The sequence below is a fragment of the Heterodontus francisci genome, chromosome 42, assembly GCF_036365525.1.
Source record: "Heterodontus francisci isolate sHetFra1 chromosome 42, sHetFra1.hap1, whole genome shotgun sequence".
In the NCBI taxonomy this organism is placed as follows: Eukaryota; Metazoa; Chordata; class Chondrichthyes; order Heterodontiformes; family Heterodontidae; genus Heterodontus; species Heterodontus francisci.
The window spans coordinates 2,361,774-3,508,738 of NC_090412.1; the positions used below are offsets into that span (position 1 = coordinate 2,361,774).

The 1,146,965-nt window shown below is 42.8% G+C and overlaps 5 protein-coding genes, 1 long non-coding RNA gene and 1 other non-coding gene across 20 annotated transcripts; 4 read left to right on the forward strand and 3 right to left on the reverse strand.

The window, feature by feature from the left end:
- Positions 1–34,527: 34,527 nt before the first annotated feature.
- Positions 34,528–671,048, reverse strand: LOC137355388 (serine-rich coiled-coil domain-containing protein 2-like). 8 transcript variants are annotated; one of them, XM_068020390.1, is made up of 12 exons: positions 670,822–671,048; positions 624,236–624,363; positions 580,753–582,244; positions 574,179–574,387; positions 499,651–499,741; positions 407,733–407,862; positions 256,480–256,687; positions 213,715–213,801; positions 175,871–175,957; positions 140,569–140,667; positions 105,563–105,647; positions 53,333–53,511 (listed from the first exon to the last, which is right to left on the reverse strand). In XM_068020390.1, exons 3-12 carry the CDS (start codon positions 582,203–582,205, stop codon positions 53,417–53,419), a joined length of 2,544 nt encoding a protein of 847 aa, XP_067876491.1. In that variant the 5' UTR covers positions 582,206–582,244; positions 624,236–624,363; positions 670,822–671,048; the 3' UTR covers positions 53,333–53,416. The 8 variants fall into 8 exon arrangements, with proteins under 8 accessions (XP_067876484.1, XP_067876485.1, XP_067876486.1 ...); XM_068020383.1 differs by lacking the exon at positions 105,563–105,647 and having other exon boundaries at positions 34,528–53,511; XM_068020384.1 differs by lacking the exons at positions 105,563–105,647; positions 670,822–671,048 and adding an exon at positions 642,969–643,099 and having other exon boundaries at positions 34,528–53,511.
- LOC137355390 (uncharacterized) lies at positions 325,318–399,353 on the forward strand. The gene is made up of 5 exons (XR_010970917.1): positions 325,318–325,629; positions 356,602–356,770; positions 377,743–377,833; positions 392,111–392,249; positions 398,677–399,353. It is a non-coding gene; the product is annotated as an uncharacterized lncRNA (long non-coding RNA).
- Positions 671,049–751,524: 80,476 nt separating the features above from the next.
- LOC137355391 (protein transport protein Sec24C-like) lies at positions 751,525–834,690 on the reverse strand. The gene is given in 25 exon segments (XM_068020392.1): positions 751,525–752,841; positions 754,235–754,324; positions 755,691–755,882; positions 756,993–757,172; positions 766,176–766,294; positions 768,600–768,738; positions 770,091–770,236; positions 771,112–771,208; positions 775,443–775,613; positions 777,840–777,956; positions 778,784–778,877; positions 779,668–779,859; positions 780,954–781,078; positions 785,434–785,549; positions 786,113–786,251; positions 793,268–793,395; positions 795,468–795,579; positions 797,368–797,436; positions 799,588–799,712; positions 800,899–801,342; positions 805,513–805,673; positions 807,497–807,629; positions 815,977–816,087; positions 816,090–816,178; positions 834,588–834,690. Coding segments are annotated over 24 exon segments (3,393 nt in total). The 5' UTR covers positions 816,142–816,178; positions 834,588–834,690; the 3' UTR covers positions 751,525–752,700.
- Positions 834,691–844,333: 9,643 nt separating this feature from the next.
- On the forward strand, positions 844,334–891,587 carry LOC137355310 (synaptopodin 2-like protein). Its single transcript, XM_068020297.1, has 5 exons — positions 844,334–844,438; positions 874,398–874,549; positions 875,211–875,804; positions 876,165–876,442; positions 888,856–891,587. Exons 1-5 carry the CDS (start codon positions 844,334–844,336, stop codon positions 891,327–891,329), a joined length of 3,603 nt encoding a protein of 1,200 aa, XP_067876398.1. The 3' UTR covers positions 891,330–891,587.
- A 14,578-nt stretch (positions 891,588–906,165) lies between these two features.
- Positions 906,166–932,394, forward strand: LOC137355311 (myozenin-1-like). The gene is made up of 5 exons (XM_068020298.1): positions 906,166–906,241; positions 907,003–907,172; positions 920,306–920,567; positions 923,815–923,998; positions 932,163–932,394. The coding sequence occupies exons 1-5, from the start codon at positions 906,166–906,168 to the stop codon at positions 932,392–932,394; spliced, it is 924 nt and encodes a 307-aa protein (XP_067876399.1).
- Positions 932,395–955,147: 22,753 nt separating this feature from the next.
- Positions 955,148–955,229, reverse strand: trnal-aag (transfer RNA leucine (anticodon AAG)). The gene has a single exon. It is a non-coding gene; the product is annotated as a tRNA-Leu (tRNA).
- A 4,426-nt stretch (positions 955,230–959,655) lies between these two features.
- usp54a (ubiquitin specific peptidase 54a) lies at positions 959,656–1,137,052 on the forward strand. 7 transcript variants are annotated; one of them, XM_068020393.1, is made up of 22 exons: positions 959,656–959,834; positions 1,017,001–1,017,991; positions 1,024,074–1,024,166; positions 1,070,292–1,070,426; positions 1,075,795–1,075,908; positions 1,078,420–1,078,502; positions 1,082,058–1,082,163; positions 1,087,936–1,088,082; positions 1,094,916–1,095,065; positions 1,095,892–1,096,057; positions 1,097,539–1,097,709; positions 1,099,740–1,099,883; positions 1,100,024–1,100,714; positions 1,101,433–1,101,566; positions 1,113,049–1,113,222; positions 1,118,894–1,119,013; positions 1,119,887–1,120,052; positions 1,120,745–1,122,255; positions 1,130,933–1,131,081; positions 1,132,115–1,132,255; positions 1,132,462–1,132,657; positions 1,134,306–1,137,052. In XM_068020393.1, the coding sequence occupies exons 2-22, from the start codon at positions 1,017,848–1,017,850 to the stop codon at positions 1,135,055–1,135,057; spliced, it is 5,487 nt and encodes a 1,828-aa protein (XP_067876494.1). In that variant the 5' UTR covers positions 959,656–959,834; positions 1,017,001–1,017,847; the 3' UTR covers positions 1,135,058–1,137,052. The 7 variants fall into 7 exon arrangements, with proteins under 7 accessions (XP_067876494.1, XP_067876495.1, XP_067876496.1 ...); XM_068020394.1 differs by having other exon boundaries at positions 1,134,309–1,137,052; XM_068020395.1 differs by having other exon boundaries at positions 1,130,933–1,131,054.
- Positions 1,137,053–1,146,965: the final 9,913 nt, after the last annotated feature.

A 1,146,965-nucleotide genomic window follows, 5' to 3' on the forward strand; every position in this document is an offset into this window, starting at 1 on the left:
GAGAATAGTCCCAACTCTTGATAAATAACAGTCCAAGACTTGGTATTAATTTGGACATAGACCTCAGTCCCTTCTCCAAAGCCTCAATAGCCTCTGCACTGGACACAACTGAAATATTGAGGTTAATGAAACTCCAGGTATTGTCCCACACAACATACCAATCGCCTGCTGAAGGGAACATCTTGAACCCAGTCTCTGAAAACCACCTTTTTTGCCACCATTATTTCAGCATTTCTGTTCCTCGTAAAATTTCTCCTTGTGAGATTTAAATGCCAATTTGTATGAAATTTTCAATAGTGGAATTCTATTGCATGAAAAATGGGTGTCACTGCATTTCAAGGTAATTCATTATACACAAAGCACTTTGGCTCATTCCTGACAGATGATAAAGAATTATACAAGTACAAGTCTTACTTTCAATAACTTACTGACAGGTACATTCTGCTTATACTACAAGTATGACAGGCAATTCTATTAATAAGTTTGATTTAAGTTATACCGATTTATTGCATGAAGTCACTTTAAATGCCCACAGGAAATTTTGTTTATCTTAAAAATCACATTTGTGGAGTTTAAGTGAATAATGACTAGCTTTAATAGACATTCCCCGAACAGCTGCACTTTTTAAATAACTAGAAGCTGGTTTAAATTTCCAGCTTTATATCTTGAAAATGCTAAATATTAGCAAGATAATAAATATTCATCTGTGAAGGCACAAAGGCATTGTCACTAATGAGTAACCGACAAGCGTTCCCTGCTGCAGTTATTTTCTATTCTGTCAGTTTTCAAATTGATTTATATTTACTGTGTCAGTTAGTCACAGAGTTTCAATCGACTGTCAGTCTGAGCATGTTTAAAATGGAGCAGTAACTGAAGGAATTCTGGGGATTAGGAATTTGCCCCACATCAGCAACATGAATAAATGGAAGAACGAGGAGCCTGTGAAAGGTAGAAATATGTTCACAGTTCTGGACCCACAGCAGTCCTGGGGAATTGTGGCTCTCCAATACATTCCCAATTATTCCTCACCATTGACAAAGATGAAATATTTTAATAGAAAATGACAGTGAAAATTCAATAAAATTCAGACAATAAATCACACGATTCTCTTTGATGCTACCACTTCCAAAGCCCTTCTGTATAAATAGTCAGTGACTGCTCCCTGCTCTTCCACACATTTCATCAGTCAGATGGGTTGTGATTGGCTGGAAGGCGTCACTCTTCCTTGAGCAGGAATGGGTCAAAATCATCCCGCCCAGCTCCCCCGCCGTCCCGCCCAGCGCCCCCGCCGTCCCGCCCAGCGCCCCCTCACACCCAGTGTACCGTCATCACGCCCAGCTCCCCCGCCATCCTGCTCCAGTGAAGAATTAGTACATTTTGAAAGCTATAAAAGAACATTTACGTTATCTTGTGCCCTGGAATACAGATTAATTACTTTGTACTCATTTTTGAAAATGTTAATCTACTAATTCTTCATCGAAATGAATCAATTGCACAGCTCGAGGCAATCGAAGGGAAATGTCATGCTTGAATTTTAAGCCATTGCAGCAAAGCCTTTAGCCACATAACTGTACTTCCACAAGTCAAGTTCTTGGGTCGCAGCATAATATTGGTTTATTTTAAGTCTATTAACCTTGACATATGTATAAACTTACTGATGTTTAGCTAAATCCCGAAGTGCAATGCATCATCTCCACCCGGGGTCTGGCCTTCAGTCTGGGAGTATTAGCCGGGACTGGACAATGCAGTAACATAAAAGCAAAATACTGCGGATGCTGGAAATCTGAAATAAAAACAAGAAATGCTGGAATCACTCAGCAGGTCTGGCAGCATCTGTGGAAAGAGAAGTAGAGTTAATGTTTCGGGTCAGTGACCCTTCATCGGAACCCTTCACTGGACAATGCAGAGTAGTGAACACAAACTCCTGAGTGATACATCGTTCAACAGGAAGAGATGGGAATGAATAAGCTTCAAAAACAAGTTGACAGCTGCCCGGGAACCTTCTCCTAGAGGATGACGTAGAATCAGGCAACACCAGTTGCCACTTTCTCCACAGTTTTTAGTCCAGCAATAGCTATAGGCAAAGATCTAAACTACCGTCTCCTTCGAAGTGACAAATTGGATTCATTACAGGCTCCCAAGGCAATGGCATCAGACAATGAGAACACGAAGCACTGCTAACCTTCTATGTGACACATGACTCCCAGACAGGCCTTCAGGACAAAACTAAGTTGAGTATCATTCTGCGGATGGAACTAAAATTAAGCCTGAAACTAAATTTTCAATAAAAGCCTTCCCATTTTTTACACAGCACTGATGACCCCAAACTCTGATCTCCAGGCACTTTTCATTTTGTTGCATTCAGAAGTGGAAGTGCCGAGAAGGCGAGTTTCCCTCTCTTTCCTGCCAAAATCCAATTCATACAGCAATCTCCAGTCAGAAGAACAGACTTGCATTTATATAGCGCTTTTCATGACCACCGGATGTCCCAAAGTGCTTCACAGCTGATGAAGTACTTTTGAAGTGTGGTCACTGTCGTAATGCAAAAAAACGGGGCAGCCAGTTAGTGCACAGCAAGATCCCACATGGAACAATGTGATAATGACCAGATCATCTGTTTCTGTGATGTTGGTCAAAGGATAAATATTGGCCATGACACTGGGAAGAATTCCCCTGTCCCTTTTGGAGTTAGCGTCATGGAATCTTTCACATCCTCCAGAGAGGGCCTTGATTTAACCTCTCATCCAAAAGACAGCGCACCTCTGACAGTGCAGCGCTCCCTCAGTACTGACCCTCCGACAGTGCAGCACTCCCTCAGGACTGACCCTCCGACAGTGCAGCACTCCCTCAGGACTGACCCTCCGACAGTGCAGCACTCCCTCAATACTGACCCTCCGACAGTGCAGCACACTCTCAGTACTGACCCTCCGACAGTGCAGCACACCCTCAGTACTGACCCTCCGACTGTGCAGCACTCCCTCAGTACTGACCCTCCGACTGTGCAGCACTCCCTCAGGACTGACCCTCCGACAGTGCAGCACTCCCTCAGGACTGACCCTCCGACTGTGCAGCACTCCCTCAGTACTGACCCTCCGACAGTGCAGCACTCCCTCAGGACTGACCCTCCGACAGTGCAGCACTCCCTCAATACTGACCCTCCGACAGTGCAGCACACCCTCAGTACTGACCCTCCGACGGTGCAGCACTCCCTCAGTACTGACCCTCCGACTGTGCAGCACTCCCTCAGTACTGACCCTCCGACTGTGCAGCACTCCCTCAGTACTGCATTAAACTATCAATCTGGAAGTTTTGTACTCAAGTCTCTGAAGTGGGACTGGAACCCACACCCTCCTGACTCAGAGGCCAGAGTGCTACCCATTGAGCCACAGCTGACAGAAAGGCCATCACTGTGTTTGCAAAGCTCGTTCTCCACTTGCATTTGGCACAACTGTTGTTTGCACAAACCTTCAGGCCACCATTTTGATTGTTGTGTACATTCCTTGTGAATTGTGACTTTGATGTTTGGCAGATTCCCAACGTGTGAATCTGCACTTCTTTCAGTTGATGTTGAACTGAGTCCATTCTGTTCCTAAATAAGAGTAAAACTAACCCAGTTGAAGGTATGTTGGATGGCAGATTGTATGGTATTGAGAAAATTATACTGAACATTTTAATGGTAATAAACAGTAATAAATTGATAAATTACTTTTACGGCTCCAATTTGGATTTTTCGCATTCAACCTTGAAATAAAACATAATTATCGTCTGGCATTAATCCAAAATATATGATTTAAAATATTTCTGAATAAATATCAGAAAAAGGACAAGAGAACAGAATGTGGCTCGGAGGCTGCGTAGCTGGGAAATGTCTTCTTTCTATATTAGAAATAAAAATTAACAGAAGCTTGATCCCAATTTCCAACCAAGATTTCCAACGCTTGAAGGAAACAGAATTGTCGAAGGGAAGAAATGGATTCGACCAGGAAGCTGGACAAAGCTTCGGGTTTTTGAATATGGAGAGGGGGAAGGAAAAAGCTGCCAACAATTCAGTTGAGGTGATCGAAAATGCAATTGACTGATATCTGTGAAATGATCTCAATAACCTGAACAGATCTTCAAATTCTTATCTGCACCCAGAGCAGAGATCACTGATTGTAATTATATAGAATCATACAGAAGTGGAGGCCATTCGGCCCACGTGCTTGTGCCAGCTCTTTAAAAGTTATCCAATTAGCCCACATTCCCCTCGGCTCTTTTCCCATGGTGCTGCAAATATTTCCCCTTTTTCAGTATTTATCCAATTCTGCTTTGAAAGTTATTATTGAATCTTTTCAGACCATGCATTCAGATCACAAGAACTTGAAGGAAATTCCACATCTCCCTGCTGATATTTTTGCCAATTGTAGAGTTTCTCATCATTGTATAAATTCTTAAATATTTTTAACAAGAATAATTCTGAACTGTGGTGATTGTGATGTGGGGCAGCCGTTCGGCCCCATAAACAACCACTTCAGGGATCTGTGATGCTGCTCGTTGAGCAAGAAATGTTGGTCAAGACAGCAGGAAGCTCAGGTTGTCTTCGAACTGCAACACATGACATTCAACATCCACTACCGAAACAAATAAATGGGAACATAGTCTGAAAGACACCACCTCTGACATTGCAGCAGTCCCTCTGTACTGACCCTGTGACAGTGCATCACCCCTTCAGTACTGACTCTGATCAACAATACTCCCTCAGTACTGACCCTCCGGCAGTGCAGCACTCTCTCAGTACTGACCCTCCGGCAGTGCAGCACTCCCTCAGTACTGACCCTCCGGCAGTGCAGCACTCCCTCAGTACTGACCCTCTGACAGTGCAGCAGTCCCTCAGTACTGACCCTCTGACAGTGCATCACCCCCTCAGTACTGACCCTCCGACAGTGCAGCACTCCCTCAGTACTGACCCTGTGACAGTGCATCACCCCCTCAGTACTGACTCTGATCAACAATACTCCCTCAGTACTGACCCTCCGACAGTGCAGCGCTCCCTCAGTACTGCCCCTCCGACAGTGCAGCGCTCCCTCAGTACTGCCCCTCCGACAGTGCAGCGCTCCCTCAGTACTGCCCCTCCGACAGTGCAGCACTCCCTCAGTACTGCCCCTCCGACAGTGCAGCACTCCCTCAGTACTGCCCCTCCGACAGTGCAGCGCTCCCTCAGTACTGCCCCTCCGACAGTGCAGCGCTCCCTCAGTACTGCCCCTCCGACAGTGCAGCGCTCCCTCAGTACTGCCCCTCAGACAGTGCAGCGCTCCCTCAGTACTGCCCCTCAGACAGTGCAGCGCTCCCTCAGTACTGCCCCTCAGACAGTGCAGTGCTCCCTCAGTACTGCCCCTCAGACAGTGCAGCCCTCCCTCAGTACTGCCCCTCAGACAGTGCAGTGCTCCCTCAGTACCGCTTTGGGAGTGTCAGCCTACATTCCCTGCTCAATTCTCTGGAGTGGGTCTTGAGCTCCTGGCCTCCTGGGTCATCCACGAGGGTGGTATGAGGGCGGTTTGAGGGCGGTTTGAGGGCGGTATGAGAGCGGTTTGAGGGCGGTATGAGAGCGGTTTGAGGGCGGTATGAGAGCGGTTTGAGAGCGGTATGAGAGCGGTTTGAGAGCGGTATGAGAGTGGTTTGAGAGTAGTATGAGAGTGGTTTGAGTCTGTGACACTGACATTTCCATTGCCACATCAGAATCTTTGAAGCGAACACCACAGGTTTGATGAAGTGAGCAAAGGTGCAGTGATATTTCAATGTGTCGGGGAACTGAGGCAGTGCTGCTGGACTTGAAACAGGAGGCTGTGTGAGGAGTCAATTGGCTCCTTATGTTATTCACTCTGGTAAATGGAGCAGCTGTCACAGTAAGTGTGAGACTACCAAATGTCAATGAGATTTGCTTCTAGCGATGATGTTAGCACCTGAATTCCTGTCCATAAAGAAATATTCCTTTAACACCTTGTTCGCAATCGCCACACCTTATAGAAATATCAGCCTATGGTCCATTGAATAACGAGCAGTTACTGGTATCTCTAATCCCCTGTGACAGGCAGGGCTGAGCTTTGCAGTCAGGGAGCGTCACCCTAGGGCCAACACAAAGAAAACTAAAACCTAAAGAAAGAAAAGGAACATTCACAGGAATTTAAACTGGATCATCACTGAGAAAAGAATTCTGCTGGCAATTAAGCATCATGAATAAACTGCTAATGTGCAAAATATCTTGACTTGAATTAAATTATTTTTAGGTTGGAATTGAGATTATCGCTAACTGAGAACTTCAGCTGTTGCAAAACCTCAAAGATCTTCACATTGAATGGAATCCTTTATTCTGTCATCATTCAGCCTCCATTTAACTCCAGCAGGAGCCAAGGGAGGTGCTGGAGACAATATTAAATTTATAAGGAAAGACAAACAGAGAGACTGATATTTATACAGTTGTGCCACAAAGGAGCAGATTATCTCGGCTGTCACTTCCAGCGCGTACTGACGGAGTGCAGCACTGTTGTAGGTGCTCTGTCGTCATTGTCTGCTGTCCCTCGATTTGAGAATGACATCTACGCAAGGTCCCGCGTTTCTGCCATGGGTCTTCAGGTAACTGAACAGGCCGATCCTCGACCCGCAGATCTTTGGGCACATGGGGCAGGATGTCCCATGAGGTCGTGGGATCGGAGATCAGGATTTGCTTCCTTTTCTTTCTGCTCTGCCTCACCATCAAGGTGTTTGGACTCAAAGCCTAAGGCAGCTTGATGGACAAGTTGTCACCATTTTGAACAATTTATAGCAAATTCCTCCCAGTCATCAATGTCAATCCTGCCGTGCTTCAAAGAGAGCTTCAGAGTGTCTTTGAAGCGTTTTTTTGTCCTCGCTTGGAACGCTGGCCATTTGAGTGTTGAGAAAACAGGACGTGGTGGGGGAGACAGTTTTCAGCCATCCAGACACAGTGTCCAGTCCATCAAAGTTGGTTTGGCAGGAGCTTTGCCTGAATGCTTGTGGAGCTGGCTTCAAGAAGGACACTAGCATTTGTTTGACCATCCTCCCATTGAATCCGGAGGATGAGAGGGAGGCATTGCTGACAGAATTTCTCGAGCGCTCTTATGTGTCGCTGATACACAGTCCAGGTCTCACTGCAGTATAGGAGTGCGGTGACAACAAGTGCTCTGTACACTCGGACTTTTGTTGACTTGCAAAGGTCTTTGTTGTCAAACACTCGCTGCTGTAGTTTGTAGAAGGATGAGCTGATGCAGCTGATCCGGTGTTGGATCTCCTCGTCAATGGTGGCCTTTTGAGAGAGGCGGCTGACAAGGCATGGGAAGTGCTCAACATATTCCAAAGTCTCTCCTCCAACATATATGGGAGGGGGAATATTTGGCTGACCAGGTGTGGGTTGATGTATGAGTTTTGTTTTGGTAACATTCAAGTACAGGCCAAATCTCTTGTATGCAGAATTGAAGAGATTGAGAGCGGCTTGCAAATCTGATGCAGAGTGGGCACTGACACTGCAGTCATCCGCAAACTATAAATCATATACGTCTATGGTGGTCAGTTTAGTTTTGGTATGGAGGCAACTGAGGTTAAAGAGTTTTCCATCTCAGTGGTATTTAATACTCACACCAGAGGGTAGTTGATCTTTAATGAGGTGAATAGCCACTGTCAGATAGATTGTAAATAGTATGGGGGCTATCACACAGCCTTGTTTGACCCTGGTCCGGATATTGATAGCGTCTGTTTCAGACCTCCCACTCAAGACAACTGCAGTCATATCATCATGGAGCAATTGCAGGATTGTGATGAAGTTTCTTGGACATCCAAATCTTTGGAGCACAATCCACAGCGCCTCACTATTTACTGAGTCAAATGCTTTGGTCAGGTCGATGAAAGCAATGAAGAGATCCTGGTGTTGTTCTCGACATTATTGCCTGACCAATCCAGGAAAAAAGACCATGTCAGAGGTTCCTCGAGAAGGTCTAAAGCCACATTGTGTCTCTGGGAGGATTTCCTCAGCCACAGGAAGTAGACGATTCAGGAGAATGTGGGTCAGGATTTCCCTGCTATGGACAAGAGGGAAATACTTCGATAGTTTCCACAGCAAGATTTATCTCCCTTCTTGAAGATAGTTACAGTTGTCGCATTCCTGAAGTCAGTGAGTGGGGGAGTTCTTTTTCCTCCCAAATCCATTGGATGAGTGCATGGAGTCTTGATGTGAGCAAAAGCTTTCAGACCTCAGCTGGAATCCCATCGGGGTTGCAGGCTTTGATGTTTTTTCATCTATTTGATTGTTGCAGCTCTCCCATCGATGATGGTTCATCCATGGATTCTACCACAGGATACTGGGGGATAGCCTGGAGAGTATCAGCTGCCACTGTGGATTCACAGTTGAGTTGTTGAAAATGTTCTTTCCAGTGTTGACAGATGGCATTGTCATCCTTAAGAGAGACACCATCCTGTGAGCGAAGGGGATTTTGTCCATTTGATCTTGGTCTAGAGATGGCCCTGGTGGCTTCAAAAAAGCTTCACATGTCATGATGGTTGAATACTGTTGGATCTCTTGGGCTTTCTCTTTGTGCCACTTGTCCTTTATCTTCAGGATTTGCCTTTGGCTGTCAGCCTTGAGCTGTTGGAATGTTGCATTCATGACATGCAACCTTGGGTTGTTCTGTCAGGCAATGAAGGCTGAAATAAAAACGAGAAATGCTGGAAATACTCAGCAGGTCTGGCAGCATCTGTGGGGAGAGAAGCAGAGTTAACGTTTCAGGTCAGTGACCCTTCATCAGAACTGACAAATATTAGGAATGTAATAGCTTTCAAGCAAATAAAGCAGGGGTGGGGAAAGAGATAACAATAGGACAAGGTCACAGAGAATAACTGACCAGAAGGTCATGGAGCAAAGGCAAACAGTTTGTTAATGGTGTGCTGAAAGACAAAGCATTAGTACAGAGAGGGTAAATTGACAGTAAAATGAACAGCCCTGGCCCAAAGCACAAACATGAAAAAAAAGTGGGTAGGCACATGGTAAAAAAATGAAACGAAACAAACTATAATAAAATAAATAATAAAAAAGAAAAACATAACTAAAAATAAAAATAAAAATGAAGGCTGCTTGTTTTTGTTCCAGGAGGTCACATATTTCAGCATCGTTTTCATCGAACCAGTCCTGGTGATGACGATGTTCAAACCCAATGTTCTGGACACAAAGTCCAGCTGACTTTATTTGTTCCCACTGTTCTGAATAGAGTTGGATGCGTGAATATTTGCCAGATTGGTTGTGAGCTGCACTTGGAATTCCTCTCTTCAGTCGGGCTGCTTTAGGGCTAAGACATTGATCTTCTTCCTCTTGGACCTTTGGGTCTTGCGATGTCTTGGTGCGAGGTGGATGTTCATCACTGATCGAACAAGTCGATGATCTGCCCAGCAGGCATCAGTTCCCTGCATGGATCAAGTGATAATGACATCACTTAGACTGTTGACTCAAACAATGATATAATCCAGGGGGTGCGAGTGCTTTGATCTAGGATGCCTCCTTGTGCTTTTGCCTTTGTCCTTCTGGTGCGAGAAAGTATTTGTTATAATGAGGCCATGCTGAGCACACCTCATCAGCAAAGGAGGTACTCAGTGCTGCCCCTCCGACAGTGCGGCACTCCCTCAGTACTGACCCTCCGACAGGGCAGCGTTCCTTCAGTACTGACCCTCCGACAGGGCATCGCTCCCTCAGTACTGACCCTCCGACAGGGCAGCATTCCCTCAGTACTGACCCTCCGACACTGCAGCGCTCCCTCAGTACTGCCCCTCTGATAGAGCAGCGCTCCCTCAGTACTGACCCTCCGACAGGGCAGCGCTCCCTCAGTACTGCCCCTCTGATAGAGCAGCGCTCCCTCAGTACTGACCCTCCGACAGGGCAGCGCTCCCTCAGTACTGACCCTCCGACAGGGCATCGCTCCCTCAGTACTGACCCTCCGACAGGGCAGCGCTCCCTCAGTACTGACCCTCCGACAGGGCATCGCTCCCTCAGTACTGACCCTCCGACACTGCAGCATTCCTTCAGTACTGACCCTCCGACAGGGCAGCGCTCCCTCAGTACTGACCCTCCGACAGGGCAGCATTCCCTCAGTACTGACCCTCCGACACTGCAGCGCTCCCTCAGTACTGACCCTCCAACACTGCAGCGCTCCCTCATTTCCGCACTGGGAGAGTCAGCTTGGATTAATGCTCAAGTTTCTGGAGTGTAATGTTGTGGGGTTTATTCAGGAGAATGATAACTACCCACTGATGGACATAAGCAGCTGTCTTATCTTCATGTTAAGTTGTTGGAAACCTTTCGCAATCCAGACGGAGAGTTGTCCAGCATTTCTATCACTGTGATGCCTCTGATTGCCTGATGTTGCATCTTAGCAACAAGGTCAATTTGTTGTGGGTTTGAAATGAATTGAAAAACATTTTGCTCAATAGTCACTCCATGACAACAATTAATTTTTTGTTTAAAAATCAAAACAACAAACAGAAGAGCACCGTAACTATGAAACAACAATTCCTTATTTGAAACCTGAAAGCCTGACTGTAAATGTATAGGTGCCAATCATTTTATTGCTACTGTATGTCTATCGTTACACACGGCCTGTGGTATATGGGGTGGGGGGTGGGGGGTGCAAGTGGCAAATTTATCTCATGATCAGAAGCAATTAGTTATTGATCAGATTGTCTGTAGGTGGCCATTTCGATGCTCACCTTATGAAGTAAATAAATGATGGACGAGATGTTATAGAGTTGTACAGCATAGAAACAGGCCCTTCGGCCCATCGCGTCCATGCCGACCATAATGCCTATCTATACTAATCCCACCTGCCTGCATTAATTCCATATCCCTCTATGCCTTGCTCATTCAAGTACCTGTCCAGATGCCTCTTAAATGTTGCTACAGTTCCTGCCTCCACCACCTCCTCAGGCAGCTCATTCCAGATACCCACTAATCTTTGTGTGAAAAATTTACCCCTTTGATCCCCTTTAAACCTCCTCCCTCTCACCTTAAATCTATGCCCTCTAGTTTCAGTCACCCCTATCATGAGAAACACACTCTGGCTATCTACCCTATCTATGCCTCTCATAATTTTATATACCTCGATCATGTCCCCTCTCAGCCTCCTTCGCTCCAGGGAAAACAGACCCAGCCTATCCGATCTCTCATTATAACTCAAGCCCTCCAAACCAGGTAACATGCTTGTCCTGCCTATTGTCTATGAACTGATGTGAAATCTTGTCCTATATGGCTGCTACCTGCCTGACTGTTAATATTATCACTGCCTTGAGAGAGAGAAGCTGAACAGGAATCTCACGTACTTGCGCAATGACCTATATACTCTATAAATCAGGTTTGACAGTCCTGTGATATACAAATTCTACTAAGGATGATGAAATTGAATATTTGAAGATCTGGCTGTGTAAAGTATCACCCAGGAGCTGGCTCAACCATTGCGGTTTAGTGAATACATTCCTTTAGAAATATAATATATTGAAGTGTCACATGATGTAACTTTACAGGGTCTGCATATCATCTCTCATTCTCTGTCAAATATCAGCTTGTCCACACAAATCCAAATATCTGTTAATATGATGTGTATCACTTGTCATATAGATGCCTGTTGACACCCAGTTAGCTGAATGGTGGTTTTGAAAGCAGTCTGTGCAATGTTTAGCTGGTACATAGTGCTATTCCTGACTGACACAACTGCACCAGTTGCTCAGAGCAAATCAGACTGACATTTATACTATATCTCATCAGGTCTGACAAACATCTGAAAGCTTCAATTACCGTGACTGTCCTATGTAAGGAAGCAAGGCGGCCACACAAGACGTAGCAAGATCCCAATTTATTAAGCACACCTGACTCTGCATTTCTAGGACTTTCTAATTTTAGATTACCAGCATTCACAGTTTTTCATTTCATATCTGCTAAATTTCTGAGACTGAATTTAATAAGCTGTAATGAATTCTGGCCAAAATTGTAAACCCCAAAGGAAAGCAAACAATGTCAAAGTATTTGTAAGATTTGGATAAAATTAAATGTTTAATATTCCTCAAGCTTTGATGGCAAAGCTGAGATTTTAGGATGGGTCAGAGGTTGAACACTAGAATAGAATTAGAATTAGAATTAGAATAGAATTAGAATATTACAGCGCAGTACAGGCCCTTCGGCCCTCGATGTTGCGCCGACCTGTGAAACCATCTGACCTACACTATTCCATTTTCATCCATGTGTCTATCCAATGTCCACTTAAATGCCCTTAAAGTTGGCGAATCTACTACTGCTGCAGGCAGGGCGTTCCACGCCCTTACTACTCTCTGAGTAAAGAAACTACCTCTCACATCTGTCCTATATCTATCACCCCTCAACTTGAAGCTATGTCCCCTCGTGTTTGCGGGAATAGTGGAAATTTCTTCACGGTTCTGTGCCATTATACTGTGGGAATTTCTTCACGGTTCTGTGCCATTATACTGCCCCAGTCTCTCTCCGGCCTGTGTGTCAATGGACACCATCTGGTCTTTGGGCACAGGCTGACTCCATGGTCCCTCCTCCCTCACTGAAGTGGTGTCACATTCAGTCACCATGACTCCGTACTTTACAACTTATTTCTTAAACCCCTTCACCTTGCAAAAAATCAAACATCCCTCACCTCCCCCATCAAAAAAACATATCTTACATTGTGGAATTTGCACTTTGCAGAATGACTTTTGCAGATTACATTTTAGGTGAATTTAAAGAAGTTGGAAGTATAGGTTTTGATGTTTGGTGACTTAGTTGACCTGATTTTCTTTGGTGATGGGATGGTCATAGTCTTGAAGCCTCCTGCAGATTTGGTCCCATGAGACCTGCGACCGAGTTGAGACTGGACAATCCTATGAGAGGGAAGACTGTACCCTTCACCCTCCATCATCTTTCAACTTGTCAAGTAATTGAGAGCATTTATTCAGTTCCCCTCTGGTTCTTGACAAACTCCAATTAATTCAGGCCAATTTATTAATCATGTTCTTTAAGATATTCTATTGTTTATAGACATCCAACTGATAATCTTCATATTGGGGCTCATATTCAGTTGTTAATTAGCTGGTCCTATAGCACTGCAAAGTCAGACATCTTAATATTTTGTGACTCCAACCATCACTAATATACATTTGTGACCAGCAAATTAACTATGAAGAAGTTTTGTACTGGAGCTCGTGACTGTGTTCAGTTGGTCTCCAGACCTAATTATAAATTAATTCCCCCACATAAACCATCACATATAAAAACAGAAAGAGCTGGAAATACTCAGCAGTTCAGGCAGCATCTGTGGAAAGAGAAGCAGAGTTAATGACTTTTGTCAGAACTGGGAAAAGTTAGAATTGTAACAGGTTTTACGCAAATGAAGGGGGGGGGGGGGAAGGTTGGGAAGAAGAACAAAAGGGATGGTCTGTGATTGGGTGAAAGACAGGAGAAATGAAATTACAAAAGAGTTGGTGGTGCAAGGCCAAAGGCCAAAGATGTGTCTCGAGGAAGTGGGAATGGCAGAATGATGAATTGCTGCTGCCTGAAAGCAAAAAAAAGCAAAAGGAGAAAAAGAGAGAAAAGCCAAACCAGTGGAGAAAAAGAAAATAAAAATGAGGCAAAGGTTATGATCTCAAATTGTTGAATTCAATGTTGAGTCCAACAGGCTGTAAAGTGCCCAGTTGAAAGATGAGGTGCCAATCCTCGAGCTTGCATTAAGATTCATTGGAAAACAGCAGGAGGCCGAGGACAGAAAGATCAGAGTGGGAGCAATGCGGAGAATTAAAATGACAGGCGACAGGAAACTCAGGGTCATGCTTGCGGACTGAACGGAGGGGTTTCGCAAAGCCGTCTCCCAATCTACTCTTGGTCTCCCCAGTGTAGAGCAGACTGCATTGGAAGCGGTTTTATCTGGAAGGGGCCTTTGACAGTGAGAAGGGAGGAGGTAAAAGTGCAGGTGTTGCATCTCCTGTGCTCATATAAGAAAGGTGCCGTAGGAAAGGGAGGGATTGTTGGGGGCGATTGAGAAATGGACCAGGGTATCACGGAGAGAATGGTCTCTTTGGAATGTTGAAGGGGAGAGGAAAATGTGTTGCATCACGCTGGAGGTGGCAGAAATGTTTAGCACAATCCATTGAACACGGATAAACCATCACATGACTGGTTGGATCAATAGGTTTCTGGCATTGCCTGCTAACATTGAAAATGAAATGATAACTGTACAGTCACAGTAAACCTGGTACCAGCAACACATCAGTCTGCTCCTGCAGTCATGCACATTACATAAATAGCATTTTAACTTATTGAACCTTTAGTGTCTTGAGAATTTTTTTTCAGCTTTTCACAAGAGCAGAACATTATTGCCATGGAATCCAATCAGCTGCTAAAACATTAGGTGAAGCTGCCAGGATGAAAGAATACCCACCAAGCTCGGAATTCATCAAACACAAACATTTGATTTATATTTTACTGTATTTGAAGGAGTGAAATATGATTTCACCACTAAATCAAATTAGAACCATTCACAGTATTATCAGAATGATGGTTACAAAATCCAAGCTTAACTTCCTTTCTGCACAGAACAAATAATCCTGGCTGACACCAATACAGTACTGAGGGAGTGCCGCACTGTCGGAGGGTCAGTACTAAGGGAGTGCCGCACTGCCTGAGGATCAGTACTGAGGGAGCGCCGCACTGCCGGAGGGTCAGTACTGAGGGAGCGCCGCACTGTCGGAGGGTCAGTACTGAGGGAGCGCCGCACTGTCGGAGGGTCAGTACTGAGGGAGCGCCGCACTGTCGGAGGGTCAGTACTGAGGGAGCGCCGCACTGCCAGAGGGTCAGTACTGAGGGAGCGCCGCACTGCCGGAGGGTCAGTACTGAGGGAAAGCCGCACTGTAGGAAAAGCCCACCTGGTTCACTGATGTCCTTTAGGGAAGGAAATCTGCTGTCCTTACCCGGTCTGACCTGTACGCGACTCCAGACCCACAGCAACATGGATGACTCTTAACTGCTCTGAAATGGCCCAGCAAGCCACTCAGTTCTATTCAAGAAGGCAGCTCACTACCACCTTCTCAAGGGCAATAAGGGATGGGCAATAAATGCCAGTCTAGCCTGCAACGTCCACATCCTATGAAAGAGTAAAAAAAAAGTTGTCAACAGTAATGGGAAGCTGTAGAATTCCCCTGCTATCCCAGAATGATAATTATATCCAGAATTACTGATATGTTTTGCCCAAAATCAAATGAAAATTTCAGGCATTCTAGAAAACTCAGTTTGGTGACAATAGAATCTTGTGACAAACTCAAACATACTAAAAGGATATTTCCTTTATATAACATCTTAACTTACAGTAAAACTTCAATAACAATGCGCATTGATTTAAAAAGTGGATATTTTAAACCTGAGTTTTATTTGTGTGATTTCACAGCTGAAGCAGGTTTTACTGCAGTGAAGTGGGTATAACATTAATAAAAGCTGCAATTAATTGTTCAGTACATCAAAAAAAGAGAACATTCTTTCTGGGTTAAAACTACTTACGATAAAGGTGGCAGGACGTGTCTAATAGCCTGTGCACTGGAGCTGCAAAGTTACTGTTACCCATACAAGTTTATAGCACAGGGCACCGTGACTACACCAACTCTTTTCATTGCTTGTCATTATGATGCAACTTAAAAGATGTTTATATAAAACTTCAAATGAAACTGTGAGTCACCATCAGCTCTGTAACCCACTCCTGCTCTCTGCTGTCTTCACATAAAAGGCCTGTTTTAGAGAGGCCACTTTAGTACAAAGCTAAGTACATTTTCATTCACATCCAACAGTGATTCAGCTTTCAATAATCGGGGATAGAGAGTGTGCTTCTGTCACGAACAAAATCAGTCCTTGATGAGGCCTCAGTTCAGGACTGATTTCCATTTACTGCTATATTTCCTATGGAGTTACATCATTAAATCAGTATTAAAGCACATGCATCATCAGCTGGGTACAACACAATCCTGCATCTTTTGCCAAATGTTAGGTTTGAATCAACAGTCAAAAAAAATGCAGAGAAAACAAATTAATTGGAAAATCTTTGCTTTGAAATCAATTGACTCAAAAATATTCAATTAATTCATGTTTTGCACAAAAATGAGCTGTTGTTTGGAAATGAAATTTGACAGCATGTTCTGAACAAAAAGGGGATGAGCAATAAAATCAGAGAAAGACTTGCTTCATTGGGTATGGTTTATATTGAGTCTAACAGCACAGAAAACAGGCCACTTGACCCAACCTTTCATGCTCCACACGAGTCTCCTCCCAACATTACTTCATCTCACCCTATCAGCATATCGTCTGTTCCTTTCTCACTCATATGTTATCTAGTTTCCCTTTAAATGCACTTATGTTATACACCTTGATACCCTTCGTGGCACCAAATTCCACATTCTTACTTTTTGGGTAAAAAATTTTCTCCTGAATTCCCGATTGAATTTATTAATGACTAGCTTATAGTTATGACTCTCTCACAAGTAGTAACATTTTCTTCTTCAAACCTTTTAATTATCTTAAAGATCTCTATCAAGTTACTCCTCAGTCTTTTTTTTTTAAGAAAAAAAAGAGCCCTCAGTCTGTTCATACTTTGCTGATAAGTATATCCTCAGTATTACCCTGGTGATTTTTTTGCCCCTCTCCAGTGCCTCTATAACTGCTTTATCATAGACACCAGAACTGGTCACAGTTCTTCAAGTGTGATCTAACCAGAGTTCCATACAAGTTTACATAATTTCTCAGCTTTTCAATTCTATTCCTCTGGAAATGAATCCCTATGCTTTGCTTGCTTTTTATTTTAAATGGCCTGAATTACCGGTGACATGTTAAATAGCTGTAGACAGAACTAATGGATCAGATCAATACTTTGTATTCCAATCATATCCAGTTCTCAATGGTGGCAGACAAATAAACAAACAGGAGGAGAAGGCTCCACGAACATCTCCATCCTTAATGATGGGGAGTCCAGCAAGTCAGTGCAACACTGGTTAAAGGTTCACAACCACCTTCAGCCAGAAGTGTCGAATGAATTACCCATCTCTGCCTCGTCCTAAGGTCCCCACCATCACAGTTGCCAGTTTTCAGCCAATGCAATTCACTCCACATATCAAGCTGTGATACGTGCAGCTGAATATGTTGAATGTCGCCCTGACAACATCCCAGCTCTAGTGTTGAAAACTTGTCCAGAACTAGCTGCACCTCTAGCCAAGCTGCAACGCTGGCATCCACCCAAAAATATGGAAAATTGTCCAGGTATGTCCTGTCCTCAAAAAGCAGGACAAATCCAATCCTGCCAATTACTGCCCCATCAGTCTACTCTCGATCATCAGCAAAGTGACGAAGGTGTCATTGACAGAGCTATCAAGTGGCTCTTACTCACCAATAACCTGTTCATCGATTCTTAATTTGAGTTCTGCCAGGACCACTCGGTTCCAGACCTCATTAAGGCTTTGGTCCAAACATGGACAAAAGAATAGAATTCCAGAGCTGAGGTGACAGTGACTGCCCTTAACATCAAGGCAGCATTTGTCCAAGTGTGGCATCGAGGAGCTCTTGTGAAATTGAAGTTAATGGGAATTGGGGGGAAATTCTGCACTCGTTGGAGTCATACCTTGCACACGGAAAATAATTGTAGTTTTTAGAGGCCATTCATCTCAACTCAAGGATATCACTGCAGGAGTTCCTCAGGGTAGTGTCCTAGGCCCAACCATCTTCAACTGCTTCATAATAACCTTCTCTCCATCATAAGGTCAGAAGTGGGGATGTTCGCTAATGATTGCAGTGTTCAGTACCATTTGTGACTCCTCAGATACTGAAGTAATCCCTGCCCGCATGCAGCAGGCCCTGGATAACATACAGGTTTGGACTGATAATTGGCAAATAACATTCATGCCACACAGGTGCCAGGCAATGGGCATCTTGAATGACACAGTCGAACCACTTACCCTTGACATTCAAAGGCATTACCATCACTGAATCCCCCACCATCCATATCCTGGGGGTTGCCATTGATCAGATATTGAACTGGACCAGCCTCATAAATACAGTGGCTACAAGAGCAGGTCAGAGGCTGGGAATTCTGTTGCAAGTAGCTCACCTTCTGACTCCCCAAATCTTATCCACCATCTACAAGGCACAAGTTAGCAAGGTGATGACATACGCTCCATTTGCCTGGATGGGTGCAGTTGCAAGCAGATTTGAAATGTTCAGCACCGTCTAGGACAAGGCAGTCTGTTTAATTGGAATACCATTCCACCTTAAGTCTCCACTCCCTCCACCACTTGATGGTTGCAGTCTGTACTATCCACAGAATACACTGCAGCAACTTGCCAGGCCCTCTTCAATAGAACCTCCAAAAGCCACAAGCTCTCCTGCTTAGATGGACGAGGGCAGCAGGTGTTTGGGCCTCTAAGCCACACACCTTCCTGACTTGGAACTATATCATCGTTCCTTCACTGTCGCTGGGTCAAAATCCTGGAACTCCCTTCCGAACAGCACTGTGGGCGTACCTACCCCACATGGACTGCAGCGGTTCAAGAAGGCAGCTCACCACCACCTTCTCAAGGGTAATTAGAAATAGGTGATAACTTCTGAGGGGTCGGTTGGCTCAGTTGGTTGGATGGCTAGACTGCAGAATAATGCCAACATCATGGGTTTATCCCCGTACCAGCTTCGGTAGTTCTGGCGCCTGCCTTCCTGCCTTGTCCCATACTGATATCATGGCATAAGCCATTAGCAATCCTCAGACAACGAGGATGCTACAGAGAGAAAGAATAAATGCTGGCCTTTCTAGCAACGCCCACATGCTGTGGATTAATTTAAAATATTTTCATGAGCTCACTCTTGGTCACCTCAAGGTCCCTCCAGTCATTCTTCATAAGTCAGTTGCTCTGACACTGGGAGTCATCCTGTAGCTCTTTGTATGTCCTCATACCAGGAATCTGCTCTGTACTCTCTCTATAGCCTCAACATCCTTCCTGTAGTGTGGATCCCAAACTACACACAGCTGCTAACTGTGGTCTTCCTAAGGTTTTATAGATCCACAACTACATCTGAATATTTTTATATTTTCTTCATCCAATTAGTTGTTTATATTTTATACCTTTTTCTATAAAACACAATTTCTTTAGTTTTTTTCCTTAAAATCGCCTTATCCACTTTAGGAGTTGCTTTTATTGTCCGATGAATTTGTTCCCTGGACTACCTCTAACTCTTCCACATCACCTGAACGTTCTTAGGCTTAAAATGTTAATTTTTACCAACATGTATATTCTCACATTTACTGGCATTGAATGCCATCTGCTAACTTTTTTTGCCGATTCCTCAGAATTTGGGTCGGCACAGTAATGCAGTGGTTAGCACCGCAGCCTCACAGCTCCAGCAACCTAGGTTCGGTTCTGGGTACCGCCTGTGTGGAGTTTGCAAGTTCTCCCTGTGACCGCGTGGGTTTTCGCCGGGTGCTCCGGTTTCCTCCCACAGCCAAAGACTTGCAGGTTGATCGGTAAATTGGCCATTGTAAATTTCCCCTAGTGTAGGTGGGTGGTAGGAGAATGGTGGGGATGTGGTAGGGAACATGGGATTAATGTCGGATTAGTATAAATGGGTGGTTGATGGTCGGCACAGACTCAGTGGGCCGAAAGGCCTGTTTCAGTGCTGTATCTCTGTATGACTCTGATTGATCATGCATATTTTAGTGTCACTTTCAAATTTGGACAGCACTCACTCTAGCCCTATATCCAGATTATTGATTTACTCAGTGAACAGAAGGGGTCCCGAAGCAGAACCCTGGGAGACAATGCTCCTAATCACTGAGAAACTGCCCTTAATAAAATCTGTTTCCTTCCTTGTAACCAGTTCTGTATCCAGTTTTCTACTTTCTCCCTAATTCCATATCTCAATCTTTTGCAACAGTGTGGTACCTTGTCAAAGGCCTTCTGAAAGTCCACGTACACCACATCTATGGTATTTCTCCATCTGGTATATCTGTCAGCTGCTTAAAGAAGTTTTAATTGGATTTGTCAAGCACTTGTATTTTCCATCAGTGATCACTACATAAATGGTCAGTACTGGTAAGCCAGGGTGCTTTTCCTCCTCCTCCTCAATCCAATTGGAGTGCTCCAGATCAACCAATTCAGCAAAGACCAGCAATTGAATGCAGTGTTGTAAGTGACTGAAATTTCAGCCCTTTTAATGAGCTTGCTTTTTCTCAGAGTTCCCTCTATGTGACTGGAAAGATTTATTGCTGCTGTAAAATCTACAGTTATGGCCATTTACAAAATCCTCTTTGTTCCTCTGACCAACTTTTTTCTCCCGAGACCTGCTTGCATTTCTCTCCCTTATTTCATTTAATTTCAGATTATTTTGCTGATCCACTCAAGATGCGGTTTGTATAGCCAAGGAATCCGGGGGATGTGCTTATCCTGCGTGTTTATCAGTATGCTTTTCCAAATATCCCATCTGTCCTCCAGTGATTTGTTCTCAAATAATCTTCTCCAATCAATGAGCTTAAGCCCTTGCTGAATTCCCTTAAAGTTGCATTTAAGAAAAAAAGTGTACCTGACCCTCAGTCGTGTTGAATCTCAGATCATATTGAACTTCTTCATGTTATAGTTGCTATCACCAGGGGTTTCATCACTACTTGTTCCTGGATTGTATCTGGGTCATTTAGCATTAGTAAGTTGTGAGCTACTTCCCTGAAGCAGGTCATGAAGTATTCGTGTATTACTAACTCCAACATCTAAACTAAACATACTAAATATAAACTGGGAATGCCAAGACCCCACTAATAGAACCTTCCAGTTTTCATATATTCCTGTCTCTGCAGACAGTAAATGAGTATCTGTCGATAAGGATGTATTCCTATATGTAAATCTCCTCAGGTAGAGTGAGGTTAGCCAGAATCATGCTTTAACAGTTTGCTTCCAGCTCTCCCCCAAAGACAGCAGTGACCCTTCTGTACACTTGTCTAAATGCCCATCCACCAGTACCAGGGGATGAGTGAACAGCCGCAGATTTATTCCAGTGCAGCAGGATTTGATTCACACTGAACCAAATAACATGTTTAAATAACATCTGCAGGAGCTCAATTGACAGAGGTCGGTTGTGATAATAGACAGTGGTCGGTTGTGGTAATAGACAGTGGTCGGATGTGGTAATAGACAGTGGTCGGATGTGGTAATAGACAGTGATCGGTTGTGGTAATAGACAGTGGTCGAATGTGGTAATAGACAGTGGTCGGATGTGGTAATAGACAGTGGTCGGTTGTGATAATAGACAGTGGTCGGTTGTGGTAATAGACAGTGGTCGGATGTGGTAATAGACAGTGATCGGTTGTGGTAATAGACAGTGGTCGGTTGTGATAATAGACAGTGGTCGGTTGTGATAATAGACAGTGGTCGGATGTGGTAATAGACAGTGGTCGGATGTGGTAATAGACAGTGATCGGATGTGGTAATAGACAGTGATCGGTTGTGGTAATAGACAGTGATCGGTTGTGGTAATAGACAGTGATCGGATGTGGTAATAGACAGTGGTCGGATGTGGTAATAGACAGTGGTCGGTTGTGGGAATAGACAGTGGTCGGATGTGGTAATAGACAGTGGTCGGATGTGGTAATAGACAGTGATCGGTTGTGGTAATAGACAGTGGTCGGTTGTGGGAATAGACAGTGGTCGGATGTGGGAATAGACAGTGGTCGAATGTGGTAATAGACAGTGGTCGGTTGTGGTAATAGACAGTGGTCGGATGTGGTAATAGACAGTGGTCGGTTGTGGTAATAGACAGTGGTCGGTTGTGGCAATAGACAGTGGTCGGATGTGGCAATAGACAGTGGTCGGTTGTGGCAATAGACAGTGGTCGGTTGTGGTAATAGACAGTGGTCGGTTGTGGTAATAGACAGTGGTCGGTTGTGGTAATAGACAGTGGTCGGATGTGGTAATAGACAGTGGTCGGTTGTGGTAATAGACAGTGGTCGGTTGTGGTAATAGACAGTGGTCGGTTGTGGTAATAGACAGTGGTCGGTTGTGGTAATAGACAGTGGTCGAATGTGGTAATAGACAGTGGTCGGTTGTGGTAATAGACAGTGGTCGGATGTGGTAATAGACAGTGGTCGGTTGTGGTAATAGACAGTGGTCGGTTGTGGTAATAGACAGTGGTCGGTTGTGGTAATAGACAGTGGTCGGTTGTGGTAATAGACAGTGGTCGGTTGTGGTAATAGACAGTGGTCGGTTGTGGTAATAGACAGTGGTCGGTTGTGGTAATAGACAGTGGTCGGATGTGGTAATAGACAGTGGTCGGTTGTGGTAATAGACAGTGGTCGGTTGTGGTAATAGACAGTGGTCGGTTGTGGTAATAGACAGTGGTCGGTTGTGGTAATAGACAGTGATCGGATGTGGTAATAGACAGTGGTCGGTTGTGGTAATAGACAGTGGTCGGTTGTGGTAATAGACAGTGGTCGGTTGTGGTAATAGACAGTGGTCGGTTGTGGTAATAGACAGTGATCGGATGTGGTAATAGACAGTGGTCGGTTGTGGTAATAGACAGTGGTCGGTTGTGGTAATAGACAGTGGTCGCATGTGGTAATAGACAGTGGTCGGTTGTGGTAATAGACAGTGGTCGGTTGTGGTAATAGACAGTGATCGGTTGTGGTAATAGACAGTGGTCGGATGTGGTAATAGACAGTGATCGGTTGTGGTAATAGACAGTGGTCGGATGTGGTAATAGACAGTGATCGGTTGTGGTAATAGACAGTGGTCGGTTGTGGGAATAGACAGTGGTCGGATGTGGGAATAGACAGTGGTCGAATGTGGTAATAGACAGTGGTCGGTTGTGGTAATAGACAGTGGTCGGATGTGGTAATAGACAGTGGTCGGTTGTGGTAATAGACAGTGGTCGGTTGTGGCAATAGACAGTGGTCGGATGTGGCAATAGACAGTGGTCGGTTGTGGCAATAGACAGTGGTCGGTTGTGGTAATAGACAGTGGTCGGTTGTGGTAATAGACAGTGGTCGGTTGTGGTAATAGACAGTGGTCGGATGTGGTAATAGACAGTGGTCGGTTGTGGTAATAGACAGTGGTCGGTTGTGGTAATAGACAGTGGTCGGTTGTGGTAATAGACAGTGGTCGAATGTGGTAATAGACAGTGGTCGAATGTGGTAATAGACAGTGGTCGGTTGTGGTAATAGACAGTGGTCGGATGTGGTAATAGACAGTGATCGGTTGTGGTAATAGACAGTGGTCGAATGTGGTAATAGACAGTGGTCGAATGTGGTAATAGACAGTGGTCGAATGTGGTAATAGACAGTGGTCGGTTGTGGTAATAGACAGTGGTCGGATGTGGTAATAGACAGTGGTCGGTTGTGGTAATAGACAGTGGTCGGTTGTGGCAATAGACAGTGGTCGGATGTGGCAATAGACAGTGGTCGGTTGTGGCAATAGACAGTGGTCGGTTGTGGCAATAGACAGTGGTCGGTTGTGGTAATAGACAGTGGTCGGATGTGGTAATAGACAGTGGTCGGTTGTGGTAATAGACAGTGGTCGGTTGTGGTAATAGACAGTGGTCGGTTGTGGTAATAGACAGTGGTCGAATGTGGTAATAGACAGTGGTCGAATGTGGTAATAGACAGTGGTCGGTTGTGGTAATAGACAGTGGTCGGATGTGGTAATAGACAGTGATCGGTTGTGGTAATAGACAGTGGTCGAATGTGGTAATAGACAGTGGTCGAATGTGGTAATAGACAGTGGTCGGTTGTGGTAATAGACAGTGGTCGGATGTGGTAATAGACAGTGATCGGTTGTGGTAATAGACAGTGGTCGGTTGTGGTAATAGACAGTGGTCGGTTGTGGTAATAGACAGTGGTCGGTTGTGGTAATAGACAGTGGTCGGATGTGGTAATAGACAGTGGTCGGTTGTGGTAATAGACAGTGGTCGGTTGTGGTAATAGACAGTGGTCGGTTGTGGTAATAGACAGTGGTCGAATGTGGTAATAGACAGTGGTCGAATGTGGTAATAGACAGTGGTCGGTTGTGGTAATAGACAGTGGTCGGATGTGGTAATAGACAGTGATCGGTTGTGGTAATAGACAGTGGTCGAATGTGGTAATAGACAGTGGTCGAATGTGGTAATAGACAGTGGTCGGTTGTGGTAATAGACAGTGGTCGGATGTGGTAATAGACAGTGATCGGTTGTGGTAATAGACAGTGGTCGGTTGTGGTAATAGACAGTGGTCGGTTGTGGTAATAGACAGTGGTCGGTTGTGGTAATAGACAGTGGTCGGATGTGGCAATAGACAGTGGTCGGTTGTGGCAATAGACAGTGGTCGGTTGTGGTAATAGACAGTGGTCGGTTGTGGTAATAGACAGTGGTCGGTTGTGGTAATAGACAGTGGTCGGATGTGGTAATAGACAGTGGTCGGTTGTGGTAATAGACAGTGGTCGGTTGTGGTAATAGACAGTGGTCGGTTGTGGTAATAGACAGTGGTCGAATGTGGTAATAGACAGTGGTCGAATGTGGTAATAGACAGTGGTCGGTTGTGGTAATAGACAGTGGTCGGATGTGGTAATAGACAGTGATCGGTTGTGGTAATAGACAGTGGTCGAATGTGGTAATAGACAGTGGTCGAATGTGGTAATAGACAGTGGTCGGTTGTGGTAATAGACAGTGGTCGGATGTGGTAATAGACAGTGATCGGTTGTGGTAATAGACAGTGGTCGGTTGTGGTAATAGACAGTGGTCGGTTGTGGTAATAGACAGTGGTCGGTTGTGGTAATAGACAGTGGTCGGTTGTGGTAATAGACAGTGGTCGGTTGTGGTAATAGACAGTGGTCGAATGTGGTAATAGACAGTGGTCGAATGTGGTAATAGACAGTGGTCGGTTGTGGTAATAGACAGTGGTCGGATGTGGTAATAGACAGTGATCGGTTGTGGTAATAGACAGTGGTCGAATGTGGTAATAGACAGTGGTCGAATGTGGTAATAGACAGTGGTCGGTTGTGGTAATAGACAGTGGTCGGATGTGGTAATAGACAGTGATCGGTTGTGGTAATAGACAGTGGTCGGTTGTGGTAATAGACAGTGGTCGGTTGTGGTAATAGACAGTGGTCGGATGTGGTAATAGACAGTGGTCGGATGTGGTAATAGACAGTGGTCGAATGTGGTAATAGACAGTGGTCGGTTGTGGTAATAGACAGTGGTCGGATGTGGTAATAGACAGTGATCGGTTGTGGTAATAGACAGTGGTCGGTTGTGGTAATAGACAGTGGTCGGTTGTGGTAATAGACAGTGGTCGGATGTGGTAATAGACAGTGGTCGGATGTGGTAATAGACAGTGGTCGGATGTGGTAATAGACAGTGGTCGGATGTGGTAATAGACAGTGGTCGGATGTGGTAATAGACAGTGATCGGTTGTGGTAATAGACAGTGGTCGGTTGTGGTAATAGACAGTGATCGGTTGTGGTAATAGACAGTGGTCGGATGTGGTAATAGACAGTGGTCGGATGTGGTAATAGACAGTGGTCGGTTGTGGTAATAGACAGTGGTCGGTTGTGGTAATAGACAGTGGTCGGTTGTGGTAATAGACAGTGGTCGAATGTGGTAATCGACAGTGATCGGTTGTGGTAATAGACAGTGGTCGGTTGTGGTAATAGACAGTGGTCGGATGTGGTAATAGACAGTGATCGGTTGTGGTAATAGACAGTGGTCGGTTGTGGTAATAGACAGTGGTCGGTTGTGGTAATAGACAGTGGTCGGTTGTGGTAATAGACAGTGGTCGGTTGTGGTAATAGACAGTGGTCGGATGTGGTAATAGACAGTGGTCGGATGTGGTAATAGACAGTGATCGGTTGTGGTAATAGACAGTGGTCGGTTGTGGTAATAGACAGTGGTCGGTTGTGGTAATAGACAGTGATCGGTTGTGGTAATAGACAGTGGTCGGATGTGGTAATAGACAGTGGTCGGTTGTGGTAATAGACAGTGGTCGGTTGTGGTAATAGACAGTGGTCGGATGTGGTAATAGACAGTGGTCGGTTGTGGTAATAGACAGTGATCGGTTGTGATAATAGACAGTGATCGGTTGTGGTAATAGACAGTGATCGGTTGTGATAATAGACAGTGATCGGTTGTGGTAATAGACAGTGATCGGTTGTGGTAATAGACAGTGATCGGTTGTGGTAATAGACAGTGGTCGGTTGTGGTAATAGACAGTGGTCGGATGTGGTAATAGACAGTGGTCGGTTGTGGTAATAGACAGTGGTCGGATGTGGTAATAGACAGTGGTCGGATGTGGTAATAGACAGTGGTCGGTTGTGGTAATAGACAGTGGTCGGATGTGGTAATAGACAGTGGTCGGATGTGGTAATAGACAGTGATCGGTTGTGGTAATAGACAGTGGTCGGATGTGGTAATAGACAGTGGTCGGTTGTGGTAATAGACAGTGGTCGGATGTGGTAATAGACAGTGGTCGGATGTGGTAATAGACAGTGGTCGGTTGTGGTAATAGACAGTGGTCGGTTGTGGTAATAGACAGTGGTCGGATGTGGTAATAGACAGTGGTCGGTTGTGGTAATAGACAGTGGTCGGTTGTGGTAATAGACAGTGGTCGGATGTGGTAATCGACAGTGATCGGTTGTGGTAATAGACAGTGGTCGGTTGTGGTAATAGACAGTGGTCGGATGTGGTAATAGACAGTGGTCGGTTGTGGTAATAGACAGTGGTCGGTTGTGGTAATAGACAGTGGTCGGATGTGGTAATAGACAGTGGTCGGTTGTGGTAATAGACAGTGGTCGGTTGTGGTAATAGACAGTGATCGGTTGTGATAATAGACAGTGATCGGTTGTGGTAATAGACAGTGGTCGGTTGTGGTAATAGACAGTGATCGGTTGTGGTAATAGACAGTGATCGGTTGTGGTAATAGACAGTGATCGGTTGTGGTAATAGACAGTGGTCGGTTGTGGTAATAGACAGTGGTCGGTTGTGGTAATCGACAGTGATCGGTTGTGGTAATAGACAGTGATCGGTTGTGGTAATAGACAGTGATCGGTTGTGGTAATAGACAGTGGTCGGTTGTGGTAATAGACAGTGGTCGGTTGTGATAATAGACAGTGGTCGGATGTGGTAATAGACAGTGATCGGTTGTGATAATAGACAGTGGTCGGTTGTGGTAATAGACAGTGGTCGGTTGTGATAATAGACAGTGGTCGGATGTGGTAATAGACAGTGATCGGTTGTGGTAATAGACAGTGATCGGTTGTGGTAATAGACAGTGATCGGTTGTGGTAATAGACAGTGGTCGGATGTGGTAATAGACAGTGATCGGTTGTGATAATAGACAGTGATCGGTTGTGGTAATAGACAGTGATCGGTTGTGGTAATAGACAGTGATCGGTTGTGGTAATAGACAGTGGTCGGTTGTGGTAATAGACAGTGGTCGGTTGTGGTAATCGACAGTGATCGGTTGTGGTAATAGACAGTGGTCGGATGTGGTAATAGACAGTGGTCGGATGTGGTAATAGACAGTGGTCGGATGTGGTAATAGACAGTGGTCGGATGTGGTAATAGACAGTGGTCGGTTGTGGTAATAGACAGTGATCGGTTGTGGTAATAGACAGTGATCGGTTGTGGTAATAGACAGTGATCGGTTGTGGTAATAGACAGTGGTCGGTTGTGGTAATAGACAGTGGTCGGATGTGGTAATAGACAGTGGTCGGATGTGGTAATAGACAGTGGTCGGATGTGGTAATCGACAGTGATCGGTTGTGGTAATAGACAGTGATCGGTTGTGGTAATCGACAGTGATCGGTTGTGGTAATAGACAGTGATCGGTTGTGGTAATAGACAGTGATCGGTTGTGGTAATAGACAGTGGTCGGTTGTGGTAATCGACAGTGATCGGTTGTGGTAATAGACAGTGGTCGGATGTGGTAATAGACAGTGGTCGGTTGTGGTAATAGACAGTGGTCGGATGTGGTAATAGACAGTGGTCGGATGTGGTAATAGACAGTGGTCGGATGTGGTAATAGACAGTGGTCGAATGTGGTAATCGACAGTGATCGGTTGTGGTAATAGACAGTGATCGGTTGTGGTAATCGACAGTGATCGGTTGTGGTAATAGACAGTGATCGGTTGTGGTAATAGACAGTGATCGGTTGTGGTAATAGACAGTGATCGGTTGTGGTAATAGACAGTGATCGGTTGTGGTAATAGACAGTGGTCGAATGTGGTAATCGACAGTGATCGGTTGTGGTAATAGACAGTGGTCGGTTGTGGTAATAGACAGTGGTCGGTTGTGGTAATAGACAGTGGTCGAATGTGGTAATAGACAGTGATCGGTTGTGGTAATAGACAGTGATCGGTTGTGGTAATAGACAGTGGTCGAATGTGGTAATCGACAGTGATCGGTTGTGGTAATAGACAGTGATCGGTTGTGGTAATAGACAGTGGTCGAATGTGGTAATCGACAGTGATCGGTTGTGGTAATAGACAGTGGTCGGTTGTGGTAATAGACAGTGGTCGGTTGTGGTAATAGACAGTGGTCGGATGTGGTAATAGACAGTGGTCGGATGTGGTAATAGACAGTGGTCGGTTGTGGTAATAGACAGTGGTCGAATGTGGTAATCGACAGTGATCGGTTGTGGTAATAGACAGTGGTCGGTTGTGGTAATAGACAGTGGTCGGTTGTGGTAATAGACAGTGGTCGGATGTGGTAATAGACAGTGGTCGGATGTGGTAATAGACAGTGGTCGGTTGTGGTAATAGACAGTGGTCGGTTGTGGTAATCGACAGTGATCGGTTGTGGTAATAGACAGTGATCGGTTGTGGTAATAGACAGTGATCGGTTGTGGTAATAGACAGTGATCGGTTGTGGTAATAGACAGTGATCGGTTGTGGTAATAGACAGTGGTCGGATGTGGTAATAGACAGTGGTCGGTTGTGGTAATAGACAGTGGTCGAATGTGGTAATCGACAGTGATCGGTTGTGGTAATAGACAGTGATCGGTTGTGGTAATCGACAGTGATCGGTTGTGGTAATAGACAGTGATCGGTTGTGGTAATAGACAGTGATCGGTTGTGGTAATAGACAGTGGTCGGTTGTGGTAATAGACAGTGGTCGGATGTGGTAATAGACAGTGGTCGGTTGTGGTAATAGACAGTGGTCGAATGTGGTAATCGACAGTGATCGGTTGTGGTAATAGACAGTGATCGGTTGTGGTAATCGACAGTGATCGGTTGTGGTAATAGACAGTGATCGGTTGTGGTAATAGACAGTGATCGGTTGTGGTAATAGACAGTGGTCGAATGTGGTAATCGACAGTGATCGGTTGTGGTAATAGACAGTGATCGGTTGTGGTAATAGACAGTGATCGGTTGTGGTAATAGACAGTGATCGGTTGTGGTAATAGACAGTGATCGGTTGTGGTAATAGACAGTGGTCGGTTGTGGTAATAGACAGTGGTCGGATGTGGTAATAGACAGTGGTCGGATGTGGTAATAGACAGTGGTCGGATGTGGTAATAGACAGTGGTCGGTTGTGGTAATAGACAGTGGTCGAATGTGGTAATAGACAGTGGTCGAATGTGGTAATCGACAGTGATCGGTTGTGATAATAGACAGTGGTCGGTTGTGGTAATAGACAGTGGTCGGTTGTGGTAATAGACAGTGGTCGGTTGTGGTAATAGACAGTGGTCGGATGTGGCAACAGTGGTCGGTTGTGGTAAGACAGTGGTCGGTTGTGGTAACAGACAGTGGTCGGTTGTGGTAACAGACAGTGGTCGGTTGTGGTAACAGACAGTGGTCGGTTGTGGTAATAGACAGTGGTCGGTTGTGGTAACACAGTGGTCGGTTGTGGTAATAGACAGTGATCGGTTGTGATAATAGACAGTGATCGGTTGTGAGAATAGACAGTGATCGGTTGTCCTAATAGACTGTAATCGGTTGTGGTTATAGACAGTGATTGGTAGTGATAATAGACAGTGATTGGTAGTGATAATAGACAGTGATCGGATGTGATAATAGACAGTGATCTGTTGTGATAATAGACTGTGATCGGTTGTCCTAATAGACAGTGATCGGTTGTGATAATAGACAGTGATCGGATGTGATAATAGACAGTGATGGGTTGTGATAATAGACTGTGATCGGTTGCGGTAACACTAGGTATTTCCTCTCTTCCCCAGACATACTGCAGTCTGCCAGATCAAACAGAGACCAGGAACTGGGCACAGATCTTCTGATCCGTACGACTCCAGTCCTGCATCTTGCACCTTTACTGATGCTACCATCAAGAAGCCCAGTTAAAATGTTTCAGTGGTTCCATGACAGTTTAGAAACGCAGTCACTGCTTTGAATGATATACTAACAAGGGACTCACACAGAATCAAGTTCAAAGTCAAAGTGATCTCAGCCTGCCAGTTTGAGTTAATGTGGTTACATTTAAATTTTCCTTGTTCAGCTGAAGCATTGCACACTTGGAATGTTTTGGCACTTCATAGGTATTTGCGATGGCATTACTGGAAAGGACATGAGAGAAAATATCAGCAATCACAACAGAGATTGGCCCAGATTTTGCGGTCAGTGGCAAAGGAACTGCGTCACCGTTCACCTCACCGACACCGGCCAAAGTTTCCTCAGGCTTTTGAGCGCAGACTTGCTCTAATTTGGTGTTTGATCCAGTGTGGTGCTTTCGACAGGGGATCTGTGGTGAGAGAGAAAGAGAGAGCAGGTCAATAAACAGTGAGGCTCTTTAACCAGATTGAAGAATCCTCACGGAGACATGCCGAGTCCAAAGTATAAAGCAGGAAATATAAATGAGATTTAAATGATGTTTAGAAAGCAAAATAAAGATTGGGAAATACAAATGGCATTCAGGGAAAGCGATAAAAGGGACAGACAGGAAAAAGGATTAAAATAAAACTCCAACACTAATTTTCTCTCAATGAGACTCCACACTTGTAAAATCACATTTTCAGGATAAAATAGATTGTTCAGTTATTAAAGGCCATTTAAAAATTCACTTACTCCTGAATGCACCAGCCTTGAGTTTTTTAAAGCATTTTTAGTGGTTAACCAGTGGGCAAGTACCCCATGATATTGATGTTGGTACTGAGTCTATTGGCGAAGACTGTTGCAGTGCAGCCTGTGGAGGAACTGGGTATGTCTGACACAACCTTCCGGACTTGCACGCTTTCCAAGAAAATCTTAATTTAGGCAGCCAGAACTCCAGCTACGCACGTGCTCACGCTAGAAACTAGTGTCCGATTACCCCATTATAATGGTGTGCTCACTGTTATTCTTAGCACAAAATCCAGCCCATTTCCTTGTGCACAAAACTAAACTTCATCACAATCACAAAAAATTGTAATGTCTGGGGAATCATCTCCAATGGAGAATCCATCACATGTTCAGTGAAAGTTAGGAATAATTTTACAATCTTGGAATTTATCAGTGGAAATCAGCAAAAAGGGGGGAAGAAACGGAAGACTTTTAAACATACAGGAAATTTCCATAAAATTGCACCTGCCCATTAGCATCAAATTGGACGGGCAGTAAAACAAGCACCTGATCTGATCCCCTCAATTTACTGCTCAATGGGTTGCGTTAAAATCCCCCTCTGATTAAGAACTATATGAGATGTTTTTTGCTTTAAGAAGATATTCAAATGATCTAAACAGGGAGATGGGGAAGACTAGAAAAATGTATTGTGGTTTTTATCTGGTGGGATGCAGTCACACACTAAAGCCATTCATCAAGACAGACTAACTGTCTCTTGCACTCCCTTGAATTCCCGAAAGGGTACAAAGACCAATGCCTTGTTAACCCTTGGTTTATACTTCACGCTCTCACTAATTGTACCAACTTTTCTTCAAACACAGGCTATGAGCACCTTATGATTTATATCCTATTTGTCTGCTGCCTTCATTTACTTGTGGTACATCGTACATCACCCTGACTGAACTGGAAGTGAAACAGCAGAATCCCTGAGCTGAGTGTAAAATTCATCACTTACTCCACGTGCACCCATGCATTTTCACTCAATAAAACAATATGCTCGACTCAAGTGTTAAGAGTTTCCCAGTCTAAGAATAAGAGTAAAGAGAACGAACAACTTGTCTCGTGCAATAATGTAATTCGCAGAAACCGAAGTTACCAATCTCCTGAAAATGCCTCCAGACAAATTTACAGTATGATTAGAGAAAACATTTGTGCAAATTCAGTGATCAAGCCATTTTTCTTGCAACATTTTAGTTCTGGTTTTGCCTCAATTGTTTTTCCTTTAGAATTTCTCCACTGTCCAGGATGCTATTAGGAAACTGGTCAATTGCAGCTCTTTGTTTTTGCCTACTTGAGGTAGCAGCAAACACAATAGTTTGTAAAACGATGATGATACAAGCAGTTTCTTGGCACGATATCCCCATGCAGCAGAAGCAGTGCTGCTAGAGATAGCAGGGGAGTTGAATAAACCAGACGCAGAAACTTGTAGGCAGCTCATTCCACGTCTTTAAGGCAAGGTTGAACTTTGAACCTAAAAACAATTTGAATGATTAAGGTGAAAAGGCAAGGCATTAAATGATTGCGGGGGAAATTATATTTTTACATTTTTATTAGTCAAGTCACAACAATCAAGAACAAGGCAACAGATTCCAACCTGTACAAGCCCTGGAAGGCTGCATTATCACAAAGTGCCAGGTGCCATAATCGTCCAGCAGCTCCAGATCTCGAAGGGGAGGGAGAAATTTCAATAGGCAGGAGGTCATGAGGAAATTTTACCTGCGTGAACAGAATTCCAGGTTCCTCTTCTGACCAACAATGCACAAAATGATCCTGAAGCAATGGCTCATAGGAACAGAAGGAGTCCATTCAGCCCCTCGAGCCTTTTCTGCTATTCAATTACATCATGGCTGATCTGTATCTTAATTCCATCTACTGGTTTTGTAACCATGAATTCTCTTGCCTAACAAAACTCTATCAATGTCAGTTTTCAATTTTCAACTGGCCCCCAGTCTCAACAGCTTTTTGGAGGAAGGGAGTTCTAGATTTCTACTACCCTTTGCGTGAAGAAGTGCTTCCTGACATGCCCTAAATGATTTAGCTTAAATTTTAAAGTTACACCCCCTTGTTCTGAACTCTCCCACCAGAGGAAATAGTTTCTCTCTATCTACACTATAAAAATATTTTAATTACCTTAAACTCGTCAATTGGATTATCTCAATCTTCTATATTCAAGGGAATGCAAGCTTAGCCTATTCAAAATGTCCTCATACTTTAACCCCTCGGTATCATTCTGGTTGTTAGAGGAACTTCCAAGCCTGTTTGTGAAGAAGACACTGAGACTAGGATGCTTTCGTGGAGACTGTTTATTGCTTGCCATAGAGCTTACTTCTCGACTCGTAATAACACCCAGCCAGTGCTGGCTGGCTATTATTTAATTAATTGTACTCAGAAAAATATAATCAACACCTGTTCACCCTATTACCTTCAACTACTAGGTATTTAATATCCATTAACAGAACTTATTAGACACGAACACTGGTAAATCTGCACTGCATGCCCTCCAAGGCCAACATATCCTTCCTGAGATGCGGTGCCCAGAACTGATCAGTTACTCCTAGTGGGGTCTAAACGGAGCTTTATACAACTGTAACATAACTTCCACCCCTTTGTATTCCAGCCTCTCGAGATAAAGATCAACATTCCATTAGACTTTTAAGTTATTTTTGTATCTGATCACTGGCTTTTCATGTTTTCTGTACATGGACACCTAAATCTATCTACTCCTCCGCAGAGCCCAGCTTCTTACTATTTAGAAAATAGTCTGATTGAGCTTTCTTAGGTGCAAAGTTGATGACTTCACATTTTCACACAGGGAACTCAATCTGCCAGTTTTGCCCACTTGTTTCATCTATTGATGTCCCTTTCCAACTTTCTGCTCCTATCTACACTATTTACTGTGCCACCTAACTTAACGTCATCATTAAACTCAGATATAAGGCTTGCTATTCCTTCATACAAGCCAGTTCTATATATAGTGAAAAGCTGTGGTCCCTGGTGATCACCACGAGTCATATCTTGCCAATTAAGAGTACCAATCCATTATCTCCGCTCTCTATCTCCTACCTTCTAACCTATTCCCTATCCAAGCCAATAGATTCCCTTCAGGTTCAATTCAAGTTGATCTTGGTCACCACATTCGAGGGTTTGAAGATTAACGGGCACAATGGCAGGATTTTGTGAATAATTCTGCAGAACTGAGACATATTTCAAAAGTGCGTTAGAGACACCTGTTGGTGTAAGAAGACAACACCAGTTTACGTGGAGCTTTTGCCTCAGAGGTCATCATGTTGCTCACTTACAATTAATTGAGCCTGTACATGTTACATGCTTTTCAGTCCTGGCTGCTTAATTATGTAAAAGATCAGCCGAAGCCCTTTTTATACATTAGGGAGTGAGAAAGAACAGAGACAAACAAGAGAAGTGACCTGAGCTACTTTATTAATTTGAAGAAATCATAAAGAATAAGACAATTAACATTACGTATTCAATTGTTTATGAAGACAATGAGTGACAGTATATTGTTGATATTGCTCTTAAGCGCCTTGGGACATTTTACCACGTTAAATGTGCTATATCATGGAAATTGTTGTAGATCTATGTTAAATTGGGATGACAATTCTTTCAATGCATTTGATAGCGAAACCAGTTCTTTTACAGTTATAATTTGCATTATGACATACAGCAATGCAATACAGTGGTATGTGCTGCTTCACCTTGCATTGGGACAGTGGCTCATCACCCTCTGCCTACTTTAACTGACGACCTTTGGGTTGACTCAAGTTCTGAACAACAGAACAAAGTGAAAGCTTGATCCTAAACAATAACAGTTTCCAAGGATGCTAATCAGAGTCATGAATGATTATAGTCTCCAACCAGGTCCATCACATCCCAGGTACCTGTGACTCTCTCCAACAAATACTGTCCTGATCTGGAGCAGCGCTGGAGCTAGAGGAGGAGATAGCACCTGAACAGAAATTCAGCCGCAATCCCACACAATGTCCAGCATGGTCAAAATAGAGTTTACAATAATGCTGGCTATCATTTACTGAGATTGATGTTAAAATGTTGATGTATGTCACCAGCCTTCATCCCGAAAGACACAGCATTGCTGAGCCACTGGTGTAGTGCATTTCAGGGACTTTTGATCCCTTGTGATGGTCACCATGGTAATAAGGGATTGGGTTAGAACAAGTTGCCAATGAGTCGACAAAATAGCCAGCAGTGATATGAGGACAACAGCCAACAGGACAGTGTTTAAATGTTGAGTGAAATTGCACTGTGTAATATCAATTTCCCCTATCCAGTCTTTGAACAAAGATATTACTGCCTTTAGAGTTAACAGTGTAGAAACTCACAATGTGATTCCACTTTAATTGTTTTAATTTCAAAATCAGAATATATATTCATAGAAAAAAACACTGAAATTCAATTAATCTAGTGTCTGCTGTGCTAAGTCTGAACGCTTTCAATTTTGACTCAAAATCAACACTACATCTTTAAAATTAGATGTAAACTTTTTTTTTGGAATCACACCCAAGTAGTGAGAGTGTTGACAGGAATAATCAGCAACAGCAATTTTGCTTCTGAAACAAGAATAAAGACCATCGCACCATGAGAACAGAATGCCGCTTTCAAACAATCCAGAAAAACTAATTTGATGCTACAGCAAGATTTCCAGTTTGTGTGACTGGAGGTTTGCAGTCTGCAGTTTATCTCCTTTACTAAATATTCAACATGACCAAAGTGTTGACTTGTTTTTGTGAAGGACCAGTCAGATGGCTTGCATCCCAGGTTGCTAAAGAAAATGGGAGTGAAGATAGCGGAAGGACTTGCCAATCTTCCCCAGATATGGAGGAGTTGTCAGAGGATTGGAGAGTGCCAAATATGCAAGAAAGGGTGCAAGGACATTCCTAGCAACTACAGGCCAGTCAGTTTAACATCAGCGGTGGATAAGTTTTAAAAACAATAATCATCGAAAAAATCAACAGGAACAGTTTGAGTTAATTAAGGATAGCCAGCATGGATTTGTAAAAGGCAGATCATCCTTGACTAAACTAAATGAATTTTTTGATGAATTAACAGAGAAGGTGATGAAGGAAATGTGGTGGATGTTGTCAATATGGATTTTAAGGAAGCACTTAATAAAATATCACATAAAAGGCTGGTTAAAAAATTGAGGCTCATGGAATAGGAGGATCAGTATCCAATCGGATAAAAAATTGGCTTAAGGACAGAAAACAGTGAGTCATGGTAAATAGTTACTTTTCAGTCTTCTGGAGGATGGTAGACAGTAATAAGGTCATAAGAACTAGGAGCAGGAGTAGGCAATTCAGCCCCTCGAGCCTGCTCCGCCAATTCAATACTATCATAGCTGATCTCATCTCGGCCTCAACTCTGTTCCCCAAAGGTCAGTGCTAGGACCATATATATATATATTTATATTTGACAATGATACTAAACTTGGAGGTGTGCCAAAAAGTGAGGATGATACAAAGTGACTGCAACAGAACAGATAGGCGAGCAGAATGGGAAGACAAGTGGTAGATGGAATTTAATAGAGAAGTGTGAGGTGATGCATTTTAGCAGAAGGGACAGGAAGAAGAAATATAGACTTAATGGTACGATTCTAAAGAGTGTGCAGGGACAAAGGGACTTGGGGGTTCATGTGCATATTGAAGGTGGCAGGACATATTGAGACCGTGGTAAGCAAAGCATATGGGATCTTGGGCTTCATAAATAGAGGCATTGAGTACAAAAGCAGGGAGGTTATGCTGATCCTTTACAAAGCTCTGGTTTGGCTACAACTAGAGTATTGTGTCTAGTTCTGGTCACCACACTTTAGGAAGAATATGAGGATCCTTGAGAGGGTGCAGAGGAGATTTACCAGAATGGTTCCAGGGATGGGGGATTTTAGTTACAAGGTTAGGTTGGAGAAGCTGGGTTTGTTCTCCTTGAAGCAAAGGAGATTGAGGGGAGATTTAATAGAGATGTACGAGATTACGGACAGGTTAGGACATGTTTAGATAAAGTAGACAAACAAAAGCTGTTCCCATTATCTGAGTTACAAGTATGAGAGAACAGAGATTTAAGGTTTTGGGTAAGAGACGCAGGGGGATGTGAAGAACAACTTCTTTACGCAGCCCGTGGTAATGACCTGGAACTCGCTGTCTACGAGAGTGATGGAAGTGCAGATAAGGGATGATTTCAAAAGGAAATTGGATGGGCACTTGAGGGAAATAAACTTGTAGGGCTATGGGGATAGAGCGGGGGATGGGACTGACTGGATTGCTCTAGAGAGCCAGCACGGACTGGATGGGCTGAATGGCCTCCATCTATGTCATAATGACTCCTTCAGACTATGTGGGAGCAAGGAACCATCCCACTGGAATACAAAGATGCCTCGATTGTTTACCTGTACAAGCTGAAAGGAACTTGGCAAACTTGCAACAATCACAGAGAACTCTCACTCCTATCTATGGCTGGCAAAATCTTTGCCAGAATCCTTCTAAAACACGTAGTACAACATCTCAACCAGGATCTGCTGCCAGAGAGTCAGTGCGGTTTCAGAACAGGGCCAGGAAGCACGGATATGGCATTGGCAGTCACTCAGCTCAGCAGAAATGCCAAGAACAGATCATGGACCTCTACACCACAATAAAAGCAAAATACTGGGGATGCTGGAAATCTGAAATAAAAACAGGATCTGCTGGAAATAGCAGGTGTGGCAGCATCTGTGGAGAGATATGTTAACTCTGTTTTCTCTCTCCACAGTTGCTGCCAGACCTGCTGAGTATTTCCAACACTTCCTGTTTTTATTTCACACCTCTACACCATGTTTGTTGACCTGACCAAGGCCTTTGGCACAAGTTGTGAGGGCCTTTGGACTGTTATGGAAAAATTCAACTTCCCCGAGAAATTTATCACAATGGTTTGACAGTTCAATGTCAGCATGTTTGCGTGTGTCCTGGATGATGGTGAGTCTTCTGATCCATTCCCAGTCACTAATGGAGTTAAGCAGGGCTGTGTGCGAGCACCAACCCTCTTCAGCACGTTTTTCTCCGCCATGCTCTCCGATGTCTTCCATGATGGCATCAAAATCAGATATTGCATGGACAGGAAGCTGGTCAATCTGAGATGGCAAAATCCAAAGTCTTCAAGGATATACTTCACGATTTCCTGTTTGCCGATGACTCTGCACTAGTTGCTGGTTCAGAGATGGACATGCAATGTAGCATGGACTTGTTCTTAATCCATGTGACAATTTCGGCCTTACAATCTGCATGAAGATGACTGAAGTAATCTACCTGCCTGCTCCAGGAAAGCCCTATATCTCAAGCCCAACATTTCAGTCCACGACCAGAACCTGTCAGCAGCGGAAAGGTTCACTCATCTCAGCAGCACACACTCTCTTGAACTGTCTATATCGATGACGAGACATGCAAGAATTGCCAAGGCAAGCATAGCCTTCGGTAGACTGTGAACATTAGTCTGGGAATGAAGAGGAGGAAGTCTGCCAAGCAAACTGAAAGTCCATAGAGCAATAGTCCTGTCCACTCTGCTCTACACATGAGAGACTTGGACTGGGTACCAGCGTCATGTCAAGAAGCTCAACCACTTTCACTTGAGCTGCCTTCAGAAACTTCTGAAGATCAGGTGGCTGGACAAAAATATCAGACACTGAGGTGCTCACCCTAGCTGGCATGCCAAGCATTCACGCCATATTGAGACAGTCACAACTGAGTCAGGTAGCCAGAATGCCTGACACTCACATACCAAAGCAAATCTTCAATGCAGAGCTTGAGTCTGGGGTGCGTTCTCATGGCGGTCAAAGGAGGTACTAAAAGGACACTCTGAAGGCTTTGTTTAGTAGTTTTGATACCGATCTCGAATCCTGGGAGAAGCTCGCCCAAGATCGCTGCACATGGAGCAACAAAATAAAAAAGGCTGCAGCCTCCTTTGAAAGCAAGCACATATCAGAGATAGAGAGAAAACACAAGGAGAAATCCCAAGCCAGCAGCTCAGCCAAAACTCAATCATCTGTGCTATCCTGCCCCATTTGCAGCACAATCTTTCAGGCACAGATCGGCCTTAGCAGTCACCTACTTACCCACTGAAACCTTAACAAACACCCGAGATGATGGACATGGTCATCTTCACTTCGAAGGACGGACAACAACAATGACTCTATGGCTGTAATCGCCACTGTGCATCCCTTGGCATATGACTGCCCATCACCCGCTAATTATGCAGGCAGGCAGAAAAACCTCACGTTGCGAACCGCAATAGCTGGTGCAATTTGGTAGCAGCAGGGGACTCAGTGGGACCACTGAATGATAGGACTCTGGTCTACGGCTGTGACTTTGAAAATGTTAAACTCCTGCAAGGAGGAGACAGTGTGGGAAAAGTGAGCTTTTCCCCATAGGAAAGGGGAACAAAGAGAAAAGGTCAAGACACATAACAGAATTCCTTTGCCATAAATCTGACCAGAGATTTCTCAACTCTCCATTTGGGTGAAAAAGTTGTTAAAGCAGAAAAAATAACTTACAAAATTTAATTATTCTTATTCACATTTTAGAACATGACGAGGACAAGAAGTTGTGGTGGGGGGGGGGGGGGGGGTGGTGCGGTGGAAATATTTCAAGGAAAAGAACAAAGTTTAACTGGAATTAAATTAGCCAGATTGCAGCTGGGGAAATTGAGACTGACATTCCTTGATATATATTAAACACCTGGACTCGGGTGTACAGGGCACAATTTAAAAATATGCATATGACACAAAACTTGGAAATAATGAGAACTGTGAAGAGGATAGTGATAAACTTCAAGAGGACATACAGAGGTTGGAGAAACGGGCAGACAAGTGGCAGATGAAATTTAATGCAGAAAATTCTGAAGTGATTCATTGTGGTCGGAAGAACAAAGAAAGGCAATACAAAGGGTACAATTCTAAATGGGGTGCAGGAGCAGAGGGACCTGGGGGTATATGTGCATAAATCATTGAAGGTTGCAGGGCAGGTTGAGAAAGCGGTTAATAAGGCATATGGGATCCTGGGCTTTACAAATAGGGGCATAGAGGACAAGAACAAGGAAGTTATGACAAACTTGTATAAAACACTGATTCGGTCTCAACTGGAGAATTGTGACCAGTTCTGGGCATGACACATTAGTAAGGATATGAAGGCATTAGCGAGGGTGCAGAAAAGATTCACAAGACTGGTTCCTTGGATGAGGAACTTCAGTTACGTGGATGGGTTGGAGAAGCTAGGACTGTTCTCCTTGGAGAAGAGAAGATTAGGAGGAGATTTAATAGAGGTGTTCAAAATCATGAGGGGTCTGGATCGAGGAGCTCGGGCGAAACTTTTCCTATTGGTGGGAAGGATCCAGAATCAAAGGACACGGATTTAAGGTGACTGGAAAAAGCAGCAATGGCGACAAGGAAAAACCTTTTTACGCAGCGAGTGGTTAGGATCTAGAATGCACTGCCTGAGAGTGTGGTGGAGGCAGGTTCAGTGAGTGTTTAGGATCTGGAACGCACTGTCTGAGAGTGTGCTGGAGGCAGCTTCAGTGAGTGTTTAGGATCTGGAATGCACTGTCTGAGAGTGTGGTGGAGGCAGCTTCAGTGAGTGTTTAGGATCTGGAATGCACTGCCTGAGAGTGTGGTGGAGGCAGCTTCAGCGAGTGTTTAGGATCTGGAATGCACTGAGAGTGTGGTGGAGGCAGCTTCAGTGAGTGTTTAGGATCTGGAATACACTGTCTGAGAGTGTGGTGGAGGCAGCTTCAGCAAGTGTTTAGGATCTGGAATGCACTGAGAGTGTGGTGGAGGCAGCTTCAGTGAGTGTTTAGGATCTGGAATGCACTGTCTGAGAGTGTGGTGGAGGCAGCTTCAGCGAGTGTTTAGGATCTGGAATGCACTGAGAGTGTGGTGGAGGCAGCTTCAGTGAGTGTTTAGGATCTGGAATGCACTGTCTGAGAGTGTGGTGGAGGCAGCTTCAGCGAGTGTTTAGGATCTGGAATGCACTGAGAGTGTGGTGGAGGCAGGTTCAGTGAGTGTTTAGGATCTGGAATGCACTGTCTGAGAGTGTGGTGGAAGCAGGCTTCAATCGAGGCATTCAAAAGAGAATTGGATAATTATCTGAAGAGAAAAAAATTGCAAGGCTATGGTGAAAAGGCAGGAGAGTGTGACTAGGTGAGTTGCTCTTGCAGAGAGCCAGCACAGATACGACGGGCCGAATGGCCTTCTTGCATGCTGTAACCATTCTATGGTTTTTCAAAGCCCTAAAGGTGGTCAAATTCTCACAATTCATACGTGAGACTTTTTAACAGTTTGATGATTTAAATCAGAGCATTGCTGGAACACAACAGTTTAAGTACTTTGTCCTAGTAAGACATAGAATGAGTGAAACCTCAGCATGGCCTCGATCAGAACTGATGGTGCTTTCATTTCATTCAGCTGATTGTGTCTGTGAAATATTTGCTGCAGTCCTGGCCTGACTTATGTAAAGGTAACTACAGAAAGGGAAGAAACTTGCATTTTTATAACGTCTTTCACTGCCTTAGAATGTCCCAAAGCGTTGCAGTCAATTGAGGACTTTGAGAGTTGTCACTGATGTAATGAAGCAAATAATATGCAAATAAACGGCAACCTTAACATCACATTGTTTCTTCTCACACAATGGGGAGTGGGGGGGGGGGTGGAATTTCCTCTATGCTTAACAAATATGGAAGTGCATTTTTAATAAATTAGCCTTGGAATTTCAGCTCCCAATGATAACAGAAATCTCTGAAATCCTTAAGTCTGAAAATGTAAAAACTGAATTTATCCTAATGTTCTTGTACTTCCATTTTCTTCCCAAGATGGGTACCTGGTACAGCATCCCAATATTAACAGCTGCTCCCTGCTACACAAGTTCAATTCTGCATAATGATCTGATATGAGTGCAACTTTATATCCATTCGTTCCCTAAACCACACAGGAACTAAACCTGACAAAATGATGTGATGCAGAGAGGGGCACGGTTATCTGTCACTCCAGGGTGTACAAACTCCTCACCACCCTCAGGCGGTGAGTTTGTTTACTTGTACAGTTTATCAAATGCTTGGATTTCATGAATAAATGAAGGCGGCGGCAAGCTGCCTGGCTGTCCAACCAGCATGAATTCGGAAATCCTTTGCACTCCTAATGTGATTCATATAGATTCATAAAGCCTGTTTTTACAAACAGACAGTTAGTTTATTTGCAAGTTCAGACTGGACTCTGCCTTGTCCCAGACAGCTTGGGCTATTTTGCCTAATGGTACATTTCCAATACAGACCCATTCATATTGATGATACTTAACAACCATAACTAAATATGTTTGTATATTTTGTCATTGTGCATGCCATAAACTTAAGGGGAAATTAGATAAGTACATGAGGGAGAAAGGAATAAAAGTATATACTGATAGGATGAGATGAAGTACAGTGGGAGGAGCCTCATACGGAGCATTAACACCGACATGGACTAGTTAAACCGAATGGCCTGTTTCAGTGTAATTAACAAAGTGTATACATTCTTGACAAGAGATACTGACTAATATAGAAGAATTCATCAGCAGCTCTTTGTGCCTGACAATGGGATTATCACTTGATTGAAATAATGGAAGTGCTGATAATGGAAGGAATGTGGTTTAATAATTTCCTTTTCAATGTGCCACTTGATTCCCCCCTTTACATTCTCCTTAACAATCAAATTCTGTCTCCCGATTTGCTGTTGTAAATTGAGAATTATGCATAGGAATGCCATCACAAGATCGGTTTATGTAAAGAATATTGCAGAGTTCCAGGAGACAAATGCTATTGTCTTTCTATCACAGTTTTTAACATCTAGCTGAACAGATACGTGTGGTCTTGTTCTTCTTTTCATCTGCGGTGTAGCACCTCCAACAATGCAGTGCTCTCACTGCACTGACATGTCAGACTAGATTAAGTGGGGCTTGAATCCATAACCTTCTGGGTCAGAGGCATTAGTGCTACCAGACAAACCAAACCAACGCTGTCAAAACCAAATCAATATGAATGAAGGACAACACGTGACACACGGAGCAGCGAATTGCACAGGTCTCCCTCATGAGTTAAAAAAAAGTGATATTTAGTGCTCTATTCATAGAACGTGCAGCTGGTCTGTGTGTTACAGTTGAATAGGGACTCGTGTAATGAGTGAAGTTCCAGTTGAATGCAGTGACCTTTCTCTACTGCGCATTGTGAAATAGCATGCAGTAGCTCTCGAAAATGCCGAGGGGCAGCTGTCACTACAGTGTTCATTTCATCAATAATTGCTCTTAACTCATTGGAGAGCATGCAGTGATGGACTATGCATTTGCTGGTCCCTCGAACTTGATGGGGAGAATTGTTTGGTTAGGTGCTGTAGGTTGTGCCTGTTTTGTTTTTGTGCATCTGAGAGGGTCTGTTCTTTGGTATCTATCCAGGATGTTCAGGAGTTGTCAGTCATGCTGCGGGAGTTGGTACCTGGTACTTGTTAGTCTCGGGAGTGAACAAACAGCCTTCAGATGAAGGAGGCTCTTCCATCCATTTGATCTCCCCATTACAGTACCCAGCTGTTTTTTTACATGAGTCCCATGCCCTGACCTTCCCAACCCAACCTGGCAGGCAACTCTAACTGATCATGCTTAGTGTGAAAAAATAGCTCCCAATTTCAATCCCAAACTTGCCCTTCACACCCAGAACCTGGCTTCTCCTGCCCTGAAGTCTTTGAAAGGACTGTTCAGCTTTTATTATTTGTATCCTGTTAAGTGTTATTTTTAAATTTGTTCTTCAAGTGTGAGTAATTCTGGTAAATTCATCTTTATTACCCATCTCCAGGAGGCCTCTATATGTCTTTCACAAGCTCCCTCCATCAGGCTCTTTTTGAGATTGAAAGGATCTCGTTATCAAGTTGTTCCTCCATCTGCCACAGGTGGTTTGTGAGGAAACAGTTTATAGATGGACTAAGTTTGGTTTTCCAGCTATGAGTGAGCAAGGTTATGTCACAAGGTATTCTGGGTCATAGCTTCTTAACGGGGGCCGGGGGGGAGGGGTCCATGGTCCACTTGGGATTTGCCAAAAATAACCAGAGAATGTGTACAATGTGTGCCTTGCATAATCCTCTCTACCTAATGAATTTTTAAGCCCATGCTTGAACACCACAACCACTCGATTCAGCCAACAGCCAGCAACTGAGCTTCACTACACACAGCTGCAACACTGTGTAAAGTTTTGGTCCCCGTATTTAAGGAAGGATATACTGGCATTGGAGGCAGTTCAAAAGAGATTCACTAGGCTGATTCCTGGGATGAAAGGGTTGACTTATCAAGAACGGCTAAACAGGTTAGACCTTTATTCATTAGAGTTTAGAAGAATGAGGGGTGATCTTATTGAAACGAACAAGATTCTCAGAGGGCTTGACAGGGTAGATGTTTCCACTAGTGGGGGAATCTCAAACAGAATAAGGGGACACACATTTAAAACTGAGATGCAAAGGAATTTCTTTTCTCAGAGGGTGATAAATGTCTAGAATTCTCCACCCCAGAGAGTTGTGGAGGCTAGATCACTGAAAGTATTTAAAGTGGAGGTAGACAGATTTTTGAAATATTGGGGAGTTGAGGTCTCTGAGGAGCTGGCACGAAAGAGGAATTGAGGTCCGGGGCAGATCAGCCATGATCTTATGAATGGCGAGGCAGGCTTGAAGGGCCGAAGGGCCTACTCCTGCTCCTATTTCTTATGTTATGTTCTTATGACTACACTCCTCACCAGAACCTCCATCTGGTGCACAACACCAGCAGCAAGTTTCACATTAAGTATATAAAACAAAAATAACATTTAATTGTATAACTATTTTTTATACAGAGAAAAATATTTTTGTTACAGGAGTTCCGAGGAATTTTTAGAATACAGGAGGGGTGGGGTCTCAGAACCAAAAAGTTTGAGAAACATAGAAAATAGGAGCAGGAGTAGGCCATTTGGCCCTTCGAGCCTGCTCCGTCATTCATTATGATCATGGCTGATCATCCAACTCAGTAGCCTGTTCCGGCTTTCGCCCCATACCCCATGATCCCTTTAGACCCAAGAGCTATATCTAACTCCTTTTTGAAAACATTCAATGTTTTGGCCTCAACTGCTTTCTGTGGTAGCGAATTCCACAGGTTCACCACTCTCTGGGTGAAGAAATTTCTCCTCATCTCAGTCCTGAAAGCCCTGTTGTGGGCTGCTTCTGCTGCCTGACAGTAATGGGAGCCACTTTCACACTCCAACTCAAGGTCAATGTGAGTACTGCATGCAGTGATTTGCTACAAATTGTATTATTGCTTTCTTGCACTCCCAGTAGTCAATGGGAATTCTATTATGAGATTACATATCACCGCCAATGAAATAACCGAAACTGACCACAGCTTTCCAAATTCACCATTCCCAACTTCAGCTCACAACCAATAATTGCAACCGTCTCCCCATCTGACACCCTTTCTGAAAACCACTATTCTTCATGGCTTTAGTTTCAGGATGATCTAGACTGGTTCTGGCCAGCACTTATTCTCACCATTGTTTCTCAGTGCAGCTTAATCGAGTGGGGTCACAATTTGGGATCTGCTTCAGTAGTCACTACCTGGTCCTCTTCAAAGAGTCAAGCCTTTAATTCTATTTTATTTTATGGAGGAGGAATAGAAATAAGCATGTTACTCCCAGTGTGCCTGCTGGAATATTTACATCTCATTCTGTGACCTTTGTCCTTAATTTCTCTCACATTACAACCTAACCTTACACATTTCCAGAATTTGTTTCCCACATTACAACAGTAACTACACATCAAAATTCCTCCACTGGCTGTAAAGCACTTTAGGATGTCCTGACGTTGTGAAAGGCACCATATAAATGTAAGTCTTTCTTTCTATGTTTTCACAACTATGCAGAACACTGGAAGACATGGCAGCTCCTGTGTAAAGACATCAGTGAATAATCCATCCATCGGCCAAACAATACTCTCAGTACAAGCTCAGTTGTATTAAATATATTTGTAGTACATTAGAGGGCTAACAGGTTGCTTGGAGTGAGATTTGCAGTCAGAATGTGTTAACATTAACCAGATGTGGAGTACAGGAGAGAAATGTCTCACTTTGTGACTGTGAACATCACTGAATCAAAAGCCATGTCTTCACAAATAGGTGGGAGTTTAGATCCACACCAACTTAAAACCTGGAATTTAAATGGTTGCAGCAACTCAGCATCAAACACACACCTATTTTGTCGATTCAAAACTAGATCCCACTAAAATTCAAATCAGATTGAATTGCCTTTCACTTCCTGGCTTGTAAGATGTTGGTTCAAACTTTATACTTTACATGTTGGTTTTACTTTACAAGCTTTGTTCAGCATTGGTATATAGCTGAGACTCGAATCACGGAAGGAACTGAATGGAGGTGGTGTAAGTGGGTCAGAGGACCTAAGTCTTTGGGTGGTTAAGTAATGTGGTCACACCATATACCTTGCAAAGATATACAGCTTTTAACAATAATCAGCTTTGGAGCTCATGTTGTGGACTCTCAGCCAGATCACCTGCCATGTTCCACTGCCTTCATATAGATTTAGAATAATGGTTTTAGCCTGAAACCCATTTTACACAAGATGGAACTGAAGAGTAGTGTCTGGCTGTTTGGTTCTGTAAGGTCAGAGTCATAGAATTATACAGCACAGAAACAGGCCCTTCGGCCCATCATGTCCATGCCGGCCATCAAGCACCTAACTATTCTAATGTTGGCATAGTGAGAAAAGGCCTTCCGGACACTGCTTTCCCTCACCACAGAAGAATCCCAGTTGAAGATTTTGGGTTGGTTTACAAACAACACCTGAAATGTTCATTCTCCACATACCTCACCTTCTCTGAAGGACAGGGGACTCTGACTGTGGTGTGCTGCTATCAGGATTGTGCATTCATCGCAATTGAGAACATTGGAAGAACAAAGACTCTCCCACTATTAGCAGTGGGGACAAGGGAGAATGAGGGAGGTCAGACGGAGTTGCGGGAGGGGGGGGGGGGTGGGGGAGAGGGGGGGTCAGGCTGAGAGTGACAGGTGCCAGGCAGTGCAGGGTCAGCAGTAATGACTCTCCTGCTGCTTTCTGTACAGGTTCCTGTAATTAGACGCTTAAATACTGAGTTGACAAACTGTTTACTCTATTTTCAGCCCAGAACTAATTAATCTTTCATTTCCTGGTTTGAGCAAATTAACTTTTGTCAATATTCATTAATTGCTAAAGAGTTTCTTACCTTCCTTCCGACTGCTCATTCTCTTCTCTCAGTCCAGGCAAGAAATCTAGCTAGCTGAGAAAAATCCAAACATTGCAAGACACAACACAAAATATCTAGGATTTCCACCCTGTCAAAATGTCACTGTGTACACACACACACTGCAGCAAAGGCAGCGACAACCTGAGAACTGGGCTGTTCACTGATGACTGCTGAACAGTTGAGTGCGCCAGTCTGAACTGGGTCATTTCCATCAGGGATCTAGGTCACATCTACCCATTGGGACATATTGGAAGGGGAGTGCGGGGAGGTACCTGCTCCTTTAGCACGACCACAAATAGTCAAGAAAGTTTTTTTTTTTAAAAAGTAGCATTTTTGAAATGCATTTCATTGCTTCTGCTTGGTTAAGAGGGACAGAGAACAGTTTGGTACAGTATTACCTCTATTTCTCTGTGGGGAGAGGAGGGAAGGGGGAGTGGGAGGGAAAATGTAAATCTGAGATTACATTTCTGTAAATGGATCTGATGGGTAACATCAGTGACCCTGGTAACTGCCCAGCCCAGCCCTTTCACACCATATCAAAGACAGGTAGGAAAAAAATGATGGGGTAATAGAAATGCAATTTTTTTCCAAGAAAATCCTGATTCATGCTTCAAGCTGACAGATAGTTCAGGTAAACAGTTAGGATCAAAGCTGAATGCTACCGTTACCATTTCTGCCAGACAGTTTTATAATAAATTAAATTTGAACACTATCAGAAGTCTAAATCATTTCTTTCTCATCTATGTAGTCTATTTTATCAAATCAAATAATCTTGACATTAGAACAAGTGTTACTTATATTAAGGATGCTGTGTTACAGTTCTCATTTAGATGTAACGGTGAAGAAAAGCTTGCATTTATATGACACATTATGATGTCTCTTAGAAAAGACTCCAGAGTGCTTCACATTACAATGCATTACTTTGAACCCATCCTGCACACAGCAAGATCCCACAAATAACAATGAAATGAACCAACTTTTTTGGTGGTGTTGGTAAAGGAATTTGGCTGGGACACCAAAACAGCAGAACTTTGGAACAACACCTCAAAGTCTGCCACCACAGTACATTTGGGAAGCAGGTAGTTTGCGATTTTTCTCACACTGGGCTGAATTTTGGCAGCGAAATCTGGGGAAAGATTCTCTGTTATTTGCAGCAATATCATAAATGTCTTTATAAAAAACATTTTTGCAGTAAAAACATTTTGGCAGTAAGAATACACAAGAGAAATCTCTCCTGGACCCAGACACGTCGTTGCATCAATTAAAGGCTAGAGATACAGGAAGGATGTGAGGAAGAGGGTGGTGGAAGATCAATGATTTCAAAAAGAAATTGGATGGGCATTGAGGGAGATAAACTTGCTGGGCTAAAGGGATGGAGCAGGGGAATGGGACTGACGGGATTGCACACAAGAGACTCAATGGGCTAACTCTATGATGTTTTGCTTGTTTTAAATAATGACACTGAAATGGAAATAACTCATGGGTGATGTGGGTTTAGTTTATGTTTCATATTCACATGAATTAAAACAGCTACCAGCACGAGTACAATCTTTTTATTCCACCCGTCCCTCTCCAGGTTTCCATGTTTAGACCCGGATTTCAGTTTCCATTCTGGAGAACAGCGATCAACACAAAATGTGCAACACAGTGGAAGAGCTGAATGTTGTCAGTCTCTTGACTAAAACAGGAGCCACGTGATGGGAGTAATCAATAGTACAGTGAGTCCCCACATTATTGCGCAATGAAAACAGCACTTACCACTCAAAGTAACAAGCATTTCAGAAAACGAAAGCAGAAAACTTATAAATCCCACGTCGGGGTTGGTACCACTTGTTCAGCATAGGCACAACTGTATGACACATAGAATCATTTAAAGTGCAACTCCTTATTCATTTTATCTAGTATGCAGCTTCAAAGATTTAGTTGATAATTAATTTTGCATATACATATGAGTACTCTCTATACCTCATTTTCTTATTAACAACAGTATATATTGCACTTGGACAAAGCAGTACACGTTTGACACAGAATTGATTATACCTAGCAACTTATAAATCCGCAACGACCTGGGCAATATGTAACTCAACTCTTCATGAACACCTGTATTGAGATATATTATACATATACACGCTATGTATGTAATTACATCTATGAATATATTAAAAATCTGAGTGTGCTGTGGTGCCATTTAGCAGGAGTGATTACAGTGTGACAAGTTTATATTGACACTTCCCATTATAAATGTGGATTATGGAATTTATAATGGAATATAAAAATAAGAATAGAGTGCATGACTTCCAAAAGGGGACTGAGCTTGTGTCTGCACGCCCTGGTCCAATTATCCCCCCGTTCTAACCCAGTCTGAGCTGAAGGCTACACTTGGTCTCAACTCCCCATGTCCAATGTTACAGGACATTAACTGGTATATACAGAAACTCAGAAAGGCAACAATTTAGAATTGACATAATATACACTTACCACTGCTGTTTACGTATACCAGTAACTTCATGCAGTTCCAATTGTCAAGTGATGACATTTTAAGCCTGGATGGACCTTTACAGTATCTCAACTTTTGTCATATATATCAGTTTTACTTTACATTTGGGCCATATTTTTAAGCAAGAACTATACTTATAGGAGAAGTCCATGGCATCTATGATAAATAGTAAAAGATGTAGAAAAAGAGCAGGGTGGGTGAGAGCAGGGTGGATAAGCTGTAATGTGGAGCTAGCACTAGCACAGACTGAAGGACTGACTGGTCCTCTTCTATGCTGAAATTTCTCTGACTTTACAATCAGATTATATCACTCTGAGTCTGCAGCTTGCATCCAGTGTATTAAACAAAACTGAACTTAAATAATATATTATACCATTCCCACTACAAAAAAAAGAGTTTGCTAAATGTGACCTGCATCAGCAAAATATTTACAAATGCAAAAATAGGGTGTGGGGGTGAACTTTCTCAGTGGTTGTAATGAGATTGGTTCAGGAGCAGATGTGTTGGTGTGGTTGGGGTAGGTTAGTAGATTTCCTCTGCCTGAAACGTGTTGGCAACAATATAAACATAGCAAGAGACAGTGACCGTTTACTCCCACCGCTAGCTCTCATTAATGGTTGAAAGCTACTTCCATTTGTTACATATACCAAAATCTGAAAGGAATTTCACTAAAAACTAAAGAAGAGGAAAGCTCACCATCACCCCACACCATGTGTCCAAAGTATGTGTGAGATTCAAGACATGTATGTTAACATGGACTGCTGCTTTGAAACAGCACAACATATTTCCATAATACGTGTGAAATCTTCCATGAAACCCAAGAACAATTTGCCAAGTCCGGTGTAATGGGAATTGTAGATTTTGCCTTTCTTTCCCTGCAATCCCGAAGTAAAAGTTACCATTTTAAGAAATTGGTTTGCTGTTTGAAGCTGAGGTCACAAGTTTCATGTGATTTCTGTGAGCAGGGCCAGGGCTACATTTCTGCTTTATATCAGATTTACTAATTGAATGTAGACAATCTGAAACCACTGGCTCAATACTACAGGGAATGACCTTGTTGAGAAGTGATGATCAGATACTGCCAAATACCACCCCAGGAGGTAGTCATGTCAACAAATTAATCACAGAATTTTTGGTGTTTAGACTCAACAATTGCAAACCATCTTGGTCCTTCCTAAAATTATTACGGTTTCATTTCACAATGTGAATGAGACAACACTTCTCTCTGCCATCACAACCAGTGTGCAGCATACATAAATGTTGTGCCCAAGATGAAGCATGCCAAAATCATGGCATAGCAACATGGTTCCAAAGTCAGATACAGTTTGTCCAGCACATCAGTGATCTTGGAAAATCAGTAAGGGATTGTTAAATTCCCACACCATCTGTTTGTATAACCTTTCTGAGAGAGGCTGTCAAATTAGTGCAGAGTTCTGTTCTGTGGACTTGTGTCTACTGGGAACTGGATTGCAAGACTGTCCAAAAGATTCAGTGAAGATCATTAAAAACCAGAGAGGCAGCTGAAGAAAAACCTTCATCGAGTGAGTCTGGCCTGAATTTATACGCAGATCTATTGGGGTGAAAGGTCAGTGCTGTGACCCATGGCACCATTTATATGGTAATGAAAATACATAATTAGTAACTAACCATCGAGGCAATATATTTGTTGGCAAGTGGCTGCTGCACAGCAAACCATTACATTGAAGAACCCTCATGCACAATTATTACATGGATGAAGAACACAACTAATCCTTTTCCATTAAATAATCTTAATATTGTCTCTCTCCCAACCCAGAGATGGACGGGTGCTCCATGTCAGTTCAATTTGAAAGGACTATACTGTTCCTTTCCGTTATCTTCAGAGATTCTGGCAAGCCTACCTGAAGCACAATTGTCTACTCACTCTTTTTATATTGATGCATTAGACAGAATGTCCATTCTTTCTCTCAACAGCACTAGGTTTTTGGTGATGATCCAGCAAGTATGATTCCTGTACCAGGCATTGTAATGCACAGTTGTATTTTATTACTTATTCTAGAAACCTAACCCTCCAGAATATTACCTTAAATATATTCTTAAGTTGATGGTAACAAACAAAAAAGCTGAACTTAGACTGGCCATTTTAGTATAGGATGACCAGTGTCTCTGTAAAGCTCCTTCTGTTATTGTCTTCCTGTTTAAAACATGTTCATGCAGACCAACTGAAATATAGGACAATGGTATCATTCAACAACTAATACAATATTTGTTTTAAAGAAATGTGCCCATCACACCACTATCAACCTTTACACCTAAGTGATTAATGTCCAGGTCATTACAGATTCATAAACTGCTGTACAGTTAATTATCTCCTGCCATTGCCCCATCCCACCCTGGCCACATCATCCCCGTTTCTGACCAAAATTTCCCCCACCTGTGGTTTTGTATTCTTCCAAAGAAAAAGGCCACAAATTACAAATATAAACTGTCTCGAGAGTCTTCAAATACCCAAGTCTTTAACATTGTATCAGTCAAGTCTGCAGGAGCTGTCTTTTTAGAGTCAGGTCAATAGCGAGCGAAATAAATTAGGCCAAAATCAACAGTTGCCAGTTCTAGATTGATGAAACCTTATCCTGCAATGTATCTTGCAATGGAAATATTTAATACCAGGTTTCAGTCAACCCTGGGAGTTGCAGTTTGAGGGACTGGATACATGCATCTTTGGTTGAGGAAGGCGAGAATGCCGGACAGAGGTTGCAGATTTCTCTGGTTGGGAGTCATAACCCTGAACCTTTCGCAAACGATCTTCTCGGTGTGACTGCTTTTTCTGCAGCTTGTTGGACGGTAAGATCTCAAAACAGGATTCATCCTGGTGCTCGCTGGGTTCGATGTGCTGAGTCTCCTTGGCAAGTGACGCAGGATTAGTTGAAAAGACTGTAGTCTTAATGTTTAGAAGTGGTGAAGACAGGGATGGCGGGAGTTTAGACTTTCTCTTTTGCTGATCGTCTTTTTGTGATGAAAGGTTTACGGGTACTGGTAGCCGGAGTTGATGTTCTAATTCCTTTTGATCACTTATAGGAGGTTGAACTGGACTTTCTACAGGTAAAAATTCTTTGTGAGAGACGGCAGCAGCACTTTTTCTAGGCTTGGAGAGTAGAGACGACTTCACTATTGAAGTCTGGATCTTTGATTTGACACTCAGATCCTTGGAAGGTACACACTGTCTAAAAGCAAACCTGGGCCGGTAGTCTTTACTTGTAGATTCTTCTTTAAATATTGAAGAGCTAGGTAAACTGGCCTGCTGCACTGAAACCTGAATATGCCCATGTTCCTTTGGTGGAACATTTAGATTCGGTCTGGTCTTATTGTACACTGGCTGTTCTTGGATAGGTCTGTCATTAGAGTCTCCACTCCTCTGTGGGGTGGGGTGAAGGAAGCTGAGTTTATCTGAATCTGTCACTGAAGAAACAGCAGCTTTTGCATTTTGGTTGGTTTGACAGTAACTTTCACATGACACACTCTCTATACACCTACTGTGGTCCTCGATACGGACTGCTTTTGCTACTTTTTCCATGCTGCGTTCTTTGGAGCTGCATATGTGGCTGGAAGGCTGTAGTATTGGAGGCTGTTGGAAAAAAAAGCATTTTAGAACATATTAATTGCATTTCATTTTTGCAGAGAACAAAAACCCTTCGTACGGGTCATGCTGGTTTGCTTTGCATTTCCGGACACCATGCAGGAGTAGAATTAAGGGTCTGAGAGAAGCATATGATACAAACATTGGATGAAACTGGAACAAACATCCAGTAGAATTATAATGAAATTTTGAAGCAGATTGCAGGGGGAAGGTTTGTAGCCATTGGATTTGGTAACTGTTGAATGATAAGGAAGCACACAGAATGGATGTTAGAATTTGTTTTAAACATCTGGTAACATACAAGCCTTGCTGACTGTCTACAATATCCATTACAAGTTTAAATGGTTCAAAAGATCCAAGAGAAATGAAAATTGAAATTCTTAATCATTATATTGTATTACTGGACCAATAATCCAGAGAATATGAATTCAATTCTCACCACAGCAACTACAGAATCTGAATTTGGTTTTATAAAGTCTAGAAATGAAAACCTGGTAAAAGTGACCATGAAGCTGCTATAAACCTGCTGTCCTCACTGCTCTGGCCTGTATGTGACTCCAGTCTCACAATATAGGTGCCTCTTAACTGTATTCTGAAGTAGCCAAGCAAGCCACTCAGGTGCATCAAACAACTACCAAGGCGGCAGCTCAGCATCTACTCAGGGCAACAAGGGATAGGCAATAAATGCCAGCCTTTCCAATAATGCCCACATCCCAAGAATGCAAACATATTGATAATCCTAGTGAATCTCTCGTGGCATTGCTCCTGGCAAGTCAAAAATATTTTTTCATATATACACTACCAGGATTGCCAAACCATGTACTGCATAACATGTTAATATGATGTGTTTAATTAGTTTGCCATTTTAAGGCCACAAAATCTAATTGGCACAAATGAGCATTCCGAGGTCAATTAGAGGCTAATTGGTTTTCATCAGGGGAATTTTCAAATTAGCAGGTGCTTGTAAATTCAAAACTCCAGGTCAGGAGAAACTAGGATCAAATAATGTCTGTCTGTCTCTTTTTGTACCTTGACACCTTAAATTAAAACCTTAGTCTAAAATTCTTCTGTTACATGTAAATTCATTTGAATTTCTAGGCTTGTTAATATCTGATTAATTTGGCACTTGCACAGAAACACTTCAGAATAATTACACACAGGCAGAGATGAGGACAGACCAGGGTTCAAAGTGCCTCAGAAACATATTGGACCCTTGTAACTCTATTATATAAGCAAATTCCCAAATAATCTTGACAAAACTGGGCATATAGATCTATGATTCCTGACTGAGGAGAGGTTAATCAAGAGTACAGGAGGCTCCAGTAGTTCTGACAATCTTTCAGCCCATTCTCATCAGGCATAACTAGTCTTTTTTTGCTGTTACATTCCACTAAGAAGTTAGTTACATTACATTTTTAGCCAAATAAGCAATTTACACAGGGTTCAACTCCAACTTTTCTCATGGATTTCGATATTGAAGTATTGAGTATCTGTATGTATTAAATACTTCATCATGCAGATCACAACAGATGACTTGGAATCATTCATTAAAAGCTCCAGTAGGACGTTATCTGCGTTGCAGCATTTGTCACACTACAGAGTGCTCTTCTGACTTAATGTTGGAATTACACAACAGGTCTGATGGCATCTGTCAAGAGATAGGTTAACGTTTCTGGTCCAAGGCTTCTTCAGATCTCACTAAAGGCTAAAGCCAAACATTAACTTATCTTTTCTCTTTAGCCAGCTGGCAGGCTTGCTGTATATTTCCAGCATTTTCCTGCTTTGTTTCAGATTTCCAGCACTTATAGCTTTTACTTACCAGTTTCTGGTCTTTTGTTGCATAATTGGTTTTTCAGTTGTTAAGGTGAATATGACAAGGTAGTACAGATCAGTGAACATTTACTTATTTATCAGTGAATCCCATGTTCGTGCCCATTAAGTTGAAACAGACCATAAAGTGGCTGGGCCAAGGTCACGGTGTCACAGTGGGAGGACTGAATAGCATGGATTATTGCCTTGTCTATCAAAGTACTTGAAGCATGCATTACAGATACACTTTAGGCATCACCAGTGGCACAATCACATTACTAAATTGAGACAACAGGAAGCAAGCATGACAGAGGGAGTCTTGAATTTTAAGTATCAGGGTTTTATCATAGCACAACACCTGGGAAATGTGAAATGAAGGTATCATAAAGGAACATTATGCTGTTCAACAAATTATGGCCTATTTATATTGACAAAAAATTTACAATTTGCCACTGTAAAGTTCTTAAATTAGCTATTTCCAGCTTGGCTCTGGGTTAAGCATACCCAGCAGAATCATTGGCTTTGACAACTCAGACAGGAAGAATCTAGCGAGCAGAAACTGACAGACTCCGCCCGATGACATGGCTGCTGGACAGGCAGATGGTTCCCCTCCTCTGAGACCCTTACTCTCCAGGGCACTGCATTCCCCCACTCTGTGCATCATCTTCAAGTGTGTCAAATTCAGAATAAAATCTCCTGCACAAGTTGTGATCATGCACAATTTAATGTTTCTTTGATAAGGTTGCCCGAAGACAATAAGTGAGGCAATTTCATAGCCTAACAGGGAATACTGAAAATTCTATCACTGCCCTGCCGAGGTTAAATCTTGTGCCACTGCATCTGAGTGTTCTGCATATCCCAGTGCCTAAAAGACTCTCATTTACTGCTCAATCCCCACTTCAGCAATGGTAGAGCTTTTCACCGTTTTATCCGTCCTCTGGACTGCTCTCCCTAAACCACCCCACATTGCAGCCTTGAACACCCCTCACCAGCACCTGCCCCAACCGCCCACCCCGAACTTCCTACATACTTTCAATGTCTTCCTCTCCTCCATGCAAACTGCTGTGAAGTGATCTCCTTTGCCAAGAGTTTTTATAAAGGAATATTACTACTGTTTAAATGCGGATCCCCGATTAATGCTGTAGACTTCAGCCGAAGCATGAAGTATGCTTTAGTCTGAAATCGCGCGAAAAACTTTCATTTGCGCAATCTGAAACGATCATTAAATTGAGAAGGATCTGACTTGCAATGTATAAGGACAAAATGTTTCAGGCAGCAGAAAGGCTGGTAACCAGAGATCATCAGATTTAATGTAATTTTCAAAATATCGGTGGCAACATGAGAAAAATAAATTTACGCAGTGAGTTGTTGTGATCTGGGATGTGCTGCCTGAAAGGGTGGAAGTAACTTTCAAAATGGAATTGGATAAATACTTGAAAAGCAAAAATTTGCAGAGAAGGAGAAAGGATGTGGGTCTAGTTGGATAGCTCTTTCAAACAGCCAGCATAGGCACGATAGCTGAATGGCCTCCTGTGCTGTATCGTTCGCTGACTGTGTGTGCAAATCGCACAATCAGATCAGATTAACTCATTCATTAATCATCACTGTCCAGCACTTTCTACGGATCACAATCACTCTCTACAACTATTATGAAAATAATTGGCTGACACCTTCCCTGCATTAGAGCCTGAAGGAACCAGCCACATTTCCATTGATGAACAGGCCCATTACCATGTTTTGAAGTAATTAAATGTGTTGCCTTCGATGAATAGTCATTGCCTCTTATCCAATGAGGATGAGGAAGATGCTGCTTCAGACGTGTAGGGCTACGCACTCTGGCACCAAGTACACATCGCAGGTCAAATCACACCATTAATGCAGTAAATGTCCAAGATGCTTGGTGGGAGAAGACTTGTATATATAGCTAGGAGTTTGCAAAGGGAGAGAGGAAGACAAGTCTGTTAAGGGATTGGGAAGTGAGGATGAGGATGCTGAAGACAATGGAGGTCAGTGGGAATAGGGCATTCAGACAATAATATTGTGCAATCATATCCTCAGCATCACACAAGAAAATGGTGTAGGCATCTCTGTCTTTATAAAAGGATGGATAAGAATTGGTTTTGTCAAATAGTAGACCGTTATATTGTACCTGAAGTCACATTTATCTGGGAATCCTTTTGCAGTAAAACTCAGTTTTACCGAATTTATCCTGAGAGTTGACATGTGTTTCTGCGAGACAACATGCCTGTATCCCTCCCTTAAGTTAAGTGGCTTCAACTGTATAAGAGATCCCAATTACTCCGCCCAAAAGAGAAGAAATTGTGACTTGACTTCAAGATAATAATTGTCCCTTTAACTCCTTCCATGGCCAAGTTTCACTGTATCTCACTGCTCCCCTCCAGCTGTACAAGATAATAATTGTCCCTTTAACTCCTTCCATGGCCAAGTTTCACTGTATCTCACTGCTCCCCTCCAGCTGTACAAGATAATAATTGTCCCTTTAACTCCTTCCATGGCCAAGTTTCACTGTATCTCACTGCTCCCCTCCAGCTGTACATGCTTGCACGTACGCTTCAGTGCTCAGACACTTGGTTACTTCTTGTCCCCACTCTCTCTATAGTTGCTTCTTCAGTCAGAGTGTCTGGAACTGCCTCTCCAGATCCCACACCACCTCCCTCTTTGCTTTCAAAAGCCTCTTCAACCCTGTCTTTGCTGCCCTTAACTTTGTCACCCTCCCTTTTTGCTCAGTACCTACCATCACTCCTCCATTTTGTAAAACTCCTGTAGGTACCTCTCATACAAGGAACACAGTAAAAATTAAAGTTGTTATTGTTGTTGAAAATAAATACTCCCTGACTGCCACATTTGTGAATCAAACAAAACAATCAGAATGAATGCTCTGAAGCTTTACTGTTTATAGGGACTTCTTAGCTGCTTAATTTCTTGTGATCAACAGTGGGAACATAAGCCTTTGCTGCTTATAAACAGATGGTTTTGTAACAGCAGTTATAGCAGATGCCAGATTAAGCCTTCTGAGAGTTTTTAAACTGAGAACAATTTAAAGAATAACTGTTTATGACATTCTCACGACAGAACTGAGTTCTGACAGTGGTCATTCTTATAGTGCTGACATACGAACTAGGAGCAGGAGTAGACAATTCAGCCCCTCGAGTCTGCTCAGCCATTCAATACGATCATGGCTGATCTCATCTCGGCCTCAACTCCACTTTTCTGCCCGTTCTCCATAACCCTTCAACCCATTACTAATTAAAAATCTGTCTATCTCCTCCTTAAATTTACTCAATGTCCCGGCACCCACCGCACTCTGGGATAGTGAATTCCACAGACTCATGACCCTTTGAGTCAAGTAATTTCTCCTCATCTCTGTTTTAAATCTGCTATCCCTTATCCTAAAACTATGACCTCTTGTTCTAGATTGCCCTACCAGAGGAAACATCCTTTCTACGTCTACTTTGTCAATCCCCTTAATCATCTTATATACCTCAATTAGATCTCCTCTCATTCTTCTAAACTCTAGAGAGTAAAGGCCTAAACTGCTCAATCTCTCTTCATAAGACAAACTCCTCATCTCTGGAATCAATCGAGTGAACCTCCTCTGAACTGCCTCCAATGCAACTACATCCCTCCTCAAGCAAGGGGACCAAAACTGTATGCAATACTCCTAACTGTTTCATAAATATTTTTGTGATGCTCATATTTGAGACTCAATATAGAAGCACAGCTGAAAGCTTAATCTTAAATGTTGACAGAGTTGCTGTGTGTATCTAACACATTGTTTTATTTCCAATTTCACTCAGTTTATCTTTTAATCCATAAAGATTCAACTGATTGAATTATATTGAAACAAAAGGGGTTTTTACCTGCTATCAAAGTTCAATGAAAAAAAGAACTTTTGCTCCACCCAAGAGCCACTTCTATCACAGACTGACTCACCCTAGAGTCCTCATCCCATCTTCTGTCCTCACTTCACTGTCTAGTTTCCAGCTGTTGTGACCAGACAGTGTTTAGATGCAGGAATGCCAGCTGCTTCTTAAAGGTGATGAAACTTCCCTTTTAATTACACTGTTCCCAGTAGTGTCTGGGTGGAATAAATTTGATGAGAACACACACTTGAAGAATTTCAACTGAAGTGTCGGAGGATAAATTTTATAATCATCACTAGTTTGTTATAACTATGTCACCTTTCCCTGGACGGAATCGCCCCATGAATGATGGTAACTACTTTGCGCAGTGTTGTAAAAATCTCACAATGAACTGTTCAATTCCAATCACTCAAAATCTATTAGAAAATTAGCAATTAAGGCAATAAAATTAGACTGTTTAATTAGCTTAAATTCTGTTATTGTAGATTTGCTTTTTGCGTAAAGTTCACTGCTGTCAGTCTTGGAACTGCCAGAGAACTATTTTAACAAGGTCTGCACAGGGGTGGGATCACAGAGGAGACAATGTAAACTACAATTTACATACTGAAATTAAACCAACAGACAGCTGCACTCCATCCATCCTGAACCTGTTCCAGTAAATTAACAGCCTGTTGAGCCCCCACTGCTTGATGGCAAGAAGCTCCCTGCATTGAGAAAATGAATCTACTCAGCAAACAGATGTCTGCCTTTTATCAACTAAATTGGGAAGGCTGAAGATAATGTCATATTAAAAATTATCTAACATTAGAGGAGTGTGCTTTAATAGGCAAATTACATTTCTGAAACAGTTTTGGCATTATTATGCTGGTGTGCTAACAATACCACCAATCAAAACATGCAACAATGATAAAAAGCATATTTATCAATTCTCTGAAATCAGCAATTTGAAGCTCAAATATTTTGATAATTTGAAGTAGTTTCTTTAAATGTGGTCTATCTGAAGGGATGCAACTTAATTCCCATTTACACTCAGGAAAAGACTTTTTGTTATAGTCCCAATAATGAATGAGGTTGGATGATTTTTAAAATCTCTGCATGTCGCAGTTACTGGTGCATTATGCCTCCAGGTTAAAGTGCACACACCCTCCCAGTTAGCTGGCATTTCTGACATAAAAGCAGAAAACGTTGGAAATACACATGGGTTCATTAGTAACCACTAGAGAAAAAGCTAGATTTGTGTTTTTGAGTTCCGACCTTTTATAAGGTGGTTTCTGAAGGCTTTACTACCAGTTTTGCTTCAAATTCAGATTTTTGTACTTGCAAGGTTTGCTTTTTGATCCATACAGATAGATTTATCACTAATATGCAGCTGTTGAAAGTGAACCCTCATTTATTGGGCCAGAGCTTTCCAGGATTTCATAAATAGCCAGTTCCCGATTTCAATCTCTGGAGGGCAACAGCAGTTTCGCATTACCATTGCCATTCTCAGCTGCTTCTTTAAATCTCTTCATGGCTGAATTCGATGAGCAGCAAGTTTCCCGTCGACTCCCTTGGGAAAAGGAAGGAAGGAAAACACCTCACTGTTCTCCCCATAGGTAGTGGGCATGCTACAAGGGTCTCCTTGTTAAGTAGTATTTCGGAATCTGATTCGGGATTTTGGCTCTGGTCACCAATCCTCCAAATGAGAATAAACCATCTATAGAGAGTGTACTTCGTGCAACCAAACATCCTAAGGAATTATGAGGAGTTGATGGAGGAAGAAGTAGGAAAAAAATTAAGGCAGGGAGGGAGTTGAAAGCATGGTTAAAGTGGCAAAAGTTTTAAAGGAGGCGAGTTAAGTAGTAACACAGAAAGGATGAGGAAGCAGATTGGGGAGTGCAGGATGGCACTCTGACAGTGCAACAGCAGCAGTGGGAAAAGGACACAGACCAAAATGTTTCTGAATGGCCAGCAGATGTTGGAAATCAATAACACACTTGTTTAACATGCTGTTAGTAAGTAAGTTATTTAACAGCAGTGTGGCTAAGTTGTGTCGTCCTTTGGGGAAGGCTCCAAGGTTTTCTCATATGCTGTTCATATTTATAATTACTTTTATACTGAACTTTGATTAGACACAAACTGTAACAAAGAGAAAAAGAGAGCAGTGTGGCTGTGCTGAGCGACTGCGGTTGAACGACAGCATTTTTACCATGGGGACACAGACGTAGTCTTCATCAAGCATAACTTAAAGAATAATTTGGCATTAAGCTGTATTAGCTTCCATGTCATTGACTCACTGCCTCCAATGAGAAGCACAAAACCATCAAACCTCATTCATTACACAACCAAGAGAGTTACAAAAAAACTTCATTCTTGAGCAGATGGAGGCAAGATCTAGACTGAAATGATATTAAACTTGATGAATTTGTCATAAACAATTTCTGACCTTACAGTAGCTCTGCAGTTCCCTGGAGAAAAACATTCCAGGACCACATTCTGACTTCTTGAATAGGTTAATTTTCATCTTCTCCGTTTGAGAGGTAAACTGGAGCTGAACTGGCAACCTGTAATGGAAAGTTCCTATCGATTTCCATTTCCACTAAAATCCACAGAAATGGAAATTTATGTCGGGTGGATGATCTGTGCCACCATCTTATCAGTGAAGACAAAAAAGGCCCCTAACATCTTTTAGATTCACCTCCATTATGTCCCATTCTAGATTCTTAATATTGTCTTGAACTTATCCTCTGTGCACCTTCCCGTGATATGGAACTGCTTGCTAACCAAGGGATGAAGACTTCAAATGAATTAGAAAATCAGAGATAGGAACTTGGACTAATACATGATCTCACTATCTGCACATATTACGTGAGAATAAATGGACATATGTAAGTGAATGACAAGATAACTCAGTCAAGGAAATCAGATGCCACCATAAACAGCACAAAACATGAGTGGTTACACTCTTCAACTGAGCAGACATTAACTTACCACCTTAATGCACTGCAAAATAGCAGGTATGATGCACATTAACATTTTATTTTCAGTCAATTGCTTCTCTTTAAAGTGCTCTGATGCTATTTTTCTCCAGCAGTTACAGGCCTGATTATATAATGTAGAACCTGCTGTACCAGGTCATAGAGTCATTTACAGCACAGGAGGCCACCATTCGGCCCATCAAGTCCATGCGGTTATTGCTCAGTGAATTTCAGCTTGTATATATTACACAAGTGCACACAAATAGAATCTAGCCATTTCATCAAACAGCTACCAAATAGCAAACAGGTTTGTGCATGCAAGGTTGTGCCACACATGCAGCATGCAGTCAGCAGTGATTATATTGCATTGTACCATACCACGCTTTATCATAGAAGTAATGGACAACATCCTCAACTCCTTGCATCAGCCAATGAGAAGGGAGAGACAGAGAAAGACAAGGACATGGGCAGTGACATCACAAATGATGAACTGTATTATTCAGAGCATTGGATAACATTGTAGTTACAAAAAAACCCTGACCTCTTAACCTAGAGAATTTCCATTTTGCAAGCAAACTTTTCACGCAGGATTTGTATTTATGGCCTGACATATCATTGTGTAGTTTGGAGCTCCCTAAGTGATGTCCTGCACAGTATATAGAGCTTGCTGTGTGATGTACTGCTCGGTATATAGAGCTCTCTGTATAGCGTTCTGCTCAGTATATACAGCTCACTGTATGATGTATTGTATATTAAGCTCCCCTGTTCCTTGAACAGAGCTCATCTGTCTTATGCACTATTAACTGTTTATTATATGCCACTTACTGTGTAAGTTATTGCTCAGTATATAGGATCCATGTGTAATACACTCCTGAATGCAAAGGTATTGTGTAACACAGTTAGTATAAACATCCTGAGCAATGTACTGCATAATGCACAGGCCTCATTTAATTGTACTCTGTTCAGGAAATATTTCTGCTTCAGAATGCAATAACAGTTCCACATTGTCCAGAATTTGATGAACTGTGATCATGGGAGCATTATTGTTACTTATAACTCACGATAAGCAGGGTTAAAATTAGTAAAAAGCAAAGCACAAATTATTAGTCCTCCACCTCCAAGCCTTCCGTGTGGATAGACCCAGTATTTTACCGTCTCACTGACCTCTGCCTCATGGGAAGTGGAGTTAATTTCAGATGAGTTTTCTTTAACAAAAAGTAAGTTTTCACCCTTTTTCAGCAAGGAGTGAAGAACTGAGCCTTTTTTGAGCGTTGTCTGAGTATTACTATGGAGATCAGCAAGGTCCACACAGTATTGGTATAATGCTTTATAACTTCACATTTATTGTCCAATGGATAACTTACATTACAAAACTTTACAACTAGTGGCATCTAAGGGGCACAAAACTAGTATTGTGCACTCCTCTTAACCAAGCTAATTCCTCAAAACATTTTAATATCCAGTTGACTCCATTTAAATGAATACCTCATATTTATAAAATTGACTATTTTCACCCTTTTTCCAAGTTATTCTCTAACCACAGCAAAGAAGCTGGCTAGGGGCCGGCAGCACGACCTCTATGTTGTGCTGAACTAGCTTTCGAAAGACATGTGGCCTCCTCAGGGCAGATTTTCTCCTTAGTCTCCATGCCTCCCGTGGCACCATTATCTAGTAAATAAACCCCCAACCATTCCCAATTGGTGCTGTTCTATTAATTCCTGTTGAGCGTATATACATATCTTCTTTGGCCTCCTTATCTCGAGAGACAATGGGTAAGCGCCTGGAGGTGGTCAGTGGTGTGTGGAGCAGCGCCTGGAGTGGCTATAAAGGCCAATTCTAGAGTGACAGGCTCTTCCACAGGTGCTGCAGAAAAAATTGGTTGTCGGGGCTGTTACACAGCTGGCTCTCCCCTTGCGCTTCTGTCTTTTTTCCTGCCAACTGCTAAGTCTCTTCGACTCGCCACACTTTAGCCCCGCCTTTATGGCTGCCCGCCAGCTCTGGCGAACACTGGCAACTGACTCCCACGACTTGTGATCAATGTCACAGGACTTCATGTCGCGTTTGTAGACGTCTTTAAAGCGGAGACATGGTCGACTGGTGGGTCTGATACCAGTGGCGAGCTCGCTGTACAATGTGTCTTTGGGGATCCTGCCATCTTCCATGCGGCTCACATGGCCAAGCCATCTCAAGCGCCGCTAACTCAGTAGTGTGTATAAGCTGGGGGTGTTGGCCGCCTTGAGGACTTCTGTGTTGGAGATACGGTCCTGCCACCTGATGCCAAGTATTCTCTGGAGGCAGCAAAGATGGAATGAATTGAGACGTCGCTCTTGGCTGACATACGTTGTCCAGGCCTCGCTGCCATAGAGCAAGGTACTGAGGACACAGCGTATACATATCCAACCAGATTTCAAGTCGCTGTGATGCCTTCACATCCCTCCTAAAGTTGAGTGCCCAGAACTGGACACAATATTCCAGTCGAGGGAAAATCTGTGGTTTTCTAAAGGTTCATCATAACTTGCTTGCTTTTGTACTCTATTTATAAAGCCCAGGATCCCCTTTACATTTTTAACCACTTTCTCAACCTGCCCTGCCACCTTCAATGATTTATGCACATATACCCGAAGGTCCCTCTGCTCCTGCACCAACTTTAGAATTAGAATTGACTGATTATTTCTGCAATGATGAAAGATAGAAAAGTAAGAGTGATGGCAATGTGAAATCATCTGCAATTTGGGAAACATTTCATTAGAAAGACAGACTTTCACTTAAATAGAACCTTATCATGTCTCTCAGAAGTGCCTCCAAGCACTTCACATTTCATGAATCACTTTGAAGTGCAGTGTAGCCAAATATGGTGGCCACTTTGTTCACAGCAAAGCTCAGAATTCAGAGGTATCAGGCAGCAGAAAGTGCTGTTAATATTTTATGGCAAGTTTCAGATTAGTGATATTCTCAATCAGTATAATTTTGAGACACGCAAGATAATGTCTGCATGAGAGTTATACCTGTTGGAAGTACAGATTTAAGAGCAGCTATAATCCAGTGCCTTCCACCCTCCAAAGGAATCTTACTGACAGGCACTTCAGTGGAGTTCTTTTTGAAGTCAATGCTACTTCTAAGTAGGTAGGTCCAGTCAACTGACTGGAACAGAGAGAGAAAAACTGATCCCAAAGGTGCCCAGCACCAGGCAAAACAGGAGCCGTCATTTTGCAGCTGCTGGTCATTCAGAAAATGACTTACAAAGGAGGAAGCAAAAGGCCACCAAGATGGTGTACTGTACACAGTTTCGGTCTCCATATTATAAACAGGAGTTAGAGGCACGAGAGAAGTTGCAAAAAGGACTCACAAGGATGATACCAAAACTGAGAGGATATACTTATCAGGAAAGGCTGAACTGGTTGGGACTCTTTTCCCTAGCAAAGAGAATGCTGAGGGTGACCCGATAGAGGTCTTTAGATTATGAATGGGTTTGATAAGGTAGTCATAGAGATGATGTTTCCACTTGTGGGGGAGTCCAGAATTAGGGGCAATAAATATATTTTCCAGTTCTGACAAAAAGTAATTGACCTGAAATTTATCACGTTCGGCAGAGGCCCTTTTACATGTTGATGGCAGGAACAAATCTCATTGAAGGTGCCCTGTAAGGCTGATAACCCACAGAGCCATACCAGCACCTGTGTGTTCATGGGCCCCTGCTCTTCTTCGAAATAGTGCCGCGAGATCTTTTAGATCCACCTGAGGGGGCAGATGGGACCTCGATTTACCATCCGACAGTGCAGCACTCCTTCAATACTGCAATGCAGCATCAACCTAACTTTATGTGCTCAAGTTCTGGAGTAGAATTTGAATCCACAACTTTCTGACTCAGAGGTGAGAGTGCTACCAACTGAGCCACGGCTGACACACAAAGCAATATAACTTTTCATTTTAACTTTTCTAAATGAGTGTTAACTTTTCTGTTGTAGGATGGTATAATGAGTTAAAAATAATATTTTCTCTATCTATGTCTTTTTTGGTTGAAGTGCTGTATCATCTATACAGAGTAGTGTAAATTGGCTCAGAATTTAAAGTCAAAGTAGAATGTGGTCTCACCAGATTATTCTCACCTGTGAAGAAATGTCCTGTAATGCTGTCCTAATGTACCTTTATACCTAACATACAAGTTGTCCTAGGAAGGCAGCATTCGGAAAATCTGTGCACTTCTGCTCTCTGTATTTAATGTTTCTCATTAAAAGGTAAGAGGAGACTGACAGAGCCATACCACCACCAGGGGAGTTATCCCCAGTAATAAAAACAAGAAATGCTGGAACCACTCAGCAGGTCTGGCAGCATCTGTGAAAAGAGAAGCAGAGTTAACGTTTCGGTTCCGAAGAAGGGTCACTGACCCGAAACGTTAACTCTGCTTCCCTTTTCACAGATGCTGCCAGACCTGCTGAGTGGTTCCAGCATTTCTCGTTTTTATTTCAGATTTCCAGCATCCGCAGTATTTTGCTTTTATTTTAGAGTTATCCCCAGTGTCCTGGCCAATATTTATCCTTCAATCAACACCACTAAAACAGATTATCTGGTCATTATCAAATTGTGGTTTCTGGGAGTTTGCTGTAAAATTAGCTGCTGCATTTCCTACATTACAAATGACTACACTTCAAAAGTTTTGGGACATCCCGGTGGTCATGAAAGACTCTATTTAAATGCAACTCTTTCTTTTTACACATCATATGTTTCAGTCATACAGGTAAGAGCTTGAAAAAACATGTTAAGGACATATATGTCTGGTTTCAGATGGGGAAATAGCTGTATTTTCTACAAATCAACTGTTAATCTTCAAGTAATTAAACTGTGGTTGTCAATTTTTTAGTGTAGAAATGATAAGAAAATTTGCACATTGTCCTGGCCACTGATCTTCACTATTGATACTCAATGAACCAAAATCAAACTGTCGCTACATACAATGCATGCTTGATAGCTGTGTAAAATCTGGACAAATTATTAAAAAACATTGTGTATGCACACTTCCTGGATCTAGCTTCCTCTTGTCTTTGTTTTGGCCATGAGTTTATCTCAATATTGAACATTGGGGCGGCACAGTGGCGCAGTGGTTAGCACCGCATCCTCACAGCTCCAGGGACCCGGGTTCGATTCTGGGTACTGCCTGTGCGGAGTTTGCAAGTTCTCCCTGTGTCTGCGTGGGTTTCCTCCGGGTGCTCCGGTTTCCTCCCATATGCCAAAGACTTGCAGGTTGATAGGTTAATTGGCCATTATAAATTGCCCCTAGTATAGGTAGGTGGTAGGGAAATATATAGGGACAGGTGGGGATGTGATAGGGATATGGGATTAGTGTAGGATTAGTATAAATGGGTGGTTGATGGTCGGTACAGACTCGGTGGGCCGAAGGGCCTGTTTCAGTGCTGTATCTCTAAACTAAACATTGAAACTATGTAGACTTTAGAATGGAAATCCATAGCGTAAACAGTTAACTGTAACAATGCAGCGCGTAGGTTCCGGTGCTATGGAACTCAATTGCATATTGTGGGCAATTTACTAGATATTACAAAATCTAGCTAGCTGAGAGCAATTAATAGCCGTTATCTCATTGGTTGATTGGGGGGGGCAGAGAGAAGATGGCATCACAAAAGGTCAAGGGTAAGAAATTTATATTCAACCCACCCAGCTTGTCTCTCTTCTACTCTAATTACATCAATGCAGCATCAAGTGGATTATGAACGTCTTTGGCTCTGCCCCCGTGCCTGGCAAATTATTCCGAACATCATCACCTGTTGAGTAAAGCCATTTCTCTTTAATATCTATTTTAAATGTACTTTTCACCAATGAAAAATTGATGTTCTCTGTGGTCCAAATGGCCTGACTTACTTTAAAGTAATGTACAGGGTTTATCTTATCTATCCTATTTAATATTTCATATACTTCAATAAGTTATCTTATTAATTCCTTCTTTAGATTACAGAACTCAAGCTTCTCTGATCTTTCCTTGTAGCTCATCCTTTTTATGTTTGTAATTAGCCTTGTTCTTTTGTGCAGCCTTCCCCATGCATTTATGTTGTTTTTATAGCCTGGTGACCAGAACTGAGTACATTATTCCAAGTGTAGTCTGACCAATGCATTGCAACACTGTAAAGCCTTACTTAGCAAAACCTTTGCGGACTTTGATCCTATTGTTCTGGCTATACAGATCAACATTGTGTATTTTTTAAAATTGCTTTGTCATACTGGCTAGATACAAAGTGACAGATCTTCCACTACTCTCTGATCAGCCGTGGCTCAGTGATAGTACTCTTGCTTCTCAGTCAAAAGATTGTGAGTTCAATCCCTGCACCAGACACAAGCACATAATCTAGGCTGGCACTTCAGTGCAGTACTGAAGGAGTGCTGCACTGTTGGAGTTGCCATCATTTGGTTGAGATGTCAAACTGAGGCCTCATCTGCTCTCTCTGGTGTGCGTAAAAGATTCTGTGACACTATTTGAACAAGAGTAGGGGAGTTAATCACCCACTGATCCCACCCACCTAATGCCCTGGACAACATTTATCATCAAACATCATTACAAAACAGATTACCGAGTCATTTATCTCATTGCTGTTTGTGGGACCTTGCTTTTTGCAAACTGGCTGCTGTGTTCCCTGCAATAGTGGCTACATTTCAAAAGTGTTTCATTGGGTGTAAGGCGCTTTGTGACATCCTAAGTTTGTGAAAGGCACACCACAAATCCAAGTCCTTCCTTAGTCTCTCAGTCCGAATTCTATTTCATTCTCTATACATTTACAGCACACATTTTTTTCTTTCAGTGTGAAATCTATTACATTTGCAAGTATTAAGTGTCATTTTCCGTTTGTCTGCTCATGTGCATGACTGGCCTAAGCCCCTTTGCAAATCCTTTATAGCATCTCCTGTTTCTATTGTTCTCCGTAGAAATGACAGAATACTGATAACTACAGGATTCTGGCATTAAAGCTAGAGTACCTTTCATTTCCCTCATTAAACCAACTTCTTACAGAAAAAAAACATAGAAAATAGGAGCATGAGTGTGGCCACTTTGGGCCTACTCTGCCATTCAAAAAAGATCATGGCTGATCGTCTAATTCAGTATCCTGTTCCCGCTTCCTTCCCATATTCCTTGATCCCTTTGGCATTAAGAAATATATCTATCTCCTTCTTGAATATATTTAATGACTTGGCCTCCACTGCCTTCTGCAATAGAGAATTCCACAGGTTCACCACCCTCTCAGTGATGAAATTTCTCCTCATCTCGGTTCTAAATGGCATACCCAGTATCCTGAGATTTTGACTCCCTGGTTCTGGACTCCCCAGCCATCGGGAACATCCTCCCTGCAACTAGCTTGTCTAGTCCTGTTAGGTTTCTGAGAGATCCCCTCTCATTCTTCTAAACTCTAGTGAATATAGGCCTAGTCACCCAATCTCTCCACATATGTCAATCCTGCCACCCCAGGAATCAGCCTAGTAAATCTTCTTTGCACTCCCTCCATGGCAAGAACATCCTTCCTCAGATAAGGAGACCAAAACTGCACATAATATTCCAGATGTGGTCTCACCAAGGCCCTGTATAACTGCAGTAAGACATCCCTGCTCCTGTATTCAAATCCTCTTGCAATGAAGGCCAACATACCAACCGCCTTCCTAATTGCTTGCTGCACTTGAATGCTTGCTTTCAGCAATTGGTGTACAAGGACACCCAGGTCTCATTGCACCTCCCCCTTTCCCAATCTATCACCATTCAGATAATCTGCCTGTTTTTACAACCAAAGTTGATAACCTCACATTTACCAAGTTACACTGCATCTGCCATGCATTTGTCCATTCACCCAACTTGTCCAAATCACATTGGAGCCTCTTTGCATCCTCCTCATAGCTCACTTTCCCCCCCAGCTTTGTGTCGTCTGCAAACTTGGAAATGTTACATGCAGTTATTTATTTATTTACATTTATGCAGTCTCATTTTCTACCTTGGATTCCTATGTCTTATAGTTCCATGTGAAATTCTGTCAAAATTGCTCAAAAGTCCAAATAAATGTATCACAGGGGGTTTATCTATCTGTAATATCCATAAAACACCTGAAGATCTGTGTCAGGAAGGGTGTCCCTTTCTAAATATATGCTCCTGTTACTATAAATGAAACTAAAACCCTAGGATGCCATTACTGCCCCTGACTGAATATGATATATATGACCATACTTCCCACTAATTTGAAATTACAAACACAGTGATTATGTCACACTCAGGGGGGTATTGCCCTGCATTAAACTGCAATGAGTTTCCAGTCGGCCTCCTCACATTACTAACGTCAAACCTGCCAAAAATTAGACAAAATCAAAATAAAATAGCTGTCCCATATGGCCATGAACTTGGCCATGCTATTAAAAGCATGAGAATTTCAAGGCTGTAAATTTGAAGTTTTGTTCAGTTATAAATCACAGGATATAGTCTGACAGTCTTTGATATATTTTCACTATCTTATAATCAGTCCCAGGCATCCATTATTGCCAATATAAACCTTCTGAGCCCTGCCATTATCTCATTATACTTTGATCACTTCCATGTAACTATTACCTTTACAAGCCATCGGAATCTCTTGATTGTACTCCTGCATAGTAATGGTTCCCAGTTTGCTATCATTCTCTTTGTAATTGATTGGAAGGCACCCAGTATCTTTGCTCTACATGTTAGAAAATGCTACAAGTTTCTTTGAATATATCATTTAAAAAGGAATTGGTTAGGTATTCTGAAAAGGAAGAATATAAAATGAGGTGGCGAAGGGGAGAGGAATGAAATTAGATAGCTCCAGTTGAAGAGCTAGCAGCTGCACAAACATGATGGGCTGAGTGGCCTCTTTTTGTCCTGTAATTTTGATCATTTTACTGTACTATTGAGTTCAGCTGGACATTTCTACATCTCCTTTAACTTGTTGCATCATGCATCTCAATCAATGAACAGTTAAGGTGGTTTACATGCTTTTTGTTCCCTATTCAAAAGTAATGATAATCGCTTTTCTACAAAGATTTCCATTCTGAAAACCTACATAAATGTGTTGAAAAAATGCTTCCTCTGTTGTTTGGATTCCGGTTTTTAAAACACCGCTTTGCCTTTCAATAGTTTCACAGCAATTCCCATGAGTCCTTTATGATTCAAAAGATGCAAATTTAATGTGATCAGGCCTTACAGAAGTTAGCTGACCAGGGTTAACAATTGAAGTTGTAAAATAAAACTAGGTTTTCAGTCATCATGGTAGAAACAGGTATTTTAATCAGTTGAAATATCTCAATTCATTACTTGTTTGAAAGAAGAAACTGAAGATTAGCATAAATAAGTATATATTTGCACCTTAATACAGTGGAGTCTCAGCATTTGTATCAGTCAGTCTCCTTAAACTTTGATAAATCAAGACTTCACTCAGATGTCAGTCAGTTCTACAGAGCTCTGATTATGTTATGAATTTTCTTTTAAGGAAAGATTTTACCAATTCAGTTTTGTTCTTGAGAAATTTCTTTAAGGTGTTCTTAAACCCATTTAACTCACAGTAAGTGTGGGTAAATGCCAGTTAGTCACAGAGTCATAGAGTTATACAGCACAGAAACAGGCCCTTCAGCCCATCGTGTCCATGCCGGCCATCAAGCACCTATCTATTCTAATCCCACTTTCCAGCACTTGGCCCGTAGCCTTGTATGCTATGGCGTTTCAAGTGCTCACCTAATTACTTCTTAAATGTTGTGAGGGTTCCTGCCTCTACCACCCCTTCAGGCAGTGTTCCAGATTCCAACCACCCTTTGGGTGAAAAATGTTTTCCTCAAATCCCCTCTAAACCTCCTGCCCCTTACCTTAAATCTATGGCCCCAGGTTATTGACACCTCCACTAAGGGAAAAAGTTCCTTCCTATCTACGCCCCTCATAATTTTGTATACCTCAATCAGCTCCCCCCTCAGCCTTCTGCTCGAAGGAAAACAACCCCAGCCTATCCAATCTCTCTTCATAGCTGAAATGCTCCAGCCCAGGCAACATCCTGGCGACTCTCCTCTGCACCCTCTCCAGTGCAATCGCATCCTTCCTATAGTGTGGTGACCAGAACTGTACACAGTACTCCAGCTGTGGCCTAACTACCATTTTATATAGTTCCATCATAACCTCCCTGCTCTTATATTCTATATCTCGGCTAATAAAGGCAAGTATCCCATATGCCTTCCTAACCACCTTATCTGCCTTCAGTGATCCATGGACACCAAGGTCCCTCTGACCTTCTGTACTTCCTAGGGTCCTACCATCCATTGTAAATTCCCTTGCCTTGTTAGTCCTCCCAAAATGCATCACCTCACACTTCTCAGGATTAAATTCCATTTGCCACTGCTCCGCCCATCTTACCAGCCCATCTATATCGTCCTGTGATCTAAGGATTTCCTCCTCACTATTTAGGACACCACCAATTTTCGTGTCATCTGCGAACTTACTGATCATACCTCCTATATTCACATCTAAATCATTAATGTACAATACAAACAGCAAGGGTCCCAGCACCAATCCCTGTGGTACACCATTGGTCACAGGCTTCCAATTATAAAAACAACCCTCGACCATCATCCTCTGCCTCCTGCCACTAAGCCAATTTTGGATCCAATTTGCCAAATTGCCCTGGATCCCATGGGCACTTACCTTCTTGACCAATCTCCCATGTGGAACCTTATCAAAAGCCTTACAAAAGTCCATGTAGACCACATCAAGTGCTCTACCCTCATCTACACACCTAGTCACCTCCTCGAAAAATTCAATCAAATTTGTACGACATGATCTCCCCCTGACAAAGCCATGCTGACTATCCTTGCCTCTCCAAGTGGAGATAAATCCTGTCCCTCAGAATGTTTTCCAATAGTTTCCCTAACACTGATGTTAGACTCACCGGCCTGTAATTACCTGGTTTATCCTTACTACCTTTCTTGAATAATGGTGCCACATTCGCGGTCCTCCAGTCCTCTGGCACCTCTCCTGTGGCCAGAGAGGATTTGAAAATGTGTGTCAGAGCCCCTGCTATCTCTTCCCTTGCCTCACATAACAGCCTGGGATACATCTCATCTGGGCTGGGGGTTTATCCACTTTTAAGCACGCTAAAACAGCTAATACTTCCTCCCTTTCAATGCTAATATGTTCAAGTATATCACAATCCCCCTCCCTGATCTATACACCTACATCGTCCTTCTCCATAGTGAACACAGATGAAAAGTAATCATTTAAAACCTCACCTATGTCCTCCGGTTCCACACACACATTGCCACTTTGGTCCCTAATGGGCCCTACACTTTCCCTGGCTATCCTCTTGCCCTTAATATACTTAGAAAATGCCTTGGGATTTTCCTTGATCTTGCCAGTTAGTGTTTATCATGTCCCCTCTTCGCTCTCCTAATTACTTTTTTAAAATACCCCCCCCTACACTTTCTATACTCCTCTAGGGCCTCCGCTGTTTTCAGCCCTCTGAATCTGCCATGAGCCTCCTTTTTCTCCTTATCCAATCCTCTATAATCCTTGACATTCAGGGTCCCCTGGACTTGTTGATCCTACCCTTCACCTTTACGGGAACATGTTGGCCTTGAACTCTCACTATTTCCTCTTTGAATGACTCCCACTGGTCCGATGGAGACTTTACTACAAGTAGCTGCTCCCAGTCCACTTTGGCCAGATCCTGCTTCATCATATTGAAATCAGCCTTCCCCCAATTCAGTACCTTTATTTCCAGTCCATCTTCGTCCTTTTCCATAACTACCTTAAATCTTACAGAATTATGGTCATTATCCCCGAAATGCTCACCCACTGACACTTCTACCACTTGGCTGGCTTCATTCCCTAAGATTAGGTCCAGTAGGGCCCCTTCTCTTGTAGGACTTTCTACGTGCTGGCTCAAAAAGCTCTCCTGGATGCACTTTAAGAATTCCGCCCCCTTTAAGCCTTTTGCACTAAGACTATTCCAGTTAATATTGGGGAAGTTGAAATCCCCTTCTATTTTTACCTTATAATTGTTACACCTGTCTGAGATTTGACGACTGCTCCTCTATCTGTCCCTGACTGTTTGGAGGCCTGTAGTACACTCCCACCAAAGTGACTGCCCCCTTTTTGTTTTTAAGTTCTACCCATATGGCCTCATTTGAGGAACCATCTAAGATATCATCCCTCCTTACTGCAGTAATTGACTCCTTGATCAACAGTGCAATGCCACCTCCTCTTTTACACCTCCTTTGTCACGCTTGAAGATTATATACCCTGGAATATTGAGCTGCCAGTCCTGCCCTTCCCTCAACCATGTCTCTGTGATAGCAACAATATCATATATCCATGTGTTAATCAACTCCCTCAATTCATCTGCCTTACTTGCAAGACTCCTTGCATTAAAATAGATGCAATCCAACCTTGCATTATTCACTTGGGCTAACAGGTCTATATTTGCTCTGCCTTCCAGACTGACTTAGTTTCTCTTCTATATTTGGCTGTACATCACCCTCTACTGTACCTCCACTCTGTATCCCATCCCCCTGCCAAATTAGTTTAAACCACTACCCCACAACAGCACCAGCAAACCTCCCTGCAAGGATGTTGGTCCCGTTCCAGCTCAGGTGCAATCCGTCCGACTTGTACAGGTCCCACCTTCGCCAGAAACAGACCCAGTGATCCAGGAAACTAAAGCCCTCTCTCCTGCACCATTTCTTCAGTCACACATTCATCTGCTCTATCCTCCTATTCCTATACTCACTAGCACGTGGCACCGGGAGTAATCTGGAGATTACAACCTTTGAGGTCCTGCTTTTTAATCTGCTACCTAGCTCCCTAAATGCTTATTGCAGGATCTCATCCCTCTTTCTACCTATGTTGTTGGTACCAATATGAACCACGACCTCTGACTGTTCACCCTCCCCTTCAGAATGCCCTGCAGCCGCTCCGTGACATCCTTGACCCTAGCACCAGGGAGGCAACATACCATCTTGGAGTCACGTCTGCAGCTACAGAAACACCTACCTGTACCCCTTACGATAGACTCCCCTATCACTATAGCTCTCACACTCTTTCTCCTCCCCTCCTGTGCAGCTGAGCCACCAGTTCACACACACCTGATCCAGTATGAATCACCATATGCTTGTTTATGCCAGAAGTGCAAACACATTTAAAGGCTTGTGCATCTATCAGAGACAAATCCAGGATTTGGAGTCGGGGGAAGAGAGGAGCATAACCAATGCCAGGAAAAGATGGCAGCGTCCCCCAGCGACTGCCCTACGCTATATTCCTGTATACATAAAATGCAAACCTCTGTAAACACTAATACATCATTCATGTCCCTACACTTCACATGTCTCAAACATATATTATACATAAAAACTGTAGGTTACATGCTTCCAGATAAATGAGCGACCATTTATTTAGTTAGCAGTCCAAGAGAGCAGGCTATTTGAAGTGACCTGCAGTTACTATCCAAGCAGCTTACCGCTGTCATGTGTATGTGACATGCACAACTATACATGTCTATTAAAATTGCTTTGAATTGTATTTGCTATGTATTTGGAGTTTAAAGCATCTTCTACTGCCTGTTTAGACAAAGTGAAAAACAATTGCAAGCAGAGTTTAGAAAAGTCCATGGTGTAACTGAATTCATATGCTCATTTCGCAACACCTAATATTAAGCACACAAACACAGTAGAAGATAGCAGAGAATTCTTGTATTCAGCTTATTCTATACTGAAGGAATAGTACTGAAATATTCACAATACATTAGCAATTACGAATAAGCTGTAAGGTTTTATTATCTAGCATGTAGGCAAGACAACTTGATCAGCTGTTTAGTAGGAACGGGCCAAGAGAAGAGGGGCTGGGTCTCACAGACAGGATGAGCTCAGGGAAATAGGAGGGAAATGAGAAGCTAATGTGGGTTTAGGGCTAGGGTGGGGGGAACCTGGGAAAGATTTGGATTGGTGGGCTAGGGGAAGGGAAGGATGTGACAGAGGCAGCTGAGCAGATGGTCTCAATCTTAGTTACACTGAAGTTCATTAACTTCTCACATTTGTTGTTGGAGGTGAGGGTGGACGGCAGGGCAGAGGCATTTAAGACGATGGTTGGTTGAGGAGAAAAAGAGCCGGGGGTGGGGGCTGCTCATCAGGATGATCTCACACTAGCAAGTGATTTTGGCAGAAAACAGTAAGGCTTGATGGTGCTTTATGCGGTCCAGCCAGATCTGGCAACGGATGGTAAACCAGTAATGCATCAGATATGCTAGAGTCTGTGCCCCGGGACTTCAGGAAAGGAAGATGGTAGCCATACCGGGGGAGTGTCCAGGTTACAAGTGAGTCAAGGTTTTATTCAGAAAAAAAGAACATATCAAAGCTGGAGGGAAGGAAGTGATTGAGCAGAAGTTTCAGGGTGAATGTAATGCAAAAGGCTTGAAAATTGAGTTTTTGCAAGAGCAGTCATCAGTGACTTGCAGCAGAGTTTCTTCCAGAGACAGATGCATAAAGGAAGTGGGTTTGAAAGAGGGTAGGGGAATATGGACAGTGAAGGACAGAAGGAAGTATTTGGAGATGGCCTTATCTATGCACCAAGACAACAGGAATAGAGGGGCCACGTGAGATGGTAAGGTCAAAGAGTTGGCCATGTACATGGGCAGGAGACTTTATATGGAATCAGGGGTTAAGGGGCAATGGAAGTGCAATGAAACAAAGGACAGAGGATAAGCTGAGTTGAGATGGAGATTGAACTCTCACTGCCTGTCGATCAGAGTGTAGATCCCTTTATAAAATACACTGTCAAATAGGATGTCAAGCTTATTACAAACAGAAAACCCATCACTCTCAGAATGCTAATCCTATTGCAAACACATCGTCCATCAATCACAGAATACCAATTCTGTTACAAACATCATTTCCAATACAGCTGCAATGTTTGCCAATTTATCATTACCACTGGGTTGGTCACTCAATTCATTCTTGCAGATGCCAAATGATTCTAGAACCTACAAGACATTCGGTATTCACTGTGTTAGGTCTTTGATTGTATTTTATGTTTTTGTTTAGTCAGTTGATACAGTATTTCCAAATCTTCTAGTGCTTCGTTACTACAAATTCTAGCAAGCAACTGTTTGGCAAGCAATTATTTGGACAGCCTATGCCCTTCTGGACATTATTTTTGCAACTTAACAGGCATCAAAAGCAAGTGTATTAGTGCCTACATTTACAGTATAAAACATATATAAGCCAAGATATTTCTTGGGCCTGGAAGCTTTTAAACTGCATACTGGTTTTAGAATGGTACAGAAGGAGGGGAAAATTGAAGGACGATAGACAGATAACCATTTTAGATTCAGCTGTAACTGTTCCCTGAAATGAAAAATTATATTTTAAGAGTAAATAAAATGTCCCCCAGCTCATACACAATTCTATGTCAAGTCATTGTAATACCTATGAACTGCTGATGGCAGTTTCCCTTGCAGGAAGCCTGCAGTAATATAATTGGAGGCACAGTGTCCCAGAAACTAAAATATATCATTAAAATCCATTCAAAGTCCTCATATGTTGGTAGACCAGTGTCAGTATGTAGGTTTCAGTGGCACAGGTGGGTTAAACAGAGTACAATTTCCTCCAGGATTTGGAATGCAACTGCACACACCTACAGGTACGTAGAAGCAAAACAGTACAATCAAGACTTCAGAGGGCGGCACAGTGGCGCAGTGGTTAGCACCGCAGCCTCACAGCTCCAGCGACCCGGGTTCGGTTCTGGGTACTGCCTGTGCGGAGTTTGCAAGTTCTCCCTGTGACCACGTGGGTTTCCGCCAGGTGCTCCGGTTTCCTCCTACAGCCAACGACTTGCAGGTTAATAGGTAAATTGGCCATTGTAAATTGCCCCTAGTGTAGGTAGGTGGTAGGAGAATGGTGGGGATGTGGTAGGGAATATGGGATTAATGTAGGATTACTTACTATAAATGGGTGGTTGTTGGTCGGCACAGACTCGGTGGGCCGAAGGGCCTGTTTCAGTGCTGTATCTCTAAGCTAAGCTAAGATTATTTAGTGTAGACCCAATTAAATTCAACATACTTTAAATTAGAACCCTAATATATTAATGTATCTGAAGCTCAACTGTAGAACAGCATTCTATGAAGCTTCGTCCACAAATTTTGTGAAGGAGGTGCTTGAACTTACAATCTTCTGACTCAGAACTGAGAGAGTTCTGATGAAAAGTCACGGACTTGAAACGTTAACTCCGATTCTCTCCCACAGATGCTGCCAGACCTGCTGAGTATTTCCAGCATTTTTTGTTTTTATTTCAGATTTCCAGCATTTGCAGTATTTTGCTTTTATTATATATGAGTGTGTATCAGTTGTGCTGAGCTGACACAGGACCATTACATGCAGCAGAGAAAAGGGATTTTCATCTCTTTAGTTTGTTAGATTTGAAATGAAAGTGGGAGTAAAGAACTGAGAGATGTGGTAATTTTTAAAAAAGCTTCCTTTAAGTTTTTTTTAAAAAAAAGAGCACCTCCTTCACAAAACTTGTGGAATCAGCTTCAACCACACATGCCAAAAAAAGCCTGGATTTTTAAAATCGGATTGTAGAACATTTCAAAGCACTTCATGCTGTGAATTACTTTTAAATGCTGCCTTAGCAAAATGTGTAACTGTTTTCCAACAATATCTCAAGGAGATGAACGGCCAATTAAGGTGTTTTTTGGTGGTACAAACCGAACAACAGTCATCACTGGCAGCTGTCTTTAATTGGGCAAATAACACTAACCATGTGCCATCACCATAGAAGATTGATTAGAGAGGAATGTTGCTCAGGACAGTGGGAGACCTTCTTAGTCTTTTTTGAACAGAGCCATGGATGTTTCAAAGCAAATTGAACCAGTGAAATAGGTACACGGAACCTTCAATGGAATGATAGCAGCTTTTTGGGAGCATCATCCTTGATACTTCATCAGATCATGAGAGATCAGTGTGCTACCAAGCTGACATTAAAAGCACAATCAATCATTCAGGAGGGAGCTGGATGTGATTCTGGAGTGAAGAGTATGGATTTCGTTTGAGATAATGATAGATGTGACTCTAAGGAAGATAAATCCAGAGTGTAAATTTGCAATCAGAATGAGCTAAATGCCACTTCAACTTTGGCAGCATAAAGTAAAACCACTCAAAATTTAAGAGTGCAGAATTAAAATATTTGAATTACTACACATCAGGCAGCTCGGAGTTGAACACACTCAATACTTCGATTTTGCCAGCAATCCAGAACATACTTGGAAATCAGCATCTTTTCAGGACATGCATAATTACTTGGGCCATTCAGGTAAACCCTTACTAATGGGCTAAGTTTCACTTTCAAAGGTTGCGTACATCACTGTCCAGATTGGAGCAATGGAACACCCCCTTATAAAATGCAGGATAAGCTAACCAAGTGCTGGGCTGCCATTCCAGAGGCCAAGGGGTGAAATTGAATTTAATAAATGTGATTTCTGGGCTAGCACAAAATTCTCACGAAATTGTTCTTTCGGGTTTGCACTATGTGGCTGACTCTTAATTCCCTCAGGGTGACTAGGGGTGGACTGCCTCAGCAATATCATTCACATTCCCAGAACAAAGAGGAAGAACTATTATCCTTGTTTAAGTTGCTTGCTTGTTCGTGAGGGCAGGAAATTAATGGCACAGCATCCTCTATGGTGGTAGGCATATTTAAAGCTTTGCTCTCCAGATCCATGCCACCATTTCGAAAGATATTCAAGGTCAAAATTATCCAGAAAGCTCAAGTCATGAACTAACTCGCAACACAGACCTGAAACATTAACTCTGTTTCTCTCTCCACAGATGCTGCCAGATCTGTTAAGTATTTCCAGCACTTTCCATTTTTATTATTGCAACAATATCATTTTACTCATGTGTATTTAGTTGATTTCACAACCCAAATCTGTACTTTAAGGTCTTCAGTCAACTGCATGCAGGGTTTCTACTGGGAATTCAGAGTTTGACCCTCCATGAGCTACATGACAAGAGTCCGAATTGTTTGCTGCCTTCATGGTGCTGTAGTTGTTCCAAAAGCTCTTTGTCTGAACCCTCAGTGGGGAGTTAGAGACTTGAACTAAAAAGGAATAGCAACAAGAACCTTGTCAACTTGCCAGAAATGTTTGAACTAAATCAGAAGTTGTACTTACTAAGGTTCATTAAACTATAGCAGCTATTCACAATGTTAACATACTTGTATTACATTGTTATATTTGCCATTTTTTGTGTTTTGTTACATTATTTCCCTGTAACTAAAGCTTTTCATAGTTCTAATCAGAAAACCTTTGGTCTGTATTGTAATATCTGCCAAAAAACAAAACTGGTAGCGCAGTGCAGGGATGTGTTAGATCTAGTAAGTAAGTGGGGTAATTACATGTCTGGCAGCATCTGTGGAGAGAGAAGCAGAGTTAATGTTTCAGTTCAGTGACCCTTCGTCAGAACGGTTCTGATGAAAGGTCACTGACCTGAAACGTTAACTCTGCTTCTCTCTCCATAGATGCTGCCAGATCTGCTGAGTATTTCCAGCATTTCTCGTTTTTATTTCAAACTTCCAGCATCTGCAGTAGTTTGCTTTTATTTTATATTAATTACATGTCTGTCGGGCATGCATCTCTCTAAGAACAGGGTATAGAAAAGGTATAGTTTCTGGATTGTATGTGACAATGATCTAGTTATAGGAATCACTGTCAAACTTTTGAAAAGACAATACAAGAAATGGAAGAACTGTCAAGCCTTTATAGAAAATGTTGGTAGCGGCCATTTCATTTCAGGCTTGTATTTAATGGCTCTCGGAACCATTTCATAACCTTTTAGATTCTTGCTGCACATGCACTGTAAAAGTTTGACCCAAACAGCTTGGTCAATATTGGCAGCTGTATAGGTTCTCCTGCAAGTGAAAAAATGTCCTGACTTGAAATAAAATAACATCTAAACACTTCTTCATCTGTAGCTTTGCTGCACTCCTTTGCAGGCTGTAAAACTTTCAGGCCACTCAATCAATACCAATATTGGTCTCCCAAAGGGATTGTACTCCCTCACCATCCTTCTAACTTCTAAATAGCGCTGAACTCACTTGAATATGCTGACTTAAAAACCATAAAGACATATATCCAATTATTTTTTTTACATGGACTACATTATCTCCAAGCCAACAATTTATTTTTTAAATGACCTGACTATATTCTGGATTGGATTACTAAGTAGTCACTCGAAAGCAGCCCTTAATTTCTATAAAATGAACAATTTTAAATAAAAAATGTCTTGTATTTATATAGTGCCTTTCACGACCACCAGACATCTCAAAGTGCTTTACAGCCAATGAAGTACTCGTTTAAGTTGTAATGCAGGAAATATGTAAATTTTAATTATGTTTTTGAACAGTGATTTGTCAGTGACAGAGGAAAGCATGGAATTATGTCTTTCATGCATGAAAACATTGACAGAGTGTTTAAGTTTCTATATACTATTGACTGCCAGAACTTAGCAGAGTCAATACATATTATCTAGAGAATACAGATGGCTGAAGATGTTGCAAAACCCTAAAATATTTGAGTCCTGGGATAATTAGCCAGAAGAATGAAGTTCAAGTTGGGTTTTATATGAAATCCAGAAGGGTCAGAGTGAGTCAGTGTCATTAGGGCACAGAAGGAGGCCATTCAGCCCATCAAGTTCATGCTGGCTCTCTGTAGCGCAATCCAGTCAGTCCCATTCTCCTGCTCTATCTCTGTAGCCTTGCAAGTTTACTTCCCTCAAGTGCCCATCCAATTTCCTTTTGAAATCACTGATTGTCTCTGCTTCCACCACCCTTGTAGGCAATGAGTTCCAGGTCGTTACCACCCACTGCGTAAAAATGTTCTTCGACACATCCCCCTGCATCTCTTGCCCAAAATCTTCAATCAGTGTCCCCCAGTCCCTGTATCATCAGTTAATGGAAATAGCTTTTCTTAGTCTATCTTAAGTGCATTGTAGTCACACTCGGTGACTATATTCACCTTTTTTTTTGGAGTGAGTGAGAAGTAAACGTATTTAGTTCCTTTCTCAATTCTCCACGACAGTGAACTTTGCCCCAGGGAAAGTCTTCAGCCTTACCATCAGGTCTCCAGCAGTGCTCCTCTATTGCTGGCTGCCTGACAGTTGAATGACCTGGTATTTCTGACACCAGTGTAAATAAAGAACAAAGAACAGTACAGCACAGGAACAGGCCATTCGGCCCTCCAAGCCTGCGCCGATCTTGATGCCTGCCTAAACTAAAACCTTCTGCACATCCGGGGACTGTATCCCTCTATTCCCATCCTATTCATGTATTTGTCAAGATGCATCCTAAACATCGCTATTGTACCTGCTTCCACCACCTCCCCCGGCAGCAAGTTCCAGGCACTCACCACCCTCTGTGTAAAGAACTTGCCTCGCACATCCCCTCTAAACTTTGCCCCTCTCACCTTAAACCTATGTCCCCTAGTAACTGACTCTTCTACCCTGGGAAAAAGTTTCGGACTATCCACTCTGTCCATGCCGCTCATAACTTTGTAAACCTCTATCATGTTGCCCCTCCACCTCCGTCGTACCAGTGAAAACAATCCGAGTTTATCTAACCTCTCCTCATAGCTAATGCCCTCCAGACCAGGCAATATCCTGGTAAACCTCCTCTGTACCCTCTCCAAAGCCTCCACGTCCTTCTGGTAGTGTGGCGACCAGAATTGCACGCAATATTCTAAGTGTGGCCTAACTAAAGTTCTGTACAGCTGCAGCATGACTTGCCAATTTTTATACTCTATGCCCCAACCGATGAAGGCAAGTATGCCGTATGCCTTCTTGACTACCTTATATTGGAGAGTTGGGCAGAGAAATAGCAGATGGAGTTCAATCAGGGTAAATGTGAGGTGATGCATTTTGGAAGATCCAATTCAAGAGTGAACTATACAGTAAATGGAAAAGTCCTGGGGAAAATTGATGTACAGAGAGATTTGGGTGTACAGAGAGATTTGGGTGTTCAGGTCCATTGTTCCCTGAAGGTGGCAACGCAGGTCAATAGAGTGGTCAAGGCGGCATACGGCATGCTTTCCTTCATCGGACGGGGTATTGAGTACAAGAGTTGGCAGGTCATGTTACAGTTGTATAGGACTTTGGTTCGGCCACATTTGGAATACTGCGTGCAGTTCTGGTCGCCACATTACCAAAAGGATGTGGATGCTTTGGAGAGGGTGCAGAGGAGGTTCACCAGGATGTTGCCTGGTATGGAGGGCGCTAGCTATGAAGAGAGGTTGAGTAGATTAGGATTATTTTCATTAGAAAGGCGGAGGTTGAGGGGGGACCTGGTTGAGGTGTACAAAATCATGAGAGGTATAGACAGGGTGGATAGCAAGAAGCTTTTTCCCCAGAGTGGGGGATTCAATTACCAGGGGACACGAGTTCAAAGTGAAAGGGGAAAAGTTTAGGGGGGATATGCGTGGAAAGTTCTTTACGCAGAGGGTGGTGGGTGCCTGGAACGCATTGCCAGCGGAGGTGGTAGATGTGAACACGATAGCGTCTTTTAAGATGTATCTAGACAGATACATGAATGGGCAGGAAGCAAAGAGATACAGACCCTTAGAAAATAGGCGACATGTTTAGGTAGAGGATCTGGATCGGCGCAGGCTTGGAGGGCCGAAGGACCTGTTCCTGTGCAGTAATTTTCTTTGTTCTTTATCCACCTGCGTTGCCACTTTCAGTGACCTGTGGACCTGTACACCCAGATCTCTCCGCCTGTCAATACTCCTAAGGGTTCTGACATTTACTGTATACTTCCCACCTGCATTAGACCTTCCAAAATGCATTACCTCACATTTGTCCGGATTAAACTCCATCTGCCATTTCTCCGCCCAAGTCTCCAACTGATCTATATCCTGCTGTATCCTCTGACAATCCTCATCACTATCCGCAACTCCATCAACCTTTGCAAACTTACTAATCAGACCAGCTACATTTTCCTCCAAATCATTTATATATACTACAAACAGCAAAGGTCCCAGCACCGATCCCTGCGGAACACCACTAGTCACAGCCCTCCATTCAGATAAGCACCCTTCCACTGCTACCCTCTGTCTTCTGTGACTGAGCCAGTTCTGTATCCATCTTGCCAGCTCACCTCTGATCCCATGTGACTTCACCTTTTGTATCAGTCTGCCATGAGGGACCTTGTCAAAGGCTTTACTGAAGTCCATATAGACAACATCCACTGCCCTTCCTTCATCAATCATCTTTGTCACTTCCTCAAAAAACTCAATTAAATTAGTGAGACACGACCTCCCCTCAGGAACTCAGGATGTGAATGCAGCACTTTGCAGCTGAGAGCCTTATTCCACATTAACCCTGATTTAATCTTTGAGATTTTCATTTATTATTTTTCCCGGCATCATTGATTAAGTTCTTTGAAAAGAACTGAATTCTTTTGTTATCAAGCTCGCTTGGCAACTTTGCATCGTGATAGGAAGGGTAGACAGCTTAAGGTTGCAAAAAAAAAAGAAAATTAAATGTAGACAGGAAATCAGATAGTTGACTGAAAAGTAACATTTTAATTGTGATAAAATATTCCTCCAAATGTTTCTCACTTTATTAAATTAATATATATTGCAGAAAAGGATCTCACTACATGAACTACCAGATGAAATTACATTTACAATGATCTTTGATATTTTAACAGCTGCTCCATGTAATGAAACAGTTGCAGCCACTCCAAAATTTTCTGCACTTCTTAAATGACAATTTGCCCCAAAACCAAGACAAGCAGGGGCACTGTTGGAGCTACTGGTAAGTGACAACCAAGAAATGTGAAGCAGGTCAGAGATATTCTTAACAGTAACCCCAATATTTAAGATGGTTTTTGACAAATGAAAATGAATACAATAAAAATATTCAACTTCAGAAAGGCAGATTCTGACGGGTTAGCTCAAGAAATCAGACTGCACAGGGGGGAAAAAAAGGAAGAAATGTGGATTACATTGAGGAGCTTATACACAAAGAGAACAGAACAGATACATCTCATTAGGAGAGGAAGGTAATGGCCAAAATGACTAACAGCAGAATTAATGCTTGGAATTGGGGCACAGAAAAAACTGTTTCTAAAGTATAACATGATTGGCAGCATGGTGGACCAAGACAAGTACAAAAGCAAGATAAAGAGCTTAAGAAACTGGTCAGCAGGGTGAAACAGAAAATTAGGATAAGATAGCAGGTACTATTAAAAGAAATATTACCTTAAATCTTCTTTCTTCTTCGGCCTCCTCGTCTCGGGAGACAATGGGTAAGCGCCTGGAGGTGGTCAGTGGTTTGTGAAGCAGCGCCTGGAGTGGCTATAAAGGCCAATTCTAGAGTGACAGACTCTTCCACAGGAGCTGCAGATAAAATTGGTTGTCGGGGCTGTTACACAACACAGTTGGCTCTCGTCTTGTGCTTCTGTCTTTTTTCCTGCCAACTGCTAAGTCTCTTCGACTCGCCACATTTAGCCCCTCCTTTATGGCTGTCCGTCAGCTCTGGCGATCGCTGGCAACTGACTCCCACGACTTGTGATCAATGTCACAGGATTTCATGTCGCGTTTGCAGACGTCTTTAAAGCGGAGACATGGACAGCCGGTGGGTCTGACACCAGTGACGAGCTCGCTGTACAAGGTGTTCTTGGGGATCCTGCCATCTTCCATGCGGCTCACATGGCCAAGCCATTTCAAGCGCCGCTGGCTCAGTAGTGTGTATATGCTGGGGATGTTGGCCACCTCAAGGACTTCTGTGTTGGAGATGCGGTCCTGCCACCTGATGCCAAGGATTCTCCGGAAGCAGCGAAGATGGAATGAATTGAGATGTCGCTCTTGGCTGACGTACATTGTCCAGGCCTTGCTGCCGTAGAGCAAGGTACTGAGGACACAGGCTTGATACACTGGGACTTTTGTGTTCTGTGTCAGTGCGCCATTTTCCCACACTCTCTTGGCCAGTCTGGAGATAGCAGAGGAAGCCTTTCCCATGCGCTTGTTGATTTCTGCATCGAGAGACAGGTTACTGGTAATAGTTGAGCCTAGGTAGGTGAACTCTTGAACCACTTCCAGAGCGTGGTCGCCGATATTGATGGATGGAGCATTTCTGATGTCCTGCCCCATGCTATTCATTTTCTTGAGGCTGATTAGGCCAAATTCGTTGCAGGCAGCCGCAATGCTGTCGATGAGTCTCTGCAGACACTCTTCTGTGTGAGATGTTAATGCAGCATCGTCAGCAAAGAGGAGTTCCCTGATGAGGACTTTCCATACGTTGGTCTTCGGTCTAAAACGGGCAAGATTGAACAACCTGCCCCCTGATCTTGTGTGGAGGAAAATTCCTTCTTCTGAAGACTTGAACGCATGTGACAGCAGCAGGGAGAAGAAGATCCCAAACAGTGTAGGTGCAAGAACACAGCCCTGTTTCACACCACTCAGGATAGGAAAGGGGCCTGATGAGGCGCTGCTATGCTGAATTGTGCCTTTCATATTGTCATGGAATGAGGTGATGATACTTAGTAGCTTTGGTGGATATCCTATCTTTGCTAGTAGTCTGAAGAGACCACGTGCTGACGAGGTCAAGGGCTTTGGTGAGATCAATGAAAGCAACGTAGAGGGGCATCTGTTGTTCTCGGCATTTCTCCATAGCTGGCGAAGGGAGAACAGCATGTCAATGGTGGATCTCTCTGCTCGAAAGCCACACTGTGCCTCAGGGTAGACACGCTCGGCCAGCTTCTGGAGCCTGTTTAAAGCAACTCGAGCGAAGACTTTCCCCACTATGCTGAGTAGGGAGATTCCACGGTAGTTGTTGCAGTCACCCTTGTTCTTATAGAGGGTGATGATATTGGCATCGCGCATGTCCTGTTGTACTGCTCCCTCGTTCCAGCACAGGCAAAGCAGTTCGTAGAGTGCTGAAAGTATAGCAGGCTTGGGACTCTTCATTAATTATCTATAGTATAATTATTATATATAATATATATAATTTATCTTCCTTGTTACCTCTTCAAAATATTCGATCAAGTTCGTCAAACAAGATCTTCCCTTAACAAAAATTCGCTGATTGGGTTATTGTTGATGGGTGTTTTAATCACTGGAGGGCTGTTTCCAGTGACGTTCCACAGGGTTCAGTACTGGGTCCCCTGCTTTTTATGGTGTATATTAACAATTTGGACGTAAATTGGGGCATGATCAAGAAGAATGGCCATGTGGTAGATAGCGAGGAGAAAATTGATGGTCCGGTCAGATGGGCAGAAAAGTGGCAAATGGATTTCAACTTGGAGAAGTGTGAGATGATGTATTTGGGGAGGTCAAACAAGGCAAAGAATACATGATTAATGGGAAAATACTGAGAAGTATAGAGGAAGTGAGGGACCTTGGAGTGAATGTCCACAGATCCCTGAAGGTAGCAGGACAGGTCGATAAGGTGGTTAACAAGGCATATGGAATCTTTTCCTTTATTAGCCGAGGTATAGAATACAAGAGCAGGGAGGTTATGCTGGAACTGTAAAAGGCAATTGTTATATTTCGTACCCCAAACATCAAGAAACTAGCCTCTCAATTTCTTTGTGTGAACAGGCTTTATTCAAGATGTCTGCCAGGATCTGCCTTGGTTTCACTTTTGGAACCATGCCTCCTTCGGGTTGACTGTCAGCATAGTGAGCAATATTACCAACACAGCACTGAGCAATCAAACACAACAAAATACCTGAATTGGTTGGAGGTGGAAAGTGGGAGACATCCTGAATTTATGGAAGGGAGGGCTTTTCCAAGCACGGTGTTCCTACAGAAAATGTCGGGGCTTGTTGACAATGGAAATTTTGTGAATTAGATTTACTTCAATTTTTACAAGACTTCAGATAGCATGCCAGGCAAGCAATTGGTCCATAAGGCAGGAGGAAAGCTCCTGATCCGCTGCTGTTAACTGTTGGAAGTGCAGCAGAAACCTTCAAGTTATGACGGTGAAACAGGAGCAGCTCCGGGGAAATTTCTAGCCAGGGTCTTCGTCCTCCGCTGGTGTCTCTCAGACACTGAGGGTGACTGCCTCCATCCCTCTCTATCTCCCTGTCCCACCACTTTCTGATACACTGCATTGATATTTTAGATCATTTTGTATTTAAAAACCATTTCAAATGAGAGTAATTTTGTTTTTTTTTGTAATCAGAGAATGTTAAAATGATTTCAGACCTGTCAAATTAATTGTAAGATATTCAAATTGCTGCAGAATCTTTTCTCTATTTTTAAAGTGATTGGGTAGCAAAACCTTAATAATTAAGGCTTTTAATTCGAACACCACACAGATTTTGATGTAAATTATTGGTTGTGCATTAGGTTATTAAAATGATCATCTTGGCACCATTTATCTTCCCTTTCAATTAAACTGCGAGTTGTACTTTCATTACATCATTTCATCATTCCATCTAACAGTCTTCTCAACTTACTGGTGAATATCTGATCAGAATTGGACCTGTGTCTGCAATGCTACACATGGACTGGCCTCCAGCATCTGATCTAAAATTCAATATTATTCCCTAGAATTTTTTCATTATATAAGTTTTGTGCAAATTTCAGCTGGACTAGAAACTTCATCAGGATTCTACACAAAATTGTTTGCTCACAAATTATTTAAAATGCGACAGCAAAAACACAATTCCATCAAAATTGTAACTCCTGTCTTGACACATGTCTGCACTGAAAATATATATACACAAGCAAGGGCTTCTGGTTGAGAGGTTATAAACCCACACCCATCCCACCTCTACAGAATGGTGGGCCAGAAGAATAAAATTTAAGATTAGAGTTGAATCTAGTGAACACCATTACGAGGAGTTGGATCAGTATCTATTGAGAAGGGAGAGTTGAATGTTATAGAGACATGAACAGCACTGCTTGATATTTTTTTCAAGGAAGGAACTTACTGTTCCTTGATGTCAGGAATCAACAAGTGGTGGTGCTTGGAGAACAATTGTTGATCTCTAGACAGAGTTGGCTTGATGAGCTAAATGGGATTTTTTGTTGTGCGAATTTCAGCTGGGCAAGAAACCTATCAGGATTCTAAACAAAAATTGTTTGCTCAGAAAGCATTTGAACAAACTCATCAAGAGGTGAGTAATGAAAAAGTTGATAGCTATACAATAAATATCAAAATTTATTTGCCATAAGGGTAGCATGAACAAATCAGAACAAATGGGTTAAAAATGACATTTACAGGTATAACAACTCACCCAACGCTAACCACCCCCCTGCCCCCCCCTTTTTCATCGTGCACCTTTTTCCAGTAAACTACAGCACATAATAGCTACTGTTACAACAAAAGTGGGAGGAATGCACTGCTTCTTAGAATTAGAAATAGAACATTACAGCGCAGTACAGGCCCTTCGGCCCTCGATGTTGCGCCGACCTGTGAAACCACCTGACCTACACTATTCCATTTTCATCCATATGTCTATCTAATGACCACTTAAATGCCCTTAAAGTTGGCAAGTCTACTACTGTTGCAGGCAGGGCGTTCCACGCCCCTACTACTCTCTGAGTAAAGAAACTACCTCTGACATCTGTCCTATATCTATCACCCCTCAACTCAAAGCTATGTCCCCTCGTGTTTGCCATCACCATCCGAGGAAAAAGACTCTCACTATCCACCCTATCTAACCCTCTGATTATCTTATATGTCTCTATTAAGTCACCTCTCCTCCTCCTTCTCTCCAACGAAAACAACCTCAAGTCCCTCAGCCTTTCCTCGTAAGACCTTCCCTCCATACCAGGCAACATCCTAGTAAATCTCCTCTGCACCCTTTCCAAAGCTTCCACATCCTTCCTATAATGCGGTGACCAGAACTGCACGCAATACTCCAGGTGCGGTCTCACCAGAGTTTTGTACAGCTGCAGCATGGCCTCGTGGCTCCGAAACTCGATCCCCCTACTAATAAAAGCTAACACACCATATGCCTTCTTAACAGCCCTATTAACCTGGGTAGCAACCTTCAGGGATTTATGTACCTGGACACCAAGATCTCTCTGCTCATCTACACTACCAAGAATCTTCCCATTAGCCCAGTACTCTGCATTCCTGTTACTCCTTCCAAAGTGAATCACCTCACACTTTTCTGCATTAAACTCCATTTGCCATCTCTCAGCCAGCTCTGCAGCCTATCTATGTCCCTCTGTACCCTACAACATCCTTCGGCACTATCCACAACTCCACCGACCTTCGTGTCATCCGAAAATTTACTAACCCACCCTTCTGCACCCTCTTCCAGGTCATTTATAAAAATGACAAACAGCAGTGGCCCCAAAACAGATCCTTGCGGTACACCACTAGTAACTAAACTCCAGGATGAACATTTGCCATCAACCACCACCCTCTGTCTTCTTTCAGCTAGCCAAAAAGCTCTAAATCACCTTCAACCCCAGTTCCATTTTTCCACAACATATATTTAAATGTGTACCCAGTTACCGATATGGCAAATCATAGATTTTATTCTGGGATAAAAATTGAGTCTGTCAATCAGGTTTCTTTAATAAACAACAAATTTACAAAGTCCAGCATCAATGGAATACTTTTCAGTTTTAAAACGCAAGTCCTCAAACAAAAATGACAAAAAATGGAAGCACTTTCATAACACTAGCAAGCTAATTTATGTGTTCCTGATTGAAAACCTAAACAGTTTGTGACTAGCATAGCAGAAGTGAAGTAGAATAAGACTCAGATGTATGGAAACACGGCATAAAAACTGACTGTAAAAGTCTCTATAGATATGTGAGGAGAAAAAGATTGGTGAAGACAAATGTAGGTACCTTACAGTCAGAAACAGGGGAATTTATTATGGGGAACAAAGAAATGGCTGACCAACTACATGCACACTTTGGTTCTGTCTTCACAAAGGAGGACACAAATATCATACCAGAAATGTTGGGGAACACAGGGCTTAGTGAGAGAGATGAACTGAAAGAAATCAGTATTAATAGAGAAATGGTGTTGGGGAAATTGATGGGATTGAAGGTCAATAAATCCCCAGGGCCTGATGGTCTGCATCCCAGAGTACTTAAGGAAGTGGCCCTAGAAATAGTGGATGCATTGGTGGTCATCTTCCAAGATTCTATAGACTCTGGAACAGTTCCTGCAGATAGGAGGGTAGCTACTGTAACCCCACTATTTAAAAAGGGAGGTAGAGAGAAAGCAGGGAATTATGGACCAGTCAGCCGGACGTCGGTAGTGGTAAAAATTCTGGAGTCCATTATCAAAGATTTTATAGCGGAACACTGAGCCACAGAAGGAGATCTCAGGACAGGCGACCAACAGCTTGGTCAAAGGCAACAAAAACAAGAAATGCTGGATTCACTCAGCAGGTCTGGCAGCATCTGTGGAAAGAGAAGCAGAGTTAACGTTTCGGGTCAGTGACCCTTCTTCGGAACACTGACCCGTAACGTTAACTCTGCTTCTCTTTCCACAGATGCTGCCAGACCTGCTGAGTGAATCCAGCATTTCTTGTTTTTGTTTCAGATTTCCAGCATCCGCAGTATTTTGCTTTTATTTTAGCTTGGTCAAAGGGGTAGGTTTTAATGAGAGTCTCAAAAGAAGGAAAGAGAGGTAGAGAGGCTTAGGGAGGGAATTCCAGAGCTTAGTGCCCAGGCAGCTGAAAGCATGACCACGAATGGTGTTGCAATTAGGGATGCAACAGATGCCAGAACACGACTAGATATCAATCAGAAGCACAAACTATGTTTGATCTTTGCCTTCAGAGTCTGGTGTCACCATGGCTGATTGCATTGCCCTACCACTGCCTCAATTGGAAATCAGCCAACTCAGTCCTGGCCAGGGTGTGAACATGGGTTCCTCATGGTCTGGGTGCCTCACTATGATACCCTGGCCAGGGTGTGAACATGGGTTCCTCATGGTCTGGGTGCCTCACTATGATACCCTGGCCAGGGTGTGAACATGGGTTCCTCATGGTCTGGGTGCCTCACTATGATACCCTGGCCAGGGTGTGAACATGGGTTCCTCATGGTCTGGGTGCCTCACTATGATACCCTGGCCAGGGTGTGAACATGGGTTCCTCATGGTCTGGGTGCCTCACTATGATACCATGTAGTTTGTGTACCTAGATTTTTTTTATATATTGATGGAAATCAGACAACGTCCTGGTAAAAATGCAGCCATGCTTAACCACGTCCTTACTACACATGATGGATCGAAAGAATTTCCCTTCATAACAAAAATAAAATGTGCATGGCTAAGCAGGATTTAGGGAATATCACAATTGTAATCACTGTAATGAAAATGTGAAGGAATTCTTGGATATCATAGAAAATAAAAATATTATTGCCAAGGATGCTGCTGTAATAACTAGAATTGTTCCAGTGAATTAGTGGCACAGGAAGCTTTCTTGCCCATCAGTTTTTCAGGCTGAGCAGTTTGGAAGGGAGGGAAATTGGAGAGTGAAGCTGAATGTGTTGTTTACAGTTGTTCACTATGGTACCACAGCTGGGGAGAGGGAGGGTGCATTGCTTTACACAGCTACACAGGAAAACTCATGCAATGCATGGCAACATCAAAACTTCAGCTTTTCTAATTTTGGAGTCAGGATTTCTAATTTGGGGAACAGGGATGTTCCTTATTGGACACATGGGTCAAGATGTGAGATAGTGTCATGTCGATAACCGCAGATCCACTTCCTCTTGGAATGTGGGAAATTGCAAGTACAAGTATGAGGTGTAGGTATTATTAGAATGTCGCAGTCAGTCCATAAGAAGTGTTTATGTGAATGGTTTTAAACTCCATTTGTACTTGAAATTGACTCTTCCTGAGTTTATAATCTTTAAAAATGATGCTAGTAGGTGGTGAATGAGAAACAGCTGTGTGATAATTCAGAGGTGTAAGTATTATTTTTATTTTTAACATCTCAATTATCAACAATGCCTGTGGTGAAATTATGACAAACCATAAAATCATAGATAATTCTCACTTATGCAAATTAAACAGTCCCTGTCCCAGATGCACAGCCACTCAAAGGCAATCTTACAATGGGCTAAATTGCTGTCTTGTCAAGTCTCAGCAGGAACTATCACAAAAGCAATAGCATTGTTTTCTTCTGAAACTTGTGCTGCTTGTTTAGGCAAGTGTAAAAATTCCCATTGTACTATTCAAGGAAAAGCAGAGGTGTTGACTTATCTAGCATTTACGAAGATCTCTCAAAGCAACACCACTGAAATGGAAAGCTGCATATTTATTTCATTGCTGTTTGTGGGACCTTGCTGTGCGCAAATTGGTTGCATTATCACAGGGCTGTCCAACCTTTATAGGCGCAGGGCTGCATTACGATTTTTGCTTGGCCTGGGGGGCCGGTCAGCAAATTTCAAAAATAAAGGCATTAAAAATTTAACTTACTAACATGAGGAAAACCACACCTGCCAAGAATGAGGCATATTAATTTCATTATATGGAACATTAATTTTAAACTGGACTGAAAACAGGGCTGCACCTGCATTCTAACAGGACAGTGGCTGGAAACATTTGCATTCTAAGAGACAGTTGCCTGCAGAAGACAATGGAACTGCTCCCTCATTCAATTAACCAAATGGATTTTGATCACAAGACACTGACTGTGTGAAAGCCAGCATTCCAGCCCCCTACTGAGGATGTCTACAAAGATTGAAAGAATCCACAAAACCTCACCGGGCAGGTGGGTCCCAAAAAGTAGCTAATCACATGACTGGCCTGCTAGCCCAGGTTTGGTTTGAATCATGACACAGGAAAAAAATCAGACTGCAACTAACATTGAAGAGAGAGCATCGCTCTCTCTCTGTCACCAAGAGAAGAGACTGCAACTGGATTTCCAGAAGACAGAAAGCCATCAAAACAAGTTTGAAAGTGTGCACTGGGCCCCAATGAGATGGCAAGATTGAACTGCAATCAAAGACTTTACATCAAACTCAAAAGACAATAAATGAACTTGAGCTATTGCTTCAAACCTATCCCCTTGACTCTTTTCCCTTTTCTGTCTCTATCTTCATGTGTATTTAGCACGTAGGCATGCTCACATGGTCGTGTATTTTTAGTAGTTTTAACCGAATTAGAGTTTTAAGGTTAATAAACGTACAGCTCTCTTGTTTAAATCTAAGAAAACCTGTCTGGTTGATTTCTTTGCCATTACAATTGGTGAGCAGTGAACAAGGATTCACTGATGGGAAGCTAAAAACACGGTGTTTTAAAAATTAAACCCTGTTACAGTCAAACCATAAAAAGGCTGAGAGGGAAGCCCTAGATCCCTTTCTCACCTGGTCGTAACACTAATAAAACAACAAATGTGCATTTTTGTAAAAATGCTTTAAATGAAAAGATTAATTTATTGACTTAGTTTCTCGTCACAATATTGAAAACTGATTTAGTGACATACCTGGTATTGTTTTAGCAAGCATAAGTGGTCAGTCTCTGCCTACACACTTGATGTAGCGATGCAGAGTATTCTGGATTAATGTCCATCTGTCAGGAGTGATCTTCATCTCTGTCTCTGTCTGTCTCCCTCCCGGTGTTCCCCCTCTCTCTGCTCCTCCACGCTCTCGCTCTCTCTCTGTTCTCCCTCCTCCCCCCCTCTCTCTGTTCCCTCCTCTCTCAGTTGCACTGAGCGGGAGCACTCAGCACAGCAGTTTTGCACGGAGTTTCACGGCTCAGCTGCTGAAGTCGGAATGCGCTTCCCACATCGGACAGCATCGGGGTTTTCTGGTGGGCTTTTTAACAAAATGTCGGAGAATCCTGAATCTGTCCAATTTGGGAAGCTCGTTCCTGCTTCAGTTGAGCTGTGAAACTGACAGCGTGATGCTTTTAAGACTTTCCTCATCTAAATCCATCATTATAACCCTCCATTCCCTTCTCCCTCATATGCTTGTCTAACTTCCCCTTAAATACATTCCATACTATTTACTTCAACCACTCTCTGTGTTAGCGAGTTCCACATTCTCACCACTCTCTGGGGAAAGAAGTTTCTTCTGAATTCCCTATTGGTTTCTTGATGACTACCTTATATTGATGCCCTCCAGTTATGCTCTTACCCACAAGTGGAAACATTCTCTGTGTCCACTCTATCAAAACTTTTCATAATTTTAATGGCCTCTATTCAATCTTAACTACTCTTTACTCCCACTCTCTGCTTTCTGTCTTGAAGCCAGCTAGCAATCCATTCTGCCACTTGTCCCCTCACTTTGCATTCTCTGACCCTATTCATTACTCTATTATGGGGCACCTTATCGAAGGCCTTGAAAATCCAGATAAATTACATGTACGGCATTACCATTGTCTACTCTCTGTTCCCTCCTCCAAAAATTCAAAGTGCCTAACAGGTTGATTGACAGTAATTAACACTGATTACATCATTAAAAGGATGCTTAAACTTGAAATGACACAACTTCACTGTCTGTATTTAGTTTAGTTTGCATCTACCGCACAAATACAGCGGCAAGTCATTCAATGCATTTCAATGGTAAGACTGACGGTGCGATGCTGTTTCACAAACTGAAGCAATTTGGATAGCAATTTTTGGATTTCTGTGCATCTGCCCTTCACTGGAAGTTGCTATACCATTGATGCATAAATAATGACAAGCTCAATTAGCCTCATTGTTAATTTGACAGCAAAACCTGACCCATTGTACTGCTAAGGAATTGTCTTTATATGAAGTGCAGAGACTTGATAAGATGCAATACAAAGGCAAATTTTTTCTTTTTCATTTTAGAACATGCTTGTCCAACATACAGCTCGTGGGCAAGAGTCCGGACCTCTGAAGGTTTCCACTTGGCCCGCGGATGTAAACTGCCGGAATGTGAGGCAACTATTGGTTTGTTTCGAGCAGTCCAGGCACCTAAATCTCATTTTAAACAGATCGATGGTCTGCTCAATGGTGACTCTGGTCGTCGCGTGGCCTCTGCCGCAGTCCGTGGGACTCACCGCTGTAATCAGCCATCTCTTCGGTGGGTAACCCCTGTCGTCAAGTATCCTAAGCTAATAGAATGTTATCATTTATCGTGAGGGGAATTGAATACAAAAAGTAGGGAGGTTATGCTTCAGTTATACAGGGCATTGGTGAGACCACATGTGAAGCATTGTGTACAGTAACGGTCTCCTTATTTAAGGAAGGATGTAAATGCGTTGGAGACAGTACAGAGAAGGTTTATTAGACTAATACCTGGAATGGGTGGGCTGTCTTACGAGGCAAGATTGGATAGGATAGGCTTGGAATTTAAGAGGCGATTTGATTGAAACATATAAGATCCTGAAGGGTCTTAACAGGGTGGATGTGGAAAGGTTGTTTCCCCTTGTGGGAGAATTTAGAACTAGGGGTCACTGTTTAAAAATAAAGGGTCGCTCGTTTAAGACAGATATGAGGAGAAATGTTTTCTCTCAGGGTCGTGAGTCTTTGGAATTCTCTTCCTCAAAAGGCAGTGGAAGCAGAGTCTTTGAATATTTTTAAGGCAGAGGTCGATAGATTCTTGATAAGCAAGGGGGTGAAAGGTTAACGGGAATCAGTTCAGCCGTGAACTTATTGAATGGCGGAGGAAGCTCGAAGGACTGAGTGGCCTACTCCTGCTCCTAATTCATATGTGTGTTCGTATGTTCGGACCTCACACCCACACAACATGGCTGTACCCAGCAGAGAGGCGATGATCACAGCCTGTCTCTATTATCCACATTTACTGTGAGTGCAGATGGGGAGTGGGCAGCGGGGAGCGAGGAGCAGGCAGTAGCGAACAGAGAGGGGGAGCGGGAAGCGAGACAGACACACAAAGAGAGAGAGCTGGGAGGGGGAAGAGAGAGTGGGGGGGGGAAGAGAGAGTGGGGGAGGGGGGGGAAGAGAGAGTGGGGAGGAAGAGGGAGCAAGACAGGGAGAGGAAGGGGAGGGAGGGGGGGACAGACAGAGGGAGGGAGGGAGGGAGGGAGACAGACAGACAGACAGGGAGGGAGACAGACAGACAGACAGGGAGGGAGACAGACAGAGAGGGAGGGAGGGAGACAGACAGAGAGGGAGGGAGGGAGACAGACAGAGAGGGAGGGAGGGAGACAGACAGAGAGGGAGGGAGGGAGACAGACAGACAGGGAGGGAGGGAGGGAGGGAGGGAGACAGACAGGGAGGGAGGGAGGGAGGGAGGGAGAGAGACAGACAGTGAGGCAGGCAGAGAGGAAGGGAGGGAGACAGACAGACAGGGAGGGAGGGAGACAGAGGGAGGGAGACAGACAGGGAGGGAGGAAGGGAGGGAGACAGACAGACAGACGAGAGAGGGAGGGAGGGAGACAGACAGGGAGAGAGGGAGGGAGGGAGACAGACAGACAGGGAGAGAGACAGGGAGAGAGGGAGGGAGGGAGACAGACAGACAGGGAGGGAGGGAGGGTGGGAGGGAAACAGAGAGGGAGGGAGACAGACAGACAGAGAGGGAGGGAGGGAGAGAGACAGAGAGGGAGGGAGAGAGACAGAGAGGGAGGGAGAGAGACAGAGAGGGAGGGAGAGAGACAGAGAGGGAGGGAGAGAGACAGAGGGAGGGAGAGAGACAGAGAGGGGGGAGGGAGGGAGACAGAGAGGGAGGGAGGGAGGGAGACAGAGAGGGGGGAGGGAGGGAGACAGAGAGGGAGGGAGGGAGGGAGACAGAGAGAGGGGGAGAGGGAGACAGAGAGAGGGGGAGGGAGGGAGACAGAGAGAGGGGGAGGGAGGGAGACAGAGAGAGGGGGAGGGAGGGAGACAGAGAGAGGGGGAGGGAGGGAGACAGAGAGAGGGGGAGGGAGGGAGACAGAGAGAGGGGGAGGGAGGGAGACAGAGAGAGAGAGAGAGAGAGAGAGAGAGAGAGAGAGACAGACAGACAGGGAGGGAGGGAGGGAGGGAGGGAGGGAGACAGAGAGAGAGGGAGGGAGGGAGACAGAGAGAGAGGTAGGGAGACAGACAGCGAGAGAGGGAGGGAGACAGACAGCGAGAGAGGGAGGGAGACAGACAGAGAGAGAGAGAGAGAGTTGGAGAGAGAGAGAGAGAGAGAGAGAGAGAGAGAGAGAGAGAGAGAGAGAGAGAGAGAGAGACAGACAGAGAGAGAGAGAGAGGGAGACAGAGAGAGAGGGAGGGAGGGAGACAGACAGAGAGAGGGAGGGGAGGGAGACAGAGGGAGGGGAGGGAGACAGAGGGAGGGGAGGGAGACAGAGGGAGGGGAGGGAGACAGAGGGAGGGGAGGGAGACAGAGGGAGGGGAGGGAGACAGAGGGAGGGGAGGGAGACAGAGGGAGGGGAGGGAGACAGACAGACAGACAAACGGAGGGAGACAGACAGACAGACAAACGGAGGGAGACAGACAGACAGGGAGGGAGGGAGACAGACAGCGAGGGAGGGAGACAGACAGAGAGAGAGGGAGGCAGACAGACAGAGAGAGAGGGAGGGAGGGAGACAGAGAGACAGAGAGAGAGAGAGAGAGAGGGAGACAGAGAGGGAGGGAGACATAGAGAGAGAGGGAGGGAGACAGAGAGAGAGAGGGAGAGAGACAGAGAGAGGGAGGGGGAGGAGGGAGAGAGGGGCAAGAAAGAGAGAGTGATGGGGGGAGGGAGAGACAGAGAGGGGGAGGGTAGAGAGAGAGAGAGAGAGACGGAGAGAAGGGGGTGAGAGAGACCAAGGTCACGGCTGACAGATGGAAATCTATCCAGAATACTCTGCATTGCTACATCAAGTGTGTGGGCACAGTTTGAGTACTTATGCGAGCAAAAACAATGCCAGATATGTCACGAAATCAATGTTCAACATAGTGATGAGAAAGTAAGTCAATAAATTAGTCTTTTCATTTAAATGCGCGTTTATTGTTTTGATAGTAAAATAAATTTTTAATGCCTTTATCTTTCTGAAATTGTCGCACCAGCCCCCTATGTAAGGCAAAAATTGTAATGTGAAACGGTTGGGCACCCTCTTTTACAGCATTTGAACCATTTGAAATTCTATGTTCATCCCTTTGTATAACTGGACAGTGTCTATGCAAGTTGCCTGACACATCTGTTAGTCTCTATTGGCTCACTCCCGTACCCCGCCTCACCCAAAGCTACACCTACCACAAAGTCAACATACAGTCTCCTCCTTCAGTCACTAGTTTCCTAAATTACAACAGTGATGACACTTTGAAAGTACTTCATTGGCTGTGAAGCAATTTACGACATCGTGAGCTTGTGAAAGGCACAATATAAATGCAAGTTCTCTCTTTTTCTAGTTTGGGGTTCTTTCACGTAAAAGTTAATCATCAGATTGTTCCTTACTGCATGCAAAAATATACTTTACTTGCCAGTCATATTGAGGCATCATGAGGATGAAGATACTGTTTGATCAATGGATCTTTGCACTTATCATAAATCCTTACACAGAGGAAAAAAATGGTCCAGCAGCATAATACACATAAGACTTATGATTAAAGAGCACTTGTTCATCCGGCAATGTGCTCTCTTTCTTCCATTACTAATGCCATTTTGATTCTAATGGCGTAATTGCTTTGATGGAATCTTTGTGAACATGTACAATTGCTGATCAGTTTGCAGTTATTTTATCCACACAGTTTTTCTGTATCTACCCCTGTCCCACGTCCTGTTTCTCACTAATTTTTCCCGAAAACACACCAATAGATAGCACCAAACATTTAAAGTTGTTGCTTTTATTATTAATTTGTTCTTAATTCTGTCTTAGTAGTTCAAAGGTTCAAGTTAGTGGTTCAACTGCCCTGGTATAGTCGAGGTGCATCAACAACAAAAATAAATCATGTCTTACTATCGTACCAAGATGAGAACCCCCTTATTGTCCATTCCAATATCCCACCTGTTTATAGCCTCCAATTCCTGTCGACAGATCTCTAGGTCCTTGCCAAATATAACAATTCCCAAGGTAAGGAAGGGAAGGAAGGAGACTTGTATTTATATAAGCACCTTGTCATGTGTCTCAGAGATTTCTTTATTAGCTTCACATACAAAGAATTACCTTGAGGTGCAATGCCTATTGTTACAAAGGTAAACACAGGAGACATTTTGTGAAGATTTAACAATGAGATGAATGACCAGCTAATGTGTTTGGGCCATTATTTTCTGATCATATTCCATATACTACACAAGTTAAATAGTAAGCCCAATTCCTGATGTGCTTTGTTCAGAACTGGAGGTCATTCTGTGCAGTCAATTCTGAAAATGAAGCTATATTCTTTCACGCGAGCCTAAATTAAATCAAAAGTGTACACTGCAGAGGGAATAACTATGAATCAGGTGTTTAATATTTTGGCAAGAAGAGGAGTCAAACAGGTAGATGGCTCTCTCAGATCCTCACTAATGCACTCAGGAGCGACCGGAGTATTTTCTCCCTATGGCAAAGTGGTTATCCAGATTGCTCAGCATCTGCTGACTGCAGAAAGACCAGGGACATCGGAAATAGGAGGAGTAGGCCATTTGGCCCCTTGAGCCTGCTCTGCCATTCAACTAGATCATGGCTGATCTTCTACCTCAATGCCATTTTCCCACACTATCACCTTGATATCTTTAATATTTAAAAATTTATTGATCTCTGTCTTTAATATACTCAATGACTATCTCTACAGCCATCTGGGATAGAAAATTCCAAAGATTCACCACCCTCTGAGTGAAGAAATTCCTCATCTCAGTTCTCAATGGCTTACCTCTAAATGGGCGGCACAGTGGTTAGCACCGCAGCCTCACAGCTCCAGCAACCCGGGTTCACTTCTGGGTACTGCCTGTGCGGAGTTTGAAAATTCTCCCTGTGACTGCATGGGTTTCCTCCGGGTACTCCAGTTTCCTCCCACATGTCAAAGAATAGCGGGTTGATAGGTAAATTGGCTATTGTAAAAAAAATAAAATTGCCCCTAGTGTAGGTAGGTGGTAGGAGAGTTGAGGGAAAAGTGGGGATGTGAGAGGGAAAATGGGATTAATGCAGGATTAGTATAAATGGGTGACTGATGGTCGGCGCAGACCCGGTGGGCCGAAGGGCCTGTGTCAGTGCTGTATCTCTCTATGACTCTTATTCTGGGACTGTGTCCCCTGACTCTAGACCCCTCAGCCAGGGGAAATATCCTTCCTGCATCTACCCTGTACAGCCCTCTAAGAATTCTGTATGCTTCAATGAGATCATCTCTCATTCTTCTAAACTCTAGAGAATACAGGCTCAGTATCCTCAATCTCTCCTCACAGGACAATCCTGCCATGCCAGGAATCGGTCTGGTGAACTTCATTGCATTCCCTCTATGACAAGTATATCTTTCCTTAGGCAAGGGAACCAAAACTGTATACAATATTCTAGGTACAGTCTCACCAAGGCTCTATACAATTGCAACCACTCTTCTTTACTCCTGTACGCAAATCCTCGCAATAAAGGCCAACATACCATTTACCTTCCTAATTACTTGCTGTACCTGCAAGTTAGCTTTCAGTGACTTATGAACAACGACATCCAGGTCCCTTCGGACATCAACACTTCCCAATCTCTCATTATTTAAGAAATACTCTGCATTTCTGTTTTTCCTACCAAAGTGGATCACTTTACATTTTTCCACATTATATTCCATCTGCCATGTTCTTGCCCACTCACTTGGCCTGTCTAAATCCCCTCGAAGCCTCTTTGTATCCTCCTCACAACTCACATTCCCACCTAGTTTTGTGTCCTCAGCAAACATGAAAATATTACATTTGGTCCCCACATCCAAATCATTGATATAGATTGTGAATAGCTGGGACCCAAGCATTGATCCTTATGGTACCCCACTATTCACAGTCTGCCAACCTGGGAATGACCCATTTACTCCTACTCTGTTTTCTGTCCGTTAACTAATTCTCAATCCATGCCAGTATATTACCCCCAATCCCATGTGCTCAAATTTTGCTTACTCACCTCCTGTGTGGGACCTTATCAAAAGCCTTCTGAAAATCCAAATACACCACATCTACTGGTTCCCCTTTATCTATTCTGCTAGTTACATCCTCAAAAAGTGATTTCCCTTTCATAGATCCATGCTGACTCTGCCCAATCCTACTATTATTTTCCAAGTGTCCAGTTATCACATCCTTTATAATAGATTCTAGCATTTTCCCTACTACTGATGTCAGTCTAACAGGTCTATAGTTCCCCGTTTTCTCTCTCCCTCCTTTCTAAATAGTGGGGTTACATTTGCTACCTTACAATCTGCAGGAACCATTCCAGAATCTATAGAAGTTTGGAAGATGGTCACCAACGCATCCACTCCCCATACAGCCACCTCTTTCAACATTCTGCGATGCAGAAAATCAGGTCCAGGGGATTGATCAACTTTTTTACTAATACTAATTTATTTCAGTTCCTCATTCTTGACTGAACTTAGAAATGCAGAAGGAAGGAAGAGAAAAGAAATTGACAACTTAAAAACTTCAGGAATAAAAACAGAAAGTGCTGGAAAATATTTTTCACAGACCTGAAACGTTAACTCTGCTTCTCTCTCCACAGATGCTGCCAGACCTGCTGAGTATTTCCAGCACTTTCTGTTTTTATTTTAGATTTCCAGCATCCACAGTATTTTGCTTTTATTTAAATATTTCAGGAACTCTGTCAAAATAACTAAGAATAAAGTTGACGAAGATCTGGGAACTTTACACTCAATATGCTTATTCACTGTGGACCAGTAATCAACAAAGCAATAAAATGGTGAATTATATAACAAAGAGCAGAGTGCAAGTCAGAGGAAGTCATGCCCGAAGCAATTAGTGTTCTGGTCAACCCACACCTTGACCATTGTGTCCAGCTCTGGTCAACAAGACAGAGGAAAAGGTATTCGAGAGAGGAGCCATGAGACTGATCCGCGACATTGAAAGAGCGAGTCATGAAAAATTACTGGAAAGATTTGAGCTCTTCATCCTGAATGCGGGGGTGGGGGTGGGGGTAAACTAAGAGATGATTTTATTGAATTATTTATGATAATAAATGGCTCAGAAATGTAAATACAAATTATGTTAAACTAAGCTGTTACAGTAGGACACGGAGCACAGATTCAACTGGAAAAAGGAACATTTTGGATTGATGTCAGAAATTTCTTCATTCAAGGTAGTGGAGGTGAAAATTCTGGATTAATTTAAGAAACAGTTCCATGCCATGATGGGAAGGAGAGTAAAGAGGCTGTGTAGTCTTTTGGAATTGAGCAGTTGTGATGAGCCAAATAGATTTCCTCATCTCTACCCATCTTATGCCTTTGTGATGGGGAGAAAGAGAAGCAAGGTGTGTCACAGATGCCAGATGCACAAATGCCATTTAGGGCTCACACAGAAGGGAAGAAACACAAAACCTCAACTAACAGAGAGGGTGAGGAGATTTTAATAAAGCTCTTAAAGAAGTGTAGATTCCACAGAAAGGACAGAAACATTCAGAAGCAGTGACTATGCTATCAAAGGTTACTGAAGATGTGCACCACTCTCCAATTTGGAGCTCTGAAAAAGAAATTCAATAATGATGTGGATTTCTTGGATTGCAGATTCTGAAGCATGATAATTAGTTTCTGCTCCTAGTGAAGACACTGGCAGACCAGAGGGGGAAAAATCCGGATCACTGTAACAGTCATTTGACTGAAATCTTCAACAAGATTATTGCTTTTACCTTGATGCTAATTTATAGACACATGTTCAGCAGTTGGCTCAGACTGACTAATTTAAGCTGTACACATGATAAACCGTGCAATCCTAGGCCGAAAAGAGTCGTAACATGAGTAAACTGCTTGAGCTATTGAGCTAATACGGACAAACCAATTTTGGATTGTCAAATTCTACTTAAAGGGCTGTAGGTGCTGCGTCAGAACACTTTTTGCCAAGCTCAGGCCTTTGAATAGCCACAACAACCTTTGCCTTGTTTTTATTTCGAGACAACAGAAACATTGGTGGGAAGTTTCACATTCAGTATGTTTAATAGACACGACAGAACCAACTTTGCAATGCGATCCTTTAAATTACTTGAAGAAAATAATCAATTTTTTTGCTCACCTGATTAATGTTTTGAAAGATTCATTCACTTTATGCAAACACAAAATCACAACAGTGTAGCTCCTTCAATAGAGATCGTCACTAGCAGGTATTCACTTAAGTGGAGTTGACAGGGTTTTAATACTATACACATGAAGCTTAGTGTACAATATACTGTGCGGTACAATGCAGTAACACATTGAGGAATTGTCAGGATATTGTAAACAATAAGATTTTACATTGAGTAGTTCAAAGTCATTAGAACCTCTGGAAAGCATTATACATTTCCGATTGCCTTATTCTTTATTACATACAAACTTGATAGCTACTTACCATTGTTTACCATTTTCAATTTTTTTTTGCCAGCAATGATGGCAAGCCAGTTCTGGTGATCTAATGTGATTTGACGAGCAGTGACATTGAGGCTTATCTAACTGAATCATGCAGGGCAGCATCCTAAGTTTGTGTACATCATAAACTGACAGCCCATTTCTCAATTCACCATCAAGGCACTTGTGCTGCAAAAAGGTGCCAGGGCCTCAAACATGGGCTCTGTTCCTCAAGTGTTGATATGAACTTTTGAATCCCAGTTTAATGACTCAGCTCATTGCACAATTTTTTGAGCTAGTTTTTTTATTTGCTCATGGGATGCGAGCCTGCTGCAAGGTCAGCATTTGTTGCCCATCCCTAATTGCCCTTGAAAAAGTTCTGAAGATGCTACTGCTGGTAAACACTGAAAATTAAACAGGATGCACCAAAGCTTTCTTCATTGTGGAGGATTTTGATTCAGCAATAATTAAAATATTGTAAGTACCCAACATTGCTATTTTGCAATTGAATTGTAACTGGGGAACCCCATGCACTTATGATCAGATAATCATCCTTCCCTTCTGATACAAGTAATCTATGAGGAATCACAAGCCATGTACATAGCTAATACAGTCCTTCCCTATTAACGTTCACAATCACCTTTAATCAAAGAGACATGGGTAAGATCAGCTAAGATTGGCTGTATAACAAAGGCAGCTGATTGCATCAACCTGTCTTACAAGCTGAAAATTAGGTATCTCGTGCACATGGAGGGAATGTTTCTCCCTGCTTCAAAGGGACTGCACTGGTCCATTAGAGCAAGTTGAAATGTACAGCATAGTCTCTGTTCCTCACTCATGGCAGAATCTTGTGCCAAACAAAGGCACTTTGCAACAGCTAATTATAATCACCAATCAATTTGAGAAGCGTACATATTGTGTGAAAGCTAGACAAATTCTGAAAGAAACCAACATCAGTGTGTCATATCTCTAATTTTACTAGCTTTGTCAAACTAAGAGATTTCATGCTGATTGTTAAGTGGCAGTGCTGAGAGTGTCTGACTGTAGAGTGTTACACTCACTCTGTCGACGATGCTGCTGGACAGGACCTGGGTGGCCATGGAACGTGCCCTGCATGGGAGAGGAGGATGGAGCAGAGGGCCCAGTCTGTGCAGGAGAAAAGGGGGAAAAGGGAAGAAGGTAAAACAAAAAAAGAAACAAACACACATTACGTCAGGAACAGCTGAAGTTACTGGACAGAATCAGACACACAGTGAAAGCGGAACTGGGACTCCAAGAATTAGCCAAACTGCTTGCAAACTTTGATTTTCTAGATGGTCGGTTTTGATCATTTACAAACATAAATGCTGTGGCAAACTTTGGTTGCAACATTGTTCTTTTAAAATTATCCGATATCGACCTACTCAAAGGCACATATAAAGGAGAAGTGCCAACAATCTCCCCTTCCTGACACAAAAACAGCTGCATAGTATTGAACAGTTGCCTGAGAATTCTGCTTGTGAGCACAATATTCAAAAAGGTACTTGGAGCTTTTTGAAATAATACAGTAGGGACACATAATTATAGATTATGGGTAATGATCACAAAATAGGTTTTGTTCAAGAAAGCCATGCAGACCATTTAACCCCATCCTTCCAGAATATCAACCCGAATGCTTCCTCTTTTCAGCATCCACATCTTCCGGAAATGAGCCAGAGTCTTGACCTCAAATCACTTTTCTAACAATCCAGTCGAGCTACTGTTCACTCTCTGCGCAAATAAATACTTCCTGACTTTTGTCCTGAATTTCCTGCAGAAGATGAATCCGAGCTTCAGTCTCAATGGCAGTTTTTGTAATGAGGAGCTGCCACCATGTAATGAGATCTTTTTATGTTGCCTGATGCAACATCAAAGAGCTGTGTGGAGTCCTCCTGGTTGAAGATCTCAAACAGGTTTATTTCAGCTAATCTATTATACAGTACAGAGCTAGCTAACTATTTACAGAATCTGCCTCTGGGTGTTAGAGTTAAAGTGACTCTGGCTTGTGGTCATGTGGCTGCATCCTGGTACTTAGCTCATTCGCATATCAAGATCTTAAAGGGACAGCACTCAAAGGAAATCAGACAACAGTTTTAACCATATCCCATCAAATGTCTGCATGGGCAGCTGCCTTTATTTTGAGATGGATTGCTTCCAGTGCTTGGCATGTCCAAATCACCTTCCAAAACACATTTGATTCCATTAAACGGCATCTGAAATTATGATTTTTTTTATTACATTCCTGATCCTGACGATTAAAAATGTGGCCACAGACATCCACAGACCCAAGAATATTATTTATTTTCCCTTTGTACTAATCGATTTGTATACCTGAGTGTTTTTAAAGCCTTCCTTCTTCTGGTCCCACTTCAAGACATTTTCTTGCCTGACAGTCTATGCAGGTAACACAATAGTTTCTGGTCTGGGTTAGTGCTACTCCATAAACATTCACTATGACACAACAGTTTATTAGAAGAAATCATTTTTTGAATTTTCCATCCTTCCCTCATACTTACTCAGCGCTTCACCCAAAATTGGGAATTTTGCAAGGATTTGCAGCATAAATTTAAGTGGGACAACTTTGTGAGGCAATGCCTTGGTCAGCTACGATTTGGTACCACCTTTTTCTCATATTTGGTTACTTTTTTCCATGTTAGATTCCACACGCTATAATCTATTCCATGGCCAAGATGAAGAACAGTCAATCTGCTCTTAGAACTTTGACAATACCTTTCTGCAGTCAGCCACTAATAGCAGTTCAGACTAACTTGCTTTGTGACAATCCAACTGAAGTAAGAATCTCTGTGTTTGTGGCACAGTCTCAATGTGCTGTTTCAATGTGTCAACAACACAAGGTACTCGCTCATAAAAGGTGATCAGGGATGGGAAATGAACATCCAGGGATATTCAGTATTTAGGAAGGACAGAAAAAAGCAAAAGGCGGTGGAGTTTCATTGCTAGTTAAAGAGGAAATTAATGAAATAGTGAGGATAGATATTAGCTCTGATGATGTGGAATCTGTATGGGTAGAGTTGAGAAACACTAAGGGGCAAAAAAACGTTAGTGGGGGTTGTATATAGACCCCCAAACTGATGTTGGGAATGGCATTAAACAGGAAATTAGAGATGCATGCGATAAAGGAACATCTGTAATTATGGGTGAATTTAATCTGCATATAGATTGGGCAAATCAAATTAGTCACAATACAGTAGAGGAGGAATTCTTGGAGTGTATATGGGATGGTTTTCTGGACCAATACATTGAGGAACCAACTAGAGTACAGGCCATCCTAGACTGGGTATTGTGTAATGAGAGAGGAATAATTGACAATCTAGTGGTGCAGGACCCCTTGGGGATGAGCGACCAGAATATGATAGAATTCTTCATCAAGATGGAGAGTGACGTAGTTGATTCTGAGACAAGGGTCTTGAATCTTAGTAAAGGAAGCTACGAAGGTATGAGGCACGAGTTGGCCATGACGGATTGGGAAACGTTACTTAAAGGGATGACGGTGGATAGGCAATGGCAAACATTTAAAGAGTACATGGATGAACTGCAACAATTGTTTGTCCCTGTCTGGCACAAGAGTAAAACGGGAAAGGTCGCCAAACCATGGCTTACAAGGGAAATTAGAGATAGCATTAGATCCAAAGAAGAGGCATATAAATTTGCCAGGAAAAACAACAGACCTGAGGATTGGGAACAGTTTAGAATTCAGCAAAGGAGGACCAAGGGATTGATTAAGAAGGGGAAAAAAAAAAAGAGTACGAGAGCAAATTTGTGGAGAACATAAAAACTGACAGTAAAAGTTTCTATAGGTATGTGAAGAGAAAAAGATTGGTGAAGACAAATGTAGGTACCTTACAGTCAGAAACGGAAATTTATTATGGGGAATAAAGAAATGGCTGACCAACTAAATGCATACTTTGGTTCTGTCTTCACAAAGGAGGACACAAATACCATACCAGAAATGTTGGGGAACACAGGGCATAGTGAGAGAGAGGAACTGAAAGAAATCAGTATTAGTAGAGAAATAGTGTTGGGGAAATTGATGGGATTGAAGGCCAATAAATCCCCAGGGCCTGATGGTATGCATCCCAGAGTACTTAAGGATGTGGCCCTAGAAATAGTGGATGCATTGGTGGTCATCTTCCAAGATTCTATAGACTCTGGAACAGTTCCTACAGATTGGAGGGTAGCTAATGTAACCCCACTATTTAAAAAGGGAGGTAGAGAAAAAACAGGGAATTATAGACCAGTCAGCCGGACGTCGGTAGTGGGGAAAATTCTAGAGTCCATTATCAAAGATTTTATAGCAGAGCACTTGGAGAACAGTGGTAGAATCGGACAGAATCAGCATGGTTTTACGAAAGGGAAATCATGCTTGACAAATCTACTAGAATTCTTCGAGGATGTAACTAGTAGAGTTGATGAGGGGGAGCCAGTGGATGTGTTTTATTTGGACTTTCAGAAGGCTTTTGACAAAGTCCCACATAATACATTAGCGTGTAAAATTAAAGCACATGGGATTGGGGGTAGTGTATTGCGATGGACAGAAAATTGGTTGGTGGCCAGGAAACAAAGAGTAGGGATAAGTGGGTCTTTTTCTGAATGGCAGGCAGTGACGAGTGGGGTACCGCACGGATCGGTGCTAGGACCCCAACTATTCACAATATACATTAATGATTTAGATGAGGGAACTAAATGTAAAATCTCCAAATTTGCAGATGACACAAAACCTGGAGGGAGGGTGAGTTGTGAGGAGGATGCAGAGAGGCTTTAGGGTGATTTGGACAAGTTGAGTGAGTGGGCTAAATGCACGGCAGATGCAGTATAATGTGGATAAATGTGAGGTTATCCACTTTGGTAGCAAAAACAGGAAGGCAGATTATCTGAATGGCTATAAACTGAGAGAGGGGAATATGCAGTGAGACCTGGGTGTTCTCGTACACCAGTCGCTGAAGGTAAGCATGCAGGTGCAACAGGCAGTAAAAAAAGGCAAATGGTATGTTGGCCTTCATAACGAGAGGATTCGAGTACAGGAGCAGGGATATCTTGCTGCAATTATTCAGGGCCTTGGTGTAGCCACACCTGGAATATTGTGTGCAGTTTTGGTCTCCTTATCTGAGGAAGGATGTTCATGCTATAGAGGGAGTGCAGCGAAGGTTTACCAGACTGATTCCTGGGATGGCGGGACTGACATATGAGGAGAGATTGAGTCGGTTAGGATTATATTCACTGGAGTTCAGAAGAGTGAGGGGGGATCTCATAGAAACCTATAAAATTCTAACAGACTTGACAGGGTAGATGCAGGAAGGATGTTCCCGATGGTGGGGGAGTCCAGAACCAGGGGTTATAGTCTAAGGATACGGGGTAAACCTTTTAGGACTGAGATGAGGAGAAATTTCTTCACCCAGAGAATGGTGAGCCTGTGGAATTTGCTACCACAGAAAGCAGTTGAGGCCAAAACATTGAATGTTTTCAAAAAGGTGTTAGATATAGCTCTTGGGTCTAAAAGGATCGAAGGGTATGGGGCGAAAGCCGGAACAGGATACTGAGTTGGATGATCAGCCATGATCATCATGAATGGCGGAGCAGGCTCGAAGGGCCAAATGGCCTACTCCTGCTCCTATTTTCTATGTTTGCACGTTGGATCAGGTACACAAGAAACGCGGTCAATCAGTAATTTACTAGCAAATTCCTAACAAAACAAACCCAGCACAGTGGATGCTCATTATTATAAACTCCAGGGGACTGGCAAAATTAATTCCTCTCATCAGAGGTACATCTTATTGAAGTCTGCATTCCACTCCTGACTGCACTGACTATAACAGAGCTTCAGGCATGAAAACATTTCTCATAATGAAGGCTTTACACCAAGAGTCAGCAATTGAGACAGAATTAAACTGAGTAACACAATTTACAGCAGTCGTGATAGCATGTATGGTCCTCTGAACCTCTTAATTGCATTCATGTCAAGTTATTCTTTCTATTTCTCTTTCAACTCAGATAAGTAGCAATGAGGGAGCTCATTCAGCCCCTCTAATTAATCTGCCACAGCAACGTACTGTCTTCCAGCAACATTAAACTAGCCCAGAATTCCAAGAATTAATCATTCTTTGCTTGAAGAAATATTTGTGACATCAATCCTGAATTGGCCTTTCAATAATTAATAACTGTGCTTTTATTTCCAGCAGTCATTTAAGTTAAAATTGCGCTCCAAATTCTCACAGGACCATTTCCCCTTCTAGCTTTGCACCATTCCTAACTCAAGGGAGGGGGTGGAAAATTATCTTTTCTCATGTTCTGGTTATTCTGGAGCAGCCTTAGGAAGGGCACTGAAGCAGTGAAGGGTGACACCCTGCCCAATATTTCACCACTTCTGCCAAGGTGGTGTTCCATACCTGGCTTGGTGTCTCACCAAATAACCTGGGACATATTAGTAGCTCAACCTCAGAGTTTGACAGCAGAACACAGCATCAGTATGGTCGGCGCTATCATGATGCAGTGCAGCATCTGCATTCCCTTCTTGATAACATTCTTTGATCATACATCACATTCCTTTGATCCCGGGGTCTATAGCTAGCTCAGGATGTCTAAAACTTTGCTCAAACCTGCTGTGCAGATATAGGGGGCAGACATTCACACCTACGCTGGCTGAAGAAAGTTGCTGCAGTCTCATCCGTCATTGGAGGACTAGCTTTGCTGCAGCAGCTTGCTGTATTACATCAGTAATAAGGTAAGTAAATGAGTGAAGTCTGAAAATACTACAGAGGCCAGCAGACGTTTGAAGTTGGTTCCAGCCTGTGTGAAACTGAATTCTATTTAAAATAATACTTTCATTTTCTATGAAGTTTTCCCTGTGGAAAATACTGCTTATATACCTCTGGCTGCTTTTCAGAAAGTTTGAAACTACTTCTAAATTTGACTTTAGGACATTTCATTTTTCAAAATTTCCCTTTTGATTGGTTCAAAACTAAAAGATTTCCATTTATGTATAATCTGGTCACATCTCAAACATGTCAAAGCACTTCAAATACAAAATAATTATGTTGAAGTTCAGTGATTGCTGTTAGGTAGGAAAACGCAGTGGCCATTTATCTCACAAGAGTTCAGAAACAGCAGGGCGACGAGTAAGCAGTTAATATCATCTTGTTGGCTTGGAGAGGTATGTTAATTCGGACAATGGGAGAATTCCCTGCTCTTATTTATTTATTTTATTTATTTAGAGATACAGTACTGAAATAGGCCCTTCAGCCCACCGAGTCTGTGCCGACCAACAACCACCCATTTATACTAACCCTACAGTAATCCCATATTCCCTACCACCTACCTACACTACGGGCAATTTACAATGGCCAATTTACCTATCACCTGCAAGTCTTTGGTGGTGGGAGGAAACCGGAGCAACCGGCGAAAACCTCACGCGATCACAGGGAGAACTTGCAAACTCCACACAGGCAGTACCCAGAATCGAACCCGGGTCCCTGGAGCTGTGAGGTTGCGGTGCTAGCCACTGCGCCACTATGCCGCCCATTTGAATAGTGCCCTAGGATCCTTAACAACAACTGGAATAGGCAGCAGGATCTCTCTAACATCTCATCCATTCGACAGTGACTCTAATAATGCAGCACTCCCTCAGTTCTGCTCAGGAGTATCAGCCTACACTATGTATTCCAGGCTTGGGCGAGTGTTTGAACCTACAAGCTTGAGGCATATACATTGCCGAGTCAAATGGAAAATAGGGAGGAGAACTTTGATGCACTGATGAACAGCAGATACAAATACAAATCAGGCTGGATGCACAGAGTTGGTTAAGCTGCTAGATCTTAACATTAAGAACTCCAAGTTGGATCCTATTTCAGTTTATCTGATTGTCACATTCTCCCCTGTCTCTTGCCCACTAAACGGAGCTCCCCCCCACCTTCAAAAGTTTCCACACATGCCTAGCACTAACCTGGATTATTCTTTATTTCTCTCTTACCTCCCCTCATGCCCTCTCTGAACTCAGCTTGTTTATAAGACACACCACCTGCTCCTGGGCCCCACTCCCACTAAACTGCTGACCATCAAACATCCCTTTCCTGGCCCTCTTACCAGCTGATTTTAATCACCACCATTTGCAATGGTGCTTTCAGCTGCTTGGACCCTAAGCACTGGAATTCCCTCCCTAAACCTCTCCACCTCTCTCTCCTCCTTTAAGACGCTACTAAAACCTACCTCTTAGATCAAGCTTTTGGTCACCTGTCCTAATATCTCTATGTGGCTAGGTGTCAGATTTTGTTTGATAATGCCCCTGTGAAGCACCTTGGGATGTTTTGCTATGCTAAAGGTGCTATATAAATGCAACTTGTTGTAGCTTTGGGTACAACTCCTCTGTGAGTCATAAGGGTTGTATGATTTGTTGTGTTCAATTCCACCACAAGATAAATTGAACACAGGTATGCAAATTACCCACGAGTTGCTTTCCATAAATAAAACCTGTGCTTACTGTTCAATTCAACACAGCACATATTGCATTTCAATACCCAGTGGGCAGATGATTTAAAAATTTATATAAAGTCATGCTGCACTGGTTCTGTAATTCACTCCTGATGCAAGTCATAGTCACAGCTAAGACAGGCCATTTCTCATAGCTGCCAGAAATCTAAGTGAACTGGTTGAGGGAAGGGGATGGGGCAGAAATTTGAGTTGTGGGAAATGAGCAAAAAGGCCTTCTCATCATTGGACAGGAGGTATCTTTCGACAGGTTGGGGATGGTGTAAATTATTAGGTTTAATTGTACTTTAAAACAAATATAGAAATAAATGCTCATCTACATCAAGAAGCAAATCTCATTATGTAGGGAAGGTCACCGATTCGCAGTTTTCACAGATAAATAGGCAGAATCAGATAATACAAGCTCTGAAGCGAATACATCTTAAAATCTGTGTGGGAGATGCTGACACTCTCCTGGGAGATCCCCTGTAAAAACTGGCATGCTCACAGGAACCCCTGTAATTACTGAGAGCCTCCCGGGGACTGCGCGCCGTCACTGAGAGCCTCCCGGGGACTGCGCGCCGTCACTGAGAGCCTCCCGGGGACTGCGCGCCGTCACTGAGAGCCTCCCGGGGACTGCGCGCCGTCACTGAGAGCCTCCCGGGGACTGCGCGCCGTCACTGAGAGCCTCCCGGGGACTGCGCGCCGTCACTGAGAGCCTCCCGGGGACTGCGCGCCGTCACTGAGAGCCTCCCGGGGACTGCGCGCCGTCACTGAGAGCCTCCCGGGGACTGCGCGCCGTCACTGAGAGCCTCCCGGGGACTGCGCGCCGTCACTGAGAGCCTCCCGGGGACTGCGCGCCGTCACTGAGAGCCTCCCGGGGACTGCGCGCCGTCACTGAGAGCTTCCCGGGGACTGCGCGCCGTCACTGAGAGCCTCCCGGGGACTGCGCGCCGTCACTGAGAGCCTCCCGGGGACTGCGCGCCGTCACTGAGAGCCTCCCGGGGACTGCGCGCCGTCACTGAGAGCCTCCCGGGGACTGTGCATGGCTACTGAGAGCCTCCGGGGGACTGCGCGCCGTTACACAGAGCCATCCAGGGACTGCGCCTTGTTACTGAGACACTCCCGGGGACTGCGTGCCGTCACTGAGAGCCGCCCGGGGACTGCGCGCCGTTACTGAGAGCCTCTCGGGGACTGCGCTCCGTTACTCAGAGCCTCTCGGGGACTGCGCTCCGTCACTCAGAGCCTCCCGGGGACTGCGCTCCCTTATCCAGAGCCTCCCGGGGACTGCGCTCCCTTATCCAGAGCCTCCCGGGGACTGCGCTCCCTTATCCAGAGCCTCCCGGGGACTGCGCTCCCTTATTCAGAGCCTCCCGGGGACTGCGCTCCCTTATTCAGAGCCTCCCGGGGACTGCGCTCCCTTATTCAGAGCCTCCCGGGGACTGCGCTCCCTTATTCAGAGCCTCTCGGGGACTGCGCTCCCTTATTCAGAGCCTCTCGGGGACTGTGCGCCGTTCCTCAGAGCCTCCTGGGGACTGTGCGCCGTTACTCAGAGCCTCCCGGGGATTGCGCGCCGTTACTCAGAGCCTCCCGGGTACAGCTCGCCGTTACGCAGAGCCACGCAGGGACTGTGCACCCTTACTCATGCCTCCCGGGGTCTGCTCGCCGTTACTCAGAACCTCCCGGGGACTGTGCGCCGTTACTCAGAGCCTCCCGGGGAATGCGCGCTGTTCCTCAGAGGCTCCCGGGGACTGCGCGCTGTTACTCAGTGCCTCCCGGGGACTGCGCTCCGTTACTCAGAGCCTCTCGGGGACTGCGCTCCGTTACTCAGAGCCTCTCGGGGACTGCGCTCCGTTACTCAGAGCCTCCCGGGGACTGCGCGCTGTTACTCAGAGCCTCCCGGGGACTGCGCGCCGTTACTGAGAGACTCCCGGGGACTGCGCGCCGTTACTCAGAGCCTCCCGGGGACTGCGCGCTGTTACTCAGAGCCTCCCGGGGAATCACGCTGTTACTTGGAGCCTCCCGGGGACTGCGCGCCGTTACTGAGAGACTCCCAGGGACTGCGCGCCGTTACTCAGAGCCTCCCGGGGAATGCGCGCTGTTCCTCAGAGGCTCCCGGGGACTGCGCGCTGTTACTCAGTGCCTCCCGGGGACTGCGCTCCGTTACTCAGAGCCTCTCGGGGACTGCGCTCCGTTACTCAGAGCCTCTCGGGGACTGCGCTCCGTTACTCAGAGCCTCCCGGGGACTGCGCGCTGTTACTCAGAGCCTAACGGGGACTGCGCTCCGTTACTCAGAGCCTCTCGGGGACTGCGCTCCGTTACTCAGAGCCTCTCGGGGACTGCGCTCCGTTACTCAGAGCCTCCCGGGGACTGCGCGCTGTTACTCAGAGCCTAACGGGGACTGCGCGCTGTTACTCAGAGCCTCCCGGGGACTGCGCGCCGTTACTGAGAGCCTCCCGGGGACTGCGCGCCGTTACTCAGAGCCTCCCGGGGACTGCGCGCTGTTACTCAGAGCCTCCCGGGGAATCACGCTGTTACTCAGAGCCTCCCGGGGAATCACGCTGTTACTTGGAGCCTCCCGGGGACTGCGCGCCGTTACTGAGAGACTCCCAGGGACTGCGCGCCGTTACTCAGAGCCTCCCGGGGACTGCGCGCCGTTACTGAGAGACTCCCAGGGACTGCGCGCCGTTACTGAGAGACTCCCAGGGACTGCGCGCCGTTACTCAGTGCCTCCCGGGGAATCACGCTGTTACTCAGAGCCTCCCGGGGAATCACGCTGTTACTCAGAGCCTCCCGGGGACTGCGCGCCGTTACTGAGAGACTCCCAGGGACTGCGCGCCGTTACTCAGTGCCTCCCGGGGACTGCGCGCCGTTACTGAGAGACTCCCAGGGACTGCGCGCCGTTACTGAGAGCCTCCCGGGGACTGCGCGCTGTTACTCAGAGCCTCCCGGGGAATCACGCTGTTACTCAGAGCCTCCCGGGGACTGCGCGCCGTTACTGAGAGACTCCCAGGGACTGCGCGCCGTTACTGAGAGCCTCCCGGGGACTGCGCGCTGTTACTCAGAGCCTCCCGGGGAATCACGCTGTTACTCAGAGCCTCCCGGGGACTGCGCGCCGTTACTCAGTGCCTCCCGGGGACTGCGCGCCGTTACTGAGAGACTCCCAGGGACTGCGCGCCGTTACTCAGAGCCTCCCGGGGACTGCGCGCTGTTACTCAGAGCCTCCCGGGGAATCACGCTGTTACTCAGAGCCTCCCGGGGACTGCGCGCTGTTACTCAGTGCCTCCCGGGGAATCACGCTGTTACTCAGAGCCTCCCGGGGACTGCGCGCCGTTACTCAGTGCCTCCCGGGGACTGCGCGCCGTTACTCAGTGCCTCCCGGGGACTGCGCGCCGTTACTGAGAGACTCCCAGGGACTGCGCGCTGTTACTCAGAGCCTCCCGGGGAATCACGCTGTTACTCAGAGCCTCCCGGGGACTGCGCGCTGTTACTCAGTGCCTCCCGGGGACTGCGCGCCGTTACTCAGTGCCTCCCGGGGACTGCGCGCCGTTACTGAGAGACTCCCAGGGACTGCGCGCTGTTACTCAGAGCCTCCCGGGGAATCACGCTGTTACTCAGAGCCTCCCGGGGACTGCGCGCTGTTACTCAGAGCCTCCCGGGGAATCACGCTGTTACTCAGAGCCTCCCGGGGACTGCGCGCCGTTACTCAGTGCCTCCTGGGGACTGCGCGCCGTTACTGATAGACTCCTAGGGACTGAACGCCGTTTCGCAGGGACTGCGTGCCATTACTGAGAGGAACCAAGGGACTTCCTGCCTACATTTCTGATAGATAGCACCAGCCGCACAAACAGTGCTCTCATTGCAGACAATTATTAGTCTCAAGAACCAGAAAGAACTTAAGTCAAATACAAAAATCTGCCAGGAATATAGAAACTAATACTTTGTGGACCACCAACTTGAAATGCACAATCAAAACACCAGTAAAAGTCCTGGAAACCAAAATACTGACAACAAAATTTGACTTATACTGTCATCATAAACCATTTGTCACAAATAGGGTTAGAATGTGAACTTAATTTTAAGAGGATGATGCAACATCTGTATTTCATGGGCAGGTATGGTGCATTCGGCATGCCAGAATATAAAGGCAATCAGTGAAATGTTTCCTAGAAACTTTGCAGTCAAAGAAATATAGAAGCAAGGAGAAAAGAATTGCAGGCAGACATTTTCGATCTGGCTATGTATTCATAGAATTACATAGAATACACAGCACAAAAATGAATCATTCAATTTAACTAGTCTGTGCTGGTGTTTATAATCCATTTGAGTCTCCTCCCTTTGCATTTGCCACATCTCAGCCTTTCAATGCATCTTTCTATTCCCTCTCCTCTCCTGTAGTTTCGTTTTGAAAGCATGTCAGAGATTTGCCTCAACCTCCTGCTGTGGTTGCAAGTTCCACATTCTGACCAATAACTGAGTAAAGAAATGTCTCATTTCCCTACTGAATTTATTAGTACCTATCTTGTGTTTATGGCCCCTAGGTTTGGATTCTCCCACAAGTGAAAACATTCTCTCCACATCTACCCTGTCTAAACCATTGATTATTTTGAAGACCTCTATCAGGTCACCTCTAAGTCTTATCTCTTCTAGAGAAAAAAGCCTCAACCTGTTCAATATTTCCAAATAGCTAGAATCTCTCAGTTCTAGTAACATTCTTATAAACCTTTTTGCATTTTCTCCAGTGCTTCTATGTCCTCTCCATGGCATGGAGGCCAGAACTGTGCACAGTGCTGAAGTGCAGCCTGACCAGGGACCAGTACAAGTTTAACATTGCTTCACTACTTTTGAATTCTATACCGTGTTATGAACCCCAGTGCTTTGTAAGCATTTTTAAGTGCTTTGCTGAAGTACAATATTGTTTTTATTGATTTGTTCAACTGTATCCCGAGATCCCTTTGCTCTTCTACCCCATTCAGTTTCTTATTTGCCGAGCTGTCTGTGATGTTACAATTTTTCCTACCAAAGTGCATCACCTTATTATTTATGCTAAAATTCATTTGCCCCTTAACAGCCCAGTTTAAGTTTTCTGTCTTCTTGTATTATGTTGCATTCTTCCTCAGTGTTTGCTGTATGCACCCCACCCCTCCCCTCCCCACCAATTTGGTACCTTCCGCAGATTTTGACTGAGTTACTTTTTCTCAAGTCCAGATCATTGATGTGAACTATAAACAGTGGTCCTGGTACTGATCCTTGTGGAACACTGCTTTCTACGTTCCTCCAATCTGAAAAACTACACTTACACCTGCGCTCTGGTTTCTTTTTTCAAGTTAATTTGCTATCTATTCAGCTATTTGTCCCAACTCCACATGCCTTAACCTTTATCATGAGCCTCTCATGTGGTACCTTACCAAAGGGCTTTTGAAAATCCAAGTATATAACATCTACCGGATTACGCTTGTCTACTCCTTTCGTCAGCTCTTCAAAGAATTCTCAGTTTAGTTAAGCATGACTTAGCCTTTCGGAATCCATCTGATTATTTATTATATCTTCTCTCCTGGATGCTCTTCTGTCACTTATTTTAGCATGGATTCCAGTATTTTTCCTAACAGTGGCAGTAAGCTGACTGGCCTATAAATCCCAGTTGTAGTCCTATCGCCCCTTTTGTACATAGGAACAACATTAGCTGTCTGCCAGTCCTCTGGCACTACCTCCTCTTACATAGAACTTTTGTACATATATAAACTAGTGCCTCTGCTATCTCCTCCCTAGTTTCCATGAGTATACGTGAGTGCATATCATCCAGACGTGGAGTTTTATCCTCTTTTAATCTTGCTACTTTGTCAGTTATTTTTTCTGTTTCTAACCTAGCTGTATTAATATTCTTTTTACACTCCTCTTCAAGTGAAGTATCTGTTTTCTTAACTTATTTAGTAAAAACGGAGACAAAGTAGTTATTCAATACGTCTGCCATTCCTGTCATTACCCATGAGGTTATCTTGCTCATTCTACTTGAATTTTCCTTTTGTAATTTATATGTCTTCACAACATTTTGTTATAGTTCTTGATAATTTGATTTCTCTCCGCCTTCCTGATGTTTTTTTTTTCTAAACTTCTCTCCCATACTTTCTAAATTCCAATTTGTCCTCGCCTTTAGTATCTAAGTACTTCATATTTGTCTTTTTATCTTCATTCAATTTTTCCTTCAGTTCTTTATTCATCCAGGGTGAACCATATTTAGCTTGCTTGTTTTTGGCTTTTAGTGCAATACATTTCTCTTGAACTCTATTGATTATCCTTTTCAATATTTCCCACTGTTTTTCTGTTTATATTTACAGGATGCTCTCCCAGTTTATCATCTCCAGTGCCACCTCATTTCTTACTAATTTAGTCTTTTCCAATCTATTGTCTTAATCTTTGTTCTATTTATGTTACTCTCGATCCCAATCTTAAACTTTACTTTGTTATGATCACTACTACCAAGATGCTCTCCCACTCTTACTTCCCCACTCTCTGTTCTGGCTCATTCCCCATTACAAGGTCATCTTCTTGTTGGACTTCTTAGATGGAGTCATGAAGGCACAGAAGACCATTCAGCCCAGGCCGGCTCTTCACAGAGCAATTCCATCAGTCTTATTCCCTGGCTCTATTCCTGTAGCCCTGTACGTTTATTTCCCTCAAGTGCCCATCCAACTTGCTTTTGAAATCATTCATCGTCCCAGCTTCTATCACCCTCATTAGCAGCAAGTTCTAGGTCATTACCACTCACTGCAAAGAACGGTAAATCCTCACATCCCCTCTACATCTCTTGCCCAAAATTTAAATCCGTGTCCCTTAGTCCTTGTACCATCAGCTAATGGGAACAACTTTTCTTTGTTTACCCTACCCAAACCGATCATCATCTCTTACACCTCTTTCAAATCTCCCCTCAATCTCCTTTGCTTCAAGGAGAACAACCCCAGTTTCTCCAGCCTAACCTTGTAGCTAAAATCCCTCATTCCTGGAAGCATTTTGGTAAATCTCCTCTGCAAACTCTCAAGGACCCTCATATCTTTCCTATAGTGTGGTGACCAGAACTGGATGCAATCCTTTTGCCTAACCAGAGCTTTATAAAGGTTCAGCTTAACATCCTGGCTTTTGTACCAATACCTCTATTTATGAAGCCCAAGATCCCATATGCTTTGCTAATTACTCTCTCAATACATCCTGCCACCTTCAAAGATCTGTGCACATGGACCCCCAGGTCCCTCTGTCCCTGTAAACTCTTTAGAATCCTATCATTTAATCGAAATTGCCTCTCCCAATACCTTTTGCCAAAATGCATCACCTCACATTTCTCTGTATTAAATTCCATCTGCCACTTGTCTGCCCATTCTGCTAGCCTATCACTGTCCTGTGGCAGGCAATTTACATCATCCTCACTGTCTGCCACACCTCCAAGTTTCCTATCATTGACAAATTTTGAGATTCTACTCTGTATTCCAATATTCAAGCTATTTATATATATCAACAAAAGCAGTAGATACAGTACTGACCCTTGGGGAATACCACTGTCTACTATCCTCCAGTTTGAATAACAACCATTTGACACGACTTACTGTCTTCTGACCTTAAGCCAAATTTTTTAATCTAAGCTGACATGCTGAGAAAAGTTCCCAAGTACACAATAAAGCTCGATTCCCTTTTCTCCTTCTGCTACTTCTTCCTGCCAGATTATTCGTCAGTAGTTGAAATTGCCCAAGACTATTGTTGTGTGTGTGCAACCTACTACATAGATTTTCCTCCAATTCACTTGCACTATTTGGGGATCTACAGTATAATCCTATTAGGGCGATGGATCCCTTCTTATTTTTCAGCTCAGTCCATATGGATTTTGTAAATACCTTTCTGTGAGTGACATCCTTTTAATCTAGAGGCACTGGGCTGAATTTTATTATGCCGGTAGGGATCCCAGTGATGGGCCAGAGGGCCATGGAGGGGTGCTACCTGCCTTTGCCAATCAGACCCCTGGCTGAATTCAACAGGGGGCTGACAGTTAACTGCCTGCTGTCGGGGACAGTGTTCCTTTGAGAGACAAAATCCTGCCCCAAGAGCTGCCAGCCAGAGAGCCAGCGCCACTGGGAGCAGTGGCCACTGCTGATACTCCAGGAGGCTTGAAGTAGCGAAGGAGGTGGCAGCCCTGGGACCAAATTAAATGGGGTCAGGGTTGCTGGGGCCAGTCAGGCAGGCCCCGGCAATGGGGTTGGGGTGCTCCGGTTGGTGAGGAGCTGGTGGGGGGTGGGGGGCGCACGTGGAGCCCTGCCGCAAGGGCAACCATTGCCACCAGGGGCCGTGCTCAGAGGGAGGTTCCGCTCCACCAAAGCCCACGAGGTCTCCAGTTCTCACTCGACAGTCTCTCCACATGGAGGCAGGCCCCTCTGACTTTGGCTAAATTCCAGTGGAGGTGGGAGGCAGCCCTTAATGAACCACTTAAATGGCTTAGTTTTCCTCCCAGCAGACATCCCATCTACCACGGTGCCCGATGATAAAATGGCATGGGGGCAGGTCAACGTCAGGCCCATGTCATTTTGTGTGGCCCCTGCCTGCCTCCCAGCCCGACTCCAAGGGGCGGATAAAATCCAGCCAACTATGTTATCTCTAACTAGTACAACTGCTCCATCTCCTTTTTCCTTCCTTCCCTTTTCCAGTGAAAGCTGCACTAAGAACCAGTCACATGCCTGCCTGGTGAGCTGGAATCGTAAATGCTAAATTCACAAGTGTGTAAAAAGAAATCCTACTCATCAAAACAAAATTAAACTGTATAAAACCAAATTGACGTGCACTGTGATGATGATGGCAGATTCTTGGCAGCTGAAGATCTTGGGAACACTGTAGTTTTTGGCATGATTGCTGGTAACTGAAGAGGTCAATTCTTGATCTACAGGCTCTTGAGCAGTTGGGGCACAAGAACCCCTGGTTTACAGGGGCTCTGGTATAAGCAGACTCCTTCCGTTGTCTGCGCCTTTCTTCAGCAGCCTTGCATCAGCATATTTCAAACTCCCTGATCGTTGTGTGCCAGCTATCTCTGTCGACAGCCTCCTGCACCCACACCCATTGGTCAATGTCAGCCAGAGACTGCTGCCTTTTCAGTTGGTCTTTGAAGCATTTGTCAGATGCACCTCAATCTCGCTTACCAGAGCATAGTCAACCACAAAGTACTGCTTTTGGCATTCTGGAATCCTCCATGTATGACACATGTCCTGCCCAGTGTAATTGGCATTGTAAAAGAATGCAGTCAATGCTGGGCAGATTGGCTCTGTTGAGGACATCATTGTTTGTTATGTCACCCTGCCATCTGATGTTCGTGGTGAATCGAAGGCAGTGTTGATGGAAGTGCTCCAGCAGTCCCATTTGTTTTCTGCACAGAACTCATAATTCTGACCCAAACAAGAGGGTGATGCGTATACTTGAATTTATGCTGTGTATACTTGAATTTTGGTGGAGTTGCGTAGTGAATGGTTTTACCTGACGCGCTTCAGGAGGCAGCCAAAGGAGCTGTTGGCCTTGGACAGTCGATTGTCTATGTCCTTGCTGACAGTGGCATTGTTTGAGATAATGCTACATCGATAGGTGAACTATTCTACTGCATTGAGGTTGCTGCTGTCAATACTGATTTGCAGCGGACTGTAATTTCATGGCGTCTGTGGTTGGTACGGTACTTCTGTTTTCTTTAGGCTAACACAACCACCAAAGGCATTTGCTGCCTCAGAGAAACAGTTTACAACGAGCTGTATTGCCTCCTGTGTGTGTGCCAGGAGGGCGCAATCGTCAGTAAACAGAAGCTCCTCAATAAGCTCTTCTGTGGTTTTATGTGCCAGTAGTCGTCGCAGGTTGAAGAGACTGCCGTCTGTTCGGAAGCGGATGTATATGCCCACTGTCAAACCTGCCTCTGCCTCTTGAAGCATCGTACTGAAGAAATTAGAAGGGTCGGTGCCAGAACACACCCTTACTTAACACCACTGCCGCAGATAGGAAAGCTGTCTGACAGGGCTCCATTCTGCTTGGCCTGACCTTTCTGGCCTTTCAACAGTTGATAGAAAGTGATGAGGAACAATCGAGATTCGTACTTTTGAAAGTTTGCCCCAGCTGAATGTATTGAATGCCTTGGTGAAATCTACAAATGTAGCGTACAAGCCCATGTTTTGTTCTCTACACTTCTTCTAGATCTGTCAAAGCACAAAAGTCGTGTCTGCAGTTCCCCTTCTGGGTCTGAATCATACTGATGGTCAAAATGTTCTGACCATCGGTGCAAGATGGATTCTTTATCTCTGAGCAGGGTTGTGCCATCCGAAGATTTCAATGGCGCCTGCACCTGGTGAGGAGGGCTATATTGTTATGAGTGTTTCCATTTTTTTGTAAAATTTTGAGAAATGTGTGTGTTAAAACTGAAAAGGATTCCATAGATGCTTGAACTTTGGTGCTTTTTTTGTTTACAAAGGAATTCACCAGAAGGTTTGGACTGAGTTTGAACTGTAAACAGTTACTGGAAGGACCTGTTTTCAAGTAACCCAGCAGGTATAATGAGCTTATCCTTGGACATGACCTTCATTACAAGGTGGGGCAGATCACAGTAGAATTCTTCTTCGGTTATTATATCAGCTTATATGGTCGGACCACATCTGCTGATAATGATGGTGAATTGGTTATCCTGGATTGGTCATAGGGACATATGTCGACCAGAAAAACCAATGGGGAAGTTATGAAACCTGCTGGCAATGGAGTCCTTAATCATAAATCCAACACCTGCGAGGCGTCGCTCATCCTTCCCGCCTGTGCCAAGTCTGTTTAAAGTGGAAATCAGCTCCTGCAGACTAATTCCACTTTTCAGGCTAAGTGTTTTTTTCACAATGGCTCAACAGGCTGAGATGGCTACAGCAACCGCAAAGCTGTAGGGGTTATGTCACAGTGTCCTTCTCCTAGCCTGTGGCTCAAGAGCCTGTCTTCAAGGCAGAGAGGTTTGTCCATTGCAGGGTTTCCAGCCATCAATTCCCTTATGCTTCAGTTGATGCACTTGAGACGTGGAAAATTGCCTTGCTATATTGCCTTTATGGTAATTGAACCCATCAGGTGTCCTCAGCTCGGTCCACCGAAACAGTCTGATTGCTGACCTCTAGCTGATTGTCGATGGCGTAAAGCACAGACCCCTCTGGGTTTTTGAGGGGGGAAGGTCGCTCCGTGACACTGGCTGCTCACAGCAAGAGCCGCAGACTTTCCTTCTCCTCGGCCATCATCTTGCAGCACTTGTTCATGTCCTAAAACCCTCAAACTTCAGCACTAACCCCCCCCCCCCCCAAAAAAACCCTCAATAAACCTGCCTCAGCACTAACCTCCCCCCTCAATAAAACCCCCTCCTCAGCACTAAACCCCCAATAATACCCCCTCAATAAACCTGCCTCAGCACTAACCCCCCCCAATAAAACTCCCTCCTCAGCACTAAACCCCCTCAATAAAACCCTGGCCTCAACACTAAACCCCTCCCCAATAAAACCCCCTCCTCAGCACTAAACCCCCTCAATAAAACCCTGGCGTCAACACTAAACCACCAAATAAAACCCCCTCAATAAAAGCCCCGTCTCAGCACTAAACCCCCTCAATAAAAGCCCCTCCTCAGCGCTAAACCCGCTCAATAAAAGCCCCGCCTCAGCGCTAAACCCCCTCAATAAAAGCCCCTCCTCAGCGCTAAACCCCCTCAATAAAAGCCCCGCCTCAGCGCTAAACCCCCTCAATAAAAGCCCCTCCTCAGCGCTAAACCCTCAATAAAAGCCCCGCCTCAGCGCTAAACCCCCTCAATAAAAGCCCCGCCTCAGCGCTAAACCCCCTCAATAAAAGCCCCGCCTCAGCGCTAAACCCTCTCAATAAAAGCCCCGCCTCAGCACTGTACCCCCTCAATAAAAGCCCCCCTCAGCACTAAACCCCCTCAATAAAAGCCCCTTCTCAGCGCTAAACCCCCTCAATAAAAGCCCTGCCTCAGCGCTAATCTCCTTCAATAAAAGCCCCGCCTCAGCACTAAACCCCCTCAATAAAAGCCCCGCCTCAGCGCTAAACCCCCTCAATAAAAGCCCCGCCTCAGCAGTAAACCCCGCCTCAGCACAGTACCCCCTCAATAAAAGCCCCCCTCAGCACTTAACCCCCTCAATAAAAGTACCGTCTCAGCACTAAACCCCCTCAATAAAAGCCCCGCCTCAACACTAAACCCCCTCAATAAAAGCCCCGCCTCAACACTAAACCCCCTCAATAAAAGCCCCGCCTCAGCGCTAAACCCCCTCAATAAAAGCCCCGCCTCAGCGCTAAACCCCCTCAATAAAAGCCCCGCCTCAGCACTGTACCCCCTCAATAAAAGCCCCCCTCAGCACTAAACCCCCTCAATAAAAGCCTCTTCTCAGCGCTAAACCCCCTCAATAAAAGCCCTGCCTCAGCGCTAATCTCCTTCAATAAAAGCCCCGCCTCAGCACTAAACCCCCTCAATAAAAGCCCCGCCTCAGCGCTAAACCCCCTCAATAAAAGCCCCGCCTCAGCAGTAAACCCCGCCTCAGCACAGTACCCCCTCAATAAAAGCCCCCCTCAGCACTTAACCCCCTCAATAAAAGTACCGTCTCAGCACTAAACCCCCTCAATAAAAGCCCCGCCTCAACACTAAACCCCCTCAATAAAAGCCCCGCCTCAACACTAAACCCCCTCAATAAAAGCCCCACCTCAGCACTAAACCCCCTCAGCAGTAAACCCCGCCTCAGCACTGTACCCCCTCAATAAAAGCCCCCCTCAGCACTAAACCCCCTCAATAAAAGTCCCATCTCAGCACTAAACCCCCTCAATAAAAGCCCCGCCAGCACTAAACCCCCTCAATAAAAGCCCCGCCTCAGCACTAAACCCCCTCAATAAAAGCCCCCCCTCAGCACTAAACCCCCTCAATAAAACCCTGGTGTCAACACTAAACCCCCTCCCTCAGCACAAAACCACCCCCCCAATAAAGCCCCCTCAATAAAAGCCCCGCCTCAGCATTAAACCCCCTCAATAAAAGCCCCCCTCAGCACTAAACCCCCTCAAAAAAAGCCCCCTCAAAAAAAGTCCCGCCTCAGGAATAAATCCCCTCAATAAAAGCCCCGCCTCAGCATTAAACCCCCTCAATAAAAGCCCCCCTCAGCACTAAACCCCCTCAAAAAAAGCCCCCTCAATAAAAGTTCTGCCTCAGAAATAAATCCCCTCAATAAACCCCTGCGTCAGCAATACACCCCCTCAATAAAAGTCCCACCTCAGGAATAAATCCCCTCAATAAACCCCTGCCTCAGCAATCAACCCCCTCACTAAGATCCTCTCCTCAATAACCAACCCCTCCAATAAAACCTCATCCCCACAGTAAAGATGTGGGATAAGCCAAATTATCCTGGAACTGAGCCAGGGACAGGTTCTGGGCTGTATAAAGCCTCTGTCAGACCAGGTTTCCGTGCATTAATCTAGATCGTTTCCTGCATATGCCTCTGTGGATAATCCTGGAAGACTGAGGTGATTACAGTTGTCTGAGGCAAAACCATCCTACAATTTTACAAGCCTTAATGAAACCTTCAGTTACTGAAGACACTTAAATCCACGGCCTGCAGTTTAAAACTACCTTAAGTGGGGAAAATATCCACAAACTCTATCATCTAGATGGCCAGGTGTAACACACTAGCACAGTGCTTGCTGAATGTGGGTTCAATACTCATAATATTATGCTCTAAATCCAACAAAGCTCAAGATTACAGCAAAAGAACTAGACATTGAGAACGGTAAATGAAAACCATTGGTCTGCACTAACTTAATGCAAAAAAAGCACTGCTCTGACAAAGCAGAAAAAAGCTTTTACATAATGGCATCTGGCAGAGGCTGTGTTTCAAAAGCATAAGTATGCTGTGTATCTCTGAGCAATGGAATGAACACATATCATTAATGCGTGCATTGGGCCTTGGGACCTATCACACAGCTTTCTCAAGTCAATCTGGTTTACAAGCATTCGTAGAATTTTATGACACAAGAGGGGGCCATTCAGTCAATCGTACCAACACCAGCGCTCAAAGAGCTATCTACTGAACTTGATTTCCCTGCCCTTCCCCATGACAGAATTCTTCATTAAGATGGAGAGTGAGTGTGTTGATTCTGAGACTAGGGTCCTGAATCTAAATAAAGAAAACTATGAAGGTATGAGGCACAAGTTGGCTATGATAGATTGGGGAACGTTACTTAAAGGGTTGACAGTGGATAGGCAATGGCTAGCACTTAAAGAGCGCATGGATGAATTACAACAATTGTTCATTCCTGTCTGGTGCAAAAATAAAACAGGAAGGGTGGCTCAACCGTGGCTTACAAAAGAAATTAGGGATAGTATTAGATCCAAGGGGGAGAAATATAAAACAAAAACAAGAAATGCTGTATTCACTCAGCAGGTCTGGCAGCATCTGTGGAAAGAGAAGCAGAGTTAACGTTTCGGGTCAGTGACCCTTCTTCGGGGAGAAATATAAAATGGCCAGAAGAAGCAGCAAACCTGAGGATTGGGAGCAGTTTAGAATTCAGCAAAGGAGGGCAAAGGGATTAAGAAAGGGAACGGGATTGAAGGCCGATAAATCCCCAGGGCCTGATAATCTACATCCCAGAGTGCTTAAAGAAGTGGCCGTAGAAATAATAGATGCATTGCTGGTCATTTTTCAAAATTCTATAGACTCTGGAACAGTTCTAACGGATTGGAAAGTAGCTAATGTAACCCCACTATTTAAAAAAGGAGGTAGAGAGAAAATAGGGAATTATAGACCGGTTAGCCTGATATCAGTAGTGGGGAAAATGCTAGAGTCCATTATAAAAGATGTAATAGCAGAGCACTTGGAAAACATTGACAGGATCGGACAACGTCAACATGGATTTACAAAAGGGAAATCATGCTTGACAAATCTACTGGAATTTTTTGAGGATGTAACAAGAAGAATAGATAGGGGAGAACCACTGGATGTGGTGAATTTGGACTTTCAGAAGGCTTTCGATAAGGTCCCACATAAGAGATTAGCGTGCAAAATTAAAGCACATGGGATTGGGGGTAAGGTACTGACACGAACAGAGAACTGGTTGGCAGACAGGAAACAAAGAGTAGGAATAAATGGGTCTTTTTCCGAGTGGCAGGTAGTGACTAGTGGAGTACTGCAGGGATCAGTGCTAGGACCCCAGCTATTCACAATATATATTAATGATATAGATGAGGAAATTAAATGTAATATATCCATGTTTGCAGACGACACAAAGCTGGGTGGGAGTGTGAGCTGTGAGGAGGATGCAGAGAAGCTCAAGTGTGATTTGGACAGGTTGAGTGAGTGGGCAAATACATGGCAGATGCAGTATAATGTGGATAAATGTGAGGTTATTCACTTTGGATGCACAAAACAGGAAGGAAGATTATCTGAACGACAATAGATTGGGAAAGGGGGGCGGGCGGGGGGGGCGGTGCAGCGAGATCTGGGTGTCCTTGTGCCCCAGTCGCTGAAAGCATGCATGCAGGTGCAACAGGCGGTCAAAAAGGCAAATGGTATATTGGCCTTCATAGCGAGAGGATTCGAGTACAGGAGCAGGGATCTCTTGCTGCAATTAAAGAAGGCCTTGGTGAGAGCACACCTTGAGTATTGTGTGCAGTTTTGGTCTCCTTATCTGAGGAAGGATGTTCTTGTTATGGAGGGAGTGCAGCGAAGGTTCATCAGACTGATTCCTGGGATGGCAGGACTGACATAGGAATAGAGATTGGGTCGATTAGGCCCGTATTCGCGAGAGTTTAGAAGAATGAGAGGGGATCTCATAGAAACATACAAAATTCTAACAGGACTGGACAGACTAGATGCAGGAAGGATGTTCCCGATGGTGGGGGAGTCCAGGATCAGGGGTCACAGTCTAAGGATAAGGGGTAAGCCATTTCCATGAATCATACAGCACAGAAAAAGGCCATTCAGCCCATCATGTTTATGTCAGCTCTTTGAAAGAGCTATTCATTAGATCCACTCCCCCTGCTCTTTCCCACAACTAGCAGATGTTTCCTTTTTATTTATCCAATTTCCTTTAGAAAGTTACTGTAGATACTGCTTCCGCCACCCTTTCAGGCAGTGCATTCCAGATCACAACAACTCATTTTAAATATCCTTTCAAATATTCTTTTTGAAATATTTATCATGCAGTACGGGTGTTACAATTGCGTCAGTATCACCAGAGATAGGAAGAGGGAAAATCAGCCTTCGCTCCCCTTCCTGGAAACGGGCTAATATGGGTTGACAGGATTAGCTTCAGCTGTGACACTGAATTTGGTTCAATAGTCTGCCAATACTCAACATCAAAGTTCACAGAATAATGGCCACATAGACTCAGCATCACAGGGTGCATCCCACCCACAGTAACACATCACCAACAATGGAGGGTGGGTGGAGAAGGAGATAAGTGGCTGAAAAAGGATAAAGTCCACAAAACCTAATTGGAGTGAGATATGATGAATCGAAGATGCACTATCAGGGGTTCTTTTCAGGAAATGAATACTCCCAGACTATGAACATCTAAGTTAGTGACAGATTGTGCATCTACAACAATAATTTTGGCAGCTGCATGTCTGAAAAAACTAATAATAAAAATTTAAATTAAAGCTTCTGGTCTATTGCTATTGAGACTAAAACTGAATCCTTTTACAGAAAGACAGATAATGCAGCCGTTTGTTTAGGCCAGAGTTCCTGTTCTCTCAATAAGAAGCTCTGTTACATTTCCAAGTTTTTACAGAACCATTTTCTCCACCAACAGATTCACAATAACTTCCATAAGCTCTACAACTAATCGATGCCATGCCTCTGGGTCCCTAGGACTAACAGTTACCCCAGTTGCAGTAATCCACTTATTGAATTTATCACGTCTGTGCTACAATAGCATCTTATTCAGAATTGGTGAAATATAAACCTAGATCAGAGATATTATCTCTGAAGCAGCTAAAATATTTATTAACACTACATGGAAAAGTGAAAAACAAACAAAATTCATGAAAGGAAGCAGGACAACAATCCAATATAAACAGCAATGTCCATTATGAGGTAGTTCACCATTTCCATCATCTTGCCAGGCCTGTGAAAGCCGTCTGCCCCATTTGTTAAAGAAAATTCATGATAAATAAAGGCTCTGTCCTCTCTCCAGCGTAATCTTTCAATCTCTGAATGCTTCCCCAAAAGACCAATCTATGGCTTTCAGAGCCTCTGTGTCTTTCAATATCCTGGCTTTTATATTGTGAAATTTAATGGCTAAAGTGACCAGGGAATAAATGATATGTGCAAAGAGGTGCATTAAATATATTCTTATGATCCAAATCAGCAGGAACAGATTAGCATGCTAGTATCCACTTTCTGACACAAATACAGCTATACAACATGTCCCCAGACCTCTCCCAATGCCAGTAAGAAGGTATTGGAACAAGATGTGCAAGACCTATATGGGTGGCTTGCCACAAGATTCTCCTTTCCGATGCATTCCACCATTAGAGACAGGATACTTTCAATCCACTCTGGCTAAGCTAAATATGAATCCAGGATCCAGATAAAACAACTTGCATTTATATAACACCCTTAAAGTAGTAAAATGTCCCAAAGCACCTCACAGGAATATTTTAAAGCAAAACTTGATTGGTTGTCTTATGAGGAAAGGTTGAGCAGGTTGGGCCTATTCTCATTGGAGTTTAGAAGATTGAGGGGTGATCGTATTGAAACGTATAAGACTCTGAGGGGGCTTGACAGGGTAGATGCTGAAAGGCTGCTTCCCCTCATGGGGGAATCCAGAACTAAGGGGCATAGTTTCAAATTTAAGACAGAGATGAGGAGGAATTTCTTCTCCGAGGGTTATTAATCTTTGGAATTCTCTTCCCCAGCGACCAGTGGAGGCTGGGTCATTGAATATATTCAAGGCTGAGCTGGAGAGATTTTTGGACTCGAGGGTTATGGGAGGTCGGCAGGAAAATAGAGTTAAGGCCACAATCAGATCAGCCACCATCTTAATGAATGGTGGAGCAGGTTCGAGGGGCCGAGAGGCCAAATGGCCTACTCCTGCTCCTATTTCTTATGTTCTAAAATTTGACTCAGCCACAGAAGGAGATATTAGATAGATGACCAAAAGCTTGGTCAAAGAGGTAGTCTTACAGAATAGAAAGGTGGAGAGACAGACAGGTTTACGGAGGGAATTCCACAGCTTAGGGCCTTGGCAACTGAAGGTATGGCCACCAATGGTGGAACACTTAAAATTGGGGATGCGCAGGAAGCCAGAATTGCAGATCTCGAACAGTTACAGGGCCAGAGGAGGTTAGAGAGATAGGGAGGCGCAAAGCCACGAAGGGATTTGAGAACAAGGATGAGAATTTTAAAGCTGAGGCATTGTTGGACTAGGAGCCAATGTAGGTCATTCAGCACAGGGACAGGAGAGCTGTCAGTAGGCAGTTTTGGTGACGGAGCAGAAATGGGGTCGTGAGCTTGTGCTGGACTCGATAGTATTCCAGTGCATTGGGTAGTTGAGTCATCAAAAGGGAAAAGAAAAAGCGGCATAATTTGTTCTTCTTTTAGTTCCTGAAGGTGAACGGGCAGGTTATCTGAAATGCATAGAGTCATAGAGAGATACAGCACTGAAACAGGCCCTTCGGCCCACCAAGTCTGTGCCGACCAACAACCACCCATTTATACTAATCCTACATTAGTCCCATATTCTCTACCACATCCCCTCCTACGTTAATCCCATATTCCCTACGACTCTCCTACCACCTACCTACACTAGGGGCAATTTGCACTGGCCAATTTACCTATCAAATGTATTCTTGAGATGTGAACGTTGCTGGCAAGGCCAGCATTTATTGGCCATCCCTAATTGCCCTTGAGATACTGCCCTGTCAACAGTCATCTATAATGTGAAATCCTCTCAATAACTTCAAACAAACCTTTTATCTGTTTGGGTGAGGGAAATCACATGAACATATTGCCACACATAAAAGCATGATGACATTGGGTTTTCCCCACAAGGGGATTTGCAAGCGATTTTAGCCAGAGCAGTTTTTTGTGTTGTCAAGGAGTGCACGCATGTGAGAAGTTGATGATGCAGCATTCTATTGATTGTGGGTAGTTACTTTCCTGTGGCTCTTTCACAATAAGGTAAATTTCACCTGCTCCACAATCCTATTTCACAAAGATTTATTTGAATATCCAACAAATTCACCAGGGTAATCCTTTCTTGGCTTTGCTCCTCCCTATCTCTCTAACCTCCTCTGGCCCCTATAACTCTTCGAGATCTGCAACCCTAGCAGTGGCATAGTGGTAATGTTACTGGACTAGTTCTCCAGAGGTCTAGGCTAATACTCTGGGGACGTGGGTTTGAATCCCACCACAGTAGATGGTGAAATTTGAATTCAGTTAATAAATCTGGAATTAAAATCTAGTCTAATGGTGACTATGAAACCATTGTCGATTGTTGTAAAAACCCATCTGGTTCACTAATGTCCCTTAGGGAAAGAAATCTATTGTCCTTACCTGGTCTGACCTACATGCAACTCCAGACTCTTAACTGCCCTCTGAAATGGTCTAGCAAGCCACTCAGTTGTCCAGGACAATTAGGGATTGGCAACAAATGCTGGCCTTTCCAGCGACGCCCACATCCCAAGAAAGAATTTTTTAAAAATGAAAAAGCAACAGATATCTCATTTATCCAGTTTGGCGAGCAACTTTAATCTATCTCCCTTCCCCAGTGAGTATTCCTATAGTGAACTGCACTGTGGTTGAACTTTCTCCAAGCGGCTTCAAACTGGACATAATGCTGCAATGACTCCAAAGACTGAAGAAAATGACAAATGTATGAGATTCAATATTGACTGTCATACTTAGTGCTATCAAAACCCATTAAGGGAACATATTAGCCAAAATAAAACAAAAGTCTCATTTCTGTAGAGAAGGCAATGTAATGTGGGTAACCTTACACAGCAATATCATTGGTATGATACTGTCCAGAGTAACAAACTTACTAAAGATGATTAAAAAATCAAATCTGCTTTTTAAAAAAAATCCATTCTCCGTAGATTCGTCTGAGCTTCTGCCAGGCACCAGCACACATTTATGTGCAAATAAAGCACTCTTCAAAAAATTTTCACCTACCCACCAACACTTTACCCCCACACTCTACTCCCATCCTGACAGCCTGAGATCAGAACCTCATCGCGAAAGAGATCATGGGCAGAAACTGATGACCTAATGATGTGAAACTGTGTTCCCAATGGCATTATATATTAGCAGAGCAACAAGTAGCCTCACAGGATTACCCATTAAAATTCATACATCAAAGGCTGAAGGTTTTACAAGCACACGTGTGGTCAAAAAAATACTTATTGAAAAGATCAGTATGGAACTGGTGTCATTTTCTGCTACCAGTCAGACATTAAACAATGATTGCAGGACTGGTAAACGGCCTGATTGTCAAGGAACACTTTACAGAAAGAGTGACAAACAGTTAGTCTTCTGAATAGGAAAGTGGAGGAAAAAATTCTGGAGTCATTCAAGGAGCATTCAAATGCTGCGATGAAGGGTATTATTGGCTCCAGGGAAGGATAAACTGGATGGGTTGAATGGCCTCCCTTATCTGTATTTTGTCACTATTTAACTGGGCATAATCTGAGAATCAGCAAAAAATGGCGCAGTCGGATGGAGATTATATGAGGAGTGTCTGGTCTGCAGCACAGGAACTCTAGCTAATATAATCCTTTAAAGCTTGTGGAAAGGCAAATTAAATTGGTACTATTCTGCAATATATTCACTGGCGCATCACAATTGAGCTTAAAATATAAAGACTATCTTGTACAAGAGATCTATGATTTGGCAGATTAGCACATTAAGCTATACTCTCCAGAAGGACCCAAGTTTCAGCCTATTCTATGCTGAGTGTATCGATCTCAGGTGGTTACAGTTGTCCTCAGTACCTCGGGATTAGGGAGGGGAAGATTCAAGCACAGCTCCAACCTGTGATTACTACCCAGCAATTCCCACTGAAAAATGGTCACTGCGTGCAATATTGGACTTGATGCTCTAATCGACATGGATTGCTGGCACTCAGTGTCTGAGCTAAAACAAGAATAATGGACACATGAGCAATGGATGGAAGGACTCCTGGGGACTATGAAATCATACTCTAGCCTGAGGTATTGCCTTGGTGTGTGGAGAAAAATATATCATTTAGTTTGGAGAATAAAAGAGAAGTAAAAAAAAAGCTTTTACCCTTAAACAGCTCTGTCTGCACTGTTATTCAATAACAACTACTTCAATTGTTCCACCATTCGTGGTTTTGCCTTCAGTCAATGCCCTAAGTTCTGGAATTCTCACTTGAAATCTCTACACCTTCTTTAAGATGCTCCTTAAAAGCTACCTCTTTGACTAAGCTTTTGGTCATCAGCACTAATATCTCATGTGGCTTGGTGTTGAATTTTGTTTGACAATGTTTCTGTGTAGCACCTTGGGGTGTTTTACTAGGTTCAATATATAAATACAAGTTGTTGTTCACTACCCTAACATTTTAAATAACATGCAGTTTACAAAGACTGGCACATGCCCACTCAGAAAATAATCCAAATCAATGCTTCCATTATCCAGAATTCTCCTGCTGTTAGCTATAGCACACTTCACCACATCATTATTAGGCAAAGACACATCTTTCAATAGTAAGTTCCTCAAACCTTTAGCAATGCTGATCTAACAGAACATGATCAGGGTTGGCTAAGATCACCATTCCTCATCATTCAATCACATTCTCCTCCTCCAGTATTCACACAGCATCTGAGATCTTAAAATGAATTGCATGGCAGAAAAAGGTAAGGAATAATCCCAGCATTTCTCATCAGCTGGAAAATGAAGTGAATAATCTCTGCAATCGCTAACAAAAACAAGTATTGCAGGGAGAATGCAAACAGGTGTTTTTATTATCCAGTCTATATTTGTATTATTAGGCTGGATTTGGAAAGAATTCTGTGTTTTGTTTGTTCTTTCCACATGGCTTATCTTCACGGAATGAGGTGGACATATCAATTTCTTTCATTCAGGCAGAAATTCAATTAGTTTAAAATCGTATTCACATTGGAACTGCGATAACAACTATGAACATGGGTGCAGAGAAACTCATTGTCTCATAAATTACCCCTGAGGATCTGAGTGAAGGAAGAGGGATAGAGCATGGCCAAATCAACAATAATTTGTTGTGAAATTGATGGCAACAGCAAATGCCTGAGCTAACAAGAGATAACAAGACTTCAGCATCATTTTTAATAATACCTTCCCAATCAAGTGAGTGCAGCACAGTGCTAACAGCAATATAAATAACATTAGGTGAATCAAACCAGTTGACCCCAGGATATTAGCACCATTGTAAATAATATTCTCCCATCAAACGGGTGACACAGCAGGTTAACATCTGAAACATGGGTTCAGATCCAATCCAGACTAATGGGATGCTCTTACTTCCTCCCCTGTCTGTCAGGGACCAACATGAAATAAGTATGAGCAATCTTAAACTAATTCCTGGTAGACATGACATAGCCTAACATGCTTCGACTTCAGCACAAATTGGAAATTAAGAAGCCATAAGAACAGCTGCTATGGGAAATGGAAAAAATTAATCACACTGAAGGATTAGACTACTGGGTTGGGTTTAAAAAAGTATAAAGTTGTAGCACTAAGTACATTGAGCTTTGCTCCGCATACACATTATGACTTAGCCCACTGTGGGCCACGCACCATCGACCTCACCGTGGACCAGAAGTCACTTATCCTAACATGAACTATATACAACTTAGCCTCATCATGGACTTTGCCCAACAGATTTCATCTCGAAGGAGAAAGTTAATCACATATAAACATTTGACATGGTAAAGTTTCATATATTTTGCCTGAAATCATGGATTATCAAACAACCCTTCATAATCTGACCAGTTGCTTTCCAGGGTTTGTAAAAGCATTTGAATCTTCTTGTTTTATCTACCATGTGTGTCTATCTTTAAAATCTTCCTTATCTAGCTCTTCTAAAAAGGAGCATTAACCAGAGGTCTACTCCATAAATCCATGAAATAGGGATGGTGTGGGTGGGGGAAGGGGATGGGATTTCTACTAATTTTTGAATTTAGCAGAAAGATAAGTTCAGTTCTTTGACTCTTGCTTCATAATTTCAGAACATCCTGGGCATTACCATTGATCAGACACTGAAATGGACAAGCCATATAAATACTGTGGCTACTAGAGCAGGTCAGAGATTGGGAACTCTGCGCTGAGTAACTCACCTCCTGACTCCCCAAAGCCTGTCCACCATATACAAGGCACAAGTCAGGAGTGTGATGGAATACTCTCCACTTGCCTGGATGAGAGCAGTTCCAACAACACTCAAGAAGCTCAACAGCATCCAAGACAAACCAGGGCACTTGATCGGCACCCCATCCAACACCTTCAACATTCACTCCCTCCACCACTGATGCGCAATGGCAGCAGTGTGTCCCATCTACAAGACACACTGCAGCAACTCACCACGTCTCCTTTGACAGCACCTTCCAAACCTGCAAGCTGTTACACCTAGAAGGACAAGGGCAGCAGATGTGTGGGAACACCACCATCTGCAAGTTCCCCTCCAAGCCATACACCATCCTGACTTGGAAATATATCGCCGTTCCTTCACTGTCACTGGGTCAAAATCCTGGAACTCCCTCCCTAACAGCACTGTGGGTGTACCTATACCATATGGACTGCAGTAGTTGAAGAAGATGGCTCACCACCACCTTCTCAAGGGCAATTAGAAATGGGCAATAAATGCTGGCCTTGCCAGTGACACTCATGTGCTATGAACGAAAAAAAAAATTCCAGTCTGAGTCCAGGAGCTATCCTAGTCGCTCCTCTCTGAATTTTTTTCCCAACGTTGACTTGTCCAGTTCCAGAATGAGAATGCTGCAACATATTGGGGTGGGGGTGGGGGAGGAAGGACAGGGGTGGGTTAAATGCATTTGCCTGGTGATGTGATATAGTAACCATGGTCTCCTGAAGCTTGCTTGACTGCTTTGAGTTTGGGAAGACATTTCTGTAGATTTTCCTGAGACTGGCCAGTTCTTCTTTGCCTCTCGCAGGAGCTAGCTTGAATAGCACAAGTTATTCCACACCCCACAAGGAAACTATAGACTGGTGAGTTTCAATTCCCCTGTGGGTAAATTTTGGATCGCCTTTTTAAAGATAAGATCATGGAGCATCTCGATAGAAATGAAATCATAAGTTATCCCCTAGATGGGTTCATCAAGGGGAGATCTTGCCCAGCTAATTTACTGGATTTTTTGACAGGTGTTTAATAGGGTAAGGCAATGGATGAATGCACTTGGATTTCAGTAAGGCCTCTGATACAGGAAGGTGGTAGACTGCAACGCTCAACAGGAGAACCTCCAGGAGGAGTTGAATGTTCTTGAGAATTGGGCAGAGTGATGGCAGATGAAATTCAGTGTACAGAAATCTACAACAGATCCAGTTGCCACATACCATGTATCAAATTACTCACACTGTATCCTAAAATGTTATTTTCTGAAAGAAATCTATCGAATTTCAGTTTAAATGAATCAATACTGTTTCCAATGTCTCCCTAGGCAGCTGGCTCCATTGACTGACCACTCACTCTCTGAAATATTTGACTTTACCCCCCTTCAAGTGCAGGCCACATCCTCTGGTTCTACTGTTTCGGACAAAGTGAAACAGCTTGTCATGGTCGACATCATCTATGTCCTTTAGAATCCTAAGAATAGAAATCATATCACCTCTCAACGTTAGCTTCTCCAGTGAGAATGTGGATTATTTACATAATTGCCCCTCATAACAATATCCCTCCATCCCCTCAAACCTTCCCGTTAATCTCTTCTGTATCCTGTCATTAGCTTCAATATCCTTTCTGTACTGTGATGAGCAGAACTGTACACAATATTCTAAATGCAATCACACATATATGAAGTTACAAGATTACCTCACTATTTCTAATCCCAACAAGTATTGATCCAGTTAATCCAAAAAGATATCAACTGACCCTGAATTAAATACATTTTCTGTTAGTTTTCTCCACACATCCTGTATTTTCTGAAAACAAATCTTTTAATCTTGCTTGATGCTTGTGAATTTTGTGTCTTCAACTTCCATGCTTCTTTACCTCATTGATAGTTTTAATTAATCTAAAACTTGTGCTGGTCCCACCCAGGTTTTTTTGCAGTCAAATTAAGTTCAGTTGTCTGCGTTTGTCTGAGTCTTTTTTCATAACATAGCCGTCTTCATAAAAAAAGGTGACCATAATGTTTGTTCTGTGAATAATAGTATGTTGCAGCAAAGTACCAAGTCTGGAAAAATTATGACCTGACTTTAAAATTAAACAATGCTTAGATAGCAAAAATTCTTAATGGAATCAATCATTAGTCAGACGAATGTGGTTTTTACCCACATCACTCCTAATAAAGGATGACTGGGCTACAGGACCAAATTAATTCTTCAAACACAACATTAATAGGATGCACATTAGCTGGAATCCACTGCTTGAAAAATTTGTTTCACTTTAAATTGGGTATGTATAGACATGGCGATAGGTTATGGGTGTCACAGCTTCATAGAAAGCTGCAGGGGGGGAAAAAGAGAAAATTACTTTGGGAAAACCCTTCAGTAGAAATTTAATCAATCCAGAATCCTTCCCATGCATACTTTATACATTTAAAATAAAATAAGCATTACCTTCTTACTGCTGATTGTACAACATTTGACAGTAGAACATTTTAAATGCCTATGTGCCAGACCATGTATCCAGATGCATAACATTACAACATGGTACAATATGAGTGATAATATTATAGCCTGATACAATACGTATCATTTCAAATTTAATGAAAAACTCTTTTTAATTAAGATAAAAGAGATTTTAATTTTTTTCAGCATGATATATGGTGGTTTTTGAACATTTCAGGTTTTTGTTGGCTGCCAGTCCAGACCAATCGTAACTGTGCAGAAACTAAGTGACAATGACGCGAAGAGTATCACAAAAAAAATTAAAACATTGATGAAGTATGATAAAAAGGCAACAGAATTAAAATGAAAATTACTATAAGTAGGAAAGAAAATGAGAGAATGCAGATTTGAACTCTGCTAGCTCTAAGGATCTTACAAGATATGAGTTTGTACAGCCTTAGGCCAGTTTCTAATGTGTTTTAGCACACAGCACAATGGTGTGTTTATGGGCAATCTCACTTGGACCATTGACCTAGTTAGAGCTTATCTGCTGAAGAGGAGGCAATAAGCCCATAGTTGGCAGAAAATATTGCCATCGAGACCTGAGAAAGCAGGGTTGTGGCTGGAAGCAGATGCAGAGGGCTAAGCCAAGAGGCTGGAAGAGAAATGGTGGCAAGAACAGGCAAGGAAAATGACAGCTGGATGGAGGACAGAATGGCCAAATGGTTGTATCTGGGACTGGGGGTGTGCAGTAAGGCCAAAGGTGGCAGTAAAAAGCATAGCACCATATATTATCAGGAGGACTGAAAGCTACGTCTGATCCAGTAAATGTATCTTACAGCTTAAAAAGAACTCCATGATTTAATCGTTCTGTAAACACAGACAATGTGCACCATACTGTTAATATATTACTCATCATATTACTCCCATGGAGTTGCTCTCAGTGGGTGGAAAATGTCACAGGAAGTGTGAGGGGAACCTGTTCTAGAAAGTGTGAAATTTACAGAAAATGCATATGATAGATATTGAGAGATTTATTTTAGCATTCACAAGTTAAACAAGGTATTCCAAAATATTAAGAACCAGACAGGAAGTGCCATAGTGTACTCCCCTGCCCCATAAGCTGGATGGCTGAACCCGAGTTGTATTTAACATAGAACCTTTGTGTACATTTTATGATTTCACTTCCAACACATAACTTGCTTCATGGTATAATCAACATTAATGCAAGACAATACTGTTTTTTGTCACTGCAACTTTTAATAATATTAAGCATGAACCCTTCTTCTCATGACGCCCGTTTGAAAATTTGCCAGAATTGTAAACTGGATCACTAGTAATAATTCTCCAAGCTTTAACGCACTATTCATCAAACTTGGCTGAAAAATGATTATTTAGCATCACAATACTTCCCGGTATGTGACACACCCAAGATATAATCTAAGTGCTCAGTCAGCAGGCGCTACAGGGGAAGTAGTTAGGCTTACAGTGAGAAGCTGGATTTCTCTCAAACGAAACAAAGCCTAGCGTAAGCAGCAAGGCAGAACAAAAAAAACTATCAAATCTACTTGTGTTAAAAGGAGACATTTTTAAAACATTCCTCAATATACATGCCAGTACGAGTGCCTTAAATGTTGGAAACTTTTTCCTTGTGTTATTTAAACCCCAACATGAAGAATACAAGACAGAGTGGAGATATGGAGAATGAATGATGAACAAAAAGATAAAACTGAGGTGAGCAGTTGGAATGCAGAAAGGTCTGGAAAAATTGGACTTACAAAAGTTCCTTTATTGACTGTTTGGGTGGTCTTATCAGCATTTGAAAATGCTGGTCCTTTTGCGTCAGAATTTCCTTTCTGGCAATTACATCTGGTGCTCTGAATAGAAAAAAGATGTAATTAGTCAAATAAGGTCCAGCAGACTTGGCAATCACAAGAAATTATTTCAACATATTTTGGTACCATGCTTTCTATCCAACATGGTATCAGCCCTGTGCTCACTGACCTTCATTGACGCCTGGTCCCCAAATGCGTCAATTATAAAATTTTCATCCTCATGTTCAAAGGCATGAACCACAGAAAATCCAAACTTTCCACCTCATTTTATGATATTTACAGTTTGTTTTATTTATTAATAAACCAGTAACAAAAATATGTAATTTGGCAAATAGTGAGTAAATATTAGTGTAAACTTATTTAATTATATACTCATTAATGAAGCACTTATTGGAGAGAGATTCATATTCTGGAGATGTCACACCATGTTGTACATCCTGAGGCAAAGCAATTTCTTGCAGTAATGAGTTTCTGTCCTTATCACACTGTCCTTATTCTAATCAGGAACAGATGGAGTGTACACTAGTCAAAGAACACAGACAAATGTGTTCTTTCAGCAGCTGCTGGATGGCTCCATTTAGTGTCCTGGTCAGTGACAGATCCTCCAGTTTCCAGCTAGCTGAGGGAATTTGGTTGTAATTAAAGTGAAGGACTACACTATTCATAATTAATCTGCCACAAGAATGATTCTGATATTTTACGTGATACAGCATTCCCCCAACTAATCATCAATTGAAATTACTTAAATGTAAAATGGCATAAAAAAGAACAAAAACTATTGAAACACTAGGCAAAGAAATAAAACATATGGTTGCAAACAAGATTACAGACAAATTATTTCAAATGGAACAGCGAGAAATGAACTCCCATCCAAATTAATAACCTTCTGTGGTCTGCTAAAATGCTCAGCTTAAGAAACATAGGAAGTGGGTAAGGAGAAGCCAAAGAAGAGGGATGTAGAATGATATAAATAACAACACAGAAGGCAGCCATTTGGCTCACCATACCTGTGTTAGAGATAGAAAGACGACTTGGAAAAATTAGTGCTTTAAGTGAAACTATCTTTAACTGCATTTCCTGCCCTTTCCCTGTATCTTTAAATGTATGCTTCCTTTTCAAACATATCAAATACTCTTTTAAGCAACGTTATAGTTTCTTGTGTTAATAATTTGCAGCAAGGCATTTTATCGAACAGGCTTCTGAAAAAACTGTTCGAAATTTCCCTTTGTTTTTATTGATAATCCTGAGAATATTCTCCCTTGTTAGCAATTTGCCAAGTTGTGGAAATAATAATTCACTATTGACCCTCAAAATCTGTCCTAATCTAGAAATCCTCCATTTGTTTTCACCTAACTTATTCTGTCCCACTGAAATAAATCACAAATTTTCCAAGTCTTCCTTCATAACTTTAAACTCCTATTCCTGGCCTATTTCTAGTCAGCCTTTTCTAAAGTCATTCCATGGCTCTAACAACCTTCTGAGAATGGGGTGCCCAGAACTGCACACCCCACTCTAGTTGTGGCCGAACTACTATGTTGCACAAATTCCACATGAACTTCCTCACCTCTATCTAACTACAAGCATAGACATGAATACCTTTAATACAGAACAGCTGGGCAAATGGACCAACTGCACAAGACAGGAGGAATATGCACCCACAAAGAAATCCAGTAACTGTGGGGGAAAAAATTATAACAGTGGTGAGTACTGACAACACCACTGTCTTCTAGTATGGCCACATCGATCACAAAAGATTCTCCAGAGATCACTGTGTTGATCACTGAGTTCTCATGCAATAAGTTTAAATAGCCCTTTAAATAGTTGGTGTAAATTGTCATGCCCAGTAAAGACATATCATATTCCTACTTTTAAGATACAGTCATGCTGGGCCCTGACCTGCCAAGAACGAGGTCCATTAATTTTGTCATGAACATTGATTTTAAACTGTTATGGGAGTGAAGAAAGGACTTGTTAAACAGATCAGCCGTGGCTGGAAAAGACATTTGCATATTAACAGACAGTGTTTGGAAGGACAAAGTAGCCATTCCCTGACACATTCAACCCACAAGGGACTTTTGATCACCAGATGTTGAAGATGGAGGAGCTCGCATTCCAGGTTGACTGCTAAGATGGCCGAATACACAAACTGACATGGTCAAACCAGCTAGTCAAATGACTAACCTGCTGGGCAATTTGAGTTTTTTGAATTTGTACAAACAGTTTGGGGAGAAAGTTTGTTTGCTCCTGGACTGAGAAGATCTCTCTCCTATTTGCTCCCATCTCTTTCGCACAAGCCTCTGAATCCACTGAGAGAAAAGTGTCCTACAGCAAACAAGGTTCAAGAAGAACACTGGGCCCCAACGAAAAGCAAGATCTACCTACAATCAAAGACTCTACAGTGAACTTGAAGAATCGTAACAATTCTTCGGATATTGCCTCAAACCTTTCCACTTTATTTTTCTTCTGCTCTTTTCTGTCTCTATTTGCAAGTGTTTGTCATGCTAGCGTGGGGCGTGGTGTGTATCCGTAGGCATTAACCGAATTAATGATTAATAAATTTCAATTTTTCTCCTTAAACCTAAGAAAGCCTGTTTGTGCTGGTTTCTTTGTCTTATAATTGGAAAGCGGTGAACAAGGATTCACCAAGGGGGAGCTAAAAACACTGTGTTTAAAATTAAACCCCGTTATGGTAAGACCAGGTGAAGGCTGAAAGGGAACCCCAGACCTCTTTCTCACCTGGTCATAACATACGAAATATATTCAATGTGGGCTCTTTGAAATGGACATTTCCTTGAAAAAAAGTGGAGACTGTACTGCAAAGATGGCCACTGGTCAGATAACCTGGTCTGTGTGTTCAAACACGGTCTCAATATATCAAAAGGACAAAAGGATACATTCCAGACCAAGAGGTGTCGACTAACACCAATCTTGAAACCGTCAACAGACATTCCTGAATTGAATTGTTTTCTTCTGAGACAAAGAAGGTGTGAGGTAGCCACATCTTAACAGAGAGAGGGGGAGGGAGAGAGGGGGAGGGAGAGAGGGGGAGGGAGAGAGGGGGAGGGAGAGAGGGGGAGGGAGAGAGGGGGAGGGAGAGAGGGGGAGGGAGAGAGGGGGAGGGAGAGAGGGGGAGGGAGAGAGGGGGAGGGAGAGAGGGGGAGGGAGAGAGGGGGAGGGAGAGAGGGGGAGGGAGAGAGGGGGAGGGAGAGAGGGGGAGGGAGAGAGGGGGAGGGAGAGAGGGGGAGGGAGAGAGGGGGAGGGAGAGAGGGGGAGGGAGAGAGGGGGAGGGAGAGAGGGGGAGGGAGAGAGGGGGAGGGAGAGAGGGGGAGGGAGAGAGGGGGAGGGAGAGAGGGGGAGGGAGAGAGGGGGAGGGAGAGAGGGGAAGGAGAGAGGGGAAGGGCGGGCAGAAGGGCGAGAGGGGGAGGGAGTGGGAGGACAGCAACATCACAGAAAACAGTCCAGCCAGAGGCTATGGAAAGATACAGCCTAAACAAGCAGTCCTGCTACTGATGTTACACTTCAACCTGGTGCAGCAGCGAACTGAAACTGACTGCTATCTCCAGTCTGAAATCTTAACCATCAAAAATCTACAACATTTCAACAACTTCAAAAACTTCAAAACTATAAACACCCAGGCCTGCACTTTACAAGAGACTGTCCTACTTAAAAGATTCAACAGGTTTACTGTAAACCACGAACACCTATCACACCTTGAACTCTACAATCTATTTTCTCTTGAGAGTGCACGTGAGAGTGAATGAGTGAGTGGTGTTACAAACATTTCGGGGAATGAATATTCTTCAATAGTTAATCTTCTGTTTTTAACCTGTTTATTTGACCCTAAAACACACACACACAGGGACTAACTCATTATTTTGAACAAAATACAAGTCAGTTGGGAGGTGAACAGAGGAAACCACCCATAACGCTTACCACCTGCCCATAATGAAATAGAAAGGCATTACTTGTTTGTTTGTGTTCTGTTCAGCTAAGCACACCCAATGAATTATTTTGAAGTATTTTGTAGCCAAACATGGCAGTTGATTTGCATACAGCAAGGTCCCGCAACAAAAAGAGATAAATGAACAATTAATCTGTTTTTGGTGATTTTTGTTGAAGGTAAAATGTTGGCCAAGAGATTGACAGAACTTGCCTCATTTATTCAAATAATGCCACAGGATCTTTTAGGTCTGCATATTAACATTCGACCTGAAAGACGACATCTCTGTCAATGCAGCACTCCTTCAGTACAGCACTGAAGAGTCAGTCTGGATTAAATCCTACAATGGAGTACAGAAACATGATTGTCTGACTCAGAGGGAAGAACTCAGAGGGCGGCACAGTGGCGCAGTGGTTAGCACCGCAGCCTCACAGCTCCAGGGACCCGGGCTCGATTCTGGGTACTGCCTGTGCGGAGTTTGCAAGTTCTCCCTGTGACCGCGTGGGTTTTCGCTGGGTGCTCCGGTTTCCTCCCACAGTCAAAGACTTGCAGGTGATAGGTAAATTGGCCATTGTAAATTGCCCCTAGTGTAGGTAGGTGGTAGGGAATATGGGATTACTGTAGGGTTAGTATAATTGGGTGGTTGTTGGTCGGCACAGAGTCGGTGAGCCGAAGGGCCTGTTTCAGTGCTGTATCGCTAAATAAAATAAATAAAATAAAACTAGAGGAAGATGAACACAACAGAAAGCCAGTTACAGCCATTGTTCAAGGCCGAGAAAGAGATTCTGGCACCTGATGTCACTTTACATCATCTGACCTGCAATTAAGTTGCAGGGCTCAACATCATCAAATTCTCTTAATATCCGGTGACAGCTGCAAAACAACAGAAAACTGGAGTTCGCGGCTGGGACAGAATCTGCAAAGAGTGCGTGATTTCAAATCCCAAATTCTATCAGTATTTCTGCAAAGGCAAGCCATGTCATCCCCCACCCCCCCAATGGTACTTTCCCTAAGTCTATCAGCATGGCTATTGGAGGGGATCAGCTGGGGGCAAAGATGGTGTAGTGAAGAGTCAATGCCTTAGGTACAAGATAAACATTTGCTTTTGGGCCTTGAATCAGTATGACTGGATAACTAGCTATCCTGCTGATGGGAAATATTTATTCTTTTGCCGTCTCAAACTATTTCAAGGGATATTTGAGTGTCATTGTACAAACTATTTGGGATCATAAATAACAAAAGCAGGCAATAGGTGTGACTACTGAGCATTTTAACATTGTATTTTAATATCCATGATCGACTGATGTCCATTTGGGGCAACCTATTTGGAAACAGACACTGCTGCAGTTTGGAGTAACTGGTTTATTCTTCATGGGAGATTCAGAATTTTGCCAAAAGAAAGACAGATATATACCAAATGTGGGTATGCATGAATTATGTGCTAATGCAATTTATGGCTGGAGGAGTCAATTGCACAGCTGTGGCTTGGTTTGGGATTTAATTACTATGTAGGATTGCTATTTTCATTTACATACTGGATATTGGAATATTCAATTCACCATTATTTCTATATCAGATGCCATTTTCCAGCAGGAGAACCGACAGTTTAAAGCAAAGACCTAAAAGCATAAATGACAATGCAATATGTAAACAAAATAGGTTGATGAACATGGATCACTGCTGAACTTTAGATGACAGTGAAGCAGAAATCCATTGCCCCATCATGACAAAATGACTGACCAATTTACCCAAGTTCAACAAGGGCAAAGATGGCTTGCAGCAAGGGCAGTGGGAATCAACATCATTTTCACAACACTTGAGAAAGAAATAATAATACAGCAAGTACATTTCACCTTCAACATTTGGACAGCATTAACTTTCAGAACTAAGCACTTTCTTTGTACAATTTCCTAATTATAATTTTAGATGGCTGCTATTATTCAGCAGACAACATACTGACGTTCAGCTGATACACATTTACTGAAGGAAATACTTGCACATAAATGGTCACATCAGAAAGATTTAAAAGGTGATTTGCATAATGGAGTGAAGTGACTGTTGTGCTGGCCAACTCAAAAACCATTCTGCACTCATAACAAAAAGAGTAGCTAGTCCATACGTTCAATATTTGGTCATTAATGAATGCAATTCCAAATCACAACTTCCATTTTGAATTAAGTGTGAGCTGCAGAGGTAGAAGAATCCACATACAACCGCATTACAGACTCACATTAAGCAGTACGCCCTGTACACAATGACATCAATTTACAACAAGCACCAATTAGCTCACTATTTCCTTTGTATGCTTGTATATTATTTCTCAATTTCAGATAAGTTCTAAACAAGGTTTGCCATCCATTGAATACAAGACACCACATTTTGCTGTAGCAGGGCATAGTTACACTCATCCTTACAGATTTAGGTTTTTACATTTTTTGCGTCCAAATTACTGATGGTGTGAGCTGGTAATGATGCAGCGAGGGAAACCAGGCACCAGGGATCGGAGTCAACAGGGCAAGCAACTGTGCGTCGGTTTAACAGATTAGATTAAAGGATTGTGAAATAAACAGCACAAGAACGGAGAAGGAAATGTAAATTAGAGTGGGTGAATTCAATATCAAATCAGGTACAGAAAGAGAAATAAAGAGAGGGAAAGAAAGATTGGATTGAGAGAGAGAAAAAAAGGTGATAGAAAGGTAAAGTGAAAAAAAGTTATAATTTTGCATTTTAGAAATCTCCTAACAATTAAAACCAGAAGGAATGAGACTCCACACACTTAACAGTTAATTTTCAATGCCAGAGAGGTTGATTGGAAGTAATTAACACTTATCACCTTGTTAAGGGGGGGGGGGGGGCAGAAACAGGACTTCACTTTCTGAGTTTAATTTACCTCTACCGCTCAAATGCAGCAATGTCAGGTCAGTTCAATGGTGAGACCGATGGTGGAAGTGCTGTTTTTGTGAAGCTGAGGGTTGAGCACCACAATTCGGACAGCAACTTTGGGGCTTCTGCATTTAACCACACATCTGCCCCTCACCTGAAGTTGCTGTACCAATTGTGCATAAATAACAATAAGCGCCATTAGCCTCATCATTACTTTGACAGCAAAATGTGGAACATCCACTGTATTGCATTATTGCTAGACATGTTCTATCTATAGATTGGTGGACAGGTCGATAAACTGATTGATAGAAAAGTTCTGCTAGTACTTGGGTTGGAAAATGACAATCGAAATAATGATTATATCAGCATTCATATCAGAATAATGTAGTGGAATCTCAAAATTTTGATAAATTTTCTTCTGGGGAGGTGTTTGTGGGGGGAGAAATGTATGTTTTCTTTTAAGCTGAACAGATTGCTGCCAGCAGGGCAATATAAGAAATACCTCTTCTTGTAAGTTTGAGTGGGTAAATCATAAGTGACAGTCATACTGTGCAATCCTTTGTAAAAGAGCAGACATCATGCAGTACAAAACTAATTTATCTAGAGACACACTGTTTTATATTTATAATAATGTGCTCCTGTAACAGATGAATGATTGCTAAACATGGGCATTAATACGAATGGCAGCAAGGACTGCAAAACACAATAAATAGAGACTAACCTTCGTAACAATACAAAGTAATTATGTTTTTGTCCATTTACCTAGCATAAAGGAAGCAAATTAACCAACATCTCACTTGCTCTCACTGACCGGGATAATTTGCAAATTGTAGTGTCTCTATGCAAGCACAGGCAGCCATGTTCTGTAAATGCTTTTCAGCTGTGCAGCTGCTATGATGTTTCCATTTAGGACAAAATTCGAGTGTCCAGGATGTGCAGCATACCTTCCCATGTCATATGCATGTGTACATAATGCCACGATGTGCCTTGTACGCTGGAGAACTTGTCTGTCTCTGTTGCTGTACGTGTGATGTCACAGCACTATTCCGGTGCAACCAACGAATCAAACTTATTTAGCTAAAGTACGGCACTTGGGTCAAAAATGAGAACCAAAATGCAACAAAATACTGGCTTAAATATGTGAAACATTTGCATAAAAATTGCTACATATTTAAAAATTAATTTTCAGGATGGATTACCCAATCCACTTGCCTTTGAGAAAGTGGTGGTGAGTTGTCTTCTTGAGCCGCTGCAGTCCATGTGGTGAAGGTGCTCCCAAAATGCTATTGGGAAAGGTGTTCCAGGATTTTCACCCAGCCTCAATGAAGGAATAGCAATATGTGTCCAGTTCATACATGACCAAAGAAACTCACCAATTACACAGGAACCTATTACTGGGGATGAGAGAGAGAGAGACAGAGAGAGAGAGACAGAGAGAGACAGAGAGAGAGACAGAGAGAGACAGAGAGAGACAGAGAGAGAGAGAGAGAGAGAGAGAGAGAGAGAGAGAGAGAGAGAGAGAGAGAGAGAGAGAGAGAGAGAGAGAGAGAGAGTCGTACCTCATTCGAAGGGGCTAGGACAGAAAGCAGACAACAGGGATATCTAGGAGGGTCAGAAGAAGTTAGAGAGAACATGTTTAGAGTCAGAGTGAGATAAAAGAGGGAAAATGACTTGAGGTGTGCAGGGTGGAGAAAAGCAAACACTTTGTTGAGTGGGCGTGATGGGCAAGGGACATCCATACCTCTGTTGAAAGTGAAGGGACCGATGCTGCCAGAATTTATTTGCCGTGTTGTTAAACAGGGTTTCTGCCAAATCAGCTTCAGCAACCCGACAGGATATGTACCTGGATATTTGTAATATGTATTCTCAAAACTCTACAATAAACACTCTTAATTGCCCATGATGCTATCTATCATAAACCTGACAGAAACAAAAAAAAACACATCTGCAATTGCCTACGGTACGGACAGGTAGGAAATGATCGGGGTGGTTTCCCTTTTTCACCTCTAGACTGACAGAAGACAAGTGTTTTTAAATTCCTGAGTGTTGTAATGGTCAACAGACAAATGACAGGTTTTCTTGTAGGTATAAAAAAAGATAAATGCTTAGTAAACAATACCCAAAAATATTCACAACCTCACCCGTGCACATGCACACACAAGAAAAGATAGAGATTAAAAGATAGAATGCATTTAGATCTGGTGGCTTTTAAAGAGTTCATTATGAAACCTTGTACGTTTTCCCGGGAGGAAGAGTTAAAAGCAGTGCAAGCCTATTTTTCCTCTCTCCTGGTTCACCGACATCAAACTTTGGAAAGTTTCAGGTGAATGGGTGGCGCAGTGGTTAGCACCGCAGCCTCACAGCTCCAGCAACCCGGGTTCGGTTCTGGGTACTGCCTGTGTGAAGTTTGCAAGTTCTCCCTGTGACCGCATGGGTTTCCTCCGGGTGCTCCGGTTTTCTCCCACATGCCAAAGACTTGCGGGTTGATAGGTAAATTGGCCATTGTAAAAATTGCCCCTAGTGTAGGTAGGTGGTAGGAGAATTGAGGGAAGGTGGGAATGTGAGAGGGAAAAATGGGGTTAATGTAGGATTAGTATAAATGGGTGGTTGATGGCTGGCGCGGACTCATTGGGCCGAAGGGCCTGTTTCGGTGCTGTATCTCTCCATGAATGGATGTTTGGTTGCAGACTTCTTTGGTCAAATCTCAGTCACAGTTCAACGGCAAAGATCCTGTTACAATTTCTCAGGTAGGGAGCTTCAAAGGTCACCTTTTGTCTCTGCCTTGAGGTAGTTTAAAGATGGTATCCTAGCAGGGTACTTCTTCCTGCTTTCTGCCTCTTGAATCAAAAAATGTCTCTTATTAAAAACTCATCAGAGACTTGGATACTATCAGGTGACCCAAATTTCTCTCCCATTATGTCTTCATGAATCGTGTTTGATGGTGTGACCATTGTTAGACAATGAGTTTGGATGTTGCTCATCTCTATGCCATCTTGATAAAGTGGTGTTTCTTTCACACCCATTACCCTAAGTTTGAGTCTGGAGTCTCTATGTCTGCAGTGTCATTGTCAGCCCAAGTGGCTGAAGAGGGGCAGCCATTAACACTGAATGGTCTGTTTACATTTCTAATGCTTTCTTCAACACGTGACCAGACATGATGATTTGGTTCAGGGTTCCAGCAGTTACCATGTGTATCTGCAGTGCAGGAGAAGTCACCTGACCTCTTACTCCATCTTGTTTCGCAGTAAAAGGTATCTGTTTTGCGTTCATCAGTTCACTTTATAGTTCATAATTTCTTCTTGCGTGATCGTGACACCAAAAGCATCTTTTTTGATGAACCTCAACTGGGAAATGAATCTGTTTTCCAGCTCATTCCAAATCCCTCTAAATTGGCCTTGATGGGGATATGGTAGTGTAGTGATCACATTACTGGACTAGTAATTCCGAGGCCTGCATAAACAATCCAGAGAATGTGAGAACTGCCTCATCCAAACAGTTTGAAAATCTGAATTCAGTTTGGAAATTTAAAAAAAGTCAGGACCATTGAAACTGATGAAGCAACGGTCGGCTTGACGTAAAAATGCAACTGGATTATATGGTCACAAGAAATTTAGTCACTTTATTATATAAACAGTGACCAAACAATATGTCCCAGACCATCAAGATCCAGACCAGTGACCTTCCCATTCCTTCAGCTTCTCATCCTTTGCAAAACATCCCTGTTCAGCAGACCGGAAATCTTTTTAACTCATTGTGTGCTGATCCCACAAACACCAAGGTACACTGAGTTACATGGGTAGTGAGAACTCATATTCCCACACTCAAAATATTCAATAAGTAGCAAGCTCATCTACTGACTAGTTAAAATGACCCGTGACAAACTAAGTCCTTGGTTCCTATCTTTGAGTCATGCTGAACTCATGTGGAGTGCCAAGAGGAGCCACAATCAACCTCAGTGCCACTAGGTTAGAGTGGGGAAAATCTACCAGGGTCGCTGCCCCAGTCACTATTCAGCAAACTCTGCTGGAAATACAAGTCCTGACATTTGTGATAAGGGTCAGATCAAGCTAGGCTGTGATGCGCTCATTGAGTGGTTAGTACCGCAGCCTCACAGCTCCAGCAACCCGGGTTCAATTCTGGGTACTGCCTGTGTGGAGTTTGCAAGTTCTCCGTCGGTTTCCTCCGGGTGCTCCGGTTTCCTCCCACATGCCAAAGACGTGCAGGTTGATAGGTAAATTGGCCATTATAAATTGCCCCTAGTATAGGTAGGTGGTAGGGAAATATAGGGACAGGTGGGGATGTGGTAGGAATATGGAACCAGTGTAGGATTAGTATAAATGGGTGGTTGATAGTCAGCATAGACTCGGTGGGCCGAAGGGCCTGTTTCAGTGCAGTATCTCTAAATAAAATAAATATATTCCAAAGAAAATGAGTCATTGCCTTGAAGGAAGGAAGGGAAATAATCAAGATGTCAGTTTGGCTCACCTGAGTCAGAAGGTCCTGGGTTCAAGTCCTTTCCAGAGATTCAGGCTGACACTTCAAGTGCAATGCCGAGGTAACTCTGCACTGTCAGAGGTACCGTCTTTGAGTTGAGACGTTGAACCTCTCAGTTGGACTTAAAAGATCCCTTGGCACGATTCAAAGAAGAATGGGGGAGTTCTCCAGGTGTACTGGCCAATGCATATCTCTCAATCAACACCACAAAAACAGATTATCTGGTCATTTAAAAAAATTCAGTTCCAAACATATGAATTAGGAGGAGGATTAGGCCACTCGGCCCTTCGAGCCTGCTCCGCCATTCAATAAGTTCATGGCTGAGCTGCTTACTTCACATTTCCACCTATCCCCGATAACCTTCCACCCCCTTGCTCATCAAGAATCTATCTACCTCTGCCTTAAAAATATTGAAAGACTCTGCTTCCACCACCTTTTGAGGAAGAGAATTTCAAAGACTCACGACCCTCTGAGAGAAATAATTTCTCATCTCTGTCTTAAATGGGCAACCCCTTATTTCTAAACAATGATCCCTAGTTCAAGATTCTCCCACAAGAGGAAACATCCTTTTCACATCCACCCTGTCAAAACCTCTCAGGATCTTATATGTTTCAATCAAGTCGCCTCTTACTCTTCTAAATTCCAGTGGATACAAACCTAGCCTGTCCAATCTTTCCTCGTAAGACAGCCCACCCATTCCAGGTATTAGTCTAGTAAACCTTCTCTGTGCTGCCTCCAACGCATTTACATCCTTCATTAAATAAGGAGACCAGTACTGTACACAGTGCTCCAGATGTGGTCTCACCAATGCAGTGTATAGCTGAAGCATAACCTCCCTACTTTTGTATTCAATTCCCCTCGCGAAAAACAATAACATTTTATTAGCTTTCCGAATTACGTGCTGTACCTGCATACTAACCTTTTGTAATTCATGCACTAGGACACCCAGATCCCTCTGCATCTCAGAGCTCTGCAATTTCTCACCATTTAGATAATATGCTTCTTTTTTATTCATCGTGCCATGGTGGACAATTTCCTACTTTCCCACATTATACTCCATTTGCCAGGTCTTTGCCCACTCGCTTAACCTACCTATATCCCTTTGTAGCCCCCTTATGTCTTCTTCGCAACTTACTTTCCTATCTATCTTTGTGTCATCAGCAGATTTAGCAACCATATCTTCGGTCCCTTCATCTAAGGCATTTATATAAACTGTAAAAAGTTGAGGCCCTAGCACAGATCCCTGTGGCACACCATTCGTTACATCTTGCCAACCAGAAAATGACCCATTTATGCCTACTTTCTGTTTCCTGTTAGCTAGCAAATCTTCTATCCATGCCAATATGTTACCCCTAATACCATGAGTTTTTATTTTCTGCAATAACTTTTGATGTGGCACCTTATCAAATGCCTTCTGGAAATCTAAGTACAATACATCCACCGGTTTCCCTTTATCCACAGCACATGTAACTCCCTCAAAGAACTCCAATAAATTGGTTAAACCGGATTTCCCTTTCACAAAACCATGTTGACTCTGCCTGATTACCTTGAATTTTTTTAAATGCCCTGCTATACAGTCTTTAATATTAGCTGCTAACATTTTCTCTAAGACAGATGTTAAGCTAACTGGCCTGTAGTTTCCTGCTTTCTGTCTCCCTTCCTTTTCGAATAAAGGAGTTACATTCACTATTTTCCAATCTAACGGAACCTTCCCTGAATCTAGGGAATTTTGGAAAATAAAACTAACGCATCAACAATCTCACTAGCCACTTCCTTTAACACCCTAAGATGAAATCCATCAGGACCCAGGAACTTGACAGCCCGCAGCTCCAACAATTTGTTCAGTACCACTTCCCTGGTATTGTAATTTTCTCGAGTTCCTTCCTCCATTCCATTTCCTGACTTACAGCTACTGCGATGTTACTTGTATCCTCAATAGTGAAGACCAATGCAAAATATCTGTTCAATTCATTTGCCATCTCCTTATTATCCATTATTAATTCCCCAGACTCACTTTCTATCGGACCAACTCTCACTTTGTTAACTCTTTTTAATATCTATAGAAACTCTATCTGCATTTATCTTTCTAGCTCCCTTTCTCTCGTACTCTAATTTTACCTTCCTTATCAATCTTTTAGTCATCCTTTGCTCTTTTTTATAGTCTGTCCAAACTTCTGACCTGCCTCCCATCTTTGCACAATTATAGGCTTTTTCTTCAAGTTTGATACTATCTTTAATTGTTTTAGTTAACCGCGGCTGGTGGATCCCACCCTTGGAATTTTTCTTTCGCATTGAAATACATATGAACATACGAATTAGGAGGAGTAGGCCATTCGACCCCTCGAGCCTGCTCCGCCATTCAATATGTTCATGGCTGAACTGATTACTCCACATTTCCACCTACCCCCGATAACCTTCCACCCCCTTGCTTATCAAGAATCTACCTACCTCGACCTTAAAAATATTCAAAGACTCTGCTTCCACTGCCTTTTGAGGAAGAGAATTCCAAAGACTCATGACCCTCTGAAAGAAACTTTCTCCTCATCTCGGTCTTAAATGGGCGACCCCTTATTTTTAAACAGTGACCCCTAGTTCAAGATTCTCCCACTAGAGGAAACATCCTTTCCACATCCACCCTGTCAAGACCTCTCAGGATCTTATATGTTTCAATCAAGTTGCCTCTTCCTCTTTTAAAATCTGTATCTATTCTGTCTCGGGATATAATCATCACTGGGAAGGCCAGCATTTACTGTGCATCTCTAATTGTCCTTGTGAAGGTAGTGGTGAACTGCCTGCTTGAACCATTACAGAACCATTATCTCATTGCTGTTAGTGGGATCTTGCTGAGCTCCCGTTTTGGCTCTTGCCTTTCCTACATTACAACAGTGCAAATTTCAAAAATAATTAATTGGTTGTAAAGTGCTTTAGGACATCCTGAGGTCATGAAAGGTGCTGCATAAAGGCAAGTCTTTCTAACTGGCAAAGGAATTGGCAATGGAAATAAACAGACCCTCGCTAGTGGGCAATGGTTGCTGTGCATTCAGCTGATACAGTCAGTCAATGACTGACAACTTAGCTTTGGCACCCACCTAGCTCTGGGAATGAGAAGCAAGTCAATCCCCAGTCACTGCGGCATTCACTCATTAACCATCAGTCCACAGTATGCTCGGGTGCCCTTCCAACCAGCAATATCGGGTCCTCCTAGGGCACATACAGGTTGATAAATTACATTCATTCTATTGAAGGAGTGGAAGAACTTTAACATTAATTCTATGGAAAAGGAGCAGTCTTGAACCTTTGCTGCTCGAACCAGTTAACAGCTGAATTTCTAGAATGTCCTTGGAAAATGTTATCCCAGCATAGAAGATTGGTTTGAAAGGCTGACTGAGCTCATTAGCCTTTCTTCCAACAGTCTTCAGCAATTGCCAAATTTGAAAAATTATTTGGCACAGAGTGGCAACACATCCAATGGTAGCCGGAATTAGAAAGGATTAAAGCCATCCTCCAGTAATTACAAATGTGATCTGGCACTCAGTGCCAGCATTAACTGTTGGGGGTTGGCTTTGAACTTGCAATCTGGTTTAATAAAGTTGTTTTGAAAAAGGCGGCTGCCAAGAATGCATTTAAGATGTACTGGAGATGCTGTCAGTCTAATAGGACACCAAAGGAAATCTAGAGTCTCATTTCAATTAGAAGCAGAGTTCATCAAAGGAAAAGCAAGCATCCTTGCCATCGGAAGCACGTGGGGCTCCACTTCAGGGAATATATCCATAAAAGAGAACTGAAGTTGATCGCCACACCATCAGATTTATCCTGTTAACTGCATGTCAGCTGTAAATTCATGAGGAGGGATTCTTTTTGCTCAGTTTAAATGTATCACTACATTTGCAGGCCATATCACACACAATCAGCTCCAGTATAAATTATCTAGTCCATTTATTGTATAGTTGTCAAAGTGCAAATTACAACATTAAAAATAGCTCATGTAAAATGCCAAAAAATTACCAATATTTTACTCAGAGCTCTTGTTAAGAAATTAAGCAACGCACCAAGGCTCCTTAGACAGCACCTTCCAAACCCACCACCTCTACCACCTCGAAGGACAAGAGCAGCAGATGCAAGGGAACATCACCACCTGCAAGTTCCCGTCCAAGTCACACACCATCCTGACTTGGAACTATATCGCCGTTCCTTCACTGTCGCTGGGTCAAAATCCTGGAACTCCCTTCCTAACTGCACTGTGGGTGTACCTACCCCACATGTACTGCAGCAGTTCAAGAAGGCAGCTCACCACCACCTTCTCAAGGGCAATTAGGAATGGGCAATAAATGCTGGTATAGCCAGTGACGTCCACATCCCATGAATGAATAAAAAAAAATTAAACTTGGGTGCCAAACTGCTTATGAGGAGGAAGGCGAGACACTACATCACCTTTTGTTGCAAAGTTTAAACTGACAATCAAAGTAAACTTTGAATCCAAAGATGAAGGGACTGGACTGGTTCAGATTAACTGACTTTTTCAGTACTCATCATTCTGTGTAAATTGTGTGTTCTGTAAGGTAGCTGGGGTGGGGGGTGCAGGAGAAGAGGAGAATGGGAACAGCTCTGAGGAAATTCCCCTGACACTGTGCTAGTGATTTCACGCTGCCCTGCTGTTTCCCTCCCAAAGCCTTGTTTCTCTGATACTCCTCTTCCTCTCCCATTATTATACAGAACAAGGGACTCCCCATTGGGAAGACTCCTACTCCTACTGAATGCATGGTGGAGGGAAGGCAAAGGTGTCTGAAAATTTCATGTTCACTGAAACAGCAAGCACTGCAGTCAAGTATAATGCAAGTTTCAGTGAGACACATTCAAAAGAAAAAAATCACAAAGATGATAGCTACCAAACTACAGAAATCGAAGGCGATATCAAGACTTACTGCGACTAAATATTTGGACATAGATCTACCCAGCGCATTATTTGCATAAATCCAAAACACTTGTTATGTGCAAGTGTTTTCCATGGGGCAAATGAGTGGTAAAGGGTTTTGGAGCACACATTCGTGAGGTGGCTCAGAGGATTCAACATTTCAGTGTAAAACCAGTGTAAATCAATTGGAGCCCAAATTTCCTGGGGGGAAAAAACTGAACAATGTCACTCTTACACTGTGGAATGTGCCAAAACATTCCAGGAAATTCTGGGTTCTGGTATTTTGCATCTGATCTCTGGTGAATTATCTGGGGCAGCCTTGTACATCTGTCTGAGCCCTGGTGCTTCTGAGGGTGGCTAATCTGACGATAGACAAACTTTTCATCTCTAGTATTGCAACAAGGACCAGGTTTCTAATATACTGAAATTGGGAAGACTGTGTTGTACTTGCCACGAATAAAATGTCAGAGTCTGTGAAGCCAAATTTATTTATTTAACGCTCAATCCCAGTCTACACTATACAAATAAATCCAAGGATATTTTCGCACTTAATACACTAAAAGAAATTCTTTCCACTCACTGGCACCTCAAATGCGCTCAGTGTGATGAAGAACAATTTCCGTACAATGCTGCTGACTTAAACCTTGTTTGTTCAAATTAACAACAATGGTGTGTTTGATCATTAATATATTTTAATGCTTATTTTGCTGATATTGAATGAAATGCTATCCATATGGTTTCAGAGAGAGAGGGGGCCATTCAGCTTTGAAACCAAAGCTTAATTTTGGGCTGTGTTTGAGTTAAGGTTGAGTTCATTTACTGGAGATGTCGACTGATGAAGCAAATTGTGAAGACTTTTCCACCTCCATGTATTGAAGTGCTGTGTATGTGCTGGGGATTCGTTTCATCTGGTGAAATTACAAGAGGAGAGCTCTTCAGGCTGGGCAAAAGCAATTAACCACAGCTGAATTAGAAGTAATAATTGGTACTTCAGTGTTGCTCCTCAGCTGGGAATTCAAATGCCAGGTTCAAGGACACGAGCTGATGTCCCCTTCTTGTAGCATCGGAACTGAAACCACAATATAGTAGTACTAAAAACTTTTATTCCTTTTGCTTACCAACTTTATTAATGATCCAGTAATAAATGGTCCATGGATTCTTGTGGCAGATCAGTAATAGCCTAACCAGAATGCAAAACATTTAAATCCATCCTTTGCTTAACATTCAAGTATTTTCCCCCTCAGTGAAGTTTCTTTGGCCAGTTTTTGTTGACAGTGAGCAAGACCAGTAACAGAGGTCAGGGAGGGAGTATTAGAGAGTATTTTTGATACAGATGCAGAGTGACAAAAAGGGAAAAAAACAAACTTGCATTTATACAGGGCTTTAATTATGTCCTCAGGATGTCCTGAAGTGTTTCAGACCCAATAATTATTGTTGTGCAGGTAAATACAGCAGCAAATCTGTACACATTAGGTTTCCACAAACAGCAATGATATGAACTTGCTTTTGGTGGTGTTGAAAGGATTTTTGTATACCAAGGGAATTAAGGGATATGGGGAAAGTGCGAGAAGATGGAACTGAGGTAGGTCAGCCATGGTCAGATGGTAGAGTGGGCTCAAAGTGCTGAATGGCTTACTCTTGCTCTTAATTCTTCTATGGAATGTTGACCAGGGCATTGGTGAATTCCTTGCTGCTCTTCTACAATAGTAGCATGGGACCTTTTGCATTCATCCTAACAGGCAAAAAGCACCTTGGTTTAATGTTCCATCTGAAAGACTTGGTAGGCATTCTCCACTGATGTGAACAGGGTAGTGCTAAGGTCACTGGTGAGTAAGAGTTGACAGGGCTTGTGACTGCTGACAAGTGTAAGGTCCAGGGTAGAGTTGCAACACACTTAAAACCCTTCCTATATATCAGATTTAGACCAACTTGAACACTGCTAAGTAGTTAATTTTTGCAAACATAATTTAGCATGAAAGCTAGGCTCTGAGCAGTGCAAGAAATGCTGGGCATCACTTCCTATTGTTCTCACTTAGTTATTTGCTTCATTTTTCGAGAATTAAGCGTTAGACATAGAAGAATACCTACACGACTTTACCGAAAGATTGTTCGATAAAGCTTGTAATGTGGAATTGAAATGTGCGTGTGCTGTGTCACCAAGATTACTAATACATGTCCACACATGTAAACATGGTAGCTGACACACTTGGATACAGTTACCTTAGAAAAAACATTTATGGCTTTGACCGTGAAAAATTATGGATATGGTAATTGCACAGAAATTACAACTCGGTAACAGACCAGTCGAAAAGTCTGTGTTGGACTTTATCCTGAACATGAGCATCCTAATTCCATGTGCTTGACCTATTCCCACATCCTCCTTTCTTTCAGCTACCTATCTAACGAATTTTTTAACACTGGTGTTGTCTCTGCTTCAGTCATTAACTCCAGTGGTCATTCTTTTGCCTCGGTTTCTCGGGCTCTCTGTCCTAAATCTCTTACACTTAATTGTATACCTATTGCCCTTCATTGTTAAAAAAAGACAAACTTACATTTACATCGCATCTTTCATAGGTTCAGGATGTCACACTTTTGAATGAAATACAATGCAGAACTTTTGAATTGGCCCAGAAACAGCAATTAAATAAATGACCAGGTCATCTGATTTTAGGTGTTGGGTTGAGGGGCACGTGCTGTCCCAGACTTGCTTTCAGGATAACAAGAGAACTCCCCCTGCTTTATTCTTAAATAGTGCTATGGGATCTTTTATATCCACCTGAGAGGGTAGATGGGGCCTACAATTTACTGCTTCATCAGACAGCTCCCTCAGTACTGCACAGAAATGCCAGCTTAGATTATCTACTTAAGTCTCTGGAGTGGGATTTAAACCTTCTAACTCAAGAGTGCTACAACTGAGGAAAGGCTGACCTCTCAATCACTGGAAACAGTCTTTTCCTAGATATCCTTTCCAAAATCTTCAAGATGATCGTGGTTAATCTGACAATGGCCTTAACTCCTGTCAGCCCTCCATAACCCTTGACTCACGTAAATCAAAAATTTCAGCCCTGAATATATTCAATGACCCAGCCTCCACTGCTTTCTGAGGAAGAGAATCCCAAACATTAATACTCTCAGAAAAGAAATTACTCCTCATCTCAGTGTTAAAAGGGAGATAATTTATTTTGAAACGGTGCCAGAGTTCTACATACCCCCACCAGGGGAAACATCCTCTCAGCATCTACCCTGTGAAGCCCCCTCAGTATCTTATATGTTTCATTAGAATCACCTTTCATTCTTCTAAACTCCAATGAGTATCGGCTCAATCTTTCCTCACAAGACAAACCCCTTCTATTCAAACAGCAACATAACTCAGATGATAATTAGATGATAATGAGAGGCTGCTTTTTTTTAAAAATGAGTAAAGATACTCTGTCTCTTGAGTTAATGCACTCTCTTAGGTTTATAGAAGACAAAACAAGATCTAAAACAGGTGCAATCAGTACGATAGCTTTCTCTTCCTCTAACGGTTTAAAATAATCCCTCTTAGCTATCAAGATCAAATTATTCATGAATATTGGAGTTGAATGACATTTTTCTCCATTGCTTTATTAATTCAGGGCTTACAATGGTTCTATACAATCCTCTTCAACCTATCTAGGTTAATTTACCATGGTTTGACTTTTTTTTGTGTCTCATATTACTAATGTTAAATACTTGCCGCAGAATCATGTCTCAAAAAGATTACATCTTCCCTAAAGGCAATTCTATTCTAATGACAGCAGCTGGAAAGTTCTAAATATCGACAGATTTTCATAATTTATATCTTTGAAAGTTGCTGTAATATATGCTATCTCAGTAGCTAAATGAGAAAATTCATACATTACTCTGTCATATTCCTACCATAACTGGTTCAAATGATAAAAGTGTAAATGTCCTTAATGGCTTCAGGTGCAGAATTCTGCACATACTCAAGGGTTGGTTTAAAGTGCAGCTGAATTTATAAAATGTGATTGAGTGCTAAATAGGGTAAAAATCTCAACACAACACCTTCAATCCCAATTGTAATATTCTCAGTTCCAGTCCAAACAGCTGTTTATTACTCAAACACATTTGCTGGAAATCAGAGTCCTGCGTTGTCTTATCTATCAACTATTCCACCTCAATTACACAGGTCTGGAATGAGCTTCACTTAGACTTGGGCATGAGACTGAGGTCTGGAACTATGCCTTAATATAATTCGGATCGCGTCGCTCTTCCGGGTCCGGCTTTCGGGCTCGGGTCTGACACACTCAGTGCTCCACAGACTGAGTCTGTGCAGTGAGTGAGTGAATGTCTCTATGACGTAGGGTGATCTTTGGCAAGTTTGCCAGATAATTGTGTTACGTAATATGGAGCAATTCCATCTCTCTAAGAAACCAGGATTTGCAGCATCTTTTGATCGTCTCCAAATGACTAGGAGGTAAGCAATAGGTAAGTATTAATTCAGAGTATTTGTCAACAATGCTAATCAAGTACAAGGGTTCATCTGGAAGTAAAGGCTGGCTCGGGTCTGAAAAAAAAACCCGACCCGAACCACCTCGGAGCCGAGCCCAGCCCGGCCCGAGTCCTTCCATTTTTTCCTGTGCCTGACCTGACCCGACCATAGTGCACTCATTATACTTACCACTTTTGGATGGATGGAATTGAAAGAAGCTGCAGCGCGAGTGCGATGACATCATTGAAATGTTCACTTGCTCACTGCGCAGACTCAGAGTCTGTGGAGTACCGTGTGTGTCCGACCCAGACCCGAGCCCGAAAGCTATACCCGGAAGAGCAACCCGACCCGAACCTGACACATGTAGTCGGGTCCGGTGGGGTTCGAGTAGCAAGCCTTTATCTGAAAGGCATCTGATTTCAAGTCAGGTGAATTTAACCCATAAAATGAAATTTGAAGTACTATATCCCAAAAAGGAACTGATGGAAACTGGTAGACGCTGGAGGGGTAGCACAATCTGACAAGTGTCATGCTAGGCCGCGACCTGCCAAGAATGAGGTCCATTAATTTTGTCATGAACATTGATTTTAAACTGTTACCAGAGTTAAGAAAGGATTTGTTAAACAGATGAGCTGTGGCTGGAAAAGATATTTGCATATTAACAGACACAGTGTTTGGAAGGACAAAGCAGCCATTCCCTGACATTCAACCCACAATGGACTTTTGATCACCAGACATTGAAGGTGGGGGAGCTCGCTCGCATTCCAGGTTGACTGCTAAGATAGCCGAATACACAAACGGACATGGTCAAACCAGCTAGTCACATGACTAACCTGCTGGGCAACCTGAATTTTTTGAATTTGTACAAACAGTTTGGGCAGAAAGTCTGTTTGCTCCTGGACTGAGAAGATCTCTCCTGTCTGCTCCTATCTCTTTCTCACAAGCCTCTGAATCCACTGAAGACACATGAACCCCAAGAGAGAAAAGTCTCCTACAGCGAACAAGGTTTAAGGAGAATACTGGGTCCTAACGAAAAGCAGGATCTACCTACAATTAAGGACTCTACAGTGAGCTTGAAGAACTGTAACAACAACTCTTCAGATATTGCCTCAAACTTTTCCACTTTATTTCTTCTGTTTTTTTCCCGTCTCTGTCTATGTGTGTATCGCGTCTGCATGCTAGCATTGCTAGTGCTGTGTATCCGTAGGCGTTAACCGAACTAGAGTCTAAGTTTAAATAATTTTCAACTTTTCTTCTTTAAACCTAAGAATGCCTGTTTGTGCTGGTTTCTTTGCCTTATAATTGGAAAGTGGTGAACAAGGATTCACCAAGGGGAGCTAAAACACACTGTTTAAAAATAAAACACTTTTATGGTACATTAGAACATTACAGCGCAGTACAGGCCCTTCGGCCCTCGATGTTGCGCCGACCTGTGAAACCATCTGACCTACACTATTCCATTTTCATCCATATGTCTATCCAATGACCACTTAAATGCCCTTAAAGTTGGCGAATCTACTACTGCTGCAGGCAGGGCGTTCCACGCCCTTACTACTCTCTGAGTAAAGAAACTACCTCTCACATCTGTCCTATATCTATCACCCCTCAACTTGAAGCTATGTCCCCTCGTGTTTGCCATCACCATCCGAGGAAAAAGACGCTCACTATCCACCCTATCTAACCCTCTGACCAGGTGAAGGCTGAACGGGACCCCTAGACTCCTTTCTCACCTGGTCATAGCAAAGTCCAATTCCAAGAGAGCATATTGATTAAAACAAAGGCCAAAAATGGCCTCTTTTAGATCCGAATTCCAACCAATCTGTGACCATAAATGCCCATTCTGGGGGTTTAAGTATCCAACAGTTAGGAACAGTCATCAGAATGCACATTCCTATGATCATGGGCTGGGAATAAAAAAGATTCTCTAATAGTTGTTTCACTCCTTCTTCAAGCCACACTCTCAATAGAAGCACCTGCAATTCACACTAACTTCCACTAGATTTCCAACTTGCTCAGAGAGCGATACATTAATACATTAAGGAGTGCATTTCAATAGGGAAAGGGAACTCTATCTACATAACTCTACTCATCGCACTTCCACAGTAACTGATTAAACATCAAAAGATTTTGCATGCACAATTAAAAAAAGACAAGCCTTTCATGACAACTGGACATCACAAAGTGCCTCAAAGCCAATGATCTACTTTTTGCACTCCCTCAGTTCTGCATTAGAGTGTCAGCCTTGATTTTTGTGCTCATGCCCTGGAGTGGGACTTGAACCCAGAACCTTGTGACTCAGAGGCAAGTGCACTACCAACTGAGCCATAGCTGTAACATGGCAAAGCATGTGTTATCTAACCTGATGTGAAAGTGTTCGATTTTGACTCTAGGTGTCAGAAAACAGAAAATGTCCATGTGCCTGGACATCATCAATTAGTGTAAAAATAAATATTAAATTGTTTTATTGAACAAGATGGATGTTGCAGAATTGTCAAAATCTAGTAGAAGGGAAAGGAACTTCGCCAGGAATTGCCCTTCATTTACAGTAAAGGGACGGAAAGCCATGTGGGTAATGCACTGCTCTCAAAAATATCTCAAAGGGATCATACCCTCATGCTTCCCCCCACCGGTGTTCTGGGTTGCTCTGAGTGGTACAGAAAAGATGCAAAAATAAAACTGACATTTCTCAATTTATTCATCACTTTGTTCCTTATTTCAGCAAAGGAGTAATACAACTGGACTCGTTAAGGGTCACAGAAAACTCTGCATCGCATTTTACTCAACCATTCTCTGATAATTTACTGAACTCTCACTCCTCATCCCCTGGATGGGGGCAACACAACATACAGTACCCGATTTCCCCTGCAGCAAAAAGCCTCTTCAGACACAAAGTCTCGAATTATCACCTTGTGTACATCTATGGATCCAAATTGCATTTTTTTTTAGATTAGAGATACAGCACTGAAACAGGCCCTTCGGCCCACCGAGTCTGTGCCGAACATCAACCACCCATTTATACTAATTCTACACTAATCCCATATTCCTACCAAACATCTCCACCTGTCCCTATATTTCCCTACCACCTACCTATACTAGTGACAATTTATAATGGCCAATTTACCCATCAACCTGCAAGTCTTTTGGCTTGTGGGAGGAAACCGCAGCACCCGGAGAAAACCCACGCAGATACAGGGAGAACTTGCAAACTCCACACAGGCAGTACCCGGAATCGAACCCAGGTCCCTGGAGCTGTGAGGCTGCGGTGCTAACCACTGCGCCACTGTGCTGCCCATTTATGTGACTTCAGTGCAGCCACGGCAAATGCACAGTTCTGCTGCAGGCTCCACTTCAAAATATAAAGTAGCTGATCTTAGCTGTTTTGGCTTTAGTAGAGCAGTTTTCTTAATTGGCCTTGTGAACTGCCAATGGATTCATCAGCTCTGCTTCTGCCTATGAAATGTGCAGTCAGTACAGTGCATCTGACATCAATGGCACTAGTAATGTGAAAGCTGCACAATGATAACACCTGAATTGAAAAACAGATCCAAAATGGTTTAAGAACTTGTAATGGACAGTCCATTGGAAGCAGCTTGTGTGGTAAAGTGATAGGGAGTGTGATACTGGAAAGGTGCTATTGCACGTTTCTCAAACTCGATTTTATTATAGTCAGAAGGTAAAAGCGCCTCGAGCTTACACATGTTCCATGTGGTTTGGAGTACCGTGGTCTGGCATTTCACAATTATTATTGTCAACAGAACAAAGGAATTGGTTTACAATGTGAGAAACGGTCAGTTCAGTCCAGTCACGGTTCCAGGATAATCATCTGTTTACTTGAGATTTTTGTCATTTATTTGCTGATCGACACATGGATAGAGGAAAAAGGCCGCAGTACCCAAGTAAAGAGCAAATCTTATTCATAGTTAAGGACAGGATATCAGGTCATCTGAAAGCAATACATACAAAGAACAGGTGCTTAAGTTGACAGGTTACCCCGAGAGATGCTCACCTTTTAGTAAAATTGTTTTTCATGATGTTGATATTGACAACCGTTTGCACTTATATTGTATTCGAAACGTGTTGAAAATGTGTATTTCAGCTTACAATGGACTGCACTGCGACAGAGACAGTAACTTGAAAACAAAATTGATTTACCAACTTGCTTTCCCCATACTCGATCAATGTAATCTGTGCAGCAGTTTGAAACAGCTCCAGACTCGGGAGCTGAAAATGTTGGCAATACTCAGCAGGTCAATTAGCACCTGTGGAGAGAGATGAGTTAACGCTTCTGGTGTGGATCCTTCAGGGAGATGGTGGAGTCATGGTAATGTCACTGGACTGGAAATCCAGTGGCCTGGGCTAATGCCCTGCGGATACTGGTTCAAATTCCACCTCGGCAGCTGGTGGAATTTAAATTCAATTAATTTTTTTAAAATCTGGAATTCAAAGCTAGTCTCAGTAATGGTGTCATGAAACTATCATCAATTGTCATTAAAAACCCATCTAGTTCACTAATGTCCTTTAGGGAAGGAAATCTGCCATCCTTACCTGGTCTGGCCTACATGTGACTCCATACCCACAGCAATGTAGCTGACTCTTAACTGCCCTCTAAAATGACCTAGAAAGCAACTCAGTTCAAGGACAATGAGGGATGGGCAACAAATGCTGGCCTGCCAGCAACGCCCATCCCAAGAAAGAATAGAAAAACAATAATGAACCACTAATTCTTCTCTTTTCACAATGCTAACTAACCTGCCAGCTGTCTTTAGTATTTTCCAGTTTTGTTTCAGATTTTTTGCTTCTGCTGTTCTTTTGCTTTTTGTTTCATATTAAAGCCATTATTGCCTGAGTAGCAGTGAGTGGGACGGGATGTGCTCATGTGATGTGTGCAATAGTGAGAGAGGGGCTGCTCTGAAGTGTGAGGCATTTATTAGTGAGAATAGTTTTTAACCCCTAGCCAAGCTGTTCCAGTACAGCTTTACAGTGACATCCACCAGACAATGTGGAAAGTTGCCCAGGCATGAATTGTCCAAAGCAAGCAGGACAAAACCAATCCTGCCAATTACCGCCCCATTAGTCTACTCTCGATCATCAGCAAAGCGATGGAAGGGGTTGTTGACAACGCTATTAAACACTTAAACAGCAACAACTTGCCCACTGATGCTCAGTTTGGGTTCTGCCAGGGCCACTCGGCTCCAGGCCTCATTACAGCCTTGATGCAAACATGGACATAAGAGCTGAATTCAAGAGATGAGGTCAGAGTGACTGCCCTTGACATCAAGGCAGCAGTTGATTGGGGCTCCTTGATGCCATGCTCAGCCAAACTGAAGTCAATGGGAATCAGGGTGAAAATTCTCCACTGGTTGGTGTCATAGCTACACAAAGGAAGATGGTTGTGGTTGTTGGAGGCCAATCATCCCTGCCCCAGGAGATTGCTGCAAGAGTTCCTCAGAGTAGTGTCCATCTTCAGCTGCTTCATCAATGACCTCCCCTCCATCATAAGGTCCAGAAGTGGGGATGCTCGCTGATGATTGTAGAATGTTCAGTACCATTCGCAACTCCTCAGATACTGAAGCATGCCGTGTCCATGTGCAGCAAGACCTGGACAACATTCAGGCTTGGGCTGATAAGTGGCAAGTAACATTTGCGTCATACAAGTGTTGGGCAATGACCATCTCCAATGAGAGAGAATCTAGCCATCTCCCCTTGATGTTCAATGGCATTACCATTGCAGAAACCCCCACTATCAACATCCTGGGGATCAACATTGACGAGAAACTGAACTGGAGCAGCCACATAAATACTGTGGCTACAAGAGCAAGTCAGAGGCTGGGTATTCTGCAGTGAGTAACTCACCTCCTGACTCCCCAAAGCCTGTCCACCATCTACAAGGCACAAGTCAGGAGTGTGATGGAATACTCTCCACTTGCCTGGATGGGTGCAGCTCCAACACCACTCAGGAAACTTGACACCATCCAGGACAAAGCAGCCCGCTTGATTGGCACCACATCTACCGCCTTAAATATTCACTCTCTCACCACCAACGCACAGTGGCAGCAGTGTATACCATTTACAAGACTCACTGCAACAGCTCACCTCTTCCCCTTCGACAGCATCTTCCAAACCTGCGATCTCTTCCATCTAGAAAGACAAAGGCAGCAGACATGTGGGAACACAACCATCTGCAAGTTCCCATGCAAGTAACACACCATCCTGACTTGGAATTACATACTGTGGCTGGATCAATATTCTGGAACTCCCTACCTAACAGCACAATGGTTTCATGGCCATTATTTGACTAGATTTTAATTCCAGATTTATTCATTGAATTCAATTTCTTCTTTCTGCTGTGGTGGGATTCGAACCCATGTCCCCAGAGCAATACCCTGGGTCTCTGGGTTACTAGTCCAGTGAATACCACTACGCTACCGCCTCCCACTAGCGGCCAGTTTGCGGCTTTGGGGGCGGTTGGAGTGGGGGGGTGGTCCCTGACACCAGGTTCCTGAAGCAACTGCTTGACTCCCGATTTCGTCGTGGCACGAGACTTCCAGGAGGACAGAGGAAACACTTTAGGGACGTGTTCAAAGGGTTCCTGAGAGATCCATATACCCATCGACTCATAGGAACCCCTAGCCTTGTACCACCCAAAATGGAGAAGCAGTATTCGGGAAGGCACTTGGCCGAGACTTTGATGAGAGCAGGCAGAAGCCAAGTCCGGGCAGTGGTAGGAGCTCACCCACCCCCACGCCAGTCATCTACTCAACCCTTCAACCACCTGCCCCACATGTGGTAGAGTCTGTGTATCGCACATCGGAGTCATTAATCATCTTAGAACTCACTGAACTAGAGTGGAAGTAAGTCATCCTCAATCCCGAGGGACTGCCTAACCCAAAGAAGACTGCCCAAGTGTTCACAGTCCAACTGATAACGTTCACGGTGCTGCTCTGTCTGACAGGTTCAGAGTGAGGAATGTGGTGAGGAGGTGGAAATGATCCACCAGAAAGGAAATGGTTTATTCTACCTAGTAGACAATTATTTATCAAGTTAAATGCACTGTCTACTCACAATTTTTAAAACCAATTTCAATGGTTACACATCCACTCTTACTAAAATAACTAACAGGAGGGGGGACTGGCCAAATTACTCTTTGTGCAGCCATTATTTTTCTGATAAAATCAGTTAATTGAATGCGCAGCAGTGAAATAAACACTGGTTGAATCAGCCAACACTGTTGCTGGCAGCAAGGGCAACTGCATTATTTATCCCAATCTGACTTTATAAAGCCTGCCGATGGAGGAAAATTGGTCTCTATCCTATTCTTCTATGAGCATCCTAACTGTATCACAGCTAGCCAAGCAAATGTGGAACAAAAAAGAAAAGATACAAAATATCCTGAGCATATGCTACCCTCAAATTAATTTTAAATTGTTTCTGCACATTTCTGGATGAGCTTCCTGTCTGACTTTGAAATAGAAATGCCTCCTACTGGTACACAAAAACTTGCTTATAATTTGTACGTAGGGAAAAATACAACTTGGTTTTTCTATGTAAGTCTCAAATGAATATAAATGCTTGTCGATAGGCAGCTGAGGGATGGAAACCAGCAAACATCTGCTCGCGGGTCAACTGCTGGGCAAGAACACAATAAGCTTTTAAACTTTAAATTTAGAAAAGATTTCTAAACAGAAAAATACAATGCATCATCAACGAAGCAAAAATACAGCCCTTAGTTAAATATGCTCTGTACTGCAGAATGGTGCTCAGCCAAGTCGACGGCTTAAAATAGGTTTTCACCAAATCGACGGATCTCTGTCATTCTTCAATCCATTTTCCGATCAGCAGGAGACGACTATAATCTTCACAACTGTCGCACTTCATAACTACTAGCTCAAGATTACGCCCGAGCTTGATGCTTTTTAAACATCCAAGAGACAAAGTGTTCTTCCTTTAAATCAATAATGGTTTCACCCTGACAGTGTATTCTAAGTGGATTGGACTAATGTCATACTGATCAATAAAAACCTGGACAAAAAGATGGATTGATAGCATCTATGATTTTCATTGAAGTGCCAATTAATACTAAATACAACAGTAACTTTGTTCTATGTAGCTCTTCTCATTAGGAACAAGCCTGAGATATCTATAACTCCTTTGATTTTTCATCTGACACCCAACGGCAAAAGGAGACTGCCAATCAGTCTCTGTTCTGTGTGTCAATCCAGGCCAGTGGAATTAACAATCCTGTGACACAGCACCAGCCAGTCCTCTATCAGAGGGAGAATGGCTTTATTCCTTGTCTGATAGGCTGCATTGCAATCCAAGTCCCAGTACTACCTCTCAATCCTTCAACAGAATTTATGCTGACTGAGCTGCATTCCAACCCAGAGCCTTCACTTCTGCTACTGCAGAACCATTCAGCTTCCATCTTCAATTATCTGAGCTGCATTACTGCTCACACAGCAGATAAAGAACAGATAATATTTGAACACACAGTACTGCACTACAGATTTAAAAAATCTTCATTTTCTCTATCAGTCACAAATGATTAGGTTAAAAATAATCAGGACCCTTCTGCCCCTATTAAAATTAAACAGACTCATCTTTCAGCTTTTCCTGGAGGTGGGAGAGAGATAAAGCAACTTACCTGCCTTGAAGAGGCAGTGAGAGTCACACTCTTATCCTATATTGTTGCTATGTCTTCTCAGAATTAGGTACTTCAATAGTTAAGGTGACCTTGAGTATACTAGTAGCTCAAATGTTGATATATTTGACTCCCTAGTAGCAATTTGAATCCTTGGTCTAATTTGTCAATCACAGGCTGATACTCTCCAAGCTGTGACATGACAGTGTACAACTCCACATTCATGGGGTGGTAGAGTGGGGTGACGAGGGAATGGATCGTGGTCAACAACCCTTAGCTTTAACGTCGTTGTGGCACAACTTGGTGTTGCAGCAAAAATGCAACCTCAAGTATCTGCTCTCAGATTATCACAAGCCAGCAGTTCTCAAGTGTAAAATGTAGCAGCAATGACTAAATACACTGATAACTAAACAGATCTCCCAGTTAAAAATAACTAAGGGTTTGAGGCAATTCCTAGATTATACTTACTCTAAAAGATTCATCATTATTGCAATTAAATTAATGTTTTACACTCAGACTTACATTAAATCCTGATTACAAAATCATGCCCCTTTAAATAGTTATTAAAAAACTGGAATTTAAAGGCATTTATCTTTTTCTGATTGAACTAAACGTTTAGGAATTATAAAGGCACGATTTTAGGAACTTTGGGGAAGTCACAGATTCATTATGGCACAGATAGAGGTCATTTGGCCCATCGGGTCCATACTGGCTCTCTGTTGAGCAATCCAATCAGTCCCGTTCCCCTGCTCTATCCCTGTAGCCCCACAAGTTCATTTTCCTCAGTTGCCCATCCAATTTCCTTTTGAAATCATTCATCGTCGCCACTTTCACCGCTATCAGACAGCGAGTTCCAGATCATTACCACTTGCTATGTAAAAATGTTCTTCCTCACATCCCCCTGCATCATTTGCTCAAAACCTTCAATCAGTGTCCCCTACTCTTTGTACTATCAACTAATGGGAACAGCTTTTCTTTGATAACCTTAACCTGTCATGTACACCTCTATCAAATCTCCCCTCAAATTCCTTTGCTTCAAGGAGAACAACCCAAAGCCTCTTCAACCTAACCTTGCAGCTAAAATCCCACATCCCTGGAACCCTTCTGGTAAATTTTCTCCACACCCTCTCAAGGACCCTCACATCCTTCCTAAAGTGTGGTGACCAGAACTGGATGCAACATTCTGGTTGTGGACTAACCTGAGCTTTATAAAGGTTCAGCATAACTTCCTGTTGTACTCAATGCCTCTGTTTATGAAGCTGAAAATCCCACATGCTTTGCTAACTACACTCCCAGTATATCCTGTCACCTTCAAGGATATGTGCACACATGGTCCCTCTGTCCCTGCACACTCTTTAGAACTATATCATTAAGTCTGTATTGCCTCTCCCTTTCCCATCTGCCAAAATGCATCAACTCACACTTGTCTATATTAAATTCCATCTGCCACTTGTCTGCCCATTCTGCTAGCCTATTTGTGTCCTGTTGCAATCACTTTGTAACATCCTCACTGTCTGGCACATCTCCAAGTTTGGTATCATCGGCAGATTTTGAAATGTTATTCTGTATTTCAATATCCAAGTCATTTATTATATTAATGAAAAAAAGCAGTGGTCCTAGCACTGACTCTTGGGGAACACCACTGTCTACCTCCTCCACTCTGAAAAACAACCATTTACCACGACTCACTGTTTTCTGACCTTAAGCCAATTTGTTATTCAGTTGGACACTGGTCCTCGCTTTCTTAAAATCTATATAGACAACATCGACTGCATTCCCTTCATGAACCTTCTCTGTTACTTCATCAAAAAATTCAATTGGATTAATCAAGCATATTCTGCCTTTTACAAATCCGTGCTGGCTCTCCTGAGTTAACTTAAACCTCTTGAAGGTCCTGTTGATTTTTTTCCCTGATTGTTGTTCCTAAAACCTTACCCACCACTGACATTAAAGTGACCAGCCTGTCATCGTCTTCTTTGGCCTCCTCATCTCGAGAGACAATGGGTAAGCGACTGGAGATGGTCAGTGGTTTGTGAAGCATTGCCTGGAGTGGCTATAAAGGCCAATTCTAGAGTGACAGGCTCTTCCACAGGCGCTGCAGATAAAATTGATTGTCGGGGCTGTTACACAGTTGGCTCTCCCCTTGCGCTTCTGCCTTTTTTCCTGCCAACTGTTAAGTCTCTTCGACTCGCCACACTTTAGATCCGCCTTTATGGCGGCCCACCAGCTCCAGCGATCACTGGCAACTGACTCCCACGACTTGTGATCAATGTCACAGGACTTCATGTCGCGTTTGCAGACGTCTTTAAAGCGGAGACATGGACAGCCGGTGGGTCTGATACCAGTGACGAGCTCGGTGTACAAAGTGTCCTTGGGGATCCTGCCATCTTCCATGCAGTTCACATGGCCAAGCCATCTCACACGCCACTGGCTCAGTACGGTGTATAAGCTGGGGATGTTGGCTGCCTCGAGGACTTCTGTGTTGGAGATATGGTCCTGCTACCTGATGCCAAGGATTCTCCGGAGGCAGCGAAGATGGAATGAATTGAGACTTCGCTCTTGGTTGACATACGTTGTCCAGGCCTCGCTGCCGTAGAGCAAGGTACTGAGGACACAGGCTTGATACACTGGAACTTTTGTGTTCCGTGTCAGTGCGCCATTTTCCCACACTCTCTTGGCCAGTCTGGACATAGCAGTGGAAGCCTTTCCCATGCGCTTGTTGATTTCTGCATCGAGAGACAGGTTACTGGTGATAGTTGAGCCTAGGTAGGTGAACTCTTGAACCACTTCCAGAGCGTGGTCGCTGATATTGATGGATGGAGCATTTCTGACATCCTGTCCCATGATGTTCGTTTTCTTGAGGCTGATGGTTCGACCAAATTCGTTGCAGGCAGCCGCAATCCTGTCGATGAGTCTCTGCAGACACTCTTCTGTGTGAGATGGTAATGCAGCATCGTCAGCAAAGAGGAGTTCCCTGATGAGGACTTTCTCTACTTTGGTCTTCGCTCTTAGACGGGCAAGGTTGAACAACCTGCCCCCTCATCTTGTGTGGAGGAAAATTCCTTCTTCTGAAGATTTGAACGCATGTGAGAGCAGCAGGGAGAAGAAGATCCCAAACACTGTAGGTGCGAGAACAAAGCCCCGTTTCACGCCACTCAGGATAGGAAAGGGGTCTGATGAGGTCCCGCTATGCTGAATTGTGCCTTTCATATTGTCATGGAATGAGGTGATGATACTTAGTAGCTTTGGTGGACATCCGATCTTTTCTAGTAGTCTGAAGAGACCACGTCTGCTGACGAGGTCAATGGCTTTGGTGAGATCTATGAAAGCAACGTAGAGGGGCATCCGTTGTTCATGGTGTTTCTCCTTTAGCTGGTGAAGGGAGAACAGCAATGGTGGATCTCTCTGTTCGAAAGCCACACTGTGCCTCAGGGTAGGCACGCTCAGCCAGCTTCTGGAGCCTGTTTAACGCGACTGGAGTGAAGACTTTCCCCACTATACTGAGCAGGGAGATTCCACTGTAGTTGTTGCAGTCACCACGGTCACCCTTGTTCTTATAGAGGGTGATGATATTGGCATCGCGCATGTCCTGCGGTACTGCTCCCTCATCCCAGCACAGGCAAAGCAGTTCGTAGAGTGCTGAAAGTATAGCAGGCTTGGCACTCGATTATTTCAGGGGTAATGCCGTCCTTCTCAGGGGCTTTTCTGCTGGCTAGAGAATCAATGGCATCACTGAGTTCCGATTTTGTTGGCTGTATGTCCAGCTCATCCATGACTGGCAGATACTGGGCTGCATTGAGGGCAGTCTCAGTGACAACATTCTCCCTGGAGTACAGTTCTAGGTAGTGCTCAACCCAGCGGTCCATTTGTTTGCATTGGTCAGTGATTGTGTCCCCTGATTTAGACTTGAGGGGGGCGATCTTCTTGATGGTTGGCCCAAAAGCTCTCTTAATGCCATCATACATTCCTCTGATGTTTCCGGTGTCAGAGGCCAGCTGAATATGACTGCATAGGTGTTGCCAGTCGTCATCTGCACAGCGCCTGGCTGTTCCTTGTGCAGCACTTCTGGCTGCTTTAAGTGCTATGGATGTTAACTTGCTGGGAGCCTTCTTGTAGTTCAACAGTGCAATGCACTTAGAGGCTATGACAGGTTCCAGCTCTTCAAAGTGAGATTGAAACTAGTCTGTATTCTGCTTCACATGATTGCCATAGGTGGTCACAGCTCAGTCATAGATGGCGTCTCTGATGTGGGCCCACTTGGTCTCTGCATCCCCTGTAGGAGTGTTTTGAAGGGCTTTTTCAAGTGAATTTAGAAACTTATGTAACAGCTGTGGATAAGAAATTCTGCTAGTGTTGATGTGTGGGTGGCCCTTCTGCTTGGAGTGATGCAGCTTCTTTGGTTTGAGTCTAACCTTGCTGCACACCAGGGAGTGGTCAGTGTCGCAGTCCGCACTGTGGAAGCTGCGCGTGATTTGAACACTGTTTAAAGAGGCTCGCCTAGTGACGATGAGGTCCAGCTGGTGCCAACGACGTGATCTTGGGTGCCTCCAAGAAACCTGGTGACAGGGTTTAGTATGAAAGAACGAGTTGGTGATAGAGGTTGTGATAGGTACACAACTCAAGCAGTCTCTGTCCATCCTCATTCATCCTTCCAATGCCATAGCGCCCGAGGCAGGAGGGCCATGAGTCATAGTCGGCCCCAACCCTGGCATTAAAGTCCCACCAGGAATGTCCTTACACGTATTCTTGAATAATAAGCCACTCTCTAATCCTGGGGTACCTTCTCGTATCTAGGGAAGATTATGGCAAGCCCTTCTGCTATCTCTACGTCCACTTCCTTTAGCAACCTGGGATACAAGCCTTGTGGAACAGGTGACGTATAGACTCGCAGCATTGCTAGCCTTTCCAATACATCCTTCCAATCAATTTTCACCCCGTTGATTGCCTCCACCATCTCGGCTTCTACCAATACTTTATCAACATCCTCTTCCTTGGTGAACACTGTTACAAAGTACACATTAAGCATCCCTGCCCTGTGCTTCTAAGCATATATCATGCTTTGTCCATTTCACCTCTTACTACTTACATGTAGTAAACTTTTAGTAAACTTGTATTCACCCATTGATATCCACAGATGCCCAGGAGATGTACTTTTTGTTCAAAGTAAATCCCCAACCCCATTTTAGAGAGAGAAAATAGAACATTTACAAGAATTCTGTTGAATTTTTCAAAAAGAAGCATCCATTTTCAAGCTAACAGCAGTTTCCTGCAATCAGGTTATGAAGTCCCTCTGATGTGACAGCTTCACACTATTTTTTCCAATGGTAACATTCTCAGATCTCCCCGTTTGATAACATCGTAGAGCAACCTAACTGGGAGCTAAGTTTGACCTCAGGCTGTGGCTTGGAGAACGATATTGTCCAATAGTTTGGACTATTCTATAAAATGACAGAGTAGTCTTTCCGGTTTATTTCACGTGCTCTGGTCAGTCATTATTGCTCAGCCTCCATCTCTACTGTTAACACATCAAACTGCATTTTAGACTGGTACCCAAAGTGATGAGCATGGGGCAAACAAATTTGAAGGGAAATTTATCTAACACATGGCACTATTATACTTGGTGAGGATGGTCACAGGAAAAAAAGACTTCAGTTTCCAATTGTGCCAAAGTCATATCTCAATCAACCAGTCACGAGGATCACTTAAAGAAGCACCATGCGCCCCCCAACCCCACAAATGCACATCACATGATATTGTACCAACAGGATGAGAGTAGGAATGGGTTCCCTTCTTCAGCAATGTGGACAAGGGAACACAACTTTCCTTCCTTCACCAGAAATTGAGTTGATACTGTCTCGAACAGCAACAAATGGTTTGCAGCCTTCAGTTGGAGACCAGACTCACCAGTTGTTGTTGCAGTTGTTCAATCATCCGATCCTTTCTCTTCATTTCCTCTTGCAGCCCTTGGATCTCCCCGAGTAGCTCATCAGTCTGGCCATGAAGGAAAACAACAACAGGTCATTAGGGTATGCATGGTGAACAGTAGTGCAGATTTATCCAAATAAGTTCGGGATAATAGCAAATATATCTAAATAAAAAAGGTTAATTACAAAGTTCTATTTTCCAGTTGAGTGCTGGGGAGTTGAGTTCCATCATGGAATGTGGAGGCACAGTTGCTACATCAGCAGAAATGCTACGAACCAGCTCTCAATATTTTTAGTGAACTTGGCTCACTTAATCTAATAGCCCAATCAGACTGAGGCTTGAGTAGTCCTGTTGCCTCCCAGCTTTGCAGGATAGAGACCTGTGCTCATCAGACAGTCTCCTATAATATACCCGACAGGCTGGGCTCCCCTCTCCAGGAAAAAGACTGAAGAGGTGATCTGATGGAGGTTTTTAAAATTATGAAGGAGTTTGATAGGGGACTCAGAGATGATATACCCACTTTTGGGTAATCTAAAAGTAGGAGTCATAAATATAAGATAGTCACTAATAAATCCAATAGGGAATTCAAGAGAAACTTCTTTACTCAAAGAGAGGCTAATTATAACAATATTAGGCAGGAACTGAAGAATTTAGATTGGGGGCAGCTGTTTGAGGGTAAATCAACATCTGACATGTGGGAGTCTTTCAAATGTCAGCTGATTAGAATCCAGGACCAGCATGTTCCTGTGAGGAAGAAAGACAAGTTTGGCAAGTTTCGGGAAGCTTGGATAACGCGAGATATTGTGAGCCGAGTCAAAAAGAAAAAGGAAGCATTTGGAAGGGCTGGAAGGCTAGGAACAGACGAAGCACTTGAGGAACATAAAGACAGTGGGAAGGAACTTAAGCAAGGAGTTAGGAGGGCTAAAAGGGGTCATGAAAAGTCATTGGCAAACAGGATTAAGGAAAATCCCAAGGCTTTTTATACATATATAAAGAGCAAGAGGGTAACCAGGGAAAGGATTGGCCCACTCAAGGACAGAGATGGGAATCTATGTGTGGAACCAGAGGAAATGGGTGAGGTGCTAAATGAGTACTTGGCATCAGTACTCACCAAGGAGAAGGACTTGGTGGATGATGAGCCGAGGGAAGGGAGTGCAGATAGTCTCAGTCATCTCATTATCAAAAAGGAGGAGGTGTTGGGTGTTTTGCAAAGCATTAAGGTAGATAAGTCCCCAGGTCCTGATGGGATCTACCCTAGAATACTGAGGGAGGCAAGGGAAGAAATTGCTGGGGCCTTGACAGAAATCTTTGCATCCTCATTGGCTACAGGTGAGGTCCCAGAGGACTGGAGAATAGCCAATGTTGTTCCTTTGTTTAAGAAGGGTAGTAAGGATAATCCAGGAAATTATAGGCCGGTGAGCCTTACATCAGTGGTAGGGAAACTATTAGAGAGGACTCTTCGGGACAGGATTTACTCCCATTTGGAAACAAACGAACTTATTAGCGAGAGACAGCATGGTTTTGTGAAGGGGAGGTCGTGTCTTACTAATTTGATTGAGTTTTTTGAGGAAGTGACAAAGATGATTGATGAGGGAAGGGTGGTGGATGTTGTCTATATGGACTTTAGTAAAGCCTTTGACAAGGTCCCGCATGGCAGACTGGTGCAAAAGGTGAAGTCACACGGGATCAGAGGTGAGCTGGCAAGATGGATACAGAACTGGCTCAGTCACAGAAGACAGAGGGTAACAGTGGATGGGTGTTTTTCTGAATGGAGGGATGTGACGAGTGGTGTTCCGCTATATATAAATGATTTGGAGGAAAATGTAGCTGGCCTGATTAGTAAGTTTGCGGACGACACAAAGGTTGTTGGAGTTGCGGATAATGATGAGGATTGTCAGAGGATACAGCAGGATATAGATCGGTTGGAGACTTGGGCGGAGAAATGGCAGATGGAGTTTAATCTGGACAAATGAGAGGTAATGCATTTTGGAAGGTGTAATGCAGGTGGGAGGAATACAGTAAATGGCAGAACCCTTAGGAGTATTGACAGGCAGAGAGATCTGGGCGTACAGGTCCACAAGTCACTGAAAGTGGCAACGCAGGTGGATAAGGTAGTCAAGAAGGCATACGGCATCCTTGCCTTCATCAGTCGGGGCACAGAGGATAAAAATTGGCACGTCATGTTGCAGCTGTACAGAACCTTAGTTCAGCCACACTTAGAATATTGCGTGCAATTCTGGTCGCCACACTACCAGAAGGACGTGGAGGCTTTGGAGAGGGTACAGAGGAGGTTTACCAGGATGTTGCCTGGTCTGGAGGGCATTAGCTATGAGGAGAGGTTGGAAAAACTCAGATTGTTTTCACTGGAACGAAGGAGGTGGAGGGGCGACATGAAAGAGGTTTACAAAGTTATGAGCAGCATGGACAGAGTGGATAGTCAGAAGCTTTTTCCCAGGGTGGAAGAGTCAGTTACTCGGGGACAGAGGTTTAAAGTGCGAGGGGCAAAGTTTAGAGGGGATGTGCGAGGCAAGTTCTTTACACAGAGGGTGGTGAGTGCCTGGAACTTGCTGCCGGGGGAGGTGGTGGAAGCAGATACGATAGCGACGTTTAAGAGACATCTTGACAAATATATGAATAGGAAGGGAATAGAGGGATATGAGCCCCAGAAGTGCAGAAGGTGTTAGTTTCGGCAGGCATCAAGATCGGCGCAGGCTTGGAAGGCCAAATGGCCTGTTCTTGTGCTGTACTGTTCTTTGTTCTTTGAATACGGAACTCGCTACTACAGGGTGTGGTTGATGTGAATAGCATAGATGCATTTAAAGGGAAGCTAGATAGGTAGAAAGGAATAGAAGATTATGCTAATTGGGTTACATGAAGCAGGGTTGGAGGAGGCTCATGTGGCACAGACAGCAGAGACCATTGGGAGGAGTGGTCTGTTTCTGTGCTGTAAATGCTCTGTAATAGGTGATCCAAAAGATGTTAACCTTAAATAAACATCCATCATAACAATGAACCACTTGCCTATCACAAACATGCCACAGAAAAGCTGGATCTTAATCTAGTCTGCTAGATAGAACACAAACCCCATGGAACTGAATAAGTGCGAACTGCTGTGAAAAAAGCACAATGGAAGAACAGAGAGAGAGAGAGAGAGAAAAATCTAAATTAAATGTAATCGGATGGTAAAATAAAGCAACCAAATTAAGCAAAGAAGCCAGTATAAAAGAAACAACTGAAATAAAATATCTATTGCATTACAATGTGTTGCTGACCTTAGTAAATTAATGTTCGTCACTAATTGCACAAAGCATGGTTTATATTTCAGCTATCTACTTACGCCTCACCCACATATACTCACGTTAGCTGTTATCTTCCCTCACCAGGGTCTAATCCCTGACCGGGAAATTTACATTTTCAACACCTATGTCATCTTTAGCACTGTAATTTATTTTTAACAAAGTCTATTTTTGACTGTGGAATGGATTGATTCTTTATTCTCTTTGTATTAGCTACTTCTCGAGTGAACAGACTGACACTGTTGGATGAGGCTTACTCTCTGTGGTTGAAAAAAATTGTATGCAGGGCTTCCCATTTCCATGCATTTATATTACTGTGGTGCAGCACTTCAGTGCAGAATGCATGTCTCAGAGATTTAGTTATATACTGCCTGTGAAACATGACTGCCATTGACTGAACTTCCACGCCATGTGGAGAATATTCCAAATATAAATGACTGCCATCAGATCAGACAAGGGAAGAATAGTAAAAGCAAAAGTAAAACGGGAAAGGTAGCCAAACTATGGCTCATCAGGGAAATTAGAGATAGCATTAGATCCAAGGAAAAGGAATATAAATTCGCCAGGAAAAACAACAGACCTGAGGATTGGGAGCAGTTTAGAATTCAGCAAAGGAGGACCAAGGGACTGATTAAGAAGGGGAAAATAGAGTACGAAAGCAAGCTTGCCGGGAACATAAAAACTGACTGTAAACGTTTCTATAGGTGATTAGTGAAGACAAATGTAGGTCCCATAGAGTCAGAAACAGGGGAATTTATTGTGGGGAATAAAGATATGGCTGACCAACTAAATGCATACTTTGGTTCTGTCTTCACAAAGGAGGACACAAATATCATACCAGAAATGTTGGGGAACACAGGGCTTAGAGAGAGAGGAACTGAAAGAAATCAGTATTAGCAGAGAAATGACGTTGGGGAAATTGATGGCATTGAAGGCCGATAAATCCCCAGGGCCTGATGGTCTGCATCCCAGAGTACTTAAGGAAGTGGTCCTAGAAATAGTGGATGCATTGGTGGTCATCTTCCAAGATTCTATAGACTCTGGAATAGTTCCTACAGATCGGAGGGTAGCTAATGTACCCCCACTATTTAAAAAGGGAGGTAGAGAGAAAGCAGGGAATTATAGACCAGTCAGCCTGACGTCGGTAGTGGGGAAAATTCTAGAGTCCATGATCAAAGATTTTATAGCAGAGCACTTGGAGAAAAGTGGTAGAATCGGGCAGAATCAGCATGGATTTATGAAAGGGAAATCATGCTTGACAAGTCTACTAGAATTCTTTGAGGTTGTAACTAGTGGAGTTGAAGAGGGGGAACCAGTGGATGTGGTTTATTTGGACTTTCAGAAGGCTTTCAACAAAGTCCCACATAAGAGCTTAGCATGTAAAATTAAAGCGCATGGGATTGGGGGTAGTGTATTGCGATGGACAGAAAACTGGTTGGTGGACAGGAAACAAAGAGTAGGGATAAATGGGTCTTTTTCCGAATGGCAGGCAGTGACTAGTGGGGTACCGCAGGGATCGTTGCTAGGACCCCAGCTATTCACAATATACATTAATGATTTAGATGAGGGAACTAAATGTAATATCTACAAATTTGCAGATGACACAAAACTGGGTGGGAGGGTAAGTTGTGAGGAGGATGTAGAGAGGTTTAGGGTGATTTGGACAAGTTGAGTGAGTGGGCTAATGCATGGCAGATGCAGTATAATGTGGATAAATGTGAGGTTATCCACTTTGGTAGCAAAAACAGGAAGGCAGATTATCTGAATGGCTATAAACTGAGAGAGGGGAATATGCAGCGAGACCTGGGTGTTCTCGTACACCAGTCGCTGAAGGTAAGCATGCAGGTGCAACAGGCGGTCAAAAAGGCAAATGGTATGTTGGCCTTCATAGCGAGAGGATTCGAGTACAGGAGCAGGGATGTCTTGCTGCAATTATATAGGGCCTTGGTGAGGCCACACCTGGAATACTGTGTGCAGTTTTGTTCTCGTTATCTGAGGAAGGATGTTTTTGCTATAGAGGGAGTGCAGCGAAGGTTTACCAGACTGATTCCTGAGATGGTGGGACTGACATATGAGGAGAGATTGAGTCGGTTAGGATTATATTCACTGGAGTTTAGAAGAGTGAGGGAGGGATCTCATAGAAACCAATAAAATTCTAACAGGACTTGACAGGGTAGATGCAGGAAGGATGTTCCCGATAGTGGGGGAGTCCAGAACCAGGGGTCATAGTCTAAGGATACAGGGTAAACCTTTCAGGACTGAGATGAGGAGAAATTTCTTCACCCAGAGAATGGTGAGCCTGTGGAATTCGCTACCACAGAAAGCAGTTGAAGCCAAAACATCGTATGTTTTCAAGAAAGAATTAGATATAGCTCTTGGGTCTAAAGGGATCAAAGGGTATGCAGTGAAAGTGGGAACAGGTTACTGAGTAGGATGATCAGCCATGATCACAATAAATGGTGGAGCAGGCTTGAAGGGCTGAATGGCCTATTCCTGCTCATATTTTCTATGTTTCTAAGAATTGCCTGATCCGATATCGATGTGAGGCCAGTTGTTAATACGTTGTTCTGATGTTAACGAATTTGGAAGCATTCAAGTGTAAGCAGCGAAGTCCTCAATTAATGCACATAGGTGTGCTTGCAGTTTCATACACATACAGATCCATGATCAACAGAGAGCCGTATCTACTTCTTCACTTGTAAGAATATATGTATATATTACTAGCACTGTTGGCAAATCACAGAGAGATGTAAACATAATAGGGTAATAATAGTAGGGGATTTCAACTTCCACAATATTAACTGGAATAGTCTTAGTGCAAAAGGCTTAAAGGGGGCGGAATTCTTAAAGTGCGTACAGGAGAGCTTTTTGAGCCATCACGTAGAAAGTCCTATGAGAAAGGGCGATACTGGACCTAATCCTAGGGAATGAAGCTGAACAAGTGTAAAAGTGTCAGTGGGGGAGCATTTCAGGGATGGTGACCATAACTGTAAGATTTAAGGTAGTTATGGAAAAGGACAAAGATGGACCGGAAATAAAGGTACTGAATTAGGGGAAGGCTGATTTCAATATAATAAAATAGGGTCTGTCCAAAGTGGACTGGGAGAAGTGACTGGTAGTAAAGTCGACACCAGACCAGTGGGAGTCATTCAAAAAGGAAATAGTGAGAGTTCAGGGCCAACATGTTCCAGTAAAGGTGAAGGGTAGGACCAACAAGTTCAGGGAGCCCTGGATGTCAAGGGATATAGAGGATTGGATCAGGGGAAAAAAGGAGGCTTATGGCAGATTCAGAGTGCTGAAAACAGCGGAGGCCCTAGAGGAGTATAGAAGGTGTTGGTGGGGGGGTTCTTACAAAAGTTATTAGGAGAGCGAAGAGGGAGCATGAAAAAACACTGGCGGGCAAGATAAAGGAAAATCCAAAGGCATTTTATATTAAGGGCAAGGGGTTAACCAGGGAAAGAGCAGGGCCCGTTAGCGACCTCAGTGGCAATGTGTGTGTGGAGACGGAGGATGTAAATGATTACTTTTCATCTGTGTTCACAATGGAGAAGGACGATGCAGGTGTCCAGATCAGGGAGGGGAATTGTGATATACTTGAACACATTAGCATTGAAAGGGAGGAGGTATTAGCAGTTTTAGCGGGCTTAAAAGTGGATAAATCCCCGGCCCAGATGAGATGTATCCCAGGCTGTTCTGTGAGGCAAGGGAGTAGATTGCAGGGGCTCTGACACAAATTTTAAAATCCTCTCTGGCCACAGGAGAGCTACCAGAGGACTGGAGGACAGAGAATGTGGTACCATTATTCAAGAAGGGTAGCAGGATAAACCAGGTAATTACAGACCAGTTAGTCTAACATCAGTGGTAGGGAAACTATTGGAAAAAATTCTGAGGGACAGAATTAATCTCCACTTGGAGAGGCAGAGATTAATCAAGGATAGTCAGCATGGCTTTGTCAGGGGAAGATCATGTCCAACAAATTAGATTGAATTTTTCGAGGGGTGACCAGGTGTGTAGATGAAGGTAAAGCAATAGATGTAGTCTACATGGGTTTCAGTAAGGCTTTTGATAAGGTCCCGCATGGGAGATTGGTCAAGAAGGTAAGAGCCCATGGGATCCAGGGCAATTTGGCAAATTGGATAAAAAATTGTCTTAGTGGCAGGAGGCAAAGGGTGATGGTCAATGGTTGTTTTTGTGATTGGAAGCCTGTGACCAGTGGTGTACCGTAGGGATCGGTGCTGGGACCCCTGATGTTTGTAGTGTACATTAATGATTTAGCTGTGAATATAGGAGGCATGATCAGTAAGTTTGCAGAAGGCACAAAAATTGATGGTGTCATAAATAGCGAGGAGGAAAGCCTTAAATTGCAGGATGATACAGATGGGCCGATAAGATGGGCAGAGCAGTGGCAAATGGAATTTAATCCTGAGAAGTGTGAGGTGATGCATTTTGGGAGGACTAACAAGGCAAGGGAATATACAATGGATGGTAGGACCCTAGGAAGTAAAGAGGGTGAGAGGGACCTTGATGCACTTGTCCATAGATCACTGAAGGCAGCAGCACAGGTAGATAAGGTGGTTAGGAAGGCATATGGGATAAAGAACAAAGAACAAAGAAAATTACAGCACAGGAACAGGCCCTTCGACCCTCCAAGCCTGCGCTGATCCAGATCCTCTATCTAAACATGTCGCCTATTTTCTAAGGGTCTGTATCTCTTTGCTTCCTGCCCATTCATGTATCTGTCTAGATACATCTTAAAAGACGCTATCGTGCCCGCGTCTACCACCTCTGCTGGCAACGCGTTCCAGGCACCCACCACCCTCTGCGTAAAGAACTTTCCACGCATATCCCCCCTAAACTTTTCCCCTCTCACTTTGAACTCGTGACCCCTAGTAATTGAATCCCCCACTCTTGGAAAAAGCTTCTTGCTATCCACCCTGTCTATACCTCTCATGATTTTGTACACCTCAATCAGGTCCCCCCTCAACCTCCGTCTTTCTAATGAAAATAATCCTAATCTGCTCAACCTCTCTTCATAGCTAGCGCCCTCCATACCAGGCAACATCCTGGTGAACCTCCTCTGCACCCTCTCCAAAGCATCTACATCCTTTTGGTAATGTGACGACCAGAACTGGAGGCAGTATTCCAAATGTGGCCGAACCAAAGTCTTATACAACTGTAACATGACCTGCCAACCCTTGTACTCAATACCCCGTCCGATGAAGGAAAGCATGCCGTATGCCTTCTTGACCACTCTATTGACCTGCGTTGCCACCTTCAGGGAACAATGGACCTGAACACCCAAATCTCTCTGTACATCAACTTTCCCCAGGACTTTTCCATTTACTGCATAGTTCACTCTTGAATTGCATCTTCCAAAATGCATCACCTCGCATTTGCCCTGATTGAACTCGATCTGCCATTTCTCTGCCCAACTCTCCAATCTATCTATATTCTGCTGTATTCTCTGACAGTCCCCTTCACTATCTGCTACTCCACCAATCTTAGTGTCGTCTGCAAACTTGCTAATCAGACCACCTATACTTTCCTCCAAATCATTTATGTATATCACAAACAACAGTGGTCCCAGCACGGATCCCTGTAGAACACCACTGGTCACACGTCTCCATTTTGAGAAACTCCCTTCCACTGCTACTCTCTGTCTCCTGTTGCCCAGCCAGTTCTTTATCCATCTAGCTAGTACACCCTGGACCCCATGCGACTTCACTTTCTCCATCAGCCTACCATGGGGAACCTTATCAAACGCCTTACTGAAGTCCATGTATATGACATCTACAGCCCTTCCCTCATCAATCAACTTTGTCACTTCCTCAAAGAATTCTATTAAGTTGGTAAGACATGACCTTCCCTGCACAAAACCATGTTGCCTATCACTGATAAGCCCATTTTCTTCCAAATGGGAATAGATCCTATCCCTCAGTATCTTCTCCAGCAGCTTCCCTACCACTGACGTCAGGCTCACAGGTCTATAATTACCTGGATTTTCCCTGTTACCCTTCTTAAACAAGGGGACAACATTAGCAATTCTCCAGTCCTCCGGGAGCTCACCCGTGTTTAAGGATGCTGCAAAGATATCTGTTAAGGCCCCAGCTATTTCCTCTCTCGCTTCCCTCAGTAACCTGTGATAGATCCCATCCGGACCTGGGGACTTGTCCACCTTAAGGCCCTTTAGAATACCCAACACTTCCTCCCTCCTTATGCCGACTTGACCTAGAGTAATCAAACATTTGTCCCTAACCTCAACATCCGTCATGTCCCTCTCCTCGGTGAATACCGATGCAAAGTACTCGTTTAGAATCTCACCCATTTTCTCTGACTCCACGCATAACTTTCCTCCTTTGTCCTTGAGTGGGCCAATCCTTTCTCTAGTTACCCTCTTGCTCCTTATATATGAATAAAAGGCTTTGGGATTTTCCTTAACCCTGTTTGCTAAAGATATTTCATGACCCCTTTTAGCCCTCTTAATTCCTCGTTTCAGATTGCGCCTACATTCCCGATATTCTTTCAAAGCTTCGTCTTTCTTCAGCCTCGTAGACCTTATGTATGCTTCCTTTTTCCTCTTAGCTAGTCTCACAATTTCACCTGTCATCCATGGTTCCCTAATCTTGCCATTTCTATCCCTCATTTTCACAGGAACATGTCTCTCCTGCACGCTAATCAACCTCTCTTTAAAAGCCTCCCACATATCAAATGTGGATTTACCTTCAAACAGCTGCTCCCAATCTACATTCCCCAGCTCCTGCTGAATTTTGGTATAGTTGGCATTCCCCCAATTTAGCACTCTTCCTTTGGGACCACTCTCGTCTTTGTCCATGAGTATTCTAAAACTTACGGAATTGTGATCACTATTCCCAAAGTAGTCCCCTACTGAAACTTCAACCACCTGGCCGGGCTCATTCCCCAACACCAGGTCCAGTATGGCCCCTTCCCGAGTTGGACTATTTACATACTGCTCTAGAAAACCCTCCTGGATGCTCCTTACAAATTCTGCTCCATCTAGACCTCTAACACTAAGTGAATCCCAGTCAATGTTGGGAAAATTAAAATCTCCTATCACCACCACCCTGTTGCTCCTACATCTTTCCATAATCTGTTTACATATTTGTACCTCTATCTCACGCTCGCTGTTGGGAGGCCTGGAGTACAGCCCCAACATTGTTACCGCACCCTTCCTATTTCTGATTTCTGCCCATATTGCCTCACTGCTCGAGTCCTCCATTGTGCCCTCCTTCAGCACAGCAGTGATATCCTCTTTGACCAGTACTGCAACTCCTCCACCCCTTTTACCTCCCTCTCTATCCCGCCGGAAGCATCGATATCCTGGGATATTTAGTTGCCAATGATGCCCTTCCCTCAACCAAGTCTCAGTAATAGCAATAACATCATACTCCCAGGTATTAATCCAGGCCCTAAGTTCATCTGCCTTACCTACTACACTTCTTGCATTACAACAAATGCACCTCAGACCACCAGTCCCTTTGCATTCATCATCTGCTCCCTGTCTACTCTTTCCCTTAGTCACGCTGACTTCATTATCTAGTTCCTTACAGGCTTTAGTTACTACCTCCTTACTGTCCACTGACCTCATTTGGTTCCCATCCCCCTGCCACATTAGTTTAAACCCTCCCCAACAGCGTTAGCAAAAGCACCCCAAGGTCATTGGTTCCAGTCCGGCCCAGGTGTAGACTGTCCAATTTGAAATAGTCCCACCTCCCCCAGAACCGGTCCCAATGTCCCAAAAATCTGAACTCCTCCCTCCTGCACCATCTCTCAAGCCACGCATTCATCCTGACTATTCTTTCATTTCTACTCTGACTATCACATGGCACTGGTAGCAATCCTGAGATTACTACCACTCAGGTCCTACTTTTTAACTTGGCTCCTAACTCCCTAAATTCTGCTTGTCGGACCTCATCCCGTTTTTTTACCTATATCATTGGTGCCTATGTGCACAATGATAACTGGCTGTTCACCCTCCCCTTTCAGAATGTTCTGCAGCCGATCTGAGACATCCCTGACCCGTGCACCTGGGAGGCAACATACCATTCGGGAGTCTCGTTTTCGACCACAGAACCGCCTATCTACTCCCCTTACAATCGAATCCCCGATGACTATAGCCCTTCCACTCTTTTTCCCACCCTTCCGAACAGCAGAGCCAGCCACGGTGCCATGAACCTGGCTACTGCTGCCTTCCCCTGGTGAGCCATCTCCCTCAACAGTATCCAAAACGGTATACCTGTTTTGGAGGGAGATGACCGCAGGGGACACCTGCGCTGCCTTCCTGCTCTTTCTCTGCCTTTTGGTCACCCATTCCCTTTCACCCTCAGCAATCCTAATCTGCGGTGTGACCAATTCGCTAAATGTGCTATCCACGACCTCCTCATCATCGCGGATGCTCCAAAGTGAGTCCATCCGCAGCTCCAGATACTTGTCTTTATTAGCCAAGGCATAGAATATAAGAGCAGGGAGGTTATGATGGTGCTGTCTAAAATGCTAGTTAGGCCACAGCTGGAGTACTGTGTACAGTTCTGCTTGCCACACTATAGGACGGATGTGATTGCACCGGAGAGGGTGCAGAGGAGATTCAACAGGATGTTGCCTGGGCTGGAGCATTTCAGCCATGAAGAGAGACTGGATAGGCTAGGGTTGTTTTCCTTAGAGCAGAGTAGGCTGAGGGTGGATCTGATTGAGGTTAACAAAATTATGAGGGGTATAGATAGGGTAGATAGGAAGGAACTTTTTCCCTTAATGGAGATGTCAATAACCAGCGGGCATAGATTTAAGGTAAGGGGCAGGAGGTTTGGAGGGGATTTGAGGAAAAAAAGTTTCACCCAGAGGGCGGTTGGAAACTGGAATGCACTGCCTGAGGGGGTGGTAGAGGCAGGATCCCTCACAACATTTTAGTAGTATTTAGATGAGCACTTGAAAAGCCATAGCATACAAGGTTACAGGCCAAGTGATGGAAAATGAGATTAGAATAGATCGGTGCTTGATGGCTGGCGTGGACACGGTGAGCCGAAGGGCCTGTTTCTGTGCTGTATAACTATGACTCTACTTTGCCTGTGCTGTAGGCCCACATTATTGCAAGCCAGAGCCACAGGTACAGATGGACCCCTCCCTCTCCTCGCCATTAAACCTCAGGCCAAACTCTTGTTAGATCCAATAGCGTGTGTATAATTGATGGTTGAGTTCCACAACTGCTCAGGATGCCTCAGGATTGCGGACATATCTGTTTAATGACCAGACCTGCAGTCGAGTTACATACAGAATCTTAACTGAATAATTAAATGCAATTTACAGGATGTTACTGCCCGAAATGTTATTAACCAATGGAATAATTAATTATGGTGTCAAAATGATCACAAACATACTGCAAAGTGTAACCCGACCAGAGCTTAAGGCTGTAAATTAGAACCAATGCAGCTAAACTTCTGAACTCTGTAGTCTCAAGCTGATCTCCTAACTCCTCAACATCAGTGAAAGTCTAACAAGCGCATCAAGGGACCCTTGTGATTGACAGTACAGATAAACGAGTCAATGCAGGATTGCAACATTAAATTAAGGCCATCTACACACAAACAAATAATTTAAGAAAAACAGAACAGTTTGGAGCTTCTATCTGCTTGGTAGCAGAAATAGTACTGTTTGCTAGCCAGCTAGGGACCCTGCCTGTCACCCTTAAGAAATAATTTCCCATTCATATTTTAATGTCTTCCTGGAGGCTGGATGCCACTTGTATTCTTTTAATAAAATACTGCTCCATTCCATTTACTACTCAGTCTACTTTTTTTTTGAAGAAAGCAATGGAACTGCATTGTGATGATAAAACAGCAAGCTGCCCCAGGCACTGCATAATGTGACCATGTTCAGCAAACTCTCAGGAGTCGAAAGAAAGGCTGGAAAGAAACTTTTTAAATTGAACAATACTTGACCAGTTTCAACTTTTGAATGCTTTTAGATAGCTGGAAAAGAATCACACCAACTGTGGCAGGTCCAAGTAGCAAAGCAACAATGGAATGTCCTCAAACCTGTAACCATGATCATTGGGTCAACACTGATAGCAAAATATAAGCTCTGAGGTTAATTTGATGAAAATAATTATTACCCATTAGAAACTGGATTCAGAGTGTGTTTCTGTCAGAGAGACGAAAATGCTACTGTAACATTTTACACTGAATTAAAATCCTGATACCAGACTGGGTCTGCGGCAGGTGGTGGGGGAACCAACACGAGGGAAAAACATACTTGACCTCGTCCTCACCTGCCGCAGATGCTTCTGTCCATGATAGTACTGGTAGGAGTGACCACTGTACAGTCCTTAAGGAGATGAAGTCCCGCCTTCACATTGAGGATACCGTCCATCGTGTTGTGTGGCACTATCACCATATTAAATAGGATAGATTTGTAACAGATCTAGCAACGCAAAACTGGGCATCCATGAGGCGCTGTCGGCTATCAGCAGCAGCAGAATTGTACTCAACCACAATCTGTAACCTCATGGCCCGGCATATCCCCCACTCTACCATTACCATCAAGCCAGGAGACCAACCGTGGTTCAATGAAGAGTGCAGGAAGGCATGCCAGGAGCAGCACCAGGCATACCTCAAAATGAGGTGTCAACCTGGTGAAGCTACAACACAGGACTATCTGCGTGCCAAACTGGGTAAGCAGCATGCGATAGACTGAGCTAAGCGATCCCATAGCCAACGGATCAGATCGAAGCTCTGCAGTCCTGCCACATCCAGCCGTGAATGGTGGTGGACAATTAAACAACTAACTGGAGGAGCTGGCTCCACAAATATCCCCATCCTCAATGATGGGGGAGCCCAGCACATCAGTGTGAAAGATAAGGCTGAAGCATTTGCAACAATCTTCAGCCAGAAGTGCCGAGTTAATGATCCATCGCAGCCTCCTCCTGAAGTCCCCAGCATCACAGATGCCAGAATTCAGCCAATTCGATTCACTCCGCGTGATATCAAGAAACGACTGAAGGCACTGGATACTGCAAAAGCTATGGGCCCTGACAATATTCCGGCAATAGTACTGAAGACCTGTGCTCCAGAACTTGCCGCGCCCCTAGCCAAGCTGTTCCAGTACAGCTACAACACTGGCATCTACCCGGCAATATGGATAATTGCCCAGGTATGTCCTGTACACAAAAAGCAGGACAAATCCAACCCGGCCAATTACCGCCCCATCAGCCTACTCTCAATCATCAGTAAAGTGACGGAAGGTGTCATCAACAGTGCCATCAAGCGGCACTTGCTTAGCAATAACCTGCTCAGTGACGCTCAGTTTGGGTTCCGCCAGGGCCACTCAGCTCCTGACCTCATTACAGCCGTGGTTCAAACATGGACAAAAGAGCTGAACTCAAGAGGTGAGTTGAGAGTGACTGCCCTTGACATCAAGGCAGCATTTGACAGAGTATGACATCAAGGAGCCCTAGCAAAACTGAGGTCAATGGGAATCAGGGGGAAAACCCTCCGCTGGCTGGAATCATATCTCGCTCAAAGGAAGATGGTTGTGGTTGTTGGAGGTCAATCATCTCAGCTCCAGGACAACACTGCAGGAGTTCCTCAGGGTAGTGCCCTAGGCCCAACCATCTTCAGCTGCTTCATCAATGACCTGCTTTCAATCAGGTGGTCAGAAGTGGGGATGTTCGCTGATGATTGCACAATGTTCAGCACCATTCGTGACTCCTCAGATACTGAAGCAGTCCGTGTAGTAATGCAGCAAGACCTGGACAATATCCAGGCTTGGGCTTATAAGTGGCAAGTAACATTCGCGCCACACAAGTGCCAGGCAATGACCATCTCCAACAAGAGAGAATCTAACCATCTCCCCTTGACATTCAACAGCATTACCACCGCTGAATCCCCCACTATCAACATCCTAGGGGATACCATTGACCAGAAAATACCGTGGCTACTAGAGCAGGTCAGAGGCTAGGAATCCTGAGGCGAATCACCTCCTGACTCCCCAAAGCCTGTCCCACCATTTACAAGGCACAAGTCAGGAGTGTGATGGAATACTCTCCACTTGCCTGGATGGGTGCAGCTCCAACAACACTCAAGAAGCTCGACATCATCCAGGACAAAGCAGCCCGCTTGATTGGCACCCCATCTACAAACATTCACTCCCTCCACCACAGATGCACAGTGGCAGCAGTGTGTACCATCTACAAGATGCACTGCAGCAATGCACCAAGGCTCCTTAGACAGCACCTTCCAAACCCACAACCTCTACCAACTAGAAGGACAAGGGCAGCAAATACATGGGAACACCATCACCTGCAAGTTCCCCTCCAAATCGCACACCATCCTGACTTGGAACTATATCGCTGTTCCTTCACTGTCGCTGGGTCAAAATCCTGGAACTCTCTTCCTAACAGCACTGTGGGTATACCTACCCCAAATGGACTAAAGCGGTTCAAGAAGGCAGCTCACCACCACCTTCTCAAGGGCAATGAGGGATGGGCAATAAATGCTGGCCTGGCCAGTGACGCCCACATCCCATGAATGAATTTAAAAAAAAGGTGGAATGGAAGCATCATCCCCTGCACTGTCCGTTCCCCTGACACCGATTCAGCATGTTCATTAACAGCGGAAACATACATTTAATTGAACGCTTGGCCACCAAAAAAAACAAACACTCTTCATTCACATTTCAAAATTTTTTTTTTTTTTTAAGTATGACTTTATTCTTCACTCCCAATCCTGCCTCTCATTCCTGACTCCCTGGTTTTACACTCAGCAATCATTTAGATTATTGGTTACACTGTGCTGTCTTTCATCAACTATTTTATTCTAAGTTGAAATGCAATTTAAGAAAAAAAACTTAACCTGATGATCATGTTCATTTATTTTTTTTTATTTCAAGTGTAACTCCTGAGCTGAAATCAGATGGTAGCATACATTTTCATAACCCTTTCAAGTTCATTCTTCCTGAAAAGCTCAATAACTTCTTATGTAATCATCATTGCAACAGTAATGAATTAAGGCAAAGAATGGTTATATGATGTAAGAAATTGACAATCAAAATAAATTATAGTACTAAGCTTTAAAATGTTCTATATTCACATGTGCAATTATATTTGGAGTAGACTAATCAGCAATGTTTAATAGCTTCTTATACTAAGTTATCGGAAACATAATCAACTATTGCAGCACCAATGTGCACAGCTCAGCTCAAATAAAATGCTAAATTTCCAGCAAGCATCACATGTGAACATAAAAAATTGCGAGAGTGACTGGTTTACCCCTCAAATTCCAGTACTTTACACTGCCTTTGGGACCAATTTTGCAAGAATTGTGGTTTTGGGCAGGCGTGAGCAACAAATTGCTCAGCCCATGCTAAATGTGCCTCACAATTCAAACTGTTCCAACATGATTAATATTCACAGCAAAAAGCATCACCCATGACCTGAAACTTGATTGTTGCAGTGAATGGGAGTGGTGCACTACAATAACCACCTGGTCACTGTCATGTACTATGTTCTTTTGTTCATTTTGATAAGTGGAAAACATGACTGCACTCCCTAATTAGCCAAAAGGTAATTAAAAAAAGATATAATTACACAGAAGCAAAACAAACTCTGGCAAGTTATCAGCAGTATAAAACTTGTCTTCCGCAATACTTAAACTGTTGAAAAAATTCAAACTCTTAGGGTTTAATCCAAGAGTTGAACTGTATTATGCGTTTAATACTTCTGAGATATGAGCAGTCTGTCTTGCAGTTATATCAGCTGCATACAATTTAGAAATTAGACAGAATTTCACTGTTTTTAAAAAATATTAGGTCATGCTTATCAAGATAAGGAGTATCATTGCTGGTGGATGGAGCATTTACTACTTTTGGATCCCAGTAACCAATTCAAGCACTCCTGACAATGTGTAGTGTGAAGTGATTGACCTTTATTTTGCCTCAACAATATGCCTTACTATAAAACCTCAGACAAGCTGTGACATTTACATTTCCTGCACCCATCCTCACTGCATGAGATTGTCAATTGAGTGCCAATATGTGCTGATTTGTATAAAGCTTTGTGCTGTGAACTGGAATGGATTGAGACTGCTGAGAATTGTTTCACCTAGAGATATCCGAAAAGGCCAACATTCACCTGGAGTTTGTGGGATGAACCGAACAGAGAGATGAAAGAGCTTTTAGCATGCATGCCTTGTCCACTTTCTAATATCCCTGGAGTCAGAATGACATTAGAAATCAATCCCAATTTGAACAGCAACATTGGAATGGATATTTAAAAAAAACATTTCTAATAAAATTGATTAGCCACGAGTATTGAATCATATCCGGCCTCAGCCACAGCACATTGACACACTAAGGAACTGTGCCATCAAGCAGTAGGATACTGGTTCTCTCAGGGAGGCTCCCTAACATGAAGACTTTTTGATCTCACGTGGATGGTCCAGACAGTGGCACTTAAGTAGAGGTCAGATACTTTGTCCAAATAGACTGTGGCGAGGAGATTGGGAGGGCCAAACCACGCTTAGTGCCATGAACCACCAACTGTTGGTTCAAGAGAAGCACTGGTGGATGTTTGCAAATATATTGTACAACAGTGTGTGCAGACTATGATACGATGCAGAGGAATGGGGGGGGGGGGGGGGGGGAATTATACACAGAATGGTGATTGTGGAAGACATAATTTGCTTTCTCTGTTCATTTCTGCCACATTGAATTATGCCTAAAAGGCAGCATACATCTATGCTATGGTGCTAGCCGAAACTGGTATCAGAAGCAACTTGTTCCATTCCTACACTGCTCAATTGTATCACAATTCTGTGCCCTTCCCAATGCCATCGTGGGGAACAGCAGTTGAAATCATATATATACTGTAGCGGTTCAAGAAGGCAGTTCACCACCACCTCGGCAAGGGCAATTAGGAATGGGCAATAAATGCTGGCCTGGCAGTAACACCCACATTCCATGAACGAATCATAAAAAAATACAAACAGATTTTCTTGATGATTTTACATAAACAAGTTGAATACTGAGATAAAGTTTTTTAAATCACTATCCCCCTTCAGAGCAGAATGTAACAAGTAATGTGTGAAATCACCATTCATATTTCTCTTGTGAGGATCCTTGTGGCACTCAATCGTAACTCTACAATTACGAGATTAACCTGACTAATGAAACATAACTATGCCCCAGTTAATAACTCGATATTCTCTAACACTGTAGATATGTTACAACACTGGTTTTTAACTATGATTTACTTGCTAAACTTGTTCCCACAAAGTCGACGATGAGACAGCAAGGTGTCAATGGATTATACCACTAACTCTTTGTATTAGCAGTAAGTCATATTACTTCCTCAGAACCAACATTGGCCCTATTATCTTTAATATAGTCTGAAACACCTGAATAAGATATGAACAATAGATTTCTAGATATTCCTAAATCACAGCTGGTTCAGTTAACGTCAGCACAATTGCCATTTAACAGATTTTTGAAGGGCTATTCCACATTACTCTGCTGAACACTTAAGACCTCAAAGGACAAAGTTCAAGATTGGTCTTTTTCTTTTGCTTTCATCTTTTCATGGCCATTTTCCTGGCATTATTACATCTGCATTACGCAGAACAAGTCTTTGCAAATGCATCAACCTTCATTGTGGTCACATCATGTCAGCTATGATACAGGAAGCTTTAGGATCAGATTAGATATCTGGATCTGCACTTTTTCTACATTAGATATTATTTTTGCCTGCCGAATATTAGTAAATTCCGAAGAGCATAAGCTGAATGATTTATTTTAGGTCAAAGGATGTCTCACACTTTATTCTGATTCCTGTTTTCCCATTACTGCAGAGAGCACTGCAGCATAAGCAGCAGTTACCCTGCTTTCCATAAATATAAAATCCTACATTAATCATTACACTGCAGAATAACTAGCAATCCATATGGTAACAGACAAAATGGTTCAACTGTTTTAAACTGTAATCTTTGTATACTGAATGAAACTGACCACCTGAAGCATGTAAATGTGGAACCGTAACATCAGAATAGTCCCTAGCCCCAGAGATTTTATATGGTGATTCTTTTCCACCCTCCAAAACTGTCCTGCTGTATTCTAACACATACCAAAGCCCATTCACTCAAAACCCCTACCCCTGTGCTCGCTGACCTATATTGGCTCCTGATCAGGCAACGTCTCAATTTTAAAATTCACATCCTTGATTTCAAATCCCTACAGACCTCACCCCTCCTCATTTCTGTAACCTCTTCAATCCCTAAGACCCTCAGATATCTATGCTCCTTGAATTCTGACCTCTTGCATATCTCCAACTTTATTTGCTCACCTTTGGCATCTGTGCCCTCAGCTGGGTAATTGAGACTGGGTAGGGGCTGGAGAGGTGGGTCATGGAGATTGGGTAGGAGCTGGAGAGGCAGGTCATGGAGACTGGGTAGGGGCTGGGTTGAGATTTTATTACTTGATGCTCTTTTTGGTTTGCGTTCTATGGAGTATGATCAGCCTTTCATTGCACACATCTCCTGAATTTCATTACCATTGGCTTCAAATATTAGGAGAGACAAATAACAGGTGGCCAATTCAATATTACCCAATTTACACTAGCGCCCCACATGTGTGTGTGTGTGTGTATGGGGTGAGGGGTAAGAGAATACTGCAATAAAGGTACAGCAACCTCAGCTCCCACCTGCTATGTCTTTTACACATGCAATTTTCATTTTACCACAGAAGGCCATAGCTACCTAGCTCCTGGTGGACCAAGTGATGAGAATTTGCAACACAAACAGACAGAGGATATCGAGCACATGACTGTTTGAAGTCAGATCACTTCAGAGAGTGAGAAAGCTAGTTGTTCACTACCCTCTGTACAAAATAGATTCCTTTTCAGTCTCACCAGATTGTGCACTCTCTAATAAACATTATATATTTTTATTCTGGATCCTATAAATTCTAGTGAGACTAAGCAAGTTTTAATGTGCATGTCTTAATAAGCTTAATAATAAAAGATCCGTCTTACTACCCTTCTCATGTCCACAGCTTTCCCCAAGGTCTTTTTGTGAGGGGCATTAAAAATTTAAAGCTGCAGTTTCTATTTAAGTTATATTTTCTGTCTGCAGTATCAATAGCATGTGAAATATTTATCAGTGCTCCACTGTAGAGATTCCTGTGTGCGTTCTGCTGACTGCCTACATGGAATTAACAGCAGCTTGTTATCTGCTTTGTGAACAGCTGCTGATTATGTCAGTACAGCACAGCTCTTGGTGAAGATGTATATATATTTTCTCTGCTTCCCACATGCATTCACACTACAGTGCTCCTACAATGCATAGTTTGCTGGTAACCAGGAGAGATCATCATTGTTATTCCTGGCATGCACACGTATACCACCTATCATAGCTCCTCTGCTCTTTCTCTGATGCCACCCTGGTGAAGAAGTTAGCGAGAACTCTATGGCCTTATACATTCAAGTTGTATCTTTAGAATTCTGCACAAAAGTATTGGTGTTTAATTTCTAGACACATGCAGATGGAGAGAGGTAGGAAAACAACAGACTTTGTAGGTTAAAACAAATCATAAAATATTACTTTTGTAAGATTTATCAATAGAAAAGTGTGTTTCAAATAAAGGCATTAATCATTTTTCATCCTGATGCTGAATTACACTGTTCAGGAATCCAGTGAATTAAACCAGCTATACACAGGTGACAGATAATGGAATATCCCACAAGGTCATCTTCAAAACTGAAATTTGGCAGTGTCCGGAATACTTGTCTAAGGATGCAGTTATACTGCAGTTGTGATGCGAGAACAGATCCCACACTAGTTTGCAAGTTCTTTTGAGATTCTGAAGCTCTCTTTGGGGCCCAGGATATGTGCAAACTGGTGGTGTGTTGGGCAGTTGTCCTGTCTCTCATCATATCCTGATACAGTATGTTCAACAGATGCCTTCCTATACGATGGAACTGCTGAATCTGGAGTTTGCAATCTGAACTTCAGGTTTGCTTCTCTTACACAGATGTGCCATGGAGTTTGATCACCAACCTGACACGGAAGTAATATTGCCAATAGGATTGAGGAACAAAGTGAAAAATAATCAAAGGGAAAGTGTGGATTTAATGAAGAAGAAGCAAAGCAACTGATGGCTCAGCACAGATGATACAGGAAACTCTCTTATTAAAAAAAGAATTCACTTGCCCTATTCAAGAAGTGGAACAGAAAATAATTTTCCATAAAAAGAAATCTAGAAATGACTATTTTCACTTGCCTTGGTATGAACTGCTTGCCATAGTAATAGCCTTCTGCTAAACCCATTGTACACTGGAAGTGTGATTTATAATGAATCAATACCTTCTTGATGGAAATGTCATGGAAAGTTTATGACATTTCATAGGAACTGAGTTACATTCAGGCAGTACAGCTTTTGGTGATGGAGAGAGAAAGAAGTAGACCTATAAAGAAGGAATGCTGGTAGTATTTATGACTTTGCAAGTTTGGTATTTAATCTATATCGGTAGCTCCTATATTGGCAGATGCAGGCATAAATTTGAAAGTATTTCAGATAGCCACTTGGAGATTTATATATTACCTCCCAATGACTGAATAAGCTTCACTATTGAAAGAACTGTCAGCTCATAGTGTGGACCTGTTTCTGTAGGTCCCTGTCCTGTCCTACTATAACTAGGGAAATGCACAAGGCTGCATCAGCTCGATTATGAGGCCTGCCATTAAGCAGTGACGTTGTTGAATCTATGCAGTCTATAGCCACCACAATATTTACATTCAGTTTTAGTTAGGCTGTAACGACCTGTACTTTTTATACTCTTTTCCAAGCTTGGGGGCTCTATAGTCACAGGCTCCACAGTTCATACTGTTATGACTGAGGCGGGAGGACTGCACTGTTTATTCTAGTGCCACTCTCCATGGGTTACAACATATATTTAAATTTTTTTCCCACTTACTGATAGTCAATCATAGACTCTATTTTTATCCCAGAATAAAACACACCAACCAGGTTTCTTTAACAAAATTATCAGATTATAAAACAAGTCTTAACCAGTAATGAAGCAAAGCATAAACACACAGATCAAAATATAAAAGTTCCCTTTTTACCTTAGCCCCTCACACTGTCACACATACACATTTACACCAGTTAACCAAAAAATAAAGGGATTTTTGTTTTAGACCTCTATTACAGACAAAAAAAAACACTTGCGTGGAATACTTGCTCATTCTTGAAGAAAGAGCAGATGGGATATGTTGTGTTCCAAAACTGGCATACAGACTGGTCTCCGAGTACACGTTGACGGGCCACTGGGATCTTTTAGAACAGTTCTTTTCAGGCGGCGTTGAGAATTAATTTAGCAGGCTTTTCTTCAAAGACAGGAGATGAGATGAGTTAGAACCATAGAAGTGGTTAGCACCGCAGCCTCACAACTCCACCGATCTGGGTTCAATTCTGGGTACTGCCTGTGCGGAGTTTGCAAGTTCTCCCTGTGACCTCGTGGGTTTTCGCCAGGTACTCCGGTTTCCTCCCACAGCCCAAGACATGCAGGTTTATAGGTAAATTGGCCATTGTAAATCGCCCCCAGTGTAGGTAGGTGGTAGGAGAATGGTGGAGATGTGGTAGGGAATATGGGATTAATGTAGGATTAGTATAAATGGGTGGTTGATGGTCGGCACAGACTCGGTGGGCCGAAGGGCCTTTTTTAGTGCTGTATCTCTCTATGACTCTAATTTCCCACTGCTAAAATTTAGGACTGTTTCACATTGGCTTATGCCTCTGAAAATGCTCTTATTTTATCCCTCATAATGTTTCTAAATACTTTCTTGACTTAAAGGTTTAAAGGTCTACAAATTGATGGCTCAGCCTTTGTCCCTTTTTTAAAGATGGAAATCACATTTGTTGTTATCCAATCCTCTGGGATTTACCCCGAGACCAGTGAACTTTGAAAATTGTCCACATGAAGACTTGCAATTGTTTGAGGCAATTTCTTCAGAAATCTTCTGTTGTCAATGCTAAACTAGCACACATTTTCACCACTTCACATCTGCATTAATAATTCAGCAACAAAATTACTTGAAACACCTTTTACATTTATTCTCCATTTAAAAGCAAATATGTTTCTCCTCCTCTTCAGATAAATCTGCTCCAATATTGTTCCTTCATTAGAAGTGTGGTTTGGTGACTCTCTCCTCAGGCCCCTTCCTGTGGTCAGCTTTCACATCTTGCTGTGAAACTTCCCGATCAAGGACTCAGCATGCCAAAGTTTCAACAGAGACAATGGGATAATTTTCAACTTTACTGACTGGAAATTAAGTTTCTCTCAGGTGGAGCTCAGTAAAGATAATCAGGCAAGCAGCATTGCAGGTTAGTTGCAAAGCACACCTAATTTTTCTTCCATTAATTTAATTGGTTGGTCAAGACATTAGAAAGCTCCCTGCTCTTCAAATAGTACAGACAGGTACAAATAATACAACTGTAGGACTTTGAAGAACAAAATGTGCCTAAATGCATTATCATCACTGTCAGTTTTCAGCTCGGGGAAGGTCTACCTCCCTGAACAAAAAAGTGTTACATTGAGTTAAAAAAGTTAAATTTCCCAAGAAAATAAACACTTAGAAAGTGACCCAATGGGCTACAGCAGTGGCACAATAATGGTGATGGAATGCAGGTTCAATCCCCGACTGGTTAGCACCAGAAAAGTCATGGAAATTGTGCAAGGTTGTTACAACCCCAACTGACGTACCCCTACCTGATCTGGTCTGCATGTGACTCCAGTCCTGCATGATTTGGTTGGCCCCTATTACCCTGGATAACTACGAATGGGCAATAAATTAATGTTTCCCATATGCCAAGAAAAATAATTAAATAAATTTAATGGCCAAATTACCATTTTCACCTGGATTAATGCTGGAAGCTATCCTCCTTGCTATCTACCACATGGTCAATCTTTGTGTCGTCTGCAAACTTCTTGATCATGCCCTCTATATTTACATCCAAATCTTTTATACCACAAAAAGCAGGGGACCCAGTACTGAGCCCTGCGGAACTCCACTGGAAACAGCTCTTGTGTCACTAAAACACCCGTCAACAATTACCCTTTGTTTCCTGCCACTGAGCCAATTTTGTATCCACCTTGCTGCATTTCCCTGGATCCCATGGGATTTTATTTTTTTTAACCAGTCTGCCATGTGGGACCTTGTCAAAAGTCTTGCTAAAATCCATGTAGACCACATCAACTGCACTACCCTTATCTATCTTCCTTGTTACTTCTTCAAAAAATTTGATCGAGTTGGTCAAACAAGATCTTCCTTTAACAAACCCATGCTGACCATCCTTGATTAACCTGTGTCTTTCTAAGTGACAGTTTATCCTGTCTCTCAGAATAGATTCCAATGATTTGCCGAATACTGAGGTTAGACTGATTGGCCTGTAATTATTTGGTCTATCCTTTGCTCCCTTTTTAAACAGAGGTACAACATTAGCAGTTCTCCAATCCTTCGGCACCACACCTGCATCCAGTGAGGACTGGAAAATGATGGCCAGATCTTCCGTTATTTCCTCTCTTGCTTCTTTTAACAGCCTTGGATGCATTTCATCTGGCCCTGGTGATTTATCAACTTTCAAGGATGCTAATCCCATTAATACTTCCCCTCTCCCTATGTTTATCACATACAATACTTCACATTCCCCTTCAACTAGAATAACTGCATCGTCCCCTTCTTTTGTGAAGACCGATGCAAAGTATTCATTAAGAACCATACCAACATCTTCTGCCCCTACACATAGGTTACCTTTTTGGCCTTTTACGGGCCCTACTCTCTCTCCTTAGTTATCCTCTTACTCTTAATGTATTGATAAAACATCTTGGAGTTCACCTTGATTTTGCTTGCCAATATTCTTGCATGCCCTCTCTTTGCTTTCATAATTTTCTTTTTGATTTCACCCCTCCACTTGCTATACTCCTCTCAGCTTTCTGTAATATTGAGTTCTCGGTGTCGGGCATAAAATTTATGACATTGCATTGATCAGTTATGGACAGTAATCAAACCTATTGATTTCATCTTTCTACACCACCAGAAGACACAGATGGAAACTTGGTTTACTGTCTCATCTGAACAGAAATATACATCCTTTACATTTGTGAGTTACTCCATTTCCCTTCAAAAAACTAGACATGGCAATTCGCTTTTTAAGTGTAATTTCGATCCAGTAGATATCATATACTAAGAGTGACATTATGCTACATCCCCTACTGATGTCAAATTATGCAGAAAACATCTGCTTACTCTATATATAGTATACTAACGAAAAAATTTATTTAGTTCATTATTTCAGTGACATTGCTGATAAATATGTCTATACATGCCCTTGTGGGGTTTAGATGATGTCTGCTTGCCACTGACCATAGAATATTTAATACTTAATTTATTTTGACATTTTATTATTTCTAAATTGCTCAATTTACTCCAATTAGAGAGAAACCCATAGCGATTCCTAATCCAACATTCTGTCCCAGAGGCCAGAAGTAACTGAACTGTGTCAAAAATACAGCATCAATAGTCTCAGCCAGAAAGTCAGTAATAAAACAAGATTGCCATTGCTATGATTAATTTCTCTTTTAACACTTAAGCCCTGTAGATAGCTTGGAGCGCAAGGGTTTTATTAAGTTTTGAAATGGGAAACAGGAGAGACAGCACACGAAATGGAGATTTTTTTCCCTTAAACTCAAGCTTCAGATTGTTTGAAAGTAACTACTAAATAAATGACAGGCTCTCAGGTCTCAGCATTTGGTCCAGCAGTTTGCAATGACATCACCAGGCTCACAGAACACTGCATTTGCTCTCCTTTCTATTGGTCTCCCACTTTCCCTCACAGAGTTTCCTGTCTCTTCTCCCTTTCCACTGTTTTCATCCAACAAATATTCAAGCACAAACAGCTGCATTTTCTTTCTTTTACAGCCTTCTTCACTCTTCTAAAAGTATAACTAAGAACTCCATAACTCTTAAAACATCCCCTAAATTGGCTTAACATCCATCAAACTCATTCTTATGTCACAGAAGGGGCCTCTCCCTGACTTCAATCATTTGACCCTTTTTATTTAAAAAAAATTCAAACACTTAACAAGAAACACAATAGCACAGAAATAAATAAACCCTTATCTGCACATGATCAGAAATCATAGGTATGAGCAGTCTTTGACCATGCAGTGTATTTCCATTCAAAGAAAGCAGATGTCCCTATAAAGTAGATAACACTATTTCCTTTATTACAGCATCTACTACCTACCACAGGGGTCTGGTCATTTGGCACATAACAGAACAAAACTGTGAAAACAGTGTATAATAAGGTTTCTTGAATTGGCAGCCCTCTAGATGCTATCCACATAAAGTGAAGATTAGCCCAAGATGCAGCAGTAGATCCACTGAAATAACTTCACCTGAGCTGAAGATTTTCTACCTGAAACGTTTCATCACATGTAGAAGACATGCAGCATTTACCTTCCCAACCATTGTCTGGAAACATCACATTCAAGAATATGTGAATCATCAGTTTCAAAAACAGATTTCTGAATCAAGTTAATTCGTTCATGTAACCCAGTAAAACAGAGTCATTGATCTAGCTCAGATTGATTAGCAAATGGCTAGAATGAGGAAACTGGTTCATTTTGTATACCTGATGTCACTTTTGAGAGAAATTTCTCCACTTTTTCTCATGCACCATGCATTTACACACATGCACTCCAAACCTGTCATAGCCTACTTAGCATTGCTCCTCTGTCTGATACCTCCCATTTCTGGACTACTCTTTATTCTAATACTGTTTCTCTCTCCCAGCTCTCAAAGCAGCAATGCTTCACCTAAAAGGTGGCACGTGTGACAATACAGCACTCCCTCAGTACTGCACACAAATGCCAGCGTAGATTATACACTTAAGTCTTCGGAGTGGGGCTTGAAAATATTGGAGAGAGTGCTACCATTGACCTGCTCCCATTTCATATGATCCAATTTCCATGAAATCTGGAGGCCCATAATCAGACCAACTCCCAGCATGCTGTCCTATGCCTCCACAATCATTATTCTATAATTGATGTTCCCATTAACTGCCAAAAAAGTAAGTAACACATCAGCTCTCCAACAGATGCTGCTTTGTAACCAAATGACAGAAAATGCCTCAGGTTGACTGGTCTCAAATTTCCTTTCTCCTTCAAAGGAAGCAGTCCACCTCCAGTCAGCACCACCACAGCAAATTTGCAGGCACAGCCCCATATTGTAACATTCTATTGTGCAATGCATGATCATGTCACTTCTGTTGTGCAGCATACAGTCACACAAATTAAATTATTTTGCTGCAAATCACAACAGAGCAGTAAGAAAGTAACATGCAGCAAAGAAATAGTCCTTTGAAAGCCAGTTGGCACAAGGACATCACTGTACAGGATAATCCAGTCAGGGGAAAAAGAATAGCGCTGACAGTAGCAATGTATCATGCAAAAGGAAAATAATTCAGAGCAGGTCTGTGCTTTCCTTCTGAAACAGCTGGTACAAAAAAAAATTCTCCCACTTTACAGAGTGCCTTCCATATGAGTTAAAGAGATCCAATCAGAATATGCAAAGAGGGTCAAATTGACATATGTTTATATATATGTTTATATGTTTTTCCTAGCAGCATAATTATCCATTTCAGTTTAATAAGATAATGTGTGATTCTTAAAGTAAATGGTAAAGTGAATTTTCCAATAAACTCAATTGGAACAAGTTAGATCTAATTGGCATAACTCATTAATACGCACTACTTCATAGTGCAACAATTACACTCTCCAATTTTCAAAGATAGGACTTGCAGTTCTTGCACTATACAGCAAAAATCTCATTTCAAATGAACTTGATTTTAATAAGTAAATTAGACCTAATTCACATCATTAGCCACATTTACCCTAATATAGCAGAATAATTATACCACTAGCTTTGGAACAACAGAGATTGTGTATTTTGAGTTCAAAATAAAATTTCTGAATTAACTTAATTTGCATGGGAAAATTAGGCCCAGGAATCACAATTCTGTAACAATCCAGAAAAATCACTTTTGCTTATCATTTTAAATCACTGCCATTTTGAAATCAAGAGGCCCCTGATCAGACTGTAAGCCCCAGCAAGCCTACCCATGCCTTTATTATCACCATTGTTCAAGCAACGTAAAAGTCCTCCTCATGGTTCATAGCATTTTACAGCATTGGCTCATTGCACCTGCACCAGCTCCCCCTAAGAACCACCAAACCAGTCCCACTCCCCTGCGACCCTCCTCCTACCCATACAGCCCTGCAAATTGTTCCCCTCCAAGCAACTATCCAGTTCCCTTCTGAAATCTCCACTGAATCTGCCTCCTCCATCCCCGCAGGCAGTGCACTCCAAACCACAACAACTCACTGTGCAAACACATTTCTCCTCATCTCTCCATGTAATGAATGCATGGCTAGAGTTTTAACTATTCCTGCTCATTATAAACATCATTGCAGCTGTTTAGATTTGTGTACAGAAAACACAATCATTCAGAGTGGGGAAAATGAAACCAGCTAATGAGCGAATAATCTTGTGAATGGATTTTGCAGGGCACTTGTGCACAAAATACCTTTCACATTCTATTCTGAAATTTGATGTTTCCTCATTCAGTTTTAAAAAGATTTGGGTGGTTTATATCTCGTTTTCATTTCCAAAATGGAAATAAATTTTAATTGGTACTTACTAGTGTACAGAACAGAAGATTGCAGGTCAACATTATACAACGTAATCAAGCTGCACAGAGAATTTTGTTCTGGAATATATTGCGTGAGGCATTGTGCTGAACTGAAAAAATTCTTAGATTTTATCCACGGCTTTATTTTCTCTTCTGGAAGGAGGATTTGTATTAATTTATCATTTGGATGAAGGATTAGAGGGGTGTTTGTGTGTTCAGATTATAAGTAGATAAATTAGGGAGAATGGGAGTGCGAGAAACAGCAAATAAACTAGTTAATTATAGAATTAGGTTCAATCACAGGGGGCTTTTCTGTCCACATAGGCTCACTGACATTCGGAATAAGTTGCTGGCTCATACAGTAAATGTGGACTCGCTGCAAATGTCCTAAAGGAAACGGGACAAGTTTCTGGAGGAGGTCGGTATCACTATGTACAAATGGTGGCTGATAGTAGTTGATTTGTGCTGTATTTTTGGGAGGGGTTGGATTTATGTAATTAATTTTTTTATTCATGATAAAATTGTGATTGGCAATCTCCATGTTGAACGCCAACTGGAAGAAGTACTAAGGGTAGCAAGGACACACAATGTACTCTGGGTGGGAGACTTCAATGCCCATCACCAAGAGTGGCTCGGCAGCACCACTACTGACCAAGCTGGCTGAGTCCTAAAGGACATAGCTGCTAGACAGGGTCTATGGCAGGTGGTGAGAGAACCAACAAGAGGGAAAAACCTACTTGACCTTATCCTCACCAATCTACCTGTCACGGATGCATCTATCCATGACTGTATTGGTAGGAGGGATCACTGCACAGTCCTTGAGCAGACGCAGTCCCATCTTCACATTGAGGGTACCCACCATTGTGTTGTGTGGCACTACCACCGTGCTAAATGGGATAGATTTCGAACAGATCTAGCAACTCAAAATGGGGCATTCATGAGGTGCTGTAGGCCATCAGCAGCAGCAAAATTCAATTCAATCACAATCTGTAACCTCATGGCCCAGCGTATCCCCCACTCTACCATTACCATCAAGCTGGGAGACCAACCCTGGTTCAATGAAAAGTACAGGAGAGCATGCCAAGAGCAGCATCAGGCAAACCTAAAAATGAGTTGTCAGGTTGGTGAAGCTACAACACAGGACGATTTGCATGCCAAACAGTGGAAGCAGCATGTGATAGACAGGGCTAAGTGGTCCCACAACCAACAGATCATATCTAAGCTCTGCAGACTTGCCACATCCAGTCGCAAATGGTGGTGGGCAATTAAACAACTAACTGGAGGATGAGGCTCCACATACATCTTCATACTCTACGATGGAGGAGCCCATCACGGCCTTCTCAATCCCCAGCATCACAGATGCCAGTCTTCAGCCAATCCAAATCACTCCACGTGATATCAAGAAAAGGCTGAAGGCACTGGATATTGCAAAGGCTATGGGCCCTGACAATATTCCGACAATAGCTTTGGAGACTTGTGCTCCAGAACTAGCCGCATCCCTAGCCAAGCTGTTCCAGTACAGCTACAACACTGGCATCTACCCGGCAATGTGGAAAATTGCCCAAGTATGTCCGGTACAAAAAGCAGGACAAATCCAACCCAGCCAATTGCCGCCTCATCAGTCTACTCTCCATCATCAGCAAAGTGATGGCAGGGGTCATGGACAATGCTATCAAGCGGCACTTGCTCAGCAAAAACCTGCTCGCTGATGCTCAGTTTGGGTTCCGCCAGGGCCACTCAGCTGCTGACCTCATTACATCCTTTGTCCAAAGATGGACAAAAGAGCTGAACTTGAGATGTGAGAGTGACTCCCCTTGATATCAAGGCAGCATTTGACAGTATTGCATCAAGGAGTACGAGCAAAACTGGAGTCAACGGGAATCAAGGGGAAAACTCTCCGCTGGTTGGAGTCATACCTAGCACAAAGGAAGATGGTTGTGGATGTTGCAGGTCAATCATCTCAGTCCCAGGACATCACTGCAGGTGGTCTTTAGGGTCGTGACCTCGGCACAAACATCTTCAGCTGCTTCATCAATGACCTTCCCTCCATCATTAGGTCAGAAGTGGGGATGTTCGCTGATGATTGCACAATGTTCAGCACCATTTGCGACTCTTCAGATAATGAAGCAGCCCGTGTCCAGATGCAACAAGACAACATCTAGGTTTGGGCTGATAAGTGGCAAGTAACATTCGTGCCACACAAATGCTAGGCAAAGACCATCTCAAACAAGACAGAATCTAACCAGCTCCCCTTGACATTCAATGGCATTACCATCACTGAATCCCCCACTATCAACATCCTGGGGGTTACCATTGACCAGAAACTGAAATGGACCAGCCACAAAAATACTATGGCTACAAGAGCAGGTCAGAGGTTTGGAATTCTGTGGCGCGTAACTCACCTCCTGATTGCCCAATGCTGTCCACCATCTACAAGGCACAAGTTAGGAGCGTGATGGAATACTCTCCACTTGCCTGGATGTGCTGCACTGGATGACACCATCCAGGACAAAGCAGCCTGCTTGATTGGCACCCCATCCATGACCTTCAACATTCACTACCTTCACCACCGACGCACAGTGGCAGCAGTGTGTACCATCTACAAGATGCACTGCAGCAATGTACCAAGGCTCCTTTGACAGCACCTTCCAAACCAGTGACCTCTACCACCTAGAAGGACAAGGGCAACAAATGCATAGGAACACCACCACCTACAAGTTCCCCTCCAAGCCACACACCATCCCGACTTGGAACGATATCGGCGCTCCTTCACTGTCGTTGGGTCAAAATCCTGGAACTCCCTTCCTAACAGCACTGTGGGCGTACCTACACCCCAAAGACTGCAGCGGCTCAAAAAGGCAGCTCACCACTACCTTATCAAGGGCAATAAATGCTGGCCTGACCAGTGACACCCACATCCCATGAGTGAATTTTTAAAAAAGCAATAGCAAAAGGTTTACAGAAAAATATGCAACATTGGTACACATGTTACATGGTGCAAATTTGCAAACCTCTGGCCATTGTCATCTCCTGAAACTCATTTTCTGAGATGGCCTCCAGAGGTCAGAAAGGAATTTTCCTCCAAAATTGGCCTAGGGTTTTTAAAATTTGTTTCTTTGCTATTTCCAAGAGATCATTTGCTGCTGAGTGGGGGAAACACTGGGGAGTTGTGTTAAATTAGTTGCAACACTGCTGACTGGGATAGACTCTATAGACCAGCTGATCTTTGTCTTTTTTGGACGTTTGTGTGTATGTCTCCTGTTTGTGCTATGGGATTGTGTTGGCCGTTGATGGATTGACTGGCCATTGATGTGACTGTGGTCAGGCAAATACAAAGTCGTTTAATGAAGCCTGGAACCAGTTCTAATGGAAAGGGCAAAGGCCATAATGGAGCAACTCATGATAGTGGATTCACTTTGAAATTCTTCGTTTGTCAAGTTCTCACCATCATTAACCACTTTTAAATTACCAGAGTTCAACTGTTATTCAACCACACAAAATAGATGGTCAAATTTTTTGAGTATATGATTTGAGATAATATTTTTAGCCAATATGAACACTTTTCAAGATTTTTCAAGATTTTCAGAAGGAAGTTTGCAAATTTACACCATGTAACTTTTGTGCCAATGCTGCATATTTTTCTAAAAACTTTTTGCCTTTGCTTACGATTGCCAATCACAGTTTCATCATGCATAAAAAAAATTATACAAATCCAACCCTGCCCAAAATACAGCACAAATCAGAACAGGGTGGCCTGCTGCAAGCTTAAAGACCTTGAGAAGAACACAAAGCAGGCGTGTTGGGATATTTACAGATACATTCTATCCCCAGCTGACAAGACACTGAGCGTTGAAATGAGTTGATTGACATTAAGAGTCCTTTTGCATTGTTAGAACATAGAAAAAATACAGCACAGGAGGAGGCCATTCAGCCCATCGTGTCTGCATCAGCCGAATAAGCTATCCACCCAAACTAATCCCACCTTCCAGCACCTGGTCCATAGCCTTGCCAGTTACAGCACTTCCTCAAAAAAACTCAATCACGTTAGTAAGACATGACATTTCCTTAACAAATTCATGTTGACTATCACTGATTAATCCGTGCCTTTCTAAGTGACAGTTTATCCTGTCCCTCAGAATAGATTCTAACAATTTACCTACCACAGAAGTCAGACGGACTGGCCGATAATTACCTCGCCTATCCCCCACACCATTTTTTAAAGAATGGTACAACATTCGCAGACCTCCAATCATCTGGTACCTCTCCTGTATCCAGTGAGGATTTGTCATCTTAAGCTAATAACTTCATTTGAACTCAGAATTTGTGGGACCGTCTTCGTTAGCTAGATCCCAGTGGCTTAAACCTCTAAAGATCGTTCCCTTATCCCAAATTCATAGATCGAGTTTTTCAAGAGTCTATAAATCCACCACTGGGAAATGGAAGCTAGATTTAGAAGTGTAAACACTAGCAGCCTGCCTGAAGGTATCCAAATGGAAACAAGCTTAATCCAACACAAACAATTTGCATTTATTTAGAGATACAGCACTGAAACAGGCCCTTCGGCCCACCAAGTCTGTGCTGACCATCAACCACCCATTTCTACTAATCCTACATTAAAGCCCTTACCCTCTCACATCCCCACCTTCCCTCAATTCCCCTACCACCTACCTATACAAGGGGCAATTTATAATGGCCAATTTACCTATCAACCTGCAAGTCTTTGGCTGTGGGAGGAAACAGGAGCACCTGGCGAAAACCCACGCGGTCACAGGGAGAACTTGCAAACTCCGCACAGGCAGTACCCAGAATCGAACCCGGGTCACTGGAGCTGTGAGGGTGCGGTACTAACCACTGCGCCACGGTGCCGCCACAATTTGTATAACATCTTTAACATAACAAAACATCCCAAAATGTTTCTTAAAGCAGCTTCAGTGTTCTCACTTCATGCTCGCAAAAACATTTAAAAACTCATCTATATTGAGGAACGGCAGAAGTGAATACCAGACCGCAATGAAATCAAAGGCAATGAACTGAGAAACAGCTGACTTTGTACTTACAAAACAAGTACATTAAAGCAAGTTCTATTTAAGAAGCCAGTAATGTATTCACATCATACAGGATGCCCTGCAGCAACTTGCCAAGGCTCCTTCAACAGCACCATGCAAACCCGCAGCCTCAACAACCTAGAAGGACAAGGGTAACAGACACATGGAAACACCAACCCCTGCAAGTTCCCTCCAAGTCACACACCATCCTGACTTGGAACTATAGTCACCGTTCCTTCACTGTCGCTGGGTCAAAATCCTGGAACTCCCTTCCTAACAGCACTGTGGGTATACCTACACCACATGGACTGCAGTGGTTCAAGAAGGCAGCTCATCACCACCTTTTCAAGGGCAATTAGGGTTGGCTATCCACATCACATGGACTGCAGTGGTTCAAGAGAGCAATTAAGGACGGGCAACAAATGCTGGCTTTGCCAGCAACACTCATCCCAGAAACGAACAAAAAAAAAATCTTGGTGGCTGAGTTGACTGGTCCTGTTACGTTGTTTGCATAAGACTCTCCCCACTGCACCGCCCTCACCAAAAAGAAAAAAAAAAATTGGTGAATTTACCAAGTCCACCACCTTCAAGTGTAAGAACGTGCATGGGTTGCATTACTTAGGCCACAGCACGCATAGTTCATTGTGACGCTCAAGATCAGTTGCGTACTGTCAGTGAGATACTGCCCTGATTCATATCCAAGCAGCCATTTTCTGCTGTTGCCATGGTAATGCAACGACAAAGCTCACTCGTTTTCTCAACTGAGGTTGGAACCAGCTGTGATGGAGCCACCAAACAGGTCTCTGGATTACTGAACTGAAAAATTGAGCTGTCATCAGAAGTAGTACACCAGATTACCCAGAACAGATAACTGGATAGCTGTGACTAGTTCATTAAGAGTAAAGAAGTTAAAAATAAATATGGAGCTCAAAGTGAAGAAAAGTTCAACATAAAACAGAGTTAAGAATGGCTTTCCAACAAAACAACAAATACCTATGCCTTAAATAACATCTCCCTTCTCTAATTTAGTGCTAGTTTAGAAGCTTGATTCAATCCCAAATGTTTATTGGGGAGGGAAAGAGTGAAAAGAACAACAATTTGTACTGGTCTCTTAAGTTTTCTTAAAGAATAATCTGAAGAAACTTTATCATCTAACAGTTCCCTGTATTGTATTTAATTTGATTACTTGTTGGCAACTCGCTGCACTTTGGTGATGCTCTCCGTATACTACATGTGATTTTCAGCTTGGTAGTTTCAAACTTGAATTATTCATGAAAAAGGAAAAGTTTCTTTTTTTTAATTACAAAGATTTTTGTTGTGGAATCAAACAAGAGTGCGAAGCTCAGTCATGATGTAAAACATGCAACGCTGTGCTCAATAGTTACTACTTTGCATTTCTAATGACATGGAAAAACATCCCAAAGGACTTCTCAAAAGCGGTATTGCCAAAGCTGAAGTATTACAACAGTTAAAGGCCAAGCATGGTCAAAGACCATAGTCCAACTCAGAAGTGACATACACCCCAGGCACAGTCCGCCATCTTCTGAGACCGACAGATACCTACTACTACTATGGTCAAAGAGGCAGAATTTGAGAGGGCTTTCGAAGGTAGGAAGATGGACAGGTTCAGCACGTAGGTTCCAGAATGCTGTGACAGCTGAGGGTTCTGCCAGCAATAGTGCAGCAGAGGAAGGGATGACACACCATCAGCCAGAGTTGGAAAAATAGTTTGTGCCAGCTGGGAGACAATACTGACTGGAGGAGATTGCAGAGACCAGGTGCAGCGAGGACATGGAGATTACTTGTAAATTAAAACTTTGAGGTCAACCTTTTGGGGGAGGGAGGCAGCAAGGACAGGGGACGTTAGGTGGACTGTGTGGATATCACCTATTGTTAGCTTTACCTCCATAGTTGAGAAAAGTGGCTGAGCACTTTAGAAAAAGAAACACAAAAGATGTGGACAGGGTAACTGCTGACAGTACAACACCTGGTGAGGACAGAGACCGAAATGGCAGAAAGGGAAGAGCAAGGAGAAAGAAATGTGGATGAACTGGCTTTAGAAGGGTAGGCACGAGAGATAAAAGAAACATCTATTAAGGAGAGAAGGGAGAGATGAAGCAATGCCATTTGGGAAATGACAAATGTATCTTTGTACTGTAGTAAGAAGCTGCTGTGGTACAAGGGATCTCAGCGATCCCAAAGCAGAAATAAATCTTCAGAAATTAATTGTTCACAGACAGCTTGTGTGATTCAAAAAGCACAAGCTGTTTAGAAACTGGCATATAACATTTGAGAATAAAGACTAATACCTTTAAACCACATTACAGAACAGTGAAACAATACTAAGAATATAGTGGGATGAAGCTCGGAACTGTTTTACAGCTGTGTGGAATTGCAATGCTATATTAATACACAGAACAGTGCCCACTTGCAGGAAAATGTTGCTGCTAACTCAACATACAACGTATGTCAGCCAAGAGCGACGTCTCAATTCATTCCATCTTCGCTGCCTCCGGAGAATACTTGACATCAGGTAGCAGGACCGTATCTCTAACACAGAAGTCCTCGAGGCGGCCAACATCCCCAGCTTATACACACTACTGAGTCAGCGGCGCTTGAGATGGTTTGGCCATGTGAGCCGCATGGAAGATGGCAGGATCCCCAAGGACACATTGTACAGCGAGCTAGTCACTGGTACCAGACCCACCGGCCGTCCATGTCTCCGCTTTAAAGACGTCTGCAAACGCGACATGAAATCCTGTGACATTGATCACAAGTCGTGGGAGTCAGTTGCCAGTGATCGCCAGAGCTGGCTGACAGCCATAAAGGCGGGGCTAAAGAGTGGTGAGTCGAAGGTTACTTACTGTGTTGCATTGAGCGATATAATGCCCTTTACTTTGTAAGTGAAAGGGACACAAACATCCTGGGGCCAATGAGGGCAGGAAGTCAGATTTCCACCAAGGAAAGGGGCCATAAATTTGGGTGGAAGAATTATGCTGGGATTCCACTGTTTGTTATGGATTTTTAAATTCTCAATGGGTGGCTGGTGGGGGTGGGGGGGGGGGGGGGGGGTGATGGAAATGTGCGCATCTTCTGCCAGTGCCACCTAACAAGGGGATGTGTGTGGACAGGTTCATGGACTACCCTGCTAGTCCTGTTATTTTCTCCACAGGCCTCAATTGTGCTCATGCCAAGGTATTGTTCATGATGATTAATTTAATCATTGCCTTATTCTACATTATATAAAAGTAATGCAATAGTGGCTATAAATTTAAACTGAACTGTGTTGCATTGTGTTCTGCCCTTGGAAAACCCATTGGTTCTGGTTATGGAGTATGAAGGACAACTTGAGCGTGAACCAAATTAGCACAATAAAAATTTGGATACAAATGTAATTCCTAATCTATTATTCCTACTTATTTGTACAGAGCTGTGCTCAGTTTATGATGATTTTAATTATACAACTCCTTGAAAGAGCACCAACTTTATGCAGAAAAATTTTGTAAACACTTTCCTGTTTGGGAGGCAGAGAAGTCGGATGATTTATGTAACCACAATGGTCGTGTGTGTACCACAATGCATTGTGTTATATAACATGGATTATATTAAACTTCAATACCAAACAGAATATTTCACATTTATTTTCATGTGGTTTCAGTCATATATCTATAGAAACTGTGCTTCAATATATTTCTATATCCGATACCCTGCATATGAAGCAAAGAGAACAATTTACCTTATCTGCAGAGTTTATGGCCTCAGCTTGTTCTGGTGTTGGTGATACTACAGAAATCGGGTCATTTACTGGGGAACCATTGTCATTCTGAAAAACAAGCAGAGATACAGGAATCTGAGACAAGTTATATACAAAGGACAAGATAAGAGAAAGCTCAATGAGTGACTCTGCAAGTTTGTCCTGTTCGGTTTAGCTATGCATTGAGCAACGAAATCCTGATTTCGATTGTTAGACCATGTTCACTCTGCCAGGGTAAAAACAGGCAGAGGAGGCACATTTGGCCTCAGCACCCATGCATTAGAGTCAGGAAAATCAGTCCAGGGTGCAGAGTCCTGATTAAAGTGTGCATGCACAAACACAGTGTGCGGGAAGAACTTGTCTTGGCTGTGCTGTCCACCCCGTATTTGCACAGAAATAGTGTCCACTTTCACTGAGTTAATGGAATCACACGGCAGCAGGTAATAAAACGTTCACAAGAGAAGGGGAGTGAATCTCCCCAGAGGTCGTCTTCAGCAAAAGATTTTGGAAAAAAACCCAAAACACTCACAGTTCTTTTTGAACGACAAGATATTTAAAAGTGCTTGTGAGAGTGGCATTTATCTTGCATCTATTTTAATTGTAATAATCAATAAATTCCTTTAATGATCATTGCTGTTGCCTAAAATACCTGATCCAATAAATGGCAACTACATCAAATACATGACAAGCTCACAGGCCAAGGTGATAAATTAACATGTACAGCAGTTTGTTGCTGATTACATTTCTAGCAAATGACTGAGTTTACTCTCTTAAAATGTAAACCCCTCTAATATTTAAGATTAATTTTCTTTTTCTTCCTGCTTTTCCTTCCTAATATTTGGCCTAACCATCAGCCTCAAGAAAACAAACATCATGGGGCAGGATGTCAGAAATGCTCCATCCATCAATATTGGCGACCACGCTCTGGAAGTGGTTCAAGAGTTCACCTACCTAGGCTCAACTATCACCAGTAACCTGTCTCTAGATGCAGAAATCAACAAGCGCATGGGTAAGGCTTCCACTGCTATGTCCAGACTGGCCAAGAGAGTGTGGGAAAATGGCGCACTGACACGGAACACAAAAGTCCGAGTGTATCAGGCCTGTGTCCTCAGTACCTTGCTCTACGGCAGCGAGGCCTGGACAACGTATGCCAGCCAAGAGCGACGTCTCAATTCATTCCATCTTCGCTGCCTTCGGAGAATACTTGGCATCAGGTGGCAGGACTATATCTCCAACACAGAAGTCCTTGAAGCGGCCAACACCCCCAGCTTATACACACTACTGAGTCAGCGGCGCTTGAGATGGCTTGGCCATGTGAGCCGCATGGAAGATGGCAGGATCCCCAAAGACACATTGTACAGCGAGCTCGCCACTGGTATCAGACCCACCGGCCGTCCATGTCTCCGTTATAAAGACGTCTGCAAACGCGACATGAAATCGTGTGACATTGATCACAAGTCGTGGGAGTCAGTTGCCAGCATTCGCCAGAGCTGGCGGGCAGCCATAAAGACAGGGCTAAATTGTGGCGAGTCGAAGAGACTTAGTAGTTGGCAGGAAAAAAGACAGAGGCGCAAGGGGAGAGCCAACTGTGCAACAGCCCCAACAAACAAATTTCTCTGCAGCACCTGTGGAAGAGCCTGTCACTCCAGAATTGGCCTTTATAGCCACTCCAGGCGCTGCTTCACAAACCACTGACCACCTCCAGGCGCGTATCCATTGTCTCTCGAGATAAGGAGGCCCAAAAGAAAGAAAGAAAGAAAGAATTTTCTTTTTCTTCCTGCTTTTCCTTCCGCTGCATTCCCCTCTCTCAAAGATTCCTGGTCAGGGGAGAAGTTGCATCGGTGCTGGCCAGTCTTTGAATGCGTGCCCAAATAGCAACTACCAGCAACCAACTTCTGATTGTGGGATGCGTAAGTGCAGAGCCCATGTTGTCCTCACTTAACATCTGCACTTGCACACTTCTGGGACTGGGAGTCAATGCCGAATTTCCCCTCCCTAATCCAGGGTTGCCAGTCCGTTGCTGTATTCTGATCACTGCCCTCTCTCATTGTTGAGATCTGCTAATACAGTACAGGCTGCAGTTTGTAAACCTAGGAACTTTCTAGTCTGCAAAGCACAGCTATCTCACTGTTTTAATCAGCTCAGCCAAGGAATAGTCAAGAAATTAATTTTAAATACAGCATGTCAGTTGCGATAGCAATGTGGTTGAACCCTTTAGATTGGGAAACAACATTTCACAAAAATAAATTTGTCCATGTATATCAGTAAGTTTACATTGTCAATATGATCCTAATATCAGACCATGATTATGTAATGTTGCACAAGAATAATTAAGTTTTCTGTATCAGTTCCAGTACATCTTCAGGTAAATCAGAACGATTATGTACCTGAACAGCAAGTTTATATGAAATAAAAGCAAAATACTGCAGATGCTGGAAATCTGAAATAAAAACAAAAAGTGCTGGAAAAGGCAGCATCTGTGGAGAGAGAAACAGAGTTAACGTTTCAGGTCTGTGACCTTTCATCAAAACTGGTTCATATGAAAGATTTGTTTTTAGCAAGAATTACTGACCTTTCCACTTTCCCCACCTCATTTCATTTTTATATACTCTCAACCTGCCCTTTCATTCTTTTTATAGGCAGTTCACCTGCTTCCACCTCCAGGACTGGTAAACAGCAAAATTCCTTCTCCCCTTCAAACACTGGTTTTAGCAGTTATAACAAGTTGGAACATACCATTTTGATGCAATGTGAAGATGACCTTAACTTTGCATCTCTAAAGTTGCAAAGTCAGCATGTCCTTGCATGTTTTTGTACATCTGGGGACTACTTTAAAAATAGTATTCAGTTCAGAAGCTAAAGTCTAAATATCTTAGAGCAATAGTAAGCTGTAATCATTGATGCTAAACCACAAATACCCCAGTCACTCTTACTCTAATTGCACTCAAAGTGCAGCATTATTCCATTTGCTGCAAAACTGTCCTATAAAAGGAGGTTTTAGCTTAATACTTCAATTTCATGTCCTCTTGTAATTATTGGTGACTGTAATTCTGCTTCACATAAAAGAACCCAATAAAAATAGGACATAGAAGCTAATGAGCTTTTTAAAATCCTATCACCAACAGCTCACCATGAGAATGCGACTCTATTGCTAGTGGGAAAATGAACATAAAATACTGAGAGTCTCATTGTACATTTCAGAAGAGCCTGAAATTACATTTGAAGACTGACCTTGATGCAGCTTTTTCAACATTGCACATAAGTTTGAGTTTGAACTAAATTATTAACGGCTTTCTGGAATTTTGACAGGTAAATACATTGCTGATTGAAGGAACAATATCCAACTGACAGGGACAGAACTGGACGATCACCATGGAGCAGAGAAGCAGATTCAATACCCCAGTTCAGTGCTTCGGGAAGCAACCGTTTGAGATTAGCCATCTCCATTCATGGAAAATCGGAGTGGGCATCAACCGAATTCACTGTCATGCACTGCTGATGGGCACTGGCAAAAAGCAGGCAGCATACCAGGTACCGATATATGTTACCTTGTCCTGGGGGAAGAGAGGTGCATGATAAGAAAAACAACAGAGCATCATAACATTCCATGTTTTACATAGAAACATAGAAAATAGGAGTAGGCCATTCTGCCCTTCGAGCCTGCTCCGCCATTCATTATGATCATGGCTGATCATCCAACTCAGTAACCTGTTCCCACTTTCGTCCATATCCTTTGATCCCTTTAAACCCAAGAGCTATATCTAACTTCTTCTTGAAAACATACAATGTTTTGGCCTCAACTGCTTTCTGTGTAGCAAATTCCACAGGCTCACCACTCGCTGGGTGAAGAAATTTCTCCTCATCTCAGTCCTGAATGGTTTACCCGTATCCTTAGACTAGACCCCTGGTTCTGGACTCCCCCACCATAGGGAACATCCTTCCTGCATCTACCCTGTCAAGTCCTGTTAGAATTTAATAGATTTCTATGAGATCCCCCCCTCACTTTTCTGAACTCCAGCAAATATAATCCTAACCGACTCAATCTCTCTCCATACGTTCGTCCCACCATCCCAGGAATCAGTCTGGTAAACCTTCGCTTCACTCCCTCTATAGCAAGAACATCCTTCCTCAGATAAGGAGATCAAAACTGCACACAATATTCCAGGTGTGACCTCACCAATTCCCTGTATAATTGCAGCAAGACATCCCTGCTCTTGTACCCGAATCCTCTAGCTATGAAGGCCAACATACCATTTGCCTTTTTTACCACCTGTTGCACCTGCATGTTTACCTTCAGCGACTGGTGTACGAGAACACCCAGGTCTCGTTGCATATTCCCCTCTCTCAGTTTACAGCCGTTCAGGTAATAACCTGCCTTCCTGTTTTTGCTACCGAAGTGGATAACCTCACATTTATCCACATTATACTGCATCTACCATGCATTTGCCCACTCACTCAACTTGTCCGAATCACCCTGAAGCCTCACTGCATCCTCCTCACAACTCACCTTCCCACCCAGTTTTGTCTCATCTGCAAATTTGGAGATATTACATTTTGTTCCCTCATCTAAATCATTAATATATATTGTGAATAGCTGGGGTCCTAGCACCAGTCCCTGCGGTACCCCACTAGTCACTGCCTGCCATTTGGAAAAAGACCCATTTATCCCTACTCTGTTTCCTGTCTGCCAACCAACATTCTCTCCATCGCAATATACTATCCCCACTACCATGCACTTTGATTTTACACACTAATCTATTATGTGGGACTTTGTCGAAAGCCTTCGGAAAGTCCAAATAAACCACATCCACTGGCTCCCTCTCATCAACTCCACTAGTTACATCCTCGAAGAATTCTAGTAGATTTGTCAAGCATGATTTCCCTTTCGTAAATCCATGCCGACTCTGTCCGATTCTACCACTGTTCTCCAAGTGCTCCGCTATAAAATCTTTGATCATGGACTGTAGAATTTTCCCCACTAACGACGTCAGGCTGACTGGTCTTTAATTCCCTGCTTTCTCTCTTTTGTTTGGAAGTTAAGTCTTGAACCTTATCTCAAACATCATTCTCCAGCTAATGCATACAGCTTCCACCCACTTTATAAGTTGGTTTTACTGTGGTGTGTACCTGCTTTTAGAGAGCCACTACAAGTACAGAAGGTTCTCCAGAATTTCTCCAGGTGTAACTCATTCATTAGTGCTGAACAGATAAAAGTTCCTCGTGAGCAAATTTCTGTAGTTTTTGTCTAAGATTCTAGGGTGATTCTAGGGCATTTCCGTAGTTCCAGCAGCCTTATGTTCAGTGGGAAAAAAGTGCTTTTCTTTTTTTTTTTAAAGAGGGGTATGAGTCGTGCATGTGATATCACACCTTTATTTAAAAACACTACGTCAGATCAATTGGAGCACTGGAGAATTCACACTATTACTAAAGGGCTGAGACTGAAGTCTAAATGTTTTACAGCAACAATAAGCTATAATTATTGGTGATAAATAACAAATCGCCACACTTACATCGTGATGGGAATGCCATCACAAAGAATGCAGCGTTTCAACAAGGCAGGTTCAAGGCAACTGGGGAGAGGCAGCAAAATGCAGCCTTTCCACATCGCAACCCCATCATTCTTGTTCAATTACACTAAGTGGAAGTCACATTCAGTTAACTCCAGACTGTCCTGAAAGAAGATTTTAGTCTCATATTTCATAGGGGAGGTCTGTAATCTGCTCGGTTGAGCATTTTCAAAAGTTTGACCTAGACCCAAAATAGCCGAGAATATAACCAGACATTTTTATTTTGAAATACTAAGCATCTCACTGTACGGTTCACAAGAGGCTATGAAACAGAAACAGAAAGTGCTGGAAACACGTCATTGGACGTCCAATCGCTCTACACCTCCATCCCCCACCAGGATGGTTTGAGGGCTCTCCGCTTCTTCCTGGAACAGAGGCCCAACCAGTCCCCATCCACCAACACCCTCCTCCGCCTGGCTGAACTTGTTCTCACATTGAACAACTTCTCCTTCAACTCCATGCATTTCTTTCAAGTAAAAGGTGTCGCTATGGGTACCCGCATGGGTCCTAGTTATGCCTGTCTTTTTGTGGGATATGTCGAGCATTCTTTGTTCCAGTCCTACTCAGGCCCCCTCCCCCAACTCTTTTTCCGGTACATTGATGACTGTATCGGTACCATTTCCTGCTCCTGCCCCGAACTAGAAAACTTTATCAACTTTGCTTCCAATTTCCACCCTTCTCTCACCTTTACATGGTCCATCTCTGACACTTCCCTTCCCTTCCTCGACTTCTCTGTCTCCATCTCTGGGGAAAGGTTGTCTACTAATATCCATTATAAGCCCACTGACTCCCACAGCTAGCTCGACTACACTTCTTCACACCCTACCTCCTGTAAGGACTCCATTCCATTCTCCCAGTTTCTCCATCTCCGACGCATCTGCTCTGATGATACTACCTTCCATGACGGTGCTTCTGATATGACCTCCTTTTTCCTCAACCGAGGAATTCCCCCCACTGTGGTTGACAGGGCCCTCAACCGTGCCCGACCCATTCCCCGCACCTCTACCCTCACCCCTTCCCCTCCCTCCCAGAACCGTGACAGGGATCCCCTTGTCCTCACTTTTCATCCCACCAGCCTCCATATCCAAAGGATCATCCTCCGCCATTTTCGCCACCTCCAGCGTGATGCCACTACCAGTCGCATCTTCGCCTCCCTTCCCCTGTCAGCATTCCGAAGGGATCGTTCCCTCCGCGACACCCTGGTCCACTCCTCCATTACCCCCACCACCTCGTCCCCGTCCCAGGGCACCTTCCCTTGCAATCACAGGAGGTGTAATACCTGCCCATTTACCTCCTCTCTCCTCACTATCCCAGGCCCCAAACACTCCTTTCAGGTGAAGCAGCGATTTACTTGTACTTCTTTCAATGTAGTGTACTGTATTCGCTGCTCACAGTGTGGTCTCCTCTACATTGGGGAGACCAAGCGCAGACTGGGTGACCGCTTTGCGGAACATCTCCGCTCAGTCCGCAAGCAGGACCCTGAGCTTCCGGTTGCTTGCCATTTCAACACTCCCCCCTGCTCTCATGCTCACATCTCTGTCCTGGGATTGCTGCAGTGTTCCAGTGAACATCAATGCAAGCTCGAGGAACAGCATCTCATCTACCAATTAGGCACACTACAGCCTGCCGGACTGAACATTGAGTTCAATAATTTCAGAGCATGACAGCCCCCCACTTTACTTTCATTTTTAGTCATTTTTAGTTATTTTTTCTTCCTTTTTTTTTTACATTCCTTTTTACATTTTTTACAATCTTTTTTTGGCATTTATTTCATTTCATCTTAGTTTGTTCAGTTTGCTTACCCACTGTTTTTTTCAGGTTGTTTTTCTTCAGGTTTGCACTTGCTGCTGTTCAATATTCAGTATATTCAGACCTAATCTGTACTAATGCTTTGTCTTTCAACACACCATTAACATATTGTTTGCCTTTGCTCCGTGACCTTTTGGTCAGCTATGTGGCCTGGTCCAATCTGCACCTTCTCCTTTGTTATCTCTTGCCCAACCCCCACCTCACTTGTTTATAATCTGTGACTTTTCTAATATTTGTCAGTTCCGAAGAAGGGTCACTGACCCGAAACGTTAACTCTGCTTCTCTTTCCACAGATGCTGCCAGACCTGCTGAGTGATTCCAGCATTTCTTGTTTTTGTTTCAGATTTCCAGCATCCGCAGTATTTTGCTTTTATTTTAGGGGTTAAGAACAAAATGGAAGGCGGAGTGCTGGAAACATTAAATGACAAAAGGTTTTGCGGCACAAAGCCAAGAAAAGGAACAAAAGATATGTCTGAAAGAGGTGTCCGATGGCAGTATAGCAGCTGTTAACTCTGCCTTTGTCTCCCCAAATGCCAAGTATTTCCAGAATATTCTGTTTGTGTTTCAGATTTCCAGCATTTGCAGTATTTTGCTTTTGTATAAGAGACCATGTTGCAGGTCCAGTTCAACAATTTGGATGGTGGACTTGTAGACCCAGTAAAAACACATATAGCAAAAACACTTTAGAACTTAATTAAAACAAAGAGGCACAGCACACAGATAGCCGAGGAATGGTAGATATGATTAAAGAAAAGGTATTGAGGAGGATCCCAGAAACTGTCCTTGGACTTAGCAGATATAGGGAGTCGTCATGGACACCAGATATGATCAAACTCATAATAGACAATGGGAAACTGTGAAGTTTTGAACAGGTTCTCACTGAGCCAAATAAGGAATTATCATTATGTTATTATACCAGACCCCTATGTGTAAGTAAGAGGGGCGGGTCTTAGAAACAAGATTTAACCCCTGACTGAAACTAGGGAAGGCACGAGAACCCCGGGGAAGAACACTTGAGAAGATACCCTGAGCCAGGGGCTCAGAGAACAGAAGAGCAGCCGCAAGTCCGAGACTGATCACCTCGTGTCTTGACGGGTAGTTTACTGTGCAAGTATTGAGAGCTTGTACTTGATGATTTAGTGTGTGAATAAAATATTGAGATACCTTTCACCAATCTGACTCCGTGGATTCTTTAAGAGTAGCGTGCGTGCGTGTTAGGCACAACAGACTCCCAATCAGATCAAAGGCTTCAATTTCAGTAAGAATAAATAAAAACAAGAAATGCTGGAACCACTCAGCAGGTCTGGCAGCATCTGTGGAAAGAGAAGCAGAGTTAACGTTTCGGGTCAGTGACCCTTCTTCTTCCAGACCTGCCAGACCTGCTGAGTGGTTCCAGCATTTCTTGTTTTTATTTCAGATTTCCAGCATTCGCAGTATTTTGCTTTTATTTTAATTTCAGTAAGGAAACTGGTTAGACTTTGCACTGAATTGACTGTTTGATTATATCAATTTTCTCCATGCCTCTCAGTATTGTGAGGAGTGAATCATATCCCCTCTCAATCTTCCTCTCTCCAAGAAAAGTAATTTCAATTAGTTTAACTCCTAACCCAAGGTAGAATTGCCAAAGTAAAATTAAAATCTTTTCCATCTGTTTATTGCTTATACATATTTCATGGTTTGTGCATCTAAGTCTGGTTCCCCACCACCCCTAATACAAACTTATTGTCCTCATGTTTCAATCCCTTCATGGCCTTGGCCCTGCCATGTAATCTGGAATCTTCTTAAATCTTACCAGCCCCAAAAACTCTCTCCTCTGCTGGCTTGGAGTTTTTGTGTATTCCCCTTCCTTCACCCCATACAGCTGTGCCTTTAGTTGTTTACATTCTGTTCTCTGGAATTCCCTCCCTAAACCCCTCCGTCTCTCTCCTGCATTTTAAAATCCTACTTTACATCAACTTCTCCTCCTCCAATATCTTGTTCTTTGGCTCAATATACATTTTTTGTCTGATTATGCCCGGTAAGCACCTTTTTCAACATTAAAGATGGTACATTGCTGAAATCTAATGACAAATAATGTGGCTATAAATGCTAATAGAACTATGAAGTGAATTCAGCTTCTTTGTATACAGTTTGACATGAATAATGAATTTAAAAGTGGCAATAGGCTCAAAAGATCTCAATTGGATTATCAAACTCAAGTAACTATTGATATGTACTTTTGCATTGACAGAAATATTCACAGCATTTAGGTTTGGTGAATCATGTATTTTTTCCCCACTTATCTGAATTTATTGTGTCAAGCCTCCCACTATCCAATTTATTAACTTTCAAGTGCTCAATATTTTTTCATTCCTGGAATAAGATTATGACTCATTAATTCATAAGTAGTCGGTTATGATTTCATTAAGTGCAGCTGAAGTTCTGAAGTGAACCTTCTTAATGATGCTGACAGCATGTCTAAACATAATTTCTGTGCTGCATTCGTTCAATCTGTTTCCTTTTCTTCTTTCCATATTAAAGGTGAGGGGCTGTCAGTCTGAACTGAAGCCTCAGTTTTCTGTCACTCAACAGTCTTGATTTCATATCAATAGAGGTAACTTGTTCCTACAGCAGCTTCTGAGTTTATTCAGTTACATCGCTTATTGACTGGGATGCCAAGTAGAAACAAACTATGATACACTGTGTTATACAAGTTGAGACAGTCATGTACTAAAAACTAAATTGAATGACAGATCGGTGACTGTAGTGATGGTTTATTTTCTAAAAATTGACTCTTGCTGTGTATTTGAATAATTGTCCAATTAAATATTCAGAAGACTGAAGCCATTGTTTTCGCCCCGTTCCAAACTCCGCTCCCTGGCTGGCGACGCCATCCCTCCCCCTGGCAACAGTCTGTTCACAACCTTGGTGCCACATTTGACCCTGAGATGAGCTTCCGACCTAATACTCATGCCATCACTAAGAACACCTATTTCCACCTCTGTATTATCACCCGACTTGACCCCGTCTCAGCTCATCTGCTGCTGAAACTTTCATTCATGCCTTTGTTACCTCTAGACTTGACTATTCCAACGCACTCCTGGCTGGTTTCCCACATTCTACTCTCTGTAAACTTGAGGTCATTCAAAAACTCTGCTGTCCCTGTCTTAACTCGCACCAAGTCCCATTCATCAATCACTGCTGTACTCACTGACCTACAGTGGCTTCTGGTCAAGCAACATCTTGATTTCAAAATTTTCATCCTTGATTTCAAATCCCTACATGGCTTCACTCCTCCCTATCTCTGCAATCGCCTCCAGCACCACAACCCTCAGAAATCTGCGCTCCTCTAATTCTGGCCTCTTGAACATTCCCAATTTTAATCATTCCACCATTGGGTGGCCATACCTTTAGCTGTCTGGGCCTTCATCTCTGGAATACCTGTCCTACACCTCTTTTCCTCTCTACCTCATTTTCCTCCCTTAAGACACTCCTTAAAATCTATGTTTTTGACCAAGCTTTTCGTTATCTTACCTAATAGTTCCTCGTGTAGTTTGGTGTCATATTTTGTTTTATAACGCTGTGAAGCATCTTGGGATGTTTTATCCTGTTAAATGCGCTATATAAATAAAAGTTATTTTTCTTTACAAAGCACATTGATCTTGAAATTTCTTTCAATACTGAGATGACATGATAACTTAGTCATAGAGAGATACAGCACTGAAACATGCCCTTCGGCCCAAGTCTGTGCCGACCAACAACCACCCACTTATATTAATCCTACATTATTCCCATATTCCCTACCACATCCCCACCATTCTCCTACCACCTACCTACACTAGGGGCAATTTACAATGGCCAATTTACCTATCAACCTGCAAGTCTTGGGCTGTGGGAGAAAACCAGAGCACACGGCGAAAACCCACATGGTCACAGGGAGAACTTGCAAACTCCGCACAGGCAGTACCCAGAACCGAACCCGGGTCGCTGGAGCTGTGAGGCTGCGGTGCTAACCATTGCGCCGCACGTAGGCAATTTATCATAGAACATAAAAATATATGTACAATAAAATAAACCTCATTCAATAGTCTGACAAAGTGCCTTTACAAAGATTGTTAATCCATTTTTCCTCCATTAGATGCTGACTGACCTGCTGTTTATTCCCAGCCTTTTACTGTTTATTCCCTGACTATTCTCTCATGTCATTGCTCATGGACAAAAAATGTTTCCCTCGTCCTATAATAAGCTTTCTGCTCATCTGTCACTAATTCTGTCTCTTAGTCTTTATTTATTTTCACTCCCAATCTCACTATTTCTCTACTCTCTCAATTTCTCCTATCACCCTTGTATTTGTCACTTCTTTTTCTCATTCTCTCATGGATCTCCTTTTGTGTCTCAATCTCTCTCACACATTTGGGGCTGAATTTTTCCAGCTCACGCCGATCTCGGCAGTAAGCTTCCAAAACGGCGCGGTGCATGCACGAGATTAGCGCCACGGAGCCACCGCCATATTTAGCACAACGACTCATTTACAAGGCCTGGGCAGTCCGACCGCCCCTGATGATGTAGAGGGGGCAGGCACTCCGCCCCCAGCAATGGCGCCTAGCTCCATTTTCAAAGGGCTTCCAGCTCTTCAGTTCAATTTACATTTTTAAAGTTGCAAAACATAAAAAATTAAATTGACAACTTTATTAACTGTTTTAATTTCCTCCCCCCCACCCCCCCCCCCCCAACCCAATGTGTAAGAACATTATTGGTTGTCCTCTTCCCCACAAAAAAACTGACATTCCAATCATGACCTTTCCCCCCGAACTTTACTCACTTTCACCTTCAATCCCTTCCCACAATCCCCTCCACCAATTGCAAGAGTCAGTCATAAATTACCTCATTAATCTCATGAAAATATTTATTATACCTCATGATTAACCATTACTATATCCTCTATAGAAGTTACTGGTGATTCATCAGATCAGCTTTATTTGCAGAACTCTTAGCCCATTACATGAATGCATATGCTGTGTATCCTCTATATAATCTCAAAAAGGAAGACAAAAAATAAAAGTGACGGCGAGAAAAAAAATGACAGAATTGACTTTTTAAAAAAAACTTCAATTCTGCACATCTCTCAATTATTAGAGTGGAAAGATTCCAAAACTTTAGGGATTGTTCATGTCAGATGTGAATCAAATTTGAATAAGGAAAAATGCAAATACTAAAAACTGAAAGAAAACAGAAAAAATTTGAATGACACAATTGGTGCCCGAATCAGGAGAGAGAATGGCTAGGTGAATATTTTGGATGCAGATCCTTCATTAGATTTACAAATGAAGGTTAATGTTCCAAACGTAAATCTTTTGTCATGTTCTTTTGAAAGATCGAGATCTGAAACATTAAAAAGAAGCTGAGGGACCTGTTGCGCACTTCCATCATTGTTTGGGTAAATGAAACTCACTGACAGGCAGTGTGAACAGCCTGATGATGGCCTGCACTTGGAACAGATGCACACGAGAAAATATCCAAGGAATAAAAATGGGGAAAACAAACCGGTGGGATTCGTTCATAGAATTCGATCAGATTATTTTTCACAGCACAGATCCTAGTATCAAACTCATCTAATTTGAATGTAAATATTTGGTTATTGCATTGAACAAGTTGAAAATAAGTGACAGCCACCTCCAGCAGAATTTTCATTTTGTTTCATTTAATGTGACAGTTAAGTGTTGTCGAAAATGCAATCGAACTGGTCTTGTAGGGGCTGAATGTTCATGATATGTGACTGACCATGAGGGAAGATGAGAATGTAGAGCAATAGTCTGTGTGCTGTCACCACTCTCAAGTGAGGGGATTAGGTGTGACAGCATGATTGCCTCAAGGCTTTCTGTTTGGTGCCCAGTTTATTACATTTTGTTGATTTCTAATACTCTAGAGCTAGCTTTTACCCACCTCGCTGCACCTAATCTTCCAATGCTTTGAAACATGATTTGCATCATCACCATTAGTTTTTGCAGCACGGCACAGCGACTCGATCTGCAGTCATTGCCGGAAAGCGTGTAAAAGACAGTTTATAGATATTTAAAGTGTAGCTTGATTTTGAAGCTCTTCAACAGGCTGAAGTGATTTAAGGATAGCTTTCAGAACTCAGATGGGTGACTTGCTGCAGGGAATAATTTGTCATTATCCAGGTACCTGCCTTTTGAAGGGGCTAAGTGTACTAAATGGAATATAGATATATTAAAAAGAATGAAAACTTACATTCTTCCAGCATTTTTCTTGTTCTCAGAATATCCCAAAGTGATTTACAATAAATGAAGCATTTTTGAAGTATAGCCACTGTTGTTTGTAGGTAAACGTGGCAGCCAATGCATAGGCAACAAAATCCCACAAACAGTATCGAGATAAATGACGCGTGAACGTGACTTGGTAGCATTGGTTGAGGGATCGATACTGGTCAGGATATTGGGAGAACACTCCATTCTTGCACTCCTTAAAAAAAAATGTAGGCATCCCCTCATCACTATTATGAATTGTCAGACAAGACTGTGTGCTTCAAGTGCTGGAGTGGGCTTGAACTCATTATCTTTCTTAATTAGCCATGACTTGAGCCAAGCTCCGACTGCTATTTCTGTCTTTAATAGGATGGCTGGATCAAAGTGCACATGGTGGTAATTTTAAAAGACAAACATTGCTGGCACTTGCTTCAGCTGTAAAGAGTCACTATCTTTTTAACAATGCAAATAGAACATATTTCACTTGAATACAAACAACCTACAGCATTTATTGTGACCCTTTCAGTGAATTTGGCACTCATTAGAAGAAGGGATGTTCCAGGGGAATTGATACTGAGCCAAAGGAGATGTTAGGATGGGTGACTAAAGGCAGCAGAGTTTTGCAAGAGCTGAAATTTACTGAGGTTGGAAAATGGGAGGCTGAGCACAAGAGCTTTGCAACAGTTGAGTTTTTTTTTAATTCACTCGTGGGATGTGGGTGTCGCTGGCTAGGCCAGTGTTTATTGCCCATCCCTAATTGCCCTTGAGAAGGTGGTGGTGAGCTGCCTTCTTGAACCGCTGCAGTCCTTGGGGTATAAGTACACCATCACGTGTTGCTAAGAAGGAAGTTGCAGGATTTTAACCCAGTGACAGTGAAGGAACGGCAATATCGTTCCAAGTCAGGATGGTGTGTGGCTTGGAGGAGAAGCTGCAGGTTCTCATGTATCTGCTACCCTTGCTCTTCTAGGTGGCAGAGGTCATGGGTTTGGAAGGTGCTGTCTAAGGAGCCTTGGTGCTTTGCTGCAGTGCATCTTGTAGATGGTACACACTGAACACACTGCTGCCCCTGTGCGTCGGTGGTGGAGGGAATGAATGTTGAAAGTGATGGATGGAGTGCCAATCAAGCAGGCTGCTTTGTCCTGGATGGTGTCGAGCTTCTTGTGTTGTTGGAGTTGCACCCATCCAAACAAGTGGAGAGTATTCCATTACACTCCTGACTTGTGCCTTGTAGATGGTGTACAGGCATTGGGGAGACAGGTGTTGAGTTACTTGCTGCAGAATTCTCAGCCTCTGACCTGCTCTTGTAGCCACAGCATTTATGTGGCTACTCCAGTTCAATTTCTGGTCAATGGTGACACCCAGGATGTTGATAGTGGGGGCTTCAGCGATGGTAATGCCATTAAATGTCAAGGGGAGATGGTTAGATTCTCTCTTGTTGGAGAGATGGTCATTGCATGGCACTTAAGTGGCAAGTAACATTTGTGCCACACATCAGCCCAAGTTTGGATGTTATCCAGGTCTTGCTGCATCTGGACACGGGCTGCTTCTGTACCTGAGGAGTTGCAAATGGTGAAAATTGTGCAATCAGCAAACATCCCCACTTCTGATCTTATGATGGAGGGAAAGTCATTGATGAAGCAGCTGAAGATGGTTGGGCCTAGGACACTACCCTGAGGAACTCCTGCAATGATGCCCTGAAGCTCAGATGATTGACCTCCAACAACCACAACCATCTTCCTTTGTGCTAAGTATGACTCCAACCAGCGGAGAGTTTTCCCCGATTCCCATTGACTCCAGTTTTGCTAGGACTCCTTGATGCAATGCTCTGTCAAATGCTGCCTTGATGTCAAGGGCAGTCACTCTCACCTCATCTCAAGTTCAGCTCTTTTGTCCATGTTTGGACCAAGGCTGTAATGAGGTCAGGAGCTGAGTGGCCCTGGTGGAACCCAAACTGAGCGTCACTGAGCAGATTATTGCTGAGTAAGTGTCGCTCGATAGTACTGTTGACGACCACTTCCATCACTTTACTGATGATTGGGAGTAGACTAATAGGGCGGCTATTGGCCGGATTGGATTTGCCCTGTTTTTTGTGCACAGGACATACATGGGCAATTTTCGTCATTGTCGGGTAGATGCCAGTGTTGTAGCTGTTATGGAACAGCGTGGTGGGGGGCTACTTTTGGAGCACGTCTTCAGTACTATTGCCAGAATGTTGTCAGGGCCCATAGTCTTTGCAGTATCCATTGCCTTCAGCCGTTTCTTGATATCACGTGGAGTGAATCGGATTGACTGAAGACTGGCATCTGTGATGCTGGCCCATCTGATAGATGCAAACACTTCAGCCTTGTCTTTTGCACTGATGTGCTGGACTCCCCCATCATTGAGGATGGGGATATTTGTTTAACCGCCACCATTCACGACTGGGTCTGTGTGGCAGGACTGCAGAGCTTAGATCTGATCCGTTGGTTTTGGGTTCGTTTAGGCCTGTCTTTCGGATGCTGCTTACGGTGTTTGGCATGCAAGTAGTCCTGGGTTGTAACTTCACCAGACTGACGCCTCATTTTTAGGTATGTCTGGTGCTGCGCGTGGCATGCCTGCCTGCACTCTTCATTGAACCAGGGTTGGTCTCCTGGCTTGATGGTAATGGTAGAGTGGGGGATATGCCGGGTCATGAGGTTACAGATTGTGGTTCAATATAATTCTGCTGCTGCTGATGGCCCACAGCATCTCATGAATGCCCAGTTTTGAGTTGCTGGATCTGTTTATAATCTATCACATTTAGCATGGCGGTAGTGCCACACAACAGACGGTGGGTACTCTCAGTGTGACGATGGGACGGCATCTCCACAAGGACTGTGCGGTGGTCACTCCTACCAATACTGTCATGGACAGATACATCTGCGACAGATAGATTAGTGAGGACGAGGTCAAGTAGGTTTTTCCCTTTTGTTGGTTCCCTCACCACCTGCTGCAGACCCAGTACAGCAGCTATGTCCTTTAGGATTCAGCCAGCTCGTTCAGTAGTGATGCTACCGAGCCATTTAGCACAGTGGTGGTGCCGCACAACACAATGGTGGGTATCCTCAATGTGAAGGAGGGACTTCGTCTCCACAAGGACTGTGCGGTGGTCACTCCTATCAATACTGTCATGGATAGATGCACCTGTGGCAGACGCATTGGTGAGGACAAGGTCAATTATATTCTTTCCCTCTTGCTGGCTCCCTCACCACCTGCCGCAGACCCAGTCGAGCAGCTATATCCTTTAGGACTCAGCCAGCTCAGTCAGTAATGGTGCTACTGAGCCACTCTTGGTGATGAACACTGAAGTCCCCCACCCAGAGTACATTCTGTGCCCTTGCCACCCTCAGTGCTCCTTCCAAGTGGTGTTCAACATGGTGGAGTACCGATTCATCAGCTGAGGGAGGGCGGTAGGTGGTAATCAGCAAGAGATTTCCTTGCCCATGTTTGATCTCATGCCATGAGACTTCATAGGGTTTGGAGTCAATGTTGAGGACTCCCAGGGCAATTCCCTCCCTACTGTATAACCACTGTGCCGCCACCTCTGCTGGGTCTGTCCTGCCGGTGGGACAGGCCATACCCGGGGATGGTGATGGCAGTACCTGGACATTGTAAGGTATGATTCCGTGGGTATAACTATGTCAGGCTGTTGCTTGACTAGTCTGTGGGACAGCTCTCCCAACTTTGGCACAAGCCCCCAGATGTTATCAAGGAGGACTTTGCAGGGTCGACAGGGCTGGGTTTGCCGTTGTCATTTCCGGTGCCAAGGTCGATGCTGGGTAGTCCGTCCAGTTTCACTCTGTTTTATTGACTTAATGGAATACTCTCCACTTGCCTGGATGGGTGCAGCTCCAACAATACTCAACAAGCTCCAGGAAAAAGCAGCCCGCTTGATAAGCACCCCATCCACCACCTTCAACATTCACTCTCTCCACCATCGACACACAGTGGCAGCAGTGTGTTCCATCTACAAGATGCACTACAGCAACGCACCAAGGCTTCTTAGACAGCACCTTCCAAACCCGCAACCTCTACCAGCTAGAAGGACAAGGGCAGCAGATGCATGGGAACACCACCACCTGTAAATTCCCCTCCAAGTCACACACCATCCTGACTTGGAACTATATCGCCGTTCGTTCAACGTCACTGGGTCAAAATCCTGGAACTCTCTTCCTCACAGTACTAAGGGTGTTCCTACCCAACATGGACCGCAGTAGCTCAAGAAGACAGCTCACCACCTTCTCAAGGGCAATTAGTGGTTTTAGCTTTTTTTAGTTTTAGAGATACAGCACTGAAACAGGCCCTTCGGCCCAATGAGTCGGTGCCGACCATCGACCACCCATTTATACTAATCCTACACTAATCCCATATCCCCACCTGTCCCTATATTTCCCTACCACCTACCTATAATAGGGGCATTTTATAATGGCCAATTAACCTATCAACCTGCAAGTCTTTGGCATGTGGGAGGAAACCGGAGCACCCGGAGGAAACCCACGCAGACACAGGGAGAACTTGCAAACTCCACACAGGCAGTACCCAGAATCGAACCCAGGTCACTGGAGCCGTGAGGCTGCGGTGCTAACCACTGCACCACTGTGGTGGGCAATAAATGCTGGCCGAGCCAGCGACGCCCACATCCCATGAATGAATTTTTTAAAATCCTGATCGGAAGCAGAAATAATCTGTGAAATCTGCTTATTGACTGGATGGGTATAAGCATTTTTTAAAAAAAAATCAGATTATTGATTTCTCTGCTGAGTGCATTTGGAGGCCATTTAAGCCATCTGACCTCACCTTGCGGAATACCAACCCTCCTGCTGCAACTTAACTGAGTTTTTTGCCCTGACCTCCCAAAACATCAGCATGTCTACATAATGGATCCAGAACAAAAGGGACAGTTTAGATAAGTACCTGTGTCCTTCAATCCTGCAACCATGAGTGACATAGCATGTGACATGTACAGAATATAACATTTGAAGTGAACACGTTGGCATCAAACCTAGCTGGTAATGGGTTTGTGACCGGTTGTAACCCTTGCACACACATGAAATTGTTTTTAAATCTAAGATTGTTGTTTAATCCTACCTTGCTTCTTTTTCACAGCTGTCAAGACTGGAAAATGTTCGGTGTGAATGCTATCAAGAAGGAACCAGATTGTAGGCGTATGGACCGTGTTATCATTTAAGAGTGGCAGCACATCAAATTGGAATTTAAATCAAAATCATTGACTGTCATCTTAATGAGGAAGGCTTTTTTCCACTCTTTTTGGAAGTCAGTGTCCATTACTTCCTCTGCAACTCATTTCTTTCTTGTTTTCTGCTTCTTTTAACTCACTCACTCCACATTTTACTTTCTTTTCCTCCAAATTCCAATGTCAGACTCTACGATAAGCAACAATTCTCAAAGATATGGTACACTCTCTCTGAAAATCACACTGACCATTATCATAGTTCCCAGAAGAACTGGAAATCCCACTGGTTGTGCATTCTCAACAATTCCTTGCTATTGTTTAAACTCCCACCAGGAACTGCCGTACACATGGAAGCACAATGAAACCAACTTTCATTGACCTGCTACCTCCTCAAACCACACGCAGTATAATCAGTAAAGGAAAGACGAAACTGCATTCCCTGGAAACCTGAAATCAAGGAAAAAATGTTGGAAATACACAGCCGATCCAACAGCAACCACAAAGATTTGTGGTGGTGGAGTCTATATCTAAAATATTAACTTATCTTTTCTTTTTACAGGTGTTGTGTTTTGCCAACATTTCCGTACTTACCACTGTACAAACAAGCAGAAGAGGAAATTGTGTAGAACAATGTGTGCCACAACATGCAAATGCTCCCACAATCTCTCCTTTCCCCTCCCTGTACGAGCACCAAATGAAGAAAAAGTGGAAGAATAATAAAGGATGTAGAAATGGAGACATTTTTTTAAAAATCAGCAGTCTAAGTCTAAGACGAAACAGTCAAGTAAACAACTGGGTTTGGACAAATGCATATAGTGACCAGCCTGATGTTGCCTGTGGCGAATGAATAATGGGGTACCATACACATACAGTTAGCTGAACGAACTGATTAGTCAGTCATTTGCACAGGTGAGAAATGACTCAAGTAATCCCCCTTAGAGTATGCCTTGCATGAGTAGATTGATACAGCATGCTACTTTCATAGAACCATAAAAAAATTACAGCACAGAAGGCCATTCAGCCCATCGTGTCCGTGCCAGCCAAAAAAACTAGCCGCCCAATCTAATTCCATCTTCCAAGACCTGATCCATAGCCTTGCAGGTTGCAGGTGCATGTCCAGGTACCTTTTAAAAGAATTGAGGGTTTCTGCCTCCACCACCATTCCTGGCAGTGAATTCAAGATACCCACCACTCCCTGGGTGAAAAAGATTCTCATGTCCCCTCTAATTCTTCTACAAACCACCTTTAATCTGTGCCCCCTTGTAATTGATCTCTCTGCTAGGGGAAACAGGTCCTTCCTGTTGACTCTACCTAGGTCCCTCATAATTTGGTACACCTCAATTAAGTCACCCCTCAGCATCCTCTGTTCTAAGGAAAACAACCCCAGCCTAGCCTATCCAATCTTTCCTCATAGCTGCAATGACTACTGTGATTTCACTGACTCAATTTTCTGTCATGTATATATCATATTCACAGATCAACATTCCTCATTTACCAGCATAAAGGCATTTATTGCCCATCCCTAATTGCCCTGAGTGGTTTTCTAGACCATTTCAGAGGGCATTTTAAGAGTCAACCACATTGCTGTGGGTCTGGAGTCACATGTAGACCAGACCAGGTAAGGATGGCAGATTTCTTTCATTAAAGGACATTAATGAACCAGATGGTTTTATTTTTTTTACAACAATTGGTCACCATTAGACGAGCTTTTTAATTCCAGATTTTTTTTTTTTAATTAGTTGAAGTCAAATTTCACCATCTGCCATGGTGCGATTCCAACCCATGTCCCCAAGGCTTTAGCCTGGGCCTCTGGATTACTAGTCCAGTGACATTACCACTACACAACCGCCTCCCCCCTACAAGGTGAAAGCGTGGTTTGTGTGTGTGTGTAAGGGCAATTCCTGTATTCGCAAATATTATAGAAAGCTTCAGAAATAACTTGAGTTACATGAATAATTGAGATGATTAAAGACACAAAGCTCATATTCTGTGGATGGTCCCATTTCATTGCAAGGATACAATAGCTTATTTCGGAGTGCCTGTTCTACTCCAGAAAACTCGTTGGTGAAGTATCGTTCTGGAGCCAATCTTTGCTCAGTCTTACATTTATTTAGAGTGAAACATTCCAAACTAGTTCTACCAACTAGAAAGACTAGGGCAGCAAATGCATGGGAACACCACCACCTGCAAGTCCCCCCCCAAGCCACACACCATCCTGCCTTGGAACTATATCGCTGTTCCTTCACTGTCGCTGGGTCAAAATCCTGGAACTCCTTTCCCAACAGCACTGTGGGTGTCCCTACCTGACATGGACTGCAGCGGTTCAAGAAGGCAGCTCACCACCACCTTCTCAAGGGAAATTAGGGATGGGTAATAAATGCTGGCCTAGCCAGCGACGCCCACATCCCATGAATGAATTAAAAAAAAAACAGACCTCCTAACTCAACCACACCACAGTTTCAATAAGTGTTTCTTCATAGGTGCTCAAATTAAGCCCCAATTAATGCCCTCCACCTGCGCATAATTGAACACAATTGATAGACAATTAACAGTGCCTCTATCAAACGATGATCCTTCAACCAACAGATATCCACGTCCCCATCAAAATCCTAACCTATTCATCTTAAAATTATGCTCAACTTTCTTACTTGTGGCTGAACTGAAAAAGTTCTGCTCGACCATGAAGCCACATATAAATTTGAAATCAAATATGAGAACCATCAATTGTGTCTTTAAATCTAAACCAAACATTCTAACACGTCAATTTTAGAAAATTATTTTAAGGGTGTGACTTCAAGCTTTCCTGTCTAAGGGATCCCTGTTAATTTTAATACACTATAAGGAACCCCACCCTAATAATGGATGACAACAGCATGCTAAGCACAATGAAACATTGCAGAAAACATTACTCTCAATTCGTATACTGCAACAGAATAAAGTAATTCCAAAAAGTGGTGAGGCAGCCAGGAATCTGCTAACTTCATGGACCCCCAGAGACCAAATTTCAAAACACATCGATAGTAAATTAAGAATCTTACATTTCGGTGCACTTCCTGTCTACATCCTTTACTTCTTGTGATACTTTATGTAGTTGCCCATTGTCAATTCCTATTTCTAAATTGATTATGGAAACTGTCTACATAAACTTGTCAGGCTGTGAATCGAACCTCCTGTCGCTCCTCAGTGTCTCAATCCGACAGGTTCAACAGCATGGAAATTCCTATACTTCAACCAACTCTGTTTCCTTTCCAAATTGCTGTAAAGTTTGCTTGTTAACTGTAATAGCATCAGATCAAAATTCAGAAAAAAGACAGCATGCATGACTTTAAAAATGGGGACTGAATTACACCTAGGTGCCCTGGCCCAATTATTCCCCACCCCCAGACCTACTCCATCTGAAACCTATATCTGAATCTGGCTCCCCATGTGACAACACCACAGCAGATTGAAGTGTTATATATTTATTTACAGTGCCAGCTTAACATGGGCAAAGCAACCTTGTGCCTGGATCAGAAAGTTGAGATTTCAAACCCCACAACAGCATTTGAGCTTGTAATCTGGCCTGACACTCCAGTTCAGTGCTGACAGAATGCTACACTTTTGGAGGAGCTGTCTCCTGGAGGAGAAACCAAGTCAAAGCTCATCTGCCGGTTCTGGTTGATGCTCAAGATCCCATGGCATTAATTTTGAACAGCAGGGAGTTGACCAAGTGTCTTGGCCAACATTCCAACTTTAATCATTTTAACAAAAATTAGATGAGCAGAAAAGTAATTTCAGTTGCTGTTTGTGGAATCTTGCTATCTGGAAGTCGTGTCCCTATAGATTCTGTCTGGAACCAAATGTTGTCCGTTTAATTAGGAAAAGTAGCGAAATATTCTCAGAGCAGCGTATCTAATTTTAAGTAAAAATTTGGTGGTGATTTGATGCTTTTGGAATTCTGTTGCTTATTTCCAATCTATGGATATCTATGATACATGTGCTACGGTCAAAAATAAACACAGTGGCTTGGTGCTTCCACTAGGTTGAGTTGATTTTTCAGTGTGATTCGCCTAAAATTGACCAAATCACGCAAAAGTTTGAGAAGTGTCAAGTGCAATTACATCCAGTGCAAATCGAGTTTCTGCAATCTTTTATGCTAGTTTGAAAATTATCATGCAAGAAGCTGGCTCCACCCATAAAAATTGCCAGGCCTCCAGCTAGAATTAATCAGCCTGGTGAGATTCTGTTCATTGTGCTAGTGTGCAAGCCTTCAAGGAGGATCTTCAAATTAAGCTTTTTGTGGCACAAGAATAATGGACACATTAAAAATTAGTAATAGTTTTCAATTTAATAAGAAACTGATTACTGTATACCAATATGACAAGTTAACTTTTGTGTATGATTCTTTAGTCATTTTCAGTTATTTGCCAGAGGACTGGAGAACAGCTAATGTGGTCCCACTATTTAAGAAAGGTTGTAGAGATAAGCCAGGGAACTATAGACCAGTGAGTCTCACGTCAGTGGTAGGGAAACTATTGGAGAAAATTCTGAAGGAAAGAATCTATCTCCACTTGGAGAGGCAAAATTTGATTAGGTATAGTCAGCATGGCTTTGTCAGAGGGAGGTCATGCCTAACTAATTTGATTGAATTTTTTGAACATGTGACCCGGTGTGTAGATGAGGGTAGTGCAGTTGATGTAGTTTACATGGATTTCAGCAAAGCCTTTGACAAGATCCCACTTGGGAGACTTATCACGAAAGCAAATGCACATGGGATACAGGGTAACTTGATAAGGTGGATTCAAAATTGGCTTAGCTGTAGGAGACAGAGAGTGATGACTGGAAGCCCGTGTCCAGTGGCGTACCACAGGGATCTGTGCTGGGTCCCCTATTGTTTGTCATTTATATAAACGACGTAGATGACTACGTGGGGGGTAGGATCAGTAAATTCGCAGATGACACAAAGATTGGCCAAGTGGTTAACAGTGAGTTGGAGTGTCTTGGGTTACAGGAAGATATAGACGGGATGGTCAAATGGGCAGAAAAGTGGCAGATGGAATTTAACCCTGAAAAGTGTGAGGTGATACACTTTGGAAGGAGTAATGGGACATGGAAGTATTCAATGAATGGCCTGACACTGGGAAGTTACGAGGAACAAAGGGACCTTGGCGTGTTTGTCCATAGATCTCTGAAGGCAGATGGGCAGGTTAATAGGGTGGTGAAAAAGGCATATGGGACACTTGCCTTTATCAATCAAGGCATAGATTACAAAAGCAGGGAGGTCATGTTGGAGTTGTATAGAACTTTGGTAAGGCCACAGCTGGAGTACTGTGTGCAGTTCTGATCGCCACATTATAGTAAGCATGTGATTGCACTGGAGGGGGTGCAGAGGCGATTCACCGGGATGTTGCCTGGGATGGAACATTTAAGCTATGAAGAGAGGTTGTATAGGCTTGGGTTTTTTTCGCTGGAGCAGAGAAGACTGAGGGGTGACCTGATCGAGGTGTACAAGATTATGATGGGCATAGACAGGGTGGATAGGGAGCAGCTGTTCCCCTTAGTTGAAGGGTCAGTTACGAGGGGACACAAGTTTAAGGTGAGGGGTAGGAGGTTTAAGGGGGATTTGAGGAAGAACTTTTTTACCCAGAGGGCGGTGACAGTCTGGAATGCCCTGCCTGGGAGGGTGGTAGAGGCGGGTTGCCTCACATCCTTTAAAAAGTACCTGGATGAGCACTTGGCACGTCATAACATTCAAGGCTATGGGCCAAGTGCTGGCAAATGGGATTAGGTAGACAGGTCAGGTGTCTTTAATGCATCGGTGCAGACTCGATGGGCCGAAGGGCCTCTTCTGCACTGTATTATTCTGTGATTTAAAATCAGATTACTCAAGTGGTGAATTGGACACTCAATCCATATGTTTTGTGATAAACCTGGTTTCAACCATATTATAAAACTGCCCCAGGTTACCACTCTTAAATATATCAAGAAATATTTACAACAATAATATTTTTTTTTAATTGCATTCTAAAATGGTCCCTGAATGCCTTGGCTCTCGCCAGATCCTACATTCACTGATATTCAAGTGAGTTTGAGCATAAACTTGAGCACAAAAAAAAACTTGAGAGTTCGTGCAGTTTGCATCCGGATTACTGATGGAGGCCAAAGAAGAAACTCTTGGCCAACGAGATGCCTTACATAGTATTTTCAGAACAGCAGCAAGCCATTTGGCCCAACAGGTCTCCGCATGAGCCTCCTCTCACCCATTTCTATCCAACCCCATCAACATATCCTATTCTTTTCTGTTTCACGTGTTTATCTGGCTTCCCCTTAACTATATCTGTGCTATTCGCCTCAACTACTACCACCCATCTTTGCGTAATTCTATGTTTTTTCTTTAAGTTTGATACTAGCTTTTACTGTTTCAGTTAACCATGGATGGTGGGTCCTCCCCTTGGAATTTTTCTTTCTCGTTGGAATGTATCTATTCTGTGTATTCTGAAATATCCCTTTAACGTTTGCCACTGCATCTCTATTGACCTATCCCTTAACCTAATTTGCCAGTTCACTTTAGCTAGCTCTGCTTTCATGCCCTGATAATTGCCCTTATTCAAGTTTAAAATAGTAGCCTTGGACCCACTCTTTTTTCCTCAAACTAAATGCAAAGTTCAATCATATTATGGTTGCTGCTATCTAGGGGCACCTTCACTATGAGGTCATTAATTAATCCCATCTCATTGCACAATACTAGGTCTAGTATAGCCTGCTCTCTGGTTGGCTCCAGAATGTGCTGTGCCAAGAAACTATCCCGAAAACATTCTATGAGTTCATCTAGGTTACCTATGCCATCCGAGTTTTCCGGTCTATATGTCGATTAAAATCCCCCATGATTATCACTGTACCTTTCTGACAAGCTCCCATTATTTCTGCCATTATACCCTGCCCTGTTAGTGTCCAAGTTCTGTTAACGGATGTTAAATAGTAGTTAAAAGTAATAGCGTGCACAGATGTTGGGTAGTGATTAGTAAATTGCACTCAAATGCGTTTAAAATGACTCGAGCGAAGGCTTTCCCCACTATGCTGAGCAGGGAGATTCCATGGTAATTGTTGCAGTCACTGCGGTCACCCTTGTTCTTACAGAGGGTGATGATATTGGCATCGCGCATGTCCTGTGGTATTGCTCCCTCATCCAGCTGAGTCTCTTCGACTCGCCTCTCTTCAGCCCCGCCTTTATAGCTGTCGACCAGCTCTGGCAATCGCTGGCAACTGGCTCCCATGACGTGGTCAATGTCATAAGACTTCATGTCGTGTTTGCAAACGTCTTTAAAGCAGAGACATGGATGGCCGGTGGGTCTAAAACCAGTTGGCAGGAAGAGAGACTGCAGTGCAAGGGGAGAGCCAACTGTGTAATAGCCCCGACAACCAACTTTACCTGCAGCGCCTGTGGAAGAGTCTGTCACTCTAGAATTGGCCTTTATAGCCACTCCAGGTGCTTCTCCACAAACCGCTGACCACCTCTAGGTGCTTACCCATTGTCTCTCAAGACAAGGAGGCCAAAAGGACTGAAATGTGTATATGTAAAGAGCCAGCACTGGTTGGGTGTTATGAGTGGAGAAATAAGCACTGTGGCAAGCAATAAACAGTCTCCAACAAAGCATCCTAGTCTCAGTGTCTTCTTCACAAACAGGCTTGGAAGCTTCTCTAACATGTTCCACCATGTGGTTACTGTTGGGGAGTGGGGGGGGTGGGGGCCTGTACACCTCTCCCACAATTGACTTCTGGCTTTATTATTTCTCACCTCTGCATCCTGGTTTCCTGAACTTTGGTCACCCCTCTCTATTCGGCCAATACCATTGTTAATTAATAGAGCCACCCCTCCAGCTTTCCCTAGCTTCTTGTTCTTCCTAAATGTCACGTACCCTTCAATATTCAGGTCCCAAACTATGTCATCCTGTAGCCATGTTTCTGTAATGGCTATCAGATCATACTGATTTATTTCTACTTACGCTATCAGATCATCTGTTTTGTTTTGAATGCCATGTGCATTCAGATACAGAGCCTTTAGCTTTGTCCTTTTATTATTTTTGTAACCTCTAGCCTCACATGTTGATTTGTTCTTAGATTTGTACACTCTAACCCTTCCGGATAGGGTCTGTTTATCATTACCCATATTAATACCTTTCTCTCTTGCCTCGTCTCTGCTCTTTGATTTACCATATCTTCCCAAATTTGATTCCTTGCCCCCACTATCTATTTTGAAACCCTCTCTACTTCCCTAGTTAGGTGACCCACTAGAACACCAGCCCTAGCACGGTTCAAGTGTACACCATCCCAACGGTACAACCCTCACTTTCCCCAGTACTGCTGCCAGTGCCCCATGAACCAGAACTCACTTCTGCCACACCAGTCTTTGAGCCACGCATTCATTTCACCAATCTTATTTGCCCTTTGCCATTTTGCGTGCGGCTCAGGTAATAATCCAGAGATTACCACCTTTGTTGTTCTGCTTCCTAATTTGTTGCCTAGGTCCTCATACTGACTATGCAGAACCTCTTTCCTTGTCCTGCCTATGTCGTTGGTACCTACATAAATTTTGTGGATCTTTCTATCTGAATACTACCAGTGGTTAATGTTCCTCACTTGGACTAGCAAATTTTCTGTCTTGCAGATTGTGCCCAAAGTTGAATCTACCCCTACTGAACTTTAGGCGAAAAAAAGCATAAAATTAGATTTATAAATGGACCATGATAATTGGTTTGAGATGGAGAGCAATGGCAATAAACATCTTTTGGGCCTCCTTATCTCGAGAGACAATGGATACGCGCCTGGAGGTGGTCAGTGGTTTGTGAAGCAGCGCCTGGAGTGGCTATAAAGGCCAATTCTGGAGTAACAGGCTCTTCCACAGGTGCTGCAGAGAAATTTGTTTGTTGGGGCTGTTGCACAGTTGGCTCTCCCCTTGCGCCTCTGTCTTTTTTCCTGCCAACTACTAAGTCTCTTCGACTCGCCACAATTTAGCCCTGTCTTTATGGCTGCCCGCCAGCTCTGGCGAATGCTGGCAACTGACTCCCACGACTTGTGATCAATGTCACACGATTTCATGTCGCGTTTGCAGACGTCTTTATAACGGAGACATGGACGGCCGGTGGGTCTGATACCAGTGGCGAGCTCGCTGTACAATGTGTCTTTGGGGATCCTGCCATCTTCCATGCGGCTCACATGGCCAAGCCATCTCAAGCGCCGCTGACTCAGTAGTGTGTATAAGCTGGGGATGTTGGCCGCTTCAAGGACTTCTGTGTTGGAGATATAGTCCTGCCACCTGATGCCAAGTATTCTCCGAAGGCAGCGAAGATGGAATGAATTGAGACGTCGCTCTTGGCTGGCATACGTTGTCCAGGCCTCGCTGCCGTAGAGCAAGGTACTGAGGACACAGGCCTGATACACTCGGACTTTTGCGTTCCGTGTCAGTGCGCCATTTTCCCACACTCTCTTGGCCAGTCTGAACATAGCAGTGGAAGCCTTACCCATGCGCTTGTTGATTTCTGCATCTAGAGACAGGTTACTGGTGATAGTTGAGCCTAGGTAGGTGAACTCTTGAACCACTTCCAGAGCGTGGTCGCCAATATTGATGGATGGAGCATTTCTGACATCCTGCCCCATGATGTTCGTTTTCTTGAGGCTGATGGTTAGGCCAAATTCATTGCAGGCAGACGCAAACCTGTCGATGAGACTCTGCAGGCATTCTTCAGTGTGAGATGTTAAAGCAGCATCGTCAGCAAAGAGGAGTTCTCTGATGAGGACTTTCCGTACTTTGGACTTCGCTCTTAGACGGGCAAGGTTGAACAACCTGCCCCCTGATCTTGTGTGGAGGAAAATTCCTTCTTCAGAGGATTTGAACGCATGTGAAAGCAGCAGGGAGAAGAAAATCCCAAAAAGTGTGGGTGCGAGAACACAGCCCTGTTTCACACCACTCAGGATAGGAAAGGGCTCTGATGAGGAGCCACACTTAACATGGGCAATAAACATGGGCCCAGTTTAAATCATTTCATTTACTTATAACAGAACACCAATTCTAGTTTTTGTTCTCTTCTTCCCAAACTGCAAATCACAACCAGCGGGTGGGTGTCAGTGGAAAATTGATTTATATTAAAGGCAATCCACACTTCTCGGCTGCGATTTGAGTGTACACCAGGCGCAGCAAACTGAGTATCGGCTTCATAGCTCACTGGTTGCCATGGTACATAACGGTAAACTACACATCTTGGATAAATCAAAACTACATGTGTTCTAAATAAATAAGGGAAATATAGCTTTATGTAGAAGGAAACTACATCTAAGAGTCAGACCACATTATAGGTCTGACATTACCCTGCAGTTTATTAGATATTTTTGGATGTTTCAAAGCTCAATAGTCAAACCTTCAACTTGAACAGTTCTCCGAAAACAGGTCCAATTTATTCTTTTATCTTTGAACATCCACTACATTATGGTGTATATTTTCATTTTGTTGATGGTTATTTTAAGTCAAACAAGCTAGATCATTATTTCTAATAGTTTTTTTGCATTGATAGCCCAATGCTTCAAATTAAAAAGTGGTATTTATCTTAGAAACCATTAAGTACGATTGTTTATTTTCCTACAAAAAGTGCTGTGTGGGTAGTAAAGATATAAATGTACAGAAAAATCTACCTTAATATGGGAGGAAATATACACCATGGCAACCAGAACTTAGCTGAAACAGTTGAAAATCAGAGTGCTAAACACTCAAATTTGTTAAATACCATCAGCTGCAGCCAAGAAATGGGGGTTTGTCTTATTATAGAGAAAGTTTTACGGACAACTGACGAAAGGTCACAGACCTGAAACATTAACTCTTGCTTCTCTCACCACAGATGCTGTCTGACCTGCTGAGTATTTCTAGCATTTTGTTTACATTTCAGATTTTCAGCATCTGCAGTATTTTGCTTTCACTCTACTAACACCTTCCCAGGTTCATGGTGATTTGGGGTGTGGGAGAGGGTGAGAAGAGAGCCAAAATAAGTTGAAATATTACACCAAGTGGCAAAAATAAAAAAAAATTTGATTGCATCTCAAGGAACATATTTTATATGCATTCAAATGTATTAAAATTAGAATATAACATGCATAAACATACTGAATAGAAAGATGCTTTGATAATGATAATATATTATGAATCTATAGGGAGTCCTGTATTTTTGGGGCAGATATTTTCTTTCAAAAATCCGCACCAAACCCAAACAGTGACCTCAAGAATGTCTCACTTAACTGGCTATTCACTACACCGTGAAAGAGCCTAAATGGATCTGTAAATTCCACAAAGACTAAACAAACAAATCGAGTCCCCATATAGCCCCACAACGCCCTCTTCTACCACATTCCCTGGTCACAGAAACCAGTGCAACGATATAAGAACAATAAGTCATTGTAAATCTCTTCAGGAGTAGAATATAGAGTTCGGATTTGTCATTGTTAAATTAAATTATGGAACAAATGGCCTAAAAATTCAAAACCAGTGCAATAGTTAAGAGGAACTCAAATTACTTGATTTATTGCTGCTTCCCATGTCAATGCGTAAGATAGAAAACGAAAGATCCTACAGGGCACATTTTCTAATGAAACCTGGCATTGTTTTAGAAAAGGTGCCAGAGTAATAGAAACCATCTGATGGGGTTTACAAACACGCCTCCTGTGCTGTATTAAGGCAAGTTTAAACAGCATTTCTCCCATCAGAACCCACTCATTGTGGCTACTGTGGCAGTCACTTTTTATTCTCAACCGTGTCACTAACAGCTGTGTCTCAGCCCCTTCATTACAACAGAAGGGACCTTGCAAATTAGCCCAGACAAGTTATTCTATCCCTGGTAACATCAGCTTATTTCCTACACAATACTGGCTGCCTAGCAGATAGATTATTAAAGCAGATGTACCACTTCTCCTCAATAACTCTGTCCAAGACCTACATTTCAATCTGTCACAGTCAGCTTTGATCAGTGGGATGCAAATCTCTCATTTAATTCGGATCAAAACACGATGTGAAATCTGGATTTCTGATGTTCCAATTAGACTACAGTTGGATTGTCAATAGACAATTTCAATTACTTTACTTTCAGCTGTTGTACCTACTTTCCCACACAAAGCTGACAAAGAGAAGCACACGAGGGAAGCCAATCAGTTCATCTGACCCATTCATAGGAATCTGCAAATTTGCTCCCCATCATAGCATCCAAATGCTTTATTAATACAACTCCTGCATTTTTGCTTCCACTATGCCACTAGAGCCCCTTTCAAGTATCAATTATTCTTTTTGCGACAACATACATTCTGAAATCAGATCTGAATTTGTCTTTTGCAAGTTGGTATACACAACCCCTTCCCTTGAAACAATGCTCAGGATGAACCCATTCGTTCCATTTTGTACCCTGTAAACCTCTAAGATCCACTTCCACTTTCCTTCTTTTCAGACAGAGTCCAAATATTCCAACCTTTTCTTAGAACTCAGTCTTCTGATGCTGGGGATAGCCTCATCGACATACTCTTGTTTGGATGTTCCCTTGTCAATCAGAAGTGAACAAAGCATTCAAAGTTCAGCACAACTTCAGTGCAACAGCCTCAGCTTGTAGTCTCCTCATCTGCGAATGCATTCAGTCTTGTCTATCAATTGCTGGACATGTTTTGCGTTGAGTCAACTATCGCTCCCTGGTCTCTTTTGGCTTCTCTGTCAGCTAGTTCAGCCACATTCATGTCTCCTGATCCAATTCCGGAATGCAGTGTTGTTAGATACTTACTTAAAGGTCTGTTGTTGCGCAGTACTTGCGGTCCAGATCATGCGGAGTCTAACTGCTGTGTGGAGTCAAACCTGGTTTAAAAAGTGCTCGGTGGGGTGGAACACCTGGTGACTTTGTAAACTGACAGAGTCGAGTTATTTTAAATGCTTGAAGTGTGTCACCACTCCAGCTGCACTCAAATTATTTGTATTGAACCAGCCAGGAGTGCAGCCTCAACATGGATGTGGCAAAGAGAAAATGCAGGAGAAAAACAGCAAGTTGATGTTTCCAGTGTGGGCCTTTCGTTAAAACACATCTGCGTGAGGCTTCAATTTAAATCTAGGCAATTTAATCAAGGTATTGCCAGCTGGAAACTGATTCTGTAATGACCAGTCTCAGTATTTGGTTGCCTTCACCTTGTGCTAAAAGCCCCGATTAAACCCACAGCACTGCTACCAAAATCCTTTCCTCTTCAGAATAACTAATATCTATTGTGCAGGTCTCCAGAGCTGCTGTGATCACTGAAAGCCCTTTACATCAGCCTTATTTTCTTGTTTTTATAACTAATTACGCAGCAATTTCAATATCACATAAACAGATTGTAAACCACAAAATTGTTACTGGTTATTAAAATGAGACATTTGAAGAGTTTCTTTCCTTGTAGCATCCAGTGATGGACTGAACAGTGTTCAAATATGTTCTCCCTAAATTACCTTATTAATTTAATAAAAGGCAATATTCCCAAATCGGCATTAAGAGGCCTCAAGTACAGTATGAGTTAGATGGAACAGAGACTTGCTGTAAAGAATAGCAAACATATCACCAATGTTGCCTGAGCCATTCACATGTCCTTGGTGTCTTTAATGCTTCTTTCCATTATTTGACTGAGATAATCTACCACATCAACGAATCATTCTACGAATACTTCCTCGCAGTTTATGTTTCTCCCTTCCCTTAGTTTTCAGTTCTTTACAGCAGAAGAGATGGACATGGAGCAAGAAGTAGAGATTGAGAGGAGTGACTGATGACAAGGTTAGGGAGAAAATTTAAAAATTTTCATTTCCAACAGCCAACCCTGAGGCCTCTCTGAACAAGACTGCATAATGCTAGTTTATATTAAAAATTGACAAGAGGTGTTAATCTGTACTGGAACCTGGTATTAGACTTCCTAACTCATGTGGTTTAAATCCTGTTCAGACATCAAAAGATCAGTACAGCATATGCTTGAACCCAGAATTCAGAAGTGAAAGTATAGACCTGAAACCACTGCAATACAAAGAGACTGGTAAACATATTCTCTGTATTTTTAACTTGCAAGTTAATCTTTTAAAAGTGCTCTTAGTAACCACTGACCTTTTTGAAACCTGATATTTATCCTTCTTTGGGACAAAGAGAGTACCTCTTTATCCATATTTTCCTATCTGGATGCCATATATAAATACTAATAAGGATTCTCAGACTTTTTAACCACAGGTGGCACCATAATAATAGAACTGGAGCCATTAATTAGTTGGCTACTCTATCAGGATTTATAAATTGGCCAAGTGGCTGTCATCTCATTTATGGAATCCAACCAGCCACAACTGAAATTATCACATGCTAGTATACGACTCTTCCTTCAAGTCTATTAGTTTGAACTAATATCAAGGGTTCATGCAACAGAGTCCTGGAAGATTCCTCCACTTGCCCAAATGACACTTTTGTTTTTGTCCATAATCACATTTAGAGACGCACCTTCGGCTGCTCGTCATCGTGATTTAAGTTCATTAAATAAGTACAGTGATGCATTAAAGCACAAAATTTGGGAGAGCAAATTCAATTAAATAAAACAAAACACAGAAGGAAAAAATAGACATTTCTGTTCAAAAGATTTCAAATTTCAAGCACAAGTGTGTTCAAATTCCCTCTCAGCATTTTTGAAATATTGATTGAATTATTCTGTTATATAAAACAATTAATTGTTTAATAAACTATTTAAGGTATATTCTATTCAAAAACATAATTTTCTTCATGTTTTTGTTCATTCTAATGGGGAAAATTGAAATAGGGCAGATCAAACACATGCTTGGGTTAAAATTATGGAAGATTCCAGCTCATGTTGTAATAACAATGTTAGGAGCAAGCAAAGCTTCAATACTTCAAAGCTGGTGGTATTTTTCAATTCAGATTAAACAGTCATCAAGGAGGGAAGGAATGGTGAGGAGGGGCTAAGCTGCGGAGAGAATGGGAGACAAGTTGATGGTCACTTTCGTACACCTCCATCAATTACAGGGCGTTTGACAGTGAGGTCTGATTTCAGGTAGTCTGTTCTTTGCTCCCTTCTCTGGTCCATTCCCTGGTGGAAAAGATTATTTGATAGGAGAATAAAAAGCTAAGCAGCCTGGCATTGCCCTTTTTAGACAGTATGAGTTCCAACCACAGTAGCATTCCTGTTAGTTTACCTGAAGAACTCGAACTGTATTTTTGTACACCAACAACACCCAATTTTCCCTCTCGCAGCCGCCACCACCCCCCAATCACAGTCAACGCAGTCGAGCAGCAAATATGAATCAACTACTTTGTATGTTAATATATTGTTGCCCAGTAGGGGAGATGGACCATGCTTCATTGGATAGTTCTATTATGAACTTGAACTGCAAAAATCATATTTCCAATTCTATATTCTTTGCTTATTTTGCTCCCAAAAGACTATTTTGCTGGACTCTGCAGAAAGAGTATAATTGCTTCTCTTTACATAAAGCTAGTTTCTTTTCCTAATGCTTGTGTATTCAGGTGATTTACAAATAAGAGAGAGAGAGAGATATGTTGGAAATTGTTCGTTTATAGCAAACCTTTATTATCTGTCAATATTCCTCAACCTTTCACATAATTGGGTTTTACTAAACATTGGTATCAATCGCTGATATAATTATTTGCAGTTTCCGCACTTGAGGAAACAACATTTTTGTATTTGCTGAGTGCCAAAAATTCCCTCCATCCAACTTACTTATTTGTTAGTTTCGGCAGGCATCAAGATCGGCGCAGGCTTGGAGGGCCGAATGGCCTGTTCCTGTGCTGTTCTTTGTACTTCTCAAGTTCTGCAGGCTGGAGGAGGGATGGGGTTGGTCACCGGTAGTCAAGCCAATGGGAACAGGGCTGGGTTTGGGACTGCAACAAATTAAGACTGTGCCTTTGTGGCCTCTCGGCATGGTTTTCCAAAGTGTTTGATGGAACGGTGAGGCCAAACAAGTCCCAAATTGTGGGTTTTTGCCCAACTCTTCCCATCATTCTAACACTCTCTTCACACATCTACATCCAATTTCTCCCTTTTGTTTTTACCTGATGCCCAGGGCCCCTGAAACAGAACTCTCTCACGTGACACACCTCTGACTATGTTTCTACTCTCAGTGAGAATCAGGCGTTATTGAGAGGCAAGATTCTCCAAATCTCCCTGCGATCTTAATTAGCCTATTCCACGTTGAAATTTCAGAACTGAAATAGATCATTGAGACAGCATACCTGTACCAGGTTCTCTGTAAAACAGAGCTGTCCAACATACAGCCCGCAGGCCAGGTTCCGGTCCGCCAAAGGTATCCATCTGACCCGCGATGTATTTCAGTGACGAGAAATTTTCCATTATTATCTTCTTTCAGACTGGCTTTTTTTAAAAATCACATTGCGTTTCACAGCTGACAGGTGCTCAGAGCAGGAACAGCAATTTCTGAACTTTGAACAGCATCGGGGTTTTCTGGCAGGTTCCGACTTTTTTTTTGAAAAAACCCCAAAGCTGTCTGACGTTCAAAAGCTGCTGTTCCCGCTCTGAGCAGTGAAGAATGAGAAGTGATCTCATTGAAACCTACAAAATACTTAAAGGGATAGACAGGGTAGATGCAGGTAAGATGTTTCCCCTGGTTGGGGAGTCTAGAACCAGGGGACACAATTTCAAAATAAGGGGGAAGCCACTTAACTGAGATGAGGAGAAATTTCTTTACTCAGAGGGTTGTGAATCTTTGGAATTCTCTACCCCAGAGGGCTGTGGAAGCTCAGTCATTGAGTATGTTTAAAACGGAGATTGATAGATTTCGAAATAGCAATGACATAAAGGGACATGGGGATAGTGTGGGAAAAAGGCATTGAAATGGATGATCAGCCATGATCATATAGAATGGCAGAGCAGGGTCGATGGGCTGAATGGCCTTCTCCTGATCGTATGTTCACATGAGCACCTGTCAGCTGTGAAAATCAGCGCCATGTTTTTAAAAACTGACCAACCAAAAGCTGAGTGCACCCACTCCCTGAAACTGTCAGAGAGGGGGCGAGAGAGGGGGGGGGGGGCGAGAGAGGGGGGGGGGGCGAGAGAGGGGGGGGGCGAGAGAGAGGGGGGGCGAGAGAGAGGGGGGGCGAGAGAGAGGGGGGGGCGAGAGAGGGGGGGCGAGAGAGGGGGGGCGAGAGAGGGGGGGCGAGAGAGGGGGGGCGAGAGAGGGGGGGCGAGAGAGGGGGGGCGAGAGAGGGGGGGGCGAGAGAGGGGGGGGCGAGAGAGGGGGGGCGAGAGAGGGGGGGCGAGAGAGGGGGGGCGAGAGAGGGGGGGCGAGAGAGGGGGGGCGAGAGAGGGGGGGCGAGAGAGGGGGGGCGAGAGAGGGGGGGCGAGAGAGGGGGGGCGAGAGAGGGGGGGCGAGAGAGGGGGGGCGAGAGAGGGGGGGCGAGAGAGGGGGGGCGAGAGAGGGGGGGCGAGAGAGGGGGGGCGAGAGAGGGGGGGCGAGAGAGGGGGGGCGAGAGAGGGGGGGCGAGAGAGGGGGGGCGAGAGAGGGGGGGCGAGAGAGGGGGGGCGAGAGAGGGGGGGCGAGAGAGGGGGGGCGAGAGAGGGGGGGCGAGAGAGGGGGGGCGAGAGAGGGGGGGCGAGAGAGGGGGGGCGAGAGAGGGGGGGCGAGAGAGGGGGGGCGAGAGAGGGGGGGCGAGAGAGGGGGGGCGAGAGAGGGGGGGCGAGAGAGGGGGGGGCGAGAGAGGGGGGGCGAGAGAGGGGGGGCGAGAGAGGGGGGGCGAGAGAGGGGGGGCGAGAGAGGGGGGGCGAGAGAGGGGGGGCGAGAGAGGGGGGGCGAGAGAGGGGGGGCGAGAGAGGGGGGGCGAGAGAGGGGGGGCGAGAGAGGGGGGGCGAGAGAGGGGGGCGAGAGAGGGGGGCGAGAGAGGGGGGCGAGAGAGGGGGGCGAGAGAGGGGGGCGAGAGAGGGGGGCGAGAGAGGGGGCGAGAGAGGGGGCGAGAGAGGGGGCGAGAGAGGGGGCGAGAGAGCGAAGGGAAGAGAGGGGGCGAGAGAGCGAAGGGAAGAGAGGGGGCGAGAGAGCGAAGGGAAGAGAGGGGGCGAGAGAGCGAAGGGAAGAGAGGGGGCGAGAGAGCGAAGGGAAGAGAGGGGGCGAGAGAGCGAAGGGAAGAGAGGGGGCGAGAGAGCGAAGGGAAGAGAGGGGGCGAGAGAGCGAAGGGAAGAGAGGGGGCGAGAGAGCGAAGGGAAGAGAGGGGGCGAGAGAGCGAAGGGAAGAGAGGGGGCGAGAGAGCGAAGTGAAGAGAGGGGGCGAGAGAGCGAAGTGAAGAGAGGGGGCGAGAGAGCGAAGGGAAGAGAGGGGGCGAGAGAGCGAAGGGAAGAGAGGGGGCGATAGAGAGAGAGAGAGAGAGAGGGACAGAGAGAGTGAGAGAGGGGGGGCAGAGAGTGAGAGAGAGAGGGGGGGCAGAGAGTGAGAGAGAGATAGAGGGGGGACAGAGAGAGAGAGAGAGACAGAGACAGAGAGTGAGAGACAGAGAGTGTGAGAGAAAGGGACAGAGAGAGAGCGAGAGAGAGGGGGACAGAGAGAGAGGGGGACAGAGAGAGAGAGAGAGAAAGAGAGAGGGGGACAGAGGGGGGTGAGAGAGAGAGAGGGAGAGAGAGGGGGACAGAGAGACAGAGAGAGAGGGAGAGGGGAGAGGGAGAGAGAGAGGGAGAAATATTAACTTGATTTCATATAGCATCCTTAAGGCAGAAAAAGATTTTATAGAGACATTAATCAGAAAAAAAAATGAATAAGCCAGGAAGAGATCAGCAAAAGCTTGGTTAAAGTGGGTTTTAAGGACAAATAACATTCGTACCACATGAGTGCTAAGCATTGACCATCTTCAACAAGAGAGAATCTAACCATCTCCCATTGACATTCAACAGCATTACCATAGTTGAATCCCCTACCTAATCCTGTGGCTACAAGAGCAGGTCAAAGGTTGGTAACTCACCTCCTGCCTCCCCAACGCTGTCCACCATCTACAAAGCACAAGTCAGGATTCTGATGTAATACTCTCCACTTGCCTGGATGAGTACAGCTCCAACACTCAAGCTTGACACCATCCAGGACAAAGCAGCCTGCTTGACTGGCACCCCATCCACGACCTTAAACTATTATCCCCTCCAATACTGGCACACAGTGGCAACAATGTGTACCTTCTACAAGATGCACTGCAGCAACACACCAAGGCTCCTTTGACAGCACCTTCCAAACCCGTGACCTCTACCACCTAGATGGACAAGGGCAGCAGACACGTGGGAACACCATCACCTGCTAGTTCCCCTCCAAGCCACACACCATCCTGCTTTGATGCTACATCGCCATTCCTGCACTGTCGCTGGACTGGTGGAGGTAACAGAAATATGGAGGCAAGGATGAGAAGCCAGCACAGGGAAGATGAATAAGCAGGACTCAGGGTGGGATAGGATATGAGCAGCAAAATTTTGAATGGACTGACTTTAGTAGAGGGTGGTGGTGCAATGCCAGCCAAAAGAATAATGGATAGCTGAGTCTGGAACTAACAGGAATGGATGAGAGTTGCAGCAGCAAAAGGGGCTGAGTCAGGGGTGGAGATGGGTGATGTTACACAGCTGGAAGCTAGTAGCCTTCATGATGCGGAGCATATGAGGTTGAAATGTCAGGTCAGGGTCAAATTGGACACCAAGGTCCTATCTGCCTGGTCCAGCCTGGGACAATAGCTGGTGAACAAATGGGTTACAATATGCAGCAGCTGAAGATGAAGGCATTAGTTTTTCAAATGTTCAGGTGGAGGAAATTGCAATTCATCCCAAACTGGATTTTCAAGCAGGCAGTCTGACAACACAGAAGCACTGGCAGGGTCAAAAGAGTTGGTGGAGAGGTCGATGGAGAGGTCGACCCCATGTCTTCAGAAGAGGTCACCAGGGAGCAGCATGTGGATAAGAAAAATTGGTGGGGTGGGGGGTGAGGGCAAGAATAGGGAACCACTGGAGATTCTCTAGCTATGATTAGAAAGATAAGAGTGGAACGAAATGATGGCAGTTCCGCTCAGCTGGACAATGACAGCAAGGCATTGGAGGAAAATGATGCAGTTGACCACATCAAAGGCTGTAGCGATGAGGGGTATTGCACCATGAGCACTGTCACAGATCATGCAACTTTCATTCAGGCCATTCTGGCGCTGCTGGAGAAACCATGCGCACCAACAGATCCATATACGAGCAGAGGAACAAATAGCAGTGAGACTGAAACCCAAAGACTAAAAGCAGTGAGGTCCAGGGTGCCTGTGGAGGGTTAACAGTAAATCCCTGCCATCAGTGCAGATTCTGGAGCTGGCCTAATAAACATCTGTAGGGAGGTGAGGAGCTCAGAGATTGGGAGTGATAGCAGCAATAGTTTTTCCATTGTCGGGTAGTTGGGGATTGTCTTGCTTGATCAGTGTCATTCCATAACTCAGAGTATAAGACCAAGATAGAGAAATATTTTTTATATATATTAGCTTCATTTGGTCAAGGAGATGCCCAAGTAGATAGATCAGACTGTTCCAGCTCAGCCACTTTCATTGTGTGAAATTTAACTGCTGCTGATGAGTGAAACCTGGTTACTCACTGTTGGTAGTTTTGGGTGAGAGAGCTGTGTTCCACAAACATGACCTGCATGTTTCACATGCTCATTGTGTGCTGGGGTGAAATTAATCAATTCTTTTCCCTTGTTCAAACCCAGTTTCACCAAGTCAAAAATAATTTGGCAAGAACTGTTTAACGGGACAGTGCCATATGCACTGTAAAGGACAGTGAAGGTGTTAATCTTACCAATGTGACAGTGACAAGTTCCTTATGTTTAATTGAATCTCATATTGCACAGAAAGGGTGCACTGCCAGTTCATTCTGACCTTTATCTATTAATAAACAATGTAATTTCCATACCCACACCAGTCTAAATGAGCTAGGCTGTCAAATACATATCAGTCAGGTAAATGGGCAATTATACATTGCCATTTCAGTTATTATTTAATGGAAATACTGCATCTCTGTTGCATATTTTTAAAATATTCATGCAAAATTATTCCTTTTTTGTATAAAAGGCCTTCAGAATAACTTAAGGCAGTTTACCAATTCGAACACACTCAGTGGAAGTTTTGCGCCTCAACTGTAATCTCTCTCCCAGCCAAGGGTCACAATCGAACACACTCAGTGGAAGTCCTAATTTCCGCAATTATACAGAAGCACAGAAAAGATCTTATTTGTAATACAGGAAACTGGTTTGTGTGTATATACACATGGATTCCACTGGCTGGGGCACCCATTCACAGAAAGCTGTTGGCATGTCCTAATGCTGTAGCCTCCTTTCCTCACATTTCTGAATCTCAATGCTCTACCTCCTTCCTTTATATGCTTAAGAACCGTGCTACTGCTCCCTTTCTTACTTCCGAGTGATGGTGTGCTCAAGCTCATATAAAAGATTTGGTTGTGCAACGTTAAGTAAATTACGGGTATGCGATACAAAACCAAGCATCAGAAGCAGCCACCCCCGAGGGCAGCAAAACAGGCAGAGTTTCCCAATCACTTTCAGGTTCAAATGGTCCCCAAGAGAAGAGAAAAGGTAGGAAGAGTGTTAAACCATTTTATTGCCATTTTTACGATATATTAAAGGAGGAATATTAGCTTTATTTTCACTCGTGCATTTTCAGTACTTTCTTATACTGTAAACTTATCACAGAACTCCACGCAGTGGTACTCAAGCAGTGGCCACATCAGCAAACTTAGATTAAATACAGACTGACCATCCACTGTGACCTATCTGATAGATACACTTTGCAAATACTACCTGCAATGACTTTGGCATGAGGTAATCCAATGCTGATTACTCTAAACCTATCTGGGAATTTGAAGGTTTGAAAGCTACTGAGCAGATGTATGGAAAGGGAACGTGTGTCCTACAATTTGAGTTAGATCAAGAAGTTTAACCACAAATCACAATAAATATCAGTATATCTTTTCTTAAACTTGAATAAAATCTAATGCAAATGTTACATCCCAATCTAACAGAGTAGACCAATAACATAGGAGCAGGAGTAGGCCATTCAGCCCATCAAGCCTGCACTGCCATTCAAACGCGCATACTATCTTATCACATTATGATGTATCTACAGGACAGATAATCCATCAGACAAAACATAAAACTGAGTCTGGACCATGTTGGTAATAAAAAGAAAATCCACACTATGGGGCAAGACTGTATTCAAAGCAACAATGAACCTGGTAATAGGGGTAGACAATTCCCTGTATCCAAGTAGTGCCAGTTGTCATTCTTGTAGAATGATAGGCTCATTCTGAATGTCTAACCTAATATAATGAAAAACATATAAATGAACTCAGCCTATAAATGTCCAGCTCATCAGCAGCTTTAAGCAAATAATATATTTTCTTGGCAGATCAATGCTACAAATAGGAAGTGGGAAAGACTATTTCCTCTGGTCAGGGCGTTAGGTCATGGGGTTAGCAATTTAAAATAATCACCGAGAGTGAGACGAGAAGGAGCTTCTTTCCAAAGTGAGTTGCTGAAACACAGAATACTTTGTCATAGTGAATGTTGGGGCAGAGACCACCACATTGTAGTGGAAAATTGATGAATCAGCAGAAGATACTGGACTATAGGAGAAAGCAAGGATGAAGATTAGCTTTAAGTTGCTCTAGTAAAGAGTTGGCACAGAGATGATGGGCTGAATGGCTTCTATCTTTGCTTAATTGGTCATGATAACTGTTGAAACTTGGCTTTTATTCTTCTGGCCTCCATACTCGCTTGCATTCCCAACTACTGAAGTTCCAATATTAATTGAACTTATTTCAACCACATATAATTGACATTTTAAACTCAAAAGTCTGAAAGGATACATATATAATGAATTAGGAAAGTAGGTGTTCTTGAAACTCTTGAAGATAGATATTTTGGGACTTGTCTTTTGTACCTCTGATTAAAGAACATCTTACCCAGAATATAAGCCCCCATTCACCTCCATTCCTGTCTTCATGCTGTTACTACTCACCTAGGCCACCTCTCCCGCCACTGCACCATGTTACACAGTTTCGTTTTGAGACCTCTATCTCACTGAGCACTGCCATGGCAACCCAACATAAATTAAATCACTGGAAATCATTCAGCAACTTCTCCTTTGCTGCTGTTTGAATCAGTTACACGAGCAGCTATTATTCCAACCCCATCAAAATATTTCATTGGAAGGATGGCTACTCACTGAACAAAATACCTCTGCCGCACATCAGCCTCTCTTTCTCTCCCTCCCTTCCCCGTTAGTGTGGTCCTGAAGCAATAGTCAAAACAAAGTGAAACGAGTGCGACAGATGCCATTGGTTTTCTTTAATTTGCACCACCTTGGTCAGGTTTGTGATTGAGCTGACCTGAAAATTTTTCTGTGCATAGCAACAATGTCAAAAAGAGATAAAACTGGGCTTGCGGAAGGAGTGATGACAGGGAAGATTATTTTTCAACTTAGCTTAGTGATGCTGTTCCCAATGAAATTATGTTCCACTTAGTTGTAAAATGGTCATTCAGATCCTGTAGTAGGAGGGAACGGTTGTAGCAGTGGAAATAAATATGATTCTGTGCATAAAACATTAGTACATTTTAATTCTACACACAAGTGTGGCATAGGTTTGCACATTAAGCTCTAACATACCTGGGAAATTATTTTTCTAAGATTTAGCCTTGTAACATATAACCTTGATTAAGCATATAACCTATTAACAGTAGCTTGAGGTTTTTTTTGTTCATGGGATGTAAGCATTGCTGGCAAGGCCACATTTGTTGCCATCCCTAATTGCCCTTGAGAATTTTACACACAATATGGGCAATAAGCTGTATTATATAAGATTGTAAATTGTGTACCTGTTGCAGTAATCTCTTCAGTTTAAGTATCTGGGTTTTCACAGCTGTGCAGTCATGCACCATGTGCCGCAGTGTCAGCACATCCAGCATCACAGTGTTCTCCGTCATGGGCCGAGAGGATCTCATGTGACCGCTGGGAGACCGGCAGTAATTTGAAGCTGCATGCCAATCAAAATGGCCCACTGGAGGTTCCTGGGAAACAGGACTCCTGGAAAAAAAAAAGCCCATCATCGTTTCTAGCATTTTACCAGAAAAATAAAACAATTTTTTCTTTTGATTATTGCCTTTCCAAAAATAGGGGTGCATTTATGCTGTAGGGTAATTGTGAAGTTACAGCTCTGATATTTTTGGATTCCCAGCTGAAAGATATGAAGTTAAGTCTCAGTTTTGCTCCACCCTCGCCAGTAACCACCTGAATTGTAATAGAATGGCTCATGCCCGGATTGAAGAACAGGATGTTTTTGTTGGGTGCCAGTACCTTGTGCATCACATCTCTCTTCACCAAGCTGCGTGTAATGTGTTCCAACTTGGAGATAAATATCTAAGCAGGTTATTGGGACACTAGAGGATTGACGAGGAACTAAACTCTTAAATGGCATGAAATTATGAGCACTAATCTGCTGATTTGCAAGAAATCTAGCTTGGAACATCCAAATAAGGGATTTTTTTGATTCACAGTGGTGTTATAAATCTATACAATTTTTAGTTATGTCGACAATGTTTCCACAGGTTGTCATAAAAAAAAAAGCCCTTATTACAATATCCAAGATTGTAGATATCCTGACTTGTTCTATAGGAGAATGATGGGGTATAGATTAAATTGTCCTTGACAGAGGACAAAGGATCGGCACAACATTGTGGGCCGAAGGGCCTGTTCTGTGCTGTATGTTCTATGTTCTATGTTCTATGTCCTTTACTTATTTTACAATACAATCTATCTCATTCAGAGCCAAAATTAAACTTCTTTGGTGAGATTTCTTTTGTGCATTAAATGTTATACTCAGTTCATCTCATGACATATAATAGGGCGGCGCAGTGGTTAGCACCGCAGCCTCACAGCTCCAGAGACCCGGGTTCGATTCCGGGTACTGCCTGTATGGAGTTTGCAAGTTCTCCCTGTGTCTGCGTGGGTTTTCTCCAGGTGCTCCGGTTTCCTCCCACAAGCCAAAAGACTTGCAGGTTGGTAGGTAAATTGGCCATTATAAATTGTCACTGGTATAGGTAGGTGGTAGGGAAATATAGGGACAGGTGGGGATGTTTGGTAGGAATATGGGATTAGTGTAGGATTAGTATAAATGGGTGGTTGATGGTCGGCACAGACTCGGTGGGCCGAAGGGCCTGTTTCAGTGCTGTATCTCTAATCAAACATCTCTGCGTACTTGACATTTTCAGATTTAGTTTCCGATCCTATATGCTCGCCATCACAAAGATCACCCACTTCCACCCCTGTAACATCACCTACTTCAATTCTACGGCTGAAATTGTCATCCAAACGTCACCTGTAGACTTGATTACTTGAATGATCTCCTGGCCAGCCTCCCATCCACCAACATCCTAAACTTAAGCTCATCCATAATTCAGCTGCTTATTATCAATCTCACAAGTCCCATTACCTGTCACTCACTGCCTTAGAATGACTCTGGGTCCTCCAATACTTCTACAACTGTAGCCATCTCCTTACATCTGCTTAAAACTCTTCAGCCCTCTGACTCCAGATTCTTGTGCATGTCCAAATCATTTACACATTAGCAGCCGAGACTACAGGCACCAAACTCCCATGCTATGGAAGTCACTCCTTTAAGACCTCCCTTAAAATGTGCAAAATGCTTTTGGAATGCTTCCTAATAACTCCTTTTTTGACTTGATTTTTCTTTTCTTGTGTTTGTGAAGTACCTTTTTCTGTTAAGGCCACTACGGAAAGGAAACTTTTGCTATTGGGTGGCCTGCTCTTTTTCCGTTAATGTAGTTAAATGGTACGACGATAGCTTCTTCCTAATTGCTTCACTGGGACATCAATAAAAAGTTTCCAGGTGGGCAAATTTAGCCAAATTATCAGATGAATAACAAAGTCTATCTCAATATCTTGCACAAGAAGACACATTTGAGAGCAATGATCTGTACCTCATCTTTCTCACTTCGAACATTTCAGTGGTACGAGTCTAACAACGAGGGCAAAACCAGAACATTAGACTGTTGGAGAAAAGCATCAGATCAGGAAGGTTCAAAAAGGTAAGAAAAAAGACAAATAGTTTACAATTTGATTGCAGAAGGCCAAAGTGAATGGAACATCCTATAAAGCTGAAAAAGACGTCCCAACAAAAGCTTACTTTTTTTTGATATGTACAAGCAGAAAATTGAAATTTTGATGAAACTGAAGGTTAATTTTTTTGTATGAAGATGCATTCAGCGTCTAAATTGTATGAATGGCTTTGAGGGAAACTGGATTATAAGGACTCAGTGTCTGTATTACCCAGAATGCACTGACAAGAGAGAAACAATTTTGTCTCTGAGGATAATGCTTCAGGCTGGATTTCTCCCAACACAACAGCACTGAATAAAATCATGCCTAAAGGCCATTTACTAAATCTAACTGACTTCCCATTTCACACAGGTCTTATATAAAATGGTTGCCATACGACGTTATTCAATGATAAGGTATTAGCCTGCTGGGTGATGGAGGGATGACGATAAGAAAGTGCTTTTGGCCGAACAATTTCACCATGATACTGGGTCTGTCACGACACTTAATGTTAATATATTTACTGCAAATATTCCTCTATCTTTTCCCATAATGTGACTTAGTATAATGGGATATTGGGAAGATTCTTGAACAGCTGACAGATTACTTATGATTGCCTACCACAAGAGACTTTAAACCTTTGGATATATTTTTTCTGCAGTATGAGCTGCAAAAATAATTTGAAGACAACAATCACAGTAAAAGACTAAATGTAAAATAAGTCAGAAAATACTGTTTCTTAAAAAACTAGAAAAAGGCATGAAATATATAAAAAAGGTACCACACAGCCATTTTAAAAACTGGGCTACAGAGCTCTAAAACATAATCAAGCTCTGCTTCAATAGAAGCAAGAAAATGTAGAGAATGCCGATTACTTTGAGAGGGAGTAAAAGCTTCTTGAAAAGTAAATTGCAATATTTTCCTAGAATCTGGTCCTGCCAATAGAAGTAACCACAGCAAACATGGAATTTTCCACGGCTTTTCTATCAATATCTGTGGTATTGATTTGGAAAGGGCAGATCTTAACTTATCCCTGACTGAACTGAGAGGATTTAACTGGACTAGATTATCTGAACCTATTATCCAAGGAGGTTGTGCAAACAAATTAAACATTAGCTTGACCTTTTAAATTCTTCTTTCTTTCTGGATGCTATCTTGTGGGCAGTATTCCCCATTCCAACCTTCTGCAACCTCAACAGATCCCACGTTCACTCGCAATCTCCTGCATCTTATCCTAGTTTGTTCAGCTGACTGATGCATGCCTGGTCTCTACAGTGATGTGCAATGTCCAATGGGTAGCAAAATAAATAACTCAACATCAACTAACATAATTCATGAATTCTCTGTGGTACTATATCGAGCAATACAAGTACCCAAAATAACATCACTGCTCTATGGTCACATGACTTTACATAGTACACTATCCCACCTATGAAAAACCCAAACAAACTTTAATCACAAAGGAGAAAGTGATGATTTCATAGCTTACAAAAACATCTGTTAATATTTATGACTGCGGGGAGTAAACATCAGGAACCAGGATCATGAAATGAGCAATAATACAACAACTTATTCTAACTTTTAATGTTATGCAGTTAATGAGAGCATTAGCAAACATCTGGCCAATACAAAATGAAGAGAACTTGAAGCTACTGTACACATAATTTACATTTAACAAAGCGTGATCAAACTTCCCTTTTGCTCAGAAAGGGAGCAGGGTTGTTCATCACTTCGGCGCATAATGAATTTTGAAGCATTGGACACCTATTTTCAAACAAAAACATAGGTTTGTCAAATGCTTTTCATGAAATGGTGACCTGGCATGGCTCCTCACTTCAATCTGTACATATTTTTTCTCCACGCTATAAACACATTTCTAAGATGTTGCCTCCAAAAGTTAATACTAACAATGGTTTGGTCACCATATCATATCAGAAACATTTCTAAATATTTTCCTCTTTCCAGTATGACTGAAGGACTTACTGATTTTATATAACCTCCTGTTACAATCCAGTGAGGAAGGTGTCTAGGGCTCCTTCTCAGCCTTCACCTGGTCTTACCATAACAGGGTTTAATTTTAAACACACTGTCTTTTTAGCTCCACCTTGGTGAATCCTTGCTCACCACTTTCCAATTATAAGGCAAAGAAACCAGCACAAACAGGTTTTCTTAGGTTTAAAGAAGAAAAGTTGAAATTTATTAAACTTGAACTTAAACTCTAATTTGGTTGACGTCTACGGGTACACGACGTGCCTACGCTAGCATGTGCACGCGATACACACATGCAAATAGAGACAGAAAAGAGCAAAAAAAAAATAAAGTGGAAACGTCTGAGGCAATATCTGAAGAGTTTTTGTGACAATTCTTCGAGCTCACCGTAGAGTCCTTGATTGTACGTAGATCTTGCTTTTCGTTGGGGCCCAGTATTCTTAAACCTTGTTCACTGTAGGTGACTTTTCTCTTTTGGGGTTCATGTGTCTTCAGTGGATTCAGAGGCTTGTGAGGATGAGATGGGAGTAGCAAGAAGAGAGATCTTCTCAGTCCAGGAGCAAACAGCTTTTCTGAGTTCAAACTGTTGTACAATTCAGAAAACCCTAGGTTGCCAAGCAGAGTGGCGCAGTGGTTAGCACCGCAGCCTCACAGCTCCAGTGACCCGGGTTCAATTCTGGGTACTGCCTGTGTGGAGTTTGCAAGTTCTCCCTGTGTCTGCGTGGGTTTCCTCCGGGTGCTCCGGTTTCCTTCCACAGCCAAAAGACTTGCAGGTTGATAGGTAAATTGGCCATTATAAATTGCCCCCAGTATAGGTAGGTGGTAGGGGAATATAGAGACAGGTGAGGATGTGGTAGGAATTTGGGATTAATGTAGGATTAGTATAAATGGGTGGTTAATGGTCGGCACAGACACGGTGGGCCGAAGGGCCTGTTTCAGTGCTGTATCTCTAAATCAAATCAAATTAGCCATGTGACTATTATAATAATAATAATAAATAAAAACAAGAAATGCTGGAACCACTCAGCAGGTCTGGCAGCATCTGTGGAAAGAGAAGCAGAGTTAACGTTTCGGGTCAGTGACCCTTCATCGGAACTGACAAAAATTAGAAAAGTCACAGGTTATAAGCAAGTGAGGTGGGGGTGGGGCAAGAGATAACAAAGGAGGTCTAGATTGGACCAGGCCACATAGCTGACCAAAAGGTCACGGAGCAAAGGCAAACAATATGTTAATGATGTGTTGAAAGACATAGTTTGTTCAGTTTGCTTACCCACTGTTTTTTTTCAGGTTTGCACTTGCTGCTGTTCAATATTCAGTGTATTAACAGCTAATCTGTACTAATGCTTTGTCTTTCAACACATCATTAACATATTGTTTGCCTTTTCTCCGTGACCTTTTGGTCAGCTATGTGGCCTGGTCCAATCTAGACCTCCTTTGTTATCTCTTGCCCCACCCCCACCTCACTTGCTTATAACCTGTGACTATTTGTCAGTTCTGAAGAAGGGTCACTGACCCGAAACATTAACTCTGCTTCTCTTTCCACAGATGCTGCCAGACTTGCTGAGTGGTTCCAGCATTTCTTGTTTTTATTTCAGATTTCCAGCATCCGCAGCATTTTGTTTTTATTATAGTCATGTGACTAACTGGTCTGACCACGTCTTGGACTGGATCACCTGAGCAGTCTCTGGAATGCTCCTCTTACACACAATACCTGATCAAGGTCTATTGTGGGTCGAATGTGTCAGGGAATGGTCCTTTGTCCTTCCAATCACCATCTGTTAATATGCAAATGTATTTTCCAGCCACGGCTGATCTAGTTAACAAGTGTTTTCTTAACTCCAGTAACAGTTTAAAATCAATGTTCATGACAAAATTCATGTGCCTCATTCTTGCAGGTGGGGGCCTAGCATGAAACTCCCAAAGGCAGAAATCATCAGCGGCCTATATTGAAGGATCCTTGACAATTACGTGATGTCAAAGCCAATTAATTGTTTCGCCAAACTAAAGATAACTTAAGGTATCTAAAAGCACAACCGGTTTTTAACATCAGAATGAGATTCTGAAAACGAATTGGATGAAACGGACATACAGGGAACACTATATTAAATATCAATTGGCATAAGCCTGGAATTTTCCTTTAACCATTTTCTAGTCAGCATCAAGAAAGTTCAAACAACCACCAAGCACAATAGAGTAAGGGCACTTTAAATGGTAAGTTTTCATACTGATTGAAAAGAATCTCCAACATAAATCAGCAGTTATTTCATGATGAAGATACCTATCCACTTCAACTATTAGTTAAGAGCCTTTTCTCATATTTGCTTCAAAACTATTTTCTCAGGAACTAAGAAACGTGACCCTGCAGATAGTAAACATACTTTGCTAGTGTCCAAAGCAATTCAAACCCATTATTATGGAGTGTGAAGAAACGATCATACTGTGATAAGCTTCATTCTTGGCCAGGACTCTCATTTCTAATACCCAGTTGGGAACTTTTTTTTTTAAAACTCTTTCCTGGGATGTGGGCGTCACTGGCTAGGCCAGCATTTATTGCCTATCCCTAATTGCCCTCGAGAAGGTGATGGTGAGCCGCCTTCTTGAACCGCTGCAGTCCATCTGGTATAGGTACACCCACAGTGCCCTTAGGGAGGGAGTTCCAGGATTTTGACCCAACAACAGTGAAGGAACGAAGGTATAGTGCCAAGTCAGGATGGTGTGTGACTTGGGGGAAAACTCTTAAAATTTCCACTGTAATTTTGATCAATCTTCATTTTCTGCAAGACCTTCTTTGCCTTCGGGCAGGAACATATTGTTCTGACAATCACATTGCTCTCTTTTCTTTCAAATAAATATAAAGGGTGATTTCATGCTACTTGCTGTCCATTCATTCCACTGGCAATTCCCTATTTGGAATTAATAGTCAAAAACATCTAAACTGTCCTGTTCTGTAACATACTGTATAGATTTTGCATAAACATCCCAAGGTTTTTTTCAACTTATACTGGCGAGTCGAAGAGACTTAGTAGTTGGCAGGAAAAAAGACAGAGGCGCAAGGGGAGAGCCAACTGTGTAACAGCCCCGACAAACAAATTTCTCTGCAGCACCTGTGGAAGAGCCTGTCACTCCAGAATTGACCTTTATAGCCATTCCAGGCACTGCTTCACAAACCACTGACCACCTCCAGGCGCGTATTCCATTGTCTCTCGAGATAAGGAGGCCCAAAAGAATACTTCCATAGCACCTTTAACATAATAGGATGTCCCAAGATGCTTTTTTTTCATTCTTTCATGGGATGTGAGCGTCGCTGGCAACACCAGCATTTTCTCCCCATTGCTAATTGTCCTTGAGAAGGATCATTATAAAACAAAATATGACATTGTGCCACATAAGGAGATATTAGGTCAGATGACCAAAAGCTTGATCAAAGAGGAAGGTTTTAAGGAGCATCTTAAAAGGAGGAAAGCGAGGTAGGGGCAGAGAGGTGTAGAGAGTATTTTCCAGAACTTAGGGCCCAGGCAACTGAAAACAAGGCCACCAATGGTGGAGTGATTCAAATCGGGGATGCTCAAGAGGCTACAATTCGATGAGCGCAGAATTACCTTGTTCACCTTCATTGCTTTCTATTTCCAGCCTGGTGTTTGATAAAGTGTCCACCTTGTCCTATCACCGTCTTCTCTTTTGTTATCTCTTTGTCCCACCCCCACTTCACTTGCTTAAAACCTATTACATTTCTAGCCTCTGCCAGTTCTGAAGGGTCACTGACCTGAAACGTTAACTCTGCTTCTCTCTCCACAGATGCTGCCAAAGCTGCTGAGTATTTCCAGCATTTCTTGTTTTTATTTCAGATTTCCAGCATCTGCAGTATTTTGCTTTTATCTTGGAGGATTGTTGGGCTGGATGAGATTACAGAAATAGGGAGGGGCGAAGCCATGGAGGGATTTGAAAACAGCACCTCTTTGGCAGAAATCATTAAAAGTTAGTGGACAGTACTAAAATGAATTGAAAAGGTTGATGGAATGTTGGTCTTTATGTCAAGAGGGCTGGAATACAAAGGGGAGGAAGTTATGTTAGTGCTGTATAAAGTTCTGCTTAGACCACATCTGCAGTAACGGCTTTCAGTTTTGGACACCGCACCTCAGGAAGGATATACTGGTGGAGTACTGCAGATTCACCAAGGTAATAGGGTTAAGTTACAATGACAGGTTGCATAGACTAGGTCTCTATTCCCTCGAGTATAGAAGTTTTAGAGTTGATCTATGAGATGTTGAAGATGATTCAAGGATTTAATAGTGCAACTAGAAAGAAATTATTTCCTCTGGTGGGGAGAGCCCAGAACAGAGGGGCATAATCTTAAAATTAGAGCTAAGCCATTCAGGGTGATGCCAGGAAGCATTTCAACACATAAAATGTGTAATAAATCTGGAACACTCTCGTCGAAAAAGCTGTTGAGACCGGGCCAATTGAAATTAAAAAACTGAGATTGACAGATTTTTGTTAGGCACGGGTATTAAGCGATATAGAACGAAGGTGGGTAAAAGGAGTTGAGGTACAGATGAGCTATGATCTAACAGAATGGTGGAACAGGCTCAAAGGCTGAATGGCCTACTCTGTTCCTATGTCCCTGTTGCAACCCTCCCTTCAGAAGGTGAGCAGCAGCAATGTGGTCAGAATACCCACTCATAGATCCCCTCCATCCAGACTTGGACCTGCATCACAGTTCCTCCCTGACAACTGGGTCAGAATCCTGAAACTCCCTGTCCAACCTCATTGTGGGAGCCCCATAAGCACAAGGGCTGCCGCACTTCAAGGACAAGGCCTTCCGCCTTCTCAGGGTCACTGAAGATGGGCAATGAATACACCCTTCCTAATATCACTCACCTTATGAGAACGAATAACAGTAAGAAAATTGGTCCAAGATACTGGATAAAATTGTAAACAAAATTAATATTGATGTTTTAAACTTCTATTTAGATATTACAATGTTTGTAAAATTAATGCAAGGTCTTCACTGACAGTACTTTTTAAATATTTATAACAAAAAGCCAAAACCAGTTTCTGAAATGAGAAATCTGTAAACAGCAGGAACAGGTTACTGAGTTGGATGATCAGCCATGATCATAATGAATGGCACGGAACAGACTCGAAGGGCCAAATGGCCTACTCCTGCTCCTATTTTCTATGTTTCTATGTAAACAGCATGTCGTCTGCCACTGAAGGTGAGAGTTAGTCCTGTCCATCACTCAACCTAACTTGCCTCTTAGGAAACAGTCTCAGGCATTCTGAAAATGTTTCATTTCATGGTCGGTCTCTCTCTCAATTTATTTAGTAATCTGTAATTTAGAATGCCCCATTAGCAGTAAGGGTGCTACCTACTCCTCCACATCAGAATGTACACAGATAATTGTTAAACATCGCAGGACATGAACCATATTTTAGAATGTTTTCCGCAGCATTGCTTCATAAACCATATATTAGAATATCCTAATGAAGTGAAGGGCCCCTATTGTTTTATTCCATTTGAGTGTGAACTAATGATTGTTTTAGCTTGCAACTTCAGCACATGACCTGATTTCACATTTTGAATTGCACATTTCAATAACCATAACGATCCAATGACTTGCACATTACTATGTCTGCAGCAACTGTGCACACTTCGACAGCAGCACTGAGTTGCATTAGAAATAACCAAGACTAAATCTACTGCCACTAAATGCTGGCATTGCTGGTGACACCCACATCCCATGAATGAATTAAAGAAAAACATTTTTGCCATCCATGCAGATTTTCTCTTCCTCTACACTCTAATGGCTGTAGAACAGAATCATCCTCATTGAAATATTTAATATGAAACTAAGAAAAGGAGGGCTGTTTTCAATGCCAACACTTCCCTCTTGTATGCAATACCGGTAGGTGCAAAATTTCTTATCCGGTGGGTGATATCACTACTTCAATTATGCATCATAGAGTGCCATGAGTTTGGGTCTTTCCTCGCACAGGGATGCCTCTAAAATGAGGGGAGTGAAAGGCAGATCAGAAAGTGATTCTGGAAACAATCTGATACGTTGCCATAAAGGCCTGCTACCTGACCCGAACCAGACGGGACCCAACGACGTGTCGGGTTCGGGTTGGGTCACACTTCCAGGCTCGCGTCGGGCTGGGTCAGACACGCTCCATCACAGGTAAGTGGCTCCACTATTAATTTAATTTTTGGACTAGATTGTTTTGTGACAGTTATTTTAAGCTTGTGCAGATCAGCAACAAAGTGAAAAACGGAAGGTAAGTTAACTGATGCTCGGGTTGGGTCGGGTGTGGGAAAAAATGGAAGGACTCAGGCCAGGTCGGGCTCGGGTCGGGTTTTATTTTTGTAGACCCAAGCAGGCCTTTACATTGCCATCCTGGCTCAGCTGAAATGCCAACTGGAACTTGGCCATATCAATAAAAACAAGTTGTATCTGGGCAACAGCCAATCAGCATCAGTACCCAGGGTAAACATCAAAATTCCAGAAGTGACTGGCTTACTTCTAACTATTGCAAGAACCAATGTGAAACTAGACCAAGCCCAAGGTCTGAGAAACTAAACTCAGGTAGGACACTAATTCCACCATGCTAACAGTCTCCTTTAAAGAATATGAACTAGAATGCTTGTATGTTTGTAAACTCCCAATTTTAGTAGCACAATAGTACAGTGCAGTTGAGCATAAATAATGTGATATGAAATGGATGGGGATGGGGTTGTAAACCAAAATCTTCACACCATCGACTTTCCAACCTCAGTGCTGTCACACTGGTGTCTAGGGCGGCACCTCTACCCATTGAAGGGCTGAAAGGTACTTCTTGGCCATTATCACATTTCCAACTTTTTTTTTTCGTTTCCAGCATTTGCAGTGTATCCTTTTTGTTTGAAGAAAATATGGAAATGTCTACAGCTTTTGCAGATATTTATGTTGAGCAGTCTAACAGAGTCTTTGTCCAACAAATAATTAATCAATTCGACATTTCTGTTTTATGTTTGCAGGATGAGAACAGCAGCATTGAACTACAGGCTGCTCAGTGAGCACTAACTGGGAAATACAGAGCTTTGCTGCCCTCTCAGTATTCCAGGATTATCAATGTAAGGACAAGATATGGACAATGTGATAATGTTTCTTAGCCAACACGGTTTTCATTTGAATATTTATTTGTTCCTATGAGTTGCATTGTATTAAAATGCATTGCTTCATCTATTGAGCTGCATACAAATATACTTAACACGAAGTAAATACTTGCTATTATGTAAAAAAAAATTTAGGAATAAGAGCTACTAGTTTGATCTCAGTTCATTAAAAAGTTGCATTGTTGAATTGCATGAGGTAGTGCTAGATTTGAAGAGAGCTGGGAGCGGTGTTTAAATGCAGCAAATACTCTCATCACTTAAATATCTTTAATTCAGTCTACAGGGCAGTGGTGCAATTATATTTGAGACAGTTTAATGCTTACTTCTTGCATTTTATCAAAAGCAGTAAACTTACTCTAGATGATGCATTTATGGTTTAAGTGTTGACATGACTATGCAAACCATTACATTTGGACAGAGTGGCACAGTAATTAACTAGAAGGAAGTTCTTGCAGAATTATTTTGATTGATCTAAGCCTGTGTGATGCCATGACCAAAAATTCCATATTGGACATTCGCAACAACAGAATAATTTGAAAATAAAGATATTCCAAAGTACTTTACAGCCAATGAGGTACTTCTGAAGTGTAGTCACTGCTGTAATACAGGAAACATGGCAGCCAATTTGCACACAGCAAAATCCCATCATGATGACGACCAAATAATCTGTTTTAGTGATGTCAGGAGAGGGATAAATAATGGCCAGGACACAGGGGAGAACACCCATGCTCTTCTTCAAACAATGCTGTGGGATCTTTTACATCCACCCAAGAGGGCAGACAGAGCCTCAGTCTATCAGCTAATCTGAAAGATGGCCCCTCTGACAGCACAGCCCTTCCTCAGGATTATCCCTCTGCCAACACCATTCTCCCTCAGTACTAATGTTAATGAAAAATATCACTTTTCATTTTTGCCACATAACTGCAGTGGGCTGGTCAGAAACCTTAACTCACAAATACCGAAACTTAAAATCTGCTCTAGAACAAAATGCATTATTCAACAGAGCTCCCATACATTCAACAGAGGGAGGTTTTTTTCATATTTGTCCTGAAATTATTGCAGTTGGATCAGTGCCTGAGAAATATGGACGAGCATTTAAAAAGCTTGTATTTAGATAATGCCTTATCTCAAGCACTGAGGCATTTCAAACGCAATGCACTGCACTGAAGTACAGTGAAAGCTACAATGCTGACAAATGCAGTAGCCATTCTGCTTACAGCGAGGCCCCTCAAACAATAATGAGATGAATGACCAGTTTAGCATGTATTATAGTGGTACTGGGGACAAGGAAGGAATATTGGCCATGGCACTGGGAGAACTTTTTGTTCTGTAAATAATGCCATGGAATCTTTGATGCGCAGCTGGACAGACAGACCAGTGCCTTGGTTTAACATTTTAACTGAAGAATTGAGCCTCTGGCAATGCAGCACTCCCAAAGTAATGCACTGGTGTTAATCTAAATTATGTGCCCAAGTCTTACATTGGGCTGTTAACATCAGCCATGTGGATCTTGGAACAGTTGCCCACAAAAATAATTAGGGATGCTTATGTGGCAGTTGCTTCATTTATTGTAATCATGAAATATACTTAGCTGCTTCGGATTTTGAGCTGAAATGTAACCATCATGTTACACATCGCAGGATGGAAGATGCTAAATTAGGACAAACAATCTGGTACGGTCACATTAGTACTTGAATAGATTTTAATTTCAGAGTCTGGAATAAGGTGGTTCTTATTGAAGTATATTGTATTTTGAGGTTTGCACTTTGTAACTTTCTTTAGTAAACCAAGAGATTCAAAAGAACATTTTTCCATGTTTAATAATAGTCTGATCGTGTCACCACAATGAAGCATGGATAGTTTATAAAACATGCGGTGTTAAATGACCCCATAGATTTTAAATCCAAGATAATTTTCATAATTTGGACAGACGGTCTTGGATTATCTGACAACAAATCTAATCCTCTGTGTAGAGAATAAAATATAATTCCATCTTTTCTTTACAATACCACTAAATCTCATGCTTTTGCTCAGGGAGAAAAATCTGTCACTTATTTCCTGGAACTATATCTTATTCTTTCACTCTCTCGAAGTCTACCATTATAAAAACATTTTGCAGATCTTTGGATTTGTCATAAAACCTCATCTATACGACAAATGGTTCCCAACTCCACTGTCACCAAAAATACTCTTTTTTCCAGCAACTTATTCATAGAACGCTAGCGTGTCCAAATGTACTGTAACAAGCACATATTTGTATTTACCTAATGAATTAATTAATTAAAAAGAGAAATGTTCCAAAGCATTATAGAAAGATATTGATCTCCCTCAGAGGTGAAGAGGTCCATGTTCTAAAATACATCAAGAACTACAGCTGGTTTTTACATTTAAATAACTGTCCTCTTGCTCCAACGACTGATAATTAACAACTGCTTGGGACAAGATAAAAGCAGTATGCCAAGAGTCCATAGATGATCTAATGCCCAAATGTGGACACTGCTGAAATGGAGTGAAGAACAATGGACCAATTAGGATCGACGGTCCTTCATTAGTGCGCATGGACTAACACTTTGATATAATCTACTAATCTCACTTGCCAGAAAAGGTAAGTACTTGTTTTTAGGGTTATAGCTGCTGCTGCAGAGTCACAGATTTAAGGAAGGCAGTGGATGGATAGCATCTGCTGTGATTTAGCAATAGCATGTTCAACAAAATCAACATGATATCTGTCTTAACTTATTGCAAAGATCGCACTACTGCATACTCTCAAAATTAAATTTATTGAAAAACTGTGCTAATATCAACTTGTCATTTGATTCTGTTGCTAAGCAGTGAGAACGTTATATACAGAGTTATATTTTTTACTACAAAATGCTCATTTCAACCAAGAAACTTGGTGACATGAGACCCATTTGCTAACCTGTTTAATTTATTCAGATCCCTATGAATTCCATCAATTTCCCTTAAACTTAGTACATTTACACTTCAGCTTTAGCATCACCTTGAAGTTGTCTCCTCTTTGCATCAATGTAAAAATTGTCAAGTAAATGCTCCCTTTTCTACTTTGCTACACAGTTGCATGTCAAACAGATTTTATAATATTGCTGAACGCTTTCCATATCATAAAGATCCTGTAATCAGGGGACCCAAAATAGATTCCTGCATGTCCCCACTGGTCTAGAATATAAAAGGTGAGGAGGTTTTGCTGCAGCTTTATAAAAGCTGCTTTTTTATATATATTCTTTCACACGATTTGGATGCCCATTCCTAATTGCCCTTGACAACTGAGTGGCTTGCTAGGCCATTTCAGAGGGCAGTTAAGAGTCAACCATATTGCTGTGGGTCTGGAGTCACATGTAGGCCAGACCACGTAAGGATGGCAGATTTCCCTCCCTAAAGGGCATTAGTGAACCAGATGGGTTTTTACGACACTCAATGATCAGTTCATGGCACCATTCCTGATGGCAATGCTAGTACTGAGACTAGCTTTTTAATTGAATTTAAATTCCACTACCTGCCATGGTGAAATCTGAACCCATGTCCCAGTGCATTAGCCTAGGTCTCTGGATTACTAGTCCAGTGACATTACGACTACACCACTGTCTCCCCTTGAGCACATGGACCATATCTGGAGTACGGTGTACAGTTCTGGGCACCACGCCTGAAGAAGGATATATTGGCCTTGGAAGGAGGGCAGCACAGATTCACCAGAATGTACTAGAGCTCCAATGGTTAGATTATGTGGAAAGATTACGTACTTCAGACTTGTATTGCCTAGAATATAGAAGGCTGCAGGGTGATTTGATTGAGGAATTTGAGCTAAGTTGCCGCTAGTTCTGCAAGTCTGCCTTAGCTTCACTAAGAAAAGTATATCCACTGGATAGCTTGCAGAGTGACTGTGTGGGGTCCGATGGTGGGGTGGGGCAGGGGGGGGGTTGATATTATACATACTTGAATAAATATTACATCGATATATTTTGGCAGTGAGGATAAAATTGGAAAAGTTTTCTTGTGTCTCTAATTTCGAAATGGTTTCAGAAAGACCGACCCCAAGCTATCAGAGAACATCACAAGTTCCTGGTTTATTACCACAATTAAGTAACAATGAACTTAACCGCAGTAGACACAATCAACGACATGTTTTGTATTTGTGAATGCCACTGTATTCAACAATATACTCACTAAATTGTATTGTTTTGCTTTTAAGTTTGGTGTGAAATCTACTGACACTCAGTTTCACCAGGCAGATTTTTTTTTGCAACATAAAGGTCTATGTTGGCCTATTCCAATATTTCTAGGTTCCTGGACCATTTTTTGCCTGCAGACTTTCACAAATGCTGTTAAAAGTGCTGAGCTGTACATACCTGAATAATTTTGCCTGTAGCAGATTTGCACCATTCTGACTTTTACCACAGATGGTCCTCCATTTCGTAATGTTATGAAGCCTTAGTATTTAACCCCTTGAGCAATGATCGCAATTTGTCTCTGTAGCAGTTCCTGCTGTGCCCCAAGACCAAGGGGTAGGTACAAGACTGATATCTGAAGCCAACAGAGCGGAAAAAGAGAAGCTCATGCCAGGCACCTTTCGCTGCGACTGATTCGTAACATGAAGTCATTGTGCCCCTTGCCACAGATCACTGCAACCCATGATTGGTATTATGACAGGCGAAGTGCACAACATCAATCCTGATAGTACATCTGTAGACACATAATATATCATATAGTGGAGATGCACAGCTTAAACTCCCATTCTCCTTCAGCAGAGCTAAGTGAATTGTAAGCAGAGGGCAATGATAAATCTCTGCTGTGTGCTTCCCAACTGAAAGGTAACTTTATAAAGGAGGGTCATGCATTAGAATGATTTATGGAGCCATCAAGGTGAAAAGCATGATGAAAATGTTCCTTGCAAAAAAAGGTCAACTCAAAACATTTTGAACATTTCCACAAAGGCTTTAACCTTAAAGACATGAACAAAATGTTTTAAAACTGAAAAGCTCAAGCATTTTTACCCATTTCATCAGATGGAAAGTTGATTTATGTCCCCTCAACATCTGCTTCATAGAATTAGAGACAGAAAAATGTGAAAACTGAGAAACTGCTGGAACTCGATAATAGGTCAATGTCTGAAAATAGATCTGATATCAGCCATTTGAGGTTTCTTTCATCAGAATTATTTCTTTTCACAAAGTCTCCAATCAGAACCTGCCCTTTCTTTCTTAAAATGTCTACAAGTTCTGTTGTCTAGTTTCAATATTTTCTGTTATTGTTTGACAATTTGTGATGCTCAATCAACCCAGACTATCAAAGGTAACCTTGAAATGCATAAAACTTCAAAGCCAAATATCTTAATATGCTTTCTTGCACACACTCAAGAATAACAATCCTCACCAATATCACTACAGGAACAATTCAAATGTTGAACTGTTCCGAGGAAAGGTCACACAGACCTGTAACTTTAATTCTGCTTTTCTCTCCACAGACATTGCCTGACCTCAGCATTTGCAGTATTTTCTGTTTTTGTTTCAGATTTCCAGCATCCGCAGCATTTCGCTTTTGTGTTGAACTGTTGTTAATGTTCCTGAGCTGCTACACTTGGATTTTCCCTGCCTTCAAAGGAACAAACTCCAAATGCAGTTGAAAAACAAAAATCAGAACTGTTTTTAGCCTATGTTCCAATATTTTTCACATTTTATATTAGTTTCTTTTTTAAACATTCTGCATCTTCTTGATCCGTTAAGGACAGCTTGAGTCTATTTTATAACTAGTGAAATAGATAATTTTTCCAAAACACAAAAACTTCAAATGCTGAGTTGCCCATTCTTTATGGAACCAAAGATCACGCGATCAGACATCTCTGATCCTTGGCACCCCTTGGACAACAACTTGATATCTTTGAATTCTCAGCAGTCATAGGTGAAACATCATCATTTTCATTATTTGCATGCAATAGTCAGATCACATAATAAAAGTACCCAATAGTAGTCTTGTGTCTAACACATTTCAGATGTTGCACTTCAAAGAGCCCAAAGTATACACAGAGAGACAGGTTTTTCTAACCTCAATAACTTGGCCTTGTTCCAAAGACAAGAGACAGGAATTTACAAACAGTGACTATTCTACAGAAACCTCCTGTAACAATTACACTGAATGTAGGATTTGCTGAGGTGGTCACATACCAAGTGAGAGCACTTTAGCAGCAATCTTAAAGGGACAAATCAGCTCTCTATTAGCATCACAACTGTGCTGCAGATTACCCATAAACACCATGCATTAACCTATATTATTAAGATGGTACATCGAACAAGTTTCAGTTTACATCCTGTATCACATTTTGGGATCATAATCTCTAAAAAAAAAAAAACCCACATTTTTTATTCAAATTCTTCCATCCAAATTTCTTGCAGTTGATAGCCTAATATGCAAATTTATCCATACAAATGCAAATTTGTTCCAATTTATTCACTATAATTCAGTCATATGCTATTTTAGGACAAGTGAACCCAATCAAATCACTGGAAACACTATTTTTTAAAAAATGTCCATTATTTTTCCCTTTGGCTTCCCGCCTACAGGCTCAAAACAAAAAACTCATTCACTTATTTTGTAGTGATATGATTATTGCGAGTAGCTTCATTAAGGCTTTTCACTGCAGGCCCAGCCTTGCTCAAAAGCCTGAGCTTGAAATTGAGATCGTGTCCCTCAACTGTCGCTGTGTCATCTAAAGGGAGATGAGTCAGAGTCATAGAGAGATACAGCACTAAAACAGGCCCTTCGAACACTGTGCTGACCGACAATCACCCATTTATATTAATCCTACATTAATCCCATATTCCCTACCACAACCCCACCCACCTACCTACACTAGGGGCAATTTACAATGGCCAATTTGCCTATCAACCTGGACGTCTTTGGCTGTGGGAGGAAGCCGGAGCACCCGGTGGAAACCTACGTGGTCACAGGGAGAACAGGCAAACTCCACACCGGCAGTACCCAGAACCGAACCCAGGTCGCTGGAGCTGTGAGGCTGCGGTGCTAACTACTGCGCTGCCATGCTGTGTATATAATCTCCCAACATGCATCAATAAGATTGTCTCCCTGCAAACACAAACCTGTGGCATTCTCCCAGGATATCTGAGCTGTTTTGGTTTTCCAAATGATTTCCAAACAAGCTACAGAATGCACGGTGATGTGAAATTGAATATCCAGAATGCTCCACTAGCCTCAGTGCACGAGTTGCCAGGTGAAGCAGGCAATTCACTGAAGGAACAGTAGGTGCAGGGCTCCAATTATTACCCCCTGGTTTGTAAGTCTGAGTTAGTAATAAAGACATTTCAACTAATCACAATACCGTCAAGCTGTGAATTCCCATAGAGAAAATTTAGAAGTTTCTCATGAAATTAAGTAGGACAGATAGATATCTACTCCATCTGATGACTTGAAAATACCAGATTGCCAAATGATCCAAACTCAAAGGCAAAGCAGCCACTCACCAATTTTAAATAAATTCTTCTTTTGTTCATAATGGATTACCACAACATACACAATTCACCACTAGAGTGATCTATCTGTTCATTCTTGTGGGGTTTATTTTCTTGTGTAAAGTAGTGCGCACATAATGCTTGTGCATCTAAGTTACTCCAACAGCTGGAAAATTCGTTGCTGTAAAACACAAATTTCTGGGGAGCAAACCCCATGACGCTCATCACTGCTACTTCTCAGTGCTGCCAAAACCGCAGGACTGCCAAACCCCAAAGCCCTCAAATCTCAGTACTGCTTAAGCAGCACCCGTTTTACCTTGAGCAACACCATCTGCCTGTATGTATAAGAACAAGTTGTGTCAAGCATATTACCAGTGATTGAAAGGGTAACCCATGAGGTTAAATAATCTAAAAGCAAAATACTGCGGATGCTGGAAATCTGAAACAAAAACAAGAAATGCTGGAATCACTCAGCAGGTCTGGCAGCATCTGTGGAAAGAGAAGCAGAGTTAACGTTTCGGGTCAGTGACCCTTCTTCGGAACTGACAAATATTAGAAAAGTCACAGATTATAAACAAGTGAGATGGGGGTTGGGCAAGAGATAACAAAGGAGAAGGTGCAGATTGGACCAGGCCACATAGCTAACAAACTAAGATGAAATGAAATAAATGCAAAAAATGTAAAAAGGAATGCAAAAAAAAGGAAGAAAAAATAACTAAAAATGACTAAAAATGAAAGTAAAGTGGGGGGCTGTCATGCTCTGAAATTATTGAACTCAATGTTCAGTCCGGCAGGCTGTAGTGTGCCTAATCGGTAGATGAGATGCTGTTCCTCGAGCTTGCGTTGATGTTCACTGGAACACTGCAGCAATCCCAGGACAGAGATGTGAGCATGAGAGCAGGGGGGAGTGTTGAAATGGCAAGCAACCGGAAGCTCAGGGTCCTGCTTGCGGACTGAGCATTCCTTTTTACATTTTTTGCATTTATTTCATTTCATCTTAGTTTGTTCAGTTTGCTTACCCACTGTTTTTTTCAGGTTTTTCTTCAGGTTTGCACTTGCTGATGTTCTATATTCAGTATATTCACACCTAATCTGTACTAATGCTTTGTCTTTCAAAACACCATTAACATATTGTTTGCCTTTGCTCCGTGACCTTTTGGTCAGCTATGTGGCCTGGTCCAATCTGCACCTTCTCCTTTGTTATCTCTTGCCCAACCCCCACCTCACTTGTTTATAATCTGTGACTTTTCTAATATTTGTCAGTTCCGAAGAAGGGTCACTGACCCGAAACGTTAACTCTGCTTCTCTTTCCACAGATGCAGGTTAAATAATCTATTGTTGATGGCCTGAGGATTTTCTCATGCCCTTCGGTTTGATAATACAAGTACCTTCGCTCAGTAACTGCAGTCTCTAACTGACATCAAAATGTGTCCATTGGTTCTAATCAGACTTTGTGCCTTTAAAGGGATAAACACAACCCCACCTTAATAATAGTGCTACATAGCATTCTTGTTTCTTTATAAAATACAGTCTCCAATTTACATTTGGAGCTCTCATTGTGTGTAAATTATAAGACCACCCAGTTAGCTCAATCCCTTTCAGGGAATCAGGTGCAGAAGCTCAAATCACTTCCTTTTCCTTTTGATGAATTATACCTGCTTAAACAGATTTAAAATCCAATCAGTGATCAATTTTGCTGAAATGATCGGCCTGCAAAATATGAACCAATTTTGTCTCTACAAACCGAGTGGAAATTGTTTTGAGCATTTTGTGCTTTTATTTCCGATGTCAGTTCTCATTTACATTGCTTTTCTTTCTCCCAAGTTACTTCACCGAGAGCACCATGATCTGAAAAGATCACATATCACAAGATGGTGCAACTGGAATCAAAACCAAAGGATGATTGCAACAGGAAGAGAAATGGATTCACAGAGTTTTAAGACTCAGTATTTTTTGGCCTCCTTATCTCGAGAGACAATGGGTAAGCACCTGGAGGTGGTCAGTGGTTTGTGAAGCAGCACCTGGAGTGGCTATAAAGGCCAATTCTAGAGTGACAGACTCTTCCACAGGTGCTGCAGAAAAATTTGTTTGTCGGGGCTGTTACACAGTTGGCTCTCCCCTTGCGCTTCTGTCTTTTTTCCTGCCAACTGCTAAGTCTCTTCGACTCGCCACATTTTAGCCCCGCCTTTATGGCTGCCCGCCAGCTCTGGCGAACGCTGGCAACTGACTCCCACGACTTGTGATCAACGTCACAGGATTTCATGTCGCGTTTGCAGACGTCTTTAAAGCGGAGACATAGACGGCCGGTGGGTCTGATACCAGTGACGAGCTCGCTGTACAATGTGTCTTTGGGGATCCTGCCATCTTCCATACGGCTCACATGGCCAAACCATCTCAAGCGCCGCTGGCTCAGTACGGTGTATAAGCTGGGGGTGTTGGCCGCCTCGAGGACTTCTGTGTTGGAGATACGGTCCTGCCACCTGATGCCAAGGATTCTCCGGAGGCAGTGAAGATGGAATGAATTGAGACGTCGCTCTTGGCTGACATACGTTGTCCAGGCCTCGCTGCCGTAGAGCAAGGTACTGAGGACACAGGCTTGATACACTCGGACATTTGTGTTCCGTATCAGTGCGCCATTTTCCCACACTCTCTTGGCCAGTCTGAACATAGCAGTGGAAGCCTTTCCCATGCGCTTACTGGTGATAGTTGAGCCTAGGTAGGTGAACTCTTGAACCACTTCCAGAGCGTGGTCGCCAATATTGATGGATGGAGCATTTCTGACATCCTGTCCCATGATGTTCGTTTTCTTGAGGTTGATGGTTAGGCCAAATTCGTTGCAGGCAGCCGCGAACCTGTTTATGAGATTCTGCAGACACTCTTCAGTGTGAGATGTTAAAGCAGCATCGTCAGCAAAGAGGAGTTCCCTGATGAGGACTTTCCGTACTTTGGGCTTCGCTCTTAGACGGGCAAGGTTGAACAACCTACCCCCTGATCTTGTGTGGAGGAAAATTCCTTCTTCTGAAGACTTGAACGCATGTGAGAGCAGCAGGGAGAAAAAAATCCCAAAAGGTGCGGGTGCGAGAACACAGCCCTGTTTCACGCCACTCAGGATAGGAAAGGGGTCTGATGAGGTGCCGCTATGTTGAATTGAGCCTTTCATATTGTCATGAAATGAGGTGATGATACTTAGTAGCTTTGGTGGACATCCAATCTTTTCTGGTAGTCTGAAGAGACCACGTCTGCTGACGAGATCAAAGGCTTTGGTGAGATCAATGAAAGCAATGTAGAGGGGCATCTGTTGTTCACGGCATTTCTCCTGTATCTGACGAAGGGAGAACAGCATGTCAATGGTCGATCTCTCTGCACGAAAGCCACACTGTGCCTCAGGGTAGATGCGCTCGGCCAGCTTCTGGAGCCTGTTTAAAGCGATTCGAGCAAAGACCTTCACCATTATGCTGAGCAGAGAGATTCCACGATAGTTGTTGCAGTCACCACGGTCACCTTTGTTTTTATAGAGGGTGATGATATTGGCATCGCGCATGTCCTGAGGAACTGCTCCCTCATCCCAGCACAGGCAAAGCAGTTCATGTAGTGCTGAGAGTAAAGCAGGCTTGGCACTCTTGATTATTTCAGGGGTAATGCTGTCCTTACCAGGGGCTTTTCCGCTGGCTAGAGAATCAATGAGTTCTGATTTTGTTGGCTGTACGTCCAGCTCATCCATGACTGGTAGAGGCTGGGCTGCATTGAGGGCGGTCTCAGTGACAACATTCTCCCTGGAGTACAGTTCTTGGTAGTGCTCAACCCAGCGGTCCATTTGCTTACGTTGGTCAGTGATTATGTCCCCTGATTTAGATTTGAGGGGGGCGATCTTCTTGATGGTTGGCCCAAAAGCTCTCTTAATGCCATCATACATTCCTCTGATGTTTCCGGTGTCTGAGGCCAGCTGAATATGACTGCATAGGTGTTGCCAGTAGTCATTTGCGCAGCTTTTGGCTGTTCTTTGTGCAGTGCTTCTGGCTGCTTTAAGTGCTACGGATGTTAACTCGCTGGGGGCTTTCTTGTAGTTCAACAGTGCAATGCGCTTCATGGCTATGACAGGTTCCAGCTCTTCAATATGAGATTGAAACCAGTCTGCATTCCTCTTCGCACGTTTGCCGTAGGTGGTCAAAGCTGACTCATAGATGGCGTCTCTGATGTGGGCCCACTTGGTCTCAGCATCCCCTGTGGGAGTGTTTTGAAGGGCTGTTACAAGTGAATTTAGAAATTTTTGTAACAGCTGTGGATGAGAAATTCTGCTCGTGTTGATGCGCGGGTGGCCCTTCTGCTTGGAATGATGCAACTTCTTTGGTCTGAGTCTAACCTTGCTGCACACCAGGGAGTGGTCGGTGTTGCAGTCCGCACTGTGGAAGCTGCGTGTGATTTGAACACTGTTTAAGGAGGCTCGCCTCCAGTAGACCCATCATTTATTATGTAGGTATATAAATCAAATCTATGAAATTAAATTATGTAATCTTACCAAGGTTTAACTAACACCTTCTTAGCAACCATCACACCACCAGATATTTACAGAATAACAGAAGCCACGAGAATCCCTAGCTCCACTGATACTGAGTTTGCTGATGAGTGTTGATGATGGCCATTAGCACCTGCCTGGTTGACGGACAGGTGCAGATTAGTAACTGGTCTCTAAGCATAAAATAATCAGCAGAACTGCCACAGTCATCAGTCTTTTGGAGCAATCCCAAGAGAACACTGTCTGCACAAAGACAGGTCCTGTTAAAAAGGAAGAGCAATCTTTTCATGCATTAACTGTCCTCATTATGTTCTTAACATTTTAAATTATAAATCATTACTCTTTATCCCTCTCCCCACACCATCTACTTTCCCATAATGATCACCACCCATAGGGATTGTCTGATTAAATAATACTTATCAGGTTGTGAGACATAACATTAGCATCAACAAGGTCGTTTATTTGAACAAAGTTGGTTCAATTTACAACGGGCAGGTTCATAAGGATGGATGTACTGCATCTTGCTAATTAGTTTAAATGACTAGCTGATTTGCTGGAGCATAACAAAAGTGTTTAACTTATCATGTACTCTTTACGACAACTGCCGAGATGCTCGCTGTGAGAAAGAGGCTGATAAAAGATCTCAAGGTCACTTAGAGACTAATCGCTGAAGGAAGACTTTGCAGAGTAGCAGTTGTTGCAAATCTACGACTCCTGCCCTTCGGAGAAAGGCCAAATTATCAAGGTCAGAAAAAAGCAACAAAAAATAACTGACTGTCTTTTAATACTTTGGACACTTTCAAATGTGGAGCATGGAGCTCTTCTTTGGCCTCCTTGTCTCGAGAGACAATGGGTAAGCGCCTGGAGGTGGTCAGTGGTTTGTGGAGCAGCGCCTGGAGTGACTATAAAAGCCAATTCTAGAGTGACAGACTCTTCCACAGGTGCTGCAGATAAAATTGTTTGTCGGGGCTGTTCGACAGTTGGCTCTCCCCTTGCGCTTTTGTCTTTTTTCCTGCCAACTGCTAAGTCTCTTCGACTCGCCACACTTTAGCCCCGCCTTTATGGCCGCCTGCCAGCTCTGGCGAACGCTGGCAACTGACTCCCACGACTTGTGATCAAGTCGTGGGAGCATGGAGCACGACAGATATAAATTAGTGTACTGTGACCTATTGATGTTTATTCAAATTTGCTGCAATTGGATTGTTTGAGCTAGTAACAAAGTAACTTAAACACGAAATAGAAAATGCTGGAAATATGCAGGTCAGTCAATATTTGTAAAGAGAGATGGCAAAGGGCGACACATTTCAGCTGTGTATCTTTTATCAGAACACACACCCGAAATCACTTAATTGTCTTCTCTTTACAGTCATAGAGCCATTACAGCACAGGAGGCCATTCGATGCGAATTTATCTGCTGTCTACTTACAGCATTTTTCTTTGTAAATTTCAGATTTACAGCACTGACAGTTTTGCCATTTTTATTTTAGGCACCAAAGATAGCTGGTTACAAAAATGTAGATGATTACCACCAATAATACTGACAATTCATATTTTTCAGCTCCTTTGATGTAACAAAGTGCCCAAAGGGACTTTGCAGAGGGAACAGTGGGCTCAGTAGGAAGACTGGCAAAAGTTAGGGAAGGTGGTAGAAAGCATAGCCATAAGGCACGCCAGGGGAGGCTTCTGAAGATGGGCAGAGAGGTGGCAGCATGAAAGGGTTTTAGGAAAGGGGATAACTGAAAGCTTAGTCACCGATAGTGAATTGGGGTGGAATTTCACATGAAAATGAGCCTCAGAAGGGAAAACACTGGCACAACAAGAAGGGAGATGATTGCATTGGTAGTGAGGAACCAGATTACCAAAGGGGGATTTTAAAGCTGATGTGCAGCGATGGGAAGCTGATGGAATGGGGTAAAAGATGTCTGTGTATCTTAGTACAGGATAGGACAAGTGCAACAAGGTTCTGGATGAGTTGGAGCTTATCCAAAATAGAGTTCAGGATGCGACTAAAGATAGTGACAAAAAATAAAGCTGCAAGTATTGCTGACATTGGACTAAATTTATTGCTGTAATATTAATCAATCTGTGCCAGTTGAAAACACACACAATTCTCTATTCCAGGAGGAGTCATTTCCCTGTCAATTGTCTTCAAGGAATCGTTTAGTATATGGTTCTCTACACTTAGCTCTATATTGTTTTCATTGAACTAACTGATTATTAACCATAAACACAAAAGGAAAATGAACTGGGTGCTGTAGTGGCTGAGAATTTAGCTTTACACCTTTCATAGAATGATGCACCACAGGAGGAGACCAGTCGGCCCATTATGCATGTGCCAGTTTTTTGAAAGAGCTACCAAATTAGTCCCGCTCCCTTATCCTTTCCCTAGAGCCCTGCAAATTTGCCCCCTTCATGTATTTAGCCTGGCTTCCAATCAAACTTAAAGTGATGCAGTTAATGTCTTGCCTATCTGCTGACTGTAGGACATATTTACGGAGGAAGTTTGGGCTAGTCTTCTTCCAGTTGCCAATGGTCCAGTTGCTGATGTTCCTTGGCCCACTGCATGAAAGTATCTGTAATTCAGAACTGCAGGGATATGGAGCTATTGTGTTATTGGAGAGACTCAAACCTATTTCTGAAGAATAGAAACTGCAGTTGTGCTATCCATGACCCAGGTGGAAAGTGCTCTATTCCTTAGAACTAATAAATTCCACCTTGATGAACACTAAAGAAAAATAATGTTTTAAAAAATTCCCTTATAACTTCTAAACTTACAGTTTACTGACCATCACCACTTTCTAGGTGATTTTGAAGGAGAGTCTTGAAGAGGAGAGGGAGGTAGCAATGTAAGGGGATTGAGATATGGATTCTAGAGTGAAGGCCTTGATGGCTGAAGGCAAGGAGAACCAATGGTAGAGCACTGTAACAGGGAATGCTTAAAAGGCCAGAATCAGAGGAACAGAGAGTTTAGGGTCATCAAGGCAGCATGCAGCTAAGGAAAATGATGTGAAGGACAACAGTCAAGGTGCAGGGTTTGGAGAGCTGCCATTGCTGGAGAGGCTTTGACTACAATCGGGTAGCTATCCATGGAACCAAGTGAGAGCACAACGAAGCAGTATTGGAGGACAGTGTGCTTTATCATGTCAAAGACTGCAGTGATGTCATGACAATGAGGAGGGATAACATTCCATGGTCAGTTATAAGGGATATGATTTCTGACTTTGATTAGGGCCCTTTTGATGGTGAACCATGATCAGTGAGATTTTAACAGAATTGTAGAAAAGAGGGCAATGATGTGGAAGGCAACAATGTGTTCAAATATATTGGAAGAGGAATGGAAGATCGGAGATGGGTGATAGTTTGCAAGCATGGAAGGGTTGAGTGTGTTTTTTTATTGGGGTGGGGGGTGTTGATGGCAGTGGTTTTAAAAGGGAAGAGACAATACCTGAAGAGAGGGAACAATTTACAACGTCAGCTGGCATGGGGCAGGATGTGAAATTCAGTGGTGAGCAGGTTTGTAGGAATGGGATCAAGTGAAGAGGTGGGTCGTATGGATGAGATGCATTTGGAGGGGAGGTGGAGAAAAATTAGGTTTAGACATAAAAGGTGACAGTGAGGAAGTGGTTGAGCAAATAGACAGGTGCAGAATTTATCATGGCAAATTGGAAGCTAAAGGCTAGATAGTTGGGAGTTCAAAAGTGCCCCAAATGACTCATGTAAAATTAATTTCTACTTTCAAACCAACCCAAGGAGTGGTCTGATTTTTCTGATCTTAAAACCATAAGTTTATCCATAGCAATTACCTGCTGTGCCAAACTAAGATATTGAATTAAAACAAGGCATGAACAATTAATTCTCTATAAATTCTCAATCTACATTGTGGTCAAAAACTGTTAAAGTGTAGTCTGTCATTTGTAAAATATTAATTGGGTATTTTGGATTGTTGTGTCTATTGGAGTTTCTAGTGATTCAGGAAATAATCCTCCATTATTTATTTATTTATTTAGAGATACAGCACTGAAACAGGCCCTTCGGCCCACCGAGTCTGTGCCGACCAACACCACCCATTTTATACTAATCCTACATTAACCCCACATTCCCTACCACCTACCTATACTAGGGGCAATTTACAATAGCCAATTTACCCATCAACCTGCAAGTCTTTGGCTGTGGGAGGAAACCGGAGCACCCGGCGGAAACCCACGTGGTCACAGGGAGAACTTGCAAACTCCACACAGGCAGTACCCAGAACTGAACCCGGGTCGCTGGAGCTGTGAGGCTGCGGTGCTAACCACTGCGCTGCCCCCCGTGATGTGGTTCATCATGATTTGCAATAACCTCCACTAAAAGTATCACTTTCAGCTTCCAGATACCACCATGAGCCTTTAATAAAGTCTGGGGTCTTGTTAGATAGCATTGCAATACTATATTTATGATAAATGGATTTCAGACCCTTGTCTTGATGTACAAAATTATCAAATGTACATTTTATTGTTCTCCAAAGCTCAATATTGCAACTGGAAACTCAACAAATAGTGTAGAACCAACACAAATAAATGAAAAACTGATCAGCAGCATCAACAAATGAATAGATAAAATGGTGAATCTGCTGCAAATTACTCAAATCTGTTTTTCTGACTGCCTTGAGTGTGACATGCATCAAAACAGATTCATAGAATGTGTTAATTTTATTAAAGCATAACAATTCTTTGAAATGTTGGCCTTCAGAAACTGCTACACGGAATTAATCAGTACATTAAATCACTGCACAAACTCTACCTTCTCACAATCAACAGTACTTACTGCTAAACTCTCTAAACATTGTTTAGTAATCTTTCATACGGCACAACATTTTGCAGTGCAACATCACACAGTTATCATGTGAATAATGAATATATCTCATCGGGCAAAAAGAGAAAGATCATTAGAGAGTTGTGTTATATTGTCTGCTTAATAGAAATTTCACAATAAGTCTACATCATGATGCACTTAGGTGCACTGCTACGAGCCACTATTTTAATGGCATTTTAATATTGTATTGCAGTCACAACCTATTAATCTGAGCTTGATTAACCTTACTTCTTTAAGTTATGACAAATATGATATTACACAATGCACTGTATCTTACTCATTTTCTGCACAAATGTATTAGTAATCACTACAGTCCTTAATTAAGCAGCACAATATACTAATGATGAGATGTCAGGTTTCCTGCCTCATGACTCCTCTGGATGACTGGCTGTCCTCAAGGGGCACTATGTGGACAAAATCCACAGCCTCCATTAAATGGATTTGCAAGTGACTTAATTAGGATCGCAACTAATTAGATGACTTTTATCCTATTGCATCATATGTCTATTATTACTACAAATATGGTTCACAAGTTATAACCCTCAGATAGTGTTACGAGTCGTCAAAACAAAAGACCCAGATGAGATGCATATTGTGTACTGAAGGAATTCATCTGTTCAGTTACTGTCCACCTTCAGACTTGCATAGCAAGTGCTCCTCTGCCTCATCAACATAACGGTGTATGCAAAACATTAAGACATTTCAAAGTGCAAAAACTGTTGAAGTCAAAGTTTTAGCTATTCTGCACAATTCACTGACGAGAATAATGCTTGAAATTTAGGAACGTTAATCCATTTAGATGTATTGATGGATTCAACCCTAATTGTGCAGTTCTTTCTTTTGGGCCTCCTTATCTCGAGAGACAATGGATACGCGCCTGGAGGTGGTCAGTGGTTTGTGAAGCAGCGCCTGCTTTGTGCAGTGTCAGTCAGTAAAATGTGGCTCAAGAAAATACACAAGTGATGGAGAACAAGCACCTTTGGCAACTGCCTTTAATCCAACCCAAGCTCACTGAATAAATGTCTCCTCTTTGATGGCAGCCTTGGCTCAGTTTGTGGAACGCAAAACACAGTGCGAATTGACTGAAGACAGCCAGTTTCATTTGAAGAGGCAACTAGTTGTGGGAAACGTTTTTCATAGCCTAGTACATTGTGCACCTCACCAGTGCAGAGGTTTTTTTTTTATTTTTTTTACACACACCAACGTTAAGGGAACAACAGAGAATGACAAATGCAGTTTCAACATATTGTCACTGTCTTCAGTCCCCACTACAAATACTATTCCCCGCCCACCTACTCCATCCCTCTTCCTGGCAACTGTCTGAGGCTGAATTAGATAGTACGCAACCTTGGTGTCATATCTGACCCTGAGATGAACTTCTGACCAGATATCCATCACTAGGACCACCTATTTCTATCTTGGTAACATGGCCCAACTCCGTCCCTGCCTCTGCTCATCTGCTGTTGAAATCCTCATCCCATGCCATTGTTAACTTTAGACTTGTCTATTCCAACGCACTCCTGGCTCATCTCCCATGTTCTACACCCCGTCAACTTGAGGTCATCCAAAAATGCTGCTGCTCGTGTCCTGACTCGGCCCAAATCCCGTTCATTCATCACTCCTGCCCTGATCTACAATGGCACCTGGTTAAGTGACACCTCAATTTTAAAACTCTCATAATAAAAACAAGAAATGCTGCAACCACTCAGCAGGTCTGGCAGCATCTGTGGAAAGAGAAGCAGAGTTAACGTTTCGGGTCAGTGACCCTTCTTCGGAACAGTTCCGAAGAAGGGTCACTGACCCGAAACGTTAACTCTGCTTCTCTTTCCACAGATGCTGCCAGACCTGCTGAGTGGTTCCAGCATTTCTTGTTTTTATTTCAGATTTCCAGCATCCGCAGTATTTTGCTTTCATTTAAAACTCTCATCCTTGTTTTAAGAATACTCTATGGCCTCATCCCTCCCCATCTCTGTGACCTCCTCCAGTTCTACAACCCTGAGATATCTGCACTTCCCTAATTCTGGCATCTTGAGCATCCCTGATTTTAATCGCTCCACCATTGGCGGCCCTGCCTTCAGCTGCCTAGGCCCTAAACTCTGGAATTTCCTCATTAAACCTCTCCAACTCTCTTTCCTCCTTTAAGACACCTCTTCAAACCTGCCTGTTTGACCAAACGTTTGGCCATCTACTCTAATATCTCATGTGGCTCAGTGTGATGTAGTTTTATAATGCTCCTGTGAAATGCCTTGGGACATTTTATGTTAAAGGAGCTATGTAAATACAAGTTGTTACACCATTTGTGGTCATGATCATACGGTTGCTTATTGGATCTTGCTGTGCACAAATTGGCCGCAACATTTCCTAAGTTACAACAAATGGCTGTACTTCAAAAGTACTTCATTTTGGCTGCAAAGTGTTTTGGGACATCCTGAGGTTGTGAAATGTGTTGTATAAATGCAAGCCTTTCTTTCAATTGGAGTGATCTGGCCCAATGGGTACCTTGCTGTGACATTAATAGATCCAAACGTTCCTTAAGGAACTGTAATCCCTTAAGGAAACCTAAACTAAAAGAACAAGCATTGAAATATAACCTAAAGCGACAATTGAATTTACATCCCATTTGTATGCTGCATGTAAAACTTAGTGTTCAGAGCCCATTTATCCTGCCCAATAACTGGAGCATTTCAGCATGCATGCAGTTTAATATCTTGTGGTTCAAGAGACACTCAGACACTTAAAGAAAGATTCTACCAACCTCTTCTGTAGACTTTTATAGGTGAAATTCACTTAGTCTAATTTATAGCTGAAATTATTTACCACCATTCAGATATTAACAAGTCCTTAGTGCTTCCCGCCAGAGATGACTAGTCTTCAAGGACATAACAGCTTTTCAAGCACAAAGCAGTGCACAGTTCCAGTGTTGTGATTGTAATTAAAATACATTTGTTCCAATGTTCAAGGCTTTTTTTTTTTATTTTCTCAATTTACTTTGTCATTCTTCAGTTAAGATTTTTTTTCGCTATTTGTCTGGTTCATGGAAAAGCACAGAAAGGTTATAAGGGAATAAGATGGGCTCGCTTCTACAAAAGTTCTGGACGTTCATATCATAACATGCTTTTGTTATGGCCATGTGGTGTGATGTGGGTGGCTCCCGTCTGACTGCAGCAAGTGTATTCGTATTAAGAGTTCAGCCCCTTTGTGTTTTATTTTTCAAACAGACAGCAACAGGTTTTCTTGTTCGTATGTAAAAAGTGTCAGTTTATTGATCACTGTGCCTTATCCCGAAATTGTCTCTCTCTCTTTCTGGCTGTCTTTTTTAAAAAAAAGGTAAAACTGTCACTTCTCACCTCCTGTTAAGAGACATTTTGTTTTTTTTTGCCGATGGTGATTGCAAAATGGCCCAAGACGTAACTACTTCACACCTCCTTTGTTTTAGAATAAGACATTCAATTCTGGAATAAAAGCAAAATACTGCAGATGCTGGAAATCTGAAATCAAAAACAAGAAATGCTAGAAATACTCAGCAGGTCTGGCAGCACCTGTGGAGAGAGAGAAGCAGAGTTAATGTTTCAGGACTTGAAACATTACCTCTGCTTCTCTCTCCACAGATGCTGTCAGACCTGCTAAGTATTTCCAGCATTTGTTTTTAATTCAATTCTGTTATGTTTCTATGATAGATGTGAGATGCATTTCATAATCACCTTTTGGCTTTGAAGATTTGTCCTTGGTCTTTGTCAGAACATGTGAATACACAAAAGGTTAATCTCCTTTACTTCAGTGGCCATTTTGGACCATTGTTCATTTAAAAAAAAAATAAAGGTTCATTTCTAAAAAAAAGACAGTCAGTTTTTTTCATAACTCTTCAGAGTTGCTCCGTGTATCATCGTATTTCTGGTGTGCGTGACATTTGAGAGACAGTGCTGTGAGAGATTAACTTGATAATTTTATAGCAAATGGATAAGTGATTAAATGCTCCACAGTAAATATTTCATATCTTACATTTCAGGCTGCTACTCAGAAGAAGGAGCAGCAGCTGCAATGCTTTCAAGAACTGTATGACAGCAGTATGCTTCAGAAATGGTACAAACACACCAAGGTATCCTTGGAGAAGGACATTACAATAAAACCAACGCCTTCAGTTGGGTATTTATTTTTATGCTGACTACCAAGGATAAAGAGCTCCACTGACACAAGCCTATGGTCAACGTTCCTCCATTGGCAGCATCCTGCCTTTCGGTGAGAAGGTTACTGTTTTAAGCCTGAATCCTGGACTTGAACATATGTCATCAGTTGACACTTCAATGGAGAACTGAAAGAACGCTCCACTGATGTAGGTGCTGCCCTTTGATAGTTTGTATTGGCAGTGATTTATTGCCTGTCTGATTAGGGTGGGCATAAAAGATTTCATGGCCAAATTGAAAGAGGAGGGAGATTTCCTGCTGTCCATATCAACCCCCCACTCCCAACCAAAACCTAGAAACAGATAAACTGGGAACTCAGTTCATTGCTGGTTGTGGGATCTTGCTGTATGCAAAATGGCGGCCACATTCACCTATATAACGGTTTTAAAGTAATTTGCTGTGCTGCTACATTATTCTACCTTAAACACCATTATTCTATATTTGAATATATTACATCTATTTCTACAATATACTAATATTTTGTTAACTTGTCTCCTGCAGTACAAAAATTCATTTTCCTGTAGCCCGCCAAAAATGTTCAGTCCAATTAAATACAACACTGACGTAGTTTAGTTCAACAACAGAGTAATTAAGGTCAATTGTACAGGGCTCAAGTTTAGAAGACAATTATATACTGAGACCACAGTCTAGTTGCTGATAAATTGCAAGCCATTGTAAATATTATGGACAATAACCCCACCATTATGAAGACATGGCAGAATAAAATGTTGGTACCGAAGTGGGCAGTACTTAATTTCTGAGAACGTCAAAATAAGTGGTAATGTTTAAAATCTATAGGAGCTGGCACCAGAGACCTGAAGGAACCAGCAACAGTGGTTGTTGCAATGTCACACCAGCAGCAGTGAACAAGCTAATATTGTTTACAATGGAGAATTGTTTCTTGAGCAGATTTCCAATATCACTGCCACATACACTGGTGTAGGAACCAGTTATACTGTGTAATTGTTTCTACATCAGCCTACTATATTTGAAAATGACGACAGTGTGGCTGAGGATATGGAATGCCCTGCCTGGGAGGGTGGTAGAGGCAGGTTGCCTCACATCCTTTAAAAAGTACCTGGATGAGCACTTGGCACGTCATAACATTCAAGGCTATGGGCCAAGTGCTGGCAAATGGGATTAGGTAGACAGGTCAGGTGTCTTTAATGCATCGGTGCAGACTCGATGGGCCTCTTCTGCACTGTATTGTTCTGTGATTCTGTGATAGTGGTTTCCCTAACGGCTGGGCAAGGTTCAGAGAGCACAGCAACAGCTAGAGCAGTTTGCTCGCCTGTGAAAAGGTGATCTGGAGACCTTCAGCCTCTCAGAGAACCGACGGCCAAATCTGATCAGCTGCTTTTTATTTGTGCTGCCGTCAGAAGTGTGGCTTGAAACCATCTACTTTTTTTGGTGCACAACGCTTTCAGCAGCAGAAGCACCAATCTGTGGTCCAACTGTGTTCAAGAAAATTGGTTGCTTGGGAATGTAGCAGAAATACTAAAAAAGGGATACAATTTATGTTGAAGAAAAATGTTAATACAGAATTATAGATAAGAATACAGACAAGAAAACATGTAAGCTAAGACTCAATAGTTTGGAAGAAGTCCATCTTGTTTGACTGTAAATGAAGAGCAGAAGCAAGCACGATAAACTGGCATGTCAAGCTTATTAACCTTTTTTGTTCAACTGGATGTCAGAATTATTTCTTTCGAGCTTTACAATAATTTATGGTAAATGCTACACTGTGTAAAAGTCAATCACCACATACAAATACTGAAAAAGTGTAATGCAATTTGCCAAGTACTTAGAGCTATTTAAAAAAAAAACTGCTGTGCTGACTTTAAAAGAATCTCATGTATTCATCAATAACACAGTTGATTAGTTTTTAGAAAATTATATTTCTGAATGTTTAACAATCTGATAATGCTGCCTCAGAAGAAGCACGTAATGATAATGCGCACATATTCGGGATTAATGACATGCTGGGAATTCTCAGGCTTAACATACGTATTAGGAGTAGGTCACTCGGCCCCTCGCGAATGTTCTGCCATTCAGTAAGTTCATGGCTGATCTGATTGGAACTTCAACTCCACATTCCCGCCTACCCCCAATAACCTTGCACTCCCTTGTTTATCAAGAATCTATCTACCTCTGCCTTAAAAATAGTCAAAGACTCTGCTTCCACTGCCTTTTGAGGAGAGTTCCAAAGACACTCAACCCTCAGAGAAAAAAATTTCTCCTCACCTGTCTCAAATGGGCGACCCCTTATTTTTAAAAAGTGGCCCCTAGTTCTAGATTCTCCCACAAGGGGAAATATCCTTTCCACATACACCCTGTCAAGACCCCTCAGGATCTTATATGTTTCAATCAAGTCACCTCTTACTCTTACAAACTCCAGTGGATTCAAGCCTAGCCTGTCCAACCTTTCCTCATATTACAACACACCCATTCCAAGTATTAGTCGAGTAAACCTTCTCTGAACTGTTTCCAACGTATTTACATCCTTCCATAAATGAGACGACCAGTACTGTACACAGTAGTCCAGATGTGGTCTCACTAATGCCTTGTATAACTGAAGCATAACTTCCCTACCCTATCTTCAATTCTTCTTGCAATAAATGATAACATTCGATTAGTTTTAACCTTTTGTGATTCATGCACTAGGACACCAAGATTCCTCTGCATCTTAGAGCTCTGCTATCTCTCACTATTTAGATAATATGCTTTTTTATTCTTCCTGCCAAAATGGACAATTTCACATTTTTCCACATTATACTCCATTTGCCAGATCTTTGCCCACTCACTTAACCTATCTATATCACTTAGTAGCCTCATGTCCTCTTCACAGGATCTTCGTGATGCCATTATCATCACATTGTACGAAAACAAAGGAGAAAAATCAGACTGCTCCAACTACTGTGTAATCACCCTCCTTTCTATTGCTGGGTCGATCCTGGCTAGAATACCTCTGAACAGTCTTGTGCCTACCATTGCGGAAGAAAACCTCCCAGACAGCTAGTATGGTTTCAGAGCAAACAGAGGCACCACAGAGATGGTATTTGCACTCGGACAATTAGAAGAAAAGTGTCGTAAGCAAAACAAAGGCTAGGACATCACTTTCGTAGACCTCAACAAGGCATCTGACACTGAGCAGAGGTGGACTTTGGAAAATCCTTGAAAAACTTGGATGCCCACCCAGGTTCCTAACCATGGTGAAGCAGTTTCATCAAAATCAGCACGGACAAGTCAAGGAAAACAATAGCGTGAAGCAGGGATGTGTGCTGGCCCCGACCATATTCACCATCTTTTTCACTATGACACTACAGCAGGCAATGGAAGACCTTAAGGAGGATGTTTATGTACGCTTCTGGACGTATGGAGGCCTTTTCGACCTCTGGCATCTTCAGGCTCACAAAGACACAAGAAAAACCCATCCGTGAACTTCTTTTTGGCGACAACTGTGCTCTCCTGGCCCACAGTCAGTCAGACCTGCAATGGAAAAAGCACATTTTTCCAAGGTGGCACAACTCTTCGGACTAAAAATCAGTTTCAAGAAAACTGAAGTCCTGCATCAGCCTGCACCACAAGAATAATATAAACCACCAAGCATGGTCATCAAGGGAACTAAGCAGAATGCCATAAAGCAATTTACTTATTTGGGGAGCGTCATCTCGTCTGATGCCACGACAGACAAGGTAGTGGACAATAGGCTCTCAAAAGCAAACAGTACATTTGGCAGACTCTACAAACGAGTGTGCAGCAACCAATGCATCAACTATCTCACTAGCAACTTCTTTGAAGACCCGAGGATGAAGTCCATCAGGACCCGTAACTCATCAGCCTGCAGCTCCAACAATTTGCTCAGTACTACTTCCTTGGTGATTGTAATTTTCTTGAGTTCCTCCCTCCCATTTCCTGATTTACAACCATCTCCAGGATGTTACTTGTATCCTCTATGGTGAAAACGATGCAAATTTCCTGTTTAATTCATCTGCCTTCTCTTTATTTTCCCATATTAATTCCCCCCCCCCAGACTCACTTTCGATAAGGCGAATGCTCACTTCGTTTACTCTTTTTTTTTTAAAAAACAGCTCTAAAAACTGACTTTTATATCTCTAGCCAGCTTTCTCTTGTACTTTAATTTTACCTTTCTTGTCAATCTTTGCTGCTTTTTGTATTCTGTCCAATCTTCTGACCTACCACCCATCTTTGCGCAATTATGTTTTTTCTTTAAGTTTGATACTATCTTTAACTTTTTTTTTTAAGTTAAGATGGTGGGTCCTCCCCTTGGAATTTTCTTTTTCATTGGAATAACCAAAATATTGTAAGGGATATATCCCTGGGCCTGCAGCCAGGCACAGCAAGCACAGCAATTGGGTGGGAGCCCAATTTTCCAGTATTCATGGCACCAAGCCAATCTGTTGTGCCCAGGTGCAGCCCCAGGAAAATCTTCCCTTGGCTGTGTTGCACATGTTGGAAGAAACTTAGCAGGACACGGATCACATCATATAGAGATTTTATTTTGATACAGTTCCGCCCACACATTATTTAGGGAAGTTAAGTCATAGAGTCGTACAGCATAGAAACAGGCCCTTCGGCCCACCGCATCCATGCCGACCATAATGCCTATCTATACTAATCCCTCCTGCCTGCATTAACTTCATATCCCTCTATGCCTTGCTCATTCAAGTATCTTCCAGATGCCTCTTAAATGTTGCTACTGTTCCTGCCTCCACCACCTCCTCAGGCAGCTCATTCCAGATACCCAGTGTTCTTTGTGTGAAAAATTTGCCCCTTTGATCCCCTTTAAACCTCCTCCCTCTCACCTTAAATCTATACCCTCTAGTTTTAGTTACCCCTACCATGGGAAACGGGCTCTGGCTATCTACCCTATCTATGCCTCTCATAATTTTATATACCTCTATCATGTCCCCTCTCAGCCTCCTTCGCTCCAGGGAAAACAGACCCAGCCTATCCAATCTCTCTTTATAACTCAGGCCCTCCAAACCAGGCAACATGCTTGTGAATTTTTTCTGCACCCTCTCTAGCTTAATCACATCTTTCCTGTAGTGCGGTGACCAGAACTGCACACAGTACTCCAAATGCGGCCTAATCAACGTTATGTACAACTGTAACATGACATCCCAACTCTTGTACTCAATGCCTCGGCCAATGAAGGCAAGCATGCCATATGCCTTCTTCACCACCCTGTCTACCTGTGTTGCCACTTTCAGGGAACTATGTACATGCACCCCAAGGTCTCTCTGCTCAACAACACTCCCCAGGACCCTGCCATTCACTGTACATGTCTTGCCCTGGTTTAACTTCCCAAAATGCATCACTTCACACTTGTCTGCGTTAAATTCCATTTGCCACTCCCTTGCCCACTTTCCCAGTTGATCTATATCCTGTTGTAACCTTAGACAACCTTCTTCACTGTCCACTATACCACCAATTTTGGTGTCATCTGCAAACTTACGAATCATGCCCCCTACATTCACATCCAAGCCATTAATATATAATGACAAACAACAGAGGGCCCAGCACCAATCCCTGCGGCACACCACTGGTCACCGGCCTCCAATCTGAAAAACAACCCTCCACTACCACCCTCTGCCTCCTATCACCAAGCCAATTTTGTATCCAATTTGCTAGCTCACCCTGGATCCCATGTGTTCGAATCTTCTGGACCAGCCTACCATGCGGGACCTTGTCAAAGGCCTTGCTAAAGTCTATGTAGACAACGTCCATCGCCCTGCCCTCGTCAATCCTCTTGGTCACCTCCTCGAAAAACTCAATCAAATTCGAGAGACATGATTTCCCACGCACAAAGCCATGCTGACTATCCCTAATCAGACCACGCCTTTCCAGATGCATATAAATCCTGTCTCTCAGAATCCCTTCTAATAACTTTCCCACCACTGATGTAAGGCTCATTGGCCTGTAGTTCCCTGGTTTATCCCTGCTGCCCTTCTTAAATAAAGGTACAACATTAACTATCCTCCAGTCTTCCGGTACCTCACCCGTGGCTAACGATGATACAAAAATTTCTGCCAGGCCCCTGGCATTTTCCTCCCTTGCTTCCCATAGCATCCTAGGATACACCTGGTCAGGCCCTGGGGATTTATCCACCTTAATGCACTTCAAAACCCCAACACCTCCTCCTTTGTAATGTTGATATGCTCCAGGATATCGGTGTTCCCTCCCTCGAGCTCACTAGCTTCCATGACCTTCTCCACGGTAAATACGGATGAGAAATATTCATTTAAGACCTCGCCCATTTCCCGTGGCTCCACACATAGATTGCCACACTGATCCTTAAGGGGACCTACTCTCTCCCTTGCTACCCTTTCACTCTTAATATACTTATAGAATCTTTTAGGATTCTCTTTTATCTTAGCTGCCAGGGAAATCTCATGGCCCCTTTTCGCCCTCCTAATTTCCTTGTGTAGTCCTACATTCCCTATACTCCTCGAGGGACTCGCTCAATCCCAGCTGCCTATACCTGACATATGCCTCCTTCTTTGTCCTGACCAGACCCTCAATATCCCTCGTCAACCAAGGTTCCCTAAACTCGCCAGCCTTGCCCTTCCATCTAACAGGAACATGCCAGCCCTGAACTCTTCCTATCTCACTTTTAAAAGCCTCCCACTTGCCTGACGTCACTTTACCTGTAAACAGCCTCTCCCATTCAACTTTTGAGAGTTCCTGTCTGATGCCATCGAAATTAGCCTTCCCCCAATTTAGGACTTCAACCTGAGGACCAGTCCTATCCTTTTCCATAACTATCTTGAAGCTAATAGAGTTATGGTCACTGGTCCCAAAGTGCTCCCCCACTGACACATCAACCACCTGCCCATCCTCATTTCCTAAGAGGAGGTCGAGTGAAGCCCCTTCTCTAGTAGGGCCATCCACATACTGCTTCAGAAAACTATCCTGGACACACTCAACAAATTCTTCCCCATCTGATTCCTTAGCATAAGGCAGTCCAGTCAATATTAGGCAAGTTAAAATCACCTACTATTACAACCCTATGATTCCTACACCTATCTGTGGTTTCCCTATATATATATGCTTCTCCACTTCCCTCTGACTATTGGGGGGCCTATAGTATAATCCCATCAAAGTGATCACCCCTTTCTAATTTCTAAATTCTAACCATATGGCCTCGCTGGACATTCCCCCCCGGGATATACTCTCTAAGTACTGCAGTGATGTCCTCCCTAATCAATAGTGCAACTCCCCCTCCTCTCTTACCTCCACCTCTGTCACACCGGAAAGATCGGTACCCCAGAACATTGAGCTGCCAGTCCTGCCCATCCCTCAACCACGTTTCTGTAATAGCTATAATATCACAATCCCATGTACCGATCCATGCTCTGAGTTCAGCTGCCTTACCTGTAAGGCTTCTTACATTAAAGTAAATGCAGTTTAGCCTACCAGACCTTCCACGCTCCCTGTCCTGCCCCTGCCTGGCCTGCCTACTGGACTTGCTTGCTTTAACCTCTACATTTGCCTCAACTATCTCATCTGAGAGACGACTACTTTGGGTCTAGTAGTGCTAGCAAACCTCCCCGCAAGGATATTGGTCCCCCTCCAGTTTAGATGCAACCCGTCCTTCTTGTACAGGTCTTACCTATCACTGGAGTTACTGAAAATTAAAATCCAATCCAATGATGGATTATTATAACCCTGTTTGAAAGACTAAAAAGGTCCATGGACTTGGTGTAATTTAAATTCACGTAACACAATGGACGTCAAGGGATTGGCCTATTCCCTGCAAGAGCAAAAACTTTCTAACATATCTATTCTATGCTACGGTGTTCTTCACCTTATGTTATGCGATTATCTCTGGTATTTCAATATCTATTTTGTGACCACTTCAGAAACTGCAGAGATTTCAGCTAGTCACCAAGTGCTGACCTTCACTGGCTTGCTATCTCCTGAAACATCAATGCAAAATCTTCATCCTCATTTTGAAATCCCTCTGACCAAAGCCAGATCCTACCTCGTCCACAGATTTTGGCCTCCTCTCACCCTTCCTTCCACTTCAACAAAATAGTCTTCAGCCCGATTCATTGGAACTCTCTCCAGAAACCCCTCCATCCTACTGCCTCTCTGTCATTAAAAATTGTACCTTTTTGACCTGATTCCTACCACTGCTGGAGTACAGTTTCTCCCTTATGAGACATCTTTGGGATACTTTCTTCATTCGAGAGAGTTTTAGAAATGCAAGTAATAGTTTTCTTAAGTGTTCAATCTGGAATTACACACATGATCAGAAATCCATTACTCTCCTGCACATTAATAGGTTCCTTCAAAATTACAAGCTAACCAATTCAATTAGCTGATTACTCCATTCGTAAATCTGATTACACTGAGCCATGCCAATGTCCTCAACATCAATGATTTTATATAAATGATTAAAGCCAATAAGGAATGGCAGTTAGCCTAAGACAACCCAAATAAAAATGGATTTAGTTTCACAAGTATTGACTGAATTCCAATTAGTGCAGTAATTACACAACCAATACATTGCCTTTTATTGCCCCAAATGAACATTACAGCCACAATTCCTGCATGTTGGAAACTGGGGCTTTTTTGAGAGAATGAAAATCATAGCACACAATTATCTGGCTTCCACCCCACATACATTAATTAGTCACAAATAACATCCTGTTTGACTGTGGCGTTTGGTTTTCTAGGCACTTCTGCCATCATTGACAGCACTAATCTTTCAAACCCCCTGAAATTTCTCTCCTCTGAAGTCCACCTTTGTGGCATTACTTTTGCCTGGTTTTGCTTACACCTGTTGCAAAGCAGGCACTATATTTTCTCCAACCGATTTTCCTCTACTTGCAGTCACCCTGCAGAGTAACATTGAATGTGTCTGTGGTGGTCAATGCTTGGTCCCCTCCTCTGAATTATTTATAGGCAACCCATCATGAAGGTGCTTCCATTATTAATATTTTTGAAGACTTGTGTTTAAAAGTTTGTGAAAATTGGTTCATTTGAAAGACTGAGGAGATGCCTGGATTTTTTTTTATATAAAGGTTACTGGAAGGACACTATGGATTTTTTAAAGAACACTTACTGAAAGAGATAATGAAGTGCTAAATAAACATAAGGAGCCTTGCTGGCTATTGGAGTTGTTTACAGAGAAGCCACATGTCTAAATTTATGGTTTTCACGAGTTTTTGGCTTTGATTTGGGCATGGACTGTCTGACTGCTCAGTTGGTGTAGAGCCTAACAAGAGAGAAGCCACCCAACTCATCCTTTGCCACCTGTTTTGAAAAAAATCTTCTTAGAATCCAGTCTGATAGCTGAAACCCCAGATGCAGTAATTCTCCCAAAAAGCTTGCAAGACTACTCCTCAATGTCTCCAGAACAGAACTGCTCCAGAAAGATTCCAGTGACAGCTGTCTATGTGTACTTAGATGACAGACCAAAGGTCAGCTGGAACATTCCATATATTACCCTTTTTTCTTCAAAAATTGACAACTTTGGCCAAAGTATTTTTTTTTAAGTTGATCTCTGCAGAGCCAGTTTTTGATTATTTATTTTTTTCTTTAACCAGTGTGTGTGTTAGAATAAATATCTGCCCTTCTAAAATAACCTTTCATATTTCAAACTGTTCATAAGCTTTGCATCTTTATTGAATAAGTCTTGTTTTATAATAAACAATTTTGTTGTTTATTAAAGAAAGCTGGTTGGTGGATTTTTATTCTGAAACTATGTATATAATTGGCCGTACCAGTAACCGGGTAAAACATTTAAATACATGTTGTGACCAGTGGAGTAGTGGAACTAGAGAAAGACAGTGCATTCCTCCAACCTCAGTTCTAACAAACCTTATAGCAACATTATCCAGAAGCAAGAATCTGCTTCCACGTATAATCTGACAACACTCATTTCCAACTGTGTCTCTTCTGTCAATACAAAGGCTATTGCTATAAGCTCCAATTACCTATCTAATGACAAGATCTGGATGAGCCAAAGTTTCTGCCAAATCAACGTTAACAAACTTATAGTCCTAATAATCCTAAAACTGCACTTCACTATTAGATATCGGTCATTCAGCCACTTTGTTCCTGCCCAGAACCTTCATGGCTTGCCACCTTCCACCCTGCTTTCAAAAACCTCTTCCGTCCTCCTTTGGCTTTCCCCTCCAATCTCTCCTTTTTTCACTATTCTCCTCTTGCTGAACATCTACTGTTTTTCCCTCCTAATGTTAACTGCTTTGAAACTTTTTTTTGTACGTGAAGAGTGTTGTAGCAATGCAACATTCTGTTGTAAGCTTTGACTGAAGACGAAATTTCATTTGTAGTTATCTGAAGACCAGAAGAGTTTTGCTATTCAACTGTAAATGCAAGATGAATGTTCGCTTGAGTTACAATTTTTTTTCCAAGAGTAAATTGATTTAATGAAAATAAAGATCACATAATGACGCAATGTAATTTTCTGCAAGTTCCAGGAGTTTAATGCCTCCTCACTTTAACACTGCCTGCTATAACATTTCTTCAGTCTAACTCCGTGAACCCCACAGAGTCATATATGACATAGAAGGAGGCCATTCAGCCCAGTAAGTCCATGCTCGCTCTCCGCGAAGCAATCTAGTCAGTCCCACTCGCCCGCTTGATCCTCATGGCTCTTCAAATTGATTTCCTGAGTGCCCATCCAATTTCCTTTTGAAGTCATTGATTATCTCCACCTCCACCACCCTTATGGGCAGAGTGTTCCAGGTCATTACCAATTGCCGTGTAAAAAAAGTTCTTCCTCACATTGCCCCTGCATCCCTTGTCCAAAGCCTTCAATCTGTGTCCCCTAGGCCTTGTACCATCAGTTAATGGGATCAGTTTTTCCTTCTCTAACTTATCTAAGCCTGTCATTATTTTGTAAAGCTTTATCAAATCTCCCCTCAATCTCCTTTGCTCCAGGGAGAACAACCCCAGCTTTTCCAACCTAACCTTGTAACTAAAATTCCCCTTCTCTGGAACCATTCTAATAAATCTCCTCTGCACCCTCTCAAGGACCCTCACATCCTTCCAAAAGTATGGTGACCAGAGCTGGACACAATACTCTAGTTGGGGCCTAACCAGAGCTTTATAAATGTTCAGCATAACTTCCCTGCTTTTGTACTCAATGCCTCTATTTATCAAGCCCAAGATCCCATATGCTTTTCTAACCACTCTCTCAATATGCCACCTTAAAAGATCAATGCATATGAACCCTCAGGTCCCTCTCTTCCTGCACACTCTTTAGAACAGTGCCTTTAAATCTATATCCTGAGAAAAAAAACTTAGAAAATTTAGTGATATGAATGCAAGAGGAACCAATCCTCAATTATGTGGTTAAACCGACAATAAGAAAAACTGTATCTGCATATGGCAGCCAATTTTTAATCATAAGGACTCAGCATAATAGGAGTTATTGGCAAAACTATATACTTTCAACTACGTAGTTGCACATTTTATACTACTGCCAAAGGATGTCATAAAATTAACAGGAAACAAAGCAGAAACACCAGAGAAAATATAAGCTTGACCAACATTCCTTTCAATTGAAGTATAATTCCTGTTGACTAACTGTCACAGTGAGCATAGTTTGTGTTTAGTTTATATTTCCATTCAGGCTTGTGCCAAAATCAAATGTCTCACTGGAACATTCCTTGATGCCTCCTACAATACTTTATGGCTATACATCACTAAAATAATCACATATAAAACAAAACATCTAACAGGCCATTCACCAGAACACCATTTTGCACAAGAATCCAAAAGCACTGTTACAGTGACCGAACAGAACACCAACCAAATTGCACAGGAAGAGTTCAAAAAGAGGGTTCCATTGTTTTACTTATTTGATACCTAAAAGCTTCCTGGCAGACTCATTAATTTGCATAGCATTGATGGATTTTCTCAGCCATAATCACATTTGAAAATCCTATCCTCTTAACAGCATCCTCAGTAATGCCATTCTCACTGGTTCTTATAGCTTGCTTAAAAGACCACTCATAAAAACCAAATCAAATGGATCATTGTGCCTTGCTACCTTCATGACGAGACAGTTTATACATCAGAAAGCCTCTGTTGATTGAACAAAGTGCAGTCATGGAGTATATGGAAAAAGGCCCCTTTGGCAAACGAGCATTGCTTGAAATTCAAATACTTCCTACTAAAATTGCATAACCATGTGATCGTGCATTATTTAACCATTTCACCTTCTAAAGAGTCTGCGCTTTTAAGAAAAACTGTGTGGGTCAGTGATCTCACTCTCTCTTCTGAAGCTGCCTAAGCCAAATTCTCCTCGATAACCTTTTGACAGTCTACAAAAGAGAAAAGAGTTGATGGACAGGAAATCTAAATCAGCTGTCACCTCCACCAAGAGTGATAAAATCTCAACAGATAAAATTCTGCATCACATGGATGCCTAGCTGGATTGAGAAGGAAACATTTTCTACCTCAAAGGAAATGGATTTACTGCAGACCAGCTGCTTGGGATCAACAGAGTCTTTTAAAAGGCAAATATTTCCCTTTTCTTACTTCACATCTTCAAGGCAGATGGGATGAAAATCAAGAAACTAAGGATGAAATCCACTGGCACAATAGCACCATAATCAGAGAAAAGCCAGCAGCTTTCAGCATGGCCAACAGTGCAAGACGCATGATCACAATGATAGAAAATTGAACTAAACGGCACATTTGGTCGAAAAGTGTAGATATTTGCCATGGACTGGCATGTTTACTGATGAAAGGTATCTCTGGTTCTCTGTTTATGCAAGGATTTGCTAATTAGAATTCGAACATGTGGCAGTTGTCAGTATAGTGTTTGCCAATTTCAAATTCATAACTGAAGCCAATTAAAAGTTAACTGAATTGACAAACTTGCGCCGACTGTGGTGCACAACTTAGCCAAACATCTAGGTGTTGTAGCCATGCACTTGGTACAGCTGTAAGCTGAAACATTACCTGCTTCAGAACACCGAGGCTACACATGCATTACAGATGGTGGATGACAGTAGCTTGCAGAAAGTTAAAGCCTGATTCCCCAGGCATCAATTCAACAGTGACTGCCATTTCATCTATTATTCTTTCAGAGACTGCTCTTCTGAGGCATCCTTGCCTCACATCTATTATCCATCTGACCTACAGGAAGATGGATGATGTCTTGGTGTGACCCATACTCAAGCCCTCTAGGCTTGATGGTACCAAGGTTGGTCATGCTTCTAACAGTATAGCCAGTGAGATGGCTACACGGGGCTACTAGCTTAATGAATTTAAATTTTTGGTTTATTAAAGACCAATCAACTAACACCAACTCTTAGCACATTTTTGAAGGTGACCTTATTTTTTGTTTGTTTTTATCCAATATTCTTATCAAATTGCTAAATGAATAAAACACGGTGACAGCTAACTTGCAAAACAGATATACAAAACCAGAAATTACTGAACATCTGAAAAGTGCGTAACACTCAGTGGCAATCAACCTGCATATTAACAGAATTCCACTGCACAAATTTTGATTAAAAGCGAAGAAAAGGCCTCTTATAACTGGAGTTCTTCACATGTAAACAAGATAATTTCTCTCTCACATTTTGGATGCATGGTACAAAATAATTTATTTGCAGTCTCTTAACAAAGTTGCATGTTGATTAAGAGCTTTTTTTTTTTTAAATGCTTTATTTTTTTTTATTTCCAAAATATATTTTATTCATAAAAATCTGTAAAAATTACATTCTCAAACAGTTTAAAACAGCATCAAGTCAAAAAATAAAACAGTGCAAAGATGATCAGTTTCCTTCTATACAATCATGAGGTGCCTCACAACCCTTCCATTTCATTGTCATGCCATATACATTTTTACATTTACAGCACACAAAATTTCTCCGATACAGTTCGAGGGTTTCCCATGGATCCAGCCCCTCAGTTCAGCTTGGTGGGGGGGGACATTACACTGTGGTCTTTCCCCATTGAGCCTTTGCTGCGGCTGCCCCAAGCTTCAGTGCATCCCTCAGCACGTAGTCCTGGACCTTGGAATGTGCCAGTCTGCAACATTCAGTCGTGGACAACTCTTTGCGCTGGAAGACCAGCACGTTTCGGGCAGACCAAAGGGCGTCTTTCACCGAATTGATAGTCCTCCAGCAGCAGTTGATGTTTGTCTCGGTGTGCGTCCCTGGGAACAGCCCGTAGAGCACAGACTCCTGTGTTACAGAGCTGCTTGGGATGAACCTCGACAAAAACCACTGCATCTCTTTCCACACCTGCTTTGCAAAGGCACATTCCAGGAGGAGGTGGGCGACCGTCTCTTCCCCACCACAGCCATTGTGGGGAGGGGGGGCGAGACTTTGGGCGTGCAGGAAGGATCTGACGGGGAGGGCCCTTCACACCACCAGCCAAGCTACATCTTGGTGCTTGTTTGAAAGTTCTGGTGATGAGGCATTCCGCCAAATGACTTTGGCGGTCTGCTCGGGGAACCATCCGACAGGATCCCCCGTCTGCTTTTCCCGTAGGGCCTTGAGGTCATTCCGTGCAGACCACTGCCTGATGGATCGGTGGTCAAAGGTGTTTTCCCGCAGAAACTGCTCCACGAAGGATAGGTGGTACGGCATGGTCCGACTGCATGGAGCGTTCTGCAGCAATGTGACCAGGCCCGTTTGGGCGGCACAGTGGCTAGCACTGCAGCCTCACAGCTCCAGGGACCCGGGTTCGATTCTGGGTACTGCCTGTGTGGAGTTTGCAAGTTCTCCCTGTGACCGCGTGGGTTTTCGCCAGGTGCTCCGGTTTCCTCCCACAGCCAAAGACTTGCAGGTGATAGGTAAATTGGCCATTGTATAATTGCCCCTAGTGCAGGTAGGGAATATGGGATTATTGTAGGGTTAGTATAAATGGGTGGTTGTTGGTCGGCACAGACTTGGTGGGCCAAAGGGCCTGTTTCAGTGCTGTATCTCTCAATAAATAACACCGGGGACAGATAGAACCTCAGCACGTAGTGATACTTGGAGTTTGCGTACTGGAGGTCTACACACAGATTGATGCAGCCGCACACGAAGGTGGTCATCAGGATGAGGGCCACGTTGGGTACATTTTTCCCGCCCTTGTCCAGAGATTTGAACATCGTGTCCCTTCGGACCCAGTCCATTTTAGATCCCCAGATGAAGCGGAAAATGGCTCGGGTGACCGCCACAGCGCAGGAGTGGGGTATGGGCCAGACCTGCGCCACGTACAGCAACAACGTGAGCACCTCGCACCTGATGACCAGGTTCTTACCCACAATGGAGGAGAGATCGCTGACCCCACATGCTCAACTTTTGTTGTACCTTGGCTACTTGCTCCTCCCAGGTTTTGGTGCACGCCCCGGCCCTTCCACACCATATCCCCAGCACCTTCAGGTAGTCTGACCTGACGGTGAAGGGGACAAAGGATCGGTCAGCCCAGTTCCCAAAGAACATGGCCTCGCTCTTGCCGTGGTTAACTTTAGCTCCCGAGGCCAGTTCTAACTGGTCGCAGATGCTCATCAGTCTGCGCACAGACAGCGGATCTGAACAGAAGACGGAGACGTCATCTATGTACAGGGAGGTTTTAACCCAAGTGCCTCCGTGCCTGGGATTGTCACTCCTCTTATGCTCGCATCCTTCCTAATAGACTCAGCAAAGGGTTCAATACAGCAAACAAACAAGACCGGGGAGAGAGGACAGCCCTGTCTGACTCCAGATTGGATCGGGAAACTTTCCAATTCCCACCCATTGATTGAGACTGCGCTACTTATGTTTGTGTAGAGAAGTTGGATCCAATTGCAGATTCCCTCCCCAAACCCCATTTTGGAAAGCACGTCCATCATGTAGGTGTGCGATATCCTGTCAAAAGCCTTCTCCTGGTCCAGGCTGATGAGGCAGGTGTCCACCCTCCTGTCCCGTACGTAGGCGATCGTATCCCTGAGTAGCGCGAGACTATCAGAGATCTTCCTGCCGGGTACAGTACAGGTCTGGTCGGGGTGGATCACCAACTCCAGAGCAGACTTGACTCGACTGGCTATGACTTTGGACAGAATCCTGTAGTCAACATTAAGCAGGGAGATGGGCCGCCAATTTCTGATTTCTGCCCTCTCCCCCTTCCGCTTGTAAATGAGGGTGATGATGCCTTTCCTCATGGATTCTGACATGCTGCCAGCCAGGAGCATACTCTCGTATACTTCCAGCAGGTCCGGGCCGACCCAGTCCCACAGGGCCGAGTACAATTTGACCGTTTTTTTAAATTTCCAAAATATACTTTATTCCTAAAAATCTGTAAAAAATACATTTCCAAACAGCACCAAAAAATTCAAACATTACAAGGGAGATCAGTTTCCTTCATTACATTCATGAGTTGCCTCACAACCCTTCCATTTCACATTTGACATGCCATATTCATTTTTACATTTTACAGCACACAGAATTTTCACGATACAGTTCGAGGGGTTCCCCATGGATCCAGCCCCTCAGTTCAGCTTGGTGGGGCGACCTTACACTGTGGTCTTTCCCCATCGTGCCTTTGCTATGGCTGCCCCAAGCTTTAGTGCGTCCCTCAGCACGTAGTCCTGAACCTTGGAATGTGCCAGTCTGCAACATTCGGTCGTGGACAACTCTTTGCGCTGGAAGACCAGCACGTTTCGGGCAGACCAAAGGGTGTCTTTCACCGAATTGATAGTCCTCCAGCAGCAGTTGATGTTTGTCTTGGTGTGCGTCCCTGGGAACAGCCCGTAGAGCACAGACTCCTGTGTTACAGAGCTGATTGGGATGAACCTCGACAAAAACCACTGCATCTCTTTCCACACCTGCTTTGCAAAGGCACATTCCAGGAGGAGGTGGGCGACCGTCTCTTCCCCACCACAGCCACCGCGGGGGCATTGCGCAGAGGGGGCGAGACTTCGGGCGTGCAAGAAGGATCTGACGGGGAGGGCCCTTCTCACTACCAGCCAAGCTACATCTTGGTGCTTGTTTGAAAGTTCTGGTGATGAGGCATTCCGCCAAATGACTTTGGCGGTTTGCTCGGGGAACCATCCGACAGGATCCCCCGACTCCTTTTCCCGTAGGGCCTTGAGGACGTTCCGTGCAGACCACTGCCTGATGGATCGGTGGTCAAAGGTGTTTTCCTGCAGAAACATCTCCACGAAGGATAGGTGGTACGGCACGGTCCAACTGCATGGAGCGTTCCGCGGCAATGTGACCAGGCCCATCCTTCGCAACACCGGGGACAGATAGAACTTCAGCACGTAGTGACACTTGGAGTTTGCGTACTGGGGATCTACACACAGCTTGATGCAGCCGCACACGAAGGTGGTCATCAGGATGAGGGCCACGTTGGGTACATTTTTCCCGCCCTTGTCCAGAGATTTGAACATCGTGTCCCTCCGGACCCAGTCCATTTTACATCCCCAGACGAAGCGGAAAATGGCTCGGGTGACTGCCACGGCGCAGGAGTGGGGTATGGGCCAGACCTGCGCCACGTAGAGCAACAACGTGAGCGCCTCGCACCTGATGACCAGGTTCTTACCCACAATGGAGAGAGATCGCTGCCCCCACATGCCCAACTTTTGTCGTACCTTGGCTACTCGCTCCTCCCATGTTTTGGTGCACGCCCCGGCTCTTCCACACCATATCCCCAGCACCTTCAGGTAATCTGACCTGGCGGTGAAGGGGACAAAGGATCGGTCAGCCCAGTTCCCAAAGAACATGGCCTCGCTCTTGCCGTGGTTAACTTTGGCTCCCGAGGCCAGTTCGAACTGGTCGCAGATGCTCATCAGTCTGCGCACGGACAGCGGATCCGAGCAGAAAACGGCGACGTCATCCATGTACAGGGAGGTTTTGACCTGAGTGCCTCCGCTGCCTGGGATTGTCACCCCTCTTATGCTCGTATCCTTCCTAATAGACTCAGCAGAGGGTTCAATACAGCAAACAAACAAGACCGGGGACAGAGGACAGCCCTGTCTGACTCCAGATTTGATCGGGAAGCTTTCCGATTCCCACCCGTTGATTGAGACTGCGCTACTGATGTTTGTGTAGAGCAGTTGGATCCAATTGCAGATTCCCTCCCCAAACCCCATTTTGGAAAGCACGTCCATCATGTAGGTGTGCGATATCCTGTCAAAAGCCTTCTCCTGGTCCAGGCTGATGAGGCAGGTGTCCATCCTCCTGTCCCGTACGTAGGCGATCGTATCCCTGAGTAGCGCGAGACTATCAGAGATCTTCCTGCCGGGTACAGTACAGGTCTGGTCGGGGTGGATCACCAACTCCAGAGCAGACTTGACTCGACTGGCTAAGACTTTGGACACAACTCGACCGGTAAGTCAGACAGCACAGGTTAAACATTGTTCGAAACACTGTTTCCTGAGACACTTCAGCAGTGATTAGTTCATACACTGACACTTTACAGTGAGAATAGTCCCAGTTATTCATCTACATTCCCATGTGCTAGGTCTTAAGGCATTAATCTAATCTGTTCAGTTGGACCAAAAGTTTTTCCATACTATGTAATTCATGCACTGTGTTGACAAGAAATGTCAATACATTCAACAGTCTTTTCACACTAAGCCTATTGTTACAAATATGTTGATTGCGATCATTTTGATTTTAACTAAGTTGGAACAATGACTCCTGATCAAGAAGCTGAAGAGGGTTTTTTGATCCTAGATCAAGAGTGGCTTGCTATTTTAAATTAATAATGAATTGAGTAAGTTAATAGTGCAACAACTGTGAGTGAAGTAAACCTGTCAATGTGGTCCCACAGGCTATGTCATATGAATCTGGTTGAGTTCCACTTATCTGCATAGTTTCCTAATACTGATTGTGGCTTTGTATTTATGAATTTAATATTAATTTGCCTGGAATCAGGTCTTCAAAATTGCCTAAAAAAACATGGCATTGAAGTATTATTGCAGTATTGTCAACTTAGGTCATTTGAACAGACAGAAGGCTTACTTTTAATTTCCCCTTTGACAGGCAGGGTGGGGGGGGGGTGGTGGCGGGGGGGTGGAATTCAACGTGTGTGCTATAGAAATTGAAAATGATACTACAAATTAGCTTTGCCAATATCTGGTTCTCAAAACTCAAAAGCCTGCTTTTAGTTCTTCAGAAGCAGTGCCTATGAAGGGTAATTCACTCAATGCAGATTTTTCTTATTTCATTTATATCACAGGTATTCATCTGTGCTTTACATCTGTAGTTAGCTGTAAATGAATACAATGCAGCCTGTTATGTGCATAGGTCATTTGCCAGTGTAACTAATTCAGGCTCTTATGATAGTCAATTCTGACATTGTTCCTGATTCAGAATTGCAATCAACTGTGATACCAATCTTCCACCATTAGTCCCTGAAGCTCTGAAATTCCTTCCCTAAACCTCTCCGCCCCTCTCTTTCCCTTTAAAATGCTCCTTAGAAACTCCCTCTTTGACCAAGCTTTTGGTTACACCCTGACATCTCCTTGTGTGGCTTGGTGTCAAATTTTGTGGCAGTTACTACTTTGAAGTGCCCTGGGTCCTGTTACTATGTTGAAGGTGCGATATAAATAAAAGTTGTCATTGTTGTAGATGACCTAGGGTGACACTGCACAGTAGAACTTATAAAACACCAATTCTCAGGCTGTGAAGAGGAGGCTGAGCATCTAGATTAGACAGCTGAAAGGAGTGTGCAGGATGGGATGAATGTGATGTCCACATATAAGCTGGCACAGTTGTATGAATGCACGTCAGTGGAACGTCACAGTTGGTTTAAAATGGCATCAGCAGCAGAAATAATGCAGAAAAGGAGTGAAAATAATCAGCTGTTCACTCAGCTGTGTTATTGAAAACTGCTTTTAGATATTGTTCAGATTACAGTTTCCAGGTAGGGTTTAATGGCTCAGCTCAGCTGCAGATGGCAACATATTAATTCAGTTAAACAGACTATCCAATTCACTTAAATGATCTGGAAAACATGGGGAGTCATTAGAAAATAATTTGTGCAGAGATTCTATTCACTTATGTGGACAATTCACTTAGCACTGCAGTCGCATTATTTGTACCGAGAGAGGATAAAATGGGTCCATTTTTGTTCTGTAAAAATTCCTTATGATCCATTATACCATGCACTCTCAAAACACCCAGAGTATTGCTCTTCATCCACTGAGTTTTTGCCTCATCAAATACAGATCGAGTCAAATACCATCTATGTCCATCCAAATCATCAAGCGTAAGATCTCCTGGATTTCGTAGTTTCCAAGATTGAGATCATCCACAGAACTGTCAGCCGGCACCTCTATCACTCTGCCGCTTCTCTCCCATTTCCATCTGCCATCTCTAAGCTTACCTTTCCAGGGATACCCTTCCTTGTCTCCTCTTTCCCACTGCCATCCAATGACTCATGTAGAGCATAAACACCAGCACAGACTAGCTGTGGCGAATGGGCTGTTTCTGTGCTCTATATTCTATGTAATGTTTCCAGACATTTTAAATGAATCAACTTTCTGGACATTGTTCTTTCTCTTTGTCAAAACTACTGTCCTTAGAAAATTCAGCCTTGATGCATCCCTCCTCTCCATTTACCACCCACTCTCTCTCCAACAGCTTCTACATGTATACTGGCAATACCTAGCTCTAACTCTCCACTATTTCTGATATCTCCTGTGTGGCTGTCTAATGGGAAGATCACAACCATTATATTTGGCCCCTGTCAGTCTGGCAACATTTGGGATTTTTTTCTCCCTGCTGCTCTCACATGCGTTCAAGTCTTCAGAAGAAGGAATTTTCCTCCACACAAGATCAGGTAGCAGGTTGTTCAACCTTGCCCGTTTAAAAGCGAAGACCAAAGTACGGAAAGTCCTCATCAGGGAACTCCTCTTAGCGGACGATGCTGCATTAACATCTCACACTGAAGAGTGTCTGCAGAGACTCATGGACAGGTTCGTGGCTGCCTGCAATGAATTTGGCCTAACCATCAGCCTCAAGAAAACGATCATGGGACAGGACGTCAGAAATGCTCCAACCATCAATATCGGCGACCACACTCTGGAAGTGGTTCAAGAGTTCACCTACCTAGGCTCAACTATCACCAGTAACCTGTCTCTCGATGCAGAATTAAACAAGCGCATGGGAAAGGCTTCCTCTGCTATGTCCAGACAGGCCAAGAGTGTGGGAAAATGGCGCACTGACAGAACACAGAAGTCCAAGTGTATCAAGCCTGTGTCCTCAGTACCTTGCTCTACGGCAGCAAGGCCTGGACAACGTATGTCAGCCAAGAGCGACGTCTCAATTCATTCCATCTTCACTGCCTCCGGAGAATCCTTGGTATCAGGTGGCAGGACCGTATCTCCAACACAGAAGTCCTCGAGGCGGCCAACATCCCCAGCATATACACACTACTGAGCCAGCGGCGCTTGAAATGGCTTGGCCATGTGAGCCGCATGGAAGATGGCAGGATCCCCAAGGACACATTGTACAGCGAGCTAGTCACTGGTACCAGACCCACCGGCCGTCCATGTCTCCGCTTTAAAGACGTCTGCAAACGCGACATGAAGTCCTGTGACATTGATCACAAATCGTGGGAGTCAGTTGCCAGCGATCGCCAGAGCTGGCGGGCAACCATAAAGGCGGGGCTAAAGCACGGCGAGTCGAAGAGACTTAGTAGTTGGCAGGAAAAAAGACAGAAGCGCAAGGAGAGAGCCAACTTTTTAACAGCCCCGACAACCAATTTTATCTGCAGCACCTGTGGAAGAGTCTGTCACTCTAGAATTGGCCTTTATAGCCACTCCAGGCACTGCTTCACAAGCCACTGACCACCTCCAGGCGCTTACCCATTGTCTCTCGAGATAAGGAGGCCAAAGAGGTTCAGTTTAGTTTTTGGTCAATGGTAATCCCCAGGATGCTGATGGTGGGGGATTCGGCAATGGTAATACATTTGAATGTCAAGTGGAGGTGCTTAATGCTCTCGTTGGAGATGGTCTTTGCCTGGCACTTGTATGGCGCAAATGTTACTTGCCACTTATCAGCCCAAGCCTGAATGTTTTCCAGATCTTTTTGCATACAGGTATGGACTGCTTCATTATCCGAGGAGTTGTGAATGGAACTGAACACTGTGCAATCACCAAACATCCCCATTTCTGAGTGTCTCGATACTTACGGCAGAACCCTTCACACAAATTTTGTAAACAACTGGCTTTGATGTTTTCAAATTTAATTTTCACCCCACGGATGGTATTTACATTACCAATGGCTGCATGGGAGCCAAATTCTCTTGTGTGATTTAGAACTACTGTTTAGAACATAATGTTCATTTGCCCAGTGATATTGAGCAGAGATGAATAACAAATATAGCCAAGAGGAATTAGAATCACAAACCACTTGTCAAGCATATACAAGGTACTTCAAAACAACCACCTCTGGAATTTGCTTCAATTACATTTTTCAGCTGACTCATCTGAACTGCTGCAATCCTGTTTCTATCTCCGTGTTTAGCCCAAACAACACTTTCATGTTGTTTTTCTCAGATGTTTTCCATTTTTACTTAATACACTTTCTGTACATAATTGGTCTCTTTCAACATTGAGAAAATGATTTATAATTCAAACTTGATCTGCCATGGATGAAAGATTCACCATCTCTCAATCTTCCACTTCTGTTGTACGATCAACATAGCTTGGTCACCTGTACAAAATCCAGACTCACCACTACCCACGCTGATGTGTATGGATTTACATGTCAGGCCTTAGTCCAATCATCCAATTAAGCATGTGAAACATTTCTACACTTTCCTTGTAAATGCATTAACATAAATCTCATCACTGTACAATATTTGGTGCAATACACAGCAGCAGCCTCATGCAAAGAGAAACAGGATCCATTTACCATTCATCATAAGATGCTTTCTCTTTGCATAAAAGTCTTTCTTTTTGTTCAAAGGCCAGAGCAGATGTGTTCACAGAAATTGTGTTGCAGTGCAGTTTAGGTTAATTGCTTTGAATGAAGTCAGATTAGTTGGCAAGTTTGAATTAAAAATGATATTTATTTCAGACTAATCCTGTTTTTTTAAGTATAATTTGCACTGCTCTTGCTATTTTTTTAGCCAACATGTTTCCAGCTTATTATGCTTAAACTAAATTCCCAAGCTAGCACCATGCATTTATAATCAGTATAGCTAATGGGACCTGACTAAAATGGTGCATCATAAAGTTAAGCATCTGCATATATATATATAATTAAAAGGGATAGTGTAATCATTTGGGGAATTTTCACCAGGATAAATTCCTAAAAGCAAGAAATCTTGGTTCTAACAGCTCTGTTTGGGAACTTCCAATTTAGTTGTTGGGAAAATTTGCGCCGCTGTTGGGGTAATTATGCATCAACACTTGGGAGAACATTGTAGATGACACTGGAACTGTTCAAACATGATGGAAAAATGTTAGTCAAGGTTTTCAGTGATAATACTCTGAACCAATATTACGAATATATTTGTTGATTTTAATTGGTCCACTGAATGAATTGAATAGATAATAAGCACAGATAAAAGTAACAATGAGTGCTATAAAACAGCTCACCTACTGAATCTATGCAGATGTCTCTATCTCCATCATACATCCCTAGCCAACAAATCCAGCCTGTCCACACACCCAATTCATGCCTGGGCCACAGCCTGTCCTACTAACCATGTCCTCCTTGCAGCTTGACACAGGTCAGCTTACTGCCTGTCATTGTCTGAGATATTAAGTACTAATAAAATAAGCTTTTCCTTGCTTCAAGGTTTGTAATTCTTAAAAAAAATGAAATTGATTATTTCTCAAGACAAAGATTGTCAGTAAAATGCCAAAACCCCTTGAAGGAGAAGAATGCATGTTAATAAAAGTTGTACTGTAGAAAGCAACTGCCTTGTTAGCCTTTTACATTTGTGCTGGATTGATAAATCATTTTAAAAGAAAACATTCTGGCATTTAGTGCAGAGATTAATTTGATTCAAGCATCTCATCTTTTAATTGAACCTGTGCAACTGGAGGCAAACAAATGAGAAAAATTACACAAAATAATTTATTGGGAACAAATGATTCACACATATACACCGCTAGGAATAATCTAATTGAAGTAATGAACTCAAATGTCTTTGCTGTGTTTTAACTCATGATAAATGTCTACCATCACCTCAGTTACGCAATCCCTAAAATGCATGATAATGAAAAAAAGGGGATGGGTTTAATCACCGAATTACAAGGAGGGTGGAACTATGATTTACAACCCACAGGAAATCTAAGCAATGTTTTTTCAAACAAGAGTTCCCAAAAAACACGCACAATCTCCTTTTGTGTAATAGAACTGCCAGACTGAAACTGATGTACACTGATTATATCAGTCAGTGCAAAATGTACAAGTTTCTAGCTTGGTCGGTTGCACTTGTCTTCAAATCATGACCTGCAATGGTGCAGTTCACTACACTATATAAATGTCAAATGGGTTCATCTCAGCTATATCTGAACAATGGTGTGCAACATCCATTAAACAAAGTAAAGCCACAAAAACTAGACAGGGATTTTACCTGAACGGTCACATTTATTATTGCGCTGTTCTTTCAGGATAATGATCAAGTCCAACTTGCCAATTTTCAGCAATATATCAATAGTCAACTGTTTCTACATTTACAGTTTCAAATATGTAAAGCAAAACAAAAATTCAAAATACCGTTAAAAGGCCAGATCAGTCCATATATCGAAAAGAAAGTTAGATGGTTTAATGACATTTTTAGAACAAGTCATAGATACATGTTAATCTAGGAAAGAGGCAGAAAAACTGACAACAGGGTAAATTGACAACTCAAAAATAGCTCTGAATAAATGTCCATGACATGCAAAGACAAACAGTTATACTGAAAGTACAGTGCAGGATAAGGAAATATGAATGTACAAGTTTGGAGAAGACCACAGTCGTCAATCTGGTCAACCCAAGTACAAAAGCTGTTCACATCATATTACATCCATCTCTACACACAATTGCCAAAAAAAACTATCCATCTCACTTGAGTTTGCAAGCACCACCACCTTCAAGTTCTCCTTCAAATCACACACCATCCTGATTTGGAAATATATCTTCATTCCTTCACTGTTGCAGAGTTAAAATTCTGAAACTTCCTCCCAACAGCACTGTTAATGTGCCTACATCTGAAGGACTGCAGAGGTTCAAGGTGGTGGCTCACCACCATCTTTTCAAGAGCAATTAGAGATGAGCAATAAATGCTGGCCTTGCCAGTGACGCTCACATCCCAAGAATGAATAAAAATCTGGCTTCAGTGGCTTCATAAGCATGCCTGAACTTAACCAATGGTAAAAAAGAAGTGCCACTGAAGTGCAGTTTGCAGCAGTGGTAAATTCAGCAATTACTAAGGAGGAGTTGCGAGCACTGAGTTTATTTGCCCCTCTCACAACCAAAGGGAGGGAGAGAGAGAGAAGAGAGAATCACGGAATGGTTACAGCACAGAAGGAGGCCATTCAACACTGTTTTTGTGCTGGTTCTCTGAAGGAGCAATTCACCCAATGCCACTTCCCCGCCTTCTCTCCATAACTGTAAACATTTATTTTTTTCAGATAACAATCCAATTCCCTCGATTGAACCTGCCTCCACCTCTGGCAGTGCATTCCAGATCCAAACCACCTGTGCATAAAATAAGTTATTCCTCAGCTCACCATTGTTTCTTTTGCCAATTACCTTAAATCTGTGCCCTCTAGTTCTCGATCCTTCCACCAATGGTAACAGTTTCTCCCTAATTATTCTAGCATAATTTTGAACACCTCTATTAAATCTTCTCTCAACCTTCGCCAATCTATATAGGTAACAGAAGTTCCTTATTCCTGGAACCATTCTCATGAATCTTTTCTGCACCCTCTCTAATGCTTTCACATCCTTCCTAAGGGCTGGTGCCCAGAACTTTTTATTTTATTATTCATTCATGGGATGTGGGCGTCACTGACCATCCCTAACTGCCCTTGAGAAGGTGGTGGTGAGCTGCCTTCTTGAACCGCTGCAGTCCATGTGGGGTAGGTATACCCTCAGTGCTGTTAGGAAGGGAGTTCCAGGATTTTGACTCAGCGACAGTGAAGGAACGGTGATATAGTTCCAAGTCAGAATGGTGTGTGCCTTGGATGGGAACTTGGTGGTAATGTTCCCATGCATCTGCTGCTCTTGTCCTTCTAGTTGGTAGAGGTCGCTGGTTTGGAAGGTGCTGTCTAAGCAGCCTTGGTGCATTGCTGCAGTGCATCTTGTAGATGGTACACACTGCTGCCACTGTGCGTTGGTGGTGGAGGAAGTGAATGTTTGTGGATGGGGTGCCAATCAAGCGGGCTGCTTTGTCCTGGATGGTGTCGAGCTTCTTGAATGTTGTTGGAGCTGCACCCATCCAGGCAAGTGGAGAGTATTCCATCACACTCCTGACTTGTGCCTTGTAGATGGTGGACAGGCTTTGGGGAGTCAGGAGGTGAGTTACTCACCTCAGGATTCCTAGCCTCTGACCTGCTCTTGTAGCCACGGTATTTATATGGCTCCTCCAGTTCAGTTTCTGGTCAATGGTAGCCCCTAGGATTTTGATAGTGGGGGATTCAGCAAAGGTAATGCCATTGAATGTCATGGGGAGATGGTTAGATTCTCTCTTGTTGGCGATGGTCATTACCTGGCATTTGTGTGGCGCAAATGTTACTTGCCACTTATCAGCCCAAGCCTGGATATTGTCCATGTCTTGCTGCATTTCTACATGGACTGCTTCAGTATTTGAGAGTTGCGAATGGTGCTGAACACTGTGCAATCATCAGCCAACATCCCCACTTCTGACCTTATGATTGAAGGCAGGTCATTGATGAAGCAGCTGAAGATGGTTGGGCCTAGGACACTACCCTGAGCAACTCCTGCAGTGATGTCCTGAAGCTCAGATGATTGACCTCCAACAACCACGGCCATCTTCCTTTGCGCTAGGTATGACTCTAACCAGCAGAGAGTTTTCCCCGATTCCCATTGACTCCAGTTTTGCTAGGGCTCCTTGATGCCATACTCGGTCAAATGCTGCCTTGATGTCAAGGGCAGTCACTCTCACCTCACCTCGAGTTCTTGAGACACAATACTCCAGCTGACTACCTCCCTGACTGTGTTAGGATGCAGTCCTGTGCCAATGAACACAGGAGCCATTTAAAGCAGCACTGCACATGCACTGAACCTGATCGACGGTGAGTGACAGGGCTGTTCTGTAAAGCATAGGAGCCAAAAGGTTTCAGCGGGGGCATAACTGTGCTGATAAATTGCAAATATAAAGTTCAAACCTACATAGAAAGTAGTGGGAGACACTTGCTTGGCAGTAAAAACTTTGAGGCAAAATCAATCCACTTTATTCTCACTTTTATTACAGAGCAAATCTACATGCAGAGATCTGAACTAAGGAGCCAGGGTCAGGGTAGGAACCTGCCTGCCTCGCTTGGGGAAAAAAATGAATAAAGGAATGAGAACTGAGGAGTAAAAAACAACTAAGGATCAAGGAGTAAAGGAATAAATAAATCATTTTGTGAACTGGTAATTGGAATTAAAATATACATTTGTTTTAAAGAAGGCTGAAAGTTGCGCAGTGCAACTCTACATTCTTTAGCCTGTAAAAACCTCCAGTCAAATCTCTATCTCCATCCCAGTGATACCCCTCAGACATACACACGCACACTTATTAAGTATAACTAAAAGCTGAAACTATAAATCCATTTTGGCAGAACAGAAATATAAGTCTAAAGCCTCACTAACAACACACAGTACTCAGGTCAAAATATGGTAAACCGGAACAAATAGCTGCACTCTGCAGGCAAGATTAATAGTACACTGCTCCGATTAAAACAAACATAGCATTACTAAGTAAATATGCGAATGTCCCAGTTAAATGTAGGACCCATCAAACAAAATTAAGCAGAAAAATCTGCTCTGCAATGAGCTGTCAAAATATATTAAGGACAGTGAAAGGTATGAACAATACAATTTTCTGTTTTTAATGCATATGTCTGTACAAACATTCCTGACAAGTGCATTAGTTTTTCAGGGATCCCAGAGTACTTAAGGAAGTGGCCCTAGAAATAGTGGATGCATTGGTAGTTATCTTCTAAGATTCTATAGACTCTGGAACAGTTCCTACAGATTGGAGGGTAGCTAATGTAACCCCACTATTTAAAAAGGGAGGTAGAGAGAAAGCAGGGAATTATAGACCAGTCAGCCTGACGTCGGTAGTGGGGAAAATTTGAGAGTCCATTATCAAAGATTTTATAGCAGAGCACTTGGAGAACAATGGTAGAATCGGACAGAGTCAGCATGGGTTTACGAGAGGGAAATCTTGTTCAACAAATCTAATAGAATTCTTTGAGGATGTAACTAGTACAGTTGATGAGGGGGAGCCAGTGGATGTGGGTTTATTTGGACTTTCAGAAGGCTTCGACAGAGTCCCACATAAGAGATTAGCATGTAAAATTAAAGTGCATGGGATTGGGGATAGTGTGCGATGGATAGAAAACTGGTTGGCGGACAGGAAACAAAGAGTAGGGATAAATGGGTCTTTTTCCGAATGGCAGGCAGTGACTGGTGGGGTACCGCAGGGTTCAGTGCTAGGACCCCAGCTATTCACAATATACATTAATGATTTAGATGAGGGAACTAAATGTAATATCTCCAAATTTACAGATGACACAAAACTTAGTGACTTGTGAGGAGGATGCAGAGAGGCTTCAGGGTGATTTGGACAAGTTGAGTGAGCGGGCAAATGCATGGCAGATCAATATAATGTGGATAAATGTGAGGTTATCCACTTTGGTAGCAAAAACAGGAAGGCAGATTATCTGAATGGCTATAAAAAGAGAGGGGAATATGCAGCGAGACCTGGGTAGGCGGTGGCGTAGTGGTATTATCACTGGTCTAGTAACCCAGAGACCCAGGGTATTTCTCTGGGGACATGGGTTCAAATCCCATCAAAGCAGAAGGTGGAATTTGAATTTAATTAATAAATCTGGAATTAAAAGCTAGTCTAATGATGGCCATGAAACCATTGTTGATTGTTGCAAAAACCCATCTGGTTCACTAATGTCCTTTAGGGAAGGAAATCTGCTGTCCTTACCTGGTCTGGCCTACATGTGACTCCAGACCCACATCAATGTGGTTAACTCTAACATGCCCTCTGAAATGGCCTAGCAAGCCACTCAGTTGTACCTAACGGCTACGAAGTTAATAAAAAGGAATGAAACCGGACAGACCACCCGGCATCGACCGAGGCACCAGAAACGACAATGGCAAACCCAGCCCTGTCGACCCTCAAAGTCCTCCTTACTAACATCTGGGGGCTTGTGCCAAAGTTGGGAAAGCTGTCCCACAGACTAGTCAAGCAACAGCCTGACATAGTCATACTCACGGAATACGACCTTACAGACAATGTCCGAGACACTGCAATCACTATCCCTGGGTATGTCCTGTCCCACCGGCAGGACAGACCCAGCAGAGGTGGTGGCACAGTGGTATACAGTAGGGAGGGAGTTGCCCTGGGAGTCCTCAATATCGACTCCGGACCCCATGAAGTCTCATGGCATCAGGTCAAACATGGGCAAGGTGATTACCACCTACCGCCCTCCCTCAGCTGATGACTCAGTACTCCACCATGTTGAATACCACTTGGAGGAAGCACTGACGGTGGCAAGGGCACAAAATGTACTCTGGGTGGGGGACTTCAATGTCCATCACCAAGAGTGGCTCGGTAGCACCACTACTGACCGAGCTGGCCGAGTCCTAAAGAACATAGCTGCTAGACTGGGTCTGCGGCAGATGGTGGGGGAACCAACACGAGGGAAAAACATACTTGACCTCATCCTCACCAATCTGCCTGCCGCAGATGCTTCTGTCCATGAGTGTATTGGTTGGAGTGACAACCGCACAGTCCTTGTGGAAACGAAGTCCCGCCTTCACATTGAGGATACTGTCCATCGTGTTGCGTGGCACTATCACCGTGCTGAATGGGATAGATTTCGAACAGATCTAGCAATGCAAAACTGGGCATCCATGAGGCGCTGTGGGTCATCAGCAGCAGCAGAATTGTACTCAACCACAATCTGCAACCTCATGGCCCGGCATATCCCCCACTCTACCATTACCATCAGGAGACCAACCCTGGTTCAATGAAGAGTGCAGGAAGGCATGCCAGGAGCAGCACCAGGCATACCTCAAAATGAGCTGTCAACCTGGTGAAGCTACAACACAGGACTATCTGCATGCCAAACTGCGTAAGCAGCATGCGATAGACAGAGCTAAGCGATCCCACAACCAACGGATCAGATCTAAGCTCTGCAGTCCTGCCACATCCAGCGTGAATGGTGGTGGACAATTAAACAACTAACTGGAGGAGGTGGCTCCGCAAATATCCCCATCCTCAATGATGGGGGAGACCAGCACATCAGTGCGAAAGATAAGACTGAAGCATTTGCAACAATCTTCAGCCAGAAGTGCCGAGTTGATGATCCATCTTGGCCTCCTCCTGAAGTCCCCAGCATCACAGATGCCAGACTTCAGCCAATTCGATTCACTCCACGTGATATCAAGGAACGACTGAAGGCACTGGACACTGCAAAAGCTATGGGCCCTGACAATATTCCGGCAATAGTACTGAAGACCTGTGCTCCAGAACTTGCCGCGCCCCTAGCCAAGCTGTTCCAGTACAGCTACAACACTGGCATATACCCTGCAATGTGGAAAATTGCCCAGGTATGTCCTATAAACAAAAAGCAGGACAAGTCCAACCTGGCCAATTACCGCCCCATCAGCCTACTCTCTATCATCAGTAAAGTGAAGGAAAGTGTCATCAACAGTGCCATCAAGCGGCACTTGCTTAGCAATAACCTGCTCAGTGACGCTCAGTTTGGGTTCCGCCAGGGCCACACAGCTCCTGACCTCATTACAGCCTTGGTCCAAACATGGACAAAAGAGCTGAACTCCAGAGGTGAGGTGAGAGTGACTGCCCTTGACATCAAGGCAGCATTTGACCGAGTGTGGCATCAAGGAGCCCTAGCAAAACTGAGGTCAATGGGAATCAGGGGGAAAACCCTCCGCTGGCTGGAGTCATACCTAGCACAAAGGAAGATGGTTGTGGTTATTGGAGGTCAATCATCTGAGCTCCAGGACATCACTGCAGGAGTTCCTCAGGGTAGTGTCCTTGGCCCAATCATCTTCAGCTACTTCATCAATGACCTTGCTTCAATCATAAGGTCAGAAGTGGGGATGTTCGCGGATGATTGCACAATGTTCAGCACCATTCGTGACTCCTCAGATACTGAAGCAGTCAGTGTAGAAATGCAGCAAGACCTAGACAATATCCAGGCTTGGCCTGATAAATGGCAAGTAACATTCGCGCCACACAAGTGCCAGGCAATGACTATCTCCAACAAGAGAGAATCTAACCATCTCCCCTTGACATTCAATAGCATTACCATCGCTGAATCCCCCACTATCAACATCTTAAGGGCTACCATTGACCAGGAACTGAACTGGAGTAGACATATAAATACCGTGGCTACAAGAGCAGGTCAGAGGCTAGGAATCCTGAGGCGAGTAACTCAGCTCCTGACTCCCCAAAGCCTGTCCACCACCCACAAAGCACAAGACAGGAGTGTGATGGAATACTCTCCACTTGCCTGGATGGGTGCAGCTCCAACAACACGCAAGAAGCTCGACAAAGCAGCCCGCTTGATTGGCACCCCATCTACAAACATGCACTCCCTTCACCACCGACGCACAGTGGCAGCAGTGTGTACCATCTACAAGATGCACTGCAGCAATGCACCAAGGCTCCTTGGACAGCACCTTCCAAACCCGCGACCTCTACCAACTAGAAGGACAAGGGCAGCAAATACGTGGGAACACCACCACCTGCAAGTTCCCCTCCAAGTCACACACCATCCTGACTTGGAACTATATCGCCGTTCCTTCACTGTCGCTGGGTCAAAATCCTGGAACTCCCTTCCTAACGGCACTACCTACCCCAAATGGACTGCAGCGGTTCAAGAAGGCAGCTCACCACCACCTTCTGAAGGGCAGTTTAGGGATGGTCAGTGATGCCCACATCCCATGAATGAATAAATAAAAAAACCTGGGTGTTCTCATACACCAGTTGCTGAAAGTAAGCATGCAGGTGCAACAGGCGGTAAAAAAGGCAAATGGTATTTTGGCCTTCATAGCGAGAGGGTTCGAGTACAGGAGCAGGGATGTCTTGCTGCAATTATACAGGGCCTTGGTGAGGCCACACCTGGAATATTGTGTGCCGTTTTGGTCTCTTTATCTGAGGAAGGATGTCCTGGCTATAGAGGGAGTGCAGCAAAGGTTTACCAGACTGATTCCTGGGACGTATGAGGAGAGATTGAATCAGTTAGGATTATATTCGCTGGAGTTCAGAAGAGTGAGGGGGGATCTCATAGAAACCTATAAAATTCTAACAGGACTTGACAGGGTAGATGCAGGAAGGATGTTCCTGATGGTGGGGGAGTCCAGAACCACACGTCATAGTCTCAGGATACGGGGTAAACCTTTCAGGACTGAGATGAGGAGAAATTTCTTCACCCAGAGAGTGGTGAGCCTGTGGAATTCACTACAACAGAAAGCAGTTGAGGCCAAAACATTGACTGTTTTCAAAAAGGAGTTAGATATAGCTCTTGGGTCTAAAGAGATCAAAGGGTATGGGGCGAAAGCGGGAACAGGTTACTGAGTTGGATGATCAGCCATGATCATAATGAATGGCGGAGCAGGCTCAAAAGGGCCAAATGGCCTACTCCTGCTCCTATTTTCTATGTTTCTATGTTTACACTTGGCAGGGATGGGTATTAGGTTATGAGGAATGTTGGCCAAGACAGCAGCAGAACTCAGTATTATTATACAATTTTTTCACAAAATTGAATTCTATCCACAAAGTTAATCTGGCTAAACAGCAAATAACACACCATTTTCGTCAGTTTACAGTTGATATGGATGTCAATTTGGAAAATCCAATGCTCGGTCAACCGAGACATCCAAAAGATATTTGTTTAATCTTTGCACTCAAAGTGAGGGATATCAGTGCTGAGAAAATAAACTCTCTGCTACTTTTGGCAACAGATCAAGGAGCAGATACTTCTTTGTCAGGTATAGCAAGGCTTAAATGTACTTAATTTCATTGGTTGTATTTTAAAGAGACTTGTGATCCTGAAGAATTTATGACTTTCGTTCCATTGTAACAAAAATTTGCTTGCGTCAAGTCTGTCAGTATGACTCAATTTCAAAACTGAAAGACGTATGTGTTTTTCGAGAGCGAGGCAGGTGTCTGCTACATGCTTTTTATTTACAAAAGCAAAATGCTACTGATGCTGGAAATCTGAAATGGCAACAGAAACACAAAATGATGTGTTATTTGCTGTCTAACCAGATTAACACAGAAACAGAAACAATGAAACACAGCAGATCTGGCAGCATCTGTGGAGAGAGAAACAGAGTTAATGTTAACATGCTGCCAGACCAGATGGTTTTTATTTTATTGGACTATTAGAGGCACACTTGTGAAAAGTTAGTGGTACATCTACAGCATTGATTTATCCCACCACTAGAGGACAGTGAGGCTGTTATACAGCTGACTCGCAGCCTCCAGGGTCAGAAACCAGCACTGCAATGGGGTGGCACCAGATTGCACTTTTCAGTCCAAGCCAGAACTTGAACATTTTGCAGCTGCTGGATCCAGAATAGCATGATCTCAAACATTGGATGAAGCTTTCTATTAGCCTATCAGTAGATGAAAGAATGCATACTGTAACTCATATACTATCAAAGGTTACATCCACATTACAGCAAGCACCCTCCGTAAAACTGTGGGATACTTTTGGGCTAAAGAATTATGGAAATAATCCTCTTCAAGATGTTTTGAACATCAGGGACGACTTGACAAGTCCCGAGAGCCACTATTCAATGCCATTTAAAAGATGGACTCCTCCAGGAACATCTTCACTCCTCTTTCCCAGAAGAGTGAATCAAACAAATTTGTCTAAGCTTATCTTCAAGGGCCATTTCGGTACATACCATGGAGCCCTGAAGGTCACAGATGAAGGTTGAACCACTGTTCAGACATATCTACAGATGCCGATATGAAAATATTTTGGTGTCCCGATTCAGGATTTAGCTTTCAGTGAGGCAAGATCCAAATGTTCCATGTCTCAATGCTCAAACAATACAAACCAGCGAATAAGAAATATAAATCAAACTGAATTGTCTGGGCTTCATGGGACTGGATTGCTGGGTTGAGGGATTGGAAAGGATCCAGGGTCATAGTTTGGAAACTCTACTATTTATAATACAACACCTAACGTAGTGAAACAATTTAAGAACAATCATAGAGTTATACGGCAAGAAACAGGCGCTTTGGCCCATCGTGTCTGTGCCAGCCATCAAGCACCTAACTATTCTAATCCCATTTTCCAGCACTTGGCCTGTAGCCTTCAAATGGTCATCTAAATACTTCTTAAATGTTGAGGGTTCCTGCCTCTACCACCTCTTCAGGCAATGCGTTCCAGATGCTAACCACCCTCTGGGTGAAACATTTTTTCCTCAAATCCCCTCTAAACCTCCTGCCCCTTACCTTAAATCAATGCCCCCTGGTTATTGAACCCTCTGCTAAGGGAAAAAGTTTCTTCCTATCTAACCTATCAATGCCCCTCATAATTTTGTATACCTCAATCAGGTCCCCCATCAGCCTTCTCTGCTCTAAGGAGAACAACCCTAGCCTTTTCAATCTTTCTTTATAGCTGAAATGCTCCAGCCCAGGCAACATCCTTGTGAATCTCCTCTGCACCCTCTCCAGTGCAATCACATCCTTCCTATAGTGTGGTGCCCAGAACTGCACACAGTACTCCAGCTGTGGCCTACCTAGCGTTTTATACAGCTCCATCGTAACCCCACTGCTCTTGTATTCTATGCCTCGGATAATAAAGGCAAATATCCCATATGCCTTCCTAACCACCTTATCTACCTGTGCTGCTGCCTTTAGTGATCTCAAGTACACCAAGGTCCCTCTGACCCTCTGTACTTCCTAGGGTCCTACCATCCATTGTATATTCAACAGTATTAATGCTTAGGCTAAAAACAGGTCGGGGTGATTCCATTCCAAACTCTTCGGCCCAGCTTTGTTTTAAATAAACAAATACACGCAAACTTACCCAATACTGGTTCTGAGAGATTTAAGATACATTTGGGAATGAGGCAGAAGGGAATCCAATTGTCTACCTTAACTACTGTTATATGCAAGTAGGATAATCAAAACACAAATGTTTCTTGTAGATTTTCATTAACAGTAAATGGGTTGCCCTGACTAATTTGGGTTTAAAATCTATTTTTTTCTGAAGAATGAAATTTTACTTAAATAACTTTGTCCTTCAACTATTTATTCATTTGCAATTCATCTGCTACAAAAACATTAATGCACAAATATACATTAGTAGCTGTAGACTTTTAGAAAAGCCACTGCTGATGGACTGCAGGGTCCAGATTGTAGACAGTAGCACGTGATAAACAACAGAATAATCTATACACCTATAAACATGATGCCAAATCAATGTAGCCAATATCCAGGTGCGTGGGAATGTACTGCTGACACTTCCAAATTATCAATTTCTTTTTGTAAATTCTACATTTTTGATATTGAAGGAACAATTCTTTCAACATGTTGCTGAAACCTCTAGTGTAAGTTAGTTTCTTTCAAACTATTTATATTGAAGTTCAGAGGACATCATTAACATTCCAGACGTCACACTACAAGGTTCAAAAGTGTAAAAAACACAAAGATATGCTGCTCCTTCCCAATTTGGTGATGAAAATGTATACTCACCAATCAGTAAACTGAAAGCAATTTATGTCTGACTGACCTCAGGGCCTATTTAAACAATTCCCTGCAGCAAGTCTCTGATATATTGCCTTAAAAAAACAGGAAAGTAGCTGATCACAGCTGTGCTCCAGATCCCATCTCCTGAGCAATGCCATGGGAGATCAGCCAGCATACGTAATTATTTTGTCCCTTAGCAAATGCACGTGTTTTTAACTACTTCTTGCTACTCTGAGGTTGGAGGCAGTAGACCTGTCCTCAAGCAGGCCATTTTGCTTTTGAGTTACCTGCTGGATGTAGGCGAGCAGCCTGTGCTAGTGTAAACTCAGAGCTGACAGCTTCCCTCACAGGTTAATTCTTAGCTTCCTGCTGGCACCGTCACCAATGGCCAAAAACAATTCAAATCTGCATCCTATCAATTAGTGACAAAGGATGTTGAAACTTTATTCTATCACCAATTACAATGTTATATGGCACCTTGGGACATTGTTATACATTAAACGGTGCTATATAAATGCAAGCTGTCATCAGTGCTTTTACCTTTCAATGTATTACTACTACAGAAGCAATTTTATATGCTAAAGCCTTCTTGGTATCACATAACCCATCTCTAAATGACAGTGCTAAGGTCTTGGGAACATCAGATTGCCTTAGATGAACATAACATAATACTGTTAGGGGTCTTTTGCAGGACGATAATACAGGTTTCACAGGTGAATCTCCTGAACTAAAGTCAGAGATAATGGATTTTTACATGCAGAACCGAGGGGTGCATCATCTAACTGGCGTGGATGCAGAAAAAGCCTAATTAAAACGTGGCATTATTTATGCATTCTGCACAACAAACCAACTGTCAAATAACATCCAGAAAGTTTTACAGATTAGTAAGTAGTTTTTATCCTTATTCGTTGTTTGGCATATAGCAAAATCTATTTTTTTTTTAATTCTATAGAAAGAAAAATTGTTTTAGAGAATGTCATTTGCTGGAGTTACTCCATGTTTAAAATAAATGAAAATGTGCCTCAGCTGCTTCCTGTCTATTTGGAAAAAAATGTTCTATAAATGCAGAGAGCCCACTGACGTGAAACCAAATGCAAGAAACCTGACAGACTCAACACAGGCATGAAACCTAGAGAAGGAAAAAGCGTTGGAGCAAAATTCAACTGTCATCGTGCTTTATAAATGTATGGAGTGTTTGGAAAGTCAGTTCCATAGGCATCACCACAAAGTTTGTCATTTAGAGATTTTATTAAGGGACTTCAAACAACTGATCAGTAAGTCTGCCTCCATTGAACTGATCAGGAAGTCTGCCGACACGGTCAGCATACTATTCCACATTTGTGCTGCAATTTAGAAGGATTATCGTGAATGTTCTGTGGATTTTAAGCCCAGACTCCAGATTACTCGTAACATAGCCACTACACCATTGTAACCCTCTATTTAACAGTGGCACAGTGGTTAGCACCGCAGCCTCACAGCTCCAGCGACCCGGGTTCAATTCTGGGTACTGCCTGTGTGGAGTTTGCAAGTTCTCCCTGTGACTGCGTGGGTTTCCTCCAGGTGCTCCGGTTTCCTCCCACAGCCAAAGACTTGCAGGTGATAGGTAAATTGGCCATTGTAAATTGCCCCTAGTGTAGGTAGGTGGTAGGGGAATTGAGGGAAGGTGGGGATGTGGTAGGAATATGGGATTAATGTAGGATTAGTATAAATGGGTGGTTTATGGTCGGCACAGACTCGGTGGGCTGAAGGGCCTGTTTCAGTGCTGTACCTCTAAATAAATTTCCCTCTACCCAGTTAATAAAACTTCCTAAGTGTATTTTTCCACGTAACTGGACACAGCGACTGATTGCTGTGGGAAGCTTGTAGCAACATTCTGTTGCCCTTGCGTTAAACACTGCTGGTTACAATCACTCAATTCAAATCTCTCAAATCTTTGAAGTGCTCTTTGGGTTAAGCTCACTGAGGTCAACCGAAGTTGAAAGCTGGAGTGTGACTCTCAAGGGGAGTAATGCTTTATAGCAAAAAATAACTATAAGCATTTGTTAGATCCAAGCTCCATAAAAGGATAAGGGTTACCTCAACTAATTATTTACAGTCTAATAGAGACAGCCAGCAACTCAGTTAAGAACTACAAGTATGGCATCACTAAAACAAGAAAGCTTTCTCCCTGACTTATCAAAGTGAGGAAAGTGATTCTAAAAATGGTGAAAAAACAGAATGCAAGAAATAGGTGAGAGAGAAAGCAAAGAGTTCAAGGTTGAACTTTCATCTGAATGTTCTTTAAGGGTCACGTTTGCCAGTTCAGATGAAAAGTCCTATGACACTATCTAAAACAGCAAGAGGCTCCCCCCACTGTCCTGGCCAACATTCTTCCCTCAATCACTACCTAAAACAGATGAATGGGTATTTATTGTTCTGTGCAAATTAGATTATATGGCTACAGTATCTGCACCTCAAAGTAGTTCATCGATGTGAAACACTTTGTGAAATCCTGACGACCTAAAAGAAAGTATAAAAATTCAAGTTATTCTCTTTCTTTAGGCAGAGCTGTCTTATTGGGCTGAATGGCCTTTTCTGCTCACATGTGATAAACCTGCTGTGCATTTCCTGTTTACATTTCAGATTTCTATTCATAGAGTCATAGAGATACAGCACTGAAACAGGCCTATCAGCCCACCAAGTCTATGCTGACCATCAACCACCCATTTATACTAAATCCTACATTAATCCCATATTCCTTACCACATCCCCACCTACCAACACTAGGGGCAATTTACAATGGCCAATTTACCTATCAACCTGCAAGTCTTTGGCTGTGGGAGGAAACCAGAGCACCCGGCGGAAACCCACGCAGACACAGGGAGAACTTGCAAACTCCACGCAGGCAGTACCCAGAATCGAACCAGGGTCGCTGGAGATGTGAGGCTGCGGTGCTAACCACTGTGCCGCCCACATATTGTTTGTCTTTGGTTCACAGATGCTCACTGTCTCACAAAGGCAAGTGACTGACAGTCTGCTTTATCGCAACCTGCATTCATGGTGATGTAGATGCATTATCTGCAGAGCAGCACAAAACTGGTGGCTGTTTACACTCTGAAGCCATAAAAGGTAATGGAATGAACAGAATTAGATGCTGTGGTGATGTGCCTGGATAGCCCTGCACCAATAGATAGCCCACACTCCAGAAATCCATTTCCTTTCCCCACAGCTTGGCTGGAGACAAATTGACTTGATCTCACAAATCATCAGCTCTTTCCTTTTTCCTCACAGAAAAGTACTTTACTGAAGAGCTTTCTGCCAAATTTCTCTGCCGCAAATGCATTTTATTCACTGGCTGTAGTCTATCACAATTCTCAGCTCTTCTCAGACCATTATTTTGTTTCATTTCTTATTGAACTATTACAATGTTTCATTCTTCCTGCCGTGCTGCTTGCTCTTAATTACATCCTCAATCACAAACTGCAGTCACAAATCTATGCGTATTTTCTGCAATAAAAACCTAGAAATACAATTTCTAGAAATAAACAATCATCATCATCAAAGATCCTGTGACAGTTCCCTACACTTCTTCATCCCTAACCCTAACCCTGGTGTTCGTGGTTGCCCTTTCATTGACTTGTTACATTCCAGTCATTGCATCATTTGCAGGTTGTGGATTCTGTTGCCCAATTCAACAACGGGCTTATCTGTCTTTTGATGATATTTTCACTATTACAGGCTGCATTGACCCCACCACGCCCACCCACTCCCACCCCGGGCCAGGTACTCATGTGCCCAAAGTTATTGGCAGTTTCTGCAGGTGGCCCTGCTATCCAACCATGCCCAGCACTTGGCTATGACCAACTACAAGCAGTGCCCTCTACTGTCATTATGTTAGATGATGTCAATACCTGACCTGACACAATACCCACAGTTCAATTTTTCTCTGGGACAGGTTATGAAAAAAAAAAAATCACAACTACTTGACCAACAGTGTATAAGTTCCCAATTTCAACTATCAAAGCTATAAGCACTGAATACCCTCCTCATCCTGCCACCCTTCACCCCACCCCAACCCATGACCCACTTAGGGTAACAACAGAGCCGGAGGTCACCATATTATAGCCAGTCACATGGCACTACTGGTAGGGGCCAATGAGAATAATAGACTTGTGATAATTCATGACATTACAACTAGCTATTACTGGTGTCAACATCAGCCTCAGGTGAGATCCACCAGTCTCCAAGTCATCAGACGTCCTAGTTGGCAACCTGAATTTACTATGCCAAATAACTTGCTTTGAATCTGTTTTATCATATGCGATGTGTACTTTTATCATGAGTAAGCTCAAGGAGATGCCTCTTGGGAGAGCAGCCAGCATGTGCCACTCTCTTGCAGTTAAATACTGAAATGGAGCTGGGCTCCTGAATTGGAAATATTCTAGTACCCCACATACTCAGCCATGGTGTGCCATCCTAACGAATGGAGCAAATGGCTGAGACACAAACATTTTATCACAGAAATTCCGGTTGAAGCCAACTCAGTGCATTTATTGTGCTATCCAGAGTACTCCATTAAATTTTCAGAGAGCAATAAGTTGATCGACTGAGCAGGATTCACACCTTTGGAGTTGAAGGAACGAATGCAACGTTAAAGAGCCTGACACATCAATGAATTATTTTAAAAGAAAACAGGATGGCCTTATTCAAAGAACACTATAAACTTTCTTTGGCCTCCTTGTCTCGAGAGACAATGGGTAAGCGCCTGGAGGTGGTCAGTGGTTTGTGAAGCAGCGCCTGGAGTGGCTATAAAGGCCAATTCTAGAGTGACAGACTCTTCCACAGGCGCTGCAGATAAAAGTTTGTCGGGGCTGTTACACAGTTGGCTCTTTCCTTGCGCTTCTGTCTTTTTTCCTGCTAAGTCTCTTCAACTCGCCACTCTTTAGCCCCGCCTGTACGGCTGTCTGCCAGCTCTGGCGATCACTGGCAACTGACTCTCATGACTTGTGGTTAATGTCAGAGGACATCATGTTGCGTTTGCAGACGTCTTTAAAGCGGAGACATGGACAGCCGGTGTGTCTGATACCAGTGATGAGCTCGCTGTACAATGCGTCCTTGGGGATCCTGCCATCTTCCATGCGGCTCACATGGCCATGACATCTCAAACGCCACTGGCTCAGTAGGGTGTATCTGCTGGGGATGTTGGCCGCCTCGAGGACTTCTGCGTTGGCGATACAGTCCTGCCACCTGATGCCAAGGATTCTCCGGAGGCAGCGAAGATGGTATGAGTTGAGACACTGCTCTTGGCTGACATACGTTGTCCAGGCCTCACTGCCATACTGTGCAAAAGTGTCATCTCAGGATTAAACAATAGCTGTGTTCCAGTAAATGATGTCTTCAACTTTATAAACAGTGCATTCTACTATTGTCAAAACTCACTGGATACAATGTGTGCAAACATAAAAACAGAGGAACATAGGAGCAGGAGTAGGCCATTCAGCCCATTGAGCCTGCCCCGCCATTCAAAATGATCATCCACTTCAATGCCTCTATCCCCACATGATCCTCATATCCCCTTATGTCATTGGTATTTAGAAATCTGTCAACCTCTGCTTTAAACATACTCAATGACTCAGCATCCACAGCCCTCTGGGGTAGAGAATTCCAAAGATTCACAACCCTCTGAGTAAAGAAATTTCTCCTCATCTCAGTCCTAAGTGGCTTCCCCCTTATTTTGAAATTGTGTCCCCTGGTTCTAGACTCCCCAACCAGGGGAAACATCTTGCCTGCATCTCCCCTGTCTATCCCTTTAAGTATTTTGTAGGTTTCAATGAGATCACCTCTCATTCTTCGAAACTCTAGAGAATACAGGCCCAGTTTCCCCAATCTCTTTTCAGAGGACAGTCTCACCATCCAGGGAACATGTCTGGTGAACCTTCGTTGCACTCCCTCTATAGCAATAATATCCTTCCGAAAGTAAGGGGACCAAAACTGCGCACAGTATTCCAAGTGCGGTCTAACCAAGGTTCTATACAATTGAAGGAAGATTTCACTACTCTTGTACTCAAATCCTCATAACTGTAGATTTTTCTACCCATCTGTAATGATATTTTCAGCGTAGAATGAACTGTTGGAGCTGCTTTTAAAATACATCCAAGGACGATCAGCAGATCAGGCCAGGATATCTGTATTAGCTCTGCTGGATTAAACCCAGCTAACACCAGAATGTCCAACATGTCAGATTGAAGTCTGATGATTTTTCTAATCTATATTACAAAACAGAGCTTAATTAAATTTGTGAATTCTTGCGTATCCATCCCGAATTTTGGAACGGTGTTTGGCGACTAACACAAGTTGGGCTTTATAACGTATCTGAACAATATTTACAAGAAAGGAGAGATGGCTATTGTATGAAATTATTGTGTTAGGGCATCACTTACTGAGCACTTGAGGTGTACGTACTCAACATAACACAATTCCTGATGTTCATTGTTAGGTTTCTCACAAAAACTCAAACAATATTGCTTGATTTTCTTTGCAGTGTTTTTTACTTTATAAACAGCAAACTTCTAAAGCTTCATTGGTCTAATGCTGAGCGACCTGCTAGCTTTTTACTATCAAGCAAAAGGATTTATGTGACATTCAAAGATTGCACATATTTTGTTTGAAGGTTGTAAAAAAAAAATCAATTCAAAAAGGGCATTTAAACCTTTTTCAAAAAATAGAAACATGATTAATAATAGCAACACATTGAGAACTACATGGTGCTGGACCCTGTCAAGTGCTTTGAAAAGTCCAACGCATTGTAAAATGATTTCCAGAAGCACGCAACAGCAATTACCAGTGGAACAGCTATGCTGAATACCACACCGTTAATCACGCAGATCAGCAGTGCAGTTCTACTAAACTGCTTCTGGAACGCTGGTATGTGGCTGGTTGAGATTCTGTGGCAAGAGGAGTTATGCCATTTTCTAAGATGTACCTGTGTTGATTCATTTGAAGGGGTGGGGGGGGGGAAATGAGGCGCTGATGTCCACGCACCGTACATCATCCTAGAAATGTTACATCTACTCAGATATTTGCAGGGAGCTTTACAGTTGATGAAATTCAAACAGCATAGAGCTATATATTTAAAAAAATCTAATTAGGCAAGCACCTCAGAAATCATTTTACCAATTACAAGAATCACAACGAAGAGGAAATGGAGCCTATGATGGATGTGTTTGTGAAAAATGGGTGAGTTGGACAGAACGGTGCAAAGTCTTCAATTATACCTGGCCACAACAAATGGAACATTAATTAGCACTGAGGGATTTCTGCAGCTCAAAGGCCATCTTTCAGTTTGGGCAGCTGTTGCTACTGTCTGTCCATTCACAGAGACTCTTGAAGGAATCCTATTCCAATGCTTTGGTTGAACATTGACTGCCCTTTTCCACTTTGAATTTTCAAGAAAATAAATGAGCAAGTATGTATCAATACACACCTAAACAAGCAATTAGCATGCTCACAACAAAAGAGGAGGAAAACTATCCCAGTTGGACAAATTTTTTTATTTGTTCGTTCCATGGCCAAACCACTGATTTCAGATCAGAAGCCAGGAACAACCATTTAATTTGCATCAACCTTACAAATAAGATCTGCAAGCATTCAAGCAGACTGAGTGATAGGTACACCAAGTTGAAACTGGAGGAATGGCAGCATGGAGTGAGTAAATTTCAATTGTAGAGGCCTGTCTGGTAAATATTGGTACTTTTCAAACTCCAGATTGGCTCCCATGGTTACACAGGCTTTAATATTGCAATGGTTGTAAGTAGCATAAAGAAAAAAAGCTTTAAGATTGTGCCACATGACATTAAAATGGTCACTCAAGCATTCCACTTGCATTTTTATATAAAACACACAAACATTTAGATGAGTATCAAGTAAGCTGATGTCATGTGTGAACAGAAACAACGGAAATATTTTGCTTCCAAACTGATCATCCTTTCAGTTAAAATATTTTGAGTTGTAAATTCCTGCCAAGTAAACAGTTGTTATAGCATAGCTATTCAATACTACAGAAGTCCACTTAATGTTGTATTGTCACTTGTTCAGGATGGATAGTGGCCATTTCGATGGCTGCATTAAAAGCAAGAACATGGGAAGCTACAGAACTTAAAATAAACAAGCAGGTTTAAGACAGTGCATTGAGTGTTAAAACTCTCCAATTTTCTGAAGCACAGGAGAAAAGAGGGGCAGGGAAAAGACAGACTGGAGGAGCTCAGGCTCTTCAGCCCTGAGGTGGGGAAACATTTTAAAACAATGCGATATTAACTGGAATAAAAACAAGAAATGCTGGAAATACTCAGCAGGTCTGGCAGCATCTGTGCAGAGAGAAGCAGAGTTAACATTTCAGGTCAGTGACCCTTCTTCAGAACTGGCAAATATTAGAAATGTGAAAGGTTTTAAGCAAGTAACGCGGGGGTGGGGCAAGAGATAACAAAAGGAGAAGGTGTAGATAGGACAAGGTCACAGAGAATAACCCACCAGAAGGTCGTGGAGCAAAGGCAAACAATATGTTAATGGTGTGTTGAAAGACAAAGCATTAGTACAAATAGGGTGTTAATGGACTGAAAACTGAACAGCCACAAGTATAAACATGAAAAAAACAGTGGGTAGGCAAACTGAACAAACCAAGATAAAATAAAAAATAAACAAAAAAAAGAAAAAATAATTAAAAATAAAAGTAAAATGGGGGGCCCCGTCATGCTCTGAAATTACTGAACTCAACGTTCAGTCTGGCAGGCTGTAATGTGCCTAATCGGTAAATGAGATGCTGTTCCTCGAGCTTGCGTTGATGTTCACTGGAACACTGCAGCAATCCCAGGACAGAGATGTGAGCATGAGAGCGGGGGGAGTGTTGAAATGGCAAGCAACCAGAAGCTCGGGGCCATGCTTCCGGACTGAGCAGAGGTGTTCCACAAAGCGGTCACCCAGTCTGCGTTTGGTCTCCCCAATGTAGAGGAGACCACATTGTGAGCAGCGAATACAGTATACTACATTGAAAGAAGTACAAGTAAATTGCTGCTTCACGTGAACGGAGTGTTTGGGGCCCGAGATAGTGAGGAGAGTGGAGGTAAATGGGCAGGTATTACACCTCCTGCAATTGCAGGGGAAAGTGCCGCGGGAAAGGGAAGAGGTGGTGGGGAGTAATGGAGGACTGGACCAGGGTGTCGCGGAGGGAACAATCCCTGGAATATAAACTGGAATAGGTAGATAAATTCCAAATATTACTTCACTGTCACTCAGGACAGTAGTTTTAGGTTAATTTAGGACTGACATCCAGAAAAACCTTTGTACAAAGCATGATTAACATACACAATGATCTTGAAATAAAACAGTGAAAGCAAAAACCTTAGATTCATCTAACAAACTGGAGGAACTAAGCTTTTTTCCCTTGGGTGAGCAGAAAGGGCCTGAATTGCACTTGTCTTGTGATTGTTATTTTTCATTTGAGTCTAGTCTTAGATTTTTTTGTGTAGAATTATAATACTGTAACTTCACTGAATAAGACAGCACGTGCAACATAAAAATATTTACTTTTGACAGGTGAATATTAAAAATAATCTGCAAGCAACATCAGCTCATGAATTGAGCACCATTTGGATTTCCTGCCTGACACATTAAGTCAAGCTGTAGATCTTTCAACAGTCTACACTGATCCAGACTTCTATTTAGCGTATAACTTGTTGTACTTGGGAGAATACTCCCAGCTTCAGGCAACACAAAATAAGTTCCTCCTCTCCCTAGATTTTGGAAATTGTGCAAAGTTCTAGCTCATTACCACCATCCCCCCCACCCCCCTATTTCTCCAGGCCCACTCCCCCTACACATACTCCTGACAGCAATTGCATAGGAACTATTGTATTCTATGGAATATCCAGCCATGATATTTATTACCTGCTGGCTTACAGTGACTGCAAAAAGCCAATTCCATGCATCTTATAATCACATTTTCAGCTTTACTCAGAGTAGGAGTAGGCCATTTAGCCCATCGAGCCTGCGCCGCCATTAAATACAATCATGGCTGATCATCCACCTCAATGCCTTTTTCCCACACTATTCCCATATCCTTTTATGCAATTTATATTTAGAAATCTGTCAATCTCTGCTTTAAACAAATTCAATGACTGAGCTTCCACAGACCTTTGGGGTCGAGAATTCCAAAGATTCACAACCCTCTGAGTAAAGAAATTTCTCATCTCAGTCCGAAGTGGCTTCCCCCTTATTTTGAAATTTTATTCCCTGGTTCTAGACTCCCCAACCAGGGTAAACATCTTACCTGCATCTACCCTGTCTATTCATCTGTATGTAAACATTTGGAACATTTATCTGAATACAAATTTGATGTAAAAGTAATTGTTTTAATTCTGGGACCTATACATTCCACTGGTAAAGCAGCTGAGGAGCTTAATAATACCTCCAATTTTGAACAGGTCATCGTGGTACCACATGAATTAATGTTGGATCAATCCATGAGTTACGCGTTATTTGCTTGACTCAATTCTTGTCCTTGAGAATGAGGAACAATGAGGGCCTGCGGCTTAGAGATTTATTCGAGTACTTTCCTCCAACAATTAGCAACTTTATATGTGAAGAAAGCCTTTCGCAACTGAAATGTATGTGGTGAAGGAACTTGGATGCCTCCATGATGAGAAATGAAGTTGGCAGCAGCCTTGTGCATGCCAAGAAGGTCCAAAATAGAGGGCAGGCAAATAGAAATTACGCTTTGGAGAAGTAAGTCACCACCCAAGTGTAATGTGACAGCCATACAAAGGGCTGCTACGGCAGTACCCAATGCTGTGTCATCAACATTGTCATCATTTCACAGGCTACATTTACAAGATTGTTAAATGTTTTGCCATAGCTTACCAGTGGAGCACAAACTGAGAGCGATACAGATATGCGCAGTGCAGCCTACTTTAGCTTAAATCCATTCCTGCACAGAGTTTTAATAATGTTACATATATCATGAAGTGGTAGCGACAGGTGAATGATGAAGTGAAAGATGTGGCAATATTGCAAACCATTACTGTAAATGCTTAAATAGGAAATCACAGACTCTAGACTTAGATTCTTACCAAAAGACAAAACAGTCCTATTTAAGTTTCACATGAAGGCTGGAAAAGGTGCTCTAAATATTGCTAGAGCTCTAGCAGATGGGCCAGCTAGCTGGTGCTTGTAGGCCACACTTAGTACAGCTGGTGTATAATAGGCAATCACAACATTGTCCTGATAGGCAGGACACAAAAAGGTCAGAAATAATGATCAATACCAGTCTGACTTTAAAGGGGAAGTCAGTCACCTTTGATGGTGGCGGTTGAGGGAGAAACATTGGCCAGAACATTAGGATAAATCCCTGTTCTTCTTTGAATAGCATCAGTTGTCTTGTTCAAATGGCAGCAACCCTGCCAATGCAGCATTACCCTCCCAGAAGTGTCGATTTAGATCATGTACACTAGTCCTGGAATGGGATTTAAATGCACAAACTTCTGTCTCAGAAGCCAGTGTGCTACAAGTGAACCAAGTTGATGCAAGAATACACTCAAAAAAACTAAACTTTAACAAATTCAAACAACCATAATTTATCCTTTAATTTAGTGCCATTTCATGTAAATTATAAGCATGCCGTAACATCTTCAAGACCAGGAACTGCAACAAGAGTCGGTGTTTTTTTTAAGTATGAAAGAGTTAAAACAAACTCAATCCATCAGTTGCAAGAAATGCCGGTGCATTTAAGTGGATTATACTGCAATCTTAATAACATAAACCTCTGGATAATAGAATTCATTTCAGCCTGTCCTGGGAGGTTCTAGTTAATAAGGTTTTATCTATATCAGAACAAGTTTGTATTTTATTCATAAAAATGGATTCCATATCATTAATACTTAAGAATCTGAAAAGTGCTGGGATTAGACTGCAGGGGCCTCAGGGGCCCACTATCATCATTCTGAAGCACCCTGGAGTATGCCATGATGCTCAGTGTCTTTGCAGAGGGACTGTAGAATGTCATGGCAGACTGACTGAGCTGCCTACAAGTCTTTATAACTAAACTCTTTTGCTGCTTTTCTCTGTAGAATGCCTTGTAGCAAGACTAGTTAATGCTGTACCTGCAAACCCAGGAAAAATTTTAATGTATAACATGTGAATTACACAGTAAGCTCGGGTCTCTTGTGGACTTTACCAATACACTGCCTTGCTTAAATGTTAGAACGGTACTATAGATTATTGTAATGTTTTCTTCAGGTTATTGTCGAATAATAAGTAATCAAATTTTATAAATTTAAATCTTCAATAAAAAAGCAACATAGTACGTAATATTCAGCAATTTTGACAAATTACAAATTTAGAACAGAACTAATGGTTAAAGACATCTTGGAAACCAAATAATCTGGTTCTATTTATCAGAGGTTTCAGCCAGTGTTATGCAGTAAACTACATGCACCACTCAGGATCTGAACAGTAAATTACTATGTAGCTTTTGTGTTTTCTGACTGTCCTATCCCAACCAATTACACTTTCTCAATCAGATCTTTGAAAGCATTTCTCTTGCACTAAATCATGATGCAATGGGGATACAAGCTGATTATCTGATGAAAGAAGCTGACACAGCTACTAGAATACAGGACACATTGATTTGGTTTCTGTATTGATCTCTGCACTTGTTACAAGATTGCTTCTATTTCTTTTGTAAAATATGTTAAGGACTTATATTTGAATTATGGACACTGACTCATCTGGAACCTTGAAGAGGCTGAACTTTGTACTTTTTTAAAAAGTCACCAGAAGGTTCCTGGATTTGGCTCGCAAACAAGTTTTACTGGAAGGCACATGTCTGTGGATAATCGCCCAGCAGAGGTGGTTTTTGAATGGAGGAGATGTTTATAATACAAGCTAAGATTTATAGATGTCAGGAGACTTGACGTCTGGAAGGTTTTAGCTTCAGTTTGAACTGTTACAACAGTCAGTAGCTTCTTGCCTGCCAGAAGAACAGCTTAGCTCTCTCGCTTGAAAACAAATCCTGCATTCAGTGTGTCAGATTCCTATTTCTTCCTGTATTTGAAGAAACCTTTGCATATTGAATGTGTGGGAACTGAAACCTTGTTGCTGCATTGCTGTTGTAAGCCCTATTTGGAGCCTCTGTAGCTGCATCTCTTGGAAAGCTTACCCAAACAGATCTTCAACATCACCTGGAACGAACCGTTCTAGGAAGATCCTAGTGATGACCGCCTATATGCATTTGGGTTGCCAAACCAAATCAAATTACATCTTTCCATACCTTCTTTTCAGTCTAAGTGGTTTCTTTCCACTCTGTTTTCTTTGTAACAGCTATAAATAAAAATCTTTTTTTTCCCTGGTTAACTGGTGTGTATGAGGGGCTAGGATAAATAAGCAACTGCAATATTTCAATTTGTGTGCATGTTTTATTTCAGTATTTGTTAAGATTTGGTTTATAATGAACTAATAATATTGTTTATTAAAGAAACCTGGTTGGTGTGCTTTATTCTGGGGAAAAGAGAGTATACGATTGACTGTATCGAGTGAGAAAATTTAAATATATGTTATGACATGTGGAGAAGTGGGACCAGAACAAACAGTGTACTCCTCCCGCCTCGGTCATAGCTAGAATTGAAGCAGCTTCCTCTCAAAAAGTAAAATATATGAAACATCAGCCACTGCTACCTGTCAGAACCTAACATTGCCCCAAGATGTGTCAGCAGGTTAAAAATTCATCTAAGACTTATCCTTAGATAATTCAGTTACATGAACAGCAAATTTTTGAACCATTTTAAGAACTGCAAGTATACAAAAGAAAGTATAGGGTTGTCATTTTTCAAAACAAAGTTTAAAAAAATGAAATTTTGAAGAATCAAACCTGCAAGAAGGTTATTATCTGGTGTCAAAAACAGTTTAAGTATGGCTTGTTTCTGGATTCCATGTGGGTGAAAGGACAGCAGTGACAGGGTTTTCAGTTTGCTACTTTTCAGACAGGCGAGCAGGAGACAGCTGAGTTAACTAACTGGCTGGCGCTGACAACGGGGCTTCTTGGCACTCTCCAAAGTGATTTACATAACAGTCTGTAGATGAACGGTTCTGCCACTTGTGGTGCATCCCAAACCCAGACATGTTCTGAGCCACATCACTACAGGTTGCATCAAGCTTGAGGGAATTTGAAGTCCATATATCATTCCACAGAGATGCAGCAGAGAGAAAGGCACTACTCAATGCTGCTCTTGAAGAGTAAAGAGCTGTGGCCCTGACTCTCGATCTGATTAAGAGTATACATTCAGTTTGCCCACCGAGACAAGGAGAATCATAGTGGCAGAATGTGGGACATTCCAGGTACGGTGGGAAGGGATTCCTGAGTCTTGCTATAATTTACCCAGATATAGGCAGGTAGAAGTGGTTCCATGATTTGTCTGTTCCCAACCAATCCTGCCAATATCAGTCCTCAAGAAGATTTGTTTCTTACAGTTCTCATCAACTCCCACCTCACTGCCACTTAGCATAGCTTATAGGATCTTTCAAAATGGTGGACCCCTAACATTAGAGCCTCCAATGGTGCTCCATCAATTGCTGAATGGCATTCTACCCTCCGCAAACCTGAGGTCATCCAAAACTCTGCTGCCTGTGTCCTTATTTGCACCAAATCCCATTTAGCCACCACCCCTGTGCTCACTGACCTACACTATCTGTGCTCCTTTAATTCTGTCCTCTTGCGCATTCCCGATTTTAATCACTTCACTGTTCCTTCAGCTGCCTGGGCTCTATGCTCTGGAATTTGCTCCTTACACTTCACTTTTCTCCTTTAAGACACTCTATAAAACCTACCTCTTTGACCAAGCTTTTGGTTATTGGCCCTAGTATCACCTTACATGGCTCGGTGTCGAAGTTTGCTTTGTAACGCTCCTTGGAATGTTTAAATTATGTTAAAGGTACTATATAAATACAAGTTGTTGTTATGCACCACATTAAGGCGAGTTCCAGCAATATCCCTGGTGTGTTCAAGTATTTATCCTTAACTGAAATATGAAAGGAAACTATTTGTAAGTTTAGAAAGGAGAGCTGCCAGGAGAAGTGCCAGAGGACTGGAGGACAGTGAATGTGGTACCATTATTCAAGAAGGGTAGCAGGGATAAACCAGCTAATTACAGGCCGGTGAGTCTAACATCAGTGGTTGGGAAACTACTGGAAAAAATTCTGAGGGACAGGACTAATCTCCACTTGGAGAGGCAGGGATTAATCAGGGATAGTCAGCATGGCTTTGTCAGGGGGAGATCGTGTCGAAATAACTTGATTGAATTTTTCAAGGCGGTGACTGGATGTGTAGATGAGGTAAAGCAGTTGATGTAGTCTACATGGACTTCAGTAAGGCTTTTGATAAGGTCCTGCATGGGAGATTGGTCAAGAAGGTAAGAGCCCATGGGATCCAGGGCAATTTGGCAAAGTGGATCCAAAATTGGCTTAGTGGCAGGAGGAAGAGGGTAATGGTCAAGGGTTGTTTTTGCAATTGAAAGCCTGTGACCAGTGGTGTACTGCAGGGATAGGTGCTGGGATCCTTGCTGTTTGTACTGTGCATTAATGATTTAGACGTGAATATAGGAGGTATGATCAGCAAGTTTGCAGATGATACGAAAATTGGTGGGGTCGTAAATAGTGAGGAGGAAATCCTTAGATTACAGGACGTTATAGATGGGCTGGTAAGTTGGGCAGAGCAGTGGCAAATGGAATTTAATCCTGACAAGGCAAGGGAATATACAATGGATGGTAGGACCCTAGCAAGTACAAAAGGTCAGAGAGACCTTGGTGTACTTGTCCAAAGATCACTGAAGGCAGCAGCACAGGTAGATAAGGTGGTTAGGAAGGAATATGGGATACTTGCCTTTATTAGCTGAGGAATAGAATATAAGTGCAGGGAGGTTATGATGGAGCTGTATAAAATGCTAGTTAGGCCACAGCTGGAGTACTGTGTACAGTTCTGGTCGCCATACTATAGGACGGATGTGATTGTACTGGAGAGGGCGCAGAGAAGATTCAACAGGATGTTGCCTGGGCTGGAGCATTTCAGCTATGAAGAGAGACTGGATAAGCTAGGGTTGTTTTCCTTAGAGCAGAGGAGGCTGAGGGGGGATCTGATTGAGGTATACAAAATTATGAGGGGCATAGATAGGGTAGATAGGAAGAAACTTTTTCCCTTAGCGGAGGTGTCAATAACCAGGCACCATAGATTTAAGGTAAGGGGCAGGGGGTTTAGAGGGGATTTGAGGAAAAGATTTTTCACCCAGAGGGTGGCTGAAATCTGGAACACACTGCTGAAGGGGTGGTAAAGGCAGGAACCCTCACAACATTTAAGAAGTATTTACATGAGTACTTGAAACGCCATAGCATACAAGGCTACGGGCCAAGTGCTGGAAAATGGGATTAGAATTGATAGGTGCTTGATGGCCGGCATGGACACGATGGGCTGAAGGGTGTGTTTCTGTGCTATATAACTCCATGACTCTATGAACTGTATTTTAAAGATGCATTTTGTTCATGAACTATTTGACCAATAATTGAAGGATGGTGAAACATGTGGAGGCAACAAGAAACAATTACTTAGGCTTGGAGACAGTTTCTGAAGGACCGTTAAACATTTGAAGTGTCAATTTAGTAATCACGATAGGCCAAAGGGCCTGTTTCTGTGCTGTATAACTCGATGACTATGAGAAAAATCACAATCCAACTTAATTACTGTAGCAAAGAATGATTAAAATACATGGGTACTGTAGCTTACAGTTCTAGCAAGCAGAGGTTGAGTTCAAATCCCACCATGCCAAGTTGTGAAACTGAAATTACCATTGACGCCAAACCCACACTACGGGCTGGACTTTGTGCTGGAGGCAGAGCTCCCAGCGCTGGGTCACCAAGACAGGGAGACCCCCAGTCTCTGCCTCCCCACCAACCCCTGGAGCGATTGTCTGGTCTTTTTGTGTCAAAGTTTCATGAGGCGGGATCCCCATCCCTTCAAAGACTTTAAAGGGACAGGGATCCCGCCAAGAGCTGCTGGCCAATCAGAGAGCTGGCAGCTCAGCAGTATTGGCAGTGCCACCAGGAGCGGAGGCCAATGCTGGTACTGCAGAGGCTCGGACCCAGGCCTAGGCCCAGCAGTGGAAACCTGGACAAGGTGGTGAGGTGGGGTCGGCGGCACCAGTCTAGAAGGTTGCAGCGAGTGGGGGTCCTCGTTCAATCCAGGAGGAGGGGGCCCCGAGCGGTAAATTTGTTCCCGGTGGGGGTCCTCCATGGGCGACTGATTGCCCACAAAAGAGGAACAAACCCCCCACAAAAAGGAGGGCACCTCAATTTACAAGGCCCCCACTCCACACCCCTCCCCCCTGCCGGTTAGAGCCCAGCAATGGCGGGAAGAGGCTCTTAATAGGTCACTTAAGGGCCTCAATTGGTCTCTGGGCGGGAAGGCCGTTGTCAGCCGATCCTGCCCCTAGAAAGAAAGATCGCTGGACAACAGGCCCTCCACCCCACTGCTCCCCAACAACACCCCCACCCCAGCCCTGCGATTCTCCACCCCCCCCCCACCACCCCCCCCACAACCTCAGGGGGGCCCATATAATCCCAGCCTATATGTGTAACATTTCATGCTCTTTGGGGAGTAAATGTTGCCATGCCAGTGTTGGCCTTATCTTGAGAACAAATAAAAGCACACAGCAGAATTGAAACGAAAAAAAGGCATTTCAACATTCTGGTTGTGATAGAGTCCATAGCTGAAATATTAGTTTTTTTTTTAAAACAGATGTTAGCAGAGCTTTGGTTCAACGGTAACACTCACCTTGCTAAATCAGAACAACGTGTGTTCAAGTCCCACTCCAGCGACTTAAACACATAATCTAGACTTCCACTTCTGTGGAGTGCTACACTTTCAGAGGTGCCAGCTTATGGATGTGATGTTAAACCAAGGCCCTGCCTGTCTTCTTAGGTCAACATAAAAGATCCCAAGGCACTATTCAAAGAACAGGGGAGCTCTCGGTGTCCTATGCACTATTTGCCTGTCGAATAACACCTCATAAGTATTATTGTGGGCTAATTGGCTGCCACGTGTCTTATATTACAACAGCGACTGCACTTCAAAAGTACTTAATTGGTTGTGAAGGGCTTTAGTACGTGCTGAGATTGTGAAAGGCGCTATATAAATGCAACTCTTCCTCACTTTGTATTTTCAGCATTTTCTATTAGAGCAGCTGTATTAGCAGAGGCTTGGGTGGGAAATGACATATCGAGCAATGGGTAGGTTAACTTGAAAAGGGAGAATAAAATTGAATGAGGTTCAAGGAAAAAATATGCATTAATGGCAGGAAACTTCTACACAGTCACCAATTCCAATGCACAACCACATCATGACTTATCCTCCAAATGCACATTTATAAAGCCACATGTTACTGAATGGGTTAAACTGGAGTAAGTTAATAACCTTCTCAGACACAGTTTTTGCCTTGTTACTAATGAATGGCTTTGCTCTTTCAATTTAAGATAACCTATTCCCTGTGTTTTGCAATACCTTTGTCATGCAATATGCCAAGGAAATCAGTCCCTCTCTCAACCAATCAAGATTGACTACTGTTCGTCGAAGAGGGGAAACTGTGCACAGTTAATGGAATGCAACATAAACTGAATAGAGACCATGGGATAAAGTCCACTATCACTTCTGTTGGCATTTACACCATTGCTGGTGCCCACATGGATTTTATTAGAAATAAAAAGGGATGTTTTATACCACATTGTACTCATAAAAAACAAAGCGTGTTGCAGCTAACTACATGATAAAACATCATGTATTTCATCTGTTACAACAGACACCTCGGCACACTGTTGTGTGTTGTGGGAGGACATGTTCCCTGAAACAATCAATCTTAATAGTTCACCAAGGGAGGAAAAAAGCTGGAGAACAAATAACCCCTCCCCCATTGATTTCACCTACCTCCTGGGAGAAAATTCTGACTGACATCAGTAGATGCCAAGCAATTAATCATTTTCCCACCTGTCCTGCAAAGCGTTCTCTACATCATGTATCAAATTAAATAGAAAACAAGAAACAGTTGGGCATGAAGAACTTTTTAAAAACTTTGCCATTTTGCAAAACCATTTCAAAAGCACATTGCTTTCAATGGGTTACGTTTTACTAAATTGCAATTTGTAAACGATGAACAATATTTTTTAAAAACCCATGAAGAAAAGCAGAGAGTTTGAGTGTTCCCAGCCACATCAAAGTTAGAGTTGGGCTAAACCTGATTGTCTTCAAAAATATCAGGTCTTCAGAAGCATCAATCCCGCAAACATAGAAAGCAATTCCTAAAATGAGGTTTACAAGAACACAAGAAATAGGAGCAGAATTAGACCATATGGCCCATCGAGCCTGCTCCGCCATTCAAAACTATCATGACTGATCTTGGGCTTCAATTCCACTTTCCTGCCCGCTCACCAGATCTCTCGATTCCCTACAAGAACAAAAATCTATCTAGCCCAGCCTTAAATGTATTCAATGATGGAGCATCCACAACCCTTTGAGTGAAGTAATTTCTTCTCATCTCAGTCCTGCATGATTGGCCCCTTATCCTGAGATTGTGTCCCCATGTTCTAGATTCCCTGACCAGTGGGAACAATCTCTCAGCTTCTAAAATATCAAGCCCTTTCAGAATCTTGTATGTCTCAATTAGATCGCCTCTCATTCTTCTGAACTCCAGAGAATATTAGGCCCAATTTACTCAGCCTCTCATCACAGGACAACCCCCTCATCCCAGGGACCAGTTTAGTAAATCTTCGCTGCACTGCCTCCAGCGCAAGTATATCCTTTCTTAAATGTGGATACCAAAACTGCACACAGTATTCCAGGTGCGATCTCACCAAAGCCCTGTACAATTTTAGTAAGACTTCTTTATTCCTGTACTCCAATCCCCTTGCAATAAAGGCCAGCATGCCATTTGCCATCCGAATAGCCTGCTGCACCTGCATGTTAATTTTGTGTGTTCCTTGTACCAGTACCCCCAAGTCTTTCTGAACATCAACACAGTGTCACATCTTAAAAAAAAAAATTCAGCTTTTCTATTTTTATGACCAAAGTGAACAACTGCACACTTCCCTACATTATACTCCATTTGCCATCTTGTTGCCCACTCACTTAATCTGTCTAAATCTCTTTGCCGCCTCTCTCCATCCTCCCCGCAGCTTACCTTTCCAGAGCTTTGTATCATCAGCAATCATAGATATAGATATATTACTCTCTGTCTCTTCATCCAAGTCATTAATATATAGAGTGTAAATAGCTGAGGCCCCAGCTCTGATCCTTGCTGCACCTCACTATTCACTGTCTTGAAAATGCCCCATTTATGCGCACACTCTGCTTCCTGTCTGTTAACCAATCCTCTATCCATGCTAACATATTATACCTAACACCATGAGCCCTTATCTTGCCTATTAATCTTTTATGTGGCACCTTATTGAATGCCTTTTGAAAATCCAGGTATACTACATCTACTGGTTCCCCTTTATCTACCCGATTAGTTACATCCTCAAAAAACTCTAATAAATTTGTCAAACAGGATCTCCCTTTCGTAAATCCATGCTGACTTGTTCTAATCATACTATGCTTTTCCAAGTGTAATGTTTAGACATCTTTAATAATAGTTTCCAGCATCTTCTCAACGACTGATAGGGTAACTGGCTGTAGTTCCGTCTTCTCTCTACCTCCTTTCTTGAAAAGCAGCATAACATTTGCCAACTTCTAATCTGACGGGACCATTCCTGAATCTAAGGAATGCTGGAAAATCATAGCCAGCGCATCCACTACCTCTGCAGCTATTTCTTTTAGAACATTAATAGAGTTAATACCAGAATTTTAGTTTTATAATTCTCAAAAACTGTTTCAAATTGTAACTGGTTTGTAATCCAGGGGAGACAGTGGCATTGTGGTAATGTCACTGGACAAGTAATCCAGAGACCCAAGCTAATTTCCTGGAAAGACAGATTCAATTCTCACCAAGGTTGCTGGTGGGATTTAATTTCAATTAATTAATACATTCAATTAATTAAAGTATGGAATTGAAAGCTAGTCTCTGTAATAGGGCCATGAAACTATCGATTGTTGTACAAACCCATCTGGTTCACTAATGTCCTTTAGTGAAGGCAATCTGCCATCCTTACCTGATCTGGCCTACATGTGACTGCAGATCCACGCCAATGTGGTTGATTCTTAATTGCCCTCTGAAATGGCCTCACAAACCACTCAGTTGTCAAGGACCATTTGGGATGGCCAATGAACGATGGCTGGACAATTGTAAATAAATTATTTAATTTATTCCAAACTGCAAAGTGTGGTGGAATGAGCCTCTAAATTTGCTCAGTCAAGCAATTAGAAAATAAAGGGACAAAATTACATGGAGTTGATCATTAAGCAAATTAAGTTAGAAAGTAAATCCTAATTAGATGAGACCAATGTTAGATATTATAGGCTCAACTGTTCCAACTAATATCCAACAAAAAAATGCAAGTGTTCAAATAACAGTGCATCATTCATGCTCTGCCACTAAATGCCAACAATATTTGCACATGCAGTGATGGTTACAAATCATGCAACATACATCTTGCTACAGAAGTGCATTAATGACTGCATCAACTGTCTTCATTCTGCATCAAACATTCAACTTGTGAAAACTGGACCTGAAAGCTTAAATGGACTTTTTGTTGAAGTCTACTATCTAATTGCAGATCAGATAAATCCTATTATATTCACTGTCTCACGCGACCACTTTCCCCCTCCCATTCAGGCACTATCTTACCCAAAAGCACCAAGACTGCCACATGAAAAAAATAAATCAGCAGCTTGAAACATATGGCTTCTCTGGCATTTACGTCAGAAATGTTTAATTTTCCTTCTAAAATATATGAAACCTGAATACGTGTTGCAAAAAATTAACTCTCCCCATTGAGATATCTTCCTCGTGTGCACACACACACCAAGGATAGTGGAATCTTGTGTAACAAAAGCTTATAAAGATGTATATATTGCACCATCTCAACCACTATTTGGTTATCTGTGCTTTTTTTTAAAAATAGGAACTTATACAAAGTGCCAGATATTCCAGAAGGAAATGTCATATAACTCACTACAAACCAGCAAAGCAACAAATGAGATCCTTTTAAAAACTGCAAACCAATGTTTGATCCTGGTCTGAATCAGACTGTAGCATCTCCCTAATCAAACATTTCACCAATGTCTTACATTCGAAATGTCACATTTACGATATAACTTCTCCATTGGGGCTAAAAGGAGGATAATTGTCTAATAAACAGCTCATATTCTGCCTGTGGAGCAACTTTGCCAAAGACAGCAAACCCACCAAACCATATCAGCATGTCCCCATCAATTATTGTTCTGCTTCACTCTTTCAAAGCTGTGATATTTAAATGTCAACTTTCCATCCCAAATTTAGTCCTGGCTGCAAATTCACATTTAAAATCAGGCCAATCCCAACAAGGTAGAAGAGATTTACTGCAGCAGAAACCATGAGTTAAAAGATGAGGATGCATTGCCATTTAAATATCACAGTGCTGGAGCAGCAGAGCAACAACAGATAGGAATGCACTGTTTGAAGAGAGAAAGTGTGCTTCTGAATACTAGCCAACCGGAAGATGGAAGGAGGTTTTGCAACATTGATCTTTAACAAAATTATTACAAAATTGTCCACTCCGAGTTGCTCTGAGGACATAAAGAGTCAACATTGTGTGAAACTGCAGTCACATGAAGGCCAGACCAGGCAGGGATGAGAAGATCTTTCCCTCAAGGACTTTAGTGAACCAATGGCTTTTTACAGCAATCCAATAGCTTTCCTGGTACTTTTTCTGCCCTTTGCCCCGAAATAACCAGATTTACAAAGTATCAAGTATTTATAGCACAGAAATAGACCACTCAGTCCAATCAATCTATGCCAACATTTATGCTCCACACAAACCTCTCCCCCACCCTTCTTCATCTAACCCCATCAATATATCCTTCTATTCCTTTCTCCCTTATGTACTTATCCAGCTTCTTCTTAAATGCATCTATGCTATTTGCTTCAACCACATTCTACATTCTAACGTTCCACATTCTAACCATTCTCTGGGTGAATAAGTTTCTTCTCAAATCCTTATTGGATTTATTAGTGACTCTTGTATTTATGGCCCCTAATTTTGGTCTCCCCCACAAGTGCAAACATCTCTATGTCTACCCAATCAAACCCATTTCATAATCTTAAAGACCTCTATCAGGTTACCTCTCAGTCTTCTCTATTCTACAGCCTGCTCAATCTTTCATAATAGATTCTTCTCATAATTTTGAATTTAATTTCACTACTAGCCATGGCGAGATTTCAACTTAGGACTTCTGTTGCTAGTTCAGTACAATAACCACAAGCTTTAATACACACTACAATGTCTTCCAATCTGAAATACACTCTTTGACCAAGTGGTTTTCAGCTCCTCACATTTTAAAAGAGTACAATATTACTTTGTTTTAAAGCACATTTAAACATAATTGGTTTCCAAATCCCTTCTGTGAAGAATGAAGTCAAAAACCCAAATGTGACTTGCCTAAGACAGACTTTTCCTGAGAGAGACACAGAGAGAGAGAGAGAGAGAGAGAGAGAGAGAAAAAAGGCTCTGACTCCTCCCTCAGTTGTGTCAAGCATTGGCTCGTCAAGCTACCAATCAAACTCACCATCTTACATGAGATAGCCTCTTTCCTTTGTTGTGGGAACTATGACAACCACATTGTTTATGTAAATCACCTGCTAGGTGCCTCTATTTGAAAACCATTCCCTATATTAAGGTACGAACATCACCAGAAAGAGTTGGATGACCTCGAAATTCAAACTGATATAGTAATGTGAGAATAGGGAATTATTAATATTTCCTAAGCCATCCAGATAGCTTATGTCTCTGGAAGTCAACCCTTTATGAATTGAAACCAATTTAATAGCAATATTATAACAAGTCAAACCAAAATACCTTCCTCAACAAATAGGTAAAAATCTCAAAAGGTCACTCGAGCGCACCATGACCATGGAAATCCATACAGAATATGGGTGTGAAATCAACCTGCAGTCAAACAAAGCAATCAATAAGGGTCCAACCTTAATGTTGGCCTGGCAAGCTGACACACAAGTTCTGCTATAGAAAGAGGACAGACATGGAAACATTTATATTGGGGGAGAGGGGAAGGGGAGGGGAGGGAGGAGGCAAAAGCAGAGAGGGGGAAAAGGGGAGAAACAAAGTGGGAAAGAGAAGGGGAAAGTGAGAGGGGGTGAGGGGAGTATAAATATAGCCAAATGGCTGTTGATCAATTTTGTGAAGCAGATTAGCAAAGCTGGGTTTCCAGTTACATAAAAAGGATAAATCCTCCATAATATACAGAAATGAGGCACTCTCATGGCTTATGTGCACCCATGTAGAATCATCAGCCTGAGCGCTTCACTAATATTATATTCAATCAAACCTCTTAACACTCACACAATAGTGAATGATTTGCAAACTAAGCTCTTTCAGTTTGCTACAACCTCGTTTCACTCGTCTCACATGTATCTGCAGAGTCTGACAGGTCTCATTAGGAATACTCCCTGCAAGTCTCGTCAATGTGACTGTACCAGGCAAACCATTCAAAGTCCATTCATAGTGAAACTTCACTTCATTGCCACCATTTTTTTTTAACACTGGGCTGGAGAATTTCTGTTACGGTCAGTGACGAGGGGGCATAGATTTAAAGTGATTGGTAGAAAATCTAGAAGGGAGATGAGAAGTTTTTTTCACCCAGAGGGTGATGGGGGTCTGGAACTCACTGCCTGAAAGGGTCATTGAGGCAGAGACCATCAACTCATTCAAAAGGAGTCTGGATATGCACCTCAAGTGCCATAATCTGCAGGGCTACAGACCAAATGCTGGAAGGTGGGATTAGGATGGATGGATCGTTTTTCGCCCAACACGGACATGATGGGCCAAGTGCCCTCTTTCTGTGCCGTAAACTTTCTATGATTCTATTCTATGATTACTCATCTGTTCTGGGAGTTTACTCGATAAAGGCCAGGTGTGTGGTTCATCAATTTTGTTATTTTCAGTGTGAAGAAACATTTCATTTACAAAATTGTATGTTATTATTGAAAGGAAAAGATATATATTAACTTGATTGACTCTTCTCATTCCTAAAATCTGAGATACCAGCAGCTGAGGGTTTGTTTATGCCCAACACATTATGGTTCAGCTCTTAGATTCTCTAGCCAAATTCCAAATTTTGGCCAAGTCAAAGAAAAATGCTGGTACAACTACGAAAGATGAAACAATCCAATGCCACTCTAGTGCACCTGGTGGCTGATAGCAGTAGAATCTTGAGATTCATCCACTCTGCCTCCTGTCTTAGACAATGATTCACTAGGGCTTGGCTAAGGTGGGACAGTGGTTTAAAAATTATTTCAGACATGAATAGAGCCCACTTCCATCTGACCTCAAATGCCTGCCCTATATTAGGCACAGAGAAGTGCAAACCAAGTCAAAACCTTGGATTTTCTCCAACTGGCTGCAGTTGGAGAAAACAATTAAAACGATTTATGTAGCCAAGAAACACATGCATGCATCTGCACAGTGTCAAGCTTTGGAAAGCCTTTGAGACATATTTTCAGGAAGCAACAGCTGCACAAAATTTCACACAAGCAGCTGCAAATTTATAAACTTCACCAATAAAACTTAACATTTTAACCGAACAAACAAGAGATGTGTCACAATGCGCATCATAACCAAGCTACTTCCAAAGTAGTGTTCATCCAGAGAATGAGGCAGGTAAAAAGGGAGTGAAACTGGTTTGACATAAAAACAGCAAGTGCTGGAAATACTCAGCAGGTCTGGAAGCATCTGTGGAGAGAGAATAAGAGTTAACATTTCAGGTCCGTGACCTTTCATTTGACATCATCAGTTTATCTTGTTATTATTTGCAAACCCTTTAATAATGTCCTGTATTTAGTTCTTAACCATTGATTAGCTCACATCCAAGAGTTCCAGATTTAATTGCAACAATGACTACTCATGCTCACCTTGGCTTGATTAGGAGGACCATTAGCAAAATAAAATCTTAGATTATTCAACCGCATAAAGCAGACACACAAATGAAGTAATTCAGAATTTAGGTCCAAGAATAGACATTTGTTTTGCAACATCATGGAGGGTGGGGGAAAGAGGGAGAGTCCATTAGCTTTTTTTTCCAAATTATATTCTTCCCTTCTCCTTTGTTGTCCCTGAACATGTACCAGCTAGGACAGAGAGGTCTGATTCCATCACTGAATCATTACACTCACAAGAGTGAGTGAATGAAAGTAGCCTGGTGACTCTCCAACGTGTGCAAGAGAGTTTTAGTTCTCAATTAGTGTTTACATATTAACAAGAGTAGACCATTCAGCTCCTCAAATTTATTCCACCATTCAATTAAATCATGGCTGATCTGTGGGAACTTCATTTCACCACCTTTGATCCATATCCTGTGATACCCTTACCCAATAAAAATGTATTGAACTCCATCTTGAAAGTTTCACTTGATCCGGTATCCACAGCCTTTGGGTGAAGAGGGTTCCAGGCTTCCATTACCCTTTGTGTGGTTTCCTGATTTCAATCCTAACTCTAACTTTAAGATCATAGTCTCTTGTTCTGGATTGCCCCATAAGAAGTAATAGTTTCTCCTTATCTACCCTATCAAATCCCTTTATCATTTTAACACCTCAATTTGCTCATCTTTTAGCTTTTTAAATTCAAGAGTACAAGCCTAGTTTATGCAGCCTGTGCATGTAATTTAATCATTCAACTCTCAATATCATTCTGTACTCCAGATAAGATCTAACTAAGACTATTTGTAATCAAACTCTACCCCCGCCCCCCCACCGAGATATAAACCGACATTCCAAAAGCCATTTTAATTACTAGCTTTTAGTGATTATGTACATCAACATCTAATTCCCTTTGCTCCTTCACAGTTCCTAGTCTCTCGCCATTAAGAAAACATTCCAATCTTTCATTCTCAAATCTCAAGAGGATAACCTCACACTTCCCCACATTAAACTCCACATGTCACAGATTTGGTCATTCATTTAATTTGGTCCATGCCCCTTAGTAGTTTCCTGCTCCAGCTACAGAACCTACAGTGCTTCCAAACTTTGGATAGACAACTCTCTATTCATTCATCCAAGTCATTAGTATCTATGGTGAAATGCTGAAGCCCCGTAAGATCCCTGGGGAATACTACTTGTCACATCTTGCCAATCAGAGTGCATTTCCTTTATCACTACTTTGTTGCATATCTCCCAACCAATTGCCAACCCATGTCACAAGGTTACACATTCATTTCCTCCCAATAGTCTCTTATGTGGATGCTTATCAAATGCCTTCATGAAGCCCATACAGACAACATCCATAGATACACCGTTATTGACCACGTTTCCAATCTCAAAATATTCCACTGGATTAGGCAGTCATGACAACCCTTCAAAAATTCATGCCAACGCTCTTTGATCAGCTTAGATTTGTCCAGGTCATCTCAACTCTGATGATGGATTCTAATTATTTCTCTGCAACTGAAATTTAAAATGATAGGTCTGTAGTTAACCATTTTCTCCCTCCCTCCCTTCTCAATTACAATTTTCCAAACCCAAGGCACAATTCTCAAAGCTAGACAGCTTTGGAAAATTATGACTCGTGTATCTGCAATTTCCTCACCTATTCCTTTTAATAGCCTGGGGTGAAAACCATCATCAGGTCCAAGTGATAAGTCCCATTACTTTCTCCACTGCCATTTATATTAAATCCTCTTGACTTATTTTTAGGTTTCTTTTTACAACTGGTAGCAGCTCACACTAACAGCACACGTGGTTGAAGCAACAAGATGCATCCATCATACACGCAGAAGTTTACTGTCCCATTATCTTTTGCTGATGCAGCTGGTCCAAGTCTCTAACTGACTTCAGTCATGGTTAGATCACAACCTTGCTGCATGTACAGGAAGAGTCAATGGAAGGTCCGTGAACACCGTTTCATGCATGTATTTGACTAGCATGTGCTGAGTTCTGCCTCCCTCTGCTTCACAATAATGCAAGCAAGCAGTAAAAATACTGCAACCACAGTTTTCATTAATCTGAAAATAGACCTGAATACTGCATCCTTCAATTCCATGTAAAATTAACATGAAATATATTTTTTTCTCCTTCCCCTTTTCATTCATTTTCCTCTGATTATGGCTGTGGCTAGTTGTTTTCCTTCAGCAGCTTCTCATGTTTTAATCTACATTAGTTACATTACACAGTTTACAACAAATACACATTCCTCTAAGACACAAAAACCCAACAGGAAAGGTGAATCAACTGTGGCGAACAAAAGAAGTTAAGGATTACATTAGGTCAAAGGAAGTGGCTTATAAGGTCACCAGAAAAAGTGGTAAGCCCGAGGATTGGGAGCAATTTAGAGTCCAAAGGAGGACCAAGAAACTGATAAAGAAAAAGAGAGATAATAAATGTGAGCTAACTAAAAACATAAAGGCGGACTGTAAAAGGTTCTTTAGGTATGTGAAAAGGAAACGATTAGCAAAGACGAATGTGGGTCCATTGCAGGCGGAGACAGGAAAGTTTGTGGTGGAGAATGAGGAAATGGCAGAGAGACTAAACAATTACTTTGTATCTGTCTTCACAGAGGAAGACACAGAAAATCTCCCAGAAATACTAGGGAACCAAGGGACTTGAAAAAATGAGGAACTGAAAGTAGTTAGTATCAATAAAGAGGTAGTACTCAAAACATTAATTGGATTGCAAGTTGATAAATCACCTGGACCAGATGAGCCACATCCCAGAGTATTGAAGGAGGTGGCTATAGAGATAGTAGATGCATTGGTGGTTATCTTTCAAAATTCTATAGATTCTGGAAGGGTAACTGCAGACTGGAAAGGAGCAAATGTCACCCCACTATTTAAGAAGGGAGCGAGAGAGAAAGCGGAGAACTACAGACCTGTTAGTTTGACGTCAGTAGTAGGGAAAATGTTAGAATCTATTATAAAGGATAAAATAACTGGACACTTGGAAAATAATGATATGACTGGGCAGAATCAACATGGATTTGTGAAAGGAAAATCATGTTTAACAAACCTGTTGCAGTTTTATGAGGATGTTACTTGTAGCATAGATTGAGAACAAGTGGATGTGGTGTTTTTGTAATTTCAGAAGGCTTTTGATAAAGGTCAAACACAGGAGGTTAGTAAACAAAATTAGAACACATGGGATTGGGGGCAATGTACTGTAATGGACTGAGAATTGGTTAACAGGCAGAAAGCAGAGAGTAGGAATAAATGGGTCATTCTCAGGACGGCAGGCTGTTACTAGTAAGAATCCACAAGGACCAGTGCTTGGGTCACAGCTGTTTAGAATCTATATAAATGATTTGGATATGGGGACCAATTGTAATATTTCCAAGTTGGCTGATGACACTAAACTAGGAGGGAATGTAAGTTGTGAGGAGGATGCAAGGAGGCTTCAAGGGGATTTGGACAGGCTAAGTGAATGGTTAAGAACATGGCAGATTAAATATAATGTGAATATGTGTGAAGTGATCCACTTTGTAAGAAAAAACAGAAAGGCAGAGCATTTCTTAAATGGTGAGAAGTTGGAAAGTGTTGACATCCAAAGAGACCTGGGTGTCCTTGTTCATGAATTACTAAAAGCTAGTATGCAGATGCAGCAAGCAAGAAAGAAGGAAAATGGTATGTTGGCCTTCAATGCCAAGGGGATTTGAGTACAGGAGTAAAGATGTCTTGCTGCAATTGTATAAAGCCTTGGCGAAAACGCACCTGGAGTATTGTGTACAGTTTTGGTCTCCTTATCTAAGGAAGGATATACTTGCCATGGAGGGAGTGCAAGGAGGTTCACCAGACTAATCCCTGGGATGACGGGATTGTCTTATGAGGAGAGATTGCAGAAACTGGGCATGTATTTTCTGGAGTTTTGAAGAATGAGTTGTGATCTCATTGCAAAATTCTTACAGGGCGTGACAGGGTAGATGTACAGAGGATGTTTCCTCTGGCTGGTGAGTCTAGAACAAGGGGACACAGTCTCAAAATAAGGGTAGGCAATTTTAAAACTGAGATGGGGAGGAATTTCTTTACTCAGAAGGTGGTGAATCTGTGGAATTCTCTACCCCAGAGGGCTGTGGAAGCTCAATCATTGAGCATGTTCAAGACAGAAATCGATAGATTTCTGAATTCTAACGACATCAAGTTATATGGGGATAGCTGGGAAAAATGGCGTAGAGGTAGATGATCAGCCATGATCTGTTTGAATGGTGGAGCAGGCTCGACAGGCCAAATGGCCTACTCCTGCTCCTATCTCCTATGATCCTATAAATTTAGAAACCCAATGGAAACTGGTCAAGTTTTGAGATGACACTAAATTTGGGAGCAATGGAGAGACACAGAGCAGTCCAGATTCTACCAAAGGAGTTGGATAAAACCTGCAATTTTCCAAGCAGCTTGTCAGTAGGTCCAGAGGCACCTGATCATATCCATGTTGTCCATAAAGTATCTTGGTCATTGGTTTTGTTTTTCCCATCAAGGAACCACAGAAAAATATTTTCAGTTTAAAACTCCCCCCCAAAAAAACACTGTCTTTGGTTCAACACCATCCCAAGGTTAATGCTAGAAACTGAGTGGCATACAGGACCACAAGAATAAACTCACATCTCATCACCACGGCTTGCAAATAGCTTTACCAATTCAATCTATGTAGCTTCACAACCACACATCTATTAATGCTATAAAGAATTACATAACATGCCAAATTATGAGCAGTGAATGTGACCTTCACTGCTATCAGAACTTTCTCGTGTCAAAAAATGAGTTTTTTCAAAGTTTTATCATAATATGACAAACTGCTCAATCTAATTACAGAGTCACCCAAAGCAACAACTTAATTTATCACATTACAGTGGTAACTGTGCCACAAGATAACACAGACTGTTCCTCCAGTCACTGTACAGATGATATTTCACGTTATCTTTTCTCTCTCTTCTGTCAGATAGTTTGTCACCAACCTTTTTGAAGCAGCAGGTTATAAGGAATATATATGCAATGAAAATAAAAGCCCTAAAATTCTACAGGAAGAAACACTAGCATCCATTTCTTATGAAATAATGTACATTACACAAAAATCTGTGTGTGTTCTTCAACTCTAACCCCCAACACAACAGAATTCAGATTGTGTTGTGCTTTCGGAAAGATTACCCAACTTTTTAGTCGAATATATCCTTCTAGAATTGTGCACTTGACCAGAGTGTTTCACACCAGGTTTACATGATAGTCACTTTTATTGGAAGAGGTACCATAATGGGTGCCAGTTACATTGAAGCAACAGTGGAACACTTGTATAGTCACAACTACTGAACCGTTATACCTACAATGGCAAAAGTTTAATACTGGCTTACATGGATAAGCTGAGAACTCAGCCAAACAGCAGCCGGAACCAGAATAGCCGACACGTGCCCCAGTGGTTTACCATTGCCTCTACCTCACCTGGGATCAAATCTGGAATCTTCCTGCTCAATATAGCTGAGCCACTCATTGTGTTTAAACAGAAGAGCCATTGGAGGACCACTTCCATGAATAATCTGGTCCCACCAGAATGTTTGGCTGAGCATGTTATTATGCTTCATTAAAATTAAATAATGCTAATTTATTCCCTGTGGAACTGTTAATTAGTAACATTCAGGTCACAGTTCTTTCAGTTTTGTTATGTTTCTTTTCTTGACAGGGTCAAAGCTACATTTATTGCCCATTCCTCGTTACCTTGAGATGGTGCTGGTGATGGTGGGCCTTCTCTTTGAACCACTGCAGTCCTTGTAGCAACGAGGCTCCCACATGGTGTAAGTTCAGAAATTCCAGGATAATGAACCAAAGATGAACAGTGATGTATGTCCAAGGTAGGATGGTGTGCAACTTTGAGGCAATGGTCTTCTAATGATTGTATTAATCAGCAGCCATATTCATTTACTATTTTAAGGCTATAATTGCTATTTTAAGGCAATAATTTGTTTTTAATTCGACGAGTTTTTTTTGAGGCCATATTAAGTTTTGGGGAGATAACCTACAAAACAAAGGAAAAGTAATAAGCAAACCAGAAAGACAAGAAAGCATAGAGAAAATATATGAGAATAAAGAGTCATGCAGCAAGTGACTGATAGACTAATAAAGTTACTAAGTCAACAAAATAGTCAGAACAAGGGAAACAGAAAGAGATAAAGCAAAGAAAAAATTTGAAGCCTTTCATGACCTTAAGACATTACAAAGCACTTCACAGCCAATTAACTACTTTTGAAGTGTAGTCACTGTTGCAGTGTAGGGAAGCATGGTAGTCAATCTGTGAACAGCAAGCTCCCACAAATAGGAATGAGATTAATGACCAATGAAACAGATTTTTGTGGATTTGGTTGACAGATCTATATTGCCCAACTCAGTGTACATTTGTATTGAAATCACATCTACAGGGGCTGAAATAGGAAATTTCATTAATGCTGAAAAAGCACAAAAATATAGTTTACTGAGTTCATTATGCAGTTATGTAAAATACATGCAAATTGAGGCTTTGTGATTTATGTAGGAATTTGATAAGGAACATACAGTTTCCTGCAGAGTACAAGAAAGCTTCTTTGAGACCCACTTAAGATGCATATTGTTTTTTTTACCTGAACAGGGAAAGGAATTTCTAAGATGAAGCTCAGATCTCTTAAATGCAGAATCAATCTACAGACATATGCCTTGAATTAAACAATCATGAAGCCATAAGTAGCTTTCCAGTTCCTCAGAATCAATGGGAAAGAACAAAGTAACTGTAAACATTGCAGAATTTTAACAGACGGATGTGCATTGATTGCAGAATTAACTATTGAGGAAATAATGCTCCAGTCTCCCCACTGAAAATCCAAACTTCACTCTGTTTTTCTTTTCGCCAAGATTAAAAACCTATCAATTGCAAAATATAAAAGTGCTGTATCACCATCACTTTGAATGCAAAAATTCCAAGTTTTCTGGAGAATGCATAACTCCTGAAATGCACCACCAATTTGCACTTTCAACATTTGGATTGTCCCTTGAGGCTTTTGCATACTTCCCCCCCCCCCACCCTCCCTCCCAAAAATCAAGTGCAGAAACCTTGGCTATACCTACAGTTTAAGATACAAAGCCCAAGTTACAACTGTTGCTCATCTATCTTTGGTTTACAAATCAGTGCCATTCTTGAACTGTCAGCTTTTCTGAAGATGTTTCAGTTGTTCTTTAAACTACTAGTCCATTTTAGCTAGGTTTCTATGTTAGCAAGTCTGGACCTGTCAAAAGCATTGAATAGATTGCAATCTCAGTTGTCAAGCAGTATTGAAATCTAATGTTGTGAAATCAATAGCACCCAAATCAGTTTTATAAAAAGCACCATCAATTACTTTCAGATGCTCTCACCAAAAAGAAACACACTGTTTTACACTTCATGGCTGCTTTACAATTGCATTGTTCTTCTGAATAACATCTTGCGACCATTATGAATCAATTTGTAACCTGCTTTTCAGTACCTTTGTTGACTATAATGGTTTCCATGCATCTACTGAATATTCTGTCATTTGAGTTAACCAAATGTGCATCAAGTAAACATTTGATCCCAGCACTGCCCTCATTGATAAACAGCTCTTTTGGAGTCTCCACGTGCGGGGTTGGTTGCAAAGTGGCCTCAGGACAGGTCTGCTTGTGAAAATCTGCCTCCCGGACCCATTAACCCGGGTAACATTATTACCCTGTCATAAATCATTAGGATATATCACTCCAACAATGTAAATCCTCATGTGTGGCATCCTGTAGTATTGAGCAACATTATTGTCACAGTCAGAAACTAATCCAAGTTCTCCAAGCCGTTTTCTTACTTTGCATGCAAAAAATGGGAAAGTCCAACACCCAACAAACCTGAGTTTCAGAAACGGCAAGTGAACAGCTATACTGAGCAAGATCTTGATAGTTCCATGAGCAAACCAAAGTTCATTAACGTTCAGGTGGTGATATTGGCCACGTAAAGATACTGTACAAAATAGCGATTCTTTGTACGACAGTGTGTACTAAGAGCTCCTCATGGGATCAAGGGAAGAGATCTTTCATGTGCTCACACACTGAACACAAGGTATTTTGCACACCTAACGGAAACACCCCTTTTGTCTTCACTAGTATTTTCTATCCTATCCTGAGTGGTGTGAAACAGGGCTGTGTTCTCGCACCCACACTTTTTGGGATTTTCTTCTCCCTGCTGCTTTCACATGCGTTCAAATCCTCTGAAGAAGGAATTTTCCTCCACACAAGATCAGGGGGCAGATTGTTCAACCTTGCCCGTCTAAGAGCGAAGTCCAAAGTACGGAAAGTCCTCATCAGAGAACTCCTCTTTGCTGACGATGCTGCTTTAACATCTCACACTGAAGAGTGCCTGCAGAGTCTCATCGACAGGTTTGCGTCTGCCTACAATGAATTTGGCCTAACCATCAGCCTCAAGAAAACGAACATCATGGGGCAGGACGTCAGAAATGCTCCATCCATCAATATTGGCGACCACGCTCTGGAAGTGGTTCAAGAGTTCACCTACCTAGGCTCAACTATCACCAGTAACCTGTCTCTAGATGCAGAAATCAACAAGCACATGGGTAAGGCTTCCACTGCTATGTCCAGACTGGCCAAGAGAGTGTGGGAAAATGGCGCACTGACACGGAACACAAAAGTCCGAGTGTATCAGGCCTGTGTCCTCAGTACCTTGCTCTACGGCAGCGAGGCCTGGACAACGTATGCCAGCCAAGAGCGACGTCTCAATTCATTCCATCTTCGCTGCCTTCGGAGAATACTTGGCATCAGGTGGCAGGACTATATCTCCAACACAGAAGTCCTTGAAGCGGCCAACACCCCCAGCTTATACACCCTACTGAGTCAGCGGCGCTTGAGATGGCTTGGCCATGTGAGCCGCATGGAAGATGGCAGGATCCCCAAAGACACATTGTACAGCGAGCTCGCCACTGGTATCAGACCCACCGGCCGTCCATGTCTCCGCTATAAAGACGTCTGCAAACGCAACATGAAATCCTGTGACATTGATCACAAGTCGTGGGAGTCAGTTGCCAGCATTCGCCAGAGCTGGCGGGCAGCCATAAAGACAGGGCTAAATTGTGGCGAGTCGAAGAGACTGAGTAGTTGGCAGGAAAAAAGACAGAGGCGCAAGGGGAGAGCCAACTGTGCAACAGCCCCGACAAACAAATTTCTCTGCAGCACCTGTGGAAGAGCCTGTCACTCCAGAATTGGCCTTTATAGCCACTCCAGGCGCTGCTTCACAAACCACTGACCACCTCCAGGCGCGTATCCATTGTCTCTCGAGATAAGGAGGCCCAAAAGAAAAAAAAAAGAAAGAGTACACTGTGGTTATTCCTTTGATTAAAAGCTGAATTGTTCAGCTTTATTCTTGTTCACATTTGCTTTCAGGTGACCTGGAAAATCCAGATCCCAAACAATAGTTATGACTATCATTAAAGCGAGATTCACAAACAGAAAAAACATCACTTATATATTCTTTAAACCTTTCCATCGTGTCAGGCTACAGCTACAGCCCAAATAACACCATCAGAATTTTAGCTTTCACAACTGCAGCATCTTGCGTCATGCATTTCCAAACATCCTCAAAGATCAGTTTTACTTCCTATACTTAACGACTGCCTGGGATAGTGATGGAGCAAACATTTGGTTTTCATGCTTGAAGAATTCACTCATCACCTTCACGTTACTGGCATACAATACAAAATCTGAAGAGTCATTCTTCAGTGATACAAACTTTTTAATGCAATGTAACTTAAGAGGAAAAGTTTATTTCTGGAATTGTTTGTGATCTGTCATAACATTCTTGACTAATCTTTGCGATACGTTGGACAGTGTGAACCAGTTTCATCTGAACCTTCTTATTTTGAGTGCCAGGTCACTTCTTTCCTCAATAAAGCATTGTCATGCCGCACAATCACAGACACAAGGTAGAACACTTGCTTGGCAAAGGAATAATGGAACAATTTACCTCTTTATAATGATGCTCATCAATCACCTCATCAATTCCTTTCTACAATAGTTCCACATTCACTTATCAGCTTTGACAGTCCTGGATCAGCATCCATTGCCTTACAGACGCTATGTATTCAGAGGAAGCACCAGATCCTTCATAGGGACATTAATTTTTTAAAGAACTTAGTTGATTGGCATTGCAGAAAATTTGCGCCTGGTCCTACGGACAAAGCAGCTTGCCAAGAATTATGGGATAGTATCTTGATGCTCATTTTCTACATTCTCCATTCAAGCCAAAATGCTGTTTTCAACAACAAATGCAAAATCCATTCGTGCAAGTTGGATTAACATTTCAGTGTACAAAATATGACGTAATCTCTAACCACACAAATCAAAGACTTGTGGTGGTTGCATTTACGTTTTAAGTACTGGGTTGCCAACTCTCGTTGGATGTATTCCTGGAGGTTTCATCAACGTGATCTCCTGTCTCTAACAGCCCTGCGTAAGTCAAACAGCCTCCCTCCTTCCTCCCCTCCCCCCCAATTTCCAATACTTCCATAACTGAAGTTTTCAAAGAATATGGGGGGAAAATGTAATTGCCTTCTCTTTTTCCTGGGTTTGCTTGCAGACACGTTCAGGAGATTAATCTTCAATTACTGGAAACTGCAGGGCAATCCTGAAGGGTTGGCAACCCAACTTAAGCATGAAACAGGGGGATATGCAGGGCCACAGCTGTAAACTAATGCATATGGCTACACCTTCTAACACATGAAATCAAAATGAACAACTACAAGTGCAGTGAAGTCTGCACGTTGCAACACTTTAATTCAACTGTTACACTCCTGCCGAAGTTCTGATCATTTTCAGAGTTACCATTCCTCCTAGCCTGATTATAAAATTGTGCTTTCCACACTAACCTAGTCAGCTGCATTATATTTGCTTTGCTCAAGTATTCACTGGCTTCTCAAATGTTGCAGCCTGAACTTGATTTGGATTGAGGCAACCCTAACAATATCTCTGCTGTAGTGAATCGGACCTGCTAAATGTGTATTCTCACAGAACAAAGCTGTGAGAGGATTTGAAGTAACTGAAGATTGGTTTGACTTCAGGTTTGCATGATATGCAATGACTTTCACAAACACAAGATGAGGAGTCAATTACTGGCATAGGTGGTGCTTTTCAGCCATAAAAGGGTGATATTAGCTATGCTTCCATGGCTAAATATGTCATTTCCAGACTTAAGTATTCCTTTGAGCACAAATCATCCACTAGCTCTAGCTGATCCTTTTGAATCACCTGTTTGAATGACAACCTCATACCTGAAAATGTTCAGTAACTGGTTATTTTTCATGATTTGTTTCTACAAAATGCACAATTGAGGATTATTATGGGATAAAGGAAGGAAAGAATTTGCATTTATACAGCTTCTTTATGACCTCATAACGTCTTAAAGCACCTCAACCAGGGAAGGACGTTTGAAGTGTAGCCAATGTTGTTGTGTAGGGAAATGGATCAGCCAATTTGCACACAGCAAGCTTCTACAAAGAGCAATGAGATAAATGACCAGAAAATCTGATTTTAGTGATGTTGGTTGAGGGATAAACATTGGCCAGGACAACAGGCAGAACATCCTGCATTTCCTAGTGCCATGATACCTTTTATGCCCATTTGAAGAGAAAGACGGAGCATTGGTTTAACAGTCGTTAATATTTCAGGTCAATGGCCCTTCATCAGAACCTTCTCTCCACAGATGCTGCCAGACTTGCAGAGTGTTTCCAACATTTTCTGTTTTTATTTCAGATTTCCAGTATCCACAGTATTTTGCTTTTGGCGGGCAAGCAACAAGTGAAGCGAGCCGATTCACACTGCTATAATGCAGCAGCAACACGAATGGTATTTTCCTCTAACAGGATAAAAACGTCAAGCCAAAAAGGCATTCTGCCTACCACACAAATGAGTAATGTGGCATATGAATTTCAGTGCTGGTGCGATGCCAGGTACGTAGGCCGTGCATCCCAATGACTAGCGGATCGTATCAAACACATCCCTTTGGCTGTTCGCAATAGGCAGAGTATTGACCGTAATCAACCAGCCCGTGCTTGCAAAACTCAGAACATAATGTTCAACGATAAATGTGATTCTGCGATTGGGCAGCACTTGCTGAACAATGCCGAGTGTACTAAGAATTACACTAACAACCACTTTAAGGTTATCAGCTGGGATCGTAATGTGGCTCACTTACACTTGCTAGAAACTATATATATTCATGCGCAGGGACCTACCTAGCCTCTGCAGGCAAAAGGAACATGTCCAGGCTTTGCACCTTCTTTGAAGTAAACGAAATAGTGAAGGACAATAGTTCCCTGGAGCATTCTCCATGGCAACGTCTCGACCAGAGTCATCTTGCCAACCAATCACTACCCTTTTCTCATGCAGCATAAATTGTTGGCATTCTTGCGGCTGTCCTGATAAGTGCAAGACAAAAAACTTCAACAGCATGTCTTTTTTCAGCAATACTAAAGTCAGTACTTTTCAACATCTGCATGTCTCAACCTCATTTGTGCACAGCTGCTTCACTATTTATACTGATGCTTAGATATCCACCCTGCAACGTAAACAGAGCAGATTCAGAGAATAAGGCTGAACGCATTCGCTGGACAATCTTGCTCATTTAAAAAAATATTTTAGCTAGTCTTTTATTCTTAACATGCAAATTAAAGAAAATTAGCACTTCCAGGATAGCGTACTCTAAATTGTGCCATCTGACCAATTCATTTAAGCAGTATGTTGATCAACATACTGCAGGTATGCAGGTGGGAAGATACCAAAACACATGTACAGTTTGGGAGGAGGGTGAAAGAGTAGGAAAAACATGAAAAGCATCCAAATTTCACCAAAACTAGCCATAGTAAACTACAACAGGCCATCCTTATATGAAATATACTGAATGCAGATTGAGCATTGTCTCAACGGGATTCTTCTTCTGTGGCCTCCTTGTCTCGAGAGACAATGGGTAAGCGCCTAGAGGTGGTCAGTGGTTTGTGAAGCAGTGCCTGGAGTGGCTATAAAGGCCAATTCTAAAGAGAGACACTCTTCCACAGGCGCTGCAGATAAAATTGGTTGTTGGGGCTGTTACACAGTTGGCTCTCGCCTTGCGCTTCCGTCTTTTTTCCTGCCAACTGCTAAGTCTCTTCGACTCACCACACTTTAGCCCCGCCTTTATGGCTGTCCGCCAGCTCTGACGATCAACGGGATTAGCGGCCAACTTTTGACAAGTGCTTTACTAGATTAAAAATGTTGATCATGTTATTCATAAGGTCAATATCATAAATTTACCATGTAAGCCAAAGAATGAATATGAAAAATAGGACATTACAGTACCATGCAGTGATATTCCAGTGTCCTGAATAAAAGCTAAATAGTTCCATAAAAGGAATGCATTATGAAATAATTTCGGAAAAGTATATTTTGTAAATACTGTACTACAGTGAATAGGTGAAGGAGCAGGGCTTGTTTTTACTTACACACATCAAACCTAGGATTGATACCTCTGCACACAAAAGTAACCAGGAATTCTAAATTTCAAAAGAGCCCAAAGATTTTCTCTGAAAATCATTGTATTATGCAACTCTTCATTTATGATTCAAGCACAGGTGAGCATTTTCAATTAAGATAATACATATTTTTAAATGATATACTACAGCTTTCAATAGCCCTCTCTCCCCTAAGGTATTCAATCTCAAAAGCATTTTAATACATTGCCTCAAATTGCTCTTTCATGTTAATGACCTTTCAATATCACTCATGCGTATTTGAAAACAAATATGCAATTTTTCCCAGCACTCAATCTGAGCACTCTTCTGTTAGGGCGTGACGGATGGGATGAATGCAGTTTTGATTTCTTTTTTTTAAAAAATCAATAGGTTAGCTATGAAGCAAGCTGGGTTTTTGGCTTTGTTCCGTAAGGGGTCCCACTTTCCCTATAGCAAGCCCTGTTCCCTCTCATTAAGCAATGCTCTCGGAAGGCTAGGGCATTAAAATTCATTGGTCTCTCTGGAAGATGATGTAGAGAGGCAAGAAGCTACGTATGAAGTAAAGATAAAAAATATACTCGATCAATTAATCTCAACCTGATCAGACTGATGGTAGTTCCTCACAGCCAATCATGTCATAAACATTAAATAATAAACATTATTTTTGGCATTTGTGCATAGTCGTTGTGGAGTGTAATTTTCAACATGGTGGCTTGGACTTTCTTCACTTCAACAAAATAATCGGAATTCCACAAAGGCATGTCTCCCTGTTCTACATTAAGCGGGCCATTTGAAGGTGGTCCTTCTATTTCCCACACCAGTAGCAGAAACCTTTTGAAGACAATTCACAAATGAACTACAGTACAGTGAAAATCATTGACACCATATCTGTACATTTCTGGCATTTCACCTTTCCCCCAGCAACATTTGGAAGACACTTCATTACACGTGAATGGTGTGGTGCACAATTATATCAACACCTTTACAAATGTTTAAGCAGTTTCAAAAATGTGAAATATATGCACGACAAACTCACCTGCAAGTCTCAATGACAGAAATCAAACAGTTTTCCAGGAGGGTGGGTTCTGAAACTCAGCATGCCCTAAAAATCTTTGATAGAGCCACCTCTTTAATTTTCCACACTCAAAACACATGCGAATTTGACAAAACTGTGTGTGGAGCTAATATGAATTATATTAGCATACAACCCAATCCATTCTATATATCCCATGACATATTGCCAATACCTATCAGTAAAGATAGTTACTGAAAACCCTTTTTGCCGTATTTCTCAACTTAGTCCAATAAAGCCCTTCCGTTTTAGTGGAATGCTTATTTTTTTGTCTATTGTTGTCTCTCTCATTACATATGACCTTCAAAGAAACTTGAAGCACCAGCTTCATTACTTTTTGGCTGATTAAAAAAAACCTGTAAGCACAGCATTGGAATAGAAATGGACTCACATTTGAACAGTAATCACCATCATCTGGCTGATAATTGCTGAAAATGACAAGATATCATTTAAAGATTATGGAATGCCCGAACATTCTTTGACAAATCAATTTTAATTGTTCCATGCCTGTTTTCAGTAATTTGTACAGTCAATTGTGACTCAATGATTCCAAATAGGAAATTGGCAGCAAAAGGGCCCAGTTTTCTGATGTAAGCTCTTCATTGATGATTTCAAATTGCCTACGTGGTGTTGAATTGAGTTACAGTCTCAAACTGAGGGTCCAGCAAGTGCAGCAGTTCTGGGTCATCTTAAACTTATAATCTACATTGCTGCAAAACAAAGAACGTTTTCTTCAATTTAATTGAACTCAGTTCCACAGCAAATTGTCACACCATTTTAATTAAATCAATGCGCTCCAAAATTGCTTGCATGCATGCCATTTGCAACACATTGATGCCCAAGTTAAATGGAGATATGTGGAGTAAAACAGTCAGAGGACACAAAAATCATAGGGTTGACCCCATGTCACATCATACACCCAACTAGCTAATCTGAAGTAGCAAGTACATTGTCTCTTTACTTCAACACAACAAAATGGAGCAATATGTAAAAGAGCAGAATGCAGCTCCCCCTGTTGTTACCTTCTTCCAACATCTTTCTTCCTTTAATATGAGCGCTGACTGCACAATTCCGATTAATGTTTGTTCAGCAACGACTACAGATCCTTGCTCCAATCTGTCACCTTCTAAAAATAGCAGATAAATGTCATACCCTGGGCTGCATGGCACTCTCTATCCTTTTTATTGCCAGTTTAATTTTACTAATCAAATCTTCATTGTTAATGGAAATGTTCAGCTAACTGAGGTACCGTATGTGGAGAAGGGGAAGAACAATTTTACAATCTTTAATGATATACAAGTAAACACGTGTGATTATAAAGAAAAAAATAATATCCTTTCAATTCCTATGGTAGAAGCTAATTCTTCTGTTGGTGTTAATAAAATTAGTAACAATTATTCAGTTAAGTTCAGCTGTGAAATAAGTTCCGCTATAAAATATAGTTCTTCACATTCAGTACATTTAGTACAGACCCCGTCAGTTCACTATCTATCTAAATTCTGTATGAAAAAAGATTTCCAAAAATTTTTGGTCTTTGAGTTATTAATAAAACCCTCTGTATAATTATCAGCTACGTCCTGCAGTTATACAAGCATGCCATCAGTGGCAGCTAGTTTGCAGGCACCTCACTCTTCAGTAAAAAAAAACTGCTTGGCATCCAAGTTGCTGCAACAAATTTCTTTGAGCCACTAGATAAAACTTCAATCTGCCATTCTTCCTTGGCATTACCAAGGCAAAGGAAGGCAATTCTACCTCAGGAATGATTTATTAAGGATGTCAAGCTGAAACTTCCCGCAGTTTATTTCCACAGTGCAATCTTTAAATGTACATCAAAGATGTGATGAGTCTGAGAGAAAAACAGACTAGCATCATGAAGAGGTATTGGTTACCGAACCTAGTGTCATTGATGAGGAAAGATTTACAAGTTACCTCTTTCACAAAATATATCCATCAAATTTGGAAATTCAGGAATAAAAATTGTTCAGGTTCACAACAGCGGAATGGGGCAAAGCATATGTCAACAGTGACAGAAATCAGGGCTTACGCTCACAAAGTACTTTCACTGACATGGCAGCGGAGTTTAATTAGAAAATTCAGCCAGCAGCTTGTACGATTTCACCCAGAATGGGATTTGCCTCTGGTTTCTTATTGATTTTTAAGATGCTGCTATGTTTTGAGTTGCAAGAAAAAGGAAGCAAGATTTAAATGAGATACAAGAGTTAAAAAACAAAAAAAAGTAAAGCCAATCAAAACAGAGAATGCTGGAAACATTCAGCAGGTGATGCAGAATTTGTGGAGAGTTAGCGTTTCATCAGAACCTGAAATGTTAACTCTGTTTCTCTCTCCACAGATGCAGCCTGACCTGAGTATTTCCAGCACTTCTTGTTTTTATTTCAAATTTTCAACATCCACAGTATTTCACTTTTGCAAAACAGAAAACATTTTGAATGGATTACACCTTTAGGATCATATGGTTTGCAATTCCCACATGATTGCATTCTAGAAGAGTGGTCCATACCAATACTTAAGACCACAGGAACTGCAGTAGACCCCTCAAACCTGTTCCACCATTCAAGAAGATCATGGCTAAAGCCTGGCTACCTGACCCGAACCCGACTTGACCCAACTATATGTGTCAGGTTCGGGTCGGGTCAGGTCGAAATTCTGAGTCCAGCATTCAGGCTCGGGTCGGGCTGGACACTGCTTCCGGGAAGTCACAGGATCTGGCTTACCCATGATTCCCCACAACTCCAGCTGCGGGAATAGCCTGCTGCCGGAACAGATGAAGGAGATTCGTGTCGGATTCGGGTTGGCTGTGGTCGGGTCGGGTTTTAATTTTATACCCGAGCCAGGCTTTAATCATGGCTGATCTGCGACCCAACTCCATATCCCCACCTTTGCCCCATAACCCTTAATACTTTTCGTTAACAAAAATAAATAAATCTCAGATGTAAAATTTACAATTGATCTCACATCAATTGCCATTTGCAGAAGAGAGTTCCAAGCTTCCTACCAGCCTTAGCGTCTAGCAGTATTTCCTAATTTCACTCCTGAAAGGCCTGGCTCTAATTTTTTCACTATGTCCCCCAATCCTAGACTCCCTAACAAACAGAAATAGTTTCTCCCAATCTAGTCTATCTGTTCCCCTTAATATCTTGAAAATTTAAATCAAATCACCCCTTAGTCTTATGAATTCTAGGGAATACTAGTGTAATTTGTGTAACCCTTGAAATCCTGTTACCATTCTAGTAAACCTACATTGCACTCCCTCTAAGGCCAATATATCCTTCCCAAGGTGTGGTGTCGAGAACTGCTCACAGTGCTCCAGGTGTGGCCTAACCAGGGCTTTGTATAGATGAGCATGACTTCTACCCCCTTGTATTCTGGTCCTTGAGATATAAAGGCCAGTATTCCATTAACCTTTTTGACTATTTTCTGTACTTGTTCATGACATTTTAATGATCGATGTACCTGGACCTCTATGTCTCCCTGGGACTCCACTGTTTCTAGCTTTTCATCTTTTAGAAAGTACCCTGTTCCATTCTTTTTTAGGTCCAAAGTGGATGGCCTCACATTTGCCTAAATTGAAATCCATTTGCCAGAGCTTTGCTAACGATATCGCTTTGCTATTTTATGCTTCCATCTACACTGCTTACAGCAGAAAGTTTTTAAAAATCCTTCTTGACATAAGTTCGGAAGTCAAACTTCAGACTGGTCTAATTTAGATTTTTCTAAATGTATCTGGTAGATGTCAATTTGTACTCAGGCGTTCCTGAAATTGCCTACAAAACAGACCAGTTGGATAAAACATTCCACGTACAAATTGTTCTCTCTTCCCCAATAAAAAAAATTAAATAAAATTTGGAATTAAGGTTTAAACTAGTTACTACTTTCACTTCCTTCCCTGCTTACAATTTGAGATTAGCAATAAGCGTTATTGCTTTTAGCCCTGTGTGTAGTAAATAATGAGTAACATACACAACCCTACACAACTGTTTCTGCAAAGTGGTACCGCAGTCACTCAAGAGCCATCACAAAAAAGCTGTTCCAGCTGAAGTAGGAAGGAAAAGGATGAAATGCCTGTCATTTAATCTAAGTACATGAATTAAACTGCTTTTCACGTCTCTGTTCAAAAACTCAAGATTGCAGGATAAGTAGAAAAAAAGGCCATTTGACCCATCTTAGCTCATCCAAGCAGAAAGATGCTACATTTTCCATCCTCTCTCCAACACAACTGTATGAGGATTTTTACCTTAATGCTCTACTGTGAGGCCTTAGCATCACTTTGGGAGAAGAGGTTCCTGCCATCAGCTCTAAATATACTGGTTTAAATCCATGCCTACATTTTGCAGCAGATCTCGGATCTGCTTTTTCAACATACACCACCTCCCAGCAAATTCTTCCATTGATGCCATGAGCACTCACTGCTTAAAAAAATTACAACTATCAAAAACCCACTGTGCAACACAACAGTTCCATTTCTCCAGAGTTAAGCTGATCTCATACCAGTTGTTATTATTATATTGAGGGTATTTTACACTTCTCTATCAATATCTGATCACAAATAATGCCTGCTATACTACACCTGTAGGCTAACCACCTCCTTAAACACACTTTTCCCCCACTCTATCCTCACCTTCAACACAGAAAGCAATGCATGGATTTATTCATAGCTAAGATCAAGGCCATCTTGGCAGCCAGCACTCTCCTCATGCACTCAGCTCCTAAATTCTCTCCGATCTCCTAGCCATTCTTTTTATATTTTCTCGACCCTGCCTTCTCCAAACTCATCTTGTCCACAAGACCGACCTCTGGAAACATTCTATAAATCAAGCTTTTGGCCACCTTTCCCCAATCTCTCACTCCTCCAACTCATATACTTTGCCTTATTTGCATCTGTGAAGCAGTGGGAACTTTTATTATGCTTTGAGTACTATCCAAATTCATGTTATTGTAGAGATCTTGGTATTATAGTGAGGAATATGTTAAATGTTTTGCATCAGGAATTGTACAATAGAATATTGAGTGTTTCTCTTGGGAACAGTGGGGTAATGTGCCAACTCGCACCACTGCATTTCAAGCTAAGACCCCATGTGCAAAATATTCTTGCAGAGAATACACAATATGAATTGACAAACAATATCCCATTCAACCTTGCCAATAACCCACTGATATTGACCATATGTCATAGCACACAGACGCTTACAGTATGGCCATCCTTTTTTTGACATCATTTATTCAGTGTCCTGTGATATCCTTTCCCCAGCCATTTGTTTCCACGTAAAAGTACATACAAGTGTAGATTTCTGTCCATTTTCCTACTTTGAGTACAGATTTAAAATCAATGTGCCAATAATTAATGGCCATCCACTGTAAATTTCATTTGATGGTACACTTGCATATCGACATGCTAAATCTATGTCCTTCATAAAAATGAAATTTCTCATTCGTACAGGTAAAAATACTGATTTTTGAACTTATAATTCCTAAAAATTCCTTTAATGGACATGAAAATCATAAGATGACCCATCTCTATGTACTTCCTGGAATTACACACTTGCTGCCTGTAACATTTTTCTAACAATGTCCATCTGCAAGGATTAAAGTTATCTATACATCTGGTCATTGAACTTACCTACCATTGAAACCTACCATGTCCAAGGCAGGTCATGCTGTGGTACTATTCTCCACAGCACCTCATTTCTCAGGCCTAATCTCTCAGTCATCACCTACCTCTGCTTCCTCTTCCTCATCATTCCTGTTGTCTGATCATCAGTCTTTCCCCACTCCCTGCTGTGGCCCAACGCCAACTGCCAGTCCCCTTAGTGAAATAAACATTGGCATAGATCTCATCAGCCAAATAGCCAGCTTCTATGTCAGAACACTATGATTATACATGGCTGTCGTATGAAACTCCCCTAAGCAATGCCGCAGAAGTTACAGTCAATATCAATAATACATTTAAAAGTCTTGCATAAAGCATACACTTTCTCCAACCCTTTTATTTCCTGTAACACTTGCTTCCTGATTTTTCTGCCACACCTATGTGATGCTTAGAATTACTATCTCTTACCTTTGGCCTGCTCAATCATCTCACTTAACTGACTCTAGCTACATGTCCTCCCAACTGCTGATTTTCACCTGAGCTGTTCTACACACATTTCCATTAAACCCGTGACAATTCAGCCTCTTGCCCACAGCCATCTCCCCCTGCCCCAAGTACTGGTGGCCTCTCTATGTCATTGTTCTATTCACCATAAATACCCACTCCCTCTTATTTTCTTTCCCTGTCCAAAGTGCCAGCAGCTTCTACCCTGTCCTCTCTACTTGCCCCAAGCAGTGCTAACTTCCCGTTTACCACTGAAGTGGGAGCCATGTCTTAAGACACTTAGTGCTTTGTCCGATTATGCTTTAACTGCCGACAAGTACACTAACAATAACCTGTATATATATATAGCACCTTTAATGTAATAAAATATCCCAAGGCATTTACTAAACACAATAAACATGTACTTAGTGTTTTAAAGAACTAAGACATGGTTCACAGCTTGGTAACAGGAATATGACAGTGTAAAATCTAAGAGGAATTGATGAAGGCTCAAAGCCTTTATTCTGGTCCATTCCCTCTCTGCAAAATTGCTACCAGAATCCCACTACCTCTAACAGAACTGCATTCCTGACTTCTCCCTGCTGCTAGCAGTTCTAAACTCTGGCCTACCCATGCTCCTGAACCCTTCCACACCCTTGCAACATCCTTCCCAGTACTCTTGTATCCCACAACACCTGCCATTCCTAGATCCAGTAACGCCTTACCAATAGCCTCAAGCGCCCCTTCCAGCAGTTCCACACCAACGAAACCCCTTCCTCAATGATCCCAAAGGCCAGCATTGCTTCCAAATGTTACCATTCATCCTACAATATTCCCAGAACCTGCCACACTGCAAACCCCACCCACCCCCGCAAATCCTACTGTTCCACTCACCAGAATGCCCCTCTCTGTGGTTCCAAACCCAGCAGCCCCACCAGCTCCCATCCCAGGCCTCAATACCCTCCAGTGCTCATCACCCCATGACTCTCAGACCCCTGAAGGCATTACAGCCTTGCTTTGCCTCAAGCTTCAATGGCCTTTCCCTTTCCACAAATGCTGCACCAACAGTACCTACTTGAAACATCTTCCAGACCACCTCCCTGTGAATCCTCTACTTTAAAACTGAGTGCGTAGCTAAAAAGAAACTAGATCACTGATTCACAATGTCTATAAAATACAGACATCATAAATTAAAATAAAAAATCCCCAGCATTTACTTAATACTTTGTAATAAAATTACAATTTTAATTATACCAGCTCCAAAAATCAGCAGTCCTGATACTGCCTTATATGCCACATAGCAAAAAAAACAGCATGTCCTTCAACTCACTGTGTGCAAGACTACACAACATCTACCAGCATAAGTTAAAAGTCAACTTATAGCAAATTGAGTCTGTGGACAACAGTCTTTCTATATTCAGCCTGGCTCTCACTTTAATTGTGAACCTGGTATCTGTCATATACACCCTATTTCTGCTTCATTTTACTCTCTACGTCTTTCACTATCCAGGAAGCTCTGGCTTTGTTTGTCCTATCTTGCCCCCTTGTGGGAATGTAACTCGACTGTACCTGAACCATCTCCTCTTTAAAGGCAGCCCGTTGTTCCATTATAGATTTGCTTGCCAATCTTTCATTCCACGTTAGCTGAGCCAGATCCGTTCTCAACTCACTGAAACTGACGCTCCCCCAATTCATTATTTTTACTCTGGATTGCTGCTCATCCTTCCCCATAGCTAATTTATGGTGTATTCCCCTTGACTGTGAGGTGTTTAAAATGATACAAGGATGTGATACGGTAGATACCATGGAATTATTTTTTCTGGTGAAGGAAAATTAAAGCAGACAATGATGTGGAGATAATATTAAAATTAGAGTTCAGCCAAATAAGAGTGAAATCAGGAAGCATTTTTTCATAAAGGATAGTGGAAATCTGGAATTCTCTCCCCAGAACCCTGTGGAACACTGGGGGTCAATTGAAATTTTTCACCATCAGAGTATGGAGAAAAGGCAAGGAAATGGAAGTGAGGTATGCATTAATCATAATTTAATACAATGGCAGAACAGGTTTGAGGGCCTGAATGGCCTGCGCCTGTAACACAGATGAGATTGGGAGCGGAGGGGCGGAGTAGAGAAAGAGGAGAAAAGAGAAGGAAAAATTAGATACGGTTTTCTCTGTCCTCCAATTATCTTGCCATTTCTGGAGGTGCTGCTTGTTAGATACATTCCACAAACAATCAAATAATTTTCCTTCATCGGAGAACCCAAACAGAAGTGTGTCACTGCCGAGCCTGTTTCTGTTCCCTCAATGTCCACAGCTTCCAGCAAAGATCATAGGGCAGTGATCAGAAGGGGGAACCCTGGCTAATCTTGCTCGTCTATGACCCAGGAAGTCAACTGCAGAATCCCAAATGGTCCAAAGGCCAAGACTAGCAAATGTAGCATGGATGCAGGCAAGAACCGTACAGATTCAGTGTTTCATCCAGGTGATGCTTTGGCCTACATAACAAAATATGGTGAAAATTGGTAAAGGACATCATGAGACTGACTAACATCCCCATGATGGAATAATCTGCTAACACTCACTGTGCATGGTGAGCTATACTGCAGAAAGCACCATGCCTGCTAATATTGCTGTTAAATGGAGAACATGATATTGAGTATGTAAGGAGCGCAGTTCCCTGGCCTCTGACTGCCAGAAGATCTCTGTGCATTTCTGCACTTTTACCTCCTTGCTGGGTAGAACTCTGTGAACATCCATCATCCTTTGGTATCCACAGTGTGTGGCTCTCCACAGTGCATCAGCAAGCTATGTGATTGTAGCAGCATCACACATGCTCACTTTCAGTAATGTTTGTGGTCAGAAGTGGCAGCCTTTGTCCCAGAAGCACTGAGGCCAATTGCAGCCTCTGCCACAGCTGAGATCAGCAAATTCAGCACAGCCTACGCAAAAAACCTGATCTGCTTGGTTCAACTACTCATTGAATAAACTCAATGAGCCATTGAAGTACCCCTGCAATGAGATAATGATAGAAAATTACAGAATTGGCACTCGGTGCTTTTCCATTAGAACTGAATGCACACAATTTTCTCAAATGAGATCTAAAAACTGGACAGTTCATTGGCACAGACACACAGTGTTGTCAGTGCAGGACCGTCAGTCTGTAGCCCAAATGACCCACAATTGCATCGTGTTCATTTTGCCGAGTTATGTTGCATGTCTTGAGTAAATATGGTGTAAAAAAACTATGATCCACTGACATAAAGCTTGAATAACTGGAGAACTGGCTTTCTCTGTATTCATACTGATCATTCCCATTTGTCCCATCAGATTCAGTTATTGGGCAATGTTTATCCAAAGCTGCTTTACAACTATGTATCCATGCATATCAACATTGTGACTACTTATTAATTTGTGAAGTTTCAATAAAAAAAAGTTAGAAAACAAACAGACCCTATAATAAGAACTCCAGTGTCACCATGGGACTCCAATAGATTTGATGTTTGGTGGCAATGACAAACTATTCAAAGAGGTTTTTAAATGAACTGTCAAAGTAAATCAGAGGAAGCAAATTGCAGATAAATATGTGATGGTCCTATATTTACTCTGTGTGGAGATCAATATGTTTAGTGCTTAGCTGGTAAATATATTACTGCACGAGTAACAGTTTTCCCATGCCAATCATGTTTTTGAGTAGCGGTCTATTCTGAACTTAATCAGTAAACGGTGAAATGCCTGCCTGTGTATTTTGCACCTGTGGGTTTTGAGAGAGTGACTTACTGATTGTTAACATAAATACTCAAAATGAAGCACACACATTGGGAAAAGCTCACTCCCTGCAGACAGCTTTGACAAGAGGTTCTTTGGCGTCACTGATTTTAAATGATGTCACATCACAAAACTGTGTTACTGTTTTCCCTCAAATCTGCCGTTCATATAAAATAAATGCCAAAATCCAATAACTGTTTCAGTCTTCTGCATGATAACTAAACCCTGAACCAGGTTATGGAAGGAAGCAAACCAAATAATTTTAAGTTTCCTCTAAAAGCTGGAAAATAAAAGTGCAGTCACTTGATAGACCAATGAAGCAGCCTTGCATTTCAAAGTATGAGAGAGACAGCAGGAGGTGGATATAAAGAGCAGACTGTCGATCTCAGGGAAAGTTACACTGCAGAGAACACTGGAAATACACCAGTCAGCATCTGCAAAAAGACAGTTTATGCTGACCCAAAATGTCATAATCTACAGTCTCTCTAAAGATGCTAATTAACCTGCTGTATTTCCAGCATTATCTCTTATTTGTTTCCCAGCACTTGCAGTTTTTTTACTTTTCATGACATTAGAGGTTGAGAAACTTGTAACGTCTGAAATTGGGTCTCAACTGCAACAGGTTTTTTTTTTAGAAAAAGATCAGTGTTTTTGCTTCCTCACCTCCTGAAGTTGCCAGCTCTTGCCAGGGTATGGTTACTCTGTGGTTCTTCAGTTTGCATTATGAGATGTATGGCAGAAATTCAAGGGCAATGTAAAAACATCTGATGCTGTTCAATTCTTTAAAAATTATGAATCATAATCCCAGAACCTTCCATAATGTCAGTGCATGCAGGAAACCACATCGGTTCCTGTGCTTTGGGGTCTAAGGCCAGAATGACAGCAGCACTCGTCATAGTTTCTGCTGCTGTGTATTCACTTACAGAGGGGCCTAGGGAAATAACCTCTTTACAGCAATGGTGTAATGTGAAAGGAGCCTCAGGATCATGAGTCAAATTCAAGCCCAAAGCCATAAAACAACTTCATTCGCATACTAATCCTTACTCTTATTTGGGAGGAAATGGGAGGGTGGAGTTGCTTTATTTAAATAGCACACAAAAATTTCAATCAACTGTGAGTACTTGGCCAACTTTTTGTTCCTCCTAGATACATCTATACACATCAATGAAGAATGGCACTATAGACATGGGAAGAAAGAAAAGACCAATGGAGAGAAAGAAGCAAGAGAAGGGAAGAAAGTGAATGAAAGAATGGGATAAAAGGGAAAAGAGGGTGATGAGATTGCAAGAGAAACAAAGATAAGGGAAAGATTATATAGGAGGAAAGAGAAAGAAAACTATTGATGTAATTTTAAAAAGTGAGATGACGTAACATAAAACAAAAATACATCTCTCTAATGTAAAACAGTAGCTACAATAGCCAATTGTTCGCAGTGATATCTTCACAATGGATTATTTTCTGTCCTATTTTCTTGCATAAAAGGAAAAGCTAAAATGGTATAAAATGGTCAGATAATAAGCTACCACATGAACCATTTTTCTTAAAAAAAAAGTTCAGAGTGTTTTCTTGTTCTGCCCTTAGTACTATCCTTTAACCTTGCGGTATTGGTTATCAGCATGATGGGTACACACTACCAATTGCAAGTGATTAGCTGGCTAGTTCCATCGCTTGTTGCTATCTGCCAGGTAGAAGGAGATAAATCTATTATTCTCAGCATTAGTTGTTTCATCATTCTGACAGCCTCATGCGAGCCCACATTCATCAGCTGCTTCAAAACAGCCAGCCCCAAAACACAAGACAGCCAAATCTCCCCAACTAACCCACAGGTTAATTGATCTTTAATCTATATTTAATTACACATTCATAACAAAGCCTATTATTAAGTATTTAATTTGTGTGTTGATATTTACTATGAGAACTGATTGATGTAAAAAGCCTGGTAATCATTCGTGGGATTCATACAATGTACATAATAAAAGGCATTCCAGAAGGCTGCTTCAGCATTCTGCTAATTCTTTGGATGGCCAGCAATTAATTTCTGACAATGAAACTGGCTCCAACTAAAGTATGGCTCCACAGAAGGGACAAGCATCAAGCCAAAGTCAAACCAGCTAGATCTGAATTCAACGTACATACTTTAAATCATCACAAAGCAGCACTGCATTTCAGAGTTTACTGGTAACAAATGCAAATATATAAATACTCAAACAAGTGGAGTGACACCAAGCCACCGCACACTGGAGCAGCAAGTCATCTTTATTTTTACATTCTACTGTGATGTTGTGAGAAAGCAATATATACAGCCAGGCATCTCCCCAATAATGAAGGGAAAAGACTGGATGGGGAAACTGCATTAACACAGTCTCTCATGTGTCCCACAGAAATTAACCAAAGTAAGATTTTAACGTGACCTGGCAATCGGCTGACCATTCTCACACTGGGAAGAGAACCAGCTAAAGACGAATATCGCAGGTAAGAGAGGAGTGATGCAAAGAAAAACAACCTAACACTCGGCACCTCACTCACTGTTCCAATATCAATAGGTGACTACAGAAGATGAAAGCCATTCAACCAATCCAGTGGAATATGCAGTTTACCATCCAGCTGTTACTTAATTCCAGGGTTTGCCAATAATAAACTACCCACCACTTCATTCCACGTGCTGATCACTGTTGTCTCAAACCAAATTTATGTCCTTAATTTGCCATTTGCTCGTTTGAACCTTTGCCCCTTTCCCCACTGTCACAATCCATTTTGAAGTAGCTCCAGTTACTACGAGATCCTCTCTCAGTTGCCTTACATCAAAACTGAAACACTAAAGTTTTCCATTCTTCCTTCACAACTCAGGGGAAATCAATCTGAGTGCTTTTCAGCACCTCCTCAGAGGCATCTGAAATGGTGAACTGAACTACAGCTTTCTAATGTTTTAAATAGCAAACACCAATGATTGACTGTTATCGGTTAAACACTAACCATCATTATGAGGATCTAATCGCCAGAATTCCACCCACATTAAAAAGGAGCAACATTCAAAGTACAAAATTCAGTTTTATTAGTTTCCATTCCCCCAAAAGGTCATTTCTAAGTAAAAACCAATACTGCTCATTTTAGGAAGTGGATCTCAAGAATGACATTATTGTTTGATTCTGTTTTTCACAATGATATGAACATTTAAGCCTTTCACCTGCATTAGGTCAATGGACTCCATGAACCTGAACACAAAGTCTAGGCTGACAACCCAGTGCAGTAGTGAGGGAGTGTGGCACTGTAGGAGGTGTCATCTTTTGGCTGAGACATTAAACTGAGGCCCCTTCTGCCTTCTCAGCTGGATGTATAAGATTCCATGGCACTATTTCAAAGAGCAAGTTGGTTATCCACCATGTCCTGGCCAGTATTTATTCCAACATCTAAAAAGACAGATGATCTGATCATTATCATATTGTTTCTTTGTGGGACCTTGTGTTCAAATTGGCTGCCACGTCTCACTACATTACAACACTGACTATACTACAATGGCTCTAAAACATTTTCAAACTTTGAGGTTGTGAAAGGTGATATATAAATATAAGTTCTTTCTTCCTTCTAGGCTCTGTGTTGAAATTTTTAAATTAGCTTTGGGAAATAAATTAAGTAAACCTTGAAACGGGATCATTATCAATGCAAAAGACCTAAATGTTTCACTTTATTTATTTTGGAATTACTTACTTTTCAATTTGCAAGTGGAATGTAACTGAAATTGTACATATTTTGCAAAAATACTATAGGCAGGATTTTACTGTGGGCTTCGTGACCCCAACGTTAGGACCAAATTGGGGTCCCGAGTCACACTTGCTGGGAGCCAGACTGGGGCAGCTATTTTCCCCAGAAGGGGCTCCGAATTGGTCGCCTCCGTGCTCACCATCCATTTAATAATGGTGGATGGGCTCCCAATGCTGCTGGCACAGTTGCAGGGCCAACAGCTCGAGAGCCTCGGCAGCCCCACCGGGAGAGATGGGCACTGCAGAAGCAGGAAGAAGAATACGAGAATGCCTCAAAATGGAGGTGCCCTCAGAGGGATAAAATAATGTACTTTTTTTTTTTTAAAAAGAGGGCCAAGCAGGCAGGCACCTCCAATTGGAGGGGAAACTCCTTCAATGTCAGCATTGGTGCTGCAGCGGGGGGCCTTTGCTAGCGGGGGCCCTGTTTTTGGGGGACAGAGCCTCTGGCTCAAATGGCCCACTCAGTCTGCTGCAGGGAGGCCAGCAAATGCTCAAGATGGCCCCTAATTGGGGTCTTAAATATGTAGATTAATGCTAGGCGATGTGCAGCAGATTGCTTTCCTGCTGCCTCTAGGAATTCTCCCAGTGGCGGGAATGCGTCAAGGAGCATAGGAAATAGTAGGCCATTCGGCCCATCAAGCCTGCTCTTCCATTCAAACAGATCATGACAGATCATGTATCTCTACGCCATTTTCCCCCCATCCCCATATCCCTTGATGTCATTAGTATCCAGACATCTATCGACTTCTGTCTTGAACATGCTCAATAACTCACCACCCTGTGAGTAATGAAATTCCTCCTATTCTCAGTCTTAAATGGCCTACCCTTATTTTGAGACTGTGTCCCCTTGTTAAAGAACAAAGAACAAAGAAAATTACAGCACAGGAACAGGCCCTTCGGCCCTCCAAGCCTACGCCGATCCAGATCCTCTATCTAAACCTGTCGCCTATTTTCTAAGGGTCTGTATCTCTTTACTTCCTGCCCATTCATGTATCTGTCTAGATACATCTTAAAAGACGCTATCGTGCCCGCGTCTACCACCTCCGCTGGTAATGCGTTCCCTGCACCCACCGCCCTCTGCGTAAAGAACTTTCCACGCATATCCCCCCTAAACTTTTCCCCTTTCACTTTGAACTCGTGTCCCCTAGTAATTGAATCCCCCACTCTGGGAAAAAGCTTCTTGCTATCCAACCTGTCTATACCTCTCATGATTCTGTACACCTCAACCAGGTCCCCCCTCAACCTCCATCTTTCTAATGAAAATAATCCTAATCTACTCAACCTCTCTTCATAGCTAGCGCCCTCCATACCAGGCAACATCCTGGTGAACCTCCTCTGCACTCTCTCCAAAGCATCCACATCCTTTTGGTAATGTGGCGACCAGAACTGCACGCAGTATTCCAAATGTGGCCGAACCAAAGTCCTATACAACTGTAACATGACCTGCCAATTCTTGTACTCAATACCCCGTCTGATGAAGGAAAGCATGCCGTATGCCTTCTTGACCAGTCTATTGACCTGCGTTGCCACCTTCAGGGAACAATGGACGTGAACACCCAAATCTCTCTGTACATCAATTTTCCCCAGGACTTTTCCATTTACTGTATAGTTCACTCTTGAATTGGATCTTCCAAAATGCATCACCTCGCATTTGCCCTGATTGAACTCCATCTGCCATTTCTCTGCCCAACTCTCCAATCTATCTATATTCTGCTGTATTCTCTGACAGTCCCCTTCACTATCTGCTACTCCACCAATCTTAGTGTCGTCTGCAAACTTGCTAATCAGACCACCTATACTTTCCTCCAAATCATTTATGTATATCACAAACAACAGTGGTCCCAGCACAGATCCCTGTGGAACACCACTGGTCACACGTCTCCATTTTGAGAAACTCCCTTCCACTGCTACTCTCTGTCTCCTGTTGCCCAGCCAGTTCTTTATCCATCTAGCTAGTACACCTTGGACCCCATGCGCCTTCACTTTCTCCATCAGCCTACCATGGGGAACCTTATCAAACGCCTTACTGAAGTCCATGTACATGACATCTACAGCCCTTCCCTCATCAATCAACTTTGTCACTTCCTCAAAGAATACTATTAAGTTGGTAAGACATGACCTTCCCTGCACAAAACCATGTTGCCCATCACTGATAAGCCCATTTTCTTCCAAATGGGAATAGATCCTATCCCTCACTATCTTCTCCAGCAGCTTCCCTACCACTGACGTCAGGCTCACCGGTCTATAATTACCTGGATTATCCCTGCTACCCTTCTTGAACAAGGGGACAACATTAGCAATTCTCCAGTCCTCCGGGACCTCACCCGTGTTTAAGGATGCTGCAAAGATATCTGTTAAGGCCCCAGCTATTTCCTCTCTCGCTTCCCTCAGTAACCTGGGATAGATCCCATCCGGACCTGGGGACTTGTCCACCTTAATGCCTTTTAGAATACCCAACACTTCCTCCCTCCTTATGCCGACTTGACCTAGAGTAATCAAACATCTCTCCCTAACCTCAACATCCGTCATGTCCCTCTCCTCGGTGTATACCGATGCAAAGTACTCGTTTAGAATCTCACCCATTTTCTCTGACTCCACGCATAACTTTCCTCCTTTGTCCTTCAGTGGGCCAATCCTTTCTCTAGTTACCCTCTTGCTCCTTATATGTGAATAAAAGGCTTTGGGATTTTCCTTAACCCTGTTTGCTAAACATATTTCATGACCCCTTTTAGCCCTCTTAATTCCTCGTTTCAGATTGCGCCTACAATCCCGATATTCTTTCAAAGCTTCGTCTTGTTTCAGCCGCCTAGACCTTATGTATGCTTCCTTTTTCCTCTTAGCTAGTCTCACAATTTCACCTGTCATCCATGGTTCCTTAATCTTGCCATATTTATCCTTCATTTTCACAGGAACATGTCTCTCCTGCACGCTAATCAACCTCTCTTTAAAAGCCTCCCACATATCACATGTGGATTTACCTTCAAACAGCTGCTCCCAATCTACATTTCCCAGCTCCTGCCGAATTTTGGTATAGTTGGCCTTCCCCCAATTTAGCACTCTTCCTTTAGGACCACTCTCGTCTTTGTCCATGAGTATTCTAAAACTTACAGAATTGTGATCACTATTCCCAAAGTAGTCCCCGACTGAAACTTCAACCACCTGGCCGGGCTCATTCCCCAACACCAGGTCCAGTATGGCCCCTTCCCGAGTTGGACTATTTACATACTGCTCTAGAAAACCCTCCTGGATGCTCCTTACAAATTCTGCTCCATCTAGACCTCTAACACTAAGTGAATCCCAGTCAATGTTGGGAAAATTAAAATCTCCTATCACCACCACCCTGTTGCTCCTACATCTTTCCATAATCTGTTTACATATTTGTACCTCTATCTCACGCTCACATATTTGTACCTCTAGACTCACCAGCCAGAGGAAACATCCTGTGCACATCTACCCTGTCACACTCTCTAAGAATTTTATGTTTCAATGAGATCACAACTCATTCTTCAAAACTCCAGAAAATACATGCCCAGTTTCTGCAATCTCTCCTCATAAGACAATCCCGCCATCCCAGGGATTAGTCTGGTGAACCTCCATTGCACTCCTTCCATGGCAAGTATATCCTTCCTTAGATAAGGAGACCAAAACTGTACACAATACTCCAGGTGTGGTCTCACCAAGGCTTTATACAATTGAATCAATACATCTTTACTCCTGTACTCAAATCCCCATCTAATGAAGGCCAACATACCATTTTCCTTCTTACTTGCTTGCTGCATCTGCATACTAGCTTTTAGTGACTCATGAATAAGGACACCCAGGTCTCTTTGGATGTCAACACTTCCCAACTTCTCACCATTTAAGAAATACTCTGCCTTTATGTTTTTTTCTACCAAAGTGCATCACTTCACACTTATTCACATTATATTCCATCTGCCATGTTCTTGCCCATTCGCTGAGCCTGTCCAAATCCCCTTGAAGCCTCTTTGCATCCTCCTCACAACTTACATTCCCTCCTAGTTTTGTGTCATCTGCCAATTTAGAAATATTACAATTGGTCCCTATATCCAAATCATTTATATAGATTCTAAACAGCTACGGTCCAAGCAGTGACCCTTGCGGTACCCCACTTCTAACAGTCTGCCATCCTGAAAATGACCCATTTATTCCTGCTCTCTGCTGTTAGCCAATTCTCAATCCATTGCAGTACATTACCCCCAATCTCATGTGCACTAGTTTTGTTTACTAACCTCCTTAGCAAAGCCTTCTGAAAATCCAAATACACCATATCCACTGGTTTATCTAAGCTACAAGCAACATCCTCAAAAAACTGCAACAGGTTTGTCAAACATGATTTCCCTTTCACAAATTCATGTTGACTCTACCCAATCACATCATTATTTTCCAAGCGTCCAGTTATCTCATCCTTTATAATAGATTCTAACATTTTCCTTGACGTCAAACTAACAGGTCTGTAGTTCTCCGCTTTCTTTCTCGCTCCCTTCTTAAATAGTGGGGTTACACATTTGCTCTCTTCCAGTCTGCAGGAACCCTTCCAGAATCTATAGAATTTTGTAAGATAACCACCAATGCATCTACTATCTCTATAGCCACCTCCTTCAATATTCTGGGATGTGGCTCATCTGGTCCAGGCGAGTTATCAACTTTCAATCCAATTAATGTTTCGAGTACTACCTCTTTATTGAAACTAACTACTTTCAGTTCCTCATTTTTACAAGTTCCTTGGGTCCCTAGTATTTCTGGGAGATTTTCTGTGTCTTCCTCTGTGAAGTCAGACACAAAGTCATTGTTTAGTCTATCCACCATTTCCTCATTCTCCACCACAAACTCTCCAGTCTCCGCCTGCAATGGACCCACATTCGTCTTTGCTCATCGTTTCCTTTTCACATACCTAAAGAACCTTTTACAGTCCGCCTTTATGTTTCTAGTTAGCTCACATTTATTATCTCTCTTTTTCTTTATCAGTTTCTTGGTCCTCCTTTGTTGGACTCTAAATTGCTCCCAATCCTCGGCTTACCACTTTTTCTGGTGACCTTATAAGCCACTTCCTTTGACCTAATGTAATCCTTAACTTCTTTTGTTAGCCAGTTGATTCACCTTTCCTGTTTTTGTGTCTTAGAGGAATGTAGATTTGTTGTAAACTGTGTAATACCTCTTTAAATACTAGCTATTGCCTGTCTACCATCAAATATTTTAATGTATTTTCCTAATCCACCCTAGCCAACATGCCCCTCAAAGCCTCATAGTTTCCTTTATTCAGATTTAAGACCCAGTTTCAGAATGAACTATATCTCTTTCAATAAATAAATAAAAGCAAAATACTACAGATGCTGGAAATCTGAAATAAAAACAGAAAATGCTGGAAATACTCAGCAGGTCTGGCAACAACTGTGGAGAGAGAGAGAAGCAGAGTTAACGTTTCAGGTCAGTGACCCTTCATCAGAACTGACAAATGTGGCCAATATATTATTTCTCTTTCAAACTTATTGTAGAATTGTATCATATTGTGGTCACTATGTCCTAATGGCTCCTTTACAGCAACATACTGCTCCAGAAACCCACCTCGTACACATTCCAGGAATTCATCCTCCACAGCATTAGTGCAAATTAGGTTTACCCAATCTATATGTAAATTTAAGTCACCCAAAATTAATGTATTGCCCATGCTACATGCAGCTCTAATGTCCTGATTTATACCATGCCCAACATTACCACTACAGTTTGATGGCCTATAAACAACTCCCACCAATGTTTGCTGCCCCTTGTTGTTTCTTAGCTCCATCCAAACTGATTCTACACTAATGTACTGATCTCGTCCCTTATTAACAGCGCTACCCCACCTCCTTTTCCCCTGTGCCTATCCCTCCTAATTGATGAATATTCCTGAATATTCAGTTCCCAGTCTCAGTCACCCTGTAACCATGTCTCTGTAAAGGCAATTAAATCATACCCATTTACCTCTATTTGTGTTTTCAAATAATCTACCTTGTTGTGAAAGCTGCGCGCAGATAGAGTGCCCTTAACTTTGTCTTTAACATTATTCCTCATTCTGATCCTACTTAATGTTTGCCTTCGTCTCATCTGCCTTTCAATTTCACTTACCACTTCTCTACTTCCTGTTACCAGTTTGGTTTCCCTCCAATCCGAACTCCCTCTTAGGTTCCCAACCCCTGGACAATTTAGTTTAACTCCTCCCCAACAGCACAAGCAAACCTCCCTGCGAGGAGCAATCCAGACCTGCCTCCCTGTTATTTTCCTGGGGCCCCCCCTCCACTCCCACATTCCTGGGGCTGGAAATATTCTGCCCTATTTCCCTTTGTCTCAGTACAGCATGCATATCTATTTGTGTGTCATTGCCATAAATGTTTTGTCAAAGCAAAAATATTTTGCATTTATAAAGTGCCTTTAATGTAGAAAAGTTTTCCAAAGCTCTTGACAGAGGCACAGACAAAAATGGACAATGGACCAAAGTAATTTAGGTAAAGAATTCCAAAGCATGGTGACTCAATAGCTGAAGGCACAGTTGTGAATGGTAAGCTGATGGGAAGGAGATTGCACAAGAAGACAGATTTGGAGGAATGAGGCAGGGTTGAAGGAATGAACAGAGCTAGGATGAGGTGCAGCCTAAAAGGGATTGACACAAGGATAAGAATTATAAATTAGAGGCACTGGGGAATGGAAGCCAATACAAGTCAGCAAGGACAAGAGTGAAGAGTGAGTGGGTCATGGTGTAGGTATAAAGGTACAGGCAGCAGAGTTTTAGATGAGCTGAAGTTTAGAGCATGCAGTGCAGCCACTGTTGTTTTGTAGAAAGGTGGAGCAGCCAATTTGTGTACAGCAGGGCTGTACCAAATATTGATGGGTTGAATGACACATTAAAAGCATATGTAAGAAACTGCCCTCCCAATGGTTGGCTTTTAATCACGAGGTGAGCAGCATAAAAGAAGGGTCACTGACCTGAAACACTAACTCTGCTTCTCTCTCCACAGATGCTGCCAGACCTGCTGATATTTCCAGCATTTCTTGTTTTTATTTCAGATTTCCAGCATCTGCAGTATTTTGCTTTTATATTGGTATAAAAAGACTCAGACACAGAAGTAATATCAACTTCCAAAAATAAAGACATTAATGATGCAATTACTTCAGTTCAGCATTGGTAAAAAGTGGTTTCCACTTCACATCAACACTAAATTTGTGCAATATGAAATGGGAGTTATGGCCAGATCTAACTCTAGAGCAAAGCAGATATCTCTCCTTCAGGCAGCGTCTGTCTATTTCGCTCACACTCCATCAGCATTTAGACTAAAACTGTCATATGTGCACAGCTGAACTACTTCACATCAACTTCACAACTGCAGGGTAAATCCACTCTCAGGGGAGCAAATTACAGATTCTCAATTCTGATATTTATTTATTCCCAGATTTCAACCTGTGAATTTTGTTGCTGCACGAGGTATACTTGCTATCACCTAAAGTTGTCAAATAACTTTATTTCCTGTTTAGGGAAATTGTGCATTTAAATTTCCAAGCTAAAAATTTAACCAGTGTCAATGATACATAGGAAATATAACTTTTTTGTTCAGGATTTAGAAGGAATCAGCATATATCTATACAGGAAAACATAGCCACAGCTGATGCTCAGACTGAACCTTGACTGATCTTTATTCTAATACTTGCAAGAGCCAAATGTCAGTTTCAGTGTACTACACCTGTGCTCAGTCTTCTGTGTAGCCGTCTGATTCGCTGGCTGCTTTGGCCAGAAACTGCTACTGTATTGTCACAATTTGTGATCCAAGCACAGAACAAAAGTCCAATTCATTCGCCAAAACAGCACAGATTTTCACCTATTCTTCACCTCAATTGACGCCTGGGTGTTCTGTAGGTTTCGTACTCAAACTCAGATATAGACTGAAAGCCAGAATTTTTTGCATGAATGGTGGTGATGTCACTTCTAATTCATAATGCAACTTATATAGTAAGTCCTAGCAAACAAAACTAAGATTTACTTCTTGAAATGGTTGCTGAAAAAGCAAAAAGAATCACGACATATGATTATGTGGTGAACTGTATATTATCCAAAGTGGCATTCCCCTTAATCCTCTGTTTATCTTGATCTGCTACAGTACGTGAAGAAGCACACAAATGAGGGTACGACAGTCAGCCAATTAGATTACAGCAGTCTTGCACAACTAGGCTTAGCGCCTTCCTCCAAAACTTGAAGCAGGACCGACATGGGCATTTACATTCTGTATCTTGGCAGTGTACCTATCTGACCATACAGACTCGCACAGTTTTGAGAGAAGCCCAAATCCCTCATGTGTGCAACTAGTATACTCTTCCTGTGAGCACATTACATCTACTTCCAACCTGAAGGATTGGTCTCTTGGCAGAGATAGCTATAGTGCAATTCCAATAAATTCCAAGGATGCAAATGATTATGTAGTCCCATGTTGACTTCAGTTGTTTGATGTGAGCTGACAAAATGTTAATCCATCATCAGAGCCACACCCTTGGGGATGGAGAGGAGGGTTGGAGATGGAGCTGATACAATTAGAACCATTTTTGATTCACCAGTTCTACATTAACCATATTATGTTGCATTTACTTTGGCGCGATATGAAGTGTGTGGAAATCCCAACACAATGAAATTATATAGCATAGCACCAATGAAGTTGGGCGTGAAAATGCAAATCCTGCCATACAAAAGAAAGTAGAAGATCTTTGTTTTGGGACATAAAACAGAGAGCTCACCTTAAATTGTTCTACATATTTTAATCACATTTCAGTTTTTTTTTTGTCCCATAGGGCGCAACACAGAATCCATTACCAAGATGGCAGGCAACTGCTGCAAACAAGCTCTCTTGGAGCTGCACAACAAGCAGCCTGGAGCAATCTGTTTTGAATTTTCTCCCACAAACAAGTAGCTGCCTCCATTCAGCATCTCCCCATTAATGAGATCGAGAACTTGTGATGTCAGGGATAATGCCCACAGACCCACATCTCACCATCTCATGGCAACGCACAGCATCACAGGATTCCTAGAAACAGGGCTCCCCCACATCAGCACTTCTCAAACTGAGGTCTGCAAAGCCCTGGGGTACATAAAGACTTTCCGTGAGGCCCATAAAATAATCAAACAGTATCCAGGTGAGCGGCAGCCAGCAGAGGGCTTGGTGTGAGCTGGGAGGTGGGAGCTGAGTGTGGTCACCACATGTGCGGCACAGAGTGGGCTGGCTGTCTCACCTCGGAGGCGAGTGCCCATGGAGCAGTGCTCAGAGCAGCCCAAAGATCATCAGGGAGACCAACAGTTACCAAGGCTGGTGCTGGGCACCAGGTCATTTTAGCCTTGTTCAAGAGGGGAGTTCTTAAAATATTTAAGTACTACTTAAAGAAAGAGTGCCGAAATAAAAGTTGGCCCAGGTATTATGAATATTATATAGTATTACTCCAGGGAAAATGTTGGCACTGAGACCACCCTCAATACAGCCCAGTCTCTGCCAGTCACGGATGAGCTGGACGAACAGCCAACAAAATTGGAACTCTGTGATGCCATCGATTCTCTAGCCAGTGGAAAAGCCCCTGGGAAGGACGGCATTACCCGAAATAATCAAGAGTGCCAAGCCTGCTATACTCTCAGCACTCCATGAACTGCTTTGCCTGTGCTGGGCTGAGGGAGCAGTACCACAGGACATACACGATGCCAATGTCATCACCCTCTATAAGAACAAGGGTGACCACGGTGATTGCAACAACTACCGTGGAATCTCCCTGCTCAGCATAGTGGGGAAAGTCTTCGCTCGAGTCACTTTAAACAGGCTCCAGAAGCTGGCTGAGCATGACTACCCTGAGGCACAGTGTGGCTTTCGAGCACAGAGATCCACCATTGACATGCTGTTCTCCCTTCGACAGCTACGGGAGAAATGCCACGAATAACAGATGCCCCTCTACATTGCTTTCATTGATCTCACCAAAGCCTTTGACCTCGTCAGCAGACGTGGTCTCTTCAGACTACTAGCAAAGATCGGATGTCCACCAAAGCTATTAAGCATCATCACCTCATTCCATGACAATATGAAAGGCACAATTCAGCATAGCGGCGCCTCATCAGACCCCTTTCCTATCCTGAGTGGCGTGAAACAGGGCTGTGTTCTCGCACCTACATTGTTTGGGATCTTCTTCTCACTGCTGCTCTCACATGCATTCAAGTCTTAAGAAGAAATTTTCCTCCACACAAGATCAGATGGCAGGTTGTTCAACCTTCCTGTCTTAGAGAGGATCAGCTTTAAGAATCCATTTTTTTAATCCCATTTTTGTTGTGGGGCGGGAGGGAAGAGTAATGAAAAAAAGACTGGTGCCGGTCTACAATGCAAAAAAAGGCAAAGAAAAGGCGGAAAAAATGTAACAACAAAAAGGCCATTTTCCATGGTGAATTTTTTTCTTTTCACACATCTTAACACCTAACTGGTGAATTATTCTCAGTCTGTTCTCATTCATACTTGTGTATATTTTTATTTGATGAGCTGGGTGTACAAGCCGCATAGAAACCCATCACAATATTTAACAGTCTCCAAACTAAACTACCAAGAAATTCACAAAGGTTAGAGTTTCTATCAATTTGGAGCGCACATTCTCCCCATAGGGACGCACCTCACTCCCCAATCCAGCAAGCCTCAGTGCACACTGCCAACAGAGAAAGCTTAGCGGACTCCAAATGCAAGCAGGAGTGCTGCTGTAGTTAACCAACTAAAACTGCACAGCCTACCAGCGCTGTCCAACACCTGAATAGGTTAATGCCTCCACCAAAATAATGAACTAAAGAATATCAGGTGGATGTTCATTGTTAGCAAACTACTCTGTTCTCAATGCCATTTCAAGGCTCATGAAGAGATTTGACTTGTTACTGCAACTGTTGCAACATTATGATTAAAACTTACTGAGATGATACATATGTCACTCTGATAAGATCATGAACACGCTGACACATTTGTCCATTTATCATTGTGATGAAACATATTTTTAGGCTGTAAAATATGAAGCATCTCTATCCATGTAAATATAAGCCACAGATTTATCTCCCAAGGCATTTTATAGAGTTTTGACTAAAAGGGAAACTTACAGATAATGGGTGACTTTATGTAGACCGGTGTAGCAGATAATTGCGTAAAAGATTTGGTATTACACAGCTGCCAAATAAAATAATATAGCACTTAGCAATTACAGTAGTGGCACACACTTTGTGACCTATGAAGGACAAATTATAAATTAGTTCTAATGAAGACTATATTACAGACTTGGACTCAAACAGCACAGAAGGTCGTCATCCAATGCATCGTGTGTGTACTGGTTCTTTGAAAGAGCTATCTAATTAGTCCAACTCTCCTATTCTCTTCCTATAGCCCTACAAATTTTTCCTTTTCAAGTATTTATCCAATTCCCTTTTGAAAGTCATTACTGAATCTGCTCAACCAGGCAGCGCATTCCAGATCAGAACAACTCACTGCTTAAGAATCTCCTTCTTGGTTCATTTGTCAATTATCCTAAATATCTGTCCTCCCGCCAGTGGAAATAGTTTCTCCTTATTTACTCTATGAAAGCCCCTCATTTTTTAATCTCCTCTATTAAATCTCCCCTTAATCCTCTCTTCTCGAAGAACAACCCTATTTTTTCTAGTCTCTCCACATAATGGAAGTCCCTCATCCCTGATACCATTCTAGTAAATCTCCTCTGCATCCTCTCCAAGGTCTTGATATCCTTCCTAAAATGCGCAGTAGACAAAATTGGACAGAATTCTCCAGCTGATACATAATACATCAACAAGCCATACGACCATACAAATTTGGAGCAGAAGTAGGCCACTCAGCCTGTCGAGCTTGCTCCGCCATTTAATAAGATCATAGCTGATCTGTTTCTGTCTCGAATTCCACACTCCCATCTACCTCCGATAACCTTTGTTTCCCTTGTCTAACAAGAATCTATCCACCTCCGCCTTAAAAATATTCAATGACCCCGCCTCCACCACCTTCTGAGGCAGAGAATTCCAAAGTCGCACAACCCTCAGAGAAAAAAAAAGTAAACAAAACTCAAAATTTTGCATTAAGAATTATTTGTGAGGTTTTCAATGAAGAGTTTGGCACAAAATGATTCTAGGAATGGGAGCTACAAATTTACTGTGTTTGCGATATTAGTGTCCAAATGATTAAGGCGCTCATGAACTATCACAAGCAGCCAGTTCAAGGTTTAACGCATTTGTAAATTTTTTTCTGCTGTATTAACAGAGACGTTAAACAGAATCACAGAATAATAGTTAAGAGGCCCTTCGGCCCATCGAGTCTGCACCAATGCGTTAAAGACATCTGACCTGTCTACCTAATCCCATTTGCCAGCACTTGGCCCATAGCCATGAATGTTATGACGTGCCAAGTGCTCATCCAGGTACTTTTTAAAGGATGTGAGGCAACCCGCCTCTACCACCACTTGAAACAAAACAAATCAGCCCTCCATTAAAATAAGGATAGGAATGTCAGACAAATACATTAAGCAAATTTTCAGAGTCATCTCTTGACTTCGGTTTTTCATCAAACATTAATCCCTCAGCCAACTCGGATCATTCGGTTTGATGAACTGAAAGCAGTAAATACCATTATCAACTACAAAATAAAATGCAGCAACAGAAGGTTATGTCATCACAAGGCATCAATATGCTTTGGTACATGTTTATCACCCATAATAGAGATTATCAGATAAATGTATCTCAAGTAAAACAAAACATTTTACTTTAAAGAAGTCAATGTCAGAATTTAAACATGTAATCAATGCTCAGGGTTAAGATATTTATAAAGTCATTCATATTTCAGTGTGACAGCTTAATTAAAATGAACTGTATAATTATATTACAATGTACTACGTTACTGTATGAATTTTACACAATCCACTTATTAAATATCATGTACATATTTGATGTATATTGCAGATCACCAAGAGAAAAACCAGTCACCTGAAAATGCAAAGCAGACAGGACTATAGAGACTGGGCTTTAATAAATTGTGAAAGAACAAAGCACAGCTTTTCCCTTTCTGTCTCCATTCTCTCTGTGGAGCATTAAAAAGGAGGTGGGTTAATTATATGCATGGTTGCTCTGAATTATCATAGACCCTGACTAATAGAACATGCTCAGAATGCTATTCTGTAGTACAAAGGGACAGACTAACTGCAATACTTTCAGAAAATCAACTGCTTTTATTGGCACAGATGCCGCTCTTGCTGGTAGGCACCAAATTACACCAACCTATTTCCTGTGGTATTGGCAGCATCCTGGCAGACAGAGGATACACCTTTCAGTTATTAATGCACCTTGCAAGACTACTGACTGCCTTTGTGTGCTCATCAGCCAACATTTAGGAAATAAATTAACAATCAGAACAGATTGCCAGAAACTGGACAGGTTAAACTTAAGGTCATCTGTGCTCCAACCTTTCAAATTTAAAATCTATGTACATCATTTTCAGTTTACAATCTGTGTGAAACAAATGAGCCATTTTATAGGACTTAGCAAGCCACTAAACTAGCTGAGGAAACATAAAACAGGACATAGTGAGAAATGCAGAACCTTAATAAAACACTGGCTAAGCCTAAGTTGGACTGTTGTGTTCAATTCTAGGCATCACATTTTAGCTAGGGTATCAAGGCCTCAGAGAGGGTGCAGAGGAGATTTACTAGAATGGTACCAGGGATGAGAGACTTCAGTTATGTGGAGAGACCAGAGAAGCTGGGGTTGTTCTCCTTGGAGCAGAGAAGGCGAAAGGGAGATTGAACAGATGTGTTCAAAATTATGAGGGGTTATGATACTCACTGCTCAAGTACTTCCTGTGGGGAATCCAAGCAATTGTAGCACTGTGCACATTTCTAGGGTGAATTTGAAGTCAGTAAACAAATTATAAATTTCAGGCTCCAGATCAGAACCCAGATGACACTTTTTAAAAATTTATTTATGGGGATGGGGCATCGCTGGCCAGGCCAGCATTTATTGCCCATCCCTATTTGCTCAATTGTGGTGCGAGAGGCCTTCTTGTACCACTGCAGTCCATGTGGGGTAGGTACACCCACAGTGCTGTTAAGAAGGGAGTTCCCGATTTTGACCCAGCGACAGTGAAGGAACGGAGATATAGTTCCAAGTCAATATGGTGAGTGACTTGGAGGGGAACTTGCAGGTGGTGGTGTTCCCATGCATCTGCTTCCTCGGTCCTTCTAGGTGGCAGAGGTCACGGGTTTGGAAGATGCTGTCTAAGAAGCCTTGGTGCTTTGCTGCAGTGCATCTTGCAGATGGCACACACTGCTGCCACTGTGCGTCGGTGGTGGAGGGAGTGAATGTTTAAGGTGGTGGATGGGGTGCCAATCAAACGGACTGCTTTGTCCCTTTGATTGGCATTTGTCCGTGACTAGTAGGGTACCGCAGGGATCAGCGCTAGGACCCCAGCTATTCACACAATATATTAATGATATAGATGAGGGAATTAAATCTAATATAACCAAGTTTGCAGACGAAACAAAGCTGGGTGGGAGTGGGAGCTGTGAGGAGGATGCAGAGAAGCTCCAGTATGATTTGGACCGGTTGAGTGAGTGGGCAAATACATGGCAGATGCAGTATAATGTTGATAAATGTGAGGTTATCCACTTTGGTGGCAAAAACAGAAAGACAGATTATCTGAATGGCGATAGATTGGGAAAGGGGGAGGTGCAGCGAGACCTGGGTGGCCTTGTGCACCAGTCGCTGAAAGTAAGCATGCAGGTGCAGCAGGCAGTTAAGGCGGCAAATGGTATGTTGGCCTTCATTGCGAGAGGATTTGAGTACAGGAGCAAGGCTGTCTTGCTACAATTATACAAGGCCTTGGTGAGACCACATCTGGAATGTTGTGTGCAGTTTTGGTCTCCTTATCTGAGGAAGGATGTTCTTGCTATGGAGGGAGTGCAGCGAAGGTTTACCAGACTGATTCCTGGGATGGCAGGACTGACGTATGGAGAGAGATTGGGTCAATTAGGCTTGTATTCGCTAGAGTTTAGAAGAATGAGAGAGGATCTCCTAGAAACCTACAGACTTCTAACAGTACTGGACAGATTAGATGCAGGAAGGATGTTCCCGATGGCGGGTAAGTCCAGGACCAGGGCTCACAGTCTAAGGATAAGGGGTAAGCCATTTAGGACTGAGATGAGGAGGGATTTCTTCACCCAGAGAGTGGTGAACCTGTGGAATTCTCTACCACGGAAAGCAGTTGAGGCCAAATCATTAAATATATTCAAGAAAGAGTTAGATATAGTTCTTAGGGCTAAAGGGATCAAGGGATATGGGGAGAAAGTGGAACAGGGTACCGAGTTTGGATGATCGGCCATGATCGTATTGAATGGCGGTGCAGGCTCGAAGGGCCGAATGGCCTACTCCTGCACCTATGTTTCTATGTCCTGGATGGTGTTGGAGCTGCACCCATCCAGGCAAGTGGAGAGTATTCCATCACACTCCTGAACTCCTGACTTATGCCTTGTTGATGGTGGACAGGCTTTGGGAAGTTAGGTGAGTTACTCGCCACAGGATTTCTAGCCTCTGACCTGCTCTTGTAGCCACGGTATTTATATGGCTACTCCAGTTCAGTTTCAAGTCAATGGTAACCCCCAGGGTGTTGATAGTGAGGGATTCAGCAGTCGTAATGCCATTGAATGTCAAGGGGAGATGGTCATTGCCTGGCATTTGTGTGGCACGAACATTACTTGCCACTTATCATCCCAAGCCTGGATATTGTCCAGGTCTTGCTCCATTTCTACACGGACTGCTTCAGTATCTGAGTCATCACAAATGATGCTGACCATTCTGCAATTAGCGAACATCCCCACTTCTGACCTTATGATTGAAGGAAGGTCATTGATGAAGCAGCTGAAGATGGTTGGGCCTAGGACACCAGCCTGAGGAACTCCTGCGGTGATGTCCTGGAGCTGAGATGTTTGACCTCCAACAACCACAACCATCTTCCTTTGTGCTAGGTACGACTCCAACCAGCAGAGTGTTTTCCCCTGATTCCCATTGACTCCAGTTTTGCTAGGGCTCCTTAGTATCAAATGCTACCTTGGTGTCAAGGGCAGTCAACCTCACCTCACGTGTTCTTTTTCCCTTTTTCAAGATTGTTTTGTATTTGTAAGAAAATGAAACCGATGCACACCAGACAGAAGATCTTTATTTGGATATCAGTTGATCTTGCATGGCATTGCACATGGTAAATTAGAGATATCGTCACTGTCTTTTGTAACCACAATGTCAGTGGTAGCACTTGTGCCTCCAAGTCAGAAGGCCGGGGGTTCAAGTTCCACCCCAGGGAACTGAGACCAGATAATCTGGGAAAGTCTTACACTTGATGTGTATTATCTTGGAACGTAGAAAGCTTTTAATTAACCAAAAATAAAATTTCTCCAAATTCAGCACAAGTAAAAATTTGATCTCATTTGAGTATTTTTCTAATGGACGAATTCTCAAGGATCTAAATTGTACCTATCGTCATTCAAAATGATCATTCCAAATTTACATCAACTTGGTAATCAAGGTTACTATTGTTTGGAGCTGCTCCAACTCCATACACTCGGAGATAATGCATATGAAATGTAGAGCTTTTCTATTTAAGCTCCAGGAAACAGATAATCTGTATATGTGAGATTGTTTATTAGTTAATTTTTTTCCCAGAAAGTGAGTGATCTTGTAACCTTCCTTATCTCTATGGCTTATTACTACACCACATGATGCATTAACCAATTGAGCCCAAAACCCAGTGTTCTAATGAGAGCTCCTGGGTGGAACCCTTTTAGAACACAACAAGTAAAATGGTGGAATGAGGAACAATTTAATCTCAAAAGGTTGTTGCTTTTAAAGATTCCGAGAGTTCTTTAAGAGAAAGGATTGGCCCACTCAAGGACAAAGGAGGAAAGTTATGCGTGGAGTCAGAGAAAATGGGTGAGATTCTAAACGAGTACTTTGCATCGGTATTCACCGAGGAGAGGGACATGACGGATGTTGAGGTTAGGGACAAATGTTTGATTACTCTAGGTCAAGTCGGCATAAGGAGGGAGGAAGTGTTGGGTATTCTAAAAGGCATTAAGGTGGACAAGTCCCCAGGTCCGGATGGGATCTATCCCAGGTTACTGTGGGAAGCGAGAGAGGAAATAGCTGGGGCCTTAACAGATATCTTTGCAGCATCCTTAAACACGGGTGAGGTCCCGGAGGACTGGAGAATTGCTAATGTTGTCCCCTTGTTTAAGAAGGGTAGCAGGGATAATCCAGGTAATTATAGACCGGTGAGCCTGACATCAGTGGTAGGGACAAAAACAAGAAATGCTGGAATCACTCAGCAGGTCTGGCAACATCTGTGGAAAGAGAAGCAGAGTTAATGTTTCGGGTCAGTGACCCTTCTTCGGAACTGGTAGGGAAGCTGCTGGAGAAGATAGTGAGGGATAGGATCTATTCCCATTTGGAAGAAAATGGGCTTATCAGTGATAGGCAACATGGTTTTGTGCAGGGAAGGTCATGTCTTACCAACCTAATAGAATTCTTTGAGGAAGTGACAAAGTTGATTGATGAGGGAAGGGCTTTAGATATCATACATGGACTTCAGTAAGGCGTTTGATAAGGTTCCCCATGGTAGGCTGATGGAGAAAGTGAAGGCGCATGGGGTCCAGGGTGTACTAGCTAGATGGATAAAGAACTGGCTGGGCAACAGGAGACAGAGAGTAGCAGTGGAAGGGAGTTTCTCAAAATGGAGACATGTGACCAGTGGTGTTCCACAGGGATCCGTGCTGGGACCACTGTTGTTTGTGATATACATAAATGATTTGGAGGAAAGTATAGGTGGTCTGATTAGCAAGTTTGCAGACGACACTAAGATTGGTGGAGTAGCAGATAGTGAAGGGGACTGTCAGAGAATACAGCAGAATATAGATAGATTGGAGAGTTGGGCAGAGAAATGGCAGATGGAGTTCAATCAGGGCAAATGCGAGGTGATGCATTTTGGAAGATCCAATTCAAGAGTGAACTATACAGTAAATGGAAAAGTCCTGGGGAAAATTGATGTACAGAGAGATTTGGGTGTTCACGTCCATTGTTCCCTGAAGGTGGCAATGCAGGTCAATAGAGTGGTCAAGAAGGCATACGGCATGCTTTCCTTCATCGGACGGGGTATTGAGTACAAGAGTTGGCAGGTCATGTTACAGTTGTATAGGACTTTGGTTCGGCCACATTTGGAATACTGCGTGCAGTTCTGGTCACCACATTACCAAAAGGATGTGGATGCTTTGGAGAGGGTGCAGAGGAGGTTCACCAGGATGTTGCCTGGTATGGAGGGCGCTAGCTATGAAGAGAGGTTGAGTAGATTAGGATTATTTTCATTAGAAAGATGGAGGTTGAGGGGGGACCTGATTGAGGTGTACAAAATCATGAGAGTTGGATAGCAAGAAGCTTTTTCCCCCCAGAGTGGGGGATTCAATTACTAGGGGACACGAGTTCAAAGTGAAAGGGGTAAAGTTTAGGGGGGATATGCGTGGAAGGTTCTTTACGTAGAGGGTGGTGGGTGCCTGGAACGCGTTGCCAGCGGAGGTGGTAGACGCGGGCACGATAGTGTCTTTTAAGATGTATCTAGACAGATACATGAATGGGCAGGAAGTAAAGAGATACAGACCCTTAGAAAATAGGCGACAGGTTTAGATAGAGGATCTGGATCGGCGTAGGCTTGGAGGGCCGAAGGGCCTGTTCCTGTGCTGTAATTTTCTTTGTTCTTTGTTCTTTATGCGGAAGAGCATGACACCTTTATACAAACAGTGGCTGTAAGCAGAGAGTTATTGGCCCCTGGAAAAAAATTCCAAAATGTGTGGTAAGTATGGGTTCACTGCAGTCCATAAAGGACAGCTTGATGTATTCCTGACAAGGTGGCACATCATAAGTGAGAGATGGCAGTTGAAGATTAACTGCCTTCAGAGGTAAGGAAAGAATTTCCCCCTTTCTCAAATTGGCTTGAGGTTCTTTCTGCCTTTCTTAGGACACTGTGATGGAGCGAAGGGGGCAGAGAGGAAGATTGAGCATGTCTGGATGGGACAAGCTTGATGGACCAAATGGGGATTTTTTTGTTTTAAATTCTGTGTGTAATAACATACTAACAGAGAAGAGAAAAGGAAGAAATTAATCCAAAGAGATGCAAAAAACCCTGAAGAAACGTCACCTTTGTCAAGGGTTCATGAAAATTTAGGCAAAGTGAATTTCTCTACTTAAGATGATGCAATTTTGAGCAGTTAATTCCTGAGGTTGAAACATTTTCCCTCAATCAACATCACAAAAACAGATTAACTGGTCATTAATACATTGCTGTTTGTGGGAGCTTGCTGGGTGCAACTTGGCTGCCATGTTTTGTACATTACAACAGCGATTACAATTCAGAAGTACTTAGAGACATCCGATGATCATGAAAATCGCTCTATAAATGCAAGTCTTTCTTTTTTCTCTCATCTTTGTTCTTACAGAATCATAGGATGTTACAGCACAGAAAGAGGCCAATCAGTCCATCGAGTCTATGCTGCTGTTTTTCTCCATGACTGTTTAGTCTAACCCCACTCTCTTCGTGAGCAGCAGTTTCAGCTCTTAACAGGTTAAGCCAATGCAATTTCAGGAAGAAATGAAAAGTCTTCAAGCAGCAGATAATGAAAACTTGAAAGTGAATTCCTTTCAGGGTCATTGGGATGCTATTTCTGCTAAAATACAATATCCAGATGGGGAGATTTAAGAAAATCAGTTAAAATCCTTTTAAAGTAGACCAAATAGATACTAAAATCAGACGGTTTTTGTGTACAGAGTACTCAGCACAGATTAAAGCTGTGGTACTACAGAAGCAACATGGAATGGATAACAAAACCATCAATTATGTAGCCTACACAACATATGTGCATCATTTTTATCAGGCACAAACCCAAATTAAAATTTCAGCCAAATGCTTACTGCACAGTATTAAACTGCCTCTCACAAGATGGTAATATATTTTATGAAAAATAGTCATCTATCCTATATTTGGAATAGAAGTATACATCAATCTCAAAACAAACATCTGCACCCGAAGAGCACCCATGTGATGAATCTGATTCTTAAAGCTGTATTACCTCATAGTTAAACTACTGTAATTAATGACAGACAACATCAATGTTTGGGAAAAAATAAATAGGTGAATTCTCATTATCATCTGATGTGTGGTTTGTATACTCCAGTGATAGATCCCCTTAAGGGTCTAAGAACAAGAAGTTAATAGAAAAATTATGGCAATTAGAAAATACTGTGCAAAACGTCTTGCATTGGTAGGTGCCCTTCATTCTAACTACAATACGTATAAAATTTAATCAGTGCTGGTCACTCCAGGGTAAAGGGGAAGGAACACCCATGGTGGAGACTTTTAATTCAAAGTATTCTCCCCCTTTCTACAGGAGAAAGTAATCAGCAAATAAATGAATAGTGCCAACTGTTACAGAACAATGGACAGTAATGGTGCTAAAATGGGCGGCACAGTGGCGCAGTGGTTAGCACTGCAGCCTCACAGCTCCAGGGACCAGGGTTCGATTCTGGGTACTGCCTGTGTGGAGTTTGCAAGTTCTCCCCGTGTCTGCGAGGGTTTTCGCTGGGTGCTCCGGTTTCCTCCCGCATCCAAACACTTGCAGGTGATGGGTAAATTGGTGGTTGTAAATTGCCCCTCGTGTAGGGAGGTGAGCGGGAATATGGGATTACTGTAGGGTTAGTATAAATGGGTGGTTGTTGGTCGGCACAGATTCGGTGGGCCGAAGGGCCTGTTTCAGTGCTGTATCTCTAAATAAATAAATAAATAAAACTGGATCACCACCCCAGAATATCCCTTCATCATGGTAAATAACTAAGGTCCCATTACAGCTGGATTAATGATGCAAACTGCTTTTTATAGCTGAAGAAAGCTAAGGTGCAAGCTAAGCTGAGCAAGGTGAGCTGCACTTGCAATGGATCAACATTTCCACTTTTGCTTACACGGGTCAAATGCAGAGGTAAAATCCCAGTGCTCTGCTCCAACAATTTAACTCAATCTCAATTTCCTGAATCAAACTGGTAAAATGTTCTACCTCCCACCCCAATTATCCTGCAAGTACCCTGAAATCATGTACAGTAATTTTACATGATTCAGAATCCGTGGAACCACAGATGTAGAGGTCCACTTAGGACAAGAAAGGCATATGCACAGCAGTTATCATACTTTTTGTGGGGCGTCGCTTCTCTAGCACAGCAAATGCTTCCGTTGTCTGTCTGCAATCAGCTTATCCCGCCCACTACGTTGGTGAGGAGGAACTAGTCTTGCACGTTTTCAAACTGGAGGCCCAGACAGCTCGGTACTTTCTTACCTCTGGATGGAGGCTGTACGTTACAGTCTGTGGCTAGGATATGTCCCCAAGGTGTTTAATCAACATTATTTGGTCAGAGGGGTGGGGCTTTGCACATAATGCTTTCATACCTTGGCCTGATGGCCATTTTGTGCCAATAAGAGATCTGTAACTTGGAATATTAGAACTATTTCTACAGGAGCAGAGAAGGCTAAAAGATTTGAGAGATTTTTTGAAATTATGAAGGGATTTGATAGAGAGAATAAGGAACAAAATTCCTCTAGTTGGGAAGTCAGTGTTGAAGAATCATCAATTTAAAACTGAGAGAAGGAAGAGAAATTTCATTCCACAAACAATTGCAGAATAGAGTACTTTACCATGGCGAGTAGCTGTGGCAATGACCAGTGCATCTTTTAAGGGAAATTTGGATACATTCTTGAAACAAAGATACAGGGCTTTCGGGAGAACATGGAGCAGTTAAAATTATTTTTTAATTGCTCTTTACAAAGAGCAGTCACAACAAGTTAAGTGATTGACTGCTATGGCAACTGGCAAGATGGTTTTATTTTAGAGCTGTGTTATATTCCAGAAAGCCAGCTGGGGAAGGCTAGAACTGGAGCCAATATTTACACACTTTTATAAACATTTATTTAGAGTTACACATTACATGCAATCACCTCCTAGCCCTACTGTCACAGTTTCAGTCTGTGTTTATGCATAGGGGCACAAGTGAATCCCCAGTTAATACCCACCATCTGCATACAATTAAGTACAATTAATGTACAATTAACATTGTTTATATATGTCTGCTTCTAAAGGAACATTTGCTGGGTATTTGAAAGGCAGTAACTTTGCACCATACAATGCAAATATTACTAATTATTCTGTGAAAAATCTGCAGTTCATAACGTTATTCCCCCAAATTAAAGGCAGTGTTTGCTGACAATGCAACCACTAGGTGGTGCAGTACTAGCACGTATGCAAATGCAGCCTCATCCACTGAAACGTCACTGTCTGCAACGTCTCAGGCAGCTGCCAGTAATTAAGATGGCGTTGCTCAATTTATCACAAAAAACAAATTCAACCAGCAAATCCCCTCAATGATTGCCATCGCTGCCCCAATTGTACCCCCCAACAGTTCCCCACTCTCTCCTGCCAACGCGCTTCTCTATGCCACTCCCCACCCCACCCCCCACCCATCTTCTGACCACCCGTTGCCTTCCCTTAGCCACTCGCTCCCAGACTTGCTGCTCCCCCCACTTCCCACCACCAGCTCCCCCACCGCCCGCCTCTGGCCACTTTCCATCCCCACCCCCAGCGCTCACTCCCTGCTTCCCACCCCCCTACCTTGGGCCACTCACTCCCGACTTCGCCCCGCCCCCCACCCCCTTTCCGGCCGCACCTCTTCCTTCCTTTCGGCCACTCACTCCCACGTTGCCCCATCACCCTTCGCCTTGCTTCTTCGGATGGTGCAGCGGGGAACGAGCAGCTGAGGGAGGGGAGCAGCGGCGAGGCCTGGAGCGTGCGGCTGAGAGGGGTGGGGGCGGGAAGAGAGTGGCAGCTGAGGGGAGAAACGGAGAGAGCAGGAGCAAGTGGCTGAGAGAGGGGAAGCGAGGAGGACTGGAGCAAGTGGCCGAGGGGGGAGAGCGGCCGGTAGGGCAGGAGCGAGTAGCTGAGGGTGGGGCGGAGGGGGAGGGGGGGGGTGGAGCGAGTGGCTGAGGGAAGGCAGCTGCTTGCCATGGAGCAAGCTGTCGCAGCGTTGATTGAAGCAGGGATAGTGGGATGGAGCAAGGTACTGTTCGAGTGAATGGAGAAGGCTATTAAGGGGCGAGGACGTCATTGTGTGGTGATGTCACGCGCGCGTATTCATACTGGCAAGCTGGCAAATGTTCACGGCATGCACTGATGACGTCCGTGATCGCTCTGCACATACTCTGTGATGTTAGGAGTCTCTTTGATAATTAAACCATGAGAAATAAGGTCTTGTTGCCCAAAGCCACTTCTGAATTATCACAAAAAATCCAGCTACTTCTATATTGCAAGTCTGCTATCTGCATAAACATTGCACGATCCACAGTACCAAGTTACCCAGATTTAACAGTTTTCTTGCAAGTAGCATAACTTCACTTCTGGTTGACACTTATGAATGAGATAAAGATTGCATGCTTCCTTTATTTATCAGTCGGGCATATATAAACGTTATGGAATTAGAATTAGCCTTATTTACTCTGTTGTTACAGCTGCATATAACTTAATAATAGTGTCTGAAAGTCTCTTCCACGTTGACATTCAAGTGTAAATGTTGTTTCAACCAACCACTCCAGTCAAAGCCCCCAATCAAAATATAAGGTTCTGATTGTGTTGGGAGAAACGCACTGATAATTCAATCCCGTCGCTCCACAGATCGCCTAACATATCATTTAAAACTTTCCAAGTTAAAGAAAGACCCAGCCAAATTGTACCATCTATTAAACCCAAATGAGGCTAACCAAACCAGGTGTCTTTAAATCAACAAATTAACTCTAATTAGAAGAACTAAATTCTTAAACACCAAGATGATATAAACAACATTTAAAATAGAAAAAATTAGAGACCTTGCAAATTTACAGTCCAATGTTGCTCCACGTCCTCACAGAATGTTGCTTTTCTTTTCCAGCAAATTTCAACAATTAACGACTTGCAAACACTTTCAACAGAATCAATCTGACTTTAGAGTTTTTGAGGGATAAAAGATTGTCACAGTCTAACTTCCCTTCCTTCAGTTTAAATTACCAGAGATCTCTGTTTTGGCTTGATATTATTTTTTAGAATTTTGAGAGATAATAATTAAACAGACTAAAATCCTCTTCCTTCAGTTTAAATGGTTGAGAGCTCTTTTTCAGGTGTGCTCATCACAGCTGTGTCCTCAGTGTCTGTGTTCTGTTAGAACAAACTGTCTTCAACTAACAGCCAGTTCAAAACTGAATTGTAACAAATGTACCGCATGAGACTCACTCCCAGTGGCTGTTTCTACATCAACGAGAATGCACCCTTTGAATCGCACTCTCCAAATGGCTGTTTCTAAGGCAACGAAAACGCACTTTCCTATAACTCCTGAGGCTTGCTGGTACTGAAAGCAATACTGATCCCTTGCAAGCCTTAAAGTCATCGCATATTCCAAAACAAAACTACAGGACCATGACAGTTGTCCATTGGTAATATAACAAATTCCCATGCTTTACTAAAATAAAAGCAAAATACTGCAGATGCTGGAAATCTGAAATAAAAACAAGAAATGCTGGAAATACTCAGCAGGTCTGGCAGCATCTGTGGAGAGAGAAGCAGAGTTAACGTTTCGGGTCAGTGACCGTTCTTCAAAACGTTAACTCTGCTTCTCTCTCCACAGATGCTGCCAGACCTGCTGAGTATTTCTAGCATTTCTTGTTTTTATCCCATGCTTTATTAGCTGGAAATCATGACTTAGAACACCTCATTAACAGTAGCAAGTAAAATGTTAATTATTATTTAGGTGAATGTTAATAGGGATGGTAATTGTTGGAAATCAAGTTTTAAACACCCCATTTACCTGAACATTTGTCAATAAGTAAAAAGAACAAGCCTTTTAAAAACAGATTCAATGAAAGGTTTGACCAGGTAAAGACTCTGCAATTTTTTTATTTGCTTTTATGGATGTGGGTTTCGCTGGCTAGGACAGCATTTTTTACCCATCCCTAATTGCACTTGAGAAGGCAGTAGTGAGCTGCCTTCTTGGAGTATAGGTACACCAACAGTCCTATTAGGAAAGGAGTTCCAAGATTTTGAGCCAGTGAAGGAATGGCGATATAGTTCCAAGTCAGGATGGTATGTGGCTTGGAGGGGAACTTGCAGGTGGTAGTGTTCCCATGCATCTTCTGCCCTAGGTGGTACAGGTCGCGGGTTTGGAAGAATCTGTCGAAGGAGCCTTCGTGAGTTGTTGCAGTGCATCATGTAGACGGTACACACTGCTACCACTATGCGTCGGTGGTGAAGGGAGTGAACATTGAAGGTGGTGGATGGGGTGCCAATCAACCGGGCTGCTTTGTCCTGGATGGTGTCAAGCTTTTTGAGTGTTGTTGGAGCTGCACTGATCCAGGCAAGTGGAAAGAATTCCATTACACTCCTGACTTGTGCCTTGTAGATGGTGGACAGGCTTTGGGGAGTCAGGAGGTGAGTTACTCGCCACAGAACTCCCAGCCACTGACCTGCTCTTCTAGCCACAGCATTGATGTGGTTGGTCCAGTTCAATTTCTGGTCAATGGTAACCCCCAGGATGTTGATAGTGGGGGATTCAGCAATGGTAATACCATTGAATGTCAAGGGGAGATGGTTAGATTCTCTCGTTTGAGATGGTCATTGCCTGGCACTTGTGTAGCGTGAATGTTACTGCCATTTATCAGCCCAAGCTTGGATGTTGTCCAGGTGTTATTGCATATGGACATTGGCTGCTTCAGTTGGTGCTGAACATTGTGCAATTATCAGCAAAAATCCCCACTTCTGACCTTATGATGGAGGGAAGGTCATTGATGAAGCAACTGAAGATGGTTGGGCTAGGACGCTACCCTGAGGAACTCCTGCAGTGATGTCCTGGGACTGAGATGATTGACCTCCAACAATCACACCTATCTTCCTTTGTGCTAGGTATGACTCCAACCAACGGAGAGTTTTCCCCCGATTCCCATTGACTTCAGTTTTGCTAGGGCTCCTTGATACCAGACTCTGTCAAATGCTGCCTTGATGTCAAGGACAGTCACTCTCACCTCACCGCTGGAGTTCAGCTCTTTTGTCCACGTTTGGACAAAGGCTTTAATGAGATCAGGAGCTGAGTGGCCCTGGCGGAACCCAAACTGAGCGTCAGTGAGCAGGTTACTGCTGAGTAAGTGCTGCTTGATAGCACTGTCGACGACCCCTTCCATCATTTTACTGATGATTGAGAGTCGACTGATAGGGCGGTAATTGGCAGAGTTGGACTTGTCCTGCTTTTTGTGTACAGGACATACCTGTGCAATTTTCCACATTGCCGGGTAGATGTCAGTGTTGCCACTGTACTGGAACAGCTTGGTTAGGTACACAGCTAGTTCTGGAGCACAAGTCTTCAGTACTATTGGCGGAATATTGTCAGGGCCATAGTCTTTGCAGCATCCAGTGCCTTCAGCCGTTTCTTGATATCACGTGGAGTGAATCGATGAGGCATTAAAAAAAAACCTGCTGTCAACCACTGTGAAAACAGCAGTACCTTCTTTACTGTTAGAACCTTTGGTATTCAATTTATATTGGATGATAACCTACATATAACCAGAACATAACAAATATTACAAAGACATTTTGACGTATGTTCCACTTTGACTATGAAAGTAGTGTAACAACATGATGAATACAGTCACACATTTTTCAGTGATGGTGATGGTGACATGAAGGATCTCTATGACCTCCCTTGGTAGCTATTAAGAATCTACGCTATAAATACAAAGTCGGGAAAATGTGCTATCCTCATTGCAATGTGCTTCAAAGCATTACAGTGCACTTCAGGTTTTAAGGATCTCACTGTGCCCATGATTAACCCTCCATGCCAAACTTCACCTCAGGTCAACAATTTGTTACTCCTTCTACTGCAATTCAACGTAAACATCTGTAGAAAAACAATGACATACAAATGTGCATGCCTCTCAAGGCCTCAGCTGTGCCCCTGTTAAACTAACACAGCAGGCACTACAGAACAAAGAACAGTACAGCACAGGAGCAGGCCATTCAGCCCTCCAAGCCTGCACCGATCTTGATACCTGCCTAAACTAAAACCTTATGCACTTCCGGGGTCCGTAACTCTCTATTCCCTTCCTATTCATGAATTTGTCAAGATGCCTCTTAAACGTCATTATCGTACCTGCTTCCACCACCTCCCCCGGCAGCAAGTTCCAGGCACTCACCACCCTCTGTGTAAAGAACTTGCCTCGCACATCCCCTCTAAACTTGGCCCCTCTCACCTTAAACCTATGTCCCCTAGTAACTGACTCTTCCACCCTGGGAAAAAGCTTCTGACTATCCACTCTGTCCATGCCACTCATAATTTTGTAAACCTCTATCATGTCGCCCCTCCACCTCCGTCGTTCCAGTGAAACAATGTAGTATACTATGCAGTTCAATATATGTCGGAGGATTAGACATCGCAATTACACTTTAGGCATGATTTGCCTCCTGGAAATAGAAATTGGTAGTGAACCAGTGTGATTGCAGCATTTCATATGTGGATTGGTGAGATAGCTTCTTGCGTAATTTAGTCTCAAAGATTACTTTAATTTTTGAAATCCCTTAAAAGCCAAAATAAAAGACAGACCTGAATCATGCAACACTGTGTTGCATCCATTACTTCTCGGGTCAGGTTCCCAATATCACCTCAGCTATTGGGAAGAGAGGCTGACAAAAGGCCAGGTGCTTTGCCAGAGAACTTGAAAGACAAAAATTTAGAGGACCAGTCTCCTTGGATTGTTCTTGCAGCCCTCCTAATGGCTACGAAAACAAGGTGAAAAACAACATATCCACAAATGATAGCAATGTACAGTACAGAATGACAACTGTATCCAAGTTCAGCTAAAGAATACAGGGATTAAAAATAAAACGAAAGTATGCTGTCGATATTTGCTGCCATTCAGTTTCAAATGCACAAATTTCCAATGTTGTTTCCATTCACTTGAGGCATCAACTCACAAGCTGATAGCTTCCTTGTGAACATCTTTTATTAAACATCTACTTGAGACAAATTCCCATTCCATAATTCAAAATGTGATGACACTGATGCTATAAACTCCAACACTCTGAGAACTCATTCCAAATGTTAAAAATAATTTACAAGAGATTAGACATCTGTAACTGACAGAAGTGGGGAAGCACACTGATCCCAATATTTAGTTGTCCTTAGTTTCTGTTCACTTAACAAACATGTTAGACTTGGGTTATACAATTTTTAATCAATATCAGAAAGAACGGCAAGATGATACTTCAAGAGCTCAGCTTAACCTTAATCTCGAACAGTGATAGTCTAGTTCTTCAATTGCACTTTTCTGAGAAGCTCATTGATTTTCCGTTTTAACAAAGTATAATAGAACTGAGAATAATCTTCTGTCCCAGGGAAAACTTACTTTGTCCCTCCAAGACGCTTTTACCCTGTAAGCAAGAAAACATACCTTTGCATTTCACTGTTCCCATGGTGATACTGCTCCTGTCCACTCCAGCGTTGATATCTCTTCCTCCAGAACCCTTGGTTCCTTGTTCCTCTCTCTGGTCTCTCCAGGTGAGCCATACTTTCACATGCCTCTGAAAAGATTATTAAAAATGAGAAATAACATCTCCTGTGGTGTTATTGTTACATTAGTTTTCCATGACAATTCACAGAACACCAACAAGCTTGATCAAAGAGCTTCTTAATAAATTTGATGTGGCACAAAGAAGGATGCATGAAAGCAAAACCTCTCCATCCCACTCATGTTTTCTGCAGGTTGAACTACAGACAGATCATCTTATGTTTGAAGGGAACAAAGCCTAAAGGAACTCACAATTACTAACAATTTAAAATTGCCTAATCACCTTGAAGTGATGCCAAATTCCACATATATACACAAATTCCACATATATACACACACACATATATATATATATATATATATATAACATTTGAGTTTTACAGGTGCTGCAGCCTAATGATTATGGGACTGGACTAGGAATCCGGAGGTCATGAGTTCAAATCTCACCACAACAAAGTGAGAAATCAAGTTCCATCGATCTGGTAATTTGTGGCCTAAAACCGTGAAAGCTGTGAGATTGTCATAAGAACTCCACTGGTTTAGTGCTGTCTTTCGACGGCGGGAAGACTGATCCAGTCTGGCCAACATGGAACACTATGTGCTTGACTCTTAATGTCCTCAGGCATCCAAGGATGAGCAATAAATGTTACGTTACCGGTATCATTTATGCCTTAAGAAGAAAAAATAATCTGAACACAATAAGTAATCATGCAACTGCAGCTTTGACCACTGACGTACGCTCCAGAGAATAAAATGGCAAAACCCATTCAGGAAAGATGTTAGATTCCTCTAACTGACAAATGTGACTACTAACTACAGTGACTTAAACCAAAAGAACCAGGGACATATTATCATGAGATAATGAACAACCATGGCAGTGTAGAACATGAATTAGTTTCGACACTGAATCATCCAAGCAAAAGATTGTTTCAATGCCTTTTCAGTTCTTGTAAAGATTGGTTAAAACACCACTTGTGATGAAATGATAGAAAGGACTTTAGAGTTAGAGATTGCTCTTAAAAGGTATGCAACAATATGGTTAATTCCCTCATCTCTTCCTCAAATATGCAGTAGTCATACTGCATGGTTCAACACTCTTTGCACTCAGCAATTTTTTTTTTAAAAAGAGAGATACAGCACTGAAACAGGCCCAAGTCTGTGCCGACCAACAACCACCCATTTATACTAATCCTACATTAATCCCATATTCCCTTACATCCCACCTTCCCTCAATTCTCCTACCACCTACCTATACTAGGGGCAATTTACAATGGCCAATTTACCTATCAACCTGCAAGTCTTTGGCTGTGGGATGAAACCAGAGCACCCGGTGGAAACCCACACAGTCACAGGGAGAACTTGCAAACTCCACACAGGCAGTGTGCCAGAAAATAGAGACTAATTTAACGGTAAAGACCAGCAACTGTACATCTGATTGAAGTATTTTTAAAAATTACAAAGACAATTTTACCTGGTACTTTGCCAGAGCTGAAGGCTGTAGCTGGGGTGACTACAGACAACAACCTGCATTTACACAGCATCTTTAATACAGACAGATGTCCTAAACCACTCCACAGAAGCATAACCGAAAAAAAAATATTTAGCAGTGGATCTGCCAACTATTTAGGCATCTGAAAGAGAAATTCAATATTCGAGGGAGTGAGACCAGTTAATTCAAGTTTCTGGGCTCTCCATCTCTCAGTACTTGATATTTCCACAATATAAGAGAAGCCAATCATGAGAAAACTGATTGCAGTGTTTTCCCTCCTCCACACAAGCTTGATCCAAGTAAGAATGTTGTGGTACACTGTATAAGCAATGCAATTACAAGTGTGAAATCATCCTTCCTCATCTTGTTTGTCGACCTCTAATTATCAGACTCTGTTTCCCAGTAGGCTGAGCTGAGACTGTTGCACCACTGTCGAAGACAAATACCTATTTAACATTTGTGAAAGCCATTAGTAACACAGAAGCAATGAAGCTGATCAGGAAGATGGAACATCACAGCTAGTGCCTGAACACTGCTGCTGTCAAAAACTGCCCAACATTCTCATCAACTGTGTGGGAGATGAAAAGCAGTTTGTATGCCAATTGAATTAGAGATATCCTTGCTCTTATTTTTAAGATTACTCACTCCTGACATGTGCCAATCTTCAATATAAAATATTAGGAGATAGATACAGATGAAGGCGGCCATTTGGCACATTTGATCTTACCCTTCTAAAACACCAACCCAATAATCTTCTTTTTACTGCCATGGGCTTACTTTATTCCTAGTGAAAAAAGATCCCTTCTGAGATGTCTCTTGTCAAGGTGAAAGACCATAGCTCATTAAGTCAGTTCATCAACTACTTAGATGAGGAATCAAACCACTTAGTTAAATTACTACACTAACATACTGCCTCATCTTCTGTAAATACAATTCTCTCTCAACCTATCAAATTTGAAGGTGCCCAAAATTACAAAATATAAGCTTCTCATTTGAAAATGGCCTTGTTTCTGTTAAAATGCATAGCTTGATATGAAATTAATACATTGTACAGTGATGCAACCTAACATAATATTGATGTAGCATTGACACCGTTTCCTACTTTTGCCTTGGCTGTGAGTTGTGACCAAACTGAAGATGGGATACTCCATCATAGGCAGGTGACAGGCTTCAGACTGATGAGGGAGCTAATGCTAATCTGGTGGGTTTTTGGGGATATATGGCAGACAGACTGCAAGAAGACTTAGTACCATGTGGAGTGAAAATCAGGTGATGGCTGCTGTGACCGATAAAGCAACTGCCTGGCCCGCAGGAAATTTGATGATGATTATTTTTTTTACACACTGCTACTAATGCCAATAGAGTTCTGCACTTCAACTTCTATCAAGGATTCACAAATAAGCTGAGCAGTAACCAGCAACTGCAGTGAATAACAGACAACAGATTAAGTGAAAGACATGTTAAACTTAATTTCCACAAACATTAATTCAAGTGAATGCCTCGATCAAAACTTCTACATCTCAAGGTATTTTACAAATCCAAGTTTGATATAGCAAACCGCACAGATCAAACAAACTCAAATTAGGAACAAGTATCCTATGAGTGTAAAACCAGATGATAACTACTAATATTAACACTAATATCTTTTATTCCAGAATGATCTCATTCAGAATCAGTAACCCTCAACATACCTGTAATTCTAATGTGCTAAGATGCAACAGGAGGTTTAAAACAGTTAACTAATTAGACAATATGAACAGAAACCAAGAAAACAACCTGAAGGCCTGAGACGTCAGAATATTCTTTCAGCGAGCAGTTCATCACAAATGAGAAAACGTTTAGTTGCAAGGTGAAAATTAGTGTTGTACCATGGGGATCAGGACTATTATTGTGCATTCATACTTTGATAAAAATGTATAGGATGAGAAAAGCCATTCATCCATCAAGGCTCAATTTACTGGAGTACCAACTCTACCATTATGGCATTCGATCGTATCTTGAATCAGCCCAATATTTTTACCTTAATTATCTTGCTTGGCAAATTATTCCAGAAGTACTTCTTGAGTAAAGAAGTTCTCGATTTAATTTTCATTATCTTGAATTTATCTCTTGAAAATGATTCTTTTACAATTCATTCTTGGTATGTGGGCATCGCTGGGAAGGCCAGCATTTATTGCCCATCCTAATTGCCCTTGAGGAGATAGTGGTGATCCACCTTCTTGAACCGCTGCAGTCCATGTGGTGTAGATAAACCCAGAGGAATGTTAGATAGGAGCTTTAGGGTTTTGACCCAGCGACAGTGAAGGAACAGTGATATAGTTCCAAGTCAATATAGTTTGGGACTTGGAGGGGAACTTGCAGGTGACTGTGTTCCCATGCGTCGGCTGCCTTTGTTCTTCTTGATGCCAGAGGTTGTGGGTTTGGAAGGTGCTGCCGAAGAAGCCTTGGCGAGTTGTTGCAGTGCATTCTTGTAGATGGTACACACTGCTACCACAGTGTGCTGGTGGTGAAGGGAGTGAATGTTTAAGGTGATGGATGGGGTGTCAATCAAGCAAGCTGCTTTGTCCTGGATGGTGACGAGCTTCTGGATTGTTGTTGGAGCTGCACCCATCCAGGCAAGTAGACAGTGTTCCATCACACTCCTGACTTGTGCCTTGTAAATGCCGGGCAGGCTTTGGGGAGTCAGGTGAGTTACTCGCCGTAGAATTCCCAGCCTCTGACCATCTATCTACACCACTGAATATATTACATAGTTTGATAGGTCACATCCATCTAACCATCTAATTTTCAAACTGTAAGGCATAAGCTTGCCCTTTGTGCCAATCGGCATGCCTCTCTCAATCATCACCAAAAACAAATTAATTAGTTTTTTTTTTAGTTTAGTGATACAGCACTGAAACAGGCCCTTCGGCCCACCGAGTCTGTGCCGACCATCAACCACCCATTTTATACTAATCCTACACTAATTAACTAGCTATTTGCTTCATTACTGCTTGTGGGATCTTGCTGGATGTTCCTTAATAACAATCACTGCACTCGACAAAGTAACTCCAAGTGCAACTGGTGCACTGAGACATTTTGGGGAGATGTGCTAAGATGCTATTTGTGTGCAAGTCTGTTTTTCTTTTTCTCTTCCCTCATACCCTTCACATTTGATGTCAGTTTTATTGCTGAACCTGTACCTTCCCTGATTCACTTTTTGTGGCATGACCAAAACTGGAGACAGTACTTTAACTATGATTATACCAATGCATTATAAAGTTTCAGTATAACTCATCTAAATCTGTGTTCTACTCTTTGTACTATGCATTCAAGCATCCCATTCTCGTCATTAATTCCTTCATCACATTGACTAGACATAAAAAATTCACTTGCCTGTTATTATTGCCAAGTTTCTTTCAAAGGCTTATTGTGCTAGTTCAATTTCATTCATCTCACACATTATCTAAACCTATGTGTAATACTTCACCTTTATATCCAACATTTTTAATTTGCTACTTGTCTGCCCTGTTCCATAACCAAAGTAAATTGTTTTGCAAATATTTAACTGCGTCCTCTGATGTTGCTGCTCTCCCTTATTTTGTCAGATATTATGACCATATATCTAATTTTAAAACTGCAGTACTTTAGCTAATAACTGAGCTACTTAATATTCTACAGCAAACTTACTATGCCACAGTAAACTCCCAATTAAAAAAGCACAAAGGACTTCCACATTCTTGGAATATCCCAAAGTGCTTCACAGCCAATGCCTTATTTGCTAAGTGTAGTTACTGCTGTTTTGTAGCAAATGCAGAAGCCACTTTTCACACAGCAAAATACCATAAACAGCAATAAGATAAATGACCAGTTAATTGATCTGGCAGTTCTGCTCTCGGAATGAATGTTAGTCAAAATTCCAGAAGTACATCCTGCTCTTTGAAAAAGTGCTGTGGGATATTTTACACCCATTTGAACAAGTGGACAGCACATCAGTTTCACGTTTATCTTACGGACAGCACCTCCAACAATGTAGCCCTTAAGTGTCCTCATACATGATGCTCTGCAAGTCCTGGAACAAAGTTTGAACGTACCAGTTTGAGACTCAAAGGCGCTGAGTATTAGAGAATTTAAATTTTACGGGCAAATTCATCTTGCCCAGTCACATTCACTGGTTCTCAGTCAAGTCATAAACAGGAACATTGAACTAAGTGAAATCCCCCATGAGAGACTGGGAGAAAAATTACTGAGTGTACCATTTATTAGTCAAAATCCTGCAAATTCAGGTATTATAGATGCTACAAACCCATAGATCATTACCACTACCTAGATAATGCTTCCTTCAGTCCTGCATCTTGTGAAAATTCCACCCCTATCCTGTGACGTCCCCGTCTCTGCTGTACATTCTTGTATGACTCCACGTTCCATACCAAAGTTTCAGAAATGTGCTTTTTCCTCAACTCAATTTCTGATTTCATCACTTTCCCTATTCACAACTGCCATCCCACGAGCCTTCTTGGATCATTGCTGCCACATACTATACATTCTCCAGTTTAACAAACATTTCTGAACAGGACAGCAAGTTTTGTGGATTTGTTCCAATCTACTACATTAATTTTGTTGCTCCCATAAGAACATAAGAACTAGGAGCAGGAGTAGGAGTAGGCAATTCAGCCCCTCGAGCCTGCTCCGCCATTCAAAACGATCATGGCTGATCTCATCTCTGCCTCAACTCCACTTTCCTGAACGTTCTCCATAACCCTTCAACTCTTTACTAATTAAAAATCTGTCTATCTCCTCCTTAAATTTACTCAATGTCCCGGCACCCACCGCACTCTGGGATAGTGAATTCCACAGACTCACGACTCTTTGAGAGAAGTAATTTCTCCTCATTTGTTTTAAATCTGCTACCCCTTATCCTAAAACTATGACCTCTCTTTCTAGATTGCCCCACCACAGGAAACATCCTCTCTATGTCTACTTTGTCAATCCCTTTAATCATCTTATATACCTCAATTAGATCTCCTCTCATTCTTCTAAAGTCTAGAGAGTAAAGGCCTAAACTGCTCAATCTCTCTTCATAAGACAAACCCCTCATCTCTGGAATCAATCTAGTGAACCTCCTCTGAACTGCCTCCAATGCAACTACATCCCTCCTCAAGTAAGGGGACCAAAACTGTACGCAATACTCCAGGTGCTGTCTCACTAATGCCTTGTACAGTTGCAGCAACATTTCCCTACTTTTAAACTCTATTCCTTTAGCAATAAGTGTCAAAATTCCATTTGCCTTCCTTATTACCTGCTGCACCTGCATACTAGTTTGCTGCGATTCAAGCACGAGGACACCCAGATCCCTCTGCACCAAAGCACTTTGAAGTTTGTCTCCATTTAGTTAATAATTTGCCTTTCTATTCTTCCGACCAAAATGAATAACCTCACACTTATCCACGTTAAACTCCATCTGCCAAATTTTGGCCCATTCACCTAACCTATCCATATCCATTTGTAAATTTCTTATTTCTCTATTGCAACTTACTATCCCACCTACTTTAGTGTCATTTGCAAATTTGGCTATTGTACCTTCTATCCTTGCATCCAAGTCATTAATATAGATTGTTAGCACGGTTTTGTGAAGGGTAGGTCGTGCCTCACAAACCTTATTGAGTTTTTCGAGAAGGTGACCAAACAGGTGGATGAGGGTAAAGCAGTGGATGTGGTGTATATGGATTTCAGTAAGGCGTTTGATAAGGTTCCTCACGGTAGGCTATTGCAGAAAATACGGAAGTATGGGGTTGAAGGTGATTTAGAGCTTTGGATCAGAAATTGGCTAGCTGAAAGAAGACAGAGGGTGGTGGTTGATGGCAAATGTTCATCCTGGAGTTTAGTTACTAGTGGTGTACCGCAAGGATTTGTTTTGGGGCCACTGCTGTTTGTCATTTTTATAAATGACCTGGAAGAGGGTGTAGAAGGGTGGGTTAGTAAATTTGCGGATGACACGACGGTCGGTGGAGTTGTGGATAGTGCCGAAGGATGTTGTAGGGTACAGAGGGACATAGATAGGCTGCAGAGCTGGGCTGAGAGATGGCAAATGGAGTTTAATGCGGAAAAGTGTGAGGTGATTCACTTTGGAAGGAGTAACAGGAATGCAGAGTACTGGGCTAATGGGAAGATTCTTGGTAGTGTAGATGAACAGAGAGATCTTGGTGTCCAGGTGCATAAATCCCTGAAAGTTGCTACCCAGGTTAATAGGGCTGTTAAGAAGGCATATGGTGTGTTAGCTTTTATTAGTAGGGGGATCGAGTTTCGGAGCCACGAGGTCATGCTGCAGCTGTACAAAACTCTGGTGAGACTGCACCTGGAGTATTGCGTGCAGTTCTAGTCACCGCATTATAGGAAGGATGTTGAAGCTTTGGAAAGGGTGCAGAGGAGATTTACTAGAATGTTGCCTGGTATGGAGGGAAGGTCTTACGAGGAAAGGCTGAGGGACTTGAGGCTGTTTTCGTTGGAGAGAAGGAGGAGGAGAGGTGACTTAATAGAGACATATAAGATAATCAGAGGGTTAGATAGGGTGGATAGTGAGAGTCTTTTTCCTCGGATGGTGATGGCAAACACGAGGGGACATAGCTTTAAGTTAAGGGGTGATAGATATAGGACAGATGTCAGAGGTAGTTTCTTTACTCAGAGAGTAGTAGGGGCGTGGAATGCCCTGCCTGCAACAGTAGTAGACTCGCCAACTTTAAGGGCATTTAAGTGGTCATTGGATAGACATATGGATGAAAATGGAATAGTGTAGGTCAGATGGTTTCACAGGTTGGCGCAACATCGCGGGCCGAAGGGCCTGTACTGCGCTGTAATGTTCTAATTCTAATTGTAAATAGTTGGGGCCCGAGGACTGAACCCTGTGGCATGCCACTAGTTGCATCTTGCCAACCAGAAAAGGACCCATTTATCCCAACTTTCTATTTTCTGTTGGTTAGCCAATCCTCTATCCAAGTTGATAAATTGCCCCTAACCCCATGTGATCCTACCTTGTGTATTAACCTTTGTGTGGCACCTTATCAAATGCCTTCTGGAAGTCCAGATATACTACATCTGTAGGACCCCCATTATCCACTTTGCCTGCAACATCTTTGAAGAACTCTAGCAAATTAGTCAAACACGATTTACCCTTCATAAAACCATGCTGACTCTGATGCATTGCGTTTTGACTTTCTAAATGTCTTCTTATTACTTCCTTAACAATGGATTCCAACAATTTCTCAACGACAGATGTTAAACTAACTGGTCTATAGTTTCCTACTTTCTGCCTCCCTCCCTTTTTAAATAAGGGCATTCTATTAGCATTTTTCCAATCCACTGGAACCTTTCCCGCATCCAGGGAATTTTGGAATATTATAACCAATGGATCCACTATCTCCGCTGCCACTTCCTTTAAGACCCTAGGATATAGGCCATCAGGCCCTGGGGACTTGTCTGCCTTCAACGCCAATAGTTTGCTCAGTACTTATTCCTAGTGATGATGATTGTTCTAAGTTCCTCCCTTTCTATAAGCTCTGAATTACCTGTTACTATTGGGATGGTATTAGTGTCCTCCACTGTGAAAACTGAGGCAAAATACTGATTTAGTGTCTCTGCCATTTCTTTGTTCCCCACTATTAACTCCCCAGTCTCATCCTCCAAGGGACCAACATTCACTTTAGCTACTCTCTTCCCTTGTATATACTTATAGAAGCTTTTGCTATCCGTTTTTATATTTTGCGTTAGTTTTCTTTCATAATTTACCTTTGTTCTTTTATTGCATTTTTAGTAACCTTTTGTCGATCTTTAAAAGTTTCCTAATCTTCCAGCCTGCCATTGGCCTTTGCAATATGGTATGCCTTAGGTTTTGTCTTTATGTTATCCTTAACTTCCTTGCTTAGCCATGGATGTTTTTTCCCCCTCTTACAATCTTTCTTCCTCTCTGGAATATATTTTAGTTGGGAGGAACTGAATATCTCCTTAAACATCTGCCACTGCTCATCAACTGTCCTACCTTTTAGTCTTCCTGCCCAGTCCACTAGGGCCAAATCTGTCCTCATGCCTATGTAATTACCTTTGTTGAACTCCAGAACGTTAGTGTGGGACTCCAGTTTCTCGCCCTCAAATTGAATTTGAAATTCTAGCATGCTATGATCACTCTTCCCTAGAGGATCCTTAACTATGAGATCATTAATTAATCCCACATAATTACATAATACCAAATCTAGAATAGCCTGCTCCCTGGTTGGTTCCACAACATATTGCTCCAAAAAACAATCTCTAATACATTCAATGAACTCTCCCTTGAGGCTACCCTTGCCAATTTGATTAATCCAGTCTATACGCAAATTAAAATCACCCATGATTATTGTCATACCTTTCTTACAAGCCCCCAGTATTTCCTGGTTTATACTGTGCCCCACTGTGGAACTACTGTTTGAGGACCTATAGATTACTCCCACCAGGGACTTCTTTCCCTTACTATTTCTTATTCCTACCTGGACTGATTCTACATCTTGATCTCCAGTGCCTATATCATTTCTCACTACAGCACTGATCTCTTCCTTTACTGACAAAGCTACACCACCTCCTTTTCCTTCCTGCCCATCTTTCCGAAATACTGAGTACTCTTGGATATTCAATTCCCAAACCTGGTTTCCCTGCAACCACGTCTCAGTAATCGCCACTAAATCATATCTATTCGTCTCTATTTGTGATGTTAACTCAATTTTATTCTGAATGCTTCATGCATTCGGATACAAAGCCTTTAAGTCTGTTCAATTATCAAATTTCCCTGCAATATGACGTTCACAGATTCTTTCCCTACCTTTTATTTTCTGGTAACTGTCTCCTGGTGCTGCCTCCTTTTCACTGGGAAACCCAAACACCGATCATTTCCATTCTATTTCATCTTCCAGTGTGATCTTCACCATACTGTTGCTCACCAGTTTAGATTCAACCCTGGCCAATTCTCATGATGACCTTTCAGTCTTTGGCCATTTGAACTACTTCAAACAGTTTCAACACAATCTTCAGCAACCCAGCCACCGTTCCCCTGGGCACTCATTTTTTCATTTCATTTAGAGATACAGCACTGAAACAGGCCCTTCGGCCCACCGAGTCTGTGCCGACCATCCTTCTATTCCTCCATGCCTTCTATTCCTCCATTTACTTTATCAACTTCAGACTTGGGCTCAGTCCCCATTTTCCTGCCTGTTTCTCCTATCCACTTTGCACCATCTTTCCCTTTGCCTCTTTCATTTCCTTATTTAGCTGCTTGCACAGTCTTCAGTAATTTTACAGTCTTCAAACTGGCTCACCGAGCTGATCCACCAGCCTTCATCTTGCTGGCTTTTAAAAAATTCTATTTGCAAACTAATAAACCTATTAATTGTCTTTCCATGATAAGCATCAGCATCCCTTACTTGGCCTTTACCTGCTTGTCTCCAACTCTCCCCCTGCCACCCCACATTTTGCTTTGTTTATTCCTATAAAGGTGAAGGGTACACAGCAAAAACATTAACCTCTCTTCTCTTCACAGTTCAGCCTGTCCCACAAAGAATTTTGTCAGTTCTGAAAGACATGAAGCAGAACCAATCCTTTCCCTCGCAACCAAAAATAGACATCAACATCCTTACTCCGGAACATGACAAACTACTGTGTACTGTCTCCACCCCCAGTCAGAGTCCTTTCTCCTGCATCCTTTTACTCCCAACTGAAGCTGCTCAACAGTTTACTTATTTCCAGACTCCATAGGAAAGGAATTGATCTGGTAACCTTCTCATTCTCAGTAGGTATCCAGTAGCATCAAGATCTGCACAATGAGTGAGGTGATCATACAATTTAGCAACAAATAACACATTTAATTAGTGGTACGTACAATAAACTCTGCTTTTCTCCAGTAGAATAGCAGTTAGTACAGCTGCACTTTTACGCATAATCAACACCAACGCTGTCACAGGCCTGCTCTTTGTGACAGAATTTTTCTGTTTGCACAATGGCCTATTCCTGGCAAGTCTGGAAGCTCAGAGGAAAACTCTTAATTTCTGATGCATAGCAAACAGAACAAATGTTTCGCTTATTAAATCCTACAGAAAGTGGTTTGAAAACATATATTTCATTGCCACAGGTAAAACTCTACGACTCCTCTCTATGACCTGCTTTCTAGCCCCAGTCAGGTGAGTAAAATACACAATAACCCTTTATTAGAGTAGACTTACTCGGCCCTGCTGCTGTTTTTCAGCTGTCTGGAAGCTGGATACAGCTACTGACTGCAAATACATGATTCATATCGGAAGGAATTTTCCTACCCACATGGCTGCTGAGTTGGAGGCTATAAATATGGGCAGCCTTCCTAATCTTGTGCTGGGTAGGGGAGCTTTGTACAGAGTCATGAAATCTTACACATTGGCAGTGAGTTTCACTTATACTGTGTCTATGCAGCATAACAAGTCTATGCAGTAAAGCACGTTGTTTCTGCGAAATAAAATACAACAGAAGGAAAGATGATATCTAAAATGCAACAGCTTGAGATAAATTGTAAAATGGCTTACTCTGTAACAGACATTTCAGAACAAGAATGTTTCTATCAGTACCCTATTAATTTCCTGTTAGTTTAATCTATGTCTGATAAGCAGGAAGAATTTTTTTGAATAATTTAAACAGATATTGGGACTTTGATTATCAAAGCCTAAAATTTAGGACTGATGATTAGTTGACAGATGTCCCAAATAATTTTTAGCTGTCACATTTTTGCCTATTCTTTCTTTTGGGCCTCCTTATCTCGAGAGACAATGGATACACGCCTGGAGGTGGTCAGTGGTTTGTGAAGCAGCGCCTGGAGTGGCTATAAAGGCCAATTCTGGAGTGACAGGCTCTTCCACAGGTGCTGCAGAGAAATTTGTTTGTTGGGGCTGTTGCACAGTTGGCTCTCCCCTTGCGCCTCTGTCTTTTTTCCTGCCAACTACTAAGTCTCTTCGACTCGCCACAATTTAGCCCTGTCTTTATGGCTGCCCGCCAGCTCTGGCGAATGCTGGCAACTGACTCCCACGACTTGTGATCAATGTCACACGATTTCATGTCGCGTTTGCAGACGTCTTTATAACGGAGACATGGACGGCCGGTGGGTCTGATACCAGTGGCGAGCTCGCTGTACAATGTGTCTTTGGGGATCCTGCCATCTTCCATGCGGCTCACATGGCCAAGCCATCTCAAGCGCCGCTGACTCAGTAGTGTGTATAAGCTGGGGATGTTGGCCGCTTCAAGGACTTGTGTGTTGGAGATATAGTCCTGCCACCTGATGCCAAGTATGCTCCGAAGGCAGCGAAGATGGAATGAATTGAGACGTCGCTCTTGGCTGGCATACGTTGTCCAGGCCTCGCTGCCGTAGAGCAAGGTACTGAGGACACAGGCCTGATACACTCGGACTTTTGTGTTCCGTGTCAGTGCGCCATTTTCCCACACTCTCTTGGCCAGTCTGAACATAGCAGTGGAAGCCTTACCCATGCGCTTGTTGATTTCTGCATCTAGAGACAGGTTACTGGTGATAGTTGAGCCTAGGTAGGTGAACTCTTGAACCACTTCCAGAGCGTGGTCACCAATATTGATGGATGGAGCATTTCTGACATCCTGCCCCATGATGTTCGTTTTCTTGAGGCTGATGGTTAGGCCAAATTCATTGCAGGCAGACGCAAACCTGTCGATGAGACTCTGCAGGCATTCTTCAGTGTGAGATGTTAAAGCAGCATCGTCAGCAAAGAGGAGTTCTCTGATGAGGACTTTCCGTACTTTGGACTTCGCTCTTAGACGGGCAAGGTTGAACAACCTGCCCCCTGATCTTGTGTGGAGGAAAATTCCTTCTTCAGAGGATTTGAACGCATGTGAAAGCAGCAGGGAGAAGAAAATCCCAAAAAGTGTGGGTGCGAGAACACAGCCCTGTTTCACACCACTCAGGCCTATTAGGTGTGTCTATTTTCTAAGCGATGTCAATAAATAGTTTGGAACGGGGAGAGAAGATTGATTGAAGTTCATGAATTCCACTGTTAGTCCAGCAAACAAAGTGACAGATTGATTGAAGAAATAAATAATGCAATGAGAATTTGAGATTAAGCTGAAACTTAGCTTTTACTAATTTGCAACAATGTCCATTTGTCTGACTCTCAAATTAATTTGAAGTAACATTCTGGATTTACTTTTTCCATTTCGAGTTATCTTATAAATGTCTAAGACTGCCTCTCAGACATTTCATTTCTCCTACCATTCCTCATAATTCATCCAGTCTAATGTAATTAATTATAAAACCAAATCAAATCTGATGGATAACTTCTACAAAGATCAATCAGCAATATTCCTTAAAAGATCTTCCATTTATCTAAGCACCTTGCATGCCTTCAATGCATTCCTAATGCCAATTAAGTACTTTTTTTTAAAGCCTGTAGTCACTGTTGTAACATAGGGAATGAGAGCTAGTTTATGCACAGCAAGGTTCCACAAACAGCAGTGACTTAAATGACTAGAGCATTTTAGTGATGTTGGTTGATGGACAAATCCTAGCCAAGACACCGGGAAAAATCTGAACACCATCTTTGCGACCTGACTTCAAAATCAGAAGGTCTGTAACCTTTGATGATTGAGAACATTTGAATGAAACAAGTTGAGAAATGTTTTCAGTAGGTAGGAGTCCACAACAACAAAAAAAAGTACAAAATCAAAATACTGCAGATGCTGGAAATCTGAAAGAAGAACAGAAAATGCTGGAAATACTCAGGAGGTCAGGCAGCATCTGTGGAAAAAGGAACAGCATTAACATTTCAGGCTGATGTCCCTTCATCAACAGTTCTGATGAAGGGTCATTGGCCTGAAGCAAAAAAACTATCTGTCTTTTGATTCTACTTGGCTGCCTCAATAAGTCTCAAAGAAACTGGTGTGGGAAATGAAAATGGTACACAATACAAATACATTCGAGCAGGACTCCACTAAGGTGCAGCTTAGGCATTTTTTGCGACAGAGTCATAGAATCATTTATGGCACAGAAGGGCATGAAGGAAACTTCACATTTAATCTATTCAATGTCTGGCGAAGCAAAAACCACAAGATTTCAGTCCAAATGACATATCTTTCAGCTTAATGGTGGAGATAAATATATAAAAAAGGTCAAGTATAAAAAAAAAATCACAAGTGCATTCTGCATTCAAACCACAGAATTTAAAATTACAGTATCACGATTAGGATACTTTCAAATATGATGCTGTGATCAGACTTAACTACACAGCCATTATGACTTTCACCCTAAAAATAAGAAAAATCCATGTGCTATAATGATTCTGGGCTTGAGAGAATTACACCTGCCACCTAATCATAGCTCTTTTATATTTGGGATGCAGGTGCCCTAGCACGACAAAATTCATTGCCCATCTCCAGTCGCATTAATAGTCAATTACCTATTGTAGGGTTAGAGTCATATATAGGACTGATCGGTTCCCTTCACTGAAGGGCATTAGTATCAGCAGTTGACAACCAACTTAATCATTTTCTGGTACCGGCAAAATCATTTCCCAATTTCTCATGACAGGTTTTGAATACTGAACTTCTGGGTTGCTAGTCCAGTACCATAATAACCAGCTACAAGACCACTAATAATAACTTACTACCAATAATAACCAGCTACTGGACCACTAATCTTAACTAGCTACTGGGCCACTGCCAGTCTAAGAATTAATGACATGCAATAAATAACTCTGATAAACTTTCAGGGGTAAAAAAAAACCTTTAATATGTTTTTCAACAAAGTTTTCGTAGAAATGGTCTAACTTAAGAATAATTATATGTTTAAAGTCTTCAAGGGAATTCTTTTTAAGATAAAATGTACCTCTAAGCTCATCCACTGATTTCCATCGCATTACTGAATTACAATATTGCTTCTGGATTGAGTTTACCCAAGTTATGATGTATCAGGAATGTAAGGCATCAAGCGAATCAAGGGACATGGGGATAGATAGGGTAGACAAGTGGAGTTAAAATTGTCACCATCAGGTGAGGAGGGGTCAAAAGGTTCCCTTTTTTCCCTGTCCTTGTTTGGCTGCAACAGGTTTATTTCTTTTTGAAGTGGATATATTTACCAATTCAGTGAGTGTGTAACTGTTTACGTGCTGTGATCATAAAAAAAAAATCAGACCAGTTTTCTTGAGTTTAACCAAGAGGTTAGCTTTAAACTGATCCAAGTAAAATAATAAAATATTCTCCAACTTTCTCTCACACATACATAAACAAATAAGTTACAGAGTGGGGAAGGATAGATTGGTCAAACTAGAGTCCAGAAAAATAAAAGGGGTATAGAGTCTGTGGAGGGTGGTGACTTGACTGAATTCGGTTGTCGTGTGACTTTCCTTTGATGGTGCTGAGGCTTCTGATTTGAAGATGTGGACGGCTGATTTGGCTATTCTCCTGGACACAGCAGTGCGGGGTTGATTTCCTTCAAGGAGTCTCTGTCTGCAGCAGGGACATTCCTGGGAGGTCATGGTCAGCAACAGGGTTGGAAGCTTGCAAGGTGAGTTAGTTAGAAAGAAAGGAAGGTGGGACCGCATTTGGGTCTTCTCTCGTCAGTATCTAGCTACTTGCCTCCTTACTACCGAGAAAACAGAAGCTTAAGCACATGAAGGGTGGGCCTGTCACATGACCATCACCCAGTGATTCAAGCATGATCATTACTAGTGTATCCCCTTTTGCAACTTAATTAATCCATATCTAAAAATGCCCTTCTCAGAGCTAGGGTCCCATTTTTCAAGTGATTAGGTTTGAGTAGCTAATCTCTACCAGTCGAATACCTCAGGTGATGCCCTTGATGCCTTGCTAATGGGAACAGAATATGTGGTTCACTCAAATTCCCCAGGTCATTCTCCTGGATGGGTCTGTGCAGACAAGCTGTCTCTATCTCAATGTACTGGAATGTGGAGGGTACAGTGATGCAAATTGGGGTAGCCATCTTTAGCTGCAAGCATCAAGTTATCTTTAATTGCTGTTTTTTTAAAAATTCAATTCGGGTTTCCAGTTGGTTGATTAAAAATCATCATTTGACATAGTACATTTTCGTAACAAGTCAGAAGATCAGCCATGATCTTACCGAATTGTGGGGCATGCTCGAGGGGCCTACTCCTTCCCTTATTTCTTATGTCCTTAAATGTTTGACTGCTGTACACTTCGGTGGTGAAAGAGACTAATCCAGGATATATCAAGGTAAGGTTGTAGATTTATAGTTATAGTCATTTGGTAGGACAGAACTTGAGAATTGCTGAAAAGAGAGACATGTCGTCGAAGCTAAACAACCTGCAGTGTGCTAAGAATTACGCTGACAACCAATTTAAGATTGTCAGTAGGGCTTGCAGTGTAGCGCATTTGCGCATGCTGGAAGCTACATATATTAATACACAGGACCCTGTTCTTTGCAGACAGAAAGAACATGTACACACATTGCGCCTGTTTCAGCTGAACAAAATAAGTGACATCCATTTGCTGGTTCATTCCTCAGGGCAATGCCTTGACCAGAGTCAAGCTGCCTGGTTTAAAATTTCAAACAAAGCTTGGCAGTTAACTGTCAGTCACTGTAAACTGGTGCATTCCCCATGGCAACGCCTCTACCAGAGTTCATTTGCCAACCAATCAGCACTTTCTTCTCATGCAGTATAAGTTGTTGTTTTGCCTTACATTGGTTATTCTTGCATATTGTCCTGATGAGTGCAAGACGAAAAACTTCGACAATAGGTCTCTATTTTCAGCGATTTATAGTTACTTCTTAACTCAGTGAGATGCAGAACCTCTACTCCAAGATTCTAGAATTTCAACACAAGTAGTCTCACAATATTCTGTACAATGAGCCACATCTAGCATTTACTGAAAGGAAAGTTTTCTCATGTACAATTAGACCTTAACTGGGTGGTCTCATCACGGTACAGTGTCTTTCAAGACAATTTAGCACATTTGATGCAGTCAGGCTAACAATATCATGATGTAGCATTCTGCATCAATAGCCATGTTGCATTCTAACACAAAGGTTTTTATGAAAAGACACAATCACAAGACTGATTTTCATTTTCCTTTCCCCTTTCATTTGAAATGCATCACTCCTCTACTTCAGAGTGCAACTGCCTTGAAGCATGCTTGAGAACCAATAATATCTAATAGTACTTTTCGACATACATTCGATACTGCAGATGACCCCATGACATGGTGTAATCATTAGGTTACTAGTGGATCTCAGCAACATATATGCCGGGTATAATACATGCACATATATGCAAGTGGATTACTGTGGCAGCCCAGTTTTTATGCTGTTGTATAAGAACAGGAATGTTAGACAGTGTCAAAAGCACAACACTAAGATGCAGCTATGTTCCTTAAATGTCAGAAATTAATTGTTTTTAAGCAAGCACAGATTGAAAGGTTAAGCAAAATTCTATGTTACTTGATAAATACATTGCAATCTGCAAAGTTCCCTATCAGTTGCAGGCCAGAGTTTAGAAGCATTCAGTGATATTTGTGTGCTTGCACATGTCTTTGCATCCTGTGGCATCACTTACACTGAGGCAAAGGACACTCTTAGATTTTTGGAGTCTTGGGAAACATTTTTATTGGATTCAGCATCTCAGACCACTTCTGCAGGTGAGTCCTCACTCCCCATGACACCGAGTGCATTGCTGTCACCCAATATCCTGATACGTAAAGTGAGCCGCCTGTGGGTCACTCTATGCAGAGCAGTGGCACGGGAAAACCAGTCAGTAACATTTCTTGTTGGTTATAAAATATGCAAATTACAGATTTTCTGCACTCCAAATTACTCTCTCATCCCCCACAAAGTATTAAAACAAAATTTGTAAGCAGATGTATCTATTGATGGATGTTGTTAATGGTTCAATGAAACAATTTCTCAGTACTCAGATTCACTATGGGTAGAACTTAGAAATAAGAAAGGGGTGATCACTTTGATGGGATTATACTGTAGGCCCCCCAATAGTCAGAGGGAAGTGGAGGAGCATTTATGTAGAGAAATCACAGATAGGTGTAGGAATTATAGGGTTGTAATAGCAGGTGATTTTAACTTGCCTAATATTGACTGGGACTACCTAAGTGCTAAGGGGTCAGATGGGAAAGAAATTGTTAAGCGTGTCCAGGATAGTTTTCTGAAGCAGTATGTGGATGGCCCGACTAGAGAAGGGGCTACACTCGACCTCCTGTTAGGAAATGAGGATGGGCAGGTGGTTGATGTGTCAGTGGGGGAGCACTTTGGGACTAGTGACCATAACTCTATTAGCTTCTAGATAGTTAGGGAAAAGGATAGGACTGGTCCTCAGGTTGAAGTCCTAAATTGGGGGAAGGTTAATTTCGATGGCAACAGACAGGAACTCTCAAAAGTTGAATGGGAGAGGCTGTTTACAGGTAAAGGGCCATCTGGCAAATGGGAGGCTTTTAAAAGTGAGATAGGAAGAGTTCAGGGCTGGCATGTTCCTGTTAGATGGAAGGGCAAGGCTGGAAAGTTTAGGGAACCTTGGCTGACGAGGGATATTGAGGTAAAAGCAAAATACTGCGGATGCTGGAAATCTGAAATAAAAACAAGAAATGCTGGAAATACTCAGCAGGTCTGGCAGCATCTGTGGAGAGAGAAGCAGAGTTAATGTTTTGGGTCAGTGACCCTTCTTCGGAGGGCCTGGTCAGGACAAAGGAGGAGGCATATGTCAGGGATAGGCAGCTGGGATCAAGCAAGTCCCTCGAGGAGTATAGGGGATGTAGGACTACACTTAAGAAGGAAATTAGGAGGGCGAAAAGGGGCCATGAGATTTCCCTGGCAGATAAGATAAAGGAGAATCCTAAAAGATTCTATAAGTATATTAAGAGTAAAAGGGTAGCTAGGGAGAGAGTAGGTCCCCTTAAGGATCAGTGTGGTAATCTATGTGTGGAGCCATGGAAAATGGGCGAGGTCTTAAATTAATACTTCTCGTCTGTATTTACCGTGGAGAAGGTCATGGAAGCTAGTGAGTTCAAGGGAAGGAACAGCGATATCCTGGAGCACATCAACATTACAAAAGGAGGCAGTGTTGGAGGTTTTGAAGCACATTAAGGTGGATAAATCCCCAGGGCCTGACCAGGTGTATCCTAGGATGCTATGGGAAGCAAGGGAGGAGATTGCTGGGGCCCTGGCAGAGATTTTTGTAAAAGCAAAATACTGCGGATGCTGGAAATCTGAAACAAAAACAAGAAATGCTGGAATCACTCAGCAGGTCTGGCAGCATCTGTGGAAAGAGAAGCAGAGTTAACGTTTCGGGTCAGGGTTCCGAAGAAGGGTCACTGACCCGAAACGTTAACTCTGCTTCTCTTTCCACAGATGCTGCCAGACCTGCTGAGTGATTCCAGAGATTTTTGTATCATTGTTAGCCACGGGTGAGGTACCGGAAGACTGGAGGATAGCTAATGTTGTGCCTTTATTTAAGAAGGGCAGCAGGGATAAGCCAGGGAACTACAGGCCGGTGAGCCTTACATCAGTGGTGGGAAAGTTATTGGAAGGGATTCTGAGAGACAGGATTTATATGCATCTGGAAAGGTGTGGTCTGATTAGGGATAGTCAGCATGGCCTAGTGCATGGGAAATCATGTCTCACGAATTTGATTGAGTTTTTCGAGGAGGTGACCAAGAGGATTGACGAGGGCAGGGCGATGGACGTTGTCGACATGGACTTTAGCAAGGCCTTTGACAAGGTCCCTCATGGTAGGCTGGTCCAGAAGGTTCGAACGCATGGGATCCAGGTTGAGCTAGCAAATTAGATACAAAATTGGGTTGGTGATAGGAGGCAGAGGGTGGGAGTGGAGGGTTGTTTTTCAGATTGGAGGCCGGTGACCAGTGGTGTGCCACAGGAATCGGTGCTGGACCCTCTGTTGTTTGTCATATATATTAATGACTTTGATGTGAATGTAGGGGGCATGATTAGTAAGCTTGCAGATGTCACCAAAATTGGTGGTATAGTGGACAGTGAAGAAGGCTGTCTAAGGTTACAACAGGATATAGATCAACTGGGAAAGTGGGCAAGGGATTGGCAAATGGAATTTAACGCAGACAAGTGTGAAGTGATGTATTTTGGGAAGTTAAACTAGGGCAGGACATATACAGTGAATGGCAGGGCCCTGGGGAGTGTTATTGAGCAGAGAGACCTTGGGGTGCAAGTACATAGTTCCCTGAAAGTGGCAACACAGGTAGACAGGGTGGTGAAGAAGGCGGATGGCATGCTTGCTTTCATCGGCCGAGGCATTGAGTACAAGAGTTGGGATGTCATGTTACAGTTGTACATAACGTTGGTTAGGCTGCATTTGGAGTACTGTGTGCAGTTCTGGTCGCCGCACTACAGAAAAGATGTGAATAAGCTAGAGAGGGTGCAGAAAAGATTCACAAGGATGTTACCTGGTTTGGAGGGCTTGAGTTATAAAGAGAGATCAGATAGGCTGGGTCTGTTTTCCCTGGAGCAAAGGAGGCTGAGAGGGGACATGACAGAGGTATATAAAATTATGAGAGGCATAGATAGGGTAGATAGCCAGAGTCTGTTTCCCATGGTAGGGGTGACGAAAACTAGAGGGCATTGATTTCAGGGGAGGAGGTTTAAATGGGATCAAAGGGGTACATTGTTCACACAAAGAATAGTGGGTATCTGGAATGAGCTGCCTGAGGAGGTGGTGGAGGCAGGAACAGTAGCGACATTTAAGAGGCATCTGGACAGGTACTTGAATGAGCAAGGCATAGAGGGTTATGGAATTAATGCAGGCAGGTGGGATTAGTATAGATAAGCATTATGGTTGGCACGGATGTGGTGAGCCGAAGGGCCTGTTTCTGTGCTGTACGACTCTATGACTATTGGTAGCTAACTGCTCTGAGGTAATATCAATGACAACTATACCAACACCAACCATTGTTTCCAGGAAACCTCACTGCTCCAAGCAGCATTGCTTCTACTTGGAATACACCAGAGCAGAATTAGTATCACATCAGGGAGACATCATGGCTGACAATTACAGCCTCTTTTCCCACAACAAAAGGCTTTGTAACATCCTTGCCTTCCTCATGATTATAACTGAGCAACCAAGCATATTGTCACTTTTCCCCAAATGCAATAAAGCAGTTTACAATAGGTAAACATCACAGAGGATGGAAGAACAGGATAGTTTTCTGCTGCATGCAAATGGTCTTGATGGGCAGAATTATCTTCATAATTGCTTTTTAAAATGTTTTAGGAACATTCCATTCCTCTGGACATTTGTTCTGCACAATTTTGAAATACCAAAATTTCTGCTCTGTTTGAATCGCTCTAGCATCATTTAATATTAACTTACTGGCTCAATCAACACAATAGGAATGAGTGCAAGTGGCATAACTGCAGGATGTTGATGGAAGCTGCTATAAAAAGGGCAAACGGCCATCAAACTTGACTCTGGTAATTGATGGGAGCACAAAAATTAGAAAAGGCACAAACATATTAACTATACCTTAAACATTCACTCCCTCCACTATCAGCGCACAGCCACAGCAGTGTGTACCATCTACAAGATGCACTGCAGCAACTCACCAAGCCTCCTTCAACAGCACCTTCCAAATCTGTGACCTCTACCATCTAGAAGGATAAGGGCAGTAGGCACATGGGAACACCACCTACAAGTTGCCCTCCAAGTCACACACCATGCTGACTTGGAACTATACTGCCATTCCTTCACTGTCGCTGGGTCAAAATCCTGGCTCCCTCTCTAACAGCACTGTGCGTATACCAATACCACATGATCTGCAGTGGTTCAAGAAGGTGGTTCACCACCACTTTCTCAAGGGCAATTATGGATGGGCAAGAAATGCTGGCCTTTCCAGCAACACTCAAGCCCGGAATGAATTTAAAAAAAGCAAGACACAGATTTCCCACAGTCTAAGGCAGAGTTATTCCAAAATCCCTGTCTCTGCAAGCAATGATCAGCTGTTTCTTTGAAGATTGCTGATGCCCCAGTTTTTATCCAGCAGATAGCTAGATCAGAAAGGTCCCAGGTTTAACCCATGATCTGTGCTAGCTTAGCCCTCAGGTAGGGAATTACTAATGGTAGTGCAATTTACCTCAGCGCTTCCAGGGTTAAGGAATAGAAGCAAAGCTGTACTGCTGAAGTGCTCATTGGGTGAGGTCAGGATCATGTTTGATTGTGGTGCTCCCCCAGTGGCTGAAAGCCTGCCAACACTTACTGTCAAGGTGCCAGCAAAATGTCAATGCCATCAAAAGACGACAGTATGGGCAAAAATCCATGAACAAAAAAATACCCTGTACATTTAGAAAACGCATGCAAAGATAAGAGTTCCAAGGGCATAAGTCTTAAAAGAATTCGAGACAGCAGAAATTGTGTGTAAAACTCTGCTCTGGCTATTGTGTGTAGACATTTTGAACTGACAGAGAAAGTCAACGAGCAGCTCCAGCAGCTTGTGTTTCCATCATTAATGTGGAAGTCTGCCTTCAGCACCACTAACTCCTCTGATGCTACTTCATTCATAAATTGGAAACAATATAATCCCAGGTGAGATAAAATGTGGGATGAACAGACTTTTGTAGAAATTAAAATTTTTTTAAATGAAACAAGCCATTCTACCCATTGAGTCAACTGCTTCCAACAAAATCCATCCCCTACATATTTCCAGTTGTAAAGGGTGAAAGTTGGCATGATGAAGGCCTGAACATGAAAGATCACTGACCTTAAGTTAGATAGTACTGAATCCAGAAATAGGACTTATTTCTCTCAGGAGCCTGCTAAACAGAAGCACAACATTGCCAATGCTAATTTGCACTACATACAGTGAGAGAGATCATGGGAAAGAATGGAAGGTGTGCAATACTTAAATGGGTACAACTAATCAAGAGCAAAAGGGATGGCCTTGGCCTGTGTGGGATGTACAGTGGATATAAAATCACATTCAACAGCAGTACTGAATGTTTATCACTTACCTATAGAAACAAATTAATGTTAAGTTCACATTACTAATCGTACTGAATATTAGATAGCTGCCTCTCAGGATTACACTCTGCTCTCAAGTCTACATTTCAAATATATTAATTGTTCCTTCTTGAAAACTATGTAAAGATTAAATAGCTCCCACTTCTCACCACCTCTTGACCCTGTCCCAAATAACTCATAGGTATTATTTTCTCATGCTCAAGACCAAAGAGAGCCCTCATTAGCAAACCCCTCACTCTCTGGGACTCAGAATATTCCTTTAAATATCTACTACCTGGGTAATTGGAGCAAGCCCAGGGGTTCAACAGAAACTCATTTCATGTGATTGAATCTCTATTTTCCAGACTTCATCCCATATAGAAGGTAAAATAAACACCAACAAGCCACGACTGAGATAATAAACTTGAAAAATATATTACTTTACAATAAATATACAACAGGAAATAAACAGAATCACTGAAGAACGTAACAATTATTTCTCTTCAGAAGACAGAAAACAACATTTGTAACTCTTGCCCTAAGAAAGGTCGATCTGAAATAAAGCTGCAACCATTTTGTGGAGGTTTACTTCACTGTCAACCTTCTACTGAACTTCCAGCCTTACTAAAGAAGAAAATTACAGCACAGGAACAGGCCCTTCGGCCCTCCAAGCCTGCGCCGATCCATCCCTGATGGTTTCAGACGAATTGCTGAATAGGAGCAAAACAGCCCAAAATATACTTGACAACTCCTTTGAAGTTTATCCAGAAACTTCAAAGACCAAAAATGTACCTCTCATGATTTCATCAGACTGTCAGACAGTTACTGGATATCAAAGATGTTTGTTAAATCAAACCTTGTACGCTTTCAAGTTCATACTTGTGATGCATGGCACCAACACTTACACAGATACAGAATACAAAGTGCCAGTGGCTTGAACATAACACATATCAGCACATTAAGATTAACTTTTGCAACAGTACAGCAACCTACAGATGTGTTGTTTATGTTCCTGTATTGTTGTGCATCAGCCAGACTGGTTTATATCTTGAATAGAACCTAATTTTTAACCTCGAAGGTACCATGACAAATGAGCAAGGAAATGATGCAACATAGACCAAAAAAATCATTTTTATCACATCAAAATACACAGCTACATCATGTTGATTTAGTAAGAATGGTAGAAGCATCTTAATTGATGTTTTAAGATTATGGAGTCAATAACTTGTGCCCATGTCCTCCAAGGAGACTTGTCAAGGAAAGTGTGAACAAACAGAAGGGAAAAAAACATTAAGCCTGTAGCAATGCAATTGAAAAATGAGTTGATCACTACTCTAGGACTTTGTGACCTAGTGATATATTATTGGATAGTCACAGATCCTAATTCATATTTCCATGCAACTTAAACCATATCTCACATTGCTTATCTACAAAGTACAGCTTCTATCTACACAGTAATGTCAAGAGTACAAGACTGCAGTTTTTTCAAGACCAGAGCAATATTCTTGACTGTACTGTTCCTCCTCTGAAATGGGTCATTTGTTTTTTTTTTAAGTTTCTTCAAAGGTTATTACTAAAAGTACCTTAAACATTCACTCCCTCCACCACCAGTGCATAGTGACGGCAGTGTGTACCATCTGCAAGATGCACTGCAGCAACTCACCAAGCCTCCTTCGATAGCATCTTCCAAACCCACGACCTCTACCACCTACAAGGACAAGGGCAGCAGATGCATGGGAACTCCACCATCTGCAAGTTCCCCTCCAAGTTGCACATCATCCTGACTTGGAACTATATCACTGTTCCTTCACTGTTGTTGGGTCAAAAACTTGGAACTCCCTTCCTATCAGCACTGTGGGTGTAACTACACCAGACAGACTGCAGCGATTCAAGGCGGCGGCTCACCACCACCTTCTCAAGGGCAATTAGAGATGGGCAATAAATGCGATGCCAGCACTGTTCACATTGCATGAAGGAATTTAAAAAAACAAAATCTGCGTAACATTTTCTGTATAGCTCAGGAAATTATGCAATACATATAAATCTGAACCAGTTACTGGCACTAGAATTACACTTGATGTGAACCAAAAGCGACGCAGTAACCTCCAAGTCCATCATCTTACATGGGTAATGGTATACTAAGGCATAGCTTTGCAGTGAAGTACTAATATTCATTCAATGTACCTTGTACAGGCAGAAAAGTGATGTTCCTTTCACAGACAGGACTAATTTTACGTACAGTACCTGATACCTCATCCCCAACATTTATATACGGTAAATAGCAATGCTCTCAGCAGGAAACTAAGCATAAAAATAGCTTCAATTAAAAATAGTTTCTGAAAAACTGCACATTACTAGTAAACTGGAAAAAACTTGAGTATTTTCATTTTCTGTTTCCTGACTATCAGATCCTTAGTAATAATCCACTTAGTATCTGTCGCATAATTTTAACATAATTAGCACTACGAGAATTCATCTCTCAAGCATATGATGGTCTAGATTTTATTAAAATGAGGATGTATGGAGGCTCAGAAAACCATCCAAGACCTTTGTTTGAGACAACAGGTGGTGATGCAATAATTACAATAATCATTGGTGATGACCACTCTGTTGGTGCATCAGGGTACAAACACTTGGCATTATATTAATGAGGGATAGACACAGCATGCTGCAATGTGTCAACTTATTTGAAATTGATATCAACAGAAACCAGCTGCATAGATCGGAGTTAGGCAGTGAACTCAGACTTCAGTAGTCAAGGGTTTGCCTGACCCAACAAGCAAGACCCATGATGTATGGACTGAGAAGATGCAAAAATGCAGTCTTTCATTTGCTCATGAAAGCTGTTTAAATAAGCTGCGCTCATGAGTTATGATAATATAAACTCCAAAAACCTTCATTATTTGTGGTTTGCACGGTCATCAGCACTCATTGTGTTCTGTTTTAAACTGGCCAGTTTAGTTTGCGGTCACTTGGATAAAATTCTCCAAAACATCAACACAAATAACTGATCCATAGCATAGCATAGCTGCTGTTAACTGATCATTTATACCATAGTCAGTGCTACTGACTACCAGCATTCCATCACTTTCACTGTGATGAGTAAATTGAAGCTCTGTAAGGTTAGCACAAATGCTAGGACCACTCTCCAAGGGATTGAATTTGTCCCTGTTCACAAAATAAGTTAACTATACACACTTAGAATACACTCTTATAATAGCCTGGACTTAATTACGTTGCTTCACTAGGTTACTGAGTCACAAATTATTTTTGTGGGGAAAAGCTTATATAATTACTATTTAATATCTTATGTCGATATTATATCAAGATCTTCTAACATTACTAATTGGTCCATGCTAATAACTTGACAACTCAACTGACCAAATCATTTGAGAAAAGTTTGCCGAAATTGTGCTACCATGACAGCTGTGTTCCAATTCCTTAATCTTTAACGCTGAGCATTTACTCTTCTCAATCTTTGGCGGCTCTCCGCGTATCCCACCTACACAAAAGCTTCTGCTCTGCTCTTCCCCCATGACTGATCCTAGTCAACTCTTTCTTACATCACACCCGTGCTCCAGCTGTTCCTTTTCTCTTAAGGTTTCCCCCGAGTACTGCTGTCGCTGCACCTTCGATTTGGGCGGCACAGTGGTTAGCACCGCAGCCTCACAGCTCCAGCGACCCGGGTTCAATTCTGGGTACTGCCTGTGTGGAGTTTGCAAGTTCTCCGTGTCTGCGTGGGTTTCCTCCGGGTGCTCCGGTTTCCTCCCACAGCCAAAAGACTTGCAGGTTGATAGGTAAATTGGCCATTATAAATTGCCACTAGTATAGGTAGGTGGTAGGGGAATACAGGGACAGGTGAGGATGTGGTAGGAATATGGGATTAGTGTAGGATTAGTATAAATGGGTGGTTAATGGTCGGCACAGACTCGGTGGGCCAAAGGGCCTGTTTCAGTGCTGTATCTCTAAATCTAAAAAAAATCTAAATCACAGCTGACAATCTTCAGCTCCAAATTTCCTTGTCTGTGCCTGGATCCCTGACAATATGGCTGTAAGAACATTATAGGAGATCCTTTTGCTATGTTTAAACTATATAGCATCTTTATGAGGCCTCAATAATTTCTCAGGGAAAAGTTCTACTAATTTTTGTTGAATGATCCATTGGCAACTTAATAAAAATGTTCTTAAATTAGTTACAAGACCAAGGAGAATCTTAGATTAATTTTTCTTCCTCCAGGATTTCAATATAGCAGGTAGAGATTTCAATGAACATTGAACTTGTAAGAGAATACCAACAATATTCCTGTAAACAGCATACTTTTAATGTCACTACATCTCTTGACTGATGCATCACTGAGGCTGACCTACACTAAAGTCAAATTTGGCATTGACAATGCAATGCATTGCAATATTAGCCTTGCATCTATGATTCAACCAACACATCAATTATTTTACACTGACATACTCATGTCTGTTTTTGAAATTTGTGCAAGTTGGCGTCCTTGAAATTTACTGTTGAGCTAATGGAAGGCCACAGCACAAACTGAATAATTTTTTTTTCAAATTCTTTCATGGGATGTGGGCATCACTGGCAAGCCCTACATTTGTTGTTCATCCCTAATTGCACTTGACAACTGAGTTGCCTGCTAGGCCATTTCAGCAGGCAGCTAAGAGTCAACCACATTGCTGTGGGTTTGGAGTCACATGTTTTTTATTTATTTTTTTTATTTATTTTATTTAAAATTTAAATTCAAAATTTATTTAAAATAGGCCAGACCAGGTAAGCACAGCTGATTTCCTAAAGGTCATTAGTGAACCAGATGGGTTTTTACAACAATCAATGGCACCATTACTAGCTTTCAATTCCAGATTTAATTACCACTAATAGTAATAATGAATTGAATTCAAATTCCACCAGCTGCCGTGGTGGGATTTGAACCCGTGCCCCCAGGGCATTAGCCTGGGCTTTTGGATGACTAGTTCAGTGACATTACCACTATGCTACCGTCTCCCCGAATCGTTAGACAGCTGAATGGATATAACCTCAATAACCTTGGCCTTCTTGTGTTACAGTAGTCTGATTATTTCTCAATGCACTTTTCTCAAAGTCACTGTTAAACTGTCCTCCACATGACAACTTGAAAGGCCAGACTAAATGAAATCTCAATTAATTCAGAACCAAATAACTCTAACCATACTCAACTGTAAATTCAGAAGCCTCTTCCCTCAGTAAATTTTACAACTCAAGGAGTGAATTTTCTTCAGTACTAAAATATTGTGAAATATATTGATTCCATCATTCAAACCACACAGATTATAACAATTCACTTATAGGTTCAAAATGTTATGGCAATCGGGCAGTAACATGCACAAAGGAGAGAATGAATGGACCTCCTCTAAATTCAGACTTTTTCCTCACAAAAACAGAGAGGAAATAATGTCGACCAATGATCACTTTCCTCAAAATGCCAACAAAAAGCAGTCTTGGCCATTAAGAATATTGCTTATTTAATGCACCAGGGCTGAGAATAATATTCTAATCTTGTTAACAAGTACTTTGGAAGCACAATTGCAATTATTCTAGCCAAATGGAATTGTCGCATTACGCTATTACTGCAGAGTGAAAAAGCATAAAAGTAAATGTTGACCAGCTTGAGCTGACAGTATTGTAAACTCTAGGTGCAGGGCTGGGAGCATACAACACATGGCTACAATTGAGCTACATAACATTAGCACTTGAAGTTCGAATGGCACATTTTCTGTTCCAAATTAATTTTTGAGAGTAAAACTGTTCTGCTAGTCAAGATGAGGGATGTCAGAGCTCCATTTCTATTTTCTGCTTGACAAACAATTACGAAATTCTAAGCCCGCTGCTGAATCCCTTTTCCCATGTCCAGAAGTAACAATAAGACTTACTTTATTGAGTGCTATATGGAAATAACTTCTATTGTAAATCAGTAAATAATCACACAGGGAATCCAGCGATTTGGACCAACAGCTGAATATGGAACAGGAATGGGAGTGTGAATGCAACTCTTTCCAGATGAACAAGTATCAGCAATGAGGCCCACAGGAGTTGAATGGGAAGCAGCAGGTGAATTAGGAAACTGGACTGGGACCAACAGGTAACTGAGAAGTTGAAATGGAATTATCAGGTGAAGCAGAAGATTGGGTAGGATCAAAAATAACTAAATGGGTAGCTGGAGAGGGCCCAGTGGCAGGTGAATCAGATGAATAAGCGAAACCAAGAGATCAGTGTGGAGAAAGTGCGGCCATCAGCAGCTGAAGGGGGAGAATGACTACATTAGCAACAGCAGAATTGAGACTGGGAAATCAACTGGCAACAGAAAATGGAGATTAAGATTTGCAGATGAATGGGGTAGTAAGCAGGATCTGTGACATTTAAATGAGAAGTAGACCTGACTGTAGTTAAATGGGGGAACCACAGTGGGACATGCTTCAGGTGGATGGGCAGTGAGAGTGGAAGCCGCAGCTGCTGAATAAGGAGCAAGACCAAGAATCAATAGAATATCAACAGGTCTGGGAAAAACACCAGTGCCGAACTGATGGTTCAAATGAAAAAAAAAGACTTGCATTGAGATAGCGCCTTTTGTGACCATGGGATGTCTCAAAATGCCTGACAGCCAATCAAGTACTTTTGAAGTAGTCGTTTGGTAGTACAGAACTTGAGTATTGCTGAAAACAGAGATGTTTGTCGATGATTTTCGTCTTGCACTCATCAGGACAATTCACAAGAATACCAATGTAAGGGAAAGCAACAAATTTATACTGTATGCTAAGAGTGCTGATTGGTTGGCAAGTAGACTCTGGTCGAGGTGCTGCCATAGAAAATGCACCAGTTTATGATGACTGACAGTTAACTACCAAGCTTGTTTGAAATTTAAACCAGGTAGCGTGCCTCTGGTCAAGGCATTGCCCTGAGCAATGAACCAGCGAATGGCTGTCACTTATTGTGTTCAGCTGAAACAGGCACAATGTGTGTACATGTTCATTCAGTCTGCAAAGAACAAGGCCCTTTGTATTAATATATGTAGCTTCCAGTACTCACAAATGCGCCACACTGCAAGCCTGACTGACAACCTTAAATTGGTCGTCAGCCCAATTCCTAGCACATTGCGGATTATTCAGCAAATGTTCAATCGTGGAATCACATCACAAACTGGCTTCCATCTGTATCTCAGCAAGACAGATTCTTTCACTTTGTTTTGGAGGGGGGCATAGTTTCATCACCTCAAGAAACTATCCAGTAGCTCTGGTGAAAAATTAGCGAGGATTGGTGTCAGGCTCAAGCATCAGCTGGGATGATGATTTAAAGTTCAGTCAGTCCATGTATTAGAAGTCCAACACTCGACCGTCTCGGTTACTGTGCTTGCTACAAAATTGGTTTTATGTATAGATTAAATGCCTAATAATTAATTTTTCTTAAATGCACAAAACAATTCATTTTCTTACTCAAAAGACGGTCAAACTAATCCATTAAAACGTTATGAATCTAATTGTGACAACTCCCTTTTTCGTGGAAATGTGTTCCTTCTATCTATCTATCCTTTATAATCTTGAAGTAGAGTCTCCAAGACTCCCAAAGCATGCAGCGTTTTTTTTCTTTTTTTATTCATTCCTGGGATGCGAGAGTCAGGGCAAGGCCAGCAATTATTACCCATCCCTAGTTGCTCTTGAGCAGGCGGTGGTGAGCTGCCTTCTTGAACCGCTGCAGACCATCTGGTGTAGGTGCACCCACAGTGCAATTAGGGAGGGAGTTTCAGGATTTTGACCCAACAACGGTGAAGGAACAGCAATATAATCCCAAGTCAGGATGGTTTGGGGCATAGAGGGGAAGTTACAGGTGGTGGCGCTTCCATCCATCTGCTGCCCTTGTCCTTCTAGGTGGTAGAGATCGTCAGTTTGGAAGGTGCTGTTGAACGAGGCTTGGCGAGTTGCTGCAGTGAATCTTGTAGATGATACACACTGCTGCCATTGTGCATCGGTGGTGGAGGAAGTGAATGTTTAAGGTAGTGGATGGGGTTCCAATCTCACAGCTGCTTTGTCCTGGATGGTGTAGAGCTTCCTGAGTGTTGTTGGAGCTGCACTCAACCAGACAATTGGAGAGTATTCCATCACACTCCTGACTTGTGCCTTGCAGACGATGGACAGGCTTTGGGGAGTCAGGAGGTGAGTTACTCAATGCAGAATTCTTTGTCTCAGACTTGCTGTTGTGGTCACAGTGTTTATATGGCTGGTCCAGTTAAGGCTCTGGTCAATGGTAATGCCCAGCATGTTGATGGTGCGAGATTCAGCAGTGGTAATGTCATTGATTGTCAAGGAGACATGGTTAGATTCTCTCTTGTTGGAGATGGTCATTGCCTGGCGTGAATGTTACTTGCCATTTATCAGCCCAAAAGTTGTCCAGATTTTCTTGAATCCAACACGGACTGTCTCAATATCTGAGAGTTGCAAATGATACTGAACATTTTAAACAGAGATATATGCTGCTGACAATATCACATAACTAAACACCACAATAAAAAATTTTAATATATACTTTGTAATGATAAACACTGAAATTGCTACATAAGCAAATTACTGAATCTTAAAAATGAAATCCTGCTGACTGCAATAAGTCCCCCAGAAATTCCAAGAATCTTTTCTCAGCTGTGATGAGGAGTGAATTGGAGAATAGAGTGCACACTGAAATGTGGTACTACCTCCCACACAGATCCTACTTTAGAAATGGTATAGTAGATTTGTTCACAATAATTCCTTCTGATTTCATTGCTATTGTCAAAGAAAAATATTAAAAACAGTTGGCATTTTCTTAACCTGTGATTTAATGGTCTAACAAATCTCTAACAGTAGTGTAAAGCTGTGTATTTATTTTTGACAGAACAGAAAATTGCTACCCATGCGAAAGTTCTGGACTGTAAAATTAAGTTTACACCACGAGCTAGATCTGCCCAGGAGTTCCTGAAAATGGAGAAGTTGGGGGGAGGGGGTTAGTTATTGGGCTTTCTGCTAAAATAATGTTCATCCATAGATGTGAATTAGCAGTTACTATACATTGTAAAGTGCTTAAATTTTCCATTTTCCATACAAATACAATTCAATATTAAAAAACCTCTAATATAACCACGACAATGAATTCAACGAATTCCGTTGCTGAAACTAATATAAATCCATGTCTTTCAATTGATCACATCAAAACAGATTATACTAAACCAATTTTTACATTTCAAAAGAGCTGTGATTTCTAAGCTGCAGAGGCAGCTTTGCTGGGAGTGAAGGAACATTGTACTTATTCACATGAAAACCTCCTTGAAATTTGCATTGCATATGTTGTTTATTACTCCCATTTCAAAGCAAAATTGTCCACAGAAAATTAATTTTATAAGATTAATTTTATAAATTACCAATGTAGCTTAAAATATTTTGTTTTAAACTAATTTTTCAAAAGCTTTTTGAACTCACTGCATATTTAAAAAACAATGCTCCATTCAGATGCAAAAAACAATTGTTCTAATCGAAACACAAAATGCAGTCTTTATGTCGATTGTTTTGGCATCCAAGCCTCCTCATTTTTGAGATTACCAACTATTTCTAAAAATATGGTCGACAAGGAATATCAACAACTGCAGAACCTTAACATGTTATTTTGGCAATATAATTATTATAACTTCCAAAACTTGAAACTAGTACAAAAGCAAAATACTGCAAATGCTGGAAATCTGAAATAAAAACAGAAAATGTTGGAAACACTCAGCAGGTCAGGCAGTATCTGTACAGAGAGAAATAGCGTTAACGTTTCAGGTCGATGACCTTTTACCAGAACTGGGGAAAGATCTGCAACGGTCTGTCAGACCTCCCCTTTTGTTCTTTTTCCACCCTTCTGCCATTCACTTGCTCAAAAACATTTCTAACTTTTTCCAGTTCTGATGAAAGGTCAGCAACCCGAAATGTTAACTTTTTCTCTCTCCACAGATGCTGCCTGACCTATTGAGTATTTCCTGAATTTGGTAGCCCCATTAGCTACATCGAATTCTAAGTGTAAACCACAAAGGCACAGTTATAATGCCATTTTTTTGTGGTGGTGTAGTACAACTCCAATGCAATGTTAAACTGTGTTTATAAAATATTCAGAGATCCACTGGTCTTCATTCACCATCTCAAAACATTCATCATTTACTGGGAGTGGAACTCTGCACATGCATGAAGCTTTTTTATGCCCTCAAGTGTTCAAATCACATCAGAGAGCAAAAGTCACATCTCTGTCTGGCAGTTATCGTATTAAAGTAGCTCTAGTTGGAATACTGTAAACAATTCTGATCTCCATATTGTATGAAAGACATAGAGGCACTGGAGAAGATGCAAAAAAGACTAGAATGACGCTAGAACCAAAAAGTTATACCCATCAGAAAAGATTGAACAGGCTGGGGTTCTTCTCTCTAGAAAAGAGAAGACTGAGGGATGACTTGATAGAGGTCTTTACGATAATAAAAGGGTTCGATAGGGTTGACATGGAGATTTTTCCATTGCAGGCTAGACCAGAGCTCGGGGCCATAAATTAGATAGTCAGTAATAAATCCAACAGGGAATTCAGGATAAACCAGAGAGAGTGGTCAGAATGTGGAACCCATTACCACAAGCAGTCACTAAGGCAAATAGCATTTAAAGAGGAAAGTTGATAAGCAATTAAGGGAGAAAGGAATAGCAGGAGATGTTGATAGGGTTAGAAGGGTGGGAGGGGGCTCAGATGCAGTATTAATACCAGCATGGACCTATTTAAGCTCATTGACCATTTTCTGTGCTCTAAGTATTTTGTAGTTAACTTAGATCAGGGTGTGTTATAGGAGTGATGGGAACTGCCGCGCAACCTGCATGCATAACCCTCAATAATTTTAACCTCCAGACAGGGATACTCCATTCCTAACTTTAATACTTAAAGGCAGAGAATGAGAGAGTCAGGAATAGAGAGACACATGGAACTTTTCAATAGGTTCAAATTGAGCAGCTTTCATTATTCAACAGGCTTCACATAACTATTGTGTAAATAGTTTTATGCTTTAGTAAAACATTGTGACCAAGCACCAGCCAAAGGTGTGGCTTCAAACACAGGAAAATATTTTTTAATTGACTCCTTCAAAATAATGAGTGATTGTTAACCTGTGAGAAAAAACGTTAATTCATTTTGAAGAATTGATGCAATTTAAAACAAATGTACATCCCGTTGAGCCCCTTGCCAATTCAGTTTTTTAAATTAGGACCCTGTAAAAGGCTATGCAGGCATATTTTGACAGCTCTATGTCTTCCACATCTCCCTTCCTTTCCCTTGAACAGCAATGGATGCTACACTGCAAAGGCAATAATGAATCTACGCATGCTGGCTGAGCTGCGGCTCATGCTCAGGTGAAACCTGCCACCAATACAGCAGACCTTCTTTATCATTGCTGCTTGAACAGAAGCAATCCATCAGGAGTCATGCAGAATGTGTGCAGGTGCAGGCTCATTACACTTCACCATTCAGACTGATGTGCTGTCAAGGGTGAGCCCTTCCTCTTCCACAGCAGTGAGGTACCAACAATCTGTTATGTATTGTACAACCAAACCTACCCCATTGTTCCCTGGTTTGTGTCTTCCCCTCATTAGACTACAACAATCTGCAGGATTAAATACAAATAGTCAGATTATTCTTTCTGGACACTAATAGATGACAAGGTACAACTTGCATCAGACAGCTACTCAAACTAATTCTCCATTTGTGCAGTTCAGTGACAAATAAACATACACATTATAATTCCAAAAGCAAAATACTGCAGATGTTCTAAATCTGAAATAAGGACAGAAAATGCAGGACATACTCAGCAGGTCAGGCAGTATCTGCAGAGAGAGAAACAGAGTTAATGTTGCAGGTCAATGACCTTTCAAAAGAACTGGGAAAAGTTAAAAATCTAATAAGCTTCAAGCAGGTGAAAAGGGGGAAGAGTGGAAAATGAACGAAAGGGCAGAAGACAGGGTATTAAACAACCAAAGAGTTGGGGGTGCAGGAACAAAGGGGTTTATAATGGGACAAGTTTTTTTTTTTAATGATGTGTCTAGAGCAGGTATGAATGGCAGAATGAACAGCTGCCACCCGAAAATGAAAATAAGAGAAAAACAGGATTAAGACCGAAACCTGCAAAGACAAGGAAACAAAATGGGGCACAGATTATGGTCTGAAATTGTTGAACCCCATGTTGAATTCGGAAGGCTGTAAAGTGCCAAGCCAAAAGATGAAATTCTGTTAAAGATGTAAATGCATTGGAAGCAGTTCAGAGAAGGTTTACTAGACTAACACCTGCAATGGGCGGGTTGTCTTACGTGGAAAGGTTGGACAGGCTAGGCTTGTATCCTCTGAAGTTTAGAAGAATAAGAGGCAACTCGATTGAAACATACAAGATCCTGAGGGGTCTTGACAGGGTGGCTGTTGAAAGGATGTTTCCTCTTGTGGGAGAATCTAGAACTAGGGATCACTGTTTAAAAATATGGGGTTGCCCATTTAAGACAGAGATGAGGAGAATTTTTTTCTCTGAGGGTCATGAGTCTTTGGAATTCTCTTCCTCAAAAGGCAATGGAAGCAGAATCTTTGAATATCTTTAAGGCAGAGGCAGATAGATTCTTGATGACTAAGTGGGTAGACGGGAATGTGGAGTTGAGGTTACAATCAGATCAGCCATGATCTTATTGAATCGCGAAGCAGGTTCGAGGGGCCGAGTGGCCTACTCGTACTCCTAATCCGTATGTTTGTATGTTTCTCAAACTTGCGTTGAGCTGCACTGGAAGACTGCAGTAGGCCAAGGACAGAGATGTCAGAGAGCAAGGTGGAGAATTAAAGTGACAGGTGACTGGAAGCACGGGGTCACACTTGCACACTGAATGGAGGATGTTCCGCAAATTGGTCACACAATCTGCATTTGGTCTCCCAAGTATGGAACAGATTGCATTGTGCACAGCAAATACAGTATACTAAATTGAGAGGTGCAAGGAGTGTTTGGGGCCTTGGACGATGAGGACAGAGGAGGCAAAAGGGCAGGTGTTGCACCTGCTGTGGTTGCATGGAAAGATGCTGTGAGAAGGGGACTGGGTGTTTGGAGTGATTGAGAAGTGTACCAGGGTGTCGCTGAGCAAACGGAATGCTGAAAGGGGAGGGGAAGATGCATTTGGAGGTGGCATCATGCTGGAAGTGGCAGAAATGACAGAGGATGATCCATTGAATACAGAGGCCGGTGGGTGGAAGGTGACAATGGGAATCACATCATGACTGTGGGAGGAAGGGGAAGGGGTCATAGAGTCGTAGAGTTATACAGCACAGAAATAGGTCCTTCAGCCCATCACGTCCATGCTGGCCATCAAGCACCTATCTATTCTAATCCAATTTTCCAGCACTTAGCCCGTAGTCTTGTAGGCTATGGCGTTTCAAGTGCTCATCTACACACTTCTTAAATGTTGTGAGGGTTCCTGCCTCTACCACCTCGACAGGCAGTGCGCTCCAGATTCCAACCATCCTCTGGGTGAAAAGATTTTTCCTCAACTCCCCTCTAAACCTCCTGCCCCTTACCTTAAATCTATGCCCCCGGGTTATTGACACCTCCACTAAGGGAAGAGGTTTCTTCCTATCTACCCTATCTATGCCCCTCATGATTTTGTATAGCTCAATCAAGTCCCCCCCCTCAGCCTTCTCTGCTCTAAGGAAAATAACCCTAGCCAATCCAGTCTCTTCATAGCTGAAATGCTCCAACCCAGGCAACGTCCTACTGAATGTCCTCTGCACCCTCTCCAGTGCAACACATCCTTCCTATAGTGTGGTGCCCTGAACTGTGCACAGTACTCCAGCTGTGGCCTAACTAGCGTTTTATACAGCTTCATCATAACCTCCCTGCACTTATATTCTATGCCTCGGCTAATAAAGGCAAGTATCCCATATGCCTTCCTAACCACCTTATCTACCTGTGCTGCTGCCTTCAGTGATCAATGGACAAGTACACCAAGATCCCTTTGACCCTCTGTACTTCCTAGGGTCCTACCACCCATTATATATTCCCTTGCCTTGTTAATCCTCCCAAAATGCATCACCTCACACTTCTCAGGATTAAATTCCATTTTCCACTGCTCCGCCCATTTTACCAGCCTATCTATATTGTCCTGTAATCTGAGGCTTTCCTCCTCACTATTTACAATACCACCAATTTTCATGTCATATGCGAACTTACTGATCATACCTCCTATATTCACGTCGAAATCATTAATGTACACAACAGCAAGGGTCCCAGCACCGATCCCTGCGGTACACCACTGGTCACAGGCTTCCACTCGCATAAACAACGCTCGACCATTACCCTCTGCCTCCTGCCACTAAGCCAATTTTGGATCCAATTTGCCAAATTGCACTGGATCCCATGGGCTCTTACCTTATTAACCAATCTCCCATGCGGGACCTTATCAAAAGCCTTACTGAAGTCCATGTAGACCACATCAACTGATCTACCCTCATCTACACATCTAGTCACCTCCTTGAAAAATTCAATCAAATTTGTTGGACACGATCTCCCCCTGACAAAGCCATGCTGACTACCCTTGATTAATCCCTGCCTTTCCAAGTGGAGATTAATCCTGTCCTTCAGAATTTTTCCCTATAGTGTCCCTATCACTGAGGTTAGACTCACCAGCCTGTAATTACCTGGTTTATCCCTGCTACCCTTCTTGAATAATGGTACCACATTCACTGTCCTCCAGTCCTCTGGCACCTCTCCTGTGGCCAGACAGGTTTTGAAAATTTGTGTCAGAGCCCCTGCAATCTCCTCCCTTGCCTCACATAACAGCCTGGGATACATCTCATCTGGGCCTGGGGACTTATCCATTTTTAAGCCTGCTAAAACCGCTAATGCCTCCTCCCTTTCAATGCTAATTTGTTCGCATATATCACAATACCCCTCCCTGATCTCTAGACCTACAATGACCTTCTCCATAGTGAACGCAGATGAAAAGCAGGGTGAGAGCAGAAGTGCGGGAAATTGGACGGACACAGTCGGTGGGGTGGAATCCTCAGCTGAGGAAAAAGGGAGACATATCAGAAGCGGAGTGGAAAGTTGCATCATCAGAACAGATGTGATGGAGATGGAGTAACTGGGAGAATGGAATGGAGTCCTTACAGGTGGCAGGGTGTGACGAAGTGTAGTCAAGGTAACTGTGGGAGTCAGTGGGCTTATAATGGACATTTGTTAATTGCTTATCCCCAAAAATGGAGGCAAGAGAAGGAAGGGAAGAATCGGAGATGGACCATGTGAAGATGAGAGAAGGATGGAAATTGGAAGCGAAGTTTAACTTTTCCAGTTCAGGGCGAGAACAGGAAACGTCAATGTACCAGAAAAAGAAGTGAAGGAGTGAGTCCGAGTAGTATTGGAACATGGGATGTTCCACATATTCCACAAAAAGGCAGGCATAGCTAGGATCCATGCCTGTACCTATAACACCTATCATTTGGGGGAAGTAAGTTGCGTTAAAGGAGAAGCTCTTCAATGTGAGAACAAGTTCAGCCAGGCTGAGGAGGGTGCTGGTGGATGAGTACTGGTTGGGTGTCCATTCAAGGAAGAAGCAGAGAGCCTTAAGAGGCAAACTGACAAATACATGATTAGGATGGGAATAGAGGGATACGGTCCCCAGAAGTGCAGAAGGTTTTAGTTTAGGCAGGCATGAAGATCGGCGCTGGCTTGGATGGCCGAATGGCCTGTTCCTGTGCTGTACTGTTCTTTGTTCTTATTCTTGTTCTTAAGACCATCCCTATGGAGGATGGAAGTGTAGCGAGATTGGACGTCCATGGTGAAGAGGAGACAGTTGGGGCCAGGAATTTGGAACTATTAAAGTGACGGCATTAGAAGAGTCACAGATGTGGGTAGGAAAACACTGGACAGGGGAGAAAAAAAAGAGACGAGATAGGAAGAAATTAAATTCCACCATTGCAAAGAGGACAACCTTATCAGCCATTTTGTAGCAAACATTCATCACTGAAACATTTTCACTGTACAGAACTACTCAACACCACCTCTGATACAGAGACAAAGTCTTAGTTTCATGTCTTGATTAATTTCTCTTTATTGGACTAAATCTTTTGCTGATTTTCTCCTTTCCTCCTGATTTTCTAACTGAGGATATGGTTCTGTGGGTGCTGGTGGTTCCACTCCCCTTTCTGCATTTGAGAGTTCAGTGCCAGCAGGTTCTTCAGCCACAGAGAACATCAGCAACTTCGCCAAAACAGTCCTCAGCTAATGTTCATGCAGCAACATTTCTCGGAATTACAATTAGAGACTTGAAATAATAGACTTACACTCACTGGAGCAGAGAAGGTTAAGGGTGGTCTAAAAGAAAGCTAAATTATGAATCAGTTTGAGAGCATAATTATTATTTCCACTAGTCAATGAATTGGAAACATCAATTCAGATATTACTACCAGGAGCATAATTGGGGAGGTTAGAAAATGTATTTAACTACAGATAAATATGGTCACAGATTAATTTGTATGAGTATGCAATTCAAACTTACTCTCTCACTCGCAACTTCTGTTTTTAATAATATGTTAATGACCAAAATACGTTAAAAAGCCTGCAACATTAATCTGACCATAATGTCACAGATTCTGACCTAACCAAGCAAAGCACCTTGCATTTAAATGGTGAGTAGGTTGACAATGACAATGAATGAAAATAACATTTGCATTTGTCTCTTGAAAGGCTCTGTTTAGCTTTGATCGTTAATCAACACAAAGGATATACTTGCAAGAGGAAGGCTACAGCAAAGAGCAAGGCTAATTGCAAATATAATGGGTCTGAACAACAATGAAAGGTTAGAGAAATATGTTTTGTAGTCCACAAAGGAACACTGGTGAAGAAAATAAAATATTATGCAAATCCAGATTATTCTCAATAAGCCTGTAACTAGAACTGGTCAAATCAACCAAAGTAATGGGGACAAAAATATTGGGGCTATTTAAGATGCAAGATGTGCCATGATGGGAGAGTTAATGCTAGTGGAATGAGCATCTTGCATTTATTGTTAGACCTACTGGCTATTAGATTGTGGAAAACAAACTGTGTTGCCACGAAATCATCTTTGCAATGCTTACGAATTGTGCATCAAGCAACATTCACTTTATTTCCTGTAAACCATTCATCCCTAACTTGTATTCTCATGCGAATATATGAGCTCAATATATGATGTTTTCGGTTCAGTACATTTATAACTACGGATTCTCTTTAAAAAGGAGGTAATGATCAGATTTCTTCCACAGTTTATTCCAGTCAGTTTGCATCATTGCAGGTTTGGTACTGATACAATAAACCCTTTGAGGATGAAACTACAATTTCCATTCTAAAGGAAAAGCTAATAATACCTATGCTTCATGGTTGGGATGTTGGAAGCTTTTATAGTAATTTACTTTTCTCTCGCGTTGAAGATTTGTTAGTAACCCCGTTTGCACTTCTCCCTTCCTCAAACCTGCTTCCCTCTGGCTCCGAATCAGCTTGTTGTAGTTATAAGCCTCCCCAGCCATTGACAGAATAGATTGCAGGAGAAACCAACACCAGTTTTTTGGGGGGGAAAAAGTGAAATATACCTAAGAACTGGAATCCTAAAACAATGAAAACACTCATCTTCTTCAAATCCACAACAAAGATCTACAACAGAATGTTGTTAGTTTGAAAAATAGATTTTAAATTTTTCTTATTGGTATGTATTTTTGGCTAATTCAGTTTCAGCTAACTCACTGCAGTCATACCAGGATTGTACACGTATTTCGCTGGCACAGTCACCATCTTTACTGCCCTCTGTGAAAGCAATGCTTTGTGGTAGTGGATTGATGGTTTCCTGACGGACCGGACAGTTGGCTATATCAGAACCACCAGGTTTTTGTAGAACCCTGGGGCTTTTGGATTCATCCAGACATGCAATAGATACTGATATTGTTTGAAGCAAGCAAGGCTTTAAAAACTTGCATCTATATCTCTCAGAACTGTTTCAAAGTGCTTCACACACAAAAATAGGCAAATAGGAGTTGTTTTGTGCACAGCCAGGTCAACATAATAGTTTGGTGCTCTTGTTTGAGAGGGCAGTAATCTTATTTGAGAAGTTCCAACATCCAGCAGACCATGCAGAAAGGGCCTTGGTTTAATGCCTTAGCCAAAGGATGAGATTCCAATTCTGCAGTAGAGTGTCAGCTTAGATTGCGATCTCAAACTGCTGGTTTGGCACTTGAAACCACAACCTTCTGACCCAAAGAACCACCAAGAAAGCCAACCTGACAAACCGCACTTTCCAGTGACCAAACAATGTATGTTCATTATCACTTGTCACAACTCATTTCGTCTGAGACCTAAGCAGTATCATTTAAATATATTTCAGAAAAAAGCTCATTAAAATCTAAGGTGGGAATAAACTGTGATGGAAAAATAAGTTTTGTGAAGAAAAGTAATTGTAAATTGGGGATTTTAAAAAAGTTGCTCTAATGCAATCATAGTAGAGGTTATGGTATTGCAGCAAAGCTTGATCAATATTTTTGAGCATTAAAAATAATTAATATGTAAAGTATTTCAGAAATTAAAAATACTTTTTCATAAACTTAGTGGTAGGATCTGAAAATGGAATGTGTTATTTTCAGGGTGCCAAATGCAGCATTCACAGATTCTCTCTATAGCCAGGATAATAGGTGCAATTAAATTAAATTTTTTGAGCATATATTTTAGATGATCAGCTGTCCTGATTTGGTGGAGGAAATATGGTTTGGAAATACTTGGCCTCTGACCAAAAACTATTTTATGCAATTTTCAGATAGTTTATTCCTGAACTATTACTTCAATTAGAGATTTCCAGCTTTTTGGAGCTTGGAGCCAGATTAATGGGTCAAAATCGGGATGTAAGTTCTGTATGATCCTGCAATGTGAGCATCCAATTATGCACAATAACAAGCGCCACACTATGAAAGGCCCCCCCCACAATCTGCTTTCCCTCTTCTGCTTTCCAAACAACCTAATTTTTCCCAATCCTCCTCTCCTTCCTCGTAAACCAAGTTATTCACTCTCCTCGTTCTTACTGGATCTTCATTACTCTTCTACCCCTTCACCTTCACGAAATGTATTCAAGGGGACTTCAATGTCCATCACCACGAGTGGCTCGGTAGCACCACTACTGGCTGATCCCTAAAGGACAGAGCTGTTAGACTGGGTCTGCAGCAGGTGGTAAGGGAACCAACAGGGAAAAACCTACTAGACCACGTCCTCGCCAATCTACCTGTCGCAGGTGCATCTGTCTATGACAGTATTGGTAGTAATGACCACCGCACAGTCCTTGTGGAGACGGAGTCCCGTCTTCACATTGAGGATACCTACCATTATGTTTTGTGGCACGACCACCATGCTAAATGGGATAGATTTAAAACAGATCTAGCAACTCAAAACTAGATATCCATGAGATGCTGTGAGCCATCAGCAGCAGGAGAATTGTATTCAACCAAAATCTGTAACCTCATGGACCGTCGTATCCCTCACTCGAACATTACCATCAAGTCAGGGATCCAATCCTGGTTCAATGAAGAGTGCAGGAGGGCATGCCAGGAACAGCACCAGGTATACCCCAAAATAAGGTGTCAACCTGGTGAAGCTACAACACAGGATTACTTGTGTGCCAAACAGCGGAAGCAACATGCAATATACAAGGCTAAGTGATCCCACAATCAACAGATCAGATCTAAGCTCTGCAGTCCTGCCACATCCAGTCGTGAATGGTGGTGGACAATTAAACAATTAACTGAAGGAGGAGGCTCCACAAATATCTCCATCCTCAAAGATGGGGGAGCCCAGCACAGTGCTAAAGACAAGGCTGAAGCATTTGCATCTATCTTCAACCAGAAGTGCTGACTGGATGATCCATTTCGTTCTCCTCCTGAAGCCCCCAGCATCACAGATACCAGACTTCAGCCAATCCGATTGACTCCGCGTGGTGTCAAGAAACGGCTGAAGGCCATGGATACCGCAAAGGCTATGGGCCCTGACAACATTCTGGCAGTTGTACTGAGCTCCAGAACTAGTCGCATCCCTAGCCAAGCTGTTCCAGTACAGCGACAACACTGGTATCTCCCGGCAAAGTGGTAAATTACCCAGGTATGTCCTGAACACAAAAAGCAGTAGACGACCATTCGGCCCTTTGGGCATGCTCCACCAAAGAAGATCATGACGATCGGCCAAAATCTTCTTTGAATGGTGAAGCATGCCTGAAAGGCCTACTCCTGCTCCTATTTTCTATGTTTCTACATTTCTGAACCATTTCACAATATTAGAGATAGCAGGTGGACACGAACGGTAGTAATTTACTGAAAATAAACCAATTAATACTAGCCAGATAACTAATAAGTGCAGCAAGGAGGAGTGGGTTATATTGGGTATAATGGTTTCATAAACCTCTGGTACCAGATGTGTATATTTTTTTATGCTCTACTTTACGCTAAATGGCTAAATTTCCTTTTTTCAGTTGTGGTTTTCTGGAGCCTTGCTGTTTGGGAAGAGAATGTTGCATGTGCAAAATTTGTATTAGTGTTTCTGATGAATTAGGCACCCCTGTGCATTACCAGATGTTGTCCCTGTGCTGCATCTTTGTGATGGTCATAGGAGACCTCAGTTCCTGAATAAGTTACTTAAAAAAGTTTTCCCATACTTTATACACATTTGAATTGAACTGTTTTTGAATTGCTTGTAGTTAAACTGTTCGCGCAAAAAGGTGTGTCCTGGATTATGTGCCATTGGCACACATGTCTGCTGCTGTTTACAGTTAATTTTGTTCAACACTGGGTTGCTGTGAAAGCAAATGTGCATCTGGAAACAAAACTGTTTTCAAAGAAAGCTCTGAAGACATTTAAAAAAACATACACACACAATGTAAAGTGTGGCAAACTGACCACATTGTGCAATACTCTCGATATTTAAAAACTGACCCTTCATTTATAAATAGAGTGTAGAGGGAGTTGGGGGCATTATCCCATGTGCAGCTCTGAAATTGCGCCCGCAGATGTCTCGAGACTGTGGCTCAGTGGACCCTTCCACTTATTTCTCCACCCCTTATATGGAACTGACTGATCGCACTTAACCCTTCCCCTAAAAGCATGGCCAACACCAAGAAGGAGATTGTGGGTCAAGACCTGAAACCTAGCTATCTGATACTGCACTGAAATTCAACATGTCACATCTTCATTTGATCTATCAAGCTTTCTAATGCAGACTCTGGTGTCCTTCTGTCAGCCCAATGATGTAACTTCTGTGAGCACGCACTGTCTTTGCAGCTTTCAAAACAAGTAAACCTGCCCTGCAGGAAAAATGGCACTTTTGGTTTGAGAATTTTTGTGCCTATAATATAAAGTAAAACTTGCATTTTAAGCACTAAAGTCAATGGAGTACTTTTGTAGTATAGTCACTGTAACATAGGAACGGAAGCTTTAGACTTTTTTGGTAGTTTACGTTGAGTGTGCGGAACGTGGCTTCAAGATCAATTAAGTTATTGGTTGCAAGAGGTAAACAGATGAGTATCAGTGTCAGATCTTTACAGACATCGTTCTAGAATCAAATTTACCTTACGATTAAAGATGTAAAACTGCTAATATTTCAAACATCTGTTAAAAAATTTTCACTGATTATCAAGAAAAACAGCAAAAACGAACAGAACTTTCAAAGTACCTTTTGCATATTCAATCAAATGCTGGTCATGCTTGGTCCAAATCAAACCACTGTCTGCTCTAGTGATGATCAGTTAATTGTTCAGGCACTGTGATGCTGTGTTTGGTTCATATAAGGCTAATGGGTGAATGGGACTTGGTCAGAATTAGGATAGGGGCAGCAAAGTTTTGACTGAACCCAAGTTTAGAAGGTCCAAGATTGGAGGCCAATAGCAGTGGAATAGTCAAGTCTGGAGGTAACAAAAGCCTAAATGAGAGTTTCAGTAGCAAACGAGCTGAGACAGAGGCAGAGGCGGGTGATGTTACAAAGGTGGAAGCAGGTGATCTTGGTGACGGAGAGGATATGGGTTATGAGCTCAGCGTCAATAGTTTCAAAGATCTCCTTAGGCCAGTTCCCTTGTTCAAGTGAACAGATGAGTCACCAGTTCCCAGATCACTGAGTACTTCCTTCATGCTGTCTGTTCAAGGGTTCAAGTTCACAACTCTTGGAGAATCAGCTGCAAATTTTCCCTCTTAGATGCCATATGGCAGTTTTCTAGTAACCCAGCAGAGAGAATGATTGGTCAGGTTTTCATTTGATAGTTCCTGGTTAAACTTGGGAAAACATCAAACTCCATCTTTGAAAAAAGAATACCTGTCAGGTAATCTGTGAGAACATGACAGAAAAAGCCAATTCAGACATTGACTTCATATGGTGCATCTTTGACAGCAGGCTTCTCTCTACAACCATTTGAAAAACAAATCAAATACATAACATGACATAAATGAGTAGCATTCATCTACAAGGGGACTAAGAAATACATTAGGTTGTAACACCTTTTACCTGTGAGCTGGAGTTGAATCCAGCCCAAGCTGATGGGATGATAGTCTAACAGCATCAAGAGTCTGAAATAAAATGCATTAGGTTAGCCTCTAGATAGCTTCAGATTGGCATCATATTACCAAAGTTCGCCATAAATAACCATACACTTGGCAATGTCTATTAGGATGGTTATATTTACAGTGGTGCAGTAAGAGCTACTGGTAATGGTTGCAGTCAGGATGACAAACAATTTGTTGGGCAAAAGAAAGGAGGTTGACTTTGCACCTGACCTATGACTCCTAACCTTGGGCACCAAATAAAATAGTTTGGCTCCAATGTTTGGAATGACTTCAGGGTGTTCCAACTTACTGTCAACTGGAAACAGATCATACACAAGCATTCAATAACCTCATTCCTGCAACTCTTGGTGCCACACTGCATTGTCATTAATGAACAGATTGGCTGACTCAAAACCAAATGTTTATGTGGACAGATTTCGAATTGAAGATAGGAAGTGTTGGTTGGCGTGGCATAAAGCATCTTCAAAGGTATTTTATATTTTCTCCCCTTCAATCCGGTTTCTTTCCTCACCTCTGGGTTTAAATCTTGAACAGAGGTTTTAAAGATAAGAGGCTTTGACTGAGTCAGTAGAGAGAAATTATTTCCACTGGCACGTGGATCAATAACCAGAGGTCATGGATTTCAAACCATTGGCAAAAGATCCAGAGGGAAGCTGAGGAGAAATGTTTTCACTCAGTTGTCCGGATCTGGAACGATCTACTTGAAAAGGTGACGGAAACTGATTCCAAAAATAATTTGAAAGGGGAGCTGGAAAGGTTTTTGAAAATGAGGAACTTACAGTATTTACAGACAAAAAGCAGGGATGTAGGATTAAACATGGCTATTCTTAGACATTAAACATGAAACTACCTCCAGGAAGTAGTGTCCATCAACTGCAGTACAACAGCAGCCAGTGCAAAGCCAACTTTGGAAACTACAATCTCCAACTTTCTGATTTGAATTTGAGAGATGTCTGGATCTGAAAGTATAACTGAATGCTGCTGGCGAGCACCATGTGGCAAATTGGCCCATACAGTACAAAACTGGCATTAATGTTAGTTTCCTTTCCTCATGCGAATTTGAGATCAGAAGAAAAGGTCTTCTCACTTGACTTGGCTGGTTTTGTGTTTACTCAGCAAAAGAAATGTCACCTCCGCCACTTTACTGGTTCTTACTTCTGAAGGAGATTATTCAGCCTGTCCTAAAATTAATAAAATTTTCATGGTACAAACACTGCAGCCTAGTGAAACACTCCAGAGGCAGTACCTATGATCAATTATTTACTAAACGATGTTTTGCAATCAAAGGACAATTTTCCTTTGGGTTGCTGGCACTGCATTTCAGAATTTTGGATAGGGGATCCTCAGGGCTGAGTTAATATTTGCAGGGGGTCCTTGTAAGTATTCCATCAATGTGCCCATCAATGTGTCAATATTTGCAGGGATTTTTGTACAGAAACGCTTCAAAGGTATCGACAACAACCTGGCATGTTATAGAGTCATAACAGCACAGAAGGAGGCCATTCAGTCCATCAAGCCCATGTCGGCTCTCTGTAGAGTAATCCAGTCAGTCCGAGCGGCCATCCAATTTCCTTTTGAAATCATTCATCATCTCCCGTTCCACTGCCCTCGTTGGTAGTGGGTTCCAGGTCATGACCACTCGCTGCATAAAAAAGTTCTTCCTCACATCCCCTCTGCATCTCTTACCCAAAAAGTTAAAACTGTGTCCCCTAATCCTTGTACCATCAGCTAATAGGGGCACTTTTTCTTTGTCTACCTTATCTAAAGCCCTTCATAATTTTGTACACCGCTATCAAATCTCCCCTCAATCTCCTTTGCTCCAAGGTGAACAATTCCAGCTTCTACAACCTCACCCTGTAGCTAAAATCCCTCATCCCTGGAAGCATTCGGGTAAATCGCCTCTGCATCCTCTCAAGGACCCTAACATCCTTCCTATAGTGTGGTGACCAGGACTGGACGCAATACTCTAGTTGTGGCCTAAATTAGAGCTTTATACAGGTTTAGCATTACTTCCCTGCTTTTATACTCAAAACCTCTATTTATGAAACGTAAGATCCCATATGCTTTGCTAACTACTCTCTCCCCACCTCCTGCCGCCTTTAAAGATCTGTGCACATGAACCCACAGGTCCCGCTGTCCCTGTACATGCTTTAGAACTGTGCCAATAAGTCTATATTGCCTCTCCCTATCCCTTCTTCCAAAATGCAGCTCCTCACACTTCTCTACATTAAGTTCCATCTGCCACTTGTCTGCTCATTCTGCTAGCCTATCTGTCAGAGTTATACAGCACAGAAATAGGTCCTTCAGCCCATCGTGTCTGTGCCAGCCATCAAGCACCTAACTATTCTAATCCCATTTTCCAGCACTTGGCCCGTAGTCTTGTATGCTATGGCATTTCAAGTGCTCATCTAGTTACTTCTTAAATATTGTGAGGGTTCCTGCCTCTACCACCTCTTCAGGCAGTGCGTTCCAGATTCCAACCACCCTCTGGGTGAAATAATTTTTCCTCAAATCCCCTCTCAACCTCCTGCCCCTTACCTTAAATCTATACCCCGTTTATTGACACCTCCGCTAAGGGAAAAAGTTTCTTCCTATCTAACCTATCAATGCCCCTCATAATTTTGTATACCTCAATCATATCCCCCCCTCAGCCTTCTCAGCTCTAAGGAAAACAACCCCAGCCTTTTCAGTCTCTCTTCATAGCTGAAATGCTCCAGCCCAGACATCATCCTGGTGAATCTCCTCTGCACCCTCTCCAGTGCAATCACATCCTTCCAATAGTGTGGCAACCAGAACAGTCCACCGTACTCCAGCTGTGGCCTAACTAGCGTTTTATACAGCTCCATCATAACCTCCCTGCTCTTATATTCTATGCCTCGGCTAATAAAGGCAAATATCCCCTATGCCTTCCTAACCACCTTATCTACCTGAGCTGCTGCCTTCAGTGATCTATGGACAAGTACACCAAGGTCCCTCTGACCTTCTGTACTTCCTAGGGTCCTAACATCCACCGAATATTCCCTTGCCTTGTTAGTCCTCCCAAAATGCATCACCTCACACTTTTCAGGATTAAATTCCATTTGCCGCTGCTCTGCCCATCTCACCAGCTCATCTATATCATCCTGTAATCTAAGGCTTTCCTCCTCACTATTTACGACACCACCAATATTTGTGTCATCTGCGAACTTACTGATCATACCTCCTATATACACGTCTAAATCATTAATGCATACTACAAACAGCAAGGGTCCCAGCACCGATCCCTGCGGTACACCACTGTGTCCTGTTGCATCGATTGGTATCATCCTCACCTTTTGCCACACCTCCAAGTTTGGTATCATTGATAAATTTTGAAATTTTATATATATATCTCAAAAAAGCAGTGGTCCTAGCACTGACCCTTGGGGAACACCACTATCAACCATTCTGAAAAACAACCATTTACCATGACTCGCTGTTTTTAGTCCTCAGGCCAATTTTTTATCCACTTGGGCACTGGCACTCCTATTCCATGAGCCAGCCTTTTATGTGGTACTTGGTCAAACCTTTTTTGTTAAAATCCATATAGACCATCTTCAACCTTCTCAGTTACTTCATCAAAAAGTTCAGTTACATTAGCCAAGCCCAATCTGCCTTTTACAACTCTATGCTGGTTCTCCTTAGTCAATCAAAACCTCTCCAAGGGCCTGTCGATTTTTTTCCCTGATTATTGTTTCTAAAACTTTACCCACCACTGATGTTAAACTGACTAGCCTGCAGTTACTACGAATGTTCATACACCCTTTCGTGAATAAGGGTGTCACATTTGCCACGCTCCAATCCTCTGGCACCTCCTCCATATCTGGGCAAGATTGGAAGATAATGGCAAGTGCTTCCACTATCTTCATTCCCAATTGTTGGAGTTGCACTCATCCGGGTTAATCTCTCAAATTTAATTTTTGTTTTGCTTACACTTAACAATTAACTGAAATTAATGTTTAGTTCAGAGGCAAGTTAAGTTTCTTACACAGAGTTTTTAAACAGAAGTGTACAAGCTCTCAGAGTAGCTGTAGCTAATTAGGTAGCTAGTTTAAACTGGTTTCTGAGCCTCAAAGGTAATAATCTCTGGATTATCACCTGATCCACCTGCAAATTGGAGTAGGGCAAATAAGATTAGAGAAATGAATGCATGACTCAAAGACTGATGTGGTATAAGTGGGTTCCATTCTGTGGGGCAATGCCACTAGTACTGGGGAAAGTGGGAGCTGTACCATTGGGACAGTCTACAATTGAACCGTGCTGCAACCAGCGTTCTAGCGAGCCGCATAAACTATGGATGTAGAGGGTTTTATACTAAATAGTGGGGACAAGGGATCAAATTTGGGAAGACATGGTAAATCAAAGAGTAGAGACAAGGAAAGAGAGAAAGATATTAATATGGGAAAAAATACACAGACCGTGACAGAAAGGGACAGTGAGTACATATCTAAGAGCAAAATAAGCAGACAAGGCTAGAGGTTACAAAAATAATAAAAGGACAAAACTAAAGACTCTATCTGAATGCACATAGCATTTGAATCAAAACAGATGAACTGAAAGCGCAAATAGAAATAAATAAGTACGATCTGATGGCCATTACAAGACATGGCTGCAGGATAACAGAGATTGGGACCTGAATATTGAAGGATACATGACATTGAGGATGGACAGGAAGCTAGGAAAAGGTGAGGGGTGGGCAGTGTTCATTAATGATGGCGTTAGCACAAGAGAGAGGGATAACCTAAGTTCAGGAAACCAGGATGTAGAAGTGGTTTGGGTCGAGAGGAGAAATGATAAAGGCAAGAAGTCACTCATAGCCTAGCTGAGGAGTTCAAAGAATGTTTTCAGGATAGTTTCTTAGAACAGCACGTTTTGGAGACAGAGAGCAGGCTATACTGGATCTGATATTGTGCAATGAAACAGGATTAATTCATGACCTCATAGCAAAGGTGACCCGAGGCAACAGCGATCACAATATGACTGAATTTCACATTCAGTTTGAGGGAGAAAACAGTGGGTTGGAGACTAGTACTTTAAAGTTAAATAAGGGCAATTATCAGGGCATGAAAGCAGAGATAGCAAAAGTGAATGGGCAAATTAGATTAAGGGATAGGTCAATACAGATGCAGTAACAGACATTTAAGGGGATATTTCAGAATACACAGAATAGATACATTCCAACGAGAAAGAAAAATTCCAAGGGGAGGACCCACCATCCGTGTTTAACTAAAAAAAGTTAAAGATAGTATCAAACTCAAAGAAAAAACATAATTTCGCAAAGATGCGTGGCAGGACAAAAGTTTGGACAGAATATAAAAAGCAGCAAAGAACGGCTAAAAAATTAGTAAGGAGGGAAAAATTAGAATACGAGAGAAAGCTGGCTAGAAATATAAAAACTGATAGTAAGAGTTTCTAGTTATTTTAAAAGAAAATTAACAAAGTGAGCACTGGTCCGATGGAAAGTGAGTCTGGGAAATTAATACGGGAGAATAAGGAGATTGCAGATGAATTGAACAGGTATTTTGCATCGGTCTTCACCATAGAGGATACAAGTAACATCCCAGTATTAGCTGTAAATCAGGAAATGGAAGAGAGGGAGGAACTCAAGAAAATTACAATCACCAAGGAGGTGGTACTGAACAAACTGTTGGAGCTGCAGGGACAAGTCCCCGGGTCCTGATGGACTTCATCCTAGGGTCCTAAAAGAAGTGGCTCATGAGATAGTTGATGCGTTGGTTTTAATTTTCCAAAATTCCCGAGATTCAGGGAAGATTCCATTAGATTGGAAAATCGCCAATGTTGCTCCTTTATTCAAAAAAGGGAGACAGAAAGCAGGAAACTACAGGCCAGTTAGCTTTACATGTCATAGGGAAAATGTTAGAAGCTATTATTAAAGACATTATAGCAGGGCACTTAGAAAAATTCATGGTAATCAGGCAGAGTCAGCATGATTTTCTGAAAGGGAAATCGTGTTTAACCAATTTATTGGCGTTCTTTGAAGTAGTAACATGTGCTGTGGATGAAGGGGAACCAGTGGATGTAGAAACATAGAAAATAGGAGTAGGCCATTTGGCCCTTCGAGACTACTCTGCCATTCATTATGATCATGGCTGATCATCCAACTCAGTAACCTGTTCCTGCTTTCGCCCCATACCCTTTGATCCCTTTAGACCCCAGAGCTATATATAACCCCTTCTTGAAAACATACAATTTCTGGCCTCAATTGCTTTCGGTGGTAGCGAATTCCACAGGCTCACCACTCTCGGTGAAGAAATTTCTCCTCCCCTCAGTCCTGAAAGGTTTATCCCGTATCCTTAGACTATGACCCCTGGTTCTGGACACCCCCACCATCTGGAACATCCTTCCTGCATCTACCCTGTCAAGTCCTGTTAGAATTTTATAGGTTTCTATGAAATCCCCCCTCACTCTTCTGAACTCCAGCGAATATATTCCTAACCGACTCAATCTCTCCTCTTACGTCATTCCCACCATCCCAGGAATCAGTCTGGTAAACCTTCGCTGCACTCCCTCTATAGCCAGAGCATCCTTCCTCAGATAAGGAGACCAAAACCGCACACAATATTCCAGGTGTGGCTTCACCAAGGCCCTGTATAATTGCAGCAAGACATCCCTGCTCCTGTACTCGAATCCTCTCGCTATGAAGGCCAATATACCATTTGCCTTTTTTACCACCTGTTGCACCTACATGCTTACCTTCAGCGACTGGTGTACGAGAACACCCAGGTCTCGCTGCATATTCCCCTCTCTCAGTTTATAGCCTATATTTATTTTATATTTATTGTGTTTTTTTTTTAAATGTATTGTACTTAGATTTCCAGCAGGCATTTGATGAGGTGCCACATTAAAGGTTATTGCAGAAAATAAAAGCTCATGGTGTAGGAGGTAACATATTGGCATAGATAGAAGATTGGCTTGCTGACAGGAAACAGAGAGTAGGCATAAATGGGTCATTTTCGGGTTGGCAAGAATGTGCCAGAGGGATCAGTGCTGGTGCCTCAACTTTTTATCATTTATATAAATGACTTGGATGAAGGGACCGAAGGTACGGTTGCTAAATTTGCTGATGACACAAAAATAGGTCGGAAATTAAGTTGTGAAGAGGACATAAGGCGGCTACAAAGAGATATAGATAGGTTAAGTGAGTGGGCAAAGACCTAGCAAATGGGGGAAAATATGAAATTGTCCATTTTTGGCAGGAAGAATAAAAAAAGCATTTTATCTAAATGGCGAGAGATTGCAGAGCTCTGAGATGCAGAGTAATCTGGGTGTCCTAGTGCGTGAATTGCAAAAGATTAGTATGCAGGTGCAGCATGTAATTAGGAAAGCTAATGGAACATTCTTGTTTATTGGGAGCAGAACTGAATACAAAAGTAGGGAGGTAATGCTTCAGTTATACAGCGCATTGGTGAGACCACATCTAGAGTACTGTGTACAGTATTGGTCTCCTTATTTAAGGAAGGATGTAAATGCATTGGAAGCAGTTCAGAGAAGAGTTACTAGAGTAATGCCTGGAATGGGTGGGTTGTCTTATGAGGAATGGTTGGGCAGGCTAGGCTTGGATCTGCTGGAGTTTACCAGAGCGAGAGGCGACTTGTTTGAAACCTGTAAGATCCTGAGGGGTCTTAACAGAGTGGATGTTGAAAGGATGTTTCCCCTTGTGGGAGAATCTAGAACTAGAGGTCACTGTTTAAAAATAAGGGTTCGCCCATTTAAGACAGAGATGAGGAGAAATCTTTTCTCTGAGGGTTGAGTGTCTTTGGAAACTCTCTTCCTTAAAAGGCAGTGGAAGTAGAGTCTTTGAATATTTTAAGGCAGTGGGAGATAGATTCTTGATAAGCAAGGGCATGCATGGCTATTGGGGGTATGCAGGAATGTGGAGTTGAGGTTACAATCAGATCGGCTGTGATCTTGTTGGGTGGCGGAACAGGCTCGAAGGGCCATGTGGCCTCCTCCTGCTCCTAATTCGTACGTTCGTGAATTGTGGCATGGAATCTTTACTGTCCACCGGAAGCACTGGAGGAGAAGGAATGGTTTAACAGCACAATTAAAAGTCTGACAGGTGCAGAAACTCATTGCCATAGTTACGAATCTCCAAGCCAAGATGCTCAGAAACTTACACAAGTCACATTATTGGAAGGATGTGATTGCATTGGAGGGGGTGCAGAGGCGATTCACCAGGATGTTGCCTGGGATGGAACATTTAAGCTATTTAGAGAGGTTCGATAGGCTTGGGTAGTTTTCACTGGAGCAGAGAAGATTGAGGGGTGACCTGATCGAGGTGTACAAGATTATGAGGGGCATGGACAGGGTGGATAGGGAGAAGCTGTTCCCCTTAGTTGAAGGGTCAGTTATGAGGGGTCACAAGTTTAAGGTGAGGGACGGGAGGTTTAAGGGGGATTTGAGGAAGAACATTTTTACCCAGAGGGTGGTGACGGTCTGGAATGCCCTGCCTGGGAGGGTGGTAGTGGCAGGTTGCCTCACATCCTTTAAAAAGTACCTGGATGAGCACTTGGCATGTTATAACATTCAAGGCTATGGGCCAAGTGCTCGCAAATGGGATTAGGTAGACAGGTCAGGTATTTTAATGCATCGGTGCAGACTTGATGGGCCGAAGGGCCTCTTCTGCACTGTATCATTCTGTGTTCTGTGATTTTCTTTTGCAAGATATGGAATTTCTTTAGGGAAACTACACTCAACTAAGTCCATAGAGCACACAGGGACAAATTGGCAGCAGCCAAGGCTCAGGAACATACAAGTACGTGCAGAGGTCTTGTTGGAATTTCACAGGCTACCAGTACAGAGCACTGGGTATGCTTTCTGCTGTTTTACACCAGGACAATACAACATGTTATGGCACTGATTTGCAGGGTTAACTGAGTGGGAAGAATCTCAACTGCCACAGATAGGTGCACCTTCATGATCTCACCAATGCGTCAAACTGGTTGGTCAATCAGTACTCTGGACTACTGTGTAAGCTCTGCCTACTTAACAATGGCTGCACTTCAAAAGTATTTCATTGGCTGTGAAGTCCTGAAGGTATTGAGTGTGCTATATAAATACAAGCTTGCTCTTTCTTTCAAATCATAAGCATATCTTTTCAGTTAAGTTTTAACTCAGCCAATGTGAATTGCTCTTTCACAGAGCTGGTACAGACACGATGAGCTGAGTGGCCTCCTTCTCCACTCTTAACAGTTTCTGTGATTCTGTGCTTCAATGTCTTGGAACTGTTTTGTAAAAGTAGACTTCAGCCACCAGTCCTTGGGGAAAGCTACCTTGGAACACAAAGTTGGATCATCTGGTTTAACACCCCACAGCCTTGGAACTCTGTTAAAACAAGTTTTTACACCTTTGCCAAAAATGGATGTTTCATTTTCAGGAATTCCACTTAGATAGGCTTCAAAAAGTGCAAGCTGCAGAATCTTATCCCATTTGGGATCACCTGCTAAGACAGTAATTTCTCTATAATAGTTGAGTAAATTTTCATTAATGAGCCAGGTTAATATTTCCTGGCTAAAGCTCGGATATCAAGAAGAAAATAACTTAGTGTACCATACTGTTTGGTTCCCTATTTTGCTGAGTGGGTATCTGTATTGGAGTTTCATGAGTGAATCAGTGAGTTTTATTTCTTGCATTAAGATTTGCAGCAAGGGTGAATGGTTGGAAATTACCGAAGGGAACTGCTAAGAATTTAGAATTTTGTTCATTGACAGATAATAATAAGTTAAGTGTAGGTCTATAATCTCTTTTTGGAGCACGATGATATGTAGGCTGCATTATTTTTAAAGCATATCTCATAGTAAAAGCTTTCAATGATTGTCCTATATGGTTAGCCGATTCATTGTGAAACTCAGAGCAACTAATAGAGCCAAAGAGGATACGTGGTTAATAACTAGTCATGATTAAGTTTCATAATTATTATTGCATTGTGGGCACTAATAAATTTACTCAGCACAGGCCAATCTCCAAACTGACAGATCCACATTCTGATTCAATTACTTCCAAACTTATCAACTTTGATTTACATTTGGAGTGTCAGTCATGAAACTGAAGCATAGACAAGATCTTTAAAAAATTTAAATACATGGCTTTTGAAGCATTCACTTTGAGATTAAGTAGACTAAAAATAACCCTCCACACCATCCCCCGAGCTCCCACCTGCACAATCACTAAAGTTAGAGGTAGAACAAGGAATTCCCATACTCTACACATCTATGGTACAAGTTTATTAGCAGGGTTGTAATCAAGGAATGTTTTGTTTATGTAACTAGAAAAAAATTTACTTATTAAAGGGGGAAAAAAAAAAATCACAAAGTTTTGCTCCTGCCTGGAAGAAATGAGGCACGTTTTCTCTCCTTACAAAGGGAGATGAAATTCTCAGATTTATTTATAGACTAAGGGTTTGATTCTAACATTAGATCAAAAAGGGGCCACACCTGGATCAATACCACAGCTGCTATCTCATCCTGTGACCATTTCCTTGCTGTCACATCACATTGCTCTTTTCTTCCTTTGAGCAAGCTAAATTTTATATGTTGAACAGATCTATCAATTGTCTGATGTAATAATAACACACAATTTTGCTTCTTTGATTTCCCTCAGATTTCTTAACATATCCTGAATACAGAACAAGAGATGTAAATTAAAAATAGAAATAGGCCATTTAGGAGTGAAATCAGGAAACACTTTCTCATGTAAAGGATAGTGGAAATCTGAAATTCTTACCCTCCAGAAAAGCCACATCGGGAAGGCGCTGAAGGGCTGTAGATTTGCAACCAAACATGACCAATGTTCACGAGAATAAAGGAGAGAGGTGGAAAAAATGAGCAAGGTCTGAATCCTGATCTTTACCTTGCTTCTAATAATAATAGCGTTTTGTAGTTGTGACCCTGTAAGATTATAAAGATATTCAAGGGTTTCACACAATCACCTATGGAGGTCAGTAATTTTGCAGGCATTTCCCTCAGGAAATTAGGCAGGTTGGGTGGACTTCATATTATGGAAAATTGTACATTATCGGTGAAAGGAAGAGACTTAGTGGCTAAATTACCTTTATGTATTCTCAATCCCCTTACCCAAAACACCAATCCTTTCATATTATACACAAGCATAAAATGTCAGCTGCTTCGCTAGTGCTCCAATTATATTAATCAGACAACAACTCTCAGACTGCTGGTGACCTTCAATACACAGAAAAATATTTGCATCAAACTTTATACAGATATTTTAAAACAATTTACTTCTCTGATATAGTGGAATTTGGTCCCTGGAACAAATAAAATATTACTTTGGTTTAATTTCCAACAAGGGAATTCATTAACTGCAGGTTTCACATTGATAGAATAAACCTAGCAATACATTATGGAGGAGAGTCTGCAGGCATCATCAATAAGTATGTCATTGCATTCAAGGCCACAGTGCACATTATTATTTTAATTTATTTGCGTTTTTATGTTGAACACAAATAATGTTGTAGAATCTTCATGTCTTGTCCCTATACAATTGCAAAGTCTGCAATAACCAAGCGGCATTACGAGTATCACAACACCTCAGGTAATAAGTACAGGGATAGGTACCCACTTTCACTTATATTGCACATTTAATGCATTAAAAGGTGCTCCACAAGAGAGAGAACATCAGGCACCAAGTAGAAATAGGGAAAAATTGTTTAAAAAGATGACTGATTTGAAGGGGTAGCTGTTGAGGAGACTGCTTCCTCATCCTCACCTTCATCAACAACAAACATTTATATAGCACCTTTAACAGTAAGACATCCCAAAGCACTTGGAATTTTTCTCCAGCATATTCAACTCAGTCTCAGCTTACCATAGAGAGCAACATATGCATTCAAATTAATTTGTAAACCAATCATTAAAATATTCCAAATAAACAAGGTCATTAAATTATATTTTCATTAAAATGCAGCTTTCAATTCATTGTATTATTTTATCACCATGTTTGTGATCCTTCCAGATTATTCAATAATCATGTTAGATAGGAAAGCATTGAGAAGCAGTTAGCATCATTAATAAAAATGCTTCACAGAATTTGTTTGTTGGTTACCCCTGTATTGGCCCAAGTGGCACAGACTTGAATGTATCTGGTGCACAACTGATTTAACCAACATTGACCAGATCTGGCTTAACTATAACAAGCACCATCAGGTTCTGGTCTCCTCTGCCAAAACTATTCATTATTCTCGGATCATCAAGAGGAGCAAAGATAACCCGCAGATACTTTCTTCATGCCAACTATTTCCATAAATCCCTATCCCCAGTAGTTCAAGCCTCACCGCCACAACTGTGAGCTATCATAGACTTCACACATCAGGTTTCTGTTCCTGCAACAGTGCCAAAATGGCCCAACCAAAGCCACAAATGACGTCCTGTGTGACTGTAGCCTCAGTGCACTTACCCTCCTCATCCTCTCATCAACCTTTTATACAGTCAATCACACCATTCTCCTCCACCATCTTCCTCCGTTGTCAAACTCACTGGGACAGTCCTTGCTTGGTTCCACTCTTAAGTATCTAATTATAGTCCAAGTATCTCCCGAAATGGTGCTTCTTGCCTGTATGGATACCTCTGGAGTCCCCCCAAGATCAATCCTTAACCCACTCTTCATCTACATGCTGCCCCTTGGCAATGTCATCCGCAAACATGATGTCAGATTCCACAATGTATGCTGAGAGCACCCAACTCTAACTCTCCTCCAGCTCTCTGGACCCTTCCACTGCTTTTATATCGTCAGACTGCTTATTCAATATCTTGTTTTGGATGAGCTGCAATTCCCTTCAATTAAATATCAAGAAGACCGAATGCATCGTCTTCAGGCTCTGCCATAAATTCAGTACCCTTACCGCTGATTTCACCCCTCCCCAGCCATTATTTTGGGTTAAATCAGACTGTTAGAAACATTAATGCCCTCTTCAACCCTGAGCTGGTCTTCCAATTCCATATCCTCTCTATCACAAAGATTGCATACTTCCACTCCCATAACCACTCGCTTCGCCCCACTTCAGCCTATCTTCTGCTAAAACTCTCATTCATGTCTTTGTGAACTCCAAACACAATTGTAATGCTCTTCTGGCTGGCCTCCCATCCTCCACCTTCCATAAACATCACGTCATCCCAACTCAACTGCACCAAGTTTCATTCACCTATCACTCTCTCCCCTTTCTGACTTAAACTGGCTCCCACTCTATAATGCCTCCAATTTCAAACTCACATTATGTTAAAGATCTCATGGCCACATACCTTCTCATCTCCTCCAAATTCGATATTCCAACTCTGAATATCCACACTCCATGCGTCCATCACTGGCAGCCATGCCTTTAGCGGCTTAAGCTCCACACTTTGAAATTCCCTGACTAAGCCCCTCTGCCTCCCTCTTATCCATAAAGACCCTCATTAAAACATAGCTCCTTGGCTAAGCTTTTCTTTGTGCCTAATATTTCTTTCTCTGGGTTGGTATCCATTTATTTCTGATTACGCCTCTGAAGCAGATTGGGATTTTTCCCTACATTAAAGGCGCTATAAAAATGCAATTTGTTGTTGCAAATTCACAGGAGTCTTAGCCTGCTTATGAAAGGTGTCTCTTTTTTTTGCGACCAACAAAAAACAGAAGTGCAACAGTCAAGGTGGTCATGATGGTCAACAATGAGGCTCAGAGTTTACAAGTTTTCACCATTCCTGAAAAGTCCAAATTACCTTTGGCCACTGTATTTTTTCATCTTTTTTGTATTGAACCAAAACACTCAGGCTTACCAACTAATGACTGCTACATCAATCAGAAATGCCAATATTGCAACGTCAACAAAGAGCTTATTGAATGATACAACACTCAGATACTTGAACACCCATTACTGAAATACGGTGCTTCTCAAAGAAAAATATGAAAAACTATTATCCTGTCTATTGATGGCTTGTAGCCAATCAGTTCATTTATCAGAATGCAATCTTCACTAGGTCAGATCTAGTCCCCTATTGTTAGTGCATAATTTCTAGGGAGAATCATTCAGCTGAACATGATGGATGCAACACCACTTTGGGCCCTTAAAAACTCTTGGCAATTTGTACATTGAAAAGAAGATAAAGTCAAGTATTGTATCATCAACGAAATACAGTCAACAGCATAGTGCTAAAAGCCCATTTCACAGGATTGTAGTTGGAAATTTAGGTAATAAGGCTACCTGTCAACCAAATAACTCACTTCTCAATTAAGTCATTAAATGGATGCTTTGCAAAATCTGTGCATTGTAATTATCTATAAATTATCAAAAATCCTGCATTGAATATTCCTGTAGACATGACTTTTAATCATAGAATCAAAGAATCACATTTTGTGCTAGCATCTACCATTGATTATTGCTATGTCAACATTTAATTTAGCTATAACAAAAACAAGAAATGCTGGATTCACTCAGCAGGTCTGGCAGCATCTGTGGAAAGAGAAGCAGAGTTAACGTTTCGGGTCAGTGATCCTTCTTCGGTAATTCTCCGGTAATTTAGCTATGTAACTGTCACAATGTAATGGCACGATTTAGCCACTAGGTGGCTATGTGGAACGAGTTTCTATATTCTCTTATTGTTTAGTTTAGTTTCGAGATACAGCACTGAAACAGGCCCTTCGGCCCACCGAGTCTGTGCCGACCATCAACCACCTATTTATACTAATCCTACACTAATCCCATATTCCTACCACATCCCCACCTATCCCTATATTTCCCTACCACCTACCTATACTAGGGACAATTTATAATGGCCAATTTACCTATCAACCTGCGAGTCTTTGGCATGTGGGAGGAAACCGGAGGACCCGGAGGAAACCCACGCAGACACAGGGAGAACTTGCAAACTCCACACAGGCAGTACCCAGAATTGAACCCGGGTCGCTGGAGCTGTGAGGCTGCGGTGCTAACCACTGCGCCACTGTGTTATTGCTGAGTTATTTCATATTTAAAAGAAATTATAACCATCAAACTAACTGTGGGCATTATCACTGGTAACTGACTGAGCGAGTAAAACGGCTCGCAGGCCAATCATAAAGTGGTAGAGAAACCCAAGCTCAGAATTGGATGTAACTTTTTAATTTCCCCGGAGAAAAATGTCTGAGCATGTCTACTTAAAACTGCAAGCATGCAAGATAACGTTTGGAACACCTTAAGATACATGTCATAAATTCTACCATGCTTCAGATTCCCATTAATTAAACTTGAATTCCCACGAGAGTAGCATTGTCACCTTTTGCCAAGTCCAAAATCCGACAAGGGGCAGGGTAGAGCTAGAGCAATTCGAGGACCACAGCTCGAGCTTAATGTTCACTTTGCTAATGGCAGAAATTCATTGACAAATTCAACATTAATAAGCAAAAGCTTCCATAATAAAAAAGTACAAAAAGGATTGACAGATTGATAGCTTTTATTCGACTGGGAAGACACAGACTTTGGGTGCCTAGCTTACATTTCAGAAATTTCTAGACACCTCGATCAAAAAAAAAGACTACCGTGCTCAAACCCAGTCAGTTGTAAACTAGTTGAGAGAAATCTGGCAGTCAATTGCACAAATATCAGATTTCCAAGAACAAGTACTAGACAGCGTGCAAACAGATAGTTTTAGAAAGATTACATGCTGTTTAAACCAAGTACCTGGTTCAGATAACATGCATGCATATAAATTTTACATGAACCAATATCAAAAACTTCAAGTTCACTTACTCTGACATCTGATCATTTGTTTTTAAAGTCATTTTTCATACATTTATAGCTCATAAGCAGAATCAGAGGTCCGATTAATTTAGACAACCATGCTCAAAACCTCTCCAATTCCTATCTATAGCTTCATAGCTGGCCGCTGACTTTTAAGTTGCAAAGCACAAAGAAATGGAAAGGTATTCCTACAGAGAATTGAATGATCTGACTGAAAGGAACCAAATACTATGAAAATGGATGAGCCGAAATGTCACTGTGATTCTCCCACCAACTTAATTCATTCTCTATATCACCAGAGGTTCACAATTTATCCACTGAGGGGAAATATTGCGGGATTCCGAATAATGAGCAGCTCACTAATATCTAGAGTCACAAGAGGCTATTCATCACACTTTTTAAAAGGGCCACTCTCTTCAGAAATCTTAATTAAATTATTTTCATCATTATGACTTGATGACTATTGATACAAGGGTGTACTTTGGTACAATGTATATCATTTTATCATCTGTTTCTGTAAAAATGATCAGGTTTGTCAAACACTTAATGAAGACAGTGAATCTTTAAAATCAATGTATTTCAGCCTTTACCCCCGACACACACACACAAAAGGTAGTTCGCAGGCAACAGGTTGATAATTGCTGCAATACATAGCTCAATTAGCATGGTATTCTCAGCTTTGACTTCTTGCCTCTGCCAATCAACACACACTTAGAACACTTCAGGAATTTCTAAACATGCAATGGTCAGCAGTGATTTCAAAACAATGGCTCAACAGAACCACGTTCAAGCCTCAAAAAATGATTCTAAGAGGGCATGAATCTAAATCTGCTTTTTTGTAATTCTTTTATAATCAATGAAGTTTCTCATCTGTTTGATGTTTCATTTATAAAACATGCACAATCAGAATCAGTTCAATAAAGGTTTTAGCACCATTGCTTACATATATGAAATGCAATTAAAAACTGAAACATCAACTTAATTTATCACTGCACAGCAGCTTGAAGGACAAGCAAGAAATTCCGAACATAATGACGTATTGGTGATACTCACTATTTATATAAACTGATTAAAGCTTAATGTACTAGTGATCAAGTTGCATCTCCTTGGTTACAGGTCATAAAAACATGCACAATGGAATTTTGCACAATTAGTTTTGCAGTAAGCTCTACAATGACACTTCATGGAGCAAAGTTGAACTATTTGGTAAACAAAAACAAAATCACAGATGCAAACTGAATTTCTTTATATATTCCAAAATCTTGCATAAATTTGAAGATATTTTCCTGAAACGATAACCCGAAGGACAAGACTCAGTTAAGGGTAAAGTTGTCTTGCTCCACTGTTGAGAACTGGTTGAGCGTTGAAGTCCTGGAGGATACTCTACTATCATACAAATTATAATTTCTATAGGTCATGTCTACACAACATCAAAAATGTATAATTTTCACAGCAGAAAAGCAATTATGAAAAGTTCCTGACGCTTGATTTAGCAAGCAGCTGAGGGAAACGGGTTTCTGCACTAAGGCAAGATAAAAGTATTCGAAGAGTCCTGAAAATGCACTAAGCTGAAATCATCCTCTTTCATTAAAGCTTATGTGAACTATACGGCAAGGCTTTGTTCAAGTCAAATATTTATCTTAGACCAATGGGTTTCCAGGCAGTCACACAACTATTGATTTGCACTTACATGCAAAATTCAATGAAAAGCCATAGTGCCAACTATGAATTGCCAATTAGTTACAACTACCTGTCACTGTAAAAGTTCCTTAACTGTAGTTTTTTTTTTTACAAATTTCTTTAATCAAGAATGGACAAAACAGTAATAACCGCATGCTGCAAAAATTACACTCAGCAGATTCTCTATTTCTTTTCCAGTCATTTTCTCAACAATTTCTGATCAATTTCCCCAATGTAAATAAAGCAATATACCTGTAAGCTTTTTGACGTGTCCCCTTCAGAATGATTTAGAAGCACTGCACTCAGTTTGTTACACTGAGCGTCATACAAGTTTTATAAAAGGAGTACAATAAACATTGGTTCAACATATGTGTTTTTAACTATGACATGTGTATAACCTTTGTCGATTTTGTACCAATATTGTGTATTCACGTCAGGTAAGTTGGTCTCTTTTGTAATGTGGTTATCTGACATTACTTGGCATTTGAATGTAAAAAGTGATTCGTGAATGTGCAGGGCTATGAATATGTAAGCTTGATGAAAGTTTTGCTGGATTCCATTTTATTACGCTGATGAATGAAAGTTTGCTACAGGAGTGAATTCAAGCTTCCTTTGTGAGTCAGCTGTTCAGCATTTGAAGCTTGTTTTGTTTCTGCTGACAACCCAGAATATTAACTGGCAGGCCTTATTTAGGACTTGCCATCGTTACATCTACTACTGGCTGTTGATGACAGCAAGTACACAGCTGTCTTTAACCCCCAGCCTACAGTGATTTGCAGGAAATTATTTCTCATCACCACCTAATAAACTTCATATTCTACATGCACGAGATAACCAGTTAATGCATTGCGTTGTGAGTTATATTCATTGAAAATGCATTATATAGAACCTTCAAAAGAAAAAGTGGATAAACAATTATAGAATGCAATCTAAACTGCTTTTCAACCCTGAGGGAATACATTAAATGTTCTATTTCTTGTAATTGGATTTACATCAAGGACATTTTTATATTCTCTAACTCCTGCACACATGTAATCTTGTTGCACAAATGTGATAGCAAGATGTAAATATCAATGTATAAAAATAATTAATCTTATGCTTTCCAAACAGTAGTCTAATTATGAACATTATCCAATTCCAAAATGCAGCAGTTCTTTTGGCTTGCTGAAGGAACATCGCCAGTTCCTAACTACCATCACTCCACATGTTGGTATGCAATGCATGTTATATTTCAAAACAGTTTACTTTGTCTCTGTAAAGTCTTACGGTAGCTTTTATATACAGCCCCATTCATGATCTCAGGATGTCCCAAAGCACTTTACAGCCAATGAAGCACTTCTGAAGTGTAGTAATGTAATGCAGGAAACACAGTAGCAGACAACAATATGACTGTCATGCAGGCCCCCACCTGCCAAGAATGAGGTAAATTAATTTTGCCACATGGACATTAAACTTCAAACTGCTGCTGGAAAGAAAAGAGGGCCTATCACAAGGAATTGCCAGGCCCCTAGCCGGAAAGACATTTTTTGCATACCAGCAGACAGTGTTGGAACAAAGGAACCAGACCCTGCTCCCAATACACAGAAGATTCAGTCAGACAAGTTTAGTCACATGACTAACTGGCTGCTGCAGAGTTTTGAACTGAGTTTTAAATTGGAGAAACCAGTGTTTGAAGACAGAAAGCTCCTGGCTCCTGGATTGAGAACATCTCTCTACTGTCTGCTCTCAACTCGTTCTCACATCTTTGGAATCCATTGAAGACACAGGAACCCCAAGAGAGAAAAGTCTCCTGCAGTGAACAAGGTTTAAGAAGAATACTAGGCCCCAATGAAAAGCAAGAATTACCTACAAGCAAGGACTCTGCTTTGAGCTCACTGTACAGTAACAAGAAACTCTTCAGATATTGCCTCAAACCTCTCCACTATTTTTTTCCTGCTCTTTTCTGTCTCTATTTGCATGTGCGTGGGGCATGGCGTGTATCCGTAGGCATTAACTGAATGAGAGTTTGTTTTAATAAATTTCACTTTTCTTCTTTAAACCTAAGGCGGCCTGTTTGTGCTCATTCCTTTACCTTATAATTGGAAAGCGGTGAATAAGGATTCACCGAGGGGAAGCTCAAAACACACTTTAAAAATAAAATCCTGTTACAGTAAGACCAGGTGAAGGTTGAAAGGGACCCCCGGACACCTTTCTAACCTAGTCGTAACAATGATAATGGCCAGGTAATCTGTCATTTTAAGTGATGCTGATTGTGTGTTAAATGCTAGTCATAGCACAGGGAACAATTCCCCTGCTCTTCTTTGACATCCATCTGAGAGAGCAGATGGGGCCTTGGTTTTAATGTCTCATCGAACAGTGCAGCACTTCCTTTGATTTCTGTGCTCAAGTCTCTGCAGTGTGACTTGAACCCACAACCTTCTGACTCAGCAGAGTGCTGCCCACTGAGCCAGGGTTGACCCTGTATCTAAAGCACACATTCTCCTCTGTAGATGCATCTCTGTGAATAGTGTTGCAGATAAATAAAAGCTCTTCTCCAAAACGACTTTAATGTGCAAACTTCCTCAGCTGCTCTGAAACGCAAACATTCTTACCTACTGTGAAGAACGTACCTGGGAAGTTTTAGAATTTTGTAATTTCCTAAAAGCTTGTGGCCATGAGTTGAGATCTTGGGCAAAGTTCTAGCCTTATTAAAAAAGAATGTTTAGTCTAATATATAACGTACAAACTCATGCAATTCACCTATATTCATTCACCAAACCTCCACAACCCTTCTTAGTATGCTATACTTCTTTGTTTTATCTGCCTGCATTGTCTCTTCAAATTTCACGGTAAGGCATATTTCCTAGATTCAATTATGAATCTTCAGTTCAAAAAGAGAATCAATTCTTAACATAGTAAAAATGCACAGCACCTGGCTGCTCCAGAATAATTTGTAGTATTCAACATGTGCAGCAATCAACAATGAAACATGTACAAGTCTTCGAGGAACAGATGGAGTAAATGGTCAAATCTCTTTTGCCTCGTACATAAATTACCACGGAGAAATGCACGAGCATTGCAGCAGATAGGATAGGCAATGGGTTTTTAATCACAAGTTACCAAATCATATTTTCAATGCTTTGATGAGAGACTTTAAAAATGGCTGTGAACCTTTCATATAAATAACACAAAATTTATCACATTCACTTTTATCGCCCAGTATAATTCTTCAAACATTAATAAAATACACCAGCGCCCAAACTGCAAATACTGTACGCAGCTTTGGATCCCAAATTTGTGGCCCGAGGCTCCATTACTTCAGACAGAATACTGCTTTGCAACTGAAATAAATCACTAAAGGTTTATTAAATTTATAATCACAAAGACATGACATATTCTGTTCAATTTTTTCATCTTTCTTCCCAAATAATCAAAAAAAAGTTCCAAAAAATGCTTAATTTCTAGGTTCCCGTAATGTTTTGAACTCCTACAGCTTTTTGCAAATTGTAACTTTGATCACTTCCAAAAGATATACCAAGAAGCACATTGCACCATCAAAGGGAAGGCTCATTCAAAAAGAGGTTTTATTTTGAAATTTTGGATTTTTATGCCAAATCTTAGCTCAATGCTACAGTTTCTATTAAGGTTAACACTAATCTTCCAAATTATGCGCACAAACATGAACAGCCCAGGTAAACACACTGTCAAAAATAATTATCGTGAGCAGTTATCACTGTCAGCATTGTACATGTTTGCAATTAACTAGTAACAATCGAAACAAAAGTACAGAACATAATTTCCAGGTTTTACATCACTTTTGCCATCACTTCTATACACTGACATTCTTCATGCTGGAAGTGAAGCATCTACACCTTATTGTTGCGCTCTTTGTGCCATTCTCAATTTAACTGCAGGCTGCCTCTTATGTAGCTACCTATCCATATATAAAAAAGCTTCACCTCAAGCACAACAGCAGCATTTACATCATCTCACTTTGTGCAGAAGGTTAACAAACTGTAAGGGAACAATTTTTTTTTTAAATGAAACCAGTGCGAGAATAAAATACTGTGGATGCTGGAAATCTGAAATTAAAAACAGAAAATGCTGGCAACATTCAGCAGGTCTGGCAGCATCTGTGGGGAGAGAAACAGATTTAACGTTTCAGATTAATGACCTATCAGAACTGTTCTGATATTCTGTTTCTCTCTCCACAGATGCTGCCTGCTGAATATTTCCAGTCATTTCCTGCTGGTTTGACCCCGAGGTAACGTGACCCCTTCATTAAAAGCTAAGCCCGGTAGCTACTTATATGGAGAAACTACAACAGCTAAATTCTAACTGACCTCAGGGGATATCCATTGAGCCATAGAGCTATACAGCACAGAAAAAGGCCCTTCGGCCCATCGTGTCCGTGCCGACCATCAAGCACCTGTTTTCTCCTTAGACAAACAGTTTGAGACAGTGGCCGTGGCAGTACAGGCCAGGTTAGCATTAAACAACCAATCCCAGAACCTAGATCTTCTGTGACATTGCTCATAGGTAACCAGCATTTAAAAATGGGTTGACAATTACTGGTTAAGTTTTCCAGAAATTGTTTTTTGAAGTCTAATTCTCCATCCTTCCATCAAAACATAAACCATGAATAAGCTTAGATAAGCTCAACTTTTTTTTTTATTCATTCATGGGATGTGTGGGCATCGCTGGCTAGGCCAGCATTTATTGCCCATCCCTAATTGCCCTCGAGAAGGTGGTGGTAAACTGCCTTCTTGAACCACTACAGTCCATGTGGGGTAGATACAACCAAAGTGGTGTTAGGAAGGGAGTTCAAGGATTTTGACCCAGTGACAGTAAAGGAACGGCGATATAGTTCGAAGTCAGGATGGTTTGTTGCTTGGAGAGGAACATGCAGGTGTTGGTGTTCCCATGCATGTGCTGCCCTTGTCCTTCTAGATGGTAGAGGTCGCGTATTTGGAAGGTACTGTCAAAGGAGCCGTGGCGAGTTGCTGCAGTGCATCTTGTAGATGGCACACACTGCTGCCATTGTGCATTGGTGGTGAAGGGAGTGAATGTTGAAGGTGGTGGATTGGGTGCCAAACAGGCTGCTTTGTCCTGGCTGGTGTCGAGCTTCTTGAGTGTTGTAGGAGCTGCACCCATCCAGGCAAGTGGAGAGTATTCCATTACACTCCTGACTTGTGCCTTGTAGATGGTGGACAAGCATTGGATAGTCAGGCAATGAGTTACTCACCACACAATTCCCAGCCTCTGACCTACTCTTGTAGTCACAGTAAGTCTGACACTGGTCCAGTTCAGTTTCTGGTCAATGGTACCCCCCCCCCAGGATGCTGATAGTGGGGGTTCTATGACGGTAACGCCATTGAACATCAGCTGTTCCTAGCAGCAGCATTTCCTAAGATGCACCTAACATGTTGCATTGTCATAAAAGGCAACGTTCTGTATTTTCAGAAGTAGTTTCTGGAGTCCTAATAATCTCTCTTTAAAATCATAAATCCTGAAATTCTGCTCTTGGATATCTTTCATGCAAATACTTAACTCACTTGATTTAAATGCATCTCTCCTATCTCAGTAACAGCTTTAACTCAAACAGGGAAAGGAATTTCAGATGAACAAATGTATAATTTCAGGGCCATCATTGTTTTTAATCTTTGATTTCCATTCTTAATATCTACAAAAATGTATTTCAAGGGCATAAGACGACAACTAATGTTCCATTAAGACAGGGCCTGATAATTTTTCAACACTTGGCCTTCAGCTCAATTTTAATTGCACAAATTCTACTTTTGGCTGCCTGCAGCTCATCGCACATTAACTGAAGTAGGAATTACATAAAACTAATAATGAAACACCATTTCAGGTTCACTTTAATTGGATTTTATTGCTTTGGATGCTTAAAAATATATTTGCAATAATAAGAAGTAGGCATGGGGATTGGAAATCTATACACTTAACACAGAAATGTGCGATTGTTGATCTGTCACTCGATAGTTTGTAGCTAATACTATTACTTCTTGCTTTGCAAAAGCTAATTATAGTTAATTGTTCAGTTGGAGTCTAACTAGTGCTCGCCACACTAAAAAGGCTACTGCTCAATGAAAAGCATCTTATGTAACAATCTTTCTAAATTTTATGTAAAAAATACACCTTAGTTAATGTAGCAAATTGAGAAATGGCCATGCAACTTGAAGAGAATTTTTTTAAATGGGCAGACATTTACATTTGGGCAGCCAGCAAATGAATCCAAGACTTTCCAATGTAGATTACTGAGTCTGGGCTTCACTCAACAGACATTGTGCAGTTTAGTCTAACAGTGGTCATCTCAAGCACTTCAATTAAGTTACTGTTACTGATAAAATGGTTCCCATCCAACATAACAATGCCTGCCTTTTTTATTAAAGCCTTCTTCTATCTGCTAGCCGCAGTGAACTTCGGTGAATATGTTCTGGCCATTCTCCAAGATGCCTCTAAATGTCACACTATTATGCCATATTAAACAGTTAGTGACACCAAACTTGCTCAACTTAGGTAGTGAGCATTCCTCACAGACTCGAACAGACACTTTCCATTAATGCCCAGGGCTAAAAGCACCGAACCTTTCTTGTTATCGTTCTTCATACAGGCCTCCTACTCGGTCATCAAATGCTATATGCTAATGTTGTATATGACAAAAGGGATCGGGCTCCAGTAGTACTGAGTAGGGAGTTAATGAGCCTTCTTAACAGACCACCTCTGCAGCCTTTCTCATCCAGCACATCTTTGACAGAGTATCTAAATAACAGCACAGTGGAGCCCTCGACTGTCAGCCATGATGCATGGACAGCATTTACAGCTGTGTGACACAATGCATTGTTACACAAGAAAAAAGGTATAATATTTAATAAATTATACAAGTGTTACAATTAGAAAGGTAACACTGATTTCAAAATAATTGTTAATGTCCAAGTCTTCAAGGGAAAAAAGGTCATTTGTTTTCATGTGCAAAAGCAAAATGAAGCTCTTATCTGGTAGTCTCTGTTGTACTTGCCACCAAGAGAGAGAGGAAGAGATGAGATAATGGTGTGTTAAAAGGAAGCTGGCTATAACCCACAGACAGCAAAGAGGACAGACAATTCATTCAGCGCAGCTGGAAGAAAATTTCTATTTCCATCAGAGAGAATAGTCAAATACAGTAAAAGAACCTGAAACACAGGAAGTACATCATAAAGAAAAGGGACATTGGTATTTTACTGGGCTAGTGCCAGTAAGAAACAAAGGCCTCACTGTTAAAAAAAAAAATTGTGCCCTCACTGTGTGTGAACAGCAAGACAGTAAAACAGTAGGATGAATGTGTGCTTGCGCATAAGGCTGTATTTACAGAAGGTGCGCTGCAGACACACTTGGGCTACACATACACTAAACTGTATATTGGTGTGCAGCACTTTCACATGTTTTAAATGTATGCACAATAGCTTGCAGAATTACTGCCATGAATTTGGAAAAATGTATAAACTAAGTGGCTGTTGTGGCTTGAATGATTATTAATTGCAAAATATCATTTCAATGAGAGGAAGCAATTTGCTGTCAATGACATTGTTTCCTGATGGCAAAACTCTCTCTATTTTGCCCTTAATTCACTCACTCTGCCCAGGCCACAGGCCAACTGTCTATCCCAGTGTTGTCCGTCCTTCATCAATATTACAAAGATAATGTTGGAAATTGTTTGATAGCAGCTCCAGAATGCCGCTATGTTTCAGACCTTCCTTGAGCAGTAGTACCTGACCTCCATTTGACCCTAATAACACAATAGGAACTTAGTGTAAGGGAATACAGGTAGATAACAACATCCAAACATTGTGGCATTTATAGGAACATGAGAAATAGGAACTGGAGTAGGCCACAAACCCCTCGTGCCTGCACCAGCATTCAATAAGATCATGGCTGATCCGATCTTGGCCTCAACACTTTCCTTCCTGTTCCCCATAAACTTAGGCTCCCCCATAGTTCAAGAATCTATCCATCTCAGCCTTGAATATATTCAATGACTCATCTTCCACAGTTCTTTGGTGTAAGGAATTCCAAAGATTCATGACCCTCAGGGAAAAAATTCTTCCTCATTTCCATCTTAAATAGGTGACCCCTTATTCTGAAACTATGCCCCTTAGTTCTAGATTCCCCAACAAGCGGCATTTATGCTGCACAACTTTAAACAACACTGATACAAACTTATATGTTTGCCCCACAACCACATCAAATCAATGGACGAGTCTCAATTGTGTGTGAGCTGATGGGACAAGAGCTCAATCCTGAGCACACACACTCAGCTGCACAGATCACACTGGAAGCCAGGGGAGGTGAGATGAGTCGTACTGTGTGTCTGGTACTTGACAACCAGATCTGCAACTTCACAGCCCCAAATTCATTGGATACAACCCGGCAGACACGCTGCTGCCATCATGCTGGGGCGCTGTTTCCCTACTGTTGGGGTTAATACTGTAAGATTTCAAGGTGACCTTGAATGTGTCTTTATAGCATTTTATTTGTCCACCTGAGAGATTTATCTGCATTGCAGCTATCCATGGAAGAATGCTTTGGGAATTCTATAATCAAGCACGTGAATAATGTGTTCAAACAAACATAACCTCTTTGATCATGGCCTCAATTCCACTGATACTGCAGCACTTGTGGACAAAGTTAGGCACACTGTACATTGCGGACAACGCAAGTGGAAATGGTCAAGTCTTTAGATGTAACAGTGGTAGAAAATCCACGACTCCGATGCATGGTGAGGACAAAACCTTAATTTATAACGACTTGTCTTGGCAGACTAACTCCTCATTCCTGCCAAAGTCTCCGCTCGAGTTTGCCAAAGACAGAGAGAATGCTACATAAGCATGAAAATTTGTCCATGACATTAAGTGGTACATTACTGATTGTAAGCACAGGGTGGTGATTGGATGACCAGGTTGGGCTGGATCACGATTTTGGTCTTTAAGTTGATTGTAAGACCAAATTACTGCGGTGCCCACGCGAACAAGTTGGATGGCATGGAGTGAGGGGAAATAGTATACAAAAGCAAGTAGCAACTGTTATCTGCATTGCTCTTGCTTTTGTACTCAGCCAATGAAGTTTGAAGATGCCACCATCTCTCAGTATCAAAATACAGATTCTGAGCAGTACCCCAGCAAGCAGTACACTGAACAGAATTGGGGCAAGAACACAACTTGCTTGATGCTGTTATTGACCACAAGTAGCAGTGGCACACGACCTTGGTATACTCCTCATCCCATATCAACATTTAATTGCCAAACAATATAGACAATTCTGCTACGGCATCTGAACTTGTGAAAAATCTCCCCCAGTTCATCACAATTCACAAAACTTCCTATGCTTTTCTGTACATTTCTCCTGGATTTGACAGGCTGAGAAAATCAGGTCAGATGTCAGCAACCAGCCCAAAAGCCACACTGGATTTTTGTACAGAGATTTTCCCATGTGACATGGAACTAAATACCACTGGTGCAGGTCATGTATGGAGTACTTGTCCCTGCACTACTGCCCCAAACTTTTTTTTTTCAATAATTTTTTTGCAATCCTGTTTGAGACCAGTCACTTTCAAAAAAGAAATTGGATCTCTCAGTTATTACTTAAGAATTACGCCACAAGCTTTCATGTTTTAAACAAAAACTTTACTGTACAAGAGTTAAACAAAATACTAACAACTTAACACAACAATTTGAAATAATTTATAGTTTAAACTCTAAATCTCAACAGAACATTCCTGTTTGTCTTTTACTTCCACCCGAAGAGTTCCCCTATACTTCACAGGATCTTGGCGGTTCATTCACTTCTCCTGGGACCAATCCAAAGTGTACCACAGCTCTTAGGAATTCACTTCAATTTTCGTTAGTGTCTCAGCTATATTTCGTGGTCTGAAATTTTTCCTGGGGATTCTCCTGCTAGTATTCGGCTAGACAACCCTCCAGCTCTTTTGCAACATCTCATGAATCTGGATATCTCAGCCTCCGCCTGGAGCTCACTGAAATTAGAAATACCCCAGTTCCTGATAGCCTACCTGCTCCTGAGCCCAGCTGCTTTCAAAGCTAACTGCCTTCCAAAAACAAACTGACTGTGAGCCAGCACACAGATAAAAACACACCTGGCCTACAGATATCCCCCTGTTTTATCTATCTCCATAGCAATGTGGAAGACATGGGATGTCCCAAATAGCAATTTAAGCTAATTACCTCCAATTCCAAAACATATCTTATTTCTATACCCACATGAATAATTGATATTGCTAACAATGACAAGAAAATTCCTTCCAGAATTTCTAGATACAGTTCCCCAACTAAACAAATCCACATGCTGTTTTATGGCTCTCACTTCTCTAACTGTCTGAGTACACATGGAAAGATCTTTGAAATAAAATCTTTTGGGTGGTCCTGCAACCTTTTTAAATTATGGAATTTCAATTATCTTACAGCTATAAATTTAATTTCCCCAAAATTAAAAGTGACCTCTAAAATATGAATACAAACCATGAACTAGATGATCGTAACAATATTGGCATAAAATAATTTTACTATATAGACCATACAGCTCATCTAATGGGTCAATTGGGAAGTTGCATGCCTACAGCAGAACTGAGTTCGACAGTCCAGGAAGATCCCTGTACTAAGTTAGCTGATCCAGTAAGGACACTAGAATTGGATTCAGATCCTTGAAATAGGAAGCAGCAATAAAAAGATAGTGAGCAGGATTTCTGGCTGTTTTTGCCACAGTGCCGCTTACTCACAGTTGTGATCAATGAAGAATTCTTAATAATTAGGTGATGGATGGTTGCGAGTAAGTAATAAGGCTGTAATTCATTCAATGCATTCAGAGAATGCCAAAAACTATATCAAGGCAAGATGCTACTGTGTCGGGGATATATTAACCCAGCAAAACAAATTAAAACCCATGCTTAAACCACCAAGCATTAGCTTTTAAGAATGCCACAGAAACTCATTGAAAATAAAATAGTTCTAACGATGGTTGTTAGTACATAAAACACAGAAGTTAACAAAGTGATTGCCACAAAATAATGTACTCCTCTAAGATTCACATAATAGAGACACTAGTTTCAAGTCTGGAAAAATTATGTTGCTAAAGAGGTATTTGTATTCCAATAAAATTATAATCATTTCTCTCCTCATACAATTTTCTTCAGTGGTGAATCTTTCAAAAAGAGTGGCAATACTCTCCAGTAAATAGTGTACCAGAATTACCTCGATACTTGCTATAGTGCACTTAGTCTGAGACTGGGAACTGCAAAATGTTATTCACGGCCAGCAGCAACCATGTTGTGCTGAAGCTGTGAGTTGTACTCCAAAAGCCAGGACAACATTCTGCACATGCATATTCCCATGCATAAAACTGTACCTCAGCTGAGAGCGCTTGCTTTCTTGAAATATTAAAACCATGTTAAAAATTTATACAATCCCAGGAGGTCCATCTGAGCAATTTATAAACCTGCCCTGACATCATACTTGCGTTATAACCCACAGTATCAGTCCCAGACAGTGTGAGCACAGTGCCTTTTCAGCAAACTGAAGCAGACAAAATACTTCATTATGTTTTTCAGTAGCATTTTCTGTATTTCATTCTCTCAGGAATCAAACAGAGCAGAAATGAATCGGAGAATAAAATTTATAAAGGGGCCTTTCCAATGCATAGCAAAGTTCATTTTTAAGCTATGGTTCCACATAAAAAAAATTAATAGTTTCTCATCCGAGTCTCATACCTGCTGTAGAATCACGTCAAAAAAGCCATGGCCATACCATTCTCCTGTAGCACCTCTCTCATTCATTGCTCTGCATGGTTCCATTTCTATAGGATATATTGGCCTTGGAGGGAGTGCAACGTCGGTTTACAAGAATGTTACCTGGACTACAGGGGTTAAGTTACGAGGAGAGATTACACAAATTAGGCCCGTTTTCGCTAGAACTTAGAAGGTTAAGGGGTGATCTGATTGAAGTCTTCAAGATATTAACAGGAAAAGACAGGCTAGATAAAGATAAACTATTTCCACTGGGTGGAGATTCTAAAACTAGGGGGCATAGTCTAAAAATTAGGACCAGACCATTCAGGAGATGTTAGGAAGCACTTCTTCACGCAAAGGGTGGTAGAGGTTTGGAACTCTCTCCCACAAACAGCAGTTGAAGCTAGAACAGTTGTTAATTTTAAATCTGAGATAGACAGATCTTTGTTAAGCAAAGATATTAAGGGATATGGGCCAAAGGCAGGTATATGGAGTTAGGCCGTGGATCAGCCATGATCTCATTGAATGGCAGGACAGGCTTGAGGGGCTACTCCTGTTCCTATGTTCCTATATCTATCCAGACAATGCCATCCCATTTCCAGCAAAAGCTGGTCATTTCTCCTTCACACCACTGTATTGAGAGAGTGCTACACTGTCAGGGGTGCAGTCTTTTCAATGAGAAGTTAAATCACAGAATCATGCAGAACATGGGTTGGCCATTCAGCCATCTTGCCTCTACTTGTAAATGTCTCTGATCTTGCAGGATGAGGAACTCAGAACTATTAGTCCAACAACTATTTGCTTCAAACACTCCCTCCGGCACTTAACAGAAGAATTTTGTTTTTGATGCCTGGAAATCATTTAATTGAGAAAATAACCAGGGGTGAAGTTCTCTACGACCCTGACACTTTTGCACAGCCCATGGAAGGAGGTGAGTATTCTTTTAAACCAAAGTACTGTCCACTTAATTTCCTGGTCACAGCATCCACTGTGTATAGCAGCCAAATTGCTGTGACATCAGCGCGTCTGGCACAATGGCTGCTCCCATAGGTCACTGCTCTAACTCCCGAGTAATGTCAAAATGCTCTATCTTCATTGGAGCATCTATTCTTTTTAGATTCTGAAAAGCCTGCTGCGTATTTTCTGGTTTTATTTTTTAATATAACCTTGACAGTCTCTGGCTACTGTGAACATCTGGCACTGTCTGAAAGCTTGTGTTTCAATGTATTTTCTACTTACATAAAAATACAGATTCTAGATTTTCAAAAGGCCTTCAGTAAGGTGCTCCATAAGAGACTAATGAATAAGGTCGGAAAATGCAGAGTCAGGAAACAAGTGGCAGAGTGGATTGCTAGCTGGCTTCAAGACAGAAAGCAGAGAGTGGGAGTAAAGGGCAGTTATTCAGAGTGGCAAAAGGTGGGAAGTGGTGTTCCACAAGGATCAGTGCTAGGACCAATGCTGTTCACAATTTACATTAACGATTTGAACTTTGTGATCAAAACCACAATTTCTAAATTTGCGAATGACACCAAATTGAGTGGGTTAGTCAATTACAGGAGGACATTAATAAACTTGCTGAATGGGCAAATAATTGGCAAAATGAAGATCAACACGGATAATTGTGAGGTGGTACATTTTGGTAGGAAGAATAGGGAGGTCACTTATTACTTGGAAGGTGCAAGTCTAGGTGGGGTAGAGGAACAAAGGGGTCTCAGAGTCCAAAAACATCAATCACTGAAACCGTTGTGTCACAGGCTAGCAAGGCCATAAAGAAGGCAAACCAAGCAGTAAGCTTTATTTCTAGAGGGATAGAATTGAAAAGTAGGCAAGTTATGCTAAAGCTATATCAAACCTTGGTTAGGCCACACCTATGGTACTGCATGAGGCATCTGAGAGAGGGTGCAGAGATTTACAAGGATGATACCAGAAATGCATGGGTATGCATATCAGGAAAGAATAGACAAGCTGGATCTCTTCTCGTGAACAAAAAGGCTGAGGGGTGACCTAATACAGGTCTTAAAAATTGTGAAAGATTTTGATAGAGTGGATACAGAATGTTTCCACATGTGTGGGAGAGCAAAATTAGAGGACATCAATGAGAGATAGTCACCAAGAAACCAATAGGGAATTCAGAAGAAACTTCTTTACCCAGAGTGGTGAGAATGTGGCACTCACCACCACAGGGAGTGGTTGAAGCGACTAGTGTAGATACATTTAAGGGGAAGCTAAACAAGCAGGAGGGAGACGGGACTAGAGCTTTACGATGACAGATTCAGTTAAGGAAAGATGGGAGGAGGCTCGAGTGGAACATAACAGCCAAAGACTTGCAGGTTGATAGGTAAATGGGCCATTGTAAATTGCCCCTAGTGTAGGTAGGTGGTAGGGAATATGGGATTACTGTAGCGTTAGTATAAATGGGTGGCTGTTGGTCGGCACAGACTCGGTGGGCCGAAGGGCCTGTTTCAGTGCTGTATCTCTAAATAAATAAATAAAATATAAACGCCAGCATGGACTGGTTGGGCTGAATGGCCTGTTTTGATGTCGTAATCCTATGTAATATCTACACCAATGATCCTTTGCTTCCCCTGCCCCAATCAGGCAACTGTGGAGTCAGCAGTAACAGGCATTAGGCTGAAGCTGTTTGTTTTAGGTTGTAGCTGAAGAACTATTATCTAATTTAAAAGTCATTCAACAAATAGTTTTAGTAGCCCTTTTATGGCATCAAATAGGGACAGCATCAGGAGTAGTGCATTTGTGTATGCTGATAGTTACTGGACAAGGGATAATGGTAATATTACAAGCAATGTGATCGAGGCTGGATCCTGTATTTAGTATCTATCTTAGTCAGAAGTTGAGTCCCTCCATTGTTCCTTAATGAGGCTGGCTACGAAGGTGCTGATTAGGGTTGATTTTCTGTTATTTGCTTTTGCAAATTAACTACATATGGAGTATGTGTGTCATTTTAAAGGCCCCATGCTGTTCGACTGTTGTTATTTCCTGGATGTATAGGATTTTAAAAAAATTTTGATCAACATATTAACAAACCAATCAACTTCAGATACTTATTTTCTCTGAATATGTTCCACAAGAGCTGAAGGATGTGTAGTACTGATACGATTCACAATATAAAATTCAAGGTGGAGCAGGTTGCCTTCCAGTGAATCAGATTGCTACTATAAAGTCCATGTTTATTCCCAAGCAATCTGGAAGTGTACTGACGATCATATTTTGCTGAGAACATTACTAGTAAATCTAAACCTCTGATAGCTATATTACTGCAAAGCAAGCAATCTGTGTTTTAGATATTGGTACTTCAAGGAAAGTAGCTTCATCACATAATGCTTTTCATTTTTTATTTAATATACATGACATAACTCCATTTGAATTTTTCACACTTCTATGCTATATGTGTCTATAAATACAATTCCAAACTAGAGACACATTACTAAGTAGCTGGCAGGGTGAAAGAAAGCAGAAACAAAGTGATAAAGAGGAATAATCGATACCACATGGGAAAAGCTTTGACTGGAGTTAGTTTTAGTGGTGGCTTTCAAGATTGTTTGTGTGACACATTATCCACTTCAATTCTCTCCCAGCTATTTTGAAAGCTATACAAAACCAGTGTTTTATTTCGGTTCTTTATAAGATAGCAATGCCCAATGTCTCAAATTTGTTCAAGAAAGACAGACAGACTTGCATTTATGTAGCTCCTTTCACAGTCACAGGACGCCTTAAAAGCGCTTTACAGCCAATGAAGTACTCTTGAAGTGTAGTCTGTTGTAATGCAGGAAACATGGCAGCCAATTTTCACAGAGCAAACTCCAACAAACAGCAATGTGATAATGAGCAGATAATCAGTTTTTTTTGTGGCATTGAGAGGGGGGAAGGATTTTGTATAGTTATTGCATCAGTGACAGAACCAGAACAATGCACTACATTGGGAGTTAAGGCACTATCTACAAATGTCAAGGGGAATATTCAAAATGGGAATTTTTACTTGGTTTTTCTCATTGGCAAAGGAAACTAGTATGCGTAGTGGAGAGGGTTTTCTAGATGACTTCATTGATAGGGAAGGCCCGCTAAATAAAGTGAAGCAACTTCATCATATGCCACTTTGCTATTTTGTGGCAACCTTGTTACTGTGACCATGGTATCCCTACTCATTCTTCTCAACCTCGCCAAAGCCTTGGACATGGCCAACTGCACCATCTCCCCCACCCCCACCCAACACCTCTCCTCCATTGTGTGACTGTTGTTGCTTGCTTCCAAACTTACTTGTCCAGTCGTAGCTAGAGTATCCCTAGCCATGATTTCTCTTTGGTCCCACTCATTAGCCCTGGAGTCCCACAACATCTGTCCTTGGCTACTGCTCTGGTCACTCTTATTAATATCTTTTTCCTTGGATCAGCATTGATTTTTGTCCAATTTATGCTTCCTTGAAGAACTTTGGGATGATCCTCCACATTACTGACACAATATAAATGCTCGTTTTTGTTGAAAGGGTTAAGAACGGAAATAAAGATTTGATTATCTAACACCCATGAACATTTCTACATATCCCATGCCTCCTCACTGTGCTTAAGGTACAACATACTCTCAGATTTCCAGTACTAATTGGCTTTATGCAAACCGGCCCTTTTTTAATTCATGCACTTACTTTGCCACAAACAATAACAAAACAATAAAAAAAAATCAAGAATTTATGCACAATATGAATCGAACACTTCTGAAAATTTCTTATCATATTTCAAAGAAAATGTCCAATAATTATCAAAACCGTGAACAGCCTCACAAAATAGGACTCAAAGCTGTAAATTGGAACTTGATTACAGTGCAACCTAAACAGATCAATACCTCTCTCGTCACTGAATCTTAGAGTGATCCATCAGGTTTATTGCCTGATCAGTAACTCCACACCCTATTCTATCTGAGCTTTAAAGGTGATGATACAAAATGGATTATCCTTTTCCAAAACCAAAAACAAATTACAGCTGCTGCGATGATTACTACTTTTACTGGGCAGCTCTACAACTTGTATCATGCGTTGGCTTTGCAGGTTGGAATTTCAGAGAAGCAATAGTTGAGGCTTAGTTCTAGGTGTAATAGGGCATTATTGTACATAATGGGTGTGAAGGGGAGTAAATACCATACTGCAAGTGATCACATTTCCATTGTAGTCACTGCATGAAGCATTTCAGTAAGAGATCACAACGATGACACCACTGCAATGAAAAAATTTAATTTTACACGATGTACCTTTACCACAGCAGTGAAGTGCATGTTACCTTACCTTTGACAAATGTTTGGTTTAAGCAGTTAGTTTTAAAAATGTCAAATAATATTGCAGTACCCACTGTTAGATGAGAACCAACTAATTGAAAGCAAATAAGTCAGTCTTCTCAAACAATGAAACCACATTTAACTGTGGGGATACAAAAGTGAATATTGGTTTAAAACTAATTCAAAAATAAAAACGACAAGATGACCATTCTGACTTGTCTATGTAACTGCTGTTAGTTTCACAAAATCTATGTCCAAAAGACAAGCAAGAAACTGCAGATGCTGGAAATTGAGAAAGACAAAAATGCTAGAAACAATCAATAGGCCAGTCAACACCTATGGCGAGGAGAGAAAGTTAATATTTCAGATGGAGATCATTCAAGAATGCACAGTTGCAAGAAGTTCCTCTCATTGGCTTAATCCAAGTTTGGCTCTTTTACCTTGTCCTCCTTCATTGCAATCCTCCTCCTTTCTTGCTTTTACTCATGTATTTGCTCTGATCTGTTTTTACAGCTACTCAGGTCTGATGGAGGGTCCACAGCTGAACTGTTAACTTGTCTGTTCTTTCCTTTCCTTAAGTAACATGGGGAGGTGGGAAAGTTGTAAACAATCCTCCAACCACACCAATGACCAAGTCATCAAAAGTAAAGTTAACTAAAACTTTCCCGACTAATGACCTTGGACGTTACTGAAATACAGGAAGAATAATAATCTTAATGCTTGTTATTTCAATTAGGGTCACTTATTGTTAAGAAATTTTTCAAATTTCTGTTGCATGCCTAGGTTAAAAGAAAAAATATGCACCTAGTATGGTACAGAGTAGTCACAAAAATGTTGCTCCCCTTGCTCTAATTAAATATTATAATCTAGTCTAGATTTATTAAAATACATAAAAGTAAAAGTAGTGATCACTGTACAGATTTAAGCATCAAATGTTATGTACTCAAGTATTAAGAACAAATGAAATAGGAGGAGTGGTCCATACAGCTCCTCGATCCTGCTTCACTTTTCTGCACTATCACCAAAACCCTTGATTCCCTTAGTGCCCCAAAATCTATCTATCTTGAATTTACTCAATGACTGAGCATCCGCAGCTCTCTGTGATTGAGAATTCCAAAGATTCACAACCCAAGTGAAGAAATTTCTTCTCTTCTCAGTGCTAAATGGCTGAGCCCTTATCCTGAGACTATGACCCCTGGTCCTAACCACAGGAAGCAGCCTCTGAACCATACATTTCAATGAGATCATCTCTTATTTGTCTAAATGCCAAAGAATTTAAGTCCATTCTACTTAATCTCTCCACATAAAACAGCCCTCTCAATTCAGGAAGCAATCTAGTGAGGCTGTATTGCACTACCTCAAAGGTGAGTCTATCCTTTCTTTGGAATGGAGACCAAAACTATACACAATTTTCTAGGTATGGTCTCACCAAAGGTTTAATTGCAGCAAGATTTCCCTTACTCTTATACTCCAATCCCCTTGCAATAAAGGCCAACATACTACTTGATGTTAATGCTATGTACAATCTTGTCTTTTACTGGAGAGGGGCACAAAGGGTTCATTTATCTGGACAAATAACAACCAAATTAAATTAAACTCAGATTCTCAACATGAAGGGTTGAATGCTGCATAGGTTACATATTTAAGTAGGGAGTAGGCCTGGAAAATCTCTAAACCATAAACATTTTTCTTACAGTATATCCTAACAAATGTTGATTTTCCTTCAAGTGAATTCAAAGATCTGCTCTGTGATGGAATTATTCTTTATATTATGATCTTAGTTTCTCCAGTCACGTAGAAGAGAGGCTTTTTGTTGGCTGCCGCCTGCAGAGAAACCTTTTATCTAAATACTAGTGGGAACAAGGATCAGATTTAACATTAGCACTGCACTGTACCAATGGGACATATGGTAGATCATTTTTAATGCTATCTACAGTTCCCTGGTGGACCACTGTCTAGAAAGAATCTGTCATCCATTTATCTACTTGGGGATTGAAAGAGCCCTCATCACAAGTCTATAATGCCACTATTAACTTTAGATACAATTGTTATTTCTTGACAGCACATGATGTATTCACCTCTGCCTGTACAGTTTAATGACCGAAGTATATCTACTAAAATATGTTTTAATACCTTCCTTAAAATACATTCATGCAATGTATACTTTTAATTAAAAATGCTCTGATAGTACAGGCATTTGAGCAAAATCCTCCAGAAAATTAAACTACACCAGGCACCACAGTGACAGGAGTAACTTGCAGTAACATGCAATAGAAAAAGAATTTTAAGATGCACTTCACACTGACACTAAAGTTGTGCATTGTAAATCCCCAGTTACACTTGAACCTAATTCCTGAGTGGAGACAGACTCCCTCCTCTGGAAAATTTCATTTCACTACAGGATGCAGAGAAGCTGTTGCCATTTCTTTGAGTCCAGAAAATGGGTACATGAATATACGATAGCCAGTATGACATCAAAAAGAATTTGAGGAATTTATTCACACAGTGTCATGTGTATATGGAATTTACTGCCACGTGGAATGGTTGAAGTGAATAGCAGAGACACATTTAAGAGGAGGCTTGATGCATGCATGAGGATGAAAGGAATAGAATCAGGGTATGAAGAGGTAATTAGAATGGGAGGAGATACGTGTGGAATACAAAGACCAATGTCAATTAGTTGGGTCAAGTGACCTGTTTCTATGCTGTAGATTCTATTTAATTCTCTCAGGCCGGTCTCTTGGATTTGGACTGCAGGAGAAATATAGCAGCGGTGAACGAGAAAACAATGCCACAGTCGTCATATAAATGTATTCCTAGTCTCTTTAAAATCAGCTTTTTTTTGTTCTAAATCACATTTTGGGCAGCAAGTTGCAGAGGTCTTAACTGTTACAGCTCACTTATTGAAGGACACCGCTACTGTTTTATAATGTCAGTTTATCCACTCTAAAAGCACATTGCTTTCACAAAAAATGCATCTTAATGTCATGTCTGCATTCATACAAAGGGAAAATATGCCTTGCCTCAAGGATAGATAGCTATACTTTTACCTGACTTAATCAGAGACTTACAAGTACATCCTATGATTTATCTGCTACTAGATTTTGTGCTTCATTATCCATCTGGGCTAATTCTCAGGAGTCAAATAATTAGTTCACTAATTATTTTGGCATCTTAACCAATCACATTCAATGTACCACACTTCAAGAGGCCACCTAATGTTATGCAATAACACAGAAATTAACAAGGACATCATCAGGTCAAAGTCTAGCACATCTCTGCATTGTTAGGCCTACCACATAATATCAGCACTGTTCAGCATTGTGATATGGGCATGAAACGGCTTTCCACCATTAGCAGTGAAGGCACAATACTTGCTGCAGGCAACACTCTGACTTTGCAGCTTTGACATACTATATTTCCTCTATGCACTCATCAGCTGCATCATAAAGGGCACACGCACACAAAACCGAGCTGGCAAAGACCTCAGTCTGTTTTCCTTTTCTCTTTATCCCACCCCCTGTAATTTTATATACTTTGCATCTTTTCTTCAGTTATTAAGTCCCTCCTGTTCAACTCGTTTCTTTGCTAGTCCATGTCCTAATCCAAGAACAAAAATCTGCTTAGTCCTCTTCTAAGTAGGCCAGCTCACCATCATGTTTCCTCTCCCATTGTTTCAAATAGCTTAATCATTATCTGTTTCAATGCTCTGTGCCTTTAGCAGTCTCAGGCATATCATTTCTCCCTGTTCCAAATATCCTATTTAAATTGAATAATTTACTTATTAAACTCTGCAGTCTGATAATTACTCATTGCAAACTGCAGCTTCATCTGCACACCAAGTGACACAATTCAGCTTCTTTCTGGAACAAGTAATTGCAAATAACAATGCAGTAGAATTACTTTTTTTATATAATAAATGCAAATTGAAACTCAGTTCTATTTCAAATGCAATCAAAAGATATTTTCCCATCAAGTGAATCACATGATGATATAGTGTTGACAAAGTTAGTTTGCATTATACAATATTCAAGTTAAAGGGTTGTTTTAAAAAAGGGTCGCTATCATAAATTAAAGATAATTATAGGTGTTATGGAATTTCCATATATTTTTGTTAAAACTTGGAATCTATATTTTTTAACTGAAGAGGCTGACCTTTGGGTGTTTTTTTTGAAAGAAAGTTCAACAAAAGTTTAACCAGTAAACAAGTTTTTTTTAAACTGAAAAGCAGGTGATTCCAAGTAAATACCACAGGGGGTTTGACTTAAGAGCTATTTTGTTCTAACGAGAGAGAATTTATGATTAGCATGAGACTTGCATGGAAAAAAAAGTTGGGTTTCACTTTGAACGGTTAAAAGAAGCTGGTTTTTGGACTAAAACCAGGCAGTTGGAATCGGCATATGGACCCGTCAGGAGTTCAGAAGAAAACTGTTACTTTAAAGAATCCCTGCTCTTAAAAAACAAAAGCCTATATGAAGTGGTACTGTTGCCTCCTGTATTTTTGAAGAAACCTTGAATACTTGTAGAAACCTTGCATCTTCAAATGAACTTTGGATGGAATGTGCGTGAGAACTGACACCTATTACTGCATACCTGATGGACGACCGACATGAAGCCTTCTGCAGTTCAAATTTCTTTGAACGCCTACCCAAAGCAGACTGTTCATCAACCTCGTCTGGAAAGACTCCAATAGCAGGCGCCAACTATTCAACTTTGGGACACCTTGCCAAATCACAGGACTTCCTTCCATATCTTGTCCACCATCGACAAGGCACAAGTCAGGAGTGTGATGGAATACTCTCCACTTACCTGGATGGATGCAGCTCCAACAACACTCAAGAAGCTCGACACCATCCAGGTCAAAGCAGCCCACTTGATTGGCACCCCATCCACAAACATTCACTCCCTCCATCACCAACGCACAGTGGCAGCTGCGTGTACCATCTACAAAATGCACTGCAGCAATACACCAAGGCTCCTTAGACAGCACCTTCCAAACCCGCGACCTCTACCAACTAGAAGGACAAGGGCAGCAAATGCATGGGGACACCACCACCTGCAAGTTTCCCTCCAAGTCACACACCACCCTGACTTGGAACTATATCGCTGTTCCTTCACTGTCACTGGGTCAAAATCCTGGAACTCCCTTCCTAACAGCACTGTGGGTGTACCTACCCCACATGGACTGCAGCGGTTCAAGAAGGCAGCTCACCACCACCTTCTCGAGGGCAATTAGGGATGGGCAATAAATGCTAGCCTGGCCAGCGACGCCCACATCCCATGCATGCATAAAAAAAAATCTTTTCAGACTAAGTTTTTTTATTCCTTCTATTTCTTTTTTCTCCCGTTAACTGGTTTTTGGATGTGTGCAAGTGTGTGAGAGGACTAGGTTTAAAAAGAATTGCAGGGCTTTAATATTTCAATTCGCATATATTTATATAAATATATATTTATATATTTATATAAATATATATTTATATATACTTCATTATTGGTTAAGACTTGGTTTTATAATAAACAGATAATTTTGGTTGGTGTGCTTTATTCTGGGGACAAAGAGTATCTAATTGGCTTTTTCGGTAAGTGGGAAAATTTGATATGTTGAGCTGCGGAGAAGTGGGACTGAATTAACAGTGCACTCCTCCCATCTCAGTCGTAACATAGGAATACCCAAAAGTATAGCACAAATGTATTATAAGACAGGATATCAAAATAATTCCACTCATGACGTCAGAATCCCGATAACACAACTGCCCTTGTGGCTCATGGTTTAGACCTTTTCGACATGTCAAGCTGCATTTTCCATGTCCCTTTGTCATTACCTGTTTTAAACAATACAGTTTTTTGGGAGGCAAGGAATTGAGGTGGTTTGGGGGTGGGGATGTGGTGGCTAGAGAGATATTAGTTGTTTGTGTATTATGACTAATAAGCAGTAGCAACTTTGTGACTTTCTCAAATTTTCATCTTTAACCATAACACACAATAGAATTTTGGTTCATAAATTATTCCTGATTGAAGTGAATCAGAATAAAATAACTGTTATGTAAACTTCATTATGCACTTGCAGTTCTCATGAAAGTAATATCCCACACTTAATATCTTGCTAGAAAGATTCGAGGTCCTACACGTTAGCTAAAACTTTGACGGTAAATATAGCTTCTGCTGTGACATAGTGAAACATGTATTGCTGCATACTGGTAAAATGGCCTTTATTTCTCACTGGGAACCTTTAATTTATTTTAAAGTAAAGCTTCAATTGCAATAGGAAAGTAATCTAAGCTAACTCAATCAGAAAGTTGTGAAGTGGTAAATACAAATTGTAAACTAAGCTTGAAAAGTTGGCATCATCTTCAAAAAAAAAAGGCTTATGCCATTGTAAGGATAATAATAGTCTAGCACCAAGCTGAATATATAAAATACACAGGAGATCTAATAAAAGCAAATAAGAGGGGCATAGAGAGAGTATGAGTGCCTAATATTAAAGGGAACCCAAAAGGCTATGAGCACAAACAGTAAAAGGATAGTTAAAGGAACGGTGAGGCCGATTATGGACCAAAAAGGAGATTCTCTTGTCGAGGCAGGGGACATGGCTGAGGTAATAAATGAGCACTTTGCATCTGTCTTCACTAGAGAAAAGAATGCTGCCAATGTACCAGTAAAGGAGGAAGTAGGATAGGATTGGACAGGATAAAAATGAAGAGGAGATACTTAATTTTATGGAGGGGGTGATGCAGGAACAGAAACACCTGGGAATAAAAGTACACAAATCTTTGAAGGTGGCAGGACAAGTTGAGACGGCTATTATAAAAACATATGGGATCCTTTGCTTCATCAATAAAGACAGAATACAAAAGCAAGGAAGTTACACTAAAAACTTTTATCAATCACTGGTTAGGCCCCAGCTGGATTATTGTATTCAATTCTGGGCACGACACTTCAGAAAGAATGTTAAGGCCTTGGAAAGGGTGCAAAAGAAATTTACTAGAATGGTACCTGGATTGATGTTAAAATTTACAAAACTCCCAGATTACTCCGCCTGCTTGTGTGGCAGGTACAAGAGTCATGCAGCCTTAGAGTTAGTGTTATCTATGCTAAAGTAACTCATCTTAATGTCAATTATGGCAGCAACAATAGATCATAGCACTCCAATTTAGGGATGGGTAGATCTATATTGTTTCTCATCAGTATTCAACAATTCCTGCTGTAATTGTGGGACTGAAAGCGCCAGCTGAGGATGGGCTTGTGCTCAGCTGCAACACCCCTACAGACTCTCATTGTCTAAGATTGCCCAATAATGGCAAATGTGAGGGAGATACCGGAAGATAAACTGTAATCCAGCAATGAGTCAACATTTTTAAAACAGGAAGATTTGAGTGTGGATAATGGAGGAAGGAAAATTGGCAAAGAGGGGGAAAAACAGAAAACATCAAGAACACACACAGAGACAGTCAGTAACTGAAGGACAAAGACAAGTTAATGTTCTAGGAGCAGCCTTCATCAGAACTGACTAACCCATCAATTAATGTGCTCCTTTTCAGATTTTCAGCTTTCAAAATTCTTGTTCTTACCTTGCAAAATATCCAGCTTCCTCACCAATTCAGATTCCCAACTCGCTCACCTTTGGCCCTATGCCCCTCACAACACGTCTTACTCTGAGGAACTGCTTATTCATGCCCTCAACTCTGCCTTTGGCATCCTTGTTTCCAGCCCCACCTTTCCCCATGCTCAATGCCACTGCACTGATACAGCCCCATCAGTGGCTAGGTCTCAGTTCATCTCCTCAGCCTCAAGAATGAAGAACATAATGAGTGCCAGATGGGAGGTTAGTCACTGTACAGTGAAGTATTAAAAAGTAATCTGAAAATAATTTTGTTTTCACAAAAATTAAAATGGCAAGGATGAAAATGTAAATGCTGCTGCAAGGGTTTTTCTTCACACCAGAATATTGAGGCCTTCTGTGACATATTCCTGTAGCCCTTTGAGATTGGGTTTTTGTCAGTTTCCTGGAGTCAGCACCAAGGATACACTCACACAGCTATCAGGGAAGTGGGATCTCAGTTTTAACAGTTCTACCCAGAATTTATCAAAAACTGCTCACCAAATATCTTTGGAGGCAAATCATGTGTGAAAGAATTTGTCAATAAAAGATGCAATGACAGCACAGGTGCAATCAGCTGACACCCTCCAGTATGAATCCCTTTCAAGTGAATCTAACCAAAGGCTTCATTTTGTTTGCAGTTTATGCCATTCCAAGAATTAACTGTACCATAGAACAATGCAAATCAGTAGAAAATCACATTTTTAGACTGACACTGCCTCCCAATGGTAAAACAGCAGGCTATTCCCATTAGAAAAAGTATTCATGATGATCCAAACTTCTGGAATGAATGCTAAACATTAATACCTGTACATTTTTGTCCCAACCCAACCTCCATTACCCCATCATATTCATCTGATAGAGTCTCAGCTCTGAACTGTTCCAAAGGGTGGAAATCAAAGAATGTAATCAAAAGTTTACATTGCAAGCTGCTTAATCTTGTTGTCAAATCCTCCCACAAGTCTCTCAACACATGACACAGGCACTGTACATGACATTATTATGCTTTCATAAAGGTCAAGCAGCTCGGTTCAGTGCTGTGCATTTCAATCCAATCTAAGAAGCATTAACAAGCTAAGCTATCTGTACAGAAAGCTGGAATAAAGAACAAAAGGTTGGAAAGGATTTCAAACTGGAACAAAAAATGCTGCAGAATGAAATTGCTAGTCAAGATAACGACAATATTCAGGTTCATTGCTGATCAAAAATTGTGTACTCCTGTATTTCACCTGCCACAGATTAGCCAGCTCTGAAATATATGTCACAATATGGTGAAAACTCGATTCTGCATCATGGTATGAAAGGTGAAAATCTTTGAATGATTGGGTTACCTAAAGTGCCTTAAAGTGCCCCAATGGAAGTAGCAGCACAGATTTCTATTTAGAGCACTTCCTTACTGAGAGGATACATTATGGCCTTAAGAGTTCAGGTAAAATACAGCTGCTGCTTACATCAGGGCAATTTTTTTAACCTGTATTATAAAAGGACTATAAACCTGTAAACATTCTTAATACTTATAATAGTTTTTGTCTATCCATATTTTCTGATTGATCAGTGAGTTGATATGGTTGGCAGAGCCTGGCGCATGCACCACAGTTACTGCTCCCCGGCCTCCGTTACTGGGCTCTTGACGATTGGGTGGGAGAGAGGGTGGACGGAGGGGGGGGGGGGGGGCAGAATGGCACAGGGGGAGGGGTTGGGGGGAGAACGGGGAAGCAGGGACATCATGGGAGGGAGGGGGCGGGACGTCATGGAGGGAGGGGGATATCATGGGATGGGAATGATATGAGAGGGGTAAAAGGAATAGGATGGGTATAACATGAAAGGGATGGCATGGGAAGGATGGAATGGCATGGGAAGGATGGAATGGCATGGGAAGGATGGAATGGCATGGGAAGGATGGAATGGCATGGGAAGGATGGAATGGCATGGGAAGGATGGAATGGCATGGGATGGGGATTTAAAGAACTACCGTTGCAATAAAGATACTAATTCCAGTGAAAATGTTTTGTGGATTTCTGCTAGTTAGATAATAATATATTTTGCATTATGATGTTAGATCCTCCAACTTGACATAAACACCGTGGATATCAGTTACTCTCCCCCACCCACATCACCATTTCAACCAACATGAAGTTTTCTCCTTCATGGCCCTACTGGGGAGATCATTCCAAGTACTGATAATTTCTGCGTGAAGAAATTCTTCCTAACATCATAAACTCCCAACATCCCAAATTCACTTTTCACCAATCTCAACCTATGCCCTGGAAATGACCTTTGAACAGTTTTACTCTATGCCCCCGACCCCCACGTGTGCCAATGTCTTAGTCTATCTTGAATTCATACTTTATTTCCATTCTTCTGACAACGAATATACTCAGCATCTGTGAAGAAACAATAACCAACATTTCAGGCCTGAAGCCCTTCCTCAAGGCTAGGAGGTAGTACAGATCAGCAAGAACACAGAGGAAACAGAGAAGTGAACAAGAAAAAAAGATTTGCATTTCTATTACCCTTGCCACAACCACCAGATGTCAGCATCCACGAATATTGCTGAGACAAGTCAAGTAACACGAACCAATAGCTACCTTATTTTTAAAATGGGAAAGGCACAGCAACTTTCAACGAGTGAAAAATCAGGAAACTGTAAAAGAACCAGGGCTTTAAAGTTGTTGGACTGATTGGAAGGTTCTGAACAAGAAGCACATGCTGGAGAGAAAGGAGATTGCTGCTGTAAAATATTATCTAAGACTTTCAATTTCAAAACAACAAAGACATTACACTACAGGAGGAGTTACTCTAACAGGTAATTAACCCCAAACTCCTTGTATTTTGTTTTATTGTATTGGCAGTATGTCAAATTCTTTCAAGCTTCTGATTTCCAGTTAATTCTCAACATTTTAGATGTTTGAGTGTTAAAAGTTCTGATCTATGTTTAATATTCTTCCAATCTCAAAACAGTGACATGTGAAGCTTGACACAATAGTCACGGCAAAATAGCTTCTTCCAGGAAAACGTAATCCTTAGGTCACCCAACTATGAAAAGGATGGATTCTCAACACATTTGCAGTTTCTCAATCATAGAGGGACGAGGTTCATTTATGGAAAATACCGTGAATTCATCAAGAGAGAAAGTGGCTCCAAGGTATTTATCCTTGTTACAGCCACTTTCATTTGCATTCAATTATTATACAGAAAATAATTACAAGAATTGAACGAATTCTTGATGGCACTGTTAATGAAATAACTGTTCTGTCGTGTTTCTGCATTGAGAGTGTTTGAATAATAAAAATCTAAATGCATTAATAAATGATAACACTGACATTGGAGATTTCTTATTGTGTTTTATTTTCAAATTAAACTATTTATTATTTTTTATTTATAGAAAACAAGGAAAATATCTCTTGCATCATAAAACTTACTGATATCACCAAGCTATGTAGACGGATGACAAAGAAATGGGAGAATTTTAGCATTTGAAGGCAGCAGTCATCACATTTCTCCCTAATAACCAGCAGGAAAGACAGCCATTATTCCCAGGAGCAGGACATTGAAAATATTTATTTTCCCTCGGGTAGGGTACTAACAGAATCTATTGAAATTCAGATGTAAAGCTTTGCTTACCCAGCTTGCAAGGAGCATCCTCAGGCAGATCAACATCCAACATGAGGTCATCTTCATCCAGATCACCTGACTCCAGGTTATTCAGAATATCCTACAGCAAATTATCAAAAAGACAGCCTCAGAATTGTGCCAAAAAGGAAAGTCAGCTTTTCCCTTCATAAAATGTAAAAGGATGGAACTGAGCTTTCTTTTCTAAAAAAGGTTCAGATGTCATCTCCATTTATCAAAGCTGTATGTTACCAAATATTCCATAATTTTAGTTTAAATAATGGATTTCATGGTGAAAATGTAAATTTATTTACTAATTCATAATTCCATTTTACTTCAACATGTTTTCCAGCGCAATGTCTTGCTTTTTAAGTTATACATGGTTTGGACCAAGAAATCCTCAATTAACAGAATATTATAGTTTGGGACGGGTGGGGGAAAATTCAGCAAAAAACAAGTGCAATGAACAGATCCACATGAACTTGCCTCATCACTGACTAAAAGCACAGACACAAATGCCAAGCACTAGAATAAAAATGTTATTTTTTCTTTTTAAAAGAAGAGAAAATTTACTGGTAATGAAAACTGGATCATGAGGATTTTTGGCCAGTAGCAATCAGTGCATCAACAGGGTTCAGACTGTGTACTGTTGCACTAAAGGTGCAATCATACCTGTTCTGTCTTGTTTTCCACTTGCACTGGCAGTTTCAAAACTTTTTACTTTATTTCCCTCATGTGTAACATTGATAGAAACATAGAAAATAGGAGCAGGAGTAGGTCATTCAGCCCTTCGGGCCTGCTCCATCATTCAAAAAAGATCATGGCTGATCGTCTAATTCAGTACCCTGTTCCCGCTTTCTCCCATATCCCTTGATCCTTTTGGCACTAATATATCTATCTCATTCTTGAATATATTTAATGACTTGGCCTCCACTGCCTTCTGTGGTAGAGAATTCCACAGGTTCACCACCCTCTCAGTGAAGAAATTTCTCCTCCCCTCAGTTCTAAATGGCATACCCCGTATCCTGAGACTGTTACCCCTGGTTCTGGACTCACCAGCCATCGGGAACATCGTCCCTGCATCGAGCCATCTAGTCCTGTTAGAATTTTATAGGTTTCTATGAGATCCCCCCTCACTCTTCTGAACTCCAGTGAATATAATCCTAACCGACTCAATCTCTCCTCATACGTCAGTCCCGCTATCCCAGGAATCAGTCTGGCAAACCTTCGCTGCACTCCCTCTATAGCAAGAACATCCTTCCTCAGATAATGAGATCAAAACTGCCCACAATATTCCAGGTGTGGCCTCACCAAGGTCCTGTATAACTGCAGCAAGACATCCCCGCTCCTGTACTCGAATCCTCTCGCTATGAAGGCCAACATACCATTTGCCTTTTTTACCGCCTGTTGCACCTGCATGCTTACCTTCAGCGACTGGTGTACGAGAACACCCAGGTCTCGCTGCATATTCTCCTCTCTGAGTTTATAGCCTAATAATCTGCTTTCCTGTTTTGCTACCAAAGTGGATAACCTCACATTTATCCACATTATACTGCATCTGCCATGCATTAGCCCACTCACTCAACTTGTCCAAATCACCCTGAAGCCTCTCTGCATCCTCCTCATAACTAACCCTCCCACCCAGTTTTGTCTCATCTGCAAATTTGGAGATATTACATTTAGTTCCCTCATCTAAATCATTAATGTATATTGTGAATAGCTGTGGTCCTAGCACCGATCCCTGCGGTACCCCACTAGTCACTGGCTGCCATTCGGAAAAGACCCATTTATCCCGAGTCTTTGTTTCCTGTCCACCAACCAATTTTCTATCCATCGCAATACACTACCCCCAATCCCATGCGCTTTAATTTTACACGCTAATCTCTTATGTGGGACTTTGTCGAAAGCCTTCTGAAAGTCCAAATAAAACACATCCACTGGCTCCCCCTCATCAACTCTACTTCTAGTAGAATTCTAGTAGATTTATCAAGCATGATTTTCCTTTCGTAAATCCATGCTGACTCTGCCTGATTCTACCACTGTTCTCTAAGTGCTCTGCTATAAAACCTTTGATAATGGACTCTAGAATTTTCCCCACTACCGACATCCGGCTGACTGGTCTATAATTCCCTGCTTTCTCTCTACCTCCCTTTTTAAATAGTGGGATTACATTAGCTACCCTCCAATCTGTAGGAACTGTTCCAGAGTCTATAGAATCTTGGAAGATGACCATCAATGCATCCACTATTTCTAGGGCCACTTCCTTAAGTACTCTGGGATGCATACCATCAGGCCCTGGGGATTTATTGACCTTCAATCCCATCAATTTCCCCAACGCCATTTCTCTACTAATACTGATTTCTTTCAGTTCCTCTCTCTCACTAAGCCCCGTGTTCCCCAACATTTCCGGTATGACATTTGTGTCCTCCTTTGTGAAGACAGAACCAAAGTATGCATTTAGTTGGTCAGCCATTTCTTTATTCCACATAATAAATTCCCCTGTTTCTGACTGCAAGGGACCTACATTTGTCTTCACCAATCTGTTTCTCTTCACATACCTATAGAAACTTTTACAGTCAGTTTTTATGTTCCCCGCAAGCTTGCTCTCGTACTCTATTTTCCCCTTCTTAATCAATCCCTTGGCCCTCCTTTGCTGAATTCTAAACTGCTCCCAATCCTCAGGTCTGTTGTTTTTCCTGGCAAATGTATATGCCTCTTGCTTGGATCTAATGCTATTTCTAATTTCCCTTGGAAGCCATGGTTTGGCTACCTTTCCTGTTTTACTTTTGCGCCAGATAGGAATAAACAATTGCTGCAGTTCATCCATGCGCTCTTTAAATGTTTGCCATTGCCTATCCACCGTCATCCCTTTAAGTAACGTTTCCCAATCTGTCATGGCCAACTCACGCCTCATACCTTCGTAGTTTCTTTTACTAAGATTCAGGACCCTTGTCTCAGAATCAACTACGTCACTCTCCATCTTGATGAAGAATTCTATCATATTCTGGTCGCTCGTCCCCAAGGTGTCTCACACCACTAGATTGTCAATTATTCCTCTCTCATTACACAATACCCAGTCTAGGATGGCCTGTTCTCTAGTTGGTTCCTCAACGTATTGGTCCAGAAAACCAGCCCGTATACACTCCCAGAATTCCTTGCTCCTGTACTCAAATCCTCTTGCAATGAAGGCCAACATACCATTCACCTTCCTAACTGCTTGCTGCACCTGAATGCTTGCTTTTAGACAAGTTCACAATAATCTAATGGAGATGTTATGAACATAGAAACAGGAGTAGGCCATTCAGCCCATCGAACCTGCTCCACCATTCAATATGATCATGGCTGATGATCCACTTCAATGCCTTTTTCCCACACTATCGTCAGATTAGGATAACAGAGCAATCTTATAAACCCCCTCCCTTGTCATCTCCCTCATTGCTCTCTCAGTGACACTTGGATTGATTTATATTTGACTAAAAGATACCTTCAAGGGTTATGAAAGACATCCTTTGCAGACCAAAGAACACGCAACGAGATAATTGAACTTAATTTTTTAAAATGTTTTCTCTGATAAAGGAAAGTATCTGCTCCAACACAAAGAGAAAGTGAATTCAGTCAGTATGTAGCATGGGAGAAACTGGATAATCACTCCAATGTGAGAGGAAAATAAAGCTACGACTGCATTTGGAAGAGGATCCAGTGTGCCAGTCAGTGAAAAGGGCAAATAGTATTGATCAGCTGGAAAATGAACTACAGAAACTGAAACTGCACAAATTAATTCTCATAGCATGCTGGCTGCTCCTGTAATGTACTTACAGGAGGCAGACATTTTGCTGCAGAAAATCTCCTGAGCTATGAAATGGAACCAACAAGTTTTTAACACAAAAGCCAAACATTTTGGATGCTGGAAATCAAAAACAAAAACTACTGTTGAATCAAACGCAGGAAAATAAACAGACAGAATACAGATCAACTATTTCACCCATTCTGTTTTTAAGTGATTGGCAGTGAGGTACATATAAAAAAGGGGGGAAAATAGCAAATGCTAGAAACCTGAAACAAAAACATAATAAGGAGGTGGTTCCTCCATTATCAGAAAAGACCAGCTATCATTTCATTTTGGGTGTAATGTTACCCCTGTCTTTCTCTTTGTATCTATTGAGGGACCTGCAGAGGTGTTTGCAGCATTTCTGGGAATTTTTAAAAATTCATTCATGGGATGTGGGCATCGCTGGCTAGGCCAGCATTTATTGCCCAAGCCTAATTGCCCTCAAGAAGGCGGTGGTGAGCTGCCTTCTTGAACCCCTGCAGTCCATGTGGGGTAGGTACAGTGCTGTTAGGAAGGGAGTTCCAGGATTTTGACCCAGTGACAGTGAAGGAACGGCGATATAGTTCCAAGTCAGGATGGTGCGTGACTTGGAGGGGAACTTGCAGGCAGTGGTGTTCCCATGCATTTGCTGCCCTTGTCCTTTTAGTTGGTAGAGGTCGTGGGTTTGGAAGGTGCTGTCTAATGGTATAAGTTTGTTTTTTAATGTTCTGTATAGAGCTTTAAGCAAGACTGCCATATGGAAATTTAGATGTGAACAATCCTGCAGGATAATAAAGCACAATTTCAAGCAATGACTTGCTTCAATGCTGCATTACAAACCAACCATTAGATTTGCTTCAAAAAGAAATGTAAAACTCATTCATGGGAAGTGGGTATCACTGACAAGGTCAGCATTTATTGCCCATCCCTAATTGCATCTGAAAAGCTGGTGTGCCTCACCTTCTTAAATACAACTGACTGACTTGTTTGGTCATTTCAGAGGGCAGTTAAGAGTCAACCACATTGCTGTAGGTCTGAAGTCACATGCAGGCCTGACTGGGTAAGGACAGCAGATTTCCTTCACTCAAGGACATTAGTGAAACCAGATGGGTTTTTTGATGATGTCATGCACATCAAGGGCGGCACAATGGCGCAGTGGTTAGCACCGCAGCCTCACAGCTCCAGCGACCCGGGTTCAATTCTGGGTACTGCCTGTGCGGAGTTTGCAAGTTCTCCCTGTGACCACGTGGGTTTTCACCGGGTGCTCCGGTTTCCTCCCACAGCCAAAGACTTGCAGGTTGATAGGTAAATTGGCCATTATAAATTGCCCCTGTTATAGGTAGATGGTAGGGAAATATAGGGAAGGTGGGGATTTGGTAGGAATATGGGATTAGTGTAGGATTAGTATAAATGGGTGGTTGATGGTCGGCACAGACTCGGTGGGCCGAAGAGCCTGGTTCAGTGCTGTATCTCTAAATAAAATTTAAAAAAATAAATGCAGACCCCTATCTGCCAAGAATGAGGCACATTAATTTCACCACATGGACATTAAACTTCAAGTTGTTGCTGAGAAGAAAAGAGGGCCTATCACAAGGAATTGCCAGCCCCCTCCGTGTAAAGACATTTTGGCATACTAGAAGACAGCGTTGGAACAAAGGAACCAGTCCCTGCTCCCAATCCACAGAAGACATGGTCCGACCTGTTCAGTCACATGACTATCTGGCTGTTGCAGAGTTTTGAACTGAGAGTTTTAAATTGGCCACAGAGAATTTAAAGTCAGAAATCTGTTTGCTCCTGGACTAAACAGACCTCTCGTGGTTGGTTCACCGGAGCCTCTCCTGTCTGTTTCCATCTCTTTCTCATAGAACTGAAACTGACTGAAGATACGTGAACCCCGAGAGAGAAAAATCTCCTACAGTGAACAAGGTTTAAGAAGAATACTGGGCCCCAACGAAAAGCAAGATCAACCTACAAAAGGACTCTACTGCGAGCTTGAAGCACAGTATTAAAAAAAACCCTCCTCAGAGATTGCCTCAAACTGTTCCACTTTATCTTTTCTGTCTCTATTTGCATGTGCGCATCACAAATGCATGCTAGCATGGGCCGCGGTGTGTATCCGGAGGCGTTAACCAAATTAGAGTTTGTCGTTTAAGTTTAATAAATTTCACTTTTCTTCTTTAAACCTAAGAAAGCCTGTTTGTGCTCATTTCTTTGCCTTATAATTGGAAAACGGTGAACAAGGATTCACCAAGGGGACCTCAAAACACAGTGTAACAGGGTTTGATTATAAACACACCAAGACCAGGTGAAGGTTGAGAGAGACTCCAATACACCTTTCTCACCTGTTCGTAACAACGATAATCCAATAGCTTCACAGTCACCATTACTGATACCTCATAAAAGGTGAGAATAGCAGTTTTTGCCATCTCATAATCTGCAGAAGCATCCTCAGAAAGCATGGCATAAACTTCATGAGCTCTGCCATAAACCTGCTTTGAATAAGCAGTGTCCAGCTTTCCTTCGGCCACTTCATCTATCTAGCTATATTTTCAAAAGAAATGAACAATGCCTCTACGCCCTTTCCTCAAACTTAGGGAGAGCTTGCACAAATTTAAACAGCTCTCCACTGGGTCCTGGGCTAGAGTCAGTTCTTTCCTCACCAGAGGTCAAGGCCACCCTTTTTTTTTTATAGTTCTAACTTTTTTTTTTAAATTTTAATACCCTTTCTTGCTCCCTTTCTTCTCTTTGTCTCTCCTACCTCTCTTCTTTTTCCTTTTGAAATTGTAGTTCAAATTTTTTCATTTCTTTTTCCTGTTCAAGCTCAAATTTTTTCGTTTTCAATTCTCTTTCCTGTTCAAGCTACTTCATCTGTAACTGAATCCTAGCTAATTCAACTGGATTATCATCTGGATTGCCTTTTACTTCTTCCAATTTCAAATGTTGTGCTATTTCTTAAATTATGTCTTCCTTCTTAGTTCCTCGTTTTAACTCTACCTCCAATTTTGCTGCCAATTGCTTTAGCCTAGCATTGGTTAAGATTTTCAAATCACTCAGGCATAAGTCCTCCCCTCCCCAGACAGGTCATAGCAACTGAAAAAACCATTCCGGTACTTTAAACTTTACTCTAATGCACAAGAAACCTGGTGTTTTCCTTTTGTCAGTTATTATTACCCCACTTACAACTGCACATTGTCAGCTTTGAGTTATCCCACATAGAGCCCCCAATTATATGTTACAACCAAGGCAGGAGCAGTATGCTATCTTTCTTTAGTTCCACTTCTCCACAGGTCACAACATATATTTAAATGTGTACCCAGTTACCAATGTAGCCAATTATATTCTCTATCTATTTCATTTTCAGAATAAAATCCACCAACCAGGTTTCTTTAATAAGCAAAAGTATTAGTTTACTATAAATCAAGTCTTAGTCAATAAAGATACAAAGCTGAACACAGTTTGAAACATGACAGTAAATATAGTCCCTTCTCAATATCCAACACACACACACACACCGGTTAAAGGAAAAATAAATATGCTTTGGCCAAAATACTTGTTAATTCTTGAAGAAAAGGGATCAGATATGTTATGTGCCAGATGGCATACAGTCTGGTGTCCGAGTACACGTAGACAGGTCACTGGGATCTTTTCAGAAGCAGTTCGCTCAGGAGATTTTGAGAGGAAGTCTTCCAAAAGCTTCGCAGGAGAAATGTAGCCTCAGATATTACAGTTATCACACACTGGATTTTTTTTGCAGGGTTTCTCACAGAGGTGGAGAAAAGATGAGCTGGGTGTTTCTTTCAGCAGGCTACAAGCCCAAATGACTCAGAACAGTATTCAAAAATGAAACCCACTCTTGAGCACCATAAATCTTGACATCACTTCTCTTGTAAACAACTCCCATAGTCAGAAGGCACCTGTTGTTTACTTAGCTGAAGACATGTGACATCCAGTAAATGTTGGTTTTTAAACAGAGTCCTTCCAGTGACCCTTCAAGAAAGCACATCCATGTGAGACCTTCAGTCTCAAATGAATCCATCTCCACAACTCGAAAACACTAGTCCTCAAAAAAATTTTTAAATGATAGCACTTTCATAACATATAAACTAGGCTGATAATTCAGTGCAATACATGGTAATGGTGAATTGGTGCAGGTGCCATTATTTGGTCAGAACAATCAACCCATCAGTCTTTTCTACTGCTTCAAGTGATTAAAGGTCCCATGGCACTATTCAAGGAATAAGACCCTGGACAAATGTTCCTGCTAGATCAACACCACAAACAGGAGATTAATTGGTCGCCCATCTCACTGCTGTTTATGGAATTGTCCATTTTGCAAATTGGCTGCCACTTTTGCCGACACAATGGCCAATTCAAAGTAATGGATTGTAGAGCAAGTGCTTTCACAAATTTGAGGGGCAATAAAGCACTGTTGAAATGCACATCTTTCTTGCTTCCCCAAATGCAGCCAAACACTATGTTTTTAAACAGAAACAGCCACTGCAGACTGTCAATGAAAAACAGTAGCAGTAATGGCATGGGCAGGATCAATCGCAAGCTGAGCAAGCATTTGTCACCTGCAAAATCCCAACTGTGGCTCCCTCAGCCTGCTGGTAAATGCTGGTCATTAAGCAAATGCATTCATATATTTTACGACACAGTTGATTTCCGATAATCCTCTTAACCTCTGTGGCTCAGACATCTTGTGCTTGTTTTTTTGAGACATGTCCCTGATGAGAGACTGAGCGTTTTCAGGTTCTGGGGTTAGGGGGGTGGTGGCTGGTGTCAAACCCAGGTTACACAATCAAACAGTCCTGTGACGAAGGAATAACAGTTTTTTTTTAACCAAGGACATGTGACTGCGAGGTTACGTTTCAGTTTCAAGAAAACCCTACATTAAGCCAACAAAATGGCTGTGTGTGGTTATCTCGAGAGACTGCAAAAGCTGGGTGTTATTTTTAAAAGTTTCCCAGAACTGCTGAATTGAACCTGTTTTCTGGGAGGTACCCTTTGGAAAAGAAAAGTTGCTACCATTGTTGCCAGTGCCTTAAAGAGTTACATAAGGTGGAACCAGTGAAGCTACACCACCTTTGCTGCGAGCAAAATCACAGGAGTTCCAGAAGTGTGCAGAGTTTTGGTGGAGACGCCAGTGAGGTTCAGATTGCAGAGAAACTGCCATCGAGTGCAAGTCAGACTTTGCATCTTGGGGAGATAGGATCTGGAGAGCTACTTGACCTGAAAGACTTGAGGACTGTTCAGTGCCATCTTGCTGATCAGACTACTCGGAAGACCTGTAAGGACCATCAAGCTGGATCTGATGGTTAACGCGTAATCTTTAAGAATATATTGACGGTGATTTAACCACAAGTTCATGTTTCATTTATGTTGGTTTTGGTTTGAGTGTTTAAGTAATATTTATAAAAGTGAAATCTTGTCTGTTTGTTTCATAGTTTCCTAAATAGAAACATAGAAAAATAGGAGCAGGAGTAGGCCATTCGGGCCTGCTCCACCATTCAAAAAAGATCATGGCTGATTGTCTAATTCAGTACCCTGTTCCCACTTTCTCCCCATATCCTTTGATCCCTTTGACGTTAAGAAATATATCTATCCCCTTCTTGAATATATTTAATGACTTGGCCTCCACTGCCTTCTGCGGTAGAGAATTCCACAGGTTCAGCATCCTCTCAGTGAAGAAATTTCTCCTCATCTCGGTTCTAAATGGCATACCCCGTATCCTAAGACTGTGACCCCTGGTTCTGGATTCCCCAGTCATTGGGAACATCCTCCCTGCATCTAGCCTGTCTAGTCCTGTTAGAATTTGCATAAGTTTAGAAGAATGAGAGGGATCTCATAGAAACACTAGTGAATATAGGCCTAGTCGACCCAATCCCTCCTCATACATCAATCCTACCATCCCAGGAATCAGCCTAGTAAATCATCTTTGCACTCCCTCCATGGCAAGAACATCCTTCCTCAGATAAGGAGACCAAAACTACACACAATACTCCAGATGTGGCCTCACCAAAGCCCTGTATAACTGCAGTAAGACATCCTTGCTCCTGCACTCAAATACTTAAATTGGGGTCAGTTGGTGAATTCAATACTTTTTATTTGTTGGTGATCTCCATGGGGATCACAACACCTCCATGTTTTTTTTTTATCACCTTCAAATGAAAACCAGGCCAAATACGTTAAGTTGAAAAGGGACGTGAAGAAAATAAGGCTGGCAAAGAGGAAATATGAGAATAGAATAACAGTTCACATAAAAGGAAACCCAAAATCTTGTGCCAACATGTGCATAGTAAGCAGGTAGTAAGAGGTGGGGTGGGGTCTCTTCGGGACAAACAATGTGGTATAGTAGGGTCAATGTCGGCTTGGATAAAAAAAATTGGCTGAAGGACAGAAAACAGCAAGTCATGGCAGATGGTTGTTTTTAAGACTGGATGACGATAGACAGTGGCATTCCCCAAGGGTCAGTGGTGATACCAAACCTGGTGGTGCGGCAGACAGTGATGATACCAATCAACTGTAACAGGACATAGATAGGCTAGTAGAATGGGAAGACAACTGGCTGATAGAACTTTATACAGAGGAGTGTGAGGGATTAGGAAAGGCAATACAAACTTAATGGCACAGTTCTATAGAGTGTGCAGGGACAGAGGGACCTGGGGGTGCATAGATCTTTAAGGGAGGCAGGACGTAGTGAGAGACTAATTATGGGATCTTGAGCTTCATAAATAGTGGTCTTGTGGACAAAAGCCAGGAAGTTATGCTGAACCTGTATAAAGCTCAGGTTAGGCCACAACTAGAGTATTGCATCCAGTTCTGGCCACCACACCTTAGGAAAGATGTGAGGGTCCTTGAGAGGGTGCAGAGAAGATGTACCAGAATGTTTCCAGGGATGACGAATTCTAGCGACAAAGTTGGGTTGGAGAAGCTTGGGGTTGTTCTAGAGTCAGAGTCATACAGCACTGAAACAGGCCCTTCGGCCCGAGTCTGTGCCAACCAACAACCACCCATTTATACTAATCCTACATTAATCCCATATTCCCTACCACATCCCCACAATTCTCCTACCTACACTAGGGGTAATTTACAATGGCCAATTTACCTATCAACCTGCAAGTCTTTGGCTGTGGAAGGAAACCGGAGCACCCAGCAGAAACCCACGCGGTCATAGGGAGAACTTGCAAACTCCGCACAGGCAGTACCCCAGAACCGAACCCGGGTCGCTGGAGCTGTGGGGCTACGACGCTAACCACTGCGCCACCCTAATGCAGAGGTTATAGAAAGGGAGGAACTTAGAACAATCATCACGAGGGAAAAAGAACTGAGCAAACTATTGGGATTGAAGTCAGACAAGTCCCCAGGGCCTGATGGCCTACATCCTAGGGTCTTAAAGGAAGTGGTAGCAGAGATAGTGGATCCATTGGTTATAATGTTCCAAAATTCCCTGGATGCGGATTGGAAAAATGTTAAAATAACACCCTTATTCAAAAAGGGAGGAAGGCAGAAAGTAGGAAACTATGGACCAGTTAGTTTAACATCTGTCGTTGGGAAATTGTTAGAATCCAATATTAAGGAAGTAATAACAGGACATTTAGAAAGTCAAAATTTGTCTAAACACCAGAGGATATAGGCCCAATTTACTCGGCCTCTCATCATGGGACGGCCCCCTCATTCCAGAGACCAATTTGGTGAATGTTCACTGCACTGCCTCCAGTGCAAGTATATCCTTTCTTACGTGTGGAGACCAAAACTGCACACAGTATTCCAGGTGCGGTATCACCAAAGCCCTATACAATTTTAGTAAGGTTTCTTTATTTCTGAACTCCAATCCCCTTGCAATAAAGGCCAACATGCCGTTTGCCTTCCTAATAGCCTGCTGCACCTGCATGTTAACTTTTTGTGTTCCTTGTATGGAAACCCCCAAATCTCTCTGAACATCAATACTTACCAGTTTCACAACCTTAAAAAAAAAAATTGCTTTTCTATTTTTATGACCAAAGTGATCAACTTCACACTTCCCTATATTGTACTCCATTTGCTATTTTTTTGCCCACTCACTTAATTTGTCTATATCTGGGCGGCACAGTGGCACAGTGATTAGCACCGCGGCCTCACAGCTCCAATGACCTGGGTTCAGTTCTGGGTACTGCCTGTATGGAGTTTGCAAGTTCTCCCTGTGATCGCGTGGGTTTCCACCGGGTGCTCCGGTTTCCTCCCACAGCCGAAGACTTGCAGGTTGATAGGTAAATTGGCCATTGTAAATTGCCCCTAGTGTAGGTAGGTGGTAGGAGAATGGTGGGGATGTGGTAGGTAATATGGGATTAATGTAGGATTAGTATAAATTTTGGTTGTTGGTCGGCACAGGCTCGGTGGGCTAAAGGGCCTGTTTTAGTGCTGTATCTCTAAATAAAATAAAATAAATAAAAATAAAAACTCAATCCATCAGAGTCAGCATGGTTTTAAGAAGGGTAAATTGCGTTTGACTAATTTGCTAGAGTTCTTCGAAGCTCTAACAAGTAAAGTGGATAATGGGGATCCTGTAGATGTAGTATATCTGGACTTCCAGAAGGCATTTGATAAGGTGCCACACAAAAGGTTAATACACAAGGTAAGATCACATGGGGTTAGGGACAATTTATTAGCTTGGATAGAGGATTGGCTAACCAACAGAAAACAGAGAGTCGGGATAAATGGGTCTTTTTCTGGTTGGCAAGATGTAACTAGTGGGGTGCCACAGGGTTATGTCCTCGGGCCCCAACTATTTACAATCTATATTAATGACTTGGATGCAAGGATAGAAGGTACAATAGCCAAATTTGCAGATGACACTAAAATAGGTGGGATAGTAAGCTGCAATAAAGAAATAAGAAATTTACAAATGGATTTGGATAGGTTAGGTGAACGAGCCAAAATTTGGCAGATGGAGTTTAACGTGGATAAGTGTGAGGTTACCCATTTTGGTTGGAAGAATAGAAAGGCAAATGATCTAAATGGAGAGAAACTTCAGAGTGCTTCGGTGCAGAGGGATCTGGGTGTCCTTGTGCATGAATCGCAGAAAACTAGTATGCAGGTGCAGCAGGTAATAAGGAAGGCAAATGACATTTTGGCATTTATCGCTAAAGGAATAGAGTATAAAAGTAGGGAAGTGTTGCTGCAACTGTACAAGGCATTAGTGAGACCACACCTGGAGTAGTGTGTACAGTTTTGGTCCCCTTACTTGAGGAGGGATGTAGTTGCATTGGAGGCAGTTCAGACGAGATTCACTAGATTGATTCCAGAGATGAGGGGTTTGTCTTGAGAGATTCAGCAGTTTAGGCCTTTACTCTCAGGAGTTTAGAAGAATGAGGGGAGGTCTAATTGAGGTATATAAGATGATTAAGGGGATTGACAAAGTAGACGTAGAGAGGATGTTTCCTCTGATGTAACAAAGGAGACTGAGATTAGATAGAGGTGTACAAGATTATGATAGGTTTAGATAAGGTAGACAAAGAAAAATTGTGCCCATTTGCTGATGGTACAAAGTCCAGATGACATAGATTTAAGGTTTTGAGCAAGAAATGCAGGGGGGTTGGGAGGAACTACTTTTTTTTTAATACAGCGAGTGGTAATGACCTGGAACACACTGCCTACGAGGGCTTTGAATGCAAGAGGGAATTAATAATTTCACAAGGAATTGGATAGACAGTTGAGGGAAATAAACTTGCAGGGCTACGGGGATAGAGCGGGGGAATGGGACTGACTGGATTCCTCTACAGAGAGCTGGCATGGACTCAATGGGCCAAATGGCCTCGTTCTGTGCATGAATGACTATGACTTTGCCCCTTGCTTGAGCAATTCATGTTTGGTTTCAGACAGTGATTCTAGGAGATACAACCCTCAGATCTTCATGAAGCACTGGCATGCATGGGATTTTACACCTGAAATTAAGACAAGAATGGATCTCTCAAACGTTGCCAACAGCACAAAAGGACACTTTTTTTAAAAACTGCAAACGATGGATAAAACCCAGCATGATTACTGTATCTGAGACCACATTTATGACGACGCACATTTGGACCAAATTTTTGGAGACCAGCATTGGTCAGCCAGTTCCCAGTACGTACACTGTTAAAGCCTGTTCTCTTATCCCAACACAATTATAGACTGTCAAAAAAAAATTCTGCAATTTATCTTCATATAAATGTCAAAAATCAGCTCACAGAAAATGGCATTCCAGAATCCTACCAAAACAAGTGGCATAAAAAGGGAAAAGATAAGTTAACCGTTTGGATGTGGAACCTTCATCAGAACTGGAACATAGAAGCCAAGCAATGCCCTGTATAGAACAACTGGGAGGGGAAAGGGAATGGGGTAGAATTAGGAGAGGTTCTGTCAAGGTGCTGACACCTGCAGAGACAGGCAGTTAATGGGTTGGAAGGATTGCAAGCAGCCTTTATCAAAAGCTAGAGAGAGATGAGAAACTGTGGATGATGTATAAAACTGATCTCAGTGAGCAGTAAAAAGGCATTAAAGGTAAAGAAAGGCAATGAAATAGCCAAATAAAGCAGAGAAAAGGCATGGGAAGACTCTGTGTACAGATGCTATCAGATATGCTGCGTACTTGCTGATTTTATTCAGGGACGCAATAGATTTCTAATTAATAGCAAATCAAACCAACTTCATATGAACCAATATCCACCCATAGTTTATTGATCTCACTGTCAATCTTGCATTTTAATCATGAAACTCACATTAAAAAAACATAAGCTCAAATTTTACAAAAGGAAGCAAGAGGGGCTGAAATAGGTCACAGCTAGCCTGCTGGAATTGATTCAGCATCTCTGGTCTATTGCAACAAAAACTGTCATAAAAAATTACGATTCCTGAATAAGTTGTACTTATATAATTCATGGAACTTAAAATCAGAACTAAATCTACAAGCAGACCTTTGATAACCATGCATAATGGAAGTATCACACAGACAGAGCTTGCAATTTACGTTTTCACTGAGTCAGCAACTTTGTGTTGAGCCAGATCATCAAAAGAAATATACTTTACTTTGATTTTTATGGATGGATATTGGTTCATATGAAGTTGGTTTGATTGCTATTAATTAGGAATCTATTGAGTTCCTAAATTTTCATACGACATTGGAACTCGATTGGTAATATAAGCAGCTTAGCATAATTCTAGCAGTAGAAGTTAAAGTTAATATAAGAACCCTTGTAAAAGTATTGGAATTTGCTGCAGATGTTCTGTGAAATCAGTACAGTTCATGGGACATAAACTGACTTCATTATGGCTCGCAATGCTCTGACCCGCTTTTTAGATGGATCAGACATGAGGCTTCAACAAATTAAAATGTTAAAATTAAAAGTCAATATCTTCTCTTTACACACAAATTACTGAAACAGAGTAAAATCTAATACCCTTCAGGGCAAATGAACTCCAAAAGAATTCAGTGACAAGAAAGGTCTTGAACACCATTCGCCCAACAATTTAAAACTACAGGACAACATTCTTTAAACTACAAATAATGAAAATTAAAAATCAACAACAGAAAATGCTAGAAATACCCAGGAGGTCAGATAGCATCTGTGGAGCGAAAACAGAGTGAATGTTCAGGTCTGTGACCTTTCAACAGTACTAGTTAAAATGAAAAATGTTACTCCCTAAAATTCAGCACTGTCATAGATACAAGCCATTTTATTCATTTTTATTTTCTCACCAGCTATTGCGAGCTGTGTACTTTATCAAGGTGATGGATGCTAAATCTGGGCATGAAACAATTACCATTTCAGCACCCAGAATCAGGACCAAAGTTTCTTAAATACAAAACAGAGCTCCTTCTACACTGATACAAAACTTGGCAAAGTAGTAGACAGTGATGAGAATAGTTATAGGTTTCAGGATGACAGACTGGACAATGAAATGGGCAAGGGCATGACAGATAGAGTTTCAATGTACAAAAGTTTAAAGTGATGCACTTTGGAAGGACTAATATGGAAACATAGTACTCCATAAATAGCACGATTTTAAAAAGCAGAGAGACCTTTGTGTTTCAATACCCAAATCCTGAAGGTAACAGGGCAAGTTGATAAAGTGTTTAAAAAGCATGTGGGTTACTTTAGTTTATAGAGGAGCGAAATATAAAATCCAAGCGAAAATATCAAAATTCTATAAATCACTGGCAAAGTCTCATCTGGATTAGTGGGGATAATTCTGGGCAACACTGTTCAAACAAGACATAAAGGCCTTAGAAAGGGTACAAACGAGGTTTCGCAGGTTACCAAGGATGAATGATTTCAGTTATGGGGAGAGATTGGAAAAGTTAGGACTGCTCCAATTGAACAGAGGTTAAGAGATGACCAAATCAAGGTTTTCAAGATGATCAAGATGTCGATAGTGTAGATGGAGAAATGCTGTTCCCTCTGGCGAATGGGTCAAGAACTAAAGTCACCAATTCAAAATCATTGGCAAAAGATCGAGGGGTGATGGAGAAATTTTCTCACTCAGAGTTGGAGATCTGGAATGTTCGACCTGAAAATGTGATGAAAGCCGATTCCATAAATAATTTTAAAAGGGAGCTGGACAGGTACTTGAGGAGTAGGAACTTACAGGGTTACAGACAAAAAGCAGTAATTTGAAGCTAAGCACAATAGCTCTTCCAAAGAGGCAGCACAAGCACAACACGCCAAATATAAAATATAAAAAATAGGTAGATAGAGTGGTGAAGAAAGCCTATGGAATGCTTTACTTTATTGGCCGAGGTACAGAATACAAAATTAGGGATGTTATGCTGGAACTATATAAAAAGCTGGTTAGGCCACAGCTGGAGTATTGCGTACAAAGAAACATAGAAAATAGGAGGAGTAGGCCATTCAGCCCTTCGAGCCTGCTCCGCCATTCATTATCATGGCTGATCATCCAACTCAATAACCTGTTTCCGCTTTCACCCCGATCCCTTTAGACCCAAGAGCTATATCTAACCCCTCCTTGAAAACATACAATGTTTTGGCCTCAAATGCTTTCTGTGGTAGCGAATTCCACAGGCTCACCACGCTCCGGGTGAAGAAATTTCTCCTCATCTCAGTCCTGAAAGATTTACCCTGCATCCTTAGACTATGACCCCTGGTTCTGGACTCCCCCACCATCGGGAACATCCTTCCTGCATCTACTCTGTCAAGTCCTGTTAGAATTTTATAGGTTTCTATCAGATCCACCCTCACTCTTCTGAACTCCAGTGAATATAATCCTAACCGACTCAATCTCTCCTCATAAGTCAGTCCCGCCATCCCAGGAATCAGTCTGGTGAACTTTTGCTGCACTCCCTTCATAGCAAAAACATCCTTTCTCAGATAATGAGACCAAAACTGCACACAATATTCCAGGTATGGCCTCACCAAGGCCCTGTATAATTGCAGCAAGACATCCCTGCTCTTGTACTCGAATCCTCTCGCTATGAAGGCCAACATACCATTTGCCTTTTTTACCGCCTGGTGCACCTACATGCTTACCTTCAGCGACTGGTCACCGCATTACAGAAAGGACATAATTGCTCTGGAGAGAGTACAGAGGAGATTTACAAGAATGTTGCCAGGGCTTGGAAGTTGCAGCTAAGAGGAAAGATTGGATAGGCTAGGGTTGTTTTCCTTAGAACAGAGGAGGCTGAGGGGTGACTTACTTGAGATGTACAAAATTATGAGAGGCCCAGATAGAGTAGACTAGCAGGACCTGTTTTCCCTAGCAGAGAGGTCAATTACCGGGGATGCAGATTTAAGGTGATTGTAGAAGGATTAGAGGGGACGTGAGGAAAACCTTTTCACCCAGAGGGTGGTGGGTGTCTGAATTCACTGCCAGGGACAATGGTGGAGGCAGAAATCCTCAATTCTTTAAAAAGGTACCTGGACATGCACCTGAAGATCTGTAACGTGCAAGGTAATGGACCAAGTGCTGGAAGGTGGGATTACTTTGCGCGGCTAGTTTATTTTCGGTTGGCATGGACACGACGGGCTGAATGGCCTTCTTCACTGCCGTAATTTTTCTATGGTTCTATATCCTATGTTGTGAATTCGTACAATTGAGTTGGTGTAGCATGCCAACTGACAATTATCTGTGTTTTATTAAAAATCTTCTGTCCGCATACCCTTTCCGTCTATAAAACCTGAACTCCTGTTGCCATATTTTTGTCCAAATTTTGGGTTTTTTGATCATAATTTACGAAGTTCACATGATGGCAACCCTCCGTGTAAAATTGCCATGCTGTAATTACGCCCTCCGGTCAACAGTAATACTAGAGCATGTCTATTGAATGCAGGGTCTAATTACAGCCCGGCAAGTTTACATAAATAGCTTCCATTATAGATGCGGACACTGGAATATCTAATGAAAAATGCTGACAAGTGCATGCAGACAGTACATTTTTAAATCTATCAGTAACTTTTTATTTTTAGTGTACTGTAATGGTACACTACCCCTCCCCCACTCCATTTGTGAGATTGTAGTGGTGTGTTTTTCTTACTCCCTTTCCCAATCCATTTCGGTGTGTCTGTAAATCGTACTGACAGTAGTTTTAGTATCACATCATAAGTGAATACAACCTGCCATTAGTTTCAGAAACTCTGATGGCATTAGTTGCAGAAAATAAAAGCAAGCAGTCAATCCTTTTGAGGTACAGCGCAGCCAGATTGTGAGCTAAGTGCAAGCAAACAGTACATGCAAACAATTCACTCAGTCGTCACTCTGAAGCTGTGCCTCCAAAGCAGAGGAAATGGCTGCACAAGACAGTCCTCATTCTCATCTGGCATAGCTGTTTAACAGTAACGCCTACAATTTACTGCACTGATATCAATGTTCCCTTTTTCTTCAATATATTACATGTTAAGTAGAAAGGAATAAAGATGTTGTGCACCTCATCTTTTGTTTTTTTGCACTATATTATCCTAGCATTTAATAGCTTTTTACTGACCTTAAAACCATTGTTAAGATTGTTTGCAGCAAGCACCAAAGATATGTTTGCAGACCTAATTTCTGATGTTCTTGTTGGAGCTGAATCCATTACCCCAAAACAAGTAAATAGCAAGCAGTTTTATAACTCAATCTCAGCAAACATCCTTACTATCCATCTAAGTATTACTCAACCTTATTATGACACAATTAATTGGTTCTTTCCTTCAATTCTACAAGGATTCCAAGTTATATCAGAAACATGTTGGAAGAATAAAAACTGCTATCTTTATTGTAAAATGTATTAACTCTGGTTTATTAGCTATCCAAGTGTATAATTTACTGAAGAACACACTCAGTATCAATAGAAATGACTACAGTGAAAATGCTTCTTTTGAGCAGGTGGAATTGCTTTGTAATGAGACAGTTACTAAATCCCACACTGCAATACATCTCGGTGATTTGGCACATTCTACTGCGTGGCTCTGCATTATTATACAGATCAATGGTTAAAAAGGCAGGGCCCTAAACTAGGCAATATTTCACATTTATTCCACCTGCTTTGATTTGACAAAATATTTAGCTGAAGATCTTGGGCACTGCTGTTGTTCGACTGCTTCACTCTATTACAGACAATTCGCCAAATATAGTGCGAGAAAAACATCCCTTGATTTTTCATTTTCCTTTGTTGATCCATTTTGCTTCATTTGAATCACAGAATTGTTACAATGCAGGAGGCCATTCAGCCCATCATGTCCGCATTGGCTCTGCTCTGCGAAAGAGCAATTCCCTCAGTCCCATTCCCCCTACCTTCTCCCCATAATCCTGCACATTCTTCCTTTCCATATAACAGTCTAATTCCCTTTTGAATGCTTCAATTGAACCTGCCTCCACCACAATCTCAGGCAGCGCATTCCAGACCTTAACCACTCGCTGCGTGAAAAAGTTTTTCTTCAGGTCACTTTTGCTTCTCTTACCAAATACTTAAAATCTGTGCCCTCTCATTCTCGATCCTTTCACGAGTGGGAACAGTTTCTCTCTATCTACTCTATCCAGACCCCTCATGATTTTGAATACCTCTATCAAATCACCTCTCAACCTTCTCTTCTCTAAGGAAAACAGTCCTAACTTCTCCAGTCTATCTTCATAACTGAAATTCCTCATCCCTGGAACCACTCTCGTGAATCTCTTCTGTACCCTCTCCAATGCCTTCACGTCTTTCCTCAAGTGCAGCGCCCAGAATTGGACGCAATACTTCAGCTGAGGCCGAATTAGTCTCTTCTACAAGTTCAACATAACTTCCTTGCTCTTGTATTCTATGCCTCTATTAATAAAGCCCAGTATACTGTATGCTTTATTAACTGCTCTCTCAACCTGTCCTGCCACCTTTAATGACTTGTGCACATATACACCTAGGTCCCTCTGCTCCTGCACCATCTTTAGAATTGTGCCCTGGGTATCAAGAACATTCATGTTATTCCTCCTCCCCATTAAAACACAAACATGTAATAATGTTTAAATAGCCAACCCAGTAATGAGCCACAAAGGCCTGTAAAAGCTCTCCCACAACTCCTTCCCATCCTGCTGTGAGCCTCTGACTGTGTCTTCTACACCTATCTACTCACAAGCTTCTTCAATCAGGTCTGCTCATTGGTGGGACCACATGTGGACAACACAGAGCTGACATGACCACAGCCAGTAACTAAACCCCCTTCAGCACTCAAATCCCAGTCTGCCCAGTCATGGTAATTAACACAACCAGCAGGCAGCGCTGTTAAAAGGTTATGATGAGCTGTGTTCACAGGACCCCACCATATTTGACTGGGCCCGCTGGGCACAAGCCAGTGTGTTGATGCGCCCCTGAATGAAGGGTGCATATGTGCATTATAAATCAATGTGGTAGCTGATACAAATAAATTGATTGAGTCTTTTAAAGAATCCTTGATCCAATGCACATGACATCACAAGTGAAGGCACAATATCATAATAGGATCAGTAAAGCATCAATCTGAACATAAATCCAACGGAGATGTTGCGCCACAAGGAAAGGACAGATTTCTGATTCTGTGCCCTGCCTACCCAAAGGGGAAATTCCCCTTCCTAAATAAGTGTAAAAAACGTTGAATATAATCCTTGGGTGCTAAATAATATCTGCTGCCAAATGAATGCAGATAAAACTGTCCCTTTAAAGCTGAATCTTCTCATTGTGTGATATCACAAATCACACAGGGGTGTCCAACTTAGGAGGCACCACTCAGCACCTAGCAGATCAAAAGACATTAGAATAAGTCTGGGAGTAAACCACCTACTCCAATCAGATGCAATTTCACGTCAATTTGGACTTGGAGTTAGCAGTTTCGTACACAACATTTATTTACAACTAATATCTAGGATAACTAATAGCTTCACAAGGATGAAGAGCAGCACAGTGCAACCAAAAGAACAAAAAGCATGGCACATAACTAATAAAAAGCATAATAAAATTCCAAAACTTTTAATTTCATCTGAATCTTTACAATGTTTGCTTTAGATGCTGCGAAATTGTAGCTGGCAGCACTTTTCTAACAGGAAGCTGTATGTACCAGCTAAAAGGTGACAATTTAATCATGTGTTAACTATTTTATGTAATTTGCTGAGTAAAAGGGAAAAACTGAAACAAGTCCTACAACACCCAGTGTAGCTATTCAGGTCCATTCCAGTATGTGCAGTACAAGGCCAGCAATTGACTGATGTTGGTGTTCCAGTACAAACATGCTGCTTACTGACACCACTAAAGCAGAATTTCTTATTCAGACACAGTAACTCACTGGCACTGATAACATACTCTGTTCCTTGGAGGTGGCACTTCAAATTAAAGTTTTTTTTTAAATAAAAAGGTGCAATAGCACCTTATGTATTTATTTTACCATTTTTATTTATTTAAAATCAAGTTCCTCATGGGTGGTGGACGAAACACTCAGCTTCTTTTTGTGATAAATCTATTTTCAGCTGTATTAATTAAACTGCACCAGATTACCACTCTTAAATATATCAAGGAATTTTTTTTAACACAAGGAAAAATAAAACAATTGCATTGTAATACACTGCCCAATTGCGCTAGTTCATCCAAGAGTTTAAGTTTGTGATTATGCAAATGAGTTTGGGCAGAAATTTGAACCATAACTTCACTTCGGAAAACCAATTTGTGCCCAAATTGCCAAAAGTGGAAACTCTACCCCAAAATACTGCAGGTACTGATCCACACGAGGGAACAGCAATGTGGAAGGAACAATAAAAACAAATTCGGAACCTAATGTTTAAAAATCTGGAAGGTATTCCAAAAATCAAACAACAAACATACCCCACGATCGTGTGCATGGATGTTGAGAATCAAACTGAATACTTAGCTCTTCCTTCTCTTCCTTTGACATGAGTTTAAAACAAAAAGCTTGTGAAAATTCTCCCAGGCTTAATAACAATCAAGCAAAACTCCAGATATCAATCTAAAATTGCAGTCCACATTATTCAATCCTGACCACAATGTATTTTACAGATGACATTTTCAACGCTCCTGCAGGACTGGAACTAGTTATCCATTAGATATTTGATTAGCTTGGTTTATACTCCTCTTAAACTTCAATTCCAACCTTAAATAGACACTCATTGAGTTTCCTCTTAAAGCAGTTAATTGGTCCTGCAAAAGCATGACAAAAACCTGGCAGTGGCTTTATACTGCCAGTGTATGGCTTTGGTGATAATGAAGCCCAAATAATAATTCTTCTCTAAATTTGCCAAAAGCATTCATCTGTTGCATTTGTTTCTATATCTTGCACCAAATGTGCACTGACGCATAAATTACTCTCATTAAATTCTATCCATCATCCTTAGCCTATGTAATTTGTCCAGTCATTTTGAACAGGCCATTCTGTAGTTCCCTTGCAACACTGCCTTGGACGATCAGCAAATTCTATTTTATATTAACATTTAACACTACACCTAAATACTATGCAGAAGGTAACAGTGGACAACCAGAACACATCCCCCATGGAACTCCACTATCTACTGGCTCCTTCGTGATTTTCCGTTCTATAATTTCAAGTCTACATTGTCAATCCAACTAGCAACATTGACCTTAATTACACGGACCTTTATCTTCTTCAAATGCCTCTCTGCAAATAAGAAAAGCCACGTTATGATCACGTTAATCTTTAGACTGAGTGCCATCGATTGGTTAACAAAAGTGGCCACAGAAGATTGTTTTACAGTTTAGCTCCCACTTGCATATTGGGCAATAAGCAGGGAGACTGAGGCAAATGGTTGCATAATACCTGAAGTACAGAATAGACACAAAAAAGGAGCTAAATCAAAAAAAGCCATTTTAAAAAAAGAAACTGCACTTATAAAGCGCCTTATCACACCTCTTAGAAATAGCTACAAAGCCCTTTACATATATTGAATTACTTTGGAGTGTCATGATCGTTTGTATGATGTGGAGAAAAATAGCCAATTTTGTGATGAATGATTAGTTGTTCTATTTTTAATCTTGTTGGCTGAGTGATCCTTGCTCTTTTTGAAATAGTGACATGGTATCTTTAGCAACTTGAGTCATCTGACAATGCAACACTCCCTCAGCACTGCACTCAACTGTCAGTTTAGATATGTGCTCAAATTCTAGAATGGGGCTTGAATAAAGAAATCAACCAGAGTGCGACAAAATGAACCAAGCTGGCATTCAAAGGGAAGACAGGGCAATGAGAAATGCTTCAATGGATTTTTCTATTTAAGTATATTTTAAATGCTTAGACTGTACTATAGACTGCCACTCCTCCCTTCCGCCTACAGCTAAAGTTATGAAAATTCCAGGTTCTAAAACACTTTGTATGACTACTTCAATTGTCACAAAGCCTCTGCTGAGACCAGGTTTTAATAGGACTATTTTGAACCTATTGCTAGTTTTGTAGCTTAGTACATTTGCAAAGCTACCCGAACTCAAAGGGTTTTTCAACTTTTCTTGTCTCATCAGGGCAGGCCAAATTGTTCATAACTTACAGCCCGTCACTTTTAGAGAAAGTGGGAGTACAGCCAGAAGCATTAATTGAAATGGTTCAGATGGGGATTTTGTCATTTGATTAAAAGATCACTGCAAAGGAGTAAATTGCTTCAGAAGAACGAAATACATTTTCTATCTGCCTGGTTTATTTTGGTAGAACAGAACTGGTGTCAATAAAAGTAATGACTCCATTTTTATAATCAGCATAAGGGAGTATTATGTACTCATTATATTCTTCACATAGTAAACCTTTGGAAGGAAGGTTTAACACTTGTAGCAGTCGAGAAAATTAATGAAAATAGTGTATCAAATTACCATACACAAATTTAATTCAATATAGTTTCTTTAGAACCAACTTAGCAGATCTGAGACAAGACCATGGCTGTCTCCAAAGTATCTTCGTCAGGAGAATAAAGAAATTTTCAATCCACAAACGTCTATCGATGCACAACATATTTTTAGCTGTCCATTGGTAGAGGCATTAAACCAAGGCCCTCATAGCAGTCTTCGTAAAAAAGCAGAGAGTTCTCCTAACATCTGAGCTTGCATTGTTCCATTATCCAATACTAGCTACACCACCTACAACAGAGTAACTGATTAATCATCTTATTGCTGTTGGTGGGATCTTACTGTGTGAAAAACAGCTGCTATGGTTACCAACATAAAGTAATTACCTTCACACTAATTCATTATGCACAAATATTGGCATAATTCATATCAACGAAAAGCCAACTATAAAGGCAAATCTTTTCTCAAGGAATAATCCTCAGACCACAAAAACTCTGCTGTATTCCTTCCTTCAAAGGATACAATTTACTAACAGCAAAAGCTTCCATGATAAAGCTTGCAGAAAGGACAGAACTTTAAGGTGTGGTATAGACAGCCCTTCAATCGAAGAAACTGTGAAGGAGGATGCCTCTTATTTCACCACATCAGTTATGACCATTACACTGTGATTCACTAACTGCCTGTGTACCAAGACCAGTTCTGTTTGTGAGCCCTTCCACCCTGGTGAAAGCATTCTCTACTTATTATGAGTTGTCCCTTCAGTGATCTGCCCAAAGTTGCAAAATGAACAGAGAAAAGAAGCAATTTCAAAACAGAGAATAAGGTTGAAATTTTATGAGTCCAACACATGATTGCCATAGCCACCAAACTCCCTTATAAAGCAACAACTGTTTTTTAGCTAAATAATTGTATTGGAATTCTTACTAAAATCCATCTGTTACAGGCATGGTTAATTTAGTCAATGTCATATGCCTATACAATTTAATTGATTACACAGGAACACAGCACTTCAAAACCCAATTTTAGGTTAATACCATCCTCCAGACGTAGAATTCAACACTGAACTTTACATCCTGCATGTTGAAACTCTCTTTCTGCAAGTTAATTCTCATTTTCCTTCCTTGTGGGAGCATTGTGACTGATAACACAAACAACAAATTGTCTGCATGTAGAAATTTTTTCCAAGAGCAATCCCTGCAATGACTAGCAGACCCGCACTTAACTGTGGACCCAAGAGTGAAAGTGATTTGATTGCACAAAGGGCCTTGAAAATTAACTTTACAGCTGAAGTCACACCTTCTTAACTATGTATGGTTCTGCTTGCAGGTTATTGAGGGCTTGTAACTCCCATTGAATGTGGAGAGAGAGTCACTAAAGCATAAATTTATCATTGAAAAACAAAGGTGAAGGACAAAGGTTGAAGTGCAGATACCATCAGCTTCAAAAGATTAGGGTGCGAAACTCTCTTCAGCAAGGGTGCAAAATGGGGAAAAGGTAGATTGGCTGCCTGCTACACATCTCAGCTGATTTTCCATCTCATTGACATTCAAGTTGATGGCAACAAAAATTGGGCCGGATGTCAAACAGGCGGCCAAATTCTCTACTGCCCATTTTGCACCCCTATTGAACAGCTTCACACCCTGAGTTGAGGTGCCATGAAACAAGTAGTAGTAGTTAGATGTCCACTCAAGTTTATGTTTTAAAATACTGTATATTTTAAAAATATAGAATTGGCCTTTATAGCCACTCCAGGCGCTGCTCCACACACCACTGACCACCTCCAGGCGCTTACCCATTGTCTCTCGAGATAAGGAGGCCGAATAAAAAAATATTTTTAAAAAGCAGCAAGACTGAAGGAAATATGGGGTTTTAAGGTCCTGACAAGGAGTTCAAACAGGAAGCCATGTGGTGAATTTTAACTTCAAGGCAGAGGGGAAAATCAACATATATGAGAATAAGCATGCACAACAATTTAAGCAGGCTGGAGGATAGAGAGAGACAAATTCAAATAATATTGACTACTGTGGTAGATTTATAAAATACCGAAAGACAGGGAAAGATAGCAGAGGGAAAGAGAAGGATTGAAGACTTGAGTGAGTGAAGGATCATGCGTCAGACAGCAATCTATTTTTGCATCCAATCAAAAGGAGTTAGAGAGGAGCTTCCCAGAAATCAAAGCATCTTTTTAATTTGTTCCTGTATTACTGTTTTGTTCCACAAATATTTGAAATTTGCCTCCCCCCAGCTTTTCCAAAGATTAATACCTGTTAGTGCCACTCATATGCATGACTTACATTTCACAATATTTCCCACATCAACCATCAATTCCAAGATCAGTAAAATTAAAAGTTATGCCCATAGATCCCATGAGTTTATACTGGCTAACATGTCACCCGTCTTCATGTCTGTTACTTCGGTTCCTCTACATTCCCAAGCACTTGTGTTTCAAGGGATGTGGGCGTCGCTGGCTCGGCCAGCATTTGTTGCCCATTCCTTATTGCCCTTGAGAAGGTGGTGGTGAACTGCCTTCTTGAACCGCTGCAGTCCATGTGGGGTAGGCACACCTACTGTTAGGAAGGGAGTTCCAGGATTTTGTCCCAGCGACAGTGAAGGAACGGCGATATAGTTCCAAGTCAGGCTGATGGGGAGGGAGGGGGGGCATGGCAGAGGGGGGAGGCAAAGTGGGAGTAGACGGAGGGGGATAGAGGCAGAGACACACAGAGTGCACAGGGAGAGGGGGAAGAGAGGTCAAGATCTGTTCGGACAGAAGAACATCTATCCAGAATACTCTGCGTCTCTATATCAAGTGCGTGGCAGAGATTGACTACTTATTCAAGCAAAAACACTGCCAGATATCTCACTGACACAGTGTTCAAAATAGTGACAAGAAAATAAATTAATAAATTAGTCTTCTTATTTAAAGTTTCACAAAAATGCACATTTTTTGTTGTTCTAATAAGGAACAAGATAAATTTTTAACGCCTTTATCTACCTGAAATTTGCACACCTGTCCCCTATGTAGGACTAACATTGTAATGTGCCACCCTCCCCCAACGTGAACTGATTGGACACCCCTGCATTAAGCAAGGCTGGGAGGATGTAAAATATCCCATGGCACACTCGAAGAACAGGGGAGTTCTCCTGGTTTACTGCCCAACATTTATCCCACCAAAAACGAATTAATATTTAATTGTAGTTTGTGGGGCTTTCCTATGTTTACCTGCAAAACAATGACTATACATAAAAACTAAATTGTTCGCTGTGAAATACTTTGACAGATCCTCAGTGCATAAAACACACTCTCTAAATACAAGCTCTTTCTTACTGATGCATTGAATACACTGCCACTTAAAAGAAGAGACGTAGTGGCTTTTGTCGAGGTTCATCCCAAGCAGCTCTGTAACACAGGAGTCTGTGCTCTATGGGCTGTTCCCAGGGACGCACACCGAGACAAACATCAACTGCTGCTGGAGGACTATCAATTCGGTGAAAGACACCCTTTGGTCTGCCCGAAACTTGCTGGTCTTCCAGCGCAAAGAGTTGTCCACCACCGAATGTTGCAGACTGGCACATTCCAAGGTCCAGGACTACGTGCTGAGGGACGCACTAAAGCTTGGGGCAGCCGCAGAAAAGGCTCAATGGGGAAAGACCACAGTGTAAGGTCCCACCCACCAAGCTGAACGGAGGGGCTGGATCCATGGGAAACCCCGCGAAGTGTATCGGGAAAATTCTGTGTGCTGTAAATGTAAAAATGTATATGGCATGACAATGAAATGGAAGGGTTGTGAGGCAACTCATGATTGTATAGAAGGAAACTGATCATCTTTGCACTGTGTGTAATTTTTGACTTGATGCTGTTTTAAACTGTTTGGGAATGTAAGATTTACAGATTTTTATGAATAAAGTATATTTTGGAAATTAAAAAAAAACTTAAAATAGTAAACAAGTGCCTGTGAAGTACAGTAACCTCACAGCTCATGTTCACCTTGCAATTTACTCCCAGAGGTTCTCTGCTTAATCAATTTTGGACGTGCATCTCACAGGTAAAGAATGTTTCTATAAACAAAGTTTAATCACTTACTCTTATATTACAGACATGGTGGGCCAAATGGCCTCCTCCTGTGCTGCATAATTCAATCGCACTAAAAAATTAATTTGCTTAGCTTTTATTGATATCAAATCTGGGAGCTAAAAATGTATACTACCTCATTATAACTCAGTGAAGCTACCAGTATTTGGGGTGATACTATTATATATTATCGTTGTCAAGTGGGAATGCAAAACTATTTAGTTTAGTTTAGAGATACAGCACTGAAACAGGCCCTTCGGCCCACCGAGTCTGTGCCGACCATCAACTACCCATTTATACTAATCCTACGCTAATTCCGATTTGGAAATCGAAACTCAGTGATGCCATTGATTCCCTAGCCAGCGGAAAAGCCCCTGGGAAGGACAGCATTACCCCTGAAATAATCAAGAGTGCCAAGCCTGCTATACTCTCAGCACTACATGAACTGCTATGCCTGTGCTGGGACGAGGGAGCAGTACCCCAGGACATGCGCGATACCAACATCATCACCCTCTATAAAAACAAAGGTGACCGCGGCGACTGCAACAACTACCGTGGAATCTCCCTGCTCAGCATAGTGGGGAAAGTCTTTGCTCGAGTCGCTCTGAACAGGCTCCAGAAGCTGGCCGAGCGCGTCTACCCTGAGGCACAGTGTGGCTTTCGTGCAGAGAGATCGACCATTGACATGCTGTTCTCCCTTCGTCAGATACAGGAGAAATGCCGTGAACAACAGATGCCCCTCTACATTGCTTTCATTGATCTCACCAAAGCCTTTGACCTCGTCAGCAGACATGGTCTCTTCAGACTACCAGAAAAGATCGGATGTCCACCAAAGCTACTAAGTATCATCACCTCATTCCATGACAATATGAAAGGCACAATTCAACATGGTGGCTCCTCATCAGAGCCCTTTCCTATCCTGAGTGGTGTGAAACAGGGCTGTGTTCTCGCACCCACGCTTTTTGGGATTTTCTTCTCCCTGCTGCTTTCACATGCGTTCAAATCCTCTGAAGAAGGAATTTTCCTCCACACAAGATCAGGGGGCAGGTTGTTCAACCTTGCCCGTCTAAGAGCGAAGTCCAAAGTACGGAAAGTCCTCATCAGAGAACTCCTCTTTGCTGACGATGCTGCTTTAACATCTCACACTGAAGAGTGCCTGCAGAGTCTCATCGACAGGTTTGCGTCTGCCTGCAATGAATTTGGCCTAACCATCAGCCTCAAGAAAACTAACATCATGGGGCAGGATGTCAGAAATGCTCCATCCATCAATATTGGCGACCACGCTCTGGAAGTGGTTCAAGAGTTCACCTACCTAGGCTCAACTATCACCAGTAACCTGTCTCTAGATGCAGAAATCAACAAGCGCATGGGTAAGGCTTCCACTGCTATGTCCAGACTGGCCAAGAGAGAGTGTGGGAAAATGGCGCACTGACACGGAACACAAAAGTCCGAGTGTATCAGGCCTGTGTCCTCAGTACCTTGCTCTACGGCAGCGAGGCCTGGACAACGTATGCCAGCCAAGAGCGACGTCTCAATTCATTCCATCTTCGCTGCCTTCGGAGAATACTTGGCATCAGGTGGTAGGACTATATCTCCAACACAGAAGTCCTTGAAGCGGCCCAACACCCCCAGCTTATACACACTACTGAGTCAGCGGCGCTTGAGATGGCTTGGCCATGTGAGCCGCATGGAAGATGGCAGGATCCCCAAAGACACATTGTACAGCGAGCTCGCCACTGGTATCAGACCCACCGGCCGTCCATGTCTCCGCTATAAAGACGTCTGCAAACGCGACATGAAATCGTGTGACATTGATCACAAGTCGTGGGAGTCAGTTGCCAGCATTCGCCAGAGCCGGCGGGCAGCCATAAAGACAGGGCTAAATTGTGGCGAGTCGAAGAGACTTAGTAGTTGGCAGGAAAAAAGACAGAGGCGCAAGGGGAGAGCCAACTGTGCAACAGCCCCGACAAACAAATTTCTCGGCAGCACCTGTGGAAGAGCCTGTCACTCCAGAATTGGCCTTTATAGCCACTCCAGGCGCTGCTTCACAAACCACTGACCACCTCCAGGCGCGTATCCATTGTCTCTCGAGATAAGGAGGCCCAAAAGACACTAATTCCATATTTCTACCACATCCCAACCTGTGCCTATATTTCCGTACCACCTACCTATACTCTTCTTTTGGGCCTCCTTATCTCGAGAGACAATGGATACGCGCCTGGAGGTGGTCAGTGGTTTGTGAAGCAGCGCCTGGAGTGGCTATAAAGGCCAATTCTGGAGTAACAGGCTCTTCCACAGGTGCTGCAGAGAAATTTGTTTGTTGGGGCTGTTGCACAGTTGGCTCTCCCCTTGCGCCTCTGTCTTTTTTCCTGCCAACTACTAAGTCTCTTCGACTCGCCACAATTTAGCCCTGTCTTTATGGCTGCCCGCCAGCTCTGGCGAATGCTGGCAACTGACTCCCACGACTTGTGATCAATGTCACACGATTTCATGTCGCGTTTGCAGACGTCTTTATAACGGAGACATGGACGGCCGGTGGGTCTGATACCAGTGGCGAGCTCGCTGTACAATGTGTCTTTGGGGATCCTGCCATCTTCCATGCGGCTCACATGGCCAAGCCATCTCAAGCGCCGCTGACTCAGTAGTGTGTATAAGCTGGGGATGTTGGCCGCTTCAAGGACTTCTGTGTTGGAGATATAGTCCTGCCACCTGATGCCAAGTATTCTCCGAAGGCAGCGAAGATGGAATGAATTGAGACGTCGCTCTTGGCTGGCATACGTTGTCCAGGCCTCGCTGCCGTAGAGCAAGGTACTGAGGACACAGGCCTGATACACTCGGACTTTTGTGTTCCGTGTCAGTGCGCCATTTTCCCACACTCTCTTGGCCAGTCTGAACATATGGTAGGGGCAATTTATAATGGCCAATTAACCTATCACCCTGCAAGTCTTTTGGCATGTGGGAGGAAACCCACGCAGACACAGGGAGAACTTGCAAACTCCACACAGGCAGTACCCAGAATTGAACCCGGGTCGCTGGAGCTGTGAGGCTGCGGTGCTAACCACTGCGCCACTGTGCTGCCCTAATGTAGACTCAATCAGTTGCAAGTAGTTTTTGTTGTGAAATCAAAAATCCATAGTTAATAAAAGAAAATTAATCACTTAGGAAAACATAAGCATTCCAAAGATGTAAGGAAACAAGTTGCACATATTAAGTTTCATTTTACTTCATTATAATCATAAATGTAAGCAAACTTTTCCCAATGCTGCAGTTTATTTAACAATTTTGCAGAGGTTGTGTCGGGTGGAGAGAGGGGAATCACAAAGTGCTGGTTAACCAGAAGTTTTGCACAGGAAAAAAAAAATCAAGTCAAAATTTCAGACAGGTCTTTGTTCAGAATTGTGCCGTATGCTTTTTGAACATTGTTTCAGATTGTATTCAAAGCTTTTTGCTTCTTTATTTCTACAGTTTATAACTTGAGAAATATCTTGTAAAGTATTTGTCCTGATTGTGGATTTTTTTTGCCATAGACACAAAGATTGCAATTTGCTTCATTTAATGTGAGTGCCCCATAGTGGAAACTCCCAGGAAGGGAGAAGTCAAGCAACAAAATTTTCTTGGAAAATTCACAATCTCTTAAATGTGCTAAGTTCACATTGCTGTATTCATTGAAAGTCCAATGAAGGAAGAGCCAGAAGGCATGTCCAGGAACTAAGGATTGTAGATAGCAACTCGAACAGACATGCCAACCCCAACGTCTCATAAATTAGGAGACAAACTTGTAAAAATCGAGAGATTTGGCTTAAAAATGCATTGCTATTTTTTCCAAACATAAACCAATATAGATTGGCAACTGATTTACATACCTCATTAGTGGCTTATTTCATCTACAACAGGTCAGAATGCCTAACAAAAACTATATTACTGCATGCAGTTCTGTTGTCAAAATTTTCCTAAAATTGGGTATGATGACCATTAATTTGTACAAAGCAGGTGGCTTGTCTTTTTTTACCCCCCTTTTATTCTTCTCAAACAGTCTGTCATCAAAGAGGATGACTGGGGTGTGGAGCACCACCAGCCAAAGTAGTATCAGTGCTAGAAACAGAGAGAGACAGAGATATGCAAACACAAAGCATGACACAGACAGCAAGAGAGACACAGAAATTGCAGGAGAGAAACCGAAAGAGAGACACTAAAGCACAGACTGAGAAAGACACACAGAGAGGCAGCGAGAGAGCTAGAGACGAATGATTGACCGTGTCTTGTTTTATTTTCTTTCATGGGATGTGGGCGTCGCTGGCGAGGCCAGCATTTGTTGCCCATCCTTAATTGCCCTTGACAACTGAGTGTCTTGCTAGACCATTTCAGAGGTCAGTTAACCACAATGATGTGGGTCTGGATTCACATGTGGGCCAGACCAGGTAAGGAGGGCAGATTTCCTTCCCTAAAGAATATTAGTGAACCAAATGATTTTTTAAAACGGCAACGATAGTCTCATGGCACCATTACTGAGGCTAGCTTTCAATTCCCAGATTTTTATTAAAAAATTGAATTCAATTCCATCAGCTGTTGTGGTGGGATTTGAATCCATGTCCCCAGGGCATTAGCCTGGGCCTCTGGATTACTACTGCAGTGACATTACCACTATGCCACGTCTCCCCCAATCTCCTGTGTCCTGCAAATAATGCGAGTGTGCGGTGCTGGTAAAGTTTTCAGACATGAGAGCACAATTCAAATATTGGATGGAGTTGTGCTTTATAGAAAATGAAGGGATAAGTAGTAGTTGGGCATAAAACAAGAAGCTGGGAGAGGGGCACAGCTGTGGTAAGACAGGGGCTGTGGGGTGGGAGATGGAGAATTTCCTTTCTGTATTACAAAGCTTTGTTCTTCTGACAGTTGACGAGCTTACCCAGTCAAGCAAAGCGCAAACCCTTTGAAGGAAAAGGTCAGTTACCATGCCCACTGGAAACAAGAGAACAAGAACTGCTGCTCCTGCCTCCACATTAATACTATGGGCCGCTGCAAGCACAAGCTCACACTCCCCAAGCTCATGTTTGCCTTCTCCCTCAATCCCTGGACTTATCTGCAGGTTAATGGACTTCCGAAAGCACGGAAACTCAAAGGCTCTGACCCTTGACTTTCTCCAGGGTGCCCAATTGACGCCTGCAGCTGACCAAATTTATTTCAGTGAGGACCAAGGACAGATTTAGGATGGCCCTCGGTCTGTTCTCTTCTGGGGCGGGTCCAGCCACTGAACATTTCACACATTAGCTACTGAATTCAGGCCCCAATATGTCTCGCAGTTGGCCTTTTTGCAATGCAGTTTTATGAAATGGTATTGAAATCGTGTGACATTGATCACAAGTCGTGGGAGACAGTTGCCAGCATTCGCCAGAGCTGGCGGGCAGCCATAAAGACAGGGCTAAATTGTGGCAAGTCGAAGAGACTTAGTAGTTGGCAGGCAAAAAGACAGAGGCGCAAGGGGAGAGCCAACTGTGCAACAGCCCCAACAAACAAATTTCTCTGCAGCACCTGTGGAAGAGCCTGTCACTCCAGAATTGGCCTTTATAGCCACTCCAGGCGCTGCTTCACAAACCACTGACCACCTCCAGGCGCGTATCCATTGTCTCTCGAGATAAGGAGGCCCAAAAGAAAAAAAGAATTAGCTTTTTCAGCATTATGACATGTATATTATTTGCATACATTCAAAATGCCAAAGTTTAACAACTGCTCTGCTGTAATGATGCTGATTTAAAAGTCTAGGTACATACACAGAAGTACTGATGGAAGAGATCACAATGGTTAAGGAATACCTCTGAAAAAGCCTGAGATTTCAGAACTCTCTCGGGAGATCAGCTTAATTTTAAATCACGTTTCCCGCGATAAATTTCTGACATTTGGCATGTCTGCTCTCACTATGCGAACCTCATTTTCTGTAAATCAATATCCCAAGTGTGTGTTCTATTTGACAGACTTTCATTTACAAAAAAAAGCCTCGAAACTGACTGGTATCTCCATTAGTATAGGGACAGGGAACTTCAAATAAAGATGTTAAGCATTCATATGCTAATATCCCCTCAGCATGACATCAAGGTCTATTTTAGACAGATTTTTTTCCCTCCATTGTTGGACACATTACTTCTACTGATTCATTTGTCTTTCACATTGCTGAACTTAAATCAGTGGCACATTGCAAATGGGAATATTGGCTCTGGTTCAACACATAAAGAACTGAGTTAGCTTTTCTGCAGGAGATTTATGAAGCTATCAAGGGTATGCTTGACAAAAGCCTGATCTGGGTTGTAATCACTCAGTAAAATAGATATGCTGGAGATCAAAATTTAATTTCTCAAGCAGAAAGGAAAGGCATTCTTTATTGTTTTACATACAAAAACAAGAGATGAGGTAATTCAATGAAGAATCCAAGAATTTACAGCACAGAAGGCCATTAATTATGCCTCTTCACCTTGAACAATCTACTCTAATCCAATTTCCCTGCCCTTTTCCCATATCCTGTTATATTCTTCCTTTGTAAATACTTAGCCAATTCTCTTTTATATGTTAAAATAGTGTTTTCCTTAATAACTGGTGTGGTAAAGGATTCCAATGTTTTAACAACCCTTTGTGAAAAAAAACTTCCCATTATTCCTTTCATTGTTTCAATGATCGTTCTCAATTTGTGCCAAATTTGTTGCCTATTTACCAACCAGTGGAACACTCTCATAATTAACTCTGAAAACCTTTTACAATCTGGAAAACCTAAATTTTCTCTATTCCAGTGTAAAAGTGCCCAGCTGTTCAAGTTTTTCTTCATAATTTAATCCTCTTATTCCTGACATAAATTGGGTGAATTTTCACCATGCTCTACAGCTCCAGTAGCCTTGTGATAATGGGATGCCCTGAAGTGCACACACATAGCTGCACCAATGCCGTATACAATTCTATCATTTTCTTGATTTCAGATGCAATAATTTCAAGGTCGATTTTATATAGTTTTTTTTTCTCCCATAGGCCAGATTTTCTCGAGTTAGTATACTTGTCTCTCCTTTTTACATTATATTCCATATGTATAAAATTCAAAACTCCACTTGCCTTTATCTTCACTGCCTGGACTATCACCTTTAAAGATCTAAGTATTTGCAGCCCCAGCTCCTCTCCTCACTCAAGTATGAGATTTTGGTCCCACCCTTTCCTTAAATATCCTTTTACTTCTGATATAATTAGAAAAGCTCTAGTTGTTTTCTTGTGTCGACTCCTCTCAACCTCCCTAATTTTAGCTTCTGATAATTGGGTGCCCAGAAATGAACACAAGATTCAGCCATATAGCAAACACAATGCCATGCAAAATTTTATCATTTTCTTGCTTTTAGATTCAATAACTTAAACTTTTATCTCAATATCAAATATGATTCCTTTATGATAAACATTATAAACTTGGACATATCTAAGATGACAGATTGTTCGTGCATAGTAAGAGCATTGGCATGACGGAAGATTAGAGGAGAAATATTCTACTCTCCTACAAAGTGTGTCTTAATTCTTCTAACCCTAAAATAACTTCCATACAGGAATATGGTTGCGTCAACAGTAATTAGAATCTTTCCACAAATCCCAAAAGAATTGCAGGCTTTCTTTATATTATTCACATTGCAATGCAGTCGAGGACTTTAGTCTCAACTTATCTGAATAGATGGACGAATCAAAATTACTTAAGGCAGATGGGTAAATAGGATTATTAGGTAACAAGTAATATATTGGTTTTAACCCATCACAAGGCACCTTCGGAGATGGAACCTGCTGAAAATGCTTCTTGCCTCTTAATACTTCCCTCTCTTTCATTCTGGTGCATTAGAACATTTTCTATTAATTCTTAATGACTAGCTTGAAGCCAGTAAAGAAACCTTGATAAAACTAGGAAAAACCAGGAACTATATTACCTATGCCAGCCCTCCTGCCAAAGCTTTCTATTCCATATTCCATCATTGATATAAAGAATGCAGTTAGTTTTTGACCAATGATTTTCCATATGTATCAATTTTTACTTAGTGCAACAGCTATTGTGGAGGAAATTACAATGCCGTAATTCAGGGGACACAATGAACTGTGAACATACTGTTAGGCATTCAGTGGAAAATACAAATAACAGAATTCAACTTCAACCTTTAATTTCCTCTTTTAGAAATTACTTTGTTAGAACATAGGGTTAAGATGAAACAAGGAGAAATTTAAGTTATTGGTATGATTAAAGGCGAGAGGGAGGGGGTTTAAAGGGGATCAAAGGGGTAAATTTTTCACACAAAGAATAGTGGGTATCTGGAATGAGCTGCCTGAGGAGGTGGTGGAGGCAGGAACAGTAGCAACATTTAAGAGGCATCTGGACAGGTACTTGAATGAGCAAGGCATAGAGGGATATGGAATTAATGCAGGCAGGTGGGATTAGTATAGATAGGCATTATGGTCGGCATGGACGCAGTGGGCCGAAGGGCCTGTTTCTATGCTGTACGACTCTTTAAAAAAAAAAGGATTAAGACGACCTGATTTTTTTTTTTGAGAACAGTACCACCAGCTCAACATCTGTTCAATATATAGCTGAAGCAGATCATCACCAACACAATAGGATTCACAGACGATGATTTTATTTCCTGTTTTAGTTTCAACTGCGGCTCAGTGAGCTCCATGGCTTGTATCTACATCAATTTACTCTGTTCGGTCAATAAATCAGAGGTACAGAATTTGAGAGAAAATGCTCATCAATAATCACAGAGCATTACAGGAATAAAACTAACTGCATTTTTAACAAGCATGGGAAGCAGCCTGTTTGGCCACAAAAGACACAATATGGTGCAAGAAGATAATTAGTGTGACTTTTTCATTTCTTCATGGCTGCATTGCAGGGTCAGCAGCATCACGTTTTACAATGAACAAGCCATGATGGATTCTGCTGAAGAATGCATGAGCACACAGTGAGAATTAACAACATGAATTAATGAAACAGCGTCCTTCTTATTTTAAAAAAAAGTTATGATAGAACATTACGAGAGAAATAATGTGCTTATTCTGGTATTCAATATCTATAGACTATGACTAAATTATGAACACTTCTCGCCCAAACCTGCAAAGGTTAATGAGAACATGTTAAATCATAACTATCTTATAATTGTGTGTTTGTACTGTCACCGGTCAGTTCATAGCATAAAACAGCGATCCCAAGGTCACCTTGATCATTTTTATTTCTCATATTTTGAATCTATATGTCAAATATATAGATGATAATTTTACAAACGTTTGGGACAAGTTTCTTCCAGCAACAGGATGGGCTTTTATGAAACCTACAGACACTAGCAAACCAACTTTTTCTGAATCTCAAATACACCACAAGATAAAGCAGATCTTCTCATAGAGAGAGCAGATTTAGCAACATTAGGATTCCAGACACCACCCTGAGGAAGTTTGGAGCCTTTCTCACAAAAAAAACCACTTAGGATTGATTGCAAAATATATCCTTGACCCTTCAGCACACTGGATTCTCACTGCCCGTCTAATGTAACCCCGCTCCAAGAGAAACACACCTATAGAACATAGAACACTACAGTACAGTACAGGCCCTTCGGCCCACGATGTTGTGCCGAACCTTTAACCTACTGTAAGATCAAACTAACTACCTACCCTTCATTCTACTATCATCCATGTACCTATCCAAGAGTCGCTTAAATGCCCCTAATGTATCTGCTTCTACTACCACCGCTGGCAGCGCATTCCACGCACCCACCACTCTCTGTGTAAAGGACCTACCTCTGACATCTCCCCGAAACCTTCCTCCAATCACCTTAAAATTATGCCCCCTGGTGATAGCCCTTTCCACCCTGGGAAAAAGTCTCTGGCTACCCACTATCTATGCCTATCATCTTGTACCCCTCTATCAAGTCACCTCTCATCCTTCTTCGTTCCAATGAGAAAAGCCCTAGCTCCCTCAATCTTTCTTTGTAGGACATGCCCTCCAGTCCAGGCAGCATCCTGGTAAATCTCCTCTGCACCCTCTCTAAAGCTTCCACATCCTTCCTATAATGAGGCGACCAGAACTGAACACAATATTCCAAGTGTGGTCGAACCAGGGCCTTATAGAGCTGCAGCATAACCTCGCGGCTCTTAAACTCAATCCCCCTGTTAATGAAAGCCAACACACCATACGCCTTCTTAACAACCCTATCAACTTGGGTGGCAACTTTGAGCGATCTATGGACATGAACCCCAAGATCCCTCTGTTCCTCCACACAACCAAGAATCCTGTCTTTAAGCCTGTATTCCGCATTCAAATTCGACCTTCCAAAATGAATCACTTCACACTTTTCCAGGTTGAACTCCATCTGCCACTTCTCAGCCCAGCTCTGCATCCTGTCAATGTCCCGTTGCAACCTACAACAGCCTTCCACACTACCCACAACTCCAGAAACCTTCGTGTCATCGGCAAACTTGCTAACCCAGCCTTCCACTTCCTCATCCAAGTCATTTATAAAAATCACAAAGAGCAGAGGTCCCAGAACAGATCCTTGTGGAACACCACTGGTCACCGAGCTCCATGCTGAATACTTTCGATCTACTACCACCCTCTGACTTCTATGGGCCAGCCAATTTTGTATCCAGACAGCCAACTTTCCCTGAATCCCATGCCTCCTTACTTTCTGAATGAGCCTACCATGGGGAACCTTATCAAACGCCTTGCTAAAATCCATATACACCACATCCACTGCTCTTCCTTCATCAATGTGTTTTGTCACATCTTCAAAGAATTCAATAAGGCTTGTGAGGCATGACCTGCCCCTTACAAAGCCATGTTGATGGTCTCTAATCAAACCATGCTTTTCCAAATAATCATAAATCCTGTCTCTCCGAATCCTCTCCAATAATTTGCCCACTACCGACGTAAGACTGACTGGTCTATAATTCCCAGGGTTATCCCTATTCCCTTTCTTGAACAAGGGAACAACATTTGCCACCCTCCAATCATCCGGTACTACTCCAGTGGACAGTGAAGAAGCAAAGATCATCGCCAAAGGCGCAGCAATCTCTTCCCTCGCTTCCCGTAATATCCTTGGGTATATCCCGTCTGGCCCCGGGGACTTATCTGTCCTCATATCATTCAAAATTTCCAGCACATCCTCCCTCTTAACCTCAACCTGTTCGAGCATATCAGCCTGTTCCACGCTGTCCTCACAAACGACCAGGTCCCTCTCACTAGTGAATACTGAAGCAAAGTATTCATTTAGGACCTCCCCTACCTCCTCCGACTCCAGGATGTCGCAATGTCCTATAATGGCACCCTCAGAGATAAAGAAAACAAAATATGAACCAAATTAAAAATCAAAGAATGCAAAAACAGCAGATTGAAAAACATGATTTTTTTTTTAAATCAGGCATGTCCATTTTCTTAAAAGCAAAATACTGCAGATGCTGGAAATCTGAAATAAAAACAAGAAATGCTGGAACCACTCAGTTCCGAAGAAGGGTCACTGACCCGAAACGTTAACTCTGCTTCTCTTTCCACAGATGCTGCCAGACCTGCGGAGTGGTTCCAGCATTTCTTGTTTTTATGTCCATTTTCTTTCTCCTTGCTTTACTTTTGGAAAGGTGTTTTGTTAAGGTGCCTCACCCAGACCACTTTAAGTATAACCAAACTGTTCTCTTACCTTTTACTCCAAGCCAAGAGAAATGCTGCCCACTGGAGATGGATACATTGCAAGAATGTCAGTGGTAGGAAAGCTAATGGAATCCTTAATCAAAGACGTAACTGAAATATATCTAGAAACTTCAACTATATGAAGGAGTAGTCAGCACGGATTCCAAAAGGGAAGGTCATGCCTAACCAACCTTCTCTGATTCTTTGGAGCAACAGAAAGGGTAGATAAGGGTAATGTGTAGATGTTAATCCGTTAATTGTGTGTCAATGGTTTGATTATATGCAGGTGAAGGGTGTTAATTGGGGTCTTAGTTGAGCACTTATAAGCAGACACTCAATGAAACGAGTGGAGGGTTTGAGTGAGGAGCTACACATTTGTAATCCTTTTACTTTGCACAATAAATGTGAAACTGAGTAAATATAGGCTCCAGCATTATCCTTCCATAACAAGCTTTCTGGAACTTAATTTAACATGGGATGGTCGCTTAAAGCTGAAGGTTGGAAAATGGAGAAAAAAATTGGATAGAAAACTAAAATCTCAAGAGCTATTGTGGAAAATATAGCAGAAAGCAAATGCAAATTGTCAGGGTATGATTAGGCTCCAGTGTTCTCGGAGTCTGAACCGTATGACCAGTGGAAGAATGAAGTGGATGCGTGGGCACGGGTTACATTTCTACCAAAGAAGAAACAAGGTATGGTTTTGGTGTTGTCAATTCCCACCAAAAGTAAAATCAGAAGTTCAGTGTTTTCTGAACTGGATTCTCGTCAGTTGGATACTGATGAAGGGTTAGATCTTGTGTTTGAATTCTTGGATGAAATTTACAAGGAATACAATCTATTGACTGCATATGAGGCATGCTCAGACTTTGATAAGATTTCAGAAAACAAATGGTTATTCAATGGAGGAATATATCATAGACTTCAACAGACTGTGTAAAAGATTGTGGAAATTCAATCTGGAGATCACTAGTTCAGTGCTAGCTTTTAAATTGCTAGATTGTGCTAGGGTGTCGCATATGGACAGGCTCCTGATTCTAACTGGGTTTCGGCTCTTCGACAAAGACTCCCTGTTGGGCCAAATATCCGCAGCCTGAAAGAAATTCCTGGGGAAACAGTCATTTCTTGCAGTCCTGGTAGGACAAGCATGGCACTCTGTGGCGCCACAAAGAATGGAGGACTCAATGTTTCCTAGATTTAGAAATAATCCAGATATTGGAAGCAGGCATATGTACAATGGAAGAGTTAAAGACTGGAGGAATGAGGTTGAAAGCACCTTTAGCAGGTCTATTACAATGAAAAACAGAATTGGAACAATCATAGGCAAATGAATCCCAGGAATACCCAAGGAACAGTTAATAGGTGCTTCAGATGTTCTTTTTCTTTTGGGCCTCCTTATCTCGAGAGACAATGGATACGCGCCTGGAGGTGGTCAGTGGTTTGTGAAGCAGCGCCTGGAGTGGCTATAAAGGCCAATTCTGGAGTGACAGGCTCTTCCACAGGTGCTGCAGAGAAATTTGTTTGTTGGGGCTGTTGCACAGTTGGCTCTCCCCTTGCGCCTCTGTCTTTTTTCCTGCCAACTACTAAGTCTCTTCGACTCGCCACAATTTAGCCCTGTCAGATGTGACCAAGTATTATGTATTGAACTGCCCTAAGCAGAGAGGCAGAGTCTTCGAAATAACACACAATGCAGAGAATTCTGAGGCAGAAGAGGAAGATACTGATAGATCTGAACGAATTGTACCAGTCACAAGGAGTTTTAGTCCTGTGATGATGTGTTAGTTGCAGATTCGTTGAACTGAGCTGTACTAGATAGTGCTTGTATGTCAACAGTATTTGGAACTGATTGGTTACAGTATTATCTGGATTCAGTCAGTAGTGAGAATCAACGCAAGGTTGAGTATAAAAGTACCACTAGTTTTAGGTTTGCTGATGGCAACACATTGAAGTCACTGAAGAGAATCGTAATCCCATGTAAAATGGCAAGGGTAAGCTACTTTATCAGTACTGATATAGTCTCCAGTGAGATACCTTTACTGTTGAGTGAGCCTTCAATGAAAAAGGCACAGATGAAACTTGATACGGAGCATAAGACAATTGTTTTTGGGAAGCGTGAATTTGTAGTTTACCCAGTCAGGACATTATTGTATGCCCTCATCAAAACCTGATATTTATACTCGGTGTTAGAGAAGTGTCGATGGTATCAGGTGTTAAGAAGCAGAGATACGAACATACATACGAATTAGGAGCAGGAGTAGGCCACTCGGCCCTTCGAGCCTGCTCCACCAGTCAATAAGTTCATGGTTGAACTGACGACTTCACATTTCCACCTACCCCCGATAACCTTCCACCCTCTTGCTGATCAAGAATCTGTCTACCTCTGTCTTAAAAATATTCAAATGCTCTGTTTCCGCCGCCTTTTGAGGAAGATAATTCCAAAGACTCAAGACCCTCCGAGAAAAAAGTTCTCATCTGTCTTAAATGGGCGACCCCTTAATTTGAAACAGTGACCCCTAGTTCTAGATTCTCCCACAAGGGGAAACATCCTTTCCACATCCACCCTGTCAAGACTCCTCAGGATAAAAGGCCAAATTGTCTTAAAGTTACACAGACAACTTGCTCACTTTTTTTTGTCAGAGGTTAAAAACCCTACTAAAAGATGCACGTGTGATTGTTAGAGTATACGAGGATAACACAAGTGATTAGTGAAAAGTGTGACATTTGTAAAAAGTATTGAAGGACACCACCATGTACTATTGTCAGCCTTCCATTGGCATTTAACAAGCTAGTTGTCATGGATTTAAAGGTGTGGGAGAAAGACGAGAATATTTTCATTTGATTTTTTTTTATTGACCCAGCAACTAGATTTAGTCTTTCAACAATAATAAATAGCAAGGACAAAAGGGTGATTATAGACAAAATTATGGAGAAACGGTAGGCACTGGGCTTGGGGCACCAGCTAAATTTCTGACTGAAAAAGGGGAATTTGTCAATGACAAGTTCAGAGATCTGTGAAAACATGAACATTACGGTTATGAATACTGCTGCTGAAAATCCTTTCAGCAATGGGCTCACTGGTTGGTGAAATGTTACATAAAATTTTAGCTGACCAGCCAAACTGCAAGTTGACAACTGCCTTTTTAAAAAAAATTTGGATGTGGGTGTCGCTGGCTAAGCCAGCATTTATTGCCCATCCCTGATTGCCCTTGAACTGAGTGGCTTGCTCGGCCATTTCAGAGGGCATTTAAAAGTCAACCACATTGTTGTGGGTCTGGAATCACATGCAGGCCAGACCAGGTAAGGACGACAGATTTCCTTCCCTAAAGGACATTAGTGAACCAGATGGGTTTTTACAACAAATCAACAATGGCTTCATGATCACCATTAGACTAGCTTTTTTTTTTTAAATTCCAGACTTATTAATTGAATTCAAATTTCACCATCTGCCATGGTGGGATTCAAACCATAACCCCAGAGCATTAGCCAAGGCATCTGGATTACTAGACCGGCGACATTCCCACTACACCACCGCCTCCCCTGACACGGGCGGTTCATGTGAACAATTCGCTTCAGATGATTGGAGGATATAGTCCCTATCAGCTGGTCTATGGGCAGAATCCCAAAATTGCCTTCTCTACTGTACTGTCTTGCTGCTCTGGAAGGTACTATAATTAGTTTAATTTTTTATATAAATTTGAATGCTTTAACGTGCAGGGCGACGGGCTTTCATCAAGGCTGAGGTCTGCACAATAAATGTGAAACTGAGTAAATATAGGCTCCAGCATTAACCTTCCATAATAAGCTTTCTGGAATTTAACAGTAGATGTAAAATATTTTGATTTCCAAAAAGCCTTCAAGGTTCCATATAATACTCATAAGGTCAGTACATGTGGAGTCAAGGGACGAGTAGCAGAATGGATAGCAAGCTGGATACAAAAGGGAGTAGGGGCTAAAGGCTGCAACTCAGATTGGCTAATGTGAAGTTTCACAATGATTAGTGTTGGGTTTACCCATTACATAACTGTTTAGGACTTGAGGAATCTGAAGTAAAATTTCAAAATTGGCAGATGACACAAGTGGGTAATAGAAAACTGCAACAAAATATACAAAGATGATATTAAACTTGTAGAAAGGGCTTGTAATTGGCAAATGAACTTCAATATAGCTAAGTTTGAGCTGGGGCATTTTGGTAGGAATAATGAGGCCCCATACTACTTGGAGAACAAGTATCTAAATGGGATCTGGGGGTACAGATACACAATTCATTACAAGTAGTGAAGCAGGTTATTGAGGTCATTAAAAAAAAAAGCAAACCAAGCACTGGGGTTCATTTCTAGAGGGATAGAATTGAAACAGACATTGTTAAACTGGCATAGAACCTTAGGCAGACTAGCCTTGAAGTACAAGGAACAGTTCTAGTCTCCATACTAGAAAAAGGATACAGAGACACTGGAGAAGGTTCAAACAAATTATCAGAATAGTAGATCTGAGAAGTTATACTCATCAGGAAAGATTCAACAGGCTGAGGTAGACGGAGGGGTTACCTGATAGAGGTCTTCAAGATTATCAAGGTGTTTGATAGGGTAGACAGAAGATGTTTCCACTTGCCAGCATTAGGACCCATAAATATAAGATAGTCGCTAATAAATCCAACAGGAAACTCAGGGAAATCTGCTTAGAATGTGGAACTCGATAAATGAGGTGAATAGCATAGATGTATTCAAAGGGAAGCAAATAAGGGAGAAAGGAATAGAGAATATGGTGATGGGGTTAGAAGAAGACAGGTGGGAGGAGGCTTGTGCCAAGCATAAACACTGGTATGGACTGGTTGGACCCAATGACCTGTTTCTGTGCTGTAAATACTTCGTCATAAACAGACCCAAAGACAAACTGTCAGCTACTTCTCCTGCCCTCTGGAATTTCTTGCTGAAATCCCTCTCTGCGCTTTCAAAACATACATTACCAATCACATACAAAGCATCAATCAATCAATCTAAATGAATTGAAAGAAAATGTGCATGAGTCAAATTTGCAGATAATCTAAAATTGGTGGGAGTGGAGGAGAGGCACAAGTCTACAAAAATACATTCTATGTATTTATATATTACTGCAACTGCCCCCAATTCATGACTTCATGCCAGAATTTTTTTTGTTTGTTAAAAATCATAAAACTCCATGGAATTATTTCACATTTTTTCCTCAGAATCCAGTCGATGCTGGTCAGGTGCATTTAATGCCCATCGCTAATTGGCTGGAGACCTCACAGTTGACCGTCTCAAACTGTCCTTATGGTAACCATGCTCCTGCAATGGAGTTCGATAGTGAAATGTAGGATTTTAATCCAGTGACAATGAACAAATGGTATATGCAACTTGAAAGTGAATTTGGGATGCTCACTGGTAGAAGTGGAGCTGGGAGGTGCTGTTGATGTAAGCTTGCTGTGTTACTGCTTCCTTTAAATAGTGCATATAGTAGTCACAGTGCAACAGTGATGGAAGAGGTAGACATGGAGTGCAGATGGCGAGGACCACCAATCAAACATACGAAATTTCAACAATTCAACAAACAAAACAAATTTCTCTGTTAGCATTATTGCAGCTGCACCTACCCCTACCCAGGTGAGTGGCGAGTATACTACTCACACCTGATTTGAACCTTGTAGATGGTGGAGAATATTTGAGAGGTCAAGTGGTCATCCATTCATCACACAGTACCCAACCGCTGCCCTGCTCTTATAGCAACAGTGCTGATACGACTGGTCTAAGCAAGCATCAGGTATGTGCTCGTGTTGATGGTGGGATACTTGCCGATTCTGGTCCCGTTAAGTCAAAGGAGGTGTTTTTGTTGGAAATGATCAGTGCCTGCCAATTATGTACTGTACATGTTACCTGTCTCTTGTTAGCCCAGGCCTAGGTGTTCTCAAAGTCCTGCTACAGCTTGGCATGGGCCTCTCCAGTACTGTAGAATCATCAAGTAACATCTGTCCTTATGATGGAAGGATAGTCATTGACAAAGCAACTAAATATGGCTGGGTTGAGGATTCAGCATGGAGAGGTCTCCTGGGGCTGCGATGAATGCACTCATACAACCACAACCATCTTCATTTGTGTCAGAAATTGAAGGAGTGCTGCACTGTTGGAGGGGTGGTATTTCGAGCTATAAATTGAAGTGAAGATTTGTCAGCCAGCTCAAGTGGATATAAAAGATCCCATGGAACTATTCAAAACAAAAGGTTCGCCTGGTATCCTGAGTAACATTATTTCCCTTAACAAATACCACCAAAAGCAGCTTGGTCATTCACTAATTTCATGTTAATATGGTTCTAAAATAACAAGCTTTCAAACAAACAAGGTACATAGACTAACAAATTAAATTCCATTCAATTTAGTGAAACAGAAAAAACCAGTGCTGCATTACACTGAAACAGCAGTCTTTAGAATTAATGTCTGAACTTTACAGTAAAAGCTCTCTCAAATACTTACGTCATTACTCAAACAGAACTTTAAAAATGGATTGGCACCATCATGTGGCCAATATGCAGGTTACAAGATAAGGGAGGATGTCAGGAGTACTTGTGGTTTGCAGGTCATATGAGGAAAATCTTAAACATAATTTGTACCCTTAAATACAAATGAGTGTAGCTGCCTCAATTATATTAGCTGGTCCTATCAAAATGTTTCTGTTTTGGCTTGCAGCATTTCAAATTCATAACACATTTTGCTGTTGCCAGGGCTACAGGGCACATGGGACCATTCTCACATGTAGACGCTGGTCCTGTACACTTAGTTTTAACAAGATCATCCCACAAATTTAATCTAATTCTCGTGTAATAATGTAGAGTAAATTTGAATTGAAAATGTTTTATCCAAAATAGAAGTTGATGGTTTATTAATATTTGAAATGAGCATTCCAATAACAAATTTAATACAATTGTTCCTCTTTTTAAACAAAATAACTGATAAAACAGATTTACTGCAACTTGCCAACCAGCTCAAACCAGCATGTAAAGTAGTATAACAAACGTCACATTCCAGAAGCTCCAATTAAATTGGTGGCCTTTTATCATTCACTACTGTTCTCTTAGTCATATAACAGGAGACCAAGAATAGATTGAAAAAATACCACAAATAATGGCTTTTAAAAACTCAAGATCTCTTCAATTGTCTCAGCCCAAATCTCTTTTTTTTATTATTTGTTCTCAGATGTGGGTGCCACTTCCAAGTTTGCTTTTATTATACATCCTTCATTGTGACGAGGTAATCCTTTTTCTTGAAAAGCTGCAGTCCTTGTGGTGATGGTGCTCAGACAATGGTGTTAGGTAGTGTTAAAGACAGGTTGTAAGTGATGAAGGTGGCTTCCACTTTTCACCTCCCAACTGATCACAGGTAGTGTTTAGTTAGAAATGATCTGTTAGTCCCCAGGTGTTCTTAGGATCAAATAAACAGACAAACGACAGGTTTTTTCGCAGGTTTAAAAAAAAACTATTTTTAAACAATTCCCAAAATGGTCGCAACCTCACCCACAGACACATTCACCATTCACATACACAAGAATAGACAGACAGAGCAGGGTAGGATGCAATTAAGCTCCAAATAACTGTACAAGAATCCATTGCTTAAAAAACCTTCAAAGTTTCTTTTGGGAGGAAATTTTATAACGGTGTTGCAGGCCTGAATGTTCTTCGTCTTGGAGTTGCTGAAGTGTTGTAATCTTCTTTGGTTAGAACTCAGTCCAAAGTTGGTGGTGTGAATCTGGTTTACTTTCACAGATGGAGTCTCAAAGTCACCTTGCAATTTCCCTGCTTCGGTGATTGTTCAAGTCGTTACCGTATCTTTCAGCCTTTGGCTGAAACTGGCTTTCTGTGGTCTTTTGTTGATCTCCCTCCCTCTCCAGAGAGCTGCCTTTTTAAGGTAAAAATCCATCATATTTGAGTCTGTCAGGTGACAAAAGTCCATCTTCCCTGGTGTGATCACACAACAGTCCAAGATATGGAAACCATTGCTATCTGTTGGCATCTGGATGGGGACCATTCTGTTACAATGGTCCTACTTCACACTTATTCCTCTTGGTTTGGTCTGTGCAGTCACTCTGTCTACAGAACCTTTGTTAGTTCATTCCTGTTGATAGGAGTCATCAATATGTATTGGGCTCCTTTCGAGCTTCTTGAGTGTTGTTGGAGCTGCACCCATCCAGGCAAGTGGAGAGTATTCCATCACACTCCTGACTTGTGCCTTGTAGATGGTGGACAGGCTTTGGAGAGTCAGGAGGTGGGTTACTCGCCACAGAATTCCTAGCCTCTGACCTGCTCTTGTAGCCACAGTATTTATGTGGCTGCTCCAGTTCAGTTTTTTAATTAGTTATAAAGTGCTTTGGGATGTCCTGAGGTCATGAAAGGTGCTATATAAATGCAAGACTTTCTTTTTAGTTGCTCAGTCTCAACCTAGTTTCTGGTATGTATGGAATCACTGAATAAATGGCCTCAAGGTCCTAGGACAGAATGAGCTAGAGTATGAACCAATAAGTCTCAGTTTCAACACCGGGAGAAAAGCTTGTAGAATCCTGCAACCCAGCTAGTTAACAGGAAGTAAAATCAAGGGGTTTTCTATACAACAGCAGTTTAGGAAATTACTTCATTAAACTGTTTTATGAACAGGCATGGCTTTCATCAATGAATGCTAATGCTTTGGGATATGTGAAAAACTTTGTAGAAATATCAATGCAATTAATTGTACAAGAAATTAGATTTGAAAGGCTGGTTTCAAATCCCTTTCCTCTTCTTTTACACAAAAGACAAGCTCTCATTTGCAATTTCTTGAAAGCCATGTCAAAGTAACCTTTGTCCCCAGTAAAAGCATAGCAAATGATTTCCATGGTACAGTATCCACAGTAGCATAGCTTTGTCTTTAAGCCTTTGCTCTCTCTCCAGGAAATGCTCCAAAATGATCAGCTGATGTAAATATGGATCAGTGCATTTTGGATACCAGGGTGTTACACTCTCTTTTTCCAATGTATTCTACTCTTGCATGGTTTCATCCATCAACTGCAGGCAACACGCGGCAGGGGGGTTGCGGAGGGATGGCGGTGACAAGCCTATTGCTAAGCTCCTGGTCACCAAGCCTACAAATAAACCATTGTGAACAAGCTGCTCTAAGGTAAGTGAGGCAGCTCAGTTGATTTAGGAAGGCATTAGTAACCTTTTGGCACTATTTGAAGATCAGAAAATTCTCGTGTTCTGGTCAACATTTCCCCCTCGATAATCACCAAAAACAGATTAACCCATTCATTTCATTGCTCTTTTTGGGATTTTTTTGTATGCAAAATAGCTACCACACTTAGCGACATATTTCCCTGCATTTCAAAGCAATTTGTTGTATGTAAAGCACTTGAGACGTGGAAATGTAATTACCAGTCTGGATATGTTTGCAATATATGGCCCAAAAGTGCATCATCAGCGTCATCACTGGATACAGCAACTGTCAGCACATTTATACATTACACAGTCCGTTACAGTACATACTGCCTATCAATTTTCACTCCATCCAAGACCTCTACCATCTCCACATGTCAGCATCCTCTTCCTCAGTAAACATCAATGCAAAGTACTCATTCAGTATTCTAGCCTTGCCCTGCCCCTCTAAGCATACATCAGCCTCTTTGTCCCAAATAGGACCCACCCCACCTCTTACTACCGGTTTACTATTTATGTGCCGGTAGAGGATTTTTGGGTGCTGTTTTGTTAACTACCATTTTATTCTCATATTCTCACTTTGCCAGTCTTATTTTCCTCTTCACTGCCCCTCTCAACTTATTGTATTTGGCCTGGTTCTCACTTGAAAAATTCACCTGGCATAATATATCTCATTATTTGTTTCATCATTTTCTCTATCTCCCTTGTCATCCAAGGAGCCTTGGCTTAGATTCCTCCACCTTTGGTCCTTGTTGGAATATACCTAGCCTGTACCTGAAACACCACCAATTGCTCTGTTAGTTTTTCCCGTCAGTCTTGGATTCCATTTTACCCTGGCTAGATCCTCTCCCAGCCCACTGAAGTTAGCCCTCTTCCAAATTACAAGTTCTATGTTAGATTGTTCCTTGCTCTTCTGCATTACTAATCTAAACTTTATATGATGATCACTCTTAACCCAAGTGTTCCCCCACAGACACGTGGTCCACTTGGCCTTCCTCATTCCTCAGCACCAGATCCAGCAATTCCTCCTTTCTCGTTGGACTGAGAACATACTGGTCAAGGAAGTTCTCCTGAACACATTCAGAAATTCCTTCTGCTCCTTTCCCTTCAAGCATCCAGAGGGGTAGGGTGGCATAGGTCTTTTATGTCATTGGACTAGTAAACCAGAAGCCTGGAGAACTAATCCAAAATAATGCAAAAGACTTGCAATCAAATTCTACCATTTTAGTCATACACCTGAGCCAGCAGAACAGAGAGACAAGGCCATAAATTTAGCATTCATCCAAAAGATGAGATCTTCAACAGTGCTCCATTTCCCTAGTACTAAACTGGAATATCAACCTAATTATGGTCTCAAATCCTGGAACTGCAGGTTAATCCCAAAACCTTCTGATTTTAGGAATTATTTATTTTAACTGGTTATGTATAATTCACATCAACCTGTAGAAAGCCATTACCACACCCATTGGCCTTTCCCCACCAACCCTTTTGTCATTTAACCTCTCCTGTCTTCCACCCTATTACAGACCTTGCCTTTTGTTCTTTTTCCACCCTCCTCCCTTTCACTTGCTTAAAACTTATTACATTTTTAATTTTTCCCAGTTTCCATGAAAGGTCATCGACCTGAAATGTTATCTTTGCTTCTCTCTCCACAGATGCTGCCAGACCTGAGTATTTCCAGTATTTTTATTGCTAAAGAAAACCCAATAGGTTTCACAGGTATGTTTCATTTAATTTTAGTACTTTAAGTTCAACAAAGCAGATTACTGTTTCTCATCCCCTAACCTAGGTTTTTTTTTTAACGTAAAAAGACACAAGACTAAGCAAGATACTGGCAAATTTATGCCCTGTAAAAAATTCACACCACGCATTTCTATGGAACCAAGTTCCTGTTGACGGGGAGCTGTTTATCCTTTTGCATTAATGAATTATGATAATATTTTACCCTTTTTTCTGTGACAAGTACATTGTTTCATATAATTATTTTTAGGAAATCTTCACTGCATTTTCGAAGTGTTACTCCACTCATAAGAAAAATTTCAAAGCAATTTAATACCTTGCAAAAAGCTTCTGATCAATATGAATTATGTAAATGGAAATAACCACATTTATATAGCATGCTCAGAATGCCCCAAAGTACTTCACATAATTGTTATGAAAGTGCTTCCAATTTTAATATTTTTTGAGGACCTGTGTTTTAGAATTGTGGAGATGGATTCAATGGAGGACTGAAGTGATACCATATGTGGACTTTTTTTTTTTTAAAAAGGATCACTGGAAGGACTCTGTTTAAAAACATTTACTGGATGTCACATATCTTCAGCTAAGTAAACAACAGGTGCCTTCTGACTATGGGAGTTGTTTACAAGAGAAGTGACCCGTCAAGATTGATGGTGCTCAAGAGTGGGTTTCATTTTTGAATTCTGTTTTCAGTCAGTTGGGCTTGTAGCCTGCTGAAAGAAACACCCAGCTCATCTTTTCTCCACCGCTGAGAAACACTGCAAAAAATCCAGTGTGTGATAACTAATGCCTGATGCCACATTTCTCCCAAGAAGCTTTTGGAAGACCTCCTCTCGACATTTCCTGAACGAACTGCTTCTGAAAAGATCCCAGTGACCCATCTATGTGTACTCAGATGAGTGACTGTATGCCATCTGGAACATAACGTATCTTATCCTTTTTCATTAAGAATTAGCCAAAACATCTTTATTTTTCCTTTTAACCAGTGTGTGTGTGTTGGGTATTGAGAAGGGAATGTATACATATGTTTACTATCATATTTCAAACTGTGTTCAAGCTTTGCATCTTTATTAACAAGTTTTGTTTTATAATAAATTAAAACTTTTGTTGTTTATTAAAGAAACCTGGTTGCTGATGTTATTCTGAAACTAAAATAGAGTATATTACTGGCCGCATCAGTAACTGGGTACACATTTAAAAATACATTGTGACCTGTGGAGAAGTGGAACTAGAGAAAGATAATGCACTCCTCATGCCTTGTTTGTACACAAAGAATTACATTATGCAGGTATTGTTATGTCAGAAAATATAGCAGTCATTTTGAGCAGAGTAAGGTTCCACAAAAAGAATTGAATGACTAGTTAATCTGTTTTTGGGGGCAGGACATCAGAAAACTTCCCAGCTCTTCTCTGAATAGAGTCTTGGGGTCATCAACATCCATCTACACCATGAGAAAGGACAGAAAGGGACTCAGTTCAACATCTCATTCAAAGTACAATGTCCTAAATGCAGCAGTCTAAGCACTCTACTGAATTGGCATCTTAGACATTACCCACTGTAATGTAAGTGACCAGAGACTTTAAATATAATCTTCACCTTAGACAACATATTATGCTTTTTCCAATATTATTAAAAACACAAATTTTGATTCTCTTCAACTCAGTTAGAAACTTCATTTCTAATGCTTCTCTCCCAACAAATAAATTGTCACAGAAGGAATCCAAAAAGGCAATTTACCCATGTTGCTCACCCAGCCACATCAGCCCTCATTCAGAACCTATATTGATTTTTCATCTCCTTCATTGTCTATTTTTCACCTTTCAGTATCTTCTATTCCCTGTTAGGGAAATGATGACATTGCCTTCTACATCTGAATAATTTATTGCACCAAGTGGTTTCCTGAATTCTCTCCAGCATTATAATGTACCAGTCCACATCCACCATCTCAATCTATTCACAATTTAAACAAAGCTCCTGAATCAGGTTTCTTCAAATCTTTTTCCAATAGTAAATTAAGTTTGTTTAGTGCTCCCTTCAGAATTCGATAACCAAAGCTTGGAATCATTCTTCTTGGCCCTTTCTTACATGACCACTCAGCTCCAGAAGGCGGCTTACCTCAACGTTCTCGAGCAGCTAGGGATGGACAATAAATGCTGGCCTTCTCAGCAACACTCACATCCCACGGAAGAATTGAAAAAATACTAGCTTATTAGTACAGAGCTCAAAAGTGGTTCAGAAAGCTCCATATGCAACCTCATAAGCAATATCCTTAGACCTTTATTGTGTAGATCTACTTATATACCCCCAAAGCCTATTTGCTTTGGTAATTACTGACCAACAGTACAGCAATGTTTGTTCAATAATCATTAGCTTCAAATTCAGTTTGACACCCCATGGGGGGAATTTTATGCTGGCAGCAAGGGCCCCAACGCCAGGGGGAAACAGACGCCGAGATCCTCGTGTTGCCTCTTCTACAGAAGGCCCACCAAATTTAGTGCCAATCAGGCATGTAACTGGACAGCGATTAACTGGCCTTCCATTGCATTTAAGATACAGTCGCCGAGTCCCGGCCTTGCAGAGCTGCCAGCCAGAGGCCTGCAGTTGCAGCATCATTGTGGAGGCAGTGGCTGCTGCTGTAGCTGCACATACCAGACACTGAGGAGCACTGTTGGAGTTAAGCCCCAGGTAGGTCAGGGTGAGAAGGGTCTCGTGGGGTGGTGATCCCACAGGAAGGGGAGGGAGAGGGGTTGGCAGCAAGGGCAGGGTGTTGGCTCTCAGTACTAAGTTTTTGAACCAGGGAAACCACCCCCCACCCAGAGCCGGGAAGCAGCCCGCACGGTTTGTTATGCCATGCTTTCCCTGCAGCGACAGGGCAGCCCGCCGCCGCACAGGTAATCGTGGCTGCGGTGGGAAGGGGCCCTTAATTTGGGGTTAATTACTCAGTTAAGCCAGACTAAATTTTGGCAGAGGCTGGTCTCACCCCGCGCCTCCCCCCCAGCTGATTTATGCTCTCTCCACCTCCAAACCCACCACAGGGGAACAGCATAAAATTCCACCCAAAGTGAACAACTACAAGCTAGTTGCTTCCAATTTTACTTTATCCCATTGCATTTGGTAACTGATGTAGGACTTTACTGTACATAATATTGGCTTGAGAATATTTTCATTTGCATGTTTACCAAGAACACAGAACTAATGTATACATATTCCACAATGACTTACAATGTCCTAATCCCAGAGCTCTCCTGCCAAAATGACTAGTCTTTTTTTTTCTTTTGCAAGCATTTATTACTTTGCAAGAAGTGTTATGAATTACCCCCTCAGGAGCCTCCTGATCAAAGTTGCCACTGTCCTATAGTTTTTTCATCACAGGGAAATAAATTATGTGTTGAGATGTGATGCTTCCGTCTTCAGCATCCAGCTCCCAGCAGCTCCAACCCCCTACTCCCCGCTGCTCACTACAATCTGTGGAGCACTGCTTGATAGCAAGACACTCAGCCACTTTCATCTTTAATTATTTAGGACAATCTGAGCCAGAAACATTAAGATGAGCAATTACAGATTTGTTCTCCATAACCCAGGTATTAAAATGATAATGCAGTAGGATGATCTTTGGTCAAAATTAATAGTGATTTCAGAAAAAGCGTACTCTATATTAATAACTACCCAGAATATCCCTTTAACTTCATCTACATTACTCTTGTTTAAAGTTCCCAATCTTTTCTCACCTACCATGCCCCCCTTCCCCATCCTACACTATTCAAGCTGTAAGCCAAAATAAGCATTCCCATCCCTCTGGCAATTTTTATTTCTTCATTCATAGGACCTGGATGTCACTGGCAAGGCCAACATTTATTGCCCATACATAATTGACCTTGAGAAACTGGTGGTAAGCTGCCTTCTTGAACCGCTGTAGTTAATGCAGTGAAGATATTCCACAGTGCAGTTAGGGGTGCAGTTGCAGGGTTTTGGCCCAGCAACAATGAAGGAATGGCGATATATTTCCAAGTCAGGTCGCTGTGTGGCTTGAAGGGGAATTTGCAGGTGAAGTTCCCACGTGTCTGCTGCCAGTGTTCTTCTCAGTGATAGGTTTGGGAGATGCTATCTAAAGAACCTTAGCGAGTTGCAGCAGTGAAATATTGCAGCCACATTACTCCAGTGGTGGAGGGATTGAATGCTGAAGGTGATAGATGGAGTGCCAATCAAGCGAGTTTCTTTGTTCTGGATGGTACTTAGCTTGAGTGTTGTTGGAGCTGCACTCATCCAGGCAAGTGGAAAGTATTCCATCACACTCCTGACTTGTGCCTTTTAGGTGGTAGAAAGGCTTTGGAGAGTTAGGAGATGAGTTACTCACCACAGAATTCCCAGCCTCTGACCTGCTCTTGTAGGCACAGTATTTATATGGCTGGGTCCAGATCAGTTTCTGGTCTATGATAACCCCAAGGATGTTAATGGTGGGAGATTCAGCGATGGTAATGCTGTTGAATGTTAAGAGAAAGTGGTTAGATTCTCTCTTATTGGAGATCGTCATTGCCTGACATTTGTGCCACACAAATATCATTTCCCACTTATCAGCCCAAGCCTGATTATCCAGGTCTTGCTGCATTTGGGAACAGAATACTTCAGTATCTGAGGCATTGTGAATGGAACTCAACAGTGTGCAATCATCAGCAAGCATCCCCATTTCTGACCTTATGATGGAGGGAAAGTCATTGAGGAAGCAGTTGGAGATGGTTGGGTCCAGTACACTGCCTGGAGAAACTCCTGCAGCTATGTCCTGGGGCTGAGGTGATTGGCCTCCAACAACCACAACCATCTTCCTTTGTAAGAGATGTGATTCCAACCAGTGGAGCGTTTTCTACGATCGTCATTGACTTAAATTTTGTTAGGGCTCCTTGATGCAACCCTTGGTCAAATGCTGCCTTGGTGCAAAGGGCAGTCACTCTCACCTCATGTCTAAAATTAAGCACTTTCATCTATGTTTAGACCAAGGCTGTAAAAACAAAAGTTTGGAGTGATCCTGCTGGAACCTAAACGGAGCATCAGTAACAAGATTATTGCTGAGTAAGTGCCGTTGGAAGCACTGTCAATGACACATTCCATCATTTTGTTGATGATTGAGAGTAGACTGATGGGGCCAGATTGGATTTGTCCTGCTTTCTGTGGACAGGTCAAACCTGGGCAATTTTCCACTTTGTCAGGTTGGTGCTAGTGTTGTAGTTGCACTGGAACAGCTTGGCTAGGGGCATAGCTAGTTCTGGAGCACAAGTCTTCAGCATGACAGATCAGATGTGCCAGGACCCATAGCCTTTGCTGTATACAGTTCACTCAGATGTTTCTTGATATCGCATGGAGTGAATCGAATTGTCTGAAGACTGGAATCTGAGATAGTGGGGTCTTCAGAAGGAGGCAGAGATGAATCATTCACTCTTCACTTCTGGCTGAAGATGGCTGCAAATGCTTCAGCTTTGTCTTTTGCACAAATGTGATGGCTCTGTCATCACTGAGGATAGGGAAATTCAAAAAGCCTCCTCCTCCTCAGTTTTTTTTAAATTATCCACCACGATTCATGACTGGATACGACAAGACTGCAGAGCTTTGATTTGATCCATTAGTTGTGGGATCTCTTTGCTCAAACAACAGCATGGTGCTTCTGCTGTTCAGCATGCATGTAGTCTTATGCTGCAGCTTCACCAGGTTGGCCCTCATTTTCAGCGAGGCTTAGTGCTGCTCCTAGTATGTTCTTCTGCACTCCTCATTGAAGCTGCATTGGTCACCTGGCTTGATAGGAATGGTGGAATGAGGGGTATCACTGTAATATGGAACTGAAGTAGAGTGGCTTTGAGCTATTCACGTTATGAATTTTCCCTTCTTTCATTTGGAGAATTTTTGGCCATTATTTAATGTCTGCCCAAAACAGAATAGCTAAAATAAGGAACACACTCTGAGAGAAGTGCAGATGCAAATCACATCGCAACTGATCCAGAGTACAGTTCATTGGAATGCATTCAATGCACTGCCCTTGAGCTTTTGATTTTTCAATTTCATTTCCTGCTGTTTAAACAATGGCATTTTTATGGATTTTGCATAAGTAAACCTCTCACTACTCCAGCGTCTGATTTTTTTCTTTTACACCAATTAATCTCTGTCTAATGGCTGTGAATAAGCATTCAACTGCCTTAAAGAAAAAAATCATATTTGGATTGTACCACAGCAGTTCAGATCTGGTACCCAGTGAGAAGCTCTACCCCTTTCTCAGAATTCAACCAGTAATTATCTTTTTTGGAAGATTTATGAAATTTCAAAGCTCATTTATAACAGGCCCTTACATGTGGGACTTAGTGATCAAAGACTGAGTGACATAAATGTAATTACACTAATTGCTATGTTTGATCAGTTTTATTTTAAAAATTAGCTCAATTTTTATGTTACTGTACAAAACCAGTTCCTGGGCTCAAAATGCCACTCTGTAATAAACCCTCAAAGACAAAACAAGCATTTGAAACATTAGATTTATTTTTCCTCTGTTTCTAATCAGATTCTTTGATGTCCAACTCAGCCAGGATTGGGACAATGAATTAAGTGTTTGGGCAATCATTGGCACAAACCCAAATCTTCTGATGCAGCAAGTTAGTACATCAACACAATCAACTTGCTCCATGATTTTCTGGTCAGTTATTCTCTGCGACCATGTCCTATCTTTTGTTATCACTTGCCACACCCCCACTTTACTTGCTTAAAACCCATTACATTTCTGGCCTCTGCCAGTTCTGATGAAGGGTCACTGACCTGAAACGTTAACTCTGCTTCTCTCTCCACGGATGTTGCCAGGCCTGCTGAGTATTTCCAGTATTTGTTTTTTTCAGATTTCCAGCATCGGCAGTATTTTGCTTTTAACACAATCGACTAGCTTTGCATTCTGATTAATCAGGAATATTTACCTTCAGAGCTTAGTTTTCTTTTATTCGTTCATGTGATGTGGGCGTCGCTGGCTAGGCCAGTATTTATTGCCTGTCCCTAATTGCCCTTGAGAAGGTGGTGGTGAGCTGCCTTCTTGAACCACTGCAGTCCTTGTGGGGTAGGTACACACACAATGCTGTTAGGAAGGGAGTTCCAGGATTTTGATCCCACAACAGTGAAGAAACGGTGATATCGTTCCAAGTCAGGATGGTGTGTGGCTTGGAGGGGAACTTGCAGGTGGTGGTGTTCCCATACATCTGTTGCCCTTGTCCTTCTAAGTAGTAGAGGTCGCAGGTTTGGAAGATGCAGTCTGAGGAGCCTTGGGTGTGTTGCTGCAGTGCATCTTGTAGATGGTACACATTGCTGCCATTGTGCGTCAGAGGTGGAGGGAGTGAATGTTAGTGGATGGTGTGCCAGTCAAGGGGGCTGCTTTGTCCTGGTTGGTGTTGAGCTGCTTGAGTGTCGGAGCTGCACTCATCCAGGCAAGTGGCGAGTACTCCATCACACCCGACTTGTGCCTTGTAGATGATTGGCAGGCTTTGGGGAGTCAGGAGGTGGGTTACTCGTCACAGGATTCCTAGCCTCTGACCTGCTCTTGTAGCCATGGTATTTATATGGCTACTCGAGTTCAGTTTCTGGTGAATGCTAATTCCCAGGAGGTTGATAGCGGGGGATTCCGCGATAATATGCCATTGAATGTCAAGTGGAGATGATTAGATTCTCTCTTGTTGGAGATGGTCATTGCCTGGCTCTTATGGGGCGTAAATGTTACTTGCCACTTGTCAGCCCAAGCCTGGATATTGTCCAGGTCTTGCTGCATCTGGACACAGGCTGCCTCATTATCTGAGGAATTGCGAATGGTGAACATTGTGCAATCTGTGAACATCCCTACTTCTGACCTTATGATGGAGGAAAGGTCATTGATGAAGCAGCTGAAGATGGTTGAGCCTAGGACACTACCCTGAGGAACCCCTGCAGCTTAGATGATTGACCTCCAAAAACCATAACCATCTTCCTTTGCGCAAGATATGACTCCAACCAGTGAAGAGTTTTCACCTATTCCCATTGACTACAGTTTTGCTAGGGCTCCCAGCGTGTCATGTCATACTCGGCCACCTCTGCCGGGTCAGACCTGCCGGTGGGACAGGACATACCCAGGGTTGGTGATGACAGGGTCTGGGAACTTGTCTGTAAGGTGTAATTCGCTGGGTATGACTATGTCAGGCTGTTGCTTGACTCGTCTGTGAGACAGCTCTCCCAGCTTTGGCACAAACCCTGTAATGTTAGTAGGGAGGACACTGCAGGGTCGACAGGGCTGGGTTTCCCGGTGTCAGTTCCAGTGCCTAGGTCGATGTCAGGTGGTCCATCTGGTTTCATTCCTGATCGACTTTGTAGCGGTTTGATGCAACGGAGTGGCTAGCGAGACCATTTCAGAGGGCATTTAAGCGTCAACCACATTGCTGTGGGTCTGGAGTCACATGTAGGCCAGACCAGGTAAGGACAGCAGATTTCCTTCCCTAAATGACATTAGTGAACCAGATGGTTTTTTACGACAATCAGCAATGGTTTCATGATTAGGCTAGCTTTTAATTCTAGATTTATTGAATTCAAATTCCACCTTCTGCCATGGTGGATTCGAATCCATGTCCCCAGAATACTCTGGGTTACTAGTCCAGTGACAATATCACAACGCCACCACTTCCCACTAGTTCTGCTTGGCTACATAATTTAAATCAAAAATTTTTTTAAATTAAAATACAGACTATTTCAGAATATATCCTTCACTGCTATAAGTTGCATCATCCATTCCACATTTTTGCACATTATGTTCAACTTTCAAATGTCAAAATTTGATTCAGCAAATACTCATGTGTCTGAAAGCTTTCAAAGAGCCTGGCAAGTTTATCACTGAGTAGCTCAGCCATTCAGGCCAAAAAATTCTCAGACACAGTCGCCAGTGAAAGCTAAAGTCAATGAACTCAGCCAGGGCGGAAGCATCCCAGGTTTAGGCAGGGGAAAGAATGGCCAGAGCTGAATATTTACATCAATATTTCATAACTACTGCTGGGAATACATGTGCTTACTACTCGAGAGAAACCAGTCAATCACTGACGTCAAGGAAGAACATAGCTGAAGCATCTGCCTTTGCTAGAGAAAAGGAAGCTGCCAATGTCACAGTAAAGGACAAGGCAATAGCAATATTGGATTTTATTCTTAATATAGTTTTTGTAGCAGTTTTGTACAACTGAATGGCTTCCTCGGCCATTTGAGTGTGTAACCACTTTATTGAGAGTCTGGAGTCACATTTTGGCCAGATCAGAAAAGGACAACAGATTCCCTTCCCTAAAGAACATTAGTGAGCCAGATGGGTTTTTAAATGACAATCCAATAGTTACATGGTCCTTTTTTATTTTATTTAGAGATACAGCACTGAAACCGGAGCATTACATCAGCCATTGCTGATACTAGCTTTTTATTACAGATTTGATGAGAGGTGTTCAAAATCATGAATGGCTTTGAGAAGAGTAAATAAGAAGAAATGGCTTCCAGTGGGCAGAGGGGTCGGTAACCAGAGGACAGAGATTTAAGCTGATTTGCTAACAACCAGTGACGACATGAAGCAACTTTTTATTTTTACACAGTGAGTTGTTGTGACCTGGAATGTGCTGCCTGAAAGGCTGGTTGAAGCAGATTCAGTAGTAACTTTAAAAAAAAACTGGATAAATACTTGAAGGGAAAAAAAATTACAGTGCTTTGGGGAAAAAACAGGAAAGTGGGATTAATTGGGTGGGGCTTTCCATAAAGCTGCCATTGGCACAATGGGTTGAATGGCCTCTTCTTTGCTTTATCATTCTAAGATTCCATGACATGAAGTGCTGCACGAGTTAAATTACAGATCTGCATATTTTACATCATTCTAATTTTTAAACATTTAACAGTTTCAACATTCAAAGTCACAGAAAAATCACTTTACAAAGGTTTGTATTTTAATACTGTCAAAAAACTGAAAGCTCACAGCATTAAGTATGTTTTTGGGAATAGATTAAAAGAATTCAAGATTACAAGAATTTTTTTTTTAAATGGCACTGAATATCATTGGGAGGTAGGAAAGTTTTCATTGGGCTTTGAGTAATTGTACTTCTGCGGCAAAGATCACACGGGAATTTAACATCTAACTCTGTGACATGAGCACAGGTTGGACGACAACTGCTGCGAGCTGGTATTGGGCCACAATTCAGTAAAAATGGATAAATGTTACTGCAATGATCTACTAGCAAACAGAAAAAAGTGTGTAACTGTCCCACAAGGGACTGTGAAGAGTCATGAATTTTTTATGCTTGATTTGGACTACTGGCAGAGTAATTGCATAATGCACATAACTGGCAACATCAAATGCAAAGCATGATCGTAAAGACAGGATGGAGAACACTCAATTGCGAAACAGTGGGAGATATGAAAGCCTGTAGAGTTACTGAGGGTCTTTTAGGCTTTTCCTGCATATTGCAGACTACTTGTTAGATGTTTGACAATTCCACAGCTCTGCCCATGCACGCAAGCACATGTCAGCTTTTGGTCAAAAAACAGCCATAGAAAATCTGAGCTAGTCTTCAAAATAAACTATGACATATCGCATGCTAAGAAACTGAAGACGATGAGACAAAGGTTGGAGTTATACTGCAAACTACAAATTCAATCCAGTAAGAAATTGCTTGATGGAGAAGATGTTGTAGCTCAGGACTTGTATTGTGCTTGTAATCTCCATCATAAGGTCAGATGTGGGGATGTTAGCTGAAGATTGCACAATGTTCAGCACCATTCACAATTCCTCAGATACTGAAGCAGCCCATGCCCATATGCAGCAAGACCTGGACAACATCCAGGCTTGGGCTGATAAGTGGCAAGTAACATTTGTGCCACACAAGTGCCAGGCAATGACCATCTCAAACAAGAGAGAATCTAACCATCTCCCCTTGCTGTTCAATAGCATTACCTTCGCTTAATCCCCTATCAACATCCTGGGGTTCACCAGAAACTGAACTGGACCAGCCACATAACTGCTGTGGCTACAAGAGCAGGTCAGAGGCTGGGAATTCTGCAGCGAGTAATGCACCTGGGTGTTTGATAAAATATTATATTGTTAAATTTGAGTTTTTTAATACCACATAAAATTTATTGATTAGCACCACTTCCAAGTCTTACCCATTATTGCATTCCAACGGCCAACCCATCCTTTCATTTGTTTCACGATGAATGCCAATACATGACAGGGATTCATTGGGTGGATTAGTGATTGAAAGACTATTTAGCGTGCGTGTAAGGTGTGTGGAGTGGCGGGAGGTGGGGGGTGGGGGGTGGGCATTGTCCTGGTGGTAGGAGTCAACAGCAGGATTTAATTTCTTCTGTTTTACACTAGGTAAGCCTTTCTGATATTAGGGCATCCCTGGTATCCTGGGCAGCAATGTATGTGACTTGTCTGGCAATGAATGCTCCATCATCATCCTCCTTCTTCTCCATCATCTCATCAGCCAAAGATGAGTGCTGAGCCCCTTCATTCGCCACTTCCTCTCTGCTGTGCAATGTTGTGCAGGACGCAGCACAACATGTTATTCTGGAGACTCTCATGTTGAGTACTGAAAGAATATTCCTTGCAGTTTGTAAGAACTCCTGGTTGCTGTAGTGGTGCTGAAATTGCCATGGGTGTGCAGTCGATGGCACCCTGTACCTGTGGGAATCCAGCCAGACAGGCGAACCAGTGCGGCGAACCAGTGCCTCCTCATTCTGTACATTAATTTCAGAGCGAAGTTGAAATCAATTTTTAAAAACCCATTAACTTCTCCTGTTAGCAGCAATAACTACCTGCCCACCTGCAATAATTAAAACCCCAACTGTGACAAACAAGTTTCTTGCAACATCCAAACACACCCCTGTTCAACCTGGAATTTGGCACAGTAGAATGGGTTGCGGTCCCGATCGAAAGTCTATTTATTTTAATCCCCCACCTGTTCTTGGGGGGTTAAAATTCTCCCTATGGAGTCCAGATCTGAACACTGGATCAGTCTGTCCAGTACCAGCTATAACTTCAAGATCACTTCCTAAACTTAGAAGTCACATTCTACATTGACATCCCAACATTTTATTTACATTTTTCACTACCTGCAAACATACGAGCATATGAATTAGGAGCAGGAGTAGGCCACTCAGCCCCTCGAGCCTGCTCCGCCATTCAACAAGATCATGGCTGATCTGGTTGTAACCTCAACTCCACATTCTCGCCTACCCCCAATAACCTTTCACCCCCTTGCTTATCAACAGTCTACCTATCTCTGCCTTAAAAATATGCAGAATATGCATTCACTGCCTTTTGAGGAAGAGAGTTCCAAAGACTCACGACCCTCTAAGAGAAAAAATTTCTCTTCATCTCTGTTTTAAATGGGCGACCCCTTATTCTTAAACAGTGACCCCCTAGTTCTAGATTCTTCTACAAGAGGAGACATCCTTTCCACATTCACCCTGTCAAGACCCCATCAGGATCTTATACGTTTCTATGTTTCAATCAAACACTGAACCAATGATTTTAACAACCTATTCACCAAACCTCCAGGACAATTTGGGTGAAGTAAATCAACTTAATTATTTAATGCTTTACCAAATAGTGTGCCTGGTATTTTGAGGTTCTGTTCCAATGTACAGCTCCAGGCAGGTTTATCAACTCAGTGAAAATAATGGCAAGATATCCTATGCTGATCACAATTCTCACATTTCATACCTCCTTCAGCCTCAAAATTTGCTTTAAAAATGTCAGATTAAGGAACTCCTGTGACAATGTGATTTTTGTGTTTGTGCCTCGAACCTTGTGTATTTCTTTGGGTACTGCTTTCTTTACCAGCAATGCCACATGTCACTTGTATTGAATTAAACAGAAGATTGAGGGCAGTGTGTGCTTGTGAGGTGATGGCCCCTGCACTGCAGATAGTCCACTACCTAGCTAACTTTCCTGAGGGTAACTTCTGGCTATGTGACTGATGCCTTTCAGCTTGGTTTAATTGGCAGCCCTTTCCTCTTTGAGCCAGAAAGTTGCATGTTTCAGTCCCACAACAGGAGTCAAACTCGTAATCTAGGCTGAATAGCCACTGCATTATTGGCTCCTTGTGCATGGTTTGGTGGACTTCAAAGATTCTATGGCAATATTTGAAGAGGAATGTCTGTTTTCATGGACCTCTGGTCAACATTCCTTTTTCAAAAGTACCATACAAAGACATAAAGAGATTATTCATCATCTTGCTGTTGGTGCAGAATGCCTGCTGCACTCCTTACACAGTCGTTCCAGCTCTCTAAAAATAATAGTATGTGATGCTTTAAAATCTCTCAATAGTGTGATAAGGTGTTAGATAAATGTAATTATTTATTGTAGTAGAATTTCTACTCGGTTGTGCTCGTTATTTCAATACAATTTGCCTGAAATCTGCATAACCAGCGTAAAAGATCACGGCATTTAACTGCAAATTATGTTCCGTGCAAATTGGGTTTCTGTAATCTTTCGCACTAGTTTAAAAAAACATCCCACTGGAACCTGGCCACAAAACTGGCCAGGTCCCCAGGATAAGTTAATCATCACTGGGGGTTTCCAGTAATTATGCTCATTTGTGGACCTGCGAAAATGATCTAAAAATTTAGCTGCTGGCAAGGACACCAGTAGATACATTTTAAAAGCTTTTGAAAGTGGGAAGTATACAGTAAATGGCAGAACCCTTAGGAGTATTGACAGGCAGAGAGATCTGGGCGTTGCAGCTGTACAGAACTTTAGTTAGGCCACACTTAGAATATTGCGTGCAATTCTGGTCGCCACACTACCAGAAGGACGTGGAGGCTTTGGAGAGGGTACAGTAGCGATTTACCAGGATGTTGCCTGGTCTGGAGGGCATTAGCTATGAGGAGAAGTTGCATAAACTCGGATTGTTTTCACTGGAACGACAGAGGTGGAAGGACGACATGATAGAGGTTTACAAAGTTATGAGCGGCATGGACAGAGTGGATAGTCAGAAGCTTTTTCCCAGGGTGGAAGAGTCAGTTACTAGGGGACATAGGTTTAAGATGCGAGAGGCAAAGTTTTTTTTACACAGAGGGTGGTGAGTGCCTGGAACTTGCTGCCGGGGGAGGTGGTGGAAGCAGGTACAATAGCGATGTTTAAGAGGCATCTTGACAAATACATGAATAGGATGGGAATAGAGGGATACGATCCCCGGAAGTGCAGAAGGTTTTAGTTTAGACAGGCATCAAGATCGGCGCAGGCTTGGAGGGCCGAATGGCCTGTTCTTGTGCTGTACTGTTCTTTGTTCTTTAACACTGACACTTTTGCAATAATGCACACCCAAATACTTATCAGCACAGAGGTAAACAAGTAACTATACCCGAATGCTTATGGATGCAGAGTAGAGTCATTGGTGTAATTGCTGGCTTACAATGTCGCAGAATTGGAAAACCTATGTCTCAGTCATTTTTAAAAACCTTCATTGTTTATAGCCACAGTCTTACAAAGGAAAAAAACAACTTCAAATACTGAAAATCTGAAATGAAAGAAAGATCACAGTTCATGCAAGGAGTTTGCACCTTTGGGTTGCTGTGTCACTCCTCTTCTGGGGTTTGGATGAGCCCCACTAGGAATTTCACCTACAACTGTGCCATGAAAACCTTATCTGCCAAAGGGGAAATATTAATTTCATTGGTTGGAACCTTACATTAGACTTTTAATGGAAAAGTCTTACAAACAACTTAGAAAAAAAAAAACTGGCAGCCAAGATAGCCACTGCAATTTACATTTGAAACAACAAAAAAAATGGATTCAGGTCCCATTTCAGCCTAGCCAGAATAATGGGGTGCTCTCCATGATTAAATTACCTAGAATGGCCTTATCAACACTGTCATCACAGCCATATACACCCATTAACTTTGAAAAAGCCAACCCCCTCCAAGTGTGACTGGACAGCTTGAGGTGTAGCACCTTGAATCTCAGAAGATTACATAAAAACTTCATTAAAACAACAAGGGGGCTGATAGCATCATGTGACTGCGTGCACAGCTCTGGAGGGACTGTAAGCTTTGTCACACAGAAAGCAGAGAAGAGTAACTGAAAAGCCATCAAAGAAGCAGATCTCTCGCTCTCTCGTCCCCCCCCCAGTTCCACCCTGGCTGAGTATTTTCCAGCTCTATTTTCAATAGTCACAGGAGCTACTGTATCCCTGGAGTATTTGATTAGATGCCTATATTTTTACTACAACCTTCAATTTCATTCACAATCAGCTATTGAGCCATCCTTTTCTCAAAAAATAGCAACGATTTCTGCTTCAAATCTCACTGAAAGCTTTTCAACAGTTTCTGAACCGAATTTTGTTTGCCAAGATTAAACCTGTGACGGGCAGTCCCATAGGCCTAGTACAGGAATCTGACTGCACAAATTCTCCCAAAGACCTGATTACAGACATGTCAAGCATGCTGTGAATGAACCTTCTTTTTGATTTTTACTGTAGCAATGCTACTGTATTATTTGAAAAAGAAAGGAGTCATCAAAACACATCGAAGGATCCATACTTCTAGTGGGGAAGGTGCTTAAGGTTTACAGTATTTGATAATCAACAGTGGAAAACTAAAAGGTACAGTTGGGCGTGGCATATTCCAACTAGTTTCCAAAGTGATACGGCACTGCCCTCCATAAGTGCAGCTCAACAAACATAGATGCTCTTCAAGAGCAGTTCTCACTGCATCCTCACATATGCAATGACCAACTGAACAATATTTTAACCCAATGTATTCCAATATGCTACCCACTAGTCACATGTGGCTAACTGGGAATCCAGATGTGGTTAATTGCATTCTTGATTAAATAAAAAAAATGAGTAATAGATATCAATATTGAGCATGTGATTTGCATGGTCATATTCATGCAGTATATGCACGTGCAATTAAACCTTTTTGTGCACTTGTTGATAAAATGTTAAAACAACAAGTAGTGTTTATGCTTTACTTCCTTGGTTAGTGCTCATTAATTTTCACAATATATATGCTAATATACACTGGTGATTGAGCCCCTGATATGGACATATTCCAGTGCTGTATAAAGTTGCCATGGATCTCAAGGGATTGGAACACAGCAAAGACTTGAACCGAAATCTGAAAATGTTATTCATGTTGCGTGCTTGCCCACATGCTACAACACACTGCTGAAACATGCAAAGATACGTTGTTTATTCAGCAGAAATATGAAGGATCATAGTGGTGGAGATTCTGAAGCACTGGCTGTTTTCTGCCACTGGATGGCAGAATCAAGTTTCGAATAAATTATTTATTTAAGAGTCCATTACTCTTCAGTGAAAGAGAATTATCATCTTTGGAAAGTCGGTTGACTTCAATGTAAAAATACTTCTAGTCCCAGAAAGACTTACATATTTTTGCGAGCCCATTTTAATTTCTTGCTATTAATGAGTGGAAATTGTTATACTTTTGCACCCTGTACACTGATCCTGCAACAACACCACAATGTGACTGCTGTATTGATTGCAGCACGGTAACATAAATACAAATAAGTAAACTTCTTGGGAATTTCAAAGTTACACACACCAAATCCTGTCTATACCAGGTATCTGCACTTCAGTTCGAGTTAGTGCTTATTGAACCGAATAATGAATAAAAATCCAGGAAACCCCACCTGTGACTGATTGGATAAATACATCATGTGTCCCTAAACCACAGGGAATAGAGGAATGCTGACTGGGTTCATTTCATTGTAGGTTTTCTGATCCCAACAAGACATTTCTAATTGGCCTCAGCATTGAGGCTAGGAAAGGAGAGCAAAGTGGTCACTTCTGTGAATATACGAATTAGGAGAAGCAGGCCATTTGGCCCCTTGAGCCTGCTCCGCCATTCAATAAGATCATGGCTGATCTGTTTGTGTCCTGATAACCTTTGATTCCTTTGCCAAACAAGAATCTATCTACCTCTGTCTTAAAAAAATGACCCCGCCTCCACCACCTACTAAGGCAGAGAGTTCCAAAGTCGCACAACCCTCAGCAAAAATTTCTCATTTTCGTCCAAAAAAGGCGACCCCTAATTTTAAAAACACTGCCCCCTAGTTCTGGACTCACCCACAAGAGGAAACACCCTTTCCACATTTACTTTGTCAAGACTGTTGAGGATCTTACATAGTTCAATCAAGTCTCCCTCACTCTTCTAAACTCCAGTGAAAGCAAGCCCAGTCTGTCCAACCTTTGCTCATAAGACAACCCACTCATTCCAGATATCAATCTAGTAAACCTCCTCTGAACTGCCTCCAATGCATTTACATCCTTCCTTAAATAAGGAGACCAAAACTGCACATAGTATTCAAGATGTGACTTCTCAGTGACTCCTTCCCAGCCCTGCATTCCCTGTTAGAACCGTGCAAGAATGGATTTGAGCAAGGGATGATATCCTTAGTGCTAAATACTGCAACAGTCACTGTCTAAACTCACAAGGAAGAATAACCACTAGGACAAGGTGACAGAGGGCAGTCACACATTATAATCAGACTTCAGGACAAACCACTGCCCATGTCAATGGAAATGCAGTAACAGAAGCAATTTGGAGGAAATTTTTTCTTTCATTATTCAGTCATGGGATGTGGGTGTCACTGGCTAGGCCAGCATTTATTGCTCATCCCTAATTGCCCTCGAGAAGGTGGTGGTGAGCTGCCTTCTTGAACCGCTGCAGTCCTTGTGAGGTCGGTACACCCACAGTGCTGTTAGGAAGGGTGTTCCAGGATTTTGATCCAGCGACAGTGAAGGAACAGCAATATAGTTCCAAGTCAGGATTGTGCGCGACTTGGAGGGGAACTTGCAGGTGGTGGTGTTCTCATGCATCATGGGACGCCCACATCCCATGAACGAAAAAAAAAAAAAAAATTTGCTGTCCTTGCCCTTCTAGGTGGTACAGGTCGCAGATTTGGAAGGTGTTGTCTCAGCCTTGGTGCGTTGCTGCAGTGCATCTTGTAGATGGCACACACTGCTGCCACTGTGCATCGGAGGTGGAGGGAGTGAATGTTATTGGATGGGGTGCCAATCAAGCGGGCTGCTTTGTCCTGGATGGTGTTGAGCTTCCTGAGTGCTGTTGGAGCTGCACCCATCCAGGCAAGTGGAGAGTATTCCATCACACTCCTGACTTGTGCCTTGTAGATGGTGGACAGGCTTTGGGGAGTCAGAGATGAGTTACCCGCCGCAGGATTCCTAGCCTCTGACCTGCTCTTGTTGCCCCGGTATTTATATGGCTACTCCAGTTCAGTTTCAGGTCAATGGTAGCCCCTAGGATGTTGATAGTGGGAGATTCAGCAATTGTAGTGCCATTGAATGTCAAGGGGAGATGGTGAGATACTCTCTTGTTGGAGATGGTCATTGCCTGGCACTTGTATGACACGAATGTTACTTGCCACTTATAAGCCCAAGCTTGGATATTGTCCAAGTCTTGCTGCATTTCTACACTGACTGCTTCAGTATCTGAGGAGGCGCGAATGGTGCTGAACATTGTGCAATCATCAGCGAACATCCCCACTTCTGACCTAATGACTGAAGGAAGGTCATTGATGAAGCAGCTGAAGATGGTTGGGCCGAGGACACTACCCTGAGGAACTCCTGCAGTGATGTCCTGGAGCTCAGATGATTGACCTCCAACAACCACTATCATCTTCCTTTGCATTAGGTATGACTCCAACCAGCGGAGAGTTTCCCCCGATTCCCACTGACATCAGTTTTGCTAGGGCTCCTTGATGCTATATTCGGTCAAATGCATGCTTGGAGCAAACATGCTCTAAGAGGGCTTCCATTAGCTGTGTGTGTGTTTACGTGCTTTTTGGGGAAAATGCATTTGTTTTCATTGAAGTATTCATACCGGTAGTACATAAAGCATCAATTTTATCAAGAATTATTAACTGAGGGCTCCCATCTTTCAGATACAATGAATCCATTATGTTACAGGAATATGGACAGTTAATTCAGGTTTTTTTTTAAAATGGTCTCAGGCAATGTTACGTGGTGGCTGTGATTGGCTTCACTGAAAAATTATTTTGAACATTCATATATCAGAAGCTACATTATATTCAAGTTGCAGAAGAAGCCAAATTAATATGCAACTGAAGTAATAATCATTTTTTTTTTGTGGGATGTGGAGTCGCTGGCTAGGCCAGCATTTATTGCTCATCCCTAATTGCCATTGAACTGAGTGGCTTGCTAGGCAATTTCAGAGGGCTTTTTATTTTAAAATAAAGAGTCAACCACATTGCTGTGGGTCTGGAGTCACATGCCGGCCAGACCAGGTAAGGATGGCAGATTTCCTTCCCTAAAGGACGTTAGTGAACCAGATGGGTTTTTACAACAACCGACAATGGTTTCATGGTCACAATTAGTCTAGCTTTTTAATTCCCCGATTAATTGAATTCAAATTTCACCTTCTGCCATGGTGGGATTTGAAGCCATGTGTCCAGAGCAGTATCCAGGAGCTCTGGGTTACTAGTCCAGTGACATTCCCAAGTTAAATTTAAAAATCATTGATATATATCTTATAGAGAACTAATTATTTCTAGAGGGAGAGGGAGTGAGTTCATCTTGTTCCAAGATTTGGCACATAAATCATATGCTTAACCCACCAGCTGTGTCATTTGGTGTCCAGGATCAAATGCCATCATATAGTAGCTAACTCAAGACTCATGATTACCTTACTTCTACCCTTCTGCTTAGCTTCTGGCTCAGTAACAAATCACATTTTTACAGAAGGCAGCTTTCATAAAGCTCAATACAAAAATATTGTCCATAACAATGGTTTCACATAAGTGATTTCCTGTTTGGACCTCTGAAACATCTACATGATTAGTGCACTAGCAATTGTCATCATTTCACATAAATGATCAAACATTAAATGTGAGGCCAACTCCATGGCCCATTGCCAAGGGGAGAAATTTTTTACAAAACTTGTACAATACAAGGAAAAATTATTATTTCTTCACTATTTTATTAGTTTCTTATTGCTGCATCTGTGATCTGCCATCTGCTACGTGCAGGTTCAGTTTTCCAATTAAGTTATGTTGTCACAGGAAAAATATCAAATTAATTGTTTGTAATGTTAACTTTTTTTAAATGCTGAATTTTTTTTTTACGTTCCAATCTAAAAAGAATTATTTCAGTTTTCTTTTAAGGTTCCAATCAATTCCCAGCTTCTAACCCTAGCACATATGCAACAATATAAATGGAATGGAGCAGGAAAGTCAATACACTGATAGATATTCAGTACTGTCTGTCGTAACACTGTCATTCCTAATTCAATCATTTAGCTTATGTACATATCAAAAATCACAGGCTTCGAGGAATCAAACCCACCTAGGGTGAGAATGACTGTGCTCCTTCCCAATAGCAGCTTCAACACCCCAAACCTCTTCTTGTTCTATGTTTTAATGCACAACCTGTTCCATTACTACTCTCTTTCTCTCCCTTAAGAGTGTAAACAGATGCTCTCTTGTATGGCTTGGCTCCACTGTGTTTATAGTTTTAATACAAATTGTATGCAATGTCAGCTTTCCAATATCACAAGCAAAACTGCAACAAAAAAAAATTTTACATCAGAATGTGTCAATTACAAGTATATAATTTTCAAGATGTGGCAGGTGTTAAAGCAATGTATCTTTTACTGTCCATTAGCTAAAATATAAAGATGCATTAAGTCAGTTATCGTAAATAGTCCCACAATGCAGATTATATTTGACCTGCACTTATAACGGTCAGTTCCTGAGAAGCGATTGTTAAATATACTAACAGAACAGAAAATGGCCATCTGTCTAGATGGTTGCAGAAATCACAGCACTTTAAACAGACTGAATGGCAGTACATAAACAGCACTTATGCTTAGTGTTAAGAACCAAGAGCAGCGTCAGTAGACTATGAAGTTATGCACTCAATAACCAGCATGAAAAGGATCAATCTAAATTATTCTTACAGTAAATAACTATCATTGAATACTATAACACTGAGATGATGATCATAGAAAATAAAATTCTGTGTAAGCTACATCTGTTCAGCCTTCCTCCATTACTCAACAGTTACAGATTGGTAATTACTAGAAGAATTTCTGTGTATTTTCTAAATGTTCTATCACTTCATTTTTTGTAACTTCGTATGTGGCTTCAAGTACGTGTTACTTTCCTGCAGCTGCATCACATCATTATTTAGTAATACATACCCAATTAACACGTACGATTATGTGCAAATGATAAATGTTCTTAATTCTGGAACGGTTTTGTATTCCATACTGACACAGTCAAACAATTTGTCACGTTACTCTATATTATTACAATATTAAACTTCTCCAGTTGATTTTCATATGTTTCTTAAAACACTACACTGCCACCCAGCTACAGTGCATATGCCTTCACTATCCTATATAAAATTATGTAAGGCTTGCCAACACATTGACATGATTGATTTCAATATGCCTACTGCAATTTCTACTTTAATCGATTGATTTACACATACTGTTATACGACCGAGGTGGCAGGGGTGCACTGTTAATTTAGTCCCACATCTCCACAAATCACACATATCAATTTATGTTCCCACTTACTGAAACAATCAAGTAGATCTCTATTTGTCCCCAGAATAAAGCACACCAACCAGGTTTCTTTAACAACAAAATTATCCGTTCACTATAAACCAAGTCTTAACCAATAATGATATAAATATATACACAAACTGAGATATTGAAGCCCCGTATTTTTTATCCGAGTCCTCACACACGTACATCTAAAAACCGGTTAACCGGGGGAAAAAAAGGGATTTTTGTTTACAGCTGTTAGAACGAAATAGAAGGAATAAAAAAAAACTTAGACTGAATATGGAAGTCCTTCGTTTTGGCGCGATGTCCCAAAGTCAATAGCTGCCACTAGGAATCTTTCCAGGCAAGGCTGATGAACAGTCTGTTTGGGTAGGTGTTCAAAGAAATTCAACTACAGAAGACTTCACATAGGTCTTACAGCAAGTGTGCAGCAACAGAGGTTTCAGCACTCACACATTTGATGCAAAGTTGTTTTGAAGATGCAAGGTTTCTGCAAATATTCAGGATGCCTTCAAAGTACAGGAGGCAACAGTACAACTTCATACAGGCTTTAGCTTTTCAAGAGCAGGGATTCTTCAAAGAGAGTTAAAGTGGTCTAGATTTTCTTCTGATCTCCCTTTAGTCCAAAACCCATCTGGCTTTTGACAGTACAAAGTGAAACTAAATTTTTCAGGCAAGTCCCATGATAATCATAAATTCTATCTGGTCACAACACAAAATAGTTCTAAAGTCAAACCCCTTTTGTTTACTTGAAATCACATGCTTTCCAGTAAAAACTGGTTTACTGGTTAACCTTTTGTTGAACTTCCCTTCAAAAAAAAACCCAAAGCTCATCATCTTCAGTTTTAAAATACAGATTCCAAGTTTTAACAAAAAATATGGAAACCCTCGTAACAATATGCAAAATAAAACTTTATCTGGCTAAAGACCAGATCATACCCTTAGCTAAAAAGTATTGGCAATATGTAGCATTAAAAACTTGAATAGGAAAATGAATCATACACAGAAAATATAAAGCAGGAATGGAATGTAACAAAGCATATTGGAGAATTCTGCTTAGGTGCACTCAATAGAAAAGATTCTAGAAGTCTTACAGATGATGGCTGCTTTTAAACAGCAACTGGAAAACTATCATAGTTTTCTAAAGTTCTCTCTCAGCAGTGACATAATTTACTTTGAATATTCTCATGTTTGGGAACAGTATAAACTGATGTGCAATTTTAGGGAGCTTCCTCAACAACTTTCCTCCTTTTAAAATTAATTACAGTTCTTTTGTGCTCCACGTATCTTGCAAAGCAGGGTCTTGGAACAAGATTTCCAAAATGTCCTCAGATATGTGCCAGTTACCATTGCATAAGTGAGATCCATTCAAACTCATGCTTACCATACGTAAGAGAACGGAGATCTGTATAAATATACGTACATTGCTACTTGATGCTTAATGAACACTAACATTCTAATTTAACTGCAGCCCAAATACCGAGTCGGGGCCAAACGTGGACACAGAGCAAAGTGAAGAAAGGCTCCTGGAGGCTATTTCAGGAGAAATGTTAGAGTGGAACTCTCTCCTACAAAAAGCAGTAGATGGTAGTTAAATTAATAATTTTAAATCTCAGATAGATAGATTTTTGCTCGCCAAGATTTTAAGGGATATGGAGCTAGGATATAGATCAGCTATGATCTCATTGGATGGCAGATCAGGCTCGTGGGGCTGAATGGCCTCCTCCTGTTCCTACACAATCCTGGTGTTTTTACTTTTGGTTTGAAGCTGCAGCTATTTAGTTTCTCCACATGGTGTCTCTGCTCTGCAGTTATCAAACTACTGACAGCTGAACATTGCTGCAACTCTCCAGTACAACACCGCAAGTTGGTCTACCCTTTTCTCTTAAAATTAATCAATATTTTTTCTTTTCATCTATCGCTATTGGGGATCCTTACATGATGATATCAGCTTGACGAACTTTTCCATACAATACAGAAGCGCCCATCACTGCACAGTTACAGAGGCTTTCATCATGATGTAAATCTGGTCATAGAAAGTTTATGCAGAGCAATTCATTTGTTAAACACAAAGTAATAGTCAACTCTATTTAAATCACTTTTTTTTTAATAAACAGTATAGTCTGCAGGGGTATGGCTCTACCCAGCAGTGGAATTGGTTTAACGAACATTTGCATAAGCAACTTTTATGTTGAGTACCTCCTCCCCGTCCCAAATGAGATCTAGAGTGCCTATTCTTACCAGGCTGTTCATCTCTGAAGATTCAAGGCTGCCGCACTGCTGGACTGTACCAAGTGCCTCCATGCCCTCTTCATCCCACATGTAAGTGCCAGCTGAGCTACTGGAAGGAGAAAGTTCAAAGGAAGAACCCATTGCGTAGTTGGCATCTGGAGATATAAGGTAATTACCTGAGGCAGTGGTCTGGGAACCCTCCAAATCTTTGCACTGATCTACTCAAAAGACAAAAAAAAGTGACAAAAAAAATCATTGTAATATAATGGGAGAAACAACAACTTTTTTCACAGCTGTTACTTTGTCAGCAAATATATACTTGCTGTAAATGGTATAGGAATTGGAAATCTGAAATACATCCCAACTTATTACATTGCATCCAGCCAAGATACACTGGCACTATGTGTAAAGGCAAACACAAAAACAGAATGCAGCCATTTTCATAGAGTGGTTAACAACAAATTTGAAAAGCAGTATGTATATATGTTACTACTAACTCGATAACTGATGTAAGTGGTTCTTGGGCAACAACGTGGAGCAAGATGGGCCTTTCCATTTAAGATAATTTATTTGTGTTTGTGACCAAAATGTTAGCCAGTTCAATGTGGAAAGCAGCAAGAGGCAGTTCATATTGTACAAGCATCTCTGGGAAGCTGCAATTCTCAGAAATAAAATTTATTACAAGATCATTTCAGCATTTTATGTAGCAAGGTAATCAAATCGGACTCCAGTATCATGAGATAGATCATAACACATACCACAGTTACAAATTATCAGGTCTGAGTAAAACTAGTAGAAATGGTCTCCTTCACATGTGCACAATTACCACTTACCTTTCAAAAATGCGGCACACAAGACAGAGGTCTGATATTCTCAAATTTTATCCCTAATGGTATATCCTAAGGAATACCAATGGTATTACTGAAGCCAGCTGCACAGCCTACTTTTTCTTTTCTGTACTACTGGTTGGAACATATTTCTGAGAATTCAAATAGTGCAATAGCCAGTTCATGGCTGTGCATATTGTCACAAAACTTTGTCTTCCTTCCATTACTATGGGAAGATGCAATAGCCAGCCTTGCTCAACATATTTAGTGGTTATAATGATATAATACTAAGTCAAATTAGTCAGAAGATTGGAGGTTTGATTAATAGTCTCTGCTGAGTTAGTCAATCCTCGTCGGAACACCCACTAAGGTGTCAAAATTAACCTGTTCAAGTATATACACATGAAAAAGAGAGATTGGTGTGGCCACTGAAAGATCCCAAGTGCAACAAGTTACTGAATAATATCAAATACTAAATTAAGACGACCATGGACTATTTCTCTAGCAGAGAAATTGAATTTTCATGGGGATGGATGAATTAATAAGAGAAATGGAAACTTCAGATAAGGTGGTCACTGAAAGGTTGAAGAAGTTAAAAGGGATTGGACCCAGAGGGATGTCATACAGGGTACTTAGAAAGGAGTGATCCACAAAAATCAATCACATTCTTAGCACTATTTTTAGGGAAACAGAAGTAAAGCCTGTGGATTGGAAAACTGTTCTAACAGTATTAAAAAGGGAGCTACAGGCCAATAACATTAACATTTGTTGTGAATTATTCAAAGACAGCTTGAAAGAGGGGCGAATGAAATATAGGCATGCAAATAAGTGCTTGTACTCAGATAGTGTTTTTAATTCTCTAAAACATCCCACTGCGCTTCACAGGAGCATTATCAAATAAATTTTGACATCCACATGAGGAGATATTCGGGCAGATGACCAAAAGCTTGATCAAAGAGCTAGGTTTTAAGGAGCTTCTTAAGGGAGAAAAAAGAGGCAGAGGGGTTGAGGAAGGGAATTCCAGGATATGACAAAAAGGAAGCATATGGCTTATGGGAAGAAGTCCATGCCCAACAAATCCAATGGAATTCTTTTTTGAAATGACCTTATGCGTAGTGGAAATTCTGTCCTGTTTATGGATTTGGATTTCAGCAAGGCTTATGATGTTACATAGTAGGAAGGCATGGAAAAGGAGGCAAGCTTCTGAGGTAGACTGAGAATTGGCTAAACCAGAAAAAGCAAAATGTGGTTTCTGAATGGAGCTGTATCATAATGGCAAGGGGTCACTGGCAGAGTGCCAATGGGATCAATGCTGAGGCATTGCTGTCCATAATGTGCAGAAATTATTTGAAGTTAGGAACAAAAACAAAGCTAAGTTTGCAGGCAACACCAAAGTCAAGGTTGAGGCTCAAACATCGGAGGACAGGCAAACTAAATATAAAGCGATCAAGGCATGTTGGGAACATGGGCTGGTAAGTGGCAAAGAGCATATAATGTGGACAAATGCAATCTAGTGGGACAAGCAAACTGGAAAAAGAAATTAACAATGGAAAACCAAGCTGCTACCTAACTTATAACATCCAAGAAATAAGAGGTTGAAGAATTTAGAATTGCTTACTTTGAAGGGAAGGTTCAGGTGAGGTATTATTGAGTTTTAAGATTCTTAAGAGAACAAACTGAGGATGTGATTGAAAGCAAATGGCAGTGGTAGTGTGGCACTATGAGGATGACGGTGCAAACAATGAAAGGAGTTAAGTTAATGGTAGGTGTGTGTTGATGACTATGCAGGTATCAGCATAATGCAAACATGTTCATATGCATAGGCACATATACTAAAAGCATCAAAAGCGACAACTTAAAAGTTTGTCTGAAACTTTATGGAATACAGACATAAAAATGCATTTACTTGGATGCTGAACTACAGTATTAGGCATTTGCCTGGAATCCAGTTTACCCAAATCACAGGAGACTGCAGTTATACAGTCACCTGTATATTGGTTTCAAACCACAACTATTAGTTTTGACACTGCTCCAATGTACTGAAACTCAGCTCGAACACGGGAAATCTATTCAGTAATCTAAGTGACAATATAACTGCTGCCTTAAGGTGCATTTACACTAGAACTGCAGTGTCACGCCTTTCTCCCAACCTTGCTTTCCAGTCAGTTTTGCCTCAATACCTATTTTACATTTCACATTTGTGTCAAAGCCAAAACTACTATGCACCAACAGTATGGAAAGGTTCCTATGAAATGCAAATTGATGGTAAACAAGAAATGAGTTGTTTTAGTACTAGTTCCTTGGTGACAATGTGGGTAGTCACTGTTAAATTCAATTTGTCTTAAAAATTTTTAAGTGGAACCCTTTCAAAAAAAATCAAATTATATAGAAAAATGAACACCATTACCAAATTCTTTATTTAAAATATTTTAGTTTCTAACAATAAATGCTGCTTGGGCCATCAAGGAAACAGTTCTGAGCCGTTACTGCACCTAACTGTGGGTGAAGCCGAATAAATGTCAGTTGGCATACTCATTAACACAGAATGCTTCAATGATCACATCATTACAATTGTGCACGTTAATTCAACTCCCCAGTACACTAAGATTCAGAGAGGGCTTGAAACTAAACAAGGGGGCAAAGGGATCAAGTTTGGGTAGCTGTAGAATATCGAGACATAAAGTCAAGGCAGGAGAGCAGAATAGTAATTTGGGAAATGAAGGTCAGAGAAGGGATAAAGAGAAAAAAACCTAAGACCACACCAACAGTCAAAACTAGATGTTACAAAGATAACAAAAAGACAAAACTAAAGGCTCTGTATCTGAATGCACGTAGCATTCATAACAAAGTAGACAAACTGATAAATATGATCTACTTCAATTTGCGCTGATAGCCATTACAGAGACGTGGCTGGAGGATGACAAGGATTAAGTCTTGAATACCGAGGGGTATATAACATTCAAGAAGAATAGGAAGCTAGGTAAAGGTGGAGGGGTAGCACTGTTTATCAAGGATGGCGTTGGTGCAACAGTTAGAGATGACCTTGGTTCAGGAGATCAGGATGTAGAATCGATTTGGGTGGAGATGAGGAATAGGGGAAAGAAGTCACTAGTGGGAGTGGTCTACAGGCCCACTAACAGTAATCACAATGCATACAAAGTATACAAGAAATACTGAGTGCTTGTGATACAGGGACGGCAATAATCATGGGTGATTTTAATCTACACAAACTGGAAAAGTCTGATTGGCAATAGTAGCCTGGATGAGGAGTTCATAGAATGCTTTTGAGATAGTTTCTTAGAGCAGCACATTCTGGAACCAACCAGAGATCAGGTTATATTAGACTTGGTATTGCGCAATGTGACAGGATGAATTAATAACCTCAGAGTAAAGGCACCTCTAGGTAGCAACGACCACAATACGATTGAATTTTACATCCAGTTTGAGAGAAGAGTGAGTCTAAAACTAGCATTTTGAACAAATAAGGGAAACAATGTGGGCATGAAAGCTGAGCTAGCTGAAGTGAACTGGGTTACTAGGCTAGGAGATAGATCAATAGAGGAGCAGTGGCAGACATATAAGGGGATATTTCAGAACACTCAAAATAAGCATATTCCTACTATAAAGAAAATTTTTAAGAGGAGAAGCCAACATCAGTGGTTAACCGAAGTTGTTAAGGAAGCATATAATTGCGCAAAGTTGAGTGGCAGGTCAGATGATTGGTCAGAATATAAAGAACAGCAGAGAATGACTAAAAAGTTAATCAGGAGAAAGAAATTACAGTATGAGAGGAAGCTAGCTAGAAATGTAAAAACAGATAGCAAGAGGGTTTCAACAAGTATTTAAACAGGAAAAGAATAAGTAAAGTAAGTGTTGGTCCTCTAGAGAGAGAATGGGAGTTATTGGTAGATAATAAGGAAATGGCAGATGAAATGCACAAATATTTTCCATCTTTACTAGAGAGGAGACAAAAAGCATTCCAGTAATAGCTCTAAATCAGGAGGTGGAGGGAAGACAGGAACTTGGTGAAATCACTGGGGAAGTGGTACTGAGCAAGCTGCGGCCTGACAAGTCCCCAGGTCCTGATGGGCTTCATCCTAGGGACTTAAAAGAGGTGGTTAATGAGATAGTAGATGTCTTGTTAATTTTTCAAAATTCGCTAGATTCTGGGAAGGTTCCCTCAGACTGCAAAACAGCAAATATAACCCCTCGATTCGAGAAGGGCCAGGAGCAGGGGGAGGCAGAAAACAGGTAACTATAGGCCAGTTAGCTTGGTGTCTGTTGTGGGGAAAATGCTAGAATTGATTATTAATAAGGCTATAGCTGGGCACTTAGAAAAACTCAAGGTAATCGGGAATAGTCAGTACGGTTTTGTGAAAGGGAAATCATGTTAATGGGTCCTTTTCTGATTGGCAGGTTGTGACAAGTGGAGTCAATGACTTAGATGAGGGGAGCAATGGCATGGTAGCTAAATTTGCAGATGACACAAAGATAGATAGGAAAGTATGTTGTGAAGAGGACACAAGGAGGTTACAGACCAATATAGATAGGTTGAGTGAGTGGGTAAAAATCTGGCAGATGGAGTATAATATGGGAAAATGTGAAGTTGTTCACTTTGTCAGGAAGAATAAAAAAAAAAAGAGTATTACTTAAACAGAGAACGACTGCAGAATTTTGAGGTGCAGAGGGATCTAGGTGCTCTGGTGCACGAGTCACAAAATGTTAGCATGCAGGTACAGCAAGTAATAAAGGCGGCTAATGGAATACTATCCTTTATTACGAGAGGAATTGAAAATAAAAGTAAGGATGTGATGCTTCAGTTATATAGGGCATTAATGAGACCACATCTCGAATAATTGTGCAGTCTTGGTCTCCTTATTTAAGGAAGGATGTAAATGTGCTGGAGACGGTTCAGAGGAGTTTTACTGGATTGATACCTGGAATGAGCGGATTGTCTTATGAGGAAAGGTTGGACAGACTGGGTTTGTTTTCACTGGAGTTTAGAAAGGTGAGGGAAGACCTGATTGAATTTAAAAGATCCTGAACAGTCTTGACAAGGTGGATGTGGAAAGGATGTTTCCTCTTGTGGGTGGGTCCAGAAATAGGGAGTACTGTTTTAAAATTAGGGGTCGCCCTTTTAGGACAGAGATGATAAGAATTTTTTTCTCGGAGGATTGAGAGACTTTGGAACTCTCTGCTTCAGAAGGCAGTGGAGGCAGGGTCATTGAATATTTTTAATGCAGAGCTAGATAGATTCTTGTTAGACAAGGGAATCAAAGGTTATCGAGGGTAGATGGGAGTGTGGAATTCGAGACACAAACAGATCAGCCATGATCTTATTGAATGGCAGAGCAGGCTAGAGGGGCCGAATGGCCTACTTCTGCTCCTAATTCCTATGTTCGTATGTAACTCTTCCATTACATTTGATCTATGAGGTCATCAGCCCTACTGTTTAAACAAAATTACTGACAAAAATGCAAAGCAAGCAACACCATTTTCTAAAACTCTTCAATTAGTTTTAACAGTTCTTGAGCCTGTAGATGGTAATGTATTTACATAACTGATTAGCATTGTACGCATTTCACAATTGCATCAAATGCAAAATCAGCTAATTTCTGCAACACATCTGCCTTTGAAATATCTATCAAAACATTCGGATAATTACTTGCATGCCCACTAAAATATTCAAGTTACTGTTTTAACTAATTGGCAAATGTACCATCACTGACTGCATTTAATACTGAAATTTAACGCACCAGACAAACCTGTCTCTATCCATCCTATGCCTGTATATGCAGCAATTAGAGGTTCCTCTAATCCACCTGAAGACATGGCCTCATTAGGGTTGTAAAGATCATCAGGAATTTCTGTGGAAACAGAGTTGTCACTATCCACTATTTCTATGGATGCAGTATCTGAATGAGGTAAATGTTCACTTTTATCATTTATATCACAACTGGAATCAATTGAAGAGGTCAATACTTCTAGGTCATCAATATCTTTTCCAGAAGTCGATTCAAGCTTTTCATTAATTCCAGGTCCAGTGTTCTCACCTACAGTATTAATACTTAATGTGTTTTCAGCAGTGTGTTCAATATTTACATTTTCATTATTTAAGCCACATTCCCCAATTGTTGGGGTGCCAGGGGTTTCTTCTATAGTCTCAGACATTGAATTTACATTATTTCCTGTTCCTGTAGAGACCACTCTACCACACTTGATCAACGAAGATCGTGACATCTTAGAAGCAGAGGAAGAAGCATAAAATGGAGCTGTGGGGCAACTGGGAAGCAGAGACTTTTTCAAGGCAGATGATGGTGCTTTTAGGCATGGTCTACTGGAAGTACGTTTACAAAGTAATTCACTTGTGCTTGAGCTATCGGTGCCCCTTGGATTGCCATAGTAAAGACTATTTGATTTCAAGGGAAGACTCGTTCTCATTTGCTGTCTCAGACAAGACCGATCTGCAGCCTTTGAAAAGGACAGAGATCTTGGTATTACATCAGTGCCACAAGAGTTACTTTGCATGGAATACGAAAAACTCTGTGACCTGACAATGTTCTCATCTGATGAGTTCTTCAGGTTCTCCGTAGATTGGTTAAGACTATCTTTTGAACTGCTTGATTCAGAGAAAGTCCCTTCTTGTTCAGACATCTTTACAACTGTTGTTTTATGAAAATGGCCAATTGACTGGGACCTTGCAATTTGTGAGGATGTGAATGGCTTTCCCAGCATTTTACCACGATTTCCTTTTGTGGAATGATTTAAGCCAGCCACAAGGATTTTGCTTCCTTCGTCATAAGGTATAATCTGCTGCTGCTTTGGATGCCTGGATGCTGCAGAAGATTTATTCTGAAAGACCAGGTCTTTGTGATCTTTAGCAAGAGGAGCCTTAGAGTAAGAGTTTCTCTCAATTTTAACAAGTTCTTCATTCTTAACAGCACAAGGTAAGGTACTAACTGGGTCTTTTGCACCTTGTTCACCCGGTTTAGTTTTACCAGACTTTTTCCAGTTGAAAGAAAAGGCACCCACGCGACCAGTCCCATTCTGCCTGTCACCATGTTTTGAACTGCTAGAAGCATTGACACTGCGAACACAGGCTCCATTTGGTACAGCTTGGGGAAGAGCTTCACTCAGTTTAGAGGTTCCACCACCAAACTTAGGCAATCTCGAAACAGAGGCAGGTTTGCCCTGTGCTTTTCCTTCCATTAGCTAGCAGACACTTCCAGTTCCTAATGTACTTGCAATCTACAAGACAAAGAAAAAAACTATTTGTATAAATTGACAAATCTCTCCTCCCCATCCCCAAAGACTTAAACCCACGTTACATATTCCAAATAAAGAATAAGCATACTGATCAATTATTCACTGATGCACATCATTCTGACAACTCCTCTATGTGCCAAAAAGCAAATGACAAGAGCATAAGCAAACATTATACAATTTACTTGCATATTTACTTAAAGTACCTACATTCATAAACAAGAGCATGGAATTAACTACATCATTTGAGCATGACACCCTGCTACTTCCAGTTAGATAACTCTTGTATTCTGTGTTAGTAGAACCAGAAGTAGGAAAGCTGCCCCTGAACAAGACAATTAAAAGCACATGCACTACACCCAAGAACTGAGAATATGCCAGCTGACTGGGAAAAGAAAATCATAAAATCTGCCCTTGAATTGACTAAGTCACAATTGCCTGCTAAAATATATTTAGGAATCATGTTATTCAACCAAACTTCAAAATGTTTAATCATTTTTTTGATGAAGAAACCAACTGTAAAAAACAGGCTGGTTTTATCTCAGGCAGTGAACAGTGGAATCACATGACACAGCCTGTTACAAAAGGGTATCTTCTATCTTAATGAGCTATACTTAAGTGTAAATACAGACATACACCTAGACTTCTAAAAAGCATTAGCTGGGTTTGTGTTCCTGCAATATTATTTAGTCAGTAATATTTCACAACAATTGATTGTCAGTATTACTTGAAACCTTTTGCTTTAACCAATCAAATAAGCTGATCTACTGCTGTTGTCCACATCTAGCAAAGAATGTTACAGGAGGTTTCAACTGACATAATTCAGTAACAGCAAAGTCTTTTGGCTTGTGGGATATTGGGTACATACCATGGAACCTCATGGACCACACTGTTGAAAACTAATACTCTCATTAATAGTATCCACAACCGGAGATATATAATAGTAGATCTTGGTGTTTGATTTAGGATTTAACCAGCAGTAACAATGGCACCAAGAACAGCCCTTTCCAAACCTCCAGACTCAAAACAAGAAAGCAACGAGTAGAAAAAAAATCAAAAAATATATCTGTGAACTGAACTGAGGTGACTGGGCCGTGATGGGCCAGATTTGTCCCTTTTCACATTGCTAAGCAGATTATGGCAGAATGCCATCATTTTAATTATTCCTTCAAAGGAATATAACCCCCTTGCAAAATTCAGAAGGACAGCCGCTCAAGTCTTTATGCAGACTGAAATGGTGCCATACAGTTAAGAAATAATCTGGAATATTTTCTTCTCCGGATGTGGCCGATGCAGCTAAGGCTGCATTAATTCTCAACTCTAGTCGCCTTGGGAAGGTGGTGGTGGACGTTCTATTGTCAATATTCTTATGGCTGAGGGACTTGCTGAACTATCTCAAAGGCATTAAGAGTTAACCAAGTAGCGTGAGTCACACGCTGGCCAGACCAGACGGGGTGGCACAATCCCTGAACTGAAGGGCCTGAGAATATTTTATTACATTAAAGGCGCTATATAAATAATGCAAGTCGTTTTTTTAATTGGAGAACATTAGTGAACTTATTGGGCTTTTGCATTGTGCCTGTGCCAGCTTCTAAATCTTGAAGATTTAACTTCTTGGTTCCATTCCTCTGCCTTTCCCCATCCTCCTTTATCTTTTTCTTCTTCACATATTTATCCACTTCCCTTTTGCTGCGGCTGAGAACCAGTCAGAAAACAGCATTTTTACTGGATGGAACTTGCACAAAATTGCAATGCTTGGGAAATAAATCTCAAGCAGAAATTACAGATTTGTCCAAATCATTTGCTCTGGAAGTATCTTAAATCTATGATTAAGATTCTGTTGACTATCCTTTCGTGAAGAAAAAGACGATCATCCTGTGCTGTCATGAATGATGCCCATTTATCAAAGTAATTGCTTTGTACTGGACAGAGAAAGCAGGGAAGCTACTGTTCCTGTACTTCTGTTACAAATCATCTGGCATTGAATAGTGAACAAGGCCAGCAAATGAGAGCAAGAGTATCAAATTCTATAATGAAATGTTGAGTATTTTTTCCATCAAATACAATGACAATCTGTAAACTTTGAGCTTCCTTTACAATAGGGAATGGTAGCATACTGATAACGTTACTGGATTAGTAATCCAGAGGCCTAGCCTGATTCAGAGAAAGGAGTTCCAATCCTATGACAGCAGCCAGAGCATTCAAATTCTGTTAATTAATTTAATATATCTGGAATGAAAATCTAGCATCAGTAATGGCGACCATGAAACTATTATATTCTCATTAAAAGCCCACCTGGTTCACTAATGTCTTTTAGGGAAAGGAATTTCCACCACCTTCTGAAGGGCATTTAGGGATGGGCAATAAATGCTGGCCTTGCCAACAACACCCACACCCCATGAGTGGAAAAAAATCTCCACTGACTGAAGGTGATCAGATCAACCTAATGCTGGATAAAAATGCAATCAATCAGTCTCTAAGCGATAAGCAAATAAGTTGTCTACCGAGTTAAAAATTCAGTCAGCTTACACCTAGTTAATTCAATCCCAGTTATCTTTTATGCAGCATATTGTTTAATGACCACTGCAAGAAATTGTTATGTCTGTTATTAACACTTAAGACACCCTCACAAAATAAATGTCTTCATGGACCATACTGGCAGGGATAACTGCCATCCCTCCGACAATCTCAAAGCAAGAGATTCATTAGCACTGACCCAGTTAGAAATTCCTGCAATCGAAATGTGCACACACTAAGCCTTTCCACTTCTCTGTTTTCAGCATATTCTTGGAGTCTTTCCAAGGAACCCAACACATGATGCAGAACACTTTTGCTACAATGGTTTTTAGCCTCAACTTGTCGGAGCAAGGTAACTTACAACACTATTCCATGCATTTTAACCCATTGCATGACAAATACTTTTCCAAAGCAGAAGTTTAACAGTGTAACTAGATGTTTGCAATAGCTGCTGTACTATGCTGTAGATCTCATTAATGACTTATAATGGAAATTCTGAAACAATCACAAGCACAGTGGACATTAGCTTTGGCAGCTGTACAATAGTACGTATGGGCGAAGACAGACTGTTGCAGTTATACAAAATGTGCCTGTTGATAAGTGTCAAAGTGGACAGCTCAGAAAGCTGGCACAAGCAGGATGGGCTGAAAGGCCTCTTTCTACGATGTAAAGTTCGAAGATTCTATAGAACCTTTACCCCCAGTGCTAGATGTGGACTTAGTACTCGGTACCTAGCAGGATCAGTTGCCAGCCCAAGATAGAGCAACGTGTGCTGAGTAATGTCAGGTGTTAGTGCAAAGTTGAAGATTGTTATTGTAATGAGACATCTAAACTTCATAATAAGTGGGCCAGTGAAGTGAATTCACATTGAAGCCCATTATTTATAGTCTGTTTTCCTAAAACTCAAAGAAAAAAAAACAAAGAGTACTTTCCATATGATTGAAGCACTAAAGAGAAGGCCATTGGGCCTGGGATTGCTGCTGTGCCATATGCACATTTACACTCATGGTATCTTATCTTGGTATCATTCTTTTACACTGCTTCCCCAAAAAGTCAGCCCAGCCACAGTTTCTTTTTTATTCACGCAATGTAGGCATCACTGGCAAGGACAGCATTTATTCCCCATTCCCAATGGCCCTTGAGAAGGTGGTGGTGAGCCATTGTGTGGAAAATGTGCATGATGAAGAAATTAATTCCTGCCTATATGCAAATGACCTGCCCCAGACACTAGTGCAAGCTCAGAAGTCTGCTTTAGCTCAGACAGTGGCAGTTTGGCAGGTGTGGACAGGTACAGATAACGGCATAGGGATGCTACATCTTTACCAGAAAATATAGTGAACACAGTTTAGATATAACCAGGAATGGTGTTGTTGCAAAAGGAATGCTTCTACTTACAATATCCTGTCGTGATGTAACGATGCAAATATAATTCAGATTTTAGTAACCCACACTTGGATAGATGATTAGTTGACAGAGAGGAAGAGTGGGCATTAACTGGGCATTTTCATGCTGGCAGGCAAGGATCAGTGATGGGGCCTCAGATATTTACAATCTCTATTAATGACTTAGATGAAGTGACAGAGAGTAATGTATCTAAGTTTGCTGATGATACAAAGGTAGGTGGAAAGGTAAGCTGTGGGGAGGACACAGGGAGGCTGCAAAGAGATATAGACAAAGAGGTTAAGTGAGTGGGCAACAAGATAGCAGAAGGAGTATTATATAGGGAAGTGTGAAATTATTCACTTCAGTCATAAGAATAAAAAAGCAAAACTTTTTTTTTAAAAAAGGTGTGAAACTTTTAGATGTTAATGTTCCGAGAGACTTGGGTGTGCTTGAAACGTAGAATGTTAACATGCAGGTACAGCAAGCAATTAGGAAGGCAAATGACATGTTGGCCTTTATTGCAAGGGGATTGGAGTACAGTAATAAGGAAGCATTGCTACAATTGTACAGAGTTTTAGTAAGACCACATCTGGACTATCGTGTGCAGTTTTGGTCTCTACGTTTAAGAAAGGATATACTTGCACTAGAGGCAATGCAGCAAAGGTTCACTAGATTGGTCCCTGGGATGAGGGGGTTGTCCTATGATCAGAGGCTAAGTAAATTGGGCCCGTATTCTCTTGAGTTTAGAAGAATGAGAGGTGATCTCATTAAAAACATGCAAGATTCTAAAGGAGCTGGATAGGGTAGACAATGAGATTATTTTCGCTGGTTGGGGAATCAAACACGGGGGCACAGTCTCAGGATAAGGGGCCAATCATGTAGGACTGAGATGAGGAGAAATTATTTCACTCAAAGGGTTGTGAATCTTTGGAATTCTCTACCTCAGAGGGTTGTGGATGCTCCATCGTTGAACACATTTAAAGCTTGGGATAGACATATTTTTGGTCTCTCAGGGTATCGGGGATATGACCAGCTGTCAGGAAAGTGGAGTTGAATCTTAATATCAGCCATGATCGTTTTGAATGGCGGAGCAGGCTCGATGGGCCATATAGTATACTCCTGCTCCTAATTCTTGTGTTCTTGTGTTCACACGATCAAACCAACACACTGTACAATATGAAACCCAATGGAACAACTGCATAATACACAGGCTTCCAGTGCTTTTAAAATATGGGACATATTCCACAGCACTGAAGCAACACAGCTGCACAATTAAGTCTGCTTGAAAGTCATGATTGTTGTATTTATTTTCTGGACAGTAAACCCTTCCCGTCATTGCTGGCCTATACAGGCACTCAGGCTGCCGACACCCAGCAAAAATGGTGGTCTTTGCTAACAGTACTTGCATTGCCTGCAAGGAATTTATGCTGTCAACAAAACCCACCTCCTGAGATAGGTCTCGGCACCGTGAAAGAGAGCAATGTTACTTGATTCACCTTGCAATGCTTGTGAAATAGAGACCACAAGTTCCAACAAGGTACGTCATGACTCAAGTAGATTTAAATGTATTCTAATTATCTTCAGCACAAGGAGTGATCTTTGAACTGGAACAGGAAGTAAAGGAATTTACAAAGGCCCATTGCTGTGAGCTGAGTTTTTGTTGTGGATTTCGATAGCAACACTGACGACCCCAGGACTCGCCTCCAGTTACATGCTATTTTTCTGTGAAAATATAATGTGGACTAATGCATTTGCATTGAGTGCAATATAAACCCTTAAACTCCTTTAACACGAGATATTTTGAATGCCCTAAATGTTTTGAAAAATGCTGAATTTCAATGGTAACTGCAGGATTCAAACCCACAATCAATGGCACCCCTCCTGAAATTGTTGGGTTTACTCAAATCTTAATAGGCAGTCACGTGTTAACTTACTTCCCCTTCCAGCACCTCTCTGCCTTGCAACCTTTCTCCCCACCTTCTAAAATATTAATTCCTACCTATTTGTCCATGTCTGTGCTTCGCTCTCTGAACTCTTAGGACTAAGAAGAGAAGTTTCTTTACTCAGAGGGCTGTGAATCTTTGGAATTCTCTACTGCAGAGGGCTGTGGAAGCACATGGAGAGTGTTTAAAGCAGAGATTGACAGATTTCTAAATAGCAATGACAAAGGGATACGGGGACAGTGTGGGAAAAAGGCATTGAAGTGGATGATCAGCCATGATTGCATTGAAGGGCAGAGCAGGCTTGATGGGCTGAATGGCCTACTCCTGTTCCTATATACACATTTTTTTTTTTTAATAGGTAAATTTCTACTGCAAAATTTGTTTTAAAAAGCACTTTTCTTACTCAGAGCACTTAGCCATGTGGATTTTCAGTAATCTGGATTAGAGATTTAAGTACAGTGATCTGTCTTCACCTACAGACACCTATCAACAAAAATAAAATCAGATCTGATTTTAATTCTCATCCTACTTTTTAGTGAATCCTTTTGGTCAGTCTGCATCATGGGGTTTTGAACAGGGAATAATAACCTCACCATGCCATCAATGAAATCCAGTGAAATGTTGTGATTAAAAACAAAGTCAACCATCAATATGGTGAACCCAATTTTCCCCGACATCTTTTTAAAATTACTAACAAAAATCAACCTATTATCCCAACCTTTAAGATCAAAATAAACCATATCCATCTGTTTAAAAAAAAAAATCACAAAGCAGCTTTGAATTTGATATAACCCTGCTGTCCAGCTCAACAGGAATATGATGGGTTGACCTAACTGAGCCAACACTGATTTCGCGCAGACAGGATACCTCACTTGACAATGAATACCTGTGCCTCCTTCAGTGTCCTAAAAACCTAAATTTTGGATTCCCAAAGATATTTTCATAAACTTATTAAAACTCATCAAATACATTCTACTGGGTTACAACTTCTTCACCTCTATTTACTCTAAATTTAGAAAATTCCCAGATATCTGGGACAAGAAACTTTTTCTCTAAAATATTAAAATTGCTTTGCCATTCAGCAACAACCTACTTTGGATCTGAAGGAGAAATATTAGTGTTTTAAGAAATCCACAGCCACATGAAAAGAAGTGACTGTGTTTGCACTTGCAGTGAAAAACTAGTGGATCCAATTAACAAAGACCCAAATTAAACAACTTTACCATCGACTCCGGGTGGGTTCACAAGGCTCATGATTTTACTGGGAAGTTTTTTCAGCGTAAAACTCTGCCATCTTATCAGAAAACAAAAATCTGTATTTGCCAGAGAATCTGATTTTAAACTGCATCACAATACCAAGCTTCCTCTTTAAAAGCACACAAAGATTGTTTTATGGGTAACACTAAATCGGCTGCAGAAGCCACAACTTTATACTGTTTTTTTCCTTTTTAATTTTATAGCTGATCCCTTGAGTCATACTTATTATATAAATCAGTGTGTAGGAACTTATGATTATTCCATCTGCAAAAAGGGGAACATCTATCCACCTTCATTAATTTAATAACCATATTTACCAACTCCGTATGGTGTATTCTGTTATACAAATGTTAAATGCACCAATAAAACCAGGAACAAAAAGTCAACATTTCCTTTCAATCAAAATTAGCCCTCATAGCACAGCAGATGTGGTAACTTGCCCTGCAGCTGCTCCTTCTCATTGACAAACAAAACACATCAGAAGTTGCTTTGCCCACGTCTTTGAGGACAACAACTGCATTTATATAGCGCCTTTAACATAGTAAAATGCCCTGAGGTGCTACACAGGAGCAGAATCAGACAAAACATAACAAGTCACAGAGATATTAGGATATTAGGACATGTGGCCAAAAACTTGGTCAAAGAGATAGGTAAGGAGCGACTTAAAGGAGGAAAGGTGGAGAGGTTTAAGGGAGGCAATTCTAGAGATTAGGGCCTAGGTGGTTAAAGGCACAGCTGCCAATGATGGAGCAATGGAACTAGGGAATGTCCAAGAGGCCTGAATTGGAGAAGCACAGAGATCTCAGAGGGTTCGAAAGCCTGAATAGGTTACAGTGATATGGAGGGGAGAGGCCATGGCGGAGAGCGATTTGAACACAAGGATAATTGTTGATGTTAACCTGTGAATTTAGGATAATGCATTATTGCTATTGGAAAAAGATTTTTTTAGTAAAACTGACACAGATTGCTAAGGAACCCTTAGCAAATTACAAATAAATATTCAATTTTAAAAATGCAGAATACATAAATAATCAAACCCCAAAAGGTGAGACATTATGTAGTTCAATCAGGTGTCCCATTTGTGAACTGACAGAATTTGTTACGCAATAGATCTGCAGATCACAAGCTAAATCAGGGAGGCACGATCACTGTAATGACATGTTTTTTAAAAATTCATTCATGGGATGTGGGTGTCACTGCTGGACCAGCATTTATTGCTCACCCCGAATTGCCCTAGAGAAGGTAGTGGTGGTGAGCCTTCTTGAACCGCTGCAGTCCATGTGGGTAGGTACACCCACGTGTCCCAACTATTGATCTCCAGTTAATCCTACATTCGATACAAATTTTTGTACCAATACTAAATATATGCCAAATGTCTGTGCATGCTACGGGATGTGTTTCAACCTTGGGTTACCTTGCCACGGTCAAAGCCAACCTGCTGTTTCTGCAGGAGCGTGGAATACCGATCGCAATGGTGGTCCCACGGGCAAGCGATTTGGTCGGGGGAAATGATTGCTTTCGCCTGGGTATTCTGCTGCAGGGAGGCAACTTCACCATCTCTGAAGTTAAGGTGGTGATGGGAGGTTGCCTCCTCATAGCAGACATAACATACAACAATTCTCCGTTCTGTTGATCAACGTTTATGCCCTAGCTCAAAACTGCGAGCGGCTGACTGCCAGCAGCTCCCACTGCTGCAGGCAATGTCCAAGCTGGTCATTCTAGGTGGTGACTTCAACTGCATCATTGATGCAGCTGGACGATCCAGCAGTGATGACAGCAAACTGGACGCCACGTCCAGACTCCGGATGGAAACAGTAAAAGATGCCAAGCTGCATGATGCCTTCAGCAACCCTGCAGATGGAGCGCAGCGTACATATACCTGGTCAAGACCAGACGGGTCTGTCCATTCCAGGATTGACTTCCTATTTGTACCCTGTGCATTCACAGTCAGATCCACCGACGTGAAGCCAGTGTTCTTCTCTGACCACTGCCTCCTTACTGGCCGACTGTCGCTTACAAGACGACCAGAATGTAGGCAGGGGGACTTGGAAGCTGAACGTAAAACTGTTGACCCCAGGGAATATTGAGGAGCTCAGAAGGAATTACAAAGGTTGGAGAACTGTGAAACCCCTCTGAGTCTCCAGCGCACTGGTGAGAAGCGATCAAGGTGAACATCAAAAGGTTCTTGATCCTCAAACGGGTTCAGAAGGCAAGACAGACAGACAGAAATGTCCCGACTCCAGAAAAGCATGCAGAATCTGCTCCTGCTGCAGTCAGTTGGGGTCGAGATGAAGGAGGATCTCCAAGAGGTGAAAAGCCAGCAGGCCTCGCTCTTTGCCGCAGAGGCCTCCAAGATCATCGTCCGGTCCAGAGTCCACTCCATCAAGCAGGATGAGATGTGCTTGCATTTCTTCTTCCAGAAGCTGCACAGAGAGCTCTGTGATCAGCAGCCTGAAGGAAGGGGTTGACTCGGTAACATCATTGCAGTCTGACATACCAAGGATCAGCAAATCCTTTTATGCTGGGCTGTAAAACGTGAAGCCCCCAGACAGCACAGCCTCCCTGTCCTTCCTGTCATCTATCAGAGGTCTTATTTGACAGTATGCAGGTGAGCCTGGACAAACCGATAACTCTGGACAAGATGACAAAACCCGTCAGGTCCTTCGAGATGAGTAAAACTCCCAGAAGAGACAGCTTATCGGTGGAGTTGTATTCGGCTCTATGGGACTGGAGCGGCCCAGACCTGCTGGAATTGTACCAGAGTATGCTTCTGGCTGGCAGCATCTCAGAATCCATGAGGAAAGGCATCATCACGGGGGAGAGGGCGGAAATCAGAAATTGGCGTTGCATCTCACTGCTTAATGTAGACTACAAGATTCTGTCCAAAGCCATTGCCAGTCAGGTCAAGTCTGCTCTGAAGTTGGTGATTCACCACGATCAGACCTGCATTGTACCCGGCAGCAAGACCTCAGATAGCCTCGCACTGCTCAGGGTACTATCGCCCATGTACAGGATAGGGAGGTGGACACCTGCCTCATCAGCTTGGACCAGGCTTTTGACAGGATATTACATACCTACATGATGGCCGTGCTCTCCAAATTGGGTTTGGGGAGGGAATCCGCAATTGGATCCAACTGCTCTACACAAACATCATGAGAACAGTTTCAATGAGTGGGAAGCGGAAAGTTTTCTGATCAAATCTGGAGTCAGGCAGGGCTGTTCCTCTCTTCCGTTTTGTTTTGTTTGCTGCATCGAATCTTTGGCTGAGTCAATCAGGAAGGATGTGGGCATTAGCGGGGTGACAATCCCTGAGAGCAGAAGCACATGGGTGAAAGCCTCCCTGTACATGGATGACATCGCCATCTTCTGCTCGGATCCGCAGTCAGTTCTCAGACTGATGACCATCTGCGACCAGTTCAAACTGGCCTCAGGAGCCATAGTGCTTAGTGGCAAGAACGAGGCCATGTTCTTTGGGAACTGGGCCAACCGATCATTTGTTACCTTCACCGTCAGGTCAGACTACCTGAAGGTGCTGGGGATATGGTTTGAGGGGCCGGGGCGTGTGCCAAAAACTGGAAGGAGCGTATAGCCATGGTAAAACAGAAACTGGGCATGTGGAAGCAGTGCTCCCTCTCCACTGCGGGTAAGAACTTGGTCATCAGGTGCGAGGCACTCACTTTGTTACTCTAAGTGGCGCAGGAGCAGGGTACAGGTCAGACCTGCGCCACATAGAGTAACAAATTCTGACCTGTACCCTGCTCCATGGCAGTTACCGAGCCCTCTTCCACTTTATCTGGAGATCGAAAAAAGATAACGTCTGCAGGGACACAATGTTCAAACCTCTGGATAAAGGGAGGGAAAAGCATACCCAATGTCACCCTCATCCTGATGGCCACCTTTGTGTGCAGCTGCATCAAGCTGTGCGTAAAACCCCAGCACGCAAACACCAATTGTCAATATGTGCTGAGGTTCTCTCGGTCTCTGGTGTTGTGAAGGATAGGTCTGGTCACATAGCTGTGGAATGCACCATGCAGTTCAACCATGCCATACCACCTGCCCCTCGTGGAAAAGTTCGTGCAGAAAAACAGCTTTGACCACAAGTCCATCAGACAGTAGTCCGCACGGAAGGTCCTCAAGGCCCTGCGGAAAAAGGAGATAGTGGATCCTGTCAGATGGTTCGCAAAGCTGACTGCCAAAATCATTTCGTAGAATGCCTCATCGCCAGAACTTTCAAACAAGCACCAAGACACAGCTTGGCTGGTGGTGAGAAGGACCCTCCCCATCTGATCCTTCCTGCGAACCCGGAGTCTCACCGCCTCTGCATGCTGCCCTTGAGGTGGCTGTGGTGGGGAACAGACCATTGCCTACCTACTTCTGGAATGTGCTTTTGCAAAGCAGGTGTGGAAAAAGATGCAGTGTTTTTTGTTGAGGTTCATCCCAAGCAGCTCTGTAACACAGGACTTCTGTGCTCTACAATCTGTCCCCAGGAACACACACCGAGCTATTCATCAACTGCTGCTGGAGGACCATCAAGTCGGTGAAAGACCCTCTTTGGTCTGCCGGAAACTTGCTGGCCTTCCAGTGCAAAGAGCTGTCCACATCAGAGTGTTGCAGACTGACATATTCCAAGGTCCAGGACTACGTGCTGAGGGATGCACTAAAGCTTGGGGCAGCCACCGCAAAGGCTCAATGGGGAAAGGCCACTGTGTAAGGTCCTCCCACCATAGTGAACCGAGGGGCTGGAACCAGTGTAAAACCCCTCAGGCTGTAAGCACCAAAAGTGTTTTTGCTTTGTACTGCAAATGTACATTGTATATAAAATGGAATGGCAAGAGTTGTGAGGCACCTCATGTTCCGTATCAAAGGAATGTGATCTCTATTGCACTTTCTAAAATGAGAAATTTGAACTATTTTGTAACGTACCTTTTACAAATGTTTATGAATTAAGGATATTTTTGGGAAAAAAAGTCTATGCATGCTGAAGTCAATGGGGCTACTTGGATCTTTCATTTACTTGTCCTTTCTCTTCTTCCTATATCTGGTTAAGGTGGCGGCTAAGGCTTGATCTTTTGAATCTATGCGGGCAGATTGAGCAAAGCTATCCAATTTATACGTCTGAATCTCTTTCCTATGGGAGGAAACCTTTGTGTATGTGAACACATGCTGCATGTGGACACATGCCAGAAACTATATTTGCACAGACACAAAATGAATTAGCATATTTTTTGTTACTGTTTAACCAACAAAAAAAGACAGCAGGTGCAATCATAGTTTCTAATAGGCAACACAGGCTGGCATGAACATGGGGATTCTGTCATGAATCAGACTTATCAAGAATCAGCACCAGTATAAAATGTCAGGTAATTTAGGTTGACAAAAGGAAGTTGGATTTCAGCCTTGATCTCAGTTTGGTTTAATTCTGTCAGAAGATAAAAGTTACATTTGTCTTCAGAGCCACATCACCACCTTTTCACAATATTAATTGTTTCACTTTTCCCTTAATCGCCCACTGGAGCCACCACATAAAGCATGCTTGCACATCATGTACTTAACCAGTTTTTGTTGCATTCAGCTATTTGTTTTAAACTTTTATTTTAACTGAACAGATACAGTGGGACAAGATGAGGAGCACGGCAGCTTCCCAATGATTCATTCTAGGCCTCACTTAAAGTGCAGATGATGAAAGAGGTAAAATTAGGACACCATCGGCCGCAGTTCCCCCAAACCCCCCTCCCCTCCCCCCACTCAAGAAACCTCCACACTGCTTACAGAAAGAGAAATTGATTAATTCAGAGACAATGCAAGGAAATATATTCAGATCCAAGAAAATTGCTGTACCTTTACTGAATCGTAAGACAAGCAGAGTACCAAATATTCCATAACATTTTGTTTTCATGAAGAACATGTCCTAAATGTATGACGGCAACAGTATATTCAGAACACTGAGTAACACAACAACCACATCCTTTGCACATAAATGAACACTTTTTCCACTTGTGTCCCCAGACTTTCTTGTGAATCACATGTCCTATATTCAGAAAACAGCTTCACATTAAGAAATGGAGCACCAATTATAGACAGTGACACTTTTCATTCTATGCAACATGTCTGAATTGCACCTGAGGAAATTCATGGCGAGATAAATTAAATCAAGTTATGAAATACTGTTTAAGTTTATGTTCCACTGAGGGTTCTTACCAGCCACTTTGATGGTGTATTGTTTAGGCTCACCCCTACTCGACAGAACTGAAATACATCAGTATGGTAATTTGATTAGTGCTGGAGGAGGGGAAAAACCCAACTGCTGCTTTTTCAAAAATAGAAATAACCTCCAATAGAGCTTCTAAACGTTTAGGATTGATACTTTTTGTTGACAACAAAATAATTATTGTAAATTCCAACCCTCAAAGAAAATGGAAATTTTAAAAATACAAGTAGAATAAATTGAAATCACCTCCCTCTAGCAAATGGACTCTTCCTGGGTTGGTCTAGGCTGATAACATGAAGTAGACTTTACCACCTTGTCACCAAAGTACATGGTGTTTTCCCAGAGTCAACAACATTGGACAAATACTCAGTATGAATATATCAGTCATGATCCAGTTATGTAAAACAATGTCACCCAAAGACATTAGCATAGCTGAACGCTCCATCAGGCACATGGGCTGCTGCTTCTTTAAAAAAAATAATCTGATTCAAGAGCCCAGACATCTTTTCAGTACCAAACACTGATTTGGTTTCAAGCACACAATATTTGGCATTCAAGACAACAGACACCTCATCAACATGCAAATATGATGCCCTTTTGGAATATTAAAAGAGGTCCGAGTGATATGCAGCCCTGTAACTTGAACACAGATTTTGTTTGAAGCTGCATTCTAAGTCTCAATATTAAAGCACAGATGGCTACAGATCCAATGAAACAGAATATTTAACAGTTGAGTTTTATTAAGAGTCAATGCATTCTTAACCCCAATAAAAGTCATTCTTATGTAATATTTAAGAACTGTGGTCCAATCGCAGTAATATTTTTCTAATGCATGACATAGTGTGGTTTGCACTCCCACAGGAGTATCTACATTTAGGGTGGAGGTTGTGTTTAAAAGAGGAGTCAAACATCCAAACACTCAAAATATAGGGCGGCACAGTGGCGCAGTGATTAGCACCGCAGCCTCACAGCTCCAGCGACCAGGGTTCAGTTCTGGGTACTGCCTGTGTGGAGTTTGCAAGTTCTCCCTGTGTCTGCGTGGGTTTCCACCGGGTGCTCCAGTTTCCTCCCAAAGACTTGCAGGTTGATAGGTAAATTGGCCATTGTAAATTGCCCCTAGTGCAGGTAGGTGGTAGGAGAATGGTGGGGATGTGGTAGGGAATATGGGGTTAATGTAGGATTAGTATAAATGGGTGGTTGTTGGTCGGCACAGACTCGGTGGGCCGAAGGGCCTGTATCTCTAAATAAAAATAAAATAAAATCCCATTCCTGACTACAATCCAGTTATTTCTGTTGTAAAGTGAACGCGTACAGATCAGGCAAGGATGGGATCAGCAAATAGCCTGCCAACATTCACTTTTCAGGGTTACACACAGCCACTTGGGTATGGTAGTAAAGCCTACAGAATGACATCCCATGAAACAGTTTTCAGGAGACGTGGGGAAAATGGTGAAAAAAAACTGAAATTAGGACAAATGCTTATGAAGTTGAAATGAGTCTTACCTTTATAGATCAACTGATACACAAAGAACAGTACAACACAGGAACAGGCCATTCGGCCCTCCAAGCCTATGCCGATCTTGATGCCTGCCAAACTAAAACCTTCTGCACTTCCGGGGACCGTATCCCTCTATTCCCATCCTATTCATGTATTTGTCAAGATGCCTCTTAAACGACGCTATCGGACCTGCTTCCACCACCTCCCCCGGCAGCAAGTTCCAGGTACTCACCACCCTCTGTGTAAAGAACTTGCCTCGCACATCCCCTCTAAACTTTGCCCCTCGCACCTTAAACCTATGTCCCCTAGTAACTGACTCTTCCACCCTGGGAAAAAGCTTCTGACTATCCACTCTGTCCATGCCGCTCATAACTTTGTAAACCTCTATCATGTCGCCCCACCACCTCCGTCGTTCCAGTGAAAACAATCCGAGTTTATCCAACCTCTCCCCATAGCTAATGCCCTCCAGACCAGGCAACATCCTGGTAAACCTCTTCTGTACCCACCCCAAAGCCTCCACGTCCTTCTGGTAGTGTGGCGACCAGAATTGCACGCAATATTCTAAGTGTGGCTGAACTAAGGTTCTGTACAGCTGCAACATGACTTGCCAATTTCTATACTCTATGCCCCAACCGATGAAGGCAAGCATACCGTATGCCTTCTTGACTACCTTATCCACCTGCGTTGCCACTTTCAGTGACCTGTGGACCTGTACGCCCACATCTCTCTGCCTGTCAATACTCCTAAGGGTTCTGCCATTTACTGTATACCTCCCACCTGCATTAGACCTTCCAAAATGCATTACCTCACATTTGTCCGGATTAAACTCCATCTGCCATTTCTCCGCCCAAGTCTCCAACCGATCTATATCCTGCTGTATCCTCTGACAATCCTCATCGCTATCCGCAACTCCACCAACCTTTGTGTCGTCCGCAAACTTACTAATCAGACCAGCTACGTTTTCCTCCAAATCATTTATATATACTACAAACAGCAAAGGTCCCAGCACTGATCCCTGCGGAACACCACTAGTCACATCCCTCCATTCAGAAAAACACCCTTCCACAGATACCCTCTGTCTTCTATGACAGAGCCAGTTCTGTATCCATCTTGCCAGCTCACCTCTGATCCAGTGTGACTTCACCTTTTGCACCAGTCTGCCATGAGGGACCTTGTCAAAGGCTTTACTGAAGTCCATATAGATAACATCCACTGCCCTTCCCTCATCAATCATCTTCGTCACTTCCTCAAAAAACGCAATCAAATTAGTAAGACACGACCTCCCCTTCATAAAACCATGCTGTCTCTCACTAATAAGTTCGTTTGTTTCCAAATGGGAATAAATCCTGTCCCGAAGAATCCTTTCTAATAGTTTCCCTACCACTGACGTAAGGCTCACCGGCCTATAATTTCCTGGATTATCCTTGCCACCCTTCTTAAACAAAGGAACAACATTGGCTATTCTCCAGTCCTCTGGGACCTCACCTGTGGCCAATGAGGATGCAAAGAGTTCTGTCAAAGCCCCAGCAATTTCTACCCTTGCCTCCCTCAGTATTCTAGAGTAGATCCCATCAGGCCCTGGGGACTTATCTACCTTAATGCTTTGCAAGACACCCAACACCTCCTCCTTTTTGATACTGAGATGACTGAGACTATCTGCACTCCCTTCTCTAGGCTCATCATCCACCGAGTCCTTCTCTTTGGTGAATACTGATGCAAAGTACTCATTTAGTACCATTTCCTCTGGCTCCACACATAGATTCCCTTCTCTGTCCTTGAGTGGGCCAACCCTTTCCCTGGTTACCCTCTTGCTCTTTATATACGTATAAAAAGCCTTGGGATTTTCCTTAATCCTGTTTGCCAATGACTTTTCATGACCCCTTTTAGCCCTCCTAACTCCTTGCTTAAGTTCCTTCCTACACTGGATATAAACGTTGCAAAGAACAATACGTAAACACGAACATTTCCAGCATCTGAAAAGAAATTAGTCTTCAGTTTAATGGACTCAAACTAGTCCTTTGAGGCTCCGTAATTTGAACAGCGCCACAGTAAAAGACAGATCAATACATTCATTACTGGAAAGCAAATCTGATGTATGCATGATCTTAATTGTTAATCCTTCAGCTATACAAAGACCTAGCATACTGACCCTCACGCTCACCAATGAACTGTTGATCTGACAGCACCTACAGGCTCCCTACAATCATTGGATATCAGCTTATTTTCAGTTCTAGATACCAATCATAAAGAGACAATAGCATCAATAATTTGCTATCAGCTGAGAACTGCTGTGTGTCTGGCTGATGGTGGATTTCAGGTCATTGACTCCTCCCAAAAGGGCATAAATTTTAATTATGTCTAGGAATCCAGCGCCATTATTGTACTATATATTTATAATGTCAAACCATTCTCTTTTCAGACAGAAAATAAATTACCAATGATTCACCAATGTAAAACTACAATATCACAAAAGAAAATCTGAGATAGGTAGGTACGGAGGGTAAAAAGTGCTTTTCTCAGATAATGAAGCAGGTCATGCCCGCATGCAGCATGATCTCAAAATCATCCAAGCTTGGGCTGATAAGTAGCAAGTAACATCTGGTAGGGGAGAGATCATGATCAGTGGCCTTTGAACCTGTCCCAGGTATTTTTTTTTTTTTTTTTTTTTTTTGAGTAAAATGGCTGTAACCAATTCTACAGCTTCAAGCCAGGGAGTGCGTTACAACCATGCAGGTGGTAGTGAAGGAGATGCACCGGTTGACCGTACCTTCTTCATCGAGAGAATCCTCATTGATTGCTGCGGATTCCAAGCTACGGACATCTTCTGCCTGCAGGATTTCCCCAGCAGTGGATACTCCGACGTGATGTTCAAGAATGTGGTGGCATGCATCAAGTTCCTGAAGGTGTTCAAGGAAAAAAAGAGAAACCAGGTGCCACTGTCCGTCCTCACAGTGGAGCCGCTCTTCACGCTGACGTCACGACGTGACCAGGTGGTGACAACCCACCTCTACAACCCCCATGTTCCTGTCGTGGATGTACTCACCTTCTTCGCCAGGTACGTCGAAGTGGTCGGCAGCAGCACTGACATCAGGGACCCGTTTGGGATTTGGACCAGCAAGCGGCAGGTTAAGGTGACCTTGAAGGTCGATGCCAATGGAGCCATCATCCATCCTCCCATCCTCCCTCCACCTTCGCTATCGGGGGAAGTCGAGGCTTCTTGGTCTACGCTGGGCAGCCGTCTTCTGCTCGGATCTGCTGTCCGTTTGCAGACTAATGAGCATCTGCGACCAGTTCGAACTGGCCTCGGGAGCCAAAGTTAACCACGACAAGAGCGAGGCCATGTTCTTTGGGAACTGGGCTGACCGATCCTTTGTCCCCTTCAACGTCAGGTCAGACTATCTGAAGGTGCTGGGGATATGGTTTGGAAGGGCCGGGGCGTGTGCCAAAACCTGGAGGGAGCGAGTAGCCAGGGTACAACACAAGCTGAGCATGTGGGAGCAGCGATCTCTCTCCATTGTGGCTAAGAACCTGGTCATCAGGTGAAAGGCGCTCACGTCGTTGCTGTATGTTGCGCAGTTCTGGCCCATACCCCACTCCTGCGCCGTGGCGGTCACCCGAGCCATTTCCTGCTTCATCTGGGGATCCAAAATGGACCGAGTCCGGAGCGACACAATGTTCAAACCTCTGGATAAGGGCAGGAAAAATGTACCCAACGTCGCGCTCATCCTGATGAGCACCTTCGCGTGCGGCTGCATCAAGCTGTGCGTAGATCCCCAGTATGCAAACACCAAGTGTCATTACGTGCTGAGGTTCTGTCTGTCCCCGTTGTTGCGAAGGATGGGCCTGTTACATTGCCGCGGAACGCTCCATCCAGTTGGACCGTGCCGTACCACCTATCCTTCGTGAAAAAGTTTCTACAGAAAAACACCTTTGACCACCAATCCACCAGGCAGTGGTCTGCATGGAATGTCCTCAAGGCCCTACGGGAAAAGGAGTGGTGGATCCTGTCAAATGGTTCCCCGAGCAGACTGCCAAAGTCATTTGGCAGAATGACCAGAACTTTCAAACAAGCCCCAAGATGTAGCTTGGCTGGTGGTGAGAAGAGCCCTCCCCGTCAGATCCTTCCTGCATGCCCGGAGTCTCACTCCCTCCGCACAATGCCCTCAAGGTGGCTGCGGCGGGGAAGAGACTGTTGCCCACCTCCTTCTGGAATGTGTCTTTGCAAAGCAGGTGTGGAAAGAGATGCAGTGGTTTTTGTCGAGGTTCATCCCAAGCAGCTCTGCAACACAGGAGTCTGTGCTCTACGGGCTGTTTCCAGGGACGCATACAAAGATAATCAACTGCTGCTGGAAGACTATCAATTCTGTGAAAGACACTCTTTGGTCTACCCGATACTTGCTGGTCTTCCAACGCAAAGAGTTGTCCACGACAGAGTGTTGCAGACCGGCACGTTACAAGGTCCAGGACTACTTGCTGAGGGACGCACTAAAGCATGGGGAAGCTGCGGCAAAGGCTCGAATGGGCAAAGACCACTCTGTAAGGTCCCCCCCACAAAGGTGAACTGAGGGGCTGGATCCATGGAAAACCCCTTGGGCTGTATCCAGAAAATATGGGTTTGCTGCAAAATGTACATGGCATGTAAAGTGAAATGGAAGAGTTATGAGGCAACTCACTCCTGTATTGAAGAAAACTGATCTCCTTTGCACTCTTGACTGGGTTCTGTTTTTGTCATGTATTTTTCACAGATTTTTATGAATAAATTATATGTTGGAAATATAAAAACATCCAAGCAATGACCAGATACAAGGAGGAGTCCAATCATCTTCCCTTGATATTCAATGGTATTTACTAGCACCAAATCCACCACCACTATCATCCTGGAGGTCACCATTGACCAGAATCTCACTTAAATGCCATGGCCACTACAGCAGGTCAGAGGCTGGGTATTTCATGGCCAAGTAGAATCATAGAAAGTTTAAGGCACAGAAAAAGGCCAATTGGCCTATCATATCTGTGCCAACCAAAAAACGATCCACCTATTCTAATCCCACCTTCCAGCACTTGGTCCATAGCCCTGCAGATTACAGCACTTGAGGTGCATATCCAGATTTCTTTTGAATGAGTTGATGGTCTCTGCTTCACTCACCCTTTCAGGCAGCGAGTTCCAGACCCCCACCACCTTCTGGGTGAAAAAGTTTTTCCTCATCTCCCCTCTAATTTTTCTATCAGTCACTTTAAATCTATGCCCCCTCGTCACTGACTTTTCTGCTAAGGTGAATAGCCCCTGCACCTCCACTCTATCCTGGCCCCTCAGAATTTTGCAAATTTCAACCAGATCTCCCCTCAGCCTTCTCTGTTCCAAGGAGAACAACCCCAGCCTATCCAGTCTTTCCTCATAGCTGCATTTTTCCAGTCCTGGCAACATCCTCGTAAATCTCCTCTGTACCCTCTCTAGTGCAATTACATCCTTTCTGTAATGAGGTGACCAGAACTGCACACAGTACTCAAGTTGTGGCCTAACCAATGAGTTATACAGTTCCAGCATAATCTCCCTACTCTTATACTCTATACCTCGGCTAATAAAGGAAAGGTTTCCATACGCCTTCTGAACCACTCTATCGACCGGTCCTGTTACCTTCAGGGATCTGTGGACATTCACTCCAAGGTCCCTCACTTCCTCTACACTTCTCAGTATTTTACCATTTATCGTGTATTCCTTTGCCTTGTTTGACCTCCCCAAATGCATCACCTCACACTTCTCCAAGTTGAATTCCATTTACCACTTTTCTGTCCATCTGACCAGACCATCAATATCTTCCTGCAGCCTACAGCTATCCTCCTCGCTATCTACCACACGGCTAATCTTTGTGCCATCTGCAAACATCTTCATCGTGCCCCCTACATTTACGTCCAAATCGTTAATATATACCACAAAAAGCAGGGGACCCAGTACTGAGCCCTGTGGAACGCCACTGGAAACAGCCCTCCAGTTGCTAAAACACCTGTCAACAATTACCCTCTGTTCCCTGCCACATAGCCAATTTTGTATCCACCTTGCTGCATTTCCCTGGATCCCATGGGATTTTATTTTTGCTATGTGGGACTTTGTCAAAATCCTTGCTAAAATCCATGCAGACCACATCAACTGCACTACCCTCATCTATCTTCCTTGTTACTTCTTCACAAAATTCGATCAAATTGGTCAAACAAGATCCTCCCTTAACAAATCCATGCTGATTATCCTAGATTAACCTGTGCCTTTCTAAGTGACAGTTTATCCTGTCTCAGAATAGATTCCAATAATTTGCCCACTACTGAGGTTAGTTAGACTGACTGGCCTGTAATTATTCAGTCTATCCTTTGCTCCCTTTTTAAACAGAGGTACAACATCAGCAGTTCTCCAATCCTCCGGCACCACACCTGTATCCAGTGAGGACTGGAAAATGATGGTCAGACCTTACACTATTTCCTCTCTTGCTTCTTTTAACAACCAAGGGTACATTTCATCTGGCCCTGGTGATTTATCAACTTTCAAGGATGCCAATCCCATTACTACTCCTTATGTTTATCACATCCAATACTTCACACTCCTCCTCAACTACAATATCTGCATCATCCCCCTCTTTTGTGAAGACAGACGCAAAGTATTCATTAAGAACCATACCAACATCTTCCACCCCTGCACATAGGTTACCTTGTTGGTCTTTTATGGGCCCTACTCTCGCCTTAGTTATCCTCTTACACTTAATGTATTGATGAAACATCTTGGGGTTCGCCTTGATTTTGCTTGCCAATATTCTTTCATACGCTCTCTTGGCTTTCCTAATTTCATCATCTCGACTCCCCAAATCCTCTCCACCTCCTACAATACACAAGTCAGGAATGTTAAGATATACTCTCTACTTGCCCGGACCAAGAGAAAGCAGTTTGCTTCATCTGCAGCCCATCTACCACCTTAAGCATCCACTCCATCCAGCACCGCTGCATCATGGTACAGTGTTTACTATTCACAGGATGCACCACAGAAACATCTAATGCTTATTTGACAGCTCATGCAGGAAGGAGAAGCGCAACAAGTGCACAGGAACACCACCTCCAAGTCACCCACCATCCCAATTTGGACATGTATCGTTATTCCTTCAACACTGGGTCAAAGACCTGGAATTCTCCACCGACCTAACAGCTCAGTGGGCGTACTTTCACCACCCACACTGCAGTGGTTCAAGGTATGGGCGGCACAGTGGCGCAGTGGTTAGCACCGCAGCCTCACAGCTCCAGCGACCCGGGTTCGATTCTGGGTACTGCCTGTGCGGAGTTTGCAAGTTCTCCCTGTGTCTGCGTGGGTTTTTGCCGGGTGCTCCGGTTTCCTCCCACATCCAAAAGACTTGCAGGTGATAGGTAAATTGGCCATTGTAAATTGCCCCTAGTGTCGGGAGGTGATAGGGAATATGGGATTACTGTAGGGTTAGTATAAATGGGTGGTTGTTGGTCGGCACAGACTCGGTGGGCCGAAGGGCCTGCTTCAGTGCTGTATCTCTAAATAAATAAATAAAGGTAGCTAACCACCACCTCCTCAAGGGAAACAAGGGATGGGCAACAAATGCTGTCCTTGCTAACAATGCCCATATTGCAAAAATTTATATCAAAGAATTAATTTCATCAGAGATGTATTTCCTTTCAATGCGCATGACTAGAGGGAATTTTATTCAAAAATGGCAAATAAAATATTTGATCTTAAGCTGTCATTGTGATTGGGCTTTAAAACATTTATTTTAGCATTTATTAAATTCATATGCTAGTAAATAGTTTAGTACAGTCCTGAAAGTGACAATGTAAGATTAACATTACCAACTCCAGAAAAATCGCTACAATAATGCAGTGAAATTGCAGAAGTTTACTTAAATGTAGTTAATGCTGCGGTTTTAAGTCCCAGAATTTCAGCTGAAGTTCCAAACCTGGTGCAGATTTCACAATATGCTTTCATCTTGTGCAACAGAATCGGACCTCAGGTGCTGTCATTCTTGACTGAGTGGTAGAACTCTCACCTGTTTGAATCTACTCTGATACGGATGAGGGAGAACTGCACTTTCGGAGATGTGGTCTTTTTGGGGTAAACGTTAAAACAAGGCTCCATTTACTTTCCCATGTAGATATAAAAGATCCCATGGCACTATTCCAGGAGCTGATGGGGAACTCTCCCAGTGTTCTGGCCAACAAGTATCTATCAACCAACACCACTAAAACAATACATTCTGTCCTGGTCAATAATTACCCCTCAAATCATAGTAACACAGGAGCAGCAGTGGGCCATTCAGCCCGTTGAGCCTGCTCTGCCATTCAATTAGATCATTTATGGGCGGCACAGTGGCGCAGTGGTTAGCACCGCAGCCTCACAGCACCAGCGACCCGGGTTCAATTCTGGGTACTGCCTGTGTGGAGTTTGCAAGTTCTCCCTGTGTCTGCGTGGGTTTCCTCCGGGTGCTCTGGTTTCCTCCCACAAGCCAAAAGACTTGCAGGTTGATAGGTAAATTGGCCATTAGCATTTGCCCCTAGTATAGGTAGGTGGTAGGGAAATATAGGGACAGGTGGCGATGTGGCAGGAATATGGAATTAGTGTAGGATTAGTATAAATGGGTGGTTGATGGTCGGCACAGACTCGGTGGGCCGAAGGGCCTGTTTCAGTGCTGTATCTCTAAACTAAACTAAATAGCTGATCATCTACCTCAACGCCACTTTCCCGCCCTATCCCTATATCCTTGGAAGTCATTGGCATCCAGATAGCTATTGATATAATCAATGGCACAAAATGTATTATCTGGTCATTAATCTCACTGCTGCTCACAGGATCCACTGGTATGCAAATTTGCTGGTGTGTTTCCTTTCATTACAACAGCACTGCAAAAGTGCTTAATTGGGATATGCTGAGCTCACAAAAGGGGCTATAACGAAACTTCTTTCTTAACTGGCTGTGCACCAAGTAAAACAAATTCACAGCGTACATTTGCACATAATCAAAATTGTATTTCCACAACTGCCTCATCGCACTGGGCAAACAGGTAGGAATGTACTGGATACCCAAAAAATAATCATCCTTCTCCCCTTTTTAGGCATGAGTGCTTATTGAGGGCCAACATATAAATACAGGCTTTTTATCTTGATATAAGCAGTAGCAGATTCAGAACAGATAGACTTAAATATATTCAAAATCCACAATCGTCTGGGGTAGAGAATTCCAAAGATTCACAACATTGATTGCAGAAATTTCTCCTCGTCTCAGTCATAAATGATCAACCCCTTATCCTGAGGTGGTTCCCCCATGTTCTAGATTCCCCAGCCAGGGGAAACAACCTCTCAGTGTCCATCCTGTCAAGCCTCTTCAGAATCTTGTGTTTCAATGAGATCGCCTCTCATTAATTCCAGAGAATATAGGCCCAATTTACTCAGCCTCTCATCACACGACAACCCTCTCATCCCAGTCTAGTGAACTTTCGCTGAACTGCCTCCAAGGCAAGTAAATCCTTCCTTAGATACAGAGTCAGAGAGAGATACAGCACTGAAACAGGGCCTGCAGCCCACCGAGACTGTGCTGACCAACAACCACCCATTTATGCTAATCCTACATTAACCCCATATTCCCTACCATATCCCCACCTTCCCTCAATTCTTCTACCTAACTAGGGGCAATTTACAATGGCCAATTTACCGATCAACCTGCAAGTCTTTGGCTGTGGGAAGAAATCGGAGCACCTGGCGGAAACCCACGCGATCACAGGGAGAACTTGTAAACTCCACACGGGCAGAACCCAGAACTGAACCCGGGTCGCTGGAGCTGTGAGGCTGCGGTGCTAATCACTGCGCCGCCCCTAGAGACCAAGCTGTGCATAGTACTCCAGATGTGGTCTCACCAAAGCCCTAAAAAACTGCAGCAAGACCTCTTTATTCTTGTACTCCAATCCCCTTGCAATAAAGGTAAACATGTCATTTGCCTTCCTAATTACTTGCTGTACCTGCATGCTCACTGTGTAGTCCTCGTACAAGTGTGCCCAAGTCCCTCTGAACATCAATATTTATGTGTTTCACATCTACTTAAAAAAATTCTGCTTTCCTTTTCTTACTACCTGTTACGACCAGACGAATGGTATGTTGGCCTTCATTGCAAGAGAATTTGAGTACAGAAGCAAGGATATCTTATCTTACTGCAGTTATACAGGGCCTTGGGGGAGACCATATTTGGAGTATTATGTGCAGTTTTGGTCTCCTTATCTGAGGAAGGATGTTCTTGCCATGGAGGGAGTGCAAAGAAGATTTGCTAGGCTGATTCCTGGGATGGCGGGATTGACGCATGAGGAGAGATTGGGTCGACTAGGCCTATATTCACTAGAGTTTAGAAGAATGAAGGGGGATTTCATACAGACCTATAAAATTCCTACAGACTAGCCAGGCTCGATGCAGGAAGGATGTTCCCGATGGCTGGTGAGCCCAGAACCAAAGCTCACAGTCTCAGGATACGGGGTATGCCATTTAGAACCGAGATGAGGAGAAATTTCTTCACTGAGGGTGGTGAACCTGTGGAATTCTCTATCGCAGAAGGCAGTGGAGGCCAAGTCATTAAATATATTCAAGAAGGAGATAGATATATTTCTTAACGTCAAAGGGATCAAGGGATATGGGGAGAAAGCGAGAACAGGGTCATGAATTAGACGATTAGCCATGATGATTTGTTGAATAGTGGAGCAGGCCCAAAGGGCCTACTCCTGCTCCTATTTTCTATGTTTCTATGAGAAAGTGGTCTCGGGTTCCCTCTCGGTCTTCACCTGGTCTTACCATAACAGGGTTTAATTTTAAATACACAGTTTTTTTTAGCTCCCCCCTTAGTGAATCCTTGTTCACTAACTTCCAATTATAAGACAAAAAAACTAGCCAACAGGTTTGCTTAGGCTTAAAGAAAAAAGGTTGAACTTTATTTAACTTAAACTCTTATTCGGTTATCGCCTATGAATACACAACGCGGCCACGCTAGCATGCATACACGATACACACATGCAGATAGACAGAAAAGAGAAGAAATAAAATGGAAAAGTTTGAGGCAATCTCTGAAGATGGTTTTGATTACTCTTCTTCGAGCTCGCTGTAAAGTCCTTGATTGTAGGTAGGACTTGCTTTTCGTTGGGGTCCAGAATTCGCCTTAAACGTTGTTTGATGCAGGAGACTTTTCTCTCGAAGTTCATATGTCCTCGGTGGGTCCAGAGGCTTGTGAGAAAGAGATGGGAGCAGACAGGAGAGGTCTTCTCACTCCAGCAGTAGTCTTTCTGAGTTCAAAAACTCTGTGGCTAGCTCAAAATACCCTGGACTAGCCAGTTAGTCATGTGACCAGCTGGTTTAACCAGTCCTGGCTTTTGTGGATTGTACCACATTAGCAGTCTCTGGAATGTTCTTCCTTACACCTTCAATATCTGGTGATCAAAATCCATTGTGGGTTGAATAAGTCAGGGAATGGTCCTTTTGTATCCACAAGCACTGTCTGTTAGTCTGCAAATGTTTTTCAGCTAAGTGTCTGGCAGCCCTTGTAACAGGCCTTCTCTTCTTCGCAGCAAATTTAAAATCAATGTTCATATGACAAAATTAATAAGCCTCATTATATGCAGGTGGGGGCCTGCATCACACTACCAAAATGAATAACCTCACACTTCCCCATACTATACTCCATGTGCCATTTTGTTGCCCATTTTCTTAACCTGTCTATATCTCTTTGCAGCCTCTTTGTGCCCTCCTCACAGCTTGCATTCCAACTTAGTTTTGTATCGTCAGTAAACCTAGATACATTACTTTCAGTCTCTTCGTCCAAGGCATTAATATAGATTGTAAATGGCTGCTGCTCCAGCACTGATCCTGGCAGTACTCCACTAGTCACAGCTTGGCAACTTGAAAATGCCCCATTTATCTCTACTCCCTGCTTCCTGTCCGTTAACCAATCCTCTAGCCACATTAATAGACTACCCCCAATTCCATGAGCCCTTATCTTGCATATTAACCTTTTGCGCTGCACCTTAGCGAATGCCTCTTGGAAATCCAAGTATACTACATCTACTGGTTCCCCCTCATCTCCTCTACTAGTTACATCCTCAAAAAACACGACTAAATTTGTCAAACACTATTTCCCTTTCATAAAACTATGTTGACTTTGCCTGATCAAACTATGATTTTCTAAGTGCATTGTTAAGACTTACTGAATACTAGATTCCACCATTTTCCCAATGACTGATGTCAGGCTAACCAGCCTGTAGTTCCCAGTTTTCTCTCTCACTCCTTTCATGAATTGCAGAATACATTTGCCAACTTCCAATCTGCTGGGACCGTTCTAGAATTTAAGGAATTTTGGAAACGCTTAACCAGCGCATCTACTGTCTCTGCAGTTACATCTTTTAGAACCCTAGGATGTAAACCATCAGGTCCTGGGCATTTGCCAATTTTAATCCCTTAAGTTTCTCCAATACTTTTTCTCTTTTGATATGAATTATCTTAAGTTCCTCACTCTTATTAGCCCCTTGGTTACCCTTTATTTCTGGTGAGTAACTTGTGTCTCCTACTGTGAAGGCAGACACAAAATATTTGTTTAATGTCTCTGCCATTTGCTTATTCCCCATGATAATTTCCCCGGTCACTGCCTTTAAGGGACCAACATTTATGTCATGAGAGAAAAATACTGTGTTCTTTCAGTGGTGTACTTTACTGAGAAATAAAGGACAGATGCTTTGTTCCACATCATCCTTATGTCAGCACAAATCTGAGGATAAAAGCATTGCTGATATATAATTAGACCTGCCTGCAGCACACATCATCCTACATTAATATTTGGGCAAGTGTTCTATAGTTTAATCTTTATTGCTTAATGCCTGCCATCTATGAAATCCTAGATCAATCTTCCAACCTTGAAGACACCACTAACAATATATCGTAATTTCATTAGCATTGAGTTTATACAAGTATATGTATTCACATTGAAATTTTAAAGATATTCTCTTGTACAAAAATTCATGCTCAAAATTCTAAAACTATGGGAGAAACTGATTTATTCATATACTTAATGTACATACTCGACAAGTCCAAAGTTTAATTAAATCTGAAATTACTAAGTAGTAAAGCTTGTGTGGTAGATGGTTTGACACAAGCCATACCTAACTCAACCTTCCATCACAATTCTATTAGTGTGGGCCAGAGACTATAGGGTAGATTACCATGCCAAACACATCAAGCATATATTGCACAAGTATGATTTGTTTAGCTGCAACAGTTCTGCACCGAACTTGCATTTCTGTAGCATTTTTCATATGCAGGAATACGTCTTTCACATACAGAAAAACAGTGGATAAAAACAGTCAAAATGGGAGAGGGGTAGAAGACATTGTGTAAGAAAAGGCTTTGTTGTTTTGAAGGCAGCGTTCTATTTAAGTGAAAAGAAAATAAGCAAAAAATTCCAGAGGTATTAACAACCGGCCACAGATGATGGAGTAGGGTACAAGATGCAGTCCAGTGTTAAAACAGCTATAGGTGCTTGCAGGAACACAAAGTTGGAAGTGATCAAGATAGAGTGGGGTAAAGCCATCAAAGGATTTGAAAGTCAGGACAAGAACTTGAAAGTCAACTTATTGAGGTATGGAGAGGTGAAGGTTGGAGAAGACTATAGTGAGTGGTGTGCAGATTAAGATATAGGTTGCAGTGTTTTGAATAAATTGCAACTTGTGGAAAGTTGAAGTGGGCAGACTGGTTGTAGGACATTACAGAAGTCAAACCTTGCCTGGACAAGGGCTCCAGTGTGGAAGGGAGAGATTGGAGCCGAGGCAAAACAGTGGTCTTTGTGACAAATATGGAAAAGATTGGGAGTTGAATAGTACACTGATCTTCTGCAGCTCCTTACTCAATCTAGTGGCAGTTTGGGGGCCGGTGGGGGAAATGATGAGATCAAGGTCAAGGGTGCACAGATGCTGGTGTGTTTAAGAGGTTGGCTTTGATTTTGCTGGCATCAAGCTGCAACATTTTTTTGGCTTATCCTGGTCTTGATCTTGGATAACCAATTGAAAAGTGTAGTCACATCCTTTAGATTGATGGAGTAGACAGACCAGAGCTGGGTGTTGCCAGCATATAGGTGGTAGCTGATCCTGTGCTTCTGGATGATATTATATAGGGTATTATTCTAAATGGTTAAAAGGTAGGAGCCATAGATGACCCCTGGTTATATACCAGAGATATCCATGCAATGCAGAGAAGGATAAATCACTGGAATTGATGTAATGTCTACATTGTGACAAATAGAAGCAGAATCAGAAAAGAACAGTACCATCAAGGTAGAGACTTTGAGGGCATAAATTTGGTCACAAGTTGTGTAGGATGCAATTTCATATGTCCATGACTTTGAGCAGAGTTTACAGTGAGGGCCAATATACAGACCTGGATACCTGCAATATTAACATTAATCCCACACTCCAATTCATCCTACATGGAGACCTAATACAGTACATGAAACTGTACTAGAAGGTTCAAGAGTTATGCACTTTGTACTGCTGCTGGTCAATGGGCATTTTCACAGATTTATTAATTTTGTGGACATTTGGGGTTTCTGATTCCTATTCAGGATAGTGCCCAGCTCATGTCACGCATATTCCAAATACTATTGCAGGATATTATTCCCTGTGACCAGGGTACGCAGACAAGAAAACAAGATTTTTCGTTCTTGAGATGTGAGCGACACTGGCAAGACCAGCATTTATTGCCCATTCTCAAGTGCCTCCGAGAAGTGGTGGTGAGCCGCCTTCTTGAACCACTGCTGTCCATGTGGTGTAGGTACACCCACAGTCCTATTTTTCTGCAGCAGTTGGATACAAATGAGTGGCTCGCTATATCATTTCAGCTGACAGTCAACCACACTGCTGTGATCTGGAATCACCTGTCGGCCTGACCGGGTAAGGGTAGCAGATTTTTTCCCCTGAAGATTATTAGTGAACCAGATGGGTTATTACAACATTCCGGTTGCTTCATGATTATTAACGAGACTAGCATTTTTATTCCAGTTTAATTAATGAACTGAATTTAAATTCCCCCAGCCGCCATATTGGGATTTGAACTCATGTATCCAGAGCATTAGTCTGGGCCTCTCAAGTGTTAGTCCATTAGCATTACCACTATGCTGCTGCCCTCAGGATAACGCCAAGTATAAGGATCCTGAATTACAAATAAAGGCTACAGAAATTGGATTGATCCCCCCTTTGCAGAAAACTTCAATGTAACCTAACTGAAGTTTTGAAAACTAATCTAAGATGGTCAATCCAAATGCTCAATATTGTGCAGTTTAAAATACCTGGGGACAAATAAAAAAATTGGATACTTAATTCTGCCTGTGGCCATATTGCTGAGGCCATTGTTCAGTACGGAACTCAGCCACACAGACCAGTAAAGTTCAGAGGCTTATATAGAACTTACACCTACCACAGACTAAAAATCACCCTGTAAAGCACTCTTGAGACATTTACTGCATTTGATGCATGGGCTGAACCTGGAAATGAGAAAACAGCAAGAAGTGATGATTATCCTCCAGTGTCCCCCACAGGCCTTTGTCAACCTCTTTTGGTTGCAGGCAGCCCAGGAGCAACTGTTGGCCAAGGCCAACCCAGCACCTTTCTACAAAGTATTTCCCAAAATCAACACACCCTTTCTCTTTGATCCAAGTCTCCCCATCATTTGACTCTGACTCTGCTAATGAGTAGTTCTAGTCAAATTGTACAGACAATGTATTCATTAAATGCTCATAAGTACACACAAGGCAACCTGTAATGACCATGACCAAACAAAGCATGTTTTTCTGTTTGACAGTATAGTGCCAATATTGAACTGTAGAAGCAAAGCTGCTTCCAGCCACCCAAATCAATAACCTAATCAGAACCCATTTACCTGACTCCATCAAATAGGGACGATTCATTCTAGTGCAGCAGTTTCACTTTCCCTCTTACATATGACAGACCTCTCTACCAATCATGGTAGAAAATTAATACACATTAAAAAATATAAAATCAGTTTTATCAAGTCCAAGCACTTTAGCACAATACACACATTGTCTTTAGCACATGAACAAAATTTCCTTGGATTATTTGAACTATGTACAGTATGCTTTATATATGTGCTCCATGTAATAATGGAGCTGCCTCCAAGCCTAGAGTTTTAGTGCACTACCCTGCTGGGAAACTTTCTCATTTCAGTAGCTGCATACAGAACAGCCACAGCCGAAATCCGATGAGGGGAGAGAGACTGGGGAAGAAAAGTCAACATAAGCTACTCTCAACCACATCCTGCCACTTGGTTTAGAAAGCCACTCTGGTAAAATCCGGCAAGAGCAGGTCACTCTCTGAATCAGAGAAAGAGAAGTTCCAAACTAAAATTAACTGAGCTTGCTGGCAGTTCACGTAGACAGGGATAATTTGACAGCTCTCAGTTATGCCAGTGAATGGAGAACCTTTCACAGTGAAGAAGCAAATGAGAGGCATTTAAAGCACTTGACTGACATACATACCTTCTCTTATTAGACTAAAAATTCCTCACCTCTCAAGGCAGATTTTACTCCATTAACTCCGTACTGCAGTTGAATTCTGGTGAGCACAAAGATGATCTGGACCAGTTTAACAACAAAATTGACTGACAAGGAAACATTTTTTTAGAAAATTACATGAGAAGGGAAATGGAGAAAATTCAACAAGTCTCCCATGTACCTTTAAGGGCATGAATATAAATAACCTTTTAGCCTTATTCACACGAAGCAAGGCAATGTTCTTTAATACGTTACAGTTGCTAATTTGTGAAGACTGCTATTGCCTGTGGGAATATTTCATACAAGCCTTGAAAACATTCAGCCAACATTTGAACAGTACAGGTATGATCAAAAGCACTAAAATTTGTGGAAGCTCCTCAGATCAAAGAAATCATTACTTTAGTAACTTACTTAAAACTGAGATACGTACTTAATTGGAAAGTAAAGATATGGAAAATATCAATTTTGAAATTTAAAAGATGGAACCTGCTATGACTAATAAACTAGCAAAGCAGGTTTGTTTAGTTTAGTTTAGAGATACAGCACTGAAACAGGCCCTTTGGCCCACCGAGTCTGTGCCGACCATCAACCACCCACTTATACTAATCCTACACTAATTCCATATTCCTACCACATCCCCACCTATCCCTATATTTCCCTGCCACCTACCTATACTAGGGGCAATTTATAATGGCCAATTAACCTATCAACCAGCAAGTCTTTGGCATGTGGGAGGAAACCGGAGCACCCGGAGGAAACCCAGATAGTCCTACTGTGCACCAATAGTGCTTTTTTTAAATAATGGCCTGGATTTTTCATCGAGGTTAACGGCACTCACCGCCATTACAGCGTACATCAGGCAGCAACTTGCAGCATTCGCACATGTGCATTTAAATACAGAAATCCAGATGTTGCTGTCAGAATATACCCCACTCCTCCACAGACTGCACTCCAACAGTCCTCATCAATAGACTAGGCCCTGAAATCTATGTAATGCTGTGAAGTTGCGGTACTTACCCACTAAACACGCCAGAAAAAGTTAGAAGAAGGATCACTGACCCGAAACGTTAACTCTGCTTCTCTTTCCACAGATGCTGCCAGACCTGCTGAGTGGTTCCAGCATTTCTTGTTTTTATTCCAGAAAAAGTTAGGGCTGGTGCATTCAGGAGTAAGTGATTTTTTAATGCCGTGATAAATGATAATTACTTCCAAACAACCTCTCTGGCTCTGACAATTTAAATTTACAAGTGTGGAGTCTCATTCCTTCAGAATTTAATTAGTGTTGGAGATTTTTTTTAAATTACTTTTCCTGTCTATCTCTTAGCTCTCTTAATGCCATCTGCCTTTCCCAATCTTTGTTTCAGCTTCTGTACATGATTGAAATCTAATTTATACTTGCTGGTTTAGACTCTGCCTATCTCGGTTAGGATTCTTCAATCTGATTGCTTGAAGAGCCTCACAGTTTCTTGCTCTGTTTACAGGCACCGCAGATTCCCCTTTGAGGGCATCGCTGTACTAGATCAGACATCCAGTGACAGCATTTCTATGCTAAAAAGCCCACGAAAGCTCTGTGGGCAGCTGTCAGCGAGGTAAACGATGTTCTTTCATAGCTGACTGCAAAATGTGGGCCAATGTGTTCAGAATTTGTTACTAACTAAACATTACAAATCATGCAAAAATGACCCAATTACTTCAAGCATCCTAGTGAGACACTCGGCAGTGTTTTGCATAAACACAGCTTTCTTTTTATTGAGGTCAGATCTGATATGTAGAACAGTTTGTTTAAAAAATGAAATTACCGATGAGCAAGCAGCTCACAAGAGTGGAGTGTTACAGCTCTGGGGGAGGGAAGCATGAATTCCTATTGGTTACCAAAAAGAAGCTTTAGCAAAGAGTGATTTAACTAGAAGGTCTATGCAGTGCAGTTTAGTGACAGTGATTGCTTTTGTTAATAGTCCATGGGAGAAAAAGCTGCCATTGAACCGAATACAAATTAATATCTGGGATTGAGTTACCAGTCTGCACATATAGTGAAGAAAAATCTATTCATGACAAACTGCATTTGAGAGTGTCAACAGAAGACTGAATAACCAAGGTTAATTAATTATATTTTATAAGCAGGAAGTTGCTTTTAAAAAAGTCTTAGGCATGTTCATTGCAGATTGCGGGCAGGATTGGGAATGTTGCTGTCTTTTGTAACATTTGAACTAAATGACTATTTCGTCTGTATTTACCGTGGAGGTGGCCATGGAAGCTAGTGAGTTCAAGGGAGGGGACAGCGATATCCTGGAGCATATCAACATTACAAAGGAGGTGGTGTTGGAGGCTTTGAAGTGCATTAAGGTGGATAAATCCCCAGGACCTGACCAGGTGTATCCTAGGATGCTATGGGAATCAAGGGAGGAGATTGCTGGGACCCTGGCAGAGATTTTTGTATCATCGTTAGCCACGGGTGAGGTACCTGAAGACTAGAGGATAGCTAATGTTGTGCCTTTAATTAAGAAGGGCAGCAGGGATAAGCCAGGGAACTACAGGCTGGTGAGCCTTACATCAGTGGAGGGAAAGTTATTGGAAGGGATTCTGAGAGATAGGATTTATATGCATTTGGAAAGGCATGGTCTGATTAGAGATAGTCAGCATGGCTTTGTGTGGGGGAAATCATGTCTCACGAATTTGATTTGAGTTTTTTGAGGAGGTGACCAAGAGGATTGACGAGGGCAGGGCGATGGACGTTGTCGACATGGACTTTAGCAAGGCCTTTGACAAGGTCCCGCATGGTAGGCTGGTCCAGAAGGTTCGAACACATGGGATCCAGGGTGAGCTACCCAACTGGATACAAAATTGGCATGGTGACAGGAGGCAGAGGGTGGTAGTGGAGGGTTGTTTTTCAGATTGGAGGCCGGTGACCAGTGGTGTGCCGCAGGGATTGGTGCTGGGCCCTCTGTTGTTTGTCATATATATTAATGACTTGGATGTGATGTAGGGTGCATGATTAGTAAGTTTGCAGATGACACCAAAATTGGTGGTATAGTGGACAGTGAAGAAGGCTGTCTAAGGTTACAACAGGATATAGATAAACTGGGAAAGTGGGCAAGGGATTGGCAAATGGAATTTAACGCAGACAAGTGCGAAGTGATGCATTTTGGGAATTTAAACCAGGGCAAGACATATACAGTGAATGGCAAGGCCCTGGGGAGTGTTCTTCAGCAGAGAGACCTTGGGGTGCAAGTACATAGTTCCCTGAAAGTGGCAACACAGGTAGACAGGGTGGTGAAGGCGTATGGCATCCTTGCCTTCATCGGCCGAGGCATTGAGGACAAGAGTTGGGACATCATGTTACAGTTGTACATAACGTTGGTTAGGCCGCACATAGAGTACTGTGTGCAGTTCTGGTCACCGTACTACAGGAAAGATGTGATTAAGCTAGAGAGGGTGCAGAAAAGATTCACAAGGATGTTGCCAGGTTTGGAGGGCTTGAGTTATAAAAAGAGATTGGATAGGCTGGGTCTGTTTTCCCTGGAGCGAAGGAGGCTGAGAGGGGACATGATAGATGTATAAAAAATTATCAGAGGCATAGATAGGGTAGATAGCCAGAGTGTGTTTCTCATGATAGGGGTGACTAAAACTAGAGGGCATAGATTTAGGGTGAGAGGGAGGAGGTTTAAAGGGGATCAAAGGGGTAAATTTTTCACACAAAGAATAGTGGGTATCTGTAATGAGCTGCCTGAGGTGGTGGTGGAGGCAGGAACAGTAGCAACATTTACGAGGCATCTGGACAGGTACTTGAATGAGCAAGGCATAGAGGGATATGGAATTAATTGAGACAGGTGGGATTAGTATAGACAGGCATTATGGTCGGCATGGACGCAGTGGGCCGAAGGGCCTGTTTCTATGCTGTACGACTCTATGACTATGAATTCTGTGGTACCACAAGATTATTTTTCAGTAATAATTTACTGGCTTGTGATAATTCTATCAGGGAAAGAGCTGTGAAAAGCTTTTTGCACCTGTAGTTTCTGGATTAAAAACCACAACATCCTCTTATATTGCAGTTTCCTGCATCAAACTGAATCACTTCATGCAAAACCCTTGACCTTCTGGACAAATCAGCTATACACAAAGAAAATCTATGGCTTCCTCTGCGAAATGCACATTACACGATTAGAACTTTACAACTTGCGCTGCATCCAATCATATTCTGCATCATGCTGAATGCTTCTGTCCATCAGCTCTGTTACTGCAATCAACATTGTAGCTCCAGGTTCATTTGTCAATTAAATGCAATGTACAAAATCTGAATTGGCACAACCAATTTCAAGTGAGTGGAAAATGGGTCAATTTCACATCTGCTGAAATAGCTGATGCTTAAAAGCCTACCCAATATTGTTTTAATATCATTTCATATTTAAGAAACAATTGTATTGAAGTAATTTTTAAATGGGGACAATGTTGTGCAGATTTTAGTATTTCATACAAACTTTTAATTATTGTGCAGCTCGCTGTGTAAGCCAAAACACCTGAACCCCAAAACTGTATTGAACTCTAGCATTGTTCCAGCCAATTGAAGAGGGAGTCTCAGGCTCCCCTCTTGCCCTCGCTCTTATTTGACCGCAACATTGCTTTTACACAGTGATTGTGCTTACCAGCTGTTGCTGTTGTGCTGTGAGTGTTTTACCTTTACTGTGATCGTGAAATAACCACTCGGACAGGCTTTCTTGAGTTTAAACATGAGGTAAGTTTATTATACTTAACACTCTAACCCAGATTTAAAAATACAAAAAAAATACACTCTGCTTTCACACGAGAATCACACACACACACACAAATAAATTAGAGGGAAAAGTAGATTTGGCGGTTGGATTAAAGTCCAGAATAAATGGAACTTAAATGCAGTCTGTTAAGTGGGTGATCCTGTAGTCCTCGGCTACAGCTGTATTCTTGAACTCCTCCTTGCTGGTCAAAGTGCACTTTGGCTGGCTTGCTTTGCTCAGGGTTTCCCTGAAGGCAGGAATGTATTTGGCTCTCTCCCTCTGGTCGCTGGCTGTAGCAATCTGTGAGCTTGGAGTGTCTCCCAGTCACAGATGGTTTTCAAACTTGATGTTTCCTTGGGGCTGGGGGGGGGGGGGGGGTGCAGAAAGAGAGCGAGAGAAAGAAAGAAAAAGAAAAAAGGGAGGCCTCCAGCCTTCTCTGCTGTTGCCCACTCAGTTACTGCTTGTCTCTTGATCTGTGTAACAATTCCCCCGAGATGGACAGGCGGTCACATGGTTGCTTCAGGTTTTTCTGGAACCTTCTAATGAAATTCAAGGTTCCACATGCCCCAGGATGTCAATTTACGCTTGGAGGGGGTTGGTTCTTTCAAAGTCAATATGCGATGATTGCTGTGACTGCTGTGCTAATGAAGCCATTTTAGGTAACTCAATCACTTCAAGCAAGCCACTGTCCTGGCTGGGCTTCTCGTTGGACTTTTGTCTCCAGTTCAATCTGCTGGTATTCAGACGTAAACTGCAGTGGCCATCTTGGCTGCTAGTTTTTTTTTTGAATTAACTTGTAGGATTTTTCCATTAAAAGTCCAATGTAAGTTTCCAAAGAAATTAATTTCTCATTTGGCATATAGGGTTTTCTTCACACAATTTTTATGCTAGCTGTAATTATATTATAGACAGCACCTAAAGCCATCAGAATATAATTGTTTCCTTACTGTGTAAAAGTTCATGACTAAGTGTTTGCTGTCTGAACCTTCTCATTCAAGCAGCTTTGTTGGACTTGCATGTACTTTGAACAAAATCTACGGATACAAAAAAAATGAAAAGATGGCAAAACACAGAACAGAGTTAAATCAACGTGTAATACACACTATGCAAATGACAGTCTAGCATGTTTACTTGTGTAATTCTCATGGCCAACTCTTGTATATATATTCCATGAAGTGTATACGTTGCACACCTACCAAAGCATGGAAGGCAAAATTTGAAAGAAAGAGAAAAATGCTGAGCAACAGCATGCAATTATTCAACACCTCCCAAGCATTCGTTCAGAAGCTCCAAATAAGGCTTACTGACCTACATTGAGAAACTGAGGTGAAGGCTCAAGCCTCATAGTGGAGAACTAAACCAAGGCTGAAAAGAATAAAAATAAATGAGGTAGATCAGAAAGTAGTTGTGAGGTAACACCAAGCTCAACTTTCAAAATCTTGAAGATTGCAGAAGGAAGGAAAGACTGATGAGATAAGGAATCCCTGAAGTTGGAGGTACCAAGAAGAGGTAAGATCAACAGGCTATGAGTCTTGAGCCTGTGAAGATATAGGTGTATTATTCAAGTCTTGCTGGAATTGGGACATTGAAGAGAGTTGAGTTTTTGGAGGTGGATGAAATGGTCAGACAACATAGTGACAGAGAATTTTTTTTATATTCGTTTGCGGGATGTGGGCATCGCTGGCTAGCATTTGTTGCCCATCCCTAAATGCCCTCAAACTGAGTGGCTTGCTAGGTCATTTCAGAGGGCATTTTGAGAGTCAATCACATTGCTGTGGACTGGAGTCACATGTAGGCCAGAGAAGGTAAGGACGGTAGAATTCTTCCCTAAAGGGCATTAGTGAACCAGATGGGTTGTTAACAATCGACAACAGTTTCATGATTATACTAACTTTTATTCCCAGATTTATTAATTGAATTCAAATTTCACCATCTGCCATGGTGGGACTCAAACCCATATCCCCAGAGCATTAGCCTGGACTCTGGATTACTAGTCCAGTGACATGGCCACTACGCCACCACCTCCCCTGATGTCAACAGATGAAGGACAAAATATGAAGCCATACTAGAAGGCTTGCAATAGAATGAAAATAATTCCTAAGAATTTAGAGAAACTAAATTTTGATTTCCCCATTGAAGAGCAGGAAACCTCTTAGTTAACAGAAAAGGAGTCAGTGAATGAGCCAGCAATTAGATGGAGCAATTTGAAAAGAAATTAAATAGCTGCAAGGATGGTATGAGGTGACAGACATTACGACAATAAATAAAAACATGCTGGAAAATACTCAGCACTTCAGGCAGCATCTTTGGAGAGAGAAACAGTTCATGTTTCAGCTCGATGACCTTGAACAGATTATAAATGAAGAAAAAAGGGAGGTCTGTGATAGAATGAAGCACTGGACTAATTAAATAACAAAAGAGATGAAGGTGCAAGGCAAAAGACAGGTGGTAGTGGAACAATAAAGAAACAAAAGATGGGTCCAGGCGAGATGTAAATGGCAAAAACAATACCATTACTGGCACCTGATGTTTGAAAAAATAGGAGCAGTGGATATGATCTAAATTGTTGACCAGTGGCCAGAAGATTGTAAAGTGCCTAATCAAAACATGAAGTGCTGTTTCTCGAGCTTGTGTTAATAATAAAGATATTTAGAAGTGCATGGTGTCAGATCCTGCTAAAGGCTTCAGTTAGCGTCCATGGTGATGATACAATGATTCACCCTAGTATCCATGAGCAGAGTTCAAGAGACAAGTAGCAGAGGAAATGAAATCACCAGTGGATTAGCTCGCTGGTTACTCTAGCAGTGTAAAATTAAATTTATATTGCATTTCTAAATTTTAATATGCTTAACACTATCTAATTCAGATCTTAAGATCAGTCTTGAACCTTGTCACGCCCAAAAGCAGTAGAAGCATCTGCTCTGCTTGGCCTGCTGACAAACTAACTTATTACGCACTTTGTGCTTGTGAAGGGCAGCATACAAAAGATGTCAAAGTCTGAACTGGCCATTTCAGTGACAAGGCCCATTCAAACCTCAATGTGCAGTCTCCCGAATTTAAGAGTTTCAGATCTTACCACCAAACTCGAGCACAGATAAGAAGGTACAGTTAGATTTAAACTGTAAATGAGATAAATTAAGAATTAAAATAGCTAGCATATGTAAAGAATGAAACATTCCAAACTGCAAATAGAATCATGAGGTGAAGAGAAAGGGAATTCTGTTTTAATAATGATATATTAATAATCCATAAATAAATCTACTACTGATTTCCAAATCTAAGTATGCAAAACAGAAAATTTTAAAAAGTGACAGCGTTCTCGAGTCGTCAATTCCTTGATGGTCAAGCGTTAAGTGCACATTTCAGCTGGCAGCTTATTCCATATAACCATTACTTTACTGAAAAACGTTCAACTTTTGTTTAAGGTTCATTAATGCAGAATGTAAAGGATTAATATTTAATGTAAATTGCTGTTAAGTGAATGCGATACAAATTAACTAGATAACTTTTCGCTCTACAGGAATTGAAAATGAGTCAGATGCTAACAAGCAGTAGAATATATGATAGATCAGTCATCTTTGAGGGGAAACAAATGTTTTGCCCAGATGATGCTCATTTTTCTTTCCTCCCCCCCCCCCCCCCATTTCACATATCACAAACAGTACAACGGTAATGTCTATTAAACAGTCCCACTCCAACTGCTCTACTTTTGACAACACTATTCAATAGCCCCAAACATCTGAACAAAGTTTTAGCCAGTTGTTAAATGCAGCTGCCTACTGGACCTACAAAAAGGCCATGTTATGAAAGGCAGTGACCTTTCAAAATGATGAGTTCCTATTCCCACTGTTCAGCTGTTCTACAATGCATACTACTTATATAATTTCAGATCATGGCCTTCAACTGATCAAAATGCAAACAACTCCACTGAAGATCTCACAGAAAGTGCAAATGTCTACTGTGGTACTTATCTACTCTGAAAGAATTGTGTCATTTGCAAACTGTACGGTTCTCTACAGCCAGTCAAGGTCAACAACTTAAAGCTGATCCTAAACATACAAACTTTTATCTGAAATACAATACTGATCTTTCTTTAAAAAGTCACAGCTTCTGTAAAAAAAGGGCGATTATTGCTGAGAAAACAGCGAATAATTATCAAGGAAAAGAGCAAAAACATCAGGTCACACAGGCATTTTGTTTAAATATAGTTTAGAAGCTTTAGAAAGAGTCATAATAAAGTCATTACAAAGTAATTGAATCCTCACCTCTAAAGGCTTTCAAAAAATAAATGGCTTAGATTGTACAGATGGTCTCAGAAAACACAGCAAAACTAGATTAACACCTCAGCTATGCAATGTAAATTGCATCAGTTGTAAGCTTTCAAGTTTAATACAAGTAATTGTTTCAGACATACTGAGAATCACCAGGTTTGATGCATACCCACCCTATTTCTTGGCCGCAACAGAAAAATCAAATAAGTAATTTTAAGTATTAATGGCACACCATTAAGCATATTACAAAATACCAACACAGTTACCACCACCTCCATCATCCATGCTTATTGAGGACAGCACCTATATCAGATAAATATTAAATTCAATTACAAAGGCGCCACATTAAGCATGCCGGCTATTTCAGCCAATTCAATAAGCTATTCGCACCTCGCTAAAGTGTGATTAAATCCTGTTAACTGTTGATCTGGGGAGCTGAGTGCCTCAGTACTGCAATGCCTCCATAATGCAAAATTGCTTTAGCAAAAAAGAGTACATTTGGTACAAATCTTTCCCCTGAACTCGATGAGCTAAAACTAAATCCTGTTTGAAGTGCTTCTGAGACATGGGCATAACACTTCTCGTCTATTGAAAGCAATGCTCACCCTTTTTATCTGTTTGTAATGTCCAAAGTAGCTGCAATCAGCTGTTAGCTAAATGTAGATGATGTCAACTCTAAAAATATAGACTAGCCCTACCATAACAATGATTAAAATCATTTGAAAATGGCTCTTCTTGTTTTAGTAAAAATGCGTGAATAATCTATAATTTTACCAGTAAGCACAATCAGTATGCGTACTGTACTGTATTACATATAGTTCACCATGGTGGACCACACCATCCTCTCCACCATTGTCCAGCTGGGTGCAACTGCACTTGCCTGATTTAAATCTTATCTATCTAATCAGTCACTGAATCACCTGCAATGGCTTAGTTTCCTGCTCCTGCACCGCTATCTCTGTTGGGCCCTCTTATTTCTTATCCACATGCTGCCCCTTGGCGACATCATTCGGAAACATTGGTCAGTTTTGACATGTACGCTGACGATATCCAATTCTACCTTACCACCACCTCTCTCGACTCCTCCACGGTCTCTAAATTGTCACACTGCTGAGCCAATATCCACTACTGGATGAGATGAAATTCCCTCCAACTAAATACTGGGAAGACCAAAGGCATAGTCTTCATTCCCTGCCAACTGTCTGAGATTGGAACAGACTTAGTGTCATATTTCACCCTGGGACAAGTTTCCAACCACATATCCGTGCCATCACCAAGACCGCCTATGGAAATATTGTAAACCTCTAATATTGTCTAATCCCACCCCCGATTCAGCTCATCTAATGCCTGAGCCCTTAATTGTGGGGGGAGGGGGAGGAGGAGCCGGGGGTAGGGGCGGGGGGGTGGGGGGAGGAGAGGAGAGGAGCCGGGGTGGGGGGGGGCGGTGGAGGAGCCGGGGGGTTCTCAGTTGCCATGCAGCAATGCTGTAGCAAGTTTTTGTTGCCATGTGCATGGTATCTGCTGAAGCTGAATTTTTTTTTTGTTACCTAATGCATGTATGAAATATATACATACCTGGTAAATTCTCCAATGTAATAATTTCAGATCAAAATGTGTGGCTTTTTTAAAAATAATCCTCAGTTGCAACAGCTCTCTGTACTCCATGGAGTTGTACTGTGCAAGATTCAAGTTTCCGTTCAATTCTAAGGAGAAAGAGAGAACAAGTTTCTAGATGATCTGAGGACAGAAATATCATCTCCCTAAAAAGCAAATAATTTACTTTGTACGCTAGAGAGCATTAAACATACATTTAACTTAAATGTAACAGGCTGGTGATGACTGATCTCAACGCATTTCTTTGGGAGCAAAGAACACTGCACCAATATTTTGGCTCGATAAGTAACCCCCTAACTTCTGCTTGCCCCAGAGATATCCTATAGGCGAATGATTTAAAAGGGGCAATAAATGAATTGCCAACTAACTCGAAGAAATGTGACTGTAATTGCAAACTGTAATGAGATCCACAACTAAAACTGAGTGATTTTAGTTATTCTTTCTACCAGCTCATTAATTACACTTCCAAAAACTTCAAGACTTTCTCATTTGATAATATTTCTATATTGTCTAAAAACTAATGTTCAAATTTATTGCTACCAAGTCTACTATAATACAAGCGAGATACTCCCTTGTAGCACACTTGTAACACTGCAAATCATGTCAGGTCACTTTTGTGGGTACTAGAATACACTAGGTCACTTAGAACATAAGAACAAGGAGCAGGAGTAGGCAATTCAGCCCCTCAAGACTGCTCTACCATTCAATACGATCACGGCTGATCTCATAACAGCTTCAACTCCACTTTCCTTCCCGTTCTCCATAACCCTTCAACCCATTACTAATTAAATATCTATCTCCTCCTTAAATTTACTCAATGTCCCGGCGTCCACCGCACTCTGGGGTAGTGAATTCCACAGACTCATGACCCTTTGAGAGAAGTAATTTCTCCTCATCTGTTTGAAATCTGCTACCCCTTATCCTAAAACTACGACCTCTTGTTCTCGATTGTCCTACCAGAGGAAACATCCTCTCTATGTCTACTTTGTCAATCCCCTTAATCATCTTATATACCTCAATTAGATCTCCTCTCATTCTTCTAAACTCCAGAGAGTAAAGGCCTAAACTGCTCAATCTCTCTTAATAAGACAAATCCTTTCTAAACTTCTAAATAAGTTATCATATGGCCTCCTACGAAAGCTATGTTTACAGCTATCTCGTTTCCTCCAAAATTACCCTGTGCTGTAGTTGATGATTTATCACTATTTTTCTAATACCTCAGGGGATCTCCAGGGCTGTCTCCTTTCCTACTCTGTTTTTTCTTTATCGCAAAGACATCCTCCTCTCATGTATCAGCATTCATTCTTTTACTGTCACCTGCAATATAAAATCCCAGATCTCTTAAATAAAAAGCTAACCTTTAAGAAGCTTGCTTCTTTTCACACAAAAAGAAAACTTTCACAAAACCCAAACTCCAGCAAAGATTGAAATTCAGCTCTCATTTTAAACCTCCATTCTCTTTTCCCCATTTTATTCACAAACTTTCAATTTGTCTTGTTTTATTGGCATGATGATAGCCAATGCTCCTCTAAACTTCCCTCTTATTCCTTCTAATCTCTCAATACGCTATCCTACATAATCTTCCCCCTCCTGCATTAACATTAAGACTTGTCACACATTTTTCTGCTTTCTCATTCTTCAAGACTTCGAAACTGTTAAACTCCATACAATCATAATTTCTTTAACACCACTATTATTTTCCTCCTGGGTTGCTTGTAGCAATGCCTTGGAGATTAACCTTCAATTCCTGGAGACTCCATGGCAATACTGGAGGGTTGACAACCCTCCCATTAAGGCATCAGCTTGCGAGGTTATCTGGAGCAATGTAAGAAGAATCCCAGCCCTGACCCCTCTCGGTTCCATCATCAAGTCAAACTTATTGGTTCAGCAACAATAGTACCCTGGAGCTCTGCTAAATTCAGGGAACAGTTTACCAAGTCTGGCATGTTATCTCAAAACTACTTTAACCTTGAACAACCCTCTTACACATCAACCAGGAATAATCAATAAAAGCAAAATGCTGCAGATGCTGGAAATCTGAAATACAAACGGGAAGTGCTGGAAATACTCAACAAGTCTGGCAGCATCTGTGGAGAGAGAAGCAGAGTTAACATTTCAAATCTGTGACCTTTCATCAGAACTGGCAAAGGTTAGCAAAGAATTAGGTTTTAAGCAAGTGAAGGGGGGTGGGGGGGGAGGGAACAAATGAGAAGGTGTGTGATAGGGCAGAGGACAGGAGAGATTAAATAACAAAGCTGTCATAGGACAAAGGCAAACAGCGTGTTACTGCTTGCGGTGAAAGACAAAGCATTCATCCAGAGAGAGTGTTAACTACATGAAAAGCAGGCACATGGTTAAAAAATAAAACTTCAAAAATTTTTTTTAAAGGGCCAATCATGCTCTGAAGTTATTAATCTCAATGTTCAGTCCACAAGGCTGTAGAGTGCCTAACCAAACCATCAGGTGCTGCTCCTCGAGCTTGTGCTGATGTGCACTGGAGCAGGCTAAAGACAGAAATGTGGGCATGAGAGCATGAGGAGGGTGCTGAAATGACAAGCACCCGAAAGCATGACCATGAGGTTCCAGTCGCTTTCCATTTCAACAATCCCCCCACTACCCACCTCCCCCCCGCTCCCCCCCATCCCTCACATGCCCACATTTCTGTCTTTGGCCTGCTCCAGTGTTCTAGCGAACATCAACGCAAGCTCGACGAGCAGCACCCGATTTTTCAATTAGGCACTCTACAACCTTGCGGACTGAACATTATGTTCATCAACTTCAGAGCATGACCGGTCCTTTTTATTTGTTTTTTTTTTTATAAACTTAATTTTATTTTTTAACCATATGCCTGTTTTTCATGTAGACACAGCTGCTTATTATTATGCTATTAACACTCTCTCTGGACGAATGCTTTGTCTTTCACCACAAGCATTAACACACTCTTTGTCCCAGGACAACTGTGTTATTTATTCTCTCCTGCCCTATCACACACCTTCCCTTTTGTTCTCTTCCCCACCAACTGCACCCCCCGCTCCCCACCCCTTTCACTTGCTTAAAGCCTAAGTCTTTTCTAACCTTTGCCAGTTCTGATGGAAGGTCACAGACCGGAAACGTTAACTCTGCTTCTCCCTCCACAGATGCTGCATGACCTGCTGAGGAATAATCAATAGTTCTCTGATCTTACTTAAAGCACTATTGTGTTTTTGCACCTTTTGAGAATCATCTGCCTTGGCATAACAAATTAGGAATTGAGGACACAATCAGGGAGCAAGTTTAAATGTGACAGAAGGTGTGATGGAAGCACAATCATATGGATACATAATAGTGGACTTTCCAAGGCACAAAGTTTTAATTAGCGTTAGCTAAACATTGAGAAGCAGAGTTTAAATTCTCTTCAACCTGGAGGTCAGATCCCAATTTTCTAAGTATGATTGGTAAAGCTAGTCATGGGTTACAGATATTCTGCCTCCTGCGTCATTAAGGTGTTTTCAATTGTTGAGGGAATTTGTACATTCAAAATGACTGCCTTTGTTTCTTTATATTCTAAACACAGACTTATTTGTGTGATACCTAAAAATCAATGACAGAAATTGTGCACTGTCTCTCCTTCCCTTCCACCCCAGGATTGGGGCTGGCACAATGAAGCTGGAAAATACTGATTTGTACATGTTTGCCATTACACATGTTATCTCACTATCACAACTGCATACCAGATCTTGGTCAATTGTTCTTATTTAAATAGTCCTCTTACTCAGGAATTAAATGTCTAACATAAAAAGTGGCTCACATTGCTCTTGCATAAGGTTCATTCTTTTCCTGAAAACTACATTTTTGTCCGATTTTGTTTGGCTTCTTCACCCACTGTCAATTATTAATTCAAAATTGAATAGTTACACCTCATGAAGGATCAACAGACCTCAATGACCCACAATAGATCTTCTGCAGTAAAAATTTCTAGATTACTTACATCCAGCTGGAGGATAATATTTTTATATATATATATATATATCTGTTGAGTTTCACAGCTTTGAAATCACTGACACCTGTTAATGAGCTATTAAAGCAACACAACTTTCCACTGCAGATTACAAATATTCCTCATTTCCTTGCATCCATTTGTAGACCATTTTCACTGCCAGATACATGAATTCATGTAAATTTGGGCTATATAACTCATTGAACAATAATGAGAACTGAATAATGCATGCGCTCATATCTATGCCGACAGAAAAACAACTGTGCATCTTAACCAGTGAAAAGTTCGACACAAACTCAGTATTTTATACACAGTTCAAAGCTACTGTCAATATCTCATTAAAACCAACAGCTTTCTTTTGTTAACCACAAACCAAGATCATTTACTCATCTTGTCAAACATGAGAATGATGCAAAACATCCTTCAAAACTTTGCAAAAATCCTTTCCATTTACTGAAAGTAGCAGAGCTGCCAGCTATCTTATTAAAACCTCCACCCGCCACCCTCTGGAGTACAGAATTCCAAAGATTCACCACCCTCTCAGTGAAGAAATTTATCTCAGTCCTAAATGATCGACCCCTTATCCTGATCCCCCCACCCCCACCAATGTTCTAGATTCCCCAGCCAGGGGAAACAATCTCTCAGTGTCTATCCTGTCAAGCCCCTTCATAATCTTGTATGTTTCAATGAGATCTTATTCTTGTAATCCAATCCTCTTGCAATAAAAGCCAACGTGTCATTTGCTTTCCTGCTTGCTTGCTGCATCTGCATGCGAACTTTCCTTGTACGAGTACACCCAAGTCTCTCTGAACATCAATACTTGCATGTTTTACGCCTTTTAAAAAATATTCTGCTTTTCTATTACTACCGAAGAAAATAACTTCACACTGCCCCACGTTATACTCCATCTGCCACCGTGTTGCCCATTCACTTAACTGTCTATATCTATTTGCAGCCTCTTTGTGCCCTCCTCTCAATTGACAATTCCACCTAGCTTTGTATCGTCAGCAAACTTAGATACATTACTCTCGGTCTCTTCGTCTAAGTCATTAATATAGATTGAAAACAGCTGAGGCCCCAGCACTGATCCTTACAGCACTGCACCAGTCACAGCTTGCCAACTTGAAATTGCACCATTTATCCCTATTCTCTGCTTCTTGTCCATTAACCAATCCTCTAACCTCCATGCAATGTTATCTTGCTTATTAACCATTTTTGTGGCACTTTATCGAATGCCTTCCAGAAATCCAAGTATACTATAAATTACATCCACAGAAAAGAATACATTTGTCAAACACGATTTCCCTTTCATAAAACCATGCTGACTTTTTCTGATCATACTATAATTTAAGTGCATTGTTAAGACTTCCTTAATAATAGATTCCAGCATTTTCCTGACGACATTTTCCAGGATAGCTGGCCTGTAATTTCCTGTATTCTCTCTCCCTCCTTTCTTGAATAGTGGTGTTACATTTCTAACTTCTAACCCACTGGGTTCAGGGAATTTTGAAAAGCATAACCAGTGCATCCACTATCTCTATATATGAAAGCAAAATACTGCGGTTGCTGGAAATCTGAAATAAAAACAAGAAATGCTGGAAATACTCAGCAGGTCTGGCAACATCTGTGGAGAGAGAAGCAGAGTTAACATTTCAGGTCAGTGACCCTTCATCAGAACATTATCTCTGCAGCTACCTCATTTAGAACCCTAGGTGTAGGCCATGATCTTCCTCGGGATTTGTTGAATTTTAGTCCTTTAAGTTTCTCCAATACTTTTTCTCTTTTGATAATAATTGCCTTAAGTTCCTCACTCTTATTAGCCCCTTGGTTACCTTTATTTCTGGTAAGCAGTGTGTGTCTTTTGCTGTGAAGACAGACACAAAATATTTGCTCAACATCTCTGCCATTTCCTCGTTTCCCATGATAATTTCTCCTGTCTCTGCCTCTAAGGGATGAACATTTACTTCAGCTACTTTCCTTTTTATATACTTGTAAAAGCTCTGACAATCTGTTTTTATATTCGGCTAGTTTGCTCTCATTCTATTTTTCCCCTCATCAACTTTTTGGTCGACCTTTGCTCAGGCTTACTATTATTCGTCGCCACATTGCAAGCCTCTTTTAATCTAATACTATCTTTAACTTCCATAGTAAGCCATGGATGGATCTTTGTTGCTGATTTTTTTTTTTAATGGAATGTATTTTTGTTGAACATTTTGAATTGTTTCTTGAAGTGTTTCCACTGTTTACTTATTGTCATACCTTTTAGTCTATTTACCCTCTCCCCTTATACCAATGTAACTGGCTTTGTTTAAGTTCAAGATTCTAGTTTGGGACTGGAGTATGTCAACCACTTGCTGTGTATTTCTTTTGGTGGCCACAAAAAAGACAAAGGAAATGGCTTTAACATGGCATCGTCAGTGCATTATTATTAATCAGATAGCAGTGCTTCAATAGATTTCAATGGCAAGGCTCCAAAAGAAAATCTTCAGCTGTATATTTCAACAGTTGTATCATAAACAGCTTAATGTTCTTGGGGACTCCCCTCTCCGTATTATTGACCAGACTGTTTTGGAAGACATTTTAGTGAAATTTTCTTATTCCCCTAATTTTCTCCCCACCTTTTCCAAAAGTGCTGATTCATGCTGGGGTCTGTTTCCGATCATGTCACCTAAATTCACTGGGACATCCCCCAAATGGGCGGCACAGTGGCGCAGTGGTTAGCACCGCAGCCTCACAGCTCCAGTGACCCGGGTTCAATTCTGGGTACTGCCTGTGTGGAGTTCGCAAGTTCTCCCCGTGTCTGCGTGGGTTTTCTCCGGGTGCTCCGGTTTCCTCCCACAAGCCAAAAGACTTGCAGGTTGGTCGGTAACTTGGCCATTATAAATTGCCCCTAGTATAGGTAGGTGGTAGGGAAATATAGGGACAGGTAGGGATGTGGTAGGAATATGGGATTAGTGTAGGATTAGTATAAATGGGTGGTTGATGGTCGGCACAGACTCGGTGGGCCAAAGGGCCTGTTTCAGTGCTGTATCTCTAAACTAAACTAAACTAAATGGTCATTCTGCACATGTAATCTGTGACACAGTGTGTCACCCAGCTTCTTGTCTTTGGATGAAAATCAGTGAACCCAATGTTTGCACAGAGATGGCCAAATATTGATCATGAGTAGAAATCATGGGTGTTTATTATGTCTGCCAAGCCTAACAAAGACCAACTGCAGTTAAATTTAGGACTCCAGTCAAACAGTATCTGCAAACACTCCTCGCAAGATAGAACATGGGCCAACACACAGTGCAGCTCTCTTTCTGCAACATCACACAACCTCTTCCTCCCACTTCTCCTACAACTTTACAACCCATTCTCCCACACACAATGACACACCTCTGCAACACCTCTTTGCTCCTCTCTCGGTACACCAACTTTTCCAAAATGCTACATCACCAACACCACCCAACACACAGCCCTCTCCTCCATTCTCTTTACTGCTGCACAGAATACCTGCAACTGTCTCCTACTTAAACTATACCCCATCTTCTCTGCTGCCTTCGACATTCTGCACTTTCAAAAATAAGGTAAAATAGATCACAGTCAACAGATTGTTAACCAAGGCTACTGAATTACAGTTTCTATGTAAATATCAACAATAATGGGAATTGAAGATGGGAATACCACTTACACACCTACAATATTTAATAAAAATTCAATTTCACTTTTTAAATTCGCTGTTGGGATCTGAGTGTTGCTGGCATGGCCAGCATTTATTGCCCATTCCGAATTGCCCTGGAGAAGATGGTAGTGAGCCAATCACTGTAATTCAGTGGCTCTGATAATATATTTTATGTTAGCTACATGGGATAGAAATACACTGGAAGCTACAGATGAACACTGCCTGGAAACCAGAATTCTGCGTTAAGATTCATTTATTTCCATATGTAAAGAAACCTTTTCAGTTTAATTCCAAATAAAAACTTACTTTAAATGCTGCCATCTTTAGTTTAGTTTAACATGCAGCAAAACACATCTCAACATCTGCTGCAGAGGCTTTAACAGTGAAGCATCCCGTTAAAATCGACATATAAATTAAAATGAAAATTCTTTGATTCTGTAGTACATAACGTGACAGTGGAACCCAACCTGATGCTCTTAATAGAATACAATGTGTCCCAAATATTAGGGCAGAATCAACCCCCCCCCCCCCCACCCCAACCCCCACCCCACCAACTGAGCAAGAAATGTGGCCTTTTCACCCCACGAACACAATTAGAAATATTCTGTCTCCAACATATCCTCTTACCTTGCGGAGCAGGGTTTCAAACCCCAACCAACCCACTCCCCAAGATAATGGATGTGTGTTTATCAACCCCTTCCCAACGACCATTGAGGAAAAGCACTTAGACCATTCTACCATCCCATCTAATTTTCTGACCGCTCCTCTTCTTCCTCCCACAAAAGAGCAAGGTCTCTTCCCCCACAGCAACCCCTCCTTGAGCAAGATTACAGGCTCCATTCCCCTACCTAATGAACTAGATGTTGCCCCCTCCCTCCTCAGTACTGACTGCATTCCTCTTCCATTACACCCGCTGACTACCAATCTCTCCCTTCCAGCCCACCATTGGCCGCAGTTGCTTTTCACAGGCTATACATTTCACTGCCCTTTTTTTTTCCATTAACCCCGCACCCCCCCCCCCCCAAAACAGCATTTACCTTTCCCAGCAACAACCCACTCCCTTCCTCTCTCCTGCTTCACCTCTCATTATCATCTCCCTCCCTTTCTTCTTCCCCTTCCCTCCCTTCATAATGGTTTCATTATACTTCATCCTGTATTTTCATCCCCTTGACTTGAAATTGGTCTTGATTACCCAAGCATACGTCAGGCAAGATAAAATTGTTAGAATATAAAATTATTCACAACGGTATACTTTGTACTGTGCGCTACAAAAAGATTCATTCATGAATGTAAAATACTGGTCACCAAGCAACACGAGTACAAGAGATTTGCAATGTTTGGCTAGAGTAAAAAAAAAAGCTAAGAATGCACAATGGTGTTACATTCTGTTACATGAAAATCCTTCAAAACACGTTGCAGCATGAAAGCATTAACCTAACGTTATCTGTGTATTCACAATGCAGGAAAGGAAAAGCAAAAATGTACACACAATAAGGGATTCCAAACCCTGGGTCAGAGACATGCATAGTGCAGCCTAGGCACAAAGATATTCATGTGTGGGATTTGTCAACGACAGTGGAAACAACTAAATCTTTCGCTTGACATTTATTAGTTTTCAGCAATCTTGACAAAACGCCAATTTCTGAAGTTTTCCTGTAATCAGGGTGTATACAAGCCATACAATAATTTTGTCTGTCTTCACAGCAGAAGACACTAGTTCCATACCAGAAATAGGCACTAACCTAGGGGCTAAAAAGAGTGAGGAAATTAAGGATATTGATATCAGTCCAGAAAATGTATTGGAGAAACTTGAGGGACTAAAATCTGACAAGTCCCCAGGACCAGATGGCCTACATCCTAAGGTTCTAAAAGAGATAGCTGATGCGCTGGCTATGATTTTCCAGAATTCCTTAGATTCAGGAAGTTGGCAAAATGTTATGCCGCTTTTCAAGAAAGGAGGTAGAGAGAAAACAGGGAACCACAGGTCAGTTAGCCTAACATCAGTCATTGGGAAGATGCTGGAAATTATTAAGGAAGTCTTGACATTGCACTTGGAAAAGCATAGTATGATTAGAACAAGTCAGCATGGTTTTACTAAAGGAAGATCCAGTTTGACAAATGTATTAGAGTTTTTTGAGGATGTAACCAGTAGGGTAGATAAAGGGGAACTAGTAGGGGTCATATACCTCGATTTTCAAAAGGCATTCGATAAGGTGACACATAAAAGATTAATAGGCAAGATAAGGAGGGCTTATGGTGTTGGGTGTAATATATTAGCGTGGATAGAGGATTGGTTAACAGACAAGAAGCAGAGAGTGAGCATTAATGGGATATTGTCAAGTTGGCAGGCAATGAATAGTGGGGTGCTGCAAGGAACAGTGCTGGGGCCTCAGCTATTTAGACTTTATTAATGACTTGGATGAAGAGACAGGGAGTAATGTATCAAAGTTTGATGATACAAAGTTCAGTGGAAAAGTAAGCTGCAGCGAGGATATAGACAGGCTGCAAAGAGATATTTATTTATTTAGATACAGCACTGAAACAGGTCCTTCGGCCCACAGAGTCTGTGCCGACCAACAACCAAAATCTATACGAATCCTACATTAATCCCATATTCCTACCACATCCCCACCATTCTCCTACCACCTACCTACACTAGGGGCAATTTATAATGGCCAATTTACCTATCAACCTGCAAGTCTTTGGCTGTCGGAGGAAACCGGAGCACCCAGCAGAAACCCACGCGATCACAGGGAGAACTTGCAAACTCCACACAGGCAGTACCCAGAACTGAACACGGGTCACTGGAGCTGTGAGGCTACGGTGCTAACCACTGCGCTGCACATATATAAACAGATTAAGTGAGTGGGCAAAAAAATAGCCAAAAATATAGGGAAGTGTGAAGTTGTTCACTTTGGTCATAAAAATAGAAAAAGAGAATTTTTTTTTTTAAAGTTGTGTAACTGGTAAGTATTGATGTTCAGAGAGATTTGGGGGTTCCCGTACAAGCATCACAAAGTTAACACGCAGGTGCAGCAGGCTATTAGGAAGGCAAATGGCATGTTGGCCTTTACTGCAAGGGGATTGGAGTTCAGGAATAAAGAAGCCTTACTAAAATTGTATAGGGTTTTGGTGAGACTGCACCTGGAATACTGTGTGCAGTTTTGGTCTCCACATGTAAGAAAGGATATACTTGCACTGGAGGCAGTGCAGCGAACATTTACTAAATTGGTCCCTGGGATGAGGGGGTTGTCCTATGATGAGAGGTCGAGTAAATTGGGCCTATATTGTCTGGTGTTTAGACAAATGAGAAGCGATCTAATTGAGACCTACAAGATTCTGAAAAAGGGCTTGAGAGGGTAGAAGCTGAGAGATTGTTCCCACTAGTCAGGGAATCTAGAGCATGGGAACACAGTCTCAGGATAAGGGGCCAATCATGCAGGACTGAGATGCCCAATTTACTCAGGCCATCATAGGACAACCCCCTCATCCCAGCCACCAATTTAGTAAATCTTCACAGCACTGCCTCAGGACTGAGATGAGGAGAATTACTTCAAAGGGTTGTGTATCTTAGGGATCTCTACCACAGGGGGTTGTGGATGCTCCATCACTGAACACATTTAAGGCTGGGATAAAATAGATTTTTGGTCTTGCAGGGAATCAAGGGATATGGGGAGAGGGCAGGAAAGTGCAACTGAAGCCCAAGATCAGCCATGATCACATTGAATGGCAGAGAGGGCTCGATGGGCCATATGATCTAATTCTGCTCCTATCTCTAGTGTTCTTGTAATAAGTTGCAACTGATTCAGTAAGGAAGGCAATACACAGTCGCACTTGAAATTTCAAACTGCATCTGTCAATTCCAAGAATACTCATCATACATTGAGGACACACTATTTTGCCCATCAAGGAATAGTTGAGTAAGATGTTTTGTCACATACTGAAGCAAGTGTAATATTGTAAATGCACAGAATCTTCCCAAAACAAGGTGATTTCAAATATTTTACCTCAAAAATATGCTGAGGAAATTATTTGAATTATGTAATTGCGATGGAAGCCACACCTGCCAAATGGAAACATATTAATTTTGTCATATGGAACACTATTTGAACTTTTACTGGACATTGAACATAACTTGTTCAAAAATACCACAGAGCTGAATGGTTGAAAACATGACTGCACATTTGCATTCTGAGAGACAGTTGAATAGAGAGACATTGGAAGTGCTCCCTGATTCAATTAGCAAGATTGGGCTGGGCAGCAGTGATGATCCACATCTTGTCTAAGAGCCAGCACTCTACCCTCCACTGAGTGTGTCTAGTAAGCTTTGAAGAAACAACAACCCTCACAGGCGATGCTGTTTCAAACAAAGAGCTGGTCACATGACTAACTTGCTGGCCAACCTGGGAATTGATTGAATTGTGCCTCTCACAAAGGTTTGGGGGCAGACTGCTATTCAACCTCAAGAAGAAAGCACCGCTCTCTCTCTCTCTCTAGCAAAGTTCCAGGGAGACACGGAAGCAGCTTAAGAGGACACCGTCACCTTCTGGTACCAGCAAAACAAGTTTGAAAGTGTGCATTGGGCCCCAATGAGAACTACAAGACTTAACTCCAATCAAGGTCTTCACATCCAAACCAAAGACAGTAACTGAATTCCATTTACTGCTCCAAACCCTCCCTTCTTTATTCTTTCTCCCCCTCTATCAATTTGCGTGTGTTTATTGGGCATCCATGCTAGCGTGGTTGTGCCACATACTTACTTTTAGAAACTTTAACTGAATTAGAGTGTTAAGGCTAATAAACATATACCTTTCTTGTTTAAACCTAAGGAAGCCTGTTTGATTAATTGAAACTGTAAATGACCAGAGAGCAGTGAGCAAGGTCTCACTGAGGTGAAACTAAAAACACTGTTTTACAAGTTAAACCCTGTTACAGCCAAACCAGGAAAGGGGCCATGGGGAGGCTCAAGACCCTTCCTCACCAAGTCACAACAGTAATCCATAGCACACAAAAACTAGGAAAAACAGATGCAAGTTGGTTGCCTTCCCATCAAAATGGTGAATATAAAACATTGATGTACACTGTGTCGATCATATTCTCTCATGACTTGACTTGTAGTCTGTAACTGCAGTACCTGTTGTTAATTGGGTACATGCTGCCATAGACAAATACAAGGAACCGGCAGGGACAGAAGTTTTATGAGTCTTCCCAGTAGTAATCACGAGCCTCATAAAAGGCCCACAAAAGAGCAGTATAGAGGATGAAAATGGCAGGAATAAGCTAATCAAAGGAAACGAAGTGAATCCCATTGTATGGACTGAAGCTTTCTCACGAGCACCCACACTTTTTTTTAAATTCATTCATGGGATGTGGGCATCGCTGACCAGGACAGCATTTATTGCCCATCCCTAATTGCCCTTGAGAAGGTGGTGGTGAGCTGCCTTCTTGAACCGCTGCAGTCCATTTGGGGTAGGGATACCCACAGTGCTGTTAGGAAGGGAGTTCCAGGATTTTGACCCAGCGACAGTGAAGGAACGGCGATATAGTTCCAAGTCAGGATGGTGTGTGACTGGGAGGGGAACTTGCAGGTGGTGGTGTTCCCATGTATTTGCTGCCCTTGACCTTCTAGTTGGTAGAGGTTACAGGTTTGGAAGGTGCTGTCTAAGGAGCCTTGGTGTATTGCTGCAGTGCATCTTGTAGATGGTACACACTGCTGCCACTGTGCGTAGGTGGTGGAGGGAGTGAATGTTTGTAGATGGGGTGCCAATCAACTGGGCTGCTTTGTCCTGGATGGTGTCGAGCTTCTTGAGTGTTGTTGGAGCTACACCCATCCAGGCAAGTGGAGAGTATTCCATCACACTCCTGACTTGTGCCTTGTGGATGGTGGACAGGCTTTGGGGAGTAAGGAGATGAGTTACTCGCCGCAGGATTCATAGCCTCTTTTGCCACGGTAATTATATAGCTACTCCAATTAAGTTTCTGGTCAACACTAGCCCCTAGCATGTTGATAGTGGGGGATTCAGTGATCGTAATGCCATTGAATGTCAAGGGGATGGTTAGATTCTCTCTTGTTGGAGATGGTCATTGCCTGGCACTTGTATGTCGCGAATGTTACTTGCCACTTATCAGCCCAAGCCTGGATATTGTCGAAGTCTTGCTGCATTATTACACGGACTGCTTCAGTATCTGAGGAGTCACGAATGGTGAACATTGTGCAATCATCAGCGAACATCCCCATTTCTGACCTTATGATTGAAGGAAGGTCATTGAGGAAGCAGTTGAAGATGGTTGGGCCGAGGACACTAGCCTGAGGAACTCCTGCAGTGATGTCCTGGAGCTCAGATGATTGACCTCCAACAACCACAACCCTTTGCACTAGGTGTGACTCCAACCAGTGGAGGATTTTCCCCTGATTCCCAGTGACTTCAGTTTTGCTAGGGCTCCTTGATACCATACTCGGTCAAATGCTGCCTTGATGTCAAGGGCAGTCACTCTCACCTCAACTCTGGAGTTCAGCTCTTTTGTCCATGTTTGAACCAAGGCTGTAATGAGGTCAGGAGCTGAGTGGCCCTGGCAGAACCCAAACTGTGCATTTTTTTTTTAAAATCCTTTCATGGGATGTGGACGTTGCAGGCCAGGCCAGCATTTATTGCCCATCCCTAATTGCCCTTGAACTGAGAGGGCATGTTAGAGTCAACCACATTGCTGTGGATCTGGAGTCACATGTAGGCCAGACCAGGTAAGGACAGCAGATTTCCTTCCCTAAAAGGTGAACCAGATGGGGTTTTACAACAATTGACAATGGTTTCATGGCCATCATTAGACTAGCATTTAAATTCCAGATTTTTTTTTATTAATTGAATTCAAATTCCACCTTCTGCTGTGGTGGGATTCGAACCCACGTCCCCAGAGCAATACCTGGATCTCTGAGTTACTAGTCCAGTGACAATACCAGTACGCCACCGCCTCCCCCCAATCACTGAGCAGGTTATTGCTAAGTAAGTGCCATCTGATGGCACTGTTGTTGACACCTTCCATCACTTTACTGATGATTGAGAGTAGGCTGATGGGGCGGTAATTGGCCGGGTTGGACTTGTCCTGCTTTTTGTGTACAGGACATACCTGGGCAATTTTCCACATTTCAGGGTAGATACCAGTGTTGTAGCTGTACTGGAACAGCTTGGCTAGGGGCGCAGCAAGTTCTGGAGCACAGGTCTTCAGTACTATTGCTGGAATATTGTCAGGGCCCACAGCCTTTGCAGTATCCAGTGCCTTCAGTCGTTTCTTGATATCACGCGGAGTGAATCGAATTGGCTGAAATCTGGCATCTGTGATGCTGGGAACTTCAGGAGGAGGCCAAGATGGATCAACTCGGCACTTCTGGCTGAAGATTGTTGCAAATGCTTCAGCCTGATCCTTCGCACTGATGTGCTAGACTCCCCCATCATTGAGGATGGGGATATTTGTGGAGCCACCTCCTCCAGTTAGTTGTTTAATTGTCCACCACCATTCACGGCTGGATGTAGCAGGACTGCAGAGCTTAGATCTGATCCGTTGGTTATGGGGTCGCTTAGCTCTATCACATGCTGCTTATGCAGTTTGGCATGCAGATAGTCCTTTGTTGTAGCTTCAGCAGGTTGACACCTCATTTTGAGTGAAGCCTGGTGCTACTCCTGGCATGCCCTCCTGCACTCTTCATTGAACCAGGGTTTGTCTCCTGGCTTGATGGTAATGGTAGAGTGGGGGATATGCCAGGCTAGGAGGTTACAGATTGTGGTGGAGTACAATTCTGCTGCTGCTGCTGACGGCCCACAGCACCTCATGGATGCCCAGATTTGCAGTGCTAGATCTGTTCGAAATCTATCCCATTTAGCGCGGTGGTAGTGCCACACAACACGAAGGAGGGTATCCTCAATGTGAAGGCAGGACTTCATCTCCACAACGACTGTGCGGTGGTCACTCCTACCAATACTGTCATGGACAGATGCATCTGCAGCAGGCAGATTGGTATGTTTTTCCCTCTTGTTGGTTCCCTCACCACCTGACGCATACCTAGTCTAGCAGCTACGTCCTTTAGGACTCAGCCAGCTCGGTCAGTAGTGGTGCTACCGAGCCCCTCTTGGTGATGGACATTGAAGTCCCCCACCCAGAGTACATTCTGTGCCCTTGCCACCCTCAGTGCTTCCCCCAAGTCTGTTCAACGTGGAGGAGTACTGACTCATCAGCTGAGGGAGGGCGGTAGGTGGTAATCAGCAGGAGGTTTCCTTGTCCATGTTTGGCCTGATGCCATGAGACTTCATCTAACTTCAGCCGATGAGAAAATTAACAACTTGTTAAATGAAACCTTAGTTTTCTCTTAATTTTGTTTCTCCACAGCAGATGAAACAATGGTCCACATTACAGAAAGTCTGCATAGATGGACTTGCAATCAGCTCAAAACAGCTTTTACGAAATATGTTAAATCACATATTCTAAGTCTATATTCATTTCCACTGATTCTGTACAGACATAGCATATTTAGAACCAAACAGGTAGTTGAATTATTTTAGCCTAACCATTCAAAATTAAACTTCTATTAATATATAGAAATTTAAATTCATATTTTAATGAACTTATATTGATATTAAGTTGACATTCAACGTTTTCAATCTTATTCAGTGGTAGCAGGTCTATGTATTACATTTAAAACATCGGAATAGAAGGAAGCCATTTAATTCCTCAAGCCTGTTCTGTCATTCAATGAGATCATGGCTGATCTGTGACATAACTCCATATACCCACCTTTGTGTGAAGAAATGTTCGCTAATTTCACTCTTCAAAAGGTCTGGCTCTAATTAGTAGACTATGCCTCAGTCCTAGTCTCCCCAACCAGCAGAAATAGCTTCCCTCGATTTACCCTATCAGTTCCCCATAATATCTTGAAAACTCTGATCAAAACACACTAACACTTCAAATTTGAGGGAAAATTGAGGGGCGGCACAGTGGCGCAGTGGTTAGCACCGCAGCCTCACAGCTCCAGCGACCTGGGTTCAATTCTGTGTGGAGTTTGCAAGTTCTCCCTGTGTCTGCGTGGGTTTTCTCCGGGTGCTCCGGTTTCCTCCCACATGCCAAAAGACTTGCTGGTTGATAGGTTAATTGGCCATTATAAATTGCCCCTAGTATAAGTAGGTGGTAGGGAAATATATAGGGACAGGTGGGGATGTGGTAGGAATATGGAATTAGTGTAGGATTAGTATAAATGGGTGGTTGATGGTCGGCACAGACTCGGTGGGCCGAAGGGCCTGTTTCAGTGCTGTATCTCTAAACTAAACCCTCGTTTGTGAAGTCTCTGTTCATAATTTAACCCTTGGAGTCTAGGTATCATTCCGGTAAATCTACACTGCTCTCCCTCCAAAGCCAATATATCGTTCCTAAGCTGTGGTGCCCAGAACTGCTTGCACTATTCCAGGTGTGGGCGAACCAGGGCTTTGTATAGCTGAAGCATAATTTCTACCCCTTGTATTCTACTCCTCTAGATATAAAGGCCAGCATTCCATGAGCCTTTTCGATTATTTTCTGTATCTTATTTTAGTGTCTGTGTACCTGGACCCCCAGGTCTAACTTTAGACCATTTACAAAGTACCCTGTTCTATCCTTTTTGGACCCAAAGTGGATGATCTCATTCACCTAGATTGAAATCAATTTGCCAGTTTTGTCCATTCACTTAATCTACTAATATCTTTGTAATTTTACGCTTCCACCTACACTGCTTACAATGCCGCCTATCCTTGCGGCAATGGTAAATTTGGATACGTGACTTTCTACCCCATCATCTAAGTTGTTATTAATTACAGTGAAAAGTTTGTCAAGTTGAGGACACAACACATCCTTGCAGGACACCACTAGCCACATCCTAACCATCTCTTATGAGGGACTTTATCAAATGCCCTCTGGACGTCTAAAATGAATAAATATATAGACATGCCACTGACCACTACTTTAGCCACCACTTCAAAAAAAATTTAATCAGGATCATCAGACATGATTGAACCTTTACAAATCCAAGCTGGTGCTCTCTGATCAGCTGAAAAATTTCAAGGTGTTCAGTCACCCTATCCTTAATTATAGACTCTAATAATTTCCTGACAACAGATGTTCGGCTAACTGGTCTATAATTCCCTGGTTTTCCTCTTAGCTTTCTTAAATAGGAACGTGATATGCACAATTTACCAATTTAAAGCAACGGTTCCTGAAAATCCTGAAGATTTTAGTTTTTAACAGTAATTCATGGCACATCCACTCTAGCCAAATCCCCTTTTTAAGAAGTGCTTGCCTATACTCCTTAATTATCTTCCTCGGCTCCCATTCCCCATTTCTTGCTTTTTTAAGAAAACTACATGAACATGACAATTTTAGTATCGAGTCCTTATGACATCAAGTAGAATGGAAAGTTAGCCTGAAGGAGTTGCAGAGGCCAACTGTGTAAAGAACCAGAACCATTGCAGCCGAGTCACCACAGTACATGAGTAGGACAAGTGATCTGTATCATTTCTAACACCAGAAAGGGGCACATCCTCTATGTATTTGATGCAAAACTGAGATAGTCATGCAGCTTATGTTAAAGACATGAAGCTGCGAGCATTTGTTGCAGGATGTTGCATCATACCCAATCAAATGCCCCATTAATGATTGCATGGAAATTCTATGCCTGATTCAACCACCGTTCTGTACACAGCTTTTAAACTGACTCCAAAAACTTTTCAATGTTTAACTTGGTTCCTGTTACAGATTTTCGAAGTATCAATACACATTACAGATTTTACCATCGAACTGGCAACTGCCGAATGCAGACGGACAGAACTTTATAAGTAATGCTGAATCCAGAACCCAGTAATCAATTTTCCATTCACAATTATCTGAAGTCAAATCCTGTCTATCCAACCTTTCCTCATAAGACAACCCACTCATTCTAGGTATCAATCCAGTAAACAACTCTGAACCACCTCCAATGCATTTACATCCTTCCTTAAATGAGACCAAAACTGCACACAGTATTCGAGATGTAGTCTTACCAATGCCCTCGGGAGAGACCAAGGCTAAGGGAGTAAACCCTAACAGAAAATCCGGAGCGGAACCCCGTAGGCGGTCATGTGTCACCTTTGGCATGTTTCCGGCAGTTCCTGCAGCCATACTGGTGCCAAACGTCGTGTCCTGCACTCCTTTGGACCCCACCAGAAAGGCCGAGAGGGGGGTTTTGACGACTGGGCAACTCTCAACCTCCATAAATTTGCCCAGGCATGCGCCATGGAGAGGTCACTCCATAGTTGCCTCACAGCGACTGAAACAACACGGAAGGCAGCAGTTACGGGTTATAAGTCCAGATAAATTGGCGTAGAAACTGGGCGCCACGGGTTGCCTTTGTCGGTGGGAGAGGTCATTGCACCTCACTGGACAGCTACCGCCCGCCTCAAACCGGGCAGCCCCCGGTCAATAAGGTTCTGTCCCGCCACAGTCTGCCTGCTTCAATGGGTGCTTGGAGCTCAGGGTCATTGCCCGAAAGGTGGACTGATACACCGCACCAAACAACATGAAAAAAGGAAAGAAGGTACGAGCCCTTCGCTTTGCAAGCTGGAACGTCAGAACTATGTGTCCTGGCCTGTCGGAAGACCTTACACAAATCAACGATTCTCGGAAGACCGCCATCATTAACAACGAGCTCAGTAGATTCAATGTGGACATTGCAGCACTTCAGGAGACTCGCCTCCCCGCGAGTGGCTCTCTAGCAGAGCAAGACTACACCTTCTTCTGGCAGGGCAGGGATCCTGAAGAACCAAGACAGCATGGAGTGGGCTTCGCCATCAGAAACTCCTTGCTCAGCATGATAGAGCCTCCCTCAAATGGCTCGGAACGCATACTGTCCATCCGACTGCTCACCACCTCTGGTCCAGTACACCTACTCAGCATCTATGCACCAACACTCTGCTCCGCACCTGAAGCTAAAGACCAGTTCTATGAACAACTCCATATCATTAGCAGCATCCCCAACACCGAACACCTATTCCTGCTGGGGGACTTTAATGCCAGGGTTGGGGCCGACCATGACTCATGGCCCTCCTGCCTTGGGCGCTATGGCGTTGGAAGGATGAATGAGAACGGGCAGAGACTGCTTGAGTTGTGTACCTATCATAACCTCTGCATCACCAACTCGTTCTTTCACACTAAACCCTGTCACCAGGTTTCATGGAGGCACCCAAGATCACGTCGTTGGCACCAGCTAGACCTCATTGTCACAAGGCGAGCCGCCTTAAACAGTGTCCAAATCACACGCAGCTTCCACAGTGCGGACTGCGACACCGACCACTCCCTGGTGTGCAGCAAGGTTAGACTCAGACCAAAGAAGTTGCATCATTCCAAGCAGAAGGGCCACCCGCGCATCAACACGAGCAGAATTTCTCACCCACAGCTGTTACAAAAATTTCTAAATTCACTTGTAACAGCCCTTCAAAACACTCCCACAGGGGATGCTGAGACCAAGTGGGCCCACATCAGAGACGCCATCTATGAGTCAGCTTTGACCACCTACGGCAAAAGTGCGAAGAGAAATGCAGACTGGTTTCAATCTCATAATGAAGAGCTGGAACCTGTCATAGCCGCTAAGCGCATTGCACTTTTGAACTACAAGAAAGCCCCCAGCGATTTAACATCCGCAGCACTTAAAGCAGCCAGAAGTACTGCACAAAGAACAGCTAGGCGTTGCGCAAACGACTACTGGCAACACCTATGCAGTCATATTCAGCTGGCCTCAGACACCGGAAACATCAGAGGAATGTATGATGGCATGAAGAGAGCTCTTGGGCCAACCATCAAGAAGATCACCCCCCTCAAATCTAAATCGGGGGACATAATCACTGACCAACGCAAACAGATGGACCGCTGGGTTGAGCACTACCTAGAACTGTACTCCAGGGAGAATGCTGTCACTGAGACTGCCCTCAATGCAGCCCAGCCTCTACCAGTCATGGATGAGCTGGACATACAGCCAACCAAATCGGAACTCAGTGATGCCACTGATTCCCTAGCCAGCGGAAAAGCCCCTGGGAAGGACAGCATTACCCCTGAAATAATCAAGAGTGCCAAGCCTGCTATACTCTCAGCACTACATGAACTGCTATGCCTGTGCTGGGACGAGGGAGCAGTACCCCAGGACATGCGCGATGCCAACATCATCACCCTCTATAAAAACAAAGGTGACCGCGGTGACTGCAACAACTACCGTGGAATCGCCCTGCTCAGCATAGTGGGGAAAGTCTTTGCTCGAGTCGCTCTGAACAGGCTCCAGAAGCTGGCCGAGCGCGTCTACCCTGAGGCACAGTGTGGCTTTCGTGCAGAGAGATCGACTATTGACATGCTGTTCTCCCTTCGTCAGATACAGAAGAAATGCCGTGAACAACAGATGCCCCTCTACATTGCTTTCATTGATCTCACCAAAGCCTTTGACCTCGTCAGCAGACGTGGTCTCTTCAGACTACTAGAAAAGATCGGATGTCCACCAAAGCTACTAAGTATCATCACCTCATTCCATGACAATATGAAAGGCACAATTCAACATGGTGGCTCCTCATCAGAGCCCTTTCCTATCCTGAGTGGTGTGAAACAGGGCTGTGTTCTCGCACCCACACTTTTTGGGATTTTCTTCTCCCTGCTGCTTTCACATGCGTTCAAATCCTCTGAAGAAGGAATTTTCCTCCACACAAGATCAGGGGGCAGGTTGTTCAACCTTGCCCGTCTAAGAGCGAAGTCCAAAGTACGGAAAGTCCTCATCAGAGAACTCCTCTTTGCTGACGATGCTGCTTTAACATCTCACACTGAAGAATGCCTGCAGAGTCTCATCGACAGGTTTGCGTCTGCCTGCAATGAATTTGGCCTAACCATCAGCCTCAAGAAAACGAACATCATGGGGCAGGATGTCAGAAATGCTCCATCCATCAATATTGGCGACCACGCTCTGGAAGTGGTTCAAGAGTTCACCTACCTAGGCTCAACTATCACCAGTAACCTGTCTCTAGATGCAGAAATCAACAAGCGCATGGGTAAGGCTTCCACTGCTATGTCCAGACTGGCCAAGAGAGTGTGGGAAAATGGCGCACTGACACGGAACACAAAAGTCCGAGTGTATCAGGCCTGTGTCCTCAGTACCTTGCTCTACGGCAGCGAGGCCTGGACAACGTATGCCAGCCAAGAGCGACGTCTCAATTCATTCCATCTTCGCTGCCTTCGGAGAATACTTGGCATCAGGTGGCAGGACTATATCTCCAACACAGAAGTCCTTGAAGCGGCCAACATCCCCAGCTTATACACACTACTGAGTCAGCGGCGCTTGAGATGGCTTGGCCATGTGAGCCGCATGGAAGATGGCAGGATCCCCAAAGACACATTGTACAGCGAGCTCGCCACTGGTATCAGACCCACCGGCCGTCCATGTCTCCGTTATAAAGACGTCTGCAAACGTGACATGAAATCGTGTGACATTGATCACAAGTCGTGGGAGTCAGTTGCCAGCATTCGCCAGAGCTGGCGGGCATCCATAAAGACAGGGCTAAATTGTGGCGAGTCGAAGAGACTTAGTAGTTGGCAGGAAAAAAGACAGAGGCGCAAGGGGAGAGCCAACTGTGCAACAGCCCCAACAAACAAATTTCTCTGCAGCACCTGTGGAAGAGCCTGTCACTCCAGAATTGGCCTTTATAGCCACTCCAGGCGCTGCTTCACAAACCACTGACCACCTCCAGGCGCGTATCCATTGTCTCTCGAGATAAGGAGGCCCAAAAGAAAAAAGAAAGAATATAACTGAAGCATTTTATCTTTACTTTTGTTTTCTATTCCTCTCGTAATAAAGGATAGCACTCCATTAGCCTTCTTTATTACTTGCTGCACCTGCAAACTAACGTTTTGTGACTCATGCACTAGAACACCTAGATCCCTCTGCAACCCGGAATTCTGCAGTCATTTTCCGTTTAAGTAATACTCTGCTTTTTTATTCTTCCTGCCAAAGTGAACAGCTTCACGTTTTCTCACATTATATTCCATCTGCCAGATTTTTGCCCACTCACTCAACCTATCAGTCTGCAACCTCATGTCCTCTTCACAACATACTTTCCTCCCTTTCTTTGGGTCATCTGCAAATTTAGCTACAATGCCATTACTCCCCTCATCCAAGTCATTGATATAAATTGTAAAACGTTGAGACCCCAGCACAGACCCCTGCAGGACTCCATTCGTCACATCCTACCACTCAGAAAAGGACCCGTTTATGCATACTTTGTTTTCTGCCAGCCAGCCAATCTTCTATCCATTCTAATATGTTACCCCGAAACCATGAGCTCCTACTTTGCGCAATAACCTTTTATGTGGCACCTTGTCAAATGCTCCCCTTTATCCAGGGCACAGAACTCCAATAAATTGGTTAAATATGATCTCCCTTTCACAAAACCATGCTGACTACTCCCAATTTCCTTGAGTTTTTCTTTTTGAGTACCCAGCTACAACCTCCTTAATGATTGATTCTAACACCTTCCCCACGACAGGCGCCAAGCTAACTGGCCTATCGTTAGTAGTTTTCTGCCTCCCCTCCTTCTTGAATAGAGGGGTTATATTTGCTACTTTCCAGTCTGATGGAACCTTTCCAGAATCTAGAGAATTTTGAAAAATTACCAACACATCTACTACCTCATTCGCCACCTCTTTTAAGACCCTCGGATGAAGCCAGTCAGGACTTGGGGATTGTCAGTCCGCAGCTCCATCAGTTTGTTCAGTACCACTTCCCTGGTGAATGTAAATTCACCAAGTTCCTCTCTTCCTTCCACCTCCTGATTTACAGCCATTACTGGAATGCTTTTTGTATCCTCTATAGTGAGAACAGAAGCAAAATGTTTGTTCATTTCATCCACTATTTTCTTATCATCTACTATTAACTCACCATTCTCACTCTCCAAAGGACCAACACTCACTTTAATTACTCTTTTCCTTTTTAAATACCTGTAGAAACTCTTGCTATCCGTTTTTACATTTCTAGCTAGCTTCCTCTCGTACTCTAATTTCTTTCTCCTGATTAACCTTTTAGTCATTCTCTGTCTTTCTTTATATTCTGTCCAATCATCTGACCTGTACTCATCTTTGCACAATTATATGCTTTTTCCTTAAGTCAGACGCTTTCATTAACTTTAGTTAACCATGGATGGTGGGTCCTCCCCTTAGAATTTTTCTTTATAGTAGGAATATACTTAGGGAGTATTCTGAAATATCCCCTGATATGTCTGTCACTGCTTCTCTATTGATCTATCTCCTAGCCTAATCATCCAGCTCACTTCAGCTAGCTCAGCTTTCATACCGACATAGTTGCCCTTATTTAAGTTTAAAATACTAGTCTTAGACCCATTCTTCTCTCTTGAGGTGCCTTTACTCTGAGGTCATTAATTAATCCTGTCACATTACACAATACCAAGTTTAATATAACATGCTCTCTGGTTGGTTCCAGAACGTGCTGCTCTAAGAAACACTCTCAAAAACATTCTATGAACTCCTCATCCAGGCTATTACCAATCTGATTTTTCCAGTTTATATGTAGATTAAAATCACCCATGATTATTGACACCCCTTTATCACAAGCACCCAATATTTTTTCTTGTGTACTTCGTCCTACATTGTAGTTACTGTTAGGGGGCCTGTAGACCACTCCCATTAGTGACTTCTTTCCCCTACTGTTCCTCATCTCCACTCAAACTGATTCTACATCTTGACCTCCTGAACCAAGGTCATCTCTAACTATTGCATCAATGCCATCCTTGATTAACAGTGCTAGCCCGCCACCTTTACCTAGCTTCCTATTCTTCTTAAGGCCTGTATGACGGAGAGGGACTCTTCATTTCAGAATTTTTTTTTCATTGAAAGATAACTTTTTGGCAATGATAACCGAGCATGAAAATACCTGCCTGCAAGGCAAAAAAAAAGTGGTCAGATGTTCTGAAAGTTGTGTGGCAGGAAAATAATTTCCACCACTGGAAGCAGTTTAATTATTTTAGAATAGATTCATACTTTATCCAAGCTAAATTTGTTGCTATTGAGCCATAACAGGCTGGGAGGAAACCTTCCAGTTGAATTTCATTTTAACAATGCTGCTTCTAATATTCTAAGCATTATGTAATATTTGTTTAATGAAAATCTGTAAAGATGAAGCGAAGTGCAATCCTATCTAATATTAGGTATAGCAAGTGCAGTGTTAATGTAGCATGTGGCATTCAAGCTTAACGCAATGATTTTACAATTGTCATGGCTCCATTTTCACAATAGCATTATTCATTTCACTGCAGATAAACTACTTTAGGGCACATATAAATGAGTTGCATAAACAGCTGTTCGTAGGGAATTAAATAATTAAGTTCTTGAAAAACATTGGGTTCATTTGACAGTTGCTAAAGACATTACATGACTATATCTCTGTGCCAACTAGTAGTGCCATGGAATGGAAAGCTACAAGTTGCATTGCATTTCTCCAGAGAATTTTTGACCTTCGAATTACATGGCATTGAGGTAGGAGGCATGAGGCGGAGATTGACCCTTTCGCAAAGCTCGCAACAACAACAACTTATATTTATAGTGAATCAACAGGAACATCAGATGATTCAAAGGCAGCAGCATCTCCACCCTGTTCATTGCAGCCAGGACCATAAAAGTGAAGAAAAATAAATGTTAAAAGGGGAAAATATACTTGTTAATTTTATTTCAAAACATTCCACACATAGTAGCAAATTTCTCTTAGTTAACCCCATTTGATTTCTCAGTGTCAGCAGTGCTCAGTGGCTGCAGTCATGCCCTTTACAATTTTGTGGGTTCAAGCTCCACTTCAGGACTTGAGTGTACGACCAGTACAGTACAGAGGGAATATGCTGTATTGTTAGAGGTACCATCTTCCTGTTCAGATGGATATAGCATTTGAAGAGTAGAGAGTTACTCAGTTACTATTTGTGGGACCTTGCCTTGTGTAAATTGACTGTTTGGCTACATACCAGTGACTATCAAAAAATATAAAGCATTTATATAGCGCCTTTCACAACCAAAGTGCTTCACAGCCAATGAAGTACTTTTGAAGTGTAGTCACTGCTGTATTGTGGGGAATAATGAACAGCCAAATTGTGTACAAACAGCAATGAGCTCATGACCAGATAATCTGTTTTAGTGGCGTTGGTTGAATGAATAAAGACTACACTAGAAAAGTATTTCATTGGTTGTGATGAATATTGAGGGGTCCAGAAGACATGAAACAAACTATATAAATAGAAGTCAGTTCTTTCTTTCACTAATATTTAAGGGACCATTATTCAAATTTAGAAAACAAAAAGCTTGTAAAGAAATGCCATTAAGTATGGTAATGAATTACTGACAGCTTTCAGTTTTATGTTTTTGAACCGTTTGCCTGAAAGACCAAGCATGCACAGGTTACAAAACATGAACACTTTACCATGTGGAATCCAATTAAATCTAATTAGATATATAACATATACCAAGTCCTGAGCCACTCCACACTACTCTGAAAACATGCTGCTTCCATTCTCTGTTTTGATTATAATGCATATTTTTCAAAGGTATTGCCATCCATCACGTTCCCAGTTCTAAATTTCAGTGACTCAGAGTGTCCAACTTTACCTCAATAAAGTGCCTTAGTGTCTTACAACATTATGGACACTATACAAATTCAGAATGATGAATTTTGTCATCTCAGTCGAGCACCCTACAGGTCAAATGCTTCAAATTGGGAGCAAAAATGCTCGTGGCACCCCCTCTCAAATTACGATTATATTTATAACATACGCCATCAATAAAAGATATCGCACTACTCCTTGTTGCTAATTTTTGCTAACCAACATCTTCAACAACCTACAAAGGAAGCCATAGATAAATTTTAAAAAGAGATGGGTCCATTATTATCCCTCCCTAAAACAAATGATAGTTCAGAATTAATAGACTTTAAATTTGGAACAATGCAGCATCTGAATACCTGCATACAAAGATACACATTCTCTATTTTTATTGGTTGAATGAGGCTGGTTAGTGAGCATGTTGATTGTTGAGCGCATGAACTCACAAAGCCTAATGCCATCACAATTAATGCTTTACAAGGAGTGAAGGACATGGAATCAAGGCTGTTCAACCTTTTAAAAGCAACCTTTTAATCATCTAATCCAAGTGAGACAAAAAAAAGTTTCAAGGCTTCATAATTTTGTTGCAACTCTTCCAGAACAAGAAAGCAGTACATTCACAAAACTTCAAAGCAAAAGAAAAGCAAATAAATGCAGATGTAAAGTTCAAAACAACATAACACATTCCTGTACCAAAAGAGAGCTGTAAATATGAAGGCAACGTAAAAAAAATTTCTTGGTATTAACTTACACAATAACTGACGGCCGATTATGGTTTGAAAATTACAACCCCATCTGCTTTGAAGAAAGCTGTGGGCATGCTCAAACAAATTAAATACAGGCAATATTAATAAACACTGTTCCAGACATGCAGTAGCATACACTAAAGAATGAACTAGACATCTCAATTGTGTACACACATTTCAACTGCATTCACTGTAGCATTCTTCATTGTTAGAAAGATTACAAACACACAATCTCAAAGAAATTGAGTCACCCAGATTGAGGTGTTCAAAAGGTCCAGAACCAAGCTTTCCTACAATGTGCTGAGATGAGGTAGATGCAATGGGCGGAGTCTCGTGTGAAGCATAAACACCATCACAGAGAAGTTGGGATGAATGGACGTTTTCTATGCTATATATTCAATGTAAGCTAACAATAACCTGTTTTTATACAGCACCTTTCACATGCTAAAACATCTCAAGGCATTTCAGGAGCGTTACGAAGCAAAATTTGACTCCGAGCCACATAAGGAGATATTGGGACAGATGGCCAAAAGCTTGGTCAGAGGTAAATTTTCAGGAGTGTCTTAAAAGGAGGAAACAGAGATAGAGAGGCTTAGAGCCCAGACAAGAGAATGCACAGCCAGCAACGGTGGAGCAATTAAAATCAAGGATGCTCAAGAGGCCAGAATTAGATGAGCACAGATATTTCAGAGGGCTGTGGGGCTGGACGAGATTACAGAGATAGAGAGGAGTGAGGCCACGGAAGGTTTGAAAACAAGGATGAGATTTTTAAAAATCGAGGTGTTGCTTGACCAGGAGCCAACAATGTAGGTCAGCGAGCACAGGAGAGATGGGGTGAATGGGATTTGGCATGAATAAGGACACGGGCAACTGAGTGAAGGGATTAAAATATGCAGTGCTGGGTAAGATGGGCACGGATTTAAGAAGCAATAACACATTCAAAAATTTTGGAAAGGAAAGGCAGGTCTGAGATGGAGGCAGTAGTTTGCAAGGATGTTGGGTCAAAGGTTGTTTTTTTTTAAAGAAAGGGGTGATGACAGCAAATTTAAAGGCTCTCTAAACTACAGTCCTCTCAACTACAGCTCAACTCTGTCTGCCTACCTATTAATGAGGCTTAGTCTGCAAGGTGCACTAAGTAGTTGAATAGACTCTTTACAGAAGAATTCAAATAGAATGCAACAAACTAGTCATCTTCTGAAAGAATATGCACTTGCTTGCATAGCCTGATTGAATCTGCATGCATTGTGACGTGCATGCATTGTGACATACATACACAGAACAGTGCACACCCTAGTCACCTGTTACTGAGAATAATCAGAATACTTCAGCAAAGATGTCTAGCATCTTTAGTTATGTATTTTCTTCAACATCCTTTAGACGTCACCAATCTCACCATGCTCGCTGCACCTACCAACAGGCCAAACACAGACCTAAAGGATGCATATTACATATAAAGGAGATGGATGAATGGGACACAGGTAGCAGGGTTTTGGATGATGGATGGTAGAATGTGGGAGGCTGCCAGCCATGCACGGGAATAGCCATGTCTGAAGGTAACAAAGAGCATGATTGAAAGTTTCAGCAGCAGTCAGGAGTGTGATGGAATACTCTCCACTTGCCTGGATGGGTGCAGCTCCAACAACACTCAAGAAGCTCGACACCATTCAGGACAAAGCAGCCCACTTGATTGGCACCCCATCCACCACCTTCAACATTCACTCCCTCCACCACCGACGCACAGTGGCAGCAGTGTGTACCATATACAAGATGCACAGCAGCAACACACCAAGGCACTTTGGACAGCACCTTCCAAACCCGCGACCTCTTCCACCTGGAAGGACAAGGGCAGCAGATGCATGGGAACACCACCACCTGCAAGTTCCCCTCCAAGCTGCACACCATCCTGACTTGGAACTATGTCGCTGGGTCAAAATCCTGGAACTCCCTTCCTAACAGCACTGCTGGTGTACCAACTCACATAGACTGCAGCTGTTCAAGAAGGGAGCTCACCACCACCTTCTCGAGGGCAATTATGGATGGGCAATAAACGCTGGCCGAGCCAGCAACGCCCACATCCCATGAACGAATAAAAAAAAGTCGAGACGGGGAGAAGTCCAGTGATGTTACAGATGGAAATAGGCAATCTTAGCGATGGCGGGAATAGGTTGCTCGGAAGCTAATCTTGGGGGCAAATAATGACACCAAGGCTGCTAACAGTCTGATTCAGCTGTAGACAGTTGCCAGGGAGAGGGATGGAGTCAGTGATTCGGTGGCTTTATAATAAGATGTATAATCCTCTAATGGCAAAATATCAACAGCTGATGCCAAGGTAAAATCAGTGATTTAGTCTCTCAGTTCCAATAGAATTTCTAAGTTACTCAACTTCACTCTTGCAACCCAAGATATCATTGGATCGATTTGATTTACTGCAATTCTTCTGTTTCCTAGACAGGAACGGGACAAATAATGCAAATTCATCAAAAATTTTGTTATTTCAACAATTTGAGTGCAGGATAATAAACTGGATTTATAATTCCTTTTCTATTGGACTTTAGCAGAAACATATTACTCCTTTTTCAAGTCCCAAATGAGGGTACATCCAGCAAATAGATGCTCTCAAGGTTACCATTTAAAGAGTCACTATGATGTATGCAGCACCTGATCTTTACTCGCTACATTGATTTAATGAGCACATGAGATGAGTGACTTGCTGTGCAAGGAAATTGTAAACCCGAATCAACATCCCATCACTCATTAGCTGGTACCAAGACCTCATTTTCATAATTTCTTGGGTGCAAACAAAAAATCGTTAACATTTTATTCACTCTTCTGCAACAGCAGCAGCTAACTTAATCGCGCACACAAAGTTTTACTAGACCCAGGAAACAAGTTGAAAACAATCTATTTGTAAATACAGTTATACTGATCCAATGGTGACAGAAGACTTGCAATTATATAGCACTTTATCACAATATCAAAATGTCTCAAAGCACATGAAGTTCTTTTGGAATCCATTGACTGTCATATATGCAAGCATGACAGCCATTCTGTGCAAGCCATGTCCCCCAATGAGATGAGTGCGTAGAGGGGAATATTGGTCAGGACACCAAAGCTCCTCAACTGGCTTGGTAGCTTTCATCCACCTGAACAAACAGATGGACAGTAGTTTAATATTTCATCCAAAGGATGGCTTCCACAATGATGCAGCAGTGAACTGGAGTGCTGGCCAATTATGTAGTCAGAACCTACTGGGAGGATTAAATTTGCAATCTTTTGACCCAAACATGAAATTGATGTAAACTGGCACACCAAGTACAAGTCAAACTACTCTGAAAAGTCTAAGTGAGTTGTCTTATTTGTACTGAGCACTCATTCAAAACAGTTTTGATAAATAATCTATAGTTAAATGTATGTGGCTTTCATATAGCAGAGGATCTACTGTGTATTTCCAGCATTTTCTATTTTTGTTTCAGATTTCCAGCACTTCTTGTTTTACTCCTTTATAATTCTCGTTGCAAGCTTTCCCACATTTGCAGAATTTAGAGAATAGATTGAAAAGGTAAACTCAAGCTTCAAATTAATTTTCTTAAAATGTAGCCTTAAAACAGCTTGGATATACAATGAATCAATTGCATTTAATTTTAAATTGACTTGTCACACATACAGAAGCTTCAAAAAGCTCACACCATTCCCTATATACATGTGGTGGAGGGGAGGTGCCAATATGTAAACAGGAACATTCCAGGAAGCCAGCAGTCAAATAGCAGCTGAATGCAACAAGGGGTAAAAGTGTGTTGCCATTAGATCTACAGCTGTAACAATGGGTTGCTGTTGATAAGTTATATAAAATACAAAAAGTTACAGAAACTAATCAAAATTGGAACTAGAGGTTTTGACAGGCTGTAACTGCAGTTTCATTAACAGTACATGTTACCATTCAGAGTTGACCAGCGAACCTGAATTCATATAGTTCTTTCCATAACCTCAGATTATCTCATACAGCTTCACAGGCAATTAACTACTTCTTTTTAAGTGTTGTAATGTGGAAAATAGCAGATAATCTGTGTCTTTTTTATGGGTGTTGGCTGAGGGATAAATGCTGTCTACGACACTGGAACAACTCCTCTGTTCTTTAAATAGTACTGGGGATCTTTTACATCCAACCAAGGGGATAGACAGAACCTCAGTTTAAAGCCGGTTACGACCAGGTAAGAAAGGGGTCTAGGGGTCCCTTTCAGCCTTCACCTGGTCTTACCGTAACAAGGTTTAACTTTAAACACCGTTTTTAGCTCCCCCTTGGTGAATCCTTGTTCACCGCTTTCCAATTATAAGGCAAAGAAACCAGCACAAACAGGCTTTCTTAGGTTTAAAGAAAAGTTGAAATTTCTTGAACTTTAATTCGGTTAACGCCTAAGATACACGATGCACCCACGCTAGCGTGCATACACGATACACACATGCAAATAGAGACAGAAAAATAAAGCGGAAATGTTTGAGGCAATATCTGAAGAGTTTTTGTTACAGTTCTTTGAGCTCACTGTAGAGTCCTTGATTGTAGGTAGATCTTGTTTTTCGTTGGGGCCCAATATTCTTCTTAAACCTTGTTCGCTGTAAGAGACTTCTCTTTCTTGAGGATCATGTGTCTTCAATGGATTCAGAGACTTGTGAGAAAGAGATGGGAGCAGACAGGAAAGATCTTCTCAGTCCAGGAGCAAACAGGCACTCTGCCTTCAAACTCTGTGGCCAGTTCAAAAGAAAACCCTGTAATAGCCAGGTAGTCATGTGACCAGCTGGTCTAACCAGTCCTGGCCCTTGTGGATTGTATCCTCCTTAGAAGGCCCTGGAATGTGCTTCCTCACCTTCGATGTCTGTTAGTATGCAAATGTTATTTTCCAGCCACGGCTGATCTGTTTAAAGTCCTTTCTTCACTCCAGTAACAGTTTAAAATCAATGTTCATGACAAAATTAATGTGCCTCATTCTTGGCAGGTGGGGGCCTAGCATGATAAGCCTGATTCGAAAGAGAGCATCTCTGATAATGTAGCACTCCCTCAATACTACACTGAAGTGTCAGCATGGATTTTACGCTCGAATCTTGGGAGTGGGTCTTGAACCCATAACCTTCTGACTCAAACAATAGTGCTACTGCCAAGCTCCAGCTGAATGCCATGATAAAGAGTTTTGAAGGACCTGCCTTTTTAATACTTGTATTTAATGCTCCTCCTTTTGCCACTGGCTGTTCTGTTGCCAAGAAAAACAAGCAAATCAGAAATCAATTTTGAAGCTTTTTCCAATTACTGGAAGGAAGGGAGATACAGGAACTGAAGAGAGACCAATTCAAAAGTTAAAGCAGATCCAAGCATCACTTTAGATACCATTTCTATTCGGATCTCAGCAAGATCACACCACACATATATGTCAGTTCCGTTAAGTACACTTAATGATGTTTACTCACTTTGGTTTAAAAATGTGACTTGTTGTTACAACTCATTCTTTAAGAAAAAGTTCAAAGGGATTTACGATCTGCTTTAGTCTTTCTGATCATATTACAATTCACTCCTGTTATTTGCTTTGATATAAACAAGCACAAAGTGGTCAACAATCCAATAAAAACCTAAACAATGGCGAACAAGCCCAAGAATTGCTAGTCTGTTCCTGGGCACTACTTCATCACAGAAGACGACAGCCAAAGTTTTATTTATATCCTTGAGATTCCAGGTCATAAATTAATTTTGCATATGGAAAATTCATATTAGACATTGTTTGCAATTACTCTTCATTAGAATCAGTGATCAACCTAACGTCACAAAAACTGTAAATGTCAAAAAGGCTAATAGAACGTTGGCATTGAGGATTGAAATTAAGTGCAGAAGTGATGCTTCAGTTGTACAGAACCTGAGTGAGACCTCATCTGGAGCACTGACTTCAGCTTTGGACACCAGTGCTTATCAAAGAGAGGGGGTACAGCACAGATTCAGGAGAATTACGCCAGGGATTATAAAGTTAAATTACAAAGACAGGTTACATAAACGTGCAAAATACTGCGGATGCTGGGATGCTGTTTTTTTTCATGTTTGCACTTGCTGCTGTTCAATATTCAGTCCATTAACACCTTTTCTGTACTAATGCATTGTCTTTCAACACACCATTAACATATTGCTTGCCTTTGCTCCATGACTTTTTGGTCAGCTATGTGGCCTTGTCCAATCTACACCTCCTTTGTTATCTCTTGCCCCACCCCCACCTCACTTGCTTATAACCTTTGACATTTCTAATATTTGTCAGTTCCGAAGAAGGGTCACTGACCCGAAACGTTAACTCTGCTTTGCTTTCCACAGATGCTCCCAGACCTGCTGAGTGGTTCCAGCATTTCTTATTTTTATTTCAGATTTCCAGCATCCGCAGTATTTTGCTTTTATTACATAAACGTGCGCTGTATTCCCTTGAAGTTAGAGGTTTGAGGGATTATCTAATTGAGGCATTTAAAATGATTAAGGGATTTGCTAGAATAGATAACGAATAAAGTACTTCCTCTAGTGAAGGAATCTTAAAATTGGAGCTCTGTCGTTTAGGAGCAATACCAGGAGGCACACACGGAGAATGGAAATCTCAAACTCATTCCCCAAAATGCTGTTGAAGCTACATCAACTGAAATTTCCAAAACTGAGACTGGTCGATTTTTGTTTGGTAAAGGCATTCAAGGATATGAAATATAGGTGAGTAAATGGAGTTGAAGTACACAACAGTCTTAATCTAATAGAATGGCAGAACAGACACAATGGGCTGAATGGCCTCCTGTAGCTCCAATGTACATAAATACACAAGCGAGGCTTTGAACCCAAACTTTGACTTCGTGTCAAGTGTTTTACCAACTAAACAAAGCTGACAAGATGTTAAATATGAGTTCACATTTCCCAGAAATAAAAAAGGACTAATAGTACTGAGCAAATATGAGAATTTTGATAAAAATGAAACATTTTTAAATTCTTAGCACTACAAATATTGAGCAGTACACTAACAGCTCTCATCCCTCCTTCGCCCCAGTGCAAGGATTCTGTCTACTGCACAATAGCACAATTATCCAGTTTAACTCCTCATCTGAAAATCAGAAAAAAGATTGGACAGAAGTTCAACAGGTGAGCTTGTAGCACCTTCCCTTTGTATTCCAGACTCGATCCAACCCCTTATGCCTTAAAAATGTCATACGACAGTCAGTTCTCACCAGGCTTCTCAGAACAGTCTAAAATCCAGGGTTTAACGGAGCAGATCCAGCAAAAAGGTCTTAGCATAACCTGCTTGGTTTCACACATTAACAAATCATGCACTATGTAAAACTACAAGAGAAAAATCTAGGCAGAATGTTACTTAATCCTTTTATGTGCATTTCATAGAACATACATCTTCAAATTCATCAACAACTTGCACCTACACAGCACCTTTAACATTACATAAGGTGCTTCACAAGAAAGTTAATAAAAAATGTTGACACTGAGCCACAGGTGGTAATATTCGGGCAGATGACCAGAAGCTTGGTCAAAGAGGCGGTATTTAAAGAATATCTTAGAGGAGAGGTTGAGAGATGCAGAGGTTTAAGGAGAGAATTCCAGCGCTTCAGGCAAGACAGCTGAAAGCTTGGCTACCAATGGTCGAGCAATGAAAATTGGGGATGCAAAAGATGCCAGAATTGGAGGAATGCAGAGATGCCAAAGGTTTTTAGGTCTGGAGGAGGTTACTGAAATAGGGAGGGGCAAAGCCGTGGAGAAATTTGAAAACAAGGATGAGGATTTTAAAATTGGGGCATTTTGATTTTAAAATTCTCTCACACAGAAGGAGCCAGCAACATTGTAAATGAAATACTGATAGAACCTATGAATAGTCAGAACACAAAAGCAAAACCAAGGCGCGGGTTCTTAAAAAAAAATAAAATCCGCCAATTCTTCATTTCAAACTCTACTATGACAACTGAGGCAGTGTGTGCAGAACATACTCCCAGGTTAAGAAATTTAGGCTTACAATGATACAGTACAGCAATGTAAGTCTGTACACTGTACAAAACTTACATTACATCCCTGGTAGAATGTAGGCTATGGAAAGCCCTTACAAAACTTTCTTCTGTTTGCAAACAACATCGATGAAATATTAAACTTGATGTCATACCCTATATTTTGAGGCTCTGGAACTCAATGAGCCTTGTCGTTTGATACTGCTATTGGATATTATCGAAGATTCAATTGCCAGATTTGTGTGGCTAGAATTATGCAATTATGTCATGTTTATTTTTTGCAAACAGACACAGAAGCATTCCGTCCATTGCGCTGGCTGGCAACCACAAACTTCAAAAATGCGCAACTTGAAATTGATATTTGTACATCCTACAGAGAGTATTCAAAGTTGATCACAGAGCAGTCAACAATAAATACATATAATAAAAGCAAAATAATGCAGATGCTGGAATTCGGAAATAAGAGAGTTTCAGGTCACAGACCTGAAACGTTAACTCTGCTTCTCTCTCAATAAATACATGATCTCCCCAGTTGGTCTCAAATCAGTACTTTTTCCCCAATGGCAGCTCTTTTCAGACTATAACAGTTTAATATACACCGAACTGATTCATTAGAACTCTTACAGCATTGAACCTACTCAAGAGATGGGCTCTCTCAAAACAGTGAAAGGACAAGCCTGATTCCAGGCAGCTGCGAACTGCCACCATGAAACTGCTGCAGGGCAATATGCATAGATTAAAAATGCACCTTGTGGGTCTTGATTACAACTTTACTGCAAAGCAAGACAGTCTGCTGCAACAATAACATCTGGTTATTGCTCTGCAGCAAGTAAACACTGAACTACAGTTGCCACCAGCCCGCCTTTGAGCGGGATCTAGCTTTTATTTTTAATGTAGGTGAGGGAGTAAATAGCCGGTTTTCGGAGGGCCCCATGAATGTAGAAATCACCACATTGTCCAAAAAAATAAAATTTCCAAAATATAATTGAAAATTGAAAACTAATTTCCAAAGCACACACCTGGTTTAACAGACATTCTATTTCTCAATAATCTAACAATAGGTGCCAATCCCAGACTGAACACATGCATGATTGCTGTAATCTGAAGCTATGCTACCCAGCACTTAACACACAAGTGGCACTATGTGGAGGGGTATAAGGGCATTCAAGATCCTGGCCAACATTTATTTATCAACGTCACCAAAACAGACTAACTGGACATTTGGTGTTATGTTGCTGTTTGCAAAATGGCTGGTGTTTGACTACTTAACAGTAACTGTACCGCAAAATAATTCCATAGTTGTCAAGTGCTTTGGGATCTCCTGAAGATGCGAAAGACACTGTATAAGTACCAGTTTTTTTTTGATGTTTAGCCTATTTTGGGCACAGTGGCGCAGTGGTTAGCACTGCAGCCTCACAGCTCCAGGGACCCAGGTTCGATTCTGGGTACTGTCTGTGCAGAGTTTGCAAGTTCTCCCTGTGTCTGCGTGGGTTGTCGCCGGGTGCTCCGGTTTCCTCCCACATCCAAAAGACTTGCAGGTGATAGGTATGTTGGCCGTTGTAAATTGCCCCTAGTGTAGGGAGGTGATAGGGAATATGGGATTACTGTAGGGTTGTTGGTCGGCACAGACTCGGTGGGCCGAAGGGCCTGTTTCAGTGCTGTATCTCTAAAAAAAAAAAAATGACTGAGTGATGTGAGTAAATGTGGTGCACGTTAGTTGGTCCTGAGATTTCCAATTCTTCCTCCTCGCCATGAAGAACGGCATGGTGCTTAATTGCATTGCTTCATTGAAATTGGAATTCATTGCATGGGAAATGACTGGTATAAACTATGGCTTTCCCAATTGGAGCCACAGCTCATGAATGGTGCAACATAACGTGCAAGGGGAGATGGTGGCGTAGTGGCAATGTCACTGAACTAGGAATCCAGAGGTCTGAGCAAATGTCCTGGGGACGCAGGTCCAAATCCCACCCCGGCAGTTGGTGGAATTTTAATTCAATTGACGGATATCAATAATTGATATCTCTATTGATAGTAACATATTGGAATACTTCATTATTCCCAACAGTAATATTGTAGCAAAATACAAGATTACAATTTAACAATTAAAATTTGTTATACTTCTGCTCACTGGGATACATTTATCTCAGTATGTTTTCAGAAAATCAATTTTGCTTTGGTTCTATGATGGAATAAGGGGAGCATTTTTTCAAATTCTCATTGCTACTCAAAAGGTATTAAAATTGTGAGTTCACTAATTACCAAATAGCATGCAAAATACCCTTTCACTGTTGTACCTGAAAATTCTCATTCATCCTTTCTCAAATAGATCCAATGGGAATCTTCCTGATACACTATTGTAAACAGATGATAGGCAAGAATTTCCACCAGGAAATAGCCCCAAATGTGGCAAGGTGAGATTCCACCCACACTATGTCCCAGTGCTATCCTTGCCAAATTTCACGAGCTCAGCCATAAGCAAGTTATTTTGGCAGGCTCCCAGCACTATTTCCAATTGCACCAGGAGCTTGCCCCAATTGTGCAGAGATGCATAAAAAACTGATGCTTCAGGAGTCTGGATCCTCAATAACTTGAGGTGGCTATTTGCTACCCAAACAGACAGAAGTGTGGGATCTCTATTTCCGAGCAACATTATGATAAAGTGCAGCAGTCAATCAATTGCCTCGTGAAAATGCGATACAAAGGGAGAGGGAAAAAGTAGCAGAGGAGGAGGAAGAGGAAAAGTCATTGATACCATATCTGCTAAACAACTTTAAATTGCACCTTTGGATTTCTCTTCAATTTCATGCTTTTTATTAACATTTCTCAGGAAAAGCTCCAGTAAATAATCAACTATTACTATTCAGTAATCAGAAGAATTTGTTTCTTACTTCAGAACTTTTTACCCTAAACATTTTTATTCCAATAGATGTTTAACAATAGAAATTGAATATCAGTAACATTGTACAGCACAACCTTCAACACCATCGCATGAAGTCCAAACAAATAACCACATTGAAAATAAACCAATTTGGTCTTTTCACAATACCCAAATATATCAAAATGTTATTGAATTTAGCAGGTGCCTCATTAACTGAATAAAGAGAGAGGCTTCCCTCAGGATCCCATCTGCATTTAGAAGATTGAGGGGTATCCAATTGAAGTGTTTAAAATGATAAAGAAATTATATAGGGTAAATACAGAAACTATTTCTTCAGGATGGAAAAATCCAGAACAAGAGGGCACAATGTTAAAATTAGAGCCAGACCATTTAGCTGGGAAATCAGAAAACATCTTTTCACCAAAGGCGAAGTGGAAATCTGGAACACACTCCCCCAAAAGGCTGTGGATGCTGAGTCAATTGTAACTTTCAAGACTGAGATAAATAGATATGTTATTAGGTAAGGACATCAAGGGATATGGACCAAATATGGGTATATGGAGTTGAGTTACAGATCAGCTATGATCTGATTGAATAGTGGAACAGACTCAAGGAGTCTGTGCTTATGTTCCTATGAATAGGGAACTGTGCACAAGAAAGCTTCTAAGACTTAGACAGTTATCAGTACATCTGAAAGGCAATTTCAAACTGGCTGTTACACAACAGAACTGGTAGAGTATCTTCCTTCGGAGGCCAGAGCGACATATTTTCAATACCTGGAGTTCAAAATATAGGACTGAATTTTATTTGAATGATTAAAGGTAGTACTATGATGCAGCACACAGAAACACTAATGCACAGCATGTGGGGTTCCAACTTCAATCATGTTACAGAAAAGAACTCGAATTCTGAACTGTTCCTGCCCGGTTTTTCACATTTCCAGGTAGCCAGTTCCAGAACAAGATTGGCGGAGGGATGATCGATCACCTGCCATTTGAGTCTCCGAACATAGCTTGTGACAACAGGGGAAAAGAAAAAAAAGACTGATGCTCTCACCTAATCACAATAATGTGGAATTATTCCAATTTTAATCAGAGCATACAGAATTCATAAGTGAAAATTTTGGATTTTTGTTAAAGGAAACTGAACTGGAACAAGAATTTTGAAAATGCAATTCTGAATTTACACATTTAAACCAAAGATCCAGTTTTAATTCTTTCAGATATATTCTGATAAGGCCACAAATAGTCATTTTACAGAATGTTTTGCTTCTGGCAAATACACACAAAAGTGCATGTAGTACCCAAACTAAAAATACTGGTTAAATACAAAGGGTACTGGCCACTCCTTCACACTCATGAGCAATATGATTGAGTGTGGCAGTGTTAAAAGTCAGCTGGGAACAACATTTTAAAAAAAAAAAATTTTAAACAAAGGCAGGTAAACATAAGCCTCTTATTTTAGTGAAATTAATAGCACTTGATCTTTTTTAGATCAAAAGTTCCAAACATAAAATAAATGCCATGGTGAGACAGGGAGCAGAACCTTTGTTAAAACAGCTGCTTATCTCAGGTTAAGATATTATGTAAGATAGTATACTGTGACCCCTATGCCTTGAAATACTGTCAACGGAGTTTCATACTGATTATTTTAACACAGTATCAGAGCTCCTTCAACTTTGCCCACAGAAAGTTTGGACAAAACAAATTTCTCATAGGGTACATAAGTGCTGGTATAGGTGTGGATATCTGCAGTTTCTGAAGTTTATGAAACTTCATCCAGTGGTTAAAGTGTGCAGCTTCAGGTGTTGCAATAAGGTGATGCCCAAATAAGGAGTGTGCAGAGAACATTTTCAATTTATTATGGATTGTTATTCAAAAGCTCATCAATAACTGTTCTGTGGAGTAGAATTAGCATGTTGTAACACTGCTTTACATTAATTGGCACTGCTAGACAAATCCCCGAGTACAAGAACAGACACAACGTCTACATTCTAAATAATTAATCCTGAGGGAACAATTTCAAGGATCTAACCATCTACGGATTCAGATAACAGCTACCTGCTACTGAAGCTTCACTCTTAAAACTTGTATCATTACCTGAATTGACTTGTTGTCACCCCTAGATAAAGTTTGGTACCTTACTGTAGTTGCTCACTGGTCAACTTATACCAAGGAATCTATTATATCCATCTCAACAGGTTGGTGGAACATCAGGTTAGCAATGTACACTGAAATATCAGTCTACAATATATGGAAAAACTCTGGATTGGGACTTGAACCCACAATTTTCCGACTCAGTGGTGAGAGCGCTGCAACAGTTAAACTGACACAGATTTGCAAAGCACTAATCCTATTTGGAATTATAGATTTGCTTCAACAACTGACAAAGACGACAAGTGAATGTTTAGTAAAGGAACATTCTGTAATTCTGTAAGGTTGCTGCCCTGGTACAGATACATTGCACTTCAATATTACCTGCAACATAATCCTATGCTCAAAGATGGTCCTACATCCTCAATGATTTTGCAAATTTGTAAAGTTTATATTGATTTTTGCATTGATTTTATTTTAAAAACTGTACTGGCATTCAGTTCCTCTCAATTGTACACTTGTCATTCCCAGTTGCCTATATGACACCAAGCCTTCATTAAAAAAAACATGTTTTAAAACAGAAATGATATTTGGTAAGCATTTCTGATTATATGATGCAAATGGTGGAAACAAAACACTCGACGAGAGCCCAACTGCCTGTTCAGGAGAATATAAAAGATTCTCGTCACTATTTAAAGAATTACCAGGTAGTTTTCCAGTGTCCGCGCCAACATTTATCCCTCAGCCAACATCAGCAAAAGTGATTTACTGGTCATTCATCTCTTCACTGCCACTGTTGCTTTGTCGATAAATGTGCCAGTAAATTGTGAACATTTAAATAATCCTCAAAAATAATTAATTGGGTGTTCACATTTTGAGATGTCTCAAGAGACGAGATCAGGGCTACATAAATGCAAGTTCTTAACTTTTTTCTTTCTATGTTAAGTTTCCCAAGTTGAACATTAAAAAAAAACACATTCTGTAGATGTGAAATTCAGGACTAAGGCGAAAGGTGAATTGGTGGAAAAATTGACTGCAGGGAGGAAGCACTCTGAGCTATGTCATCAACCTGTCACTGAGGACCTTGGACAGCGAATGAGACTCACAGAGAGGCCAACCTCCCTATCAAAACCCCTCACAAGGTGCTGGATTATACAGTTGGTAATCAGCAAGCCTGATAGGCAGCATTGGACATGAATGGCTACAACTTGAAGGTGGATGGCACAACACAAGCTGCTCCGCGCAGATCACACATTCAATAATGAAACACAAGAGCTACTGAAAAATGTTACCTCCAAACAGAGTAGAGAACACAGGTTTATATATCTAGTAAAATAAAAGCAAAATACTGCAGATGCTGGAAATCTGAAACAAAAACAAGAAATGCTGGAATCACTCAGCAGGTCTGGCAGCATCTGTGGAAAGAGAAGCAGAGTTAACGTTTCTGGTCAGTGACCCTTCTTCTCAGTTCGAAGCAGGGTCACTGACCCGAAACGTTAACTCTGCTTCTCTTTCCACAGATGCTGCCAGACCTGCTGAGTGATTCCAGCATTTCTTGTTTTTGTTTTATATATCTAGTACTTGATGCCCATTATGATTGGACTGAAAACAAGCACGCAGCTAATGAAAGGATCGAGAACGAGAGGACACAGATTTAAAGTAATGGGTAAGAGAAGCAAAAGCAACATGAGGAAAACTTTTTTCATGCAGTGAGTGGTTAAGGTCTGGAATGCGCTGCCAGTGTGGTGGAGGCAGGTTCAATTGAAGCATTCAAAAGGGAATTAGACTGTTTTATATATAAAGGAAGAATGTGCAGGGTTATGTGGAGAAGGCTAGAGAATGGCACGGAGTGAATTGCTCTTTCAGAGAGCCAGTGCAGACACGATGAGCCGAATAGCCTCCTTCTGCGCTGTAACAATTCTATGTTAGTGAAGTATGATCAGGAAGATAGTGGCAATGCACTTATAAAAGATGTGCATTTCTATAGCGTCTTTCACAACCTCATGACATCCTAAAGTACTTTACAGCCAACAAAGTACTTCTTGCAGTGTAGTCATTATTGTAACATAGGAAACACAGCAGCCAACGTGCACAGTAAGCTGTTTGAGTTTAATGTGACTCCACAATGTCACACTTGGAAATGGAAGCTTGGAACCAGGTCAACACTCTATGGCAAACTCAAATTCAATACTTTCTGAATTGCTTCGAATATCAGCAGCAAAATCTCTCCTCCAACCTGGCTTCAGCTTCTGAATCTTCACTCACTGCTCAACCGTTTCAACAAAAGCCTCATCATCACCATTTTTTTGAAAACAAAACATACTGGCCAGCACCTTACCTCCAAATGACAAGAATCAATTTTTCCCCCAACACAGATAAAGCCTTCCAATAATAACTTCCTGTCTGATTCAGGAATACTGACGTACTGCACTCACTCATGGGCTCAACTTATTTTACATAAACAAAAGCCTTAACATTTTAATACCTCCTACCTGTCTGAGTTCAGGCCTGGAATGGTGCAAAGTCCAAGGCAAGCAACACTGAATACATAAACATTTGCTTGACAAAAGGTGAGGGATCATGCTCCCCTGAAAGCCATAATAGCAGGAAACAAAATATAGATTTGCCAGCAAAACATTACAACCCCTCCCAACAGAATCATAATCCAATCCTGCTTGGTGCACCCATCACATGCTCAACTCAACGACAGGGCCTCCACATAGACGGTGTACCAAAGACCTTCAATGATAATAAGATCAAGCTAAAGCATGCAGGAGAGAATACCGTGACTTCTACCAGATAACGGCAATATCCTCGCTCCTTCCACTAACCTCAATAAACCAAGAGTCAGTTACAGCAGGGCTGTCAGATCAAAGTGCACTTGCAAAAATCAGTCAGAAGGATTTCAAAAATTTACTTACAAACTCAACATAAAAAAAGATATAGTAACTATGTACAGTTTACATGAAGGTGCTCCAGATCTCACTCAATATAATAGTTGGGAGAAGGGCAAAGAGAGCACAGAGAATGCTGACTAATTCTTTCATTTAAGTTTTCAGTCAGAGGATGTCACTCAGCCCTGCATAATACTGACACAGTAACACCCTTGCAAAGCATATTACATGAATAATATTGAGCGCCCTCAATAAGGGGGGGGGGGGGGGGAGAAGAGAAGAGGTGAGGGGGGGGGGAAGAGAAGAGGTGAGGGGGGGGGGGAAGAGAAGAGGTGAGGGGGGGGGGAAGAGAAGAGGTGAGGGGGGGGGGGAAGAGAAGAGGTGAGGGGGGGGGGAAGAGAAGAGGTGAGGGGGGGGAAGAGAAGAGGTGAGGGGGGGGGGGGGGGAAGGAGAAGAGGTGAGGGGGGGGGGGGAAGAGAAGAGGTGAGGGGGGGGGGAAGAGAAGAGGTGAGGGGGGGGGGAAGAGAAGAGGTGAGGGGGGGGGAAGAGAAGAGGTGAGGGGGGGTGGGGAAGAGAAGAGGTGAGGGGGGGGGAAGAGAAGAGGTGGGGGGGGGGAAGAGAAGAGAGGTGGGGGGGGAAGAGAAGAGGTGAGGGGGGGGAAGAGAAGAGGTGAGGGGGGGGAAGAGAAGAGGTGAGGGGGGGAAGAGAAGAGGTGAGGGGGGGGAAGAGAAGAGGTGAGGGGGGGGAAGAGAAGAGGTGAGGGGGGGGAAGAGAAGAGGTGAGGGGGGGGAAGAGAAGAGGTGAGGGGGGGGGAAGAGAAGAGGTGAGGGGGGGGGGAAGAGAAGAGGTGAGGGGGGGAAGAGAAGAGGTGAGGGGGGGGAAGAGAAGAGGTGAGGGGGGGGAAGAGAAGAGGTGAGGGGGGGGGAAGAGAAGAGGTGAGGGGGGGGAAGAGAAGAGGTGAGGGGGGGGAAGAGAAGAGGTGAGGGGGGGGGAAGAGAAGAGGTGAGGGGGGGGAAGAGAAGAGGTGAGGGGGGGGAAGAGAAGAGGTGAGGGGGGGAAGAGAAGAGGTGAGGGGGGGGGAAGAGAAGAGGTGAGGGGGGGGGAAGAGAAGAGGTGAGGGGGGGGGAAGAGAAGAGGTGAGGGGGGGAAGAGAAGAGGTGAGGGGGGGGGAAGAGAAGAGGTGAGGGGGGGGGAAGAGAAGAGGTGAGGGGGGGGGAAGAGAAGAGGTGAGGGGGGGGGGAAGAGGTGAGGGGGGGGGGAAGAGAAGAGGTGAGGGGGGGGGGAAGAGAAGAGGTGAGGGGGGGGGAAGAGAAGAGGTGAGGGGGGGGAAGAGAAGAGGTGAGGGGGGGGGAAGAGAAGAGGTGAGGGGGGGGGGAAGAGAAGAGGTGAGGGGGGGGGAAGAGAAGAGGTGAGGGGGGGGGAAGAGAAGAGGTGAGGGGGGGGGAAGAGAAGAGGTGAGGGGGGGGAAGAGAAGAGGTGAGGGGGGGGGAAGAGAAGAGGTGAGGGGGGGGGGAAGAGAAGAGGTGAGGGGGGGGGGAAGAGAAGAGGTGAGGGGGGGGGGGAAGAGAAGAGGTGAGGGGGGGGGGAAGAGAAGAGGTGAGGGGGGGGGAAGAGAAGAGGTGAGGGGGGGGGAAGAGAAGAGAAGAGGTGAGGGGGGGGGAAGAGAAGAGAAGAGGTGAGGGGGGGTAAGAGAAGAGGTGAGGGGGGGGGGGGAAGAGAAGAGGTGAGGGGGGGGGAAGAGAAGAGGTGAGGGGGGGGGAAGAGAAGAGGTGAGGGGGGGGGAAGAGAGAGGTGAGGGGGGGGGAAGAGAAGAGGTGAGGGGGGGGGAAGAGAAGAGGTGAGGGGGGGGGAAGAGAAGAGGTGAGGGGGGGGAAGAGAAGAGGTGAGGGGGGGGGAAGAGAAGAGGTGAGGGGGGGGAAGAGAAGAGGTGAGGGGGGGGGAAGAGAAGAGGTGAGGGGGGGGGAAGAGAAGAGGTGAGGGGGGGGGGAAGAGAAGAGGTGAGGGGGGGGAAGAGAAGAGGTGAGGGGGGGGGAAGAGAAGAGGTGAGGGGGGGGGAAGAGAAGAGGTGAGGGGGGGTGGGGAAGAGAAGAGGTGAGGGGGGGTGGGAAGAGAAGAGGTGAGGGGGGGGTGGGGAAGAGAAGAGGTGAGGGGGGGTGGGGAAGAGAAGAGGTGAGGGGGGGTGGGGAAGAGAAGAGGTGAGGGGGGGGGGAAGAGAAGAGGTGAGGGGGGGGGGAAGAGAAGAGGTGAGGGGGGGGGAAGAGAAGAGGTGAGGGGGGGGGAAGAGAAGAGGTGAGGGGGGGGAAGAGAAGAGAAGAGGTGAGGGGGAGAAGAGAAGAGGTGAGGGGGGGAGAGAAGAGGTGAGGGGGGGTAAGAGAAGAGGTGAGGGGGGGGTAAGAGAAGAGGTGAGGGGGGGGGGTTAAGAGAAGAGGTGAGGGGGGGGGGGGAAGAGAAGAGGTGAGGGGGGGGGGAAGAGAAGAGGTGAGGGGGGGGGGAAGAGAAGAGGTGAGGGGGGGGGGAAGAGAAGAGGTGAGGGGGGGGGAAGAGAAGAGGTGAGGGGGGGGGAAGAGAAGAGGTGAGGGGGGGTGGGGAAGAGAAGAGGTGAGGGGGGGTGGGGAAGAGAAGAGGTGAGGGGGGGTGGGAAGAGAAGAGGTGAGGGGGGGGAAGAGAAGAGGTGAGGGGGGGGGAAGAGAAGAGGTGAGGGGGGGGAAGAGAAGAGGTGAGGGGGGGTGGGGAAGAGAAGAGGTGAGGGGGGGTGGGGAAGAGAAGAGGTGAGGGGAGGGGTGGGGAAGAGAAGAGGTGAGGGGGGGTGGGGAAGAGAAGAGGTGAGGGGGGGGTGGGGAAGAGAAGAGGTGAGGGGGGGGGAAGAGAAGAGGTGAGGGGGGGGGGAAGAGAAGAGGTGAGGGGGGGGGGGAAGAGAAGAGGTGAGGGGGGGGGGAAGAGAAGAGGTGAGGGGGGGGGAAGAGAAGAGGTGAGGGGGGGGGAAGAGAAGAGGTGAGGGGGGGGGAAGAGAAGAGAAGAGGTGAGGGGGGGGGAAGAGAAGAGGTGAGGGGGGGGGGAGAAGAGGTGAGGGGGGGGTAAGAGAAGAGGTGAGGGGGGGGTAAGAGAAGAGGTGAGGGGGGGGAAGAGAAGAGGTGAGGGGGGGTGGGGAAGAGAAGAGGTGAGGGGGGGGTGGGGAAGAGAAGAGGTGAGGGGGGGGGGGAAGAGAAGAGGTGAGGGGGGGGGGAAGAGAAGAGGTGAGGGGGGGGGGAAGAGAAGAGGTGAGGGGGGGGGAAGAGAAGAGGTGAGGGGGGGGGGAAGAGAAGAGGTGAGGGGGGGTGGGGAAGAGAAGAGGTGAGGGGGGGGGAAGAGAAGAGGTGAGGGGGGGGAAGAGAAGAGGTGAGGGGGGGGGTTAAGAGAAGAGGTGAGGGGGGGGTGGGGAAGAGAAGAGGTGAGGGGGGGGGGGGGAAGAGAAGAGAAGAGGTGAGGGGGGGTGGGGAAGAGAAGAGGTGAGGGGGGGGGAAGAGAAGAGGTGAGGGGGGGGAAGAGAAGAGGTGAGGGGGGGGAAGAGGAAAAAGTAAAAGAAGAGGTGAGGGGGGGGGAGGGGGGGAAGCTGAGTCAGTCGGTCGGGGCCCGCAGCGGTACCTGCATTCCCGGGATGAGGGTGATCGCTGCTCCAGGGCGGCCCATGGTGAGGACACCGGTGTCTATCTCTCTCTCGCTCCCAGGATGGTCAGTGCCGGTTATTCCCGGTCTCTCTCGCTCCCAGGATGGTCAGTGCCGGTTATTCCCGGTCTCTCTCGCTCCCAGGATGGTCAGTGCCGGTTATTCCCGGTCCGGGTCTCGCGCCGCCGCCGTTGCCTCTCGCGCTCCGCACACAGCTGGCAGTGACGTCACCCGCCAGCAGCGCGCATGCGCCGCCGGCCCGCAACCCCCGCCCCTCCCGCAGGGGAGAATCTGTCAGTGTGTCTGAGTGAATGAGTGAGTGTCAGTGTGTCTGGGTGAATGAGTGAGTGTCAGTGTGTCTGGGTGAATGAGTGAGTGTCAGTGTGTCTGGGTGAATGAGTGAGTGTCAGTGTGTCTGAGTGAATGAGTGAGTGTCTGAGTGAATGAGTGTGTCAGTGTGTCTGAGTGAATGAATGAGTGTCAGTGTGTCTGAGTGAATGAGTGAGTGTCAGTGTGTCTGAGTGAATGAGTGAGTGTCTGAGTGAATGAGTGTGTCAGTGTGTCTGAGTGAATGAATGAGTGTCAGTGTGTCAGTGTGTCTGAGTGAATGTCAGTGTGTCTGAGTGAATGAGTGAGTGTCAGTGTGTCTGAGTGAATGAGTGAGTGTCAGTGTGTCTGGGTGAATGAATGAGTGTCAGTGTGTCTGGGTGAATGAGTGAGTGTCAGTGTGTCTGAGTGAATGAGTGAGTGTCAGTGTGTCTGAGTGAATGAATGAGTGTCAGTGTGTCTGAGTGAGTGTCAGTGTGTCTGAGTGAATGAATGAGTGTCAGTGTGTCTGAGTGAGTGTCAGTGTGTCTGGGTGAATGAGTGAGTGTCAGTGTGTCTGGGTGAATGAGTGAGTGTCAGTGTGTCTGAGTGAATGAGTGAGTGTCTGAGTGAATGAGTGTGTCAGTGTGTCTGAGTGAATGAATGAGTGTCAGTGTGTCTGAGTGAATGAGTGAGTGTCAGTGTGTCTGAGTGAATGAGTGAGTGTCTGAGTGAATGAGTGTGTCAGTGTGTCTGAGTGAATGAATGAGTGTCAGTGTGTCAGTGTGTCTGAGTGAATGTCAGTGTGTCTGAGTGAATGAGTGAGTGTCAGTGTGTCTGAGTGAATGAGTGAGTGTCAGTGTGTCTGGGTGAATGAATGAGTGTCAGTGTGTCTGGGTGAATGAGTGAGTGTCAGTGTGTCTGAGTGAATGAGTGAGTGTCAGTGTGTCTGAGTGAATGAATGAGTGTCAGTGTGTCTGAGTGAGTGTCAGTGTGTCTGAGTGAATGAATGAGTGTCAGTGTGTCTGAGTGAGTGTCAGTGTGTCTGGGTGAATGAGTGAGTGTCAGTGTGTCTGGGTGAATGAGTGAGTGTCAGTGTGTCTGAGTGAATGAGTGAGTGTCTGAGTGAATGAGTGTGTCAGTGTGTCTGAGTGAATGAATGAGTGTCAGTGTGTCTGAGTGAATGAGTGAGTGTCAGTGTGTCTGAGTGAATGAGTGAGTGTCTGAGTGAATGAGTGTGTCAGTGTGTCTGAGTGAATGAATGAGTGTCAGTGTGTCAGTGTGTCTGAGTGAATGTCAGTGTGTCTGAGTGAATGAGTGAGTGTCAGTGTGTCTGAGTGAATGAGTGAGTGTCAGTGTGTCTGGGTGAATGAATGAGTGTCAGTGTGTCTGGGTGAATGAGTGAGTGTGAGTGTGTCTGAGTGAATGAGTGAGTGTCAGTGTGTCTGAGTGAATGAATGAGTGTCAGTGTGTCTGAGTGAGTGTCAGTGTGTCTGAGTGAATGAATGAGTGTCAGTGTGTCTGAGTGAGTGTCAGTGTGTCTGAGTGAATGAGTGAGTGTCAGTGTGTATGAGTGAATGAGTGACTGTCAGTGTGTCTGAGTGAATGAGTGAGTGTCAGTGTGTCTGAGTGAATGAATGAGTGTCAGTGTGTCTGAGTGAATGAGTGAGTGTCAGTGTGTCTGAGTGAATGAATGAGTGTCAGTGTGTCTGAGTGAGTGTCAGTGTGTCTGAGTGAATGAATGAGTGTCAGTGTGTCTGAGTGAGTGTCAGTGTGTCTGAGTGAATGAGTGAGTGTCAGTGTGTATGAGTGAATGTCAGTGTGTCTGAGTGAATGCCAGTGTGTCTGAGTGAATGAGTGAGTGTCAGTGTGTCTGAGTGAATGAGTGAGTGTCAGTGTGTCTGGGTGAATGAGTGAGTGTCAGTGTGTCTGAGTGAGTGTCAGTGTGTCTGAGTGAATGAGTGAGTGTCTGAGTGAATGAGTGTGTCAGTGTGTCTGAGTGAATGAATGAGTGTCAGTGTGTCTGAGTGAATGAGTGAGTGTCAGTGTGTCTGAGTGAATGAGTGAGTGTCTGAGTGAATGAGTGTGTCAGTGTGTCTGAGTGAATGAGTGAGTGTCAGTGTGTCTGAGTGAATGAGTGAGTGTCAGTGTGTCTGAGTGAATGAATGAGTGTCAGTGTGTCTGGGTGAATGAGTGAGTGTCAGTGTGTCTGAGTGAATGAGTGAGTGTCAGTGTGTCTGAGTGAATGAGTGAGTGTCAGTGTGTCTGAGTGAATGAATGAGTGTCAGTGTGTCTGAGTGAATGAGTGAGTGTCAGTGTGTCTGAGTGAATGAATGAGTGTCAGTGTGTCTGGGTGAATGAGTGAGTGTCAGTGTGTCTGAGTGAATGAGTGAGTGTCAGTGTGTCTGAGTGAATGAATGAGTGTCAGTGTGTCTGAGTGAGTGTCAGTGTGTCTGAGTGAATGAGTGAGTGTCAGTGTGTATGAGTGAATGAGTGAGTGTCAGTGTGTCTGAGTGAATGAGTGAGTGTCAGTGTGTCTGAGTGAATGAATGAGTGTCAGTGTGTCTGAGTGAATGAGTGAGTGTCAGTGTGTCTGAGTGAATGAATGAGTGTCAGTGTGTCTGAGTGAGTGTCAGTGTGTCTGAGTGAATGAATGAGTGTCAGTGTGTCTGAGTGAGTGTCAGTGTGTCTGAGTGAATGAGTGAGTGTCAGTGTGTATGAGTGAATGAGTGAGTGTCAGTGTGTCTGAGTGAATGTCAGTGTGTCTGAGTGAATGAGTGAGTGTCAGTGTGTCTGAGTGAATGAGTGAGTGTCAGTGTGTCTGGGTGAATGAGTGAGTGTCAGTGTGTCTGAGTGAATGAGTGAGTGTCAGTGTGTCTGAGTGAATGAGTGAGTGTCTGAGTGAATGAGTGAGTGTCAGTGTGTCTGAGTGAATGAGTGAGTGTCAGTGTGTCTGAGTGAATGAATGAGTGTCAGTGTGTCTGAGTGAGTGTCAGTGTGTCTGAGTGAATGAATGAGTGTCAGTGTGTCTGAGTGAGTGTCAGTGTGTCTGAGTGAATGAGTGAGTGTCAGTGTGTATGAGTGAATGAGTGAGTGTCAGTGTGTCTGAGTGAATGTCAGTGTGTCTGAGTGAATGAGTGAGTGTCAGTGTGTCTGAGTGAATGAGTGAGTGTCAGTGTGTCTGGGTGAATGAGTGAGTGTCAGTGTGTCTGAGTGAATGAGTGAGTGTCAGTGTGTCTGAGTGAATGAGCGAGTGTCTGAGTGAATGACTGAGTGTCAGTGTGTCTGAGTGAATGAATGAGTGTCAGTGTGTCTGGGTGAATGAGTGAGTGTCAGTGTGTCTGGTGAATGAGTGAGTGTCAGTGTGTCTGAGTGAATGAGTGAGTGTCAGTGTGTCTGAGTGAATGAGTGAGTGTCAGTGTGTCTGAGTGAATGAATGAGTGTCAGTGTGTCTGAGTGAGTGTCAGTGTGTCTGAGTGAATGAGTGAGTGTCAGTGTGTCTGAGTGAATGAGTGAGTGTCAGTGTGTCTGAGTGAATGTCAGTGTGTCTGAGTGAATGAGTGAGTGTCAGTGTGTCTGAGTGAATGAGTGAGTGTCAGTGTGTCTGGGTGAATGAGTGAGTGTCAGTGTGTCTGAGTGAATGAGTGAGTGTCAGTGTGTCTGAGTGAATGAGTGAGTGTCTGAGTGAATGAGTGAGTGTCAGTGTGTCTGAGTGAATGAGTGAGTGTCAGTGTGTCTGGGTGAATGAGTGAGTGTCAGTGTGTCTGAGTGAATGAGTGAGTGTCAGTGTGTCTGAGTGAATGAATGAGTGTCAGTGTGTCTGAGTGAGTGTCAGTGTGTCTGAGTGAATGAGTGAGTGTCAGTGTGTCTGAGTGAATGAGTGAGTGTCAGTGTGTCTGGGTGAATGAGTGAGTGTCAGTGTGTCTGAGTGAATGAGTGAGTGTCAGTGTGTCTGAGTGAATGAGTGAGTGTCAGTGTGTCTGGGTGAATGAGTGAGTGTCAGTGTGTCTGGGTGAATGAGTGAGTGTCAGTGTGTCTGAGTGAATGAGTGAGTGTCTGAGTGAATGAGTGAGTGTCAGTGTGTCTGAGTGAATGAGTGAGTGTCAGTGTGTCTGAGTGAATGAATGAGTGTCAGTGTGTCTGAGTGAGTGTCAGTGTGTCTGGGTGAATGATTGAGTGTCAGTGTGTCTGAGTGAATGAGTGAGTGTCAGTGTGTCTGGGTGAATGAGTGAGTGTCAGTGTGTCTGAGTGAATGAGTGAGTGTCAGTGTGTCTGAGTGAATGAGTGAGTGTCTGAGTGAATGAGTGAGTGTCAGTGTGTCTGAGTGAATGAGTGAGTGTCAGTGTGTCTGGGTGAATGAGTGAGTGTCAGTGTGTCTGAGTGAATGAGTGAGTGTCAGTGTGTCTGAGTGAATGAATGAGTGTCAGTGTGTCTGAGTGAGTGTCAGTGTGTCTGAGTGAATGAGTGAGTTTCAGTGTGTCTGAGTGAATGAGTGAGTGTCAGTGTGTCTGGGTGAATGAGTGAGTGTCAGTGTGTCTGAGTGAATGAGTGAGTGTCAGTGTGTCTGAGTGAATGAGTGAGTGTCAGTGTGTCTGTGTGAATGAGTGAGTGTCAGTGTGTCTGGGTGAATGAGTGAGTGACAGTGTGTCTGAGTGAATGAGTGAGTGTCTGAGTGAATGAGTGAGTGTCAGTGTGTCTGAGTGAATGAGTGAGTGTCAGTGTGTCTGAGTGAATGAATGAGTGTCAGTGTGTCTGAGTGAGTGTCAGTGTGTCTGAGTGAATGAGTGAGTGTCAGTGTATCTGAGTGAGTGTCAGTGTGTCTGAGTGAATGAGTGAGTGTCAGTGTGTCTGAGTGAATGAATGAGTGTCAGTGTGTCTGAGTGAGTGTCAGTGTGTCTGGGTGAATGATTGAGTGTCAGTGTGTCTGAGTGAATGAGTGAGTGTCAGTGTGTCTGAGTGAATGAATGAGTGTCAGTGTGTCTGAGTGAGTGTCAGTGTGTCTGAGTGAATGTCAGTGTGTCTGAGTGAATGAGTGAGTGTCAGTGTGTCTGAGTGAATGAATGAGTGTCAGTGTGTCTGAGTGAGTGTCAGTGTGTCTGGGTGAATGAGTGAGTGTCAGTGTGTCTGAGTGAATGAGTGAGTGTCAGTGTGTCTGAGTGAATGAGTGAGTGTCTGAGTGAATGAGTGTGTCAGTGTGTCTGAGTGAATGAATGAGTGTCAGTGTGTCTGAGTGAATGAGTGAGTGTCAGTGTGTCTGAGTGAATGAGTGAGTGTCTGAGTGAATGAGTGTGTCAGTGTGTCTGAGTGAATGAGTGAGTGTCAGTGTGTCTGAGTGAATGAGTGAGTGTCAGTGTGTCTGAGTGAATGAATGAGTGTCAGTGTGTCTGGGTGAATGAGTGAGTGTCAGTGTGTCTGAGTGAATGAGTGAGTGTCAGTGTGTCTGAGTGAATGAGTGAGTGTCAGTGTGTCTGAGTGAATGAATGAGTGTCAGTGTGTCTGAGTGAATGAGTGAGTGTCAGTGTGTCTGAGTGAATGAATGAGTGTCAGTGTGTCTGGGTGAATGAGTGAGTGTCAGTGTGTCTGAGTGAATGAGTGAGTGTCAGTGTGTCTGAGTGAATGAATGAGTGTCAGTGTGTCTGAGTGAGTGTCAGTGTGTCTGAGTGAATGAATGAGTGTCAGTGTGTCTGAGTGAGTGTCAGTGTGTCTGAGTGAATGAGTGAGTGTCAGTGTGTATGAGTGAATGAGTGAGTGTCAGTGTGTCTGAGTGAATGAGTGAGTGTCAGTGTGTCTGAGTGAATGAATGAGTGTCAGTGTGTCTGAGTGAATGAGTGAGTGTCAGTGTGTCTGAGTGAATGAATGAGTGTCAGTGTGTCTGAGTGAGTGTCAGTGTGTCTGGGTGAATGAGTGAGTGTCAGTGTGTCTGAGTGAATGAATGAGTGTCAGTGTGTCTGAGTGAATGAGTGAGTGTCAGTGTGTCTGAGTGAATGAATGAGTGTCAGTGTGTCTGGGTGAATGAGTGAGTGTCAGTGTGTCTGAGTGAATGAGTGAGTGTCAGTGTGTCTGAGTGAATGAATGAGTGTCAGTGTGTCTGAGTGAGTGTCAGTGTGTCTGAGTGAATGAATGAGTGTCAGTGTGTCTGAGTGAGTGTCAGTGTGTCTGAGTGAATGAGTGAGTGTCAGTGTGTCTGAGTGAATGAGTGAGTGTCAGTGTGTCTGAGTGAATGAATGAGTGTCAGTGTGTCTGAGTGAATGAGTGAGTGTCAGTGTGTCTGAGTGAATGAATGAGTGTCAGTGTGTCTGAGTGAGTGTCAGTGTGTCTGAGTGAATGAATGAGTGTCAGTGTGTCTGAGTGAGTGTCAGTGTGTCTGAGTGAATGAGTGAGTGTCAGTGTGTATGAGTGAATGAGTGAGTGTCAGTGTGTCTGAGTGAATGAGTGAGTGTCAGTGTGTCTGAGTGAATGAATGAGTGTCAGTGTGTCTGAGTGAGTGTCAGTGTGTCTGAGTGAATGAATGAGTGTCAGTGTGTCTGAGTGAATGAGTGAGTGTCAGTGTGTCTGAGTGAATGAGTGAGTTTCAGTGTGTCTGAGTGAATGAGTGAGTGTCAGTGTGTCTGGGTGAATGAGTGAGTGTCAGTGTGTCTGAGTGAATGAGTGAGTGTCAGTGTGTCTGAGTGAATGAGTGAGTGTCAGTGTGTCTGTGTGAATGAGTGAGTGTCAGTGTGTCTGGGTGAATGAGTGAGTGACAGTGTGTCTGAGTGAATGAGTGAGTGTCTGAGTGAATGAGTGAGTGTCAGTGTGTCTGAGTGAATGAGTGAGTGTCAGTGTGTCTGAGTGAATGAATGAGTGTCAGTGTGTCTGAGTGAGTGTCAGTGTGTCTGAGTGAATGAGTGAGTGTCAGTGTATCTGAGTGAGTGTCAGTGTGTCTGAGTGAATGAGTGAGTGTCAGTGTGTCTGAGTGAATGAATGAGTGTCAGTGTGTCTGAGTGAGTGTCAGTGTGTCTGGGTGAATGATTGAGTGTCAGTGTGTCTGAGTGAATGAGTGAGTGTCAGTGTGTCTGAGTGAATGAATGAGTGTCAGTGTGTCTGAGTGAGTGTCAGTGTGTCTGAGTGAATGTCAGTGTGTCTGAGTGAATGAGTGAGTGTCAGTGTGTCTGAGTGAATGAATGAGTGTCAGTGTGTCTGAGTGAGTGTCAGTGTGTCTGGGTGAATGAGTGAGTGTCAGTGTGTCTGAGTGAATGAGTGAGTGTCAGTGTGTCTGAGTGAATGAGTGAGTGTCTGAGTGAATGAGTGTGTCAGTGTGTCTGAGTGAATGAATGAGTGTCAGTGTGTCTGAGTGAATGAGTGAGTGTCAGTGTGTCTGAGTGAATGAGTGAGTGTCTGAGTGAATGAGTGTGTCAGTGTGTCTGAGTGAATGAGTGAGTGTCAGTGTGTCTGAGTGAATGAGTGAGTGTCAGTGTGTCTGAGTGAATGAATGAGTGTCAGTGTGTCTGGGTGAATGAGTGAGTGTCAGTGTGTCTGAGTGAATGAGTGAGTGTCAGTGTGTCTGAGTGAATGAGTGAGTGTCAGTGTGTCTGAGTGAATGAATGAGTGTCAGTGTGTCTGAGTGAATGAGTGAGTGTCAGTGTGTCTGAGTGAATGAATGAGTGTCAGTGTGTCTGGGTGAATGAGTGAGTGTCAGTGTGTCTGAGTGAATGAGTGAGTGTCAGTGTGTCTGAGTGAATGAATGAGTGTCAGTGTGTCTGAGTGAGTGTCAGTGTGTCTGAGTGAATGAATGAGTGTCAGTGTGTCTGAGTGAGTGTCAGTGTGTCTGAGTGAATGAGTGAGTGTCAGTGTGTATGAGTGAATGAGTGAGTGTCAGTGTGTCTGAGTGAATGAGTGAGTGTCAGTGTGTCTGAGTGAATGAATGAGTGTCAGTGTGTCTGAGTGAATGAGTGAGTGTCAGTGTGTCTGAGTGAATGAATGAGTGTCAGTGTGTCTGAGTGAGTGTCAGTGTGTCTGGGTGAATGAGTGAGTGTCAGTGTGTCTGAGTGAATGAATGAGTGTCAGTGTGTCTGAGTGAATGAGTGAGTGTCAGTGTGTCTGAGTGAATGAATGAGTGTCAGTGTGTCTGGGTGAATGAGTGAGTGTCAGTGTGTCTGAGTGAATGAGTGAGTGTCAGTGTGTCTGAGTGAATGAATGAGTGTCAGTGTGTCTGAGTGAGTGTCAGTGTGTCTGAGTGAATGAATGAGTGTCAGTGTGTCTGAGTGAGTGTCAGTGTGTCTGAGTGAATGAGTGAGTGTCAGTGTGTCTGAGTGAATGAGTGAGTGTCAGTGTGTCTGAGTGAATGAATGAGTGTCAGTGTGTCTGAGTGAATGAGTGAGTGTCAGTGTGTCTGAGTGAATGAATGAGTGTCAGTGTGTCTGAGTGAGTGTCAGTGTGTCTGAGTGAATGAATGAGTGTCAGTGTGTCTGAGTGAGTGTCAGTGTGTCTGAGTGAATGAGTGAGTGTCAGTGTGTATGAGTGAATGAGTGAGTGTCAGTGTGTCTGAGTGAATGTCAGTGTGTCTGAGTGAATGAGTGAGTGTCAGTGTGTCTGAGTGAATGAGTGAGTGTCAGTGTGTCTGGGTGAATGAGTGAGTGTCAGTGTGTCTGAGTGAATGAGTGAGTGTCAGTGTGTCTGAGTGAATGAGTGAGTGTCTGAGTGAATGAGTGAGTGTCAGTGTGTCTGAGTGAATGAGTGAGTGTCAGTGTGTCTGAGTGAATGAATGAGTGTCAGTGTGTCTGAGTGAGTGTCAGTGTGTCTGAGTGAATGAATGAGTGTCAGTGTGTCTGAGTGAGTGTCAGTGTGTCTGAGTGAATGAGTGAGTGTCAGTGTGTATGAGTGAATGAGTGAGTGTCAGTGTGTCTGAGTGAATGTCAGTGTGTCTGAGTGAATGAGTGAGTGTCAGTGTGTCTGAGTGAATGAGTGAGTGTCAGTGTGTCTGGGTGAATGAGTGAGTGTCAGTGTGTCTGAGTGAATGAGTGAGTGTCAGTGTGTCTGAGTGAATGAGTGAGTGTCTGAGTGAATGAGTGAGTGTCAGTGTGTCTGAGTGAATGAATGAGTGTCAGTGTGTCTGGGTGAATGAGTGAGTGTCAGTGTGTCTGGGTGAATGAGTGAGTGTCAGTGTGTCTGAGTGAATGAGTGAGTGTCAGTGTGTATGAGTGAATGAGTGAGTGTCAGTGTGTCTGAGTGAATGAATGAGTGTCAGTGTGTCTGAGTGAGTGTCAGTGTGTCTGAGTGAATGAGTGAGTGTCAGTGTGTCTGAGTGAATGAGTGAGTGTCAGTGTGTCTGAGTGAATGTCAGTGTGTCTGAGTGAATGAGTGAGTGTCAGTGTGTCTGAGTGAATGAGTGAGTGTCAGTGTGTCTGGGTGAATGAGTGAGTGTCAGTGTGTCTGAGTGAATGAGTGAGTGTCAGTGTGTCTGAGTGAATGAGTGAGTGTCTGAGTGAATGAGTGAGTGTCAGTGTCTCTGAGTGAATGAGTGAGTGTCAGTGTGTCTGGGTGAATGAGTGAGTGTCAGTGTGTCTGAGTGAATGAGTGAGTGTCAGTGTGTCTGAGTGAATGAATGAGTGTCAGTGTGTCTGAGTGAGTGTCAGTGTGTCTGAGTGAATGAGTGAGTTTCAGTGTGTCTGAGTGAATGAGTGAGTGTCAGTGTGTCTGGGTGAATGAGTGAGTGTCAGTGTGTCTGAGTGAATGAGTGAGTGTCAGTGTGTCTGAGTGAATGAGTGAGTGTCAGTGTGTCTGTGTGAATGAGTGAGTGTCAGTGTGTCTGGGTGAATGAGTGAGTGTCAGTGTGTCTGAGTGAATGAGTGAGTGTCTGAGTGAATGAGTGAGTGTCAGTGTGTCTGAGTGAATGAGTGAGTGTCAGTGTGTCTGAGTGAATGAATGAGTGTCAGTGTGACTGAGTGAGTGTCAGTGTGTCTGAGTGAATGAGTGAGTGTCAGTGTATCTGAGTGAGTGTCAGTGTGTCTGAGTGAATGAGTGAGTGTCAGTGTGTCTGAGTGAATGAATGAGTGTCAGTGTGTCTGAGTGAGTGTCAGTGTGTCTGGGTGAATGATTGAGTGTCAGTGTGTCTGAGTGAATGAGTGAGTGTCAGTGTGTCTGAGTGAATGAATGAGTGTCAGTGTATCTGAGTGAGTGTCAGTGTGTCTGAGTGAATGTCAGTGTGTCTGAGTGAATGAGTGAGTGTCAGTGTGTCTGAGTGAATGAATGAGTGTCAGTGTGTCTGAGTGAGTGTCAGTGTGTCTGAGTGAATGAGTGAGTGTCAGTGTGTCTGGGTGAATGAGTGAGTGTCAGTGTGTCTGAGTGAATGAGTGAGTGTCAGTGTGTCTGAGTGAATGAGTGAGTGTCTGAGTGAATGAGTGAGTGTCAGTGTGTCTGAGTGAATGAGTGAGTGTCAGTGTGTCTGGGTGAATGAGTGAGTGTCAGTGTGTCTGAGTGAATGAGTGAGTGTCAGTGTGTCTGAGTGAATGAATGAGTGTCAGTGTGTCTGAGTGAGTGTCAGTGTGTCTGAGTGAATGAGTGAGTTTCAGTGTGTCTGAGTGAATGAGTGAGTGTCAGTGTGTCTGGGTGAATGAGTGAGTGTCAGTGTGTCTGAGTGAATGAGTGAGTGTCAGTGTGTCTGAGTGAATGAGTGAGTGTCAGTGTGTCTGTGTGAATGAGTGAGTGTCAGTGTGTCTGGGTGAATGAGTGAGTGTCAGTGTGTCTGAGTGAATGAGTGAGTGTCTGAGTGAATGAGTGAGTGTCAGTGTGTCTGAGTGAATGAGTGAGTGTCAGTGTGTCTGAGTGAATGAATGAGTGTCAGTGTGACTGAGTGAGTGTCAGTGTGTCTGAGTGAATGAGTGAGTGTCAGTGTATCTGAGTGAGTGTCAGTGTGTCTGAGTGAATGAGTGAGTGTCAGTGTGTCTGAGTGAATGAATGAGTGTCAGTGTGTCTGAGTGAGTGTCAGTGTGTCTGGGTGAATGATTGAGTGTCAGTGTGTCTGAGTGAATGAGTGAGTGTCAGTGTGTCTGAGTGAATGAATGAGTGTCAGTGTGTCTGAGTGAGTGTCAGTGTGTCTGAGTGAATGTCAGTGTGTCTGAGTGAATGAGTGAGTGTCAGTGTGTCTGAGTGAATGAATGAGTGTCAGTGTGTCTGAGTGAGTGTCAGTGTGTCTGGGTGAATGAGTGAGTGTCAGTGTGTCTGAGTGAATGAGTGAGTGTCAGTGTGTCTGAGTGAATGAATGAGTGTCAGTGTGTCTGAGTGAATGTCAGTGTGTCTGGGTGAATGAGTGAGTGTCAGTGTGTCTGAGTGAATGAATGAGTGTCAGTGTGTCTGAGTGAATGAGTGAGTGTCAGTGTGTCTGAGTGAGTGTCAGTGTGTCTGAGTGAGTGTCAGTGTGTCTGGATGTCTGTGAGTGTCAGTGTGAATGAGTGAATGAATGAGTGTCAGTGTGTCTGAGTGAATGAGTGAGTGTCAGTGTAAATGAGTGAATGAATGAGTGTCAGTGTGTCTGAGTGAATGAGTGAGTGTCAGTGTGTCTGAGTGAGTGTCAGTGTAAATGAGTGAATGAATGAGTGTCAGTGTGGCTGAGTGAATGAGTGAGTGTCAGTGTGTCTGAGTGAGTGTCAGTGTAAATGAGTGAATGAATGAGTGTCAGTGTGAATGACTGAATGAGTGAGTGTCAGTGTGTCTGAGTGAGTGTCAGTGTGAATGAGTGAATGAATGAGTGTCAGTGTGTCTGAGTGAATGAGTGAGTGTCAGTGTGTCTGAGTGAGTGTCAGTGTAAATGAGTGAATGAATGAGTGTCAGTGTGTCTGAGTGAGTGTCAGTGTGAATGAGTGAATGAATGAGTGTCAGTGTGTCTGAGTGAATGAGTGAGTGTCAGTGTGTCTGAGTGAGTGTCAGTGTAAATGAGTGAATGAATGAGTGTCAGTGTGTCAGTGTGTCTGAGTGAGTGTCAGTGTAAATGAGTGAATGAATGAGTGTCAGTGTGTCTGAGTGAATGAGTGAGTGTCAGTGTGAATGAGTGAGTGTCAGTGTGTCTGAGTGAGTGTCAGTGTGAATGAGTGTCAGTGTGAATGAGTGAATGAATGAGTGTCAGTGTGTCTGAGTGAATGAGTGAGTGTCAGTGTGTCTGAGTGAGTGTCAGTGTAACTGAGTGAATGAATGAGTGTCAGTGTGTCTGAGTGAATGAGTGAGTGTCAGTGTGTCTGAGTGAATGAATGAGTGTCAGTGTGTCTGAGTGAATGTCAGTGTGTCTGAGTGAATGAGTGAGTCAGTGTGTCTGCGTGAATGAGTGAGTCAGTGTGTCTGAGTGAATGAGTGAGCGTCAGTGTGTCTGAGTGAATGAGTGTCAGTGTGTCGGAGTGAATGAATGAGTGTCAGTGTGTCTGAGTGAATGTCAGTGTGTCTGAGTGAATGAGTGAGTGTCAGTGTGTCTGAGTGAGTGTCAGTGTGTCTGAGTGAATGAATGAGTGTCTGTGTGTCTGAGTGAATGAGTGAGTGTCAGTGTGTCTGAATGAGTGTCAGTGTAAATGAGTGATTTTAATGAGTGTCAGTGTGTCTGAGTGAGTGTCAGTGTGAATGAGTGAATGGATGAGTGTCAGTGTGTCTGAGTGAATGAGTGAGTGTCAGTGTGTCTGAGTGAGTGTCAGTGTAAATGAGTGAATGACTGAGTGTCAGTGTGTCTGAGTGAATGAGTGAATGAATGAGTGTCAGTGTGTCTGAGTGAATGAGTGAGTGTCAGTGTGTCTGAGTGTGTGTCAGTGTGAATGAATGAGTGTCAGTGTGTCTGAGTGAATGAGTGAGTGTCAGTGTGAATGAGTGAGTGTCAGTGTGAATGAGTGAATGTCAGTGTGAATGAGTGAGTGTCAGTGTGTCTGAGTGAGTGTCAGTGTGGCTGAGTGAATGAGTGAGTGTCAGGTGAATGAGTGAGTGTCAGTGTGAATGAGTGAATGAATGAGTGTCAGTGTGTCTGAGTGAATGAATGAGTGTCAGTGTGAATGAGTGAATGTCAGTGTGAATGAGTGAATGAGTGAGTGTCAGTGTGAATGAGTGAATGAATGAGTGTCAGTGTGAATGAGTGATTGAGTGAGTGTCAGTGTGTCTGAGTGAATGAATGAGTGTCAGTGTGAATGAGTGAGTGTCAGTGTGAATGAGTGAATGAGTGAGTGTCAGTGTGTCTGAGTGAATGAATGAGTGTCAGTGTGAATGAGTGAATGTCAGTGTGAATGAGTGAATGTCAGTGTGAATGAGTGAATGAGTGAGTGTCAGTGTGAATGAGTGAATGAGTGAGTGTCAGTGTGAATGAGTGAATGAATGAGTGTCAGTGTGAATGAGTGAGTGTCAGTGTGTCTGAGTGAGTGTCAGTGTGAATGAGTGAGTGTCAGTGTGTCAGTGTGAATGAATGAGTGTCAGTGTGAATGAGTGAATGAGTGAGTGTCTGAGTGAATGAGTGTGTCAGTGTGTCTGAGTGAATGAATGAGTGTCAGTGTGTCTGAGTGAATGAGTGAGTGTCAGTGTGTCTGAGTGAATGAGTGAGTGTCTGAGTGAATGAGTGTGTCAGTGTGTCTGAGTGAATGAGTGAGTGTAAGTGTGTCTGAGTGAATGAGTGAGTGTCAGTGTGTCTGAGTGAATGAATGAGTGTCAGTGTGTCTGGGTGAATGAGTGAGTGTCAGTGTGTCTGAGTGAATGAGTGAGTGTCAGTGTGTCTGAGTGAATGAGTGAGTGTCAGTGTGTCTGAGTGAATGATTGAGTGTCAGTGTGTCTGAGTGAATGAGTGAGTGTCAGTGTGTCTGAGTGAATGAATGAGTGTCAGTGTGTCTGGGTGAATGAGTGAGTGTCAGTGTGTCTGAGTGAATGAGTGAGTGTCAGTGTGTCTGAGTGAATGAATGAGTGTCAGTGTGTCTGAGTGAGTGTCAGTGTGTCTGAGTGAATGAATGAGTGTCAGTGTGTCTGAGTGAGTGTCAGTGTGTCTGAGTGAATGAGTGAGTGTCAGTGTGTATGAGTGAATGAGTGAGTGTCAGTGTGTCTGAGTGAATGAGTGAGTGTCAGTGTGTCTGAGTGAATGAATGAGTGTCAGTGTGTCTGAGTGAATGAGTGAGTGTCAGTGTGTCTGAGTGAATGAATGAGTGTCAGTGTGTCTGAGTGAGTGTCAGTGTGTCTGGGTGAATGAGTGAGTGTCAGTGTGTCTGAGTGAATGAATGAGTGTCAGTGTGTCTGAGTGAATGAGTGAGTGTCAGTGTGTCTGAGTGAATGAATGAGTGTCAGTGTGTCTGGGTGAATGAGTGAGTGTCAGTGTGTCTGAGTGAATGAGTGAGTGTCAGTGTGTCTGAGTGAATGAATGAGTGTCAGTGTGTCTGAGTGAGTGTCAGTGTGTCTGAGTGAATGAATGAGTGTCGGTGTGTCTGAGTGAGTGTCAGTGTGTCTGAGTGAATGAGTGAGTGTCAGTGTGTATGAGTGAATGAGTGAGTGTCAGTGTGTCTGAGTGAATGAGTGAGTGTCAGTGTGTCTGAGTGAATGAATGAGTGTCAGTGTGTCTGAGTGAATGAGTGAGTGTCAGTGTGTCTGAGTGAATGAATGAGTGTCAGTGTGTCTGAGTGAGTGTCAGTGTGTCTGAGTGAATGAATGAGTGTCAGTGTGTCTGAGTGAGTGTCAGTGTGTCTGAGTGAATGAGTGAGTGTCAGTGTGTATGAGTGAATGAGTGAGTGTCAGTGTGTCTGAGTGAATGTCAGTGTGTCTGAGTGAATGAGTGAGTGTCAGTGTGTCTGAGTGAATGAGTGAGTGTCAGTGTGTCTGGGTGAATGAGTGAGTGTCAGTGTGTCTGAGTGAATGAGTGAGTGTCAGTGTGTCTGAGTGAATGAGTGAGTGTCTGAGTGAATGAGTGAGTGTCAGTGTGTCTGAGTGAATGAGTGAGTGTCAGTGTGTCTGAGTGAATGAATGAGTGTCAGTGTGTCTGAGTGAGTGTCAGTGTGTCTGAGTGAATGAGTGAGTGTCAGTGTGTATGAGTGAATGAGTGAGTGTCAGTGTGTCTGAGTGAATGTCAGTGTGTCTGAGTGAATGAGTGAGTGTCAGTGTGTCTGAGTGAATGAGTGAGTGTCAGTGTGTCTGGGTGAATGAGTGAGTGTCAGTGTGTCTGAGTGAATGAGTGAGTGTCAGTGTGTCTGAGTGAATGAGTGAGTGTCTGAGTGAATGAGTGAGTGTCAGTGTGTCTGAGTGAATGAATGAGTGTCAGTGTGTCTGGGTGAATGAGTGAGTGTCAGTGTGTCTGGGTGAATGAGTGAGTGTCAGTGTGTCTGAGTGAATGAGTGAGTGTCAGTGTGTCTGAGTGAATGAGTGAGTGTCAGTGTGTCTGAGTGAATGAATGAGTGTCAGTGTGTCTGAGTGAGTGTCAGTGTGTCTGAGTGAATGAGTGAGTGTCAGTGTGTCTGAGTGAATGAGTGAGTGTCAGTGTGTCTGAGTGAATGTCAGTGTGTCTGAGTGAATGAGTGAGTGTCAGTGTGTCTGAGTGAATGAGTGAGTGTCCGTGTGTCTGGGTGAATGAGTGAGTGTCAGTGTGTCTGAGTGAATGAGTGAGTGTCAGTGTGTCTGAGTGAATGAGTGAGTGTCTGAGTGAATGAGTGAGTGTCAGTGTGTCTGAGTGAATGAGTGAGTGTCAGTGTGTCTGGGTGAATGAGTGAGTGTCAGTGTGTCTGAGTGAATGAGTGAGTGTCAGTGTGTCTGAGTGAATGAATGAGTGTCAGTGTGTCTGAGTGAGTGTCAGTGTGTCTGAGTGAATGAGTGAGTTTCAGTGTGTCTGAGTGAATGAGTGAGTGTCAGTGTGTCTGGGTGAATGAGTGAGTGTCAGTGTGTCTGAGTGAATGAGTGAGTGTCAGTGTGTCTGAGTGAATGAGTGAGTGTCAGTGTGTCTGTGTGAATGAGTGAGTGTCAGTGTGTCTGGGTGAATGAGTGAGTGTCAGTGTGTCTGAGTGAATGAGTGAGTGTCAGTGTGTCTGAGTGAATGAGTGAGTGTCTGAGTGAATGAGTGAGTGTCAGTGTGTCTGAGTGAATGAGTGAGTGTCAGTGTGTCTGGGTGAATGAGTGAGTGTCAGTGTGTCTGAGTGAATGAGTGAGTGTCAGTGTGTCTGAGTGAATGAATGAGTGTCAGTGTGTCTGAGTGAGTGTCAGTGTGTCTGGGTGAATGATTGAGTGTCAGTGTGTCTGAGTGCATGAGTGAGTGTCAGTGTGTCTGAGTGAATGAATGAGTGTCAGTGTGTCTGAGTGAGTGTCAGTGTGTCTGAGTGAATGTCAGTGTGTCTGAGTGAATGAGTGAGTGTCAGTGTGTCTGAGTGAATGAATGAGTGTCAGTGTGTCTGAGTGAGTGTCAGTGTGTCTGGGTGAATGAGTGAGTGTCAGTGTGTCTGAGTGAATGAGTGAGTGTCAGTGTGTCTGAGTGAATGAGTGAGTGTCTGAGTGAATGAGTGTGTCAGTGTGTCTGAGTGAATGAATGAGTGTCAGTGTGTCTGAGTGAATGAGTGAGTGTCAGTGTGTCTGAGTGAATGAGTGAGTGTCTGAGTGAATGAGTGTGTCAGTGTGTCTGAGTGAATGAGTGAGTGTCAGTGTGTCTGAGTGAATGAGTGAGTGTCAGTGTGTCTGAGTGAATGAATGAGTGTCAGTGTGTCTGGGTGAATGAGTGAGTGTCAGTGTGTCTGAGTGAATGAGTGAGTGTCAGTGTGTCTGAGTGAATGAGTGAGTGTCAGTGTGTCTGAGTGAATGAATGAGTGTCAGTGTGTCTGAGTGAATGAGTGAGTGTCAGTGTGTCTGAGTGAATGAATGAGTGTCAGTGTGTCTGGGTGAATGAGTGAGTGTCAGTGTGTCTGAGTGAATGAGTGAGTGTCAGTGTGTCTGAGTGAATGAATGAGTGTCAGTGTGTCTGAGTGAGTGTCAGTGTGTCTGAGTGAATGAATGAGTGTGTGTGTCTGAGTGAGTGTCAGTGTGTCTGAGTGAATGAGTGAGTGTCAGTGTGTATGAGTGAATGAGTGAGTGTCAGTGTGTCTGAGTGAATGAGTGAGTGTCAGTGTGTCTGAGTGAATGAATGAGTGTCAGTGTGTCTGAGTGAATGAGTGAGTGTCAGTGTGTCTGAGTGAATGAATGAGTGTCAGTGTGTCTGAGTGAGTGTCAGTGTGTCTGGGTGAATGAGTGAGCGTCAGTGTGTCTGAGTGAATGAATGAGTGTCAGTGTGTCTGAGTGAATGAGTGAGTGTCAGTGTGTCTGAGTGAATGAATGAGTGTCAGTGTGTCTGGGTGAATGAGTGAGTGTCAGTGTGTCTGAGTGAATGAGTGAGTGTCAGTGTGTCTGAGTGAATGAATGAGTGTCAGTGTGTCTGAGTGAGTGTCAGTGTGTCTGAGTGAATGAATGAGTGTCAGTGTGTCTGAGTGAGTGTCAGTGTGTCTGAGTGAATGAGTGAGTGTCAGTGTGTCTGAGTGAATGAATGAGTGTCAGTGTGTCTGAGTGAATGAGTGAGTGTCAGTGTGTCTGAGTGAATGAATGAGTGTCAGTGTGTCTGAGTGAGTGTCAGTGTGTCTGAGTGAATGAATGAGTGTCAGTGAGTCTGAGTGAGTGTCAGTGTGTCTGAGTGAATGAGTGAATGTCAGTGTGTCTGAGTGAATGAGTGAGTGTCAGTGTGTCTGAGTGAATGAGTGAGTGTCAGTGTGTCTGGGTGAATGAGTGAGTGTCAGTGTGTCTGAGTGAATGAGTGAGTGTCAGTGTGTCTGAGTGAATGAGTGAGTGTCTGAGTGAATGAGTGAGTGTCAGTGTGTCTGAGTGAATGAGTGAGTGTCAGTGTGTCTGAGTGAATGAATGAGTGTCAGTGTGTCTGAGTGAGTGTCAGTGTGTCTGAGTGAATGAATGAGTGTCAGTGTGTCTGAGTGAGTGTCAGTGTGTCTGAGTGAATGAGTGAGTGTCAGTGTGTATGAGTGAATGAGTGAGTGTCAGTGTGTCTGAGTGAATGTCAGTGTGTCTGAGTGAATGAGTGAGTGTCAGTGTGTCTGAGTGAATGAGTGAGTGTCAGTGTGTCTGGGTGAATGAGTGAGTGTCAGTGTGTCTGAGTGAATGAGTGAGTGTCAGTGTGTCTGAGTGAATGAGTGAGTGTCTGAGTGAATGAGTGAGTGTCAGTGTGTCTGAGTGAATGAATGAGTGTCAGTGTGTCTGGGTGAATGAGTGAGTGTCAGTGTGTCTGGGTGAATGAGTGAGTGTCAGTGTGTCTGAGTGAATGAGTGAGTGTCAGTGTGTCTGAGTGAATGAGTGAGTGTCAGTGTGTCTGAGTGAATGAATGAGTGTCAGTGTGTCAGAGTGAGTGTCAGTGTGTCTGAGTGAATGAGTGAGTGTCAGTGTGTCTGAGTGAATGAGTGAGTGTCAGTGTGTCTGAGTGAATGTCAGTGTGTCTGAGTGAATGAGTGAGTGTCAGTGTGTCTGAGTGAATGAGTGAGTGTCAGTGTGTCTGGGTGAATGAGTGAGTGTCAGTGTGTCTGAGTGAATGAGTGAGTGTCAGTGTGTCTGAGTGAATGAGTGAGTGTCTGAGTGAATGAGTGAGTGTCAGTGTGTCTGAGTGAATGAGTGAGTGTCAGTGTGTCTGGGTGAATGAGTGAGTGTCAGTGTGTCTGAGTGAATGAGTGAGTGTCAGTGTGTCTGAGTGAATGAATGAGTGTCAGTGTGTCTGAGTGAGTGTCAGTGTGTCTGAGTGAATGAGTGAGTTTCAGTGTGTCTGAGTGAATGAGTGAGTGTCAGTGTGTCTGGGTGAATGAGTGAGTGTCAGTGTGTCTGAGTGAATGAGTGAGTGTCAGTGTGTCTGAGTGAATGAGTGAGTGTCAGTGTGTCTGTGTGAATGAGTGAGTGTCAGTGTGTCTGGGTGAATGAGTGAGTGTCAGTGTGTCTGAGTGAATGAGTGAGTGTCTGAGTGAATGAGTGAGTGTCAGTGTGTCTGAGTGAATGAGTGAGTGTCAGTGTGTCTGAGTGAATGAATGAGTGTCAGTGTGTCTGAGTGAGTGTCAGTGTGTCTGAGTGAATGAGTGAGTGTCAGTGTATCTGAGTGAGTGTCAGTGTGTCTGAGTGAATGAGTGAGTGTCAGTGTGTCTGAGTGAATGAATGAGTGTCAGTGTGTCTGAGTGAGTGTCAGTGTGTCTGGGTGAATGATTGAGTGTCAGTGTGTCTGAGTGAATGAGTGAGTGTCAGTGTGTCTGAGTGAATGAATGAGTGTCAGTGTGTCTGAGTGAGTGTCAGTGTGTCTGAGTGAATGTCAGTGTGTCTGAGTGAATGAGTGAGTGTCAGTGTGTCTGAGTGAATGAATGAGTGTCAGTGTGTCTGAGTGAGTGTCAGTGTGTCTGGGTGAATGAGTGAGTGTCAGTGTGTCTGAGTGAATGAGTGAGTGTCAGTGTGTCTGAGTGAATGAATGAGTGTCAGTGTGTCTGAGTGAATGTCAGTGTGTCTGGGTGAATGAGTGAGTGTCAGTGTGTCTGAGTGAATGAATGAGTGTCAGTGTGTCTGAGTGAATGAGTGAGTGTCAGTGTGTCTGAGTGAGTGTCAGTGTGTCTGAGTGAGTGTCAGTGTGTCTGGGTGTCTGAGTGAGTGTCAGTGTGAATGAGTGAATGAATGAGTGTCAGTGTGTCTGAGTGAATGAGTGAGTGTCAGTGTAAATGAGTGAATGAATGAGTGTCAGTGTGTCTGAGTGAATGAGTGAGTGTCAGTGTGTCTGAGTGAGTGTCAGTGTAAATGAGTGAATGAATGAGTGTCAGTGTGGCTGAGTGAATGAGTGAGTGTCAGTGTGTCTGAGTGAGTGTCAGTGTAAATGAGTGAATGAATGAGTGTCAGTGTGAATGACTGAATGAGTGAGTGTCAGTGTGTCTGAGTGAGTGTCAGTGTGAATGAGTGAATGAATGAGTGTCAGTGTGTCTGAGTGAATGAGTGAGTGTCAGTGTGTCTGAGTGAGTGTCAGTGTAAATGAGTGAATGAATGAGTGTCAGTGTGTCTGAGTGAGTGTCAGTGTGAATGAGTGAATGAATGAGTGTCAGTGTGTCTGAGTGAATGAGTGAGTGTCAGTGTGTCTGAGTGAGTGTCAGTGTAAATGAGTGAATGAATGAGTGTCAGTGTGTCAGTGTGTCTGAGTGAGTGTCAGTGTAAATGAGTGAATGAATGAGTGTCAGTGTGTCTGAGTGAATGAGTGAGTGTCAGTGTGAATGAGTGAGTGTCAGTGTGTCTGAGTGAGTGTCAGTGTGAATGAGTGTCAGTGTGAATGAGTGAATGAATGAGTGTCAGTGTGTCTGAGTGAATGAGTGAGTGTCAGTGTGTCTGAGTGAGTGTCAGTGTAACTGAGTGAATGAATGAGTGTCAGTGTGTCTGAGTGAATGAGTGAGTGTCAGTGTGTCTGAGTGAATGAATGAGTGTCAGTGTGTCTGAGTGAATGTCAGTGTGTCTGAGTGAATGAGTGAGTCAGTGTGTCTGAGTGAATGAGTGAGTCAGTGTGTCTGAGTGAATGAGTGAGCGTCAGTGTGTCTGAGTGAATGAGTGAGTGTCAGTGTGTCTGAGTGAGTGTCAGTGTGTCTGAGTGAATGAATGAGTGTCTGTGTGTCTGAGTGAATGAGTGAGTGTCAGTGTGTCTGAATGAGTGTCAGTGTAAATGAGTGATTTTAATGAGTGTCAGTGTGTCTGAGTGAGTGTCAGTGTGAATGAGTGAATGAATGAGTGTCAGTGTGTCTGAGTGAATGAGTGAGTGTCAGTGTGTCTGAGTGAGTGTCAGTGTAAATGAGTGAATGACTGAGTGTCAGTGTGTCTGAGTGAATGAGTGAATGAATGAGTGTCAGTGTGTCTGAGTGAATGAGTGAGTGTCAGTGTGTCTGAGTGTGTGTCAGTGTGAATGAATGAGTGTCAGTGTGTCTGAGTGAATGAGTGAGTGTCAGTGTGAATGAGTGAGTGTCAGTGTGAATGAGTGAATGTCAGTGTGAATGAGTGAGTGTCAGTGTGTCTGAGTGAGTGTCAGTGTGGCTGAGTGAATGAGTGAGTGTCAGGTGAATGAGTGAGTGTCAGTGTGAATGAGTGAATGAGTGAGTGTCAGTGTGTCTGAGTGAGTGTCAGTGTAAATGAGTGAATGAATGAGTGTCAGTGTGAATGACTGAATGAGTGAGTGTCAGTGTGTCTGAGTGAGTGTCAGTGTGAATGAGTGAATGAATGAGTGTCAGTGTGTCTGAGTGAATGAGTGAGTGTCAGTGTGTCTGAGTGAGTGTCAGTGTAAATGAGTGAATGAATGAGTGTCAGTGTGTCTGAGTGAGTGTCAGTGTGAATGAGTGAATGAATGAGTGTCAGTGTGTCTGAGTGAATGAGTGAGTGTCAGTGTGTCTGAGTGAGTGTCAGTGTAAATGAGTGAATGAATGAGTGTCAGTGTGTCAGTGTGTCTGAGTGAGTGTCAGTGTAAATGAGTGAATGAATGAGTGTCAGTGTGTCTGAGTGAATGAGTGAGTGTCAGTGTGAATGAGTGAGTGTCAGTGTGTCTGAGTGAGTGTCAGTGTGAATGAGTGTCAGTGTGAATGAGTGAATGAATGAGTGTCAGTGTGTCTGAGTGAATGAGTGAGTGTCAGTGTGTCTGAGTGAGTGTCAGTGTAACTGAGTGAATGAATGAGTGTCAGTGTGTCTGAGTGAATGAGTGAGTGTCAGTGTGTCTGAGTGAATGAATGAGTGTCAGTGTGTCTGAGTGAATGTCAGTGTGTCTGAGTGAATGAGTGAGTCAGTGTGTCTGAGTGAATGAGTGAGTCAGTGTGTCTGAGTGAATGAGTGAGCGTCAGTGTGTCTGAGTGAATGAGTGAGTGTCAGTGTGTCTGAGTGAGTGTCAGTGTGTCTGAGTGAATGAATGAGTGTCTGTGTGTCTGAGTGAATGAGTGAGTGTCAGTGTGTCTGAATGAGTGTCAGTGTAAATGAGTGATTTTAATGAGTGTCAGTGTGTCTGAGTGAGTGTCAGTGTGAATGAGTGAATGAATGAGTGTCAGTGTGTCTGAGTGAATGAGTGAGTGTCAGTGTGTCTGAGTGAGTGTCAGTGTAAATGAGTGAATGACTGAGTGTCAGTGTGTCTGAGTGAATGAGTGAATGAATGAGTGTCAGTGTGTCTGAGTGAATGAGTGAGTGTCAGTGTGTCTGAGTGTGTGTCAGTGTGAATGAATGAGTGTCAGTGTGTCTGAGTGAATGAGTGAGTGTCAGTGTGAATGAGTGAGTGTCAGTGTGAATGAGTGAATGTCAGTGTGAATGAGTGAGTGTCAGTGTGTCTGAGTGAGTGTCAGTGTGGCTGAGTGAATGAGTGAGTGTCAGGTGAATGAGTGAGTGTCAGTGTGAATGAGTGAATGAATGAGTGTCAGTGTGTCTGAGTGAATGAATGAGTGTCAGTGTGAATGAGTGAATGTCAGTGTGAATGAGTGAATGAGTGAGTGTCAGTGTGAATGAGTGAATGAATGAGTGTCAGTGTGAATGAGTGATTGAGTGAGTGTCAGTGTGTCTGAGTGAATGAATGAGTGTCAGTGTGAATGAGTGAGTGTCAGTGTGAATGAGTGAATGAGTGAGTGTCAGTGTGTCTGAGTGAATGAATGAGTGTCAGTGTGAATGAGTGAATGTCAGTGTGAATGAGTGAATGTCAGTGTGAATGAGTGAATGAGTGAGTGTCAGTGTGAATGAGTGAATGAGTGAGTGTCAGTGTGAATGAGTGAATGAATGAGTGTCAGTGTGAATGAGTGAGTGTCAGTGTGTCTGAGTGAGTGTCAGTGTGAATGAGTGAGTGTCAGTGTGTCAGTGTGAATGAATGAGTGTCAGTGTGAATGAGTGAATGAGTGAGTGTCAGTGTGTCTGAGTGAGTGTCAGTGTGGCTGAGTGAATGAGTGAGTGTCAGTGTGAATGAGTGAATGAGTGAGTGTCAGTATGAATGAGTGTCAGTGTGTCTGTGAATGAATGAGTGTCAGTGTGAATGAGTAAATGTCAGTGTGAATGAGTGAGTGTCAGTGTGTCTGAGTGAATGAGTGAGTGTCAGTGTGAATGAGTGAATGAGTGAGTGTCAGTGTGAATGAGTGAATGTCAGTGTGAATGAGTGAATGAGTGAGTGTCAGTGTGAATGAGTGAATGAGTGAGTGTCAGTGTGTCTGAGTGAATGAGTGAGTGTCAGTGTGAATGAGTGAATGTCAGTGTGAATGAGTGAATGTCAGTGTGTCTGAGTGAATGAGTGAATGTCAGTGTGTCTGAGTGAATGTCAGTGTGAATGAGTGTCAGTGTGAATGAGTGAATGAGTGAGTGTCAGTGTGTCTGAGTGAATGAATGAGTGTCAGTGTGAATGGGTGTCAGTGTGAATGAGTGAATGTCAGTGTGAATGAGTGAGTGTCTGTGTGAATGAGTGAGTGTCAGTGTGTCTGAGTGAATGAATGAGTGTCAGTGTGAATGACTGAATGTCAGTGTGAATGAGTGAATGTCAGTGTGTCTGAGTGAATGTCAGTGTGTCTGAGTGAATGAGTGAGTGTCAGTGTGTCTGAGTGAATGAATGAGTGACAGTGTGTCTGAGTGAATGTCAGTGTGTCTGAGTGAATGTCAGTGTGTCTGAGTGAATGAGTGAGTGTCAGTGTGAATGAGTGAATGAATGAGTGTCAGTGTGAATGAGTGAATGTCAGTGTGAATGAATGAATGTCAGTGTGTCTGAGTGAATGTCAGTGTGTCTGAGTGAATGAGTGAGTGTCAGTGTGAATGAGTGAATGAGTGAGTGTCAGTGTGTCTGAGTGAATGAATGAGTGTCAGTGTGTCTGAGTGAGTGTCAGTGTGTCTGAGTGAATGAATGAGTGTCAGTGTGTCTGAGTGAATGTCAGTGTGTCTGAGTGAATGAGTGAGTGTCAGTGTGAATGAGTGAGTGTCAGTGTAAATGAGTGAATGAGTGAATGAATGAGTGTCAGTGTGTCTGAGTGAATGTCAGTGTGTCTGAGTGAATGAGTGAGTCAGTTTGTCTGAGTGAATGAGTGAGTGTCAGTGTGTCTGAGTGAATGAATGAGTGTCAGTGTGTCTGAGTGAATGAGTGAGTGTCAGTGTGTCATGGTGAATGAATGAGTGTCAGTGTGTCTGAGTGAATATCAGTGTGTCTGAGTGAATGAGTGAGTGTCAGTGTGTCTGAGTGAGTGTCAGTGTGTCTGAGTGAATGAATGAATGTCAGTGTGTCTGAGTGAATGAGTGAGTGTCAGTGTGTCTGAGTGAGTGTCAGTGTGTCTGAGTGAATGAATGAATGTCAGTGTGTCTGAGTGAATGAGTGAGTGTGCCTGAGTGAGTGTCAGTGTGAATGAGTGTGAGTGTGAGTGAGTGTCAGAGTGGGTGTGAGTGAGTGAGTGTTTGAGTGTGACAGTGAGTTTACTGGTTTTGTTTCCAATTTCCAGCATTTGTAATTTGTTGCTTTTTTGCAGTTATTTGTAAAGCTGGACATTCATGTTTACAAATGCTTCCTGTGATGACAGCGCCTTTGGGTAACTGGCACTGCCTTTGGGAGTGAGGATCGTGTCACTGCCTTTAAACACTTAGACAATCTTTAACCTACTTTGAGCTACTTTTCGTTATTCTCCAGTGTTAAACTATCATTATCATTACAAATAAAGTCAATGTGTTTGCTTTATCTTGTGTTACTTTTTAATGGATTATTGTAAATAATGTATGTTGTTGTTTGAAAATGAGCCAACAAACCTTTTTGAAATGGGTTTTCAGCTTTGGGCTGGTTGTTCAGTACTACCTGTTCACAACTGATGCTGACAATGATGCTGGAAACCGCAGCATTCCGTTGTCAAGTTTTTTTGTGTGATTATGTCATATTGCTGTTTGTGGGATCTTGCAGTGCACAAATTGGCTGTTTCTAATATTACAACAGTGACTACACTTCAAAACGATTTCATTGGCTGCAAAGAGCTTTGGGACGTCGTGAGGTCGTGAAAAGTGCAAGTTTTTTCTTCCTTTATAACTGACAGTGCAATGATAGCAGATGAGAGAGGCAAGGATTTGTTGCATGATCCTTTCTAAGAGAAGGAACAACTGGACTTCATTCATCCCGTTGTGTTGTGTTGTGAAATTACGAATCATTGACACCATTATACTTTCACAGAACAAATGATGAAATTGTCATATTGTATCATAACTGTGGAAAATACTCTCCAGTAGGTTTACTATGAGTGTGAGGGACAGCATTGCCCCATATTAACATCACAATATCATTGCAGGCATTAAGGGACTAAATAAAGAACAATGACTCTAAATCTAAACTTACTTTCAATAGAAAATGGAATATTGAGACTTTCTGTACATAAGCCATGGAGTGAGAGGAGAGAGCAAGAGAGAAACAGAAGAAATAATTCTCTCCAGTAAGACTGTGGCAATGGGCGAAAGGGGAGTTTGGAGACAGACTGTTTGATTTTACCAATTTGAAAACTGCAAATAGTCCGTCAAATGACCAGTTACATCTTGGCCCCCAGAGTTGCTTGTGATTTTTATTTGAAATTTTTGTGAATTTTACTTCATGCTCAGTTTTGGTTATATTTCATTTTGAAAGGCTTTGGGAGGAAATTGAGAAAAATGTCTTGGGTGCGGGGAAGAGGAGTTCCCAACTTTGTCCTCACATTTCAATAAATACCCTTCAAGTCTGTAACACAGCCACATCTCACTTCTGCATCATATATATTATAGCCTAGAAATTACAATAACTACAATCTGTATTTATATAGTGGCTCTTACAAGGCAAAGCAATGTCCCAATACATTTCACAAGTAGGTGTATGGAACAAAAACTAGGAAGGCAGAGATTTAGAGAGGTCAGCAAAGGTTTGCTCAAAGAAGCTTTAAAGTTCTTCGAGAGAGAAGTCAGGTAACCCTAAGGAGGCATTGTTAGATGAGGACAAACTACTACTCACTACTACTGCCCCCATCCTGATTAGCCCATACCTTCCTTCCTCACTCCCCTAGATACCCCTCACCATTTCTGCCCACTTTAGTCTCTGCTTTTCTCCCTCACCAACTCCTCACACCCTCCTGCCCCCTTGCCTTGTGCCTTACCCACCACCCCCGACAACCCCTGCTCTCGACTGCTAACATGACCCCCCGCTGGGCAGCACAGTGGCATCGTGGTTAGCACCGCAGCCTCACAGCTCCAGCGACCCGGGTTCAGTTCTGGGTACTGACTAGGCAGAGTTTGCAAGTTCTCCCTGTAACCGCGTGGGTTTCCTCCGGGTGCTCCAGTTTCCTCCCACATGCCAAAGACTTGTGGGTTGATAGGTAAATTGGCCATTGTAAATTGCCCCTAGTGTACATAGGTGGTAGGAGAATTGAGGGAAGGTGGGGATGGGAGAGAGAAATGGGATTAATGTAGGATTAGTATAAATGGGTGGTTGAGGGCCGACACGGACTCGGTGGGCCAAAGGGCCTGTTTCAGTGCTGTATCTCTCTATGACTCTAAACCCCCACCCCCTGCATCCTGGTTGTGACCCATGGAGTTCCTTCAATTTCCATTGACTGGTTGATTTCACAGGGTGCCAAACACTGATGTCCTCAATATCACTGGAATTGAGGCCATGATCAAAGAGGTTATATAATCTGTGACTTTTCTAATATTTGTCAGTTCCGAAGAAGGGTCACTGACCCGAAACGTTAACTCTGCTTCTCTTTCCACAGATGCTGCCAGACCTGCTGAGTGAATCCAGCATTTCTTGTTTTTGTATCAAAGAGGTTATGTTGGTTTGAACACATTATTCACATGCTTGATTATAGAATTCCCAAAGCATTCTTCCATGGATAGCTGCAATGCAGATAAATCTCTCAGGTGGACAAATAAAATGCTATAAAGACACATTCAAGGTCACCTTGAAATCTTACAGTATGAACCCCAACAGTAGGGAAACAGCGCCCCAGCATGATGGCAGCAGCGTGTCTGCCGGGTTGTATCCAATGAATTTGGGGCTGTGAGGTTGCAGATCTGGTTGTCAATTACCAGACACACAGTGCAACTCATCTCACCTCCCCTGGCTTCCAGTGTGATCTGTGCAGCTGAGTGTGTGTGCTCAGGATTGAGCTCTTGTCCCATCAGCTTTTTTTTTTATTTGTTCATGGGATGCGGGCGACGTTGGCCAGGCCAGCATTTATTGCCCATCCCTAATTGCCCTTGAGAAGGTGGTGGTGAGCTGCCTTCTTGAACCGCTGCAGTCCATGTGAGGTAGGTACATCATCAGTGCTGTTAGGAAGGGAGTTCCAGGATTTTGACTCTGACAGTGAAGGAACGGCGATATAGTTCCAAGTCAGGATTGTTTGTGACTTGGAGAGGAACTTAAGGCAGTGGTGTTCCCGTGCATCTGCTGTCCTTGCCCTTCGAGGTGGTAGAGGTCGCGGGTTTGGAAGGTGCTGTCGAAGGAGCCTTGGTGAGTTGCTGCAGTGCATCTTGTAGATGGTACACACTGCTGCCACTGTACGTTGGTGGTGGAGGGAGTGAATGTTTGTAGATGGGGTGCCAATCAAGTGGGCTGCTTTGTCCTGGATGGTGTCGAGCTTCCTGAGTGTTGTTGGAGCTGCACCCATCCAGGCAAGTGGAGAGTATTCCATCACACACCTGACTTGTGCTTTGCAGGTGGTGGACAGACTTTGGGGAGTCAGGAGGTGAGTTATTCACCACAGAATTCTCAGCCTCTGACCTACTCTTATAGCCACAGTATTTATGTGACTGGTCCAGTTCAGTTTCTGATCAATGGTAACCCCCAGGATGTTGATAGTGGGGGATTCAGCGATGATAATGCCAGTGAACAATAAGGGGAGATGGTTAGATTCTCTTTTGTTTGAGATGGTCATTGCCTGGCACATGTGTGGTGCAAATGTTTCTTGCCACCTATCAGCCCAAGCCTGGATATTGTTCAGGTCTTGCTGCATCTGTACACGGACTGCTTCAGTATCTGAGGAGTCGTGAACATCCTTAATTCTGACCTTATGATGGAGGGAAGGTCATTAATGAAGCAGCTGAAGATGGTGTGCCGAGGACACGACCCTGAGGAACTCTTGCAGTGATGTCCTGGGGCTAAATGATGACCTCCAACAACCACAACTATCTTCCTTTGTGCTAGGTATGACTTCAACCAACAGAGAGTTTTCCCCCTGATTCCAGTTTTGTTAGGGCTCCTTGATGCCAAACTCAGTCAAATGCTGCCTTGATGTCAAGGGCAGTCACTCTTTCCTCATCTGGAGTTCAGCTCTTTTGTCCATGTTTGGACAAAGGCTGTAATGAGGTCAGGAGTTGAGTGGCCCTGGTGGAACCTAAACTGAGTGTCAGCAGGTTATTGCTGAGCCGGTGCTGCTTGATAGCACTGTTGATGACACCTTCCATCACTTTGTTGATGATCGAGATTAGACTGAAAGGGTGATAATTGACCGGGTTGAATATGTCCTGATTTTTGTGTACTGACTCTGGTTATAATATGGAACAGTTTGGCACTGATGAAACTGCATTTCTTAAAACAAATACAAATTATTTTTTTTTTAAACTGACAAACCCACCATTCTTCCACTAGGTTTCTAATAATGATTTACCACTACTTCTGTTGCTGGATAACTGATAAAAACATAGAATCATAGAATGGTTACAGCAACGAAGGAGGTCATTTGGCCCATCATGTCCATGTCAGCTCTTTGTTCAGCAAGAGCAACTCAGCTAGTGTCACTCCCCCGCCCTTTCCCAGTAACCTTGCAAATGTTTTCCCTTCAGCTGCTGATCCAATTCCCTGTTAAAAGCCACGATTGAACCTGCCTCCACCACACTCTCAGACAGTGCATTCCAGATCCTAAACACTCACTGAACCTGCCTACACCACACTCTCAGGCAGTGTATTCCAGATCCTAAACACTTACTGAACCTGCCTCCATCACACTCTCAGACAGTGCATTCCAGATCCTAAACACATACTGAACCTGCCTCCACCGCACTCTCAGGCAGTGTGTTCCAGATCCTAAACAATCACTGAACCTGCCTACACCACACTCTCAGGCAGTGTATTCCAGATCCTAAACACTCACTGAACCTGCCTACACCACACTCTCAGACAGTGTATTCCAGATCCTAAACAATCACTGAACCTGCCGACACCACACTCTCAGGCAGTGTATTCCAGATCCTAAACACTCACTGAACCTGCCTACACCACACTCTCAGACAGTGTATTCCAGATCCTAAACACTCACTGAACCTGCCTCCACCGCACTCTCAGGCAGTGTATTCCAGATCCTAAACAATCACTGAACCTGCCTACACCACACTCTCAGGCAGTGTATTCCAGATCCTAAACACTCACTGAACCTGCCTACACCACACTCTCAGACAGTGTATTCCAGATCCTAAACAATCACTGAACCTGCCGACACCACACTCTCAGGCAGTGTATTCCAGATCCTAAACACTCACTGAACCTGCCTACACCACACTCTCAGGCAGTGCATTTCAGATCCTAACCTCTGGCTGCATAAAAGGTTTTCCCTCACATTGCCATTGGTTCTTTTACCAATCACCTTAAATCAATGTCCTCTGGTTCTCAATCCTTCTGCCAATGGGAACAGTTTCTCCCGATCTGTCTCAATCCCTCATGATTTTGAGCACCTCCATCAACTCTCCTCTCAACTTTCGCTTCTCCAAGGAGAACAGTCTATCCATGCAACTGAAGTCCCTCATCCCTGGAATAATTCTCATAAATCTTTTCTGCACCCTCCCTGATGCCTTCAAATCCTTTCTAAAGTTTGCTTTCCAGAACTAGACACAATTGAGAGATGGTGCAGGAAGGAGGGGTTCAGATTTTTGGGACATTGGGACCGGTTCTGGGGGCGGTGGGACTATTACATATTGGACGGTCTACACCTGGGCCGGACTGGAACCAATGTCCTTGGGGGTGTTTTTGCTAACGCTGTTGGGGAGGGTTTAAACTAATGTGGCAGGGGGATGGGAACCAAATGAGGAGGTCAATTGACAGTAAGGAGGTAGTAACTAAAGCCTGTAAGGAACTAGATAATGAAGTCAGTGTGACTAAGGGGAAGAGTAGGCAGGGAGCAGATGATGAATGCAAAGGGACTGGTGGTCTGAGGTGCATTTGTTTTAATGCAAGAAGTGAAGTAGGTAAGGCAGATGAACTTAGGGCTTGGATTAGTACCTGGGAGTATGATGTTATTGCTATTACTGAGACTTGGTTAAGGGAAGGGCATGATTGGCAACTAAATATCCCAGGATATCGATGCTTCAGGCGGGATAGAGAGGGAGGTAAAAGGGGTGGAGGAGTTGCATTACTGGTCAAAGAGGATATCACAGCTGTGCTGAAGGAGGGCACTATGGAGGACTCGAGCAGTGAGGCAATATGGGCAGAAATCAGAAATAGGAAGGGTGCGGTAACAATGTTGGGGCTGTACTACAGGCCTCCCAACAGTGAGCGTGAGATAGAGGTACAAATATGTAAACAGATTATGGAAAGATGTAGGAGCAACAGGGTGGTGGTGATAGGAGATTTTAATTTTCCCAACATTGACTGGGATTCACTTAGTGTTAGAGGTCTAGATGGAGCAGAATTTGTAAGGAGCATCCAGGAGGGTTTTCTAGAGCAGTATGTAAATAGTCCAACTCGGGAAGGGGCCATACTGGACCTGGTGTTAGGGAATGAGCCCGGCCAGGTGGTTGAAGTTTCAGTAGGGGACTACTTTGGGAATAGTGATCACAATTCCGTAAGTTTTAGAATACTCATGGACAAAGACGAGAGTGGTCCTAAAGGAAGAGTGCTAAATTGGGGGAAGGCCAACTATACCAAAATTCGGCAGGAGCTGGGGAATGTAGATTGGGAGCAGCTGTTTGAAGGTAAATCCACATGTGATATGTGGGAGGCTTTTAAAGAGAGGTTGATTAACGTGCAGGAGAGACATGTTCCTGTGAAAATGAGGGATAGAAATGGCAAGATTAGGGAACCATGGATGACAGGTGAAATTGTGAGACTAGCTAAGAGGAAAAAGGAAGCATACATAAGGTCTAGGCGGCTGAAGAAAGACGAAGCTTTGAAAGAATATCGGGAATGTAGGACCAATCTGAAACGAGGAATTAAGAGGGCTAAAAGGGGTCATGAAATATGTTTAGCAAACAGGGTTAAGGAAAATCCCAAAGCCTTCTATTCATATATAAGGAGCAAGAGGGTAACTAGAGAAAGGATTGGCCCACTGAAGGACAAAGGAGGAAAGTTATGCGTGGAGTCAGAGAAAATGGGTGAGATTCTAAACGAGTACTTTGCATCGGTATTCACCGAGGAGACGGACATGAAGGATGTTGAGGTTAGGAACAGATGTTTGATTACTCTCGGTCAAGTCGGCATAAGGAGGGAGGAAGGGTTGGGTATTCTAAAAGGCATTAAGGTGGACAAGACGCCAGGTCCGGATGGGATCTATCCCAGGTTACTGAGGGAAGCGAGAGAGGAAATAGCTGGGGCCTTAACAGATATCTTTGCAGCATCCTTAAACACGGGTGAGGTCCCGGAGGACTGGAGAATTGCTAATGATGTCCCCTTGTTTAAGAAGGGTAGCAGGGATAATCCAGGTAATTATAGACCGGTGAGCCTGACGTCAGTGGTAGGGAAGCTGCTGGAGAAGATACTGAGGGATAGGATCCATTCCCATTTGGAAGAAAATGGGCTTATCAGTGATAGGCAACATGGTTTTGTGCAGGGAAGGTCATGTCTTACCAACTTAATAGAATTCTTTGAGGAAGTGACAAAGTTGATTGATGAGGGAAGGGCTGTAGATGTCATATACATGGACTTCAGTAAGGCGTTTGATAAGGTTCCCCATGGTAGGCTGATGGAGAAAGTGAAGGCGCATGGGGTCCAAGGTGTACTAGCTAGATGGATAAAGAACTGGCTGGGCAACAGGAGACAGAGAGTAGCAGTGGAAGGGAGTTTCTCAAAATGGAGACGTGTGACCAGTGGTGTTCCACAGGGATCTGTGCTGGGACCACTGTTGTTTGTGATATACATAAATGATTTGGAGGAAAGTATAGGTGGTCTGATTAGCAAGTTTGCAGACGACACTAAGATTGGTGGAGTAGCAGATAGTGAAGGGGACTGTCAGAGAATACAGCAGAATATAGATAGATTGGAGAGTTGGGCAGAGAAATGGCAGATGGAGTTCAATCAGGGTAAATGCGAGGTGATGCATTTTGGAAGATCCAATTCAAGAATGAACTATACAGTAAATGGAAAAGTCCTGGGGAAAATTGATGTACAGAGAGATTTGGGTGTTCAGGTCCATTGTTCCCTGAAGGTGGCAACGCAGGTCAATCGAGTGGTCAAGAAGGCATACGGCATGCTTTTCTTCATCGGACGGGGTATTGAGTACCAGAGTTGGCAGCTCATGTTACAGTTGTATAGGACTTTGGTTCGGCCACATTTGGAATACTGCATGCAGTTCTGGTCGCCACATTACCAAAAGGATGTGGATGCTTTGGAGAGGGTGCAGAGGAGGTTCACAAGGATGTTGCCTGGTATGGAGGGCGCTAGCTATGAAGAGAGGTTGAGTAGATTAGGATTATTTTCATTAGAAAGACGGAGGTTGAGGGGGGACCTGACTGAGGTGTACAAAATCATGAGAGATATAGACAGGGTGGATAGCAAGAAGCTTTTTCCCAGAGTGGGGGATTCAATTACCAGGGGTCACGAGTTCAAAGTGAAAGGGGAAAAGTTTAGGGGGGATATGCGTGGAAAGTTCTTTACGCAGAGGGTGGTGGGTGCCTGGAACGCGTTGCCAGCAGAGGTGGTAGACGCGGGCACGATAGCGTCTTTTAAGATGTATCTAGACAGATACATGAATGGGCAGGAAATAAAGAGATACAGACCCTTAGAAAATAGGCGACATGTTTAGCTAGAGGATCTGGATCGACGCAGGCTTGGAGGGCCGAAGGGCCTGTTCCTGTGCTGTAATTTTCTTTGTTCTTTGTATTCCAGTTGAGGCCAAACCAGTGAGTTATAAAGGTTCATCATAAATTCCTTGCTTTTGTACTCTATGCCTCTATTTTTAAAGCACAGAATCCCGTATGTCTTATTAACCATTTTCTCAACCTGCCCTGCCACTTTCAATGATTTGTACACATATTCCCCAGGTCCCTCATTCATCAAGTTTCAGCTTAGAGATGAGTGCTGCCACCTGTCTCTTCATAGAAATTACAACACAGCACAGCTTTTGGAAAATTATTTAGTCAGAATTGAGTCAGGACAAGGAATAAATTGCATTTATATATCATCTATCTCATATCAGACACATATGTTACAGAAGGTGATGAGGAGTGGACACGTATGTTACAGAATGTTACAAATGTGAGGTAATGCATTTTGGAAGGTCTAATGCAGGTGGGAAGTATACAGTAAATGGCAGAACCCTTAGGAGTATTGACAGGCAGAGAGATCTGGGCGTACAGGTCCACAGGTCACTGAAAGTGGCAACGCAGGTGGATAAGGTAGTCAAGAAGGCATACGGCATGCTTGCCTTCATCAGTCGGGGCATAGGATATAAAAATAGGCAAGTCATGCTGCAGCTGTACAGAACCTTAGTTAGGCCACACTTAGAATATTGCGTGCAATTCTGGTCGTCACACTACCAGAAGGACGTGGAGGCTTTGGAGAGGGTACAGAGGAGGTTTACCAGGATGTTGCCTGGTCTGGAGGGCATTAGCTATGAGGAGAGGTTGGATAAACTCGGATTGTTTTCACTGGAACGACGGAGGTGGAGGGGCGACATGATAGAGGTTTACAAAGTTATGAGTGGCATGGACAGAGTGGATAGTCAGAAGCTTTTTCCCAGGGTGGAAGAGTCAGTTACTAGGGGACATAGGTTTAAGGTGAGAGGGGCAAAGTTTGGAGGGGATGTGCGAGGCAAGTTTTTTACACGGGGTGGTGAGTGCCTGGAACTTGCTGCCAGGGGAGGTGGTGGAAGCAGATACGATTGCGACGTTTAAGAGCCATCTTGACAAATATATGAATAGGAAGGGAATCGAGGGATATGGGCCCCGGAAGTGCAGAAGGTTTTAGTTTAGGCAGGCATCAAGATCGGCGCAAGCTTGGAGGGCCGAATAGCCTGTTCCTGTGTTGTACTGTTCTTTGTTCTTTGAAGGTGATGGGGATTGGACACGTGTGTTACAGAAGGTGATGGGGAGTGGACACGTGTGTTACAGAAGGTGATGGGGAGTGGACACGTGTGTTCCAGAAGGTGATGGGGAGTGGACACGTGTGTTCCAGAAGGTGATGGGGAGTGGACACGTGTGTTCCAGAAGGTGATGGGGAGTGGACACGTGTGTTACAGAAGGTGATGGGGAGTGGACACGTGTGTTACAGAAGGTGATGGGGAGTGGACACGTGTGTTACAGAAGGTGATGGGGAGTGGACACGCATGTTACAGAAGGGGGCAGCTGATGACTCTAAAAGCAGCCACAGGGAAGGTCGTCACTGTTTTGAATAACCAAGGGTCAGTTGATGAGTGGGTCAAACAGTGCTTGGGATCGAGTTCCTCCTCACCTCTCACTTCAGGGTCTGGAAAAACCACAACAGAGAAAACAAGGAAAACAAGTAAGATGCAGGATTTACACTGGAGCATACTGCAAGCCCCAAAATGAAAAAAGCAAATCTTTATAGGTGGTAAAAAAGTAATTGCATAAAACATTCTGCCCTACTTGTGTGTCAGATAAAAGCTGCAGAATTAAATCATGACACACAGCAAAGCTTTCAGAAATGTGAACACAATATGATTCACCAACAAAGTAAACACAATTAATCATTTTCTTCTGCCATGTAAGATGGAGGCTTCAAGACCAAATGGGGAGTGGATATTATTGAGTCAGCGTGCTGATAAAAGGAGATTTAAGATCCATTTATGCTAAAAGGAACAGCAAATGGACAGAGTAATTGTTATTATGAGCAAGACCACAAAATAAATAAGGCAGGGAAAACTGCCAAAAATCCATCAGTTGAAGCAGAATGCCCAGACATGTGAGGCTGTCGGGTTTGGCAGAGCTACTTTCCTCTGGTGAAGGCTCAACAACAGATTTATAAGAACATGTATTGACCTCTCAGTGCAAAGAAGACATAGGGACTAAATCTTACTGGAGTCATACATCTCACAGCGTTCTCTGTTCGCCGGACTCTGCTCCTCACCGTCCAGCTTGAATATAATTCACGCCGAAACTTGCTGGGCATGTGAGCTGATAATGGCACAGCAAGTTCAACAGGTCATCCAGAAACTCAGTGAATAATGGAGCCAAAAGTCAATCTCCATAACCAATGAGATTTAAGGATTGAAAAAGAAACAGAGGAAGAGCAGTGAAGGAAATCGGAGGAATTATACTAAAATCAGTTACAGAAAGAGAAATAAAGAGATGGGAAGAAAGACTGAATCAAGAGAGAAAATAGAGACAGAAAGGAAAAGAAAATAATGAAAAATTAAACATTTGACATCGTTAAAGCTTCTAAGAACAATTAACTTCCTGCATGAATGAGACTCCACATTTTAACTTGTTCCCTTTCTGGGCCAGAGAGGTTCAATTATCACATCAAGTTCAAGCAAGGAGAAAGTAAGAACTATAAAATGAACTGATGAATTGAACTCAAAATGGACACCTTTTGCTGCAAAACAAGAGGAGGTCAGATGACCTCTCCTGTACTGCAAATACACATGGTAACTGCTGGAACCCTGAACCAAATCATCATGTCTGGTCAAGTGTTGAAGAAGGCATTAGAAATGTAAATGGCTGATTCAATGTTAATGGCTACTCCTCTTCAAAATGTTGGGCTAACAATGACTTTGCAGACAGAGAGACTCCAAACTCAAACTCAGGATAATGGGTGTGGAAAAACACCACTTTATCAAGATGGCATGGAGATGAGCAACATCCAAACTCATTGTCTAACAATGGCCACACCATCAAACACCATTTCTGAAAACACAATGGGAAAGAAACTTGGGTCATCAGACAGAAGCCAAGTCTCTGATAAGGAATTTTCAATCAGAGACATTTTCTGTGCAAAAATCCAGAAGCCAGAAAGAAGAGAGACCCATCTCAGCAAGAAGAAGGGTGCTACCAGAATACCATCTTAAAACTACCTGGAGGCACAGACAAAAGGTGACCTTCAAACTCCCTGCATGAGAAATTTTAACAGGATTTTGTCATTGAACTGTGACTGTGATTTAACTAAAGAAGTCCACAGCAAAGCATCTCTCCACCTGAAACTTTCCAAAGTCTGATGGCAGTGAACCAAGAAACAGGAAAAACAGGCCTGCACCGCTTTTAAATCTTCCTCCCAGGGAAACAAGCAAGGTTTCACAACAAACTCTTTTTTAATCCATCAAACCTAATGCATGCTATTTTCGACTCTCTATCTTTTCTTGTGCGTGTGTGTGTGTGTGCGCGAGTGGGTGATGTTGTGAATATTTTCGGGTATTGTTTAATAAACATTTATCTTTCTTTTAACCTATGAGAAAAACTGTCATTTGTCTCTTTATTGACCATTAAAATGCTAAAGGGTTAAAACACATTTCTAATAAAAGTACTGTCTGGTCAGTTGAGAGGTGAAAAAGGGAAACCACCCCTATCATTTCCCACCTGTCCGTAACAATATTATGAATAGGGTAATCACAGAAAGTTTAAGGCACAGAAAGAGGCCACTTGGCCCATCGTGTCTGTGCCGACCGAAAAACGATCCACCTATTCTAATCCCACCTTCCAGCATTTGGTCCGTAGCCCTGCAGATTACAGCACTTGAGGGACATATCCAGACTCCTTTTGAATGAGTTGAGGGTCTCTGCCTCAACTACCCTTTCAGACAGTGAGTTCCAGACCCCCACCATCCTCTGGGTGAAAAAGTTTTTCCTCATCTCCCCTCTAATTTTTCTATCAGTCACTTTAAATCTATGCCCCCTCGTCACTGACCTCTCTGCTAAGGTGAATAGCCCCTGCACCTCCACTCTATCCAGGCCCCTCAAAATTTTGTAAATTTCAATCAGATCTCCTCTCAGCTTTCTCTGTTCCAAGCAGAACAACCCCAGCCTATCCAGTCTTTCCTCATAGCTGCATTTTTCCAGTCCTGGCAACATCCTTGTAAATCTCCTCTGTACCCTCTCTAATGCAATTACATCCTTTCTGTAATGAGGTGACCAAAACTACACACAGTATTCAAGTTGTGGCCTAACCAATGAGTTATACAGTTCCAGCATAACCTCTCTGCTCTTATACTCTATACCTCGGCTAATAAAGGATTCCATATGCCTTCTTAACCACCTTATCGACCTGTTCTGCTACCTTCAGGGATCTGTGGACATTCACTCCAAGGTCCCTCACTTCCTCTACGCTTCTCAGTATTTTCCCATTAATCATGTATTCTTTGCCTTGTTTGACCTCCTCAAATGCATCACCTCACTTCTCCAGGTTGAATTCCATCTCTCACTTTTCTGCCCATCTGACCAGACCATCAATATCTTCCTACAGCCTCCTCCTCGCTAGCTACCACACGGCCAATCCTTGTGTTGTCCGCAAACATCTTGTTCATGCCCCCTACATTTACATCTAATATGCACCACAAAAAGCAGGGGTCCCAGTACTGAGCCCTGTGGAATGCCACTGGAAACAGCCCTCCAGTCACTAAAACAGCCGTCAACAATTATCCTTTGTTCCCTGCCACTGAAGCAATTTTGTATCCACCTTGCTGCATTTCCCTGGATCCCATGGGATTTTATTTTTTTTAACCAGTCTGCCATGTGGGACCTTGTCAAAAGCCTTGCTAAAATCCATGTAGATCACATCTACTGCACTACCCTCATCTATCTTCCTTGTTACTTCTTCAAAAAATTTGATCGAGTTGGTGAAACAAGATCTTCCCTTAACAAACCCAGGCTGACCATCTTTGATTAATCCGTGCCTTTCTAAGTGACAGTTTATCCTGTCTCTCAGAATAGATTCCAATAATTTGCCCACTACTGAGGTTAGACTGACTGGTCTGTAATTATTCAGTCTATCCTTCACTCCCTTTTTAAACAGAGGTACAACGTTAGCAGTTCTCCAATCCTCTGGCATCACACCTGTATCCAGTGAGAACTAGAAAATGATGGTCAGACCCTCTGCTATTTCCTCTGTTGCTTCTTCTAACAGCCTAGGGTACATTTCATCTGGCCCTGGTAATTTATCAACTTTCAAGGATGCTAATCCCATTAATACTTCCTCTCTCCCTATGTTTATCACACCCAATACTTCACACTCTTCCCCCTTGACAATATCTACATCGTCCCCCTCTTTTGTGAAGACAGGCACAAAGTATTCATTAAGAACCATACCAATATCCTCCACTCCTACACATAGGTTATCTTTTTGGTCTTTTATGGGCCCAACTCTCTCCTTAGTTATCCTCTTACTCAATGTATTGATAAAATATCTTTGGGTTCACCTTGATTTTGCTTGCCAATATTCTTGCTTGCCCTCTCTTTGCTTTCCTAATTTTCTTTTTGATTTCACCCCTCCACTTTCTATGCTCCTCTCGGCTTTCAGTATAATTGAGTTCTCGGTGTCAGACATAAGCTTTCCTTTTCTGTCTTATCTTACCCTGTAGGCTCCTTGACATCCATAGGGCTCTAGATTTGGCTGTCTCACACTTTTTCTTTGTGGGAAAATGTTTACTCTGAACCTCTTGAATCTCCCCTTTGAATGCTTCCCACTGTTCTGACACTGACTTACCTTCAAATAGCTGTTTCCAGTCCACTTTCACTAAACTCCTCAGTTTAGTAAAATTGGCCTTGCCCCAATCGAGAACTCTAACTATCTCTGTCCTTTTCCATAATTATGTTAAAACTGACTGAACTATGATCACTAACACCAAAATGCTCTCCCACTGCCACTCCTTCCACCTGCCCATCTTTATTTCCGAAAACTAAGTCTAAAACTTTCTTGTTGGACTTGCTACATACTGGGCAAAAACTTTCTCCTGAATGCACCTCAAGAATTCTGCTCCCTCAATTTCTTTCACACTACAACTATCCCAGTTAATATTGGGATAGTTAAAATCCCCCACTATTACTCCCTTATTGTTCTTGCACATCTCAGAGATTTGCCTACATATCTGCTCTTCTCTCTCCCTCTGACTGTTTGGGGGTCTATAGTACACTCCCAGCAGTGTGATTGCCCCTTTTTGTTCCTTAGTTCAATCCATATGGCCTCATTTGATGAACCTTCCAACCTATCATCTCTCCTCACAGCTGTAATAGTTCCCTTGACCAAAATTGCCACTCCCCCTCATTTCTTATCCCCCTCCCGATCGCATCTGAAAACTCTGTAACTAGGAACGTTGAGCTGCCATTTCTGTCCCTCCTTAAGCCATGTTTCTGTAATAGCTACGGTATCATACTGCCACGTGTCTATCTGTGCCCTCAGCTCATCTGCTTTATTTGCTATACTCCTTGCATTGAAATAGATACCCTTGAGCGCTGCCAAACTCTTTATTTTGTAACCCTCATTTCCTCTGTCTTCCAGACTCATCCATTAATTTTCCGCTTTCCATTTTCATTTCTGATTTTGTTCCAACTGAGTTTAGCCTCAGGTCCCCATCCCCACTGCCAAACTAATTTAAACCCTCCCCAACAGCACTAGCGAAATGTCCCACAAGGATCTGTTCAGGTGCAACCCGTCCGGCCTGTACAGGTCCCATCTCCCCCAGAGCTTACACTCTTAATTACCAGCCCTAACTTTCTGCTGCAAATTAATGTGCAAATCCAGCAAGTTCTTTAAAGATCGTTTCCTACATCACAATAAGTGACTCAACTTCAAAAATTACTTCATTGGCTGTGAAGCGATTTGGGACATCCTGAGATTAGGAAAGGCACTATATAAATGCAAGTCTTTCTTTTTGAAACAACAGGAAGTTAAGGGTGAGATGATGTTTGTGCAAAACAATCAGTGGAATGCCATAAATTGACCAGCAAGTTCTGGAGATTTGCATCTGTTCATTCCCTGGATGATTTGTACATCAGTAACAGAGTGTGTCGTGAACTCCTTGCTATTTTTCCAGGAAGGTTTGGCCAGTTGTGGATCACCTTGAAAAAAGCAGCAGGAAGCTGTTGCTCGTTCTGAGAGAGCCTGTCCGTCTCTGAGCTTCACTTTATGACTGGTTGGAGCTGAGGATAAAGATTTGGAAGGTGCGGCTGCAACTTTGCAGAGGTGGAAGGCTGACCACTAACTGGCGGGGGTGGGGTGGGGGGGGTGGTGGTTGTGGGGGGAGGAGGAATTGCATGAAATGCTCACTGGAACCAGGAAATAAATATAATTTAAAATATCTATGCTCAAGGACAGTGGAATATGATACTTGGCAGGGCTGGTGAAAGAGGGATTTGCTACTGTATGTTTTGGTCACAGCCATTGGATTCTGGGCCTGACTCTAAAATCAATCTGCAAAGTGATTGAAAGCATTTCTAATGGTCCAGGAGACATACTGTACAATGACAGAGACCTGACAATCAAAAGAAAGCTTTCACTGATCTGTTATTGGTGTTGATATTGATTGAAGTCAATGGCACATTTCATTATTTGTTTTAAAACATCACTTGTTGCTTAAAATTCCCGAGGAAGAGGAAATTGGAGAGATAAGTAGAAATGACAAAATTATTGCTTAGAGAGATTTTAATTGTCTAATTGATTGGGACAGAGTGAGTAAGTGGAGAGAAGGAAATGGAATTCCTAAAATGTGTGCAGGACTCCTTCCTTGAGCAGGATGTTAGTCAGACTAATCGTGTTGCTCAATATGGTTATGATGAATGAAATTGTTCAGGCGGATGAGGTAAATGTGGGTGAGGAGCTTGGGAGTAGTGGCCACAACATGATAAGGTTTCAGGTCCAATCTACAAGAAGGAAATTTCATCACCAAAACTAGCGTACCCGATTTTATTAGGGCAGATTTTTGAAAGAGGCAGAATGAGTTGGCTGAGGCGAGGTGGAAAACGTTAGCTTATAGAATGGGTAAATGGAGTTACGATACAGATCAGTCATGATCTAATTGAATGGTGGAACAGCTTGAGGGGCTGAATGGCCTCCTCTTCTTCCTGTGCTCCTGACAGTAGGATGCTTTGAAAAATGAGATTGCAAAGGGTCGGAATATGTATATTCCATTGATAAAAGGAAACCTTCTGGATGCCATGAATAAAGAGGTTAGAAACAATTTAAAATTGAAGAGATTGCCTATGAGAACTAGAAAAATAATGATGATGGAAAAACTAAAGGAGAATATGAGAAAATAAGAGCTCAGAGCAAGAGTATCAGAAGAAATCATTTCGAATGAACTGCAACATGAGCAGAAAAATATTTTACAATCATATCAGTGAAAAGTGTTATTAAAAGTGATGTGGGACTCGAGAGGAGAGGATCATCATTTGTAGATGATCAAAAAACAGCAGAGGTATTTAATATTTCACATAAGTATTCACTAAAGAGAAGGATAAGGACAGCAGGTCAATCCTGAAGTGGTTGAAAGTGTGATGAATAAAAGAAAAATTGTCGATAAGTTAGTTAAGCTAAAGGAGGACAAAACACCAGGGCCCAGCGGGATCCATCATGGGGTACCCCCCCTCCCACCACCCCCCCCCCCTCCCACTACCCCCCCCCACCACCCCCCCCCCCCCCGCAACCACCACCCGGCCAAAGGGAGATGAAGGAGGAAACTGCTGAAACTCTAAGAGTTCTATTTCAGGGTTCAGTTGAGTGTGGATATAAGTTACTGGCCAATGTAGAGTCCATTTCCAAAAGGGGAGGCAAAGCCAACCCAGGTAACTACAGGCCAGTTAGCTTAACATCTTCAGGCTTTAATTATGGATTAAACTATCACGTATCTATATAAAGAGGAAGCAGCCAGCAGAGATTTCAAAAAGGAAAATCTTTCTGGATAACCTCAGCATTCTTTGAGGAGGTAACAGATATGGTAAATGAGGGAAATGCAGTGGATGTTGTGTACATGAAACTTAAAAAAGCCTTCGACAAGGTTTCACATGAATAGCACTGGAGAAGCTTAAGGGCTATGAACTTCAGAAAACTGGATTTAAAATTGATTTGAAGGGAACAAACAAGAGAGTAGGAGTAAGTGCAGTTTTGTTTAGTGGTTTGCAGTGATGAGTCACAGGGTTCAGGGTTCACCGTGGATATAGGCCAAGACGGGGTGGAATCAAAATGTGCCGATGACACCAAAATAAGAGGTCGAGTTAATTCTTTGGAAGACCAAAGTAAGTTGTGAAAGCATCTTGATAAAATGAGGTAATGGGCTGAAAGGTAGCAGATGGAATTCAATGTCACACAGTGAGAGGATATCCATTTGGAAAACAGAATAAAAACAGCATTCTGTTGGGAATGGGACTAGACTCGGTGGCGGGAGAGCAGAGGCACCTGGGAAATTATAATTTTAATGTCATCCTGGGTGGTTACTGGAATTTAATCTACAATACAATGGTGTCTAGTGAGGGATATATCTGACTTACAAACCCTGACAAACCTCAGTCAATAAAGTTCTATTTTTGCATATATTTCTGACTAACTTGAGTTTTCCTGTTTAAAAATGTAGATTATATTTAGTTGATGAGATTCCACATTAAAATTGTGACAGAAACCACACCTGCCAAATGGAAACATGTTAATTTCGGCATATGGAACACGATTTGAACTTGTACTGGACATTGAACATACTTGTTTAAAAAGACGACATAACAGTGACTGAAAACATGGCTGCACATTTGCATTCTGAGAGAAAGTTGATTAGAAAGACAATGGGAGTGCTCTCTGATTCAATTAGCCAGATGGGTTTTGTCAATAGTGATGATCAAAAGATATTGAGGGTCATTGTCTGTGTAAGAGCCAGCACTCCTCCACCACCACCACCCACTCCCCACTGAGTGTGTCTAGTAAGCTTTGAAGAATCAACAACCCTCGCAGGTGATGCTGTTTCAAACAAAGAGCTAGTCACATGACTAACCTGCTGACCAACTTGGGAATTGATTGATTGTGCATCACAGAAAAGTTTTGAGACAGACTGCAATTTTGAAGACCAAACGAGAAGCAAAGTTCCAGAGACCCACAGAAGTAGCCTAAGCCTCAGGACAGAAGATCCCTGCAGCCTTCTGGTACCAGCAAAACAAGTTTACACAAGTGTGCACTGGGCCCTAACGAGAACTGCAAGACTTAACTTCAATCAAGACCTTCACATCCAAACCGAAAACAGTAATAGAATTCCATCTACTACTTCAAACCTTACCCCTTTAATTCGTTCCCCCCACTCTGTATCTATTTGTGTGTGTGTTTATCGCATGCTAGCGTGGTTGCGTCGCGTATTTCCAGTAGTTTTAACTGAGTTAGAATGTTAAGGTTAATAAACTTACACCTTTCTTGTTTAAACCTGAGAAAGCCTGTCTGGTTCCTTTACAATTACAATTAGAGAGCAGAGAGCAAGGACTCACTGAGGTGAAGCTAAAAACAGTGTTTTAAAAGTTAAACCCTGTTATGGCCAGACCAGGAAAGGGGTGAGAGGGGAGCTCAAGACCCCTTCCTCACCTGGTTGGAACACAATCTTAAGGGCCCATGGACAGAAAGAGACTGGATAGTTTCTCTGTGATGGATCACAGACAAATCACACTGATTCATTTGTTATTTAGAAATTAATTTTACTTAAAGGCGGGGCTAAAGTGTGGCGAGTCGAAGAGACTTAGCAGTTGGCAGGAAAAAAGGCAGAAGCGCAAGGAGAAGGCCAACTGTGTAACAGCCCCGACAACCAATTTTATCTGCAGCACCTGTGGAAGAGTCTGTCACTCTAGAATTGGCCTTTATAGCCACTCCAGGCGTTGCTTCACAAACCACTGACCAACTCCAGGCGCGTATCCATTGTCACTCGAGACAAGGAGGCCAAAGAAGAATTTTACTTAATATTGACTTAAAGAAGTATTGGTTTTGAAAAGGTTTGCAAATGCTCAAAGCTTTCAATCTGAAATTAAGGCATTTCCTTGGCCAGTTTATAAATATAGGTATATAAATATATCTCATGGTGAGTGTGATGTCTCTTGGTCGAGTAATCTGCTTATTGTCTGGTGAATCGCTTGAGGTATCTCAGCCCAGTCACTGTAGAATCAGAAAAAGAGTCATCACAGACAGGAGGGAGCAAAAACGGTCAAAGTAAAAGGCAAAAACACACAGAATCTTACAACACAGGAAGAGGCCATTCAGCCCATCCCCCCTGTATCTGCTCTTTGAAAGAGCTATCCAAATAATCCCACTGCCTCCTGTTCTTTCCCCATTGCCCTGCAAATGTTTCCATTTCAAGTATTTATCCAATTCCCTTTTGAAAGTTACCATAAAGTCTGCTTCCACCGCCCTTTCAGGCAGCACCGTTCAGCTTTCCGATCTGAACATTGGGTTACTGTACAGTTCAGTTTTCTGGAAGTGTCAGGTGCTCGTGTGTTCTTTATTTAAGATGCTTAAACTATGAATACAGTGGCTGAGTTCTGAATAGGTGACATACATTTCCTAATGGTCGGTATCATCCTGCAGCTGCTTTCCCGTATAAAGTGTCAAACTCAGACATGAAAACTGAGTTCTACAATCACAAAACAGAACTGAGGCTGACTGTTCAATGCAGTAATGAGGGAGTGAGCTGCATTATAAGAGGTTCTCTCTTTTTGTTGAGTCATTGAACCAAGGTCCCTGTCTGCCTTTTCTGATGCCTGTATAATTTGGCAAAAGAATGAAAGGCAACATGAGGGGAAACTGTTATTTTTACACAGTGAGTGCTTACAATCGGGAATGCAGTGCCTGAGCGTGGTGGAGGCAGGTTCAATCGAGACTTTCAAAAGAGGATTAGATAAGCAACTGAAGGGAAACAATTGCAGGGATATGGGGAAAAAGCAGGGAGTGGGACTAGACGAGTTGCTCTTCTGCAGAGCTGACACAGACATGACGGGCCGAATAGCCTTCATTTATGTTATACATAGAATCATAGAATGGTGATAAGGCAGAAAAGAATGTGCTGGCCAACATTTATCTCAGAAACAACACCAAAACAGATTGAAATAAAAGCAAAATACTACGGATGCTGGAAATCTAAAAACAAAATGCTGGAAATACTCAGCAGGTCTGGCAGCATCTGTGGAGAGAGAAACAGAGTTAACGTTTCAGGTCAGTGACCCTTCATCAGAACTTGCAAAGGTTAGAAATGTAATAGGTTTTAAGCAAGTGAGGTGAGGGAGGGGGGAAGAGGACAAGAGGGAAGGTGTGTGATAGGACAGAGGGCAGGAAAGATTAAATAACAAGGATGTCATTTTGTTCTCTTCCTCGCCCCCCCAACTTCACTTGCTTAAAACCTATCACATTTCTAATCTTTCCAAGTTCTGATGAAAAGTCACAAAACTGAAACGTTAACTCTGCTTCTCTCTCCGCAGATTCTGCCAGACCAAAATAGATTATCTGGTTATCTGTGGTACCTCGTTGTGTACAAACTGGTTGTTGTGTTGGCCTATATAACAACAGTAACTAGACTTCAAAAAAAATAATTCAGTGACTGTGTGGATCATAGGAAATAGGAACAGGAGTAGGCCATTCGGTCCATCGAGCCTGCTCCACCATTCAAACACATCATGGCTGATCATCCTCAGATCCCTTGATGTCATTAGTATCCAGAAATCTATCAATTTCTGTCCTGAACTTGTTCAATGGTTGAGCTTCCACAGTCCTCTGGGGTAGAGAATTCCACAGATACACCATTCTGTGATTGAAGAATTTCCTCCTCTTCTCAGTCTTAAATGGCCAACCCTTATTCCGAGACTGTGTCCCCTTGTTCTAGATTCAGCAGCCAGGGGAAACGTTAGGCTGGATTTAGTTCTCTCCAAGCGTCCGGTTCCGTGGCCGGGTGGGGGGGGGGGGGCTTGAAGATGCCTCCGGGAGAGGACCACCACATACCCCAATGCCAGCAGAGCCCTGTCTGATATTACTGGTGGCAGTGAGGTGCATGGCAGCCCCCTCACTGCTCAGCTACGGAACTCCCATTTCAATATTTAAATAAATGAAAAATGAACAAATTAATCATACTTACGTTGCCACCCGAGTTCCTGCTCCGATCTTCGGCTCGGCGGCTGGCACTCCCACGCCTTTAGATCCCCGTCCGAGGAAACGAGGCGCAACACTGGTGGGGAGGAGGTAAGTTTCTCAGTGCGGGGGAGGGGGGAAACGGGGTCAACTTAACAACATGGTTGTAGGGGATGGTGGGAAGGGTTGGAGTTGAAAGTTTGTGCAGTTTGGGTGGTGGGGGTTGTGAGGTGGGGGAAGAGGTCAGATTGTAAAGGTAAGTGTTTTGGCAGGGGGTGGGGAAGGACAAATAATCAATTTTATGGTTATTGGGGGCAGCTGACCCCATTGCCAGGGACGGACAGCCCGCCCCATCCATGTGAACGGGGTGGGTTTGGCCCACCCCAACTATTCAAATGAGCTGCCGCACGGAAGATTGCTGCGGATCCACAACATGCATGGGCCGCCTTTTAGTGCCTGTCGCCGACATCAGTGGTGGACACAGAAGATTCAGCCCATCTTTTCTATATCTACCCTGTCACATCCTGTATAAATTTTGTAAGTTTCAATGAGATCACCTCGCATTCTTCAAAACTCTAGAGAATACAGGCCCAGTTTCTGCAATCTCTCCTCAAAAGACAATCCCGCCATCCCAGGGATTAGTCTGGTGAACCTCTGTTGCACTCCTTCTTTGGCAAGTATATCCTTCCTTAGATAAAGAGACCAAAACTGTACACAATACTCCAGGTGTGGTCTCACCAAGGCTTTATACAATTGAAACAATACATCTTTACTCCTGTACTCATATCCCCTTGCAATGAAAGCCAACATACCATTTGCCTTCTTAATTGATTGCTGCACCTGATTACTAGCTTTTAGTGACTCATGAACAAGAACACCCAGGTCTCTTTGGACAGCAACACTTCCCAACCTTTCACCATTTAAGAAAAACTCTGCATTTCTGTTTTTTTTCTAACAAAGTGGATCACTTCACACTTATTCACATTGGCCGGAATTTTACACCCCCACAAACGAGTGTTGACACCAGGTGGACTTCTTGCGGGCTTGGGGGGACCCTCCTGATCGGGCACCCTGTGCCCATGGAGGGCCACTCCCAAAGCCCCAACTGGCCCCAATGCACAATACTCCCCCCACCCCCCTAACTGACCCCCCCTTGGCTCACCGGGGTCAGACCGATTGTCCCCGGCGAGGCCCTAAAAACTTAACTTTTTTCTGGGGCCGTCCTTCATCTTCTTGTAACAGCTGGGTGTAGTCCCAGCAGTGGCCACCGCTCCTGGTAGCATTGCTGGGACTAGGAGCTGCTGGCCCGCTGATTGGACGGCAGCTCCATTTGGCGGGACTTCCTGCTTCAAGCAGGTGGAAGTCCCGCCCAAGACCAATTAAGGGTCTGAGGAACAAAAAATCCTGGTTTGGCTCCCTGGGCCTGGCGGAGGCCAACTAAAGATTCTGGCCATTATATTCCATCTGCCATGTTCTTGCCCATTCACTGAGCCTGTCCAAATCCCCTTGAAGCCTCCTCGCTTCCTCCTCACTACTTACATTCCCTCCTAGTTTAGTGTCATCAGCAAATTTGGAAATATTACAATTGGTCCCCATATCTAAATCATTTATATAGATTGTAAACAGCTGTGGGCCAAGCACTGATCCTTGCAGTATCCCAGTAGTAACAGCTGTCATCCTAAGAAAGACCCATTTATTCCTACTCTCTGCTTTTTGTCTGTTAACCAATTCTCAATCCATTGCAGTATATTACCCCCAATCCCATGTGCTCTAATTTTGTTTACTAACCTCCTGTGTGGGACCTTATCAAAAGCCTTCTGAAAATCCAAATACACTGGTTCTCCTTTATCTATGCTACAAGTAACATCCTCAAAAAACTCCAATTGGTTTGTCAGACATGATTTCCCTTTCACAAATCCATGTTTATTTTGCCCAATCATATCATTATTTTCTAAGTGTCCAGTTATCTCATCCTTTATAATAGATTCCAACATTTTCCCTACTTCTGACGTCAAACTAACAGGTCTGTAGTTCTCCGTTTTCTCTCGCTCCCTTCTTAAATAGTGGGGTTACATTTGCTCCTTTCCAGTCTGCAGGAACCCTTCCAGAATCTATAGAATTTTGAAAGATAACCATCAATGCATCCACTATCTCGATAGCCACCTCCTTCACTTGTGGTGCTCGAAAACATCTTGCAGACATGAGAAGTGCTTCAGAAATGCAATCTATTTTGTTTTTTTAAGCTGAATGCCTCGATACAACACTTTCTCCATTCTGGACTCTTAACAGATACCCAGAAACTCATCGCCCAAATTGCCTTAAATTAGTTTAATCCTTCAAGCATCACTTGTTTCCATACTTGTTACACAGATTACACCGATGCTATTTGAAATGGTCTCTTGCTGAGCAATGAACAGTAAATGAATTTGCACTTAACCATTAAGTCAGTTTTATGTAGTTCGTTTCTTTCAATTGACTCCAATAACTGTAAAATTCATCAGTGTGCAGTTTTTAAACTGAATACAAGTCATTATTTCATTCCTTATTCCTCATATACTTTGTTTCACAGATACACCGGACTCTCAGAGGGATTGCGGTCTTAGGGAGAAAATCAGAGAGATTGAGGACAGAGGGAGAGATTCACTAAAAAAATGACAATTTCTGTTGAATTTTCTAGCTTTACTTTGTCCAGTGCTTCAATATTTTGTGAGGTTGTTAATCCAGTGAAATCCAGCAACTGTAGAAGAACAGTTGGTTAATTGGATATTGCAGCATTTCATGTACCATTAAGATAAGCTTTGCTCCCCTCTTGCCCCCTCGCCAGCTCTTCTCTTTTCTCGCTCCTGTCACCCAGTTTTGTACTTTTCCATTCTCCCCTTGGATACTTTACCCTCCCAAACCCTATCTCAACCCCATCATTACTCTTCATTCTTCTTAATACAATGCTACTGTATTTATATTCCTTTGTGAGTTTGACTGATAATATTCTGCATCTGATTGATTGTGAAGTCAGGCAGGTTCTGCTCTGGTTCTTACATGCAGCAATAATGTTGGTAGGTTTTTGAAAAGATCCACGGCTACAATTAAAAGTACAGGAGTTCTCCCGGTGTCCTTGTTAACATTAATCACTGAACCCACATCACAAAAACAGATTATCTCGCCATGTATCTCATTGCTGTTTGTGGGAGCTCGCTGTCTGTCAATTGGTCGCTGCATTTCCTACATTACAACAGTGAGTACACTTCAAAAAGTACTTCATTGGCTGTAAAGCACTTTGGGACATTCTGGGGGTTGTGAAAGGTGCTACAGAAATGCAAGTCCTTTCTACCTTGAACATTTTCTTGGGTTGAATGTCCACCGTTAGAGATGGATACCCAAGGGAGTTTTTAAGGAATCTTTTCATTATCTCAGGGAACAGTGACTGGAGCCATCCTCCCACAGACTGTGAGTGAAGGATTTTGGAGCATTCGGAAAGCTGCTATATCTATGGAAGTGCTTTCTTGCTTCATTTCTTTAAAAGAAAACTATTTCAAAGTGATTTTTATGTTTGAACTATTTCAACTGCCATTTTTAAAATATTCTTTCATGGGATGTGGGTGTCGCAGGCCAGGCCAGCATTTATTGCCCATCCCTAATTGCCCTTGAACTGAGAGGCTTGCTAGGCCATTTCAAGGGCATGTAAGAGTCAACCACATTGCTGTGGATCTGGAGTCACATGTAGGCCAGACCAGGTAAGGACAGCAGATTTCCTTCCCTCAAGGACATTAGTGAACCAGATGGGTTTTTACAACAATCGACAATGGTTTCATGGCCATCATTAGACTAGCTTTTAATTCCAGATTTATTAATTGAATTCAAATTCCACCTTCTGCTGTGGTGGGATTCGAACCCATGTCCCCAGAACCTGGGTTTCTGGGTTACTAGTCCAGTGACAATACCAGTACGCCACCGCCTCCCCAGATTAGATTTCTTCAACATTTTGGCATCAATCTGCTGTCGGACGAAGTGTATACACTGGATTCCCATGTTCCTCCCAACACAAGTCAGCATTAGTGACAGGCCTGGACTCACCAGTTCCACACCCAAGTGTTTATTAAAACATTCACTGCAGACACACCCGGGAAGGACCGAGCCAATAATTTTACACTTTGGCATTTTTTTTAATGTCACAGGATTTTGCATGCCCAATGGTGTACTTAACTGGAATCATGGTGACAATACTGAACCCAACAGTTCAATAAGGGTTTAGCTAAGTGCAGTGCTAAAATTGTAGCACTCAGCAAAATAGCAACGTACATGACAAAAACAACAAAATACTGCGGTTACTGGAAATCTGAAAACAGAAATTGCTGGAAATATTCAGCAGGTCAGGCAGAATCTGTGGAGAGAGAAGCAGAGTTAACATTTCAGGTCTGTGACCTTTCATCAGAACTGGCAAAGGTTAGAAATCTAATAGGTTTTAATCAAGTTAAGTGGGGGGGGGGGGGGAAGAGAACAAAAGGGAAGGTGTGCGATAGGACAGAGGGCAGGAGAGACTAACAGTCAAAGAGGTCATGGGGCAAAAGCAAAGGGAGTGTGCTAATGGTGTGGTAAAGATAAATCATTAGTGCAGAGAGAGCGTTAATGACAGAATAATGAACAGCCCTAGCCAAAAGCACAAACATGGAAAATCCAGTTTAAGGCAGGCACATGGTTAAAATAAAATGATAAAACAAAATAAAATAATAATAAAAAAGAGCCAGTCTGAGTGAGTGAGTGTGTAGAAGGGAATATATATACATTTACTGTCATGTTTCAAACTGTGTGTTAAAGCTTTGCATTTTTATCAAATTAACACTTTTGTTTATTAAAGAAACCTGGTTGGTGGATTTTAATCTGAAACTAAAATAAATAAAGTATATAATTGGCCGCATCGGTCACTGGGTAAACATTTAAATATATGTTGTGACCTGTGGAGAAGTGGAACTAGGGAAAGACAGTGCACTCCTCCCACCTCAGTCATAACAATATTGTGTTAATAAATAACACTCCACTGGAAGTGGTTAGTAAATTCTGCAACCTTGGGTCCATGGTAACGGACAATCTGTCCCTTGATGTAGAGCTCGATAAACATATCAGGAAAGCAGCTACCACCTTTGGCCAACTCACAAAATGTACATGGAATAACACCAAGCTGACCCTTGGGACCAAGCTGATGGTTTATAAGGCCTGTGTTTTCAGCCCCTTGCTGTATGGCTGTGAAACACGGGCAACAAACAGCTACCAGGAAAAGAAGCTCAATAATTTCCATCTTCGCTGTCTGCAGTGCATTGTGGGTATATCGTGGGAGGACAAAATCACAAACGCAGCAGTCCTCTCAAAGGCAGAGCTCCCAAGTGCACTGGCACTAATCAAACAGAGGCAGACACGTCTGCAGGATGGAAGACGGTCACATACCCAAGGACCTTCTGGATGGTGAGGTAACCTGGGCCAGATGACCACTGGGGCGCCCAAAGCTCCACTTCAAGGATGCTTGCAAGCGTGACATGAAGGCCCTAAATTTCGACTATCGTACCTGGGAGTCACTAGCTGGCGAAAGAGGGAAATGGCGACACATCCTGTAGACTGGTGTGCACTACCACGATGACCAGTTGCTACAGCAGCTTGGCAACAGGCATCAAAATCAAAAACAACAACTTAATGCGTCACTTGGGAGCTTCACGTGCAGCATTTGTGGTAGAACCTGTCTCTCAAGGTTTGGCCTTCACAGCCACCGGCAAATATGCACCAAGGGAAATCACCCCACCGAAATGGATTGTTTGCTGTGTGTCCAACTCATCTCTAATAAAGAAATAGTTTCTTGACAGATATTGTGAATAGCTCACAATGAAGATATATGGGTGGAAATCATGTTGCACAATATTATTTTAAACAGTGTTAAATTCTTTGCTTAAATAACAGGATGTGGAATTTCACCTGAATTCTTATTCAGCACTCAATATATTAACCCTTTTATGACCAATATCTACAGCATGATTTCAATCCAGGCTTTTTCCCCATTATACAATCAACATAGTAACATTAGGAACATTAGAACAGGAGACAACATTCCCGCCACCAGCAGCACCCCCCCCCACCCCCACCCCGAGCCTGTTCCTCCAACTAGATCATGCCTGATGGGCACCCAAACTCCACTTCTCACTTTGGCTTTCTTTGCACCATCCCACACAAGCTGATCTCGGATTACAAGGCTTCTGTGGTTGGGTGTGATGAATCAGGCTGAGGGATTGGACCAGGCCAGGATCCAGTGAAATTAGCACAGGAGAGCAGTACCGACAACCAAACCTTCCTAGCAACTGGGGAATCCCATTTTCCACCCTCGGCAGGTGCATTACTATTAGCTTAGGTCAGAGCAGTAGAAACAACCAGGATATTAGTCACAGATTGCAAACCCACAGGAACAAACAGGATAGAGATGATGATTTCACTGTGACGCAAGTTTTCATGAGAAAGGGTGACTGGTCAGTGGAGATGAGTGAGGTTTTGCACAGGACCATTGACGCAACGACTTGTAATCCATTACTTTATAGAAACAGGAGGCAGCCATTGAGTGCCATCAGTTTGCTCTGCCTTTCAAGCCCTGGCTTCATGGGAAACATTCTCACCTGTGAGTCAGGAGATTGTGGGGTCAAGTCCTACTACAGGACGTGAGCACAAAGTTCCAGGCTGACATGCCCAGTGCAGCATTGAGGGAGTGCTGCACAGTTGTAAAAGCTGTCTTTGGATGAGATGTCAGACTGAGTCCCCATCTGCCCTCTCAGGTGGATGGAAAAGATCCCATGGCACTATTTCGAAGACAGTGGAGATCTCCCTGGTGTCCTGACAAATATTTATCCCTCAACCAAAATCACAAAAAAAATTATCTGGTCATTATCCCACTGCTGTTTGTGGGAGCTTGCTGTGCACAAACTGGCTGCCATGTTTCCGACAGTACAACACTTTAAAAAGTACTTCCTTGGCCGTAATGCACTACAGGACATGCTGAGGTTATGAAGGGTGCTATGTAAATTCAAATCGTCTTTTTTTTTCCAAGTAGATCATGGCTGATCTCTCTCTCAGCTCCATTCACCTGCCTTGCTTTTGTAACCTTCATCCCCTTGCCCAACAAAAATCTATCAATCTCGGTTTTCAAATTGTCAATTGATTCCCCAGTTTGAAATGAACCCAGGGATTGTAACATCCTGTAAAATTCATTCTGTGTGTTCTGTTATGAACCCTTGTGACTGAAAGCCAACTCTGGTGATCTTGCACATTAACTAAAAGCCACTGTCCCCTGAGGAATGCCCTCACCTGGAAGCCAACTGTCACACTCTCGACCTTCGATCACCTTCAGTGTGACTGACAAGATTCAGGTCACTAAAACTGACCCTAATACAGCAGGGGTTCCCAACCAAGGTGAAAATATTAACTGAACCCTCTATTGATTGTATTACAGATTCCGAGGAGCTCAGCGTGTGTGAGGGTAGCACTCTCTGCATTCTGTCTCAGAAAGAAGAGTCTGCTCCATTCAGTTCTGCCACTTGTCAGTTTCTCAGCTCCCTGCACTTCAGACCTGGTTCTACCAAGTCACATGACTGAGTGAACTGGAGTGGAAAATTGAATGTGGTCATGGTCCCTAACTAATGTATTCATTAAGTGCAAAGACAAGAATTTGATCAGAGTGTTATTGCACATCCAACAGTAAAGGGAAGTAGGCCATTAACTGACAGAAAAAGATGGGGGCTCACTGCTCGTCACTGAGAATAACAGGCCTGTATTTATAATGGCACACTGACTTACACAGACTCCCAGTGCTACCAGTGTAGCCTTGCATTTAAATCCCTTCATGGCCTCGTCCCTCCTGATCTCTAACTGCTTGTTGCTACAACCCAGCCTCACAGACTGTCCATTCCTCTCACTTCAGCCAGTCTGATACCACAAGACTGGAAAGGATCTCTCGCAGGGGTGGGGGGGCGGGGAGTTAAGACCCCCTGGTTAGTGATAGTTTGTGTAAAATTCCCAGGAACACTAGTTTATTGAAGGTGTAGATCTACTCATCTTAAACAAGTTAATGACAACTTAAAATATTGTTCAATGAAAGCTTACACAAGCATATTTAAATGGTGTGATGAAATCCTGTTAGCTATGGCCCAGTAGGTAGCACATTCCCCTGAGTCAGGAAGATGTGGGTTAACGTCCCACTCCATGACTCAAGCCGATAATCTAGGCTGACCCTCCAGTGCTGTACTGAGGGAGTGCTGTACTGACAGAGGAGCCATCTTTTGTATGAGATATTTAACTGAGGCTCCATCTGCCCTCTCAGGTGGGTGTTAAAGATCCCACGGCCACTATTTTGAAGAGCAGAGGAGTTCTCCCCGGTGTCCTAGTTAATATTTATCCCTCAACCAACAACACAAAAGCAGATTATGTGGTTAATTATTTCATTGCTATTTGTGGGATCTTCCTGTGCACACATTGGCTGCTGCTTTTTCTACAACAGTGACCATACTTCAAAAGTACTTCTTTGGCTGTAAGGATGTCCTGAGGTTGTGAAAGGTGCTATATAAATGCAAGTAACTCTGTTTCTTAATCAGATTTCATCCTCTGGGAAGCAGCATTGCTGAAAATCTATGATGAGCATCAGTGTTTTTCCCACTAAGAAAACCTTGTGTAAAGTTTAGATCTTTATATATAAAGGAAAGTGGTTGCATGGGAACACCACCACCTGCAAGTTCCCCTCCAAGTCACACATCATCCTGACTTGGAATTATATCGCCGTTCCTTCACTGTTGCTGGGTCACAATCCTGGGACTCCCTTCCTAACAGCACTGTGGGTGTATCTACACCAAATGGACTGCAGTGGTTCAAGAAGGCAGCTCACCACCACCTTCTCAAGGGCAATTAGGGATGGGCAATAAATGTTGGCCTGGCCAGCGACACTATTCACATCTTGAAAATGAACTTAAAAGAAATAAACTATTGCATTCACATTGTAAGTTAAAGATCCACAGGAAACAAAACAAACAGATTGCAGAAATGAGAGAAAATATATGAAGACATTTTAAAGCAGAATTTAAAGGATGATTCTCGCTGCTCCATTGGCTGCAGATGTTGGAAACACTCCTGCGATGCCACAGACTATGTGTCCATCGAAAGCTGTGAGCAGTGCGAACACAGGACAAGACATACACAGGACGAGACATACACAGGACGAGACATACACTGGACGAGACATACACTGGATGAGACATACACTGGACGGGGATTGGGCAGGGTTGCCAACTCTGGTTGGCTGTATTCCTGGAGATTTCATCACATGACTTCCTGCCTCCAACTGTCTCGTCCAAATCTCCAATATTTTTATAATTAATTAAAGTGTTCAAAGAAAATAAAGAATCCAGTTTTGCTCTGATGTCACAATAGCCTATGTTTGTGCTGCAAATTCGATGTAATGATGCAAACTGGGCTTATACAGGAAGCCTTAGCAAGTTGTGAACAAAACTCATCAACTCGGAACACGAACGGAATCGAGAGATATGGGGATAGGTGGGAAAGTACAGTTCAGGTAGAAGAGCAGCCATGTTTTGAATGGAGAGGGGCCGAATGGCCTTCTCCTGCTCCTGTTTCTTGCCCTTTTATAGGAAAGCCTTCAGTCTAGAACAGGACCATTGGCTTGAACTGATTGAACTCAAACAGTTTCATTTTCTGCTGATGTGCCAATTGTCTCTTGCAGACAAGGCTGCAGTTCTGCAATTCCTCCATTCAGGGCAATCGCTCCTAAAAACAGTCATGGCCTGCAAGATGGCATTGGCTCCATCATTTAAATCTAAGTGTCTCTGTGATACCGTGCACAGTCCAGTCTCCATACGATGAAAAAAGCACACAAAGCATTGCTGAAAGTGCAGAAAAGGTTTACAAAGATGGTACTAGAACTGAGATTACAGCGATCAAGAAAGATTCAACAGACTGGGGATTTTTTCTTTAGCAAAGTGTCTTAACTTGCACCAAGTCCTGTTCCCTGATCACCCTCTGTGCTCAGTGACCTGCATTGGCTCCCGGTCAAGCAATGTTTTGATTTAAAAATTCTCTTCCTTGTTTTCGAATCCTTCCATGGTCTCACCCCTCCCTATCTCTGTAATCTCCTCCAGCCTCACAAGCCCTCCAGATATCTGCGCTCCTCGAATTCTGGCATCTTGAGCATCCCGGATTTTAATCGCTCCGCCATTGGTGGCCACGCCTTCTGCTGTCTAGATCCTAGGCTCTGGAATTCCCTCCCTCCACCCCTCTATCTCCCTCTCTCCCCCTTTTAGATGCTCCTTAAAATCTACCTCTTTGACCAAGTTTATGGTCACCTGCCCTAATATCTCCTTTTGTGCCTCGGAATCCTACTTCGTTTTTTGATGCTCCTGTAAAGCATCTTGGGATGTTTTATTACATTAAAGGCACTATATAAATTTTAGGTTGTGTTGTTGAAAAGTGAAGTCTTTAAAATGATGAATGGATTGGACAGGGTAGACGTAGAGAGAAGTTTCCACTTGTGGGAGAATCTAAAACTGAGTGCCCTAAATACAAGCTAATAAATTCAATCAGGAAATACTTCACTCTTCACCCAGACAGTGGTTAGAACATTGAACTCGCTACCACACGAAATGGTTGAGGCAAGTGGCTTAGATGCTTTTTAAAGGAAACTAGATGAGTACGAGAGAGAAAAGGGAGTAGAAAGATGCACTGAAAGGCTGGGATGAGGCAGATGGAATGGGAGGAGACTTGTGTGGATTATAAACACTAGTATGAACACATCATTTGTTCCCTGTAATACCCTGATGTTCCGTCCTTCTGACCTTTCACAGGTCATCCAGTTGCATAGATCCTTAACTCTGGCAGCACAAAACGAAACTGTGCTGGACAAAACCTGACATTGGCACAGTGACAGTGCAGTGCCAGTGTGCCCGACAATGTTTAGACAACTGGCTTACTCACTGTGCCCTGACCGGTGCCTTCTTTTTGTTCTGGTTTGTTTCTTTCAGTGGAAATGTTGACCATGGTGAAGCACAAGAGCTGCAGGCAAAGACTCCATCCCATCATCGCTGGGTCCCTCAACTTCAACAACAGACAACAGGCACAGTGGGAGATCGGAATGAGGGATCGAAGAGAGGGAGCAAGGGGTCAGAGACAGGGAGCAGAGGAACAGACCAGAGCGTGAGAGCGGTGCAAGTGCCTGGAGCGAAGCAGAGTGAGAAAGCTGAACGTTCCCGAGCCTTGTGGGTGTGGTTAAATCTGCTTAAGGATGGTGCACTCTTCGGTGTCAATGGAGATGAGGTAAATGAACCCTTGGCTAATGAAATAAAAACAGAAAGTGCGGGTCTGTCAGCATCTGTGGAGATAGAAGCAGAATTAACGTTTCAGGTCTGTGACCTTTCATCAGAACTGGGAGAATTAGAAATATAATAAGTTTTAAGTAGCTCAAATGATGGAATGTGGAAAAAGAACAAAGGAGAAGGTCTGTGATCGGGTAGAAGACAGGAGAGATTAAATGACAAAAGAGTTGGTGGTGCAGGGCCAAAGGGAGTGTTAATGCGACAAGTGAAGAGGCACCCAAGGAAGGTGTGAATTGCAGAATAATGAACAGCTACTGTCCAAAAGCAATAACAAGACTAAGACTGAAACCTGCACCAAAAAGGAAAGAAAATGGGGGCAGAGATTATGGTGTGAAATTGTTGAACTTAATGTTGAGTCCAGAAGGCTGTAAAGTGCCTAATTGAAGGATGAGGGGCTGTTCCTCGAGCTTGTGTTCCCTCATTGATGAAACTCACCACTACTGGAAATGTTGTTGAGGAGACTTGAAAAGACCACCCTCCCATCTTCCTCTCCGCCATCTCCCTCTGCTCACCTCCCCCTCCGCATGCCCTTACCACCTCCCCAACCTGCTTCCTTATCCCCAGCTCCCCACTCCCCTCCTGTTCTCCTGTACCTCTCCCTTACCCCACACCCACTGCATGGACAGGAGTCTCTCTAGTTGGTGTGTAGGAGGCACTTCATTGGATCAGAATCCCCTCGTGTTGCGAGTTACACTGATTTTACCCACATGATAAAAATAACAGGTAGAAGAGCAGGTGGACAGTACAACGTGTGCAAGCCGTGCCTGAAGAAACAGCAGAACAAGTCGCAGAGATGCTCCTGTCTGTGTTGATCTTTGTCCACTCATCACCTGTGGCAAATTGATACTCTTCAGAATCAGAGCCACACAACCCTGAGCTGTGTTGAAGCTGCAGTGTGGGTATGACTATCTGGCACTTGCTAGACTGCTATTTGTCGTCTGTCCCGAATTGAACAAGGAAGAATCAACCGGATTGCCGTTAGACAGGAGTCACATACTGCTCTGACCGGGACTATGTTTATCAGAATATCGTGCAGTTGTCAGTTTTCTAGGGACACGGACGCTGAAAGGCCACTTGCTCATTAAAACAAGGAAAATCGGCCGTCATTTGTTACCTTCTCTGCTCGTGTTCCCTCTGCGTGCTTCTAAATGACGAGACATTTAGATCTGGGGGACCACTCAGTGAAAACAGGGCCAGCCTTCAGAAGGACAAACAGTCCGATTGTTCTCAACATTTTCTTGGGGAATCCAGTGCCACAGAGGATGCTAACTGAAGAACTTGGTTTTGTTTTGCTAAAACTACCAAAGAGTTGAGGTGTGTGAGTGACAGACAGTGCTGCATGCTTGCCAAAGGGATCTGATGAAAGGTCACAGATCTAAAACATTAACTCTGTTTCTCTCTCCACAGATGCTATCAGACTTGCTGAGTATTTTCTGCATTTTCTGGTTTTATTTTGGCTGCCAATGGGGATTGAAATCTGCAATTTTGGGAAGCCGGATGGTGCAGCAAGATCCAAAGGTGTTCAGCCTTCATCTTAATAGATCTGTGGAAAGGAGCGATTTGAAAGGAATAGGGAGCTACTGGAGAGATTACAGGAGGTCTATTAAACATCCAGACACTCTGTTCGGAAATGGTAGGCAACAGAGTGTAAGCAAGACAAAAGTCAGAGTGCAGAAGCCAGAAGATTTATCAATTCTTCTCCCTCCCCAACTCTCCTAATAAATCAATTCCGATAAAATAGAGGCTGTTTGGTCTTAAAGAAATTTGCTTTTTTGAAATAACTGGAGCACACGGTCAGTAAAAGAACACTTCAGTTAACAGATTGTCACCACCCTTTGAGAGTGTATACAGCTGGCTTGCTTTGTCTAACAGTGGGATTGCAAAACCCTTTGAAGCTGTTCTCTTCGCTCTGACAGTGAGTCTATCGGTCTTGACTGCTCACAGTTTAAAACCTCAAACCTGTTTTTAAAAGATTGTGATTTTGTTGTATTAATATTGCATATATTTTGTATCATGTGGCGAAGATGGTGACCTGATTGTCACAAGTTTGTCAAGCATCAAAATCCTGTGGCTTGGAGACTAAGCAGCAGCTGAAATCTGTCCTGTTGCACCCTCTGCTGGATAAAAATGGAGCAAAATAATTTCTCCTGCTCCAATATTTGATTTTAATGTTTGTGCTAATTCACAACTAAGTTTTTCTGAGAACAGAATTAGAAAGCTTTCTTAATAAAAATGAGTAATAAACATGAGAATAAAACTCAAGAGATGTAAATCAGACTGATGTGCCATCACCTGTTTTACACTATTAAAGAAAGACTTGCATCTATATAGCACCTTTCACGTCAAGCCAACACAAAGCACTTTTGAAATGTAGTCAGTGTTGTAATGTAGGAAACCAGGCTGAAGTCTGTATTGTTTCTACTATCTTTCAACTCACTTTTAACCAATTCAGCTGTTGTCTTCTCCCCCTTTTTGTAAACACTGAGGCAAAGTATTTGTTCACAATGCCTGTCAATTTCTACTGATTTGCTATGAACTCAAAATCCTCTCCGCTTAGGTGTCTCACCTCACATTTAACAACTGGCTCCGTCCTCATCTTTCTAAAATCTTGATTCCAGTTCTGTCTGTTGTATTCACTCTGTCTGAATCTCCTGTGTATGTCAGTCCTCTCCATAGCAGGTCCCTGCCTCCCCAACATTACCAATCCTCCTCCTTTCTTGCTTTTTCTGTCCTTCTGAAAGATATAAACTCAAATCTTTATTTCCTCTTTCCTACCCAAGTTGCAGCCAAGGTCCTGTTACTGCTGCTAAAGCTACAGTTTCCTGCGACATTGCTTCTAATCCCTGGTTTATGTAGCACCCCCTGCAATACATCAAAGTACCTGTCAATTTTTTGTTTTAACAATTCTCCTTTTTCCTTTTTTTTTGTCCATTCAAATATGCAGCTCCTTTATCTCAGTCTTTTCCTCATTGCCTCCTGCCCTTCTGAGTTGAAATGACTCTTCACTTCCCTATTTATTTAACTTCTGTGTTCAGGTGAAGTACATCCTTGCAGAATAGTTCCTGTTTTCCCCAGAATTGGTGCCAACGCTCCATAAAAAAAAGAAATCCTCTTCCCGACACCATCCCTTCAGCCATATGTTGAGTTTCCTAAATCTTCCTGTCCATCCCTATTCCAGCCCATGCCCAGGATATGATGTTACTCATGGGGGTGAAAGACACAGTGGCAGTGTTCATACAAAATTGGCTGAGACAGAAAGCAGAGAATTTTTAATCAGATTGGAGGGAGGTGTACAGAGATGATATCAATTATTAAGACTACTGCTCTTTTTGATATATATTCATGATTTAGACTTGGGTATACGGGGTGCAATTTCAAGTCTGCAGCTGATGCAAAGTTTGCAAATGTAGTAAACAGTGAGGGGATAGAGGCAGACTGCAGGACGACATTGTGAAACTAATGAAATGGGTGAACACACGACAGATGAAATTTAATGCAGAGAAATGTGAAGTGATGCATTTTGAAAGGATGAATGAGGAGATGCGATATAAACTAAATGGTAGAGCGTGAAAGGGGGTGCAGGAAGAGACACAGTCTGGGGGCAAGGCTTTTTAAAAAAAATGGTATCCTTGGCTTTATTAATAGAGGCAGAGAGTACAAAACCCAATAAAGTTATGCTCAACCTTTATAAAACTCTGGTTAGGCCCCAGCTTGAGTATTGTGTTCAATTCTGGGCACCACACTTTAGGAAGGATGTTAACGCCTCGGAGAAGGAGCAGAGGAGATTTACTGGAATGGTCCCAGGGATGAGGGACTTCAGTTAATGTGGAGAGACTGGAGAAGCTGGGATTGTTCTCCTTAGAGCAGAGAAGGTTAAGGGAGATTTAATTGAGGCGTTCAAAATGATGAAGGGTTTTGCTAGAGTAAATAAGTTTCCAGTGGCAGGAGGCTCAGTAAGCAGAGGACACAGATTTAACACAATTGGCAAAAGAACCAGAGGGGGAGATGAGAAGAATTTTTTTAAATGCAGCAAGTTGTTGTGATCTGGAACGCGCTGCCTGAAAGGGCGGTGGAAGCAGATTCAATAATAACTTTCAAAAGGGAATTGGATAAATACTTGAAGGGGGAAAATTTGTAGGAATATGGGGAAAGAGCAAGGGGGAGGGGGACGAATTGGATAGCTCTTACAAAGAGCCAGCACAGGCACGATGGGCCAAATGGCCTCCTTCTGTACTATATCATTCTATAAAACATAGGGACTTCTTTATGAGTTCATCTTTCCCAGGACATGCAGGCTGAGGGGCAGATGATGTTTTGGGGTTTAAAGGGTCGATTTATGTAACAGCACTGTCTATGTGTGAGGACACTGCTGTGTATTTAACCTTGCTCAATGATGCCATCAACAATTAAATCACACACGAGTATTCACAAAGGAGGCTGTTTGTGTGTGCAGCAGGACACCTCTTGCGGAAGTGGAAGTAAATTGATTTTCTATTTTTAAACACTGATGGGCTTTTAATTTACACTTGGGATTTAGCAGAGACTGAGGCTAAAGTCTTGAAATTGGCTTTGCGGATATGATGATCTCGGCTGAATGCAATTCCTTTGCTCGCTATTTTAATGAGCAGTTAATTGCGAATTATTAGGCCCATGACATTTCCTAGATTATCTCTAAGTGTAGGAAATTGTGTTTTTATGATTTCCATGGAAACGCAAAGAGAAATCTTCAACATCTTCCCTCATTGAACATGATCCCCAGAAAGGAAAAAAAATAATCTGGCTTAATCCTTCCGTTGTCACTATTCTAACAAAGTGAAAAATTATGCATTTTGAAAGGACGAATGAGGAGAGGTAATAGAAACTAAATGGTATAATTTTATAGGACGTGCAGAAACACCTGAGAGTGTGTGTACATATATCTTTGAAGGCTTTATTAAGAGAGGAATAGAGTACAAAAACAGAAAATTGCATTAAACCTTTTTATAAAGCTCTGGTTAGGCCCTAGCTGCTGTATTGTATTCAATTCTGGGCACCACACTTTAGGAAGGATGTTAACGCCTTGGAGAAGGAGCAGAGGAGATTTACTAGAATGGTTTCAGGGATGAGGGGCTTCAGTTAATGTGGAGAGACTGGAGAAGCTGGGATTGTTCTTAGAACAGAGAATGTTAAAAGGAGATTTAATAGGAGGTTCAAAATCATGAACCGTTTTGATAGAGTAAATAAGGAGAGACAGTTTCTGGTGGCAGAAAGGTCAGTAAGCACAGGCAGCAATTTAAGGTGATTGACAAAAGAATTGGAGGTGACGTGAGGGAATACTTTTTAAACAGTGAGTTGTTGTGATCTGGAACGCGCTGCCTGAAAGGGCGGTGGAAGCAGATTCAATAGTAACTTTCAAAAGGGGAATTGGAAAATACTTGGAAGGAAAAAAATTGCATTTCTCTGGGGAGAAAGCAGGGGAGTGGGATTAGCTGGAAAGTTCACCAAAGAGTCGGCACAGGCACCAGAGGTTGACTGGCCTCCTTCTGTGCTCTGTTGTTTTATGAACGCAATATTTTATTGGTCCACCAAATTTGGATTTTGACCAAGTGCTACATTCCACTACAGTTTGACTATTGGAAGCTCCAATTTATAGAATCATACACCTTGGAAGGAGGCCATTCAGTCCATTGTGCCTGTGCTGGCTCTTTAAGTACGATGGCTTTTGCGTGACACAGACCTGTTTGGATTTGTTTTGGAAAATCCAAAGCAATTGTCCAATTTAGACATTTTGAGTTTGTGAGAAAAGGCTCATTATTCTGCTATTAACAGTCTCTCTGGACTAATGTTTTGTTTTTCACCACAAGCATTAACACACACTTTGCCTTTGTCCCATGACAGCTTTGTTATTTAATCTCTCCTGCCCTCTGCTTTGTCAAACACCTTCCACTTTGTTCTCTCCCCCAAGACCTTCCCCACCCCCCTCCCCTTCACTTGCTTAAAACCTAATTCTTTTCTAACCTTTGCCAGTTCCGATGAAAGGTCACAGACCTGAAACATTAACTCTGCTTCTCTCTCTACAGATGCTGCCTGATCTGAGTACTTCCAGCACTTTCTGTTTTAAATTTCAGATTTCCAGCATCTGCAGTATTTTCCTTTTATATTGTGAGAAAAAGATCTGTATTTATATAGCACGGTATCAACTCTCTAAGAAATCAGTTCAAGTGTTTCACATTTTTCTGAAGTCATTGCTGTTTAGGAAATTACGGCAGAGAGCCCAATAACTCATCAGCTGTGGACGGTTACTGACAGCAGTCCCTATGGACCTGTACAAAGTGTTAAATCACATAAATAAAGATAACCCAGAGCTTTCATTATGCTTGTAATCATGAACCATCTACATGATGCACTGCAGCAACTCCCCAAGGCTCCTTAGACAGCACCTTCCAAACCGCGGTCTCTACCAACGAGAAGGACAAGGGCAGCAAATACATGGGAACACCACCACCTGCAAGTCCCCCTCCAAACCACACACCATCCTGACTTGGAACTATATCGCCGTTCCTTCACTGTCGCTGGGTCAAAATCCTGGAACTCCCTTCCTAACAGTGGGTGGCACAGTGGCGCAGTGGTTAGCACTGCAGCCTCACAGCTCCAGCGACCCGGGTTCAATTCTGGGTACTGCCTGTGCTGAGTTTGCAAGTTCTCCCTGTGACTGTGTGGGTTTCCGCCGGGTGCTCAGGTTTCCTCCCACAGCCAAAGACTTGCAGGTTGATAGGTAAATTGGCAATTATAAAATTGCCCCTAGTATAGGTAGGTGGTAGGGGAATATAGAGAAGGTGGGAATGTGGTAGGAATATGGGATTAATGTAGGATTAGTATAAATGGGTGGTTGATGGTCGGCACAGACTCGGTGGGCCGAAGGGCCTGTTTCAGTGCTGTATCTCTGTAACTGTAACCGTAACTAAAATAAAACAGCACTGTGGGTGTACCTACACCAAGGACTGCAGCGGTTCAAGAAGGCAGCTCACCACCACCTTCTCAGGGACAATTAGTGTTGGGCAACAAGTGTTGGCCTGGCCAGCGACGCCCACATCAGGTGAATGAATAAAAAGAAAAACACAACTTTAAGGCAAAACGAGACAGGAGGTTATTGGCTGAAACTGGTAAAAGAGAAACATTTTCTTTGCACAATGAGTGTTCAATATTTGATCTTCTGGGGAGCAGAGTGGGGGTAAAAACCTTCAGTTCATTTAAGAGATGGGGGGGAGGAAATGTATATTTTCCTCTTCTGGATGGATGAGTCAAGATGAGCCAATGGCCTCCCTCAATCTTGGGAATGATCCATTAATGTGTCTTGGTGTTGTTGGTTGGGAAATGTTGGTCAGGAGAGTGGGAGAACTCATGGGGGCCTTTTCTAATAATTCTACCTGCTGATAGTATAGTTGTGTGTGATATTGCACAGTTCTGACCATGCCTAGCTCCAGTATCTTTCCGGCTGAGAATACTGCCCGTCTCAGAAGTGATCACAGGGACAGAATTACATCACCAATCAGGAGAGCAAATGAATCCAAATTGTTTCTGTGACACCTCCTCATCTGTTTGGATTGGGGATTGTAAACTTACAATGTTCTTTAGCCAGGAGAGTAATTCCATTGAAGTCAACACAGAAATCTACATTCAACTTGCATGATTCACTATCTGCATCATTAAATAATTCAACACCACGAAGCTCACTGAATAAATCCTTACGATATTTTACATTTGCTCTTGTTTCTTTTCAGTCCAAGATTGGAGCTACTCAAACTTTTCTCCTTTGAAGTTTTGGACAGACCTGAATCAATTCTGACAATAAAACCTTTGAAGTAGGAAAATAAACCTTCACCTGTCTAAGTCAGGTAAATAAAAACAAAACTCTTGAATATGAACCAACTTCAAGTGTATATATCCATTCTGTAAAGAGGATGGAAATCTGGACTCTCTCCCTCAGAAAGCTTTTGAGGCTGGGGATGAACTAAAAATTTCGAAAGTGACATTGATAGTTTTTGGTTCAAGAAGGGTATTAAGGGTTAAGGATTAAGGTGAGTGGCTGGAGTTAGGATACAGATCAGTTATGATCTAACAGAATTAAAGGCTGGCTCAGGTGTGCAAATTAATCCCGACCCCAGCCCAACAGAACCACATCCCAGCCCAACCCGGCCCGAGTCCTTCCATTTTTTCCCGCGCCCGGCCTGACCCGATCATCAGTTAACTTACCTTCCGTTTTTCACTTTGTTGCTGATCTGCACAAGCTTAAAATAACAAAACAACCTTTCTAGTCCAAAAACTAAACAGTGGAGCCACTGACCTGAGTTGGTGATAGAGCATGTCCAACCCGGCCTGACCCCGAATGCCGGACCCGGAAGTGCAGCCTGACCCCAACACGTCATCGGGTCCTGTCGGGTTCGGGTCGGGTAGCCGGCCTTTAAACTGAATGGCAGAGGGGCTGAATGGCCTCCTCCTGTCCCTGTGTTGATCAGCTGAAAGAAAGCAAGCGGTAAGGAAGGACAAGGGGAAAATGGGATGAAAGCTTTCAGACTTAGTGCACGTAACTGTGCAATATAGAGGGACCTGAAATGCAGAAAGAAGCCAAATCAAGTGCAGTTGCAGCAAAACAGATACGGTTGAAATTATTCTCCCTGAACCATGGTCCAAAGTCGTTTACTTCAGGATTTAAGACTGACCTCGGTCAGATTGACTGACTTCACTCTAGTGATAAGAAAAGGAAGGTTCCGGAATGCGTCGAGCCAGTTCAGGCATTTGAGATTTTGCTTGCAGTCGCCCCTGTGCAGACACAAACAGCAACACCTGAAAACTCGGCTCAGGTGTACACCATCCATGCACAGGTGTCCACACTGCCTCAGCAGCTGGTTGGGAGTGAGCGGAGGTTATGGTGTTGGCTGCAGCCACTACACGTTTGCTTTAAGGGTTACTGACACCTTTATTGTAAAGTATCTACAGCACATAAACAGGCCATTCAGCCCAGCTCATCTGTGATGGTTGTCAGGAAAACCCTATATGCTAAATGGGAAATATTAATTTCATCGGTTGGAATCTTATATTAAACTTTTAATGGGGAAAAATGCCCTACAGAAACTTAAAAAAAATCTAGTAGCCAAGATGTCCATTGCCATTTACATCTGAAATACCAGGAGATTGAACTGGAGACAAACAATCTAACAAGAAGCCCAGACAGGACAATGGCTTGCTCCAACTGATTGAATTACCTAAAATGGCTTCATTAGCACAACAGTCAAGGCCATCTTCACACATTGCCTTTGAAAGAACCGACACCTGCCAAATGTGAATGGGCATCCTGGGTCATGTAGAACCTTGAATTTCATTAGAAGATTCCAGAAAAAACGTCATGAGAAAAAAAAAGGGGATTGAGAGAACCATGTGACTGCCTGTTCAACTCTGAAGAAACTAGAAGTTTTGCGACACAGACAGAAGACCAGCAGTAACAGAGTGTGTAACAGCAGAAAGCAGTGTGCTCCCCTTTTACTTTCTCTCTCTCTCTCCCCAGAAAACATCAAGTTCGAAAACTGTCTGCAACTGGGGGATCCTCCAAGCCTACAGACTGCTACAGCCAGCAACCAGGGGAAGAGAGCCAACTACAGATTCTGCCTTCAGGAAAACCCTGAGCAAAGCAGGTCAACGACAAAGTGCAATTTGACCAGCGAGGACTTCAAGAATACAGCTTCAGCCAAGGACTACCAGATCATCCACTTCACAGATTGTGTATTTAAGTTCCAGTTATTTTTTTTTTATATACAGATACAGCACTGAAACAGGCCCTTCGGCCCACCGAGTCTGTGCCGACCAACAACCACCCATTAAGACTAACCCTACAGTAATCCCAAATGCCCTACCACCTACCTACACTAGGGGCAATTTATAACAGTCAATTTACCTATCACCTGCAAGTCTTTGGCGGTGGGAGGAAACCGGAGCACCCGGAGAAAACCCACGCAGACACAGGGAGAACTTGCAAACTCCACACAGGCAGTACCCAGAATTGAACCCGGGTCCCTGGAGCTGTGAGGCTGCGGTGCTAACCACTGCGCCACCAAATCACCAAACCACCAAATCTATTTTCCCTCTGTAATCTATTGGTGCATGAGAGATTCTCATGTGAATGTGTAGCGTATTTTTAAATCGGGTTAGAGTGTCAAGTATAATAAACTTACCTCTTGTTTAAACGCAAGAAAACCTGTCCGATTGCTTGTTTCATGATCACAGTAAAGGTAAAAAGGTAAAACACTCACAGAGGTGGTAAGCACAATCATTGTTTAAAAGGAATAAACCCTGTTGCAGTCAAAAAAAAGGGGAAGAGAGGAGCCTGAGACCCCCTCCTCACCTGGCCGTAACATGGTGTTTATGTTCCACGAGCCTCCTCCAACTCCTCTTCGTCTCACCCTCTCAACATATCCTTTTATTCCTTTCTCCCTCATGTACTTATCTAGTTTTCCTTTAAATGCATCAATACTGTTCACCTCAGCCACTCCCTGTGTAGCGAGTTCCACATTCTCACCACTCTCTGGGTAAAGCGGTTTCTCCTGAATTCCCGATTGGATTTATTCGTGACTCTCTCATATTTATGGCCCGGGTTCTGCTCTCAGTTATCAGCAAAAGCTGATTCACTGGTCAAAGTGCAAAATACTGAAACTGCTGGAAATCTGAAATAGAAACATAACAATCTGGAAACACTCAGCATGTCTGGCAGCCTCTGTGGGGTGGGAGGAACATCAAGTTAACAGAAGAAAACAAAAAGCAAAACTCTATCATGCTGGAAAGAACAGTTCTGACGAAAGGTCACCGACTTAAAACATTAACTCTGTTCCTGTCTCTACAAATGCTGCCTGAGCTACAGAGTGTTTCCAGAATATTCTGTTTCAGATTAATTGGTCATTTATCTCATTGCTCCATGTATAAAATGGTTGTCATCTTTGCTTCGTAACATTTCAGTGTAATCCATTGTCTGTGAAGTGTTTGGATGTGAGAACGCTCAATATAAATGTAGATCTCTGTATTAATAGTTTAGAAGTAAATATACAAGATTTAAAAGTATGATAGAGTGGTGACTGATTCTGGCTGTCTCAGGTTAGCTTTGTCTTTGGATTTTGTGAAGGGGAGAGTTTGTAATCCTGCTGAAGATGTAGTTTATTCAGCAGTCTTTGCTGAGCAGGATTAGACTTCAGTTTTGTAAATGTTTGGATTTCTCAGCCTCTCTTCAGCCTAATTTGAGGAAAGGACCATAATCCAGAGACAGACTCACTGAGCGACAGCTATAAACAGAGTAATTGGGAGAAGCAGTCAGTACACAGGGAGAAATTAAAAGTTTGATAACTGTGAGCCCTGCTCAAGGCACGCTCACTGCTTCTTATGGGTCGAGAAGGGAAGATTCAATAATCAGACTGCTTGGAGGAGGGAGATCTTTCTGGGCAGGTAATTAGATTTTCCGCCAGGCTGCAGCCAAGCAACGTACACACAGTACTGACTGTAAATGGGAAATGGTAGTTTGTCAAGCTTGGAGAATTCCACATTCTCATTCTCCAAAGAATCTTGACATCTCTGATCTTTTATACAATTTAGTTTCAAGTTCAGGTAGGCCTGGAGGTGGTGAGCTGATCGCAAGTCTCTGTTGTACAGATTCAACTGCATGAAGACAAAATATTAAATGATTCCCATTATATCTGTCAGCTTTCTCACTGATCATATCCACTTAGCTTTCAATAAATCCAGTGTTACAGCCAGAACTTGCCCAATCTCGTGAACCCAGTTCTGATGTTACACTCAACTTCAACAGACAGAATAAAACTGGTGTGAATGCAGATTAAGGTTGGATAAATTAACTTTGCTGCTAAGATTCATTGACCTGGGCCTGTGCGCTTCAGAACATCTGTGTTTAACTGAGTAAATATCAAGTCTTTGCTGTGAAGAATGTTCCTTTCTAGGAAAACAAACCAATGAATAGTCTTAGAGCCAATTCCTTCTATGACAAAACAGGATGTTGTAAGAGGCTTAGATTTTCTATTTAATATTGTAATAAAGGGGAATTAAATCAGTGACTCTGAAAGTCACTGCATTTATCTAACAGTCAGCTAAAACTCACAAACACATTCAATAAATCACATTAGGTGAAACAACCCCAGGCAAATATGACAGCCATTTTGAACACAGATAAATCCCACCCTATTCCATAATGAGATGAATGATTGGTTAATTAGTTTTTGTTGGTGTTAGTTTCGGGGGGGGGGAGGGGGGGTAAAGAGAGAATATTGGCCGCAAGTCGGCGACAACTCCTTGCTCTTCAAATAGTGCCACAGGATCTTCAGCACCCACTGGAATAGAATCTCTATCTGAAGTATGTTACCTCCAACACTGGAACGCCAACTTAGATAATGTGCTCAAATGCTGGAGTGATGCTCGAGTCGAGAATGTCCTGCCTCAGATGAGACTGCTGGTCACTGAGCCAGATAGACAATTCAAAACAGGAGCAGAAGGTTAACGGTTTCACACAAGACGCTTAGCATCCAGAAAAAAAAAGTTACATCGAGACGCCAAAGGTCCCAGCACAGGTGGGTGAAACAAAGCACTTGTCTGAAGCACAGCATCCATCTCAGAAGCAGCTCAGAGGGATTCACAGACAATGAATTAATTTGAGGTGCATTGACTCTTGTTATCTAGGCAAATACAGCGGTCATTTTGCACACAAGACCCCAAGTTGAAGGAACCTTATTTTTAAAAATTAATTCTCGGGATCCCGGTGTTGCTGGCAAGCCTGGCAAATCACAATTGGCTTTGAGGTGGTGGAGAGCCTCCTCAATCTACACGGAGCTGAGCGGCCATGTGGGGAAACTTTGGGAAGGGCAGTGTGAAATGAGACAGGACAAGTAAATAACTGAATGCCTGGGAGTTGCACTGCTCAGGCACTGGGTTCAAAACCAAAGCATCATGAGCAGCACAACACAGTTAAAGTCACGGGCCCAAAGGGAGTCAGATTCAAAAACGCTTGGGCATGAGGGAGGAGTAAATATCAGGATCACTTTCATTCCAGATTAAAGCCGTGCTTCCTTTTTGTATTTTCAGCCCCACTGCCATGGAAATCTCCGGTCATTTGCAGAGTGTGACTGGTCAGCATCTGCCTTTGCTGCAGGAAATTAGCAGCAAGAAACAACAATCTGACCAAAAACTGGGAGGCGTGTAAACTAGAGTCACAAATAACTGTTTCCGAGTTTGGGTCTATTTCCTGCTGGAACAGGTTCAGGTGTTTGCAGGCTGTAACACACTGTTCAGTGGGTTATTTTTAAGCAAACGTTATTCTGTTTAAATTAGACATCTGCCTGTAAATAGTGCGCAAACACAAACCTTGGTGATTGGACAATCCGCTGTGTGCAGTAAAGGTTTGTTAACCCTCTCAGTACAGGTCAAGAAAAAAATAAACCCTTGCAATTATCTCTGCCCGAATCATGTTTTTTTTCAGAAACATCAAGTTGATTTTAAAACAATATGAAGCTCAGGGATTGTTGCTGTGTTGGCAAATATAGCAGCTAGTTTCTACACAGCAAGATCCCACAAACAACCATCAGGTGAGTTTCCAGTTTATTAACTTTGTTGGTTTTAAGAAGAAATGCTCGCCAGAGCAACAGGAGAATTCCTTCCCTTTTTAAATAGTGTCACAGGGTCTTCAGCATCCATGTGAACAACCAAACCTGGCAGAAGGGGCCTCGGTTTAACACATCATTCTTAGGGCTGCCCCTCCGACAGGGCGGCGCTCCCTTGGCACTGCACTGGAGAGATGGCTGAGAGTAAGGATGGTTCAAACCCCCACCGTTTAAACTTGAATTTAAGACTTTGTAAGAATATTAATAAAGGGTGGTGCAGGATGACAGGTTTTAACAGTTGGAGTAAGTGAGGAGTAAAAGCAAAATACTGTGGATGCTGCAAATCTGAGATAAAAACAGAAAGCACTGGAAATACTCAGCAGGTCTGACACCATCTGTGAAGAGAGAAACAGAGTTAACGTTTCAGGTCTGTGACCTTTCATCAGAACATCACAGACCTGAAACGTTAACTCTGTTTCTTTGTCCACAGCTGCTGCCAGAACTGCTGAGTATTTCCAGCACTATCTGCTTTTAGTTAAGGAGCAAAATCCTTTGAGAGACCTCTCAGATTTCTGGTTCTGTACCTCCTATTGAAAGGAAAACTCTGCGATGGGCCGAATGCCATTTCTTACAAAGTCTGCTCAGGGGCTTGGGAGGCTCCTGCCCTCAGGTTGAGGGAAGGTGAGAGACTGTATTGAGCAAGATTCAGTGATGATCAGCCCAGTTCCTGAAAACAAGCATTAGGGTCTCTGCAGTTATTGGTGGAAAAAACACTTCACATTAGTTAGTCCGGTATTTTAACAGAAGCCAACAGAAAAAAAGCAGAAGAATTTTAACATACTTAAGATAAACAGTTAAAGCATTGGACAGACCAATGTCCTGCCAATGTAACCTCATTGAAAAGAGGAATTTCTCCTTCGTTGGTGAGCCAGACACTGGGATCATTGATCAGGGCGTTTGTGTAGCCGTACATCCGATAACAGAGCAACTTGGATGCAGTTGTGAAAAATGATTTGGATATACAAATCTGAACAATCCAAAGAGGCTGAAATCCTGTTCATCACAGATTCATTTGAATGTCAGTTTCAGGTGTTACACAACATATTCTGGCTTTGAGTCATTGACTGGGAGAAGCTTTGAGCTCAGAGAAAATCCTACATAAAGCACTCAACTCTACTTCCATTTCCCATCAAACTCGTTGATCTCAGTCAGGCTTCTTTCTTGTTCTCCTGTAAGCTGAGGAAATTTTTTTTGAAGTATCCAGGCACCCACCCTGTTAGTTTCTTTGGTACAGATGCAGATTAAGTTAAAGAAAAAGGAAAAACTTGTGTTTATACAGTACGTTCCGCCAGCCCAGGATGTCCCAAAGGACCGTCACTTTCAATGAAGGGAAACACAGTGGTTAATTTGTGCACAGCAAGGTTCCACGAAATCAGAACACTCAGAATTCAACAGTGCAGAAACAGGTCCCTGGTTCCTGTTGGTATTTATGCTCCACAGGAGACTCCCCCGTGTGCTATTTTACGTAACCTTATTAACACATCCTTTTATTCCTTTCTCCCTTGAATGCATCCATGCAATTCACCTCAACTACTCCGTGTGCTAGCGAGTTCTACACTGTCGGAGACATGACAACTGGTTTATGCACAATGTTACAACCAGGTGAGAAAGGTGTCTAGGGTTCCCTCTCAGCCTTCACCTGGTCTGACTGTAACAGGGTTTCATTTTAAAAACACTGTGTTTTTAGCTCCCCCTTGGTGAATCCTTATTCACTGCTTTCCAATTATAAGGCAAAGAAACCAGCACAAACAGGTCTTCTTAGGTTTAAAGAAGAAAGGTTGAAATTTATGAAACTTAAACTCTAATTCAGTTAATGTCTCTGGATATACAATGCGGCCACAGTAGCATGCATACGCGATAAACACACATACAGATAGACAGAAAAGAGAAGAAATAAAGTGGAAAAGTTTGAGGCAATTTCGGAGGATAGTTTTGGTTACTGTTACATAGAACATTACAGCGCAGTACAGGCCCTTCGGCCCTCGATGTTGCGCCGACCTGTGAAACCATCTGACCTACACTATTCCATTTTCATCCATATGTCTATCCAATGACCACTTAAATGCCCTTAAAGTCGGCGAGTCTACTACTGTTGCAGGCAGGGCGTTCCACGCCCTTACTACTCTCTGAGTAAAGAAACTACCTCCGACATCTGTCCTATATCTATCACCCCTCAACTTAAAGCTATGTCCCCTCGTGTTTGCCATCACCATCCGAGGAAAAAGACTCTCACTATCCACCCTATCTAACCCTCTGATTATCTTATATGTCTCTATTAAGTCACCTCTCCTCCTCCTTCTCTCCAACAAAAACAACCTCAAGTCCCTCAGCCTTTCCTCGTAAGACCTTCCCTCCATACCAGGCAACATCCTAGTAAATCTCCTCTGCACCCTTTCCAAAGCTTCCACATCCTTCCTATAATGCGGTGACCAGAACTGCACGCAATACTCCAGGTGCGGCCGCACCAGAGTTCTTCGAACTCGCTGTACAGTCCTTGATTGTAGGTAGCTCTCGCTTTTCGTTGGGGCCCACTATTCTTCTTGAACCTTGTTCAATGTCAGAGACTTTTCTCTCGAGGTGCACATGTCTTTCGTGGGTCCAGAGGCTTGTGAGAAAGAGATGGGAGCAGACAGAAGAGGTCTTCTCAGTCCAGGAGCAAACAGACTCCGAAATCAAAATCTGTCTGTGCACAATTCAAAAGCTCCCAAGTTGGCCAGCAGATTAGTCACGTGACCAACAGGTTTAACCACTTCTGTGTTTGTGGATTCTTTTGTCCTAGCAGACCCTCGAATGTCTCTTCTTGCACACAATACCCGGTGATCAAAGTCCATTTTATGTTAAGTGGATAAGGGAAGTAACCTCTCTTGTCTCCATTGGTATGCAAATGTCCTCCAGCCAAGTGTTCGGCAGCCCTTGTAACAGGCCTTCTCTTCTTCCCAGCAACAATTTTTAATTTAATGTCCATATGGTGACATTAATATGCCTCATTCGTGGCAGGTGGGGACCCAGCATGACAACAACAAGATCCCACAATCAGCAATGAGATAAATGACTAGAAAGTCTGTTTTAGTGACAGTGTTTGGTCCTTGAAGCATTTTCCACTGACACAAATCAATTTCTAACTGCAGCATTCCAGGCTCAGTTTACCAATAATGCAGGAGCCTGGTTTCAAACAACCTGAGGCAGCAAAGCTTGATCCCTTTGGAGAAGGTGCTGCTGATTTTCAGGGTTCCTACACAGGTTGAATGAGATTGATCGTGCCAGAGGGTTGTGGTGATGTGAAACACTCAGACCATGATAACATTTACAGGTGTACCAGAAACAATTTCAACAGCACATACAGATTTCCTGTGTCCCCCTTCTCCCCAAAGATTAATGACAGGGTCACATGCCCTACCTCCCTCTCCCCGGGTTTCTCTACCTAAAACCTACACGTTCCCCAATGTACCTGCTACAGTAGCCAATAAACAGTGCTCCACCCACACTCTCAGGGTCCCTTGAATGTGCAGCAAACAGGTCATTGGTTCAACGCCAGCATTTATGCTCCACGAATCTCTTCCCACCTTACTTCACCTCGACCAATCAGCCTGCCCTCTGAAGTTTCATATAAAATCCCACAGTCACACAGAGACTATCTCTGCTCATTCTCACTAATTATAACATGTAGTTAAATAATTCACTACAATGTGATTTAAAATGTCAATTGGAACAAATTAAATTTCAGGATGATTAATAGCAGCTGGAGTGTCAATAATTCTGCAATAATAGTCATGCAATGTGATAAAAGCAGCATTAATTACAATGAATAAAATCTGTTTGCTTGAGAGTAACAGAACACAAATTCAGTCATTTACAACAACTTTTGTTGTTCAGAATCCACTCACATCCGAACTCTACACTCGCTCTGTAACTCACCACCTGGACCCAGGTTCTGCTGACCCCAAGTTTCAGGGGTGCAAACCCTCCAGAGTTGGCCTGAACTTGTGGAATTGAGATGATTCATCAGATGTGAATCAAGCCCCCACCCCAACCCATTCATTTTGTCTGAACTTATATGACTTTATATATAATACATGGAACTATATTATATAGCATATACTTATTCTTTGGCCTCCTTGTCTCGGGAGACAATGGATAAGCGCCTGGAGGTGGTCAGTGGTTTGTGAAGCAGCGCCTGGAGTGGCTATAAAGGTCAATTCTAGAGTGACAGACTCTTCCACAGGTGCTGCAGAGAAATTTGTTTGTTGGGGCTGTTACACAGTTGGCTCTTCCCTTGCGCCTGTCTTTTTTCCTGCCAACTACTAAGTCTCTTCGACTCGCCACACTTTAGCCCCGCCTTTATGGCTGCCCGCCAGCTCTGGCGATCGCTGGCATATACTAGAGTAAATAAAATATTGCCATCTTAATTACTTAAATTTATGCCCACTTAAGAGGACAAGTGGGTGAGTTTAATGCCTCATCCAAAAGATAGTCTCTGAGGGCGGCGCTCCCTCGGCACGGCCCCTCCCACCGGGCAGCGCTCCCTCGGCACGGCCCCTCCCACCGGGCGGCGCTCCCTCGGCAACGCCCCTCCCACAGGGCGGCGCTCCCTCGGCACGGCCCCTCCCACAGGGCGGCGCTCCCTCGGCACGGCCCCTCCCACAGGGCGGCGCTCCCTCGGCACGGCCCCTCCCACCGGGCGGCGCTCCCTCGGCACGGCCCCTCCCACAGGGCGGCGCTCCCTCGGCAACGCCCCTCCCACAGGGCGGCGCTCCCTCGGCAACGCCCCTCCCACAGGGCGGCGCTCCCTCGGCAACGCCCCTCCCACAAGGCGGCGCTCCCTCGGCAACGCCCCACCCACAGGGCGGCGCTCCCTCGGCAACGCCCCTCCCACAGGGCGGCGCTCCCTCGGCAACGCCCCTCCCACAGGGCGGCGCTCCCTCGGCAACGCCCCTCCCACAGGGCGGCGCTCCCTCGGCAACGCCCCTCCCACAGGGCGGCGCTCTCTCGGCAACGCCCCTCCCACAGGGCGGCGCTCCCTCGGCACTGCACTGGAGGGTTAGCCTGCATTTGCAGCCGCAGTTTCTGGATTGGGAGTTATACCTTCTGACACACAGGCAAGTGCGCTACCCACTGAGCCATGGCTGACAGCATCAGGAAACCACCCGAACGATGGTGTTAAGCGGAGTTTTTAAACTAAGTTTAAGTTGCTTCTAATTGAATATTCTGATCTTCCTTTCCTGGAATGGAACTGAAGTTATGCACATGGACACAGCTGGTTAGCTTATTGCTATTAGCTACTCATAGGTCTTTGCTCACAACTGCCCTCATGTGGACAATGAGTATATAGCAGACTGTTGTACATTAATCTTGGAATTCCATCCATAGTGATATGATGCAGCATAAAACAATTTGCAAAGGAATCTGTGCCCACAGCACAAACTGCCTGACTGGTCAGCTCAGCACTTAGAAGGCTGCAGTGAATGGAATGGATAATAGAGGGATCAAAGTGTTCATGCCAAAATTCTGATCGGAATTTAGGGTTAAGGTCAGAATTTAGGGTTAAGACACATGGTATGGACTCAAACTCCACCTCTCCACCTTCAAAGTTACTGCAAAGGTGCCAAGGTCCCATGCTTCAGTGTATTTTGAATGTCACAGGCAATTAAAAACTAAAATCCCTCCCAATAACCAGTCCATCTCTGGCAGGATTTTGGCTGGAGCAGACTGGCCATCCAGGAGAAGCCAGATTGACCCCATGAACAGTTCTGTTGCGCTGAATTATCAGTGCCCCTTCATCCTTGGCAAGAATCCCACCCACACATGGTTTTGCCTGTCATTCTTGGATGTCCCATGGTATGGAACTCAATGATTGCGATCCAATTTCCAAGTAGGATCTCACACTGATTTAGAAATACAATTAAAATGCATTCCTGCATTAAAAGGTGAATAATGTGCGTTTACCTTGCCTTCTTCATATGCAGTCTCAGCATCAGGATCTCCAAGGGCAGGGATACCACTGCTGAGAGTAAAGCACTGATTATTTCCACCCTTACCTTCCTTAAGAAAGGCATTCACTCTTGTGCTAAGAGTTTCTCTGGTACCAGCACCCCTCCAGTGCCTCACTAGAGAGTACAGCTGTGTGGTGGTTACGTCAGCAGTTCAGTAATCCGGAAGCCTCGACTAGAAATCCAGGAAAACCTAAGTTCAGAATGAAAGTTCAGTTGAAAAATAATGTGGAAATGAAAAGCTGGTTTCAGTAAGAGTGACCATGAAGCTGTCAGATTGTTATAAAAACCCAGCCCACACCAACTGTCACCTGCATTCTGAAATGGCCTAGCAAGACATTCAGTTTCATCAAACCTCAGGGTAACTAAGGATGGTCAATAAATACCAGCACAGAGAATGATTTGGAAGAGAAAGGCCTTTCAAATCTCAAACATGAACAGCAGCTATTAGCTAGATCCTGTCCAAAGCTGGAACAATTGATTTCCTCCCACGTTTTCCAGCCCTTACCTTCCCCAACTGCAGAGAAGCTGAACTGACATGGGGAAGGCCAACTGCTGCCAGGGGACTGAGAGATCCACTGATGTATCAGATCCAAGAGGTTCTTGTTTGGTCTGGTTTAGCGTGACACTAGGTGATGTATTCAGAAGCAGCTGTGCAGCCACTATCCTAATGCGCACACCAGAGACCAAAACCCTCATCAAAATGGACAGGAAATACCCAATGACTAGCCTTTATATGGCACCTTTCAATTGAGTAAAAGCACAACCTAAGGGTCTTTACAGACAAAAATGCTCAGTGGGCTTTGGCCACAAGTTGTACTAAACTGTGAACTAACATTTTAACATCAGTTACTATAGATTGGTCACCATTTCCTGAAATAAAACCAATCTGGGCACTATCTAGAATCAAAGTACTACTGGAAACTTTGGACAAAAGGTTGGAAGCACAGATCAGTCAGCATCTGTGGAGTATACAGACAAGTTAATGTTTTGGGGACACAGCCATGTTCAAAAACTTGAAAGTAAGGCAGACAGAGAGAGGTGAAAAATGTAAGAAACAAACCCAGATTGCAGAGTCTATGGAATAATCACTAGGCATTGAAAAAACAGGAAGACAGATAAAGGTTCTATTTGAAAAACAAAACATAGACAGGAATTCTTAATTGCAATTCTATTTCATCAGAATGGCTGCATTTCATCTCGAGGCTCCAATAAATAACCAGAACATAAAATGCACAGAATATTAAAATTTATCAGCTGTCTGGGGTGCTCATAACTTGCTGATTGCCAGTTGTTGCCTGTTACTGTACTCCTGTTGGCAACACTTTCCTCTTTTGAATAAGACCATGGGTCAATCTAATGTCAACAAGTGGAGGAGGTGCCACTAGTACACATGGGTATGCCAAACCAAAATAGAAGTTATATTGTGACTTGATGTTCTGGATCGATGATACTGAATGTCATGTGTGCCCAACAGCCACAGAAAGCTTCAAGTATACAACTGCAGGATCTCTCTCCAGGGTCACCCAGGGGTGATGGGTGAATGGAACTTGGTTTGAGTTAGGATGAGATCAGACATAATGCCCCAAGACTTTAAGCAGCTTGATGCAATGGTTCGAGTCAGGTCTGAGTGTGTGGAAATAATGGTCAGGAGGACGGAACAGTTTCCAGGACATCGAGGCAGCAAATGATGCCAGGGTATCCAGCTGGCAATGCCTTCTATTCAGCACATAGCATAGTCTGTGCCCACTTAACACTCAAAGTCGCAGCAATCAGGTGGTTGGGGGGTGGGGGGTAATCACTAGGATTACTGGAATCAGTTACTCATTTTTCCATGACTATAATGTATTTCTGCAACCAGTATATTAAAATACAAGTTTACATGGAAAAATCCCGCCACTACACGTAAGCATGAGAATTATAATGCTGAAAAGTTGACAAAAAAACTAATGGGATGTAAGCCTTTATCAGCAGGATGAAGTTGCAGACTGAAGATTTTTAATGCCATGGCTGTGGGCACATTTGGCTTGCGACTCTTGGCCTGTGACTAGCAGCTTCAGTAAAAGATTCATGGCCAGCAGCCACACATCTGGAGTGCTGACTTGATCTAAAGAACGAAGCAGTCAGTTGCTCAAGTCCTCATTTTGATGCTTACACGTTTTTAGGGCTTTTCCCCCCACTTATTCCCAAACACCATTCCTGATCACATGGGTGGATAGCTGGGTAAACTGTCTTCCAGGTTCTGTAAACTGCTGCTGGGAAGTGCATGTAGACCTCCAAGGCCATCCTTTACCAGAGGAAGAATCCAAAACGTGAAGTAGTGCAGGAGTAACTGCAAGGAAAAACATTCATCCGACTGGGCTGTGTGCAACAGTTTGATACATTAATATGCATCACACAAAATGTTCAGATTTACAAGAGGGCCAGTTACTGTACTCAATCACAAGAAACCCAAGACCAGCACATGCAGGAAGCAGATTACTATACTATGACATTCCTCGGAAACAACATTGTATAAACATTTGAATCCCTTTTCTGCACAGTTCTGCCAGAACACTGAGAGCAGGTATCTTGCAACGTGTAACGGGTTTCCGAAAGCAATGCGCTTTTTCTGAAGTTGGTTTTACTTCCTTCACCCCACTAGCCAATGATAAAACTGGAAATTTGGAGATGGGTAGGAATTGGCAAGTACACACTCATACCCCTACAATTCAAAGTGCAACACTATTCATACCAGCTGAGGGTGGCAATTTGGATGAGATTGTCTGTCATACTTGGAATCGAGCAGGAAACTTACAGAAAGAATATCAGGAAAAAATATCAAATACCATTTTTTTTTTAGTTTAAATCTCAGAAAAGTTATGTCCTGCTCAAATTTATGAATGTGTCCCTCATCATAATGCAGCATACCAGGATATGTTCATTTTAAAGCAACAGATCACCAAGGATTTGATGGATTTAGAAATGGATCTGCCCATATCCTTGATTATATCGGTAGGCCTCCACACTCTGCTGTGATAACTGCAGTGCCACAACTCTAACCAAAGCTCTAGATTAGACCATTTAATGAACATGTATTCCATTCAAGAATGAAGTCACCACACTGCCAGATAAATGTTAATCTCTTCACTACAGATACACTGCTATGCTAAGACTGAAATATAAACTGGAGTGCAGATCTGAGACGACTTTTGGAAAGAAATGTATTTATTGCATCAAAAATGAATGTCCCGTTTACAACAGCACATTGTTTTTCTTTTACAGCAGGCTGCAAAAATCAGCATGGAAATCCAATCCAGTAAATCTGAATTGGCAGATACAAAGTTTATTGGGGGGAGAGGCGGAAAAGAAGGCTACATGAAGGAAATGTGCATAATGACTCTGGATCACCTCTGATCATCTCACTTGTATTGGATACAATAGCAGTAATGTACTCCTTCCTTCAAGGGTGGCATCAAATCCCATCTCCCAAAGTCTTGCCATCACAATCAGAACACAAGGCTGATGACACAAGGAAGGATTAAGTTACGTCATTCTTTCTCTGGTTTAATGCGTTTAGTTGGATAATGCCAGGAATCTATGGTGTGGGACAGAAGAGGTAATCAGTAACTTTGAACAGGGCAGTTTGAGAATGCCTCTGCTACACGCTCCCTCCTCTGATCAGCTAATAAAACCTGAAACACAAAAATACTGACATTTTGCAAATGTTTAAAAAACTTCTCCCATCCCCCCCCACCAAAGCCCTTCCTGTAAGTCCTAAGTTTTCACCAAGAATCTGCAAGGGAGTAAAGTAGAGCAGGGAATTTAATCAACAGAAATGTTAAGCATTCACACAAGTAGAGTGAATAGATAACTTATTTTCATTCACAAACCTATTCACATTTCAAGACCTAATTAACAGACAGAACGGGGAAAAAAAAGGCTGTTGTACAACATGAAATGATTACTTTAGATGTATATAAAAATAATTTCCAGAAAGTCGAACCATGTTAGCAAAGCCACAAACTGGATTTTGTTCAATTTATTTTGACTTGAAAGCTTGTGTATCATGAGCTTCCTCTTTCATACATTCAACCACACGCAGTGCATTCCTCTGCTCATCTCCTCATACACAAGGAACACAGCAATACCAGTGTTGAAAAGATAGCTTTCATATAAGATTCTAAATCATATACATTATACTGTACTATTAATTCCTTACATTACATCAGTATTAACAGGTTAGCCACACGCCCATTCTGCCTTTGTGACAGCTGCTGACAGACAGGACCCTTGGTTACACCTCAAGATTGTTAGGCCCATTGGAAAGCAGCTCCTTTCTTGTAAACAGCCCTGCCCCTCCCAACCCCATCCCACTTCCCCAGTTTAGCTGAGTAGCTGTCTGATCTCTTTGTGCATGTGGCACAGAAAGTCCACGTATGAAGCTCCACTGTTCACACTCTTATCCTCCATGAGAAAGTGCTTGAAGAGCAACTCCATCTTGTCGTCTTGCTTCACGATCATAAGCTGCAAGGAGAAGCTGATGATTAGAAAGGTCGATCTGGCATTTAGACAATGCTTAAATCACGTCCTTGGGACATCCCAAAGCACTTTATAACTACTGGATTCATTTTAAAGAGTAATCACAGTTATGCAGCAAAATACAGCAGAAGATTTGTGCACAGCAAGGTCCCACAGAAGCAAATGCAATAAATGAATGTGTTTTGGTGAGGCTGGTTGAGGGATAAATGTTGGCCAGGAGACTGGGAGAACTCCTTGCTCTTTGAATAGCACCATGGGATGATTTACATCCACTTGAGAATATAGACTGGGTCTTGCTTTAACATCTTGGCTGATAATGCAGCACTCTGTCAATACTACCCTCAAGTGTTAGCCTTCATTTCTGACTTGTTCTTATGGTACTTGGAGGAAACAGAATGTATTAATTTTAGTCACTCTTAAGATTCGTCATTGCACAGCTGTTGGCGATGTGACAGAACAGCTCCAGCTCTCAAGGCAGAGAAACCCTGCTGAACTGGAGAGCTAGTTTGCAACAGCACCACGCGAAATGGATCACACCACTAACTTTTCTTTGGAGATTCTTCCGATTGAGAACAAGGTCAGCCAGCAACCTCTAGCTCCTTAAAGCATTGCCAGAATGGTTGTCTCACCTACACTTCATGTTAGTTAATATGAAAGGCACTGAAATCAACTAAAACAGGGAATAGGGAGCTTCATCGTACAATATGACATTGCTCCATGATAATACAAATACTGTTGTAATTGTTCATATCTTTCTGCATACTGGGTGACTTCTACTAGTCACAACACTTACATTTGAAGTGTTTTGTCATGCTGTAATAATGTCTCAAAGCACTCCACCCAAATACTTTATAAAATCTACTGATGGACATCATAGTGATGCTGCAGAATGGAGAAAGTACCTAATGGCGGGTCTGATCACTCCCTCCACTCAGTTTGTGACATGAATGGTGCCCAGCAGAGACAGACAGAGATGCTTGTGTCCAAGTCATCAGCACATCTGCTGATGGCCAGACAGGGCACGGGGGAGATTTGGGGGCAGACTGCCTGCCCAGGAGCTGATATACAAGATCCATTTGGGACAGACAAATATTGGAGGGCAAAATATGGCTCTGCTCTTAACTGGCAGACAGATATTCCAATAGCAAAGTTACAAGTGACAGACTATGAAGTAATTCTGGCATCTTGAAGTTCAGAAGCTGATGAGTACAATCCATGAAAGTCTAGACATGGCTCGAGTCACCTCAATCTTTCAATCCCTGATTTGTGATTCCTTCCAGTTATTCAAACCATAATGACCATAGGACAATCTGAAAGAACACATCAAAGGATCAACATGGCAACAGTAACTACGAAATACTGGACCTCACACTTTTACCTTCATAAACCTTGGTCTTTGAGCACGAATCATATCAACCATGGACCGTAACTTTTTGGAGTATGGATTATCCAGCATTGGCAGAGCAGCCTGAAAATGTAATGAAAGCCAAAAATCAGACAGCTAGCATCTGTACAAAAAAAACAGAACGCACATTGAACTCAGCAATGGAGTTACTGAATGTATCACTAGGAAATTCATGTAACCATGTTAATTTGTCACAGCTTTTACTGGTTTATACACCTACTCTTATCTTTTATGAGGACAGATTTCAGAAACTGGGCCTGTATTCTCAAGAGTTTTGAAGAATGAGAGGTGATCTCATTGAAACTTACAAAATTCTTACAGGGTGTGACAGGGTAGATGTGGATAGGATGTTTCCTCTGGCTGGTGAGTCTAGAACCAGGGGCGACAGTCTCAGAATAAGGGGCAGGCCATTTAAGACTGAGACGAGGAGGAACTTCTTGACTCAGAGGGTGGCGAATCTGTGGAATTCTCCACCCCAGAAGACTGTGAAAGCTCAACCATTAACCATGTTCAAGACAGAAATCAATAGATTTCTGGATACTAATGACATGAAGGGATATTGGGATAGTGGGGAAAAATAGCAGAGAGGTAGATGATTAGCCATGATCTATTTGAATGGCGGAGCAGGCTCAACAGGCCGAATGGCCTACTCCTGCTCCTAGTTTCTATGATTCTACTATTTTAAAAAAAACAATTAGTGGACACTGCTGCTGCTCATACTTATTCTCTGCTTTCTAATATTTAATATTATTCAGAAACTAAGTTCATCAACACAATGCTGGGACTAAAATTGGTTATATTCTGTTCTGTTACAAAACCAACTATTTGCACACAATGTAACGTCAGTGCAAAGCAGTTTCAATACACTTCAATGCTGAAGTTGTACTGTAAATCTAACTCTGCTTTGCTCCAGAATCAGGCCAGGTCATGACATTGGAATAACACCATGATTGGTTCAGCGCTCTGTTACTTCACATCAATGCTGCAGTTGTGCAAACGGCATGTTAAAAACAGCTGCATGGTTATAAGCATCTGCAGCAACACAGTCTGGGAAATGTCAAATTTCGGGTTGTGGATCTGTTAATGACAAACTCCAAGGTGTAAAAGCTCATAATATACTGGAAAAGCCTTGAAATATTAGACAGTCTTCGCCATAACCTGTTTCACAGTAAAACCTGTCTATAGCACATTGCACTGAACATCTACAATAAGGAAATTTACAAACAAGGTTTGTGTCAATGTTTCAAACTTCCATCAAGAAAATGATCAGATTAAGAACAATTCAACGCTTCACCTCAAACTATTATGCGCAGAAGCACAAATGCTACATTCAGTTACTTCTGATTCAAAGTCTAAAACCTTTGTTATGAATCATAACTCAAGGACAAAATGTGATTAATTGCAGGACTCGCTATCATCTGAAACTCACCAGTGCAGAGTCAATCTGCCCAAACGACTGCACATTAAAGATGCTCTGGATCAGATCGTGCTGTGTATTCATTCCCACCCATATGAAGAGGTTCAATCCATTCTCCAAAAGGTAGATTCCACCTTTCGATAATCGCTCCTCTGAGCAACGAATGGCCACTGGAAAATCATCAGTATCAACATCCATTTTGTGCTAATGAGAGAGAAAACAAGCATCCAGGTCACAATAAAGGCTTTTCTCCTCAAATAAAAGATTGTCAGAATATTCATTTATCAGCAAAGATACATTAACAGCTTGATGTGGAGGACAGTTTCCACTAACTATACAGAGGAAATGAACTTGATTTATGCGGCACCTTCCACGACTTCAGGGCATATGAAAGCCAATGAATTACTTTTGAAGTGCAGTCAGTGTTGAAATGCATGAAATGCGGCAGCCAATTTGCGCATAGTAAGCTCCCACGAACAGCACTCTGATAATGACCAGTTTTTTCACAATTATTTTTAAATAGTGTTAGTTGAGGGATAAATATTGGCCAGGACAAAGGGAGAACTCCCTGGCTTTTCTAACAATGTGATCTTTTACCTCCAGCAGGGGGCAGACAGGACATCGTGTCAACATCTCCGACAGTGCAGCACTCCCTTGGAGTATTCGCCTAGATTATCTGATCAAAGCTCTGGACTGAGACAATAAATTGCTTAGTGTACCTACATTAAAAATGCTCACGTTGCCAAATCTGAATGGTCCTATTATTATACAAGTCAGCTTGCTCTCAGGAATATAAAAAAGGAAAAACAGAAAATGCTGGAAATACACAGCTGGGCAATCAGCATCTGTGAAAGATAAAGCCATTTTGGTTGTGTGCCCTTCACTGGAAAGGACCCAAAGATTTTCACCTGCATATTCTGTTTTTATCTGCACTCAGGATCAAGTCGAGGGTAATTTAGACCAGGATACCTCTTTGCAATACCTCTAATTCTGAACTCAAATACAGTATTCAAGAGCTAACGGGGAACAGGCTCCCCTCAACTTTTCTCAATTTAAATCAGGACATCCTAATCTTGCTGGTCATTTTCACTCCTGTCCCATTCTCAACATCACAGCAGCATTTTCAGTTTTTAAATCTCTTTCCTAAACTAAAACTCCCTGCTTCAATTGAGTTACAGGAAAAGCAAAAGAATGCTTGCTTGACACACTCAGGCAGAATATCACTTTTTGATGGTACATGCTGGAGATTATCTTCTAAATTTAAATTTGTGCTTTATTGCAGTTTCTAAATTAACACATGAATTGACAACTTACCACAGGTAAAAGCCTAGGGTAGAAGAACACGTTGGTTTCTGCTACATCCATGGACGTGACGAGCTGACGGATATAGGCGCGATCGTCAGTGGAGACCTCTGCTCCAGGCTGGAGAACATCACTCTTCAACACACAGTTCAGGTATACAGGAAGCAGCTTCATGCACTCGGGCAGGATCAGCTAGGAGGAAGATGCAGCAAGTAATAAAACAAATTACAGGAAATGCTCCAGGATGTGACCAGGGATAAGGAGGTCACAGTTACAAAGATAATCGAGAACTTGGGTCTTTTTCTCACTATAGCTAAAAAGGTAGAGGGGATCTGATCGAAGCTTTAAAACTCAATAATCATTTTGGACTGAGTAAAGAGTGAAATAGTTTCCATAAGAACATAGGAACACAAGAAATAGGAGCAGCAGTGGACCGTACGCCCCTCAAGCCTGCTCCGCCATTCAATATGATCATGGCTGATTTTGGGCTTAAACTCAACTTTTTCCCACCCACTCCCCTTATCCCTTGATTCCCTAAGACACCAAGAATTTGTGTCTCAGCCTTAAATATACTCAGCGATGGAGCATCCGCAACCCTTTGGGTTGGGGAATTCCTAACATTGACAACCTTTAGAGTGAAGAAATTTTTCCTCGTCTCAGTCCTAAATGATCATCCCCTTATCTTGAGACTGTGCTCCTATGTTTTAGATTCCCAAGTCAGGGGAAATGACGTGTCAGTGTCTATCCTGTCAAACCCCTTCAGAATCTTGTATGTTTCAATGAGACCTAGTCTTGTTCTTCTAAACTCCAGACAGTATAGGCCCAATTTACTCAGCCTATCATAGGACAATCTTCTTAGCCTAGGAACTAATCTAATGAACCTTTGTAGTATTGCTTCCAATGGAAATCTTTCCTTCCTTAAATATGGAGACCAAAACAATATTCCTGGTGTGGTCTCACCAAAGCCCCATACAATTGTAGCAAGACTTCCTTATTTTTGTGTTCCAATTCCCTTGCAATATAGGCCAACATGCCACCTGCCTTCCTAATTACTTGCTGTACCTGCTTGTTAACTTTGTGTTGCTTGTACAAGTACACCCAAGTCCCTCTGAGCATCAACATTAACAAGTTTTACGCCTTTTAAAAAATATTCTGCTTTTCTATTCTTGGTACCGAAGTGAATAACCTCACACTTCCCCACATTATACTCCATCTGCCACCTACTCACTTAACCTGTATATATCGCTTTGCAGCCTCTTTGTGTCATCCTCCCAGCTTGCATTCCCACCTAGCTTTGTATCAGCAAACTTAGATAAATTACTCTGTCTCATCTCAGTCATTAATATAGATTGTAAATAGCTGAGGCCCCAGCACTGATCCTTATGGCACTCTAACTTGAAAATGCCCCATGTATCCCTACTCTCTGCTTGCTGTCTGTTAATCAATTCTCTATCCATGCTAATATATTACCCCTAACTCCATGAGCCCTTATCTTGTGTATTAACTTTTCGTGTGACATCTTATTGAATGAGTTTTGGAAACCCAAGTACACAACATCTACTGGTTCTCCTTTATCTACTGTACTAGTTACATCCTCAAAAAACACAAATAAAAATGTGTCAAACACTATTTCCTCCTTAACACTGTACACGTCTGGAGAACAATTTTTTTTTACACTCTGCAAAGTAAAATGAGATGCACCATCCCATTCTAACTTCAACTATCCAAGCTTTTCTTTGCTTGCAGAGAAGATTGTATCCATTGAGTTCCTCAGTTTGCGGCAGTGTTTTGAAGAAATAATGAAGAATTAAATATTTTGGTTAATTATTTGGCCTTGGCTCCCTGGTTATGCTTTTGCCTCTGAGTCAGAAGGTTGTGGTTCAGGCCTCACTCCAGAGGCTTGAGCACATGATCTAGGCTGATGTTTCATTACAGCATTGCGACTCTGATTGTGCTGGTGGTGTCATTTGAATGTTGTGGAGGCGCTGTCATTTGAATAAGACATTAAGCCATCTGCCCTCTCAGGTGGCTAGAACAATCCCAAGGCACTGTTAAGAGAGCAGGGGAGTTCTCCCCAGTATCTTAATAAATATTTATCCAAAACATCACAAATAGATGAATCATAGAATCACAGCAAGTTTACGGCACAGGAAGAGGTCACTTGGCCCACTGTGTCTGTGCCGGTAATCTGATTTTATCTGGTTGCTGTTTATGGGAGCTTGCTGTGTACAAATTGGCTGCTGCGTTTCCTACAACAGTGACTGCACTTCAAAAAGTAATTTACAGTGAAACACATTGGGGTGTTTTGAGCTCATTAAAAAAACATTAAATATATGCAAACTCTTAAGGTCTTGACTACTCATGGCATGATAGATCTTAACCAGTTAATGCAACTGCGGTGAAAATATTGTAGCAGCTGCAAATAGTTTTGAAATTCGAAAGCTGCCCAGTTACTAAGTTTATTGTTGTATGTTTAGATGTTGATGGAACCAAAAAATGTCAGCAGCATTGTCATTGAAATTTTTCTTGCTTTTGTGACTGATTGAAAATTGCCTTTAACCAGTGTTGGTGGCATTAGATTTGTGAAGCTGACATCCATTCAATACTTGTTTGTGCCGCCTGTAAAATAACAAAACCTTCCATGTGATTTACTAATTAAGACTATATGTAATATGAAGAGTGACTACCCTTCATAATTAACATATCTATTCTTGGGAACACAGATGCAGTGGGAGAGAGACTGGATTATGTTTCATGAGTTTGAAATGTGAATCATACTGACACAGAGAGGTAGTTGAAGTGTGATGAGCATCACTCATTTGCTCTCAAACCAGCACATAGCAATATTCAGTCACTTATGTGTTATAGGACCACTACTTGTTCAAAGTCGCTTGCGATGGTTTATTAACATACTGAAGTAAACCTCTCCAGCTCCCTCAATAGGTTAACAGATAAATTCATGATTTGGTGTAGCATGAAGCTTTAGGTGTCAGAAGGTTGTCGTTAAATTTCTGCTCTGTGCTCGAGTTAGTTGGGATGCTACAATTAGAGGAACATCTTCCATCATTTCTGCTAAGTGATCATGGGAAGAGTGCATTGGGCTGTGGTGCCCTTCAGGAATACATGATTCAAAGGACTGGTGACACTTATGGACACCACACTTCAATGGGAGTCAACAACATTAGGAAAGGAGGAGAGAAATCGAAGGGGAGGGTGGGGTGGGGGGGGGGGGGGGGGGGGATGTGAATTACACCGACTGGTGGTTCAAGAAAAAGACCAAGCATCAACAACAGATGGACAATATGCCAGCCTCACCAACAAAGCCAACATCCTGAGAATGAATGAATAAAAGAACCTTCCTAACTTGCACCAATCCTTCAACATCACTGGGTCAGTAGCCTGTGGGAATGGCATCAGCACAGAAACTGCAGTGGTTCAGGAGAAAGCCCACCAACTACTCAGGGCATCTAGGGATGGGCAGTAAATGCTGGGCCATGCCAATGACACTCAAACCCTGAGAACAATCTTTCTTTTAAGCCTTTAGGACATGAAAGGCACTCTAATGCAAGTTGTTTCCAGCTTCGTACTGTAGAAATAGTTCAAGCCTTGCAGTTTCTAAACAGTGACATCCCAAGCTGTTTAAAATCACTAAATACAACTAGGTAGAGATACTAACAAATTATTTCTGCTTTGCATTGCTAGCTGAATTTCAGGAATTTGACGTCCCATTTTTTGAAACGAGTTAGGTAGGTGGTAGGAGAATGGTGGGGATGTGGTAGGGAATATGGGATTAATGTAGGATTAGTATAAGTGGGTGGTTGTTGGTCAGCACAGACTTGGTGGGGCGAAGGGCCTGTTTCAGTGCTGTATCTCTCTATGACTCTATGTAAGGGTATCTAAAGGCAAATGCTTTTGCTGTTCAGATATTACGCAACATTTTTAATACTCATAGAATCATCGGCCTAACAGTATTCTCTTCTGGAGCTTTTCTCCTCAACTACCACTTAGTTTAATTTCACTTTTTGTCCCTTTCACTATTTTTCAAGCAACTGATTAGCTTTTTAAAAGTTTTACTGACTTTGTTTCAGCATCGATTGGCACAGAATTCCCCACCAACCACACCTTGTGCAACTGCATGGCTGTTTGTGGCAGCTTGCTGTGCGCCAATTGGCTGCCACGTTTCACTCCATTATGTCAGTAACTACACCTCAGAAGTGTTATATCAGCTGTAAAGCACTTGGAAATGTCCTGAGGTCTGAAGTGAAAATGCTATATAAAGGCAAGTTTCTTTCCGAGAAAGATAAAAAGCTTAAAATAGAGCTTGCATTTATATAGAGTCTCGGATGTCCCAAATCGCTTCACATGCAATTAAGTGATGTTTGATGTGTAGTTACTGTTATTATGTGGTTCCATTAGATAAGTTTTTTTTTCAAACTTACCACTCAATTTTTGTGGTTATGGTAAATTTGTAGACAAGCATCATCGTTTTACTGACTATGGAAAGGAAGCAGAGAGTAGGGATAAATGAGGCATTTTCAAGTTGACAGGCTGTGACCAGTGGAGTGCTGCAAAGATCAGTGCTGGGACCTCAGCTATTTACAATCTATATTAATGACAGACAAAAAGACCAAGAGTAATGCATCTAAGTTTGCTGATGATACAAAGCTAGGTGGGAATACAAGCTGTGAGGAGGACGCAAGGAGGTTGCAAAGAGATATAGACAGGTTAAGTGGGCAACAAGGTGGCAGATGAAGTATAATGTGGGCAAATGTGAGGTTATTCACTTCGGTCCTAAACAGAGCAAAGCAGAATTTTTTTTTAAAAAGGGGTGAAACTTGTGTATGTTGATGATGGACTTGGGTGTACTCGTACAAGGAACACAAAGTTCGCATGCAGGTACAGAAATCAGTTTGGAAGGTAAATGGCAAGTTGGCCTTTATTGCAAAGGGATTGGAGTACAAGAAGAAAGAAGGCTTGCTATAATTGTATGGGGCTTTGGTCAGACCACACCAGGAATACGGTTTTGGTCTCCATATTTAAGGAAGGATGTATTAGCATTAGAGGCAATACAGCAAAGGTACACAAGATTAGTTCCTAGGATAAGAGAGTTGTCCTATGATGAAAGGCTGAGTAAATTGGGCCTATACTCTCTGGAGTTTAGAAGAACAAGATTAGGTCTCATTGAAACATACAAGATTCTGAAGGGGTTTGCCAGGGTAGACACAGAGGTCGTTTCCCCTGACTGGGGAATCTGGAACATGGGGTCACAGTCTCAGCGTGATCATTTAGGACTGAGACAACGAGAAATTACTTCACTTAAAGGGTTGTGAATCTTTGGAATTCTCTACCCCAGCAGGTTGTGAATGTGCCATCACGTAATATATTTAAGGCCGATATAGACAGATGTTTGCTTCCAATTTCCGTCCTTCTCACCTTTACATGGTCCATCTCCAACACTTCCCCTCCTCGACTTTTGTGCCTCCATCTCTGGGGATAAGCTGTCCATTAACATTCATTGTAAGCCCACCGACTCCCAGAGCTACCTCGACTACACTTCTTCACACCCTGCCTCCTCTCAGGACTCCAGTCCATTCTCCCAGTTTCTCCATCTCCGACACATCTGCTCTGATGATGCAACCTTCCACACGAGCGCTTCGGATATCTCTTCCTTTTTCCTCAACTTTTTTCCAAAAGCGACAGGGTTCCCCTTGCCCTCGCTTTCCACCCCACCAACCTCCACATCCAGAGGATCATTCTCCACCATTTCGACCACCAAACGCATCTTCCCCTCCCCATTCCGAAGGGATCATTCACTCCGCGACACTCTGGTCCATTCCTTCATTACCCCCGACATTTCGTCCCCTTCCCACAGCACCTTCCCCAGTAATCGCAGGTGGTGTAATACCTGCACATTTATCTCCTCTCTCCTCACTATCCAAGGCCCCAAACACTCCTTACAGGTGAAGCAGCGATTTACTTGTACTTCTTTCAATTTAGTATACTCTATTCGCTGCTCACAATGGAGTCTCCTCTACATTGGGGAGACCAAACGCAGACTGGGTGACCGCTTTGCAGAATATCTCTGCTCAGTCCGAAAGCATGACCCCGAGCTTCCGGTTGTTTGCCATTTCAACACTCCCCCACGCTCTCAAGCCCACATTTCTGTCTTTGGCCTGTTCCAGTGGACATCAACGCAAGTGAGGAGCAGCACCTGATCTTTCGATTAGGCACTCTACAGCCTTGCGGACTGGACATTGAGTTCAATAATTTCAGAGCATGACTGGCCTTTTTTTAATATTTTATTTTTAAAACCATGTGCCTGCTTTTCATGTAGTCAGAGCTGCTCATTATTCTGCTATTAACACTATCTCTAGACTAATGCTTTGTCTTTCACACACTCTTGGCCTTTGTCCCAGGACAGCTTTGTTATTTAATCTCTCCCACCCTCTGCCTGTCAAACACCTTCCACTTAGTTCTCTCCCCCACCCCCCTCCCCTTCACTTGCTTAAAACCTAATTCTTTTCGAACCTTTGCCAGTTCGGATAAAAGGTCACAGACCTGAAACGTTGACTTTGCTTCTCTCTCCACAGATGCTGCCTGACCTACTGAGTATTTCCAGCACTTTCTGTTTTTATTTTAGACAGATTTTTGGTCTCTCAGGCAATCAGATATAGGGAGCGGGTGGGAAAATGGAGTTGAAGTTCAAAATCATCCACGATACTATTGAATTGCGGAGCAGGCTTGAAGGGCCATATGGTCTACTCCTGCTCCTATTTCTTATGTTCTTTTCTAATGGAAACAATTTTACTCAGTCTGAAATAACCATTGAGCTTTTAAAGCTTCGATCAGATTCCCTCTACCTTTTTGATCAGCCATGATCGTATTTAAAGGTGGAGCAGGCTCGAGGGGCCATATGGTCTACTCCTGCTCCTATTTCTTATGTTATGTTGTTCTTTCCCTTTTGCTCGCTGCACTTCTTGTCGTCAGTGTCAACATTCAGTATTCCCAGGCCACAGAGTTTTAATTAAGAAATAGCCTTATAAAGGTTTGATCTGAGAGGGACAGCAGCTTAGCAGCCAAGTGGATGCCCAGTGGGTTTGAGAAAGCGTCAAGTATCAGTACAGGGGTAGCTACTGACTTAAATAGCAAAGAACTTGGATGCAACCCAATTGCTCATTTGCTTTCTCTTACTGCAAGCTAAACACTGTTCCATTTAACACACACTCTTTCTTTTGGTTCATTGCCCTCATAGCAGTTACCTTTCACTTTCCATTTTACTATATCTGCCACCTATTGGTCCAGATAACTAAAATAGGCATGTGCAGACTTTTGTGCCTTCAGCAAGTGTCTATCAGCTGAGGCTTTGGAGCCACAGATAAGGTGTAAAATCAATGTTTATGTTTATTCCAAATTACTGATTGAGGATTTAACCACCAAGGAGTTAACAGGACTAAAAATAGAAGTGTAAATTCAAACAGGACAGAACAGAGTAGGCACTAAGAATAAATGCAATTAGCGATGAGTTGCCTGGATTTCAAGGGCCAACCCGATTGCCAGGTTTTGGGGGAACTGGTAAAGCTCTGGGACTGTAAAGATCACCAAGGTTACAATGTTCTTGTTTCCTACATGGGAGTCATCTGTAAACCTAGGAGATTTGCTTGTGATACCCTTGCCCTAGCCATTAATACATGTCAAAAATCTCGAGAGCTCCAACAACAAATCCCTAGACTCCACACTCAACATGGAAACTTCCCATTTACGGCTACCATTCATTTTTGTTCTTCAGTTAATTTTCCATTTTTTAAAAATGTGGAAACATACAGCACAGAAGGAGGCCAATCGGCCCATCGTGGCTGTTCTGGCTCTTTGAAAGAGCTACCCAATTTTGTCCCAAATCCCAGCTTTCCCCTTCCATAACCTTGCAAATTAGCTCCCTTGAGTAACATTATGGCGAGACCCGAACTTATGGTCACTTATCTACAGGATAGCTTTTCATTATTGTGAATTATTTACTATTCAAGGCAAGTTAAAATTTCCCCAGAAGTTGATCACTTGCTTAGTTTACATTACTGTTACTTGAGTCAGCCATTTAATATTGTACTCCACTATATTCCACTAGCATATTATAGCTGGGTTAAACACAAGTGCTGATGTCTACCTGGGTCTAAAAATAAGCTGAAAGTTCAAACTCTTGCAGCCAGTCAATGTTATAACATCTGAGCAAAATTACAAACACACTAAGTGGTTTTAGAATAGTAGAATTTTTGTGTGTGTCAACAGTTAAATATTGAAACTGATCCATCTTAGAATTCATACTTCTGCACTAACTGGAAATTCCCTCAATGCACTCCTGGCTAGCAAGGGAGTTTCCATTCTTTCCTTATTTTAAAACTGAATATTTCTGAAAAACATTGCTCTCTGAACTGTACGGCGATGTACAAGACAAATCAATGTCAATATTTATCTACAGAAACATGATTATCTTTAATGTAACTTAACCATTTAGTGCCTACATGTTTCAGCCTAAACACATCAAATTTAGCTTCTGGCAGTGCCAATTTGAAGAGTTTTCCTTTTCCCAGTATCAATATGTTAAATATTGTGCAAACATGTGCCCAAACCTCTGAAAATCCAAGTATGTAATGCCCAACTACATTTCATTCACCCAGTGCAAGTAATGACAACTTGAATAAGTTACTGATGACAATGTAAGGGAGATAACCTAAAGCTATTAACCCAAGGGTTTTAGAATATCAGCCCTATTTTAATCCAACTACCTCACATTGTTGGCCTCTGTGATAATTTGAGGCCCATTAGCTGCTGTATTTAAATGTTAGATATAATTCACAGCGCTCTTCCCCCAACATCCCATGAACATTTTCATTTTTGAAAGAGGCCCTGTATGATTAAGTAAATTCTCCAATTTTCACAGTAGAAACCAGTTGTTGAGATGCCCGACTTGTCAGCGATTGGTTTGATTCATGGTCAGCCAGCACATGCACTAACAGGGAGATCGATCAGTTTTGTTCATGGTCGTCAATCCAGGACCAAAAATTCTCTAATGCTACTAATTAAGTATTCCTTTCACATCTGCAATGTAGACATCTTGCAAAGTGGCCGGTTTGTGTTTAAACTAACATGTCATTTGGTGTGCCAGCCTAAAACAAAGATCTGCAAACAGTACTACTTGCCTACCTGCCCAGCTGATGAAGGACTTGCACAATTCTTGCGGTAGCAGGCGAGAATTTGAGCAGACTGGTTAATTAAGGTATCTCGTACTGTCTTTGTGGGATTGCTCAAGACGCCACGATATGCTGCAAATATGAGAAAATGGGTTTCTAGTGTTAAACCAACTGTATGTACGATGTGGCAGCATGTAAGATGTGAAATGGATGGCTTAAAAATTTCACATTCCTTCTGCAGACAAATCAATTAACACGTATACATCTTTCATCCCCTGGAATGGAATTAAAAACCTCAAGGACTCCAACTGGGATACAATGGCAGTTTATTTAGAAGGGCAGTTTATTTTCAACAGGGTTGGTAGTTAGGGATACCAACCCTCCAGGATTGTCCTGGAGTTGCCAGGAATTAAACATTAATTTCTGGAGATTGCTGCGAACAAACCCGGGAGAAAAATCGTTGAAAGTACTTTTCATTTTTTTTGAACAGTTCAATTTATTAGTTATAAAAGGTCGTTTGGTAGTACAGAACTTGAATATTGCTGAAAACAGGGACATTTTGTCTATGTTTTTCGTCTTGCACTCATCAGGACAAATTGCAAGAATACCAATGTAAGGGAAGCAACAAATTTATACTATATGAGAAGAGAGTGCTGATTGGTTGGCAAGTGGACTAATTGGTAGAGGCGTTGCCTCTCACCACAAATCCACATGTGCTAAGAATTCCATTGACAACCAATTTAAGATGGTCAAATCGGACTCGCAGTATGGCGCATTTGCGCGTACTAGAAGCTACCTATATTAATACACAGGGCCCTGTTCTTTGCAGACAGAAAGAACATGTACATACATTGCGCCTGTTTCAGCTAAACAAAATAAGTGACAGCCATTCGCTGGTTCATTCCTCAAGGCAATGCCTTGACCAGAGTCAAGCTGCCTGGTTTAAATTTCAAACAAAGCTTGGCAGTTAACTGTCAGTCACCATAAACTGGTGCATTCTCCATGGCAACGCCCCAACTTGCCAACCAATCAGCATTCTCTTCTCATATAGTATAAATTTGTTGCTTCCCTTATATTGGTATTCTTGCGATTTGTCCTGATGAGTGCAAGACAAAAAGCAGACAAAATGTCTCTGTTTTCAGCAATATTCAAGTTATAAAAATATTGGAGATGGGGATAAAGGCTGATTGATGGGAACAGCATGCTATCTTAATGTTACCCACTAAATTATCCCCACTAATTGTTAATTAGAATTGGTATACAATATTGATGGGATTTTTTAATAAACACTATAGCAAACAACTTTTAAACATGAAATTTAATACCTCCGACTAGAATATTTATGAAATGCTGGTGCATTGCATATCAATAAAGGGATAAAAACACTGCCTTTAGCAGTATGACATTAAGCAGAAATAAAAAGTTCAACCTACGAGAAGGTTTTAGTGGTTGTAAACTACTTTAAACCAATATGTTTCCTATTGGAATCTGCAGCTTTAAACCTAGAATTCATTTGTGTTTCAATGAAGTCAAGGTATTAAATTGAATATCAATATACAATAGTTACTAACTGGACTGCTGGCTTTGATATTAAGATGCATTGTTTATTCGCTCTCATTAAAGCATCAAAAGCCTTGTCACTGACATTGTGTAGGGCTCGCACACCTTCACTAACAACGAATGCATTTGATAGTTTTGTTCAAGGAAACATGAGCTTGAATTAAAGGCCGTAATTTGAAACCAAACTGCTAAATGGCAAGTTTCTAAATAATGGTTGGAGAACAGCATTAGATAATATCGCTTTTTCCAACCTCCAGGATTTTTCAGGATATTCACAGAATCAGACTTGTGTCAAGTGCTTTATAAAAATATAAATGAGTTGAATTTGGGAGGTAGTATGGTTTCACATGTCATTATAGACCTCGAGTAGCTGACAATTATTTGAAACTAGATACTGGATTCCAGCCGAGGACGTTATCAACTGCTTTCTACAATAAATTGCAGTATCATTTTTCTTCTTTCTCCCTTCCTGAAATTGTCAATGGGAAACCAATTGTATGGCACCAAGGCCTCATATACCTCAGAGTAGCCATTATTCATTTGTGCGCCTACACAGTATAGGCTGGTTACTAAAACTGCAGGACATCACGGCCACACCTGATCCTATCCTCATGCGAGATCTAAACAGCCGCACTGCCCAAGAGACATCCTTGGATAACAATCAGAGGAAGGAATCCCGGCTGACTGGCCTTACCCTCCCACGTCCAGTGACAGCCAGACTGTCATACACTGAAAGCCAGCCCATTCAGATTAGCTAACTCAGGCAGGATTATTTTTCAAGAAATCTCAAGGCAGTAACACTGAGCCAAGTTCACTATCCTCTGTATAAAGGCTATTTCTAGAACAGAGGCAAGACAGAATTCTAGCAGCAACTTACCCAGTTTCACAAAATAGTTGATAAGTGTGTCAGTCTCACAGTTTCTGTACAGGTCAGCAAGCTGAGTACAACAATTAAGGGATAGGTTGTGTATACGTAACCTCCTCTGTCCACTGCAACTGGTATACAGCAAAGCACACTGTTGAGATGGAACAAAGGGAAAACATTTATTTATCAAAAGCATTGACAAAGTACAAAAATAAAACACTAACTTACTTCACTAAGTCCTGAAAGAGAATTGAACTGAAGAATAAATCAGTGAACTGTGCATGTCTCCTCACAAAGGCAGGCCAAATGAAGAGCCACAAGCCTGAGAACTGAGTTTTGAGGGAAAATTGGGGAAATTTGGGCTTTTCAGACTTGGAAGGAGAAATTAAGAGATAACATGGTGAACAGTGTAGAAAAGTCTAAGCTGGATTCTGACTGGAGTAAAACGAAGACCACAGATTCATATGAACAAAGGGGAAATACATGAATGGACTTCTAGGTGAAGTAATGGAGGTGAAATGTAGGAATTATTTTAAGAAACAGTCTTCAAGTAACACGGGGATTTTCGTGTCTCTCTGGTTCAGCTAAGAAGGCCTTCCCCATCTGTATCTATCAACTGACCACTTACTTGTGAAGCGGATACCAATTTGGGACCAAAAGTTAAGTGTAGCCAAGAATGCCTGAAACAAGGAATTGTGACAGACTGATGCTAACCTGCATCTGTACATGACTACCACACCTGTGCAAGGTCATCTGAAGATAGCCAACTTAAGCAAGAGTGCTGGTGCACTCAACCAATATGCTATGCAAGGGTAAGGTATGTGTTCACTACCACATGGCAGGCACCCAATCTCAGCTATGTAGTCAGAGGATAGTTTAGGCTTCACAACTCCCCAGTCAGGGCAGATGAATATTGAGTTATCTGCTCCAGAGTTTGGTACAGTTGTCATCAACCAAGAAAAGGTGAGTGACATGAGCAAGAACACCACAATTTAGCAACACACTAAACTCAAAAACATCCTTACTTTTCTAAAATATTTATTGACTGATTAGAAAAATTGCTTCCAATTAGCAGTTTTACTGATCAACAATCTTTTGGCTTTTTTTATGCTTTCATGGGATGTGGTGTCACTGGCAAGACCAGCATTTGCTGCCCATCCCTAATTGCCCTTGACAACTGAGTGGCTTGCCAGGCTGTTTCTGAGGGCAGTTAAGAGTCAATCACATTGCTTTGGGTCTGGAGTCACATGCAGGCCAGACAAGGTAAGATGGCAGATTTCCTTCCCTAAAGGACATGAGCGAACCAGATGAGTTTTGACAATAATTGATGATAGTTTCATGGCACCATTACAGAGACTAGCTATCAAGTCCAGATTTTAAAAATTAATTTACTTTAATTTCCGTAGTGGGACCTGAACCCATGTCCCCAGGTCATTGCCTGGGCCTCTAGATTACAAGTCCAGTGAATGACTACTACACCACCACCTCCTCTGAATTTCTCACCTGAATTTGAGCTCCATTGTCTTCATTCAACTTATCATCATGTTTGAACTCCACAGTTATAGTTTTATCACAGTCTAATGCAGCCAGTTCAACATCAGTTGTGTTACTCATATAGAAGGAGCCAAAGAAATCAGTTGCTCTAATCCCTGGAATAAAAGCAAATTTGACAATCACAACTGAAGACAAAGACAAATTTTCAGACATGAGTCATATTTAGAATGAAATGGTCTTTTGTAACAAGGTTTTGTGATTGCAGATACAATAAATTCCAAGGTTATAATCTGTAGTCAAACTATTCTCTCACCTGAAAACATTTTTAAAAACTAGCACATTCCCATGACATCACTCACAGGGAGCTAACATGCATCTAGTGGCCTCAACTGTAATTAGTGTCAATGGGATCTGTTTACACAGGGAATTCCCATTTTCACCGATAGTATAGGTTGACATAAGTATGACTAAAAATTGCAAGAGGAAATGAACATTCAGCAATGAGTGCATGTTTCAAAACAAAAAGCTGGATATTAAAACAAATGTAGCCAACAGATGATTATTTACTAGCATCTCATTAATATCCAAATCCAAGTTGAAGACTTAATGTGATTTAAACACTTTTCAGATTAAAGCTGCATTAATGTTGGGTAAACCAAGGTTCTCATGGTCAGCACATTCGAAGTTAGTGCTTCTTGCTGGTTGAACATTTATTTTTAATCATCTTCAAATAATGCAACTTCCACTCATTAAGTGCTATTCAATGCAACTAACTCACACCGAGGAAATGATGGAAGTACACAGCACCTGAGAAAAAAATAGTGCTAAGATTGAGCTTTGCATATACCTGTGCAGGATTTGAAACCAAGTCAGTGACTGAGGAAGTGCATCCCTTAAGAAACATCATCAAAGGCACAAAGGTGGTACACAAATCTGTATACAAGTCAAAACTGTACCAATAAGTCACAATATTTTCAAACAAATATCCATGAGATTGTTAAAAACACCATCAGTTCATGAAGCAACATACCTGTACTTGTGCGTACCCGCATCACAGAATCAAACCCGATCACTTTTCGCACATCCCTGTGTAAATCATTTAGGAAGCGCTCTCCATCTGCTTGTGCCTGAAAAGAAACAAATAGCAATTCAAAATCTGCAGTGCAAGGTAAATGCTACTCTGCCCTTTAAAAGCAAGCTCTTCAGTTTGAATAACTCTCTTGAAATAAGTCATAAAATTGCAGAGTCCTCAGAGGCCAAAATGTTCATGTAACAATGAAGAGCTTCGAGGAGTGAAAAAAGATATTTCTTCCCAAGAGGACAGGAATCAGAAATTGATCACTGAACATAATCAGAGTTAAATACTTTTAGACAAATCTATTCTAGTCAAGTACTGCAGATTGCTATGCACTATAAATCAAAAGTTAGATGCTCTAGTAGTGTATTTTTCAATTACACCAATGACCATAATACATCTTTAGGCACTGGGGCAAAGCCTGACCCCTGCCACTCCCTCCCCAACCAAGACAATGGCCCCATCAGATAATTTTTTGCAGATCATGACAGAATTCTATTTGCTCAAATCCTGGAATATTTAGAGAGCACTATTGGGAGTTAGTTTATTCACTCTTTTTTAATGAATGCTAAATAATTAATTACAACATTCAACATGATGCAATGTTCAATAGAAAACTAAGCTCTCTTATAAAGTCATTTTGCTAACCAGTTCTATTTAAGGCCATAACCATATTGTTGCAAACTGCAGTCCATAAACACGATTTATTAAAGTCAGTTCTGAGATGAGTAATTTTTGAATTTTGTAATTATATTTGCCAGCAGTTCGATGTAAGTTTGGTCAGAGCATTATTGGCCAGTTACTCAAATCACTAGATTTATTTTTCAATATTAGAAAATGATATCAATGGATTAAAAGGTAAGGCTGTCAAACCTCCAGAACTGCCCTGGAGTCTCCAGTAATTAAAGACTGATCCTCCAGGACACTGCTGTCAGCAACCCAGGAGAAAATCATAGGGGCAATAAAAGAAAAAGTGCGGTTTAAAAAAATCTTTAAACTCTTTTAGATATAAAAATAACTGAACACGGGAACAAAGGCTGTTTGATTGACAGTCAGCAATTGACCATAGCAGGTCAATGAGTCCATTCACTTTCCAAGTGGCTGTGGGAAGGGTGGGTGCCGTGATGGACATCTTGAGTGACCAATGGTCTGAGTGTGGGGGTGGGGGGGTTGGAGATCATGTGATGACACCTCCAGAAATTTGCCCAGAGTTGGCAAACCGAATTATAGGAAGCGATATCATGAGGCCCTCTACACAAACTGAGTCCTTCACTATATTGCAGCAGTTTTTAAGCGCAAGAATATTTTAAATATTAACCACAACTTTTAGCAAACTATTTATTGATATAAACCAGCTGAGTTTAATAAACCTTAAAATGTACATACTTTCCCACATGGAAAATTATATATATTTTATGAAATTCAGTAAGGTAAATAAGGATATGAAAAGGTCATGAAACAGTACACTGGGACCCCACTATAACGCAGTCCATATGTCAAAACTGCATTATAGATGACACTGCAATTGTATAGAGCCTTGGTGAGATTGCATCTGGAGCATTGTGTACAATTTTGGTCTCCTTATCTAAGGAAAGATATACTTGCCATAGAGGGAGTGCAACTGAGGTTCACCAGACTAATCTCTGAAATGGCAGGATTGTCTTATGAGGAGAGATTGCAGAAACTGGGCCTGTATTCTCTAGAGTTCTGAAGAATGAGAGGTGATCGCATTGAAACTTACAAAATTTTTACAGGCCGTGACAGGGTGGATGTGAATAGGATGTTTCCTCTGGCTGGTGAGTCTAGAACCAGGGGACAGTCTCAGAATAAGGGGCAGGCCATTTAAGACTGAGATAAGGAGGAATTTCTTCACTCAGAGGGTGGTGAATTTGTGGAATTCTCTACCCCAGAGGGCTGTGGAAGCTCAACTGTTGAGCATATTCAAGACAGAAATTGATAGATTTCTGGATACTAATGACCTCAAGGGATATGGGGGTAGTGCAGGAAAGTGGTGTTCGGGTAGATAATCCAGCCATGATCTAATTGAATAGTGGAACAGGCTCGACTGGCTGAATGGTCTACTCTTTAACCTATGTTCCTAAAGCGGGGTCCCAGTTTATGTTTGTTGTACATGAATAGCTCCTTCCCAATTTAAAAACCTCACCTCTACCATAAGTTTTTCTGTTGACGTACAGAAGGATGCTATTCAGCTCATCGTGTCCGAGTAATATTTCAGTACAAGTTGAAAGCAGGATAAAATGAGTACCTCACTTTTCAAAGGGGCAACTAGAACCCCAAACTGTTGAAACACAAAGCCTTAACTCTCCTCTTAAAAATCAGCACCAGTGTACCCTCTTCCCAACAATCCCCTATCACCTGTACCAATGTCAACCCTCGCTGGTCGGGTAGTCCAAGACAGACTTCTCCAAGGTTGCGATCAATTTCATTCAGGTGGTATGGGTGGCTGGACAGATTCCTACCCCATTGATCATTTTTTGCTCAGTTTTCCAGTCTCAGCCAAGATTTCATGCTCCCTCATGGGCAGCTCATTAATCAAGATTGTGGCTGCAATTTTTCTCCAAGAGCACAGACAAGCTGCTCTAAGACTATTTGTGGCAACAGCAGTCTGAGCAACACAGTAGCCAGGCCCCTTTTTTTCTAGAAAGTAGTTACCTTCTTGCTCATCACACCTCCCTGATGTAACTAATGAGATCAGAAACTGCTCACCAGGGAACTGGGGGCTTCAACCCACATCCAACTCCTCCAGGGTCAAACATTTTTAGAACAGTTTGCAATATCACCCGACTTTCTTGGAAATGGAAGCTCCCCACAGCTGCTTAATCCTATCCACAATGAGCAGGAATATAAGAGGAGAGACCTGCAATCAGTATGTATAAGGAATCTGGACTTCAGACACACAATGGAAGGTGGTCACTGTTTAAGTCTCCAAACAGAAAAATGAAAAAGTGCAACTTATATTCAATTCAAAAGAAAAATCGATTTGAAAATCAGTCTGTTGCAGCGTCATGAAGGTACTTCATTCTTCAAAGTTTTGAGGACTTGTGTTGAAGATTATGGAAATTGGTTCATTTGGAAAACTGAAAAAGATTCCATGGATTTTTTTTTTAACAAGGATCACTCGGAGAACGCAAGGTTTTGTTTTAAAACAAACCTTTACTGGATGTCATATGCCTAAGCTAAATAAAGTTGACAAAGAAGTGACATGTCAAGATTATGACAGTCAAGAGTCGGTTTCGCTTTTGGATATATTTTTGGTTCAGCTGGGATGTGGACTGTTTAGAAGGCAGTTGGAGGTCAGCCTGCAAAGACAGAAGCACCTAGCTCAGCCCTTTCCTCCCATCTCTGAGAAACCCTGTGCATCAAATGTGATATCTGAAACCCCTGATGCCGCCTTTCTCCTGGAAAGCCTACCAGATTAATTCTCAACATGTCCCGAAAGAACGGCTTCTGAAAAGATCCCAGTGACCTGTCTGTGTGTACCTGGACGCCAGACCAGAGGACAGCTGATGTCCTTCCATATCTTCTTCTTTTCCTTCAAGAATTAACAAGTATTTGGCCAAAATATTCTTTTTTGTCCCTTTTTATGAAGAGATCTCTGCCAAGAAAATTTCTTTATTTTTTCTTTAACTAGTGTGTGTGTGTGTGTGTGTGTGTGTGGGACTAATTATAAAAGGGAACTTTCATATTTCAACCTGTGTGTTAATGCTTTGCATCTTTACTGGATAAGTCTTGTTTTTTAATAAATTAATCATTTTGTTGTTTATTAATGAAATAAAAAAGTATATGATTGACTGTATCAGTCAATATATTGTGACCTGTGGAGAAGTGAAACTAGAGAAACTCAGTGCACTCCTCCCGCCTTGGTAATAACAGTAGCAATTCATTCCAAGTAATGCAGCTTAAAAAGCACTGCCCTTTAAGCCTGTTGACTATAAATGACAGCTGAGAGAAAATATTACTTGTTACAATCCCTACCCAACGGCACAGCGGATGTACCTATACCACACCAACTACAGCGACTCATGGCAGCAGCTCACCACCACCTTCTGAAGGGCAATTCGGGATGGACTATAAGTGCTGGCCTTGTCAGCAAAGCCAACATCCTATGCATGAAGTTACGTGACGATTCCTAGATAACATAGCTTTAAAGAATTGTTGTGAAGTCTGCTTTTTGTGTAGGTAGAGGCAGGTCTAAGTTAAACCTCCGAAGGACAGTTGCGAAATTCCTGTATAGCTACAGTAATAGTATAAGTTACAAACATTACCTGGAAATAGGTGTACTTGTAAATTGAACCCCCGGTCTGGTAAGTTACCAATCCTAAAGTAGCCACATCCACATACTGATTGGGGAATAGGAAAAGATCCACACAGCAGCCTTGTGCCACACACTCCTTGGCCAAGTTATTGTAAAAGCTAGTCTGAGGTTGAAACAGAACCTGCAATAACAAATACAAATTTTTAATAGACGCATAGATAAATAATTGAGGCACACTTGATAATCCTGTTACATTGCATATGAACACACCCTTGGTGCTTTACTTGCAGTGGTTTGCCTTTCAACCTGACATTACTTTTCATGGTTTATGGGTTACTATAGCTGCACTAGTCAGCCCTCATTTGGCTTGACTGCTAAGCAATCAGTTTGGTTAAGGGGATAGAATTCTCCAACTACAGTAATTTTTTTTAAAACACACAATTCCTCAAGAAATTCTTCTTGCAAGTTTTTTTTCCCTTTTCCAAGTCCTCCATTCTTCTCTGGCCTTCATTCACATTTACAGTCTCCCATTCTTTACAGGGTCTTGATTTCTATTTCTCCCTCATCCATTGTTTCCAAAAGCATTTCTTCTTCCCATCTACCCTCATCACTTGCTGACTTTCTGCACTGGCTCAGGACAGACAGGACCAAGTAGAGGCCTGCTCCGGCCTGCAATTGAAACCTGACCCGAGTCCGACAGAACCACATCCAACTCGAACCCGACCTGGCCAGAGTCCTTTGATTTTTTTCCCGCGCCCGACCCAACCACCGGAATGAAGTTGATCATATCGAAGAGCTTGTGCTCTATCTTGGATGGAATCGCTCACTGCAGACTAGTGCGGAATCCGGATGCGCGTTTCCAGCCTGACAGCCTGGCTGTTCAAATTTTGAAGCTTTTTCCTCCCTGACCAAAAGGCAGCAATGTGTCCGAGCTGACCCAAACCTGACACGTTGTCGAGTCTGGTCGGGTCGCCACGCTCTAGGAACAAGTCCTACAGAGGTAAATGGCTGCCTAGCAAGCCGCAGTTATGATCAGTCCAGTAGTCTAGCGGTTAAGGTACTGGACTAACAAGCTAGAGGTTGAGAGCTTAAATCCCAACATGGCAAATTGCGAATTTGTGGGCTAGTATCAGATAAAATAACCATGAAATCTGTCGGATTGACAAAAAAAACCTAAGAGTGTCACTAATGCCCTCCAGGGATGGGAACCAGCCACTCCTACCTGGCCTACACATTGACTCTAGTTTCACATTTGTTATGAAAGTGCTTCTATATTTTTTGTTAAGTATGTTTTTGAGGACTTATATTTAAATTGTGGAGATTGATTTGTGGAGAAGTCTGAATATTTCATAGAAGCTGGACTTTGTTTTGTTGTTGACAGTTCATTGAAAGGACACTGAGATATTGTTTAAAAACAGCCTTGCTGGAAGTCATGTGCTTTAAGCAATAAACCCCAGAAACCTTGGTGACCTAGGGAAGATGTTTAGAGAAGTGACAGGTCAAGATTTATAGGGATCAAGAGGCTTTGCTCTTGAGATATTGTTTTTGGTTTCACTTTGCAAGTGTGTTGGGGTGTGAACGGTTTTGAAGACAGTTGGAGAAAACCAGCCAAGAGGAGCAACCATCAGCTCATCCTTTTCCATCTCTTTGAGAACTTCCTGAGCACCAAGTGTAAGAAATAGAGAAACTGAATCCACATTTCTCCTGGAAAGCTTGCCATACTGATCTTCAACGTCACCTGAGAAGAACTGTTCCAGAAAGATCCCAGTGACAGCCGTCTACGTGTATTTGGGATGCGAAACCAGAAAGGGACAACTGACATCTTTCCATGTCTTTTTTTTTCTTCAAGAATGAGCAAGTATTTGGCCAAAGTATTCTTTTTTGTCGTTTTTTTTCTAACAGACCTCTGCAGAGAATTCCTGTATTTTTTTCAGAGAGAGAGTTTGTGTGTGGAGAATTTAAAAAAGGGGAATTTTCATATTTCCATCCGTGCATTAATGCTTTGCTTCATTACTGATTAAGTCTTGTTTTATAATAAACTGATAATTTTTGTTGTATATTAAAGAAAACTGGTTGGTGTGTTTTTTTCTGGGATTACGAGTAGAGTATATGATTGACTGCATCGGTAACTGGATAAACATTTAAAAAAAATGTTGTGACCTGCGGAAAAGTGCAACTAGAAAAGACAGTGCACTCCTCCCATCTCAGTCATTACACATTACATGGTTAACACTTAATACACTCAGGGAAGGTGGGAAGGATAGTTAATGTGGCATTGCTGGCTTCACCCACATCCCAAGAACAAATATTTGAAATTAACCAAAAAGCATGCTATATTTTTTTTCCCAAATACCACAGCCTCACAAATAAATTACAAGTTACGGAAAAGACATCTTGATTATCCTACTTTTTCTTTGTCGGTGTTAATAAGCTTCTTGTCATCTCTATTCTTCAGCTTTCCAGGTGCTTCAGCAAGAGGCAGGGTTGAGTGAAATATGAACAGTTTGCCAGCACATTCTGCTGCCTGCAAGTACAAAACATTAATCAGCAAAGAAAACCAGTAGTTTGGAGTATTTATTGGTATGACTGAACCAGGCAATGATTTGGAGGCAGGGTGGGACTTATATCAAGACTTGCAGTAAAAATGAAGTCTCTGCAAACTCAGCAAACAGAAGTTAGGACCAAAACCACAGTAATGTCTCCTGATAAAAGCAGGATTATTTCTCCAGCAATATGCAGTGAGTGGAGGATAGGTGCATACAAATTATGTACATAAAATCAATCTCAGTCACTGATAATGATACCGTCTCCAGGCAGATTGACAGGGAAATTTCCCAAGCATCTTCATTCTGGCTGGGAATAGCGGTGTCACCATATGCAGCCACAAATAACGCGTGCGAGACCAAGAGAAACAAATTGCTTTACACCAAGATTAAACAGTGTCAAAGAGCCATAATCTCTATTGTCCAGCACTAACAAGGAAGGCTGGGAACTACTCAGACACTAGCCCCTCTTGAAGGGGAATGGCATAGTAATATAGGAAATAGGAGCAGGAGTAGGCCATTTGACCCCTCGAGCCAGCTCTGCCATTCAGCTACATCATGGCTGATCTTCTACCTTAACACCATTTTCCCACACTATCCCCATATCCCTTGATATCTTTAATGCCTAGAAATACGAACATACTCTAACGATCTCTGTCTTGGACAAAAACAAATAAATCAACATAGTGTGTTCCTTCAGGGTTTAATGGGTCGAAGCATTCCAATCCCACTAATCTGGACATTCAATCGTAGTTATTAAAGCAAAATGCAAACTCTAAGCAGCTCTGAATATAAAAGGCAGTCTTACCTTTAGAGCCTCCAGACCAGCCTGAATGACAGGCCCAAAGACAGTCTCAGTCTCTCTGGTTTCAGCGAACATCTCAGGAATCTGCTCTAACAAACTGGAAGAGGAGTGAATTCATTGTTTTATCATTGTTGTCTCCTTTGTGAACAGCAAGACTATTTCAGTGTCATGAACTGCACTATGTACATTCGACTGGCTACGCCAAGATTTACCAAACATCACATTCAGATCAAACTGCGGATCAAGAGAATTAAACTAATGCTTTCAGGAGCCTACGCCTCACAAGATCCCCATCAGTAAGCAAGAACAAGGTTATGGTCCTGGACTAGCAACTCAGAGGTCACGAGTTCAAACACCACTGTGGGTGGCAAGCTGCGAAATCAAATTCAATAAATCTGGCAAAGTGTGGAACGCACCAGAGAAAAATGCCATGAAATCAGCCCAATTTGAACTCTCAAAACTTGTCCAGGTCCTAATATCAGAGTACCAACATAACGCTCGAATCCCAGAGCCAGTGGTGCCTTCAACAAGTAGTGACACAGATATTTTCATGTTTCATTTCAGATGTTTTTAAACAGTAAACGCAGTTCAGGTTTCCAACCATTACTCTTGTGCCAGCAGGAACGGATTTGGGAGTTAGAAGGGCTACAGTACAGTGGAGTCACCACTGAACAACTACTATACCTCCAAGTACAAACATTGCACTCCAGAATACTGCATCCCCTAACCAGCATTTTCAAAGTAGCAGCTACAAAACTAAAAAGTACAGTCAAGCCCGACTAGAGCTCAAATGCATAACTCTGAATACAGATCCAACCCCGACACGGGTAGTCGGGTTTGATCGGCTTCGGGTCAGATAGCCAGGCTTTACTGGATGGGGTCCTTACCTGCTTATGACAGCTCGCGACTCATTTACATTGACCAGGAATCCGTCAAGCAAGGGTACAAACATGTCAGCAATATCAGACACCACCATCATCTGCGGCTGAGCCAACGAGCTCTTTACATTGTAAAAATGCAGAACTTTGTTGTAAGTTACAAATCCAACCCTTATCGCTGATTCTTCTGCATTTCCCTCCCTGGAAGAGGAGCAACAATTCAAAAATAAACCAAGGTTGCTTCACAGCACCACAATGCTTGTAGTCACATTAGGCCCTAAGTGAAGTGTCTTATATAGGCCATGCCATGTTGGAACAATACTACATACAGGGCATATGTAAACGATCACTACCACAAATATTTAGCAGTGGTAGCGAAGATTCCAGTTAAGCAATTTCTCACTGAACACGAAGAACTGACTTGCATTTCTTTGATTATTGTGGTTACAGATATTGTACACAGCTAATTCAGTGAAGTAAACAAATACTGCAATCCTGTTGGGATTGCAGGGGCAATGGCAGCGTGGATACAAAATTTGCTTAAGGACAGAAAGCAGAGAGTAGTGGTGTGCAATTATTCTTCAGACTCGGCAGAAGTGTGGTGTTGCCCAGGGCTTGGTATTTGTACTGCTGCTCTTTGATATATATTAAAGACCTGGACTTGGGTATAAAGGGCATAATTTCAAAGCTTTCATGAGGATATTAAACTCATAAATGCAGTAATTAATGGGGAGCATAATAGCAGGAGGACACATTGCAAATGAAATTTAATGCTAAATGTGAAGTAATGTGTTATGGAATGAAGAATGAGGAGAAGCAACATAAACTAAAATGGTACAATTTTCAAGGGGTGCAGGAACAAAGAGACCTGCTGGATTACATACAGAAATGTTTGAAAATGGCAGGGCAAGTCAATCAGGTTGTTAAAAAAGCATTCAGAATCTTTGGCTTTATGAAGAAAAGTGTACAAAAGCAAGGAAGGTTATGCAAAACCTTTATAAATCACTGGTTAGGCCTCAGCTCAGGTACCATGTCCTATTCTGAGCATCGCACTTTAGGAAGTACGTAAGGGCTTGCAGAATGGTATCTGGGTGAGGAACTTCAGTTACATGGAAACTAGCGAAGCTGGGATTGTTTTCCTTAGAGCAGAAAAGGTTAAATTGCATTTAAAGTATTATTTGAAGTACTGGAGTGAATGACAACTTGTTTCAATTAGGCAGATACATGATAAGAATGTCATAGTTGAAAAACCACTGGTAACAGAATTTATACAGCAATAGCAAATGTCCTCTCACCTTGGAAGAAAATCCAACAGAACTTTAAGCTCCTCACACAGTAGTTGAACGAGCCCACTCTTCATTGCATTGTAGGACACATCAATCAGAAAGATGAAAGCAGGTGGATTAGGAACTTTGTTGTTCTGAAAAACAAACCCTTTATGAAATTTCAGTCCAAGGATCTCAAGTCCATTTTCTGCAAAGCATCTTGCATCAACCGAGGCCACAGTTGAACTCAGCACATTCACTGTCCAGGCACACACTGACCAGTCATTAAGGCGAAGTATTGGAGAGTTTCACACACTTCAGGAACTGCCCAAAGTATCACTCACTGCCTTCAGCAGGGAAAACAAGGAGAAAAAACTTTACACGGAAAGCCACTTCAAGCAAGCATAGCAGATGACTCAATTGCACAGCTCTGCTGATGTTATTGCCAGGTTGAAGTATAAAAAAGGGGTGCTATTGGTTGGTCTTGAGTTTTATCTTAATAAAAGTTCCAAGAAATCCGTATTTGCAATCGCATCATCCTGACCCACACCCACAAAAACAACTTGACAAAATTTGGGACACACAAGCAGAAAACCAGTGCTAAGTATTGATAAATCACCAGGATATAACAGTGATTCTAAAACAGTGTTTCACCCAATTATGTGCTCTGGGAATGGACCTTGTAATTTAACTTGTACATGAACATTCCTGGTCGACAGCTTCTTCCATTCATAGATGTTCCGACTGATTGTGGACATCCGTCAATGCAAACACAGCAACAAGGTGCTGCCTCGGAGCAGACAAGGCAAAAATAACTGCTGAGTAGCTGCATTCCTGTAGGACATTCTGAAGGGGGAGGGGGAACAGCCAGAAGTCGTGGTACACATTGGTACCAACGACATAGGTACAAAAAAGGGATGAGGTCCTGTAACAAGAATTTAGGGAGCTAGGTAGCAGATTAAAAAGCAGGACCTCTAAATGTTGTAATCTCTGGATTACTCCCGGTGCCACATGCTAGTGTCCCGGTGCCACATGCTAGTGAGTTTAGAAATAGGAGGATAGAGCAGATGAATGTGTGGCTGAGGAGATGGTGTAGGAGGGAGGGCGTTAGTTTCCTGGATCACTGGGTCTGTTTCTGGCAAAGGTGGGACCTGTACAAGTTGGACGGGTTGCACCTGAAACCGGAATGGGACAAGCATCCTTGCTGGGAGGTTTGCTGGTGCTTTTGGCAGGGGGGGGGGGGTTTAAACTAATTTGGCAGGGGGATGGGATACAGACTGGAGATACAGTAGGGGGTAATATAGAACAGAAAGTGAGTCTGTCTGGAAGGCAGAGCAAATATAAACCTGGTAAGGCACAAGTGAAAAATGCAAGGTTGGATTGCATCGATTTCAATGCAAGGACTCTTACTAGAAAGGCAGATGAATTGAGGGCATTGATTAGCACATGGGATTATGATATTATTGCGATCACAGAGACATGGTTAAGGGAGAGACAGGACTGGCAACTCAATATTCTAGGGTTCAGAATCTTCAGGCGTGACAGGGGAGGGGGTAAAAGAGGAGGTGGCATTGTTGATCAAGGAGTCAATTACTGCAGTAAGGAGGGAAGATATCTTAGAAGGTTCCTCAAATGAGGCCATTTGGGTAGAACAAAAACAAAAAAGGGGGCAATCACTTGGCTGGGTGTGTACTACAGGCCTCCAAACAATCAGCAAGAAATAGAGGAGCAGATATGTAGGCAAATCTCAGAGAGGTGTAAAAATAATAGGGTAATAATAGTAGGGGATTTCAACTTCCCCAATATTAACTGGGATAGTCTTAGTGCAAAAGGCTTAAAGGGGGCGGAATTCTTAAAATGCATACAGGAGAGCTCTTTGAGCCAGTATGTAGAAAGTCCTACAAGAGAAGGGGCAGTACTGGACCTAATCCTAGGGAATAAAGCCAGTCACGTGTCAGTGGGGGAACATTTCGGGGATAATGACCATAACTGCAAGATTTAAGGTAGTTATGGAAAAGGACAAAGATGGACCAGAAATAAAAGGTACTGAATTGGGGGAAGGCTGATTTCAATATGATAAAACAGAAACTGGCCAAAGTGGACTGGGAGCAGCTACTTATAGGAAAGTCTACATCACATCAGTGGGAGTCAAAGAGGAAATTGAGAGAGTTCAGAGCCAACATGTACCTGTTATGTTGAAGGGTAGGACTAACATGCCCAGGGAACCCTGGATGTCAAGGGATATAGAGGAGGCTTATGGCAGATCCCAAGTGCTGAAAACAGCGGAGGCACTAGAAGAGTATAGGAAGTGCAGGGTGGCACTTAAAAAAAATTAATTAGGAGAGTTAAGAGCGGACATGAAAAAACACTGGCAGGCAAGATAAAGGAAAATCCTAAGGCGTTTTATAAGTATATTAAGGGCAAGAGGATAATCAGGGAAAGGGTCGGGCCCATTAGGGACTAACGTGGCAATCTTTGTGTGGAGCCAGAGGACATAGGTAAGGTTGTTCACTATGGAGAACGACAATGTAGGTGTAGAGATCAGGGAGGGGGCATGTGATATAGTTGAACACATTAGCATTGAAAGAAAGTATTGGCTTTTTTAGCAGGCTTAAAAGTGGATAAATCCCCAGGCCCAGATGAGATGTATCCCAGGCTATTATGTGAGGCAAGGGAGGAGATAGCAGGGGCTTTGACACAAATTTTCAAATCCTCTCTGGCCTGGAGGACAGTGAATGTGGTACCATTATTCAAGAAGAGTAGCAGGGATAAACCAGGTCAGTGAGTCTAACATCAGTGGTTGGGAAAATACTGGAAAAAATTATGAGGGACAGGATTAATCTCCACTTAGAGAGGCAGGGATTAATCAGGGATAGTCAGAAAGGCTTTGTCAGGGGGAGAGCGTGCCTAACTAACTTGATTGAATTTTTCGAGGAGGTGACTAGATGTGTCGATGAGGGTAAAGCAGTAGCTGTAGTCCACATGGACTTCAGCAGGGCTTTTGATAAGGTCCCAAATGGGAGATTGGTTAAGGTGGTAAGAGCCCATGGGATCCAGGGCAATTTGGCAAATAGGATCCAAAATTGGCTTAGTGGCAGGAGGCAGAGGGTAATGGTCGGGGGTTGTTTTTGAGATTGGAAGCCTGTGACCAGTGGTGTACCACAGGGATCGGTGCTGGGACCCTTGCTGTTTGTGGTATACATCAATAATTTAGACGTGAATATAGGAGGTATGATCAGTAAGTTGGCAGATGACACAAAAATTGGTGGTGTTGTAAATAGTGAGGAGGAAATCCTGAGATTACAGGGAGATGTAGATGGGCTGGTAAGATGGGCGGAGCAGTGGCAAATGGAATTTAATCCTGAAAAGTGTGAGGTCATGCATTTTGGGAGGACTAACAAGGCAAGGGAATGGTAGGACCCTAGGAAGTACAGAAGGTCACAGGGACCTTGGTGTACTTGTCCAAAGATCACTGAAGGCAGCAGCACAGGTAGATAAGGTGGTTAGGAAGGCATATGGGATACTTGCCTTTATTAGCCAAGGAATGGAATATAAGAGCAGGGAGGTTATGACGGAGCTGTATAAAACGCTAGTTAGGCCACAGCTGGTGTACGGTGTACAGTTCTGGGCACCACACTATAGGAAGGATGTGATTGCACTGGAGAGGGTGCAGAGGAGATTCACCAGGATGTTGCCTGGGCTGGAGTATTTCAGCTATGAAGAGAGACTGCAAAGGTTAGGGTTGTTTTCCTTGGAGCAGAGAAGGCTGAGGGGGGACATAATTGAGGTCTACAAGATTATGAGGGGCATTGATAGATTAGATAGGAAGAAACCTTTTCCCTTAGCGGAGGGGTCAAGAACTAGGGGACATAGATTTAGGGTAAGGGGCAGGAGGTTTAGGGGGGATTTGAGGAAATTTTTTTTCACCCAGCGGGTGGTTGGAATCTGAAATGCACTGCCTGAAGAGGTGGTAGAGGCAGGAACCCTCACAACATTTAAGAAGTATTTAGATGAGCACTTGAAACGCCATAGCCTACAAGGCTACGGGCCAAGTGCAGGAATATGGGCTTAGAATAGTCGGGTGCTGGATGGCCGGCACAGACACAATGGGCCGAAGGGCCTGTTTCTGTGCTGTATAACTCTGACTATCTGATAACAAGCAAATCCGTACTCAAACTTTAAGCATTAAGAGTAAACCACAAGATACCAGCAACAAATCTGACTTCTTTCTCGGACGTTTCGTTATTTGACGACTTGAAATTGCACATGCACAGAGTGGCAGAGAATCTACAATAAATATTTACCTAAGTCAGTAAAGGTAAATGATGAATTAAAGCCACATATGAAACATATCATGCAATCATAGGACATAATGAAAATCAGAAAACTTGACCAAGACTTACAGAATATATTGTGTCTGCATGAATTATAACGGAGAATTTAAAATTTGTAATTTAACTACCATGATAGGGGAACGTAGGTGATAAATATAATCACTGCAATGAAATACCTTGCAGTAGTCTACAGTAGCTAAAAATTCATAGGAACCAAGTGACAGTTCTGGCCGGTCATAGTAGTCCATTCGCTTGCCAGTATGATCCAAATGTTGGAAATAATGAGGCAGTACTAGGGGAAGAGAAATACGAGTTACAGTACAACCAAACCAGATACACCAGAATAGAGGGTTAGGAAGGGTGTGAAAGGCTCTTGGACAAAGCAGACATCCATTAGAAAAATAACTTTCAAAAGTCAATCCACGCACTACTCTGTCTATTCCACTACATTTAAATTGAAGTTACGCATTTCCAGAAAAAGCATTTTAAAGCATCAAAAACCAGAGCTTTGGATCTGATGACATGCCAAACGTCTTGTATTACAGGTAGCCTAGGAGTTATAAAGCCACAGTTCAAGCCGACCAGAGGCTGCTGAACAGAAATTTATACTCGGGTGCCCAGCAGAACGCTAATGTCAGCCCTGTATACTGCAGAGTGTGACAAGAGTAAAGCACAGTATGTGAACTCTCAAGTGCAGCCCTTGACCCGTTGAGCACAGTCACATTCAACATGGTGCTACACGGAGATTTGTGAACTTGATTGTGCTGTACTTCAATCATATTTTATAACGAGGTTTAACAGAAAGGGGATTCCAACAGCTCAACAGTTTCCTTCTAACAGAATAAAAGAGAATACCTTCAGTGACACAGCTGCAGAATGCACACTGGAACCTCCGTCCACCTTCAATAAACTGCATATAAGGACACATGTATGCCTTGCACCTATTGCACCTTATTGGACCAGTCTCACCATGATCTACGATGTAAGGGGGTGCCTGTGATTCAAAGACAAATTGCAATTAGTACAGTTTCTTTGAATCAAGATGTAAATTTATAGCAACAAAAGTTGCACATATTTCCACTTTTTAAGAATTGAACCAGACATTAAAAATAGTTCAGCTTAGTTAGCAACAAAACCTTCACACCCATCATTTCAAGAATGTACATTTATATAGCTGGACGAACTGGATGAACAGCCAACAAAATCGGAACTCAGTGATGCCACTGATTCTCTAGCCAGTGAAAGAGCCCCTGGGAAGGACGGCATCACCCCTGAAATAAGAGAGTGCCATGCCTGCTATACTCTCAGCACTCCATGAACTGCTTTGCCTGTGCCGGGATGAGGGAGCAGTACCACAGGACGTGCGCAATGCCAATATCATCACCCTCTACAAGAACAAGGGTGACCGTGGTGACTGCAAAAACTACCGTGGAATCTCCCTGCTCAGCATAGTGGGGAAAGTCTTCGCTCGAGTAGTTTTAAACAGACTCCAGAAACTGGCTGAGCGTGTCTACCCTGAGGCACAGCGTGGATTTCGAGCAGAGAGATCCACCACTGACATGCTGTTCTCCCTTCGCCAGCTACAGGAGAAATGCCACAACAGATGCCCCTCTACGTTGCTTTCATAGATCTCACCAAAGCCTTTGACCTCATCAGCAGACATGGTCTCTTCAGACTATTAGCAAAGATCGGATGTTCAAAGCTACAAAACATCACCTCATTCCATGACAATATGAAAGGCATAATTCAGCATAGCCTCATCAGACGCCTTTCCTATCCCAAGTGGCGTGAAACAGGGCTGTGTTCTCGCACCTACACTGTTTGTGATCTTCTTCTCCCTGCTGTTCTCACATGCGTTCAAGTCTTCAGAAAAAGGAATTTTCCTCCACACAAGATCAGATGGCAGGTTGCTCAACCTTGCCCGTCTAAGAACGAAGACCAAAGTACGGAAGGTCCTCATCAGGGAACTCCTCTTTGCTGACGGATTGCGGCTGCCTGCAATGAATTTGGCCTAACCATCAGCCTCAAGAAAACGATCATGGGACAGGACGTCAGAAATGCTCCATCCATCAATACCAGCAACCACGCTCTGGAAGTGGTTCGAGAGTTCACCTACCTAGGTTCAACTATCACCAGTAACCTGTCTCTCAATGCAGAAATCAACAGGCGCATGGGAAAGGCTTCCATTGCTATGTCCAGACTGGCCAAGAGCGTGGGGGAAAATGACACGGACTGACACGGAACACAAAAGTCCAAGTGTATCAAGCCTGTGTCCTCAGTACCTTGCTCTACGGCAGTGAGGCCTGGACAATGTATGTCAGCCAAGAGCGACATCTCAATTCATTCCATCTTCGCTGCCTCTGGAGAATCCTTGGCATCAAGTGGCAGGACCGCATCTCCAAAGCAGAAGTCCTCGAGGCGGTCAACATCCCCAGCTTATACACACTACTGAGACAGCGGCGCTCGAGATGGCTTGGCCATGTGAGCCGCATGGAAGATGGCAGGATCCCCAAGGACACATCGTACAGCGGGCTCGTCACTGGTATCAGACCCACCGGCCGTCCATGTCTCCGCTTTAAAGACGTCTGCAAACATGACATGAAGTCCTGTGACATTGACCACAAGTCGTGGGAGCCAGTTGCCAGTGATCGCCTGAGCTGGCTGACAGCCATAAAGGCGGGGCTACAGTGTGGCGAGTCGAATAGACTTGGCAGTTGGCAGGAAAAAAGACAGCAGCGCAAGCAGAGAGCCAACTGTGTAACAGCCCCGACAACCAATTTTATCTGCAGCACCCGTGGAAGAGTCTGTCACTCTAGAATTGACCTTTACAGCTACTCCGGGCGCTGCTTCACAAACCACTGACCACCTCCAGGCGCTTACCCATTGTCTCTCGAGACAAGGAGGCCAAAGAAATAAAAATAGCACTGTTTAATCCACAGGATACCTCAAAGCTTACATATTCAATTATTTTTGAATCGCATTCACTTATTACATAGGCAAACAAGGCAGCCAATTTGCACAATAAAAGGCTACAAACAAACGAAGTAATGACCAGATAATCAGTTTTTTGTTTTGGTGGTGTACATTCAGGCATAAATGTTGGCCAGACCTCCAGGAGAACTCTGCAAACAGTAGTATGGGATCTTTCACATCCACCCAAGAGGGCAGGCAGGGCCTCAGCTTAAAGACTCCCTCAAAAATTGGTACCTCTGACGAAGTAGCATTCCCTCCATACAGCACTGAACTGCCAGCCAAAATGATTTGCTCAAATCACTGGAATAACAAAAGATCATAGAGCTGAAACATCAGCTTAGTTTCTTTCCACAGATGCTGCCTGACCTGCCAAATATTTCCAGCATTTTCTGTTTTTAACTCAATTAGCAAAACTGTAATTTTGATGTAGTCATGCCTGTTTTTAAATGGATCCATATTCCCCTTCAACACACTTTCTCTGAATATGTTGATAATTTTTGTTGTTAGCTGGGATATCAACTGCAGGTTTTTAAATTTTTTTATGCATTTCATTACTTTCTAGATACACCCTTGCTGCTGCTTGCAAAGAAAAAGGGAGAGGCGGCCAAAAAATTTGATTAAGTTGGTCAAACAAGATCTTCCCTTAACAAATCCATGCTGACTATCCTTGATTAATCCGTGCCTTTCTAAGTGACAGTTTATCCTGTCCCTCAGAATAGATTCCAATAATTTGCCCATGACTGAGGTTAGACTGACTGGCCTGTAATTATTCGGTCTATCCCTCGCTCCCTTTTTAAACAGAGGTACAACGTTAGCAGTTCTCCAATCCTCCGGCACCACACCTGCATCCAATGAGGACTGGAAAATGATAGTCAGACCTTCTGCTGTTTCCTCTCATGCTTTTTTTTAATATAAGCCTAGGGTACATTTCATCCGGCCCTGGTGATTTATTAACTTTCAAGGATGCTAGTTCCATTAATACATCTTCTCTCCCTATGTTTATCACATATGCAACTCAAGTGCCATAATCTGCAGGGATATGGATCAAATGCTGGAAGGTGGGATTAGAAAAGGTGGATCGTTTCTCGGCTGGCACAGACACAATGGGCCAAATGACGTCTTTCTGTGCCTTAAACTTTCTATGATTCTATGCTCTCAGTCAAATGGATTTTCGCTTTTTCTTAAATTTTCGTAAACCTTTCCTTTTCGTTGGATACTGAACCCAAACATTTGTTGACTATTCTTGCTCAATTATACAAGTGGAGCCTTTGCCCTTTATGAGTATGCGCTAGTTTTGTTTTGTACCAAATATTTCTATGAATACTTTCCATTGTTTGCCTGTGGGTTCACGGTCCAGTTGAGTTTACTAAGCTGAACTTATCTCTTTGCCTTACTTAAATTGAAAACTTTGGTTTGTGACTTTCACTGCTCCGTCACAAACCTCAGTATCAAATTCAATATTATGGTCACTATTTACAAGATGTTCCTTTTCCATCAAATTCTGGTTTGGTACTCATCACGAAATCAAGTAAGACTTGTGTTCTTGTTGGTTCCAAAAGATTCTAGAAATCTATCCCGAGTATAAGAGGGGGAGAGGGGGGGGGGGAGTAAATTTTTAATGCCTTAATCTTTCTGAAATCATCTCACCTGTCCCCTATGTAAAGCAAAAATTGTAATGTGACCCCACGCAAAAATATTGGACACCCCTGCTTCAAACCTTTAACCTCGTGTTTTAAAATAACCTAGCAGCTAATTAGGTCAAAGATCAGTAACTGCAATGTGCCTGATTTATTATGCAGTTTCAGGGCAGATAACCTGAGTGCCCAATGTCATTTGAATATTGTCTATTATATAATTACATTATGTTAAAAGTGCACCTTTGCTAACAGGTAATAGAATTGGCTTGGACATAAACTGGTTAGTCTGGAGTACAATCTTGTTGATAGTGACTAAACATTTTGTCACTGAATAATAAATGCAGTAACAACCACTCAACGTTTTGCAGAAAAATGTTTTGTTAATTATCTTGTCAGACCTGAATCGGAATGGACAGTGATAGGCTGATATATAGACAGAAGTGAATTTAACAGCATCGCTTTATTGGAGGAATTGAAGGGCGCTCCTTATTTCTAATTGCGTTTATCCAATTTTGTCACTGGCTTTGGTGACATTTTTTCCATGAGAGATTTGTGTTTTTTCTGTATTTTATAATCCAGGAGCTGGTTTCACAGCCTGTCAAGATGATAAAACTAGTCTTGGCTCCCTACCATTAATCTCTCTGTCCCTTCCTGTCCCACTCTGCTTTTCTGTTTTACAAAACTCTTCTGTAGTACTATGTGCTTCACCCTATAAAATTCTCCCAATTTGGAGTTCACTGCCCTGTCTTCAGATACATAATACCAGCAGGTGGAGAGGTTGCACAAACAGAGACCATCATGAGTTAAATTGTCTTGTGACAACAGCCATGTGAGAAATGGTCCCTCTTCCTATTGCTGATTTTTCTACTGACTCATCTCAATGACCACAACAATCCTCTCCTTGAGTTTCATGGTTTATTGGATGAATTTTCACTCCTAACACGGTGTAGATATGCCACCCCGTGATATGACGTAACTAGCTCTATTCTGTCAACAAAAGTAATTTGCATTGCATTGCACACCATTTTGCTTGCTAGCTAGCTAATACAATTGTTCTCCACTGACATATATATGCTTTACAAGGAGAAATGCGTTTGATGGCATTTAGATTGGCTGTACACTTTATATACAGCTTAATTGCCCCATGTCAGTGGCTGTCAATAATTTTGTCAAATGTCCGTGCTGCAACATGTCGGTGCCTATCCCTGTAGAGTGCAACGGCAGTGCGCTAAATGGTTTGCGCACAGCTCTTTGTACCCTTATTGGAAATGGTCATCTTCCTATAATACGGCAAGCAGGATCAAAAAAATGCAATCACTGAAAATCCATTCCCGGTATTGATCCTGCAATGCTTTATACAGAGAACTCATTGATCTGTCAAACAACTGGAATTTACATAGTGCCTTTAACATAGTAAAACATCCCAAGACACTTCACAGGAACATAATCAGACAAGAATTGGCACCCTAAATGTACTTTTCACGAGTTTAAAACCTGGGACCCCTGTCCAATGGTCACTGTTTAACATGAAGCAGCTCCTGTCAATTGAGCAGACTTTGTCCACTCCAGTGGCCAATTCCTTTCAAGGTAGCACAGAGAAGTACCTTGTTTAGCTTCACTGACACAGCGATATTTCTCTAGCTTCTTCCATATTGGCAATGCGTCATTGGGTTTTACAGCAGCAGCAGCAATTAATTCCCTTCACATCAAACTAGTTCACATTTTCCACCTTGGAAACATGTATAGAGTAATCCTTGATCTATTCCAATCCAAGAGTTTTTCCAAAAATGTAAAAATGCAATCCATGCTGATGGTATTAACCGCAACTCAAGTGCACGATCCAGGAATTTGAAATGTCTAAACCAAATGTGCTAATCTAACCTCCAGAGCTTGGTGTCATTTACAGCTTTTGGATTCATCTCAACAGCTGCAGAAAAATGGAATCAGTGTCACAAAGAACTTCAACAAAACAAAAGGTAATTAATTGAAAGACTGCATGTTCTATTCAGCTTCATTCGTTGCTGGAGCATGGATGGCAGCAAAAAAACCATCGCTCATGTGAACTTTGACAGAAAACATTGGCAAGTTAGGTCTTTAAATGAAGTAAACCGTTGCTACAGAGCTCACACTTCATTTAATGGAAACAAGTTTCTGTGAAGTAAATGTGTGCTACCCTTCCTCACACACAAAACTTACGAAAAAGGAAAGCTATTTTGCATGTTGGCAGCTACACAGTCCTACCCACTTGCAGTCCGATCTAATTTCATGGGTATATTGGGGAATAATGACAAATGCAACAAATTCAGTATCTGGTCTCACTCTCACTGACTTGGAGAGGTGGAACAAACTGTTTTAGGGTACGAGGTTGCCATATCACCACATTTAAAAAATCCAACTTTGTCTGCTTTAATGGTGTGGGTGGGGGAGGAAGGAGGAGAATGCGGGAAGGACGAAAAGGGAGAAGCCAACAGGGAGAGAAACAGATGGAAGGAAGAACAAATCAAATAAAGGATAAGAGTTCAAAGGCAGGAAAGAAAATAAATGTTTCCTTTTTGAATATTAAATTTTCACTGAAAGCTTGCATTTCCTGGTCCCCTTGTCCCCAGGACACCAGTGATATCACTAACGTGGAGATATCCTGTGAAGCAGTTTCATTCATCATGTTGGGAAAGTCACTGCAAATAAGCCTGGAAACCCAGAAATCCACAAGTGAAAATGTTTAAATGATGAAGTGAACAATGCATCCAATAAAACTGACTGCAGGACCTCACATTTCTGGTTAAATTCTTTCCTTTCCCTTCTCTTCTGTTGGGGAACAATTTCCCGCAAAAGTCAGCGAAGCACCTACTGTAGAGTGCTTGCTGCCTAGATATAGACATGGAAGGGCTGTTGGCCCATCTGTGCTCACAAATCCAGAGAACCTACGGTTTCTTAAATAATTCCAGGGTTCTGGCCCGCTCCAGGCCATTCAACAATTCACACTCACAGCAGGGCTCTCGTTTTTGCAATTAGGACTGCAAACCACAGCCGATTTACAACTTCCTAATTCAATTTAAATGCAATGAAGACAATCTTAACATCTCAACAGCCTTCCCGACTCAACACAAAGTCATGGATATAAACAAATCATTTTCCAAGTCTGAAAAGCTCATCTAATAACTGAATAAACTAATCATTCATTAGGGTATTTACGCTAATGTTAAAACTTTTGGTTGGCAGCACATAAGCCAAGTGAATAGTTATTTCCCTGTAAATATTTCAATGTAGAATAGAATCTTTTGTCTGATATACATATGCTGTGAAGTGAATAGCCGATACAGATTTGAAATAGTGTATTTTGTTATAAAAAAATATAAATTCAATGTTGTACTGTATTCTTCCACATGCTTCAAACAATTACCTCATCAGCTGGTAATGTAGCAAGTGGTTTAATGACTGCAGTGAGAGGCACCTGGCATTGTTTTGCCATATCTGAAGTGCAAGGAAGATTGTAAGCTGCACATCGAATAAAACGAGGACTTGAATTCCCTGCAGGACAAGCACAAACAAGGTGTAATATTCCAAAACAGAACTAATTCTATAAAAACAAGGTTGCATTGTACAGTGAAATAGCAGGGAAATATCTTGTTATAAATTGTGTTTTGTGGTTCAACAATTCAAATAAAAACAAAACAAATTTTACATAAGTTCTTCTCCATTAACCCCAAGGAGAGTGAGAACGTGCATCATATGCTGCAGATGTACTAGTGATCTATCCAAATTTATTTTAAAGGTAGTTTCCATCCACATATCCCTTAGTCCAATGTTGTCCAGTAGAGATCACTGACTAGCCACAGTTAACACCATTTTAGCCAAATGCATGAATCTTCGTAGAAAACTCATGGTTATACCGGTAAATATATTTTACTTAATTACTTGAAGTATACTTACTTCAACATCCAGCATCATTCAGTAACAAAAGCAGTAAAACACTCCAACACACACACAGCTTTTCGTCTAAGCATTTTACCAAAGAACACACAAATGTTGAAGTACACATGCATACACCGTGTGATTACGAGTATTGATTACAGGCCCAATGAGATCACTTTTTTTTTTCATCAATCAAATGCAATTAGTCACATCTGCATTCCCAGTTAGCCACATCTGGCTAGTGGCTAATATACTGAGCTGCATTGCCTTCCACAGACTTGGTCAACGGGATGCAATAGCAACAGAAAAAAGGCAAAGGTTTGAAAAATAATTTAGATCAGTTATGCAGTTGGGCAAATGAAGTTCCATACTCTAGTAGCAGTTTGGAAAAATGGATGAAGTCTGTAATGAATGGACTGTGTTAGCACAGGAAGACTTAGAAAGGGACCAAGGATAATTGGAGACAGCTCACTCTCAACGTGCAATTTAAAAAAAAAATAGAATATTGGGATACATAGTCAGAATAGTGGAATACAAGTTTATAAAGACGGCAAAGGCCTTCCACTACATTCTCTATACCATACTTGGAATACGGTGTTAAGTTTTGGTCAGAGTGGTCCAAGTGTCAAGTGGATGAGGAAAGATGAAGCTTGACACTCTAGAGAAAAAGCAGTTAAGGGAGGGAACTTAAAATCTATCAAATATTATTCTGTAGAAATGAGGCAAAGCCAGACAGCCACTTTAAGCTACTCACAAGAGGAAATTAGCAAAAACTATACTTCAACCACAATTCAGAATTATATCTCAGGGTGATAACTGTTTGCACTAATTTACCAGACAAGATAATCAAAGCATGTACACTGGAGTTATTCAAAATGCAACAAAATGCTGTGATTGGAGAGGGATGAGGGACTGAACAGCTTCTCTTATCTCTTTGTTTTTATTTCCATCCTGAAGGGAACTGTGCAAGTCTAATACATGCTAGGTCAGTAGGGTTTACTGTTGAAAAACTGCTGGAGCTGTCTGGCTGTAAAAGATGCAAGGATGAAGCTTTGAGTGTGCGGGGCCTGCAATATTTTAAAAATCTTTGTTTGGAAGAAATTTCTTGACTCGGACAAAACGGATTATAATGACCATTCATTTCCTGAAGACTACAAGAATTCAGATTCACATACAGGCTGTGTCCTGCAACACAGACAGGTTCAGAGGGCAAGAAGCAATCCAATCCAACTTCTTGACTGAAAACAATCAAACGGCTACACAACTTCACATTATACCTAAAATTAGCAAGTTCATCCCATTTTTAGAAATGTCTCCTTTGGATTCAAAAGTTAGCTTCGAACTTGATTCATACCCATGAGCAGACTAAAAACTGCACTGACATTATACTCTGAAGGAAGACAGACACCAAGACTTTTGAAGAACAGTGTGTACTATCTTTCAATGGTTGACTATGTCTATTTCAATACATTGAGATGCTGATCTTATGTTAATGTGAAAAACATCAAACTCTTAACAAATGGAGATATGCAGACTGATTTGAATATATATAATGAACAGGGTTACATCAAAGCAGCCAATTCTGGTGACAAATTATGCTTTGGTTATAAGTAGTGTGACCACAAAGCAAAATACTGAAGATATGAGAGCTTTACTGAGCAACATGAAACTGAGCACTGGGACTCTACCTTGATCTTTTACCACAAAGTCAGTAGTAACAAGCGGTGGAACTTGGCCTCTTACACCAGTCGAGAACGGCTCAGATCCTCGGTTTGATTTATCATCTTCAATCACTTGGATCTGTATAGCACACAATACATTTTAAACTCATCATTCAATAAAACCCAAGGCATTCATTTTAGTTTGTACAGGTATCTAAATGCATTGCACCCTGATATAAAAGGATATAAGCAGATACATTACTACCACATACGACTGAACAAACATTTAACAAAGTTCCCCCAACACTTCAGTGAACAAGTGCGCCGCCTGGTTTAACACTAAGCCAGAGGCCAGGAAGATCTTAGGTTTGATCCCTGGTCTGAGCCGAGTTAGCTTATCTGAACCAGAGTGGCTATCGGGCCATAACTAGCTTCAGGACTGCTGGGGAATATAAAGAACATAGCGCAGATCCCCAATCCTAATCACTGCTCAGTGGTTGCTGCTAGGAAGTGCACAGGTGAACATCAAATGAGCTGGGAAAACCTGGCAGCGGGTAGAAGGGGAAGTGAAAATTGGTAGTGGGGGAAAGTAAAAATGCTTGACATAAATCCTTTATGCACTGTGAAATTACTTCACAAGAGGGTACTTATATTATGACACAGCTGACATCACATGCTAACCAAAAACAGCTTTACAGATTACAGAGTTACTACAGTTTCTCTCAATGAGATTAGAGGCTCTCCATCAGCACAAGTGTTCAATTAAAATAACATTCCAAACACAAATACATTCATTTATTGCATTCACTTAACTTAGCCACATTTGCATTCTGAAATTCAGTATCAAAGCACAAATGATTCCTCTAATCTTAGCTAGCTTTCTCAGTAGGGATATGCTGTTAGGATACTGTAACTGATTGAATTTTGTCTCACGTTATTTTGCTTTACACCATCCCCCTTAACATTACTGTTAACTAGTAAGCTATGTCTTCCTTAATCGTAAACAAACAAAAAGGAGGCAAATATTACAAAAGGGTTGCTGGCTCCTTGGGGAGATGATGGCGTAGTGGTAGGGTCACTGGACTAATAACCCAGAGGCCCAGGCTAATATCCTGGGGGTACGAGGCGGCTGGTGGAATTTAAATTCAATTTGTTAATAATAAAATCTGGAATTGAAAGCTAGTCTCAGTAATGGTGGCATGAAGTGATTATTGTAAAAATCTATCTCGTTCACTAATGTCCTTTAGTGAAGGAAATCTGCTGTCCTTACCTGGTCTGGCCTACAGGTGACTCCAGACCCACAGCAATATGGTTAACTCTTAACTGCCCTCTGAAATGACTTTGCAAGCCACTCAGTTCAAGTGCAATTAGGAAAGGGCAACAAATGCTGGCCTTGCCAGCGACGCTCACATCCCATGAAAGAATTAAAAAATATGATTTGGGAAACAATGTGCAAGAACTAAAACGATTCGCATTCTTTTAAAAGGATATTGATGTATATGCAATTGGAAAGAACAGTGACATCTTGCCAAAAAAGCTATTTGGTGTCGCAAATTAAAACTAAGACCACAAATGTTCAAGTTAAAGAGTCGAGATCTGATTTTATGCAATGCAATTGTATCGAACGCTATATCTGTAAGGTACCAAAGTACCAGGACAATTTCCTCAAACGTTAACCAATCCAAAAGTTAGATGGCACAGTAAGAAAGATTTACACTGAAGGAATACAGTTTTATCTTGTCATTTAACTTAGACAATAATGTGGTATTGTAAAGCAGGATGTAGAAAGTGAAATGCAATTAAGCTAACAAGATTTTGTGACCCTACAGCATGTATTTGGCATATGTAGATCAATGAGCCTTTTGGAGTTAAAAGCAAAGGCAGCAATGCAGAAGGTAAGAGCACACATACATACAAGCAGACTTACTGGACTAGGAATTGCATCTGGATCTATTCTATGTCTTGTTTTCTGTTGAGGTGGCAGTTCATTAAGTTGCTTAAAAAGGCACAAATGAGCAGCAAAACAGGAGAGAAACAGAAGAGTAACAATTGTTACTTCTATCTTCCCATACTAATGGTGCCACATCAGCAAGTCCTTTGACATACGTTTACACATACATCATTGCACATGCAAGCAGTGTTATTCATTTAGACCGGTTATCTGTTCATCTTAATGTCATATGCAGGGCCCTTCACATTTCTACGGCTTTGTTAAAACGCAAAGAGTAAAACTGAAAATTTTTTAAATATTCTGGCAAGAGCAATAATTTCATACATTGAAACACAGCAAGTGTTAGCTTCTCAACTTAGTATTTGTCTAATAATGTTAACTCAGGAAAATAAGATAAAAGTAAATTAACAGAAATACAGCATGATTGCATACAGTTGAAGTTTATTTGAAGCAATGTTTAAATGTCCCTTTTTAGTCTCCCTTTGTCTCTTGCAAGCCACTTAAACCGAACATATCCCGCTGACTGTGCTGAATTGTCCAGCTTGTTGAGTATTTACAAGCACCCTAATTGTTAAATAATAGCTGTGTAAAAGTGATTACAGCAGGGGACCCTCACTAATCCCTTCCCAGGTTGAGAAGTTTTGATAGTCAAAGCACCCTCATCAGAATTTACTCCCAAGCGCCTGCCAAGATGGCGGGACACATGACAAACATTATCTGCAACAGAAATTATTCTGCTGCCCGACATGCTATCCTTAGACCAAAAATTATAATTTGGTTCCATTGGAGTTCTGCATGTCTACATTAACCCCTGGAACACTCCAGGATGCTGGCTGTTCCTGACTTACCATTTAAACCAGACTCTCATTTGATTCATTTATCGATAATATTTCCTTTAATAGATCAGTTGGATTGAGGCTGCTGGTTGCCGGAAGAGGCTGACAGCAATTTATTCAGACCAAAAACAATTGAAAGCACAGTCAATATGCTCCTCAGAAACTGAATGAGGTTCAAACAAAGGCTTGTGATCACCATCACGTTTTCATGAGTCTTCAATAAAATTCTGAATGGAAAGCCTTAAGGTCATCCACAAGGTTGTAACAGATAAGGAATGCCATTTAGCTCAACCATCTAGAAAGCACTGACAGTCTCTCCGTCTTTGCGTCTAAGAGTTTCTTAAATGATGAGTTCTTATCTCCACTATCTTTCCCGAAGTTCCATTCCATGTGTTGGCCGCTATCTAAGAAGTTTTTCCCAACAATCCTGAAGTTACCCTTAACTAACTTGATCCATGTTCCCTTGACATTTTCATATTCTCCATATACAAGTGTAATGATTTGTTTGCACTAACAGTCTAGGCTCGTTAAAATGCCACTCTGGGTTACAAGTCCAATGCACATTCTAACAAAGCTGGTATTACAGAAAAACTCAACAAGAGACAACAGCTGAGTATTTGCTTCGAGCTCGGTCCTGCTCTCCTCTCTGATGCGATCAGTCTCTTGCTCTCCTCTCTGGTTCCCATTCTTATGTATTGAGTGACAAAGCAAAGATGGAGGGCAGAGAAACCAATACTGAAACTTTCAAGACTTGACAGGAGAGCAGGACTGGGCCAGGAGCAGGCGAGTCCATTCGTGTCAATTAATCACAGGATGCAGGGCACCAGGCGGGAGATGTGGGGCATCAGGCTCAGAGAAGCTGCAACCTGAGCAACAAGAGGTGGAGGCGGAGCTGGAAAAGGGAAAAAATGACTGGAGCCCAAAGAATTAGCACATAAGGAACAGATGAGTCTGCTCGACCCACATTACAGTACTGACCACCACAATCTCAAACCACAGGACAGCAAGCTGGAGCAGAGCAGATTGGGGCCAGTTCCTATACACTCATACACAAAGCATTACTTCTTAGTGCAGGAACTATTACTATAAGGTTGTATTATAAGCTGGTTGCATTACTCAGATACAGTTACGACACTTTACCGTGCATTAACAGAAGTGCAAATATGTTAAAATAAACATGTAAAGAAAAATATACTGAGATTACATTCAAGTCTCCCCAACAAATTTGCAAACAAAGGATAGAAGCAAACAAATCCTAGCAAGCACCTTAGATCAGAAAATGATAAAATGTACAAACCAATTCAACCAACATTAGAACACAGCAGCCAAAGGTGCTACAGCTAAAAACAGTGGTGCTTACAGGGCTAGGAATGCTGTCTGGGTCCAGCCGTTTTTGCTGTGGTTGGGGTTGACTGCTGTAGCTTGGCGTTCCAGTGTAAGGTGCAGCATAGTTTGGCTGGGGCGCCCTCATTTGTCCAAAAGAGCCTGCAAGGACATCACAAATCGAGGAAAGCTAAGTGGCAAAACATCACTTCTGTGTACTGCAACACCAAGAAATAAATCAAGCAACATAGCTTGGGATCAGCAAAATACAGAGTGCAACAATTGATTCACAGAGCCTAATGAGAGACCAGTGCGGCTGTGAATTGCATTGTCCAAACTTCATCTGTATTTGCACAAATTCACTGAATGCAAGTGAATATAAGCAGCATACATTTACTAGGAACTACAGAACACATATCCAACAGAAACAAGGTGTTATAGAATCAGACAGGATGGAGGTCATACAGCACATAGTGCCTGTGCCAGCTCTTTGAAAATTATCCAAATGGTCTGACTCCCCTCTTCTTTTTCCATAGCCCTGCAAATGTTTTATTTTTAACTATTTATCTAATTCCCTTTTGGAAATTAAACTGAATCAGCTTCCACTGTCCTTGCAGGCAGTACATTCCAGGTCATCATAACTTGCCACTTAAAACAAAAATTCTCATTTTCCTCCCTAACATTTTTTTTGGCTAATTATTTTAAACAGTATTGGTATAGAGGATGATGCAGTAATCAGGATTGGTATTGAGTTGTTCGGGTGAAGAGGAGGTTTTGCTGGGATACAGATATCACATTGCTCCTGAATTTTTCAGTGCTGAAAATCAATATGTTCAACATTGATGCATGCCTGGCAGCCTCCAATTAGTTTGATGTATAATAACTGAAGACAACTGCCAGAAGCTTGATGAGTAAATATACCAGGTTGACTTATTTCCACAGCATCCCTGCCCCACTTCTTTGAAATGATTCAATGAAATGTCAAAAATTTTTATTTTAAATCTCTGAAGTTTCACAATCCCACCCTCACTGCCCCCCACCCCTGTTTAATATGTAACTTAATTACTTGGGTATGCAATGGAAAAGCTAACTTAAATTTCTCCTCTTTCTTTTGCAGAACCAGTAACCAGATTCCCTAAAATGATGCAGGCACAGACTGGTACATGCTACAACTGGGACCATGCTGGATGAAGCAGATCAACATAAGGTGATGTGAACTGGGTCATCTTATGCACAAGATTTGCCTCACCAATTTATTACTTTTGTGGGGAATATTTCACAAAGTAGTAAATAAGTCACCTCCATTGCTTAAAGTGTGGCTCAAACCATTAAGCATGCAAAGACTTACCGTTCTGTTGAGGTATAAATCCCTGGCTAGGTTGTGTCGGATGCACTTGAAAGCCCTGAGCTGGTGGGCCAGACACAACCCCTGGCATACCAGGCTGAGAACCCGCAGGTCTGTGATTAGGCTGGGATGGGTAATGTCCTGTTGGAGGTGCAGACAGGGGAAGGCCTGCCTGAGCCTGTCCCGGCAGTGGTGATCCATGCATCGTTGGAGGTCTTTGCACCCCAGGTGGAGGAGGGAGATTCATTCCAGTAAGACCTGTAGAGGTGGGAGGAGAGGTGAAAGTTGACACTGGGACGGGCTGCCCAGGAAAGGGATGCTGAGCAGAGGTGCTACCCTGGGGTATACTTGAGGGAATATTCTGTAGCGGAGTAGAATATTGTGTGTACACTGCTGGCCCTGTGGGCGGAAAACTTGCTGTGGTTGGACGATGAGAAGTTGGTGGCCCTGTGAACAAAAGACATTACAGTCAACTGCATTCCTATAGTAATATTCCTAAAGTAAGTACAATACAATGATTTGCAATGGTTCTCATCTGAGACAGGAAATAAGACAGGTGAAAATAAACACATAGTTCCATAACCCATAGCTTGTGTCTCTAGGTAAAAGCACATTGCCTTGCAATGGAATACATGTATTTCAGCAGAGGGGGAAAGCAGATAATGCAGCAGAAACAGCTCATTGTGTCAGTTAAGGCTATCACTACATCACAGAAAATGCACTCAAAAATTAAGAGACAGTTGCAGGGAAAATGGAGAAAAATTGTGCTGCACTGCAGAAAACTAGAACGTCCCAATAAAAGCAGCTGGTGCTATCAGTTAATGAAAACGTCTTTTTAAGATCGCACCATAATCAGCTGATCCTGGCAGTACTGTAACTGCAACAATTATAGCATGTCGTGTGCCAAGATAACTTACAGCTGATCTCAAAATTCTATTTTAAAACACAATTTAATAGAGTTTACAATGACAACCTTTAGTGATATAGCGCCTTTAACATAATAAAACATTCCAACGCACTTCACAAGAGCATTACGAAACAAAATTTGACACCAAAAGCTTGGTCAAAAGTAGAAGATTTTTAGGAGCATTTTAAATGGAGGAAAGCGAGGTAAAGAACTTCAGTCTTCCCAATATTTAACTGAAGAAAATTTCTGCTCATCCACGAATGAATGTCAGACAAGCAGTATGACAATTTAGAGTGGAGGGATTGAGGGAAGTGTTGAAGTAGAGTTGGGTGTTGTTAGCGTAATGTGGAAACTGATGCTATGTTTTCGGGTGATGTCATCAAGGATCCCGCAAGGATGTGTGGTGGAGCTCAACTATTCACCATTTTTATGAACGACTTAAATGGTGGGATGGAAAGTGACATATCCAAATTTGCCAATGACACAAAGATAGACGGCATTGTAAGCAGTGTAGATGGAAGCATAAAATTGCAAAGAGATATTAATAGATTAAGTGAATTAAATCCATTTGCCAGTTTTGCCCAATGTAGGCAAATGTGAGGTTATCCATTTTGGACCTAAAAAAGGATAGAACAGAGGAGTTTCTAAATGGTGAAGAGTTATGAACAGTGGAGGTCCAAAGAGGCATGAGGTCCAGGTATGTAGATTAAAATGTCATGAACATGCACAGAAAACAATCAAAAGGCCAATGGAATGCTGGCCTCGATATCGAGAAGACTTAACTCAAGGGGGTAGAAGTCATGCTTGAGCTATACAAAGCCCTGGTTAGACCACCCCTGGAGCACACCTTCGCAAAGTTATACTAGCCATGGAGAGAGTGCAGCATAGATTTACCAAACTTATACCTGGTCTCTAAGGGTTAAATTACGAGGAGAGATTACACAAACTAGGAATTTAGAAGATTACGAGGTGATCCAATCGAAGTTTAAGACATTAAGGGGAACAGATAGATACAGAGAAACTATTTCCGCTGTTTGGGGAGTCTAGGACTGGGGGCATAGTCTAAAAATTAGACTCAGATCTTTCAGGACTGAAGTTAGGAAATACTTCTGCACACAATCTTCCCTGGATACACGGGCAGGTGTCAAAGGATTGGAAAGTGGCAAATGTGTCACCCTTATTCAAGAAAGGGTGCAAGGACAGTCCTCACAACTACAGGCCAGTTAGTTTATCAGTGGTGGGTAAGGTATTAGAAACAACAATCAGGCAAAATATCAACGGACACTTAGAGAGGTTTGAGTTAACGAAGGATATCCAGCACGGATTTGTAAAAGGCAGATCATGCTTGACTAATCTAATTGAATTCTTTGAAGTAACAGAGCAGGTTTATGAAGGGAAAGCAGTGGATGCTGTTTATATGGATTTTAAGAAACTATTTGATAAGGTACCACATAAAAAGCTGGTTAACAAAATTGAGTCTCATGGAATAGGAGGGTCATATCCAGTTGGATAAAAACTTGGCTTATGGAAAGAAAACAGCGAGTCGTAGTAAATGGTTGCTTTTCAGACTGGAGGATGGTAGACAACAATGGTGTTCCCCAAGGGTCAGTGCTGGGACCACTTTATTTTTATCTATATAAATGACTTGGATTTTTGGAATACAGAGTAAAATCTGAAACTTCGCTGACAACACCAAACTTGGAGGTGTGGCAAACAGAGAGGATGATGTGAACTGCCTGCAACAGGACATAGATAGGCTCGCAGAATGGACCGAGAGGTAGCAGATGGAATTTAATACTGACAAGTGTGAGGCGATGCATTTTGGCAGAAGGGATAAGATGAGGCAGTATTGACTTAATGGTGCAGTACTCAACAATGTGCATGAACAGGGGGACCTGGGGTGCATGTACATAAATCTTTGAAGGACATATTGAGAGAGAGATTAGTAAAGTATATGGGATCTTAAGCTTTATAAAAAGGCATTGAGTACAAAAGCAGGGAAGTTATGCCAAACTTTTATAAAGCTCTGGTTAGGCCCCAACTGCAGTATTGTACCCAGTTCTGGCCACCATACTTTAGGAAGGATGTGAGGCCCTCGAGAGGGTACAGAGGTTTACCAGAATGGTTCCAGAGATGGAGGATTTTGTTTTAAGTTTAGGTTGGAAAGTTGGGTTTGTTCTCCTTTGATCAAAGGAGAATGAGGGGTGATTTAGTACAAATGTACAAGATTATGACAGGCTTAGCTATGTTAGACAAAGAAAAACTGTTTCCATTAACAAATGGTACAAGGACTAAGGGACAAAGATTCAAAGTTTTGGACAAAAGATGCAGGGGGAACATGAGGAAGAACTTTTTTTTTTTACGCAGCAGGTGGTAATGACCAGGAACCTACTGCTCACAAGGGTGGTGGAAGCAGAGATGATCAATGACTTCAAAAGGATGTTGGATGGCTACTTGAAGGAAATAGACTTACAGGGCCATGGGGATCGAGCCGGGGAGTGGGTCTGACAGCATAGCTCCGTAGAGAGCCAGCATGGATTCGATGGGCCAAATGGCCAACTTCTTTACCGTAAATAACCCTACTCGAGGGGAGATGTTTGGAACTTTCTTTTGCAAACAGCATTTAATTCTAGATCAACTGTTAATTTGGAATCTATGAAGTTAGGTCACAGATCAGCCATGATCTCATCAAATGGTGGAATAGGCATGAGGTGCTAATGGCCTCCTCCTATTCCTATATTCCATGTAAATGAAAAATAGGAGGGGGCCAAGGACAGATTCTTGGGGAACGCCTGAGATAACAACGTGGGAGTGGGAAGAGAAGCCGTTGCAGATGAAAGACAGTCTTGGGAAAAAAAAACTTACATTAAAAGTCAGAATTTTAAGAAATCCCACTAACTGGGGGGGCGGGGGGAGATGTAATCACACTAATCACCAGCTACAAAAATCAAGGAACTGGTTATGGGGCTCTGAGCTGATTAAATAGTCTACTTGCATTATACATAAGGGTAGCTATCAACTTTTTTTTCCCCTGTGCAACTGACAGTGAATGCATTCACAAATATTTTCTCATGAATTCACAAGTATCGAGTTCTCAAAAACATTGTTCCTCTCCTTTTGTACTTCACCTTAACATGGTGCAGATAATAATCAGCTTCTGAAAGTTAGGGGAATGAGACCATGCTTTAATATGAAGTGAAATGTTTAATAGGGCTGTGATTATTAATAACTAGCAATTTAAGAAAGCCATCAACCTGAAATGTTAACTGTTTTTCTCTCCACAGATGCTGCCTGGTCCGAGTATTTCCAGCATTTTCTGTTTTAGTTTCAGTATATTTTTAGTTTTGTAAAATGGGGAATGTTTTGAACAAAAATGGAGGTTGCACATTAATCCTAACGGGCGCTTGACTAATATTCTTCCTAGGACTCAAATTCCAGCAGTGTAAAGTTTCAATCAATTCCTATTTCAGCCATTTGTAAATGACGGTGAGATGAAGTAATTTGTCTGGAACTAACATCCACATCAATTAGTTGGGACCAAAGGCCTGTTTCTGTGCTGTGAATTTTATGTAATGACAAGTTTTAACAAAAACTTTTACTACAGGTTTGAGGGTGGCAGTTCAGAATGATGCACTTTAAAGCATGTGACCTTTTCGGTCTTTGGAGATGACTTGAACTGTACACAACCCCACCAGCTTAACAACACTTACCATAACTCTGACTGACAGGAGGTGGTGCGTTATTGGTCGAACTGCTGATCTGCATTCCTGCCATCTGATTTGATAACTGTTGAGCATTACTGGGCGGGGGTGCATATGGTTGATATGGCATCGGCTGACTACCAGGCATGTACGACTGAGACACTGGAAACCTGTAAAAGGATTTCAATAGTTAGACCCCTGCATACACATGAAGTCCTTACCATACAGTCAGTGGAATAGTTTTCATACTAGCTTTACAATTAAGCCACGCAGAAAGAGTCAGCAATATGTTGAGTGATTACTCAGAACCCAGCTGATCTAACTTCCTTCTGACATCCACTTATGCAAAGAATTCTGACTCTCTAAATGCTACATTTGATATTCGGATTTGGGTTGATGCAAAGTGGCTTACGGGGGAATGGACAACTTCAAGTAAAACAAAGAGTAATTGAAGGCCACGAAAACGTTGAGGTAAGAAACAACCTCCAACAGCCCATCCCACAATGGTTTGACTACCCAAAGCATGCAATAGAATTCCAGCCCAAGAGAGGGTCTCAGTGTCAGGACACTTCTAGGGAGTTAAAATTCTTTTTGTTGCTTCTCCCTCTACCCAACTTGGTTTGAAATGTTGACCTCATTGGGAGAAATTAGTCTGCTGAATGTTCTTCCAGTTTGAATTTGTTGGAATCATTGAAGAGACATTAATCCAGGATGTCAAGTCAGCTCTAATACAGTAGCAGTTACCTGTCACGACTCACGTGAGCAAAAATATTAAATACAATAACTGGAAACTTTTTTTAAAAAAAGATAGAAAAGCCACATGTTTGGAAGGGGTACTGATCTTGGTACTTTTACTAAAAAAATCCTAATGCACATCTTTTGGGCAAACAAGTTTTTAACTGATCAATTCAGTGAAACCTTTATATATAAACTTAAATAATTTAATAACTTAATAAAAAAATTAGACTTAGGAGATTAGTGCATTTTAAAATGATGACATGTTGGAATATAATAGATAGGAACAGAATTTCCAAAGATTGAGTGTTCTAGAACAAGGGGACAAAGGTAGAAGGTTAAATCCAAGTAATTTAGGACAGAAAAAAGGGGATTTTTTTTAGTTGCAGAAGGTTATGAGGCTGCAGAGTGATTGAAGCAGAGACTATATCAACATTTAGGAATCAAGTAGGTAGCTGGCTGAAGGGAATGATAATAAAGGGATGAAAGGAAACAGTAAGCACCTGCGATTAAAACAACTGCACAAATGGAGAATAAACATGGACTGTTTGGGCTGAACCGCTTGTGAAATGAGTGGCTTGTTAGGCCAGTTGTCAAGGGCAATTAGGAATGGGCAACAAATGTTGGCCTTGCCAACGACATCCACATCCCATGAAACAATAAAAAAAGACAGGGGATATGTTCATTTGCACATCTCTGCTAACGAACAGAGACTAAAAATTTTCTATGTCATCACAATGTAAGTTCTGAAACGTGTAACATTTATATTGGGCTTAAATAGAACTTTTCAAAACCTAGTCTGCTGTGTACCTTGTGTTACCTTAAAAGTCACGTGTGTAGAATAGACACATTGTAGTTACAAACTTAGAGTCAGCGTTTTACAGCACAGAAACAGGCCCTTCGTCCCAACGCACCCACGCCGACCATCAAGCACACATACAATCTAATCCCATTTTCCAGCACTTGGCCCGTAGCCTTGTATGCTATGGCGTTTCAAGTGCTCATCTAAATACTTCTTAAACGTGACGGTTCCTGCCTCTACCACCCCTCCGTGCAGTGTGTTCCAGATTCCAACCACCCTCTGGGTGAAAAATCTTTTTCCTCAACTCCCCTCTAAACCTCCTGCCCAAGCTTGTAACTCACCTGAGTGTTTAGAGGATGTCCAAGCTCAAGTTAAGTTCCTCTGAACTCCAAGTGTACTGGTTACTGTCTCGATATATTCTGGTCTAGTTGTTTTAGGTACAAATTGTGTACAAACCTTTGCATCTGGTCAGACATTGCAGGGCCGTTCTGTACATCTCCCTGTCCATACTGGTTATAGGCTGTCAGTTGTGCAGCTGTTGAGGGAGGTATTGAGGTTGGGGGTGCTCCTGATGTGGGCCTTAAAGGACCTGCAAAATGTAAAAAGCCAGATTAGAATTTTAAATCCCCATAAAATGATGAATGCTAATAGCGTATTTGCTTATTCATGAATTTTGTGATGCTGTCAGCACAATACAGGAATTCAAATTCCTTTATTTTGCATAAATAAAACTAGAAACTTCTTCTGTAAATGGCATTTTGGAAAACTCAAACACGACACTTGTGCCATACGAAGAAACAGTTCTAAACTGAAACCAGCCAAGTCTCTGTATAAAAAAGACAAACTATACTAAAAGAATATCTTTTAGATATCAGTGCACAATAAATTACATTGAGGCAAAACTTCAACACGACAGTGTAACTTAATGGAAATTATTTTGTAGATTGGTGCTCATTCACTTCTGCAACCCAGTGAGATGCGATGGGGATTTCTCAACACAATATTCAGTACATGAAAATACTCAGAATCAATACTAATTTAGGGAAGAGCGGTTTGTACCATAGAGGGTAGAAATTAAAAGAGGCATGAGTGGGTAACAGGAAGGAGAGGAGACAGAGGCAGGAGTGGGTAACAGGAAGGGGAGGAGACAGGAGAGAAGGTTCCAAAGGGCTAAACAGAAGAGAAAGAAAGACTGAAATAAAGGTAATGTGCCAGGGTCCTGAGCAGCAGTTAAAAGGCAGGTTAAATGGGTATGGCAACCATTACAATGGGTTAATCCTGATTGTTAGTGCAGAATGAAGAGGAGACAATGAAAGGGACTGCAAAGTTTAATTCTGTGGTGGGATGAAATGACTTGTAGATAGGGTGCAGACAATTTTGCAGCATCAACAAACTAATGAACCAAGTTTGGTGTTGGATAGGGAGAACAATAGTTGATGTACTGCTGATGGTTTTACAGCAATGTGGAAATTGAAATCCAGTTAAGAAGTTCACAAGCTTTTATTCCCCATAGAGATGGACTGTACAAAGGGTTTAAAAGTCTAAAGCTGATGATGCACTATGAAAAATTAATGATTGCGTAGAAACATTAATAAAGCTTTGTTCAGCTCCTGTTGAAATATTAAAGTGAAATGTCCAGCAACAGTCAACTTCACAAAAGAAAAATTAGAACTTGAGAAAACTCTTGGCTTCTTTCTCCAAAGAGGCTGAATCTCATATTCAAAGTTCTGTTACTAAATAGAGCAAATTGTTGTAATTACAGAAAATCTTGCACTGAAGCTCTGATTAGCAAAAAATGAGACTTTCCTTCAGAAGGGGCGACTGCTAAAATTTAAGCTATTTTGAGAAATTTGAAATACAGACATAACTTCAAATAAGGGTCAAACATGCATCAGCCTTCCACTAGTCCTGCTTGTGGAAGGAGATTTGTTCAATTCAAGGTGTTAAATTAGTTATCCACATAAATAAACAAAAATGTTGCACATTCAACTGTGAAATTAAAAGCACTTGTCAAGTAAACTGTGGCAATCAAAATACAGAAATGCATATCACAATACAACTTCTGTAAATTAGTGACATCTTTTAATTTTCATTTTGAGAATGGTTGTTGCTTTGAAAATGCTTCAAGTCAGGAAACATTCAAGCCATTCAAAAGCCACATGAAAGTGACATTAGCAAATGCACTGCCTCCTGTTACACTGCAAACAAACCACAAAGGAATATAATGCACCATTAAGCATCCTCCTGCATGCTTTTATTCAATTTTAAACCAAATGAATTCTTAATATGCAAACAATATTAGCAACACTACATCCCACTCCTAAAACATGGGAAACATAACTGACAAATCAACATAATCAACTCATGATGTCTGAAACGTCAAATCAAACAGCAGAGTCGTAGTGGGAGATATTTAAGTGATGGATAAGGTATGTAGTAAACAGGATGAGACAAAGGCTGGGGTTTCACAGATAAATACTAACACCATAAAAATGATTTTTTTTTTTTAAAAGGCATATAATAAACATTGGTGGAAAAGCAGAAAACTGAGAATTATATCAAGCATGAAAACGTACAAAGTGGAATTAGGGAGGAATACGAAAAATGACTGGTCAACATACAGGGAAATAGTGAGGGTTTTTATAAACATATAGGAAATAAAATGATAGTCAAAAGGATGGGGACACTCAGAGCTAAGGATGGCTGAAATGCTGAAGTATTTCACTTCAGATTTTCCAGAGGGAAGTGAAAATGGGTATATCCAAGGAGTCTTAAACAGTCACCATTGAATACAAGTGTTCAAAAAAAGCTTTTAAAAAAATTAATCCGAATGTAAATAGCTAAATCACCAGGGTCAGGTGTTATGCTTCCCACGATACTGATGGAGGTTGGGAGGGGGGAACAAGTGCATGCAACATAGCTTTCGAAAAATCTTAGAAAATGTGTCACAAGATTGCAGGGCAATACATGTTACACGCCTATTGAATAAAGCAGGAAGGGACATGGCAGGACTTTATAAGCTGCTTGGTCTTACTTAAGTAATGGATAACCCTCTAGAGCTCAGAATTGGAAAATGCAAATAAAGATGTGTCCCATGGAACTGTGTTGGCACATTTTTGTTTTGGACATAGGCACAAGGAAAAAAAAAATTACATTTGCCAATACCAAAATGGGGTAATGGTAAACTCTGAGGAAGCAGAGATTGCCAGAGGACAGACAGGCTGGCAGGTGAGAAGATGCAGTTCAATACAGAGAAACAAGCAATATATTTTGGGAATATGGTGAAAGGAAGTATATGATAAATGGTATGATTTAGTGTGATCTATCAGATGTATCTAGCGTAGATGGAAACATTTTTAAAGGGAAGAAGTGCAGATTGAAAAGGCCATTGAAAAAAAATGGCAAATAGGCTTTTATGTAATGGAGTATTCAACAGAACAGGAAAAGTGAGGTTGAATTTGGACCAGACATTGGTTAGGCCACAGTTAGAGAGCTTTGTGCAATTGTAAAAATCTCCTTTATAGGAAGATATTAGAAACATGAAAAACAGACAAAGAATCACATGAATATTACCAAGAATGAGAGATTACAGTTCTAAATGTTTTTAAAATTGGGGTTTTGCCATGGGAATGCAAAAGGCTAAACTGGGGCAAGTCTTAACAGATCATTTCAAAATTAACAAAGGCATTGAGGGTAAATAGTGCAAGATTGCTTCCACTTTTCAGAAGTAAATATCTAACAGCCATAAACTCAATCACAAGAATAATGGGAATATTTTTCTCAAAGGTTCTTCAAACTTGAAATGTCTTAGGGCACTACTATTGCGGCCATGACTGTAACTTAATTTAAAAAGGAGAGCATAAAAGATTATGGGGAAAGGATAGGGAAATGGAATTAACGGATAATTGAAGAACCAGCACTGGAAAGGATGGTTGAATGGCTTCATGCTGTTCAAATTTCAATGACTATGATCACAAAATGATTCCATAACCTTACAAAGGTCTCTTAATTTTGCACAAAGCATTTAAACATTATGCTGTTCAAAATAAAAGGACAAACAGGGTTGACATGCTAATGGATCCCAGCATGCTCACTCTTACAAGGAGTCTTATTACGATGAAAGTGGCGAGGGACAAAGTATCCAAGGTTCAGGATTGGTTAAAAACAAGCAAGGTTCTCATTCTCAACTGGGATCCACAAATCCTGGTGCAGGTGCACAAAGGTGTACATCTTGAGGCAAGAACAATGTAATGGCTCTTGTGGATTCAAAACACTCGTCTGAACACAAAAAAAATAAAAGCTGCTTGGGGATTCTACCAAGGCAGGAGAGGTCTCCCATCTGTTGTCACTGTATCCAGCTAGAAGTGAACATGCTGAGGCAAGGTAGATGAGGAAAGTGAGGAACAAGGAGGATGGGGGGGGGGGGGGGGAGGGAGAAAGGAGGAGGATGGGGGGGGGGGGAGGGAGAAAGGAGGAGGATGGGGGGGGGGGAGGGAGAAAGGAGGAGGATGGGGGGGGGGAGGGAGAAAGGAGGAGGATGGGGGGGGGGGGAGAAAGGAGGAGGATGGGGGGGGGGGAGAAAGGAGGAGGATGGGGGGGGGGAGAAAGGAGGAGGATGGGGGGGGGAGAAAGGAGGATGGGGGGGGGGGAGAAAGGAGGATGGGGGGGGGGGGAGAAAGGAGGATGGGGGGGGGGGGGAGAAAGGAGGATGGGGGGGGGGGGAGAAAGGAGGATGGGGGGGGGGGAGAAAGGAGGATGGGGGGGGGGAGAAAGGAGGATGGGGGGGGGGGAGAAAGGAGGATGGGGGGGGGGGAGAAAGGAGGATGGGGGGGGGGGAGAAAGGAGGATGGGGGGGGGGGGGGAGAAAGGAGGATGGGGGGGGGGGGGAGAAAGGAGGATGGGGGGGGGGGGAGAAAGGAGGATGGGGGGGGGGGGGGAGAAAGGAGGATGGGGGGGGGGGGGGAGAAAGGAGGATGGGGGGGGGGGAGAAAGGAGGATGGGGGGGGGGAGAGAAAGGAGGATGGGGGGGGGAGAGAAAGGAGGATGGGGGGGGGGGGGAGAAAGGAGGATGGGGGGGGGGGGGGAGAAAGGAGGATGGGGGGGGGGAGAAAGGAGGATGGGGGGGGGAGAAAGGAGGATGGGGGGGGGGAGAAAGGAGGATGGGGGGGGGGGGAGAAAGGAGGATGGGGGGGGGGGAGAAAGGAGGATGGGGGGGGGGGAGAAAGGAGGATGGGGGGGGGGAGAAAGGAGGATGGGGGGGGGGGGGAGAAAGGAGGATGGGGGGGGAGGGGGAGAAAGGACGATGGGGGGGAGGGGGGAGAAAGGACGATGGGGGGGAGGGGGAGAAAGGACGATGGGGGGGAGGGGGGAGAAAGGACGATGGGGGGGAGGGGGGAGAAAGGACGATGGGGGGGAGGGGGGAGAAAGGACGATGGGGGGGAGGGGGGAGAAAGGACGATGGGGGGGAGGGGGGAGAAAGGACGATGGGGGGGAGGGGGGAGAAAGGACGATGGGGGGGAGGGGGGAGAAAGGACGATGGGGGGGAGGGGGGAGAATGGACGATGGGGGGAGGGGGGAGAAAGGACGATGGGGGGGAGGGGGGAGAAAGGACGATGGGGGGGAGGGGGGAGAAAGGACGATGGGGGGAGGGGGGAGAAAGGACGATGGGGGGGAGGGGGGAGAAAGGACGATGGGGGGGAGGGGGGAGAAAGGACGATGGGGGGGAGGGAGAAAGGACGATGGGGGGGGGAGAAAGGACGATGGGGGGGGGAGAAAGGACGATGGGGGGGGGAGAAAGGACGATGGGGGGGGGAGAAAGGACGATGGGGGGGGGAGAAAGGACGATGGGGGGGGGAGAAAGGACGATGGGGGGGGGAGAAAGGACGATGGGGGGGGAGAAAGGACGATGGGGGGGGGAGAAAGGACGATGGGGGGGGGGAGAAAGGACGATGGGGGGGGAGAAAGGACGATGGGGGGGGGAGAAAGGACGATGGGGGGGGGAGAAGACGATGGGGGGGGGAGGAAGAAAGGACGATGGGGGGGGGGAGAAAGGACGATGGGGGGGGGAGAAAGGACGATGGGGGGGGGAGAAAGGACGATGGGGGGGGGAGAAAGGACGATGGGGGGGGGAGAAAGGACGATGGGGGGGGGAGAAGGACGATGGGGGGGGGAGAAAGGACGATGGGGGGGGGAGAAAGGACGATGGGGGGGGGAGAAAGGACGATGGGGGGGGAGAAAGGACGATGGGGGGGGGAGAAAGGACGATGGGGGGGGGAGAAAGGACGATGGGGGGGGAGAAAGGACGATGGGGGGGGAGAAAGGACGATGGGGGGGGGAGAAGAAAGGACGATGGGGGGGGGAGAAAGGACGATGGGGGGGGGAGAAAGGACGATGGGGGGGGGAGAAAGGACGATGGGGGGGGGAGAAAGGACGATGGGGGGGGGAGAAAGGACGATGGGGGGGGGAGAAAGGACGATGGGGGGGGGAGAAAGGACGATGGGGGGGGAGAAAGGACGATGGGGGGGGAGAAAGGACGATGGGGGGGGGAGAAAGGACGATGGGGGGGGGAGAAAGGACGATGGGGGGGGGAGAAAGGACGATGGGGGGGGAGAAAGGACGATGGGGGGGGAGAAAGGACGATGGGGGGGGGAGAGAGAGAAAGGACGATGGGGGGGAGAAAGGAGGATGGGGGGGGGGGGAGAAAGGAGGATGGGGGGGGGGGGAGAAAGGAGGATGGGGGGGGGGGAGAAAGGAGGATGGGGGGGGGGGGGGAGAAAGGAGGATGGGGGGGGGGGGGAGAAAGGAGGATGGGGGGGGGGGGAGAAAGGAGGATGGGGGGGGGGGGGAGAAAGGAGGATGGGGGGGGGGGGAGAAAGGAGGATGGGGGGGGGAGAAAGGAGGATGGGGGGGGGGAGAGAAAGGAGGATGGGGGGGGGGAGAGAAAGGAGGATGGGGGGGGGGAGAAAGGAGGATGGGGGGGGGGAGAAAGGAGGATGGGGGGGGGAGAGAAAGGAGGATGGGGGGGGGGGAGAGAAAGGAGGATGGGGGGGGGGGAGAGAAAGGAGGATGGGGGGGGGGAGAAAGGAGGAGGATGGGGGGGGGAGAAAGGAGGATGGGGGGGGGGAGAAAGGAGGATGGGGGGGGGGGGGAGAAAGTGAGGATGGGGGGGGGGGGAGAAAGGAGGATGGGGGGGGGGAGAAAGGAGGATGGGGGGGGGGAGAAAGGAGGATGGGGGGGGGGGAGAAAGGAGGATGGGGGGGGGGGGGAGAAAGGAGGATGGGGGGGGGGGGAGAAAGGAGGATGGGGGGGGGGAGAAAGGAGGATGGGGGGGGGGAGAAAGGAGGATGGGGGGGGGGAGAAAGGAGGATGGGGGGGGGGAGAAAGGAGGATGGGGGGGGGGGGAGAAAGGAGGATGGGGGGGGGAGAAAGGAGGATGGGGGGGGGAGAAAGGAGGATGGGGGGGAGAAAGGAGGATGGGGGGGGAGAAAGGAGGATGGGGGGGGGGAGAAAGGAGGATGGGGGGGGGGGGAGAAAGGAGGATGGGGGGGGGAGAAAGGAGGATGGGGGGGGGGGAGAAAGGAGATGGGGGGGGGGGGAGAAAGGAGGATGGGGGTGGGGGGAGAAAGGAGGATGGGGGTGGGGGGAGAAAGGAGGATGGGGGGGGGGGGGGGAGAAAGGAGGATGGTGGGGGGGGGAGAAAGGTGGATGGGGGGGGGGGGGAGAAGGAGGATGGGGGGGGGGGGAGAAAGGAGGATGGGGGGGGTGGGAGAAAGGAGGAAGGGGGGGGGGGGGAAGGGGGGGGGGGGGGAGAGAAGGAGAGAGAGGGGAGGGAGGGGAGTTTCAAAAAATCTCCTGTCTGAAGAAAAAAAAATGGTGTCTGTCTACATATACTAAAACTCTTCAATTCATAACATCCCTGCTCTCCCCATCAAAAGGTGAACAGACTGACTGATGATCCTCCCACTTCACCAGGTAAAAGCCCCGTCAACGAAACATTGGAAAAAGAGAAAATTTTTAAATGCATTGTTGAATTGATCAGGACCAATCACAAATCAGGTCTAACAGATCATTCAAGAGGAGAAACAGACAAGATCTACAACTGCGTTGTGCAGGAGAAGAAATAATCAGCCTCACAATCTCACTACAAACAATGAACAATAAAAAGTATTCTTAAATTGTGATTATTTACACACATCTTTCTGCATTACAGATGAAATATTTGCCAGGTTAATTATGAACACCATCTGTGTTAGATTCAGTCTGATTTGATTTTGTCTATCTTTACTCATCCAGAATATGAATAAGGGAAACCTCTTCCCACCTCCCCCCCCCACCCCACACAAAGCTTTGAGAGGGGACTGATCGAGTACACTGCACTGTAAAAAAATTACATATCCAATTCTATCCAACTATATTCTGAATGGACCAGAAACAGAGGTCAGTAAATTCTTTAAATTATATTCAGGAAAAGAAAAAAGTATTCTTCGATGACAGCAACATATCTAAATGCTCAAGCACAGATTTCATTCAGCAAACAGAAATTGAAAACTAAAATCTGTATCCACCATCCCTAAATTCATATTTTACATGTTTGCCCTTGAACAGAAAGTGAACAATTGTCAATAAAGAAAAAAAGTGTCTCAATTTATAAAACAAGATGATTTATTTGTTAATAGCTTTAACAAGCCTCGTACCTCATTTTGATATTGTGCTAGTTTCCCAAAAATTTGCAAAGAGAAAGACAAAGAGAATAAATTCAAGTCTCAAGAACATTCCAAGAATTTCATCTGTAACTTTAGAGAACAATGGCATTTTGCAGATCAAGGAGAAATCAAACATAAAAATTAGATGGGCAAATGGCAGAATGAACGAAGATTTTGCATCAATTATACATGATACCCCTTGTGTTTTCTTTCTAAGTTGGCTATAATACATACCTTGTGGTGCAGCAGTTGGTTGGTAACCTTGGACAGGTCCATTGTATGGTCCATATTGAGAGGTTGGAATACCTGCTGTATGCTGACTGTTGTATCCGTATTGCTGGTACCTTGGTAACCATGCTGAGGCTGCCCATAAGATGCCATATGACCCTGCTGATTCATCTTTATTTGGCCAAGTACATCCCCGAACTGGTCTCACCTGAAATTAGAAGAAAAAAAATTTCAGATCATAATATTCTCTTCCAAGGTACACTTTGGAGATGTGAAATGCAATTTAATTTAGTCCCTCCTGCGCACTGTAGTGGTGCTTTGTACTGTAGCATCAATACATCACACCAGAATCAAAATGCAAGGTCATCCTGATCAGTTTCCAATCTGGCAGACTGGGAAGCACATGTTACCTTGCATGGGACAGGAAACAGAGACAAGTCAGTGCAGTGCTACAGGCTGCATAAAGGTTCCTACAATGGCTGCACATACTGCTGACACACACTTCACTCACTAGCACTTCAATTCAGATGCTAATTTTAAACTTCCAATTACCATAGCACTAGCCGGCTGGACGACTGGATATTTCCTACATTCTAAGGAGCTGAACAGAAGCACTTTAAAACGTGCCAGTGAAAACTGAAGTGAAATGTGAGAAACAGTCAGGGAATGGTAGTCTATACAACAAATAGTGTGGGGTGTTTACACAGTGAAGACAAACCTCAAAGGAAGCTCCTCAGGAACTAGATTAATCTGCTCAAATGAGAGCAAGAGTGTACAAAGATGACAACCTATCACTATATTCCAATGTAGTGACAGTTCTACCTACATCCAAAATTAGTTTCCTGCCCCTCATTTGCTATAATCAATACAGTAGATGAGGTGCCTCACTACACTTGCCATTACAAGTTACATTTACATTTCATGTCAAACATTCTCTGGACATCCCAAAGTGCTTTACAGCACTTTCTTCACCTCTACAACATTAGGCCTGCCTCTGTCCCCAACTATCCCTTAGAACCACCGATACCCTAGTCCACGTTGTCAGCACTTCAACATTCCATTTCCTAGCTGACATCCCTGCCTCAAACCTCCCAAGTTACAATTCATTTGAAATATAGTCTTCCTCCTCACTCTCACCTGAACTCCTGGACTTCCAGTTCCCTTGTCCTCTGCAAGCTCATTCTCCCCCTCAGCTAACACCAAAACTTCCATTTGCAAATCACTCCAGTCTCATCCCACCCAGTTGAGTGATCTCAAGCCTTGCATCCCACAGGAAACCTTCATTCGCGAATTATTCCTTGCACCCTTTCCTCTACCATTGGTTGTCTCTGATCCAGTGCTGTGAAATTACCCAAGTCCTTCTGCCTAGCCACTTTACTCCCAGCTTTAAAAAAACCCAAAAGTACTTAAGAATGTCCTGAGGCAGTGACAATAGGAAGGATGTGATTGCAATGGAGAGGGTGCGGAGGAGATTCACCAGGATGTTGCCTGGGCTGGAGCATTTCAGCTATGAAGAGACACTGGATAGGCTGAGGCTCTTTTCCTTAGAGCAGAGAAGGCTGAGGGGAGACCTGATACAGGTATACAAAAATATGAGGGGCATAGATAGGAAAAAACTTTTTCACTTAGCGGAGGTGTCAATAACCAGGGGGCATAAATTTAAGTTAAGGGGCAGAAGGTTTAGAGGGGATTTGAGGAAAAATGTTTTCACCCAGAGGGTGGTTGGAATCTGGAACACACTGCCTGAAGGGGTGGTAGAGGCAGGAACCCTCGCAACATTTAAGAAGTATTTAGATGGTCACTTGAAACGCCATAGCATACAAGGCTACGAGCCAAGTGCTGGAAAATGGGATTAGTATAGATAGATGCTTGATGGCCGGCATGGACACGATGGGCTGAAGGGCCTGTTTTTGTGCTGTATAACACTATGACTCTATGAGTGACAGTCACTATATAATCACACCAGCACTTAACTGTAAGTGAATCTCACTCTTGCTTTTATTTCAATTTTGTGCATCTTGTGAACCAAGTTGACTCAACTTAACAACTGCAGAAAGTAGCAAACTGAAGTGTTTCTATAAATCATTTTTAAATTCAAAAATGAGTAAACCTGAACAGGTTATTCCCTTAAGTCAGTAAGCCCACCTACCTCGTATCCATTAACAGCCAGTGTAAAGATAGCCGGACAATATGAAGCAGTTTTGATATTATAAAATCCAAATAACTTAATTAGTCCCAAGCTTATATTACAGAAATAAAGCCAGCATTGTTGTATCAACCTTTGCTAGCGTACAACAGTGCCTGAATCAAACACTTGCAGCAGATTTGTACTGAGTAGTGGTTGTTCAACAACTGACTGGCTTGCTGGGCCACTTCAAAGTCAGCCACACAGTGGAATCTCTGAATGGTAATCAGGAACAGAAACTCTGGGCAATTTTCTCCTCCCTAAGCCAGGTCCACTGAGGCCCATTTTGGCAGTCCCACTATCACCCCAGTTGAGATTAACACAACATGGACTGGGAGTGAAACTGGCACAACCAGCTATTGCTGCCGAACTAGTTCAGCCAGTGTGGGTATGCAAACGGGGGCAACTTATGCAGCATCAGTAAAGCTGACTGGAATTTGCAGAATAGCTCCCAATAGCTCAGCCAGGTTATCTTCAGTTTCTTTCGGGTAGGAAATTGAAGGGAAAAAGAAAGAAATTGGAAGTAATCCAGTTGTGCTTCAGATTTAAACCTGTTCACAAGATCCTATGGCACTATGTCAAAGAAGAGGAGGGGAGTTATCCCTAGTGTCCTGGTCAATGTTTATCCCTCAACCAAGATCACTAAAGATTATCTGGTCATTTATCCCAATGTCGTGTTTCCTACATTACAACATGGACGACACATCAAAAGTACTTCATTGGCTGTAAAGCACTTTGGGATGTCCAGAGAATGTTTGACATGAAATGTAAATGTACATTGTAAATGTAACTTGTAATGGCAAGTGTAGTGAGGCACCTCATGTACTGTATTGAAAGAAACTGATCTGTATTGCATTTTATGTAATGTCAAATTTGAACTCATGTAATGTTCTTTTAAAATGTTATGAATAAAGTATATTTTTGGAAAGAAAAGTAAAGCACTCTGGGATTTCCTGAGGTTGTGAAAGGCACGATAGAAAGTACAAGCTCAGAAAAGAGCAAGAACAGGAAAAAACACAAATGGCTTTGACAAAAAGAGCAGCATGCTCTCTTGCTCCCAAAGTTATCAGTGGAAGGGTATAAATTGGATTATGTTTGCCCTCACACTAATAAGCCAATCACACTACCACAACAGCAAAAAAAAGCCTCCAGTTGATGCAGCAAGTGCATTCCGGAGCATATGTTAAAAAGGGAGAATATAGACATGGAAGGCAGGCTCTCCGTTACTGTCTCCAAAGTGGTTTACATAAACAGTGTTAGTATGCTGTAAAAACAAATAGCCACACACTTAACAACACTTCAGCAGCAGTTATACTGCCACAAATCTGAAACGGGTGTATGTATGGAGATAATTGTATAAAATATATTATATAAAATATACACACACCAGCTACATCACACAGTGAGAGTCCATGCTGTATTGCAGACTAATATCTGCGACTGGCAACAAGATAGTGGCTAAAGAGCTCTGCACAAACATCCTTCAAATTGCTAACACTGCTCCACTCTTTCCTTTGCTATTAATTTTACGAAAGAACAAGCAGGACTGTCCATTGTGTGCCAACTTTGGAAAAGTTCAATGACAAAGTGTTTACAAGTTTTCATCGGAAAACTCAAGTACTACAAAAATCCTGCACAAGCGAGTAAGCTGCAGTGAGATCACCACTCAAGTCTTGAGATCTTCAGCTGCACTGCAATAGCATCAGATGGGGTGGGTGTAAGCTCCTGAATAATCCTACCACTTTGTGCCTCCATGCTGACCTCAAACTGCTTTCCATCAATGCGAATGCAGAAAAGGCTACCTGTTAGGCTCTTAGTTATTCGCACATCAACAGCAAAGACCGACCAGAAAGCGTCTCCAATATTCTAATAAGTCTGCAGAGCAAAACAATGGATTTTACAAGTAACAAGTCGCTTTACGCCAGAGCACTGCTTATATCTGACATCATCCATTCATTTATAAATGAACACAATAATCATGACTCAACGTACGTCCCACACATATCAACAAGTGTCCAAAACAGACACTGGCGCACAGTGACATTGTTATCATTAAGTCATCAAAATCTCTGCGTTCTGCTTAAACCTATCCTGTAGGATTGCAGTTTACGGTAAAATAATTTTAGTCAAATTTCCAAGTCGAAAGCCACAAGTTACTCAGGAAATAAAAGTAATCAATAGGGTCCAGAGTGCCACAAGCAACCTTAAACCCTTGGCCTTACTGAAATACATCCTGAAGTATTTATCGGTGAAACTGAACCTTACCACATCAACAGGAACAGAAAAACCAAACTTATGATCTAATTAAGGATGTTGAAATGTCTGTGATTAGTTGATCATTGTATTTTGATTACTGAATTACATGCTTCAGGATAACCCTTGTACAGCGGTGCTGTAAAATGAGAAAAAAACTAGATAACGTCATCTTTGGTTGCCAATTCAGTGATCAGTCATGGGATGCCATATTTTAAGATAATCCTTGGTCATACTTTCTAAGTTAGGGCGCTTCTAACAGACCTGCTGCCCAAGTGTCGAAACCCAGCAACAAAATCTTTATACAAGCCATGAAGGCTACAGTAGGGAGTTAATGGGACAATTCAATCCAGTGGCCCTGACAATATTCACAAACCATTAAGGCATCACTTGCTGTTTGGGAATTCAGAACTGTTTCACTGAATTACTGGCTCATAAATCTCCGCTAACACAAGATACAGGAGCAAGGTACTGTGGCAGCTGATTCTATCTCACTGTCACAAAACCCCAATTAGCAAAGAAAAACATCAAACCACTTGAAAGTTCCCAGTTGGTGCTCACTTAGTGGATTTATAACCAACAGGCAGTTTGGTTTCTACCCACCAACTGAGCTGTCTCTCGATAAACTGCTTTTGAATTTCAGCTTCCAAAATCCCTAAAACACCCATGTTTAAGATAAACCAAAGTGAACCATATTCTTGTCCTGTTTTGAGTTTTTTCTTACAGAAACTTCCCACATTTTCTGAAGTAATGAAATTCTTTATAACTACAAAAATGTCACACATTCAGGTTTTTCAACTTCAATGCAATATATTCTAAAGGTTCCCTGCAAGTCATGATGTGTCTTATACCAATGGATAAAAGTATATTTTGGAAATATTTTATTTACAAACCTGCCAAAGATGCGAACAACCATAATTTAGCATAATTATTCCAACAATGCAGCCTCACGTACAAAAGCTGCAAACAAAGTTCCAGATTCCACTAATTCACTAAGTTTTTTGGACAAGATGCTGATTGTTATACAGCTGATAAATACTCATAGCAGGCATGTACCCGGATAAGGTTCAGAGATTGATCACTGCTTGAATAATATACATGTATGCTGGAACTGAGGAGAAAACAATCATCTTCTAAATTTTAATGGTTACTTATTTCGGAAAACATTTTACCTTAATACCAAACTTCTGAGCTGATCTACAAAGTTAATATCCACTAACTGAGGTCATTGTGTGTGTAATTACTAGAGGCCAGAATTTAACTTTATACATTTAATAACAGTTGCACACTGTAATGACGGAAGCAAGATAACAGCTAATAAAATGGACAGCAGTACTCACGGACAGCACTCTTACTCAACCTCTGCTAATTCAATGGTACAGATAGGCTATGAGTTGAACAAGTTTCCCAGCCTCCCAGGCAAACAAACCTAGCCAGTTTAGAAAGTTGCACTTGAAGCAACAACATTTTTAAAAACAGCCACAGGGCAAGTCAGAGACAGTGAGCAGCAACTTTGAGAAGAATGCAGTGACTGAACCAAATGGGTGTTGGCTGCAATAAAGGAAGTGCTGGAAATACACAGCAAGTCTGGCAGCATCTGTGGAGAAAGAAAAACGCAGTTAACATTTCAGATCTGTGACCTTACATTAGAATTGGCAAAGGTTAGAAATGTAATAGGCTTTGAGCAAGTGAAGTGGGGGGGGGGGGGGGGGGGGAAACAAAAAGGAATGTCTGTGATAGGGCAGAGGGCAGGAGAGATTAAATGACAAGGATGTCATGGAACAAAAGGCAAAGGGAGTGGTAACAATCATGGTAAAAGACAAAGCATATGTCCAGAGAAAGTGTTAATGGCAGAATAATGAACAGCTCTGTCCGAAAGCAAAAATATGGTTAAAAAAATAATCAAAATGGCAGTCATGGTCAGAAGTTGTTGAACTCAATATAAAAACAAGAAATGCTGGAAATACTCAGCAGGTCTGGCAGCATCTGTGGAGAGAGAAGCAGAGTTAACAGTTCAGGTCAGTGACCCTTCAGAACTCCAGTTCTGAAGAAGTGTCACTGACATGAAACGTTAACTCTGCTTCTCTCTCTCCACAGATGCTGCCAGAACTGCTGAGTATTTCCAGCATTTCTTGTTTTTATTTCAGATTTCCAGCATCCGCAGTATTTTGCTTTTATTGTTAAACTCAGTGTTGAGTCCAGACAGCTGTAGATTCGGAAAATGAGGTGCAGTTCCCTGAGTTTGCATTGAGCTTCAGCGGAACACTGCAGCAGGCCAAAGACAGAGACGTAGGCGTGAGAGCAGGACAGTGAATTAAAATGGCAAGCAACCAGAAGCTCGGGGTCATGCTTGCGGACTGAGCAGAGATGTTCCGCAAAGCAGTTTCCAGTATAACAGTATTGGAAATTCTTAAAGGATTGAAATACACAAAGATTTCAAAGATATATTCCTAGGTTTTCAGCATCCCACAGAAGCATCCACATTTGTCTAAACAGACACTGAAAGTCAGACATACAACTCCTACTGGTAGGAAGCATAATGCATGATCTGTTAATCTGGAGTTATGGTTTAGAAATAAAAACTCATACTATCAAACTGTCCTCGCACCTATTGCCCCAATGCCAGAACAGAGTCTCAACCAGCCTGCTAACTGACAGTACTAATAGGAACCAAGATTTCTGCAAAATCTACATTCTTGCAATTGTTACACATTGCGTTCCTCACTCAGTTTTCCTACTCTACAACAGCATGGCACTCAGCTGGTCCATTGCTGTGAATCCCCATCAATACCAGCTTTGACAAGCCCTAGCATTGAGGCCATCTTTTGAAGTAGGAAGACAGGAAAGTGGAGAATTACTGTATATAATGGGGAGTAATGGATACAGTTATCTCCATAGGGGCCATACCAATGACTAAACTGAAGCTCACTTGTCACTGCAGAATAGCTCACACCTCTGGGAAATGCCTGAAACTCATCTTGTTATTCAACCTGCACCCACAGTACATCTGGTTTCAAACAGGTTTTTTAAATTGTCAAATCACAGAAAATTGAAGGAAGTTAACTGCTCAAGAGAAAACAAGCAACATGTCACCCAGTTTTCTCTATGGAATCAATCTTTAGGAAACAAAAGGTTTAAATACTTAAAGAACGCATTTCACAGTCAAATCCTGACTCAAGCCAGAAAAGACTGCAAGAGGTTCTGACGTGAGCAATCCAAAGGACACAGAGCGGAGGAGCAAAACAAAAGAGTTAAGTTTGACAACTTACGTACCAGAACCAAGACACACTTTTTTTTATTTCATGGGATGTCAGCATTGCTGGCAAGGCCAGCACTCAATGCCCATCCCTAATTGGCTTCTTGAACTGCCGCAGTCCATCTGGTGCAGGTACACCCACACTGTTGTTAGGGAGGGAGTTACAGTATTTTGATCCAGCGACAGTGAAGGAACAGCAATATATTTCCAAGTCAGGGTGGTGTTTGGCTTGGAGGGGAACTTGTAGGTGGTGGTGTTCCCATGTATCTGCGGCCCTTGTCCTTCTAGATGGAAGAGGTCTCAAGTTTGGAAGCTACTGTCAAAGGAGACGTGATAATATGCTGCAGTGCATCTTGTAAATGGTACACACTGCTGCCACTGTGCATCAGTGGGGGAGGGCAGCAAATGTTTAAGGTAGTGGATGGGGTGCCGATTAAGCAGGCTGCTTTGTCCTGGATGGTGTCAAGCTTCTTGAGTGTTGGAGCCATGCTCATCCAAGCAAGTGGAGAGTATTCCTTCACATTCCTCACTTGTTCTGATGAAAGGTCATCAACCTGAAACATTAACTGTTTCTCTCTCCACAGATGCTGCCAAACCTAAATATTTCCAGCACTTTCTGTTTTTACTCCTGACTTATGCCTTGTAGATGGACGACAGGCTTTGGGGAGTCAGGAGGTGGGTTACTTGCCGCAGAAATCCCAGCCTCTGACCTGCTCTTGTGCCACAGCTATGCACTGTACAGCAGGATGGGTCACAGGCCAATGTGGGAACAGTGTACACAGGTGAGGCAGTCTTGCAGGTCAGCCATCATGTATCAGATGTTGAGTCACCTAGCATTTTAGGGCGTCTGATGATCATGAGGAGTGTTACATAAATGCAAGTCTTTCCTTCCTTTATTTTGCAGTGACTAAATGCGATCAGGGACTGCAAAAACCCACCCTCAAGCCATTTTACAGTTGCAATAGCAGAGGTTGTATTAAGAACAGCAAGACAGACTTCAGCTCAAGGAGAGCGGTAAACTCAGACATGTAAAAATTAATTTAATGCAATTGCCAGAGACCAATAATAAGCAAATGGATGCTAAACCAAGACAAACACACCAAGTTCCATATGCAAGATTATCTCATGCAAGGAGTATAGTTTATTCACTCTGTAAAAAGAGACTTACTCAAAATTGTACTGTTCCAGTTAATGACCAGTGAAAAGCTGAGATTACGAAAACGTCCAAATGACACAGTCACCTGATAACATTTTGTTGCCATGAATACAGCTTTCCAGCCAGAACAATATTAGCCCGGATTTTGCGTTGGTAATGACAACGAAACTGTCAGCATTCACCATCATTACTTCACTTCAGGAGCCCACGCATCCACACGCTAACGCAAAAATTCAGAAGTTGCTGTCAGTGATTTTATGTTTCTCCACAGGGTGGGCTGTTGAGGTTCCCCAAACTGCAATTAATTAGAAATCCATGAAATGATGAGAACTTTTATTCTCAACCACTTAGTCTTGTTGGAAAAATACCCTTGAAAAAGTTACCTTTTGTTGAATGAGGTGTAACTAGGTTTTTTTTTATAAAAACAGTGTACTAAGCTCACAATTATTTCTAAACACCCTCACTGGCTCTGAAAAACTAATTTTTTTATTTGTGGAATGACAAATTACTCCCTCCAGATAAAAATTTATATTTTAAACTTTTTTTTTAAAAAAAGGTATATTGTAGTTTAGCTTTTACCTTAATCCCATGTATACATTACAATCATTTATTTCTCTCTCTAAAATTTTAATTGAGAGAGAAAAATTTCGTGCTTTTAACCTCCTGGTTTGCTGTGTCAGAATATTTCAGTGTGATTGGCTACATACTCTGCTTGATATTACTGGATCCCTGGAGGTCCCTTTGACTTCCAATTTGATCCTAAATCTGTGGCCAGTGGTGAGCACTGTTACTTCACTGTTCACCATCAAATAACAGGTCATTACTCCATTCCTCTCAAAACTATTAGCCAATCTACAAATTCCACTGCAATATTGACAAGATTACCCCCTTCCCTTTCTGTCAGCGCAATTTTGATTTTGACATTTAATTCTTAGGATTAGTTTGTGCACGAAGAAATATTTTCTCTCAAACTCTCACTCCTTCAGGACAGGCTGAATTCTGTGCAGCAGAAAGCAGAGATACACAGAAGAGACTTCTGTGCTACACTTTAAAAAAAAAAGTGACCTCTAGGTAGTATATTTGGAAGCAAGAAGATTAAACATGAAATTTTGTTTCTATTGCCACATATCAGACTTAAAATATTCACCAGCCATTCACTAACACTTTAGAGTAATGTACAGCTGCTGACAGTAACATGTGGAACATTCAGTCCCTTGAGTCTGATATGCCATCCATTTAGGTCTTGTTGACATGCACCTTAAATTCATTCACTTGCCTTAGCGTCATATCCCTTGATACAATACAAAAATCTATTGATCTCAGTCTTGAACCCTTCAATTGTCCCAACATCCAAAACCTTCTGGGGACAGAATTCCAAATTTCTCCTTTCCGTCACAAAATGCTTCCAGATTTTTCTTCTAAATAGTCCAGCTCTAATTTTATGTCTTTCCCTCGTCCTCTACCAGAGAAAATTGTTTCACTTAAACAAATCCTTTTAAGATTTTAAATCCTTTGATCAGATCATTAGGAAATCTTGCCTTGCACATTCCTCTAAACTTTGCCCCTCACACCTTAAACCTATGTCCCCTAGTAACTGACTCTTCCACCCTGGGAAAAAGCTCCTGACTGTCCACTCTGTCCATGCCAGTCACAACTTTGTAAACCTCTATCATGTTGCCCCTCCAGCTCCGTCGTTCCAGTGAAAACAATCCGAGTTTATCCAACCTCTCCTCATAGCTAATACCCTCCAGACCAGGCAACATCCTGGTAAACCTCTTCTGTACCCTCTTCAAAGCCTCCACATCCTTCTGGTAGTGTGGCGACCAGAATGGTACGCAATATAAAAGGGGCGGGGGAGTTGCATTACTGGTTAAGTATCTCTCTATGATTCCAAGTGTGTACAGCTGCAACATGACTTGCCAATTTTTATACTCTATGCCCCGACCGATGAAGGTAAGCATGCCGTACGTCTTCTTGAGTACCTTATCCACCTGTGCTGCCACTTTCAGTGATCTGTGGACCTGTACGCCCAGATCTCTCTGCCTGTCAATACTCCTAAGGGTTCTGCCATTTACTGTATACTTCCCACCTGTACTGGACCTTCCAAAATGCATTACCTTACATTTGTCCAGATTAAACACAGGCAGCACAGTGGCGCAGTGGTTAGCACCGCAGCCTCACAGCTCCAGCGACCCGGGTTCAATACTGGGTACTGCCTGTGTGGAGTTTGCGAGTTCTCCCTGTACCTGCGTGGGTTTTCGCTGGGTGCTCCGGTTTCCTCCCACAGCCAAAAACTTTCAGGTTGATAGGTAAATTGGCCATTATAAATTGCCCCTAGTATAGGTAGGTGGTAGGGGAATATAGGGACAAGTGGGGATGTGGTAGGAATATGGGATTAGTGTAGGATTAGTATAAATGGGTGATTGATGGTCGGCATAGACTCGGTGGGCCGAAGGGCCTGTTTCAGTGCTGCATCTCTAAATAAATAAATAAAAATAAATAAATAAACTCCATCTGCCATTTCTCCGCCCAAGTTTCCAACCGATCTATATCCTGCTGTATCCTCTGACAATCCTCATCACTGTCCGCAACTCCACCAACCTGTGTCGTCCGCAAATGTACTAATCAGACCAGCTACATTTTCCTCCAAATCATTTATATATACTACAAACAGCAAAGATCCCAGCACTGATCCCTGCGGAACACCACTAGTCACAGCCCTCCATTCCACTCTTACCCTCTGTCTTCTATGACCGAGCCAGTTCTGTATCCATCTTGCCAGCTCACCTCTGATCCCGTGTGACTTCACCTTTTATACCAGTCTGCCACGAGGGACCTTGTCAAAGGCTTTACTGAAGTCCATATAGACAACATCCACTGTCCTTCCTTCATCAATCATCTTCATCAGTTCCTCAAAAAACTCAATCAAGTTAGTGAGACACGACCTCCCCTTCACAAAACCATGCTGCCTCTGGCTAGTAAGTTCATTTGTTTCCAAATGGGAGTAAATCCTGTCCCAAAGAATCCTCTCCAATAATTTCCCTACCACTGACATAAGGCTCACCGGCCTGTAATTTCCTGGATTATCCTTGCTACCCTTCTTAAACAAAGGAACAACATTGGCTATTCTCCAATCCTCTGGGACCTCACCTGTAGCCAATGAGGATGCAAATATTTCTGTCAAGGCCCCAGCAATTTCCTCCTTTGCCTCCATCAGTATTCTGGGGGAGATCCCATCAGGCCCTGGGGACTTATCTACCTTAATGTTTTTCAAGACGCCCAACACCTCCTCCCTTTTGATATCGACATGACCCAGACTATCTACACTCCCTACCCTAAACTCATCATCCACCAAGTCCTTCTCTTTGGTGAATACTGATGCAAAAGTAGGGAGGTTATGATTCAGTTATACAGGGCATTGGTGAGACCACATCTCAACTATTGTGTACAGTATTGGTCTTCACGGTGGAGGACACTTTAAACATCCCAACAAGCATAGATGAGCAAGGTGTAAATGGGAGGGAGGACCTTGTAACAATCTCTATCACAAGGGAAAAGGTGCTGGACAAACTGATGGGACTAAAGGCGGACAAGTCGTCAGGACCTGATGGCCTGCATCCAAGGGTTTTAAAAGAAGTGGCTGCAGAGATAGTGGAGGAATTGGTCGTAATATATCAAAACTCACTGGATTCTGGTAGGGTACCAGCAGATTAGAAAACCGCTAATGTGACACCCCTATTCAAGAAGGGAGACAGAAAGCAGGAAACTACAGACCAGTTAGCTTAACATCTGTCACTGGGAAAATGCTAGAGTCCATTATTAAGGATGAAATAGCAGGACATTGAGAAAAACATAATGCAATCAGAGTCAACGTGGTTTTATGAAAGGGAAATCATGTTTGACAAATTTGTTCGAGTTCTTTGAGGATATAACAAGCAGAGTGGATAAAGGGGAACTGGTAGATGTAGTGTATTTGGATTTTCAGAAGGCATTTTATAAGGTGCCACATAAAAGGTTATTATACAAAATCAGGGTATTGGGGGTAATGTGTTGGCATGGATTGAGGATTGGCTAACACACAGAAGGCAGAGAGTCAGGATCAATGGGTCTTTTTCAAGTTGGAATGCCGTAACTAGTGGGGTGCCACAAGGATCGGTCCTGGGCCTCAACTATTTACTATCTATATTAGTGACTTAGAGGAAGGGACAGAGTGTAGTGTATCCAAATTTGCTGACGATACAAAAATAGGTGGGAAGGCATACTGTGATGAGGACACAGAGAATCTGCAACGGGATATAGATAGGTTAAGTGAGTGGGCAAAAACTTGGCAGATGGTATTCAATGTGGGAAAGTGTGAGGTAATCCACTTTGGTAGGAAGAATAAAAAGGAAGATTATTTAGATGGAGAAAGACTACAAAATACTGCAGTACAGAGGGATCTAGGTGTTCCTGTGCATGAAACACAAAAGTTTAGCATGCAGGTGCAGCAAGTAATTAGGAATGCAAATGGAATTTTGGCCTTTATTGCTCGGGGGTTAGAGTTTAAAAATAGGGAAATCTTGTTACAACTGTACAGGGTGTTGGTGAGGCCACACCTGGAGTACTGCGTGCAGTTTTGGTCCCCATATTTAAAGAGGGATATACTAGCATTGGAGGCAGTTCAGAAAAGGTTCACTAGGCTGATTCCTGGGATGGAGGGGTTGTCTTATCAAGAACGGCTAAACAGGTTAAGCCTTTATTCATTGGCGTTTAGAAGAATGAGAGGTGATCTTATAGAAACATAAGATTTTAAGGGGGCTTGACAGGGTAGATGTTGAGAAGATGTTTTCACTAGTGGGGGAATCTCAAATTAGGGGACATAGTTACAGAATAAGGAGGCACACATTTAAAACTGAGATGCGAAGGAACTTCTTCTCTGAGGGTGGTGAATCTCTGGAATTCTCTACCTCAGAGAGTTGTAGAGGCTAGGTCATTCAATGTATTTAAGGAGGAGGTCGATAAATTTTTGAAATCTCAGGGAGTCGAGGGTTAGGTGCAGCAGGCCTGAAAGAGGAGTTGAGGCCTGGGACAGATCAGCCATGATCTTATTAAATGGCGGGGCAGGCTTGAGGGGCTGAATGGCCTACTCCTGCTCCTATTTATTATGTTCTTATGTTCTATGCATTGGAAACAATTCAGAGAAGGTTTACGAGACTAATATCTGGAATGGGCAGGTTGTCTTATGATGAAAGGTTGGAAATGCTAGGTTTGTATCCGCTGGAGTTTATAAGAGTAAGAGGTGATTTGAGTGAAACATATGAGATTCTGGAGGGTCTTGACAGGGCAGATGTGGAAAGGATGTTTCCTCTTGTGAGAATCTAGGACTAAGGGGGGGGTCACTGCTTAAATATAAGGGGTCGTCCATTTAAGACAGAGATGGGGAGAAATTATTTCTCTCAGAGGACCATAAGCCTTTGGAACACTCTTCCTCAAAAGGCTGTGGAAGCAGAGTCATTGAATCTTTTTAAGGCAGAAGTAGATAGATTCTTGATAAGCAAGGGGTTGAAAGATTATTGGGGGTCGGCAGGAATGTGGAGTCAAGGTTACAATCAGATCAGCCATGATCTTGTTGAATGGCAGAGCAGGCTCGAAGGACCAAATAACCTACTCCTGCTCCTAATTCATATGTTCGCATGATCACTGTTCGATCTTATAAATGCAAAGGAATACAAGAACAACAAAAGTTTATGTAACCTGTCCCCATAAAACTCCAAGCCCTGATGCTATTTAATGCCATGTCGAACATAGAGAGGAGTGACTTTAAGAACGGTCAGAACCCTACTGGTAGACAGCAATACACTAGGAAGAGGAAGCAACGATAGCTTGATGAAAAGTAAAAACCAAAATGACAAGCATTAGAGGAAACAAGCCAAAAAGTACAACAGAAAGAAAATACTTCAGTATGACTGATATTGTGTACGGAGACTGCTCAGTAACAGAGTGTGGCCAAAGATATAAATCAGTCAGCACCACAGCAATATCACACGTATTCAGTCTTGATACTTTAAAATAATATCGCTCCATATTGCAATTACTAAATCCACATTCTGATGAATTAGTTTTTCAACAAGTTGACTGCCTCAAATCACCTCACCCTTTGGAATTCAGTAGGATTGAACATACTGAAGTCATCCCAACAGCAGCATGTGCTGCATCCTTTCATGTTTGATAAAGCTGAGGGCACACAGCAATTACACATTTCTGATGATCACGACAATAAGCAGTGCATGGACTGTTTAATCATCTTCCAATATGATCAGGAAATGGCAGTAAGTAATAATTCCTCTCAAGATTAAGTGTTAAGTGTCATGTAATGTAAAAACAGTTATCTTTTCAAAAATGGTATTATTTGCGGTATTTACTTAAACTAATTACAATCAGCTCATAACAATACAAAATATGAAAAATCCAAATTTAAATTCTCATTTAAAGGGCAGTTCAGGCAGCAGGATATATGTCCAAAGCCACAGAGACTTATATTATCGAGTTGGGCATAAAAGAAAAATGTTTGACAACCGAATTCACCTGCCAAAATATGTGACAACCTTAAAACTCAGCGTGTCAAAGAGCAAATTACTTGACCGAATTCTCACCATGGTTTTCTTACAGCTGATCACCTTACCACTAACTTCAATGAGTAGAATTATTAGTGCAGTTTTACAGAGAACAACTTAAGAATTAAAAAAATTGCTTTCTATTTGCATTGTGCAAAAGCAACACGGCATATTAAACAGATAAGTCATATTTCTATGCATTTGGCACAAGGCATGGCTCAGTGGGTTGCACTCTCACATCTGCATCTGAAGATTGTGGATTCAAGACCCACTCCAGAGACTTGAGCACGAAATGCAGGCCAACACGACACCACAGTACTGAGGGAGTGCTGCACTGTTGGAGGTGCTGTCTTTCAGATGAGATGTTAATCCAAGGCCCCATCTGCCCTTTCAGGTGTACATAAGGGCAGAGTTCTCACTCGCATCCAGGCCGATATTTATCCCTTAAACAGAACTGTTAAAACAGAATTTCCTCCATTATACCAGTGACTACACTTCAAAGGTACTTCATTTGGAACAACCTGAGATCATTATAGGTGTTATATAAATGCAAGGCCTTGCTTCAGATTGCTCCAGTCCCTGGAATGGGAAACACAGAACCATAGAAAAATTACAGCACAGAAGGAGGCTATTCTCCATTAGCCGAATGGGGCTTGAACTCACAACCCTCTGACTCAGACACTGAGCCAAGAAAAGTCTGTCTTAGAGATCTCAAAGCACTTTAATGTTTGGTTAAAAAGTGGATGTCAAGGGGAGTGGGTGTTTGGGGAGGGAGGGGCAGGGGTTTGGGGTGAGGCTGCAGAGAATTCGAAGGTGCAAGGAGTGCAGAAGAGGAGGGTATTTGTCGGTAAGGTTGATAGGGGGATTGGAGGACAGATTGTGGGTATTTCAGGCCAAAGATTGCTGTCAAGAGGAGTTGTCTTTTGGGGAGCAGGGAGGTATTGTCGGGGGGAATGTTTTGGGGAGTGGGGAATTAGAGATTACAGTCAGGGGTGCTGAGTTGGGGTGTTGGAGGAGAGGGGTGGGGGTGAACACACGAACTAGGAGCAGGAGTAGGCCACTCGGCCCCTCAAGTCTGCTCCGCCATTCAATAAGATCACTGCTGATCTGATTGTAACCGCGACTCCACATTCCCACCTACCCCCAATAATCTTTCACCCCATTAAATTTCTCCTCATCTCCGTCGTAAATGGGGGACCCCTTATTTTTAAAGTGACCCCTAGTTCTAGATTCTCCCACAAGGGGAAACATCTTTTCCAAGTCCACCCCTCAAGATCTTATATGTTTCAATCAAGTCACCTCTTACGCTTCTATACTCCAGTGGATACAAGCCTAGCCTGTCCTCATAAGACAACCCGCCCATTCCAGGTATTAGTCCAGTAAACCTTCCCTGAACTACTTCCAACACATTTACATCCTTCCTTAAATAAGGAGAACAATACTGTACATAGTACTCCAGATGCGGTCTCACCAATGCCCTATGTAACTGAAGCTTAGCCTCCCTACTTTTGTAATCAACTCCCCTCACAATAAACGATAACATTCTATTAGCTTTCCTAATTACTTACTGAACCTGCATACTAACATTTGCGTGGGGAAGTATTTTGGGGATCAGGGAGTTGTGGGGGGTTGGGGTGTCAGAAGGGAGAGTCTTTTGGGGAACAGAGGTACTGTAAAAGGGGTGTATTCTGGGGAGTGGCGGTTGATGGGGGGGGGGGAGGAGAATTACTGTCAGGGCATATTTTGGGGACTGGGGCAATGGAAAGTACTGTTGGGAGGGTTGGGATGAGGGTATTGTCAGGGAGGAGTATTTTGGGGAACATAGAGTAGTGTTGGGGATGACTGTTGGGGTTACAGATGACAGTCGAGAAGATTGGGGATGACTGTCGGGGAGTGAAGATTGGGGATGACTGTCGGGGAGTTAAGGTTGGGGATGACTGTCAGGGGGGAGGGGCTGGGTTGGGGATGACTGTCGGGGGGAGGGACTGGGTTGGGGATGACTGTCAGGGGGAGGGGCTGGGGATGACTGTCGGGGGGAGGGGCTGGGTTGGGGTGTTGGAGGGAGTGGGGGTTGTTATCGAAGGGGGAGATGGGGGTATTTGGGGGAGTGGAGGGCTGGGGATGACTGTCGGGGGGGAGGGGCTGGGGATGACTGTCGGGGGGGAGGGGCTGGGGATGACTGTCGGGGGGGGAGGGGCTGGGGATGACTGTCGGGGGGGGAGGGGCTGGGGATGACTGTCGGGGGGGAGGGGCTGGGGATGACTGTCGGGGGGGAGGGGCTGGGGATGACTGTCGGGGGGGAGGGGCTGGGGATGACTGTCGGGGGGGAGGGGCTGGGGATGACTGTCGGGGGGGAGGGGCTGGGGATGACTGTCGGGGGGGAGGGGCTGGGGATGACTGTCGGGGGGGAGGGGCTGGGGATGACTGTCGGGGGGGAGGGGCTGGGGATGACTGTCGGGGGGGAGGGGCTGGGGATGACTGTCGGGGGGGAGGGGCTGGGGATGACTGTCGGGGGGGAGGGGCTGGGGATGACTGTCGGGGGGGAGGGGCTGGGGATGACTGTCGGGGGGGAGGGGCTGGGGATGACTGTCGGGGGGGAGGGGCTGGGGATGACTGTCGGGGGGAGGGGCTGGGGATGACTGTCGAGGGGCTGGGGATGACTGTCGGGGGGAGGGGCTGGGGATGACTGTCGGGGGGGGGGGGGGGGCTGGGGATGACTGTCGGGGGGGGGGGCTGGGGATGACTGTCGGGGGGGAGGGGCTGGGTTGGGGTGTTGGAGGGAGTGGGGGTTGTTATCGAAGGGGGGAGATGGGGGTATTTGGGAGAGTGGAGGGTTGGGGATGAATGTTGGGGGTGACGGGGGTTGGGGTCACAGGGTCCGAAGCTCCGCCGCCGACACTGGCTGAAGGAACACCAACAAAGGCCCCACCGGTAACTGATCCCACTCTCGCCCTTTAAATGTGGCCCAGCCGACACACCCCGGGCCGAGGTCTTGGGCCCGGGTTGGAGGGGGGAGCGGGAGGCCGGGGTCCAGGCCTGGGGCCTAAAGCATAATCAAGCCGCGGTGGCCATTTCAGTGCCTGGGGGGAGCGAGAAGCGCGGGCCCGGCGCTGGATTTCGAAGCAACCCACGGGCCGGGTCGGAACCTCTCCCCCGGGCATGTCGCCCACTCACCGCAGCCCCGGCTCCCTCTCTCCCGCCGCCGCTCCGCTGCCACGTCCCCGGTCACGGCCTAACGCAGCAACGTGATGACGCACAACAAACTCCGCCCCTATTGTCAGGCACCCGGATGCTGCGCAGGCGCACTGAGCTGAACCGCTGCCTCCGGTTACTCGGTGTGGAGGTGAAAACCGACGGCTCAGCTTGGCCGGGGTCATGCAGGGGTCGCTCCCGTCCCTCTCGATGACCGTTTTTACCTGACGGGGGTCTCTCGAGGTCAATGTGACGATTCACCAATCACACTCCAGATTGGGATGTCAATCATGTTCTTGCGACCAATCGGTGTTGCCCATTGGGGTGGGACACAGACGTGGGCCCAGTAAATACAACTTTCCATCGAGAGTGCAGCAGGGAACAGGTTGTTCAGCCCAACCAGTCGGTGCTGACTCTTTATGGTCAAAGGGAGCAGTTGTCTGAATTCCATATGCATGAAATTCTTTCCCTCACGTGATCCCTTAGATCCCATTCAGTCCCTGAGAGGAATTTGTCAGAGTAGGTTCATAGAAACATACAGCATAGAAGGAAGCCATTCAACCCATCCTGCCTATGCCAGATATTTGAAAGAGCTATTCAATTAGTCACACTCCCACTACAGAAATGCGGGTCCTCAGTTTAAAAAGTGTACATTTTACTTTCAAAGTAAAAACAAAATTAGTGTTGGTGGACAGCTAGCCAAATCTGGAAAAGCCATATGTAACTCCACGTGCATCAGACCACTGTGGACTGAGCACAACTGAGACTTAACCCTTGTCCAGTGGAATGAAATATTATTATTACTGAGTTCAGCTCATGTGATTGATATGATCCCTGGTTTCAAGTCCCAGCTTGTTGCACTCTGACTCAGAAGACACAGGAACACTGTGGGTTGAAGTCCTATTCAAGAAGCACATAAACTAGACTGGCAATTCAGTAAGGAGACAGTGCTGCATCTGTCCTTCCATTTAGCTACAGATTGTTAAAGATTCCAGTTTATCCAATATGAAAAGAGTAACTAACCTCCATGTGTAGATACACCCACAGTGCTGTTAGGGAGTTGCAGGATTTTGACCCAGTGACAGTGAAGGAGCAATGATATATTTCCAAGTCAGGATGGTGTGTGACTTGGAGGGGAACTTGCAGGTGGTGGTGTTCCAATACGTCTGCTGTCCTTGTCCTTCTAGGTGCTAGAGGTCACGGGTTTGGAAGGTGCTCCCTTTCACAACCACAGGATGTCATAAAGGGCTTTAAAGCCAACAAATTACTTTTGAAGTGTTGTCACTATTGCCGGTTTAATGTCTCATCAGAAAGACATCCATCCCTTGGTCCTGCACTGGGGTGACAGCCTGGATTATGTGCTCAAGTCTCTGGAGTGACACAATAATTTGTTTCTCGACTAATAAATAGATAAAATAGGCATCTAGTGTGTGTTGCTTTGCCTGTGATTAGTTTTCTGTACATCATATTTCAGGAACTTTCGGACATCATTTGAGACAGGAAAAATCAGACTGATAGAGAAAGGATAAAAGCAAAATACTGCGGATGCTGGAAATCTGAAATAAAAACAACAAATGCTGGAACCACTCAGCAGGTCTGGCAGCATCTGTGGAAAGAGAAGCAGAGTTAACGTTTCGGGTCAGTGACCCTTCATCGGATAGAGAAAGGAGTCGGCAGGGGGATTAAGCAGCTTGTCTCACTGATAGCAGTCAGTGACTGGTGGCAGTGATGCTGGCTAATCAGTCACAGGGCACACTGTGCGGGGACAGTGCGAGATTAATTTGGAAAATAGTTAACTGGCATTTGACTGACATGATACAGGGCTTTGTGTGCACTGCAACTTTAGTGTTTAGTTCTGGCTTGACTCCAGAGAGAAGCACTCTGGACAATGCACTCTCACACCATCATTTGGTTTTAAAACCGAACAGAGTATATATCCAGTGTGTTATTAAAGTGTGTTTGAAAAGTAGGTTTGAACCATGGCTGGTGCCAAATGTAACTTATCTGTTTCATGCGAATTGTTTTGTTGTACACATAATTCCTTGATGTTGACTCAAATGTTTAGAGGTTGCTTTATTCCCACCCAGGCAATCTAAACTTTTAAATTTTAATATTTATTTTATTTATTTATTTAGAGATACAGCACTGAAACAGGTCCTTCGGCCCACCGAGTCTGTGTCGACCAAGAACCACCCATTTATACTAACCCTACAGTAATCCCATATTCCCTACCGCCTACCTACACTAGGGGCAATTTACAATGGCCAATTTACCTATCACCTGCAAGTCTTTGGCTGTGGGAGGAAACAGGAGCACCCGGCGAAAACCCACGTGGTCACAGGGAGAACTTGCAAACTCCACACAGGCAGTACCCAGAATCGAACCCGGGTCGCTGGAGCTGTGAGGCTGGTTTCACCACACAGCTGCACAACTTTTTTCTGGGAAGAATGATTGCAGTTTTAAAACAGTGTAAGCCAAGTGCTAGAATTTGAGCAAAATTAAAGCAATGTCTTTATACCTTGTCAGGAATATTAATCTTAATCCACTATTCTACATCAATCACCTTTTTTCTGATTTTTAATTTACAATGACAACATACTTGGTGATTTAGACCTGAAAAGTTAACTTACAAATAATAGAGTTGAAATTCTGGACCTAAATCAGAAAAGAGAAGGATAATGTGGAGCTCTGAAGGTGTGGAAGGACCGATTCATTTCATCAGCAGTTCTCCATTTCAGATGTGGCTCCAGAGGAGTCACCCTGGGACATGAGTGCAAGTAGGCGGCACCGCTGAAAACAGAACAAGAGGCAACTGAGTGAAGGTTTGGAAGTTGTCTACAGTTGAATGATGTTCCTGTAACAGGTGGAAGATAAAAGAATTCACATTGGAACCTTTGGCTCAGTGTTAGTATTCATGCCTCTGACTCAGTGGTGCAGGGTTCAAACTGCGTGTCAGATGGTCCCAGAGATCGGAGCTCACGTTCTGAATTCTGGCTTGATGTTCAGTTCCTAGTGGTGTGGGTGGCCTCCCCATCCTCATAGGGGTTTGTCAGAAGCCATGAAACCCTCCTGCTCTGCAGGACTAAACCCCCCATCATGACAATGACCATGAAAGGAATGTTCACATCGTGGCCTGTCAGACGGTTAATCAGTCTGTAAATCCTTTCATTGCACATTATTCTGTCCACATGAAGTGTGTAAAGATATGAAAAAGAAAATTTTTCAGCCTCGTTAAAATCAAGGCACTTCACAGAAAGGGTTAAAAAAATTCGGGCACTCAGAAATTTGGAGGAGCTGGGGAAGTTTTTTTTTATTCATTCATGGGATGTGGGCATCGCTGGCCAGGCCAGCATTTATTGCCCATCCCTAATTGCCCTTGAGAAGGTGGTGGTGAGCTGCTTTCTTGAACCGCTGCAGTCCTTGTGAGGTAGGTACACCCACAGTGCTGTTAGGAAGGGAGTTCCAGGATTTTGACCCAGCGACAGTGAAGGAACGGCAATATAGTTCCAAGTCAGGATGGTGTGTGACTTGGAGGGGAACTTGCAGATGGTGCTGTTCCCATGCATTTGCTGCCCTTGTCCTTCAAGGTGGTAGAGGTTGCGGGTTTGGAAGGTGCTGTCTAAGGAGCCTTGGTGCATTGCTGCAGTGCATCTTGTAGATGGTACACACTGCTGCCACTGTGCGTCGGTGGTGGAGGGAGTGAATGTTAGTGGATGGTGTGCCAATCAACCGGGATGCTTTGTCCTGGATGGTGTCGAGCTTCTTGAGTGTTGTTGGAGCTGCACCCATCCAGGCAAGTGGAGAGTATTCCATCACACTCCTGACTTGTGCCTTGTAGATGGTGGACAGGCTTTGGGGAGACAGGAGGTGAGTTACTCACCTCAGGATTCCTAGCCTCTGACCTGCTCTTGTAGCCACGGTATTTATGTGGCTACTCCAGTTCAGTTTCTGATCAATGGTAGCCCCCAGGATGTTGATAGTGGGGGATTCAGCGATGGTAATGCTATTGAATGTCAAGGGGAGATGGTTAGATTTTCTCTTGTTGGAGATGGTCATTGCCTGGCACTTGTGTGGCGCAAATGTTACTTGCCACTTATCAGCCCAAGCCTGGATATTATCCATCTCTTGCTGCATTTTTACCCGGACTGCTTCAGTATTTTAGGAGTCGCGAATGGTGCTGAACATTGTGCAATCATCAGTGAACATCCCCACTTCTGACCTTATGATTGAAGGAAGGTCTTTGATGAAGCAGCTGAAGATGGTTGGGCCTAGGACACTATCCTGAGGAACTCCTGCAGTGATGTCCTGGAGCTGAAATGATTGACCTCCAACAACCACAGCCATCTTCCTTTGCACTAGGTATGACTCCAACCAGCAGAGTGTTTTCCCCCTGTTTCCCATTGACTCCAGTTTTGCTAGGGCTCCTTGATGTCATACTCGGTCAAATGCTGCCTTGATGTCAAGGGCAGTCACTCTCACCTCATCTCTGGAGTTCAGCTCTTTTGTCCATGTTTGAACCAAGGCTGTAATGAGGTCAGGAGCTGAGTGGGCCTGGCGGAACCCAAACTGAGCGTCACTGAGCAGGTTATTGCTAAGCAAGTGCTGCTTGATGGCACTGTTGATGACACCTTGCATCAATTTACTGATGATTGAGAGTAGGCTGATGGGGCAGTAATTGGCCGGGTTGGAGTTGTCCTGCTTTTTATGTATAGGACATACCTGGGCAATTTTCCACATTGCTGGGTAGATGCCAGTGTCATAGCTGTACTGGAACAGCTTGGCTAGGGGTGTGGCAAGTTCTAGACCACAGGTCTTCAGTACTATTGCCGGAATATTGTCAGGACCCAAAGCCTTTGCAGTATCCAGTGCCTTCAGTCGTTTCTTAATAACACGCGGAGTGAATCGAATTGGCTGAAGTCTGGCATCTGTAATGCTGGGGACTTCAGGAGGAGGCCGAGATGGATCATCAACTCGGCACTTCTGGCTGAAGATTGTTGCAAATGCTTCTGCCTTATCTTTCGCACTGATGTGCTGGGATTCACCATCATTGAGGATGGGGATATTTGTGGAGCCACCTCCTCCAGTTAGTTGTTTGATTGTCCACCACCATTCACGACTGGATGTGGCAGGACTGCAGAGCTTAGATCTGATCCGTTGGTTATGGGATCGCTTAGCTCTGTCTATTGCATGATGCTTATACAGTTTGGCATGAAAGTAATCCTGTCTTGTAGCTTCACCAGGTTGACACCTCATTTTGGGGTATGCCTGGTGCTGCTCCTGGCATGCCCTCCTGCACTCTTCATTGAACCAGGGTTGGTCTCCTGGCTTGATGGTAATGGTAGAGTGGGGGATATGCTGGGCCACATATTTTTATGTTTCCTGGGATTTGGGCTTTGCTGGAATTAGTGAGCCTTCTTCTTGAACCACTGTAGTCCTTGTGGTGAAGGTGCTCACATAACAGTTTTAGGTAGGGAATAGCAAGGCAATGTTGAAGGAACGATGATAAACTTCCAAGTTATGAAGTTATATGACCTGTAAGGGTACTTGGAGATGAGGGTGTTCTCATGATATTGCAGCTCTTGTCCTTCTTGTTGATAGAGTTTGGGGACAAGGTCTCTGAAGGGTTCTGTCATTCATGAACTGTCTGGAATTTCTCTTCTGAGCTGTAAAACTGCAGAGCTCAATATTTACAGCCCAAGGCAATTTGCATTAAAATAGTTCCTTTCACATAAAAGATGGTCTCAGAGCTTTGAAGAACTGACACTTTTAATCTTCCCATTGTTATAGAGGTGTCAGCTGTGTTTTGGTTGCTAGCATTCCTGCCTCTGAGTTCAGAAGGCGAGAGAGAGACAGAGGGAACTGTCCCGACTCCAGAAAATTATGCAAAATCTACTCCGGTTGCAGTCAATGGGGGTCGAGGTCAAGGAGGACCTCCAAGAGGTGAAGAGCCAGCAGGCCTCGCTCTTTGCCAAGGAGGCCTCCAAGATCATCTTCCGGTCCAGAGTCCGCTCCATCGAGCAGGATGAGACGTGCTCGCGTTACTTCTTCCAAAAGGTACACAGAGAGAGCTCTGTTATCAGCAGCCTGAAGGAAGAAGATGGCTCGGTAACGTCTTTGCAGTCTGACATACTAAGGATCGGCAAATCCTTTTATGCTGGGCTGTATGACGCGAAGCCCACAGACAGCAGAGCCTCCCAGTCCTTCCTGTCATCTATCACAGAGGTCTTAGATGACAGCAGGAGGGAGAGACTGGACAAGCCGCTAACTCTGGACGATCTGACAAAGGCCGTTGAGTCTTTCGAGACGAGTAAAACTCCCGGGAGCGACGGCTTACCGGTCGAGTTGTACTCGGCCCTGTGGGACTGGATCGGCCCGGACCTGCTGGAAGTATACGAGAGTATGCTCCTGGCCGGCAGCATGTCAGAATCCATGAGAAAAGGCATCACCCTCATTTACAAGCAGAAGGGGGAGAGGGCAGAAATCAAAATTGGCGGCCCATCTCACTGCTTAATGTTGATTACAAGATTCTGTCCAAAGTCATAGCCAGTCGAGTCAAGTCTGCTCTGGAGTTGGTGATTCACCCTGATCAGACCTGTACTGTACCCGGCAGGAAGATCTCTGATAGTCTCGCGCTACTCAGGGATACGATCGCCTACGTACGGGACAGGAGGGTGGACACCTGCCTCATCAGCCTGGACCAGGAGAAGGCTTTTGACAGGATATCGCACACCTACATGATGGACATGCTTTCCAAAATGGGGTTTGGGGAGGGAATCTGCAATTGGATCCAACTGCTCTACACAAACATCAGTAGCGCAGTCTCAATCAACGGGTGGGAATCTGAAAGTTTCCCGATCAAATCTGGAGTCAGACAGGGCTGTCCTCTGTCCCCGGTCTTGTTTGTTTGCTGTATTGAACCTTTGGTGAGTCTATTAGGAAGGATGCGAGCATAAGAGGGGTGACAATCCCAGGCAGCGGAGGCACTCAGGTCAAAACCTCCCTGGACATGGATGACGTCGCCGTTTTCTGCTCGGATCCGCTGTCCGTGCGCAGACTGATGAGCATCTGCGACCAGTTCGAACTGGCCTCGGGAGCCAAAGTTAACCACGGCAAGAGCGAGGCCATGTTCTTTGGCAACAGGGCTGACCGATCCTTTGTCCCCTTCACCGTCAGGTCAGATTACCTGAAGGTGCTGGGGATATGGTTCAGAAGGGCCGGGGCGTGCACCAAAACATGGGAGGAGCGAGTAGCCAAGGTACAACAAAAGTTGAGCATGTGGGAGTAGCAATCTCTCTCCATTGTGGGTAAGAACCTGGTCATCAGGTGCGAGGCGCTCACGTTGTTGCTGTACGTGGCGCAGGTCTGGCCCATACCCCACTCCTGCGCCGTGGCGGTCACCCGAGTCATTTTCCGCTTCGTCTGGGGATCTAAAATGGACCGGGTCCGGAGGGACACGATGTTCAAATCTCTGGACAAGGGCGGGAAAAATGTACCCAACGTGGCCCTCATCCTGATGACCACCTTCGTGTGCGGCTGCATCAAGCTGTGTGTAGATCCCCAGTACGCAAACTCCAAGTGTCACTACGTGCTGAGGTTCTATCTGTCCCCGGTGTTGCGAAGGATGGGCCTGGTCACATTGCCGCGGAACGCTCCATGCAGTTGGGCGGTGCCGTACCACCTATCCTTCGTGGAGCAGTTTCTGTGGGAAAACACCTTTGACCACCGGTCCATCAGGCAGTGGTCTGCACGGAATGTCCTCAAGGCCCTACGGGAAAAGGAAACGGTGGATCCTGTCGGATGGTTCCCCGAGCAGACCGTCAAAGTCATTTGGCGGAATGCCTCATCACCAGAACTTTCAAACAAGCACCAAGACGTAGCTTGGCTGGTGGTGAGAAGGGCCCTCCCCGTCAGATCCTTCATGCACACCCGAAGTCTCGCCCCCTCCGCACAGTGCCCCCGCGTTGGCTATGGTGGGGAAGAGACGGTCGCCCACCTCCTCCTGGAATGTGCCTTTGCAAAGCAGGTGTGGAAAGAGATGCAGTGGGTTTTGTCAAGGTTCATCCCAAGCAGCTCTGTAACACAGGGGTCTGTGCTCTACGGGCTGTTTTCAGGGACGCACACCGAGACAAACATCAACTGCTGCTGGAGGACTATCAATTCGGTGAAAGACGCCCTTTGGTCTGCCCGAAACTTGCTGGTCTTCCAGCGCAAAGAGTTGTCCACCACCGAATGTTGCAGACTGGCACATTCCAAGGTCCAGGACTACGTGCTGAGGGACGCACTAAAGCTTGGGGCAGCCGCAGCAAAGGCTCAATGGGGAAAGACCACAGTGTAATGTCCCCCCCACCAAGCTGAACTGAGGGGCTGGATCCATGGGAAACCCCTCGAACTGTATCGTTAATATTCTCAATTGCTGTAAATGTAAAACTGTAATTGACATGACAATTGTGAAACAGAAGGGTTGGGAAGAAACTCATGACAGTATTGAAGGAAACTGATCTCCCTTGCAACGTTTGTATTTTTTGGTGCTGTTTGGAAACTGTTTGGCAATGTAATTTTTACAGATTTTTATGAATAAAGTATATTTTGGAAATAAATAAAAAAATTCCTGCCTCTGAGTCAGAAGATCAAGAGACTGGAGCACAGAAATCTAGGCCGACACTCCAGTGCAATACTGAGGGAGGTGCTACCTTTTGGATGAGACGTTAAACCAAGGTTCTGTTTGCTCTTGCAGGTGATGTATGAGGTTCCATGGCCACTATTTTGAAGACGAGCAGGGGAGTTCTCCCTGGTGTACGGTCCAATATTTACTCCTCAATGAGCACTGAAAAACAGATGAAGGTCATTATCACATTGCTGTTAGTGGGATCTTGCTGTGCACGAGTTGGCTGCCCTGTTTCCTACATTACAACAGTGACTACACTTCAAAAGTACTTCATTGGCTGTAAAGCGCTTTGGGACGTCCTGGGGTTGTGAAAGCTGCTGTATAAATACAAGTTATTTTTTATACATGGAATGATTTTATTTCCTGCACAATCAAAAATGTCTTACATAAATGTGTGGCTGTAATTTGCGTGCAGTAGGTTGTATAATGAACGCATTTTTGAGTTACTCGGGTTGTTAAGGTTCTTGGCAGTCAGGGTATGAAGTGTCTGCAAGAAATAAATATTATTCCTAGCAATCAAAGCCAAATCCTGTCGCAAATCAAGATTAAAACTATTCCTGAATCGATCAGTAATAGGCATTGTTCCTTCAGAATCAACGACCCAAGATCCTGACCGATCTTTTTAAACTGTGAAATTTAGCTCAGACAGAGTTGGACAACTTGTCCCATTGATAGACCCCAGACATGTGCCTTTGGAATTGAGATTATTGTTCTTGGTGCTGACATTATATATAAAACAAAGACGGCCCTTCAGAAGGGTTTGGAAAACTTCTGTTAAGCCTGGGGCAGTCATTCGCAGCTTCCTTTTCGGTCTTTCCACATCGATGCTGTGAGATTGACGCAACATGTGCTAAAATCTGGCTTTGAACCAAGTTGGAGCGAGCTCCGAACGTTAGCTCTAACATTGCAGCACAGGGAGAGGAGACTGGAGCCCAGTGTTTCGCACTGTCCTCCCGGAGCCCGCAAGTAGCACACTCGGATCGTGATGTGATTGATAGCGTGGATCAGGGCGATGAAGAGCTCTTAGGGACCCGCCGTTTGCTGGAGGACAGCAGGAGAGGCGATGGGGGTCAGCGAAGAGGAGCTGGTCACTCTCGCTGGTGGAGCGCCCTGGGGCTTCAGGCTTCAAGGAGGATCCCAGCAACACAAACCGCTCCAAGTCGCCAAGGTAGGAGAACACTGCGACCCACTGAAAACCCTGCCAGAGACCCCCGACCAGAGAGAGAGAGAGACCCTCGACAAGTGAGAGAGACCCCCAACCGGTGAAAGAGAGACCCCAGAGAGAGAGAGGGATTCCCCAGAGAAAGAGAGACCCTGATGAGAGAGAGAGACCCCCGACCAGAGAGAGAGAGACCCCGACCAGAGTGAGAGACCCCAACCAGAGAGAGAGAGACCCCCAGAGAGACCCCCGACCAGTGAGAAACCCCCAGGGACAGAGACAGAGAGAGACCCCCCCCCCCCCCTCCCAGAGAGAGAGAGAAATCCCTGGGTGGGATTCTCCTGGGAAAATTAACGGCAAGAGCAATCTCTGGCCCTCACGACTCTAGTGCCCAGGTGTCACTCAATCCCATTCACTGTGCGTGACCCAGTCTGAAGGGTAATTAGCCCAGGTCCTGTTCAATCCGTTTAAAGTTTTCCCAACTTCATCTCAAACTACCCAGGAAAAAAATGGGAAGTCGAACTTCGGAGGCTTGGGGATAAAGTAAGTTTAACTGTGAAGAGCCTCGAGTGCAAACGGCAGGTTTATAAAGAGCAGAACAGTCCGAGAATTTCACAAACACCAGATCGTTTTACACTGCTGGTGATATCCATCGCCCAGACAGATTCATCTCCAAACTGTTCCTGTCCATTTCTAGCTGGGGCTTTTAACCGTTATTATCCACGATTATTGCCAATTGATTGTTTTAAACTCTTTTGGATATATTTCAATGAAAACTTTTCTAAACCTCGTGCACTGCTCAGCGTATCTGGTGATTAATGTCTGAATGTTTACATACCTGGTGAGGGGGAGTAGCTGATATGGAAACAGGTCAATATCAGATTGAATCAAACTACACACCCACAGAGTTAAACCGTCCTCGTAGCCAGAGGTGCCGATCACAACATGAAGGAGTTCAGGTTCGGAAAAGCAGAGTCCAGCAGGGCAAATGAGTGACAGGTGGCGAGGAAGGGGGAATTGAAATTTGGTGTCAATTCTTTCCTGAATTGGTTGGAATAATGTGGACATTGCAGCACTTCAGGAGACTCGCCTCCCCGCGAGTGGCTCTCTAGCAGAGCAAGACTACACCTTCTTCTGGCAGGGCAGGGATCCTGAAGAACCAAGACAGCATGGAGTGGGCTTCGCCATCAGAAACTCCTTGCTCAGCATGATAGAGCCTCCCTCAAATGGCTCGGAACGCATACTGTCCATCCGACTGCTCACCACCTCTGGTCCAGTACACCTACTCAGCATCTATGCTCCAACACTCTGCTCCGCACCTGAAGCTAAAGACCAGTTCTATGAACAACTCCATAACATCATTAGCAGCATCCCCAACACCGAACACCTATTCCTGCTGGGGGACTTTAATGCCAGGGTTGGGGCCGACCATGACTCATGGCCCTCCTGCCTTGGGCGCTATGGCGTTGGAAGGATGAATGAGAACGGGCAGAGACTGCTTGAGTTGTGTACCTATCATAACCTCTGCATCACCAACTCGTTCTTTCACACTAAACCCTGTCACCAGGTTTCATGGAGGCACCCAAGATCACGTCGTTGGCACCAGCTAGACCTCATTGTCACAAGGCGAGCCGCCTTAAACAGTGTTCAAATCACACGCAGCTTCCACAGTGCGGACTGCGACACCGACCACTCCCTGGTGTGCAGCAAGGTTAGACTCAGACCAAAGAAGTTGCATCATTCCAAGCAGAAGGGCCACCCGCGCATCAACACGAGCAGAATTTCTCACCCACAGCTGTTACAAAAATTTCTAAATTCACTTGTAACAGCCCTTCAAAACACTCCCACAGGGGATGCTGAGACCAAGTGGGCCCACATCAGAGACGCCATCTATGAGTCAGCTTTGACCACCTACGGCAAAAGTGCGAAGAGAAATGCAGACTGGTTTCATAGAACATAGAAAATACAGCACAGAACAGGCCCTTCGGCCCACGATGTTGTGCCGATCCTTTGTCCTCTGTCAAGGACAGTTTAATCTATACCCCATCATTCTCCTTTATCCATATACCTATCTAAAAGCCGTTTGAAAGTCCCTATAGAACATAGAAGTTTCAATCTCATATTGAAGAGCTGGAACCTGTCATAGCCGCTAAGCGCATTGCACTTTTGAACTACAAGAAAGCCCCCAGCGATTTAACATCCGCAGCACTTAAAGCAGCCAGAAGTAATGCACAAAGAACAGCTAGGCGTTGCGCAAACGACTACTGGCAACACCTATGCAGTCATATTCAGCTGGCCTCAGACACCGGAAACATCAGAGGAATGTATGATGGCATGAAGAGAGCTCTTGGGCCAACCATCAAGAAGATCACCCCCCTCAAATCTAAATCGGGGGACATAATCACTGACCAACGCAAACAGATGGACCGCTGGGTTGAGCACTACCTAGAACTGTACTCCAGGGAGAATGCTGTCACTGAGACTGCCCTCAATGCAGCCCAGCCTCTACCAGTCATGGATGAGCTGGACATACAGCCAACCAAATCGGAACTCAGTGATGCCATTGATTCCCTAGCCAGCGGAAAAGCCCCTGGGAAGGACAGCATTACCCCTGAAATAATCAAGAGTGCCAAGCCTGCTATACTCTCAGCACTACATGAACTGCTATGCCTGTGCTGGGACGAGGGAGCAGTACCCCAGGACATGCGCGATGCCAACATCATCACCCTCTATAAAAACAAAGGTGACCGCGGTGACTGCAACAACTACCGTGGAATCTCCCTGCTCAGCGTAGTGGGGAAAGTCTTTGCTCGAGTCGCTCTGAACAGGCTCCAGAACCTGGCCGAGCGCGTCTACCCTGAGGCACAGTGTGGCTTTCGTGCAGAGAGATCGACTATTGACATGCTGTTCTCCCTTCGTCAGATACAGGAGAAATGCCGTGAACAACAGATGCCCCTCTACATTGCTTTCATTGATCTCACCAAAGCCTTTGACCTCGTCAGCAGACGTGGTCTCTTCAGACTACTAGAAAAGATCGGATGTCCACCAAAGCTACTAAGTATCATCACCTCATTCCATGACAATATGAAAGGCACAATTCAACATGGTGGCTCCTCATCAGAGCCCTTTCCTATCCTGAGTGGTGTGAAACAGGGCTGTGTTCTCGCACCCACACTTTTTGGGATTTTCTTCTCCCTGCTGCTTTCACATGCGTTCAAATCCTCTGAAGAAGGAATTTTCCTCCACACAAGATCAGGGGGCAGGTTGTTCAACCTTGCCCGTCTAAGAGCGAAGTCCAAAGTACGGAAAGTCCTCATCAGAGAACTCCTCTTTGCTGACGATGCTGCTTTAACATCTCACACTGAAGAATGCCTGCAGAGTCTCATCGACAGGTTTGCGTCTGCCTGCAATGAATTTGGCCTAACCATCAGCCTCAAGAAAACGAACATCATGGGGCAGGATGTCAGAAATGCTCCATCCATCAATATTGGCGACCACGCTCTGGAAGTGGTTCAAGAGTTCACCTACCTAGGCTCAACTATCACCAGTAACCTGTCTCTAGATGCAGAAATCAACAAGCGCATGGGTAAGGCTTCCACTGCTATGTCCAGACTGGCCAAGAGAGTGTGGGAAAATGGCGCACTGACACGGAACACAAAAGTCCGAGTGTATCAGGCCTGTGTCCTCAGTACCTTGCTCTACGGCAGCGAGGCCTGGACAACGTATGCCAGCCAAGAGCGACGTCTCAATTCATTCCATCTTCGCTGCCTTCGGAGAATACTTGGCATCAGGTGGCAGGACTATATCTCCAACACAGAAGTCCTTGAAGCGGCCAACACCCCCAGCTTATACACACTACTGAGTCAGCGGCGCTTGAGATGGCTTGGCCATGTGAGCCGCATGGAAGATGGCAGGATCCCCAAAGACACATTGTACAGCGAGCTCGCCACTGGTATCAGACCCACCGGCCGTCCATGTCTCCGTTATAAAGACGTCTGCAAACGTGACATGAAATCGTGTGACATTGATCACAAGTCGTGGGAGTCAGTTGCCAGCATTCGCCAGAGCTGGCGGGCAGCCATAAAGACAGGGCTAAATTGTGGCGAGTCGAAGAGACTTAGTAGTTGGCAGGAAAAAAGACAGAGGCGCAAGGGGAGAGCCAACTGTGCAACAGCCCCAACAAACAAATTTCTCTGCAGCACCTGTGGAAGAGTCTGTCACTCCAGAATTGGCCTTTATAGCCACTCCAGGCGCTGCTTCACAAACCACTGACCACCTCCAGGCGCGTATCCATTGTCTCTCGAGATAAGGAGGCCCAAAAGAAGAAAAAGAAATAGTAAAAAAATCTTTTTAATTGCTCCTAAATTCCTACATTACAACAGTGACTACACTTCCAAATGTACTTCATTGACTGTAAAGTGCTTTGAGACATCTTGAAGTTTTGAAAGGTGCTATAGAAATGCAAGTTCTTCCTTTATGATGCAACAGCATCAACTGTCTTCATGACCCATTGAAGCTGCAGAAGTACTGCTAACCTGGCCTGTCCCTTTAAGGCTTGATTACTACCTGTGGGCAAAGCATCTGAATAGACCCTGAGTTAATTCATATTATTGTTGGAAATCTCTGTAACTTGGCGATTGCTTAGCTTCTGTTCCTATGGATCGGCCAGATTAACTCAAGTTCAGTAAACAAATAGTGTGATTGACAACCTACATGTTTTCTCATTACAAAGTATGGCCATTTTCTCAGAGTGAAGCATTGTTTTAGATTATGCCAGAAAAGTAAAGGTTAGGAGAATTGCATATAGATGTTAATGGACATACTCAGACCCCAGCTGGTAAAACCCAAATCATCTCTGATTTTATTTAGCAGAGCAGTACCTGTTTTAACACTCAGACAAACACACATTCATTCACATAGAGACACAGGCATGGTGAACTCTTTCTGTGTTGTAGCATTCTATGATTCTAAATGACTGGGCTCTTCATTCCTCCTGGCCTTGTTCTTTCTTAGAAGTGTAATTGATGGTAAAATAGTTTGTTTCAATTGTACCAACATTGGAGACTGAGCTGAAATAGAGGGAATACAGTGAATTCACAAAAATAAGACAGTACCTGTTCATGAGGTGACAATTTATGCGTAGAAATACGTCAGGACCCAGACCACTGTGCCTTTCAGATCTATGAGATGAACAGTCTTGGTTACTGATACACTGACAGATTTTGGAAATAGTTGACATATTTGTGACACATTTGTGCAAATAATTACAATTCTATGCCAACTTTGTTGTATTTTCTAATTAAGGATCTCTTTGACCAATTCTGTTTCATTGTCAATGTGTCACTAAATAGTATGTCAATTTAAAATTAAAAAGAAAGTATTTGCATTTATATAGCACCTTTCATGACAACTGGACGTCCCAAAGCATTTTACAGCCAATGAAGTATTTTTGAAGTGTGGTCACTGTTGTAATACAGGAAATGTGAGAGCTGATTTGTGCACAGCAAGCTCCCACAAACAGCAGTGTGAAAATGACCAGATAATCTGTTTGTGTCATGTTGATTGAGGGATGAATATTGGCCAGGACTACTAAGTTATATCAAGTACAGGCAAAGTTATAATAACAATCGTAGAAACTGTAGCCTTGTCTCAGGATTAGCTACAAGCACTAAAGCAGCGTTGTCTTTCGGTTCAAGTCAGGAGTAGCAGAACGGGATTGAGAACAAACATCAATTTTCTCGAGGAGAACTAGGAGTAGCAGAGAGGGCTAGGGTTAATCATTGCAGAGAGTGCAACAGGAAAGGAGAATGGTGATGTGAGGGAGGGGCAGGGATGAGAGAACATTTTCAAAGAAAATTAGTAAAAAAAATTGTAAGCAGAATTTGTCGTGTTGCTTTGGAATTGCAGCAATGTGTGGCGATGATGTACATTTAGCATTTAGGAATAGCAATAGTTGCAGCCAAAACTGATTGAAATTTTAACTTCACTCCTTACAGAGAATTTATGATACTGGTGTGTGATAGATTAAAGCCAAGGAAACATTTTTAGGCTTATTGTATCTATGGAAACATGTCAATCCACAGTTTCATTTATTTTGCCACTTTTCAAAATTAGGTTAATGGTTTACAAAAACTGCGGTCTTATTTTGGAATAGAGTTAAGGGCAGCTTAGTACAGGGATAGGTTAACGGAACAGTGGAAACTGTAGCCTTAGTTTAGAGTTGGTTTAAAAGAAGAAGTAGAAACTTGATTTGGGGATACAGGTTAGGAAAATCAGAAATTCTGATCTTATTTTGGTTGAAATTAGGATGTTTTATGAGTCAGGAAACTGTAGCCTTGTTTTGCTGATAAGATTATGATCAGTGGAAACTGTAGCCTTGTCCATAGACATGAATCTGGAACTTGTCATTAAAATGTGAGTCTTTTGTTGGAAGGCAAATGTCATCAAGCAAACTCTGAATTAAATCAAAATAATTGGCAAGGAGGTCATGTGTGTTCATTTTCAAACCTACTTTTCTGAGGATATACATGAATTAAAAGGCATTTTGCGAAGTGCCATGAATATAAAATCTGTGAAGTCATCGTTGGTATATTTGAGTGCCAGTTGTCAGCTTCATGCTCCCGTTAGTTGGCAGTGCTGAATACTTTGAAGGTTACTTTGTCGACACCTGTCCTTGCTGTCATGTTGAGTGGAATGTTTGAGTACACCAGAGGGTCACAATAGGAAATGTTGGTATTCAGAGGGATCTGAGTGTCCTTGTACATGAAAGTTAACATGTAGGTAGAGCAAGTAATTAGGAAAGCAAATAGTGTGATTGCATTTATTACAAAAGGATTGGAGTTTGAGTAAAGAATGCTTGGTGAGAGGACCTTTGTGAGACCATACCTGGAGTACTGTCGACAATCTTGCTCTCCTTACTTGAGGAAGTATAGACCTGCCTTAGAGGATATACTTACCTTAGAGAGAGTGCAAATGAGGTTCACTAGACTGATTCCTGCATTGAAGAGATTGTCCTATGAAGAAAGTTTGAGTAGACTAGGCCTATATTTCCTAGCTGTTGGAAGAATTGAGAGGTGATCCCATTGAAACATTTAACATTCTGAAGAGGCTTGAGGGAAAGATGTTGGGAGGATGTTTCGCCTGACTGAATTCTAGAGCTAGGGGTCACAGTCTCAGAATAAGGGGTTGGCCATTTAGAACTGGGAAGAGGAGATATTTATTCACTCAGTGGATTATGAACCTTTTGAATTCTCTATCGCAGAGTTGTGGATGCTCAATCATTCAGGATATTCAAGACAGAGGTCAACAGAGTTTTGGACATTAAAGGAATCAAGAAATATGGGGATAGGGCAGTAAAGTGGAGTTAAGGTAGAAGATCAGCCATGATCTTATTGGATGGGGGAGCAGGTTGGTGGGGCCGAATGGCCTCTTCCTGCTCCTATTTCTTATCTTCTTATTTTCTTATGTTCAAACTGCCTGAGCACCTTGCACCACCCTGCTGGGTCCAGTAAGATGCTATATTGCAGCTTGTTTGAATGAATACTAATGAAAATTACATTACTGATTTCCTTTTGGGAATTCAATGAGGGTCCCTGGTAATGTGTCAATATTTTCAGAAGGTCCTACACACAAAAGAAGTATGAAAACCCTAGCAACGAATTTCATTCAGAAAGGTTAAAGTTAGCTAGTACGGGCAATGGAGATTTTCAGAACTTTGCACAGATTGGGACTAAGGCACATTGTTAGAACAGAGTACTTCCCTGCAACTAAACTGGAAATATCTGATCTGAGTGTTCAAAATGGTGAGGTGGGGCAGGATGGTGGGGACATTGTCCCCAGTCACTGAGCCAATGAATAGTTGAGAAATACAGAGTAGGAAAGCTCTGTTCAATCTTGGGTCTAGGTTGTGTCATAGAGTTATATAGCACAGAAACAGGCCATTTGGCCCATTGAGTTGGCTGATCTCAGCAGGGCTGGTATTTTGGCGGTCTCAGTACCCCCAGGTCAGTGAGGGAAAAATGAACTACTTGCAAACTTAGTGTAAAGTCACAGAAAGAATACAACGAAGAAGGTATTGCTGAGGACTGGTGTTTTATTTCATTAATAAAATATTGTCTTGCTTCCAGATTTATATCTAAAATCTTGTCCCTGTAGTTAATGACAAAGATTTACACCCCGCTGTGTGATTGTATTGGATTAAGGGGGCATGCATTATATAGTTTGTTGGGAGGCCACTTTCACTGAGCCCATGAAAAGAAGATCACCCCTTCTTCTGCTAAATGTTCTACAAATAATTTGGATTTGAGGCAGACAATTCTGGTCATGGGGAAGGTGAGAGGACGTTTAGATATTGCATGCTAACATAACTGTGTGTTTGGTGTTTGGCCTGTGGTGATGTCAGCTGGCTTAGATGATAGTGTTTTGCCTGTGTTTCACCATCAATATATGGTGGGTACAGGCTAGAGTGTGCTGCTAACACATTACTGTAACATCTGAAGAAATGTCCAGTGAATGAGAAGTTGAACCAAGTTCCTGTCTGCTTGTCCAGATTAGTGACACAAGTGGCAGAGGATTTGTGGCAACAAGAAAGCACAACCATGGAGTGTTCACCAGAAGGCTCTCTTGGTGGCAAGCATTCTGTGGACACCCCTGCACCGAATATCCTGGTTAAATATCTTAAGCTAGTGATATACATTTCATGGAGTATATAGTACAGAAGGAGGCCATTCATCGTGCCTGTGCCAGTTCTTTGAAAGAGCTATCCAATTAGTCCCACTCCCTTGCTCTTTCCCCATATCCCTGCAAATGTTTCCCCTTCAAGTATTTATCCAAGTTCCTTTTGAAAGTTACTATTGAATCTGCATCCACCGCCCTTTCAGGCAGCGCATTCCAGATCACAACAACTCACTGCATAAAACAAATTCTCCTCATCTCCCCACTTGTGGGGAAGGATTGTTAATTAGACTGCAGCAGTCATCTCAAAGGCAAAGCTCCCAAGTGCGCTGGTACTAATCAAACAGAGGTGGCTTCGGTGGATCGGAGACGTCTGCAAGATGGAACACGGTCTCATACTCAAGGACCTTCTGTATGGTGAGGTAGTTGGGGCCAGACAACCAGTGGGTGCCCAAAGCTCTGCTTCAATGATGCTTGCAAGTGTGACATGAAGACCCAAAATGTTGACTATTGCATCTGGGAGTCACTAGCTGACGAAAGAGGGAAATGGCGACACATCCTGTGGATGGGTGTGCACTACCACGATGACCAGTTGCTACAGCAGCTTGGCAACAGCTGCCAGTGTCAAAAACAACAACTCACAGCATCACTTGGCAGCTTCACGTGCGGCACTTGTGGCAGAACCTGCCTCTCAAGGATTGGCCTTCATAGCCATCAGCAAAGGTGCACCATGGGAAGACACCCCAGCTAAATGGATTGTTTGCTGTGTGTCCATCATCTTTCAGAGATGGAAGGATGCTAACCAACACACAATTAGACCACACTATGGAGATACCTACCTCGACATTGGATCATTTTGTTTCATTTTATATCCGTCCAATGTAGAATTTTGCAGCACAGAAAGAGGCCATTTAACCCATCATGTCTGTTCTAGCCACTGTAAAAGAGCTATCCACTCAGTTCACATCCTCTGGTCTTTCTGCCACTCTTTAATAAAGTTTTCAAATATTTATCCATTTCCCTTTTTGGAAACGATTCTGGATTCTCTCTCTATGCTGCATCTGGCTGGACATAAAACTCCTAACGTCTCTCTTATCCCTTTTAGTGATGATCTCAAGTTTGACGCCCAAAGTTACTGACTTACTGACCAGTGAAAATAGTTTATCCCTATTTACTTTATTAATACTTCTGTTATAATTTTGAACCCCTCAACCAGTTCTCCTCTTATTTTCTAGTCAAAAGAGCCACAGTTTCTCTAGTTCCTCTTTATAACTAAAGCCTCTCACTCCTGGGATCATCTTCATTAGTTCATTAAAATGTTGTAGCTATGTATTAATATGGTTATTACCAGGTTATTACCCAGGTGGACTAGGTTAAAGCTATCCTATGGGTGTAGCCTAGAACCATGAAATAACACCCGTTCAAATCACCAGTATAGCATCATATAACCAGAACTATATTTAGTTAAACTGAACGGACTCTCGACACAAGCTCATGACATCTGGCAATAACTCAGTCCTAAACATGCCCTCATGCATTAAGTATGCAATGACTCACACAACCCTTGGATTAGACAGTGTCAGGTATGGGAACAGTGCTGTCAGTTCTATAGTTGAGCTAAAAAAAGCTTCAGTCATCATTAAATAACCGCATGACACAAATTGATTGTGTTGCAGCGCTCTCCAGGTTACTCCGAATCCTAAATTGTAATTCAAAATTTTGTTCAGTTTCTTATTAAATGAGCAATGTGGTTGACTCTTGCATGCCTCTGAAATGGCTTAGCAAGTCACTCAGTTGTATCAAACCGCTACAAAGTGTAAGAAAAGGAATGAAACGAGACGCACCACCCAGCATCGACCTAGGCACTGGAAACGACAACAGCAAACACAGCCCTGTCGACTCTGCAAAGTTCTCCATTACTAACATCTGGGGGCTTGTGCCAAAGTTGGGAGAGCTGTCCCACAGACTAGTCAAGCAACAGCCTGACATAGTCATACTCACAGAATCATACCTTGCAGACAATGGTAGGTGGTAGGGAAATGTAGGGACAGATGGGGATGTGGTAGGAATATGGGATTAGTGTAGGATTAGTATAAATGGGTGGTTGATGGTCGGCACAGACTCGGTGGGCCGAAGGGCCTGTTTCAGTGCTGTATCTCTAAACTAAAACTAAACACCACCATCACACCACCATACCCTGGGTATGTCCTGTCCCACCAGCAGGACAGGCCCACCAGAGGTGGCGGCACAGTGGTATGCAGTCAGGAGGGAGTTGCCCTGGAAGTCCTCAAGATTGACTCCAGACCCCATGAAGTCTCATGGCATCAGATCAAACACCGCTACTGACTGAGCTGGCCGAGTCCTAAAGGACATAGCTGCTAGACTGGGTCTGTGGCAGGTCGTGAGGGAACCTACTAAGCTCGTCCTCATTAATCTACCTGTCATAATCTGTCCATGATAGTATTGGTAGGAGTCACCACTGCACAGTCCTTGTGGAGATAAAGTTCCATCTTCACATTGAGGATACCCACCATCGTGTTGTGTGGCACTACCACTGTGCAAAATGGAACAGATCTAGCAACTCAAAACTGGGCATCCATGAGCCGCTGTGGGCCATCAGCAGCAGCAGAATTGTATTCAACCACAATCTGTAACCTTATGGCTCGGCATATCCCCCACTCGACCATTATCATCAAGCCAGGAGACCAACCCTGGTTCAATGAAGAGTGCAAGAGGGCATGCCAGGAGCAGCACCAGGCATACCTCAAAATTAGGTGTCAGCCTGGTGAAACTACAACCCAGGACTACTTGCATGCCAAACAGCACAAGCAGCATGTGATAGATAGGGTGAGCCCACAACCAATAGATCAGAGCTAAGCTCTGCAGTCCTGCCACATCCAGTCGTGAATGGTGGTGGACAATTAAAAAACTAACAGGAGGAGGTGGCTCCACAAATATCCCCATCCTCAATGATGGTGAATCCCAGCACATCAGTGCAAACGATAAGGCTGAAGCATTTGCATCCATCTTCAGCCGGAAGTGCTAAGTGGATGATCCATCTCGGCCTCCTCCTGAGGTCCCCAGCATCACAGATGCCAGTCTTCAGCCAATTCGATTCACTCCACGTGATATCAAGAAACGGCTGAAGGCCATGGATACTGCAAAGACTATGGGCCCTGACACCATGCCGGCAATAGTACTGAAGACTTGTGCTCCAGATCTAGCCACACGCCTAGCCAAGCTGTTCGAGTACAGCTACAATACTGGCATCTACCCGGCAATGTGGAAAATTGCCCAGGTATGTCCTGTACACAAAAAGCAGGACAAATGCAACCCGGCCAATTACCGCCCCAGCAGTCTATTCTCGATCATCAGCAAAGTGATGGAAGGGGTCGTCAACAGTGCTATCAAGCGGCACTTGCTCAGCAATAACCTGCTCACCAACAGTCAGTTTGGGTTCTGCCAGGGCCACTCAACGCCTGACCTCATTACAGCCTTTGTCCAAACATGGACAAAAAAGCTGAACTCCAGAGGTGAAGTGAGAGTGACTGCCCTTGACATCAAGGCAGCATTTGACCAAGAATGGCATTAAAGAGCCCTAGCAAAACTGAAGTCTTTGGGCATCAGGGGGAAAACCCTATGCTGGTTGTAGTCAAACCTAGCACAAAGGAAGATGGTTGTGGTTGTTGGTGGTCAATCATCTCAGTCACAGGACATCACTGCAGGAGTTCCTCAGGGTAGTGTCCTAGGCCCAACCATCTTCAGCTGCTTCATCAATGACCTTTCCTCCATCATAAGGTCAGAAGTGGGGATGTTCGCTGATGATTGCACAATGTTCAGCACCATTTGCAACTCCTCAGATAATGAAGCAGCCCGTGTCCAGGCTTAGGCTGATAAGTGGCAAGTAACATTCGCGCCACATGAGTGCCAGGCAATGACCATCTCAAACAAGGGAGAATCTAACCATTTCCCCTTGACATTCAATGGTATTACCATCGCTGAATCCCCCACTATCAACATTCTCGGGGTTACCATTGACCAGAAAGTGAACTGGACCAACCACATAAATGCTGTGGCTAGAAGAGCAGGTCAGTGGCTGGGAATTCTGCAGCAAGTAAGTCCCCTCCTGACTCTCCAAAGCCTGTCCACCATCTGCAAGGCACAAGTCAGGAGTGTGATGGAATACTCTCCACTTGCCTAGATGAGTGCAGCTCCAACAACACTCAAGAAGCTTGACACCATCCAGGACAAAGCAGTTCACTTGATTGGCACCCCATCCACCCCACCTTCAACAATCACTCCCTCCACCACCGACGCACAGTGTGCACTGCAACCAAGGCTCCTTCGACAGCACCTTCCAAACCCGCGACCCTACCACCTAAAAGAACAAGGGCAGCAGATGCATGGAAACACCACCACCTGCAAGATCCCCTCCAAGTGACACACCATCCTGACTTGGGCGTATATCGCTGTTACTTCACTGTCTCTGGGTCAAATTCCTGGAATTCCCTTCCTAACAGCATTTACCTACACCCCAAGGACTGCAGCGGTTCAATGCGGCTCACCACCACCTTCTCAAGGGCAGTTAGGGATGGGTAATAAATGCTGGCCTAGCCAGTGATGCCCACATCACATGAATAAATAAAATGAATGTTAAAAAATAAAGAAATATGTTGAAGAAACTGACATTAGTAAGGATCCCTCATTACAAATATATTTTCTGTCACACACAAATCCATTCTTTTCTTCAAAGGAAATGAATCAATTTCATCAATGCCATCTAAAGTCCTTGTTTGGCTCTATTAATGTCTTCATAGCCCAAAGTAAACATGGATATACAGATTGCAACAGGATCCAGATTAACCCTTCTTCTTATGAAACCATGCAAACTGCATCTCACAAAATGCATTGAAAGACGTTCGAAAAAGACACAGCAAGGATTGGCCCTATAGCTATACTGGGACACTGAGATACTGACCAGAAGGAGCAAGTACTCCAAATCACTTCCCTTTCTTCCAATTGCCCGATCCAGATGAGTCAGTGGAGAAGCAAGGAAAAGATATTCTGGAGAAGGCAACCCAAGTCTAGTCGCTGATGGTCCAGCCAAAGAGGAGTGGGGATATTCACATCCAGATGTTGGATAGCTTACTTTCTGTTGGACGAAGGAACAGAAATAGAAGCAACGATGCTTTGGTCTTCAAGTACTGATATTTCCTTTGACATGTAATCACCAGCATTAGTCAAACTCCAAACAATTACAAAAACCCCGAATTCTTGACATCCCTTTATATGTAGGGGATGTGTTTCTGATAACCCAATGTGACCACATCAGTAATTTCTGGAATGTTACTGGCTGAAAGTTTGAGGAAATGGAAAAAGCAACAAGTTCTTTAGATGCTGAATAAAAGCTCCAAATAGCAGACTGGGAAGAGTAACTCTGAATTGCTATTGCAGATTAACTGAAGCTGAAAATTAATTAAGAGCTTTAATTAAAGTAGCTGCCGTTATTAAGTGTAATGTGATTGAAGGGACCAGTTTTAATTTAAACAATAGCTTTACAAACATAATCCTTTGAAAACAAGGATGAGAAAGAAACCATGGGACCCATAAAGGCTCATTCAGTCAATGGTGCAACCTCAAGCACCATTCATTCATGTCCTAACTGCACTATTGACTGGGGGAAGTGAGAAAGAGCCTGCAACCAACCCAGGAAATTCCTCTCCAATGCTCTGTGTGCTGGGTGATCTTAGAGAGGAGCGGAGCCCATGGGTGCACTTGAAGTATTCTGTGACTGCTGGAAGGGCTGGATATATTTTATATAATTGACGATGAAAACCAGTTCACAATGTAATGACAACTTTTTAAAAGTTTGATTTGGTCATTGTGATGCCCATTTTTGTCCTGTGGCATTGATTACTGCCACATGCCACTCTATTGATATATTACAAATGGTCCTAATTGGGGGACTGTTATAATTTTTACCCAGAGTCTCTCCTCACAATGAGCCATGTCCTGAGATAGCAATCAGGCAAACTGCAGATCACTGCTATCCACAATCTATCACATAGACAACTAACAAGAAACAAACCCCAAGATTCTTTTGCATGTGACACAAAATATGAAACTTTGAAGCGTCATGTCCAGTGTGACAGACAGAAATTGGGATGAGATTTGGGTAAAAAACTGGTTAAATAGATAGACTTGGTTACTCATTTCTTATAAAATGGTCAGAATTCTGAGTGCTCCATTATAATAAAACAGGATGTGACTTAATCAGTCACTGTAAAATATCAATTCTGGCTCCAGTGAATTATTCAGCAAGTTTTAAATAGCAAGCAGAACAAAAAAATGAAGGGAGAGCAATGTCCTTTATTCCAGAAATCAAACCAGAAAATGCTGGAAATACTCAGCAGATCAGACAGCGTCTGTGGAGAGAGAAATAGATAATGTTTCAAGTTGATAACCTTTCATCAGAACTGTATTCTAGTAAGGCTCTTGTGGCCAATAATGGGTGAGTCATTCCCCCTTCAATTCTTTCTCCTTCCAAACACCCCAATTTACCTCTTCTCCTTTCCTGAAGGAGTTGACCCTTGCTGGGATATGGGTGTGTTGTGTTGTCAGGCCACTAGTAGTTTGTCTAAATGGTCATGTTAGATGTGTGTGTTTAGACAATGAGCAGTGGCAATCCTGGGCTTTATAAATAGGGGCATCGAGGACAAAATCAAGGAAGTTATGCTGTACCTGGATAAAACCCTGGTTTGGCCTCAAATGGAGTATTATGTCCAGTTCTGGGCACCGCACTTTAGGAAGAATGTGAAGGCATTGGAAAAGGTGCAGCAAAGATTGGTTCCTGTGATGAGGAATTTCAGTTATGTGGATAGGCTGGAGAAGCGAGAGTTGTTCTCCTTGGAGAAGAGAAGGTTGAGAGGAGATTTGATGGAAGTGTTCAAAATCATGAGGAGTCTCGACAGAGTAGATAAAGAGAAACTATTCCCATTGGCAGCAAGGTCGAGAACAGATTTAAGGTGATTGGTAAAAGGAGACATGTTTTAAAACATTTTCACGCAGTAAGTGTTTAGGATCTGGAATGCACTGTCTGAGAGTGTGGTGGAGGCAGGTTCAGTGAGTGTTTAGGATCTGGAATGCACTGTCTGAGAGTGTGATGGAGGCAGGTTCAGTGAGTGTTTAGGATCTGGAATGCACTGTCTGAGAGTGTGGTGGAGGCAGGTTCAGTGAGTGTTTAGGATCTGAAATGCACAGTCTGAGAGTGCGGGGGAGGCAGGTTCAGTGAGTGTTTAGGATCTGGAATGCACAGTCTGAGAGTGTGGTGGAGGCAGGTTCAGTGAGTGTTTAGGATCTGGAATGCACTGTCTGAGAGTGTGGTGGAGGCAGGTTCAGTGAGTGTTTAGGATCTGGAATGCACTGTCTGAGAGTGTGATGGAGGCAGGTTCAGTGAGTGTTTAGGATCTGGAATGCACTGTCTGAGAGTGTGGTGGAGGCAGGTTCAGTGAGTGTTTAGGATCTGGAATGCACAGTCTGAGAGTGCGGGGGAGGCAGGTTCAGTGAGTGTTTAGGATCTGGAATGCACAGTCTGAGAGTGTGGTGGAGGCAGGTTCAGCGAGTGTTTCGGATCTGGAATGCACTGTCTGAGAGTGTGGTGGAGGCAGGTTTGGTGAGTGATTAGGATCTGGAATGCACAGTCTGAGAGTGTAGTGGAGGCAGGTTCAGCGAGTGTTTAGGATCTGGAATGCACTGTCTGAGAGTGTGGTGGTGGCAGGTTCAGCGAGTGTTTAGGATCTGGAATGCACTGTCTGAGAGTGTGGTGGAGGCAGGTTCAGTGAGTGTTTAGGATCTGGAATGCACTGTCTGAGAGTGTGGTGGAGGCAGGTTCAGTGAGTGTTTAGGATCTGGAATGCACAGTCTGAGAGTGTGGTGGAGGCAGGTTCAGTGAGTGTTTAGGATCTGGAATGCACAGTCTGAGAGTGTGGTGGAGGCAGGTTCAGCGAGTGTTTCGGATCTGGAATGCACTGTCTGAGAGTGTGGTGGAGGCAGGTTTGGTGAGTGATTAGGATCTGGAATGCACAGTCTGAGAGTGTAGTGGAGGCAGGTTCAGCGAGTGTTTAGGATCTGGAATGCACTGTCTGAGAGTGTGGTGGTGGCAGGTTCAGCGAGTGTTTAGGATCTGGAATGCACTGTCTGAGAGTGTGGTGGAGGCAGGTTCAGTGAGTGTTTAGGATCTGGAATGCACTGTCTGAGAGTGTGGTGGAGGCAGGTTCAGTGAGTGTTTAGGATCTGGAATGCACAGTCTGAGAGTGTGGTGGAGGCAGGTTCAGTGAGTGTTTAGGATCTGGAATGCACTGTCTGAGAGTGCGGGGGAGGCAAGTTCAGCGAGTGTTTAGGATCTGGAATGCACAGTCTGAGAGTGTGGTGGAGGCAGGTTCAGTGAGTGTTTAGGATCTGGAATGCACTGTCTGAGAGTGTGGTGGAGGCAGGTTCAGTGAGTGTTTAGGATCTGGAATGCACTGTCTGAGAGTGTGGTGGAGGCAGGTTCAGTGAGTGTTTAGGATCAGGAATGCACTGTCTGAGAGTGTGGTGCAGGCAGGTTCAGTGAGTGTTTAGGATCTGGAATGCACTGTCTGAGAGTGTGGTGGAGGCAGGTTCAGTGAGTGTTTAGGATCTGGAATGCACTGTCTGAGAGTGTGGTGGAGGCAGGTTCAGCGAGTGTTTAGGATCTGGAATGCACTGTCTGAGAGTGTGGTGGAGGCAGGTTCAGTGAGTGTTTCGGATCTGGAATGCACAGTCTGAGAGTGTGGTGGAGGCAGGTTCAGCGAGTGTTTAGGATCTGGAATGCACTGTCTGAGAGTGTGGTGGAGGCAGGTTCAGTGAGTGTTTAGGATCTGGAATGCACAGTCTGTGAGTGTGGTGTCGGCAGGTTCAGTGAGTGTTTAGGATCTGGAATGCACAGTCTGAGAGTGTGGTGGAGGCAGGTTCAGCGAGTGTTTAGGATCTAGAATGCACTGTCTGAGAGTGTGGTGGTGGCAGGTTCAGTGTGTGTTTAGGATCTGGAATGCACTGTCTGAGAGTGTAGTGGTGGCAGGTTCAATGTGTGTTTAGGATCTGGAATGCACTGTCTGAGAGTGTGGTGGAGGCAGGTTCAGTGAGTGTTTAGGATCAGGAATGCACTGTCTGAGAGTGTGGTGCAGGCAGGTTCAGTGAGTGTTTAGGATCTGGAATGCACTGTCTGAGAGTGTGGTGGAGGCAGGTTCAGTGAGTGTTTAGGATCTGGAATGCACTGTCTGAGAGTGTGGTGGAGGCAGGTTCAGCGAGTGTTTAGGATCTTGAATGCACAGTCTGAGAGTGTGGTGGAGGCAGGTTCAGTGAGTGTTTCGGATCTGGAATGCACAGTCTGAGAGTGTGGTGGAGGCAGGTTCAGCGAGTGTTTAGGATCTGGAATGCACTGTCTGAGAGTGTGGTGGTGGCAGGTTCAGTGTGTGTTTAGGATCTGGAATGCACAGTCTGAGAGTGTGGTGGAGGCAGGTTCAGCGAGTGTTTAGGATCTAGAATGCACTGTCTGAGAGTGTGGTGGTGGCAGGTTCAGTGTGTGTTTAGGATCTGGAATGCACTGTCTGAGAGTGTAGTGGTGGCAGGTTCAATGTGTGTTTAGGATCTGGAATGCACTGTCTGAGAGTGTGGTGGTGGCAGGTTCAGTGAGTGTTTAGGATCTGGAATGCACTGTCTGAGAGTGTGGTGGAGGCAGGTTCAGTGAGTGTTTAGGATCTGGAATGCACTGTCTGAGAGTGTGGTGGTGGCAGGTTCAGTGAGTGTTTAGGATCTGGAATGCACTGTCTGAGAGTGTGGTGGTGGCAGGTTCAGTGAGTGTTTAGGATCTGGAATGCACTGTCTGAGAGTGTGGTGGAGGCAGGTTTGGTGAGTGATTAGGATCTGGAATGCACTGTCTGAGAGTGTGGTGGTGGCAGGTTCAAGCATGGATTTCAAAAGAGAATTGGATAATTATCTGAACAGAAAGAAATTGCAGGGCTACAGTGAAAAGGCAGGGGAGTGGACCTCGGCAAGTTGCTGTTGCAGAGAGCTGGCATGGACATGATGGGCTGAATGGCCTCCTGTGCTGTAACCATTCTATGATTCTATAAAATGCTTGAAAACAAAGGGCCTCCTCGTCAAGTCTGATCTTGTGCTGACCCATCATCTGCACTCGTGCCCCTTCCAACAAGGTCACTCGGTAGTAAGGTTGATACAAGGATAGTTGTTGTCCCATTGCTGTCCCAGCACAGAAAAAGAGTTTAAGCAGAAACTGCTCTGCTTTGTACGCTGTAGCTTCATGTTGGACAATGCATTTATTCATTAACAATACAGCCCATTAAACAATTCCTTTAAGGACATGAAAACACAATGTTTCACCGTGTTGGGAGTTAACTATGCAAGATCTCTGAAGCAGAGACCTTGAATTGTGATGTAAGGAATAAAAAAAGAACTTGCATTTGTGTAGCGCCTTTCACAACTTCAGGACATCGCAAAGTGCTTCATAACCAATGAAGCACGATTGAAGTATAGCCACTGTTGTAGTGTAGGGAAACAGGTCATTCACTTGTGCACAGCAAGCTCCCACAAACAGCAAACAGATAAATGACCAGATTACCTGTTTTAGTGGTGCTCATTGAGGGATAAGCAGTGGCCAGGATACTGAGGAGAGCTGGGATTTCCAACACTAAACCAAGGCTGACAGTTGATGAGTTCAGTTTATGATTTACTTAAATAAAAGAAGCTCAGATTTTTTAAAAAATATGAATAATCACCGAGAAGTGACTCTTGTAGCATAGGTGGAATAATTCTAACTGAAGGACTGCAATAGAGTGAAGAGGAGTTTGGGAGTTTGAAAGACTGCCATTGTTGGATATGATTGTATGAATCAAGTGATGTGTTAGCTCAGTACCCATTGCGGCAACAGCCTAAACCACAAGGCACTGGAAGGTGATCTTGCATCTGTTTCTCCTGTCTGCAAAGTGAGTGATCCAGCAAGATCATAAGAGCAGGGCTAAAAGCAAAGAGAATGAGCAGAAAGTTGAGTGTAAGACAAGTCAAGTTCCTTTTATGGATATCATGGGGCTCAGAACAGCAATGACCAAGTACTCAGAGTAGGCAGTCTGCCTGCTCTCTGAGCTCTGGAATAATGGATAGGGTGAGAAAGGACAAAAAACAGGGAAAACATCTCTTCATTGTAAGAATGTGCTCCATTTTTCTCCCATCAAATGTATGTTCATCAGATTGTGAAGCTGAATTGAAATCATTTTGATATTTCACACTGAGCGTGACCATATCCTGGAGTTGAGTTGGAAAGGCACAGAGACCCCCTAGAACCAAAGGATAAATCACTTAGGGTTGGTCATGTTCACCCCCTGGATGTTAGTTGCACAGGAGCATTAGCAGAGACTCAGGGGTGTATCACCTATCCACCCACCCTTGCCCCTGCCAGGTCCCATCCCCCTCTCCTTCTTGAGATCCCTCTCCTTCTCCCTCCCCATCCCCCCAGACCCCTCTCCCTCCGAGTCTCCTCTCCCTCTCCTTTCCCATTGAGACTGCTCCCACTCTTCTCCCCGTTTCCCCTCTCCCTCTCCTTCTTTCTGAGTCCCCTCTCCATCCCCCACCCCGACCGAGATCCCTCCCCGCAACCACGTAGTTCAGTGAGGTGAAAGGATTACTGCATTTCTGATGTGTGACAGACTCCCAACCCTCTACGCTCCTCTGCCAAAGACAACATTTCCATGAAGACAATTAATTTATCTTTTGCTTCTTCAAGCTGATGTGTTGGGGTTTTTTATAGCTAAGGTTCTGAACCAACTTTACAGTAATGTGGATTACTCCCTCCCCACTTCACGTACTATTTTTGGATGGGGAGGAGTTGGCTGCACTGGAATCATTTTATTTTTACCCATGGTGTAACATACCATAGCACATGTACATTCACATCTATCGTATATAGACTGGGATAAATCACTGCAAGGGAGATGGGGAGGGCAGAAGAATGGGGGAAAGAGTGGCAATGAGTGTGAAGTCACATAACCACAATACCAGATGCTGCTATTATGGGATGGAATGGTTGAAGCAGGTGCAATCCAGCCAAGAGCTATTTAAGTGCAATCTTTAGCAATGTCGATTATCAGCAAAGTCCAGGATAATTTTGAATAAGTCAATCACCAGATCACATTCTGAGACACTGTGGGGTTGTTTAAGGGGAGGGTGGGACACAGGGTGGGAGAGAAAGACCTATGACAACTTTTTTTTAGTTAAACTGATGTTGCAGTGCTGATGGCGTCCTCAGCCTTGGCTCAGTGGAGAGCACCAGCATCTCTGGGTCAGAAGGTTGCGGGTTCAACTCCCATTCCCAAAACTTTGGCCAGAATTTCACCAGCCCTTTGGCAACGGGCTGGGACATGGGAAGGTTGGCAAAATTGTGGAGGAAAGTGTTTGAGGGGGGTGAACCTGACATCTTCCCACCGCCAGGCTGTTTTGTCAGCAGTGGGAAACATGGCAGATGGGCCACATGCTGGGAGCCCAATTGAGCCACTTCAGTGGCCAATTAAGGCTTATTCCTGCCTCTGTTGTGGGAGGTCAGCTGCTGTGTGAGGAGACTGTCCAGTGAAACCTGGTGGCCTCCCAGCTGGCTCCAGGAATTGGGGGGGGTCCCTTTTTTGGGCACTCCATGATGTATGATGTGGTCCCCTGGGCCAATGACCACCCCCATGACAACGATGACCCCTGCCCTCAGTGACCTCCCCCCGCCCCCAATCAGCAGGGCCTACCTGCCTTGCCTCGGTGTTCCTGTACCTCACTCACCGTCGGTGCAGCCCCAGCAATGGCTAGCACTAGTGGTAGTGCTGCATGAACTGCTGGCCCTCTGATTGGCCGGCAGCTCTTGGGGGCAGATCACCCTCCTGAATAGGGAGGGCAGTCCTCTGGGTGGCAACTTATTTAGCCACCGCCAGGAATATGCATCCTTGGGTCCTGCCACCAGCCAAAAGAACAAAGAACAAAGAAAATTACAGCACAGGAACAGGCCCTTCAGCCCTCCAAGCCTACACCGATCCAAATCCTCTATCTAAACCTGTCGCCTATTTTCTAAGGGTCTGTATCTCTTTACTTCCCGCCCATTCATGTATCTGTCTAGATACATCTTAAAAGACGCTATCGTGCCCGCGTCTACCACCTCCACTGGAAACGCGTTCCATGCACCCACCACCCTCTGCGTAAAGAACTTTCCACGCATATCCCCCCTAAACTTTTCCCCTCTCACTTTGAACTTGTGTCCCCTTGTAATTGAATCCCCCACTCTGGGAAAAAGCTTCTTGCTATCCAGCCTGTCTACCTCTCATGATTTTGTACACCTCAATCAGGTCCCCCCTCAACCTCCGTCTTTCTAATGAAAATAATCCTAATCTACTCAACCTCTCTTCATAGCTAGCGCCCTCCATACCAGGCAACATCCTGGTGAACCTCCTCTGCACCCTCTCCAAAGCATCCACATCCTTTTGGTAATGTGGCGACCAGAACTGCACGCAGTATTCCAAATGTGGCCGAACCAAAGTCCTATACAACTGTAACATGACCTGCCAACTCTTGTACTCAATACCCCGTCCGATGAAGGAAAGCATGCCGTATGCCTTCTTGACCACTCTATTGACCTGCGTTGCCACCTTCAGGGAACAATGGATTGAACACCCAAATCTCTCTGTACATCAATTTTCCCCAGGACTTTTCCATTTACTGTATTGTTCACTCTTGAATTGGATCTTCCAAAATGCATCACCTCGCATTTGCCCTGATTGAACTCCATCTGCCATTTCTCTGCCCAACTCTCCAGTCTATCTATATTCTGCTGTATTCTCTGATAGTCCCCTTCACTATCTGCTACTCAACCAGTCTTAGTGTCGTCTGCAAACTTGCTAATCAGACCACCTATACTTTCCTCCAAATCATTTATGTATATCACAAACAACAGTGGTCCCAGCACGGATCCCTGTGGAACACCACTGGTCACACGTCTCCATTTTGAGAAACTCCCTTCCACTGCTACTCTCTGTCTCCTGTTGCCCAGCCAGTTCTTTATCCATCTAGCTAGTACACCTTGGACCCCATGCGCCTTCACTTTCTCCATCAGCCTACCATGGGGAACCTTATCAAACGCCTTACTGAAGTCCATGTATACGACATCTACAGCCCTTCCCTCATCAATCAACTTTGTCACTTCCTCAAAGAATTCTATTAAGTTGGTAAGACATGACCTTCCCTGCACAAAACCATGTTGCCTATCACTGATGAGCCCATTTTCTTCCAAATGGGAATAGATCCTATCCCTCAGTATCTTCTCCAGCAGCTTCCCTACCACTGACGTCAGGCTCACCGGTCTATAATTACCTGGATTATCCCTGTTACCCTTCTTAAACAAGGGGACAACATTAGCAATTATCCAGTCCTCTGGGACCTCACCCGTGTTTAAGGATGTTGCAAAGATATCTGTTAAGGCCCCAGCTATTTCCTCTCTCGCTTCCCTCAGTAACCTGGGATAGATCCCATCCGGACCTGGGGACTTGTCCACCTTAATGCCTTTTAGAATACCCAACACTTCCTCCCTCCTTATGCTGACTTGACCGAGAGTAATCAAACATCTGTCCCTAACCTCAACATCTGTCATGTCCCTCTCCTCGGTGAATACTGATGCAAAGTACTCGGTTAGAATCTCACCCATTTTCTCTGACCACGCATAACTTTCCTCCTTTGTCCTTGAGTGGGCCAATCCTTTCTTTAGTTACCCTCTTGCTCCTTATATATGAATAAAAGGCTTTGGGATTTTCCTTAACCCTGTTTGCTAAAGATATTTCATGACCCCTTTTAGCCCTCTTAATTCCTCGTTTCAGATTGCGCCTACAATCCCGATATTCTTTCAAAGCTTCGTCTTTCTTCAGCCGCCTAGACTTTATGTATGCTTCCTTTTTCCTCTTAGCTAGTCTCACAATTTCACCTGTCATCCATGGTTCCCTAATCTTGCCATTTCTATCCCTCATTTTCACAGGAACATGTCTCTCCTGCACACTAATCAACCTCTCTTTAAAAGCCACTCACATATCAAATGTGGATTTACCTTCAAACAGCTGCTCCCAATCTACATTCCCCAGCTCCTGCCGAATTTTGGTATAGTTGGCCTTCCCCCAATTTAGCACTCTTCCTTTAGGACCACTCTCGTCTTTGTCCATGAGTATTCTAAAACTTACGGAATTGTGATCACTATTCCCAAAGTAGTCCCCTACTGAAACTTCAACCACCTGGCCCGGCTCATTCCCCAACACCAGGTCCAGTATGGCCCCTTCCCGAGTAGAACTATTTACATACTGCTCGAGAAAACCCTCCTGGATGCTCCTTACAAATTCTGCTCCATCTAGACCTCTAACACTAAGTGAATCCCAGTCAATGTTGGGAAAATTAAAATCTCCTATCACCACCACCCTGTTGCTCCTACATCTTTCCATAATCTGTTTACATATTTGTACCTCTATCTCACGCTCGCTGTTGGGAGGCCTGTAGTACAGCCCCAACATTGTTACCGCACCCTTCCTATTTCTGAGTTCTGCCCATATTGCCTCACAGCTCGAGTCCTCCATAGTGCCTTCCTTCAGCACAGCTGTGATATCCTCTTTGACCAGTAATGCAACTCCTCCACCCCTTTTACCTCCCTCTCTATCCCGCCTGAAGCATCGGTATCCTGGGATATTTAGTTGCCAATCATGCCCTTCCCTTAACCAAGTCTCAGTAATAGCAATAACATCATATTCCCAGGTACTAATCCAAGCCCTAAGTTCATCTGCCTTACCTACTACACTTCTTGCATTAAAACAAATACACCTCAGACCACCAGTCCCTTTGCTTTCATCATCTGCTCCCTGCCTACTCTTTCCCTTAGTCACGCTGACTTCATTATCTAGTTCCTTACAGGCTTTAGTTACTACCTCCTTACTCTCCACTGACCTCATTTGGTTCCCATCCCCCTGCCACATTAGTTTAAAGCCTCCCCAACAGCGTTAACAAAAGCACCCCCAAGGACATTGGTTCCAGTCCGGCCCAGGTGTAGACCATCCAATTTGTAATAGTCCCACCTCCCCCAGAACTGGTCCCAATGTCCCAAAAATCTGAACCCCTCCCTCCTGCACCATCTCTCAAGCCACTCATTCATCCTGACTCTTCTTTCATTTCTACTCTGACTATCACGTGGCACTGGTAGCAATCCTGAGATTACTACCTCTGAGGTCCTACTTTTTAACTTGGCTCCTAACTCCTTAAATTCTGCTTGTAGGACCTCATCCCGTTTTTTACCTATATCATTGGTGCCTATGTGCACAATGACAGCTGGCTGTTCACCCTCCCCTTTCAGAATGTTCTGCAGCCGATCTGAGACATCCCTGACCCGTGCACCTGGGAGACAACATACCATTTGGGAGTCTCGTTTTCGACCACAGAACCACCTATCTACTCCCCTTACAATCGAATCCCCTATGACTATAGCCCTTCCACTCTTTTTCCCGCCCTTCTGAACAGCAGAGCCAGCCACAGTGCCACGAACCTGGCTACTGCTGCCTTCCCCTGGTGAGCCATCTCCCTCAACAGTATCCAAAACGGTATACCTGTTGTGGAGGGAGATGACCGCGGGGGACACCTGCGCTGCCTTCCTACTCTTTCTCTGCCTTTTGGTCACCCATTCCCTTTCTCCCTCAGCAATCCTAATCTGCGGTGTGACCAATTCGCTAAACGTGCTATCCACGACCTCCTCAGCATCGCGGATGCTCCAAAGCAGGCTCACTTCCCGCTTTCGGCCCCAGTGGTGAGACTTGAGCCACCAACATAAAATTCATCTCCTAGGCACAAAAATCTAGACAGGCATTCCAGTGTAGCACTGAGGAGGCACTGAACTGTTGGGGTTGCCATCATTCCGATGAGATGATAAAACATCTGCCCTCTCAGTTGGATGCAATAGATTGAGTGGGAGGAGAGTCAATATTTATTTCTCGACCAGCACCTAAAACAGAGGATCTGGCCATTATCACATTGCTGTTTCTGGGAGCTTGCTGTGCGTGAATTGGCTGCCACGTTTCCTCCATTACAACAGTAACTCCACACCAAAAGCACCTCATTGGCTGTGAGGTTCTTTAGGACATCCTGAGGTTATGAAAGGGGCTTTATAAACGCAAGTCTGTTTTTCTATATACAATGAGCTGTGACGAGAATGTCAACCTCGGTTTCTTTATCAAGTGCTGTTTGAGCTGTTATGTCTTTCCATTTCTGTTTTATTTAAGATATGTTTATATTTGTTGTGTTTAGGTGATGTTTAGTTTACAGATAGTAAGTGACATTGTTCAGAAATTGGGAGTGTCTTTATTTCGACTTTATTTTCAAAAGTGCTCCCAATGTTCAAAGATTTCAGGAAATTTTGAGTTGATAAGTTATAAAATATCAATATTTGCCTGCAAAATTGCACTCTGTTACTATCATATGAATGTTTAATACATTTATAACAAATTCATCTGCTATTTTAATGGAGGCATTAAACCATTTAAATTGATAATCTGTGAGATAATGTCACAGTATGCGAAAGGTGAAAACACAATGATGTGGAACTTTCGAGAGGCTGTGAGTGGATCTCAGGATCAACAAAGTGTTTTTTCTTAATGTATTCAGGATGTTGCTGGCTAGGCCAGCATTTATTGCCCATCCCTAATTGCCCTTGAGAAGGTGGTGGTGAGCTGCTTTCTTGAACTGCTGCAGTCTGCGTGGTGTAGGTACACCCACTGTGCTATTTGGAGAACGGGGGGGGAGGGCGCATGGTGGGAGGTCCAGGATTTTGACCCAGCGATGATAAAGGAACGGTGATATGGATCCAAGTCAGGATGGTGTGTGGCTTGGAAAGGGAATTTGCAGATGATGGTGTTCCCATGCGCCTGCTGCCCCTGTTCTATGAGATGACTGAGAACAAAGGCTAGGGGAAACTTTGAAGTCCATGTTCCATTCACAGAATACCATTCTGTTATCGAGAGCTGAAGATAAAGCAGAAGCTGAGACCCCAGACTCAGACTGTAGATAACAGCAGAGCAATCATCAAATTAAACTTCAGTTCAGTTAGCTTTTGCCTTCTGAATGGACTATAAAGTTGCACTATTTGCTGTTTTGCTAAAAAAAAAAGTTTTTGACTTTGACTTTACAGCTTTTAAAAAGTTGCACTGAATGTTCTTTGTAACTGTTTGGAAATTTATTCTATACCAAACTCAAATTAGATCTGTGAGCAGCCCTGCTGTTTCCCCAATAAAATGTTTTCCTTTGTTGATGGTGCTGATTCTAGCCGGGGCCAGTGCAGCCAATTGCCATTCAGTATCTCACCCAATGGCTGTTTGTGTGCGAGATGAGGCATTGAGTCTTGGTTGCTTCATCAACCATGGGAGCCTTAATAAAACAGCCAAATCCTGTCCTTCCCCAGTGCCGGCAGAGGCACACTCTGCAAGCAGGGAGATCACATGAACATGATCACTGCAGGCAGGGAGATCACACTCTGCAGGCAGGGAGATCACACTCTGCAGGCAGGGAGATCACATGAACTGAGGTTCTTACACAAGAAAAGTCCAAAACAATCTGCCTCCCCACCAATAAAAATTTAAATTAAGATAAAGAGGAAGGAAAGAAAATAGATCAACAAACAGAAATATCAAACAGAAAGAAAAAGTATCATAACAGTGATGTAAGCTACTGGAAATAGAACATGACTTTTAAAGAACACTTGTGGTAAATGTTCCATGTGTGAGAGTAACTGTGTCTCAGTGCTCACCAGGGAAGGATATACACACATTCCAGATAAGTTAGTGCCTTAAATAAAGTGCGTGTGGGGAGATAATGCATGTTAAGTGACAGACATGCGTTGTGCCTGGGATGTGTGGATTGAATGGAATGGCACCTGTCACTGAGCTGCCGGCTGCTTTTGGCCATGAAGAGATTTGCCTTCAGCTTTCGGTCTGATCAAGCAGGAGCACAGCATTGCAGAGACATAGGCTCATCTCAGTGGCCCTGGTGCTGTGCAACGTTTAACTGTTCAGCTGAGCAGATATAACTGACAAAACGGCTTTGAGATCTCACATCCCCTGCACAATGTTTCCCATTTATTTTTTCTATTATTGTTTGTTAAAGAAGTGATTAAAGAATCACCTTGATTCAGAGTCATGAAAGAAATGATATTGTAACTGTTCCTGCCTGCTGTTTCTCTCCTCTATTTAATTGTCAGACAGTCACATTGATTGAAATACAGAGGATAACACGTCATTTAGTTATTGGAAAATAACTAGATTTTTGCAATTGATTGTAACACAACAAACATAACAAGCAAAGGCTGCTTGGCCCATTTAGCCTGGTCACTCAATAAGTTCCCAATCTCACAAAGGAGTCACTCAGTTTTGACAACCCAATCTCCCATAGTGAGGTAGGGAAACTCACCAGCCCATCACTCTGAACCACTCAGTCATGTCTTGAAAAACAATCACTGTGACATGGGTCTGAGGTAGATCTGACCATGAGATACACACAGACTGCTATTTCAACCAGTACCAACTTTCTTCTTATAGCCTTGATAATCTTACCTATTTCTTCAATAATGAGGACTGTCGTTCATGACCATACCTCACCTCTGTGGTCTTTATCAAGTTGAACATTTTCTTCCTCTGTGTAGGATATTATATGTCTTGTTAAAGATCTCCACATCTTTCACCAAAACAGTTCTCCTCTGTCTCCAATGGGACAACCAGGCCTCATCTATGAAAAGTGTTTTGAAACTGCATTGAGCCTTAGAGAGCTAAATGTTGAGGACAGGTTGGCTTTTATTTTCGAGTATAGAAGATTGTTAAAAGGATTTGATAATATAAAGAGAAACTATTTCCTCCAGTGGAGGAATCAACAAGAGGGAATAACCTTCAAGCCAGGCCGTACAGGAGAACTATCAGGAAGCACTTTTTCACGTAAAGGCTTGTGGAAATCTGGAGCTCATTCTCCTAAAAGGCTGTGGATGCTGAGGGCCAATTAGAACTTTCAAGGCTGAGATTGATAGATTCTTGTTACATATCAAGGGATATGGAGCAAAGGTGGGTAACTGGAGTTGAGGTGCAGTTCAGCCAGGATCCAATTGAATCGTGGAACAGGTTGTGTGAACTGGCCGCTACATTACAACAGTGATTACACTTCAAAAGCACTTAATTGGCTAAGTTTGATCACATTGTAAATGCTGCTGCTAATTTAAATTTCATGCTGTGTACTGTTGTTCTGCAAAAAAATAAGATCAGTGTACACTAATTAATAATCACCCTGACACGCAGTTAGATTGTTGAGGCATTATTGACAATTTTGTCTTTTCCTGAAGGTATTTTTCTGGGGTACAGTTCCACAAACACCTCATCCATTCTTCATCTTTGACCCTAACGTAGTGAACATGGGTAGACTATTCAGCAAGAAAAGGCATCACATCTTGCCCTGACCCATCATCCATGTCAGGGGTCATTGGGGAAGCAGTCCAATTGGCGATCCGAGTGCAAAATTGCGCTAATTTTCAGAAGTGACTTTTTTTTTCGCTCAAGTTTCCACTCAAACTTATTTGTATATCGCCGAATGTAAAGTCTTTCTAAACCAGCCTAATCGGACAATGTTTTACAATGCAATATTTTTATGCATTAAACACTGTATATTTTGTATATTTGAGTGGTAACCGGATTTTAAATAATTGAAAATAATTTTAAAAGAACTATACAGAACCATTGACTAGTTTCATTGGTGTACACACATCAGTGACTGACTTAATTAAATAGTTTTCAATATCTGAAAGTTTTTAATAAGTGTCTGTCAGTCCTATAAAAACAGCAAAAGGGTGGAATGAGCGGAAAGTCACGGTGGGGATGAATTCACCCTGAGGGTGAGGTCCGGTTTGTGAGTGGGGAATGTTTTATAAACTAGTGTCAAAGATAGTGGAAATACTGGGTGTTATTTGTGCGGGAAATTCCTCAATCTTTTGCATTGGTCTGGCTGAAAATTGCGGTGAAACACTGCAGGACATTTCTTCAAACAAAACTTCAGCAACTTTTTGTAGAATCACACAAGCCGTTGGTTCATTCAACCTCAGTATAAAAAATTTATATCAGTGAAAGTGGCGCTCCAATATACTTCCTAGTGTTTGGGCCTCAATTCACTTGTTGAGCTTTTGTTATTCCAGATCCGGAAGCGTGGAAAAGCTTGGAGAGCTGGACTCCGGGAAAATGATGTCCTGTTAACCATCAACGGGAGATCTTGCAGCGGAATTTCACACGCGGATGCTATGAACATCATTGACTCTTCGGATGGAACTGTGCACATCTGGGTCAAAAGGTACCAGATAAGAACGATAAATATTACGTAAACTTGGTTGGAACTCATTTGAGTTTAGAAAGTGGGGGCTAATCTAATTGTGGTCTTTAAATTGATAAAGGAATTTGACAGGGTAGCTGTAGAGAAACGATTTCATCTAGTGGGGAAATGCTGAACCAATTCAAGTGCCTCCAGGCTGTGGAGATGAGATATTCCCCTGCTCTTGGTCACTATTCCTGTCCCTCTAGCTGGAGAGTGTACCAGTGCAGTTGCTGGAATGATAGGTGGAAGTGTGATGCTCCCGTGGCTGAATATCCTGCCCAGACTCACTGACCAGGTTCACATGTGGCTGAGGTGTTTGAGTTGCTTTTGGAAGCACATTCTGCCCCTTTGGAACAGGTGATGGGCGGAGTGAAGGTGCTTGTGTCCCTCATTCTCCCTCTGCAGATTCTCCTTTCAAATCAATCCTACATTGTGTGTGTGTGATGGGGAGAAGAGGAGGGGGAAGGGAGGAGGGGGGAGAGAGGGAGGGGGAGGGAGAGAAATAACCCCCCCCCCCCCCACCCCCCAACTGCAAACCCAGCCTGAGAGATTCCTCTGATCCTCTGGGAAAAGGTCCATCTTTAGGTCAATTGTTGCAGTTGCCATCTTTCTGCTGCCAGTAACTTGAATCTGCTTCTAGAGTTTCCAGCAGACCAGCATCTGGCAGCTTTCAATCGGAGCCCAGCTCAGTGACCTCCCCCTGTGCCCGGAGCCAGGAATCTTCAAAAGACGCTGTGCGAGTGTCCGAGGCCCGCAGTGTGAGCCAGAGCCGGGGGCAGCGGGCCAGCTACACGTCGCCCCCGGACAGCGAGGCTTATTACGGCGAGACGGACAGCGACGCTGATTACTCGGCAGGAGAGAAGCAGCGGAAACAGAAGAGGAAATGTCCCGGTGCAGCTCCCCGGCAGAGCGTGAACAAGCCGCTCCCCAGCTCGGCTGATGAAGCTTCCGAGCTGAGCGAGTACGACAGCGCCCCGGAGCCCCCCCGAGGCCCCCCAGGCCGTACCGAGAACACACTGAGCCCCCCTGCACCCTCCACCTTCACCCAACTGGAGCACGGAGCTCACCTCTCCCTGGATCAGCCCAGCCTCCCCCCAGGGGTGGCCCCCAGGAGCAGAGAGACCATGTTCCAGCCGCGGAGAGTGGAAGCCAAGATCAACATCTGGCAGCCTAAGGTGGAGATGGCTTTTTACCCCAACCCCACCCCAACCCCAAACCCAAACCCCAGCCCCACCATCACCCCCAACCCAAACTCCACCATCACCCCCAACCCAAATCCCATCATCACCTCCAACCCAAATCCCACCATCACCCCCAACTCAAATCCCACCATCACCCCCAACTCAAACCCCACCATCACCCCCAACTCAAACCCCACCATCACCCCCAACTCAAATCCCACCATCACCCCCAACTCAAAACCCACCATCACCCCCAACCCAAATCCCACCATCACTCCCAACCCAAATCCCACCATCACTCCCAACCCAAATCCCACCATCACCCCCAACTCAAACCCCATCATCACCAACAACTCAAACCCCACCATCACCTCCAACCCAAAAACCACCATCACTCCCAACCCAAACCCCATCATCACCAACAACCCAAACCCCACCTCCCCCATCACTTGGTCTGCCCAACCCAGCACCGAGGACAGCACCAACCGACAGGGCATCCTGGGCACGTCGGAGGCCGACAGCGGATTCCAGGAGGTACCTCCCCACACTGCCTCACCGGAGCAGAAACTGCTGCCAATTCGCAGCCAGCCCAGCCTGAGAGACACACAACTGGTCCCCATGGTGGGGCCAGTGAACAATCCAGTAGATGAAATCCTGACGACCACTTACAAAGAGAAGGCCAAACAAGCCAGTAAGTTTTTATTTATCCTCAAACAGAAGCTGAAATGTTTTAAAAGCTGAGGTCTTGGTCTGGTACTTTGGCCTCTCTCGATTAGTTCAATGTGATGCTATTTAGGAGAAGCAGGGGTCATGTGGATTTAAAGGATGAGTTCAACCCTCAGAAAAATATGTACGTTGCTATCTGTTATGTGATAGTCAGAAGGATCTCATTGTCAGCTTGGACAAGATTGTGTTAACCCCACACTCGGTTACATTTTCCCTTTTTAATTATTTTTGAATATGTGATGCTTTATAGTGAGAATAAAACAAAATACTAATTTACTGCTTCAAAACTAAACTGAACTTTGCGAAGGGTAATATATGTGAAGGACCAGGCACATTTGCAGAAAACAATGTGATAAAGCTTGAACAGAGCAAAACTTGTGAATGAGATGTACAGGAAGAGAGCAGGGGAGTTTGGTGACCAAGGGAGTCATGGGCTTCGAGAAGTGGGGAGAGAGGCCGTGAGGTGAAGGGTGCTGGGGTGCGATGACTGAAGGCCCCCCCCCCGCAAATGTGTGGGGGGAGCAGCCAGAGTCAGATGATGAAAGGGTGTGAGTTGGGGATTAAGGCTGGGGGAGGTTGCGGTTAAAGTAGGGAAAGACAGGGAGAGACTTACGATAAGACAGAGGATTTTGTCTAACCCTGGTGAACTGCTGACCACGAGATCCTATTTAAACATTCCGTATTTAAAATTAAACGTGCTGCAAATTCCATAGAAAGATGAGTTGTCTGTATATATTGGTTACTGCTATACTTTGCAACCAGTGTTTCCATCATTTCCATTAGAGGTCAATTTATAGATCAGAACAGTTTTCAGCTGAGGACTGGACTCTGGAAAAAATGTTTTCTTGCTTATCGGAGACTTAAGGGTAGAATATTTCAGTCGATGACATCTCTGACAGAGACCTTACCCCATCTCACCGTTTCATACTTGTGCCAATCACCACAAGGTTTATTTTTAAATCAGGGTTTGTTTAAATAAATCTATTGAAGACCAGGGTGAACACAGACAGATGCCATTACCCATCACACAACTGTTTGGTATGTAGCTGGATAAAAATAGTCAAGCTGACAGAAGATGTTTTTCCGTTCCATTGTCTGATCTGACAAGGGGTGTAAAAGGCGTTAGAGAGAGATTGACAGCTGGAGAGTTTTGGTCACACTCCAGCCTGTGATAGACTCCAGTCTCTGTATGGAACTGAAGGGCATCGATTAACAGTCCAAGGATTTGCAGAATGCAAAGGTTTCAAACTCAGGAATCAGAAAAGAATACCAACAAACATCACATTTATGCAGGTATTTGAATCAATGTACATTTATATTTAAAATAGTTGCTTATTTTCTGACAGAAATCCTACAATGAACTGATGTATTGGGCATGTAACTTGAGTTTATGGAACTGAAATTGATATCACGTCCATAAATCCAGGTTAAGACCAAAGATCAGAATTTCACCATAATGTGTTCATATGTTTTAAATCAGAGATGTGAAAAATTCAGTTTATTCTTGCAGAAGCTTGACTGCAGGTTGAGACACTTGAAGGGTTTTCATTTTTTAATATCTTTTTAATATCATTTGAAAATGATAGGCAAATTGTTTAAATACTGTTAATGAGGCTGTAGGTGTTTGCTTTTCAGATCAGTTATGTATGAAACATATATTAAAACACTGCATTAAGACTGCAAATATCCCGTGTGTGTGTGGAAATGGGTGGCAACCCTTCATACAACACAGCTCGTGTGGAAGTATGTGCACTCCCCACAAGAGAATTAATTATTTTTTATAAAATCTAGAATACAATGTGTCGTTATTTGCAAATCATTTGGTGCAACTTTCTCAGTTGAGAATGCAAAAAAAAAGGAATCTGGTTTTGTTTTTATTTTCTGCCCCAGGACAAGTTATCGATACAGGATACTGGAGTCGATGATATTTTCAATTTTGTGGGTCACCAATCTTGTCCAGTGGTGGTGAGAGGTAGAGATTTCCTATAGAAGCTGTGTATAGTGAGATTATATGTATTATGCTGGCATTGTTATAAATGAGTCTTTGATTTCACTACACACAGGACAAAAGGAATCTTCTACAATAAACACTTGTCTTTTTCTGTGCCAGAAGGGACCAGGCATCCATCAAAGATAAACTTTCCAAGTGGCCTCTGTCTAAACATTTTAACAATGCTGGTGAATTAGAGAGCGAACCTCTAGAGACAGTATATTGTCCACTTGTTGTTCTTTATGGCTTTTTGTACCAGTGTTTGAGAAAGACTGACTTTTGGGGTTGATAACAAAATGAAACAAGAAAATCGTAAAATGGACAAGTGAATAATAATAGGATTAAGAGTTCCTGTATTTCTGTATCACTTCAATAGACCTTATAAAAAGTAAAGCCGCATGAACCTGTACCACACAGAAGAGTTTCAATGTCTTTGTGCTCCTCCACATATCTTCTTTCTTCTTCTTCTTCTTTGGCCTCCTTGTTACGAGAGACAATGGGTAAGCGCCTAGAGGAGGTCAGTGGTTTGTGAAGCAGCGCCTGGAGTGACAGACTCTTCCACAGGCGCTGCAGATAAAATTGGTTGTCGGGGCTGTTACACAGTTGGCTCTCCCCTTGCGCTTCTGTCTTTTTTCCTGCCAACTGCTACGTCTCTTCGACTCGCCACTCTTTAGCCCCGCCTTTATGGCTGCCCACCAGCTCTGGCGATCCTCCACATATCAATAATTAATAAACACAATGGTCAGTCCCAATTACGTCAGTACCAAACTGAATGATACGCTGTGCAATTCATTGAGGTTGCTATGTTCCCCTTTCTCAGACAGTAAAATAAGACTATCTCATAATAGATCGGGGAAAAATATCTGTAACATTTGAAAGCATCTAATCAGAAATTTCATCAGTCTTCCCAGGATATATGTGAGAAGCTGCTGATTAATGATTTTACCTTGATCAGTTTAGAAGATTAATTGGTTACTTTTTTGATGAAAAACAATTAGTATTAGCTTCTGTCATCATTTGTACAATTCAATTTATAACCAGCATAGTTTGTGAAAATCTATATAAATATGTCATAACTACATTAGCAGATCAGAGATTGAGAATTCTGCAGCGAGTAACTCACCTCCTGACTCCCCAAAGCCTGTCCACCATCTACAAGGCACAAGTCAGGAGTGTGATGGAATACTCTCCACTTGCCTGGATGGGTGCAGCTCCAACAACACTCAAGAAGCTCGACATCATCCAGGACAAAGCAGCCCGCTTAATTGGCACCCCATCCACAACCTTAAACATACACTCCCTGTACCACTGGCGCACAGTGGCAGCAGTGCATACCATCTACAAGATGCACTGCAGCAACACACCAAGACTCCTTGGACAGCACCCAGCACCTTCCAAACCTGCAACCTTGACCACCTAGAAAGACAAGGGCAGCAGACGCATGAGAACACCACCACCTGCAAGTTCCTCTCCAAATCTCACAACATCCTGACTTGGAAATATATCACCGTTCCTTCGTCATCGCTGGGTCAAAATCCTGAACTCACTCCCTAACAGCAGTGCGAGAGCACCAAGTCACACGGACTGCAGTGGTTCAAGAGGCGGCTCACCACCACCTTCTTAAGGGTATCTAGGGATGGGCAATAAATGCTGGTCTAGCCAGCGACGCTCACATCCCAATAATAAATAATAAAGAAATCGAGTTGATCTGGACGGCATTTCACACAGGAAGTCAAGATTAAGTGAAGTTAGAGTCATAGAGTTATACAGCACAGAAACAGGCCCATGATACAGGGTTAGAGGGCAGGGAATAATTGGCTCACAAACAATTCTTCCCAATTTTAAGGTCAAATGCTCTGTCCTTTTATCGTTCATTATAAATTCCTCTGTCAACATTTCCAATGGAAAACTTGTCCCGATGTAATTCCATGGTGTCACAGCAGCACCTCCACTTGAGGAATGTCAAATTGCAGCTCAACAATATTCACATCAGCAGGTTCCATTCTAAATGGGGACATTGGAATTATATTTGGAGAAATTCACATGCAGCCAATGCAGATGTAAGATTTTGAATATAGCGTATATATTGAGAAAAGTTCTGCCTCTGACAGCCTTCCATCAGACTTCAAAGTGTCACAAATTAAAGTAAAGGGCTAATTTCATAATGGGTTCCTCAGACAGAAATAAACATTCAGTTACAGTTAGCCAGTAATTAACCCACAAGAGGTAGATTTGCCACTTCATGCAACTTCACCAATGCAGCATTTGTGACTTTAAAGAGATAGGCCAGGTAAAACTCTGCACCTGATTCTGCCCTCATCTGAGCTCCACGACTTGGAGAGAGCGGTGGGTCCTGGCTCCTCGCCTCCCTTTGTAACTGAGAGACACGAGAGCAATGCCTTTTTTTTTGTCATACCCATTGCAGCTAGTTGGCTGAGAACAGCTCATGGAGAAGAGATCATAGATAGGATGAGGGATTGGTGTGGTCTATCTGATCTACATTTCCTCAGCCAGATACCAGTGAAGCTGTTCTCCTCAGCAGAGAAGGTTGAGAGGAGATTTGATAGAGGTGTTCAAAATCATGAGGGGTCTGGACAGAGTAGATAGAGAGAAACTGTTTCCATTGGCGTAAGGGTTGAGACAAGAGGACACTGATTTGAAGTGATTGGCAAAAGAAGCAAAAGACATGAGGAAAAATGTTTTCACACGGCGGGTGTTTAGGATCTGGATTACACTGTCTGAGAGTGTGGTGGAGGCAGGTTCAGTGAGTGTTTAGGATCTGGAATGCACTGTCTGAGAGTGTGGTGCAGGCAGGTTCAGTGAGTGTTTAGGATCTGGATTACACTGTCTGAGAGTGTGGTGGAGGCAGGTTCAGTGAGTGTTTAGGATCTGGAATGCACTGTCTGAGAGTGTGGTGCAGGCAGGTTCAGTGAGTGTTTAGGATCTGGAATGCACAGTCTGAGAGTGTGGTGGAGGCAGGTTCAGTGAGTGTTTAGGATCTGGATTACACTGTCTGAGAGTGTGGTGGAGGCAGGTTCAGTGAGTGTTTAGGATCTGGAATGCACTGTCTGAGAGTGTGGTGCAGGCAGGTTCAGTGAGTGTTTAGGATCTGGAATGCACTGTCTGAGAGTGTGGTGGAGGCAGGTTCAGTGAGTGTTTAGGATCTGGAACGCACTGTCTGAGAGTGTGGTGCAGGCAGGTTCAGTGTGTGTTTAGGATCTGGAATGCACTGTCTGAGAGTGTGGTGGAGGCAGGTTCAGTGAGTGTTTAGGATCTGGAATGCACAGTCTGTGAGTGTGGTGTCGGCAGGTTCAGTGAGTGTTTAGGATCTGGAATGCACTGTCTGAGAGTGTGGTGGAGGCAGGTTCAGTGAGTGTTTAGGATCTGGAATGCACTGTCTGAGAGTGTGGTGCAGGCAGGTTCAGTGAGTGTTTAGGATCTGGAATGCACTGTCTGAGAGTGTGGTGGAGGCAGGTTCAGTGAGTGTTTAGGATCTGGAACGCACTGTCTGAGAGTGTGGTGCAGGCAGGTTCAGTGTGTGTTTAGGATCTGGAATGCACTGTCTGAGAGTGTGGTGGAGGCAGGTTCAGTGAGTGTTTAGGATCTGGAATGCACAGTCTGTGAGTGTGGTGTCGGCAGGTTCAGTGAGTGTTTAGGATCTGGAATGCACTGTCTGAGAGTGTGGTGGAGGCAGGTTCAGTGAGTGTTTAGGATCTGGAATGCACAGTCTGTGAGTGTGGTGTCGGCAGGTTCAGTGTGTGTTTAGGATCTGGAATGCACTGTCTGAGAGTGTGGTGGAGGCAGGTTCAGTGAGTGTTTAGGATCTGGAATGCACTGTCTGAGAGTGTGGTGGAGGCAGGTTCAGTGAGTGTTTAGGATCTGGATTACACTGTCTGAGAGTGTGGTGGAGGCAGGTTCAGTGAGTGTTTAGGATCTGGAACGCACTGTCTGACAGTGTGCTGCAGGCAGGTTCAGTGTGTGTTTAGGATCTGGAATGCACTGTCTGACAGTGTGGTGGAGGCAGGTTCAGTGAGTGTTTAGGATCTGGAATGCACTGTCTGACAGTGTGGTGGAGGCAGGTTCAGTGAGTGTTTAGGATCTGGAATGCACTGTCTGACAGTGTGGTGGAGGCAGGTTCAGTGAGTGTTTAGGATCTGGAATGCAGTGTCTGAGAGTGTGGTGGAGGCAGGTTCAGTGTGTGTTTAGGATCTGGAATGCACTGTCTGAGAGTGTGGTGGAGGCAGGTTCAGTGTGTGTTTAGGATCTGGAATGCACTGTCTGAGACTGTGGTGGAGGCAGGTTCAGTGAGTGTTTAGGATCTGGAATGCACTGTCTGAGAGTGTGGTGGAGGCAGGTTCAGTGCGTGTTTAGGATCTGGAATGCACTGTCTGACAGTGTGGTGGAGGCAGGTTCAGTGAGTGTTTAGGATCTGGAATGCACTGTCTGAGAGTGTGGTGGAGGCAGGTTCAGTGTGTGTTTAGGATCTGGAATGCACTGTCTGAGAGTGTGGTGGAGGCAGGTTCAGTGCGTGTTTAGGATCTGGAATGCACTGTCTGACAGTGTGGTGGAGGCAGGTTCAGTGAGTGTTTAGGATCTGGAATGCACTGTCTGAGAGTGTGGTGGAGGCAGGTTCAGTGTGTGTTTAGGATCTGGAATGCACTGTCTGAGAGTGTGGTGGAGGCAGGTTCAGTGTGTGTTTAGGATCTGGAATGCACTGTCTGACAGTGTGGTGGAGGCAGGTTCAGTGAGTGTTTAGGATCTGGAATGCACTGTCTGAGAGTGTGGTGGAGGCAGGTTCAGTGTGTGTTTAGGATCTGGAATGCACTGTCTGAGAGTGTGGTGGAGGCAGGTTCAGTGTGTGTTTAGGATCTGGAATGCACTGTCTGAGAGTGTGGTGGAGGCAGGTTCAGTGTGTGTTTAGGATCTGGAATGCACTGTCTGAGACTGTGGTGGAGGCAGGTTCAGTGAGTGTTTAGGATCTGGAATGCACTGTCTGAGAGTGTGGTGTCGGCAGGTTCAGTGAGTGTTTAGGATCTGGAATGCACTGTCTGAGAGTGTGGTGGAGGCAGGTTCAGTGAGTGTTTAGGATCTGGAATGCACTGTCTGAGAGTGTGGTGCAGGCAGGTTCAGTGAGTGTTTAGGATCTGGAATGCACTGTCTGAGAGTGTGGTGGAGGCAGGTTCAGTGAGTGTTTAGGATCTGGAACGCACTGTCTGAGAGTGTGGTGCAGGCAGGTTCAGTGTGTGTTTAGGATCTGGAATGCACTGTCTGAGAGTGTGGTGGAGGCAGGTTCAGTGAGTGTTTAGGATCTGGAATGCACTGTCTGAGAGTGTGGTGTCGGCAGGTTCAGTGAGTGTTTAGGATCTGGAATGCACTGTCTGTGAGTGTGGTGTCGGCAGGTTCAGTGAGTGTTTAGGATCTGGAATGCACTGTCTGAGAGTGTGGTGGAGGCAGGTTCAGTGAGTGTTTAGGATCTGGAATGCACTGTCTGTGAGTGTGGTGTCGGCAGGTTCAGTGAGTGTTTAGGATCTGGAATGCACTGTCTGAGAGTGTGGTGGAGGCAGGTTCAGTGAGTGTTTAGGATCTGGAATGCACAGTCTGTGAGTGTGGTGTCGGCAGGTTCAGTGTGTGTTTAGGATCTGGAATGCACTGTCTGAGAGTGTGGTGGAGGCAGGTTCAGTGAGTGTTTAGGATCTGGAATGCACTGTCTGAGAGTGTGGTGGAGGCAGGTTCAGTGAGTGTTTAGGATCTGGATTACACTGTCTGAGAGTGTGGTGGAGGCAGGTTCAGTGAGTGTTTAGGATCTGGAACGCACTGTCTGACAGTGTGCTGCAGGCAGGTTCAGTGTGTGTTTAGGATCTGGAATGCACTGTCTGAGAGTGTGGTGGAGGCAGGTTCAGTGAGTGTTTAGGATCTGGAATGCACTGTCTGACAGTGTGGTGGAGGCAGGTTCAGTGAGTGTTTAGGATCTGGAATGCACTGTCTGACAGTGTGGTGGAGGCAGGTTCAGTGAGTGTTTAGGATCTGGAATGCACTGTCTGAGAGTGTGGTGGAGGCAGGTTCAGTGTGTGTTTAGGATCTGGAATGCACTGTCTGAGAGTGTGGTGGAGGCAGGTTCAGTGTGTGTTTAGGATCTGGAATGCACTGTCTGAGACTGTGGTGGAGGCAGGTTCAGTGAGTGTTTAGGATCTGGAATGCACTGTCTGAGAGTGTGGTGGAGGCAGGTTCAGTGCGTGTTTAGGATCTGGAATGCACTGTCTGAGAGTGTGGTGTCGGCAGGTTCAGTGAGTGTTTAGGATCTGGAATGCACTGTCTGAGAGTGTGGTGGAGGCAGGTTCAGTGAGTGTTTAGGATCTGGAATGCACTGTCTGAGAGTGTGGTGCAGGCAGGTTCAGTGAGTGTTTAGGATCTGGAATGCACTGTCTGAGAGTGTGGTGGAGGCAGGTTCAGTGAGTGTTTAGGATCTGGAATGCACTGTCTGAGAGTGTGGTGCAGGCAGGTTCAGTGAGTGTTTAGGATCTGGAATGCACTGTCTGAGAGTGTGGTGGAGGCAGGTTCAGTGAGTGTTTAGGATCTGGAACGCACTGTCTGAGAGTGTGGTGCAGGCAGGTTCAGTGTGTGTTTAGGATCTGGAATGCACTGTCTGAGAGTGTGGTGGAGGCAGGTTCAGTGAGTGTTTAGGATCTGGAATGCACTGTCTGAGAGTGTGGTGTCGGCAGGTTCAGTGAGTGTTTAGGATCTGGAATGCACTGTCTGTGAGTGTGGTGTCGGCAGGTTCAGTGAGTGTTTAGGATCTGGAATGCACTGTCTGAGAGTGTGGTGGAGGCAGGTTCAGTGAGTGTTTAGGATCTGGAATGCACTGTCTGTGAGTGTGGTGTCGGCAGGTTCAGTGAGTGTTTAGGATCTGGAATGCACTGTCTGAGAGTGTGGTGGAGGCAGGTTCAGTGAGTGTTTAGGATCTGGAATGCACAGTCTGTGAGTGTGGTGTCGGCAGGTTCAGTGTGTGTTTAGGATCTGGAATGCACTGTCTGAGAGTGTGGTGGAGGCAGGTTCAGTGAGTGTTTAGGATCTGGAATGCACTGTCTGAGAGTGTGGTGGAGGCAGGTTCAGTGAGTGTTTAGGATCTGGATTACACTGTCTGAGAGTGTGGTGGAGGCAGGTTCAGTGAGTGTTTAGGATCTGGAACGCACTGTCTGACAGTGTGCTGCAGGCAGGTTCAGTGTGTGTTTAGGATCTGGAATGCACTGTCTGAGAGTGTGGTGGAGGCAGGTTCAGTGAGTGTTTAGGATCTGGAATGCACTGTCTGACAGTGTGGTGGAGGCAGGTTCAGTGAGTGTTTAGGATCTGGAATGCACTGTCTGACAGTGTGGTGGAGGCAGGTTCAGTGAGTGTTTAGGATCTGGAATGCACTGTCTGAGAGTGTGGTGGAGGCAGGTTCAGTGTGTGTTTAGGATCTGGAATGCACTGTCTGAGACTGTGGTGGAGGCAGGTTCAGTGAGTGTTTAGGATCTGGAATGCACTGTCTGAGAGTGTGCTGGAGGCAGGTTCAGTGAGTGTTTAGGATCTGGATTACACTGTCTGAGAGTGTGGTGGAGGCAGGTTCAGTGTGTGTTTAGGATCTGGAATGCACTGCCTGAGACTGTGGTGGAGGCAGGTTCAGTGTGTGTTTATGATCTGGAATGCACTGTCTGAGAGTGTGGTGGAGGCAGGTTCAGTGAGTGTTTAGGATCTGGAATGCACTGTCTGAGAGTGCGGTGGAGGCAGGTTCAGTGAGTGTTTAGGATCTGGAATGCACTGTCTGAGAGTGCGGTGGAGGCAGGTTCAGTGAGTGTTTAGGATCTGGAATGCACTGTCTGAGAGTGTGGTGGAGGCAGGTTCAGTGTGTGTTTAGGATCTGGAACGCATTGTCTGAGAGTGTGGTGGAGGCAGGTTCAGCGAGTGTTTCGGATCTGGAATGCACTGTCTGAGAGTGTGGTGGAGGCAGGTTCAGTGTGTGTTTAGGATCTGGAATGCACTGCCTGAGAGTGCGGTGGAGGCAGGTTCAGTGAGTGTTTAGGATCTGGAATGCACTGTCTGAGACTGTGGTGGAGGCAGGTTCAGTGAGTGTTTCGGATCTGGAATGCACTGTCTGAGAGTGTGGTGGAGGCAGGTTCAGTGTGTGTTTAGGATCTGGAATGCACTGCCTGAGAGTGCAGTGGAGGCAGGTTCAGTGTGTGTTTAGGATCTGGAATGCACTGCCTGAGAGTGTGGTGGAGGCAGGTTCAGTGAGTGTTTAGGATCTGGAATGCACTGTCTGAGAGTGTGGTGGAGGCAGGTTCAGTGAGTGTTTAGGATCTGGAATGCACTGCCTGAGAGTGCGGTGGAGGCAGGTTCAGTGAGTGTTTAGGATCTGGAATGCACTGTCTGAGAGTGCAGTGGAGGCAGGTTCAGTGTGTGTTTAGGATCTGGAATGCACTGCCTGAGAGTGTGGTGGAGGCAGGTTCAATCGGGGCTTTCAAAAGGGAATTGGATAATTATATGGACGATGTAGATGGGCTGGTAAGATGGGCAGAGCAGTGGCAAATGGAATTTAATCCTGAGACGTGTGAGGTGATGCATTTTGGGAGGACTAACAAGGCAAGGGAATATACAATGGATAGTAGGACCCTAGGAAGTACAGAGGATCAGAGGGACCTTGGTGTACCTGTCCATAGATCACTGAAGGCAGCAGCACAGGTAGATTAGGTGGTTAGGAAGGCATATGGGATACTTCCCTTTATTAGCCGAGGCATAGAATATAAGAGTAGGGAGGTTATGATGGAGCTGTATAAAACGCTAGTTAGGCCACAGCTGGAGTACTGTGTACAGTTCTGGACACCACACTATAGGAAGGATGTGATTGCCCTCGAGAGGGTCCAGAGGAGATTTACCAGGATGTTGCCTCTGAGGGGGGACATGATTGAAGTATACAAAATTATGAGGGGCATTGATAGGTTAGATAGGAAGAAACTTTTTCCCTTAGCGGAGGGGTCAATAACCAGGGGGCATAGATTTAAGGTAAGGGGCAGGAGGTTTAGAGAGAATTTGAGGAAAAAATTTTCACCCAGAGGGTGGTTGGAATCTGGAACACACTGCGTGAAGGGGTGGTAGAGGCAGGAACTCTCATAACATTTAAGAAGTATTTAGATGAGCACTTGAAACGCCACAGCATACAAGGCTACGGGCCAAGTGCTGGAAAATGGGATTCGAATAGTTAGGTGCTTGATGGCCGGCACAGTCACGATGGGCCGAAGGGCCTGTTTCTTTGCTGTATAACTCTATAACTTCCTGTGTGTACACTGCCAGTTATTGTTCACTCTAGGTTCAGCTGAGATGAGGGTTGTTGTTCATGATAAACACCGGCCGCTCCTGCAGTATGAACCCAGCTTCAGAAGAGTGCTCCCTTCAAGGCTTCACAGTCTCTGGCCATCAGGATGTCCCAAAGAGCTTCTCAGACAAACTTTGAAGTGTAATCACAATTGTACTGTAGGAAATATAGCAGTTAATATACACACAGCAAGTTCCCACAAACAATAATGAGATAATAACCAGATCATCTGTATTAGTGAAGTTGGTTGAGGGATAAATATTGATCAGGACACTTGGAATAACTATCCAGTTCTTCTTTGAATTAGTGTCACATGATCTTTTACAACTATCGTAGCGAGCAGACAGATTTAACATCTCATTTGAAAGATGGCACCTCTGACAGTGCAGCACTCCCTCAGTACTTCACTGGAGTGTCAGCCTAGCTTTTTGTTCTCAAGCCTCTGGAGTGGGACTTGAACCCACAACCTTCTGACTCAGAGACTGAAGTGCCAGGACTGAATTCAATGCTGGAATCGATGCTGTACGTCAGTATCAAAGGAGCATTGATTCTCTTTTGAGCTGTTGCTTTGTTTCCCTCTTGTGCTAATTCTCCAAAGGCCAGAGCGTGTTTCAATCCTCTATTCCTTTCATCACAGTTCTGCGACAGAGCCTGCCCAGCACAAGTCGAAGGCAATGTTAGATCGCAGCTTCCTGCTGCTCATCTGCTTAAATGACGTGAGATTATTTTAACCATTTCTTAGCAATTGGTAACCATAGCATTTCCCCATTTCTCACAATAATCTGTGAGCTGAGAAACATTTTTTTGTTAGATTGCAGCAAAACATCAACAGTCACTTTGGGATTTGCAGTTGTTTTGAACAAGGCAGGATAAGGAAAATTCACTCTGTGACTAGGGATTTATTTATTTATGTTTGAATCAACGATGTCTAATTCTCTTGTGTTTAATGTTTGTCCCTTCAGAAGGTGTGCTAGTATATTCTTATGTGGTTTCTTTGGACAAGCAATAATTTGTAACAATCTTTTGTGTTGTGATTTTTCAGAGCTCCATCGCAGTGAAAGCACTCAGGAGAAGCAAGTGAAGGAAGCCAGAACTAAATGCAAGACCATTGCATCTCTTCTTACGTCAGCTCCCAACCCTCACTCGAAGGGTGTTCTTATGTTTAAGAAACGCCGTCAAAGGGCAAAGAAATACACTCTCGTTAGTTATGGAAGTGTAGACGAGGAGAAGCAGAATATTGACGAGGACGGAGAGCTGCTGCCAACCAGCGAGTCTGAATTTGATGAAGAGGCATTTTCCGATGCAAAAAGCTTAACAAATCAGTCGACAGGATCAGATTGGGACGGTTCTTACCTGGACATCGAAAAGCCCAAATCTGAGCCCCAGGGTTTAAATGAAACCAAGGGGAAGGGTGTGATGCTTTTTGAACATCAGAGACAACGAGCAGGGGAGTATATGGTGGAGGAGTCTCCTGTTCAAAGACAACACAATCTGCAAATGAAACCAAAGTCAGAGGTTGAAGTGAGGAACTACAGTATGATGAATGGAGAGAGCACCTGGCCCAGAAATTCAAATATGTACAGTGGGTCTCTTGCCTCTGATACTTTGAACAACTCTGCAGAAATGAATCTGTCTCCAGGAGTGCGCGTGGAGCCCAGTTTACAGGTGACGAGACCCAGTGAACAGCATCATTCACAGCATTTTGTACAAGGTCCCTCTTGCCTGTCCAGTGTGACAAACCGGACTGCAAGACCATTCACTCCAGGGTTTCAGCAAAGCCAGGCTCCAATGTGCTCTGTCTCTGCTCCAGTTTTATTCAAGCAAAGTGCTGCTCCTGCAGTGTCTTGGGAACAAGCTACTGGGCGGAACAAACTTGCGATGCCTTTCTCACCACCACCAGAGGCATTCTGTACGTCGACTGTGAATCCTATGACTCAAACTGTGACAGTAAAGAAAGCTGTGGCACCAAAGAGAATGGGGATTCCGTATTCATCACCTTCCGCAGTGATGTCACCACCACCCGCAGTGATGTCACCACCACCTCCAGTGATGTCACCACCTTCAGTGATGTCACCGCCACCTCCAGTGATGTCACCACCTTCAGTGATGCTGTCACCACCCACAGTGATGTCACCACCATCCGCAGTACCTTTAGTGAATCCTTATTCACCACCTCTGGCTCCAGTCACTAGCACTGCTACCTTCCGTGTTTCTTCAGCATTGCCCCCACAGAAAGAGGCTGAGCCCGCAGCTGTTGTTATTGCAAACACTCAGGCTCCCTCCATTGGTAGCACTTCCTCAACAGCTTGGTCAGCCAATCAGCCATCGGAGAACCTGGGCACAAGAGAACAAAGAATTTCAATCCCAGCCTCTAAAACTGGCATCTTGCAGGAAGCATGTAGGAGGAGCACGAGGAAGCCAATGTTTACTAAGACTGAACAAGTTAAACCTTCACCAAACCCTGAGCTACTCTCCTTGGTACAAAATTTGGATGAAAAGAAGGCAGATCATATCGGGGCAGGATTTGAGTCAGGCCCTGAAGAAGACTTTTTGAGTCTCGGTGCTGAAGCTTCAAATTTTATGCAGTCCCAGGCACGCAGGCAAAAGGTCCCCCCTCCAGTCGCACCAAAACCTTCCTTAAAACCGCACTTAATTGGTAATGGTTCTCCTGTTGTGAATGGAAACACCACTTCAGGGACTTTCCAACTGAAAGGAAAGGGGGCTGAACTCTTTGCTAAAAGGCAAAGCCGTATGGATAAGTTTATTGTGCAATCAGTGCCTACCTATACTTCGCAGCCAAGAGCACCTTCTCCCACTCCTTCACTTCCCTCGACATGGAAATATTCTCCCAATATCCGGGCTCCACCTCCTATTGGTTATAACCCCATGCATTCCCCATCATACCCACCAGCAGCTTGCAGATTGCAAGTCGCAACATCAGCTACCAAGACTGATAGAAAGTGGAAACCAGCAGGGAGCCAAAAGGTGGGAATACAAGCCATTGATTTCATGAGGCACCAGCCATATCAATTAAACCCAGCGATGTTCAGCTTTGATGAATCCAAAGTGGGGACACAGAGCTTACCAAGAAGTGCTCCACCTAGGCAACTTGGCCAACAATCCTTCATCTCGACGAAGCACATCCCTGTGAAGACAACGAGAGCCTGTGAGATTCGCCGCTTTTCAACACCGGTGCCCACTGTGACTCCCACTGTCATTGCCCCAAGGTCAGCTACGACTCTTGCTGAGCCGGTCTGGATGTCTGCACCCGCTTCCCCACCTCCAGCACCAGTCAAAGTATCCAGTGTCAATTTACCGGCTCCTCAAACTTCCAAACAAAACAGGAGGGCACCAGAAGGTAGTCAGGAAGTAACTGCGGAATCTTCAGTCCTTCATTTCTCACCGAAGGAAGATATTCAGGTGCAAAAGAAAACATTGCATCACGTTCCCAGACCAAGGTTCTCAGCCGTAAGGGGGGGAATGAATCCTCACACATGGAGACCTGGGTCATTCTAGGGATAAAATAATGTTTACAGCCATCTTGGTTCTTAGTGGATAGATGACGATTCTTGCACATAAAGAGGACCTGTACCATAAAAGGAAAGAAAGAACCTTAATTTAGTGCTAGTCAGAATGCCTGAAATGCTCTACAGTCAATGAAGTACTTTTTGAATTGTACTCACTGTTGTAATAGAAGAAATGCTGCTGCCAGTTTGCGCACAGCAAGCTCCCAGAAACAGCAATGAAACAAATGAACAAATCATTGTCTTAGGTTTGGTTGAGGGGTAAATCTTGGCCAGGACACTGGAACAATTTCCCTGCTCTTGTTTGAATAGTGTCATGGGATGTTTTACATCTACCCAAGAGGTTTATTACCTCATCTGAAAGACAGCACTTCCAACAGAGTAACACTGGAACTGTCAGCCAGGACTCTGTGTTTAAATCTTCTGAAATACAACTTGAACCCACAACTTTCTGACTCCAGAGACAAGTGTGCTACTCACTGAGCTACAGCTGACACCAAGGAAATACAGCTGTAAATTTGAGCAGTTTATTCATAAACATGACCCCATGTGAAGAGTTTGCTACTATCTGCTGCTGAATCAAAGAGAAATACAGCTTGTAACGTTTAATTTTCTTTTTGCATTACATGGAGCCTCTTTTTTTAAAAAATACTTTGAAGTGAGTTGATGTCATGTTGAGGTCTCCCTATGCATTGTAATTATTTACTAAACCTTCCAGAGGTTTCTCATTAATAAAACATTAGCATCCAAAGTTGAACAGAATTGAACATGACACAGTGACATCATTCTTCAATAATATCTTATTGGTCGGACGGGAAATATATCCCCCTGCTTCACTATTGGCTGGATTTCTACCTAACACCACAATATTGGTTTCTTTTTGAAAGATCCTATTTAAAAGCATGTACAATCCCTTATTCTATTGTGTGACATGTATTAAATAAGTTTTAAATGTTAAAAGTGAAGTTGAGCACAAAACTGCTAAAGCAATGCAAAAGGACTTCAAGACCGAACTCTTTTGGAGGAATTCCAATTCCAATCAATGAATTATAAATGATCACACTAATATTTGTAGGCACCTAGCAATAGAATTGGATTGTTATTATTGTCATGTAGCATGCTGTAATGGTGACAGTGTTTTGGGGAAAAGTAATCATATGAAGAATCTCTTGGAGACTCAAAACAAAATGAAGATAAAATAAAGACTGAAGTTGTTACCTGGAGGCACTGGGATACAGCTTCCTCAGGGCAGGTTTATACTGCGAGGCAAAAACATCCATTATTCTAAGCAGTAACTGGAGCTCAACTGATGTCCATTTAGGCACCAGTTTCCAATGACTAGTCTTCCACTTGAGTAGCCAAGGTGGGAAAACTATGACACTATTGGCAGTGATTTGCCATCATCCTTTACAAGCACAGTTGAACATATGTTCATTAATTGTGCTAATGACATTTAGTGCTGACTACTACATTATTTTAACACACACAGAATGCCCACTGTGGGCATCTTTAGATGCTGTCTAATTGGAGCAAAGATCACCATTGGACTCTTGACCACCTGACCAGATCTAACACTGGGCTGGACAACAGTGCAATGCAATTCAGATGTAAACTCCACCATGTCAAAGGACAGAGTCACTTTATTGGGTAAAGTGTTTTGAGGCATTTCAGTGGGGAAAATGCTAAGAGATAAATACAAGTGTATTATTTATTCATACCAAATGATTTGTCCTGAGTTATCTTCAGGAGTGGCCTTAGTTTTGTTCAAATACTAAATTTCAACTGCAGATCTCATTAGAAGATAATAAACTCGCTCTTAAAAACCTTTTGCTTTCTGAGAAGTTGAAAATGTGATAGGAGGGCGATATGTGCCATTCTAAAATGAGTGACATAAAACTGATGACTGTGTACTTTCTATGTTCCTGGTGTAACAATTAAGATGAAAAGGAATATGTGGATACAATGTAAGGCAATTAGTGGCAATGGACAGAAATGGGGGATGGACTGGAAATGTTGGGAAGATTGAATCAGATGAGACATGGTTACCGTATGTGGTGAAGGAAGCAGAGTAAATGGAGCTAGGGATTACCTCAATGATCTGTGCTGGTTTCAGTTGTAATGTCTGATAATACAATATTTTCTTCACAATATGGTTATGACCTATTGACCAATCATTGAGCTCGTGGAAAATTATTAAAATTTAGTAGTGAAAATCTTTACTTTTATTTGAAGTTTCACACAGAACTCCCAAGTGCCTTAATAATTAACGTTTCCTAAATGATAATAGCCTCTGCTTTGGAAAAATATTTAGATTTTGGAATTGAAACTGCCAAAATGACTTTTAATATTGATCCAAACTGAAGAGTGTGAGATGGGTTTTTTGGTGTGTAAAGCTGCTGCAATTTGTAAACCATAAATCTCATATATATTCATCTCTCCATCACCACAACCTGCATTTAGCTTTGAAGAAATTGCACTCAGGAGATTGGCATTAACTCATGTTTTTTATTTACACTGCTCGCCTGGTGGGTCTCGGTTTCACTTTGCACGTTAGTCTGTGCATAAAACACACAACCATAGAAATACAGTAACAATTTTACCAAACTATCAAACAATTTTAAGTCAAAAGCAAAATACTACGGATCCTGGAAATCTGAAATCAAAACAGGAAATTCTGGAACTATTCAGCAGGTCAGGCAGCATCTATGGAGAGAACAACTGAGTTAATGTTTCAGGTCAATGACTGTCTCTCTGGAACAGACTTTGAGATGAAGGTTCTGACGAATGGCCGTTGGCGTGAAATGTTATCTCAGTTTCTCTGTCCACAGATGCTGATGGTTTTCAGCATTTTCTGCTCTTAATTCTCAGTAATTACCAGGCAAAAGCACCTTTGCAGCCAGTGAGAGTAAAATGCTGGGAGTACTGGGAGTGGCTTCAGAGTCACAGATTGCCAGTAAAAGGATATGATGTGCATACCACTTCTCGCAGGCTTTAGGACACGTCAGACTTGTGTGGATACAATAAATGAAGCAGTACGGCTTTGCACTTTACTGATACCTGATAGATGTGCCTTGTTTCTCATAGATGTAGTATTCATTTTTTGCAAACTGTATGCATTTATAACAGTTTTAATGGTTAAACTGTGTTCTGTATGCTGATGTAAAATAATAAAATGTGATGGATTGATACAGTTTGTCAGCTGCTCAGAGAGTGGAATGTGAGCAGCAGATACCTAAAGGGCCATAATTGTGTCTCTGGAACAGACTTAGAGATGGGGGTTAATGTGAGTCACTTGGCTCCTGATGTAGGAACTGAATTGATGCCTGTTGAAGGGTTCATGTGCTATTAAACACTGATTCACACACACAATCATCACCCCCGTAATGGGGTTGCCATCCCTCCAGGATTGGCCTGGAGTCTCCAACATTTGAAGATTATTTTTCAGAACACTGCTTCAAGTGACCCAGGAGAAGAGTCAGCGGAGCGTTAAAATACTGTGTGATTATTTTTTTTCTTTGAACAGTTTTGTTTATTAGTTTTTAAAGTATGGAAGATGAGGGAAGAAAGGCTGCTTAGCTCCGCAGGGTATTTGGAGGTCATGTGATGAAACCTCCAGGAATAACTCCAACCAGAGTTGGCAACCCTATCTGATAGGCTTCCTTAAAGTAAGGTTGTTTTATTCATTCAGGGGATGTGGGTGTCACTGGCATGGCCAGAATTTATTGTCCATCCCTGGTTGGCCTGAGAAGTGGTTGTGGGCCTCGTTCTTGATCAACTGTAGCAGTTTGATACAATTGAGTGGCTTACGGGGGTAGTTAAGAGTCAACAATGATGGTGTGGGACAGGAGTCACGTATAGACCATTAATGAACCAGTTGGGTTTTTACATCAATCTGATCACTTCATGGTCACTTTTAGAGAGACCAATTATCTAAAAACTAAATTCACATTCTCAAGCTATTCGTGTGAGATTTAAACACAGGTTTTCCAGATTATAAATCCAGTTCCATAACCACTACACTACTGCACACCCAATCAGGTGAGGGTGAGTGAAGGTCCCTCACAGATGAATTGAACATGGAGTCTGGATGGAGCAGTTTGCTGCTTTTAGTAATCCATTCTGCCTTCTCTTAGTCAGTGCTGCCAGTTATCAGGTGACCGGGAGCACAATGCAGCCCAGTTAGTGACTCACTGAATAGCTGGCTCAGTGAAGGGAGGAGACTGGAGGGAGAACTGACACGTACCGCTCCATCATCTCCTAGCAACTGGCACCATTCCTTCTGGCCTGGGAGCAAGGTGAAGGTAGAGATAAAATTAACTTTAACAAGGGGCAGTAATAAATAAAAACTGGAGCAAAGCATGGAGGGAACAGAAATCTACTGACAAAGTACCCCAGGCTTATCAACTGGGCAGCTGGAATGAATATAGTCACAGACTGACACTGACCACTGAGTTGGTTCAGCAGGTAATTCTGACCCTGGGCAGCCTGAACTCGTGCTGTAAGAGCTATTTGAACTTCCTTGCCTCAGCTGGCTGGGATTTTCTCATCCCTCATTTAGGCTGATATACAGTGCACAGTGTGACACCACTGTGTGACACTGCACTGCAACAGTGCACTGTGTGACACTGCACCGTGTGACGCTGCACTGCAACAGTGCACTGTGTGACACTGCACCGTGTGACACTGCACCCTGTGACACTGCACTGCAACAGTACACTGTGTGACACTGCACCATGTGACACTGCACCGTGTGACACTGCACCGTGTGACACCACTGTGTGACACTGCACCGTGTGACACTGCACCGTGTGACACCACTGTGTGACACTGCACTGTAACACTGCATTGTGTGACACTGCATTGTGTGGCACTGCACCGTTTGACACTGCACCGTGTGACACCACTGTGTGACACTGCACTGCAACACTGCATTGTGTGACACTGCACTGTGTGACACTGCACTGTGTGACACTGCACTGCAACAGTGCACTGTGTGACACTGCACCGTGTGACATTGCACTGTGTGACACTGCATTGTGTGACACTGCACCATGTGACACTGCACTGTGTGACACTGCACCATGTGACACTGCACTGCAACAGCGCACTGTGTGACACTGCATTGTGTGACACTGTGTGATACCACTGCAACAGTGCACTGTGTGACACTGCACCGTGTGACACTGCACTGTGTGACACTGCAGTGGGTGACACTGCACTACAACAGCGCACTGTGTGAACTACACCATGTGACACTGCACTGTGACAGCACACTGTGTGACACTGCACTGTGTGACGGTGCACCATGTGACACTTCACCATGCGACACTGCACCGTGTGACACTACTGTGTGACACTGCATTGTGTGACACTGCATCATGTGACAGCGCACTGTGTGACACTGCACTACGTGACACTGCACTGTGTGACAGCGCATTGTGTGACAGTGCACCATGTGTCACTTCAGCATGTGAAAGTGCAACGTGTGACACTATACCATGTGACAGCGCACCTTGAGATACTGCACCATGTGACAGTGCAGTGTGTCTCTGCACTGTGTGACGGAGCACCGTGTGACACAGCACCACGTGACAGCACACCATGTGATACTGCACCATGTGACAGTGCACTGTGTCTGCACAACGTGACAGCACACCATGTGATACTGCACCATGATACTGCATCATGTGACAGCGCACTGTGTGATACTGCACCATGTGACAGCACCCTGTCACAGCACCATGTGACAGCGCACCATGTGATACTGCATCTGCATCATGTGACAGCACATGACAGCGCACCATGTGACACTGCACCATGTAACACTACACCATTTAACAGCAGACCATGTGACAGTGCATCATGTGACACTGAACCATGTGACAGCATGTGTTTCATTTTATGTTGTGGGAGGAAGACAATTGGCTGACCCGTGATCAATCCAACATAGAGTCATAGAGTTGTAGAGTCATTGCAGCACAGACGAAGGTCATTCGGCCCATCGAGTCCATGCCAGCTGTCTGAAGAGCAATTTAGTCAATTTCATTCCCCCACTCTATCCCCGTAGTTCTGCAAGTTATTTTCTCTCAAGTGCTTACCCAACCTCCTTTTGAAATCATTCATTGTCTCCGCTTCCACCGACCTCGTAGGTAGCGAGTTCCATCTCATTATCACTCACAGTGTAAAAAAGTTCTTCCTCACACCCCCCTGCAACTCTTGCCCAAAACCTTAAATCTGTGTCCCCTAGTCCTTGTACCATCTACTAATGGGAACAGCTTTTCTTTGTCTACCTTATGTAACCCTGTCATAATCCTGTAGACCTCAATCAAATCTCCCCTCAATCTCCTTTGCCTTAAAGAGAACAACCCCAACATCTCCAACCTAATCTTGAGCTAAAACCCCTCATCCCTGGAACCATTCTGGTAAATCACCACTGTACTCTCTCAAATACCCTCACATCCTTCCTAAAGTGTGATGACCAGAACAGGATGCAATCCTCCAATTGTGGCCCAACCAGAGCCATGAACTGTGACTGTCGTCAGCGAGTGAAAAGCTACATGTCAGGTAGAACTGAGAAGGTCACGGGCCAGCACTGGTGCATGACGCTGGATGAGACCAGAGGGCAGTGTGGAATATGTATAATAAAATTGTTTCTTTTCAGAACTATACAATTAACATCTCCAGGATTGATGTCCAGTGGGGGGACTCATGTCCGTTGGGTGTGGCTGCCCCTCTTTGCAAGGGCAGGTGGGGTTCTACAGCCCACATTGGAAGAGATAGTCTGAAGACAAAAACCATGAGGAAGGCAACAGGAAACCGCCTCAATTCCTCTTCCCCGAAAGTGGCTCAAGAACCTCACGTGTGGGAATTAAACATAGAATCTTACAACTTAAAAGGAGGCCATTCTGTCCGTCATGCATGTGCTAGCACTCTGAAAGTGCAGTCCAATTGGTCCCATTCACCTACTCATTCCTCATTGCTCCTGCCACTGGAAACAGTTTCTCTGTATTTACTCTATCAAAACCCTCATGATGTTGAACACCTCTAATAAGACTCCCCTTAACCTTCAAAATAAGTTTCGAAATAAGGGGTCTCCCTTTTAAGACTGAGATGAGGAGGAATTTCTCCTCTCAGAGGGTCGTTAGTGTTTGGAATTCTCCATCCCAGAGAGTAGTGGGTCATTGAATATATTCAAGGCTGAGTTAGACAGATCTTTGATCTACCAGGGAGTCAAGGTTATGGGGGGGAAAGACAGGAAAGTGGAGTTAAGGCCACAATCAGACCAACCATGATCTTATTGGATGGCAGAGCAGGCTCGAGGGGCTGAATGGCCTACTCCTGCTCTTGTTTATGATGATCTTCTCTGCTCTGAGGAGAACCATTGCAGCTTCTCCAGTCTCTCCACATAACTGAAATCTCTCATCCCTGATACCATTCCAGTAAATCTCCTCTGCATCCTCTCTCCAAGGCCTTAACATCCTTTCTAAAGTGTTATGCCCAGAACTGAACACCAAACTCCACTGAGAACCTTTTCAAAAATTCTTCCATGGGATGTGGGCGTCGCCCATCGTTAATTGTCCTTCAGAATGTGGTGGTGAGCAGAACACAACAGACAGATGGAAGGACAATCAATGTGAGGCTAATTGCAGAGAGCCAATAGCATGCCTCCACCACTATCGAGATCAAATAACTCGACACGGTGTTTGAAAAGAAGCCGCTTGCTTCTTGATTGCAAATGTGCAGTTTCATCATAGCTTTGGAAATTTGAAAAAGCTGCAGAGAACTTTGATACAGGATGTATAACATGGGCTGTATTCGTATCTGTAAAGTGGTCACTCTGAGAATAAAGGAATTGATCCAAAAACTCCACCAGCTCTTTAAGAGCATGAACACTACTTAACAATTTGCTGATTGTAGATCCAGTCTAATTAATCAATTCAAATGCTGTCATTTTTTAAAAGTCAGAAAAATGAGCTGTAAAAAGTATGCTGTTATAATTTTGAATACATAGATTGGGAAGGAACTGCTTTAAAATGAGGTTTCCCAAATGCTCAATTGAAGGAGGGATGGTACGTATAACAATGGACAAATAATTATTATGCAGTAGGTTAACTCTCAGAGCATTGATTTTCAGCAGATGAGGAATAATTTGGTGGGGGGGTGGGGTGCGATGGGGAATGGTGGAATAGAATTCATTCATGGGTTTCAAAAGGGAATTGGACAAATACTTGAGGGAAAAGTTTACATGGTGTTAGGAAAGTGCTTCCATTATTTTTAATATTTTTATTTTTTGAGGACTCGTGTTAAAACTGAAAAGATTCCATGGATGTATTTTTTTTTTACCAAGTTCACCGACAGGACAAGATGTTGTTTGAAAGCCACCTTTACTAGAGGCCACCTGTGATTTGGGCTCAGAAAACAGCAGAACCCTTAGTGACTTGGGGAAAAAATTATTACAGAGAAGCCACATGCCAAGGTTTATGGAGGTCAGGAGGTTGACTCTCTGTTTGGGGTTTGGACATTGCTTTAGTTGGGGTGAAAGCTGTTTGAAGACAGTTGGTGTTTTCCTGCCAGTGAAAAAGAAATCACCCAGCTCACTTCCTTCTCTACCTTTTTGAAGAAATCCTGCCAAGGTTCAGTGTGGAAGAACAAGAAATCCCTGGTGCCGTATAGCTCCTGAGGAGCTGAAAAACAATCCTATGATTCAAGTGTGTGCTGGTGCAAAAACCTTGATGCCACATTTCTCCGAGAAATCCTACTAGAATAATTCTTGACATCTCCAAAATGGACTACTTCTGAAACAATCTGAGTGACCCATTTCCGTATACCCAGATGCCAGACCAGAAAAGGGACACCTAACCTCCTTCCATATCTTCTTTCTTTATTCATCAAGAATTAGCAAGCATTTGGTGAAAGTAGTTATTTTCTGACTCTTTTTTGTAACAAACCTCTGCAGAGTGATTTTTTTGTATTTTTTCCAGTATGTCTGTGAGTGCAATTGGGGAATTTAAAAAAAGGGAACTTTCATATTTTAATCGGTGTGTTAATTTTAAAAATTCATTCATGGGATGTGGACATCCCTGGCTAGGACAGCATTTATTGCCCATCCCTAATTGCCCTTGAGAAGGTGGTGATGAGCTGATTCTTGAACCGCTGCAGTCCATTTGGGGTAGGTACACCCACAGTGATTTAGGAAGGGAGTTCCAGGATTCTGACCCAGCAACAGTGAAGGAACGGCGATATAGTTCCAAGTCAGGATGATGTGTGGCTTGGAGGGGAACTTGCAGGTGGTGGTGTTCCTGTACATCTGCTGCCCTTGTGCTCCTAGGTGGTAGGGGTCATGGGTTTAGAAAGTGCTGTCAAAGGAGCCTTGGTGAGATGCTGCAGTGCATCTTGTAGATGGTGCACACTGCTGCCACTGTGCGTCAGTGGTGAATGTTTGTGAATGGGGTGCATATCTAGCGAGCTGTTTTGTCCTGGATGGTGCCGTGCTTCTTGAGTGCTGTTGGAGCAGCACCCATCCAGGCAAGTGGAGAGCATTCCATCACACTCCTGACTTGTGCCTTGTAGATGGTGGGAGTCAGGAGGTGAGTTACTCGCCACAGGATTCCTAGCCTCTGACCTGCTATTCTAGCCATAGTACTTATATGGCTCCTCCAGTTCAGTTTCTGGTCAATGGTGACCCCCAGGATGTTTATAGTGGGGGATTCAGTGATCATAATGCCAATGAATGTCAAGGGGAGATGGTTAGATTCTCTCTTGTTTGAGATGGTCATTGCCTGTGTCATGAAAATCCTACATGCCAAATAGGAAATATTAATTTCATTGGGTGGAACCTTGCCTGAGACTTTGACTGGAAATTCTTACAAATAACTTTTTTAAAAAGTAAACTGGCTGCCAAGATGGCCACTGCAATTCACATTTGAAATACCAAAGGATTAGACAGGAAACAACATGACTGACTCAACCTAGCCAGAACAATGGAGTGCTCTCTGATTAAATTACCTGGGATGGCCTTATCAACCCAGTCATCAGGGGCCATCGACACCCATTGACCTTGAAAGAGCCAACCCCCATCAGGTGTGACTGTACATCTTGAGTGGTAGAGCCTTGAATCTCAGAGAAGATTCCAGAAGGACTTCATTAACACCACAAGAGGTTTGGTAATGTCATGGTCTGCTTGTGCAACTCTGTTTAGTTTTAGTTTAGAGATACAGCACTGAAACAGGCCCTTCGGCCCACCAAGCCTGTGCTGACCATCAACCACCCATTTATACTAATCCTACACTAATTCCATATTCCTACCACATCCCCACCTGTCCCTATATTTCCCTACCACCTACCTATACTAGGGGCAATTGCTAATGGCCAATTTACCTATCAACCTGCAAGTCTTTGGCATGTGGGAGGAAACCGGAGCACCCGGAGGAAACCCACGCAGACACAGGGAGAACTTGCAAACTCCACACAGGCAGTACCCAGAATTGAACCCGGGTCGCTGGAGCTGTGAGGCTGCGGTGCTAACCACTGCGCCACTGTGTCGCTCTGGGCAGACAATAGGCTTTATCATACAGAAAGCAGACAGTAACTGAAAAAGCCATCAACAAAGCAGCTCTCTCTCTCTCTCTGTCTCTCTCTCTCCAGTCAGACCACCACAGCCAGAAACTAGGGGATAAGGATCAAACCCCTCTTCTGCCTTCAGAAGCCCCGGGTAAAAGAACCCCATCATCGTGCACACAGCCCAGCGAGGACTTCAGGAATACAATTTCAGATGAGGACTTGAGATTTAAAACTGTATTTAAATTCCATTTATTCCGGACTCTATTCCAACCACCAAAGCTGTATTCCCTTTGTAATCTATTTGTGTGTGTGTGACTCTCATGTGCATGAATACGGAACATATTTTTAGTAATCTTAACCAGTTTAGAGTGTTAAGAATAATAAACTTACATCTTTCTTGTTTAAACTTAGAAAACCTGTCTGATTGGTTCTTTTGCAATTACAAAAGAGGAATAGGAGCAAGTGCTCACTGAGTTGCTTAGTTCAATCACTGTGTAAAGACGATCAACCCTGTTGCAGTCAAACCAGAGGCGGGGCGACAGGGGGAGCCTGAGACCCCCTCCTCACCTTGCTGTAACACCTGGCACTTGCGTGGCACGAATGTTACTTGCCACTTATCAAGATATTGTCCAGGTCTTTCTGCATTACTACAAGGACTGCTTCAGTATCTGAAGAGTCGTGAATGGTGCTGAACGTTGTGCTTTGCTTCATTACTGGTTAAGTCTTGTTTTATAATAAACTGATAATTTTGTTGTTTATGAAAGAAACCCAGTTGGTATATTTTGTTCTGGGATAAAAAAATAGAGTATATGATTGGCTGTATCGGTCACTGGGTAAACATTTAAATATATGTTGCGACCTGTGGAGAACTGGAACTAGAAAAAACAGTGCACACACGCCTTGGTCATAACAATGGCTGAGAAAAGAGCAGGGGAGTAGAACGAATTGGATAGCTCTCTCAAACAGCTGGCATGGGTATGAGGGGCTGAAAGGCCTTCTTCTGTGCTGTATTATTCTGTAAGGACAGGAGCATGGTAGCAGTAAAGTGTTACTCTGTTGCTCAGTTGAAGCTGTGTGTAACTGCTGTGCTCCTTCAAGATCACAAGGTAGAATTGCTATATCCAGCCACCTCTGGAACTTATTTACAGACTCACTGTACAGGCCTTAACTCCAGGCCAGACTAATGAGTTGGACGTTTGCTGTTATGGTATTTGTTAGCCAGCTCCTACTCCATCTCCCAATGAGTGATTTGCAAAAATCATTTTTGGATGTCTGTTTTTCTTACTTTCCTTATTCCACTATCTCTTCTATAACTTACAAAAACTTATAAAGCAATGAAAGTTGATTTTTTTTCCCAATACAGGAATTGACAGTGGGCTATAATTTCTCTGGTAATGTATTTAAAAAGATGCAACTTTGTCAGCACCATTAACCCGGTTATTTTAAGCCAGAAAGACTGCAAGAAAAGGGAGATGTTTTGGGGCTAATTGACAGCTTTAAAAAGGAGCTGGATCAGTGTCTGGAGAGAAGGAGGATTCAGTGCTGCGGAGAAATTAATAACACTGCTTGATATTTTCAGCGAGGTTGAAGAAGGAATTTATTGAGAATGAAATTCACCCTGCCTGATTTACATCCGTAAACAAAGATGAGAATTTTACAATTCAAAGCGTTGCCTGATGAGTAGCCAATGTAAGTCAGCGAGCACAAGGGTGATGTCTGAATGGGACTTAGTGTGAGTTAGAATATGGGTAGCAGAGCTTTGGATAAGTTATAGTCGATGCAGGGTGGAAGCTCAGACCAGGAGAACATTGGAATATTCAAATTTGGAGCTACCAAAATCAAAGATGAGTGTTTCAGTAGCAGATGGGCTGAGATGAGGGCAGAGGTGGGTGATGTTTTGGAGGTGAAAGTAAACAGTCTTTGTGATGGTGTGGATTATGGGTTCAGAAGCTCAGCTTAGGGTCAAATAGGACACTGAGGTTGTGAACAGTCCAGTTCAGCCTGACAGAAACCAGGCAGGGGAATGGAGTTCATGGTGAGAGCCGAAGATAATGGCTTCGGTCTTCCCAATGTTTAATTGGAGGAAATTGTGTCTTATCCACGACTGGCTGTTGGACAAGTTCTCTGGAGGGGTCGAGAGAGGTGGTGAGGATAGAACTGGATGTTGATAATGAACATGAGGAACCTGATGTCATGTCTTCCGATGATGTTGCTGAGAGACAGCATAAAGATGAGCAAGAGAAGGAGGGCAAGGATAGATCATAGGCGACTCCAGAGTTAACAGTGTGGAGCAAGAACAGAAACCATTGCTGGAATTTCCATCCAGGAGAAATCTCACCCCCCAGTATTCCTTAATGTGAGATCATGAGAGTGAAGTCCCTGAGGGAATCCTTGCACTCTGGATGGAGTGAAATTTATTGGTCTAATGGTCAGACTTTCTTATGTCTTCGTGTTAAGCAGTACAAGGTATCAGGAAAGTTAAATTCTGTCTCTCACATCGTGCCAGCACTCAGCTGTAGAATCACCTGTAGTTTGTAATGTGATTGTGGCTCTGTGATACCTCATCTATTCTTCATGTTTTAAACTCAATAGTGAGTGGTGTCAAGTTGTTCACTGCTATCACAGTAGAGCCTGGTGCCACCCCACTCCACATCCAAACTCATCCACTTGCACCAGGACTTACTGACCAGCAACCAGCAACAGGAACTGTGTCCAATTTAACACTTACCTCAACTGGGGATATTCAGGCCAATTCCAAGAGCTCACTCATCACCCTTGGTAGGACCTATTAACTTGGCACAGGCCTGGGATCAAACCTGTAAACTTCCTGGCTCGAATGCTCAGCACCAACATACATGAACCAGCAGGGAAATGCAAGACTTACTAAGTCTGAAACAGTTTGGAACTTACAAGATCCTTACAGGGAATGACAGGCTGGATGTAGATACACCACCTTGGCTGCTGAGTCGAGACCAGGGGACATAGTCTCAGAATAAGGGGCAGGCCATTCAGGCTGAGATGAGGAGGAATTTCTTCACTCAGAGGGTGGTGAATCTGTGGAATTCTCTACCCCTGAGGGCTGTGGAAGCTCAATCATTGAGCATGTTCAAGACAAAAATTGATAGATCTCTGGATACTAATGAGATCAAGGGATATGGGGATAGCGCAGGAAAGGGGTGTTGAGGTAAATGATCAGTCATGATCTAACTGAATGGGGGAGCAGGTTCGATGGGCTGAATGGCCTACTCCTGCTTCTATGTTCATAAGATTTGGTTTTGTAAATTTGAATAGAGACTGAGACAAATCTTGAGATTTCTTGGGATTGACTACAATATGGTGTGAATACGTGAAGTTTACAGTTCCTCACTAATCTTCACAGCTTCTTTCTGTTTCTCGAAGAGCAGTTGGTCTCTACCTTGTCATCTGAAGTTTGAAGATTGCTTACATACATGGTTTTATCTTGTCTCACTGCTATCTGAGCTCCCTCGTTCAATACTATATATATCTCAATGATGCACATTGCATTTGGAATCAAATTCACTGCACTTTGCATCAGCACTTAGTGCTGTGCAGATGCAAGTCTTGCTCCGTCCTTTCTTCACAAAATTTCATCTTAGCTCATGTACAATTTGAGTTGGCAAATTTGATTTGAGACTGCAACCAGCAACCAGATATTCCAACAGAATTTTTTTCAGAAGGTAAGTTATTATAGACAACTGTATTTCTGTGATTAAATGTCAACCAGGTTTGTGGTTTCTTTTGAACGCAATGCAGTACAATCTGACTGTCACTCTGGACATATGTTATAACAAGCAATGGATTCCCGATTCAGAGCTTTATATAGTTTTCTTGTTATCAGGAGAACTGTAAGCGATGCTTGTTCTAGCAGAAGGCTATCAGAGTTGTAGATTGAGTTCCCTGTTGCAAATGGGAATAAGAATGAAGTGTTTATTTGTTTTTTTCCATCTTTTTTCATGCGCTAGTTTAAAATGTTTGAGAGGTGTCATGATCAAGATCAGAACATTCCCTTTTCTGTTATGCTGTATCTGTGCCCGAAAGCAAATAACTTGGTGGTAGTTATGGGAATTAAGCTGCACTGAAACTAACCGGTTTCAGTGGTAAATGTTTTATTCCATTTTCCAGAGTCACCCATGTACAACAGTTATAAACTGTCCTTTTGGTTCATGCGATATCTACAATGTCACTATTGTTATGTATGTTTTTCTGCCTCACTGTTCAGCAAGAAGAAAGGACAGATCCTAGCAACCATGCCATTAGCTGGAACCCCTGCACCTACCAAGAAGAAAAGGACATCTAGAATAATTACAAAAACGATAAAGGATGGTAGGTCCTGCGTTTATAACATCCCACTCACAGCTCCAAATGTAGCTTTCCCCATAAAGACACTGGGCTCATCCAGATATTCTGAAGTAGTTACTCGGATTACACTCACATTTAGTCTGGTGGATATATTTATTTGCTACTACTTTGTAACAAGGTCAAGCATGAAATGGAGGTCCTTTTTGAAAATGTTAGGAGTGCTGTGTGTTATATGCTTGGAATGAAGATTCTTAAAAACCCAAACTATTTTGCTGCACACCTCACACTAAACCTGCTCTATTCTGTGTCTTTTCCCTTTAAGACTACAGTTTTGACTACAAGTCTACAACCGATTTATAAAATACATCCATCGTACTATCAGTTGCTTAAGCAGTCATAGATTAATCTACTTATAACAAAGGCAGAACAGTGAGAGACTCTGTTTGATTGAATTCTTTCTGTGGGTTTCCTTTGTCTCCAGTAATTTTATAAAACCTGTGTAGAGCCAGGTATGTCTCCTCAGATGACAGGAGCACACTTTAATTCATAGAGCTGATGACAGTGAATACTAACAGCTGAAGAAGTGTGTGATTGATCTATTGACTGCAGTCAGCAGTGTTGCTAAAAATGCAGCACTCGCTTATAACTCCAGCCGTAAAAGTGTTAGATATTGTTGAGACCATGGTCCAATAAGATTACAGGGCCAAGCATGTGTTCTACCCCTGAAACCTCCACCCCCACTTAAAGTGTTTTATGTTTCTTTTGTTTACCATTCTCTGCAACAGCTGGAACTGGGATTAACTTTGGGAAGAAAATCAGCATCCCGAGGGATGTTATGTTGGAGGAGCTGTCACTGTTGAAGAATAAAGGATCGCAGATGTTTAAAGAGAGGCAACGCAGGGTTGAAAGATTCATCTATGAGTCACATCCTGATGTCTTTAACCCAGATTCGATGGTATGCATTTCTACCTTAAAAATGTAAACCATTTTAAAGTCAGTGCTGATAAACTCAGACCCACATACAAACTTATTTTCATCTATTTATCACCTGTAATGCCATCTCTGTAATTCAACTTCAGAACACAGCAAATTAAAATTCCCCCATTTCATCCTGAACTGCTTCATAATAGCTGCACATTGAGGGTCCTATCACATCAGCACCATGAGCTTAAGAAAACCATTGAATACACGGTAATATTCAGGTGTGGAGAGATAGCAGCCCATCACTTCACCTCCACCTTTGATGCCCTGGTCCCCAGTAAAATCTTTACCATCTCCCAGACTGGTCATTGCCCAATGGCATGCCCTCATCTTTGCTCCCGTAAGTCCAAGGAGCACAGACTTGAATGCATCTCATGCACAACTGGCTTAGCCATTCATCTACACATCTTACGTAACCTCCTCCCACCCCCCAACAAGAGGTGTGTGGGCCTCATGGACTTCTTTGTCACCAAGGATAGACACCTGCCATTCAGTTACATCTGCTGCTTTCTCCCCACTATTCTCCTTGTTCACTGAGCAGAATCTCATCCTGGATTTTTCCCCAACCCCCCAGCCCTGAATCATAATTTCTCTCTCTCCAGCTTCTCTCCCAACTCCCCAGTGCCCCATTTGATCTCATGTAATCCATGAGCCCCTTTTTCTGGTCTCTTGACCCCATTCCCAATAAGCTGCTGAATACCCAACTTCCCTGCTAGACCCCCCTGCTAGATGTTGTGGCAAATGGTTCCACATCCTTTGGCAAAACCACCGTTCTCTCTTCCCACCTCACAAAATACACCCGCACGCACTGTCTTCCTGAAAACTAGTATCTCGTCTCCAAGCTCCCTTTCCTCTTTAACGTCCTTGGATACGTGGCTGTGTCTCAAATCGGTGCCAGTTCTTCTGAAACTCTCTGTTTGAATATCTTCAATCAGATTCTGTTTCTCCCACAGCACTGAAATGACCCAAACTAAAGACCTGGATGATATTTTCTATGACTTGGACTGTGGTAGATTATCCCTTAAAACCTCCTTTATGTCTTGTATCTCTAACATTTTGACCACATCCTCCTCCTCCAAGACCTCTCCACCATTGTCTGTCTCACTGGGACTGTCCTCACTTAGTTCTACTATTAATTATCTGATTGTAACCAAAGTATTTCCAGTAACGGCTTTTCTTTCTGACATTGCACTATCACCTATGATGTCAAGGGTCCATCCTTTCCTTCCCACTCTTTTTGGTTGTTAATTATAACATTTGACAATTTTTGAACTGATTTGTGCTGCAGATTTGTCCAATTTTATAAAAGCAGCTTATTTTTTTAACAAAAGAAGTGAAACATTGAAATGGTCAAAGCTGAACCATGCTTAGACCCCTTTGAATTATTCCAAGCATCTCGATTTCAGTCTTCTCTCTCAGTCCTCCATCTAGCTTGGCCCTTTCTCTTGTTTGTCTCGCTATTTATCTGTTTTGACTTTGTCTAATTTAACCTCAGTCTTTCCTCTCAGTCCTCCATCTATCCTGGAATGAATGCCATTTATACTTTCTCACCAGAATTAATCGCCCATTGGATCTTCTCACATTCCTCTGCGTAAATTCTCCCTCTCGATCCTCCATCTACCTGGCTATTATTTTACTTTACTTGGTCTTCCAGCTCAAAGTACCGTAACTATTCTTGACTTCTCTTCTTTTTTCCCCGACTGTTTCTCAAACCAAGAAAAATGAAGTTTATTAACAGGAGTGCAATTAGTGTTGGCAATTCTTCAACAAAGTGAACATTTGCCACCTCTCCCAGCTAACTGCATAATATTACCAGTCAATCGCTGCATCACGACTTCACATTGTGCGTTGGGTAATGTATTTTTATTACATTGTTTAAAAAACAGATGTATTTCAACTCATTTTTGGGGTAGGAATCACAGCAATATTTTCCCCATAATTTAAATTGAAAGCTATATATTTTTTCCAATTGAATTGAAATTTTCCCAATCAGGTTTACATTCAGATTGATCTCCATTGCAGATAATTAAAGTATTGAAATAAAATGAACATAACATCAAAATGACAGATTGTTTTTTGAAAACTCCCCATTCATGCAGAGGATTTTGTCCTATGTTAAGATTTGTATTTTGCTAATACTTTAAAATCTGCTTTGAAAAATTTAGTGAAACACTTTAAAATTAGATGCTCATTATTTGGTGTCATTTGATGATGTTACCAAGTCCCTATTATACAGCAGTTTGCCACTTGAGGTTGTTTTCGTTGGAGAGAAGGAGGAGGAGAGGTGACTTAATAGAGACATATAAGATAATCAGAGGGTTAGATAGGGTGGATAGTGAGAGTCTTTTTCCTCGGATGGTGATGGCAAACACGAGGGGACATAGCTTTAAGTTGAGGGGTGATAGATATAGGACAGATGTTAGAGGTAGTTTCTTTACTCAGAGAGTAGTAGGGGCGTGGAACGCCCTGCCTGCAACAGTAGTAGACTCGCCAACTTTAAGGGCATTTAAGTGGTCATTGAATAGACATATGGATGAAAATGGAATAGTCTAGGTCAGATGGTTTCACAGGTCGGCGCAACATCGAGGGCCGAAAGGCCTGTCCTGCGCTGTAATGTTCTAATTCTAAACATCCCATCCAATGTCACATAGCAGATAGAAACTTTCCTTTTTAACTGATTTGATGAACTTTCTTGGGGCAGGGTCAAAAAAATCAAAAACAACAAAACCCCCCGGAGAAAGAGCAGCAATTAAGATTGGGTAGCAAAATAGCGAACTAAACATTGAAGGTGTCATCACAGTATAGGACAGTGTTTACATAATCAACCAACAGCAGCAGCTTGACCTATATAGTGTCTTTTTAACATAGACATCTGTTCCAAACAAAGAGGGTGTATGATACATGTCAGGTGAATTCTTCAAGTGAGAACCAGGCAAAATACAGTAAGTTGAGAGGGGAGGTGAAGAGGAAAATAAGACTGGTAAAGAGAGACTATGAGAATAGAATGGCAGTCAACATAAAAGGGAACCCAAAAATCTTCGCCTGGCATGTAAGTAGTAAGCAGGTAGTAAGAGGTGGATTGGGGCTATTAGGGACAAAGGGGGTGATATCTGCTTAGAGGCACAGGGTAAGGCTAGAATACTTAATCAGTACTTTGTATCAGAGTTTACTAAGAAACAGGAATCTAACAAAATATCAGTCGAAGTGGAGAGAGTAGAGGAAATGGATAGGGTAAAAATTGAGAGCGAGGAGGTACTGAAAAGGCTGGCTAAGCTTAGGGTAGATAAGTCACCTGGTTCGGATGGCTTGCATCCCAGGTTGCTAAAGGAAGTGGGGGTGGAGAAAGAAGGGCTTGCCAAAATCTTCCAATCTTCCCCAGATACAGGGGAGGTTGCCAGATTGGAGAGTGGCAAATGTGACACCCTTATTCAAGAAAGGGTGTAAAAACTATCTGAGCAACTACAGGCCAGTCACTTTAACACCAGTGGTGAGTAAGATTTTAGAAACAATAATTAGGGGAAAAAAATCAACAGGCACATGGAGAAGTTTGAGTTAATTAAGGAGAGCCAGCATGGATTTGTAAAAGGCAGATCATGCTTAACTAATCCAATTGAATTTTTTGATGAAGTAACAGAGAAGATTGATAAAGGGAATGTGGTGGATGTTGTCTATTTGTATTTTAAGAAAGTGTTTCATAAAGTACCACATAAAAGGCTGGTTAACAAAACTGAGGCTCATCGAATAGGAGGGTCAGTGTCCAACTGGATAAAAAATTGGCTCAAGGACAGAAAACAGCAAGTCATGGCAAATGTTTGTTTTTCAGACTGGAGGATGGTAGACAGTGGTGCTCCCCAAGGATCAGTGCGAGGACTACTGCTTTTTTTATTTTATTTTAAGATACAGCACTGAAACAGGCCCTTCAGCCCACCGAGTCTGTGCTTACCAAGAACCACCCATTTATACTAACCCTACAGTAATCCCATATTCCCTACCACCTACCTACACCAGGGGCAATTTACAATGGCCAATTTACCTATCACCTGCAAGTCTTTGGCGGTGGGAGGAAACCAGAGCACCCGGCGAAAACCCACGCAGTCACAGAGAGAACTTGCAAACTCCGCACAGGCAGTACCCAGAATTGAACGGGGGTCCCTGGAGTTGTGAGGTGCTAACCACTGTGCCACTGTGCCACCCTGACTTGGATCTTGGAATAGAGCAGAATTTCAAAATTTGTTGATGATACCAAACTTGGAGGTGTGGCAGACAGTGAAGATGATACGAACTGCCTTCAACAGGACATAGATAGGCTAGCAGAATGGGCAGAATGAGTGGCAGATGGAATTTAATACTGGCAAGTGAGGTGATGCATTTTGGCAGAAGGGATAGGGTGAGACAATATAGACTTAATGGCACAGTTCTAAAGAGTGTGCAGGAACAGAGAGACCTCGGGGTGCATATGCATCGGTCTTTGAAGGTGGCAGGACAGATTGAGAGAGTGGTTAGCAAAGTATATGAGATCTTGAGCTTCATAGAGGCATAGAGTACAAAATCAGGCTGAATCTTTACAAAGCTCTGGTAAGGCTTCAACTAGAGTATTGCATCCACTTCTGGTCACCACATTCTAGGAAAGATGTGAGGGTCTTTGAGAGGGTGCAGAGGAGATTTACCAGAACGATTCCAGGGATGGGGGATTTTAGATACATGTTAGGGACTGTTCTCCCTGGAGCAAAGCAGATTGAGGGGAGATTTGATAGAGGTGTACAAGATAAGTTAGACATGGAGAAACTGTTCCTATTAACTGATGGTACAAGGACCAGGGGACACAGTTTGAAGGTTTTAGGCAAGAGATGCAGGGGGTATGTGAAGAAGAACTTTTTTTACGCAGTCAGTGGTAATGACCTGGAATTTGCTGCCCATGAGGGATGTGGAAGCAGAGATAATGAATGATTTTCAAAGACAATTAGATGGGCACTTGAAGGAAATAAACTTGTAGGGCTATAGGGAATAAGCAGGGGAGTGGGATTGACTGGATTACTGCGCGGAGAGCCAACATGACTCATTGGGCCGAATGGCCTTCTGTGCCCTAAATGACTCTATGACTGTCCCAAGGCAGATTAGGGCTGAAACTGGTCTTCACCAGTAACACAAAACAAGCTCCTAATGAATTGGCTGCCTGATTTATGCCACGTAAGATTTTACGCCGTTCCCAATTTTCTTTTCTATTGAAATTAAAGGTGTGGATCAATTTCACCCCCATATTGCGTCTGATGCAAAAGAAAATTTGTAGAATATTAATCCAGAAAGCGTGTCTTGAATTCTCTAATGTTTAAGACACGGAGTAGGGTAGTAAGGTGTAGTCACTGTTCTCAGAAAATTTAAAAGACAGGGAGAGAATTCAGAAAACAACAATAGCAAAGTTGATTCCAAATTTGAGATGATTCTAGCTGTCATTTGAGCAAAATCTGTTCTCGTCTGAAAGGAATAGCAGGGGAGCAGTGATCCAGTAAAAAAGGTAGAGAATCCAAAACCAGAATATGAGAACGAGAGAAAGTGTGAAAAACAGCTGGGAGCGAATGCAGCTTAAACACTTCTCCACACTTAAAGGTGTGAACTAACAGAACAAACTGTAACCTGCAGCAGTCAGTGCAAACTTAGCTGAAACATTTTGAATGGAGTTAGGATAGATTGAGTACTGATGCAGTGCAGAGAGAAAGGATAAACATGGCAGGAGAGAGATTAGAAATGGACTGTTCAAATCCTGTACGAGGGTCTAACTGAATGAAGCCTTAAACAACTTTTCCTTGTTTTGACAATTTAATTTTCTTAAAGCTCTGTGACTTTGAAAGGAAAACCTTGGGCACAGATGCTTAACGCATTGATCTGAAATTCCTTTGCTGTTTAGTGGCGAAGTTAGCAAATTTAAAATAAATGAGCCAATATCCTTTGTGGAGAGAGGAATTGTAGACCAATGTGTGAAGCATTGATATGCTGCTCTCCAATTTCAAACCCAATAACACAGAAAGGGAATGAAATCAAACATTCTAATACAGTGAAAAGATAAAAGAACCCGCAATGTGAAAAATAAATAAGAAAATGAACAGGAAGTTGAAAAAACTCCAAAAAAAACAAGAATATCGAATTTGTTTGCATCAGAAATAAAGCAGATCAATCCAGTCAAGCGGTGATTCTTCTCTATAATTAGCAGATACAAGGCAGTTGGGCGAACTCCTCACTGGCTGCTAGAGCTGGGTCATTGCTATCCAGTTAAATCTGATCAGTTTATGGTCACTGGAGCAGCTGTAAATATCTGTGCTGCGATGTATTTTCAACCAGCAGAAAAGGCCAAATGAAGATGTCTTCCTTAGCTGGCAGTATTAAAACTGCACGGCATATGGTTTAGCAATATGTTAGAATCATTGTTGCTAAACAAATTCTGTTTAATATTAAAATAAAATAACTGGAGTGAAAAACCTATGAAAAATTCTCAAGTCCTTCAGTCCTGTATGATTTTTGCAGACATCCTAGTTCCTGAGAAAGGACAGTACTGGGGCAGGACTGAGGGTAGATTCCAACCCAACTCCCTGCCTAGGAAGGTGGATGCTATGGGAAAGAAAAAGGGGGAATAAATTGATTAAAAATAAATGGCACACAAAAAAAATCTGAATTAAAATTTCACTGGGAGGACCAGTTACGATAGTAACATGCTGGCTTGTTCAGTATGTGTAGCTGTGCCTCACCTGTCAAAGATCACCAACCACCACTGTCTGTTCAAGTGATGCTGATGACTTTTTGGCAGAATCCGTGGAAGAACAGGACGTTCTCCTGGTGTCCTGGGTAACTTTCCTCATCCAACCAATGCTATAAAAAGCACAGGTTAGCTGGCCTATCATCTCATGGCTGTTCATGTGAAGGCTTACAGTCAGTGCAAGTACAATCCAAAAGTAATACATTGCAAAGGACTTTGAGAATTTTCTAGCAGAGACACAATAAGATTCATTAAAAATGCCAATTCTTCAGCTGAAAAGACAACAAAAAAACCTTTGGAAGAAAAAGTTTCAAGGAAACAAACATGCATTTCCTTCTGTTGCAAAAGGTCAAAGGTTGCAGTTGGGCTCAGAGGTCACAAAAGTGACATGAAGTCTGATTATGACTATATCATAGTCATAGAGTTATACAGCACAGAAACAGGCCCTTCAGCCCATCGTGTCTCTGCCGGCCATCAAGCACCTATCTATTCTAATCCCATTTTCCAGCACTTGGCCCGTAGCCTTGTATGATATGGCATTTCAAGTGCTTATCTAAATACTTCTTAAACTTTGTGAGGGTTCCTACCTCTACCATCCCTTCAGGCAGTGTGTTTCAGTTTCCAACCACCCTATGGGTGAAAAGATTTTTTCTCAAATCCCCTCTAAACCTCCTGCCCCTGACCTTAAATCTATGCCCCCTGGTTATTGACCACTCTGCTAAGGGAAAAGGTTTCTTCCTATCTACCCTATCTATGCTACTCATAACTTTGTATACCTCAATCAGGTCCCCTCTCAGCCTTCTCTGCTCTAAGGAAAACAACCCTAGCCTATCCAGTGTCTCTTCATAACCGAAATGCTCCAGCCCAGGCAATATCCTGGCGAATCTCCTCTGCACCCTCTCCAGTGCAATCACAACCTTCCTATAGTGTGGCAACCAGAACTGTACACAGTACTCCAGCTGTGGCCTAACTAGCATTTTATATAGATCCATCATAACCTCCCTGTCGTATAAAATACTGGAAAACATATAACTTCATGTAATGTTGTACTTTCAGTGAGTCTGTGTCAGCCACTTGCCTCCTCCAAAATTAACACCCTGCTGTGTTAAACTGGTCCCCATTTGGTATTCATCCATTAAATGGGTTTGTTTCAAATGACCATATAATCAGCCACCAGTGTTATCAATTTTCTTCTCATCAGGTGTTACTGTGCATGATGTGATCTTTTCTAAAAAGAACAGTAGAGATTCATTAAATTAGAACCATTAAACCACATTTCCTGGATACTTTTGAACCGATCACAAGTAAATGTTCTTACTTTAGTGCATAAATCATTATCTACCTACAACACAACTTGCAGCAAAACACCTGCGATCCAAACACTAGAGATAAAAACCATGTTCAGATGAGATGTTAACCTTGGGTTATAATTGTGACAAGGACTGTGAGACACAGAAGGACATGGATAAGCTAGCAGAATTGGCAGACAGTTGACTGATGTATACAATGCAAAGAAAGTGAAATAATACACATTGGAAGTAAGAATGGGGAAAGGAAATACATCTTTAATGTTTAAATGGAATAACACAGAAGAGGAACCTTAACTTACAGATAGACAGGTCATTAAAGGTGGTAGCACAAGGAGATAAGGTCGTAAAAAGGGAAAGAGAATAACTGATCTTGTATCTAGAGACATTGAATATAAAAGGAAGGAGGCAGTGTTGAACTTGTACAAGACACAAACTCAGTCACAGTTGGAGTCCAGTTTTGGGTACCAGATTATAGGAAAGGTAGAAAAGCAATGGATCCATAAGAATCTCACCAGGGTTGAAGGGTTTGCAAAACCATTGTCGATTGTTGTAAAAACCCATCTGGTTCACTAATGTCCTTCCCTGGTCTGGCCTACTTGTGACTCCAGACCCACAGCAATGTGGTTCAATCTTACATGCCCTCTGAAATGGCCTAGCAAGCCACTCAGTTGTATCTAACCACTACAAAGTCAATAAAAAGGAATGAAACCAGACGGACCACCCGGCATCAACCTAGGCACCTTAAACGACAACGGCAAACCCAGTCCTGTCGATCCTGCAAAGTCCTCCTTAATAACATCTAGAGGTTTGTGCCAAAGTTGGGAGAGCTGACCCACAGACTAGTCATGCAACAAGCTGACATAGTCATACTCACAGATTCATACCTGACAGGCAATGTCCCAGACAATGCCATCACTATCCCTGGGTATGTCCTGTCCCACCAGCAGGACAGACCCAGCAGAGGTGACAGCACAGTGATATACAGTAGGGAGGGAGTTGCCCTGGGAGTCCTCAACATTGACTCCGGACACCATGAAGTCTCATGGCATCAAGTCAAACATGGGCAAGGAAACCTGCTGCTGATTACCACCTACCGCCCTCTCTCAGCTGATGAGTCAGTATTCCTCCATGCTGAACAGCACTTGGAGGAAGCATTGAGGGTGGCAAGGGCACAGAATGTACTCTGGGTAGGGGACTTCAATGTCTATCACCAAGAGTTGCTCGGTAGCACCACTACTGACCGAGCTGGCTGAGTCCTAAAGGACATATCTGCTAGACTGGGTATGCAGCAGGTGGTGAGGGAACCAACAAGAGAGGAAAACATACTTGACCTCGTCCTCACCAATCTGCCTGCCGCAGATGCTTCTGTCCATGACTGTATTGGTAGGAGTGACTACCACACAGTCCTTGTGGAGACGAAGTCCCGCCTTCACATTGATGATACCGTCCATCGTGTTGTGTGGCACTATCACCGTGCTAAATGGGATAGATTTGGAACCGAGCTAGCAATGCAAAAATGGGCATCCATGAGGCACTGTGGGCCATCAGCAGCAGCAGAATTGTACTCAACCACAATCTGTAACCTCATGGCCTGGCATATCCCCCACTCTACCATTACCATCAAGCCAGGAGACCAACCCTGGTTCAATGAAGAGCGCAGGAGGGCATGCCAGGAGCTGCACCATGCATACCTCAAAATGAGGTGTCAACCTGGTGAAGCTACAATACAGGAGTATCTGCGTGCCAAACTGCGTAAGCAGCATGCGATAGACTGAGCTAAGCGATCCCATAACCAACGGATCAGATCTAAGCTCTGCAGTCCTGCCACATCCAGCCATGAATAGTGGTGGACAATTAAACAACTAACTGGAGGAGGTGGCTCCACAAATATTCCCATCCTCAATGATGGGATTAATGTAGGATTCGTATAAAAATGGGTGGTTGATGGTCGGCACAGATTCAGTGGGCCAAAGGGCCTGTTTCAGTGCTGTGTCTCTAAATAAATAAATGATTGCACAATGTTCAGCACCATTTGTGACTCCTCAGATACTGAAGCAGTCCGTGTAGAAATGCAGCAAAACCTGGACAATATCCAGGCTTGGGCTGATAAGTGGCAAGTAACATTCGCACCACACAAGTGCCAGGCAATGACCATCTTAAACAAGAGAGAATCTAACCATCTCCCCTTAACATTCAATGGCATTACCATTGCTGAATCCCCCACTATCAACATTCTGGGGGCTACCATTGATCAGAAATTGAACTGGAGTAGCCATATAAATACCATGGCTACAAGAGCAGGTCAGAGGCTAGGAATCCTGCAGTGAGTGACTCCCCAAAGTCCACCATCTACAAGGCATATGTCAGGAGTGTGGTGGAATACTAAAATAAAGGCTAAATACTGCTGATGCTGGAAATCTGAAATACAAACAAGAAATTCTGGAAATACTCAGCAGGTCTGGCAGCATCTGTGGAGAGAGAAGCAGAGTTAACGTTTCAGGTCAGTGACCCTTCTTCAGAACTGATGGAATACTCTCCACTTGCCTGGATGGGTGCAGCTCCAACAACACTCAAGAAACTTGACACCATCCAGGACAAAGCAGCCCGCTTGATTGGCACCCCATCTACAAACATTCACTCCCTCCACCACCGACACACAGTGGCAGCAGTGTGTACCATCTGCAAGATGCAATGCACCAGGCTCCTTAGACAGCACCTTCCAAACCCGTGACCTCTACCAACTAGAAGGACAAGGGCAGCAAATGCATGGGAACACCACCTACCTGCAAGTTCCCCTCCAAGTCACATGCTATCCTGACTTGGAACTATATCGCCGTTCCTTCACTGTCGCTGGGTCAAAATCCTGGAACTCCCTTCCTAACAGCACTGTGGGTGTACCTACCCCACATGGACTGCAGCGGTTCAAGAAGGCAGCTCACCACCACCTTCTCAAGGGCAATTAGGGATGGGCAATAAATGCTGGCCTAGCCAGTGACGCCCACATCCCATGAATGAATTTTTTAAAAAGTTATAATCGAGATGGGATGTTTGGGCTTGTGTTAGAGCTGGGAAATTTGAGATGTCGATAGGGTGAATAGTGAGAGACTGTCTCCACTGGTCAGGGAGACGGTAATGAGAAGGCAAAAAATCAAGACAATCACAAAAAGAATTAAATAGGATATTAGAAAGAATTTATTTACACGGAGGGTGGCATAATGTAGAATTCTCCACACAAGCAGTCTTTGAAGCAGAGTCCATACATTCTTTGAAAAGAGAATTAGATAGTTGCTTTCAAAAACAATATTAAAGGGTACAGAGAATGAATGGGAGAGTGGGATTAGAATGGGTAGAATATTAATGGGTATGGGTTGTGAGTGTGTGTGGTCTTTGACTGGGTGGGATATTAATGGGTATGGGGAGTGAGCGGGAGAGTGGGATTAGGCTAGGTAAGATATTAAAGGTATATTAAAACAAGAAATGCTGGAAATACTCAGCAGGTCTGGCAGCATCTGTGGAAAGAGAGGCAGAGTTAACGTTTCAGGTCAGTGACCCTTCATCAGAACTGGCAAAGGGTTTGGGGAGTGAGTGTTAGAATGGGATTAGGCTAGGTAGGATATTCAAGGGTATGGGGAGTGAGTGTGAGAGTGGTATTCGACTGGGTGAGATATTGATGGGTATAGGGAGTGAGCAGGAGAGTGGGATTAGGCTAGGTAATATATTAAAATAGTATGCGGAGTAAGGGGGGGAGTGGGATTGGACTGGTTGGGATATTAATGGGTATGGGAAGTGAGCGGGAGAGTAGGATTAGACTGGGTGTCTTGTGAGAGATAGCATTTTAATCTGACAGACCAAATGGCCTGTTTCTTATTTAATACTTTATGCTTCTATGTAAATTTGACAGGGGTGAGAAGGAGAAGACACCAAAATACAAGAGAGGAGCAAGAGGAGAGTGATGGAGCAATGCCATTGAGATGGTTAGGATAATGATGCCTGTATTCTTGGACAGTTGAAGGAATAAGAGGAGTGCCAGATGTTTATTTAGACAAAGTCACCACTGGGTAGATGGAGAGCTAAACAAGAGAAGTGGCCAAGCCAGATGGAGGACTGAAAGGAAAGATGGAGACAGAGAGATACTTGGAGCATTTTGAAGGGGTTTAAGCATATGTCAACTCAGAATGTTTCCTGCTTTCTCCTCGATATTTCACAATTGATTTCTATGGAACAAATTGCTGCTGGTTTCATAAAACTGCACAAATGTACTTAACAAATAAGTTTGGAAATTGTTACATGCTCTAATTAGACTGCCAAAGTACTTGATTTTAATATTTTGTGTGGGGATTTTATTGAAATGAAGAAAGGAAGACACCATTTAATACCATTGCTCTGGCAATTGACAGTGTTACCATGCTTTGTAAACTATTCCATGGATAGAGGACTAGGAGGCTCCCTGAGCCCATTCCTCCTCCAGATTAGAGGCATTGCAGCTCTCCATCTCTTTAATTCCAATCCTTCCCCTTTCTTCATGCTTCGATTACCTACCCATTCTACCCTATATCCCATAATATTTTACATCCAGAGTTAAGTACCTCCATTTAAACATCACAATTGATTTTGCTTCTCTTGACTTCTGTGGTAAATACAAAACACATCCACACAGTCCTTTCTATGCAGAGATATTTTACCCATTAGATTTGCCGTTAGCTGTCCTCATTTTAACTTTAAGATTACATTCTCTTGTCCTGACCTCCTAATTGTAAGTGCACATTACATGATATTTATTTTGGATTCTTTCATTGATTGGGATGCTGACACCTTTTAATATTTCCACAAATCTAATCATTACTAAATCCTCTCCTGCTTAGGCTGAAGGCCTCGGGAGAAACTGATGGCATTAAAAAAGCTTTAAACTGAAGGCTTTGAAACACAAGACCCTCAAATAATTAATCCAAATTTAATCAACCAACCAGAATCATAATTGGCAAAAATCTCCTTACCTCTGAGCTTAAAACATAACTTTAATATATTTTATGTTTTGTTTCCTAAATTCCCAAGGACAACTTACAGAAGTTCCTCCCTGGCTCTGGTGTTGTGCTGAAGACTGGGTCAGATGGCATCCAGGTGATTGGACAGATGGGGTCTGGAGTCAGAAGTGGGTACAGTCGCTATGGAACACATTCGAGGGGCACAGCACCAGCACCATATCCCAAACCTCAGCACCTTGCTGCTGTCTCTGGGATCACTGGGAAACATGGGAGTGGTCAAGGAGACGGAGGGAGTGGAGGGGCTGGAGGCCTTGAGGGTAGCGGAGTTCAAGGTAAGTGTGTGAATGAGGTTAACCTTTGAATACCGAATAGGCTCAGCAATAATTTTCTTGCTTTGTCTTGTCGACAATATTGGTAAACATGATGCAGGAAAGCTGTGGCAGTCTCTGAATGGGGTGCTGTTTTCTTTGACAAACTTTGCTTTTCTAGGTGAAAATACTGAGAAATAAAACTGCTTGTGAATCCTGTGGCACAACATACATTCAGGCAGTGCATGGGAACAGAGACGATCGACGACAGAAGTAAATTCATCTTTGGGCCTTGTTGGGTGAGCTGTTGGCACAATCTCAGATGCTCTAATGCAGCGCATCTGTCAGGGCCTTAGCAATTTCACTTTACCTTGAGGCCTAGAGATTAGTCTCGGGGAGGGAAGAGAGAAGATTGGGAGGGATGACCACAGTTTTGTGGAACCAGAGACGCACTCCTTAAGCCTTGAAGGCTGCTCAAGGGCTGGGATGACCATTGGAATTTGGGCATCGCAAGCCTTGACTTGGACAAATGAATTTAAGTGCCTGGGTCTGAAATGAGTGAATATTGAATATCGAAATTAAGTATGCACTCACTTCAGGCAGCTACCAGGGCCACCTAAAACATAAAGGCCCCAACTAATTTAGCATCGACCTAAATTGGTTATCATTGTGCCTGGTTTAGGCCCATAAAGCAGATGCAATGCTGTTAAATTTAGACACCTCTGTGTGTAAAATTAGACAATAACATGTGGATCTTAAAAAAGAAAGATTTGCATTTATATAGCACCTTTCAGGACCCCAGGACATCCCAGAGCACTTTATAGTCAATGAAGTACTTTTTTTAAAGTAATGTCAGGGTTAGACTGAACAGGTTCATAATTTTTCCAGAACTGCATCATATTTTTGGAGAGGATTTTCCTACGGTTTGTTATTTTCAAAGAACTTGGGGAAAAGTGAAGAAATTCTAAGTTTCCAACAAATTGATAACAAATAGCGAGAATTTTTTTAATGTATTCTTTGGGATGTGGGCATCGCTAGCAAGGTCACATTTATTGCCCATCCCTAATTGAATTGGGAAGATGGTGCAAGACCTTCTCCTTGAAGCTCCCACAGGATCTTGACCCAGATACATAAGAAAGCTTGTCAACCACCCTTGTGTTTGGCAATTGCCATTAATATCCCAGGGATATGGAGAGCAAAACCAGCCCAGGGTCCCTGCTGTGTGTGAATATGATTGGAATCAGCTGTGATGCATCAGACAGTCGATTTACCTCAATGTCTTGGCTGACAGTTGGAAGAGTGGCTCTTCATGTGTAACCAATGGAATTGCACCTCAGGATGGGGGTACACTTTCAGGAGAGAGGGATCAAAAAAGGAAAAAATGGAAAATTGACTCCCATTTGATTACTTTCCTTCTACAATGTTCTTGAACTTAAGAGCAATGGAATAAAACTAATTTAGTAAGTGTACAAAGCTTCAATTTATAAGTGATGCCCCTCCATCACTGGCCAATGTGCAAGAACATCAATAATTGAAAGAGGTACAACACAATACAACAAATAGTTGGGGAGTAATGTAGGGGTTAGATTGAACAGGTACCTCACACAAAGGAAGATGCTTGTGGTTGTTGGAGGTCAATCATCTCAGCTCCAGAACATCCGGGCGGCACAGTGGCGCAGTGGTTAGCACCGCAGCCTCACAGCTCCAGCGACCCGGGTTCAATTCTGGGTACTGCCTGTGTGGAGTTTGCAAGTTCTCCCTGTGTCTGCGTGGGTTTTCTCCGGGTGCTCTGGTTTTCTCCCACAAGCCAAAGGCTTGCAGGTTGATAGGTAAATTGGCCATTATAAATTGTCCCTAGTATAGGTAGGTGGTAGGGAAATATAGGGACAGGTGGGGATGAGGTAGGAATATGGAATTAGTGTAGGATTAGTATAAATGGGTGGTTGATGGTCGGCACAGACTCGGTGGGCCGAAGGGCCTGTTTCAGTGCTGTATCTCTAAATACTAAAAAAAATACTAAATACTATCACTGCAGGAGTTCCTCAGGGTAGTGGCCTAGGCCCAACCATCTTCAGCTGCTTCATCAATGACCTTTCCTCCATCAAAAGGTCAGAAATGGGGATGTTCGCTGATGATTGCACAATGTTCAACACCATTCGTGACTCCTCAGATACTGAAGCAGCCCATGTCCAGATGCAGCAAGACCTGGACAATATCCAGGCTTGGGCTGATAAGTGGCAAGTAACATTCATGCCACATAAGTGCCAGGCAATGACCATCTCAAACAAGAGAGAATCCAATCATCTCCCCTTGATGTTCAATGGCATTACCATCACTGAATCCCCCACTATCAACAGCCTGGAGTCACCAATGACCAGAAACTGAACTGGTCCAGCTACATAAATACTGTGGCTACAAGAGCAGGTCAGAGGCTGGGAATTCTGCAGCAAGTAACTCACCTCTTCTCCCCAAAGCCTGTCCACCATCTACAAGGCACAAGTCAGGAGTGTGATGGAATACTCTCCACTTGCCTGGATGGGTGCAGCTCCAACAACACTCAAGAAGCTCGGCACCATCCAGGATAAAGCAGCCTGCTTGATTGGCACCCCATCCACAAACATTCACTCCCTCCACCACTGACACACAGTGGCAGCAGTGTGTACCATCTGCAAGATGCACTGCAGCATCTCACCAAGGCTTCTTCAACAGCACCTTCCAAACCCACGACCTCTACCAACTAGAAGGACAAGGGCAGCAAATGCATGGGAACACCAACATCTACCTCCAAGTTCCCCTCCAAGTCACACACCATCCTGTCTTGCAACTATATCGCCATTCCTTCACTGTTACTGGGTCAAAATCCCTTCCTAACTGTTGGTGTACCTACACCCCAAGGACTGCAGCAGTTCACGAAGGCAGCTCACCACCACCTCCTCAAGGGCAGTTAGGGATGGGCAATAAATGCTGAGCTAGCCAGCGATGCCCACATCCCATCAACCAATAAAAAAAGTGAGATGAAGCCGCATTTGAGACAGGAAACTCAAGTAAAAAATAGCAATAATATGGAAACTTCAGTATCCCTGAGGCACTGGTCCATAAAGGTACAAAATGAGGTAAATGTATTGTGTGGCTTTATAAACCACTAATCAATACCAGTCAGCTTTTGTTCTGTGATCAGAACAAAACGAGTTGTAATGCAAAAATGTCTTGACGTGAATATCTGTGACTGTTCAGCCTCTCAGCTTTTGTTTTGCTCTTTGCTTGTTTGCAGGGGGAGCTGATGGTGGGAAGGAAGCTGGAGGTGCTGGGAAAAAGCACATTTCAATATTCAAAACCTATGTGTCACCCTGGGAACAGGCCATGGGCAACGATGCTGAACTGAAGGCTACCATGAGTTTACACATGGAATCTCCATCCGGTTCAGTCAAGCTCCGCTCCTATAAATCTTTCAACAGGTGAGGTTCTTGTCGTTAACTTAACGGAATGAGTTAGAATTCCACAGTGGGGGTCATTTTTATTGCAAGGCTGGTTGGATCACCTGCAGGTTATAGACATTGAAATCAATGGAATGGAAGCTGGTTCGGCTCTATCTATATCAGGTCAGTAATGCGCTCCAGCACAGTAATGCTTGGGGGTGAAGATGAAAATTGAGCGATAATTCCACACAAACACCTGACGCGCTTTGATGATTTTGCTGGAGGTGCTACCCATTTTCAAGGAGCAGAAACTGTGGGCAATCCGCGATTTTACAGCCAATCGTGCGAGTTTGGATAAATCTGTCCTGACCGTGTCCAGGTTAGATGGAACCCCCTCAATAATGTTCAAGTCTTCAGCATCCAGCAAGTTGAGGAGCATTTCCATCCACTCACTCAGGTTCATATTGTTGGAGCTGAAGTTTGATGTTTCCACACCAGGGAAACAATCCAAACAATTTGCATTATACTGGAGCAGATCAGTACATGGGGTAAATAGAATTAGTCATCTGATACTGGCACTGTGGTTCACTGGCAATGTTTCCTCTGAGCATAGCTGCACAACAAGCCGCAACTTCCCATTCATGTCTCGCACAAGTCTGCTCCTTCAATTTACTGAACATGCCTGGCCGCACACTCCCCAAAACACAATCGAGGGTATGTTGATTATAGAGCTTCAAAAAAATCAATAAAAATGTAAAATAAATATAACCAGCTGCTGGTAGTGGATGCAATTAAGCATTTTTTTCTCTCGCGCGAATTCTGGGATTGAATCAGACGGAACGTCCTGAGTTCCAGCAGAACTTGTCCCGGCTCCAAAGGGAGTTACTTACGGAAGTTAGGGAATTCCTCCAAGATTAGTTTGTTATCTGGGGCGCCGAACAGGAAAGGGAGGAAATCAAAAATGACACAGTCTTGCTCACCCCACTAGAAGTGTGTCATAGAGCAATGCAGGATGGAGGTCTTCACCTTCAACAGAGCGAGGAAAATGAGTGGCATTAAAGGGACGGTGGTAACTTGTATTTAAAATTGGCTAAGGGACAGGGTGCAGAGAGTAGGGGCTTTGTGATCTTTTGGAGTCAGTATTAGGACCATTGCTTTTCTTGTTCTACATAAATAATATGGATTTGGAGAGAGGGAGTACAATTTCGAAGTTTGTGGATGATATAACACTTGTCAATGTAGTAAATAGTGAGCAGGATAGTAACAGACATAAAGGAACAAAGAACAAAGAAAATTACAGCACAGGAACAGGCCCTTCGGCCCTCCAAGCCTGCGCCGATCCAGATCCTCTACCTAAACATGTCGCCTATTTTCTAAGGGTCTGTATCTCTTTACTTCCTGCCCATTCATGTATCTGTCTAGATACATCTTAAAAGACGCTATCGTGTTCGCATCTACCACCTCCACTGGCAAAGCGTTCCCTGCACCCACCACCCTCTGCGTAAAGAACTTTCCACGCATATCCCCCCTAAACTTTTCCCCTCTCACTTTGAACTCGTGACCCCTAGTAATTGAATCCCCCACTCTGGGAAAAAGCTTCTTGCTATCCACCCTGTCTATACCTCTCATGATTTTGTACACCTCAATCAGGTCCCCCCTCAACCTCCGCCTTTCTAATGAAAATAATCCTAATCTACTCAACCTCTCTTCATAGCTAGCGCCCTCCATACCAGGCAACATCCTGGTGAACCTCCTCTGCACCCTCTCCAAAGCATCCACATCCTTTTGGTAATGTGGTGACCAGAACTGCACTCAGTATTCCAAATGTGGCCGAACCAAAGTCCGATACAACTGTAACATGACCTGCCAACCCTTGTACTCAATACCCCGTCCGATGAAGGAACGCATGCCGTATGCCTTCTTGACCACTCTATTGACCTGCATTGCCACCTTCAGGGAACAATGGACCTGAACACCCAAATCTCTCTGTACATCAATTTTCCCCAGGACTTTTCCATTTACTGTATAGTTCACTCTTGAATTGGATCTTCCAAAATGCATCACCTCGCATTTACCCTGATTGAACTCCATCTGCCATTTCTCTGCCCAACTCTCCAATCTATCTATATTCTGCTGTATTCTCTGACAGTCCCTTTCACTATCTGCTACTCCACCAATCTTAGTGTCGTCTGCAAACTTGCTAATCAGACCACCTATACTTTCCTCCAAATCATTTATGTATATCACAAACAACAGTGGTCCCAGCACGGATCCCTGTGGAACACCACTGGTCACACGTCTCCATTTTGAGAAACTCCCTTCCACTGCTACTCTCTGTCTCCTGTTGCCCAGCCAGTTCTTTATCCATCTAGCTAGTACACCCTGGATCCCATGCGACTTTGCTTTCTCCATCAGCCTACCATGGGGAACCTTATCAAACGCCTTACTGAAGTCCATGTATATGACATCTACAGCCCTTCCCTCATCAATCAACTTTGTCACTTCCTCAAAGAATTCTATTAAGTTGGTAAGACATGACCTTCCCTGCACAAAACCATGTTGCCTATCACTGATAAGCCCATTTTCTTCCAAATGGGAATAGATCCTATCCCTCAGTATCTTCTCCAGCAGCTTCCCTACCACTGACGTCAGGCTCACCGGTCTATAATTACCTGGATTATCCCTGCTACCCTTCTTAAACAAGGGGACAACATTAGCAATTCTCCAGTCCTCCGGGACCTCACCCGTGTTTAAGGATGCTGCAAAGATATCTGTTAAGGCCCCAGCTATTTCCTCTCTCGCTTCTCTCAGTAACCTGGGATAGATCCCATCTGGACCTGGGGACTTGTCCACCTTAATGCCTTTTAGAATACCCAACACTTCCTCCCTCCTTATGCCGACTTGACCTAGAATAATCAAACATCTGTCCCTAACCTGAACATCCGTCATGTCCCTCTCCTCGGTGAATACCGATGCAAAGTACTCGGTTAGAATCTCACCCATTTTCTCTGACTCCACGCATAACTTTCCTCCTTTGTCCTTGAGTGGGCCAATCCTTTCTCTAGTTACCCTCTTGCTCCTTATATATGAATGAAAGGCTTTGGGATTTTCCTTAATCCTGTTTGCTAAAGATATTTCATGACCCCTTTTAGCCCTCTTAATTCCTCGTTTCAGATTGGTCCTACATTCCCGAAATTCTTCCAAAGCTTCGTCTTTCTTCAGCTGCCTAGACCTTATGTATGCTTCCTTTTTCCTCTTAGCTAGTCTCACAATTTCACCTGTCATCCATGGTTCCCTAATCTTGCCATTTCTATCCCTCATTTTCACAGGAACATGTCTCTCCTGCACGCTAATCAACCTCTCTTTAAAAGCCACCCACATATCAAATGTGGATTTACCTTCAAACAGCTGCTTCCAATCTACATTCCCCAGCTCCTGCCGAATTTTGGTATAGTTGGCCTTCCCCCAATTTAGCACTCTTCCTTTAGGACCACTCTCGTCTTTGTCCATGAGTATTCTAAAACTTACGGAATTGTGATCACTATTCCCAAAGTAGTCCCCTACTGAAACTTCAACCACCTGGCCGGGCTCATTCCCCAACACCAGGTCCAGTATGGCCCCTTCCCAAGTTGGACTATTTACATACTGCTCTAGAAAACCCTCCTGGATGCTCCTTACAAATTCTGCTCCTACACTAAGTGAATCCCAGTCAATGTTGGGAAAATTAAAATCTCCTATCACCACCACCCTGTTGCTCCTACATCTTTCCATAATCTGTTTACATATTTGTGCCTCTATCTCACGCTCGCTGTTGGGAGGCCTGTAGTACAGCCCCAACATTGTTACTGCACCCTTCCTATTTCTGAGTTCTACCCATATTGCCTCACAGCTCGAGTCCTCCATCGTGCCTTCCTTCAGCACAGCTGTGATATCCTCTTTGACCAGTAATGCAACTCCTCCACCCCTTTTACCTCCCTCTCGATCCCGCCTGAAGCATCGATATCCTGGGATATTTAGTTGCCAATCATGCCCTTCCCTTAACCAAGTCTCAGTAATAGCAATAACATCATACTCCCACGTACTAATCCAAGCCCTAAGTTCATCTGCCTTACCTACTACACTTCTTGCATTCAAACAAATGCACCTCAGACCACCAGTCCCTTTGCTTTCATCATCTGCTCCCTGCCTACTCTTCCCCTTCGTCACGCTGACTTCATTATCTAGTTCCTTACAGGTTTTAGTTACTACCTCCTTACTGTCTACTGACCTCATTTGGTTCCCAACCCCCTGCCACATTAGTTTAAACCCTCCCCAACAGAGTTAGCAAAAGCACCCCCAAGAACATTGGTTCCAGTCCGGCCCAGGTGTAGACCGTCCAATTTGTAATGGTCCCACCTCCCCCAGAACCGGTCCCAATGTCCCAAAAATCTGAACCCCTCCCTCCTGCACCATCTCTCAAGCCACTTATTCATCCTGACTATTCTTTCATTTCTACTCTGACTATCACGTGGCACTGGTAGCAATCCTGAGATTACTACCTCTGAGGTCCTACTTTTTAACTTGGCTCCTAACTCCCTAAATTCTGCTTGTAGGACCTCATCCCGTTTTTTACCTATATCATTGGTGCCTATGTGCACAACAACAACTGGCTGTTCACCCTCCCCTTTCAGAATGTTCTGCAGCGGATCTGAGACATCCCTGACCCGTGCACCTGGGAGGCAACATACCATTCGGGAGTCTCGTTTTCGATCACAGAACCGCCTATCTACTCCCCTTACAATCGAATCCCCTATGACTATAGCCTTTCCACTCTTTTTGCTGCCCTTCTGAACAGCAGAGCCAGCCACAGTGCCATGAACCTGGCTACTGCTGCCTTCCCCTGGTGAGCCATCTCCCTCAACAGTATCCAAAATGGTATACCTGTTGTGGAGGGAGATGACTGCGGGGGACACCTGCGCTGCCTTCCTACTCTTTCTCTGCCTTTTGGTCACCCATTCCCTTTCTCCCTCAGCAATCCTAATCTGCGGTGTGACCAATTCGCTAAACGTGCTATCCACGACCTCCTCAGCATCGCGGATGCTCCAAAGTGAATCCATCCGCAGCTCCAGAGCCGTCATGCGGTCTAACAAGAGCTGTAGCTGGACACACTTCCTGCACGTGAAGGAGTCAGGGACATCAGCCATGTCCCTGAGCTCCCACATTGAGCAAGAGGAGCATAACACGGGTCTGAGATCTCCTCCCATTTTTAATCTTAAGATTAACTTAGTCTGAAACTTAGAAAAAAATGAAAAAGGAACAAAAAGTTTTTACCAATCACACGATAAAAAAAAAGTAGAAAAAGCCTTACCTTATCTACACACCACCGAGTCCTTTTTTTTTTGGTTAGAGGAGGAGGGCGGGTGGGAGACACTACCCGTGTAGTTTCTCGGGTTCAGAAAAGGCCCAAATATATAGGGTTTTACTTACCCAGCAGCCCCGTGGTCCGCCGAAAACAAAAGGGAATTAAGTTTAAGCTGAAACTGACCTTCCCAGCTGCTCACTCGCTCGCACTCTCTGCTCCCGAATAAGCTGCTGCAATGAAACATGTAGACAAATTGGTGAAATTGGTAAACACATGGGCTGACGCAATTTAATGCAGGTAAGTATAAAGTCATGGACTTTGGGAGGGACAATATGGAAAGACAGTATCATTTAAATGAGACTGTTTTGAGGGGCTGCAAGAACAGAGGGACCCGGGGGTACATAGTCACGAATCTTTGAAGGTGGAAGGGCAAGTTGACAAGGCAGTTAAGAAAGCGTATGGGACACATGACTTTGTAAAAAGGGGCATTGAATGTAAAAACAAGGAAGCCATGCTAAACTTTACAAATCTCTGGCTAAGCCTCAGCTGGAGTATGTGCACTATTCTGGGCATCACACTTCAAGAAGGATGTCAAGGCCCCTGATAGGGTACAGAGGAGCTTTATCAGGATGGTATGAAGGATGAGGTACTTCAGTTAAGTGGAGAGATTGGAGAAGCTGGGGTTGTTCTCCTTGGAGCACAGAAGGCTATGGGGAGACCTAAAAGAGGAATTCAATATAATGAGGGGTTTTGATAGAACAAGTAGGGAAAAACTAATTCCCCTGGCAAGTAAAATTTCTCCTCAAGTATTTTGACAAAAAGTATAAACTGGCAAGAATATTCCATGAGACAAAAATGTTCCCAATAACGAAATTTTGAATCTTTGTCTGTTCTCATCTTCAACAAATACGAGATCAAGATAAGTGAGCAGGAAGACCCAGACTGATGCTGACAGCCATTGTAAAACTCATAATAGATGCTTAGTCCCGCACATTGCAAGGCATCATTGCTCCAACTCACAGAAACTGCGGTAGAGCAAAGAAAATCACAGGAATGAAAAATAAACATGTTTTTTTAGTAAACCAACCCAAGAGCGCATATTCATAGCATGAAGATCATGATGACCTTGGAGGTGCACATTTATTTAGGATTTAGCACAACAAACTCACCCTGTGTAATAAAAGCAAAATACTTCAGATGCTGGAAATCTGAAATAAAAACAAGAAATGCTGGAAAAACTCAGTCGGTCTGCAATATCACCTTGTGCTTGGCTTCCTCCAATGGTAAATGTCGGTGAGACGCCTAATAATTGCATTTTACTCAATCATGAAGTTAGCTGTGAGAAATATTGTCGAGAAAAGCTTAGTAACCTATTTGAACAGTTGGAGGACATCGGCCTGTCGTGGGGAATGGGCCCTTTCTGCTATATATGCATAAACATCCAAAGCAGTCCCATTGCAGGGAAAGAGTTACAGGGATATTGCCCAGGTAACTATATCATTATTTGTTTTTACTGAGATACTAAAGCGCAGGACCAATAGTCGAAGCATTAAAGTCTCATGACTAAGCCATGCAGATCAGCAAAGGTCCAAGCTATGACCCTCGATCTATGCTGATTAAGCGCAAACATACCGTGACTCCTGGGACTTCTTGTTTGGGTGCTAATTGAGAAGAGGTTTGGGCTCCATTACAACTTCTTCCATGTTCGTTGTTGAGCCCCACACATCAGTTATAGTCATTTAGGAAAAGTACAGGACGATAAATGGTACCTCGGGGAAAGAGTGCATTTTCATGAGGAAAGGTGTGGACAAGAACAAAAAGAAGCGCTCAATCGAGGGTCAAATCATCAAACGAGCCGATGTTGCCTACTCTTCCATTCTCTATTTCGAAAGATAATGTGTGAGTTGTGTGTGTGTTGGAGTGAAGGGAGGGGCTGTTAGAAAAACCCTCCTAAACACAGGGTCGCACTGGTAGAATCAAGGGGAGCCCATCTTGGATGCGTTGCTAATGTTTACTGGTCACAATTTTTGTTGTTTACCAGTAATCAAATAGCTGCCCGAGGTACCCAGTCTACAACAGCTGTTCTGTTATAGAGACAAGCTATTTACCTGCCTGGCCATTTGACTGGAAGGTGTTTTGTGATCAAAGAGCGTAGGCTCGGAGTGACTAGTGTGGACGTTACAATTTCCAAAAATCTTTCAGGTAACACAAAGTCACAAAGGGCCACTTTTACGTTGAAAACGGCCCAAAAGATGGTGAGAATTTCAACAGTATACTTCCCAAAGTCTCTGGTAACTGTACGTGACCTGATTAGTATTCTTAAATTAGACTGTGACTTGATACAGCAGTGTCACTAGATATCGGAGGTCAGTTCTGAAATCTTTGCCTACATTCTTCCAGCCGGAGCTGCCTTACTTAAAGAACTGCACTCTCCCTGGAGAAGAAAATACTTCCAAATAAATCGAAGCCATATTTCAGATTAAACAAAAACATCTTCACAAGTGACACCATATTGAGAAATTGTGGGCACCAGGTCCTGTAAACATATAATTTCCATTCCCCTTTCTAAAATCTGTCTGTTTTCAATAACAGCTGTACTGTACATTATATAGAATTAGAAGTCTACATCACCAAAACAGGCGTTTGACTCGTCTGGTGTTCATGCTCCACACGACGCCCCTCCCACTCCTCTTCATCTAACCCTATCAGCATTTGTAATCTTTAATTATTTCCTCACTGTTTGTCCTTGAATAAACTCAGTGGGAGAGTTGCTATGTGTTTTATACTTCGGTGGTATTGCGTTCTAAAGCCTCATCCACTATTACAATCTAAAATCGAACCTGCGTTTAAAATCTTTTTCAGAACTGCCATGCCATTTGGAGGGTTTGAAAAGGCAGCCAAACTGATGACTTTTCAGCTCCCAGAATTTGATACAGCTCCTCCAGAACCTGAGCCTTTGGTCGTATTCCACCAAGATATCAGCTGCCGGCCAAACTTTAACAGGACCCCTCTGGGCTGGACTCCAATGAGCACAGATTCCTTGGTTAACCTTGGAATAGATCTTGATTTCAACGCTGAAACTGATGACCTGTAGAAGGCTTGGACGAGCGGCTTAAAGTCACCTGTTCCGAGCACTTGTTTGGCCTTAGCTCAGAAGCACTTTGAAAACATTGTATTAGAAATGACATTTGGCTATAATCATCAGTGTATAAATGTGTAGTCTTTAAAAGCTGATGGCTTCCCTTCCCTCATCCATTACTCACACATTTTGTTACTTTACTCAATACTGAGTTAGAACAGGTTTCAGGTTCCTCTGACAGCTGCAGTTTACATCGTTTAAATAAGAGTAAACAAAGCAAAATATGGCGATACATTTTTGCCTTGGATGCCTCTAATGTTATCAGGCAACTATTTTCTAAACAAAATAAAAAGTTAACAAAAAATATTGGCTGTATTTAGCTCTTTCTATGTGAAACATGGCTATGTATCTTTGTAAACCATTGTTCACATATTGGTACTTGGTACACCAAATCCAGTCAACCACCGAGGAAATAGCTCTCCCAGTTTAACACCAACAACAACTTTTATTTATATAGCACCTTTAATGTAGTAAAAAGTCCCAGGGTGCTTCCTAGGTGCGTTGACAAACAAAATTTGACAGATAAGGAGATATTAGGGCAGATGACCAAAAGCTTGGTCAAGGAGGTAGGTTATAAGGAGCATCTTAAAGGAGGAAAGAGAGGTGGAGTGATTTAGGGAGGGAATTCCAGAGCTTAGGGTCCAGGCAGCTGCCAATGGCAAAGCGACTATAATCGGGAATGCTGAAGAGGCTAGAATTGGAGGAGCACAGATATCTCAGAAGGCTGTGGAGCTGGAGGAGTTTACAGAAATAGGGAGGGATGAGGTCATGGAGTGATTTGAAAAAAAGATGAGATTTTTTAAAATGGAGGAGCTGCTTAACCAGGAGCCAATGTAGTTCAGCGAGTTACAGGGATGAATGGTGGATGGGACTTGGTGCGAGATAGGACAGGGGCAGCAGAGTTTTGGATGACTTCAAGTTTACAAAGTGTAGAAAGCAGGAGGCCAGCATTGGAATAATTGAATCTATTGTAACAGAAATAAAGGCATGGGATGAGAGTTTCAGCAGCAGAGGAGCTGAGGCCAGGGCAGAGTTGGGTGATGTTATGGAGGTGGAAATAGGTGGTCTTAGTGAGCATTGTGCAGCTGTACCGGGCACTGAAACACAAGACCAGTGTTAGCCAATAGAAATCACTGAGGCTGTGGCAACGCTGACACATGCGCTATTTCAGTAGAAAACCCTTCACACACACTCACACAATAGAGGGGAATGTACTTTTTGTGTGTATATTTACTGAACAAACATCTACCAACATTCAGGAACCAAGGAGGTAAAGTACTCAAAGCTCAGTAAAACATTGACACACTCTGCATACATGCTCAAATATGAGTTTTGAGATCACAGGCTCAACAACGGTGGCTCTTACTTTTTTTTAAACTTACTAATCAGAAATGCAATTTGCCACAAGGCTGCTCGGTGTTAGCAAGCACTCTTGTCTCTTGTCCGAGTCAGAAGGTTACCGATTTAAGATCTGCTCCTGAGTTTGAGAATATAATCTCACCCAAGGCTTCAGTGCTGCTCCGAGGGAGCACTGATTGTCTGTGGTGACATCTTTCAAATGAGATGTTAAATTGAGGTCCTGACTGCCTGTTCAGGTATAAGATCCCGCAGTGTTTTTTTAAACAACCAAGTTATCCCTTCAATTCTCAACCAACAACATCAAAACATACTGGGGGTGAAATTGATCTTGAGCGACAGTGATGGGGCAGGGTGTAAACCGGGAGAGTGATTGTGATCACCCACTTTGTCCTATCACTCAAGAACAATTTCACCCCCATTTAGGTTCAGCAGAGAAGGATAAGAGGGGAAAATGGGGAGAGAAACATGGATAAAGGAAAACCCAAGCGTCACAGACGACAGCATGTGACTGGGGTCTGTCACAATCCATGTGCTTCCAGCAAATATATTCATTTGGCAACCATTGTAAAAATAGACCTGCTTTGGAGGACAAATGTAATGTTTTACAGCAAGTTGGCGAGTGAAGAATAATCTTCAGAAAGAGAATTGGGGAGAGGAGTAAAAGTAATCAAAGGAAAATGGCTGTGTATTCAGAAATCACCATTAATATTGTGAATCTCTCAAACAAATCAGTTTCCTTTGCATCTTGTTTCATTACCCTGGTATCCCAGTGACTTGGCACCATTGTTTTCATTGAGAATCTAATTTGAAGTACCCAGCCCCAAAGTGCAGGACATCATCAAGCTTGAGCTAGCTGGCAGACAGCGTAAAAACGAGACCAAGGGACAGATGGAGAAGGAGACACTAAGATGGGCTTGAAGAACCTTGACAGACATTGGAACATCCCTGTAGGATACAGTAAAGTCTATGAAAAGTGCTCCTGACATACTTACTGCAGTTCAATAGTGCATAAATGGGATCATGAGTTCAAATACTGACCTTCAGTCCTCTGTGAGTTCAGAACAGCCTGATACATAGAAGCTCTTAAAGAAACACAGATCACATTTTTAAAATTGTATTTGCACATTCTGTTTTCTTCACCTCAAGCATAAGCAATTGTTCCCAAGAATGTGCTTCAACCAATAGTTTGAGATTTACATTGTGTTCAAGGAATTTGCTAAGATACCTTGCTGTGACATTGTTGCAACACAGAATGTTTGAACTTTGCATTTTTTTCACAATGGCAAATAGGAGCTTCAACAAAAATGTTCTCTTTGCCACGCAAAAATCAAAATGGGCACTGCCTGACCTCTGACTAAACCTCGACAATAATTAAAATAGTTTCAGTGAGCAATACATGGAGTTTCATGGCTTTGTGTTAGCACATAGTGGGGTAACTCCAATTTTGGTTGAAGTTGCAAAATCGATGATATTGAATCAGTCCCCTGTTACTCACCCCACCTGTTACACACCCACGTTACACACCCTGCCTGTGACACACCCTGCTTGTTACACTCCCTGCCCATTACATACCTATATTACACATCCTGTCTGTTACACACCCATGAAACACACCCCGTCGGTTACACAACTCGTCCATTACACAGACTTCCTCTTACATGCTCCACCCATTACACTGCTCAGTTACACAACCTGCCTGTTACACACACCATGTTACATACCCTGCTTGTTACATCCCCAACTTGTTACACATCCCGCTGGTTACACACCTGGCTCGTTACATGCCCTGTCCAGTATACATGCCTGTTACATACCCCGTCCTTTACACGCCCCACCCATTACACACTCCCATTACACACCTTGCCTGATTTTCCTTTTCATTGAAGTCAATTTGGCTGGATAACATATAGCGAATGACCAATTCAATGTTGCCCAGTTAAAATTTCCCCCGATTTGTACTGTCCACATACTGACTTATCCTGAACTATCCTTTCAAGCATAAGATATGATGGCGGGCACATCATTGAATGCAAGTAAGATAGTTCATGAGTAAAATCTGACCTGGCATCAAAAGCAAAATAGCAGATGAAGTGCCTTTGGCCCAGGACTCCCTTGTGTACATCATGGTATTACTCCTAACTGTTTACAACATTGCCTGGACTACACTGCAGCAACATCAGTTGGGAATGGGCAAGAAAATCCCAGCCATTTCATTAAATGTTATTCCTCTGAGTCAGAAAAAAACAATGTAACTTGCAAATGTAATGTTGCTGTACTGAGGGCAGTGAATATAATCCAAGGCTGCATTAATTAGAAGGAGTTACAAGTCATTAGAAAGAAAATCAAACAGGATTCATTTGCAACAGTAGCTGCAGTCACTGCTCTCTTACAATGCAGATGGCGTAATACTACATTAATAAGTTCTGGTTTGATATCCACATAAGTAGTTAATTGTTGGAATCAGGACAAGAGTTTGGTAACAGAGCAAGAATTAATCTTGAAAATTAAAGGGAATAATCTCTTGATGAAAGAAAGACTTGCATTTATATAGCCCCTTTCATGACCTCAAGACATCCAAAAGTGCTCTACAACCAATGAAGTAATTTTTGAAGTGCAGTCATTGTTGTAATGTGAGAAACACACAGCCAATTTGTGCACAGCAAGATCACACTCACAGTGATGTGATAATTACCAGATAATCTGTTTTAGTGATGTTGGTTGAGGAATAGATATTGACCAGGAGACTGGGGAGAACTCCCCTGCTCTTCTTCAAAATAGTGCCATGTGATCTTTTACGTCCACCTGAGAGGACAGACGGGGCCTGGGTTTAATTTCTCATCCAAAAGATGACAGTGCAGCACTCTCTCAGTATTGCATTGGGAGTGTAGATCTAGATTATATGCTCTGGTCTCTGAAGTGGGACTTAAACCCACAATTTGGTGATTTAGAGAGGTGAATGCTACCCACTGAGCCCCAGACTGCTACAATATAACCAGATAGTCCTAAGGTTAATAATAAAAAGAGAAAGTGCTGGAAATACACAACACGTCTAGCAGCATCTGTGGAGCGAGAAACAAAGTTAAAGTTTCAGGTCTGTAACCTATCATCAGAACACAGAGTGCAATTTCCAGTCTGCATATAGCTTACCCACTTTAGCTGGGGTGGAAGTACCATTTTCACTGTAGATCCCTCGGGCTCAGGTAGGGGAAATCAGCCAGGATTCCTACTGCTGATCAAAGGTCAAGAGGTGTCCACATCAATTGAGTAGAGGAGCAAGCTATAATTGATACCTATCCATCAACAAAAAATCTCACTGTCTGGACTCAAACACAAAGTTGTGGTGAATGGCCATTATTTGGACTGGAGGGAGGTATACAGTCGTAGTCCCCAAGGTTCAGTACTAGGATCCCTGCTGCCTTTATTATACATTAACAACTGTACTTGTGGGTGCAGAGCACAATTTTGAAATTTGCAAATGACATGAAACTTGTAAGTGTAGTAAACAGCGAGGAAGATTGTAATGAATTTCAGACTGTTGGAATGGGCAGACATATGGCAGATGAAATTTAGCACAGAAAGGTGTGAGGTTTGGTCGGATGAATGACGAGGGGCAATACAAGCTAAATGGTACAATTTTAAAGGGCTGTAAGAACAGGAAGATCTGGATGTTTATGCACAACTCTTTCAATCTGGGAATATGGGTTAACAAAGCAGTTAATAAATTATATGAGATCCTGGGGGTTATACTGTATCATTATTTGATTCTATGACTTGTGGAACTGTATCCCAGCAAGAGTCAACACCCTCAGCCCGGGGTGGAAATGATCTGTTGTACTCCTATATAAACATTACTGGGACTGATTTACTTAGCACAGAATTACAGAAAACGTTACAACACAGAAACAGGCCGTTTAGCCCAACTAGTCCATGCCAGTGTTAATGCTCCACACAAGCCTCCTCTCACCCCTCTTCATCTCACCTTATCAGCATATTCTTCCATTCTTTTCTCCCTCATCTGTTTATGTAACTTCCCCATAAAAGTATCTTATTCTATTCACCTTAACCACTCCTTGTGGTAGTGAGTTCCACATTCTCACCACTCTATGATGTTACGAAAGTGCCTCTGTGTTTTGTTAAATATATTTTTTGAGGATTAATTTTTGAAAGATTGAAGAAATGTAAAACTTTGGGGTTTTCAAAGGCGGTTGTGTAAAGGTCACTTGACTTTGAAAAACAGTCCCTGGAAATGTTTTTTTAAAAGCAGCACCGAGAGGGCTTGTGAGGAAAACAAACCTTTCCAGGAAACAATCTGACTTGCAGCTCAATAAACAACAGAGAACTTTGGACACGTGAAGAAGTTATTTACAAAGAAGTGACACATCAAGATTGATGGAGGTCAAGAGGTTGACCTCCTGTTGTCAGTTTCACTTTTGAATTATTTTGAGTTGGGTTGAACTGTATAAAAAGGAAGAGAACTTCCAAGGAGAGAAAAGAACTTCCGAGGAGAGAAGAGAATTCCCAAGGAAAGAGAGAAGACACAACCCAGCTCAGTTTCCAGCATCTCTCTAAAAGACCCTGAGAAGTCCACTGTGTCAACTCATCTCGTCTCCTGTCTTTGAAGAAAAGCGTGCTAAATTAATGCTCAATGCTGCCTGAAAAGAATTGTTCTAAAAGATCCCAGTGACCCATCTACATGTACTGGAAGGCCAGACTGTATGCTAGTTTTGGAACACAACATATCTCATCTGCTGTTTCTTCAAGAATGAGCAAGTATTCAGCCCAAGTGTTTCTTTTGTCTGTAATAGAGCTCTAAAAACAAAAATCCCTTTATTTTTCTGGTTAACCGTGTGTGTGTGTGTGTGTGTGTGTGTGTGTGTGTGTGTGTGTGTGTGTGTGTGTGTGTGTGTGTGTGTGTGTGTGTGTGTGTGTGTGTGTGTGTGGCAAAAAGGGAACTTCAATATTTCAATCTGTGTGTCTATGCTTTACTTCATTACTGGGTAAGACTTGTTTTATAATAAACTGATAATTTTGTTGTTTATTAAAGAAACTTTGTTGGTGTGGTTTATTCTGGGATAAAAATAGAGTCTATAATTGACCATAGTGGTAAGTAGGAAAAGATTTAAATATATAGAACCATAGAACCATAGAAAAGTTATGGCACAGAAACAGGCCATTCAGTCCATCATGTCTGTGCTGGCCGAAAAAACTAGCTGCCCCATCTAATCCCACCTTCCAGCACCAGGTCGGTAGCTTTACAGGTTACAGCACTTCAGGTGCATGTCCGGGTACCTTTTAAAAGAGTTGAGGATTTTTGCCTCCACCACCATTCCTGGCAGTGAATTCCAGACACCCACCACCATCTGGGTGAAAAAGTTTTTCCTCATGTCCCCTCTAATGCTTCTACCAATCACATTAAATCTGTGCCCCCTGGTAATTGACCTCTTCACTAATGGAAAGAGATTCTTCCTGTCTACTCTATCTGGGCCCCTCATAATTTTATCTTCTTCTTAGACAGTCCCTCGGGAACGAGGATGACTTTCTTCCACTCCGGGGTTGTGAGTCTTTAGGTGACTGAATAGTCCAATTCTGGATCCGCACACTCTGTCACAGGTGGGGCAGGTGGCGTTTGGTGAGGCGAGTGAATGGGATGCTCGAAATTCTGAATGCTCCTGTTTGTGCTTGGTCACTGCCTGGGCATGTTGACATTGTTCAAACTGATTGGCACTGCCGTGGATGCTTCTTCGCCATTTTGGGCGGACTCAGGCAAGAGATTCCCACAAATCATTGGAGATGTCACATTTTTCCAGGGAGGCTTTAAGGACATCCTTGTTGTGTTTCCTCTGCCCTCTTGGTAACTTCTTGCCGTGATGGAACTTGGAGTAGAAAGCTTGTTTCAGGAGTCTGGTGTCAGGTATGCGGACGATGTAACCTGCCCAGCATAACTGACTGGCCATGACCAGTGTCTCGATACTGGGGATGTTGGCCTGAGAGAGGACACTGATATTGTAGCGCCTGTCCTGCCACTGAATTTGTAGGATCTTGTGGAGGCACCGCTGGTGATATCTCTCCAGGGCTTTGAGCTGTTTGCTGTACAGTGTCCATGTTTCCAACACATACAGGAGGGCAGGTAACACTGCGGTCCTGTAGACCATTAGGTTGGTGCCAGGTTTGAGGTAATTTTGTACACCTCAGTTAAGTCACCCCTCAGCCTCCTCTGTTCTCAGGAAAACAACCCTAGCCGATCTAATCTTTCCTCATAGCTGCAACTTTCAAGCCACGGCAACATTCTTGTAAATCCCCTCTGTACTCTCTACAAAGCAATTATGTCCTTGCTGTAATGTGGTGACCAGAACTGTACACAATACTCCAGCTGTGGACTAACCAGTGTTTTATACAGTTCCAGCATTACATCCCTGCTTTTGCATTCTATACCTCGGCCAATAAAGGAAAGCATTCCATATGCCTTCTTCACCACTCTATCCACCTGTCCTGCCACCTTCAGGGACCTGTGGACATGCAATCCAAGGTCTTTCACTTCTTCTACCCCTCTCAATATCCTCCCATTTATTGTGTATTCCTTTGCTTTGTTTGCCCTCCCCAAATGCATTACCTCACACTTCTCCAGATTGAATTTTATTTGCCACTTTTCCGCCCACTCAATCAAACCGTTGATATCATTCTGGAGTCTACACTATCCTCTTCACTATCAACTGCATGGCCAATTTTTCTGTTATCAGCAAATTTCCCAATTAAGCCTCCCATATTTAAGTCCAAATCATTAGATATACCACAAACAGCAAGGAATCCAACACTGAGCCCTGTGGAAACCACTTTCCATTCGCAAAAACATTCGTTGACTACTACCCTTGTTTCCTGTCATTGAGCCAATTTTGGATCCAACCTACCACATTCCCCTGTATCCCATGAGCTTTCATTTTACTGACCAGTCTGCCATATGGGACCTTGTCAAATGCCTTATTAAAATCCATGTAGACCACATCCACTGCACTACTCTCATCAATCCTCCTTGTTACTTCCTCAAAAAACTCAAGCTTTTTTTAAGAGATACAGCACTGAAACAGGCCCTTCGTCCCACCGAGTCTGTGCTGACCAACAACCAGCTTCCTGTCACTGAGCCAATTTTGGATCCAACCTGCCACATTCCCCTGGGCTTTCATTTTACTGACCAGTCTGCCATATGGGATCTTCTCAAATGCCTTACTAAAATCCATGGAGACCACATCCACTGCACTACCCTCATCAATCCTCCTTGTTACTTCCTCAAAAAACTCAAGCTTTTTTTAAGAGATACAGCACTGAAACAGGCCCTTCGGCCCACCGAGTCTGTGCTGACCAACAACCACCCATTTATACTAATCCTACATTAATCCCATATTCCCTACCACATCCCCACCATTCTCCTACCACCTACCTACACTAGGGGCAATTTACAATGGCCAATTTACCTATCAACCTGCAAGCGTTTGGCTGTCGGAGAAAACTGGAGTACCTGGAGGAAACCCACGCAGTCACAAGGAGAACTTGCAAACTCCACGCAGGCAGTACCCAGAACTGAACCCGGGTGCTCAAGCTATGAGGCTGCGGTGCTAATCACTGTGCTACTGTGCCATTAGTGAGATATGATCTTCCCTTAACAAATCCATGCTGACTATCCTGATTAATCCATGCCTTTCTAAGCGGCAGTTTATCCTGTCTCTCAGAATTGATTCTAAAAATTTACCCACCATCGAGGTCAGACTGACCGGCCTATAACTATATATTGTGACCCATGGAGACGTGGAACTAGAATAAACATTACACTCCTCTTGCCTCAGTTGTAACAATGGGTAAAGAAGTTTCTCTTGAATTGTTTACTGGATTTACTCGTGACTATCTTATATTTCTCTAGTTTTGGTTTCCCCCACAAGTGGAAACATCTACTCTATTGACACCCTTCATAATTTTAAAGACCTCTATCAGGTCACTCCTCAACCTTCTCTTTTCTAGAGAAAAGGGTCCCAGCCTGTAAAATCTTTCATGCTAGGTATAACCTCTCAGTTCTGGTATAATCTTTATGAGTTTTTTTACAACTTCTCCAGTTCCTTTATTTCCTATTTGTAATATGGAGACCAGAACCATGCACAGCACTCCAAGAGTGGCCTAACGAAGCTTAACACAACTTCACTGCTTTTTAATTCTACCCATCCAGAAATGAACCCAGTGCAGTGCAGCAACATTCTTGTAGGATTCTACCAAGTCAGCATAGTGGATAAAACCACTAGAATTTCGAATTAAACCTATCGATGCAACTGCAAGCTATACCTTGGAATGATGGAATGGGTGTTTGGGCTTGCATCTTTGGGTTGGGCCAGCAGGGGGAGCTCTAGACAGTTGCTGGGCCTCTTCCCTCAGAGCAACAGCATGGTTAACAGAATGACCTAAAATAAGGAGTCAATAACTTTTAAAAATACAAATAAATCAATAAACTGCCTGCATTGGCCTAGGAGTCTGCTCCTTTAGATGTTTAGGTCTGAATTCTCAGGGCACTGAAACTGCTGCAGTGTCATTTGTCTGAAGCTATTTATTGGGATGTGTTCAGGGTCTAATTGGACATGGAGTTGCTAACAGTCTCTATTGTAAGGGGTGCCATTCTGTGAGATTAACTCACAGATCTTGGTGCCTATTCCTATGGTTTCAGATGATGGAAAAGGTCCCATGTGCTATTTCAAGAACTGCAGGGAGATCGAGCCAACATTTCTCTAGCAACCAAACACCGTCAAAAACAGATTGGCAGGGAATTCATCTCGTTGCTGTTTGTAGGACATTGCTGTGCACTCTTGCATTCTGTATTGATGCCCAATCAATATCAATGACTGCATTTCACAAATAATCCTTTGAATGTGAAGTACTTTTGGACATCTGTAATAATGGACAGTATTAGTTCTTATTAATTGTTGCTGTCTTGTAAGACACTCCATCCTATCCTGTGCATAAGATATATCTTAAAATCTGTGGCAGTGGTTTTGTGCTCAGTGTGGGTCTCTTTCTGTTCACTGCCAGTATTGGGACAGACTCAATGATCACTATACTCTGTGTAATTAACATGATAACATTCACCCTGAAATATTAATGTGACAATGACTGGCAGGTTATCAAAAAGATTAGTTGATTATTGAGTAAAATGATAATGTATATTTTACAGAGAATGATGGATGTCTGAGACTGATTGCAAGGAATAATCTTACCTAAATCTCATTGCATAAATCATGAGCACGAATGATTTTTCAGTAACACAAACTGAGTGACAAATCAGATGGAGTTAATTTCCCAGGAATGAACCCACAACTCTGTAGTTTGAGTTATATGATATTAAAATTTCATCAGCTTATACCATTTTCTTTTATTTCTCTGGTGGTTGATGACAGCCATTGAGAACCTCACTCAAGGAATAATGACTGGGATGTAATTGCTGCAAGTTTATTGAATGATAATCAATTCTTTGCTCACTGAAGTAGGACACAGTAATTGGACATCCTGAAATTACAATATTCAGGCTGGGAAATAGCTAATTCTAAATGTATTAGCAAATAGAAACTACAAACTCTGGAAATTCACAATGAAAGCAGAAAATGTTGGAGATACTCAGCATCTGTAAAGAGAAAGGGGAGGTTATTTTGATCTTGGTTGGAGGAAGGAAGTTCAGGGCCCAAGGTTCCCTATGGGGTAGAGCATGGCTACCCGATCCGAACCTGACGGGACCTGACGACATGTGTTGGGTTTGGGTCAGGTCGGGCACAGTGACAGCCAGGACGTCAGGGCGGGAAACACTCCGCACTAGTCTGCAGCGAGCGATTCCATCCAAGGTAGAGCACAACCTCTTCAATAAAGTTGATTATATTCCGGTGGTCGGGTCGGGTGCAGGAAATAATGAAAGGACTCGGGTCATCTCGGATGTGGTTCTGTTGGGCTCGGGTTGGGTTTCATTTGCAGACCCGAGCAGGCCTTTATTATGGGGCCACAGGAACACTCCTACTCCTTGTGCCTTAGAACAAAACTCTCTCCTGGTCTTGCAGCTTGTTCCTGCCAAGCACTCCTGGTGTCGCTGGCACTGGGCTAAAAACGCAGGCACAGAGAATTAAAATAACATTGCACCCTGAATGACATCATTGGATGCCAACTGTTGGATTTCAATGAATTCCCTCTCTGGGCGTCCAGCACCCGCCTGTTAAAATGGCTGAGACATGAGGCCAGCAAGGATCAGGTGCGGGGAAACTGTGAGTAATTTAATCCTCTGTACGTGAAGAGGCAGGGGATGTTAAAATCGGGGCTTTAATCTTTGTGGCCTTTAGTGGGAAACAACACTACCTTAGCATCAGAATAATAACCTCTGCATCACCAACTCGTTCTTTCACAATAAACCCTGTCACCAGGTTTCTTGGAGGCACCCAAGATCACGTTGTTGGCACCAGCTGGACCTCATCGTCACAAGGCGAGCCTCTTTAAACAGCGTTCAAATCACACGCAGCTTCCACAGTGCGGACTGCGACACCGACCACTCCCTGGTGTGCAGCAAGGTTATACTCAAACCAAAGAAGCTGCATCACTCCAAGCAGAAGGGCCACCCACACATCAACACGAGCTGAATTTCTTATCCACAGCTGTTACAAAAATTTCTAAATTCACTTGAAAAAGCCCTTCAAAAACACTCCCACAGGGGATGCAGAGACCAAGTGGGCCCACATCAGAGACGCCATCTATGAGTCAGCTATGACCACATATGGCAAACGCGTGAAGAGGAATGCAGACTGGTTTCAATCTCACTTTGAAGAGCTGGAACCTGTCATAGCCGCTAAGCGCACTGCACTGCTGAACTATAAGAAAGCCCCCAGCAAGTTAACATCCGTAGCACTTAAAACAGCCAGAAACGCTGCATAAAGAACAGCCAGGCGCTGCGCAAATGACTACTGGCAACAACTATGCAGTCATATTCAGCTGGCCTCAGATACCGGAAACATCAGAGGAATGTATGATGGCATTAAGAGAGCTTTTGGGCCAACCATCAAGAAGATCGCCCCCCACAAATCTAAATCAGAGGACACAATCACTGACCAACGCAAGCAAATGGACCGCTGGGTTGAGCACTACCTATAACTGTACTCCAGGGAGAATGTTGTCACTGAGACCGCCCTCAATGCAGCCCAGCCTCTACCAGTCATGGATGAGCTGGACGTACAGCCAACAAAATCGGAACAGTGATGCCATTGATTCTCTAGCCAGCGGAAAAGCCCCTGGGAAGGACGGCATTACCCCTGAAATAATTAAGAGTGCTAAGCCTGCTATACTCTCAGCACTCTACAAACTGCTTTGCCTGTGCTGGGATGAGGGAGCAGTACCACAGGACATGCGCGATGCCAATATCATCACCCTCTATAAAAACAAAGGTGACCGCGGTGACTGCAACAACTACTGTGGAATCTCCCTGCTCAGCATAGTGGGGAAAGTCTTCGCTCGAGTCGCTTTAAACAGGCTCCAGAAGCTGGCCGAGCGTGTCTACCCTGAGGCACAGTGTGGCTTTCGAGCAGAGAGATCGACCATTGACATGCTGTTCTCCCTTCGCCAGCTACAGGAGAAATGCGCGAACAACAGATGCCCCTCTACGTTGCTTTCATTGATCTCACCAAAGCCTTTGACCTCGTTAGCAGACGTGGTCTCTTCAGACTACTAGAAAAGATCGGATGTCCATCAAAGCTACTAAGTATCATCACCTCATTCCATGACAATATGAAAGGCACAATTCAGCATAGCGGCGCCTCATCAGACCCCTTTCCTATCCTGAGTGGCGTGAAACAGGGCTGTGTTCTCGCACCTACACTGTTTGGGATTTTCTTCTCCCTGCTGCTCTCACATGCGTTCAAGTCTTCAGAAGAAGGAATTTTCCTCCACACAAGATCAGGGGGCAGGTTGTTCAACCTTGCCCGTCTAAGAGCGAAGACCAAAGTACGGAAAGTCCTCATCAGGGAACTCCTCTTTGCTGACGATGCTGCATTAACATCTCACACTGAAGAGTGTTTGCAGAATCTCATCGACAGGTTTGTGGCTGCCTGCAACGAATTTGGCCTAACCATCAGCCTCAAGAAAACGAACATCATGGGACAGGACGTCAGAAATGCTCCATCCATCAATATCGGCGACCACGCTCTGGAAGTGGTTCAAGAGTTCACCTACCTAGGCTCAACTATCACCAGTAACCTGTCTCTAGATGCAGAAATCAACAAGCGCATGGGAAAGGCTTCCACTGCTATGTCCAGACTGGCCAAGAGAGTATGGGAAAATGGCGCACTGACACGGAACACAAAAGTCCGAGTGTATCAAGCCTGTGTCCTCAGTACCTTGTTCTACTGCAGCGAGGCCTGGACAACGTATGTCAGCCAAGAGCGATGTCTCAATTCATTCCATCTTCGCTGCCTCCGGAGAATCCTTGGCATCAGGTGGCAGAACCGTATCTCCAACACAGAAGTCCTCGAGGTGGCCAACGGCCCCAGCTTATACACACTACTGAGCCAGCGGCGCTTGAGATGGTTTGGCCATGTGAGCCGCATGGAAGATGGCAGGATCCCCAAGGACACATTATACAGTGAGCTCGTCACTGGTATCAGACCCACCGGCCGTCCATGTCTCCGCTTTAAAGACGTCTGCAAACGTGACATGAAATCCTGTGACATTGATCACAAGTCATGGGAGTCAGTTGCCAGCGATCGCCAGAGCTGGCGGGCAGCCATAAAGGCGGGGCTAAATGTGGTGAGTCTAAGAGACTTAGCAGTTGGCAGGAAAAAAGACAGAAGTGCAAGGGGAGAGCCAACTGTGTAACAACCCGACAACCAATTTTTTCTGCAGCACCTGTGGAAGAGTCTGTCACTCTAATATTGGCCTTTATAGCCACTCCAGGTGCCGCTCCACAAACCACTGACCACCTCCAGGCGCTTACCCATTGTCTCTCGAGACAAGGAGGCCAAAGAAGAAGAATACATGGTGTGCTACATGATGTAACCCTCCTGTGGTTATACGACACAAAATCATCCAAATTACCCTAAATGTTGCCACAGGTGATTTGTATAGAATTATATAAACAGGCCATTCACAGCCCAACTGGTCCATACCAATGTTTATCCTCCACATAAGCCTCTTCTCACCCCTCTTAATCTCACTTACCCACATAGCCTTCTATTCCTTTCTCCCTCACGTCTATCTAACTTCTTCTCAAATGCATCTACACTAGTCGCCTCAACCACTCCCGGTGATAGCAAGTTCCACATTCTGACCACTTTCTGACTAAAGAAGTTTTCCGGAATGTTATTATACAAGAACAGATTGAGCATGACGCCCTCCACAATCGGATAGCCCGATGATATTTACTATCTGAACTCCTACACGAACAATGTGTACATTGGTGATGAGCCAGGTACCTAATAAAGAATCATGCATGATTATATTTAAAGAGATATATTTAAAACTTTCAAGACTCCCTAAAATTGTGCTGCCTTTATCGCTGTAGTACTGGGACAGTCCCAGTCATTTCATATTAGACGACCTGTGACCTCGAACAGACGCAATACGCTTGCAGCTTCCCCACTTGTGGTCTGCCTGATATTGAAATATGGCCTAACACCAGGACCCAGATAACTTCCTGTATCTCTGATTACATCCTGGAAATCACCGAACAGTTTGTTTTATTGCAAAACCTGATTTGCACCAGACGCAGACAGCGACAGAGAATGCGGTTTGTGACAGTGCCAAGTTAGATATAAACATCGCCCGGCGTGTTAGGTAAGATAGAGCTAAGTCACTATAACTTCACTGACATTTAATTGCTAACAATGCACTTTAGAGTTAGATTTTCCATCACAACTTTGCCAGATCGTATTAATAAATGCCAAATGACCGAGATGTGACTCAGTGCCAGGAGCAGTTTTGTTGCTGTTGAACGTAAATGTAACTATTTATTTTCCCCTACCCTGTTAGCTTCCCGAGTCTTTGCTTTGCATGGCTGAATGCTGATCAGATTGGAGTTAGAGAAGATTAACAAATTGCAGCTTCCAACATAACATCGCACAGACAGAATAATTATACATGGCGGGGGGATTTGAATAATATAACTCCTAAAAATTACTGTTAAAATTATTGTTTGCCACATCAGTTTAAACAAGTTAACACCTTTGCAAAAATAGCAGACACAGAAATTTCATGAGTGAACATGAAGTTTTACACAGTAAAATTACCAGATTAGATTAGAGATACAGCACTGAAACAGGCCCTTCGGCCCACCGAGTCTGTGCCGACCATCAACCACCCATTTATACTAATCCTACACTAATCCCATATTCCTACCAAACATCCCCACCTGTCCCTATATTTCCCTACCACCTACCTATACTAGTGACAATTTATAATGGCCAATTTACCTACCAACCTGCAAGTCTTTTGGCTTGTGGGAGGAAACCAGAGCACCCGGAGAAAACCCACGCAGACACAGGGAGAACTTGCAAACTCCACACAGGCAGTACCCAGAATTGAACCCGGGTCGCTGGAGCTGTGAGGCTGCAGTGCTAACCACTGCGCCGCCCTAATCAGTTGTCATTTATGGGCTATAATCTTTAGTTTACCACAGCATCAGATGAAACCTATCCTAAACTCAAGAGTTACAATATTCTACATTACTCAGCCACTGATTTATTTTTTTTAAATCTTATTATTCAAAGAAAATTCAATCCCAAACAGCAAGATATGCAAGTCACCAAGATATCAAACAACAGTGTTACGTTCTTATGCTCTTACAGTCTGGACATCTGTTTTTCAAGCTGTTCTCAGGAATATTCTTTCTTCATTTCATCACAGGCCACATGCTCCTTTATTTACTCGGGCTTCACTGCTACCTTGATTCAGTTTTTAATATAAACTTTGTACATTAGGGCGGCACAGTGGTTAGCACCGCAGCCTCAAAGCTGCAGTAACCTGGGTTCAGTTCTGGGTAATGCCTGTGCGGAGTTTGCAAGTTCTCCCTGTGACTGTGTGGCTTTCCGCCGGGTGCTCTGGTTTCCTCCCACAGCTAAAGACTTGCAGGTTGATAGGTAAATTGGCCATTATAAATTGCCCCTAGTGTAGGTAGGTGGTAGGAGAATGGTGGGGATGTGGTAGGGAATATGGGATTAATGTAGGATTAGTATAAATGGGTGGTTGTTGGTTCGCACAGACTTGGTGGGCTGAAGGGCCTGTTTCTGTGCTGTATCCCAAAATAAGTAAAATAAAAATTAGATAACATAACCAAAGAATGTTGGTGGTGGAATCTGTGGCAATTGTCAAACTACTAGCAGTTTTTGTTAAGAAGTGGATTAGTATTAAATAGCCGATGCCTTATGGATTGTGACATTTAAATAATAAAATTATGAATTTGAATTGTGTAAAATATATTTCTTTGTTTTGGTGGCAGAGTGCAGCTCCTTGTACTAATCTGGAGAATGTAAAAATATGTTACATTATGTTCAAATAAAGCAGGATTCTTCACAGATCTTTAGTTCCATACATTAAATATCAAGATGCCAGTTCTCAGCCCCCTGATTGTTTTGTGTATGGACCCAAGACCAGGAGGATTGCTGATTTGATCCCCAGTCTCTGTTGTTCACTGATCTCATCTGGGGTGTAACAATTAAATGGGGTGTAATAATTGGCCTCAGTCCCTTTCGCCTAGGGAATGGGACAAATTGGATTTGGTTCTGAACTTGATAATGATCAGATGACCCTCTCTGAATATTGTGTGTCTCGGGATGAGGAGATGATTTGATTCATGTACACACTACTGCAACTGTCTGCCAGTGGTGGAAGGAGTTAATGTTTCAGGTGGTGGATGGGGTGCCAAACAAACAGGTTGCTTTGTCCTGGATGGTGTCGAGCTTCTTGAGTGTTGTTGGAGCTGCACCCATCCAGGCAAATGGACAGTTTTCCATCACACTCCCGACTTGTGCTTTGTAGATGGTAGACAGGCTATGGGGAGTCAGGTGGGTTACTAGCTGCAGAATTCCCAGCCTCTGACCTGTTCTTGTAACCACATATTTATATGGCTGGCCTAGTTAGGTTTCAGGTTAATGGTAACCCCCAGAATGTTGATGGTGGGGGAATTCAGCGGTGCTAATGCAGCAGAACGTCAAGGGAAGATGGTTAGATTCTCCATTGATGGAGTTAGTCATTGTCTGGCACATGCATGGCGTGAATGTTGTGGGATGATTAAAGTATTCCACAACTGGACATGACCTCATAATGCAATTTTCTTGTTCCATTGAATTAGATTTTATGATTGCATTGGACTTGAGATTCTGGAGCTTCAAGTGTGAATCCCTTTCATCTTACGGTACTTTGGATTCCTTTGTGGTTTGATATTCAGTCCTGTTAGCTTATAGATCGAGATGCTTCTTAGTTTTCCCAGTACATTCACTTTATTTTATATATAAAATGTGAGAAAGGTGTCTCGGAGTCCCTCTCAGCCTTCAGCTAGTCTTACCATAACAGGGCTTAATTTTAAACACACCGTGTTTTTTAGTTGCCCCTTAGTGAATCCTTGTTCACCGCTTTTCAATTATCAGGCAAAGAAACCAGCACAAACAGGTTTTCTTAGGTTTAAAGAAGAAACATTGACATTTATTAAACTTGAACTTAAACTCTAATTTGGTTGATGCCTACGGATACATGATGCGCCCACGCTAGCATGCAAATGTGATACACACTTGCAAATAGAGACAGAAAAGAGCAGAAGAAATAGAGTGGAAAAGTTTGAGGCAATATCTGAAGAGTTTTTATTACAGTTCTTCGAGCTCACTGTAGAGTCCTTGATTGCAGGTAGATCTTGTTTTTCGGTGGGACCCAGTATTTTTCTTAAACCTTGTTCGCTGTGGGAGACTTTTCTCTCTTGGAGTTCATGTGTCTTCAGTGGATTCAGAGTCTTGTGAGAAGAGATGGGAGCAGACAGGAGAGACCTTCTCAGTACAGGCCTGCTACCCGACCCGAACCAGACAACGTGTGTGGGTTTCGGGTTGGGTCGAATTGCTCTTCTGGCTTTCGGGCTCAGGTCGGGTCGGGGTCAGACACACAGAGTACTACTTTTGCTCTGCTGGGAGGAAAAGGGAAGTTGAGTAAGTAAGCGTCAAAATTTGAAAAGCCTGCCTGAGTTGGGAGTCCAGGACGTCAAGGAGGGGAAACGTGCATCCTGACTCCACAGACTCCGAGTCTGTGCAGTGAGCGTCTCTATGATGCCATCACGCTCATGCTGCAGCTTCCTTCCATTCCATCCATCCAAAAGTGGTAGGCACAGTAAGTGCACTGTGGATGTAAAATGAATGCTGTCAACTGTGAGAAAGTGAACATTCTGGTGGTCGGATCGGACTACGGTCGGGTTGGGCGGGGAAAAAAATGGAAGGACTCGGGCGGGGTCGTGCACGGGTCCGATGTGGTTCTGTCGGGTTCAGGTTGTTTTTTTTTTCCAGACTCGAGCAGGCCTTTACTTCTCAGTCCTGGAGCAAACAGTCTTTTTTGAGTTCAAACTCTGCAGCTAGTTCAAAAAACCCCTGGTCCAACCAGTCCTGGCCCCTGTGGATTGCATCATTCCAGCAGGCCCTGAAATGCGCTTCCCCACCCCCTCACTGTCCAGTGATCAACATCCATTGTGGGTTGAATGTGTCAGGGAATGGTCCTTTGTCTACACAAGCACCGTCTGTTAATATGCATATGTTTTTTCCAGCCATGGCTGATCTGTTCAACGAGTCATTTCCTCACTCCAGTAACAGTTAAAATCAATGTTCACACGGCAAAACCAACGTGCCTCATTCTTGGAAGGTGGGGGCCTGCATGACAAAGGGTTCTGCCTTTTAATGATTGCTGATCTATTACTGAAAAATTCTTGTTTTTTTCCCTTCAGTGTTTTTGGCATGTTTTTATTATTTCTGCTGTCTTTCTATCCTCTATTAAGAATACTGTTTTCCCGTTGATTTTATCCAGAGTTTTACTACAATTACTATTCCTGGCTCCCCAGAAACCATGCACTTCCTCTTCCTGCCCTGCATTTACATCAAGAAGTTTGTGACACTTCGTCATCATAAACTGTGAAATTGAGGGGAAAGCACTGAGAATGTACACTGATCACTCTATGTAAGATAATCCCTTTCCCCTCCAACTTGCACCAGACTTTTGACTTTTATCCAATTTTAAAAAGGATCACAACAAACCATTAAAATTATCAAATTATTTTCAAACTTTGATACCCAAAAATAGAGCAAATAGCATCGTAAATGGCAAAGTGCTTTGTCAACTTGCCGACACGGGATCAGAGGTGAGCTGGCAAGCTGGATACAGAACTGGCTTGGTCATAGAAGACAGAGGGTATCAGTGGATGGGTGTTTTTCTGAATGGAGGGATGTGACTAGTGGTGTTTCCGCAGGGATCAGTGCTGGGACCTTTGCTGTTTGTAGTATATATAACTGATTTGGAGGAAAATGTAGCTGGTCTGATTAGTAAGTTTGCGGACGACACAAAGGTTGGTGGAGTTGCGGATAATGATGAGGATTGTTAGAGGATACAGCAGGATATAGATCGGTTGGAGACTTGGGCAGAGAAATGGCAGATTGAGTTTAATCCGGACAAATGTGAGGTCATGCATTTTGGAAGGTCTAATGCAGGTGGGAAGTATACAGTAAATGGCAGAACCCTTAGGAGTATTGACAGCAGAGAGATCTGGGCGTACAGGTCCACAGGTCACTGAAAGTGGCAACGCAGGTGGATAAGGTAGTCAAGAAGGCATACGGCATGCTTGCCTTCATCGGTCGGGGCATAGAGTATAAAAAATTGGCAAGTCATGTTGCAGCTGTACAGAACTTTAGTTGGGCCACACTTAGAATATTGCATGCAATTCTGGTCGCCACACCACCAGAAGGACGTGGAGGCTTTGGAGAGGGTATAGAGGAGGTCTGGAGGGCATTAGCTATGAGGAGAGGTTGGAAAAACTCGGATTGTTTTCATTGGAACGACAGAGGTGGAGGGGGCGACATGATAGAGGTTTACAAAGTTATGAGCGGCATGGACAGAGTGGATGGTCAGAAGCTTTTTCCCAGGGTGGAAGAGTCAGTTACTAGGGGACATAGGTTTAAGGTGAGAGGGGAAAAGTTTAGAGGGGATGTGTGAGGCAAGTTTTTTTTACAGAGGGTGGTGAGTGCCTGGTACTTGCTGCCAGGGGGAGGTGGTGGAAGCAGATACGATAGCGACGTTTAAGAGACATCTTGACAAATACATGAATAGGAAGGGAATAGAGGGATATGGGCTCCAGAAGTGCAGAAGGTGCTAGTTTAGGCAGGCATCAAGATCGGCGCAGGCTTGGAGGGCCGAATGGCCTGTTCCTGTGCTGTACTAATATAAAAGCAAAATACTGCGGATGCTGGAAATCTGAAATAAAAACAAGAAATGCTGGAACCACTCAGCAGGTCTGGCAGCATCTGTGGAAAGAGAAGCAGAGTTAACGTTTCGGGTCAGTAACCCTTCATCGGAACTGGCAAAGGTGAGAAAAAGAATTAGGTTTTAAGCAAGTTGGTGGGGGGGGGGGGGGGGGGGGGGGGGGGGAAGTGGGGGAGCGGTTTGGGGAAAGAGAACAAAAGGAGAGATTAAATAACAAAGCTGTCTTGGGACAAAGGCAAAGAGCGTGTTAATGCTTGTGGTGAAAGACAAAGCATTAATCCAGAGAGAGTGTTAAGAGTAATAAGCAACGTTATCCACATGAAAAACAGGCATATGGTTAAAAAATAAAATAAAATAGAAAAATATTAAAAATAAGTCCAGTCATGCTGTGAAATTGTTGAAGTCAAGGTTGAGTCCGCGAGGCTGAGTGCCTAATCAAAAGATCACGTGCTGCTCCTCGAGCTTGCGTTGATGTTCACTGGAACGCTGCAGCAGGCTAAGGATAGAAATATGGGCATGAGAGCAGGGGTGTGTTGAAATGGCAAGCAACCGGAAGTTCAAGGTCATGCTTTCAGATTGAGTGGAGGTGTTCCGTAAAGCGGTCACCCAATCTGCGTTTGGTCTCCCCAGTGTAGAGGCGACTGCATTATGAGTAGCAAATACAGTATACTAAATTGAAATAAGTACAAGTAAATCACCACTTCACCATGAAGGAGTGTTTGGAGCCTTGGATGGTGAGAAGAAAGGAGGTAAAAGGGCAGGTATTACATCTCCTGCGATTGCAGGGGAAGGTGCCATTGCAAGGGACGAGGTGTTGGGGGTGATGGAGGAGTGGACAAGGATGTCGCGGAGGGAACGATCCAATCAGAATGCTGACAGGGGAGGGGAAGGGAAGATGTGTTTGGTGGTGGTATCACGCTGGAGATGGCAGAAATGGCAGAGGATGATCCTTTGGATGTGGAGGCTGGCTGGGGAAGGGGTGAGGGCAGAAGTGCAGGAAATAGGTGGACACAGTTGAGGGCCCTGTCAACCACAGTGGGGGAGAATCCTCAGTTGAGGAAAAAAGAAGACATGTCTGAAGTGCTGTTGTGGAAGGTTCCATCATCAGTACAGATGTGTCAGAGATGGAGAAACTGGGAGAATGGGAGGGAGTCCTTACAGGAAACAGGGTGTGAGGAAGTGTAGTCAAGGTAGCTGTGGGAGTCAGTGGGCTTATAATGACAGCCTATCCCCAGAGATGGAGATAGAGAAGTCAAGGAAGGGAAGTGTTGGCGATAGACCATGCAAAGGTGAGAGAAGGGGTGGAAATTGGAAGCAAAGTTTAAGTTTTCCAGTTCGGGGAAAGAGCAGGAAGCGAGAAGATAATAGTTGCATGAAAATACTCATTGGCTACAGGACATGGGATGTATTGCCTCAGATCTATATACCTTGATAACTTGAAATAGTCAACATGAAACTTAAAAACATTGCAGTTTAATTTTGACAAATCCATTTCAAGTACTGCTTTAGAACATGCAAAATCTTATTGCTTTCCTTATTAAGCTCAAGGAGAAGTGAATACTCTGTTTCAGAGGGAGATGTCAGTACAACTGTTTAGTTTAGTTTAGAGATACAGCACTGGAACAGGCCCTTTGGCCAACCGAGTCTGTGCCGACCATCAACCACCCATTTATACTAACCCTACACTAATTCCATATTCCTACCACATCCCCACCTGTCCCTATATTTCCCTACCACCTACTTATACTAGGGGCAATTTATAATGGCCAATTAACCTATCAACCTGCAAGTCTTTGGCATGTGGGAGGAAACCGGAGCACCTGGAGGAAACCCACGCTAACCACTGCGCCGCCCTAAAGGTTCTTGGCAGTAGTGGGATTCGAACCCACGCCCCTGAAGAGACTGGAGCCTTAGTCCAGCGCCTTAGACCGCTCGGCCACGCTACCGGTGCTGGTGCTTTTCATTCTCCTTTCTTCCTGTCTTTCTTTTCCTAACTTTCTCCACTCCATCCCCTGAAATACTGGGGTATGCTACCACAAAGGTTAACAGTGTCCTTGTGCCTCATCCAAATGGCCATCCTTCATGTTTTAGCACTGCCAGTCAGTGTTAGCAAAATATTCAGTCATGAGCAGCATCACAGACAAGCCCCAGTTGAGATCAACTAACTCTTTGGAGAGAAGGTATCAGACGTAGGACCTTCCTGAATTACATCTACACAAAGTGATTCATTTAATTACTGACTCATTAAGGCAATTTGAGTTTTGTTTAAGCAGTACTTATCATCTGCCAGTATCGCACCATGTCAGTTTGCTCCACAGATATGTTGATAATTGTGTGAATGCAGACAACTGTCTATAACCGCAACTGATGAAAAGCTGCCATAACTCATAACTGGATTAATTGGCCTAAACACTAATGTAAAAGAGCAACTGTGACATAATGAGGATCTGTTTTATGTTGGAACTGAGTGACGCCTTTATTGAAAAATATTGAGGACAATGAGGAATAGCAATAGGGACAGTTGTTTTTTAAAAGCAAAACTATTTAAGTTTTTCAATAACAGGGCAGGATACAGGGAATAAACATAGAACAGGCAATGAAGTCAAATTTGTTATCTTACTGCAAGAACAACTTATATTTATATAGTGTCTTTAACGTTGTAAAATGTCCCAAGGTGCTTCACAGGAGCACAGACAACATTTAACTGAATACAATCAGTAGAGTAGACCATCATTTATATAATAAAAGCAAAATACTGTGGGTGCTGGAAATCTGAAATAAAAACAGAAAGTGCTGGAAATACTCGTTAGGTCTGGCAGCATCTGTGGAGAGAGAAACAGAGTTAACGTTTCAGGTCTGTGACCTTTCATCATCTGTCTGATGAACGGTCACAGACCTGAAACGCTAACTCTGTTTCTGTCTCCACAGGCCACCCATTTATGTTGTCCCTCACTTTCAGCAGACATGATTTATGATTATTTGCAGTGTTTAAGAGGTGTGGGAAATAATTAAGAAACGTAGGAGTGAATTTATAACTGAAGAATTAAGAACTTGCATTCTATAGAATCCCTCATGCTGAAGATATCTCTAAAAGCATTTTATATTATAAGATAGTAAACTCAGATACATTTCTGGAAATTAATTATTCAAATCAAAATAGATTGGAATTTTGAAGCAAAAAGCATGGCGGCCAGTGATAAATAGAAAAAAAGACAGACTTGCATTTATCTCCGACATTTCATGACCCTCAGGATGCCCCAAAGTGCTTTACAACCAATGAAGTTCTTTTGAAGTGGTCACTGTTGTAATGTAGGAAACACGGCAGCCAATTTTCTCACAGCAAGCTCCCATATATAGCTGTGATAATAAACAAATAAACTGTTTAGAGATGTTGATTGAGGGATAAATATTGTTCAGGACACCAAGGATAACTGTCACATTCTTCTTCGAAATCGTGTGGGATCTTTTATGCCAACCTGGGAGACTAGACAGGACCTCAGTTTAATGGCTCATCTGAAAAATGCCATCTCGGTCAGTACTACACTGGAGTGTGTCTTGAAATCACAACCTTCTGATTCAGAAAGGAGATTACTACCCACTGAGCCATACTTTAAAAATCCTGACATTTAAAGTTAAGAGATTCTAGTCTTTTGTCCAGTTGAAGTGTACTGATGCTGTGCAATTACTGATGTTCCACTGCAAAGCTTGCCTTGCCTCCTGCTGTGCCCAAGCCAACCTGGATCACCCCTTAACCCCAATCCACCACAAGCCACTCATTCCCAACCCAACCCTCACTACCCCTCCCCTACTCTACTCAACCCAACCTTCACCACCCATCCGCTAGTCTACTCAACCCAACCCTCACCACCCCTCACCTACTTACTCAACCCCTCACCACCCCTCCCCTCCTCTACTCAACCCAACCCTCACCACCCCTCACCTACTTACTCAACCCCTCACCACCCCTCCCCTACGCTACTCTACTCTACTCGACGCAACCCACACCACCCCTCCCCTCCTCTCTTCTCCTCTCCTCTCCTCTACCCAACCCAACCCACACCACACCACCCCTCCCCTCCCCTACTCTACACAACCCTCATCACCCCTCCCCAACTCAACCCAACCCTCCCCTACTCAACGCAACCCACACCACCCCTCCCCTACTCGACTCTACCCAACCCTCACCACCCCTCCCCTACTCTACTCTACTCAACCCAACCCTCACCACCCCTCCCCGACTCTACTCAACCCAACCACCCCTCACCACCCCTCCCCTACGCTACTCTACACTACACAACCCAACCCTCACCACTCCTCCCCGACACAAAGCAACCCTCACCACCCCTCCCCTACTCTAAACCCAACCACCACCCCTCACCTACTCTACTCAACGCAACCCTCACCACCCCTCCCCTATGCTACTCTACACTACTCAACCCAACCCTCACCATTCCTCCCCGACACAAAGCAACCCTCACCACCCCTCCCCTACTCTAAACCCAACCACCACCCCTCACCTACTCAACTCAACCCTCACCACCCCTCCCCTACGCTACTCTACTCAACCAAACGCTCAACATCCCTCCCCTACGCTACTCTACTCAACCCAACCCTCACCAACCCTCCCCTACTCTACTCAACCCAACCCTCACCACCCCTCCCCTACTCTACTCAACCCAACCCTCACCACCCCTCCCCTACTCTACTCAACCCAACCCTCACCATCCCTCCCCTACTCTACTCAACCCTCACCATCCCTCCCCTACTCTACTCAACTCAACCCTCACCACCCCTCCCCTACTCTACTCAACTCAACCCTCACCACCCCTCCCCTACTCTACTCAACCCAACCTCACCACCCCTCCCCTACTCAACCCAACCCTCACCACCCCTCCCCTACTCAACCCAACCCTCACCACCCCTCCCCTACTCAACCCAACCCTCGCCACCCCTCCCCTACTCAACCCAACCCTCGCCACCCCTCCCCTACTCAACCCAACCTAACCCTCGGCACCCCTCCCCTCCCCTCCCCTACTCAACCCAACCCTCGCCACCCCTCACCTACTCTACTCAACCCAACCTCACCACCCCTCCCCTACTCAACTCACCCCTCCCCTACTCAACCCAACCCTCGCCACCCCCTCCCCTACTCAACCCAACCCTCGCCACCCTTCCCCTACTCAACCCAACCCTCGCCACCCTTCCCCTACTCAACCCAACCCTCGCCACCCTTCCCCTACTCAACCCAACCCTCGCCACCCTTCCCCTACTCAACCCAACCCTCGCCACCCTTCCCCCACTCAACCCATCCCTCGCCACCCTTCCCCCACTCAACCAACCCTCGCCACCCTTCCCCCACTCAACCAACCCTCGCCACCCCTCCCCCACCCAACCCAACCCTCACCACCCCTCCCCTACTCTACTCAACACAACCCTCACCACCCCTCCCCTACGCTACTCTACTCAACCCAACCCTCACCACCCATCCCCTACTCTACTCAACCCAACCCTCACCACCCATCCCCTACTCTACTCAACTCAACCCTCACCACCCCTCCCCTACTCAAACCAACCCTCACCACCCCTCCCCTATAAACCCAACCCTCACCACCCCTCCCCTACTCTACTCAACCCAACCTCACCACCCCTCCCCTACTCTACTCAACCCAACCTCACCACCCCTCCCCTACTCTACTCTACTCAACCCAACCTCACCACCCCTCCCCTACTCTACTCAACCCAACCTCACCACCCCTCCCCTACTCAACCCAACCCAACCCTCACCACCCCTCCCCTACTCAACCCAACCCTCGCCACCCTTCCCCCACCCAACCCAACCCTCACCACCCCTCCCCCACCCAACCCAACCCTCGCCACCCACCACCCCTCACCTACTCTACTCCACCCAACCCAATCCTCGCCACCCCTCTCCTACTCTACTCCACCCAACCCAACCCTCGCCACCCCTCACCTACTCTACTCTACCCAACCCTCGCCACCCCTCCCCTCCCCTACTCTACCCAACCCTCGCCACCCCTCCCCTCCCCTACTCTACTCAACCCAACCCTCACCACCCCTCCCATACTCAACCCAACCCTCACCACCCCTCCGCTACTCAACCTAACACTCACCACCCCTCCCCTACTCTGCCCAACCCTCACCACCCCACCCTTACCCAACCCACCCCTACCGTCCTCTACTCTTTACTTAACCGAACCTTCAACACCCCTACTCTACTCAACCCTCACCATCTCTCCTCCAACCCTCACTTCTACTCTCCTCTCCTCTACCCAACCCAACCCAACCCAACTCTCTCGAGATGTTGGCGTATCCGTCGCGCGAGCTCTCGCGATGTTTGGCGACGGCCGGAGCTGGTGATTCTCCTCCAGGAGCGGCAGAGAGGAGGAGAGGGAGAAGAGGAGGAACAGAGGGAGAGGGAACAGAAACTGAGGGAGAGGCGAACACTGGCACTAGCAGCACAGCGGACGGACGGCGGGTTAGCGAGTCAGCCGGCAGGGAGAGGGATGGACGCACGCTGGCGATGGCGCGAGGTACGACGGCATTTAATTTTACATTTGAATCTTTTTTCCTTTAAAATTGCGAGAGCTGAGCCGGTGCCCGGAGGCCCCGAGGGCCGCTTCGCTCGGGGAGCGGGAACTGAGCGACCGTTAACGGTCGCAGCGCGAGCTCCTGACCCTTGACCCCGGCTAAATACGGCTGACCCCTGACCGGGACTGGTTGTCAAGGTAGCTGCTTTAATATGCCGGCATTAGGGGGATGTTTAAATGCCCCAATGTTGGGAATCTTTAATTCTCTATGCAGAGTTATCTGTTGCTGGATGTTGGTGTAGGATTTCACCAAAGATGCGCAGCAGCACCATATGGTAAACAGAAGTGATAAAAGTACATTTTCTACTTAATGCCAATGGTGATCGGATCTCCTGCAAATTCAGTCACCTCCCTGCTTTCAGCCAAAACATACCCATCCCTTCTGAGCTTCTGTAGCATTACTGATCTTGGTCAACATCTTAGAGACCAGAGTACAATCATGTAGATCTTAGCAACTGGACTTGTCCTGTACGATAGACTGGTCCCACCGCCTTCAAGTTTAGTTAGGCCATTTTGACTGGTGGTCAGTATTGGCATGCGGCATTTTGGGTCTGTTCTTGGTTGTGAGGGAGGGCGAGTTTGGTTGAAGTGGGAGTTTTGGTCTAACGTATTTCATAATTCTAAATGATTTTAAGGGAACTATTTGTGCTTTTAATGCCTTCAGTTTTGTGTTTTCAAGTTGTTCAGAGGCAACCAACGAACAGATATTTTGTGTACAACTCCCTGACGTGGCGATTTAAAATTCCAGTGATGCTAATGAGGCGAAAATAATGTGGGACAAATTGCGTTTTCTGTTAAAAGGACCAATTTGAAATGTTAACTCTCTATCTTTCTCCACATATGCTGCCTGACCTGCTGAGCATTTCCAGCATTTTGTTTTTATTTCACATTTCCAGCATCTGTCGTGTGTTGTTTTTGTTGTTTGTGTATCTGTCAATTCCTTTTAAACACAATCTATTTTAAAGTTATCTATTGAGTTTGGTTCTTACTACTCCAGTTAAAGATTGCATTAGGTCACAGGAAGTGGTTTATAGGTTTGCCAGAAAAAATGTTAAGTCTGAGGATTGGGAGCAATTTAGAGTCCAACAAAGAAACTGATGAAGGGAAGAGAGATTTTGAATGTAAGATAGCTAGAAACATAAAGGTGAACTGTAAAAGTTTCTTTAGGTATTTGAAAAGGAAACAATTAGCAAGTACGAATGTGGGTTCATTGTAGGTGGAGACAGGTAAGTCTGTGGTGGAGAATGAGGGCATGGCACAGAGACTAAATAATAATTTTGTGTCTGTTTTCTTGAAGGAAGACATAAAAAATATCCCAGAAAATACTAGGGAATCAAGGGACTTGTAAAAATGAGGAACTGAAAGTAATTAGTATCAATAAAGAGGTAGTAGTTGAAAAGTTAATTGGATTGAAAGTTGATAAATCCCCTGGACCAGATGAGCTACATCCCAGAGTATTGAAGGAGGTGGCAATAGAGATAGTGGATGTGTGACAGCAGTCATAGGGAAAATGTTAGGATCTATTATAATCGATAAGATAACCGGACACTTGGAAAATAATATAATTGGGCAGAGTCAACATGGATTTGTGAAAGGGAAATCATGTTTGACAAACTTGCTATAGTTTTTTGAGGATGTTACTTGTAGCATACAATGTATGTGGTGTTTTTGTATTTTCAGAAGGATTTTGATAAAGGTTCCACACAGGAGGTTAGTAAACAAAATTAGAGCACATGGGATTGGGGGTAATGTACTGCAATGGATTGAGAATTGGTTAACAGACTGAAAGCAGAGTGTAGGAATATATGGGTCATTCTCAGGATGGCAGGCTGTTAGTAGTGGGGTACTGCAAGGATAGGTGCTTGGGCCACAGCTGTTCACAATCTATAATTTGGATATTTGTAATTGTAATATTTCCAAATTTGCTGATGACACAAAACTCAGAGGGAATGTAAGTTGTGAGGAGGATGCAAGGAGGCTTTAAGGGTATTTGGACAGGCTAAGTGAATGGGCAAGAACATGGCAGATGGAATATAATGTGAATAAATGTGAAGTGATCCACTTTGGTAGAAAAAACAGAAAGACAAAGTACGTCTTAAATGGTGAAAGGTTGGGAAGTGCTGATGTCCAAAGAGACCTGGGTGTTCTTGTTCATGAGTCACTAAAAGCTAGTATTCAGGTGCAGCAATCAATTAAGAAGGCAAATGGTATGTTGGCTTTCATTGCAAGGGGATATGAGTACAGGAGTAAAGATGTATTGTTTCAATTGTATAAAGCCTTGGTGAGACCACACCTGGAGTATTGTGTACAGTTTTGGTCTCTTTATCTAAGGAAGGATATACTTGCCAAAGAAGGAGTGCAACAGAGGTTCACCAGACTAATCCCTGGGATGGCGGGATTGTCTTTTGAGGAGAGATTGCAGAAACTGGGCCTGTATTCTCTAGAGTTTTGAAGAATGCGAGGTGATCTCATTGAAACTTACAAAATTTATACAGGATGTGACATGGTAGATGTGGATAGGATGTTTCCCCTGGCTGGTAAGTCTGGACCAAGGAGACACAGTCTCAGAATAAGGGACAGGCCACTTAAGACTGAGATGAGAAGGAATTTCTTTACTCAGAGCATGGTGAAGCTATAGAATTCTCTACCCCAGAGGGCTGTGGAAGCTCAATCGTTGAGCATGTTCAAGACAGAAATTGATAGATTTCTGGATACTATTGACATCAAGGGATATGGGGATAGTGGGGAAAAATGGCGTAGAGGTAGATGATCAAGCATAATCCATTTGAATGGTGGAGCAGGCTTGACGAACCAAATGTCCTACTCCTATTTCCTATGATCCACATTATGGACAAATCATTAGAGGCTACAGAAAGTGATGTAAGGTTTGAGAGTACTGGCATGGAGTTCAAAATTGTGGACATTGTCCACACTCTTATTGTTGTATGAAATTGAAATATGATTGTGTTGAAGACTCCTGTTACATTAGGTCTTCGCTCTGAGTGTAATGTAGTCTTCGGGTGAAGTTGGGTTAGAGGACTGGAAATAATTGGACCAGGGTTGCACGTATGTAATTCAGCTCATACTTCAGCCATACATTTTGCCCTTATTTTAATAATGCTTTGATTTTATTTTTAGAGTTAAGCCCCAAATCTTAGGGCAATTTAGGAAGCAGTGAGGTGGGCTGGCGCACAGCAGTTGCTTGCAGTGCAGGCTGAGGAGCTGGGGGAAGGTGCAAAACTGAAACACTACAGTGGCACAAAGATAAAAGCAAAATACTGCGGATGCTGGAAATCTGAAATAAAAACAAGAAATGCTGGAACCACTCAGCAGGTCTGGCAGCATCCGTGAAAAGAGAAGCAGCGTTAACATTTCGGGGCAGTGACCCTTCTTCGGAACAGTGGCACAAAGGTTTGACAAAAATGTGATAATGGAATTGTACATAGATATAAGATTTTTTAATGTAATATGTGGATTATTTACCGTGTTGGAGAGCAGGCCCCTTAGAGTTGAGATTGAATATACTGACCATCGGCACCACAGTTCTTTCGTTTATTTCCAGTCAGTGCTGAAGTCCAAGTTCTGAACTCAGTTGATACCCAATGGGCCCACATTTTGGCATGTTGTGGAGTTCTGAAAATGATCATGGATGCCTTCTGATTATCTCAGTCGTTCCTTAATGCGTTGATAGGCTCAGAATTAAAAAAGTATTAAATTTAAGAGCTACCAGATACATTGGGTATTCTCGACAATATTTGTTGTAATAACTTTCTATGCCAGTGCCTTAATTTTTTGGCACTATCTTCTTGTGACAGATGCCACACACTTTGGATGGTTAATTGTATATAATTCACAGCATGTTTAAAGAATTTTCAGTGGCATTGATGCTTAAATAAACCAAACATTTGTCACCTTGTTAAACTTATTACAACAGTATTGCTCTTTTTCTTAGATATTACTGCTTTATGATTTCTGAAGAGTATTACATCTTTAAATAACCATCTGCTTCTTAAGTTTTCTTTTAAAATGTGATCAATATTTGGTATGCTAAACTAAGATTTCAATAAAAAAAGGTAACTAGTTGTTTCTAAATTTCTGAAAAGCAAAAGTCCTACAAGCAGCATTGAAATTTGGCACCCTGCTCCCTGCTGATGCTTGCAGTGCCATGGGTGCTGTAAACCTGTTCTGGACATTCTTAATGCCTTATTGGAAGGAGGACACCTTCAACAATACTGCATTCCTCCGTACTGCATCTGTCCAGATTATGTCTTGAAGTGTGGGTGTTGAGCTCAAGCCATAACTTTCTGACCTAGAGTAGAATTTTGCAGCTGGTTATGCTCAGACAACTTTTATCAATGATAAAAGATGGTGCTGAAAAAGTTGGTGCTGAATTTTTGTAAAATTTATATTTTTCCTCCTGAAATTATAAGCCATCTGCCATTGATATAACTGCAACTAATATTAACTGTAAGTAGGTCGGGTTGGTACTGTAATCTAAAATCATTTTTTTCCTTGTCACTTTATGTAGCTAGTTTTAGGAAATTATTCCATATATCATCAGTAACAGATGTATTTCATCCCAAGGCTGAGTCAGCAGGTTGTAAGCTAGCTTTTCAGTTGAACCTGAAAGCAAGACAGGGAGGAAAGAATAAATGTGCCAAATCGCATCATGATGCAAAGCTGGAATGGAGGCTATATGCAGTTGTAAGCATTAAAGGGCTTGTTCGGGTATCAAGATTAAAAAATAATATACTTTTTGACCCTCTTCTAATAAATCAGATTAGTTCACCATAATTTTAAATAATGAAATATAAAAAAATTTCAAGCAATTAATATTTGTATTTATTTAATACTTTATCACATTGAGATATTTCAAACTATTCTGAATGAATTTTGAACTGCAGACTTTATGCAGACAGGTAGAATTAACATAAGTGATGTGTGGAGGTGGCAGGATATATAGTTGCTCATTTAACAAAAATGAGAGTTGTTTCAAGAGATGCTCTTATTAAATTTAAGACTGCACCAGTAAATGTGAACTTGAACAGTGAAGATTTCTCTGCTACTACGTAGCTTATTAGCTTATATTTGTAAAGCATTAACGCAAAAGTGAGTTGCTGTTTTGTGGAATCTTTTGAAGTTGAAAGTTCAGTTCAGCACTGAGCTGAATGTGGTTTCAGTGTATATGGTTAGGTGAAACTGCATTTAAAGAAAAATATGGAAACTGACCAGGTTTATTTACTAGACCCATCTATATGTTGATCCCCTTGTAAACAAAAATACACAAGGGTGATTATTCCAAAATTCCTATCCACCACACTTTTTTCTATTTGTGTTGGCTGCTATCCCCAAATATATTTTCTTTGTTCTTTCTCATTTTAACCATTGTGTTCCAAGTAGTTGGAATTAGGCGATCTTTGCGATGGAGAGGATATGGGGTAGGGTGCTCGGAGAGGGGTTGAATAAGACAATGAGATTGTGAATTATTGGTAGAGTACAGAGTTTCTGGTGAGGGCCAAAGATGACGGCTTCGCTCTTTGTCTTTTTAAACTGGAGGATATTGCGGCTCATTCATGTACTCTTGTAGGAGAGAGGCAATGGTGGGATCCAGGGAGGGGCTGCTTCCAAATCTATGCTCACCTATTCTGTAACACCATGTTTGAATCCCTCCAGTTAGGCTCCTGCTGCATCATTGAAACAGCACTAATCATAGTCACATCCTCTATCTCTCTGTGGCACAGTTAACCATACCATCCTCTTCCAATGCCTCATCTCTGTTGTCCAGCTCAGTGGGACTGCCCTTGCAAGGTTCCAGTGTTATCTGTCCAGTTACAGCTACATCTCCTACAATGGTTTCAATCACTATCCTGGTTGCCCTCTTCATCATCTACAGATACGTGGACAGCTGTGTCTAGGTCACGCCTGAGCTAGAGGACAGAACATTGTGGCCAACGTCAAAGTGGTTAGGTGGCCAGTGATGCTAACCAGTGTCTGATCATGCCATTTGAACATGCAAAGTCTATGAGTCATTGGAGTTCAATGTGAATAATTGTTGCACCTTACCTTAATTTTCTACAACTGCAGGTCCCAACCTGCATCCACTTAATCTTTTACCAATTCCTGCCCAGTAATGTTTTTACTCTAAAATAAAAGCAAAATACTGCAGGTGCTGGATTCTGAAATAAAAACAGAAAGTGCTGGAAATACTCAGCAAGTCTGGCAGCATCTGTGGTGAGAGAAGCAGTGTTAACGTTTCAGGTCTGTGACCTGTTCTGATGAAAGGTCACAGATCTGAAACGTTAACTCTACTTCTCTCTCCACAGATACTGCCAGACCTGCTGAGTTTTTCCAGCACTTGCTGTTTTTAATTTATAATGTTTTTACCTGTTGTGTGAATTTCTCTGAATAAGATGTTCTGTATAAATCCATATTTTATGCTGTGCTTTTGTTGGAGTTGCTTCCTGAACTATTTCTGATCATTCTGCTCCAGTGGGAACTTAACTGGAGAGATTCAACACGGTGTTATGGAAGAGATGAACAGAGATTTGGAATCATCGTCTCTCAACCCCTCCACTGTCTCTCTGCTGCAGGAGTATATGAATGAGGTGCCATTTCCTCAAGTTAAAAATTGCCAAGAGCGAAGCCATCATTCTTGGTCCTCATCACAAACTCTGTACCTTCAGATACTGCTCCAGTTGTTGTGGAAAGTGGGCCATATAAGTTTATACTCTCTAACAATTGCACACGCGTAATTGTTTGTATTGCAATGCAAGGCTGTTTTCCTGGGCTTCATAATGACCAGATAAGATCACCATAGGCTGTGTAGTGCCTTATTGGACTGTAGGGGACAAGAATGAGTATTTCTGCCAACAGCCAAAAATGTATGTGTCTGGCACTCTGTTTTGTATGTTTGCAGGCAAAATGTGAAACTTTGGTCTTGTGCATTGCCTTTGGTGGCATGAGCACCACCTTGTGTAAATCAACATTTGGTGCTGATTGTAGAGATGCTGTTAGCAGCAAACCAGCAATGTAAATGTGCTACAAATGGGCTCTAAAACATACCCGAAATGTTGAATAGAAGGTGGCACTTGTTTGAGCTAATTCAACACTTCTGTTTGTTCCAGTGTTTGTTGAACTTGTCTGGAACAAATTGCCGTATTGGTATGCCTACTGAATGAAGGCCTGATTGTCATGTTAAAAGATTTGCTCAACTCTTGCGTATCTTTGGCATATTTCTTACAGTGCACAAGTGCCTCTTAACTGAACACAGGGCGGCACAGTGGCGCAGTGGTTAGCACCGCAGCCTCACAGCTCCAGGGACCCGGGTTCGATTCCGGGTACTGCCTGTGTGGAGTTTGCAAGTTCTCCCTGTGTCTGCGTGGGTTTTCTCCGGGTGCTCCGGTTTCCTCCCACAAGCCAAAAGACTTGCAGGTTGATAGGTAAATTGGCCATTATAAATTGTCACTAGTATAGGTAGGTGGTAGGGAAATATAGGGACAGGTGGGGATGTTTGGTAGGAATATGGGATTAGTGTAGGATTAGTATAAATGGGTGGTTGATGTTCGGCACAGACTCGGTGGGCCGAAGGGCCTGTTTCAGTGCTGTATCTCTAATCTAATCTGAACACAATGTAATGAGTCATTCAGTTAAATTCATCAGACCAATTCAAGGATAATTTAATTCTTTGTCTACTGGTGGAAAAGAAATCCAAGGAACACTGAAAGCACATTGTGGTGTGAAGCAACTGTTGCATAATAGAATTGTACGTTGGGTGACTGGTTAGTAATTTACAATTTTTTTTATTCGTTTCTGGGATGTGGGCATCGCTGGCTAGGCCAGCATTTATAGCCCATCCGTAATTGCCCTTGAGAAGGTGGTGGTGAGCTGCCTTCTTGAACTGCTGCGGTCCTAGGTACACCCACAGTGCTGTTAGGAAGGGAGTTCCAGGATGTTAACCCAGCGATAGTGAAGGAACGGTGATATAGTTCCAACTCAGGATGGTGTGTGACTTGGAGGGGAACTTGCATGTAGTGGTGTTCCCATGAATCTGCTGCCCTTGTCCTTTGAGCTGGTAGAGGTCGCGGGTTTGGTAGGTGCTGTCGAAGGAACCTTGATGAGTTGCTGCAGTGCATCTTTTACATGGTACACAGTGCTGTCACTGTGCATTGGTGGTGGAGGGAGTGAATGTTTGTGGATGGGATGCCAGTCAAGCGGGCTGCTTTGGCCTGGATGGTGTCGAGCTTCTTGAGTGTTGTTGGAGCTACACCCATCCAGGCAAGTGGAGAGTATTCCATCACACTCCCGACTTGTGCCTTGTAGATGGGAGACAAGTGGTGAGTTACTATTCGCAGAATTCCTAGCCTCCGATCTGCTCTTGTCGCCACAGTATTTATGTGACTGGTCCAATTCATTTTCTGATCAATGGTGACTCTCCCTCCCAGGATGTTGATAGTGGGAGATTCAGCGATGGTAATGCCATTGAACGTCAAGGAGAGATGGTTAGATTCTCTCTTGTTTGAGATAATCATTGCCTAGCACTTGCATGGTGCAAATGTTATTTGCCACTTATCAACCCAAGCCTGGATGTTGTCCAGGTCTTGCTGCATATGGACATGGGCAGCTTCAGTATCTGAGGAGTCACGAATGCTGCTGAACTTTGTGCAATCAACAGCGAACATCTCCACTTCTGACCTTATGATGGAGGGAAGGTCATCGATGTCCTGGGACCAAGATGATTGACCTCCAACAACTACAAGCATCTTCCTTTGTGCTAGGTATGACTCCAGCCAGCGGAGGGTTTTCTCTTTGATTCCCGTTGACTCCAGTTTTGTGAGGGGTCCATGATGCCATACTTGGTCAAATTGTTGCCTTTGGCAGTCACTCTCACCTTACCTCTGGAGTTCGACTCTTTTGTCCATGGTTGGACCAAGGCTTCAATGAGGTCAGGAGCTGAGTGGCCCTGGCGGAACCCAAATTGAGCATCACTCAGCAGTTATTGCTGAACAAGTGCTGCTTGATAGTACTGCCAACGACTCCTTCTGTCACTTGGCTAATGATTGCGAGTAGGCTGATAGGGCGGTAATTGGCTGGGTTGGATTGGACCTGCTTGTGTAAAGGACATAACTGGGCAATTTTCCACGTTGCCGCGTAGATGCCAATGTTGAAGCTGTACTGGCACAGCTTGGCTAGGGGCGCGGCTAGTTCTGGAGCACGTTTTCAGTACTATTGCTGGAATGTTGCCAGGGCCCATAGCCGTTGCGGTATCCAGTGCCTTCAGCCTTTTCTTGATATCACGTGGAGTGAATCGAATTGGCTTAAGACTGGCATCTTTGATGCTGGGGGCCTCAGGAGGAGGCCAAGATGGATCGTCCACTCGGCACTTCTGGCTGAAGATGGATGAAAATGTTTCAGCCTTGTCTGTTGGACTGATGTGCTGGGCTCCCCCATCATTGAGGATGGGGATATTTGTGGAGTCACGTCCTCCAGTTAGTTGTTTAATTGTCCACCACCATTCATGACTGGATGTGGCAGGACTGCAGAGCTTAGATCTGATCCGTTGGTTGTGGGATCGCTTAGCCCTGTCTATTGCATGCTGCTTCTGCTGTTTAGCATGCAAGTAGTCCTGTGTTGTAGCTTCACCAAGTTGATACCTCTTTTTGAGCTATGCCTGATGCTGTTCCTGGCATGTCCTCCTGCACTCTTCATTGAACCAGGGTTGGTCCCCCGGCTTGATGGTAATGGTAGAGTGGGGGAATGCCGTTAAAAATTGTGGTTGAACAAAATTATGCTGCTGCTGATGGCCCACAGCGCCTCACGGATGCCTAGTTTTGAGTTACTGTTCGAAATCTATCCTATTTAGCATGGTGGTAGTGCCACAGAACACGATGGTGGGTACCCTCCCTGTGAAGATGGGACCCTGTCTCCGCAAGGACTGTGCGGTAGTCACCAAATTGTGTCATGGAGAGATGCATCTGCAACTGGTAGATTAGTGAGATAAGGTCAAGTAGGTTTTCCCTCTTGGTTCCCTTACGACCTGCCGCAGACCCAGTCTAGCAGCTATGTTCTTACAGATTCGGCCAGCTCGATAAGTATGGTGCTACTAAGCCACTCCTGGTGATGGACATTGATGACCCCCACCCAGAGTACATTTTGTGCCCTTGCTACCCTCAATTCTTCCAATTGGTGTTCAACATGGAGAAGCACTGATTCATCAGCCAAGGGGTGGGGGTTGCAGTCGGTGGTAATCAGCAGGAGGTTTCCTTGCCCATGTTTGACCTGATGCCATGAGACTTCCAGGGAAACTCCATCCCAATTGTATATCACTGTGCTGCCACCTCTGCTGGTGGGACAGGACATACCCAGGGATGGTGATGGTAGTGGTGGTGTCTGGGACATTGTCTGCAAGGTATGATTCTGTGAGTATGACTACGTCAAGCAATTGCTTGACTAGTCTGTGGGACAGCTCTCCCAACTTTGGCACAAGCCCCCAGATGTTAGTAAGGAGGACTTTGCAGGGTCGACAGGGCTGTGTTTGCCATTGTCATTTCCACTGCCTAGGTTGATGTCGAGTGGTCTGTCCGATTTCATTCATTCCTTTGAGACTTTGTAGTGGTTTGATACAATTGAGAGGCTTGCTAGGCGTTTTAAGAGTCAACCACATTGCTGTGGATCTGGAGTCACATGTAGGCCAGACCAGGTAAGGATGACAGATTTCCTTCCTTAAGGACATTAGTGAACCAGATGGATTTTTACAACAATCCACAATGGTTTCATGTTCACCATTAGACTAGCTTTTTAATTCCAGATTTTCAAATTCAATTTAAATCTGCCGTGGTGGGATTTGAACCCATGGCCCCACAGCATAACCCTGGGTCTCTGGGTTACCTGTCCAGTGACATTACTTCTATGCCACCACCTCCCCATATTGCTCAGGACAGAATAATTTGTGAAATATTGCATAAAACCGTTTCTGTGAAAGGATCTCGTAACTCACAACTTGGTGCTCCACAATTAGACTGAGCAGTTTTTAAAAGTTCCGCAAGGTGAAAGCAACATGTTTCATACAAATGAAATCTCTGATCCATGTGCAATTTTTTTAAACTTTAAGTGGATCTTTTAGTAAGGCTTTAAGTTTACAATTCAAAGAGGCTATTAAGTAATACCTTGTTTAGTTGTCTTAATATTTCAATTGTTGAATGAGACCTAGGATCTTTAGTTGATTTCATGCTCAACGTATACAGCCAGTGAAGAGCTAACAGAATGTTGACCTACAACAGTTGAATATATGTTAGAGGATGCCATTCGCAAACTGTACACTGCTCTGATCAGCTCACATCTTCCGTGCTGTGTCCAGTTCTATTCACCAAAAAATAAAGGACATATTTAACTGTAGGATTCAATGCAGAGAAGAGCCAGAATGATGATCCCTAGTGTGGGGGAATATCAATAACAAAAAATTGTATTTATATATAAAATTATACTTGTATATTTATACATAAATGCAAGTTGTTGATCCCTTTAACATAGTAAAACATCCCAAGGTGCTTCACAGGAGCATAATCAGACAAAAATTGACACCAGACCAAAGGAGAGGAAGAGGTTTGTTTTCAGGAGAGTTTTAATGGAAAAAAGCAATGTGCAGAGGTTTAAGGAGGGAATTCCAGAGCTTACGGTCTATACAGTTGAAGGTATGGCACCGTTAGTGGGGTAAAGGTGGGGGGCTGGGAGGAATGCACAAAAGGCCAAAGTTGGAGGAACACAGAGTTTTCAATGGGTTGTAGAACTTCAGAAGGTTAGAGAGATAAGAAGGGGCAATGCCTTGAAGGGATTTGAACATGAGGATGAATATTTTAAAATTGAGGTATTGGTGCACATATAGGAATATGAGTCATAGAGTTTTACAGCACAGAAACAGGCCCTTTGGCCCAACGCACCTGCCCCAACCATCAAGCACCCGTCCAATCTAATCCCATTTTCCCGCACTTGGCCCATAGCCTTGCATGCTATGGCGCTTCAAGTGCTTATTTAAATACTTCTTAAATGTTTTGCGGGTTCCTGCCTCTACCACCCCTTCAGGCAGTGCGTTCCAGATTCCAACCATCCTCTGGGTGAAAAGATCTTTCTTCAACTCCCCTCTAAACCTCCTGCCCCTTACCTTAAATCTGTGCCCCTGGTTATTGACACCTCCACTAAGGGAAAACGTTTCTTCCTCTCTATCCTATAATGCCCCTCAGAATTTTGTATGCCTCAATCAGGTCCCCCCTCAGCCTTCTCCGCTCCAAGGAAAACAACCCCGGCCTATCTAGTCTTTCTTCATAACTGAAATGCTCCAGCCCAGGCAACATCCTGGTGAATCTGCTCTGCACCCTCTCCAGTGCAATCACATCATTCCTATAGTGTGGTGCCCAGAACTGTATACAGTACTCCAGCTGTGGCCTAACCAGCGTTTTATACAGCTTTAGCATAACCCCCCTGTTCTTATATTCCATTCCTTGGCTAATAAAGGCAAGTATCCCATGTGCCTTCCTAACCACCTTATCTACCTGTGCTGCTGCCTTCAGTGATCTATGGACAAGCACCCCAAGGTCCCTCTGTACTCCCTAGGGTCCTACCATCCATTGTATATTCCCTTGCCTTGTAAGTCCTCCCAACGTGCATCACCTCACACTTCTCAGGATTAAATTCCATCTGCCACTGCTCTGCCCATCTTACCAGCCCAACAATATTGTCCTGTAATGTAAGGCTTTCCTCCTCACTATTTACTACACCACCAATTTTCGTGTCGTTTGCAGACTTACTGATCATACTCCTATATTCACATCTAAATTATTAATGGACACTACAAATAGTAAGTGTCCCAGCACCGATCCCTGCGGTAGCCCACTGGTCACAGGCCTCCATTTGCAAAAACAACCCTCGACCATCACCCTCTGCCTCCTTCCACTAAGCCAATTTTGGATCCAATTTGCCAAATTGCCCTGGATCCCATGGGCTCTTACCTTCTTAACCAATTTCCCATGCGGGACCTTATCAAAAGCCTGACTGAAGTCCATGTAGACTACATCAACTGCTTTACCCTCATCTACATATCTAGTCACCTCGAAAAATTCAGTCAAATTTGTACGACATGATCTCCCTCTCACAAAGCCATGCTGACTATCCCTGATTAAGTGGGGATTAATCCTGTCTCAGAATTTTTTCCAATAATTTCCCTACCACTGACATCACACTCACCGGCCTGTAATTACCTGGTTTATCCCTACTACCCTTCTTGAATAATGGTACCACATTCACTGTCCTCCAGTCCTCTGTTACCTCTCCTGTGGCCAGAGAGGATTTGAAAATTTGTGTCAGAGCCCCTGCTATCTCCTCCCTTGCCTCACAGCAGCCTGGGATACATCTCATCTGGGGATTTGTCCACCTTTAAGCCCGCTAATACAGCTTATACTTCCTCCTTTTCAATGCTAATTTGATCAGGTATATCACAATCCCCCTCCCTGACCACTATGGAGAGGGACGAAGTAGGTGTAGTGAACACAGATGAAAAGTAATCATCCAATACCTCACCTATACCCTTTGGCTCCACACAGATATTGCCTCTTTGATCCCTAATGGGCCCCACTTTTTCCCTGGTTATCCTCTTGCGCTTAACATACCTTGGGATTTTCCTTTATCTTGTCTGCCAGTATTTTTCATGCCCCCTCTTCACTCTCCTAATTACTTTTTTTAAGTACCCCCCTACACTTTCTATACTCTAAAGCCTCTGCTGTTTTCAGTGCTCTGAATCTGCCATATGCCTCCTTTTTTTTTCCTTTATCCAATCCTCTATATCCTTTGACATCCAGGGTTCCCTTGACTTGTTGGTCCTACTGTTCACCTTCACGAGAACATTTTGGACCTGAACCCTCACTATTTCCTTTTTGAATGACTCCCACTGGTCTGATGTCAACTTTCCTACAAGTAGCTGCTCCCAGTCCACTTTGACCAGATCCTGTTTTATCATATTGAAACCTGCCTTCCCCCAATTCAGTACTTTTATTTCTGGTCCCTCTATGTCCTTTTCCATAACTACCTTAAATCTTAGAGTTATGGTCACCATCCCCGAAATGCTCCCGCACTGCCACTTCTACCACTTGTCCAGCTTCATTCCCTAGAATTAAGCCCAGTACCGCTCCTCCTCTTATAGGACTCTCCACATGCTGGCTCAGAAAGCTCTCCTGAATGCACTTGAAGAATTCCGTCCCCTTTAAGCCTTTTGCACTAATACTATCCCCTCTAATGTAGGGGAAGTTGAAATCCCCTACTATTATTACCCGATAAGTTTTACACCTCTCTGAGATTTGCCTACATATCTCCTCCTCTATCTCTCCCTGACTGTTTGGAGGCCTATAGTACACTCCCAGCCAAGTGATTGCCCCCTTTTTGTTTTTAAGTTCTACCCACATGGCCTCATTAGAGGAACCTTCTAAGATATCATCCCTCCTTATTGCAGTAATTGACTCCTTAATCAACAGTGCAATGCCACCTCCTCTTTTGTCCCCTCACCTATCATGTCTGAAGATTCTATATCCTGGGATATTAAGCTACCAGTTCTGCCCTTCCCTCAACCATGTCTCAGTGATGGCAATAATATATTCCCATGTGTTAATCAGCATGAATATGAGTAGTATATTCAGGCCCTCGGGTCTGTTCAACCATTGAATCAGATCAAAGCTGAATCGCTTGGAAAGGAGGTGTCTGAGAGATAATCTTATAGATGTATAGAAAATATTAAATGGTATGGTAAAGGTTAATTCGGAATACTACTTAAAATGAAACAGTAAGGATCAGGGACACAGGTTCAAAGTAGAAGATAATTGTAGGATTGATACTCGAAAGTTCATCTTGCAAAAATATTTATACGAAGAATAGTATTTGGGTGGGTTTTGTTGAATGGTTCTAATGTGAGTCACAAATGTGCATGTGTAGGTCACACACACCCACTGCATACTGTATACAGCCTGTAAATAATTGGATTCCCTGTTTGCATCATTGAATTCCATGATTGCGCTTGTAACACTTGTTTCAAGAGAACAGAGTTCAGATAATTTCCAGCTTTGAGGTGATAGATTATAGAATTTTGAAGTCACTTCTTGCAGTTGTTACAATTGATAAACAAGTATGGAAGAGATTTGGGCCAGCGATTCCCACATGGTGGGTTCCTGATCATGTTTGTGCTGTCGGTGGGGTTCCCTAGCAAAAGGAAGATCAGGAGGCAAGCTAATCAATCTTCAAAAAAACTTTTCTTTTCCCTGCTAATTTTCTGTCCTCTTCTCTGCTTGTTGAGTTAGACCTGTTGCAGCGGTTCCCCCTCTGGTACCTCAACCAATTATTGATTATTCACATATAGGTCCTGTTGATAGCATTTGGCAGACTACTTGACTGCGAAGGCACAACAGCTGAGCCTGACCTTGTCCTTACCTGGTGCACGTCTACTATTCCAGTGATGTTGTTTCTTTCATACTGAGGCACTGACTTAAATTTTAGCCTTATTGACTGAGACCGATTTGCACGCCTGCTTAGTATAGTTCTGATCGTCAGTGGCTAAATTTCCTGATAAATTTTAGAAGCCATTTTAATTCATACGGCCTTTGGATAGTACATAAACGACAATGGGATTTGTTTTCTCTCTCAAAATTATTGACATTGTAAGTGATTTCTATTTGAGTTTTTGTACAGCCGTGTGAAATTGCAAGTTCTTCATTTTTGTACCTTCAGTGACAAAAACAGATTATCTTGGAAATATATATTTCTGGCAGCATTTGAAAAGAAAAAAAAATGTCTGTGTTTTGGATGTTAGCTTATTGACAGCTGCTGACATCCATTTGCCAGCAGATTCTGTTTTTTGATTTGCAGTATTTTTGTTGCTATTAGATTCAGTGGTTATAGTTTTTTTTTGCAGCCAATTTTCCTTTTTCCTCCTTTCACTGAGATTCTGTTTTATAGTTGCCCAGTGCTCACTATTTATTATTGATAGTGAATGGTGGTAGGCATCACATATTGTGCATAGTAAAAACAAATGTGAGTCTTGGCTTTTTTTTGCTGGCTCTCCTAACTGCTAGAATAAACTAACTAGACAGACCAGATTCGAACATGGAACCCTCCTGATCTGTACGGTCAGTTGCTCACTGAGAAGTTTGGGGGAAAGACGTTATTTCCACCCCACCCCCCTTACCACCTACTTTTGAACTGAAGTTTGACTATTTGGTAAATAATAGCTGTGCCTTGCCGTACAGACATTTATATCAGCATTTCTACAAGTATCGTGCTGCCGACCTCTTGATTTGCTCAAGATTGTTTCAGTCCCATAATGGTACTGAAAAAATGTTGATGGTTGCCTTATTGTACATTCGGAATAACCGAAGTTGCAACCAACAGAATACCAAGGGTCTTCCATTTATTGTCTTTTTAAATCAACAAATCAAAAATATTTCAACAAGATTAGAAAGAATTTAGCACATTAACCTTGGTAAGGCTGGGAGATGCAGCTTCTTACCCAACGATAGGCTATATCAAAATATTTTTTCAGCAACTAAAGCCAGTATTAACACATTGCGTGTGTCCAGCTCAATCTCTATCATCAGTTGTTTGTGTTTGTTAAACACAGTTTATTTGTAATAGTTCATGCTGAAAAAAACTGGTGCAACTATCTTGCTGCAGATTTGACAGAAATACAACATCTGGTTTATTTTAATATTTATAAATAATTGTAAGATAATTCATTGTAGTTTTTTTTGGAACATAACATAGGAGCAGGAGTAGGCCATTCAGCCCTTCGAGCCTGCACTGCCATTCTAGAGTATGGCTGATCATCTAACTCTCTGCCATATTCCCGCACTATCCCCATATCCCTTGATGTCATTAGCAACTGGAAATCTATCTCTGTCTTGAACTTAGTCAGTGACTGAGCTTCCACCACCTTCTGGGGCAGAGAATTCCAAAGATTCACCACCCTCTTAGTGAAGAAGTTCAGTCTCATATCAGTCCTAAATGGCTTGCCCTTTTATTCTGAGATTGTGTCCCCTGGTTCTAGACCCCAAAGCCAGGGGAAACATCCTTTCTGCAAGTACCCTGTCTATCCCTTTTAAGAATTTTGTAAATTTCTGTGAAATCTCCTCTCATTCTTCTAACCTATAGAGAATACAGGCCCAGTCTCCTCAATCTCTTCTCACAGGACATCCCACCATCCCAGCAATTGGTCTGGTGAGCCTCCGCTGCACTTCCTCGATGGCACGTATATCCTTCCTCAGGCAAGGGGACCAGAACAGCACACAATATTTCAGGTGCGGCCTCACCAATGCTCTATACAATTGAAGCGAAACTTCTTTGCTGTTGTACTCAAATCCTCTTGTGATAAAGGCTGACATACTGTTTGCCTTGCTAATTGCTTGCTGCACCTGCATGCTAGCTTTCAGTGACTTATGAACAAGGACATCTAGATCCCTTTGGACATCAACGCTTTCCAATCTCTCTCGATTTAAGCAATACTCAGCACCTCTGGTCCTCCGACCAAAGTGGATAACCTCACAGTTATCTACATTATATTCCATCTGCCATGTTCTTGCCCACTCACTCAGCCTGTTCAAATCCCCTTGAAGCCTCTTTGCATCCTCCTCACAACTCCGTGTCATCCACTTGGAAATATTACACTTGGTCCACACATCCAAATCATTGATATAGATTGTGAACAACTGGGACCCAAGTACTGATCCTTGCTGTACCCCACTGGTCACAACCTGCCAACCTGAGAATGACCCATTTATTCCTACTCTCTGTTTTCTGCCTGTTAACCAATCCTCAATCCATGCTAGTATATTACCCCCAATCCCATGCGCTTTAATTTTGCTTAGTAACGTCCTATGTGGGACTTTCTCAAAAGCCTCTTAAAGTCCAAGTACACCACATCCACTGATTTCCCCTTATCCACTCTGCTAGTAACATCCTCAAAAAACGCTAACAAGTTTGTCAAACATGATTTCCCTTCATAAATCCATGTTGACTCTGCCCAATCAGATCATTATTTTCTAAGCGTCCAGTAATCACATCCTTTTTAGTATTTTTCTAGTATTTTCCCTACTACTGACGTCAGGCTAACAGAACAAAGAACAGTACAGCACAGGAACAGGCCATTCGGCCCTCCAAGCCTGCGCCGATCTTGATGCCTGCCTAAACTTAAAACCTTCTGCACTTCCGGGGTCCATATCCCTCTATTCCCATCCTATTCATGTATTTGTCAAGATGCCTCTTAAACGTCTCTATGGTACCTGCTTCCACCACCTCCCCCGGCAGCAAGTTCCAGGCACTCACAACCCTCTGTGTAAAGAACTTGCCTCGCACATCCCCTCTAAACTTTGCCCCTCTCACCTTAAACCTATGTCCCCGAGTAACTCACTCTTCCACCCTGGGAAAAAGCTTCTGACTGTCCACTCTGCCCATGCCGCTTATAACTTTGTAAACCTCTATCATGTCGCTCCTCCACCTCCATCGTTCCAGTGAAAACAATCCGAGTTTTTCCAACCTCTCCTCATAGCTAATGCCCTCCAGACCAGGCAACATCCTGGTAAACCTCTTCTGTACCCTCTCCAAAGCCTCCACGTCCTTCTGGTAGTGTGGCGACCAGAATTGCACGCAACATTCTAAGTGTGGCCTAACTAAAGTTCTGTACAGCTGCATCATGACTTGCCTATTTTTATATTCTATGCCCCGACCGATGAAGGCAAGCATGCCGTATGCCTTCTTGACTACCTTATCCACCTGCGTTGCCACTTTCAGTGACCTGTGGACCTGTACGCCCAGATCTCTCTGCCTGTCAATACTCCTAAGGGTTCTGCCATTTACTGTATACTTCCCACCTGCGTTCGACCTTCCAAAATGCATGACCTCACATTTGTCCAAATTAAACTCCATCTGCCATTTCTCCGCCCAAGTCTCCAACCGATCTATATCCTGCTGTATTTTCTGACAATCCTCATCACTGAACGCAACTCCACCAACCTCTGTGTCATCCGCAAACTTACTAATCAGACCAGCTACATTTTCCTCCAAATCATTTATATATACTACAAACAGCAAAGGTCCCAGCACTGATCCCTGCGGAACACCACTAGTCACATCCCTCCGTTCCGAAAAGCACCCTTCCACTGCTACCCTCTGTCTTCTATGACCGAGCCAGTTCTGTATCCGACTTCACCTTTTGTATCAGTCTGCCATGAGGGACCTTGTCAAAGGCTTTACTGAAGTCCATATAGATAACATCCACTGCCCTTCCTTCATCAATCATCTTTGTCACTTCCTCAAAAAACTCAATCAAATTAGTGAGACACGACCTCCCCTTCACAAAACCATGCTGCCTCTTGCTAATAAGTCCATTTGTTTCCAAATGGGAGTAAATCCTGTCCCGAAGAATCCTTTCTAATAATTTCCCTACCACTGATGTAAGGCTCACCGGCCTATAATTTCCTGGATTATCCTTGCCACCCTTCTTAAACAAAGGAACAACATTGGCTATTCTCCAGTCCTCTGGGACCTCACCTGTAGCCAATGAGGATGCAAAGATTTCTGTCAAGGCCCCAGCAATTTCTTCCCTTGCCTCCCTCCGTATTCTGGGGTAGATCCCATCAGGCCCTGGGGACTTATCTACCTTAATGCTTTGCAAGACACCCAACACCACCTCCTTTTTGATAATGAGATGACTGAGACTATCTACACTCCTTTCCCTGTGCTCATCATCCACCAGGTCCTTCTCCTTGGTGAATACTGATGCAAAGTACTCATTTAGTACCTCGCCCAATTCCTCTGGCTCCACACATAGATTCCCTTCTCTGTCCTTGAGTGGGCCAACCCTTTCCCTGGTTACCCTCTTGCTCTTTATATGTGTATAAAAAGCCTTGGGATTTTCTTTAATCCTGTTTGCCAATGACTCCTCATAACCCCTTTTAGCCCTCCTGACTCCTTGCTTAAGTTCCTTCCTACTGTTCCTCAAGGGATTCGTCTGTTCCTAGCCTTCCAGCCCTTACGAATGCTTCCTTTTTCTTTTTGATGAGGCTCACAATATCCCGCGTTATCCAAGGTTCCCGAAACTTGCCAAACTTATCCTTCTTCCTCACAGGAACATGCTGGTCCTGGATGCTAATCAACTGACGTTTGAAAGACTCCCACATGTCAGATGTTGATTTACCCTTAAACAGCCATCCCCAATCTAAATTCTTCAGTTCCTGCCTAATATTGTTATAATTAGCCTTCCCCCAATTTAGCACCTTCACCCGAGGACTACTCTTATCCTTATCCCCAAGTACCTTAAAACTTATGGAATTATGGTCACTGTTCCCGAAATGCTCCCCTACTGAAACTTCGACCACCTGGCCGGGCTCATTCCCCAATACCAGGTCCAGTACGGCCCCATCCCTAGTTGGCCTATCTACATATTGTTTCAAGAAGTCCTCCTGGATGCTCCTTACAAATTCTGCCCCATCCAAGCCCCTAGCTCTAAGTGAGTCCCAGTCAATATAGGGGAAGTTAAAATCACCCACCACTAAAACCCTGTTTCCTTTACATCTTTCCAAAATCTGTCTACATATCTGCTCCTCTACCTCCCGCTGGCTGTTGGGAGGCCTGTAGTAAACCCCCAACATCGTGACTGCACCCTTCCTATTCCTGAGCTCCACCCATATTGCCTCGCTGCATGACCCCCCCGAGGTGTCCTTCCGCAGTACAGCTGTGATATTCTCCTTAACCAGTAATGCAACTCCCCCATCCCTTTTACATCCCCCCTCTATCCCGCCTGAAGCTTCTAAATCCTGGAACATTTAGCTGCCAATCCTGTCCTTCCCTCAGCCAAGTCTCTGTAATAGCAACAACATCATAGTTCCAAGTACTAATCCAAGCTCTAAGTTCATCTGCCTTACCTGTTATACTTCTTGCATTGAAACAAGTGCACTTCAGACCACCAGTCCCGCTGTTCTCCGCAACATCTCCCTGCCTACTCTTCCTCTTGGTCTTACTGGCATTATTTACTAGTTCCCCTTCATTTATTTCACTTGCTGTCCTACTGCTCTGGTTCCCACCCCCCTGCCACACTAGTTTAAACCCTCCCGAGTGACGCTAGCAAACCTCACAGCTAGGATATTAGTGCCCCTCCAGTTTAGATGCAACCCGTCCTTCTTGTACAGGTCCCATCTGTCCCTGAAGAGATCCCAATGGTCCAGATATCTGAAACCCTGCCTTCTACGCCAGCTGTTCAGCCACGTGTTTAGCTGCACTATCTTCCTATTTCTAGCCTCACTGGCACGTGGCACAGGGAGTAATCCTGAGATTACAACCCTAGAGGTCCTGTTCTTTAACTTTCTACCTAACTCCCTAAACTCCCCCCTGCAGGACCTCATCACTCTTCCTGCCTATGCCGTTGGTACCAATGTGTACCACAACCTCTGGCTGTTCACCCTCCCCCTTCAGAATGCCCCCTGTCAGTTCAGAGACATCCTTGACCCTGGCACCAGGGAGGCAACGTACCATCCTGGAGTCTCTTTCATGTCCACAGAAGCGCCTATCTGTGCCCCTGACTATAGAGTCCCCTATAACTATTGCTGTTCTACGCTTTGTCCCTCCCTGCTGAACAACAGTGCCAGCTGTGGTGCCACTGCTCTGGCTGCTGCTGTTTTCCCCTGATAGGCCATCCCCCCCAACAATAACCAAAACGGTATACTTGTTAGAGAGGAGGATAGCCACAGGGGATTCCTGCACTGACTGCCTGCCCCTTCTATCTATCTGCCTGCACCTTGGGTGTAACCACGTCTCTAAAACTCCTGTCTATGACACTTTCTGCCACTTGCATGTTCCTAAGTGCATCCAATTGCTGCTCCAACCGATCCATGCGGTCTGTGAGGAGCTGCAACTGGGTACACTTCCTGCAGATGTAGTCCTCCGGAACGTTGGAAGCGTTACGGACTTCCCACATCTCACAGGTCCGTCGTTCCCTGTTTTCTCTGTTCCCTCTTTTCTTAAACAGTGGGGTTACATTTGCAACCTTCCAATCTCAAGGTATCATTGCAGAACTTGTAAAATTTTTAAAGTTGATCACCAATGCATCCACTATCTCTCCAGCCATCTCTTTCAGCACTGTAGGGTGAAGATCTTAGGGTCCCGGGGATTTTTCAACTTTCAGTCCCATTAATTTCTCCAATACTAACAATTGTTTGGTGGTACAGAACTTGAGTGTTGCTGAAATTAGAGACATTTTGTCCAAGCTTTTGTCTTGCACTCATCAGGACAATTCACAAGAATACTAATGTAAGGGAAAGCAATGAATTTATACTGTATGAGAAGAGAGTGCTGATTGGTTGGCAAGTGGACTCTGGTAGAGGCGTTGCCATGGAGAATGCACCAGTTAATGGTGACTGTCAGTCAACTGCCAAGCTTTGTTTGAAATTTAAACCAGGCAGCTTGACTCTGGTCAAGGCATTGCCCTGAGGAATGAACCAGCGAATGGCTGTCACTTATTTTGTTTAGCTGAAACAGGTGCAATGTTTGTATGTATTCTTTCTGTCTGCAAAGAACAGGGCCCTATGTATTAATATATGTAGCTTCCAGTACATGCAAATGCGCCCCACTGCGAGCTCGACTGACCATCTTAAATTGGTTGTAAGCATAATTCTTAACACACTGAGGATTATTTAGCAAATGTTGTCCAATCGTGCAATCACATCTAATGTTGAACACTGTGTTTTGAGGTTTGCCGGCACGGGCTGGTTGGGTACGGCTTGTACCTTGCCCATTGCAAACAGTGGAAGGGACATGTTTTTTGATACGATCTGCCAGTCTTTGGGACGTACGACCTATATACCTAGCATCACGCTGGCATTGAAATTCATATATCACATTACTCATTTGTGTAATAGGCAGAATGTCTTTTTGGCTTGACAGCAGCATCCTGTTAGTGACGAACACCATGTGTTGCAACTGCATAGTAGCAGCGTGAAACAGCTAGCTTCACCTGTTGCTCAATTTTTTGGGATACCTTATCCTTCTAAGGTAGTCTGAGGTAGACTGGGCACTTTTCAGGGCTGAAAATGATGGGGTTACGCCCATTCATAAGTTTGCGCAATATACAACCAGAAATTATCTGATCAGGCTATCCATTGTGGTGGGATAGGTAGATGTTTGGTGCCTCAGGGAATCAAGGGATCTGGTGAGCAGGCGGGAAGGTGGAGTTGAAACCAAAGATCAGCCATGATCGTTTTGAATGGCGGAGCTGGCTTGATGGGCCATATGGTCTACTCCTCCTATCTTTTGTGTTCTTGTGATCGATAATGTTGAAGGCTGCAGAAACGTTAACGAGAGCAAGGAGAAATAATGCGAATGGTGTGCGAACAGGATTTTGTTGGTGAACTTGGTTAGGGCCTTTTTGATGCTGTTAGAGGGGTGAAAATTTGATTTGAGAGAGTTGGGGAAGTGATGGGCTCAGATCTGGAAGTCAGCACTACGTTCATGGACTTTTAAGAGAACAAGAAGTTTATACATGGATAGAGGGGAGGTGGACAGGATCTGAGGAGAGGGAACAATTTACAGTGTTAGCTAGCATGGGAACCAGGAAAGGTAGTAGGTGGTCAGGAGTTTAGTGGGAATGGAATTGAGGGAGTATGAGGCAGTTCTCGCCGGATGAGCTTGTAGTGTATATGGGATAAAAGGAGGGAGAAACTACAGAAAGATAATGGTTCATGGCTATTACAAGGAGACTAGAGGAGGTTTGCCTCAGTGAGAAAAGAGAAGGGATGAGCGACAGAGGAGGCTGAAAGAATGGTCTCTACTTGGTGGTGAAGAAATTCATGAACTCACCTATTGGAGGTCAGTGAAAGGAGCTGGGGGATGGGGTGTAAGTAGGTGGTAGGCAGTCAAGAAAAGGGATCTCAGGTTATCTTTGCTTACCAAGATGATCCAAGAGCAGTGGGTAGTTTTGGCTGAGGAGGGCAAGGCGCAGTAGAACTTGACATTATTCAGACAGATCTGGAAATGGATGACAAAGCTTGACACCAGATATGCTGCAGTTTCTGCCCTTGGACGTGAAGATGGGCACACCAAGAGAGTCGACCTGAATGGAAAATGGTCGTGATGTTGCTGGGGTTGAAGGCATCGGAGGTGATGTAATGATTGAGTAAATCAACAGCTGCAGAAATATGGTGAACAAAGGTCCAAAGGCTGGACAGTTGGGAAGTTATAAGTGACTCGAAAGTTTTCTCTAGAGGTTGATGCAGAAGGAAGTTGGTTGAAAAAGGGTGCGGGATTTCGGGTGAGAAGTGGGTGAGTCAGGCTGGGGATGATGGTGAGTCTGAGCCAGTGAATGTGATTATGGAAAACACTGAATGTGTTTTTACACTTGCACTTGTGCTGGATCCAGTTTCAGGATGGTGATATGTGTTCTGTTCTTTCATTTATACATTTGGACGTGGTCTGTTTAAACACGACACTCCAATTTTCTACAAAACCCCACAGTGAACAAATGCAGAAATCTTGACTTGTCTTTGAGTTGAACTGTGGTTGCTTGAACCTAAATTGAGGTCAGCCAAAGAAAGGAGAACTTTGTCTCAAGTTGGTTGTGTCCTCTTGTGCAAAACCACCTCAAGTAATGTCAAAAGTGAGGTGTTTGGAGAACTGATGACACTTGTGGAGTTTAAACCTGAAAAAATGCTTCTTGCATATGTATTTCCACAGGGAGAATGATAAAATTATATTCCCAAAACAAAATTATGGTCACAATGAACAACTTGGAAGACCATTGCACATGATGTTGTTTCGAAAGCAAATGTCTAGAAGAGTGGAAGTGAAAGCTGGCACAAGAGAAACCCCTTCAGAATAAATGGAGCATAACACAAGATTAATTTAGCGTGGAAACTGATGCACAGTATTTTTTTGAATCATTCATGGGATGTGGGCGTCGCTGGCTAGGCCAGCATTTATTGCCATCCCTAATTGTCCTTGAGAAGGTGGTGGTGAGCCGCTGCCTTGATCTGTTGGAGTGCATGTCGGGTAGGTACACCCACAGTGCTGTTAGGAAGGGAGTTCCAGGATTTTGACCCAGCGACAGGGAAGGAACAGCAATATAGTTCCAAGTCAGGATGATGTGGCTTTGGGGGGATCATGCAGGTGGTGGTGCTCTGTGCATCTGCTGCCCTTGTCTTTCTGGGTGGTAGAGGTCGTGGGCTTGGAAGGTGCTGACAGAGGATCTTTGGTACGTCGCTGCAGTGCATCTTCTAGATGCTACACACTGCTGCCACAGTGCATCAGTGGTGGAGGGAGTGAATGTCTGTGGATGGGGTGCCAATCAAGTGCGCTGCTTTGTTTTGGTTGGTGTTGAGTTTCTTGAATGTTGTTGGAGCTGCACTCATCCAGGCAAGTGGAAAGTATTCCATCACACTCCTGACTTGTGCCTTGTAGATGGTGGGAGTCAGGAGGTGAATTACTCGCTGCAGGATTCCTAGCCTCTGACCTGCTCTTGTAGCCACAGTATTTATATGGCTACTCCAGTTCAGTTTTTGGTCAATGTTAGCCCCTAGGATGTTGATAGTGGGGGATTCAGTGATTGTAATGCATTGAATGTCAAGGGGATATGGTTAGTTTCTCTCTTGTTTGAGATAGTCATTGCCCTCCACTTACGTGGTGTGAATGTTACTTGCCACTTATCAGCCCAAGCCTGGATATTGTCTAGATCTTGTTGTATTTCTACACGGACTGCTTCAGTATTTGAGGAGTCACGAATGGTGCTGAACATTGTGCAATCATCAGCGAACATCCCCACTTCTGACCTTATGATTAAAGGAAGGTCACTGATGAAGCAGCTGAAGATGGTTGGGCCTAGGACGTGACCCTGAGGAACTCCTGCGGTGATGTCCTGGAGCTGAACTGATTGACCTCCAACAACTATAACCATCGTCCTTTACGCTCGGTGTGACACCAACCAGCGGCGAGCTTTCCCCCTGATTCCCACTGACTCCTGTTTTGCTAGGGCTCCTTGATGCCATACTTTGTCGAGTGCTGCCTTGATGTCAAGGGCAGTCACTCTCACCTCACCTCTTGAGTTCAGCTCCTTTGTCCATGTTTGAACCAAGGTTGCAATGAGGTCAGGAGCTGAGTGGCCCTGGCGGAACCCAAACTGAGTGTCAGTGAGCAGGTTATTGCTGAGCACTGCTTGATCGCACTTTCCCGACACTTTCCATCACTTTACTGATGATCAAGAGTAGACTGATGAGGTGGTATTTGGCCAGGTTGGACTTGTCCTGCTTTTTGTGTATAGGACTTACCTGGGCAATTTTCCACATTGCCGGGTAGATGCTCATGTTGAAGCTGTACTGGAACAGCTTGGCTAGGGGCGTGGCAAGTTCTGGACCACAGGTCTTCGCTACTATTGCCGTAATGTTGTCAGGGCCCATAGACTTTGAGTAAATAATTAAGTGCAGTAGGCATGCTGAGAGATGCAGCTGGTTTTGTTAAATGGTGTGTAGATAAACATCTTCCTGCTACAAGTTGGCTGTCTTCAGTGGACATTTTGTGCTGCATGCGGGGAGGTGGTTAGAAAGCTGTTGCTTTATGTTGGTTGTATCAGTGTTTTATTGCTTTGTATTGTGCAGTATATCTGCACCGATAGATGTTGGTTCTTGTTTCATTAAACATTCTTGGTGTCAACTATAAAGATTTGACTAAATGGGCAATTGGCTGAGAAGAATGGACTATATTTTATTGTAAATACGACCCACATAATGGCAGGGGAAATTGAGTACATGAAGCATTCTGATGAAAAATGCTTTTGTTAATTGTGCATTGTATATTGCACTGGCGTGGTAATGTTCTGTGGTGGTACTTCCTGTGTGGTGTGTGAAACGGATGTATTGGTTTTGTGGTCGTTGCTTTGCTTTTTTATGCTGTCTTTGTGGAATGATGTATTTCAAATACCTACTGGATAGGTTTCCTTCCTTTCTTATTTTATGTATTTAGGCCAGAGATCTAAATCATTGATTATGTCACAGTTTTGAATTTTTATTTAATAGACTTCTTTCAATTGTTCAACTATGGTTTACTTAAGTCCTCTTTTTGTTCCCTTTAATCCAGAGGCTGTATTTTTCTTTATATCCTGTATGCAATCTGCCCCATGAGATCTGTACTTGAGGTCTTTTGCTATACTACCCATCTCATTCCAGACTGAAGTTAAGTATGGATCAGGCTTTATAACCTAAAGAAGCTAATAAATTTACTTTTAAAATCGGAAATATGAAGCATACAAATTCAGCAAATACAATATTTCTTAAGGTGTGCAAGCAGATCAGTAAAGGATCTGTAAGATTGCTTTTGGAAGAAATATGAAAACCTCTGTTGCTTTACCAGACCAAATTGTGGATAAGTTCTTAGAAGTTATAATTTGAGATATTTACTGAGTATTTTGAGATGCCTGTAATAATTAAGGATAGTTAGCGCAGATTTATTAAATGCGAGGCAAGTTAGATAAATAAGTTTATTTTTTGAAGACCTGACCGTATAAATGAAGGAAGTCATATGTGGATTTTCAGCTATGTGGAGAGACTAGTGAAGGTTTCTTTGGAGCAGAGAAGGTTAATGGGAGATTCAGTGGTGGTGTTCAAAAATCATCTAGCGTTTTGATAGAGTAAATGAAAATAAACTGTTTCCAGTGCCAGAAGGGTTGGTAACCAGAGGACACAAATTTAAGGTACTTGTCAAAAGAATCCGAGCAGAGTTGAGAAATTATTTTATGTGATGAGTTGTGATCTGGAATGCTGACTCCCGAATCCCTTTCAAAAGGGAATTGGATAAATACTTGAAATGGAAAAAAATTGTAGGCATATGTGGGAAGGGGGCGGGGGGAGGTGGGAAAGAAATTAATAATAAAAATATGGGCATAGGCATGATGGGCTGAATGGTCTGTGCTGTATCTTTCTATGAAATAGGTTTCCTTTTGTTTTGATACTGGTTTATCATATTCTCATGTCAAGTACTAACAGATCTTGCTTCACATTCATTTAAAATTCTGAAAGGTAATGGAGTATTCTCAGTGATGAGATAATCAGAAGAGTACAGTGGAAATGTTGTCTGAAATCTTATTAAAGACCTTAGGCTATTTGTGCATTTCTACATTGACTTCTGCTTGGAAGACTTAATAAAATTTAATGATTTTGAATGTTTTTCTGCATCGTTGCCTCTATGGCAGTAACAAAAATAGATTTGCACTTCTGTTTGTGTTAAATCACAATAACAAATGAAGTTAAACTTGTGTAAAAAATCTATACTACTGCATGATTCACCAAATGATAGTACAGGCAGTAATCTCACAAATCGTGAACTCAGAGGCCAACAGAAATAACTGAGTGAAAGATTAATGAACGCAGAATAAAGTTGCAGTTGTAAATAGATGAGAATATTTAGTGAAAGGTGAAAAGTCCTTGCTGCAAGGCTGATAGCTTGATTTAAAGGATGGTTTCAAAGATGGCAACTTTCTTTGTAGAAAATTGTAGAAAATGGCATTTTAAAGTTGGGATCTGTTTGGTCAGTTGAATAAATTTGTCCTGAATTTTCCATTTTTAAAATCAAGTATTCAGTGCTGATCATTAACACTTTTTTTTAAGGAGACTTTAAATAGATGCAAAATTTCTTGCTGTCCTTGAACATTGTCATTGTTTGGCTAGTAGGAATACAGTGAAGTTTAAAGCAATAGAAAACGAAAGCTGTAAATTGTGATGAAAGTTTGTTTTATTGAGATTTCCTTCTGACTTTTATAAATGAATATTAAAATAGAAATTTCATCAAAGACAAGACACAATTGTTGGTCTCTTTTTTGAGAAGGTATTTAATTTTGTGAATCGCCGATATTGATTTGGTTGCTGGCAATACCATAGCAAGGTGGAAACTTAATTCTTAGATCCTTTCTATGCTATAGGCATAAGCACAACTTAAGCCTTTTTTTTTCCTTTGGCGTTTGTGGATTGTAGTGCAGCTCTAGAGATGTTCTCTCCTTGCAACTTTCAATGCCAACCTTATCGGATTGATATAATTATTCTTCTCCCTGTTAACTGGGCATTTATATAGCTGACTTTATGTGGAAATTTGTATATTTTTGGATGGGGGAAGAGAGTTCTCTGTACTGCAGTCCAGGGTGTCTAAGTAATTGAATCTTTTGAATCAAGTTTTGAAATTGCTGACAAAATCAGATCCAGATTCCAGTACGTGGAAAATGCTGAGGTGAAAGGAAGGTTGCCACCCAGTGCTTAATAATATAGTAGTCCCCTCATCTAGCCATGCCATTCAGTTTCTCTGAGTTAGTATACTTAAGTGGATTGCTGCTAATGTACAATCTTCCTTATCCTGGAAAGGAACAATATCACATGGCAACTTAATAGAACAAATGTTAATGATTTTTTTCTACCTGTTGTCAACCTGATGCAAGTAGACAATGTTTTCATTTAAAAAAAAAGTTGTACCCATCTAAGGTAGGTCATCTAACCTCAGTCTAGTTCTCATTGTGATTGACTCAATGCGTTTTTGTGCATGCTTCAAAAAATTCTTAAACGTGACAAAATTCCCTTTCTGTCTATTGCATTTGTTGCTTGCAAAAGTAGAAATATGACGCAATCAGTTTTGCTTGTTTCATTAATTTGTATTGCTATGATCATGAAGATTGCATTGTTAAAACTGCTCTAAATGTCTAGTACAAATGCACTCAATTGAGTCATCCATGAGGTGTCTCCATGCATGTCTGAGGCCCACAGTTGATCTTAGTATGGTCATGATGGTATCAATCAAATTCTTAAACATAGTGCAGACTTCAGTCCATTTATCAAAATATCTTTTGAACAGAAAATGCAAATTAAATCAACACAACAAAGATTACTGGGAATGAGACGCTGTTGAAATCTAGGAAAATGGTTTTTGGCTCTGGATCTATTATTTGTACTCTTCTGTTCGACTGTGATTCGTTTCTTTGAAAAGAAATTGTCCTTTTGCAGCAGCTTGTAGATGGAGGATGTGGCTCCCAGAGCAAGGCTGTGCTGTTGGTGTTGGTTTATGCTTTGGCTTTCTGGGTTTAGAATATTTTTGCTGATTTGTTTTTCAGCTTAGACATTTTGAAAATCTTTCTGATGTCATTTTTGATGCTTTCCTTCAAAAATGTAAAGTAGGAATAAATATTTTAATTTTACTCATCTCCCTAAATTCTGCATTAAGTTCAAATACCATCTTCAGTTGGGCTGTTAATGATCATGTGCATTGATGTTTCTCTGTTACATTAGGCAAAACTTGGAAGTCTAACCAACATTAAAATAATACAAATTAGGAAATTAGTACACTATGGGTTTCTTTTTAGTGTTAAAAAAAATTGATTTCAAAATTTATTGATTCGGGATGGGGGTAAGAGGAGGAGATGATGGTTATTGAATTTTATCAGTTTAACCCAAAAACAGATTAGTCTGTTCATAAGAGATGTCACATACGACATGATCCACTTGAATGTCAGTTTTTCCTATCTTCACTTATTCTGGTGAAGTATTAATACAATTATCCAACTGAATAGGCTGAATGGCCTCCATCAATTATGACTCTGACTCTGTAAAGCATGTTGAGCTGTTTTTATGTTGTGTAAGATGTGTTAGTGGTCCTGGTTCTTGGAGGTGCTGTTCTTAAGTCGCTGGCTACAAGCCAGCTGGTAAAAGTCCTTTTAATATTCATCTTAAGCTGGATACTTAAAACATGCTTGGGTGCCACTGTGAAACACACTAGCAGCAAACGTTTAGATCCAGATTACCTGTTCTGTGAAAACAGCACTGAAGGAGTCTCACTGTTGCTGACTCCCGGAATCTGATCTGAAAGAAAACAATTTACAAGTGACATATCTGCTGGACTTACTACATCTGGTGACCAGGAAGATCCGCTCCTTCTGACTGCCTTTTTTTTAACCAGTGCTGACATTTTTGCCTTTGTCAGTCTTGGACAGTGTAAAAATGGCATCTGGCTTTACAGTCAGGAGTCGAGGGCTGCAACAACTATAATGCTGGGCTTCCCAGATATAGGCTTGAAATTGCAATTAAAGTTACTACTGGACTGCAAAGCAGTATTCCAGTATATGGTTTAAAGACGTCTTGGCTTTCTGATTTCCAAATCCAATTGTCAGAGATTGTCAGACTTTCGTCAGGGTCACTGTAATCACATCATTTGATGAAGTGTACCAACATGATTTCAGCTGCAAAGGTTATTATAATAGTTTAGCTTAAGGAAACTGTCCGTCATTAAGAATAATTGATAATTTAGGTAACTTGGACTACATATTGTATCTCTTAGCACATGTGATTGACATAGCACAGTGACATTATCTGCAAAGATGTGCTTACTTTGTGACTTTTTATTGGAACAGAGACTGGCTTGAAGATTTTACAAGAACTTTTAAAAATACAAAATAAGGGATGCATCAGATTTCATCAGTGGCCATGTAACCTGGGTTTATCAAAACTACGGAACTTGGAGTCATGAACTGAAATCAATGCTCCATTCAATGGATACTGCAAAGATGTATTTCATTCAGGTGTCAGCCTACATTACGTACTGACATTCTGGAATGGGGTTTGACTGAATTAGAGAGCTAACATTGAGCTACAATGATAAAATTAAGTTAATGGATTATGTGGTTTGTTATGTGTGTGTAATAAATACCAATCAATAAAGCTGTGGATCATCGTTTGCAGGTTGCCTCCCAGAACTCTAAGTTATAGTCAGTTTTTTGGGGTGAGCATCATTTCTTTTATTCTTTCATGGGATGTGGGCGTCGCTGGTAAGACCAGCATTTGTCGCCTATCCCTAATTGCCCTCGAGAAAATAGTGGTGAGCTGCTGCATTGAACTGGTGCACCATCTGGTGCAGGTACACCCACAGTGCTGTTAGGGAGGGAGTTCCAGGATTTTGATCCAGTGACTGTGAAGGAATGGCGATCTCGTTCCAAGTCAGAATGCTGTGTGGCTTGGAGGAGAACTTGCAGGTGGTGGTGTTCCCATGTGTCTGCTGCCCTTGTTCTTCTAGGTGGTAGAAGTCATAGGTTCGGAAGGTGCTGTCGTAGGAGTCTTGATGAGTTGCCATAGTGCATTTGTAAATGGTACACATTGCTGCCACTGTGTGTTGGTGGTGGAGGGAGTGAATGTTTAAGTTGGTGGATGGGGTACTGATCAAGCGTACTGCTTTGTCCCGGATGGTGTCGAGCCTCTTGAGTGTTGGTGCTGCACTCATCCAGGCAAGTGGAGAGTATTCCATCACGCTCCTGCCTTGTACCTTGTAGATGGTGGACAGGCTTTGGGGAGTTGGAAGGTGTGTTACTTCCCTCAGAATTCCCAGTCTCTGACCTGCTCTTGTAGCCACAGTATTTTTATGGCTGGTCCAGTTCAGTTTCTGGTCAGTGGTAACCCCAGGATGTTGATGGTAGGGGAATTCAGCGATGGTAATGCCGTTGAACGCCAGGGGGAGATGGTTAGGTTCTCTCTTGTTGAAGATGGTCATTGCCTGGCACTTGTGTGGCACAAATGTTACTGATCATTGTGCGTTAATAGCATAGGGCATAAGTTTGGAAATATTTCATAGCTTCGTATCCTCATCTCCAAATCTCTCACTATCCTGACTGACATATATCCCTATTCCTTCGTTGTTTAATAAAACGAATCGTACAGTACAGAAGGAGGCTGTTTGGCACATTGTGTCTGTGATAGCTCTTTGAAAGAGCTGTCCCATTAGTCCCACTCTCCTGCTCTTTCCCTATAATCCCTGCATGTGTTTCCTTTCCAAGTTATATATCCAATTCCCCTCGGAATGTTATTATTGAATCTGCGTTCACCGCACTTTTAGGCAGTGCACTTCTGATCATCATAACTCACTGTCTAAAAAAGGTTTGTGAATATTTCTTGAATTCCAAGTTTGACTTTCTACCAAATAGACTTTCAAAGCAGAACTTGGAATTAAAAGATCATTACTTGTCTGCTGGTTTAAAAGATCTTTTCTGGAAAAAAAAAATGTTTCTTTGAAGGAGTGGCCTTTTAGGATGTATGAAATTTCATCAGAACGATGCATGCTCTGATCATATCCCAGGTGCTGAGAGTCTGGTTTTTTTTGTGTTGAATACTGCACTGCAAAGTCTGTAATGTGGACTAGAATTTGAGTGGGAAGTGGAGATCATTTAAAAAGGGAACCTGGGTCTGTTTATAGACTCTGGCAACAGTTTATAGTAAAACAAGGTGGTGAAATCTCACAGAACTGAGTTTTTCTGATTAATTTGTCTAGCTGTACTACCACCTTCTGCCATCTGTTAACATCGTCAGCAAACTGAAATGGGATTTTCCCATTTGTTTATCGATGCACTGTAGTATAATATAGCACTGATAACTTATAAAGCAGTAGTTTCAGAGAATGGTGCACTTCAAGGGTGCAATCCAGTTTAAGATTTGGATGACTTCACAACTTGAAATTGCAGTTGTGGTTGTTTTCTAAATAGAGGTGAATCAAGTTTATTTAGTTCTTGTATTCCACTGAGCTATATATAATATAAACACAGAAAGTGCTGGGAATACTGTGGAGAGTTAGCATTTCAGGTCTGTGACAGTTCATCGGAACTGGCAAAGGTTACAAATGTAATAGGGTTTGAGCAAGTGAAAGAGTGGGGTGAGGGGAGAAGAACAAAAGGGAAGGCGTGTGATAGGGCAGAGGGCAGGAGAGATTAAATGACAAAGATTTCATGGAAAAAAGGCAAAGGGAGTGGTAATAGTTGTAGTAAAAGATAAAGCTTTAGCCCCGAGAGAATGTTAATGTTAGAATAATGAGCAGCTCAGTCTAAAAGCACAAACATGAAACAAGTTTAAGACGGGCACGTGGTTCCTCTGCCATTTCCACCACCTCCAGCATGATGCCAGCACCAAATACATCTTCCCCTCCCCTCCTCTGTCAGCATTCCGAAGGGATCATTCCCTCCGCGACACCCTGGTCCACTCCTTCATCACCCCCAACAACTCGTCCCCTTCCCACATCACCTTCTCATGCAATCACAGGAGGTGGAATACCTGTCCTTTTACCTCCTCTCTCTCAGCCATCCAAAGCCCCAAATGATTCTTCCAGGTGATGCAGCGACTATTTGTACTTCATTCAATTTAGTATAATGTATTCGCGGCTCACAATGCAAGCACTTCTACTTTGGGGAGACCAAACGCAGATTGGGTGAGTGCTTTGCAGAACACCTCCGCTCAGTTCAAAAGCATGATCATGAGCTTATGGTTGCTTGCTCATTTTAATTTACCACCCTGCTCTTGTCCACATTTCTGTTCTTGGCCTGCTGCAGTGTTCCGGTGAACCTCAATGCAAGCTTGAGAAACAGTATCTCTTCTTCCAATTAGGCACTCTACAGCTTTCTGGACTCAACATTGAGTTCAATAATTTCCGAGCACGACTGGCTTATTTACTTATTTATTGTTTATTTAGAGATACAGCACTGAAACAGGCCCTTTGGCCCACCGAGTCTGTGCCGACCATCAACCACCCATTTATACTAATCCTACATTAATCCCATTACCCTCTCTCATCCCCACCTTCCCTCAATTTCCCTACCACCTACCTATACTAGGGGCAATTTATAATGGCCAATTTACCTATCAACCTGCAAGTCTTTGGCGGTGGGAGGAAACCGGAGCACCCGGTGAAAACCCATGCGGTCACAGGGAAAACTTGCAAACTCCGCACAGGCAGTACCCAGAACCGAACCCGGGTCGCTGGAGCTGTGAGGCTGCGGTGCTAACCACTGTGCCGCCCCAATTACATTTTTTTATTTTATTTTACTTTTTAACCATGTGCCTGTCTTAAACTTGTTTTTCATGTTTGTGCTTTAGGACTGAGCTGCTCATTATTCTGCCATTAACACACTTTCTGGGCTAATGCTTTGTCTTTCCTTGCAACTATTAGTAATCCTTTTGCCTTTGTTTCATGACAACTTGGTCATCTGAACTCGCCTGCCCTCCACCTTATCACAGGATTTCCCTTTTGTTCTTCTTCCACCCCCTCCCCCCTGCAACCTTACACTTGCTCAAAGTCTATTACATTTATAACCTTACAATAAAAGCAAAATACTGCGGATGCTGGAAATCTGAAACAGAAACAAGAAATGCTGGAATCACTCAGCAGGTCTGGCAGCATCTGTGGAAAGAGAAGCAGAGTTAACGTTTCGGGTCAGTGACCCTTCTTCGGAACTGACAAATATTAGAAAAGTCACAGATTATAAGCAAGTGAGGTGGGGGTGGGGCAAGAGATAACAAAGGAGAAGGTGCAGATTGGACCAGGCCACATAGCTGACCAAAAGGTCACGGAGCAAAGGCAAACAATATGTTAATGGTGTGTTGAAAGACAAAGCATTAGTACAGATTAGGTGTGAATACACTGAACATTGAACAGCAGCAAGTGCAAACCTGAAGAAAAACAACCTGAAAAAAACAGTGGGTAAGCAAACTGAACAAACTAAGATGAAATGAAATAAATGCAAAAAAAGATTGTAAAAAATGTAAAAAGGAATGTTAAAAAAAAAGAAAGAAAAAATAACTAAAAATGAAAGTAAAATGGGGGGCTGTCATGCTCTGAAATTATTGAACTCAATGTTCAGTCTGGCAGGCTGTAGTGTGCCTAATCGGTAGATGAGATGCTGTTCCTCGAGCTTGCATTGATGTTCACTGGAACACTGCAGCAATCCCAGGACAGAGATGTGAGCATGAGAGCAGGGGGGAGTGTTGAAATGGCAAGCAACCGGAAGCTCAGGGTCCTGCTTGCGGACTGAGCGGAGATGTTCCGCAAAGCGGTTACCCAATCTACGCTTGGTCTCCCCAATGTAGAGGAGACCACACTGTGAGCAGCGAATACAGTATACTACATTGAAAGAAGTACAAGTAAATCGCTGCTTCACCTGAAAGGAGTGTTTGGGGCCTGGGATAGTGAGGAGAGAGGAGGTAAATGGGCGGGTATTACACCTCCTGCGATTGCAGGGGAAGGTGCCCTGGGACGGGGACGAGGTGGTGGGGGTAATGGAGGAGTGGACCAGGGTGTCGCGGAGGGAACGATCCCTTTGGAATGCTGACAGGGGAAGGGAGGGGAAGATGCGACTGGTAGTGGCATCACGCTGGAGGTGGCGAAAATGGCGGAGGATGATCCTTTGGATATGGAGGCTGGTGGGATGAAAAGTGAGGACAAGGGGAACCCTGTCACGGTTCTGGGAGGGAGGGGAAGGGGTGAGGGTAGAGGTGCGGGGAATGGGTCGGACACGGTTGAGGGCCCTGTCAACCACAGTGGGGGGAAATCCTCGGTTGAGGAAAAAGGAGGTCATATCAGAAGCACCGGCATGGAAGGTAGCATCATCAGAGCAGATGCGTCGGAGACTTTTATAACCTTTGCCAGTTCTGCTGAACGGTCACAGACCTGAAACATTAACTGTTTCTCTCTCTACAAATGCTACCAGACCTACTATTTCCAGCACTTTCTGTTTTTAGTTTAGATTTCCAGCACCTGCAATATTTTGCTTTTATATTAGAGCTATATATAATGTTCCATTTTGGCTGTTTGCTTTCAGATCTTTTGTAGCTGTGGTGATTTAAACACCCTCAATGGGCTGTCATTACATGACAGAGGATGAGGGCAAAGATTATTTGGATTTATAGGAATATTTAATATTTTTCTCTATTGCACTGTATTAAAAGTAGCTGGAAATGAATGATTTTGTTTGTCGACATGAAAGTTTATCACGTTCCTGTGTTCCCTTTGTAATTGAAAATGCTCAACTTCAAATTTCCTTAAAAGCTCTTAATGCATGTGGTTATGTATTTTGCCTGCTTGTGAGCTTTAAGTTGAATAGTAAGTTGGTAACTTCTGAGGAAAGGTTTATTTTTCACTTAGATCCAGTGACGGGTTCTGTTAACATTCTCAGGGTCAGTATGACACAGGCCAGATGATGTGTTGTTGATGCGTTATCTCACCAACTTATATCCCAGTCTAACAAGTGCATGCTACTGAACCAGGGAGATTTATTTTTCTATGCTGGAGACTCTCCTATTGAGATATTTTTGCTGAGTCTTTGTTAATTATTGCCAAGTTTTATTGTGGAATCATTTAAATTGGTCAAGCTCACTGAGGATGTTTAACTGATGGAGATCTTTCATCATGTCTGTTCAAATACAAAATTACTCAATACTGAGCTACCTATATCCATACTGAGTTTCTCTTGTCCATTTTATCTATCATTGTCTGCAATCGTTTCAAATTACTTGAATATTAATCAAATGATAGGTTGGAAAATTTCTCCACATAATTTGCGTGACTAACCTTTCTGGTAGTTTCAGCCTTTTGTAACAGATGAAACAAAGGTGCTATTTATTTATAATAGTTTGCCATCTGCTTCCCGTGTGACTCATGTTGAAATGAGAGAAATTCTTGCACAACAGGTTAATTGCTGTTCTGAAGTAATGGGTTGAAAAAATGAAGTGAGGTTAAGTGTTGTGTCTGATTCCTTTTTCTCCTTGGAATGTAGGTATCTAACATAGGCAAGACCGGCATTTATTGCCCATTCCTAGTTGCCCTGTAGGCCGTGGTGGGCGCTTGCATTTTAGTGATTTGATGTAACTGAGTGGGCAGTTAAGAGTCATTTATGTTGGTGGGGGACTGGAGTCACATTGAAATAAATAAATATGATCTGATAGACATTACGGAGACGTGGCTGCAGGATGACACGGATTGGGTCCTGAATATTGGGGAGTATATGACGTTCAAGGAGAATAGGAAGCTAGGTAAAGGTTGAGGGGTAGCACTGTTAATCAAGGATGGGGGAAAGAAGTGGGGGTGGTCTATAGGCCCCTTAACAGTAACCATAATGTAGGACGTACACAAGAAGAAATATTGGGTGCTTGTGATAAAGGGTTGGCAGTAATCATAGGTGATTTTAATCTACATATAAATTGGAAAATCAGATTGGTAATAGCCTGGATGAGGAGTTCATAGAATGCTTTTGAGAGAGTTTCTTAGATCAGCACATTCTGGAACCAACCAGAGATCAGGTTATATTAGACTTGGTATTGTGTAATGTGATAGGATTAATTAATGACCTCAGAGTAAAGGCACCACAATAAAGGCATCAGTGACCACACTTTGATTGAATTTTAATCCAGTTTGAAAGAGAGAAGAGTGGGACTAAGACCAGTATTTTAAACTTAAATAAGGGCGACTGTGTGGGCATGAAAGCTGAGCTAGCTGAAGTGAACTGGGTTACTAGGCTAGGAGATAGATCAATAGAGAAGCAGTGGCAGACATTTGAGGGGATATTTCAGAATACTCAGGATAAGTATATTCCTAATATAAAGAAAAATTCTAAGGGGAGAACCCACCCCATCCATGGTTAACTAAAGTTAATGAAAGCATCAAACTTAAGGAAAAAGTATATACTTGTGCAAAGATGAGTGGCAGGTCTGATGATTGGACAGAATATAAAGAAAGGCAGAGAATGACTAAAAGGTTCGTCAGGAGGAAGAAATTAGAGTATGATGGGAAGCTAGCTAGAAATGTTATCCGTTTTACAAGTTTCTACAGGTATTTAAAAAGGAAAAGAGTAAATAAAGTGAGTGTTGGTCCTGCAGAGAGTGAGAATGGGGAGTTAATAGATAATAAGGAAATGGCAGATGAAATGAACAAATATTTTGCTTTTGTCTTCACTATAGAGGATGCAAAAATCATTCCAGTAATAGCTGTAAATCAGGAGGCGGAAGGAAATTACTTGGTGAAATTACACTCACCGGGGAAGCGGTACTGACCAAACTGATGGAGCTGCGGGCTGACAAGTCCCGCCATCGCCTTTGGCGGAGAGTTTCATCTGTTGACATTTTTAAATTAAAATAAAACCACCCAGTTTGTATATGATTGAATTTTAATCCAGTTTGAAAGAGAGAAGAGTGGGACTAAGACTAGTATTTTAAACTTAAATAAGGGCGACTGTGTGGGTCCTGATGGGCTTCATCCTAGGGTCGTAAAAGAGGTAGCTAATGAGATAGTAAATGTGTTGGTGTTAATTTTTCAAAATTCGCTAGATTCTGGAAATATAACCACTCAATTCAAGAAGTGCGGGGTGGGGGTGATGGTGGGAGGCAGAAAACAGGTAGCTTTAGGCCAGTTATCTTGATGTCTGTCATGGGCAAGGTGTTAGAATTAATCATTAAGGAGGCTATAGCTAGGCACTTAGAAAAACTCAAGGTAATCGAGAACAGTCAGCAAGGCTTTGTGAAAGGGAGATCATGTTTAACCAATTTATTGGAGTCCTTTGAAGGAGTAACATGTGCCGTGGATAAAGGGGAGCCTGTTGACGTACTGTACTTGGATTTCCAGAAGGCATTTGACAAGGTGCCACATAAAAGGTTATTGCGCAAATTAGGAGCTCATGGTGTAGTGGGTAACATATTAGCATGGATAGAAGATTGGCTGGCTGGCAGAAAACAGAAAGTATGCATAAATGGGTCCTTTTCTGATTGGCAGGATGTGACGAGTGGAGTCCTGTAGGGGTCTGTGCTGGGGCCTCAACATTTTACAATTTATATCAATCACTTAGATGAGGGGAGCGACAGCATGGTAGCTAAATTTGCAGATGATGCAAAGATAGGTAGGAAAATATGTTGTGAAGAGGACATAAGGAAGTTACGGACAGATACAGATAGGTTGAGTGAGTGGGCAAAAATCTGGCAGATGGAGTATAATGTGGGAAAATGGGAAGTTGTTCACTTTGGTAGCAATAATTAAAAAAAAAAAGAGTATTAAACAGAGAACGACTGCAGAACTCCAAGGTGCAATGGGATCTAGGTGTTCCAGTGCATAAGTCACAAAAAGTTAGTATATGGGTACAGCAAGTATGAAAGAAGGCTAATAAAATGCTATTCTTTATTACGAGAGGAATAGAAAATAAAAGTGAGGATGTTATGCTTCAGTTATAAAGGGCATTGGTGAGACCACATCTCGAATTTTGTGTGTAGTTTTGGTCTCCTTATTTAAGGAGGGATGTGAATGCATTGGAAGCGGCTCAGAGGAGGTTTACTAGATTGATACTTGGAATGAGCAGGCTGTCTTATGAGGAAAGGTTGGACAGACTGGGTTTGTTTTCACTGGAGTTTAGAAGAGTGAGGGGAGACTTGATTGAAGTATGTAAGATCCTGAACGGTCTTGACAAGGTGGATGTGGAAAGGATGTTCCCTCTTGTGGGGGAGTCCAGAACTAGGGGGCACTTTTAAAATTTTGGGTCGTCCTTTTAGGACAGAGCTGAGGAGAAGTTTTTTCCTCTCAGAAGTTAGTGCGACTTTGGAACTCTGCCTCAGGAGGAGGTGGTGGAGCCAGGGTCATTGAATAATTTTAAGGCGGGGTTAAATAGATTCTTGTTAGGGAAGAGAATCAAAGGTTATTAGGGGTAGATGGGAGTGTGGAATTCGAGGCACACAGATCAGCCATGATCTTATTGAATGGCAGAGCAGGCTCGAGGGGCTGAATGGCCTACTTCTCTTAATTTGTATGTTCGCATATAGACCAGGCTAAGGATGGCAGGCTTCCTGCCCTAAAATATATGTGAGCCAGTTGGTTCTTGCCAGCAAGCAATCCAGCAGCTTCTTGGTCACTTTTACTGATCAGTTTTAAACTGAATTCAAATTCCCAAAACTCTTGTATTGCGATTTGAACTAATGTTCTCTGGATGGAATACTAGTCAAGTAATGTAACTATTATACTATTTCAACCCCCTGTGAGAGTTGTATTTGTGTTTTTTGGACCTGTTTTCTTTCCCAAGTATTTTATCTGAGACTTTTAAATCATTAATTTCAGCTGCTAAAATGGAGATGCCAGGGTTATTACATTGGCTAAGTACTATACACTGACTGAGTTCGCTTTACATTGTGATTAATCTGTTTTATCTGGTGAATAATACCACGCAAAAATTAACATCTGTGGAATATTTATAATATTTTAGTAAATATCCACAGTAATGAACAAAAATAAGCAAATTATTCCAAATGGTTGCATGACCAACATTATCCCTGCTTGCTGCACAGCTGAAATGGAGGATATGCAGGGGTGAAACTGATATCAGGAGCTCATTCAGTGTGTTGTACTGAACAAAAATTTTCCTTTGTGTATATTTGCTCCAACAAATAATGTTAGACTTGTTCTGCAGCAACAATCCATGTTGTATATCTTGATAATTGCAATTGTTTAGATTTTAAATTATCATAAGTTAATGAGTTGTAGCATTGGATGGACGTGGTAGTTTTTATTACCAGGAAACTTTGTACTGAATCGTCAGAAATAGGACAATGTATCTAGAGAATAAACAGTCACGTTTACAGTAATCAAAATTTTTGACAAAGTAGCCAACTCTGGGGCAACTTGTGGGAGTTCTGCTGCTGTTCCGTGAAGTATTTAATAGTAACAGCTGCACATTTTCGTGTTAATTGCATTCCAGCATCACTAAAGGTCTCAATTGATCTTAGCTGCAGGTAGATTGTCATGTTTGTAAAATCAGCATTGCATGTTGTTACTCAAAGATGAACTGAGCACACTTATTTTTCTTCTTTGGTTGCTGATTGTGCCAGAAATGTAGTTGTGCAATTTACTTCCTGTTTTGCCTTAGCTTTAAACTCTTGAAATATACTACAATTCTCTTTTTAAAAATAAAAGTCTTAATCCCATCGCTACATCCTCAGAGAGCTTTGTGCTGTATATCTGATGTTTGAGTGTTTCTATCTGGATAACCTTCAATTGCTGCTGTATAATTCTCTGAGAAGTGCTGCATGACGGGTGTCAGGGACAAGTCCCATCTGTAATCATGTGCTTTGGCTTTGTAGGTTTGTTTCTATGGGAACTGAGTGTTGTGCAGTGACATAGTCATTTGGTAGAAATATTCATTATTATAATCCCTCGGGCACAGTCATATAGACAGTGCAACAATACAATTTGGCGTACCTAGGGTGTGTATTGTAACTTTTTGGCTAAAAAGACTTGAATTGAAACTATGTAAGATTCATGTACGAGATTGGGAAAAATATTTCTTACTGTAATTTGGATTTGGCAGCCTGGAGGTGTGGAGAAATGCATTTAAGCACTTGCTTTTTGTTATGCTTCATTAATATTTATGGTAAAGTACCACACAAACACATTGGAGTTGAGCAGCTGCTGTTACTTTTGGAAGAGTTTTAAAGTTAGCTTCAGATAAGTATATTGCCTGCTCACCTTTCTTTCCTTATTGTATTCAGATTTAAGTGCTTGTGCCTTCTGTTACAGAAAAAGTGGCTTGTAGCGTTTTTTGTTTGTTCTGTAATTCCAGGTTAAAGAGGTATTATCCAGTGAAATGGCTAAAACATTTTGTGTTATCTGAGAAAAAAATTGTTTAAATTGAAAAGATGAAGAACTTGATTAATTAGTGAAATAGGAATAGAAGCTTTGTTTTGCAAGTCTGTATAATTTTTGAAATTATATATACTGCCCAAATTTGGACTATGCTTTGATTAAAAATATGGTTTATTTTACTACAATGCATTTAAAAATATGGCTTATTGTATTAAATCACATTTACCTTCCATCAGGTGGTTTGCAGGCACTAATATAGGGCGGCACAGTGGCGCAGTGGTTAGCACCGCAGCCTCACAGCTCCAGGGACCCGGGTTCGATTCCAGGTACTGCCTGTGTGGAGTTTGCAAGTTCTCCCTGTGTCTGCGTGGGTTTTCTCCGGGTGCTCCGGTTTCCTCCCACAAGCCAAAAGACTTGCAGGTTGATAGGTAAATTGGCCATTATAAATTGTCACTAGTGTAGGTAGGTGGTAGGGAAATATTGGGACAGGTGGGGATGTTTGGTAGGAATATGGGATTAGCGTAGGGTTAGTATAAATGGGTGGTTGATGTTCGGCACAGACTCGGTGGGCCGAAGGGCCTGTTTCAGTGCTGTATCTCTAATCTAATCTAATGAGATGGGTAAAATCTAGGGCCACTGACAAATAATTACTCATCAGGGATTTGTCCCAGAGCGCTTATCTGATTGTTTTAGCCCTTCTGATGTTAAGCTGATGGACTAAAATCATCAGTGTAATTGTAAATTGCACTTCTCAGAAATGTTAATGCAGCACCTGCTGATGCTGTAAATAGCAGTCATTTACCTCAGAGGAAAAGATAAATCCATTTTCAAATATTGACAAGTAAAACAACTCCCTTGGTGGCATTTGGTAAGACAGCATAAGACTGAGCCTTAAGGTTGTAGTTTTGGCTCTTGGTTTCAGTTTGGTTTGTACTTTGACTTGTTTTATGAGCCCAACTCTCCTGGGCAAGTCGGCCAAGGTTCCTGGACAATTATAGCTGTTTAGCAAGTGCTGAAGGAAACAGTCAGCTTTGTGGACATTAAGTGAGGACTGTATGGGATTCTATGTTACTGTTCCCACAATTGAATATCCTGTCATCAGTCGCTGTCTAGGCTCCATGCATGAAGAGCCACTTGGATGAGGTACGTGATGGCAACAGACAATCGTGGAGCCGTTTCCTGCCAGTACGTGTCTCTGCCATTGGGGAGAAATACAAAGCAAGTTAAGATGTATGGTTTACATCATTTTAGAGTAGCACTATGTGTGGCCCACTTGCAGAAGAACGAAACTCAGCAGAAACATATGCAGTGCTGTAAACGCAGAATGAGATAGCACGGAAGGAGGCTGTTCAGCCCATTGTGCCTGGGTTGGCTTTTTCAAACAGCCGTCAAATTAGTCCCATTCCCCCGCTCTTTCTGCATACGTCTGCAGATTTTCCCTGATTCCAAGTATTTATCGAATTTCCTTCAATATGGAGATATACCTCAGCCAATACACACACTGCAAGGGCCTACAAGTAACATGGAGATAAATGACCTGATAATTTATTTCTTTAACATAGTGATGATTATTGAATGATAAAACAAAATTGGCGCCATTTTCTGGAATTTCCTGCATAAACCCCTCTGCCTCTATACCTCTTGCATTCTTTTAGGCATTCCTTTAAACCCATGTATTTGAGCAAGTTTTCGGTCAACTTTGATTGTGTCTGATGTACTTTGCGACACTTCCAGTTTGCAGATGCTATGTAAATACAAGTTGCTGCCTTTACATACATACACGGAGATAATTTATTAGTTTGGAATATCATATAGTACTGGGGAAATCCAGCTCACCCCCAGTTGGTAAATAAAATGTGAAGTGATAGAGAGTAGTACTCGACGTGAAGGGATTGACTCACATTCCTGGTTTGGTTTTTGTTGAGTTTCTTTCAGCTGGGGCACTGGATTTGGCTTTGATGAATTCAGGCTAAACAGAAGAACGCAGCCAATGTTCCTGCTCCTAATCTGTATCCAATGTTCTCAACTGGAAGAAAATAATGACCTTGTATTTCTGTAACACCCTATTATGTCTTAAACTTCAAGTTGTGAGTAAACTACAATTAGATTTCAACCTGAGACTTAGGAGTGCAGCTTAAATGTATGGGTTCCTGCATTTAATTGTTGACTGTGCAGCTAGCTGATCTTGTAAACATGCCACACCTGTGTGTTTTGCCATTTTACACGTGTACAGACGAGCTGTGACAACTTGGCCAGTGCGCAGTTCTGAAACACGATGTCAGGGAAATTTATGTAATTGTGACGCAGTTGGGAATCACTATGTACGTTTGCCAGCTATTGCAAGACGAGCAGTAGTCAAAAGACCTAGTTAAAAATGTTTTTTTTTGGCCTGCTAGTCTATAAATAAAATGTTCTGTTTAGCTTTCAGATGCCCGCCTCTGCATGTCTGGTCAAAAAAGAGCAGTTTTATACATTGAATTAGTTTGAAGTGCAGCTACTGTTAAGTGGGTAAACACAGTAGCCATTATACAAACAGCAAGGTCTCATAAATGCATTGAGGTGAATGACCAGTAAATCTGTTTTGATGGTTGAGGGCGAAATGCTCGGCAGGACAATGGAACAGTTCCTTGTTCATCTTCAGATAGTGCTGTGGGATCTTTAATGTGCAGTTAGATGATCCGACCAAGCACGCAGTTTGAAAAGAAGCTGTTAAGTGCTGGAAGGTGAAATATCCAAACTAAGACATTTTGTAATCTTTGCAAGCTCAATTTTATACAAAATATTTGAGATTATATTTTCGCCTCTATAAAACTAGAAGTCTAGGAATGACTATAAAATACATATGAACATACGAATTAGAAGCAGGAGTAGGCCACTCGACCCCTCGAGCCTGCTCCGCCATTCAATAAGTTCATGGCAGAACTGATTACTCCACATTTCCACCTATCCCCGATAGCCTTCCACCCCCTTGCTTATCAAGAATCTATCTACCTCTGCCTTAAAAATATTGAAAGAAGCTGCTTCCACTGCCTTTTGAGGAAGAGAATTCCAAAGACTCATGACCCTCAGAGAAAAAAATTCTCCTCATCTGTCTTAAATGGGCGACCCCTTATTTTTAAACTGTGCCCCCCATTCTAGATTCCCCCATGAGGGACAACATTTTCTCAGCATCTACTCAAGCCCCCTCAGAATCTTATGCGTTTCAGTAAAGTCACCTCTCATTCTTCTAAACTCCAATGAGTACAGGCCCAACCTACCCAACCTTTCCTCATGAGACAAACCCTCATCCCAGTAATCAGCCCAGTGAATCTTCTCTGAACTGCTCTCAATGCAAGTATAGCCCGCCTTAAGCAAGCAGACCAAAACTGTACCTAGTACTCTAGGATAAATGCAAAATACTGCGGATGCTGGAAATCTGAAATTAAAAAGAGAAAGTGCTGGATTCTGATGAAAGTTCATCGACCTGAAACATTAACTCTGTTTCTCTCTCCACAGATGCTGGCAGACCTGCTCAGTATTTCCAGCACTTTCTGTTTTTATCACAGCGATCTAGGTGCAGTCTCAGCAATGCCCTGTACAGTTGTTGCAAGACTTCCCTACTTTAATACTCCATCCCCTTGCAGTCAATGCCAACATTCCATTTGCCTTCCTAATTACTGGCTGAACCTGCATGCTACTGTTGTGGTCAGCTCAGTCACCACACGAGGAGACTCAGGAACAGGTTTAAATCGTTTACTGAAGCATACGCAGGGAGAGACCATCTCGGGCAGTCCGAGATAGCATTCTGATTTTACACTCAAAGCCGCAAGTTATATACATTCTTTGTCACGTACTGCGGTTATACAACGGGTAGTTTCTCATGTAGCCTTATGATTACGTAGTTCTATTCTTGTTTGTGCTTAGCATATATCTCGGTCCTAGTTCCCCATCTCCTGGTTTCACCTTGACCAGGCTTCCATAATTTGACGATTGTCCAGACTGCATCCCTGACCTTGCCCTTTTACCCTAGCAACTTGTTTGTCTCTTCCTCATCTTGACTTGAGCGTTGTCTTTCTGATTCTTAACCCCTTCAGTCCCCACTTTTGGCCCTTGGCCTAGCCCAAGATGGCCAATGAATCTAACAGTGATGTGCTCAACTCTCATTGCTCTCTGCCACTCATAGATACTGGCCAGGTATCGAGTTTAGGGTCGCAAAGGCAATTGACTACATTGTCTGTATGGACGGCCCTGCAGTAAGGGCTCATAAATAACCTGTCTAGCCCCCATCTTCTCATGTCCTCATACTGATTGCCTCCTCTTGTGTGTCCTCTTGGCCCTGTAAATTAGGCATGTCAAATATATGCTGCCAGACTTGCTGAGTATTTCCAGCATTTCTTGTTTTTATTTCAGATTTCCAGCATCTGCAGTATTTTGCTTTTATATTATGCCTGTGTTATTACTTAGTTTACCAAAGCCTCATATCTTGCTCGGGGCTCCACTGGGGTAATTTAATATCAAATGTTTAGGATGATGGGTACCAGCTCATGGTGTACATTATCATACAGGGTTTTACTTGTTTTTGTCAACACTAGTCCATTCTCTGATCCAGGGCTTAACGCTGGGCAAGAGGGATCTGTTAATTGCGGTGTGGTGTTTTGCCTTTACTCGTTAAGTCGGTTAGCACCTTTGTGGTAGGAGGTGGGGCCATGGTCGGTCCTCTCTTTTCCTGTATCGATATGTATTTGGTTTTCTTTGCGATTAATATATACCGAACTTTCGCCTGTCCCCAATTCCAGTAGTATCAGTATGATGAGTAGCATTCTGCAAGATATAATGGGCCTGTCCAGTCGTCACTGGTCAGCCATGATTAATTCTGCAAAACAAGATCAGTTAGTAACATGCTTCAGTGATGTCCAGTGTTTTCAGTGCCCCTTTCCTCTGATGTCCACAGGCACAGGTATCACAAGTCATTATTACCTCATAGGGTCCTATCCATTTAGGCGTAAAACCTGGTTTCTCGGGCCTTACCTTAACCATTACTTTATCTCCTACACTAGGCACCTTCGCCTGTTTCTCTTTTGTGTCCGCTTCCATATCGCGTATGATCTGCTGATCTCTAACCTCCTGTTTTAACTCGTGCAGTTGTTTGCATAGCTCTCTCACAAATCGTTTAACCCTTTCTCTCACTACCTACTACAGCGTCCCCTGGCAATCTCATTGCCCTTCCTGTCATTAGTTCATACTGGATTAGTTTGGTCATTCTGTTGGGTGTTGCTGAGTCCCATTAGGATCCCGGGCAACAGGTCGGCCGATCCCCGTCCTGTTTCCTGGATGGCTTTAGCCAATGCTTTCTTCAACGTCCTATTCATTCGTTCCACCATGCCTGAGCTTTACGGGTGATAGGGAATATGAAACTTCTGTTTTATGCCTAGAGAGGAGGTTTAAAGGGGATCAAAGGGGTAAATTTTTCACACAAAGAATAGTGGGTATCTGGAATGAGCTGCCTGAGGAGGTGGTGGAGGCAGGAACAGTAGCAACATTTAAGAGGCATCTGGACAGGTACTTGAATGAGCAAGGCATAGAGGGTTATGGAATTAATGCAGACAGATGGGATTAGTATAGATAGGCATTATGGTTGGCATGGCACGGTGGGCCGAAGGACCTGTTTCTATGCTGTACGACTCTATGACTCTAATTTACAAGCTTCCTTGACCACCCGACGTGTGAAATGTGTCCCCTGATCCGAATCTATCTGTGACTGTATTCCCCACCTGGGAATTACTTCCTTAGCCATTGTTCGAGCAACAGTACTGGCTGAGCAGTCCCGTGTGGGAAAGGCTTCCACCCACCTCGTAAAGTGGTCAGTAATGACCAAACAGTAGTTCTTTCCCTGACTTGGTGGGAGGGGTCCTGTGAAATCAATTTGTATCAGCTCCCATGGCCCCTTCAGTCGGGGTTGGTGTGACATACGGACTTTTATTGGGTGTCCTGGGTTGTGCTGTGCACACAGCAAGAACTTCTGGCAGTGATTTGTTACATCCCTTCCATACCTTGCCATCACCAGCATCTGCTCATTCTCCCTAACATGGCTTCCCTCCCATGGTGTTCATTCCCATGGCATATGTTCATCAGGTTATGGTGGATACAACGTGGTGCTACCACCCTACCATCTTTCCACCAGACTCCGTCAGGGCCTTCAACTGCTACCTGTTAATCCCACTGTCTCCGCTCTCCTCTTCTACATCTCCGTGCAAGTCTACCATATTTACTTCCTCTGGCCCGATCGCAGCCGCTGCTACTTGTGACACTGGGCCGGCTGTGGTTGCCTCCTTGGCTGCCACATCCGCCCACTGAATACCCAGTTGGATCAGGTCTGTCTCTTTCTGATGGGCCTTAACGTTTATGACTGCCGCATCCAGCGGTAGTTTTGCTGCCTCTACCAGTTCCCTAATTATTGCTTCATGCTCTCTGTGTTAAATTCCCTGTCCTGATCCCAAGGAACACACACAGGCTCAACTAGTACACAACCAAAGCATGACTCAAGGTTCCGACAAAAATATACATGTGTAAAAATAGAACAAGTAACAGACTCGTGCTTTCAACATTAAAGCCAGGCAACAAAGAGTTAACGACTGTCAGGTCCACAGCACACATGCATGCAGACTCGAACAAAGACACGGTAACTCGTTTTTACTCGAAATTTCACTCAGGACATAGTCTTTTTCTGTTGCTCTGCCATAAGCTTAGTCATGGAGCCCTCCAGGCCCTAGTCAAAATGCATTTCGTTACTCAACAACTTCTCTGACATTTCGTTAGCCTCGATGCCACCCAGCACAGTCTCCTAGTTCCTTCGTCTCTCCCGACCAGTGCGGCTTGACATCCTGTATACCTTGAGGTAAGTGGTTCTGACCTCTGCGCGGCTTCGGACTTACTGACCCGCCAGTATGGTTCCGCCTCCTGTCCTGAGTCCTCCTTTAGGTTCTTTGGGTACTCGACCGGACCTTTATTCGGGTAGGCTGACTACCCTAACTGTGGGTGGTAAATAAATATACTCGCTTGCAGCGCCGCTCTGATGGTCCGGTGCGGGTATCCTGCCGACTACGCCAAACTGTTGTGGGACAATTCAATCAATACATGAGAAGACTTAGGAACAGGTTTCGATCGTCTATTGAAGCGTGCGCAGGGAGAGACCATCTCAGGCAGTCCGAGATAGCACTCTAATCTTACACTCAAAGCTGCAAGTTTATTTCCATTCTTTGTCACGTACTGCAGTTATATTATGGGTAGTTTGTCATGTAGCCTTATGATTACATAGTCCTATTCTTGTTAGTGCTTAGCATATGTCTCGGTCTTAGTTCCCTATCTCCCGGTTTCACCTTGACCAGGCTTCCATAATTTGACCATTGTACAGTCCAGACCGCATCCCTTACCTTGTCCTTTTGCCCGAGCAGCTTGTTTGTCTTTTCCTCACCCTGACTTGAGCATTGTCTTTCTGATTCTTAACCCCTTCAGTCTTCCTAATTACTTGCTGAACCTGCATGCTACCTTTTTGTGATTCATATACTGGGTCACACAGATCCCTCTGAACTGCAGCATTCTGCAGTTTCTCCATTTATGTAATAATCTGCTTTTCTCTTCTCTCCAAAGGGACAGCCTCAAATTTCCAACTTTGTACTCCATCTGTCAAATTTTTGCCCGCTCACTTAACCTTTCTATAACTATCTCTTTGGAGACACTTTGTGCCCTCCTCACAACATGCTTTCCTATCTATCTCCACAAATTTGGCTTCAATACACTCGGTCCTTTCCTCCAAGTCATTAATATAGATTGTAGCTGAGGTCCCAGCACTGATCCCTGAGAGCTAGGTGACTGTAGGTGATTGATGTAGCAGGTTTTGATGGCGCTTCAGTACAAACTTGGCAGTATAACTGCAGTCCAAGAATCCAATCTACTTTCAAGGCATTTGTGAGAAATTGCAGTTAAGAGGCCAAACAATGCAGAATTGTCCATTAAATGTCTCGTAACAGAACATAGCATGCATTTATGACCTGGCTAATGGACAGGAATATACCATGGTCTTTCACCACTGCTACCAAGATGGGTACATGGTAAAATATTGATTTTTAAATCATTATGCTTGAGTCAGTGAAAAATGGCGAGCAGAGTGAGTCAAGTTCTTATCAATGTGCTGGAGTCTGTTCCTGTGGTACATGATCTGAAAAAGAACTCGAGAATTATTTTTAACTTGGATTCAGTTACATTGCCAATGACAAAATTAGAGCACATGGAATTGGGAGTAATATACTCGCCTCCCCGCGAGTGGCTCTCTAGCAGAGCAAGACTACACCTTCTTCTGGCAGGGCAGGGATCCTGAAGAACCAAGACAGCATGGAGTGGGCTTCGCCATCAGAAACTCCTTGCTCAGCATGATAGAGCCTCCCTCAAATGGCTCGGAACGCATACTGTCCATCCGACTGCTCACCACCTCTGGTCCAGTACACCTACTCAGCATCTATGCTCCAACACTCTGTTCCGCACCTGAAGCTAAAGACCAGTTCTATGAACAACTCCATAACATCATTAGCAGCATCCCCAACACCGAACACCTATTCCTGCTGGGGGACTTTAATGCCAGGGTTGGGGCCGACCATGACTCATGGCCCTCCTGCCTTGGGCGCTATGGCGTTGGAAGGATGAATGAGAACGGGCAGAGACTGCTTGAGTTGTGTACCTATCATAACCTCTGCATCACCAACTCGTTCTTTCACACTAAACCCTGTCACCAGGTTTCATGGAGGCACCCAAGATCACGTCGTTGGCACCAGCTAGACCTCATTGTCACAAGGCGAGCCGCCTTAAACAGTGTTCAAATCACACGCAGCTTCCACAGTGCGGACTGCGACACCGACCACTCCCTGGTGTGCAGCAAGGTTAGACTCAGACCAAAGAAGTTGCATCATTCCAAGCAGAAGGGCCACCCGCGCATCAACACGAGCAGAATTTCTCACCCACAGCTGTTACAAAAATTTCTAAATTCACTTGTAACAGCCCTTCAAAACACTCCCACAGGGGATGCTGAGACCAAGTGGGCCCACATCAGAGACGCCATCTATGAGTCAGCTTTGACCACCTACGGCAAAAGTGCGAAGAGAAATGCAGACTGGTTTCAATCTCATAATGAAGAACTGGAACCTGTCATAGCCGCTAAGCGCATTGCACTTTTGAACTACAAGAAAGCCCCCAGCGATTTAACATCCGCAGCACTTAAAGCAGCCAGAAGTACTGCACAAAGAACAGCTAGGCGTTGCGCAAACGACTACTGGCAACACCTATGCAGTCATATTCAGCTGGCCTCAGACACCGGAAACATCAGAGGAATGTATGATGGCATGAAGAGAGCTCTTGGGCCAACCATCAAGAAGATCACCCCCCTCAAATCTAAATCGGGGGACATAATCACTGACCAACGCAAACAGATGGACCGCTGGGTTGAGCACTACCTAGAACTGTACTCCAGGGAGAATGCTGTCACTGAGACTGCCCTCAATGCAGCCCAGCCTCTACCAGTCATGGATGAGCTGGACATACAGCCAACCAAATCGGAACTCAGTGATGCCATTGATTCCCTAGCCAGCGGAAAAGCCCCTGGGAAGGACAGCATTACCCCTGAAATAATCAAGAGTGCCAAGCCTGCTATACTCTCAGCACTACATGAACTGCTATGCCTGTGCTGGGACGAGGGAGCAGTACCCCAGGACATGCGCGATGCCAACATCATCACCCTCTATAAAAACAAAGGTGACCGCGGTGACTGCAACAACTACCGTGGAATCTCCCTGCTCAGCATAGTGGGGAAAGTCTTTGCTCGAGTCGCTCTGAACAGGCTCCAGAAGCTGGCCGAGCGCGTCTACCCTGAGGCACAGTGTGGCTTTCGTGCAGAGAGATCGACTATTGACATGCTGTTCTCCCTTCGTCAGATACAGGAGAAATGCCGTGAACAACAGATGCCCCTCTACATTGCTTTCATTGATCTCACCAAAGCCTTTGACCTCGTCAGCAGACGTGGTCTCTTCAGACTACTAGAAAAGATCGGATGTCCACCAAAGCTACTAAGTATCATCACCTCATTCCATGACAATATGAAAGGCACAATTCAACATGGTGGCTCCTCATCAGAGCCCTTTCCTATCCTGAGTGGTGTGAAACAGGGCTGTGTTCTCGCACCCACACTTTTTGGGATTTTCTTCTCCCTGCTGCTTTCACATGCGTTCAAATCCTCTGAAGAAGGAATTTTCCTCCACACAAGATCAGGGGGCAGGTTGTTCAACCTTGCCCGTCTAAGAGCGAAGTCCAAAGTACGGAAAGTCCTCATCAGAGAACTCCTCTTTGCTGACGATGCTGCTTTAACATCTCACACTGAAGAATGCCTGCAGAGTCTCATCGACAGGTTTGCGTCTGCCTGCAATGAATTTGGCCTAACCATCAGCCTCAAGAAAACGAACATCATGGGGCAGGATGTCAGAAATGCTCCATCCATCAATATGGGCGACCACGCTCTGGAAGTGGTTCAAGAGTTCACCTACCTAGGCTCAACTATCACCAGTAACCTGTCTCTAGATGCAGAAATCAACAAGCGCATGGGTAAGGCTTCCACTGCTATGTTCAGACTGGCCAAGAGAGTGTGGGAAAATGGCGCACTGACACGGAACACAAAAGTCCGAGTGTATCAGGCCTGTGTCCTCAGTACCTTGCTCTACGGCAGCGAGGCCTGGACAACGTATGCCAGCCAAGAGCGACGTCTCAATTCATTCCATCTTCGCTGCCTTCGGAGAATACTTGGCATCAGGTGGCAGGACTATATCTCCAACACAGAAGTCCTTGAAGCGGCCAACATCCCCAGCTTATACACACTACTGAGTCAGCGGCGCTTGAGATGGCTTGGCCATGTGAGCCGCATGGAAGATGGCAGGATCCCCAAAGACACATTGTACAGCGAGCTCGCCACTGATATCAGACCCACCGGCCGTCCATGTCTCCGTTATAAAGACGTCTGCAAACGCGACATGAAATCGTGTGACATTGATCACAAGTCGTGGGAGTCAGTTGCCAGCATTCGCCAGAGCTGGCGGGCAGCCATAAAGACAGGGCTAAATTGTGGCGAGTCGAAGAGACTTAGTAGTTGGCAGGAAAAAAGACAGAGGCGCAAGGGGAGAGCCAACTGTGCAACAGCCCCAACAAACAAATTTCTCTGCAGCACCTGTGGAAGAGCCTGTCACTCCAGAATTGGCCTTTATAGCCACTCCAGGCGCTGCTTCACAAACCACTGACCACCTCCAGGCGCGTATCCATTGTCTCTCGAGATAAGGAGGCCCAAAAGAATACTGCAATGGATTGAGAATTGATTAACAGACAGAAAGCAGAGAGTGGGAATAAATAGGTCATTCTCAGGATGACAGGCTGTTACTAGTTGGGTACCACAAGGATCAGTGCTTGGGTCACAGTTGTTTACAATTTTCTAAATGATTTAGATATGGAGACCAATTGTAACATTTTCAAATTTGCGGATGACACAAAACTAGGAAGGAATTGTGAGGAAGATGCAAGGAGGCTTCAAGGCTAAGTGAATGGGCAAGAGCATGGCAGATGGAATATAATGTGAATAAGTGTGAAGTGATCCACTTTGATTAAAAAAAACAGAAAGGCAGAGTATTTCTTAAATGGTGAGAAGTTGGGAAGTGTTGATGTCCAGACACCTGGGTGTCCTTGTTCATGAGTAACTAAAAGCCAGTATGCAGGTGCAGCAAGCAATTAAGGCAAATGGTATGTTGGCCTTCATTGCAAGGGGATTTGAGTACAGGAGTAAAGATGTCTTACTTCAATTGTATAAAGCCTTGGTGAGACCGCACCTGGAGTATTGTGTACAGTTTTGGTCTCCTTCTCTAAGGAAGGATATACTTGCCGTAGAAGGAGTGCATCGGAGGTTCACCAGACTGATACCTGGGATGGCGGGATTGACTTGAGGAGAGATTGCAGAAACTGAGCCTGTATTCTCTAGAGTTTTGAAGAATGAGAGGTGATCTTATTGAAACTTAGAAAACTCTTAAAGGGTGTGACAGGGTAGATGTGGATAGGATGTTTCTTCTGGCTGGTGAGTCTAGAACAAAGGGATGCAGTCTCAGAATAAGGGGCAGGCCATTTAAGACTGAGATGAGGAGGAATTTCTTTACTCGGAGGGTGGTGAATCTGTGGAGTTCTCTACCCCAGAGGGCTGTGGATGCTCAATCATGGAGCATGTTCGAGACAGAAATCGATTAGATTTCCGAATGCTAACAACGTCAAGGGATATGGGGATAGTGGGGAAAAATGGCTTTGAGGTAGATGATCAGCCATGATCTGTTTGAATGTCAGAGCAGGCTTGATGGGCCGAATGGCCTATTCCTACTGCTATTTCCTGTGATCTTATGACAGTCTTCAGGCTGAAAATACTCTGTGCTTATACAATTTTCACAACAGTAATCAAAGGTTTTGTGTTGCCAACATCAGTGAAAAATAAATCATAAGGTACAGTCTGATCTTAATTCATAGTTGCATGTTTTAAATTATATTCTTTCTTTGGCCTCCTTGTCTCGAGAGACAATGGGTAAGCGCCTAGAGGTGGTCAGTGGTGTCAGTCGCTGTGAGGCAACTATGGAGTGACCTCTCCATGGCGCATGCCTGGGCGAATGTATGGAGGTTGAGAGTTGCCCAAGCGTCAAAACCCCCCTCTCGGCCTTTCTGGTGGGGTCCAAAGGAGTGCAGAGCACGACGTTTGGCACCGGTATGGCTGCAGGAACTGCCGGAAACATGCCAAAGGTGACACATGACCGCCTACGGGGTTCCACTCCGGATTTTCTGTTAGGGTTTACTCCCTTAGCCGTGGTCTCTCCCGAGACGCCCACAAGGCAGCTGTTCATTTGACAAATAAAACAAGTTAGGGTTATACCCTCATAACCAAAAAATACTTGCTGCAGTCAGGTGGGAGTTGACAGTGCAAACCACCCTCACCAGGTGGCCGTAACCAATTGGGGGCTTGTCTGGGATCTGAACTGCCAGACAAACGGGAAATTTGGAAAACGGGAGGGAAAATTGACCTCTAAATTGTGGAAGGGTAAACAAACAGGTTTTCTTGTACTCTTCTGTTTTCCTCTACAGTGCTAGGAACAAAAGAAATGGCCACATTTAATGCTAAGGAGTTTGTGCAGCAGGGAGAGATATCCCATGATACAAACATACGAACACGAATTATGAGAAGTAGGCCATTCGACCCCTCTAGCCTGCTCCGCCTTTCAAGAAGATCATGGCTGATGTGTGTGTGTCTGGAATTCCACACTCCCATCTACCCACGATAACCTTTGATTCCCTTGCCTAACAAGAATCTATCTACCCCCACCTTAAAATTATTCAATGACCCTGCCTCCACCACCTTCTGAGGTAGAGTGCTCCAAAGTCGCACAACCCTCAGAGAAAAAATTTCTCCTCATCTCTGTCTTAAAAGGGCAATCCAAATGTTAAAATGGTGCCCCCTCGTTATGGACTCACCCACAAGAGGAAACATCCTTTCCACATCCACCTTGTCAAGACCATTCTTGATCTTATGTACTTCAATCAAGTCTCCACTCACTCTTCTAAACTCCAGTGAAAACAAGCCCAGTCTGTCCAACTTTTACTCAAAAGACAACCCGCTCATTCCAGGTATCAATCTAGTAAACCTCCTCTGAACCACCTCCAATGATGTCAGTTTTTAAGCATTAAATTCCCACTTCACTATGTTATTTACATTGCTTAATTCAAATTAATAGATAACGTCAGCACAACAAAGACCGAATTTATCTGGAGCAGACTGTTCAGAATTAGCATGCCTCTCCATTTTTTGGAAAAAAGATTTGTTTTAAAAGATTGTTTAGTTTCATCTAATTTTACCTAGTTCAGAAACATTAGGGAAAGTGGCTGGGAGAAATTATTGAGCTAACAATGTTAGGAAGTTGAACTGTCATGGTAAAAATGAAGCAGTTGCTACAATAGTGGAGATTAACAACTATCCTTGTTGAGTTGTCTTGCATATTCAGGTTCTGACTCCTTGCAGTTGATTCCACGTGTTATCAGTGCTCTCAATTTTTTTTTGCTTTGATATTTAAATGGGTCATCTTTCCTTTAAGAGCTTCATCTGGTGTTGCTAAGTTTCTTCAGTGCTTCGGGCAAGCATTTACGGGCATATGTTCATATTCTAACTGGTGTAGTTAAATATTATTACTTATGACCTCATTGTAGTGTGACTGTTGGCTGGTGTTTGAGTCATCCATATTTAAAGCTTTAATTGTTTGCCGTGGAGGCTGACATGCTTTAAGGAAGTGTGAGCAATACACTGGTTCATTTTTCATTGGATAGATGAATTGCTATTGTCCCAGTAAGCAATTCAGCGAGTTCTGTGTTTTTCTTAAATGAATTTTATGTTTTGTATTAGCATGATGCACTTTGTGGAAACTACAGCATAATGTTAGTGGGTGAATGCAGCATGATAGTATATTTAGTACACGGTACGACAGCATCTGTACAAACCCCTGAAGCTGAAGTAAATCAGATTTTACGAGCACAGAGCTATGAACATATCCAATATTGAACAATCTAATTGTATTTTTCTTCCTATTTTCAGATTTTTGTCAAATGAATAGCAGCTGATCCGAGCAGATGAGAGAATCTGGTCAGAGTTTGCTGACATGGCCCATATAAGCTTCAAAATACTTGATTAATTTAATGATCTAGAAAAGGATTAAGATACACTGTGGAGCTTGTGGCTGCAGGTTCAAAGCAGTGAGTTCACAATCATCTTATCAAGGAAGCTTAATCAAAGGCGAGCCAGAATGTTTGGCAGAACACTGAACAAATAAGGAATATATGACGCAATACTTGACAAACTGCTGTGGCAGAAGCTGACGTGTTTGTGTTTTTAAAAGATCTTCCTTGGTCGGTACCGGATTTACAATATTTGAAGGATCCTGCACTGAAATCTGAGTTTACTATAATGACTTCCTTTCGGCTTTCAATTATTACCCAAGTGATGGGAATATCTGCTTAAAGTGTGAGCAATGAAATTCTGCTTCTGGTATTGTGAAAGCTGAATTCCTATTCTGCGAGTCTACAATACTGCGGCTGAATTCAAGACTTAAGCAACTGCTTGTAAAATGCTGCACAGAGTAACAAATTACTCCCAAACGAATTAAAGGTATGTGAGACACTATTTTAAAATTTGTGCTGTTCCAAAAGGAACCATTAGCTTGGATATAGTTTTGAACTACAGTTTCGTAATGGAATTTTGAGGAGTGACCACACAACGTCTGCTACCTGCTGTGATTTTTAATGGCTACTTGAGGGACTGCCTGATTAACAGTATCTTTTGTGATCTGATGTGAGATGATTTTTCCCTTTTGGTTAAATGTCAACAAAGACAGCAGTTCTGCTATAAAACACTTACTATCGGAGTCTAAAAGACTTCAGCCAAGATGTCCTGGAGGAAGAATTATTTCACACCGAACAGTAATCTTCAGGGTATGTTTATGCCACGCAGCACAACTTCTATTGCAGCAAGTAAGGGACTGATGAATGAGCCTGGGCAAAATAGCTGCTTTCTCAACAGTGCATTGCAGGTGAGTAGTTCTTCCTGTTGATGCATGGTACTGCAGGATATATATACACTAGAGTTATGAGTTTAGCTATCCGGTTTTAATTTTAACAAGAATACATTAATAAATTTGAAAAATGGCCATATAATGGCATATGAATTTCAACATAAATAAGTGTGAGGTATTGTATTTTGGTGAGAAAAATTAGAAAGTCACATATTGAGAAAATAGGAATCTCAATGGGGTAGAGGAGCAGTGGGATCTGGGAGTATAAATACATAAATCACTTGAAGTTGCATGCAGCTCAAGAAGGCCAGAACAAAAGCAAACTAAGCACTAGGGTTTAAGAGGATAGAAATGAAAAGTAGAGAAGTTATGCTAAACTTTGACTAATGATCTGGAGACATGAGTTCAAATCCCTCCAAGGCAACTGGGTAATTTAAGTTCACTTAATAAATAAATCTGGAATAAAAAGCTAGTGTCAGTGATAGTAACCATGAAACTACTGGATTGTTGTAAAAACCCAACTTGTTCACTTATAGGGAAGAAAATTTGCTGTCCTTATCCACTAGCCTATATGTGACCCCAGACTGTCAGCAATGTTGTTGACTGTTAACTGCCCTCTGAAGTGGGCTAGCAAGCCACTCTGTTAAGGCCAACTAGGGATGCTCACATCCTGTGAATGAATACATTTAAAAAAAACTTGCATCAAACCTTGGAGGACTGTGCACAGTTCTAGTTGCCACATTAGAAAAATGATATCGAGGCACTCAAGAGGGTGCAAAAAAGATTTACAAGGATGATACCAGTAATTTTAAAAAAAATGCAAGATTATGCCAATCAGGAAAGGATGAACAGTCTGAAGCTCTTTTATCTTGAAAAGAGAGGCTGAGGGGTGACCTAATCCAGACCTTTAAAATTATGGAAGGTTTTGATAGAGTGGATAGAGAGAGAATGTTTCCACTTGTGGGGAAGAGCAAAACTGAAGGTCATCAATATAAGATAGTCATCAAGAAATCAAATAGGCAATTCAGAAGAAGCATATTTACTCAGAGTGGTGAGAATATGGAACTTGCTACCATAAGGAGTGCTTGAAGTGAATATTATAGACACATTTAAGGGGAAGCTAGATAAATTTATGAGGAGAAGGGAATAGAGGGTTATGCTGATAAAGTTAGGTTAGGAAGGATGGGAGGAGGCTCCAGTGAAGCCTAAACACCAGTATGGCCTGGTTGGGCTGAATGGCCTTTTTCTATACTGCATATTCTATGTCATTCTGTGATACTCCAGACGAATGATTATTGATCACTATTATAACTGCTTGCAACTTCAAACAAATCGAGGGTAGCTTTCTACTGCGAGCCCATTATTGTGCTCTGTACCTTACTGTTTCTCTATTGTTTGTTTTAATTGAAGGTTTATTTAGTATTTAACTTGACTATTTGCCTAAATGCCTTGCGAAGGTACTAAAAGATGTAAAAACCCGCCACTACTGTGGATTTTTAAACAGAAACTGAATTTGTATCACTGTAACTTCAACAGTAAAATATTCTAGATTAAGGTTGATGCGAATCCTACTTGCTAGTTAAAATGAACTCATTTTAGTTTCAGGTGTCCAAGGCTGATAGGGGGCAAACAAACTGTTGTACAACCCTTTCAGTGATGCTTCTATGCCAATACTAGCCTCCAGTTTTTTTCCTCAGTTGTTCTGGGGAACATGTTTTCCTCACAGCCTAATTGAGATCAAGAGCTCCTCTGAGTAACTGCAGGTGTCATTCAGCTTTGTTTGTACACAAATGAAATGTTGGCAGAGCAAGGATTCCAAGCAGTAATTTTAAAAAAAATGCCAGACTCTTGAACCCGGCTCACTACTTCTGCAAAATAGCTGAAAGACTGAAAGTAAGCTTTTTATTCTTCTGGATTGCAGTTCAGCCATTTTGCTAATATAACCTGCAAGGTGAAATAACAGACCATTTTATGTGTTCTGTTTGGGATCCACAGTTCCCTGGCATACCTCATCTTCCTGATGCCAGTGGCTCAGCTATTAACTGGATAATCTAGCTGAAGCATAAGGGGAATGTAGCAATGATTTAAGGACATTTTTTTATATTTAGAGGTATTGCTGCAGTGTATGAATCTATGGGTACCTGGTTGCTAAATTGGGTAACACTGTTATATAAAAACTTATGGTGTTTGTATGTCAGGTACTAATTGTGGAGGAAATAGAGTTCCTTTTGAGTCAAGTGATGCTATTAGATGAAGAGATAATAACTTGGTTATGAAAAATTACAATATTTGAAAATTACTTAATTATTTGGAATGTTCGAGGTGATTTCGATATTACACCTTCCCTAGTGGCTGCAGATAATTTGTTGCCTGCCAACAACCATTTATGCTGCTCTGGCTCTGCAGTGATCTGTGGCATATGTGGGGAGAAATTGTTTTGAGATGGTAGTCACGCTACCAAAAGCATCGGTGCAGTCATAGGAGCAGAGACATAAGGTAAATGAAGCAAGAGGCTATTTGTTTAAAAGCTTCATCAAAAAGGTGCAAGTTATATTACTGGGCAGATACCAAGGGTGAGAGGATATTATGATTAGCAACTTGAAAAACTAGGGCTTTGCTCACTACAGCTGAGGAAGTTAAGGGGGCTTGGAGTTGAGGTGTTAAATTGTGAATGGTGAATTGTTAACAAAGGGTCAAAAAAATTAATGTTGGTATTGGAGGTTGGTGACATTTTTTTTCATTAGACCCTGGAATGCAGTACCATGAGTGGTTGTTGAAGTTGTTTCAATCACTGCTTTTAAGAGGGAGTATGATAAATACTTGAAGATAATTAGTGAAGGGAAAGTGGAATCTTGCTGTTGGAGATCTAGAGTGAAGCTAGCAATGGTGTAGGCAATATTGGCAAAAATGGCCTCCTTCCATGTTTCAGTTTCCATACGAGTTGTTGATTATTGCCATGCTTTCAGTAATCTGTTCTAGTCCTACTATTAATGGTCAGTGTCAGTTTCTTTGTTCAGCACCTTGGGACATCTTCTGCTTTAAAGGTGCTGTATAAATGCGCATTGGTGGTTAACCTTTAAATAATGTAACCCCAATTGTGTGACTTAGAGAGCATCTTGGATGAGATGGTGTGCCTGAGCACCTACAATCCTGGTCCTTCTAGGTAGTGGCGGGTGCAGGTTTAGGAGGTGCTGCCAGTGATACCTTGGTAAGTTTCTGCAGTACACACTGCAGCCTCAGTGCGTCAGTGGTGGATGTTTCAGCTAGTGGATGAGGTGCTGATCAAGCAAGCTATTCTGATCTGGATGGTGTTGAGCTCCTTGAGTGTTGCTGCAGCTGCATCCATCCAGACAAGTGGAGAGTATTCCATCAATTTCCTGCCTTGTTCCTTATAAGTTTTGGAGAGGCTTTTGGGAATCTGGAGGTGAGCTTCTGGCAGAATACCCAGCTTCTGACCTGTTCTATCCATGGCAGTTAAGTACTCGTCTGGAACACTGCCACTTTTTATTCCAAAATTAATCAGTAAAACAGCTATCTTGTATTTTTAATTGCAAAAAGATAGATTTTCAAAATGTGCTTTGGAGGATTTCAGTGTTTTTTTTATTTTTATTTATTTAGAGATACAGCACTGAAACAGGCCCTTCGGCCCACCGTGTCTGTGCTGACCAACAACCACCCATTTATACTAACCCTGCAGTAATCCCATATTCCCTATCACCTGCCTACACTAGGGGCAATTTACAATGGCCAATTTACCTATCAACCTGCAAGTCTTTGGCTGTGGGAGGAAACCGGAGCACCCGGCGAAAACCCACGCGGTCACAGGGAGAACTTGCAAACACCGCACAGGCAGTACCCAGAATCGAACCCGGGTCCCTGGAGCTGTGAGGCGGCAGTGCTAACCACTGCGCCACTGTGCCGCCCTTATGTATAAGAACACAAGGATTTCATTCTTGCTGGATCTGTGAAAAATCAGGGTATAACATTTCTAGTGATCTGACTTGAACTGTTTTGGAAATGAAATTCAATACTTCAAACATACAAATCCATTTATATGCTGAATCGAACATCCAAACCAAAATTAGTACCAAATGTAAGAGGAACCTCTCCCCTATTTTCTCCTTTTCCCCTACCCTTTAGATATACCAGATGCTTAACAACTGATTCATTCAAGTCGGTGCTGTTGCTATTACAACCTATTTTAAACAAGATTGATTCAAATATGTGTGGATTTCAGTAAAGGGTACTGGTGAGAAATTCAGATTTTCTTTTTGTGTCTCCTTGAATCGTAGGATGTGGACAGCTGAAATAGGTGTCCTTGGAAAGGGAAATGAACTGAACCTTTCTTTGTTTCCCTTCTGAAGGTGACAGTAGAAGTTATACAGGGATTTGATAAATTTGTGTTAACTGACAGGATTCAAAAACTCAGTAGCATGTTAAAAGTAAATAAGGCATTTTAGTTCAAATTATTTTATTCAAGTGTTCAGACATTAGCAAAGTTAGCTAAGAGTTTAATAGAACCAGTTAGTATCACTAGAATAAATGAATTTAATGGATTTCCAAATGTATTTTGAAAAAGAAGGAACTTGCAAATTGGGTATGAGCTTACTGGGCCTATTAGCCTCTTCCTGGTCCTGAAGTTTCCTGTTCTTTCTTGAACCTGAAAGTTCTTGTTTTCAAGCTATGAAGACCAACTGCCCCATTGGCATAAACTAATGTAGAATTTGGAGCTGCTCTGTTGTTACGATCACCTGGTTCATGGTTTGTGTCAATTTTCGAGAGGTAACTTTTAATTTGGGAATTGAATTTTTTTTAATGCAATACAAAGGGAAACACTTGATTTGAGAAGCTGGCAAACAAATCCAGGATGGTTACAAATCAAAAGGTGGCCCATGTTTATTTAGTAAGGTCATAATGGGAAGTGTGTAGACCCTAAACAATGGGAACCTCTCTGAACTTCTTGATGTAGACAGTGTATCTGCAGCTACCTCAATGAGGGGTTTAAATTATTCATATGATCCCAGAACAAAGAGATTTAAAGTTCAAAAACCTCTCCATGAGAGGTTACTTACAGAGACAGAGTTAGAGAGGTGAGAGCCATAAAGCTCAGGTGGGCTTGTTTAGTTGGGCATTTGGAACCAGAAAGTTGAAAAGAAATTGCTCTGTCATTGTTAACGATATCAGTTATTCACATGGGATACCAGAAATCAAAGATGTTTTGGGAGTTGGGGAGGTAATTGGCTTAAATTGCTATCTAGGACATCCCACGTGTGCCACTTGCTATGGAGATAGATGTGGCTAGGGAGATGCCTTTTGGGTCAGGTATTCTTTTTGGATGCTTGCTGACACAGATGGGCAGTTGCTTTTTGGAAAGCTGTGGGCTTCAGACAAGCAGTTGGATTTTGGAAAAGCAAGTTGGCTTTGGGAGAAATTGGACTCAGAAGCAAAGAGGCCATCAGGAACCAGGGGTTTTTCTGTTTTGAATAAGGCCCATGCTCAAGCTGCCAAGTCCAGATTCGGGAGATCTGATACCTCAGAAAACAGCAGAGAAATTAAGGAAATCAAAGTGAATTCCTAAGACCTGTGGTACACTTTGGATTGGTCCCAGGACAAGTGAACAAATCGCTAAGATCCTGTAACGTATAGGGGTCTCTTGGGGTGGAAGTAACAGTCAAACAGGAGTGTTTGGTTGAGATTCAGTTTAAAGCATACAATTTCATGTTCTGTTAAGATTTTAAGTTCCAAATTGTAGTGTCAAGTTAGTGTTTTGCTTATACAGTAAGGTTTTTGTTTAAAATGTGAAATCTTGTGGCGTAATTTTTAAGTAATAACTGGGAATTTTTTTGACTTTAAAAAAAAGTTAACAGTCTCTTATGGAATTGTAACACTGAACGGTCTGACTTTCCTTTGTTTCCGAACTAGACTAGACTTCAGAGAAAGTATTTCACTTGAAAGAAAGCTCCCTTGTCATACTTAGCTACTCCTTTTAATTACAGCTTTCGAGCAGTTCATAGTTTTCTGTGAAGTTGAATAATTAAATTGTTATCCATAAATCATGGAAGAATTTAAGTAACTTATTTCCGCAAACCTTCCTCCCAAGGTCCTATGGCACCTTGATATTTTTCGAAGGAGTTTCAGACAGCTAACCACTCACAAATGTATGGGAGATTCCTGCATCTTCTGCGCTCTCAAGGTAGGAGCTTTGTACTACGTTCTCTTTATTGTAATCTAAACTTTGTTTTCCTAATCTTAATTTAAAATTCCTAACTCTTGCTATTTGTTTTGCTCTATATCCATGATTTTTTAAAAGAAAAATTATGTGGAACTCTTAGAAAATCTTAGCTGTCTGAAGCTGGCCTTTAGAGTGGTTTGCTCCCTTAAAAGTGGGTTAAGGCAGCAATTCGCTGAAGCATACAGACCAGCTGAGATTGGGGAATTCAGCACAGGCCAGACATCAAACATGTGGTCTTGGTGCCACATCACTTTCGATTACCCATTTGAGAGTCTGCCAACATTTCTTTACATAAAGCTTGGATTGTAATCTCTGATGCTTTTTTTTTAAACTTAGAAAACTTCCCTCAAAGAAAATATTTCAGAATGGTGACCACAAAATTAACTTGGCCTTGTTTACAATGGAGTAGTTTCAGTTATTGACAACTAGATTGGATTTCCTTTGCTGCTGATGAAAAAAAAGATTTGTCTGATGATCTTTATATCTGGTGTCTTTAACAAACAGTTCATTAGAACATTGCATAAAGCTGAAAGAAATGCTGCTGCAATGATCACCAATGTTTCATGTTTTCCACACAACAGTTAATTTTGAAGAATTGATTTGATGTACTATGATTTTACTGTCTGATGCTAAACATTGTACAATAAATGATTTGACTGCAAGGTGAATGAAGTCTTATGTTCTAGTTTGGGCTACATTTACTCTTACTAATTATTAATTTAAATTTTTGACTTGTGTTTTTGAAAGAGGATGTGTTTCTTGTTTTTGTGCTGGGGGGCATATCTACAGTTGGTGAGCACTTCTGGCATATCTTGTAAGTGGCCATTCGTCTTGTGACGTTTCAATCCTGCTTTCACCTGTTATCACAGACTTGCACGATCCAGTCACTGGATAACTTATCGGGAGCAGAAGCCAGAGACAGTCGTCTCTGCGTCCAGTTGCTTAATAGTACATATGAATGATTCTCTGGAATAGGAGATCTGTAGATACTATTTGAATGGAATACTGAATAAGTAGTTGGTTCACAGCCTGTTCACAAATTGTACACCATCTTGATGTGCCAAAGATGGGCAATAGACTTACCATTTCTTCTTAATGTAAACCATAGAGAAACTAATCCCCATATTAGCCTTGCTATTTTTGTAACTTCTGAAGTTCATATTGCTGTACAGATTTCTACATACCCTTAGTGATTCTTTTAAGGTTAAACTTACATTCAAGATTTTACAGTATTTGGGTGCCACTCTACAAATGCTCAAGAGTTTGTACAATAAGTTAACGTAGAATGAAGTAACAGTTTGGAACTTGGCGTTTACAGTTTATGTCGCCTTGCAGTTGAAGGTATTTAGTATAACTTAATGGTATCCATAAGTTTTCAGAGTAACTGTGGTCGAGTTAATCTGTAAGTGTTTGATGAGAGGATGAGTGGAACTCTGAGACATGCTGTCATTGAGTCTTTGTCCCATTGATGTTGCTGAAACATTTTTAAAACTTCAAATTGAAATCTCTTGCGATCAACCAAGACAATTATTTTTCAAATCTAACAAAATATCTTTCAAATACTTGGGTATTTATTTGCAGAAAGAAGGAAGTGGGACTGCTGTTCTTAACCACTATGCATTTACTCATGTGCTTGCTGTCAGTTTCATGGAATTATCTATCACTACAATTGACATGAGACTTAGTATCTTCACCAACGTCTTCGGGAACTTATCTCCAACCTGTGCACAGGAAAATACTCTCAGAATCATTTAACCGTATCATTACAATTAGAAAAAAATTACATACTTGCAAAAAAGCACAGTTGCTTTAAATGCTGATTTGCTTTGTTTACTAATAGAATTATTCAGTCAGGCCCACACATAGCATCCTGGTTGCTTGCACATTGAGGTTGTGTGTAAAGAATTTAGATTATCATGCTATTCCATCAGCTGCTAATAGATTTCAGTTTTAAGCTTGGGTCAGATCATTGCGAGTGATGTTACTTGAATTTCGGTAAACTGCTATTGACAATGATGCAAGATCTTGGACTGTCTTAACTAAATCTGCCTGTAGAGTGCATTGAAGATCAGAGGAGTAAAGCCACAATCTTGGAGAAATTGTGTATGAAAAGAAATTCTTGGGTTATGAACCAGCCATTTGCATTGACAAAGTGACTGAGACCTTTAATATTGAACTAGTCAGGCATCAAAGTAATGCTTCAATAAACTTGGAGAAACTTGAAATAAACACTCCATGAGCCCAGTCAAGCCTCACTGCCCATCAGGGGATTAATTCTCGACTCTTAAGAAAGTAATTAAGTAGAATTGGAGATTGGTATGAATTTGTCTATTGAATTTTGTTGCATTTGAATAAAGCTTAAGACCATAATGTCCTGAAGTAATTACACTTCGGTAATGCAGTGTAGGCCAGAGAACTCATTGGAGGACTGTACAATAACATGTAAACACTCCACATTTTATTGAAGGATTATTGTAGAGAGTTAATGACTTGCAGCTGACAGATGTGGGAAGGAAAATTAAAATACACAAAGCAGACATTGCACACTCCTGGATCCTACAATCATTTGAACTTCCTCTGTAAACCTCTTTGTGTCTTTATTTCTCTCTCTTTTTAAATTCCCAAGTTCCATCTCTTCAAACAGCCTTTCAGGCCACTTTGTAATTTCTCCATGAAGGCTCTACATCTTTACTTCCTCTAAAATGCCTTGAGAATTTTTTCTGTACCCTATGCAATCTATTAGCAGTTTGAGATAAATTATAGCTCAATATGCAGCCACGTCTGTAATTTTAGACGATAGTAAACATTTCAAGCTTTTGCAGTCCACATGTATTAATTGTTATATTTTTTCCCATCATTCATGTGCATTTGGATCCAACAAAGGCACATTTGAATATTTTCATAACAACAGAGATAAGAAACTGTGGAAAATCAAAGAGCATTAGATGTTCATGAGCACAAATCAGTAGACAGTAGTATTCAGGGACAAAAAGTAATCAAAAAGGCTTAAGGGAGTGTTGATATATCTGAGGGTGGGAACACCAAAAGGAGAAAGTTAAGCTTCTGTTGTACGGAGCCTCGGTCAGACCTCATCTGGAGTATTGCATTCAGTTCTGAACACCATAACTCAGGAGCATTTATTGGCCTTGGAGGGAGTACATTGTAGGTTTACTAGAATAAGGCTGCAGTAAACTTGGCTTACATTCCCTTGAGTTTAAAAGATAGAGGCATGATCTGATTGAGATTGATGAAAGGATTCGCTAGAGTAGATGTAGAGAAGCTGTTTTGTCTGATGGGGAGGCCCAGAACAAGGCGACACAATCTTAAAATTAAAGGTAGGCCATTCAGGAGTGAAATCAGGAACTACTTTTTCACATCAAAGGTAGAGGAAATGTGAAACTCCGTCCCCCAAAAAGCTGTGGATACTAGTTCAAGCAAAATTATCAAGATAGACATTGACAGATTTTTGTAAGATGAGGGTTTCAAGGGCGATGGAGCAAAGGTCGGAAATGATGTTGAGGTACGGAAATGCCATGATCCAACTGAATGTGGGAATCAGCTCCAGGGGCTTTTCCTATGTCCCTATGAGGACCTGCATGAAAGACAACTTTTTAGTTGGTGAAAATTTGTCGTCTTCATTAGGAGAACTTTTACTTAATACCCTGTGTAAAATAAAACTTTCTGCAATAGCTTGATTGTGGGGAGGTGGGGGCGGGGCGAGATAAGACTAATATTTAAAAGGGTCACTTTTTTAACTGCAAAAAATAGTACTTATGCCACATGAGAACTTAGAGCGTATCTGCAAGAATAATGAAGCCTTTTTTGAATTATAAATGGCTTGTCTTTAATGATTAATGTATCAGATGCCTCTCTTCATATTTTTCCATATTGCAGCCATTCGAGCTTGTCTGCAGGAATGACTCAAGTACTTGTGTGTTACAAATGGTTTCTCATTGATGACTTATGGTACAAATTTTGTTAATGGATAGGATTCCAGGTTTTAATTCTAAATTTGAAAGGCTACAGAAATGAACAAGCCGTACTGAAGTTTGGTGACCTTGGTTGGTATTGACTTAAAACTCATGTGGCGTTGTGTTTCAGTTCATCCTAGTTCACCAGTTATATGGCTTTTATATTCAGTTTACATACAACAACAGAAATGAGTGCCTTTCTTTCCAAATTTATGCAAACTGCAGTTTAAGTCAACTCTTTAAAGTATGAAATAAACTTGTTTTGTGTTGGTAATCTGAGGTTATTAATCTTGAATGTATTGATGCTGTAAGGAGACCAAATTCAAGAACCTCTAATTTTAATTATTTGTCTACGGCCAGATTCTAGCACGGGCGCTACCCAATTAGAGGATGATTGCCCTGCTCGAAGCAAAGCTAAACTACAACTGGGAAGAATAGACCTGTGATCTCTGGTCTCTAAATTAGCTTGTCTCAGCCAAGACAGAGATCAGAATGTTGTTAGCCTTGGCTCAGTGGGAGCACTCTTACCTGAGTCAGAAGCTTGTTAGTGATGGCATGGAGGGTATATATATTCAACTATAGCAGGAATCGTAACTGAACCCAATTCTGTCCTCATCTGACGTTGATAGTTTCAAGCAGGAGTCAATAAAAACAGTTCACGAATGGGAACTCTGGCCATTTGAGTTGCTTTTAATTCCTGTCTCTAACCCAGGACTGCTGAGGCTAGCAGAGGAAGAAGGAACTGACACTTAAATCGCACTTTACTCACTCTCAATGTTCCATCGCGCTTCACAGTCAATGAAGTACTAATCACTGTTTAAAATAGCAAGCGCAGTACCCAGTTGGCGCACAGGAAGATCCCACAAGCAATGTGCTCAAAATTGAAGAATAGTCACTCTAACCTGTCCCCCTCTGAACTTAAGGCACTCCGTTCTCTCAGATCTAACCCCGACATTGTGATCAAACCTGCAGACAAGGGTGGTATTGTATGGTGTATCGACCTCTACCTTGCAGAAGCTCAGCGCCAACTCTCAGATGCTTCTTCCTACCTCTTTCTGGACCACGACCCCACCACCGAACATCAAGCCACTGTCCACAGGACTGTCACTGACCTCACCTCCTCTGGAGATCTTCCCTCTACAGCTTCCAACCTCATAGTCCCACAACCCCAGACAGCCCGCTTCTACCTTGTTCCCAAAATCCACAAACAGGACTGTCCTGGTAGACCCATTGTGTCAACCTGTTCCTGCCCCACTGAACTTATTTCTTCCTATCTTGACTCTATCTTTTCTCCGCTGGTCCAGTCTCTTCCCACCTACATCTGTGACTCTTCTGACACCCTACGTCATTTTGACAATTTCCAGTTTCCTGGCCCCAACCGCCTCCTCTTCACTATGGACGTCCAATCTCTCTACACCTCCATCCCCTACCAGGACGGTTTGAGGGCTCTCTGCTTCTTCCTTGAACAGAGGCCTAACCATTCCCCATCCACCACCACCCTCCTCCGCCTGGCTGAACTTGTTCTCACATTGAACAACTTCTCCTTCAACTCCACTCACTTCCTTCAAGTAAAAGGTGTTGCGATAGGTACCTGCATGGGTCCTAGTTATGCCTGTCTTTTTGTGGGACATTCCTTGTTCCATTCCTACTCGGGCCCCCTCCCCCAACTCTTTTTCCGGTACATTGCTGACTGTATCAGTGCCGTTTCCTGCTCCCGCCCCAAACTGGAAAACTTTATCAACTTTGCTTCTAATTTCCACCCTTCTCTCACCTTTACATGGTCCATCTCCGATACTTCCCTCCCCTTCCTCGACTTCTCTATCTCCATCTCTGGGGGTAGGCTGTTGACTAATATCCATTATATGTCTCCCACAGCTACCGCGACTACACTTCTTCACACCCTACGTCCTGTAAGTCCATTCTCCCAGTTTTTCCATCTCCGACACATCTGCTCTGATGATGCTACCTTCCATGACAGCGCTTCTGATACGTCTTCCTTTTTCCTCAACTGAGGATTCCCCCCCACTGTAGTTGACAGGGCCCTCAACCATGTCCGGCCCATTTCCTGCACCTCTACCCTCACCCCTTCCCCTCCTCCCAGAACCACGACACGGTTCCCCTTGTCCTCACTTTCCACCTCATCAGCCTCCATATCCAAAGGATCATCCTCCGCCATTTTTGCCACCTCCAGCATGATGCCACTACCAAACGCATCTTCCCCTCCCTTCCCCTGTCAGCATTCCGAAGGGATCGTTCCCTCCATGACACCCTGGTCCACTCCTCCATTCCCCCCACCACCTCATCCCCTTCCCATGGCATCTTCCCCTGCAATCGCAGGAGGTGTAATACCTGCCCATTTACCTCCTCTCTCCTCACTATCCCAGGCCCCAAACACTCCTTTCAGGTGAAGCAGTGATTTACTTGTACTTCTTTCAATTTAGTATACTGTATTCGCTGCTCACAATGTGGTCTCCTCTACATTGGGGAGACCAAACGCAGACTGAGTGACCGCTTTGCAGAACATCTCTGCTCAGTCCGCAAGCAGGACCCCAGGCTTCCAGTTGCTTGCCATTTCAACACTCCCCCCTGCTCTCATGTTCACATCTCTGTCCTGGGATTGCTGCAGTGTTCCAGTGAACATCAATGCAAGCTCGAGGAACAGCATCTCATTTACCGATTAGGCACAGTACAGCCTGGTGGACTGAACATTGAGTTCAATAATTTCAGAGCATGACGGGGCCCCCCATTTTACTTTTATTTTTAGTTATTAATTTTTTTTGTGTTTATTTTATTTTATTTCATCTTAGTTTGTTCAGTTTGCTTACCCACTGTTTTTTTTCATGTTTGTACTTGCTGCTGTTCAATTTTCAGTCCGTTAACACCCTATCTGTACTAATGCTTTGTCTTTCAACACACCATTAACATATTGTTTGCCTTTGCTCCACGACCTTCTGGTTAGCTATTCTGTGACCTTGTCCTATCTACATCTTCTCCTTTGTTATCTCTTGCCCCACCCCCGCTTTACTTGCTTATAACCTTTTACATTTCGAATATTTGCCAGTTCTGAAGAAGGGTCACTGACCTGAAATGTTAACTCTACTTCTCACTCCACAGATGCTGCCAGACCTGCTGAGTATTTCCAGCATTTCTTGTTTTTATTTCAGATTTCCAGCATCTGCAGTATTTTGCTTTTATTATAATATTCCAAAGGCCTGAATGACCAGAGGCATGAGTTTAAATCTCACCATTGCAGCTGGGGGATTTAAATTCAGTTAATCAAATAAATCTGAACAAGAAGCTAGCCTCAGTAATGATGACTGTTAAACTACCAGATTGTCGTTAAAAACCCATCTGGCTTACTAATGTCCTTCAGTGAAGAGAATCTGCTCTCCTTACCTGGTCTGGGCTTTATGTGACTCCAGACTCTCAATAAGGTGGTTGCACTCTGAAATGGCTTAGCAAGCCATTCAGTTGTACAAAACTGCTACAAAAATTATAAGATAAAGTCAAGTGGACTATCTGGCATCAAACAAGGCAGGACAGAGGCACACTCAACCAGTGATCCATGCAACATCCTCCTCACTAACATCTGGGGATTTATGCCAAAATTGGGAGAGCAGTCCCAAGGACAAGTGAAATAACAGTCTGATACAGTCATACTCACAAATTGTACTGTCAGCCAACATCCTAGACTCCTTCATCACCATCCCTGAGCATGTCCAGCGGTGGCAGCACAGTGGGAGGGAGTGGCCCTGGGAGTCCTCAGCATTGATTCCGGACCTCATGAAGTCTCATGGCATTCGGTCAACCATGGGCAAGGAAATCTCCTGCTCACTTACTGCTCTCCCTCAGTTGATGAATTGAACGCTATTTGGAAGTGGCACTGAGTGCAGTTAAGTACAGAATGTTTAGTTGGTGGGGGACTTCAATATCCATCAGCAAGAGTGGCTCACGAACAGCACGACTGACTTGTTGGCCAAGTTCTGAAGGACATAGCTGCCAGACTTGACCTGCAGCAGATAGTGAGAGCGCCAACATGAGGGAACAACCTATTTGACATCGTCCTCACCAGTCTACCTGTCACAGATGCATCTGTCTATGACAGTATTGGTAAGAATGATCACTGACAAAATCCCGTCTTCACACAGAGAGATCCCCCCCCCCCCCCACCCCCCCACCATTGCGTTGCGTGGTGCTACCATTGTGCTCAATGGGATAGGTTCAGAACATGCCCAGCAGCTCAAAACTGGGAGTCATAAAGCTCTGTGGATTATTAGCAGCAGCAGAATTGTATTCCAGCACAATCTGTAACCTTGTGGCCTGGCATATTACTTTCTCTACCATTGCCATCAAGCCAGGTGACCAGCCCTGGTTCAATGAGAGTGTAGAAGAGCATTCCAGGAGCATCACCAGACACCTAAAAATCAGGTGCCAGCTTGGTGAAGCTACAACATAGAACAACATTCATGCTTAACTGCAGAAGCAGCATGCAATGGACAAAGCTAAGCAATCGCAGAACCAATGGATCAGATCAAAGCTCTGCAGTCTAGCTCCATCCATTTGTTACTGGTAGTGGACAATGAAACAATTGACAGAAGGAGGAGGTTCCATGAGCAGCATGAGTGGAGAAGACAAGGCTGAAGTGTTTGCAACCATCTTCACCCATTAATGCTGAGTGGATGATCCATCTCAGCCTCCTCCTGATGTCCCCACCATCACAGATTGGCTGAGCACAATGGATGTAACAAAAGACTATGGGCCCCGACAATCCTGGCTGTAGTGTTGAAGGCTTGTGCTCCAGAACTAGTTGCACCCACAACCAAGCTGTTCCAGTACAGCTACAAAACTGACATTGACCTGACACATTGGAAAATTATCTAGGCATGTCCTGCAAATTAACAGAGTAAGCTGGATGTTGTGTCCTCAGTGGTGAATTCTAGTAAGGCAGTGCAATGCTATATCCTGTCGCTTTATTTTATATTGTTTAATCCACTAGTGTCAATCTGAACTTGAAAGGTTTGATGTGGTTGGGGTCAAGTAAGAGAAATTTCTGACTGGCTTTTCCCATTGACTGTTCTTCGTGAACTGTTGCATTGCTGTCAGCTGTTGTAAGAACTGTGTGTCGGGAACTGGCCCCACTAAATCCATTTTAAAAGTGGCTGTAACTGTTCAACCATTCACAAATCTCCTTCCCAGATTCTTGATGGCTGACAGTTGTGTTATTGTTGTTATGAAGATACTATATGGTAGATTTTCATACAAGTTAGTACCACTTTAGGTTGTGAGATATTGTTACAGAGCTATCAGTCGTGAGGCATGAGCTCAATAAAATCAAATATGTCAAAGACGCTAATTGGTCTCCACTTTGATTATAAAGGTGCTCCTGGGTTTTAAAGTAATTTTCAAACTTTTTAAGTTATCAAAACTCATCAAAAATTTAGAAATACACAGCAGGCCAAGGTGTACTTCACCAGAACTTTTTTCTTGATGGATACTGATTGACCCATGCACTTCCAGCATTTACTATTTTGTCCTGCACAAAAAGCAGGACAAATCAAAGCTGGACAAATCCAATCCGGCCAATTACTGTGCTATCAGTCCACTTTCAATCATAAGCAAAGTGATGGAAAGTGTCTGCGACAGCGCTATCAAGCCGCACTTGTTCAGCAATAACCTTTTTACTGACGCTTAGTTTGGGTTCCACCAGGGCCACTCAGCTCCTGACCTCATTACAGCCTTAGTCCAAACATGGACAAAAGAGCTGAACGCCAGAGGTGAGATGAGAGTGACTGCCCTTGATATCAGGGCAACAGTTGTCCGAGCATGCCATTAAGGAGCCCTAGCAAAACTGGAGTCAATGGAAATCTGAGGGGAAACTCTCCGCCGGTTGGAGTCATACCTAGCACAAAGAAACATGGTTGTGGTTGTTGGAGGTCAATCATCTCAGTCCCAGGGCATATGAAAATACGAATTAGGAGCAGGAGGAGGCCACTCGGCCTTTCGAGCCTGCTCCGCTATTCAATAAGTTCATGGCTGAACTGATTACTCCACATTTCCACCTATCCCCGTTAACCTTTCACCCCCGTTAACCTTTCACCCCCTTGCTTATCAAGAATCTATCTACCTCTGCCTTAAAAATATTCAGACTCTGCTTCCACCGCCTCTTGAGGAAGAGAATTCCAAAGACTCATGACCCTCAGGGAAAAAAATTTCTCCTCATCTCTGTCTTAAGTGGGCTACCCCTTATTTTTAAACAGTGACCCCTAGTTCTAGATTCTCCCACAAGGAGAAACATCCTTGCCGCATCCACCCTGTTAAGACCCATCAGGATCTTGTATGTTTCAACCAAGTCGCCTCTTACTCTTCTAAATTCCAGCGGATACAAGCCTAGTCTGTCCAGTCTTTCCTCATAAGAGAGCCTGCCCATTCCAGGTATTAGTCTATTAAACCTTCTCTGTACTGCCTCCAATGCATTTACATCCTTCCTTAAATAAGGAGACCAGTACTGTACACCGTACTCTAGATGTGGTCTCACCAATGCCCTGTATAGCTGAAGCATAACCTCCCTACTTTTGTATTCAATTCCCCTCGCGGTAAACGAGAACATTTTATTAGCTTTCCTAATTATGTGATATACCTGCTTACTAACTTTTTGCGATTCATGCACTCGGGCACCCAGATCTCTCTGCAACCTCTCACCATTTAGATAACAGGCTTCTTTTTTATTCTTCCTGCCAAAGTGGACAATTTTCCACTTTCCCTCATTATACTCCATTTGCCAGGTCTTTGTCCATTTGCTTCACGTACCTATATCCCTTTGTAGCCCCTTATGTCCTCTTCACAAGTTACTTTCCTACATATCTTTTTGTCATCAGTAAATTTAGCAACCGTACCTTTTGGTCCCTTCATCTAAGTAATTTATATAAATTGTAAATAGTTGAGGCCCCAACATAGATCCCTATGGCACACTACTCATTACATCTTGCCAACTGGAAAATGACCCAGTTATGCCCACTCTCTACTGTGCCTACCCACTTTTTTTCATGTTTGTGCTTGGGGCCAGGCTGTTCAGTTTTCTGTCTATTAACACCCTCTCTGTACTAACGCTTTGTCTTTCAGCACACCATTAACATAATGTTTGCCTTTGCTTCATGACCTTCTGGTCAGTTATTCCCTGTACCTTGTCCTATCGACACCTCTTTTGTTATCTGTTACCCCACCCCCCTTTACTTGCTGAAAACCTTTTACATTTCTAATATTTGCCAGTTCTGATGAAGGGTCACTGACCTGAAACGTTAACTCTGCTTCTCTCTGCACAGATGCTGCCAGACCTGCTGAGTATTTCCAGCATTTCTTGTTTTTATTTCAGATTTCCATCATCTGCAGTATTTTGCTTTTATATTATGCCTACTCTCTGTTTCCTGTTAGCTAGCCAATCCTCTATCCATGCCAATATGTTACCCCCTATATCGTGAGCTTTTATTTTCTGCAATAACCTTTGAAATGGCACCTTATCAAATGCCTTCTGGAAATCTAAGTGCAAATACATCCACCAGTTCCCCTTTATCCACAGCGCATGTTCCTACTTCAAAGAACTCCAATAAATTGGTTCAACATGATTTCCCTTTCACAAAACCATGTTGACTGTGCCTGATTACCTTGAATTTTTCTAAATGCCCTGCTATAACATCTTTAATAATAGCTTCTAACATTTTCCCTAAGACCGATGTTAAGCTAACTGACCTGTAGTTTCCTGCTTTCTGTCCCCCTCCCTTTTGGAATCAAGGAGTTGCATTTGCTATTTTCCAGTCTAACGGAACCTTTCTCGAATCTAGGGAATTTTGGACAATTAAAACTAACGTATCAACTGTCTCACTAGCCACTTCTAACACCTTAGGATGAAGTCCATCAGGACCCGGGGACCTGTCAGCCCACAGCTCCAACAATTTGTTCAGTACCACTTCCCTGGTGATTTGTAATTTTCTTGAATTCCTCCCTCCCTTCCATTTTCCGACTTACAGCTAATACTGGGATGTTACTTGCATTCCTCAATCATGAAGACCGATGCAAAATATCTGTTCAATTCATCTGCATTCTCCTTAATATCCATTATTAATTCCCCAGACCTACTTTCTATAGGACCAACGCTCACTTTGTTAACTCTCTTTTTTTAAATAGCTATAGAAACTCTTACTATCTGTCTTTATATTTCTAGCTCGCTTTCTCTCATACTCTAATTTTACCTTCCTTATCAATCCTTTAGTCATTCTTTGCTGTTTTTTGTATTCTGTCCAATCTTCTGACCTGCCTCCCATCTTTGTGCAATTATAGGCTTTTTCTTTAAGTTTGATGCTATCTTTAACTGTTTTAGATAACCATGGATGGCGGGTACAAGCCTTGGAATTTTTCTTTCTCTTTGAAATGTATCTATTCTGTGTATTCTGAAATATCCCCTTAAATATCTGCCACTGCATCTCTTTTGACCTATCCCTTAACCTGAATTGCCAGTTCACTTCAGCTAGCTCTGCTTTCATGCCCTCATAATTGCCCTTATTTAAGTTTAAAATACTAGTCTTGGACCCACTCTTCTCTCCCTCAGACTGAATGTAAAATTCAATCATATTATGATCACTGCTACCTAGGGGCGCCTTAACTATGAGGTCTTTAATTATTCCTCTCGTTGCACAATACCAGGTCTAGTATAGCCTGCTCTCTGGTTGGCTGCAGAACGTATTGTTCCAAGAAATTATCGCGAAAACATTTATATGTATTCCTCATCTAGGCTACCTCTGCCCATCTGATTTTTCCAGTCTATAGGTTAAAATCCCCATAATTTTGGTCAAGGGCAGCAGATGCATGGGAACACCACCACATGCAAGTGCCCCTGTAAGCCACACACCATCCTGACTTGGAACTATATCGCCGTCCCTTCACTGTCGCTGGGTCACAATCCTGGAACTCCCTTCCTAACAGCACTGTGGGTGTACCTACCTCACATGGACTGCAGCGGTTCAAAAAGGCAGCTCACCTCCCCCTTAAAGGCATTTAGGGATAGGCAATAAATGCTGGCCTTGCCAGTGATGCCCACGTCCCACAAACGAATAATAAAAATTTTTTTTCCAGTGTTTCCAGGGTTTCCTCTGCATTTTGTTAAAAATGGTAGTGGACTGCCATACTTGATGGCCACTTGCTTTGCAAACCCAGCTTTTCTTGCTCATCACTTAAATTGTTGGGACTAATATGCAACATTTCCCGCAAACTGTCTCTTTCTGCATTTACTGTCACTGCTGAGCTGGCAGATTAAACAAAGTGAGAACAACACTAACCTTGGCACAATGAAATTCTAAGGAAAAATAACCAGATACTGGTGGAAAATTATAGGTGACCACTAAAGGTAAGATTTAAGAGGTAGTTTTTGAGGTGGTATCGCGAGAGCTGCCGTGGTTGTTAGAGTGTGAGGCTAAGAAGGCTGAAGGTTCACTGATCAAATAAGGAGTCAAGAGAGGGAAGGTGCAACAGATGTTACGAGATGGAAGAACAGAGAGTATGTACAGCACCTTAAGGTTGAAGGACATGGCAGAGGTAGGGGAAGGTTCAGGCCTCGGAGAAAGCTGTGGAGGAGGAAAACATTATGAAATGTGGAGTTGGAGTAAGAAAGCCAGTGCATGTTGACGAGAGTCGGGGTAATGAGGGAATGTGACTTCATACTGCTGCTGGCGGCACATCCGAAAAAGGGGTTGCTTCCAGGGCTGCTTCTGGATGTAGTACCATGTCAAAACAACAAAAACTGAATTGGACACTCATTGGAGGTTTTCTGGGTGGCAGCAACTTGACTTGGTGAAGAAGCCTTTGGGGAGATGTGATTCTAAATCATGAAACATACCCATGAAGCTTTTATGTTGCTTCTGTAGAGCCCAGTCAAGAATGACATGAGACTGTTATTACAGATTTGGGACCTGAAATCAGTACTGCTGAAGTAGTTGTACTGTGTTTAGATTGCACCTCTAATGGTGCATTAAAGAGCTCCGATTTGGAAACTGCAGAAAGTTCTGGTACATTGCTTTGAATCGTTGTTACGATTGTAGTGGAACTTTGTTCTTTACATCAGCTGATCATTTCTGCCATTTAAAAAATGGTGGAAGAGACCTTATCCAATATGAACTGTATTTGACTTGTACCAATTTTGTGTGGGCAATAGAAAATTAATTGGGCACAGTGCACTGTACACCCATTTAATCCATTCACTAAGTTCGTTCTGGACAACAGTGCTTACTGTTGTTTCTTTGAAGAATTTTCAAAATGCATCTCAAGCTTGCGCTAAAGCTGTGAAATGCTTTTCAGGCAATGTATTTGAGTAAGTTAACCGGAATGTATAATGGCACCACATCAAGCTGTCACTGATTTAGAGGAGCTTTAATTCGGTTATGAACAAACATTGATAGAAACTCTGATGCATGGTGGTGGCATGAAGGGGGAGAGGTAATCTAGGAAATCCTTAGCTGTTGCCATGGTTGTGCTATCTAGGGAGTTGAGCAACAGAGGCAAAACTGTTGTTCATTTCATATTATTAATTTGCAACTATGCAGGACTGGTTCCCTTAAAAAAAAAACTGGCCAGACTTTTATGTGAATAATGTTGCCAAATTCCTGTTCTGTTGACTGCTGAAGCAAAATGTGCAAAGCCAAGAAAAAACAAACTTATCACTTTCACCTTTTTTGAAAAGATACCCTAAGTGGCTTGGAAATCCAGACAAATTTTGCAAACCAGTTGCTGACGTGCAGACCTTGCTTTTAATCTCTTGTGTTGGGGACTAGCTGCATGCAATAAGCAGAGTGGTTCTACTGCTGGTTCATGTCACTCTCATCTGAGGGTGAATAGCTGCACATTGAAGTATGCAAGCAATATTTTTTTCTCGCCATCATCTGAATTCTGTAAAATCAGCATTAGTTTTTAAGTTTCCAAGCTGCAAATGTTTTAAGCAATTGTAGTATAGGAGGTGAGAAGCCTCAGTGGGTAAGGCTATGTCTCTGAAGTGGTCTGGCATGGCTTGCTTAAATGCATTTCACGCCCAGATGGCACTGTTTGTGCTGATTGACCACTTCATTTTGATGCAGCTGCATAGGTGAACATAAAGGTATTTGGTTAATTAAGTATTTTGTGTGTGTATCTCTAAATATATAATTTAATTTTGAAAAACTGGTAGACACCTAACTGTTTAGAAATTTGTGCAATCCTGATCATTTAACTTTTTAATTTTAATTTTTAATTCTGGGTCAGCACCCTGTGGGCAACTGTCCTTGTTTACGAAAGGTGCTGAATTTGTTCAAGGAACAAATAGAAAATGTTGATTTAGCCCTTTTTCTACAAATACTTCGCTATGATAAAATAAAGTATTGTACTGATCAAATTTTCAGTTTCCTGTATCTATCATCATCTGTTCCATTTGCTCTTTACTGGTTAGGTTTTGGCCACAGTCCAGAATGATCCCGATGACCTTTAAAGTTGTAAACTGTGCTGAGCTTTAGGCTTAATACTTTGACATAGAATTAACTGTGTTAGATTATCATTTTCAATTTAGGCTTTTTGTGGAGAATACCATCAGATTGTGCGATGTGGGAACTCCAGGACGCTTCTTGGGTCCTGGATAATTGTATATGCAGGAAGTGTCGTCCGTTGCAGCAGGTTGAGTTCCGCCTTGCAGAACCTGAGCAGCAGCTGGCATCACTGAGGCGCATCCGTGAGGATGAGAGCTTTGCGGATAGCATGTTTATAGGTGTGGTCACCCCACAGCTTAAGAGTATGCAGGCAGAGAGGAAATGGATGACCACCAGACAGTCAAGAAGAAATAGGCAGGTAGTGCAGGAGACCCCTGAATGCATTTCGCTGTCCAACAGGTATTCAGCTCTGAATATTGAGGAAAGTGATGGTTCATCCAGGCAGTGCAGCCAGAACCAAGGCCATAGCACCACAGGTGGCTCAGCTGCACAGGAGGGCACAAGGAAGACTGGAAGAACGATAGTGATAGGAGATTTGATATTTAGTGGAAGAGGCAAGCGTTTCTGTAGCTGCAGATGTGAATCCACATTGGTATGTTGCCTTCCTGGTGCCAGGGTCAAGGATGTCACTGGCTGCAGAGTACTCTGAGGGGGGAGGATGAACAGCCAGCAGTCGTGGTCCATATTGGTACCAATGACATGGGTAGGAAGAGGGATGTGGTCTGGCAGTCAGAATTAAGGGAATGAGGTAGAAAATTAGAAAGCAGGACCTTAAAAGTAGTAATCCCCGGATTACTCCCAATGCCACGCACAAGTGAGTATAGAAATAGGAGGATAAAGCAAATGAATGCGTGGCTGGAAAGATGGTGCAGGAGGAAGGGCTTTGGATTCTTGCGACATTGGGACCGGCTCTGGGGGAAACTGGGCCTGTAGGGGCCGGATGGGTTGCACCTAAATAGAGCTGGGACTGAGTTTCTTGCAGGGCAGTTTGCTAGTGCTATTGGGGAGAGTTTAAACTAGTTTGTCGGGTGTGGGGACCAGGAGGAAATATCAGAGCGGAATACCAAGGTGCACAGAATATTGAGAGAGAGAGAGAGATAGCACTAGAGCTGGGAATAGTAAGTTATCAGGTGGGATCAGCGTAAGGGAGAAATAATAAAGTCTAAATCAGGGTTATGTGCATGTATGTGAATGCACGAGTGTGGTTAATATTGGTGAGTTACAGGCGCAGATTGCCTTGTGGAAATACGAAGTTGTGGCTATAAAAGAGACCTGGCTCAAAGAAGGGCAGGACTGGAGTGTTAAATATTCCTGGATACAAGGTGTTCAGGAAAGATGGGAAAATGGGGGAGGAGTGGTCTTGATTAAAGAGAGCATTGCAGTGCTGGAGAAAAAGGATGTCCCAGAGGGGTCGAGGACAGAATCAATTTGGCTAGAGCTAAGGAACAAAAAAGGTGCAGTTACATTGCTCTGTGTTTTCTATAGGCCACCAACCAATGGGAAAGACGTGGAGGAACAAATTTGCAAGGAAATTACAGAGAAGTGCAAAAATTATAAGGTAGTTACAATGGGTGACTTTAATTATCCAAACATAGACTGGAATAGTAGTAGTGTAAAGGGCAGTGAGGGGCAAGAGTTCCTAGAGTGTATTCAGGAAATTTTTCGAAAGCAGTATGTTTCTAGTCCAACGAGAAAGGAGGCACTGCCAGATGTGGTTCTTGGGAATGAGGTTGGGCCAAGTGGATCAAGTATCAGTAGGAGATCTTTTAGGGGGCAGTGATCATTGTATCATCAGGCTTCGGCTATCTATGGAAAAGGACAAAACAATACAGTGTAAGTCTAATTAACTGGGGGAAAGCCAACTTCAATGGGGTAAGAACGGAGCTGGGGCGAATAAATTGGAGTCAGGAAAAACGGTAGCTGAACAATGGGCTACCTTCAAAGAAGAGATAGTGCGGGCAATCAAGGTATGTTCCATTGAAGGGGAAAGGTAAGGTAAACAAATCCAGAGCTCCCTGGCTGACAAAAGAGAGAGATTAAGATAAAGAAGAAAAAGTGTGCTTATGACAGATGCCAGGTTGAAAATACTATTGAGGATCTGGCTGAATATGGAAGGTCCAGAGGGGAAGTGCAAAAGCAAATAAGAGAAGCAATGAGAGAGCATGAAAAGAGACTGGCAGCTAATATTAAAGGGAATCCCAAAGTTTCTACAGACCTATAAATGGTAAAAGGAGGAGCTGGCCCGATTAGGGACCACAAAGGGGATTTACGCATGGAGGCAGAGGGCCTAGCTGAGGTATGAATGAATACTTTGCATCTGTCTTTACCACGGAAGAAGATGCAACCCAGGCAAAGGTGAAAGAGGAGGTAATTCAGACACTAGAGGGGCTTAAAATTGATAAGGACGACATAATGGATAAGCTGTCAGTACTTAAAGTGGATGAAGCACCAGGACCGGATGAGGTGCATCCAAGGGAAGTGAGGGTGGAAATCGCAGAGGCACTGGCCATAATTTTTCAGTCGTCTTAGACTTGGGGATGGTGCCAGAGGAACGTTACACCCTTGTTCAAAAAAGGGTGTAAAGATAAGACCAGCAACTACAGGCCAGTCAGTTTAACTTCGGTGATAGGGAAACTTCCAGAAAAAATAATTCCAAACAAAATGAATAGTCACATGGACAAATGCAGGTTAATTAAAGAAAGCCAGCCTGGATTTCTGAAGGGAAAATGATGTTTGTTTAACTTGCTGGTGTTTTTTAAGGAGGTAACAGAGAGGGTTGATGAAGGCAACGCAGTTGATGTGGTGTACATGGACTTTCAAAAGGCATTTGATATAGGGCCAAAGTTATAGCTCATGAAATAAAAGGGACAGTAGCAACATGGATACAGAATTGGCTGAGTGACAGGAAACAGAGTAGTGGTTAATAGGTACTTTTCGGGCTGGAGGAAGGTTTGTAGTTTAGTTCCCCAGGGATCAGTGTTGGGACCCTTGCTTTTCCTGATATATATTAATGACCTAGACCTTGGTGTACAGTGCACAATTTCAAAGTTTGTGGATGATACACAACTTGGAAGCATTGTGAACTGTGAGGAGGATAGTGTGGAACTTCAAAAGGACATAGACAAGTTGGTGGAATGGGCAGACAGGTGGCAGATGACGTTCAAAGCAGAGAAATGTGAAGTGATTCATTTTGGTAGGAAGAACATGGAGAGACAATATAGAATAAAGGGTACATTTCCAAAGGGGGTACAGGAGCAGTGGGACCTGGGTGTATATGTGCATAAATCATTGAAGGTGACAGGACAGGTTGAGAGAGTGGTGATAAAACATATGGTATCCTGGGCTTTATTAATAGGAGCATAGAGTACAAGAGCAAGGAAATTATGTTGAGCTTATATAAGACACTATTTCAGCCTCAGCTGGAGTATTGTGTCCAGTTCTGGGCGCCACACTTTCAGAAAGATGTGAAGGCAATGGAGAGAGTACAGAAAAGATTTACGAGAATGGTTCCAGGTATGAGGAACTTCAGTTATGAGGAAAGATTGGAGAAGTTGGGAGTGTTTTATTTATTTATTTTAGAGATACAGCACTGAAACAGGCCCTTCGGCCCACCGAGTCTGTGCCGACCATTAACCACCCATTTATACTAATCCTAAACTAATCCCATATTCCTACCACCACCTCACCTGTCCCTATATTCCCCTACCACCTACCTATACCAGGAGCAATTTATAATGGCCAATTTACCTATCAACCTGCAAGTCTTTTGGCTGTGGGAGGAAACCAGAGCACCCGGAGGAAACCCACGCAGACACAGGGAGAACTTTCAAACTCCACACAGGCAGTACCCAGAATTGAACCCGGGTCGCTGGAGCCGTGAGGCTGCGGTGCTAACCACTGAGCCACTGTTTTCTTTGAAGAAGAGAAGTTTGAGAGGAGATTTGATAGAGGTATTCAAAATCATGAGGGATCTGGACAGAGTAGATGCGGAGAAACTGTTCCCACTCATGAAAGGATCGAGAACGAGATGGCACAGATTTAAACTAATTGTTGAGAGTAGCAAAAGTCACATGAAAAACTTTTTCACGCAGTAAGTAGTTAAGGTCTGGAATGCATTGACTGAATGTGTGGTAGAGGCAGGTTCAATTGAAGCATTCAAAAGGGACTGTTATATCACAGACTTGTTACAGCGCAGAAGGAAGAATATTCAGGGTTACGGGGAGAAGTTGGGGTAATGGCACTAAGTAAATTGCTGTTTCGGAGAGCCAGTGCAGACACAAGGGGCCAAATGGCTGCCTTCTGCACTGTAACAATTTTTTGATTCTGAGATCAACTAAGTATATTTTACGTAATCTAAGTGAACTTGAGGGGTTGGGTGCAAAGCTGCCCTGCAGTGAATGTGTAAACCTCAAACTGTATGAATTGCAATTCTGCAGAACCGTAGATTAGATTCATTGTCTGGAGTTATCCCAACTGATTGTAGTGGATCCATTCTGCCTGACATAGGAATAGCACCTGGAATTTCCACTGGTTTAATGGAAAATTTCATGCCCGTGCCAACTTGTTCGATTAAGAGATGAAGGATTGTCACCAGGAATAAAATAAACTCAGCGTTCTTTATGCCTCACGAATGATTCTGCTGGTGTTGACAGCAAATACTTGAATATAAGGTGGACCATGTATGAGGTAACCACAAAGAATTCCACCCACAAAAGTCCATGACCGTCTACAAAGTCAAGGTCAACATTACACTCCTTCAATCCACCGTCATTTTCATGTTCAAGTCAGCTTCTGCCTACAAATACAGTACATTCGTACCAGCTGTTGCTTTGCTTATCGAATGCTGTGACATTAAACTGGCGATTCTCTTCCCCCCCCCCCCCCCCCCAACTTGAGTCTTGGCTTCTGGTTACCAATTTGAAATCTGGTCTCCCTGTATCTATCCTGCTGGGCTGTTTCAGACTTTTAAATTGACATTGGGCACTTGGACTAAATTTGGAAGGACAAGTTGCTGTTTAAACATTAGCACTGTCAGTGGAGCGGAGAGATCGGAATGGACTTGTATGATTATAGTGCTGCTGCAGCATTCACTGGGAGAAATTGTGCTAGAAACAGAATAAACTGGCAATGAACCTGGGCATGATGCAAATATAAGCCACTGCTGTGGTGCTGCTGCATGCACCCACTTTTAGCTCTAAAAAGAGACACAGATACATGGTCACATACAATCTGCATTAGCAACAGGTTATTGGCTACTCCCTTGATTTTTTTTTCTTGAAGTTAATTCCCTTATTTTTCACTCTTGCTTCAAAGATTGAAATTTTTCTTTCATTAGCTAGTGGGTGGTGTGCATGGAGAGACCGATGAATTGTTCTCACTACCCCTTGTCCAGGAAGAAGAAGCTAACACCTTGATACCCTTCTGAGGATTGACTCGTTTTAAAGAAAGACTGAAAGCAGGAATTTGGATACTCTCTTCCAGGTCTTCAAATCACTCCACAATTAATAAATTATTTTCGAGGGTGCAGTCATTGTTTTGCAGGAAAATGTAGCAATTAAGGACAATTAGGGATGGGCAACAAATAGCTCACATCCCATGAAAGAATTTTTAAAAAAGCCTGACCTTTTTGTGCATCAGCCTAAACAGGCTGACAAGATCTTAGTTTAACGTCTCATCTGAAATGCAGGTTCTGGCTTATAGTGTTTTGTCAATTTTACTTCATAAGTTTCAGAAAAAAAAAGTTTTGGTACTCTGCTCAACTAATTGATCTAATGAGGAGTTGAACATTGCAGACTTGGGACATCTGTGTCCAAATGATCTCAGCAAAGCAGTGGTTAGAGTATTATAATTACAGTTTAGAGAAGAATAGAAACAGAGTCCCTTCTCTGGATGACTCCGCTCACCATTCCTAGAAGTGCGATTATGTGGAACCTGGGAGAATACTTTGCCTCTGGTAATCAGATATCTTGCTGCCACTCACTGAGCATCATAGATGAATAATAATGATTGCTTTGGTATGTACCAGAGGATGACTGGTATCTGGAGAATGTAATGAGGAATCAACACTTCTAAAAATGGATGGGAAGAAGGACATTTTGCAAGAAGAAATTAAAGATTTTTTTTTTTTAAAGTGAGCTACCTTAAGAATTTTATCATATGAGCCAGTGGTGGTGAGATTACAGAACAGTTGAATGACAAAAGCTCTGCGTGGAATAATTTTACTGGATTTGGTAAACTGTTGGGAATATATTGATGCTCATTTCACAAATGGTCTGTTAAATTTCCCGCCAAAATGTGCCTGATTTTCACATGCATTGGTCATGAGCAACATGCGTATTTATGACATGTTAGAAAAGTGAATCTATACTTTTATTACCTTCAGGGACTCCGTGTGAAACTTGTCATGTTCTGTTTACAAGGCTAATGCATTGATTACAGTAAACTCAATCCCTCATCAATCACTCATTGTTACATGATGTAATTATATAACAATCCATTTTTAATCACTTGACCATGTGTGTGTGCGCATTCAGATTATTGTGCTCAATTTAAATTGCCTAATTGTGTTTGACTAGCATTTTAGTGTAATGTTTCCCTCAGTTTAAAGGACCTTTGTATAGAATGAAGGAAAGAGAAATTGATTCTCTGTCTCTTTCCCCATCTCTGCAACAGCATGAAAAGAATAATTGACAAAAACCTGGGATTAAATTGCTTAAATGTTGTTCTTGTATACTCTGAAATCAGGCACAGTATTAATGACACTCTGAAACTATTTATTCCCTACCCAACCAACCCTCATCTACACCCCATCCCACCTCACCACCATAATAAAAGCAAAATACTGCGGATGCTGGAGATCTGAAATAAAAACAAGAAATGCTGGAACCACTCAGCAGGTCTGGCAGCATCTGTGAAAAGAGAAGCAGAGTTAACGTTTCGGGTCAGTGACCCTTCTTCGGAACCTCACCACCAGTTGCTTTTCCCACCCTGTAGCCAAGTATTTAGAAAGTGGTCTCATTGTTGTGCGATTTACAGTTGTCACAGTTAAGATTTTCACTGAAATACCAGGAAAAGGGACAAGCTTTGTCTTTCAATTAGAGGATGTTTATGAAAGGTGTTGGTGAGAGGGCGGGGGTGGTGATAGAATCTGTATTTAGTAAGCTCTGTGCTCTCCATTTCTCTAGAATGCTCAAGCCCGAAAATAGCTCTTGTGCTCTTGATGGATTTCAGTATTGTAGATTGAGTTGTTTACTCAAGGTACAAGGTTGTTTAGTTCCGAGATGTAAGTTATTGCTATTATGCAATGTTTTGTTTAACAAAAAAGCTATACTTTCAACCTTTAACTGAACAGTGTGCTGGGCTTGCAGGTAGTCTGATAATCATTGTTATCATTTGAGTTGCTGGCACTGACTTCATTCAGTTAGAGATTTGTTTCACAATAAGCTTCCCTAGTGGCACCGCAGCCTCACAGCTCCAGGGACCCGGGTTCAATTCTGGGTACTGCCTGTGCCGAGTTTGCAAGTTCTCCCTGTGACCGCGTGGGTTTTTGCCGGGTGCTCCGGTTTCCTCCCACCGCCAAAGACTTGCAGGTTGATAGGTAAATTGGCCATTGTAAATTGCCCCTAGTGTAGGTAGGTGGTAGGGAATATGGGATTACTGTAGGGTTAGTATAAATGGGTGGTTCTTGGTCGGTACAGACTCGGGCCAAAGGGCCTGTTTCAGTGCTGTATCTCTAAATAAATAAATGACCAGATGATCTGTTTCAGATGTTGGTTGAGGGATAAATGTACACATGCTCCTTACTGCCTAGATTCTGTCTTTGGAGTGGGGCTTGAACCCACAACCTTCTGACTTGGAAGCAAGAGTGCTACCCATTGAACCTTGGCTGACACTCATGGTAACTGTTAATTTTGACAATTGACTTCACTGAAACATCATTGAAAATGACAGCATCTTTAAGTTCTCTTTATGGGTAATTGGTGAAAGTAGCTTCATTGCTAGATGGGAAATTGAAGAGGAGGAGAGAGATCTTAGTTCTAGAATGTGATTTTTCAGTATGCAGTGGATTTCCTTGAGCTCATTGGAAAGATTAGAATTCGATAAAAAGGTTATTAGCCTTGAATGTACTTTGCAGCATTACCAGAAAGATACTGGGGCTAAAAGGGTTAAATTATAAGGACAGGTTTCACAGACTAGGCTTGCATTCCTTGAATATACCAGATTAAAGCGTGGTCTAATTGAGGTGTTTAAGATGATTAAAGGACTTGTAGGGTGACAAGATTTCCTCTGGTAGAGTCCAGAACAAGAGGGCATAACCTTAAAATTAGAGCTAGGCTGTTCAGGTGTGCTCTCAGGAGGCACTTCCACACAAAGAATAGTGGAAATATGGAACTCTCTCCCCCAAAAAGCTGCTGATGCTGGAGGTTAATTGAAAATTTTAAAATTGAGATGGATCGATTTTTTGTTAGACACGCGTATTGAGAGTTACGGAACCAAGGTGGGTAGATGGAGTTGAGGTAAAGATCAGCCATGACCTAATCGGATGGCCAAATAGGCTCGAGGGGCTGAATGGCCTACTCCTATTCCTGTGACTACTTAATATGTTTGTGTACTGATCCTTGTCCACTTTTTTTTAATAGGAGTGTTATCTCATTTAAAATATGTTAAGTCCCAGTGTTAAATTGGTGGATAGAGGAATATCACGAGTGTGTTGAGCATTTGCCCACTGGAATCAATAGTAATTTCTCGTTACTAAACATTTTTATTCAGACCATTTAAGTGGGTAAAATTATACAATCTGAAAATGATTGTTGCTATTTTTAAAATAAAAGCTTTGGAATAATTTTGTGAGTTGCTGTCACAGCTTAAAAACTTAGCAGCAAATAATCTAGTTTAAATGACTACTAATTATTTTTCTTGAAGAAATTCTGACCGTTATATTTTAAAATTGACCTGATTCCCATGAGTTTTGTTAACTCTACAGAAACTGATACTGCTTAGCACATAGAAAACAGAAAAAAGAATAAAACTTCATACTAATCACATTTGAAACTTCTACTTCAGATAAATTTTTAAAAAATATTTATTCATTCATGGGATGTGGGTGCCACTGGTCGGGCCAGCATTTATTGCCCATTTCTTGTTGCCTTTGAGAAGGTGGTGATGAGCCACCTACTTGAATCACTGTGGACCATGTGGTGTAGGTATACCCATGTTAGTGTTAGGTCAGGAGTTCCAGGATTTTCACCCAGTTACTTGCCACTTACCAGCCAAAGCCTGAATTTTGTCCAGGTCTTACTGCATGAGAACATAGACTGCTTTGTCATCTGAGGAATTGTGAATAGAACTGTACGCTGTGTAATCAGTAAACATTCTCATTTCTGACATTATGGTGGTAATGTCATGGCTGGGCCTTGGACACTGCCCTGAGGAACTCTTGCAGCGATGTCCTGGAGCTGAGATAATTGATCTCCAACAACCACAACCATTTTCTTTTGTGCTCGGTGTGATTCCAAACAGTGGAGAGTTACCCCCTCATTCCCAACAACTTCAGTTTTACTTGGGCTCCTTGATGCCACACTGTGTGAAATGCTGCCTTGCTGTTGAGGCCAGTCACTCATGCCTCACCTAATCTCTGGAATTCAGCACTTTCTCCATGTTTGGACCAAAGTTGTGATGGAGTTGGGTGATCCTGGTAGAATCCAAACTGAGCATGTTGGGGCCCATAGCTTTTGCTATATCTAGTGCACTCAGTCATTTTTCTTTTATCACATGAATTAAATTGAATTGACTGAAGACTACCATCTGTGATAGTGGAGACATCAATAGGTGGCCAAAATGAATCATCCACTCAGCACTTCTGGCTGAAGAGGGTTGTGAAGATTTCAGCTTTCTTTTCCACTCAACTACTGGGCTGTGCCTTTGTTGAAGATGGGATACTCAAGGAACCTCTTCCTCCTTTAGTTATTTAATTGTCCACCAGTGTGTCATAGAGTTATTATGGCACAAAAGGAGGCCATTCAGCTCATTGAGTCCATGTAGCTCATTGAGTCCATGCCTGCTCCCTGTAGAGTAATCCAGTCAGTCCCATTGCCCTGCTCTATCAGCAGAGCCCTGCAAGCTTATTTCCCTCAATTATCAATCCAATTTCCTTTGGAAATCATTAATTGTCTCCACTTCCACCACCCTCATAGGCCATTACCACTTGCTGCATTTAAAAAGTTCTTCCTCACATTTCCCCCTGCATCTCTTGCCCAAAGCCTTAAAGCCATCAGCTAATAGGAACAGCTTTTTTTTGTCTACCTTCTCATCCCTGGAAACATTCTGGTAAATCTTCTGTGGACCTTCTCAAGAACCCTCACACCCTTCCTAAAGTGTGGTGACCAGGACTGGACGCAATACTCCTAGTTGTGGCCTAACCAGAGCTTTATAAAGGTGCAGCATAACTTCCCTGCTTCTGTACTCAATGCCTCTATTTATGAAGCCCAAGATCCCACATAAGAACTAGGAGCAGGAGTATGCAATTCAGCCCCTTGAGCCTGCTCCACCATTCAATACGATCATGGCTGATCTCATATGCTTCACTAACTACTCTCAATAGGTCCTGTCACCTTCAAGGATCTGTCCACATGGACCCCAAGGTCCCTGTGTCCCTGCACACTCTTTATAACTGTGCCATTAAGTCTGTATTGCCTGTTCCTATACCTTCTGCCAAAGTGCATCACCTCTCACTTGTCAGTATTAAATTCTATTTGTCACTTGTCTGCTCGTTTTGACAGCCTATCAATGTCCTCACTGTTTGCCGTACTTCCACATTTGGTATCACCAGCAAATTTTGAAATTTTGCTCTGTATTCCAATATCCAAGTCACTTATATAGGGATTAAAAAAAATAGTGGCCCTCGCACTGAACCTTGAGGAACACCATTGTCTATCATCCTCCAGTCTGAAAAATAACCATTTACCATGGCTCGTTTTCTGTCCTTCAGCCAATTATTTTATCCAAGCTGACACTGACCTTCCTATTCCACGAGCCTCAATTTTGGTAATCAGTCTTTTATGTGGTACTTTGTCAAACGTTTTCTTAAAACCCATATAGACTCCATCCATTGCATTCCCTTCATCAACCTTCTCTGTTAGTTCATAAAAAAGTTCAGTTAGATTAGTCAAGTACGGTCTGCCTTTTACAAATCTGTGCTGGCTCTCTTTAACTCAAACCTCTCCAAATGCCTGCTGATTTTGTTTTGCGTATGATTTCTAAAACCTTACCCACCACTGATGTTAAACTGACCAGCCTGTAGTTGCTCAGGATGACCTTACATCTTTTCTTGAATAAGTGTGTTACATTTGCCATTCTGCAATCCTCTGGCACCTCCTCGTGCCTAAGGAAGATTATGACAAGCCTTCCACTATCTCTGATCCCACTTCTTTTAGCAATCTGGATGCAAGCCATCTGGCTCAGGCAGCGTATCCACTCTAAGCATAGTCAGCCTTTCCAGTACATCCTGCCATCAATTTTCACCCTACCCATTACCTCTACCAGCTTCACTTCTACCAATTTTTTATCAGCATCCTCTTAGTAAATATCAATAACGTACTAATTAAGTATTTTCGCCTTGCCATGTGCCTCTAAGCCGACAGCAGCTTCTTAATACCTAATGGCCCCAGCACACCTTTTACTATCCACTTACTATTTACATGTCAGTAAAAGCTTTTTGGGTTTCCTTTTATGTTAACTGCCATTCTATTCTCATATTCTCTCGTTGGCAGTCTTATTTTTCTCTTCTCTTCCTCTCTCAACTTATTGCATTTGCCCTGGTTCTCGCTTGAAGAATTTACCTGACATTCATCATATACCTTGTTTTTTTTTGTTTCATCATATTTTCTATCTCTCTCATCATCCAAAGAACCCTGGCTTTGGTTCCCCATACAGTTCTCCCTTGTTGGAATGTACCTCGCCTGTACCTGAAGCGTCTCTTCCTTAAACACTGTTACAATTTTTTCTGTCAGTCTTTGATTCCATTTTTGTCCTGGCTAGGTCCCTTCTCTTCTCATTGAAGTTAGCCCTCTTCCAATTTATAATTCTACTTTAGATTGTTCCTTGCTCTTCTCCATTACTAATCTAAACCTTATGATGTGATGATCATTCTTCCCCGAATGTTCCTCTGCAGACACTTGGCTCACCTCATTCCCCAGCACCAGATCCAGAAATTCTTCCTTCCTCGTTGGACCGAGAACATACTGGTCAAGGAAGCTCTGAACACATTTCAGAAATTCCTCCATCTCAAATCCTTTTGGTCTAACATTATCCCAGTCGATATTTGGGTAATTAAAGGACGGAGATGAGAAAGTTCTTCAGTCAAAGGGTTGTGAATCTTTGGAATTCTCTACCTCAGAGGGTTGTGGATGCTGAGTAGTAGTGGTGGTGGTGTTGAGTATATTTAAGGATGAGATAGACAGATTTTTGGTGTCTCAGGGAATCCCGGGGTATGGGGAGTGGGAAGGAAAGTGGAGTTGAGGCAGGAGCCATGAATGTACTGAATGGCGGAGCTGTATGGTCTACTCCTATTTATTTTATGTTTTTATGTAGTCCCGCAATGTCACCACTCTATAGTTCTTGCACATCTCTCTGATTCCCCTGCATATTTGTTCCACCATTCATGACTGAATGTGACAGGACTGTAGAATTTTGATCTGATCCATTGGTTGTGAGATTGCTTGACTGTCTAGAACATGCTGCTTCCACTGTTCATGTTTGTAGTCCTGTGTTGTAGCTTCACCAAGTTGGCACCTCATTTTAAGATATGCCTGGTGCTGCTCCTGGCATGCTCTCCGACACTCCTCATTGAACCAGGGTTCGTCCTCTGGCTGGACAATGTTAGAGTGAGAGATATGCTGGGCCATAAGGTTGCAGATTATTGGTGAAATACAGCTCTGCTGCTGTGGATAACCCACAGCACCTCATGGATGTCCAGTTGTGAGTTGCTAGATCTGTTCTGAATCTATCCCAGTTTAGCATTGTGAATTTGGCACACAAGATGGAGAGTGTTCTCAGTGTGGGGATGGGACTTTTTTGCCACAAGGACTGTGGGGTGGTCGCTCCTACCAATACCGTCATGGGCAGATGCATCTGCAGCAAGTAGATTGGTGAGGACAAGGTCAAGTAGGTTTCTCTCTCACTTTTTCTCATCACCTGCCACCAGCCCAGTCTGGCAGCTGTGTTCTTTAGGATCTCAAGTGTTCAACATGCAGTTTATAAATGGTTGTTTTAGTGCAGATGATAACACAGCAGGTTTGCTAGGGATGTTGGGGCTACCTTGGATTGTAGAAAGAACTCATAACTTGCAAGTGATTTCAAGATTTTAACACTGCATGATCAAATGCAATATTTCCAGTTCTGCCTTAAGACTTCTAAAAATTTGTTTTTTTTTCCCTGAAACTTATTTTGTAAATTTCTAATCTGCAAATGGGCATCAGCTGTAGCACATCATCCACTTTTCTAATATTTTCCAAGCTATACCATTCCAAATGAGCTGCTTGTTATTCCCACGAATGGAATTTCTAGCCTGTGCTGGCTGCAGATGCTGCCCTAATTGTTTACTTATTGAAGGTGAAATACAGCACTTTGATTCTAACATTATTTTGACATTTAAAAATGGTAACACAGAAGTACATAAATCTAGGTAATAGTTTGTTTTCTAAAACTGTCTGTAATTATTTTTTCTGAAGTTTGGTGCTTCATAAGGATTTGAGCGAAAAATTTCAAGGAATGGTCTTCTTAATGGAAGATGTATTGTGAAAAAGTCGGCTGGTAACGCTGCTGCCGTCTTTTGAGGCGTTGTAAGCTTTAAAAATGCCATTGATATTCACATCTGGCATGGAGCTTTTTGTTTTGTGGCTTCATTCCTGTTCTGGCAATGGTTGTTTCCCTGCTACATTGCTTTGGTTGTAAATGTATAAATATCCAGACAACAACATCTTTAGAGTCAATGAGTTATACAGCACAGAAACAGGCCCTTCGGCTCATCATGCCTGCGCCGGCCATCAAGCACCTAACTATTCTAATCCCATTTTCCAACACTTGGCCCGTAGCCTTGTATGCTATGGTGTTTCAAGTGCTCATCTAAATACTTCTTAAATGTTGAGGGTTCCTGCCTTGACCACCCCTTCAGGCATTGTGTTCCAGATTCCAACCGCCCTCTGGGTGAAAACATTTTTCCTCAAATCCCCTCTCAGCCTCCTGCCGCTTACCTTAAATCTATGCCCCCTGGTTATTGACCCCTCCGCTAAGGGAAAAAGTTTCTTCCTATCCAATATATCAATGCCCCTCATAATTTTGTATACCTCAATCATGTGCCCCCTCAGCCTTCTCTGCTCTAAGGAAAGCAACCCTAGCCTTTTCAGTCTCTCTTCATAGCTGAAATGCTCCAACCCAGGCAACATCCTGGTGAATCTCCTCTGCACCCTCTCCAGTGCAATCACATCATAGAAACATAGAAAATAGGAGCAGGAGTAGGCTATTCGGCCCTTTGAGCCTGCTCCGCCATTCATTATGATCATGGCTGATCATCCAACTCAGTAACCTGTTCCTGCTTTTTCCTCATACCCTTTGATCCCTTTAGACCCAAGAGCTATATCTAACTCCTTCTTGAAAACATACAATGTTTTGGCCTCACCTGCTTTCTGTGGTAACGAATTCCACAGGCTCACCACTCTCTGGGTGAAGAAATTTCTCCTCATCTCAGTCCTGAAAGGTTTACCCCGTATCCTTAGACTATGACCCCTGGTTCTGGACTCCCCCACCATCAGGAACATCCTTCCTGCATCTACTCTGTCAAGTCCTGTTAGAATTTTATAGGTTTCTATGAGATCCTCCCTCACTCTTCTGAGCTCCAGCGAATATAATCCTCACCCACTCAATCTCTCCTCATACGTCTGTCTCGCCATCCCAGGAATCAGTGTGGTAAACCTTCGCTGCACTCCCTCTATAGCCAGAACATCCTTCCTCAGATAAGGAGACCAAAACTGCACACAATAATCCAGGTGTGGCCTCACCAAGGCCCTGTATAATTGCAGCAAGTCATCCCTACTCCTGAACTCGAATCCTCTCGCTCTGAAGGCCAACATACCATTTGCCTTTTTTACCGCCTGTTGGACCTGCATGCTTATAAAGAACAAAACAGCACAGGAACAGGCCATTTGGCCCTCCAAGCCTGCGGCGATCTTGATGCCTGTCTAAACTAAAACCATCTGCACTTCCGGGGTCCGTATCCCTCTATTCCCATCCTATTCATGTATTTGTCAAGATGCCTCTTAAACGTCGCTATCGTATCTGCTTCCACCACCTCCCCCGGCAGCAAGTTCCAGGCACTCACCACCCTCTGTGTAAATAAAACTTGCCTTGCACTTCCCCTCGAAACTTTGCCTCTCGCACCTTAAACCTATGTCCCCTAGTAACTGACTCTTCCACCCTGGGAAAAAGCTTCTCACTGTCCACTCTGTCCATGCCACTCATAACTTTGTAAACCTCTATCATGTCGCCCCTCCACCTCCATCGTTCTAGTGAAAACAATCCAAGTTTATCCAACCTCTCCTCATAGCTAATACCCTCCAGTCCAGGCAACATCCTGGTAAACCTCTTCTGTACCCTCTGCAAAGCTTCCACATCCTTCTGGTAGTGTGGCAACCAGAATTGTACACAATATTCCAAGTGTGGCCTAACTAAGGTTCTGTACAGCTGCAGCATGACTTGCCAATTTTTACTCTATGCCCCGACCGATGAAGGCAAGTATGCCGTATGCTTTCTTGACTACCTTATCCACCACTTTCAGTGATCTGTGGACCTGTACGCCCAGATCTCTCTGCCTGTCAATACTCCTGAGGGTTCTGCCATTTACTGTATACTTCCCACCTGTATTAGACCTTCCAAAATGCATTACCTCACATTTGTCCGGATTAAACTCCATCTGCCATTTCTCCGCCCAAGTCTCCAACCGATCTATATCCTGCTGTATCCTCTGACAATCCTCATCACTGTCCACAACACCACCAACCTTTGTGTCGTCCGCAAACTTACTAATCAGACCAGCTACCTTTTCCTCCAAATCAGTTATATATACTACAAACAGCAAAGGTCCCAGCACTGATCCCTGCGGAACACCACGTGTCATAGCCCTCCACTTAGAAAAGCACCCTTCCACTGCTACCCTCTGTCTTCCATGACCGAGCCAGTTCTGTATCCATCTTGCCGACTCACCTGTGATCCCGTCTTACTTTACCTTTCGTACCAGTCTGTTATGAGGGACCTTGTCAAAGGCTTTACTGAAGTCCATGTAGATCCACTGCCCTTCCTTCATCAATCATCTTCGTCACTTCCTCAAAAAACTCGATCAAGTTCGTGAGACATGACCTCCCCTTCACAAAACCATGCTGCCTCTCACCTACTAAGTCCATTTGTTTCCAAATGGGAGTAAATCCTGTCCCGAAGAATCCTTTCTAATAATTTCTGTCAAGGCCCCAGCAATTTCCTCCCTTGCCTCCCTCAGTATTCTGGGGTAGATCCCATCAGGCCCTGGGGACTTCTCTTCCTTAATGTCTTTCAAGACGCCCAACACCACCTCCTTTTTGATATCGACATGACGCAGACTATCTACACTCCTTTCCCTAGACTCATCATCCACCAAGTCCTTCTCTTGGGTGAATACTGATGCAAAGTACTCATTTAGTACCTCGCCCATTTCCTCTGGCTCCACGCATAGATTCCCTCCTCTGTCCTTGAATGGGCCAACCCTTTCCCTGGCTACCCACTTGTTCTTTATATATGTATAAAAAGCCTTGGGATTCTCCTTAATCCTGTTTGCCAATGACTTTTCATGACCCCTTTTAGCCCTCCTGATTCTTTGCTTAAGTTCCTACCTACTTTCTTTGTATTCCTCAAGGGCTTTGTCTGTTCCCAGCCTTCTAGCCCTTACGAATGCTTCCTTTTTCTTTTTGACTAGGCTCACAATATCCCTTGTTATCCAAGGTTCCCGAGACTTGCCAAAAGTATCCTTCATCCTCACAGGAACATGCCGGTCCTGGATTCTAATCAACTGACGTTTGAAAGACTCCCACATATCAGGTGTTGATTTACCCTCAAACAGCCGCCCCCAATCTAACTTCTTCAGTTCCTGCCTAATATTGTTATAATTAGCCTTCCCCCCAATTTAGCACCTTCACCCGAGGACTACTCTTATCCTTATCCACAAGTACCTTAAAACTTACGGAATTATGGTCACTGTTCCCGAAATGCTCCCCTACTGAAACTTCGACCACCTGGCCGGGCTCATTCCCCAATACCAGGTCCAGTACGGCCCCTTCTCTAGTTGGACTATCTACATATTGTTTCAAGAAGCCCTCCTGGATGCTCCTTACAAATTCTGTCCCATCCAAGCCCCTAGCACTAAGTGAGTCCCAGTCAATATAGGGGAAGTTAAAAACACCCACCACAACAACCCTGTTGCTTTTACATCTTTCCAAAATCTGTCTACATATCTGCTCCTCTCTCGCTGGCTGTTGGGAGGCCTGTAAGTAAGCCCCCAATATTGTGACTCCACCCTTCCTATTCCTGAGCTCTACCCATGTTGCCTTGCTGCATGAGCCCTCCCAGGTGTCCTCCCGCAGTACAGCTGTGATATTCTCCTTAACCAGTAATGCAATTCCCCCACCCCTTTTACATCCCCCTCTATCCCGCCTGAAGCATCTACATCCCGGAGCGTTTAGCTGCCAATGCTGTCCTTCCCTCAACCAAGTCTCTGTAATAACAACAACATCTTAGTTCCAAGTACTCATCCAAGCTCTAAGTTCATCTGCCTTACCTGTTATACTCGCATTGAAACAAACGCACTTCAGAACACCAGTCCTGCTGTGCTCAGCAACATCTCCCTGCCTGCTCTTCCTCTGTCTTACTGGCCTTATTCACTAGTTCCCCCTCAGTTATTTCACCTGCTGACCTGCTGCTCTGGTTCCCACCCCCCTGCCACACTAGTTTAAACCCTCCCGAGTGACGCTAGCAAACCTTGCAGCCAGGATATTTGTGCCCCTCCAGCTTAGATGCAACCCGTCCTTCTTGTACAGGTCCCACCTGTCACGGAAGAGATCCCAATGATCCAGATATCTGAAACCCTCCGTCCTACGTCAGCTGTTCAGCCACGTATTTAGCTGCACTATCTTCCTATTTCTAGCCTCACTGGCACGTGGCACAGGGAGTAATCCTGAGATTACAACCCTGGAGGTCCTGTTTTTTACCTTACTACCTAACTCCCTGAAATCCCCCTGTAGGACCTTGTCACTCTTCCTGCCTATGTTGTTAATACCAATGTGCACCACAACCTCTGGCTGTTCACCCTCCTCCTTCAGAATGCCCCTTGCCCATTCAGAGACATCCTTGCCCCTGGCACCAGGGAGGCAACATACCATCCTGGAGTCTCTTTCACGTTCACAGAAGCGCCTATCTGTGCCCCTGACTATAGAGTCCCCTATAACTATTGCTCTTCTGCGCTTTGTCCCTTCCTGCTGAACAGAGCCAGCCGTGGTGCCACTGCTCTGGCTGCTGCTGTTGTTTTCCCCTGATAGGCCATCTCCCCCCCCCACCCCCCCCCCCCCCCCCCACCCACCCACCCAACAGTATCCAAAATGGTATACTTGTTAGAGAGGGGAATAGCCACAGGGGATTCCTGCACTGACTGCCCGCCCCTTCTAACAGTCACCCATCTATCTGCCTGCACCTTGGGTGTAACCACGTCTCTAGAACTCCTGTCTATGATGCTTTCTGCCACCTGCATGCTCCTAAGTGCATCCAATTGCAGCTCCAACCGATCCATGCGGTCTGTGAGGAGCTGCAATTGGGTACACTTCCTGCAGATGTAGTTGTCCGGAACACGGACCTCCCACATCTCACAGGTGAAGCACTTTCCCCCTCTAACTGACATTTCTAGCACTAATTAATAAATTAATTTAAAATAAATACTTATTAAAACCTTATTAAATGAAATTACATTTAAATAGAGGTCCCTAGTGCTAGATTTCTGCGATAAATATTAAATGCTAAATACAGTAATCTCCTCCCTCCAGTTTAGTTACTCTACTTATTTATTAATAAACAAATTAACCCTAATTAATGAATCAGTGTTTTATTTTCAAATTCAGTGCAGATTCCCTACCAGCCAATCAGGTCACAACTTTCCTGTGATGTCACTTTTTTTTATTTTTTTCCCACCTGAGGTAAGTTACTCCATCCTCTGAGTCTTCTCCAATCACCCTGCAGCTCCCCTCTGACCTCACTGTTTGCCTTTTTTTTTTCAAAACTCCGGCGCGCTGGAAGAATTCCTCTCCACTCCGCTCCCGGAAGGTAAGAGACTGGGCCTCGATCCTCAAGGTCGATTTATAGGCTCCGCTCCTGGCATTCTCCCCACTGGTCCACTCCGCTCCGCTCCCGGAAGGTAAGAGACTTACCTTCAGCAACTGGTGTATGAGAACACCCAGGTCTCACTGCATATTCCCCCCTCTCAGTTTATAGCCGTTCAGATAATAATCTGCCTTCCTGTTTTTGCTACCAAAGTGGATAACCTCACATTTATCCACATTATACTGCATCTGCCATGCATTAGCCCACTCACTCAACTTGTCCAAATCTCCCTAAAGCCTCTCTGTATCCTCCTCACAACTCACCCTCCCACCCAGTTTTGTGTCATCTGCAAATTTGGAGTTATTACATTTAGTTCCTTCATCTAAATCATTAATATATATTGTGAATAGCTAGGGTCCTAGCACCGATCCGTGCGGTACCCCACTAGTCACTGCCTGCATTCGGAAAAAGACCCATTTATCCCTACTCTTTGTTTCCAGTCCGCCAACCAATTTTCTATCCATCGCAATACACTACCCCCAATCCCATGCGCTTTAATTTTACATGCTAATCTCTTATGTGTGACTTTGTCGAAAGCCTTCTGAAAGTCCAAATAAACCACATCCACTGGCTTCCCCTCATCAACTCTACTAGTTACATCCGCGAAGAATTCTAGTAGATCTGTCCAGCATGATTTCCCTTTCGTAAATCCATGCTGACTCTGCCCGATTCTACCACTGTTTTCTCAGTGCTCTGCTATAAAATCTTTGATAATGTACTCTCGAATTTTCCCCACTACCGACGTCAGGCTGACTGGTCTACAATTCCCTGCTTTCTCTCTACCTCCCTTTTTAAATAGTGGGGTTACATTAGCTCCCCTCCAATCTGTAGAAACTGTTTCAGAGTCTAGAATTTTGGAAGATGACCACCAATGCATCCACTATTTCTAGGGCTACTTCCTTGAGTACTCTGGGATGCATACCATCAGGCCCTGGGGATTTATCGGCCTTCAATCCCATCAATTTCCCCAACGCCATTTCTCTACTAATACTGATTTCCTTTAGTTCCTCTCTCTCTAAGCCCTGTGTTCCCCAATATTTCTGATATGATATTTGTATCCTCCTTTGTGAAGACAGAACCAAAGTATGCATTTAGTTGGTCAGCCATTTCTTTATTCCCCATAATAAATTCCCATGTTTCTGACTTCAAGGGACCTACATTTGTCTTCACCAATCATTTTCTCTTCACATACCTGTAGAAACTTTTACTGTCAGTTTTTATGTTCCCTGCAAGCTTGCTCTCGTACTCTCTTTTCCCCTTGTTAATCAATCCCTTGGTCCTCCTTTGCTGAATTCTAAACTGCTCCCAATCCTCAGGTCTGTTGTTTTTTCTGGCAAATTTACATGCCTCTTCCTTGGATCTAATGCTATCTCTAATTTCCCTTGTAAGCCATGGTTTGGCTACCTTCCCTGTTTTACTTTTGCGCCAGACAGGGATAAACAATTGTTGCAGTTCATCCATGCGCTCTTTAAATGTTTGCCATTGCCTATCCACCCTTGTCTCTTGAAGTAACATTTTCCAATCCGTCATAGCCAACCCGCGCCTCATACCTTCTTAGTTTCCTTTACTAAGATTCAGGACCCTAGTCTCAGAATCAACTACGTCACTCTCCATCTTGATGAAGAATTCGATCATATTATGGTCGCTCATCTGCAAGGGGTCTCACATCACTAGATTGTCAATTATTCCTCTCTCATTACACAATACCCAGTCTAGGATGGCTTGTTCTCTAGTTGATTCCTCAACGTATTAGTCGAGAAAACCATCCCGTATACACTCCAAGAAGTCCTCCTCTACGGTGTTGTGACTGATTTGATTTGTCCAATCTATATGCAGATTAAATTCACCCATAATTACAGATGTTCCTTTATCGCATGCGTCTCTAATTTCTTGTTTAATGCCATTCCCAACATCACCACTACAGTTTGGAGGTCTATATACAACCCCCACTAATATCTTTCCTCACTATTGTGTTTATTTCCTCTTTAACCAGCAATGCAACTCCACTGCCTTTTGCTTTTTGTCAGTCCTTCCTAAATACTGAATACCCCTGGATGTTCATTTCCCATCCCTGGTCAGCCATGTCTCCGTAATCCCGACTATATCATACCTGTTTACATCTATTTGTGCGATTAATTCATCCACTTTATTGCGAATGCTCTGCGCGTTAAGGCACAAAGCCTTAAGACTTGTCTTTTTAACATTATTTGTCCCCTTCCCACTATTTTTCACTGTGGCCCTGTTTGATTCTGGCCCTTGATTTCTCTGCCTATCACTTTTCTTATTCCCCTTACTGTCTTTTGTTCTTGTCTTTGATCCCCCCTCCTCTGACTCCTTGCAAAGGTTCCCATCTCCCTGCCATTTTAGTTTAAACCCTCCCCAACCACTCTAGCAAATACTTCCCCTAGGACCTCAGTCCCGGTCCTGCCTAGGTATAACCCGTCCAGTTTGTACTGGTTCCACCTCCCCATAACCGATCCTAGTGTTCCAGGAATCTAAAACCCTCCCCCTCACACCATCTCCTCAGCCACGTATTCATCCAATATATCCTGCTATTTCTACTCTGACTAGCACGTGGCACTGGTAGTAATCCTGAGATCACTACCTTTGAGGTCCTGCTTTGCAACTTACTTCCTATCTCCCTATATTCTGCTTTTAGGACCTCATCCTTTTTTTTACCTATGTCGTTTGTACCAATGTGTACCACGACCACTGGCTGTTCACCCTCCCCTTTCAGAATGTCCTGTAACCGCTCTGAGACATCCTTGACCCTAGCACCAGGGAGGCAACATTACCATCCAGGAGTCTCTTTTGCAGCCACAGAAACGCCTGTCTATACCCTTTACAATTGAATCCCCTATAACTATTGCATTCCCACACTTTTTACTCCTCCCCTGTGCAGCAGAGCCAACCGTGGTACAATGAATTGGGCTGTTGCTGCTTTCCCCTGAGAGGCCATTCCCCCCAACAGTATCCAAAGCAGTAAATCTGTTTTGCAGGGGAATAGCCACAGGAGATTCCTGAACTGCCTGTCTAGTCCTCTTGCTCTGCCTGGTGGTCACCCATTCCCTTCCTGCCTGTGGAGTCTGACCACCTCTCTATACGTGCTATCCACGATACCCTCCGCCTCGTGAATGCTCCACAGTGTCCCCAGTTGCCGCTCCAGCTCCGAAACCCGGGCTTCCAGGAGCTGCAGCTGGAGACACTTCCTGCATACCTGCTGGTCCCGGGCACTGGAAATGTCCCCAGCTTCCAGCGTGGTGCACGAGGAGCACACCACGGCTTTGAGCTCTCTTGCCGTGACTTAACATTTTAAATTAAACCTTTTGGAAGGTCTTAATATCAAATGAAATCAATTACTCTAGGGCCATTCTTCCCTGGTCCTTGTTACTACAGAACTCCCTTAAAAAAATGCTACTTACTATATATGAAATAAACTGTAAACTTTTCTTACCTTAGATACTTACCCAGCTATTTAGAGCTATTCCCTAACAGCAGTGACTCACCAACCAATCAGCTTGTAGCTTTCCTGTGACGTCACTGTTGGCTTTTTTTCTTTTTTCAAAACTCCGGCGCGCTGGAATTGGTCCGACTGCTCCCACACAGGTCGAACTGCTCTCTGCTCCTGAAGGAGTGTGGTGCCCAGAACTGTACACAGTACTTCAGCTGTGGCCTAACCAGCGTTTTATACAGCTTCATCATAACCTCCTTGCTCTTATATTCTATGCCTCGGCTAATAAAGGCAAGTATCCCATATGTCTTCCTCACCACCTTATCTACCTGTGCTGCTGCCTTCAGTGATCTATGGACAAGCACACCAAAGTCCCTCTGACCCTCTGTACTTCCTAGGGTCCTACCATCCATTGTATATTCCCTTGACTTGTTAGTCCTCCCAAAATGCATCACCTTACACTTCTCAGGATTAAATTCTATTTACCACTGCTCTGCCCATATTACCAGCCCATCTATATCGTCCTGTAATCTAAGGCTTTCCTCCTCACTACTTACGACACCACCAATTTTCAGGTCATCTGCAAACTTACTGATCATACCTCCTATATTCACGTCTAAATCATTAATGTACACTACCAGCAGCAAGGGTCCCAGCATCAATCCCTGTGGTACACCACTGGTCAGAAGCTTCCACTTGCAAAAACAACCCTCGACCATCACCCTCTGCGTCCTGCCACGAAGTCAGTTTTGGATCCAATTTGCCAAATTGCTCTTGCCTTCTTGACCAATCTCCCATGTGGGACCTTATCAAAAGCCTTACTGAAGTCCATGTAGACTCCCTAACTGCTTTACCCTCATCTACACCTCTAGTCACCGCCTCGAAAAATTCAATCAAGTTAGTTAGATACAATCTCCCCCTGACAAAGCCATGCTGACTATCCCTGATTAATCCCTGCCTCTCCAAGTGAAGATTAATCCTGTTCCTCAGAATTTTTTACAGTAGTTTCCCTACCACTGTTGTTAGACTCACCGGCCTGTAACTACCTGGTTTATCCCTGCTACCCTTCTTGAATAATGGTGCCACATTCGCTGTCCTCCAATCCTCTGGTACCTCTCCTGTGGCCAGAGAGGATTTGAAAATTTGTGTCAGAGCCCCTGCTATCTCCTCCCTTGCCTCACATAACAGCCAGGGATACATCTCATCTGGGCCTAGGGTTTATCCATTTTTAAGCCTGCTGAAACAGCTAATACTTCCTCCCTTTCAATGCTAATATGTTCAAGTATATCGCAATCCCCCTCCCTGATCTCTACACCTACATTGTCCTTTTCCATAGTAAGCACAGTTGAAAAGTAATCATTTAAAACCTCACCTATGTCCTCCGGTTCCACACACACATTGCCACTTTGGTCCCTAATGGGCCCTACACTTTCCCTGGTTATCCTCTTGCCCTTAATATACTTAGAAAATGCCTTAGGATTTTCCTTTATCTTGCCCACCAGTGTTTATTGATGTCCCCTCTTTGCTCTCCTAATTAATTCTTTAATTACCGCCCTACACTTTCTGTACTCTTCTAGTGCCTCCGCTGTTCTGAGCCCTCTGAATCTGCCATAAGCCTCCTTTTTTTTTTCCTGATCCAATCCTCTATCTCCCTTGACATCCAGGGTTCCCTGGACTTGTTGGTCCTACCCTCACCTTAATGGGTACATGTTGGCCCTGAACTCTCACTATTTCCTTTTGAATGACTCCCACTGGTCTTATGTAGACTTTCTGATAAGTAGCTGTTCCAAACTCCAAGTGTCACTACGTGCTGAGGTTCTATCTGTCCCCGGTGTTGCGAAGGATGGGCCTGGTCACATTGCCGCAGAACGCTCTATGCAGTTGGACCGTGCCTTACCACCTATCCTTCGTGGAGCAGTTTCTGTGGGAAAACACCGTTGACCACCGGTCCATCAGGCAGTGGTCTGCACGGAATGTCCTCAAGGCCCTACGGGAAAAGGAGACGGGGGATCCTGTCGGATGGTTCCCCGAGCAGACCGCCAAAGTCATTTGGCGGAATGCCTCATCACCAGAACTTTCAAACAAGCACCAAGACGTAGCTTGGCTGGTGGTGAGAAGGGCCCTCCCCATCAGATCCTTCACGCACGCCCGAAGTCTCGCCCCCTCTGCACAATGCCCCTGCGGTGGCTGTGGTGGGGAAGAGACGGTCGCCCACCTCCTCCTGGAATGTGTCTTTGCAAAGCAGGTGTGGAAAGAGATGCAGTGGTTTTTGTCGAGGTTCATCCCAAGCAGCTCTGTAACACAGGAGTCTGTGCTCTATGGGCTGTTCCTAGGGACGCACACCGAGACAAACATCAACTGCTGCTGGAGGACTATCAATTCGGTGAAAGACGCCCTTTGGTCTGCCCGAAACTTGCTGGTTTTCCAGCGCAAAGAGTTGTCCACGACCGAATGTTGCAGACTGGCACATTCCAAGGTCCAGGACTATGTGCTGAGGGACGCACTAAAGCTTGGGGCAGCCACAGCAAAGGCTCAATGGGGAAAGACCACAGTGTAATGTCCCCCCCCACCAAGCTGAACTGAGGAGCTAGTTTCATGGGAAACTCCTCGAACTGTATCGGGAAAATTTTGTGTGCTGTAAATGTAAAAATGTATATGGCATGACAATGAAATGGAAGGGTTGTGAGGCACCTCATGATTGTATAGAAGGAAACTGATCACCTTTGCACTGTTTGTATTTTTTGACTTGATGCTGTTTTCAACTGTTTGGGAATGTAATTTTTACAGATTTTTATGAATAAAGTATATTTTGAAAAAAAAAGCTGTTCCCAGTCCACTTTGGCCAGATCCTGTTTTATCATATTGAAATCGGCCTTCCCCCAATTCAGTACTTTTATTTCTGGCACATCTTTGTCCTTTTCCATAACTACCTTAAATCTTAGAGTTTTGGTCACTATCCCCGAAATGCTGCCCCGCTGACACTTCTACCACTCGTCCGGCTTCATTCCCTAGGATTAGGTCCAGTACTGCCCCTTCTCTTGTACGACCTTCTATGTGCATTTATTGCATTTATATAGCATCTTTAACTTTAAAAATAATAGCCCAAGGCTCTTCACAGAAATATAAGCAGACTAAAACAGATGCTGAGTCAAAGTAGGAGATATTAGGAGTTGCAACTTAGAGGTGGCATTTAAGGAGGAAATGACAATGCAGATTTAGCAAGGGAATTAAAGAGTGTGAGGCCTAGATTTCTAAAGGTGCAACTGCCAAATGTGAGACAGAGAGAGGATGAAGTGTCAGCGGCCAGAGTTGGAGGAATGCAGATTTCTCGGACGGTTGTGGGGCTGGAGGCAGTTATAGAAGTAAGGAGGCTTGACTCCACAAAGGTATTTAAACACAAGGATGAGAATTTTAAAGTTGAGGGGCTGAATTTTATAAGGGCCTTGACTTCGGGATGGGGGCATGAAGATTGACCCGCATGAAGCCCGCCGTGGGCCAGTCCCGATCTTGGTGCGGCGAGGCCTCGTGGCAGCCCCCACCGCTCGGCGACGGGACCTCAATTTAAATATTAAAATAAATTAACTTACCTGCATTAATGAAGTTCCCATTGCCTCCTGATGCACCATCAGGATCTTCATCCTGGCGGCCGGCACTGCTGTGCCTTTGAATCCCCATCCGGGGAAATGAGGAGTGACACTTGTCAGGAGGGGGGAAGAGCAGGGTCAAACTCTTTGGATTGGTTGTGGGGAGGGTGGGAAGGTGTTGAGGGTAAGAGTTTATGAACTTTGGGGGGGATGAAGGTCACGTAATCAAGATAAGTATTTTGGGGGGTGGGTAGGTAAGGAATTACATGTAAGGCTATTGGGGGGGGTGGGGGGGGAGTGGGTGAGAGAGGGGATGGAAAGATTTATTTAATTATTTGTTAGATTTTAAGCGTAATTTGCTTTTATGATTTCAAACTGTCATTTAGGGCTCTAAGCCCTTTAGAAATGGTGCTGGTGCTGGTGCCTGCGCAGTGGCGCCGGACGTTGTTGTCGGGGACGGCTCGCCTGTCACCGCCACGTTATTGGTGGGGGGGGGAGGGAATGGGCAGGGTTGGTTTCTGCCCCGGGCATGTTAATGAGCCGCTGTGTTTAAGATCGCGGTGGCTCTGTGGAGTCCAAGCCGTGCGTGCGGGCCACCATCTTTTACGGCTACACTCGGCGGCAGCCGCATAAAATCCAGCCCAAGGTGTTGGGCAGCTGAGAACAAACCTTTGTCAGCGAGTGTAGAGGTGAGGGTTGAACAGGACATGATATGGGGTGGCCTATGTTTTGGATGAGCTGAAGTTTACGGCAGGTGAAGGATGGAAGGCTGGCCAGGAGAGTATTGGAATAGTAGAGTCTGGCGGTGGATTAGGGTTTCAGTAGAAGACATTTAGAGTTGCAGATGGCCAATATTACGGAGACGGAAGTAGGCTATCTTTGTGATATAGGGTTCGATGACTCAGCTTGGGGTCAAATATATTTGCCACGGTTACGAATTCTCTTGATTCAACCTCAGACACCGACTGGACAAGTGGAATGTGATTGGTGGCAAAGAAATGTGGTTTATGGTGAGATGGAAGTGGATGGCTCCAGTTTTTCTTCTGTATTTACCTGGAAATTATCATGTGATAAAAGTTATCAAGGCTGGAAATTTACTTTAGTCAGATGGGAGCTTCCACCAACTGAAAAGTCGGTGGCGATCCAGCCTCCACCTGGCCTGGGGATCCAGACTGCATTTTACAGTCCCCAGGCCCTTAATTGATCTGAGGCGGGACTTCCACCTCATTGAGGCAGGATGTCCCACCTAATGAAGCTGCCGGAAAATCAGCAGGCTGGCAGCTCTTAGTCCCAGCAGCGCAACTGGGAACCACCATCAACCAGAAGAGGAAGGAAACCCTGGGAAAAGATAAGTTTTTGTGGCCTCGCTGGGGGTGATCAGTCGGGCCCTGGTGAGGCAAGGGTGGTCGTTTGGGGGGTGGGGTGCGTTGGCGGTGGTTGGGGCATTAGGGGCAGCCATCCATCGGGCACAGGGTGCCTGATCATGAGGGGCCCCTCTCCAGGCTGTCAGAAAGCCGCCTGCTTTTGTCAGGTGGCTTTTCTCAGGCCTGGGCAGCCCGACTGCCCAAGGGTAAAATTCCCGTGACGGTGCGCGGAGGCCCTTAAGTGGCCGTTAACTGGACACTTCAGGGCCTTAATTGGCCTGGGGCGGGCGGGCCTGTTTTTGCATCTGCCACCCCGCGTAAAATGGCGGCAGGAACAGTTCAGGAATGGCCGCCCAAGCGTTCCCACTCCATTTTACGCCCCCCACCACCAACCTGCTCTTTGGGGGGGCGTTAAAATTCCCGCCCAAAGGTAGAAGATTGAAATGTTACCAGATGTAGCACATCATCCAGTTTTCTAAGTGAAAATTGAAATGTACAAATTGTTTACTTGCAAAATAGTGTTTATGAAATTCTAACTCTATTTGAAGCAGCTTGGTGACTTATAATTGTGAATGACAATTGTGTTCAATGTAACAAGTTAATTGTGTGAAGAAGGTTGTAGCATTGCAATTGCTCAAGTTTCGAAGATGATACTTCACCATGAGTGCTTGTAACTGCTTGTGCAAAAAGTTGAAATGCTGGAATTTGTAATTGTAGATAGTTTTGCCAGCTGTAAGAAATGAGAACTTTCAGTGCGAATGTGACATATTTACTATATTGTCAATCCAACCAAAATCTACTGTAAAGATGCTTTGTTTTGAAAATATAGTATAATGTATTTTATTTATTTATTTTTTATTTAGAGATACAGCACTGAAACAGACCCTTTGGCCCACCAAGTCTGTGCCGACCATCAACCACCCATTTATACTAATCCTACATTAATCCTATATTCCTACCACATCCCCACCTCCCCTCAATTCCCCTACCACCTACCTATACTAGGGGCAATTTATAATGGCCAATTTACCTATCAACCTGCAAGTATTTGGCTACGGGAGGAAATCGGAGCACCCGGCGAAAACCCACGCGGTCACAGGGAGAACTTGCAAACTCCCTGTAGTGATCCTATTATTAGATTAATGATCCAAAATCAAAAGAAAGAGTTCAATTCCCACCAATGGCAGTTCAAAAATTTGAGTTCAGTTTTTCAAAAAAAATCTAGAAATCAAACAATCCGGTATCAGTGACCATTAAGTTGTCAATTGCTGTAAAAACTGAACTGGTTCACTAATGTCCCTTGAGAAGGAACCCAGCTGTTCTTACACTGTCTGGGCCTAGCTGAGTCTCTTCACTGCCTTCTGAATGATTCAGTAAGACACTCAGTTTTATCAGGGCAACTAGGGGTGGATAATAAATGCCAATCTTGCCACTGGTGCCCACATTCTGAAGGTTGAATTAAAAGGCAACTCTTTATAGGACCAAGAAATCAAGTAGACCCTCAGAAAAAGTTTTGAAACCCTTGCTATGATAGCAAAAGAAAGTCATGCCATGTAATTCCTCTTATCAAAACAAAAAACTACATCATGATGTTTTCTTTCCCTCTGATAGTGCTCGCAGACAAAAAGATATTCAAATGTATTTGTCTCTTTCACCTGGCAGGACTGCATATCTTATATTTTATTAAAAATGAGAAGAAAATGTTGATCCTGCCGTTGCCACATATACTGAAATATAAAGACTCATTCCTGACTTTTCTCTGATTCTATTTGACTTTAAGTATTAGAAACTAAAAGTGTAAACACTTGATGGAAACTTTAGGGTCTTTCTGGCAGCTTGAACAAAAATGGACCAAATATCCAACCTCATTTGCGTTTATCTTGTGATTTAGGTAGTAAAAGATATAACCACCTTGTGTTTTAATGAGAATCTACAGTAGCTGTGAGGGGTGGAGCAGCTTGCACTCGAGAGCAAGAGGTGGTTGGTGGGGGAAGAGGGTTAAATTAAAAACGAGTTATAATTCCATTCTGAATAACTTAATGAAAGAATGATTTGTTTGCTCCTGTGAAGAGCAAAACTTGAGGGTGGGCTCCTGATTTGTGTCACATTGCCGAACTACAGCTTATTCTACCAAACTTCAACCTTTAGCTATAACTTTGATTCTTTTAAGAATTGAATTTGTATAAATGAAAGTACTATTCGAAAATAACCAACATGGTGGTAATTTAAATGGGAAAATAAGTCTAGGCAAAATCCTTAGCAAAAAAGCAAAAAAAACTGCAGGTGCTGGAAATCTGAAATAAAACCAGAAAGTGCTGCAAATGCTCAGCAGGTTTGGCAGCCTTTGTAGAGCGACCAAGTGCTGGAAAATGGGATTAGAATAGATAGGTGCTTGATGGTCGGCACAGACACGATGGGCCAAAGGGCCTGGTTTCTGTGCTGTATAACTCTATCACTATGACTAGGACTTCATGTTTTGGATCTTTTTGTTTTGAAGGGTCCATACCTGAAAAATTAACTCCTTCGTTCATTCTCTAGTTGTGGAGCCAGCATTTTCTGTTTCTGTTGTAAAGAAAATATTTAAGTGAACCACCCTATTGCATAAGGTAGTACTCAACTCAGGAGAATTCTGATTGATGTTTCCTCTTTAAGAAAGAGGGTTTCTTTGGAAAAATAAACTAATGTTCCTAAATTTCCTGTCCCATTAACCTTTCATGTTGCGAGGAAGTTTCTGCAGATAGATTTTGGAATACTCTGACTGTAATTTGTTTCTTGTAGGGAATCTTCACTCAGTTCCAATACAGCAAAGAAAAAGTGCTGCCTTCTGATGCCTTGCGTAGTGCTCTTGCCAAAACCTTTCAAGATGAACAGCGCTTCCAGATGGGGATCATGGATGATGCAGCAGAATGTTTTGTAAGTGGGACAACAGCTAGCCACTTCACCTTTTTGACTAATAGATAATACACTTCACAGTGCAGGAGCTATTCCATTTTGGGAATTCTTATACTGTGGGGAAGTGCAAGTTATTCCATCGGTGAAGAAAAGAGCTCTGCACATCTTCCTCACTGTTGATTTGAAGAAAAAATATTCTTCAGTTGTTGAAACTACTGAAAACGGGTGACAAAAAAACCATTATACTTACAAATAGAAATTTCATACTCTCCAGTATTTTAATTGGCAGTGGCCAGGAGTTGTACTGGTGGTGAGCGGCAAGGCCCACATTAAAGAGCTGCCATGAGTGCACTTTATCCCTTATTGGTAAAACTGGACACTGATTTGGTGCTTTGTTTTTAAGTTTGTATAAGAAGAAAACTATGGCCATTTCCCCTCCTTCAGTTGATGCCATAACTGCACACCTGTTTTGTTGTTCTCAGCTATAAGAAAGAGTCACCAGCAGGTGAGATTTATAAATAAAACACTGTCGGAGGCTTGAAATCTTAAGGTTTCTTCAGAGAAAACCTTTTCCTTCTTTCTCACCTCACCCCATAAGTGAAACATTCCTAAACTATAGCAGCCTGCATCATTAGAAATCTGTCCATATCCATAACAATGACCGTTGCTGTAGTTTTTTCCACTTATCATGTCCTATCACAATAGAATGCTACTTAAGATTAAAATCAAATCTATCAGCATTCTTCTGGATGGATAATAACAGTTTACTTTTTGATAATGGGCATTTTAGTGAAAATGGATGATGTATAGAAATATAATTAAATGTGAATTTGAATCTGGAGCATGCCTTTTCCATGATGTCCCTTGCATGCTTCACTCTGTTTATGCAGGTTTTAACTTGCTACAGGCCCACCAAAAGAAAGTAACTATTGTTGCCCCAGATAGTTGCATTGCTAGTGATTTCAGTTTAATCTTCTTTGGGCCTCCTTATCTCGAGAGACAATGGATACGCGCCTGGAGGTGGTCAGTGGTTTGTGAAGCAGCGCCTGGAGTGGCTATAAAGGCCAATTCTGGAGTGACAGGCTCTTCCACAGGTGCTGCAGAGAAATTTGTTTGTTGGGGCTGTTGCACAGTTGGCTCTCCCCTTGCGCCTCTGTCTTTTTTCCTGCCAACTACTAAGTCTCTTCGACTCGCCACAATTTAGCCCTGTCTTTATGGCTGCCCGCCAGCTCTGGCGAATGCTGGCAACTGACTCCCACGACTTGTGATCAATGTCACACGATTTCATGTCGCGTTTGCAGACGTCTTTATAACGGAGACATGGACGGCCGGTGGGTCTGATACCAGTGGCGAGCTCGCTGTACAATGTGTCTTTGGGGATCCTGCCATCTTCCATGCGGCTCACATGGCCAAGCCATCTCAAGCGCCGCTGACTCAGTAGTGTGTATAAGCTGGGGGTGTTGGCCGCTTCAAGGACTTCTGTGTTGGAGATATAGTCCTGCCACCTGATGCCAAGTATTCTCCGAAGGCAGCGAAGATGGAATGAATTGAGACGTCGCTCTTGGCTGGCATACGTTGTCCAGGCCTCGCTGCCGTAGAGCAAGGTACTGAGGACACAGGCCTGATACACTCGGACTTTTGTGTTCCGTGTCAGTGCGCCATTTTCCCACACTCTCTTGGCCAGTCTGGACATAGCAGTGGAAGCCTTACCCATGTGCTTGTTGATTTCTGCATCTAGAGACAGGTTACTGGTGATAGTTGAGCCTAGGTAGGTGAACTCTTGAACCACTTCCAGAGCGTGGTCGCCAATATTGATGGATGGATCATTTCTGACATCCTGCCCCATGATGTTCGTTTTCTTGAGGCTGATGGTTAGGCCAAATTCATTGCAGGCAGACGCAAACCTGTCGATGAGACTCTGCAGGCATTCTTCAGTGTGAGATGTTAAAGCAGCATCGTCAGCAAAGAGGAGTTCTCTGATGAGGACTTTCCGTACTTTGGACTTCGCTCTTAGACGGGCAAGGTTGAACAACCTGCCCCCTGATCTTGTGTGGAGGAAAATTCCTTCTTCAGAGGATTTGAACGCATGTGAAAGCAGCAGGGAGAAGAAAATCCCAAAAAGTGTGGGTGCGAGAACACAGCCCTGTTTCACACCACTCAGGATAGGAAAGGGCTCTGATGAGGAGCCACCATGTTGAATTGTGCCTTTCATATTGTCATGGAATGAGGTGATGATACTTAGTAGCTTTGGTGGACATCCGATCTTTTCTAGTAGTCTGAAGAGACCACGTCTGCTGACGAGGTCAAAGGCTTTGGTGAGATCAATGAAAGCAATGTAGAGGGGCATCTGTTGTTCACGGCATTTCTCCTGTATCTGACGAAGGGAGAACAGCATGTCAATAGTCGATCTCTCTGCACGAAAGCCACACTGTGCCTCAGGGTAGACGCGCTCGGCCAGCTTCTGGAGCCTGTTCAGAGCGACTCGAGCAAAGACTTTCCCCACTATGCTGAGCAGGGAGATTCCACGGTAGTTGTTGCAGTCACCGCGGTCACCTTTGTTTTTATAGAGGGTGATGATGTTGGCATCGCGCATGTCCTGGGGTACTGCTCCCTCGTCCCAGCACAGGCATAGCAGTTCATGTAGTGCTGAGAGTATAGCAGGCTTGGCACTCTTGATTATTTCAGGGGTAATGCTGTCCTTCCCAGGGGCTTTTCCGCTGGCTAGGGAATCAATGGCATCACTGAGTTCCGATTTGGTTGGCTGTATGTCCAGCTCATCCATGACTGGTAGAGGCTGGGCTGCATTGAGGGCAGTCTCAGTGACAGCATTCTCCCTGGAGTACAGTTCTAGGTAGTGCTCAACCCAGCGGTCCATCTGTTTGCGTTGGTCAGTGATTATGTCCCCCGATTTAGATTTGAGGGGGGTGATCTTCTTGATGGTTGGCCCAAGAGCTCTCTTCATGCCATCATACATTCCTCTGATGTTTCCGGTGTCTGAGGCCAGCTGAATATGACTGCATAGGTGTTGCCAGTAGTCGTTTGCGCAACGCCTAGCTGTTCTTTGTGCAGTACTTCTGGCTGCTTTAAGTGCTGCGGATGTTAAATCGCTGGGGGCTTTCTTGTAGTTCAAAAGTGCAATGCGCTTAGCAGCTATGACAGGTTCCAGCTCTTCATTATGAGATTGAAACCAGTCTGCATTTCTCTTCGCACTTTTGCCGTAGGTGGTCAAAGCTGACTCATAGATGGCGTCTCTGATGTGGGCCCACTTGGTCTCAGCATCCCCTGTGGGAGTGTTTTGAAGGGCTGTTACAAGTGAATTTAGAAATTTTCAGTTTAATAATTGGTTAAAAAGCTAACAGTTTTTTTGATCCAGTTGTTTTGGACAGTCATAGTCAGCAAAGTGACTTCAAAATCAATCGAAGGTAGTGGGTAGCATTTCAAAATCATGTTTCTTTTCTCTTTTACTGACTTTCCCATTATCTGCTCAGGTAAATTTTCCAATCTGGACTTGTTTAGATTAAAGCATTTAAAGCCAATTCGACATACATAACCTGGCTGGCTAGCTGAGTTTGCTAATGGCTGAATATTTGTGGATTTTGGTTTCAAAATGATGGATATTTTGTTGACTGATTCATTGCTTCATTTAAAAGGTACAAAATTGGCTCAGTGAGAGGAAACAAAGGGTAGTAGTCGACGGATGTTTTTGCGAATGGAAAGCGGCTTCTAGTGGCATTCCACAGGGCTCAGTGTTGGGTCCCTTGCTGTTTGTGGTATATGTTAATGATTTGGACTTAAATGTGGGAGGCATGATTGGGAAATTTGCTGATGACACAAAAATTGCCCATGTAGTTGATAGTGAAGAGGATAGCTGTAGACTCGAGAATGATATCAATGGTTTGGTTGAGTGGGTGGAAAAGTGGCAAATGGAGTTCAATCTGGAGAAGTGTGAGGTAATGCATTTGGGGAGGGCAAACAAAGCGAGGGAATACACAATAAATGGGAGGATATTGAGAGGAGTAGAAGTGATAAACCTTGGAGTGCATGTCCACAGGTCCCTGAAGGTGTCAGGACAGGTAGATAGAGTGGTGAAGAAGGCATATGGAATGCTTTCCTTTATTGGCCAAGGTATAGAATACAAAAAAGCAGGGATGTAATGCTGGAACTGTATAAAACGCTGGTTAGGCCACAGCTGGAGTATTGCGTACAGTTTTGATCACCACATTACATAAAGGACATAATTGCTTTGTAGAGAGTGCAGAGGAGATTTGCAATAATATACATAATAATGCACATAGCTGCTTGAAATTTGCAGCTATGAGGAAAGATTGAATCGGCTGGGGTTGTTTTCCTTAGAACAGAGGAGGCTGTGGGGTGACTTAATTGAGGTGTACAAAATTATGAGGGACCTAGATAGAGCAGACAGGAAGGACCTGTTTCCCCTAGTGGAGAGGTCAATTACCAGGGGACACAGATTTAAGGTGATTGGTAGAAGGATTAGAGGGGACATGAGGAAAAACCTTTTCACCCAGAGGATGCTGGGTGTCTGGAATTCACTGCCAGGAACGGTGGTGGAGGCAGAAACCCTCAACTCATTTAAAAGGTACCTGCACATGCACCTGAAGTGCTGCAACCTGTAAGGCTATGGACCAGGTGCTGGAAGGTGGGATTAGATTAGGCAGCTAGTATTTTTTGGCCAGTGCAGACACGATGGGCTGAATGGCTTCCTTCTGTGCTGTAATTTTTCTTTGGTTCTGTGGTTTCTAAGACGCATGGCATAATTTTTCTTACAGTCCCAATTTTGCATTAAACCTGCATATGAAAATTAAAAGGTGCATGCTAACAGGAGCTGGCTAGTATATTTGTTGTTGCAGAGCGAGAGATTCATCGCTCTTGTAATAAGGAGCGAGAGATTCATCGCTCTTGTAATAAGGAGCTGAAGTACTACATTTTGAACTTCGGCATGAATTTATAGACATAGCACATCCTCGTGCAGCTTCTGGGTTTTTGCCCAGAAGTTGCGAGCTCTACTTTGACAATCAACGCGTTTGTTGAGAATGTTGATTGTCTCACCAAGACCCACCAGACCCACCTCTTGTGTGCATATAAGTATTGGGAACACACACCCAACAATGGTGTCCCTTACTCATTATCTATTTACTACTCAATCAATGCAGTAAACCACATCTGGATTCCGAACAACATGTGGCTAACTTATTTAACAACATTGATATCGCCCATAATAATCAAGTAAAAACCTATGATTAAGACAGCAATCTTGCTGTGAGACGTTACTATTGATTGTTGATGTTTTGAAATTCAATATTGAATTCATTGTTTTTAATTATGGCGAAGCTCAAATGCAGCATATAACCATTTATATTCTTCACAGGAAAATATCCTCATGCGCATACACTTTCATATCGCTGATGAAACGAAAGAGGACATTTGCACGGCAACGCATTGCATTCCTCATCAGAAATTTGCGATGACTTTGTTTGAACAGGTAGAAGGTGTTCACGTTCCTGGTTTTAAGGATGGATTTTAAAACTGTCTTATACAAGAATTTAATTTTGTATTACTCAATTTTTAAAATTATGTTTATATCAGCTATGTTTTATGCTGTAGTTTGAGGTTTATCCCTTTTAATGCTGATTTTCCTTGACAGCTTTTTCCAAAAGAAATATTAGCATCCATGAGTGTTTCAACATAGTGCAATGGTGTAAAGTGGTTGCTTGTGAAAAATGCAATTTGATAATTTTGTTTTTTTTCTGACAATTCTCTAAAAATGCTACATTACCATAGTGTTAAAAACAGTAACCAGTATTATGTTTATGAAATGGAATTCAGATCTTTTGAGCATTGCTGCAATATTATGTAAACTATATGTAGTGCAAAAAATGAGTGAAATAGGAAAAGCTAAATTAAAAAGACAGACAAATTCAAATATTCAGACAGTTTGATCAACCAATTTTAGAATGTTTTCAATCTGATTGAAGAAAGTATCTGGTTCCGTATGCTTTAGGGCAAGAAGAATTTCCAGAGCCTGCATCATGAAATATATGTCACACATCACTAAATCATTCACAGCTTGTGGTTTGGGAGACTGAATTGTGCCATTTCTTTTTGTCATGTTTTTTATAATATTTTAGGAACAGAAGGAGGCCATTGAGCCCCTTGAGCCTGTTCTGCCATTCAGTTAGATTATGCAGATCCTTATCTCAATTCCATTTACCTGCTTTTGATCCATGTTCCTCAGTAACAAACCTAACAAATCTATCTCGCAGTTTTGAATTTTTTAATTGACCTAGCTTCGACAACTCAATAAGGGAGAGAGTACCAGATTTCCACAACCCTTCATGTGAAGAAGTGCTTTCTGATATCACACCTGAATGGTCCAGCTCTAATTTTAAGGTTATGGCCCTGCAACCACACCATCGCGCTCCACCCACCACCACCACCTTGTTCTGCGTACCAGATACCAGAGGAAATAGTTTCTCTGACTTATCAACTCCTTTAATCAACTTAAGAATGATAAGGAAGGAAAACTGCTATTTATACCTGGTCTGGCCTACATGTGATTCCAGTCCACAGCAACACCATTGAATCGTAACTGTCCTCTGAAATGGTCTAGGAAAGCTGCTCAGTTGAATCAGGATCACTACACTGTAGCGATTCAGCAAGACTGCCCATTACCACCTATTCAGAGCAATAATTGCCAGCCTTGCCTGCAATGCCTACGTCCAAGGCTGAATAATTAAGTAAAAATGTACCTGACCTTAATCTAAATGCCGAGACCCAGAACTTTGCTCCATGTTTTGGAATGTTGACTTTTTTAATTGTTGGGGAGAGCTCTCCTGAGCAGAAGAATTTTGCTGCTGCTTGGCAGGAAACCTTTTGATGTGGACGCAGTAATCTGTAGCTGAAATGTGAACTGCAGCTACTTGTCTTGGTGCAAACGCACCTGTAGTGAGAAATCAGTAAACCCATGAAAGAAGTAGTACATAATTTTAGAATGCAGCAGATCAAGGTTAGCCTTAATGAACTTTGTCAAGCTTGGTAGAATTATAATGTATTATACTATGTCCTGACTAGAAGATTCAACCAGAAGCCTTAGGTAAAGGATTGGACTTCAATGTTTTCCAGTTCTCCCTTCACCAAACTGTGATAGAACATATAAAAGTGGTGAAGGATTCACAGATGGAGTAGGTGTAAAAATATTGATTGTGAGCGATGTATGGTTCAGTTCTGTTGTCAAGCCAAGTCCTTCCATTACCAAGCTGGTCCCTGACATTGGGACCGAGAAGCCTGAGCCGATGTTTCTTTTAAAACTGTGATAGTCATAACTGAGCATCCTTGGATTAAGTGATGTAACATAGATCACCAAGGTAGGCGAAAACTAAAATCACAATTTACGTTTTATGTACATGTGGTATTCAAAAATCTTTACTGCTTATCCCTCCTCCTGCGATACTTACTGGAGACAGGCACAAGATTAATTAAAAACGTCCCATGTACGACATCTTAGTCAACTGTACCAAATTGTAAAACTCTACCTCATCTCTTCAGACGTCTGGTTCATATTTCACAGCAAAGGTAGTGTAACTAGCCTGATTTTCCTCACCACTCCCCAAATTGTATATGTAGTATGTTGGAGCAGTGGGCTTTCCAACAAGCTTTGCACTTGGATTGCATCCCCATGTAGAAACTCCAACAACCTGAGTAGATTTTCTTGACAATACACTGTCATATTTATTTGTGTGTGTATGTGGTGTGATGGAATCTGGTAAGTATAAAATGATGTTGGAAGCTTTCTTTTTCACTTGGTATTGGATGTCGTTGTCTCCATAACAGCTAACAAGCTTTTACAATCATATTAGTAATACCCAATTCTCAGCAAGTGCACTCTGCTTTTATGACCCATGTAGTGATGGGTGAAAGCTGAACAGATAGCTTGGAAACTTAGTAATAAGTTTGTCCTTTTTGATGGACTGTGTGACATAATTTTTTCTTGCAGTGTGTTTGTACGAGCTGTGGTGCAACATCTGATCCACTGCCTTTTATCCAGATGGTGAACTACATTTCTACAACTGCATTGTGGTAAGCCATTGCTACAAATAATGGTACTAAACTTGAGTTTTACATAGCAACTTTCTCACTCACTTGGCCCCTAGCCAAACTGTTCCAGTACAGCTATTACACTGGCATCTACCTGGCAATATGGAAAATTGCCCAGGTATGTCCTGTACACAAAAAGTAGGACAAATCCAACCGGACCAATTACTGCCCATCAGTCTACATGATGCAACATCTTGCACTTCACTCTTGGTCCATAATATAAAATAATGGTGTGTTATGAGTAACAAATAAATCAGGTCGATTAATTTCATGTGATGAGCAGCTTGGGAGGTGTGCCCACAATATGATGAGTTTAAGGTCCAGATAGAAAGGGAAAGAGTTAGTGCAGGAGCAAATGCACCAGATTGGAACAGGGCAGGTTTTAGGAAGTTGAGCTTGCTGAGGTATGTTAAAAGAGAAATTGGTACAAAAGATTGTAGATCAAATACAGATATTAGAAAAAAGGAGATTGCAAAGTTACAGATTAAAGATGAAGCATTTTATTTAAAAAAAAAAGAGACTACAGGTTTTAGGATATCTTGGACAAATGAAGACTGGTAAAACATAAAATTGAAGGGCGTATGATATAAGGTATGATTAAAAACAAAAGCATGTAAAAATAACGTTTGGGGTTACCAGGTGAATAAGGATAGCAAGGATGTAGTATGAGGAATGAATCTTGTATTAAAAGAGCAGTAAAATATTCTACAAATAGAATTGTTAATTGTGTGCTGGGACCCTTAAGAGGAGAGTGAATTAGTAGAAGGAAAATGGACATTGGCAGTGATCATGCAATATTTACAGAAGAAAAGCCTATGGGGAGGATCCCCATCCTGATTTTGCTTTAAAAGTGAAATGAGAGATATTATAAATAAATAATAGGTAATCAAAGGAGAACAAAGTGTTGGGACCTGATGGGATACGTCAAGAATCCTGAAAGCAATGGGGGAATAAATAGCAGGCTCTTGAAATTACTTTTTAGAGCAGATGTGCGCCAGAAGGAGGCAACAACAGCTTGTATTAAAGTAGGAAAGGGAGGTAGAGAGGCACAGAGATTTAGGGAGAGAATTTCAGAGCTTAGAGCCTTCACAGTTGAAGGCATGGCCACCATGATAGTGATTTAATTCAGGGATGCACAAGAGGCCAGAATAGGAGGAGCACAGATATCTGAGGGTTGGAGGAGGTTGCACAGATATGGACAGGCAAGGCCTTGCAGGGACATGAAAACAGGGGTGAGAATTCTAAAATTGAGGCATAGCTTAACCAGGAGCAAGTGTAAATAGTGAACGAAGGGGTGATGGGTGAACTGGACTTGGTATGAGTTAGATCACGGGCAACAGAGATTTGGATGACAAGTTTACAGAGGGTGGAAGACTGGAAAACTACCAATGTAATTATTTTTCAGAATAGGCGACAGAGCGAACCTGGGTAAATATAGGCCAGTTAGTGTTACATTCTGTGGTAGAGAACGTTTTGGAATCTTTAAAGATGGAATCATGAAGTTTTTAGATGACAAGAAAATAGTCAGAAGGAGCCATCATGAATTTCCAAAAGGAAGAGCATGCTTGACCAGCCTGATCAAATTCTTTGTGGAAGTGACATGTGGTGGATGGGGGAAATTTAATGGCTATGGATGACACGGACCTTCAGACAAAGTACCACACAGGAGACGATTGGAGAGGTTAAGAGGTGTGGAATTTGGCTACTGATCAGAAGGGAGGAAATGGGAGAGTCACAGTTAAGGGCAGCAAGTGTGTCGTGATGTTCAACAGGACTTTGCTTCAGGACACCTTCTGTTCACTGAGGTAATCAAATAATCTGGATATAGGGCTAGAGTGAGTGCTGTCCAAATTTGCATATCACACAAAAACAGGCATAATTAATAATTCTGAGGACCAAAGGAAGCTGCAAGGGGATATTGACAAGATGGTGGAAAAGGGAAACAAGTGACATCTGGAATTCAATGTCAGTAAATGTGAGAATGGTGCATGTTGATTTAAAAATATATATATATAATTGGTACGGGGTAGGTTGAAGGATGAGGAGGAAGAGCAGAGGAATTTGTGCGTTCAGGTTGATGAGAAATTAAAAACACCACCTCAGGTGGATAAAGCCATTTTAAAGTTCAAGCTAATGGTAAGAAATATAGCAAATATAATATAAGATGTAATGGACATCTAAATAAATCTTTAGTTAGACCACCATTTGAGTACTGTCTGCCAATTTGGATGCCACATCATAGGAAGGATGTTGAAGCAATAGTGAGCGTACAGTGCAGGTTCACTAGGGTGCTGCTTTGTATCAGGGAATACAAAAATGAAGCAAGACTAGTAAAATGGGGGCTGATTTTGTTAGAACATGGATTACAGAGTGATTTGATCGAGATGCTTAAAATTATGAGGTGGTAGTACAAAATAGATAGAAACCGACTATTTCTAGTGATTGAAGGGTCTAGAATGAGGGGACATAGATATAAGATTAAATATAAAAGATTTAAGACGGCGAACAGGTTAACCATATTTTTTTACTCAGTAGAGAATATTGGCATTAAAAGATGAGTTGATGGGTGGTTGAAGGGGCTTAGGGACAGGGTAAGAACGTAGAATTAGGCATACAGGTCATGTCGATGATAAAGAACAACACAAACTGGTTGGGTTGAACTGGCTGGTTTCACCCTGTAATTTCTAATTTCCAACCCACCTGTTAGTTTCCGTACTATGATTGTAGAATGAATTGCCCTTTATCTCTTTACTCATGGAAATTCATCCTGTCCCTTTCTAATCGTGTGTTGCCATATTTGTCCTATAGTTTAAACGGGGAAGATTTGACCCAAGGAACAGTGAGATTACAGAGCCACTTCTGATGGAAATTGTTCTGTGATATAAGGCATTAGCTTATGTTTTCTAACTTGAGCTGTCTTGCAATAGAACAGCTTACAATCTAGTTAGGCCTATAATGCCTTCATTATAGACTGTACCTCTTACGTTATTCTTCTGCAAAAAAAGTAGCCTAGTGAGGATGTTTAATTCACTGAGAACTGGAACTGTAGGTCTGCATCACACTGGGAAAGATGGGAAACTTTTAATTTGTGTTCAGGTATTTTTAACGAGTTTTTCCTAAATACATATACAGTTTGTATTGTTTGGGAATAAGCTCTTCAAATCAAGAGCCTTTTAGATAGATGTGATGGGTGACCTGCATTTTGAATCTAGATCTAACATTTAAATGTGCACAATGTGTGAACCTAAAGGGGAAAAATGTTCATGTTTCCTAACAAAGTTTTGAAGCACTATGTAAGATGTCTTGGGATAATATGGTAGTCCAGCTTAATTATGATCAAGATGGGTTGTGCATAATTATTTTACATAGGAAATTGTTTAGACGCTTAATTAAATTTGAATAACAAAGCAGCAATCTTTTTAATTCAGAAAGATATTAGTAAAGCTGTCAGTGTCCCTGCTCTGGATGTCCTACAGAGTGGGGCTTTGTTGATTTTCATGGGAACCAATTCCTTTCTGTTCTGTCCCTTTTGTGTAGTAATCAAGCAATACGTATGATGGAAAGACGTGAGAAACCGACACCTGACATGTTTGGGGAGCTTCTGCAGAATGCAAGCACAATGGGTGATCTTAGGAACTGTCCAGTACGTGTCTGTTCACTCTTATTTCTCAGTAACTGTGATTGTTAAAATACGAAGGAATCACTGCACTTGAATGCTTTACCTTGTACCTTAAGGGCTGAAGATTATCTAATAATGCATTTGTTTTACAAAGCTACTTTAATGCAAAGTAATTCTCTAATGCATTGATGTTTGTCATGTTGCGGCTTGTAGTTTGAATAGCACCATGACAACAGTTAGATCACTGCGCAGGTGCTTGTAAGATGTATACAATTGTTTGAAAGTCACCACTTGATATTTGGCTGCTTGGCCCTTACCCATTGGTTGGGGAAGCTCTGCACAGGGCAGTGATCAGAATTCTGCATTCCTGGCTGGGGAATATCCTTGTAGCAGTTCTTCAGTGTTTACAAACTGCTAGCAGAGTAGTTGGTGGCGTTTAGTATTTTAATGTAGTGTTTACTCTCAAGTTGTGAGGAAAAGGTACAAGAAAAATCTGATTTAAAAATAATTATTGAACCAAATATGACAAAGTTGAACAGAAAATAAAAATATGCCCAGCATATTAGTATGTTGTCATGTAATTTAATCATTTTCAAGAGCGTCTTGGACTTGTTTTATAAATTTCTTGCCTCCACTGCAGTATTTTTTGCTTCCTTACTGTACCACTATGAAACCTGTTTATAGCCCATTTAATGACTTATTGGTATTCCTTTGTGCTGAAAATGCCCAGCTCCATGGTAATTTTCCATTGCAAGATGGTCTGCGAATGTAAGTGGAATCTTAATGACTACAGTTCATTGTTCAATGTGAGAAGTTCAATAGCTGTCAGCAGTTTCAGTCTCCTGACTGGACTACAGAACAACAGTGATAATAAAATAAATGTGACCTACTCTGAATTTTATTCAAATTACTGAAGTGGTTTCGTGATTATAAATATAGCCCAAGTATTTGGAATCATCAGACCCCTTTCCTATCCTGAGTAGTGTGAAACAGGGCTGTGTTCTCGCACCTACATTGTTTGGGATCATCTTCTCCCTGCTGCTCTCACATACGTTCAAGTCTTCAGAAGAAGGAATTTTCCTCCAAACAAGATCAGGTGGCAGGTTGTTCAACCTTGCCCGTCTAAGAGCGAAGACCAAAGTACGGAAAGTCCTCATCAGGGAAATCCTCTTTGCTGACGATGCTGCATTAACATCTCACTCTGAAGAGTGTCTGCAGAAACTCAACGACAGGATTGCGGCTGCCTGCAATGAATTTGGCCTAACCATCAGCCTCAAGAAAACGAACATCATGGGACAGGACGTCAGAAATGCTCCATCCATCAATATTGGCGACCACGCTCCGGAAGTGGTTCAAGAGTTCACCTACCTAGGCTCAACTATCACCAGTAACCTGTCTCTCGATGCAAAAATCAACAAGCGCATGGGAAAGGCTTCCACTGCTATGTCCAGACTGGCCAAGAGAGTGGGAAAATGGCGCACTGACACGGAACACAAAAGTCCGAGTGTATCAAGCCTGTGTCCTCAGTACCTTGCTCTATGGCAGCGAGGCCTGGACAACGTATGTCAGCCAAGAGCGACGTCTCAATTCATTCCATCTTCGCTGCCTCCGGAGAATCCTTGGCATCAGGTGGCAGGACAGTATCTCCAACACAGAAGTCCTCGAGGCGGCCAACATCCCCAGCTTATACACACTACTGAGTCAGCGGCGCTTGAGATGGCTTGGCCATGTGAGCCGCATGGAAGATGGCAGGATCCCCAAGGACACATTGTACAGCGAGCTCGTCACTGGTATCAGACCCACCGGCCGTCCATGTCTCCGCTTTAAAGACGTCTGCAAATGCGACATGAAGTCCTGTGACATTGATCACAAGTTGTTGGAGTCAGTTGCCAGTGATTGCCAGAGCTGGTGGGTATAAAGGCGGGGCTAAAGTGTGGCGAGTCGAAGAGACTTCGCAGTTGGCAGGAAAAAAGACAGAAGCACAAGGGGAGAGCCAACTGTGTAACAGCCCTGACAACCAATTTTATCTGCAGCTCCTGTGGAAGAGTCTGTCACTCAAGAATTGGCCTTTATAGCCACTCCAGGCGCTGCTTCACAAACCACTGACCACCTCCAGGCGCTTACCCATTGTCTCTCGAGACAAGGAGGCTAAAGAAGAAGATTTGGAATTAAAATGTTATTCACTTCATCTTTGTAAAATGTAATGTTTGTCTTTGAATAATCTACCTAATTTAAATTAATTGATCTATATAACTGGGCGCTTGGCTTTATTTTAAAAAAGTGTATTCTCTGTTTATTTTTGAAAGGTATCTTTCTGTCATAACTTTCCAGAGCATTTTTTAAAATGTGCTTGAAAGTGTTCCTTTAAATTTTATGCATCTTCATTTCCTTTTTTCTTGCCCTAAATCTCTCTCTCCTCCCTTCTATTCCCCCCCCAAAATTAAATGTCCAGATTTGTCTAGGTCTAATTATGATGTCACTTACACTCAGAGGCACGTAGTTTGGACCATTGCTGCAACTTCACCTAGCTACCCTATCGTTCTAATGTAAGGGAAAGCCATAAAGATCAGTGCTGGGTCTGCTCCCATGTTGTGTCTAATGTAAGGACACAATTGGTCTCACTCAGTTTGACTTGAGTTTTAATACAGTTTTGTGTAATGTTGCTGTTCTCCCTAGCAACAAACCTGTGTGTTGAAGCAGTGTCTTTCACTGATCATGGCTGAAGGTTTCCCTAAATGTCTGAGGCATTAATTGTAAAATTGTTTTCATGATTGTCAACAATTGTGCTTATGGTATAGGAAGTGTTTTTCTCTTTTTCTTATATAAGAAGTTTCCTTTGCCCCATTCAGTTTTAGATTGCTATAACTTGACAGTTGCTGATTAGAAGAAACCCTGTACATTCTGCCTGTTAATCCAGAGTTTGCCGCAGGCAGTTCATTTTATGGGGGTTGGGAAGGAGAGGAAAGGCAGCAACTGGCCTTAATGAACAGCAGTGTACAGCAGCTCTAAGAATATTTTCAGGTTCAACCACTGCAAATATTGGTAGCCATTTCAACTCTTGCTGCATTGGTTTGAGATGCCAATATTGGTTACATAGACCTCTGGGTCTTAATTCAGTTAAATGTTATCTACTAGAGTACATTATTCCAAAATGGATGAATAAATTCATCAAGCTGCCCATATGGAGGGTAAATCCTGAAGTTAATGCTTAGAATATATTGCACTGTTGCTGAGCGTATTATTGCTAGTGACTGGTAATCGATCATTGGTAGTAGTTAATTAGAAACTGAAAAGGCTCTTTTAAAAGATGTGACATCTTTTTGCGTTGCCTTTTGAACATGCTTGTGGTATATCACAGTGAATTGATCACTGTAAGCAGCTCAGCAGAAACTGCACAGTTCAGTTATTAGTTTTCTAACCAGGATTGTAAACCTTTGTGCATATTCTTTGCAAATTATTTATGATATAAATGAAATAGAATGACATAATTGGGACTTCATTATTAAATGAACAATGTTTTAGACTTTTACACAATGCTTGAATTACCACCAAACCAAACCTCCGAGACTGCCCAGTAACGTTGTAATGGTTTTTATGACCTCCTTTCATTAGTCCAGGAAGGTATGTGGTATATTTACAAATAAATAACTTTTAACACAGTCTGTTCATTTAAACATGTAGTCAGCATAAGAATTTATTTTCTATCTTTGCAGCTATATAAGTTTTTCAATTATTCTGTTAAATCTGAGAAAAATGGTAGAATGTACTATTTTAATCACACACAAAGCTTTCATAATACGAATCTTTTAGTAATGCAAGTCCCTGCAGACTTCCTTTAAGTTAATTAAAATCTGTAATCAGATTGATTCTTGCAGTTTTCAGCTGTTTGAGGGTTGGACATCAGCAGTGGGGGTTCTGAATGGGGATTAGAAGCAATATTGGCTGGCTGACCTATTCCCTGCCCTCCCCTGCCCCCCCCCCCCACCTTCGTTAAGACTGGCACTAAGCCCAGTTAACACACTCAGTTGATTTGATTGAGGCTGAAAGTTGAACCTGGTGCTTCCTGAACTTATTGCTCACTGAGCTGTTTGGGAGCTTCAGCTTTTCCACTGCCTCTTCAGTGGCCCAGACGAGAGGGGAGAATTTATTTATAATACATACTGTAGTTGTTTGAATAGTGAGTCACCATAATAACTTTTTAGTTGACTTAAACTAAACATGATGAGAGTGCAGAGGAATCGCCTGGAGTAACTTGCTCTCTTCTTCCCCTCTTGTGCTTCTTGATTGTCATCTCTTTCCCTGTGTTTTGGGAGGTGCCTGGTTTCCACCAGATGCCTGCTTAGATGGATGAGATCGGGAACTTACCACAGTATTTGAGTGAACCTGCAGCTTACCATGCTGACATGGCATACGTAAGGGTTGTAGGCTGTATTGCATGTTGTACGAAAAAAGCTTCCTTCTGTGTACAGGGCTGTAATGGAACATTGGAAGAACTTTCAGAAGGAGATGTTTCAGATAGAGGCTAGGTATATTCCAACAAGGACAAAATGTAGGGGAACCAAAGCCAGGACTCATTGGATGACGAGGGAGATAGAGAATATGATGAAACAACAAAACAGCATGTATGATGAATGTCAGATGAACCGTTTAAGTGAGAACCAGGCCAAATATAATAAGTTGAGAGGGGAAGCGAAGAGGAAAATAAGACCAGCAATGAGAGATTAGGAGAATAGAATGCCAGTTAATAATAAAAAGGAACCCAAAAATCTTCTACCAGCATGTAAATAGTAAGTGGGTAGTAAGTGAGGTGGTGGGTTCTATTAGGAACAAAGAAGTTGATATATGCTTAGAGGCGCAGGGCAAGGTTAGAATACTTAATGACTACTTTGTATTGATGTTTACTAAAGGAGAGGATGCTGATAAATATTAGTAGGAACGGAGATGGTGGGTGAAAATTGATAGGCAAGATGTACTGGAAAGGCTGGCTATGCTAAGAATAGATAAGCTGCAATGTCCAGATGGCTTGCATCCAGGGTTGCGAATTTAAGTGGGGGTGGAGATAGGAGGGTTTGCCATATTTTCCAGTCATTCCTAGGGGAGGTGCCAGAGGATTGGAGAGTGGCAAATGTGACACCTTTATTCATAAAAGGGTGGGCATTTATTCCTAATAACTACAGGCCGGTCAGTTTAACATCAGTGTTGGGTAAGGTTTTCGAAACAATAATCGGGGGGAAAAAATCAACAGGCCATTGGAGAGGTTTGAGTTAATTAAGATTCGATGGCCCAGATTTGTAAAAGACAGATCGTGCTTGACTAATCTGAGGGTTCGTGTGCATGTTTCTTAGGCGGCAGAACATATTGAGAGAGATATGGGATCTTGGGCTTCATAAATAGAGGTATTGTGCACAAAAGCAGGAAAGCTATGCTGAACCTTTATAAAGCTCTGGTTAGGCCCCAACTAGAGTATTGCATCCAGTTCTCGTCACCACACTTTAGGGAGGATGTGAGGATCCTTGAGAGGATGCAGAGGAGAGTTACCAGAATGGTTCCGGGGGTGGGGGATTTTAGCTACAAGGTTAGGTTGGAGAAACTAGGGTTGTAGGGACTGACCGGATTGCTCTACAGAGAGCTGGCGTGGACTCCATGTGCCCAATGGGTCCTGTACCACTATGACCTCACCTTGAGCTTTCAATGACTGCTGCCTCAACTCCGTGCTGTTCTTGTTTGTTTTGGTTTTGTAGGTGCCATGAGGAGAACTAAGTATATTTTTAAAAAAACTTTTGATTTCCTTTCCAGAGCAACTGTGGTGAGAAGATCAGAATCCGCAAAGTGTTGATGAACTCCCCCGAGATAATCACTATTGGTCTGGTCTGGGACTCTGATCATTCTGATCTTGCTGAAGATGTCATCCATAGCCTAGGAACATGCCTCAAACTAGGAGATGTAAGATAGTTATTACTTTGTTCCGGGACAATAAGGAAAAAGCAGACTTGTGAATCGAGTACTTGTTTCCATTTTTACAATCGAGAAAGGAGACTAAGTACCAGCAGTAACAAGGAACTGAAAAATAAGTCAAGCTTGGGTTTAATTGAAGTCAAGATGTGGCAAAGGAGAAAATAATGAGGCTTAAGATAGGCAAATCTCTAGTACCTGATTATTTTCACCTAGAATACTAGAGTATTAAAAAAAAAAAAATTAGTGAGTGTATTTTAGTTGCATTTGCCAAAAGACTCTAGATTCAGGAATTGTGCCTTTGGATTTGAAAATTATAAATGCCACTATAGTATTTAAGAAGGGCAGGAGGCAGAATAATAACTGCAGACCCATCAGTTTAACATCAATTGTGAGGAACTTCCTGGAAATTATCAGACACTGAGTTACTGAGCACTTGGACAAGTATGAACTGATCAAAGAGAATTTCTGATGGGTAGGTCCTGCCTGACTAAACTTTTTGAATTTCTTGAAACCAGTAGCAAGGTGCATAGGGGAATGTCTATGTGGACTTCCAGAAGGCATTTGTTAAGGTCCTATGCAAGAGATTATCAGCAAAAATGAAACCATGCAGAATTGGAGACAACTTTGTTACATAGGTTGATAATTGGTTGGGAGGTAGGAGACAGCGATTTGGGAAAGCAGGAAAATTCTCTGGTTGGTGGGCTGTGACAGCTGGTGTTGCTCAAGAATCTCTACCAGGGCCTCAGCTTTACACTATTTATATTAATGACTTGGATGGAGGATTAGAATGTTGTAAAGCTAGGTTAAGGGGTATAATAAGTTGTGTAGATGGGAGCAGGATGTTACCAAGGGACAGAGACTGAGTGAGCAAATCTGTATCAGATGGAATTCAGTGTGGACAAACGTGAGGTAATCTACTTTGGATTTGAGAAAGACAAATTGGAATATTTGCATAATGGTAAAACCAGGAGTAGTGGAAAAGCAAAGCGCTCGGGTACATAGAGAGAGAGAAAGAGAGTTATACAGCACAGAAACAGGCTCTTTGGCCCATCATGTCTATGCCGGCCATCAAGCACCCATCTATTCTAATCCCATCTTCCAGCACTTGGCCCGTAGCCTTGTATGCTATGGCATTTCAAGTGCTCATCTAAATACTTCTTAAATGTTGTGAGGGTTCCTGCTTTTACCACCCCTTCAGGCAGTGTGTTCCAGATTCCAACCACCCTCTGGGTGATGCGCTCGTTCCTCAAATCTCTTCTAAACCTCCTGCCCCTTACCTTAAATCTATGCCCTCTGGTTATTGACCCCTCTGCTAAGGGAAAAAGTTTCTTCCTATCTAACCTATCAATGGCCCTCATAATTTTGTATACTTCAATCAGGTCCCCCCTCAGCCTTCTGTGCTCTAAGGAAAACAACCCTAGCCTATCCAGTCTCTCTTCAATGCTGAAATGCTCCAGCCCAGGCAACATCCTGGTGAATCTCCTCTGCACCCTCTCCAGTGCAATCACATCCTTCCTATAGTGTGCTGTGGCCTAACTAGCATCTTATACAGCTCCATCATAACCTCCCTGCTCTTGTATACTATAAAGGCTCATAAAGGCAAGTATCCCATATGCCTTCCTAACCACCTTATCTACCTGTGTTGGTCTTCAGTGTTCTAAGGAAAGGTACACCAAGGTACCTGTGACCTTCGGTACTTCCTAGGGTCCTACCGTCCATTGAATATTCTCTTGCCTTGTTAGTCCTCCCAAAATGCATCATCTCACACTTCTCAGCATTAAGTTTCATTTGCCACTACTCTGCCCATTTTACCAGCCCATCTGTATCGTCATGTAATCTAAGTCTTTCCCCCTCACTATTTACAACACCACCAATTTTTGTGTCATCTGCGAACTTACTGATCATGCCTCCTATATTCATGTCTAAATCATTAATGTACACTACAAACAGCAAGGATCCCAGCACCAATCCCTGCGGTACACCACTGGTCACAGGCTTCCACTCGCAAAAACAACCCTCGATCATCACCCTCTGCCTCCTGCCATGAAGCCAATTTTAGATCCAATTTGCCAAATTACTTTGGATCCCATGGGCTCTTACCTTAACCAATCTCCCTTGCTGAACCTTATCATCAGCCTTACTGAAGTCCATGTAGACTACATCAACTGCTTTACCCTCATCTACACATCTATTCACCGCCTCAAAAAATTCAATCAAGTTTGTTAGACACGAATGCCCCTGACAAAGCCATGCTGACTATCACTGATTAATCCCTGCCTCTCCAAGTGGAGATTAATCCTGTCCCTCAAAATTTTTCCAATAGTTTCCCTACCACTGATGTTAGACTCACTGGCCTATAATTACCTGGTTTATCCCTGCAACCCTTCTTGAATAATGGTACCACATTCGCTGTCCTCCAGTCTTCTGGTACCTCTCCTGTGGCCAGAGAGGATTTGAAAATTTGTGTCAGAGCCCCTGCTAACTCCTCCCTTGTCTCACATAACAGCCTGGGATACATCTCATCTGGGCCTGGGGATTTATCCACTTTTAAGCCCGCTAAAACAGCTAATACTTCCTCCCTTTCAATGATAATTTGTTCAAGTATATCACAATCCCCCTCCCTGATCTCTACATCGTCCTTCTCCATAGTGAACACAGATGAAAAGTAATCATTTAAAACCTCACCTATGTCCTCCGGCTCCAGACACACATTGCACTTTGGTCCCTAATGGGCCCTACTCTTTCCCTGGTTATCCTCTTGCCCTTCATATACTTAGAAAGTGCCTTGGGATTTTCCTTTATCTTGCCCACCAGTGTTTTTTCATGTCCCATCTTTGCTCTCCTAATTACTACCCCCTACACTTTCTGTACTCCTCTCGTGCCTCCACTGTTTTCAGCACTCTGAATCTGCCGTGAGCCTCCTTTTTTTTCCTTATCCAATCCTCTATATCCCTTGACATCCAGGGTTCCCTTGACTTGTTGGTCCTACCCTTCACCTTGACAGGAATATGTTGGCCCTGAACTCTCACTATTTCCTTTTGAATGACGCCCACTGGTCTGATTGTAGACTTTCCTACAAGTAGCTGTTCCCAGGCCACTTTGGCCAGATCCTGTTTTATCCTATTGAAATCGGCCTTCCCCCAACTCAGTACTTTTATTTCTGGTTCCTCTTTGTCCTTTTCCATAGCTACCATAAATCTTAAGAGCTATGGTCACTATCCCCAAAATGCTCCCCCACTGATACTCCTACCACTTGTCCGGCTTCATTCCCTAGGATTAAGCATAGTACCGCCCCTTCTCTTGTAGGACTTTCTATGTGCTGGCTCAAAAAGCTCTCCTGTATGCACTTTAAGAATTCCGTCCCCTTTGAGCCTTTTATACTAAGATTATACCAGTTGATATTGGGGAAGTTGAAATCCTGTACTATTATTACTCTATTATTTTTACACCTGTCTGAGATTTGCCTACATATCTCCTCTATCTCTCCCTGACTGTTTGGAGGCCTGTAGTACACTCCCAGCTAAGTGATTGCCCCCTTTTTGTTTTTAAGTTCTACCCGTATAGCCTCATTTGAGGAACTTTCTAAGATATCATCCCTCCTTACTGCCGGAATTGACTCCTTGATCAACAGTGCAATGCCACCTCCTCTTTTAAACCCTCCCCTGTCACGCCTGAAGATTCTATACCCTGGAATATTGAGCTGCCAGTCCTGCCCTTCCCTCAACCATGTCTCGGTGATAGCAACAATATCATAGTCCCATGTGTTAATCAACTCCCTCAATTCATGTGCCTTATTCGTAAGACTCCTTGCGTTAAAATAAATGCAATCCAATGTTGCATTATTCGCTTGTGCCTTAATAGGTCTATATTTGCTCTGCCTTCCAGACTGACTTAGTTTCTCTTCTATATTTGTGCATCACCTCCTACTGCAGCTCCACTCTGTATCCCATTCCCCTGCCAAATTAGTTTAAACGCCCCCCCCACAAGAGCACTAGCAAACCTCCCAGCAAGGATGTTGGTCCCATTCTGGTTCAGGTGCAACCCGTCCAACTTGTACAGGTCCCACCTTCGCCAGAAACAGACCCAGTGATCCAGGAAACTAAAACCCTCCCTCTTGCACCATCTCTTCAGCCACGCATTTATCTGCTCTATCCTCCTATTCCTATACTCACTAGCGCATGGCACCAGGAGTAATCTGGAGATTACAACCTTTGAAGTCCTGCTTTTTAATCTGCTACCTAGCTCCCTAAATTCTTGTTGCAGGACCTCATCTCTTTCCATGTGAACCATGACCTCTGACTGTTCACCCTCCCCCTTCAGAATGTCCTGCAGCCACTCCATGATATCCTCGCCCTAGCACATGAATGTCTATAAGCTAGTGCACGGGTACAAAAGCAATCAAAACAGATGAGGGGAGGTGGCATAAAATTGGTTTGTATTCCCTTGAGTTTAGAAGGTTGAGGCATGATCTAACTGCAGTCCTTAAAATGACAAATCTGTTTGATTGGGTAGATAGAGAGAAGCTATTTCCTCTGGTGGGAAAACCCAGAACAAGGGGACAAATATTAGAACTAGACATTTTAGGAATGACTTGGGAAGCACTTTGATACACGAGGTAATGGAAATCTGGAACTTTTTGCTTAAAAAGCTGTGGATGCTGGGTCAATTGATATTTTGAAAATTGGCATCAGTAGATTTTTATTAGGTCAGGGCTTCTAGGGATATGGATCAAAGGCAGGTTAAGTGGAGTTGAACCATACTCTTATATAAAATATATATATATGACAACCAGAGCCACACCAATGACTCTTTGCCCATTTTTCATCGATTAGTTTAATATTTGTTTTGTAGACATGTAAGTTTTGTAAAGGTTAAAACTTGTCAAATAATTCCTTGGATACTAAGAAGTGTGTTAACGATTGCACTAGTTTAAATTTAAACAGCAGTGTTTTGTATAGGTCCGTTGTCCACCAGATCCATTGTAGTAATCTTGGTTTTAATGCAGTATATTTAATTTGCTTTTAGTACTGCTTCTTTCGCCACTCATCGCTTTAAATGGAAGCCAGTTGATTTATAATTTTGTAAGCTGATATGTAGAGAAGGCTCCTTTTATTAATGTAAAACTTCATTACCCTTATCAAACCTAGTAGAATTAGTAGAATATTGAGTTAAATAGAGAGGCAAAGTGGGGGGTGTTTGTAGCTTAAGTAAGTTTCTATTTTTGTATGCGCATTATGTTTATGGTGTAGATCGGCTTCTGGGTTACTGATCAGAAAATTACTTAATATTTTGTACATTATCTTTTGTACCTTACTGTGAGGTAGAACAGGTTTTGGCAACAAAAGATTACAGGCTAGTTTTTATGAAGACTTTCATCATTGGGTAAAATATTGAATTAATTTGCTACTTCCAACCAATTGGCAGCATTCACTGCACCACTTTTAAAAAGCGTTGTACACCAGTGTGGCTCACAAAATCTGCTTTCCATGCTACGGTAGGTTTAAAAATTACAGCCATTGTGCAAGGACGCAGTGTACATTAACGTCCACTGTTTCTGATCAGTCTGGATTTTATTTGAGCTTTAGTGTCAATTTTGCCAAAGTAAAACTGGTTTCCAGCATTTTGCCATATTTCAGTTCTATTTTTGGAAGATGGGAATAGCTATTTGCTGGTTACTTTAGCAACACATAAGCTTACAGCTATTTTAAATGCCATTGTACCCAATGAAAACATTTGGCACATTGAACAGGTGTGTGCGTAGTTCTGAAGCTTGAAGAAAGTCTGGAAATGTCCATTAATTTCACTGCACTTTTCTCTAAGTGGTAGCTGTCTGGGCTGGAATGCAGAAAGAAAATCGGCGATGAACTGACTAAATAACTCACCAGTCATAGCATTTGTTATGGTAACTGTGTGTTCCTTTTCAGTAGTTTCCTATTTGAGTATATTTTCCACATTCCACACTTGACTATCATGTGTTATTTCAATACTGTGGAAACAGCAAAAAACTGAAACTCTTCCTGAATTTAAAAATGAATCATAGTCTTATAGTTCTGGGCCCCAGATGATATTTTGCTGTTGGATTCAGATTACAAACTGAAATCATTTCGCACCAGCTCTTCAATTGTAGCATAAATGCAGGCTCAATCTATTGTCTTGGACCTCCACCAATCATATTAAGATTTTACTGCGGTTGGCAAAGAACCAACGTTTAGTATTATTGAAAAAAGATCTTGGGAAACATAATGGATTTAACAGAAAAGCAAATTTTTTTAATGGGGTTGTTAGTCATGTTTTGAGACCATCACAGTTCACCTTTGGCCAGTCTACAGTGAGACAGAAAGAGTATACCAAAGAATGCAGAACCAAATATTTGCCACAGAACTTGCTTATGTTCCTCTCAGACATTTTTTTCCCAGCTCTGCATATACTCTTGTCTTTGAATCCCCTCATTAATGAACATTGACCTGTAAACCACATTGAGTAACTTGCAGAACATTTAGGAGCCTCGCTGCCTGCAACATAGTATGGTTTCCAACAAGGATACACTGTGAGCAAATACAGCACCCTTTGCTCCAAACCAGAAACATTGACTTGCAAGTAAAACTGGCTGATTGTTTGATTCCAAATAGTTTAGTCAATGTGTCACCTTGTGCATTTATTGATGAGACTAAGAAAGATTGTCATTTTGTTTTCTGAAAGGCTAGAACATTAACCAAACAAGGTTTGACATAGACAACTCTCAGCATTGTAAACTAATCTGATTTAGATATAGCCCGTCACAATTTCACCTATCTCCTGTGGATATCCTTTGTATTTTGCAGCTGTTCTATCGGGTGACAGATGACAAAGCTAAACACACAGAGCTCTATTTGGTAGGGATGGTGTGTTACTATGGTAAACACTATTCTACCTTCTTTTTCCAAACAAAAATTCGCAAATGGATGTATTTTGATGATGCCCATGTGAAAGAGGTAGGAGTTCTTTACCTAAAATGCTGCATTTTTGTAATTGATGTATTTTAGTCTGAGTCACGACATTACTGGCCTTTAAGTGCCTGATTGCCTCCTGGTAGTCAATAACCATAATACATGAATGAAGTAACTCTGATGGCCTTTTCTCCAGCTGTCTTATGCTTAGCACATGTCTTTGCTTCCCTGTACATGGTTTAAAATGATGTTTTGAACTGTATATTCTGACAGTCATGTCTGGATGAATCCTGCTGGGAGGCAGCCACCCCCACACTCTGAAGCTGCTTTGCAGTGACGGAGTGCACAGATTCAAGTGTAGAAAGGTCAGAACAGTTTCCCCTCTCTATTTCCTTCTGAATGCTGCAATGTTTAATTCAGAGCTGCATCACTGATGGAGAGAATGTTAAGGTGTGCGATGTTAACTGAATATATCTATGACAATGCAGCCTTTCTTATGGTGTATTAGTAACCTTTGCACTTTCCATTTCACCTCTGTATTCAATTCCCAGCTGAGAATGCCAAATAACAAGTGTTGCTCCTTGCTACCCTTTATTTAGAAAAAACTGAGCCTAAATCTCAACGTAAGCAAATTAATGTACTATGTTTGCTACTGTTGCAAAGAGTAAAAGCTCCAGTTTCCTTACCACACTTAGCCACAAATAAGTTGACACGTAACAAGATTAAGTACAATGTAAGTTTTATGAAGGCCATGTCTTTAGACTTATTTGGATTGTGAATGCCAGTTTAAAAAAAATTGAAACTGTTTCAGTGCTGATGTGGCAGTACAGTAATGACTACAGTGTTGCAACTCTTCATATTTTTGATTTAGATTGGACCCAAGTGGAAGGACGTAGTGACCAGATGCATTAAGAGCCACTATCAGCCGTTACTACTTTTGTATGCAGATCCAAGAGGCACTCCTGTGTCTGTACAGGATCTGCCTGTGGCCGATGTCCATCAGTACAGCAGAACCTGTTATGACAGCGAAGATTCAGGTAATTATGATTTTTATTATTCATGGGTGAATTAAAATCTCTCCAGTTGCTTTTGTCTCATTATGGACAGATTGAGGAACAGGACTATACCAGCGTCTTATTTCCAGGTTCCCCTCGAAGTCACACGCCAGCTCGATTTGGAACTATAATTGCCGTCTATATTCATCGTCCCTGGGTCAAAGTCCTGGAACTCCCTACCTAACAGCACTGTGAGAGAACCTTTACCATACGGCAGAGTTTCAAGAAGGTGACTTACCACCACTTTCTCGAAGGCAACTAGGAATGAGCAATAAATGCTCACCTTGTCATCAAAGACCACATTCTGTGAATTAATTTTTAAAATTGAAGTATTAATGTTGCTTTTGTGTTTTGAAATTGATTTACATCTCTTGTGAAAATGTCAGTTTTTCCAAATGCTCAACGACCGCCTATAGAGACTGTTACTCATGCCTTCATGTTTTCTCTGGGGAAAAGTTGACATCGTTGGTGGGAATGAGAACAGTCTTTCGCCCCAGATGTTCTCATGCTTTTTGAAGGTTGTTCAGAATGCCTTCAATGGGGTCATGGGAGCAGATCATTTGCTAGTTTGTGATCATAAAAGTAGAAAAGGTTTGAAAATGCCGACAAAAAAAACTGTTGAAAGATAACATTAGAAATGCAAGATTGGTAAATGCCTGATTTTGATTCCCAATCTGGACTGTGTTAACAGATTTTAGCCAGTGCTGCACTTGGCCTTTACACTCTTGGTTAGGTTTCCTGCTGTGTGATCACAGCACTGATTGTCCAGGCTGAAAAAAGAATGAGGGGCTGGCTTGGAAGCGATACACCCTGAGGTACCAGAGAGCAACTGTGCCTGCGGAATTGCACCCAAGCAGCAGTTGGACTTTTGGTACTGTAGGGGAGAAAGGGGTGAGAAAATGGGGCTGCGGGTGGGTGGGGGTGGGGGGTGGGGGAGAGGTGGTAGAGGAGTTATTAGTTGCTCACTAAACTTGCCATTAGTTCTCCAGCAGATGTCATCTACAATCAAAGCACACAAACCTTTCATTACAATTCTTAAAAAGGGTGCGGACAATGAGATTCACTCACTAATGATTTAAGATTCTACAGCTATGATGTAAACTGAAGTTTGGGGAAAGTCTGTATCAAGTGTTTACTTGCTAAGCACAATACTTAGGTTTCCTGTTTTTCTTAAATTAACTGATAAACGTGACCATGTAAAATTTATGTTTTGAAGCTATTTCCCTTGAAAATTGCTGAGTTTGAAAACCTTGTGTGTACATTAAGAGTTTATTCATGGGCGCCTGACTGTTGTAAAATGAAAAGGCTTCTATTCCCTCTGCTGGATTTCACTCCCTTAAATGTTTTTGCCAAAACTGGTGCGCAGCAAATCCAATTTAGATGGCAGGTATAACTGTCTGGAATTTGTTGTGTGCTCTGGATAGTCTTAATGACTCATGTTTTTATGGCTTGTTTTTTTGCAGGAAGAGAGCCATCTATATCGAGTGACAGCAGAACAGATTCTTCTAATGAGAGCTACCATTACAAACACAGTCATCATGAGTCAACGGTCAGCCATTTCTCCTCCGACTCGCAGGGTACAGTGATTTATAACATGGAGAATGATGCAGCCTCTCAAAGCAGCAGGGACACAGGTACTATAAATTCAGAAATGCATAGCCCGAAGAATAAAAACAAAATCAATCTTTGGCAGTATATGACAGATCTTATGATCTAGTACAGATCCTTGCAAAATGGATTAAATTAAGATAGTAAAGGATTGTAATTTTAGAAAAGGAAATTTGTGTGGATACAGTGAATTGAAGTGTAATAAAATCTGAAAAAGAAATTGATTCAACTCTCATAAATTTTCAACCCAATGCATGACCCTTTAAGAGTAGGGGTTTTGTTAGACCCTTTGAAAATATAGTTAATTAATATTTTGAGAGTATATGTCCTGTTGAAAGCATTAAACCTTGTTTTTTTTTAAACTTGTGATGCATGGGTTCAGATAAATCAGCTAATGCAGACTTTTATTTATTTATTTAGAGATACAGCACTGAAACAGGCCCTTCGGCCCACCAAGTCTGTGCCAACCATCAATCACCCATTTATAATAATCCTACATTAATCCCATATTCCTACCACATCCCCTCAATTCCCCTACCACCTACCTACACTAGGGGCGATTTATAATGGCCAATTTACCTATCAACCTGCAAGTCTTTGGCTGTGGGAGGAAACCGGAGCACCCGGAGAAAACCCACGTGGTCACAGGGAGAACTTGCAAATTCCGCACAGGCAATATCCAGAATCAAACCCGGGTCGCTGGAGCTGTGAGGCTGCGGTGCTAACCACTGCGCCACTGTGCCGCCCAAATGTGTTGTATTGTGTTGTAGCATGGAATAGGCATGTTCCTTTATCTAATACGTTGATCTGCCACCTGGAATTTAAATAGTAAAATCACTCAAAATAATATGTATCGAGCCTGGAGAACTCCTTGGATATCAGTAACCTGGTCACTTTAACGAGTGGTTACCATGTCTGTTATCTGTTCTGCAATCAGTTGTATTTTACTTGGAGGTTTTGATGCTGCTGAAATCTGTCGCTGCTTGCTCTGCTATGGGCACTCCTAATGATTGATCAGCCAGTCAGGCAGGTCAAACGGACTGGGAGGGGTAAACCTGTCATTGGGATGTGTGATTTTTCTGACGAGGCTCCAGGTAACCCAACAAGCTAATGCTCCAATTGATAGGGTGGTCGTGACTGGGTAAGCAATGGAAAAATCCCGTGCCTTTTATTGGTAAAGCTGCGTGGCTTTAGCTGAAATATAAACAGAAAGTGCTGGAAATACTCAACAGGTCTGGCAGCATCGGTGGAGAGAGAAACAGTTAATGTTTCAAGTCTGTGACCTTTCATCAGAAGTGTTCATTTCAGATTTCCAGCATCTGCAGTATTTTGCTTTTATTTTGGCTTTAACTGAAGTTCAGCAGTAGCTCTGCACATACTTGTCCCTGGACTCTGGCTCTTGCCTAAGCTCTGTGCTTTTAAGTAAGTCAGGTTTCTCACTGTGAGAAGAGAGTATGCGTTCAAAATAGGCAAACAGAAACCATATCTGTGTGGATTTCTCAAAACAGCTACTTGCATTTGTTCAACCCCTTCAATGTAGGAAAAACACCATTGCACTTTGAGGCATAATCAAAAAAAAAACGAACCTATGAAGTAAATATTAGGAAGAACATCCAAAAGCTTTTCGGAAGTGGCTTAAAAGAGGAAAGAGGTGGAGGGGGTTAAAGGACAAGCTCTGGAAGTGGAAGTAGTTGGCCTTTGTATTGACGAGAATGTTGGGTCAGAAGCTCAGCTCGGGGTTGAATGCTTTGTATTTGTGGACTCTCTCATGCTGTCAAAACCTAATTTATTCTTAGTGAGGGAATTGCAATGCTTTGGAGGTATAGATCACTAACTGCAGTGTAATTACAGTCAGAGACATGCCATTGTTTGATAATGACAAGAGCGCTAATATCATGAATCACAGGTAATATTGCTGACAGTATTGACAGCACTATGTTGGCCAATGAGTTGGAGGCAGGGCATCCTTGATTGACTTGTCCCTGCCATATTTTCATTTTTTAAATTATTAATTTTATCTTAAGAAATTGATATTTTGTCTCTGGACATCATATAGACAGTGAATCTAATCAACGACCTCCTTTCAAAAAAGGGATTTCTGTGGATAGAAGACGGAGTTCCAGCCGACCTAGGCACCCTGATAATCGAGGGAAACCAGAGAAATCAGATGAAGTACCGTCCTGTGGCTATCACAGTGAAGGTGAGGAAAGGAATGTATTTTGAACCCCTATTGCGAAAGTGCCATGAATTGTAAGTGCAGGGTGGTGGGTGCTCATGAATAGTGGAGTGCTGCTTTTGTGCATGCTTTAGCCTTTGTGTCTTTCATGTCTGAAATTGTAGGTGAAACATTGAAAGAGAAACAAGCTCCAAGAACTGGACCAAAACCTGCTACTAGCAGGTTGAAGGACTTCAGGGAAACCATGAGCAATATTATTCATAACCGACCTTTGCATAACCAAGACCAGAGTAACAACAAATCTGTTCCAGCAAAGGCAATGGAGCCTGTAGACAATGACAGCTTCCGAATGTCAGGTGGACGGTCACGAGACTGGGAAATGGAAAGCACCAGCAGTGAATCCAAATCGAGCTCATCAAGCAGGTCAAAGACCTATTTGTGGAAACCCAAACGGGAGGTCCTCAATATTGACAGTATTTTCATGAAAGAGAAAAGGAGGGTTGCATGTTACACGCAAATGAATGCGACGTCCGAGGATAACATTAAAGATTGTAACCACAATAAGACTGAAAGTTCAGTAGGAGTTGGATGTCCTCCTTTGACACTGGACAATGCAAAGAATGAAGGAAAAGGTGTACACATAAATAATGAGAGATACGATAAGGCTGGGTATCCTGGCAAAAGTATGCAACAAACAGGGATCCACAGTCTGGGAGAAAATGAATGTTTTATTCAGAGAATGGAGTCTGGCTATGAGAGCAGTGAGCGCAACAGCAACAGTCCAGTAAGTTTGGATACTTCGGTTACTGATGGGATTCCAGGTGGAGTGCACAACTCTAACACCAATCCTTTCAGGTAAATCAGTTGTCTAATTACTTAGCATTTCTTGTTCGCTGTTGGAGCAGGAGATCATAACTTTCATTTTGCTTTATATATGTTAAAAACATTCACTTTCAGGAATTGCCTCTGTATGAAACTTCTAGTAACTTGCAAAATTTTTGCATATATTTTTTCCAGTATCAATATTTTTAAGGGGTAGTGTAAATAAAATTCATTGAGTTTGAGCAAGTATACATTCTCAGGTCAGATACATTTAAAGTGGGCTGTATATTCAGTAGTAGCAGAAAATAGCACCATGGGATTCTTGCTACACTAATAGTCATTGTTTCTTTGGTAGTGAGAATTGAAGTACAATTTACTTTTTATTTTCTGTAGTAAATAAATATATTGGCAAAACCAGTTAATTTTTTTTTTAGTAACGGCATGCATGTGCGTGCATGTACATGATACAAACTATTTAATTCATTTGATATGATAAATTATAAACATTGGTCCAGATGTGCAAAGTAAATATATGATAGTGACACAACAAGAATTATCATAAAAATACTGACTTCACTTTATGCTTGCAATCTGTCCTCCATTGCAAGGTTACACCCCTGTCTGCCTGTAGTCTTAATTTATTTTGTCTTTTACTTTCCTCCAATATGCCGATGGGAATTGCTATAATCTGTCTGTCTCAGTGGGCCTTACAGTAAATGTCAATTTCTCTGAAGCTCTGCTCTACTTAAAGGGAAGTCAGTGCCAAGAAGCCCATCAATTCTGGTCCTTCATGGAAAACTGTTCCTAAATCCAAGAGCAGCAGTGCCTTACAACAGGAATCGTCTGCAGCCTCTAGGAGCTGGCTGAATTTACAGCAGAATTTCAGTAAGAAAACCTTTTATATCCTAATACTGAATATTTGTTTTTTTCTGATGGATGGTAATTGTATTGAAATTGTACTGTGTCTCACTTGTATGTGATGTCGTGACAAAATGACTTGCAGCTTTTTCTCTTTCCCCACTTAAAATTTTGCTGAACAGTTTTTTGCAAAGTGTTTCTTTTAAAAAAAAAACTGTATTTCATTATTAGTTTGAAAATGCCTGCAACAAGATATTGAAGCTATTCCTGATGGTCTTGGCCATCATTTTATTGGTGAAATAACTTTTGCACGAATATTTGTTTGTTTTCAAAGTTTAAAAAGAAAGCGATATGTTGCCTGGTTGGTGGTGTGGCCTTTTCGGCAGTAGACTGATTCAGGTCAACTGGTGAGCAGTAACTCTGAGGAATTGTGTCAGTTGTGAAAATCCTTCCATTTACCCTTCCTTACCCACCCCACCGCCACCACCCCCCCCCCCCTCCACCAACAAAACGTGTTGGAAGAATTTCATTATGCCTGATTTTTTTTTTAATGAAGAATTCCACAAAACCATACATAAGAAACAGGAGTAGGCCATTCAGCCCTTCGAGCCCGCTCCACTATTCAATGAGATCCTGGCTCATCATCTACACCATTTTCCTGCACTATCCCCGTATCCCTCAATGTTTTTAATATGTAGAAGTGTCTTGATCTCGGTCTTGAAAACTCAACAGCTGAGCCTCCACAGCCCTGTGGGGCACAGAATTCCAAAGATTCACCACCCTCTGAGTGAAGAAATTCCTCCTCTCAATCCTAAATGGCCTGCCCCTTATTCTGAGACTGTGTCCCCTGGTTCTGGACTGCCCAGCCAGGGGGAACATCCTTCCTGCATCAATCCTGTTGAGCCCTGTAAGAATTTTTTATGTTTGTGAGATCACTTCTCATTCTTCCAGAGAATAAAGGCTCAGTCTCTTCAATCTTTTCTCATAAGATGATCCCTCCACCTCCCACGAATTAGTTTGGTGAATATTTGTTGCGCTCACTCTGTGGAAGTATACCTTTCCTTGGGTAAGGAGACCAAAACTGCGCACACTACTCCAGGTGCAGTCTTAGCTTCTGGATTTTCGCTCTTGGCTGTAAAGAACCACGTCTATCCCCCGACTATACTGTCCCATACTACCACTACATTCCTTTTAACTCCCCCATTTGAACGGCTTCCTGTACCATGGTGCCGTGTTCAGTCTGCTCATCCACAATACAGCCCTCACTCGTGTCCATTCAAGCTGCAAGAACCTCAGACTTGTTGCTGAATTGCAAGGGCTGAGGCTGCTCCACCACCTTCTCGATCCCCTTAACTGCATGACCCGCAGTCACTCCCTACTGTCTCTGAGCACTGACCAAATCAGACAACCCTATCCGAAGGGCTGTGACTTGATGCATCGCAATGTCTGCAGCTCGGTCTCCAGCTCATCTACTCTGAGCCAAAGCCCTTCAAGCCACAGACACTTACTACAGACGTGGTTGCCATGGATTGCATTGGCATCCAGGTGCTCCCACATGTTGCAGCCATGACACATCACCTGTCCTGCCATCTTTATTGTGTTGATTAAATTAATTAAGAAAAATTAATTTATAATTTCCCTCTTCACCGAACTCCCTCACTCACCAAACTCCCTTCTTCGCACTCTATGCACTTAAGCAGCACTCCGTTTTCACTGAGATACATTGAACGCCAGGAAGTCTCTTGTATAATGACATGGTCAGCTGGTCCATCTGGAGATGCTACTGAAACAAACCAGCCACTGGTTCACAGCCACTGTGAACAAGAGATGTTGCCAGAGCTGAGCATTTTAGTTAAGCACCTAACTATTCAAGCTTGTCTGCATAAGGAACATAGGATATAGGAGCAGAAGTAGGCTATTCCACCCCTCGAGCCTGCTCCACATTCAACTAGATCATGGCTGATCTTCTACCGCAATGCACGGTGAAAACTCATGAGCTGATCACCTGCCTAGTTGACTGCTTTCTGTGGTCCTGTTTTTATGTGCACAAGCTTAACCATTCTGTTGTCAAGAAGTTCACTTGTTTGAGCCCAGCTCCCATTTTTAACTTGAAATTGATTGCCAGATTAACAGGAAAGCTATTTAAATTGAGCCTTTGTGAGTAGTATCAGCAGAACAATCGGTTGTAATGTGGCTGCATTGACCCAATACTACTCTAGCTGCTCCATCTGACACTGTTGCTGCTCCCTGTGCACATACAGGATAGGAAATGTATTTTTCAATTTTCTGGAAAATACACTTATCCTCTGCTTGTCTCCTATATCAGCTGGAGTGTAGCTCCCCAGTAGAATCATAGAAAGTTTAAGGCACAGAAAGAGGCCACTTGGCCCATTATGTCTGTGTCATAGTTTTGCCTGAACTAGATATTTATTCCCCCAGGTACTAAAATTTGGACTTGACTAATAATTCTCATTCTAATTATTTTATGAAAAAAAATTTTGTGTTGTCTACTTGGATGCAGGTTGAGCTGAAGCCACACCTGTTAATGTAAATGCTCCTCATACACCACAGCTATCCGCAGAGCATAAGTATTTGGTGACATGCCGACTTTGCCAAGTCACCCACTGTTGTCTAATCCCTGGATGGTGTCTTAGCTGGTGTTTAATTTGTGTGTTAGTTCAGTTGTTCTTGATAGCCAGTTATCCACAGCCACGAAAGTGGTGGCCAGTGAATAATTTACAGCAAAGAACACATGCACCGTCTAGTGGTGAGAAGTTACTACAGCAGGTGCTTCTTCCTCATTCAGACCACATTTCAGCCACAGAGCATCATAGAGCAGCAAAGCAGCAGGCATATCTTTTAAAAACAGCTCACACATGGACCTAGTGAAAGCCTGGCACCTTGGACATCTGTGACTAGTATGTTGCAAGCTGTCCCATGTTGTTCCTTCCATCACAATGAAAGTGGATTTTAATCATGTAGTTGATGAGCAAACTCCATGACTTGGCACAACAGCTGCTCAAAAACATTACCTGACAGTTTCAAATGAGAAAGATACACCTGTGTATTAAGACTTTAGTGCCTGTCATCAGTTGCTGAAAGAAGTACATGTGCTCAGGAGGAGGTTTAGAGTCACTTGAGCGTGGTGGTGGGTTCCTGCACATCAAACATCTGGGCTGACACTAAAAAAATAGCCTTGAGTTAAGATTTCCTCACATATTGATGTAGCTGGGGGCAAATCAGTTTCCCTGTGCTGTCTTTTAGTAGGGTGATCTTCTCCCAGTCCTACTTTCACACTGTGCATGACTAATGGTGCTCCGGGAGGATATTACAGAAGGTTAGAAGCGGTTTTACATTGGTGGCTGTTATGAATGCCTTTTTGCAAATCTGTCAATGGGAGGGAAATCCACGCCAGTGCCTGGTCTGATCTGCAGCAATCACCTTGATCTGTTTAAGTGAAATAAAATGAACCAAATATACATTCACACAAATCATACCTCAAGACTATCTGAAATTGTGTGCAAAATTTGTTTTCTTAAAACTGTAATTTCCTCCTCATCATTTCTCCTCCTGCTTCCCCCAAAACCATTTTCATAATGAAAACCTAATAATTTACTCCCATGTTTTAACTGGTTTTCATTTCAATTAATTAAAGCTGAAAAGTTGTTAGTCTGCTATGCTGCTTTAAAAAAAAAAGTCCAAACAATTGGGAACAGACACCCGAAGCTGATGCCAGACACCATCAGCAGTTGAAAGTATCCTGCTGTGTAGCCATGATAGCTGACTTTCTGGTTCCTAGTGGTTCTCTAAACTAAGGTCCTAGAACTGTTATGATTGGGAAGGTAAGTCATTCATCAAATCAAAACCAGCCTTGTTATTCTTGGAACATAGCAGGGAGCAGGAAAACTTCTGTGCAGCGCCTAAAACCACAGCCTGTCCAACTCAATCCTGTCTTTCTCATTCTGCCCATGAGCAGGCAAATTTTTTGTGGGGAGCAAGAGGTAGCTTTAACTTTATCCCAGAATGCAAATATTCCAGTCATGGTGGACAACAAGGATTGAAAGCTAGAAACTCCTCTCTCTGGTTCCTTCACTCCCAGCAGTGATTCAGAGAGGCTGCTGCCAGTACTACAGGTAGAGACTCAAGTGGAGAGCCATATCTTGACTGTTTTTGAGGATTTCCCTACATCTTTGCAGATTTTGAAGAATTTATTCAGTTCAATTTTGAAAGTTAGTGTTGAATCTGCTTCAACCACTCTTTGAAGCAGTGCATTTCAGATTGGTACAATTTACTGCATTTTTTAAAAATTCCTAATTTCCCCCGGGACATTTTTTTTTTTTGGAGTGTTTCAGTTGAACCTAAGGGTTATTTTATTGAGTCAAGTTGGTAATACTGCAGCATTCTGGCTTTAGAACACTGGCTATTTGTGCTCCTATTCCTTTCAACCCCCTCCAACACCACCCCCACCCTTCACCCACCTATTGTCATTGACCCTGTCCATTATCCTTGGAAGTTAGAAGTGACCAACAGCTCAGGAGGGTATCCAACAAAATGCGTTGCACATTGTAACTCATAATTTTATGTTGATTGCACACTCAGTTTTGTACAAAATCTCAACAGCATAATTTGTTCTAGTTTTGTCAATAAGACGACTGAAATTGTGTTAAAATTATGCTTGGAAATTGTTGCACTGTATTCAGACTAAAAATAGAACCGTAGTGCTAAATTTGCTCTGATGAGCTCATTGGATGTTGAGATTCTGTTTTGTACTATGTAGATACTTTGGGAAGCTTCCATGTCCCTGAATGGTAATATTAGTGGCCAGCAGTGTCTGGTGGTTAATAGTTTTCCTGGAAGAGCAACACTACAGCTGCCTCTGACAAATGGTCAGTATAATTGATGAGGCAACAAGTCCATTCCTTCCCCCCACCCCAGTGCTCCACACTGGAACCTAACACCATGCCGACAGATGGGCCACATGGATCAGTGATGTGCTGTTGCCTGCAGACTGAACAAAGGATTTTGAAAGGATGGCAGTCTTTGCTTGTTCAGCTGTTAATTTAAAGAACTAAAATTTTCTTTCATTTTGCAAGGATGTTCATGCTAATGCAAGTAAATTGCTCGGGCCTCTAAGTCCTCATTCTGGTTTTGTGTTTACAATTTAAAAATTTCTGAGCTGCAACTTTCAGAAATAAATTTGTACCAAAATCCATGTTTTTCCCCAATAACCTGATTATACTAAACTAAAAAGAATATACTGTCTCAAAATATAAACTAAGATTTTTCTTTTTTTAATCTCCACCCCCACCACCCCTGTGCTGAACATATTGCCTCTTGTCATAAAGTTCAACAAGTGGCAGGCTCCGTCTTATACGTCACTCGAGCATTCATTCTTCATGTGAGATTCTAGACAATTAGAACAAAGAACAGTACAGCACAGGAACAGGCCATTCGGCCCTCCAAGCCTGCGCCGATCTTGATGCCTGTCTAAACTAAAACCTTCTGCACTTCCGGGGTCCATATCCCTCTATTCCCATCCTATTCATGTATTTGTCAAGATGCCTCTTAAACGTCTCTATCGTACCTGCTTCCGCCACCTCCCCCGGCAGCAAGTTCCAGGCACTCACCACCCTCTGTGTAAACGAAACTTGCCTCGCACATCCCCTCTAAACTTTGCCCCTCGCACCTTAAACCTATGTCCCCTAGTAACTTACTCTTCCACCCTGGGAAAAAGCTTCTGACTATTCACTCTGTCCATGCCACTCATAACTTTGTAAACCTCGATCATGTCGCCCCTCCACCTCTGTCGTTCCAGTGAAAACAATCCGAGTTTATCCAACCTCTCCTCATAGCTAATACCCTCCAGACCAGGCAACATCCTGGTAAACCTCTTCTGTACCCTCTCCAAAGCCTCCACATCCTTCTGGGAGTGTGGCGACCAGAATTGTACGCAGTATTTCAAGTGTGGCCTAACTAAGGTTCTGTACAGCTGCAGCATGACTTGCCAATTTTTATACTCTGTGCCCCGACCGATGAAGGTAAGCATGCCGTATGCCTTCTCGACCACCTTATCCACCTGTGTTGCCACTTTCAGTGATCTATGGACCTGTACGCCCAGATCTCTCTGCCTGTCAATACTCCTAAGGGTTCTTCCATTTACTGTATACTTCCCACCTGTATTAGACCTTCCAAAATGCATTTCCTCACATTTGTCCGGATTAAACTCCATCTGCCATTTCTCTGCCCAAGTCTCCAACCGATTGATATCCTGCTGTATCCTCTGACAATCCTCATCACTATCCTCAACTCCACCAACCTTTGTGTCGTCCGCAAACTTACTAATCAGACCAGCTACATTTTCCTCCAAATCATTTATATATACTACAAACAGCAAAGGTCCCAGCACTGATTGCTGCGGAACACCACTAGTCACACCCTCCATTCAGAAAAGCACCCTTTCACTGCTACCCTCTGTCTTCTATGACCGAGCCAGTTCTGTATCCATCTTGCCAGCTCACCTCTGATCCCGTGTGACTTCACCTTTTGTACCAGTCTGCCATGAGGGACCTTGTCAAAGGCGTTACTGAAGTCCATGTAGACAACATCCACTGCCCTTCCTTCATCAATCATCTTTGTCACTTCCTCAAAAAACTCGATCAAGTTAGTGAGACGCGACCTCCCCTTCACAAAACCCTGCTGCCTCTCACTAATAAGTCCATTTGTTTCCAAATGGGAGTGAATCCTGTCCCAAAGAGTCCTCTCCAATAGTTTCCCTACCACTGACGTAAGGCTCACCGGCCTGTAATTTCCTGGATTATCCTTGCTACCCTTCTTAAACAAAGGATTGGCTATTCTTCAGTCCTCTGGGACCTCACCTGTAGCCAATGAGGATGCAAAGATTTCTGTCAAGGCCCCAGAAATTTCCTCCCTTGCCTCTCTCAGTATTCTGGGGTAGATCCCATCAGGCCCTGGGGACTTATCTACCTTAATGTTTTTCAAGACGCCCAACACCACCTCCTTTTTGATATCGACATGACCCAGACTATCTACACTCCCTTCCCTAGACTCCTCATTCACCAAGTCCTTCTCTTGGGTGAATACTGATGCAAAGTACTCATTTAGTACCTCACCCATTTCCTCTGGCTCCACGCATAGATTCCCTCCTCTGTCCTTGAGTGTGCCAACCCTTTCCCTGGCTACCCACTTGCTCTTTATGTACGTATAAAAAAAAGCCTTGGGATTCTCCTTAATCCTGTTGCCAATGACTTTTCATGACCCCTTTTAGCCCTCCTGACTCCTTGCTTAAGTTCCTTCCTACTTTCTTTATATTCCTCAAGGGCTTTGTCTGTGCCCAGCCTTCTAGCCCTTACGAATGCTTCATTTTTCTTTTTGACGAGGCTGACAATATCCCTCGTTATCCAAGGTTCCCGAGACTTGCAAAACTTATCCTTCATCCTCACAGGAACATGCCGGTCCTGGATTCTAATCAACTGACGTTTGAAAGACTCCTACATGTCAGGTGTTGATTTACCCTCAAACAGCCGCCCCGAATCTAAATTCTTCAGTTCCTGCCTAATATTGTTATAATTAGCCTCCCCACCCCCCCCCCCAATTTAGCATCTTCACCCGAGGACTACTCTTATCCTTATCCACAAGTACCTTAAAACTTACGGAATTATGGTCACTGTTCCCGAAATGCTCCCCTACTGAAACTTCGACCACCTGGCCGGGCTCAGTCCCCAATACCAGGTCCAGTACGGCCCCTTCCCTAGTTGGACTATCTACATATTATTTCAAGAAGCCATCCTGGATGCTCCTTACAAATGCTGCCCCATCCAAGCCTCTAGCACTAAGTGAGTCCCAGTCAATATAGGGGAAGTTAAAATCACCCACCACAACAACCCTGTTGCTTTTACATCTTTCCAAAATCTGTCTACATATCTGCTCCTCTCTCTCCCGCTGGCTGTTGGGAGGCCTGTAAGTAAGCCCCCAATATTGTGACTCCACCCTTCCTATTCCTGAGCTCTACCCATATTGCCTTGCTGCATGAGCCCTCCGAGGTGTCCTCCTGCAGTACAGCTGTGATATTCTCCTTCACCAGTAATGCAACTCCCCCACCCCTTTTACATTCCCCCTCTATCCCGCCTGAAGCATCTAAATCCCGGAACGTTTAGCTGCCAATCCTGTCCTTCCCTCAACCAAGTCTCTGTAATAGCAACAACATCATAGTTCCAAATACTAATCCAAGCTCTAAGTTCATCTGCCTTACTTGTTATACTTCTCGCATTGAAATAAATGCATTTCAGACCACCAGTCCCACTGTGCTCAGCAACATCTCCCTGCCTGCTCTTCCTCTCAGTTTTACTGGCCTTATTCACTAGTTCCCCCTCAGTTATTTCACCTGCTGACCTACTGCTCTGGTTCCCACCCCCCTGCCACACTAGTTTAAACCCTCCCGAGTGACGCTAGCAAACCTCGCAGCCAGGATATTTGTGCCCCTCCAGCTTAGATGCAACCCGTCCTTCTTGTACAGGTCCCACCTGTCAAGGAAGAGATCCCAATGATCCAGATATCTGAAACCCTTCCTCCTACGCCAGCTGTTTAGGCACATGTTTAGCTGCACTATATTCCTATTTCTAGCCGCACTGGCATGTGGCACAGGGAGTAATCCCGAGATTACAACCCTGGAGGTCCTGTTTTTTAATTTACTACCTAACTCCATGAACTCCCCCTGCAGGACCTAGTCACTCTCCCTGCCTATGTCGTTAGTACCAATGTGCACCACAACCTCTGGCTGTTCACCCTCCCCGTTCAGAATGCCCCCTGTCCGTTCAGAGACATCCTTGACCCTGGCACCAGGGAGGCAACATACCATCCTGGAGTCTCTTTCACGTCCACAGAAGTGCCTATCTGTGCCCCTGACTATAGAGTCCCCTATAACTATTGCTCTTCTGCGTTTTGTCCCTCCCTGCTGAACAACAGAGCCAGCCATGGTGCCACTGCTCTGTCTGCTGCTGTTGTTTTCCCCTGATTGGCCATCCCCCCCTCTCCCCCCCCACCCCCAAACAGTATCCAAAGGGTATACTTGTTAGAGAGGGGGATAGCCAATTGGACTCAATTAGAATCAGCACCCTTGCTCTAAAGCATCAATTGGGGAACTGAAATGTCAAAACCAGGTACCTCAAGGATGATTTTGAGCTAGTTTATCAGTTGATGTGTTGAATGACTTTAAAGAATGAGCAGTTGATAGAATCAGACGAAAGGGCCACTTGGTGCTGATGAAATATTGCGATTCCTTGAAAATGTTCAGATGCTGGAAAGCATTTAAATACATTTTCCAATTTGCATCCAATGAAATGGCAAATGGTTTAAAGTACACGCGGGAACTCTTTAACAAAAATGTTATCTCTGCATCTTGCCAACATCACAGTTGACGTGATTATTGACATAGCTATGAAGTACTGACCGATGGAAGCTGCAGGTTAATAACCTGTGCTGCACTGGGATTGGATTAATAGCATAGTCAAGAGACAAGGCAGCAAACCATTGCTTCTGGAGCTGGCAAGTGTTGCTGCAGAAGAGGCCTGAAAATATGTGAGGAGCCTCAAGATTGCACTATTTAGAGTTCTCTCCATTGACATTCTTCCTTCACCTAATGGGTTGATGGGTTTGAGCATTGATGAGGGATGCTCAAAGACAAAGTGACAAATATCAGAGATATTGAGCTCCTTTGGCTGAGTAACTGCAGCAATGTAAAAGTTAAGGATTTTTGGAATGTTTGCAATATCCCTGCCAAACCCCAGAAAGAGCCTGCTGAACATTGGACATCAGTTCTGAGAATGCAAGTGGAAGTGTTCAAAAGCTGAGAATGATAGGTCGCTTTAAGCGTTTGAAATGAGTTTTCGTGTATGGTGGGAGAGATTGAGGAATAGGATGGTACTGTGCAGGTTTGGGGTAAAGAAAGCATTGAAGTGATCACCAAACAGACACCCATTTGTGTTGGATTGTGGCACTGATGAACAGTGAGCTTATTTATTTATTTTTTATTTTTTTATTTAGAGATACAGCTCTGAAACAGGCCCTTCAGCCCACCAAGTCTGTGCTGACCAACAGCCACCCATTTATACTAATACATTAATCCCATATTCCTTATCACATCCCCACCATTCTCCTACCACCTACCTACACTAGGGGCAATTTGCAATGGCCAATTTACCTATCAACCTGCAAGTCTTTGGCTGTGGGAGGAAACCAGAGCACCCGGTGGAAAACCACGCAGTCACAGGGAGAACTTGCAAACGCCATACAGGCAGTACCCAGAACTGAACCCGGGTCGCTGGAGCTGTGAGGCTGCGGTGCTAACCACTGCGGTTCTACCTAACAATTTTGTCCATGGCTAGTTTAGCAGCGCTTGACCTGTCCTGGATGAAGACTGTACCAATGCATTGACGCTGTTGGATCTAAAGGGAATAATGACTAAAAGGGTCAAAAGAGATGAAAGCTGGTGGACAAACTGTATTTGTGTTACTTTGCTGCTACTTTGGTATTGAATGAGTATGTACAATAGTGGCACAGTTGTAGACTTGTTAACATTTAATTGTTCCCATAGTACACTTTTGTTCATTTTTGAATGTTAAGCCTTAAAAAATTGAATTTTTTGGAAGGTGTGTCTGGCAAACTGGCACTGCAATGTACAGATACCTCTTGCTTGTGAGCTTCTTGTAGGTAAGATGAGCAACATGATTCTTTTTTACACTTCGAGGAATAAAATTCCGAGTGTATGTTTGCACACCACAAAAGTTTGGTGGCTTTTACTGTACAGAAAGAAATCAATTCAGTGTTTAAACAGTGTACAATATTGTTCCCAGTGCACATGTAGATGCCTGCTGCGAAAGAAACCAAAAACCTAATAAAATGGCCCAAAATAGTATTGCATCATGCCCATGTGATGGGCACTTGGCAGATGCAATGTGTCTTCACACAGTCCTGTTGCCATGGGGTGAAATTCTTGCCTGCCTTAAGGGATGTAAGTAAAAACTTAGGACAACTCATTGCAATTCTCACAAGTATTGGGCGCAAAGGACTAAACTGGCACTCTTCATTTCTTACTGGTGCAATTTGGCAAAGCACAGGAAGAGCTGCATTTTCTAGCATACACTGATACCAAAAAAAATGCTGTAGTAAATTCAAACCTCTAATGCCGTTTTGGTTCAAATAGCTAAGAAGCTTAAGCTGTAAGAGCAGTTTGACATTATCTGAATCTCTGAACCTCCAAGTCAGATTGTTGCTTTGTAATTACCCCTTGAAACAAATGACTGGCTCCTTCTTTATCAAAAATTTGTCGTCTTCAACAAATCTCTTTTCTGTTTTTAGTTCGTTTTTTAAAAAAAGTACCCATCACTCTACCTCTCTCCACAATTACTGAAAGTTACTATATTTGAACAAAAATTTAATACAAATATAAATTTGTGTAGCGTTAATGGCCAATTGTTAAAACTGCTTCATATAGATGAAAGCTACAGTCAACCCATGCGAAGTGAATTGGATGAGTTGGAAGAGGAGATTAAAAGGAGAACTAAAGAAGAGGAACTGAGGAGAAAGAAACTGCGGGAAAAAGAAGCAGCTATGGTGTTCAACCCCCGACCTAGCAAATTCATGGACTTGGATGAGCTACAGAATCAGGGTGAGTGTTTGGCCACTGTCTGGTCCCGGCCCATAGTAGAACATTTGAAAACTTCAATTGAAGCCGTACCAGTGTTTTTATAAAGGTTCCTCATAACCTCCTCGATTTTGCACTCTATGCCTCTATTTATAAAGCCCAGGATCCCTTATGCCTTTTTAACCACTTTCCTAACCTGCCCTGACCACATTCAACAATGTGTTCATGTATACCCCCAGTGCCCCAGTTGGTGCAAGTGACTTAATTAGCAATGCCCAGTTTCAGAAATGTGGACCTCCAATATCACTGCTAGCAATCATACATTTACTGTTTTATATATTGTTACAAAAGTTCCTCTGTTTTGTCAAATAGATTTTTTGAGTATTCATTTTTGACAGATTGAAGAAATGTTAAACTTTGGGGTTTTCAAAGGGGGTCATGTAAAGGCCACTTGACTTTAGGAAATGTTTTTTAAAAGCGGCACTGAGGTCTTGTAGGCAGCTCACCACCACCTTCTCAAGGGCAATTAGGGATGGGCAGTAAATGCTGGCCTGGACAACGTCGCCCACATCCCATCAATGAATTTCTTTAAAAAATGAGCCTTTCCAGGACACCACCTGACTTCCAGCTCAATAAACAACAGAGAACTTTGGACACCTGGAGAAGTTGTTTACAAAGAAGTGACAGGTCAAAATTGATGGAGGTCAAAGGTTGACCTCCTGTTGGTTTTGTTTTTGAATTGTTTTGAGTTAGGGTTGAACTTCCAAGGAGGGAGGGAAGACCACAACCCAGCTTAGCTTTCCAGCACCTCTTTAAAAGACTCTGAGAAGTCCACTTTGTCAACTGATTTTGTCTCCTGTCTTTGAAGAAAAGCCTGCTAAATTAATTCTCAATGCTGCCTGAAAAGAACTGTTCTAAAAGATCCCAGTGACCCGTCTACGTGTACTTGGAGGCCGGACTGTATGCAAGTTTTGGAACACAACATATCTCATCTGTTTCTTCAAGAATGAGCAAGTATTCAGTCCAAGTGTTTTTTTTTGGCTGTAATAGAGCTCTAAAAACAAAAAAACCTTTATTTTTCCAGTTAGCCTGTGGTATGCATGTGTGTAAGTGTGAGGGGCTAAGGTGAAAAGGGAACTTTAATATTTCAATCTGGGTTTATGCTTTACTTCATTACTGGTTAAGACTTGTTTTATAATAAACTGATAATTTTTTTATTAAAGAAATCTGGTTAGTGTGTTTTATTCTGGGAACAATAGAATATATGACCATATTTGTAAGCGGAAAAATTTAAATATATGTTGTGACCCATGGAGAAGTGGGACTAGAATGAACAGTGCACTCCATCCACCTTCGTCGTAACAATATTCCCTTTAAAAGCTTGTAGATCTTAAATACCTATACTTTTGATACAAGAATACTACCATCTATGTGAAGGAACATCATGAAAATAGAACTGCTTTACATGCCATTGTAATACTTTCTGGTGCTTTATAGTGGTTGCAAGTACAAGCATTTGAAGTTTGTTTTGAGATTTGTATATTTTCCTCCATCTTCAAAGCTAGCTGGTTTATAGCTACATTTAAGGTTAGCATGCAGGCGCATCTGACCTTACAGTCTATATTATTTTATTGTGACTGTTGTGGTCGAATGAATAGATAGAGGAAAAGCATGAGAATGAACTGACCTTTTAAGTTAAATCTCCTCAGTTTTTTTTCTCCCACATATTATGCAATGTTTCCACAACCTCCTTTTCTTCCTTTGTTTTACCTCCTTATTGGTTGGAGTCATACCTAGCACAAAGGAAGATGATTATGATTGTTGGAGGCTAGTCATCTCAGCCCCAGGACATGGCTGAGGAGTTCCTCAGGGTAGTGTCCTCGGCCCAAAAATCTTCAGCTGCTTCATCAATGACATTCCCTGCATCATAAGGTCAGAAGTAGGGATAGTCACTGATGATTGTACGATGTTCAGTACCATTCGTAACTCCTCAGATAATGAAGCAGTCCATGTCCAGATGCAGCAATACCTGGACAATGTTCAGGCTTGGGCTGATAAGTGGCAAGTTACATTGGTTCCACACAAGTTTCAGGGAATGGCTATCTCCAACAAGACAGAATCTAACCATCTTCCCTTGACATTCAATGGCATTACCTTCACTGAATCCCCCACTATCAACATCCTGGGGTTACCATTAACCAGAAATTGCACAGGAGCAGCCACATAAATACTGTGGCTACAAGAGAAGATCAGAGGCAGGGAATTCTGCCGCGAGTAACTCACCTCCTGACTTCCCAAAGCTTGTCATAGAGAGATACAGCACTGAAACAGGCCCTTCAGCCCACCGAGTCTGTGCCAACCAACAACCACTCATTTATACTCTTCTTCTTTGGCCTCCTTGTCTCGAAAGACAATGGGTAAGCGCCTGGAGGTGGTCAGTGGTTTGTGAAGCAGCGCCTGGAGTGGCTTTAAAGGCCAATTCTAGAGTGACAGACTCATCCACAGGAGCTGCAGATAAAATTGGTTGTCGGGGCTGTTACACAGTTGGCTCTCTCCTTCCGCTTCTGTCTTTTTTCCTGCCAACTGCTAAGTCTCTTCGACTTGCCACACTTTAGCCCCGCCTTTATGGCTGCACGCCAGCTCTGGCGATCACTGGCAACTGACTCCCACGACTTGTGATCAATGTCACAGGACTTCATGTCGCATTTGCAGACGTCTTTAAAGCAGAGGCATGGATGGCCGGTGGGTCTGATACCAGTGACGAGCTCGCTGTACAATGTGTCCTTGGGGATCCTGCCATCTTCCATGCGGCTCACATGGCCAAGCCATCTCAAGCGCCGCTGGCTCAGTAGGGTGTATATACTGGGGATGTTGGCCAGCTCGAGGACTTCTGTGTTGGAGATACAGTCCTGCCACCTGATGCCAAGTATTCTCCGGAGGCAGCGAAGATGGAATGAATTGAGACGTCGCCTTTGGCTGACATACATTGTCCAGGCCTCACTGCCGTAGAGCAAGGTACTGAGGACACAGGCTTGATACACTCGGACTTTTGTGTTCCGTGTCAGTGCGCCATTTTCCCACATTCTCTTGGCCAGTCTGGACATAGCAGTGGAAGCCTTTCCCATGCACTTGTTGATTTCTGCATCGAGAGACAGGTTATTGGTGATAGTTGAGCCTAGGTAGGTAAACTCATGAACCACTTCCAGAGCGTGGTCGCTGATATTGATGGATGGCGCATTTCTGACGTCCTGTCCCATGATGTTCGTTTTCTTGAGGGTGATGGTTAGACCAAATTCGTTGCAGGCAGCCGCAATCCTGTCGATGAGTCTCTGCAGACACTCTTCATTGTGAGATGTTAATGCAGCATCGCCAGCAAAGAGGAGTTCCCTGATGAGGACTTTCCATACTTTGGTCTTCGCTCTTAGACGGGCAAGGTTGAACAACCTGCCACCTGATCTTGTGTGGAGAAAAATTCCTTCTTCTGAAGACTTGAACGCATGTGAGAGCAGCATGGAGAAGAAAATCCCAAACAGTGTAGGTGCGAGAACACAGCCCTGTTTCACGCCACTCAGGATAGGAAAGGGGTCTGATGAGACGCCACTATGCTGAATTGTGCCTTTCATATTGTCATGGAATGAGGTGATGATACTTAGTAGCTTTGGTGGACATCCGATCTTTTCTAGTAGTCTGCAGAGACCACGTCTGCTGACGAGGTCAAAGGCTTTGGTGAGATCAATGAAAGCAACGTAGAGGGGCATCTGTTGTTCGCAGCATTTCTCCTGTAGCTAGCGAAGGGAGAACAGCATGTCAATGGTGGATCTCTGTGCTCGAAAGCCACACTGTGCCTCAGGGTAGTCATGCTCAGCCAGCTTCTGGAGCCTGTTTAAAGTGACTCGAGCGAAGACTTTCCCCACTATGCTGAGCAGGGAGATTCCACGGTAGTTGTTGCAGTTACCGCGGTCACCCTTGTTCTTATAGAGGGTGATGATATTGGCATTGCGCATGTCCTGTGGTACTGCTCCCTCGTCCCAGCACAGGCAAAGCAGTTCGTAGAGTGCTGAAAGTATAGCAGGCTATACTAATACTACATTAAACCCATATTCCCTATCACATCCCCACCATTCTCCTACCACCTACCTACACTAGGGACAATTTACAATGGCCAGTTTACCTATCAACCTGCAAGTCTTTGGCTGTGGGAGGAAACCAGAGCACCCGGCGGAAGCCCACGCGGTCACAGGGAGAACTTGCAAACTCCATACAGGCAGTACCCAGAACCGAACCCGGGTCGCTGGAGCTGTGAGGCTGTGGTGCTAACCACTGTGCCACTGTGCCGACCATCTACAAGGCACAAGTTAGGAGTGTGATGGAATACTCTCCACTTGCCTGGATGAGTGGAGCTCCAACAACGCTCAAGAAGCTCAACACCATCCTGACCAAAGCAGCCCGCTTGATTGGCACGCCATTCACCACCTTAAACATTCACTCCATGCACTACCGACTCACAGTAGCAGCAGTGTGTACCACCTACAAGATGCACTGCAGCAACTCACCATGCCTCCTTCAACAGCACCTTCCAAACCCATTACCTTTACCACCTAGAAGGACAAGGGCAGCAGACACATGGGAACACCACCGCTGCAGGTTCCCCTCCAAGCCACACACCATCCCGACTTGTAACTGTTTTGCCGTTCCCTCGCTGTCACTGGATCAATATCTTGAAACTCCCTTCCTAACAGCCCATTGGATGTACCCACACCAGATGGACTGCAGCGATTCAAGAAGGCAGCTCCCCACCACCTTCTCAAGGGCAATTAGGGATGGGTAACAAATGCTGGCCTAACCAGTAATGCCCACATCCCATGGAACGAATAAAAAAAAGAACTGACTTTCTTCTCATTGCTATTGGAATGCTTTCTCTTCGGTAATGGTGATAGTTCCATTTGCTTTTTTGGTAAATATTTTAGTGTCACAGCCGACTGAATCATCTAAAGGTGTATTAATGTTACAGGATTGCAGTTGTTGCATTCTTTAGTGTTAATTGCCCATCGACCTAGCACCAATGGTTTTGCAGACTCACAAATATCATTAGTTTGAGGAATCTCCTGTATGGTTAAGGTGGCTAGTTCTCGTAAAGCAATTTGTCAGAGTTGATCCCCTTGTTTTCACTCTAATTACAACTATGTTTCTATATTACACGGGGAGCCCAGCACTTCTGGTGCCCAGCAGATCTCATGGCATTGGATACAGTAAGTATTTTATAATGAAAGGTGCACTGAATTGCCTAACAGTGTATTCATTGCTAATCTGCAGCTGTGTTTAAAGTTGCTTGTTCCTTTAAGGCCACAGTGTACAATTCATTTAAGTAGGGATGACATGAGGTTGAGTTTAATTGCTTTTTGGTGAGAGAAATTTGCAGATTGGAAGATGTTGGTAAATTTCTGGCTCCAGGTGAAAACAGCAGCCTGAAAATATTACCTTTAAAAAAAAACTCTTCGCAATTAAGGGTGTTAAACATTTATTATGAGAACACTCAAAGATTTCATATAAATTTTATCATTGGATCATACAAAATTTTTGATTTGAAAGAATTTGTTCTGGTGTGAAACATTTCTGCCATTGCTAAGTGTTCATATTACCTATTAAATGTTCTTTAATCAAGTGCATGTGAAAAAACTTGGTGTTGCTTCTGCAGGGAAAACTGACAAGTTTGAGAGATCATTGCAGGAGGTAGACTCTTTATTAGAACAGTCTTTCCGTCTTGAACAAAAGGATGACTTGGCTGCAGCGCTCAATCTCTGCAATGAAGCTGTGTGTAAGTAAGCCTAACTGCCTCTGCTGCTCGCAGACTAAATGCTCCGCTAACCAGTTATGATAATTCACCTGCAGAAACCTGTTCTTCTTTTGGCTCGAAACTGAAGCAAAACCTGCCAGTTACCCATTTCTTCTTTACATGTATGCCATGTTCCCATTTAGAAATTCTTCAAGCATCAAAAATTGTCTTGAAATCATTTTCATTGGAATGTTTTATATAGAGTTTATTTTGAAAACATTATGTAATGAATATCTAGATCTTCAAAATTGAAATAATATTTGAACCAAAGGTTCTTGTCATTTTTAGTTAAGTTCAAAACTTAGTTTTTATATGTATATTCTAAAATGCTCTTTTCAAGGAAACCTTTACAAAATGGTGCTTTATTTTAATATCTCATTTGATTTTAGCCAAATATATACAAAAACTGCAGTTTTCTTAGATTCATTACTGCAAATATAATTTAACTAATTTTAAAATTGATTTTGCTTGAGAATACAGCTTCTCAGTGCAGTAAACTGGATAAACATGAATTGCTTTTTGCTCAATATTTCTTTCACGCTTTTGAGCACTCTTTAAGTCATTTGAGGGCTAGAGTAGTGATTGTGCCACCTCATTCACTTTATTTTGACATTCGCTTCGCTGTGTGGCTATGCATATTCTTAAGATATGTGATTCAATAAGCACTTGATATGACATTTGATAAGCCTCTGTGTGCAGAACACCTTTTTGTAATTAAAGCTGTATCACATTGCTGTTACAAATCATTGCTTAACATTTCATCAGAACGTTTTGTGAGTTGCTCATACTTCTGTTTTACTACTGCATGTTGTTTGGGTCTGCGTGTGCATTTTTTTCTGCTGTTTTGCATTTTAGCTAAACTAAGACTTGCTATGCATGAAGGCAGTGCCATCACACACAGCAGAGCCCTTGCTGACAAGAAGCTCCATATTTGCATGAAGAAGGTTCGAAGTCTGCAAGAGCGCATGCAACAATCCATCCACTCCCCTCCGCCAAGGAACCCCGTGACTGAATGTAAAAGGTAGTATCTTAGGATAAAGAGGGACAAAATGTCAAATATAAGCCATTTAAGCATTGATCCAGCAAATAATACTTTGAAAATAAGGCTTACAGAAAACAAACTTGACATTATTGGGCAAATGTTCAATAACCGTATAAATTATTTTGAAAATGTTCTCATGATGCCTTTTTTAAAAGGAATATGCAGAACTACAATGAAATACTTCGTTACGCAGTGAATTAAATAAGACTTTCCTTTTGGGTTAAAGTTGTAATGGAACAAGTATTAGTATAACTACGCTTTGATCAATTTTGAGTGACTTGGGCAGAGGACTGGGTGGTGTTGGCAGCTCCTTTTGAGATTCGTTTTAATTTGGAGCCCCTTGAGAACATCTGCAGGAGATATTTAGAAATATATATGCCGATTCTACTACAGGGAAATTGTACGCGATCTTATTTTCTCATGAATTCTAACCATGACTTTGATTCCCAGCTTTTCCACCCTGCCCCTCAACAATTCCTTAAATGGGACAGTAAGTAATATTCAAAATTATACTGTCTGAAATGAGTAACAAAATGCTGATGTAAGATTTTAAAAGTAGTGTTTAATTAAAACTTGTATTTATTGATAGGAGTATGCAATATGTGTTTTGTTCTGGGATTGAATTGATTCCACTGTTCAACTTTAGAAATAACAATCATTTTTTGTTTCAGTGTGCAGGCTAGCCAGGTCCAAGTACTGTTAACGTCAGAGGGAGCAATGGAACCCATCAGCGAGCCAGATCACGGGCCCAAGTCTTCTCCAGTCCTGTCAACCTCCCGTCACCAACTACATGCCCAACATGCATCCATATTACATGACTCTCTTTCAGAGTCGTATGGCCAAGCTTCTGCTTCATTGGCTTCTGAACTGAAACAAAACCAATCTGCCAGATGTACCACCGAGCTTCCATCTCCCCGCAATTGCAATTGGGTTCCAGCTTTTTTCACTGGGGAGAAGGTGGAGGAGAAATGTGTAACTGGCGCAATGCCCAAACATCAGGTAAAGAATATTGATGAACTCGTGGAAGAGAAGGAGGAGTCGGACTGTTCAGCACTCAACCATAAATGGAAAATGAACAAACACGGCTCTTTGCCGTTGCTCACGGCTGAATGCAGAGACGTGCGTCACAAGTTTCCATCACCATCTCCCCATGTGCGGGTGTTAACACAAAAAGATGAAATAGATGTTTATTCAAACAGCAATCCTTATTCTTCTATATATTGCAATTCAAGGCAGTTTAACACAACTGATACCAAAATCTCTCCAGGTACAACTTCGTCTTCCACAAGCTTGAACTGGTCCCCTGCACAATCTGCTACTTACCAATCACATAAAAGAGATTTAAATTTGTTCAATTCAACAGAGTTTGATGGTGCCCATTCACCCAAGTCCAAGACAGCCATTGATAGGGTTAATGTAAAGTCAATGACAGCACAGTTTCAAAGATTAAATGTCAAGTTGGGCCAGGGAAATCATGAAGGTAATTATAAAAGTGCATGTTCAAATTTTCCACCAAAGAAATTTGATCAAGAAGTATCTCAACTACCTCTGACTTTGAATAAAAAGATGGGGCTTCTCCAAGGCAAGGATCAGTTGGGCAGCACAAAGTGGTCTTCTGACAGCTTGTATTCTCCCCAGGTTTCAGATAGATCTTTGGATTGTAAAGCTGAGGTGCCTGTTTCTCCATCTGCATCTACTTATAGAGTAAAGACTGATGCTGTTGCAAGAGATGTAAATAGTCACTCCAGAAGGTCAGATTTTCCACCTGACTCTCAGACAAATGAAACATATGGACAGAGATACCAAAATGTTGTCCAGTCATTTTGCAGGGAAACCTGTTCCAGCAACACCTCTGAATCAGTGAGACAGCAAAATGAGCTTCCTGCAAGTACTGTAGACAGATGGATTGGTGATCATAGAGAACAATACATGTCGCAGCAAGATTACAAAAACAGTGAACAGTATCACCTGCATGGTAATCAGCCCAGTCATGAAAATAACACACAGACTCATGAAAAACAACAAGTGCAGCTGTTTAAGAGTAAAAATCAGGATATGGAGCTGGAGTTTTCAGAGCTGGAATCCCTGTATCAAGCAAGTCTACAGGCTTCCGAGAATAGCAGCTATTCACCAGGGAGACGGTTGGCTGAGAACCCCATTAGAGAGAGCAGTGCTAAACCAGGTGAGAGGACTCAACACATGCGATAAGCAAGCAACAGCACTTCCAATTTTTTGTAAAATATAGTAAAATTCAAATGTATTATTTATGGTGTTCAGTGACTAATAAATTGCTCAGTTATGGTAAGTTCTGTTTAAGCCATGAGATTTAGGTGGAACTAGCAAAGTTTGTTGGGAGAAGCACTTCAGCTTGACAATGCAAGGAAGGTCAGTTACCATGCGAGAGTAAAGTGTCACCACTAAGACATCTTGGGTTAATAATCATATCTACACATAACTTGGCATCTCGTACTGTCTGGCTGATTAATTCCAAGTCCTTTGTGGATAGTTCAAATGAAAATAAACAAAGCCACAGAAGAAAGATTCTTGATTTATCAATCTCCATGTATCGTTTGATCACCAAGTTCCTCCTCTTGGCCCCTACATTAGTTGACTGTAAATGGTTGCTTCTCCTCAGGTAGCATACCCCTCCCTTTCAAAACAGCTGTCATCATCATCGAAAAACCCACTCCTTTTTCCTTGCATACTACCACCTCATTTCCAACCTCCCTTTCCTCTCTCAAGTCCTTGAAAATGTTGTCACCTTCCAAATCCATGACCATCTTTCGTGCCAGCCTCTGTTTGAATCTCTCTAATCAGGTTTCTGCCTTTGTCACAGCACCAAAACATCCCGAAACAAAGTCACAAATGCCATCTTCTGTGATTCTGCCCTCCTTCATCCTTGACTTCTCTGCAAACTCTGAAACAGTTGATCATCCTATTCTCCTCCAATGCCTCTCCTTCACTGTCTAGCTTGTCAGGGCTGCCTTCACTTGGTTGCACTCTTACCGGTTGATAGTAACTAGACAATTTTATAACAATGGCTTCCCTTCCTGCGCCTCAACCATTACCCCTGGAGTCACCAAAATGTCCGTCTTTAACCTCATCTTCCTCACCCACATGTTACCCCTTGGTAGCATCATCCAAAGACATGGACTCAATTTCCATGTGTGCAATGATGACAACTTGGTCTTACTTTGATATAACAATATTTTAAAAACTTTTTTGCCCTCTACTTTGCTTATTCCCTAAAGCAATCTTTGGCATCATAGAGCAGCATTAATTTGATTTCTGTTAAGTTCTCCTTGTTTTCCTGATGGTGCCAGACCTACATTTAAGAACAGAATATTGTAAATCTTTACCAGTGATTGATTATCAATACAGATTAATGTAGTCTTGGTAAAAGGACTTGAAATGGCCATCTCCTTTATTGGAATACTCAAGTACAAAAGTTTCTAAGCTAGAGTAACATGGCATTAAATCTTAATCTCAGACATTAGTTGTAAACTACTGGGTGTTTATAATAGTCTTGAGATTAGAGTGTAAAATGGACTGCAATAGTCTCTTCCCCACTGAAAACTTCCTCTACTGGGAAGCTGAAAATGGTACCACACCCTGCTTAACATGGCAGGTTTGCAAAGTGAATTAATTCATTCTTCTTGTAGACACTGGGCTGAATTTAGTTGAGCTCCCGATGTTGAGCTCTGTGGCGGTGGGGGGCCGGAAGATCGCTGAGGTAGTGGCTCGCCTCTGAGCCCGACTCCGGGATTTCCGGGTCCAATCTTGCAAGTGGCAGCGAAGCTTTGTGGCGGCACCTCCCCCACCCCCAGCTCAACGACGGGACCTGACATATGCAAACAGCATCTCTGCATACATTATTACGCATCCCGGTGCGATTCAAACATCAGTTTCGGATCTTCGGCTGGACGTGCGGCACTCATGTGCCTTCACGTTCACGTCCCAAAAAACCCAGCACCACTGAGGCCTGAGTCCTCAGAGCCTGTGAAGGTCAGTGAGTACTGTCCTGCTCTCCTGTTCTTTGCGAAGCCGAGTTAATTTGCCTGATGGGGTCTGAACTTCGCATCATAAAGTGGCCTGGGTAGGTGGGCGTTGTGAAGGGGGTCTGAACTCTGCATCCATGAAGGGAAGGGGGGACCCCATACCCTTGTTCTGTAAAGGGGGTCACTCTGCACCTGTGAATGGCTGAGGTGTGGGTGGGGCTTAGGGGGACACCGATGTTTGTTGGGGTTGGGGGGAACAATGGGAAGTGGATGAGCCCTTTATGTGGGATGGAGGGCACAAATGTAAAGCGTTATAAGCTCCTGTTGCCGGTGCTCCAATGCAGGCAACATGGAATGATATTACAGTGATCAGGCTGGCTCGCTCTTATTTAAAGCTGACAGGCAATGTCATGCCATACCATAAAGCTAGTGCCGGAACACAGCTGAAGCACGAATTTATGTAACTCTCATTGACCTTGTGAAGGAACTGAGTTGAGCTTGATCATAGAGAAGGGGATGGTCCACCCAGTCTTTCTGGATCCTCGTGCCGTGAAGAGGCATATCCGCTGGAAGTGGAAACAAGAGGCAGGCGCAGCCCATGTGGAAGCTCCCAGACGCAAGCAGCAGCAGCCACCAAGGCTTATTGTAGCCCAGAGACGCCAGCGGATCTATCGAACCCAGATGACGTACCTCCAGATGTCGGAGCACCAGTGTCAGAGACGACTGCTGATGTCCAGAGAGGCGGTGACACATCTCTGCGCACTGCTGAATAATGACCTGCAGCTGATGGGCTTTTGCGGACCTCAAAGTGACTCTAAACTTCTGCACCTTTGCATCATTCCAGGGATCCACCGGCGTTTTGTGAGGGGTTTTGCAATCAGCAGTACACCGCTGTATCAGGGAAGTCATTGATGCCTTGTACAGGAGGGCTGGTGACGATGTGCGTTTCAAAACGGACCCTGACATGCAGGTCGAGAGGGTCATTAGATTTGGGGCCATTGCGGGATTCCCACAGGTGCAAGGGGTCATTGACTGCACACATGTGGCCATGAAGGCTTCAACGAAACAAACAGCCGCATACCTCAACAGAAAGGGCTTTTACTCACTCAACATGCAGCTGGTATATGACCACAGGAAGTGCTTCCTGCGTGTATGCCTGCTTTCCAGGCAGCTGCCATGACTCCTTCATCCTGCACCAGTCCCAGGTGCAGCTGCTGTTCACTGGCTCAAATTCAGGGGTGGATTCTTGGGGACAAGGGCTACTCCTTGCTGACTAGGCTTTAAACGCCAGTGAGGAACCCCAACAGTGATGCAGAAGAGCACTACAATGCCTGGCATGGCTCCACCCGAGCTACCGTTAAGCAGGCAGTCAGCATTATGAAGATACGCTTCTGCTGCATCGATAGATTGGGTGGAGCACCACAGTATGCACCAGACAGGGATGGATGTATCGTTGTTGTCAGCTGCGTTCTACACAACATTGCAGCACAGAGCAGGGACTCCTTGCAGGATGTTGAGGCACAGGAGCAGAAGCCATCCACGGATGATGATGACCAAGGGCACCCAGCAGCAGCTGTGCATAGGAGCATGGAGGGCAGACATGGCGAGCGGTGAGCAAGGGATGCCAGACAACACCTGATCAGTGAGTGCCTCCACAGTCCCTGAAATGCAACCAAATACCCTCACCACACACCACTGTTGTGTATCTCATCTTAAGTCTTCTGCTTCTGTAACATCTGTCTCTCCAGCATGTCTGGCAGCAGCTGACTGAACCATTGCCCATGTGACTGCATCCATGCAGTGCCACATCATGCATATTGGCATGGCAACGATGTTATTCCTTACATTGGCAGAAATGTCATGCTACTGATGTAATGGGAGGACACATAATTGGTACATGGAGGTATGCATTATTCACACGGGAAAGGCTACACTTGTCAGAAAAACACATTTACTGATATTGCAGATTACATAGCTGTCTCACCTGCGAATACCCATATGTGTCAAGGTGTCTTTTAAAAGTTAAAAACAAAGTGCTGGAAATACTCAGCAGGTCAGGCAGTGTCTGTGAAGAGGGAAGCATAGTTAACATTTCAGGTCTGTGACCTTTCATCAGAACATGTCTTTTTAAAACATTTGCAGGCGCTCCTACGCGGTGTGACTTCTGTGCTAGCAGCTGGAGGCAGGCTGCTGTGCAGGACAGGATGTCCCTTGGCCTGGGATGACTTCAGCTATCATCCTCTGTGCACCTGAGGCCTGGAGGGCCTCGGCTGCTTGAGTGCCTCCTGCACCAGTGCAGGGCTGTCCTCACGCATCGCGGCTGCTGGAGCTGGACACCAGCGGAGGGGCTGAGGAGGCGGTGTCCACATTGGAATCACCCTGAGGGGGGGGGGGGACCTCAGATGTGGAGTGCAGGCACCTTCCTCCCTCTCAAGGCTCATAGGAACCTTGCTGCTCTTCGGAGAAGGACCAGGAGCAGAAACACTCTCCACTTCCCCTCTCGCCTTGCCACTGCTGTGTTGAGTTCATGGCGATGGCAAAGGTTCGCAGGTCTGTGCGTATCAATGGAATCTGGCTCTCCATGAGTGTCACCAACATCTCCATGGATTAAGCCATGTGCTCACGTGCCTGGTACGTGGCATCTGTCATGGCCTGGTTGGACTCCCCGCCGTCTGCTCAAGGCTGCGCATGGCCTCTGGCATCTCCGCCAGATGTTGCCTGACCTCTCCCTGCAGCTCCAGGATGCCCTGTGCTGCTGACACCAAAGGCTCGTCATCAGCCTGGGGCTCAGCATGGGCTTGGACACCCACATTCCTCTGACTGTCAGAGGCCTCAGCTGTCTCAGCCTCAGCTAGCTCTCACCATCTTGTGATCCAGAATCTAATACTGGTCAATTACCCACCGAGTGAGTGTATTTGCGCTGGTGGAAGGTGCAAGAGTGCATCCTCTGAGGTTGTCTCTTCCTCAGAGGTGCTTGATGTCTGCAGCACCTCCAAGACTACCTCGGAGTGTTGCCCTGCAAGATACAATGTGAAGAAGACATTTAGGTTTTTTGGTACAAATGTAACCATGATGACAGCATAGTATCTGCATATGAAAGGTAATTAGGAATCATTGTGTTTGACAATAAACACTGTTCACCTGGGACTCCACGCTCCACATCCAAAACGGCACATGCTCCCTCGCTCCTGGCTAGCTCCAGCACCTCTTTCTATGGCTTGCGTGAGCAGCCTCAGGTCTGGCACCCCGCCACCGGTCCTGGACGCCTCCCTACTATTGTGGGCCCTCTTCGCCTGGAAGAGCAAATATGCAGATATTGAATATTGCCAAACATCACCATCACACTTGTAATAACATGGGCACTTCAACAATGGCTGGGGATGCTTTGTCTGGTATACGGACCCGCCCTGTCATGGATGTGACATGCTCTGAGGTTTAAATGAGGGTGACTGGATGCGTATATGCAGCCAGTCATGTGGCATCAATCATTCCTGAACCCCCTGTCTTTGACATGGTACTGACACCCATGTGGCATACCGTGTAGGGACACCCAGGTCAAACCGAGCAGTTCTGCAGTGTGGCACTTGCCTTTGCCGAGCGCGTGAGATCGCTGACCCTCTTCCTGCACTGGACCCAGTCTCGTTAGATGACCCCACGGCAGCTTACCTCCTCTGCAATCTCTGTCCGGGATTGCTTGGTCAGGCGGGAGGACCTCCTCTTGCCATCGCTGGGAAAAGGACTGCCCGCCATTCCCTTGCAGCCTGGAGGAATGTGAGCAGGGCGGCATCACTAAACTGTGGGGCCACCCTTCCTTGTATGTCTGCCATAGGCACGGGGGTTCCCAGGAATGCTGCTTGAAGGCTGGTGTGGTGTTGCAGATGCTCCTGGCCTTTCTGCTCTAGCACAACAGCAACGATGATGTAAGAGCTTACATGCAGGGCTGGCTGCCTTTTAAAGATGGTGCCAACACCTGCTCACGAATCAGGTGATGCCATTCACTGTGTTGCTGAGGCCCCCACCCCCTGGCACATGATGGGGCAGGGGTAGGGGTGCCCCCCTGGCGCATTCAGATGAACCATTGTGCACTGCATAGCAGCGGCGCGCGGCCTGCATGTGCTCTCCATCATTTTTTTCACATGGTGGGAAAATAAAATCCAGTCCTCTGTGTCTCAAGACTACAGTACATATGTGAAAGTAGAATTTGAACTGTACATTAGGTTACCTAGAGTCATACAGCATAGAAACAGGCCCTTCGGCGCACCGCGTCCATGTCAACCATAATGCCTATCTATACTAATCCCACCTGCCTGCATTAATTCCATATCCCTCTATGCCTTGCTCATTCAAGTACCTGTCCAGATGCCTCTTAAATGTTGCTACTGTTCCTGCCTCCACCACCTCCTCAGGCAGCTCATTCCAGATACCCACTATTCTTTGTGTGAAAAATTTACCCCTTTAAACCTCCTCCCTCTCACCTTAAATCTATGCCCTCTAGTTTTAGTCACCCCTACCATGGGAACCAGACTCTGGCTATCTACCCTATCTATGCCTCTCATAATTTTATATACCTTTATCATGTCCCCTCTCAGCCTCCTTCGCTCCAGGGAAAACAGACCCAGCCTATCCAATCTCTCATTATAACTCAAGCCCTCCAAACCAGGTCCAAACCAGGCAACATCTTTGTGAATCTTTTCTGCACCCTCTCTAGCTTAATCACATCTCTCCTGTAGTCCGGTGACCAGAACTGCACACAGTACTCCAAATGCGGCCTAACCAACATTATGTACAACTGTAACATGATGTCCCAACTCTTGTACTCAATGCCTCGGCCGATGAAGGCAAGCATGCCATATGCCTTCTTCACCACCCTGTCTACCTGTGTTGCCACTTTCAGGGAATTATGTACTTGCACCCCAAGGTCTCTCTGCTCAACAACACTCCCCAGGGCCCTGCCATTCACTGTATATGTCCTGTAATAAAAACAAGAAATGCTGGAACCACTCAGCAGGTCTGGCAGCAACTGTGGAAAGAGAAGCAGAGTTAACATTTCGGGTCAGTGACCCTTCTTTCCACAGATGCTGCCAGACCTGCTGAGTGGTTCCAGCATTTCTTGTTTTTATTTCAGATTTCCAGCATCCGCAGTATTTTGCTTTTATTTTACTGTATATGTCCTGCCCTGGTTTAACTTCCCAAAATGCATCACTTTGCACTTGTCTGCGTTAAATTCCATTTTCCAATCCCTTGCCCACTTTCCCAGTTGATCTCTCTCCTGTTGTAACCTTAGACAACCTTCTTCACTGTCCACTATACCACCAATTTTGGTGTCATCTGCAGACTTACTAATCATGCCCCCGACATTCACATCCAAGTCATTAACATACATGACAAACAACAGAGGGCCCAGCACCGATCCCTGCGGCACACCACTGGTCACCGGCCGAAAAATTCAAATCAAATTCGTGAGACACGATTTCCCACGTGCAAAGCCATGCTGACTATCCCTAATCAGACCATGCCTTTCCAAATGCATATAAATCCTGTCTCTCAGAATCCCTTCCCATAGCTTTCCCACCACTGATGTAAGGCTCACCGGCCTGTAGTTCTCTGGCTTATCCCTGCTGCCCTTCTTAAATAAAGGCACAACATTAGCTATCCTCCAGTCTTCCAGTACCTCACCCGTGGCTAACGATACAAACATCTCTGCCAGGGCCCCAGTAATCTCCTTTCTTGCTTCCCAATGCATCCTCGGATACACCTGGTCACGCCCTGGGGATTTATCCACTTTAATGCGCTTCAAAACCTCCAACACCTCCTCCTTTGTAATGTTGCTCCAGGATATCGTTGTTCCCTCCCTTGAACTCACTAGCTTCCATGGCCACCTCCACAGTAAATACAGACGAGAAGTATTCATTTAAGACCTCGCCCATTTTCCATGGCTCCACACTGATCCTTAAGGGGACCTACTCTCTCCCTAGCTACCCTTTTACTCTGAATATACTTATAGAATCTTTTAGGATTCTCCTTTATCTTATCTGCCAGGGAAATCTCATGGCCCCTTTTCGCCCTCCTAATTTCCTTCTTAAGTGTAGTCCTACATCCCCTATACTCCTCGAGGGACTCGCTTGATCCCAGCTGCCTGCACCTGACATATGCCTCCTTCTTTGTCCTGATCAGACCCTCAATATCCCTCGTCAACCAAGGTTCTGAAGGGTTTCACTTAGAATCAAAACGTACCAACAGCCTGCACGCATTAGTTATAGGTCAAGTTAAGTTAGACTTCGTTAAGTTGGAGCAATGGTTTTAAAACTTTACTATGTTGGGGAATCCCATAAATGTTAACATACTCCAAGAGATCTATTGTCTTAACTTCCAAAAGACACTTTTTCAAGGGAAAACCATGGTATCATTGCAAGGAACTTCTTTATCTGAATGTGACAACAGAGAACAATCTGTTAATTTGCGCCTGGCCCCAGATGGATACATATCTGATTGCCTCACCAACCCCATTTTGTAAATCTGTGATTTAGAGTCCTGCAACATTGGTTGATTTAAAAGAAGTCATAAAAAGAAGACGAGAGCAACATTGTGACCAGAGATAGCCTTGTCCATTTGGAGTATACGAAACGGAAAAATTTCCAAAACCTTTACATAACATAAGCATAAACATTTAACTCTTGCTTCTCATGTAATTTTTGGGAATACAGTAATTAAGGAATAAAATTATTTGCTATTGTAGAATGAAGTGTCACCCTTTGAATACTGGGCTAATTAAAGACAACTAACCTAATTAGTAACTAGCTATCTAGTCAGCGCTTTTAGTAAAGGAAGTGTTAATGTCTCTGGTTTTTGTGCCTCCTTTAGTTTCTGCACATGCAGTTACAAGAAAACACTTCTCTTTGCCTGAAAGAGGTCGATCGAAGACTCCAACCGCTGAGATTGAGCGCAATGCTTATGGGGCCGTATCCTATGGAGCACCTGTCTCAGTCAGTACAAAGCTACATATAAACTTAGTAGGAAAAGATACTTATTATCCCTTTCCTCTATTTACTTCTGAATAAAATTTATAGAAATTGTCTTTTTACCCTAATTCATATTGCCTATCGTGTTTACTAATTTACATTGAATTGGCAGTTTCTCTCAGGCTGTCAGTATGGGTGGTGTTGGATTTGGAAATAATGTCGTGGTGAATTTGGGGAAAGGGGTAATCTTCTCAGCTGAAGTTAAAGGAAAAGGCAAGTCTTGTGGCGTCCTTTAATTCAAAGTATTCCACTATTGCTAATTTGAAAAATGTATCTTGGTTTATTAAAAAAAAAGCTTGTTTTTTTTTAAACTTATATTTTCTTCAGTAGAAATGTGCTTCTTGGCTGCTCCAGCAGTGTTTCTGATGGGGAAGAACCATTATTCTCCCCAACCCTCCATTGGCTGCTCCATTATTGCAATGGGGGTGGTGACTTTGAATTGACATGGGTGCAGGTTGGAACTCCCTACCATGGGGAAAGTCATGGCTAGCTGTTGCTTGATTGGGCAATGTAAGCAGTGCTTTAATGGGCAATACCAGTCTTATCAGGATCCTGCAGAAATGAAGCACTGTATTACCATGAAGAATCCTTCCAAAGGCTGGTCAAGAACCACCATAACTATTGGCTATAGATGAGTCAAGGTTATGAGTTTGCTATCCTGTTGCATTATGTGCTACTAAGGTTTACATGCAGTTACTACATAAAGCAATCAGGTTAGTTAATGCATGATCTAGTTGCAATTCAGAACTCTTCCAAGACTTTGAATAACCTTTTGAACTATTCTCCTTGGATGCTTCCTTTCACTGTATGCTGTGCCGCATTCAGTGGAGTTTACTGTTATATCCATTTATGACCAGTGTTAATGGCTGGAATTTCTAGTGAGACCCACCACTCTTTAGCCTTTTTCTGGATTTATTCTGAGCCCCTATATTTGAAAGGACACTTATTTTGCTTTGCTGTACAACTTTCATTGCTGGTCATGAGGGTTTAATTAGTCTAATTTTTAATCCTCTAACCTTATAAGATGCACTTCAATGAATTTTCTCCAAGAGAAAATGTGGAAAATGACGATTACAGTGCTGAGAATTTCCGTCGTATTGCTCGCAGCCTGAGTGGAACCATCCTTGCTAACAGAGATAATCCCGTGGTTACTTCTCACAGTGCTGTAAGTAAACTTTCTGCAGCAATTTAGACCTGTAAATGCTAGAAAATGTTTTGTGCACACTAGTGTTATCATCTTAGTGAACCCTTCCTTAATGAATCGCTTAACATTGTGAAAGAGATTCAGAGGAATGAATTTGAGGCAATTCTTTTCCTTTCTGGTTTACCGAAAAGTCTCCATATAACAGTCATGTCTATTTATGTTGCAAGGAAACAACAACCTTGAGAAAACACGTGGAACCTCAAAAAAGATCGGTCAGTTCCTCTTCCTTGACCACATCTCAAGCTCCCTCCCACGATCCTCTTGTGTTAACCTCTTTCCCTCAGCACCATCCCTACCTATCACAGCACCTTTCATCTGATCCACTTCAGCCAAGCAAGGCTGATGAGGCAAACAGAGCATCAGGTAATCTTGGCTTCTCTACTTGTATATCCTTTTGTGTGTGTTTATCCAGTGTGTAACGTTGCAGGACTGTCTGTCCTTCCTTGTCTGGCTATTTCTCTTCCATGTTTTGTTATCTGAGCTGGTCTTCAAATATGAAATTATCCACATGGTAATGAAGTTACTGGCAGAGATACTTCTTTACATGGTGATTATATTTTGCAATATAAGACTATGTTTTGATGTTTACTGACATTGAGTGCAAGAGGTAGCATTGTCTCTACCAGGCGCCGAGGCTTTATAATTATAACATGCAGTTTCAGCACATGGCGGTAATTTGAAAAATGTTAATGCAATCTAATTTCTTATAGGCTCATGGCATTTGTTGTTTTTATACTATAGCAATATCTAAAAATTATTGAATAACCAGGAACAAAACATAGCAGGTTTGCAACAGATTAAATCTGATGCATTGTAAATGGATGCAATGCTATAGCATACAGGAGTTTGTGAAATTGCTATAATTGTGATCTTGTAAACATTTTTTAAAAATACTTGGAAAAAAAGTACGTCAAGATCATAGAGAGATATTCACTAAGATGGGACCAGAGATGAGACGTTTTGATATGAATTGAGACTAAAGAAACTGGGGCTCTCTTCACGACAACAGAGAAGCTCTGAGGAGATCTGATAAAGTTGTTTAAAATTGAGAACGAATAAATAAATAGGAGAAACTATTTCCATTGTTCAGTGAGCCAGTAACTAGAAGCCATGAGTTTAGATCATCAAAAGATCAAACAGGGTGGATTAGGAGAATTCCTTTTAAATGCAGAGTTGTCAGAATATGAAATGCTGTACTCAAGACAGAGGTGGATAAAGGATTAATCATGGCTTGTTAAAAGGATGTGCATAAATATTTGAAAATGATTTTAAAATGGTACAGAGGAAGAGCAAGAGACTGCAGCTAAGTGGGCAGCTCTTTCAGAGAGCCAGTATTGGCACAGTGGGCCAAATAGTCTCCTGCGCTGAAGATGTGCGATGAAGGGTGCTGATCTGCAGGGCCATTAATGTCATTTAAAAAGCAACTTGTGAAATTGAAAGACTTGAATGGTGCCTTGTTCTTATTAAGTCAAACAGCAGCAGATTCTGTGAATGTAGGTGAAATATTGCGCTCCTAGCTAATATGGGAATGGATACCTCACAATATCAGTAACAGAGACAACTGCATACTGAAGCTTTTTAAAGCAGATTTGGCAAGGAATTTGGTACTTGAATGTCTGATAGGATACATAAAAACCATGATTTTCACTAATTTATAGAGAAACTGAACTTGGGAAAATGTGACTTTATAAAAATATGTTTCATGACTTGAAAAGAAATCTGTTTGTATACAAAATTGTATCCTTTTGCTCACTCGCTCTCAGGCTATTGGAGGAATAGCTGAAGACTATGGACTGGCATTTCTGTGAGGATTTTTATGCACTGCCATAAATTCATCAGAGCATCAGTTGGGACAACTGTTTCTCCAGGTTTTTTACTAAAGTTTCAGTAGCTAATTGGGGAACCCATATGAGAGTTCTTGTGCTGGATTTTTGAATGTGCAGTTAATGCAATTTTGTCCATGATCAAAATTCCCAGTAATTTTATGAGCTCACTTTCTCTCTTGTGAAAGCAGACAAGAACATCAAAAAAATTTTGGCTGTGTTTGACCGGGGTGAAGCTGTCAACCATGAGAACTACCAGAGTGTTGCAGTGAATTATGGCACACTGCCACGCTCTCAGAAGAGTTGGACCAAAGGACAGAGACTCATCAGAAAAGACCAGATGCATGTTGAGAATAAGAATGCCATCAAACAGAGACTGGCTCACAGCAACCAAACAGTTCTGCCAGACAAGAGAAAAGTGGAACAACTTTGCAGAGATCCATCCAGCATAACAGCATTGAGCAGGCCTCCGCACCAGACTAGAACTGAGGTGCGTGATAGTTATGGTTGTGCTGACCGTTTTGCTGTGCATTACAGACCTGTGCACAGCACTGGCCAAAACTCTTTTCTGAAAAACAGCAGTGGGGCAAATACCTTGGATCCCCAAAAATCTCCTTATAACAAGTCTTCACACTCCAACACTCCAGGTCCAGTCCGCCTTGATGTTCCTCCAGATGAGGATTGGAGGAAGGCAATTTATACTCAGCCTCAGCCCAGTGAGAGGAAGCATTTGGCGCCTCATACTACTGCAAGGACCAGCGGTACTGGTGTGTATACAAGGCGGCCATCTGCTGGCCGACCAGTGACTGAACAGGCCACTCCAAAGCCAGAAACCAGGGGACGTCGGTGCGCTTTATGCCAGCAGGTGTTCATCGATACGACCAAGGCCTATTGCCAGAACTGCAGTGTGTACATGGCACGGTTTAAGCCGCAACACTGACCCTTGTGATCAAGGTTATCCAAAACCAATGACTGTTTCAGAAGCAATTTATAGGCTAATGCTTGGACTAAACACTGGCACTACCACTAACTGAATGTATAGGTTAACACTGTAAAAATTATCACTAACCAACATTGATGATGAAAATTGAAAGTGTGCATTTAATGGTTAGTATAAATGAAAAATGAAGGCTAAAGATTGAATGTATTTAAATTATAAAGCCTGAAAATGTTTTTTAGTTCATAGTTGGGAATTGTGTTTAGAGTTCTGATGCTGGATGTAATAACTGCACTGCTCTCCTGTGGATATACAGAATTGATTTTTGCTGTATCACAGTCCTAGCCACTCTACTAATTTGGATCTTTACACTGAAATAAAATGTGCAGTGTTTGTACTACAGTATAATGATCTGAATGCCTTTTGTGGTTTAGATGTTGTCAAGTTGCAACAGGCATTTTCTGATGTAATTGTACTGAAGACAATTTAATAACCTATTTAACGCATTCCAAATCTTATCACGTTAAAATGTTATGCATGAAAATAAATACCAACAGGCCACTTTAGTGTTGTATTTTAACCAATACCTCAAATTCTGTTTAGGACTCAGTAGTTCCAACATCTCAAAAGTTGATAAAAATGACCTTAAAGTTATGCGGCAGAGTACTACCTTATGGATCTTTAATGTGTTTCTCTGAAATTGCTCTCTCTGCTATTTTGGCAGAGGTGTTCACCCATTTAATATAATCAGGTTACCACTTCCACTAAAACAGTGGAGAGAGGAATTGCATGGATCCAATAAGCTTCTGTAGACTCGTGTCTCGACTGTTCTGCCTCTGGACCCTATTAATTATTTTAATGAAGTGTCTCTGTATGCCACATGATTGTCAGCTTGACCTGCAGAAACTTTGTTTTGTCAATTCTTGGGCTTGAAGGGGGTTAAAAGACAAACAATTACACAAAATAATTCAGCTTACTGTGTAGATTTAATACAAATGTAGTTCTATTTGGTTGCAGCCTGAGGTAGTGCTTGTACTTGCCATCTGTGAACAACTCATTTTTTTTCTATAACCCATGAAGGAGCTAAAATGTGTCTGTTATGACTGCCCACATAGAAGACACCTTGACACTTTATTTGCTCTCCCATATATATGTATATAATTGAAATTGTACTTAATTATAGGTCTGATGTGAGAGACAGTATGTGTGCTGTTTGACTGAGGGCCACCAGAGATGAGAAGCTGCTTCAAAAACAAAAATAAAATGAAGGATGCAGGTTAAAATGTAATTATTGAAGAAGTGCGTGTGTACCTGGTCACTGGGCATGCGTGCGATGGTGTGAAAATATGGGAAAAATTAGTTTTGATGTATGTATATTGGATAGTTTGAAGGATGTTTCAAGGCAGCAAGACAGTCATATTTAGAGGACTTCATCCATCGGATGAAGCTGCAGGCACACCTGAGCTCTGAATCTGCCTTTAATTTCCTTCTACACATCTGTTATTTTTATAATGTATCTGATTCTGATTTTTATTTGTGGAAGTCTGTAAAGTTCATAGTGATGTGCCAGTATCCAGAACTGCTGAAGATCCATGTGAAGTGTCGCCAGTAAATGCTTACTACAAGCTGTTGTAATGTCTGCAGATTCATGACGTTGATCATGCTACTGGTGAACAGGCATTGAGAGGTACTTTTCTGCAGTGTGTACTGGGCCATTCACACCCTTGTGTATATCCTATAAGATTACTCAATGATAAGTTATAGGTGTACAGATGTGGGATTGAGAGATTTTATTGTAGAAAACTGTTTACAGATTTTTACTGTAATTTCATACTTGTCTGCTTAGTAAAAGCTTGATATTCTTGCTAATGTATTACTGTTAAAATGTGTACAGCTTTTACAGCCAATGAAATGTGAATTGGAAAATTTCTGTACCTATTGGTATTTAATTGCAGTGCTAGAAAATGCAACTCATATTTTTGCAATAAAGTATCCAAACATGCTAATAATTAGGTCTGTCGTTGGTCTGACCCTGAGGAATCACTGAAAGCAGTTTGTTCCTTCACTGGCTGGGAGGTTTGTTTACTGAATAACTCAGCCATACAGAGCATGAAATAAAGAAAGGTTTTGCATTTATATAGCACCCTTCATGTCCTCATGCTGCCCAACGATTCCTCCTGGCTGACTAATTACTTTTGAAATTTAGTCACTGCTGTTCTGCAGGACAACGTAATAACCAATTTGCTCAGCAAGGTTCCACAATCTGTATGAGGTAAATGACTAGTTAATTTGTTCTTGTTGGTGTTGGTTGAGATGTGATTGTTAAATAGGACACTGGGAGAACTCCTCTACTTTGTAAAGTGTGATGGAATGGTGTTTTCCAAGTATTTGAGCAGCAGCTGGGGCTTCAGTTTAACATCTCATCTGACAGCATCTCTGACAATGCAACGCTCCCTCTGAACTGTACTCAAATGTCAGCTTCAAGTATTCGGAAGGCAATAGGATTGGTCCTAATGATAAAGGGGCTGTAATTGGCGTCAGAGCTCAGGAGAAAAAATTGACCATGGTAACAAATTAACGTGCTAATAACCAAAGCAAATTTTACTTGTAAGCAACTTCCAAGGTCAATTCAATGCATTGTTAAATCATTTGCACAGCCAGTTAAGGAATTTACTTTTGTTGCTGTGTTGTTTTTTAAAAAAAGTATAAATGTGAGTAACACAATGCAGTGCACCTCTCCATGCAATGCTTGGGTCACGGGTCAGAGTTCCAGGATTGCTCATTGCAGTTATAATCTGAAAATTCCAAAGTATTGGGTGGGGTGATTTGGCACACAAGTGTACCTTGTAACTAATCTGCAGGAAGCTGTAGTGAAGCTGGTAATTGAACCGTGCGATGCTGGATCCAAGTGATTGCAAAGAAATGTACAAAGAATTTCAGAATGTGCTTGAGCAGAAAAATCACAGTAGCACTTGAACTGATGTTTAGTTGATATTTAGCACAACTGCCTCCCTTTCTCCCCCCTTGGGAGGCAATTGGATATTGTAGCAGCCATTAGGACAATGAGAGTGGGACACAGGTAACCATAAAGAGTTTATTGACTTGCTATCTACATTTATAATCTTTGTTTACTGGGCTATCAAAATAATACCAATTGAATTGTTTTTCCTCAGCCTTTGACCTCATAAACTGCATTTCATAATCTGTTTACAAATAAGACACTGAGGAAAACTGAAGTCGTAGGTATAATGAACAGCCACAACATGTTTTAAGATGTGGACTGAGGCTCAGTGGGAACACTTGTCTCTCGAGTCAGGAAGTTCCAATACAGAGACTTGAACACAAAATCTAGGCTGAGGCTTCAGTGCAATACTGAGGGAGTGCTCCACTGTTGGAGGTGCCATCTTTCAGGTGAGATGTTAACTGAGGCCCCGTCTGACCCCTCAGGTAGACATAAAAGATCCCATGGCACTATTTTGAAGAAGGGCAAGGGAGTACTTCACAGAGTCCTGGTCAACATTTGTACCCCAACCATCACTAAAACAGTTTATCTGGTCTCATTCATGTTTGCGGATTGTGCTGTGCTTGTTTCCCTATATTACAACAATGAACCAGAGGCGACATGAGTAAAGGTTTGCACAATGAGTTATGATCTGGAATGCACTGCCTGAATGCAGATTCAGTAGTAAATTTCAAATGGGATGTGGATAAATATTTGAAAAGGAAAGCAACTGCAGGGCTGTTCAAAAGTACTACATTGGCTGTGAAGTGCCTTGGGGCATCCTGAGATCATGAAAGGTGCTGTAGAAATGTGAATTCTTTTCTATTGATACAGTTTGATTGTTTTCCCCACAACCACACTGACCTCTTCAGTAGGGAGGGTAGCACATTCTTGTGCATTTTGGTTCAGTTATCTTTTTACACATATTCGCTCAAGCAAGCTGGGGTTCAGATGAGTAGCAATGAAAAAGTCAACTTTATGAATTAATTTATTTACCTATCCAACCCCATCTCATGACGAATGTCAGGACCCAACTACTACTCTTCCTCCTCTTCCTCTCTTCCCTTGTCTTCTTATGATCTCCCTACTTTGTACGTTTCTTGCTATTGCTTTCTGCCACTTCCTTTCATCATTATTAGTATAAATGGCCCTTCTCACATTATTAGAATCATTCAGCACTGAAGGAGAACATTTGGCCCATCGTGCCTGTACCAGTTGTTCGACTGACAGAGCTATCCAATTAGTCCCATTCCTCCAGTCTTTCCCCACAGCCCTGCAAGTGAGCAAATTTCAAAAGATAAAGACATTAAAAATTTATCTTACGAATAAAAGCAACAAATGTGCATTTTTGTGAAGAAACTTTAAATGAGAAGACTAATTTATGGACTTACTTTCTCATCACTATATTGAAAACTGATTTAGTGACTTACCTGGTATTGTTTTAGCAAGCATAAGTCATCAATCTCTGCCCGCACACTTGATGTAGCGATGCGGAGTATTCTGGATAGGTTTTCATCTGTCAGGTGAGATCTTAATCTCTCTTCGCCTCCTCTCCCTGGACTCTCCCTCTCTGTGTCTCTTTCTCCCCTACCACCTCTAGGACTAGGAGATACAGCTTGAAGGTTTTGGGCAAAAGATGCAGGGGAAATATGAGGAAGCACTTTTTTACACAGCGGGTGGTAATGACCTGCAACTCGCTGCCCACAAGGGTGGTGGAATTGGAGACAATGAATTGAAGAGGAAGTTGGATGACCACCTGAGAGAAACAGACTTGCTGGGCTATGGGGATCGAGCCAAAGAGTGGAACTGACTGCACAGCTCCGTTGAGAGTTGGCATGGACTTGATGGGCCGAATGGCCTCCTGTACTGTAAGTATATGACTCTGACTCTTCCCTCTCTGTCTCTCTCTCTCTCCTCTCCGTATCTCTCTTCCCCTTCTCTGTCTCTTCTGCCCCCCTCCACACCCTGCGTCTGCCGTGCTCCCCATTCAGTGTTCCCCGCTCCCCGCAGCAGCCATTTCCACAACCAGATACTTACCATGCCTGTATTATTTAAGTTCGGGAGAGTGGAGGCGGGAACTTGCCCAGTCTGCAAGAATCAGGACATTTACTGAATCGCGTGAAAGCAGCAGGGGTGGGTGATCCCTGCATCGCGTACCACCAATCAGCACTAATGCTGCCTGGGCATCCCCTGTCAGTCACAGGGAATGACCAATCACAGACAGGGGTGCCTGTCTGTCAGACACAGGTCCCGCCTACACCCACCACCTGACGTATTTGGGAATTGTCAATCAGATGTGAGCCACAGGCAGATTAGAGGGCCAGATGGAAAACTTCGGCAGGCTGGATTCCGGCCTGCTGGCCGTATGTTGGACAACTGTCTTAAATCTATGCCTCTGGTTACAGACACTCCTGCCAGTGGAAACAGTTTCTCCTATTTTCTCTATCAAAAGCCCTCATAATTTTGAATTCCTCTATTAAATCTCCCCTTAATCGTTTCTGGTCCAAGAAGTCTCTCCACGTTACTGAAGACCTTCATCCCTGGTATCTGTCTCTCCAAGGGCCTTGTCATCCTTCCTAAAATGTGATGCCCAGAATTGGACACAATATACTCCGGTTAAGACTTGAGCAATGAGTTATAAGGGTTTTCCATAATCTTTTTATTTGTTCCTGGGATGTGGATCATTGCCTAGGCCACATTTATTGCCCATCCCTAATTGCCCTTGAACTGAGTGGCTTGCTCGGGCATTTCAGAGTCAAGCACATTGCTGTGGATCTGGAGTCACATGTAGGCCAGATCAGGTAAGGACAGCAGATTTTCTTCCCTAAAGGACATTAGTGAACCAGATGGATTTTTACAACAATCAACAATGGTTTCATGGTCACCATTAGACTAGCTTTTTAATTCCAGATTTATTAATTGAATTCAAATTTCGCCATCTGCCGTGGTGGGACTCAAACCTGTGTCCCCAGAGTGCTAGCCTAGGCCTCTGGACTACTAGTCTAGTGACATTACCACTATGCCACCCCTCCCTGACTTCCTTGTTTTTATATTCTACGTCCCTATAAGTACAAGTGAAGGAAACATACCATGTTCATTATACTGAAGTTTGATTAGTCCAGCCCCAGAGTGTATTCTGGGCCAAGGAAAGGCGGAGCAGTAACACTGGCTAAGGTCGGGGAGATATCTCTGAAGTGAAGAGAGTGTGATTGTGATGGATGACTGGACAGAGGTTTTTTAGTTAATATTTGAGTAGCTAAACCTCTGCCCCCCCCCCCCCCCCCTCCTTTACCTCAGGAAGGGTAATATACCATGGCAAGGATTGCTTTTCCATCACCTACCAGTTTTTTCTACTGTTTTATCTGGCCTGATTAATTAAAGGAAATCAAACATACATTGTGCAGTTTAGGTCTACTTATCTGAGAAAGAATATTCTTGCCACGGAGGGAGTGCAAAAGAAGATTTACTAGGCTGATTCCTGGGATGGCAGGATTGATGTATGAGGAAAGTTTTTTATTCATTCATGGAATGTGGGAGTCACTAGCTATGCCAGCATTTATGGCCCATCCCTAATTGCCCTTGAGAAGGTGATGGTGAGCTGCCTTCTTGAACCCCTGCAGTCCATGTGAGGTAGGTACACACACAGTGAAGAATAAAGTCATACTTAAAAATAAAGTACATTTTGAAATGTGAATGAACCAGTGTTTGTTTTTTTGGTGGCCAAGCGTTCAATTAAATGTATGTTTCCGCTGTTAATGAACATGCTGAATCGGTGTCAGGGGAACGGACAGTGTGGGGGATGATGCTTCCATTCCACCTTTTTTTTTTATTCATTCATGGGATGTGGGCGGCACTGGCCAGGCTAGCATTTATTGCCCATCCCTAATTGCCCTTGAGAAGGTAGTGGTGAGCTGCCTTCTTGAACCGCTTTAGTCCATTTGGGGTAGGTACACCCACAGTGCTGTTAGGAAGGGAGTTCCAGGGTTTTGACCCAGTGACAGTGAAGGAACAGCGATATAGTTCCAAGTCAGGATGGTGTGAGATTTGGAGGGGAACTTGTAGGTGGTGGTGTTCCCATGTATTTGCTGCCCTTGTCCTTCTAGGTGGTAGAGGTCGCGGGTTTGGAAGGTGCTGACTAAGCCTTGGTGCATTGCTGCAGTGCATCTTGTAGATGTTACACGCTGCTGCCACTGTGCGTCAGTGGTGGAGGGAGTGAATGTTTGTAGATGGGGTGCCAATCAAGCGGGCTGCTTTGTCCTGGATGTTGTCAAGCTTCTTGAGTGTTGTTGGAGCTGCACTCATCCAGGCAAGTGGAGAGTATTCCATCACACTCCTGACTTGTGCCTTGTAGATGGTGGACAGGCTTTGGGAAGTCAGGAGATGAGTTACTCACCTCAGGATTCCTAGCCTCTGACCTGCTCTTGTAGCCACGGTATTTATATGGCTACTCCACTTCACTTTCTGGTCAATGGTAGCCCCTTTGAGTCATAGAGTTGTACAGCACAGCAACAAGTCCTTCGGCCTATCCTGTCTTTGCCAGCTATCAAGCACCTAACTATTCTAATCCCATTTTCCCGCACTTGGCCCGTAGCCTTGTATGCTGTGGTGTTTCAAGTGCTCATCTAAAAACTTTTTAAATGTTGTGAGCATTGCTGCCTCTACCACCGCTTCAGGCAGTGCGTTCCAGATTCCAACCACCCTCTGGGTGAAAAACTTTTTTCCTCAAATCCCCTCTAAACCTCCTGCCCCTGACCTTAAATCTATGCCCCCTGGTTATTGACTCCTCCACTAAGGGTAAACGTTTCTTCCAATCTAACATATCTCTGCCCCTCATAATTTTGTATACCTCAATCAGGTCCCCCCTCAGCCTTCTCTGCTCTAAGGAAAGCAACCCTAGCCTTTTCAGTCTCTTTTCATAGCTGAAATGCTCCAGCCCAGGCAACATCCTGGTGAATCTGTTCTGCACCCTCTCCAGTGCAATCACATCCTTCCTATAGTGTGGTGCCCCGAACTGTACACAGTACTCCAGTTGTGGCCTAACTAGCATTTTATACAGCTCCATCATAACCTCCCTGCTCTTATATTCTATGATCTATGGACAAGTACACCACGATCCCTCTGACCTTCTGTACTTGCTAGGGTCCTACCATCCATTGTACATTCCCTTGCCGTGTTAGTCCTCCCAAAATGCATCACCTTACACTTCTCAGGATTAAATTCCATTTGCCACTGCTCTGCCCATCTTACCAGCCCATCTATATTGTCCTGTAATCTAAGGCTTTCTTCCTCACTATTTACGACACCACCAATTTTCATGTCATCTGCGAACTTACTGATCGTACCTTCTATATTCACATCTAAATCATTAATGTACACAACAAACATCAAGGATCCCAGCACCGATCCCTGTGGTATACCACTGGTCACAGGCTTCCACTCGCAAAAACAACCCTCCACCATTACCCTCTGCCTCCTGCCACTAAGCCAATTTTGGATCCACTTTGCCAAATTGCCCTGGATCCCATGGGCTTTTACCTTCTTGACCAATCTCCCATGTGGGACCTTATCAAAATCCTTACTGAAGTCCATGTAGACTTCATCAACTGCTTTACCCTCATCAACACATCTAGCCACCGCCTCAAAAAATTCAGTCAAGTTAGTTAATCGCCATCTCCCTCTGACAAAGCTATGCTGACTATCCCTGATTAATCCCTGCCTCTCCAAGTGGAGATTAATCCTGTCCCTCAGAATTTTTCCAATATTTTCCCAACCACTGATGTTCGACTCACCGGCCTGTAATTACCTGGCTTATCCCTGCTACCCTTCTTGAATAATGGCACCACATTCGTTGTCCTCCAATCCTCTGGTACCTCTCTTGTGGGCAGAAAGGATTTGAAAATTTGTGTCAGAGCCCCTGCTATCTCTTCCCTTGCCTCATATAACAGCCTGGGATACATCTCATCTGGGCCTAGGATGTTGATAGTGAGGGATTCAGTGATGGTAATGCCATCGAATGTCAAGAGGAGATGGTTAGGTTCTCTCTTGTTGGAGATGGTCATTGCCTGGCACTTTTGTGGTGCGAATGTTACTTGACATCTTCCATCACTTTACTGATGATTGAGAGCAGACTGGTGGGGCGCTAATTGGCTGGGTTGGACTTGTCCTGCTTTTTGTGTGCACGACATACCTGGGCAATTTTCCACATTGCCAGGTAGATGCCAGTGCTGTAGCTGTACTGGAACAGCTTGGCTAGGGGTGTGGCAAGTTCTGAAGCACAGGTCTCCAGTTCCATTGCCGGAATATTGTCAGGGCCCATAGCCTTTGCAGTATCCAGTGCCTTCAGTCGTTGGGCGACTAGGCCTATATTCACTAGAGTTTCGAAGAATGAGGGAGGATCTTATAGAAACCTATAAAATTCTAACAGGACTAGACGCAGGAAGGATGTTCCTGATGACTGGGGAGTCCAGAACCAGGGGTAACAGTCTCAGGATACGGGGTCTGTCATTTAGAACTGAGATAAGGAGAAATTTCTTCACTCAGAGGGTGGTGAACCTGTGGAATTCTCTACCGCAGAAGGCAGTGGAGGCCAAATCATTAAATATATTCAAGAAGGAGATAGGTATATTTCTTAGTGCTAATGGGATCAAGGGATATGGGGAAAAAGCAGGAACAGAGTACTGAATTAGATGATTAGCCATGATCTTTTTGAATGGCGGAGCAGGTCCGAAGGGCCTAATGGCCTACTCCTGCTCCTATTTTCTATGTTTCTATGTGTAATGTTGATAAACTAAATAGAATATGCCAGTAATGTGAAAAAGTGTTTGTTCAAATATATCATTAATCGCTCATGTTGATCTCGTACAGTTTAATGCAGGCAGAATTGAACATTGTACTTTTAGTGGCTAAGGAGAAGAATGTGAATGGATTTCCATTTCATATTTGGTTATTGCTTCTTAAAATTGTTGGCTTTAAATTCTATGCAGGATTTAACTATTGTAGAGATTTCTATTTTACTTTTATTCAGGAGCTTTCCAAACACAGCAGCTTTATATACAAGCTTTTGCTTGCAGAAAAGCAGGTGATCTTTTCCCCTCATCTCTTCTCCTTCCCTATCCTGATCTGTATCCGAGCTTCAGCTTGGAATGCTCCATTAGTTCTTGCTGTAAGGAGCAGCTTTTTGCGATTGGTTCCAGCCTTTTCCTTTTTCAGAATCACCTCATCAGTTCCATTTTCAACTTCAACTCTTGTTCAGTAAGCTTGGTGTTGAGCAAAGCCTTGTACATTGCTCTGACGATCACACCCAAATATCCTGAGGACTTTATCAATACTGTCCCAGAGCATCTACCTTAAGGTACAAAAGTCAGCTCAAAATTTCTAAAGCATGATTGCTATGTTGGTGAGAATGTGGACTTCTAAGGGACTTGCTATGTCATGATGAAGCTCAATTTCATAAACTGCACAGCTTCATATTAACCATATTGGGTGAGTAGACACATGTTGCACAATTCATTTTCAAGAGCTCGTCAATTTGTTCTTTATCAATCTACAGAGCAGTGGAAGAATTCTGAAGAGTCAGGATTTCCCCCAGAGCTACAGATCACTTGGGAAAATTCTTTCACCAGTGTTTCCCTCTGCCTGCTCAGTCATAAAATTCTCTATTTAAAGATTGTTTTTGTTCTGTTATATTGGTGCAGGCTCTGACCTTCATCTGCTGCATCGTCGTACAGATCAGCCAAGTCAAGTATTACATTTGGTATTGCAACCTTGAGCTGAGCTCTCCACAGACTGTAGAATCTTAGAACTGCCCTCCCTATAGCTTGTGTGGACTTTGGATGATGACAACCTTTGATCAGTGCAGTTATTTAGGCATCTATTTGCGGAACATTATTCCACAATATGGAAGTGAGCTCTCAGCCTTCAGTGGTTTTCCTGAAATGTTTTTTTTTAATTCCCTCTTAGGATTTTACAAATGTCATTGTATCTTTCAAAGAGCTGACACAGGTGCGATGGGCTGAATGGCCACCTCCACAGTACGAGGGTCTATGAAAACGGAGTTGTGTTTTTAAAAAATAATTTATTACTCTAAAACTGATCTGCAGATAATGACATAGTTTAATAATCTATTCTTTAAGAAATATTGATTAGCTTACTATGGGAGGAAAAACCCTCTCCATAGCAGGAATTCTGTGCAAATTGAAAAGAATAATGCCACCATTTAGGAAGTAAAATTACCAAGTTCTAATTTCACATACAGCTCATTTTAACAACATTCAATTATCAGCTGTCAGTTGGATTGTTCCCTTCAGATCAATGGAAACAAAGTAGTAAAAATATCAGTGTGTTGACAGTCACTTAACTGGACTTCTTGATGAACATTCTTTCCAGCTCAGTTACTGGAAACTGCAAGTGGATTAACCTTTTACCAAAAAAGTGTGTAGTCTGTTTCTGATCAGGTTTTTTCAGCTGGGAAAAGTAGCCAGGGAGAATATACTGTGACCATCACTTATAATAAATTACAAGTCACAAATGCACAGTGGCGCAGTGGTTAGCACCGCAGCCTCATAGCTCCAGCGACCCGGGTTCGATTCTGGGTACTGCCTGTGTGGAGTTTGCAAGTTCTCCCTGTGACCGCGTGGGTTCCCACCGGGTGCTCCGGTTTCCTCCCACAGCCAAAGACTTGCAGGTTGATAGGTAAATTGGCCATTGTAAATTGCCCCTAGTGTAGGTAGGTGGTCGGAGAATTAAGGGAAGATGGTGATGTAGTAGGGAATATGGAATTAATGTAGGATTAGTATAAATAGGTGGTTGATGGTCGGTATAGACTCGGTGGGCCAAAGGGCCTGTTTCAGTGCTGTAACACTCTATGACAAGTCAAAATGTCACCGTATACAGCACTGGCTCAAGGTGACT

Bases quoted from the DNA above. Each gene is read 5' to 3' on its own strand.
- LOC137355311 (XM_068020298.1), top strand. From the start codon at position 906,166: ATGCCATTAGCTGGAACCCCTGCACCTACCAAGAAGAAAAGGACATCT. The intron at 920,568-923,814 runs GTAAGTGTGTGA...GCTTGTTTGCAG, and splicing joins TGAGGGTAGCGGAGTTCAAG to GGGGAGCTGATGGTGGGAAG. The intron at 923,999-932,162 runs GTGAGGTTCTTG...AATCTTTTTCAG, and splicing joins TCCTATAAATCTTTCAACAG to AACTGCCATGCCATTTGGAG.
- LOC137355310 (XM_068020297.1), top strand. From the start codon at position 844,334: ATGGGGGTCAGCGAAGAGGAGCTGGTCACTCTCGCTGGTGGAGCGCCC. The intron at 875,805-876,164 runs CATCACCCCCAA...CCCAAACCCCAT, and splicing joins AACCCAAACCCCAGCCCCAC to CATCACCAACAACCCAAACC. The intron at 876,443-888,855 runs GTAAGTTTTTAT...GTGATTTTTCAG, and splicing joins AGAGAAGGCCAAACAAGCCA to AGCTCCATCGCAGTGAAAGC.
- LOC137355388 (XM_068020385.1), bottom strand. From the start codon at position 582,205: ATGGAAGGAAAAGCACAGGGCAAACCTGCCTCTGTTTCGAGATTGCCT. The intron at 256,688-407,732 runs GTATGTTTTCTT...TTTTTTTTCCAG, and splicing joins GGGAACAGTGAAATGCAAAG to GAGTCCTGTTTCCCAGGAAC. The intron at 175,958-213,714 runs GTAAATTGTTCT...CTTCATGGCCAG, and splicing joins CCATAAACTCTGCAGATAAG to ACTGATGAGCTACTCGGGGA.
- usp54a (XM_068020393.1), top strand. From the start codon at position 1,017,848: ATGTCCTGGAGGAAGAATTATTTCACACCGAACAGTAATCTTCAGGGT. The intron at 1,095,066-1,095,891 runs GTAGGAGTTCTT...TTTTTGATTTAG, and splicing joins ATGATGCCCATGTGAAAGAG to ATTGGACCCAAGTGGAAGGA. The intron at 1,113,223-1,118,893 runs GTGAGTGTTTGG...TTGCTTCTGCAG, and splicing joins GGATGAGCTACAGAATCAGG to GGAAAACTGACAAGTTTGAG.